At 38.7% G+C, this 1,021,254-nt stretch overlaps 8 protein-coding genes and 1 non-coding gene across 22 annotated transcripts in view; 4 read left to right on the top strand and 5 right to left on the bottom strand.

Moving 5' to 3' along the window:
- Positions 1-16,611: 16,611 nt before the first annotated feature.
- LOC131683575 (MICOS complex subunit MIC27) lies at positions 16,612-17,669 on the bottom strand. Of its 2 annotated transcripts, none has more exons than XM_058965665.1 (3): positions 17,512-17,669; positions 17,103-17,438; positions 16,612-17,043 (listed from the first exon to the last, which is right to left on the bottom strand). In XM_058965665.1, the coding sequence occupies exons 2-3, from the start codon at positions 17,434-17,436 to the stop codon at positions 16,676-16,678; spliced, it is 702 nt and encodes a 233-aa protein (XP_058821648.1). In that variant the 5' UTR covers positions 17,437-17,438; positions 17,512-17,669; the 3' UTR covers positions 16,612-16,675. The 2 variants fall into 2 exon arrangements, with proteins under 2 accessions (XP_058821648.1, XP_058821649.1); XM_058965666.1 differs by having other exon boundaries at positions 17,499-17,602.
- Positions 17,670-75,781: 58,112 nt separating this feature from the next.
- Positions 75,782-344,356, top strand: LOC131683573 (amyloid-beta-like protein). 9 transcript variants are annotated; one of them, XM_058965655.1, is made up of 12 exons: positions 75,782-75,924; positions 76,449-76,729; positions 140,125-140,295; positions 219,245-219,383; positions 231,169-231,390; positions 322,537-322,955; positions 322,996-323,169; positions 323,368-323,517; positions 323,581-324,314; positions 324,388-324,535; positions 340,685-340,861; positions 340,938-344,356. In XM_058965655.1, exons 2-12 carry the CDS (start codon positions 76,655-76,657, stop codon positions 341,037-341,039), a joined length of 2,511 nt encoding a protein of 836 aa, XP_058821638.1. In that variant the 5' UTR covers positions 75,782-75,924; positions 76,449-76,654; the 3' UTR covers positions 341,040-344,356. The 9 variants fall into 9 exon arrangements, with proteins under 9 accessions (XP_058821638.1, XP_058821639.1, XP_058821643.1 ...); XM_058965656.1 differs by having other exon boundaries at positions 75,837-75,960; XM_058965653.1 differs by having other exon boundaries at positions 75,859-76,171.
- On the bottom strand, positions 140,307-141,293 carry LOC131683574 (leucine-rich repeat-containing protein 57). The gene has a single exon (XM_058965663.1). The coding sequence runs from the start codon at positions 141,291-141,293 to the stop codon at positions 140,334-140,336; it is 960 nt and encodes a 319-aa protein (XP_058821646.1). The 3' UTR covers positions 140,307-140,333.
- A 5,900-nt stretch (positions 344,357-350,256) lies between the features above and the next one.
- On the bottom strand, positions 350,257-353,844 carry LOC131683572 (hexamerin-1.1-like). Of its 2 annotated transcripts, XM_058965651.1 has the most exons (4): positions 353,622-353,844; positions 352,421-352,575; positions 352,230-352,357; positions 350,257-352,172 (listed from the first exon to the last, which is right to left on the bottom strand). In XM_058965651.1, the coding sequence occupies exons 2-4, from the start codon at positions 352,515-352,517 to the stop codon at positions 350,310-350,312; spliced, it is 2,088 nt and encodes a 695-aa protein (XP_058821634.1). In that variant the 5' UTR covers positions 352,518-352,575; positions 353,622-353,844; the 3' UTR covers positions 350,257-350,309. The 2 variants fall into 2 exon arrangements, with proteins under 2 accessions (XP_058821634.1, XP_058821635.1); XM_058965652.1 differs by having other exon boundaries at positions 352,421-353,844.
- Positions 353,845-369,997: 16,153 nt separating this feature from the next.
- On the bottom strand, positions 369,998-372,821 carry LOC131683571 (tRNA-dihydrouridine(20a/20b) synthase [NAD(P)+]-like). 2 transcript variants are annotated; one of them, XM_058965650.1, is made up of 6 exons: positions 372,638-372,821; positions 372,484-372,582; positions 372,306-372,427; positions 372,174-372,249; positions 371,719-372,113; positions 369,998-370,516 (listed from the first exon to the last, which is right to left on the bottom strand). In XM_058965650.1, the coding sequence occupies exons 3-6, from the start codon at positions 372,370-372,372 to the stop codon at positions 370,029-370,031; spliced, it is 1,026 nt and encodes a 341-aa protein (XP_058821633.1). In that variant the 5' UTR covers positions 372,373-372,427; positions 372,484-372,582; positions 372,638-372,821; the 3' UTR covers positions 369,998-370,028. The 2 variants fall into 2 exon arrangements, with proteins under 2 accessions (XP_058821633.1, XP_058821632.1); XM_058965649.1 differs by having other exon boundaries at positions 372,488-372,582.
- A 32,150-nt stretch (positions 372,822-404,971) lies between these two features.
- On the top strand, positions 404,972-406,760 carry LOC131680531 (uncharacterized). Its single transcript, XM_058961246.1, has 4 exons — positions 404,972-405,090; positions 405,150-405,459; positions 405,588-405,784; positions 405,841-406,760. Exons 1-4 carry the CDS (start codon positions 405,087-405,089, stop codon positions 406,758-406,760), a joined length of 1,431 nt encoding a protein of 476 aa, XP_058817229.1. The 5' UTR covers positions 404,972-405,086.
- Positions 406,761-445,203: 38,443 nt separating this feature from the next.
- Positions 445,204-1,011,408, top strand: LOC131683563 (protein slit). 3 transcript variants are annotated; one of them, XM_058965639.1, is made up of 20 exons: positions 445,204-446,196; positions 643,530-644,553; positions 962,095-962,166; positions 969,530-969,601; positions 971,120-971,191; positions 983,677-983,820; positions 983,899-984,134; positions 989,999-990,140; positions 990,218-990,361; positions 990,445-990,660; positions 990,838-990,995; positions 991,065-991,218; positions 991,334-991,552; positions 991,613-991,684; positions 991,746-992,114; positions 992,183-992,398; positions 1,002,417-1,003,935; positions 1,003,996-1,004,110; positions 1,011,056-1,011,198; positions 1,011,269-1,011,408. In XM_058965639.1, exons 2-20 carry the CDS (start codon positions 644,318-644,320, stop codon positions 1,011,353-1,011,355), a joined length of 4,386 nt encoding a protein of 1,461 aa, XP_058821622.1. In that variant the 5' UTR covers positions 445,204-446,196; positions 643,530-644,317; the 3' UTR covers positions 1,011,356-1,011,408. The 3 variants fall into 3 exon arrangements, with proteins under 3 accessions (XP_058821622.1, XP_058821621.1, XP_058821623.1); XM_058965638.1 differs by having other exon boundaries at positions 1,003,996-1,004,167; XM_058965640.1 differs by lacking the exon at positions 971,120-971,191 and having other exon boundaries at positions 1,003,996-1,004,167.
- LOC131686477 (U6 spliceosomal RNA) lies at positions 914,612-914,718 on the bottom strand. The gene has a single exon (XR_009305133.1). It is a non-coding gene; the product is annotated as a U6 spliceosomal RNA (small nuclear RNA).
- An 8,987-nt stretch (positions 1,011,409-1,020,395) lies between the features above and the next one.
- Positions 1,020,396-1,021,254, top strand: part of LOC131683570 (uncharacterized) — a 3,233-nt gene continuing 2,374 nt past the window's right edge. Inside the window, exon 1 of the mRNA XM_058965648.1 lies at positions 1,020,396-1,020,574. Coding sequence (XP_058821631.1) covers positions 1,020,489-1,020,574 — 86 coding nt within the window. The 5' untranslated portion in view covers positions 1,020,396-1,020,488. The remainder of the gene's footprint in view (positions 1,020,575-1,021,254) is intronic.

Genomic DNA, 1,021,254 nt, shown 5'->3' with positions numbered 1-1,021,254 from the left:
CTGTCGCGCTGAATGACGACTTGTTTCCACAACACTCGTTTACAGAATGATCTTTTTTACATTTCTTATAAAAGAAATGTATAGAATTCGCTCAAACTTTCAAGATTTTTTCCGAGGCCCGGAGGGCCGAGTCTTATATACCAATCGACTCAGCTCGACGATTTGGGACAATGTCTGTGTGTGTGTGTGTGTGTGTGTGTGTGTCTGTGTGTGTGTGTGTATGTAACGGACAAATTCTCATTCGTGTTTCTCAGCAATGGCTGAACCGATCTTATCCAAACCAATTTTAAATGAAAGAACTAAAAAACAGTATGAACGCTATTAATTTGTTTTTGATTCTGATGTTTAGTTTCCAAGATATGAATGTTTGAATGCGTAAAAATGGCGTTTTTTGCAGTTTTTTTTAAATTATCTGCCGAAATTGACAATATAGATTAACAATTTATATATATTTAGACAGCTTTAACGAATACCTTTCGAACAAGCTATAGATTGTTGAAATCGGACTATTATCAAAAGAAATATTTAACATTAAATGTCGACGAAAGATTTTTATCATTTCCCATTGCCAGAAATATGACCAAAAACATGTAATCTATTATTAACGCCAAAACGGCTTATTATAGGTCAATAGTATCTTCGGAGAATTTAATGGAAATAATATGCCCTTTCTTTTGGTATTGTGCTTTTGCTGATTAATCCCCCTATGAGTGAGATATTTTCACAAATTTTCTTGGAAGTGATTATATCGAAATGATGCCTTCAGCGAATTTGTAGCTCTTACTTTTGCGAATAACTTTGCTAAAGACATTAAATATCTATTTTGAATACTTTAAAAGTTATGGCTTGTTGTTTGTTGATTACTCTTTGTCGCCTATTTATTGTTCAATATAGTAATAATTCATTGAAATAAGCTAAACATTATTTCGATAAAACGAATTTTGTATTTCATTTTACTATCTACAACCGCTAGAAATAATCACCGAACACTTCCAAGTTGTCTGGAAGGAACTTGATAACTTATCAGTACTAAAATGTTCATTTGTGCGAACCTTCTGACTGCAATATTTCTAACTTATAACCATCTGATCGATCTGAAACATATCGGAAAATGAAAAGCGAAATAAATAACTCCAAGCAACGGCGTAGCCAAGAGAAGGTTTTGGGGTACACCATACAACCCTCCCCCCCACCACACCCAAAAAAATATTGGATTGAAGTTGAAAATTTATTGATGCTGACTGATTTAATTCAATATTACAATAACAATTATCTGATCCGTAGATTGATAACCTGTTGTTGTAAACATCATGAGGACTTTTGATAAATTGTCGGAATGGGGTCTTGATATGTAACTGATCTATTGGTCTTGATTTCACAGTTGTCTAATTGCATCAATATCAAATTCCTGTCTGAAAACATTCCAATAGAAAATTCCAGAGTTCTGTAATCAATCATAATCCTCAGATTTATTTTCAAATTGAGCTCGTTTTTGTAGAGATGTACTGTAATAAGGGTCTTTATTTAATAGGAAGCGAAGATAAAATTGATTTAATGTTTATGAAACATAGAACTGCTCACCAAAAAAATGCATAACTTTCAACATTTGCTAAAAATGTTTTCCCCTTTCTCATTCACTCTAAAATTCGTCAATCTAATCTCGACCGGGAGGGCCGAGTGTCATATGCCAATCGACTCAATTCTTCGAGATCGGAAAATGTCTGTGTGTGTATGTATGTGTGTATGTGTGTATGTGGAAAAAAATGTGACCTCTGTTTCTCAGAGATGGCTGGACCGATTTGCACAAAGTTAGTCTCAAATGAAAGGTACAACCTTCCCATCGGCTGCTATTGAATTTTTTATTGATTGGACGAAAAATGACGATTTCCATTCGACTCTAGCAGGTTCTGATCGATTTTGATGAGCATTTGATTTTTGTTGTATGACCAATTATATGTATAGGCCAAATGTTTAAAAACAGTAATTTAAGGTCAAGATAGCATCATTTTGAAACCGCCAATTTCGGAGGTTTAGTATCTTCGATGAGTTTTACAAACGTTAAACAGCGCATCATTTGATAAAATAATTTTGACGGTATATCGTCCAAGAAGTATTTATGGTGAATTTTATTCATGAACTCTGTTACTATTTTCTGAAAAATTAATTCTGCATAATTTTAAAACTTCAAAAATCACGGTTTCGGAATTATGCCGTTTGGACAGTATGATCGATTTTCACCAAACCGAATTTCTGGTTACGCCGCTGATTTCAAGTAAGTAGAAAAAAAGTCGTTCTACACTCGTTCAAAAGAAACTTCTTCGAATGCTGAATATCTATTATAACACATTGAAACCCCAATTTTATCAGCCAAATATGAACATATGTTTGATGGGCTCTAGCAGACGAACAAGACTGAATTCGAGTAGATCCTTTCTTGAGCATGTTTTCCTTATCATGAAGATATGCGAAATATGCGAAAATAAAAAGTTCATCATAATCAGAAATAGTTATCAGACTACATCAATGGACGAGAAGAATATTTTAACAGCTTCAGTTTATTATAAAGAAAAAAAAATTGCCCGATTTAGTCAATGTCCCCATTTTGTCAGCCTAAAATACGCAATGAGACTGATAAAAATGGGTCTTTGTGGTATGTATTATTCACTGTGTTTCACATTAATAGGTACATTTCATTTTCCAATTCGTATTCCAATTAATTGGTATACTTAAGGGTTTATATGTTGCAGATAGAGAAAATACTGAAATTTTCAGGTTTTTTCCTACACAATATTACGAAAGCTTATTAAACAATTTTTTCTAATAAGTTTGTGAAAATTATAAACTATTTGAAATTTTTAATAGTTTAATTTTTTATTTAACCGTGATTTTTTAATAAATACTGACCATCGCTTCACAACGTAGTCTATTTTTCATGGCTTGCGGTGGGCACGATCTCTCGAATTGCTGAACTGAAAATTATGGAATAGAAATTAATTTTTAGTATTCTTTACAGACCCGCTGGTGCTCTAAGACGATTTCGCTAGATTTTCAGAGCACTGTGTACATAATAGTTCTTAAATAGGAAATAAAACCAAGTCTGGAAATATTCACTGTTAATTTTCTTTGAATGGTATCACTGCTAGTATCACCTTTTTCAAGAAAAAGCGTTGATTTCTTAGTTCTCAGTCGCATTGGAAATTTTTTTGGCTCAGTATGTTACCGATTATCTGGTACGGCTCTCTTAGCCCTCGAGGATTGTTCTCCGAGACCCAGAAGGGGAATCAGTCTAAACCCCAAGCTACTGGTCAGACCAACGGCAGCCGGCGGGGCGGGCGCGAAAGGCCTCTTTTGGGTCCTCGAGTCCCAAAGTCGTTAAAGAGGTGGTGGGGAGGCGTTCGGACTTTGTTAATAACGAGATTCGGGGGTTAGTTTTAAACGTTCTATTACTCACTCTCAAACTCCAGATGACGATGACTTTATTGGTTAATTGTTGGGCACGGCGGCGGCCGTGACGGTGTTGAAATGGGTCGATGGCGGCGGAGCGGGATGCGTAGCGGAACGGTTACAGACGGCTGGCGGGTGAGTAGCTTTGGTCCTTGTAGCGATGGCCACCGTAGCACGCGGCGGTGCAATGTGAGGGCCTACGCTGGGTGGCGGATGGTTGCTGCGAATCACGACCACGAGGCGAACGGGTTCCTCCAGAGGCACCAATACCGGGTAAGTTGACGACTCCCGGGACACAATCTAGCACGGTCCGCAGACCACCTCGTCCTTGGCGATTAGCAGATGGAAGTTTTGGCGAAATTCGCCACCAGGATCTGCGACGACGGTCTCCTTTACTCGTTAGCCGTTCTGGCACAGGGCACGATTACGGCGAGAAGTCTCTTTGTCCGGTCTTGGCTAAACTTCACAATTACCAGTGAAGTGACCGGGGCATTCAGCCTATCTAGCCGTCCTGAATATGCACTTAGCGCAAAACTTTGACTCGGTTGGTAAAACGATGCGTTCACTTCCACGGTCTAGATACAAGAGAACTACGTCTCGTTTTCTTGGCTCCAACTAGGCTTTCGATCCTCTCCTTTCAGTCCTGTTCCCCAACCAGCATCCGGTCCACTCGTCTAATTTTCCTCTCATATCATCTCACTCCCCGAAAGCCACCTGTTGGGGTTTTTAATTTTGCTTCCCACTGGTTTGCATCGCCGTGAGCAAATAGGGTTCTAAAACCTCATCCCTACTCCCGCGCATACCAAAGCGTTGAAAATTGCTATTCTGTTTTCTTGCAATAATTTTGGTAAATTGTAACACTTCATGGTTACAATCCGCCTGTGGTTGGTGAGAAAAAGAGATATTCACACAATATTTCTTTTTCAATTAAACATGCTCACTTACACATTGCAAATCGAACTTGTGCATCCACTCATCTTGTGGTCTTATCAAATAAACGCACGTATAGACCGATTTTGTATAAACATTTCTTCCAGGACAAACTTTCCGAACACTTAATATATCTACAACTTTTTTCGAAATAATGACGATAGATCACATGCATTCAAGAAAATAATGGCTTAACCTATGGGTTTTGAACTTAACGCAACAAATTACCTAACACTACAAAATTTCCACTTAAACCTAATATATTTATCTACGTAACCATGCAATAACTATTTACACACGCAACGCACGCGACGAGACTGCGATTCTAATTTGCGAGACCGATCCGAATTTGCCGACGGTTTAGTTGTAACTAAGGATATCGATCGAGTCTGAATTTCTGCCTACCTACTTTGATCTTCGTTCTACGATCGAACGCGAGACGATCTTTTCAAACTCAGACGAACACTGAGAAAGTGATTGCGATGAATTTTATTACCTGTAACAAACTGCTCGAATTCAGAATTTTCGAACCATACTCTATTTCTTCGGTTTCCCTATCAAATCGTACCTACGAAAGTATTTAGTGGAGTTCGGTTATTAATCCGATTTCAGTGAGTGATCGTTTGTCGAACCCGTCGGTTCATGATCCACGCACATGAATAATTTTGGGAAGGTGCACCTATTATTACTCGGATCTGTTGTCGCCGTTTGGACAGTTCGCGATATGTACCGATGGAAATTATGCTGCTTTTGGACAAAAAGAGCCATAAATGGACTGCGATACCAGTGGGAGCTAGATTTCATTAGATCGGTAAGTATCCTATTTGATCATTAGCGACGCGAAACGACCATGAGCTTCTACTGAATCCTTTGTTCTTTCAGATCTGACCAGAGACTAGGAACGATGGGTTTTACTGGAGCTATGGCCGCCAACCTTTTACTATTCTATTGTTGGAATTTATTTAAGCTGGTTTGATTAAATTTGCGGGCCAGACACCTATGTTTCGGCCAGAAGAATCAACCAGCTCGTATGACGAAGAGCCATGTTTTTTCAGCACAGTGCATGGTAGGTATTGACTTCCTAACTTAGCATTGTAGTGCTCACTGGCACTCGATTGCTTCATGTTGCGCTTGTATACTTTATCTCCCACATTCAAGGGCTTTGCTGCCTTACAATGGCGCAAATTGTAATTCCGGCTTGACGCATCATATGCTTTTTTGAGGTTTTTTGATACGAGATCAAATATTCTCGGATTATATTCTTTAATTCGATTCATTCTTGCTTCCAATGACTGTTCATCGTCGGTTTGGAAACGATGATAGTCTTCCCCATCCACCATTACTTCGTGTCCCTTCGCTACGAAGAAAGGTGAATAGCCAGTCGCCGAATGGACGGTTGAGTTTATGACTCGTTCTATCTGGGACAGTTTAGTGTCCCACGACCTTTGATCTTCCCGAGCATAAGATCGGATGGCCGTATTTATCGACCGGTTGACACGTTCCACAGGGTTAGCTTGGGAGTGGTAGCGGGACGTAAGCCAGTGCTTCACTCCAAAGCTTTCGAGGAACGCGCCAAATTCTTTCGATGTGAATGTACTGGCGTTGTCGGATAGCAAGATTGAAGGGACCGAATTACGGAAAAACCATTGATCGCGCAAAACGGTTTTAAGAGAAGAGACTGAGATGCTCGGAAACCCATGTATTTGTGTCCACTTACTAAATAGGTCCATCACTACGAGGATATACTGCTTACCAGACCTCGTTCTTGGCAAAGGACCAATGTAATCAATGGCTATTATGTGCCAAGGCTGGTTGGAAGTGCGCATATCACCCATTAATGGAACCGTGGGAACATTAGATGGTTTAATTTCCTTGCACACTGTGCACTTTTGCACGTGTGATCGGACGTCGTTTGTTAGTCGGGGCCAATAATACTTTTGACGTATTTGGCTTATAGTTTTGTCGGTTCCAACGTGCATTGCATCATCGTGAGCAGACACAATAATTTGTTTTCTGGATTCAGGCGATGGAACAATTTTCCAATTAAATCGGTGATCAGATGGATCGTTAGAGAAAACAAATTTCATTAATTGTTTCTCCTGTATTCTAAAGTCAGGGTAATCTTCAGGGGAATCTTCCACCTTTCTTTTTAAAGTGTTGTACCAAGACGAATCTGATCTCAGCGAGATTGCAGCCACACTTCGGGACAATGCGTCTGGCACTACATTCTCCTTTCCCCGACGGTGAAGGATAGTGAGGTCAAATTGTTGTAGTGTCAAACTCCAGCGACTTAATCGCGACGATGTCTTCCATTTGGTCCGCATAATAAATGTTAACGCAGATGAATCCGTCACCAACGAGAAGTGGCTTCCCTCAACATAACCCCGAAAATGCTCGATTGAAAGAAGGGCCGCTAATCCTTCCTTCTCTGTTGCATGGTAGCTACGTTCGGGAGTGGTCAGTTTTTTTGAATAATATTCTATCACATGCTCCCGACCATCTATTTTCTGGGTTAAAACACCCGCTATAGCCTGATCGCTTGCATCGGTATGAATAATAAATTCGTGATCGAAGTTAGCACTTGCGAGGATTGGAGTGGTTATGAGTTTTTCCTTGATATTTTGAAAAGATTCCTCCGCTTCCGAATTCCATTTCAGATTCTTCGTTTTCGATTTCAGAAGCTCTGAAAGGGGGGCGGTGATGTGACTATAATCGGCGATAAAGCGCCGATAATAGTTTGACATGCCGAGAAACCGGCGAAGCTTTGTTATGGTGGTGGGTCGCTCATATTCCACGATTGGCCTGATCTTATCCGGGTTAATTTGTAAACCACTGGAAGACAGGATATATCCCAGGAATGGGATTTTCTCCACGCAAAAGTGCGATTTTTCCAATTTTACTGACAAATTGGCATCTCGTAAACGCCTTGCAACCTCATTGAGCAGACGAATGTGTTCTTCAAACGTCTCCGAGACTATGATGATATCATCTAAGTACACGAAGACGTTTGGTTCCAGTACACCTTGCCCCAGCACTCGATTCATTAATCGGGCCAGCGTGGCCGGACTGTTGATGAGGCCGAATGGAAGCCTGGTGAACTGGAACATCCCTTTCCCTTGTACGCTGAATGCACAATATTTTCGTGAGCCACGAGACAGTGGAATCTGAAGAAAAGCTTCTGTCAAATCGATTGTGCTGAGGTAACGAGCTCGTGGCAACCGACCGAGGATGCGTCCAGGGTGGGGTAAGGGATAAGCATCACGAATCGTCCGCTCATTAAGTTTGCGAGCGTCAAGGCATAATCTGATGTCCCCCGAACTTTTTCGAATGGGGACTATATTCAAGGACCATTCCGAATTAGACTCCTCAATGATTCCACGGGCCTGTAGACGATCTATTTCTGCGAAAAGGCCCGCCTGAATTTTAGGAGCGATTGGGTAAGGATATTGTCTGACTGGTTTAGTCTTTTGAAATTCGTCTCCGAGAATAATCTCGTGCTCGACTAGGGGTGTAGTATCTAAATTTTCATGAGAAGCCACCTTGAAAGTCAGCTTCACTTGTTCTAAAATTTTCTGCTGGGTTTCCGTCAAAATTGGGGTTTCCACCGTCTTTGGATGACGACTAGTGGAGAGAGGAGATATTGCAAATGTGGAGACTATCGGTCGAATGCCATAGACTCGCCAAAAATCGATTCCACATATGCAATCGATTGCTAAACCAGGGACATAAAGTGTTGGTATCACTCGAGTTTTACCCTGGAAGGAATATGGTATCAAAACTTCTCCGGCTATTTCCATTGTGTCACCGCTGGCTGTGACCAATTCTATGGGTTCGGCGGGATGCCGCAGACGAACGCTGGAAAATTGATTATATATTGTGGAATTGATGATGGTCCTGTGGCTTCCACTATCTAGAAGCGCACATACAGGCACACCAAAAATGGATATTTGTACATGAGGTCGATCGTCTTCCCCATCCGGTGAGGTAAGAGTGATCTTATTGACTTGAGGCTGTCGGGTTTCCTGTTGAGTGTCATCAGATCGAGGCTCATAGCGGTGGGCCAGGTCTGAGATTAGATTTTGGAAATGTTTATTTATTGGCGCTTGGTAAGAATCCTGCGACTTTAGGACTCCCTTATTGGGTTTTTTGAACAATACGGACAGCTTTTGTACTCTACTCCAGGAAATGCACAAATTTGGCAAAATAGTCGTCTCGGAAGGGGACATTCACCGGTTTCATGTTCGTCTCTGCAGTTGAAACACTCCCCATGTGGGGGTGGGCGATAATTGCTCACGAGTTTTGTGAATGGATCCCTCGACCTTCGAGAATCACCTTTAGGTGGTTGTTGATCTACTTTTGATTTAGGTTGTTCGCTCGGTTTTGATTCTGATTTGGGTTGTTTCGAGGTGTAGTTTGACTTAGAGTTCTTGTCGTTTTTGGCGTTTTGATTAGTTCTCCCAGCCTGATGGTGTTTGTTGGAGAACACTCGTGTGTTCTGTGGACTAACTCTTCCATTACTAAGTGCACAAGTTTCCTTTTTCGGATTACCGAAAACTCTCGCAAAGGCAGATGAATCTGCTGCATCGAGATCGTGGCCAAGATTAACCAGCGTTTGTAGGGAGGTAATTCGTTTTCCCACTAACAACTTACGATAATCAAACCTCTCGTTCATCTTAAGTACTTCCATCTTGTCCAACTCAGACATGGGTTGACTCATGCTACGGAAAAGCTTTTCCATGTGCAAATAATATTGCTGGAAAGTTTCATTCCGTTGTTGGCGGTATTGGTAGATTTTTACTCTTAATACTGCGTCTAGATCGGGGTGGCGGAATGCCCTTTGCAATTCCTCAACCAGATGGTTCCAATCTCTCAGTCGATTTTGGCTTCTAGTTGCCGTGTACCAACTGAGGGCAGGTCCATCAAATAGATGAATTGCGGAATCAAATAAGTCCTCTTCTGAAACATGTTCTGAGAGAGCCATCTGATTCACATTTTCAAGGAACTCGTTCATCCCAAGTCCTTGGTCATCGGCTTTGTATTTTTGAATCTTCCACTGCGATACTGGGATTACTTTCCGAGGGTGGAAGGCAGACAGGCGTCGTTCTCCCTGATGAAAATTATGATATTCCGAGGACATCGGCCGAGACGTCTGAGTTCCAGAAACGGGTTGGTGCGAACGATAGAAGGCTGTATTTGGGAAGTTCCAATGCTCCGGCACTGGTAGAGTTTCGGACTCTGACCACCGGGGGTACTGCATGGCTTCAAAAGTTCTTCTTGAATCTACCGCATTAGTGTTCGGGTGGGATGAATGACTATAAGACGACAATACGGGGATAGCCTCTGGAATTGTTGCAGAAGGTACGGCGAAGGTGATTGTCGGCTCTGTTCGAATCGGTTCGACATTCGAATGCGTACCGAGACAAAAATCTGACAAAAAGGGATTTGTTGTGTTGAACGGATGGTTACTGGTAACGGACGTCAGTGATACGGGTGTTTGAGTAACCAGTGCGGTGCCAGAGGATTCGTGAATCGCAAGGGCCGGGAATGGTATGCTTTGACTGATGGCCGCTGTTACATACGTTGAAGACCTGGAAACTGGTCGTGTAACAGTAGCCGGAACACTAATATCGTTTCGATAGTATTTACTGGAAGTCAATACAGGGTCGACAAGTATGGCCGAAATATCAAACTCGCTTGATGCACCCGACTTTCGGGTTTGAAGTTCCGTTTTTATCTCTCGTAGTTCCAGCGTCAAATCTTTAAAAAGATCTGCAACATCTTTCATCGCGAATGTAAAGTCATGCTTCGTCACATACCTTGACTTGGTACGCTTAGGTTTCGTGCCAGTGCAGGGCGCTGACTGAGGTGTTTTCAGTGACGGCGCCCCCAGTTGAGATTCATTCCCACTTGAGGGAGACGAATCGTCGTCGGTGACGAAGCCATTCTCGTTCCCAAAATGCTCTGAGAATAAGGCAATCACGTCTTGAAAAGTCTCACTGCACTTCGAAATTAACTCTTCACTACAACGGTTTTTAATTAATGCCAGACGGTGACCTAAATGGAGTAATCTAGCTTTACAGAAATCGCTGTTCTTGTCTCTAGTTTCTAGTGTGCGCTTTATATCTCGAAATTTTGTCAAACAATAATCAAGATCCATCTCTGGATCGTGATCAAAATTCAGAATAAGTTCATGACCCTCCCTCTCTTGTTTTAGAATTTCGCTCAATCGGCGTCGACGTTTATACCGGGACTCGTCATCGGCGATCACGGTATTTCGAAGAAGCAGCTCATAGTCCAGCTCACCGGGTTCGAGATGGTCAACGCGCAGGGTACGGTACAAGGAGCAGAAGGACTCTTCGGAAAATCGTGGCATTGTAATGATTTAGTCACGTGTTGAGTTTGCGAATATGGACTGAAGAAGGAACGATTTATACCGCACACAAATAAAAATGGCGTTCTTTATCAAAACTTCAGGTATAGTCCGATAAGTCTTAATAGCATGTAATTTACTTTACACCTCAAAAGGTTCGCGAACAATACCGAAAGTATTCGTGCCGTTTCGCCTAAGAATATCTCTACTTTATCAGCCTATAATGTGCTTTCCTGCTAACGAACGTGAAATAAAACAATCACACACCAGTTCAATCCGAAAACACTTTTTTTAAGTGAGGTTAACCAACCAGGGCGAATTTTTAATTAAACTTGCGAGAAAATACAATTTTCGCGAAAGCTCCCCCACACCTCAAAAGAAAAAATATTCTAGGAATATTTTTACTTGCTGGGAAACTCCCAGGATTTTAGTTGGGCGCCAAATGTTACCGATTATCTGGTACGGCTCTCTTAGCCCTCGAGGATTGTTCTCCGAGACCCAGAAGGGGAATCAGTCTAAACCCCAAGCTACTGGTCAGACCAACGGCAGCCGGCGGGGCGGGCGCGAAAGGCCTCTTTTGGGTCCTCGAGTCCCAAAGTCGTTAAAGAGGTGGTGGGGAGGCGTTCGGACTTTGTTAATAACGAGATTCGGGGGTTAGTTTTAAACGTTCTATTACTCACTCTCAAACTCCAGATGACGATGACTTTATTGGTTAATTGTTGGGCACGGCGGCGGCCGTGACGGTGTTGAAATGGGTCGATGGCGGCGGAGCGGGATGCGTAGCGGAACGGTTACAGACGGCTGGCGGGTGAGTAGCTTTGGTCCTTGTAGCGATGGCCACCGTAGCACGCGGCGGTGCAATGTGAGGGCCTACGCTGGGTGGCGGATGGTTGCTGCGAATCACGACCACGAGGCGAACGGGTTCCTCCAGAGGCACCAATACCGGGTAAGTTGACGACTCCCGGGACACAATCTAGCACGGTCCGCAGACCACCTCGTCCTTGGCGATTAGCAGATGGAAGTTTTGGCGAAATTCGCCACCAGGATCTGCGACGACGGTCTCCTTTACTCGTTAGCCGTTCTGGCACAGGGCACGATTACGGCGAGAAGTCTCTTTGTCCGGTCTTGGCTAAACTTCACAATTACCAGTGAAGTGACCGGGGCATTCAGCCTATCTAGCCGTCCTGAATATGCACTTAGCGCAAAACTTTGACTCGGTTGGTAAAACGATGCGTTCACTTCCACGGTCTAGATACAAGAGAACTACGTCTCGTTTTCTTGGCTCCAACTAGGCTTTCGATCCTCTCCTTTCAGTCCTGTTCCCCAACCAGCATCCGGTCCACTCGTCTAATTTTCCTCTCATATCATCTCACTCCCCGAAAGCCACCTGTTGGGGTTTTTAATTTTGCTTCCCACTGGTTTGCATCGCCGTGAGCAAATAGGGTTCTAAAACCTCATCCCTACTCCCGCGCATACCAAAGCGTTGAAAATTGCTATTCTGTTTTCTTGCAATAATTTTGGTAAATTGTAACACTTCATGGTTACAAGTACAATATATAACCCCTTTAGGAAAATTCAGTTTTCCCACCACAATATAGATATTTTATTAACAGAGCATTAACAATAATTCGTTGGTATGTCTATTTTATGGGCCATTTTTTCGCTTTCCCATTGATTTGGTTTGAGATTTCTAGCACTGATGTTGTCCTATGCTGATTTGAGCGATTCTCTGAGTCCTGCCACTATCCCATGTAGTATGTGTTATCAAAAACATCGCGAAGCATCAAGTTCTAAATGTTCTCAAACGATATAATATCCGAAGAGTGATAAGAGTTATAAGAAATGTCTCATCACACTGTTAGGTGGATTAAACACGTTTTTAACCAGGAACTCTCTTGACGCAATTTACTCCTCCTCTCTTCCGGCTCGGACTTGCGTTTCCCTTTTTTTAGCGTTCTGCTGACGTTTCAATCATTTCACTGTTTTTTATGCGTTTCATGGATTGTGTCACTGTAACAAATTTTCAATCGCATATCCAGTTCAACAACAATAATTATGGTTCTATTATGGTATTGCTAATATTACATTTGTCTTTAGTGCAAAAGAAACTAATTATCAATTATTTGTAATCAATGCTTATTGTATTTATTCATGGTATTGTAGGTCACACTCATCAGTTAATGTATATGACCTGTATCAATGTATATTATAATAATAAATTGCAATGAATTTGACGGTAATATCTATATTATCGATAAAATTTAATATCGATTATAGCATACATAAATTTTATTGGAACTCATGTTTTGAGTCTACCTTTAAAATGATCACCCTATCACGGAGTATCACCTCACATCTCATTGTGCTAAGTTTTGACAGTTCTTGTTGAAGCTAGTTGGCAATTATTTCAAATTATTTCAAGCTAAAATTCCCAACATTTTTTTATTGTTCAATAGTTCAACGTGTTAAAATGGATGAAACTTTTAGCAATTTTAGCAGTTTTAAAGGATTTTAGAATATTTTTTTCTAGTTGGACGCAAATTATACGAATTTTGGTTACTCTATTTTTACAGTATATTGAAATATTTTGTATGATACCAATTAACATTTATTTAACAATGAGTATCTTTCCAGAATTAGTTTAAACAAACATTTGAAGGAAAAACATTGACATCAATAACTTAAAGGGGGTGAACGTGCAGGTTATCAAAGTCACCCTGGAATACGAAAACGGGCTTCAATTTGAAATCATTTTTGGAAAAATATCTGTAAGTGGACAGTTTTAGGTAAAACCATCCAATCTTGTTCACCATACATCAGTACATGGTTTAAAAATATTAAATTTGAAAAAAATGTGTTGCGTCTAAAAATATGTAATGATTACTTCGAAAAGTGATCAATGTCACCCCGGTTTACGGTACCTCGCACACAAAATTAATGCGTCTGAAATTCTCGATCTACAACAATTTATTCTTTATACTAATACTAAGGGAATACATTTGACGCATCTACAACTTAAAACAATTCCTATCGATGTACAAATACTTTTAAAGATGCAGTTAGGTATCAGTGAAGAGGGTGGAGGGAAAAGAAGAAAGGAAACTTGCAGCTTATTAGCAAACGGAAGATCACTATTAGAACATCATGAACCGGATCGTCGATTGGTTCTCCTTTGATCCGCATGGAAATCATTTGGAATCTGATTTCTAGGTAACTGTTATCATATCAACCAAAAGTGAAAAGATATATTTGTATTTTTATCGTGATTAAAATATGTATTTAAGAGACATAACGACGACGCCGAAGGGATTTGTTTAACGGAGATCTGTCGCTAGAATATTGGCGCACGACCAGACAACATGTTTTAAGTCGTGATAACCGTCACCACAAACGCAGAGACCGCTTTTCACGACCCCAATACGCCAGAGATGCGAACCCATAGTATAATGATTGGACACGACCCGAGATATCACCCGAATGAAGTCACGACCCTTGTCCACCCCCTTGAACCAGAATTTGTTGATATCTTTGGGATTCCTAAACTTCTATTGTTCCACGAAATTTACTAATTTGCCACTGACAAGAAATATAGAAAAACTAACTAAAGCTATACGATCTTACATGAGTACCACCTTCAAAGTGTTCGCCTTTTCATTACCCGGAATGGAGCAATGCTAAAGAACACAAACTAAGCTAATCTGGTCTGATTTATCATATAAATCACTCAGAAACTTTTCCGCAAGAAATTCAAGAAGTGCTTTCCACACTCCATCGAACGGAGAGCGTCAATGGAACTATAACGATGTGGGTATGGTCGTTGATAGATAAATATAAAACTGTCAGTTTTGTGGGGATGACACAGTGAAGCATCTGATTTTATCAGCCCCCGATTTTATCTACCCCCGATTTTATCTACCCCCGATTTACTTCAGTTCTAGAGGTGATCCTTGTAACAGATTAATACTCAAATTAAAGGCAATAATCACATTAATGAGACTTACTTGTTTTTGTGAGCGAATTTGGCCTCAATCAAAAGTTATAGCTGTTTAAAAACGTCGTTGTCCACAAACAACATGGGCATGAATGGGTTAAGATCGCCATCGTATGGGTTAAGATCGCCATCCCAGTTCGTAGATTTGGGATTACGATATATGACAATATCAAACGAGACGTTTAAATCATCAAAGACAATGTACTTGTGATCAGATAACGACGGATCAAGCTCGTTAGAATGTATTTTGTTGAAATGAAAACAAGCTAACTAATCATTTGAACCTTATTTTGTCGCAGCGATGTCTTACAACGAATTGGAGCTGAGTGCATAGAGGAGTAACTTTTTCAATTTTATCGATATTCTTAGGATGTCATTCCTTTGTTCAAAGGTAGGGTAAACAGGTCTAATACGCCCTCCTTAAGCAAAAACAGCGATATTTCACCATTCGAAACTATGATCTCCGCACCAACTATTCTAATTTATAGTTATATTATTTTGAAATTAGTACCCGTTTCATTTTTTGTTAGAAACATTCTGATACAAGTATTATTAAACATTTTTCAAAGATGCCTTAATTCTACTTTTTTCTTTCACCCAGTGCAAAATGCCCCCGGTTAAAGTGTAATAGGCCCCACAACAAGAGGATGGCATGCCCCACAACAATCGTTAAGCATGCCCCACAACTATGGGTGGGGCGTTTTAGCTGGTGATGAGCTGTTGTGAATGCATGAATAATTCTACACGCACACATAGTTTTAAGCCAAGCTAAAAACTAAGACAGCATCTATAATATTCTAGTAAGCTACTTGAAATAGTTCTATCAAATCCGACTGTTTCTAATTGGTTGTAATGCTATTGGCAAAAGTGGGAGCTTACATCACAGTAGCTCTTTTCAAACTTTTGTGTATATTGTTGTTTTGCAACATATAAAAAATACCAAACAAACGTAGTACGTTGATTTCATGAAACGATACTGTTGTCAGTCATTTTTTCTTTTTAGATAATTCAGGAATCTTGGGAATTGAAGAGGGGCATTTTGCCCCGGTGGGGCGTTTTATACCCTTTTACCGTGACGTCAAATTTTCGTAGCCAACATAAGAACTTTGCTTGTAACAAAATGAACGAAATTAATTTTTAATACGAGCGGGGAGCACTTTAGTTGACATCAAATCAGTTAAACTGTTCATTGGTTTCTTTTGTTTACTGCTACTATTGTTTGTTGATGACGCTTTAAGCGATTTTGACGTTGTCAAACTGACCCCCATCGATCGGTGGAAAAAGGATGTTGCATATTGTCAAACTCTGTATGTAGAGATAGGGATGCCAGTTACCTGCCTTTTACCCTATGTTTACTCATATTCAAGCAAAATATTAATGGAGGGTGGCCATCTTGCCCCGTTCTACCCTATCATTTTTTCAAAACTTGTAATTAGAGTTCATGTAGGTAGTAATATTGCCCGATTTTCAGCTATCAAACGTCACTTTTACTGGGATGTCAGCAAAAAAATTGTTTGCTGAGATCAGGGTCGCCACATTCAGATTTTTCTATACCTAATCACACTGATTCATTTAGAAATTTGGTCGATTTTTCACGAGAAATTTTTGAATTTTTTGTTAAAGGCTACAGTTCAATTTCTTTTGAGACATCTCAGATGAATAAAGAGATATGCGATAATTCGTGGCATGGTAAAACAGTTGTTTAGGGATATTTTTGCATTACATTATTTATGAATGGTCCCTAACGTGTAGTGTGTAAAACTATACAATTATCACTTCATGTTTGAATTAGTCTAACACCGGTCACACGTACACAGTCAAAAACGAATATCCCGTGTTTGAATAAGATTGACTTTCAGAATAAGAGAAGCAAGTATTTTATGTTGTTCAACTAATGACTGCAATTTATTCAATCAAAAACCGATAGCCGCCTAAAAGCATCACTTCTTGTCTGGAAATACCGCATCGTAAGCAGATCTCGCAAAGCCGGTCATACTGTTCTTCAATTCATCTAAACTTGTCGGAATTGTTGGTAGTTCCAGTTGCTTATCACCGGGTTTCACGCCGTACACAAAGTTATACCCAATGGTGGCATATTTCTTCGCCTCCACTAGCCCATGCTGAGCGTACATTTCCGCTTCCTGTGGGTAGCAGACCGAAGCAACACCACCTGCACCAATCGAACTGTACAGCAGCCGGCGGAAGAAGCCCCTGCGAAGCCCAAAGATGAGACCGGATATACCACCGATTACGATAGCACCGACACGAGGCAGTGTATTATCCTCCTCATTTAGGTAATCGCGAATGACTGGAATCAGCAAGCATAACTGTATTAACAGTACTAAAATATATGCTAAATGTACGTACATTTCGTTTGTTTCTTCCCATCTTCGTACCATTGAACAGCTTGATTTTTCTGGTCGGTAAAAAGATGCGACGCTTCAAAAATCTGCTCACGCACCATTCGGATTCCATCCTCAATCAGCTGCTCTGGCTTGGACAACGTTTCTTTCTTGTGGCCTTCGCATTCGCAGGTAATTTGTTGATTGATCGGTCGGTACAGTGGTAGTTCAGATGGTTTACAAATGATTTGCTTTGATTTTGCATCAGCCTCTCCTGTTAAGTTGCTACCGTCAGCTTTAACCACGGTAGCAGCTCCCAGCAAGACCGGAGCTGTTCTGTTCAAAACATTCCGAATCATTGCTGAAATTATAGTGCAGTTAGAAGTAGATTCAATTCCAGAACAATAGGAGAATTACACACCGATTTTACTTACCCTATTCTTAAAATTATGTAATTCGAAACACGACTGCACAACCGCTTTGCGAAAATGGGAATTTTTTTGTTATGACAGCAAACCCAGCAAACATATGATCTTGACATTGATTCGCAACTGACAGATTTCGCTATCGTTGCGCCATCTCAAGCAGAAACGATTAGACGGGTGTGCGTCTCAGATGAAAAAATACGAATGAAAAAAATCAATTCGAGATGGCGACTGAAAGGATGGCGTACTTGGATGAAATGAAAATGTTACAAATGCCATTGACGTAATAAGAATCTTTGTGAGGGGTGAGGCGAAGGGTGCATACAAAATATTTGCATATTAATTTGACCCAACACATTTTTGTATTTGTTTGAGCTAAAGAGGTTGTATTGATTAAGATAGATATTTTATTTTTATTATAGTTAAAACGATTGAAGCTGTGTATGCGCTTAAACTTTAAAAAGCTTTTTCGAGGCCCGGAGGGTCGAGTCTCATGTATGTACTGATCGAATCGGCTCGACAAATTGAGACAATGTCTATGTGTCGGTGTATGTCTGTGTGTATGTACACTAATGTCACGTGATTATCTCAATGAATGGGCTAATATGACCAATTGACGCTATTATTTTTGTTCTTGGATTTATTTTATTTATTTTTAAGATATGAGTAGTTTTGGCAAAATGCAAATTTTTTAAGCATATAACTTTCAAACAAAACAGTTGTTATGTGCTAGTGCATATAATTAGAATGCATTTAAAAATCTTTTCCAACAATTTTCAATAACCAAAAATAAGACCGTTACATAAAGAGTATTGCTGTACTGGACAGGGGCAAAACTAAATCAATTTTGAATATCGAGGTATGAAAACATATCAACGTGATTCAAGACATTCGATTCTGAAAACATTCTGTGAATTTACTCAATTATGAATGAACTTATCCTCAAAAATTAAAATGTAAGTTAACTACAAAGATAACGAGCAAACGTTGTCCAAAGATAAGGTGTATGATCCTTGAGTTAGACATTTCGATAAACCGTGAGTTTGAAATTTAATGACATATGAATTTACATATCATCATATAAGCATACAATATCAACACACGATCTTACCTAGGGTAATGATCCTTTTTACATTTCTTACAAAAGAAATGTATAGGATTCGCTCAAACTTTGAAAACTTTTACCGAGGCCCGGAGGGCCGAGTTTCATATACCAATCGACTCAGCTCGACAAATTGAGACAATGTCTGTATGTGTATGTGTATGTATGTACAAAATGTCATGTAATTATCTCAGCAATGGCTGAACCGATCTTAATGAAACTAGTTTCAAATGAAAGTCCTAACGCTCCCATTTGACACTATTATTTTTGTTTTTCGATTTGTTGTTTACTTTCTGAGATATGGGTAATTTTGTCAAAACAGGGCTGGTTTGAAGCAAATAACTTTCGAACAAGGCAATTATATCGCACAAACTAAACAGAAACTAAAGGCTTATGAAAATACCTTTCCAAAAAACTATAGATTGTCAAAATCCGTTCACAAGTGGCAGAGATATTAAACATTTTGTCTTTTTATTCCTCGCTTATCAATTTTCACCAACTAAAAACGAGATCGTTACGTACAGAGTATTTCTTTACTGGTGTTTTAGGGGTAAAACTAAACCGATTTTGAATATCAGGGTATGAAAACACATCTACGTGAGTCAAGGAATACAATTCCGGAAATATTTTGTGAATTTACTCAACGATAAATTAACTGTTTCTGGGAAATTAACATGTAAGTTTACTACAACGATAAAGAGCGAACTTTTTCCAAAGTTAAGGTGTTTTTCCTTTGCACTACGCATTTCGATGAATCGCGAGTTTGAATTTTGATGGTATATGAATACGCAGATCATCATATAATTATAATTATATAATAATTATATATAATAAGAAATTTATAATAACTTTTTCATATAATTCATATTTATATTACACTCATCACAGTGGTCGCAACGGTACCAAAACGTGCGTTCAATTAATGGTGCTCTAGGAGTTGATTTTAGCGATTTGGTGTGTTAGGAACATTTTTCAGAATGTAAGCCCTCTTCTTTTGATGTATATTGAATTGTGAATAATCCACCTAAAAGTGAGATAGACAATTTATTTCCACTAACTTTCGATATAGAGTCAATGTCAATGACAAACTTATAGAAAATTCTACTACGAGAAAACTTGCTAAACATGCAATCTCTCCAAAATGTAATGGTGTTGGGATAAAGCGCGTTGTTTGTGGGAGGCGCACAAAAATCATTTTTTCATTATAACTTTTTACATTTCTTACAAAAGAAATGTATAGGATTCGCTCAAACTTTGAAAATTTTTTCCGAGGCCCGGAGGGCCGAGTTTCATATACCAATCGACTCAGCTCGATAAATTGAGACAATGTCTGTATGTGTGTGTATGTGTGTAAGTATGTATGTACAAAATGTCATGTAATTATCTCAGCAATGGCTGAACCGATCTTAATGAAACTAGTTTCAAATGAAAGGCCTAACGTTGCCATTTGACAATATTATTTTTGATTTTCGATATGTTGTTTATTTTCTGAGATATAGGTCATTTTGTCAAAACATTGCAGGTTTTTAGTAAATAACTTTCAAAAAAAGCAACGCTGTCTCACACACTGCACTTAATTAGAGACCTTGTAAAAATACCTTTCTATCAAGCTTTATATTGTCAAAATCCGTTTACGAGCGACGGAGATATTAAACATTTTGTATTTCTATTCCTCGCTTACCAATTTTCACTAATTAAAAAGGAGACCGTTTCATATAGAGTATTGCTTTACTGATTTTTTAGGGGCAAAACTAAACCGATTTTGAACATCGGGGTATGAAAACACATCTACGTGATTCAAGAAATTCGATCATGAATGCATTTTGTGAATTACCTATATAATAATTGAACCATTTCTCAAAAATCAATATGTAAGTTCACTTCAAAAACAAAATAATGCGCTCATAGTGATTTTTTTTTTCTAGAGTTCATGTATTTATCCCTTGGATCAGGCGTTGCGTTCAATCGTGAAGTAAATATTGGATGGTATATAATTATACAGTTCATCAAGTAATTCACCTAGTAGTGAGATAAGACTTGTCATACAATTATACTCGTGGCATCACCGAAATAAACTGTATTTTTGAATCCCAAAAACTCTAGCAAAAATTTAGCTCTTTGCAAAATTTAGATTATATTGGTTATGGCGCAAAAAATTACTACTTACATTATTTATAATAAGGATGTAAGGAATCAATATATCGCATAATATACCTATAAAAATAAGGTCTGGCATGGCCTCGCATGCCCTCCCCATCTCTATATCACTCTCTCTTTCTCTCCCTCTCTCTCTTTCTTCATGTTGGTGGCAACTTTCACGACTCACATCTATCTTGCTATTTCTCTATCTATTTCTAAGTTGTGTGATAAGATTCTCTGCTAATCTGCTGATTTCATGTGTGCGATGTAATTGTGAAGGTTTGAGAAAACAAAACTATTTTTTGTCTGTTACCCTATTATTTTCTTTGCATTTTAGTGTAAAAGAGACTCGCGGAAACAAGTTTAATAATACATCCTACATGTCAAATAAAATATTTGTAGTTCGAGAAAATATGCAAAATATTTGCCTTATGGGACTATAACTATTTTCAAGGTGAAATTGGTATTTCGAAACGTTGCACTATGGGGAGACAGGTGACCATCGAAAACTACATCAACTCAAATTTAATTCAGTTCTATTCAAAGCTTGTATAAACACTATAATAAAGGAAATTCATGGCTATCTCAGAAAAATATGTGACTTAACTGGGAGTTAGGACATTCCACGTGCGATATTTCAACTCTTCGTATCTCTATTGAATTTTGAATAAAACATATGCTCAAATATGTCATGTGAAAACTAAGAACACCTTTTTGTGATGTTATTATTGAAAATGTACATACATTATATTGGTATGAACTTTCATGAAAAATAACGGATCAAAGCCCAAAAATATCCACGAATTAGATCCGGGAAAAGAAGTCTCCCAAAGTCCCCACTCTCAATTGGGGATGCAAGTACAAGGTGTCTTCTAACTTATCGTCGTCCATATCTGCTCTATACTGAGTACACTTCAATTGAAGTTTCAATGGAAGTCACAATTAGTAGTGAGGCATTGAATAATTCAGCACACGTTTGTACAAGTAAATTAACGAGGATTACAATCAGAGTTTATGCATTGGACAGATAGTTGATCTGACTACATTTTTGCCATCCTGACAGTTTTAACCATTTCTTTTTCACAGTAATGGATTGTCCAGGGCTTATTTATCTATATTTCCTGTACGAGAATTCCGAACGAAACAATATGCAAACTATAAGGATGACTGGAAAGAGACTGCATTATAATCAACTGAATGCACGCCTTTTATGCTATCGACATAGCCTAGACACTTCACACTATTTATTTTAATTCAAATGAAAACTTTGAAATATCTAATTGTCTCTTTTACGAATCTCATTCTCCATCTTTTGCTCTCTGTTCAAAGGGCTTTCGTGAGATTTTGCTAACTTTCCGAATCTGTAATAAGTTTTTATGTAGGCGTTCATTTGATAAAGTTATGACACATTTGTCGAATGAAGATTCGTCAAATCGTTGTAAACGTCACGAAAGAATGTGTCATGTGACCTTGTCTCACTTTACTATATTCAATTGCGCGTTAAATTACTGGACCAGCAAATTCTGTGCTGAACAATATTTTTCGGGAATATATGACCAAAAAGTAAACTTTGATTTCCAAAGCAAATTGAACGTTCCAGGTTCCTGATAACTAATTAAGGTCTATCAATAATGTTGAAACACTAAATAATCTTAAAACGACGCCGTCAAGTAAAGAAGCATGAAAACGAAAAGACTAAAACAAAAAAAGGATAGAAGCCCTAGAAATTTTGTTCATCTGCGTTCATTTAATCTACTTTATTCGTTTCATCATTTGGATTCACTCTGATCAGTTTATTCATTTCGTGCATTTTAGTCATATCATTCATTTCACTTATTTTATTCATTGTTTTCATTCAATGCATTCTATTCATTTTCCCAGTTCATACATTTTGTTTAAAATGAAGAACATTTTATTAACCTGACTATTTTTTCAGTTTAATTCATTTCATCCAAATAATTCTTTTGACGCAATTTATTTTTTCTATTAATGTATAACCCTACAACATCGATTAATTCATCATTTCAATCAATGCATTTTCTTCTTTTTTATTCATTTTGTCAATTCACTTCATTTTGTTTATTTGGTTCGTTTGTTTCATTTATTCATTTAATTTATTTTTTATTCATTTTATATTCTTTGTTCATTCCATTCATTTTATTAATTTGAACCCTTAAATTAAATTGATTCATTTAATTCATTTGATTCATTTGCTTCACTTGATTCATTTGATTCATTTGATTAATTTGATTAATTTTATTCGTTTGATTCATTTGATTTATTTGATTTATTCGATTCATTTGATTCATTTCATTCATTTAATTCATTTTGTTCATATCTTTAATTTTACTCATTTCAGGTTCAGTCATTCCATTTATTTATTTCATTCAATTTGTTAGTTTGAGTCAATTCATTCTATTAATCTTATACTTATTTCTAAATATCGTCTCAATTTTCATTAATTAAGCTTATATAATTTGATTCGTGTATTTTATAATTTTGATTTATTACTTCGCATGAGTTCTGCAAACTAATGAATGATCCAACAGTGATTTTTGTAAGAAGTGTCTCATCTCACTGCTAGGTGGATTAAATCGGTTTTTACATTACATTACACTTCTAACTTATTGTTAGAACAAAACAAAACAAAAATAAAGAAATAATCGAGATTGCTGTCGGTAGCCTAGTGAATCTTTAGCCAAAAATAGTAAAAAATAAGTTTTTGATGTTTTTAGGTTTAGATTGTTTTTTTTTATCCCTTTATGGGCAGCTAGGACCGAGGGTTGTTGCTAGCAGGTTTCATACAACCTTGACCTGACGGATAAAGCTATGGTGCCTTGAACACAGGCAGCGCAGATCCAAGCCATCATTGAAATGATAAGTTCTGCGTTTGAGATGCACTTCCCCCGGTTGCCAGACGAATACCCGTAATTATTGCTTGTTACATTGTAGTTTTAGCGTTCGAGTCCAGGGGTCACATTTGGCTGGGTTGGCGTGGGCATTTACTAGATGTGTAAAAGTGTGATCGCGAAGGGCTCGAGCATTTGAATGCTAGCGTGTCTCTAACTTTGCGTGCATAAATTCGATTTACACAAAATGTTTCGATTTTAGATTCGTGTATTCTTGGACGATCGCGCGCGGACCGTGAATCTGATAATTAATTTTTAGTGTATTGTAGTGGAGCGAGTTGTCTGGTGAATATGAGCATTATTCTTGATTGGTCCAACTGAAGGCATGAGTCTAAGCTGATCGAGAGTAGAGAATTCCGAACGTAGCCGATCAATGATCGCACGAGCGGTGGGTTAATGATTGAGACCACGGTTGTAAAGTTATAGCACAGACTAACAGACATAACACTCAAAAACAAGGCTTCGCCCGCTTTAACGGTCATTTTAAATATATTTGTAGTTGGGACTGTGGCCACATTTGAAATTATGGCGCCACTGATATATGAACAAGCATATGGGGGATAGACCACTAGTGAAAAATTGTTCCCAAACCTGAAGGGTTACGCCACCAGTAATTGAGTGTTTGGGACTGTGAATAATAGGTGGAGTTAGTGTTCTGGGAAAATGGTCGGATCGATGTTTTTTGAGAGAATTCCCTCATAGTGTTATGTCTGTTAGTCTGTGGTTATTGGTGCCGAAAAGTTCACTTAAGTAAGGGGGTGTTTTAATGCTGGCGAAATTGCAAGCGATGGTGTGCGTTGATGATTGAAATTGTAATGTAAGTTCGCGTTTGTGATCAGGTTTGTGTTATCGCGAAGGCTAGGGGCGTTTGTGCATTTTGGATGAGAGATTGTGAGTGTATGCAATTGATTGTGTTAGTGAGTATTACTATGAACCCAAGAAACCAAAAGTTCGTATAAGGGAGCTGCACAAGCTTCTCGTTTTAAGTAATTTTTCAGTACGTTTTATGTTCTAATAGCGGCTTAAGCAGTTTTCAAATTCCATTAAAGCTTAAGCAGCTTGAAAGTTCGCTAAGAACTTTACGTGAACTTTAAAGTGTACTTTTTAAGTATTATCCGAACTTCTGGTTGATTGGGAACCTAACTTAAGATATAGTAATAAAAGGAAAAATAGCATGCCGAATGTTTTTTGAGGTCACTAACCGTGCATTGAAGAATGCCTAAAACTCTGAACTAGGCCCCTTCTAGTCCAGTCTGTCCGTCTCGTCCTGTCGTGTCTGAGGCTTCCAGATTACATACATTCACCAGACTAGCTTATGTCAGCTTACTAGTGCACTGGTTTCGTAGAATCGAGGCGATCATCGAGTGAATGTACTTGGCCCAGTTTCCAGTCAAGCATTTTTGTTTTTTTGTGTGTATGTTTAGGTGTGTATGGGAAACCTTGGGCGTTAAGATATGTTTGGTGCCTATACATAATATGTTAATGCGAATAATGTGTTATATCTTAAAATAAGAAATGTGTAATATGCTACTTGCAGTTTGTTGGTCGTTCCTACTTATCTGATTCCATCGGGTATGAGAATACATCCAGTCCATTGTTTTAAAACCTGGCGACGTCTGATCGCGGAGAAGAATCATTGTTGGCAGCAATGTTGCACTTCTTAATTGTATGAGTTCGAAAAGGTCATCAGAAGAATATGACACATGAGACCGAAAATAAATAAAAATAAAATAAAATAAAGAGAAGAGTTAGTATTGGTATTAAATATTAATAATATACCGAATTACAAGAAAAATATGAAAAGAGATTACATAGAAGCGTATAAATAGACTGATATTTTTTATGCACATGAATAGTGGAAAAACAAATTAACAGAAGTAAAACAAAAACAGACTAATGAAATAGAGGAAAATAACGGGAGGGACCTATTTAGAGTTGCTTATATTTGAGAACATTGCCACTTTGTTTGACGGTTTGGTTCGCGTGGATGATGGTTCTTCCAGCTTACTAGGAAGATTTTGAACATTTGAATTGATATGGTCCCAATACTTTGTACAGTTTACTTAAATTTGAAATTTAATACATTGTGTAATTGAATGATGTTTTCTTTAGATTTAGGTTTGAGTTGGTGTGATCCCAATGCATTGGGATCACTTAAGATTTAAAACATTGTGTAAATTGATGATATTTAATTATATTAATTATATGTAATGAACCATCACCCATAGGATACTGCATCGGTCTGGATCTAGTTGAATTGATAGCAAAATTCAATCTGTCAGTCGTCAGGGTATCCCTTTGCTTCTATCCACCACCTGAAGCACGCGCCGTGCTGCTATTAGATTCTAGGGACCACCAGAATCCAAGGTCTCCAAGCTACAAATCTCTAAGCATAAAGATTTTTTGTCTGGAGTCCGCCGCCAATAGGTTTAGATTGTTAAACTTTAATTTAATATCAATATCATGAAAATCGATCATACTTTTCTCTTGCAACTTGCAGTTTTTGACTAAACTTGAAACATGTTTTATCGAGATTTGGTTAAGAAATGTTTCTAGGTTAATTGTTATTTTTGTTTTTGCTGAAGAATATTACAAAATCCCAGGCATTGCATTTATCGCTCATATAAGTAAATGCGTCAGGATAATTTGCTGCTGCGACAATAAAAACCCACATTTTCACATGAAAAGTTTGTAACCCATCAGGGTAACAGTTTAGCACTGGGTGGAAATATACCCTTTTTTGTGTATACACTGCGTAGAGTGTATTTGTTTTTTTTTTAAAGTTATGCTCACCGCTGTGCGACACTGTTCACATTTAGTTTGTAATTGTTTTGCATAGTTTTGGTCGTGAGGAAGACAGCCATCGAGTTTTGGGTAGATAGTGAAAGTTCACGGTGAAGAAAAGACGTCCTCGATACGCAGTTTCGGGTGAAGTTTTGTTGTTGGGAGAGTTGGTGAAAATAAAGTCGGTATAGTAATTTATTTGTTTACTTTTTTGGTTGTATAAGAAAATCCGAAATTCTGTAGAGGCACCTAGGCCGACCTGAAAAGAAGGGTCCGCCGGGCAAATTTATATAAGAACCCGAGTAGTGGGCAAAACCCTACTTACAAGTTATTGGCACTTACACAACTTCTCCAGATATATACGTGTTATTTCTCCGGATAAATAAAACTACCGGAGAATGAGCGAATGAGTTTATCGCGGGGGGTTAAGTTATATGCATCTGATCCGAACACTTCAAGCGCTGTTGTATTCTGGGCATTTTTCCCCATCTTATGACCAAATGTCAACCATTTCTGTCACCGACGACGATCGTATTCTAGGGCGCGACGCAGTAGATTCGGGATTTCTCCCCAGTCGACCAAGTGACCGAGAGCCGTTGCGATACTAACTTTACTCAGGTAACAGGTGTTTGGTTTAACATTCGATGTCTACCACTGTGACCGCAATGCCCTCAACAGCCACAAGCCACCAGGTGGTGGTGTGCCATGGTATCTCCGAGTGATCAACGATGATCGGTGGGCGAGCTCGGAGCAAGTATGGATTTCAGTAAAACATACCAATCGTAATCTGTTTCTGTGTGTCGTGTATTTTCTACCTGACAGAATTCGTGGCTTTAGCCTTGTCGATGTACATCTTTCCTCTGTTGCTTTCATCACCTCAATCGCCGCCTTGTCTGACGAAATTGTTATACTGGGTGACTTCAACTTACCTGATTTGACGTGGCGCCAGGCAAGTAATGGATTTGTACGATTGGATATCGAAAAATCTGCGAAAAAATCTGTTGTATTTTGGACAGCTACATCAGCGCAACTCTTCGGAAAATTTCTAATGTCATCAACGAGAATGAACGTACATTATACCTCTGCTTCGTAAGTGCCCGGGACTACGCTCCTTACTGCTGCACTGTTCCGACTCGTTTTGTCCAGCATGTGCGACATCATCCTCCACTACATCTTGTATTTGCTGGAAACCTAGGAGTGAACTTTGAAAACGTCACACGTCTATCGTCTACGATTTTAAAAACACTGATTACAACAGTATCGTTAACACGCTGTTGGATACAAACTGGGACGAATATATTAACAGTAACGACGCAAACGAAGCTGCAATGCCATTTTCTAATATCCTTAACTGCCTAATTGACCGTCATGTGCCAAAACGAACAATTAGTACCAATCAGCACCCTTTCTGGCAATCAACCATCCTTAAACGATTAAAAACTGCTGTTTTTTTCCGACGAGAGCCTTCCACCACAACAAGTCGCTGCTGACGCCAATCTAATTCCTTCGCTAGAACGAAATTAGAAGCAAACCATCGTTACGCTATAGGCAGCAGTGAAGCAAGCCAGCGCTTTGTTCTATATTCAGTGCTCAAACAGTATTGTATCTTTCTCCTCGGTTGCGTTGTAAAATGAGTCTGTAAGGGGATATATATGTTGAGAGGCGGAAAAAAAAGAAAAGTATGATTTTTTGTCAAGGTATGTAGCCACATTTTTATGAAATACATGTTATACGTCTTGCGTGGTACAATGTCCAATTTGTAAAGTCCACTTGAGAACATAAAAATTTTAATAATTGTCAAAGTTATAGCAATTTCCGCAAAATGCGTTTTTTTCAAAGAGGTTTGCCGTGACAACGATTCCAGTCCAACAGCTCAATTGAAAGCATAAAACTTTAAAAAATTAGTTAGCATATGTACCTGTAGTGTCCTTGAACGATCGTTTAAAAAAATTCTTCCTTTTGGAAACGGCACGATTTTTCCCAAAAAAAACGCTTTTAATCCACCTAACAGTGTGATGAGACATTTCTTATAACTCTTATCACTCTCTTCGGATATTATATCGTTTGAGAACATTTAGAACTTGATGCTTCGCGATGTTTTTGATAACACATACTACATGGGAAAGTGGCAGGACTCAGAGAATCGCTCAAATCAGCATAGGACAACATCAGCGCTAGAAATCTCAAATCAAATCAATGGGAAGCGAAAAAATGGCCCATAAAATAGACATAGCTACGAATTTTTGTTAATGCTCTGTTAATAAAATATCTAAATTGTGGTGGGAAAACTGAATTTTCCTAAAGGACACCATTCAAAGAAAATCAACAGTGAATATTTCCAGACTTTTATTTCCTATTTAAAAACTATTGTGTTTTTTTATATCCTAGATTGCATGATTCAGTGATCGAAACCCAAAACTTCATAAAGTATTTGAAATTATTAAATTAAAATTTGTTTTTGCTATTGAAATTTACAAAATGATAGTATCGCCCCTTTGGCGATTGTTTACCTTTTCGGTCCCACCTATCAGCATTGAAGTATCGTTCTTACGTTTTTTACAATAACTACCGTTCTACACCACCGATTTCGTCCGGGTATTTTTCAATAGCGATCATTGTTACTATTTACAGCTGGTATCAGCTTGATAATCCTAAAAAATACGAAAATGACAGTTTCGCCCGTTGTATTTTTTGCTGTAGTTTAAGAAAGCAATATCGTAGAATCCAAATTTTTAGGTTAATTGGTTGCGTTTCAAAGCCCTCATTCGCATGTATGAAAAAAGCCTTATGTTTACATTTGTAAGTATCGCCATTTTCACAAAAAAAGGGTTGAAATGAAATCGCAGCTCCGGATATCACGCTATCTTTGAAGTGCATGCGTACATAGTTCCAAATTTTACTTCGACATCGACTTTTTCTAAAGGTGACTTCCCAGTAGTATCCTTGATTTGAATTATTATCGCTAATCCTAATGCCAAAGAACAAATAAAAACAAACAAATATTGTAGCTCGATTCAATAAGAAATCCCCAAAAATGAAATGTACCTATTAATGTGAAACACAGTGAATAATACATACAATAAAGATCCATTTTTATCAGTCTCATGGTGTATTTTAGGCTGACAAAATGGGGACATTGACTAAATCGGGCAATTTTTTTCTTCTTTATAATAAACTGAAGCTGTTAAAATACTGTTGAAATATTCTTGATGTAGTCTGATAACTATTTCTGATTATGATGAACTTTTTATTTTTGCATATTTCCATCTTCATGATAAGGAAAACATGCTCAAGAAAGGATTTACTCGAATTCTGTCTTGTTCGTCTGCTAGAGCCCATCAAACATATGTTCATATTTGGCTGATAAAATCAGGGTTTCAATGTATTATAATAGATATTCAGCATTCGAAGAAGTTTCTTGTGAACGAGTGTAGAACGACTTTGTTTCTACTTACTTGAAGTCAGCAGCGTAGCCAGAAATTCGGTTTGGTGGGGGTTTGGTGAAAATCGATCATACTGTCCAAACGGCATAATTCCGAAACCGTAATTCTTGAACTTTTAAAATTATGCAGAATTAATTTTTCAGAAATAGTAACAGAGTTCGTGTCTAGCGAATTTGTTGAGACTTTATTGTAGTCATGAATATTAACCTGAGAAAAATCACCATAAATACTTCTTGGACGATATACCGTCAAAATTATTTTATCAAATGATGCGCTGTTTAACGTTTGTAAAACTCATCGAAGATATTAAGCCTCCGAAGTTGGCGGTTTCAAAATGATGCTATCTTGACCTTAAATTACTGATTTTAAACATTTGACCTATACATATAATTGGTCATACAACAAAAATCAAATGCTCATCAAAATCGATCAGAACCTGCTAGTATCGAATGGAAATCGTCATTTTTCATAAATTTCTCTCCACATTCGTAAAGTGTTATCCTCGTTATAAATCATATTACGTTTTCGTCTCAACTCGACGCATTCCCAAAAAAAAATCTGTCTTAGTCCTCCTAGTGGTGCAATTGTGCTTGTCTCATTTGTCCAGACTACGATTCCATGGCTGGTTATGTTCAGTACAATGGTGGAAATGAATATTACATGTTCAGTACGATTTGCACATACATACAATGGATCGACAGCCACGATCTTGAGATAATATGTGATACTGAAACATCGCTTGAAACCAGCGGCGGATCATGGAGAAAGATCCGGGAGGTCCAGATCCTGCCGAAAATTTTCAACTTGTTAAGAAATTTTAAACTAGTTTTAATTTTAAAGTAGCAACCCCTTACTGCAAACTCCCTCCGGGCCGGTATGATTGACGATTTTTAGAGTGATTGCATAACCTTTCTATATGAGAAAGACAAAAATGTACCAAAGTCCAAAAAAAGTCAATTTTTGTCAAACATCTCAATGTTTCATGCATTTTAAAGTCATTTGGTATCAAAAATACAAATTTGATTTTGAAAATTTTTCATTACAGTTTATATGGGAATTTGCTGTGTGATTGCACTTTTCAACTCGTAACTCCGGAACCGGAAGTCCAATCAATAAAAAATTCAATAGCAGCCGATGGGAAGGTTGTACCTTTCATTTGAGACTAACTTTGTGCAAATCGGTCCAGCCATCTCTGAGAAACAGAGGTCAAATTTTTTCCACATACACACAGACATTTTCCGATCTCAACGAACTCAGTCGATTGGCATATGACACTCGGCCCTCCGGGTCGGGATTGGATTGACGAATTTTAGAGTGAATGAGAAAGGCAAGAACATTTTTAGCAAATGTTGAAAGTTATGCATTTTTTTGGTGAGCAGTTCTATGTTTCATAGACATTAAATCAATTTTAACTTCTCTTCCAATTAAATAAAGACCCTTATTACAGTACATCTCTACAAAAACGAGATCAATTTGAAAATAAATCTGAGGACTATGATTGATTACAGAACTCTGTAATTTTCTATTGGAATGTTTTCAGGCAGGAATTTGATATTGATGCTATTAGACAACTGTGAAATCAAGACCAATAGATCAGTTACATATCAGGACCCCATTCCGACAATTTATCAAAAGTCCTCATGATGTTTACAACAACAGGTTATCAATCTACGGATCAGATAATTGTTATTGTAATATCGAATTAAATCAGTCTGCATCAATAAATTTTCAACTTCAATCCAATATTTTTTTTGGGTGTGGTGGGGGGGGGGGGGGTTGGTGGCGTTGTATGGTGTTAAACCCCAAAACCTTCTCTGGGCTACGCCGTTGCTTGGAGTTATTTATTTCGCTTTTCATTTTCCGATATGTTTCAGATCGATCCGATGGTCATTAGTTAGAAAAATTGCAGTCAGAAGGTTCGCACAAATGAACATTTTTGCACTGATAAGTTATCAAGTTCCTTCCAGACAACTTGGAAGTGTTCGGTGATTATTTCTAGCGGTTGTAGATAGAAAAATGAAATACAAAATTCGATTTGTCGAAATAATGTTTGGCTTATTTCAATGGATTATTTCTATATTGAGCAATAAATAGGCGGCAAAGAGTAATCCATAAACAACAAGCCATAACTTTTAAAGTATTCAAAATAGATATTTGAAGTCTTCAGTAAAGTTATTCACAAAGTAAAAGCTACAAATTTGTAGAAGGCATCATTTCGATATAATCACTTCCAAGAAAATTTGTGAAAATATCTCACTCATAGGGGGATTAATCAGCAAAAGCACAATACCAAAAGAAAGGGCATATTTCCTCCATTAAATTCTTCGAAGATACTATTGACCTAAAATAAGCCGTTTTGGCGTTAATAATAGATTACATGTTTTTGGTCATATTTCTGGCAATGGGAAATGATAAAAATCTTTCGTCCGCATTTAATGTTAAATATCTCTTTTGATAATAGTCCGATTTCAACAATCTATAGCTTGTTCGAAAGGTATTCGTTAAAGCTGTCTAAAAACATATAAATTGTTAATCTATATTGTCAATTTCGGCAGATAATTTAAAAAAACTGCAAAAAACGCCATTTTTACGCATTCAAACATTCATATCTTGAAAACTAAACATCAGAATCAAAAACAAATTAATAGCGTTCATACTGTTTTTTAGTTCTTTCATTTAAAACTAGTTTGGATAAGATCGGTTCAGCCATTGCTGAGAAACACGAATGAGAATTTGTCCGTTACATACACACACACACAGACACACACACACACACACACAGACATTGTCCCAAATCGTCGAGCTGAGTCGATTGGTATATAAGACTCGGCCCTCCGGGCCTCGGAAAAAATTTTGAAAGTTTGAGCGAATTCTATACATTTCTTTTATAAGAAATGTAAAACACTAATTTTACCTGAAAAAAATTATTTAAAAATTCATAACATTAATATGACAATTTTTGCGAAAAAATGGAATCGTTCAAGGACACGGTAGTTTAATTACGAACAAGCTAAAAAAAAGTTTTTAGATCGGTTGAAAACGGCAATCGTAGTCACGGCGAAGATGTTTTTGTGAAACATAATTTCGAGATAATCGCGTTTAAAGTTTCAAGTATAAGCCAGGCCTCCGTATGAGAGCAAAGCTATAACTTTGCGTCTACTGCTCTGATCTCTATAAAAATGTGATATAACATACTTAAGAACCTGAGCTTTACGATAGAAGAATAAAAAAATGTAACATATGTAACCCCTTAAATGAAACAAAAACGCGCTATGGGATAACACAATTATGATCGACTTTCAGAAAACTCGTGGTGCCTGGATTTTCAAGCCCGCGTTCAAACTCTACGCAATCACTCTTCTCTGTGAGTTCCATTCAGGAGAACCAACTATGGTCACCAGAGCACCGCTACCGGACTTCAGCGTATTTTTAACAGTGTGGCGACGTCTTTTGAGTTCAACTTGACGAGGAATTCGATAAATGCTAAAACGGGCACAGCGTAGTTGGTAAATCGATTGCCTTTTACGCAGCTCACCTGAGTTCGAATCCCAACTCTGCACATAGGGTTAGAGATCAATTTTCATATGAAGCTGATAAAATCGGGTGCTGATAAAACACAAATTTTATTATTCGTATAAAATGTCCATGAATCGAAAAGTTTGGAGTTTGGAATTGAAAAATGTTCAATTTTGTAAACTTCAAAAATTCACATGTTGTAAAAAAATTCTTTATTGTACAAAAGTTTGTTGATTATTTTGCGCTAAAGGCACCAGAAATTTTGTTCAATGCTATTATTCAACCCCTATTAAAATGAAGTGAAAATAAGAGCTGCGGAAATATTTAGATAATCTTCTTTTGAGAAACCAGTTGCTGGATTTAGTAAATGAAAACAATGTGTATTTCACTACCTAAGTAAAATAATTATTTTTGTTTCTAAACTCCGCTAAACTTGAGCTGATAATGAAGGCTTGACATAACTGAAAGTATTTGTGCTGTGAGTTCCACCCAATGAAAAAAGCTGCACATGCCTGTGACCCCCCATATTGAAAAACCTCGATTTTTTTTAACAAATTTTAATAGTTATCGATGATTATTTACAAAAAAGAATTACAATTAGACAAAACCATAACCTATAACAATGATAATATTGTAATAATAGCAGTATAATAATGATTTAGTAATAATACAAGTCATTTTCAACGATTCGGTCCACGTAACACATGTGTTTAACTTTTCTAGCCCTGAGCCGCAATCTCCTGCCGTGCCTCCGACTTGAGTTTCACGAATTCCTTCGCAATTTCGTCGTTGTTTCGCTGCGACAGAATGCGCAGGATTGTCCAACCAGTCTCGTCCATATGGATACGTTTTTGCAGCGGTAGCCAACAGGCAAAGGAACTTTGCTATTAGATGGATGGGTTTTGGAGTAAAAAGTGCGATTAGAAATGGTGACTGACAAGGTCATACGAAACGAAAAATCGATATCCAACTCGTTCATACAATTTTCTCACACACGACTCATTACGGAAGAATACCATTATATGATCAAAATGTTAAAGAAATAGCTGTGAAAAGTACAATATTTTCATTAAATTGTAAATTTATCGATCAAAAGCACCCATATATACCGTACTTCCCTTTTTCCAGCAGCTATTGTCATTTTATTCACACTGAAAACACTTGTTATAAACCATAATAAAGCACGAAATAAATGAAACAATGTTATCACTAGGACAGCTTCAGTCCGAATGAAAGTGCTGAAATTGCTCCAAGGATATTATCGATTTATTTACTGAGCATGCGCTCTAATCGTTAAAACATAAAAAGTAGGGGAATGCTCCCGATTATGAAACACTTACTGTTACTTTTAACATGATAATTTACATAACTATGCAAACTGCTGCAAACGTTTATTTTTAGTGAAAGCTAATATGTGTTTAAACATTCATCGAACCGCTAAAACCTATCAGTATCATTTTGCAGAACACTATGAAATCGCCAAAAATGTGCTGTTGAATATTTTTCAAAAAATTTTGTGTAAATAAATAGAAAGAGTATCAGATGCGTGTAAACTATATTCTATATTTTTTGATACAAAAAGAATGCCATTCAAATAATTATCTAAAAGAAATGAAGTTACCGCATAATGCTGTCATGTCCCATATCTGGAACTCCAAAAAAGTGAAATATAATCAATATTGTGCATCTTTAAGTATCTTCCATTTGATTTTTTCGGTACATTTTGATACCTTAGGAAAATGTTTTACAATAAAGTTTTGAGCATTTTCAAAAACTCCCAACTTAATGGATTATCTTGTCCTTTTTGTAGCCGATTTAATCAACCTCTCACAAATTCATAAACTTTTATACCGGTAATTTAAATCAACAATCTATCGCATTTATGATTAGCTTACCTATGCTTTCTGGGTTTCTTTACTGTTATGATATAGTCAAAACGTAAGGTAACTGACTCAATTTCGGTCTTATTAAAAATAATTGGTAGATCAAGAGCAAATGATTGTATCCTAAAATCCACCATGGGTTTACATAACAAACTAACGCACTTTGACATGTTGTTCATAGAGAACAATTAAAACAATCATAAATACATAATAATTATATATTATATAATGTTATATTATATCTATTGAGAACATTTGGAATTTGATGTTTCGTGATGTTTTTGATAACACACACAACATGCCCAAATCCTCAAATCTGCATAGGACATCAGTGATAGAAATCTCAATCAATGGCTAAATAAAATCAATGGAAATACGGAAAATGGCCAATAAAACGAACTATTTATTACTAATGCTCTGTTAAGGGACCATCCATAAATGACGAAGCAATATATGGGGGAGGGGAGAGTTTTGTATTTTGTGATGATGTGTGACGACAGGGGGGGGGGGGGGGGCTAGGGGCTCATGTCATGCCACGTAGCTTTTTTAAAGGGAATAAGGGTTGACCTGATGTCACGACAACCTTGCACGTTTCGTCTAAGTAACATCGTTTTTTTATTTTATTTTTTATTTTTTACGGGGACAAGGGGGTACGGTTACCGTCAAGCTACGTAGGTTACCGTCAAGGAGGGTTTTTAGTGGTTTTTGACTAAATGCTACGATGGGGGAGGGGGGGGGGGGGTGTTAAAAATCACTCAAAAAATGCTACTTCATTTATGGATGATCCCTAACAACGTATCTAAGTTCATCAATTAATGCATTGTGTAGGGAAAACTGAATTTTCCTGAAGGAGCTATATTTGGCTGGTCCAAATTTTTTTGAACCTATTTGAAGTGCATACTCTCAATAGCGTTTACTCAAATTTTCAACGGTACTGAGAACTAAAAACTGATACTGCAGCTCTTGATATCACGCTACCTCTGAAGTGCTGTTAAAATTGTAACCCGTCAGGGTAACAATTTAGCTGGGTGGAAATATACCTATTCGTGCGTATTCTCTCCGTAGAGTGTATTGTTTACGAATATTTATGCTCACCGCTGCTTCGATACCGTTCACATTTAGTATGCAAATTTTTGTATAGTTTCGCGTTTGTTAACGGTTTTGTGCGTTCAGATAGGTGTAGTAATTTTTGTTTGACAATTGTACATAGTTAACATAGTCGTTGATTTTTCAAAAATGTTTATATTTCATGCAAGCTTGATAAATTATTGAATGTTCAGAAACAAAATTAGCCTAACAGATGTCTTTTACAATTTCTTTTATAATATCAATCAAGTCAAGGTATGAAAATACAAAGCGCACTTTTAAAGTGGAATAAATGTTCGAAAACTTTTTGAATGTCAAGATCACATAATTTCGAAAGCATCTGTAACATCTGTAATCTGTAACGGAACCAAACACAGAATCGAATGAATTTAAATAGCAGTCAAAAGAATTACTGTATCATTAATTTGAAATCAGGTTTGCAAAAATCGGTCAAGAAGTCGCTGGGAAATAGATGTGACATTAGCTTAGGAACTTGGCGAGTTCCCGGGGGGCATCAAGAACCGTCATAGGTGGCTAATGTGGTCAAAGCTACTTTAATTGGTTATTACTGATCCATACCCGCAAATCCAAGTAATGATGGCCCCATTTTAATATGAATGCATTGGTAAACTTCTAAAAGGGTCATTCTTAACAGGCTGACGACCTACGCTGAAAGTGAAAACGGACTACCGCAGAGGCATTAGTAACGATAGACATGAAGAACGCGTTCAACAGTGCCAGCTGGGGGCGATTGCCGTAGCGCTGCACATTTACTTCCAGAACCGAAACGAACATGAGGCAGAGATCGATTAGGGTCACGGTGGGAGTATCTCAGGGCTCCATACTCGACCCAACGCTCTGGAATATAATGTACAACAAAGTATTAACACTGGAACTGCCTAGGGGACCGTCGGCGTTGCAGATAATGCTGTCCTGACGATAACCGGCGAGACCCTTGAAGAGGTGGAGATGTTGACGGCAGAGACGATAGGCATCGTGGAAACCTGGATGGCTGACGTCAAGTTGCAGCTGGCTGGCTCACGAGGTAGTGCTGGTCAGCAACCGTAAAAAAATCCAGCGTGTCGAGATGAGTGTCGGAGGACAATCCATCTCATCGATGCATGTGCTGAAGCACCTGGATGTGATGGTCGACGATCGGTTAAATTACAACAGATATGTCGACTATGTATATGAGATGGCTGCGCGGACAACTAACCCATTGGCAAGGATCATGTCGAGTCACGGAGGACCAGGAGGCAGCACGAGATATCTCCTGGGGTGCGTCTCATCCTCAATACTGAGGTATGGCGTACCAGCCTGGTTTGCTACGCTGAACTCGTTTGCCTAATGATTGTTAGTGTCGCCAGTGCGTACAGAACGATATTGTCGGAGGCGGTATGCGTAATTGCCGGGATGCTTCCGATCTGCATCATTCATGCTGAGGACATGGAATGCAACCAGCGGAGAAATGCACCTAATGCAAGGAGACTGGTCCGAGCGGACTCGTTGGCTAAGTGGCAGCAAGAGTGGGGTAACGCGAAGAAAAAAGGTGTACCAATCGACTCATCTAAAATATATCTGCTTGGGTAAATAGGAAATATGGAGAGGTAAACTTCCATTTGATGAAATTTTCGTCCGGGAACGGATGCTTCAGGAAGTTCTTGCATCGGTTTGGATACGCTTTTCTCGGAGTGTGTGAACGTGTAAGATACACCGGAAATATCGTCGAAGAGATGTGCCACGACGAGCATATTTGGGATGAAGTGGCGAAGGGACCAACAAAGTAGCGCCATTCGCTAAAATGCTATCGTCAAATCATAAATCGGATTTCGGGAGAAATTCCGCCGCTGGGGAACTCTCCGACGGTGTAGACTAGGACCAACGCCGGGGACCTATTTGAGCAGTAAGCGTCGTAGCACCGGGTTCGGGTTGTCGAGGCGCCAGCGAACCGAACGTCAGGCTTCGCCGGACCGACCTTGACACTCTAGCGGGTAACTCGTAAGTAGGCTAGATTCACCGCCGGGGATTAGACCGAGTAGACCGCGTCGAATAGCTAGCAGATGGTTGTTGGGGCGCCAGTGAACCGGAAGCTACACTTCGCCTGGAGTCGCTGAATGGACCTCAGCACCTACTGGCTAGCCCGTAGTTTAGACTAGCTCCACCGCCGGGGACTAGATCGAGCAGATTGGGACGAAACGGGGAGCTAAATGGCTCACGGAAACGAACATCGGTATCGGGAAAAATCTGCCACCGAGGATCTATTTTTTAATTTTGACGTAGGACTACGTCTTTGTTTTCGATATGGGGGTGCACTCTGCAAATTCTACAAAAATGGTATGTAACGAAAAGTGGTCCAATTTTAAACGCATATAATTCAGCCATTTCACGATAAATTTTCATTTTTTTTTGCGCAAATCGCCCCAAAATACTTCTAAGAATAGATTCCAATAGATAAACCTAAAGATTTTTGATATCATAGCATTAAAAAATTAAATAATATACAACTTTGTCAAAATATCGCGCATTAACATACAGAAGATAGCGCTTCCCAAGCCCTGTACGACGGATTGGTGTACCTAGCACGCAACGCTTCTATGAATGACGTCATCATCGACTATTTAAAGAACGGACTTGGCCAGACACGCTCAGTTCCCTGTTGAACGGCTGGCGAAGCAGATCACTGCGTTGTGTTTTTTAAAGCCAGTGTAGCTGAGTTAGAAGTCCGTTACACTGGCTGTGGAGGGACGCTACCCTGTGTCGTCCAACAGGCGATCGCTCAAACTGCTTCCTAAATGCCGCTGTAATGTTGCCAGTAAACTTTTGGTTTAACTAGCACATGTATTTGCACGTGTATTAGCTCGCTTGAAATTTAGTAATGTAGTGGTAGTAATAAGCTTCCCATTTTGGTTTAAACGCAAGGACAGTTTTTAAAACAGGATTTGATTAATTAGTTTAGCTCATCTAAGCAATTTTATCAATTTTGTAATTTAAAAGGAATTTTACGGAACTTGATGAATTTGGCCCCACTTGCAACTGGTATAATCAACCTGCACAAAGTTTTGCATAACGCAGGGCTGTTTTTTGGAACAAAATCATTCAGCCCTTCGCTATGCAAAATCACGATATTATGACAGATGGGCTATGCGCGGCCGTTCCTTTCAATCGGGAAAGGCCGCGTGGAATTTTGGTGAAACGCGCTAATAGTGTCATGGTGGTACTAGTTGTCTCTTTCGCTCTACCCATCATCATCAGCGTTGACTCATTTTGCATTGTACGCTTGGGTTCAATGTTTGGGGCGAATGTGTTGGTAGGTAGGGGAACTGGCGGTAAAATGAACACGTTAAGCAAAGTGATTATTTTCTAACTAATAAGTGAATGAGATATTACAATCACCTTATGTTTCTTGTTAGAGATGTTTGTACATTTCTGGTAAAAATACTTCGTCATAAACACATTTCTTCAAACATGATTCTTGATTTCTAAACATGTCCAAAAATGAGACATGTTTATAGCGAGTGGGTAAAATGAACATGTGGCGGTGGAAAAATGAACAACTTCTGGTGACCTGCAAAATATCCTGTATGTATGCAATGCGCAGCGTTGGAAAGCATTTTCCGATCAATGCTTATATCCCAACAAATCATGAGCTTTGCATACACACAGGGCATTTTGCAGGCAAAGAAAATTGTCACGGAAGAATTGAATTTTCATGACGTAATATTAACCATTTTACAATCCTGTGGCATCGAAACACATCTACAAACTTGGGGTTATCCATGGGTGTTTGAACTTTTAGGATCTGTTTGAGAGCAACTAGAAAGCTTGGTCTATACATGAGATGTGATTATATTGTCTAAAATTTGATTTTTCTTCACCGGTCCGGGTGTTTTTTCCCACACACTAAGTACTAAGAAAATAAATATTTGCGTTGCGTTGCGTTGCGTTGCGTTGTGACGATGATTTTGGCGGATTGCACACTGACTTCATCATGTTTGACTGCTGATTATCTAATAAGAGTTGCTTAGGAAGTGGTAAGTAGGAATTCATACCAATCCGACCCATATTAAAACCTCAACAGCATGATAGCCATCATTGCCGGCCGCCCCCATCTCCATCGTTCACGGGGAAGGATAAAGGATAAGGTAGACAGGAAGTGTTGATGCTCCACCTACTTAACGGAAGGACGACGATTCATCAGACTCTTCCATAGGTGTCGCGGAGTTGGTGGTTTGGAAGGGTATCAGGTCTAGGATTCGCTCCAAGCAAACGATGCGACCCGTATTAGGTAGTTGTTTAGTTAGTCTTCGAGTGCACGATCACTCGAAAAAGAGATGATCTTGTTTAGTTTTTGGTTAAGTACTAAGTACTAAGAAAATAAATATTTTACATTAAGTAGTATAGTCCTACGTCTACAGTTCGTGCGACCCCATAGGGCTGCCCCTTGTAGTTTTTTAAAGTTTATTTTGATTATAGAGGATGTACCTTCCATATGGCTTGTTCGTGCGTTTCGCGTGCTCTTTTGGGCTATTTCACTACGCACATAAATACCTTGTTCTGGATGTGCGATAAGTGTGCAGAGCTGTCTGAGAACTTTCATCTTCGTTCCATAACGAAAGATGCTGAGGAAAAATCGCCACTGACGTCACTTACGGATGCAATTAAAAGCTTACAGACGGAATTAAAACAAATGTTTAAATCGACTTCACCTGTGCCAACACCGATAATCAAGCGTTGGCCTCCAATCGAATCTCTTCGAGCTGCGAAACGGTCTCGTGAACCCGATATGGCCCAAAAAGCTGCTGAATGCCAATCCGGTTCGAAGCAAATAGGGGAGAATGTCGTATCTGTTGCAATCTGCGAGAAGGCGGTGGACAAATTTTGGCTCTACTTGGCTCGTATATGACCAAATGTGACCAACGAAGAGATTTATGCAGTGGTGCGAGCGATCCTTAGAATGACGCAGGTTGTTAAATTGGTGGCTAAAGGAACCGATGTCAGTAACATGACCTTCGTCTCCTTCAAAGTCGATTTGAACCCTACGTTGAAAACGATCGCACTTGATCCATCGTCATGGCCGGAATGAATAATGTTTCGCCAATCCGAGGAATATACTATCCAAAAATTTCGGAAGCGTATAGCGGTGAACTTGACCCCAACGCCCTCTTTTGTTGATGGACTACAGATGCAGAAACCCAGCAAAAACGATGCAACCGATGCTGACATCACTCTTTCACCTTCCAATAAACTCGGTGAACATGGACGATTCGCTTCTGAGTTATCAGGTAAATACTTAGAATGTTCATCCGAAATAGGACAATCAGATGCTGCCTCCGTTCAAAATTAACCCTCTTTGCAGGCGCATGATATTGCTCCACGCGTCGCTTTTCACCCGCCTATCAACTTGGAGTATATGGTCCCGTTTATGCGTATCCAACCGTATGAGTCTGTTACTGTGTCACTCGCGAGCACGACTCTTCATAGCACATTCGGCTCCACAACAACCACAGAAGGACTAAGCACTCTGTGCTATGCTGGTATGACTCATCTCACCCTGGGACGCACTGCAGTCTCAAGGCTACTGGTGGTGGGGAACTTGTGGCTATCCATCGTCTATTGAAAGCGTAACTGAATGAGGATATTTTGGGGGTCTGTGTCGAACAGGTGTGGGTGCGAATCAAACTGGCTGGTTACGCATTTGTGCTTTGCGTGGTTTATCTTCCACCTCACTCGCGATCTGTCATTGATTGATTCACACACTAAGTCACTGGAACGAATTTCCGCTCAAGCAAGCCCGGTTGGTGAGGTCCTGATTGTTGGTGACTTCAACTTCTCCGGATTAAAATGGCGCTCTGCTTCTGACGGAATTAGGTTCACAGATGCTGGCATCATCAGTTTGCTTGACTACTACAGTCTAAATCTGCTGCGCCGAACGAATAACGTGGTGAACGAGCACAACATAATCCTTTCTGTTTTTCGAGCAAATCTGACTACGCGCCAAAAATTACCGCAGCACCGTTCCCGCTGGTAAAGATTGTTAGACACCACCCTCTCCTGCCTATAGTGCGGCTCGTGTGAAGCACGACTGCAATGTTTCCGACACCGTCAGTTATAACTTTGGAAGAGTCGACTATAATAGCATTATTGACTTCCTGTCGAATATCCACTGGAACGAAAGTGTCATCCGAGTTCGACCTTCACATTCCACATAGCAGATTACAATCTGACAGGAAGTCAAATGCCTCATGGAATCAGCATCTAAACGGCTCAAGGGGACGAGAGCTAAATGGCGATCTAATAGATAGTGATAAGAGGCAAGAGAAGAGTCGAGAGTTAAATCAAAGCTCAAAGGTCGAGCCATTTCATGAACCCAGTGAGGCTCCAAGATAGAGAAGAAGAAGGACTTTACATCTACTGAAAAAATTCGAATTATAAATTTTTTTGAATTGTAACCGTTGGTTCTATCATTTAGATTCTTGATGTAAATAATATGTGTTATTTGTTGAACATTCACGTTTCATGTGCTGCAATACACAACAGTAAGTAGGGAAGCTAAAGGGTTCGTACCGCTGTAAAGATAGTTTGCCATCTTTAAGAAAACGTATGGCACTGATCGCGGATGGCGCGAAACTTTTAAAAATGGATTGCGGATAAGGAATTGGAGGGAAATGCAACCTGAAATTCTTATAAAAGGACCAGCAGTTCTCAGCTCTGGTCTCTTTTAATATCAGGCGTCCGTGTGCTGTAGTTTATTTTAACTGGTGAAGTTAAGTGTATAGCCCCCCCCCCCCCCTTTGGGGCGGGAAGTTGGTTTCAATTGTTGCGATTCGTTCAGGTAGTTAAAGATTTACCCTGTGGAATCGATGGAGTTATTTAGCAACTTTGCGTTGCAATTTTCTTCACCTGGACCTCTTAGTGCCTCTTAGCGCTTCTTAGCGCCGCATCAAATCGTTCAGCACACGGTTCGGCTCGCGAATCCGGGAGGATTCCGCGCTTAATCCGTAAAGGATCGTCGTTCGTCATCCGACGCTGCGCGCCATCGTTTTACACCCTCGGGCAAAGGCCCTAATCGCAAAGGAGGGTCCCCTCTCGATGTTGACCATTGCGGTCAGCCGCGGTCACGCCGATGCTCGCCAAGGAGGGAAGACGCCTGCCTGCATTCAAGCCCGCTGGTCCGTCCACCCTCTGCATCTGGATCACCATCGTACCGGTACCGGGGCCTTCATCCGGCCAGTTTCACCGACGTCCGCGAGGGGATCTCGCCCGTCGGCATCGTCAGCGTCGCGACGCAAATCAACAGAAGCAGCAAAAGTACGGTACGTTGAGTGATAGCAGTAGTGCACACGCCACATTATAAATTGTAAATATCACCCCACACCCACACGACACAAATACTTGTGAATAAAAGTTAAGTGCAAGAAAAGTGAAAGTTCTAGGTTTTTGTTCTTGATCCGCGTAGCCCTTGATTACCCGGTAGCTAGCCGACCCTACGATACCAGCAAATGAGTCGGTTCTGCCGTAGAGCCTTGTACAATCGTTTAGTCACAGAATGAATCCAAAAAAATGAAATTGAAGTGTTTTAGGTTAAATTTATGTACTAATGCTGAATCTTAAAACCAGAAGACCCCGGAATTTTGATGTTTTTTGACGATCAACTTTGTCGAAGACTTCACTCAATAAGACTCGCCCTCTAAAAGTTATACTCAAGTGTCATTCGTGCAACACAGTTGAATATCAAATCGTGAACTCAAATAAAGGCTAAGATGTTTCTAGCAAACTTTGTCGAAGATGTCGAGTCTCTTGAATGTAAACTACATAAGCTATTATTTTTAATATGCTAGATTGTGGCTTAGTTTGCGTCATGATAATTTTTCTTTATGGGAACCGAATTGATCAGAGCAATGACGAAAAAGATGGGTCGGTATTGTCTGGGGATTCAAGGTTCCCAATTCAAATCTAATCTAATCTCAACAGATTTACCGCTGTCATTTGTATGAACTGAGGGACAGCCAAAAATGAACGATCTTCGGTCGCATGTTGTGAAAATAGAACACAGTTATATTTCGTCATTTCGAGACTTGGATTTTGTTAACCCATCCATGCCCATCTTGGATATAAACAACAATGTTCTTAAAAACCTACAACAGGCAAAATTTGCTCACAAAAACAAAAATAATAATAATAATACCTTTCATTTGAGCACCAACATGTGTAAGTATTACCCAACGAACTGAAGATATTGTAATTAGTTTGATTGGATTCCTATTGAGCAGTGCGGCCAGGTTAAAGGTGCAAAATGAAATTTTTATATATCTATATCTTGCAATATTATTGAAGCATAGCATAGCATAGCATAGCATAGCATGAACACCTGCACAAATCGTAGGATGGAGTTGCAGAATTGAGCATATCTATTGTCATATCAGTTCTCGCCACAATCTGCAATGACGTAGACCCGCTTATTTCCACACACCTGGCTACGTCCTTACAAGCGTTTTTATTTTGATAATAGTTCGATCATCTACTTATTGAAAACGCTCGGAACTGAAACAGTTTTCTTAGATGACGGAGATAACAAAAGGCGAAATAGTTTTATATAATCCTATATTGGAAGTTATATCAATACTAATAAAATTACCAATGCATCCACAGCTCTCCTGAAAACAATATAATCAAAATAGTATGGACAAATCTCGCCGGGAACTCCGTGGTGCCTTGACTTCTGACGGACTGCCGGTACACTTGGGTCTCCTAACAGTCGGCGAGGGACTTCCGAACTACCGTCTGGGCTTCACACCAACACGCAGAAACAGTCCCAAAAGCAGGCAGATCAAACACAGCAACTAATAGTCTCTTGTTGGCATCACGTGGTAACTGTCCTCCCGGGAACGCTGCGCCTAATGGTTCATTGATGATTCACTATCAGAATTACGGCACCAAGGATGAAAACTGTTTTTTTTTCTCAATTAAAAAGCACAGCAGAAAAATGACAGAAAACTAATAAATCTGGGTCCAAGGATATCCGACTTCAAATCGTTCTCAATTCGATGCGTGAGAGTTTCAGTGCATGTCATCCCTTCTTTTTCATCGGGAATTGCTGAGATAATTCGGTCGGAGCCACTTCCAAAGATAAATTCCACAGCCGGCTGATCTCTTGGAGCTTACTTGGACAAACTATCGTAGAATTCGATACGGCCGTAACCGTTCCATCCATACTGCGTGCGAGCTTGTATAGTTCCTGAAATCGTTGGTCCGATGTGTACTTTGACGAACCGGTCATTAGGATATGCAGGTCTTGCTTTCTGATCCAGGCGACGCATGGTGTTTGCAACGTGGTCAACCAGATTGCAGCACCAGAAACATTTTCAATCCATTTAATTCGATCCGATTTAAATTTTTCTTCAGCAAAAACTTCCACACGAGCAACATTTTGACCTGTTACACAGTCGACGCCTACTGATTCAATCCATATATCTGTCATTATTATTGAAGGTGATAAAATCTATCGATTTCTACTGTTATCGTCTACCTTTCCAAGTAATTGAACTATTGTGAAAATTCTAGGAGAATTGTATTGAGCATCGGATGATAAAAAATGGAAAACTTCTAGCACTGTAAGAAGAGCATCTATTTTCATCAAAACAAGTTTTTCATATTTCGTAATCTAAACAGTTTTAAGGCAAAATAGTTTTGAAACCCTATATGCGCTAGGAGAAAGTTAAGTATGAATGAGGTAAATTGTAACATATTTAGAATTAAGTTACCTAGAAAATTAATATTTTTGTTGCTCAGAAAAAATAAATATACCTAGTTTATCCAAAATGAGAAAATAAATAAAATTGCGAAACCAAATCCAGATGGGTTCTGCGAAAAAAATTGCACTATAATATTGATATTTGAAGATTTTAGCCCGCTTATTTTTAAAAACACTAATTAACCGATTTTAATGAACTAACCATCGGATCCGAAAAAATTGTTTATAAAAGATATGAAATGAAAACGTGTTCTGTGCGCTTCCTTTTGAGTTCGAAAAAATGCCACATATACTACTTTTAGTACCTAACAACATGCCGTCGAAAAAAATGGCCCACCATTTGTAACTAACAACGGATTGAAGGCGTAAGTTTTGTTGCATTACTAAAGGATAATAAATGGAAGCACGAAAAGCAAGCCTGGTAAACCTTTATTCAGCCTATAACTTTGAATTCAGTGCGATGACATATACATATTTATACATCAATCGATTGCAATTAATACAGATGGAACTTTTGGAAGTTTTTTTTTAATTCATTGAAAATATGTCATCGCGTTAAATTAAAAGATATTGGTTGAAAGAGAAAAATTTGGTAATTTCTTCGTATTTCTACGAACTTTTTGGCTATAGAAAGGTTTCGTCTCACTCTTAGGTAAATATGTCAGCTTTTGGGAAAAATGTTTTCGCCATTAACAGTACTTTTCCTATTTGCTAAATTTTTAGTGCATTTCATTTAGTCAATGTAGTACCTATATCGGAGGCTTTTTGGTTGCTGAAACGGTTCCAATAAATTATTCAAGCTGATTTCAGTAACTGATTGTGAACTGCCTCGTTCATAAGGTGCCATGCGTATTCATTGCTTTGAAATGAAAAAACACCAACATAGTGTTCAATGAATGAAAAATCTATATATTCAGAAGAGTTTAGCATCAGGGTCAACGCGTTACTTTAGCACAGGAGAAGCACAAAGATTGCTTGAAGAAAGTCTCTGGGTATTAGACTGAATCTGCTTCTACTTATGCTGGTTTTACACGAAAAACTTCTTTTTGAGATATATTTTGAAAGTCGTTATCGTATACAGCAACTCATATAATTATGATTGTCGAAAGTACTGTTCAATGTTACCGTTAGTACAGAATTTATATGTTTAGGCACTCATATTGTTTTACATATACTCAATACACAAAATATTTAAAAAAGTTGCAAACTGTTCTGGATGTTAAAGTTTTTTTTGTGTGTAGAAGAACAAATTAGGTACTCGAAGATACGCTCGGTCCATCCAAGTTGCATCACGGATACTGGAAGACCAGCAGTTTTCCGAGAGGCTATATGTCAACATCGAAAGACGTCTCGGAAAAGTAATTTCATGTGCACTGCCATCAGATAATGTAGGGATAAAATCCCGCTAGTAGTAAGCCGAACAAAAAAAAAAATAGACAGGAGCAAGGATAATAAATTATTTAGCTTTTAAATGAGCCACTGTCTTGCTTGTTTGCAGTCTAGTGATTTTCTTCTTTTATGGGAAAAGCTTTCCTTTCGCTCGCTTAGTGCCAGCAGCATGAGTATGGAAAACGAATGAAGCTTTCTAAGTGTCCCCAACAGTCGCACATGACGTCGTTCGTAGCTTGTCTCGTGCCAAAGTATTGTACGCACTGATGATCGCTATCATTTTAGTATGTATTTGCAAGGATATGCATAAAAGATAGTTGTATCAAGCCAGAACATGAACGACGATATTGTAGTGGTGCACTTACTCACTGTGTCGATTAGACATAGCCGTTGAGCGTTCAGGATAGGCGGCGTCAGATCATTTTTTAATTTATTTTACCGAATAGCTCGACTGGCACGGACACAATGGGTAGCATGGATAGATGACAGGCAGGCATAAAGAATCTCCTTTGGAATGTGCTCGATTCTCCCTGGGACTCTAGGACATTCGATTGAATGGTCACGAAAAAAAGAGAAGTGAAAGCAATTTTCAAAAATATGTTCGAGTATTGAAGATCTGAGGGTCTTATTCCTACTTTCGGCTAAATTTTTACGCATCAGATAATCCTTAGTCATCTTATTAGTCAGGTTTGGAGAGATTTGTATTAATTGGGAAGAAATATCTTCTTGTTGTCCAAATAACGTATTGAGAAATACTATATGTATTGTGATAAATTAGACTAAAAATAATCAATGAGATGATTGCGATTGCGATTTTGGAGTAATTTCGTCATTTGTGAAAACAGCATGTATTGGACTTCCTTCCTTCCCAAAAAGATTTGTTTTCGGAAGTGGTCAGCTTCGTTTATCAGCATACAGGAATCAATACAAATTGCACTGTGTGCCAAACCTACCTTGTACCTTGTTGGCTACAGTGCCATCTCACCAATGTCGGGCTTATCGTAAAGCTCCATCTTAGTCGGTCTTGGGTGGCGTCCTTCCAGTTCCTCCGTACGTTAGGGGGTCTCAGGTACTTTTACATTGCGTATAGCCAACGTCTTCGTGGCCTCCCACGAAGTCGGCGTTCCCTTCCTGGCAAATATTCCCTTCCTGCTGAATATTGTTTTCGCAATTCTTTCTTCCGACATTCGTACTACAGGATAAACCAATTGCAGTCTGTCGTATTCAGTCTGTTTAACAATATCCGCAGTTTTGTATACTTGGTACAACTCATGATTCATGCGTCTGCGCCACACTCCATTTTCGCATATCCCGCCGAGTATTGTCCGCAGCACTTTACGCTTGAAGACTCTGAATGCTCTCCTATCTGCCTCCCTCAACGTCCCCGCGACATGGAGGATCAGTGTTTTGTATAAGGCGAATTTTGTTGACGTTCGCAGATTACGGGACCTAAACTGGTAAAGCAGACCGTAAAAGGTCACAAGTGTACCAAGATAAACAAATACTACCTCGGAACTAACACCACTAGACCTGCCTCGCTCTATACCTGCGACCATATACTTTGTCTTGGCTGAGTTGATGACTAAGCCCAACCTCGCTGTTTCTCTCTTAAAAGGCGCGAAGGCCTCCTCCACTGCTCTACGATCGATTTCAATTACATCAATATCGTCTGAAAAATCAAGAAGCATATGCGTCCTTGTTCCGTTGCTTTGCGCGCCAGATCTTCTGATAGATTCTTCAATAGTAATATGAACAGCAAATTTGGAAGTCCATCGCCTTGCTTCAGTCCATCTAAGGTCACAGATGAGTTTGAGATCTCATCTGCAATCCGAATACTTAATTTTGATCTATCCAATGCCGTACGTATTAGTCTAATGAGTTTCACCGGAAAACCATGTTCTGACATAATTTTCCACAGTTCATTTTTTTCACTGAGCCGTACGCCGCCTTAAAATCTGGGTCTGCAAGTCGTTCTCCTGCCTTTTTTCTTGAATCATCCGCAGACTAAACATCTGATCCATCGTTGATCGGACCTCATAAAAACCAGCCTGGTATTCGCCGACGAAGGACTCCGCAAGCGGAATGTCTTTTTTTATAATGCAGAATACAGTTTACGTACTTGCCCAGTACACGTGCTATTAGTAGGTGCCAAGCTACCACACGGGGTGTACTGGGGGTGTGTCGGGATGAACCTTTCGGCATTACTTCTAGGGGGATGGCCGTACTTAACGTACTCGCTCACTCGTGCCTGATATTCGCACTCACGCACGCCCTACACTCCTCTGCCACACCTCGAGGTGTCAGTAGCGATAGGTACCGGCAATATAATCTACGTTACGACCCTCCCATCTCGGCATGGGCAGACCATACCTCCGTCTATCATCCGCCTATTCACTCGCTCTATCGTCGTGCATCGGCGTGGCTATCGCGGTTGTTACCGCTGTGCCACTCTTGCCTCAGCATGAGCAGACCATTCATTCATTTCTCCGCACATAACCCATTCCGCTCTACCTGACCAAACCCGAATTAATCATACTCCTCGCCTGCTGCTCGGCGCACCATGTTCTCTGCAACCTGCAGGCAATTTGAGTGGAAGCAATCGAAACTGCGTTCCACTTCTCCACCGCTTGGCACATCCCCTGTATAAGGGTATCAGGGGTCGTGTCCCAGCCGCAGACGTCTAGCGTAGGTCCTTTTTCGACGTCGAAGCGGGGACATACGAATAGTATGTGCTCCGCAGTTTCGTCAACGCCTGGAAAGTCTGGGCAGACTGGGGCCACAGCGTGCTCAAACCTGTGGAGGTACTGCCGGAAACAGCCATAGCCTGACAGGAATTGTGTCAGATGGAAGTGAATTTCACTATGGGGTCTTCCCACCCTGCTCGATATGTTAGGTATCAGCCGGTGGGTCCACCTACCTTTCGAGAAGTTATCCCATTCGCGTTGCCATCTGGCGACCGAGGTCACCCTGGAACGCTCGCGGACTCCCCTATTGCCACGCAATTCGAAACAATCTTCGTCCTCCCGGATGACCAGCCCGACTGGCATCATACCCGCTATCACGCAGGATGCATCGTGTGATACCGTGCGGTAGGCAGATATCACTCTGAGACGCATCAAGCGGTAGGTGCTCTCCGATTTGCGACGATAACTGGTTACTTCCAGTGCCCTCGCCCAGGACGGTCCACCGTACCTAAGGATAGATACGGCGACACCTGCCAGTAACCTGCGTCTACTGGCGCACACCTTAGAGCTGTTTGACATCATCCTCGATAATGCCGCAACAGCCGACGAAGCCTTCTTGTACGCATAGTCGACATGGCTGCCGAAGGTCAGCTTGTCGTCTATGATGGCCCCAAGAATCTCCAGACCCCGCTTTGAAGTTATCTCGACTTCTCCAGCTTGGATAACTGCTTGTTGTACCGATTTACGGTTGTTAACAACAACCACCTCCGTCTTGTGACGGGCAAGTTCTACGCCTCTCGCGCTCATCCATTCCGCCACCATGCTTATCGCGTGTGCCGCCGTTAGTTCTACCTCGGGGATTGACTCCCTGTAGACCGCCAGGGTGACATCATCGGCGAAACCGACGATTTTCACACCAGGAGGGAACTTTAGTCTCAGAACCCCGTCATACATAAGGTTCCATAATACCGGGCCCAGGATTGAACCTTGCGGGACTCCTGCTGTAATAGGAACACTTCTCTGACCGGCTTCGGTCTCGTATAATAGTACACGGTTCTGGAAGTAGCTTTCCAAGATCCAGTACAGGCCCACCGGCAGACCAAGCCGGTGCACAGTGGCGGGTCTTCAAACAAAAGTCGGACAAAACCTCAAATGTTACCTAATTTGGCTGAAAATCATAATTTAAGCTAATTTTGAGGTGCTGAGCTCATTTTTGATGTCAAAAGTCGTAAAATATTAAATGCATTTATCCATACAGTGTCATTGAACCTTTCTTATTACTATGATCCCGTTTTCATGATAGATTTTCCGTTACTGTGCACAAATGTCAGCAATATCATAAAAAAAATGAAGAATACTACTTTAAATCCATTATATAACATATTGGTTTACTGAAAATTGTCTAACTATTTTAAACAAAACACCATGCGCCTCCATATCAGCAACTAAGCTTCAAAATCTCCTTAAAACTTTTTGCGCACCTAGGCGCAGAACGAGACCATGATATTCGAAAAGTAGAGGTTATTTCCCATAGAATGTATACTATGTGACCGTTCCGAAATGATTCCGAAATTTGTACAGAATACATTAGTGAAAAAAGTATTTTTGATCTGACCACCTCAAACATATTTAAACTAAAAAGTCATAGTTCCAAGCAAATTTACCAGATGTATTTTATTCACTAACCAAGTTCTTTCGTTCCTCTACATAATGAAACTAGTTGTGCTAAAATCGGACGAAAATCAAAAGAGCAACATGCATTTGAAGTGAACAGAGCAATGGTGGTTTCGTAAATGAAAATCAATAAAAAGTCCGGACTTTGCTACGTTTAAACTCATGGTAAAAATCGTGTTCTTATCCAATGATCATAAAATTTTGAATATACATCATTCAATATATGAGAAATTTAGAAAAAAATATAAAATATCAATATTTCAAAAATAAATTTTTGAGGTTTTGGCCAGCCTCCAGCCACTGTGCGGTGTAACGAGAGCGCGATGGCATCCCAGCTTGCGCTGTTGAATGCGTTCTTCACATCAAGTATCACTAACACACAATATCGAATACCTCGCCTTTTCCTTTAGATCGCTATCTCGTCAGTCCTTACCACTGAGTTGATAGCGTCCACCGTGGACTTTCCCTTTCGAAAACCGAACTGATTACTTGACATGCCCTTCGTACCTTCTGCGTATGGAGCAAGCAAGTTGCCCGTCGTGACGATGGGTCACCAGGCGGCTTCCCGGCCTTCGGCAACAGTACCAGCTTCTGCCTTTTCCATCTATCCGGAAAACGTCACTCGTCAAGGCATCTCTGCATAGCCAACCTGAACATGTTCGGGTTCACCCCGATTGCTGTCTTGAGAGCGCTGTTTGGAACTCCATCAGGCCCTGAAGCTTTGTTCGCCGCTAGAGAATTAGCTACTGCAAGTAGCTCTTCATTCGTCACCGGGGCCACCATGTCGTCTGTACCCACCGTGCCTTGCGGCGCCAGGAGCCAGGGACTTATGGCTCGGGACGGGAAGAGTACTTCGATAATTCTCACCAACCGTTCTGGCGACCGTTCGGGGGATGAGGAGCCCCAAAAACGGTCTGTCTGCTAAACAGGATACGCGACAGTATTTTGTGCGCCGAGTTCAGGAGAGATGTCCATCTGTAATAAGTGCTCTCTAGTCTGTGCCCTTTCTTGTTGATGGGGCAAATGAGTCCATCCAGCCAAATAACAGAAAATTCTTCGTCCGCCCATATTCCACCGTGTTTGAGAAGTTCAGCCGGGATCTTGTTCTTCCCAACATTTATACTGGTTTTCAGCTCACGTATAGTGCTCTTAACCTCATCTAGTGTTGGTGGACAGACAAAACAATGATGGCTACCAGGTGGACGGAGCATTTCATGGTCCAATGCTTATCCTGTTCCTAGGTACACTTTCATTTCCGCCATTCAACAAAAACCTTGAAACGCTCCGTCCACCTGGTAGCCATCATTATTTTGTCTGTGAGCAAATTTCCCTTTCGTTCATTGCACATACGGGCACTGGCGCTGATTTATGCCGCACACTGTTGACAGTTGCATAAAATCTTCGCATATCATTCCGGTCCGTGCTTTCTTGCGCTTCAGGAATCACACTTTCTTCGTGCTGCCTTTTCTTTTCGCGTTGGATTCGTTTCTTGGCACTTCTCGCTTCCCCGTACCGCTCTCTGTTGAGGCGTGTACCAGCCACATTCTTCTCGTTCGTCACCCTCTGTCACTCTTCATCGAACCAACCTCTTCGTTGGCGCCGCTGTTCTGTACCTATCACTTTTCGCGCCGTTATAGTCATAGCTTCGTAGACAGCATCCCACGTGCTGTTGACATTCAGTTGCTACACCTTCAGCCGAAAGACATTGGATATTGAATCACATCGTTCTGTTGTTTCTTGGACTCGTGACGTTGCATCGTGCATGAATCTTTGTTACTACGAGATAATGATCCGAGTCGATGTTTGTGCCAAACATCGACTCGAAATTCTAATTCTAATTGACATGTTACAATCTCATTTGGTTCCGGTCAATAACGGGCGATCTCTTATACATACTATCATGCTAATGAGGGAATTTTGCAATCAGCTGCTTAAAAATGTTGTACTGCGGGGAGCAAGTATATCAGGATACTTTTAAGAGGGTTAGAAGAGCTGAAAGCTGCGAAAATTCGATCCACAATGGCAGAGAGTTGTTTTAATCCAGCGCAGGGTTGTCCCTCCAGGAGATGTAGATACTAATATGCAGGCCCAGCAAGAGAAAGGTCAACGGGGGCAACTGCCACTGGGTCTAGATCCTGTTTTGGCCCCACATTGACTGAAATTATGCTGGATGGATTCAGGTAGGAGGAAAAAATCTGTAGAAAAAAATTACAGGACACGACCACGGTGACATTAAAAATGTAGTGTGCAATGTAATTCGCGGCGTCGGCGGTAAAACATGATGATGAGTTATGTTCTATCAACGACCATGCGGTGGAAAGCAGAAAGCAATGTATTCTTCACATTTCCTGCCTTGAGCCTGCCTAGTCCTAGTTTTCTGTGTTATGTTTATAACTGATTCGTTCTAGAATACCCATTTTTCAATTTCATTGCTTTCGTTTCTCTTAGTCTTAAATTTTCCGAAAACATCTTACAAAATCAATACAATTAGGTTCTTTACTGATACAGTTAACCTCACTTTTCTTGACAGTTCACTTGTACTGTTTACATGGACTTAGAAAATTGTGTGGACGACTAGATTCGCTCGAAGGAAATCGTAAAGAATTGTTCTAAGTCCATGTAAACAGTACAAGCGAACTGTCAAAAATGAACACTCAGTTCATTTGTGACGTCAGCGTAAAGTATTCAATAATCGAAATATCGCACGTTTAGTCTCTTCACGGATATGGTCGGACAAAGTATTCATTTTGTCGAGCAGTCGTTGACAACCGGGTTGTCGAACATCAATTGAGTTATGTGATGCCAACGAAACACGCACATATTTTATGTGTTGGGATATATACAATCATACGTGGATTAATCTATATGAAATGAAAAAAAACAGCGTTATATTTTACGAATACTTCAAACATTTTACATCGTTTGTCAGCATATTAAAATTATGTACAGTTTTTCCGCACATATATGAAAGCTAAAAAGAACTACTACTACTTATTTAAAAATTTGTTTATTGCGTATTTAAACAATTGCTTTGAAACCTACTTTTGTTGAGTCGATAATGTTCAACTTCGAGTTAAATTACAATATATTCCTTTCGTTTTATTTAAAAAAAAAACTTAAAATTATTGAATATTTTAATCAGGCTTCGATTTGCGCTTTACCATTTCGATCAATGCATTCCGTTTTAAACAACAGCCAGTACGGTGCCAGGAGCCATGTATAAATGACGTAGCACTTTAGGGGGTAGAGGGGTGTAGCAAATTTGTGACGATGTGTGACGAGGGGAAATATTGTGGCAAAATGCTACGAGGGGGAGGGAGGGGTCGAAATACTCCGAAAAAAAGCTACGTTATTTGTGTACGGCCCCAACGGTTAGGGTTACGATATGGGTCGTGCTAACTAGGGTTCAACATTTTCGATATGCACAAATTTTAATCTTTTATTCGGAACGAGTACCTAAATAAATCGAAATGAGCGAGAGTGTGCCTGTGTAAATACACCGAGCTTCAAGGTGTTCCACAAAGCTCAAAACAATCGGCTTTCCAAATTTGAGAACCGTCGATTTGTTTTTTTGTCAGTTTATAAACTCTAGTGTCGCAAAAAGCAACGCGGTACTAGACTCATCGCAACGGCATGCTCTCAACTAGCACTGAGTGCCGTAACTCTCAAGCGCACTGCATAATTTAGATATATCTGTCGGCTACTGCTATCGTCTCCGCTGCGACGTTCGACCAGAGAATGAGCTAGAGCTCGCCCGAGCAATGCTGAAAGTTATATATCCGAGGATGACGTCATCGGCAAAATCAATGCAGCCAATCAGAGCCATGGAAAGGAGACATCACGAGCGCTTGGCCGCTGGACAGCGATGCTACATTGATATCTGTGTTTCGGTCAAAAAAATCTTTTTACATCTGTGATGACTAAAAGAGGCAAAAAATCTGCGAAAATCTGTGATAATTTTCCAAAAAAATTGTGAAAAATCACAATATTTCCAAAAAACCGGAAAAAATCTGTGCAATTTTCATCGAAATGCCAAAAATCTGTCATCTTAAAAAAAGAATCTGTGATCAAAAATTGTGAAAAAAATCTGTGACATTACAGAAAAATCTGTGAATATGGTAACCCTACCGCTGGATGCCTAGACCTGTCGTCGTCCCCACTCCCAGCAGTAGCAGTGATCAAATGCAGCACTCATCGCAGCGCATTGTCAACTGCTGTTCTTTACGGCTCGACGTTCGACGGGAGAATGAACTTGCTCGAGGAATGATATTCTTTAAATAGTCGAGGATGACGTCATTCATAGAAGCATAGTGTGCTGGGTGCTCAAATCTGTCGTACGAGACACTATTAGCATAATGTTACTTGTCTGGCATAAGAGCAACAACTGATTCAAACAGGCACGCGGCACATTTATTTATAACTTTTCAGGTTCGTTTGAATCACTAACGTGCTCCCTATTGACGGCTCTGCCGGGGATGGATTGACTGATGCATGGGAGTTTTCATGTGCTGTTGAAATTCAAAAACACCATAGCAATGAAACATAATTTCAGTTAATTCCGAATCGTATGGTGACAACCAGACGGAAATCCGTTCATAAATAACAAAGTTATTAGTGTTTAAACTAGTGATGCAAAAACGTGACATCGTTTGATTTTAGATTCTAGAATTACACCCTGCCCCAGATAGTGCGGTAAGACATTTTCAATGTCAAAATGGCGATAATGTTTACCGCCATATTTCTGAATCAAGTATCTTAACACTAGGTCTATAGTTAATTTATCATAAATATAGGTTCTGCAGCTGAAATAAAAAATTGTATCAATACAATGTTTAATATATTGTTGGTGAAATTGCGCGACATGAGGCAGTGATCATCCGTTGTAGTTTTGCTAAGCGCCGTTGCGTTTCATTTTGGCTCACTATGTGAACGAGGCGAATTATTAGGTTTTTAGGAATGTAATATTATTTTAATAAAACGTAGGATTTAGCCGATGGTTCTTAATAAATATGTGCCTAACTAATGATGAATATAACTAGAGCTTATTATTGGACACATTTTTTTTTTAATATTCTCATTATCTCATATGCTTGAATAATATGAGATAATGACGAAATTGGGTATCAATGAGCTTTACGGACGTAATAGACACATTACTCTATATCACGAATGGGGAAAAAGATTCTATGGTTTAATGAACTTTTTCACGAAAAATGAAATAATTCAAATGCAAATAACAAAACTATTTACAAACATGCAGAATGTATAAACAAGATCATAAAAGTGAAATCGATCGGTGGGATCTTATAGTTTTGTGAACTATTCCGCGAGCTTGTATATCAGATCGTTATCAGTACACTATGAACACTATGAATCAGGTTCTAGTTTTGCGGAGTAAAATTAGATACATAAATACACATAGGAGAGAAGTAGTAGGTCTTGCCTAGAAAAGACGCGCAAATTTCGCTCCTGTCATTTTCGAATTATGACGGAATTACCGGAAGTAGTGCCAATAAGCCGTTGTTGTTCAATTACTTCACGTGTGATGGTAGACAATTGAGGAACTGGTAATAATTTTTAAAGACTTCCGGAAAAGTAGAACCTTCTGCTGCGTGCGTCATGAGGAGGGCAATCTATGCAAAAAATTACAGGAGATAAGTTCATTTTTATTGTTTTTTCGGCGAATGTAATTAAATATATTGCTGTCGACATCTTAAACTGCTCCTTAACCGAAATAAAGCATAAACCGTTCGTGTTCACAACCTCAACATTCTCCTTTCCGTCTTTTGTTTGAATTATAGAGGTTTCATCCTTGGGGTTATCGCCTCTTTTTTCGGGTTAGATAATTATTAACGTTGTCTGTGGGGTTGGGAATCGTGCCGGAGTGAGCTGGGTATAGGGACATCGACTTATCAAATACCCTATATTTTGCTATTCTTCAGTACTACTTTAAACTGCTCGAGAAAGGGGGATAAGATAATTTCGGAGAAAAGGAAACGGTTATGTTTTGGTAATACGGGGAGCGTTGGTTTGTTCGGTCGGTTTCCGTATAATAGTGCACCATTTGAACAACATTCCTGATTTTGAGACTTTTAACAAAATTATTAATAATATTTTTACAACAACATGATAGCAGGTTTGTTTTTTGCGTAAATGGAATTTTGAGTTTCAAAATGCTACAAAAAGTTCCCGTAGTTGGAGAGTGGTGTGGGGAAACGCTATGCAGAATTTTAAAAATTATGATGAGTTATGACGTATACTGCAAATCAGATTTGTTTCCGGGAGCCTCTGAGGATTCGATGTCTCTCGCTCGATTTTCGGTACTTTGCAATGAGTGTTCGAGAGAGGATAGTTTGGATGTTTCATCGTTAGACTCAGTGGATATGCTATACCCTTTGTATCACCAAAACCATTTTTTGGAAATTTGTAGTTTTTACCGAATTAGCCTTACCTCCCCTCTTGATGACAAGTATTTAGTATATCTATCATATCAGCTTCGCATAATAAAATTTCCGTGTAATGTTATTAGTTCTTCTAAGTTTTTTTGATCTCGCCTGTGCAAACAACGTTTTTGTTGTTATCACAGCTAAAAATTTGTCTAACTTTTGAATGATAATAATATAATAATTAGACCGTATTGTATAAGTTTTCTCTCTTGCTCTGCGAGAGAAAATGAATCCTAAATAAAATTTTGTACGGATCGGTTATATGGTTTCAGAAATATAGGCTGCATCGTGCGTCCACATGTTAGTTTCCAAAATAAGCTGGAACAAAAAAGTGGAAGACCACTTGAAATTTCAGCAATCGAATTCGCATTTTTGATGCAAAATGTCTTTGAAATGCATGAAAAGCCGAGAAAAGTGAATGAATATCAAAATTATGCAAAATTTATTAAAATAGGTGCAACATTACTTGGATGTGCAAGTCTAAATCAATAATGACTATCTAATCACTTTGACCACCTACGACGGTTCTTGGTTCGATATATACAGAAACTGAAAAATGGTAAGTTTAAAAATCGAATTTGTAATTTGAGATTCGGTGTAATGTCCAAAAAAATATTTAATGAAGATTGACTTTTTTTAGGCTTGGTTTGATATGGCCACTCATGTGGAAAGGTAAACCGCCAGTACTCTAAAAATCGTCCACCTAATTCAAACCATTTTTTTTACTTAAGTAGGTATACTGGAATTTAAACAGGGGTGTGTAGCGGGGGGTTACTTCCCTACATATCGCACCACATATGTTAAACCCCTCCCTTCTCCCAACCATCAAACCCCCCTCCGATCCTTTCCGGATCAAAGTCGGGAAGATAAACCTAGTGAATCGATTAGTAACATCATAATATCCATATGTGTACTTGTAACTAGTCCCACTAGTGATGGATAGGAACAAGAACAATGCCATGATCACATATTTATACCTTGAGAATCTTGGCATTACCAAGCCTGGTATGCATTTTCATCTGAACGGCGTACTGAAAACCTACTAAGCATCGTTATAAAGTGTCGAGGCAAACACTATGAGAATGAACTTATTTAGAAATATTATTAAGTCCGCCTTCCTAATAGTTATGGTGCAGCGCGGATTCCGATGTCTTGAATAGCGTATGACCCATGATTCCTACCTTGCTGAACCTCTCCAGTTCAAGATCATAGAACACATTAAATAAGGCACGCTCGCTAACTTTCATAAGCTGAGTGTAATGAACCGAAGTAATCCAACTATCAGGAGCGGATCCAGAAAAAAAAAGTTCGGAGGGGGTCCGAAATTGCGATTTTGAAATGTTCATTATACAATACGTAACATGTAATACCCTCATTTAATTAACATTAGTTTTGGTGGTCTAATCTGGTTTGTAATGGTTTTGAGTTTAGAATGAATTTAAAATAGAAATTTTAAAATTTCTCAAAAAGCTTAAAAATTTCGGGGGGGGGGGGGGGGGGGTCCGGACCTCCAGGATCCTCCCCCTGGATCCGCCACTGCTAACTATGGTACCATGGTGAGAATAGTTTGTGATGCTGCGGTAGATGCTTTCAGAGCATCCCTTTAGTCGATTCTCCTTCCAATCCTCATCAACTGAACTCGTTATTGTCAATACTTGGTTTATTTCTAAAAAAGTACAGGTACGAATGCATTATAGGTAGTATTGATACTAATTGTATGTAGCTGATTTGATGTATCTGTTTGTACAACAGCAAGTAAACCTTTAATACAAAGTTTGTATAATGATAGAATCAATAAATAAAATAACAATTTGTTGCAATATATGGAAACCGTCATCTGTTTGATCGTAGGTATTTTCATTTATATTTGTAATATTTATCCAATTACTACAATGCTACCAGGCCCGTGCGCAGAAAATTCTCAAGGAGATGGTTTTGATTTATTTTACGTTTCTTATAAAAGAAAAGTATAGAAATCCTTAAACATGGAAATTTCTTTGCGAGGCCTCGAGGGCCCAGTCCTGTGCAGCTATCGCCTCAGATTTGAGTAAATGTCCGTTACCGAGAAGGAATCTTTAACAGGCACCGCTGCCTGCTGGCTCGTGGTAGTGTCGGATTGATGTGAACGCCTACCGACTAAACCTAAACCTGTTATATCTCGGTACCTTCATCCAACCGGAGCAATCTTTAGTTACTACTTCAGTAGGGATTGTGCTCTTATACTTTTTATGTTGTATTAATCGCTCATGTTTTTTTACATAACGGATTTTTCTTGCTTTCTGTCCAACCTCCGCGGTATATCCTACTTGCTAAGGTCTGCTGCAAATATTGTCACCTGTTGAGACACGAACCGATCCGGAGGTGTCGACTACAATGATTTACATTTCATTACAACCACCTTCGCAGGGTTTTTTTTATCCTCCTTGACACTACTCGCTTCTATTTATCTGCCAGTTGGTGCTAAGAATTCCTCGGCGGCGGTATTTCTCCCTATTCCGATGCTTATTTTCTCGAGCCATGTAGATGTCAAACACTCAGACGGAGGGATCAGCGGCGGTGACATTTGTTCTGATAACCGAAATCAAATCACATTTTATGTGTCAAAATGGCTCGTACTGTATTTTTCTCTAACAGCTCATAAATTTTTAAAAGTAATTCTAAATTCTCGAACCCCTTCCCTATGCGCACGGGCCTGAATGCTATAATACACATAATTTGGCTTAACAATTTACTCTAAAACAACTCAAAACTGTCTTAATATTGTCTGATTTGTACTACTAGCCAAATTTTTTCGTGTCCAGTCTCGAATCCTACAGCAGCAATGATCTCATCTGCTGGAGGCTTGCAGGACCAGTGCTTATTTTCTGGCCTAGTTCCAATCGGACCGGACTCCAGCATGTGTTCTGAATTATGATTGTCCCCTAGGAGACAGTCACCAAATCTTTGTAGAAAGAGTGTGCTAAAATTCACGTTAGCTGCAATGGTAATATAAGCAAAAATTGTTCACATTTGAGGCGCACAAAATTCACTGGTTGAGAAACAATGTATGTATACACCGCGTGTCAAAGTTTGGTGCGTTTTGCATTGTTATCTCTTTCAGGCCAATTTTTCGAAAAATCAGCTGGTCAGGTGAAAACTGCAGAAAGATAACATTTTGTGAATATGGACCACATGTAATTTCCTTAAGATAGTGAAACATGACTTGCAGAGAGAGACTATTCAGTTACAACATAAGACGTTTCATAATTGAATTAGGCCATGTTTTGTTGATCAGAATTGGATGTCCAAATTATGAGATCTATCTTTGGAATTTTTGTTCGGGGTCTTTGAAGCTTTATGCCAATAAGCCTAGGGGCACATCACTTGTGATGCATTTTTTTAAAATCAGCGAAATTAAATGCATTTCTTTCCATCAAAATAGAAATTCGTAGTATATTTTGCGTTGCGTGTAAGACGTCAAAACTAGCCCTACATTCATCAAAACGTCGAACAAAGTGGATCAGCCTAGGACGTTTGTTAAAATGGAAATTAAATGCATTTTTTTTTTCTAATTTGATGCAAATTTGTTATACATTCCTAGAGTGAACTGCCCCTAGCAATAAGCACGATAAAAATTCCGCTGAAAAGTTCGGCAAAAGAAAGCGCATGTATCGGCAAAGCCGTAGAGTGGAATAAACCAATACGCTGCTCCGTTCGTAACATTATTCTGCGTACCTTATTGATCATTTAATTTTAAACATATATCTTCTAACACAATGACATTTTGCGTGAAATTTAAGACGCCTTTAATTGCACGTTAACCTAAATTGACCAGATGTTTTCAGCACCAATGCGGGACGTACACAAGAAACCTATTAAAGAGGTAGGTTTCCCAAATATTTACACAACTTCTGTAAGACTAAATATTTTTTCGTTAGGTTTCATGACCTAATTAATATTAGAAGTCACTAAAAGTACGTGACAATCAAAATAATTAGATTCCATTTGCATGTTTCTCATGTAGTTCGGAGATTGGGCAGTACGATTAAAAAATTTAATGAATTTGTGCAATATGAATGTGCAATATGAATGTGCAATATGGGTATCTTTGAACAAATATCAGCATTTTGGTAAATGCGGCACACTTCGCGGGGAGTTTTACCATGCATGACAAGACCTTAAAATACGGGACTGTCCTGCCTAATCTGGGACGTATGGTCAGTTTAGCCTAAAGTAATATTGCAAGCACATTTTCCATGCAAAGTAACAACAAATACGATAAGGAAAAATAAGACCATTTTCGTACGTCCCATCCCTGGTAGAAACAGAGCAAACATAATCATCTAATACTTTTACAAGCAGCTGTGGCCTTTATTCTAATTAGAGTTACAAATATTCAAAAAAATCGAATGAAAATGATCATATTCAGCCGCATTCATTTTCAAAGTTCAGTGACGCAACTGAAAACATCAAACGAACAAACTGCCCTTTCATCTATGCACATTTTCATTCGTCTCCGAAGCGAACGTGCAGCAACGAATCAAACGCATCGAAATAAACGCTGGCACAATATAAGCAATGACAATTATTATTTGTATGCTTTACCAACATTTGCAAACATTTACCTAGATATTCAATGAAATGAATATTATTGTTCGATATGCAACTGAATGAATAACTAGGACTTTTGAATGACTATTTGTTCTATTAGGTTCTTTACCTTCTTTACGGACACAGTTAACCTCACTTTTCTTGACAGTTCGCTTGTACTGTTTACATGGACTTAGAAAAATTTGTGGACAATCATCGCTCGAAGTAAATTGTAAAGAATTTTCCTCCATGCCCATGTAAACAGTACAAGCGAACTGTCAAAAATGAACACTCAGTTCATTTGTGACGTCACCATAAAGTATTCAATTCACCACGAGTCGCATCAGGTTCATTTTCAGACGTCAAAAAAGAACTTTTTATTTTTTACTCTAATTCTAATTCAATTTGTTTCATTGTGGATTAAGTTGTGTTGGTATAATGCAGTAACTAAATTTGGCCTATAATGCGAAAAATGCATACTTCTAATACAAAATATGAACGAAACGAAATAGTACATTTTTAGATTTAATCAATTTTGCCTTTCTCAATGGAAAGGTATTGCAATTGCTCTGAAAACCGACTTTTTACTAGTGCGTACTACTACTGTTTCTTTATTTCCCGCTCATGATTGTCGGTTCGGCTCGGTGGTGCTTCCGTCTGCTGTCTGTCTGTGAACCCGATAAAACGAATTTCGCCGGAAACCACGATCCTGCCTCAACAATTTTGAGTGACATATTCGATTCTATTCAGTTCTTCGAGTTCGGCAAATGTCTGTGCGAGTGTATGTATGTTTGTAAGTATGTATGTGTGTATGTGCGTCTGTGTGTGTATGTGACCAAAAATGTCACTCGTTTTTCTCAGAGATGGCTGAACCGATTTTGACAAACTTAGTCTCAAATGAAAGATACAACGTTCCCATAGGCTGCTTTTGAATCTGATGGATCCGACTTCCGGTTCCGGAATTACAGGGTGGTGAGCACGATCACGCAGAAAATGTCGATTTTAATAAATTCTGCAATGAATGTATAAAGGTGAAAATTTTTCCAAAATATGACCACAACTGCTTCGATTTGTAGTATTAGGTCACTAACATCCATTCAAAGTCTTTTTGGCCACCATCATCGGTTTTGGAAGCCCCGGCAGAAGTATCCAAATTCAGAATAACAGTCACATCGGTTTCTCGGAGATGGCTAGACCGATTCAACCAAACTTAGTCTCAAATGAAAGGTGTTGCGCCCCTTAAATGGCTATTTAATTTCATCCTGATCCGACTTCCGGTTCCGGAGTTACAGGTTGTGGCGTGCGATCACATAGCAAATTGTGATTCAAACCGATACTCCGATGAAAGCAAAAAAAGGTAAAAATTTCGCTAAAATGTCTCTCAAACAACTTAAATTTGCTGTTATAGGTCACCGACGGCCAACCAAACTTTCGTTGACTACATTGACCACCATAGACGGTTCCGGAAGTGCCCGGGAAAAATTGACGAACTCAAATTAGTTTCCTGGAAATGGTTGGGCCGATTTCCACAAACTTAGTCCCAAATGATAGCTATAATATCCCCACAGATGTCTATAAAATACGCTACGGATCGCTTATATGGTTCCGGAAATATAGACTAAACCATCCGTTCACATATGAAATTCCCATATAAGCCGGACTCAAAATTTTTTTTAATGGTGGGACCGTATGAAATTTCAGAAATCGAATTTGTATTTTTAATGCCAAACATCTTTAAAATGCATGAAACGTCGAGATTTTATGTTACCTCGAAATTTTTTTTATAAATATCGACTTTTTGGGACTTTGCGAAACCGCATAACTTGGAAGACTTGTTAAATCCGCATAAAAACCATTTAATTTGGGATCAGAAATTTTCAAGGACAAGTCTAAGCCGAAGATCTATCGACTGAAGGACATTAGGCTAAATGATCATGTGGCCGAATAGTCATTTGACCAAATAGAAATTAGGCCGAAAGGTTATTAGGCCAAAGACTCATTACGCCAAATGGCCATTAGGTCAAATACCCATTAGCTCGAGTGGCTAGTAGGCCGAATGGTCTGCTAAGCATATTTACAGAATCGTTTTCGCTGCATATATACTCACCTAGGGATGCCAAGTGCACATATTAATCTGTGTTTCACAGAATTTCAATATATTGCACAATGCACATATTTCTCAATTTTTGTCCTCGCGCTCAATTTTTACCTTGCGCGTAAACTACAGAAAAAGGTCGCTACTTCTAAGACTAATTTATATGCTTTCCTTATCACAAATTTGAACAAAATTGTACATTGGCTACGCACAGATTTCACAAAATATTACCTGTCATCCCTGTACTGATCTACTGGAATAAAAAGAGACAACATTCACGACTAGTGTAGCTACGTTACATTGCTTCAAGTCGGGTACTGTCCGCAATCGCTTCGGCGTTGCCAGGCTTAATCGTTATGTGTCCAACAAAAAGAACACCTTTAACAGGCCAACGAGGGTACCCGGGTACCCACAAATTGAAATGCTCATAACTATGGCTTCCTTTAACCGATTTGAATTCTGTACCTTTGAACCGGATGAGTGCATCTGGTTCTTGGTAATCCCGATTTTTCGGAGTAATGTTTCAGTACTAGGGCATGATTTCTAAATTTTAATAATATCCTAGCAATATGAGTATCAAAACTCTTCAAATTGTCTCGAAAGTATGTTATTTATTGTTACGGGACCCTATGGCAATTTGAAAAATGGAATTGGAATGGAATGGCCACTCACGGCCCCATCGGAAACTTGCTCCGGAATGTCTGTTCCGGGGTCAAATCTCCAAATGGTTCGAAAACCACGAGATACAGCCTACTGAAGCAATTCCAAGAATTTTGATACCCATATTGCCAGTATTCCATTGAAATTCACAAATAGTATCACTGGAACACGCTTCTAGAAATCCGGATTCTCAGGAACCAAATGAAGCGATCCGGTTTATTTTTACCAAAGTCTAAAAGTGGATGATTTTCCAAATCCAGAACACCCAAAAGTATCAAAATCGATTGGAAATTACCTTAGTTATTGGCATTTCAGTTTTGTGGGTGCCCACGTCGGCCTGTTACGTAATAAAAAAAACTCAGGAGCCCCTCCTCACTCCCCCTTGCTATATCAACAATATTATTAACCCAAAAGCTTGACTTAGTGAAGTTCTAAGATATCACAAAGTTTCAATTTCCAGCTACGGATAAAACATAGGAATTTCATTAATTGAAACCCAAAAAGGTACCCGGGTACCGCATCGGACACATAACGGTTAAACTGTTTCAGCCTCTATGTTGAAGTAATCCGGGCTACCAAGAGGACCACAGGTTTGCTTACGAAAAGCCGCCGCTTCGACCAGGCGAATTTATAGCGATTTTTACGCCGCGTTGCATCATTGGCAAAATCCCACCACACAAACTTCGCCGCTTGTACTAGAGCAATGTAAAAACTGATATTTCAGCACGTGTAAATGACTGTGCCAATGGCATCTATTGGAAAAAAGTGACCAATGACCTCAAAGAAGTCCTTATACCAAATTTGAGCAGAATCGGGCATGATTAAAAGGTGTCGTGAAATCGTCAAGATTCGAACACATTGAAAATGACCAAAAACATCGAATTTGTATTTTTGATATGAAAAGTCTTTGGAATACTTGAAGCGTCATGATCTAGTGTCATCCCATTTTTTTTAAATCGATAAAATCTGATTTCAAATCGAAAAAACAATTGCAAATCCCAATTTAAGATTAGTTTGACGTTTCAAGCATTTCAAAACATTTTGCAAATACGATACAAATAAGGTATAAAATTTCAAATTTTCATGTCTTTACGGTAACCCGAAAATTCTCAATTACCAAAACAATACAAAGTTATATGGTATTAGATCACTCAGTTTTCGATTGCTCGCTTTTCTTCTGTGGTGTTTATGAATTCTGATTAATTTTTACGTAATGAAAACATGAAAGAGAACAAAAATCATTTGTTTTGTAATTGTGTTGAATTTTCCCTTCATAACGATTTTACTTGGGGGGTTATTGGATTTTCTGTGAACTTCATTTTCGGTTCCCGCTATTTCATTACCAAATCGTTGTTCTGTCCGTGAGTTAGTTCACCACTTTATGTTCATTGTTCATAAAACAAATGTTGACTCGTAATTTTATTCTGGATCGTGAAATGGTTGTCGTTGTTTTGAATAAGATCACAAAACTTAAACAGTCTTGATGTTTCCCCATGAACCTGTTTCACGAAACTCGGAATATTATTCATAGATTCATTTAGGCCTCATGAACGTGATCGTGAAATAGTTCCCGTAATCATAAACTACGTTTGCATTTTCATAATTTAGCTAATGAAATATGAGATTTTGCTCATGTTTTAGTATTTGGAATATAACTAATCGATTAATTTTTGTTCCGTGAACTGGTTCATAAAACATAACATAGTTTTTGTGTCCAGTTGCCAGCGATGTTATAGATACGAAAACTGCGTACCAAAAATATATTGCAGAGACACCATTCGTGTTTCTTGAAATAGTTCGCAAAATCATAAGGTACTGCGGATCCGTTACGCAATTATGATCCAGTTCAAATTGAGTCACGTTATTCGGCGTAAAAATCGATGGTAAGCTCAAGGCTAAAATATTGTGTTAAGGTATATAAAAATTATGACAACCGTGGCCAAGCTGCATTACATTACATCATATTACTTCATGCGAAAAAACCAAGAGTGAATTCATGAATAAAATATCTGGATATATATGAAGAAAATTACCGAAAATCATGAGTAACCTCCTAAAATCATGAATATTGTTCAATTCTCGGTTCTTTCAGTTGACAATGTTGGTACAAATCTGTGTATCTACAAATTATGAGCGTAGAAGTATTTTACTCATCAAAAACTACTATAAATTAAGTTTAACGCCTTGATTTTTTTGCGTGAAATAGTTTTGTGAAAACTATTTTTATTGATGCGAGATTTGCTATTCCTGATTTCGGGAGCTTTCGGGAAGGGTTCATTTCTGAAATCATGGTATCAGACAGCGTTGAAACTTTGGTAGACCAAAGGTCTTTTAAATAATCGATTCTACGGTTTATTGCAGCGTATCAAATACTGGTGAGGCTCAAAGCCTGCTAAAAAGTGTTTTTCAACTTTGAATCTGTAAGTGAATTTAAGTAGTTTCAACGAATTGTAATTGTATTCATTCTAAGCAACTTCTGTTTTCAATGATAAAATTTTTTAGCAAATAGAACTAAATTGCTTGGAACGTATTATAATAAATCATTAAAATTTTCCGTTCATCAAGGAAGATTTTTTAAATTTTAAAACATGCATCACTAATATATTGCTTAATTATATTTGTGGTTAGATTTACAAGGGGTATTACGGATATTCCCAAATCATCGATTATATGAGCAATGTAGCCATTAGGGTGGGACAAAAAATTGATTCCAGCTCCCAGCAACTTTTAGGTACCATTTGGGTCAAAGAACAACTGTGCAAATTCTTAGCTTGATCGGTGAAACTATATTTTGGCGCCCACTGTTTAAAGTTTACATGAGATTTTGTATCGGAAAGTTAACTTTTACAAATTAATTCCTCCAGGAGTCGCATATTACTTCCTAAAAATAAATCGTTATGTGGCTTGTATAGGAAATTAAACAAAGAAACAACGTCTCGAAAACCGCGAAACGATCTGATGCTTGCGAAAAAAGTTATGAAGCAGAAACCGATTGATGCTCTGACGATTGATAAAATATTCATTTTTTCTAGCACCACTGCTTTTGGTTGTCCAATTATACGCAATTTTGTTTTAATCCTCTCTCAACGTATCTAAATAGTTTATCTATACTATTAAGGGATAAATTGAGGCTTCTTTTTTACATAATAAGAGAAAGTTAAAAATTTTGTATATAATAAGACCGCCAGAAGCAGTGATGCTATGAAAAGTGAAATTTTCATCAATCTTCAGGGCATAAATCGGTTTTTGCTTGATAACTTTTTCCACAAGCATAAGATTGTTTTCCAGTCTTCTACACTTTGTTTCCTTGACAAATTTCCTACAAAAATCAGACATCTGTTTATTTTTAGGAGATAACGGGCGACTCTTGGAAGAATTAATTTGCAAAAGACAATCTTCCCATACGAAATCCCATGTAAACTTTAAACCGTGGGCGCAAAAATATAGTTTCACCGATCGAGCTAAAAATTTGCAGAGTTGTTATGGGAGCTAAATGGGAGCCAAAAAGTTACTCGGAGCCAAATTTTATTTTTTTCATATAACCATGCCCCACTCTAGTACCCATAGCTAGCTTACTTATCTAATGATTTATACGTCATTTTATGTGAAAGTTATTATTTCCCAGCGTCTATTATTATTATTGTTTTTGTTTGATAGTCATGATGTGCTCTAGTTTGATAGTCATGATGTGCTCTAGTAATTCGACATCTTATTAATTCTCTATTCCACATTTTACCGCGAATGCCCACAATGCATTTATCGGTAGTGCATACGTTTTTGATGCAACGACTGAAAGTGTATTATTGGGATTAAACAAACTCAAAAAAAACTACAGGAAACACTGTCACATGTGTACATTTGTTATGCATGCATCACCATGCCGTTGGGTCGATTTTGGTGTCTGCTTCATGTCGTTCCCTTCTTCCACTAGAAAGCTAGTGTAGAATCAAGAAATAGTGAGCCATCGGGGTTCCCGTTTTTATTTCCTACTTTTCTGTTGGCTCCCCTCGTTGGCATCCGTGGAGGAAGACCTACCAGTCTGTCTTGGCCGCGCCGTGTCTGGAAACGATGGCTACACGGGCTTTCGGATCGCCGCCGTTGTTCACGCGCATATTGATGTGAGAATGGCGACGATGGTACCGTTGATGGCGGCAGCAGTAACAAAAACTTTGAGAAAGAGAAAGAGAGAGTTTATGCGAGAAACTGATTTAGTACGTGCCTTGCCCGTGTAGCCCACATGGAGCATAATCGATAATGCGCATGACGCTGGGCCAACCGAAACAGACACTAGTGGCACGAGGATTCTCTTTCCGGATTGTGTCGCCTGTGTACAACGTTGTGCCTGCTCATTGTGCTTCAACGGATTGATAGAGCTAATGTGCAAAGTGACGACGATGGGGTGATTGTCGCCTCACGACGGTATGACCCGAAAAAGCAAAGGTGACTGTCAAGCAGCTGCTGTTCGTGAGCCTGAGATTGGTTGCCTTCAGTGATGTTAATTCTTTTAGTTTAGATTTTATGTGGGCTAGGGCTTACCACCATCTTGTTAACTTATGTTCAGAATTTGCTATATCACGAGACTATATGAGGTTTGCATGATTCTCTAATGCAAATAATCCTTCGATTTCAACAGCGTAGATACCGATGGTATTCGCAACAATTACAGATTAATGCATATTATGTTGTCCTAATTCAATTGATAAGCATTTTATTGTTCTCTTGCAACATAGTAGTTAGTATACTGTTTGTCCTTTTGTCTGTAGTCCGACAAGGCTGCCGATATTTCGTCACACGTTAGCCTATCACTACAGAATTTCACACTTTGGGCACTCGACAAACATCCATCAACATTTTTTTCTCTGCCAAATGACGTATGCGGAATAAAATAAATTTTTTGACAAAATTCAAAAGGCAATTCTTTTTTATAGAAAACCCTTTATTAAATGTTCTCTCTATATGAAAACATTTGTCAGCTTATTAACTTAATGTAGAACAAAATTGAGCCCATTTGAGAAGCTTTACGACAGTTTGCAGGAACTTTTTGCAAAGGAGTCGAAAAAATTGATGTTGGCATTTTCATAATTTCATTCGTAATTTTGGTTATCATGTTTGTTAGTTTTAGGTCGAAAATTATTGGCTCTGCTTCAAATTATCCCAGAAATCCTCATTGGGACGCAGTTGTGGTACATTTGGAGGCTGATCAGTCAGTCAGGTATGCCACAATTCTCCATTGCGCCAAAACTTTTTTTGGCATAATAGATAGATGCCAGATTGGGCGTTCGCTGCCATTTTGTTCACATAGTATCTCCTAGCAGGTCGAAATCAACACTGGATGTTTAAAATAAGTGTGCCTTGCGCAGGGTTGCATTTTTGTTTAAATGCTGGAATCGTTGCCAAATTTCATTCATTATTTACAGCTTGAAGACTTTGCTTCCAGTATTGTTACATTGTATTGTACATGAAGCGAGTACATATTTTTAATATGTATTATATTTTCAGAAAATCTGCAACCTAAGCTGTCCAATAAGAAGGGTCGTTAAACGGCTTCTTTACGATTTCATTGCAGCTTGCATTTGCTAATTTTAGAACAGTGAATATGCAGATCGAGCAATCAGTACGGAATTTAATAATCTAAGACCGCCAAAGCGGCATTTAGTGCCGGAGGACTACGGCGTTGAGTACGAGTTGACAACTTATATGTAATACCGTCAGAACAGAGAGTTCCATCTAATACCACGTCTCTGCCAGATCGTGGGAATGTTGGGCGATTTCCTACATTGAGTATATTCACATTTGTACTACTTAAGTATTCCATCAATTCGATGTACATTTTCTCCCTGATAACGGTAACTGGGTGGCGGATAGATCAGGAACGGCTGTGATACAAGTTATGGGCAGATTTCCCATTCAAGAAGTGGTAGAACGCTCATCCGAGCGCGTCGTTATTGCCAAAATCAATGCCTCTTCGTGTGCAGTGAACGAATAAAGTTTAGCCAAATTCTGGAGCAGTTAACCGAGCAGTTGATCGGTCGGACGCCGGTAGTCATTGGTGGTGACTTCAACGCCTGGGCTGTGGAATGGAGCAGTAGAGTAACCAACACAAGAGGGTGTATCCTGCAAGAAGCTCTAGCGAAGTTAGACGTACGAATATGCAATGAAGGTTCTGTTCGCACATTTCGGAGAGACGGGAGGGAGTCTATTATCAACGTCACATTCTGTAGTCCTTCATTGACAGCGAACATGGATTGGAGAGTATGCGAAACGTATACGCATAGTGACCACCTGGCAAATCGCTACCGTATCGCTCAACGGAACCCTGCTGCAGTACGGAGAAGGAAGACCGGCGAACGAAAGTAGAAGACGAAAGCCTTCAACAAAGACCTCTTCGTTGACGCACTTCGGCCGAACGGCGGGACCGAGAACGTGGATGCGGCTGACCTCCCGGATAGAATTTTACAATAGCATTTACCCTATAAACAATCATAAAACAATAAATATTATAGTTATTACTGTTTCAACATTGTTCTATGCTAAGTTCTCACAGTAGATTTACAATAAAATTTCATGTAACAATAAATTTCACTGTTCAGCAAAAAACTGGTACAGTGCATTCAAATTAAATTTTACTGTTTTCGAGCAAAAAATGTATGGAGAAAAATTGATTTTTTTAATGTTAAGATGCATAACCACCCCCCTTTTTCACTGTAAAAGTCTAATTTACATTGAAATTTACTGCAAAAACATTAAAGTTTATTGTTTTTGTATTGTAGCATAACACTAAAACTTACTGTAAATTATTGTAAAATTACTGTACTGTCACAGTGAAAGTCATGGTTTTGTTACTGTACATTTCTATTTGGGCTAACAAAAAGGATTGTGGCTGCTTGTGACAAACGATGTCCAGTTTACTGGTAGAACGAGACGCTTAGCACGCCACACGCTGCTTATCTCAGAGCTAGAAGGCGGGCTCAGAGAGTAATATCGGAGCCAGATAGAGAAGAGCGCAAGGCAGCGTTTCGGGAAGCTAGAGCCGCTTTAAAACGGGAGATCAGACTTAGCAAGTCAGATTGCCATAAGGAGCTGTGCCGAGAAATAGACGCCAATCCTTGGGGCGATCTGTACTGAGTCGTGATGGCGAAAATGAAGGGGTCGACGACGCCTGCCGAAATGTGCCCGATTAAGCTGAAGATAATCGTCGAAGGTCTTTTCCCGAAGCACGATCCTACTATTTGGCAACCAACACCGTACGGCGAAGAAGAAGGAGCAAATACGGACAATCGGCAAGTGACTAATGACGAGCTCGCAGATGCATCGAAGTACCTGAAATCAATGAAAGCCCCCGGTCCGGATGGAATACCAAACGTGGTGCTGAAAGCTGTGATCCTGACATATCCGGACATGTTCAGGATGGTGCTGCAGAAGTGTCTAAATGAAGGCAACTTCCCCGAAATATTCGTGCTGGATACGATCGGGAAACTCCTGGATAGGATCATCGTTAACAGGTTGACGAAATTTACGGAAGGTGAGCGCGAACTATCCAAGATGCAGTTCGGATTCCGCAAAGGAGCATTAACAGTGAATGCAATTCGGACAGTGCTCGAGAGTGGCATCTAAACAGAAGCGTAAAGGAGATCGATACTGCGCTGTGATCACGAGAGATGTGAAAAATGCATTTAACAGAGCCAGCTGGGAAGCCATTGCTGCACAAAATGAGGGTTCCCAACTATCTATGCCAGATGCTGAAGAGCTATTTTCAGAGCAGAGTGCTGCTGTACGAGATGAGCGAAGGGAAGAAGTCTATGCGAGTAACAGCGGGTGTTCCTCAGGGCTCCATGCTCGGTCCAACTATTTGAGACGGGATGTTTGATGGGGTCATAGCACTGCGGCTGCCCAGGACAGTGAAAATCGTGGGTTTCACGGACGACGTGCCACTAACGGTGGTGGGTAAAACGCATGAAGAAGTTGAGGTGTCGGTGACAGAGACAATAAACGCGATCGAGAGCTGGATGAACGGGGTCTAGCTGCAAATAGCTCACCACAAGACGGAGGTGTTGTTGGTCAACAGCTGCAAACGGGTCGCGAATGCTTACAGAACAATATTGTCGGAGGCAGTATGTGTTATCGCCGGGATGATCCCCATCTGCATCACCTTGGCGGAGAACGTGGAATGCTATCAGCGGAGAAAGGAAAGCTGACTCATCCCAAATGAGTCGGCTTGGCTGCATAGGAAGCATGGAGAGGTGAACTTCATTTGACGCAGTTTTTGTCCGGACACGGATGCTTCCGGAAGTACTTGCATCGGTTTGGATATGCTTCGTCACCCCTTTGCCCGGAGTGTGCGAACGTGGTCCTTGAATGCCCTAGGTTCGAAGCAGTTCATAGGGGTGTACCTGGTGTGACAGTTGACAATATTGTCGAAGAGATATGCCACGACGAGTATACCTGGGACGCTGTCAACAGAGTGGTTATGAGCATACTCTCCGAGCTGCAGAGTAAGTGGAGAAGGGACCAACAAAGTGGCGCCATTGGCTAGAAAGTCGCTGTGAAGCCACAAATTGGGCTTCGAAAGAAACAGAAACGCCGGGGAACCCTTCGACGGTGTGGACTAACTACACCGCCGAGAATTAGATGAGTAGTACTCGACGTAGCACCGGGTTTGGGTCGTCGGGGCGCCGGTAAACCGGATGTCGAGCTGTCGGTTCTCAAGGTAAAGATGGATAAGTCCGTCTATGCCAGGAGACATGCTGGGAACTCGAGTGATTCGTAGTTATGCTGCCTAAGCTCGACCCTCATCAGCAGAAGACAAAAGTTAAGCCCGTAAGATATTAAGCCTGTTCTAATGACCCTGCTTTCCCACTTTCAGTTTTCCGATCTGTATACTTCACATTCTTGCTCTCACTTGAGTACTATAGCTCTAATTTTCGTAACTTTCACTACCCAGTAATCTCTAGCTAATTGAATGTCGTTAAAATGTAAAAAAGAAAATGTGACTAACATAGTCGAAATAAAAAGGAAAAATAATAAGAATAATAATAATAATTTTAATAAATGGTGACTCTAGCGCTGAAAGAGTGATGCGATATTTTTTACATTAATAGGAAACATTTTTATATGGGAACGGAGGGTAAGACGGAAATGTTATGGATATTATAATATAGAAAAGGCACAGTTTTGTCTATTTTATGATTCCAGTGTATAGGTGAATTATGTTGCAACAATCAATAGGTATCTTTTTTTAAAAAAATATTTGCCCTTTTTCGGATTTCATATGAAACAGACATATAGTGGGGATAAGATGGAAATGTTGGAGATATGATGTTAAGTCATTATCCTGCTAAATTATTTGTTGGGATACTCATCCACAAACCAATTTACCTGTTTAATTCGTCAAAGGGGTCACTTAAGAGTTATAGCGTTTTCGTTTTTTCCTTGCGCTACACCGGTGTAGTGCAAAAAAAGAGATAGACTAATTATACCCAAGTTTGAATGAGTATATCACCGACTACACTGACTATTGTGCACAATCAAAAACGAAAATGCTACTAGATAATCGAAATAAAAGAAAAAACAGCGAAAAACAAAGTTTTTTCCGATCCTTAAAATTAGAAAATTGGATCTACACAAAGATGCCCTACTAATTTGCAATGTTTGCAGAAATTTCGCGCATTTGACAGTATTCAAGGCCTATTAAGAGTCGCATACCTGCAGGCTATTCGAAATGATGGGATACACATACAATTCAATTATATTTTAAAAGTTATGCCTAAAATAATAATCAGACCGTCTTACCCACAGTCCCCCTACCTACAATAACATTTTTTTAAATTCAATGATAATATAACGTGAACACAAAACTAACATATTATGTGCAGCATAGCTGTCAGCCGAAAATCGCGTGCTCTTCATTTTTTTTCGGGAGAATCTAACCCACTATAATTTTCTTTTCCTTGTACAAACCGAAACAGTTTTATCAGCTAGGATATGAACGTAATAGCGACAACAATCTGCCCCCCATCGCATATCACACACCAGTCGGGACATTTTTCCGATTGGCACTCCCGACTGCACGATCCAACGGACTCACCCTTCTTCCTTTGTGGCTACCGACAGGCGGACAAGAACCTGTGCGCTCGTTTTATGCTCTCTCGCTATTTCTTCTCACCGACAAACGTTGGGTTTTATTCTGCTACTGCTTCCACCATTTGCATTTCATTGGAATGATTTGGATTCTTCGGCCAGTTCCGAATTCGTGTTGTAGAGTGAAACATCAAGCGAGTCGGCTGACGACGGCGGTAAATCAGCAGTGGTCACTTCCTTTCTTCGAGGGGGTTTGTACTTTTTTTCTGGGTGAGGGGTTAGAAGAAAGGAAAAACCCCAGTGTCTCCAGTGTGTGAATCATATCTAGATCGGAGCGCGTGTTGGCAAAAAAACAGGAAACGTTGCGGCGGCGGAGGTCGAACGGAAGGAGAGCACACAGATAGAAGGATTAGTCCATTGGCACCAGGCAGGAAACTATTGAAGCAGTTACCAAGGTGTCCGGTGGGTGACCCGGCGCTGAAAGTGTATCCGATTGCAGTGGGTGATTAGAAAAATACAATCCCAGAAGCATTTAGAACCTTCGTCCAGCATAGCCGGAGCGAAGAAAACTTTCCGCCCAAGGATACAAGGATTGAAAACGTATCGAGATAAAATCGATTTGTAATGTGATTACTTGTTTCCGTTCTTTCGTCTCTGCAGTGTGATAGTTGTGTGCATTTGTTGAATCGATTCGATTGTGGAATTTGTTTTATTTTTCTAATTAATTTTACTACTACAGTGGGGTTTTTTTTCTCCGTCGCAGACTGGATGTCCTGAAGTTATACGTAAGTGAAGTGGCGAAAATCTGTACCGAAAAGGGAAAAACAAAGTGGTAAGAAAATCGATTTCACGGATCAAAGAATCCGAATAAAAAGTGGTTACAGCACAGTTGTGTAGTGACATAAAGTGTCTAGATTCAAAGTGGAGTGTGTTTTTTTAAATTAAATGAAAATGTTAGCACGGTGGTCCGCAGCGCTGGCGATATTCGTCGTGTCATGGAGTACATCACATCAAGTTCAGGCAAGGATATTTTAGCTTCTAATATTATGGCAATTGGAATTTATTTGCATGCGATTAGTCGGAAACGTGAGTCACCCACTGTGTACTGTTGGTCGTACTCCAGCTCATGGACCGACACAACCAAACGGTATTCATTTGACATTTCATAGTACGACCAGCAAGCACGACAAGATATGTTCTCTTAACAATACGCTGCTACTCGGTTAGGACAAGGATTATTGATCCATTTTCCACCTCCAGTACGGACTCTGGAAACGTCAAAATATCTTTATGTTTATCGTGAGTGGAATGTCCGCACTTGAAGGGACGAGGTGACAACCGGACGAGACGGCATGCAAAACATTTTTCACTCCCCGAATCGCGCTGTCAAAAAGGGTTGGGTGAATATACGGTTATGCGATACTTTCCTCCCGGGCATCCCATGCGACAGCACTCAATGCAAAGTTTTTCTTACCCTCCCAGCTTGCTGCGTCATGTTAAATCAGTGCTGCCAGATGTAGTGGTATGGGGTGTTTTTTAATCAAGCTTGTTTATTTTATTATAAGTTGATGGCAACCCGGAGTAGGAACAACGAACCTTTGCTGGCATGTTTTGAATTTTTTTACTAAGTTTTGTATTCCAACCGAGATTTTACAATACCGTTCATTGACCAATTTAAAAATTTCACATTAAATCTATTGATTCCACGCATTCCACGAATAATTAGAAACTAGAAAACTGCTACGATGATTAGTTTCCTCAATTTAATGGAGTGATATAATGTAAAATAAAATGTTTTTTGTTTTTATTTATGGTTCAATAATTAATTCATTAGTCTCTGGAATAGAATCATCAAGATTTTAATCGAAAGTAATAGGGATATAAATACTACTTTCTAAACCAAATTAATTTAGTACGAAGAAAAACATAAACTGCTGTTGATTAAAATAATAAAACATCGTAATAATCATGTTTCAAGTGTATTTCCTGATCAATGCTTTGGAAAGTTATTACATTGCTAATCATTTTGAAGAAAATTTGAAGAATATATTAATCTTGAAACTATACTTTTAATCGGGATTCCATAATTGTTTCATCGCATCAATATTTAAAAAAAAGTATCTGCACGAAAATACTCATCAAGTATTATAATCGAAACTGAAACGAATCATGATCCTCGATTTTTGAGTCGCTTTGAGCTAACATTCCAAGGATTGATTTGTGGAATTTGCATGAGGATATTTAATGAAAATTGATTTTTTTTGACAATTGAAGAAGTTGAGGGCCTATAGAGCAATAAACTAGGGGCGGGCATAGCGTAGTCAGTAAATCAATTGCTTTGTACGCAGCTCACCTGGGTTCTATTCCCAGTTCCGTACATAGGGTTAGAGATTTTTCTAAAAGAGATTTTTCTACCATGGAAAAGAGGTGATTGGCCATAAGGTTAAAACTTCTATAATCGAAATAAAAAAATCAGTGAACTAGTTCGTGAAAAATTTAAACAAATTTCAATAATTGCAGCAAATGTTCTTATTTTCTAATGCGTCGAGTTAAGAAAAAAAGATAACAAAAATAAATAACGAATGTAAATAACACTTTCTAAAATTAGCCATTATTAGTTTAATTTGGTTAATCGCTTGGAACAATTGCAATAATCATTATTTCGAGACTATCGGAATTGGCAACAAATAATTATTTTATTTTTACCTGAAAAAACAAATATCAGTTTATTTATTTGCGCAGCTCACATTTTTTTATTTAAATATTGGGAACTTCAAAATAGTTTGTAATGAATTGAAATCAAACTTTTTTATGAATAGGGAAAAGCCCCTTCGATCAAAATCTAAGCCAAATAATTTTTCAAAAGGAAATAAGTACTTGAATCTTCTTTAGTTCACTCGGTTGAAAGAAACCATTATGGCGTTATACCTAATCTTAATTATAAAACGTATATTCTTTATGTGGTAAGAGAGTCATTTTCTCGATCAGTCGATGAATAAGGGAAGTGCATCGAGGACGAATATCCAACCATAGCTTCCGTCACGGATATTTATTTCCCGTGAATCCTGAAATTTTTGCTTTTCCCGAAACTCCCGAAGGGAGCTTATGTTTTCTTAAGACTTATGTTCTTCAAAATAAATTTAATTGGATGTATCCTCACAGGCAAACATTTGAGGTGAGTACTAATTTCCAATAATACTATTCCAATCTGCTCGCAGATCAATGGTTCTCGGTAAAATGCTGATTTTCATAAACTATTTGGCTATTTAGTCCTTACTCAAGTTACTACCAAAGAGTGATTATGTTTTTGTAACAAAATGGTTAAATTTGACGACCGTTACTCCGAAATATTTCCTTACTATAGCTTTTGGAGTGCGCGCGATATATCCGCAAACGATTGATCTAATTTTATAAAAATCTTTTACTAATGGTCAATTGCCAACGAAGGGGTTTGCAAACAAAAATAAGATGCGAAGTGGCGTTGATTGCTCAAATGGATTCATCTTTGTTTAAAAAACTGAGATGCTTGAGCATAAAGAATACTTTTTTTCATTTAAATGAAAACCCCAAACAGATCGAGCAGGGATTTGGTTGTAGTAGTAAGTTAATTGTCTCGTGCATAGTGTTAGTAACATTTCTAACCGTGAAAGGGTGCGAATGAGCCTTATGTTAAAAACTCTATAATTAAAACAAAGAATAGACTTCATCAATATACTTTAAAAAAACGAAAAATATCTGAATCTTGCCAACTCCTTCATATTTATTTTGGATTTAGTAATAAAGCGAAACTGCATTCAGTTACACGTGGAACGTCATAGACAAGAACTTGGATACGCCTAAATTGAAGATATATTTTTATATAGTGTAAGATTTTGTTAAATAGCAAATTTCAACAAGGAAAATTGATGTGTGTGTCATGCTAGTGTATGTGTTTAGGTAATCTATCCCCAACTGGCCGGTGATATTTGTATCCAAAGAATTCATCCGCATCTTTTTATTTGTATACATATTTATTACATCAATAGATGTAGACGTTTTCAGCCCTGGAGATGGTAGGTGATAGCTCTACTACACATACAACTACAAGAAAACCACTTATATCTCAAATCGCGTTTATATACAATAGGCATTTGTCATGTATACCGATTAAAGCACAAGCCTATTATTAGAGCGGCACTTTCCTATGCCATATCTCATAACATCGCTACAAATATATCGAACTAATACTAGCATATATCTTTACTTAAACTGGAAAACCCACTTTTGATTAATTCACAATTTAATTGCTTGTTTAACACAAGAATGGGCCCAGAGTTATAATAGGTGATTTAGAAATACAGCAGAGCCAAATCATCAGTGCCGCTAAACTTAAACTTATATAATTTATCGTAAATCAAGTATAAGTAAACAATTTTTTCAAGTTATTGAACAGTTAGCTAATTGAAGAAGTTTTGTTTTATCTACAATAAAATTCGGCTCGTAGCAATGCTACATTTGATGCGAAACTAGTTACTACTTCGCATGAATATTTACTGAGAGCGCAATTCTGGGAGCCCTTCTTCTAACTGCTGATGAAGGCCTGTCATGTGTGCAATGTTTATAAGAGTTTTTGTAAGAAGAATGACGACAACTGTCTAATATTGGCGATTCTACGTTGAAACCGCTCGCAGATAGCGCTGGAAGGAAAGTGTTGCTGATTTTATTCTGTTCTGTCATAGTGCATATATTTTATGTAAACATTGGTAAAAAATGACTTTTAAACACCAAATTACCGATCAATTTGTTGATAATTGTTTATGAAAATGAAGGAAAACCATCATTTTATAAGATGATGAGTAAACATCTTGCGAAAAGAGTGTAAAACATAGTGGTTTCTAACATTATTCGCAGAGCTATATGCGCGCTGTTTTGAAATGTAATTTGTTGAGCACCGTAGCCGCCGCAACAGCATTTCCCGTTCGTCCTAAGTTAAGCTAAACCTTCATGAGATGGTGTAAATTCATGAAACTCTCCAGATCAGGCGAGGAAAGAATATATCCGGCTAATAGGAAAGTGTCAGCTTTGTATCATGCACAGGCGATCCTTCTCTCCGATAGTCTTCACTGAATCTCCTACGTAGTTCAAAATATGAAGGAGTTTGACATTGGTACTGATTGGGTCTCGGTTTCGAGTTGGAACTTTATTTATGGAACGATTTTTTATAACCACAATAATACCTCGATTACATTTCGAAGAAATATATGAGTGAAATAGTTGCAAATGGCTGTAATTTCAGAATAATTGCAAATAAAACTAAATTTCTTACTCGTTTCATTCATATTTTGGCAGTGGTAAGCTTTTTCCGAGAAGATAATGAAGATTTTGTTGTAAGCTACGACTCACTTACGGGTGAAAAAAAGCAAACTGTATCACTTTGCCAGTTCATGAGCTGAATCATAGGTGTCGCATGACTAATTTTGGCTTTGCCGCAAATCGCCAATGATTATCTGTCAGCACTATAAACATTCATAGTAATAGACTTGCGGATGTAACAACCGCAAAACTGGTAACTAGCAAAACAAACATGTTAAACTGGCATCACCTAAAAATGTGCAAGCTCGAGCGCAAGAGGGTGAATGTTTTGACGTTTCTTTGAAAAATGAGTGAAGCCAACATATGCTGGCTTCCTGGCTCGACTAGTTGCCAAAAATGACAGCGAACGCGTTTTAAGCAACGTTCACATCGCTACGAGCCAATGTTGTTAACTCGACCTGAAACTTATCGAATGCATACAAACTTTATTTTGATGTGCTTAACTAGTACTCAGGTGATAAAAGCGTCCGGATTTTGTGGAAAATAAGCGATACAAGAGAAAGCGTAATATGTCATATATTGTTAATAATTACTTATTTTGAAACTCACTTTTAAAGTGTTGTACAGTTCATGTGAACAGACCTTGAACATTTAAAACGTAGCTAGCACTACTGGCATTTGGTGGCAGCTTCAGGCAACAAACACGGGGCTGCTCGAGCGTGCTCGACTGTATTCGATCATTTGTTTTTATCAAAATAATTTTTCAAGAGGTTCAATATATGAATCAAAAGAGAAGTTAAACGTTTGGATACTGAGCAACAAGACATAAAGAAAAGCAAAAAAAAACAATTTCTTCAAAAACACAAATTTGATGAAAAAGAGCATAAGTAAAATGCTTTTTATGCAGTTTTGTAGAACACAATAAATATCTTTCTAAATAGCATTGTAAAATACTAATACGGACATGAAAAGTGAAGCCTACTGTACAAATACATTAAAAAAATCGCAATACTTGTTCTGCTTGTTTGCATTGTGTGACGTCATGCTCGTTTGGCTACAGTTTGTTTGGCTCGATAAAAATACATTCGCTCGTCTATTACTATGAATGTCTATAGTCAGTACTATTCCAAATGATTTAAAAACTTGTATTTTGTGAAGCCGTTTGTTCATTTGGAATGACAGTGACAGATAACGTTCACAGTTATCGTCACTGATGGTTATGTTTGTTTTGATGGGAGCAAAAGTAGACTGATTTGTTTCACAAATCATGCGAAGGTGTCCATATTTTTCGGCGCAACGCCTTTTTCATATTGAAAGGTTATGGAATCGGTTGGAATTTCGACCTTTTAACCAAAGCCTGCAAGGCCGCATCTCTTATACCATTCGACTCAGTTCGTTGAGATCGGAAAAATCTGTATGTGTGTGTGTGTATTTTTATAGTACGGATTAAAAAGCTTCAAAAGGCCTGATCACTAAAAACACTCCTTACTCTTTTACGCACTTCTCCACAAAACTACGTCAAGGTATTACTTCGTGGGGGAGGGGGGTTGGGGCTCGATGTGGCTTCGTCACACCTCTTTCTTATGTTCTATCTCAGAACCCCACTTGGTTCATGGAATGACTCAATCTTTGAGCTTTGATTTAACTCTAGACTCTTTGCTTGCTTCTTGTCTCCATCTATTACGTCGTCGTTTGGCTCTCGTTCCTGTGAGCCGTTTAGGTGCTGATTCCTTGAGCCATTTAGCTCATGTTTCCGTGAGCCATTCAGCTTCCGGCCTTATCACCTGGATAGTCCCCGACGCTGTGTATGTGTGTGAAGGTATGTTTTTTTCTTGGTGATTAAGCTTTTAAGCCGACCCAGCACATGTTTAGTAGTTAGACCATACTACGATTACGTCTAACGTGTGCCAGAGTGAGGGACTTTGAACAGAGAAGATAACTCTGCACTCTAGTCCTCTAAATTCCACCAAAGCGATCGACATTTGTCTGATCCCCCGGATTTCATTTGATATGGCTAATTCGGGGGGAGGTGTACTCATGCACCTTGCTTGATCCAAGGTCTAGCTGTTCGTGCTAGTTTGCTGGTCTCATAATCGTCATGCATGGCATGCTATTCTATATGCGCTCCTGGAGCTAGTCCACTTCGGCGGAGAGTTCCCCGACGTAAGAATGTCTTCCGTAACCGTTGAGGGACGCGTTATTCTTGCTTTGATGTAGTCCGGCAAAATGCCGAGATCTGTCCAGCGATTCCAGGTGGGGGATTGCGTCCTGTTCAATGGTGCCAGAATCAAGCCGGCGATTCGCTACGCACTACTCGAGATAGTCCCCGTCGGTAGATCTTTCTTACTCCGACGAAGAGTTTTCTGCAATGAAAGATCTTCCGAAACCGATGCTACCCAGGCAGATGCCGAGGTCGGTACTGCGATTCTGAGTTAAGGGTGACTTCCAATTCACAAGCTCCCCGATAATCATTTGCCGCTGCTACTTCCCGATCTACTCAAACTAGTCCCCAGCAGTGGGCTTAGCCCACTTCGACGGAGAAATTTCCCGACGTTGAAATTTCTCTCGAAACTGTTATCTCGATGCTGTTCGGTTAGATGCCGAGGTCAATCCTGCGATTCCGGGGGGAGGATGATTTCCTGTTCTCAGGTGCCCCGATGACCTATTGTCGACGATGCATGCGCTCAGCCTAGTCCCCGTCGGTGGATCTAGCCTACTTCGGTCGCGCCCGGTGGTCTACTTTATCTCTCTTCCGCAGACTGACTTGTCAAGTGCCAATGTCGGTCCAGCGATTCCGGTTGGAGTGTACTTCCAGTTCATCGGTGCCTCGATAACCCGAGGCCGTGTACTGCTACGTTGCTGGTTGTTGCTCTTCTCGCCAGCTTCGTTGCAACACTGACATGATCTGAGCGACTGTTCTGTTCACCGCGTCCCATTTTTCTTTATCCGCGCATTCTTTGGACATTATTGTCCCCACCGACGATGGTTCTCTTTTCGTTTGGCTCGTGCTCGAAACGCGGGCATTCGAGAACTACGTCCTCTGCATCACCACCACACCGTGCGTTCTGTTCGCCCATACCGACAAGCTTGAAATTAGTCGATGGGTCCATCTATCGTTTACAGCGTTATCCCACTGGTGTTGCCGCTTGCTTAAGGTCTCACCTCGGGCTCGTTTATGGACTCGTATCCCTATAACACTCGTTATCTTCTTAGAGTAGAAGGAAGGTTTATGGGAATTGTTCCAACTATCACGCAGGCTACCTCTAACGGGATAGTTCGACTCGCATTAGACACCCGCATGGCCATCAGCCTGACTGTGCTGTTCAGCCGAGATGTGTTCCTCTTCGTCCGAAGTGCCGTCCTCCAAGCAGGTCCTGCGTATCTGAGCACCGATGTGGAGACACTCATCAGTGCTCGCTTTTTACTGCAATTAATCGTTGAATTGTTGGGCATTATACGAGATAGTGCCGAGATCACTTTTACCTTCAGTAAGCATGGTCGATGTGGCTATTAAAATTTATCCGGTCGTATATCATCACTCCCAGTTTTCCAACTTTCCGCTTTGAGTTGGTGACCATCTCAGTTTTGTGGTGAGCTAACGTCAGCTTCTTCTCGCGCATCCAGTCTTCAACAACATCCATCGTCTCCGATGCGAGTATTTCTACTTTCTCTAGTGAGTCGCTGATCACTAGGTGCACCACGTCGTTCCGACAATTCACGCCTCTGGGGATGCTCAGCTTCAGCACTTCGTCGTACATAGCATTCCAAAGAGTTGGGCCGAGTATGCCCGCTGCTACGGTTACACTTCTTTTTCCGGCGTCAGATTCGTAGATCATTTGCCGGTTCTAGAAGTAACTCCTCAGAATCCTACAGAAGTACTCGGGAGCTCTCAGTCTGTGCAGCGAAGCGGCGATTGCGGCCCAACTAACGCTGTTGAAGGCGTTTTTACATCCAGCGTAACCATTCCTTAGTAAAGGTTTCCTCTTCTCTTTTGATTTTGAGTAGCCTCCATAGTTTCCACGACCGTTTGTATGGCATCCACAGTGCATCTACCTTTCCGGAAACCGAACTGCATATCGGATAGGCCATTCTCTCCTTCCGTGTATGTTGTAAGCCTGTTAAGGATTACTCTTTTAAGCACCTTGTCGACTGTATCCAACAAGAATATCGGTCTGTATTGCTTAGCTTCAGCACCAGCTTTTGTCGTGTCCAGATGTCGGAGAATCGTCGTCGATACACTTTTGCAACGGGGCCTTCTTGGTTCCTAAGGCTTGTTAGTTACTCGAGCTTCTTCTTCGTGGTCATACTGAGTCCCGCATGACGTGGGCGGCTAAGCCGTCGGTTCATGCTGTGGAAATGACGCTTCTACGATGACTCTTATCGCCTCCGGGAACCTAGCCGGTGATACTGCCGGTCCTCTTATCCTCGCTATAGGCGTAGCCCTACGGATTTGAATTGCGGTAAAGCTACACTAGGCACGCTTTCTTACTGAGCCTGAGTTTGTTGATAAGTGCGGCTCTTGCCACATTATACGCTGGTCTTAGAGTATCTCCTTCAGCGACGTTGTGAGCTCTCTGCAGTTTTCTCCGGACTCGGTGGTAACATGCACGTAGGACAATGTCTGTGTGTATGTGTCAGTGTGTGTATGTAACTCATTCGTGTTTCTTAGCCATGGCTGAACCGATCTTATTCAAACCATTTTCAAATGAAAGAACTAACACCCAGACAGAACGCAATTATTGTTTTTGATTCACATGTTTAGTTTTCAAGATATAAATGTTTGAATGGGTAAAAAGGTGTTTTTTGCAGTTTTTTTTAAAAATTGACTGTCGAAATTGACAACATTTTTCCATTGCATACAGCTCTTGAGAACTGATAGAAACATCGAAAACGAAAAAAACGGTGATCAAATCATAATGCGTATTAATTTTACTTCTATTGATATACTTAAGTCAAGGCAGAGGGATACAGTATGTTTCGTTCAATCGTTACTATTATGCATAGGACATTGTGCAAATGTTTTAAAATAATTCATCTGAAAGTTCCAACTCGACAATATTTCAGTTATTTCAGTTCGAATGTCTTTATGTTGAATCTTCCCAATGTTATCTTTCCAATAGCCATTTTAATATGTCTCGTTGTGGAAATCTTAGTTTAAAACATAAATCTTCTCTGTGGTTTGCGGTTTCATCATTTTAATCACTAGAAACAACTTTAGGGTGTCCCGGATTCTGCTTTTTTTTTGGAAATCCGTCATATGATAGAGTCACTTGCGGCATAGTACCACCTGGTGGTGAATTCTAGAACTATTTATTTTGTCCATATATTTTGATGTTTTTTTTCCATACAAACTTAATTGTTGCCTACTTGACATAAATTTGGAAAAGTCTTTGAGCGGCATGGAGAACAGCTATTTATTCCTGTTCAATGATAGGGGCTTCTCAGTTCAACAGTGCCCAGGGGCCCCAAGTGGTCTTAAGACGGCTCTGCATACCTTTACGCTCTAAACATTACAGCAAGTTGCTGCATCCTGACAGATACCAGTAACTTGTTGTAACCTCTTCAGTATATGTACTCGATTTCAAGTATACACAGTTGAATGTTCAGCTTTCGCAGGTATTGAAGGTAGGAATAGTTCTATGAGAATACTACAGACTGTCTTCAATGTGAGAAAACAAAAAAAGGAGCAAACACAAAACCAGTTCGAGAAAGAATTGAAAGAGGCACTTTTATGTTTCAGCTTCCGACAACCCTGTGCTCGGTACAGAACCTCACTTGTTTCATTTAGTTTGACTTCAAGGATTTCATTTTCCACACTGTGCCTTCCTGCAACAACGGAATTTTCTGTGTCGTTCAGATGGTGTCCTGTTCCAAACAAGTCAACGTTTTCGGGTTATGACATGTAGTGAGTAAGAAAAAATAAAACAGAACCAACCAAAATAGATAGCAAACGACGCTGTAACTAAAAGCGACTGCTTTGCCTACACTTTGATTGCTTCCTTTAGTGTACGTAGGTGTAAGTATGAATAACCTCCAAACCTCGTTGGTGTGGGTAAATGAGAAAAGTTCCAACCGGGGAAAAATCAATATCGACGTTATCTTTGTGTTTGATGCCTTTTATCCACGTTACACACGGGTGGAGAAACATAAAGAGACGCAAAAGGAAAAACAAATTAAACCAATACACAACCACACACAGGAGGATTTTCCGCAGACACTAACACATTTTTGCTGTGGACGCACGGCAGTAGGAACGCGACCCGTACTAACAGCGGACGGATGATACTATTTTGACATTTTGGATACAGCTGCTGATAGCTGTATCCTAAACCGTGTCGTTTCGTGCGCTCCTTCTGGTTGGATGGAAGTGCCTTGCGGTTGTCCGAAAGAGGCGAAAATGAGGGGTGTTTTTTTAATATTCCGCATGACTCATAATCCGCACGGAAAGAAGATTAGATGATAATGGCAAAAATATAAAAACAGAGCACTGCGATTTTAACTTCACACTTGAAGGGGCTGTGTGATTCTTCCGCTTCTTCATCATATCGCAGGGTGGCACTCGTCGAAATTCATTATGTAATGGTTACAGTACCATTACTATGATTAGAGCAGAGGGATTCTCGTATATTATTGCTGTGCAAAATAGGTCTATAGCATTCGGAGTCAAAGTCACATCTCACCGGCAGCGATGACACGGCAGAAGAGTTTTCAGCTCTGATAACTGTGCATCGCCTCAGCATATAGTCCTAGATATGCTAACGACCAGCAAGCTCCAGGGCTTGCGAGAATACTGAAATGCATATGATCTGTACCTCTGCTGCCTCTCTTGAATAGAGTACATGCATGTAGTGTCAACTGGATTTGATTGTCCTTCAAAAAAGCAGAACGAATAATTTATTCACACCGGGCAAATGGAAAAGTCCTGTCGTGATGGCGTGTAAAGTAGCTGGTTCAGAATAGAGCTGGTTATGAGTTGCGACTGCTGAAAGGTATAGTTTCGAGTAGCTTCGTATTTTTCTGATTTAATTAACTTGCTAATCTAATCAGTTTGCGTAGAGAATAGTCTGTTCAATTGAGTCTGCTAGAAACAATGGCCATAACTGTACAACCGATTGAAGGCATTACACCTGTTTCTACAAGTATGTATCATCGGTTAGACATGGAATCATAGCTTGTTTTGTAAAGTCAATTTAGAATTAATTCTCCAATACAATCACGAAGTACAGCAACAGGTAATTTAACTGAGCTGAGCTATTTAAATATTCTGTTCCAATTGATGTGTCTAATGAACATACTCTACTCTATTTCAGTGAATCGTAAAATGTTATCGTCGGAAAATTATGCGTATGATATTGCGAAGAATCTTGAGTAATTCTTACGAATGGACGTTAATACATTTTATTATTCACAGTAAACAAATGTTTAATTACAAAGGATAAAAAACAACTATTTTTTCTCCACAAAGCAGAAAGTGGTTTTAAACATATTTGCACGTAAAGGGAACTAAATCTATAACTAAGTTAGTTATTGGAGGCGTTTTGAGGTCCCCTCATCAGAATCCGACACTAACATAGTACCAGGACTAAAGTAGCGTTGGATTGACGCTAACTCCAAAAACGGAAACACTATTTGTTTTTCTGAGCAATCCTCTAGTCCTGCGTGATGTTTTATAAGAAAAGGAGTTCATTAAGCTGATGAGAATTATTGCAACGCGAATCAATGTACATCCGATTCCCAAAAACGCGGTACCGCTGGAAAGGGTATTCAAAACCCCACACAATGGTATAACGGTTTCCAGTGCAACCTTACTTTTGTTTTTGTAAATCATGATTGTTCTCAAAAATATGCATTGGGATAGGTTGGCCAAATGTTGTGGTTGGCCGAGCTGTAAATTTAGCATAGAGCACTTTGATATTCGTGAAATGCCAACCTTTTTCTGACCGCAATTAGATATGATGCTAATATTGATGATTATAAGGAAAAATATGCGAGAAATAAATAAATAAAATAATTTAAAGTTAAAGTTAACTAAAGCTGACGAAACTAAGTCTAAAATAGTTAAAAAGACTGAGTAATGAGTGAAGCTTTTTTGTTGTATCTAAACATTGCCAAATGATAATTCTGCACTAATAAACGTTTTACCCTGATGCATTTTATATGTTTTACTTACTTTACCAAATTTGGTCAACCTACCCCAGCGCTAGGGTTGGTTGGTCGATTTTTCACTCCGCATTTGATTGTTAATAAATTTTCTCCTGATTTTTGTTTATGAATAGAAAAATTTACATATGTACCCAGGGGTTGTATCTTCATGATAACGCAAAGTGTTCATCAAAAAGTCTAACCAGAATGAGTACAGAAATTCCCAAAACAAAACTAGGCCAAACAACCCCGGTCTCTCTTATAGACAATCAAAAAATTCCTGACACCTCTCTAGGCATGAAAATCAACAACTTCTATTGCTTAACGCGTTTTCAATAAAAATGAGAATGATTTCAATGCCCTTCTGTAATTAAAGTAAGGAGTGTAATTTTCTTTTCACGGTAATTGCTCTCTAGACTCCCTAAAAATGGGTGGCATGTTTCTTTTCGCTCGAATGCTGTCAGTTCAATCGAAGATGGCGTCGAAAAAGCAATCACTCCGCGAGCGTGTTGTATGGTTTTACGAAATGCATGGTCATCGTGGAAAAAAAAGTTTACGGTAGACCACGTTCGAGACGGAAACGTGCCCGTGAGTACAGTTTACCGGATGCTGGCATCTCGAAGCATGTAGCGGAAGGCCGGTAGCGGCCTTCCGGCGAAGATAATGACGAAGAAGAAGAAAGCGTCGAAAAAGCTGTTCTACAACAAGGACGGAACGAGTTTGCGTGAAGCCGGCCGAAAATATCACTGCTCTCATAACTTGATTCACCGAACCCTCAAGATGGAGGACATCATCTGTCGGAAGAAGATTCGGTCGCCCGAGTACACGGATGGGCAGATAGCGATCGTAAATCGCAGTGCCAGTGGATGACACAGAAATACCGCGGGACCTCGTTCGTGCTGAACGACGAAAGTTACTTTCTGCTTTCGAAGACCCACATTCCAGGAAATGGCAGCTACAATTCCAGTGACAAGTCGGCCAAACCCCGAAGTAAAATACAAGTTTAAGCATAAATTTAGGAAAAGGTATGCTGTACATCGCTATATCGGACAGAGGGATTTCAAAGCTGTGGTTCAAGCCGAGCGGTCTGGCCATCCATCAACAAGTATACCAAGAGCAGTGTCTTGAAAGAATTCTTATGCCGTTCTTAAAGGAGCATCATGCGGATGGAAAGTATGTCTTCTGGCCGGACAAGGCGTCTTCCCATTACGCCAAGAAGACTCGGGAGTATCTTGAGCAGAAAAATATACTGTAAGTGCCGAGAGAAAGGAACCCGAGCAACTTGCCCCAGTGTCGTCCCACTGAGGATTTTTTCGGTTCCCACAGTGCCCTAGTGTACAAAACTAATTGACGGGCCAAGGATACGGAGCAGTTGACAACCAGGATCCGGAATTGTTTCCGGAAGATGGACGTCAGTGCCGTCCAGCGCTCTTGTGAGAGCATCGCGACCGTTGCGTCGTATGGCTGACCAGGGCCCCTTCTTCAACATTCATTGACATTTTTTGAAGAATAAACGTTATGTTTTTATAAAAAAAATACTGAACCCGTTGAATTTTGTTTTTGTGTTTTTACTACATTACTGACAAAATTCTTATTTTTTGTTAAACACCCGTTAATTACATACCGTTTGGAATTTGATATATCATAAATATTATTTGGATCTACTGGAACCTTTATATCTTCATACGCGTAAATTCACTCACATTTAGAGGAAATTGTCGACCGTTTTGTAACCCTATTTTTCACCCTCGAAAATAGTGGTAAATAATTTTTCATTCAATGGACTTTCCGAGTTTTGGCCAGGTTTTCAGATAAAACCTTCTCTGTGCGTCGCTAACCTTCAATTTAATTCTCTTCGGAAACCGACATGTGTGCGTGTGGTGTTAAAGTTTCACGTAATAGGTATATCATGGAAATCTTAATGCAACGTATGCCACCGTTTTACTACAAGGCCCGTGAAGTGAAAGCGCATGCAGCTGGCTGATGTGAGCGCTTGAAATATAAATGGGTATTTTTAATGACGCTATATAGAATAGGTTCTAAAATGTGATCAGTAAACTAACTTCTACTCAACTCGTACAAGAGCACACAGAGCCTCTAAACACAATTTTGAGGAACTTAACTATATGGTGCTAAAGTATTGACACTTGCAACTTTATATGCTCTAATATGTTTGCATGTATTAAAAGTGCCATCTTTAAGTGATATTTCTTTTTGAAAGATGATTATAGTAGGCTTTAGAAAAATTAACTTTTAAATTGAAAGATATAACACATACATTTTGCTGAAGACATCCTTCCTCTATCACAAATAGTTATCGATTTATGGGACGTTTTTATGGCGAACACCATAAATTCAAACATTTATGTCTAGCATCTTTGTTTCTGATTTCTGGCATTTGCAATGCCCAGGAACATTTTTCATTATAATAAAATGCACAACTTTACTGGAGAGACCAAATCGCAGTGGCTAGTTTGAAAAGAGTTGTGACGGATTGCGTATTTATAGTTTCCCCTAGCCTGATCAATTGCACACATTTTCTTCTAATGCGACGTATACCGTTGTTTACCATATTGTGTCCTACGCAGGGATGCCAACGGTACCGATAAACTACATTTTGAAGTAGAATACTTCTAACGTTTCAATATGGGGTCCCGTTTCAAAAATTTCAGTTGAGAAATTTTCCCAGGTTTGAAATGCGAATATCTTCCGTTCTACTGGACGAAATCGCAATATTTTTGCACTATCTGATCGGAAATTTGTGCACGTATTTCGTACTAAATTTTGGCATTAGTGCGACTACTATCAATAAACCAAAGCAAGGATTTTTAGAAAATCCTTCGGAAACAGCGAGGAAAATACGCAATGTGCCAGCATATCCCACGCAGAGCCGTCAAAAAGGAGCATGTAAGCGTTTCATTACATACGGGAATGTTATATATACAGGTCACGCGAGCTTGTTTTGTATCAGTGGGTGCTCGCTTACCACACGAGCAACATGCTCGTCCGGACGGTACAATGAGCGGTATCATGTTTGCGTTCCCTACCAAGCGTCATCGCAAGATTCTTCGTGATAAAATCCAGGAAATCACCAAATCCGCCATTCGGCGTCTGGCTCGTCGTGGTGGTGTAAAATGCATTTCCGATTTAATCTACGAATGTTGATGGTGTGCAGGAAAATGTCATCCGAGATGCCGTGACCTATACTGAACACGTCAAGCGCAAAATCTCAATGACTGTCGTCTATACTCTGAAGCGGTAGGGACGCACTTTGTATGGATTTGGAAGTTGAAAAGGTAGAATTCACTTGTATCATTATGAAAAAGGCCCTTTTCAGGGCCACCAAACTCATTTCAAAGAATAAGTTTGCATTTTCTGTTTCATGGACTGTTTCTCCCTGGAGAGCAATTTGGGTTAAACACTAAATTATGATTTATTTCAGTACGCAAATTGCAAATATGGTCAGAACCAAACTGGAGTGAAGTGGAAAACATTTTTACTGGGCGCATTCAAAAAAGGTTTCAATTCTCAAACATTTTACCAAGGTGCCGTATTACATTACTCTCTTTACCCTGAGTGTTCGATAATCTTCGTATTGGAAACACAATTTCAATTTTGTTCTTTATCAAAAATATGTGGTCGACCAACGAAGGGGTGGAGCTACGAAGAACACATATTGAGGACAACACAAAAAAGGACGAGCTTACATTGTGCTGTAGTCAGGTATAAAAACTCAGCATGCTGTTGCTCACGCTCAGTTCGTTTCCAGCATCGGCATGCAGCAGTTCGCTTGCAGCATCTCCTGCAAAATTCAAACTGCCGTCCGTTTGCTGCTGTCAGAAGAGTTGGCCAAGCATGCCGGTACCAAAACTGTTACCATATACACCAGCTCCAAGTAAATTTCGAACACTGTCCAAACAAAAGGCCTTTTTCAGGGCCATCAATTTATCGACAAAGAATGAAATTGAAGTTTTGTTATTACAAGCATCAGAAAGTGGCTTGTCAAGAGCGTTGGATGGTAAGTGAACCACTTGTGAACAATACCGTCGCTTTCACGTAGAATGGCACAAAATCAAAAGTTATTTGTGATTTATAGACAGTTTAGTGTAATGATTCAATTTACAAAAATCGAACGTTTTATAACGTTTCGATATAGGTGCTCCGTTTTAAAATTTTCGGCCAGAATGCTGCCTGTTTTTTCAAACGTGAAAATCTGCTGTTGTATTGAATGAAAACCTTCGATTTTTGCGCTGATTGGAAATAGTTGTGACTAATTCTGTAGAATGTACAATTACTGAAAATGACGGATTTTGTGAAAGCAGTGGTTGGTCCGTACAATTCGATTCCAAGCGAGCCAGACTAGTTTTCGTTGGAAGATCCACCTCTGACAATAGAAGTAAACTATTTTATTTTGAATTCAACTACAACTTCCTTGAAAACAGCACAGCTAAAAAACTTTTGGGAAAAACGCGCAAACCTAAATTTTCCACTATAATGGAAACTGCCTGTGCCCCCGCCGCACAGCATCATCAAGATTGATAGTAGTTCAAGCCGGGTGGAAAGGGGGAGGGAGGTTGAAAGGCAATGTAAAATTTCATTTATAATAATAATACTTTATAATTGGCTGGTGCTGAAAAGAACTTGTTGGTTTGTGGTTTATTTTGGATCACAATTTAGGCCCGCTCGATTTCTGATAGCTGTAAATTTTTTGCAGGGAGACAGTTTCTGTTCAGTAGCGAGGCTTCTTAACGCCAACCGTGACTGGGGCACTTTTACACGGCCTTCGTTGCCAACCAGCCCCCTGTCAAATTATGTCCCCTGTCAAGGACGACGTCTCTGTACAGCCAGCATCACTGCCATGAAAGGCAAAACATTGATTTTGAATCGAATGATTAGAAGCTGTATTTAGTTACAAAATGTCGAACATAATTCTTTGTTTGGGGCTTTATAGCTATAACGCCCCATATATGTAGGTCGCTGTCAAACTCCATATGATGGTATAGGGTTGCCAGGGGGCTGTTGCCAACTGCTTGCGGGGAGCCTTTCCTCCGGTGGACTTACGAGCGGTTTATTTGGTACAGGCCATGTAGCGAAAAATGCTAATCTGCTACTTCTCTGATGCTGGTACTAGGACGACGGTCAAACGCTCGTTTTCGTGCCTTCATTCATAAAAGTTCAACAATATTTTCAAAGAATGTTGCAAATTGTCAACTTGATAATTCCAAAAATACTCCAAATAAACTATGAATGTGCTAAAGTCGACAAAATCGCATAGAAATTGCTTATTCCAGAGCAGAATTTACGGTCTAAAGTGTATTCTACTTCACTCCGGTTATGTCTCTGACATTACCCACCCATCTTTTTTTTCGGTATATTTACATTTGCACAAGCCGTACAGCCCGCTACAGCGACGCATCACTACAGCTCTTGCCAGAACGGTAGCCAAACCGAGTATATTTTCCCGTACAGCAGTAGAATACATTTTTGTTTTGCTGCTGTACTCCGACTGCTCGGTGAGAGTGTGGCGTAGTAAAGTTTGTTCTCTCGCTTTGTATATTTTTTCTCTGCATAGTCAAAGGGAGAGGCCCGCACACGAAAGCGTTGATGCCGGCCGTGGCGTAAATGAGCCGCATTAATTGTCGTCATTTTTGAATAAAAATATTAAAAAGATTGAAAATATTAAAAAATGTAAAATAAGGAAAGAGAAGCTGTACCGCTCGCGTCTGGTGGCTGTACTGGGGACAGTAGTTTTTTGTCATGTTACTGCTTTGCACACAGGCAGCCATACAGCGCTGGGCGTCCTGCACTAGCGAATGACAGCAGCATCGAGAGAGAAATGAGAATGTAGGCAGAAAAATTACAGCCGCAGAAAAGGTAGGCATTTTGCATCGTATAACTTTATAGTAAATATACAATAAGAAGTAGGAGCTAGTAGAAGAGCGCGACTTATGTTCATGTATTTTGTTTGGTGAATACGATTTGTGGCTCTATAATCTATAATGTGCTGTTTTCGTTTTCTGACCGGACATCATATTAAAAATTTTCTTATTTTTGCTGCTCGCACCTATTACCAGTCGCTAGCAGCTGAAAATAACTCACGGTGTGTCTAAAACCATTATTAACAAAAAATTACTATAAATTTGGCACACGGCATTGGAAAGACACAGTATCCAAGCATATTCTCAGTGAATTTCAAAATGATCCATCGATAGATTCGAGAGATATGGCGATTTGAAGTTTTATTACACGTTTCATAAGGCCACCAGAAAACACCCACGAGTTTGGTCCTATCTATATAAACAAAAAAATATTTGTCTTTTTATTTGGTACTTGGCATTCGAAAGAAACAGTAGTCAAGTATATCCCCTGCAAGTTTGAAAATATTTCATTGACTGAAAGTTATAACGATTTGAATGCGGTATGCGGTCATGGATGGGTTTTCTACCAGATTTCAAGCATGAAGCCATGTTTGTCCGTTGACCATTTTTTTATTTCGTTTACAGATGTCGCTGTTTTAAAGCAATACCTTACCAATTAATGTACAAAACGTGTTATTTATATGCTGTGTTGAAAAAATATGGAAATAGGGTTGTCTACCTAACGATAACTATAACGTGTAAATTAAAAAAAAATTGAATTAAAGTTTGAATGTTTACTTAAAGAGGCTATATCTCAGTTGTTTGTTGACCGATTCACTATAGGTTCGACGCTCATCTCCTCCATATTGCTCTCTGGAGCTCTGGCTGCCGTTGATACATCAAAAGCAGCTGGTTTGAATCGCATATTGCCCCAGTTGATAAAAAGCGGTGCCCACGCTCACGATTTTCAATGAAACGATCTACTACATCTAACCTCATGGCTTATAGCTTATACTTCTTTGTTGTCTGCTGTCATCGAGAATCGCCTGTAGGTGGATTCAATTAATATCGACTTTTCAAAGATTTTTGATAAAATACCTCACAATATCGCAATCCGGAAACTATAGTGGCTAGGATTTCCAGCTGATTAATTGGTTGCAGTCTTTTCTCTCTAATCGGTTCGAATTTGTTTGGATAAATAACACGTGGTCAAGCATGTTTAATGTACCCAACGTTGACCCGCAAGGCAGTCATCTAGGCCCTCTCATTTTTACCTTATTCATTATTTCATTCATGCCGCCTATGTAAATTTACAGGAAAGGAAAAGCACACAACAGGTAGGGAAATAAACAAACATAGCAAGACAAGACCCTCTACACACATTTACAATAGAGACTGCTTATCACTTCTATAGTTCGCTTATGTTCGACTGTTTCATTGATTAGTGACTCCACCGAAATCGGGTTGCGGAGCAACTGTTGCTATATTTGGTGCGCATTTCAGACGCGCGAAATGTGAGATTTAATTATAAGCGCGATAATATCAAGTCTGAAAAACTGTTGTTCGCTGATGATCTTAAAGTTTTCCGTACCATTGTTACGGTGCTCGACTCTATAGTGCTTCAAGAAGATATTTGCACGCTACAAGAGTGGTGTATACTTAACAGCATGGAAGATAACGTTAAAAAATGCAATGTGATAAGTATCGGACGTTTGCAAACTCTATGCCGCTATGAATATCGTCTACAAGGACGAGTTATAAAACGAGTCGATTCTATACTTGACTTGGGAGTACTCTTTGATTCTAAGTTGAGTGTTTCCGATCATATGACTACGACAACCGTCAAAGCTTTTGGGGTGCTAGGCTTTCTAAAAATGAACACTGCAGGCTTCTACGATTTCTACGCACTTTTCTAAGTCTATTTTTACGTCTCTTTCCTGTACTCTGATTGGAAGTGTTTTGGAGTACCCGTCAGATTACCGCCATACACAGACAGATGAATGTTGCTTGCTTTGCAGACTTTGAAGACCTGGTGCATCTTTCTGTAGAAAATTTTAGTATTCGACTTGCTGTCGGGCAATATCGACAGCCCGTTTCTGCTGCCTAGTATTAGTTTGTCTTTGCCTCCCCGTGCTCCCATTGTGTTAAGGATCCCCATTCACCGAGATGTGTATCACGAAAATAACCCAATAGACAGATGTTGCCGCAAATCAACGGGATTTGTTATGTGTTCGATTTTAGTGTGTCCAAGCATAGATATATGTCACTAATAAGAAACATTTAAGTTTAAATACGTCTGTACGGTAAATAGCGAAGATTTAGAAATAAAATAAAAAAGAATCAATATATTGGGCTTAATGAGAGTAATCTTTACGTCTATGGCAAGTGTTGCCAAGCCATCGAACACGTTGATTGGTCGTTTGCGGAATATCTTTGTGCTAAATCTATTTTAGAAGATTACCTACGGACCCGAGAAAGGCCACCCAATGATCTAATTCCTGTCATTCTGGGAAACCGAGACCTCTCTTATATGTTGTCGATCTACCATTTTTTGAAAACCATGAATAAAAACTAATAATTTTTTGAAAACCATGAATTTAAACTAATAAATCAACTATTCGAATATTGCAGTGTTCCTTTATTAAAGGATCACTGGTTCCCTGAGTTTAATAAATAAATATCCTTCTAAGTTTTAAGTAAATTTGATTCATTCATGAAAACTGTCATATTTTATCATTAGTTCAAAGTTTTAGAAAAAAACTAAATTGTATATCCCATAGTTTTAAAGAAATTGAAACGCAAATATCCTGGCATTTCAAAGCTAATCCACGCGTCGTGTCAAATATCTGATTAAGAAAAGAAATGATTCGACTTCAAATGAAAACCGTGAAACCAGAAGACAAAAATCATCAATGCAAAGACGGTATCGTTTCTCCATATTTGCAGAATGCTGCAAAAAACGCGTTCAATGGCGTATAAAATATCGATGATCTTTGTTTTATTCCACGGCATCGCAGGACGCAGATCGCAGGTCGTTGATTTTCAGCCAGCAGACAAAGACGTGATGCGATGACAGTTTTCTTCTGTTCTATGCAATGGTGCGGAAGTGAATCATGGAAGCATGCGACCAGATTTTCCTTTTATATCAGCTGAGGTAATTGATCGGAAATTATGTCTACGAGAAGAACAATACGAGTAGCGATTGCGTTCATACCGCCCGAACTTACGATGAATACTTTTAACGGTCCTTTTGTGCTAAACAATAGAATCGATTGCTGCAACGTAGTCATTAAATATTTCCGCATCAGTGATTCGGGCTCTCTATCCACAGAAATAGAAATACGATCAGCTTCATATAACCGGTATTTGATTAAACTAGCAGATTTAATATTCAAAGAAACGCTAAATTTTTCATAGGTAACAACTATTTACGATATATTAATCTATATTATATGTACTTCACCATATTTTTTACCCAATATGCAAACCCCTTTTTGTAGGAACAACAACCATAAATAATGAATTGTGGTTGTAGGTACTCGAATATAGCGGTTAAGACTTTATTTGCTTTACTCTCTCTCTCTGCATTTCAGTAAGCTCACTTACAACTCAGAAAACTCACTTTAATGTTAAAATAGCCAAAATAATGAACCATTACTTTACACAAAGCGCATTTGAAGTGTTGAGCAAACATTTGAAGCGCGAATCAAATTTCGCTTCTGTGTAAGATTCCTTTCATTCGCAAAGATCCTTCCCTGTGCGCATAAGATTCATTTCCATTTGGCTCCAAAGTCTGCCTCCAGCTCGCATGCAATGCGGGTTTGATTCCCCAGACAGGGGCAAAAAGTCTTTCCATTGGCACCAGGCTAGATGTTCCTTTGCACGAATAGACGATGACGCGGCATTCTTCCCAATGTTTTAATTGTGCAATCCTGTGCTCGGACCGGGGTATGGCCGTATTCCTTCTCCATCCTAACCCACCGGTGGTTGCGTTTAGCCGTCGCCGTCATGTAAAATGGAGTGATTAAAAGGGAAATTCCAATTTACCCACAACAATGGCGAGAGTGTACTGCACTGATTCAATAATGGATTTTATAATGCATGGGCGAGGTAGCACTGGGATTTTCGAAAATGGTTCATTCGGCTGGAAATGAGTGTCAGGTTGCGACAGTAATTTCCAAGCTGTCGAACTCGAATATCAGAATTTATCAATTTGTGATGCTCGGTTGTTCCGAGTAAGGACAAGAACTGTTTTATTCAATTATCTCATCGGTATGGATTGAACCGGTTTAACTACCTATCGGTACATGACTAATTTAGAAGTGATTATTAATTTAGAACTAAAATCGTTGCTTCAAAAGGAAGCAAATTGTATCGATGAATCTCATGCAGTTAATTCATTGATTCACCCGTTCTTAGTCATTTCTAAGAGGCAGTAAACGTAGTGAGTTCAAGCGAGCAATTTGACAATTAAAAGTTTCAAAATTTTATTATTAGAAAAACTGCATTGGTTAAATGATTGATTTTCTGCTAGATTTCTTTTTATCTGTGGTTATCCTTGATCAAAATTTTATTCAAATAAGTTATCGTACTCAGTACTTTCTTTATCCGTGTAAACACTGGTTTAGATACAGAAGCTTCGGGCACAAAGTGAGACAACAGTTGAAAATGAAGCGATACTATGATATTATTTGAATATTTTTGTACTCTGTCATAAATAGAAAAAAATCTTAGAAGCATAAATTTATTCGAGTTTTCCGCAAACAAAATATGCAAAGATTTAAGTTATATCAATGAGATTTCAATTTCTGCGCGAGGACTAATGCCGGCGTAGCTTTAAAAATTACCTTCCAATTTTTTTTTTTTCATACGTTTATTTGACACGGCATTTGCAAAAGCTTTTTACGCCAGTTTCTTTTTTTACATAGCACGTTACAAAAATCCTTAAGACTAATTTTAACTATACTAGTACTTTGTCTAAAACTAACACTGAAATCACTTTATTGTTTGCTTTTTTCCTTACATTGTTGTATTTCATACTGATCTAGTATTTTCGGGTGTATTTATTTACTTTTTTTTCTGTTATTGTCTAAATTTAAAAACTAAATATTCTAGGACACTTTAATTGGTGAATGATTAGCCTTGGATGAGAGTATGAGGAGACGAATTTAATTAAATTTTGACAGACGCTGTTTTTAGAAAATGATAGATAAGTTCCATGTATAGAGGATCGCGATACGCCAGGATGTCTCTAACAGGAACATGGATTGGTCTTCCTCGGACTTGTAAAGAATCTACTAATTGTGATCTGGCTTCACGATATTCAGTGCAGGACCAAACAACATGCTCAATGTCATGGTAACCTTCTCCACAAGCACAATGATTACCCTCAGCGAGCCCAATACGACGGAGATGCGCATCTAAAGTATAATGATTGGACATGAGCCTAGACATCACACGGATGAAGTCCCGACTTACATCCAATCCTTTGAACCATGCCTTCGTTGATACTTTAGGGATAATTGAGTGTAGCCATCGTCCCATATCTCCATTGTCCCAAGATGTTTGCCAACTAGCAAGTGTCCTCTGTCGAGAAGCGCTATAAAATTCATTGTAAGCGATGGGTCTTTCATATATTTCACCATCTAGTGCACCAATCTTGGCTAAATTATCAGCTTTCTCATTGCCCGCAATAGAGCAATGGGCGGGGAGCCACACTAGGGTAAATTTATAACATTTTCTTGTCAGGTTACTCAGAGATTCTCGTATCTTCCCCAAAAAGAATGGATCGTGATTATCAATCCTCTTTGAGCGTAGAGCTGCAATTGTGCTGAGACTATCAGTGAAGATAAAGTAATGGTTCGGGGGTAAAGTATTAATTATTTGAAAACTATAGTGAACTGCTGCTAGTTCCGCTATATAAACAGAGGCGGGTTCTGCAAGTTTGAGAGAAATTGAAAAATTATTGTTGAAAATACCGAAACCAGTGGCCTCATTGATTCGTGACCCATCAGTGTAAAACATTTTAAGGCAGTCTATGTGTTGATATTTACTTGTGAATATTTTAGGGATCTCCCGCGAGCGTAGATGATCCGGAATTCCACGAATCTCTGCTTGCATGGACGTGTCGAAGAATAAAGTGGATTCAGGAATATCTAGTATATTGACGTATGTGGGAACATACCTAGCAGGCGTTATTTCTTGTGACATGTGATTGAAATACACTGTCATGAATCTGGTTTGGGGTTGAAGCTCGACAAGTCTTTCAAAATTTTCTATTACCAGTGGGTTCATAACCTCACATCGGATAAGTAAACGAGAAGAGAGATCCCAGAATCGGTCTTTTAAAGGAAGAACTCCCGCTAGTACTTCAAGACTCATCGTATGGGTCGACTGCATGCAACCTAAGGCAATTCGTAAACAGCGATACTGTATCCGTTCCAGTTTAATAATGTGAGTGTTCGCAGCTGAACGGAAACAGATGCACCCATATTCCATTACTGAAAGTATTGTTGTTTGATACAATCTTATCATGTCACTTGGATGAGAACCCCACCATGATCCAGTTATTGTTCGCAGAAAATTTATCCTTTGTTGGCATTTCGTTATTAGATACCTAATGTGGCCTCCCCATGTGCCTTTAGAATCGAACCAAATTCCAAGGTATTTAAAAGTCAGGACTTGGGCTATCGTTCTACCAACCAACTGAAGCTGAAGCTGAGCTGGATCACGCTTCCTTGAAAAAACAACCAACTCTGTTTTCTCCGTAGAGAAATCGATGCCTAACTTCAAAGCCCAACTTGATAAATTATCCAAACTATCTTGCAGTGGTTGTTGTAAATTTAAGGCTTTTGGTCCTGTAACAGAAACCACGCCATCATCTGCAAGTTGTCTTAGAGTGCATGGGCTGACAATACAATTATCAATATCATTCACGTAAAAATTGTAGAGAAGGGGGCTTAAACAAGAACCTTGTGGGAGGCCCATGTAACTTATTCTGAGTGTCGCCAAATCGCCATATGAAAAATGCATGTGCTTTTCTGACAATAAATTGTATAAATAATTATTTAATATTGGTGAAAGACCACATTGATGTAGCTTCTCCGAGAGAACATCAATGGAGACTGAGTCGAATGCTCCTTTTATGTCTAAGAACACAGACGCCATTTGTTCTTTTTTTGCGTAAGCGAGTTGGATTTCTGACGAAAGTAGCGCCAGACAATCATTCGTTCCCTTTCCCCTCCGAAAACCAAACTGGGTATCTGATAGCAAGCCGTTCGCCTCAACCCAATTGTCGAGACGTCGTAGGATAATTTTTTCCAACAATTTCCTGATGCAGGATAGCATTGCAATCGGTCGATACGAGTTATGATCGGAGGCTGGTTTTCCCGGTTTTGGAATAGCGATAACTCTCACTTGTCTCCAGTCGTGCGGGACAATGTTCTGCTCAAGAAGCTTATTGAATAAATTCAACAAGCGTCTTTTTGCTAGGTCAGGCAGATTCTTCACCAAGTTGAATTTAATTCTGTCTAGTCCCGGAGCATTATTGTTGCATGAGAGGAGTGCAATTGAGAATTCCATCATTGTCAAAGGCGAATCTATGAAATCGTTACTTGTGGGAGCATCGCGAGTGATTTTCTGCGCAGGAGCAGAATCGGGACAAATTTTCTTGGCAAAATTAAATATCCAACGATTCGAAAAATCTTCGCTTTCATTAGTCACGTTTCGATTCCTCATTCTTCCGGCTGTGTTCCAAAGAGTACTCATTGATGTTTCTCTTGACAAGCCATTAACGAAGTGTCTCCAATAACTAGATTTTTTGGCACGACGTATACTGTCAAATTTGTTTTGCAAAATAAAATAATTTTCAAAGTTCTCACGTATACCCCCTTTCTGTTTCATAATTTCTTTGTAGGCAACTTGTTTAGCTTCATATGCATCAGAGCACTCTTTGTCCCACCAAGGATTAGGGGGCCGTCTATTTATTGTCATTCCAGGATTGCATTTCGTTTGGGCTTGTTCTGCTGCTTCAATAATTAAACCCGCTAAGAATTCATATTCTTCGGTAGGGGGTAGCTCTTCTGTCGAAGCAAGAGAAGTGGAAATTAATGTTTCGTATGTTTTCCAATCAATATTTCGTGTTAAGTCATAAGGAACATTGGTTGAATTCGTAAGGCCCAATTCACTGTTAATTGAAACAACGATTGGCAAATGATCGCTACCGTGAGGATCAGGTACAACCTTCCACGTGCAATCTAACCGAAGTGATGTCGAGCACAGAGATAGATCTAATGCACTTGGACGTGCAGGAGGTCTGGGGATGCGTGTTGTTTCGCCAGTATTTAAAACTGTCATATTAAATTCGTCACAAACATTGTATATCAAAGAGGATCGATTATCATTGTAGAGGGAACCCCACAATACTCCGTGCGAGTTGAAGTCTCCCAGTATCAGACGCGGAGCAGCCATGGATTCCACTACCTCAAAAATTTGACGTTGTCCAATTTGAACTTTGGGAGGTATATATATAGAAGCGATAGACATGTCTTTGCCTTTAATATTCGTTTGGACAGCTACAGCCTCAATGCCCGCAAACAAGGGGATGTTAATTCTATAGAAAGAATAGCACTTTTTAATTCCTAGAAGCACTCCTCCATACGGGGTGTCTCGGTCTAGGCGAATAATGTTGAAATCATTTAAGTTGAAATTAATGTTTGAGGTAAGCCATGTTTCACATAGAGCAAAAGCATCGCATTTTAAATTATGCAGTAAAATTTTTAAGGAATCAATTTTAGGTATGATACTTCTGCAATTCCACTGTAAAACAGTGATGGAATCTTTCATTGGAGGAGGTGAATTACCCATTGAAAGATACAATCGCTGCAAGGATGGGCCATTGAGCAATCAGCTGCTCTAAAAATGTTCTAATTGTTGGGAGGAAAGCTGAAAGTATACTCTTTAGTGGTTCAGAAATATTGAATGCTTTAAAAATCCAATCAACAATTTCAGAAAATTTCAATAATCCTACCCCCGGCTGAGGCTCAGAGGAAGTCGAAATTTTATTATTTCCAGTAATGGTGTTCTGTTTGGATTGTACGTTCCCAAAACCGGGCGGAATTGATTTCGGTTTTGAATCGGAATTTTTCGGTTTTGGGCGCAGTTTATCTATTGGTGGAGAAATTTTAAGGCCCTTTCTTGGCAGCTTGGGAAAGGAAGACTGTTTTCTTTTTCTGGAATTTCCGGGTAAAACAAATGATGTACCTTCGCACGCTCCGTCAGAGTCAGACTGTTCCGAAAATAGAGATGTGTAAGTGTTTTCTAAGAAGATGGGTTTAGGGGTAGCATTTTTCAACATTTCTGCATAGGAGCGCTTAGACCTCTCCTTCAAGGATCGTTTAATTTTATCCTCACGCAATTTATAAATGGGGCATGCAGAGAGCTCATGTGAGTTTTCTCCGCACATTAAGCATTTTTCTGAATTTTCATTGCATGTATCCTCTTGATGAGAACCCCCACATTTGCCACACCGTGCCTTATTGGAACAGTAAGTGGCTGTGTGGCCAAGCTGTTTGCAATTAAGGCAATTCATTACACGAGGGATAAAAAGGCGAACAGGGAGACGAATCTTATCGATAATGACATAGTTGGGCAGCGCAGACCCAGCGAAAGTCACTCGAAATGAGTCAGACAGTCGATAAACTTTTTTATCTCCTTCGTGTGATACTGAATGCAATTGCTTGCATTCAAGTATTTTTACGTCTTTAAGTATGGTGTCTTTGAAACGACCAACCCCATGCTTAACTAAGTCATCAACAGTCAAACTCGATTCTGTGATGACCCCATCAATTTCAATTTCTTTTGAAGGAATATACGCTCTATATTCACGCGTAAAAAGCTCGCAAGAAGCAATTGCATTGGCTTGTTTGAAACTACCAACGACAATGCGTATTTTATCTTTATTAACTTTGACGATCTCTTTTACATCCGAGAATCGCGAAGTCAAATCTTTAGAAATTTGAATGATATTTAGCGCCTTTGCTTTACGCCTAATAAATACAATCCATGGTCCCGTTGACGATTCTGGGTAAATTTTAATTCTAGTCGGATTTACATTTTCAGCATAAGGCTTAGGGGGAGGGTCTGTTACTCGTTCTCCCATCTCTTCATCCATTTTACCTAATAAGAAAAACTATCACAAAAGGGAATGAAAAATATACCTGTTATCTGCTATCTATTAGGTGACGAAGACACCGGTAGAACACACCTCATGTGTTACGTTGTAAACTCGGTGCCCGTTGTTTGACAATGTGACACTTGCTGTCCTTCTTCGTCGCGTTGCTTCTTCAGTAGAGAAATAGTCCTACCTGCAACACTTCAAAACTCTCTCCGATTAAGCTGCTCGTCGGTATCACCACCACAAGCGCGCTCTCTCCGTTTCCACCACCTCGGTAGATAAATGTGGCTACCTGTGGCTTGCTGCGAAAATCCCACTGTCGATGCGGCACTTTTCGGTGCCACTTGTTTTCCTTATTCGTCGTACCACTTCTGCGGTAGACAAATAGAGCAAATGGGTCTACCTGTGACGCTTCCCTCTCGTCGATTAGAATTGCCCGACGATATCAATACACTATATTTTTTTCTGTTCTGTTTTTTCGATCACTGTCGATTTCTGCCACCGCGGTAGGCAAATTCGTCTACCCGCGGTTTGCTGTCAAAACACCACTTGTCGAGGATGCCGTTAACCACGCCTCCGACGTATCAACTGTCGACTCACACTTAACAAACTGGTTTCTCTCTCTCCCACAATAACGCATACAGCGTCTCGCACTCCGTCACTCTCTCGAGAACAAAACCTTCCACCTGGAGGCACAACCGTCTCGGTCGGTTGCAAAAACTGTTATGTACCTTCCAATTAGAGTTCGGTCGTAGGATATTGATTACTTGTTCAAAAGGAGATTATGCATCGCAAAGGGTGTCATTCTGTAGATTAGTCTTACCAGGTGTATAAACTTAAATCCGCTGTTGTTTTTTTGTAAAAAGGGAGTTTTTATACAGAGCGCAAAAAAATTTATTCAAAGAATTTGAAAAAATTGAATATGTTCAACAAAAATATGCCTAATATTTTAAATGGAATCCTCTAAGTTTCATTTTCAAATGTTTTCTTGTGAGAATATTTCCTTATAGTGAAATTTGGCGGCAGACCTCGACACCTACCTGTCGGCTCGTTGTGGAGGCTAGATCACCCGCCGAGGACTACAACGAGTAGATCGCGGTGAAGCGAAGAGCTAAATGGCTACTGGTATCGTGACAAAACTGGGAGCTTATTGGTTCATAAAACAGATATCAGTACCGACAGAAATTTCGCCACATTTTGCAGTCCTTCACTGACGGCGAATATGGACTAGAGAGTGTGCGAGAAGTATCCCCATAGCGACCATTAGCCGATTCGCTACCGCATCGGCCAATGGAACCCTGATGCTGCACGGAGAAGAACGACCGGCAAGCTAATGTTGAAGACGAAAGTCTTTAACAAAAACCTCTTTGTTGAGTCACTTCGGCGAACAGTCACCGACACCGTACTGCGAAGAAAAAGGAGCAAACAAAGCCGAGTGGCAAGCGACTAACGATGAGCCCAAAGAAGCGTCGATGCGGCTAAAAACAAAGAAAACTCCCGGTCCGGATGGAATACCAAACGTAACGCTGAAAGCTGCGATCCTTGCATATCCGGACATATTCAGGAAGCTACTGCAAAAGTGCTTAGATTGTGGCAATTTCCCCGAAATGTGGAAGGTGCAGAAGCTGGCGTTTCTGCCAAAGTCAGCGAAGTCACTGGGCCACTCAGCCTCGTACAGGCCAATGCCACTGCGCTGCACAGAAGAATGAGCCAGATCCTGAAGAGCTACTTCCAGAGTAGAGTACTGATGTACAAGACGAACTAATGGCAGAAGTCCGTGCGAATCGCAGCGGGCGTTCCTCAGGGCTCCATTTTCGGTCCAACTCTTTGGAACGGGAAGTGTGATGGGGTCTTAACACTGCGGCTGCCCGGGAAAGCGAAAATTGTGCGTTTTGCAGACGTAGTGTCACTAACGGTAATGAGTAAGACACTTGGAGAAGTGGAGGTGTCGGTGACGGAGACAATAGACGTGATTGACAGCTGGATGAACGGGGTCAAGCTGTAAATAGCTCACCACAAGACGGATGTGTTGTTGGTCAGCAACTGCAAAGCTGTTCAGCGGAAACAGTTCACCGTCGAATGGCACGTGATTGCATCGAAGCGTGTACTGAAGCAATTGGAAGTGATAATCGACGACCGGTTGACCTTTAACCACCTACGAAAAATCGGTCTGTTATCTAGTGTTTCGTCATCGATACTGCGATACGTGGTTCCTGCCTGGGGTGCGGCGCTGAAAACCAAGCGGAACCGCTGAACAAGGACGTTCCGGCTGGTCGTCGTATGAATTGTGATTACGTACAGAATATTATCCTCGGAGGCAGTATGCGTTATCACCGAAATGATCTCCATCTGCATAACCCTGGCGGAGGATATCAAGTGCTACAATCAATGAAATGCCAGAAACGTAAGGAAGATGATCAGAATCGATTCGATAGTGACGTGACAGCAGGAATGCGACAATACGGAGAAAGGAAAGTTGACCTACCGGCGCATCCCAAACCTGTCGATGTAGGTCAATAGAAAGCACGGAGAGATGACCTTCCACTAGAAACAGCTTATGTCGGGTTACGGCTGCTCCAGAAAGCATCTTCACCGGTTCGGATACGCAAAGTCACTGTTATGCGCGGAGTGTGAGAACGCCGAGGAGACACCGCAGCATGTGTTCATCGAATGTCCAAGGTTTGAAGCGACGTTCATGGAGCTACTTAAAACGGGAAGACAGGACATCAACCCGCATAATGCAGCCTACGGAATGACACGATACGTAAAAACGTGAAACGCAGTCAACGGTGTTATGATGAAGATCATGACCGATTTACAGTGGAAACGGCGTGATGAACATCGAGCAACGGTTTCGGAAGAGCAATCACCGCCAGGGAACTCTATGCGGGAATAAGCTAGATCCACCGCCGAGGACTAGTCGAGTAGACTGCAACAGAGCACCAAGTATGGGTCGTCGAGACACCAGCGAACTGGACGCTACGCTCCATCCGGAATCGCCAGACCGACCACGGCACCCCACCGGTTATTCCGATAGACATATATGGAAAACCAAAGAAGAATCGGTATTGAGAGAACTTCTTTCGCCAGAGAGCCCTCCGTCGGCGTAAACTAGATTCGCCGCTGGGGACTAGACTGAGTAGACCGCGACGAGACACCGCCACTCGCGCCGTGGCTCCAGCAAACCGGACATCCTACTTCACCGGAATCGCCGAACTGACCTTGGAACCTTTGCTGGTTGGCTCGCTTTCAAACATCTCTCGCCGGGTAACTCTTCATCGGGGTAGGCTAGAGCCATTGTCGGGGACTAGACCGAGTAGTTCACGAACAAGTCGGAAGATGTATGCATGGTCGAAAACTGGTAGTGTGTCGATGATGGGTGCTTTAACCCTACTGAAAGAATTAACTACTACGTAGATGGATAGGAGTGTGTGCTGTGCACATAAAAAAAAACCTATTCCCGAAGTAATGCCGTAAATTAATGCCGGGGAAGAATCAGGTTCCGTATTAGCGGGTCAGGTGACTACCCAAACCCGTTTTCTGAGAATATTTTTTCTGCTCTCTAAAACTCTAAATACATATATTGTATATCTACACAAAAATATTCATATCCCTCCCCGAAAAATTTTCTTACTATGCCACTGGTTCTCACAGTAGTAGGAACCATAGAGGCGGAGTGCTTATCGCAACGCGTTCTCGCGTGAACTTTCAGTTTCCGGTATCGGGAATCAACGGCCAGGATTACAGATTCGGACGGATGCATCATGTATTGGGACGCCTCCAGACGATTTCGTAGTACAGCTCAGATACGGATCGGCAACACACTGCGTTGCGCGTGTGATGCTGTACTGTAGGTCTCGTGTTGTTGGGTCATTCGACAAATGTTTGTTTCGTCTTGGAGTCTCATCAGACTCCCCCTAATTGCTCATGTGTAGAACAAATATGGGCCGCTTTAACACTTTCAAAATCTACGTCATTCATTTGCATAATATATATTCCTCCGGATCGTACCAGCGACATAATATTGTTTAATGAACATCTTAGCTCTGTTACATGGATCGTTTCACAAATGAAAATTGGTGATTATATGGTGATACTTGGCGGTTTCAACTGCCCAGGTATTGAATGGGTCTTCTGTCCCACTAAGTATCTCTTCCCAGGTAACTCATGCTCCACCGTTAGTCACCTAGCATCAGAACTGTTGGATGGTTACAGCACCGCAGGTCTACGACAAATTAACAACATCGTTAACAGTATCGGCCGTGTACTTGACCTATGCTTTGCTAGTCTATACTTAATTAATGACTGCTCCATTTCTTTGAAGTTTGCAAAGAAATGTCGCCATCCTTTACAGTTTTCGGTTAATTCAAATTTCCTCGCTATGAACCAATTCTTCAGTAGCATCATCTGGAGCAATATCGTCGATGGAAGAGATGTCAACGAATCTGCAACCATCATATCGAACGTTCTACTATACGCTATAGATCAGTACGTACCCAAAAAGTTTAAAAAAACCCCAGCTTCCTCCCTGGACAAATAGAACACTGCAACGTTTGAAATCTTCCAAATCACACACACACACATCCATTGAAAATTCTTTACATTATTTCTGACGACAGATATAAACGCTTAAACTAACGTCTCTCGTATCCACGAACAACGTACTCAAAGTCCAATCCAAAGGCCTTTTGGGATTATATAAATAATGAAAGGAAGGAGTCAGGTTTATCATCGGTCATGATCCGTGATGCAAACGAGGCTTCATCCACCAAAGATATTTGCGATTTATTTCGTAATTCAGCAGTGTTTTTATATGTATGTGATAAACTGAACTCATCGCCTATCTCTACTACTGTTCTTGGAATTCCATTGTGGGCTCCCCGTTGATCAACATCCTCTGGCGCAGTTATTACTGAATGTAGAAAGCTAAAAAAATCACGCAGCGTCGGTCCTGTTGGGATCCCAGCGATTGTTCTAGAACAATGTTCTGCTACTGCTAGTCTCGCTACACCTTTATTGTACCTCTTCAACGACTCTCTGCGATCAGGGATTTTTCCTGAAACGATCCTTTGTTTTTGCCGGTTTTTAAAAAATGATGTAAACGAACGCGACAAGCGCAATTACCGCGGAATTGCAGCCTAAACTCAAACTATTCGAGTCAATCGTCCTGGAGTTTGTCACTCACAACTGCCGTAACATAATAGCTGAAGAACAGCATGGATTCATTCCTAAGCGATCTACCAGCACAAACTTAGTTACGTTATTACCTATTTGGCCGTCAAATGAACGTTAAAATTGGAGATACAGTTTCCCTATCATTTGGTGCTACCCCCGGAGCTCCACAGAGCAGCCACCTGGGACCCATAATCTTCCTGTTATATCAAGCTATTCACCATCAAGCTATTCACCATCGTAAAATGTCTTGATGATGCAAGACTTCTTCAATGCGATCTAGAAATCTTCGCCATATGGTGCAGCAACAACCAGATGGTCTTAAATGCATCTAAGTGTTCCGTAATATGCTTTACTCGTATTATTTTCAATTATGAAATTTATGGTAATTATCTTCGGAGAGATACTTCTGTTAAGGATATAGGCGTAATTCTTGACTCAAAGTTAACATTTAGAGACCATGTTTCATGCGTCTTATCAAAAGCTTTCGCATTCTCTAGTACGCTCGATATTAGAATATGCATCAGTGGTCTGGGCACCATTCTATCAAAACAGCATCACCAGATAAATTTGCCCGCATACGAAGATGTAAATTTATCGGTCTAGGTCTGCTCAGTTGTCGTAAAGTCTCAAAGGCTTCGTTTGTCTCCGATATTATTCAAGGTAATATCGACTGCTTCGCATTACTTCAACAGGTGAACTTCAACATCCATCGTCGTGTTTTGCATTCCCATACTTTTTTCCGCTTTTCAGTTGCTAGAACTAATTATGGTCATAACAAACATATAAGCAGAATGAGTCACATGTTTAAGGGGGGGTGGGTAAAGGTTTCAGCGTGAAAAAAACACTTTTTGCGAATTTTTTTAGAACTTTGCGTGAAGCAAATTTATCAAAACTTTTGTACATTATAGTGTATCTTTTCAATAACATACTGTAATTTTGTAATTTTTCTATGCATAACGACAAACGACTCGGTGACGAAGCTTTTTGTATAACGTCTCTGGAAAAAAAACATGATTTGCGGTGTTACCTACCATTCAAAAACTACTTAACCGATTTCTTTCAAACTTTGCATACAGATTCTATGTTAGAAATACCTAACCCCCACGTTGAGTTTTTGAGATAATTTTTCATTTAAGGGGTGTATACTCATAAAAAGGCGGATTTTTTTTGTGAAAAATATTAATTTTTATCTAAAATGAGAAAAAAACCCTTTAATTGAAAATTTATCCCAAAAACTCAACGTAGGGGTTAGGTATTTTTTACATAGAATGTTTATGCAAAGTTTGAATGAAATCGGTTTAGTAGTTTTGGAATGGCAGGTAACACCGCAAATCCTGTTGTTCCAGAGACGTTCTACAAAAAGCTTCGTCACCGAGTCGTTTATCGATATTTTCCATAGAAAATTTACAGAATGTTAATGAAATGATACACTATAATGTACAAAAGTTTTAATAAATTTGCTTTACGCAGAGTTCTAAAAAAATCTCAAAAAAGTGTTTTTTACGCTCAAACCTTTAACCACCCCCTCTCCCCCTTTAAGCAACTCTCTGGTGTCTTCGACTTTAATTTCGTTTCTAAAATTTTTGTATTCTGTTGTTAGTAGTACTTAAGCAAGTTTCTCTTTTCGAGGTGGTGTTAGACATAGTTATTAGGTACTGAACTTACTTGCATGTTCTATCATTGTATAGGGGGACCCGGGGCTATTAGGACAGTGGGAGTAATTCGGACCCCTCGATTTCTCCGAAAATCGCAAGACTTTTCGACTGTCGTACAAATTCATGGAACCGCTATTCGAAAACATTAATTTTGAGAGCTGAATTTAATTCTTTGTTTTCTTTAGAAAAGAGATACAACGGGTTTCATTTTTTCCGCCCTCAAAGCAAAAATCGTTATAATGCATTGGCATTAAAACATCAAATAAAAGTAACAAAAAAGGTAAATGTTTTGGAAAGCTTGAGACTCCTGTTTAATGGAATGATTTTTGTTTGGGTGAAAACACAGATATTTTCAAGATGCCCACCACTTGTGTGCGAAATGAGCGTACGGGGCTATTCGGACCTCCTATTCCATCAACCAGCGGTCAACGGCTTGCGGCTGCGCACACCATTGCACACTACACAGCAAAGAAAATACATGATGCGCCAATTGACAGCTGTAACTAACCAGAATCAGTTATTGTAATGCAAATTGTTTTTTTTTCTTGATAAGGAGTTTCTCTAATAAATATTTCATAGGTAAACATAATTCGATTGTAAAAAAATTAAAGAAAAATGACGGTCTGAATTGCCCCGTAGGGAGGCCCGAATTACTTCTACATTGTAAAAGGATGGAAAAACGTAGAGGTTTGCAAAACGTCAATTGCGTTTATTACTTATCGAGACAGACACTACGGAACCACAACCAGACCGAAGGATATCTGTAATACTTTTAAGTTTTCTTTATTATTACAAGAATTGCTATAGAATCAGCGCCAATGTAAATATTTTGAATTAATTATTCCAATAATTGAGTTCGTAAATGCAAATGAACATCCTTGAAGTATTGAACTAGAATAGAGTTAAAGCAAAAAGCATAATAAAATACCGTAGCTTCGCAGAAGAAATCTAATTATGACATCTAATCGTGTGATTACCACGAAGCAGAACTCCTATTCTTAGTGGAGCTGTAGGTGTAGCCATCACAGAATACAATCTCATTCAATTTGTCTGGCGTGGGTGCCGAAAAAGATATCGCACTAACTGAATTAATTACACTATAGCTCGCGACAAAACCCATTTTTGTAATTCTGCTACGATGGCTCCAGGTTAATAAAAAGGAGACTCAACCTCCCCGACGACGATACCGACCGTGGACCGTGTGGTAAAAGTTGGGTAAATGATCGCTATAATTTTGTTAAAAATGGATACATTATCTTCAAGTTTCATCTAAAATTCTGTCTCCCTGGTGCGTCGCTACAAGAAATAAATTAAAGTTGCCTCCCCGTGTTTTCCAGTGTCTTCTCGGTGGGTGTCAGGATGCCTTCGAGGGAAGCGAGCGCACCCAAGCGTTTGATCCCAACCAGCCAAGCCGGTCGGTAGTCTTACCTTATTTCTGCAATCTGATGGCAGTTGGCGTCTTCCGAAGGCCCAACAATACACGTCTTCTTTGTGTGAAAGTTAGAATGAAATATGCGTGTCTGTAGAGCTTTTTGTTGCGAACATGAGGCTCGCTACTTCGTGTTTGATACAATTTATGCGTGACTGATAAGGGTTCTGCTTTTTGAGGGTGCATTTGTCATCGGATATCTAGTTTATATTTTCTTCGAATATTTCTCAGAAGGATTATATGGTGTGCTACCGAATAATCGAATCAAAAGGCGAAAATTAGATCTAATGGTACGATTATAGCGATCAGCGAGATTAGGAAGGAGTACTCGAAACGTGAGAAGAAAAACAAAATCCTCAAAGAAACTTTCATCCTTTCCGACGACGGTCGATATGTTATATCATAAGTAGCGTTTCTACTAGTGATACAGTGTAACTTTATTCCATATCGCCTTGAACTAGCTTTGGCATTTATTGGGACCATATTACGTTAAGTTATATTTTTTTTGGTTTCGTTTTTGGCACTCTTACCAAAACTGGAAGCACGGAATTTGATTTTTTTTCCACAAATTTCACAACCGATTCTTATAAGGGTTAGAGCAACGATTCTCCTGACCATTAAGAATTGTTAACGAAGATGATTTTTACAATGAGATTACTGTAATCATGGGAAGTATGTACTGGACAAATCTATCAGCCAATGAACCTATTTTTTATTTCGATTATAGCGGTTTTAGCCTTAAGATCATTCGCCTCTTCGGGCTAGAAAAATCTCTTATGAAAAATTTCTAACCCTATGTGCGGGATCGAGACTCGAACCCAGGTGCGCTGCGTACAAGGCAATCGATTTACCAACTACGCTACGCCCACATCCCCCAATGAACCTATAAATTAACGTGCTTTAGAACTGGTAAATCCGAATCAATTTTTATATCAAACAGCTGAACCAGGTTTCGTAACATTTTTACAATATATTGTCGATAATTACTTGAAAACACTACCGACTGCTACTTTAAATCGGTATACCGAATGGAAGCCTCTAAAACTAATTGGATTGGAAGAGCGGTATTGCATATCACATATGTTTATCAAAGCACCCGTTACTAACTCGGTGCTGCTAGACAGTAGGTATTTTTCATTGCCCTTAAGCTGTGTTTACCGCGATTCAATCTTCACTATTTGTGCAAGGTAGCGAGGTGTAAAGTGCGCATTTCCCATGTTCTCCCCCTTCTGGCGCATAAACAGATGGATCTGAAAAAAAACTGTTTAGCGAATTTTTCATTCTGCAAAATAATGTCATTTAAACATTTTGCTACACGGAAAAAAATCTTCTTTGTTCTGTAAATCATTTATGAATATCGTAACCAAGTTCCTGAAATCAAGAATAATTAACTTCGTATTAATTAAAATATTTGTTTCCACAAAGCTGGTTCATGCCAAACATGTACATAGCGTTACATTTGAGTGTTTAGTTGGGTTAAGATTCAACAGAGAAATGTTGGAAAAGCGGCCATCTTGGAAAACGAAAACAGCAGTATTTTTCTCACAACGTTGGAAAAATCTTCATGAAAATGAATTATTGTCTTCAGGGTATTGGTAGAGTACTATTAATTGTTTTTCATGTCGATTTTTCCATCGGCATAAGAAAAAACTGCTTTTTTTCGTTTTCTAAGATGGCCGCTTTTCCAAGCTTTCTCAGTTGAACCTTAAAGCAGTTTTCTCCTGAAGATATTCAATTTTTTGTGACTATAGAGGGACACAGTAGTTTGTAAACATTATATTGACTAAAAAGTCTAGAATTAATCGATATTCTTGGTTTCAAGAGCATATTTGAGATTTTCTTCGTGTTATAGTGATATTTTATTGATAATATATTACCAGCTGACCATTATTTTTTACGCAGAGTTGTGTGACAATATTAAGGGGAGGTTCTCATTCAATTAATCAAAAAGTAAGCAAAATTGGGATTTTTTTTTGTAGGTCAATGAAAAAAACACAGAAGGAAACAGTTTTAGGATTCAAAAGGCTTATATTTTTGTCTTCGCCTTCAATTTTTTTAAAGTCGAAAATGCAAAACGGCACTCTTGGTGACGTACTGTGTAAGGTTAGGTGCGCGTGGAATTCCAAAACTGAGTAGAGGCTGCTACCTCAGGATCTATCTGATACATATAATTAATAATAAGACACTAAAGTAAACTGAATTTTTTGGAGAAATGACCTAAGACCGGGTATTTTTTTTAAATTTGGCATAATGCTGCGATTTTACTCTTTGAGATCGATTTTTTATACCTTTTTCCACTTTAAGGCTTCACTAAAAACAGTGCATTCAAAGACTTTATAGATCTCAAGGTTCCTTGAGAATTTCTTCCAAAATCGAGAAAAAAGCGGTTTTGTGCTTTATAAACACGAATTTCAGTTGATATGTATCAAAATAAAACAAAATTGGCAATTCCGAAAATGCGGACTAAAATGTGACCTGAACAAATTTGACTAAAATCTTTCGTTTTTCGTCGATTTCTGTGGTTGTTTGATAACTAGCGATTAGTCTGCGGTGCCAGCCGCGGCAGCAGTGGTGCCCTCTACAGATCAAACCGTGAAATATGTTCTCGAGACCTTTACACATGTACAGTGCAACGCGAAACATTCTGGGACCGTGCATAAAGGTTTCTACCTGAGGCGTGCGTCTCGAGCCGAGAGCGTCCTCTGGAATCCCCTGAAATATCGTCAAGTTGGGTGGTTCCCCGGGTACGTTCCACCTACCTGTATCCACGATCGTATCCATCTGTCGTATTCTGCTCTCCCTCAGAACCCTACTGCATCAACACAGCTGACCATCGGAGAAAACATACAGCCTTCGGAGGGATACTACCCAAGTGAGGAGCAACCTTTGGACACACAGGCAGTCGAAAGAAAAAGTTGCGTCCTGGCGAAGCAGTGGAATATTAACGGCCTGAGTGGAAACCTAGGAGATTAACAAATCCACATTGCAAAGAGAACTCCCATATGTCTCGCCATTGAGGAGACACACATAAGAAGTACCACAGACCCGTCTCCATGGTTTGGGTACTAGTATACTTGGGACACATATCAAGAGAACAACATCTACCAGATGGTCGGTCTGGGAATCAGGGCGGACATCCCATCGAAAACTGTACCCCTCGATAGTGACCTGATAGCAGCAGCTTGCAGGATCACGTACTTCGTCGAATGTACGGCGGTATCCATATACATCCCGAGGTGGGGTCGGGACTTGCGAAACAAACTTCTGAACTCAATAAACGAGCTTCCGTCACCCTTTATACTTATGGGTGACATCAACGCCCACCATTTCAAGTGGGGCTCCAAAGCCATCAACCTCAACAATGGAGAAACCATATTTCTCGGCGGAAGCTACTCATCAGCCATCGATCTGACAATATGCTCCAGCTCTATTGCTAATACCTGTGGTTGGTCGGTGGATTTCGACAAAGGAGATAGTGATCATTTCCCTATATGGATCACCCACGTTAGTCGTCCTATCTAGGACTAGGAGGCATACGAAGATGCAATCGAAATAGCTCTCGAATTTAACGAGATTCACACGCCATTGAAAAACTTACTGTTCAAGCCGCCTCCAGAAGTATCCCCGAACTAGCGGACCCCCCCCCCCCCGCTTCCGCGAAGAGCAATCCACTGGTGGAACGACGAGGTCGCAGCTGTTCTAAAAGCCAGAAGAAAAGCCCTCAGACTTTTTCGAAGATCAACTATGGGAGGAACGCGCAGCCAACTACCGAAAGCTTAGGAACCAGGGAAGAAAGGCGATTGAGGAAGCTAAAGCAGTAAGCTGGGGAGAGTTCCTCGATGGCATTAATCCGACTTCCTTCACCAAGGAACTGTGGAGAAGGGTCAACGCACTTAGCGGTAAACACGGACATACTGGATTTTACCTTAATGTTCATGGAACGACTACTGTGGACCCTACTGAAATAGAAAAACCAGATCGGGTCATACTTTCAGGATCTATCATCCCGCGAATCCCTACCGGAATCCTTTAGGAGGTGAAAGGCCGGCATAGAAGCAAACCCAACGAGCTTCGGACTCGACTGTAGCGCGCCGTACAATCAACCTTTTTCTGGAATGGAACTCGCCACCGTACTAAGCGCGACACGCGGGAAATCGGCTGGACCCGACGAAGTGGGCTACCCAATGCTCAGACACCTCCCACCAAGGGCGAAAAGAGTCTTACTAGAATGCTTGAATATAGTCTGAGAAGATGGAGATTTTCCAGAAGCTTGGCACAAGGCGCTGGTCATTCCTATTCCCAAAAAAGAAGCCGAAGAAAGGAGCCCAGCGTCTTCCGACCTATAAACTTGATTAGCTGTATAGCTAATGAAGGAAGGAAACTACCTTAACCTCCGGCAGTTTGTCTTCAGAAAAGGACTCGGCTCAGGTATCCATCTCGGTTCGTTTGGAGAGGTAGTCGGTCAGGCAGTCGAGGAAAACAAGCACGCCGATATCGCGATCCTCGACCATGCAAAGGTCTACAATACGGTCTGGCGAGAGGGTGTACTGCGGTAATTGCATCAGTGGGGAATAAGAGGGAATATGGGCGCTTCATCCAGGCATTTTTCAGGAACAGAAGCTTCCGAGTGTGCAAGGGGGGAAACAAATCTTATACCTTCCGGGGAGCTCCATTGGCACCGCAAGGATCCGTGTTGGTAGTCACCCTTTTTCTCGTAAGCATGAATACTCTATGCGATGCTTTACCGAAAGGAGTATATTCATATACGCTGATGACACCGTTTTGGTGGCGATCGGAAAAACAAAAGCTTGAACCAGGATAAAATTGCAGGTAGATGCTAACGCCGTAGGTCGGCGGGCCGAAACAATCGGTTTCAATATTAACCCAGAAAAATGCGCTACTGCAAACTTCTGCAACTCCCACCACGTTGCTTTCGACCGACCCATGAAACTCGCCGGTAAATCGGACTTAAGGTAAATCGGAGAATGACACATTCCACTTCCAGCAAATAAAAAAGGATTGCGAAAGCAGGAAAAGACTAGTCCGCGCCATAAGCTCCTGCAACAGAAAAGCGGCTCTAAATATGAGCTCACTTGCAGAAACTGGGAGGATTGGCCAGCACACTGGTGCCTGTTTACCATGGTGCGGTCAGATTCGCGTCTAACCTGCTCCCTAGCACACCGGTGGAAGCCACCTGCATGGAGGCAGGTATTTTAATGTCAAATATTAGATATAGCTAAACATATCTACTCAGAATTCACTAATACTCAATTCCCTGCAATTGCCAGTATGCGCAGGGTCAGGAATCGCCCCTGCAACAAACGTTGCCCAAACTTGGACACCAAACCGACACGTATCGTAAAATAAAATCACCATGAAATCTTCACTGACGGATCAAAGCTGGAAGGAGAAGTTGGAATAGGGGTAAACGGTATCTGTGAAGGATTAGCTCTACGTCTGCCTCTGGAATGCTCGGTATTCTCCACAGAAGCAGTCGCAATCGCCGTCGCCATACGCAGAAAATCCGGAGGTATACCAACGGTATTTTTTTCAGACTCCCTCTCGGTCATCTTGGCACTCGAGACCGGAGAATCGAAGCATCCGTACATCCAGGAAATCGAAGATACCTGTGATATTATCACTATGACTTGCTGGGTTTCGGGCCATTATGGAATCAAGGGCAACGAGAACGCTGACCATCTGGCCTCTATCGGTCGGCGATCAAGGTCAATGGTTACCCGAGCAGTCCCGCTAAATCATATCATTAAATCGTTCAAGGAGAAAGCTTCCAACCACTTCATCGACCACTGGTGGAACCTGCGAGGACTCCCACAGAAAATCAAGTGATCTCTCCAAAGGTGGGAAGATAAGGAGAGCAGAATAGAGCAAAGGGTACTCTCGCGACTCCGTGCAGAGCACACCAGAATCAATCACACTATCTCCCGAGTAAATCCACCAGTATGTTCCACATGCAACAGCAGGTTGACAGTCGAACATTAACTCGTCAACTGCCCAGTCCACGAGGAACTTCGTCGACTACACGATAAAGGATATACTTGGAAATTACCCGTCACGAGAGAAGAAGCTACTGGCATTCTTAAAAAACGCCAACTTGTTCGCAGACATTTGAAGAGAAAGGAATGCCATAATGCCCCGGGACCTGGTGTGCATCTCGCGTAATGCATTTTTACTTTAAATAGACGTCCTTAACTGTAACACATAAAATAGACTAAGAAGTTACATAGAAAATAAGAACCCTTTGATAGGCGAATAACCATTTCGGTTAACCCTCCGGAAGTCGCGCAAATGGCCCACTGAACGAGCAGCCACTGGTGGGCTAAGACGATTTCGCTAGATTTTCAGAGCAGCGTGCACTCAGTGCACTGGCGCAACTTCCGGAAGGTTAAAGCCTGTAAATAAATAATAATAGTAATAATAATTCTTTTGCAAAGATTAGCTTTATTTTCCTCTAAGTATACGAAAAAAAATTATTTTTAAATTTTACAATAATCGGACGAAAAATGAATTTTTAACGTGTCGTTCAGGCATATGATGTCGAGGATTTCTACCCAATTCAATCTCAAAAACTACGGGCCAATTGTAGTAGTTTTGAGTTCTTCGGAAAGAAGAATGATTGTTAAGAATTTTAAAATTTGTTTTTGCGAACAAGTTTGCCAGTAGTCTGATGATCTGGCAAGGAGTCTGCAGCCGTGACTGGATGACTCCAATTTTTATCAGAACCAACAATATGAACACAAGTTATACGAATGTCTGGAAAAGTGTATAGCCATTCATAAGGTCCCACCGGGATATCGCAATGTTTTAGATCGAGTGGAAATATGGTTAATAATTCTATTTCAATGATCAGATACTGGATATATCTCACCATGTCTCAATTTGTCGTAACACCTGACCCTCCCCCTAAAAGCCTATTTATACTTATCATACTATGTCAAATTCGAAACCAAATTAGGTACCTCTACTCAACAATCCCAAGCAATGGTCTAAGATTGTGCACCTAAATTTAATCCACCACTTTTTCAAATCGACCTACCGCAAGGCATTCCAACATACAACGATCACACCCAGTTCGCATATCAAACTCAATCAAGCAGTTTATAACCTAAACTAGGCTTTAAACGATTAGAAAGACTGGCCGATTTTCCAAACATCGTGAATGCAGGATGTGATCTACCACGTGATTGGCATTATCAAAGCGAGAGCGAAGGCAGAGTGAGTGACTGCGGACCATTCAGCTCGTAGCGCATATTAGACCGCACCCGTTTATCCCTATGTTTGCTGACGTAAAGTGTTATCTGGCCGAGCGACTCAAAGAGCGAAACTTGCGAAAGATAAAATGGAATCCCGTGCTGATGAATCCAGCAACATGAAAGAGTTTCCTTCCTTATTTCCACTTTTCCATCATCAGCCAATTCAGTATGTGTACAATGTGGGGAAAACGCGGGTATCGTGTGGAAGCAACAGTACACATACACAAACACATGCACATCGCACGCTAATGGGGGCGATGTGATGCGAATAATGCGAGACTTTGGGTCGTCGTTGCGAGCTTCCGAGAAAAGAGGTTCTAAAACGATAACTGTGTCAATTGAGGTGAGCGCCGAGAAAAAGTACGGAAACGTGCGGTGAAACGACAACGGTGCGGGTTCAGCCTTACGTGAGGGTAAACTTTTTGGCTGAGAGCTTTTTATGCCATCCGCGCTTGCCAGTCATTCGCTTTGCGGTTGGGATTGGCTTTCGCGTGAATTTTCCAGCTGGATGCATGATTTTCATTCGGGATTTTACGAAAAAAAGCCTTGGTAGTCAAAAAGATACAAAAAGGGTTATATCACCGCTCGTCCTTTGTTACTGGCTATAAACAGCGGTATTCTATAAATATCTCTTACAGTGTCACACCTGGAAAAAGGTAGAAGTATCATCCAGGGAGATACAAAATATCTACTGCGCATTTAATAGTATAACAAATACAGCATGTTGTGAAATACCTACCAGCTGAAAGAAGCACTTCGGCTTGTTGTTGAAGAGACAATCTAGCAGAGAAGACTCAACTCTAAGAGAAAATTCAAACTGATGTGCCATTATTCATGTTTTGGTTTGGGTACGTTATAGCGTAATCGATAGAATGGTCTAATCTAATTACAGAGGGGAGTCACTTTTATTTTAAAATTTCTGTTGTAATAAAAGCATAATTTTGATACTCACCTCAATTTTCCACGCATGTGTTCTAGGATAATGAGGCTATTTTGACGCAGAGTGTCGTACTATTTCCTTAATCGCTCGGCCGGCGATCGATAGGATGTGTATAAATTAGTTCCAATCGATTTGCTTCATTCCTAAGAAACACATTAATAATAATAATAATGTCCTTAAAAATGTAAAATAATTCAGTAGAGTACCGCTAAAATTTGACCCAAAGCGATGAACAAAAATGGCAGGCGCTACTCTAGCAAAAAACATTAAAAGAGTAGGATTCGTCGCAGTGCGGATTCGGACTGTAAATGGATGTATAGGGATAAAGATATATAAAACTTGAAACTAATATGAAATTTTAAAAACACAGCATTTACAATTAGCATGATCTTTATTGTTAGTAATGTTAAGGATCAAGAAACTTTGTTTGACCGCGTGTAAGAATAAAAGCCTTGGTAATATGCGTAGCAAAAAATGTGCTTGACTTTGCCCACAGTTTATCCATAAAAAAACCTGTTTTAATCCACCTAGCGGTGCAATTGTGCCTTTCTCAATCATGGACGCGAGAATTTTTTAGTTGCTTATATTTATTAAAAGCTTTCAAATGTATCCATTACAATTTTATTATACATGACTTAACTATATACAAGAAAAGAAATCATTATTCGAGTTCTAAAATTTTGCAAAAGAAAAACCAGCCACGATAATATTGAATTGAAAAAAGGAGCAAAATCGGTTAAGTCTCAAAATTTTTATAAAAAAAAATTTTTTTCGAGATAACACAATCTCGACGTTTCATGCATTTTAAAGATGTTTGGCATCAAAAATACGAATTCAATTTCTGAAATTTCATGGCCCCCCATCGAAAAAAAATTTTGAGTTCCGGCTTATATGGGAATTTCATATGTGACCGGACGGTTTAATCTATATTTCCGGACCCATATAAGCGATCCGTACGAAATTGTATAGACATCTGTGGGGATATTACTGCTATCATTTGGGACTAAGTTTGTGAAAATCGGCCCAACAATTTCCGGGAAACTGATGTGAGTTCCCTAATTTTGAAAGATGGCGATTTTCCGGGCACTTCCGGAATCGTCTATGGTGGTCAATGTAGTCAACGAAAGTTTGGTTGGCCATCGGTGACCTAGAACTGCAAATGTAAGTTCTATGCTATATTTCACCCTAAGGAGGAAAATTTGGTAAACACCAAAATTTCTCACTAGGGTGAAAATTTGTTGATAAAACCAGTCTTTGCACTTGAGGGCACAAATCCTTATTTCTTACACAGTTGAGTTTCGGCTTCGCCTCATCAGAAACCTACACTAACTTTTTGTCGGAATAGATTAGCGCCGGCTTGACGCAAATCCCTCAAAACTAAAACACACTTTGTGTTTCAATCGAACGACTGATCAAACGTGATGTCCCGTCCGAGCAGAAGTTCGGTTTATGCCGATGAGACACAGGCCTCGGTTTCTGATGTGTGTAAGAAATTTAAGTTGTTTGACAATACGGTCTAGCCATCTCCGAGAAACCGATGTGACTGTTATTCTGAATTTGGATACTTCCGCCGGGGCTTCCAGAACCGATGACGGTGGCCAATGTGGCCAAAGAGACTTTGAATGGATGTTAGTGACCTAATACTACAAATCGAAGCAGTTGTGGTAATATTTTGGAAAATTTTCACCTTTATATATTCATTGCAGAATTTATTAAAATCGACATTTTCTGCGTGATCGTGCTCACCCCCCTGTAATTCCAGAACCGGAAGTCGGATCCATCAGAAATTCAATAGCAGCCTATGGGAACGTTGTATCTTTCATTTGGGACTAAGTTTGTCAAAATCGGTTCAGCAATCTTTGAGAAAAATGAATGACATTTTTGGTCACATACACACACATACATACATACATACACACACACATACACAGGCACAGACATTTGCCGAACTCGACGAACTGAATCGAATGGAATATGTCACTCGGCCCTCCGGGCCTCCATTAAAAAGTCGGTTTTCAGAGCAATGGCAATACCTTTCTATTGAGAAAGGCAAAACTCTATCAAAAACTAGGTCAATAGTTTGCACAGCACTTGTTTTGCATAATTTGAATCATGATTATCTAAATAGTGAAGTGACATGTTTCTTTTTGAGTTCATTTTCTTTACGGGATTATGTGCGAGGATCTTCCTGATAGAAAGGGAAAGTGGGTAGTGTGTTCGTATATTCTGGCAATAGACCAATAGGCTAGAGATCATGTGGGAGTGAGTAATCCTTAGATGCGCTGTCCGACATCTCGAGAGTACTTTCTGCTCAACTATGTCGCCTCGGTCTGCCTGTTTTGTGGATGCCTTCCTATTTTTTACATGTGGCCAATTAAACTTCTTCAGTCGCTCCGGTAGACTTTGTGAGTGAGTAACTCCGACCGGGTCCTTAGACATCACAATGACCAGGAACCCAATATACTGTTGTCTGTGCGTTCAAATTGATCTTGATTATTACACGAAATAACCAACTCTAAATCGCTCATCTCGGTGCCTACTCCGCCCGTCTTCCAGCTTGGAAGCGATTCACTGGAGTCTGTTGTTGAACCAGGACCATTTGCCGACTCTGCGCAGACGGATTAGAAGCGGGAGTTTGAGGCTCGCAAAGATCCGACAAATTCTCATCGCTGGATAGAGTAGTCAACAACCATCCCGGGTGTTTTCTCGAGTTATATGATAGCCCGCCTTTTTTCTTATGCGCCGAACCTACTCTCCGACGATCGCTATAACAATATCATCCCAGTATACGAATATGTACAAAAAAGGGTAATGGCGAAAACTAATACCAGCAAGGTAGTTTCGTGGAATGCATTTAACTGGTGACCGCCAATGCAGACTTTGAATCTACAGTTTCTGAGGAAGTTGTGGAGAATCTATTCAACATTTCCAGTAACCCCTTATCTCAACATCGCACAGTGGTTTTTTTGCCAAAAACACGCGATTAATTATTTACACAAAAACGGTCAAGTTTAGATCAATAATGTCTTCTGAAAGTTTTTTTAGTATTTCAAGACCTTTCTTCTGGTTTAGTACATTGAGTGATTAATCTCCCTAAAAGTGAGATATTTTTCTTATTTTTTTTAAAATGAATAGATAATGAGATCATATGTTCTGCAATGTTGTAGAGCTACTTTTTGCGAACAACTTTGCTTAAGAGTCCAAAATTGTATATTCAATACATGTGAAGTTATAGTGCCTTGTTTGTGGATGACCCCTTAAAATCATTTTTTTAATATAACTTTTTTGGTATCGTACCTATGAATTTAGAATGTTCTACAAAGTTATTCGCGTCAATACCACCCGCAACTCTTTATAAGAACGTTTTGTTCTAGCTCTTCTATCTTCGAAGTTATTTAGCAATTTTTGAAAAAAATAGTGCTATTTCCAATGGCAATAACTTTTGAACGGGCAAAAACGGGCAACCAGCTATAGTTATAAACATTAGTACAACAAATGAACTACAAAATCCAATTTATTTCATTTGTCTACTGTTGTCTCCGGTGCTGTTATGGACGGTTTAGGAAGTGCTTTCCGCTGCTTAGTATGCATTTTTCATTAAGAGGAATTGTTCATCTGTTCCTCGCTGGATTCTCTTTTTACGTATGCGTGTGCAGGAAAGAAATTGAGAGAGAGAAAAAGAGAAAGAAAGAGAGAGAGAACAAGAGAGAGAGCGAGTGAGAAAAAGAGACAAAAAGAGAGCGATTGGAGAGAACCGCTAAGCGCATAACTTCTACGAAATCGCCTTTAAGAAAATTAGTGTTACACAGCTCCGAGATGTAACAATCCTTGACTGTTACTAAGGGTAACGCTCAAAACTATAAGATTTCCGAATTTCGACGCGGTCACGTGTGCGGGAGAGTGTCTGTACACGTTTTTTTCGTACATTCAATGATACGAAACGTTTTAAGCGATACTAATTTAAAGGGATTTTCATCAAAATGTGTACAATTGGAATGCACGATTTATATACTTAGTATTCTTATTTATTGAAAAGTACACTCGTTATACTATTTAGGTTTCCTTGATAAACGTGACTTGTTTTCCCTTTGGGTTTCCGCGACAGAAAGTATGAAAAAAGGTTCTGTAGCTCAACAAGTCTTTCAATATTATAACGTTGACGAACATAATATGCCTGATGTTGCCGCTGGAATAATGCAAATAGTCAAGAAGTCTTGTATTTATTTCAAAAGACCGTGGATCAAGCATAATCTCATAGTAACTAATGTTTTTAGTATGAATGCTGAGTATTTCAACTCCTCGTTCAGTGTGCCGGAACATATCATGTTCAGTCTGCGTGTGTTGACGATGACACTAGCAGTGATGACGATGACGATGGCGATGACATTAGCAGCGATGAGATGTTTAAATAAACTGTAATAAATGTGTTTAACTTAAATGTGGTTTTTATTTTTCTATAAGAAATATAAAAAATGCATAAAATATTTCATTCTGGTGACTTATAATAAAACTTTGGGTGCTCATAACTCAAGTACACAAAATTTTCTTAAAGGCGATTTTTGCGCGATTTCGTAGAAGTTATGCGCTTAGCGGTCCTCTCCAATCTCTTTTTCTCTCTCTTTCATTCTCTCTCTCTTGTTCTCTCTCTCTCCCTCTATTTCTCTCTCAATTTCTTTCCTGCACACGCATACGTAAAAAGAGAATCCAGCGAGGAACAGATGAACAATTCCACTTAATGAAAAATGCATACTAAGCAGCGGAAAGCACTTCCTAAACCGTCCATAACAGCACCGGAGACAACAGTAGACAAATGAAATAAATTGGATTTTGTAGTTCATTTGTTGTACTAATGTTTATAACTATAGCTGGTTGCCCGTTTTTACCCGTTCAAAAGTTATTGCCATTGGAAATAGCACTATTTTTTTCAAAAATTGCTAAATAACTTCGAAGATAGAAGAGCTAGAACAAAACGTTCTTATAAAGAGTTGCGGGTGGTATTGACGCAAATAACTTTGTAGAACATTCTAAATTCATAGGTACGATACCAAAAAAGTTATATTAAAAAAATGATTTTAAGGGGTCATCCACAAACAAGGCACTATAACTTCACAAGTATTGAATATACAATTTTGGACTCTTAAGCAAAGTTGTTCGCAAAAAGTAGCTCTACAACATTGCAGAACATATGATCTCATTATCTATTCATTTTAAAAAAATAAGAAAAATATCTCACTTATAGGGAGATTAATCACTCAATGTACTAAACCAGAAGAAAGGTCTTGAAATACTAAAAAAACTTTCAGAAGACATTATTGATCTAAACTTGACCGTTTTTGTGTAAATAATTAATCGCGTGTTTTTTGCAAAAAAAAACCACTGTGCATCGGTTCGCTCCCGTCATACCTCCGTTAACTGGGCAAGGGACAGAAATCGACAGTCTTCATTAACTCTGTCACACACCGAAGTACGATGGGTAATGAACTAGAAATTAGACACCAGACGATACCATGACGCTTTGCAGGCAGGGTACAATCACCATCGCTAGTACGATAATCATATGTTCTTTCTGGGACGTTTTATCTCAGGGATACCATAAGGGTTATTGCATTGGGCCGGAGTCTCCAAGGTTGCGGACTCGAAACTCGCCTCTGGGGATTTTTTTTTACTTAATTGCTTCCCCTTCACTCACCATTTCGATTAGTTTTCTCCGTTGGATACCATCAAAAAAGTCTTAGTCCTCGTGCGGGTCCGGCGGAAAATATGTTGGCTGACAGCTTAGATTTCTCTTCCAATTGATAAAGAACGGTTGTGGGATGATGTTAGCGGAAAAAGAGGAGAAAAAATTCTCTATTCATTAGCAATTTCATGTGGTGAACCCACATGAAATTGCTTTGGAATCCCGTTGATTTCCAGAGCAAAAACAACGCGTTGTCTCTTGCCGTTGAAACCGTGGGTTCTCTTCTAGAGTCGGGTGGGCGGTAAATCAGCCGAGATTCCACCGAAAATCTCAGCCCAGCTTTTGCTCTTAGTGTCCTGAATTATTTCTTTGGTCTGGTTTCATGAGAGACAAAAATTAGTCAAGCTCAGCTCAGGGATGATGAGGCGGAGTCCTGTGAAATGAACGTAGCACTTTACTAACACCAGTTAACCATGCAGTTTGGAGGTGCCTCATTGGTTTGTTGGTAGAAACTCTTGAATGTCTGAACCATGATGAGTCTTCATTGCCAATTCATCTGATGTGTAGGAGTAGGTCAAGAGCAATGTCGTTTTCGATGGATGGCTCGTAGGTTTACCAGTCAGTACAATTGTATATCTAACGAAGGCATCGTAATGCAACTGGAGCATGTAAGCGATGGATTAATCCCTTGCTGAAAGTTGCGCTGTCGTCATTGGGTATCACAGCATTGTGACGTTCTATAACCTTAATGATTTCATTGCCTCAGTGGCCGCTCCTCTTGAACCACGTAATACACGATTTTGGATTTTGGACCGCACAGTTGGTCAAGTTGCTTGTTTTGGTCACACCTGATTTTCCCCACTTCCTAGCGGATATATAGATCGACACGATTTTGCACTTGCTTGGGGAAGAGCTTGTTCTCGCAACCACTATCAGAACAGCATCGGGTTTGACGGGGCCGAAACGATGTCAGTCCTGATGCCGAGTTTGATTGATGTTGTTCCACTGGACGATGTTTTGAAGATCAGGAAGGTTCTACCTTCGATCATTCAGGTTGTACTGGAGGATAAGGGTACTGTGGCTATTCTTGAGGATGGTGAAAAACTGAATGTAACTGAATTGGCTGCTGCTTGCCGAGCTGTTAGAGATCGTACAAGAGTTGGGGCTTAAGCTGCAGAGTCGAAGGTTTGTACTGCTGTTATCCTGGAGGCTGGGGTTCTGTACTACAGTTGGTGGGTTGATATTCTCTGTAGTCGGACTGTTGAAACTGACTGGGTTTTGGTTTTGTGTGCGGAAGGTTGACGGCGATGTACTATTTAAGACAAATTGGCTGGAATAACTTAGGTATAGGCGGTGGTTTGCTGGTGCGTTTCGCGAAGGCACCTGCATGGTTGAAATTCGGATCCACGCCGTCAACTGCCGGGAGCGCATTGGGAAAACCCGGAATGTACAGGGAGGGTTGTTTCTTTTGTTTTGGCTATTGAATGTCGTTGCTGTTGTTTGCTGATTGTCGCGAACGGGAATAACCTGCTATCTGTCTTTGCTAACTGGATGGTGAAAGTAGTGCTTCAACGCCTTCTATCGTTTTTAGAGTATAGTTTTGCGTTTTTCGGTGTTCATGTCGTTGTTCATAGTGCGTGACCAAATTTAATGCTGGGAACGTACGGCGATAGAGCATTGTATGGGAAGTCGAAAAGCTGTGTTGCTGTTATCCTGTCCGCCGGGTTTCGGTGAGATGGGTAGGTTGACATTCTTAGTATATGAATTATTGTTCTAGTTGGGTTGTTGTTTTGTGTTCGGCGGATTGACAACAACGTGCCGTTAGACCGTGCCGTGTATGACGTATGAGCGGTTTATCAGGAATCAGTAGCGACTGGCTCAAATAGCACTTTCCCTTATGTTGATCGGAGATTTGTGCCTTGCAATGAATTGTCTTTTCGTCATTTCTCTGATGGGCAGGATTGAAGATGTGGTAAGGTTAGCGATAAGGAAAATAACGACACAAAGAACATAGACAATATGGAAGTATTCTTCATTTCCTAGGGAATAAAAACACTTCTCGATGAGCGGATATATCAACACCTCCGAGGAGATATTGAGATAACAAAACAACAACATCCCCGAAGAGATACTGTCATTCAAATTTGACCGATTTAGATTTATGAGCTTTCGCCGTGACTTTTTGGAAGTTAAAGTTAAGTTTGTAACCCTTTTTCGCCAGAAATTCCAGAGAATGGTCGTCAATACTGAAATAATCCTGCTGTATTTTCTCTGTAAGCGACTTGGTTTTTAGCACTTCCACGCAAACTGCCCACGAACCAGAATTATGGAACTCTAGCCTCATCAAAAAATCAGTACATTTCAAATATTCCTTGGGATTCCACGGACTGTAAAGGAATACCTTTTTCTAGTGAAGGCTGTATAGTTCGACAATAAAACGGATGTCCCCTGCCTTCTCACTGATCTCCTCCAATTTCTATTTCAACCAGTTACAGCTTTGTTCGTTATCCGGAGAGAACCAAACAATACCAAACTCACTGAAACTGGGGATGAATGAGTTATCATAACCTTGACCTGTGTTTTTGTTATCATAGCCTTGACCTCAGGAAAGGTGATATTTTCGTCGATCCTATGTTTTATGATATGTTCCTCCTCGATGAACTGAGATCACTTTCTGCTACAAATCGAGCGTCCTTTTATGCAGTTGATGCAAAGGCTTGGGTTGACATTGAGGTTTTCTTTGGATGTCTCGTGTTGTTAACAGCAGTACAAGTAAGCGATGGATTTGGGGCAGAATCGATAATCGTTCCCAAAACGACCGCATTTGAAGCAAACTATCAACAGTGAGTAGTATGGTATATGTGTTGGTACAAAGTAGGCCGCTTATTGTTCCGAATGAAAGTAGCTAAAGAAAAGAATAGAATGACCAGTTGTTTTGAAAATACGACGAACATTTTTGACCTCCTGAGTCTTTGATTCTTTTAAAAGATGAACATGTTCTACGTAGCCTTGTAACGTCTTTAGAATTGGGCAAAGGATAACATCCACCTTTTGGCCACCTGAGAGCGGATTCAGCTCCAGCAGGACCATGAAAGTTATCTTCAATCGGCTTCTCAGTATGTATCTTGACCCTGCACTCACCAAGTTTCTTGGGTCGGTTCCTAGCGCTAACTGTAGGGGAGAGTGGGTACGCTTGATCCCACTTTTGTTTTTTACTCATAACTTTTCAATGAAAAAAAAATTTCAATCGTAAAATTTGCCATCTTGTAGTCAGTTCGAATTGTAAGAGCTATGAATATTGTGTAAATCGGAAAACTATGTCCTGCCAGTAATATGAACAATCTTGATAATCATGCTAAAACGAAGTTTTTGTAAAAATGTGTGGTAACTTGATCCCCCGCCTACTAGGGCTAAAGAAACAAAGCCCACTAAGACCTATAGATACGAAAGTTCAGCTAACCACCTATCCTGACAAATTAAATAATAAGACTACCTTAAGCTTTAACCACAGTAGAAAGTCGAGACAAGTATTTGCGGTAGATCAATGCTGTTTAACTGGCTTTTTCAACCTTCAATAACTTATACAATCATTTGTTCACGGAAAAAACATTTTAGATCAATTAATAGTGCCAGGTACGTTATGAAAATGATGTTTTTCTAATTCTATACATTTCGGAAGTGTTCGAGAGAACTAATGATAGGAATCAAGACTACTCATTGTTACAGGGATCAAAGGTACCTGTTGTATGACGTGAACAAATTTTAATTTTTTTGCATGTGTAGTGAAACTTTTTATTCGAAAAACGTGTTTTTCAAGGCAACTGCCCTTAGAAAGTAATCATACTTGAAAATATTCATAAATAATTAGTTCGACGATCTCATACCACCGTTCAAAAAATTTATGAAAAGATCTTCGAGATGGATTTATACACATATTTTCTAAAATATTATACAACTTTTCCAAACCAAATGTAATACATCAGATTTGTTTTTTAAACATCATAAACGACCAAATACTTCATTTTCTTTTTATATTGTGATAACTTTATGCGTATAGATTCGGAGATATGACCAGGGAATCAAATATCCCCAAGGATCAAGATCACTCTCCCCTACCGAAAGTGTCAGCTAGGAGATGTTATTCTTTGTTTCCTAATTTGTTCATGGTTCTCAATGACGCTTGCTGATCAATGACGTTTCCAGAACTCATGTGCCTGTAAATTGGTCGACTATGGGGGTTTCCTCGCTCCAGCGAAGGAAGAATGATGAGACATATTGCTTGAAAGTACTGGTTTCGCTATAGCAACCAACATTTAGATCGATTATTGGTGAGATACACTCTTCCCAGTTAGGCACTCCACTTCGTATTATCTGTTTGGGATTTGCAGTCCGAATACTAACCCTAGAACGTTGCACTTGTATTTTCCATCCTAGAACGTTGCACTGGTGTACAAATGTACCACACGCGTTTGATCGCCAATTTCGCAGGTGAAAATGCAAACAAAAGAAAAGTATAATACACCATTTTCTTCGTTTTATAATTGCGAAAACAGCTGTGTAAGTAAAAGTATGGAATTTATTGAATCAATGATACATAAATTGGTTTGAACAAAATAAAAAATGAAAAATCGCTGTTTTTCCACAAAAATTACTATAATTTTGCAAATTTTCAATCGATTTGAAAAAGTAAAATGATTCTAAAAGTTGAAAGAATGATCTTGATACGATATAAAATGGAACTTCGATATTTTTGAAAAACTGCAATTATTTTGAAGAGGAAAGTTTTAAAATCGGGTTTTGGAAAATACCACGAAATGGGGTGGAAATTGAAATGAAAAAAATATTTCTGACCAGTAATACATTGGTAACACGCAATGTTACTGTTACAGCTGTTATTGTGCGCAAATTATACTTGCGAGCCATTGCTTTGAAAAACTATAAAAAATTAACTATAAAACAATAAAACAGCAGCAAAAATGAGAACGATTTTTTATCGCTTCAAAATTAAATTAAATTAGTTAAATAAACGATTAAACACGATTATATAATACTAATTGTTACTACCGTAGTAAAACAATCAGTATTTAAACTGGTATTGTCACGAATCACATTTCCACTGACAGCACGAAACCTGACGAAACACTAACGGCAACCGTACACTGGGGTACAACTGTACCCCACGCCAACGTTGACACCTGCTTCCACGAAGGCTATAAGCAAACTGGCTACACCATCTTTTCCTACTCTTACTAGGAACTCTAAATTGAATTATGGTTAGGATCCCAGGTCGGTAAATGCCGAATTCTCGTTTTTACAAGTCCCGAACAAGGCGTGGGGTAAATTTGTACCCCAGTGCAACGTTCTAGGGCTAAAAAGGCTCCAGTGTTTCTTCACAGAAGAATCTGCGTTGCACCTGTGCACTGAATTCGCAGGGCAGATGCTGTGATTTTTGGGGTAGCGTTGCATACATTGTCTGCAGGCGCACTGCATTGCCCGTTGACTCCAACAATAACGTTTGAAGTTCACCACGACCAGTAATTGGTCCTTTTGCCCGATTTGTATCTTCCTTTTTGGGGGTTTGATATAGCACACACGTTCAACTCGCCGTTGAACGAGACGCAAGTATTTCACCAGATTTGAATTTACCTGGTGGTTCAGGTCAATGGATACGTAAACAGTTAACCTATTTCAAAATATGCGCTTCTGACACCTGCCACAACTATCACTGCACGATTTTTTCACGAAAAAGCCGTAGTAGACCAGTGTATGTGACCAGTGCCAAGAAGCCAGATCCGAATTACTTGTATTTCACACATACTTACCAAGTAACGGAACATTCGAAAAAGTATAATCTAGAGAAGTGAAGAATCGCGGCAAGAAATTCCAGATGACGGAGGTAGAGCTGATAATATCTGGGTAGCTGAGGTTGAGCGAGAAAAAAATCTGGGTTTTTAATGTGATTGTGTAGATTTTTTTTACATCTCCCACTTTTCATCTTCAAAACCGTTTAAACGTATCTGATAGAGTGGCAAGAAAAAACCTCCAACGGCCCACCCCTGAGTATATTCCTAGTCCCATCAGGAGTGATCCAAATCGGACAAGTCTAGCTACAGGACCAAATTTGAAATTTGTATGAGATTTTTCGAAAATTCATATGGAGAAACCACGCTAGCTCCCAATATCACCGCTAATTGACAGACCATAGAGATTGATTAAGTAAATGTAAATAACACATTAATACGATACTAATTCTAAAAGAAACAGGCAAATCCAGGGTGCAATCATTCGCTTCTAAAATTTTCACGGTCGTTTGGAACCAGAGAAAAAAATTCTAAAATTCCAATAAATTCTGAGGGCATTCGGAACTGTCGACGGTGGATTGTTAGTTCAAGGTGATTTTAGTAGTATTTTGTTAGTACGCTTGAAAACCCTACAAACTTTGTACCCATTTGAATAGTTTTTCAACCTCCCGGACCACAGTTCCAAAAAAGAGTTTTAGAGTGTTTGTAAAGTTTTTCTTTATATGCGAAAGGCAGAGGGTGGTCTCAAAGTTTCCAAAATCAATATCAATAATAATATGTACAAAAGTTTTTCGATTCCTTTACAATCATGTACAGATGACTTTCAAATACATCAATTTGTATCCATTATCCGTTGGCAAGTTACAGCAAAAAAAAAAACGGCGACAAGGAAATCAATCTGTCGAAGGCGTGATTTATGAGCCGCCGCCGTACCGTTCATATTTGACTTCCAACAACGTCTACCGTCGGGTATGATTTATAGTTAGTCGTCATGCACAAATAAGTGTTTTATGTATTATGTGGACGTACATATGTTTACGTAAGTAGAGACGTGCGCTTGTACCTTTTCCACGCACGTGTGCCAGATTTGCGTGCAATTTTCAGCGTCAGAATGGAAACTCAGCAAGCGTGAAGGTACTAGCTACTTCGTTTGCAATCAGCTGAATGTGTTCCATAACAGCAGATGATCGATGAGGTGTCAGGTGTTATTTATTTTTCACACCACTCAAATCTAGCGTGTTGCTAGAATTAAGGATCGAATTTCAGTAAAATCCTGGCACTTGAAATAAGTTTAGGTACCTGCTCACATATTTCACATTTGCATGAATCGATTCAAATTCATTCTAAAAAATCTCTTATAGTGTACTAGTTCAGAATTTGAATCATTCAGGCGTTTTGCTTGACACGGCACGTGACATTTGCTTGAAGGCGCTTATTTTCTAGAACCTGTCTATTTTGTTTCACATTTGGTGAAACTTCTAATTATTTCGAGGCAAATTAGAGATGCAGCTCGATATACAAAGAGATTTTTTTTAATAATGTAATTTAATTTAGGGGTGTCCCCTAGAGTGCCCAGAAAAATAATTAATTTTTGAAAACTCAATCGGCCCACCTTTGAGTCGATTCCTAGTCCCACCAGGAGTACTTGCTCCAAATTTGAAGCAAATCGGACAAATCTAGCTACCGGACCAACGTGCCTGAAGTTTGTATGGGAATTTTCGACAATTTACATGGAGAAAACCCACTAACTCGTATTTTCGCCGCTAGGTGGCACTATATGCATCGTATTACCACTGTAAGTGAAAATAAGAAAGATAATTTAATTGCCTACAACTTTGTTGAAGACTGCTAGTGAATCCGGCTTTGACAAAAGAAGGTATTAAACTTTTAACGAAGTGATGTCTGAGTCAGTTTTACATGGGGCCTAGCAGCGTATGGTTGTGGATCGGTACCCGATTACCACCAACTAAACATTTTTGTGAGATAATGGTTAGATTTAGCTGAATAGTATGTTTACAAGAATTGTAGAACATAATACGAGTTATGTTTTGGTTAGAATGTTTAGTTCCACCTGTAACCGCATAGAGGGTGCCAATACCAACTTTTCATAGAAGTGAGATAGAATATCGAGATGTTCGGAAGAATTATTTAAAAATACTTGCTCTATGACTGTGTGGAGGACACCTAATCTCTATCTATTTCCCTTGAAAAGTTAGTGTTGGCTCATCCATGCTGTAAAATGTGTAACTAAAATTTTCTAACCAAAACATGACTCGTATTGCATACTATAAATCTTCTGAACATGCATGCACTGCTAGGCCCCAGACAAAACTGACTCAGATATCACTTCATGAAAAGTTTAGTAACTTCTTTTACCAAAGCCGGATTCTCTAGCAGTCTTCAACAAAGTTGTAGACAATTAAATTATCTTTCTTATTTTCACTTACAGTGATATTACGATGTATACAGTGCCACCTAGCGGCGAAAATGTGAGTTAGTGGGTTTTCTCCATGTAAATTGTCGAAAAATCCTATACAAACTTCAGGCACGTTGGTCCGGTAGCTAGACTTGTCCCATTTGCTTTAAATTTGGACCTGGTGGGACTAGGAATTGACTCATGTATAGGCCGTTAGGGGTTATTTTTTCCTGTCACAGTGCCCCCCTTATCTTTTCCAATGGAAACTTATATTGCATTTAAACTAGAAGAAACACATTCAAAATATCTTTTGAAAGAGATGGACAGATGGGAGTACCGGTTTTACTGTTACCGAAAACAGGTAAAACCGTCCAAATATCCAATGCCGAAATACCGGTTTTTTAGGCATTAAAACCGGTATTTTTGGTATTCGTGTTGGAAAGAAATAGTTAAAACTTAAGGCTTTCGAAAGACTTTAAAACCTTTTCACTTACTTACCTTACCGTTCAGGCCTGTTGTCTCTTGCTGTATGCAGAAGCCGTCTCCACTCCACTCGATCCATTGCTGCTTGTCGCCAGCCTCGCAGTCTTCGAACGATCCGCAGGTCGTCCTCTATCTGGACAATCCACCGTGCTCGCTGTGCACCCCGTCTTCTTGTTCCTGTAGAGTCGCCCTCAAGAACCATCTTCACCGGCTCGTCGTCCGACAGTTTTATGACGTGTCCAGCCCACCGCAAACGTTCTATTTTTGCGGTATGCGCGATTGATGGTTCTTCCAGCAGCTGATGCAACTCATGGTTCATTCGCCTGCGCCACGTTCCGTCTGCCATCTGCACGCTACCACCTTTCGTTCGAAAACTCCAAGGGCGCGTTGGTCCCCCACGAGCATAGTTCAGGTCTCGTGGTCGCAGAGGACCACCGGTCTAATTAGCGTCTTTTTGGTAATCAACCTCACGCGGCGGCGAATTTTGTTCGACCGGAGCGTTCTCTGGAGTCCAAAGTAGGCACGATTTCTCGCCAAGATCCGTCTCTGAATTTTTCTGCTGGTATCATTGTCGGCGGTTACCAGTGAGCTCAAATATAAGAATTCATCGACCATCTCGATTTCGTCACCGTCAATCCGAACTTGGGGTGGGAGGTTCACATTGTCGTCTTTAGAACCTCTTCCTCCCATGTATTTTGTCTTCGAAACGTTAATGGCAAGTCCAATCCTACTGACTTCAGCTTTCAGTCTGATGTACGTTTCCGACATCGCCTCAAAGTTCTGTGACATTATATCAATGTCGTCTGCCAAGCCAAGAAGCTGGACGGACTTCATGATGATCGTGCCACTCGTGTCTATCCTTATTACACCTTCTAACACAATGTTAAACAGCAGGCACGATAGAGCATCACTTTGCCGTAACCCTCTTCGAGATTCAAAGGGACTCGAGAGTGTCCCTGATACTCGAACAACGCACATCACCCGATCCATTCTCGCTTTCACTAATCGTGTTAGCTTATCCGAAAAACCGTACTCGTGCATTATCTATAGCTGATCTCGATCGATTGTGTCATATGCCGATTTGATATCGATGAACAAATGATGTGTGGGCACGTTGTATTCGCGGCACTTCTGCAGAACCTGCCGAATCGCGAATATTTGGTCCGTGGTCGCGCGGGAACCCACGAATCCCGCTTGGTAGTGCCCCACGAACTCCCTTGCAAATGGTGACAATCGGCGGCAAAGAGTTTCGGAGAGGACCTTGTAGGCGGCGCTAAGTAGTGTGATCGCGCGGTAGTTGCAGCAATCCAACTTTTCACCCTTTTTGTAGATTGGACAAACGACACCCCTCATCCACTCCTCCGGAAGAATCTCCTCTTCCCAAATTTTGACGATCACCCAGTGCAGCGCTAGCCAGTTTTTCACCACCATATTTTAATAGCTCGCTGGGTAGTTGATCTACACCGGCAGCTTTGTTGTTTTTCAGCCGACCGATCTCCTCCTTGACTTCTTGGAGATCAGGGGCCGGCTGCCTATCGCCTTCTGCGCGTGCTCCAAGATCCGTTGCCATACCGCCTTCGTCCTCTGCTGCTTCACCGTTGAGGTGCTCGTCATAGTACTGTTTCCACCTCGTACTCGTTCGTAAGAAGGTTGTCGTCTAAGTCCCTGCACATATCGGCTTGCGGAACTGTTCAGCTTCTCGTAGAACTTCCGTGCGTCGATTACGCGGTACAGTTGTTCCATCGCTTTTCACTTGGTTATGTTCTAATATAAGATTACATTTACAGTATGTTCGCCTGTTTTGGGACACTGTATAAGTGAAACATAAATTGGCCCCAAACTAAGGTGAAAATGACTGCATTGTAAAGGGCGAACACAAAATTATTGCGACACCGAACATGTCATGCCAATTTTTTTATAATGTTCAAAATCAAACTAAAATTTTATGGTAGTTTTATACATATATTTATTTCAAAAATCAAAAGAAAAGTTAATCGATGGAGCCTTGAGTGTAAAATTGAACGCATTTTCGCTTGATGCCCTCCATCAAAGTCTTTACAGTGTCATCCGGTACCAGTGTCTCAGTTTTTTCCATTTTCTCAACATGTCCTTCTCGTCACGTCTTCCGAAGTTCCCGCTTCATCATTGCCCAGTACTGCTCCACCGGGCGCAGCTCCGGACATTTTGGCGGATTCATGTCCTTTGGAACAAAATGAACAGAATTGGCTACATACCACTCTAGGACACTATTAGAATAGTGGCATGATGCCAAATCTGGCCAAAATAGCGGAGCTTCGTCGTGCTGCTGCAAGAATGGCAAAAGGCGCTTCTCGAGGCACTCAGATTTGTAGATCTCGCCATTTACTGTGCCCTTTGTCACGAAAGGCTCGCTCCTCAGTCCGCAAGAGCAGATGGACTGCCAAATGAGATATTTGGAGGCGAACTTCGACATTTGCTTCTTCTTAAATTTGTCGTCCACATAGAACTTGCTCTTGCCGGTGAAAAACTCCAACCCCGGAATTTGCTTGAAATCGGCTTTTATATACGTTTCGTCGTCCATCACACAGCAGCCATATTTTGTCAGCATCTTCTCGTAGAGCTTCCGTGCCCGAGTTTTAGCCGTCGATTGTTGCCGCTCATCGCGGTTTGGGAAGTTCTGTACCTTGTATGTATGTAGTCCAGCTCTCTTCTTTGCATTCTGGACGTAGCTCTGCGACATGCCGATCTTTTTAGCCAAATCACGGCTTGAGACGTTGGGATTTGCTTTAATCATTCGCTTCACCTTTCCCTCCGTCTTTTTGTTCTCCGGTCCCAGTTTTCTTCCAGCTCCTTTGCCGTGGTCCAACGTCAACCGCTCCTGGAACCGCTTCAACACTCTGGAGACGAATGTTCAACATTTTTCCCAATCGCCGGTGTGACAAGTCAGGAAATTTCAGGTGTTTGGAAAGAATTTGTTCTCTCGTCTCGCGTTGGTTCACCTCCATTTTCGTTGAATCGAAAGCACGACTTCGAGTTTGACAGCATGTAAGCAATACACATCAATGAGAAAGTGTGCAAAATTTGGTTGATTTTTACCCAATGGTAAAAAAGTTATGCCCTGTTGAATGTGTCGCAATAATTTCGTGTTCGCCCTTTAAATACCCCTTGTTATTCTTATTTTCTTTCTGGTTACCGATTTTATCGATATTTTATTTATTTTCCAATAGACCATTGCACGAAACTGTAAAACCTCACTTTCCTGACAGTTCAGATAGCTTGTTTACATGGACTTTGAATTCGAACCAAGTTTTTTGTACTGGGTGGAATCAAAAATTTTCTAATATCATGTAAACAAGCTGTCATTTTTTCGAGAATTTTTACTCATATGACGTAATCTTGCAATGTCCCATTAGAAATGTGCGCCGCCGCGCCACGCCGCCGATTTCAGGTAAAAATTCACTATCGGGGTTCTTTCCAATATCGATGGAACAACACTATCAGAGGCAGAAAAAGACATGGTGGGTCACTAGGCTGAAGGCCGTTAAGCCGATAGTTATTCGGCTAAGGATATTGGGCCGAATGATCATTAGGCCAAATGGCCAGTAAGCCAAATAGTCACCAGGCCGAAGGACACAAGGTCTAATGAACCAAAAAGTGAACTATGCTATATTACTCCCTAAAAATTGGTTTAAAACCGTCTTTATGCATGAAATTTCGTCCTTTTCTAAATTATGAATGATATCATTTGCAAAGTGATAAGGTTAGAAAAGACAGTATCGTATGCGAATAGCCGATTCCTGTATCGTCGACGAAAATGATAAAACAAGATGCAATAAACTTGATCAAGAGCGTCGAAGACCTTATCCAAATCTAATTTTACAGCATTAGCTTGATGTGTGAACGAGGAAACGACATATGGAAAAAAAGGGCAAAAAGGGACGTGAATGAAAGCTCCAAACTCCAATATCCAGTCTGATATTTTACAAAATTATAACCAAATAGATTAATACATATACACATGTTTCCTGTTAAATGAATCGAACAAAAAAGCCTATCTCCCCAAAGTAATATAACACATAAAACATTGGCTACAACTGACAGATTTATTCACTCTTACTTACAGGCTGCCTCACCTCGATGGGAACCTCAGATATCGGTGCTGTGCGAAGCCGGACAGACATATCACCCGCAATATCTCTCCGAGGAGGGCAGATGGGCGACAGATCTGAGCATCAAAGTCCCCGGTTCGGCATGCCTACGGGATAAAATGGACCTGCTGGATTACTGTAAAAAGGTAAGCCCCGCATCACCTCTGTCGTACAGTCTAACTTATCACACAGCACAGCAGTATCTCGCCAATTTTGGTAGTTCGTAATCATATGGTTCCATGTCCGTCTCATCGCCGCTTGTATCGGGGGAGTTCAGTTCACTGTTCGGCAAGCTGTGCTTCCATTCCTCTTCAACCGTTTCATCCATTAGGTCAAACTGCAACCGCAATACTTTAGCTTGTATATTTTCAAAATTTCCATAAACACTAACGTTGGCCGGATTGCCGCTCAACTCCAGTGTGTCGATGAAACGGACCCCTTCGAGTGTCACCTCCGAGAGGGCTGATATTGAATTGTTTGCCAAAGAACAAAACTTTAAGCGTCTCATCTGAAAAAGCTCGACCGGAAACTCGATGAAACTGTTTCCTTTCAAGTTGAGATGGGACAAGTTTCGAAGCCACTCAAATGATTCAGGCATCGCGCTGATATGATTTCCCTCCAATGAAAGCCACTTCAGCCGTCGAAGCATACCGAAGGATTCCGGTAGAGCGGCCAGCTGGTTGTTCCGAGCGCCAAAAGTTTTCAACTTCCGCAACGAGCCGAACGTTGAGGGCAGCTGGCTCAGCATCATGTCATTACACCAGAGAGTGGTTACATTTTTCAATTTCCCTATCGCTTCCGGCAGGCACTCTATCGGATTGTCACTTAGGTTGAGAAATTCGACATACTTGAGTTCACACAGTTCTTCCGGGAATAGTGCAAGTTGGTTGTTGTTGAGCGCTAGGTAGCGTAGAAATTTTAACGAGTGTAGCACGATGATCGATTCGAAGCGTAGAAAATTGCCCTCCAGAGACAGCTTGGAAAGAAATGCAAATGCCAAAGTCAACTCAGCTGGGAGCTCTTTCAGTTTTAGCCGGGATAGGTCAAGCTTTCTTCCTTCCTGCTGAATACATTGTTCTGTCAGATAGCTTGCATACTGAGAAAAAATTTGGTTCTTTATAAGATTAAGAAATTTAGTTGCCATTGCTTGTGGCAATCTGTAGCCTAAATAAGCGAAAGCTAACGGAATACTAGATTGAGCTGATTGATGAATTGATGTAGAGTAACCAATTGAATAAGAAATAAATGTTAATCACCATACAACAAAATATCTAGTTATATTTAATAATGTAGTGTAAAGTGAATTAAATCCAAATTAATAATAGCAATAATGTGAAACAAAATAATTTATTATTCGGCTAAAACCTTGCTTGTTGTGATAGAGCCTTGGGTACCAAGCTATTGAAAGGCATTTAATTCTAGCCAATAAACACAATACAGCAATTTTCCTTTCTCCGTGTCACTCTTTTTTGTTCGAATATCCATTCGGCAAACATCATCATTAATTAGCATTTACAAGTCCATCCATCATTTTCCGGCTTATCAACATCATTATATGTACCTACTGAATTCACCCCTCAATTCAAACGAGTCGAGGTATTTCGCAAATTGGTCGAGTGCTCTTAATCAAAGGCCTCCGTTCCGTTAAAAAACTGGGTTCAGTTCTGCTATTTTCGAAATGATATATCTTTATGTTTTATCAGGGTGGCTTATGTTTGGGCTTGATTATTTTTCGGTTGTTGTTGTTCTACTAATAACAGGGGTTTTAAATTTATCGACTCTATTTAGCATTTGGCTGAAACAAATACATTAGATTTATCACAAAGCTATCCGCCTTTTCCTTCATGACCTTTCCCAAAATTCACAATAATACTTGCAGGCATTGTTATTCTCAGTCACTCACGTGAGAAGGGGATTATTTAATGTCCATCTTTTGAGGGTAAAAGCATGCGTCACACAATACTCTGTCTCTACGAATACAGCGATATTATTTTTTACAATCCAATCCACTCAACCAACCTCATCCTTTATCTTCCATTCGATACTTGGATGATGAAAATCGGGATTGCATTTTCCAACTTCAACATGCTAATATTTCAGAAGTGACCAACAAGGTGTTCAACTTGTTTTGTTCATTTTACACCTTTTTTAACCAATTAAAAGACAACTAATTAAATTTGGTAGCAAAATTAATTTCGAATTTTTGTTAGTAACAAGCAAAATAAACTTTTCTAATTGAGTTGTGGTACCGGTAATACAGGTAACGAAAATCCGGGAATCCCGACGCCCATCTACACGACGTCGTGTCCTGTCTAGCGCGCGTCACGTTTCTATAGAATATATCTAACCTAGAGTTAAAACTTGACGAGAATTAAAATATAAGTAAGTAAACACAGTGGTTTCATTGGACTTAAAAAGGTCTTCAACAGTGCTAGCTGGGTTACAATTGCATCGCTCACCACAAAACCAAGATGGTTTTGATAAGCAACCGACAGGCAGTGCAGCAGGTGAGAATTTCGGTCGAAGAGTGTATCATCAACTCAAAGCGAAGCTAGACAACTGGGAGGAATTTTTTAAATTTTGCCAAATTTTTCCAGATATTCTGAATTCTACGTTACTAACTAGAGGGAATGCCATTATGCCAGATTTAGCTGGCACAGCTGGATTTTTTTAAGCTTCTAGCAAAAAGACAAACTTTTCATTCTACCAAATTTTCAAATTATAGAGTTTGTTACACACAAATTCTGGAAATCTGGGTCATCAGGAATCAGGAATCAGAATATATTGGCTCAAATGGCACGTTCTCCGTATGTAGTCGGAGATTTGTGCCTTGCCGTGTGTTTTCATCATTTCCTGAGAGGAAGGAAAGGACAAGGAGGTGCGGGGAAGTAGAATTGTAAGGGTGGGAAAAATAACAGCACCAAACAAAAATAAACAACAGGTAAGTTAAACTCACAAGTAGTTCAACTTGCCTCCGAATGAGCCTAAAGCTCTTTACCACATTGGATAAGAAACTTTAGTATGTCTCTGAGTTTCAGTCGTCCAAACATGGTTTCGTCTATATAAGGACGGCTGAAGACACGAAATCGCAATTGCGCTACCGCTGGACAGTTGCATATCAGATGATATGAGGTTCCGTAGTCGGATTCACAAAGATCACATGAAAAAGACTCAGCGCGCTGAATAGTTGCCATGTGATAATTGAGTTTGCAGTGGCCGATTAAAGCCCTGGTCAGCATGCCGCAGTGGAGCTTCGAAAAATGTAAGAGATTTTTCGAAACCACTGGGCATGGTTGTTCTAGAAACGCCTTTGTTTGGCGACACGTTTGTAGATTTCTCCAATAATTGCGGTGCTCGGACGAAGCCCACACAGATAAAAATATTTTGTAATTTTAAGTTTATTTTCATGCACATATTTGGAGCATGAATATAAATGTAAAATTCCAAGTTCCACCACAAATACACACGACTTGTCGTGCTTTCTTCAACGAATTTTATTATAATTTTACACGTGGATTGAAAATTACAGTTTCTTTAAACGGAAAACCAATGCACTTCAATGTATTTTTACTCGAATATTGTTGTAAAATGAATGACATGTAATATTACACGAATGAAAGTTTAAAATTGTATGCTGTTAGATGCTCGAATTGATTTTAACGTAATTTTCAATCAAATTTTGGATTCAATCGTTGTATGTTTACATTCGTATTGATTTAAATGTCGTTTAAATTTCTTTATTTTTTGGTGTGCAGGACCGTATTTTTCCCTTATCCAACTTGTCGAAATTGGCAGCGCGGGCTCAGGACCAACGAAGTCAATCGCTGAACCTGCCCTGGCCAATTCGTCAGCCCATTCATTTCCAGAAATACCGCAATGTCCGGGCACCCAGACAAGGTAGATAGTGTTGACAATGCTTAGTTCTTCGATTTGGGTTCGGCACACGATCACTAGCTTGGACCGGGATTTGTCTGAGCTAAGGGCCTTGATTGCAGCCTGACTATCGGAGCAGAAGTTTATAACTCGCAAAGATTTCTGCTTGGAATACAGTACAGTATCTACCTAGTGAGTGAGATTGTTCCAATCTCATTTCACGACAGTAGACACCAGCACCAGCACGTCCCTCCATTAGAGAACCGTCAATGTAACAGACCACTTGCGTTTGTTGTTGTCTTTCCATAAAGCCAGAAAACCACTCCTCTCGGGAGGGAATCTTCACATGGAATGTCCTGTAAGGAAAACTACATGTGAGTGTAATATCGCTGGGAGCAAGAACATCTTCACCACATGTAACCATTTGTGACCACAATCGTGTATGACTGGTAGCAAGATCAACATGATTACTGTTCCAAATCCCAGTAACCTGCAGTCTGTATGCACATGATAGTGCTTCTTGTTTGAGGTGTATGTGTAATGGTTTGATATTTAGAAGTGCCTCAAGAGCAGCAGTCGGGGTCGTGGTGATAGCACCAGTCAACGCCATGAGCGCCATTCTTTGCAGATGGTTTAGCTTTGACTGGACTGTCACCACCTCTCCCCTCTGCCACCACACAAGGCATCCGTATGACAGTATTGGACGTACAATTGTCGTGTAACGCTTCCATTTCCATTTGTTATGAACGCTTTCTTGACTCTGAACTCAATGTGTGCAGACCAATTCAGTTTGGAATCCAATATGACTCCAACGTATTTGACTTGATCTGCACACAGTAGCTCAGAATTAAAGAACTGCAAGGGACGAACCCCGGTTGTTATCCGCGTCTTCGTGAAAAGAACCATTGAAGTTTTGCTTGGGTTAACTGATAGTTTAACTTGTCGACACCACTGTTCGACAGATCTTAATGCCTGTTGCATTAAGTCAAAGATTGTTCCGATGAAAAATCCAGTAATTAGTATTTGGTAATCGTCAGCAAACCCGTAGGTCGGAAATCCAAGCTCATTGAGTTTCTTCAACAAGCCGTCAGCTACCAAGTTCCATAACAAAGGTGACAGAACGCCGCCATGAGGACAACCGCAAATACTCAACTTCCGTATCTCAGCCTCAGACGAGCAAAGTATGCGATTACTAAGCATTGCGTTTATCCTACCCGAGATACATGCAGGTATCCCATGACCGCGCGTCGCTTCCAGAATAGACTGGAAGGACACATTGTCAAAAGCACCCTCAATATCTAGGAATACAACCAAGCTAGATTGCTTGAGCGAGAAAGCTTTCTCAATGTTGTAAACAACATCGTGCAGTGGATATTCAACTAAACTAACGATGTGATGATCGATTATCCATTCCAAACCTTTCAGAAGTAAAGAACTTAAGCTGATAGGCCTAAAACTCTTGGCTTCTTCATAGCTTGAGCGCCCCCCCTTTGGGAATAAATCTAACAGTTATTTCTCGCCATGCTTTCGGGATATACCCAGTAGCAAGACTGGAAAGTAATGTTGATGGAACATGGACAACTTTTTTATGGATCGTTTTTCAATTCTTTACGGATTATTTCAAATATTTTATATGCAAAAGTATATTTTCCCTTTAAGAATATCAAATCCCTTTTGCAGTAGCACGGCAAGTATTCCATATTTTCCGGGTGATTTGTATGGAGCAAAGCTGTCAACTGCCCACATGACCGATTCAGTGGAAGCCAATGTGCGTGCTAACGCCCACGAATCCGAATCACCAGAATAAGATCTGTGAACATTGTTCAACTCCGGATCGATACAACAAGGAAAGTGTGAGTCGAAGAGACAATTAAGAACATCTTTTTCGTCCGTCACATAAACACCATCTCTGGTTTTTAAGGAGATCATCTGAAAATCATTCGATTTGGAGAGAATTTTATTTAACCTGCTAGCCTCGTTCAGACTAGAGACATTAGTGCATAGGCTTTGCCAGCCAGCCCGTTCTGCAGATCTAAGACATTTCTTATATGCACTACGAGCTGACCTGAAAGCCCTGGAGTCATCGCGCTGACGCCGGTTCCAAGCTCTTCTCACAACTTCCTTCATTCTTTCAAGCTCAGCTCTCCACCAAGGGGTTCCCCTAGTCGATTTAACAGTACGAAGTAGACAAGCTTCTTCGTAGGATGCTAATATGAATGAGTTTGTCGTATCCACGACGTCATCTAAATCATCTAGTTGACTAATTGTTGAAAAATATCCATGAAATTTTGTCGCCAAGTTTTCCAAAAAGAGGTCCTAGTTTGTAGATTTAGGATTACGATATGTCACCACATTGAAGGTGACATCAAAATGATCGAAAAATATATATTTATGATCGGATAGAGACGGTTCAGTTTCATTTGGAACCTGCCAATTTCCCAGCTCATGCAAAATTCTATCAGAGCAAAGTGTTATTTCTAACACCTCCTCCCTCCCAGACCTCGCAAAAGTTGGTCGGTTTCCCACATTCAGAATGTGGAGATTTGTACTACTTATGTACTCCATCAGTCTCAGATTGATGTCTGAGCTGCCCCAAATGATGTGATGAGCATTCGCATCACTGCCGATAATGATCGGAAGCCCATTTCTGCTACAATATGATACAATGCTTTTGAAATCATCAGAAGGAGATGACTCATTATGCTGTAGGTATGCTGAACAATATATATATATATATATATATATATATATATATATATATATATATATATATATATATATATATATATATATATATATATATATATATATATATATATATATATATATATATATATATATATATATATATATATATTGTCTAAGTTTCCGACAGTCAGTGTAACTGTGACAACACAGATATCGCGAGTTGTGAGCTCCGATATGAGACACGCGTCAATAGCCTTATTTGCAAGAATGCAAGCACGAAGCATTTCACGTGGGTTAGTCATGCCTGTCTTGTTGTGAGCAATGAAGGCAGTGTTAAGTAACTTTCCAAAATAGAAGTTTCCTTTATGGAAATACGGTTCTTGAATCAATGCTATGGAAGCTTTACCTTCCTGCATGAGTCGAGATAAATTCATAATTGCTGTACGTTTATGTTGGAGATTGATCTGTGCTATTCTAACAATTGTTGCTTAGAGAACTGTACATTTCATCTGCAACACAAATTGCACAACAACTAGAGGACACCAAGCGAGTTGGGATGTTAACGCATTTAGCGAGCCATATCAGGTTTAAATGGGACATGATCATTTGATTCCCACGACTTGCGAAGAAAATAATGGTCCACTGTATCAGAGATTCGCATAACACAGTAAGGGCAAAACCCAAAATGCTCCGTGCGCGACTGGCATATTTTAGACCCTCCAGTCATTAAGTCCTCGGCACGGAACTACACCTTGACTTAGGGTCTCCTACTTTCAGTCGCCTTCTACGACATGGGAGCAGGACTCCAGTGGCTCAATTTAGGGCCGGATACCACACGGCCTCTGGGCAGGTTCATCTGTACACATCGAAATTTGATAATCGAAACTCAACAAAACTTCACCGAACTACCATCAGCCGAGAGTCTCAGCAAACTCCCAGCCAACAAAAATTCGGCAAAATTAAATGGATCATCGGTGAAAAAAATTCGGTGTGTAGAGTGAACGTTCCGCTGCGTAATGCAGCATACTGGGGAGTTCGCCCAACTCTTCCCAGGCTCCGTTCGCCATTGAGAATGTTTTAAACCCCCTCAACAATTTTACCCATAGCACGGGTCGCATGACACTATGGAATTGGGGTTCCCTGTTTGGTAGATTTTTACCACTGAAACAGGTAGTCCGTAGTGTAATTCTTAGCCGGTTGAAACAACCACTACCGACACTACACGGCTTATCTAGGCTGTTCGGTGAAAGAAGCTGACATTGAAGAACAGCTTCCATATTTAGATGGGCGAACAGCCGCAGAAGGAAGGAAGGATAACGGTAGGAGAGGGATTGAGAGGGATTTGGGCTAAGCGCTTATTTAAAGGCGGCGCTGGCTCGCCTTGTCAGGGCTGCTTTAGGGCATGTGGTATTTGGGCCTAGAACGCATAGGGCCCACTATCTCGTCCTACCACACCTGGCACAGCTGGTATTTTTTTAAACTTCTAGCAAAAAGACAAACCTTTCATTCTACCAAATTTGCAAATTATAGAGTTTGTTACGCACAAATTCTGGAAATCTGGATCATAGTTTCCTGAACAAAAATCGATTAATGTTTTATGAAGACCAAAATGTATACCAAATTTCGATGAGTTTGAGGTCGTTGTGAAGTGACGGATTTTGCTAAACATTTTTATTTGAACTGCCAGATTTCCTTTAGAAAATAGTGGCAACCCTGATGCCGAGTAGCACCGAACGCGACAAACCATCAGTGAACCAAAAGAACTCAGGTTGGAGGTTAGAGGAGTAGGACTCAGAGTTATCTTTTCTGTTCAGAGTTACTCACTCTGGCACAGGATGGACGAATTCACTCGAAATTGGACTGCTATGGTCTAACTACTGAACGTGAGCTGGGTCGGCGTAGAAGCTTTACCACCAAGTAACAAAAACATACAACTGGACCCCATTGTCGACCATTGAAGCAAACCCATGCTGTTATCCCGAGCAAATACTCATGGGTTCAAACACCACATAGCCCCTTGAAAAGACCTTAAATATGGTCCGTGACAAAATTCACAACCATCAAAGCACCATAAAATGGTCTCATAAACCCATAAATACACCAACATATGGTATTTTATATGGGATCTACCGGACCATGGTGATGGTGTTTTCATGGTTTGAACCCATTTCAAACACCCATGTCAAACCCCATTACCATGGGGGTATTATGGGTTTTTCGTTTGCTCGGGATGACAGCTTGCTAGATTTGGACATAACGTAATTGAGCCATCATGGGACTACTCATGCTGATTTTCTTGCCACAGGAACAGTTCCCTTGCCAAACCATTTGTTTCGAAAACAAAAATTTATTCTGCTAGAAACCGTGAGCAGTAGCCTTGTAAAATTCGATCCCCTGCATCAATTTAAAATTGGTTTTCGCATAAGTTCCATCATCGATTACGACACATCTATCGAATTTCGTGAGCACCTGGCCGTACAGCTAACGGGTCCGGGCTCTGATCGGTTTCTGTTGGTGTAGCCTTTGTAGACATTTGTAGCCTTCTTGAAGGCAGTCCAATGTTCAGTTTTTTCGCCGTAGTGGCGTACATTTTTAACGAATAAACCAAAAATCAATTCTCCTAAGTGACTTCCTTGTGTGACATTTATAGGCATTTCAACTAAGATTGAGCCTGAGGTATCAACCCTTCAAAGGCTGCATTAAGATATTGGATTTCAATCAACTATGGTTAACGAGTGAGTAAAGGCGCTTCTCAGCAGACTGACCTTTATTGAATGTGGTTGAATCACCACTTGTACTTGTGGACTTGTGCTGGTTGGTCTCTGATTGGTTTTACGGAAATATGCTTTTCGAAGAATTCGCCTGAATCAGTAAAATGTAAAGGATGCCAATTTAAAGGTTGACTTCGGCTGGATAGACGTCAACTGACTGACAGGGCTGAAAAAATGGTATACAGATCTTTGCAACAACTCAGGAGTCGCACAAGAAACCAATATGGGTACATTACTGCATACGCTAGTCTTCAAGAATAAAGAATTTATATGTGGTGTTGGTTCAAAAAAATGTCCCATGACTTCAAACAGAATTTCAATTTGTGGTAAGGTTTTATCCAAGACTTTATCAAAAAGCATTCTAACTCAACTGGAGTGCTAACCGGCACATTAGGATCGATTCCAACAAGATCCAAATTACGGCATACTGGTGGTAGAACACGGATACGAATAAAAATTTCATCGAAATTGATCCACGAACCGATAGCCACGCCATTCCACTACCCTAGTAAGGATGGGTGAGACTTCCCCGAAAAGGCGACTGGGTTAATGGGGTGATTGTACTAGCTACCTCCCGTCCCCATCACGTCTAAACTTTGATAGTTATCCAAGTACGTTCGTTACCGGGCACCTTAGCTGGTGGTAGTAGGCTCAGTTGAACTTTCCAGACTAGCACCGATCCGGTTTTGAACGCGGTACCTCATGAAAAACCGCGTCAACCCATGCATGCGACCTCGCTGCTGGCAAAGGTAATCATGTGATCATATAGATGTGACTACATGCTACGGGCGTAGATAAAACAATTCTAGCAGAGTATGGTGAGTCCGTTCGTCAAAGGTTGGACTACCTAGATCGCCGACCTATCAAAAGGACCAAGTTCAAAAGGGTTTCAGGTGCCCACACCGAACATAAGATGACTAGCAGTATGGGTTGCCTAAAACGACGAAGCTGAGGCAAAAAATCGAAGAACTCTGCGAATTCGGGAAAAGCAAGGGCAATGTGCACGGTCATATCAAGGATCTAGTGATTAGTATCAAATCCGCCCTACAGCAGCAGAATGCGATTAGATGACGTTACTAGAGAGAGTTGAAAACGCCGAAAAGACACTGAAGACCACGGAAATAGTGGAAGCAGAAGCCTATGAGACGCCAAAGGGTAACCGGTATTCTCGTTCTGTGGAAATAGTAAGGGAAACACCACTAGAGAAGGAGGAACGGAAGAAGCCCAAGAAGGTCGGTGAAAGACAGCGAAACAGCCGACAAATGCAGAGTGAATGGCGTACTCAGAAAGGCGAGATGCTATTCGAGCTGAAGAAGGATCCATTGATCAAGAGCTCGGCCTATCGGGAACTCGTGGCAGAAGCGAACGTGACAACTTTAGTTCAGGGAGCAGCGATTGAGTGCAGAAATCTGGACGAGATCACAAAAGAAGACGAAGTGAGGAGCGCGCTAATAAAGTAATGTAACCTGGAGAAAGAGAAGATGTCAATCAGGTTGAGGAAGGCGTACAGTAGCACACAGACTTATCGCCTACCGCAGCCAACCAGCTTATGTCGACCGGTAAGATCAAAGTCGGATGGTCGGTGTGCTCGTTATGATTGATCCCTGGAGCCACTAAACAAACGGAGAAGTGTTTCAGGTTCCAAGGTTTTGGCCATCAGACAAGAAACTATAGAGGCCCGGGCAGATCTAATCTGTGCAGAACATGTGGGGAGAAGGGCTTGTTCTGTACAAATAAAAGGACGGAGTGGCTTCTTATGCCCAGAATACAAAAAAGCGAAGGCAGGCCAATGATGATCAAGAAAACATAACTTAATCTCAATCATGGCGATATTGCACTGAAACTGTTGTGGCAGTCAACAACAGCAACGAAATATGACGTCGCAATTATTGCAGAGCCGTATCTTGTTCCTCCCAATAACAGTAACTGGGTGGGTGCAGGGATGACGGAAATCCAAATGATGGGCGGTTTTTCTGTACAAGAAGTGGTGGATAGCATACACGAAGGCTTTGTGATCGACGAAATAAACGGCGTATTCGTATGTATCTATTATGTTCCCCACGGTGGACACCAGAGCAGATCAATCGGATGCAAGACGCACTAACTTACTCGTTAGTCAGACGAACGCCGGTTGTTTTAGGAGCAGACTTTAACGCTTGCGCCGTGGAGTGGGGCAGCAGGCTGACCAAGGCAAGAGATTACAGTCTGGATGTGATGTACGGGCTAGCACATTCCGAAAAGACGGCCAGGAATCCATCATCGACATAACATTCTGCAGCACGTCGCTGATGGATAATATGAACTGGCGAGTTAGTGAGCAGTACACACATAGCGACCACCACGCGATCCATTACACCATTGGTCGGTGGACAGGGCCGGCGAAATACGTGGGTAGTATGGGTAGTACTACCCACTCGAAAATTACCGAGGGGGGAATTAACCACTCGAAAGTTTGGAACAAACCACAACCTGAAATTAACCACGTAGTGACTCACGCACAAAATGCATGCGTCTGAAATTCTCGATGCACAAGAATTTCATATCAAACTTGCAGTTTTTTGACAAACAGAAAATCACTGTCCGGACATCATGAACCGGATCACCAAGAGGCCTCCTTGGATCCACCGGGAACTCTTGGGAACAGATTTCCAGGTAGCTTAGCTTGTCAACCAAAAGAGAAGAGATAACTAAATTCTATCGGGGGTTTAAAAATATGTGTATGAGAGACATACAGGATCGGATATCTGGCGCTAGAACACTAGGCGCACGACCAAACAACATGTTTAATGTTACGATAACCGTCACCACAAGTGCAGAGACCGTTCTCCCCGACCCCAATACTCCAAAGATGCGCATTCAACTACCATGATTGGCCATGACTCGACCTTCATTCATCATTTTAGCCAAGGTTTGCTGATACCTTTCGGATTCCAAAACTTTTATTGCCCACGAAATTTGATAAAATTTCAGGCGTCCTCTGACAAGATATACTGAAAAATACGTTGAAGCAGCGCAATCTTTCATAAATATCTCCTTCTAATGCCTAAGTGTCCGCCTTCTCATTATCCGGAATGAAACAATGTGAAAGAACTCACACTAATATTTGTATCTGGTAATCTGGTACGATTTTTCGTTTCGTCTGAATCAAGTCAGTCAAAACGTTGTGCCGCTTCCACAGGAGGAATTTCTTGTTTTGATTCGATTGTGTCGGATATAGTGGATGCGTAACTCTTTGAATCAATGGGCACACTAAATGTAGCGATGATGAGTACAATGATAAATCTAACGCGCTAGACCGAGCTGGTGGAGTTGGCGTTCATTTCATTTCCATATTGAAATTGTCGCGAGTATCATACATTAAGATAGATCGGTTATCATCGGGAAGGCAAGCCCCATGGCATACCGTGGAAGTTGAAGTCACCTAGAACCAGCTGAAGTGCGATGAGTACGGAAACAATATAAATAAGTCTTTGCCTTTGATTCGGATTTGATAAGCGACAAATTCAATCTCTGGTACCGAACAAAAGTTAATCCTATTGAAATAATAGCACATTTTGATCCCTAAAACGCTCCTACATAGTGTTTTTGCGGCTCTAACGAATAATGTTAAAATTGTGAAAAAGTTTCTATAATAATACAATACATAATACATTGTGTAAAAACTTGGGAAAACAATAGGAGTGACGCGCTCATTTCGGTTTTGCAACAGCACCCATCAAGGGACACGACGTTTACGAGGAATCTCAGGAGAGGAAAAGATTTTCCTGTTTTGAAAATTTATAGGCACATTACAAGTTGTTCCCTCAACGGGATTGTCAGAATCTCGCTCTTTAGTGAGCGTAGAAATTAGTCGTGGCCGCTGGTGTAGCCCTCTTTAGCATTTCTTATCGGAGTGGACCTCAAATGAATGTTTCAATGTTTCCCCGTCTAATTTATATGTGGGATATGTCAACAGTTCATGCGGAGTCTCTCTACAGAAGGAACATTTTTCACGATTCTCTCCGCATTTTCCGCTCCGTGCCTTGTTTCTAAGATGGGTATCTATATAACCCTATTGTTTGCAACGTCGGTAGTTCATTCACAAAAAGGCGAACATCAAGCGGAAGTGTAAAAGAAAGGGCTTCGAGGAGGACCTTTTGTGGAAGCACTTCGTGCTGATAGCCTCATTCTAATTTCGAATGCCGATGAGCTGTCGGAAACATTAGCGAGGGCGTGTGACGTATCATTCCGAGGAAAAGGAGCCGAGAAACTGCCGGCATCCGGCGTAACGAAATTACCCTTTCGTGTTGCCCAGAAGATGCGTTCAGAGACCAACATCTGGGGTTGTCAGAAAAAGTTACGAGGTGATATTCCGGGATGCTAGGGCCGCTTTTTAATGCAAAACAAAATGCTTAGTAAGTCTACCTGCTAAAAACAGCTGTACTCAAAAGTAGACGCTAATCACTGGGACAACGCTCACATTGCCGTGACGACCAAGATCAGGGATCCAACGACGCCAGCTGAAATGAGCGCTGATATACTGAATACTATCGTGGAGTCTTTTCCCGAAGCACGACCGGATGGTATCGCTAACGTGGCACTAAAGACCGCTATCCTGGCGTTTCCGGATATATTCTGGATCGATCCACAAAAATACCTGGGCGAAGTCTGCTTCCCGCATAGATGAAAGATCCAGAAGCTGGTGTTACTGCCAAAATTACGGAAGCCACCAGGAGATCCAGCATCGTACCGGCCTATTTGTTTGCTAGATACACTTGGTAAACTTCTGGAATGGGTCATTCTCAGCAGGCTGGCGAACTACGCTGAAAGTGAGAACTGGCTATCACAGAGGCAGTTAGGATTCCGGAAAAGGATCTCAACGTTGCATGCCATCCGCACAGCCAACGAGGGCACATAGAAAGCATCGAAGCAAAGGAGAAAGGGTAGTCGCTACTGCGCCGTGGCAATGATCGACGTGAAGAACGCGTTCAACAGTGCCAGCTAGGTAGCTATCACCCTGGTACTGCAGAGAATGCGAGTTCCGGACGATTTGTACAAGGTTCTGAGAAGTTTTTTTTCAGAACGGAGTACTAGTCTACGAGACGAGCATGGGACAGCAATCGATTGCGCTTACGGAGGGAGTACCTCAGGGCTGCATACTCGGCCCAATTCTCTGGAACATAATGCAAAACTGAGTGTTAACAGTCGGCCTAGAGGAAGTGAAGATGTTGACGGCAGAGACAAAAGGTATCGTGGGAGCCTGGATGGCTGATGTCAAGTTGCAGCTGGCTCACAACAAGACGCAGGTAAAAAATCCAGCGCATCGCGATCAACGTCGGCGGTCACTCAAATCCATCAATGCGTGCGCTGAAGCACCTGGGTGTGATGGTCGACAATCGGTTAAACTACAATGGCCATATCTACTATGTATGTGAGAAGTTTGCGAGGACAACTAACGTATTGGCAAGGATCATGCCGAACATCGGATTAGCAACACACTGCAAGAGACGTCTACTAGCGAATGCCTCATCCTCGATGCTGAGGTATGGCGTACCGGCCTGGGCTGCTGCGCTGAACTCAAAGCGGAGCGGGACGAAGTTGACAAGCACGTTTCACCTAATGACTGTTCGTGTCGCCAGTGCATACAGAATGATATCGTCGGAGGTGGTATGCGTGATTGCCGGGATGATTTCCAACTGCATCACTTTGGCAGCGGAGAAATGCACGTAATGCAAGGAGACTGGTCCGGGCGGACTCGTTGGCTAAGCGACAGCAAGAGTGAGATAACGAGGAGAAAAGAATTTGAACCCACCAACTCATCCCAAATGTGTCAGTGTGGGTGCTTAGGAAGTATGGAGAAGGGATTTCCATTTGACCCAGTTTTTGTCCAGACACGGATGCTTCTGGAAGTACCTGTATCGGCTTGGATATGCTTCATCGCCCCGGAGTGTGTGAATGTGCAAGAGATACCGGAATGTGTGGTCTTCGAATGACCTAGGTTAGAACAAGTTCGAAGATGCACCTGGCCGCCCTAAAAAACAAATCGGTTTCTGGATAAAATCCGCCGCTGGACAACTCTCCGCCGGTGTAGATTAGATCCACCATCAAGGACCAGTTAACAAGCACGCGATGCCGCAACGGGTTCGTGGACGCCAGGCTCCACCAGAATCACCAGAACTACCTCGACGCTCTAGCGGGAAGTTCGTGAGAACGTTAGATCCACTACCGGGAACTAAGTCAAGTAGATCGTGACGAAGCGTAGAACTAAATTGTTCATGAAATCATTCTTCGGATTCGGGATAAATCCACCGTCGAAGAATTCACATTAGACTAGATTCTAATTGACTGGGAGCTATTTAGCTCATGAAAGAGACATCGGTGCCGAGAGTAATTCCGCCGCCGGTGAACACTCAGTCGGATTAGGGTAGTTACACCGCCCGATAATATCCGAGCAGATCTCAATAAAGCTGGGAGCTAAATGGCTCAAAAATGGAGGTATCGATTTTGGAAGAAATTCCTCCGTCGGTGAACTCTGAGTCGGAGTAGGGTGAGTTCACTACCGGGGGCTATCTGAGTATGTTGTGGTAAGGCTGGAAGCTGAATGACTTACGGAAACAGGAGCTAAATGGTTTATAAAATAGGCAGCTAATCAGCTTAAAAAGTTTCGTCGGAAGGCCTGTTCAAGTCCACAGCTTGATTCTCTCCACTCTATCTAGAAATTCACGTTTAGATGGAAACATGGAAAAACTCCTATCTAAAACTTAACCCTCCGGAAGTCGCGCCTATGGCCCACTGAACGAGCAGCCGCTAGTGCTCTAAGACGATTTCGCTAGATTTTCGCAGCAGCGTGCAGTCAGTGCACTAGCGCGACTTCCGGAAGGTTAACATGCTTTGAAAATTAAGTACTCCCGTATTTGGTTACTGTTAATATGTGACGTGTGGTTTAAATGGATTAGTTACTCGAGGTGATGCACTCCGTCTATAATATTGACCAATCTGTTGCAGATGAAATTGATTCGGGCTCGTTTCAAAGTCAATGCCTAGCCAAAGGGGGCCAATAAGACAGTCCCGAAAGCTCCCAGGCATTTTTTCCTTGTCCCAACAAAGGTGACAAGTTTTGATACTGTTGTGGCTGACGATTTCGGTGTGCGCTACCATTTCTCACTTTTACAGCGTTGGGCCTTGTTAACTCAGCTCCCGCATGTCATTGGAACTGACAACCCGTGAAACAATCGAGTCATCTTTCTTCATTTCATATTTATGCCACCGTCATCAGCATGCTCACCGAACCAGCTTTTTATTATCATTCCCCAGGCTTCACAGTGAATCTCGTAGGATAGCTCCAAAGCCCCAGCCCTTGGGATGTGTATTATATATAAGAGTGTGGGGAGTTTTATTATTTCAATTTCCCGCCAAAAAAAATCCAACACATGTACTGTATTGGCTGGTGACGGATCCTTAGCTTCAGTAACAAAGCCATTTTCCATACAGTAAGACACTTTTTGTGGTACGTTCTTAAAATTTATTCACAGCTTAATGCAATGATTTATATCTGTAGGACTACTCATCATTTTTTACGTGAAATCTGACAGAATATTAATTTAGAAATCTATATCACTTATGTGTATAAAAAATAATTTTCTTTACATTACAATAACAATGTCTCCCTTGAAGCTTTTAATAAAATTCCTTTTAAGCCAAATGTACTAAAACCGCATAATAAAATCATAGACAAGCAGACGTTTTATGCATTACTTGGCCAATCGATACTCTTCAAATAGATTATTTAAATGTCCCAACAGATCGATTAACATCGTAACATCAGGTATGAAAAACGTTACCTAAAGAATGTGATGATTGTGCATTACATCGATTCAGGGAAATTGTATGACATGTTGCGTCCTTTGATCTGCTAAACCGGATGCAAAACCTGACAAGCGCCACATATGACAAAGAGAATATTAAACATCGTTTTTGTGATTAATGAAAGTTTATCGTTTGTTTAAGCCGATGACAGTGCAGTGGGTGGTACTGACGAGAAAAGTTTAGTTGACTTTTGGCATCCAGGTCAGAATTATTTCTCTGGCCACTTTGTGATGTAATTGATCACGTGAAATAATTTCAACGAAATGGTACTTCATGTAGGAAGAGTTCGGTTACAAAAATGTTGTTTCCACTGGAATCAGAACTACCTGTTTTCGCGATGTGGAATCTATATTTAATATATAGGGTGAAGTGCCTATTTTCACCATACTAAGGAGGGCTCCTCACTGATTCATTAATTACTCGGCCTACAAACAATGGAATGCGTAAAAATTGGCATCAACAGCTTTGCTTCGTTGTCAAGTACCAAGATAATAACATACATGCGCTGAAAACAGTGAAATTCTCGTGTTTGAGAGCAACGAAAACACGAATCGAGTGCCCCTATTATTGCGCTACCATTTGACTCAATGCGTTAAACAAAGATGGCAGACACTGCTCTAACCAACAGCTTCAAATAGGTAGCGTGATAATAGAAACAAAGCGATAATAGGCTCATCACCCTAATTTGAATAACCATTTCATAAACGTTCTAGTTTGAAATGTCTGACATTATTAATAGTTGCTTCGTGCTGAAAACTGCCTACCCTTCTCATTCTGAGGGACAGCTTGAAAATTTGACCTTATCTTACTGGTTCAATGTAAATAACGTACAATATGGCAAAATAATAAAGTAACGTCCGGAGCTCCCCACCCAACAGCTGTCCATTCTGTGTTTCATCCATTCGGTTCTGCCACAACCCCACGCAAACATTTTCAATTACATTCTGGCACGTGTAGGTAAGTAAGCTGTTTTTAATTTCCTTTTTCCCCTTCAGTAGTGGAGGAAAATTGAAATTTCCCAAGCAATTCTGATTCTTCCCGGGCGGTGTAATGACATTTTTTGCACATGGGTGTGTAATTGCCTTCGCTGCCGAATGACTGGCAAACACCAATCCGGTTTAGTGCTAGAGGACACTTTTCAGTGCGGACTGCACAACACATTCGAGATCGCATTTTTCTGTCACACGTAGGATTTGTTAATCACCGATCACCATCAAAGCAGCCGGCATTTTTTTCTACTACTACGAAGCGTCAGCATGACTTTTACTAAATCGAACCGTTTGGGCAAGTTTGTTCCGAGGTTCGTTCAGAACATGGCAGAGGGCAGTCGAATTCGATTTGAAAAAAAACTGTTGTTATTCTTTGTTGTCACCAAATCAATATGAGCGAGAGCTTCGAGCAAAGCGGAAGTGGAGAAAATTAAAACAGCAATCAATGTTTCATTTTCGTTGTATGATATTTCATATGACAAGCGGCAGACAGTTTTGTTTGCTTATCTTGCTTTATTTGATTTTTTATTGAAACGTGTGAATGCTGCATCACTATCTCCAGTGATTGCGCCATTTCGATTTTATTTGGCAATGGCTCGGAAATACTCGATTTGACTAAGCCCTATTATTGCTAATATTACAATGATAGCAGTGATGAGTTTTTTTTAGGAGAACGTGATTGTTAGTTTTTTTTGGCAAGCAGCACAAATTTACATTTCGCGCCACTGGGTATGTTAGTATTTATTTCTGTTTGAAAATGCATCACAGAGGATAATTTAATTTCAGAAAGCCAACCTCATCCTTCGAATAGTGCGATTGTGCCACAAGGTCATACAGAATGCTTCTTCACTAACGTAGTGTCAGGCCCAATTCCAAAAACTTTTGTGTTGCTACTCGGTAGATTCAAAACATTTTTATCGGCAATTAGAACCAGCTTGAAAGCCTTGGAGCTTTCACCGACTTCACGCTCCGCCAGTGGGTTTCCCTAGTCGTTTAAATAGTACGAACAAGGATGCTACTTTGAACGAGTATGTGGTATCCACGACGTCATTCAAGTCGTCTAGTTAGCCAATTGAAAAATAACCATAAAATTTAGTTTTTCATGACAAATTCCAAGTTTGTAGATGTGGGATATTTATATGTTACTTCAGTTAGACATGATGATTAAATATTTTTTTATCATATAGAGAGGATTAAGTTTCATTTATATCCTGCCTATTGTCCAGCTCTTGCGAAAATCTTTCAGGGCAACGCGTTGTGTCTAACACCAGGCCGTCAAACGGTGAGATATCATAGTACTCACAAGTTTCCCATCTCGTGCCTCCACGTGTGTCTATTGATGACATTTGCTCATTAGACCGGCGTCGGCTGGGTGCTATCAGCCTTCTTAAGAAGCAGTGGAATGAGAGGGTGCCAATGGACGGTCCTCAAAACCGCTTACCGTAACATTTATGCCCCAATCCAAGATGTGACGCGACCCATGCCGAGAGATGAACATACTTAGATTTTTCTGCTGCAGCATTTCTTACACCTTTTACCGAAATCTCAACAACTGAGATCTCAGTAAACAATTAAATCAGTAAAAGTGATGTATGATAGCTGAGACTTGGACAATATTTCACCGAAAAACAGCTGTTGGGAAATTGCCGAGCTGAATTGAGTGTGAATGGCAGGGGTGGGGGCTAAATACTTCGAACCCCAGCCCTACGTAGAACTATGTCTGGTATTCGAAGTGATGATAAATACCATGCCATTCGTGGCGCCACAGCATTTTTGGTTTTACCCTGTAAAGCGGAACGGCGAAGAAACGCTATGGGTGGCTGCTGAGAAACGATCACAAACCCGCTGAACCACTGGAGTTGGCAAAAATCCCAATACGGAAAGCACTAGCCAAGCGACTGCGTTCGGCGGATACCGAGTGACCGAACAATAGTGGGTGCAGGAAGGAGCCTCAACCGAAAAAGATCAAGGGACAGGATCGAAGATCGATACAAAAAAACTGACAAGCGCCCAATCTTTAACGAAATGGCCAAGTCGAACTCGATAGCCAGCGCGATGCGACGCAGTCGTACTATCAGCCAGCGACCAGCTTAGTCGTCCCGGTCTTGCGTTCGGAGGTCGTAAGGGGGTCTTCCGAACTCTCTTCTTAGGCGAATATTTTCCTTTAACCGACGATCCGCTTCCTGAAGTCCTTTTGGATTCTAGCATGCCACCGGGTACAACACTTTCGAATAATCTGCTCTTGTTTGAACGAAGCATAATTTCGCCGGCATCGCCGGGACAGCTCCAACAAATTCATGCTGCGCTGCCATCACAGGGACTCCTGTTATATCGTACTACGAACAACCATCAAGGGTTTCAACGCAGTCCTGCTACCAGCTTAGTCGTCCCGGTCCTGCCTTCGGAGGTTATGAGGGTGTCTTCCGAACTCTCTTCTCAGGCGAGTAGTTTGTTGTATATGACCTTTTGATTTCTAACTTGCTATCCAGTACACTACATTCTGATAATTTACCGGGACATCCGACAGCCGTTGGCGCTTTGTGGTTGTAGTACCAAAACGTCAGAGGATTAAGGACGAAAATCGAGGACGTGTACTTGACTCCAGCTGACAGCGACTACGATATTTACGTTCTGACAGAAACTTGGCTTGATGATCGTATTACATCGATGCAGCTCTTCGGGGATGGTTATACGGTTTATCGTGCGAATCGATGCGGTAGCAACAGCATTCACGGTCGCGGCGGAAAAATTTTGATTGCTGTTTCTTATCTCCTGTGAATTTGGTGCGAATAGTTGAAGCTATTTGAACGAAGATTACCACGTCGATGAAGAGCTACTTTATCGGTGCTGTTTACATTCCTCCAGAAAAACGTCTTGACTGCAATATTGTTCAGCTCCATCTAAACTCTATAGAACGCATTTGGTCTCAGGTAAATACAAACGATGTGATGATAGTTCTTAGTGATTTCAACCAATCAGCACTTATGTGGGTAGCTTCTGGGCATAGACACGCTTACTTTAGGGTCATCCTCGACAACTAATCCTGCCAGCCGTTTACTACTGGACGGGATGGCTTTCCACGGACTAAATCAAGTAACTGCAGATGGACACGATCTACACAGATCTTAAGGCTGCGTTTGACACTGCTAACCATTAGATATTAACGAACCTTGATGAACTTGAATGCACTGCTTGATTCTACCGTTGGCTTCGATCATACCTTGTTCACCATGAAGTCGTTGTTCATATTGGTAACAATATATCTGAATCTTTTTCCGACTATTCTGGAGTTCCTCGAGGTAGTACGCTTGGTCCGCTACTATTTTCACTGTTCGTGAATTATATGGTTTTCCTCTTAATGCGTGGAGGGAAACTATTCTTTGCCGACGACTTGAAAATATTTGTTTAATTATAAGGAAAAAAGCCGATTGCCGTAAGCTACAGTATCTTGTTGATACTTTTTGCAGTTGGTGTGAAAGAAATATGATGGTTCTTAGTGTTGCGAAATGCTTTGTTATCAGCTTTCATCATACGAGGAACATGTTTACTACAACATTGCTGGAACTTAACTGTAACTCGTTGACCATGTCAAAGATTTGGGCGTCATCCTACATGAAAGGCTAACGTACACGTATCACTTCTCCGCGATCATTGACAAAGCAAATCTTCTACTAGGTTTTATGTTCAAAATATCCAACGAATTCCGGAATCCTTTGTGCTTCAAAGCGTTATATTGTTCACTGGTGCGCTCACAATTGGAATTCACAATCGTGGTCTGGTGCCCTTACCGTGCAACTTGGAGTCAAAGAATTGAAACCGTCCAGCGCAGATTCATACTATATGAGTTACGTCAATTGCCTTGGAATGATCCGCTGAATCTGCCACCAGCCACCGAAGACCGTTGTCGATTATAAGGACTACATACTTTAGAAGATCGTAGATTGCACACTTTAGAAGATCACAATCTACCTTTGTATCTAAGCTTCTTCTGGCTGAATCTGATTCCCGACCTCCTATCACAAATTAACCTCTACGAATCAACCCGTGTCCTTCGTTCTCGAATACTGCTGCAGACTGAAATGTGCAACGCAAGTTACGCTACAGCCCGGTATTACCAATGATCCGTCGCTTCAACGATTTTACCGACATCTTGTCATAAGTTATGCACAGTTTCGAAACCGTTTGTTGCCACTTTAGGTTTAGTTTAGTTCATTAAGACTCAGTATCACCCTGTACCCTGTAAATACCCTCAGCCATGAACAACTGAATGCTACTCGATGTACACTGATCGATAGCGTCATGGAGTAGAGCTCAAGCAATACGAGACCCAAATTTACACACACAAACAAAATTCGAAATCATCTGTGCAGACAAGGACACTGCTAAGTGGCTGCAGGATCCACAGCTGCGATTCCATAACAGGTATTGTTCATTGGGTATATTCCCGACAGCACCGACAGGTACAATGGAAACATCCTTCGCCTGGTGCAGAATCAGAATAACAATTTCTGCACAGAACACTGGAGGGTAGAAGAGAAGTACGGTCTTCAAAGCGGTAGAGCTCCTGCAGGCGGTAGATGAGGCTTCAGTGAAACTGATAACCTACCAACACAACCGGCTGAACTACGTATTCGGAAAGGCTAGAAGGGCCAGTTGAAGGATGCCACGATCTTCGCCGAACGTGGAAGCTCTAGGCAAGCTGTGGTGACCCAAAATGGAACACCTCACGACGGACTTCTGATCATAGCATGCCTGCAGCAACGATAACGAATGCATCGGTGGCAGCCCGTCTCATGAGCTATACACAAAAGTGTCCTACCGTATGTGTCTCATGAATTGATACGCAAGGAGAGGATCGAAGACTCTCTATATGCGAAGGTGCGCAAACTGAAAGAGCCGAAACAAGTACTGGGTCAAAAAAGGCCACCAGAACGTCGAACAGCACACAGTCTGCGACTAGCCGTCGGTACAATAAATTGAACGAAGCATTGGCCCCAAGAATCGATGGCAAGGAAACACCAAAAATGAGCAGTATTTGATGCATTCAAGTGAACCTTCACCATGCAAAAGGGGACACAAGCGTCGTTGCCCGGAGGTTCAACAAAAAACGCCTAGACATTACTCTAATACAGGAGCCGTGAGAAAATAAGCAAAAAATCTTTGGCTTAAATTTCTTAGCTCACAAGAATATTGTAACGACCAGCCAACTCCAATAGCTTTGATAAACAGAGCAGTAAAATTCTCGCCAATTTCAAGATTTAACGAGACGTCATTACAATAACAGTAGAGGCACCGAGGGTTAGTGGCAAGTAGAAGATTGTGATCGCATCTGCCTGCTTCCCTGGCGATACGCAGAACCGTTTGAATTCGTTGCTCTCATAAAGCACTGCAGAAGCATAAACAAGCCCTTCATCGTTGAATGTGGTGCCACTGCACATTACACAATATGGTGTCGCACGGATATAAATACCAGAGATGAGTACTAGACCTCCCCACATTTTGAAAAGTTTGGAAATATACCTACATGGTCAGCTCAGGTTTTTGTTCTAGGTGTGAATTTAAAAATGTAAATTAAGATCAAAAATCATGTTTCTACTATGTTTCCATAGTAAGATCACTTACATTCTGGTTTAATATGCCCTTCATGCCCATAAATCATCAAAGGTTATTCCTTAGACATATCTTAACATGTTTTAACAGGTAAACATTGCTCTAATCGCAATAGTAAATGTGTTAACTGGATTTTTATATAGAAGAGTATATCAAAACCAAGGAAAATTAGTAGTATTTTTTCATGGTTTTGATGTAGTCTTCTATACAAAAATCCAGTTATCAAATTCTCTATTGTGATTAGAACTATGTTTACCTATTAAAACATGTTAAGGTATGTCAAAGGAAAAACGTCTGTTATTTTGTGGGAGGGTAAAACTTTTTAGACTTCAGTACAAAAGAAATTACTATAGAGACATTGCTAAAATACGACTTTTGACTTTTTTAACGATTCCTTGGTGGCCTAGTACCCAGAATATTTTTACTCTATTCCGAGTTGCCAGTTGTTGTAAAAATGTTACGCACTCCCAAACAAGCTTGCAGTCATATTTCGATGATCTTATTGCCAACAGTACTTCTCGGTTATCTGAGCAAGAGACCAACTACTAAATAACTTCCGTAACGCAGTAAGCGCTCGACATGCTAAGAAATTCATTCCCCCAGGAACAAGCCGAGCTAAAAAGCTAATGGATTTAAAACGAAAAGACTTACTTCTCTGCCAAGTACCACCTGAAAACAATTCGCAAAAGTCAAGAAGACATTTGTCGATTCTGTAACAACGAGCCTGAGAGCTCGGAATATATTCTCTGCCGTTGTGCTGCATTTTTTCTTCGAAGAAAGCGATACTTCGGAAGATATCTCATGATGCCTCGCGAGGTATGGCATATCTGTCCCCAAACTGATCCTCAGCTATATTAATCTTATCTCGAACTGCACCTCGCTGACTACTATCTTTCGCCTTTTCTTGAGGTTCTGTTTGAAAATTGCTCAATATTTCTCTATTGGGCGGAACTCTGATGTGTTATGGGAAGTTACGTCCTTGAACTCTACCTGGACGTGGTTCGCGGAGTTTTTTCCATAATGACAAGATGCCAAATCCGTCCAAGATAGAACAGAACAATTGTGTTGCTTGAGGAAAGGCAATAGACGTTTTTTCCAGGCACTCCTGCACATAAACCTGGTTGACGGTCCCTGTTGCGATGTAAATGTCGCTTTTCAAGAAACAGATAGCCTGCTCTGTACTGGAACAGATAACCTACCACACGAGATATTTTTTTGTGAATTTTTCCGTTTCTTCTTTTAGCCGTCGTATAATATTCCGGTTCTCGTGTTAGTTCGATGCACGGTTGTAGCCGACACTCCCAGCATGCTTGCCACATCTCGAACGGAGGTTAGAGTTCCGGTTGAAACAGCTGGACACCCTTTTCGTCATATTTCCGGTCTCCTGCTCCGGGGATTTCTATGCGATCTAGCCTTCGTGGCTCTCAACAAACGTTGTACAAACACTTTTATTACGTTGTTGACAGTTGAATAGCCACATTCAATAAATTTCGCCAACTTTGCGTGCGAGTAGTTCGCACTTTTGCTACACCATTGGTCAAATTTTGTTACGTTTCTCCTCTTACTTCGATGCCATTTCAAAAATGAAGAGTAAATGTCAACATCATATAGTAGGCATAATTCTCAACACACGCATCTTTCAAATGAGGGGCGTGCAGTTTTTTTAATGCGCGATAAAAAAAAATGCAAATTTTTGATCGTAACACCCTTTACTACTCTTTGTTTTGCTTTCTTATACAGTCCTATCTATACCAATTTTACTTGCTATTTAAAATAGTAATATACACGACGGCAAAATATATCGATTCAATGGGCTATATTCCCTATTTTCGTGCAGTATGGAAAGCAGTCGCATTTCAATAAACATTTAGCAAATGCCTATCCTTATGCAGTTTAATCCCCTGTTTCCGATTCGCTTTCCTAGTATGGCACTGATTCTGATATTTCACTGAAGCATAGTCCCTGCAAGCAGCCTCTTTCAGCGAAATTCATTAATCTTCACTGTCGTCGTCGTTGTCCAGCGTAGAACAATTGTTGGTTGTCTTCCGAACCCAAAGTGTTTGCACGTTTATTTTGAGTTACTCATATTCACATTAGTCTTCCGAACTGACAAGCTTTCTGTTTAGTTCGAGGTATAGTTCTGAAATATGTAGTTCCTCAATATATAAGTAGCTAGGATGAAGAGAAGAAATGAGCCATATCAATGCTTCGCCCTTTGATCCAATACATTCCTAATTATGTTTTTGAAGCATTGGCTAGGCTTGTGGTGTTCTCCTTGAATATTGGTTTCATCTCGTTTGCAGTGTAAACTTCATCCAAAGGCACGAGAACAATTACGTCAATGCGCTTTTCGGCTGCTACTGCTATATTATTACATTCATAAAGTATTTTGCCGCAAGTTTTATTGTCCCAGCAGAAGCTATTCGAAAATTGCTTGCGATTTTGCCGTCGGCATCGTCGTTCGTTTACTTGCTCATGCGAGAAAGGACAAATTTGTAAACAGAAACCGACGATTCATCCACTGTTGTTAGTTTACGCCATAATAGCAGTTTTATGTAGTCTGCAAGGAAATTTAATTAAGCAGCGTATCTTTTAGCATAGATTTCGGTTATCCCATTCCCCAGCAATTATTTTTGACTAGGGTTTGAAATTTGCCGTCAGTTTCTGATTAGTTATGTCATGAAATGTCGGTGCTCATCTGAGCAGTATTTCCTTTCGTATTCTTAAGGGGTCTTATACTTTCAGGGTTTCAAAAAATCGATTTTTCTTCCTTTGTTTAATTTCAATCTATATGTATTTGAGAATACGCCACAGAAAGAATTTGGTGGAAATTATATTCCTTGGCATGTTTCTGGGATCCGAAAGGTACCCATCTCCGGCCGTTTCTGAGATACCAAACGCGGCGCACCACGATGGCGCTTGTCTATAGAAAAATCATTGCTTGAAGAAGTCACCGGTCCATTCTTGATGGTTTATGTATATGTGAGCGTCTGTGGATGGTTTCTTGTTTTTTGACGAGATTATGGTACGGAAGAAATAATGCGTCAGACATGTTGAGAAGCGTATGGGAACGAGATTACGAAAGCTGAAGAAAGAAAACAAAGGTATCGGTGGGAAAGGAAAGGGAAAGTTGACGGACGAATCACTCGGCCAGCTAACCAAATTTTATGGGCTGGCGATTCGGAGAAACTCAAATTCAGTAGAACATATGCGAAATGCAATCTGGATTTCTCTCGAACACTGCTAGTCATCGAACGAAAATCCCCAACACTCAAAATATTCACCCGGCGAGGACAGTTGGTACAAGTGGCGTCAGGTTCAAGTAAAAGGAACTTTAGAAACTTTCGAATATGTCAGGATCTACGAAAGTCTAGCATCTAATGATTTTTTAGAAAGATGCTTAGGAGCTCACATCCAAAACATCAATGAGTCTCTGATTAGTGGAATCTGTTCCTTAGCGCCAAAACACGTGCACAAATTTTCATCGATCTTCCCATCTATGGAGGTGATGGGAATTACCTTAGGGACTGAAACTGAACGATGTGCTACTCGACTCGACAGTGAACTGTAACTCGTTCTGAACGCAAAGTGGATGTCACGCAAAACAGACCCGAATTCAACAGAGATAGCAAAATGTGCAAAGGCAACAACATTTTCGTGATGAGGAAGGTGAGCTGCGGACCCGGTATAGTAGATTATTTAGTAAGTTACTACCATCGAGTTATACACCGTACTTTATCTTTAACAGTTATGTGCCCAACAAAAAAAACACCTTTAACAGGCCAACGTGGGTAACCGGGTACCCACAATTTGAAATGCTCATAACTATGGCTTCCTTTAACCGATTTGGACACTTTTAGATGTTTTGGATTCAGAAACTCGTGCACTTTTTGATTCTGTAAAGCTGAACCGGATGAATGGATCTGGTGCTTGGTAATCCGGATTTTCCGGGGTAATGTTCCAGTACTAGGGTATGGTTTGTAAATTTTAATAATGTCCTAGCAATATGAGTATCAAAACTCTTCAAATTGTCTCGGAAGTCTGTTATTTATTGTTACGGGACCCTATGGCAATTTAAAAAATGGAATTCTAATGGAATGGCCACTCACGGCCCCACGGGAACCTGCTCCGGAATGTCCGTTCCGCGGTCAAAGCACCAAATGGTTCCAAAACCACGAGATACAGCCTACTGATGAAATTCCAAGAATTTTGATACCCATATTGCTAGTATTCCAATGAAGTTCACAAATAGTATCCCAGTAGTTTCCGGAAATCCCGATTCCAGGGAACCGAATGAAGTAACCGGACTCATTTTTACCAAGTCTAAAAGTGGATGAGTTCCCGAATCCAAAACACCAAAAAGTATCAAAATCGGTTGGAAATTACCGTAGTTATTAGTATTTCACTTTTGTGGGTACCCGGGTACCCACGTCGGCCTGTTACGTAGTAAAAAAATTCAGGAGCCCCTCCTCACTCCCTCCCTTACTATATGACTAATATTATTAACCCAAAAGCTTGACTTAGTGAAGTTCTAAGATGTCGCAAAGTTTCGATTTCCAGCTATGGATAAAACATGGAAATTTCATTAATTGGAACCTAAAAAGGTACCCGGGTCGGATACACAACGGTTAAACGCGTTTTCCCGGAAGTAGTGTTTTGTAAGCGGTCAAGTAAGACTTTTCATAGAAGTACTGTTCCGATTTCAATAATTTTTTCTCCAATTGTTCACACGCTATATTTGGTCGAGAGGGATTTGTAAAATGTCAATTGGTTCCATTTTTAGGCCTCTAAAAGGCCAAAAATAACGTAAATATTGGAAATTTTCACAAATCGTTACATCGAATTTACAAATTAAATTAAAGTTTTCTGATTACAGATTACCCAATTCGCCACAACTTTACTTAAGTTACAACTTTACTAACCCATGCAGTTTCAACATCAATGTCATCAATGAAGTTTCAAGGTCGCGAGATATTTTTCTTTTCGTCTTCAAAAGTATGATTGAAAAGTCAAAATATGCATCGTTAATATAAAACCAAATTTCTAAAACCATTGAGTAGATGCTTCACAATTTATTTCCAAAAAGTGTTCAATTTTAGGCCTCACGAGCAGAAGACCCCTTTAACCTTCATCCGTCACACAACACTATACGGTCTCTGTAGCTTCTCAGCCATCGGTTCCACATTTTATTTTTTTTATAGTTCGGATTCGGAGTATTGGATTTAGGAAGTATTTTTTCCCACTACAGCACAAGAAAATGGATTTGAACCGTGTTTAATTCCTAACCATATGGTTAAAGCCCTCAATAAACAAATTACAATTAATTACAACATTGTCAGGCGATTTAAACACATTGACGTTTGACTCTACTCGCCTATGCTAATTGGCCCTAGAAACAAATACGATTTCCGTATGCGAATTCAACACCTAAACAAATTTTCAGAAGGCTGAAATGGGCTTGGTTATTTTTCGCGTTTCTTTAACATGACGGTTCATGTTTGGCTTCGGCTCGCATTAATTTTTAAATAATTCGCGTGTTCTCAATTGTATGTCGTGTGTTTCACATACGTTATTTGAGCATCAGACTATGGAAAGTTTAGTTTATTTGGATTCAAAGTGAGCTATAACAAAAGGGATTGTCTGGGGAATATTTTATTTGCAACGTCGAGCATTTTGTCCAGCTTATATATTTTAATATTTAGTTTCTAAGAATAAAAATTTTGCGTTGCAAAATATAATGCATTGTAATGTGATATAAAGAATGTAGTAATAATTTTATTCTATAACACATCCAGAAATAATTATTTTTTACAAGTTCTATGCAAACAATTTGGGGAGATTAAATGGTACGTTCGCGGGTGATTCACACGCAATCAAATTATGTGGTTCAAATTACTATTTCAGAGGTTTAAACTAAATACATTGTATCCACAATTTTCAGCTGATGTTATGCCTTTACTGTAGCGATGTAAGCAGTATTTTTTACTATATCATAATACGTGGGTTTTCTGTATTTTTACTATATATGTTGTATTTTATTTCTCTTTATGGTATTCAAGTTTACTATGCAAGTAGTCAAACTGATAGTTACAGTATCCCCGTGATAGCGTTCCTTCATAGTAAATTTGACTCCGCACGATACGCTTTTCACTATATGTTCGTGCAATACTGTGGTACTACAGGGAGCTGTCAGAACAAGAACCAAGTGTGCAATTGGCGAATTCCTTTGTTAATGTTTAGAAATTATGTACTTAGAACACTAGATCCCTATTGTAACTAGTGGAGTATCTTTTTCAGGCTGATTTGTGTTCAATTATTTCGTTTTGAAATAAATCATGCGAGATCCATCAGCAAAAATACAACTTGATATAAAAATGCCGCAAACTCAGCATAAAATACCGCTAAAAACATTACAAATGTAATAAATTTTAAAGGAAAATGTAGTTAGCTGAAATTTGTCGGTACGTCATGTTCGAGTTAAATATAGTATCTTTTAGAATAAAAGAGAAAAGTTGACATGGTTTCAGAAACACGCATGGTAAGTTTAACCACTAATATATTATGTTTTAACACAAAAGCATAATTGGATTAACTGTAGAAATTTGTCAGCGTTACCACTAGATTTCTAGTGGAAAAATTGTATTTTTGCTATAACGCTCTAAAATTGTCTTTACTTTCTGTTATTGAGAATATGAGGAGCTATAATAAATTTCAACACAGTTTTGTTGTAATGTTTACAAGGATCTTATTTTCTGTGTAAGAACGTGTAAAGCTGATAAAAAATGACGTGGCAAATCGTTCGAATGTTGCATTTGTTATAGCCCTCTATTTGCCTTCAATTTTGCAGGCAAATTAAATGGTAATTGGCGTATCCGAGTTGGCAAACAACCCCCCGTTGGCCAGCAACTTGCCCCTTTTGACTGGCACGTTTTGGCGTTTATTTTTGTTTCGTTCGTACAGTTTTGAGGAGAAGTAGATTTTTCACTCATAACTTGAAAAATTTAATGATTACTTAAGAGATGAGTTAGTTCTACTCAAACACATTTTTGACATATGGCTATTACTTTTGAAATTGAGTGCTTCGAACTCAAATTTTGAGTACCGTAAACCGGGGTGACTTTGATCATCGGGGTGACTTTGATCACTCGAAACTTTTTTCGTAGATCGCTTACTAAACCAGAATAGTCTACCGAATCCTTTTAATTCGAAATGATTTTTAATCTAAACTTATAAAATACTGATTTGTTATACTTTTTGAGTATATTGTTCGATTTTTCGGTACAAAAACCACAAAAACCGAAATTTGACTTTACCTTATTGTTACGAAGTTTCGTAAAGTGTCTATTTTTTATAAAACAAATAAATTTTAGATTTGAGCAAGAGTAATAAATTACAAGCGAGAAGGAAAATTCTTTTAGATTGGGATATACTAAATTTAGTTTTAAGAGTTTGTTTATTTTAAATACATTTTTTTTGTGAAACTAGTTGGCAATTATTTCAGATTATTTCAAGCCAAAATTCGCAGCATTTTTTTTATTGTTCAATATTCCAACGTGTTAAAATGGATGAAACTTTTGTACATTGATAAAACACTGAAACAAAGCAATTTTAGCAGTTTTAAAGGTTTTCAGAATCTTGTATTCTAGTTGGACACAAATTATACGAATTTTGGTTACTCGAATTTTACAGTACATTGAAATACTTTGTATAATACCAATTACCATAACAATAAGTATCTTTCCAGAATCAGTTTAAATAAACATTTGAATGAAAAACATTGATACCAATAACTTAATGTGGATGAACATGCAGGTTATCAAAGTCACCCCGGAACATGAAAACGGACTTCAACTTGAAATCATTTTTGAAAAAATAGCTGTAAGCGGACAATTTTAGGTAAAACCGTCCAATCTTATTCTCCATACATCAGTACATGGTTTAAAAATATAATTATTTCGAAAAGTGATCAATGTCACCCCGGTTTACGGTAGTTCTGAATGAGCGTGAATTGAATATTTCCCATTCGCGATCTAACGCTGGATGTCGACCGCCAGACTGCACGAAAGTGCAATGATGATGTTTACATTTTCATTTGTCATAACACATCGAAAAATAAATTTTGAATGTTATAAACTCAATCAGTATTGTAATTAAATGTTAAATGTTATTCTAATGAAAAGGAATATTGATGAAAAAATATGTTTCCTACCTCGGAAAAATATCTAAATGGTATATTTCTTGTTACAACTCTAAGAATTCAACATAACCTCGATGTACTCATAATTTGTGAAGAAAAAATTTAAAGTTAAAGAGAGTTAAGAGTTAAAAGAAGCAGCACGATAAGAGTATATTCCTTATTATTCTGATTCACATGTTTTCATACGATTAAAAAACACGACAAAACATTCCTTCGTCACGCCAAAAAACCAGATTAGGCATGCGACTAAAAAACTTCCGCCAAGGCAGGTACTTGCAAACTAACTGCAACTCGAAAAAGAATCTCAGCGGGAAACGAAATCTGCATTTTCTATCCTCGCTGATTTCATCATCAAATCAAACAGAAGAGAAAAGACTTGAAAGCATGGTGCTGTGATGGTGCGCCACGTGGTAGTCGCGAAGAGATACAGTTGGGCTACTGTTCGTGTCGGATAACATTTATATACTTAAGGGTGCCATCTCCCGGATTCGGCGGAAAATCAAACAATATTTGAGATGTTTTTTGTGGAAAAACGAAGACATACGAAGTTTTTGATATTTTGTTCGTTATTTATCGATAATTAGAAAGTGATTTTTTTTATCGAAGATTCAAAATGGCGGACCTCGTTGGTCTTTACATCAATTTTATAGATGTGTGAAGTGAAATTTGTCTCTTCTTGCCATTCTCCTACAGAGAGGCTATGCAATCACTCTGAAAATTTACTTTTTAACCGAAGCCCGGAGGGATGAGTCTCTTATACCATTCAAATGGCTGTGTGTGCGTAGGTGACCAACAAATGTACATCGGTAACTCGGAGATGGTCGAACCAATTTTATCAAACTTAGTCTCAAATGTACAACGTTCTATTGAATTTAATTTAATTCCGACTTCCGGTTGCGGTGTTCCGGGTTGAAGAAATTGCTTGTCATTGTTGGTCCTGATCACAAATTGCAAATCAAAATCTCTGTGACCATTTTGGGAATTATTGAGGATTCCGGAAGATCCGACGAAATGGCCAAGATCCGAAAAGTCCATTTGCACAATCATAGTCTCAAATGAAGGGTACAGTATTCACATTGATTGCTACCGAATTTCATTTGAACGAAGTATTGGTTCCGGAGTTGAGTAAGAGAATCCGATCTAACGTGAATTTCCCATATATTTCTCCTCTCTCCTGTAGAAAGGTTATGCAATCACTCTGAAAATCAGCTCTTTAACAGAGGCCCGGAAGGCCGAAACACTTATACTATTCGACTCATTTCGTCTAGCTAAGCCAATGTGTGTGTATGTATGAATGTATGCAACGAACAATCGCACATCGGATGCTCGGAGATGAGATAACCGATTTTCTCAAACTTTGTCTCAAAGGAAAGGCACAAGTTGCCATTGAATTCAATTCTGATCCGACAACCGGTTCCGGAGCCACTGGTTGAGAAGTGCGGTCATACACTAAATTCCCATATAAACCGGTACCACGATGATATCTAGATGTTGCAGAACTTATTAGATTGAGTGTTAAATTACAAGCTGCAAAGAATGCGGAAGTGCTGAGATGCGATACTGCTTCCAGATGACTGCCTTTGTTGAGAAGCATACGAACAGGGCAATGTATCCCTTGCTCGCCACAGCACCACGTGATCTACACCCAACGATGCTCACTGGACCCGCAAAATCAACGCCGGTAACCAGAAACTGTGGATAGGGCTGAGCGCTATCTGAAGGCAGCTGCCCCATTTGCTGGTAGATTGATGCCGACTAGGCTCGAGCGCAGACAATGCACTGCCGATAGACCTTGCGAGCAACGCTGGGATCACGTATAATCAAAAACCGTCTCCGAGATACTTCTAGCAGTGTTTGCGGTCCGCAATGATGGTCCAGTTACGTGGTAGTTAGGAAGTTAGGATGAAGTTACGTGGTAGTAACAATGGATGCTTAGTGTCATATTGTAGATTTGATTGCTCAATTCAACCACCCGCCCTGAGAAGTCCCCTTTCGTCCAGGAACGGTTTAAGTTGAAACAGTGTACTTTGACGTTTTACGTCTTTGTGTTGTTGCAAACGTTGAAGTTCATCATGATAGTGTTGCTATTGAACGTGCTTTAGGGAGACTTCCAGGGCACGATCCAACTCCTTGGGTGTTAGTGTTGTGGTTTTCCTTGACTCCCGACAACGGAAGCGCAGCATGCGGGCAGTGACTCGAAGCAATTACTGAAGGTTTGGTTAGTATCTGGACATCACATCGTCCAGGAAGGTACTCTTATAGACGACGACGTATGACACTGCGGTTGTCTTCTGCTCTCTGTTGATTTGTTGTTGTTGAGATGTGTTTAGTTGCTTGTTAACCGTGTCATGTCCTGATTTAGGATTCCGAGGATTCCAAGGCGGTCCATCCTACCAGAGCTGATTGTCATTCAGCTGTTCCGGCATCATCTCACATGATATCAAAGTTGACATGCGACATGACTCCAGTTGATTGCTGGTAAATATGTTACGACCTCTGCCATTCGGTTGGCAACAAAGGTCTTCCATCGGAATGCACCTCCATTGACCAGACCAGTGCAACCTAGGAATCGATCCAGACTCTTATTTCGAACAATGGCTGATCGATGGTGCTTGTCACAATCTTTATTAGTCGTGCGAGAATGGCCGTAGCGCACAATTCCAGTCATGGTAATATCGTCCTATCGCTTCCAATGGGAGCAAGTTTTGATTTAGCGTTTAGCAAGCGTGATGCGATGGTGCCGTCGTCAATGGATCTAATTACGCACCCATAACCCGCTCGGAAGCATCACTGTAGCCGTTCAGGAGCAAATGCGTTGTCCTCTGAGCTCAAATTACTCTTCGAGGAATCTGAATCTTGTACCAACTCACCAGGGGGAGTAGCATCCCAGGCCACCTTCAGCTCCCACAGTCGTTGCATTACAAGTTTTGCCTTGACGACGATCGGTGCGAGTAGTCCTCGAATAGGCTGGCAATTTATGACAGTATGGTTCGTTTTGTGAACTGAAAGATCTGTGATGGTTGATAGCTGAGATGAAGCTCGTCATTGCACGGCTGCCAGTGAATGCCATGGACCTTGATGGTATTGGAGTCGTCGATTTCGATGGGCATATTCAGTTCAAGATCTGTTTTTGGAAGACCTCCTAGCGCAGCGGCATCGTTAGAAGCCCATTTTCGTAGGTGAAAACCGCCAGAATCGAAAATATCCGAGAGTTCACTACGTAGGCGCTTGGATTCATCAATGTTGTCTGCACCGACGAGAAAAACGTCAACGTACGTTCCCTTGGACGCCTTCTCCACCGCTTGAGGGTATTGTTCGCGGAAGGACAGTAGCAGCTGTTGCACACATTTCGTAGCCAGACATGATACACTTTTGGTGCCGTATGTCACGGTGTTTAGTGGATACTCGTTCATGGGTTCATCCTTCGACCTTTGCCAGTCAAAACGATAGTAGCAAAGCGAAATCGAAGAAGTGTGGCGATCAATGAATCCTGCAGAACTGGTCTCGCCATAAGAATATCGTTGAGTGACTTACCGCTGGTAGTTTTAGCGGATGCGTTAAATACCACACGGTATTTCGTAATTGTGCTACCTTCCTTGACGACGCACAGTGGGACGGAATCAAAAAAAGCCGGACATTGATATTTGCAACGAAACTATTGGTTATGGCACTTTGATGTCTTCGGAAAGGTTTCTTCATTTTTTAAGTAGTTTAATATAATGTGGGAAAATTTTTATTTAAGGGGGTATATACGCAGATAAAAAAAAATAACTTTGCAAGATGTTACCAAAATTGATAGTCATGTATGGAAAGTTTGTAGACGAAATGATTTTATGAAACTTTGTTGAAGTAGCAAAATGGCTATCTGCTAAGAGAAAAAAGTTATTGGGTGAAATTGAAGTACATGTCGGAATACCCCCTTAAAAAGTGTTTTTCCATTGTAACTTATTTATTTGATTTTTTACAGTTTCTCGATGTTCTAGAAAGTTGTTGATGCTTTCAAAACACACCTTTTTGCGGAATACTCCAACTCGCTATCTCTTCGTTTTTAGAGTGTATGTCTGTTTTTTTGGTTTTTCTGGGCTAACTTTAAGGGGCTATGGTTTGTAGAGTAGCAGGTAGTAGCAGCTAAATTTATTTTTTGATGTTCAGCAAGAAATACCCTATCGATACATATATAAATCATGGCGGGATCTAATAGGATCCTTTGAATAATGTGGGGTAAAATAGACTAGCGTTTCAATAAATTATTTGTATTATGAAGTATGAAAAATAAACTATTATGCGAAATTAATAAACATTTGAAATATTATAGCTCATTCCATATATTCCGACATTCAAAGTTAATTTTTTTTATATTAACAAGCTCAAAGGTCATCAGTGTCCTGCCAATCATCTTCTTCGTCATTGGATGAACAAGCTAATAATATGACCGAGTATTCTAAGCAACGAAATACCTTGTTCATCCAATGACGAAGAAGATAATTGGCAGGATACTGATGACTTATGAGCATGTTAATAACAAAAAATTAACTTTGACTGTCGGAATATATGGAATGAACTATAATTTTTCAAATGTTTATAATTTTGCATAATAGTTTATTTTTCATGCTTCATAATACAAATAATTTATTGAAACGCTAGTCTATTTTACCCCATATTATTCAAAGGATCCTATTAGATCCCACCATGATTTATATATGTATCAATAGGGTATTTCTTGCTGAACATCAAAAAAATAAATGTAGCTGCAACTACCTGCTACTCTACAAACCATAGCCCCTTAAAGTTAGCCCAGAAAAACCAAAAAAACAGACATACGCTCTAAAAACGAAGAGATAACGAGTTGGTGTATTCCGCAAAAAGGTGTGTTTTGAAAGCATCAACAACTTTATAGAACATCGAGAAACTGTAAAAAATCAAATAAATAAGTTACAATGGAAAAACACTTTTTAAGGGGGTATTCCGACATGTACTTCAATTTCACCCAATAACTTTTTTCGCTTAGCAGATAGCCGTTTCGCTACTTCAACAAAGTTTCATAAAATCATTTCGTCTACAAACTTTCCATACATGACTATCAATTTTGGCAACAACTTGCAAAGTTATTTTTTTATCTGCATATATACCCCCTTAAATAAAAATTTTCCCACATTGTATTAAACTACTTAAAAAATGAAGAAACCTTTCCGAAGACATCAAAGTGCCATAACCAATAGTTTCGTTGCAAATATCAATGTCCGGCTTTTTTTGATTCCGTCCCACTGTGCGACGCAGTGGTGAGGAAGAAAGATAGGACGTCTTGTGACCGATGATGCAGCCAACAACATATGTCCTAGTTCAACGTACTCACTCAAAAAGACATGATACTTCTCCAAAAGTTGCGGGTTTTCGTCCAATTTTCGCCCAAGATGGATCAGTCTTCTGGTTGCCATTTCCCTAGAGTCGCCTAAGGTGGTGGGATTTTCCAGAAATGGAATACGCACAACGAAATGTCCAAACTCGTTGCGGCTAGTATGCTTCAGAAAGTGATGCTCACACTGTGTTTCTTGGTTACCGAAGTACAGTTTAGTGTTAGCATACTCTTCGAACTCCCAGAATTATTTCAACTGTTTCGATAGAAGGTCATCAGTAGAAGCCAGTAGGCATAATGGTAAGCTCGATTCTGCCGATTGTTTGGGACATTCGTATCCACCTGAAACTAGCCATCCTAGTTTGGTGTTTTGAAGGACAGGAAACCGGTTCTCTAGGCAGAGTTTGGTGGTTCCTGGTATGAGCAAGTTGAAAAAGAGCTTGCTCCCGAGCAGCATGCTGATTTTGCCAGGACGGTGGAATTGGGGATCGGCTAGATGACTTGAACTGGGAGCGCTATTGACGTCCTCGATCCTAAGGTGAGAAATCAAAGACCCAGCTTCGCCAGCGAGGTTGGTCTTCAAGAAGTAAAGCTTCTGACTGTCCTGCAGGCTCGAATTTTTGTGAACTGTCGAACAAATCGTAAAACGATGACCACTCGAGAATGTTACAGCTAAATAATGGAAGATTCATGCGTGGTACTTTAATATCAGAAAAAACTGTGCGTTCTGATCAAATTGGATGACAAATGGCGGAAAAATCCGACTTGCTGTTCTGCGAGTTTCCGAATGGCGTCGGAGCCATTTTGTATTAGCGGGACCTCGTGTTGAGTGGACTAGAAATCCTTTTTAGCAATTTGTTGAATCCATTTTTCAACCATCGAAATTGGCCAATTGATCGAGAAGGTCATCAATTTCGGTGTCTTTGCATACCTCTACCATCCGTCCGTGGATCGACACGTACTCGCTCCAAACTTCTTGGAGGTTATCCAGCTCAGTCTAGATATCAATATCCTCCAGCTCTTCACTTGCTTGGAACCGAGCCAAAATCTTCTTTATGCGGTACAATCGTGATTCTTGCGAATTTCTCCCGCGAACAAGTGAGTCCATTGTGGATAATCACGCTCAATGTTTCTTCCCCTTGAAAGTTTGTCTAAAACTGGCGCACTTTTGCGAATAGCTGTACGACGGCAAAAACGGATAAAACGCGCTTTAATTGTCACCGACGGTTCCGAGATTCGGCTCGAAGGACCATTTGTTGCAGTCAAACTACGAAAAAACCGCGAAAGCGATAAAAACGAGAGAAGTTGGTCGAACGGACTGAAACGTGTGTTGGCGACTGGATGGTATAATTTAATATAATATTTTATTCGCGATATGCGAGGGTAGTGGTAACAAATTAGTGGATAAAAAAGCAAGCTTGTATAAAATTGTGATTTCCTATCTGTACCTGACAAACGGGTAGATGAGTAGTGGTAGTTGATCTAGTCGCTCGTAGGAAACCATCCAGTGATTTCGCGCCAACAGTAAGCTATGTTTTGGGGAATGACCTAAGAACTGGTAAATACCTTAAAATTCGATTTTTTAGCCCTTTTTTCCCCTCCAAGGCTCCACTAAAAATAGTGAGTGAATACAAAGAATTTGTAGATTTTATAGGTCATTCATCCAATGAAAAAAGTTATATTTCGAGAGGTCAAAAGAAAAAATCTTTAAATTGAACCGTTTTCAAAGGAGATTGTATGCAGTTTAAAAAAAATCATTATTTAAGAAAAACGCGCTTAAAATTTTGAGTACAGTTTCAATGAATTGTTCGTGGTAGAATGTAACAATTACATGGAATTATGAGTTTTGGACATCGCTGATTACGAATCTGAAGTCAGTTTTTCGAAATTCAAAATACCCGATCCAATATAGCGGCCCCACTAACAAACAAGTGGTATTTCAGCCAAAATCAAGAAAAAACAAACACGAATTTGAGATAGAATGTATCGAAATCAAAAAAATAAAAATAGCGATGCCAATATGGCGGTCTAAAATGTGACTTTAACAATTTTGATTAAAATTTTCGTTTTTCACCGTTTTATGAGGTTGTTGGATAACTCGCGATTAGTCTGCGATGCCTCTACAGATCATGCCGTGAAATAGGTTCTCGAGACCTGCACACATGTATAGTGCAACGCGAAGCACTCTGGGGACGAGCATAATGCCAGGAAAAGTTCCTACGTGAGGCGTGCACCTCGTGCCGAGAGCGTCCCCTGGTGGCCAGGACACCGCTTTCAACGATGACCTGTAGAAACTTTTTTGATGCGCGCATCGAAAAACCCGTTAAACACAATATAGTAGACTTATACCTTTCAAAAAATGCAAAGAAAATAAATCTAATTTTTGAAAAACTTGAAAGAGAACCTTTCCTTAGAAATATAACGATATTATTTTCTCGCATGGAAACTTAAAGCTCATCTCACAATTAGTGTAGGGGACCTCGGGGCAAGTCCGACACCTTAAGCGCAATAATTTTTCTAAAATTCCACGAAGCTCCTAAAATTTTATATTCTGTGCATAATCCTTGTTTAGGTGGTTCTTAACAAAATATAATTTTTTCAGCGTTTCAAAAAATTAAATTCATTAAAAATTATTGGTTGCCACAAAATGGAGAAAAATGACATTTTAAAAACGCTGCGGGTAAGACCGACACCCCAAAGGGGCAAGAGCGACCCCCTTTTAAACTTTCTTTTTGTCCAATTTTTTCCATTAAAAATGTATTGTGTATGTGTGATAAAGTGTAATTATGTGTATATGAGTATGTGGATGCAAACGCATGCTTTCTGTAGTTTCATCGCGTAGCAAGAGGAAGAGAATTCGTATGCGTGGTGTTATGAATAAATAGTGTTTAACACATGGTTTATATTATGGTACGGGTTTTCTCAAGTAATTCTTTCGAGCTTAATTGCCACTTGTATAGCCATTCTAAGTAGAAAGAGCTGTTCTGCAAGCAGATTATATACGCTATTACTATGACTCATTCACTTAAAAGTGACGCACACTTCGTAGTAAGCAATTCCTGGTCGTGTTGTGATTTTTCGGAACACTGTTGATCAATAATTCGGCGGTCAATGAAATTTTTTCATCAATATAATTTCAATATCTCATATTTGATTATACTTATCGTTTCTGTTTGTAATATAACTATGAATCACGTTCAATTTAATTCTTAATTTTTTTGGTCGGCTTTTAGACAATACTGATAAATATAGACAAAAAACATAGTTTCCGTGTATTTCAATTATTAACATGACGTAATTATAGTATAATTGAACACAACAAATATACCCAGTCGTTTGCATCGATTCAAAAACGAACCCAATCAACTAAACACCGTGTCGGTCTAACACCACCCAAAAACTGTCGGTCTTACACCAACAGCGCACATTTTTGTTAAATGCGCTATTAACAGTATTGAAATCTTCAAACTTATCTTCAATACATACAAATAATGATATGGAGAGTAGAATAGAATGTGTGACAAAAAAAACTGGTCATTTTCAAAGCTTTTGTGTTATTGAAACCTTAACATGTATCAACTAAAAATATCATCCAAGCGCGCATCAACTTTGCTTTTGCTTGTTTTGTTTATTTTGTTGACGTTTAATGAATCTATACGGCATCGATGTGTATCGAAATGCCTAAAATAATCGTACTAATAATATTTTGTCATTATTGTATGATTTAAAATTTGATAACTGCGAAAATTCGTGGGGTGTCGGGCTTACCCAGGGTGTCGGGCTTACCTCCAGTTCCCCTACAGTATTCTATGGTGACGACATGATTCCAAACCCAATGGTTTCAAAAAACTTAAACTAAGTTGCGGTAGGCCACCCTCGACAACCTCAACCCGACACCCCCCCCCCCCCTTCGCTCCACAACATATACAAGTCACAACTTTCCCATACTTCCGTTTAATTGAATTATTATCGTTGAATACCATGCTACAAAAGCCATTGTTTGTGAGTAGGTATGTGTGAGACGCCGTCAACTTGCTCCGGTCCGACTAAACGAAAGTGTCACTGTATATCAGGAAAAATCTTTCAAGTGTCTCGAAGGATTCTCTCATTCGCTATTCATCTTTGTCTGACAAGCGGAACGATCCCGCGTGCCTCGAATTGTTTCCCCCACCCCCATGCGCTGCGGGAGTAAGCTTCAAGTTGTACTCGAACTGTTTGCTGCAAAACGGGGGAAAAGTTCGAGCTGCTTGAAGCTCTTGGGAAACACAAGACATTTTTCTCCATATTTGCCAAATCTTTTTTCTCGTATTTACTCTATAGCTGGCGGACTGGGTTTACTTATATGAAGGTGTATGTCGAGGCACTATTCTTTCTTATACTTCAATAAGCTCTCCATGCTGGTATACATAGGATGTGTAGCAATTGCGGATATATACATAATATGGAACGTTGGGAAGGGTCAGGTGCTTTGCTAAGGAAAGCGTACTAGTTTTCTGGGCTTTCATCTTTTCTCGTAAAAGTTGTTTGAATTGCAAAGTTCGTCGTATGAGGATCCGTTATGAAATCGGGGAAAAAAAGCTTTCTTAGAAGCAGTGTGTTAATAACAACGTGAACAAATTTTAAACATGAAGGCAATGAATTTTAAATAAAAAATTACAATCATTTATCAATCCCGCAGTACATTATTTATTCTCTACTCTGAATCTACCGAAATTTAACGTGTTGACTTTTTCGTTAAAAGTCGATACACCATCATGTCGCTATACTTTCCAAGAAGGCAATCATTTTCTGCTAAGCAAAAATGAGGTGCAAATTACCTCAATTAATATAACTCAATGAAAGCTTACGTTGAAACATTAGATCCAATTAATATGCTACACGCGTAGAGGTTGCTTTTGGAACAATTTGATGTAACTTTCTTTCGTTTTCTGAATCTCAGGAGAGGAAATTTAATTAAAACTTTTCCACATCTCATTGCTTCAGTGAAGTAAAACGGAATGAAATGGGAAACCTAAAATAAAAGGGGTCCTGTCTGCAACGATTGTTTCATTGCTCATTTTTTGATTTGTACATTTTGTTATGATTGTGTTTTCCAGTGTTGTACATGTTATTGAAACACGATTTACGATACATCGAAATACCATTAAGCACTCGAGAATTAATAATTATTGTAATTTTGATCCCGCTAGATTGCAAATTTAGTTCATACCGCCCTCAAACAGCCATTAATGCAGCTGTTCTTTTTTCATTCCAGGTAAGAGCAAGTGACTTTGCAGATAGTGCCCTCCGATAATTTCAACCGCAGTCCATTTGCCGACTATGCGGTTAGGTTAGGTAAGTAAACTCGGCAAATAGATCTACTAACAGGCCAGCAAACAAGGACAGTCTATATGCGGTAGGAAGGAAGCATGCTTCCATTCTGTCATCCTCACCACACCCACGGGATTTGGGTGTGCAAGAACCTGTCCTTGCTAGGGTTTCAGCGGAACTCAACCTGGATGACTGTACGATCCGCAGCCGAGATTATGTTTACAAATGTGTCTAGCATTGCGATTATTCCTGTATAGATAAGCAAATATTGACGCCCTTTTGGAACGACGACATATGGATAGAAGGTGCAGTTCACTCCGGATCCAGAGCTAAGCAGCCAGTGCCAAGGGATGTGGCCTTGCCGAGGGTTACGCTGAAAAGAAACTTTAGCAGTATACACATGAATAAGGGATGCTATTTGGCTATGTAGCGTTTTGGATTGTTCTGTTTGAAGGACAGAATGATTTTCAGGGACTGCTCTGACGTAAACTTTTTTTACTGACAAAAACGAGGACAAACAAAATCAAAAGACAAATATAACAGGACAAACGCCAAAAAATGAAATGAGGCAAAGTTGATGCAAGAAATATCAATACTTTTTGGCAATCATGATGGCTCGAGTGTCTTTTCAAAAGGAGCTCATTAATGACAAGGATAGTTTTTACATTCGAACTGTCACTACTTTTAGTGTTTAATACCCCAACGTTTGAAAATTTCTTAATTCTGCCTCTTTCATATAGACCTATCGTTATGTAGCCAAAATGTTAAGCATAGAAATTTTCAGTATCCGGTTCATAGAAATCTGTGCAATCTTGTTGGTCTAGCATGACAGCTGCCCATAAAAGCATATCAGAAATAAAGGCATGACAGTCTCATCGATAGATTAGAAGGATACAAAATTGCATAAAACCTGGAAAAGAGCCTATTCCATTGAAACCTTTCCTTTCCTCCTGGTAATTCCCGAATTATTTTCAATCAGCTTTCCCGGAATTGAACTGTTTTCATATTCACGAAAAGAAGGACCGGCTAAACAAGGCCAATTATATGATTGCACTGTAATAAACATCTGTAGAAATGCGTATGGTGAGCCGATGGCAGCATCACAGAAGGCGATCCTATCGCGGTGGAACTAGTGTGCCTTTATTCAGTTACATGTACTAATTAAATAAAGGCATGTAAGTCTTATACCTATTTTAACCCTATAAAACGGAGTTAATCCACCCAGCAGTGAGATATACTAGCCGCCATGGGACGCTCTCGGCTTGAGACGCGCGTCTCACGTATAATCCTTTTCATGTCATTATGCACGTTCCCAGAATGCTTCGCGTGTACAGTTCTCGAGAACATATTTTATGGCTTGATCTGTAGAGGCATTGTAAACTAGTCGTGAGTTATCAAACAACCACAAAAAACGGTGAAAAGCAAAACATTTTGGTCGAAATTGTTAAATTGTTTTTATTTTTATTCTAATACATGTTAACTCGTGTTTATAAATCACAAAACCTTTTTTTCTAGATTTTGGCTGAACGACCACTTATTTTTTTAGTGCAGGTCCGTCATTTAGAATTTCGAAAAACTTCCGATTCGTAATCAGCTATGGTCTAAACCCATAATTCTAATTGTTACAAAATATTGCATTCTACCACGAATAAGCCATCAAAATTGTTCTCAAAGCTTTAAACGCATTTATTTCAAAACAAGACTTTTCAAAGCTGCGTACTATCTCATTTGAAAACGGTTCAAGTCAAAGACTGCATTTTTTACCTCTTTTCATTGCAGGAATGACCTATAAAATTTACAAATTCTTTGTATTCACTATTTTATTGAAGCCTTTAAGTGAAAAAAGAGGTAAACAGCCGATCTCATAATTTGAGATTGCACCATTACATCCAATTTGAAGTTTTTTACCCTTTCCTTCAATAAGTTTAGTTTACTTTAAAGGCTTATTATCAGTTTTGTGTTTTAGATCGAGCCTAAGGCAGCAGACTGTACGCAGTTTTCGAATTCCTCGCGCACCTAACCTTAGACACCCAAGTAGCATTTCTAGTTTTATAGCACGCTACAAGTGCATTCTAAGTTTTACTAGAACGTCACGACGGGCGCCATTTTGTTTTTTCGACATGAAAAAAATAGTAAATGAAGACTAAATTAAAAGCTTTTCGAATTCTAAAACTGTTTCCTTCTATGTTTGTTCACTAGCTCACAACAAAAGTTTAAATTTTGCTTACTTTTAGGTGATTTGAAGAAGAATCTTTTCTTAATAAGCTGAATAAATTGTAGAAAATCAACAAAACCAATGGTGGGTATTAAATCAGACTGGACTAAGTGACATTGTAATCAGAGCCGTAGCGTGCGGCTGGCCAGGTTTACCCCCGTCAAGGGCGCCAACCTTATGGGGCGCAAAAATCTTGATCTGCTTTAGAGACCGTTCATAAACCACGTAGACCGAAATTTGAGAATTTTTATCCCCCCCCCCTCCCCCTAGTAGACCTTAGTAGACTTTTACCAACCACCCCGTGGGGGCCCCCCACGTCAAAAGTCTACGTAGACTTTTATTTTTTTTTATTCGCAGGAAATGTGAATTTAGCAAGAAGCACATTATAATGTTCAATTAAAAATTAGCGTTCAGATTTATTTCAAGCTTTTTGCCTTTCTCATATAGAAAGGTTATGTAATCACTCTGAAAAACGTCAACCTAATCCCGGCCCAGAGGGCCGAGTGTCATATCCCATTCGACTCAGTTCGTCGAGATCGGAAAAAGTCTGTATGTGTGTGTATGTGGGTATGTATGTGTGTGTGTATGTGTGTGTGTATGTGTGTGTGTATGTATGTGCATATGTGTCAAATAATGTCACTCATTTTTCTCAGATATGGCTGAACCGATTTGCCAAAACTTAGTCTCAAATGAAAGGTGCAACCTTCCCATCGGCTGCTATTGAATTTTGGATCGATCGGAATTCTGGTTCCAGAATAACGGGTTTCAGAGTGCGGCCACACAGACATTTCTCATATAAACTATAGAAAAAATTTAAAAAAAGAATTTTTTTTTTTGATGCTAAATGTGTTCAAGGTGCATGAAACGTCGAGATTTGATACAAACTCGAAAAAAATTTTGACGACGATTCACTTTTTTGGATTTTGGCACATTTTCGCCTTTCTCATATAGAAAGGTTATGCAATCACTCTGAAAAACGTCAACCTAATTTTTTTTCGACTCGCATAGGGTTTCTGGATTTTAACAGGGGCGTAGTTGATGGTTTACGGAGAGGGGTTACACCCCCCCTCTACTGTTCGCTCCCCTCCTTTAAAAATCTCCTTAAATCACCCCTCAGACCACCACCCCATCCAGCCCTCATACCCCTCCCTTTCAACCCCATCATCTTTAAACCACCACTATATCACAAAGCATACCAATTTAAGCTAGGGAGTCGTTCGTTCATGGGACTTTCGCCCTCTTCACATACCCACCCCCGCATGATAAAATGAGTTAGCAAGCAGATAACATTGATCTAATGCTGATTAGGCTAATGGAGTATGATATTTTTTTGTTTCAAGTGTTTCACCGTCGACACGTAGCTCATCAAGTTCGTGGCTGGCATGCCATTGTGTATAAGTGCAAAGTGTACTAAGAATGTAATGGACATTTCCACGATTATGTTGAACATAAAAAGCCTCTGTACCATAGTTTATAGAAATGAGAAAGGCACAATTGCACCGCTAGGTGGATTAAAACAGGTTTTTGAATATTAAAGACAGGTTTTTTCACATTGGTTTTTTGGCTATGATTGATCAAATCAATTAATACCGATTCAAGGTGCTTTCCAACGTTTTTGTAGCGGAATACTTCTTTTCAAAGTTAGTCACTCAAATATATGTAAAAAGATATATTGCTATAACTAGCTTCAATTTTGGCCGAAGTGCGACCTACACCAACAATGCAGAATTGCTAAACACTTTTTGGTGCATTCAAAATTGTTAAATTATAAGAAATAATTACAAATTAATACTGTCAATGTGTACTATCATTTGGCTAAAATAATAAACCAACAATGCACACAAATGTCACTTTTCGTGAACAAATTCCAATATTTCTAAGATAATAAGATAATCTAAATTGCCTTATTTGATTAAGGGAACGAAGCTATTGAAATCTTCCCAAAAATATTTATATTTCTTATGTAATTAATAGCCGTATCACCTTAGAGTATTATCGCAAAGTATCAAAGTTTTTCGAAGATAAATATAGTAGAGCCGGTTGCACGGAGTTGCATAGGGTCAAGACGTAAAATTTAACGGGTGTTTAAAGATTTTTAAATCAGTGTAAATGATTGCAAGAGAAACTGATTAACTCGAGTAAACACTTTGTTGTAGAAGTTTAACTACACTACTGCTTTAACCACCGAAATTAATAAATAAAAAATAAAAAAATTAATTTACTTATTGTTAAAAATCTGGTGTTCTGTTGTTACAATGCTTAAATTTGACCATTTTTTTTTAACTTTTTATGGTTCATGCATTTAACCCTCCGGAAGTCGCGCTAATGGCCCACTGAACGAGCAGCTGCTGGTGTCCTAAGACGATTTCGCTAGATTTTCAGAGCAGCGTGCACTCAGTGCCCTAGCGCGACTGCCGGAAGGTTAATGGTCCATGCATGTCTGCTAACTAGGGGTGTCTCAGATGATTTCACAGTCAAATTCTTCGGTCGAGAGGAATTTTGGGCGATCGTCTTTAGAACTGTCATTTTGTATTATTCCTAGATCAAAACTATATCAAAATATACGCAAGAAACAACAACGTGTGAGATTGTCCAATAAAAATCGTGGGTTCTGGGTTGAGTGGTCGCTTAACGAGTAGTTACCTCAATAGTGTACTAGCTTTGAAGTTTCTGCATAAATACTGAATAGACCGATATTTTGAATACAACTCTCTTTAAATCCCATTCATAATTAGTAATACGAGAATAACAAGAAATAAAAGTCTACGTAGACTTTTTCAAAGACCCCCCCCCCCTCGTAGACCAACGTAGACTTTTGCCAGACCCCCACCGCCCCCTATGAGTCTACGTGGTTTATGAACGGTCCCTTATAAATAAGTGAGGGAAAGTCATAAAATAAGTCAGGATAGGAGTATCATTCCCAGATACACATAAAATAAATGTTTGAAACTGGTAAGAATAGCCAAAGCAGACAGCAAAAAGGCGCATAACTGAGACTCTACCAAAGGCGCCAGAAGATTACGGTATGCTACTGTTAGTCCAGAATAAACAACGAACAGGACAAAAACATCAAATGTCAACTAAAATTGCAAAAATTATTTGCAAGCTTTTTCCGCTCGTTTTCTCAGTTTCATAGGAACAAGCGGAGCCGAAAAGTGGTCAGGGGCAGTAAAGCAGGCCGTCTTTATAAAGCTATAGCAAAGATCGTGGATTAAGATAGATCAATTATCATCGAGAAGATAAAACTGCCAGGAGGAGTTCCGCAATATCACAAAGTTACCGGTTCCCAACCTAGGTCCAACCAATCCCGCACTAAGTTAGATCTCTGGTTGAAATGTCACATGAGACTTTTGATGTTCCTGGAAGCGGTGGAAACACTTTATTTCCTGGCATTTTTTCTGAATTGTCTAAGACCAGGTGCTGTTTGCTTTTGATTTGTGGCAGAGCTTTTTCTGGCCGGTGTATTTAGCAACCTTTCAAGAGAGAGAGAGAGACCAAAATTATTCTCGCAAAGACCTATTTGCTTGTAATTAGTGGAATACTGCATGCATGACGCGCGGTACAAACAACCAACCATGCAAACGATCCTTGTCGAAGAAGAAGCGAAGCAGTCTCGCAAAAGGTCACCAGACACTAGTTTGAAAGGACACCCTATTTTGTCCCGTCCAGTACAATTGTCACTCAAAATCTTCGCTCATTTGAACAGGAGGTCATTGAAACAGAAAATCCTGTCTTCAGTAGATCCTCGAATGCCAAGTTCGAATCGATAACTACACCATCGATCTCAACTTTGTGAGCGCGTTAGTTCTTCATGAAAGTTTTGTAACGTAATTTGTTTGCTTTACAGAAAATATCACAATCCTGAACTTATCTAGGCGAACTTTCGAGATATCTGGCACAGCTGAATATTTCTGCGTCTTGTGTAATATTAGCCTACTTCGCGGACTATATTTGATCCGAAAGAAGATCTGATACGGGAGCTCGGAGTCTTTGGCGACGAATCTTGTTCGACATCCATTTGAGGAATATTTGGGTCAATTGAGGAGAGTTTATTTATGCACTGGCCTAGAGCCAGACGCAAATTGAAAACTGAAGAAAAGGAAGAAAGAGATAGAAATCATGGGGGATATAATTTGAAAGACAACTCTGAATTTGATAATAAAGGAATAAAGTGGTCATCTATCTTCACATCAAGTTCCTAAAATTGTCTCCTTGGTATACTTGACATATGATAGAGTGCCAATATTTATGGTCTTCCAGAAATTTCAAATCTGACACGTCCCAAAAGTATTGGTGCCTCGAAAAAAAGTCCTCATGCAAAAATTGAGCACAATCGTAGAATAATGTTGAAAAAAATGTCTTTGTGATATAAAGATAATTCTTGAATTGAGATGGGTCTTGAGTTTGGAAATGCAGTTTTTATTTTCTTGTATGCCAAACGTTTTAAAAATCGAAATTTGGTGTCAATTCGAAAGAAAACAATATTTTTGATTTTTATTTAAAAATCTCAGTTTGAAAATTGAAACTTTGTCAAAACAATTTTTTATGGGAAGATACAAGATCAGTTGTTTCATGCATTTCTAAGACAATTGGCAATTTTTGAATATTCTATGGGTGTGTTTTTCACGGGTGAACATTTTTGGACTTGGACCGTTTTTCACAACCCCTTAATCGTGTCCGATTGAGCTAAACTTTTGCAACGAGACTTTTTTCGAGGTGCTAAGGCTGTTGAGGTGCGTCTGGTTATTAAATTCGATGATTTCCTGTTTTCCATACATGCCATTGATGCCCTAATATACAATCTTCGGAATAGATGCTCCCTCCGTTACTTTCAAACACCTAGCGTCAATTGATTTCATAAATATACAGTAAAGGATTTGTGGTTGGAATTTACATGAAATGAACGCCAGTCAAACATAAATTATTATTTGAAGTTCGAACTGAAAAAGAATGCCAATGTGAACGGCGGTCAAAATTGTTCAGTTCGTAATACGTTTAATGGCCCTTTTTGGACAATAATCGATAACGTCAACCGCCCAGTGAGCCTAAGACATCCTACGTTAGTCTTATGCGTTGGATGTTTATTCAATGAATGCCCGACAACTTCGTTGCTGTCAAGCTGGCGTAAACGATTTTTGTCAAAAAGGGGCAGTAGACCAGTGTTATATAAAATACAAGTAAAGGATAAAAAGAATAAAATAAGTAAAATAAATGATAACAATAAAATGAATTGAATTGATAAAATGAATAAAAAGAAGAAAAACTTGGAGGAACGAGCTGATGAAGATTCACTGTATGTCCGGCTTTTGCGGTTTGTTTTATTAGAACGGCTGATTTATACTGCCCGACGTTTCGACCACAGGTTATGGCATTTTTCAAGGGAAACCGTAATTTATTCACGGTTACAAATAACATGTATAAAATACTACCTTCACGAATGGTGAGACAAGCCCTAGAAAAAATTGGTGTTGAGATGGTTCAATAAGTTGATCCAGAGAAACTCAAAAATCCACATTTTAAAAAAAAAATTATTAACTTTTACAATTTTCATCGAATTTGAATAAACAAATAGATTAGCAGGCTTTAAGTGCCCCTAAAAATATATTTTTTTGAGTTGGTTTATCTTGCCGATATACTTGACTAAACGCTCATTTTCCTTTAAAAAATGAGGAAATACTAAGGAAAAATTCTGCAATCTCGTGAATAACGTCAGAATTATTTTTCCCACTAAAACAAATTGTTCAAAAGAATAAAAGTATAGGGGTACCCGGGCTATTCGGACCTACTTAAGCAAATCGCTCTTTTAGGTGAATGGATTTGAAAAAAATTACCTTGACCTACACTCCTTGAGAAACAAAAAAAAAATTGCTTTACAAAAGCTTAATCGGGTATGTCACAGCTGTCGATTGGCGGCCCATGTATTTTCTTTCTGTGGCGTGTGCAATGGTGTGCGCAGCCGCAAGCCGCTGAACGGTGGTTGACGGAATAGGGGGTCCATATAGCCCCGTACGCTCATATCGCACAAAAGTGGTGAGCATTTCGAAAATACTCTGTTTTCAACCAAACAAAAATCATTCCATAAAATAGGAGTCTCAAGCTTTCCAAAACACTTACCTTTTATTTTTTCACTTTTATTTGTTGCTTTATTCACGCTTTTTTCCATTATAATGATTTTTGTTTTGAGAATGGCAAAACGTTGTATCTCCTTTCTACAAAGAATAAAGAATCAACTTCAGCTCTCAAAATTAATGTTTCAGAATAGCGGTTCCACGAATATGTACGATAGTTAGAATCTCTTGCTATTTTCTGAGAAATCGAGCGGGTCCGAATTACCCCCACTGTCTTAATAGCCCCGGGTTCCCCTATTCTTTCATGTTTAACTTAACATAATAATATTTCATATTGGTGGGCTATAACCGAAGATATTTGGATTTTACTGAACGTATTCTTATATTAAAGGAAAAATTATTCTTTTTACTATAACTCGAAAACTGTTCTACTTTAAATTTTTTGGACTTCATTTTCGGATTCAGCACACAATTTTACATCGGAAATGGAGGTCATATATCGAAATTCAGATTTTTATTTTTGTTTTGTAAACTAGTGTAATACCTGCGAGTAACGGATCATACTTCAATGCACAACTCATGCAAATCTTGAAATGTTCAATGATTAACACCGGCACCACTCAGGCCCGAACACTGATCGCAACGGGAAAGGAATGGAATCTTAGTTTGATACTTGTTTTCGCTAGAGGTCGTATATCGTTGCTGTCTTATGACATACGACATTTTGGTGTAAATTGAGTTAGATATGCCACATTACTTGCCTGAAAAATCTCTACAAAATAGCTTGGTAACTAAGATACAGCGAGAAACATGACAAGAAATTGTAAATTTTTTGCTTCAATTCACTGTATCTTGGGATTTACTCAGGTTATGATAAAGTTTTAGATGTTTTCTTGTTTAAAAATGACTAAGAAACAAAATGGCATAATAATTTTCAGAATAAAGGTAAATGTATTGCGAGGAAAAATACAAGTTTTCTTAAGCTTTAAATATTGTATATTTGGCAACACTGTAACAAAAAATTTTCTAGATTCCTTTATCAACTACCTTAAAAATACACCTCACCAATTGTTTCTAGGTTAAATCAAGCCAAAGATAAAAATAAAAGTTATTAATTGATGCTTTATTTGCATAGAAAATTTTCCATGTACAATTATGACACGTCATACAAATTTTCTCATCAATACACACTTATTACAGGTGTGAGTGCGACTTTTGTTTACATTTTTAGCAGTAACTCTCAATATAGTTAACCAATTTTCGAAACGTTTGAGAGATTAATACATAATAGATAGAAGCATTAATTATCTTCTTTTAATCATCTTTACCATTTATAAGTTTCAAAGTACTCAATCTCAAGCGTTAAAAATCTTTTTCTCGAAATGTGCCAAATGGCACCTGTCATAAGATATCACAACAGTGACGATATACTACTGCACATTCCAGAAGTATTACGGGAAGAGGGTGTTTGTTAGGAATTCGATTCAAAATAGTGCTTGAGATCGCATACGTTTCAGGCGCCAGGCCACGTGGAGATTTTTAAGTGAATAAAATATGGTCCAGAAATATCTAAACGGCGAATAGTGGGAAAATGTCTTGAAACATACTTAATTAAAATATTATTTTTATAAAAGACATACCATCAAAAGGAAAAGCACCCAAAACGTTTTGAGTAAAAAACAAATTTTGGCTTCAACTGATATCGGGTCGAGAATGTGAAATAATTTTGAGCGGCCCAAAATAAACATTAACAGCGCTGAAGACCTTACTATGTATGACGGGCATACTAGCAATTCCACGCGTACATTCTTTATTATTATTCCAATTACTAGAAAGAGAAGCAAACAGGTTCATCACGAATAGATTTAAAGAATGAGCAGAAATAATTTAGGTAGTAAAAAAATTAGGTGGTACAAAAAATTTGAATGTCTGCAAGATGCAGAAAATGAAATGAATTTTACGATTATTTTATGTTTGAACCATTAACAAATAAATCGATATTATCCAAAGTCAAAACAAACTAACCAAACTTTCCCCGAGCATCCCGAGAGGAACAAACAGCGTGTATTGTTGTTGTTTCTACAGTCGTTATCGAATTTACATAATTTATTTCTTGGCATCTAGCCATCGGCAGTAATAATTTCGCATGGAATAAATCCAATTACTGAAGCAAAGACTTTGGATCGTTTAATCATGGAGATAATACTTCAACGCTTGCGGCTACATAATGGCTCCAATGACTTTCGGCAAACACTAGAGACAGAAGCGCTCAGCAGGTACATGAGACAAGTAGCTAATAAATAGTTCATGTTGTATACCAGCAGCCCTATCTACCGGGTAAACATTGGGTGGTTGGTGCTACCGCAAATATTAGCTTGTTCAAAGCGGACAAGTGATTTATTCATCGTTAGTAGGTAATCTGGACGCCGGCTGATGGCAATTTTTGTGAGCAAAAACCGAATTGACTCGGTCTATTTATGTGTGCGGAACTCATTGACGTGGTGCAGTGCGGCTTACCGGCAATGGCCAAATAATGCCGTTAATAAATAACACTAACAACCGCAGCCAGACTCCCCTAGGACCGCTACAATAAATCATGTGTTATGTCCGTTATGCCACGGTAGCTAGGTTGGAAATTGGACTGTAATGCATTGTTTCACCTTGCACACCCGAAACATTACCTGGTTGCCTGAGGACCACTTCTTTCCTGGCAACAAACAATGCACGAAGAACATCTAAGGGCACTGATTTCCCGGTCCGGGGGGTGAGCGGAAATAGGTACTCGTTAGCGTGTATCGTTGCAAGATTAACAGATATTTGATTACAACCCGTTTGTAATCTGCCCGTTTCTTGACCAATGGCACTGTCGGCATTAATATCTGTATCGTGTATCTGTCATTACCGGAGCTGAACAGGAGTAATGTCTCGAAATTATGTCTTCAGCCAAGTGCCGCGCCTTCTTCGGATTTACACAATGGATAATGGCTGAGCTTGCAATAGAATTAATAACCTGAAGTTGCACCCGCACCATATTGAGAAAGTGGAAGGGACATTAATCACATACACTTACACTGGAGTGGACATACAATACAGATTTATCACCGTGCTAGGATTAAATAATAGAAATGAGGTCCGCCTGTGCTTGTGACAGTTCGCTAAGGCCATAGGTTATTGATTAAGTGGCATCTATCATTATTGATATTTATAGACCCTCACACCGCAGGAGTGCCACTTCGAACCATATCACTATCAAGAGAATATTCACACTCAAGTGGAATTGGCTGTTTATCAATGTTTAGAACAGAGCAGTAACATTTTTTTTCCTTTGATTTTACGTACCAACATAAGTTTTCGTTCATTAATATTACAACTGGAATCTTCAAGCGTCTACAAATGTTATGCATCATAATAAGATATTCGGCAGTACATCAAACAATGAAGATGGTTCAACATATCCTCATACTTTTATATCAAATCTGTTGATATAGGCCCAATATTCTGCCACAGTCACAGAGATGAAATCTCGACAAACATTGCTTACTACAAGACAAACCTGACAAATTCACATGAAATGTTTCATGTATGCATTCTTAAAATAAGACCATTGACGCGTGTCTCATATCGGAGCTTACAACTCGCGATATTTGTGCTGTCTCAGTTACTCTGACGGATGGTAGCTTAGACAAAAAGTATATGTTGTATATATGTATTGTTTTGTAGTTCATGCTTCTTGTGTGTGACGGGCGAAGAATGCGGTTACTAAGCAGTGCGTTTATCACAACACAATGCTTAGTAACCGCATTCTTCGCCCGTCACTTAGGTAGGCAGAGATAAGGAAATTAAGTATTTGCGGCTGTCCTTCGGGTGGCATTCTGTCGCCTCTGCTATGGAACTTGATTGCTTACGGCTTGTTGAGGAAACTCAATGGGCTTTGATTTTCAACCTACAGGTTTGTCTGGCTATTTAAAGAGACAACAACAAACGCGACTGGCATGTTACACTGTCGGCTCACTGATGGAAGAACAGGCTGGTGCTGGTATTTAATGTCGTAAAATGAGATTGGAACATTCTCACTCGCTAGGTAGATACTGTACTGTATTCCAAGCAAAAATCTTCCCGTTTATCTGCATTGTACAATCGGCTCTTCAACATAGTTTGTTCGGCAAAGTTAAAAAGTTCTGCTCAAATATGATGACGAAATGACACAATATAACCGTTGTCCGTTTGATTTTACATGAAAAATATACTTTCCATGCGCAGTGCCATAAAATTACAGCATTCAACATTTTAAACAAACGCCTAATTTGGAATAAAATTATATGATTCACGAAATTCAAGGAGTGGTGGGGAGACATAAATTTACGTGATTTTTTCTAGGTATGTAAGCATTGTCAACACTCTATCTTGTCTGGGTGCCCGGACATTCCGGTATTGACTTATTTGACGTCTAGGATACTAACACAGTTGCAATGTGTATAGACAATATCCATATAACGATATGTTTACAATTCGTCATCTGATTTAACCACATTTGGAAAAAAATTCCACCCGATTTAACCTCCATCTAGCACTAACACAACTGCACATGGATTAGTCAATCTCTGGAAATGAAGGGGCTAACGATTTACTTCGTTGGTCCTAAGCGCGCCTGGCTATTTCGACAAGTTGGATAAGAGAAAACATCGGCTTTGTCTAAGCACCACAATTTTTGGAGAAATTTACAAACGTGTCGCTAAACAAAGGCGTTTCTAAAACAACCGTTCCGTGTGATTTCGAAAAATCTCATACATTTTTCGGAAGTTAACTGCAGCTTTATTGACCATAGCTTTACCCGGTAACTACAAATTCAATTATCAAATGGTAACTATTCAGCGCGCTGAGCCATTTTCATGTGTGCATCGTTGTGAATCCGACTACGGTACCTTATATAATCTGATATGAAACTGCCCTATGTGCTATTGCTAATTGTGATTTTGAGTTTTCGGTTGACCTTTCATAGACGACACCGTGTTTGGATGACTGAAATTCTGAGACATACTAAAGTTACTTATCCAATGCGGTGAAGAGCTTTAGGCTTTCGCACAGGCGATTGGAAATATTTGTGAGTTTAACTTATCTGCTGTTTGTTTTTGTGCTGTTATTTTTGCCATCATTTCAATTCTACTTCCTCCCTTCTTCTTCTCCTTTCCTTCTGGTCAGGGAAATGATGTTTAAACACAACTAGGCACAAATTCCCGAGGAACGTGCCATTTGAGCCAGTATATTCTGATTCCTGATAGCCTGATTCCTGAGCTTATTGTCCAAATTTTCTTGGAAGCGAAATTCCGAACAAATTGTTATTGAAAGAACACAGTTCACAGTTCGTAATATAGATAACTCTTCTCTTGTTTACTGCCAACATTTACGCGATTGGCGAGCAACGGTTTGCTCGAAATTTCCACTCAAAGTGAACTTTGACAGTTGGTTTATATACCCTATCCGTGTTTCTTTGGGGTCAAATTACGTAACTCGGTCTACTTTCTTCGTTTGTCCGCGTCAGACCTACAATCGAACCAAATGAACGATAACTATCAATATCTCGATCTAGTGTGTATTGTCTACAGAACAAAGAAAACTTTCTATTTATTCTTGCCATCCTGAGTAAAGTTGACGAAAAAATTCTGCTCCGACTTAACGCTACAGTCGTTGACTTTAAATTTTATTCACCGACCGGTCCAGCTTTCGGGAAGTGAACCTTCTGAAAATAGGCTTAGGCGTACGGAGCTCTTCTATCTTCAGTATTATCACAATGCAGTAATGATATCATTTTACACGTTAGCTCGACTCGAACGTTTCGCCCTGCAGAACAACGTAAAACACGTGGTTGGAAGTGACAACGTTGGAATTTCGGTGTATATAGAAAATAATTATATAGAGGTAAGGCTACATGACCTATCATCTTGTACCCCTCCCGAGCTAATTGTACAATTTCTTTTAAACCTTGGCTGATTCGATGAACGGCGGTACAGTAGCGTGGTACGAAAATTTGGGGGGGGATATGAATATGTTTTGTATATATATGAAAAAATGTTCAAAAACAATCTGAGCAGGAAAAAAATGTACAAAAACCAACAGCTCAGGGAACGGGTTTAGGTAGTCACCCGACCCGCTAATACAACTAATCTTGCACGGAACTTGATTCTTCTCCGGCATTATCTTACGACATTACTTCGGGAAGAGATTTTTTTATGTGCACAGCACATACTCCTATTCTACTAGTTCTTTCAGTAGGGTTACAGTACCCACCCTCGACACATCAGTTGTCGACCATCCACACAACGTGGCAATTTCTATATGGTAGTAGGAAAGCTAGCTGTGTGTCTAGCACTAGGGCTCTTCCCGTACGAAGACAATCTGGGCGGCAAACTTCAGACTGTCCAATTTACTGAGCTCTTCAGTTCCCTTGCGTTGCGTTGCGTTGCGTAAGCACGGTATACTTCGTAGATTTCAGACTAATGACTCTCATTTCCAGCCAGACTACTTGAGGAGCATTGTTTGGGAATAACAATTGATCCAGTCCAAGCGAGAATTTCGCCTGAGAACCACCATTGCTGGCCACGACCATCTTTACCGTAGCTTGGGATATGAGAAAGGAAGTGTTGATGTGGTACTTACTTAACGGAAGGACCCGACTCAGTGACACTCCCATGAGTACCACGGATTGGGTAGTGGGTGGGTTGTTAGTCAGGATTCGCCTCAAACAAGCGATGCGACTGAGAATTTATTTTCGTTCATAAGAAGTTTGAATAGTTTATTGACTATGATACGTAAATGTTCGCGATGCGAAAGTGTTTGACCTCTGGATAACCGTTTATCGAGAGTTTGTTTCATCGAAAACAACTTGAACTCCGGACAGCCGGCTGTCGGGAGTGTTGTCGACAATATAAAATGGACCATAAATTATTGATTTAATTTTATTGATTTATTGGCCTAAAAGTGAGCCAATGAATATGACAATAAAACGTATGTTCTTCGTGCTGGTATGACTGCTGCGAATTGGTAGCTGGCTTCTAATACTTCTCGAGAAACTATCAATTCCCATTTTTTTCACTCAAACAACACCATGCGTATTCCTCACGCACACCAAACGCCCAGTAGATCAGTCCCCTATTTGGCCAAATAAACACTAAACAAACAAACAAATAAATTACTTTGCTCAGTCCAAAGAGATGTCAGCTAGATTGGCATCAACCGGCGGATACGTGTTCCCTTGCAATGCCATCAAATCAAAGAACATTTGAAATTACATACGACACACTATGTGCAATTCTGAATATAATGAATAATAATAATATAACTATTTGCAATAAAATAAGATCGGAAAAATTAGTTGAATAACCAAGGTAGTTTATTTTCAAAGATAGCACTGTTGATGAATCACCTTACAAAATAGGTGATAAGGGACGCGGACGAAAATAGCTGACCACCGCCAATTTACTGAGCTCTTCACTGTGCTCTTCAGTTCCCTTGTGCCATTTAGTACCACTTCCTCGTTGAGCTTTCGACTTGTTCGCGAACTACTCAGTCTAAGCCCCGACGATGGATCTAGCCTACGAAGAGTTCCCCGGCGAAGCTCGAAAACTAGCCAACCAGCAAAGGTGCCGAGGTCAGTTCGGCGATTCCGGTAGAGTAGGGAGTATAGTTTGCATGGGGGCCCCGGCACGACTGGTGGTGTCCCGTTGCGGTCTACGCAGTCTAGTTCCCGGCGACAAATCTGACAGTACGCTGACGGAGAGTTCCCCAGTGAAAGAAGTTCTCCCGATACCGATTCTTCTTTGGATTCAGTACCACAACTTCTTGAGCCCTTCGGCTCCGTGACCGGTGCCATTTGGCGCCGCAACTCCTTTAAGCCCTTTAGTTCTCCTTGTGCCATTTAGCACTACTTCCTTGATGAGCCATTCAGCTCCTCGACTTGTTCGCGAACTATTCGGTGTAGTCCCCGACGATGGACTTGACCTACTCCGACAGAGAGTTACCCGGCGAGAGAAGTTCTCCCGAAACCGAGCCAATCAGCTATGTGCCGAGGTCAGTTCGACGATTCAGGTGAATCCGGGTGTCCGGTTTACTGCTGCCCCGATGACCCGTGACTGGTGATGTCTCATCGCGGTGTACTCAGTCTAGTCCTCAGCGGTAAATATGGCTTACGCTGACGGAGAGTTCCCTGGTGAATGAAGTTTTCCCAATACCGATTCTTCTTTGGTTTTCACTATATTACTATCGGAATAACCGGTAAAGTGCCGTGGTCGGTCTGGTGATTTCGGATGGAGCGTGGCGTCCGGTTCGCTGGCGTTTCGACGACTCATACCCGGCGCTCTGTTGCAGTCTACTTGACTGGTCCTCGGCGATGGATCTAGCTTATTCCTGCGGAGAGTTTCCGGGCAGTGATTGCTCTCCCGAAACCGTTGCTTGATGTTCATCACGCCGTTTCCACTGTAAGACGGTCATGATCTACATCATTACTCTGTTTACTGTGTTCAACGTCTTTACGTCGCTTGTCATTCTGTAGGCTACATTATTCGGGCTGATGTACGGTCCTCCCGTTTTAAGTAGCTCCCTGCACGTCGCTTCAAACCTCGGACATTTCAAGACCACATGCTCCGGTGCTTCCTCGACACCGGGCATAATAGTTACGTTGCGTGCCCCAAACCGATTAAAATACTTCCTGCAGCAGCCGTGGCTCGCTAGAAGCTGTTTCAGGTGGAAGGTAATCGCTCCGTACTTTTTATTGACCCACGTCGACAGGTTTGGATGAGCCGGTAGGTACACTTTCCTTTCTCCTTATTGTCCCATTCCTGCTGCAACGTCACCATCAAATCGATTCTCTTTATCTTTCTCACGTTTCTGACATTTCATTGATTGTATGTAGCACTTGATATCTTCCGCCTAGGGTGATGCAGATGGGCATCATCTCGGCGATAACGCATACTGCTTCCGGTACGCAATCGCTACTCGTACGACCACCAGCCGGAACGTCCTGTTCAGCTTTTCGCGATTCCGCTTCACTTTCAGCGCCTCGCCCCGAGCAGGAGTTCCATATCGCAGTATCGATGATGAAACACTAGTTAATATATCGACATTTCGCTGGTGTAATCAACGTGGTTGTTACAGCCCAACCAGTCGTCGCTTATCACTCCCAATTGACGCTTATCACTCCCAACCCACGATTTTTCCGGGCAGCCGCTGTTTTAAGACCCCATCCAAATTCTCCCCATTCATCCCATTCCAAAGAGTTGTACAGAGAATGGAGCCCTGTGGAACGCCCGCTGCGACTCGCATTGCCTTCTGTCCTTTGTTCGTCTAGTACAGCAGTACTCTACTCTGGAAATAGCTCATCAGGATCTGGCTCATTCTTATGTATAGCGCTGTGCCATTGGCCTATAGGAGGCTGGATGGCCAGGTGATTTCTCTGACTTTGGCAGTAACAACAGCTTCTGTACCTTCCTCATTTCATGAAAATTGACATCATCTAAAGACTGAGAGTATTAGCTCCTTCTTCTGCGCCGTACGTTTTCGGTGACCAGGTAGTTGAATCGTGCTTCGGGAAGAGACCCTGAATCTTTAATATCTTTAGTAGATTATCTTTAGCTTACCCGGGTATATTTCAGCTGGTGTCGACGGGCCCTCATCTTCGTCATGACAACTCAGTACGCATCCACTGGGGATTGTTGAGCTTGATCTCTCGTTTTAAAACGTCTCTACCTTTTTGAAACGTCGCATGCGCTCGCCGCTCACTCTCAGATCTTGCTCTCTGAGCCCGCCTTCTGGCTCTAAGACAAGCAGCGTCTAGCGAGTTACTCATTTAACCAGTAAGCTGCACGCCGGCTACTGCATGGCTCCAGTTTTCGTGGCATTGTAACGTCACAAGCCGTCACAATTCTTCTCGTTAGATCAGCCGCATCAACGGACTTGTTTTCGCTGCTCGCAGAATCGGCTCAACAAAGAAGTTTTTGTTAAAGACTTTCGTCTTCCACTTTAGCTTGCCGAACGTGTTTCTCCGTGTTGTTGCAGGGTACCATTGGCCGATGCGGTAGTGAATCGTCTGGTGGTCGCTATGGGGATACTTCTCGCACACTCTCCAGTTCATGTTCGCCGTCAGTCAAGGACTACAGAATGTGGCGAAATTTCTCTCGGTGCCGATATCCGTTTCGTGAACCAATAAGCTCCCGGTTTTGTCACGCTACCAGGAGCCATTTAGCCCCTCGCTTTACCACAATCTACTCGTTGTAGTCCTCGGCTGTTGGCCGCCAATTTTCAATTTAAGGAAATATTCTCACAAGATAATTTTTGCAATTGAAACTTTGAGAATTCCATTAAAAATATTAGACATATTTTTGTTGAACTTATTCAATTTTTTCAAATTACGTCACTGCGGCGATAGACAAAATTCCAACATCGTATTGATGTATTTGTTGACAAAAATATCAAAATACATTGAAAATGATTACTTTTTGTAAGATTTTGTCGAGAGCTTTTTGATTTGAAGTGACATTGTAAGACATATTCCGTAAGATTTTTGTAAGGAAAATGGTACGAAATATGTTTAAAATGGTTATTAGAATAATTTTTTATATTGGCAGTATTAAACAATTGCACTTAAATCCTTTTCTTTTCCTGTGAATATATTGAAAATAAGTTTTTTTGTAATTATATTTGTTTAATAATTTATAAAATTTTGAAAAACCTGTTTATTCGATGCATATTTTTTGTAATATTAACTGCCTACTACTCATTCTCGTATAGTTTTGCTATACAAACGATAGTTCTCAAACATGCAAAGACTCATACACCCTTTCATAAAATGCTTCAGAATAACAATGATCTGATTGCCAGTGAAAAACGTGATGATTCAATAACCGAACATAGCAGCACAGTTTTGTTTGAATCGAAAATGGTCGAGTTTTACGGCCCTACTCCTTTTTGTGGAACCCTCTGGAACAGTTAAACCGATTCAATACTTGTGGAAAATTCTACAAATAAATGTGTAAAAGCTTAGCTCCTAGGTACTGTGGTCGATGCTTGTTTCCAATTTCTCAATAAATATCTTCACAGATACTTCAGCTCACCATTTCAATCTATTTTTCACTGAAAGCTACCAGTCTGCAATTTCCTTTTGTATGTGGTTTAGTGCTCATAAACATAAGACAAAATAATTTATTTGTCAAGTGGATCAGAAATTATCAGAAGATATACCGCAATAAATACTAAGGAAACTGGTTTCGGTAAACAAGCCATTAATTTACAGAGCACCTCTCCTAGATATACTAGGATCCTAGCAGAGCAATAAAATTTAGCTACTAAATAACCTATAGCAAACCGATGCTTGTGCGTCGCAGTTTCTTTGTGTTTTGTGCTTAGGAATAACAAGTATGTAGGTAACATAAACCAGATGTGGGTGTGACGAACGGTCCGAAGCTATACAGCTTCTTCCCAGAACGGAACGCATTTTCCCGTTGGCATGAATCCTTGCTTGACGAGCGGATAGAGTCATGCATACAACAAAATATACAAAGTTGGAAGACTGAATGTGCTCTCCGTATCCCGTACAGTTTCTGCAGAGTAATATCCGTATCCTTCACCCCCTTAGTCAAATTGAATGAAAAAGCATCAGCTGCGAGCTTGAACGGAGATGTACGACTTTGTTATGGATATACTCTAGATATGTATCTAGCAACAACGCTGTGTGAGCATATGATATGAATGGAATGTGCAAGTTTCATTAGTGATTGCCTCCTCGTGGTGGGGTTGGGTGTGTGTGAGGGACAGGCTCGCTTTAGCGGATGATCGGTTGCACAGGAAGGTAGTTCATTATTTCGTCTCAGTTTTGTCAGTTCTTTGAACCATGATCATTAGGATTATGTTCGGTTTGGCAGCACCCGTTGCTTCAGTTGAAATGTGATGTGCTCTGATTCTGATAGATTTTTTTAATTCTCGGTATGACTTATTTGATGCTAAACCATAAGGCGTATAGTTTTTTTTTATTCTACGAGCTGTGGATTAATGTGGAATTTAGTAATTTTCTCATTTAGCATGCGTAATTTTGCGTTGGTACTAGACACACGAAATAATATGCATGTAGGCTGGTGTAGGAATCTCTCAAATATGTATATTACTAATTGAATGCTCTGTCCAGCTGCCAATATACAAATTAACATAATATTTGTAAAAAACCATATCCAACTGCCATTTCCATCTGTTTATTCTAAACAATGCTTCATGGCGATTACTTTCAGTAATGTGTTGGCTCAACTAGTACTTCCTCCATATACATTCAGGTGCACAAAACTGCACACAGTTTGAATTCGAATCACGCAAGACTGTGCTTTATTATATTGCTTTTTTAAATGTGATAAAATTAAAAGGGGAACAGCAAAGTGTTTATCATAAAGCAATAAATTAATCAGAATCAGTGCAAATTTATAGCTTTTAATTCAGTTTAGTATTCGAACACCGCCGCGCCAACGGCATTGTTTATCAATTCGGAAAAGGTTTTCGAGGGTGGCACGAACGGTGGTAACCGACTGGGCTGAACGGTGGTTGGTGCAGTGAATCAAATAGCCACTGGAAGGTAGCAAACAGTATGAGTCATTTTGTTGCATTTTTCTGATTTAAGCGCCACATAATTGGCCGTTCGAGCTTTGATCCCATGATTGAGAGTTGTGGTTCGATTTATCGGGGCAAAACAATACCTAGTATATTAATTACATACCAACGATTAAAGGAACTTTTGATGTTGGTAGACAGTGACGATATTAAGCCATAAATTTCACAGTTTATCTCTAAAAGGGAACAATTGTGTCGATAAATTATTGGAGAATGTGTTTATTGTCTCTTTGTCTGTTAATATTCAACTTCATCGAAGTACTAGATGAACATTCATATATGTATACAGTGTGTCCTACATTTATCCGTTCACCCTATTCTTTCAGTATAGCTTTTTCCATTCAAACATACTGCACCAAATTGTTTGAGTTCATTTTAAAGTTTAATGAATGATGCTTCTCGAAATATGGTGCCATTTATTTTGCATTGTTTATGACAATTTGAGTGATAAAAGTGGTGCTCTACTTTTGTACGTTCGCTTAGAAAAAAATCAGTTTTTCTCACAAAATGCTTTATTCAAGTAAATAAATGCTACATTTATTAATCAATCGAATTTCCATCACTTTTGAAGACATGTTTTATACGCTTCGACGTTCAATTGTTACGATTTTCTATATTTCTTGCTCTGAGGTTGTTTTAGAATGATTTGGTTGCTTTCTTGTAAATGATGAATACTAATACTTTGAAATATTCGTGTGTATTTCGTATAGCTCTGTTATAGTATGTATTTGAATATTGGTTGATTGGTTCCTACATTTTATTGCACGGTTAAAAAACTTCCTGTCAGTTTTCTTATCGATAAGCAGCGTTCTGCTAAGCAATCTATAATTCTACGCAAAATGAATCCAATAAATATTCTAATCAGCATCGATCCTTCCAACCATTACTTTACTCGTGGCACCCTCGTCCAATTTGGAGCACGTATTTTACCCTGCTACGCTCAACTCAATTTAGTGCCGTTTCACTGTCCTCGATTCAGTGTCGCCCAGCATGCAAAAGACAATCATTTTATGCTCACATCAGAAGCAGAGGCACCAGTATCAGTCACCTAAAAAAGAGCAGTAAGCCAACACGGTGGAAAGCCGATGTTTCACTTCGCAGGAGAAAGCACAGTGAAAGACACCTAATTTAATAATCTTCACTCGTTCCACTTGGTAAAAATTTTCTAATTGGATCACTTTCGCCAAAATTTATTACTGGCAGCCGAAAGTTGTTACGGTATAGAATGATACCAAGAGAATACTGGAGGGTTCATGCAGTAACAGAAACGGGCGAAATTTTTCGGAATAGAATATGTTGCGCAACAGCATCCTGGTTAGGGGCTGTTCATAAACCACGTGGACTCATAGGGGGGACGTGGGGGTCTAATAAAAGTCTATGTTTGTCTACAAGGGGGTCAGGAGGGGGATATGTGTAAAAGTCTACATAGACATTGATTTTTTTGCTTTTCTCATGTAGAAAGGTTATGCAATCGTGAACCTAATCCCGGCCCGGAGGGCCGAGTGTCATATGCCATTCGACTCAGTTCGTCGAGATCGGAAAATGTCTGTGTGTATGTATGTGTGTATGTGGAAAAAAATGTCACCTCTGTTTCTCAGAGATGGCAGGACCGATTTGCACAAACTTATTGATTGGACTTCCGGTTCCGGAGTTATGGGTTGAAGAGTGCGGCCACACAGCAAATTCCCATATAAACTGAAATGAAAAATTCTCAAAGGAGAAGTAAGGGAAAATTTCAAAATCGAATTTGCAACTTTGATGCCAAATGACTTTAAAATGCATCAAACGTTGAGATTTGATGAAATTTCGAAAAAAATTTTTTGATTAAAATTGACTTTTTTTGACTTGGCACATTTTTGCCTTTCTCATATAGAAAGGTTATGCAATCACTCTAAAAATCGTCAACCTAATCCTGGCATACAAAGGCTTAGGTAGAAGTATACAATAAGAGGTTGCCAATTTAAAATTAAAACTAGTTCAAAATTTCTTAACAAGTTGAAAATTTTCGGCAGGGTCCGGACCATCCTCCTTGATCCGCCGCTGGTTTCAAGCGATGTTTCAGTGTCGACACATAGTATCTCAAGATCTTGGCTGTCGATCCATTGTATGTATGTGCAAATCGTACTGAATATGTAATATACATTTCCATAATTGTATTGAACATAACCAGCCATGGAATCGTAGTTTGGAGAAATGAGAATGGCACAATTGCACCACCAGGTGGATTAAAACAGGATTTGTAATTCTCGTATTACTAATTTTAAATGGGATTTAAAGTGGATTGTGTTCAACATACCAGTCGATTCAGCTAGATGTATTTATGCAGACACTTCGAAGCTAGTATCTCTATTGAGGTAACTACTCTTTAGGCGAACACTCAACCCAGAACCCACGTAATTTTTTGGAGAAACCTGACACGTTGTTTCTTGCGAATATTTGGATATAGTTTTAACGTGAGGAATTTTTTTAAGAATATCACAAAATGACAGTTCTAAAGACGATCTCCCAAAATTCCTCTCCCTGGAATTATCATCTGAGACACCACTAGTTAGCAGACATTAAAACCACCATGATAACAAGAAACGCCAGATTTTTGACAATAAATAGTTTGATTTTTTTATTTTTAATTTCGGTGGTTCAAGCAGTGTAGTTTAACGTCTACAACAAAGCGTTTACTCAGGTTAATCAGTTTGAAATTTCCTTTGCAGTCATTTAAACTGATTTCAAAATCTTTGAACGCCCGTTAAATTTCACGTCTTCACTCGGAGCAACTCCGCGCAAACCGGTTCTACTATTATTCGGAATTAAGGTTTGCTACTTAGCGATGGTACTCTCAGGTGATATTGATTACTTGAGAAAAATAGATATTTTTGGAAAGATTTGGATAGTTTTTCCCCTTAATCGAATAAGCCAATTCAGATTATCTCATTATGTAAGGTACAGTATGTAAAATAATTAGACACCCCCACTCTTTTCTTTTTTGACTTATTAAAAACTTTTGTATGATACAAAAATGACATTTTATTTTTCGTGGATGATTTGTGCATTATTCTAATTTCACTTAGTACAAAAATAATTAAGTTTTTTTTCGTCTTCTCCTTCAGTGGGGGTAACATTTAGAAAAATGGCATAAAAATAATAACAAAAAATTAAACACACCCTCAAGTATTCTCATGATCAATATTTCGTGTAGCCTCCTTTCGCCACGATCACGGCTTGGCATCGATCCGGCATGGAGTTTTTGGAAGACAGTTGGTTCGATTTTCTCCCATTCATCCAATATGACCCGCTTCAACTCTCTCAAGTTTGTTGGGTTTTGTTCCCATACTTTTTTCTTGAGAATGACCCACAGATGCTCGATAGGGTTAAGATCGGGAGATTGAACTTTTAACTTTTCCAGCAAATTCATGTTCTTTTGTTCTGTTCCGAACAGTTTGAGGATGTACCTCAACATTAAAATAATTTCGAAGAGTAGTTGCTAATTTCGACGCCGAAAGTCGTCTATTTTCCAAAACTTTCCGTATAATAAACCTATCAGTACGAACATTTGTTTTACGTTTTCGGCCTTGTCCCTATTGATGCGCAACTGTAGCCAAGCGCTTAAATTTCTGAACAATGGTAGTAACTGTATTCTTGCTCAAATTGACCATTTGAGCAATTTTCTTGCATCCGTTTCCCGACTTATGGTGCGAAATTATCAATTGCCGGATGCTGAGAGGAATTTCTCTCCTTTTTCCCATTTTGCTTCGTAACAAACCAAAAAACTTACGCAAATAAGAAACAATAAAGAAAACTTTGCCTTAACACTGGTTTCACAGTAGTTGTTTACAAAACAAATCCAGCGCGAGAATTCGAATGACAGTATTCTAGGGGTGTGCATAATTTTTTGGAACCTAACACAGGGATGCCGATGTATGTTGAATGCTACACTGAAAAAGGAACACAATAAACTCACGAATATTCTTTTTTTAATTTTCCCGAAATGCTAAGGAAAACCTTAAAGAAAATGAGCGTAATATAAAACAACTAACCTTTTTTTTAACAAAAATACTGGAACAATAAAGGAGTGTCTTTAATCTTTTTTACAAACTGTATATTGAAATTTGTTCATGAAAAGTGAAAATTTGTGTGCTTGTTTGGTTTAATATTTCAATCTAATAAACATCGACCGCATAATTTCAAATTATTTCCTAAAGTTTTTCAATTTTTAATGCTCAAAAGGTACTTGCTAGCTTAGGAATTATGCACTGTTCGTATAAGTAGCATTTCGGCAAAACTTTAATTAGTTGTAGCAATATATTTTTTAAAATATTCTCGTGTGACTTACTTTGAAAAAAAGTATTCTGCTATACAAATATCCGAAAGCACTTTTAAATTCACATTTATATTATTTTACATACTACACGGTGTTCTTATAAGTTCATCTTAAACTATAGTGAAATTGAAACGGAAACCTTTTTCAAAGCTGTAAGAAATTTAAAAATTCAAAATACGTGTCTTGTATTTCGGAAAAAAATATTTTGATTTTATATTGCCTTAAATTGATTCTGATTGATTTGAGCAGCAGTGCGCAAAAAAACCAATGTGAAAAGCATTATTAATCGATGTTTGTTTTATCATTAATATTTTATTAGCTTGAAATAAATCTGAACGCCTTACGTTTAATTTTTATTTGAACTTTATAGTGTCCTTCTTGCTAATTTCATATTTTCCATAAATAAAAAAAATCGAAAGGTCTACGAAGACTTTGGAGGAGGGACTTTGGTTTGGTAAAAGTCTACTTAAGTCTACTAGGGGAAGGGGGGGGGGGGGGGGTCGAAAAATCTCAAATTTTGGTCTACGTAGTTTATGAAGATTAAGATTAAGATTTTACAGTTTTGAATATCTGATCTGGAAGGAACGGTTGAAACGATGTTCATTTATGAAATCATTTCTGTTGTTTATGTAATAAATCAATCTTCGAGGCAAGCTTGAAACGATCGAAAAAATAGGAATCGAAAAAGTACACACCAAAAAAATATGAATTTATCGTTGACGTAATTGCAAACATGACAAAATTTGGAAAACCGTAATTCACGAAATGATTAAAACATAACCGTGTTCCGTTTAATTTAACATGAAACATATATTTTATATGCGGAATGACATAAAATTATACTTGCTGCAATTCATAACAAACGCCAAATGTGGAGCAAAATTACGTGATTTGCGAAATTCAGCGTCATTTAAAATTAAAATCAAACTAGGTCATTTTTGATTCTCGTATATGTCTGGGTCAGGAGAAGTAAATTTACATGATTTTTTCTAGGTGTGTACGCACTTAAAAATGTTAACATCTCGCAAGATGCACATTTTTACATGTTCTTGAATGTAAAAATGCGATTTGTTCACAATTCTCCATCTCCAGTCAACCGAGTTCTACATGAAAAGAGACAATATTTTATTTCGCGCGTCATAACATGTTAAATTACTTTATCAGCCAGCAAAATACTTCACAATGTTGTTTACATCAAATCTAGTTTTCATTATTTTTAAATGTGTAGGGCCTTTATCTCTATTATTGTTTTTAGGACAGAAGAAAACATTATTTTTGTGAATGTAATTGTATCGGAATATTCTGGAAGCTAAAGTTTGAAAAAATTTCCGAATCATGTGTTGAATTCGACAATACAGGGTGCTTGATTCATGATTTAAAATTTCCCGAGGAATGATACGAACCATATTTAGGGAAAAATCGTTCTGCACTTACCATCAAATCTCTACTACAAAAGAGTTATTATACTTTTTCTGCAAATAACTTGTTTGTCTCGTAGCCGGAATGTGTCACGTTTTTTCTCCGAATGAAAAATAGTTCTTGATTCTGCAAGTTTAGTAGACTTTTTATACTGAAGAATGGAACCGTTCAAAATTGTGAATTATTCGAGTGTGCAAAATAGCAAAAATCAGTCAGTTTAGTGAAAACAATCAGATCAGTGAAATTGCAATCGTCACCCGGGTCCTCACCGATGCCTTCTTCGTCAACTACATGTCAACCTTTTCATTGTGAGCTAAGAGGAATGCTCGGAGAAAATAGTATGTCGGTTCCATCACCCAAATAAATTTGGTGAGATCAATCCGATTTATAATATTTTCCATTATCCATTTTGTTGAATATATAAAATCACTCCAAACCCACATCCCATTTTCCTTCCCTATACTAACAAAATCTAATATCCGTAATACCTATGGAGATTGCGTGGGTTCCCCGTATCTTTTTAAGTATAGGTATTCAATTAACATTCCCTTCCCTTTAGCGATCGTAAGGATATGACCAGATGTGCAGTGAACTATACGGTCGCATGAAAAGAGTTCACTGTATCAGCCACCCATGATGAGTGCGGTCGTTTTTGCTATGTTATGCTATGCTATGCTAAAAACTTTTTTGTTTCGTAGCCATCAAATTTTCCCAATGAACTGGACTTGGAAGCAAAACAAATCCAAATGATGGCAGGCGTTTAGAGCTTAAAAAACGTGTATATCAACAGTGTATATTTCCAGACTTGGTTTTATTTCCTATTTAAGAACTATTGTATTTTTTTGCATCCTAGATTGCATGATTCAGTGATCGAAACCCAAAACTTCATAAAGTATTTGAAATTATTAAATTAAAATTTGTTTTTGCTATTGAAATTGACAAAATGATAGTATCGGCCCTTTGCCGATTGTTTACTTTTTCGGTCCCATCTATCAGCATTGAAGTATCGCCCTTACGTTTATTTACAATAACTACCGTTTTACACCACCGATTTCGTCCGGGTTTTTTCAATAGAGATCATTGTTACTATTTACAGCTGGTATCAGTTTGATAATCCTAAAAAATACGAAAATAACAGTTTCGCCTCTAAACTGCTAGCAAAAAAAGTATCGCCCTGTTTGTTTGCATGGAGCGTGGAGGACGAAACTTTAAATAAACAAACAAAAATACAGTTTCGCCTGTTGTACTTTTTGCTGTAGTTTAAGAAAGCAATATCGTAGAATCCAAATTTTTAGGTTAATTTGTTGCGTTTCAAAGCCCTCATTCGCATGTAAGAAAAAAGCCCTATGTTTACATTTGTAAGTATCGCCCTTTTCACAAAAAAGCGTTGAAATGAAATCGCAGCTCCTGATATCACGCTATCTCTGAAGTGCATGCGTGCATAGTTCCAAATTTTACTTCGACATCGACTTTTTCTAAAGGTGACTTCCCAGTAGTATCCTTGATTTGAATTATTATCGCTAATCCTAATGCAAAAGAACAAATAAAAACCTCACGAAAACGAACCGTTTGGGAAAATCATCATCATTACTGGAATTTTCATTTTCACGAAACTTTTCGATAACCTTCCGTCACTTGCGTTAATGCACTGGGTGCACAGTAGGGTGACAGGAAAAAAATGACCCCTATCGGCCCACCTCTGCGTCGATTCCTAGTCCCACCAGGAGTACTTGCACCAAATTTGAAGCAAATCGGACAAGTCTAACTACCGGACCAACGGACCTGAAGTTTGTATGGGAATTTTCAATAATTTACATGGAGAAAACCCACCAGCACGCATTTTCGCCGCTAGGTGGCACTGTATGCATCGTATTATAACTGTAAGTGAAAATAAGAAGGATAATTGAATTGTCTACAACTTAGTCGAAGACTGCAAGTAAATCCGACTTTGTTAAAAGAAGTTATTAAGCTTTTAACGAAGTGATGTCTTAGTCAGTTTTGCATGGGGCCTGATAGTGCATGGTTGTGTATCAGTACTCGATTCACACGAACTAAACATTTTTGTGAAATAATCGTTAGGTTTAGCTCAATGGTATGTTCAGAAGAATTATAGTAAATAACACGAGTCATGCTTTGATTAGAAAATTTTAGTTCCACCTGTTACCGCATAGAGGGCGCCAACACTAACTTTTCAACGGAGAGAGATAGAAATTTGGTGTCTTCTACAAAGTTATAGAACAGGCATTTTTCAGTATTTCTTCTGAACATCTATCTCTCTTCTATCTTCTACATCTACTCTATCTCTCTTCTATGAAAAGTTAGTAGTGGCGCCCTCTATGCGGTCACAGGTGGAACTAAAATTTTCTAACCAAAACATAACTCGTATTATTTACTATAATTCTTGTAAACATACTATTCGGCTAAATCTAACCATTATTTCACATAAATATATAGTTCGCGGGACTCGAGTACTGATACACAACCATGCACTGCTAGGCCCCATGCAAAACTGACTCAGACATCACATCGTTAAAAGTTTAATAATTTCTTTTAACATAGCCGGATTTACTAGCAGTCTTCAACTAAGTTGTAGATAATTAAAATATCTTTCTTATTTTCACTTACAGTGATAATACGATGTATACAGTGCCCCCTAGCGGCGAAAATACGATCTAGTGAGTTTTCTTCATGTAAATTGTTGAAAAATCCAATATAAACTTCAGGCACGTTGGTCCGGTAGTTAGACTTGTCCGATTTGCTTCAAATTTGGTACAAGTACTCCTGGTGGGACTAGGAATCGACTCAGGGGTGGGCCGATTGAGTTTTCAAAAATTCATCATTTTTCTGGGCAGCCTAGTGCACAGTGCTCTAAAAATCTAGCGAAATCGTCTTAGGGCACCAGCGGGTCTGTAAAGAATACTAAATATTAATTTCTATTCCATAATTTTCAGTTCAGCAATTCGAGAGATCGTGCTTACCGCAAGCCATGAAAAATAGACTACGTTGTGAAGCGATGGTCACTCTTTATTAAAAAATCACGGTTGAATAAAAAATAAAACTATTAAAAAATTTCAAATAGTTTATAATTTTCACAAACTTATTAGGAAAAATTGTTTAATAAGCTTTCGTAATATTGTGTAGGAAAAAAGCTGAAAATTTGAAAATAAATCTGAGGATTATGATTGATTACAGATCTCTGGAATTTTCTATTGGAATGTTTTCAGGCAGGAATTTGATATTGATGCTATTAGACAACTGTGAAATCAAGACCAATAGATCAGTTACATATCAGGACCCCATTCCGACAATTTATCAAAAGTCCTCATGATGTTTTCAACAACAGGTTATCAATCTACGGATCAGATAATGTAATATTGAATTAAATCAGTTTGCATCAATAAATTTTCAACTCCAATCCAATTTTTTTTTGGTGTGGTGGCGGGGGGGGGGACTGTACGGTGTTAAACCACAAAACCTTCTCTTGGCTACGCTGTTGCTTGGAGTTATTTATTTCGCTTTTCATTTTCCGAAAGGTTTCAGATCGATCCGATGGTCATAAGTTAGAAAAATTGCAGTCAGAAGGTTCGCATAAATGAACATTTTTGCACTGATAAGTTATCAAGTTCCTTCCAGACAACTTGGAAGTGTTCGGTGATTATTTCTAGCGGTTGTAGATAGAAAAATGAAATACAAAATTCGATTTATCGAAATAATGTTTGGCTTATTTCAATGGATTATTACTATATTGAACAATAAATAGGCGACGAAGAGTAATCAACAAACAACAAGCCATAACTTTTAAAGTATTCAAAATAGATATTTGAAGTCTTCAGTAAAGTTATTCGCAAAAGTAAGAGCTACAAATTTGCTGAAGGCATCATTTCGATATAATCACTTCCAAGAAAATTTGTGAAAATATCTCACTCATAGGGGGATTAATCAGCAAAAGCACAATACCAAAAGAAAGGGCATATTACCTCCATTAAATTCTCCGAAGATACAATTGACCTAAAATAACCCGTTTTGGCGTTAATAATAGATTACATGTTTTTGGTCATATTTCTGGCAATGGGAAATGATAAAAATCTTTCGTCCGCATTTAATGTTAAATATCTCTTTTGATAATAGTCCGATTTCAACAATCTATAGCTTGTTCGAAAGGTATTCGTTAAAGCTGTCTAAAACATATAAATTGGTAATCTTTATTGTCAATTCCGGCAGATAATTTAAAAAAACTGCAAAAAACGCCATTTTTACGCATTCAAACATTTATATCTTAAAAACTAAACATCAGAATCAAAAACAAATTAATAACGTTCATACTGTTTTTTAGTTCTTTCATTTAAAATTGGTTTGGATAAGATCGGTTCAGCCATTGCTGAGAAACACGAATGAGAATTTGTCCGTTACATACACACACACACAGACACACACACACACACAGACACACACACACACAGACATTGTCCCAAATCGTCGAGCTGAGTCGATTGGTATATAAGACTCGGCCCTCCGGGCCTCGGAAAAAATCTTGAAAGTTTGAGCGAATTCTATACATTTCTTTTATAAGAAATGTAAAATGTTGGAACTTCACAGTTTCAAACCAAAATTTCATGAAATTAAAAAAAAATAACATCTTTCAGGTGAAAATGAATATTTTTGACCATTGAATTCTGCCTAACGAAATAAGTTTTTGGAGCAGAAAAATTCCAAATGATGGCAGGGGTTTTGGGTTCCAATTTATTTTTGTGGAAAAATGCTGGAAAATAATCGGAACGGATCATCGCCGTTTAAATCCATTTGCATATTGGAAGGCTGCATCCTCTAGATTTTCCACACACTTAGAAAAAATGGAAATTACATTTGATGTAAACAATACTTCGACGTATTTTGCTGTCTAATAAAGGAACTTTACATGTTTTGACATGTGAAATAAAGTATTGCGTCTCTTTTGATGTAGACTCGGGAGATAGACAATTGGGAACAAAGCGTATTTTGACATGTTCTTGAATGTAAATTCAAGTGAATTGTGACTCTCCTTTTAAGTGCATCTTGCGAGATGTTTAAGTGTGCACAGTTATCCAAGTAAGTAGTGAAATGCTATTGTATGTTATAGCTGTTATACTGAGCCTTATGCGGTATTACTTTGAGACAAGTGTATATTACTGGTAGGATCAATCAAATTTGTTTTCATTTTCAAAGGAAGACTTTTTAACTTCTAGGATGTCCCCAAAAAATTCTTTTTTACGGTTTTTTGCAACTTCTTTTCTTTTTTTTCTTTTTCAGATCTTACTCTTTTGCTTTGAATTTTGAAATCATTTGACATTACAACATTTTTTCAAGAATTTTTAAGTCCTTGGTACTATTTTTTATTTTTTATTTGAGGTCGTTACTTTATTCCTAATTATTTTCTCCAGTCTATCGAACCTCAGTGTATGTGCTGAATACTATTTATCTATTCCAAACAGTTCCAATCGTATTTCAAATGACACAGTAAAGCGAAAGACAGCATATACCATTTATACAATTCGAAACGAAATTTTTCGAAATAATAAATTAAAAAGCTGTGCTGGGAATGTGATATTTTTCTTATTCAGTTCGTTTATTTGATAGGCACAAATGCGTTAGCTTGGCGGTGCCAAATTCTTTTGTTTCTATATTTAAATTCTTAAAACTAGGACGTTACAATGTTCAAAAAAAATTTCAATTGAGAGGAAATATTCTTCAGCTATCTTAACACTAGAAATACAATTCGATACGCAAGATTTTTTTATTAAAATATTTAAAACAAGGAATCCAGTTTGGTATACAAGAGGGGGAGTAATAGTTTTTACGAAATATTTTACAGTTATCTTAAAATTAAAAATATAGTTTGGTATACAAAAGGGGGAACAAGTTTTTAGAAATTTCACAGCTATCTTATAACTAGGGACACAATTCTATTTACAAGATGGAGGACAATAGTTTTATGAAGAATAAAAATTACAGCTATCTCAAAACTAAAAATACAGAATATAAATTTGATTTTTTAACAGAGACTTATGCTTGGTCAAGGTATTCAGAAGGGGCTTATTTCCAGCATCGGTGTAGCAGCAGTTGTATCAAGGACAGGGGAGAGAAGGCGTGCATGATGACAGGGGAAAAAGATCAAAACTTGCAACTTTCGAGAAAAAGGGAGATCAGCGACACAAATTAGCACCTAAGTCTAGTAGGTCGTCGAGTACAGGGTTGGCGTATGGTATCCTTCGGATTCGCGTGGAATCCTTCAAGAGATATCAAACCTCGAGTCGCTCTCGTTTCAGTTTCCTTCTGTGCAGGCGTAGTGGTAAAGGCGATGGCGGTTGCATAGTGGCACACTAGCACTGGTTGGGTCTACAAGGTAAGACAGGGAGCTTCTAGAAACGAGAAATAAAATAAAGGGGCTAAATTGGGATATTTATCGTTTTTATTAAGATGTAAATAAGGGACAAATAAGGGAGATCGCGATTTGCCAGCATATACCGAACTGGGTCATGGGCCACCTCGGGCCCGAAGGGAATCATTTAACTGCGACCTGGCGTCACAATATCCGGCACACGCCCAGACAACGTGCTCGTTGTAGTGATAGCCCTCATCACAAGCACACAGACTACGCTCTGCAATCCCAATACGCCGCAAATGCGCATCCAACGTGCAGTGGTTAGACATGAGCCGGGACATTACACGAATGAAATCCCGATCCACATCCATCCCCCTGAACCAAGGCTTCGTTGATACTCTCGGGATAATAGAATGTAGCCATCGTCCAAGTTCCTCATTGTTCCACGAGGTTTGCCCACTGTTGAGTGTCCTATGACGACAGAAACATTCGTTGAAGCAAATTGGTCTTTAGTAGATGTCACCTTCTAATGTGCCCACCTAGAGCAATACGAGGAAACCCAAACTAAGGTAATCTGATAAGATTTTTCAGATACCGTACACAAAGGCCCCTGTATCTTTCCCAGAAAATACGGTAATTGTTTTTTGGGCTGCATCGCACGAAAAGCCTCGATGGATCTGAGACTGTCCGAAATTATGAAATAGTGATCTGTAGGCAACGTTTCGATGATCCCAAGGGTATACTGGATAACAGCTAATTCTGCGAAGTAAACTGAAGCGATCATTGGGCTTGTATGAAGCGGTGGTATTATCATTGAAGATACCGAAGCCAGTAGACCCATCGAGATTTGATCCGTCAGTGAAGAACATTTTGTCACATTCGACTTCTCTGATTTTTTTATGAAATATATTGGAGGTCCCTTGCAGGCGTATATGATCCGGAATTCCACGAATCTCTTTCTTCATGGATGTGTCGAAGAGTACAGTAGAATCAGAAGCATCTAGGAAACGAACACGGTTGGGATTGTATAAAGAAGGATTGATGCTCTGTGCCATGCAGTCGAAGTACAAGGACATAAATCGGGTTGGCAAATTAAGCTCGACGAGTCTCTCGAAGTTTTCAATGACCAACGGGCTCAAAATATCGCATCGGATGAGTAATCTAAGTGAGAGTTCCAAAACCGATTTTTCATCAGTAGAGCGCCCGTCAACACTTCAAGACTCATCGTATGAGTCGAGTGCATGCAACCCAAGGTAATGCGCAAGCAACGATACTGGATTCAGCAGCGGAATGGAAACAGAACTACCCGTGCTCCATCACCGACAATATAGTTGTTGGGTATAAACTGATCAAGTCGCCTGGGAGGGCCCCCACCATGTTCCAGTTATTGTCCGGAGAAAATTGATCTTTTGTTGGCAATTCTGTTTCAGATACCTAATGTGACATCCCCAGGTACCTTTGTAGTCGAACCAGACCCAGAGATATTTAAATGTGAAGACCTGATTGATCTTTACAACCCATTTATAGAAGCTGGAGCTGCGCCGGCTCACGCTTCCCAGAAAAATCAACCAATTCAATTTCCTCCGTGAATAACTCGATACTCATCTGGAGAGCCCAAATAGACAAATTGTCCAAAGTATATTGTAATGGTCCTTGCAAATCGGCAGCTTTGGGCCCTGTAACAGAGACCAGGAATATGAGCGTATACTCGAATTGACGTGTTAACGAACTAACGTGTCTGATATGGGTTGAGCTAGTCTTTTATTGTCCCGATACATTTTAAACGAACACCAATTTACTCAACCGGAAATCCTTTTCTGACCGGAAACATACTGTGACATGGCAATACTGTCAAGAAAGGCACAAATTATACTCACTACAACTACACGAAATGAATCTAATCTAAAGGGCAGGCATTGCATTTATCGCGCATATGAGTAAATGCGCCCGGATATTTTGCTACTGCGACAATAAAAACTCACATTTTCACACGAAAAGTTATTGGCATTCACACAACTTCTCCGGATAAATACAACGTGTTATTTCTCCGGATAAATAAAACAGCCGAAGAATGAAAGAATGAGTTTATCACGGTATCCTTTTTTCGCTCGCTGCTTTCCTGTCGTTATTCCAAAACACGAAAAAACAAGTCTATCATATTTCTTTGCCGCTTTTCTTTGTAACTAAGTGTATTTTTTAAGTTTTTATTGATTTCCACGAAATTAAAATTTTATCACCTTCTCCGGTGAGAAGGAAAAAGTCAAATAAATTTTACCCGGAAAATCATTCTCGCGCTATTTGTGGAGAGGGAGAATTTTGCGACTAATCTTATCTCGGAAAAGTTGGACCTCGGATAAGCTTCTTCTCGCGTGAGTGAGAGAGAATTACAATGCCTGCTAAAGGGTATACCGTTTGCACGGATGCACGGATGTGCACAGCGAAACCCTTTTAATCTGGCGGCGTTATATTAGATGTGGGTACAAACAATAGACAATAAATAAATAAATAAATAAATAAATAAATAAATAAAAAAATAAATATATAAATAAATAAATAAAAAAATAAATAAATAAATAAATAAATAATTAATTAAATAAATAAATAAATAAATAAATAAATAAATAAATAAATAAATAAGGAAATAATAAAATTCTAGCAAGTAAAATGCTACTTAGTGGATATTTTCTAGTAAAGAGTACTGCAGCTATTGTATCGTCTGAGCGACTCTCAACCCTACGAGGTCTGTAGAAACGGAAGGTTAAAATTCCACAAAGCTTTGCTTTAAATCACCCGCTGTTATATTAAGAGCATTTTTTAGCGCTCACTATACACACAAAGCTGCAAATCACAAAACTAAAACTAGCCTTATTATGGTTCTCCCAATAAAATGGCTATTCTCAGCGAAAATCTCTGTTTATATGTACAGTGCATCGACAAGTCCACAAAGCTGATACCCAAAAGCAAGCCCGTTCAGGGTGTGTCGGTTGCAATAATAAGTACTCTCAAGACGCCGTGCTCGCAATACTAATTTAGCTATACCTACACACCTAGCGCGAAGTTCTGCGAGGCACGAAATGGATAACGAGGATTCGTTTCTAGAGTCTAATAGCAATTTAATGAGCAATTTTCTCAAAGCATTCACATCAAATAATGATTTACTGTTCGTGATTGGGATAACGATGCATCAAAAGCACTTACTCGATAGTATATAAATAACGAAAAATTGTTTACTTTTTTCTTTAAACTCACAAAGTTTCTTTCTCCTCTCAAAACATAAACATTTATTAGGCAGTTTTTCTTCCGCCATTGCTATTGTCTAAGGTTTTATCTTTTAAATTTACTGCTAAACTTAAACTCACATTTTAATGATATTTGCTCTCTTTACCACCGATGTGCAGCAAGTTTAATAACGTTCTATTTTCGTTTTGTCCGATTCCATTCGCAGGTGTATCCAGGACGAGATATCACGAACATCGTTGAGTCGTCCCACTATCAGAAAATCGGTGGCTGGTGCCGACAGGGTGCACTAAACGCAGCCAAGTGCAAAGGCGCTCAGCGATGGATCAAGCCATTTAGATGTTTGGGTAAGTGCCAGCGGGCGGAGGTGCTATTTTCACCACCAGGAAATCCGGACCACGAAAGCGGCGGGTGACGGTGACGGCAGCACCAACGGCAACGGCGACGACAACGATGGAGGTGCACATTCCATCCATTTCGCGTTATCTTCTGTTGTGGCTGTTGGGAACTTTTATCGCTCCCTCTGGTAGTTTCCGAACATCCGAAAAGGGTGCAATGAAACCGTACATATCTGAAATTAAATTCAATTTATCTGAAGCTTTAATCTAGCACACTCGTCGACCGTTGCCGCTGTGTGTCGCGTTCTTCTTTCTTTAGTTTTGATTATCGGGACAATTTATATTTTTCGCTTTTATCACGCAAGAATTGTTAAAACAAACTTCTTCTCGGAATTGTATATTGACTTGCGAAGCGGTTAGTTTTTCACTTGGACAGATTTATAGGTAGCACACAAGTTTTTCTCTTAAGCTATGCTATGAAATCGATTACGCATCACAAAATGGTTCAACTCAAAGCAGAATTACTGGTTTACTGACGCTTAACTGCACCTATCTCATTTCCACAAAGTGAAAGCAAACCTGATTTTTCCGCCTTCTCTGATGTTCCACTTTCCCTAATGATGTAAATATCAGGATAATTTTAAAAGTAAATTAAGCAATGATTACCCGACGCCAACGCTTCCTGAGTCCGCAGTTTATCTCGAAAGAAGAAAAACTGCCTCGCGCTCATTACCTTCAATGTAATGAGCGCTGCTAGAAAACAGAACCATCCTACTTTTGCGTCATTAATGGAAGCGCTGCTTCTTCCGCCGTTAGTTTTCAAACAGTCCACTATCATTCTTTCTCGGTAGCCGAGACGGGACATTTCCTTCCTTAAATAATAGAACAAGAAATGCTTAAAGGCGATACTACTCTTGCATTTATTTTTATCCTGAAAAAATGAGTGTTTTCCAATTATTTTAACATATTTAATTTATCTGAAATTTGACGAAGAAAACCAGCCAGATTTCATTCGGAATCTACCGGTTACATCACATTTTGTATTGAAAATGAATATTAGGAAGCACCTACAATTTTCTCATCTTTCAATGCAACAGCAATTTTATAACAAATTTCGACATCCATTTTCGATTTATTACTTGAAAGAAATACTTTTTCAAAATCTGTGTTTAAAGTGCCACGAATTCTGGAACAGTCACATTTCAACGCTGAAAACCGGCCCGTTTTTAGGGACCATTCATAAATTACGTAACGCATTTAGGGGGGGGGGAGGGGTACGACAAGTTGTGACATAGGGGGGAGGGGTGTTAACTAGATCGTTACGTAACATGTTTTCATCGAAGAAAAAAAAAATTTTCTTGGAATTTGTTACGTAACAGGGGAGGGGGGATGGAGAAATTTGTGACAATTTGTTACATAGGGGGAGGGGGAGTCAATTTTGGGCAATTTTTGCGTTACGTAATTTATGAATGGTCCCTTATTTGTAGAGATATTTTTTTTTGGGGACATATTCCACTGTGACCAGTGTTTTGATCTATTGTGGCTTGTAGAGATATTTGTTTATGTTTTGTGAATTTAGTGGCTGTTTCCATAGTGGAATTTCAAACAGTAACATAGCGTCCTTACCAAATCGTTATTCTGTACGTTAACTAGTTCACAAATTTATGAACATTATTCATCAACCGAAACTTGACTCATAATCGAGCAACATAAATTTAGGGCTTAGGCACATTCTTTACGGTCCGACTATACAACGTGAGCTGATTCATGGCATATTAAAGCTACTTAATCTGGTTTTCGTGGTTGTGTATTAGTTAACAAAATCAACGCAGTCTGCATATTTGCTTATGAACGTTTTCACGAAACTTGCAATATTGTTCATAAATTCATTCATGCCTCGTGAACTAATTCAGAGGTGGCATTCCGCATCTCGATTCGAGTGACTCGATTCGAAACGTTTTGAAGTCGTTTCGACTAATTTGCGGCACTACGTATCACATTCGACCAAGCGTTCGAGCTTGTTAGATTGCGGTACTAGATTTCGACTGCCTGTTCGAGCGCAAACTGTCAAATAAGAGTATACACTGAGAAAAAATATTTTTAATTCTGCTACGAATACGTTTCATAAAACCAACTTTGGTAAAATATAGGAATTGTTTTAATTTTAGTTTTTGGTTGCTTGTTATCGAAACATATTTGGATAAGTTTCGCAATTTTTTTCTAGTACACAATAGGGGTGAAAATAAAATAGATGTTGTCAAACATAGATCCAAAAAGATCCGATGTAATACGGAAATACGATTTTTTTCCTTTTATGTACGAAAAATAAATTTACCCTTTCCAAAAATATTTATACTATATAAAACAATTGATAAAAGAATGAATCATTTCGTTTCATTGACGAAAAATAGTTTAGACATCGATGATAACTTTTATGCACCGTACGGGCCAATCAACGTCAGATTTACAAATAAAATTTTAGTTCATTCCAAATTTCTTTCTTGCATTCTTCAGCTAAAAATATTTGACAGGTATTTTTGTTATGGCTGAATATATTTACTTCAAGGTATAAGCTTTCAACTTTTGAAGTTTGGAAAATTGAACATTTTTCAATCGCTGATAGCTCGTAAAGTATTTGATGCATGGAAAAAATATTAAATATAAAAAGTTGCAGTTTCGCATGAGCTTGCCGGAAAAATTGAGATTTTTTTTAAAAGGTGGATCAAATTTTTTGCTTATTTTTTCTTCAAATAATAAAAATCATGTTAGAAATATTGTGTAAAAATTTTGCAGTGGATCTCAAAATGTTTTGCGAGAAATTACAAATATAACGTTAAAAAGGGCAATTTTACATTAAACGCCATGTTATGGGCCAGCTTTAATTGAAATATCTCGTACAGTAATAAGGTTCTCAATATAATTATAAATATTTTCATTGAATAAAAAACTTATTAGTCCAAGCTTGTTTTTTCGATATGTTTCTATCATTTGCAGAATTCATAACATAAATAACAAAAAAAAAACTATATCAGATTTTTATTGGTGAATTCATTCGAAAACGCACTTTTTATTATTAATAAATTTTTCGTACAACTAAGAGTTTCCGAGTTATCAGTGGTTGAAAAATGGTCCAATTCATAAAATTCAAAAACTCATAACTTGAAAATATCTATCGTATTCAGCCAAAACAAAAAATAGATGTCAATTATTTTTTGCTAAGAATGCAAGAAAAATTTTGGTAGGAATTAAAATTGTGGTTGTAAATTGACATGGTATAAATATGTAAAACCACTCAACTTTTCGTTCATCAAGATGCCATTAGACGAAACCAACTATTTACAATGCACGAAAATGCTTCGTTGCAGAAAACGTGTAATGACTTTGTTCATATAGTATGATAATTTTAATTCCACCTAAGATTTTTTTTCAGTGTGAACAAAATTGCAGTTTGTTTTGTTTTTTCCGATGAGCGTCAAATTCACAGAATATAAATAGTGATAGTGGTAAATAAATTGACCCAAGCATGTTCATAATTTGTTCACGTCATTCTCCCTCACCACTTTTTTCAATGCTTGAGCATTATTTTAGTTTGATATAACTGTATTCTTGAACTTCTTACCACAAAATTTTAATATATCTCGCTGTTTATGTTGATGCACCGAAACATCAAAATGCCTAGCTGGTAGTGTGTCTTATTCGGACCTCAGTCGCATGATGGAATGTATTATCTGCAAAATGAGTTATTCACAATTATTCTTAGATTAAAGACCATATTTAATATCTAAATAATTGTTTAAAACAACACAACTTCGAAACCGTTTTTTCTCAAATCTTTTGGAAAATAATCATAGCGAGCGTTGCATTGAAATTTTGGTTTTCAGGGTTTTTTTCAGGAAACTGATAGCTTCCAAAAGTAACAATTTTTTTCAGCAATTGATGACGCAAAAATTTAAAAGCTAGTTCGTTAAAATAGCCATTTTTAGTTGAAATAGTTAAGACAAAAATGCGTTTTCGTGTTTGCGGGGTTGTTCGTGTACTTGTTATTTTCAATCGGTTGATGCATTCAAATTTGTTAGTAATTCAATTTGATTCAAATTTCTTTGCTATATAAGATAATATTCTGTATTTTCATGCATTTAATAAAAATGACGATATAACACCTAATTCTGTTGGTGTATAAAACGTACATTATGGCATTGAATTCAAGGCTATATTGTGATATTGAAAACAATTGAGGTATAGTCGGGAACAAATGCATCAATTAGAATATAAAATTGTTTAAAACACCACTTTGAAATCAAGAATGATTATGATTCTATACATCTATTAAATAGCGATTAGACAAGTCAAGGTGTCTTCACTTTGTTCCAACACTTTTTATTATTACTTGATGTAAGATAATTTATTATCAATATTTAGTATTACTTTTTCCAAAAAAGTATGTTCTTCATGGTGAAAATAGATATAACATAAGGAAACTCAAAGTACGTGGGAGCTTCTTACACCTTTTGGTAATTTTATATCCTCTATATATTTCGAAATAAAAACACAAATCATAATCTCGAACGACAGTCGACAGCAATAAAACTATCGAGCAAATACGTTCGACTCGAGTCGCTTTCGAGTTCGATTGTTATGGTTCCATAATGCCAACACTTCTCGATAATCTAGTACTTCTTCGAGCTAACACGAACGAAAATTTACTTTCGAGCTCGGTTCAAAATACATAATGCGAAACAAGGTCGAGTCGATAGAATTTTGATCGAATCGAGATGCGTAATGCCACCCCAGGATTCTTAAAATAATAGTGAGGATGCTCCATTCGTTCACAAAATCATAAAATACGTTTTCACTGTCATGATGTTATTAATAAAAGAAACAAGTTTATGTGTGATCTTGAGATTTCCGCGTGAATAATTTCACAAAACTTATTGTGGTTTCGTGAGCTGGTCCATAATACCTTGTATATTAGTCAACTACTATTCATTGATTCATTAACTGATTCTTGATTCATAGTACATTTTTAACGGCCTATCTTGCGTAATTGTGATTCTTAGAAGATATTTCTAATTATTTTCACTTTCATGCAACCCTGCTTATGGTCTTGAAATTTTCATGTGAACTATTTCCCAAAATTTAGAATATTATTCATGAAATCATTTTTGTTCCGTGAACTGTTCCATGAAATATTACATAGTTGTGTCAGACTGCTAACGAGCAGTCATAGGTACGTCTCGTAGATATAAAAAGGCTATTAGAACTTCGGACACCGTTATTCATTTAAAAAAAAAAATCAGTGTTTGTCCGTAACGAAAATGACAACTGTATGGAGCGCCAAAATACATTATAGAAAGTCACAAATCGTGTTCGTGCAATAGTCCACAAAACAAGATACCGCGAGTCAGTTACACTTGAATGATCCAGTTCATATTGTCAAGTATACACAATGTAGGTGCATTAAAAAATTAAATTTAATTGTTCTGAATATTCATAGTTATTATAAGTTAAGGTCTATAAAATCCTACAGCAACATTGATATTCGGAGCGCTCGCGGTCTTTTGGAAATTTTACCAATGCTCTTGATTAGGGACCATTCATAAATTACGTAACGCTTTTAGGGGGGGAGGGGGTTCGACAAGTTGTTCACGGTGTATTTATTAGAACAATTTTATGCAAAAAAATTCAGCATCTCTGAAACTTCGGAATATGAAAGAATGGGCTTTCCCCTATCATTTGAAACTAAGATCAAAATAATCCGTCGGGGGGTCCAGAGCAACTTTTTTTTGAAGTTTTTTTCGTGAAGCGATTTATTCAAATTTTCTCCGCAAAGCATATTGTGGCAGTTGGATTTTGCGGCCACTTCCTATCAATTATGCGAGATATCGTTACTTAATTGATCCTAGATTATGCGATATGTAATACTTTTGAAAACAAAATATGATTTGAGTGCAACAATAACCTTATATACATAGAAGTCTTCGAATATATCCCAAAAAAATTATCTTGATCCAAAGTTTTTTGCTCACTGTTTGTCACATTGAGTTACTTTTGAAAACGGATAATTAGCGTTTTTAACCAAACGTTGCAATGAAATCCGCGAAGTATTGCAATGGTGCGTTAAAAGTTTCATTGAGTTTGTTCAAATATAAAGGTTGAATTTCAGGACAAGTCAATTTTATACGAAGATGCTAACAGAGTAGGAGATTCATGTAAGAATAGTTATCAGTCATCCCTGGGCACAATCGAAAAAAATGAAAAAGACAATTACATTACATAATTCAAAAAGCTGTTTCTGCGGGAGGAATCACTTACCATCATGAAAAAGAATATTAATATCATACTAGTTTGGTCAACACTTATATAAAACTTCTCATCCCAAAAATATGAATGGTGCCCTGTATCAGGGAATTAAAATTTTCAGCTAAAAGATGAGACTTTCCAAGCTCTCAAATTCCGCTGAATTCACTATTGAACTAAACACAACTATTTGGCAAATAAAAAAAATGCTTGTGAATTGACAAACCACTAGGTCTTCTGTGAAACTAACTTAGACTTAAAATTCGTTAACATTTTAAACTACTTTTCGGGATAATTTCAAATCAGTTTTTAGTTGGTACAAAGTTGTAGACAATTAAATAATCTATCAGATTCTTACTTTTAGTGTTGTTCGAATGTCTAAAGCACCATCTAGAGGCAGAAATATGAACTAGTTCCATTGTAAAATCTATGTTTTCACGAAAAAAACTTCAAAAAAAAAGTTGCTCTGGACCCTCCGACGGATTATTTAGATTTTGGTTTCAAATGAAAGGGGAAAGCCCATTCTTTCATATTCCGAAGTTTCAGAGATGCTGAATTTTTTTGCATAAAGTTGTTAAAAAAAGACACCGTGTGTTACATATTGTGACATAGGAGGGAGGGGAGTAAGCTAGATCGTTACGTAACATGTTTTCACCGAAGAACAAAATTTTTTTCATGGAATTTGTTACGTAATAGGGGAGGGGGGGATAAAGAAATTTGTGACAATTTGTTACATGGGGGGAGGGGGGAGTCAATTTTGGGCAATTTTTGTGTTACGTAATTTATGAATGGTCCCTTAACGTATGGAATAAAATAATTTTTTACGAACAATGCAGCAATTGGGTTAAAACTTGTATAAAGATAATCTATTTTTGGACGGACAATTTCGTAGTCTTCGAACTGAAGTGGCAGTCTGAAAATTATTGTGTCATTGGTTTTAGACTTAGTTAGTGAGTAAAACGCACAAAGTTCTCGTTTTTTCATAAGCTCGCGTGTCTTATTTTGTGAATCGAACCTACAACTTATTAATTCGGACTTTTTATTTATTTCTTACATTTTTTTCCAATCATCTCGTCTAAATGAAGCTGTTTGTGAGCGCATGGTATCGCATCTATTGAAATCATGCACAAGGTACCGGGCGTTCGCTTGTAATTAAAACTGAAGCTGAGACGCATGGTCACTAGAGTGGCGCATTATATGCCATTTTCCAACATTGTGCTGTTTGAGTACTTTCTACGGTCCCAAGAGACTAAGTAAATTTTGGAGGCAATTGGTTGTTCACCTGATTTGCGCATTGTTTTTTTGACGCCAGGCTCGATGAAAACGAAAACGAGTGCCCATCTACGGTTATAGTGGCCTCAAACCAGTATTTGTGACGGGTCTAATGGTGATACACTTTTGCAACGCAACCCTTAACATATTCGTATGTATGTATGTATGTTTGTCTTTATAGTGAGGTTTAAAAAGCTTCAAAAGCCTGGCCAGTAGTGCATTGGCACTGTGTGGGACTCACGACTCACTTTCGTGCTTAACCACTAAAAATACCACAATAGATCTAACCTGCACACCTAGAAAAAATAGTGTAAATTTACGTCTCCTGACCATGACATATACGAGCATCAAAAATGACACAGTTTTACGTTTGAGTTTAATTTTCCATGTCGTTGAATTTTGCGAGCCACGTAATTTTACTACACATGTGGTGTTTCTTTAAAATGTTGAATAGTGTAATTTTATGGCACTGAGCATGGAAAGTACATCTTTCATGTAAAATTAAACAGAAGACGGTTATATTTCGTCATTCCGTCAATTACGGTTTGTTAGATTGTGGCAAGTTTGGAATCACGTCAACGATAAAATTCAGATTTTTTTGGTGTGTGGTTCACGAAATGGCTCGGCCTTTGAGTTTTGATTTAACTCTCGACTCTTCTCTTGTTTCTTAATTTCATCTATTACTTCGCGTTTAGCTTTCGTCCACGTGAACCGATTAGGTACTGATTCTTTGAACCATTTAGCTCATGTTACCGTGAGTCATTCAGCTTCTGGCCTTAGCACGATCTACTTGGATAGTCCCCGACGGTAAACTCACCCTACTCGACCGATAGTTCTCCGTCAGAGGAATTTTTCCCGACACCGATACTCGCTTCCTTGAGCCATTTAGCGGATACTATCCTACTCCGACTGAGAGATCCCCGCGGCGACGTAATTTCTCTTGGTACCGGTGTTTGTTTCGTGAGCTAATTACCCCCTTTTTTCGTCACGATGCTATCGGGTATTCCACGGCAGCGAATCTACCGAACCGTGATCTCCCCGGCGGTAGATTGCTCCCGATACCGATGTTCGTTTTCGTGAGCCATTTAGCTCCCCGGTTCGTCTACTCGGTCTAGTCCTCGGCGGTGGACCTAACCTACTCAACGGGCCAGCCAGTAGGTGCTGAGTAGACTGCCCAGAAAAATAATGAATTTTTGAAAACACAATCGGCCCACCCCTGAGTCGATTCCTGGTCCCACCAAGAGTACTTGCTCCAAATTTGAAGCAAATCGAACAAGTCTAGCTACCGGACCAACGTGCTTGAAGTTTGTATGGGATTTTTCGACAATTTACATGGAGAAAACCCTCTTGCTCACATTTTCGCCGCTAGGTGGCACTGTATACATCAGATTATCACCAAAAGTGAAACTTAAGAAGATAATTCTATTGTCTACAACTTTGTTGAAGACTGCAAAGCGATTCGACTCGAATAGGAAAAGTTATTAAACTTTTAACGAAGTGATGTCTGAGTCAGTTTTGCATGGGGCCTAGCAGTGCATGATAGTGTATCAGTACTAGGTTCTAACAAACTAAACATTTTTGTGGATTAATGGTTAGATTTAGCTGAATAGTATGTTCGGAAGAATTGCAGTACATAATACGAGCTATGCTTTGGTTAGAAAATTTTAGTTCAATCTGTGACCGCATAGATGGCGCCATCACTAACTTTTCAACGGAGAGAGATAGAATATCGAAATGTTTGGAAGAATTACTGCAATATTCTTGTTCTACAACTTAGTAGAAGACACCTAATTTCTATCTCTCTTTCGTTGAAAAGTTAGTGTTGGAGCGTGTACGACTCAAAGCGGGAAGTTAGACAAGTGGGTGTGATGATAGACGATCGGCTCAGCTTTAATAGCCACATCGACCACGCATGCTGGAAGGTCGTGAAAGTGCTCTTGGCACTATCTGGAATCATGCCCAACAATTCAGCGATCAGCAGCAGTAAAAGCGATTACTACCGAGTGTCCCCGCATCGGTGCTCAGATACGCAGGACCGGCATGGGTAACAGCACAACAGACAAGCATCTCGGTTGAACAGCGTATTCAGGATGATGGCCATGTAGTTGTCTAACGCGTATCGAACTATCTCGTCAGAGGTGAAGTGAACTTTGACATGACGCAGTTCTTGTCTAGTCATGGCTGATTCAAGAAGTATCTGAACAGGTTCGGCCACGCGTGATCGCCGTTCTGTATCGCGTGCGGTGATTCAGAAGGAACGTCTGAGCACGTGGTCTTCGAATGTTCACGATTTGAGCACGAGCAAATCTAGAAAACCATTGTCGACGAGGACATCAACATGACCAATATTGTCCAAAAAATAAGCGGCGATGGAGAAAAATGTGACGCGGTGAACAAAACAGTCGTTCAATTCATGTCACTGTTGCAGCGAAGACGGTGAGAGGAGTAACGACCAGCAACGTAGCAGAACAGGGCTTCGGGTCTTCGAGGCACCGATAAACCCGAAGTCGCACTCCAACCGGAATCGTGAGACCAATCTTAGAACTCGTCAAGTCAGCCTGTTGAAGAGAGATATAAGAGACGAGCGGGCGCGACCGGAGTAGACCAGATCCAGCGCCGGGAACTAGACCGAGCGCACGTATCGTCAACTATAGGTTTTCGGAGCATCTGAAACGCGGAATCGCATGACTAACCGCGGTACCTAACCGACCAGCATTGAGATAACGGTGTAGAGAGAGCTTTAGATGTCTTGTAATTTCTCCGTGGAAGTAATCTAGGCCCACCGCCGGGGATTAGTTCGAGTAGATCGACACACACACTCTGCAGACAGCATCGAAGCAAGAATAACGTGCCCGTCAACGGTTTCGGGAGACATTATTTCGTTAGGGAACTCTTCTTCCTGGTGGGCTAGCTCCATCGTCGGGGACTACGTCGAGTTGCACCGAACGCGACAAGCCAACAGTATAGGGTCGTCGGGGTACCAGTGAATCGGAAGCCACCTTCCAACCGGAATCGATGGATCGACCACGGCATCCAACTAGTCAACGCAAAGAGGAGCACAGGTACAATATCATGCCGTGTAGGACTGACATGGCGGTTATGAGACTAGCGAACTAGCACGACCTGCTTGACCGGGAATCAAGCGAAGTTCGTGGGAGAAATCTTATATCTTCCCAGCAATGGAAAAGGAAAACAAATCCGTTATTTCTAATTATCGCAGGATTGCCTTATTGTGTGTTGTATCAAAGCTGTTTGAAATAATAAGCACTTCCACGAATCTCACATCCTACATATAATTCATTATCCGATCATTAGAAATTTGTCAACAAATATATACAAACGTGACAGTTTTCATTGGTGATCTGCTTAATTGAATTCTGGCTAATCTCTCTTAATTCTTATTGAAATCAAATTAAATGGCAGGAACTCCTCTCAACGTTTTTTTACAAAATTAATTCCGAGTTTAATATTACAGTAAAAGTTCAGATTTTTTAAGAATTCTCTAATCGCTTCAATGCTGCTAAGATTTGAAAAATTGAATGAAAATTTATCAAACTTCATCTGTACCATTTCAATTTTCTTATCCTGATTTTACCTTTTAGAGCGACTCGAACTCGAAAACAGAATCAGCATTAATCAATGGCGTAATTTTGACTAAAACAATTAGTAGAATGTTTATGTCCAAATGGTACATTTTTGCATAAATTATCATAAGATAAGCATTAAAGAAACAATGTAATCAAAATTTGTCACATATAATGTATAATGCATGAAATTTTCGATTATTAATACTAACACATTGATATTTGACAAAATTACAGAATACTGAATGTTGCGCATCTGATGGTAGCGAATTTAAACTCGGTGTTTTTTTCATTTAAATAATGCTTTTCACTGATTAAAGTTGTATTTCAAAATACAGCACTGTAAAAAATCAATTACTTAAAAGTTCTGCAGTACATACATATAAAAACATTTAATAACTAAATAACTTCCTGATTGCTCATGAAAACTCACCATCACCTCATCAGAATAGGAATGCAAATTCCTTGTTCTCGTGACCTCTTGAAGTGAATCGTAGAAGTCAATAACAAACCCGCTTACACGTGCAGGCATGCAGTCGCACTTTATTTTTAGCAATCAATCCGCTAAGCTATGCCATATAACCATATAACCCAGTTGCCTTCATTCTATCATGCTCCACCGTTCTTTCGTCTGCTTCCAGAAGGTCCGTTCCAGTCGGATGCGCTCCTGGTGCCCGAGGGTTGTCTGTTCGACCACATCCACAACGCGTCCAGGTGCTGGCCATTCGTCAGGTGGAATCAGACCGGTGCCGCAGCCTGCCAGGATCGCAACATGCAAATGCGTAGCTTCGCCATGCTGCTTCCGTGTGGAATCTCGCTCTTCTCCGGCGTCGAGTTCGTCTGCTGCCCGAAGCATTTCAAAGGTGAGTGAGCTGCCGTGCATGCAGATATCTCCTCTTTTGTGTGTACACTGAACACGGTGTGGATGACTCAGCCGTAGATTGCTATGATTGAAAGTGCACTGATAATAACGTCCGAACAGGACGAATGACAGACAGGAAGTAGGTATCTAACTACACTCGGTGACGGACTGTCCAATGGCGATGATACAGTGTGTGCGGTTGACCGATGATAATAATGATTGCGGGGGTCGTCGGTAAATTTAAATGTCGGCTATAGTTAACACGTTTGATTTCGTTTGAGATTGATCTTAACGTATACACAGTTCGTTGGTATAGATGGCAGCCAATTTGCATAACGCCGCCGGAGGGTGTGACAGTTTGGAAAATTCACGTTTCCTCACTAAAGCTGGAGTCGTTCGCTCTGAACCAGGGCGCAGCATGCAGCATAAATTCTATTTTGTTCGTCCTCTTTTCGTCGCTCGGTGCAGTGTAACCTGCCCCGGAGTGCTAAGCGGAGGATTGTTGCGATACAGTTTCATACAATTTAAATGCTATTGTTATGCAAATCGAACACTGTTCTGGAAAATCTGTTAGTCGGTAAAGTGCATTTTCAGTCCAGACGGTTGTGTCATAAATTTCGAAAGGCACTCTGCGGTGACATAATTTAGCTCGTAAAGGAAAGGAAAGAACAGTTGGGCTGCTGAAACAATGGAATGGTTTTCGGGAAACTGTTCGCCATCGTATTTTATCCGTTTCATTTAATATTGTTAAATCCAACGAGTCGATTCATTTTATCCATCCAGATTTCATTGGAAATGATTCACTGCAGTACCGAGGGATTTGCGTTCATGGATTCGTACAATACTGATCACAATGTCCAACCTAGCAAACGTTAAATAACACGGTACTGCAACAATTTTTACCTTTTCTGACCTAGTGTAGGTTGTAGGCATCGTCAAATGCAACACAAAATAATATATGAAAACTGTTGTACACCCTCAAAATCTTAATTTATAACAAAAAAAAAAACATTTTCTGGGACCTATGGCACAAAAAAATTAGCTACGCTGTCATTTTTCAGCCGATTCCAGATTTTTCAACGAATATGTAAACAAGCAAAATATACCTTTCCAGCGGTATGCATGATATTAGCATTTATATGTTTTATAAGATTTATAAGATATCGCACAATATTTTGAGATTTGGCAAAATATGGAAACGTTCAGCATTTTTCCAAAGACACATCTTTCTTGTAATGATAATTCAAAAAACATTTAATTTCACTTCCATTGATATTCACCAAAATCGACCGAAAATGGCAGTTATTCAAAATTTTACAAATTAGGAATTGTCTCCCATGACTCTTAAGTGGTCTATGTGGCAATGAAACTATTATCAGCATTTCACCCCAGCGATTATTTCGAAAGCGCATTTTTCGCCTTAATAAGGCCATCTCCACCGATGTTCTGGATTCATGGTCTATTTCTATTTCTATTTTATCCAAAAATATAGGTCTGAAAAAATAGATCAAAGGTTTAATTTTCGCACCGCTAGATCCAAAAAACTAGATTTAAAAGCTGGACACATCTAGAAAAACATTCAAAGTGTAAATAAGTTTCCATAGCTAGCTATTGATTTTGAGTGATTTAAACAATTTTGAAAACCATGGCCAATATTTATGTTTTATATGATATGAATCAAGGAGTTTGCGATCGGGGCTAATTTAAAGATAAACAAAAAACTAAACCTTTGCAATTAGTGCAACAATGAATTAAAGGCGGGAATCTATTATACGATCTGTCGTGCAAAGTTGAAGATTAATGCCACGGTGATCAGCAGTATTGTCTCGACATCCACTCGAGAGTACCTACTGGATCATAAATACTAGGAAACAGGGATCATTTAAGGGTCTATATGGTATCTGAACCCATGAGAATTTGATCAGGAAAGCCGTACCCGAAATAAATGACCGGATAGGTTTCGAACAGCTTAACGACGGGATTTAATGAATGAGTTGAACTAGTTTTCTGCCCAATCGCCGTTTAGTAGACCTTCACATGGTGATCCTGGCACCATGCTGATTAGCAACATTTGATTATAGGCACGAATCTGCTCCGTAGTATGAGTAATAGCTGCCATATGCCAAGTTAGCGGATTAATAACTTTCTTTTCACATTCTAGCCTATTACCCTGTCTCATTTTCATCGTGTCCTTCACGCTCGTTTCACCCAGTAACTTCATTTACATTTTCCGGGATTTTTGGTTTTAGAATCACTATTCGGCCTTATCGCGGCCGTATCTAGCCTCATGAATGGATTACCATCTAGCATATAGCTGCCGAGGCACCTCATTTCTCCGCCCGTTCTAGACCAGACACTGTTTTGAGTGGCTCCTATTGTGGCGAACAGACGATCTTCGGGTTTATTGTTTCCTGACAGCATATGACCAAAAATTCTACCAGGATTGGTTACCTGATCTCAGCTAAAGTTGCTCGTATTCCAGCTGGTACCGTAGGAAACTAAAGGAAAGGAGTTCAGAGGAGAATGACAATGTGGCTTCTGAACGATGATGCAGTACTACCGAGCAGGTGCAGGCCTGTAGCGTGCAGTTCGCCGCCAGCCAGGAGCGTTATCATTAGAGGGACGCTGAAATCTAGATCTGCTTTATAAAAGAAGTAAGGTTAAGTCATAAAATCAATCAGGCTCAGTTTTCTTGGCGCGAAGCTGAAACTCCATAATAGATTCCAGAAGATCGCTCATTTTCTTAGCTTCATAAAAACAGAAGTGGGCAGATATGTGGTCCTGGGCGGTAAAGCAGTCCACATCCCTAAATTGCAGCAAAAATCGTTAAGTAAGCTAGATCCATTATCACCGAGAAATACAGTGAAAATTGAAGCCTCCTCGGTGCCGGGAGACAACTTATCCCCCATCAGTATTGCACTAGGTTGACTCTCAGGTTGAAATGTCCCATTAGATTTCCGGTGTTTCTGAAAGAGCTGGAAACAAATTTCTGAGACCAGAAGCAGTTTGTTTTGGCTTTGTGTCAGAGCTTTCTCGAGCTATTATATTTCGCGGCCTCCCATGAGAAAAAGTTTAACCTTTACAAAGAATCTTATCTTCCTATTGTTTTTAAGAGCAAGAAAAGATGTCCCCACATGAGGGCGGTCAGAGTCACACTCTTTCAGAGGCAAAAGAGTATAATGATTTGTTGTAGAGAGTGGCACATCTCTTTTTATTAATTCTACACATGAATGCTTAGAGCGTCTTTTAAGGCAACGTTTCAGATGCTTTGGGCGTTGTTTGTACGCAGGGGTTGGCAATACATCATGTGGACTCATAGGCATTTTTTCAGCATCCTAACGCAAAAGTCATACTCATTATTCTTTGCGCAATTGCCACCCCAAGCCTTCTTGCTACAATGACCGATTTTTTCGTATTTAATGCAATGATGCAATGCATGACGTGCGGTTCAACCAGCCGAACAAGTAGGCAATCTTCGCCGAAGAAGACATAATTAAACCCAAAGCAGTTCTTCCAAAAGTCACCCGATACTAGTGTCAAGCGGCATACAATTTAATCCCATCCAGTACGAATGCCATTTAAAATGTTCGCTCACTGAAGCAAGAGGTCCTTAAAACAGCCAACTCTTTGCTTCACAAATCTACGCATGTCAAACTCGAATCGATTAGCACACCGTCCATCTCATCTTTATGAGCGGGCATATGGACGCAGTAGTTCTTCATAAAAGACATGTCACCAGCAACGTTATTATGTTGCTTTAGACAACAGCTCATCTGCGCGAATTTTCACACGGCTGGATATTTCTGCGTTAGTTTTTTCGAAATATTTAAAGTAATTAACGGATTATCTTTGATTCGAAAGAAAATCAGATGTGGTCCCATCGAGTTCAATGTGTATGAACTTAAACAGAAAGTCGGAGTGTAGATGACGAATCATGTTCGACCTCCATTTTACCATCTACTGAGTCTGGTATGGAGAGTTTATTCACACACTGACCAGAGTCCGGCGCCAAATGAAAACTTCAAGAATACGACGAAATTAGGGAGATGTAATAAATTGAAAAACAAGTCAGACGTGATGCAAAAATGTTGTCACCTATCTTCTTTACTTAGCAACTGGCACGAGGAATTTGTAAAAACCGTGATCAGCAACAGATCATCAAAGTTCCTTTGTTTCATTCGCACGTGCAAAAAGATGAGGGAGTAATGTCTGGAACATAACTGGAATGTCGTGACGAAACTTGGACTGCTAATTCAAATCTAACAATATGCACCATAATCAACAACCCAGATGGGTTAGATTCCCAACCCCGCACACAAGGTTTAGAGGTTGCTCTAAAAGAGAATTTTTCTAATTCGAAAAGGTAAGAACCACTACAATCGAAACAACCATTTTCATATACACACTAAATTATTTTTTGAAAGTTTAGTGGAAAACAGAAAGTTAAAGTACACAACAAAGGGGCGCAAAATTGAGATTTCGCCAAGGGCGCCAGAAGACCATGCTACGGTCCTTTGTTAAATCCAGCCTAATAAAGGAGTAATGCGATCCGTTCTCATAATGCTATGATTAAGATTTTTTTCAAACCGGCAACAAAGGTTGATACACATATAGCGCCCCTATCGATGTATGATGTTGTCCGGAACCGAGATAGGATGAAAAATTTCACATTGTCAAAATTTCCAAACATTTTTTCCGGCAAAATAGTGACGAAATTGATTAATGCATCCAGCACAATAAAAGATTTTACGCCACTGTTTTTTTAAATGGTGTAGTCCTTGACCTTGTAAACAGAGTAATCACAATAATTTTATTTGAACTCCAACGAAAATGGAGAAATGAACAGGAAGTTAGCAGCACTAACCAGCTGGAGGATATGAATCAGTAATTTCAAGTCGCCTCAAAATTCTGTGAGAATACTTGTGAAGAGGTACGAGTCAGTTTTTTTCCGAATATCCGGACCGGTTTACGCCTCGAAGCCAAGGACACTCAGGAAAAAAGTGCAAGAGCACAACTCTTCCCGATGTAGTACCTAACGTTGGTCCCAAAAGGGCGAGGGTATGGAGATACAAGCAGTTGCAGCCGTCCCAAACAAGTTATTTGCGAGTGAGTTATCCCTCATACATACTTAATTTTTTCTGCCGAATCTCAGCTTTTTTGCATCTTTTGCCGAAATCTCAACAGCTGAGATTCAGCAAACATTATTTATTGCAGAGATCCCAGTAAAAATGACGTTTGAGTGCTGAAACTCGGAAAATAGTTCACCGAAAATCAGCAAACTAATCTCACTTTTCTGAGATATCATTTTCTAAATTTGCCGGCTACACAGCTGTTGGGAAATTACCGAGCCGAATTGAGTGTGTAGTCAGAAAAAATTTTTCACTAGTGATCTATCCCTCGTATACTTGTGTCCATGTAAGTGACGTCATTATCGCATATGCGAGCATTGTCCTAACAAAAATTATTTAAACCATGATATATTTAAAATGACCATTAAGTAAGCGAAAAATAGTTTTCGAATGTTATGTCTGTTCGTCTGTGTTTTGGGTTTAATCGGTGAGCTTTATACTGGAGAAAGTATCACAGCAAATGTCATGAGCAAGTTTACAATGGTTTGATTATCAAAATCAATTTGACGTGAGATTTTCATATTTTCCAAGTAACAATTGAGGTTCTATAGCACTCTTGAAGCACATCTTGAAACTTAGATTGCTCTAACACTGTGCTATAAAACCTAAATTGTTACTTGGGTGGTGCATGTGATGGATTGTAAAGTTATTCTCATCTATGGATTACACTGATTTGGTCATTCAGTTATGCCATCTCCAATTATCTGACCTAGTTGTGTCTAGTTCAGTTATTTAACCGTTCACCAGCCACCCGATCTAGTTTTGTAACCTCTGCTACAAACTTTTGAAATTTTCATTTATTTTTATTTAGATCCCTTAACCCTCCGGCACTCGCGCCGTTGTGTTTTGTGCAACACCTTCCGAAACTCTAGCGAAATCTTCTTCCAGCACCAGCGGATGCTCATTCGGGGAGCCATTCGCGCTAGTGCCGGAGGGTTAATAAAGCTTATAATTGGATAGTTTATCTGAGTACTTTGTTTCACAGACAGTCGATGGACCATTTATCATGGACATTTGTGTATTTAATTTATATTTGGTAGAGTAAGGTGGGGCAAAAGTGCGCACCTAACAGTTTTCGTAAAATAACTATTAGTAGAAAAGCACTAGAAAATCGGCATGATTACAAATTATTACTCTCATCACACATCTTCAAAACGTAATACTAAATATCTCTTGGTTTTGCTTGTAATCCGAGAAATAGTTATTTTCTTATGCATACTCAAATGCGTACTTTTGCCCCATGGTCGGGGCAAAAGTGCGCACAGCTTAAATAGCCGATTTATTTCCGCCCATAAATTAAACTAATCAATTTTAGGATATCCATCCCCTCTTACTCTTCCTTCATAACTAAAAAGTACCCCTCCCTCTGCCTCGGTTGATGTTGTTTAGTTTTTGATTATGTTGAAAAAACTTGGATGTTTCATCTTTTAGACAATGTGGTTCATGATCAAACTATCACCCCTGGTAACATCATTATTTGTCATAGTTGGGTAGATCACTACAAGATTTCTTGCGAATATGCTATTTATATTGGAAATACATCTTTATTTACATATTCATAGTTTTTTGGTTCTTTTTTAATTACTCTGAGCTTTCGGCACTCTATATTTTTCCTTGGAACCAGTTGTGCTGATGCTTTTGTTCCTAAACCGCTCATATCAGTCGTAATTTGACCGGTGAGCTCACAGTTATTGAAGATGCTGGTCCCTTCTTTAACTCGTGGAAGAATTAGTTCAATTTTTATATAAAAAGCTTCACTCGCGTCTTTTGATTTGGGGCGGATATGCTATGCGCACTTTTACCCCGCTGTCAGTTTTTTTACTTATTCATTTGTTATGAAAATTACTGATTTTTTTATTAAATCAAATATATCTCGAAACGAACCATATGTTGAAGATTTTTAGGGTACTGTAGTTTTATAGATCCTGATTTATTCAAACAGCTAATTTATGATTCCCAAAATTCAAAAAATAATATCAAATCAGCGAAAAATGGTCCTTCCCCCTTAATTTCAAGCCACTATATTCAAACCTCTCATGCTTATATGTGCAATTAGTTGACTTAATGATACACTAAATCCATACAGAGTTGCCAGGTTCTAGTGCTTGTGTGCTTCTAAAAGTCCTATGCGCACTTTTGCCCCACGCGCACTTTTGCCCCACGCGCACTTTTACCCCACCTTACTCTACAGAATACCATACCGCTATTGTCAGAACCAAAGTTTCTCCGTCCAAAAAGTAAATTTACATATATACCAGACAATATGCATTCATCAAGCACTTTTCTTTCAATTTATGTCTAGACATTTCTCGCGAAACCAATGTCAAAATCAATTTTTTTCTTGTTCATCTGACATGGCTCAATGCGTTAGCATAACTGAGCCGTGGGTCTTTTGCTGCTGCGTGTTGAGATCCTCTTCCGTGGTGGTGAAACATTAGGTGCGTTATCTGCCGCACTTTGGGGGTCATTCGGTCCGTCTTCTCTCGCGTTTTCGTTTGCGTACATGTCGTCGTCGATACTGCATTCATGATGCTCACGATCGGATGTTCTTATTTGTTTCTTGTCCTTACGGATCGCTGGTGTAAATCCTTCTTCATCGGCATTTGATTCTTTATGGGTGATGTTGGTTGTTGGTTTAGAGGTTTTGTCGGACGCATTCCCACCACACGAATGCCGTTGAGAAATCCTGGGAAGAAGTTCCTTCTCCATCCTTTGAACATAGTCAGTACCGCATGTCGTAGATATTGGAATTGCAAGCATTTTCTTCTACTATGTTGATTACATGCCCTGCTACAGCAGTGGTATGTAATCAAATTTAACTTCTGAACTGAGCAAAACGAGAAACCTGAGTAGGACGTGATAGTTGACCGCGTGTTCTAGAGGAGTATCAGTCGCCATTCATCCATACACGGTCCATCCGAGACGCATCTTCACGGCGATCGGTTCTCCTAGTTTCCATGACGTGTCAGAGCTTGGCATGATCCACGCCTGTTAGAATCTGTGAACGGGCTTCTCGGTAAGACTCAATTGGAAACCCTGCCAGATGACGGAATCAGTTTTGTTTTTTGTTTCAGTCTTTTGTTTTGGAGCTGAAGTTGTTGCAGTGTTCATACATTTGTCAGTTCGAATCTTTTAGTTGGCTGCTTCGCTCCAGAGATTTGTATTCTAACCCTTTGGAAGAAGGTTTCCGTTCGTCTGGTTTCTCCGGTTTATTTCAGACACAGCGATACTGATGGTCCATTGACTCCTAATTCGCAAGGCAGTAAGGCTCTTTTTTCAAAAGGGTAAACTCGTATCCATCGTCTATAAACGCGCAGGCAAGTACCGATTTTGACTGTCCATATAAAACTACGGGTATGACTCTGAGCTAAATTTCACTGCTCTGTCCTTGTTGCAGATTACACCTATGCTCAATGGTTATTCCGAAGTTAGAGGCGATATCAGAGCTTGTAGATTCACCTTCAACTTACAGTTTACCGTTACCATGAAGGAGGGGATGATGTGAAAAGTTGATTGCTGCCCACCTCGAGTTAGAGTTGAATTCAACAAACCACATACCCTTTGTACACGAAGCAGGTGTTCATTGATGGTTGCTTGGTCACGATTGTGGCAGCCGGCTGATTTCTTTCGGCATCTAAACGAACATTAAGAAATCCGTTCCTCTTGTCGCGAAATTGCGTATCGTTTTCCTCAGATAATATTACCACATGTTCCGCTATTGTGTCTAGCTAGGAACTGAAGTCCAGAAGAGTTGTACACAAATCTTCCAAACGATTGCGTAGATGATCGTTTCTATCAGCGGTATAACATTCTCAGCGTCAAAAGCGAAGCATATTTTCTTCATTCGAAAAAGCACACATCTGGGTTGATGTGTTGAATATTGTGCAGAAATGGTCTTTTTGATTTCCACAACAATCAGACAAATCATTTGACACTGCCTGTCGTGCTGCCAACTGGCTTCGGTTCAGGGTGCAAATCGTATCTTCACCAGACAGATTAATTCTGTTTATTCCATCCAGTGTGAGCCTTACGTCCGGGTTGAAGTCGAGCGGATGTTTGATTAATTCATTGTAAGGACATCAGCAATGCTTGCAGACACCTCGATGGACCTGAAGTGGTACCACTTTTCGCAACTGTCGTTCTGAACTATTCGAGAGTCACCGCGTTGATCACACAAATCACAGCAATGATCCTTGCGGGCGTGTCGCGATCCGATAGGATTCGCAGCGGTCGATCTAACATTCTAATCTAATTGATTAATGAATATTCAATGTAATCTTACGTTTAGTGAATTCGCTAGACTATCGCGCAACTATAAATTAGTAGAAGATCTCGTTACTGCATCAAGTTGCACGACTAGGGTTAACTACATATTCGCCAGCAAACGTAGCGGGTTAAACTGTATTACTTTTAATTTCAGATTTCAATCTACTGGGTGTCAACTGTTCATCGAGAAAAATTCCGAGATTTTTGACACAATTCGCACTGTCAATGGTGCATTCTGCTAGATAGTATTCTAATCGAATTTGCGTTTTTTTCTCAAGAACGCAATGTTTACCATTTAACGATGAAGTACAGCTGCGTCATCAGTTGAAATACAGAAGAAAAATCAAAGGACCGAGATGGCTGCCTTGTGGAATACCAGATACTTTGACAGCCAGGCGTCGAATACTGAGATACGATTGTATACAACGGAGAACGTTGGTCCCAAAGAAAAGTCTATCCAATTTTGCCACTGCAATCTCGCGATTAATCTTGTCGAAAGCAGCTGAAAGGTCCGTATAGATTACGTCAGTTTGAGTCTGTCAGGCAAATGTCACATAGGTCGTGAACGACAGAAGATTCGTAGATGTTGAACGTTTCAGCGTGAATCTCCCATGACTCTTAAGGGTCTATGCGCAATGCTACCATGCATTTTCGCCTTAAGAGTTCATGCGCGAAAATTCCTAATTTGGGGAAAAATTATTACCTCCCGCTTTTTTCGACCGATTTTAAAAAGCAAAATGTGATTGGATGCAAATTTAAATATTTCTTACAAAACAACAAAATATAGCATACCGTTGGAAAGCTCTATCTATTCTTCTTTCCAGAACTGTTCAAAAGTCGAATATCGGCTGAAAAATGACAACGTAGCTAATAATTTGGGCCAAGTGCCCATAAAATGGTGTTTGTTTTGCTACAAATCAAGATTTGCAGGGTATATTAAACTCTTCAAGCGTGGGTTTGTGTTGTACTTGTCTAGACTTACATACATCACTCGAAATGTTCATTCAATGTTTGTTTGTTTTTTGGTAGCACCTTAAAGAGTTAGAACAGTATCATTATATAAGTTTAATAGTTTAGATCTTTTCAAACATACAATTCTCTTTGTTTTATTGTTGCATCAATTTCAAACATAATGCCCAGACTGAATTCTATGAATCTTTGAAATAACAAAAACACCCCTGTGGATAACTTCAAAGGACATTTTCAAGCACAATCGCGTGCAGACTGTTGAACTCACTGCAAACAAGTTAATTAATCAAAAAGCGTTTCTCACTGTCAGCTCAAATGCAGACGCAACGATTCCTACTTTGTAAGTTATAGTAGTTTCGTATTCCCTTGGGGCAATGCAAACAAGTGCATCCAGCGAACTAATTAACCTAATATGAACCGAGGGATGGCGAACCCAAAAACGGAAATTTCGACGCCAGCGTGACAGCGCTCAAATGGAGATTTTTTTCTTAAAACAGAATCGCTGTGTTTTATCTAAGGTGAATTGCAGTATAACAGAAGAATGAGCATGATAGAATCTGCGTAATATTCCGGTATTTAATAGCAGAAAGATTTTTCCATGGAAAATAAAATTTATACCAACCGGAATAATCATAGCTCTACCAAGCTGACATGATAATTCTGGAAAAAGCACCATAAGTTTCTTGATAATTTCAATTATAGAACGAAAGCCATGAGAACCACAATGTTTCCATCTACCGCAAAGTACTCACACAGTGTTTCCATCTGTAAATATATCATTTAAGGGTCAAACAGAATGCTTCATGACTGACGGAGCGTCGATGTCCGGTTTAAAAAGTTCGTCAAACTATGGATTACTTCCTATAGCAAACGAGTCAATGTTGTCCCGACAACTTTGTAACTTTTCAAAATATTCCTGCCGCTGTCTCAATGACGCACCATTCTGTTTGACCCTTTAATTACTCTGTATTTTTACGATGTTAATAGCAGTACGTTGAGCCAGAGTCCGAAGTTCATTAACGTCGAAATTGAACATTTTAGAATATGATGAAACTGACAGCACGTGCAAATAAACTAGTACACCAAACGAATTATCCTTTGAAAACGGGTAGTTTGAAGACTTCAATTCCGTTACGTTAAGCTCCGGCTGAGCAGAACACGTGCCAAAATAGCTTCACATTAGTTTAGAGTTTGGGTTCAACAGTGCATTTTTTTGCATACGCTCAAAAACTGCAATAAATTTTCTCTCGGAAAGCAGACGGCGCCAGCCACCCGGAGAAACTTGAAATCTTTTTTAATTTCCGACTCGTATTTTAATCTCGTTAACCCGTTTTCTGACAGTTTTCCGTGCGCTCAAAACTTTTGACCGTAAACCCAACGGGGTTAACGGGAATAAATTAGTAAAATGTAAAAACGCTGCTAATGGGAAAGTTTCTACCGATGGGAGAACCTCACCATGCAAACACTACCAGTTGTGGTCGATGAATATTTTTCGATCAAAAAAAATCTTTGTATGCGGAACAAGAAAATTTTCACCAATGGTCGATATCGGTTACCTATACACACATATGTGTGCAGCAGCACAGTGGAACACCGCTGCAATGGCTTTGTGTGCAAACGAACTACGCGGAAAATATGAATATCCAATCAATTATTCATCATTTTTCGTTCAACGAATCGCGTGATACTGATGCCTGCTGCGGTGGTTGACCTGCGTGCCCTTGTAGCTGTATGCGCCCGTGTTAGCTCGCAAATTGTTTTTTACAGCCACAGCTAACACAATGCACTTTTTTTTCGAGATCGGTGAAAGTGGGCCGATGTTGGGGCTTCAATTTCCTACAATTTTGGAGTATTTACAACCTGGACGTCCAACGGTGCCTTTGTTCGAGTGTGAATTAAATGAGTTGATCTCGTTATTGAAAGTTGAAAATCTATATGAATATCACCGTAGGATAAACATAAACATAGAATGCCTTGCAATGTTTTGATAAACACGTCATATATTTTTGCTGTTTTATTATCATTTTGAATTTATAGTTGACTTTACATTGGGATTTTATGTTTTGGGACTTTATCAACAACACGTAATCACATACCTACCCAAAATACGACCCGCATGTTACACAATAAAAAAATTATGGATGATTGAAATGCGATTTCAGCATTAGAATTTGATTTACGCCTATAAAGCGTCATTGAAATGTACCAAAAGTACATTACATGCTGAATACGTGAAAAAAACTTACGTCAACCCTGCAATTGAAAATTTGTTCATTATTATAGATTATTGAACACATAAGTTTCAAAATAAAACCTGCACACATGTATACGTCAAGATCCTGTGAGATTGTTATGGAACGTTTCTATACACTTCGAACATATGAATTTAAAATATTATGATAGGTAAGGTTAATTGGCAAAAAGACATTTTATTTAAATTCGATATGGCGATACGAAGAGCGGTAGCACATATATTCAATTTCTATATTGTAACGTCACAATTGAACAATATTTTCTCAAAATGTCATTGCCAAACGCTGAAAATTGAGCGCATGACAATAAATCTCCAGAGGCGATAAAAATTTTCGCTGTGGATATCATAACTCAAAATTTACTGGACCGTTCGTTTTCAAATTTTTCACATCATTCCCCAGGTAACAACACCCAAAACTCGGCCGTAATACCTTTACGGTAATAAGAAAAAAAAATGCTCTAATAGCAAGACGTTTCATGCTAAAACGGTCCCAACAAAAAATTCCCCAAATGGCAATACCAACACATTTAAATCTCTTCTGCATCGCACTCATGTTTCATCAATTCTTATTCAATAAATCCATATTAAACTTACAAAAGGGCGAATAAGATTTGTAAACAAACTTTTATTTTGATGGTTTCTCTTAATTTACTATAATTTCAAAGCAGAAAACAATTGAAATTACTTCTACGAAGGGTAAAAATTTACATTAGCGCATATTTTTCATGAAATTCCACTCTGCAGCAGACTAATGAGCGAAACAAGTTTGTTTACAAAAAACATTTTCGCCCTTTTGACGAATTAATATTGAAATATTAACGCGTCGAATTGTCTGGAAGTCTGTAGCACTTCGCTTGTCATTGTATTGCGCATCGAGCAAAGCGATGATAGAGACGAGTTTCGATTTTTTCTACGCGACACATTCCGTATTTGAAGATCGGCTCACACTCGGCTAGCTTCAAAGCACAGCCAGAAAAAAACGACTCGGAATAGTGGTGGGGTGTTTCGGCCGGTGTTAAATTGAAATTTCTTTTCTATCACGGACGTTAACAGCAAGGTAGCGACTGCACAAAACATGAATAGTCCTTCCCGTCATGTATGGGAAGCAAGACCTATGGTTTGGATCCACGTATCCGAACCGAGGGTCCAGATCCAGACACTTGTCTGGATCTAAGCACCAGGTCTGGGTCTGGTTCAGGTCCGGACTTGGTAAGGGGAAAAGGGGATGGGCTAGATCAGGGTACTGGTCCGGATCCGGGTACTGGTCCAGATCCGGACACTGGTTCGGATCTGGGCACTGGTCTGGATCCGGGAGGTCCGGATTTGGGGACTGGTCCGGATCTGGCAGCTAGGCCGGATCCGGAAACCGCCTAAACTTTTTATTCCACTATCCAACCTACCCAGTAAAAAATCCGTAATTCTGGTTGGTTTCTGCCAATATTGGGGCAGATTCCAGCCTGAATTTGGTCAGAGATCCGCCAGGATTCCGGTTGGTTTAGCTCGGTACTAACACTATCATAGCAATCGACCGAATTATCCTACATCCGAACAGAGCCGAAGTTGACACATACTGAAAAAGTGTTTGATTGTGTGATGCGCATACATGAACAGCAACCGAAATTCGTCATTCCACCGTTTACTACCTTTGCGGGAATATGAGTTTAATACCGCAATGCGCAATTGCCTGGTCTGTTACCGAAAAGACGATAGAATCTTACCCAAAAGTAATAAAAACATGCTCGTCGGATTTTGGGTATACTTTTATCACATCTTAATGTGACGCTGGTGACTGCCGCTTTAATCTTCATTATCACCCATTGGACGAGGCTGAGAATAAAATAGTGGACTCAGCTCTTTTAGGATGAGCTATACTTCATTGCTATTGAACCATTGTTGCACGTCCATGCTACAATAGCAACTGGCCAGATCTGTCAAAAATATAACTAGACCATCATGGCTCTTAGTTAAGGCAGAAATATATCTGTCATGGCACCTCATTTTCAACAGTTCCAAATTTGTTGTCTTATCCGTCACAAAACGTTGGTTAGTTTGCCACAGGAACAGATCTCTGGCCAAACCATACTTCTTTTTCGTAAAAACAAGCAAGCCACGAGGGGAGCCTTGTAGAATTTGAGCTTCTGGATTAATTAAAAATCGGTTTCGTATATGGCAGTGATTCTCAACCTGGGATCCGCGGACACTTAGGGGGCCGCAAAGTCGTTGCTGGGGGTCCGCGAAGAAAAATATATTTTCAGAGCACATATTAAAATTTCAAGTCTTATTTCCTAATACATTATACAAAATCGATGTTTATCCGTGGGGGGTCCGCAGCAACTCAGGATGATTTCTAAGGGGTCCGTGGTATGGCAAAGGTTGAGAAACGCTGGTATATGGTTTATCGTCGTTCAACACATCCATAAAGTACAGCACGCGTGCTCGGGTTTTAACAACTTTTTGGTTTCGGTTGGGTTTTTCGGCATTTTCGGAACCGAATTTGCCAACAGTACAGCGGTTAGTATTCAGGTTTTTCGCCAAATCATAGTCGGAGATGTTGAGACCAGTTTTGATTATTCGAATAACCTGTACGGAATAGGCAGTTGATGCTAAACGGTTCCACTCCGACACCTCAATTGCACTTGTGGGCAGTTATGTGTTTCCTTTTACTTTCTTATCACTCGACTAACAATTCTCTTAAAATAATTCAGTGGTTCTTCTCATGCTAACTCTCGGACTAATCGACTAATTATTGGCCACTGTTGTTAACAAATCTAACTTATATTGGATATGTAACACCTGCAAAAATATCATCGACAAATCACGTTTTCGTGCTGCATTAGTGTCCATTGAGTCCGCAAACCAAACGGTAATCGAGGAGCTTAAAAATACAATTGACAACGACATATTGGAGTAATTAAAGGTGGAAATTCGGGCCAACTTCAAAACGTTGATCGACGCTGTATCAAAAACATCGGTTCCTGGACCACGGCAATTTTCTTTTAATTCTGCTAAAAGAAAGAATCGTGAAGATAAAAAGTTTTGTTTGTATCTGTCAGGAATTTCGCCCGATGTTCCTGATGAAAGTGTCGCCAAGCTAGCGGCGGATAAACTCGGAAATTCGGACATCACTGTCGACAAGTTGGTCCATCGTGGCAGAGATTCTAGAACGCTGAATTTTGTTTACTACAAAGTTGGCATGCCCACAGATCTCAAAGATAAGACTATGACAGCATCTACATGGTCAGTTGGGATTGATTATCAGGAGTTCGTAGAAAAGTCGGATTCCAGAAAGGTTTTTTGGAAACCTAATGCGCCCGACTCAGCAACGATGACCTCCACTGCTATTCGCCCCCCTCCCAATTAGTTACATCGCCTGTTTTACTTCCTGTATTGCCTGTTCCCGAAGATGTTGCACATTCCGAGCAGTTTCTTTCCGTTTACTACCAGAACGTGAGAGAAATGAGAACGAAAACACAAGAATTCCGTCTAGCGCTTTCTTCTAGTGATTAAGACGTCATTGCCCTAACGGAAACCTGGTGCGCGAAGATATATTAAACGCTGAGCTCTCGTCGAACTACCTAATATACCGTTGCGACCGCAACTCAACAACCAGTCGCGCTGTTTTATGGGAAAGTTTATGATATACTCCGCCAAAAGGTTCCACTGAAACGAGTCAACAGGAGGAAGGATTTCAAATATCTATGGTGGAACGCTGAGATTCGCCATTTGCGTAATTAGGTTTTACACCAACCGACATAACATAATGAACCGGATGAACTTCATTTGACAGTTCTCGGGGGTTTGTTTACATGGGAGTTACGTGAGATGTAACAGATGACTTGAACTCACGCAACAAAGTAAACAAACCACCAAGAATTGTCAAACATGAACAACATTCATCATGAGTTGATTCGTGTCGTCATCTTGTAGAACTCAATACCCTGCCCTGGCATAAGTCCGACTAAAACAATGTTACTCTTCGACGGACAGAACTTCAATATTAGCGGATTTGCCCAAAATTCCACGCGGCCTTTCCCGATCGAAAGGAACGGCCGCGCTTCATGAAACACCGCGCTCAGCCAAACTGTCATAAAATCGCGAATTCGCATAATGAAGGGCTGAATGAGAACACAAGTTGTTCCAAAAATTAGCCCTGCGTTATGCAACGTTTTGTGCTGGTTGAGTATACCAAAGTATTACCAAATCCACCACGTTCAGTAAAATTAAAAAAAAATTCGATTACAGAATTGATAAAATTGGTTTAAAAAGCTATACTTATCAATCAAATTCTGTTTTTAAAAATTGTCCTTGCGTTTAAACCAAAATGGGAGGCTTATTACTGCCAGAAATAGCAAATACAAAAACCAGTTACACCAAAAACTTGCTGGCAACCTTAGAGCGGCCTTTAGTAAGCAGTTGGTGTGGTGTGTACGTTTCGGTGAATGTCTCAATATGAAACTTCCCGGAATTTCCGCTTTTCGTGAGTATTTGAATCATGTGCAAAATAACCTTCGTGATCACCCTGCAACATTTTGGAATTTCGTTAGTAGCAGAAAACGATCCGGTAGTACTCCCTCTGACGTTTTCCTTGGAAACGCAAGTGCGCAATCTCCAGCTGATGCCATAAACTTGTTTGCTGATTCCTTTCGCGGAGTGTTTAGAAGCGACTATACCGTACCTTCGGAAGAGTGCTGTGCCCTGATCAGAAGTGTCCTGGAGTATGCTGTGCAAGTGTAGGCACCATACCATGCCGTTCGAAGTGACCGACTAGAACGTATACGAAGATGTTTTGTGCGATTCGCTCTCAGGAAACTTTGATGGTATGATCCAGTTGTATTGCATCCTTATGCCGATAAATGTATGCTACTCGGTCTGCAGACTCTGGTGACTCGCCATATCTTCCTGCAAAGACTTTGTTTTCGACTTGCTGTCAGGTAATATCGATAGTCCAAATCTTCTCTCGTAACCCCACTCTGTTGCGGATCCTTAGACACCGTACTTCATATGAATAAAATAATCCACTGGAAAGATGTTACCACAGATTTAACGAAACTTCTCAGTATTTGATTTTAACATTTCCAAGCACATATATAAGTTATTAATAAGAAATATATAGTTTTTCATTATGTCTGTACGGTGTATACTAGACTGGTTCAATTTTTGACTTTTAGCTCCACCAGGCTCTACTGATTCCTTTTATGGCCCTTAGTAATTGCGCAAGCTTTGGTACCGATCGGATGTGTCTACGGACCCTCCAAAAATTTCAAAGTTTATATGGAAATTAGTATGGAAAATCGGTTAAAATTGAAAATAAATTCTTAAAGAATCACCTCATCAATCAATGCATGAGAACACTATATATTTCTAAAGGTATTCTTCTACTGAACACATTCGTGGAGCATTGCAAGTTTGTAAAAATTCGCTGAGAAAAGTTATTAACTAAAGAAGCAGCATGACTTCAAAACAAGTGGATTTTTTTATTAATCATAGCAACCCTGTTTGAAAAGCTCCATCGTTATACAAGTGTAAACTACACCGAAAACTTGCATTACCTAGCAGTAGGTAATTTCAAATCTATGCATCCTACTTCCTCCAACGAAAAACTAAAGAGAGGGAGTCCAAATTAACCCAAAAATAATAAGATATTCCCCAAAGCCGACTAAACTTCATCCCATTAATTTTGAGTAAAAAAATCATTCCCTCTCGCTTGTTTTCCGGCAGTGAAATAAGGACAGCAAATTAAAATTACCTACTGGTAGGTAATGGATTTTAAGTGTGTAGGCTTGCATCCCACCGCTCGTGTATGGCAAATGCAGCAATTCAAGCAGGGTTGCTATTTTTAATAATGAAATTCACTTGTTTTGAAGTCATATCTTTAGTTAATGATTTTTCTCAGCGAATTTTTACAAACTTACAATGTTTCACGAATGTGTTCAGTAGAAGAATACCTTTATAAAAATATAGTGTTCTCATGAATTGATTGATGAGGTGATTTTTTATGAGTTTATTTTCAATTTCAACCGATTTTCCATACTAATTTCCATATAAACTTTGGAATTTTTGGAGGCTTCGTAGACACATCCGATCGGTACAAAAATTTGCACAACTACTAAGGGCCATAAAAGGAATCAGTGAATCCTGGTAGAGCTAAAAGTCAAAAATTGAACCAGTCTAGTGTATACTCAAGATAAGAAATAAATAAGTATGAGGTTAAATAAAACACGTGGCGAAAAACTAGTCAACTGATTGCTGAACGATACATTTGTGTGCGTGTCATCTCCCATTCGTTTTTATGAAGATCTAGTACACGGTGTAGAAAAAAACTGGTTTTTTCGTTTTCGATTTTCGCAACACTGTTCTTTCGTCCTTAACGTACAAGGTTGTAGTGACGCTCAATCGAGATGACAAACAAAAAATTACAGCCAATGCAAGACTGTGACGTAAGTTGTTTACAACAAGATTGATTGTGTCGTAATCGGTTATGATACATCAAGATGGATTTCAAGCAAACTTCTAGGTCAAGAGTTTCACACAGCTACCGGAAAAGGAACGTTTCAAGAGTTTCGTTTAAATTGAAAGTGAAAAAAGCAAAGAAAATACTTGGTTTGGCAATCGATTTACATATGCGGACTGAAAAGTCTCGTGATAACTGGCATTTCCAATCAAAATATTTATGTCGAGGAACACCAGCACCAGCTTCCATTCATATACCTCCAACAACGCTCAATTTAAATATCTTGATCGTTAAGCGGAAAACCTCAACATCAGAAAAAATTTGAAAACTGTTGAAAGTGAGAAATAATAAAAAGGGGCCATGCATAAATGACGTAGCATTTTGAGAGGTAGGGAGGGTTACCAAATTTGTGACGAAGTGTGACGATGGGGAGGGTAGGGTTAGAAGTTTCGCGACGTAGCATTAAGTTTTAAACCCATTGTTTAGAAATAACAATTTAATGATCCTCCATTCCCAAGAGAAATAAATTTAAATTCAAACAAGTTGCTTTTGATGCGGTTTTTCATAAGATAAATTTCACGATTCGCGAAATTACAAGTTCGCAAAAATCGAAAAGATTTTGTATGCGGATTTAACTTGCTACATTAGTTAGCTAATGTTGCTAACTAGTAGATTTAGTTTGGAAGCTGAATTAAATTTTCACTTAGGATTCAACCAAACAAAATTTAGTAATTTAGATGAACGTATGCTTCTTCGGATCATTAGCAGCTGCAGGATTGTGAACTGAGAGAACTTCTCTTCATGCTCCCCTTGACATATAAAATTCAAAACAAAACTATCAACACTATATTTGTCATGAAATGGGCTTATTTTGCACTGAATTTTTTGTCATAATAAAAAAGGTCGATAAAAGTTGTCAAATATTTTGAAACGACATGTATTTAAAATAATTTAAAAACATATGTATTTTTTTTTCTTTGCATGGGACGAGGGGGAGGGAGTAGATAAATGCTACGTTATTTACGAGAAGCAGGCTAGAATTTTGTGACCAAATGCTACGAGGGAGGAGGGAGGGGTCAAAAATCGCCGAAATAAAGCTATGTCATTTGTGTACGGTCCAGGCCCGATGAGAGGGGGGCTCAGCCAGGGCAATTGCCCTGGGGCCCGGGTCGTATTTGGGGGCCCGCGATTTTACCCGGTATATTGGCGAACACGTCCGGTATTCATAGAAGAGCAATAAAAATATCAATAGTAATTTCTTTGTAATCATTCGTCTTATTAAATTATTGTATGATGGAAGCGTAAAAAATGAAAACTTTATTTGATAGTTGACATTTGTTAAAACAAACGTTCTTAAGGGAATTTTCTACTTTGTGTATATATTAAAAAAGCGAGTTTTATTACTTGACTCGAGGAATACACTACGAAATATTGAGAAGACAATTCAAAGTATGTTCGAAAAAAAGCAATAGAGCGTCAAACAGGAATGCGAGCGCACGGACAAACGCATCCGTTCCCTTCTCTCCTTCTTGGTTGTGCTGGTTGTTGGCATAGCATAGCATAGCATGAACACCTGCACAAATCGTAGGATGGAGTTGCAGAATTGAGCATATCTATTGTCATATTAGTTTTCGCCACGATCTGCAATGACGTAGACCCGCTTATTTCCACACACCTGGCTACGTCCTTTTTATTTTAATAATAGTCCAATCATCTACTTATTGAAAACGCTCGGAACCGAAACAGTTTTCATAGATGACGGAGATAACAAAAGGCGAATCGAATGTGTATAAACATATATTGGAAGTCAATATAATCAAAATACCGTGGAATAATCTCACCGGGAACTCCGTGGTGCCTTCACGACTTTCGGCAAAATGCCGGTACACGTGGGTTTCCTAGCAGTCGGCGAGGGACTTCCAAACTGCCGTCTGGGCTTCACACCAGCACGCTGAAGCGGTTCCAAAAGCCGGCAGATCGAACACAGCAACTAATAGTCTCTTGTTGGCATTACGGTTTGTACGGAAGCATTCTCATCATAAGAACAACGTTAGGGACATCCGGGAAAATGTGAACTTTCAGCTGTTATGAAAACCATTTCTCCGTATCTTGACAAAAATTTGTTAATCACGATGATGATATATATTGTCTTCGAATTAATAATTTTCGTACAGACTGCAATGTCAGGGGTGTGTGGAGATAATTCATGTAAGCGTATCTCTGCACGTTTAGTAATTGTTTCACTTCTCGAGTATCTGATCTTACAGGACATTTCCAAAAGCCAATAGCAACATAATTCGTTTGCAGTCGTTGTTACTGTGCATCTATAGCGGAACGAGTTTTAGTTTCTACTCTGGGCGAGATGAGAAGATAGACTGAGCTTAACTAACCGTTGAATAAAATGGTTAATTTTTATATTTTGGTATTGTTATAGCACGTACTAGTATTTTCCCTCTAAAATGCATTGTGTTGAGATAGAACGGTGATTTTGGGTCTCACCAAAGATGCGTGTGATGTCTATAAGAACCCAATTATAATGTGCTAAATAAAGAAATCAAATCAGTTCAGCTCATGCAACAGCAGCAGTGCTCAATTGCCTACTGTACACACAGTTGTTTTATTTGCGTCTGATTACTGTGTTCTGTTTCTAAATTGTTGTCGCGTCCCACAGCTTATTTATCTAAATAGAAAATTGTTTTGATTTAATAATTTTAAACGAGAATTTTGAGCTGCATCATTTTGCTTACAACAAAAGCCAAAAACTGCTCCACCGCTACCAGCAAATAAATTAATCCATGTGTCGCTTTGTCGGCACAGTAGAAGCAAAATATTATGTTCCTACTACTACTGTGTCGAAAAAAATGAGTGACGATTACAAGCAGAAAGTGGCCTATTGCGGTCAAAATATATTCCTATTTATTTTTCGAGACGTTCCTTAAAATCTATTGTTAAAAGTTGTTACCCACAAATTTAAAAACTTGTAACTATGCGGCAATTTCCCCCTATTTGGATACCGCTGAATAAGAAGCTGTCGAAATTCGCCTGTCTGGCACGCTATCTGTAGATGTGGCAATATGAGTCAACCGGAGTCTAACAGAAACCACGGACCAGTGTTACGAAATTTCAAAATCAGTTACCTATTTCTGCTTGCATTTACGCCTCTCTCATTCATTCACTTTCCAACTGACTGAAATTTCATGCAGAATCGAATGCTTGAGTGCAGAGGAAATATAAATTCATTCACCAACCAAAGCATTAATTTGTTATTATGTCGACAGTTCGAAGGCAAAAGTTAGCATCTTCTACATTTTCGACCATAAGTGAACTGCGTAATCTATATCTGGTGCACTTTTCATCGATAATCCCTCTTAGAGCCAGCATAGAAATAAAATTCACTTTGCTTCTGAAACCGAACATTTCCGTACCTGAAAGCGCTGGAAGAACGAATGACGATGGAAACGAACCAAAAATTTCATTCAATGCGGCGGACATGAATTTAATGTCGTCTTCTTTCAAGTTCATGCAGCGATGTCAATTTTTTAAGCTCTGCCACGAACTCACGAGTTTCCCATGGCTGAAAAGATACTAATTCATACTGCACTAGACGACTTACACAGAAAAAAATATTTTGTAATTTTAAGTTTATTTTCATGCACATATTTGGAGCATGAATATAAATGTAAAATTAAGCTCCACCACAAATACACACGACTTGTCGTACTTTCTTCAACGAATTTAATTAGAATTTTACACGTGGATTGAAAATTACAGTTTCTTTAAACGGAAAACCAATGCCCTTCACTGTCTTTTTATTCGAAAACTACTGTAAAATGAGTGACATGTAATATTACACGAATGAAAGTGTAAAATTGTATGCTGTTTGATGCTCCGATTGATTTTAACGTAATTTTCAATCAAATTTTTGATTCAATCGTTGTATGTTTACATTCGTATTGATTTACATATCGTTTAATTTCATTATTTTTTGGTGTGTAGGTTTAAAAGGGCCCGGTAGTAATACAAGCCTTGGGGCCCGACGCGTCTCTCGACGGCCCTGGTACGGTCCCAAATACATTTTTCATCCCGGATAGCGTTTTTCGCTTTGTCAGCGCGCTGAAGCCACCTATGCGATAGGGACATGTTATATCTTCACCCACACAGCATCATCTGGTACTTTAGCAATCTGCTAGCTGTTTGGAATCCCCGGTGACATTTGCAGATTATTGTATATCAGATTCTGATAAGGCATCTTTAATCCGTTTTAGTCTCACAGGTTCTGGATAACCACAAATCAAAATTACGATCGCGTGAAATAGTTCATTACTCACAGAGTGATACAAGAGCAGCTATTTAAAATTGTCTATTATAGACCTTGTACCAAAGAACCCAAAGCATCCCAGCGAACGGTTTAAAAAATTTCCAACGATTCGGTGGCTCATGCAAATATGTAGATTCAATGTCAGAGAACGATTATTTTCCCATCACTCTTTTGTACCACTCGTCATTGATTGACACGCCACTGACTGCTTGAAATGATTAATTACATGCCAGCCGCATCCAATTGCGTACACTCCAAAACAAAATAAAAACAACACTCGGAACAATGAAATTGGAAACAATTTGCCCGATTTCGTTCGGGCACCAAACAGGCAAAATCCATCCAGATGTAAGGTGGTGGGTAAATGAACAGCTTTTGATGGTGGAAATTACCGCGTAAGGCCGCGGGAAAGTCGCCGTCATCAGCAGGAGGCGACTGCGAGAAAATGGCTGTCACCCGGAATTAATTGCACGGTTTGTACCATCCATCCACAACCTTTGCTGTTTCGACCGACGCCAACAATACCCCGTTTGTTGTTCCGTTCATCCCTATCGAGCTCACCTCGTGGAACCATAAATTGATGTCCGAGAGAAATTAGGCGATGGTACATTCCGGCTGGTCTCTACCACGCACTGTACTAGCAGCTCTGCCGGATAAACCCATGACCCACCTCCAACGCATTTCAATGTGAGATATACAAACAAGTGGCACGGCTTGTACACAGAATAAGCAAGAGCAGCATACTCACATTTTGCGATAAAATTAATGATGCTTTCGATTTTAAAATTCCGGGTAATTAAGCAAGCGCCGCTTGCAGAGGACACATGATGTTAGCGTCCCTTTTCAAAATTTCCAGCTTTTTATTCATTTTCAAATTGAACTAAAATTGGTTTGAATCTCCTTTGCTAGTTTACCAATTTGGATTGAGATGCAAATTTTCAGAGTCGTTGTACACCTTTTTCGAATTACCTTAACTTTCGAACTTTACAAGTTCTTTAACCGAGATCAGGAAGTCTGATAATCTGTTGAATGACCTTTGACCAAACAAAAACTTTATAGAAGGAAATAGATTCCATTTGTTCCAATGTTTAGGTTTGTTGAGCTAGGATCACAACATAGTGATTGGGTTCACTTTGGCAATGAAGTTTTTATTATTCTTGTCGTTGATTTTTCCACCTTACCAAATTACTAAATATATTGGTTAATTTATTCATGAGTTTATTTGTTTTATTTCGCATTTAATACGTGTTGGTCTGCGTCATAATACCCTAATATCAGAGACATATCCCTATTATTCAGTGTTACAGCAAAATTTTCATTTCATCTTATTTTTAGTCTTTCGCTTCAAATACTGGTTCAACAAGTAAAACATAATTAGCTTAGCTTGGGCAGACTTGTACTTAGCCATTGACCGGATTAGTGAAAATGCACAATGAACCAAAAAAATTGCACTGCGCGTGTTTCAATGACTCAACATTTTCATAAAATGGTCCATAACGACGCCGGCCATGTCCACTGCTGTTCTGCCCGGGGAAAGAAAGAAATGTTAATTCGACACTTGCTGTTGATAGAGACCGAATCTGTCTCTGCATCTCGACGAGCATCACGGAAAAGGAATCATGCAGATAAGAAAAGGATGTATGACTTGGTAGACTTAACATTATGCGCAATCTTAACAATGTACATAAAAGTCGTTCTCAATCAATTTCCGAGAATTTTTATCGAGCAAATTCAACTCTGGACCGCCGTCAATCAGGAGTGTTGTTTCTTATTTACACACTTTAATGGAATTTTACAAATCATTCATCGAATTTCGGGTTCCCAACACGTATATAGAGTTTAAAATTTTTGTTACCCGAAAAAAATGCGAATGACTCTAAGTTTAAAACGTCTATAATCGAAATAAAATAAATAGTCTCGAAAAGATTACCCGATGGCAATAAACAAACCGAACCAACAAATGAAAACTATCGATTTTATTAGTAAAGAGAATATGAAATAATTTTGAGCGGCCAAAAATAACCACTTACTGTACCGAAAGATTTTCTTTGCATGAAATCCCATAGAAAACGGGACAACTATGCAATAATGGGTAGTACACTAGTAGTTCAACGTGCGCGTCGTTTCTTTCCGTTTCCTGTTAGCAAATACAAATATTTGTATTTGCTGTTAGCAGACGACAAAAGATCCCAGTCGATCTTTATTAATTCCACTTCCGCTTCAAATGAAACTGATTCAGGATGCAACTCATCAACCTGCCAAAAATAGTGAACTGAAAGCAGTTGGAGACAGAATCTGACCCAAACCGAAATCAAGCAAAAATGGCACAAGGTTGTCTGTATCCCGTTCGGTATCGCCAGGATTAAAGAGTGAGGAGTTCGGTATCGGAGGTGAAAGATGTCATACTTTGGCCTCATGTAACACATGTTTCTTTTCCAACCCAACAAGTGAAAAATAATTCGACATAACATGCAAAAAGGAAAAGTAAAATCTTGACGAGTGAGTGTGCACACTGAAACGAAACTTGTTTCGTTGTAGTATTTATGCTAGACTTGGCTCAATTATCTAACAAATATTAATTTTAGAATCAAAATTATATCTGAGGTTACCAGACACAAATCATGATTTTCTAAAATTTATATTTCGTCGAATTTGGTTTCGCCGTGGAAATTAAGAAAATTTATTGTGCCCTGAGAAGATCCAAAGCATTTCTGTCTATCTTTTCCTATGCCTGCATCGATAATAAAAAAAACGCACTAAAAGAAGAATGCAAAACATGACAAACTTGCCGCTTGCATTAACAAAAGAATTCAATAGCTAGGCTCTTCATTAAAATTTCTGTTGCAAGTATCGATTGAATAGTGCAAACTGAGAACAACATGTGTTTTAACCGCATACAACCAGGTAGTTAAAGTAACCAGACGTTCCGGATGTCAAGGTCCTGTTCCGCATGGAAAAGTATCCCGCATTTATCAAAATGCTGATTTTTTAAGCCATATTGTACAGATATATTGCACAAAACACTCCTAAAAGTTTTGAGTCATGCTGCCTAATCTCCGCATTACCTGAGCCCGGTCGTGAATCCTTTCGAAATTTGCTCAGTCTTACAGAAGTTATGTAAATACTTTGCAAACGTACATCTCTTTAATTGATTTCTACAAAACGACTACATTTGCAAAAAAATTTGTTCTAAGCATTTTGGTTTGAAATGGCATTTAAAATTTTATTCTATAAGAAAATTGAATTTTTGACTGCAACTGTTTGAGTAGAGCTATGGAGACGCATATTGAATCTACCGTCAAAGCTTGTCGGCATATTGTAACGACAAATTTGTTGGAAATTTGTGATGACATCATCACAATTCCTCGATGGCGGAGTGGTTAACGCACCCAACTGGAGACTGGGAGATGGCACGTCCGATTCCTGTTTGAGGACATATCTTTTTTTAGTGTGTCCAATAAAAAGGTGTTTCACAATTATCGGAGAAGGAAAGAAATGTTAGTATAACAAACGTTGTTATGAAGACCGTGTATAGCTCTGCATCTCCACGTTTGTCAAGGGAAAAAGTAGGATGGGGTAAAAATGACACATATCTGAATTCACCTTGATAAGTGATGCGATCTATGAAACTCTAAGAAATTGTATCATGTGTTTATTGCTCTGGGCAGCCGGCTGCCGAGAATTTACAATAGATTTAACGTTTGTTGAATTAATTTGAAAATTGCCGGCAGTCGATAGTGTTACTTATGTTTAATTCTCGCGTGTTTTTTGAGGAGGGTCAATAAGCATGCTGTCAAAATTCACTTTGAGAGAAAATTCCGGACAAACCGGAACTCGCCGAGGATAGATGTTAACATTTTATGAAGATTATGTGATTGGTTCTTCGATATCCTGGATGTTCCCGAATATATTCAGTAGTCCATTGCCAGTAAATCAGCATCCCAATGTATTCCCCACAAAAATCTAATGTTTCATATGCTGTACTTATACGGTTTATGCTTTTTGGATGTATGTTATCTAGTTCCAGATGCTTGGAACTAGCCAATATAGTTCTAAATGAATTTAAAGAGTGTAATTATTTTTCTAAAATGCTCAATTCACTTAAAATCAGTTTTCAGTATGGATGGATAAAAAAACAACCAGTACATTTAGTTAGGAAAACAACAGCATATAGACATATTAAACGAGATTCGAGGAAGTTTTCTTCAAACTGATTTTCTCATTTTTTTTTATTCATTTCGTTTATTTGATAGGCACAAATGCGTTAGCTTGGCGGTGCCAAATGCTTATGTTTTTACATTTTGGATATCTTAAAACTAGGAGGTTACAATGTTGAAATAATTTTTTACAAAGGAAAAAAAGAGTTTACAGCTATCTTAAGACTAGAAATAAGATTCAATATACAAGAGAGGGCCAAAAGATTTTTTTATGAAAAAATTTAAAACAAGGGATTCACTTTGATATACAAGAGAGGGAGTAATAGTATTTTACGAAATATTTTACGGTTATCTTAAAACTAACAATATAGTTTAGTACACAAAAGGGGGATCTAATATTTATGAGAAGTTTCACAGAAATTTTAAAACTAGGGATTCAATTCTATTTACAAAATGGAGGACAAGAGTTTCAATAAAGAGTAAAAATTATAGCTATCTTAAAACTAGGAATACAGAATACTAATTTGAATTTTTTAACTAAAACATATGCTTGGTCAAGATATTCAGAGGGTGGCTTATTTCCGCATCAGTGTAGCAGCAGTTGTGTCAAGGACAGGGGAGAGACAGGGAAAGAAGAGCAAAACTTGAAACTTTCGCTCGAAGGGGGGGGGGGGAGGGGGATCAGCGAAATAAATTTGCGCCTCAGTCTAGTAAGTCGTCGAGTACCGGATTGACGGATGGTATTCTTCGGACCCGCGGGGAATCCTTCAAAAGTCATCGGACCTCGAGTCGCTCTCGCTTCAGTTTCCTTCTATGCAGGCGTAGTGGTAAGGGCGACGGTGGTTACATAGTGGCACTCTGGAGCTGATCGGTTCCACAAGGCAGGAGGAAACTCTAAAAACGAGAAATAAAAGAGAGGGGCTAAATTGGGATATTTATCGTTTTTATGAAGGTATAAATAAGGGACATATAGGGGAAATCACGAGTTGCCAGCATATCTCGGACTGGTACATTGGGTGGTCTACCTCGGGCCCGAAGGGATTCCTTTAACTGAGACCTGGCGTCACAATACCCGGCGCATACCCAGACAACGTGTTCGATGTCGTGATAGCCCTCGTCACAAGCGCACAGACTACTCTCCGCAAGCCCAATACGCCGCAAATGCGCATCCATGGTGTAGTGATTGGACATAAGTCGGGACATTCCGCGAATAAAATCCCGACCCACATCCATCCCCCCGAACCAAGGCTTCGTTGATACCTTTGGGATAATCGAATGTAGCCATTGTCCAAGTTCCCCGTTGCTCCACGAGGTTTGCCAACTGTTGAGCGTCCTCTGACGACAAATACTAAAAAATTCGTTGAAGCAGATTGGTCTTTCGTATATGTCACCATTTAATGCGCCCACCTTTGCTAATGAGTCGGCCTTTTCATTGCCCGGGATAGAACAATGAGAGGGGTTCCAAACTAAGGTAATCTGATAAGATTTTTCAGATAACGTACACAAAGACTCCTGTATCATCCCCAGAAAATACGGGAGTTGCTTTTTAGGCTTCACCGCACGAAGAGCCTCGATAGAGCTGAGGCTGTCCGAAACGATGAAGTAGTGATCTGTGGGCAGAGTGTCGATGATCCCAAGGGTGTACTGAATTGCAGCTAACTCTGCGACGTAAACTGAAGCGGGATCATTGAGCTTGAATGAAGCGGTGATAGTATTGTTGAAGATACCGAAGCCAGTGGACCCATCGAGATTTGATCCGTCAGTGTAAAACATTTTGTCGCAGTCGACTTCTCGGAATTTATTATAAAATATATTGGGGATCACCTGCGGGCGTATATGGTCCGGGATTCCACGAATCTCTTCCTTCATGGATGTGTCGAAGAATACAGTAGAATCAGAAGTATCTAGGAAACGGACACGGTTGGAATTGTACGAAGAAGGATTGATGCTCTGTGCCATGTAGTCGAAGTACAAGGACATAAAACGGGTTTGAGAATTAAGCTCGACGAGCCTCTCGAAATTTTGAATTACCAACGGGTTCAGAATGTCGCATCGGATGAGCAATCGATATGAGAGTTCCCAAAATCGATTTTTTAGCGGAAGAACGCCCGCCAGCACTTCGAGACTCATCGTATGGGTCGAGTGCATGCAACCCAAGGCAATGCGCAAGCAACGACACTGGATTCTCTCCAGTTTGATGAAGTGTATGTTCGCAGCGGAGCGGAAACAGAAACACCCGTATTCCATCACCGACAATATCGTTATTTGGTACAACCTGATCAGGTCTCCTGGGTGAGCACCCCACCATGTTCCAGTTATTGTTCGGAGAAAATTGATCCTTTGTTGGCATTTCTGTTTCAGATACCTAATGTGACATCCCCAGGTACCTTTAGAGTCGAACCAGACCCCGAGATATTTAAATGTGAAAACCTGGTTGATCGTTGCACCCATTAATAAAAGCTGGAGTTGCGCCGGCTCACGCTTCCTAGAAAAAACAACCAACTCAGTTTTCTCCGTGGAGAACTCAATACCCAGCTGAAGAGCCCAAGCAGACAAATTGTCCAAGGTATTTTGTAATGGTCCTTGCAAGTCGGCAGCTTTGGGCCCTGTAACAGAGACCACCCCGTCGTCTGCAAGTTGCCTTAGCGTGCATGAATTGGCAAGACAATCGTCAATGTCATTCACGTAGAAATTGTAGAGCAGGGGACTTAGACATGAGCCCTGGGGAAGACCCATGTAGCTAAATCGCGATGTTGTTAAATCGCCATGCGAAAAGTGCATGTGCTTTTCAGACAACAGGTTTAGCAAAAAGTTATTTAAAATTGGCGAAAGACCATGCTGGTGCAGCTTCTCTGACAGAATGTTGATAGAAACTGAGTCAAAATCCCCCTTAATATCCAAGAAGACTGATGCCATCTGCTCTTTGTTAGCATAGGCCATTTGGATTTCTGTAGAAAGCAACGCAAGGCAATCGTTCGTCCCTTTGCCTTTGCGGAAGCCAAATTGTGTATCTGACAGTAAGCCATTTGCTTCAACCCAATTGTCGAGGCGAAACAAGATCATTTTCTCGAATAACTTCCGAATACAGGACAGCATTGCAATCGACCGATACGAGTTGTGGTCGGAGGCTGGTTTTCCTGGTTTTTGGATGGCGATGACCTTCACTTGCCTCCATTCATAAGGGACAATGTTACCCTCAAGAAACTTGTTAAATAAATTCAACAAGCGCCTTTTTGCAGTGTCAGGCAGATTCTTCAGTAAGTTGAATTTGATTCTGTCTAACCCTGGGGCGTTATTGTTGCACGATAAGAGAGCAAGTGAGAACTCCACCATCGAAAACGGTGTTTCGTTCGCGGTATCGTGAGGAGACGCGGCGCGGCACGTTTTCTGTACCGGGACAGAGTCCGGACAGATCTTCTTGGCGAAAGCGAATATCCAACGGTTTGAATATTCCACGTTCTCGTTGGTACTATTACGGTTACGCATACGTCGAGCCGTACCCCAAAGAGTGCTCATCGCTGTTTCTCTCGTTAACCCGTCGACGAACCGGCGCCAATAACTGCGTTTTTTGGCTTTCATTAGACTCTTCATTCGCCTTTCTAACGACGCGGGTCTAGCTAGCGGGTAACCCGTCTTCCCGGAAGGCCTTATATGCAGTGGACTTTTCCGCGTACAGCTCTGAGCACTCTTTATCCCACCACAGGGTGGGAGACCGTCCATGGGTATTCGCGCTGGGTACTGGTTTAGTCTGAGCTTGATTCGCACTGTCGAGAATCAAGCCAGCCAAAAACCTGTACTCTTCCTCCGGAGGAAGTTCTTGAGTGGATTCGATTTTAACGGATATCGCGGTCGCGTAACTCTTCCAATCAATGTTCCGTGTGAGGTCATATGAGACATTGATTGTTTCCGATGGTCTTGAACCGTTACCAATTGAAATCACGATAGGCAAATGATCGCTACCGTGGGGATCAGGGATCACCTTCGACATGCAATCTAACTGTAGCGATGTCGAGCAAACCGACAAATCCAACGCGCTTGCGCGTGCTGGTGGTGTAGGAATCCGCGTCATTTCTCCCGTGTTTAAGATGGTCATGTTGAAATTATCGCAAAGATCTTGGATTAATGTTGATCTATTATCATCATGAAGACAGCCCCATACCGTACCGTGCGAGTTAAAGTCTCCCAGAACTAGCCGCGGGGCCGGTAAGGATTCCGTGATATTACAAAGCGTTCGGTGCCCTACCGAGGCTCTAGGAGGAATGTAGATGGAAGCAATGCAAAGGTCTTTACCTTTGATTAAAACTTGACAAGCGACAATTTCAATGCCTGGTGTCGAAGGGAGGTTAATTCGGTTGAAAGAATAGCACTTTTTGATCCCCAAAAGTACTCCTCCATAGGGGTTTTCTCGATCCAGACGAATTATATTAAAGTCGTGGAAGTTGAGATTTATATCGGAAGTTAACCAAGTTTCACATAATGCGAAAGCATCACATTTTAAACTATTTAGTAAAAATTTAAAGGAATCGCTTTTCGGGAGGATACTTCTGCTGTTCCACTGTAGAACAGTGATCGAATCGGTGACCTCGTTCGATGCCTTAGCCATCGAAGGATACGATCGCTGCAAGGAGGGGCCATTTAGTAGTCAACTGCTTCAAAAATGTTTGCACTATAGGGAGAAAACGTATCAGAAGGCTTTTAAGAGGATCGGTAACATTGAAAGCTGTGAAAATTAAGTCCACTATGTCAGAAAATTTCATTAGTCCGCTACTGGACTGAGTATCTGTTTGAAAAAAGGGGACACTTGGGGTTTTGGATGTCCCTGGAAGTGGTGGGTACTCCTTGTTAGAATTAATATTTCCAAGTCCTGGAGCAAATTGCTTCGGCTTTTGTGCATCATTGGTTGTAGATGGCGCACTCTGAGTGGACGACACCTTGGCACCCTTACGAGGCAATGTAGGGGAGGCTGGATTTCTCCTCTTCCTGGATTCCCCTGGGTTAACCAAAGATGTTCCCTCTCGTGGGTCGTCAGATTCTTGCTCAACGTTAGCCAAACCAGCATAGGGATTTTCGGACAGGACAGATGGCGAAGCATTCTTTAGCATTTCTGCATAAGAACGCCTTGAGCGTTCCTTAAGGGAGCGCTTAATTTTATCCCCGCGCTGCTTGTACGCAGGACATGATTTAAGAGCATGTGAAGGGCCCCCGCAGCAAATACACTTTTCAGTTTCTTTGTCGCAAGAGTCATCCTCATGCTCTCCTTCGCATTTGCCGCATCGTTTCTTATTTCCACAATATGTGGCTGTGTGGCCCAACTGCTTGCAATTGCTGCAGTTCATGACCCGCGGTACGAACAGGCGAACTGGTAGGCGAACCTTGTCAAGGAGGATGTAGTTGGGAAGAGAGGACCCGGCGAATGTCACCCGAAGCGAGCCTGATAGAGAGTAGGTAGTCTTACCTCCCTCGGTGTTTGCGGTATACAATTGTTTGCATTCCAAGATCTTAATCTGTTCAAGTGAGGGGTCCTTAAAGCAGCCAACCCCGTGCTCCAACAGTTCTTCGCATTTCAGGCCCGGTTCGGACACTACCCCATCGATTTCACAGGCCACACAAGGCACGTACGCTTTAAATTCCCGCGTAAAGCGCTCACAGCAAGCAATCGCGTTTGCCTGGCCGAGATCACTCACTAGAACACGTATCTTGTTTGCCCGAACACGTGTTATCTGAGTTACGGCCGGGTAATTAGCAGTCAGATCTCGAGAAAGTTTTAATATATTAACCGGTTTCTCTCCGGTCCGAAAATATACTACCCATGGCCCAGAGGAACCTTCTGGGTACTGCTTTATACGGGGAGCAATGCGAGTATTAGGGGGATCAGGGACTTCCATGATTACATCAGATGGTATTTCGCCCTCGGCTATTTAAGCACGAGGGCAGAGCGTTATATAAACGGGAATGTGTCTTATTATTTGATTACAAGGTAGAGTAAAAGTAAGGAAAAGGAAGAAAGCAAACGAGGAAAAAAAATAAAGCAAAACTTATCTGCAAACAACGTCGATTGTTCCGCACCAGCGAAAACAATGTACTGGATTTACTGCCGGCACCAGCAGAATGGCAGCTAACGAACGAACAAAGGATGACCTTGAATCACTGAAATTTACACACCGAACACCACTGTGAAATATAACGATCCGTTCCGTTCAAAGGTTGGGAGACGTATGTGATTTTCTCATTATAACATTTCTCTGTAAATAATGAAAGACTTTGATGGAAATTTTGCAGAAAGTCAAACAAATTTCCAAATAGATAGTGTTATTTTAATAATTTGTTCTGAAGGATCAGTAGCAACTATATTATAACTCAATATAATGATTATTGTAATAAACTATAGATTTTTTTCAACTTATTTGAATTTTTCAACCGAAAAAATACTTGTTTTCATTCGTTTCGCTTTCCTTCACTTTGAAAGTGCATAACAAATCAAGGAATAAATATATACTATAAATAGCCAATTACATAACATATTTTCGTATTTTATACATGGAATCAGTGAAAACAAATTTGAATTTTCCAGAGGCGGCTAGATAAAAGTATAGTCCTGTAACCCCATCGTTACAAATAAAAAAAGAATTTTTGAAAACGAAATTGGAAGTTGTAGGTAGGGATGGTAACTTGAGTCATTTTCTGCTTGACTGGCTCCACTTAACAGTCAGCCTAAATTTTGTTACCATTCTATATTGAACACACCGCTTAATATGAAGGGTCAAAAGGGAGGTGCGAACCTGTACGCAAAACACCTACTCAGTATTCGCGGGATTCAAAGAATCTCCTTCAAACAATATAATCCAACCGATTAAATAACGAAATTCGCAGTACTTACCAAGCTTTCCACAGAATGGTTTGAAGAAGGGCGTGTGGGCAGCTAAACTTGTCCGATTTCTTACGGTTTTAGTTCAACGAAAATTTAAAGCAGACACTCCTGGTGAACCTAGAAATCGACTCAGGAATAATCCGATGGGGATCGTATTTTTCTTGTCAGTCTAATATACAATCTCCGGAATATTTCATGTCTAGTGTGTGTGTCCATTTTTGTTGCCAATACTACGGCTCCAGTATTCAACATTAATTTTATTGATCGGGATTTCGGCGACAACAATTTTTAAACAACGTTTATCATGACGAAACGTAAAACTTTGAACGCCTTGTACTTTCGAGACAATTTACACAGAAAAGGTAAGTAAGAGTGAGCCCACAATCAGATACGCACTACGATACTCGATTTTAACAACAGGACCGAAAAATCGATTTAAATTTTATTTATGTTTTCTAAAATTACTTGAGTTAGACTGAAAATGTAAGAAATATTTGTTCTCCAAACTGTAATAAGAAAAGTTACATTTGTAGCTTCCATAGTCGGTCGATTTGCAAGAACAAACTGAAGACTTTCCCAAAAAAAAACTAAAACGAAAGCCAACTAGTAAATCGTTTCCTGTAACTTTTCGTTCGTTTGCTGGAAAACTTGGAGCATGGAGCCGCAAGTTGATTGGTTATATTTACGCTTCGTACTTCCCTCGAAAAAGTTAGATTCACTGAAGCTGTAAAGCGAGTGCTAAGAAAAATGGTTCTTTATTAAGCGACCCGGCCTCGACCTCTGCAGCAAAATCAGCACCATCGTTAGTAACACCGTTTTTACACGTTCACCAACACCACCAACACCTCCACCACCACCACCATCACCAACCTAGTGTGTGCGTCAACTTGGGGAAACTTTTCACCACGTTGCATGCAGCCGAACATTACACACAGTCTGTACCAACATGCTTTATTCATGATGTTTAACAAAACGAACGAACGATGGTGGTTCCGAAATTCCTGGCTGCGGTTTCCACCTAGAGAGGAAGGCAAGCAAAATTAAATGCCAAAGTAGAATTAAAACCTCTGAGTAGCAAAAGTTGAAAATGTGTTAGACGTCACCAGCAAGCTGTCTGGGCTGATTTTGTAAGTAGCACGACCCCCTCGTACGCCTCTCCTATTCGTTATCCGTACGCATTTTAGTTCTGAATTGAAGTGGCCGGGGGGCGGAAAAACGACTCCGGTCAGAAGTAACAGCCCAAAACGGGAACAACTTTTTGTACGTTATGTCATCGTTTTACAGCATAATAAGAAGCATGAAAAGCGATTTTCTTACCCCAAGGTTTCATGTAGAGAAAGGACCTCTATGCGGCCGACCCCATCCCGTGAATGTCGCCAGGCTTGAATAGAACGTGCACGCATACAGCCACACTCTCTTGTACGGAAGTTTCGAACAAATGGCTTGACATAGGAGGACATTTTGTCCCATTTCCGGTATTTTGAGGCATTGATGGCTGTGGTTATATCTGTGTGTGAAAGAGACATGGAATGAGCGAGAAAGAAAGTGTAGGTGAGGGGTTGTTCACAATGAAAAGTGTTATTGCTAAAGTTTCCAACAGAGGGGTTCATGCTTTGGTTGACTTGAGTATGTCATTATTCCGGAAGCGCAGGCAAGCATTCGCATGCGGCGTCTGGGAAGGAATGGAACCGGGTGTCAGGCAGAAGTTGATTGAAAATGAAACGACGGAACGTGGAAGTGCGATTTGCTTGTTATAATCTTGAGGATCACTCAGGAGGAGAAACTTTTGTACGATAACACCAACAGGGTTTGTTTCAAGCGCATTCAAATGTATAAATTGTTAGCAAAGTTGGCAGTTGTGTGTTCTGTCGTGTTACTAGAGTTATGTTGAGCTCGCGAGGTGGCTTTTGTTTATTCCTATATATTTTAAAATGTACTAACTGTACCCATTGCAGTGATGTAATAGACTACAACTATAGTACGGTGTATTTGTCAAAATATGTCGATTTGTCTGAGGTTCGCTTGTCGTGTATATTACTGCGCGAATTAGAGTGAAAACGAAAATGTTCGTGATTTTATTGAAACGATTGCAAAAGACTAAAACAGATTATTATTCTCTATTCGGACTCCCACATAAATTTTCTAGTTGAGAATATGGGATGAAAACTAAGATATCTTTTCAAATTGTATCCTCCACAATTAAAAATCTAACGACTTTTTAAGTTTATTGTCTTTGAATGAGATTCGTATAATTGACGCAAGCAATTTCTATAGTAGACCTTAGTCCATAGAACATTGAAGGGACCTTATGCATAACATGAACAATATCTGCACTGATGGTTGGGTTGGGCGTTGATATCAGTAGCGAAGTAGAGTGTGATTTACAACTTTGATAACTCTTGTTATTCAGCACTGACAGAACTAATTACAGGATTTGATCGAAAATAGTCTCTTTAAAGAAGAAACGGCCCGTTACGAAGACATAAGCTGCATTCGATTGAAATTAATTCACACTCAATACAGTAAGATTTCAGTAAATTCATTAAAAACTGGGTGAACACCGCCAGTCATTCTGGTAAGGGAACCTTCGTATTCATTTTGCATATTAACCTTCCGGAAGTCGCGCTAGTTCACTGAGTGCACGCTGCGCTGAAAATCTAGCGAAATCGTCTTAGCGCTCCAGCGGCTGCTCGTTCTGTGGGCCATTTGCGCGACTTCCGAAGGGTTGATTACTGATTGATCTGATGATGTGCAAATTATTGATATTCATTCACTGTCGCTATCATATAATTCACTGCTCATATTTAACCATCCTCGTTTGATCCTGTCAAATGAAAGATACTCCTTTCCAGGGTTGTTGAGAGAAATTACGGGCCCGGGGGGTCCAGCATAAGGGTTTTAGTTTATTGTGGAAAATTTTTTGAACAAAGAAAAGGTTAAGCTCGAAATCTGTTGAAAAAATAGTTCTCTGCTTTATGTAAAGTGCATATAAACTTGTGTGGTTGAACTGTAATAGAATACACTGAGTTCTGCAAATTCAAATATTTTTTCATTTCAAAAGGTGTCACGGTCTCCATCGGTTTTCCATCGTTCTCTATCAACACTGAGTGCCTATCACCGATGACAGTAATTTTACAACCAGATATCGGTTCATCAACACGTGGATCAGTAACCACTGCTCTACTTCCCTTGCGAAGGAAGAATTGGGATTGAATCCAGACCCATTGGGCAAAATGACATTCTCGCTTACCATTCATCTACCAACGCAATTTTCTATTATAAAAGCACTTTTTTCATAAGTTTAATTTGTATAAAATCCATCCATTAAATTCTATATGGCCACCTCGTCCACTTTATTCGCCACAGGCAGTTTACACAAACGGTTTAGGGTCTTCTTCGGGTTCCGCTTGACTATGTACTAATAGTCCTCGATTGGGTCGGGCTCTAGTGTGTAGGGAAAGTCCTTGGGCGCCACCTGAACGTTGTTGGCGGCATACAACTACATGTCCTTTTTCGTAATGCCAAGATTCAAGATCCGACCAAAATAGCATAGAACGATCATGTACTTTATGAAAGGTAGCAAACATTTTTTCATGTACTCATGCAGTTAAATTTACTAGTAAAAGGGCTCGGTTGCAATGAATACGTCACTTTTCAAACCACAAACCACAAATACAGAAAACCTATCAAATCAGATATTTCTGCGTGAACTTCGACAGCTTCAAATGCTTGAATATATCGGCCACTTTTCCCTTCAGGTTGGCATTACGCTGATGGCAGTTGATTTTACTACTTTTAACGATTTTATGAAAAATGATTCAGATTTTATGAAAATCGTGCAAAGAAATAAGTCAAGTTTAAGTCGATCAAATATCTCTAAGAAATTTGTACTGGGTTTGAAAGGACTTGATTTATCAATAATTCATATTCATCCAGGTGTCGGGATTGCATAGATTTGTTGCTACCTTTGGCTAGTTTCACCTAGAATTCTTCAAAGATAAAACGCATTCGGCCAGGTCGGTGCGCTACAACATTGCCAGCGCTAAAACTACGACATTTCATTTGTTCGATAGTGTAGCCTTTCATCGAATTCAGCGCATTTGATTTTGGAAAGTCCTTCATTCATTCATTCATTCTCATTTCTCTAAACTATGGCTCGGTGGCTGTTTATGTTCATCATAATTGCTACAAACTTGATGAGCTACGTGTCGACGGTGAAACACTTGAAACAAAAATATATCATACTTCCAAGGATGGTTTCTATCGTATCAATGAACACTCATTTCGCACTCTTCGACAGATTCTCACACGCGCAAGAAAGAATGCTTTGTATCACCTCTACAGCAGAAAATTGATGTGGTTCATCGAATACCGAATGAACACCAGTGAGTGTGCGGACGTATTACTACTGCCTGTGTGTGCATCGTTGCTTGTTTCTTGTCAATACTGATTCGTTCTCCAGCAAAAATCGGTTGTTCATTTTCGTTTTGCGATCTGATTGTAGGAAGAGAGTTGAAGCATTCGATTCAATCATTTTGCGATTGCATGGAAGCACATTTCAAATAAGAATCGATCGCAGGTGAAAGAATAGGAAAAAATAAAATCTACTCAGAATGTCCCGTATATGTAGTTTAGGATAGGGAAATTCAGTACTAACATACACATATTCATAAGTCTGGTACCGATTTATTGTTTGTTTTGGGGATTTATAATGCTATTTTAATTGAAACCGTGTAATCAGCTAATGTTTGCAAATAATCTCTCTTTCGGCTAACATTTACTTTACACCACGGGGACAACTTTACGCCAAAATTAAAGAATGATACTTGAGCTTCTAGTTCAAATTTAACGTTATATTTTGATAAAAGCGAAACATAGTATTTTTCGCTTGTTAAATACAAATATTAAAATTGGATATAGGTTTAAGGAAATGCTTGCAAGTAATCATAGTAGGCGATGAAACTGAAACATAAAATATACGCAAAAAACATTGTAACATAAATTCTCTTGGGAAAGTGTGATATATTAATCAAATTATTAGATAAGAGGATATAGATTACGTGAAACTAACCTAGCAATGTAATGCAATTATTTGTGTTTGTACTTTTTGTCCGTACTTTTGATTGTTTGGTAAATAGTGACCTTATGTCCATTTTATCTAAATTGGGGGCTACTTTACGCCAAGCTTTATTCAAGTCTATATTACACAATCTGTATATTTGATCTAAAATTTACTCTTACTTTGAAATTTGGTTCCAATTCAAAGCGGATTTTTATCAGCGTACTTATAGGACCGTTTTGAAAAATAACAGTAATCGATAATTTGCAAGTTGAGTAGTGCAGTTGCAATTAAGCAAACATACAAAAACGCTATCGCTTTGAACTATGTTTATTGAAGCAATTTGTTGTGGAATGACAGAAAGAGCAGAGCAGCGGGAACTAGTTCTGCAGTATAGGCGAATGACCTTATGGTTAAAATTTTACTAAGAAAAAAGGTCGTTAGTATATTGGAAGTGGATATCTCATAAAAGAAGGATGAACTGAGCTGACCATTAAGTATAACAGCACCATTCGCGTTCCTGTTGGAAAAGCCTTTGCACTCCGGAACACAATTAAAACTACTTTTAGAAAAATACTAAAACAAGGTTTTCTAATTCATAAGGCTCAATGCAAAATTATATCATGAATAATGTTTTTTCTCGGCTTGCTGTTTTTTATTGTACGACTTATTAACTCTTCAAAATAAGGTTATTGGATGCGTGGTACACAGTTTTTGAACATACCCTTTTATTTTTACGAGAACGACATTTATTTACATTTACACATAAATAACAAGCATCATCCATAACAATAAATCAAGAAGTTAACATGATTTTCGAAAAAAAACAACTTTCTGACGTTAAGTAGCCCTCTTGTGGGGGCGACTTTACACCAATTTTAAGTTCTTTATATCTCATGTTCAATCTTGGTTTTCCAAAAGATCTTTTCACTGATTCACATTGAAGAGCTTGAAATTTCCTTTAATTTGATATAAATATCATAAAAATCGATAAAGCCGTTCTCTTGTAGTCCAGGATGCCAACTGAAAAAACATGTTCACCTTTCGCGTCAATATCACTCAAATGAATGAATATACTTTAACAAATAAAAGTTGTTCTTTTACATAATTGTACCAAAAACCTTTAAAACAAAACCAAAATTTAATGCATTAACAAGGAAACTTTTTTTTAACCACGCGCAAAAGTTCAGGACCGTTGAAAGATTCAATCGCCACTCAATTTGTATACTATCATTCAAGTCAAAGTGACATAAATCTTTAAGTGCGGAGGTGTATAAGGGATTATCTATACCTACAATAATACCTGAAAAACTCAAATATTAGTACACTTCAATCATCTAGAAAAAACAAATTCGCAACATTTATTGCGTGACTTAAAATTTGACAAGATAAAATATACATGATAATTATCAAAACGAATGCCAATCATCTATCTTTTTTGAAAATTATCGTCTAGCGATCCTTGGTTGGTATATTTCCAGATAGAGCCAATCGCTACGCAATGAATCGTCTATGGGTAAAGCGCCCGGATACTCATCATAAGAGGTGGAATGGAGGAATGTGGCAAAAGCCAATTATGATTCACTCGCTGAGTGGCGGCGTGCATTAACTGCACAAACACATTGATCGACATAGCTGTGTAGAAAACCGAGAACAAATCGATGGTTTTCGCTGATTGTTTCGCCTATCATCATCCTTGCATACTTCATTAGCCTAATCAGCATTAGATCAATGTTATCTGCTTGCTAACTCATTTTGTCATGCGGGGGTGGTTATGTGAGGAGGGCGAAAGTCCCACGAACGAACGACTCCCTAGCTTAATTTGGTATGCTTTGTGATATAATGGTGGTTTAAAGATGATGGGGTTGAGAGGGGGGAGGGGGTATGGCGGCTGGATGGGGTGGTGGTCTGAGGGGTGATTTAAGGGAATTTTAAAGGGAGGGGAGTAAACAGTAGAAGGAGGTAGCCCCTCTCCGTATACCATCAACTACGTTCCTGTTAAAATCCAGAAACCTTATGCCAGTCAAAAATAATGAGGTTGACGTTTTTCAGAGTTATTGCATAACCTTTCTATATGAGAAAGGCAAAAATGTGCCAAAATCCAAAAAAGTGAATTTTCGTCAATTTTTTTTTTCGAGTTTGCATCAAATCTCGACGTTTCATGCACCTTAAAGACATTTAGCATCAAAAATAAAAATTCTATTTTTAATTTTTCCTATGGTTTATATGGGAAATTTCTGTGTGGCCGCACTCTTAAACCCGTAGTTGCAGAAGCAGAATTCCGATCGATACAATTCAATAGCAGCCGATGGGGAGGTTGTACCTTTCATTTGAGACTAAGTTAAGGCAAATCGGTCTAGCCATCTCTGAGCAAAATGAGTGACATTTTTGACACATAGGAACATACATACATACGTACACGTACAGACTTTTTCCGATCTCGACGAACTGAGTCGAAAGGGATATGACACTCGGCCCTCCGGGCCCGGATTAGGTTGACGTTTTTCAGAGTGATTGCATAACCTTTCTATATGAGAAAGGCAAAAATTCAGTGGAGATAGAATTTAAAGAGAGAGAAACAAAAAAATAAGTAAGGAACAAGCAAGGAAAAAACAAAAAAACAAATGACATGGAACAAAGCGAGAAAGGCGAAAAGTTACATTTAAAATAATGGAAACAGGTTAATAATATGCAAATAGTAAAAAACCCACCAATATTCAAAATTTTAAAAAAAACCAAAGCGGAGAAACAACAGAAAATGAAGTCAACGCCAAGCTAACGCATTTTTGCCTGTTAAATAAATGAACTGCATTAAACAAAACATAAAATGAAAAAGATTAAAACAATGGAAAAGTTGAAAATTGAAAACAAGTAAAAAATTTGCAGCATGAAGCAGATTGAATAAACAATCAATTCAAAAAGAAAAACAAAGGAAATGAAAAGGGAAATTGGGCTAATGTTTCCCTGTTTTACTGTATTGTTTTTTTATTCACGTATAAAATTTCTTCTCTTCAGATTCGCAAACTGTCCGAATTAGGCTAGGCCGTTGCATGATTCGGATTCCTTCATGAAAATACATGAATTTCCACTATAGACCATTGCACGAAAATGTATAACCTCGCTTTTCTGACAGTTCAGAGAGCTTGTTTACATGAACTTAGGATTCGAAAGTATATTATATTGGGTGTAATCAAAAAATTTCTAACACCATGTTAACTCGCTCGCTGAACTGTCATTTTTTCGAGAATTTTTACTCATATGATGTCATCTTGTAATGTCCCATTTTAAGGAATTAATCTTAAAAATATTGTGTGCTATGAGCCATGAGCGGATTTGTAGAAGTTTGGAGTCGTTCCGAAAACTCCATATTGGAGATGTCGAGGCATCTCTACTGGCGCGCATACTGTACTAGCTAATGATGTGACATCAAGAACGCGACAGAGAATCTTGATTGATACCCTTCGACACAAGTTTAAGTTTGACCGTACCAACCAGTAACGCGACGTCGACGTCGTGTAAATTGTCGAATACGACTTGCCAATTGACAGTGCTTAATTTAATACATGTAATAAATTATACAAAACTACTCTTGCAGGAATGGTTTTCGATAGAAATTTTGGTTAAGTATGACGAGCAATGTTGTTTGAATCTGTCATCATTATGCCTGCTTCCCCATGCGTTAGTCGTTAGCCGATTTATCCTACTTTCCGATTAACTCATTATTGCCCAACTTATTACTCGCATCACAAATTGAGTTTCCCGATCGGAAAAAAATGATGTGGTCATTCCAGTAAAATAATTTTTGTACTCAAAGTAGCTAATATAATGAGGAACAACCAGTGAAAATTTAAGATTGATCGATTAATTGATTCCTGGGATATAGTGATCGCCGCGAATTAACTTTTCAACAAAATACAACTCCGAGATAATCGAGTTTTACTGTCGGTGCAGCGAGTCAACGGTCTAGCGTATCAAACACTACGCACCGCTTACGAGTGGTCAATGGGTAGCGGTCTATAAATAGCTGTAACTCAAGTTGTAGTATTCCGATCTTAATGAAATTTTTAGATTTTTTTTTATTTTCGGGTTCTGGTTTTGCAATTTTAAAATGTTCGGGCTCGGGTTTTTCAATATTTAAGCTTTCGGGTCGGGTTCGGGTTCGAAAAAATTGAAACCCGACCATCTCTACTACAAATCTCAAAGGCTAAACCAAACCAATGGAATAGCGGACAAATGCCCCATAAAATAGACGGATAGACAAAAACTGAATCTAAAATCCTAAAGTGGTGGCCCAAAAAAATCGATTATTTTTTTAATCTATTTGAAGTGCATACTCTCAATAGCGCTTATTTAAGTTTCCAACGCTGAGAATTAAGAACTGATATTGCAGCTCTTCACACTTAATTTTTTTCTGCCGAACAAAATAAACTTCTCCTAAGTTATCAGTATAAGCATTTACTGATTATTCGGCTATGTGAGAATTTGCCCTACTCAACTAAGTATGTTGATATCAAGCTACTTCTGAAGTGCATGCGTACATAGTTCAAACTTTACTTCGATATCGATCTTTCGATCTTTTTTTTTTAAATTGGCTTCCCAGTAGTATCTTTGACTTGAATTATTATTGCCTATCCTAATGCCAACGAACGTGTTAAAAAACTCTCAAATCTCATCAAGCGAAATCATTATCATTGCTGTAATATTTTTTTCGCAAAACTTTTCAGTAAACATCCGTCACCCGCGCTAGTGCACTGGGTTCACGCTGCTCTGATAATCTAGCGAAATCAACTCAGGGCACCAACGGGTCTGGTTCAGAGCCTTTTGCACGATTTTCGGTGGGTTAAATCTGTAAATAATACTAAAAACTAACGCCTATTCTATAATATTCAGTTCAGCAATTCGAGAGACCATGCTCACCGCAAGCCATGAAAAATAAACTGCGTTGTGGAGCGACGGTCTCCGGTAATTAAAAAATAATGCAATTAAAATAATAAATAGCGAATAATAAATGCAGTAAAGACCCGTTTTCATCAGCCCCATGGTGTATTTTAGGCTGACGAAATCGGGACATAGATTAAATCGGTACATTTTTTTTCTTTTTTTAGAATAAACCGAAGCTGTTAAAATATTCTTTTTTAGTCCCTGTAGTCTCATAACTATTAGGGTGGGGCATTGTTATATGGAAAAACGTAATCATAGTCACATCAACCGAGCACAGCACTTTTTTGGTTCCTTTTGGGGTCCCAAACAACTGTGCAAAATTTGGGGTCGATTGGTGTTGACCCGGCGTAGCGCATTGCGTTTGAAATTTGTATGGAGATTAGAATGGGAAAACCTACATTTTTGCATTTTTAATTTTACAGACTACAATTCTTCCTTCAGTATGCAAACAAATAGATAGAAGTGTAGTCCAGGATATGCTGAACAACTTTGCCGAAGGATGTATGGTGTTAGAATATCTCTAAGCCAAGTTATAGCTGTTCAAAGTTCGATACATCGAATTAAATGTCAAAAATCATTTTTATTGCCAACACTGCCGGTGTACCACGGTATTTCATATAGCATTCCAAAATAACATTATATATTTTAGTTTTACCACATTGGTATGTTTGGATGAATTATTCAAAAGCCTTAGCTCAATTTCATGAGCGTAGGTAGTGGAGCAATAGGGCGTAGTGAGGGGGGATGGGGGGGGGGGGGGGACTTTAATATGTAGAAATTCGTACTGAAATGTTGTCGAGGTGGAATGTTCATATGAATTATTTCAAAACAATTACACAATGTCCTACGCATAATAGTAACGATGAAATAAAACATACTGTATCCCTTTACCTTGACTTTTATCAATAGAAGTTACGTTACAGACTGAATCAACTGATGTCGAGTTGATATGTCAGAGAATTGCATTGATTATATTTCAGTTTAATAGGCACTATGATTTGATGAGAGGCTCATTTCGACGCTGTTCGATCACCTGAAGCAAAAATTGTTGTAGGGATCTGGTGGATTTCATTTTGAAATCCAGAAATTAGCTTCACGCTTCGTGATCGAACAGCATAGAAATGAGCATGCTATCAAATCATAATGTGTATTAACAGTTATGTGTCCAACAAAAAACACCTTTAACAGGCCAACGAGGGTACCCGGGTACCCACAAATTGAAATGCTCATAACTATGGCTTCCTTTAACCGATTTGGACACTTTTAGATGTTTTGGATTCAGGAACTCGTCTGCTTTTTGATTTTGTACAATAGAACCGGAATAATGGATCTGGTTTTTGGTAATCCGGATTTTCCGGAGTAATGTTCCAGTACTAGGATATGATTTGTAAATTTTAATAATGTCCTAGCAATATGAGTATCAAAACTCTTCAAATTGTCTCGGAGGTCTGTTTTTTATTGTTACGGGGCCCTATGGCAATTTGAAAAATGGAATTGGAATGGAATGGCCACTCACGGCCTCACAGGAACCTGCTCCGGAATGTCCGTTCCGGGGTCAAATCACCAAATGGTTCCAAAACTACGAGATGCAGCCTACTGATACAATTCCATGAATTTTGATGCCCATATTGCTAGTATTCCATTGAAGTTCGCAAATAGTACCCCCGCACTGGAACCTGCTTCCGGAAACCCGGATTCCCGGGAACCGAATGGAGTAACCCGATTCATTTTTACCAAGTCCAAAAGTGGATGAGTTCTTGAATCCAAAACGGCCAAAAGTATCGAAATCGGTTGGATATTACCTTAGTTATGAGCATTTTAGTTTTGTGGGTACCCGGGTACCCACGTCGGCCTGTTACGTAGTAAAAAAAAATCAGGAGCCCCTCCTCACTCCCACCCTTACTATATCAACAATATTATTAACCCAAAAGCTTGACTTAGTGAAGTTCTAAGATGTCACAAAATTTCAATTTCCAGCTATGGATAAAACATAGGAATTTAATTAATTGAAACTTAAAAAAGGTACCCGGGTACCGCATCGGACACACAACGGTTAAACCGAAATATAATCCTCTGACATATCAACGCGACATCAGTTGATTCAGTCTGTAACGTAACTTCTATTGATAAAAGTCAAGGTAAAAGGATGCAGTATGTTTTATTTCATCGTTACTATTATGCGTAGGACATTGTGTAATTGTTTTGAAATAATTCATTTGAACATTCCACCTCGACAACATTTCAGTACGAATTTCTACATATTAAAGTCCCCCCCATCCCCCCTCACCCCTCACTACGCCCTATTGCTCCACTACCTACGCTCATGAAATTGAGCTAAGGCATTTGAATAATTCATCCAAACATACCAATGTGGTAAAACTAAAATATATAATGTTATTTTGGAATGCTATATGAAATACCATGGTACACCGGCAGTGTTGGCAATAAAAATGATTTTTGACATTTAATTCGATGTATCGAACTTTGAACAGCTATAACTTGGCTTAGAGATATTCTAACACCATACATCCTTCGGCAAAGTTGTTCAGCATATCCTGGACTACACTTCTATCTATTTGTTTGCATACTAAAGAAAGAATTGTAGTCTGTAAAATTAAAAATGCAAAAATGTAGGTTTTCCCATACTAATCTCCATACAAATTTCAAACGCAATGCGCTACGCCGGGTCAACACCAATCGACCCCAAATTTTGCACAGTTGTTTGGGACCCCAAAAGGAACCAAAAAAGTGCTGTGCTGAAAAACGATCATTTTGCCCCACCCTAATAACTATTTCAGATCATTTAATATAAATTTCCCTTAAAGGAATTTTCCAGTAGGGTCAGCCGAAAAACACGAAAATCGAAAAATTCAACGTGCACAAACTGTTTTGGACGTGGATCCACAAAATAATGTCGGAGCCGGATTTTCGTGGATTTTCATTATGTGTTAGGGGTCCCACCAGCCCCTTATTTGGTCTTATTTATGGTTATTGGAAATAATAAAAATCTTTCGTCCATATTTAATGTTAAACATCTTTTTTGATAATAGTCCGATTTCACCAAGTATATAGTTCGTTCGAAATGTATTCGTATTAGCTTTCCAAAAATATATAAAATATTTATCCGTGTCGTCAATTTCGGCAGTTAATTGAAAAAAAATGCAAAAGCGCCATTTTTACACATTCAAACATTCATATTATGGAAACTGGACATCAGAATCAAAAACAAATTAATAGCGTTCTGTCTGGGTGACAGGTGTTTCATTTGAAATTGATTTGGAAAAGATTGGATTAGCCATTGCTGAGAAACACGAATGAGAGTTTGTCCATTGCATACACATATAGACACACACAAATATTGTTCCAAATCGTCAAGCTGAATCGATTGGTATATAAGATTCGGTCCTCCAGGCCTCGGAAAAAAATCTTGAACCTTTGAGCGAATTCTATACATTTCTTGTATAAGAAATGTGAAAGCAAAAACAGCATATGGCTCAATGACCCAACTGATATGAAAACTAAATAGAGACTGGGTGCATTTTAACTAAATTAACTAAATTATTTCCATCCAACATTTCACGTCAGTCAAGAGGAGCAATTGCAGTTGAGCTTTTATCGTGGTTGAATCGTATAAAATCAAAGTTGAGATCGTCGTTAGTTGTATCAAAAACTTTTCCGTCGTCAGAACACGCATATAATCTTGAAACTAAGGATTTATGATGAAGATCTACCATGTCAGATGCACAATCAGTTAGAACACGTTCCACAGTGTCGCCTAGCTGGACAAAACCTCATTTTGGATTTCAGAAAATTCAACATTTTTCTATGTTTGTAAACAAGTTGGATAGAGTTCTCTCAAAATATTAAGTCTTAAAGACAAAAGTTCGTTTTTTTGCAGAACATCAAAAGTGAAGTAGATAATGAATTATAAAAAAGCTGCATTCAAACTATTGTTATTCAAATTTATATATCTTTTTGGTTAAGATCCCGATGAGAGTCAAACTGATATTTATTCAAAGGTTTCTTCTTCCTCAAACAAAAAAGTCATTGTACTTTCTTTGAAACACTTTTTCAACTACATGCGACTGGATAATTAGTGTTCTTTCCGGAAATGAATTTTTCAAGACTTCAAAATGGCGAGTTAAGCGAAAGCAATTATGTGAAAAACATCCCCCAGAGGTAGGGTTCGAATCTGTAACCCTGGGGACTCCGGCGCAATGCCCAAACTTTTATGCTATCCCTGGGATATGTTGATGCCCCAGAAAGAATGCATGATTATCGCATTGGCAACAGTGATCGTAGCCTGCCTCAAAAGCGAAATCACCTAAGGGTTTATGTATTGGGCCGGAGTCTCAAGGGTTGTAGGTTCGAATCCTGCCTCTGAGTTTTTTATATGGTTGCTTTCGCTTAACTCACCATTTCGAGCTGTTTCCCCGTTGGATATCACCAAAAAGTCTTAAATAAAGATATTTGCAAAACCATTCATTTGATGAATATCTTGTTTGCCCCTTTTTGCTCGGAGGCATGAAAAATGTTATTTTTCATAAGTCTGCAGGAGACGCATAATAGTGTTAATTATCCATGGTTCGTAAAGTAATTTTTAACATTTTAACAAATTTGTATTCTGTTAAAAAAACACTTAAATTACTTTTTTGAAAACTAATTTTTCAGATATAGTGCACATCATATTCGAAATCGTTGAAATTTTCAACCACTCTCAGTGCCAAAATAAAGTTGAAAAGTAAAAATGAAAAATAATGAAGTGAAGTTTTCATCAAATTCGAGCAGCTTTTGAGGTTTTGTCCGACTTTTGTATGAAGGGTGATCACTGTCCGTCGTAAAGCCGTGTGGTGTCCGGCGGGCTGAAATCTTTTTGCACTATTTCAACCAAGAATAGAACCTCTGGGAACTGCTCCCATGTCGTAAGAGGCGACTAACAACATGCTAGGAGTTCCTAGGCCGAGGTTTTGTTCCGTACCGAAGACTTAATCTGGGCGGACCTTAAGGTTTTCCATATTACCCTCTTTCCAGTCTGTATTTAGTGAATCACTGACATATACCTTTTCTGATTCGCCTTTCTTGATTGTGTACCAACGTTTTAAGTTTCTTCTGGCGGTTGTATATTAGCCGTAAATGACGAAATCTAATTCTACACTAAGTAACAGAATATATTAATATACCGGCACTTCCACGCCAAGGTTTAACTTCCAAAGCTTTGGCTTAAAAACCGTTTTTAAAAAATGGAAACTTTCATGCAGGAAATTTATTGAATTGGCCTAAGATGGAGCTGTCGAATTTCACAAAAAGCTTTTTATGTTGCAAGTGATCTGTAGTTGTGTTAAATTAGGTATTTTTCTATTATATTTGGAACCGTCTACCGACAAATCTACATTTACGAATACCTCCAAAAGTGACTTCTTGAGGTCTCATGAAGGCCTGACACTAGCTTTATGATACTTTTGCTTTTCTAAACAGTAATAAAAATCTCAACATTCAAGAACTTCACTTTGTCAGAAAATGTAGGGCCATCGGAAGTTAAAACTTCGTAAAATCGCACTCCTGGTCCTTTTTTCAGTGCAGTACTCTACGTCACTCGTTCAAATTTGCACCGCTCTTATGGTAGTCGGTATTTGCTAGTATTACTGTTCTCCCATACATTCTGGTAGTCAAACGGTGGGATAGCAAAATTCTTACAAGTTTCCTATCTCATGCCTCCACGCGATTCTAAGTCTATTGATGACATTTGGTCCTTAGACCGCAGAATGAGAGGGTGCGAACAGAATGAGAGGGTGCGAACAGATCTAGTCGAGAAAACATTGCCGTAAAAATGAATAGTTGATCGGAAATTAGCCCCAATACGACTAATCTGACTAGTATCTATGAACACGGCTCAATACGTATTGAAAATTCGCCGCGTCTGTTTTTATGAACCTAATTTAAAGCTCCGTTATTGCTAACAAGCCCGTGCATCAGATTAACAATCCTTTATATTTCCCTTCAGTGTTCGGTATTATCGCTCGTATACTTGTATTCCACAAACAATCCGATATGGAAAATAAGAAATACTTTCCTTGATTTATAACATCTCGCGCTATTTTTGCCAGTATAATATGCTGTCACTTGGTAGTTTTCAAGCCAATAAATATATCGTAGAGAAGAAGTAGCGAGTTCTGTCCAAATACTGTTGCAATAAATAGTGATCCGGCCCATTACGCAGATAAGATTAGCTTTTCCAGGCAATACTCCCACGATCGGCTGTGTGGAGTTCAAATTGTTTTTGTTTAGGGAACATAGTATACTCTCGGTAGCCGGCTGCCCAGAGTTTAAAAATAACCAAAAACTAAACAAGATCATCTCTTTTTCGAGTGATCGTGCACTCGAAGACTAACTAAACAACTACCTAATAAAATATGCTTTACAGGTCGCATCGTTTGCTTGGAGCGAATCCTAGACCTGATACCCTTCCAAACCACCAACTCCGCGACACCTATGGAAGAGTCTGATGAATCGTCGTCCTTCCGTTAAGTAGGTGGAGCATCAACACTTCCTGTCTACCTTATCCTTTATCCTTCCCCGTGAACGATGGAGATGGGGGCGGCCGGCAATGATGGCTATCATGCTGTTGAGGTTTTAATATGGGTCGGATTGGTATGAATTCCTACTTACCACTTCCTAAGCAATTCTTATTAGATAATCAGCAGTCAAACATGATGAAGTCAGTGTGCAATCCGCCAAAATCATCGTCACAACGCAACGCAACGCAACGCAAGGGTGATCACTGTCCGTCGTAATGGACCATTTTATGAATATGTTCAGTCAGGGCAGTCTACCAAAGATAAGTTATCTGATAATTGAAATAGCATCCTTAGCAATTTTCCGCTCTTCATCAATTTTGCTTTGGTGAAACTTCAACACAATTCGATTGGACGCCATTCCGTGCAGTTTCATCCCTTGTTCAACGATATCTACGCCAATTTCGTGATACTACTGTTGCGCCAAAACTGCGTGAGTTTACATTAATCAATTTATATAAGATAAGAGCCGTTATTCGCAAACAAATAATAACGTATTCGTATTTTTTTTGTCTAGCTGGTTTAAAAAAATAAAATTTTCAATTCACGAAAACTCATTTTAAAATACAAAATACACGAGGGATGAACTCCAGTATCTATTCAAAACTGAAGTTGTCTCTAGCACGACCGATGTAACAACATGGTTGCAAGTGCATTAATTTGAAAATGTCCTACCACCATCCTTGGTATAGAATTGCGTTGCACCACACCATTACAAATAAACCCCAACCAGTAATATCTGAATGGACTGGAGTGCATTTGACGTTACACATGGCATTGAGGTCAGCTCTACTCTTTGGCGGCAAGAGTTTGTCATTTCCACGTGCACAAGTATGCTCACATTTTCACACTCCAATTTTTTTTTTTCACTGATGGATAGTCATGGTGAGGAGGCTGCTATCGCCAGCACTGACATGGAATGATTAATTCGAATGCGAAATATATAACATAATTGCGTGCTGGATGTGTCAGTCGCAAACATCCAACGGGTATTACATTTGGCCGGAGATGAATGAGGCTTGACATTTTTTGTTCCGCTCGCTCACTCCGTCCACGCCGAGCCCGCAAAAACTGTATCATTTCCGTTCGAGTGTTTTTATTGTGTGCAGATACTCTATCCAACGACAAGCCTGCTAGATACTACACTCGGATACAGAACCAGCTGGGCTACTGTGATGATGAAGGGCGATCTGGCTCAAAGTTTTATTATCAGCTACCGGCGTCGACAGCATTTCAGAGGCAAGTTTCTATTTGTTTTAATCCCTAGCTCTGATGACTTTTGTGTACCGCACAACTGTGCTTCGCCAACGTAAACTAGGACAGGTCTCATTCATACTAGTTCCCATTTCGGTTATCTGTTATCTTGTTTGTTTGGGGATGATACTGAGGATGATGATGACCATGATGATGGCGATCGTTGGATAATTTGAAATGGTTCAGTAAAATTAAATTCCACTTTCCAGCGATGCCAGGCTTAATTGTTTATGTACCTATTTTCCCCGGGTTAATAAAGGATCCCGGTTTCAATTTCGCGATAACAGAGGCAATGGGCTTTTCAGTTATTCATGCGTTGTCCAGTATTCAATTGCCGCTGTTATTTGATGCACTGTATGATGTGGATGTCCAACGATTAAATGGTGTTTTCGGCGTAAAACTCTTCCATTCATACGTCCATCATCTGTTGGGAGCTAAATTTTAATCGGAACTGCATCCAAGCCTCGAGTTAAACTTATTTTTCGACCACAAACTCATCAACTACTGAAAGTGTAAAGGGTTTATAACATTGAGCAGAGTATATGATATTCCCAGAAGAGCATTTCACGGATCAAATCATCGATTGTTCTTGATCCACTTCTACAGAGTATCCCATTCTAACTGGAATTTAAGACGAGTTACGCATAAATTCACCATAACATTTATTCATGTCAAGTGATTTCCTCCTCATTCTAAATTTTGCGGAAAAATAGAATTGAAGACTCTTTTTCAATAGGACCTATCTGCCAATTAGAGCCTCTCTTTGTTTACTTACTCTTCAGTAACTTACTCGGTCAATTTTACTCTTTACATAATAAACTAGTCATCCTTCGATATACACGATATAAGAGAAAGTAATCAAAGAAAGGTTATCATTTGCTAAGAGGACTTAACGAAAAAAGTCTTCAATTAAATACGCGTATAAAGATTATACATGTCCAAATATCCACATTCATTCTTAAATAACAGTTTTCATAACAATGTTTCCTTTTAAAACAAGATCTTTTCTTTTTCGAGTGATCGTGTACTCGAAGACCAACTAAATAACTATATAATAAACTATGCTTTACAGGCCGCATCGCTCGCTTGGAGCGAATCCTAGACCTTAACCCTTCTAACAGTGGCGTAGCCAGGGGGGGTTTTGGAGGTTAAACCCCCTCCCCAAACGAAAATTAATTGGATTCAAAAAAAATTGATGCTGACGAATTTAATTTAATATTCCACAAAATATTTTTGGAAAAATATTCTCTGATCACTACATTGAGAACTGTGTTTAAAGCGTCATGAGAACTTTTGGAAAATTGTGGGAAGGGGATCTTGTAACTTATTTCTAAGCCAAAATCCCATAGTTGTCAAATTACTTCAATGTAAAATAAAATAACTGTCTGAATTACTATCTGCTCATTTTTGGAAAGATGCTTCAAAATATGGATTAGAGACAATTTTTCGAATGGGAATCTAAATTTGAATAGGTTGATTGCATATAAAACATAAGCTTGTTTACCGAAAACTTACATACATTTCAACATTTGCTGAAAATGTATTTTTTACATTTCTTATAAAAGAAATGTATAGAATTCGCTCAAACTTTCAAGATTTTTTCCGAGGCCCGGAGGGCCGAGTCTTATATACCAATCGACTCAGCTCGACGATTTGGGACAATGTCTGTGTGTGTGTCTGTGTGTGTGTGTGTATGTAACGGACAAATTCTCATTCGTGTTTCTCAGCAATGGCTGAACCGATCTTATCCAAACCAATTTTAAATGAAAGAACTAAAAAACAGTATGAACGCTATTAATTTGTTTTTGATTCTGATGTTTAGTTTCCAAGATATGAATGTTTGAATGCGTAAAAATGGCGTTTTTCGCAGTTTTTTTAAATTATCTGCCGAAATTGACGATATAGATTAACAAATTATATGTTTTTAGACAGCTTTAACGAATACCTTTCGAACAAGCTATGGATTGTTGAAATCGGACTATTATCAAAAGAGATATTTAACATTAAATGCGGACGAAAGATTTTTATCATTTCCCATAGCCAGAAATATGACCAAAAACATGTAATCTATTATTAACGCCAAAACGGCTTATTTTAGGTCAATAGTATATTCGGAGAATTTAATGGAGGTAATATGCCCTTTCTTTTGGTATTGTGCTTTTGCTGATTAATCCCCCTATGAGTGAGATATTTTCACAAATTTTCTTGGAAGTGATTATATCGAAATGATGTCTTCAGCAAATTTGTAGCTCTTACTTTTGCGAATAACTTTACTAAAGACTTTAAATATATATTTTGAATACTTTAAAAGTTATGGATTGTTGTTTGTTGATTACTCTTTGTCGCCTATTAATTGTTCAATATAGTAATAATCCATTGAAATAAGCTAAACATTATTTCGATAAAACGAATTTTGTATTTCATTTTACTATCTACAACCGCTAGAAATAATCACAGAATACTTCCCAATTGTCTGGAAGGAACTTGATAACTTATCAGTACAAAAATGTTCATTTGCGCGAACCTTCTGACTGCAATTTTTCTAACTTATAACCAACGTATCGATCTGAAACATATCGGAAAATGAAAAGCGAAATAACTCCAAGCAACGGCGTAGCCAAGAGAAGGTTTTGAAGTTCAACACCATACAACTCCCCCCCCCCCCACCACACCCAAAAAAATATTGGATTGAAGTTGAAAATTTATTGATGGTGACTGATTTAATTCAATATTACAATAACAATTATCTGACCCGTAGATTGATAACCTGTTGTTGTAAACATCATGAGGACTTTTGATAAATTGTCGGAATGGGGTCCTGACATGTAACTGATCTATTGGTCTTGATTTCACAGTTGTCTAATAGCATCAATATCAAATTCCTGCCAGAAAACATTCCAAGAGTTCTGTGATCAATCATAATCCTCAGATTTCTTTTCAAATTGAGCTCGCTTTTGTAGATATGTACTGTAATAAGGGTCTTTATTTAATAGGAAGCGAAGCTAAAATTGATTTAATGTCTATGAAACATAGAACTGCTCACCAAAAAATGCATAACTTTCAACATTTGCTAAAAATGTTTTTGCCTTTCTCATTCACTCTAAAATTCGTCAATCTAATCCCGACCCGGAGGGCCGAGTGTCATATGCCAATCGACTGAGTTCGTCGAGATCGGAAAATGTCTGTGTGTATGAATGTGTGTGTATGTGTGTATGTGTAAAAAAAAGTGACCTCTGTTTCTCAGAGATGGCTGAACCAATTTGCACAAAGTTAGTCTCAAATGAAAGCTACAACCTTCCCATCGGCTGCTATTGAATTTTTTATTGATTGGACTTCCGGTTCCGGAGTTACGAGTTGAAGAGTGCAATCACACAGCAAATTCCCATATAAACTGAAATGAAAAATTTTCTAAATCAAATTTGTATTTTTGATGCCAAATTACTTTAAAATGCATGAAACATTGAGATATTTGTCAAAAATTGACTTCTTTGGACTTCGGTACATTTTTGCCTTTCTTATATAGAAAGGTTATGCAATCACTCCAAAAATCGTCAATCATACCGGCCCGGAGGGAGTATGCAGTGAGGGGTTAAAATTAAAACTAGTTTAAAATTTCTTAACAAGTTGAAAATTTTCGGCAGGACCTGGACCTCCCGGATCTTTCTCCATGATCCGCCGCTGGTTTTAAGCGATATTTCAGTATCACATAGTATCTCAAGATCGTGGCTGTCGATCCATTGTATGTATGTGCAAATCGTACTGAACATGTAATATTCATTTCCACCATTGTATTGAACATAACCAGCCATGGAATCGTAGTCTGGACAAATGAGACAAGCACAATTGCACCACTAGGTGGATTAAAACAGGTTTTTATTTTGGGAATGCGTCGAGTTCAGACGAAAACGGAATATGATTAATAACGAGGATAACACTTTTCGAATGTAGAGAGAAATTTATGAAAAATGACGATTTCCATTCGATTCTAGCAGGTTCTGATCGATTTTGATGAGCATTTGATTTTTGCTGTATGACCAATTATATGTATAGGTCAAATGTTTAAAAACAGTAATTTAAGGTCAAGATAGCATCATTTTGAAACCGCCAATTTCGGAGGTTTAGTATCTTCGATGAGTTTTACAAACGTTAAACAGGGCATCATTTGATAAAATAATGTTGACGGTATATCGTCCAAGAAGTATTTATGGTGAATTTCTCAGGTTAATATTCATGACTACAATAAAGTCTCAACAAATTCGCTAAAGACACGAACTCTGTTACTATTTCCTGAAAAATTAATTCTGAATAATTTTAAAACTTCAAAAATTACGGTTTCGGAATTATGCCGTTTGGACAGTATGATCGATTTTCACCAAAACGAATTTCTGGCTACGCCGCTGATTACAAGTAAGTAGAAACAAAATCGTTCTACACTCGTTCAAAAGAAACTTCTTCGAATGCTGAATATCTATTATAATATATTGAAACCCCGATTTTATCAGCCAAAAATGAATGATGGGCTCTAGCAGACGAACAAGACTGAATTCGAGTAAATCCTTTCTTGAGCATGTTTTCCTTATCATGAAGATATGCGAAATATGCGAAAATAAAAAGTTCATCATAATCAGAAATAGATATCAGACTACATCAAGGGACGAGAAGAATATTTTAACAGCTTCAGTTTATTATAAATAAAAAAATTGCCCGATTTAGTCAATGTCCCCGTTTTGTCAGCCTAAAGTACACCATGAGACTGATAAAAATGGGTCTTTATTGTATGTATTATTCGCTGTGTTTCACATTAATAGGTACATTTCATTTTTGGAGATTTTTAGGTAGTTTTTAAGGGGTTATTTTATAGAATTCTTCCAAAATTTGGCGAACCTATTCCAATTCGTATACCAATTAATTGGTATACTTAAGGGTTTATATGTTGCAGATAGAGAAAATACTGAAATTTTCAGCTTTTTTCCTACACAATATTACGAAAGCTTATTAAATATTTTTTCCTAATAAGTTTGTGAAAATTATAAACTATTTGAAATTTTTTAATAGTTTTATTTATTATTTAACCGTGATTTTTTAATAAATAGTGACCATCGCTTCACAACGTAGTCTATTTTTCATGGCTTGCGGTGAGCACGATCTCTCGAATTGCTGAACTGAAAATTATGGAATAGAAATTAATTTTTAGTATTCTTTACAGACCCGCTGGTGCCCTTAGGCGATTTCGCTAGATTTTCAGGGCACTGTGCATCCAGTGCATTAACGCAAGTGACGGAAGGTTATCGAAAAGTTTCGTGAAAATGAAAATTCCAGTAATGATGATGATTTTCCCAAACGGTTCGTTTTCGTGAGGTTTTTAGTTGTTCTTTGGCATAAGGATTAGCGATAATAATTCAAATCAAGGATACTACTGGGAAGTCACCTTTAGAAAAAGTCGATGTCGAAGAAAAATTTGAAACTATGCACGCATGCACTTCAGAGATAGCGTGATATCAGGAGCTGCGATTTCATTTCAACGCTTTTTTGTGAAAAGGGCGATACTTACAAATGTATACATAGGGCATTTTTCATACATGCGAATGAGGGTTTTGAAACGCAACAAATTAACCTAAAAATTTGGATTCTACGATATTGCTTTCTTGAACTACAGTAAAAAATACAACGGGCGAAACTGTATTTTTGTTTGTTTATTTAAAGTTTCACCCTCCACGCTCCATGCAAACAAACAGGGCGATACTTTTTTTGCTAGCAGTTCAGCGGCGAAACTGTTATTTTCGTATTTTTTTAGGATTATTAAGCTGATACCAGCTGTAAATAGTAACAATGATCTCTATTAAAAAACACGGACGAAATCGGTGGTGTAGAACGGTAGTTATTGTAAAAAAACGTAAGGGCGATACTTCAATGCTGATAGGTGGGACCGAAAAAGTAAACAATCGCCAAAGGGGTCAATTTCAATAGCAAAAACAAATTTTAATTTAATAATTTCAAATACTTTATGAAGTTTTGGGTTTCGATCACTGAATCATGCAATCTAGGATGTAAAAAAAACACAATAGTTCTTAAATAGGAAATAAAACCAAGTCTGGAAATATTCACTGTTGATTTTCTTTGAATGGTATCACTGCTAGTATCGCTTTTTTCAAGACAAAGCGTTGATTTCTTAGTTCTCAGTTGCGTTGGAATTTTGAGTAAAGTATAAACTTCAAATCGATTCAAAAAAAATTTCGATTTTTTTGACTCAGTGCAAATTATAACCCCTTTAGGAAAATTCAGTTTTCCCACCACAATATAGATATTTTATTACCAGAGCATTAACAATAATTCGTTGGTAAGTCTATTTTATGGGCCATTTTTTCGCTTTCCCATTGATTTGGTTTGAGATTTCTAGCACTGATGTTGTCCTATGCTGATTTGAGCGATTCTCTGAGTCCTGCCACTATCCCATGTAGTATGTGTTATCAAAAACATCGCGAAGCATCAAGTTCTAAATGCTCTCAAACGATATAATATCCGAAGAGTGATAAGAGTTATAAGAAATGTCTCATCACACTGTTAGGTGGATTAAAAACGTTTTTTAGATTGTGTTGAGTTTAGACAACAATTCAATATGGTCAACAACAAGAATAACATTTCAGAAACTAGCTGATGTAATTTTGTCTCTAGCAGGTCAGGATCGGTTTTATGAACATTGGATTTTTATTGTATTATCAACTATATGAATAACCTCTTAGCAGGATGCAATGAATGGCGTACTAAAATTTTGTGTGCTACGTACTAGTACTGCAAGTTGTGAGGTTGACTATTGAAGAAAAGTAAAATTAGTGCTCGATAAATTTTTAACTGTCACGACCACATTCATTCGAAACTGCCAAATTTCGTTGTTAAGTAACATTGAAGAATTTCAAAACGTAAAACTGTTCATCTGCTGATAGAATAATTTTGACGGTTAATCCTCCTAGAAGTAATTATAGACAAGAATTACTCTTCAACCAAATTTGGGTCGAGACTTAATGTCTCCAGCAAAGTTTTCGAAAGTGCTATTTTTAAACAACTTTGTCAAAGACATAAATATCCCACATATTCAGAGTATCGAAATATAGTAGTAGAAAACGTTTACAACAAGCTATTCTGAAATAACTGTATTGGATAAATTTCTTCTGCGGTAATTAAATAATAAATTCACATTGTGTTCAAGGTGCCTTTGAAGCTTACAAAAAAAATAAGGGAACTGGATTTAAAACAAATACTTCCCAGATATTAAAAGGACTCAAAAACACAAAGAGTGATTCCATTTTCAGGAGCATCAATTCGGCGCAAGCTTAGTCCGCCCACCAAGTTAGTGTCGGATTCTGATGAGATGAAGTCGAAACGCAAGTTTCAGTTCCATCCATCCATAATTTAGTTATAGGTTTTGTGTTCTCAACTCGCAATGATTGCTTCAAACAATTTTATCCGTAGCGCAGAAAAAAATAGTTTTCACCTAAATTTTTCTTCACTAAGAAGAAATATAGCAGGCCCAGTCCATTTAAATTCCTATATGTTGAATTCATGTAGCCTTCATATTTTCAACAAAATTGTTTGAAATGACATTATCAAAAACTTTGCTGAAGGCACCATGTCTCTTAATATTTTTGAAAAATTAATTCACCATAATTGCCTCTATGAGAGTTAATCACTAAAATTTCTATATCAAAGCAGGCGCTGTTTTATGTTGATAACTTCCCGAAGTTGTCAAACCTTCAAAGTCAAGGATTATTATATTAGGTGATCTTGAACGTTGAAAATTTTTTAGATCATTTATCCCACTTTAAAAGATCGCAATTTTTGACTTCATTGACATATTATACAAGAAAATAATCTATAGAGGTTTGAAAACTGTTCCATGTTGATCCTTTTTGTTTGTAGACTGGAATGACATCTGTTAGACTACTTATGTTTTTGAGTTTTCAATAATTTATCAAACTCATATTAAATTTTAGCATCTTTTCAAAAAATTTGCGATTTTCATCAAAACCCCCTCCAAACCAAATTTCTGGCTACGCCACTGCCTTCTAAACCTCAAACTCCGACACCTATGGAAGAGTCTGATAAATGGTCGTTCTTCCATTAAGTAGGTGGAGCATCAACACTTCCCGTCTACCTTCCCCGTGAATGATGGAGATGGGGGCGACCGGCAATGGTGGCTATCACGTTGCTGAGGTTTTAATATGGGTCGGATTGGTATGACGACCTATTTACCATTTTCTAAGCAACTCTTATAATCAGCAGTCAAACATGATGAAGTCAGTATGCAATCCACCAAAATCATCGTCATAACGCAACGCAATTCCTCAGCTTCGCTTTCGTCAAAATTCTAGTGCCTACTTTCAGTAGTGGTACAGTGTTTTTTAAACACACGTAGATTTTACCATTAATTGTGTATGTCGTAATCCGCATATGGCCTGCCACACCAGTATCTTATTGCTGAATTTTTCGATGTAAATTGTTTTCACTGACCCAGGAACACCCTTTCCCTTCGCTGAGGTATGAAACATCTGTACCAACCGTTTTATAATCTAGTTTGATGTAGGGTTCATCAACCATAAATACACAGCATGATTAAAATAACAGGTCTACAGATTATCATACAGCCACCAACCCTCCGGTTTCACATATCCAGCCTGTTTGGTGCTTGATACGCATAACGCTAGTCACCTAAGTAACAAGATTTTACGCAAAATGTTATACCGGTACTGAAGGAATCCGCTTGAAATAATCTCTTATTTCCTATCGCTTTTTGGGTTAGCGATACCGGTAGAAGTAGTGGAATTAATTACGGAGGACACATGAGCGCCCAACAATAAAAATCGCAAGTACTGAATAGGCTTTGTAAAACCCACTCCAAATATAGGGTAACTGCTCCCTAATTCATCTTAGCTCCTCTATTCATCTCACCCATTTGAACACATTAGTTAGAACAGTATCTGCTATCTCTATTCAACGCATTAGCTCAAATGGTAGGATGAATAAGGGTACGTTGTACTCGACTTTTCACTTCGTTCAAACACGAGCATTTTACATTTTCCAGGCAAAAATTTTAACTGTTCTGCTTCTTAGGAACGTAGCAAAGATGATGACACCTATTTAGCCGCAATCCAGTCACTCTAAGTCGAGTTATCAACGAAATAGTGTGACATACTGACTAATGAGATGAATAAGGGCTCGTCTACCCTATTAGAATATAAAAACCGGATATAAACTTAAAGTATAAAAATCGGACAGGGACTCTTCTTTTTAAAAGCCGGATGAAAAACTTTCAGCATAAAAACCGGAAAAAAAAACATTTCCGATTCTTACAAAGTATATTTTTAGCTGACTTTTAATCTTGAACATCACGATTTACGGATGCTCCTAAGTACGATTTATTTATTTTTAACCGGATTTTATACTCATGGTTCAACCTAGCCGAGTTTTACGGGTTAGAACTCTTTAAGCGATTCTTATGCTGAAGGATCTCTGTCCAATTTTTACACTTGAAATTTATTTATATTCTAGTATGTTTGAAACGGGTTTTACGAAGCATGCGACTTTTATTTTTGGTCGCTTTGGCGTGTCGGACTTCAAGGCTGGTATTACTGACGGGTCCTACTAAACATACTTATTTTAATCTTGATTAGAGAAAACCACGTAAAACAACCGCGTTAATTGGAAAATCCGCAACACGGATTATGCATTTCCCACGGTTTTTGTAACAATATTCGCAGTCCTTTTGAATGCAAAAGTCGGAAAGATGGAAGAGGCGAGTCCGTAAGACTACTTATGGCCCGCACCTCAACAATCGCGGTATTTTCGGAATGGACTTGACGAATAGGTGAAAGAAATTGATTTTTGACGCCATTTTAAAATCCAAGATGGCCTCCTGCGGCTTAGCGAAATTTTGTATAACCCAATCAAAATGGGTGTTTTCGGAATGGTCTTGAAGAGTGGGCACCAGAAATTGATTGAATTTTAGAGAGCATTTCCGAAATTGATTGGGTTATAGAGAATTTCGCTAAGTCCGAAGTCGCCATCTTGGATTTCAAAATGGCGTTAAGAATCAATTTCTGGCACCTCCTCATCAAGACCATTCCGAAAATACCCATATTGATTGGGTTATAAGTTATAACAAATTTTGCTTAAACGGAAGCTGCCATTTTGCAATACAAAATGGTGCCAATCAATTTCTGGTACCTGTTTGTCAAGACCATTTCGAAAATACCCATATTAATTGGGTTACAGAGAATTTCGCTAAACCGGAAATCGCCCCCTTGTATATCAAAATGGCATCAACAATCATTTGATGGGACCTACTCGTCGAGACCATTCCGAAAATACCCATATTATTGAGGTGCGGGCCATAAGAAGTCTTCCAGACCCGTCTTTTCCATCCTGCCGAATGTTTTCTAAGTCATTTGCAATCAAAAGAACTTAAAATTAGACATTATTAGGCACATTGTCTATGGTCCGAATATAAGACATTAACTGATCTATGATTTATCATGATCGTTATTTGGTATTAGTGGCTGTGAATTTTATCACAAAATTCAAATAGTCCTAATATTTTCTCGAAAACAATTACACGAAATTCGGAATATTATACATGGATCCATTCTTGCTTCATGAACTGGTTATGATTCCGAGAATATTACTTACAATTCACCATTCGTGCGCGTGAAATAGCACACACATTAAAAAAAAAACAATTCCACCTTCAAGATATATGTAGTTAATGAAATTTACGATTTTGTGTCTGATCATAATCTTTGCACGTAAACAATTTCAAGGGACTCAGCACATTATTCATGGATTCGAGAACTGTTTATTGTGTACTTTCGAATGCCACTCTTGAAATTTCTATGTGAGCTACTGTGTACAACTGCCAGCAACTAACACGAAGAGAATTTACGAAAATTGTTGCACATCGTTCAATTTTCGACTTTTTAGGCGATAAAGTTGATACAATTCGGTGTAAGCTCAAGTTATGAACTAGAATCATAGAAATACATACTAGACATATTCAGACACAACCACAGTAACCCTACTGAACATTCAAGTATAATGCCATTTATTTTTTCTTTTTGCGTGAGCTAGTTTTGTGAAAACACAAATATTATTTTCGATACGAGGTTTATTTATCTTTGATTAAATCGTGACCTGAAAAAATTTTTCCTAGAAGAATCGTTGGGCAGAGTGATCTTGACTTTTCGCGACGCTAGTGCACTGATGTAGCGATACAGAGTGTAACATTTCTGGTCTCAAAAATTATTCGTCGTGTGGTCGAGCCCCACTCAGGAAAGATTTACAGCTTCATTTACATTTGCACCAGTCCTGTATTACAGACAAATAGACGTACCACGAGATGAAAAAAACGGTCGATTTAAATTATTAAAAATGCGCCATATCACCGAGCGTGACGCTAGTGAAGAGATTTTGACACAGAGCTAAATGCGTTACTTAGTTTCCGCATGCAGCCGAATACGTTACAGCCTTTTTAATCTAATGCAAACCAAAACAAACAAAATGGGCCGGATATGTAAAATGCATTCTTGTCGAAATTATTTCATAGATTACCACAATCAATGAATACTTGAGAAGGCACATAAAGAGGGGACGGGTATAGCGTAGTTGTTAAATCGATTGCCTTGTACTCAGCTCACCTGGGTTCGATTCCCAACCCGGGTTTAGAGATTTTTCCAAAAGAAATTTCTCTAACCCGAAAAGAAGCAAATGACATTAAAACATCTACAATAAAAATAGGCTCATAATAAGATGTTACTAATTTAAATGATTCGGTGTATTGAATCTAACCAGATGTGTGCAATGGATTCGAATTTGTTGATCCCCGGAACTGATGATGGAGAAATTGGCGAGGTGCAGGGGATAAAAAAAACTAAAGATGAGCTCAAACCATTTTCAATCACACATGTTCAGTGATCCGTTTCAACCCAGAGGTAAAACATCAAGTCGTGGAATTATTATGAATGATATTGACTGCATATTTAGATTTCATCAGGATGCAGTTCTGTATGATACCAGCACATCGAGCATACTTTGTACTCAAGGTAGAAGCAAATCTTTCGATGAAAAGAAAAGCAAGGCCACGGAATCGTGGTGGGTGGGCACCGTTACCAGAGCGTCGGTTGTAAAAAAAATATTTGACGTGGTTGCGAGTATCACATTTTGTGCAATGTGTTCAACGGAGTCGCTAGTATACCGTGACCGATGATTTTTTTAGAATGTTCTTCAAGGTGTTACGTCTGCTTTCTGTGGCTGTATGCTGTACGTTACAAGAGAAACCGAAAATTCGGGAAAGGAATTTTACTGCCAAGTTTTTTTTTGGTTACATTGGTGTCAATATTCATCACGACGGCGCGCCACTGCCGGGAGGGTTCAACGGCGTGACGTCGGTCAAAAATGTCGCTTACACCGCCGCCGATCAAATTAAGTTAAATTACGCACGCACAATTCTAAGTTAAATTATTCTAAGTTAATTTTTTTTTTTGCAAAATCCGTGGTAACTGCGAAATCCTTGATTTTTGTCTGCCTAAATCCTTCTAAGTTCTTTGCATTTTAAAGAATATTTTTTTCAGAAAAAAGTCAAAGTCTTTTGTATTCAAACCGCGTTAATTGGAAAATCGCGTGAAACAATCTCGTAAAAAAACCGCTTAAAAAACCTCAGTGTATTAGATTGTGTAGACACCATCCTATAAGTGAAAAGAGAAATCAACGCAAAAGTTTTCGGTAACGTTAACTTGCGCTGACGATGAACGACGAACTTAATGCCAAAATCAACGTCGTTGAATTCAACAGAAAAATTATCGATTCAACAATATCGCGTTGAAACGATAACAAAGATTCCTCGCCTTTAGTAATGAATCACAAATATACACAATTATCTAAATAGCGTGTCGGTTTAACCATAACCCAAAGGGTATCAGTTTTATCCCAACAGCGAACATTTTTTCCAAAAATAATAAAAAATATTGAGAGGCGAATGACCTTAAGGTTAAAACCTCTATAATCGAAATAAAAAATATTGAATACCTCAAACTCTTCTTCAATGCACCCGATAATAATGGGTACTAAAAAAAGTGGGGATCTGAAAAGTTTTTGTTCGGTTAAACTTTGTTGTCTCTGCCGTAGGTAAAAGCCGTCTCCACTCCACTCGGTCCATTGCTGCTTGTCGCCAGCCTCACAGTCTTCGAAGGGTCCGCAGGTCGTCTTCTATCTGGTCGATCCACTGTGCTCGCTGTCTTCTTGTTCCTGTAGGGTCGCCTGCGGTATGCGCGATGGATGGTTCTTCCAGCAGCTGATGCAACTCATGGTTCATTCGCCTGTGCAACGTTCCGTCTTCCATCTGCACGCCACCAAAGATGGTACGCAACACCTTTCGTTCGAAAACTCCAAGGCCGCGTTGGTCGTCCACGAGCATAGTCCAGGTCTAATAAGCGTCTTGTAGATAATCAACTTCGTGCGGCGGCGCATTTTGTTCGACCGGAGCATCCTCCGGAGTCCAAGGTAGGCACGATTTCCCGCCAAGATCCGTCTGTGAATTTCTCTGCTGGTATCATTGTCGGCGGTGGTCACCAGTGAGCCCAAACACACGAATCCGTCTAAGATCTCGATTTCGTCACCGTCAATCCGAACTCGGGATGGCAGGTTCACATGATCGTCTGCAGAACCTCTTCTTCTCATGTACTTTGTCTTCGAAACGTTGATGGGAAGCTCAATCCTGCTTGGTACAGCTTTCAGTCTGATGTACGTTTCCGTCATCGCCTCAAAGTTCAATGCCATTATGTCAATGCCGTCGGCGAAACCAAGAAGCTGGACGGACTTCTTGAAGATCGTGCCACTCATGTCTATCCCCGCTCTCCTTATTACACCTTCTAACAGCAGGCACGATAGACTATCACCTTGCCGTAACTCGCTTCGAGATTCAAAGGGACTCGCGAGTATCCTTGATACTCAAACAACGCACATCACCCGATCCATCGTCGTGTTAGCTTATCCGGAAAACCGTACTCATGCATTATCTGCCATAGCTGATCTCGATCGATTGTGTCATATGCCGATTTGAAATCGATGAACAAATGATGTGTGGGCACGTTGTATTCGCGGCACTTCTGCAGAACCTGCCGAATCGCGAATATTTGAATCCCGCTTGGAAGTGCCCCACGAACTCCCTTGCAAATGGTGACAATCGGCGGCAAAAAATTTGGGATAGGACCTGGTAGGCGGCGCCAAGTAGTATGATCGCGCGGTAGTTGTAGCAATCCAACTTGTCACCCCTCTTGTAGATTGGGCAAACGACACCCTCCATCCACTCCTGCGGAAGAATCTCCTCCCAAATTTTGGAGATTACCCAGTGCAGCACTCTAGCCAGTGTTTTACCACCGTATTTTAATATCTCGCTGGGTAAAACCTTAAAATCTACAAACAAAATCTAGCATCTAGATGAGTAAGAACGCTACTGTTGTATGGTTTGTTTTTAATGGTATTGACATACTTATGTAAATCCATCTTATTTGCAAATACTCTATATAATCGTTCTTATAATAAACTGTCATTGTAAAAAGCATAAAAATTTGATTTCTAGGAAAAGTTGTGGGGTATTGGTTTTACTCACAGGGTTCGTTTTACTCGTAATTCCCCTACTAGTTCAATATCTGGTCGTAGTGATGAAAATTTAGAGTTTATTACCAAAGAACGACGGACCATTTATGCAAAAGGTTACTTTCTTGGGTGTAACGATTGGAAATGTATCAGCCTAACATTTTTTATTTTGTTTCCCAACCCCGCACATAGGATACGATAATTTTCTTAGGCGTTTTTCCTAACCCGAAATTAAGAAGCAAGTTACCCTAAGATTAAAATATCAATAGTCGAATTAAAAAAAATCTTTTGCCTAACAATTGCATTCTCTTCTGAAACAATCAACGGCGAACACTGCAGAGCTGTAAAATAGAGCAATATTGCAAAAATAGTGGTCATAAGAGGCATCCGAGCGTTTGTAACAGTCCAAAATCGAAGCTAAAGCACTACTAATCCGATGCTAAAACTAGTTACCTGTTCAGTTGTTTGACCAATTAGGCAAAAATTGCATCCAAACACTGCATTTCTTGTATCTGGAGATCCAGGCTGCGACAAACCCGCAGTGTCTCTGTATTGGCAATATTCCAGAGCAAAAATCGTTATGGAATGCAAGCATTCAAACCTACAGCTAATCGAATTGCCGAACCAACGCAATGTATCCGTGCGGTAGCGTACCGTGGAGCGTCGAACAACGACCGATCACCGAACGTAAACTCAGTGCAGATGAAAAGAACCTTCGGCTCAATATTCCGGCAGCCCCTATTCCGTGCTGTTGTATGATTCGATTTTCCGGGTGGATTCATTTCATTGACGATTGTGTTCAAAGGTTTCCCAGTCTGGATGGCGGTTCCGTTCCCATTTTTGCATCGCTTCGATGTTTGCTGAATGCGTTCCAACCATTATATACATGTAGGTGTAGTGTTGCAACTTATGCCGATTGCTGTACCCACTCCGAACCGAAGTGGCAGCAAACGGAAATGGGGAAATCTAACCATTTATTCGCAGAGAAAACATTATTTCCATTCTGCGAATATTCAAATCACCTATTTTCTCTGCATACTGCCTTTACACAATGAATCATGGGGGGATTATTTTCCCATGCTCTGTTATTTATATGCGATGGAGCTTTTGAAATATGTGAGAGGAACGCGGATACTGGATTCACAATTCGTGGGCTGCATTGGAGGGGGGGGGGGGGGGGGATAACCAATCCTATAACCGTGACTTCGATCCGTATGTTACGAAAATTACGAAAATAGACAATGATTAGCGTGTTGCTAGCTGACAAGGGATTTTTATACAATTGGAAGAATTTCGGTTTTCCAGAGCCACTGGATTTAACAGCGTTAGTTATGTGTGGTAATATTGTTAGTTGGAATGGAAAATATATTTTCACGTATATCGAAGGATAATCGTGACATATCGACAATCAAAAATTTGAACGGATTTTGAATAGAAACAAATGCGGTATAGATGGATCAATACATTCAGATTTAGTCTCGTTTATCAATCTTTAAAATTGACAAATTAATTCAATGATAGGAAAGTCATTCTAAATATCAATTCTTTAGAATAATCCAAATTAAAGATTTCAATACGGATTATTCCAATGCACCATTCGAACTAGAGTGGATAGTGATGAAACACACTTAATTTTTTCTGCCGAATCTCAGCTTTTTTCACATCTTTTGTCGAAATCTCAACAGCTGAGATATCAGTAAACAATTTTTTGGCTGAGATCTCAGTGAAAGTGACGTTTCATTGGTGATACTCGGAAAATATTTCACCGGATATCAGCTAACAAATCTCGCTTTACTGAGATATCAGTTTCTAAATTTGTTGACTATACGGCAGTTGGGAAATTGCCGAGCTGAATTGAGTGTGAAAGTGGTAAAATGATTATTGTTATTGTGCACTTTGAACAATGCGCATCTTTAAATAAAATCGTACCTGAGTCAATATGTGATGGAAGCATTTAATGGCTCTATAAGTCCATAAGCTGTGGTTATTCAAGGAGAGTACTCGATGTGTTTGTAAGAAGAATTGTGTGCTTAATACTTGTCGTCGCCATAGATAATCGCACAGATGCATGTATCACTAGCTTTACCAAGTAAACATGTGAACATGCTGATACAGCACAACAGACTACATTGGGTTGGGCATGTAACACGAATGCCGAAGAGAGATGCCAGGTATCAACATTTTCCAGGTTCCGCAGATGAGATGTCAATTTCGAGACAAACCCAGCATTCGCTGGAATGCAGGAATCAATTTCGTTGTTCGATGCCCTTTCGCAATAAGTTTTGAAGAGATGAAACACGGTTGCTCCATACTTGTTACGCAATGACTGCTTTTTAATTCAAGGTACAAGATGCAGAATTCAATAAATTAAATTACCAAACCGAAAGGATTTCGACGATTTATATTCCCATCGGACATTGCCTGTGGCTGCGATTGTCACACTTCTTTTTGAAGCAGCTTAGTTTTTATTTTTGTATTACAGCGAAGACTCGTTTTTATCTGCCCCCGTTAATTTATGTTAGGTTGACAAAATTGGGACAATGGCAAAACATATTTGTTTATATCTTTTTAATAAACCGAAGCTCTACAAATATTCTTCTTTAATCCCTAGATATAGTCTCATAATACTGGTTGGTCAATACATTCGGGTCAAAAAAATGATAAAAACAGGGGCTGATAAAAACGAGTTTTTAATGTACTCCTCAATATACAGGCTAAAACAATTAAGTTTAGAATAATGCAGAGCTGCACGAAATGATCACTATCACTTTTTCTTCAAAATGTACGTAAATCTTTGGTTACAAATCAAAATGATCGTCTTGTTCAGTTGAGAAAACTTGAGCAACCAAAACTGAGCATAGTGAGTACCAACAACAGTGACGAGGGAGAGTGAGATCACACGCAGTAAGCAGAGTCAAGTGAGAACACAATGCATACTGGCTTGAACCTTCGTTCGAACCGGTCACAAATCTTGATAGCTCCTGGTTTACCTAGAGTTTTTCAACAGCAACAGTTTTTCTCAAGGCTACCTATATTTTCGCTCGATCAGTCTTTCTCAAGACTACCTATATTTTTTCGACAATTAGTCTTTTTCAAGACTACCTACTTTTTCTACTCAATCAGTCTTTTTCAAGACTAAAACATTTTTCAAGAGCAATTCAGCCTAAAGAAATATTTAATTCTTACAACATGCCTGGGTCCTCCCAGAAAGGCCGTGTGCCAAAAATTAAAGCTAAACGGGAAAGGGTATCTTCTCCACCCGAAAATTCAATTGACTGCAGCAACTCATTCGATGTTTTATCCGAATGTGAAGCTGATGAAATTTCTAAATTTCCTCGCATTGTGCATAATGCCAATGAGAAGAAAACGTAATCACCTCCGTCTATAACAGTGATGATCTCCGACTTCAAAGCCTTTCGAACTGAGCTTTCGATGTTTCTTCCGGACGTGAAAGTCTCTTTTCAGATTGGCCAAAAACGAGAATGTCGAGTTACAGCGAAGGAATTGATTGGCCGCAAACGACTACTCCAGTATCTTACGGAGAAGTTATATAAATTTTATTCATATGATTTCAAGACAGATAGACCATTCAAGGCTGTCTTGAAAGGGCTACCTCAAGGTCAAAGTTTGGATGAAATATCCAACGAATTGAAAAATTTACTTGGCTTATCTCATTCACAAGTTATTCTTATGAAGAGAAAGGCTAGCGGCGATAACACGCCAGTACGCTCTGGAATTATCCAGGAGCTTTATTTAATTCATTTTAACCGTAATGAGGTTAATAATTTGAAAGTATTAGAAAAAGCATGTTTTATGTTCCACGTGCGAGTAAAGTGAAAACATTATATACGATATGGGGGCAGAATTCAAAATCTGACCCAGTGTCGTAGATGCCAAAGCTTTGGGCACGGCACAAAAAAATGTCATTTGGATTCCAAATGTATGATCTGTGGTGATAAATCGCACACAAAAGATACTCGTCCGGTACAAAAAACTAAAAAATAAGTTTCAAATGCGCTAATTGTAGCGAAAACCATAAATCGAATTTCTGGGCTTGTCCTGTTCGAGAAAAAATTACAAATTCTCGTTCTAGGCAACAAAAACATCAAATTAACAATTTACCTACTTCTTCAGGTACACTTAAAAAAAACACGCCCAAACGTGTTAATCCGCTGCGGCAACATCTATCTACCGGATTATTCTGGCCGTATGCTGTACGGTGCCTAGGGATCCATAAGAGCGGTCGGTTTCTTATAACACGAGGAGAAACAAACAAATTAATCCTTGAAAGAATATCGGGAGAGTCAATATTGTTCGACAACATATCAAAAATGAACATTCTTTGCAAGAAGGTACGACGTGACTCTAGCGTTGGCAAATCTAGTAGCATACATCTATTATTATACGGTGGCAGACGGATAGGGTCGTTCCATGGCAGTTTTCTTAAAGCAAACCGTACAAAGCTTCTTTGAACACGCTCTAATCGATTGCTTTGCACGGCGTTGTACGGCGCCCACACTTGTACAGCGTACACCAAAATGATACGGACCAGTACGCAGTATATAGATTTCAGAGTGTGGAAATTCTCGAAGTCAGCAGTGTTTCGTTTCAAAAAACCCAATGTTGCAAAAACTTTACTAACCATGATCGCATAGTTGTCCCGTTTTCTATAGGATTTCCTATCTTTATGGGAGATCGTAGGCAGTTTAGCCGTTGTCGCTGTGATGTGGTCGGCGAAGCGAAGTTTTCTGTCAAATAACACTCCCAGGTCACGGATAGATTCCACGCACTCGATGACACACGCTTGAAGGGTATATTCGCAGCGCCTTAGAGTTGTCGAGCGCCCGAAGCTTATCACCTTACATTTATCGACGTTGATCTGCATTCCATTCAGCGAGCACCACTCTTCAATATTGACTATATCCTCTTGGAGCACAGCTGAATCGAGTCCCGAAGCAATGGAGCGAAAGATTTTCAGATCATCAGCGTAGAGCAGTTTTCCAGACTTGATGCGGGTGCAGAGATCGTTGATGAATAATATAAAGATAAGTGGCCCTAAGTGACTTCCTTGAGGGACACCGGTTGGTGTTTCAAATACGCTTGAGCATGTGGTGCCGATTCTAACAAAAGCGGATCGTTCAGAAAGGTAAGATTGTAACCAACTGGTTACCCACGGAGGAAATCCTAATCGCTGCAGTTTCATAACCGCAATGTTGTGCGGCACCTTGTCGAATGCTTTGGCGAAATCAAAATATATTGCATCAACCTGCTGGCGCTTCTCGACGGCTCGAACTAGAAAACTTGTGTACGTCAACAAGTTCGAAGTTGTCGAGCGTTTCTTTACAAAGCCGTGCTGACGTTCATCAATTATGTGTGAAGATGCAGCGTACATTGCATTATAAACAAACTTTTCCAGAACTTTGGCCAAACAATTCAGAAGCGAGACCCCCTATAGTTTTCAATATTATGTGTGTTTCCTGCCTTATGGATTATGGAACTATAGCAGCTTCTTTCCACACACTTGGAAAAACATTTTCCGTGATCGAGCGCTTGAAAATAATGCTTGCTGGTACAGAAAGCGCTCGGGCGCAAGCGGGGTGGGAATTTGCTAACAAAATTGTATTGAAATTCAAGTTTAATAATGACTTTAAATAATCGATTAAATTTATTAAATTGGAATGCTCGCTCATTAAAAACGTGCGAAGACGAATTTTTCAACTTCTTGAGGATACATAATATGCATATAGGCGTTGTGACCGAAACTTTTTTTAAATCAAATATTCAATTGAAGAATAACTCTAACTTTGTTAATGATCGTTTTGATCGAATTGTTGAATCCGGCGGAGAAATCGCATTAGCGGTTATTCGCAGGATCAAACATTCTGTTACACTGTCTCTTGACACCAAGGTGATCGAGAGTTTGGGTATCGAAGTTGAAACTGATCTTGGTATCATTTTTATTGCTGCAGCCTATATGCCTTTTCAGTGCACTGACGAGCGAATTAATTTCTTGAAAGGAGACTTAAAAAAACTTACAAGAAATCGGTCGAAATTCTTCATAATTGGTGATTTTAACGCCAAACACCAATCCTGGAATACAGCTAAGACCCGTTTTTATCAGCCCCTTTGGTGTATTTTCGGTTGACAAAATTGGAACAATGACAAAACAATTTCAGTTATTTTCTCTACTAAACCGAAGCTGTTCAAATATATAACATCAATCCATGGACATAGCCTCATAATCCTGACTGGCTGACGAAATCGGGTCGAAAAACTGACAAAATTAGGGGCTGGTGAGAACGATTTTTTATTCTAATGCTCAAAGCAATTCCAACGGTAAACTACTTTTTAATGATTGCTCTGCTGGTTATTATTCAATTTTGTTCCAGAATGGTCCTACGTGCTATTCGTCTGTAAGAAATCTATCAACAATTGATTTGGTTTTGACAGATCAAAGTCACCTTTGTAGCGAATTGATTACACATGCTGACTTTAATTCTGATCACCTTCCAGTAACTTTTTCACTTTCTCACGAATCTGTTTCCAATCCCATTAGCTCAGTGTTCAATTATCACAAAGCGAATTGGGAAAGGTACAAAACTTATATTGAGAATAATTTTAATCATGACCTTGATTTACAAAATGAAGCTGACATTGATACGGCATTACAAAATTTAAGTAATTCTATAGTTGATGCTAGAAATTTATCAGTACCAACAACACAGAAAAAATTTAATACTCCTATTATTGACGACGATCTTCAACTTTTGATTCGCTTGAAGAATGTTCGAAGACGTCAATATCAACGTTCTCGTGATCCTGCTATGAAATGTATCTATCAGGAACTACAAAAAGAAATTAAGCATAGATTCACACTCTTAAGAAATGAAAATTTCGCGAAAGAGGTTGAACAAATCAAGCCAAATTCTAAACCTTTCAGGAAACTTTCTAAGGTTCTTAAGAAACCTCAAAAACCAATTTCAGGTTTAAAGGAAGCCACATATTTCATACAAACGAAGAAAAATCTCGAAAACTTGCTCAGCAGTTTAAGGGCGTACATCATTTTAATATCAATGTGGTAAGTCCTAATGAAAACGAAGCATCACAAAAATATGAAAATGTTTCAAATCAAGTATTGTCTCTAGACGAGATTGTTGAAACAAACTATGATGAGATCATGAAAGAGTAAAAAAATATGAAAGCTCCAGGTTATGATGGAATTTTCAACATTCTTCATAAAAACCTTCTCGAAATCATCATGAGATACTTGGTCAAAATATTCAACAAATGTTTTGAATTAGCATACTTTCCTGAAATTGGAAAAATGCCAAGGTTATTCCTATTCTAAAGCCAGATAAAAACCCAGCAGGAGCATCTAGCTATCGACCAATTAGTTTATTCTCTTCTATTAGTAAATTATTTGAAAAAATCATCCTAACTAGAATGATGTCACATATCAATGAGAATTCTATTTTTCTAACCGAGCAGATTGGATTTCGTATTGGACATTCAACTACTCATCAACTTGTGAGAGTAACTAACACGGTAAAGGCAAATATCTCAGAGGGCTATTCCACTGGAGTTGCACTTCTAGACATCTAAAAAGCTTTCGACAGTGTTTGGCTCAAAGGTTTAATTGCCAAAATGTGGGATTTCAATTTTCCAATTTACGTAATAAAGGTAATTAAAAATTATCTTACTAACCGTACCCTACAGGTTTCTTATCAGAATTGTAAATCTAATAAGCTACCCGTTAAAGCAGGCGTCCCTCAAGGATCAAGCGTTGCACCAATACTTTACAATATTTTTACCTCTGATCTTCCAAATCTACCTACAGGCTGAAAAGTCACTTTTCACTAGCATCTCAGCCACTGGGAGGAGTCTTCGTATTATCTGCAGTCGACTGCAACGAAGCTTGAATATTTTCAATGATTACCTGAAAAAATGGAAAATTTCCACTACTGCGGCAAAACACAACTGATTGTGTTTCCGCATAAGCCAAGAGCTTCTTCTCTTAAACCAAAACATAACCATATTAAATTTAATGGTTTGAATTTAACGTGGTCAGATCAAGTTAAATACTTGGGTTTGATTTACGATAAAAAAAAAAACTGACTTTTAAATGTTTATACCCTCTTATATACAGGAATTCTAGGCTCTGCTTAAAGAACAAACTATTAATTTATAAACAAATATTTAGATCGGCAATGCTATATGCGATGAAAATCTGGGCAAGTTGTTGTGCTACTAGGAAGAAAACGCTTCAAAGGATTCAGGATAAAATTCTGAAAATGATTTTGAAGCGTCCTCCCTGGTTTAGCACAAACGAGTTGCACAGACTCGCAAACATAGAAACATTAGAAATGATGACGAACAGTATTATAAGCAACTACCGACAAAAATCGTTGCAATCACCAATTGCAACGATTAGCTTTCTTTATAGTTTTTAAGTTAGTTTATAAGATTTGTTTAGCTCCTTATTCACATGACAAGTAGGTTTAAAACTTTCTACTGCAAAAATAACCGAATCATGTAAACAATGGGGATGAAAAGTCACCACTTGTGGCTGAACACCCAATATACTAAATTTGAAATGTAATGCAAACAAAATAATGTAATCAAATAAAAAATAATATATAAATAAAAACGGAGTTTCAACAAGGTGTGATCGCACAACCACACTAGCTCAAGCTTTACCTGAAAATATATCGCAACTATTTCAAAACCCAATTCGAAGAATTTTCGAATGCGACCGTACAGATAGACGTGGGAGTGGAGAAATTCGCTCACTCCTCTTCTCGATTCTTTTCCACTTTTTATTTTTAAGATTCTTGTAATTTGTGGAAAAATTAACAAATAAAGTTATTCATCAATTGAAACAAATCAATTTTTCTTCTCTTTAAATGTAAAACTATATAATGCTTTTTTAGCACTTTCAAAGCAAAATTTCAGCTTGAAATGCAAACATTTTGACGTGGGATATTTTGCCAAGATGGGGGACTGCCACGCGAAATGCATGACGCCCCGTCACTTTAAATTGTGTATATTGTGGAGATTGGAAAATTTTTATTGGTGTTCATGTTTCACAATTTAATTATACTTCAAGCATAAGAATAAGGAAACTCACCACTCCTGTTAAATGTGCTTTCCTCGACATCAGTCTTTAAGCATACTGTTGTCCAAACTTTTCATCGAAATCAATTTGCCCGCTAAATACACTTATAGTGAAGGATTGCTTAGTCACGGAGTAGAATAAAAGTTTCCACCATTATCCACGATGCTCTCGAGGGGAGCCGTTTTTCTCTTACATAAATTTGATGACTCGATGTCTTGTTTTTCTTTCCCCATCCATATTTCTATTGTTGTTGTGTGTCAGTTCTTTCGACTCATAAAATTATACCTACATAACAAAGTTTGTCTGATCGGATTTCACGAAAATCTTATCGAAACAGCTGTCGTTGCCAGAGTTCAGATCACACGTGACGTGACACGAGGGCAGCGTGAATTTTCTTTATCGTTCTTCGATTCGAACAAAACAAAAGTTGGTGTTATATAAAAGTTATTGCCATGCTGACTAAAACTTTTTGCGGCCAAAGAAACTTGCAAAGCTGTTATATTTTTAAGCCTTATAGTTCAATTCGTTGGCAATGCAGCGTTCGGTCGGTCACGGCACACAGTTAAATAAAAGCAGAATTATTTTCCTTCTCAAGACGACTTAGTTGCATCATTCCAATAGATGCAAAAAGGGAACGGATTAATGTGGCTCACAATTACCCGGAAAGTCGATTTTCTTTCGGACTGTTTTAGAACGGATTTGAATTCCCAAGCAAGTAGTACAAAATTTGTCAGCTGGTCCTGGTCCATAGTTTGCGGTTGATTTGCTTCTCGGTATCGCTCCTGATTATTGGGAATCGGAGCACCTGCACAAATTGAGTCCGACGTCCTTTGGGAGGAAAATGTGGACAGAAAAAAGGTAAAAGCGAATATGTCCTCATTCAAATGATAAACATGTCGCCTCCACTTCCGGTCGGTTTGCCTGCACGCTCGGTCTGTCGTAGAATGATAAACTTTCCCGTTGTCGTCATCAGTTGGTACCACCTTGCTACCTGCACGGGAGCTTATAGAATTGAAGAGCGGAAAGACGATTTTATCCGCCCATCGTATGGCAATACATAACAGCATCCCGCTCGATGCGGAAGTTCTCAGGAGCTTAAAGAGTAAAGGTGATTCACGTGGATTGCGTGTATCAGATTCATAAAAGAGGATTATGGAGCTCGGATAAAAAAATGTATAATATTATATCATTCAACCCGATTTATGTGGATCTGGAGCACCATACGTAAAGTTGGTATCTTCATGTTCTACCTGCAGAATATGGGTGAGAAAATGTGTATTTATAGCAGGGATGGAACGAGGCCAAACCAGACCTTTCCACACAACGGAAAATCTTTCTTATTGGAGTATATGGATATAAGTATGAAGAGTTACTTTGTTCAAGTGAGACTCTTCCAATTTTTCGAACCTTTTGCTAACATCACGGCGGCAGTCGACTTTTATAACAATAACGATTTCCTTTGTTAGACTTTCGTTTTACCTCGAAAATGGTCCATCGATACGAAGGTATCAGAGGGAAGTTGTGCTCGAAGATGATTTTTTATTGTTATAGTATAGAGAGGATGCGTGGGTGTAGCAAAATAAAGGAATATGCTAGAATCGAATTAAAACTTGTTTGAATTCGTCTAGTGATGCAATGGTGCTTTTTTCATTTATGCTAATACTACGTTCACGCTACGAGTTAAAACATGTTTTAACGCTATCTTGATGATATTTTTCTTGTTGCTAATTATTATAACGTGTTTTAACTCTGTAGTGTGAACATAGTATAACTATGATTCCATGGCTGGTTATGTTCGATATAATTGAGTAATATTCGGGATGACTCAAAATAGCGCTACGACGCCAGACGATCAATTTCAAGACATTATATACTGTGTTAGGTTAGGAGTTTGGACTATCTCATCATAGATTATAATCGTGTTTGTTTTCACGACGATGAGTCATCAACAGAACCGCAGAAAAACATCAATTGAGTCGCTTCCCACCGGAAGAGTCATATAAAGCGATCGGATAGGAAAAGGAACGCCATTTACATCGATAAATTGAAAAATGATGCTAATTGTGCAGTAACCCACACCAGTCGTCAGATTTATCGCTGTGACTATAAAAGTGGCTAACGTCTCTCTACACAAATAATGCCATAACGTCTTCCAGCTTAGAGATGATTCTTAACTTAACCCTCCGGAAGTCGCGCAAATGGCTCACTGAACGAGCAGCCGCAGTTGCTCTAAGACGATTTTGCTAGATTTTCAAAGCAGCGTGCACTCAGTGCACTAGCGCGACTGCCGGAAGATTAAACAAGACGGAAGCAGTCAATTCAGGCGATTCGCATTTAAAACTGCCAAAATATCCTGACTCCTGCGGTAGAAGATAAAGGGTTAAGTTGTCGGGAAACTCTTAGCTTACTCATATGACCCTATTCCATGCTTTTCTAAACTTTCTTCCTTCAACTCCTTGCTCTTCCTTGAGTATTATTGCTCTTATTATTGAGAAATATTTCACACCTTCCAGTCTCTTGCTAATTAAATGTCGTTACAGGATAAAAAAGTAATTAGTATTTGGTAATCGTCAGCAAATCCGTATCTCTGCCTGTCTCAGTGACGAGCAAAAAATGCGGCTACTAAGCATTGCGTATATCCAACCTGAGATACACACAGATACCCCATGACCACGCTTCGATTCCTCAATAGACTGGACTGGACACATTGTCAAAAGCACCTTTAATATCTAGGAATACACCCAAGCTAAATACCTTTCAATGTTGTAAACAACATCGTGAAGCAGTGTTTTTGGATTTCCCACACTGATATGCTTGTTGGATTTTGTGCAGTGAATATTCAACTAAACTAATGTTCCGGATGTGATGATCGATTATTCGTTCTAAAGCTCTAAGAAGAAGAAAAAATAAACTGTTGGGCCTAAAACTCTTGGTTTCTTCATCGCTTGGGCGCTGCCCCACTTTTGGAAATAATTCTAACAGTTATTTCTCTCCATGCTTTCAAAATATACCCGGTGGCAAGACTAGTAAGTTACACGTTTGTGAATATCAAATCTGAATCTCTTTTGCAGTAGCACAGGAAAAATTCCATCTTTTCCTAGTGATTACAATGGAGCAAAAATTGTTAGTGTCCACTTGACCGATTTAGTGATAGCCATGGCCGGCGGATACCGTGGGTAGTATGGGTAGTACCACCCACTCGAGACTAACAGAGAGGGGAAATACCCACTCGAATGTTTGGAACAAACTTAAACCTGAAACTTTTTCACATTTTATTTTTTTAGCTCGAACTATTATTTGATTAACAATTGAAGATATACACGAGAGTAATTGATTTCAACCTCAGAGTAGCAGAGACCGTATCAGGGAGAGTGAGGAGAGGGCAAACAACAAAGTTAGGGAAAAGAAGAAGAACTTGTAGTTTTTGGCAAACGGAAGAAACGGAATACTACAGGACATCATGAACCCGATCGCCGACTGCCCTTCTTGGATCCACTGGGAACTTTTTTGTGACCATATTTCCAGGTAGTTGTTAGCATATCAACCAAATGACGAGAGAACTAAATCTGTATAATTGAGACGGCGATCTGGCGCTAGCGGACTAGGCGCACCACCAGACAATATGTTTTATGTTGCGGTAATCGTCACCATAAGCGCAGAGACCGCTCTCTACGACCCCACTATACCGGAGATGCTACGTATAATGACTGGACATGACCCGAGATATCATCCGAATGAAGTCACGAGCCGTATCCATCCCCTTGAACCAAGGCTTGTTTGCCTTTGGGATTCCTAAACTTCTATTGTTCCACGAAATTTGCCAATTTTCGAGCGTCCTCTGATAAGAAATACTGAAAAGCTCGTTGACGCTACGCGATCTTTAATGAACATCACCTTCTAATGCCAATCTGTTTGAATTTTCTCATTACCATTCTAATCTAAGTGTCCGCCTTCTCATTACCCGGAATGGAGTAATGCATAAAAAATCAAACTAAAGTAATTTGATATGATTTTTCAGATAAAGAACTAAGGAACTCCCATGTTTTCCCCACAAAATTCAAGGAGTGCTTTCAACGCTCCATCGAATCCTTGGAACTGTAACGATGTGGACTGATGGGTAAATATAAAACCATCAGTTTTGTGGGGAGAATGTTTGAGTGTATATGGAATGCTGTTGTCGCCGAAAAAGGATTCATGGTTCCGTGTATTCCGATCAACGGTTTAGTAGAATACACAACGTAGAACCTAGCTACCAGATGAAACATCATTTTTCTCGTTAATCCGTCAACAAACCGGTGCCAATAACCGCGTTTTCAGCATTCAGTAAGTTTTTCATTTTCGTTTCAAACGTTGCATATATTCGGAAAAAAAATCGGGCGATCCGACATTCAATCTGACATTCATTCTGAGTGCTCTCTACCCACCACGAAGTGGGAGACCGTCCACTGCTGTTGGCGCCGGATCTCGTTTCATTTGACCTTTAATCGCTGTGTCGATAATCAAGCCAGTTAAAACCTTGTATGCTTCCACCGGGGGAATTTTTTGATTTGGCTCGATTGTTTCGGATATAGTAGACGTGTAGCTATTCCAATCGATAGGCACACTAATTGAGGTCGAGTACAATGATAAATCGAAAACGTTTAGCCGCGTTATTGGAGTAGTCACGATCATATTGAAATTGTCGCGAACATCATGCAGTAAGATAGATCGGTTATCAATGTGAAGACAACCCTATGGCATACCGTGGGAGTTGAAGTCTTCTTGAACCAGCTGAGGTTCCAATTATAGAGGAAAAATGTCTGCCTTTGATTCGGACTTGACAACCGACAACTCTCAGGCCTTTACGAGGCAGCTTTGGAGAGGAAATGATTTTCTTTTTTTCGCAAATTTATAGGCACATTATAACATTGGGATTGTCAGACTCTCGCTCTTTAGTGGACAAGGGAGCGTAGAAATTAGTCGTTGTTTCTACGTTTTTACATTGGGTAGCTGTATGGCTAAATTGTTCGCAATAACGGCATACCCTGAGACACAAAAAGGCGAACAGGTAGACGAACCCCGTTCAAAGGAACAAAGTTTGGAAGAATAGATTCGGCGAAAAGCTCGTCATGAGACTGATTGAAAATAAGTATAATTCTTATACTCCTCGATTTATGCTGAACGCATTGCTTGCAAACCAGAATTTTCACAGACTGAAGCAAAAGGTTTTGGAAGGAGCCAACCCCATATTTCGCAATTAAGGCCCCTGTCGGAGACAACACCATTAATCTCTACTTCCCAGGCGGGTACGTAGACAAGATACTTCTTCGTACACGGCCGAGTGTTGTTTAGTTAGTTTACGCGATGTATCGATGATGTTAAATGGGTTGTATTCGGTTCGGAAGTAGACCTTCCAGGGCCCTGTGGTATTAGATGAATATAATTTATATCGAAAGGAGATTTACCGGCATTGATACCATCGGATAAATTCCATTGAGCCAGAGGGGCTGTCTGTAGTCGAAGATACCTTCCGATTAGTCAACACTATCATGCGGGCTTCATTACCCACGCAAAGAAATGGTTTTATCGGAGGAAACAGAAAATTAATGCTATGACATTTAAAACAAGAGTAAGCTGTGGAACATTTGTAGTATCAATAATCAATAAACTTATTTCCGTTGAGCCGTCGGTCACACAGCGCGTTAACAAAGGGTATTTCCAAATAGCCACCAGCTATTATGGGGAATTTTTCACTTTCACTTACATTTACAGTTCAGACATGGTGTACTGAATTTTCATCCCCACGAGTAGAAATCACTCCGAATCTTACTACCGATGGGAAAAATTCCATCTTCCCGGGTTTTTATTTTTGGGTTTTAACCAGGTTTTTTCCCAAATCATTTTAACCCGGACGAAATATGGGTTTTTTCGTTTTATCGAATGTATAATGTCCATTTAATTTTTTTATCCTTTCAGCAGTCACGCTAGTGCACTGAGTGCACGCTGCTCTGAAAATCTAGCGAAATCGTCTTAGGGCACCAGCGGCTGCTCATTCAGTGGGATATAAGCGTGACTTCCGGAGGGTTAAAGAATCTTGCATTTACATTTGAAAGACCGAAAATAAAAGTCGTAAGGATAAAACATACTTTGTAGAATCCACTCCAGATATCTTAGCATGTAAAAATCGAATATAAACATCAAGCGTAAAAATCGGACAGAGATCCTTGAGCATGACAATCGCTTAGAATATTCTCACCCGAAAAAGTCGGCAAGGATAAACCTCCAGTATAATTCGCTCAGAGGAAATTCCGTACAACGTTACATTCAAGATTAAAAGTTGGATAAAGAAAAGTCCTTTGCAAGAACCGGATATACTTTTTTACGGTTTTTATTCTGTAGGACATAATCGAAAAGCTCCTGTCCAATTTTGAAACTTGAAGTTTAAATTCAATTTTCACATTCTAATATATTTAATACGGGTGTTACGAAGCATTTTCTGTTCCTGCGACTTTAATTTCGGTCCATTCCATATTCCAACTGGTTTCATATAATACTGGGAACAATAGTCATTGTTACTCTGACAAGTGAAAATTAGAATAATCGTGTGATGCCCAAACTACTTTTATTCTGCTTGTTACTCATTTTAGGGGTTGCTATACTTTTAGCGAAATGAGGTAGGTATTCACACAAAATTTAGAAAATACCTATTTAGTTCGGTGAAAAGTGAGTCATATGCAGAATGCGAGTGGCCTTGACATTCGTCATTAGTATGAACCGTAATCAGAACTCTCACAAATCACAATCCGAATTTTTTCGTTATCAGCTACATCAGCAACAGTAGAAAAAATGTTTAGTTCGTTTAGGTGGATTCACAGTAAGAAGCACAATCGACTTAGCCCAAACATTGAAAAGTTTTATCACTTATTTAACCACAATATTTGTGAAAAATGTTGGATCCCCGCTATAACAACGATTCATTCGAGGAAAACCATTCAGAATTCATATACATGCAAAACTTTATGACAATAATGTTCATAAATGAAATAAAAATGTTTGGATAACAATACATTAATGTTCAATTACCAAAATATCAAAAGATGCAAAAAACCCAATGTTTCCGCGAAAAAAACGTTTTAACCGGGAAAAAACCTTGGGTTTTTCCCCAAAATTATAAAAACCCGATTTGGTACATCATTGCCCACGAGTGCGAATCACCAGAATAAGATCTGTGGACATTCCGGATTCCGGATCAATACAAGCACGTGTGCGTCGAAGAAACAATTAAGAACATGTTTTTGTTCATCACATAAAAACCATCTTTGGTTTTTAAGAAGTTTAGCTGAAAATCTTTTGCTTTTGAGAAAATTTCATTTAACTTGCTAGCTTCATTCAGACTAGAAACATTAGTGCATAGGTTGTGCCAGACAGTCCGTGCTACAGACGTAAAACATTTCTTATATGCACTACGAGTTGACCTGAAAGCTCTCGAGTCATCACGCTGACGCCGGTTCCAAGGTCTTCTCATATCCTTCTTCATACTTTCATGCTCAGCCTTGCACCAAGGGGTTCCCCTAGTCGATTTAACAGTACGAAATGGACAAGATTTTTCATCATCCACGTCATCCAAATCGTCTAGTTGATTAATTGTTGGAAAATATCCATGAAATTTAGTCGTCAAGTTTTCCAAAAAGAGGTCCACGTTTGTAGATTTAGGATTACGGTATGTTACCAAAAGTTGGCCGGTTTCCCACATTCAAAATATAGAGATTTGTACTACTTATGTACTCCATCAGTTTAGAGCCTCTCATATTGCTGTATGAGCTGCTCCAAGTAATGTGCTGAGCATTTGCATCACTGCCGATAATGAGCGGAAGTCCATTTCTGCTACAATATGATACAACGCTTTTGAAATCGTTTAAAAAATTTAAATCTTCGACATCGGCTGGTCCAGATAGGATTCCTGCCATTGATTTAAAAAGATATGTGAGTGCCCTTTCCGCTGATTTTTAATCTATCGTTGTCACAAGGGACGTTTCCTCTGTGTTGGAAAAAAATCGGTTATGTTTCCTATCTTTAAAAAGATGATAAGCAGGACATAGCGAATTATCGGGGCATAACCTCTTTCTGTGCGGAGTCCAATTTGTTTGAAATTCTAGTAAGCAATGTATTGTTCCGGGAAGCCAAAACATATGTATCGACAGATCAACACGGGTTCTTCCCAGGTAGATCCACATCCACGAATTTAGCACAATACACTTCACATTGTATTTAAAGTATTGAAATCGGAGCACAAGTGGACACTATTTGTACAGATCTCAAAGCAGCGTTCGATCGTGTTGACCACTCGCTCCTACTGGCGAAGATGGAAAGATTGGGTGCCTCACTCAACTTCACTAAATTGCTTAAATCATACCTTGTAGACCGTACCTTATCTGTCAAACTAGGAAATGTCGAGTCACATACTATCATCAATTTATCAGGTGTGCCCCAGGGTAGTAATCTTGGACCCTTGCTATTCTCCTTGTTCTTCAATGACGTTTGTAATGTCCTTCCACCACGATGCAAACTTATCTATGGAGATGACCTTAAACTGTTTCTTATTGTGCGATCTGAATTGGACTGCATTGAACTACAGCGACAACTAGATGAGTTTTGTAACTGGTGTACTCGAAATCGGTTGACTATCAGTGTAATCAAATACTCCGTAATTTCTTTCACGCACAGAAAAAACCCAATTTTGTGGTTATACTATCTCAGAGAAACTACTGGATAGAATGTCAGTTGTCGGGGACCTTGGTGTACAGCTGGATTCTAAATTGACGTTTAGAGATCACTATTCCCACATTATTGCGAAAGCCAACCGGAACCTTGGTTTTATCATTAGAATCATAGGGTTAGAGATTTTTTCAAAAAGGGATTTATCTAACCCGAAAAGAGGCGAATAACCCAAAAGTTAAAAACTCTATAATCAAAATTAAAAAAAAAATTTAAAAGTTCACCTTTGTAAGCTCAGAATTGTGATATTTTACCTAAAGCAAACAACTGACGTTACTAACGTGTTTACATGCCCGCTCACAAAGGTGAGATCAATGGTATAGTTATCGATTCTAATATGGTATGCGTGGATATACTGAAGGACGGGATAGTCTGTTTCAAGGATCCCTTGCTTCAATGAGCGAAAATTTCAATTTTCATGGTTATGCATGGGATTATCCTCTAGATGCTAAATGATCTAGCTTACTCCACGATCTTTGCTACAGCTTTTAAAAGGTGACCTGCTTTACTGCCCATGACCACATTTCCGTTCCCCTTATTTCTATGCAACCGAAAAAACTTGCTGAAAAATTAATAATTTTCGCTATTTTTGCTGGAATTTGAAGTTTTTTCCGCAGGGTTGTTAATACGATACATTTTTCACAATAATTTATTGGCGCTACTCGTTAACGATAATGTATCGTCATAGGAAACTCCGTTAACGATAATGTATCGTCGCCTTCATCGTCAGGTCATCGGTTATCGCGATACATTTTGCGTTACTTTCCCGTTTATTGGAGTTGAAGTTGATGCGGTTAACTTTCAATTGTTTAGAAATAAATACCTATTAAAGGACATGTTGTTGGGAGTTGAAGAACAATAGTTTTGGATATTTTCTATGCACAGCGGGGTCCGACGATGCGTCAAAATGAAATTTTTCAACTTTTCGGGAAAACGTATTATATTTAAGGGGAAAGTTGAAAATCGATAATTTCAGACAATACGCAGAAGAGTCCGATGATGTGTCAAAATGGAATTTTTTCAACTTTTCGAGTAAGTTGGTGCACAGAAGAGTCCCAGGTGCACAGTGTTTCCAAGCGGCAAAAAGGTGATCAAAATTGTTTTGACCATGAAGAAAACAAATTTTGAGCTATTGTGTAATTAGTAATTTTAGCACGCAAAAACATATATTGAAAAAACTACTAAATCACTATTATTAGGCCATTCACAAATTACACTACACATTTAAGTGGTGTGGTGATTAACAGATTTTATTATAATTGTAATTTAAACTAGAAGCCGTTTTGGATTTTAAAAAGGAGAATATACATATTTCCAATGTTTGATTTCCCTTTCTAGTTGGGAAGCTTTTAGCCCCCTCCTCCGTTTCTTCTCTCCATTATGGAATAAGATGCTTCATGCTTCCTTCTTTTACCATTAAATATATAGGGTAATTTATGAACGGCCTTATAATAGAGTTTTAGTCGTTTTTTGAGTACAGTGAAGACCCGTTTTTATCAGCCCCTTGGCGAATTTTAGGATGATAAAACTATGACATTGACAAAATCTAGTTCTGAAGAGAAGAAGTCGAAACGCAACCACCTGGACTAACACAACATAACATATTTTTATTTCTTTTTAATAAACCGCAGCGGTTAAAATATTCTTCTTTAGTCCCTTGACAAAGCCTCATACCCCGTTCTGATCATTTAGTAAAAATTCCCTTAAGGAGGTCTTACAGTACAGTATTATAATTTTTGTATATATTGCATCTCTAAGATAAGAAAAATATGCTAAAGAAGGAATTTACTCGAATTTGACTTGAACGTAGGCTAGAGCCCACCAAACGATGTTGATAGTGTTTTTTACAGATTCGTATTGGTATTCGTCTGCGGACATTTGTGGCTTCCATACCAAAATATTGCTTATTGGACACTAAACATTCGATTACTTCTAAGTTGTACACACTAAGCCAGCCAAAAGTTGTTCAGTAATTTCTTTCGACGACTTGAACAGTAAAGTGATATTTTTACAGAGCTGTCAGCAAATTGTTTAAAAAATTGCGGTAAAGTTTTCATTTTTTAGCGATTTTCAGTAATTTTTCGAATAGTTCGCTGAAATCCGTAATATTTTTCACTGAATTTATCAGCACTTCTGTTTTTTCGGCACATAAACATTATCCAGTAAAATACTGACTGATTGTTCGGCAAAATTGTATCAACATTACCGAACCACGTCAAAAACTTACAAAACAGGTACAGCAAATCATCTGTCAAGTCGCCATTTTCAGAGGAAACTGCTGACTGACCAGTATTTTTGACGTTTGGAGAGTACGGATTGCGGAGAGTTCGGTAACCGAATTGTTTTACTGAATTGATTACCGAACGGTTTGCTGTTCAAAACCCCAGCAAAATTTTACTGTACCCAGTAATTCAAATTAAGTGTGTAAGAGATACAAATCAACTTAAATAACAAAAAAATCTGTATTTTCTTATGCTGAACAAAATCTTGGAACATTTTGAAATTCTACAAAATTACCAGGAAAAGTATTTTGAAAAAAACAATTTTCAGGAGTATATCAAAGAAATCTCCGCAAATGTAAATTAAAATCGACAGATAGACACATAGTCTCTCCAGCGAAGCTAATACTTAAGATATTCTCAACAACTTTGCCAAAAAAAGTTTTTTATTTTCATAAATGACCAAAAACAAAAACTTGCTTCTCAGCTTTAGAGGGATCAATCACCCAACTAATACTTTTTAAACGCAAAAAAATTAAATAAACTTCCCTGAAGACACTATAGCTAAAAAATGTTTTTCGTGGTTCAAAAAATTTCTTTCACCTTTTTGCCACTTTGGAAACACTGTGGATTCTCCAGTGAATTGAAAATATCCAAAACTATCGATTTTCAACTACCAACAACCTGCCCTTCAATATAAAAAGTTCGCGAAAAGTTTAAAAAAAAATCTATTTTGACGCGCCGACGGTACATTGAAAATGCCCAAAACTATTGATTTTCACTTACTAATAACTTCCTCAATATAATAAACTTTCCCCAAAAGTTGTAAAAATCCATTTTGACACATCATCGAACCCTCTATGTATTGAAAATGTCCAAAACTATTGATTTTCAACTGCCAACAACATGTCCTTCAATAGTTATTTATTTCTAAACAATTGAAAGTTAACCGCATCAACTTCAACTCCAATAAACGGGAAAGTAACGCAAAATGTATCGCGATAACCACCGATGAATTATCGACGATGACGATGAATCCGATGATACATTATCGTTAACGGAGTTTCCGATGACGTTGTCGGGTGGTTAACGTTGCCGACGATGACGATTAATTATCTATTAACAACCCTGTTCTGGCGCCTTTAGTAGAGTCTCAATTATGCGCCTCTTCGCTGTCTACTTTGGCTTTCTTGTTCAGTTCGACTTTCAAACAATAATTCTGTGCGTACCTGGAAATGATACTCCTATCCTGGCTTATTTTATGACGCACGCTACGGCTCCGATGACACATACACTCAGGCAAAAAATACAGCGAATTTCCTAGGAATATCGTATAATTTTAGCCACAAGTAGCACGTATGTAAATCATAAGATTATCTTATGGAACGGCATTTATTTTTTAAAATCGGTTTGCTATGATTTCGTGTTCCATAAGGTATCTTTGAATTATCATAAGACAATATTATACATTTATCTTATGTTTATGAGAATCATAAGATGCTCGTATGAAATTCGTACGACTGGCATATGCAATAACTTATAAAATATTAAGGTAATCATAAAAGTCGTATGTTTTTCATATTAATCTTATGAAAACATAGTTTTGTTACTTTTATATTCATCATAAGGTAAATCTTATGAATTTCGCTATACGTTTTGCCTTAGTGTAGTGGAGTCGTGAATACACACAAAAAGTATGCCTCGATAGAGAATCATTTGCTATTCTTCTTATGTGCACACTAAGCCAGCCAAAAGTTGTTCAGTAATTTTTTTCGACGACTTGCACAGTAAAGTGATATTTTTACGGAGCTGTCTGCAAATTGTTTGAAAAATTGCGGAAAAGTTTTCATTTTTTAGCGATTTTCAGTAATTTTTCGAATAATTTGCTGAAACTCGCAATATATTCCACTGAATTTATCAGCACTTCTATTGTTTTCGGTACATAAACATTATTCAGTAAAATTTCGACAGATTGTTCGGCAAAATTATACCAACATTACCGAACCTCGTCAAAAATTTACAGAACAGGTACAGCAAATCATCTGTCAAGTCGCCATTTTCAGAGGAAACTGCTGACTGACCAGTATTTTTTGACGTTTAGATGGAACGGATTGCGGAGAGTTCGGTAACCGAATTGTTTTACTGAATTGATTACCGAACGGTTTGCTGTTCAAAACCCCAGTAAAATTTTACTGTACCCAGTAATTCAAATTAAGTGTGTGAATCAAATTTTATTTTCTTTCTCCGACCACCGGTGCATCATATGTTAAAGCCACCCTGGACGGCGCCAACGGTTGGGTGGTAAGCGTGACCGCCACTCACCCCAGTTGGTCTGGGTTCAATCCCATCGAGGTCGTTGAGATTTTTTTGAGGTCCCCGGTCCATGAGTTGGTGGGTCGATATCTAGTCCAGATAGTGGAAGTCGTCACCTCTCTGGCGTTGGTGTTTGGCGTTGTAGCGGAAAGAAGCCGACGGAAAACAACCAGAACTAAGAAGAAGAAGAAAGCCACACTGATTTCAAGAAATCGGTCAAATCAATTAGATAGTAAATCGTACCATGTTATCATGTTAGCTCCATACGTGCCCTTCCGCAGTTCCCACAATTTTGAGTAAGGTCACGAAATATTGCCCCGATAATGACACATAAAAATTTACGATAACGAAACTGATCGCCATTTTCACTAGTCACACCCACAATCACTCTCTCTCTCTCTCTCTCTCTCTCTCTCTATCTCACACATACACACATAGACGGATCAGACGATTCCATCGATGTCCGCGAGGTCACACCAAGTTGAACAACGTAAAAAGCTAGTATCAACGTGGTTGAGTTTCGCGCCGAACGGAAGTGTGCTGGGTTGCTACCTAAAATATAGAAGGCGATAATAACAAATAGCCACCCTCCTTGATTGGTTCGCCACCGCATCCAAATGAGGAAGGGAGGGTGGCCTGGACGGATGCTACGGAGGTTATTCAAGTCGATTTTTCCCTCGCTTGTCCGTTCCGGGAACGATAAAAAATTGTTCTTCAGTGTGGTTATTGGAGCATCGATTGAGGGGCTGGCACGATGATACCCCGAATAAAAAAATGTGCCGCGTGAAAATTCAAAGATATGTAGCGTTGTAATCTGTTATTTGAATAGAATGGTTTTCATTCGAAAAGTTTAAGCGAAAATTTTCTGGAATAATCTTGCAGTTTTGCTTGTTACACAGAATAGGTTTCACTGACATTCACATTCACGCTACCTAACTGCCGATTGAATAACGGCAATTTCAATTTCAACCAACTCCTATCAGCGAAATACAAAAGATTAGTGTTAGTTGGTCGGTAGTGTTGTTCGTATGATATCCATCCTGTTCTTAATGAGCTTGAGTTCTAGTTTTTCGACCAGTACATTTTCAATGTTCAGTCTCACCTGAGTACTAGGGCTCTAAACATTCCGCAATTTTCCATACTTTGTTATCTCTAGCCAATATAATATATCTAAAACCAACGATACTTCGAATCTTTTGAAATAATGGATGATTTGTGTTTTAGTGATCGGTAAATGGGATGTGCACTGTATTGTACTGCTACAATCGCAAGGTATCATAGAAAGAATAAACAAAAGTTGCTCCATTTCGAAATATTGGACGTTTTCCACTTTTCATTATATGCTATCGATAAAAAATGAAATAAATATGTACCAAAAACTTAGCTCAGCGGCAATATCAACATTCAACTACCAAAGTTGCTTATTGTTTTTTTTTCGTTCGTTATACAATCAAATGCTGCCACTTATTCTATTCGGCTTCCACCAGAAAAGCTACTCCAGTGAATGGTTCCTCCTCTCCGTGCTGGACTCTACCGCGGGCAACGATTAATGTTCTTGACATTTTTATCGAGAGTCATTATTGGCTTTGTGGTTTATTGAGACATTCTGCGTAAGGGGAATAGTATCGCAATGTCACGACCACGAAAGCTTTTTGTTTTTTTCTACATTAACCGACTTCGGCTAGGCCACCTTCGTTGACTTGTACGTGACGAGATTGATATACATTTTTTGCCATTCTTCGGCGACGAAGTTCACGAAAGTGAATGAAAAGCAGATTAATGAGCAACATTTCAGCGTTTAATGTCGACCATTTTGATTGTAATCTACCTAATGACTTTTTCTCGTTCGTTTTTTTGCTACTTATCAGTGCCGATGAAAGTGAAAAAGACCGATCTTCCGGTGCTGCCCCAAGACCCCGAAGTACTGCCGGCGCTAGACGATACCGAAACCGACAATTCCGAAGATGACGACGATGAAGATGACATCGATGATGACGAGGATGAAGACATGATGGGTGACGAACCCATCGAGAACGATGACGATGAATATGATTCCGAGGAGGACTTCGATGCCGATAAAGAGCCAGACACTGGATCAGCGGTGTGGGACTCATTCAGTACTCCGCTGTCTCTAATGGGCAAAGACAGGAAGGATAGCTACACCACCACCCCGTCCAGTACTACTGAAAAATCGACAGAACTACCAACCACTCCAATTACCGCCATCCCGACACCCGATCCATACTTTACGCACTTTGACCCACGCTATGAGCACCAAAGCTTCAAGGTTTGTAGGATAATTTCGGTATGATTTATACTGTTCGTAGAGTTTGCACACTGAATTCCAGGAAGCTCAACAGCGACTCGAAGAAAGCCATCGCGAGAAAGTCACTCGAGTGATGAAGGACTGGTCCGATTTGGAGGAAAAATACCAGGACATGCGTCTCGCTGATCCGAAATCCGCTCAAACGTTCAAACAGCGTATGACGGCTCGGTTCCAGGTAAATGTTGTGTTTCCGTTCAGTGCAAAATCATGTCATAGATTTTCTAAATTTCAAGTAGTTGAAATTTTTTAAAGTAGTTGGTTGCACTAGTTTTACACCATCGTAGCGAATGGAATGACGCAATAGTAGTTTGAAAACATTGACATGAGTTTAAACACTTGCATTAAACAACCGAATGTATTCGTAACATTCTAGACTTCTGTGCAGGCACTTGAAGAGGAGGGTAACTCTGAGAAACACCAACTGGCAGCGATGCATCAGCAGCGCGTGTTAGCCCACATCAACCAACGTAAGCGCGAAGCAATGACTTGTTACACCCAGGCACTAACCGAACAGCCACCAAATGTAATAGCTTCTATAAAACATCCAACCGCTTCCATGTAAATAATATATCTTATATATCCCTAGTCTCACCGTGTTGAAAAATGTCTGCAAAAGCTGCTCCGAGCGTTGCACAAGGATCGTGCCCACGCGCTTTCTCACTATCGTCATCTGCTAGGATCAGGAGGTACAGGAGGACTGGAGGCAGCTGCCTCCGAAAGACCACGCACCCTTGAGCGACTGGTTGACATTGATCGTGCTGTTAATCAATCTATGGCCATGCTTAAACGCTACCCAGAACTCTCGACAAAACTGTCTCAGTTGATGGATGATTACATTCAGGCTCTTCGTTCGAAGGATGAGACACCTGGATCAATGCTCGCTATGACGGAGGATGCCGAAGCAACCATCCTGGACAAATACCGCATGGAAATTGAACGCAAGGTTAGCGAGAAAGAACGACAACGTCTAGCTGAGAAACAACGTAAGGAACAACGTGCCCAAGAGCGAGAGAAAATTCGCGAAGAAAAACTACGCTTGGAAGCTAAAAAAATGGAAGCTGCATACAAACAGCAACAACTTCAACAGCAACAGCAACAACAACAGCAGCAACAACAACAACAACAGCAACAACAACAGCAGCAGCAACAACAAGTGCAACAACAACAGGAACAAGTCTTGCAGCAACAGCAGCAACAACAACAGCAGACGCAGACACAACTACCAGTATCAGAACAACCGTTAACTCAAAAGCAACCTGAACTGGAAACTCAAAGAGATCTCGAAACAACGCGTGATTACACTGAGGAAGTTACAATTACGTAAGTCCAAGGCCGGTTCTGAGTTCTGCATAATTCTTGTTTTAATCTTACTTTTTTTTACGTGAATTTACAGAAACAGCCCACAACCCACAGCCTTGCCTACCGTCGACGATGAAGCTGTGCAGCGTGCTGTTGAGGAGGTAGCCGCTGCTGTTGCCCATCAGGAAGCAGAACCGAAAATGCAACATGTGCTCGCTCATGACATAGGACATGGTGAACCTGTAAGTATCCTACGAAGTGGCATGCTTAGGTAGAATGAAACAATATTTTACAACAAAAGATTTCTGTGCTACTATCTACTGGCGACCACTAGAGGGTTCCCAAAGTGATAATCTCCGAGATATGGTTTGCGGTGTTACCTGCCATTCAAAAACTATGAAACCGATTTCTTTCAAACTTTGCATACACATTCTTTATAAAAAATACCTAACCCCTACGTTGAATTTTTGAGATAAATTTAAGGTTTTTTACTCATTTTAAAAAATAATTTCCATTTTTCACGAAAAATTCCGCCTTTTTATGAGTAGACACCTTCTTAAATGAAAAATTATCTCAAAAACTCAACGTAGGGGTTAGGTATCTTTACCATAGAATGTGTATGCAAAGTTTGAAAGACATCGGTTTTGTAGTTTCTGAATGGCAGGTAACACCGCAAATCATGGTTTTTTCCAGAGACGATCTACAAAAAGCTTCGTCACCGAGACGCTTGTCGACATTTTTGCATAAAAAAATTCAGCATGTTATTGAAATGATACACTAAAATGTCTAAAAGTTTTGATCCAATTCGCTTCATGCAAAGTTCTAAAAAATTCGTAGAAAAATGTGTTTTTTGCCTTTCTCATATAGAAAGGATATGCAATCACTCTGAAAACCGACTTATTAACCGTAGCCTGGAGGGCCGAGACTCATACACCATTCGACTAAGTTCGTCGAAATTGACAAATGTCTGTATGTGTGTATGTGTATGTGTGTGTTTTCAAAACTAAAACTCACTCACTTTTCTCAGAGATGGCTGAACCGAATCGCTCAAACTTGATTTCGCTCCCATAAGCTGCTATTGATTTTTTTGTCGATCGGTCTTCCGGTTCTGGAGTTACGGGTTGAAAAGTGCGGTCACCCAGCAAATTCCCATATAATAAACACCATGATGTCCAAATGGTGTAATACATATTAAAAAGGATGCAACATAACTCGGATTTGCGGGTCTAGGTCACTAATAATCATTCTAAGCAGCTTTGACCACATTGGCCACCTATGACGGTTCTTGATGCCCCCGGGTACTTTCCAAGTTCGTAAGTTAAGGTGAATATATGTAAAAGCCACGTTGCTAGGTACCGGCTCGCTTATTTACATTGAGAAAAACTGAAATCTGAAGTGAAAATTCAAACGCACAAATGAGAGTTTCCAAACATTTTCCTTTGGTCATCTGCACATTGGCAGAAAATTTGAAGTTTTGTTAGTAAACGATTAAAGTTTCGCGAGTGTTTTTGCAGTGGTGTGAGAATAAAGTGCATTTGAAAAAGTGCAATGAAAACGAGAAGAAGAAAAATAAGAGTGTTTCGAAAAGAAACCCCAAGTGAAGAGGGGTGATATTTTCGCACAAAATAAGAGCTACAGATGGCATTTCGTCATAAACTCGGATTGATTGTATAGGAAGATGTTATAGCTTCCTTAAGTAGCAGTTTCGTGGCACACCAGCAAGGTTAGTGTGTTGAAAAACGTATTTTTATATTTGCTCATGTCAGATACATGGTTAGGCAGAGGAGAGGGGTGTGGCGTAGCAACTATGTTGTGGCTCGCATGTATAATGTCCTTAATGTCACACCTTTTCTCAGGGAATTTTTGATCGCATTTTATAAACTTAGTTTCAAATGAAAGATACAATCCCGTGGACTATCATTGAATTTCATTCATATCTGACATTTGGTTCCGGAGTTACAGGTTGGTTATTGCGACCACATAGGAATTTCCCATATAAACCGATACAATCGTAATACTTCAAAGGTTAAAAATCCATTTCTATTTGCAAGTCTAGATCACATCATTTCGTTTTGCAAGTCTAGATGACTGATGGCCAATCAAAGATTCTTTGGATATAATGTACACTATCGACAGTTCCGGAATTTTTGGGTTCTGGACGTATTCCAAAATTAGTCACATCAATTACTGGGTTATGACTGAACTGATTTTCATAAACCAAATCTCAAATGGAGGGTATAATATGCGGTTGGGTGTTGCATACTCCATCAGCCCCCACTCAACTTCCCCTCACACCATCTCTTTCTACATCACATCACCCCTCCCTTCCCTTTAGCCTATATTCTCTTTATCCGCCATATACATTTTTAGAGAATTTCGTCCAATAGCCATATATTATAAGTGAATTTGGAGTCGCTCATGACATGCCTAGTTGTATTATCAAACCACGTCACCTCGTGGCTTCCTGTGCAGCGGCAGACAGTGCCATGTATTTGGTCTCACACGTCGATAAAGCGACAGTAGCTTACAACTCCAAGATATTGCACCACACTGTAGCATGAACATTAACTGCCCAGAAAAATAATGAATTTTTGAAAACTCAATCGGCCCACCCCTGATTCGATTCCTAGTCCCACCAGGAGTTCTTGTTCCAAATTTGAAGCAAATCGGAAAAGTCTAGCTACCGGACCAACGTGCCTGAAGTTTGTATGAGATTTTTCTACAATTTACATGGAGAAAACCCACTAACTCGCATTTTTGCCGCTGGGTGGCACTGTATGTATCGTCTTATCACTGAAAGTGAAAATAAGAAAGATAATTTAATTGTCTACAACATTGTCGAAGACTGCTAGTCAATCCGGCTTTGTTAAAAGAAGTTATTAAGTTTTTAACGAAGTGATGTCTGAGTCAGTTTTCCATAGGGCCTAGCAGCGCAAGGTTGTGTATCTGTACTCGATTCCCACGAACTATACATTTTTGTGAAATAACAGTTAGACTTAGCTCAATAGTATGTTCAGAAGAATTATACCACATAATACGAGTTATGTTTTGGTTGGAAAATTTTAGTTCCAACTGTGATCGCATAGAGGGCGCCAACACTAACTTTTCATAGAAGAGAGATAGAATATCGAGATGTTCGGGAGAATTATTGAAAAATGCCTGTTCTACAACTTTGTGGAAGAAACCTAATTTTTATCTGTCTCCGTTGAAAAGCTAGTGTTGGCGCCCTCTATGCGGTACAATATAGAACTAAAATTTTCTAACCAAAACATGACTCCTATTATTTACCACAATTCTTCTGAACATACTACTGAGCTAAATCTAACGGTTATTTCACAAAAATGATTAGTTCGTGCGAATCGAGTACTGATGCACAACCATGCACTGATAGGCCCTATGGAAAACTGACTCAGACATCACTTCGCTAAAAGTTTAATAACTTCTTTTAACAAAGCCGGATTCATTAGCAGTTTTCGACAAAGTTGTAGACAATTAAATTATCTTTCTTATTTTCACTTTCAGTGATAATACGATGCATACAGTGCCACCCAGCGGCAAAAATGCGAGTTAGTGGGTTTTCTCCATGTAAATTGTAGAAAAATCTCATGCAAACTTCAGACACGTTGGTCCGGTAGCTAGACTTGTCCGATTTGCTTCAAATTTGGAACAAGTACTCCTGGTGGGACTATAAATCGACTCAGGGGTGGGCCGATAGGGGTCATTTTTTTACTATCACTCTAATGAACATATAGCAGCTAGTTAACTTCCTGCTGTCCGGATCAGATGCTCAATTAGCATCACAGTAACCAGTTAAATCTGTACTACCTTGCTTGGTATACCGCAGTTTTAGTTTTGAGGTACCACGCAAGTATCGAAGTAAATATTTTACGACTTCCCAATGCTTGTGTCGTGGGTTTGCGTTAAAACGTCTTAGTTGATTTACGGCAAAGAGCACGTCGGGTCTGGTGCAATAAACTGCCTTCAGCTTCCTGCTATGAGATTCCTTTCATCTTCTCAGCTTCATCCATGATCTGTGGAGCCATCTGCTTCGACAACTTCAATCTAGAGTTCATCGGGGTTGACGCCGTCCACGCACGTTGCATATTGAATCGCGAAAGCACAGACTCAATATAAGCTTCTTGATCCATAACCAACCCGTTCCCTTCACAAGTAATTCGTATTCCGAGACATAAACTTGCTGATCCCAAATCTTTCATACGAAACGTCACATCATCACATCATCAGCATAAATCGCAATAAATATCATCCGATTGCCTTCAATGCGGTGATACAGGCAAGGGTCGTATTTTGAAGGAGTCATTCGGAATCTACGCAGTGCTGCATCAAGCATCGCGTTCCAGACCCGGCTGGACTGCTTAAGCCCGTAGAGAGCCTTGTTCAAACGTTCACCTTGGAGAAACGCGGTTGTTACATCCATCTGCTCAATGGACAGTTCATACCGTGCAGATACGGCAAAAAGGTAGCGCAGCGAACTATAACGAATCACAGGGGAGTAGGTCTTATCACAGTCCACCCCTTTTCACTGCGAGAAACCTTTTACGACGAGAGGCGCTTTGTGTCTGTACACTTTACCATTTGCGTCATCGTTGGTCTTGTGGACCCATTTGCATTTTATTGCTTTCCGTCCCTCTGAAAGCTCCATCAAAGTGCAAGTGTCGTTCGCCATTTGTGCATCATACTCTCGAATTCGAGGAAATCTTCTTCGCTCTCACTACCGCAGTCCATGTGAAAGTCATCTGCATCGTTAATCTCGGTCTTTTCGACCAAGCCGCTATCACTTGGAGTTGGTGATGTGATGTCGAAACGAAGTCGTAGTCTAACTGAACCATAGATGGACGTTGCTTTTCAACCGATGGACCAGAAAAAGCTTCATTGATGTACATGCAATAAAGGTCACCAAAAGTCTGAGGTTCTTCAAATATGTTTAAAGGCAGGTACACTTGTTTTGATATTTTTTATCAGATTTAGTGTAAAGGAAGGGTCGATTTGTATAGACAATTTCAATCACCCTTTCACAAAGGCATTTTGAAACGTTTTTGGAGTATTACGAACATTTGCGTTCACGACGGCTTAAAAACTTTTTAATAGGGCGGAGTGTAGTACAAAAATAACATTATTGTTTCTGTACCAGTCTAAGGTCTCAGAGACTCGACTGAGAAAATATCAGGCCTTCGTGAGAATTTCAGAAGTGTAGAAGTGTGAAGCTGCGATGAAAAACTGAATATTCGCCACATCGGCAGTTCGCTTGCCAATCAAGAATTATTTTAGCGAATTTCGACATCTTCATCCACTTCTAACTTTCTTGTGCAAGTTTTGCCATCGTGTTCCGATGCCTCTCCTGCACGGTGTGTTCCGAATTTTGTTTACCTGCTGTACAAAATGTTTCATTGCATGGATGTTAATAAATTGAAACATGAATCAAAATGTTGGATTGACGCTTGAATTGGTTCAATACCATCCTAGTCAAGCAATGTCTCGTTTCCTCCTACTATCACTTCGCTTGGTTGTATGATGCTTGTTAAACGTCTTCATTATAATTTAATTTACAATTTAATTTTTTTTAATGTATTTATTCGTCAATCAAATTGTAGACTACATTATACAAATATTAATTGCTTATATACTATCCTGTAGACTATTTCTATGTACTATGATGCCGTAAAGAGTTGAAAAACTGTTTTAAACTTGTTCGGGGCATGGTAAGGTCAATACTTTCACAATGCTCGTTATACACCGCCATCATCTGGTTTAGTGGTCCGAATTTAGCATAGTCTGTACGGTGATGACCTATCGCGAACAAATTTCTATTGCGTGATTGGCGAGTAGGAGCATATAAATTTAATTTTGACAATATGTAAGATGAGTCAATACGCTGCATGACGATATCGTTTAGAAACGAGATCATAGCATAGTCCCGACGTTCTTTCAATGTTTGAATATCAATCAACATACAACGTGCTTCATAAGATGGAAGAGGGAATACTGTCCATCTTAACTTGCGTAGTGCATATAATAGAAACTGTTTTTGGATTGACTCAATTCTCACTTCTTGTTTTTTTATGAAACCAATCAATACTACAATATTCTAAAATAGACCGAACATATGCTACGTAAAGAGTTTTAATTGTGTAAGGATCTTGAAAGTGATATCCGAAGCGTTTTATAAAATTAAGCATATTACTAGCTCTATGAACAATTGTGTTGTAATAATCCACAATTTTTTTTTTATTTCGATTATAGAGGTTTTAACCTTAAGGTCATTCGCCTCTTCGGGTTAGAAAAATCTCTTATGAAAAATTTCTAACCCTATGTGCGGGGTCGGGCCTCGAACCCAGGTGCGCTGCGTACAAGGCAATCGATTTACCAACTACGCTACGCCCACAATTTTTAATTTTGTATCTAAGAAAACTCCTAAATCTCTTATTTTATCGCATTTCTGAACGGTTTGATTACCTAATGTAATTGACACGGAAGCCGTGATTTGTTTTCTGCTAAAAGTCATGAGATTACATTTTTTAACATTTAATTCCAGTAAACATTTACAACACCATGTATAAAAGATTTGTGTTTCATTGTGAAAAACATTATAGTCATTATTATTTCTAATTTCTAAAAATAGCTTCATATCATCCGCATATATGAGAATTTTAATGTTTTTTTTAAAATAAGAGAGATGTCGTTGACATATAAAATGAAAAGAAGAGGTCCTAAGTGTAAACCTTGGGGAACCCCCGAAGTAACTTTAATTATATCAGATTTCATCTCATAGAATTTTACTATTTGCTGACGATCTGTTAAATACGACTTAATCCAGTTGAGGAGTCTTATCTCGATTCCCATTTTTTCAAGTTTGAACATTAACATGGGAATATCCAGCTTATCGAAAGCTTTGCTGAAGTCAGTGTAATGGGCTTCTATATGATTTCCTTTATCCATGGCATTTAACGAGTAATCAACAAATTCTAAAAGGTTTGTACTAGTTGAACGGCTTTTAAGAAACTTATGTTGTGAATTTGTTATTTTATGTTTGACTTAGTTGAAAATGGTTTTATTTATGATGGATTCGAAAAGTTTGGGAAAGCGAGACAGAATGGCAATTCCACGATAATTGCGAATTTTTTACTCGATTTATAAATAGGTATTAAAAAAGAATCTTTTGGGAAAATACCAGATTCTAGTGACTTATTGAACAGCCAGAATAAAGGTGACGTAAGCTCACTTGCTAAATTCTTTATGAAAGCAGGTGAAATTCCATCAGATCCTGAGCCTTTAGTGACATCTAGATCATTGAGACCAGACAAGATATCTTGAACATTAATGTGACTGACACCAACATCTCTTGAATAATCAGGAAAATAAGAAAAGAGTCACGATTATTATCTGAATAGTTAGAATAAGTTTCTTGAAAAAATGTTGCGAAGAAATTACAAATATCTTTTGAAGTTTCACCCTCTTTCCCATCTAAAGACATTTTTGATGGGAAGTTGCATGAATTCAATTTAGTTTTGATGTAATTAAAAAAGTTTTTTGGGAATAACTTGATCTCATTTTCAGTTTTTGCATTATATACAGTTAATGCCGAAGAAATAGCCAAAGTTAGTTGGTCACGAATGTTGAGGTATTTTTCCAAATTATCCTGATTATTGTGTTTTCTGTAAATTTTGTGAGCTTTTTGCTTCCGATTTTTCAAATTAATAATTTCCTTGTTGAACCAAACTTTCGTGAGTGGGACTTCCTCCTGTATTATTTGCCATAAAATATTATAAAAGATCTGCACTGCACATTCAATGTCCTCTTGATTCTTTAAAAGGGACTGCCAATTAGCACTGCTTAATTTATATTTAATATTTTCATAATTTGCTTTTCTATAATCGAAGACGTCCTCGAAGTCACAGTCAATGGAATTATGATTCTTGTGCACAAAAATAGAGAATTCTATTGCTGTGTGAATCGTTTCATTTTTTCATAAAGAAGATTAATGTTAATGTTAATAGCAGATCTAAATAACGATTGTGTTGATTTTTTATATGGTTTATTTGATTGAGTCCTAGCAATGCAACTTTCTCAAAAATATATTGTAATGTTTCGTTTTCACAAACGACAGGAAGTAGAATGCTCTCATTTTCAAAGTCAGGAATAAAATCTAAGTTGCGCTGATTAAAATCACCATAAATATGAACTTTAAATTCTGGAGGAAAATTAGAGATTATTTCTTCAGCTGCTTGAAAGAAAATCTCATATGTTGATTTGCAAGCTAGATCCGGTGGAAAGTACACTGAGACAAAAATGTGGATTTCATCAGCGATATGTGCTTTAACCCATACATGTTCAAATTCTTTGAAATTTGGTGAGACAATAAGATCGGAATTAAATATAGATGAAACTGCGATGAGAACTCCTCCGCCTGACATTCTTTGGGTCGTAAATCACGATCATCTCTAAAAACATTATAGTCACTACCAAAAACCTCTTCACTTTTTACATCCTCATTCCAACTTTTTTCGGTACCTAGAATTATCGAAAATGAGGAGCATAATATATTCTTATGGATTTCGTTCATCTTTACGGCGCTCCTCACTCTATTAAAATTTTGACAGTAAACCACAATTTCAGTGGTTTTCGAAGAAGTTGGTTTTGATTCGTTATTCGTAAAAATATTGTTTAAAACCATTGTACTGTTACCAGCTGCGTCATGTTTGTCCTGGTCTGCCACTGAGAAGTGCGTTAAAATTGGCGAAAACACGAACGTTCACAGGAGCAAGATGAACAATGATGTTGATTGTTATGGTGATTGTTGTTAAGACCATTGTTGTTTCTATTGCAAATGCTGTTTCTGTTGTTGTTGTTGCTGTAACTGCTGTTTCTGTTTTCGTTGTGGTTGTTGTTATTTCTGTTGTAGTTGTTGTTGCTGTTTCTGTAATAGTTGCTTAATCTCTGATTATTGTTGTTGTTGTTGTTGTTGTTGTTACTGCAGTTAATGTTCTTGTTTCTGTTTCCGTTGTGGTCGTTATTGTTTATGTTGTGCCTGTTTCTATTGAAGTTGTTGGTGGTATTATTGGACTTGTAGCTGTTGTTTTTGTTGCTATTGTTGTTGTTTCTATTTTGGTTGTAGTTGTGATTATTGTTATTGTTGTACTTATTGCGGTTCCTGTTCTTATTGCACTTGCTATCTTTACTGTTGTAGCTGTTATTGTTATTACTGTTGATATTGCTGTATCTTGTACCCTGTTTTCTTCTCGATTTTTTACTCTTTGCTGCTTTGTCGTTCTCTTTTTGTTGTTTAATACGTCGTTAAGGGTTTATATATGATGAGGTCGGTCAAAAAGTCGAGCTTTTTTATTTTTTTATCTTTGTGTATAGATTCTTAAGAAAGTATCTGAAATTTTTATAGAGGTCTAAACAGTAGACGCAAAGTTATAGCGCTGTTTATCTTGTTCCTTTACATAAACGGAGGGCGTGTGGCGCGAAACTTTAAACGTGAATTATCTTGAAATCAGGTTTTACAAAAACGTTGTTGCAATGTCTAGGAGTGCCAAAATATTTTTCGGCCGATTCCAATTTTAGTTTTAAATTCCTATTTGCCGTGTCCTTGAGGGGCCGTCTGGTGTATTGGGTAAACAAATCGATTTCTTTTTTATTCGGTTAATTGTTAGTTATATGCAGGAAAATCTAACAAAATAATGAGAAAACCAAAATACGAACGATATGGTACGTATGCCGAGATATGCATTTTCTCTCGAATTGATTACCTTTTCTTTTGAAAGGACAACATCAATAATTGGAGATGGGACTGTTTCTATGGATGTTGAAACAACGAAAACTGAATCGTAGCCTCTTCGAATACACTGATTTTAATAGTCATAATATTTGCCCAATACCTTAACGTGCCAGATTCCTTCAAGTTTAGCTTTGGGAGGCTCAACAACTTTATGAAATGTTCAACTGAAGCTGTATGGGGAAAAATTATCCGCTTATGCCATATCGTTTGGCCCAACGCGTTGAACAAAGATGGCAGACGCTGCTCTAACCAACGGCTTCAAGTGTGATAATAGAAACATGGCAAAAATAGGCTCATTAACCATTATGATTTTTTCTTTTTGACTAACTTTAACTTTTTATTACTTTTTGTTCATAGAAATACATGGGTTAATGCTTGAATGCATTTTTTGTTGTTTTGAATATATCACGCTTCAAATATATCACGCTAAAATACAGACCGACCGTGATATAATCGAAACATTACTGTATAGTATTTCTGTCTGTACGAAAATTTATTAATTCGAAGACAATATATTAATTCAATTAATGAATGCGATCCGTAAATACAAGAAACAAGGAATAACATATGATCGCGTGCATCAAGGCAGTATCTACGGTGACAAGATTGATGCATTAAATAAGAGGTAAATGAATGATGCCTACGACACAGCTGATAAGGTAACAAATGTTTTCCCGCAGCGAAAAAACGACACAACGCGCAATGGCAATGACGAGTCGGCACCATTCCACAGTGGTCCAGAATGTGAATTAAGCAGGAATTTAACCTTTTTGCTAAAATTAAATGACTTAAGCTTACTATATGTTTGACTAAATTGTTGTACTTTGCAAGGCCCTTCTTTTTGTTTAAACAGAAGCTAGGTTGGTTCTAATTTTAGCAATATTTTAAGGGGTTACATACAAAGTTGTGGCGAAAAAGTGAGCTAAGTTCGTGATTTTTTTAAAGCGCTTTATGCATTTTTTTGAGGAAGCAAAAGACAGCTCGTTGGTAGTGCTATCGAAGTTCGAAAAAACAAGTTAAATTAAAAAAAATATTGAAGGTTGGCCCATCCCCCGTAGCGAGTTTTTTTTTGGCAGAGGTTTACGGTGAACGCTCTCCAAGTCGAACCGCTCAACTGAAATCAAAAAAGTAAAAAGATTATTGAAGAAAAATGTATTATGGTGTACTTGAACGGATCAGTTTTCCAATAAAAAAAGTTTTCCGACAAAAAAACATGTTAACCAAAAAATTGAGTTTTATGGTGTTCAAAACTTTAAACAAATAAAATCATGGCAAAGAATCAAAAAAATTTGGATGAAAAAGGAACCGTTCAAGTACACGAGAATGTAAATACAAGTAATTCAAACAAAAATTATGAAAATCGGATGAATAGTTTTTGCGATATCACGTTCACCGCAACAGTACTTTTCAAAGTTTTGTGCTAACTTCATACGCGGAAGAACCAGCGCTCTGCGAACGGCTGTAGTTTTAAATCTACTGCTCCGATTTGAATGAAATTTCGCACAAATATTTTAAAAAGTATGTACTTTCAGAATATTCAATAAATTTTTTTTCGATTCTTTGAGTTCCAACTTTGTATATAACCCCTTAAATTGAACTTTTCAACTGTTCGAGATACAGCTTGACTGTCTTCGATGAAGTTGTAGAGCAACACATTTTAGACAAATTTGCTGAAGACTCTAGCTTTTATACTTTCCATTGCACGAGAAATCCAAACGTAAGCTTTAGGGTGTTCCTAAAGGGGAGCGTGTAAAGTGCTCAAAACGAAAGTTATTTCGTTTTCGATTTTGAAGAAGGACAACAATGGATATTTGTGTAATGTAAGGATCGCTTTATACATTCATTGTGATCGGAAAAAATATTTTCAGTCACATAGAGCCACACATACGAGCGTTCCAAGAGTAGACGTCCAACCATTTCCAAATCGAGGAGTTCCGCGGCGAACACGATAACTTTCGACAAAAATGTCTGATACAGGAAATTCAATAAGTTTTGTTAAGCTTAGACTTGTAGTTAGTCGATAAACAACAAAAAAAAATAGAAAAAAGTTCGAGTTTCGGAAAATGGCTTCGTGAAAACCGAAAAATCCCATATTTTACTGTAAAATTCGCTCATTTTTCTTCAAAATATAGGGAGATAAATTGTTTTATTCAGTTTTCTGTGGTTCATCGACAGGCTACATAGGGTTACTGCGCCCTAATTCATCTTAGCACCCACATTCATCCCACGCATTTGAACAAATTAGTTAAAGCAGTATCTGCCATCTCTATTCAACGCATTAGTTCAAATGGTAGGATGAATAAGGGTGCGTTGTACTAGACTTTTCGCTTCGCTCTAACGCGAGTATTTTACATTTTCCAAGCCAGATTTTTTATTGATCTGCTTCTTAAGAACGAAGCAAAGCTGTTGATCCCTATTTAAACGCAATCCAATAAGTAGAAGCCGTGTTATCAGCGAAATATTGTGACATCGTGACTATTGAGATGAATAAGGGCACGGTAACCCTATATTGGGCATCCTCATACAAAAAATCAAGTCAATTCGTTGATTGGTTTTTGAGTTATCGTGTTCGCCAATTTGAAAAACGTTTTATTTGTGTAACTTTTGTAGTTTTTATTTTAGTTGAAAGTGCCCATTGGACAACTTGAAAACTATTTTAGGGCGCATAATTTGCTTTAAAACCCCAACTACTAAACTTCTTGTCGTTTCAAAGCTATCAGAATTTGTATATAAGAAATATTACTTTTTCAAATAGATTAAGGCACTTAACATTAAACACCGCTGCTGTCGTATGATATAGCATGCTTTGTATCGTAGATGACCAAAAAATGGCTAATACGATATTTGTTATATCTTGCAATATTTACTCAAAAAATAGTTTATTTTAGTAAACAGTATATACAACTTTCTAACGAGAGAAGCTAGCTGTTTGGTATATTAAGACAAATTGTTCTCCTTAGAAACATCTGAAAGTATTTCTAAAGTGATCATAATGAAAAATCTAAACAGCAAATGTTATATGTAGAAAACCATTTTTTTTAAAAATATCCTAATTTTTTGTTAATTTTCTGTAAAATGAAAAGTACATGACATAGAGTTCTAGTATCTTCGACAAAGTCTTTTAAAAGTTTATTTTCTTCTACTCTATCTCGAACCATTAAAAAGATAATTTTCTGAATTTAAAAAAATAGAACCTACTAAAGTGTAAAGTATAATATTTTATCTTGAAAACGAAACTATATTTTTAAATTGTCCACTCTGAAAGTAATTTAAACATATTACAATGGGTCAATTAAAAAAACAAATTTTTAATGTAATTTTTTCAGTTTTCTTTTTTTCCAACCTGTCCTTCAGATGTTTTTCAGAGTTCTTGAAGACAAGCATTTTCTACTAACACATCACAACGCTAGCTTCTATTATTCAAAGCACTTACATCAAAAAGAGATTTTTTCAATCAATTTAATGAAATTTCCAAAAATATCGTATTCGCCATTTTTTGCTCAATTACAGCCTTAATCATGACCTTATAGTTTATAGTTGAAAAAGAATTGTCTTTTGTTTGCCCCAACAAGTTATTCCGAAAAACCCATTTTTGGCGAAAAAGTGTTTATAACTTTTCAACAAAAATAGTAAGATGTGTGGTGCCATGAACCAAATTATTCGCCTTAAAACAAAAGTTTCTTGAAGACTACTTCAGTTTTAAATCAATACCACAAAAGTTATTTGAATAAAACAGTTTTTCTAAGAAACACTAAGAAATACCTCCGATTTCAAATGTGTTGTAAAATGAAAAGTACGACAGATAGAGCTTACATGTCTTCAGCAAACTTTCCAAAATTTGTCGTTCTACAACTTGATCTTAATAAAATTAGACCCACCCTAACTGTTGTTTTAACAAAAATAAGGGGCTCACAAATTACGAAAACTTTTAGTAAAATAAGCCTTAATAAGGTTAAGTTGTCTAGTTTTAGTAAAATCTCAAAATTCCTGCTAACATCAGGACTAGAACTGTCAAACATCAACTCGTTAAAACACCGATTTACAGCACAGGCCATAACGACACATGATTACTAGCTGTTCGAATGAACTATATCCCAGTAAAGTTCAGCCAGAATTCTGGCTGATTTTAATTAGTATTCCGACTCTAATCACACAAACGGAAGATATAATTATAGAATCCCCCAGTGCGTGACAATGCTTAACTGACCCCTTAAGAGATCATGCGAATATATTTTTATTTTGGGAAAAAATAAAAACTAAGGATTTTTTCAGCCGATTTTGATGATAAACAAGTCGTCGGAAGCGGAACTAAATATTCTATTGAAATTTTTACTAAAACAAAGACGCTGTTCTATAAAAATGTTGAATAATTTGCATATTCTTGGTGGGAAAATTGCAAAATATTGGTTATTTTCATATTGTTGTCCAAAATCGCATTATATTTTTAAAAGAAGAACATAATGTAGCATACCGTTGAAAAAGTCTATTTTTCCCCTTTCTAGAACAAGAAAACGAGTAGAAATCGGTTCAAAAATGACAGCGTAGCTGATTTTTTAATGAAAAAGCCCCAAACTGTAGTTTGCATTTGGTAAGATCTACAATCTATACTAGGTCACTTGAGAAGTAAATACTACAAGGGGCAGCCCTATGGGGTTGCACGAACTGTAGACGTAGGACTATACTACTTAATGTAAAATATTTATTTTCTTAGTACTTAATGTGTGGGAAAAATACCCGGACCGGTGAAGAAAAATCAAATTTTAGACAATATAATCACATCTCATGTATAGAACAAGCTTTCTAGTTGCTCTCGAACAGATCCTAAAAGTTCAAACACACATGGATAACCCCAAGTTTGTAGATGTATTTCGATACCACAGGATTGTAAAATGGTTAATATTACGTCATGAAAATTCAATTCTTCCGTGCCAATTTTTTTGCCTGCAAAATGCCCTGTGTGTATGCAAAGCTCATGATTTGTTGGGATATTAGCATTGATCGGAAAATGCTTTCCAACGCTGCGCATTGCATACATACAGAACATTTTGCAGGTCACCAGAAGTTGTTCATTTTTCCACCGCCACATGTTCATTTTACCCATTCGCTATAAACATGTCTCATTTTTGGACATGTTTAGAAATCAAGAATCATGTTTGAAAAAAATGTGTTCATGACGAAGTATTTTTACCAGATGTGTACAAAACATGTATAACAAGAAACATAAGGTGATTGTAATATCTCATTCACTTATTAGTTAGAAAATAATTTGCTTAACGTGTTCATTTTACCGCCAGTTCCCCTACCTACCAACACATTCGCCCAAAACATTGAACCCAAGCGTACAATGCAAAATGAGTCAACGCTGATGATGATGGGTAGAGCGAAAGAGACAACTAGTACCACCACGACACTTTTAGCGCATTTCACCAAAATTCCACACGGCCTTTCCTGATTGAAAGGAACGGCCGCGCTTAGCCCATCTGCCATAATATCGTGATTTTGCATAGCGAAGGGCTGAATGATAACACATTTTGTTCCAAAAAACAGCCCTGCGTTATGCAACACTTTGTGCAGGTTGATTATATCAGTTGCAAGTGGGGCCAAATTCACCAAGTTCCGTAAAATTCCTTTTAAATTACAGAATTGATAAAATTGCTTAGATGAGCTAAACTAATTAATCAAATCCTGTTTTAAAAACTGTCCTTGCGTTTAAACCAAAATAGGAAGCTTATTACTACCACTACATTACTTAATTTCAAGCGCAAATAGCAAATACATGTGCTAGTTAAACCAAAAATTTACTGGCAACATTACAGCGGCATTTAGGAAGCAGTTGGAGCGGTCGCCTGTTGGACGACACAATAGCGTCCCTCCACAGCCAGTGTAACGGACTTCTAGCTCAGCTACACTGGCTGTAAAAACACAGCGCAGTGATCTGCTTCACCAGCCGTTCACCAGGGAACTGAGCGTGTCTGGCCAAGTCCGTTTTTTAAATTGTGGATGATGACGTCATTCATAGAAGCGTTGCGCGCTAGGTACACTAATCCGTCGTACAGGACTTGGGAAGCGCTATCTTCTGTGTGTAAATGCGCGATATTTTGACAAGGTTGTATATTATTTAATTTTTTAATGCTATGATATCAAAAATCTTTGGGTTTATCTATTGGAATCTATTCTTAGAAGGATTTCGGGGCGATTTGTGCAAAAAATTTGAAAATTTATCGTGAGATGGCTGAATTATATGCGTTTAAAATTGGACCACTTTTCGTTACGTACCATTTTTGTAGAATTTCAGAGTGCACCCCCATATCGAAAACAAAGACGTAGTCCTACGTCAAAAATCACTGTAGTACCGTGTAATTTTCAGTGTAACAGTAAAGTAATTCCGTTAATTTACAGTAAAGTCCTGCGTTATGCTACAATGCAGAAGTTATGAACTTTAACGTTTTTGCACTAAATTTCAATTGAAAATCAACTTTTACAATGAAACGGGTTTTTTCGCTGGGCAGTAAAATACTGCGAGATTTTCTAATGTCACCTAAATGCCCATTACTCTGATAAAACTATTGAATTCACTTATCTACAATTCCAGAGCTACTCGGTTCGACGGGAGATCTACGGTTCCAGCGGACACGAAGGTAAGAACGTTTACTTCACTTTGGCCTTCGCAGGCATCGCCCTGATGGCCGCCGTGTTTGTTGGAGTTGCCGTAGCCAAGTGGAAAGCTTCACGATCTCCCCATGCTCAAGGATTTGTCGAAGTCGACCAGGTAAGTAACACTTGCTGCTAACAATCGGAAGTGTGACCTCCATGAATGACATACATCTCTTCTCTTCTCTCGATAGGCCGTCGGGCAACCAGTTACCCCGGAGGAGCGACATGTCGCCAATATGCAGATCAACGGGTACGAGAACCCAACCTACAAGTACTTCGAAGTGAAGGAATAATTTACGAACCGCAAAGATGCTCCTTGTTATAGACAGTAGATCCTGATGCCGTCGATGGTCCGGCATCGCATTGAATGAAATCGTTTTCAACGAGCGCAGATTGGTTAGCACTGTGAGCACGTTGAGTATCTGCATGGAAGAAAAAAAATCTGTTCGGAATACAATGGATTATGTTATTCTGTTTGATCTCTGTAACTGAGAATGCTACAATGGAAGTAAAATTATATCCCGCAAAAGCAAAGTAAAAGACATTCCCTAATGTTAGTTTTGACATTAATGCAACAAGTAAAAGTAAGCAAGATCAGTATTTTACGTTCGACAATTTGGTCCTTTGTAAGAAGAAAAGAGCAAAACTACCGTTAAATAGTGTGATTGTAATTATAAATTTATGAGTATTTATAGGAATATGCTAAGGGAAAGTCGGAAAAAACTTCTTTTTAGAACACCGCCGTTACCGAAAAATATAACCGCATCACCGTTTTGGGAGATCTTTTCAGCTACCAAACACTTACATAATACGCAATACATACGCAGTGATGCCAGTGTAATTTTTTGTTTTGTTCAGGCACATCCCGTACACCGTAGTAGCAAACGAACGAGGAATAGGGAAGCAGTAGGCTTCGCAGTTCCTGAACGCGCCCGAATGATTTCCCTCGAATCTGCCATATTGCTCACCATAGTTTCCAAAAAGTAACGTTTTCAATGAATTTGAATAAGCATTAATTTTACAACTACTTCTAGTTCGACAATTTGTCATGAACTTTTCGAATACATATTTTGGTTGTAAAGTGAGAAGCTTCAATACATTCACAGCAAATGACAACTATTGAACTACTGAACCACTAAATTCAAAACATTATTATGGCACGATACGCTCTAAGTGATGCTGAAATCGTTTGAATTCTGAAGACAGTGAAGTCTGCTGCAACCCTAAAAGGGACACCTGACCGTGTGAAGCCTCAACTACGCAGGGGCCCCCTCTCCATCTCTCAACTCATAGTTAGATAGCTAAGTAGCTAATTAGTTATTATTATAAAGAAAGCATGACAAAAAGAACAAAAAACAATAACTGTAAGTAATATAGCTTTTTTGATCAGTAACCGAAAAAAGGTAATAGAAAAAAACTATCAAAAACATATATTTTTTGTAACAAGCCTGCTATACGCTTTGAAATTTCATATTTATATAATCTTAACAATAATAAAAGGTAAACTATATATTTACAACAACAGTACGACACTCACTATCACATGCTTCAATAAAAAAAAACAATAATTTCGAGGCTTTCTGATTTATTTTCCAACCGTCGATACAAAAAAGTCATACTAACTAAAATGCAGCAAAGCAAAAGCAACCACACTCATAACACTATAGATGTCGTCCTCGATGTGTAGACACCAGGTGTGCAAAATTCAAACATCGTAGCTCATGAGATGTGTGCGTGTACCAATTAAAGAGCTTCTTCCGAACAACCTGTAGCGTGCAGTAGAAAACTTTTAAAACCAAACCATGACAAAATCAAGACAACATCAATCATCATGCAAAAACACCGCAAAATTGTGCATCCTGATAATTCAAATTCGTCCATTTTTGTAGACTTTTGCGAGCGCGTAAATAAATGTAAGGAGATACAATCGAGAATAAAAATCATGTTGTCCCCAGTTTTCAGCTAATCCCGAAGCCGTCAGTCACTGTTGCCAGCTATGCTTGTGATGATTTGAACGCTTGGCGCTCCAGTTAATACACTTTCAGTGCTTTTTTTCCTTCTGGAAAAAAGCGACCGGACCCAATTTATTTCGTGAGAATATTCTCCGGGAACCGTAATTCTCGACTTTATTCAATCTGATAACAGTCACTACGATACACTTTACTTGCTGATTGGGAAAGACATATAATCTATGTAAAAATGAATTTGATATTACTAGAACACTAACATTAACAATAATGACTTAAAGTATTTAAAAAAAAAGCAGAATAAAACTAGATTATATATCATGTAAAAGTATGTAACGAGAATATTTATACAACACGTATAAATGTAAACATTTACAGAATAGTTTTACTAGGAGACTACAAATGACAAAACAACACTGTAAAACACTTAGTTTAACTCAACACAGTTACTTTACTTGATATTTATGTTATCTTATAAGTTGAATAAATACTCTACTTGAAGTTAAAGAAAATCTAGTCTCAACTATGATGTTGAATAAAAGTAATAAACCTACATAAGCGGGCAGGATAATTATGCTAACACTATTGAAAGCTAAAGCCGAAAAATGGCAGGAAAAAGTTTATCACCAAAAGCGCTTAGTTTGACACGATTGCTATCCACTACTACTCAAGTAAAAAGCAAGAATTATATCAGCAAAAAACGTACACGCTAAATCAAAATGTAACCGCTCGTTTTTTCATCAGTTCGTTTTTTCAAAACAAAATATTACTCGAACTATTATATATAAAACAACTTTTTTAATACCAACAACAAACCCAGATAAATCACTAAATGATACAAGACAAACAAATGCAGAAAACCAATACTTAACTGTCAACAAAATAACAACCATTTACATACATTTGGGGAAAATGACAAAACTTTTTGTGTGCGACATTTAGAGAAAACAAATGGAGAAAAATTAAACAATTTGTATTATTAATGAGCTACCAGAGGAAACACAATTAATTGTTACTCGTATGTGTAATGATTAATTAGTAGATGAATACGTCCCTTTTTTCATTAACACCGTAGAATAGAACGTGTCCAACATACTCAACCAGACAGAAATAAAAAGTCCGTCAGGAAAATACAGGACACGGCTCAGTTAACGCAATGTTCTGCATCCAGAAATTCCTTTAATCGAGGAAAACAAACCCAGTCTATAATCAGCACAATAATTTACACCCCCTCTTCTGTTAGTTACCAGTTATTTAAGTCATTAATTCAAACTTATTCTACTAACCCCACTTTTGAACTCGACGAAAGTAAGCTTCGGAAACTCGTGCTAAATATTGCGCTTTGTTGATGGACTGTAGTTCAAGTGTAGCACAGAAATCAATCTTTTTCGAATCTTGATTACTCGATGAATGCAGATACATGATACCAAACCGAGAAATACCGAAAATCGAACAAGCAGAAGCGAAAACCAAAAACCAACAAACAATTCTTCTGTCTACACAAAAAATTGTCCCCAAATATCTGTTTGTAGAAAGTGAAGATAGCACCGAGAGGAAGCAAATTGAAAGTTAAGTCGAAAACGCTCTGTAAACAAGCAAAACTAATAATTTGAAGGAGGATAATAAAGTATGAGATAATAATAGCTCAAGCGGTTTTTAGTTTTCTGTCACTCGTCCTTTCCAGTGTATGATAAAGTCAATGTCAATGGTGTTCGAATAGAAGAGTTTTGTAGTTGATATACGGGCATGACGGCGCCGATGGTTGGGTGGTAAGCGTGACCGCCACCACCCCAGTTGGTCTGGGCTCAATCCCAGTCGAGGTCGTTGAGATATTTCAGAGGTGAGAAAAATCTGAGGTCACGCCTTCCTTCGGAAGGGAAGTAAAGCCGTTGGTCCCCGGTCCATGAGTTGATGGGTCGATATCCAATCCAGATAGTGGGAGTGTCACCTCTCTGGCGTCGGTGTTTGGCCTCGTAGCGGAAATAGGCCGACGGAAAATAAACAGAATTGGAAGAAGAAGATATACGGGCATGTTAATGCTGATATGAAGTGATTACCCTGATATCCGATGCATCCAACGAAAATCTTTCATTGGGCCAACGTTGGACGGTGTCCAACAGATCGTTCAACAGACGTGTTCTTTATTGGGCCTGTGTTGCACAGTTTTGAAATGAATTCGTTGGACTTATTAGCATAGGCGACTCCAGCTCGCGCACATATGGGAAATGACGCAGGTTTTAAAATTTTGAATTTTTGAAAACCTCATGTGTGGAGAGTTGGAAGAATTGGATAAATCATGCACAGAAATTCTTTAAAATATTCATCAAGGAAGTCACTAAGAACTACTCGTATCTGTTTTATTCATCAAAGATATTGATTCAATAAGCTACAACCCAACAAACAATTTAGCTGGATAAGGTGGGAGTGGGTGTACGACAAGTTGTGGCATGTTAACAAATTTTTTCGAAGTATTTGTTACGTAATAAGGGAGGGTAGATAGAGAAATTTGTGACAATTTGTTACATGGGGTCAATTTTGAGCAATTTTCGCGTTACGTAATTTATGAATGGTCTCTAAAGGCTATAACAGTTATTTTTCAGCTTATTCCCTCGTAATAAAGGTTTCTTCAGCTTTCGTTGTTTGTTGGGAATGTACGAAATAAACACATTAACACTTCAAAATGATTCACAAAACACAAGTACTCACGAAAGTGTTGTATTCGAACGCACAAGCAACACCTACTTCGGAACTATTACTTCGAGGGGAGACTGACTACGTTTTTTCACACCTGACTTCCCCTGCGAGGACAATCTGAGCAAGAAACTTCAGGTTGTCTAATTTACTGATCCCCACGGCCCCCTTGTGCCATTCAACACAACGACTCGGCTTCCTTGTACCACAAATTCCTTATCCCTTTGGCTCCCTATCCGTTGCCATTGAACACCGCAACTCGTTTAGGCCCTTTGGCGTACTCCGACAGTGATTTCCCCGAGAAGAGAAGTTCTCCCGAAACCGAGCCAACCAGCCAGGTGCCGAATCAGTTCGGCGATTCCGATGTAAAACGATGTCCGGTTTATTGGTACCCCGACGATCCGCGACTGGTGATGTCTCGTCGCGATCTCGACGGAGAGTTGAAAGTAATTCTTCCGTTACCGATTCTTCTTTGATTTTCGCTATATTTCTCTCGGATAAACCGGTAGAATGCCGTGGTCGGTCTAGCGATTTCGGGTAGAGCTTGGCGTCTGGTTCGCTGGCGTTCCGGCGGTCCATCCCCGTAGTAGCTCTGTCGCAGTCTACTCGTCCCCAATGGTGGATCTAGTCTACTTCGGTGGAGTTTCCCGTAGGTGATTGCTCTCCCGAAAACGTTGCTCGTTGTACATCATGCCATGTCACCACTCTGTTGATCGCCTTCTACGTGTTTACGTCGCTTGTCATTCTGTAGACAAAATTATCCGGGTTGATGTCCGGTCCTCCCGTTTCAAACATCTCCTTGCGTGTCCATTCGAACCTCAGCCATTAGAAGACCACATTCTCTGGTGTCTCTTCACCTCCTATCCTCACCAACTATTCTCACTATCTATCTCACACGTTTCTGGTGGTTCTCCGATTGTATCGAATTCTCCGCCAGGGTGATTCATATGAGGATCATCCCGGCGATAACGCATACTACTTCCGACGATATTTTGCTGTACGCGCTTACGACTCGTACGGCCATCAGCAGGAACTTCCAGTTCAATATTTCGCAGTTCTGCTAGGTTTTCAGCGCCGCACCTCAGGCAGGAACCCATATCGCAGTACCGGCAACGAAATACTCGATAACATACGTCTTGTGCTGCTTTTCTGACCGACGTTTGTCATGACCCACGCTATTGCGTTCGTTACCTTCGACAACTTTTCGCGGGCGTAGTCAACGTGGTTGTTGAAGCTCAACCGGTCGTCGATTATCACACCCAATTGCTTCAGTACACGCCTCGATGCAATTATGGACCCTCTGACGTATATCTGCATCCGCTGAACCGCTTCACTTCATGCTAACCAACAAAATATCTCGGTCTTGTGGTGAGCTATCGGCAACTTGACTCCGTTCATCCAGTTCTCGATCGCGTATACTCTGCTTCACCCACGATTTTCACTTTTCTAGGTCGCAGCAGTGTCGAAACCTCATCGTACACTCCGTTCCAAAGAGAGTTGACCGAGAATGGAGAACTGAGGTATGTCCACTGTGACTCGCATTGAGTTCATCTCATACAGTAGCACTTCTCTGGAAGTAGCTCTTAAGGATATGGCATAGATAGCCGGGGATCCTCAGCTGACACTGTTAAAAGCGTTCTTCACATCTATCGTGACCACTCTCTCTACTCTCGAGCTTTTTCCGAATTTCTTCCACTGTCGATACTCCTTTATGGAATCCGAACTGCGTTTTGGAGAGTCCGCGCTCGTCCATCGTGCAATTTGTCAATCTGTTACCCCAAAATGGCGTTAGTCATAAGATTGCACAACAGCGACGAGCTACTATCCTCTTAGTATATTGGAGTGTGTGTATATGTGTTAACCATACTATCTCCGACTGGTCGGCAGCAGTTTACAGAAAAAAGATATTTCCATGTATTTACATACATACCTGCAAATAACTTAATTCCAGGATTTAGGTAGGTGCTAGCTCAATTGACTTTCCGATTACCCATTTCGTATACAGAACAAACAGTGTTCCGAAGTAATCGTTCCATCAACCAGCCCCGCTTTAATGTAATGTTTATATCAAATGGATTGTAACATTACAATTAGATTTTCGATTTGTTACAGGAGGTAATAAACCGACACGTATCTAGTATATTTATTTGATTTTTATATATTTAAACTGGAATATGTTTGAAGAAAAATATACCAGTTTTTCTATTTTTTTCTTTATTTTTACTTACGCGAGTGATTCATACTTGCGGATCCATGTGACCCGAATTTCCTGCTTAACGATGAATAAAGAATAAAAAAAGAAAAAGAAAATGTTTGTTACACCACTGCAACGTTGCCGTAGCGTTTTCAAACGTCATTTATGTGTTCCCATGCGGGGCGCAGAAGACTACACGAGGAGGAAATGATGGTTAGACAAAAAGGAATCACTCGGTACGAGAAACGGTCGACGCGACGACGAAGGAAAAACGGTACACCGCACTTTCGATCGTAGTGATGGATTGCTGATTGCGATGCTCTTCTTTTTGTCCCGGGCGCAGGAAAGCGAAGACGACGCGACTACGAACACTATCTTCTCAAACACCAACACGTATCAGTCGACGAATGTATACAGTTTTTGAGTGAAACGTGCGATCGCTATACGCTACACCAAACGAGGCAAAATAATACACATACGGACGCATGGTGGCTGCTAATGCGATGCAAACGACGCAAACTGACGCAACTACCACTACACTCACACTCAAACTGTCTTTCCGCGAGCGCAATCCAACCCGGTCAAACCATTCGGAATTTGATTCGGAATCCTGAATGGAGTCAGTATGGATTCCAAATCAAATGCAACAACCGATTCTGAGTCGGAATCGGTTGTTGCATTTGATTTGGAATCCATAATGACTTCATTCAGAAATCCGCACCGGTTCCGGAATAAGTTTAACTGGGAATGTGTGTTCATTCTTCTAACTATCGCGTCGTTCTCCTACGATCCTCTTGGTATATTGGTGAATTAAAACTATAACTCAAAAGGATACAATGATGTAACTTAGCTTAGCGTAGCTTAGGTAGACTGCCCGGAGTTGTACTTCGTGATTGACCGAATGAGTGAAAATGCGCAACGAACCATAAAAATGATGCTGGAGAGGGGCAAATAATTCTCACTGTTCATATTTCACTGGCCCAATATTTACATAAAGTGATCAAAAACGACGCTGGCCACGTCCAATGCTGTTCTACCGGGGAAGGAAAGGAATGTTAGTTAACCCTTAATAAGGCGGTGGTAACTATATTGTCACCTTTTCGTTTCGTTCATAATGCAGGAATATGATGTGAGAAATGTTCCAGTCTTATGAAATCTACTTGTTAGGAGTCTGGCAACTCTTCTAATTACTTTTTATTGAGATACAGTGAACAGTGTTAGATTGGCGAAGAGTTTTTTTTTTAAAAAAGGTGACGATTTCCTTTTGAACAATAAAATTAGCTCGATTTTGAAAAAAAATGCTCTAGACCCTATAAGTTAGGGTTACCAACCGTCCTTATTTCAAAGGACATGTCCTTAATTTCGATGATTTTGGAAAGCGTCCTTAATTTTACCTCAAATGTCCATAGTTTTAGTCGGTGGTATATTTGAAATCAATCACATTAAGTTCGTTCAATCGAACAAAACAAAATCGCAATTTTAGTTGGTCACTGATATGTTATGGTTAGATTAATGATTGAATAGCATTGATTCAGTTTATTGGTAAAAGTAATGTTTCAAACTAAAACATGTTTCTTATCTTAATGAGTGTTGGCAGAAAAAACCATTTTGTCCTCTAATTCGAATTTTGACCAACTATCTTTTACTAGCAAAGGGTTCTATTTCTCGTGGTAGTCATCTCAGACTATGTATTCATGTTTTTGCAGTTTTTATTGCAAAATAAATGTACATATATTCTAAACTAAGTGAAAGAATCGTGTTTCTATTAATATAACATTCAATAATAGCCCAAAACTCTGGGCCTTATAAAGGTTTAAACACACGCTGTTGATAGAAACTGAGACGATCTCTGCATCTCCACGAGCATCACGGGAAAGGATTTGTGTTAGTAGGAAAGGGAATAGGTCAAGATGTATGTCCTGTTAAATAATATGATGTTGGCAATATGTACGAAAGATGCTCGCAATCCATTTCCGAGAATTTTAAACGAACAACTTGAACTCCGGACAGCCTGCCATCGGGAGTGATGCTTCTTATTTACACTTCAATGGTCATTTCCAGATTTGTTTTAGTTTTGTTTAAGTTTGAGCGGTAACATGTTTTAGCAAATACTTAAACGATATTTCTTGAAATATTTGTATACAAAAGGAAAACTTTTGAAGGAAAAGTAAAAAATAGTCTCGAACAAAGCGAAGCTACAACAGAGAACTCGATTTTATTTGTGACGAGAATATGAAATAATTTTGAGCGGCCAATATCAGCAAAAGCTTTACAGAAAGCTTTATATTGTATGACGGATACAAAAACGGTTCCATTCGCGTCATTTTCCCCCTCCCCTGTCAGCATACTACCCACAGATCTTCACTAATGCAGCATCCACCCAGAGCGAAACTGAGTCATACTCCAATACCAACCGCTATCAAAATGTATGAACTGACAGCGGTAGGGGCCAGAACCCGACCCAGCCTCGGGTCCAAGAAAAAAACGGCATAAGGTGGCTCGACCCCGGTTGGCATCACGGGGAGGTAAGAGATAAGAGTTCTGTATCAGAGGTGAATGGCGACATAGTGTGGCCTTATTTTGCACAATAATACAGCTTTGTCAACCTTTAAAAGATAAAATGATGCTTCGGTAAACATTTACTAAATACTTCGAAAATTGTCAAAATATTGGTTTATTACATAAATTTGTATAACAGATCAGCCATTTTACTAAGCCGTTTGATTTATTTTAATTCCACTTACCTGATGAATGCTGACATTGTTGAAAATCATGTTCTTAGTAACAAAATAACCCGTATCCAGCTCGCGGTCAAACGGAAATCCGAACGGTAGAGCATCGAGATACTTGGATCCAGAGCCTACCCCACAGCTCACGGGCGAATAAAACGTAGAATATTGTACCACGCTCGGTTCGTGATGCGGCGAAATAATGAAGAAAAACGTTATTTCAAATCCACTAGGAAGTCCTCTGGGTAGCAGTAACCGGTCGGGCCATCCGCAATGTGCTTCGGACATATCCAGGACAAACTGTTCCTCTCCATCAATTGATCGTAGTATTTGTTTGTATAACTCAGTGTAGGTTGTGCGATCTCTAATATTGAAATAGAAATCTCGAGTGTCACGCTTGATAACATTTTCGCCGATCACCAAATTAATTAAAAACTGATCCATTTCAACGTAGTATTTCTTTACATCATTCAGTTGCCTTATATTGTTAAACGTTGGACCCATGTACATTCGAACAACACCCTTTCCAGAGAACTCGGATTGTACAGTCAGGACGTAGCCGAACGGTTTGTGATTAAGACGCTTTTGCCGAGCAAAAACTGTATAGTTCCAGGTTGATCTTCCTTGAGATTTTTCGCTGTTAAAAGGTAGTCCATTGCTAATGTCAGCATTGAAATGCTCAAAAAATGTTATTAGCTTATCGACAACCAAGTTTTTGATTTCCACTCCCTTGAAGTTAAGCTCATCGAAAGTGTATGGTGACAAATAACTTTTATACTGCCAATACAATCCTAGCATTCTTTCAAGATACTGATAGAAAATAGGATCCCTCATCGATGTTTCGTAGTGCATGGTGGGTCCGGGCCACAGTTCGTCAACCAACCGGTAGTGATCACTTTGGCCGAGAATCGACCGAGCATGCATTTCGAACGATTGAAAGTATTCCTGGTCGATACTGTCGACATTTCCATTGATCATGTTTCCTATCACATCTACTGCTGCTGCTGTCCGTATGTTAATTCTGGAGCCATTCGATAGTAAATAGTATCCTTTGTCAATTGTTTCTCTGATTCGTTGCTCGTAATCCAACAATTGCTCTAGTTTGGCATCGTTTTTCATGTTCAAAGTAAAATAATTTTCTCTTGATCGAAATGGAATACCATTCCAATAGCGGAGCATTGAGTAGTGTCCGGTTTTAAGTGGAAATTTCCAATTCAATGTCTCTATCGGTCCTAATGAGTTCGATTGTCTCTCTAGATAGTACCGGGCAAGCAGTTGTTGATGCATGTATAAGAACAGCTCGCCACGACGATCTTTATTCAATCCAAACTCGGCACCACCAAGAAAAGCTGGATACTCCAGCATATAGTAGAAATAGTAAGAGTTCAATCCAATGTCTTCCATATAATAGGCTAGCTTTCCTTCGCCATGATAATTAACAGCAAACGTAGAAGTATATTTGTTCGAAGCTGCATTTCGAATGTTTCCATCATAGAATCCATATTCAGAATCATGCATTCTACGAACCATAGCGTCATGGATAAGATCTCCGTTAAAGAACAAATACGGATTTAATTCGTAAATCGCTGGTAATTCGACACCCTGCAGATCCTTTCGATGCATAACGGAAAGAGCGAGTGCGTAAATGAACATGCCTTCATTGACATTTTGTCGAGCCCAAACAACATTTTCCTTAAACGTGTCCCAATCGATCGAGTAATAGAATAAATTGAATAACAAATGTGTTTGCTGTAGGTGCCACTTGTTGAATATTGTAAATATTTCCCCTTTTTGCAAAAAACTTGTTTTGAATAGCTGGAAAAATTTGGAAACAGCCTTGAAGTCCTATAAAGAAAAGTAAACTTTGTTTTTAATCAGTAAAAATTTTATAGTTTTACAAACTCTGTATTTTGATTCATCCGTGATCCATTTTTTTATCGGTGATCGGTACTCATCAATCTCTGAAGGTTGATAGATATTTCGTAGAACGTCGAATAGAAATTTTTGCTTCTGTAGGAAAGGCTCATCCGCTAAACAATAGAAAGATCAAATTATCATGCGAAAATTGTTTATTACCAACATTACCAACTAACCGTGAGCGACACTATCGTTGGAAATCACGTGAGATGTGGGGGTATAAGTAGTACTGCATGTAGAAAGCAGACCCAGAAAGAACGCAAAATAGATCATCTTCCTTAAAAACGTCTGTTGAATTGAATTGGTAGTTCATGACTGGCAAAATGAATACCTTGCGCAAAAATATGAAAATCGAATTCAGTGAAATGATAAGGAATGCATTTTTTTACGTAACTGATAATTCTTTACATTGCCAGGTATATGCTAATCAGTATGTGTTCAGTATGCTATATTCTAACTGTTGAAACATATTTATGAGAAACTATAGTTGGGTTTCGTATAATATAGCGAATCCGATTGATAGAATCCTTCTCTACTTGTGATAATTATTTTTTGACGTAGGACTTACGTCTTTATTTTCTATACTGGGAATCATTTCAATATTTTCAAAGCGGAATCGTTACGTACACTTCAGTAGCGACAGACTTAAATGGCACGTTCCCCATGTTGATCGGAGATTTGTGCCTTGCTGTGAATTGTCCTCTCATCATTTCCCGATGGGATGGATTAGGGAAGTATTAAGGTTAGGGATAAGGAAAATAACGACACATTGAACATAAAGAATACGGAAGTATCTTACACTTCTAAGGGAATAGAAGACGCTGCTCAATGAGCGAATATATTAAAACTCTCGCGGAGATATTGAGGAAACAGAACGACAACACCCTCGCAGAAATATTGTCATGCAAATACCGCTTAAACTATAGCTCTTCATCACATTGGGTTATAAACAATAGCATGTCCTTGAGTTTCAGTTCTCTGTACGCAGGTTCATCTAAGTATGGGGAACCAAAAATCCAGATACGCAATTGCATTACTGCAAGAGAGTCACATTTCAAATTATATTAAATTGCGTAATCGGATTCACAAAGATCACACGAATAATACTCAGAACGCTAAATAGTAGCCATGCAATAATTGAGTTTGCAATGTTCAGTCAGTGTCCTGACTAGAAAACTGCAATTGTGTTTGTAAAATGCAGCAAATTCTTCGACATTTTCAGACTAACATTTAGCAGAAATTTTTTTGTATGAACGCAAATTTGCAAGTTACACCAATGGTTGGCATGTTGAGAAGCAGCGCAAGAGCGAATCTTGTGCCGGATCAACGAAGTCAGTCGCAGTGCCCGCAGGAATACATTTACCGAGATTCATTTACCACAAATTCCCCGTTGAAGTGACGATTGTACGCCACACAGAATTGCGAAGGTTTCTGCACGGTACTGTATCTGCCAAGCGAATGAGATTGGTTTAATCTCATTTTACGACAACAAGCACCAGTACCAGCTCGGCCCTCCAGTTAAGAACCGTCAGTATAACAAACTACGTATTCTTCAAGTTGCCGTTTCTTCCAGCCAGACAGCCATTCCTCGCGAGGAAGAGTGTTGATGTATTCGGGTTTTGGGGGATCCGAACTATCCGAACTTCTTCCCGCAGGGAAACACCGGAGGAAAACCAGCGGACACTTCGTCAATGCAGCAGCAAGATGAACCGGATCAACCACAGCAGGTAAGTCGTCGGAAAGAAACAGGTAAGTCACTTCAACTTTCTGGTAAGAACAGTTTGGATTTCTTTTAGCACTGTAAAATAAAACTTATTAACTGCTTAAAGTTCTGAAACGAATGTGACCTGCTCACTCTCGTGTATTGACTTTTATCTTCGTTTGTTTTGATCGTTTTAGTCGATTCCGACTAAAACACATTAAAATCAATTTACATATTCGACGGGTAATAATTACTTATATTGTAAATAAAACTGTTATACAACAAGTGTAAGGTCACTGGGAGCAAGTGTAAACTCATCCCAATTAACCATTTGATGCTACACTCTTGTATGGCCAGTTGCACGATATATTGGAATACTGTTACAGAACCCAGTAACCTTAAGACTGTATGCACAAGAAAGTGCTTCTTGTTTCAAACGCTCCACCCATCGCAATCAAAACCATCTTCTGCAGATGGTTTAACTTTGTTTGCCTTTGGATTATCCTAACTTCTCCCTTCAGCCACCAAATAAGGCGGCCGTATGCCAGTATTGGTCTAACAATTGTTTTATTGATTCTTTAGAATTTACTTGGGTTTGAGTGCCCAAGATTTGCCAATTGGCCGAGGGCCATGTAAGCTTTCTTGATTCTGATATCGATGTGAGCTGTCCGATTAAGTTTTGAGTCAAGAATTACCCCAACGTACTTAACTTGATGTGTGGCAATAATTTCAGAATCAATTAACTGTAACGGACGAGTTTCGGTTGTAATTCTTTGTTGCGTAAAAAGTACCATTGACGTTTCATTTGAATTATCTGATAGTCATTGCACACCATTGCTCAAAAACACATAAGGCTTGTTGCATCAGCAGCCGTTTTCGCGCAGCTTAAAACTAGGGTTCGTCGCGACCAACTTTTGAGAGGTCTGAGCGGGAGGAGGTGTTAGACATAACACTTTGCTCTGATGGAATTTTGCATGAGCTGGGAAATTGGCAGGTTCCAAATGAAACTGAACCGTCTCTATCCGATCATAAATATATATTTTTCGATAATTTTGATGTCACCTTCAATGTGGTAACATATCGTAATCCTAAATCTACAAATTGGGGCCTCTCTTTGGAAAATTTGGCGACAAAATTTCATGTATATTTTCCAACAATTAGTCAACTTAGACGACGTTGTGGATACGACAAACTCATTCATATTAGCATTCTACGAAGAAGCTTGTCCACTTCGTACTGTTACTCGACTGGGGGAACCCCTTGGTGGAGGGCTGAGCTTGGAAGAATGAAGAAAGTTATGAGAAGAGCTTGGAACCGGCGTCAGCGTGATGACTCCAGGACTTTCAGGTCAGCTCGTAGTGGGCTGGCTGGCAAAGCCTATGCACTAATGTCTCTAGTCTGAACGAGGCTAGCAGAATAAATAAAATTCTCTCCAAATCGAATGATTTTCAGATGAACTCCTTAAAAACCAGAGATGGTGTTTATGTGACGGACGAAAAGAATGTTCTTAATTGTCTCTTCGACACACACTTTCCAGGTTGTATCGATCCGGAGTTGAACAATGTTCACAGATCTCATTCTGGTGATTCGGACTCGTGGGCGTTAGCACGCACATTGGTTTCCATTGAATCGGTCAAGTGGGCAGTTGACAGCTTTGCTCCATGCAAATCACCCGGAAAAGACGGAATACTTCCCGTGCTACTGCAAAAGGGATTTGATATTCTTAAACATGTCTTGAAAAAGATTTTGCTTTCCAGTCTTGCTACCGAGTATATCCCGAAAGCATGGCGAGAAATAACTGTTAGATTTATTCCCAAAGGGGGGCGCTCAAGCTATGAAGAAGCCAAGAGTTTTAGGCCTATCAGCTTAAGTTCTTTTCTTCTGAAAGCTTTGGAACGGATAATCGATCATCACATCAGGAACGTTAGTTTAGTTGAATATCCACTGCACAAAATGCAACATGCATATCAGTGTGGGAAATCCACGATCACTCTGCTTCACGATGTTGTTTACAACATTGACAAAGCCTTCTCGCTCAAGCAATCTAGCTTGGGTGTATTCCTAGATATTGAGGGTGCTTCTGACAATGTGTCCTTCCAGTCTATTCTGGAAGCGACGCGCGGTCATGGGATACCTGCATGTATCTCGGGTTGGATAACTTTGCTCGTCACTGCGAAAGGCTGAGATACGGAAGTTGAGAATTTGCGGTTGTCCTCAGGGCGGCGTTCTTCCTTTGTTATGGAACTTGGTGGCTTATTGAAGAAACTCAATGAGCTTGGATTTCCAACCTACGGGTTTGCTGACGATTACCAAATACTAATTACTGGATTTTGCATCGGAACAATCTTTGACTTAATGTAACAGGCATTAAGAGCTGTCGAACAGTGGTGTCGACAAGTTAAACTTTCAGTTAACACAAGCAAAACTTCAATGGTACTTTTCACGAAGAAGCGAATAACAACCACGGTTTGTCCCTTGCATTTCTTTGATTCTGGGCTACTGTGTGCAGATCAAGTCAAATACGTTGGAGTCATATTGGACTCCAAACTGAATTGGTCTGCTCACATTGAGTTCAGAGTCAAGAAAGCGTGCATGACCTTCGGGCAGTGCAGACGAACTTTTGGAAAGGCCTGGGGTCTCAAACCTAAATACATCTATTGGAGTTACACGACAATTGTACGTCCAATGCTGTCATACGGATGCCTTGTGTGGTGGCAGAGGGGAGAGGTGGTGACAGTCCAGTCAAGGCTAAATCATCTGCAAAGAATGGCGTTGACTGGTGCTTTCACCACGACTCCGACTGCTGCTCTTGAGGCACTTCTAAATATCAAACCATTACACATACACCTCAAACAAGAAGCACTATCATGTGCATACAGACTGCAGGTTACTGGGTTTTGGAACAGTAACCATGTTGATCTTGCTACCAGTCATACACGATTGTGGTCACAAATGGTTACATGGGGTGAAGATATTCTTGCTCCCAGCGATGGCCAGGGCAGGTTCAGCGATTGACTTCGTTGATCCTGAGCCCTCGCTGCCAATTTTGACAAGTTGGATAAGGGAAAAAATACGGTCCTGGGCTTTGTCCGAGCACCGGAATTATTGGAGAAATCTACAAACGTGTCGCCAAACAAAGGCGTTTCTAGAACAACCATGCCCAGTGGTTTCGAATAATCTCCTACATTTTTCGAATCTCCACTGCGGAATGCTGACCAGGGCTTTAACCGGCCTCTGCAAACTCAATTATCACATGGCAACTATTCAGCGCGCTGAGTCTTTTTCATGTGATCTTTTTGAATCCGACTACGGAACCTCATATCATCTGATATGCAATTGTCCAGCGGTAGCACAATTGCGATTTCGAGTCTTCAGCCGTCCTTATATAGACGAAACCATGTTTGATCGACTGAAACTCAGACACATACTAAAGTTTTTTATCCAATGTGGTAAAGAGCTTTAGGCTTATTCGCAGGCAAGTTGAACTACTTGTGAGTTTAACTTACTTGTTGTTTATTTTTGTTTTTGTGCTGTTATTTTTCCCACCCTTCCAATTCCACTTCCCCACACCTCCTTGTCCTTTCCTTTCGCTCAGGAAATGATGAAAACACACGGCGTGCCATTTAAGTCAATATATTCTTATTCCTGATTCCTTTGTAGCATTATCATCATCCGTTTATCTCTGATTGCTTCAAATTAATCAAAATTCACAGTTGAAAAAATTTACGTCAAAAACGATTCCACGAGTGAAGAGAGGAATCGGGAGAAGTGATGCATTTTAAAATTGGATTTAAGAGTATAATTCAATTGTTTTTCAATGTTCTAATAATTTTATCTCTATATGGAAGAAACATTTTATGTATTTAGAATGGTTCATTTGTAAAGTTTTACTTAGTAGTATAGAACAAAAGGAATAAAAGAAAGGAAATAAATCTAATTGCGTTCTTCTTAAATAGTGAAAGTCCTTGTTTTAGTCTACTTATTAATGCGGTGCGGTTGCGGTAATACCACGCGGTAAAAGCTCATTTCCCGCACCGCATCTGCGGGAAAAAGTGTCTCACCGCACCGTAGATTTTGCGGTGCGCATGCGTTAATTACCGCAAACGCGACGAACCCTACTTAAAACTGTAATTTGTATTTCCTGCTAGATATATTTATAGTGGTATACAAATGAATTACAGATAACGAGCTCAATCTATGTCAATCCTACGGTAGGTATTTCCTTTCAGGCACTGACGAATTGCACGCGACTGAATGAAATGCCGGAGAGTAACCCACAAGCAAATAAATGTTTGGGACTGTGAATAAAAGGTAGAGCTAGTGTTCTGGGAAAATTGCCGGACCGATATTTTTTAAGGGAATTCTTTCATAGTGTTATGTCTGTTAGTCTGTGCTATAATCTTCTATTTAGAGAAGCTTAGAGAATCGACGATTTGGTTCAGGACTGAAACTGAAATTTCCTCCAGCTCGTTCGGTACTACTTGTAGTTGCTGCGGCCATTTCTTTTCCAACTGATTTGAGATTGTTTGCTCCCTGGAACCATGGAACATCGGATTCAAATCACCGTCCCGCACTAAGTAGGTAACAAGCGCCACTCGCACTGATTTGAAAGGGTATAGATCTCTACAATCCGAAACGCGACAATTTTTTTATATTTTCGCTGCTTGGAATGAATCCAGGAAAAAAACAGTCCATCCAAAAAAACCAATTTCATCGCTTTCATATCTACCGACAGAGACACATTCTCCTCCCGACGTTGATTGTATTCATTCAACAATCGAGTTTTCACAAGCGTAACAGTCCAGTCTTCATCCGGCCGGCTTTGGAGACTTTGAACCAGTTCATGATAAGATGGCGGAACACTGAAAATCATAGTAATTTGCAATGATTCATCCAAGTTCTGACCTGCTGCCGTCAACTTGTCGAACAATTCTTCCATACCGGAAAGGAGCTTTTCCATATCTTCGGTTTCTGGCATACTAACACTACACAATTTGCCAAGGTAATGAACAATAACCGACATTGTCGCCTTTTCATGGTGCTCTTTGACAGCATTCCACATCCCACGTGCACTGTCCGTATTTTAACCAATTTATACTGGCTTTCCTCGATGAAAAGTCCAATGTTCGCCCGTGCTTTTCGATCGTGATTCTTCCACTCTTCGGTTACCGGTTCTGGCTTCGCAATGCTTATCATCTCTCAGAGGTCCTCTTTTTCGAGCATTCCATTCGCTGTTTCCGGGAGCTTGTCTGGTTAAGCTTCGGAAACGTGATTTTTGCACTGTCCGCCCTTTTGTAACACACGCAGCCTCCTGTAATATTCGCGCACGACCGAATAAGTAAAATAACGTCAACTCTTGCAACGGCCCTAATTTGGTTCGTCACTTTTCCACGACCTCCGTGCACCTGGGCCCATAACCTGTGAGACCATACCAACCAGTGTTGCTGAACTCGTAAAAATAACTCCTATATTTCTCATTCGCGTGTTCTCATTGCACCCAACACTCGTATCCGAGTGTTCTCCATGCATGCTTTTCTTTCGTTCACTCCCCAGGCGGGTAGAATTTCTGCGAGTGCCAGTCGGCCAAAAGCCACTCAAATTGCACATATTGAAACCCACTCTTTCGTTCGCACCCACCCACTGGCGCGCACTCCTACTGCTGCTACCACTCGTCCATGCTCTCGCTCGCCCATGCTCCCACTCGCCCATGCTCCCACTTGTCCGTACTCCCACTCGTAGCCACTCGCGCTCTTTAACACAATCGTATCCACTCGCACTCTTAACCGCGTTAGCCTTTACTCACACTCTTTCAGTCGCTAGCGCTCTCGCTCCCACTCGCATTTCGTTCTTCTGTGGTAGACCAAGAATGTTAGATGAAAACAGCGATGCCAACCTTCCAGTTTAAACTGGATTCTTCCAGTTTTTTTTACAATATCCAGTCAAACAGACAATCGGAAAAATCTTCCAGTTTTTTGAAATTTTAGCCAGTTTTATCCAGTTTTTTTTAATATTCATTTATTTAGTTTTCTTTCTCACAAATTGTAACTCGATTCACAGAATTTTCAAGCAAGCGATGGGATGATGCAGAGTGCCGCAGAATAAGATTTAAATCCACCGTGACCTGAACTCTTTTTATACTACTTGTGAGTAAAACGGTACAAGAATGTACATTTTGATACGATTTCAAATGAATTTTACTCAAACATAAAGGTGACAGTACATTGTGTCAAATATTTACATAAACATTTGTTGTATTCGCAGCTAGTTGCTATAGTATCGTAAGAAAGGATTAAGCGCATTCTCAAGTTTAGTAAAGGGTCTTAAATTTACGATTTTGTGGATTTTGTGTAGATTGAAAATCTTCAAAACAGTAAAATTCGACTGTAACTATTAGAATTACAGTCAAAGTCAGATGTTCTAATATTTTTTAAAATTTGGACAACAATATCAAAAACTGACTCAAATTTTCAATAAAAGGTTTGGAACATACGTGTTTACTTAAAATTACGTTCATTGAATCGTTGACTTAAACATAACAAGAGTATAGTAGGTTTTTTCGAGCATCCAGTTTTTTTCCAGTTTTTTTTCTAGAAAGGTTCCAGTTTTTTTGAAAAAAATGTTGGCAACGCTGGATGAAAATGAATTTATTCGTATATTTTATGTACAAAGTACAAGCCGCGGCTGTTCGAAGATCGATTTGCACAATACGTCTGGCTTTCGTCACCGGTACAGCACGTCACGGGAACGTCAAAATTAGTTAAATGGAGGTATTCACACACAACATCAACAGCACGGAATGCTTTGACGTACGGAAAGTGTGAACGAGAGACGCATTCAACTCATCTTGATGGAACGGTGACGTGGCGTTGAGGGACATTTACGTTGATGGAACCTGATGTATCGTCTGGATCGAGGTTGATATGACACTGGTATAACGGAAAAGGAAATGGCGCGGGAAATTCTCGATTCATCGATTCACTTTTTGTACAACGAAGTCATAAACGTATCCGTTTTTAAATTTACGTAATGCGGTCGCATTAAAACGTAAATTTAAAAAAAAACTGCAGGATCGCTTGGATTACCACTTGTAAATATGTGGAACCTAAACATGTCAAATATGTATAATTCCCCTCAATGTTACACGGAAAAAAATATTTTATAATTTTAAATTTATTTGCATGCACATATTTGGAGCATGAATAAAATTGTAAAATTAAGTTCCACCACAAATTCACACAACTTGTGGTGCTTTCTTCAACAAATTTTATTATAATTTTACACGTTGATTGAAGATTACAGTTTCATTAAACGGGATGCCAATGGACTTTAATGTATTTTTAATCCAACATTGCTGTAAAATAAATGACATGTAATATTATACGAACGAAAGTGTAAAATCATATGCTTTTTGATGCTCCAATTGAGTGCAACGAATTCAACTTAACTTTCAATCAAATTTTTGATTCAAGCTTTGTGTGTTTACATACGTATTGGTTTACATGTCGTTTAAATTTCATTATTTTTTGGTGTGGTATGCATTAGTTTATTGATCAAGAATACCTATATTGAAGTTTGAGATTTTTTGTGGGATAATGAAGTCCAGTTTTTATAGTCAAATCTGTCACTGAAAGAATATATGCATAAAATTGAATAGTTACTACAAGAGTGAAGCTATTTTTTATAAACATTTTTTCATGATTGTCGCGAACAAAAAATACCGCATTCAATCAAGTACTCAATAGTGGTGAGATGTTCGAAATAAAATCCATTTTTCCAGATCGATCCCTTTAATTAAATAAAAAAATGGTATTGTCAAACATCGATCTTAAAAGATCGAGGAAAAAAATATTTATAATTGAACACGAAAACTTTTCTAAGATGAACGAAAATAAAGTCGTGCAAGCAACGAAATCGTTAGTAATACACACAAACCTTTTTTTAAATAACGAATCATTTCGTTTCATTCACGAAATATAATTTCTATATCGTGCAACGTACACGTAAGATGCAAAATTTAAAAAAAATTAAAATTTTTAAATGAAATGAACGAAATCTACTATTTACAATGCACGAAAATACTTCGTTGTAGAAAACGACGAATGAACACTGCCTATGATCGCAAGTCAGTCCCATAAAGATAGGAAATCCCATATAAAACGGGATAAATATGCGATCATGGGTAGTATACATCTATGACCATTCCTGGTACATTCTGCATAAAATGAATCGTATCAAGACCTGTGCTTGATATTCGGATTAAATACATGGTTTCTAGATAAACGCATTTAATGCGGTTCACTACAAAAAATCAAACCCAATAACAAACATTGGCTTGTATAGAATATGTATGTAGGAGATCGACTACCGCCATAAAGTGAATTTCTAAACATAAGTACTTAATTTCTTGAAAATTTTATGACCAATACCAATATACGCTGCACTTATCCTCCAAATTACGCGGACTCAGAGCAAATCTATCAGATGTAAGAAAAGTACTGTATGCGTTATCTATTTTTAAGAATTCGTTCACAGTCCCAAATTGAAACAGCCAGCAGACTGTATTAGAAGAAATCTCTAGTGAATGATTTTGCGCACTTCTCATTAACTTGAATTCCACACTGTGCGAGTAATCAAGCTGCTACTGAAAACTGCGAGCTGTCAAAACACATGTATTTGAAGTTATAGAGATGGTACTCTCGTAGATAGGCCAGTCGAACTAACTAGTCTATAAGCTAAATTTATTAGTAGAATGTTAAGTGCGTAATACGGTTCGAATCGGGTTTTTGTGCCACAAGCAATACTAGTATTAAAATAGTAATTTTTACTTGCTCGTCGACTTCTCACGCTAGCTTTCCCAGATATTTTTTTGCCGAATTAAGTATAAAAAGTCATTTTCAATGGTAATGAAATAGTATAATGGATGATTTAATATTTAAATTTGACCAAAAGCATGGATGTGGGATGAAAAATTATAGAATTAATAGTCAAATTGTAAAGAATAGTTAAGGGAATTATTAAAATCAAACTTAAATGAAAATAGTTTCTCTTTGAGCGTCTTGGTAGGGTACTGAAAATGAAAATTTTGAAAATGCTGAATTTAAATGAAAATCAAAATGCCTAAAGAAACGAAATATCTCTGAATTAATTCCTACTATCGTGATTCACTTGCTTCTCTTATTCATACACATAATCTTAGGATTAGATAATTTTAACAAATATATAGCAAAAGTTTTATAAATCTGTACTAATTGAGATTTGAACCTGACTGAACAACATTGTTTTCGGTAATACTGATTCTTCTTGACGAAAACAACAGTTGTGCAAACTGTTAAAATAATTATTCACGATAATTTACTATATACTAACGAGACGGAACTTTATTCCATTTACCATCTCAGTAAAATTGGTAGTAGCAGATTATTATTTTTTTAACTTTTGCAATAAATTATATTGAATTCATGTTTCCAATTTTCATAGTTCAAAAAAGAAACTATCCTTAAAAAGTTTTAGATTTCATTGCTGGATATCACATACATCCTTCCCTTCTGTTCAGAAGTGCGTAATATACGCCCGTCACTTCTGCTCAGAAGTGCATAATCGTTACAAACATGCAAACCGATTAGCCAGTACGGGCTTTTATAGAATATGTGGTATCATTTCCTTAAGGTGGTGTAGTGGGGAAAACATCAATATTTTTTTATTCATTTAACTGTTAGTATTGAACCTCTAGAAAAGCCCAGCGGAATCTCGGTGGCCACACTGATCTTCTTTTGTACTAAACAACGATGCGTTTCAATGATTTCAGTCTATCGGCAACTTTAATAGCATCTTTCTCGAAACCGCCTTTTTCAAATTACCGATGACTCAAAAACCATTCAACGAATTGACTTGATTATTTATGAGAATGCATAACATGTGTAGTCAGTCGATGAACTAGGGGAAAATGGAATACAAAAATCTTCCTCGTTATTTTGAAGAAAAGTGAACGAATTTTATTTTTCTATTTTTCTTATGCCATTTTCCGAAATTCCAACGGGTTTTTTTTTTGGTTCATAGAGTAACTACAAGTCTATGTTTCAAAAATCTTATTGAATTTCCTATTTCAGACAATTGTATCAAGAGTTATCATGCCCACCGCGGCACTCCTTGATATGGAAATGGTTGAAGGTCTTCTCTTCGAACGCTCGTGTGTGGCTTTGCCTGACTTCAAATTTGTCATTCATAATGAATGTATACATAAACCTTAACGAGAGGTCCATTGTCACCTTGCCATCAAAATCGTATAACAAAATTACTTTCAGTTTGAGCTGTTTATAGTAGTCGCCCCTTAAAAGACAAGTTTTATTTAAGACACCGCACTTATAATTTGTTTACATATTTAAAAAAAAATAAGAAAAATAATATATTTAATTTATTCTTTAAATACGACCGGCATAAACCTGTATAGACAGATAACGTATGTAATGCAATGACAATTTAATGCGAACACGCGCACTGTTAGTTTAGTTAGTTTTTGCTTGCACTGTTCTAGGATTTCATCAGAATGCCGTATTCGATCCCTTCGCTCCTTTACGAGCGCTCCCAGTTGCTAGAAGAGTGTATACGTGCTGTTCTAATAAACATCTTCAGAGCTGTAAAGAGTGCTTAGCACACGGGAGTGGGTGGTATGCAGTAAAAACTCGCAGCCGAGGAGTCCCATCATGGGAACCCACTCGCCGTTAGAGCTGATATCCAGCAAGCGGACAGGAGTGCGAGTGACACACGAGCCTATAGCGAAGGCAGATAACTCACATGAATCAAACATAATTGCCGCTCGTGCTGATTGTCACATAGTTGAGAGTTCTTCGAAAACGTGTGTACAGCAGTAGGGAGCATACAGTGTGAGTCTCGCGCTCGCAGGCGAACGAGGAGGATATGTTGGCTTCTCGCTCTTTTAGCAACACTGATACCAACATGAAGTAATAGCGGAATCGAATGAAAAAGGATCACTAATGGATAAAATACCGCACGAAAGGATCGTACTAGCCATGTGTGACAGATGCAAGTATTTTTTCGCTCATGTCAATTTTTTGAGAGAAAATATGACTGTTCCAAAATTAGGGTTTTTCGGCTTTTGAAAAAAATGCAAAATGAGTGCAGTGGTCCAGCAGGCAAAAGTGGAGTCCCTGAGCTGTTCCGGAGCCATACTGGATCGTCGTTGCGTTTTCCTCCGGTGTGGCTACAGGGGCGGAGATGAAGAACGAAGAGATTGCACACGCCATGGTTAAATGTGGTTACAGGCTTTCGTTCTTCCAGTGGATTAGCCAGAGCAGAGGGCCGGAGGGTGCGACATGGTGTCCAAGTCAGTGTACAGGCGGTAGAGTGTCCTAACATGTTGGTAAGATCCATCCTGAATGATACGTTAAATACTCGTCAATTCCATGCGCACTTATTCGTGGCAAGGAACCGAAAGTTTTACAATAATACTCGTATAAATTTGATACGTATAATTGTTGAGAGGGGCTTGCCGATGGGAAAATGAACCCGGAATGTACCGCTGGGTCTCTGTCATTCTGAAATGGGTCATTCGAAAATCGGCAGAGCTAACAACTCCAACATCCCGATATCAAGTTGCTTGCATAAAGAAGCCAGACCGTATGCAGAAAACATTTTTGCCTTTCTCATATAGAAAGGTTATGCAATCACTCTGAAAAACGTCAACCTAATCCCGGCCCGGAGGGCCGAGTGTCATATCCCATTCGACTCAGTTCGTCGAGATCGGAAAAAGTCTGTATGTGTGTGTATGTATGTATGTGTGTGTATGTGTGTGTATGTATGTGCGTATGTGTCAAATAATGTCACTCATTTTTCTCAGAGATGGCTGGACCGATTTGCCCAAACTTAGTTTCAAATGAAAGGTGCAACCTTCCCATCGGCTGCTATTGAATTTTGGATCGATCGGAATTCTGGTTCCGGAATTACGGGTTTCAGAGTGCGGCCACACAGAATTTTCTCATATAAACTATAGGAAAAATTAAAAATAGAATTTTTATTTTTGATGCTAAATCGTCGCTGTTGTGCTATCTTATGACTAACGCCATTTTGGGGTAAACTGAGTTAGATATGCCACATTACTTGTCTAAAAAATCTCTACAAAGTGGCGTTTACAGAATTTTGACATTCTGCTTGGTTACTGAGATATAGCGAGAAACGTGCTGAGAAATTTCTAATTTTTTGCTTCAAATGACTGTGTCTGGGGGTTGGCTCAAATTATCTTTATGTATGAGATGTTTTTATATGTAAAACTATCTGATAAACACAATGGCATAAACATTTTCGAAACAAAAATGCACGAACTGTGAGAAAAAAGCAATTTAAGTTTTAAATTGGAAATATAGCATATTTGGCAACACTGTAACCAAAAATAACTATTTTTTCTAGATTCCCTGACTCATTTCCTTCAAAATGCATCTCACCGATTGTTTATAGACCAAATGAAGCCAAAGATATGAATAAAAGTTAATAATTGATGATTTTTTTCTCTGGAAAATTTTCCACGCACGATTATGACACGCCATACAAATTTTGTCATCAATACACACCTATGACACGTGTGAAACCGACTTTTGTTTACATTTTTAAAGAAAACTCGCAATGTAGTTAACCGATTCTCGTAATATTTGAGAGATTAATGCAGCATAGATAGAAGCATCATTTGTCTTCTTTGAATTATTTATACCATTTATAACTTTCAAGATACTCAATCTCAAACTTTAAAAATCGTTTTTCTCGAAATGTGCAAAATGGCGCTTGTCATAAGATAGCACAACAGCGACGAAATGTGTTCAAGGTGCATGAAACGTCGAGATTTGATGCAAACTGGTTCCGGAATTACGGGTTTCAGAGTGCGGCCACACAGAATTTTCTCATATAAACTATAGGAAAAATTAAAAATAGAATTTTTATTTTTGATGCTAAATCGTCGCTGTTGTGCTATCTTATGACTAACGCCATTTTGGGGTAAACTGAGTTAGATATGCCACATTACTTGTCTAAAAAATCTCTACAAAGTGGCGTTTACAGAATTTTGACATTCTGCTTGGTTACTGAGATATAGCGAGAAACGTGCTGAGAAATTTCTAATTTTTTGCTTCAAATGACTGTGTCTGGGGGTTGGCTCAAATTATCTTTATGTATGAGATGTTTTTATATGTAAAACTATCTGATAAACACAATGGCATAAACATTTTCGAAACAAAAATGCACGAACTGTGAGAAAAAAGCAATTTAAGTTTTAAATTGGAAATATAGCATATTTGGCAACACTGTAACCAAAAATAACTATTTTTTCTAGATTCCCTGACTCATTTCCTTCAAAATGCATCTCACCGATTGTTTATAGACCAAATGAAGCCAAAGATATGAATAAAAGTTAATAATTGATGATTTTTTTCTCTGGAAAATTTTCCACGCACGATTATGACACGCCATACAAATTTTGTCATCAATACACACCTATGACACGTGTGAAACCGACTTTTGTTTACATTTTTAAAGAAAACTCGCAATGTAGTTAACCGATTCTCGTAATATTTGAGAGATTAATGCAGCATAGATAGAAGCATCATTTGTCTTCTTTGAATTATTTATACCATTTATAACTTTCAAGATACTCAATCTCAAACTTTAAAAATCGTTTTTCTCGAAATGTGCAAAATGGCGCTTGTCATAAGATAGCACAACAGCGACGAAATGTGTTCAAGGTGCATGAAACGTCGAGATTTGATGCAAACTGGTTCCGGAATTACGGGTTTCAGAGTGCGGCCACACAGAATTTTCTCATATAAACTATAGGAAAAATTAAAAATAGAATTTTTATTTTTGATGCTAAATCGTCGCTGTTGTGCTATCTTATGACTAACGCCATTTTGGGGTAAACTGAGTTAGATATGCCACATTACTTGTCTAAAAAATCTCTACAAAGTGGCGTTTACAGAATTTTGACATTCTGCTTGGTTACTGAGATATAGCGAGAAACGTGCTGAGAAATTTCTAATTTTTTGCTTCAAATGACTGTGTCTGGGGGTTGGCTCAAATTATCTTTATGTATGAGATGTTTTTATATGTAAAACTATCTGATAAACACAATGGCATAAACATTTTCGAAACAAAAATGCACGAACTGTGAGAAAAAAGCAATTTAAGTTTTAAATTGGAAATATAGCATATTTGGCAACACTGTAACCAAAAATAACTATTTTTTCTAGATTCCCTGACTCATTTCCTTCAAAATGCATCTCACCGATTGTTTATAGACCAAATGAAGCCAAAGATATGAATAAAAGTTAATAATTGATGATTTTTTTCTCTGGAAAATTTTCCACGCACGATTATGACACGCCATACAAATTTTGTCATCAATACACACCTATGACACGTGTGAAACCGACTTTTGTTTACATTTTTAAAGAAAACTCGCAATGTAGTTAACCGATTCTCGTAATATTTGAGAGATTAATGCAGCATAGATAGAAGCATCATTTGTCTTCTTTGAATTATTTATACCATTTATAACTTTCAAGATACTCAATCTCAAACTTTAAAAATCGTTTTTCTCGAAATGTGCAAAATGGCGCTTGTCATAAGATAGCACAACAGCGACGAAATGTGTTCAAGGTGCATGAAACGTCGAGATTTGATGCAAACTCGAAAAAAAAATTTGACTACGATTCACTTTTTTGGATTTTGGCACATTTTTGCCTTTCTCATATAGAAAGGTTATGCAATCACTCTGAAAAACGTCAACCTAATCCCGATGCCAACCTAATAATCGACTCGCATAGGGTTTCTGGATTTTAACAGGGGCGTAGTTGATGGTTTACGGAGAGGGGTTACACCCCCCCCCCCTCTACTGATCGCGCCCCTCCTTTAAAAATCTCCTTAAATCACCCCTCAGACCACCACCCCATCCAGCCCTCATAACATTCCCTTTCAACCCCATCATTTTTAAACCACCACTATATCACAAAGCATACCAATTTAAGCTGGGGAGTCGTTCGTTCATGGGACTTTCGCCCTCTTCACATACCCAGCCCCGCATGACAAAATGAGTTAGCAAGCAGATAACATTGATCTAATGCCGATTAGGCTAATGGAGTAGGATATTTTTTTGTTTCAAGTGTTTCACCGTCGACACATAGCTCATGAAATTCGTGGCTGGCATGCCATTGTGTATAAGTGCAAAGTGTACTAAGAATGTAATGGACATTTCCACGATTATGTTGAACATAAAAAGCCTCCGTGCCAAAGTTTAGAGAAATGAGAAAGGCACAATTGCACCGCTAGGTGGATTAAAACAGGTTTTTCATAATACCACTGCCGGCCAGTGGGATTTGGAAGGTTAACACACACACACACAATGGATAAAATACCGCACGATAAATCAAAAGAAACGCGTTAGTTTTAGAATCGCGTGTTTGCTCTGTTAAGTACAGTGTCCGTAATGAAAAGAAAGAAAGACTACATTTATTCTGTGTGTTGTTCGCTGATGTTGGTATTAACCCACTGAAAAGATGATGTGTGGGTTAAGATACTGGATTGTTGAACCAAGATGTATCATGTGCGAGTTGGTCATTGTTCCCTCCAACATTAGGGACATTACGATCATTTGAATCCCACGATTTGCAAAGAAACAAATGTTCACTGTGTCAGAGATTCGCGTAACACTGCAAGGGTAAAACCCATGGCATACGCGAATGGCAAATTTCGGTCTTGCCAGCCATTTAATCCTCGGGACGGAGAAACACCTTGACTTGAGGATTCCTGTTTACAGTCGCCTTATACGACATAGGAGCAGGAACGTAGTGGATCACTTCTTGATTGGGATACATCAACCCGCCGAATATCACACGGCCTCTCGGCTGTTTTTGTCCAGAGAAAGATAAGATATAGGCCTTACACATATTTTATTACTTTATTCATATTTTTTGTTACCTTTTCACATTGCTCATATGCTCATCATTGTAATATTGATTGGAAAGGATAGTGACACTTGTAATGATAACGACAAAAATCTAAAGCGCGTTGTATTTATTACAATTCTTTTACGTTTCAGTGTCATCAAATAGGCTTCCTTCCATAAAATCCACATCTTCCACACTATCATCGTCAGTTTGTTTATTTACAATGCTATTGAAAAACGCTCCATCCGTACTCGCGCCTAAGTAATTGTCAGCATGTCCAACATGATCAGCCGCTTTCGCCCGCACCTTATGCCAATATGAAGTGTCGTCGAATGAACATACAAGTTTACAAGGATGATCACAAGGTTGTGCTTCAAGTTGGAATTCCTCTCGAAAGAAATCATACACCAACTGCTTGTCTTTGGAGAGATTATTGAAAACGATCCGCTGCTGTCGGGTAAGTATCGATTCCGCCATAAAAGTGAGATGATGGTGCATAGCTTGAAACGTTATGTCGGTGTCTGCTTCAGCTGTAATGTTAAGCCAACGTTGTATGCATTCGAGTGGGGTCTTCGAATATCCCGCAAATAGTGCCGGATTGGAAAGCATCCCACGTGCGGCCATGACACCTGAAATAAAACAAAGGATAACAGATTAAATGTAGAAACCAGAAAAACTATATCTAAATTTATAGTATTGTCCGCGCTTTTCCAAAGGAGACGCGACGATTATTTTTCGCCGCAGCAAGATTGGTTGCGCTATTCAGCGCACGATTCGTCTCAACGTATGGATGAATGACACATTCTCAACCTGAGGTCCGCGGACCCCTAGGGGGCCGTGAAGTCGTTGTTGGGGGTCCGCGAAGAAAAATATATTTTCCGAGCGCATATTGAAATTTCAAGTCTTGTTTCCGAACAAACTAAATATAACATCTTGATAGCATACAAAATTGATGTTCTTCCGTGGGGGTCCGCAACAACCCAGGTTGATTTCTAAGAGGTCCGTGGTGCGAAAAACGTCGAGAACTGCTGCCTATATAGTAAAAAAAAAGATTTGAGTCAGTTCTATTGACAAATTCGGTTAAGGTATTAGCACACATTAAACTTGGGTAATACATATTTTTCGACATTTTTCAGCATTTATTGTCAAATGCGCCATTTCAATTCGTCGCCTCAAAATGATTGAATGGGTCGTTTCCAATGAAACGTACAATAGTTCATCGCAGTTGTAGCAAATTGAAGATCAATATAGAATAGGAACCAGGAGCCATATTGCCATGGCAACGGTTCCTGCCATCGTTGTTTGTCGTTTTGAAACAAATAAAAGTTGAGACACTATGGAAGAATTAGGTTCAAGTTCCAGCTTATCCGCAAACGAGTTTCCAGATGCGCTTTTCCAGCAACGCATTGCAGAAATTCGAAAGCAACTGGATGAGACGTACGACGTTTTTGTTAACGCGAAGGAAGCACTGACCAATATCTCATTCGAGAACATCGGCGAAACAATCAACAAAGATACTGCAGCTGTTCCGCCCTCAGAAGATATTCTTATCGTGGATGCAGATAATAAAGTCAACGTGATGAAATCGCTCGAAAAACTTAACGCCCTCATATCTCACAAACACCCGCCTAATTTGGAACGAATTCCCGAAGTGGAAAAGTTGTTCAACGTTATGACTAACTTGAAGGAGGGAATGAAAAAAATTAACTCCCACCAAGACTCCATAACAGAGCTTAATACTCAAGTTGAAATGCTCATGGAGCAAATCAAGGAGTATCCGCTAGAAAAGCAATTGGCGAACGTCAATCTGGAAGATTCCTAACGAACTCACCATCACAATTCGTAATATCGCGCATCACATCAGCATCTCGTAAACTAAACACATCTCCGTTGACAACCACAGGTATGGATAAACTGTTTTTGATCTCCTTCAAGGCCTCTTTATCGACTGGTACGTTAGTTTTCTCTGCTGGTGTCCTTCCATGAACTGTAATAAATGTTATGCCGCTTGCTTGTAACTGGCGGCACATGTCTACTGTAGCCTTTAAAGATCTTTGTAATAACCGCACTTTTACAGAAACGCTGAACGTACTGGGAAGATTCCTGCGAACAGCTGCTAACATGTCAGCTATAATTTCGGGAGTCTTCAGCAGTGCACTTCCGTAACCATCGGACATCGCCCAACGTTGAGGACATCCGCAGTTCAAATCGACACCGTCAACGTATCTGAAAATATATGTTCAAATTAACGACGAATAAAAACTTATACATGCACTTGTACATTACGGGAATACCATTTCAGCAGCGGAAAGAAAGTCCACAGAATTATTTGCCGCAAATTGCGCAATAATCGGAGAATCATCTTAAAGACAAAGCTTGAATGTAGTTATATATTTCAAATTATTTTCCTTTTTTTACCTCTATTAGTAGTAAATTCGTTGAGACGAGCTTTTTCACTTCTACAAAATGAATCAGCCATTATCATGCTTGTGAAAGCTAAATCTACCCCATACGAGCGAACTAAATTCCGAAACTCCAATCTGCAATGAGCACAAAAAATATTATCGAAACTAATCAATTTCCAGACATCTATCACCTACTTGCTGTATCTGACCATTGGAGCGCATATTTTCAAATAGTTTCCGTCTCTGCGAGCTCCCTCAAAAAGTGATTGGATGTTCGATTTTAGTTTCAACTGAAATGTGGAATCATGAATAATCGTGCATTCAAATAGAATATGCGATAAATACCTCGTCCATTTTCGACGTTTTTAAACTTTTGTCACAATCCCCGTGTCCTTTTTGTGGCAGCAATTATTGTTGACGCATAATCGGATTCACTGTATCGCCTTCAATTTAGCCACTGTGTTCAAATTCGCAATTTATTATCGTTTTAATCTATAGAATGTTTTAATGCAGAAACAATTAGTAAACAATCATACCATAAACAAAAACGTTTCAATATCAACATTTGTAAGGTTCTTTTGATGGATGGTGAATATTAAGACAAAGAAAAGGAAAGGTGGAATCATTTTGTCACTATTGATTTCTTAAGAGCATGCTCGCACGAAGAAAAAGATTCGTAGGTTCAATAAAAAAAAATGGATTAAATTTAATAAATAAAATTAAACGGTGATACAAAATAAAAAAATGAATGTATGTGGTCTGTTAAATGTTGTAGATCTTGTCAGATACAACGCAAACCACGTTTGATCAATTTAATATACCCTCAAAATATTGATTTATAGCAAAAAACATTTTTCAGGACTTTTAGCACGAAAATATTTTCTACGTGGGTATTTTTCAACAGATTTTAAATTCTCTAACGGCGTATTTCTTCACTTGGATGAAAACCGGTTTTCGTTGAAAATCGATTTTCGGCAAATTGGCCACCAGCAACTCGAAAACTGGTTTTCAGTGAAAATTGCTTTTTCATCCAGTGGAGAAATTGGACTGTGTTTTGGAAAGAAAATGATGACCTTTCCAACGGTATGCTTTGTACTTTTGTTAAAAGTACTATGCGGTTTTGGGACAACAATATGAAAGTTAGGGTTCGTCGCGGTGCGGATGTGGGCGGTAAATGGATAGTCCGCACCGCAACCGCAAAAAAATAATAAAACCGCACCGCTTACCGCAACCGCATTGCATTTACCGCACCGCACCGCGCGGTAATGCGGTAAATGCGGTAAAAATCATGTATTTTAAAAATTGTGCTCAAAAAAAATATTCATTTGTTTTGTATATCCATATATAATAAAATGTTATTCTTATTTACACGAAAATTAACTTTGACGGACTCCTAAGAATGTAACATTTATGAATATATTCAACTTTGCAAGTTTTATTAAGGGGGTAAGGGTTTTGGCGTAAAAAAACACTTTCTCGATTTTTTTAAACTGCATAAAGCGAATTGATCAAAACTTTTGTACATTATAGTGTATCATTTCCATAACATGCTATAATTTTTCATTACAAAAAAATCGACAAACGACTCGGTGACGAAGCTTTCTGTAGAACGTCTCTGGAAAAACATGATTTGCGATGTTACCTGCCATTCAAAAACTACTTAACCGATTTCTTTCAAACTTTGTATACAGATTCTATGTAAATGATACCCAACCCCTACGTTAAGCTTTCGAGATAAATTTACAATCAACGCAAAAACTGTCCAAACTATGCAAAATTTGGCATCTGGGCTAACTTTTACACTTTTCACAAAATGAAGGGAGGCCTTGAGGGAGACTTTGAGAAACACAAAAAAATCGCACTGCTCTACACTAACTTCGAAAGCTTTACTTTCAAAAAGTTAAAAAATACTCCTAACTGAAAAATATTATTTGTTAATTTGGTAGAAAATATTCCCAGTTGGACGAACAATAGATGCACGCGAAAAAAAATTCCTTCAAATTCGTTTGGTTTGATGATGATAATTACATTCTTTGGATTGTTTTTAAGTCTTAGTATTAGTAGTTCTTCAAGTTCTCCAAATTAATCAAAATTCACAGTTGAGAAAATATCATCGAAAATGATTCATAATTCGATTGTCAAGAGGAATCGGGAGAAATGATGCATTTTGTAATTGGACTTTACATTACAATTTAATTGTTGTTCAATGATTGGATTTTGCGTTTTATGTATTTGAAAAGCTTCGTTTGTAAATTTTTTCTTTGAAGTATAAAATAAATAGTTTTCAAAATATGTCGTAAAATAATGGTGCCAAATTATATTGGACACAGCCTTTAGATTTTATTTCTTAATAACAGTATGTTTTATGTCAAGTCTATGGAAATTAGAGCAAGTAAATGTTTATCATGTTTCTGTATTATAGGGTAATAAGTAAAACTCGAACGATCTGACAGAGGGATTTTCCTAATAATGACATTGCTAAGCATTCGTTCAGAAAATAAATCTAGTTGCGTTCTTCTCAAGTGGTAAAAGTCATAGTTTTAATTCTTTATCAATTATTTTTTGAAGCGCGGTTGCGGTAGTACCGCGCGGTAAAAGCCATTTCCCGCACCGCATCCGCGGGAAAAAGTGTCTCACCGCACCGCAGTTTTTGCGGTGCGGGTGCGGTAAATACCGCGCGGTTGCGGTAATTACCGCAACCGCGACGAACCCTAATGAAAGTACACATTATTTTGCGATTTTTTCATTAAAAATATGAAAATTGCTCGACATATTTAATAGGAAGTGTTTAAACAAAATTTCAGAGAGAACATTTGATTCCGCATCCAATGACCTATATGATCAAAATTGGTTGAAAAATGGCAGAGTTATTTTTTTTTCAAATTAGAAACCTGGGGCGACAGTATGGAACCATTTCGAATCGACTTTTTCATACAAGCTTGAATACAATAAACCTTTCGTTTCGAGATGCGCAATGTCACCCCTGCTCGCATGAATTTTTAAGGGGACAGTCTCATATAAAATTTTCCAATAATCATTTTTACATTTCTTACAAAAGAAATGTATAGGATTCGCTCAAACTTTGAAAACTTTTTCCGAGGCCCGGAGGGCCGAGTTTCATATACCAATCGACTCAGCTCGACAAATTGAGACAATGTCTGTATGTGTGTGTGTGTGTGTATGTGTGTATGTATGTATGTACAAAATGTCATGTAATTATCTCAGCAATGGCTGAATCGATCTTAATGAAACTAGTTTCAAATGAAAGGCCTAACGCTCCCATTTGACACTATTATGTTTGTTTTTCGATATGTTGTTTACTTTCTGAGATATGGGTAGTTTTGTCAAAACAGGGCTGGTTTGAAGCGAATAACTTTCGAACAAGGCAATTATATCGCACAAACTAAACAGAAACGAAAAGCTTATGAAAATACCTTTCCAACAAGCTATAGATTGTCAAAATCCGTTCCCAAACGGCGGAGATATTAAACATTTTGTGTTTTTATTCCTCGCTTATCAATTTTCACCAACTGAAAACGAGATCGTTACGTACAGAGTATTTCTTTACTGGTGTTTTAGGGGTAAAACTAAACCGATTTTGAACATCGGGGTATGAAAACACATCTACGTGATTCAAGGAATTCGATTATGAAAGCATTTTGTGTGTTACCTATATAATAATTGAACTATTTCTCAAAAAGCAATATGTAAGTTCACTTCAAAAACAAAATAATGCGTTCATAGTTCATGTATTTATCCCTTGGATTAGGCGTTGCGTTCAATCGTGAAGTAAATATTGGATGGTATATAATTATACAGTTCATCAAGTAATTCACCTAGTAATGAGATAAGACTTCTCATACAATTATACTCGTGGCATCACCGAAATAAACTGTATTTTTGAATCCCAAAAACTCTAGCAAAAATTTAGCTCTTTGCAAAATTTAGATTATATTGGTTATGGCGCAAAAAATTACTACTTACATTATTTATAATAAGGATGTAAGGAATCAATATATCGCATAATATACCTATAAAAATAAGGTCTGGCATGGCCTCACATGCCCTCCCCATCTCTATCTCACTCTCTCTTTCTCTCCCTCTCTCTCTCTCTCTCTCTCTCTCTCTCTCTCTCTCTCTCTCTCTCTCTCTCTCTCTCTCTCTCTTTATTCATGTTGGTGACAACTTTCACGACTCACATCTATCTTGCTATTTCTCTATCCATTTCTAAGTTGTGTGATAAGATTCTCTGCTAATCTTTATTAATATTCAAGCTGATTTCATGTGTGCGATGTAATTGTGAAGGTTTGAGAAAACAAAACTATTTTTTGTCTGTTACCCTATTATTTTCTTTGCATTTTAGTGTAAAAGAGACTCGCGGAAACAAGTTTAATAATACATCCTACATGTCAAATAAAATATTTGTAGTCCGAGAAAATTTGCAAAATATTCGCCTTATGGGAAAACTATAACTATTTTCAAGGTGATATTGGTATTTCGAAACGTTGCACTATGGGTAGACAGGTGACCATCGAAAACTACATCAACTCAAATTTAATTCAGTTCTATTCAAAGCTTGTCTAAACACTATAATAAAGGAAATTCATGGTTATCTCAGAAAAATATGTGACTTGAATGGGAGGTGGGACATTCCACGTGCGATATTTCAACTCTTCGTATCTCTATTGAATTTTGAATAAAACATATGCTCAAATATGTCATGTGAAAACTAAGAACACCTTTTTGTGATGTTATTATTGAAAATGCACATACATTATATTGGTATGAACTTTCATGAAAAATAACGGACCAAAACCCAAAAATATCCACGAATTAGATCCGGGAAAAGAAGTCTCCCAAAGTCCCCACTCTCAATGGGGGATGCAAGTACAAGGTGTCTTCTAACTTATCGTCGTCCATATCTGCTCTATACTGAGTACACTTCAATTGAAGTTTCAATGGAAGTCACAATTAGTAGTGAGGCATTGGATAATTCAGCACACGTTTCGTTCGAGTTTTCCATATTGTACAAGTAAATTAACGAGGATTACAATCAGAGTTTATGCATTGGACAGATAGTTGATCTGACTACATTTTTGCCATCCGGACAGTTTGAACCATTTCTTTTTCACAGTAATGGATTGTCCAGGGCTTATTTATCCATATTTCCTGAACGAGAATTCCGAACGAAACAATACGCAAACTATAAGGATGACTGGAAAGAGACTGCATTATAATCAACTGAATGCACGCCTTTTATGCTATCGGCATAGCCTAGACACTTCACACTATTTATTTTAGTTCAAATGAAAACTTTGAAATATCTACTTGTCTCTTTTATGAATCGCATTCTCCATCTTTTGCTCTATGTTCAAAGGGCTTTCGTGAGATTTTGTCTACTTTCCGAATCTGTAATAAGTTTTGATGTAGGCGTTCATTTGATAAAGTTATGACATATTTGTCGAATGAAGATTCGTCAAATCGTTGTAAACGTCACGAAAGAATGTGTCATGTGACCTTGTCTCACTTTACTATATTCAATTGTGCGTTAAATTACTGGACCAGCAAATTCTATTCTGCACAATATTTTTCGGGAATATATGACCAAAAAGTAAACTTTGATTTCCAAAGCAAATTGAACGTTCCAGGTTTCTGATAACTAATTAAGGTCTATCAATAATGTTGAAACACTAAATAATCACGACTCCGTCAAGTAAAGAAACGTGAAAACGAAAAGACTAAAACAAAAAAAGGATAGAAGCCCTAGAAATTTTGTTCATCTGCGTTCATTTAATCTACTTTATTCGTTTCATCATTTGGATTCACTCTGATCAGTTTATTCATTTCGTGCATTTTAGTCATATCATTCATTTCACTTATTTTATTCACTGTTTTCATTCAATGCATTCTATTCATTTTCCCAGTTCATACATTTTGTTTAAAATGAAGAACATTTTATTAACCTGACTATTTTTTCAGTTTTGTTCATTTCATCCAAATAATTCTTTTGACGCAATTTATTTTTTCTATTAATGTATAACCTTACAACATCGATTAATTCATCATTTCAATCAATACATTTTCTTCTTTTTTATTCATTTTGTCAATTCACTTCATTTTGTTTATTTGGTTCGTTTGTTTCATTTATTCATTTATTTTTTTTATTCATTTTATTTTCTTTGTTCATTCCATTCATTTTATTAATTTGAACCCTTAAATTAAATTGATTCATTTGATTCATTTAATTCATTTTGTTCATATCTTTAATTTTATTCATTTCAGGTTCAGTCATTCCATTTATTTATTTCATTCAATTTGTTAGTTTGAGTAAATTCATTCTATTAATTTTATACTTATTTCTAAATATAGTCTAAATTTTCATTAATTAAGCTAATATAATTTGATTCGTATATTTTATAATTTTGATTTACTACTTCGCATGAGTTCTGTAAACTAATGAATGATCCAGCAGTGATATGTGTAAGAAATGTCTCATCTCACTGCTAGGTGGATTAAATCGGTTTTTAGTAATACATTCAAAAGGATGTCCGTGAACTTTGAGCTTGAAATTGGAAAAAAAAATAATGGAAGAAATAATTATAGCATTTTATAGTGTGAGACAAAACCTCACTAATCCCTTAAGAGATCATGCAAGCAAGTTTCTAATTTGGAAAAGAAATTAATAACTCTGCCATTTCTCACCCAATTTTGATGATAAATAGGTCGTTGGATGCGAAATTGAATGCTCTTTTTAGAGCTTTATTAAAAGCTTTATTAAAACAAAGACTTTTCTTTAGAAGAATGATGAGTAATTGTCACAATTTTCATGGAAAATCCCAAAATTATGGTTGTTTTCATATTGTAGTCTCAAAACCGCAAAGTATCTTTGATAAAAAACACAACATAGCATACCGTTGTAAAGGTCATTTCTTCTTCTTTCCAAAACACTAAAAAAGTTAAAATCGCTTGAAAGATGACACCGTAGAATTTCTTTTATGCCGATAGTCTCGAAAACTAGTTTTTTGCCTTATATCAAGATTTTGTGGGTATACAATATTTTTCAAACATTGTCTTGTGTTGCATTTGGCGAGATCTACAACCTATACTAGGTCTCTTGAAAAGTGCAAAATCACTGTAGCACCGTGTTATTGGTCGGAAGAGTAGATACAGAACCTAGGGGCAGATCATTTGTGATGCATTTTTAAAAATCAGCTAAATTAAATGCATTTCTTTCCATCAAAATAGAAATTCGTAATGTATTTTGCGTTGCGTGCAATGTGTTTTGCGTTGCGTGTAAGACGTCAAAACCCTACAAAAAATTAGCCTTACATTCAACAAAACGTCGAACAAAGTGAATCAGCGTAGGACGTTTGTTAAACAAACTTCTGCGAGGGAGTGCAAAGTTGATGCAAAAAATGAAATTAAATGTATTTTTTTCTAATTTGATGCAAATTTGTTATACATTTCTAGAGTGATCTGCCACTAGTACAGTACACTATATTATGATTGGTGCTGGCATCAGTGGAAGGAACACCATTGTTTTGATTCTGCTATATACCTGTCAAATGGGCCAAAATAATAATCCTATTGTCGTTTCATAGCGATGTTTGTTGCAAATTGTCTAATCCTGTACACGATTGCGCTGAATTTTGCTAAATTTTCATTACACTGAAAAAACTAAACACGTTAACAAACACGCTTGCCATTTCAATAACCACTCGAGTGGGGAAAATATTGTTCTCAAACGGAATTCATGCTCTTCATCGTTGGCTCTACTGGGATCTATACTTTTCAATCGTTACCTTGTTGAAAATATAATGTTCCCACTAAGTGTAAAGAGGCTTTCATTAGCCCTATCCACAAAACCGGTAATGTACATGATGTCACAAATTACCGAGGAATTTCAATTCTAAGCTGCCTCTTCGAGAGCATGTTGTTAGATGTTATCAATCCCGCAGTAAAACACATCATCAGTTCTGACCGTCATGGTTTTGTTTGAAAACGCTCAACAACTACTAACCTTATGAGCTATGTGTCAACGCTGATTGATAAGGTTGAAAAACGGCAACAGGTCGATGCGGTGTTGTCACATACAGGTCGAACGTGTTCCTCATCAACTTGCTGTGGAAAAACTAAGGCGCAATGGATTTCCGGATTAGCTGACAAGCTGTATCTCATCGTACCTTTCAACTCGCAGTGCTTCTATGCGACTTGGAACTACGCCTAGGGGCAGATCACTCTAGAAATGTATAACAAATTTGTATCAAATTAGAAAAAAATGCATTTTGTGCCAAGAACGTTCGACGAACAAGAAACAATTGTACTCGATTTATAATTGTTTTATTTAATCTTCTGGTTATCCGCTTCCATGCGGCAGTCCAAGCTTAACCAGTCCGATTCACATCTGGCATGGTTCTGTTCAGGGCCGTCGAGAGCCGCGTCGGGCCCCAAGGCTTGTATTACTGCCGGGCCCTTTTAAACCTATGTCCTCTAGTGCAGTATGAGTTAGTATCTTTTCAGCCATGGGAAACTCGTCAGTACGTGGTTTCTATTAGACTCCGGTTGACTCATATTGCCACATCTACAGATAGCGTGCCAGACAGACGAATTTCGACAGCTTGTTATTCCGCGGTATCAAAATAGGGTAAAATTGCCATAGTTACAAGTTTTTAAATTTATGGGTATTCAGGAATCAGCAGCGTCTGGCTCAAATGGCACATTCCCCATGTAGATCGGAGATCTGTGCCTTGCCATGAATCGTTTTTTCATCATTTCCCTGATGGCAAGGATTAGGGAAGTAGTAAGGTTAGGGGTAAGGAAAACAGGATCTGCAGGTGCTACAATAGCAGGAATAATACTTTCAACCCACGGAGGGATTTAGAATTTGTATTTTAACAGTGAGCGGATATATTTTGTTTCACGAAACAAACGCTTCTGTTCCATTGATGGTCTGGAGCATAATCAGCACGCTATGTCTAACATGGTGAAATTGTATGGTGTAAACATTGGCCATCTTTAGCATAACTTTAAACATTTGCTAAAAATGTTTTGCCTTTCTCATTCACTCTAAAATTCGTCAATCTAATCCCGACCTGGAGGGCCAAGTGTCATATGCCAATCGACTCAGTTCGTCGAGATCGGAAAATGTCTGTGTGTGTACGTGTGTGTGTATGTGGAAAAAATGTGACCTCTGTTTCTCAGAGATGGCTGGACCGATTTGCACAAAGTTAGTCTCAAATGAAAGGTACAACCTTCCCATCGGCTGCTATTGAATTTTTTTTTGATTGGACTTCCGGTTCCGGGGTTACGAGTTGAAGAGTGCAATCACACAGCAAATTCCCATATAAACTGAAATGAAAAATTTTCAAAATCAAATTTGTATTTTTGATGCCAAATGACTTTAAAATGCATGAAACATTGAGATGTTTGACAAAAATTGACTTCTTTGGACTTTGGTACATTTTTGCCTTTCTCATATAGAAATATTTCTCATTATGCAATCACTCTAAAAATCGACAATCATACCGGCCCGGAGGGAGTATGCAGTGAGGGGTTGCCACTTTAAAATTAAAATTAGTTTAAAATTTCTTAACAAGTTGAAAATTTTCGGCAGGACCGGGACCTCCCGGATCTTTCTCCATGATCCGCCGCTGGTTTCAAGCGATGTTTCAGTATCACATAGTATCTCAAGATCGTGGCTGTCGATCCATTGTAAGTATGAGCAAATCGTACTGAGCATGTAATATTCATTTCCACCATTGCATTGAACATAACCAGCCATGGAATCGTAGTCTGGACAAATGAGACAAGCACAATTGCACCACTAGGTGGATTAAGACAGGTTTTTTTTGGGAATGCGTCGAGTTGAGACGGAAACGTAATATGATTAATAAGGAGGATAACACTTTCCGAATGTAGAGAGAAATTTATGAAAAATGACGATTTCCATTCGACTCTAGCAGGTTCTGATCGATTTTGATGAGCATTTGATTTTTGTTGTATGTCCAATTGTATGTATAGGTCAAATGTTTAAAAACAGTAATTTCAAGATAGCATCATTTTGAAACCGCCAATTTCGGAGGTTTAGTATCTTCGATGAATTTTACAAACTTTAAACAGCGCATCATTTGATAAAATAATTTTGACGGTATATCGTCCAAGAAGTATTTATGGTGAATTTTCTCAGGCTAATATTCATGACTACAATAAAGTCTCAACAAATTCGCTAGACACGAACTCTGTTACTATTTTCTGAAAAATTAATTCTGCATAATTTTAATTTTAAAACTTCAAAAATTACGGTTTCGGAATTATGCCGTTTGGACAGTATGATCGATTTTCATCAAACTCCCACCAAACCGAATTTCTGGCTACACCGCTGATTTCAAGTAAGTAGAAACAAAGTCGTTCTACACTCGTTCACAAGAAACTTCTTCGAATGCTGAATATCTATTATAATACATTGAAACCCCGATTTTATTAGCCAAATATGGCCCTAGCAGGCGAACAAGACTGAATTCGAGTAAATCCTTTCTTGTGCATGTTTTCCTTATCATGAAGATGCAAATATGCAAAAATAAAAAGTTCATCATAATCAGAAATAGTAATCAGACTACATCAAGAGACGGCAAGAATATTTTAACAGCTTCAGTTTATTATAAAGAAAAAAAATTGCCCGGTTTAGTCAATGTCCCCATTTTGTCAGCCTAAAATACACCATGAGACTGATAAAAATGAGTCTTTATGGTATGTATTATTCACTGTGTTTCACATTAATAGGTACATTTCATTTTTAGAGATTATTTTATTGCATCGAACTACAACAATTTTTAGGTAGTTTTCAAGGGGTTATTTTATAGACTTCTTTCAAAATTTTGCGAACCTATTCCAATACGTATACCAATTAATTGGTATACTAAAGGGTTTATATGTTGCAGATAGAGAAAATACTGAAATTTTCAGCTTTTTTCCTACACAATATTACGAAAGCTTATTAAACAATTTTTCCTAATAAGTTTGTGAAAATTATAAACTAATTGAATTTTTTAAATAGTTTTATTTTTTATTTAACCGTGATTTTTTTTAATAAATAGTCACCATCGCTTCACAACGTAGTCTATTTTTCATGGCTTGCGGTGAGCACGATCTCTCGAATTGCTGAACTGAAAATTATGGAATAGAAATTAATTTTTAGTATTCTTTACAGATTTAACTCGCCGCGCAGATAGCTCTGAATTAGACCCGCTGGGGCCCTAAGACGATTTCGCTAGATTTTCAAAGCACGGTGCACCCAGTGCATTAACGCAAGTGACGGAAGGTTATCGAAAAGTTTCGTGAAAATGAAAATTCCAGTAATGATGATGATTTTCCCAAACGGTTCGTTTTAGAGAGGTTTTTATTTGTTCTTTGGCATTAGGATTAGCGATAATAATTCAAATCAAGGATACTACTGGGAAGTCACCTTTAGAAAAAGTCGATGTCGAAGTAAAATTTGGAACTATGCACGCATGCACTTCAGAGATAGCGTGATATCAGAAGCTGCGATTTCATTTCAACGCTTTTTTCTGAAAAGGGCGATACTTACAAATGTAAACATAAGGCTTTTTTCATACATGCGAATGAGGGCTTTGAAACGCAACAAATTAACTTAAAAATTTGGATTCTACGATATTGATTTCTTAAACTACAGCAAAAAATACAACGGGCGAAACTGTATTTTTGATTGTTTATTTAAAGTTTCGCCCTCCACGCTCCATGCAAACAAACAGGGCGATACTTTTTTGTTAGAAGTTTAGAGGCGTTGTTATTTTCGTATTTTCTTAGGATTATCAAGCTGATACCAGCTGTAAATAGTAACAATGATCGCTATTGAAAAAAAACACGGACGAAATCGGTGGTGTAGAACGGTAGTTATTGTAAAAAAAACGTAAGGGCGATACTTCAATGCTGATAGGTGGGACCGAAAAAGTAAACAATCGCCAAAGGGGTGATTCTATCATTTTGTCAATTTCAATAGCAAAAACAAATTTTAATTTAATAATTTCAAATACTTTATGAAGTTTTGGGTTTCGATCACTGAATCATGCAATCTAGGATGTAAAAAACACAATAGTTCTTAAATAGGAAATAAAACCAAGCCTGGAAATATTCACTGTTGATTTTCTTTGAATGGTGTCACTGCTAGTATCGCCCTTTTCAAGAAAAAGCGTTGATCTCTTAGTTCTCAGTCGCGTTGTAAAGTATAAACTTCAAATCGATTCAAAAAAAAATTCGATTTTTTGGCTCAGTACAATATATAACCCCTTCAGGAAAATTCAGTTTTTCCACCACAATTTAGATATTTTATTAACAGAGCATTAACAATAATTCGTTTGTATGTCTATTTTATGGGCCAATTTTCGCTTTCCCATTGATTTGGTATGAGATTTCTAACACTGATGTTGTCCTATGCCTATGCTGAGTCCTGCCACTATCCCATGTAGTATGTGTTATCAAAAACATCGCGAAGCATCAAGTTCTAAATGTTCTCAAACGATATAATATCCGAAGAGAGTGATAGGAGTTATAAGAAATGTCTCATCACACTGTTAGGTGGATTAAAAACGTTTTTTCGACACAGTAGCTTGAAACATAATATTTTGCTTCTACTGTGCAGACAAAGCAACACATGGATTGATTTATTTGCTGGTAGCGGTGGAGCAGTTTTTGGCTTTTGTTGTAAGCAAAATGAGAAGGTAGCAGATGCAGCTCAAAATTCTTGTTTAAAATTATCAAATCAAAAAGATTTTCTATTTACATAAGTAAACTGTGAGAATATGTGGGACGAAACAACAATATAAACACAGAGCACAGTAATCAGACGCAAATAACACAACTGTGAGTACAGTAGGCAATTGAGTACTGCTGCTGTTGGATGAGCTGAACTGATTTGATTTCTTTATTTTGCGCATCATAATTGGGTTCTTATAGACATCACACGCATCTTTAGTGAGGCTCAAAATCACCGTTCTATCTCAACACAATGAATTTTTGTAGGGAAAATACTAGTACGTTCTATAACAATAAAAAATATAAAAATTAACCTTTTATTCAACGGTTAGTTAAGGTCAGTCTACCTTCTCATCTCGCCCAGAGTAGAAACTGAAAATCGTTCCGCTCTAGATACACGGTAAAAGACTGCAGACGAATTGTGTTGATATTGATTTGGAAATGTCCTGTAAGATCAGCTACTCGGGAAGTGAAACAATTACTAAACATCTAGATGGTGAACAACGTGCAGCACACCAACGAAAGCTGCCACGTTAACAACATCGTCCCCGTATATATAGGCAAGGGCTCTAGAGAGATACGCTTACATGAATTATCTCCACACACCCCTGACATCTGACAACTTCGCCTTTTCCCGGATGTCGCTAACGTTGTTCTTATGATGGGAATGCTTCCGTACAAACCAATTACAAATTTTATGCGGATCAACCGAAAATGGGACGTTTCATCAGGCAACACTGATTAATGATTAAGCACCCATGGAAGATTCCTATGAACGAATTCTGCAAATAAAAACACTGCACCATGGAATACTTTGTGCAAAAGAACAATAAGCCCATCTGCTATAACCGTAAACAGCACACCTTTATCTTATGCCAAATCACAAACGGCTACAAAATCAATATCTACGGCTCTGACAGGAACAAATATTCACTCAACAACAATCATGCCTAGTATCTCCACGCCAACAACCAGCAAAGAAGCAAACGTAGAAGAGGACGGATGCGTTTGTCCGTGTGCTCGCATTCCTGTTTGACGCTCTATTGTTTTCTTCGAACATCCTTTGAATTGGCTTCTCAATATTTCGTAGTGTATTCCTCGATTCAAGTAATAAAACTCGCTTTTATAACTTGTACACAAAGTAGACAATTCCCTTAAGAACGTTTGTTTTAACAAATGTCAACTATCAAATAAAGTTTTCATTTTTTACGCCTCCATCATATAATAATTTAATAAGACAAATGATTACAAAGAAATTACTATTGATATTTTTAATTCTCTTCTATGAATACCGGACGTGTTCGCCCATCTACCGGGTAAAAACGCGGGCCCCCAAATACGACCCGGGCCCCAGGGCAATTGCCCTGGCTGACCCCCCCTCTCATCGGGCCTGGTTCTGTTCAGAGCTGCCAGTTCTATTTTCTAATCGCCCAATCGCCACACATTTAATTTCCATTTTTGCATCAACTTTGCACTCCCTCGCAGAAAAGTTTGTTTAACAAACGTCCTACGCTGATTCACTTTGTTCGACGTTTTGTTGAATGTAGGGCTAATTTATTGTGGAGATTTGACGTCTTACACGCAACGCAAAATACATTACGAATTTCTATTTTGATGGAAAGAAATGCATTTAATTTAGCTGATTTTTAAAAATGCATCACAAGTCATCTGCCCTAGAACTATACTCTCAGATCCATTCCATATCACATCGGGCGTTTCTCAAAGAAGTCATCTAGGACCTCTTCTTTTTATACTTTTCATGATCGACATCTGCAGTTAATAAGGGTCTTAAGTGGTGTCCGACTTATGGCATTTTCTGATGCAGATTAGTATTGTGAGTTAATATCTTAATCCTTTTTCTATTTCTAAGCCGAAAACTATTTAAAAAGAATCATTTTTTAGTTGGTTTCCTTTTAGGACAATAACACATCAAAACCCATGTAACTTTCCCCACTTTCTGCTGAGGCATGATGGCTAATGAAATTTTGATTTCGTCCGCCATGGCTAGTAAACGGCGGGCGAACATCGTAATAGCGCAGCCCGCTTTTGGGACTTGTATTTTTTTCATCGACGGCTGACACTTAGCCGTTTTCGCGATTTTTTCGGGACTTGTGTTTTTTCGGGACATAGTTTTTTTCTATTTTTTGTTGTGGGACTTTACGGTATTTTACTGGAGATGTACAGCAGTGAATTTCGGTGGTGTTTCCTGCCGTTCTCGGGGGAGCGGATTATACTGCTAGTGCAAGTAATTTACGGATCGAGCCGAATCTCCGCAATCAAAAGTGTTTTCAATAAGAAAAGTTGCTGTTGTGCAAAATAGTGATATTCGATCATAGATGCTGATGTCGTTGTCAAATTCTTCTGCATGAAAATACTTGTTTCTTCCAAAGGTAAGCGAAGTATTATATTGATAGTAAACTAGCCAGTAGAGCCAAGATTATTCAGATGTTGATTCGGCGAAGAAATTTCATTGTGGATTGCGTGTTGGAAAAAGCAGTCGGTAACCAATTGCTAGTTCACGGAGTGTTGCAAACTAAATTGTATCTACTGATTATTGCATTCGTTTGTCATTTGCTTTGCTCTCAAATATTCACCTTGAGGATTTGTGATCTAGTACCCGAAGGGTGGACTGTTCCACCGCGGTGCTTTGTACATCAGCAACCCTCGCTGCAGGTGCTGCACGATGAATTGTGGAACTTTCTCGTTTCATGCCTTTTTTGTCCGGTGAGTAATATTGCGTGTGTTAGGTTTGTTCCAGTGCCAAGAGAAACTTGAAGTACTCCGGAGGAAACAATGAGAAAATCGTTCCTTTAGTCTCTTCTTTCTCTTGATAATTATCTAGTTTAGAAAGTGAAAGATGTCCAATTTTAATGAGGTTTTTTGCCAAAAGAATGTATTTCAATCTAAATAAACCAAATCCGAGAGCGTAAATGTGAAATTTTCAACCGTAGTTAAATAAACTGAAAAAATAAGTTGTGCTTAATAACAGTCTTAACAATAGCAGTTCTTTAACAAGTAAGCTTACACAGCGGAGCTGGTGTGATGCGGCCTGGCCGCATACCCGAGGCGAAGGATCCGAAGCGGCGCAAAGCCGCTGAGGATCCGCCGAACGAGAAATTGATTAACCCGTTGCTGGAATTTGCAAGCAAACCTGTGATCATCTCGTTTGTCCGGTTTACTTAAACATAAGGGTTATAAGTAGTTTAAAGCCGACTGAGCGGCAGCGAAGTCTGACAATACACCAGAATACGATGTGGGGTAGCCACATTAGTCAACCAAATACTGACTAATGTGGCTATGCCACATCACTTTCTGGTGTACGAGCTTTCAACTAACTATAGCCCCTCTGTTTGAGTAAACCTGTCAAACGAGAGGATCACAGGTTTGCTTGCAATTCCAGCAACGGGTTAATCAATTCCTCGTCCGGCGGATTCTCAGTGGCTTTGCGCCTCTTCGGATCCTTCGCCTCGGGTATGCGACCAAGCCACATCACACTAGCTCCACTGTATAACCTCACTTGTTTAAGCACTGTTATTGTTATGAGTGTTATTAATCACAACTTATTTTTTTCAGTTTATTGAACATTGGTTAAAAATTTCACATTTCCACTCTCGGATTCGGTTTATTCAGGCTAAAATACACCCTATTGGCAAAAAACCTCATTGAAAATGGACCTCTATCACTACAGTCACTAAACTAGACAATTACTTTTCTCTTTTTTCTTCTTCTGCTAGCAAACCGGAGTGAAAAGGAGTAAGTATGTTTTGCTCCGGAGCAACTTTCGTGTACTGCAACAAAACTAATATTTTCTTTGTCCTAGTCAAGGTGAAGGGTTTCATGTACAATTGTGAAATAGTTTATCAGAATTGTCAGGAGGAAAAGCTTCCTAATATTGCATAGTACTCTCCGCTTCAAGGCAAATCAAACGATAAGAAGATTTGTCACACATGTGATGAAGTATTGTAAGTGTTAAGTAGCATCGCATAATTAAGGAGAATCCAAACCTAATACTCATTGCCAGGTACTTATGCAAATGACTATCAGAACCAATCCCAATTATAGCGACTTCCTTAAATTCCATACTCACGTATTCTACTCAAATGCGTACATAGAAACTCGGCAAAAAATTAAGAATCTAAAAATTTGGAAATTTTAAAATCAATAAATTTAAAAATTTGGAAATATTAAGTTTCATAAATTTAAAAATATGTGAAACTAAAAATTTACCGATTCAAAAATTTTGAGATTTGAAAATTTATTAATTTGAAAACCCAAAAATTTAGAGATGTGAAAATTTGAGGATTGGAAAAATTTACAGGTTTAGAAATTTAAAAACTTAGGAATTCAAATATTTGTGGATTCAAAAATTTTAAAATCTTGGAATGTAAAAATTTAACTATTCAAAAATTTTGAAATTAATTTTTTTTAAATTTAAAAGTTTAGAAATTTAAAGATTTTAATGTTTAAAATTTCGAAACTTAAATTTTTTGAAATTTTTTAATTTAAAGGTAATTTCAAAAACAAAGATTTAAAAGTAAGGAAAAATCAAAATTGAAAAGAATTTGAGGATCAAAAAATAAAAAAAATTATGAATTTAAAAATTTTCAAGTTTGAATATTAAAAAATTGAAAAGTAAAAAATCCAAAAATACAAAAAAATTGAATTTAAAAAGTTTAAGGATACTAAAAATTTAAAAATTCAAGAATCTGAAAATTTATATATTCGAAAATTTAAAAATTTTAAGATTAAAGATTGAGAAGCCTAAAAATTTAAAAAAATTAATGGTTTAAATATCTAAAAATTTAAAAATTTAAATATTTAATAATTAAAAGATTTCAATATTAAGAAATACAAAAATGTAGAGATTTAAAAACATGCTGATATCGCACCTTTTGCTTTTCTTATATAGAAAGGTTATGCAATCGGTCGGAATTTCGACCTATTAAACGAGGCCAGCAGAGCCGAGTCTCTTATACCATTCGATTCAGTTCGAGATAGCAAAATGTCTGCGCAGTGGCGTAGCCAAGGGGGGGTTTTGGGGGTTAAAACCCCCTCCAAACCTAAATATTTCAATTGCAGAAAAAAAGTTTGATACTGACTAGTTTATTAAATATTTAAAAAATTTTTTGGAAGTTTATTATCTGTTCATTACATTGACAACCTAATGTTTTACACGTTATGAGGACTTTTTGTAAATTGTGAGAATGGGATCTTGTAACTAATATTTTAGTGAGGACCTATAGTTGATAAATCATGTAAATATCAAGCAAAATATCTCAATGAAAACGCCTACATATAAACTGATGAAAAATGGCGTTTTACGCTTGTCTCTAACAGGTCAGAATCGGTTTTTATGTGCCTTTGATTTTTTTTGGGTTATCACTTATATAAAGTTCTACTAGCTAAGATTGGTAATAAAAAAAATGATAATTTTTCACGTTTTTCGCTATTTATGGTGTACATGTGGGTATCGAATTGAATTGAAAGATTCCATAATTTGGAAACTATCAGCCTTTGGAGGTTTAGTATTTAGCAGCATAATTTTGTTGATTAATTTTTCCAGTTGGATACATTACTAATTCCAATCAAATTTAGTTCGAGACTTAGTGTCTTCAGCAAAGTTTTCAAGAATGTTATTGCAAATAGCTTGGTTGAATATAGGCGGCAGCCAATAATTTGGGAGAACACCTTGTAGATGACGTTTACTATCTAGTATGCAAAAGTGATTTCAACGCCACTTTGGTAAAATTTAACTTTTTCGTATTTTTAACACCGACTAACAGACATAACACTATGAGAGAATTCCCTCAAAAAACATCGATCCGACAATTTTCCCAGAACACTAGCTCCATCTTTTATTCACAGTCCCAAACACTCATTTACTGGTGGGTTACCCCTCATGTTTGGGAACAATTTTTCACTAGTGGTCTATCCCCCATATGCTTGTTCATATGACAGTGGCGCCATAATTTCAAATGTGGCCACAGTCCCAACTACAAATATATTTAAAGTGACCGTTAAAGCGGGCGAAGCTTTGTTTCTGAGTGTTATGTCTGTTAGTCTGTGTTTTTAAGTTCACTATGAAAATTCGCATCTTTCAGTGCAAACTACTTCAAATAAAAATTAAAAATAACCTGTTGAAATACGAAAATCAAAGTGGAGAAAGCATGCTTTTACCCGCACCATGCAAGATTTGAAAATTGATTTCCTGAAAAATATACTCAATGGCATTTACGTCACCTTTGCATACAAGGACAGTTCAGTAATGTGATTAATCGGTAATTAGTTCCCGCTCAACACCATTTCTATAGATGGGACATACTACTCCCTACATCCTATACTTCGGTAAAATCTCCTCCTTGCAGATCTTCAAAAGCACCCAGTGGAGTGCTCTAGCCAATTCCTCTACTCTGTGTTTGAGTAGGTCACATGACAGTTGATCATTGCCAGTGGTTCAACCGTCCTATTTTTTCATGTCGTCGACTGCGCGCGTGTCCAAGCTGATTCTTGTAATACTCTTGTCGTTTACTGCTTCGCTATTTAGGTGTTCGTCTTAATATACTTATCAATCATGAGAATTTCTGCAGATTATTTATAAGGTTTACAGACTATCCTGTGTGATAACCGGTTTATACAATGCCCCGGCCTATCACGATGTTTATGTCACCGATGACGAGCTTAACATTCCGCCATAGGCAGCTATCATAGACATGCTCCAGCTGCGCATAAAATGCATCTTTCTCGGCTTAGTGAGGTCAGTGTACATTGATAATGCTCTAGTCGAAGAAATGGCCTTTGATCCACACTACACACATCATTTCGCTGATCGCCTGCCACTTGATCACGCGTTGGCGCATTTTTCCCAGCTTTTGTGCCGTCGCTCGTTCCCCGCATTTCCACACATTCTGCCCCGTCTATCAAAGCTCTTCCAATGCTACGGTTTAGAAGTTACAAAGTTCAGCTCATCCTTTTCTGCTTGATTGTTAGTAAAATGGTGTTTTTGAACTACTCGTTGAACTTGACCTAATCTGTCTCGTAGTCCGACACCCAACATAACTGACACCTGCGAGAGGTATTTAGTTCTGCCTACGGTAGGGTTATAGCGCCCATGCCCGCTCACACCATCCCATTTCGCTATTAGTGCAGAACACAGTAGTACCCAGTCGATCGCGGCCTACAGATTAAATGTCATCAATAGACCCGCCAACATTTTTGAAAAATCTAAGATTTTTGTCAAAACCCCCTCCAAACCAAATTTCTGGCTACGCCACTGTGTCTGCGTGTGTGTATATATGTGTGTGTCAAATAATTTAACTCAATTTAACTTAATTCTCAGAGATGGCTAAACCGATTTACATAAACTTAGTTTCAAATAAACGGTATAATGCTCCCATAAGCTGCTATATAAATTTTAGTTGATCCGACTTCCGGTTTCGGAGTTACGAATTGAAGAGTACGGTCACACAGCAAATTCCCTTATAAACTGGTAACACCATGATGCCCGAATGATATAATACATATTCAAATAGGTTCAACATTACTTGGATTTGTGGTTCAATATCAATAACCAATCAAAGTAGTTTTGACCACATTGACCACCTATTACGGTTATTGATACCCCCGGGGAGCTCGCTAAGTTCCTAAGCTAATATCCCCCTATTTTCCAGCGAACTCTTAACCGATTTTTACAAACTTGATTTCAAATTAAAGACATAATACTTCCATTGACTGCCATTGAATTTCATTCAGTCCTGATTTTTGGTTCCGGACTTACAGTTTGGTTATTGCGGTTACAAAGGAATTTCTCATATAAACCAGTACAATCGTAACACCTCATAGTTTAAAAATCTATTGAAATGAACATCAAAATACTTCGACTCGCTGGCCTAGATTCTTGGAATATATTGTCCACTATCGATAATTCCGGAAGTCCCGGGTTCCGGACATATTTCAGAACTAAAGCCACTTCGGTGATGACTGAACCAATTTTCACTAACCTAGTTTCAAATGGAAGGCATAGTACGAAGTTGGCTGTTGCACCCCCCCCCCCTCCCCCCATCTACCCCTCCTTCCTCTCATACCCCTTTCCAACTCTCTTACCTTCACCCCCCCCCCTCTCTTTGACCAACATCACACCCGCATTCCCTTCACCCCAAATATGTTAGGTTTTTCCTAACGCATCCTCCCCTCCCACTAATTATGCCCCTACCCTTTCCCACCACTGCGCATTTCAAAATATGTTAAAGTTAGGGTTGCCACCCCTTCGGGTTTGACCCGGAGCCTCCGATTTTCAGGAGCGATCTCCGGGCCTCCGGGTTTTACATCAATTTCTCCGGGTTTGGTTGAAAAATTGATGATTTAAGCTTTTTTGAATTTAATTGATTCTTTTCTAAATGTTTCAAAAGTGTAAGTATGGTGCATGTACTATTTTTCTGGTTCAAACGGGTCCACCAAATCGCAAAACAACGAAAATAAAAAACAAATCAATTTTTTACAGCTTAAGGAAAATAATATTTCGCTATATGTTGCAATTAAAATTTTGCGTACATTGAGTCGCTCAAAAGTTATTTTCCTGCAATTTTACGAAATCACTTCGTTGTTGGTGGTGCCTATCTGCAGCTGCATCAAGGGATGGCGGGTTTATTCTAATCTGAATGGCTAAATAGAACGAGTGCTTCCGGTGTTGTTGTTGCTCTTGTAGTGACCCCCAACTGTTGGCTATGGGGGTGAATTTTGCCCCCTTATTGGAACGTCTGGTGACGAATTACCGAGACCACAAAGTACTTCTCCTTCTTCTGTTAGTTGTGGATCAGAGCAATGCTTGTTCGACTTATCCTCCGCAGCGAGAATGGCTGGTGCTTTTGTATTATTTGCACTTAGCCGGCGAAGAGAAACTGTACACTAATAAATTTTAAATTTTGTATTTCTGTATTTATACCTTTCCGAATTATTGCATTTTTGTTATTATATTTTTGTAACTTTGGATTTTTTTGTCTGTATTATAGCATTTTTGTGTTTTTGTATTATTGTTTCTTCATATTTTTGTATTTTTAATTTTTGCATTTTTGTATTTCTGCATTTCTGAATCATTTCAAATTTGAATTTTTATTTTTATTGTATTGTATTGTGGTGAATCTCTGAAATTTTTATTTTTGAATTATGAAATTTTTCTATATTCAATTTTTTAAATTGTTGAAAGCTAGAACTTTCGAATTTTAAATTTTCGAAATTTTTAATATTCATGAATTTTTGAAATATTGAATTTTTGAATCTAACTTTTTGAATTCCTAAATATTTTAATTTATGGATTTTTGAATATTTGATATTTTCATCTCTTGATTTTTGATTTATTGATCCTTTGAACTTTTGCATTTATGATTTTTTGTGTTTTTGTATTTTTGAATTTTTGTGTTTTATAGTTTTGTGATTTTGTATTTTTTTATTCTTGTGTTTTTCTATCTTTGTGTTCTTGTATTTTTTGGGTTTCAGTATGTTGAATTTTTCTATTCTTGTATTTTTGTTTTTTTTAAGTTTTATATTTTCGTATTCGTAGTTTTGTATTTTAGTATATTCGTATTTTGGGTATTTTGTTATTTTTGTATTATTAAATTGATGTATTGTTGGATTGTTGTATTTCTGTATTTGAGTATTTTTGCATTATTTTATTCTTGGATTTTTAGCATTTTTGTATTGTTGTAATCTTGTATTTTTGTATTATTGAATTTTTGTATTTTCATATTTTCGTATTTTTGCATTTCGTATTTTTGTGTTTCAGTATTTTTGTATTCTGCTATTTTTGCATTTTTTAGTAATATCGTATTTTTGTATTTTTGTATATTTGTATTTTCGTTTTTTTACTCTTTTGTTTTTGTATTTTGGTATTTTTGTGATTTAGAGTTTTTATATTTTTGTGATTTTGTATCTTTGTGTTTTTGTATGTGTTCTATTGTTGCATTCTTGTATTTTCTTATTTTTGTATTTTAACATTTTTGTATTTGCCTATTGTAGCACTTTCGTATTTATATATATTTGTATTTTGGTATTGTTGGATTGTTGTATTTTTGTATTTGAGTAATTTTGTATTCTTGTATTTTTAGTATTTTAGTTTTTTTTGTATTATTGAATTTTTATATTTTTATGCTCTTGTGTTTTTGTATTTTGGAATTTTTGTATTCTCGTATTTTTATATTATTGTGTTTTTGTATTGTTGTGTTTTTGTATCTTTGTATTTTTGAATTTTTGTATTTTTGTGGTATAGTATTCTTGTATTTTTGTATTTTGCATTTTTTGTATTCTAGTATTCCTGTATTTTTGAATCATTGTATTGTGCGTTTAATCTCTATCTGAACACGGACGGTTAAAGTATTCGTTCGGTCGAGTAGTCGCTGACACTTCATTCTCAACCAGTTTGTCAAAAATTAATTGAGTCATTCACTGTCTGTGAATTGCACACAGATATAATGCATAAAGGCGTGGAATGAGTATGTTATCCTTCAGCTAACCTAACCTCAACCCCCAAGGTCCAACAACATTTAACCTCAACTGTCGCACTAACACAACCACGCATGAATTAGACTATACGAAATGAATGAAACAGCCGCCAGTGAGTGATGATTGTCTTGGTTTGACTTCTACCGCACGGGAGGTGCCAATACCGGCAATTATGAGAAGCATTATCAATAAAAGCATTATTCTAGGAAATAAATTATATTCACATTAAATTTCACTGTAAGCATTTTGAAAGTATTGCTTTTTCTACAGACATATATGTGAATTGTAATGATTCAATACCTCATACAGCGCGAAACAGCAGACACCATTCACACATCCCCTGTATTCGAACGCTTACTTTCAGCTTTCGAGTAAATACACAATATTTTCGTACTTTCGAATTTTTGATTTTTTTATATTGTACTATTTATCTATCTGTTGTATTTCTACATTTTCGTATTTTTGTGTTTCAGTATTTTTGTATTATGGCATTTTTGAGTTTTTATATTTTTTTATTTATATTTTTGTATGGATTTTTGTATTTCTGAATTGTTTCATTTTTGAATTTTAGTAATTTTGTATTGTTGGATTGTTGTATTTCTGTATTTGAATATTTTTGTATTTTTAGCATTTTTGTACTTTTTGTATTTTTGTATCCCTGTATTTTTATATTTTTTGTGTTTATGGATTCTTGCATTTTTTGAAATTTTTATGTTCTTAGAATTTTAGTATTTCTGTATTTTAGTATGTTTGCATTATTGTGTTTTTGAATTTCTGGATTTATATATTTTGTTTTTTAATTTTGTATTATTGTAGTGTTGAATTTCTGAAATTTGAATTTTTGAACTTAAGAATTTTTCAATATCGGATTTTTATAAATTTTCGAGATTTTTAATTTTAAACATTAGAATTTTTGAATGGTTGAATTTTCGAAATATTGAATTTTTGGTTATTGAAATTTCTAAATTTTTAATATTCTTGAATTTTTGAATCTTTGACTTTTTGAACTTTTAAATACTCGAATTTATGAATTTTTCAATTTCTGAATATTTAGTATTTTGTTATTTTGAATTTTTAATTTATTGATCCTTTGAATTTTTGCATTCATATATTTTTGTATTTTGTTGTATTTTTGTGTTTTTGCGTTTGTGAATTTTTTTGTTGTTGCGTTGAATTGCAGAAGTTTTTAATTTCAGAATACAAGGATTTTTTAATTGCTGAATTCTTGATATTTTTTTTGATATTTGAGTGTTTGAATTTCTGAATTCCAGAATTTTTGAATTCTTTGCTCTTCGAATTTTTGAATTTTTAATAATTGAATATTGGAGTTATTGAATTTTTGAAGCCAAAATTTTCAAATTTTTGCATGTTTTAATCATTGATTTTTCGAGTTTTTGAATTTCTGAACCTTTGAATTACCGGATCTTTGAATTTTTCTTTCTTTTTCAATTTTTGGATTTTAAAAATCTTCGAATTCTTGAATTTTTGAATATTCGAATTTCTGAATTTTTGATGTCTTCAATTTTTGATCTTTTGAATTGGAGAATTTTGTGCTAAAAGGGCTTTTCATTTTTTTTGTATTTTTAGTGCTTTTGAATTTTAGTAATTCTGTATTTTTGATCTTTTTGTATTTGTATTTTTATTGTGGTTGTATTTTTTTTATCAATTCGTTTATTTGATAAGGCAGGTTTGCGTTAGCTTAAAGGTGCCAATTTCGTTTTGTTTTACATTTTAAATTACTTAAAACTAGGGGATTACATATTGATTTTTGAAATTAAACTAAGGCGCATTTATAGCTATACATATATACAAGGGTGTAATATAATTTTCGTAAGATTAGGGGGTCATTTAGTTTTTATGGCAATATGGTTTGACATTTTTAGCAATGAGATTATTGGAGCAAATAATGTTTAGCTAAAAGGGAAAATTTTTACGACTATCTTAAAAGTAGAAATAATTAGTGGGCGTGATTAAATTTTGTAAAGATTCGGAGACATTAGAGTTATTTTATGTGGTAGTAGAGTTGGGCATTTTCAACGAGATCATATAATATAATAGTTAAAACTAGAAAAGGCAAGAAGAGCTAAATGCTTCATGAAGATATTTGGGGGGGGGGGGGGGGAGGGGTGTTACTTCTGTGTATAAGAGTCAGGGGAAGTAGGGTGGACAAACATGGCAGGGGGAGAACATTATTTCAGTTTCAGACTTCGGGAGATCAACGGATGGATTACAGAAACAGGGTGGCCTTCATCAGGAAGAATCATGTACTTGGACGCCGGGTGGCCGTTCTCAAGATGGCAGGGGTTTCTCCAGACGATTTCGTAGTGCGGCTCAGATGTTGATCGGCTACATTTCGAGTTGTGCGTGTGATGTTCGTGCTTTAGGTCCCGTGTTTGTTGGCTCATTCGACAGGGATGTTTTGTGTCGCCTTGGAGTCGCATCAAACCATCGTGGGTGTATGGTACAGGTGGAAGAGAGTGTTTCTGAGAATGATAAGGAAAAAGGGGCAGTTAAAGTTGGATATTGATGGTTTTTATGAAGGTGTGTATAAGGGACATATAGAGGACATCGCGGCTTGCCAACACATCTCGAACCGGGACGTTGGGTGGTCTTCCTCGGGCCCGGAGGTTGTCCATAAACCGAGACCTGGCGGAACTGTACTCGGTGCACGCCCAGACTATGTGCTCTATATCGTGATAACCGTCGCCACAAGCGCAGATACCACTCTCCACGAGCCCAATACGTCGGAGATGTGCATCCAGCGTGTAATGGTTCGCCATGAGTCGGGACATCACACGAATGAAGTCACGACCCACATCCATCCCCTTGAACCAAGGTTTCGTCGATACCTTAGGGACTATCGAATGTAGCCACCTTCCTAGCTCCCCATTGCTCCACGAGGTTTGCCAACTTTCGAGGGTTCTCTGATGAGTAATACTGAAAAATTCGTGGAAGCAAATTGGTCTTTCAAAAACGTCACCTTCAATGGCACCCATCTTAGCTAAGGAGTCCGCCTTCTCATTGCCCGGAATGGAGCAATGAGAAGGAACCCACACCAAGGTAATCTGGAAAGATTTGTCAGATAAAGCACTCAGTAGCTCCCGTATTTTCCCCAAAAAAATACGAGGAATCCTTTCCATGTTTCATCGAGCGAATAGCGTCAATAGAACTCAGACTATCCGAGACGATGAAGTAATGGTCTGCGGGTAATGTGTCAATGACTTCAAGGGTATACTGAATAGCAGCTAGTTCTGCGGCATAAACTGAAGCAGGGTCACTGAGTTTGTAGGAGGCGGTGAACTTTTGATTGAAAATACCGAAGCCAGTGGACCATTGTGGTTGTATTAATTTGATTTGGAATGTTTGCATCTTTGTATTTTAGAACTATTGAATTTGTAATACTTGAATTGCATTACATGAATTTTTGTATCATTGTGTTCCTGAATTTTTGGGTCTTACTTTTTGAACGTTTCAATTTTTGAAGTTTATAATTTTTAACATTTGAATTCATCAACTTTCCTGAATTTTTGAAGATTTGATTTTTGAATTTTAGACTTTTTTAATAATAACATTGTTTAATTTTGGAATATTCAATTTTTTTAATTTTTGTGGATGTTTGTTGTTGTTATTGGAATTCTCTAATCTCAAAATTTTTAAATTTTTGATTACAGATATCTTGAATTTTAGATATTTTTAGCAAGCAATTTATATATTTTTATTACTTCTGTAATTTATTTTCAAAAAACTATAAATTTTTCGCTCTCAACGTCTTGTATTTCTGATTTTTATAAAGTACATAATTTATCCTGTTTTAGAATTTACAAATTATTCAATTTATCATTCCTCAGTTGTGCTTAATAACACTAGTAACAGTGAGGTAGTGCTCTGCCAGTGATGTTATGCAGCAAAGTAGCGTGGCGCCGGCGGATGTGCAAACCAACCTGTGATTCACTTATTTGTCCGATTTACTCCACAGTTTATAGAGAACAATTGCGCAAAGAGTGAAGTCAAAAAAAGTATCCATCGTGCACAATTGGAATCCGTCTTTGTTGCAATTTTGCTCGATAAGTAGACTTTTTTGGCTTCACTCTCTGCACACTCTTTGCGCACCTTTATACTAACGCCTTCGGTTTACTCAAATATACTCAGTCGAACCGATTCCGAAACCGGTTCGGTATCTTTAATGAATTCAATAAGGATTTCGACTTAGCTTCTGCAGTAACTTGGTATCCACAAAAACGCACTGTGATTGTGCCTAAGCATATCATTTATACAAAATATCAAATTACTACATCCGTAGCAACGTTATATTGCATTTATGTGCGTTATCCATCTTCCATCGCTTAGTCGGCTTTAAACTAGCCGTAACCCATGTTTGAGTAAACCAGACGAACGAGTGGATCACAGATTTGATTACACTTCCGACGGATGATTTACAAACACGTTCTCCAGCGGAAACTTGGCCTCAGCTGTGTGGCCAAGCTGCATCACACTAACTTTGCTGCATAACATCACTTGGCAGAGCATTGTATAACTGTTACTAATGTTAATAAGTACAACTGAAAAATCAAACAATTAAACAACTAGAAAATTCAAAAACTGCAGTCCAAAATTCCGAAACAAATTATGCAGAAATTATCCACACAAATCCAGAAATACAAAACTTTAAGAACTTTTTTTTCAGATTAACTAATATTAAATGTACTTTGTAAAACATTTTCAATTTTTCCTGAATAATATATCTAAATCGATGAAAGGGGTATGAGCTGTCATTAAACGTCAAATGTTGACGTTTACAGACAGCTTATACACGTTTCATCGATTTAGAACAACTTTGAATTATTTGTTACTCTATGGGAGGCGGGATGCCCCACACGAAGGTACCATCCGCCGGCAGGCATGCTGGCGACTGGATGGCGTGCGAACGGCAGGAAAAAGGCATGCGAATGGTGGTGGGGCTAATATTCATAGCAAAAAACGCAGCCATCCGCCTGGTTGTTGCATCTGAGCCTGCATTTCGTTCGCCCGTCACTTGTCGGCATGTATTGAGGCGATCGGTGTTGGCAGGTGGGGTATCTCGCCTCTGGTTAGCTATCCATCTTCCGTGGTAATGTGGGTCGCGACTCTATAGGTTGCCTCATCAGATCTACCATAGTTTGCAAGCTGCCGGCGGATTGCAAAAGTACCAGAATCAAAGGCCTTAGTATAAAGGTACGCAAAGAGTGTGCAGAGTTTGAAGCCAAAAAAAGTCTATCTATCGAGCAAAATTATAATCCAGCTTTGCTGCTGAGGTATCAGAAATGGATTCCAATTGTGCTTGATAGGTAGACTTTTTTAACTTCACTCTTTGCGCAACTGTTCTCTATAAAGTGTCACCATGCTGTGTGGGGTGCTGTCCCGGTTAACAATAAGGCGAACGTGATATTTGCAGATACGTCATTTAGTAGAACAACTGTCAGTTCATTGGCTGAACTTAATTTGTTTGTTTAATTAAGAAAAGAATAATTAAGTTTTAAAAATAATATAAGTGTACTCGTAAGGACACCCGAAAACATACGAAAAACTGACACAATTTTTTCAAATTAAAGATACCTATTGTCGTCGTCTAAAGTCATGTATGCAGATTATTTGAAAATGCATCGTGTTATAACAAGTATGGTGTACTGTTGCGCTTTGCAAATGGACCTCGAAAGGGTCATGGATTGGTGTGACAGAAACGGTGTGACTGTAAACATTGAGAAATGCGGCATAATCAGTTTCGCACGAGTACAAATGCGCATTGTTTTCGAATACCTGATGTGTTCTGCTCCTGTACAACGAGTCGCATCCGTTATGGATTTAGATATCACTCTCGACTGTAAACTACGGTTCACCGCACACGTTTCTTCTGTCATAGCTAAATCCTATGCTGTATTTGGACTCATTAAGCGCAACATTCGTGATTCCAATGATGTTTACTGTTTAAAATCTTTATACGTCGCAGAAGCACGCATTATTCTGGAAGATGGAGTTACCGTTTGGGCCCTTCAGGAGTATTGAGTTACCCACGGAGATAACTGAGCTAGTCGTATTTTAAAGGAAGTGTAAACTACGACTTCAATTGGTCGGTGTTAGGTCAGACCGGACTAAGTGACAGTGCATTGATTTCGAGAAAAACGCGTTTAAAGTTTGAATCGCAGCATCCTTTACATTATAATTGGAAAATAATTTTTACCATAATTCTTGTTTATTGTTTCATATTTCAAATCTGGTAAAAGTGGAATGTAGATGAAGAAATTCTTTATCCAGTGCTATCATTAACTCATTTTTTGATGTTTTGCGACTTGGTCCGGTCTGACTTAACACCGACCAATTAATGGGTGAAACTATTGCTCAGGTTTCAACTTTCAAACATCTCGGTTATGGTTCTACTCTAAAGGTACCCGGGGATGTCACTTTAGGTAGCTGAAACAACAGTGCAAACAAATGATCAACTTTCTCCGTACAATAACCAAAACATGGTGAGGTACCCAACCAGGAGACCTTATCAGGCTGCATTAAACAACGATATAGTCGGTTATGGAGTACGGGAGTTTCTGTTTCCACTCCACAGCGAACGTACATTTCATCAAACTAGAGCGAATCTAATATTGTTGTTTGCGTATTGCTTTGGGTTTCATGCATTTGACTCATACGATGAGTTTGGAAGTGCTGGCGGGCGTCCTTCCGCTGATAAAATCGATTTTGGGACCTCTCATATCGATTTTCCATCCGATGCGATATCTTGAACCCGTTAGTAATTGCAAATTTCGAGAGACTTCTCGAGTTCAATTCTCAAACCCAATATATGTCCTTGTACTTTGATTACATGGCACAAAATATTAATCTTTTTTCATATTATTCCAACCGTGTCAATCTTCCTCATGGTTCTGATTCAACTGTATTATTCGACACATCCATAAAAGACGAGATTCGTGGAATCCCGGATCACATACGTGCGTAAGTGATCCCAAGCACCTTAAATAGTAAATTTCGAGATGTTGATTGCAACTACATGTTTTACACAGACGGTTCAAGCATCGATGTCTCCTCTGGCTTCAGTATATTCAATCAAAATCTCACTGCGTCATTCGTACTCAATGATCCTGCTTCAATTTTTGTCGCAGAACTTGCTGCTATTCAATATACCCTGCGTGCTTTATCTGTAAGATCGTACAAGATTACCTTAGTTTGTGTTCCTTCACATTGCTTCGTCCCAGATATTGAAGAAGCGGAATCTTTAGCTAAGGCGGGCGCTTTAGAAGGTGGCATCTACGATAAACCAATCTGATTCAATGAATTTTTCAATATCTCTTGTCAGAGGATGCTAGATCTTGGAGCAATGGGGAGTTGGGACGGTGACTACATTCTATCATCCCGAAGGTATCAACGAAACCTTGGCTCATAGGATTGGAAGTGGGTCGGGATTTCATTCGAGTGATGTTTCACATCATGTCGAATTACTATACGTTAGACGCTCATCTCCAACGTACTGTTCTGTTACCACGATATCAGACATGTTGTCAGAGCATGCGCCGATTACTGTTCTGCTAGAGCTATTGGACTGCCTTCGGGCCCGAGGAAGATCACCAAATGTCCCGGTTTGAGATGCACCGGCAAACCACGATCTTCTCTATATGTCCCTCGCATACACCTTCCTAAAACCATCAATATCCAGATTTAACTATCCCTTTTATTTTTCTTATCATTATCAGAAGTGCCCTTTTCCGTATATACCATACACCCACAATGGTTGGATGCGACTCCAAGGCGACACAAAACATCTCTGTCGAATGAGCCAACCTTCAGTACAAACATCACACGTGCAACACGAAGGAGGAACCAGTTCCAGATCAGTGGGAAGTGCGCAATATGACGAACGAAACTATATGAGCCGCCATTATGGCACGTAAAAAGCTGGATAATTTCCATAAAAGTTTGCTTCAGATCACTTCCGCAGCGCTTTGATTGTGTACTTTTCTTTGCCATTATAACCACTCTGCAAAAGCCACTATCAACTATAAACGAAAAATCATGCACACTTGAATTTCATTTGTGTTTATATTATAGATGCAATTTATCATGCAAACACATCCCGAATCAAATGTTTAATGTTCAAACACACGTCGTTAGTGCAACATCCATAGTAAATTGGATTAGCCAAGTCTGCAGTCTACTATTCTTATTGACAATTGCTCGCAGACAGGCAATTATAGTTATTTTAAAACGAATCAAACCGAAGAATTTATCATCAATGTCACATTTAATTTCGTTTTGATAGTTTCTATGAGACCCGCATTCGACGTTCGCGGGTCGACAAACTGGCCGAAAAATTTCAATGGCAAATTGAATGAAAATCCCGTTCCAATATGAATCGTAACTAATTCAATCAACTCGACCAATAACTAGCTTGTACATGTGCACGTTGGTTGATGGCCTCCGGGTAGGGCATACACTGATTTAATTCGATTTTTATTGTTATGCTTGCATTAAATTTTAAATCGTCGTTATTACTCTCGTTTCCTGCCAATCCACATCGCATATCTATGCTCTACGGTAGATCGTTAGAAAAGTTATCTGAGAACTCGGTTTGGGGCAAAAATGTAATCATATTGATGGCTTGCCAGGAAACATAAAGTAACCTACGTTGATCTCTATGAACTAGAAACACAAATGATCGACTTATTCCATAACAGGATTTATTTTACCTCTGTAAAAATAATTACAGGAGGTTAATATAGGTACACCCAAAACAATTTCCCAATGCAAAAAAGGCATTACATCCTTTCGTGCACATTCCGAATTAGAATCATGCTTTCTTCGCATTGTAGACCAAGCATAGCTACTGCATTATACCAACACCACTTGATTCATGATGAAATAAATTGATTGAGAATACACGCTACCATATTATCTGCCCGCATGTAAAAGTATTAGTTGGTTTTGCTTGCTGAGTCTGCCAAAAAGGTAGTGTATTCTATACATGAATATCTCTGTGGTGTTTGTAAGAACTTCTGTCTTCATACACAGTTACGCTTTTTTGTCTGCGAACAACTCAATTCCAACCACACTAAACACGGGAACAGTTTACGTTCACGAGAGTGTGTGATATACGCGTTGTTATTTTCCCATAGCGAATGGTTTTTGCAGTAAAATCATCGCTCTCTCATTCTGTGCTTCAGAGAAGAGTGGAAGAAAATGATTTGTGCTCAGATTGATTTGCGATGATCGTTGCCCAGGGCGATGATGTGCGCCAGATTCGCATGTTAGCGAAATAATATAAACTGAAATTAACTGCCAGTGCCACTGCTACTCAAAAGTGCAAAACCATGTCATCACTGCCCTTATAGGCTGTCTAACGCAAAACTTTTTATAGCCCTGCGCCGCCTATGTTTCATTAAATGAACCAAGAAAATGATGTCTTTACAACATTTGTCCAAGGAGTATCATACAAATCGAGAATAAAATCCTTGTTTACGCAGTATAAAAGTGACTTTTTGTTATGTAGATTGTCGAAATGGGTAAGAAATATGGCAAATATTTATTAAAATTGGACATTTCTTTCTAATATTGTTTTCAGCAACGGAACTTGAGGTCGAAATATCTATTGTTGATATACTGGATTATGTCGGTGAGTCAGTAAGGCCAATAAGGGAAGGTCACGCTGTATTTGCCGCAAGCCATGTAGTTTGTATCGGTTACCGGAAATACGAAGAAGCTTACATTGACGTCATAGCTTATGTCAATCAAAGCTCTCATCCAGGACTCACGCCTCACACAGTGGAATTAAAAATCTGTTCTGATATCGAAAAGTGGATCTTGAAATGTTCCTGCAAAGCTGGTACTGCAAAGTGCAAGCATATAATAGCTTGTCTCCTCCACCTCGAAAGGTTTGTGATCAACATGAGCTATTTCTATTAAATACATTCAGTTGATTGAACCAAATGTGACTAAGTTACATAGCTCACAATCCTCAACTTTAGGATCAATTAAAACACCCACGATCCACATTTTTTAGGTATAGAAAACTTGACTATATGTCTTGCACTGACGTAACGCAAGCTTGGGGTATCACCAAGAGTCAAAAAACAGCTCCCTGGACAGCAAAACGGATCAATGATTTATGCTGTGTTAAAATACCACAGAAATTGAAATATGTTGAGAACGAACTCGAGGAACACATATTGTCTGAATCCTTTGGCCGAATATTATCGGGTAATTAAATATCTAAATATGATGTTATATTTCTCTGAACTTTGTATTTTCCGCAGTATCTAAGGAATCCGCAATCTCTAAACACCGGAATGGACGATTTTTGAACAACTTAAAGGTATACCCGAATCGTGCCTTGCAGGCAGCAAGAACAACACAAATCGACCCATTCTGTTCGGCAGATGAGCTTAAAATGTGCCTAACTGACGAACGAAACAAAATTAACATTGTATCTTGTGATTCTGATACTAAAGCGGAGTACGATTATTTTGATAATTACATAAAAACCGGAATCGAACAATCTGTAACAATTGCAATGGAAACTAAGAATCAGAACACGAACAATTGGAAGATTCATCGATCCATACGTATTACCGCAAGTAGTTGTTATAAGCTTTACACTTACATCAAAAACAAGAACCCAGATTGGGACAACAAAATCACTCAGTACTGTGACTTGAGGACACTAAATGTAAAAGCAGTAAAACATGGCAAAGAGGCAGAACCGTTGGCATTTAATTGCTACAAAATTAAGCGAAATCCAATGATGAAACAATGTGGTTTAGTAATTCATCCATATGAGAGTTGGATCGGTGGTTCTCCTGATGGATTAGACCCACTTATGCATATCGTTCTGGAAATTAAATGTCCTGGCGATGCTAATTCGTCTCTGGACGAGATCTTATGTAGTCCAAGTGTCAAGAGATATGTAAAACGTTGCCCAATAGCTGGAGATTTGAAACTTCACAGTCACCATTCATATTACTGTCAGGTGCAGATTAACATGTGGATTTTGAATTGTGACACGTGTGATTTCATAATATATTCAATGAAAGACGATGACTTCATAGTTATTGAAGTGCCTTTTGATACCCATTTCGTTCAGGCTGTGGTAAACGATTTGAAATATCTCTTCTTTGAAAAAATGCTTAAGAAATTATTGGTACTGAGAAAAGTGTCTAACGAATCATCTGTTTAAACAACATCTGTAAACTTTGAAATATATTTAATTCAAATAGTAAACTAAAGGCTTGAAATACAGTTTATTTCATTGAAGCGCTTCACTGAATAATCGTTCCATTTTACCCAATTCATCTGCAGTCATGTTTTCCCCATTTTTGTCTAAAATTTATCATCATTTAAAACCGGTTGACTCAAGTTCACTAAACCGCAAATGCACGTCATAATATCATCGATATGACCAAGAATACACGAGTGAATAGTTCCATTCAAAATTTCAAAAATTTTAATTCTTTGTATCACTCGTTCTACGTGTATACGGGATCGGGCGATAGACTCGTTTCGACTGGCTTCAGTTGGAGTAAGGCGCTCTCCGCGCATAAATGGTGGAATATGTAATTTGATACATTTGGATAAACACTCGTTTTCAATGGTTACGCCTTTGTCGACCATTATTTCATCAATATGAGCTTGTAAACGGTCTATTAAATGCTCGTTGTTGAATATGAACTTGTCAGAAGCTTTGCCGGAATACGCAGCACTGGTAAATGAAATTAGACCAGCTGGAGTTACTCCAATTAAAAATTTGACTGTGCGCCGACTTTTATAATTGGAGTAGCATGATATGCGGCAATTCAAACATTTCAGAGCGGCAACAGGAACCTCCGTGCAGTCCAGAATTATAGATACATTCGGAAAGTTTTCTCTGAAACACAATGGAATATTTTTCCTAATTTCCTCTTTGGATGGCAAATATATAAATCGGTTAAGTATTCGTGCCAAAACTTGTATTGTATGTGAGAAGTATTTTGAAACGGTTACTCCTGTTATACGGAATAATATGCCTAGTGCTTCGAATGATATATTCTGTTTCAATCTGGCGAAGACCAAAATAACACGATCAGAAATATGCATTCGGAATTGATTTCGATAAATAACTGCTTCCAGTTTGCTACAAGCGAGACTTATCTCTGTTAGTAAATCCAATGTTGGTATTCCGGTCCATACGTTCAGCTCATTATCAGAAACTAACAAATCTGAAAGAATTACTTCGGTAGATCGTTTGCTTCGTCCTTCTGGTCCCTGCGACGGATTTCTTGTACTGACTGGTTTGAGTTGTAGCTCATTGAAGCTTTCATCGATGTGTTCATGAACAGCTTCATATTGTACGTCGTAGGTGGAAGGATGTACACAGTCGGCCTTGATAGATGAGATGGTTTTGATACATTCATCGTTATCGTTATTATCGTCACATATGTGTGCCTCTTTTTCTTCAGAAATTATTATCGTCTCATTGTGTGTTGGAGTTTCCGAACAGCCACTGCCAATTTTATAACCTGAGCTACCGCTGGAGGAAAGTCGGATATACTCTGCCTTTGTTCCTGGTATTTCTAGGTAGGGAACCGCATCTTTTTTTAAGTGTTTTCCACCTAGAATATGTAAACAATTATAATGAACTTTTTATTCGTTTGTAAACAAGACATCAAATCTACCTATTGCATATGCCTGTTTCGTAAAATGCAGACAGCACACCACTGAATTTATTGTAGGTACTTTTTTGCATTTCAAAACTCGTATCCAAGTTCTAAAACGACGATGGTCAGTTTTCGGTGGGAAGCTATGCAGTGTGATTCCTCCTCCAGCTCGTGAATGGCAACCGGGAACGAAACAAATCCGGCTATTTTTGGGCAATGAAACGAATTTGGTGTAGGTATGGTCCCGAAGATGTGATGGACGATCTGCTATTGGTAGACGGCGCCTTGGCACTCTAGCAAGTCGAGTCAATTTTTTAGACGGAATTGCACTTGGTTTAAGGTATTTCGATATCACTAAATCAAAATAATCAAGTGGTAAGTATTGCACATTACACACCAAATTGGACTTTCGCACAAGTCTCCAATCTTCGTAGTATGATAAAAGACGCGCGTCGAATTGCTTTGGAGTATGCAATAGTTATCATTCGTTTATCAAATTTAAGTGCACCGAAGGTTCTTGGACAATTTGACGTAAATGTTAACTCTTATCATACTTCTAAGAAGGGAGCAAACTTGTGTGGTGTGGTGTGAAATGCGCAATAATCAATTGAATATTAACCTTTACGAAAATCTGTTCTGTCGAAATGCCTATGACAAACTTTTAGATTTTTTGTTTTTGTATTTTCTCCAAGTTGCAACATATTTTTCCATTTCTGTCGCAAAGCTGGTTTTGAAGGAAATGATTCAAACCTATTCCTTTTTCTAGCTGAGCACCCATATACACAACAAAAGCTATATGTTCTTCTAGAATGGGTCTCGTTGTTATTTTGTTTCTGAATTTCGTATTTCGGAAGTGCATTATCCTTCAGTTTTATTCTGTCATCTGAAAAAAGTTGGTTTTAAATTTAAACAGAAACTCTTGAACTCGAACTTACTCGTAATGAAATCATCAGTACACTGAAAGCCATTCGATGAAGAAAATAACAAAACAAATTTTTGTTTTCCTAATTAGTTGATTTCAACAGAAAAATGAATAACGTAACTAAATTTTCTCTTAATTTTGAGAGATTCTCAAATAATAGTTATTGAAAATTATTATTGATTTTGATTCAAGACGCACATCATACGAAATGACAGCAAGTAGCTAAGATGCACACCTTACTGAAATACATCAAGGTAGCGACAGCAACTATGTTCATACACGCTGGGCATAACGGTTAAGCACGTAGGTAGTTGTCTCAGCTTGGAAAGCTTGTTTTATCCTGGACGCAACTACCTGAACCAGTACACAAAAAAAAACAGAAATTCAACTGACCTCATTTTGGTTTTACCTAGTTTTTCTTTAAAAACATTTCAATAAAGGGATGATTTTTATTGACATTTTTTTCAATACATGTGCACTGAAAATTGAAAGTATTGTCGAAAATTGTCAAAATCATTCTATTTCGGATTTAGTCGATTATATAGTAACATTTCAATTATTAACCAATGTAATATGTAATATGATAATTATTTTTCATCGTTTGAGATTCCAAACTAAATGTGGAATAAGTATGAAGTTTTTTTTTGTAGTGCTGGATAATGTTTGTGACTAAATAGAAAAAAAATATACCTTTATTCTAAAATTCAAATCAATCAATTTCCAACAATCATTAAATACCTTTGGCTATTTCGTCTCATTTAAGATTGCAGTTTATAAAAAGATAACATTATGAGAAACATAACTCTGTATTATATTTACGTGTGAATTACTGACATACGGAATTTTTCAACAATTTAATTCCATACCTTTCATCCGTCGGTCGGTGAAACAAAACGTTTGAAATATCCTATGTTGTATTTTACGATGAAGCAGTTTAATTCAACAATAAGATTAGTTGAATTCTAGTCGTTTGTGTCTTGGCTGAAAAGGTAGTGTAACGGCATATGCAATTGTGTCTGGACTAAAACAAGCGTTAGAAGCTGAGACAAGCGTTTCAAGCTTTAGCTCATGTAGCTTTTCAAGTTTTGTGCTTTAGCTTTTTAAGTTTTGTGCTAGGATGAAACGTTCGTGTCCAGACTGAAACTGACAGCATCAAACCAACAACGTTGGATTATTGTTTTCAACAAAAATTTAGTTCGCCCAAATATTAACTAGACGAAACCAAAAACTCAACTAATTTTTTAGTTGAAATTGTGATGAATCGGTTTTCCGTGTAGTAAAGTGTTCCTCGCAAATCTTTTCCGTACGGTCACCAGAAAGGTGCATGAATTTGATCCATTTTTGATACACTTTATGACTCGTCGATGGAACCGGGAAAAACGTTAAACCAGGAATGCCACTGAAATTGCGACATGATGGAACAACACATTTAATCGGAGGACTCATTTTGAAATTTATAACTTCAATTTAGATCCACTTAACAGGTTAGTATTATTCGGGATGGGCGTCATTCGATAGAACACCTGTTTTCTAACCCTTTTTCGTAAAAATATCGGTCGAAAATGCAACTTGCGAAACAAAAAAACACAAATTAATGAACGAAAAAAGTTTTTGCCCTGTATTTTGACAGCTCCATTAACAAACAAGATCATTTTGACTGCAGCGCAGCCCTATGTGTCGTTTTGTCGTTAGACATCGAATAGTTTATGATACTTTAAATTTAGATACTTTTACTGCAAAATACTGATATGATATCACCTGAAAGTACTGTTGATATGAGGAATGCCAGAAATGATTGGCGGACGGCTTCTATCCGACAAATGTTGAATTAACTTGTTAACCCAATGTTCCCATATAGGTAACTTTCTCCTGCGTATAGTGCGCTTAAATAATCATTAATCATTATTTATGAACCTATCTAGTGGCTAGAACTCGCATATCGCTGGTAAATTTAGGGTTTAGAGAACGCCGAAAGCTCAACATATTATCAAAACAAAATCATCACCCACACCCCACCAATTTGATGACGCTATAAACTGTTCTCTCCAATATGCAGCAAGTGATCAGTAGAAAGGCGAAATGGAAACTGGTCCTTGAGCGTGTATTAGTATTTTCAGAGCACACATGTATCCGAGTGGAGATGTCCTTTACATGTGTATTAGTGCGGAGTCATTTTAATATTAATGCGCCGATATCGTTAAATTCACTAATACATTCTCAACTGTGGGTTTGTGTAAGTTTCTATGGTGTAATCGCCTTAATGCATTTTTGTCCCGGACCAATATCGCTTTATATGCATTATACCAGTTACAATGCAAAATTCTCATTAGAATCATGCTTATTCGCATGTAATTCATGCGGTTCGCGTTTTGGGTGTATTCATAAGGAGAAATAAGGAAAATTCATCTACTTGATGCGACCATCAAAAGCGCGAGTTCAACAAAGTCAAAGTCGTTTTACAGCGCAAATTCGTTAAGTGGGGTGTTCCTTAATTTGGTAATTGAGTCGTGCCCCAACTAAAAAACAACTGTATATCAAGATCTCCTGTCAAGTTGCAATTGACAATTAAACAGACTGTGGTATCTAGAGATTAACGTGTCTGTATGTCTGTGAGGAAAACGACAGTCAGAAAAAAACAAATACTGGAAACGACTTTGAAGCGTTTTCCCTGAATCAGCACAAACGAGTTGCACAGACTCGCAGAAATAGTTACATTAGAAATTAACACAGAACAGTATTGTTACTATGTTTTTTTTTTAATTGCCGGCGTCGGCGGTAAAATAAGATGATGAGTTATGTTCTACCATAGACCATGCGGTAGACTTGGGTGCAACGCCCAACTCCTACTTAGCAGAAGGCAAAGAATTCTTCACATTTCCTTTCGATCATGTCCATATGAGCCTGCCTGGTCCTACACTGAAAGAAATCCAAACGTTAATTCTATTTGCTTCAAACCGCTTAAAATTCATATGAAGAAGAAATGCTACACGGAAAACCGATTCATCACAATTTCAACTAAAAAATTAGTTGAGTTTTTGGTTTCGTCTAGTTAATATTTGGGCGAACTAAATTTTTGTTGAAAACAATAATCCAACGTTGTTGGTTTGATGCTGTCAGTTTCAGTCTGGACACGAACGTTTCATCCTAGCACAAAACTTAAAAAGCTAAAGCACAAAACTTGAAAAGCTACATGAGCTAAAGCTTGAAACGCTTGTCTCAGCTTCTAACGCTTGTTTTAGTCCAGACACAATTGCATATGCCGTTACACTACCTTTTCAGCCAAGACACAAACGACTAGAATTCAACTAATCTTATTGTTGAATTAAACTGCTTCATCGTAAAATACAACATAGGATATTTCAAACGTTTTGTTTCACCGACCGACGGATGAAAGGTATGGAATTAAATTGTTGAAAAATTCCGTATGTCAGTAATTCACACGTAAATATAATACAGAGTTATGTTTCTCATAATGTTATCTTTTTATAAACTGCAATCTTAAATGAGACGAAATAGCCAAAGGTATTTAATGATTGTTGGAAATTGATTGATTTGAATTTTAGAATAAAGGTATATTTTTTTTCTATTTAGTCACAAACATTATCCAGCACTACAAAAAAAACTTCATACTTATTCCACATTTAGTTTGGAATCTCAAACGATGAAAAATAATTATCATATTACATATTACATTGGTTAATAATTGAAATGTTACTATATAATCGACTAAATCCGAAATAGAATGATTTTGACAATTTTCGACAATACTTTCAATTTTCAGTGCACATGTATTGAAAAAAATGTCAATAAAAATCATCCCTTTATTGAAATGTTTTTAAAGAAAAACTAGGTAAAACCAAAATGAGGTCAGTTGAATTTCTGTTTTTTTTTGTGTACTGGTTCAGGTAGTTGCGTCCAGGATAAAACAAGCTTTCCAAGCTGAGACAACTACCTACGTGCTTAACCGTTATGCCCAGCGTGTATGAACATAGTTGCTGTCGCTACCTTGATGTATTTCAGTAAGGTGTGCATCTTAGCTACTTGCTGTCATTTCGTATGATGTGCGTCTTGAATCAAAATCAATAATAATTTTCAATAACTATTATTTGAGAATCTCTCAAAATTAAGAGAAAATTTAGTTACGTTATTCATTTTTCTGTTGAAATCAACTAATTAGGAAAACAAAAATTTGTTTTGTTATTTTCTTCATCGAATGGCTTTCAGTGTATTGTTATCACGCGCACACATACCTTCTATGTGTCAACTGTATAAACTATGTATACACACACATAAGTTATATGTGCATATTATTATAGAATGGGGTTTTATGTGCCTAATAGTTATGAAATGTGAATGTAAGATTAATATTTCTTGTGAATACACACATTAGGTTTATGTGCCAGCAAATAGTGTCTATATGCCTCCGTTAATTGCAAAAATCTATGTGTAAAATCAATAGGCATAACGTTTACTTTTTTTTGAGTGTAGTTTTCCGTTCTAAGTTTATAACTGATTCGCTCTAGAATACCTATCCGTCTTTCAATTTCATTGCTTTTGTCTCTCTTAGTCTCAAATTTGCCGAAAATAGCCAACAAAATCGATACAGACAGAACAGTGTTATAAGCAATTTCCGACAAAATTCAATGCAATCACCAATTTCAATGATTACCTCTCTTTATAGTTTATAAGTTAGTTTATAAGATTTGTTTAGCTCCTTATGCACATGACAAGTAGGCTCAAAACTTCCTACACTACAAAAATCATGAGGAAGGGTTTGAGCGTAAATTTATTTTTGCCTTTTTTATTATTATTGCCATTTTTAGAGAGATGGGTGAAGCGAATTGACTTTTGTACATTATACTTCATCATTTCAATAACATTCTGTTATTTTTTCATTCACAAATATCTACAAGCGACTCCGTGACGAAGCTTTTTGTAGAACGTCTTTGGAAAAACATGATTTGTGGTGTTACCTCGTCGCCAGAGCCGTAGCAACCTAAAAGGCAAGAGGGGGCTTTGCCCTCACGCGTTTTGCGCCGAACGAAATCAAAGATTAATCAAATAAAAAGCAGGAGATTTATTTGTGTTAATTAGTATCGACCCGAAATTTCATCGCCGTAAATGGCCGCGCTTCAAGAAACACTGCGTCTAGACGATCTGTCATAATATCGCAAATTGCATAACGAAGGGCCGCATGAGAACACAAGTTGTTCAAAAATTAGATGCAGTCTTGTCGATGTACGGCTACTCCAACTGGTGTGGATGGGCACCGTGCTCAGCTATCTACTTCCACTCTGCAATCTTCTCCTCCGTAGTCTGCAAATTGTATTTAAGATTGTAATTCGCTTGTGCTATTGTTGCGGTCCGCAGCACAAACTGCTTGATATACTCTATATCGGCTGGTATTTTCCACAAAGTATTCTCGCAGCCGTAGCACTGGCGTTACACATATCGACTAGATGTCGACTATTTCTTGTCCTCCTTCATCCCGTGGCAATGTGAATCTTTCCAGCGCCTACTGAGGATGGCGCATTCTCACTGGTTCTAAACGCCTTCCTCAATTTTCTTTCGAGATTTTCCAGAGCTGAACTGACCAACTCTATTTGATGACGCCGAAACTGTAGGTTAACACGGGGATAGCCAACGTATTGATTTCTCTGACTTTATTCCCCGCGCTCAAGAAAGACTTCAAGATACAGTTCACTTGGCTCAAGAACGTTACGCTTAAGCTTGATGTCAGTGTGGCGAATCCCGGGGAGCTGCAGGAATCCGACATGATTCGCCGCGAATCGTGTCCCGAATCATCTCACCTTCGTCGATCTTGCAGTCTCCAGTCTCGATCAATCGCCCTCTAAGCCAAACGCCCTGCTGATGTCGCAACTAATTCTTTCGGCTAATTGGATGACTACACCCAGTCGTTCTGTCGAGTCAGCATAGATCTTGATATAGTCCACGTAGAAAGTATGGGACGTTTCTTACGGTGAGATTTCTCTATACCTTATCTAATAGTCATGCAGTGATAGTCATTGAGGTGTCCTACTGAGCGGGATAAAAGAATCGTCTTGGAAGGTCCCCCTCAAGATGCGAAGCATTCTAGACTGCAACCCGTCTTTTCCACTTCTGAGCTGAGCAGTTTTGTCGTTCCTCTCTCCATCACCTGCCATAGGAACCTTAGACTTCAGGATCAACTTTATACATCTTTAATACCTTGATGAAGAGCGAGTGCAGTATGGAGTTGTATGTCTTCTTGTAATCGATATAGGCCATACTAAGGTTCCGTTGGTTACACACTACTTCTCCAACAATGACTGCATCCAGGATGGCTTGATCTTTTCAGTCTTGTGTGTTTTTCTTACATCCCTTCTGCTCCTCTGTCAGGATGCTATTCTTCGCATAGTGAGCCCTTGCGTATGTAGTGATGAAGGTACTCATGATCTTGTGCAGACTTGTTAGACTGGTAATTGGTTTGTCCTTGGGGATGAGAATTTTGGTATCACGGGTAATGAAATCCGGCGATAAACTGGGTTCCCGTAACACCTAATTTCTAAGATACAGCGAACCCTCGCGTACATCATTGGTTTCGACGGAGACAGCAGACATCTCGTCGATTTCTTCGCCTGCTCATTTCTCCTCACGTCTAAGCCACTGTTGTCCTTCGCGATATTGTAAGGGTACCTCCCAAATACTAGTTCAAAAGCTGTAACATCTCTAATATCCGGTAGACCTTCGCTGAAATTGGACTTCTTGTGGCTGATTTAGTTATAGAAGTGTAACGCCTTAGCCATTTTGATAAGACACTCCGTTACTGTATTAGTGTGTCGTGTTTTTTCGTCAGCTGGAGAGCTCCCAGCATGCGAAGCTCAGTAGGTGGTGCAATGATAGCGGCAGATTTGTTCGAGATCCGACTCTCCAATCTCCGCTACCTTGGAGGTATTTGCTTTTCCCGGTGATGAGACGGGGTATCTCTAGGTGTAAGTCGGTATCGTAAACATCTTAATGTTGCTACTGCAGCACAGAATACTTCAGGTTTCTGCACAAATTCCAGGTGAATTGGGAGCACTTTACCATTCATGACCTAAAGTTCACAGGGCAACTTAAAAGAATACTACTGCTTCGCGATCCTGGGGCGCGACATTGGATCCGTGTCGCGACATTGCGCAACCGCTTCATCCACATTAAAAACCAAATCACGTTTTAGCTGCCGACCAAGGGGTGGATCTTCTGGCAGCGATTCTTTTTTTTCCTTTTTCTTAACGACAAAGAGTGAATCAATTTTTTGTTTTTGTCTTGTAACGAGCGAGACGATGAAGGAAGAAAGTTTAGAACAGCTGCAGCATGGAAAAGGTCATATGAGCAAGCTTAGAGTTTGTTGACGACGTAATCCTTTTTGTTCTATCGCAGGAGTCAGTATCGTCTTGAGTACTGTGGCTCTAAATATTAAAAATAATTTTTCCAGTTCCATGCTCTAAATATGCGTCCAGTTTAATAAAAAAAAATTTGCCCCTCACGCATAACACGATTGCTACGGCTCTGCTCGTCGCTGTTGTCCTATCTTATGACAAGCGCCATTTAGCACATTTCGAGAAAATCGATTTTTAAAGTTTGGAATTGAATATCTTAAAACTTATAAATGGTAAAAACAATCCAGAGAAGACAATTGATGCTTCTATCTATTCTGTATTAATCTCTCAAATATTGCGGAGATCGGTTAACTATGTTGCGAGTTTTTACTATAAATGTAAACAAAAGTCGCACTCACACGTGTCACAGGTGTGTATTGATGATTAGTATGGCGTGTCATATTTGCGCATGGAAAATTTTCCATAGAAAATATCATCAATTATTAACTTTTATTCATATCTTTGGCTTCATTTGGTCTATAAGCAATCGGTGATATGCATTTTGAAAGAAATAAGTCAGTGAATCTGAAAAAAATAGTTACTTTTGGCCAAGGATGCAAAATGCCTACCTTTTCTGCGGCTGTAATTTTTCTGCCTACATTTTCATTTCTCTCTCGATGCTCCTGTCATTTGCTAGTGCAGGATGCCCAGCGCTGTACGGCTGCCTGTGTGCAAAGCAGTAACATGACAAAAAAATACTGTCCCCAGTACAGCCACCAGACGCGAGCGGTACAGCTTCTCTTTCCTTATTTTATATTTTTTAATATTTTCAATCTTTTTAATATTTTTATTAAAAAATGACGACAATGAATGCGGCTCATTTACGCCACGGTCGGCATCAATGCTTTCGTGTGCTGGCCTCTCCCTTTGACTATGCAGAGAAAAGTGTGCAAAGCGAGAGAACAAACTTTACTACGCCACACTCTCACCGAGCAGTCGGAGTACAGCAGCAAAACAAAAATGTATTCTACTGCTGTACGGGAAAATGTACTCGGTTTGGCTACCGTTCTGGCAAGAGCTGTAGTGATGCGTCGCTGTAGCGGGCTGTACGGCTTGTGCAAATGTAAATATACCGAAAAAATGTAGTTTATCGGTACCGTTGGCATCCCTGCTTTTGGCTACAGTGCTTCCAAATATACTATATTCCCAGTTTAAAATTTAAACTGCATTTTTCTCAGAATTGCATGTTTTGAAAATGATTATGGCATTGTGTTTCTCAGATAGTTTTACACATAAAAACATCTTATGCATCAAGATAACTTGAGCCAATTACCAGACACAGTCATTTGAAGCAAAAAATTAAAAATTTCTCAATACGTTTCTCGCTATATCTCAGTAACCAAGTAGAATGTCAAAATTCTGAAAACGCCACTTTGTAGAGATTTTTTAGAAAAGTGATGCGGCATATCTAACTCAGTTTACCCCAAAGTGGCGTTTGTCATAACATAACACAACAGTGACGACATACCATTCAAAAACTACTTGACCGATTTATTTCAAACTTTGCATACACATTCTATGTAAAAAATACCTATCACACTTAATTCGGTTCGGTAATTTCCCAACAGCCGTGTGGTCAGCAAATTTAGAAACTGATATTTCAGTTAAATCAGATTTGTTTGCTGATTTTCGGTGAAATATAATTTACTGAGATCTCAGCTGTTCAGATTTCGGTAAAAGATGCGAAAAAAGCTGGGATTGGGCAGAAAAAATTAAGTGTGTAACCACTACGTTGAGTTTTCGGGATGATTTTTCAATTAAGGTGGCTTTCTACTCATAAAATGGCGGATTTTTTCTTGAAACATAGCGTTTCCGCCTTTGGATTAGTAAAAACCCCTTATTGAAAAATTACCTCAAAAACTCAACGTAAGGGTTAAGTATTTTAACATAGAATGTGTATGCAAAGTTTGAAATAAATCGCTCAAGTAGTTTTTGAATGGCAGTTTACACCGCAAATCGTGTTTTTCCTGAGACATTCTACAAAAGCTTCGTCACCGAGTAGCTTGTCAATATTTTTGCATGAAAAAATTACAGAATGTTAATAAAATGATGTAGTATAATGTACAAAATTTTCGATCAATTCGCTTCAGCCATCTTTCTAAAAAAAATTACAAAGAATCAATTTTTTTATGCTGATACTCTCATCTCTCCCCCACCACTTAATAAAAATTAACCGAATCATGTAAACAATTGGAGTGACAAGTCACCCAATATATTGAATTAGAAACGTAATGCTAACTAAACAATATAAAGTAGAATCCTATTTTCACCATATTAGGGAAGGTCCCTTACTAAATCATTAATTACTCGGTCTACGATCGACGGAATGCATACAGATTTGCTTCGTTATTAAGAGCCATGATAATAACACAAATGCCCTGAAAACTGTGAAATCCTCATGTTTGAACACAACGAAAACTCGAATCAAGTGCACCTATTGTCGCCCTACCATTTGATTCTATGTGTCGAAAAAAGATGGCAGATGCTACTCCACCCAACGGCTTCAAATTTGTAGAGTGATAATAGAAACATGGCGAAAATAAGCTCATTATTCTGATCAAATACAAAATAAAATTTTAAAAAATGGTTGCACATACTTGCCTTAATGGTAGTTGAAAAACAACCCATTTTCATCACTAACACTGTACCTGCAATCACATTTGAATGGCTGGCGTCCTAAAGGGGCTAACCCACATTTTTTTTCCGAAATCGACATTTTAGCTTTTTTTATAGTCTTTCTAAGTAATCTACGTGTACTGCCATTTAAGAATTTTGAAAATAATTTTTAGATTTTTTGCTATTAGCAGTCAAAGTTGACCATGGAGGTAACCCCAGTACTAGCTAGCGTCCAAAAGTGACTAACCCCACATTGAGTCTTATGGAAATTCAAGTTTTCTCGTTCGTTTTCCGAGGTTTTAAGAAAAAGTAGACAATCGATTCGCAATCAGTAAATTTTAAGTTGTAGCTCACAATACTGTTTTTAGTTGGATTGCATTGTACGTTATCGTTTCGGCCCACACAGTAGTTCCTGAAGGTAAGGACCGCTCATACACTTGCTGTGTATGGCTATTTTCTAACTAATATATATTTCTTGCACCAATGTATATCAATGAGCATACTTTTTTGAAAATTCCAGTAAAGGGGTCATGTCTCTACATTGAAAGTTCACCGAATTAAGAGAATAACGGTACATTGTGGCCGGAAAGTTGAAAAAGTGGAATCAATTATTTCGTTATTGAGTTACGGTGCCTTCGGAAGAGTTGCTGTATGGCACTTAGCGCTTTATTTGGTTGAATCACGGAAGTCAGTCGCTAGGGCGGCGCTGTTATCAACTTGTTAATGAAGCTAAATAGAAATGTAATGTCTTCGAGAAAGTTGTAGGTCTTTAGTTAAAACATTTTCTTACAGATAATGTTTTCAAAAATGCGCCATATTTCAAAACCTGTAAGACCTAAAAAGTTGGTGTCTTCGGAAAATATACTTATAATAACCTGACATACAACTTTGCCGTAGACACTATCTTTCTATCTTATTCCATTAAAAAGTTGATAACAGCGCCGCCCTAGCAACTGAACTCTGAACTAATATGAAATAATCAAATAAAGCGCTAGATGCCACACAACAACTTTGCCAAAGATACTATAACTCTAAAACGAAAGATAAGGAAAGGATGTGTGAATTGTGGGTTAGCCCCTTTTGGACGCTAGGTATCCCCAGGGTTAGCACCCCGAATTACGAAAATGCTCATAAATTGAAAAGTAGTCCAAGTAATGATCTTATTTTTTCTACGGTATCGATTTTGTTGGTTATTTTCGGCAAATTTGAGACTAAGAGAAACGATAGCAATGAAATTGAAAGACGGATAGGTATTCTAGAGCGAATCAGTTATAAACTTAGAACGGAAAACTAGGACTAGGCAGGCTCATATGGACATGATCGAAAGGAAATGTGAAGAATTCTTTGCCTTCTGCTAAGTAGGAGTTGGGCGTTGCACCCAAGTCTACCGCATGGTCTATGGTAGAACATAACTCATTATCATGTTTTACCGCCGACGCCCTATTTTTTCTAGACAACATGGGTCAATGAACTACTAATAAAATAATGGATTTTTACAATAAATACAATGTCAATTTAGAAATGCGGATTTTTTTTCCATTTCCTGTGAAAAATGCAAAATGTGGGTTTACCCCTTTTGTACGCCAGCCATTTATTATAAGCTTCCGTTCCGATTCGTTGCGAGTTATTAACTAATGCGTTACTGGATCAAACGTATACAATAAATAGTTACCTCAGGCAGCAAGTGACCACACCCCATCAACGAAAAAAATATTTCACTGTTGGACAGAAACGATTACACAGGCTATTGTCTCTCGTGCATCTTTTTGCGCGTAGTAATCCTAGCTCATTGGCATAATTTAGCGACAACATGCTTGCCATATAGTGCACTATAGAATGGAAAAAATCCAATATTGCATTTTTCTGTCTTTCTGTACCCCTTCTCCGATCGCCCAGTTGTTGTGATTGTTGTAAGTACGCAACCAAGGCAGTCGAGTTGAAGATGGTCGTTTGTTTACTTTGTGCCAAATTACTTTCATTTTCTTCCACCCCTTCGTATGTGCTTGGGTCTTTCCTGGGGACAATTGGGGAGGTTAAATTCAATAACATCTCAAAGGGGTCATTCGGGTTTAGCACACGTTTACCGAGTAGCTATATAGCGGTAACGTGGTAGACAAAATATCCGTTGGGAGTAGTTAAACTTTTAACGATCTTTGTTATCATTCCCATCCTGTTGACATCGATTGGCGAAAGCCACATATTGATTTTGATTCTTTTTCATTTTCGTCACTTGATACAACGCATAATGCTGACTGGAAAACAGGATAATATTATTATTTTCTATAAAATCAACCTTGTAGAATGGTGAATGTTTGGCTTAGGGATAAGCTAGGAAAAGGTTTTATAGGTTATCCAATTATTCAAATTTTTTCGAAATTTTTTGTTTCTTTTTCTCATGACCTGAGATGTGAAAAAGCGAAAAATAGCGTCAAGCTCAGCCAAGCATTTGCAATCAAATTCAACCAGTTGTTTTGTCGGTCTGCGAAGGGTAAGTATTGCTATTCTAAATAATCTGTGTGCACCCGGAGCTTCTTACTGAGTTGGGATAGGCTTTTATAGAAATAGCTATAGCTGTAAATTTTTCGCCTTTGTAAACCAAAGTTAAAAAACACCGGTCACTCTCGCTGTAGAGAATAAGCAGAACAAGCATTGCTTTCTACCACAGCTAACAGGAGAAGGTAGAGCGAAGCAGGCAGGAAAACTGCAACGTCTGGGAAGCACACTGCGGTGTCTTCCGAATATTTTTGCTGGGCCCAAAAAATTCGGTTATTCGTCATCACAGTCACTCGGGGCTGGTTCCAATAATTCTCATAGGCTTGACCAGAACTTCTTTTTTGCTCCGAAACACTAAATGTGTTTTCGTATACCGAGATAGCATCAATCCGGCGCAAATTTGGTCCCAAGTTAATGTCGGATTCTGATGAGAGGAACTCGAAACGCCTCTCCAATAACTAATTCACTAGGGAGGTTCCAACAAAAAATCAAAGCTTTTCTCCCTGGCAAAAGAGTTAAGGACTACTGCAGGAGCAACCAACATTAGCACTGGAAGAACTAGTTTGAAATAAATTCAATTAAAATTATTATTGTTTATTTGTTGTACCGTCACCAACAGACCCCTTGGCCCCAATGGTGGTTACTTAAACTAATTACATTTCAGAATACGCATTATTTTATAGTTTTTATCAAATTCCTTGTCAGGTTAAAGTCAAACGCCGTCGCCATACTGTTAAACACACGCTGGAGTCCGGTAACAGCGCTCTGGCGCCCATAGTTAGTTCTCCTGAACGGGACTCGCAGAAGAGAATTATTGAGCAGAGCTCGAACGCGAGCTTGAAGATCGAGGCGTCCGAGGATTGTAGGGCAATCCACCCTGGCAGAGAGTAAGTCCGAGACGAACAGGGCTCGAGAGCAGTCTCTCCGGATGCTTAGAGTATTGAGCTGTATTAACTGACAACGGTTTTCGTAGCTCGGCAGCTGAAATCTGTTTTGCCAAGGAAGATGTCGGAGTGCAAAGCGTATGAACCGGCATTGGACGGCCTCGATTCTGTCGACACCGTTCTGGTAGTAAGGGTTCCAAACAGCAGAACAATATTCCAGTGTTGAGCGAACCAGCGCGCAATAGAGAGATTTTAAACAGTATACGTCCTTAAAGTTTTTCGCTATTCGGAAGATGAACCCAAGCTGTCTTGATGCATTATCCACAATGGATGATGTATGTGGTTTGAACGTTAGTGCCGAATCCACGATGACTTCATAATCCTTGACGTTAGAATGTCTTGGAATACTTGAGTCGAAGAGATGGTAGTTAAACTGAATCTGATAGACCCGGAGAAATTGATGTGAAACGCAGTGGTCGGGAGATCGTCTTCAAAAACCGGAGTGTCCGGGTCAAACCCGGAGGGGTGGCAACCCTACTCATCAAAAATATAATAATCTAGGATATCATTCATCAGGGCAGTCTTAAGAGCACTCTGAGCTCTTGAACACTATTTAATTGGGGGGGGGGGGGGGCGCCTGTAAAAGAACAGAAACAAACAGATATATTGAGAGTTACATCCGATGGAAATAATATAACATCACATCATAATGATGTTCCAGGTTCCCCTGGAACATTAATCGGTAAAAAAGACACATTTTTTCAAAGATTTGTGGTGACGACACAGAGAGTGTTAGTATATTCATTCAATTTTCACATAATAATAACACCATTGAGCAATATTTTCTCAAAACTTTATTGCAAAATACGAAAAATTTAACGAATGGCAGTGAATTTTTGGAGGATTTTATTTTTTGTTCGATTTTTGATTTTTTATAACGCTTTGAAGCCAATAGCCAATTCTTTTGAAGCAATTTTTTACCGAAAATAGTTTCAGCATATCGTATTTTAACCTAGTCTCTAAAATAAAACATGTGTGACAAGTGATGTAAAGATAATAGAACATTTAAAGGCTAGAAATATCATCTGGATACGTTTCTCGTAGCTGCATTCGCCTAATGTATATCGCATTTAGAAATATTTTGGCAGAAATAATATTCGGTAATCTGACCTTCGTAGTTACATGACGTTGTTTGGGGAAAAACAATACCGTGTCAAGAAGAAGAGATGAACAAGTTGGGCCAATAGAAGGCATATTTACCATTCAAACTCTGTGTCCATCCAACAAAGAATTGTTATTATTTCATTATGTATTTCCGGTTGTTGCAAACCTAGCACTCTGCAAATCTTAATGCAATAAAAATTTCAAGTAGTACGATTTTATCATGTTGAATCATTCCTCATCCTCGGGAAAGTTTATTTCAGTAGATGTCAAACTAAGTCTACAGATGGAAGAACATTGCTAAAATCTATCACTGAAGTATGACATTGTCGATCCGCATAAAACTGATAAAATTTAAAAACCGTTGTGAAGAAATCATAAAGTTTGTTGAAGCTGCGTAAATTGCGTGTTAGAGGTTTAGTATGTCGCACAAAATTGCAATAACTTCAATTAATTTGCTGCCGTCTGTTATCTGTTATTCATCATCCGCTTCATACGCATTATTATTCTTTTTTTGATAGATTAGATTGATATATAGAGGCTTTAACCTTAAGGTCTTTCGCTTCTTTTCGGGTTAGAGAAATCTCTTTTGGAAAAATCTATAATCCTATGTGCGAGGTTGGTAATCGAACCCAGGTGAGTTGCCTACAATGCAATCGATTCACCAACTACGCTATGCCCGTTCCCAAATTATAATTATGCTCTCTTTAGGTAGTATTTCCTCAACTTTGAAACCTGCGCCAAGAGAACAATTGTCAATTATAAAATTAAGAAATAATCTGAATAAAGCTATGTTCTTGAAATTACAAAAAGTCTACTTTAACTTATATGTTAATGTTAAACAAATAATGAATTCTACCATGAACTTGAATTTCACCATAAAAAAGTTTAAATTATGAAATATTACAATTTCAATTTTTATTGATATTTTTCCTTCTTTATTACATGAGCTGTTCTTTATATGATGAATGATCTGCCAATTATATTCCTTTCTCAGTGATGATTGAACTTGAACTTCACCATAAAAAAATTTAAATCATAAAATGCAACAATTTGAATTTTTATTGGTGTTTTTCCTTCTTTATAACATGAGCTGTTCTATATATGATTGATGTGCCAATTATATTCCTTTCTTAGTGATGATTTGTAATTTGGGGCACAGCACATAAAATTTGGATCGCCTGTCGCAAAAAATTATACAGAAAATAGTACTGAAATATTCAATGGTCCAATTTTTTTTTCGAATGCGCCAGGCACAAAATATGCTCGGTGAAGCTAGGACGGACGGAAGTTGACCGCATAGCCAGCGTAATGCGGCGTAACCGCATAACCGAGGCCAAGGAACGCTGGACGAGGTGGTCGTCGACCCGCCGTCGGAAGCGGTGGCCCCTCGCAAGCAAACCTGTGATAATATATTGCGTAGCAGTTTTTTTTTTTGTTTTACTATAATATACAGGGAAGCAAATAATTCTTAATATATTATAAATTATTTTTCTAAGCTATTTTCAAAAATACAAATTCAGTTTGTTTGAACTGTAGCTGTAAACATTGGATTATGGGGCAAGCAATCTAATTTTAACGTTCATTCCACAAAACTAACAAGGACACTCCTTTTTTTCTTTTTTGCCGGTTTAGGGCCCTGGCATGTGCAGGTGGAGACTCTATTCTACGCTATAATTTTTAATATTCTGCTTGAGCTTTTGTCATCCTGCGCAAGGACCCGACCATATCATGCTGCTGCTTTCGATGCACACTCACACCTTTAAATCGTCGACGACTGCTGGTACCGCGCTGCCTCGCCAAAATTTGATGAAAGCTACTCGACAACGACGACGGCTGTTTTGCGTTCCCCAGCGCCGAGGGTGTTGTTGAGGTCCCAGCTTAGATTTCGGTAACTGCTGGTAGTGTCGGACCTCCGGACAGCGTACCAGAAACAAAATACGAATGCTACCGATCCGGCTGACGGCGTTTAACGATGCCGCCTTACGCACGTGGCGGTGCATCTTTGTTCGTTTTGGTGTTTTGCTGCAACGGCGCACTTCGTATCGCCTGTAAGTCCGAAGTCTGTGCTATAGCAACGAGAAAACGACATGGAGAGAAAACGTCATTTGGCTTGTACGCAAACAAAACATGGCTATGTTATTTGATTTTTCGTTCCTGAAACAAAATGGAGGGTTAAAAATTTTGTTTCGGCTTTAAATTTATCCGACCTTTTGTCTTTCGACCTTTTGTCTTTCGACCTTTTGTCTTTTCGACCTTTTGTATTTTCGCCCATTTGTCTTTCGACTTTTTGTCTCTTCGACCTTTTGTCTTTCGATCATTAGTCCTTTCGACCATTTGTATTTTCGACCATTTGTCTTTCGACTTTTTATCTTTTGATCTTTTGTCTCTTAGACCTTTTGTCGTTCGACCTTTAGTCATAGATTATAGATATTCAAAATAAAAAAATAACGAGAAAATGTTTATTTTGCATTTAGTAATTTCTTTTTTGGATAGAAACATTCATCTTTTGAGAAAATTTTGCTGTGGGCAGAAAAAAAAACAACCCCAACAGCTATGTGGTCAGCAAATTTAGAAACTGATATCTCAGTAAAGTGAAGTTTTGTTTGCTGATTTTCAGTGAACTATTTTCCGAGTCTCAGCTATCAAATGTCACTTTTACTGAGATCTCAGCAAAAAATTGTTTACTTAGATCTCAGCCAAGCCTATGCGCAAGCGGAGAGTTTTGGGGGTTCAAACTTCTCCCATGAGGGTTTCGAATTACTTTTGAAAATTTATTAACTTCCTGCTTTTGACACATAAAATATCATTTGAGTTTAGTCACTCTAAAACAAGACGTTGCAGAAACCAAAGAAGTAACCTTGCGAGGAAGGCTGGAATCGGATGTGTATCAAGTCGGTCAGCTTCTCTTGATCGGTTCACGTTTCGACAAGTTTCAATATTAGCAATAGTTGTGAGTAGACCAGTTACACAGTAAAGGTTGGTCAGCGGGCAAACAATAGGAGCTACAGAAGAAAAACACGAAGTCGGAGAAAATCGGGATATCGTTGACAGGAAAAATTTCACTGCCGATTATCGTCTCCGTCGGAGTGGCTGATAGCTAAATGGCTCATGAAGATGGGCAGCGGTATCAGAAGAAATACCGCCGCCGAGGAATTCTCAGCAGATTCTAGCAGATAAGTAGGAACGTGCAGCCAAGAAGGATAAAAAACCCTGGTTGTAAAGAGATCCAACTCATCATAGTCGACACCTCCGGATCGGTTCGCGTCTCAACAGGTGACGATATTTCCAGCAGACTTGAGCGGGTCAGATATACCGCGAAGGTTGGATAGTAAGCAAGAAAAAGCAGTAATGGTAAAAACATGAATGATTAACACAATCAGCAAGCAGCACAAGAGTGAGAGCACAATCCCTACTGATGGAGTATCTTGCGATTGCCCCGGATGAACGAGGATTGCGAGATACAAGAGGTTTAGGTTTAGTCGGTAGGCTTATTCACTATAAACCAATCGGACACCACGAGCTAGCAGACAGCGGTGTCCGTTGAAGACTCCTTCTCGATAATAGGAACTCACCGATTGGTATACAAGACCCGGCCCTCCAGGCCTCGAAAAAATCTTCAACTTTTGGAGTTTCAATACTTCTTGGCACCATTCCAAGAAAAAATCCCTAAATGGCAACACATTCAAAGTCTCTCTGTATCACACTCATGAAGAATATTACGCTTTGGGTTTTCTACAACTGTATTGCGTGTCATGCAAAGCGTACACAATGTAGAGAAAAATGGGCTTCTTTTTTCATTACACGACACGTTTTGGCGTTTGCCGATTGGCTCACACTCGGCCAGCTTCAAAACAGAGACAGATGAAAATAATTGTGCGATGATTCGTGCAGTGTTGAGTTGAAGTCTGTTTTCTACCCGGACATCAACAGCAAGGTAGCGTTTGCACAAATATGAACAGTCCTTCTCGTCATGTACGGGAAGCAATACATACGGTTTGAATCATCATATCCGAACCGAGCGTCCGGAATCCAGACACTTGTCTTGTCTGGATCTGACCACCTAGTCTGGGCCTGATTCAGGTCCGGATCTGGTGAGGGATAAAAGGATAGGTTAGATCCGTGAACTGGTTAGAATTGGAGAGCTGGTCCAAATCCGCACTAAACTAGCTTGGATCCTAAGACTGGACTGGATACAGACATCTGAAGCCCGAAGCGACAGTCCGACACAAAGTACCGTATCGATTTTTAATTTTGTTATTGTGAAATCAGCTGGCTAATCTGACTCGGTACTAATACAATCACAGAAATCGACCGAATTATCCCACATACGAACAGAGCCGAGTTTGACACATACTGGAAAACTATTTGGTTGTGTGACATGTTGCGACACCGAAAATGTCATGCCAATTTTCTTGTAATGTTTAAAATCAAACCAAAATTTTAGGGTAGTTTTTTACATATATTTACTTCAAAAATCAAAAGAAAAGTTAATCGATGGAGCCTTGAATGTAAAATTGAACGCATTTTCGCTTGATGCCCTCCATCAAAGTCTTTACAGTGTCATCCGGTAGCAGTTTCTCAGTTTTTTTCCATTTTCTTAACATGTCCTTCTCGGCTTTGACTGTCTTCTTGCTCTTCCGAAGTTCCCGTTTCATCATTGCCCACCCAAGCAACACCGTTTGTTGCCTAGCAGTTTCTGCAACATAATTCGTTGAAAAGAAGTGAACATAAACCGTTATTCAACTGATTTTGCAACCTAAAAGCGCACCAGCAAAAGTTTATGGTTATGTAACAAACCGCGTCCATTAAATGTTGCAAGTGTTGCTTGGGCAGCACTGCTCCGCCGGGCGCAGCTCCGGACAGTTTGGCGGATTCATGTCCTTTGGAACAAAATGGACAGAATTGGCCTCATACAACTCCAGGACAGTTTTAGAATAGTGGCATGATGCCAAATCTGGCCAAAATAGCGGAGCTTCGTCATGCTGCTGCAAGAACGGCAAAAACCGCTTCTCGAGGCACAGATTTGTAGATCTCGCCATTTACCCTTTGTCACGAAAGGCTCACTCCTCAGTCCGCAAGAGCAGATGGCCTGCCAAATGAGATATTTGGAGGCGAACTTCGACATTTTCTTCTTCTTAAATTTGTCGTCCACATAGAACTTGCTCTTGCCAGTGAAAAACTCCAACCCCGGAATTTGCTTAAAATCTGCTTTTATATACGTTTCGTCGTCCATCACACAGCAGCCATATTTTGTGAGCATCTTCTCGTAGAGCTTCCGTGCCCGAGTTTTAGCCGTCGATTGTTGCCGCTCATCGCGGTTTGGGAAGTTCTGTACCTTGTATGTATGTAGTCCAGCTCTCTTCTTTGCATTCTGCCGATTTTTTTAGCCAAATCACGGCTTGAGACGTTGGGATTTGCTTTAATCATCCGCTTCACATTTCCCTCCGTCTTTTTGTTCTCCGGTCCCGGTTTTCTTCCAGCTCCTTTGCCGTGGTCCAACGTTAACCGCTCCTGGAACCGCTTCAACACTCTGGAGACGGTTGAATGGTGAATGTTCAACATTTTTCCCAACTGCCGGTGCGACAGGTCAGGAAATTCCAGGTGTTTGGAAAGAATTTGTTCTCTCGACTCGCCTTGGTTCACCTCCATTTTCGTTGAATCGCAAAACACGACTTCGAGTTTGACAGCATGTAAACAATACACATCAATGAGAAAGTGTGCAAAATTTGGTTGATTTTACCCAATGCTAAAAAAGTTATGCCCTGTTGAATATGTCGCAATAATTTCGTGTTCGCCCTTTAGGACACTTGCTCCCGAATCGGACAAGTCTAGCTGCCGGACCAACGTATCTAAAGTTTATATGGGATTTTCAAAAAGTTTACATGGAGAAAACCAACTAGCTCGCATGTTCACCGTTTGATTATTATCATACCGAGTATGGATAGAACGAACCTATAGAGGCAATCTGGGGTGTATTTTGTAGTTTTTATAATTTGGACTTTTTGTACACATTTCAATGCTTTTCAAAATGAACTTCGCCGATTAACTTAGAATTTTATTGTTCAATCTCGTATCTACTTCAATGTGAGCAAATGAACGGTTGATAATTTTCGTTTCAGGTATAAAATCATGGAGTACAGTATCTATTTTCACCCTATTAGGGAAGGTACCTCACTAATTTATTAAATACTCGGCCTACAATCGATGAAATTGGCATCAACAGCTTTGTTAAGAACCAAGATAATAACCCAGATGCCCTGAAAATGGTGAAATTATCGTGTTTGAGTGCAACGAAAAATCGAAACGAGTGCCCCTATTGTTGTCCTACCATTTGACTCAATGCGTTGAACAAAGATGGCAGACGCTGCTCTAACCAACGGCTTCAAATGGTTAGGGTGATAATAGAAACATGACGGAAATAGGCTCATTACCCTATACCATCATGATGTATACCATCTTGGCAACTTGTATCACAATGAACAAAATATTCATAAATAGAGATGAAAAAAGAAAAAAAAGAATGCTTCTTCTGCACCGAGAATCTGCAGCTGAGCTGAGCACTCGGAACGTCTTTATCATAATATAAATACAACCTGGCAGATGCAGACAAATCGACCGTCTTCTTTGGCGTTATAAATGGAATGAAGAACCAACACAAGACACGATTCGCTCCAAAACCCCGTCGGTCCTCGGATGAATTCGTTCGGAATATCAAATTATGAAAAATGGAATTTATTTCCGTCGAACTCAGATCGATGATTTATGGTCCCTGTTGGGTACCTCTGTCTTGTAGTCGCAGGTTTCTACCATGTCTTTCGGGAACGGATTTCCATCTTTTCCAGAGACTGCGACTTTCGGCGTCTATTTGCTTAAAATTTTCGGCAGGTTTCAGTAAGTGAATTATTTTGACATGCTTCGCCAACAGGCAATTTGGTCATGAATGATGACTGTTTAAATGTCTGGGAATTAGTAGGGAGGAGCTTCGATTATGTTTCCTGCATTAGTAGTCCAGAGCAATTATGTTCACTAACGTAATTGTCGGAAGATGAAACAGCTCTGATTGGCAACGAGACTATTGTGCTTTTGGCCATTATCGTTCATTCCCGCTGATGACGAATGGTAATCGAATTATTGGATCCATCAGCTCTGGGCAGATTTGATTAACAGCGGACCGTTCTAATAGGACTAACAATACCTGCCAATTACTGCTGAAAGGTAGCTGATATGTATCGTGCCTTGAAAGTGTAGCACATATCAGACCTACGGGAAATGAAATATAAGGCCAAAGTGTAAATGACCATATGCGCTATATCACACCAAAATGGAATAATTTCAACGAGTACATAGCTTTAGTGCAGTTTTTCGTTCACAAATTAAGCAATATATGATGACAACTTACAGGCCCGACGAGAGGGGGGGTCATTTTTAACTGAATTTAATTTATTTTAATTTAATTGTTGAAGTTTATTGTTTCTGTTGGTACTGCAAATATACCACAATCAACTACGTTCCAGTCGTTCCAATGGTTTTCTGAAGTACGTGAACGTAACCCTATTAGATTCATTGAACAGTGCAATTGAACCATTCTTGTTTAATTTATCGTAAATATTTTTGAAAGCGTTCGTAAAAAAAGTTTGAATACGCACAGTACAGTACAAAGTTGTATACAATTTAACATATTCTTAGCTAACTGGAAGAACGACCACTTTGTTTTCAACAGATGGAGATGGCTTTTGGTCACGGTTTTAGCCAATATTATTTTATTTGGTCTATCGCCTACGTTTCGAAGGTCTACGCTTTCATCTTCAGGGCAAAATTATTGTAACCGTTTTTTGCCCTGAAGATGAAGGCGTAGACCTTCGAAACGTAGACGATAGACCAAATAAAATAATATTGGCTAAAACCGTAACCAAAAGCCATCTCCATCTGTTCATATTCTTAGCTAACTGTTACTAATGAAAGTTGGATATTTTCGGAATGGGGTTGACGAGTAGATGACAAAAATCAATGTATGAAGCCATATTGAAAACCAAGATGGCGAATTCCAGTTAAGATATCTGTATAACATAAAATATTGACATTTTCGAAATAAGATAATCATAGAATAGATATAGATATAGTGATTTGTGATTCGGATGATATGATTATAGAAAACTTTTCTCAACCAGAAGACACTATCTTGGCCTCCAAAAGGGCATCGCTCATTTACTCGTCAAATCCGCTAAAAATACCCTCATAGTTTATACAGAAATCGTTAGAAATAGCTCCAAGCTACCATTTCTATCATTTACTCGTCAAGCCCATTTCAAAAATTCCCAATTTTTTTAACCCTATATGCTGGGGTCGGGACTCAAACCCAGGTGCGCTGCGTACAAGGCAATCGATGTACCAACTACGCTACGCCCACCCCAATTCCCAAATTGTTAGGGTTATCGAGATTATTGTTCAATCGGAAGTGTCCATCCTGGATTTCAAAAAGGTACCAAATATTAATTTTCATCATGTACTTGTCAAGCCCGTTTCGGAAATACCAATATTGTTAGGGTTAACGATAATGTTGCTCAAACAATGAATTTTAGTAAGAATGTAAAGCAAACTTTTTTACCCATGGCTTAGTTCGTAAATGGAGGTTCCAGTGTACACATTTTATGAAGAAAAATATGGGAATTTAACTGGATACTTTTTCTACCCATTAGTTTTCACCAAAAGCTGAAACTCTTTCTCTCACAACTCTGTGTCTCAGTCTTTTTAACAGCAGACTTCGCTGTAGGATCCCAGTCATCGTCACCCTCTGAATGTCAGCGCAAATGTAACAAGCGATTCCAAAACCGATTATACCATGTTCAGAAACCGGTAAAGAAAATTCGTTCAGGTCATAGTGACAAGTGCAATAGCTGCATCTAGTACCTCAAAATCAACAGCATGTACCAACAACAAGAAACAAGCCAGCATCAGTGGTGCGAAATTTCACATTTACTTACTTATTTCTGATTAATTTGCTGAAAACAATATTCAGTTTCAACGCTCCCCTCATTCATTCACTTCCAAACTGACTGAAATTTTATGAAGAATGGAATGGTTGAGTGTACAGGAAATATAAATTCATTCACCAACCAAAGCATTCATTTGTTATTATGTGGACAGTTTGAAGGCAGAAGTTCTTTTATATTTTCGAGCATAGCTGAATTGTGTAATTTATATCTGGTGCACTTTGCTTGATAATCCCTCTCAGAGCTAGCATAGAAACAAGGTTCAGTTTGCTTCTGAAACCGAACATATGCGGACATAAATGCTTTGTACCGAAAAAGCGAAGGACGAGGGAAACAAACCAAACATTCGATTCATCGCGGCGGGCATGAATTGAATTTTGTTTCTCTTACAAGCTCACGCAGGGATGTCAATTTTTCTAAGCTCTGATTCTGGGCAGCATTAACGATGGTAGCATTAACGTGAGTCAAGGGAGCATGAGCGATGGCGATATGGACTGTATAGCAACGCCGCAAAAAAGGATTCCAATTGCAATGGCAAGTCGGACGTAAGTCATTCTGATGGCCAGCCACAAATATTCTTTTATAAATTTTTATTTTTTCCATCTATTATATGTTTAAAATCTATTACATGTTTGAGCTAACGCATTGAATCGTGTCAAATCAACAATTTTCATAAAAAAATAGCTTAATTGAAACAATTGCATCCGTATAATTTCTCTAATCGGTATTGAAATAAGATGACTATGATAGGGCCCGTCAGTACTTCAAACCCCGGGGCCCGGCGCGGCTCTCGACGGCCCTGACAACTTATAGCGGGATAGGTATGATCAATACTCGACTAATTAAGATACTAACGTTGCATTAAATATTCCATTTTATCAAGGACTTCATGGAATGGATATTTGCTCAATTGAACCGGGTTAATCATAGAGAAGTATTCAATTCATGTTTATTTAATTTAATTCGATATTACTATACTCTGTTTTTCTGGTCATAACCTCCTGGGTCCGTCGATATAGCACGTGGACAGTTTAGAGAAGGGTAAGGGGTACGAAAAAGTCCACGCTTCTGCTCAGATTGGGGAGGGGGGTTATGAGAATCGTCCATGTGGACTCGTCGACTATTTCTTTCCTTTATTATTTTATTAGAATGTGAAAGAAGTTTTCATCATTGGCATGCGCGCTTGCTTTTTTCTTATTTATTTTCTTTAATTTTTTCCCCAATCATAACCGCTTAAAGCGCACACTTATGATGAAACCAGCGTTGCTTTTACTCCAACGAGCACTTGATCCAATTCTCTGTAATTTCGTCAAATCCCATTATTGTTTGGATTTAGAAGCTTGGTACAAGACCCAACTCAAGAATTCATAAATTATTTCCATTTTATATCCGTTATGCTGAATGCAAAAAATGGCTTTTAAAGCACAAATTTTAAAAGCCCGTGATTTTGTTTAACCCTCAAAAAGGCAAGGGACCCGGCTAGTAACAGTTATTTAGTTTGAATGAACTTGTAATTTGAAATAGAAATGATCAAGCGTTTTCGGGTGTTCGATTCTCTCACAGATAAAACGACAAAAATGAGGCTTTTTATTGCATTGGGTCTTAGGAGCGATGCTTCTTGAAATCGCAATTTTAGCTTGCCTTTTTGAGGATGAAAAAATGAGATATTTTCACAAAAGTCTAAAAAAGCTATAAAATTTTGTGAACTAAGTTTAGTCTATTTTCATTCGAAACAAAAGAAATATATGTCTTTAGGACATTCAGAAATTTGAAGTTTTTTCGTGAAACTACCAGATAAAAATTTGAAAAAATACGTCGAAATGATGGGTAGGGGAGGGGAGTTAGTTGAACAGAGCCTGTTCAAGCTTGTCCACGGAGATGGAGCAAGGGGTTCCGAACGCAAGCATTTTCTGTCGGCGTGGTATATGAACCCTAACATGTTCTACCGAACACACTTTCAACAGGTTGACAGCATATCCGAGTACCCTACCAAATATTAAGGCTCATAACTAAGCTGACCAACTCGCACGAAAAAATTCGTACACTTTGCGAACTGTTTGCCTGAGCGTGGAGAACGATTACGCTTCGTTGCAGTATGGTGTAGGGATTTTTTCGTCAGAGTTGGTCAGCTTACTGACTGTTATCTATGGCAATTTCTAACGAATATGGACACTTTTGGTTGCTTTAGATTAAAAAACTCATCCATTAATAGACACAAAAAATAGACCAGATGAATTCGTCTATTTCTTGGGACTTCGGATGTATGCAGGCCTATCTCAGTACTTGGATTAGATTTTGGAATTTCAATTATAAAATGCCGCCTTCAGCAACAATTCTACGAATTTTGACACCGGGTACTCGGATGCTCGAAAAATTGAATCCTGATTTTCGAAGGCATGTTCCAGTACTGGAATACTTTTTGAGAATTTTAATTGAATGCTACACCCAAAACACGAATCGTATGATTTATATTCAAATAAGCATGATTTTAATGCGAATTTTGCATTATAATTGGTAAAAAGTCATTCCACGCGGAGTAATAAAAAAAGCAAACTTGAAGTCGACGGATTTGAACCAAATTTGGAGAAATTGTTCATCTAGGGTCAATATAAAAACCCAAATTTTTGTGTCAATTGAAGCACCTCTCGGGTCACGGGAGCACCCCCCGTTTCGATAAATTGTCAAAATTCTTGATTTTCGTTTGATCATATCTCCGGTTTTATTTACTCTAGAATCAAACCGCAAGATGGCTTTTGAAGATAATTTTTCAAGAATTCTAGAACAAAATATTAATTTTTGACGGCAGTGCTGCCAATTATGCGATTTTTTAGTTAAATATTAGAAGTTAGTTTTTCTCTCAATATATATATTTTAATTTTGAAAATTCTAATGCCATCGTATTCCTCAGACATTTTTACATTAAAACCACTTATAATCTCAATATAATATGAACGCATCCTGAGATACGTTTTGAAGAGAAAAACTCGCATTTTCTCATATAAAAATCGATTTTTATTGGCCAAAATTGAGAAAATCTTCAAACGATCATAAAGATCGACACTGATCTGCTAGAAGCAAAAAACGTAGTTTTCCATCATTTCTCGCCTACGATCACGTAAAATTATGTATGAACTCAGAATACTAAAGTTGGTTTTTTATTGTTGTGCGCCTGCGATTTTATATGGGAAATTGCGATTTTTCCCCTTAAAACGGTGTATCTTAGGATGCGCTCAAATTATGTTGAGATTATAAGTGTTTTTTATGTAAAAATGTCTGAGGAACACGATGGCATTAGAATTTTCAAAATTAAAATATATGTATTGAGAGAAAAATTAATTTTGTAATATTTAACTGATAAAATCGCATAGTTGGCAGCACTGCCGTCAAAAATTAATATTTTTCTAGACTCCTTGAATATTTTTTTACAAAAGCCATCTTGTGGTTGGATTCTAGAGTAAATAGAACCGGAGGTATGATCAAAAGAAAATCAAGGGTGGTTCAATTGTCACAAAAATTTGGGTTTTTATATATTGGCCCTAGATGGGCAATTCCTCCCAATTTGGTTCAAATCCGTGAAGGTCGATTACACGTGCCTTGATCACTTCGCGTGAAACGACCCATAAAGCGAATGAAGCGATTTTGGTTAGGAACCAAAATACATTTCACAGCGATTGTTGAACCCTCACCCAATGCCACAATTCGACGAGAACATTTCAAATGGGCCGATAAACAAAACGTAAACAATTCCGGTTAATACTTACTTCAAATGGACACTAACAAAGCTTTATACATACCTTAAATAAACCGATTCTGAAGCCTGACTGTTGGCGAAATAACGGATTATCGAAAAGGCACATAAGCAAAAGAACTTGTTTTGCTTATGTTCCCTTTCACTTGCCTTCAAAAATTAACGGTTCATATACACCAAACAACAAAACGGAAAAATTTGTTTATGGGCGCTTTTCTTAATGAAAAAGACTATACTTGAAAAGGGAACAAAAACATAGCATCACCAAGAAAGGGATCAAATTAAACGTCACATAATCATTTGCTGTAAACAAAAGGGCTCACCCGCACGCAAGATAAGCTAACGTCTCGCCGAAAAGGGATTATGGGAGAGGGCACAAAACCAGTGCGATGTTTCAAAAGGGACCAAAATATTTATCTGCAAAAATCGTTCAAAATACATTTTTTTAATAAATCTGGCATATTATTCGGAAAAAATGGTTAATTTGACACGTCATTGAGTTGTTCGGTCCTTAAATCATAAATGGGAATATAAAGTACGAGGTAATTTTTCATACGCCATTTTCTCAACGTGAGCATTTTGTATATAATGCCTTATGAAATGTTGACGTTGAATTGGGAATGCATTGGTGGGTTCAATGTTGTCAAAGTATTGGTTTGGGAGCATAGTTGGAACCTGTGTACATTTTTCGCGACATGTCAAGCCACCCGTACATTCACGCTCTGCTGAAAATGTCTCATGTCTCAAACAGGTTAACTTCCAAGCCTCGATGGTTGGTCTCGTGACATGTCATGGAATTTAAATGCGTCATCGGTCTCGAGACCGGTCATGAGGATAATTTACCTGTCGCGAGTAAGGCGATACCAGTCACAAAGTTTACGAACCTGTACAAAGATGAACATTTTGTTATGGTTTGCTAGTTTGACCTGTATCTTATTCTTGATCGTTTAAGTACCGTGCAGTGTCAGATAAACGGAATGGTACACGCTATATAAATTCAATTGTTTTGAACTTTTTTCAACTTTTTGATAATAAATGTTGCGCGTTACGAGGAGTTGAAAATCAATAGTTTTAGACATTTTAAACGCACACTGGGAAGTAAATGCGTCAAAATCGAAAAATTTTCAACTTTCAACAAGAGGTGTTGAAAATCAATAGTTTTAGACATTCTAAACGCACAAGGGGAAGTAAATGCGTCAAAATTGAAAATTTTTCATCTTTTCACAGATAAATATTGTTCGTTATTGCAAGTTACGAGGAGTTGAAAAATCAATAGTTTTATAAATTTTAAACGCACACTGGGAAGTAAATGCGTCAAAATCGAAAAATTTTCGTCTCTTCACAGATAAATATTGTTTGTTATTGTGAGTTACGAGGAGTTGAAAATCAATAGTTTTAGACATTTTAAACGCACACAGGGAAGTAAATGCGTCAAAATCGAAAAATTTTCAACTTTCCACAGATAAACATTGTTTGTTATTGCGAGTTAAGGGGTGTTGAAAATCAAACGCATGCGTTTAAAATGTCTAAAACTATTGAAAAATTTTCAATTTTGACGCATGTAAATGCGTCAAAATTGAAAATTTTTCATTTTTTCACCGATAAATATTGTTCGTTATTGCAAGTTACGAGCAGTTGAAAATCAATTGTTTTAGACATTTTAATCGTACACTGGGAAGTAAATGCGTCAAAATCGAAAAAAATTCAACTTTTCACAGATAAATATTGTTTGTTAGTGCGAGTTACGAGAAGTTGAAAATCAATAGTTTTAGACATTTTAAACGCACATTTGAAAGTAAATGCGTCATAATGAAAAAAATCAACTTTCATACAAAATTTTTATTTGTTATTGCTAGTTACGTGAAGTTGAAAAACGATAGTTTTGGACTCTTTAGACACACATTAGTAAGTAAATGCGTCAAAATGGAAAATTTTCCAACTTTTCGCTATTTTTTTTTTGTTTTTTCGAGTTACAGTAAGATTCCATTTTTGTCACGTTCCGTTTTTGGCATGCTCCCATTTTGGCACACTCCGATTTTGACAACAAATGGGTTCCGTTTTTGTCAACATTCTTGTTGTACATAATACATCTTTTAAAAATGTGCAATAGATGTTTTTTGTATCAATTGACATTATATTTGACTTTATTTCCAAACATGGGAGTCATATTAATCCTCAAAAGCCCAAATCATTTTTTTTTTCAAATTTTGTTAAAATTGTCTCATAGTTTCAAAACTTTACTGTGATAATTTTGCGATGTTTTTCGCAATGTTGTTTTAAAAAAACGTTATGCATTTAAAGGTTAACTATATACACTATATGTGTCGTATTTAATGATAACAATAAGTATAGAAATGTATTGTTTATGTATAATACAACTGGTAGCAATGTAACTAGTGTTAGACGGAATCAAATTTTATAGTCTAATGCAGATGAATGCGCTACACCGCATAATAAAACGTCACTACAAAACTTGGCACTAAATTTGCAGTACATATCGAAAGCTCGTATTTAGGAATAGAAAACTGATAGCTCCCAAATAGTTTACGATGTCTTTGGCAAATTTGTTAGTTTTTTTGGCGATTTTTTCAAATGATTGGAATTAGGGTGGTCCTTGTGGTTAGGGTGTTCAAAGTACCGACTGTTTAGATGTGTGAAGTTTACCTGCGCAATGCCGTACAATATAACATAAATAGATTAAAGCAAGTTTGCTGAATAAACAAGGCTATTTATATTGGTCAAATTGCTATGATTTTTTTTAAAAGATTTGAGGTAGGGTGGCTCTTGAAAAATCGGGTTGCTTATATTATCTTGAATTTTCATAAAGAAGAATTCACAGCCCCAGGAGCGAAATCAACACTACCATGCAGTGAATTGTTTGAGTTTTGACATCCAGTGGGTCGAAGAAAAGCGATTCAAATTAAATGATATGTTATACCCTCGTAATGAGGAGCATTGTACTCGAGAAGTGCGCGAAGGTTGTGAGAATTCTACTGGACAATGCACAATGTCGCCTAGGCCTACAAAACCTCAAAATTTTATTTTGGATTTTTCCTGTTTTAACCTTTTTCTCTGTTCGTAAACGGGTTGAATATAGAGGTGTGCGCCACGCCGCCGCCGCGCTGCGCCGACGATTGCATGTAAAAATAGTAAGCACATTTGCTTGACGCCGGCGCGCCGCCGACCTTTACCAGAAATCGGCGGCGCGGCGCACACCTCTACTTGAATAGTCTTATCAAAATATTATGTCTTGAGGACAAAAGATAGATATTTTACAGAACTTCAAAGGTTAAATAGATGATCAATTCTGAAAAAAATGTGTTCCAACCTTTGTTGTTCAAATGAATATATCGTTTTAGTTAAGATTACGATTAGGGTCGAACTAATTTCATTAGTAAGGTTATTTGCTGGATTTATACTTACCATTCGATTTAGTCGCTAAAGGGTCTTTTCGCACTCAGAACTAATAATAAATCGTGCATTAAATTAAAATTATAATGTTCAAGTCGCTGTACCCGGCCCGGCGTGCCGCAGATTTTTACCTGAAATCGGCGGCGCGTCGCATACCTCTATTTAAAATGTCCAAAACTATTGATTTTCAACACCTTTTTCGAAAGACATATTTACTTCCCAGTGTGCGTTCAAAATGTCTAAAACTATTGCTTTTCAACACCTCTTAATTCGCAATAACAAACAATGTTAAAAGTTGAAAAATTTTCGATTTTGACGCATTTACTTCTTCTTGTGCGTTTAAAATGTCTAAAACTATTGATTTTCAACACCTCTTAACTCGCCATAACAAACAATGTGTATCTGTGAAAAGTTGAAAATTTTTCGATTTTGACGCATTCACTTCCGAGTGTGCGTTTAAAATGTCTAAAACTATTGATTTTCAACACCTCTTAACTCGCCATAACAAACAATGTTTATCTGTGAAAAGTTGAAAAATTTTCGATTTTGACGCATTTACTTCCCAGTGTGCGTTTAAAATGTCTAAAACTATTGATTTTCAACACCTCTTAATTAGCCACAACAAACAATGTTTATCTGTGAAAAGTTGAAAATTTTTCGATTTTGACGCGTTTACTTCCCAGTGTGCGTTTAAAATGTCTAAAACTATTGATTTTCAACACCTCTAAACCGCAATAACAAACAATATTTATTTGTGAAATGTTGAAAGAATTACAATTATCTCATTTTCTATATTTCCAATTATCCGCCAAAGTACGGTATTCAATATTTTACCCGTTTTCAATACCGGTTCTTTGTCGACATGTCACTTAACAAGCAAACCTGTTTTTCTATTGTCGCGACCGTTCGCAAACGAACATACATGTCACAGTACAGTAAATGTACAGCCGCTTGACAAACCAGTTTTGTTTTGAAACATGTACAAATTTTATGACATGTCACGGGGAAAATGTATCGTGTCATAGTACACGCGCTTGTGTCACATGTCGCAAGAATCCGCAACTTGTACATGTCACGAGCAAACATGCGACCAGTCACAAGATGACTGGTCATAACCATGACATTTTCCAGCTATGTTGGGAGTAACTATGTAGCTACTATGAGATAACATGAGGGAAACTACATTAAATTCTATCCTTTGGAACTACCACTCGGGATATTATAGTTGAGACCTTTTGACGTAGGACTACGTCTTTGTTTTCGATATGGTGGTGTACTTTGTAAATTCTACAAAAATGGTATGTAACGAGAAGTGGTCCAATTTTAAACGCATATAATTCAGCCATCTCACGATCAATTTTCAATTTATTGCACATATGGCCCCGAAATACTTCTTAGAATAGATTCCAGTAATCATGGCACTAAAAATTTAAATAATGTGCAACCTAGTCAAAATATCATTTTTACACAGAAGATAGCGCTTCCCAAGTCCGGCACGACAGATTTGTGTACCTAGCGCGCTACGCTTCTATGAATGACGTCATCATCGACTATTTAAAGAAAGGATTTGGCCGGACAAGCTCAGTTGCTCGTTGGACGGCAGGCGGAGCAGATCACTGCGCTGTGTGTTTTCACAGCCAGTGAAGCTGAGTTAGAAGTACGTTACACCGGCTGTGGATGTACGCTACCCAGTGCCGTCCACTATGCTTTCTTTTGTTTTGTGCTCGTTTCCAGCACACTTTGTACAATCCCGAACACAATTATTCGTACACAAAATCGCAGGTACATTCGAGCTCCATTTGCAAACATAGTTAACATAGTATCGTGGTACTAGTTGTCTCTTTCGCTCTACCCATCGTCATCAGCGTTGACTCATTTTGCTTTGTGCGCTTGGGTTCAATGTTTGAGGTGAATGTGTAGGTAGGTATATCTATTTTGTTAGCAAGGTTACCATATTCACAGATTTTTCATAGTTTCTGAATTATTGACTTCTAGAAAACGCTAATAGAACTTTTAAATGAATTATTATTATTATTATTATTATTATTGAAATTTTTATCTGTTTAAGGAAATTTGTTCGTTGTTGAGTGTACAATAAAAAAACTAGAAAGATTTTCACCAATATTTGACCACTAATATTTTTTTAAACTAATAGATTTTTTTTCAGACGCCTCAGTAGTTTATCAGATATAGTGTCAAATTTTACTTCGAATGGTTTATTAAAACGCTTCCAAGCGCTTCCGTAAACTGGAAATTATACTAGCGGGATATTTATAAATTCAGAATGTACACGACGACTGGACGCAACACATTCTTTCGTAACTTCACGAAGATGTTACGTGTCTTTTTTCCTTGAATCTTTGTAGTTATAATATATACAATATTTCAGTGTACCAAGAACTGTCGATTGTCTGGCGCTTAAATTTTGCTCGCTTTGTCATATAAATCCAGTTGTTTAAGCCCAATAAAACAAATGTCATACTATAATCTCCGATCGGGAACCTGATTCCTTAAAAAATTAAACAAAGCAATACTGACATTTTTTGTGAAATATGTGATAAAACCTATCATTCCGGCTCCGTTAAACTACCATATTGAGCCGAGTCAAATTAAAAAAATGTGTGAAATGGCCGAAATCTATCCACGACAGATATGAAATTAAAAAGTTCTTGATTTTATCGATTATTTCTGCTTTAATTTAAAAAAACTGTACCGTGATTATTCTACAACACCATATGTTTATTCGAGTAATTTATCATTAACATGGCTAAATGTGATAAATATTTAAAATTCCACTCAAAACAATAGCATCAGCGTGACTTACAGAGTTATAAAAAATATAAAGATTTTAGTGGCGTTACAACGCAATGAGATCTCGCTTTTCTGAGAAAGTGGCGTTGTAACGTCACAAAAGATAAAAGATGATTAAAAATTAACAAAGCAAAACAATATATTCAATGACAACTCGTATGTTATTTAGAAATACTTCAGATAGATCAGATAGATAGCAGATATTTTGAGTTTCATAGAAATATGTTGAACGTTCTAATTTGTGACACGTTATAACGTCACGTTCCATTATCGGCCATAAAGCAATCCTTTTCTGGTATATTTAGATCATTTTGATTAAATTTTAAGTAAAATTTTGTCTACTTTCCGAATCTGTAATAAATTTTGATGCAGGCGTTCATTTGATTAAGTTATAACATATTTATGGAATGAAGATTTGTAAAATCGTTGTAACGTCACGAAAGAATATATCTATTGTATACGCTTTGGAGTAGTACATGCGCTATATTATTTTCATGTTCACCATTTTTCTTCGTGGGTATAAAAATATTATAGCTTGATTATTGACGCAAAATGTGATAAGTTAGTTTCTTTTTATTCTTATTGTTTTCAATCTTGTTCTAGTAATTAGCGTAAAAAAGTCGCGTACGGTTGTATATTCGACATACAAAGTTAGTCTTTTATGGTATTTCGGTAGACCTTATTTTACACCGTTTAAAATATGCCTTAGAAAGCATTGTTATGTGCACGCTAATAATTGTAACATAAGAATCAATCATACGCAAATAAAGAAGGCAATACATAATTGTCATGCAAAATAATATAGTGAAGACCCATTTTTATCAGACCCTTGTAGCATTTTAGGCTGATAAAACAGAGACATTGATAAAATCGGGACATATATTTATCTTTCTTTTTAAGAAACTTAAAATATTCTTCTTTAGTCTCTAGATATAGCCTCATAATATTCCGTGATTATTTAATATAAACTTCCCTTAAGGAGGTCTGACAGTGTAAAATTGAAAAAAATAAAATAATTTTTTTTTGCATTTTTCGGATCTCTAAGATAAGAAAAATATGCTCAAGAAAGGATTTACTCGAATTAAACTTGGTTTCTTCTGCTGGTGCCCATCAAACTACCAACTATAAATTTTCATATGAATCTGATAAAATCGGGTAAAAAACTGATAAAATCGGGGCTGATAAAATAGGGTTTTCACTGTACCAAAATTTATACACGATAAATAATGCGTGTATTACGAAACCTTTAATTACATAGAAACATCGACAAATGTCTCGAGACACTAAAAGTAATTGCTTTTCTTTATATTGTATAGTTTGCCTTGTTTCGCCGGAATGAAGGAGCAACAAATAATAAAATCGTTCATCTGACATTTGATTCATTCGACTGTCGTCTACCCGGAGCTGAAGTTGTTTTTTTACCAACCAAACATTTCAAAATTAATTCAATAAACGATAAATCTATAATAAATACACGGCAGCCGGCCAGAACAATAAACACATGATAACACTACTAAGAGTTGCACAGATCGTATCACTCATCAAGGCTATTTCAAGGCCCCATTCGTTAATTTTCTGTGCAATTTCGCTTGTTCTGGTCAATCACGGAGTAACAACTACGAATTGTACGGTCATCATGATGATACTCGTACTCATGCACAATGCCGGTGAATAATCCAAAGTGTATTCTACTTATTTGCAAATGCCTCTGTCATTACCCACCCATACGATTTAGTATACCTAATGGTACCTAGGAAAAAAAGCAAAGATGTTAATATCAGTTTATACGCATTCCATAGGTTGCAGGCGATGTAATTAACGAAATTGTGTAGCACCCCCACAATAAAACTTAAATATTCATCATCAACCACCATGCGCCCACTTATAATTTAAACGCGCTGAAAACACATGCAGCATACAGTGTTTCTGTCGAACACACGAGAGCTGCTATGTTGAAGCTCCATGTCCCAAGTACTCACGGATGAACTTTGTTGATGTTCATTTTGATCTATGCTTTCCGACACAACCAAAGCTGCTTCGAATCCGTATGCGACCTGTTTCACAGCGGTGTTCGTGGCAGCGCGGTGTAAACTGCCTGCGATTAGGTTTCAATTTCTACTTGTTCCTGGTCATGCTCCGCACTGTCTCACATGAACACCAAGATATACACAGTAAAGGCAGTGACGATAATAAATAGCATATATCCTAAAATAGTTTTCTAGTGCCAAAATATTATTGTTTAGTATTAAAAAAAGCCATTATGCTAAAAAGTTATGACTTTTTCACTTACCCGCTACCTTTCAAATCTATTACGTTGGATGGATATGCACGCCGCCATAACAGAACTCCACCGTGTTTTTATCAATTATGTTTTGCTCAGATTTTCTTCTGCCATTCATCGATGTCGTTGTCGGTTTATGCATCTTGTGCCGACTTGTTTCTTCAGTCTCGGGTACCGCTCGGTTTTGCGTTCGTTTTTATGCGCTCGGCGAGGATCGACTTTCACTTCGCCTGTTTGGTAGAGTACGTTTCAGTTGAGTTCTGGCTTTCGCGCGTGGTGGATGTTAGCTAAATTTTCGCCGCTCTTCTCAGCCCAGGTTCATGTTAGAACCATTTGATTTCCAAGGGGGAGTGAGTGAAATATTATCCTGATGGATATTATTGTTCTTTGGCTTTGTGCAGTTTAACTCTCGTCCGTCGGATGGAACGAGTTTGATCGGTTTTTGTGTGTTTCTGAGCCGGATGGTGGCTAAATTGTGGTAGTTGGACGGGTTAAAGTGAATTATAAATTGTTTTGATAAAAGAGAGTACCATTGATGTGATGATTTGGTTGTTGGTCTGAACACAGGAAGCTAATGAATGTGCTGAAGTCTGGAGCGTAGACACAGATTTTTGGCGCGTTTGCGCGCAATACTCCACCATTCCGCCGGTGGTTTTGTTGTGAATGTTGCTGGTCCTGATCGATATCCACCAGTGGAAGTTTAGTGAAAATAGTGTCATGTACACAAAGCTGCACTTGAAGTGAACGGATGCATTGCCCTCCCATCGACAGAAGAAACATATACCGGTTAAGCAGCAGAAATCCTTTTTAGGGAGAGCGATCGCTTGTGCAAGTAGAGTTTCAAAAGAAGTGGGGCTTTTTTAGCAACGAAGGAAGAGTTGAATGAAAATAAGCCCACATGGTGAAATGGCCAAACGAGTGATGTGAAACATAATGAAGAAAGCACTCGGGATCTAAAATATTCAGGAAGGAAGAAAGAGTAGGAGAGGATCAGAATCCAGCAGTGTACATGTAAGCAAAATTAAAGCTGCAGACTGTTATTACTGAAAACGGAACACAGGCAGTTATGTTTACCAATACTAGTGCGAAGGAGTGACCTTTTACGGCTGGAAAAGGAATAGTGCTACGTTTTGAAGGGATTCGTAGAAAGCGCCGAAGAAAAATAATCCCGCATAGAAAGTGGTGTTTGTACGCTATGAGTTCTTATCGCTGATCTTTGTTGAGGAGAGTGAAGTGGATTAATTGCTGAACTTAATACAGGTAGGGCTCGTTTTGTTGCTTTGCTTTGTAAAAATTAATCAGAAAGTAGAGACAAATATTGTTTATGGTAAACTGTCAAACGCTGTACAGGTTATCGTAGCGGCGAAGCGTTTTTTGAACAGTTTATATTACTCTTATTCGTCAAAACAGCTTTAATAGAATGTGATAATAAACTGTTTGGGTAAATTTACACAAAATCTTTCACACATAAAAACGTTTACTTAGAATATTTCGCGTTGTGGCACATTATAGTACTAAGTTTGAAATTAGATATTCAAAAAAAATATCCTTCTTTGTCGAACTAGTCTGCCTACCGTTAGATTGAAAACGACGGTAGACTTTTTGGTTTGTTTTCTACAGTTTTTAGCCCTTAACTGCGTAATGCTGTTTTAAAATAACATAGCGAAAAACTTCTCAAAATAATCCTTGTAAAATATTGAATACTTTATGGTGACGTCACAAATGAACTCGAGTGTTCATTTTTGACAGTTTGCTTGTACTGTTTACATGAGCTTAGAAAAATTCTTTGCGATTTGCTGTGAGCGAATCAAATCGCGCACAACGATTTTCTAAATCCAGTCGCGAATAACTAGGGACGTGAAATAGGAATCCCATAGCTTATGGGATTTTGACTAAGTGGGGCTATGGCCGAATATTTCGCCTGCGTTAACATTTAGCGCCTTACTTTCTTTGGAAAAGTTGTTGTGCTTACTTAGACCTACAATTTAGAGTAATTGGATATCCAATTTGTTGAGAACTGTGTCACCAACTGTGTGCTTTAAAAGAGAGTAAATAAATTGAACCCCTCATCGTGAATGTGACTATCATTGAATGGGTTTAACATCAAATGTCTCGAAACACTGATTATTTTGAAAGGTGGTGTCTTAGGAAGATTTGTCCAGAAAATCGAGAGCTTCTGGATGGTGGAAATAATAACTCGGAATTGTCCCACCTGGTGGCGCTACCCACCAAACATTTTGGCTGGATAATGGCTTAAACAGTTCTTGTTCAGCTTATTCTCACTGGTTAAAAGCTTGTTCAGCTTTCGTTGTTTGTTGGGTAGTGTTGCAAATGTTCAACTAATGTCAAAATCATTCTTTATCTCAACATCGATAATATTTAGAGGGGTACTGTCTTCAGTAAACTTGCTTGAAATATTAAAGACTACCAGATAGTGACAGGTTAGTTTAGAATACTTTCACTATGTGGCGCTAGTGAGCGTACCACCTTCCAGCACATAATAGAATAGTATACATCCCTAAAGTCTAATAACTTAGAATGATGGCGTCTTCGGCAAAGTTCTAAAGGAGGTCAAAGGGCTACGCGATTATGGGCAAATCAAATTGAAATAGATCCACCAGGCGGCGCTCGTGAGCATGTATTATTTTTCAATTTCTATATCTCGAGATCATGATAATTTAGAAGAGTGGTGTCTCGGCAATATTCATCAGCGGGTCGAGTGCTGCCCGAACACGAAAAGATAATTTCAGAATTCTGCCACTAGGCGGCACTAGAGAGAATACAACTTCCAGTACGTGTCAGATGATGTTTTGTCACGAAATTTAGGAAAATAATGTTTTCTGTAAAGTTTCTAAGGACGGCAAGGGCTGTTCGATAATGTAATGATTAAATTGGATATCACTCGCTAGGCGGCGCAAGTGAGCATACATCTTTTTATTTTAGTGTCTCCAAATGACGGCAATTTAGTAGGGTGATGTCTTCAGTAAAGGTGCTCGCTATGTCAAGGACTGCTGATGGTGACAGTTTAGTTCGAGATACTCTCATTATAGCAACTTAGGTCCATACATTCAGTAACACCAATCAAAAAATAAAGCTCATGTCCACTAGACAACTAGACCATGGCGACAGGCCCGGTAGCTCTAGTGATTGTGAAGAACCCACTTTCTTCTAGAATCTGAACCGTACACGAAAAATTAAGTATCAGATTGTGCCTGTTTGTCCGGAATTTTTATTTAAAGTCAATTTTGACAGTTGGCTTTTACGCCGTAATCATATGTTTGTCGAGATTTATTTGTTTACTAGTAAAATGAACACGCGCGAGGCTAAACACTCTAATAAATAGCAATAACTTCCACCTGATTCTTTCTTTCTCTTTTGCTGATAGTTGAATGTCTAAAGTACCATTAGGTGGCAAAAAATTGATCTAACCCTACAATGGTTTCGTGACTTTTTTATACATAAACGGCTCGTACCCCAGAACTAAAATCGCTATAATATGTCTAATTTTCATCGAATTTATAATTAAACTGAACATTTTTATTTCAAAACCATTCGTAAAGTAGCCTGTTCAAAAATATTTGTAATTTGTCTATGTTATTATGTACATCGAAATTCCCTTTTTTCCTTAATATTGCTATAACTCCGGTAGTTTCTCCCTGGGCTTGGGTGATGACCCTGGGCTTGGGTGATGAGCCTAATGGGCGCGTACTCTTGCTTGGTCTATAAGAGTGGGAGATCCGAGCGAGTGCTGGTTCATTGACCTCTGAATCTCATGACTAATAATCATTCGATCGAGTGTTTTGGCGGGCGGCTGATATGGATGTTTCTACTTTCAAATGGGGGAACATGCTGGTTCGGTTGTTCGGGGACTCATTTGATCTTGAGCATAGTGATCGAGTCATTCGATTCGGATCGATGGACTGTCATCTATAAGAGATGATCAGACTGAAGGTGGGTGTTTTTATCTCTTAAATCGCTCTGTCGCTCTGGCTCGTGAAGATGGCGAGTAATACTCGTTTATAACGAATCGGATTCGCTGTTTTCAGAAACAGAAATGACAATCTCTTATGGATGGAACCTTCTCTTAAACATACTGTTCAGCCACTAGTTAATGCTCAACTAGATCAACTTAATAAACTGAAACACGTAGTTTTTGAACAAATCCAATCCACGTGAACCACATCACCAAACACCTAAAAGTAGTTTAGATGCATGTAATATCTATTTCTGTGTTATCTATTATCTTATCTATTCTATTATCTATTAATATCTATTTCTTTATCCCTCTCGCAGGAGAATTGACGGTATTGTAAACATCATCAGGCCACAATAGACTAAATAGAATTATCTAAATATAAGGACCCTTCACTCTTTTTGGTTTCTATTTGCACCAAGTGCTACTACTAGAGGTTAATTAGTTCTTATGTCAATAATCCACCAATCATTATGACGCAAGATTTTATTTATATAAGAAGCCCGCTTCAAGATGTTGATTACAATACGCCTCGATAGTGGTGTATCGAGGAGGCCGGGAGGGCTGATAGGAGCCTTTTTTCTGTTCTTTATCTTTCTTCTATTCACCCGCTCATAAACAACAATCAACCAGTAACAAATAGATTCAAGTATTAGTAGTGTTTGAAGTACTAATGTATGTCTTTCATGTTATGATCATAACTTTAGCTGTATCTTGTACCTGTTTTATCTATTGCGTCTCTCATATATTGTCTTTTATCTCTTCTTTTCGAATCCTATACTGCCATTCTACTCTCGCCTTCAGCTGGGTCAGCAAAGATGGTGATAGCCAACATCTTAACACTCACACATTCTCAAACGCGGTCTCAAGCGGGAACCTACAGAAATGCCCTCGCCCGCGCGATTACGAATCGGTCACGTCCGGAGGTCTACCCTTGATCCCAGAAGCCTGGGTCCATGCCTTCAGCTGGACCAATTGGGCAAATACGCTCATACCTATTCGGCGGCACGTCTCATGGCGACATAACCGGGAAGCTTATCGATATAAGGGATCCCACTCTCTGCCAGAATTCTGGCCGCACACCGAAAATTTAATATCAGACTCACGGTTCGCGCGACCATTCAAGAACACACAACACACGCAAATATGTTAGAAAATCACGTTAGCGTACAAGCGTTAGAACCCCTCGCGTCTAAACAACCTACGCCCACGAACTCGCAAGCATGATTATACCCCGGTGATAAGGTTAACGTCTCCGCGCTCATAAACTTACCAACGCGATCTCAAGCGTTAATCTACAAACTCCCGCGTTCGCGCCATCATGAATCGGAATCGTCCGGAAGTCTCTATCCTCGGTACCAACAGTCTAGGTCCATGTTAATTTAAAAAAAAATAAATAAAATTGAAGAAATTAAAAAAATTGCTCCCATATCCACTAGACAAAACGTTCCATGGTGACATGACCGGGAACTCTAGTGATATGGGATAACTCACTCCCTGTCAGAATGTGATCCGTACACCAAACTAAATATCAGAATGACGTTCCGCGAATATATGAATGGCCGCAGGGTTTCAAAATCCAATTTATACACGCGAAGTCACATACACCCGAGCACACACGACAAACACGTCAACATACGAACGCTTAAGCCCTTCGCGATCATCTACGCACACCTATGCCCGCTATCGCGCAAACTTGATAACACTCCGGTAATTATGTGAACGTTTTAGTACTTACGAAGTTACGAACGCGAATCCGCAAACAATACAAACAGTAAAAATAAAGCATTATACAGTAACGGAGATCAAACAGGAAGGCGCCGAAGGGACAGGTAGAGCAGGTGCATTATACGTGTATATAAAGTAAGTATGTTCCAGATCCTGGGCTAGGGAAGACGACGAATCGAGTTATTATATTATATATTATATATACATCATAGTCACAAATGTGTTTTGCCTCTTTGATCCGCAAAAGATGAATTTCGCGATAAATCGTATTCAGAGTTGGCAGTATCCTCTCAGATTTTGACGAAACTTTCTGTACATGAGAACTTTGTCACAAAAAGCCACTTTGCATACTTTGTTTTTCCAAAAATGATCTGTCTTTTGAAAAGGGTCAGATTTTTTAACCAATTTTTTTAAAATGGCTATAGTCTAAAAATGACAAATCCTACAAAAAGAGTTATAGGAGTTATTTCAACAAAATTAGTTTTGAATAAAAATATTGAAAAAATTCTGCATCGACTTCTACACTGAAAAAAATGATGAACAATGAAAAAAAAATTTGATGAAATTTTGTTCCAAGATAGATAATTATGTTCCCTACCTACCGTTAGGCACTTTTAAGTAAAAAACCTATTTTAATCCACCTAGCGGTGCAATTGTGCCTTTCTCAATCATGAATCACGAGAATGTGTGCGTTGTTTATATTCATTAAAAGCTTTTAAATGCATACATTACATTTTATTATTGTACATCACATGACAACTATATACAGGAAAATAAATCAAAAATTTTGAAGAAGAAAAAACAGCCACGGTAATATTGAACTGAAAAAAGGTGCAAAATCGGCAAAGTCCCAAAAAGTCGATTTTTACAAAAAAATTTTTTTCGAGATAACATAAAATCTCGACGTTTCATGCATTTTAAAGATGTTTTGCATCAAAAATACGAATTCGATTTCTGAAATTTCATGGGGTCCCCCATTTGAAAAAAAAATTTGAGTATCGGTTTATATGGGAATTTCATATATGACCGGACGATTTAGTCTATATTTCCGGCCCCATATAAGCGATCCGTACGAAATTTATTAAACATCTGTGGGGATATTATAGCTGTCATTTGGGACTAAGTTTGTGAAAATCGGCCCAACCATTTTCGGGAAACTGATGTGAGTTCGTAAATTTTGAAAGTTGGCCGCTTTTCCCGGGCACTTCCGGAACCGTCTATGGTGGTCAATGTAGTCAACGAAAGTTTGGTTGGCCGTCGGTGACCTAGAACAGCAAATTAAAGTTGTTTGAGAGACATTTTAGCGAAATTTTTACCTTTTTTGCTTTCATCGGAGTATCGGTTTGAATCACAATTTGCTATGTGATCGCACGCCACAACCTATAACTCCGGAACCGGAAGTCGGATCGGGATGAAATTAAATAGCCATTTACGGGGACGCAATACTTTTCATTTTAGGCTAAGTTTAGTCGAATCGGTCTAGCCATCTTCGAGAAACCAATCACATCGGTTATTCTGAATTTAGATACTTCCGCCGGGGCTTCCTGAACCGATGATGGTGGCCAATGTGGCCAAATAGACTTTGAATGGATGTTAGTGACCTAATACTACAAATCGAAGCAGCTGTGGTCATATTTTCGAAAAAATTTCACCTTTATGCATTCATTGCAGAATTTATTAAAATCGACATTTTCTGCGTGTTCGTACTCATCACCCTGTAATTCCGGAACTGGAAGTCGGAACCATTAGAAATTCAATAGCAGCCTTCGGGAACGTTGCAATACTCAGCTGCATATTTTGCCTTCCATTTGAGACTTGGTTTGAGAAAATCGGTTCAGTCATCACCGAAGAACCGATGTGACTTTATTTGTTGAATATGCCCGGAATTCCGGACTTCCGGAATCGTCGATAGTGGACAATATATTCAAAGAATGTTTGATTGGCAATCAGTGATCTAGATCTGCGATTAGAAGTAATTTGGTGACCATTTCAATAGTTTTTAGCCTCTGAGGTATTACGATTGTACCGATTTATATGGGAAATTCCAGTGTATCCTTACTAACACCCCTGTAACTCCGGAAGCAAGAGTCAGAACAGAATGAAATTCAGCAGCAGTCAATGGTATTACTGTATCTTTCATTTGAAATCAAGTTTGTAAAAATCGGTAGAGAATTCGTTGGGGAGTGGGTGTGATATTAGCTTAGGAACTTGGCGGGTTCCCCGGGGGCGTCATGAACTGTCATAGGTGGCCAATGTGGTCAAAGCTGCTTTGATTGATCATTAGTGATCCAGACCCGCAAACTAGAGTAATGTTACATAAATTTTAATATGTTTTACATCATTTGAACATCATGGTGGTACCAGTTCATATGGGAATTTGCTGTGTGACCGCACTCTTCAACCCGTAACTCCGGAACCGGAAGTCGGATCAACTAAAAATTCAATAGCAGCTTATGGGAGCGTTATACCTTTCATATGAAACTAAGTTTGCGAAAATCGGTTCATCCATCTCTGAGAAAATTGTGTGAGTTTAAATGACACACACACATACACACACAGACATTTGCCGATCTCGACGAACTGAATCGAATGGTGTATGACACTCGGCCCTCCGGGCCACCGTTAAAAAGTCGATTTTTACAGTGATTGCATAGCCTTTCTTTATATGAGAAAGGCAAAAAGTTATTTGAAAAAAAAAACTTTTCCTTGTACAAACTGAATTTATTTTTTCAGTGTAGTTTTATCGAAAACTAAACCAATGCAAGTCCTAATCATCTCAGGATCCAATTTCCCAACTGCTAGTTGCCTTGATACATGCAAAAAGTATCAGTAACGAATTTGGTATATATTCATAACAAACCTGAATGAGGGCAAAGATAAGCCATTTAACAGCATCGATATATGCGAGATTTAACTAAATATCACTTGGCCGTGTACGAAGAAGTATCTTGTCTATGTACTCGCCCGGGAAGTAGAGATTGATGGTGTAGTCTCCAACAGGGGCCTTAATTGCGAAGTATGGGTTTCGCTCCTTCAAGAATCTTTTGTTTCGGCCAGTGAAAATTCCTGTTCGCAAGCAATTGCGTTCAGGAAAAATCAAGGAGTATATGAAAACAACTTATTTTCCATCAGCCTTGTTTCGAACCTTTCGCCGAATCTACTCTTCCAAACTTTGATCTTTTGGACGGGGCTAGTGTACCTGTTCGCCTTTTTGTGCCGTGAGGCATGAGCTGCCGTTGTTGCAAACAAATGGGCCTAAAGCGACTTATTGTAGGAACAAGGCACACTGTGGAAAATGCGGAGAGAATCATAAAAAGTTTTCCTACTGTGGAGAGACTCCGCATGATCTCTCGGCATATCCCGCATATAAATTAAGTGTGGACAAAATGAAATATTCTTTTAAGGAACGCTCTGATAATGCAAAAGAGCGCCACGCCACCGACAACGACTAATTTCTACGTTTCCTTGTACACTAAAGAGCGAGAGTCTGGCCATCCCATTGTGGGAACATCTTCTTATGTGCCTATAAATTTCCGAAACAGGAAAATCAGTTTTCTCTGCTAAGCTTCCTAGTAAAGGCCTGAGAGTGTCCCTTGAAGGGTGCTGTTACAAAACCGAAGTAAGTGGTTCCTAGTCTCAGTAATCTTAGAAACTAGCAGGAATTTCAACATGGAACATCAAAAACCCCAAGTGACCCTATTTTTCAGTCCCTACATTTTCCCCCAGGTTTTACACAATGCACGTTCGTCGTATGATGACAGCTGTGCATCGCTTTTATGCTAATTATTACGATAGTAGTGGTGAGTGCAATCATAAAAGACATTCTCCCCACAAAATTGTTGGTTTTATATTAACCTATCCACGACCATGCCCACATCGTTACAGTTACAGGAGGCTCTCCGTTTGATGGAACATGAAAAGCACGCCTTGTATTTCCTGGGGAAAACATGGGAGTTTTTGAGTAGGATAAGGTGGGGCAAATCCGACCTAGTAAATGGTTTTGGCTGTAAAATGCTCATTTTACGTCGGATCATGTCGTTTTATATAACAATTTAAAGGGTAGACTTCTGGGCAACTTTCTATATATAGCATTTTATTTGAATCTTTAGAAAAATTGGAGATAAAAGCGTTTTACAAAAAAGTTCATTTTTGCTGTTTTCAAAAATGGTGGGGTAAACCCGACCGCCTATGTTTTTGGTTGATTTAGTACATCTATTACCCAAATTTTATGGTTGTTCAATAATAAATCGATGAACGTTATGTTATTCAATTGTAACATGAAGAAAATGGAATTCAATGTCAATCTTGGAATGTCAAAATCACGAGCAGTAGCGCGTAAAAATATTCCCATTTGCATCGGAGCAATTGCTCGACGAATACTACATTCATCACGTTTTTGTGTTTTTCGTTTGTAATTATGAACCATTGTGCGAAAAAATAATAAATAATAATAATAAAAATATTTTTCAAATTGATAAATAAACATTTTCTTAGCAAAAAAGCGGTCGGATTTACCCCACTATTTAGAGGTCGGATTTGCCCCACCGCGTCATTTTTCATTACGACGCGATTAAAAAAAAAATTATGAAAAATGTTGGCCTAAATTCATCTATGCACCTCAGTCGTTAAAGCCTTAATAAACATAATAATAATAATAATCATCATCATCTATGCACTTTGTAGGACTTAAATCAAAGAATTTAAATCCACATACATTTTTCATGCTATCACTTTAACAATCAGAAATATCTTGAAGTCAATGATGCACAAAAATCAAACCAAAAGTTGTAAAATAAGTGTGTATTGTCGTTTGAGCATCTCAATGTAAACGATGCTCTACACGACAACATTGATATTAGTTCGCGTAGTGCTTCTGATTTTCGGTAACAGAGAGGGGTCGGGTTTACCCAACGGTCGGATTTGCCCCACCTTACCCTACTTTATCTGAAAAATCATAGCAGATTACATTTGTTTAAATTCTTTCGCAGTGCTCCATTCCGGGTAATAAATGTACCACACAAAACCGTCCTGGGATTAATGTCATTATAAATCATAAGTTTTATATATAAGACCCGCATACTATTTATTTAACTTTTAAACGAAAATGAAAAAGGAAAGTCTGTTCTTTAACATCCTGTAGTTTTAAAAATTCAGATTTTTTTCGATTATAGTTGTGCTACCAAACACCGTGATTATCTTATTTAGTCATAGCGCAAGTTTACTGCTTGCTGTTAGCGCTAGATTAACATTTGTAAAACGAGAGCATCAGAAAAAAAATTAATGTGCCACTACCGATGTGTTCCGTGTAAATATAGTCTGAATGTTTGAGCAGTTGTTGAAGCTAGCGGATTTCATTCAAGTAGTTGATCGTTCTAACTTACTACTGTGTAGTGAATAACCGGTTTTTTCTATAAAAACGTTGACGATTCCGGCTTCAATCAATTTCACAGTTCTCCAGTTAATGGTTGTATCCGATAATAAATGCAATCAGAAAAATCGGTGGCGTGATCCTAAATACTCGCAAGTCGTTTTCATGCTTTTTTTTGTAGGAGACGAACCACTGCGACCAGTATTTAGATTTATTGTGGTATGTTTTCACGCTTAGTATATTTAGGTACCGCGTAAATCCAAAACCACATGAATCAAAACCGTTTAATTGTTTTCCGTTGGCTTGACCCTTCACGATATGGTTAACTTTAGTATAATAGTATGAAACTTCAGACATGTTCAACAAGTTGATTGTGAAGTGAATCAGCATCGTGCAATGTCCGTATAAATGTAGCATCTATAAATGTTCTTGTAGGTACAAAAAATAGATAACCGACCCATTTTGATATAACTGAGGCCATTATTGCTGGTACTCAATCCATCGCTTGATACATTGCCCGTAAGTAGTGATTACATATATATCGATCATTCCGCATAAAGGCGGGACAGTATTAACAACACGAAAACCTCATTCGGTGCCGGTTTCAACCACGCATCAACATTCTTGCTAAAACACCATACTCACACACATACCCATTTTCATTCGTGCGACTACGATGAGGTGAAAAGTTAATAATAAAATAATGCCTGTGGTTCACCTCCTCAATCCACATAAAAACTTGTTCGTGTCGAACGTGCTATCGAGTTGCTTTCCACATTCGTTAGTCTAGCCGTTACACACCCCATTATTATCCGTAATTTATATCTATGTTGTTGGAAATCTCACAGGACATCATAAAGGACACCGTCTGCGAAGGATCGAACGGGGTCGACAAACAAAGGACAAAGGCTCCCTCAATTTTCTCATCGCCAGTTCGGGACGGTTTGTTTTCTGGGCGCCGGGGGCGGAGAAGTGTTGCGTTCCTAAAAAACCTCCCTTCGGTTCGTCTTCGGCACCCGCCCTCGCATGTCCCGCGCTTAGCTCCCGATCTAAGGACTTCTTTCTTCACTAAATCGCACCAGGAGAGAACGATAAAACCAAATTGAATGAATGGCGCTAACAAAAATGGCAAAAACACGATTTTCTAGGGCTGCCCTAAATGGAAAGGATGTTGCTGATTTTTACAGCATGTCACTGGACGACGCAGAGTCGACGACAGCGCACTGTGGACCCGGTCCCGACGGAATGTGAGACCTTCGGTTGGCGACAAAAAGTTTTACGTTTGGAGAGTAATAAATATTTGCGCTTTTCGCAGTGAGACTGTCAGGATACTCGAGTGCGCGTTCATTACGCTCACACATTCTTACACACACACATACACTGATGTATTATTCAGATCCAGCGAAGAAGTAACATAAATCATAATTTTCTGACAAGAAGAGATAAATCATAATGAATGCTGACATGGGAGCGTATGAAGCGGATATTGATTCATGGCACTTTTATACGGTCACCCCCGCGCGTGCACTTACAGACGAGCGCATACACACACAATCCCAACTTGTTGGAATGCTTTGGTGTGGAAAGAATTGGAAACAAAATCGTTGGTCGCAATCGTAAAGCTCTGTTTCGTGCACGTTGGTTTCCTTCAGTACAGCTCGGAAGAATTTCGAGCTAAGAGCCTTTGTGTTGGACTTTCAAAGTAAGATCAAATAAACTCTGATGTTTTGAATTGCTGGAATAAATTGCTACTTTGAATGGTTTTGTATACTTGTTTCGAACATAGCAGGGAAATGGTTTGTCAAATTCAGTGGAATCGGAATAAAGTATGGAAAAGCGGTAAGGCCATTATTGAAGTGCTTTATTTGTGTGTTATTTCACGTGGTTGAGTTTAAAATATCTAAATTGAAAATTGTTGTTTCCATCATACAACAACCAATGAGCATTGGATTTAGCGCCATGCACACATTAATTACCTTATTCGTAGAATTTGAGATCAGACATATGTAAAGAACATTATTCAAGTGAGCTTAGTTCCGTTTCATTCTTTTGATGCCCATCTTTTTCGTAGTGCATACCCGATCAAAGTCCAACATCAAAATTACAGCAAATAGATAACATATTTTAATATCAAGCATCAAATTGAAATCTTATTTTGATATCAGTTTAAACTTTTTCAGATATGACATATTTTGATCTCATTTTGATGTGCTTACATTTTTAGAAAAAAATGTTTGTTTCTATTTCTTTGACAAACATCAAATTGATTCCTAATTTTGTTATCAATGAAATATTTCACCATCTCAATAAGTTTTCAATTTGCTTTCGCTGATAGCATAAATAGTTTTCTGTTTGATGTCATAGTGCAATTTTTCTGCTTTCGATTTTGATCTTTTAACCGTTAAAATGACCAAAATGATAACAACCTGAGCAATCATTCCCTACTACATCACAACATCAAGTTTAGCTCTCAATTTGTCATCAGACTCTGCTCGGGTATAGGGTTCCGAATCTATTTTTCGTTAAGATTAAGATTGGCGTTAAGAACAACGAAACACTTGATTTAAACATGATACGTGCTTTTCTTGCAGTGCTAGAAACTTCTCATGTTTTAGCTTCCCCCAAGTAACAATTTAAGTTTTATAGAATACTACAAGTGCAATCTAAGTTTTAAGAGAGACTGCAAGAGAGCCATAAAACCTCAATTGTTACTAGGGCCGTTACTCAATACAAGGGCCCTATTCTCACAGTAACGTCACCTTTTCTTCTAGTCACTATGCGACGTGATTATGAGAATAAGGTACCAATTCTCCTAGAATTTTTACAACAGTCCAATCGCTTGGAAAAGAGCGCCAAAAATAATAGATTTGATCGATTTTTAATAATATTTCAAGATAACGAAGATATATCATAATTTTTGTTTGCACCTTTATTTGAAACTACCCCTGGCAGCACTGCTCCATAGAAATCCAATCACACTAATTGCAATAACATCAGTTCCACGAATGATACTTACAATTGTTGGTGCTCAAATGAAAGGTAATAGTTACAGCTGTTTTTGTGAGATGTTTAATCATACTATAGTAATAGTTACAGCTATAAGTTATACCTGGTCTTACTTGTTTTTGTGAGATATTTAAACACGTTGTTGTTTAAAAATAACTTGGGCCTGAAGGGGTAAAAACTAACAGACTATTCCACTGTATTGTAGAATTTTTCTAGAAAAAAGTGCATAAATACGGATGTTTTGGGCAGGGGCGGCGAAACATTTTACGCCCGAGTGGGTAGAAAGCATAGGATGAGGGGTCCTTTAGTAATGATTTTTTCCCTTTTCGCAATGCATACTCTTACATTACATTCACATTAAGTCACGTTCGTTCATGCAATTGGAATTGTGGTACATCGATGTTTTCAAATGTGTGTAGTGCGAGATACTTGCGTTGCACATCTAAATTTTTTGAAATGGTTCAAAATTTCGAGTGGGTAATTACCCACTCGGTTATTTTCGAGTGGGTAGTACTACCCATACTACCCACGCTTTCCGTCGGCCCTGGTTTTGGGAACAGTTTAATATTTAGTTTTTCGAAGCAAATTTTAATACCACGAGTTGGACCTGTGTTTCCAAATAAGAATAGATCTTAATGTTATGACATTTTCTGTCTTTATTGTAATATTGAGAAATATCTAAAATTTACTAAAATTGCAGACACAAGTTATAACTAAACTTATTTTATGTTTGAAGCAAATAATTCATCGGGTTTAGCGAAAACTGGATTGCTGCATTAAGGGTTAGTGCATTGGGACGGAGATCCAAAGGTTGCATGTTCCAAACCTACATCTAGTCGATTCTTACACATAATTCCACCGGATTAACTCATTGTAATATTTCGATTTGTTTTCCGTTGCACATCACCAAAAATCTCGAATAAGTTTTTCGACTTAAATCGGATTCAAGTATTTCACTTAATCAGATCTGGTTAAATCCAATCTATTGATTTGATTGAATTGGATAATACGATATTTCATTGGTGTAAGAATAGAAGCTCTTGACTTTGGTGGAAAATTATTGAAGTTTTTGTCGCAGTTGGAGAAATTGCCTATTCCTTTTAAAATAATCGTTGAAAATATTCAAACTGGGTTGCAATCGACGGTGAATTACACGAACATTTCAACCTGCAGAGGAGATGTTACTATAATCTCAGAAAAAATAACTTTTTACAGATAGCGGGTTGATTTGGAAGATCAGCGTAAACATTTTCCGGCTCCCTCGGGTAGCATACCAGAATTACTACAGCTTAATGGAAGTACGAGCAGTTAAATAATTTTGAATCACATTGTCTAGAAGAGTAACTCTAGTTGGATAGCCCACGAAGATATTTGTCTTTGTCAAGTTAGTGAATGTTCAATACGAAACCCAAACGAATCTAGTTGTAAAATAAAATTTCAATAATATGTGACAACCTTCTAATTTGAATTATTTTTTCAAATACTTTTCTAATAGAAGAGATCAAACCGCTTTTCCAATTTTTTTTAAGGAAATATATAATAATTCAAAGCATTTCTTGGATATTTTGGACAAATAGGGTAATAAGCGCCCTGTTTCTATTATCACCTTAGGGGAGAGTGGGTACGCTTGATCCCACTTTTGTTTTTTTTCTCAAAACTTTTCAATTAAACACAAATTTTTATTGTAAAATTCACCATTCTTGTAGTCAATTAATTAATAAGACTACCTTTTTATGTGCACGACAAACTTTAACCACAGTTAAAAATCATGACAAGTATTTGCTGTGAATCAGTGCTGTTTAACTGGCTTTTCCAACCTTCAATAACTTATACCATCATTTGTTCACGGAAAAAAATCAATCATTTGTTCACGGAAAAGATCAATTAATAGTGCCAGGTACTTAATGGAAATGTAGTATGAGGTGAACAAAATTTACATTTTTTTGTATGTATTGTGGAACTTTTAATTCGAAAAACGCGTTTTTCTAGACAAAAGCCCTTAGAAAGTAATCGTACTTGAAAATATTCATAAATAATTAGTTTGACGATCTCATACAACCTTTCAAAAAAATTGTAAAAAGATCTTCATGATGGATTTCAACACATATTTTCTAAAATATTATGCAACTTTTCTATACCATATGTAATACATCAGATTTCTTTTTTAAGCATCATAAACAACCAAATATTTCACTTTCTTTTTATATTGTGATAACTTTATGCGTATAGATTATGAGATATGGCCGGAGAATCAAATAACCCCAAGGATCAAGTGTCCTCACTCTCTCCTAGCCATTTGAAACTATTGGTTAGAGCAACGTCTGCCATCTTTGTTCGACGCATTGGCTCAAATGGTAATTGGGGAATTCGATCCGAGATTTCGTTGCGCTCAAACAGATTTATTTCACCATTCTAAGACCATTTTTGTTTAAATATTGATTCTTAGGAACGAAGCAAAGTTGCTGATGCCGACACATTCCAACGATTGTAGGCCGCGTAACTAATGAAGTAGTACGACATCCTTCCCACTAGTGCCAAAATAGGTACTTTACCCTATCTTTTTAAGCAAAATAAAACAAATCATCCACTCATGAGCTAAACGGTGGGCTCCAGTTTTCAATTTTTATGCTTGGAGATTTGTAGTGTTGAGCTCTTAGATTCTGGTAGTCCCTTGAATCTGGTTGCAACACAGCGCGTGCTTCAAGTAACGGATATAAGCGAAGGAATATCCTGATGACTGGCAGATTGAATGATTTTTTGTCAATATTTAACTAGATCCAGACAGATGCAGTATCACATATTCACATATAATAGAAATTAAATATTATTCAATTTGTACAGTGTATTAAATTTCAATGAATTAGTCAAATTATTGGGACCATACCAATTCAAACATTCAAAATCTGTTATTTTGTATAACCATCATCCTCACGGACCGGGCCGTCAAATAAAGGTTATTTTCCCAAATATAATCACCTTTGATTACATCCCTCCCCTATAATGACAGTTTTGCCCCCTGGGATTGACGGTTTTGCAAACATCTTCAAGCAATATTACATGTATCAACTTGAACAAACTTAGAAGATCGATCATCAACAATTAATACTAATTTATTTGTGAATCTACATTTCTAGTGTCTAATTCTATCAAACATAATTGTAGTTTTTCACAATGACCAATAATTACAAACGCGCTAGCATACTAATAGAATGCCTACAATGATATACAAACGCTCGAATCTTTCGCAATAATACAAACCCGGTCGCGAACACGATCATTCACGTATTGCTACGCCCACTAGGGCATTGCAAAAACAATATTTGTTTTTTGAATTCTCAAAGGCCCCCTCTGTCATATTGTGACAAATGTCAAAGTAAGCTCAGATGCCAAATTTCACATCATTTGAACAATTCTAGACTCCCGCCGAATTCACTTGAAATTTTTGAAATTGGTGCTATTGGAAAATTTGGAGGAAAAATATATTAAATGCTATCACTTTTCAAGCAGCAATTAGAAAACTACAATTTATACCTCTTTTGGAGGGAAAGAACCTTGGTATTTGAATGGAGATATTCCTGTTTCTAGAAAAATACGGGAACGTGGGGTACTGGGTAATTTTGGCCCCAAAATCCCCAATTTTTAATAATTTTCCTGCTCCGTGGTGCAAATCATACATATTTTGCAGTTTTTATAATGTGAAAAAATCTCAGAAATCGAACAGAACCTTTTTGACTTCTTTCCGAATACGAGAAGTTGGGGTTATATGGCCTTTTGTCATTCATATGAAATTTTATCATTTTCTCGTGCATATATTTCTATTATTCTTCAATCAATTTTCATAAAATGTACCTTGTTGAACGTGGAAAATGAAATGCAACAAAAATAGATTCGTTAGTGGTAAAATTCAGAAGCATTAAATTTTTTGACATAAACTCTAAAAATCACATTTTTTTCATTAAATGTCTTAATACCTCAACTACCCCTAATTTTCCAATTCCTAATTCTCATGTGATCCCTAAGCGTATTTTACCCTAAAAGTAGTAAATTAAATAGGAATTTTGTTTGTTAAATGGAGTTAATATGTGCGATTTTATGATAAAAATGTGAAATCGAGACTATATATCAGATAATAAGATGTTTCTGATTTTTACCGGTAACTAGTTTATTTTTATTTTATTCCTAAGGATTTTCCACGTTCAACAAGTACAATTTATTAAAATTAAGTGAGGAATAATAGAGATATATGCACGAGAAAATTATAAAATTTAATATGAATGACAAAAGGCCATATAACCTCAACTTCTTGTATTCGGACAAAGGTCAAAAAAGTTCCGTTCGATTTCTGAGATTTTTTCACATTATAAAAACTGCAAAATATGTATGATTTGCACCACTGAGCAGAAAAATTATTAAAAATAGGGGCTTTTTGGGTCAAAATGACCCAGTACTCCATTTCCCGTATTTTTCTAGAAACAGAAATATCTGCATTCATATACAAAGGTTATTTCCTTCAAAAAGAGGTATAAATTGTAATTTTCTAATTGCTATATTTTTTCCTCCATTCCTGGATGTAGCATATTTTTGTCCATCTTTTCCCATAGTACCAATTCCAAAAAATTCAAGCGAAGTTGGCGGGAGTCTAGAATTGTCCAAATGATGTGAAATTTGGCATCTGGACTTACTTTAACATTTGTCACAATCTGAGAATTAAAAAAAAAATTGTAATGCCACTCACAACCTATCTAATTCCAAACGTACAAACGTGGCCTTCGCGATAACACAAGCCTGGTCACAAATTCTACCACCCGCGATCTCGCCAACATTCAAACACCCCGGTCATTAAGTGAACGTTTTAGCACATATAAATTTACAAACGTTGTCTCAAGTATTAATCCACCGCTCGCGCAATCATGAATCAATCACGTCCAGAAGCCTCTAAGCTCGATCCTAGCAGCTCAAACTGATGCCTTCAGTTGAACCAATAGAAAAAAAAACTAAACAACACGTTGCATGGCAACATGACCGGGAACTCTAGTGAAATGAGATAACTCACTCTTTTCTAAAATTAAGAACACGCGGACATGCGAATGGCCACGCGCTTATAAAAAAAGTATATACGCGAAGTTACATACGCACTAGCACACGCGAAAAAAACGTGAACGTAAAAACGGGCGAGTCCTTCGCGATCATCCACGCACATCTATGCCCGGATTATATCCCGGTGACTAAGTGAATAGTTTAGCACATATAAATTCACAAACGCGGTCTCAGGAGTGCCCCCCAAATGCCGCGATCAGTGTCCGTGCGATCATGAATCGGTTATGTCCGGAAGTCCCTATTCTCGGTCCTAGTAGCATAGGTCCCATGCTCTCAGATGGACCAAACCAAAAGACGATGCTCATATCCACTAAACAACAGGGCGTCATAAAATCGAAATTATATACACGAAATCGCATACACGCGATAAACACGTTAACATACAAATGCTGGAGCCCTTCGCGATCATCCACGCAACCTACACCCGCGTTCTCGTGATAGCATGCACGTCTCAGCACTTGTAAACATTCAAATTCAGTCTCAAGCGTGAGCCTACGAACTCCTGCGCTCGCGATCATGAATCGGTCACTTCCTCTAAAAAAAGAAAGCTCTCATATCCACTGGACAACACGTTCCATTGCGACATGACCTGGAACTCTAGTGATACTCACTCCCTGACAGAATGTGATCCGTACACCGAAAACTAAATATCAGAATGAAGATCCGCGTGACCATCTGTGAACACACGCGAATATGTGAATGGTCACACGGTCACAAAATCGAATTTGTACACGCGAATTCACATACATGAGATACACACGAGCACACGCGACAAATCCGTCAACATACGAAGGCTTAAGCCCTTCGTGATCATCTACGCACACCTACGTCCGCGATCGCGCAAGCTTGGTAACCCTCGGGTAATAAGGTGAACGTTACAGTATTTACGAACTCGGTCTCAAACGCGAATCCGCAAACGTTCGTTTCCGCTTAGGTCCATACATTCAGTTGGACAAATCAAAAATTAAAGCTCATATCCACGTTCTATGACGACATGATCGGGTACTCTGATGATACGGCAGATCACACTTTCTGCTAGAATATTAACCGTATACCAAAAATTAAGTATCAGATTCACGGCCCGCGGGCGATCATTTCAGAACACACGCGAATATGCAAAAGGCACACGGTTATAAAATAGAGTTTTTACACGCGAAGTTACATACACGTTAGCACATGCGACATACAAACGCACACGCGATCGAACACGTTAACGTACAAATGCTCGAGCCCTTCGCGATGATGCACCCGATTGCAAAGTCACTACGCCCACACTTATCTGAACCGTACAATGAATATTTTATTCAGAATCACGACCCGCTAAAATTGGCTTTGGGCAGTGTTTAGTAGCCGACATTGATGTCTCGTTTGTGTAGTGAGTGATACTGTCCTTCCGAAAACCTAGCTCTACAACTCCACTAGGATAACTCTCGAAAAAAAACTTTTTCGAATGCAGACTTATTGTATCCATATACTTAAGGGGTTATATATGTTGGGATGCGAGAAAAAAGGGAAAAGTTTGAATTTTTATAAAGGTTGTAGCCATATTTTTATGAAATACTTATACGTTTAGCGTAGTACAATGTCCAATTTGCAAAATCCACTTGAGAAAATAAAAAAATATTAATAATTGTCGAGGCTACAGCAATTTCCGCAAAACGCGTTTTTTTCAAAGAGGTTTGCCGTGACTACGATTCCAGTCCAGCAGCTCAACAGAAACCATCAAACTAAAAAAATTCATTAGTATATGTACCTGTGGTGTCCTTGAACGATCGATTAAAAAAAATTCTTCTTTTTGGAAACGGGGACGATTTTTTTTTCAAAAAAAATCACTATTTTCACCTGAACAAAAATTATTAAACAATTCATAACAATAATATGAAAATTTTGACGAAAAAATGGAATCTTTCAAGGACACGACAGTTAAATTACGAACAAGTCAAAAAAAAGTTTTAAAATCGGTTGAAAACTTTTCGGGTAATCGTAGTCACCGCAAAGACGCTTTTGGGAAACATGATTTCGAGATAATCGCGTTTAATGTTTCAAGTATAAGCAACACCTCCATAAGGGAGCAAGATGAAAAACGCTATAACTTTGCGTCCACTGCTATCTCTATAAAAAATTGAGGTAGCATTCATAAGAACCTAAGCTTTACGAAAGAAGAATAAAAAAATCCGATTTTTTGGCCGACCTCAACATATATAACCCCTTAATTCTACTCCGTCATTATTTGATATAAATATAAAAAAAAATCGACACAGAATACACAGAGCTTAGTGAACTTTGGGGTTAAATTTTTTTTATTCTTCTATTATATAGGTTATAATATTGAAATAAACATCGAAGTATCCGGTAAGGCATTCAATAGTTGTATGGTCAAAATGTTTTTTCAACCAAAAATTCTTCTGGACTCATAGATACAGTCAGCCATAACAAAGACCAAAACATTTTAAACTCACGTAAATAAAAGCAAAAAAATAACAACGACCACCATACCTTCCACAATCCTACACACCTAGAAAAAATAGTGTAAATTTACGTCTCCTGACCATGACATATACGAGCATCAAAAATGACTTAGTTTTACGTTTGATTTTAATTTTACATGACGTTTAATTTCGTAAATCGTGTAATTTTACTCCACATACAGCGTTTGTTCTGAATGGTAGGAAGTGTAATTTTAAGTCATTGCGCATGTAAAGTATATGTTTCATGTAAAATTAAATGGAACACGGTAATGTTCTGTCATTTCGTAAATTACGGTTTGTTGAATTGTGTCATGTTTGCAATTACGTCAACGATAAAATTCAGATTTTTTTGGTGTGTACAATGTAAACTCTCGTCCTTCAGGGAGCATCCCAATGAATTTCACAATTTCTTACACCATTCACAAATTCCGCAAACATCACGTTCTTTTCAACGATAGTAGCTAGCACATTCGGAAGAAAATTCCTGACCAATTAGTCACACCAAAAGGTATAGTATCCTAACAAGAGTAATTAATTTAGTCCAACAGGTAATAATAAAAATTCTATTAGAAGGGTATGGAGCACGTTTCCAGAGAACATTCGCTTGACTTTTATTTAGCCACTCTTCGAGTTCTTGTGTGTTCGACAAAGGGAGAAGCACAAAAAAAGTCCAGAAAGGAACAAAGCCATAAAATGTGAAGGAAATCTCGTCTTGCTTCTATTTCTTCTATAAATTGATTTTACGTGACGAGTTCAATGGAGCATTGCGAGTATCCGTACGTATGTATGTAATGTACCGATGTGGGAGTTCTCCCCCGTTGGGGGAATAACAGCACACGGTCTATTCGGAGAGCTTTTCTGCGCGTCGTGCGGTGCTGAATGGAGCGGAAACGTGCGTTTTCAACCGTGCAGCAAACGTAACAGTCGGGACTTTTCATATCCCAATACAAGTCGGGATTCCGGCTATACCCTTAGAAAGCTGCGTTCCTTCACAGGGTATGCCTTTTTCGGCTGAATTTGATTTTACTCTTGGAACGTGATCATAAATTTATTATCAAAGTCTCTTTCAGAACTCTTGCATGTACATATAGTTTGTTCGGTAGCTGTGCTGCTGAATGGCGCTGCAACCTTAGCCCTGGCCACGGTATGTGGACCCAGCTGGTGGAATCAAAATTGAGCCGGAACAGAGACATGACTTTTGAAAAGTGCTTAGGGATTACTTCCGAGAGCCGGGTAATGTGGCTAATGGCACGTTCGAAACCCGTTTCTATCGAGGGATGCATGCAACGGTGCTCACAGAACGTTTGCCGCGGCTCCGGTTGCATAGATGTATGTGCGAAAACGGGTTCCACTACATTACATTTTTTCCGGTGTAGCTTCCTTAAAAAAAACTACGTCGTAATCGAATATCATTCAAATATTTAGTTGTCAAGCATTCTGAGTGAAGATTTCACTCTATTCGAAGATATCGAGATTTGAGAATACACAAAAGGATAATTCCAGCAGATTTGTATGCCCAACAGTCTGTCACAGACTCAACACTTACGGTCCGGAATGCAGTAGAACCTACCCAATATTATATGTAAGGAATGTTCAAATCCATGAAACAACTTAACCGAAAATGATGCACAGAACATAACAAGAAACAAATTGAGCCTCTCGCTGTTCGAGGGTCGTAAGATTTTGAACTAAGATATGAACTGCTCACGAGTCTTTTTTCAAAGCAAGAAAAGGCGACAGGCGCTTAGGCCCATGTAAGACAGCACCGCAGGTGATTATAGCATAACATTAGTCCTCTTTTGTCGAATTGACTGGTCACATAGTAGTCAGTGTTCTTCCCTGCATCCAAAACGCTTTTAAATAGGGTTTGAAATAGATATCAAACACAATACCTTTTCAGTTAACGGAGTTATTATCTAAAAGTAACTCTCAAGGATTTAATTATCTTCGTAGAAATCCTGCTGTTATGAAATACGACCAAGCTCGTCGGTGGTGGATTATTCACGTAAAAGACCCAAAAAATGTGATCGGTGCGTTGTTTTTTTTTTGTTTGCCTCATCCGATAAGGATCTGGCGATGCTCAGCTGTCAGTTTGAATAATTTTACCTCACATCGTACGATTGCCGACTGGGCTACTCAAATCGTTGTCTATCAACGTCAAAAATATTTGATTTGAAGCAGCAGGCTTCCCCCTAATGGATTGCTACTTTCGCGATATTAATTCGGCTTTGAATCAGCTCAATGAATACCAAATCAGTCAATTAAATTCATTCATTTGCATACTCGACTATATTCGGAGGGATCACTCTTATCTAATTATCTTCCATCCGAACAGCTTTGCTTTACGGTTTCACACCTCCGCTAGGGCATTGCAAAAAAAACTTTTTTTTGAATTCTCAAAGGCCCCCCCTCTCATATTGTGACAAATGTCAAAGTAAGCTCAGATGCCAAATTTCACATCATTTGGACAATTTTAGACCCCCGCCCACTTCGCTTGAAATTTTTTGAAATTGGTACTATGGGAAAATATGGAGGAAAAATACATTAAATGCTCTAACTTTTGAAGTAGCAATCAGAAAATTACAATTCATACCTCTTTTGAAAGGAAATAATCTAAGTATTTGAATGAAGATATATTTGTTTCTTGAAAAATACGGGGAAGTGGGGTACTGGGTCATTTTGACCCCAAAATCCCCTATTTTTAATGATTTGTCTGCTCCGTGATGCAAAACATACATATTTTGTAGTTTCTCTAATGTAAAAAAATCTCAGAAATCGAACGGAACCCTTTTGACCTTAGTTCGAATACGAGAAGTTGGGGTTATAGGGCTTTTTGTCAGTCATATTAAATTTTATCATTTTCTCATGCATATATCTCTATTATTCTTCAATCAATTTTCATAAAATGTAACTTATTGAACGTGTAAAATTCTGAGGAATAAAACAAAAATAAAGACGTTAAAGGTAAAATTCAAAAACATCAAACTTTTTGATATTTACTCTGCAAATCTCATTTTTTCATTATTTGTCCTAATACCTCAACTTCCCCTATTTTTCCAGGAATGGAACTTTTCTCATGTGATTTCTAAGCATATTTTACACTAAAAGTAGTAAATTAAATAAGAATTTTGTTGTTAAATGGAGTTAATATGTGCGATTTTATGATAAAAATGTGAAATCGACACTATATGTCAGATAATTTGATGTACCTGAATTTTACCGGTAACGAATCTATTTTTGTTATAATTCTAAGGATTTTCCACGTTCAACAAGGTATAGTTTATGAAAATTGAATGAAGAATAATAGAGATATATTCACGAGAAAATGATGAAGGTTAATATTAATGTCAAAAGGCCATTTAACCCCAACTTCTCGTATTCGGACTAAGATCAAAAGGGTTCCATTCGATTTCTGAGATTTTTTTACATTAGAAAAACTACAAAATATGTATGATTTTCATCACGGAGCAGAAAAATCATTAAAAATAGGGGATTTTGGGGTCAAAATGATCCAGTACCCCACTTTCCCGTATTTTTCTAGAAACAAATATAACTCCATTCAAATACTAAGATTATTTCCTTCCAAAAGAGGTATAAATTTTAATTTTCTGATTTCTACTTCAAAAGTTATAGCATTTAATGTATTTTTCCTCCATATTTTCCCATAGTACCAATTTCAAAAAATTTCAAGCGAAGTGGGCGGGGGTCTAAAATTGTCCAAATGATGTGAAATTTGGCATCTGAGCTTACTTTGACATTTGTCACAATATGAGAGGGGGGGCCTTTGAGAATTCAAAAAAAAATTTTTTTTGCAATGCCCTAACCTCCGCCTGCCGACGGGCCCGACTGTGATTGTGGAAGTACAATTCCGGTCCGCCATCGATCATTCCAGTTAGGCTCTAACCTTCTGCACCGGTCCCGAAAATGTGCGTTCCTGCGTGTCTTTATGTGCTTGTGTGCGAATCGAATCGTTAGCCGGTTTAGCTAATGGGTACAAAATGAGCTGAACCAGGCCCAACATAACTTATGTCACTTTCGAAATCAGTGAGCATTTTTCACACTTCATATCACACAGTTGTACTTCATCTTCAGCGGCACCGCATAACCGCGCTAACCTGTCGGACTGATCCGCCATGATTGATTCCCCATCGTGTTCGGAATCGTGGGTTGTGTTAATAGAAGTTATTCCGGAAGGTTGTGGTTATGCTGGCCATGATAACGAATATAACACACTGGACCTGAAGTCTGAGAAGAAGTGCGAAGTAAAAGTTTACTGCGTGATACCGTGGCCAAGTCCATAAATGTGTCAATGGCTTGTTTCGAAAATAATGCATTCGTTCACCTTCTACACCCACAGGTGGCCACTTGATACGAACTGTTTACGTAACTCTAAAGAATGCTACACTGAAAGTTTTTTTTTTCTAATAAAATGAACGAAATCATGGTTTGTCCTAATATCTTAAATAAAATTTACATTATTCTGAGTTGAACTTCAAAATCAAGAAATACATAGTTCCAACCCTTAAAACTTCAGAACGAAAATTAAAATGAAAAAGGTCATTTTAGACACTTGGTTTCTTTAAAAAAAACTTGTTTTATCCACCTAGGGGTGCAAGTGTGCCTTTCTCAATCATGAACACGAGAATTTTTACGTTGTTTACATTCATTAAAAGATTTCTAATGTATATATTACATATTACATGTTATTATTACATTATATTACATTATGTATATATATATAAATATATATATATATATATATATATATATATATATATATATATATATATATATATATATATATATATATATATATATATATATATATATATATATATATATATATATATATATATATATATATATATATATATATATATATATATATATATATATATATATATATATATATAGGGTCCCCTGTGAAAACAATTTTGAGTTCCGGCTTATATGGGAATTTCATATGTGAACGGACGGTTTAGTCTATATTTCCGGAACCAAGTAAGCGAGCGTACGAAATTATATAGACATCTGTGGGGATAATATAGCTATCATTTGGGACTAAGTTTGTGAAAATCGGCCCAACCATTTCCGAGAAACTGATGTGCGTTTGTTAATTTTGAAAGATGGCCGCTTTTCCCGGGCACTTTCGGAACCATCTATGATGGTCAATGTAGTCAACGAAAGTTTGGCTGGTCGCCAGTGACCTAGAACTGCAGTTTTAGGCCGTTTGAGAGCCATTTTAGCGAAATTTTTACCTTTTTTGCTTTCATCGGAGTATCGGTTTGAATCGGAATTTGCTATGTGACCGCACGCCACAATCCGTAACTCCGGAACCGGAAGTCGGATCGGACGCAACTCCTTTCATTTGAGACTTTGGTTGAATCGGTCTAGCAATCTACGAGAACCCGATGTGACTGTTATTCTGAATTTGGATACTTCCGCCGAGGCTTCCAGAACCGATGATGGTGGCCAATGTGACCAAAGAGACGTTGAATGGATGTTAGTGACCAAATACTACAAATCGAAGCAGTTGTGGTCATATTTTGGAAAATTTTTCATTGCAGAATTTATTAAAATCGACATTTTCTGTGTGATCGTACTCCTCACCCTATAATTCCGGAACCGGAAGTCGGATTCATTAGAATTAACAGCTTATGGGAACGTTGTACCTTTCACTTGAGACTAAGTTTGTCAAAATCGGTTCAGCCATCTCTGAGAAAAATGAGTGACATTTTTGGTCACATACACACAGACTCACATACACACACATACAAACACACACAGACATTTGCGGAACTCGATGAACCGAATCGAATGGTATATGTCACTCGCCCCTCTGGGCCTCCGTTAAAAAGTCGATTTTCAGAGCAATTGCAATACCTTTCTATTGAGAAAGGCAAAAAGGTTCTCGTGCAAGTTTGGCGAGTCGATCAACAGCATAAAGTGTGAAAGCGCCACTTCTTCGGTTTATATGAGTGCTTCCTGGCCCAACCAGTAATTCGTTGAACGATCTTACAGCAGTGAAGATAGGGGAGACCGGCGTTGTTTTTAGTTTTCATTTTTTACCGCTTTAATTTAGGGGCGTTTCGTATTGCTTGAAGTGCACAAAGAGAAGCTATAGTGCTATATGTCTAATAAAACGGTGAAAAACCGCCAACTAGCTCCGGGCTCCTCTACTAAGAGAAAAAGAATTGATGTTGATGGTTAAGCTTTGGTCCATCCATGCTGAAAAAGGGTGAGACCGTAGGGAGAGCGGAATCTTGGTCGAATTTCTAAAAATATGGGGGTGGTCAGCTACACGAAGCGATCCACCAAGTGATCGCGATCACCTGGAATAGAGAAACCATCCATTCGGATTGGCTAGATGGTTTCTTTGTCCTGTCTACATGAAGGGTAACATACTCGATTGTGGAAATCATGGCCCCGTTCTACACAAAAGAGAAAATTGGGTAAAACAACATTTGTGTGTAAAGGGCACATCCCTATGAATAAATTCGTTATAGAATTTGCGTTTCGGTTTCGTCTCATCAGAATCCGACACTAACTTAGTGATAGGTAGAAAAAACAGAGACTTGTGTTAAAAAAATCGTTTTTTATTATCTTTTTGAATTTACGCGGTTCTCATTTACGCGGATTTTTGAATTTACGCGGTATCCATTAACGAGGTTTCCATCAAGGCAGATTCTTAAATTTACGCGGTATTCATTTACGTGGATTTTGAAATTGACGCCGTTTTTTCATTTACGCGGATTTTGAAATGTACGCGGTTTTCATTTACGCGGATATTGAAATTTACGCGGTTAAAAACCGTAAAAGTGTATATGAGCTTACAAAAATATACAATTGTTCAATTTTTCAATTCTGCCGCACCGATTTCTATTCATGCCCTGAAGGCACTGAAACCATTAACCGGAGTTTCTCGCAACTAAACTCAAACAAATAATCTTTGATCGTTCTCATAATTTCACAGTATATTCAAAATTGCTTTCTCCAGCGACGTAAGTAGGATTTAATTTTTTTACTGTATAATTTTTAATAGGCAATTTTATGTCGATTTTTAAAGCATTTTCAGCGTTTGTTCATTGTTTCGCGACGAATAAAAATATCGAAAACGTACGTCGCTGACTGTCGATTCGAAAAAAACTTTGATTTTTGGCTCTAGCTCAAAGATACGTGAGATATGCTTCCGGTTGTGGACCCCTTCCAAAAAACTCGTCGGTGGGAAAATGCTGCACAGCCGCCATCTTGCGACAAAAGTGCTTGAAAAAAATATCTTGTGCTCTTTCATATAAATGCCACTTTACAGGATTTCGATTCATCTTTCTATTACATCAAGAAAAATTTCCGAAATATGCCTATTTATTCGTGCTCTATAGTGGTGTAACCCCTGAAGCTAATGAGAACTAGTAAATTCGAAATATTTGATTTGGCTTAGCAAACCAATGCAAGATGAACCGATGAGACGAAGGCGAAACGCAAATTCTATAATTAATTTAGTTATAGTGTGCTCTTTACGCGCAAATGTGATTTTATCCAATTTTTTATTTCTTACAGGGTTCGGCACTCGAAGTGTAACCAATTGAAAAGGCCATAAACTCGGTTCGGAAAATTATTTTTATTTCCTTTAAAGTGCAGAATGTGTGAAAATAATCAAATATTCAGAAATAGTACACTTTTGCTCGATATGACCACCTTTTTCCTTGACTATGGCTTTGAAACGGTAAATTAAGGAATAGCAAGCGTCCCAAATACCCAGTTTTATTGTAACGTGCTATGGTGTCATTTTTGGAGGTACTCAATTTTTGTAAATTTCGCTGTTTATGATGCCTTTGGCCACGAACGGTTCCCTATGTTTGCAACAAATTCATATGGCATGCCAATTCAGGTATTTCTAAGCGAGTTTCGATAACCTTATTCATTTGGAACGGTCATCCACTAAAAAGCTATCCTGTCCTCATCGTTAATGATTCAGCATCGTTATTTCGATAGTAGCATCATGTAGAGTTTCCGGGCGCATTTTGGCAAGACTCAGCTCATCCAGATTCAGCACCTAGTAGGTTTTCAATTCGCATCGTTTGCCCTGTAGACAAAACGTTGCGAAACTTCATGCTTTTGCCAAGACCCACGTCGCAATTATCGGATTTTACTTGAAAAGAGCAATCAGCGCTATCTCTGTTCATTTGTACATTGTTCCACCCAGCTCTTGGCTTGTGGTTCATCATCATACATGTATGGAATCTTTGAAGGACCTTTCAGACGGTACAATTATGTATTTTTTCAGTTCTCCCAAGGCTCAGGATTTTGCAAAGACCTTTCCCGAACGATTTGTGACTTTCGTCCAGCTTGATCGACCTGAGCTTATTTATTTATTTATCATTTTGCATCTAACCCGAGTTGGTTTACTTGAAATTTTAAGGTTGTTGTTGTATGGGAATAGCCCATTTCAGGGTTCACTTCAGAAGCAGACCTCGAATGCGCGTAAAAACCCATCATATTTTTGAACGTTTTTCACTTGATTACAATTATCTCACATTACAAATTAACAAAATTACATACAGTATACAGCATAACAGAAATATTTTAATTTAATCTTATAAATAAGCTATTCTTGAAAACATCACTGGAAACATAAACATCAAAACGGTCTTACACACTATTGAAAACATTACAAATGGCCCTTACGGGTTCGTTCTGGCCGTACTCGATGCGCTGAAAGTCGAGTCTTAAAAAGTTACGAGATCTAAGGTTTATGGGGGATCTATTGATGTTAATTTGTGAGAGAATATCTGGGGTAGGGCATTGCAAAAATTTTTTTTTTTGAATTCTCAAAGGCCCCCCCTCTCATATTGTGACAAATGTCAAAGTAAGCTCAGATGCCAAATTTCACATCATTTGGACAATTTTAGACCCCCGCCCACTTCGCTTGAAATTTTTTGAAATTGGTACTATGGGAAAATATGGAGGAAAAATACATTAAATGCTATAACTTTTGAAGTAGAAATCAGAAAATTAAAATTTATACCTCTTTTGGAAGGAAATAATCTTAGTATTTGAATGGAGTTATATTTGTTTCTAGAAAAATACGGGAAAGTGGGGTACTGGATCATTTTGACCCCAAAATCCCCTATTTTTAATGATTTTTCTGCTCCGTGATGAAAATCATACATATTTTGTAGTTTTTCTAATGTAAAAAAATCTCAGAAATCGAATGGAACCCTTTTGATCTTAGTCCGAATACGAGAAGTTGGGGTTAAATGGCCTTTTGACATTAATATTAACCTTCATCATTTTCTCGTGAATATATCTCTATTATTCTTCATTCAATTTTCATAAACTATACCTTGTTGAACGTGGAAAATCCTTAGGATTATAACAAAAATAGATTCGTTACCGGTAAAATTCAGGAACATCAAATTATCTGACATATAGTGTCGATTTCACATTTTTATCATAAAATCGCACATATTAACTCCATTTAACAACAAAATTCTTATTTAATTTACTACTTTTAGTGTAAAATATGCTTAGAAATCACATGAGAAAAGTTCCATTCTTGGAAAAATAGGGGAAGTTGAGGTATTAGGACAAATAATGAAAAAATGAGATTTGCAGAGTAAATATCAAAAAGTTTGATGTTTTTGAATTTTACCTTTAACGTCTTTATTTTTGTTTTATTCCTCAGAATTTTACACGTTCAATAAGTTACATTTTATGAAAATTGATTGAAGAATAATAGAGATATATGCATGAGAAAATGATAAAATTTAATATGACTGACAAAAAGCCCTATAACCCCAACTTCTCGTATTCGAACTAAGGTCAAAAGGGTTCCGTTCGATTTCTGAGATTTTTTTACATTAGAAAAACTACAAAATATGTATGTTTTGCATCACGGAGCAGACAAATCATTAAAAATAGGGGATTTTGGGGTCAAAATGACCCAGTACCCCACTTCCCCGTATTTTTCAAGAAACAAATATATCTTCATTCAAATACTTAGATTATTTCCTTTCAAAAGAGGTATGAATTGTAATTTTATGATTGCTACTTCAAAAGTTAGAGCATTTAATGTATTTTTCCTCCATATTTTCCCATAGTACCAATTTCAAAAAATTTCAAGCGAAGTGGGCGGGGGTCTAAAATTGTCCAAATGATGTGAAATTTGGCATCTGAGCTTACTTTGACATTTGTCACAATATGAGAGGGGGGGCCTTTGAGAATTCAAAAAAAAGTTTTTTTTGCAATGCCCTAATCTGGGGCATCCATTTGACCAGTCAATATTTTCTCAACAAATGTACCTCTGAATGTATGTCTCCTCGTTGCAAGAGTTTCCATATCGAGTAGATGGCAGCGATCGACGTATGGTGGTACCTTTGTTGGGTTACACCACGGCAAAGCTCTATCAGCAAAGCGGAGGAATATTTCTTGCACTGCTTCAATTCTGTTAGCCCAAATGTTCGTATAAGGACACCAAATTGCTGCTGAAGCTTCCAGGAGAGACCGAACAAGTGAAAAATACAGTGCCCGCAGACGATATGGGTCAGTAAACTCATTGGCGATTCTTATTATGAAACCAAGATTTCTATTTGCCTGTGCTATAACGTGGGAGTAATGGTTTGTGAATGTCAGTTGCGGGTCCCTGAGTACACCAAGGTCTCTGATAACTGACACTCTCTCTAGCGATTGGCCGGCGATGTTGTAGCTTCAGAGAATTGGATTTTTTGCGTGCAAAAGATATTATATACACAACAAAAAAATCATGTAACTTTACGTCTTGCCAGATGCACATAAAAGGAGCGTCCCAATTCACATAAATTTCCTTTTTTTTTAGATGTAAAAATGTGAGATGCTCGGCTTTTTTTAGGTCATTCAGTCTAAGTTTTACATCAAAAGAGTCACAATATTCAATTTTACATATCATAGCATGTAAAATCCTATTATCGGACAGAAAAATACGTTGCTGCGTTGTTTACGTCAAATGTAATTTTCATTTTTTCTAAGAGTGTAGCATTTGGACACACTGAGAGCCAACAAGTTGCGATTATAGAATTACAGAAAGCATCTAGATGTCGCTGAAGCTCGATACAGTCCTTTATTGACCGCATAACGAGAAACAGTTTCAGGTTGTCAGCGTATATAAGTTTGCACCCTGCGGTATAGCATAGCAAACGTCATCGAAGACTAAAGAAAAAGGCAACGGTCCGGGATTGCTTCCTTGAGGTACACCCGATTCCTAATGCAGACAATACACTAGAAACTGCGCAAAATTTGGTTAATATCGGTTAAGTATGAAAAAAGTACGCAAGTTTGAAAGTGTCGCCATAATTTTCGGCTCACTCTTTCTTGGACCGCCCCTTTTTTAAAATTTTGTATAATTGATTTTACTAGTACGATTTTAAATGCATAAATGATAAGATTTTTTAATACAATTTAGAAACCTCAAAATTTTGATATTTTGGAAAAAACCTTACCGAAATCAGAATAAAATATGTATTTAACTAAACGTTAAAGTACTACAAAAGTCGCTATACTAATGATTCTTTTTAAGTTCTAGGATTTTAGATGATCTGCTGAACTTTTATTGCGATCACAGCAAGCCTTTACAAAAAAGGGCTTCGGGGAAAGAGCCTATAATCTATGTTTTTAATGAAATACGGCTTGTGTTTTCACTGGAAAATGTAAAGGAATGTGGTCGGTTGTTGGCACCCTTTTGTGTTTGTCGCATGGCATTTCTCCAATTGTACAGTATAGAGACATAAGCATACCAATGAAAAGTTAGAGGCTTTAGCTAAGTACTGGTGAAAGAATTTGATTTATTCTTTTAACATAAAAAATACTTACTATTTAGTATAATGATCCTTTTTTGCCATTTAGAAAAATGTGATCGGTTGCCGGCACTTCAAGAAAATGTACTAAAAATGGACAAAATATGAATGAAAATCATTAAAATTTAAATTTGAACATTAAAACTCTCCAAAAACAGTGCTTTCTCGTTATTAATTGCCTTTGTTAACGAACAACGCATAAAATTATCCTACCTAGTCAGGTGCTCGACACAGTTCAAATGATAAGCGAGTCTAGCGACGAGAGCATGTGATGTTTCCATCTTAGCCAGAATTAGGTTTGTACATTTTTAATTTTTAAGAGGACCTGGTCAAATTCGGACCTAGTGGGGGTTAATGAGCTATAGAACTGAATTGTGTCAACCATTTGGAAAATGAGATTATTTCCTGGAAGCCAATTGTGCTTAATTTTTCCTCAGACATTTCTTGATCTCTCACCATAGTGTGTATATACTAGAGTGACAAAAAAATTATACCATCCTTGAGTCAATTCCTAGTCCCAGGAGTGTCTGCTCAGAATTGGAACTGGAACAGAAGTACTGGATCTAAATGCTTGAAGTTTGCGCAGGATTTTTAGTAATTTACATGGAGAAAGCCTATCTGGTCGGATTTTCGCAGCTAGGTGCTGTATACATTAGATTCTAATGACTAGGAAGACTATTCTATTGTCTACAAAAATTTCGCTAGATAGAGGGAGCCAATACTATCTTTTCAATTGAGTGAGATAGAAAGTTGATGTTTTCCACAAAATTATATGGAATGCTTTTTAGAGTAGTTCGTCTGAAGAAGTCAATGGCCTATCTATCGCTGTTGAAAAGTTACTGTGGCGTCCTCTATCTGATGGAATTGGGAGCCAATGTTGTATTAACATTTTTCGGAATATTATATTTAGCTAAAGCCAACCATTTATTGACAAAACAAATAAGTTCGTGGATATCGAATTCCGAACCACCATCATGCGATGTTAGGTACCGTGTAAAATCAGACATCACTTCGCTAAAAATTCAATACCTTTTCCTATTTAAGTCCGATTGATTCGCAGCCTTCGATAACGTTGTCCTCCTGATCGTGACAGTATGATGTATACAGTGCTACTCAGCGGTGAAACCACGACGCTGAACCGGAAGTCGCCATCTTGGTTTTCAAAATAGAGTCAAAAAACGATCTCTGGCATCAACCGTAAAGCCCGTTCCGAAAATACCCATATTAATTAGATTATAGAGAATTCAGTATTTGCCATAAAAATGTAGTGGCTACAACCGATTTTAGTAACCTTTTTGAAAACAATTATGGCAAACATTTCGGTGCCATTCAATGAATCACAAAATAAAATATAGGGGACGGGCATAGCGTAGTTGGTAAATCGATTGTCTTGTTCGCAGCTCACCTTGGTTCGAATCCCAACCCCGCACTTAGGCTTAGAGATTTTTCCAAAGAGATTTCTATAACCCGAAAAGAGGCGAATGACCCTAAGGTTAAAACCTCTATAATCAAAATAAAAAATAGAATAAGTTCACTTCGTCAATATTCAATGCGCATACTTTTTCGATCGATTTACTTCTTCCTATAACACTAAGTAGAATATAAAAAAAAACTTCTGAGTTGATTTTTACTTGTTTAAAAAATATTTTAGCTGTAGAACAGAACATACGAGTCTGTTTGCTACATCGATCGGCACAAAATGAACGTGCGAATATAACACACAAATAAAATTTGTCGGAATGGCCATGTCTGCTTGTCAAACCATGTCGAAAGTTACGCCGGGGTGCCGACAACCGACCAGTGCCGGTAACCGCCTACTTTCCCCTATTATAAAAAAAACAATAATATTGATGTAATAATATTATTTAAAAATGTCTAAACAGTCTTCTTCGCTGTTGTGCTATCTTATGACAAGCGCCATTGAGCACATTTCTAGATAAATGATTTTTCAAATTTGAGATTGATTATGTTGAAACTTTTAAATGTTACAAGCAATTCAAAGTAAACAAATAATGCTTCTATCTATTCTGTATTAATGTTTCAAATATTACGAAGATCGGTTGACTATGTTGCGAGTTTTTACTATAGATGTAAACAGAAGTCGCACTCACACGTATCATAGGTGTGTATTGATGACAAAATTAGTATGACACGTCATCGTGCATGGAAAATTTTCCATAGAAAAAATCATCAATTATTCACTTTTATTAATATATTTGGCTTCATTTGGTCTATAAAAAATCGGTGAGATGCATTTTGAAGGAAACGAGTCAGGGGATCTAGAAAAATAGTTATTTTTGGTTGCTATATTTCCAGTTGTAAACTTAATCTGCATTTTTCTAACAATTCGTGCATTTTTTATTTTGAAAATGTTTATGCCATTGTGTTTTTCAGATAGTTTTACACATAAAAACTACAAGGGGCAGCCCTATGGGGTTGCACGAAATGTAGACGCAGGAATATACTACTTAATGTAAAATATTTATTTTCTTAGTACTTAGTGTGTGGGAAAAAAAAACACCCGGACCGATGAAGAAAAATCAAATTTTAGACAATATAATCACATCTCATGTATAGACCAAGCTTTCTAGTTGCTCTCAAACAGATCCCAAAAGTTCAAACACCCTTGGATAACCCTAAGTTTGTAGATGTGTTTCGATGCCACAGGATTGTAAAATGGTTAATATTACGTCATGAAAATTCAATTCTTCCGTGACATTTTTTTTGCCTGCAAAATGCCCTGTGTGTATGCAAAGCTCATGATTTGTTGGGATATTAGCATTGATCGGAAAAATTCTTTCCAACGCTGCGCATTGCATACATACAGGACATTTTGCAAGTCACCAGAAGCTGTTCATTTTACCACCGCCACATGTTCAATTTACCCACTCGCTATAAACATGTCTCATTTTTGGACATGTTTAGAAATCAAGAATCATGTTTGAAAAAATGTGTTTATGACGAAGTATTTTTACCAGATATGTACAAAACATGTCTAACAAGAAACATATAAGGTGATTGTAATATCTCATTCACTTATTAGTTAGAAAATAATGACTTTGCTTAACGTGTTCATTTTACCGCCAGTTCCCCTACCTACCAACATATTCGCCGCAAACATTGAACCCAAGCGCACAATGCAAAATGAGTCAACGCTGATGATGATGGGTAGAGCGAAAGAGACAACTAGTACCACCACGACACTATTAGCGTATTTCACCAAAATTCAACTCGGCCATTCCCGATTGAAAGGAACGGCCGCGCTTAGCCCATCTGTCATAATATCGTGATTTTGCATAGCGAAGGGCTGAATGATAACACATTTTGTTCCAAAAACAGCCCTGCGTTATGCAACACTTTGTGTAGGTTGATTATACCAGTTGCAAGTGGGGCCAAATTCACCAAGTCCCGTAAAATTCCTTTTAAATTACAGAATTGATAAAATTGCTTGGATGAGCTAAACTAATTAATCAAATCCTGTTTTAAAAAGTGTCCTTGCGTTTAAACCAAAATGGGAAGCTTATTACTACCACTACATTACTTAATTTCAAGCGCAAATAGCAAATACATGTGCTAGTTAAACCAAAAATTTACTGGCAACATTACAGCGGCATTTAGGAAGCAGTTGGAGCGGTCGCCTGTTGGACGACACAGTGTAGCGTCCCTCCACAGCCAGTGGAGGGACGCTAACTTCTAACTCAGCTACACTGGCTGTAAAAAACACAGCGCAGTGATCTGCTTCGCCTGCCGTTCAACAGAGAACTGAGCGTGTCTGGCCAAGTCCGTTCTTTAAATAGTCGATGATGACGTCATTCATAGAAGCGTAGTGCGCTAGGTACACCAATCTGTCGTACAGGGCTTTGGAAGCGCTATTTTCTGTGTGTAAATGCGCGGTATTTTGACAAGGTTGTATATTATTCAATTTTTAATGCTATGATATCAAAAATCTTTGGGTTTATCTGTTGGAATCTATTCTTAGAAGTATTTCGGAGCGATTTGCGCAAAAAATTTGAAAATTTATCGTGAGATGGCTGAATTATATGCGTTTAAAATTGGACCACTTTTCGTTACATACCATTTTTGTAGAATTTGCAGAGTGCACTCCCATATCGAAAACAAAGACGTAGTCCTACGTCAAAACATTTTATTCATCAAGATAACTTGAGCCAATGTCCAGACACAGTCATTTGAACCAAAAAATTAAAAATTTCTAAGCCCGTTTCTCGCTATATTTGATATTTCAGTAACCAAGCAGAATGTCAAAATTCTGAAATCGCCACTTTGTAGAGGTTAAGTGATGTGGTATATCTAACTCAATTTACCCCAAAATGGCGTTTGTCATAAGATAGCACAACAGCGACGCAATGTTTCCACATAAAAAAGTATGTAACGCCTTAAGGCAGCCTATTGGGATGAACGGGGCATATTGCTGGCGGAATAGAATATTTGTATAAGAATTTAAATGCTTCCTTTTTTTGAAACTTCCATTTACTTTTGTATTATCTTTTTGGAAGTAAATTTTGACGTACTTACGATGCCAAAATTTTATTTTTTCTTCAGTTAACTCATTTCCTTTTTGGCCGCAACAAAACTACAATAATTGTGCAATTCACAGGATGCAAACTATAAACAGCGAAGAGAAATTACGCCAAATTTGGTTAATTTTTGTATATTGTGAGAACAGTTTCATTCAGTGGCAATAATTTCCTGTTCAATTTTTAAATTTCTTTTTGTAAAACATTAATCACAACATATATTAACCCGTCTTTGCTAAAGGGAGAATGTACCAGTTATCTGGCGGCATTGTATGGGTATTAAATATTTTGGCTTAGAACACACAACTATCCGCCAAGTATCTGTTGGATAATGTGCTATGAAAAAGTTAGGACTCAAAAAAGACCGACTGTTACCACCCCGTCTTTTTTAAGCAATGTATTGGAAACATCCACGCTGTGTTAGGTTCCGCATCGCGACCAACACTGATATTCAAAACTAATCCAAATTCTTTCATGATTTCGAAGCTATTGTAAGTATGCAAATTGGACTATAAGAAAGATTTACAATTTCTAATACCTGATCGAAAGCCACCCGAGCTACGCTAAGAGATCTAATATCCGAAACAATAATTTGCCTGATATCCGCAATCATAGTTTTAATTCATTAATTCATTACTTCAGTAATGATTAATTATTATTAATTTATGAATTAAACATGTCATAATTATAGATTGCTTCATTAGTAGTATTCATAAATCAAGTACTTTCAGGAAGGCAATTTTTTCGAATGCAAGTATATCCACGAGCTATTCGTTAATGTAGATTCATGGAATTTATTGTTTATTTTACCCACCACATTTTATGCATCAATAAAACTTATTTATTTAATTTACCATCACTCGGTGATACAGAACACATTTTTGTTATCTACTAATGCCAGAAAATAAAACAATTCGAACATAAAAAAGGAGAACAACATTAATCAATTTTAGCACTGGACCCTACCTATAGTTTTGCTGCATTAAATGTTTGGGATCTATTTTTTATATATTCTGATATTTTTTTATAAATTGAGGTCAACGACTTCATATTTGATATACCCTATTAATTGCCACTCGATTGAGCGGTGCTTCGAAAAATGTCAATATTCGTTCCAATATATTTAGAGGGCTTATACAAATGACGTAGCTTTTTTCGGCGATTTTCAAACCTCCTCAACTGAACTTTCCCACATAAAAATTTCGTGGAATTTAACTTGAGTGTATTAGACATTTTTGTGTTTTTTTTTCGCATGGGAAAGAGAAAATATTAAATAGTATTCTGAAATCCATGGAGTTTAATACTTGTCAATAAATGTAAGCTTACTACTTCTAACCCTACTCTTCTTCTCGCCACTCTTCGTCAGAATATCGTCCCTCTTCCCCTCAGCCCCCCGCCCACCCACGGAAAGTCACTTCATGTATACATGGCACCTTAGTACGCAGGTACACATGTTGAAAATACACGACACAAACAATAAAATAAATTTTCCTAACATGAACGGTACCTAAGGAAACTATGCAAATCTCGAGTAATTTATGAAAAAGGCTGGAAAGGGAAATGACGAAATTCACATTGCACGAAGATTCCGGACGTCCTGTTACTCGTAGAGTAGAGATCAGATCAACTGCTTGAGGAGAAGATTTTTCTCATCTGTTAGTTGCCAACAATGTGCTCGATGAGTAGCGGTTCGTCCGGAGTTCCCATAAAAGCGTTTTTTGACAGTTGGCTTTTATGCCCTAATTACGTGTTACTCGAGTAATCGTATTTGCAATCTATTAGTAAGTTAATACATATCTGTCCGTATTAGATCTCAATAAAATAACTGGTTTATCATTACCCAATGGCCTCAGTATTATAACTAAAAAGCATTTTCAGTGTTTCGTCGAAGATCAACTTTGACTAGCTGCTGATGCAATGAAACCCAGCTGAACACCGTCCCGCCGCTATACCGAGTTCCACCGGCTCCGTCCTCCGTCCTTTACCCCATCCCATGTATCGGACTGTCGTCTACATCGAATGCACATAATTCAATATTATTTACACAATGTGTGAGTGTTGAAAGCACTTTTTCTGATTTATCTCGACAGAAAATCTCCCAAGAGAGACACTGATTCTTGGTGGGAATGGCTTTTATTATCCGATAGTCACTGTGTAATGTTTACGAGCTGTGGCATACGGAGCCGGGTCAGAGTGTGAACGGGGGAAAACGAATTCAAAAGCGTATCAAGGTAAGCTAGAAATAGTAGACGGTGCGAAAGACAGCCGCTGCTACACACTACCCAGAGCTAGAGGATCAACAAGATCAACTTGTCAGAACGACTTTTCAGTGTCGGTCTTACGACGCGAACGGTTCTTTTCCTTCCAACCTGTACAAGCAGTGTCTAATGATCCAAAACAAACTGGGCAGCCGGGTTTGAGTTTAAATATTTGCACTTGCCCCACTCCGGCGTACGTACCTCCGACCGATTAATGAAACGGTGCAAGCGCATGGCCTACCACCATCCACACATTACAGTGCAGTGTGTGCAATGAACTCCTCTTTAGCCCGCTTGAAAAACGTGATTTTCACAGAGATGTAAAACAAATAAAACTAAAAACAGCCAAAGGCAAATAAAAACAATAATATTTATTTCGTACATGCTCCTGCGGTGGCCAGTGACACTTTTGCCACACGGAAATTAATGTCTGCTCCTCTCTCGCGCGTCCCGAATGTCGTGTAGGTTCGGGTGGAAAACGAGAGTCCAAGATGTTTGCAGTCGATGGAGGTGCAATAGCTAGAAGAAACGCAGTCAAATGGCAGCCACACTACGGGTTTGCTCTGCACCGAAATGGAAGCAACGCTAGACTAGGCCACATTGCACTCTGGTGCAGCTCAAATTGAGTCGTGTAAAGGCAATAATATGGTAATTGTAGGAAATGTAAATATGAAATTGTTTTTATTGCATTAAGTTACGACTCTTTTGTATCGGATTGCGTCCTGGTCCTAGAGGCCAAAGTGAACTGGCGCGCCGTACCGTACCCATTGTAGTAGCCCAGGCATCACGAAGTAACACCAGAACGAACGATGCATGGCAAGGTGAGGCAAATGTGATTCCGTTTTATTTATAACCATAAAGTCTACAATTGGGGCTTTGGTTTTTTTTTTCGGGCAATATTTTCGCCTCGTTCATGTTCCGTGCCATTGGGTTCGAACAATGGAGGAATCGGACTTGCCTGCCCGGCGGCGTCCGCAGAAGAGGCGAGTTCTGCGCAAGAAAATTGATAGCCGAAATGTCATACCAATTAGTCTGGCTAGTTAGTTGCTTGGTTGGCGGCGGTGTGGTTCGGTTGAAATTGCTGCGGGCTTAATTTTGATAGGTGAAATTTATTTATTTTTGTTATGTTGCCAAAATCCTATAATGGTTTTTGAACGTTAGAACGGTTAGTTGGTACCTAACTGAAGAACAAAGGAAAAAATGTACCTCAGGAAAACTATTGCTCGTGTTTTTTGTTCATTTTCTTTTTTTCGGTCCTGCGAGCAAAATTACTGATGAATAACAAAAAACCGAAAGGGCATGCAATTCGTTAAGTTTATCAGTTTTGCGGTATTTAGATATTTTGCTGTGTTTTCGACTGTTTATGTTTTATTTCTTTAGGTTAGGAATCAGCGTTTCAGTCTGTTTAATAAAGAACTCCTGTATGTTCTCTTCTTCCGACGTTTCGGTCCTTATTGGACCTTTCTCAAAGAATCTGCGAATTTTATTGTGTCCATTAAGCTATTCTGAATGACAATTCAAAAAAACTTTTACCGAAATTTTGGTGTTCTCTTGTCGGTTAGTTCTTGCTAAACGCATAGCTGTCAGGTTCTGCCTAACTGTAGAGTGAATCGGTACATTATCATAAAGTTGGCTAGTCTTACGATCCTAAGTTTATCGTGCACTTACGTTTCTGGTTTCGGCTCATGAAACCCCTCGTCGTGCGAAATCTGTTTATATCAACCATTTAATTTTGGACCACGATTGGCGTTACTGCACAACTTTATCAAGATGTCCGTTTACTCAGATTGTGTGTATGTTATGTCGTGTTGTTATTCGGTGTAGTTGGTGTATGTGTGTGATCTCGCTCATCTGCTTGCTAGTTTTTCTCTCCCTATTTGTTTTGATTCTCTCTTCTCAACGAATTTAGCAGTCCGGCATATACAGCATGCAAGTTGTCCGTGTCTGTCCGTTTGTTTACTGTATGTTGTGTGTTGTTCATGTAGCAGCTTTCCAGTATGGGTAGGCAAGACGATTGATGTGTTCTATCTATTATTTTTGCTCTGTCCAACTGGAAGTTGTGATTGAAAGCGGCGGCGTGATCCACTAGTGCTGTCTTCTCTCGTATGCTCCTGATGGCTGCATCGTCGTTTGTGTAACCAGCTTCTGTTAGTGTGTGAAGTTTTTTGAGATTTGATCCGGATATTCTTATCTTTAGTTTTGTTTTGGTCATCCCAACATAATATGCCTCACATCCATCACAGTCTATTTTGTACACAACATTGCTCTGTTCTTCCGGGGCCGTTTTCTCTTTTACCGGCGCACAGTGGCGTAACTATATCAAATTCATGGCCAAAATTATTTAACATGTTTTTAAGCTTTTTTATACGATAACAAGTGATGAAAAATGGTTTTTCATGGTTTTAGACAATTTATTACCAAAATATGAAAATATTAAACCTCCTTGCAGTATGATGCAAAACTGAAAACAAACGAATTCCACGAGCATTATTATCTTTCAATATGAATGTGTTTTTAGAGTAATCTATCTGTTTGAGGAAACTTCGCATTGAGATTTAGTCTGTTTCAACTGTTTTCATAAATTAAAACATTTTGTTTCAAGTTCATATGTTTATTTTGCTTTTCTGGTTTTCTTATAGTAGTTTTAAAATAAGTTTTTGTAAATTCGGTAATAGAAATCTATTCATGTGAGTATCGTATTCAATCTGGATTATTCACGTTAACTAACACTTGCAATCCGGACAGAAGGAACTAGAATGAGAAGATTGCATAATTTGTTTGATGCTTCGCTTACGTTTCCAAGGCAACTTGTGTACGTTACGTTTCATATAGCAGGGTTAGTGAAAGTTATATTTCACACTCTTTTATATGGCTGTCGTGGTCATAATAGCTCAATTTGGTTAATGGACGCAATCTAACAAAAAATAATATGGGGGACTCAATCAAATTTTTGTCATTTTTGTCACTTAAGCTTGTGCGACCACCCCTGGTCGCTACTCCGTTATCGATCTGAACTAGGTGAAGTTACACAGGAAATAATTAGATAATTATGCTTGGGAGTAGCGAAACATCTTTCAATGTGCAACTCCTGGTAATCCTAAATTGTTTATTGATCAATACCGGTCAGGCTCTAATGTAGATCACGGGAGGAAAGTAAAGGAATGGTTAGTCCGATGCTTGCTTTTGCTAGAGGCCGCACTACTGCGCACTCCACAAGTATCACGGGAGGAGGATATTTGTTAGTAAGTATAGAAGTTGGACAACTACTTCTTCTTTACTGACGCCAGAGAGGTGAGTTCACTTCTGGATTAGATATCGATCTATCAACTCATGGACCGGGAACCAACCACTTTACTTCCCTTCCGAAGGAAGACGTCCCCACAGATTTTTTCACCCCAGAAAAATCTCAATGACCTCGGCTGGAATTGAACCCAGGCCAACTGGAATGAGTGGCCGTCACGCTTACCACTCAACCGTCGGCGCCGGCTAAAATTATTCTTTTCATATAAGATCTTTTAAATAGCCCCAATACTGGTTTTTTAATTGCATTCTCTTAAATTTGAGCAAAAAAATACGAAATTTTCAAACAGCTGTAAAAAACCGAATGGGATTAATTGGGAATGTTTTCTTCGTGGAACTGTGATAGGACACTCCAAATAATCTTCTCCTTTTTACAGATTTACCCGACATTACCTGACAAGGTACTTTTTTACTAATGAATATGTGGAAAATTGATAAAGGTGAGCACTTTTATAAAACCTACCCAAAAATGACAAAAAAAGCTAAAATTGACCTCAATTGATTGTAGTTGCTGGAGTTTGCTATAAAAAGCACGATTTTGATTTATATATTGACTTTAGGTAATTAGTTTTTGAGCAATGTGAAAAATTTAGGGATAATGGCTTTCAAGCTAATAAAATGTGTAAAAAAATCACTGATTTCAAATAATTGCATACAAAAATTATCACACGCAAACGCTTTTCTTTTTAAGCAAAACGTTAGAGTATGTTTTGAAGAAAAATTTAAGCTAAAAATATGGACAAATAAACAAAAACAATTTTTTTCTATTTTGGCCAAGAATTTGATATAGTTACGCCACTGTGAGGCGGCAAAATAGAGCCGATTGTTTTTTGTGCTTGCTGGCAATATGTATGCTAGGGAATTCTTTCTGCAGTATGTTTGCTAGTTGTTGCGTTAACCCGTTAACGTTTGTGAGTGAGAACACCAAAATTTCGGTAAAAGTTTTTTTGAATTGTCATTTAGAATAGCTTAATGGACACAATAAAATTCGCAGATTCCTTGAGAAAGTTCCAAAAGGGACCGAAAGGTCGGAAGAAGAGAACATACAGGAGTTCTTTATTAAACAACAGACTGAAACGCCGATTCCTAACCTAAAGGTATTTAGATATAGAGTGTTTTTCCATGGATTTTTCGATAAAGTTTTAATCAATATTGAGAGACCCTTCAAATCTAACTCCACTTCCGTGTATGCTCAACCATTTCTCACTCTGTTCTGAGTTCCGTCTCATTTAAAGGCTGTCTGTTTTACATATATCGTTTAACAAATGCAGAGACTTTTTAACTCCCTCATGTTGCTGGTTCGTTTACAACTTCCGGTAGCTGATTCAATAAGTGCGTTATATGTGCAAGATTGTCTGCAGTTCATCAATCTGAGGTCACCAGCTTGTCTGGTTCCGTATCGGTGAATATCTGTTTCATATTTGTTTATTTGTTTATTTGTTTATTTGTTTGGTATAATTTCATCTGACATAGATTGTCTTAATGAAAACTTAAAACTAAAGGTTAAAACTAATCAAAAATTTAAACATTACGAACAACACGAAAATTATCAAGTACTCGTTGACGAAACACATTAGTCGACACATTAAAATCAAAGAAATCAGCAAGTTCGTTGAATCTCGAGCAAACGAATCGAAGTGGGTCGTGCTGTCCGTACTGTGTATTTCGTGACTCCAGGAACAAGAAGTTACGACGACGAAGTTGTCTCTCAGGAGCGTACAAATTAAGCCGAGTAAGCAGAGCAGAGCTGTCAATATCGCCTGTGAGTAGCTTTGCAGCGAATAATCCCTGTGAGGTGATCCTTCGTACCTCCAGCGACTCGATGTCTAACAGACGGCAGCGTTCCTCGTATGGCGGCAAGTTAATTGGGTCACGCCACGGCAGAAACCGCAAAGCGTACTTTACGAATTTTCGTTGAACACCTTCAATCCTGGCGATCCAGTTTGCATGGTAAGGGCTCCATATTACGGCATTGGATTCAAGCAATGAGCGTACAAGCGAGCAGTACAATGATTTTAAACAAAATGGATCACGAAACTCCCTAGCAATTTTAAAGATGAAACCCAATTGTCGGTTGGCTTTTGACAGGATATCGTCATAGTGGAGTCTGAAGGTCATTTCACGATCTAAAGAAACGCCAAGATCCTTAACACATTCTGTCCTAGTAAGAGAGCAGCCACAGATTTGGTAATCATAAATAATGGGCAGAGTTTTCCGATGGAAGGAAATTATGCTGCATTTTGCAATACTTAAGCCCATAAAGTTTTTTGTGCACCATTCCTCAAACAGATGCAACATTCTTTGTAACTCCAGGCAGTCGAGAAGGCATTTAATTATTTTAAAGATTTTCGTATCGTCTGCATAAAACAGACGACAGTCCGATGGTAGAAGCGATGCGACATCGTTTATAAAAATTGAAAACAGTAGCGGACCGAGGTTGCTGCCTTGTGGAACTCCCGACCGGTTTGTGAACGATTCAGAAGTTGTCGAGCCGATTCGGACCTGTACAGAACGGTTTGTCAGATATGATCTGAACCAAGCAACACTAAACGCTGAGATGCCGAGTCGCTGCAATTTTCCTAGGAGTATTCCATGATCCACTCGATCGAATGCTGCTTTAAGATCCATATACGTACGTATGTAACAGGACTCGTCAGATATTGTTACGTCATCCTTGTTGTCATGCGAAATCGAAAAGTTTAATACTTTTCTATTCGTTGCTACACGGACATCCACCGTAAACAGCCCAACAATCGTCGACCGGGGTTAGTCGATCACGGTGCAGGATCATTCGCAGCATTTTACTCTGGATGGTTTGCATTCGTTTCATTTGTAATGTGGATGCAAAGAACAGTATTAAGGCCACAGAAGCCGAACTGGGGAGCGATGATTTGCTTTGTAGATTGTCACCATGACATCCATCGGTAGATGTTGGATCCCTCTTCTCAGTATTCCGAATTTCTTCGCAGCCTGCTCTATTAACTAGTTTATGTGCTGGGAGAAGTTCAACTTTTCATTATGTATCACTCCTAGATATTGTTAACTCTACCCGCTCAACAACTGCATCATTTTTTTTTTTTTGGATTGATACGTCGTAACTAACCCGCGATCGTGTTGTTGCTGTCACAGACTTTGTCTTGGTTATATTCAGATTCAATTTCATCCACTTTAGCCACATTAGTTTGTCTCCCACTACAAACAAAACTGTATTGTCAGCGAACAGGTTTACTTCAGCTCGCAGCAAAGTTCGTTTTATATCGTTTATATACAGAGTAAATAAAAGAGGTCCACGTACACTACCTTGTGGAATACCAATGCCTACAGCAGGCGATACCGTGCTATTAAAAGTTATAATTCGTCTAGCGTATGCGATTTTTCAGGTAACTGCTAAGCAACATCAATGGTATCCCGCGGACGGTGCAATAAACTTTGCAGCTATGATCGATCAATAGTTTCGAAGCCCCGCACCAAATCTACAAATCCACCATTACCATCTTACCGCTACTTCCACTTCAGTAGTAACAAGTTCAAAGCAGTTTCACACGAGTGGTGTTTTCGATATCCAAATTTCTTTTCCAGGAGTATTGCGGTATCGTTTACATATGTCTTGAGTTGCTTCTTAATTAAGGTCTGCAAATATTTTCATAGAATGGCAACATGTTAATAGGTGGGTGATCTTCCGGTCGTGTTGACCTTGGTACTTTCGGATTCCGAAGTACTACTATTTTTTACACATTTGGTAAAATCCCACGCTGCATCGACTCATTTATGATATCTAGTAATTGGGTCTTTATCATATCGAATGCATTCATTTCGTAACGTTTTTCACACTCGCGGAGTTCTTCAGCGATTGGACCGTTTCCTGTACATTGGCAGCTGGATTAGGTTAAAATTCAGAGCAATTTCTTTCCGACACATCAGTTCTTTCTCACACTTCGTCGATGTTGTGCTATCTTATGACAACCGCCATTTTTGGGGTAAACTGAGTTAGATATGCCATGTTACTGATGCTGATTTCGTTTTTAGATCAGAGTTGCTCTAGGTTCGCTCGGAACTGTCACTTTTGCATGGATATTGTAAACATTAGAGCGAACCTACACGCCACCGAAAAACTACCAAAAATTGAGTACTTTTGACCCAATCTCGGGGTATCGTGCGGGAAGGTAAAATTAGGTAAACCCTGTTGAAGGTAACTTTAACGGCAAAAATCATAACTCAACCTTGAGTTTAATTTACTGTAATTTAAGTTGAATTTACTTAATTTTGAGTATTCCCCAAACAACTCAAAAGTACCTTACTGCACGGAAGACCTCGACTGTGTCGAATCTCTCGTTTTGTTTTTGACAACACTAATAAGTGCGAAAGCGACGCACAGCTCAAAAGTACCTAAATTTAAAAGAACTTATTTTATTGGTTGTTTTATTTTTGCGTTTAGAGCAACTCGATTCTAAAATCGAAAACAGCATTAAAATCTCTACAATGTGGCGTTTTCAGAATTTTGAAATTCTGCTAAGTTACTGAGATATAGTGGAACACGATTATGACAAGCGCAAATTTCTCGATTGATCGAGTTGTGCTATCTTATGACACCTAAAAACAGACAACAATCCTTGTTTGTTGGCTTGCTATAAACCAAAAAGGTTTCCTTAAGCCAACAGATGTCTCTGATGATATACTTAATTCGCAGATCAACCATAATCATTAGCTAGGTTCTTGTATTGGGAGCAAAACTTGTCCTACCATAGTATTTTTCTTCGACTTGTGTTTGCAAGATTATTAATCAAATTTCGCTCTCGCAGTTGGATGGGATTGACGGTATTGTATGCATCATGAAACCACAATAGATTCTATATAATTATCTTATATTCGCTATTTTTAGTTTCTTTTTGCGCCAAGTTCTACTACTAGAGGTTATTAGTTCTCATGTTAATAATCCACCAATTATTATGACTACTAAGGATTTGATTTATATAAGAAGCCCGCTTTAAGATATTGATTACAATACGCCTCTCTAGCGCTGTATCGAGGAGGCCGGGAGGGCTGATGTGAGCCTTTTTTCTGTTCTATACTTTTCCTCTCGTTACCAGCTCACAACCAACAAGCGACTATCCACTAGACAACACGTTCCAAGGCGACATGACTGGGAACTCTAGTGATATGGAAGAACCCACTTGCTTCTAGAATCTGAACCGCGCACGAAATATTATATATCAGTTTCAAGGTCCGCGCGCGATCATTCTAGAACACACGCGAATTTGCGAAAGGCACACGGTTTTAATATAAAAGTTATACACGCGTAGTTACATACACTTCAGGACACGCGACATACAAACGCACACGCGATCATACACGTTAACGTTCAAATGCTCGAGTCCTTCGCGATGATACACGCGATCGCGAAGTCCTTACGCCCGCACATATCTAAACTGTAAATGAATATCACACTCAGAATCACGGCCCGCTGCAATTGGCCTAAAGCAGTGTTTTAGTGGGCGCCATTGCCTGTCTCGTCTGCAAATGTATTGTATGATTCTGACGGGGAACCTTTCCGAGAACCTAGCTCTACAGCTCCAGTAGTACAACTCTCGAAAAAAAATTATAAAGCGTTGATGGTTAAATACGTTTATTATTCTAGACTTTGTAAATATCAGTATCTGGTTGAAATTCAAAATGACCATTTCCGTCTGTCTCTGTGCGCGAAACACGAGGCCGCACTAAATTAAAAAGTAATTGAAATTTTGGAAAGTTAATAAAAATTCTGTGCAACTTACACCTGATCGGAATGACGATTAATTGATTGCATAATAAACATTTGATTGGTGAAATTGATTGGCATCGCGTTCAAAAATTATATATACATAATTTTCAATACTAGTTTTAGGTATAAGTCGTAATTTCATTACCTTTAAAAAATATAATGATTTTTGATTTCAGTTTACTACGAAAGGCTAAGGGCTCGTAGTTTTCGGACCATGCTTCGCATGCAGAGGCAGTTGGAAATCACCATTTTGAAGCCACAATTTTGAATTTCACCCAGATACAGATTTTTACAAAATCTTGAATAATAAACTTATGTAACCATCAAAACCGAAAGTTCTTACGCCTTTTCAAAATTCCATAAAAAATTAACAAACTTTGCCTTATTTTGCTCCAAAAGAAAAAAGAACCCCCCATTAAGTTAGTTGAATAAATGTTTAAAATATGAATACAACAATCTCATTGAATACCATGAATAAAATAATTGGAATTCAATAAATGATTAAACATATTTAGGAGGAGGAATGTGTAGGGGGCGGTGTTGCTAAGGTTTAATTCGGTGAAAAAGACCCATACCCGGTAAGAATCGCTTACATTAACCCTTCATAATACATCGTTCATAATGCGGGAATATGAAGTGAGAAGTATTCCAATCTTATGAAATCTTCTTTTTAGGAGTCTGGCAACTCTTCTTATTATTTCTTATTGAGATACAGTGAAAAGTGTCATATTGGTGATCGCGCCAGTGATAAGTCCTACGTTGTGTTTTGGTTGGTTCAGGTATAACACTAGGATTATTGTTCGATACTCCCATGTTCCGTTTTACGATGCAACAATGGCGAAGAATAACGAAATATGCTAATTAATTCGAAACGGTTTCTTAAGGAAATCGATTTATTTTAATTTGTGACCGAAACAAACCAACCGCACATGGTGGTGGTCGAACTAAGAGTACAATGGTTATTTGTAAGGAATATTTACATTTTAACGAATACAAGACACTGTCAAGTATTGCACCGTCTACTTACACTAACGTACATATTTAATATTACCTATAGATATGAGTAAAGAGCTGATTGTCAATTTATTTTGATATTAGAAGGGAGCGTCCACGATGTACGTTGCGCCGCAACAGGTGAAGAGTTTTTTTTTTTTTAAAAACCCCGATTTCCTTTATAACAATAAAATTAGCTTGTCTTTGAAAAAAAACTCTAGACCCTATTAGTTGGTGATGCAAATTTGTAAAAAAAACTTTTTTTAATTCTAAAATTTGGTTTATGAGTGGTAAAAATTACAAAGAAAAAAATGAAATGAAGAATTGAACGTCTGTAATCGGTGGTCTCATTTTTCAACTTATCCTCAGAATCCAGGGGTTATTTTTTGTAAAAACCATTAACCCACCTTAATTTCTTTTTGATTTTCTGATCCAGCTCGATATGTGTTTATAATTGCACCAATCTCGTTGGAAATACACTCAGGTTTTTTTTACGCGGGGGATACGAGCCGCGTAAATGAAAACCGCGTAAATTTCAAAATCCGCGTAAATGAAAACCGCGTAAATTTCAAAATCCGCGTAAATGAAAACCGCGTAAATTTCAAAATCCGCGTAAATGAAAACCGCGTAAATTTCAAAATCCGCGTAAATGAAGACCACTTAAATTTAAGAATCCGCGATAAAGGGAACCTCATTGATGGATACCGCGTAAATTCCAAAATCCGCGTAAATGAAAACCGCGTAAATTTCAAAAACCGCGTAAATGAAAACCGCGTAAATTTCAAAATCCGCGTAAATGAAAACCGCGTAAATTTCAAAATCCGCGTAAATGAAAACCGCGTAAATTTCAAAATCCGCGTAAAAAAAACCGCGTAAAAAAATACCGCGCAAAAAAAAAACCGCGTAAAAAAAAACTTGAGTGTACATCAAACATTACAAAGACTGACGTTTTCTAACGGACAGTAGCAGTATATTTTCAAAACAGTTTTTATTACGATATAAATGTAAATATATTTTAAACTAAGTGAGAGAACCGTGTTTCTATTAATATAACATTCATTAATAGCCTCAAACGGTGGGCCTTATAAAGGGTTAATGCAACTTGGACGATTTCATGATTAATGAAAAAAGTAACGGACGCATCCAGATTTGAACTCATGCTCTTGTGCATCGTAGCACTGACTATTAGCACTGTTCTGCTTTTACACACGAGAACAGAGCGGTAAAACTCGTACAATCAGTACATCTGCAATTCGATGCTATCTCATGTGCAACAATATTGCGTTCAATGATGTTGGTAAGGAATGAATAAAAGGCAGACGATAAATAAAAACTCGTCGTGCGTTGCTATAACAACCATCATAGGCATGTGAATGTGGTGGCAATCCTTTGACAGTTGGTTAAAGGGTTTCAGCATGTAGAAAACACTTTATTTGCGATTTTTTGTAGCAAATTGATTGAAACTTTTGTCCCTCTCCAAGGTTTTGGGGTTTGACGGTATTGCAAACATCATCAAGCATCAATTGATTTAAGATGGGTACTGCATTACGCCTCGATAGTGGTGCATCGAGGAGACCGAGAGGACTTATGCGCCTTTTTTTGTTATATGTCTTTTCATACTCCGCACCAGCGCATACCAACGCTAAACCACTGGTCTATGGACGGTGGCGTGGCCGACTGGCGGATCGACGTAGATTGACTTTTGCTGTGTGCCATGTTTGCAAATATTGTTCTATTGGTGGTACTCGTGGGCAGGGCTCACGGAGGGAGTCATTGTGTGCCCATTTATCAGTCGACTTCGTCTTCGTGCATATACCAATTAAATTAATTTAATAATTAAATTAATAAAGTAGAATAAGTAGAAACCTATTAGTTGTAGTTTTGTGATAATCGTTGTTTTTCGTACTAGTGTACATCTGTTATGTGCTAGTCGTATGTGTATCTATGTATGTATTCGTCTGAGTGAATAGTGGCTAATTCTTCTGGTGATCAATCTGAGCATTTAGTTCTATTCATTGGGGAAAGTCGGGCTGGATAAATTAGGGTAAAATAAATTTACCGACGCACGTGAGTCATCCATTCCCGGCCAGCATAGCATGATGAAAGTCTAACAGCATGCAATTGTCGGTAATAATAAATATACAACATTTGCTGCATTTAGACGAGTTTGATTGCATGTTACATGTGTTTTTCTATTCTACTTCATTGGTTTTTTTTCTGTGCATCTATTAGTTTGCTTTTCCATTATTTATGTATACCAAAATAGTATTGTTCAATTTATACACTTTTAGTCAAGCTCTTTGCATCTTTTTTTTCTTTATTCAGCATGTTATGATTCCTTTTATTAGTATATCTCTGCTATACGCTATCTATACTCATATAGGTACAAACGCTCGTGGCCTTCGCGATAACACAAAACTGGCCACAAACGCGACCATGCAATTGCAATAATCCACATATACTTACGCCCGCGATTTCGCCTACATGAAAACATTAACCCCGGTAATTAAGTAAACGTGGCATCTTTAAACTTCCATACGCGGTCTCAAACATTAACCCACCACTCGCGCGATCATGAAACGGTCACGTCCGAAAGTTTTACCAGCCTGGACTAATGCCTTCAGTTGAACCAATCAAAAAAGTGACACTCATATTCACTAAAAACACGTTCCATGGTGACATGACCTAGAACTCAAGTGATATGGGGAAACGGACTACTATCTGTATCATACACTAAAAATTAAGCTTCAGATTCACGGTCCGCGCGCAATCAAACAAAAATACACAATCCATCATTATAAAATCGAAGTTATACACGCGAAGTCGCATACACGTGACAAACACGTTAATATACAAATGCTTGAGCCCTTCGCTATCATCCCCGGCATCTTCATCGGCGATCTAGTAAACATGATCGCATCCCAGTGATAAAGTGAATGTCTCAGCTCCTATAAATTTTCAAACGCGGTCTCAAGCGTGAACCTAAAAACTCCCGCACTCGCACGATCATGAATCGGTCACTTCCGGATGTTTCTATCCTTGATATCAGCAGACTATGTCCATGCCTTCAATTGCATCAATTAAAAGAAGAAAGCTCTCATATCCACTGGACACCACGTTACATGGCGACATGACTGAGGACTCTAGTGATATGGGGTAACTTACTCCCTGTCAGAATGTGAATTGTACACCAAAAACTAACTATCAGAATGAAGGTCCGCGTGACCATCCAAGAACGCACGCGTATATAGAAAATGCCACACGGTTACAAAATCCAGTCTTGTACACGCGAAGTCACATGAACGCGAGCACACGCGACAGACACGTTAACAACGATTAACAACGCACACATACGTTCGCGATCGTGCAAACTTAATAACACCCTGGTAATAAAAAGAACGTTTTAGCGCTCGCGAAGTTTCAAACGCTGTCTCAAACACGAACCTACAAACGTCCGTTTTCGCGCGACAAAAAAAAAATAAAGCACATCCACTAGACAACACGTTCCATGGCGACTTCAGCGGGCACTCTAGTGATATAGAAGATCTCACACTATTTTAGCATCTTAGAAGTACACCAAAAAATAAAGTATTAGACTCACGGTCCGTGCGCGATTATCCAAGAACACATGCGAATATGCGAAAGGCATACGGTTATAAAATAGAATTTATACACGCGAAGTTACATACACGTTAGCACACGAGACATACAAACGCACACGCGATCGAAGACGTTAACTACAAATGCTCGAGCTCTTCGCGATGATACACGTGATCGCGAGTCCCTACGCCCGCACATACCTAAACCGTACAATGAATATCACATTCAGAATCACGGCCCGCTACAATTGGCCTAATGCAGTGTTTTATTGGGCGACATTGCCTGTCTCGTCTGCAAATTGTAGTATTTGATTCTGACGGGGAGCCCTTCCGAGAATCTAGCTCTACAGCTCCAGTAGGACAACTCTCGAAAAAAAAGAAATTGATTGAAACTTTTGTACATTATAATGTATCATTTCGAAAATTTCCCTCATTTTCAAGATTGGTTTCTCCCTCAAAATTTCAGCTATTATTTAATTTAAATTAGTTATGAGTAGACATGTTATACCATGAAAACAAACAGAGCTCATGTGTTCATCGTGTTTGTTTATTTTAGAGTGATTTATAATCATGGCAAATTCATTCATTTTTTTGGCTCTCGTTGAGTTAATAATAAATTGTCACTCTTTCAGTGAATCGCAGCTCTTTAAAACAGAATCGCGATTCATTCGCTCTTTCTGAAGAGTTCTGATTCTTTTGATCGATTCGCGATTTATTCGCCCATCTCTTATTCATATTTTTGCACTGGTAAGCTTTTTTCGAGGAGAAAATGAAGTTTTTATTGGAAGCTACGACTCACTTACGAGTGAAAGAAAAATTAGTAGTGCGGAGATTTTGATTGGCTAATAAAGAATGAAACGAAAAATATGCACTTTATGGAAGATTTACATAAAAGAACCTTACAATCGTTCGATAAACAATGATAAATTTATATGTTTGTTTGAAAAACTTGGAGAATTTAATAAAGGGCCTGGAAAACCTGCGAAATCACGGAATCTTATTTTAGGAAATGTGTCGCTACCCTATAGTTGGAAAGCCAATAACATAATTCTGATTTCGATTACGGCCAAATATTTTACTATGGTTCCAATTGAGGATATTCCAATGGTTCCAATTGATGGAACATCCAAATCTTTGTATGGTTTCATGGATCTTCAATTGCCTGTGCCTACCGTTAGTTAGGAACCGCTCTTTACATGGTCTAAATAAAGATTCATTTTAAACATGATTTGTATTACATCTTTGTCGTAACTATCGCATTCTGTAATTGTATCCGATGAAGCACCGAAAATGGTTCTTCTCGCTCCAAATCCAACCCATCCTTGCGAATTTTATTATTTTTTGCTTTCAACCCTCCGGCACACGCGCCGTTGTATTTTGTGCAACACCTTCCGAAATTCTAACGAAATCTTTCTCCAGCACCAGGCTGCTCATTCGGGGAGCCATTCGCGCGAGTGCTGGAAGGTTAAACTTTAACATTAAAATGTCGTCACGGCTGTGGAGAAATGTTATTTCTAGAGACAGCAGATTCTTTTTAGAAGTGACAATAAAGGATTCTCAATGGGCATCCTAGAAACTGCCTTGAGTACAAATGTGATAATTTTTACCAGTTCAAGGACTCTTCCACTGCAAACTGAAACACCGAGAAATAGTATCACCAGTCAACTGTTTAACCAGAGATTTCGAACAACGCAGCTAGGGATCTTCCATCTAACACGGTATCATAAAGTGAATAAAAAGATTCTTGATCGATCAAAACGGTGTTCACTCCACGGTGTTTTGATTTTACAATAAGTTGTCCTACCCTCATTGTATTATCAAAATCAATCAAATGTATAAATAACTCCCCATTCATTCATGCCCGTTTCGGTTGCTTTTGAGGCACTACAGAGATGTCATCGTGAAACTCTCTTCGTCCTTTTATTTACCAGTAAGTCAATGGTATATGTTTATTTCAAATAATCGATTAGGTTAAACGATTGAGATATTTTAGTTTGTGGAATCTCGCAGGTATATATTAAACCATATGATTAAGTTGATGTTTGATTTAGTCGATGGATTTTTATTTATTTGCTATAAAACTTTAATGTGGATTTGAAGATACAAAATAGTATGATAAGTAATATGACCATTTATAAAACAGCGAAAACTAAATAAAAGTTGTTTTGCAAATGAATTTGTTTGTCTCGAGTTTCAGCCGTCGACAGCAGTCCGACCCGACTATAGAAGCGTAAACATTGAAAGTTTCCAGCGTAATAACCACAAACCACTCACACTTCTCCATTATCCTGTCGTCCTTGGTCTGTCGACAGTATAAAATGACAATCTTGAGCCTCGGCTTCAACCCAAACAGTTCTTTGCACAAAGTTTATCCCCTGAACTGGTGCCGTTTTGTTGGTTAGACAATATCTTCCAATCCACACATCCCCATCAGGTATGGCTTTTATGTGTATGAATACTGCAGGCAGTAAAACATAACGCACATAAATCATCAACCGACTGAGGTATGCGTACGCGCATGAGACGAAACGGCCAAACGGGAGACGTCTAGGGTTTGCCCTTTCACATTGAAATGGGCACACGTGATGATTGTATGATTGTCACCAATTTATGTCAATCATAATAAAAAAGCGCCTTTCTTGTCGTTGTGGCTTTGTTGTCGTTGTCGTTGACTGTCAGTTCGTTTGGGTGGAAAGATAAAAGCTATGTTTGTGTCTTATTATCTGCTACGAAAGCGAATGTGGCAACGCCCCCTTGTCCGTTCATTTGCATAACATACATTTACTGATGAACTCCGTTACGACGACGGGTCCAAGCCCCGAATATGCATGCTGGTAAGGCAGTTGAATGAATTCGACTATGGACAAAATTGTACGTTTTTATTGAAGCTGTCCACTTCAATCAACCGCCGTCAATCGGTATTATGAATCCGGCTTTCAGATAATTAAAAGATCCAGTTTGGACTCAATCACCCATTTGAAAGGCCATCGAATCACTCGACGAATCACCAAATAATCAATTTGTATTAATCGTGATGTTCCGAAAGTGCACCTCCGGCGAAACCGAATCAAAGGTGATATCTATAGTATTTCCCCCCACGCCGAAACCCACTCAACAAGACATCCATTCCGTTCGGTCAGGTGTCCGGAGGTTATTGCTGACCGTAGTTACCTGTGCCGAGACAAATTTCAACGAAAAAGCAGCATGTGTTCCACGCCCAGGCCCACATTAGCGGTTAAAACGGTGCGATCACAGGAGGTCGCACTCAGTGTGCGGAATTTTCAAAACCAAAATTGCAAAAGAAACCTGCCCCGGGAGACTGGTTGGCTCGCAGGGTGGCGATGTTGACCCACGTAGCCCCAAACTGGCGGACTCGGGTCTCGGGCGCGAAACACTCAGCCAGGACAACTCGGGGCCGGGGAAGCCATTGACACAGTAATAAAGTAGACGGTTTACGAGTTTCGAAATCGGCAGTATTCATCAAAAAATATTCGACTTCAGCACGCGCATTCAGCCTTACCCACACTGCGGTCGCCTAAGCTGCCCGCCGTTTTGCTATGACTTATTTCATTATGCGAGCTCGGAGATGTTGAGTTGGTCATACTGACAAGTGAATGCGAGAATTGGTTTGCCGTTTCAGCTCGAGGAACTGCTGTCACCATTAAGATGCATGACGTGTTTGGTTTTAATGGAACATTAAAACTGGAATAGATTACAAGGAGATTTCTATCGTAGGATTTAATGCACAGCTCGGGCGGGCTAATTGGCTTGGGAATCTGGGCAGCAGAATGAAGTCGTTTCAAATCTGGTCTACTTAGCACTCGTACGAGAGCGGTTTGACTGGATAGGAAAAGGGATTGGTTCCATTTGATCTTCGTAGTCGATCCTTAAATATAGAAATCATTTTCAAATGATTATTATCTACCGTAATAAATCAGTAGAAAATGTTCAATTTTGTCTTTAATGCATTTTTAGTATTGCCTTACCACTACTTTTGTTAGAGAATATAGGTATTTTATGTAAATGTAGTAGTTTTATCACCGTTTGTGATTTTCGTATTCCTTGGTATATAAAGCGTGCAAGTTTCCGAAAAATTCACACTCACATAAATTATTCTTGGTGTAAAAATGACTCAAACCCGTATTCGTCAATGTTAGAAACGTCAACATTTTTTAATTTTTTACCTGTTATTTCTTCATTATGTTCATTTGTTTTTTTTTTGGGAAACTTGGGTTCATTGACATAGTTTCATATATACCGATTTCAAAAATATCTCAAACCCTCGTGGTGCGTAGGGCTAGTTTTGATCGGAATTAGCTAAAATTGCACAGAGAATTAATAGAATTAAATCATTTCTAGCTTCCTCCATATGAAGATCGCTGTACCCGCATCAATTTCCCTATGCTGCGAATCAGACCAATCTTTCTGCAACGGCTTTTCATGTTCGACCTGCTGACATTCAACGTTCTCCTACGTATCTAGCAAAACTTGACCTCAATGTTCCGGGAAATCTTTCCGGAGAATTGATTTTTTTCCGACGCTCAACACACACACAGTATGGCCAGAATATTCTTTTGGATGTTTGCTGTAAGCTCTTCAACAGTGTCTATCATTAATTTGATTTTAACATTAGTAAAGAACCGTTTAAATTAAAAATAGGTTTAAGTTAGTTTTCAATCTATAAATGCAATATAAAATTTCTGGGTACAATAGATCATCCTTCAATGTATAATTCCTGGTAATCACAAGTTGTTTTTTGATCTATACCGGCGCCGGTCAGGTCCGAACGTAGAATACAGTTAGAAAGGGTAGGAATGTAAGTCGGACACTTACTTTTGCTAGAGGCCTTATATACGACTGCGCACTCCAAAAAATATTACGGGAGGAGGGAGGTTGCCAATAGGGATAGGGATTCGTGCTGGAGTTAGATTTTAGTAGTCTCTGGGCGCCCGGCCACCAGGTGACTCAATAGCTGCTTTGAAATACGTTTTAGTAATATCATAACTTTCCAATCGTTTATTATTCAACTTTTAGCATGAATTTTTGTTCGATGTTGTTTAACCTCTGTTTGACATTGAAGGCACTACTCTCAAAAATGTAAGATCAAATGGTTCGCACGATTCCAGTCATGCAATTCATCCGAAACAGAAAATTAAAAAAAAATTATTTTCCTCACAAGTGGCTCTTCCAAAATTCGAAAATTCGGCAAAAGGGTTGAGTTTCAAACAAAACAAAAACATATTCCCGTGTTTTTGGTTAGAAAAATGCTGTAAGTTTTGTAAACTTAGAAGAAAAATCTTGTGTCAGACGAGAGCGGTTCGTTTTCCGAACATTTCCCAAGTTGTTCCAATTCGATAGGTAAATTAGTCTCTGAGATGACTTGTCAATCAGTTACAAAAACACAACATTTGGGAAATCTACGGAGGAAAACTTGGAACTAAACCAATGCAAATTCCGGTAAAACCTTTAGGAGTGTATTCAAATTTTGTTATTACAGAAGACAAACTAGCAACAGAAAAAGTAACATAAAGTACGGAGAGAAAAGGAATAGTAGTGGAAAATAATCTGCAACTAAAAAAATATCGTTTGCTTCCCGAAATGAATTTAGAATATGAAAAAAAAATTGAGCGGCCTAAAATAAGCAGTAATGAAAAACTTACTTTGTATGACGGACGTAATGGCAATTGCAGGCGCGTATGCTTTATTACTAACCTAACTGCTAGACAGAAAAACAAGTAGGTTCATCACGAATGGATAAAAAGAAAGATTAATTAATTCACTAATTTCGTACCAAAAATTAAAAAGTCTAAAGATGCAGTAAATGAAGTATAGAGAGTCCTATTTCTGTCGGTCATTACGGCATGGAAACAGCAGAAGTCTATTGGACCAATTCCTTGGATCTGCTACCGTATGCCTCACGGCCTCTAGACTGGGTTTGTCCGGAGCGAAACAATTTTAATAACAGCCTCCTAATAAACACCAGTCGCTTATGAGACGCGCACGAGTTTTTTTAGTGCTAATAACTAGAACAAGATTAAAAATAAAAGGAGCGAAAAGAAACCAGTTCACTAATTTAAAACAGCGATGTACTAAAACTAGAAAAAAATGCAGAAATTGCAAGAAACAATAAGAGGCTCTTAATTTTTTCGGAATTTATAATATAGTGCATATACTAACCTTCCCCAGGCTGGTTAGATTGAAGCTATTACAAACATCTTCAAACAATATTACATGCAGTGTTGCCACAATTAAATCTGTACCGGGTGTTGAAAAACCTTTTCCATACGCATTCTTCTATAATTTTGTATCCAACCAATAACAAGATTGTTTAAAAAAAATCATTATATTATCATACCGTCGTGTGGGGCTTCTTTTTATCAATTTTTCAATTTTGACGAATTATAACTCCTTTAATAATCGATGGATTTATATCATATCAGCACAGATTTATCGTCATCGTGTATGTATTATTTATGCCAAATATGAGCAGAATTGTACACACATAAAATAGTTGTTCATATAGCCTTTAAAAATATTTTTTGTGGCCTAGCTGGGGGCTACTTTGCACACTTCTTGAATTTGATATAAAATAAAAATTAACCAGTTTTATTTACTTCCATTGAAATATCATTAATTTATACTGATATCAGAGGCTTTTTCAACAATAAAACATCACCCATTTATAGCATTTTCTAAAATGAGGGATTCATTTTAATTTAACATTTACAACGTTACTTGTCAAAAGACCTGTTTTAATCCACCTAGCGGTGCAATTGTGCCTTTCTCATTTCTCTAAACTATGGCACGGAGGCTTTTTATGTTCAACATAATTGTGGAAATGTCCATTACATTCTTAGTACACTTTGCACTTATACACAATGGCATGCCAGCCACGAACTTGATGAGCTACGTGTCGTTGGTGAAACACTTGAAACAAAAAAATATCATACTCCATTAGCCTAATCAGCAGTAGATCAATGTTATCTGCTTGCTAACTCATTTTGTCATGCGGGGGTGGGTATGTGAGGAGGGCGAAAGTCCCATGAACGAACGACTCCCCAGCTTAAATTGGTATGCTTTGTGATATAGTGGTGGTTCAAAGATGATGGGGTTGAAAGGGAGGGGTATGAGGGCTGGAGGGGTGGTGGTTAGGGCATTGCAAAAAAATTTTTTTTTGAATTCTCAAAGGCCCCCCCTCTCATATTGTGACAAATGTCAAAGTAAGCTCAGATGCCAAATTTCACATCATTTGGACAATTTTAGATCCCCGCCCACCTCGCTTGAAATTTTTTGAAATTGGTAGTATGGGAAAATATGGAGGAAAAATACGTTGAATGCTATAACTTTTGAAGTAGCAATCAGAAAATTACAATTTATACCTCTTTTGAAAGGAAATAATCTTAGTATTTGAATGAAGATATTTCTGTTTCTAGAAAAATACGAGAAATGGGGTACTGGGTCATTTTGGCCCCAAGATCCCATATTTTTAATGATTTTTCTGCTCCGTGATGCAAATCGTACATATTTTATAGTTTTTCTAATGTAAAAAAATCTCAAAAATCGATCAAAGCCTTTTTGACCTTTGTCCAAATACGAGAAGTTGGGGTTAAATGGCCTTTTGTCATTCATATTAAACTTCATCATTTTCTCGTGCATATATCTCTATTATTCTTCACTCAATTTTCATAAACTATACCTTGTTGAACGTGGAAAATCCTTAGGATTATAACAAAAATAGATTCGTTACCCGTAAAATTTAGGAACATCAAATTATCTGACATATAGTGTCGATTTCACATTTTTATCATAAAATCGCATATATTAACTCCATTTGACAACAAAATTCTTATTTGATTTACTACTTTTAGTTTAAAATATGCTTAGGGATCACATGAGAAAAGTTTCATTCCTGGAAAAATAGGGGAAGTTGAGGTATTAGGACAAATAATGAAAAAAAATGAGATTTGTAGAGTAAATATCAAAAAGTTTGATGTTTCTGAATTTTAACTCTAACGTTTTTATTTTTGTTTTATTCCTCAGAATTTTACACGTTCAATAAGTTACATTTTATGAAAATTGATTGAAGAATAATAGAGAATAATATGTATGAGAAAATGATAAAATTTAATATGAATGACAAAAAGCGCTATAACCCCAAATCCTCGTATTCGGACTAAGGTCAAAAGGGTTCCGTTCGATTTCTGAGATTTTTTCACATTAGAAAAACTACAAAATATGTATGATTTGCGTCACGGAGCAGAAATTTTTTGAAAAATATGGGATTTCGGGGCCAAAATGACCCAGTACCCCACTTTTCCATATTTTTATAGAAACAAAAATATCTCCATTCAAATACTAAGATTATTTCCTTTCAAAAGAGGTATAAATTGTAGTTTTCTGATTGCTACTTCAAAAGTTATAGCATTTATTGTATTTTTCCTCCATATTTTCCCATACTACCAATTTCAAAAAAATTCAAGCGAAGTGGGCGGGAGTCTAAAATTGTCCAAATGATGTGAAATTTGGCATCTGAGCTTACTTTGACATTTGTCACAATATGAGAGGGGGGGCCTTTGAGAATTCAAAAAAAAAAATTTTCGCAATGCCCTAGTGGTGGTCTGAGGGGTGATTTAAAAAGATTTTTAAAGGAGGGGAGTGAACATTAGAGGGGGGGGGTTGAAACCGCTCTCCGTAAACCATCAACTACGCCCCTGTTAAAATCCAGAAACCTTATGCGAGTCGAAAAAAAAATAGGTTGTCGTTTTTCAGAGTGATTGCATAAGAAAGGCAAAAATGTGCCAAAATCCAAAAAAGTGAATTGTCGTCAAATTTTTTTCGAGTTTGCATCAAATCTCGACGTTTCATGCACCTTGAACATATTTAGCATCAAAAATAAAAATTCTATTTTAAATTTTTCCTATAGTATATATGAGAAATTTCTGTGTGGCCGCACTCTGAAACCCGTAATTCCGGAACCAGAATTCCGATCGATCCAAAATTCAATAGCAGTCGATGGGAAGGTTGATCCTTTCATTTGAGACTAAGTTTGGGCAAATCGGTCCAGCCATCTCTGAGAAAAATGAGTGACATTATTTGACACATACGCACATAAATACACACACACATACACACACATACATACACACATACACACACATATAAACTTTTTCCGATCTCGACGAACTGATTCGAATGGGATATGACACTCGGCCCTCCTGGCCGGGATTAGGTTGACGTTTTTCAGAGTGATTGCATAACCTTTCTATATGAGAAAGGCAAAAACTTGAGTGGATTAAGACTGCATAGTGTTTTTTGTAGAGAGAAAAAAGAAAAATGATGAAAAATGGCAATATCAGTTTGTCAGAATATGTCAGTATAGGTTTTTAAGAGCATTTAAAGATTTTTTATTTTATCAATTATAAAAAGCCATATATCAATAAGCCATACGGTGGTATTGAAAATTTCGCAAAATAAAAAAAGTGAAATAAGCGGCTATTTATGACGTATATTTGAGTGCTAAATTGATGGCGTAATTAGTACACAAGGCCACGTTCTCAAGTTATGCACTTTTTATGTCAAGAATTCTGAAATAAAGGTTCGAAACCAGTTTTTTCACGGCCAAGATCACATTATTTCGCAACCACCAACTTTGGAGGTTCAATTTCTACAAAGAAATTATACAACATAATACAGAGCATCTCTTGAAAAAAAAAACAATTTTGGTAATTAATTCTCTTAGACATAATTACTGAGAATAAATTCAAAACATTATTTAGAGGCTTGGTATCTTCGGTAAAGTTGTTGATAATGATATTAAAAACAACTTTTTTAAAGACACAAAAATCTTCAAATGCTCATAAAAACCGATCCTTACATACTAAAAACAAACGGAACGGAACGCCATTTATCATCTTTTTTCTTCTTCTTTCCGAAAAACATTATGTTGTCCCGGTACACTTAAGATTTTCTGTTTTGTTGAACAGTCTTATTTTACGAGCCTCCAATCACTTTTATCGACCCTTGAAGTGTTTTGTTTGTTTTGGTAAACAGTGTTAAGAAAAATGACAAAAGGCATATGCAACATGTTTAAAAGGCATGGGTCTACAAATGTCAAGGGTATAATAAAACTAATAAAAGTGCGTCTGTTAGTAAATATTGAAAAACTAAAGTGTGCAAAGTAGCCCCCCATCGCCAAAGTAGCTTCGCACGACGGTATTTATTTTTCATTCGAGGAAACCAAACCAGAAACTCCGACTCGGAATAGGTTGTTTGATTTGAGCTGGAATTTCGCTAGAAACCAGTCAGCCTGGGTAATGTCATTTATGTTGCACGTTTTTTTCTACACTCACCTGCCCATACAAAAGTTCAGCCATTGATTAGTATTTCTACTATATATGAGGTATGCTGAATGCAAATGTTCTTTTTTCCACGTGCACAATATCTAATGTCACTCCATTACATATTGTAATATACTATCTTTAAGCCCATCTAACCTTTCCTATATCTTATATAAATGTCAATGTGGTGTTTCGTTCTCGGTGACTCTGAAACGAACACAGAAATATGCAAACGAAATATAATGCCAATGCCCACGCGATTAAAAGAACGCGCACAATAAAGTACAAACGCTCGAGACTTTCGCGATACATATAAATCCGGTGACAAACGCAATAATTCACACATACCTGCGTCCACGATTTAGCAATCATATAAACACTCTGGCGATTAAGTTTACGTGTTAGCACTTGCCAATTTATTTTCGCGGTGTCATGTGCCAACATATAGCAGCTCGTTCTCGCACGATCATGAAACATACTCGTTCGGGTACAAAGTCTCTACCTTTGGCCCTAGCAGCTTAGGTCCATGCCATCAGAACGTCTCAGAAAAAGACGAACTCATATACACTAACTCAGGGCGCCATGGCTGGATACTCTAGTGATATAGGGAACCTAACTCCTTTCTAGATCTGAACCATACACTCAAATCCATGGTTCACGCGAACATTTAACATAAATATGTGAGCGATTACACGGGTGTAAAAGCAAAGTTATACACGCCATGTTACAAACAGGCAACACACACGCCCACGTTATCGAACCCGTTAACATACAAGCACTCGAGTCATGCGCGATAATACAGCTCTGGTCGCAAATTTAAACATGTAGTTGCGATCATATACGCAAAACTACGTCCGCGTCTGGCAAATACAAAAAGGTGCTTGTGATCAAGTTAACATTTTAACAATTACAATTCATAATCGTGGTCTCGCGTAATCATGAATCGGTCTTGTCTGGAAGCTCCTACGCTTAGTCCTAGCACCCTAGGTCCGTGCCTTAAGTTAAGTCAGTGTCAAAAAAAGTAACGCTCACACACACTAGACAACAAGTATCAGGACGACATTTTCCGGAATCTCTACTGATGTGGGGGAACTCACTCTCTTCTACCATCTGAACCGTACACTTAAATTCAAGCAACAGACTCGCTGTCCTCGAGAATATTCTGGAACCCATTTGAATAAGCAAATGATGACACGGGTATATTATCGCATTAATGTGAGGAAGAAGGGATCATCTACCTCATGAAAAATTTAGGTTGTTTAAGTTGAGTAACAATAAATTTTCATTTCCATATGATTTAGAAAGTATTCATTTTCTCATTACAGGTATAAAACCCCGCAGGTCCAAAGTATTTTTGGTGTTACAGGATATAGTAAATGTAAGGTATGCCAATATATTTATGTACAACCTAAGGTCTTTAGTGCTGTCTTCAATCTGCTGTGAAATTAATGGACCTTTTCGAGATTCTATTTAAACAGACGTTGTTGAGAACTCTCAACGTCGTGCTTATTACTTTCTACCAATGTTTCTTTTAGGAATCCTTTAGTATATGAATATTTATTGAAGAACTCAACAGACTTCATGCACCTTTCACTCCACTATCGATTAACTATAACGGCATCATCACTAATTCCCAATACTTTCACAATCACCACTTCAGCTTCAAGATACTTCTAGTGAGACTCATCGGCTTCCAGTCCCCCTATAAGGCATACAGACGTTAGGCATAAGTATGTTAGGCATAATGGGCGAAAGGACATGCCATCCCCTCATATGGCTTTAATGGGAGGTTCTCATACAAAATTTTCAGAAATTCGTTTTTTAAAGTTTTACTTTTTTTGAAAGGTATAAGTGTTTACTATGTTGTATTGTACGAGTTTTTCGATCCGCGAATCAAAAAAGTTTTTACAAGCCATTGTTCGCAGCGACGTCCTGGCCACCATGGGATGCTCTTGGCTTGAGACGCGCGCCTCAGGTAGAAACCTTTTCAAGGCATTATGCACGTTTCCAGAATGATTTACATTGCACTGAACATGTGTAAAGGTCTCGAGATCGCATTTCACTGCTTGATCTGTGGAGGCATTGCAGACTAATCGTGAGCTATCAAATAACCACATAAAAATGCGAAAAATTAAAAAAGTGACCAAAATTGTTAGTCACATTTTACTCTGCCATATTAAAATCGCCATTTTTTTGAAGTAGAATACTTCTAACGTTATAATATAGGGGTCTGCCGTTGTACTGAATGAAAAAGTAAGATTATTACGCTATTTGATTTGAAATATGTACAACAATTTTGTATCCAATTCCGTTGGATTTACAATTACTAAAAATAACGGAAATAATGGATTTTATGAAAGTAGTAATTATCTGATCTATGATTGCTCGGTACAATTCGCTCAAGTATCAAGCGTTGCTAGGACTGCCTCTTTTTCATCGAATGAACTGCGACACGTATAAAAAGGGAATATAAGAAAAATTCGTTAGTTTGTGTTCTGACGTTGTAAGCGCTTTTTCTGACATTGTTGCTGCTACTTTTTATGTCAGCTCGCGTTCTTCGGTGGTAGGTAATACATCTCATGACTGCTGCCAGGCGCTGATAGCGTGCCAGTTTCATGCATACACGGAAAATACAATGATTGCACACCACAGAACAAGCAGAAAGCTCTTTCTTTTGGAGCTGAATAAATGGATTGGCGCTCTCTTGCTCTTTAGATTATATGTGGCGTCAGGTGCGTGTATAGATAAATCACAGACTAACAGACATAACACTCGAAAAAAAATTCTTCGCCCGCTTCAGCGGTCATTATGAATATATTTTTAGTTGGAACTGTGGCCACAAGTTATAGCGCCACTGACATATGAATAAGCTTATGGGGGATACGTGGATACAAATCTACGTATATCTACGTCATTCAAATGACCAAAAAGCAAAATTTTTGTGGGCCAATGAAAAAACGTGGAATGAAAGACTTTTAGGATTCAAAATGAGTATATTTTCGTCTTCATTTAGAATATTTTTTCTAATGTTTCCATCTTATTTGAAAGGTAGGGCAGATACAATTGCTTTATTATAGTGAACAGTTTTTGTTCAAACACATTTCATGCCTGTCACATGTATTACCGATTCAATCCTAACGAAATTATGAGGAATAATGCACAATAATGGAAAAAAACCTTTGTTTATGTTTTTATTTTAGAGGCTTCAGTTTTTAGCTGGTTCGCCTATGAACAAACATTAATTATTGGCACCAATGAAAGCGTGCGGAGTTTCGAACAAGCTAAGTATGGAACTACGGATGTTACGTAGAAAGTGGAGTCACCTCTCTGGTGTTGGTCTTTTGTAATGGTAGCGGAAATAGGCTGATGGAAAATAACTAGAACACGAACCACAATAGATCTAAATACTGGTCGCAATGGTTCGTCTCCAACAAAAAAAAACAAGAACATTAAGAAGAATCGCACCCCTATACTTACTAATAAATATCCTCCTCCGGTGATACTTGTGGAGTGAGCAGTAGTCTATATGGCCTCTAGCAAAAGCAAGTATCGGACTAACATTCCATCCGTTTACTTCCGCGATCTACGTTCAAGCCCGGCCGGCGCCGGCATTGATCAATAAACACTTTAGGATTACCAGGAGTTGCACATTGAAAGCTGTTTCGCTACTCCCAAGCATTAATAATTTACTGATTCCTTGTGCAGCTTCAGCTAGTCCAGATCGACAACAGAGCAGCAGCCAGGGGTGGTCGCACAAGCTCAAGCTCAACATTTATCATTCTTCATTTCATGAGCTGCTCTTCAAGGCAAGTATTGTTCTCTTGGACAATTGCAACATGCATGTATGTAAGCCCTAATCAAAGCAAATGTATATTTAATATATCTGAATATACACGAGTTTCTCCATTCTTGCATTTGAGAAAAGATTTCTTCAATTTTATATAGCAGAATATAATGTTAATCGATTTTTGCTGGCTTCCATCGTAATTTTATACCTAACATCAAAAAAGTACCAAAATTCACACTCATCCCATCCGATGCCAAAATGGCTATTGTATAATGGGCTACATAACTTCAAAAATAAATACAAGGACTGTCGCTATAAATGCTCAAAATTTCCAATCTCCCTACTGATAACAGCTTCAATACTGCCCGCATATGACACAGTAAACGTATCAAGGTGATATCTTGCAGTTTTCTGGCGTGATCGAAGAACTTAACTCTTTCTACACTCTCTATCTGTAATATTGTTACAAGCCAAATTACATGATTTTTTTTTGTATTTTGTAGTCACTTAACTTCAACAATATTGATTTTTTGATTCACAGAAAACGTGACGATTTTTTGCAGTAAGTTTCAAATATCCATTTCTCATGCTTGCGGAACTTGTTTCAGATATATTTGGGAGCACTGCATAGCTTATTCTTTCAGTGATTAATAAACAGTAAACAAACAGTGTTGAGTAAACGTAAAGCTGCCTAAACAGGAGAGTAATCTGTCAACCGTTTTTGCGCACCGAGGCAAGTGCAAGGCAGATAGTTCGGTCAGTAAATGTGCCGGAAAGAACAGTGTTTCAAATAAAAAAAGGTTTGGAAAAGTGATAAACTGTCGAACACACCTATTCGAAAGTGAAAGAAAGTACCGTTCCAATGCGGCTGGATGGAGCCAGAACAAAAAAGCAAACAACATTTAGTAACGGTAAACTACTTACTTATAAACCTATCTTTCCAAGCAAAACCAACAATTCAAAATTTCTACTCCTAAATAATTCACATTCATCCAAAACGCTCTCAAAAGAAAATTACCACTTTAGTCGCGAGGCACCTAGACTGCGGAATGCGACGGTCCTGCAAAACAGGCAGTTGATCGCCAGTTGGCTCGCTGGCTGGCTGGCTGGCTGATTAGCATGCCTCTTCTAACTTGTGCCATAAATTTGCCCACCAAGCCGTGCACGTAGCGAGTGCAGGAAAAACTTGTTAGCCCACGAACCAACCCACAATCAGGCTGGTGGCTTTGATAAACACTGATTGTAGCACATGTATTCACATTCGCACTACTGCAATGTAGTATGTACTATTTTTTGTGCTATTTTTCCGAGTTTTATGCTGTCGAGTCGCGTGTTGCTGAATGCAATAAAAAATTTCACGGCGTCGGAATTCTAATTTCTGCTCATATAACCCAATCAGAGTGCAGCGCACGGAGGTGATATTTATGAGTCCATTGTTGCTCCGTACCCGTTCGTTTTCTTTGCAATGCACGCGGGCGTTATATTTTTTTAACTGTCTCTAGGATACGATGTCAGTGATGCTAATATAAATGATGTGATAAAGCTTGGTTTGCCAAGGATGCTTCTTGCTTTTAAAGAGCTTCAAGTCTGATAAGTACTCGTATTAATAAGTGCTGAAATCTCGAAGAACAATTGAAGCTCATTTTTCTCGCATTATCAAGAAATTGAGCTCGATAATTCTGTCAGTTTGTATTTTTTTGAAAATTATCCGAATCAATACTATCAATGTCATTCACAAACGATCAGGATCTCCGAACAGATTTTCCGTTATGAGATTCTTATTCTCAACATAAAGGAGGCGTCTTCTCAAACGCCAACACAAGCTCATTACGTCAATGTCTCCCACGTTATCTATCGCTATATGGTGAAGCGGAAGCAAGCACAAAGCGTCCTTGGTCGATGGATGCGACCATTTCTGTAGTCCACCCGTGTCAGATGTCCAATTGTCATTGCCACTACGCCTGTACGTCCGAGTGAGAGGGGGAGGCGAAGAACTTCAATCAAAAAATATATTAGATGACCGGTCATTTTTACGATGTCAACGATACCGAACAGAAAAAAGACGTTTTCGTGTATCACTATTTTCCCTTGCCAGCCATTGTGCTTTGGTCGGTTTTCTTCTTATTAATGGTGTCATCATGCATCGTTCTCTTTTTATGGTCCTGATTTGATATGTGCCTTAACGGTGACCGGAGCTGTGATTTATATCGCTATTAGTGGTATGCCAGACCGACGCAGCTCGTGAGTTCAACCAGACAACGTGGATGTGTTTAATAATTTGATACCTAGACACGCCATGGGCTTAGCTGCATCAGGTGAATCCAATTCGAACAAAATCCCTTACAAAATCCTCAGCTGCTCCGTAGGACAACCCATGAAATTAAATCTCGTTTGCAATGCTTCTCCGCTTTAAACTCCGCTCGAATCGGATGCTGCAATAAAGGCTCAAAATTATGGCTATTATCATTATCCTCATTCACCCATTTATTCTCAAAACGTACATAATATGCACATTTCCTGGGAGTCTTCCCCACCCTAACTAAGTACGTCATGCAGTCGGTGTATAGTAGGAGAACAAAACTCGCCTGCTTCTCCCTTTTGTGTCATTTCTGTGCGGTTATGTCTCACAGACTGTGGCGTCTTGCTTCAGCGCAGAGGCAGCAGCAGCAGCAGTCGCAGCAGCCTGCAACTGCTTTAATAAACTGCCTAAGTAGGCATGCTGCGCCCTTTAGCCATTGTTCGCCGCGAGGCACTGTACCTACTTCGGCTTTCTTTGCACTCGTTCCTTCGAAGCATATTTTCCCATGCGCTTCTTTTTTGTTATTATTCCTACTCTACTCACAACTTTTTGGGGAGTACAAAAAACTCCATTCATGAAACTATGCCTCAACTTTAAGTACCGATGTCACCGAAATTAAACACAAACGGTACTACTGAAGTGGAGACTGTGTGAAGTTGAAAGATGCTATTATGGTAGTCGGTATTTTTGTACCCGGCAGTCTAATGATTGCTGATGTAGTGACAGGTCTTATGTCAAGTAATTAAGAAATCGTATGCTGAATTTGGATTGCTATCTTGTTCGGATGCTGCAACTAAAATTGAATTCGATTGTACTTATTTCTAAGATTTCAAAAATACTTTGTTGATAACTACAGCGTGTCATGGTGAAAGTTCACCTGCTAATGGATATACAATTGAAGTCGGATTATTCCTAAATAAAACTATACTTTTCAATATTTTAGAATATTATAGATTAGATTATAGATTAGACTGCTTTCAAAATGTTTTGCGTGGCATAAAAAAAGATCACGTAAAAGGTAGTCCACGGTAAAATTCGTTCACCTTAAAATTTCTTTAATATTATTCTAGCGTACTTATTCGTCTGATAACTCGTGGCAGCTTAAAATTGTATGGGAAGAAAACAACCTAATATTAATGATGTTTTCGATGTACAGTATGACTAATAACAGTTATGTAGAATGAATAGGAATGCATATATTTTGGGGAGGATTTAAAAAGTAATTTTTCTTTTGATTTAAAAATAACAATATAGAATTTTGGAAACTTTTCTTGAAACCGCAAACTTAAACTTTATGAAGCTTTAAAAATTTTCGACCATTTTGGAAAATAGATGTATTTCTTGTCAACAAAAAGGAGTACATTTTTCGGTAGATGAATTCTGCTATGTGGTTGTTTTTGGCTACATGTTTTTCTTTTTTCTTTTCACATTTCAACAAAAAACCGACTTTTTGAAAAAAGGGGTTTCCTAGTTCGTGAACAACTTTCCAATAACTCTGAAATGGCGGTGGTCAGCTTTTTTCGTCCGCGTCCCTTATCACCAATTTATATACAGTGATTCATCAGCAGTGCTATCATTGAAAATGAATTACATTGGTTATGCAACTATTTTTTCCCAATTTTTTTTTAAATGCAAATAATTAAGCAATCTTCATTTCGTTATATTCTGAATTGCACATATTTTGTCGTATGTAATTTAAAATTTACTTTAATTTGATGGCATTGTAAGGGAACACGTATCCGCCGGTTGATGCCAATCAGGCTGACATTTCTTTAGACTGAGCAAACTAATTTATTTGTTTGTTTAGTGTTTATTTGACCAACTAGGAAACGAATCCACTGTGTCTTTAATGTGTGTGGGAAATACGCATGGTCTTGTCTGAGTGAATGACTTTTGAATTATGTGTGAGGGTGGAGAATTGACAATTCGCAAGATCAATTCAAATCCAATTACCAATTTGCGGCAATCATTTTAGCACGAGGAACAATTGCTTTATGGTCATATTTAATGCTTTACTTTTAGTCTATTAACTCACTAGTCAATTATACTGAGCTAATAATAAGTACGTACTATTCGGAAACGGGGGGTGTTTGATTCGGGCATTATGTTAATATCGTTTAGGAACGTAGCATTTATATTTTTTTCTGTTTCGCGTCTTCATTGTAATATCGGAACGTTTACTCGAACGAGTAGGAAAATTTCAAGTAACGGGATCCCAATATGCTTGTGATTATACCAATAAGGACCATTTATAAATTCTGCCACGTTATTAGGAAGAAGAGATAAGATTAATTGTGACATAAATGGGAGGGGAGCACGTCATGTGCTTTGACGCTATCGGCCGTTTTACGCACGATTGCGCCATGTATATAGGAAATTCCAAAATACTACAAAATGAAGAAAAAACTAAAAGAATTTGATTCGTATTAGACCAAGGGGAAAAATAACGTGGTAATATGACAGAGAATTAGTTAGTATTGGGTAATTTCTGCGTGATATAATTTATGAATGTTTCACCATACCACTTTTAAACTTATTGTTTACGGTCCATTTTACATTGTCGACAACACTCCCGACAGCCGGCTATCCGGAGTTCAAGTTGTTTTCGATGATACAATCTCGATAAACGAGTAGCCAGAGTTTTAACGCCTAGAAAATTTACGTATCCTACAGTCAATAAACTATTCAAACATGCAAGAAAATATATTCTCAGTCGCATCGCTTGCTTGAAGCGAATCCTGACTAACAACCCACCCACTACCCAATCCGTGGTACTTATGGGAGTGTCGCTGAGTCGGGGCCTTCCGTTAAGTAAGTACCACATTAATACTTCCTTTCTCATCCCAACTTACGGTAAAGATGGTCGTGGCCCGCAATGGTGGCTCTCAGGCGAAATTCTCGCTTGGACTGGATCAATTGTTATTCCCAAACAATGCTCCTCAAGTAATCTGGCTAGAAATGAGAGTCATCAGTCTGCAATCTACGAAGTATACCGTGCTTACGCAACGCAACGCAACTTTCCAACAATCGTTACGAAAGTTTGGTCCCGAAAAAATCTTGTGTATTATAACTGTGTTTAATTTTTCTATTGTAATACCTGAATAATTCTCGTATTTGTTAAGATATTTGTTTTTTGTGAACTTCAAACAATTTGGTTTTTCTATCCTTCTATAGTTCACAACTTTTATTTAGTATATTTTGATAATGCGCTTGTTTGACACGACTCAGTGCGTTAGCACACCTTTGTATATTTAGAAGTAGTATAAAAAACAAATAACGAATATTAGTACGTCAGATCCCGTTCGTGTGACTTTCTATTGCCAGATCTTTTTCACGGTTTCCTCGTCAATTGCATCTTGGAGGTCATTCATGTTCCTATCGTTTTCGTACACGTCCATGTTGTCATCGTTAATGCTGCCTTGGATTATGCTTCTTTGGTACGAAATTGACTTCTTTAGCCTTTTACCATTCCAGAACATCGTTAGACTAATGACACGAGGCTAGATCCATCCTAAAAGCGTAGAATACTCCAGAGACCTCAGAAGAGGAAGTAGATGCTTTTGGAAGCATTCTTTCAAGTGCACATGCCCATTAGGCGCTCCGGTTGTCACGTGTTTCCCTTTCCACACGAGCAAATCGCCCGCCAGATCACGCATTTTTTGGCAAACTTAGATATCTTCTGATTTTTAACCTGCTCAGGTACGTCGACGGACAGTGAAGAAAAGAAGTCAATGAAGCTGCTGGAAATCTGCTTTCACATGAGTCTCGTAATCGCTTACAAGACAATGCGGTTTCGATAACAGCTTCCTCGCTCGCGTTTTTCCCACTGTATTTTGCCGTTCATTACCAGCTGGTGCCTTTTGGAGTTTGCACGTGTGTAGTCCCTCACGGTTTTTAACATCTTGCACAAAAGCTTTGCTTCAATGCAGATGTCTTGCCGAGCTGCAGGAATTCCTGTTAAAAGCTGCGACTACCCGGTTGTGATCTTTCACGCCATACGATGGTCCATTTTGGCCTTTTAATATATGGTCTATTTTTTCTTTCCTATATATGGTCAAATGTTCTTTTTATCGTTTCAAAATGAGACTTGACGTAGATTGGACTATGGTTGTACAATAGCTGGTGAAGCAAGACACAACGACCTTATTTCAACCAAAATTGCAATAGAATATAAAAAAAATGGAAACAAAGTTACAGAAATCTGAAAGTTATGCAATTTGCTTCCGTACACCCTCTAGTTAAGATAATGCTGCTTTAGACTGCTTGTTAGATTTGATGCTCGTAGGCTAGCTATCAATTTCCATTTCTGAGTATTGTTTTCTGTAATATCCCAGCAAACCATCAATCGTATAACAATGTCTACAAAGAGTCAAAATCGTTATGAAAGTCCATTTTAGTCTGCAGAAATCGATTTGAAATCGTATATTTTTAAAAACATGATTTGAATACGGCCTTTCATTCAAGCTTGAATTGATGTTCTAGTGTTCGATCGGAGTTGGTCGAAGAGCACTGAAAACTTATATTTATATAGCTACAAATATTTAAACCATTAAAAACCGTATTTTTGCTCACATTTGATCGTATTTTACTCCGATTAATATCGTATTAACAACTTAATAAAGTCATTGTGGTCGTTCCTATGTGTAGGAATAGTCAGCAAGCAACATAAACATATCTACGACGTCGGTATACATCACATTGACTTTAAAAAGTTAGATGCGACTTAATACATCACAACATATAAGAAAAACAATTTTGCGAAATTATTTACGACTTATCCCATATCTTTGAAATGAGATATCCGCATATAGGGCAAATTTTTTCGGAATAGAATTTCTCTACTTGAAGACAACATATGATCACGAAATATTGTCCCGCTTGTAATAATTAAAATAGTTCCGAGTAGTCAGTCCTGTTATACAATCCAAACGTCGCAATTTCGAATCCGATCTTAATACCAATGGAACGGTTCTATGGTTGGTTTGGCATCGGTTTGTTTTTTCTTCCCATAGCCCACTTTTTTACGTATTTTTGTTACGCTGAAGATGATTGATGTGCCCAGTTACTGTTTTTAACATTTGATCTTCTTTACCGACGATTCAGAGTTAATCGTATATAGTACTCCGGAATCGTGTACTAATTATGGATAGCGTAAATAATTTGATATTGTTTCACATAGTCAATCGTAAACACATTCTCTAGAATTGCTTTCATACTATAGAAATTTTCGTGCTTAAGGAGTTATATATGTTGAGGTCGGCCAATAAATCGAAATATTTTTTATTGTTCTATTATTATTATTATTCTAAAACTCAGATTCTTAAGAATGTTACCTCAAATTTTTATAGAGATCGGAGCTGTGGACGCAAAGTTATTGCATCTTTCATCTTGCTCCCTTATGGCGGTATTGCTTATACTTGAAACTTTAAACGCGATTATTTCGAAATCATGTTTCCCAAAAGCGTCTTTTCGGTGACTACGATTTCCGGAAATGTTTTCAACCGATCTCAAAACTTTTTTTGACTTATTCGTAATTTAACTGCCGTGTCCTTGAACGATTCCATGCGCATTGGGCTTGCAGAGAGTTGTCTGTGCACTTGTGAGGTGAGCTATCACAACATCGAGCACATTGTCTCGGCGTGCACCGGATGTTGTGAAGTCAGGTCTCAGTTAAAGGATTTCCTTCGGGCCGGAGGTAGACCATCCAATGTCCCAGTTCGGAATATACTGGCAAATCGATCAGTCGCTGCCGCTGAGTGAGTGCAAGTTTTTCTCTTCTTTCCCTGTCATCATGTACGCCTTCTCTTCCCTGTCCCTGATACAACTGCTGCTACGCCGATGTAGGAAATAAGCCCACCTTTGAATATTTTGACCAAACATAAGTCTCCGTTAAAAATAATCAAATTTGCATTCTGTATTCCTAGTTTTAAGATAGCTGTGATTCTTATTATACATCAAAAACTTTTGTTCCCCATCTTGCGTATCAAATTTTAAGATAGCTGTGAAAATTCTCATATAAACTTGTTTATCTCTTGTATATCAAAATGTATTTGTAATATAAGGATAGCTTTAAAATCTTTCGTAAAAAACTATTGTTCCTCCTCTTGCATACCAAACTGGATTCCTTATTTTAAAATTTTTCATATCACTCGTATATCGAATTGTATTTCTAGTCGTAGGATAGCTGTAAAATTATTCCTATCATTATAAAACAATATCTCAACATTGTAACCTCCTAGTTGTAAGCTACTTAAAATGTAAAAACAAAAGAATTTGTCACCGCCAAGCTAACGCATTTGTGCGTTTCAAATAAACGAACTGAATAAAAAAAATATTCACGGGTCCCTTTTGGCTTCGATAAATTTTTCTTGATTCATATTATCACTATCTATTTTACGTGCTCGTCAATTAGTTGAGAAGATATCCCTAATCATTTTCACATTTCTGATCTTATTCATAGTTCCTAGTACGTCAATGGTCTTGATAATTTCACATGAACTATTGAGCAAAATTTAGAATGTTATTCACAGATCCTATTTTGATCCATGAAATTCGTGCTAATGAAATAGTTCACAAAATCATTACATGCCGTCGATCGATTACACTTCCTTGATCTAGTTCATATAATGTGCATGTGAACCATTTTGCGAATATTTTTAATGGATTCATTCCTGCATCGTGAACTGGATCCTGAATCATAGGAGAATACGAATCATTATTCGTGTTCATAAAAAGCATTTCCAAGCACAACTAAGGACTAGTTGTTTTGTTATATCCTTCATATTTACTGATTACAGATGGTATAACACATTTTTGTAAGATCTTGCAGATATAATTGATTTTCTTTTATTTATTTATTCAATTAAGTTTTGCCAAGCGATTTTGCTGTTCTGCTCTTTTACAACTGCGGTCTTGACAACACCGTTTGTAGATGGGAAATTTAATAGAACTTTTTGACAGGAGGGCTTGTAGAGGTGATATTTTACCTTTGTCATTTCGCAATCGAAAAATTATTTGCTTTTGAAAAATCTACTAACTACAGTCGACATGGCAAAACGTGACAATGCAAAACATCACATCTACAAATATTTTTCAATGCATCTGTGTTACACATGTGTCATTTCAATTTAAGATTGAATGGGCATGTAAAGAGTTAACATTTCTTTTTTTATTTGTAGATGACAGAGAGGCAATGCTCAACTTGTAATTGACATAATATATTCAGTTTGTTTATATTTGTTAGTTATGAGGTATTGAGAAAAAGCTCTAGAATTGTATTATGACGTTACTAGCAACAAAACTTTTATGAAGGACTGTCGCGCCTACATGCCATCTCACACTGTTGAGATCGACGGTGCAGTGATCGATTCGATTTTGTTCCAATTACCTCGGAAGCATCGGGTTTGCTGTATCATGGGCCCCTTGCTGCAATAAGCGAAGATTTCGGATGACAATCGAGACATTGCACTAAATACAACTAAAATGGCTTGATGTGATAATTACGCAGAGAATCATGAAAATGACTCTTGCATTGGGAATGCTAAAAAGTGTGCATATTGTGGGGAGAGTTCTAATGAGCCATTACCAAGACCCGCGTAAAAACAGCGTCCGAGTAATCTGTGTCGAGTGTTCCTCTAAAAGACGCCCTAAGCACTCTTTTGTAGAGATACCACAAAGAGCTACACCACTCACCACAACGATTTATTTTTTCTAAGAGTGACATGTAATGACGTAATATCATCAGAATTTTTACACGATGGAAGAATATTACATCATCACCGCATAAAAGCCAAACACACAAACAAAATGAACTCCGTGATGTAGCGTTATGCAAAGATTAATCATCGAACGAATGAATCAAAACCAATCGAAAACTGCCGCCTGTAAGCAGTGCCTTTAGTCCGATCAGTTTAATTTATCCGATTAACCGAAAACCGTTAAATTACCCCCTCGCCGCTATTAAACAACCAGTAGCCACATGAAGGCGCAGACATATTATCAAATAACATAATTTATGGGACTGGTGCAGAACAAACTATGGCTTTCCATGCCATGCTCTGCTCAAGCTCAACAGCCACCACCAACGCGCCCGACACCCGGAGTGTGAGTGTCTTCCATTGAGGGAATTTCGGGCCAATAAAATAGCGCCTCGAAAAAGTTTTTCCCTTCCACATCCTGCTCCTGGTTCTGGTTACGCGGGCACTGTATGGAAAGGAACTTTTGTTCCGGAGCGTGAATAGTGTAGAGAACAAAAAAGTGATCTCATGCGGTGTCAATTTATTGCTATACCATTATTATAACTATAGAACCTCAGCAACAGTCCCGGCTTTTCCTACATGATTCGCCAACCACCCACCGTCATCGGCTGTGTTGGGCTTTCTCCTGCGCCACCGAGAAGCCTCATATAGCGCCACCCCGTGGTGTAATATGTGAATATGACTTAGTGGGTACAGTCAGCAGGGTGCGAACACTGTAATAAAATTAACCTTAACACGTGAATGTGATTCTAATGGGTGACATTTTTCTCGCCACCACGGGATGCTGCTCGGTAGTAATCCTACTATCTTTTTCGGCATACGGCTGTTTGCCTTCAAACAATGATTGCGGTTCGTGTGAGATGCGATGAAAGATCGCAGACGGAAACAGCAAACCGAAAAAAAAACTTTCTTGTATGTATGTACGTATTCCTTTGAGGAGTGTGCCTTTTCCCACTTCGGTGCGGTTCAAGGCGGAGTGGCAGTTCGAGACGCCACAGGATATGAGCATCCTAGTGGCGCTCCGGAGATAAAAGATTTTATAACGACACCAAAATTACTTCCGAGAAACCGAGTATGGAAGGAACGCCAGCAGCACCGGCAACCGAGAAAACAAGACTTTACTCATGATCTTGTTCGAAAATATGTCAAGAAACGAGTAGGATGGTAAACTTTTTTTTTCTCTTTCGCACCAGATAACAAGCTCCTTTCGCTTGATGTGTTTCTATTGTACATGAACACATAACACGGAAATCTCGCGGGACTTACTTATGCTAGAGATGTTCAAAATGAGGCAATTACTGCTTTGCTGGTGGCATTCTGGTTTATGGGTTCCGGTTCGGTCGGAAGACTTTGTACTTAAATATTAATGGAATACGTGGGACGTGCTGTTAGTGAATGTTTGTTGAATGCTGACATGACAAAAGTTTTCAACATCTACAGTACGGTGCCGGTCGATATTTGGATTACCATTTGGTTTTGGTATTTTGATATATATATTCTCCCTAAATTCGAAATTTTCAAATGATTTTTTTTATGAATAGCTAAAAAAAAGTTTGCTTATTTTGTCAAAAAATGTATGACAAGGTGGGACCAAAATGACGAACGACTTACTTTCATAGGCAAGAATCAAAACGCTACCCAACTCCAAGGATGCATAACAACGAGTAATTTTAAAACTTATTTCACTATAACTATTTACATGGTCATAGAACATCTCTGTCAGATGTCATGTCTTAAGTCAGATTTTTGTGTTTCATCTCGTCAGTAACTAGCATCGACTTGGTACGAAGTTAGTAGCACTCGTTAGACGCTATATCCAAATAATTACACATGATGCCTATAGCAACGAAGGAATTCCACGAAGATCGAAAAATCTTTAAAATAGTGACCTTCGATTGTGATGAAACTTTACTCGTTTTACCAGCATAGAAGACTAAACCTTTTTCACAGTCAATGAGATCATTTTAACTTAACCCTTTCATGTCCAACTTTTTTTCGTGCATATAGGGTTTTAAAATTATTTTTCCTTGAAAACGGTGGTGTCAAGAAACACGAAAAGCCATTTTTCATAAAGATAGGTGCTTCCCTCGCAGACGGCGCCGGTGGTTGAGTGGTAAGCGTGACCGCCACTCATTCCAATTGAACTTGGTTCAATTCCAGCCGAGGTCGTTGATATTTTGCTGAGGTGAAAAAATCCTTCGGAAGGGAAGTAAAGCCGTTGGTCCCCGGTCCATGAAATTGGTGGATCGATATCTAGTCCAGGTAGTGGAATCACCTCTAGAACGTCGGTAAAGAAGAAGTAAATCCAACTTCTATATTCTTACTAACAAAAATATCCTCCTCCCGTGATACTTGTGGAGCGCGCAGTAGTATATACGGCCTCTAGCAAAAGCAAGTATCGGACTAACCATTCCTTCCCTTTCCTTCCGCGATCTACGTTCGGGCCTGGCCGGCGCCGGTATTGATCAGAAACACTAAGATTACCAGGAGTTGCACATTGAAAGATGTTTCGCTACTCCCAAGCATAATTATCTACTGATTCCCTGTGCAACTTCAGCTAGTTCCGATCGATAACGGAGTAGCAGCCAAGGGTGGTCGCACAAGCTCAAGCTCAAGATAGGTGCTTCCCTCGCAGTGCTAGAAGCTGCGCAATGTTTACCTTCCAATGCTCAATACAATTCTCCTAAAATAATTATAATAGTCCAATTGCGTGGAAAATGTAGCCAAAAACAGTCTAAATTGATAAGTTTTATCAATTTTCAATAATATTGGAACATAACGAAGATATATGAAAAATTCATTTTCCGTCGTCAACGTAAACTGTTCCTGACTGCACTGCTCCATCGGAATCCAATCAGACTAATTGCAATAACTTTAGTTCTAGAGCTTGAAACTATCAATACTCAAATGAAAGGCAATAGTCACATTTATTAGCCATACTTGTTGTCGTGACTAACGACTTACCTTTCAATATAGGGGCCCCTTTTCAAAATTTCGGAAGAAAAATGATGTAAGATTTTGAACGCTTATATCTTTTGTTGTACTGAATGGATTTAATCAATTTCTTCGGCATTTTGTCGAAAATATTTGTACCAATGTTGTATTAAATTTTGGAATATGTAGGACATTCATTATCAACGGAAACATAGTGTTTTGAATAATCTTTCGAAAACGACTCGGAAAAGTGAAAATTTTCAGCCCATCCCGCACACAGCCGTCAATATTGTGCAGCAACCGAACAATAAAATAATGAAAAGTTTATATATAGGTCCACTACATGTTTGTTCCTATGATTATTCGTATTGGGTTGCTTGACGAGAGCAGTTGGTGGGGGAAAGCCGGCATATTAGTTTTGGTTATGCCATTAGAAGCCGGACGGAAAGGTTCATGCACGGCACGAGAACGAGCGAGAAAGCGATAGTAGTGCATATTAGCGAAAGCGTTACGTACATTTTGAACCTTAATAACTTTTCTTCTACTAAACGGATTGCCAATCTTGTTTCATAAATCGGAAGGAAAACGTTCAACGCTTGCTACCGATACGTTGTTTGCTATATAAAATTTGTTTAAATAGTTCAAAAACTACTTTAAATGAGAATCAACATTAATGATAAAACCTATAAATAGGGGTGTCGCAGCTTTTCTCAAAGCCAGACGTGTGTAAGACGCAGTGCATAACAGACGTGCGTGGTCGTGAGAAGCTGCATCGGACGACCAATCAAATTAGCTACCACCGGAGAGAGGAAAAACGGTGGTGGCGGTGAGAAGGCCAAAAAGCCAAAGGCTAAGAAACGCAGTCACTGAAAAGGCGGTAGTAACTGCCACTAAAAATGCTACCAAAACATCGAAGGCTGCAAAGCGTACTCATTCGGTGTGAGCTACGAAAGGGGAAAGATCGTATGGATGTACGCAGTAAAAACAATCGTCGGCAAGGTTTGAATTGTTTCAAAAGATTCCCGTCTTGTATCGACATAGTTATCTACAAACCGTCCTTATTAGGACGAATGCAAAATGGAAAAAGAATTTAATTAGAAAGTTTCTTTTATTAACCAGTATTAAGTTTGCGCTTGGTAATTCTGTACTTTTACCAGTGAATCATGAAAAAATGTTTTTCTAATCTACAAATCCGAAGGTTTTTGCAAATCCTTCCAAGAAAATCAGTGAATGTGGCAACTGCCACTAAGCGAAAGCTACACCAAAACGAATGATGAAAACATTTTCATTTATCGAACAAAAGGACGGCCTTCCATCTGCATTGTAAAGTCTATAAATAGGAACACCATGATGAAAACTGTGCTCATTCGGTGTGAGCTGCGAAAGGGGAAAGATGTATGTACGCAGTAAAAACAATCGTCGGCAAGGTTTGAATTGTTTTAAAAGATTCCCGTCTTGTATCAACATAGACAAACATAGAATTTAATTATAAAGTTTTATTAACTAGTATTAAGTTTGCGCTTGGTAATTCTGTACTTTTACCAGTGAATCATGAGAAAATGTTTTTCTAATCTACAAACTCGAAGGTTTTTGCAAATCCTTCCAAGAAAATCAGTGAATGTGGCAACTCTGCTACTAAGCGAAAGCTACACCAAAACGAATGATGAAAATATTTTCATTTATCGAACAAAAGGACGGCCTTCCATCTGCATTGTAAAGTCTATAAATAGGAACACCATGATGAAAACTGTGCTCATTCGGTGTGAGCTGCGAAAGGGGAAAGATGTATGTACGCAGTAAAAACAATCGTCGGCAAGGTTTGAATTGTTTTAAAAGATTCCCGTCTTGTATCAACATAGACAAACCGTCCTTATCAGGACGAAGGCAAAATGGAAAAAGAATTTAATTAGAAAGTTTCTTTTATTAACTAGTATTAAGTTTGCGCTTGGTAATTCTGTACTTTTACCTGTGAATCGTAAGAAAATGTTTTTCTAATCTACAAACCCGAAGGTTTTTGCAAATCCTTCCAAGAAAATCAGTGAATGTGGCAACTCTGCCACTAAGCGAAAGCTACACCAAAACGAATGATGAAAATATTTTCATTTATCGAACAAAAGGACGGCCTTCCATCTGCATTGTAAAGTCTATAAATAGGAACACCATGATGAAAACTGTGCTCATTCGGTGTGAGCTGCGAAAGGGGAAAGATGTATGTACGCAGTAAAAACAATCGTCGGTAAGGTTTTAATTGTTTTAAAAGATTCCCGTCTTGTATCAACATAGTTATCTACAAACCGTCCTTATTAGGACGAATGTAAAATGGAAAAAGAATTTAATTAGAAAGTTTCTTTTATTAACTAGTATTAAGTTTGCGCTTGGTAATTCTGTACTTTTACCAGTGAATCATAAGAAAATGTTTTTCTAATCTACAAACTCGAAGGTTTTTGCAAATCCTTCCAAGAAAATCAGTGAATGTCGCAACTCTGCCACTAAGCGAAAGCTACACCAAAACGAATGATGAAAAGATGGGTTGGTGATGTATATGACATAACAGGGGCGTCGTGACCACACTTCGAAGTTATTTCAAATCTTGCAAAGCATAAATTGACATAATTTCAATGATTGTTCCTTTATGAATGAAATGACAAATTTTCAGGTCAACGCGGCAATAACTTTGCAATTTATAGAACAATTTTATATTTTTAGTTATCATATATTAACTGTCATCTCTTCCAAACAACTTAACCCTCTGCTGCCAACCCCGTGGTTTTGCAGGGTTAAGGAGAATCATTGTAAAATGTCCAATACATGATTTTATGTTGTTACCTCCACTAAAACTACTTCAGAACACTCCCACCTGTCATACATGCACATTGTCTGCTTGTTGAAATCATTATATGAAATTATTGACCTGTATTCAATGCGGAGAACTCGGTAATAAAATTGTTTTGCTGAATATACCAACGAACGGGATCCCCAGGAAAATTTCGCTGAGCCCGGTGAATCGAACTTAATGCGTAAAATTTAGCCATTTGAAAGAGATACAAGCAGAATTTTAAGAATATGATCATCGCGGTTATGTCCCGGACATTACCCGCTCCTAGTTTTTTGCTAAGTGTGTTCATTTCTGTACGAAAAAGATTCCGATGGTTGTTTCGAGAGATTTTAACATTGATATTTCAAAGCAAGAAAATTGTTCATTTCATGAATGAATGTCTCAACCAGCTTAGAATCCAGCGCATCCCCTATCATAAAGGTTCTTTTCAAAACCACCATAATTATTATAAAGAATAACTTGAAACATTCCCACATATTTCATTGAGTATCATTCGATTTGAATTACAAGTCAAACGAGTAGTCACGACACTCCGGTTATGTCCTAGACATTACCTACCCATCTTTTTTTGTGAGCAAATTTTGACCTAATCAAAAGTAATAGCTGTCTAAAAACGTTGTTGTCCACAAGCAACATGGGCATGAATGGGTTAAGAGCAAGTTTTTAAAAAGGAGTAGAAGTTTTGGCATGCAGCATTTAAAAAAAATGATTGGCGTATTTTATACAAAAAAATGATGCTCATCCACTAAACGTTCCATGGCGACTTGACCAGGAACTCAGATGATATGGGCGAATTCACCCTCTTCTCAGATTCACGATCCGCGCATTAATCTAAAAACACACGCGAATAAGCGAATGGACGCACAGTTATAAAATCAAATTTATATATGCGAAGTCACATAATGCGACAAACACGGTAACATACAAATGCTTGTGCTTCTCGCGATCATCCACGCAACCTACAACCGCAATCTCGCAAAAATGATAACATCCTTGTGATAAGGTGGTCTCAGCACTTATAAATTTTCTAATGCGGTCTCAAGCATGAAATTACAAACTCACGCGATCATCAATCGGTCACTTCCGGAAGTCTCTATACTCGGTACCAACAGTTTAGGTCCATGACCAATTGAAAAAAAGCGCTTGTATCCACTAGACAACACGTTCCATGGCGACATGACCGGGAACTCTAGTGAATGAGGAGAGCTCACTCTCTTCTTTTGAATCATACACTAAAAATTAACGGCTGTTCAATAAAAAATGAATAAATTCCGGATGCAATTCCGGATCCTGGCGGTCAACTACTTCGTGTCCTTGACCCGCCAATTATTTTTGTATTCTAGGGCACTGAGGGAGCCGAAAAAATTCTCAATAGGACGGCACTGAGACAAGTTGGTCGGGTTCCTTTCATTCGGCACGTACGGTATCTTTTTCTGCTCAAGATACTCCAGCGTCTTCTTGACGTAATTCGAAGACGTCTTGTCCGGCCAGAAGCCGAACATCCCATCCGCATGATGCTCCTTGAAGTACGGCAGAAGAATTTTCTCAAGACACTTCTCCTGGTTCACTTGTTGATTGATGGCCAGATCGCTCGGCTTGAACCACGACTTTGAAATCCCTTTATCCGATATGGTGATGTTCAGCATAACTTTTTTTTTCAAGTTATGCTTAAACTTATATTTTACTTCAGGGGATGTGGCCGACTTGTCACTGGAATAGTAGCTGTCATTTCCTGGCATTAACTCCAGCACGAACGAAGTCCCGCGTTAGATCTTCGTCATCCACCGGCACTGCGATTTCACGATCGCTATCTGCTCGTCCGTATACTCGGGGAACCGGGTCTTCTTCCGACAGATGATGTCAAGCAGTGATATTTTCGGCCGGCGTCACGCAAACTCGTTCCGTCCTTGTTGTCGAACAGCTTTTTCAACGCTCTTTCTTTTTCTCCTTCGTCATTATCTTCGCCGGACGACCGCTACCGGCCTTCCGCTTCAGGCTCAGGGATATAAGGATCTGGTAAACTGTACTTACGGGCAGGTTTTCGTCTCGAAAGTGGTCTACCGTAAACTTTTTTCCACGATGACCATGCGTTTCGTAAAACCGTACAACACGCTCGTAGAAAGCTTGCTGACAGCAGCCGAGTGAAATGAAACGTGCTACCCATTTCTAGGGAGTCGATGGAGCAATTTTCTTGAGGAGAAACAAATTTACGCTCATTACTTTAATTACAGAAAGGTATTGAAATCATTCTCATTTTTATTGAATACCCGATGAGTACAGATTCATGGTGTGCTCGATCATCCAGGAACATACGAGTGGCTACACGGTTATAGAAAATAATGTATAGACGCGCTGTTACATACAAGCTAGCAGACGCGACATAGAAACGCACAGGCAATCGAACACATTCACGTAGAGATGCTCGAGCCCTTGACGATGATACACACGATGGCGAAGTTCCTATGGCTGCATATATCTGACCGTACAAGTAAATATCACATTCATAATCGCGGCCCGCTGTAATTGGCCTTAAGCAGTGTTTTAGTGTGTGGCATTTACCGTCTCATCTGAAATCGTAGTGAGTGATTCTGACTGGGAGCTTTTCTAAAATTTAGCTGTACAACTCCAGTAGGACAGCTCTCGAATAAAACTTCAGCTGCGAACTGAATTTTGGTTTCTACGTTGGCGCTGAGAGGGATTATAGAGCAAAATTGCACCTGACATAGACTACGCAGTTCACTTATACTATAAATTGGGTGCAGTGTTATGTACAGCATCATTATGTACATTAGGCTACAGATTTTACGTCTGTGACGATACCTTTACCGTTTCGGTAACTCGTCACAGTACACGAATAACCTGTCTCATATCAGAGAGTTTCCATAGTTCAATTTGTGATGATCTGGAGAATATAATCATTGCACTTAATAATATGGGAGATAATCAATATATAACATGCAATATTCGTATACTCGTTGAATGAATAATAAAATGCATCATTCTTTCTTTCATGAGTTGTTCTTCAAGGTTATATAATTTCTTCTTGGACAATTACAGCATGCATACATGTAAGAACTAATCTAAGTTAACCCTTACATTCCTAACTTTTTCTAGCGTTCATAGTGTTCAATCCGAACGATGCTTCTTTCGCAGTGCTCGAAGCTGCTTAATATTTACCTTCCGATGCACAATACAATTCTCCTAGAAACTTAACAATATTTTATATGCTAGGAAAATATTGACGAAGACGGTCCAGATTGATACGTTTTAACAGTTTTCAATAATAATGAGAAATAATGAAGATATATCAAAATTTTATTTATCAACGCTAACTTGAAATATCTCCGGTAGCATTGCTCCAGCAGAGTTCTATCAGACTAATAACAATAGCTTCAGTTCTAGGGGTAATACTTATAATTTAAATGAAAAATAATAGTCTCAGTTGTTAGTCTTACTTGGTTTTGTGAGTAAATTCTGCCTAAATCAAAAATTATAGCTGTTTAAGCACGTCGTTGTTTATAAACAACATGGGCATGCAGGGGCTGATGTGCGCTATTCATATCTTAATAGAAATGAGACTGGTTTAAACAAAAGAGTTTAGCCTGTTTTGGTGAAGTGCAAGTTATTGGTTGTTAACCGAGAAACTAACGCAAGCTGAGTTTACGCATGCCAAGCATTCGTTCTGCGTCTTTTATTTCAGTGAAGTATATACAATAGAGTGAAAAGTTGATCGAATGTGATCAGGTTCTGGAGTAATTCTACAACACAAAAATTTAATATATCCACTTTGATTGGTGAATGAATTTATATTTACTTTGAACTGGCATTCGATTCTGTGTTAAACTTTAGTCAGCTTGGAAGTGAAAGAACGAGCGAAACGTTGAAACTGAAAGCTGGTTTCGGCAAATGAACGCAGAAATAGACAACTGAATATGAAATTTCGCACCACTGATTAGAGTTCCCAGTATCGACCTTTTTTAACGATTACCGGTTCTACGGTACTGAAGTCCTCAGTAACGATAGTAACGGGAAAATACCGATACTGGAATATTTTGCCAAAATGGCTATATAACACCAGATCGAAATAAAATGTTAAAAATATACCTTTATTGGTAAGCTATGCTTGTGTCTGCTTCGCCCAGAGCAGAAGTTAAAAATTACTGTTACAATCAATAAAGCAAGTCACGAGTTTTTCCCTGCTTTGTTGCTTATCCACAACACAATAAGTACAGCAACGTTCCTCCGACTGCGCAGTAAAGACATAAAACTGCAGAAGTGAAACGACCAAATTTGCGGTTGTTGGAACAGTCCCAAAAGGTGACAAGGGCATCAGAAATTTAGCATGTGAAGCAACACATGCAACACACCATCGAATACAATAATGTTTGTGCCAAGAAAAATATATACTATATGGATGATGATGAAATCGAGGTCTATTAGCGCCGCACACCAGCTTCGAGTTCCTTAAAGGAATCAAGTCGGAATAAAGAGAAGTGGAACCCATCATTTTAAGAAACTTTTCCAACAGTTAATGTTGTGAGAATAGATCACGAAACATATTCCTTCCTACCTATATTTTGGTACAAATCACATATAATCAAATAACACCGATTATAAAGTCAAATCCGAACCCTATGTGCCGATTTGTATCGAGGTTAGGTGTTAAGTTAGCGTTCCCTCTTTTATAGATTAATATTTAACAGCGACTCATTTCGTAGGCGTGACACAGGCCCCAAACCTAATGGGAACCAACTCGAATATCTTTTATGGGTGATTCTAAAAACATATCAATTGTTATTTTTCATGCTAGTGCTAAACACACCAAATTAGTGAGATTATTGTAAATAAATATAAATAGTTAAAAAAAAATCGAATTACGTTAAACGTTACGTTACGTTAATTCGTCAATCTTCTAATGCCATCTTGCTAGCAGATGTTTTGAAACAGGTTGCGCTAAAACTTGAGGTTAATTATATTTGCCATCAAAAACTTTGCTTAGTACCAAAAAATATCGCTACTTATATTTATTCTGTACCGGTATTTCGATTCCAACAATGAATTGGTATTCCCGGATGTAAGTAGAAACTACAGTTTCACAAATAATATAGATAAAAAAAAACTCAATTGAAACTCTAGATTTTTAAATATCTATTAATTACTTATTCGTTTAACTAACTCGAAGAACTGGGGCAAGCTTTATAACTGGCTCAGCTACCCTAGAAAGCAGACAGATTTCTTTCCTTGCATTAAGCGAATTAACTCTTGCTTTCAATACAGTCAGATTTAAATCGCCATTTATTTTCGCACAGTTTTCTATTCCACAAAACAGTTCTTTCGGAACAAAAAAATAAAACCCACCTTTTAGAACGTTGTCCCGCGTGTACAATCCTAACGACCCAGCCGTCAAACAGCACGGCGCACTGCCCTCCTAACGGAGCGGATTTCATCACCCTCGCAGTCAACAGGCACCAAATAGGATGACGTGTGAGGAAAAACTGCTTTTCTTTTCCCCTACGGCTCGCGCGGGCGAATGAGTGAGAAAAGCGCAAAAGCCAAAACGTGTGAAAATTGTTTGATCCCGGGCGCAGAGACAAGCCGCATGAACAGCTCTGCTGAATAGCATATCGGCTCCAGAAGCAGACACGGAGGCAGAGGCCGCAGTTTATACCAACTTGCACTTCTGTTCTCAACGACCGACGTCAACGAGAACGATGAAGACGACTGCGGCGCTCGGCGACGGTTTCGCTACCAAACGCCATCTAGCGACTGGTTTTTTTGTGTGTGTACGGCGGGAGACGGGAAAGGGGGAAGAACCGTTCCGCGACCTTTCCAGTGTCAAGTTACTTCCTGTGATTTGTGAATAGAAGTTCTTCGTTTCGTCTTTTCTGTCGGGCAAGTGGCAGCAGAGGCGCGATAAAAAAGGCGAAGAAAAACTCCGAATGGGATGGGAGTTTCTTATTTACGCTAATGAGATAACTTGGTATGTTTCAAATTACTGGTCGTTATGGTGAACCGAGCGAGAATCTACTCCAGCCTTGACATACACATATTTATAGCAGCAGAGAAGTTATGATGGCAGGTGACAACGAGTAGCAGCAGACTTTGGTCTATGAATGATTGGAATCTATTTCTCAGCTGCAGGGCGATGCGTGGCTTCTCTGGATCAGCTCGGTGTCGTATCTGAACGGACTAGTACACAATATGCCCACGTAATTAGGGGAATTGTCCTGCTTTATCTTCATCTTGAATTTTTTTCATTGCGAGTAAATCTGCTCATGTAATACTTCAACTTCTCAATGGTTCTTGAGAAGCGTTAGTAAGTGTGCTCAATCTGAACGTTACTGTTCCGGGGTCATTTACACCACTTGTTCCCAAGGACAAACGCAAAAAATGCTTCCTGCAATGATGGAAATTCGGTGTTTCACACTTTATTATTTATTTACACGGCTGAGTTAATGCACATTTAAATTCCAGAATTCTGAATCGGAAACACATTTTTGCTTCCTTACCCTCCCATCATTCTCACTCGCCAGGTTCGATTTTTTCCATCGATTCGTCCCCTCACAGCATAGCACAGCGGCATTCAATTGATATCCTCTTGGAGCGGTCGAACCAATCAAGGGACGCAATAATGCTTCCGACGAGTGTACAATGGAGGCGCTCAGCTATAGACACACATGGAAAGGCTCTTCAGAAGCACTCCAGGCGATTTGCAACTCCTTCCATGCTCGCTCCCGTCTTGTGGAATAATCCTCCCCCCTTGTGTTTGCCGACTGGCTTAAGGGTTGAACACACACAAAAAATGCGCCGAACGAAAAGAATGGAAAGAATGTAAAATATCTCAAGTGTATAAAGAAATAAACAACGATTTCGGTGTTTGATCGTATCGATACGCATCCTCACTTCGGTCGGCACAGGAAGTGTATTGAGAAGTCGATGTGCTGTCAGCATTTCCTTACCCGAAGCAGGTCCCTTCCCCCAGGGGGGACATTTTGCATTGGATCCTGGCTGATTGGTACCGGAGACAGGGGGGTGTCATATTTCGTTTCCTTCATGGCTGACGATATTTTTGTTCGTATCTCTTCTATGTATTGCATTTCTTCACCATTGACGGAGGTGTTTGGTGGGAAATTGATTTTCTGTTGGGTTTGCAACAAACAATCCAGGATATTGGAAATTTGGGGATACTTTACAGATGCTTTTCGTTTCTCGCATCAAATTTGGGAGCGATCTATATTCTTCTTGAAATAGTTGCTTAATAAGGATTTTATACGAACCCACGCAAAATAAATTTTGGTCTAAACAACAACAAACGACATCATGGAATCCAAGTCCAATCTGTGTCAATCCATGCAAAGTCAAATTTTTTCAATCTACTTTTCTACTACTTAGTACATGCTACTTCGTGTTGGCGTATTCACGGAAAACAGTACAACCTTCGGAAACTTCAGAAATTTCATTATAAAAACAAAACGTGATCAGTTGCGCTAATTGGCGCATATGCTTCGGAAATTGTGATCATTCTAACTCTGGAAAACGAGCAACAAATTTCAAAGAAAAAAATAGCGAGAAAAAGCTCAATATATGGACTGAATGCCTTCATGGACAAAAAAGAATGTTAAGGATGAAAGTAAGGGCCGGCGCGCGTCAGTATTTGGATGCGGAAGTTGTAAGCTCAGTTATATTACCATGGATGCACCCGGTTACTCGACTTCTTGTTACAGATTTTCACGTAAAGTATCACCATCAAAATATAGAGACAGTTACATATGAAGTCAAGCAATACTGCTGCATACCTTCGAATACTGTATCGAAATATTCGATCTACTTGTCAACAATTTAAAATACGTGACGCTATTCCTCGCCTGTCGGCGATGGCTGATCTTCCACCATGCAGACTTGCAGTGTAGCTAGGCCATTCGCTCACACCGGTGTTGGCTTTTTCGGTCCGATCGAAGCGTCTGTGGGCCGCAGAATTGAGAAGCGTTGGGGTGGGGGGGGGTGCTCATGACATGCAGTACATTTGGAAGTGGTTTGCTCTCTCAATACGAGTTCATGTGTAATGGCATTAGGAAATTTCGCGCGCGTCCGGCAACACCCACAAATTTCTATAGCGATAGAGGAACTAATTTTATTGGCACAGATCGAGAGCTTAAAGAGGCACTCCAGGCTATTGATCAATCGAGCTTGGCAGAAGAATTTGTAACCCCACAAACCGCATGGCATTTCAATTCACCGGCGGTTCTCCATATGGGGTGAGGTGGTTAACGATTAATTCAATCAATAAAAACGAAGCCTTTCGACGCTCAAAATGTCGCGGCTACCAACGGATGAAGAGCTACGTAACGCGCTGACAGAAATCGAAGGAACGATAAATGCTCGTCCATTGACGCATATACCTGTGGATAGCGCATCAGCTCCAGCAATCACCCCCAATCATTTTTGCTGGGATCATCCAACGGCTCAAAACCATTGACGTTACTGAACGACAGTTCGATCGCTTTACGTCGAGGTTGGCAAATTTCGCAGGTGATAGCCAATCAATTCTGGAAACGATAGCTTCGGGATTATTTGCCGAAAATCAAGAAACGTTCGAAGTGGTTCGAGTAAGTTAAGCCGATTGAAGTAGGAGACATCGTTTTGATAGTTGATCCTGATCAACTTCGTACAAGGTATTTTTTAAAAGCTTTCCAATTATTTTTACTTACGAAATTGCTTTTTTCGAAATTATATGCTTAAAACATTTTATAATAACATCAATAATCAAAACAAATACAGAAAAAATACAAAAAAATGACGACGACTGCATCCCAGCAGCAGGCGGAGTCGAACGTGTTCATCAGAAGCGGAAAACTGGCGGGGTCGCCAATATCGAAGCAGGTGACCACTTCAATTTCGACTAGTGACAAGCATCATGAAATGCAGCAGGAGCTCCAAGAAGCTGTAGGCCTTATGCCGAGCCCGACGTGTACACCTAAAACTAGTAATAGCACACCCCTGCAGATTAGAAGGACCAACATGGCAGAGCTCAAGAAGAAAATAGAGAAGATCTACGAGGACAAGACCAATGTCCACGTGCTGAGAATGCCGAAAAAACGCTCAACGAGACCAAGGCGAAAGCAGTATCTGAGGAAGAAGAAGCGATACCGAAAAGGTACCAGAATCCACGTTCCGTGAAACGGAAAAGGGAGACACCTGAAGTGGAGGAAGAGAAGAAAAAACCAAAGAATGAGCAAGAAGTCGATCAGAAGCAAGCAAGCGGTTGGCGAACGGTCGTAAAGCAAAAGGTAGTGGTGCAGAAGAAAAAGAAAGGTATCCTTAAACTTCGTCGGGGAACACGCTGAGCTCCTTCGAAAAGTGAGATACGATCCGGAGTTGAAGCAGTTAGGGGAGAATGTGGTGAAAACCCGTCGTGCTCAGAGGGGTGAAATGAAGAAAAAGCCGTCGGTCAAGAGCGTAGCCTTCACGACACTCATTGAAAAGTCGCTAGGCGAAGAGGCAACCGGAAGGGCCCCAACCCAAGAGACAGTGGTTGAATGCAGAAACTTGAACGAGATAACAACAGCAGATGAGATAAGAAGAGCGCTGAAGGAACAATGTGATCTGGGAGATATAGCAACGGTAATCCGGATGTGGAAGGCATACTGCGGTACATAGACGCCGTCGATACGGCTTTCCGCGAGCGTAGCTAATAAATAATACAGAGTGTAACGTTGGAAAGTAATCTAAGCCAATGTATTTGAATATGTCTCACATTTGTGTGGTATATATATCACCTACTACTGCGCAACTTGGTATGACAGTTTTAGTAGCGGTAAAAATCGTTTCCTCTACTCATTACAATGATCTTTCATTCATCAAGTAAATATAGTTCTCCCATCGTATTTACCGCTCTCCAGCACGCAAAATATCTCTCCGCTTATCGGCAAATGCAAGAGAAAAATTATATATTCTCCGTTCTTCGATTTCCTGCTCGCCGGCAATGGCAAGAAGAATATAAAATTGACGGTTCTTTTCCAGTTCGGCTTCAGAAGAAGAAAGACGTTGTCAAAGTTGCGTACGTGTGCCGTCTTTGAATATAACGCCTCCGTTTCGGTGGGGTAAGTTTTACGAAATCATACACATGGAGGAGGATCTAACTGCTGTTTCTTAGGGCGTTATTAAATACCAGTGAAAGTGCACTTTACAAAACCGGTCCGGATGTCAGCGGTGCGACGAAATTTTGACAGGCCAAATTCCTCATTTGAAATGTTATTTTCAGAGCGGCGGCTAAGAGGTGATAACAATCCAGAAGAATCATGGCGGACACCACGGATATTGTACCACGGCAACGTGGATGTTTTGAGGTGAAGAAGATAGGAATTGATATTGTGCAAAAAGCCGCACCGGAGTGGAATCATGGGACCACGGACTACGTGGATGTTTTTGAGTCAAAGGGAGTAAGAATTTCTGTCGTGAAAAGCCGCAGCGGAGTGGAGTGATAGAGCGTGAGGAGAGAAAAGTTGACAGTATAGCGGGATAGATTTCTGATGGACGCTGTAGAGAAGAAATGGTTTAGGAGTGAGGTTGAAAATGATGCAGTGGATAGGTTAGGAAGTAATGAAAAGGGAACCGCAGAAAGAACGTTAGACAATAAATTTGTAAAAATAAGAATGTGTTGGTTTCGTTTTGTCTTAGGAAAAATCTTATTGCAACAAGAGAGCGAGTGCTCACGAGCGGAAGTGGGAGGTCAACGATCTCCTTGTGGAAGCACTGCAGTCAGCGATCGAAGAATGCGGAAGAGATAACAGAAACACCAGCAAGAGCATGCGACACCACAATGTCAAGAAAACTAGAGCTAAGAAACAGACGACGTCCAGTGTACTGGTGGAGCGAGGAGCTCGGATCCATTCCCGCAAGCTGCCTTAGAACCAGAAGATACGTCCAGAGGGCTAGCACCGAAGTGAACAGAGAGGAGCGTAATATAGTATTCCACGCCAAAAGAGCAGCATTGAAACGTGGGATAAGGCGAAGATAATCGATTTGCTGTATAAAGTCGTGCCAGGGTGATGACGCCAACGGTTATCGTAGAAGGGCTCTTGCCGGCGCACGATCCAATGATATGGCCAATTATATCGTATGGTAAGGTAGAGCGGGACATTGTTTAAGTGATACAAGTCTCCTATGCTCGTTGCATTGGCAAAGGGTTTAAAGGTGAAGAAAGCGCCCGGATCAGACGGAATACCCAAAATCGCATTGAAAGCCGCAGTTCAGACACTATCCGATGGGCTCAGAAAAGAGTTTTAAAAGCTTCTAAGCGAGGGCCTCTTCCCTGACAAATGTAAGATATAGAAGTTAGTACTACTGCCTAAACCAGGAAAGCCTCGAGGATCCATCGTCCTATAGACCAATATGCCTACTGGATACGATCGGGAAACTCTTGGAGAGAATTGTCCTTAGCAGGTTGACAATATTTAGGGAAAACGATAACGGGGTTGTCGAAAACCCAGTTCAGATTTGGGAAACGCAAGTCTACAGTGGACGTCATTCGGATAGTGATCGAGAGAGCCGATACGGCGCTCAAACAGAATAGAAAAGGAAATCTATACTGTGCCGTGATAACGATAGACGTAAAAATGCGTTCAATATCGCAAGCTGTAAAGCCATTGCGGAATCACTTCACAAAATGAGGCTCCCTAGCTACCTGTGTAGAAGTCTAAGAAGTTAATTCCAGAATCGGGTCCTGATCTATGAGACAAACGGGGGACAAAAATCGATTAGAATTACGGCAGGAGTTCCACAAGGTTCTATCCTGAGTGCTTTGGAACGGCTGTATTACGGCGTTCTGATGCTTAAGCTGTCTAGAGGCGTAGAGATCGTCGGGTTCGCGGACGACATCGTATCCGACGACAGTATTGTGAGAGACGCCGGAAGAGGTGGAAATGCTGGCGATGGAGACGATCGACAGGATTGGCAACAGGATGCAAGGAGTGAAGTTGCAGATAGCCCACCACAAAACGGAGGTGCTATTGGTCAGCAACTCCAAATTATGGCAGCGAGCAGAAATCTTTGGCGGAGTGCCTGTCATCGTCTCGAAGTAGGCGCTGAAACAGCTGGGCGTAATGATAGATGACCGACTGAAGTTCATGTCGACTATGCCTGCGAGAAAGCGACCAGAGCTATAAACGAATCATTCCGAATAACGCCCGACAAAGCAGTAGTAAGAGGCGTCTTCTGGTTAGCGTATCATCGTACGGAGGCGGGTCGCGAGCTCATCAGAGGCAGTCTGCGTTATGGAATGATCATAGTGGAAGATAACTATAACGATGCTATAAGCGGAAGGGGACCAGGAGAATACGGGAAACAATGAGAGCTGACTCGATGGTCAAATGGCAGGAAGGACTCACAGTCTCATATCGGTTCTTTCGATCTGGATAAATGGGAGACATGGTGAAGTAACCTTATATTTGAAGCAGTTCCTGTCTAGTTATGGTTGTTTTAAACAGTACCTGCATCGGTTCGGACACGCCGTGTCACTCTTTTGTCCGCAGTGCATAAACGCCGAAGGACACCGGAGCATGTGGTCCTCGTCTGTCCTACATTTGACGCAGCACGAAGGGATACCTTTTCTTAATGTAGAGAATATTGTAGCTGACATGTGCCGAGACGAGAGCACAAGGAATGTCGTCAGCAAAGTAGTGACATTAATACTGTCGAAACTTCAGAGAATGTGGCGAATAGGACAGCAAGCTGGTAACATCAACTAGCAGTATATGGGCAATATGGGCGAGTGGTTCAAGTCGGTTATAAACCCTGCGAGTGTGGCCGTAAAGGGACGCGAGAAAGGTCTTATGGCTCCTCCCTGTCGGTTCACGTCCCGACGCGTTTCAGCGCGACGACAGTCGTATATGGACCGACTCCGCAGCGAGAAACGAGCGCTAAATTTGCAACACCAACAAGTAGTTTCACGTCGGTTAATCCTGCGAGGGTGGTTTTGAAGAGATGCGAGTCAAGTTTCGGCATCTCCGGATCCGTTCACGCGTCGGGGGTTTCGGTATTGGTGATAGTTATGGGGTCGACCGATTACGCAGCGAGGGCTGGATAGCTTGGTAATTCAACGCAGGGGAGCCAAAGGGCTTTGCGTACGCAGAGGGGCCTACAAGTTTAAAAATAGCTAGGAGCTAATGACTGTAACACTAATTCTGTCGGAGCTCAAGCGCAGTGGAGAAACGAGCACTATGTTAGCGATACCAATAAGTAGTTTCATGTTGGTTAAAAATCATGCGAGGGCGGCTGTGAAAGTATGCGAGTCAAGTTTCAACATCTTCGGGTGGGTTGACGTCTCGATGGGTGGATCGGTTACGCAGCGAGGGTTGGGTGGAATGCTAACTCAACGTACGCAGGGAAGCCAAAGGGATTCGCGTATACAGAGGATTCAAGGATAGCTCGGAGCCAATGACAGTAGCACTGATTCTGTCGCTGCTCAAGCGCAGCGGACAAACGAGCACTATGTTAGCGAAACCAACAAGCAGTTTCACGTCGGTTGAAAATCCTGCAAAGCTGGCTGTGATGGCGGCGGAGCGGGAGCGGGAGCGGAATGGGCCCAGACGGCTGGCGATTGAGTGGCTTTGGTCCTTGTAGCGATGGCCACTTGTTGCACGGTTTTCCTTCACCGTAGCACGCGGCGGGGCGATACGAGAGCCTACGCTGGGTAGCGGATGGTTACTTCGAATCACGACCACGAGGCGAACAAGTTTCTCCAGAGGTACCAATACCGGGTAAGTTGACGACTCTGGTCACAGTCTATCGCGGTCCACAGACCACCTCGTCCTTGGCGATTAGTAGATGGAAGTTGTGGTGGAATTTCTCACCGGGATCGGCGGCGACGGTCTCCTTTACGTGTTAGCCGTTCACAGGGCACGATTACGGCGAGAAATCTTCTTGTCCTGTCTTGGATAACTTCACGAAGTGACCGGGACATTCAGCCTATCTAGCCGTCCTTACTAGGCACTTAGCACTCAAACTTGGATTTTTAGGAAAAACTATGCATTCACTTGGCTTGGCTCCAACTAGACTTTCGGTCCTCTCCTTTCAGTCCTGTTTCCCTATCCAGCATCCGGCCCACTTATCTAATTTTCCTGTCATCGCATTTTATTACTCCCTAAATGCCACCTGTTGGGTTTTTTTAATTTTGCTTCCCATTGGTTACTCCTGCGCAAATCAAAGCGTTGAAAATTGCTATTTTGTTTTCTCGCGATTATTTTATGAAACTGTAACACTTTATGGTTACAACCGGTAACGCAACAAGTCGCACGTTGGTGGAAAAAATAAATGAATAAAAAATAAGAATGAAAATAAAAAAACACCACACAGAGAACAAGCGCAATCCAGGAGCCAAGGGGCTCTAGGAACGAAAAGGTTCAAGAGCACAATCCCTCCCGAAGTAATACCCAACGGTGGTCCCGGAAGACAGAGGATGCGGAGGTACAGGAGGTTGAGGTTTAGTCGGTAGAAAAAAGTGCTGTAGAAAGAATCCGACAGTACCACGGCCAAGTCGTTAGTGGTCTCCTAATTATTTGTTTTCAGCTTTGTCACCGTTCGATTCTGTTTAAAAAATTCTGTGAAAAATATAATTAAACTATTTCCGCTGTTTACGTTTCAGCCTACTTATTCTTCGGCCATCCTCATAACTAATTATTAAATACAAAATTACAATAAATTTAACATGACACTTTTTTTTTTGTTTCTACAAGGCCACTTACATACATAGTGGTATCTTTTGAAGATTCCACCTCGATAAAAAACGCCCACACACATACATTGTCCTAATTTGTCGACTGAGCTCGATTGGTATGTGAGACTCAAAGTTTGAGTGATTCCTATACATTTCTTTTGTAAGAAATGTAAAATACCATTGGAAATAGTTCCTTCGTTTGATCTCCGTAATGAAATTTCGTCCAAATACGACATGATTCTTTTGCTGGTCAGTTTGAGAGTAGAAAAACAATTAAAGTATTCTTTAGAATTAACCAAAAAAAATTATTATTCAAACCAAGGTGCTTAGAGTTATAAGGCGATTCGTCTTTGGCAGTAACTAGGTGAGGAGTGAGGTAAGCGTGCAGCATACTGCGGGGAAGAAAAATGACAGCGAACAACTTTGTTTACCGCCTGAAATCAATGCAAACATATAGAGAGAAATAGTAAACAATGTTGTTAGCTGTCGTTTCTAAAACCAACATGGCTAATCGACGTTTTTGAGGATCGTATCACCTGAGAATAAAAACTCCTTGATTCAAACTTCAAGAGGAATGCCTATTCGGGACGGTTTTAAAAATGTATTCCTAAAATTTTAATATTTCATTATATTTAAAAGAAAGCAGTCATTTTTGTAGGAAAGTAAGCCTTCTAAGAACCCCTAACGTTGTCACCAAGTATTTTTTCGCATGGACCAATTTGTTGAAGGTAGTCATCACTAAAAGTCTGGCATAGTCGAAATGGACAAGGCGACTTCCATTAGCCTGAGTTCCAAGCTTCAGCAAATATTCCATATCACGAAGGCTCTGTCAAAAAAAACCGGAAGTCAATGGCCACCAACTTGTTTTGTTGCTGAAATTCACTCATATCGAAACAGATTTCCTTCCTAGTAACGATTAAGCCATTATAGTGGTTTTATAGTTACTTATAGCTAACAGTTTTTGTTGTACGCTTTGCGCTGGCTCGAACAGAGACAAAGTACGCACTGACTGCCGATGGTTTCCGTTGTTTGAAAACGGTTGGGCACGTTTTCATAGTTTTGATATCTAAAAATATTGGATACTAGATTATAATGTTTGTGATGAGTGTTTTATCAGTAGATGTCTTTTATTTACCAATAACCTCAATATTGGTGTTCGAGCACGAACTTTTGCCGGTCACCGAAGGACTTACTTCTAGTTAATAAACTAGCACCGAAAGTGCGCACAGAAAAAGGCACGGGATCGCAATTCCACCGAACACTGGGGGAACTTAATACAATGTTTGCATCGCGCACTGCAAACTAAAGTCCGCCCTTCGCTTGGGGACTTAGCCAAAATCTCACTATGGCTCACCGTATCACAAAACGAACCGAAACACTAAGTCCACCAACCCGCTGGGGACTTGTAAAATTTACTGCCTGCTGACTTAGGCAAAATTACCGACGGCTTTCTTTTAAATCACACCGAGAACGAAAACGAACAACCTTCCTTCACCAGATCTATTTTCAACTGACTATATACAATTATAATTACATATATCCAGCCGGGATCAGCTGTGATCGCGACGATGGTTTCATCTTCCTCTCTCTCTCTTTAAAGATTCTACCTGCTACACTGGAGAGGGTGCAAAGTAGCGTTCGTTTTGATTTGCACAGACTGAGTAGCTGGCATAATATTCGAATTCGAGCTGTTTACAATTCGGGTGATTAAGATTGATTTGAATTGCAATATTCTTAAATTTAGTATTATATGTTTACAAAAATTAACTTATGTGCCGAACAATTGGATTTCCACCTGATAATATCGGATTACATGTACTTCTCTAATTTTAATCATTCTTCTATAGGTGCAGAAGAATGAAATAATCGTGTATGTTATTTAATCATCGATTTCTTGCCATGCTAATAAATATTGTACACATTTCAGCATGTACCTGTTACGACAACATCTAAACAACTGCAGATATATTTGTTCAAAAAATCCCAAAATTATTTATGCAAATGTAACATATAACTCACATTTCTTCTTTCCCTTCGTTTACAGGTAAAAAAACCAACCTCATCCCCAGTCTGGTCCGTATAAAACAAGCATCCAATGTAGCAGATTCAGCTCCTGTTGTTATGGATACGAAGGTAACACAGATAAACATCTCAATATACCACCAACAAATCGGCAACGAACTGGTGTGCATTGGCGCGGAAAACTGGCAGTCAGTATGCTGCCTGCTGGTTAGCTACACCGTAATCCTTGTCTAATACAAATTTATTCAAATCGTGTGGAAAATTTATACCCTACTGGCGGCCCCAACGATTCTATCCTTCCGTCGTCCTTTCCTTGTCGTACTCGAGTGGATGGAACGACCCTGCCTAAATTGTACCGGATAGAAGCGAACAATATCATTCCTAGCCGGCAAGAAGGCCAATGAGCCACTGCCCAGTCCGGAACCGCTGAAAGTATTTCTTCTTTCTAACTTTATTAAGATATTCAAATCAGCGCACTGAACAGCAGCATCCATCCTTATTTATAATCTTCGCTTGCTGGTGGTTGGCTGATAACAGTAGCTTTTGTTACCCATCGGTCTTCTCGCTTCCGGCAGCCAGTGTCAGTTCGGTTGGGTTGTTTCGGTTATCCACCATTAGCATCCCCGGAATCCGAGCTAGTTTCTTTGCGTCAACGAGGAAAATTATGGCCAAACAGCAGGCAAGCCGGTTGATTTGATTACGGCTTTTGGAGGATGGATGCAACATGCTCGAACCTTTTTTTGCCGAGTGATTTTATGGAAGCTCATCCTTGAAGAAATCCGATGAAAGTATCGCTAAAGCCTCAGTGCTTGGCGGTTGCAGACAGCTTCGTTTATCTTTTGTTTTATCATGCATTGTAGCTCAGCGGAAAAGCCACACAAGAAGAGAGCGCTTCCAGTATTGGAGACCAGGGCACCGGCGTTCGTCGGTATAGGATGATGAGATCCGATTCCTGAGGGCTGTGCTATCTAATTATTATGCTACTGCTTCTACGTCGCTAGACATGAAAGTGACTATAATAAATGTATGTGTATGAATGAATATTCCTGTGCCTGTGGTCGATGGTCTTTGTGGAGCTGACATGACAAGGTGATGGATTTTGTGATAAACATCATCCATTAACATACTATCGGTGGCAGTGCGGCAGTTCTCGTGATTTGTGGGACTTGATTTCTATGCCGCGCTTCTTCCATCCATACCTTTCAGGGAAGCGTCGCGGTAGAGAGTGTAGGATTGACATTTCCATGCACAGTTGATGGCGGGCAGTTTCTCTTCTATACACATTTTCTATCGAAGCTAGCAACTAACTCTATAGATTTTATATTACGTAAAATTTACGCTCAAGTTTGGATAGAAAACTGTAACAGTATACTGTTGGAGCATTATATATATTTGGTATATTTTGTTACTCGGTATTCGAATTCCGGTGAAAAATAGGCTTGTTTGCGAAATTTTAATCCAATTATTATGAAACATGGGGATAATAATAAGCTAGTAGTCTACGTCGGTGTTTGTGACTAGCGTGAAATAATAAGCACGTGGAACTGGGTAACATCACAGTATCTTCCTATTGAATAACTCACGGTGGCAGATCTGAATCATCACTTCATCCCTGTTTCGAATAAAGAATAGTGTATATATTCCATAACCTGTTGATATCTGCCACCGTTTTTCGGATTAAGTAGGTGGGCTTAACTCGCTCATACATTATCCAACTGGAAATAAAGTTGTAGAGTGATCACCAATAAAACCGTTTTTTCGATAACTTACTAAATTAACCCTTTTCGTCGATTTTTTCGATCACTTAATACCACTCGGCCCTTCACTTACAGCTCCCATATCAGCCCTTCTTTTTATAAGACGAGCATCTTAATTTATGCAAAATCCTATACCATGCTCCTGCTCCACCCAAGATCTGCCTACGTCAAAAAGCGGATCGATAAGCTTGACGTGTGAATAAAAAGAAAATCGTTAAGTTGAACGAGAAAACACTGACTAGCAAGATACCCATAATATGTAAAGTATACAAAACTAATGCAAAGTAAACATGTAAATCAATCACGGCAGGGCATGCAAACCATTCCTCGCTGGATTGTTGCACACCGGTTCGACGGAAGCAGACAGGTCTCACTCAAGGTATGCACGGCGGATGGAAATGGATCGCTCGATATGGATGTATGAGTGACTCTATTTAGTTCGGAAAAGGGCAAGAAAAGTACCACTCTGCCTCCGGAATCCACCGTTTCCTGCCGGGTGGAGGAACTCGTTGAGCGCAATAAACAACATCGGGAACGGGAAGGAAATCTTTTTGAACTGTCAATTATTCTCGGCTCTTTAGCACGTTAGGCATTCGAACCTCTGCGGGGCATCAATGAAGGATCGCATTAATTCAAAGCGAGAAGAGATTGAGACCGTTTACTCACTTGTCCGTGTATCACTGTCGAGGGTTGTCTGTTCCTGAGCCGCAGCCGGTATGGTATCACTCGTGGACCTGACGGGATTGGTGTGATTCGTTCCGTTCTGAAATGGGGGCCTACGAGTGTGACTGCGATCGTACGGTAGGTGTACATAGGTTATGTTGTGTGAGACCAAACACTGACTGCCTGAACTGACTGAATGACTGACTGACTGCTGCACACGCATCGCATCTTTCAAACAAACACAATGTCTTATTGATTGACAGACACATTCTTCAAACTTGAAGTGATTAATCATATATTCAATTACTCTGACAAGTGATTGGTTGCTGCTGTGAGAATCGGTCGGAATGGGGGGGGGAGATGGAGTATGCATGCTTTAATCTGGACGTGACGGGCGCCCCGGGACAGATGATAACCTTTCAGAACATGAGATGGAGGTTGGAAAAAAAATGAAATGGAAATTGCTTCATTACACTTTTTTTGTAATTGTTCAGGCTATTCAGAAAAATGTTATTCTGAAGGAAGAGGCAAATTTCCATACTAATAACGCATTCTACACTGCTGCCTCTCAATTTAGTAACATTTTTGTTATTTGTTTGAAACGAAAATTTTTAAGTAATGTTAATTTTTGAATATTGGCGAAGTTCTTAAGTTCTTTGAGGTATTTTCGGTGAAAACTAAATATCGATCCCAAAAATTATTTGGTCGATGTAGAGAATGCTAGTCTATTCAGTCAATTCAATTTTCATTGCAAAATATTGAAGATTGAGTGACAGTGATTCTTCGAGAGGCACATTGAAAAATGCGGTATGCACCATAACTCAAAATCCCGTGAACCGATCGTTTTGAGACTTTGCACAGTACTTTTTCACGCAATTGTCCATGTAGCTACAGGAGCTTTTTACAACATTTTTTAAAATTATTTTTACATTAACTCGTAAACCATTTTTTAGTAAAAATCGAACTGGTTCAAAATACTAGGAAAAATTGAGAAATCGAGTAGAAAATTAAAACTTTCCTTGTTACCTAGGGATGTACACTGCAAAACCATTTTTCGACGTAGCGCCTCCGGAGATGTCACTCGCTCAAGCTTCAGTATTTTGAAATGAAACTTCATGAAAATATTGTTTAATTGTCGCATTATAATATGGAAATTATATAATATACTAGTCTCTATATCATCACAACAAATTTAACCCTCAAAAAGGCAAGCTAAATTTGTTACTTCAAGAAGAATCGCTTATAAAACCCAATGAAATCAAAAGGCTCTGTTTATGTCGTTTTATCGGTGAGAGAATCGAAAGCCCGAAAGCGCTCGATCATTTGTATTTCAAATTACAAGTCCATTGAAACTAGAGAGCTGCAACTAACCGGGCCTCTGAGACCACTTGCCTTTTTGAAGGTTAAAAGAAAAGATGTGTCATTTTTACTAAAATAAACCCCCTGGGGAAAATGACAGCACAAAAACAACCAGCATGAAAGTTGAACTCACAAGTATTTCAAATCACCTGCGAGAAAACCTAAAGCTCTTTACCGCACTGGATTAAAAACTTTAGTATGTTACTAAGTTTCAGTCACCCAAACACAGTTTCGTCTATTTAAGGATGGGTGTGTGTTTGCCTTCTAAATCCCACTGACCGGTTGAAGTATTATGAGAAAAACTATGGTCCAAAGACCCCATTCAAACAACTTAATCTCGGGGTATAGTAGGTATTAGCTCTACCGATTTTCCAATGACCCATTTCAGAATGACGGAGACCTAACGGTATATTCCGAGGCCATCTTTTATCGGCAAGCCCCTCTCATATATAATACGTGTACTACAGTTATACCAGTATTATCATGAAACTTTCGATTCCTTGTCACGAGTGCTTGTTCAAGGAATTATCGCATATTTAGTTTATATAATGGGGTTTCATACATATATTTGTTAGGTATCTGAACTTTTTAACTTTATTTAATATTAACAATAGCTGTTTTTCCATGAACTCTTGTTAAAATCGTTGTTTTTCATTTATAATGTACTGTTGACTTCATCGAATTCCGTAGAGAGAAGCCTATTCTAAATAGTCTTGTTTTTTATTTACTGTGTTTTTGATTCGATATTCGACCTGAACCGGTTTTGCTTGTGCTAGATACACCGCTCCAGATCAGGTGCTTTGAGAATTCGTAAATCCATTCTAGTCCAGCTATGCTTTCTGGGACTGTGATTATTCATCGTGACCATTTCGAGGCATCCTAATCAGCATCCACCTTCTAGGCCCTTCTTTATTGCTACCGTAAACCGGGGTGACATTGATCACTTTTCGAAGTAATCATTGCATATTTTTAGACGCAACACTTTTTTTCAAATTCAATATTTTTAAACCATGTACTGATGTATGGAGAACAAGATTGGATGGTTTTACCTAAAATTGTCCGCTTACAGCTATTTTTCCAAAAATGATTTCAAGTTGAAGTCCGTTTTCGTATTCCGGGGTAACTTTGATAACCTACATGTTCACCCACATTAAGTTATTGATGTCAATGTTTTTCATTCAAATGTTTGTTTAAACTAATTTTGGAAAGATACTCATTGTTAACTAGATGTTAATTGGTATTATAAAAAGTATTTCAATGTACTGTCAAATTCGAGTGACCAAAATTCGTATAATTTGTGTCCAACTAGAATAAAAGATTCTGAAAACCTTTAAAATTGCTAAAATCGTTTTATTTCAGTGCTTTATCAATGTACAAAATGTTTCATCCATTTTAACACGTTGGAATATTGAACAATAAAAAAATGTTGCGAATTTTAGTTTAAAATAATTTGAAATAATTGCCAACTAGTTTCACAAAAAATGTATTTAAAATAAACAAACTCTTAAATCTAAATTTGGCACAACCCAATCTAAAGGAAAATAAAAACTTGCTTGTAATTTATTACCCTTGCTCAAATCTGAGATTTATTTGTTTTATAAAAAATATACACTTTGCGAAGCTTCGTAAAAATAAATTAAAGTCAAATTTCGGTTTTTTGTAGTTTTTGTACCCAAAAACCGAACAATATACTCAAAAAGTATAACAAATCAGTATTTTATAAGTTTAGAGTAAAAATCATTTCAAATTAAAATGATTCGGTGGACTATTCTGGTTTAATAAGCGATCTACGAAAACAGTTTCGAGTGATCAAAGTCACCCCGGTTTACGGTACATACCATTTCTTGAACAGCTTTTCTTCCTAAGTAAAACTAATGGGAGAGAAAAATGTTCGCCCACGTCACGTATCATTTCCGAATTAAAATTGCTTGACAGCATTAATGAATTTTAAGGTCTTCAATTATTTCAGCTTAATATTAACTATTGCAATTAGATGTGAATTTACAACACACTAAAATTAAAGTGATTTCACAGTTTTGTTTAGGCAAATGAAAAATTCAAAGGAGGAAAATTTGAAATTCGTAATTGCCAGACATTGTAATTCTCACTCACTCACGCGAGAAGAGGCTTATCCGATGTCCAACTTTTCCGAGATAAGATGAGACGCGAAATTCTCCATCTCCACAAATAGCGTGAGAATAAATTTTCCGGATAAAGTGTTTTTGATTTTTTCCTTCTCACCGGAGAAGGCGATAAAATTTTAATTTCGTAGAAATCAATGAAAGCGTCAAAATAAATACTTAGTTTCAAAGAAAAGCGGCAAAGAAGTACCACAGAATTGTTTTTTCGTGTTTTGGAATAGCGACTGCAAGGCAGCGAGCGCAAAAACGATACCATGATAAACTCGTTCGCTCATTCTCCGGCGGTTTTATTTATCCGGTGAAATAACACGTTGTATTTATCCAGAGAAGTTGTGTGAGTGCCAATAACTTTTCGTGTGAAAATGTGAGTTTTTATTGTCGCAGTAGCAAATTATCCGGACGCATTTACTCATATGAGCGATAAATGCAATGCCTGGTAATTGCATTGCTGCTGGGGAGTTGCATATCAGATAATATGAGGTTCCGTAGTTGGATTCACAAAGATTACATAAAAATGACTCAGTGTGTTGAATAGTTGCATGTGAAATTGAGTTTGCAGTGACCGGTTAAAGTTCTGGTCAGCGTGCCACAGTGGAGTTTCAAAAAATGTAGGATTTTTTTTCAAAATCACACAGCACGGTTCCACAAACGCCTTTGTTTGGCGAAACTTTATAGATTTCTTCAATAATTGTGGTGCTCGGATGATGCCCAGGATTTTTTTTCTTATCCAACATGTTTCAATTGGCAGGGTGGGCTCACGACCAACGAAGTCAATCACTGCACCTACTCTGGTCACTTCATCAGACCATTCATTATCATTAATACCCCGAATGTCCGGGTATCCGGACAAGATATTATTGGTTTTAACAATTGAGAATTAGGATAAAATACATTTAGGTTGAATTAAGTATATTTTAAGATTTTGGCGCAAACAGATCGTGTTGACAATACTTAAATCTTTAATTTGGGTTCGATATGAGATCACTAGCTTGGACCGTGATTAGTCCGAGCTAAGGCCTTCACTGGAACCTGACTATTGGAGTAGAAGTTCATAACTTTGCCCGTCAAGCTCTGTTGAAGGGCCGATTATATCCCGCACAAATTAATGAAGATTTGTACCCCCTCCCCCCACATAATCATGAAGTATCTACCAGCGAGTGAGATTGTTCCAATCTCATTTCATGACAGTAGACACCAGAATCGCCAGTGTAGCAGAACCAGGGGCGGTTATTGTGGTCGTTCCATATAGCTAGACAACCACTCCTCTTGAGAGGGAATCTTCACATGGAATGTACAGCAAAGAGAAGTACACTCAAGTTTTTTTTACGCGGTTTTTTTGCGCGGTATTTTTTACGCGGTTTTTTTTACGCGGATTTTGAAATTTACGCGGTTTTCATTTACGCAGATTTTGAAATTTACGCGGTTTTTGAAATTTACGCGGTTTTCATTTACGCGGATTTTGGAATTTACGCGGTATCCATCAACGAGGTTCCCTTTAACGCGGATTCTTAAATTTAAGTGGTCTTCATTTACGCGGATTTTGAAATTTACGCGGTTTTCATTTACGCAGATTTTGAAATTTACGCGGATTTTTAATTTACGCGGTTTTCATTTACGCGGATTTTGAAATTTACGCGGTTTTCATTTACGCGGCCTGTATCCCCCGCGTAAAAAAACCTGAGTGTACATGTGAGTGTAACGCTTGGAGCAAAAATTTCTTCTCATGTTACCATTTGTGACTACAGTCGTGTATAACTGGTAGCAAGATCAACATGGCGATATAATCAGGGATGTGTTTGACAAGAAATCCGATTTTTATCGTTCTACGGTGAAACAAGACAACTCATAATGCGAGTTTGATCTAGGCCTTGGAAGTCAATATACGTCACTGTTGCTGATCACCCAAAACAAAAAATTCTTGCATGCAAATCATCATTTTTGCGAATTTTTTAGAACTTTGGGTGAAGCAAATTAACCAAAACTTTTGTGCATCATTTCACTAACATTCTGTAATTTTTTCATGCAAAAATATCAACAAGCGATTCGGTGATGAAGCTTTTTGTGGATCGTCTCTGAAAAAAACACGATTTGCGGTGTTAACTGCCATTCAAACCTACTTAACCGATTGATTTCAAATTTTGCATGCACATTCTATGTAAAAAATACCTAACCCATATGTTGAGTTTTCGAGATAATTTTTCGATTAAGAGGGTTTTTTGCTCGTGAAATGACGGAATTTTTCGTGAAAGATAGTACTTTTTATTTCAAACGAGGAAAAAGTACCCTTTATTGAAAAATTGTCTCAAGAACTCAACGTAGGGGTTAGGTATTTTTTTCATAGAATGTGTATGCGAAATTTGAAATATATCGGTTAAGTAGTTAACACCGCAAATCGTGTTATTTTTCAGCAATGTTCTACAAAAAGCTTCATCACCGAGTCGCTTGTCGATATTTTTGCTTGAAAAAATTACAGAATGTTATTGAAATGATATTATATAATACACAAAAGTTTTGTTCAATTAGCTTCACCCAACGCTAAAAAAATCGCGAAAGAAGTTATTTTTTTTGCTGAAACCCTTAGGGGAGAGGGAGTAAAAATGAAACACATTTTTATACGATTTAATTTTGATGATAATACATGTTATTTGTGTAGCCAAAAGTGATGCATAGTTTCACTCTGTTGTTAACTAATACCTATATTTTTTCCAGCTAGTAAAATTCACGGGAAATAATTGTTTTTGGGTAATAAACAGTCGGTGGTAAAATGTACCAGTGAGCCCTCTGGGTAGGAACTATGAAACACGATGTCGTCATCAGTGAAATATTCTACTTGCAAATTTCATTCGTTTGTTTTGACGAATAAATATCCTAAAGCTTCCTATTAAAGTTATTTTGAGACGCAAATCGTTTGATTACGCAAGATATCACTATATCATCGCGTTATATCGACCACCATATATGCATATAAGATGCAATCCTGAAAGAAGCGATAATTTCTACATAACTTGCCCAAATTGACAAACTTTCCATTTAATGAGTTGTATTTATTGTGGAAAATCGGAACCCATTCACATTTTAATATAGATCACAAAAACTAGAAATTTTCACTGTTCCCCATATATCATCGTTTCAGTTACCCAATGGGTCTATTTATGAAGATTGTTAAATTACACAGAACCATGACAAGTTACCAAAAAACTTTGTGCGCGGCAAATGTTGAGCATAAAATTTGCTACAAATAACAGTAGAGTAAACATTTATCTGGTGAACGGTAACTCATAAAAATGGAATAAAGATTTTTATTGCAAATTTACTCTGACTGTTATAAAACAAACAAATATCCATTAAAAGAGATAGAGTTATCAGAAATCTTCCAAAATATAGTAATACGTGAAAAGAATTAAAAACCATGAAATATGAGGGAATGAGACGATTATGCATTATAATTTTATTGCGATTGTTTCTTAGTTCCTGCTGATCCACCGTTACCCTCTCTCCCCTACATCCACTTAAATGATCGATCAATATTCGTAACTGTAAATCTCGCCAAACGCAAAACAAAACAATGTTTGAAAAATGTTGTATACCCCCAAAATCTTGATTTATAGCAAAAAAACTATTTTTCGGAACTTTCGGTATTATTTTTTTTGCGTGCTCATTTTTCAACCGATTTTAAATTTTTCAGTTTTCTGGAAAGAAAAAGAAAAGACCTTTCCAGCGATATGCTATGTCAGTTCTTTTATCAAAAGTACTTTGCAGTTTTGGGACAACAATATGAAAACAAACCATAATTTTGCGATTTTTCCATGAAATTTATGAAAAATGTTCCACATTCTTCTAAAGAAGCGTCTTTGTTTTTTCAATTTCGAGAGAGCATTCAATTTTGCATCCAACGATATATTGATCATCAAAATCGATTGAAAAATGGCAGAGTTATTAACCCTTTCATGTCCATGTTGTTTGTGGACAACAACGTTTTTTAACAGCTATAACTTTTTAGTGAGGCAAGATTTGCTCACAAAAACAAGTAAGGCTAATAAATGTGACTATTGCCTTTCATTTGAGTATTAACAGTTACAAATATAAGCTCCAGAACTGAATTTATTGCAATTAGTCTGATTGGATTCCGATGAAGCAGTGCTGTCAGGGACAGTTCACGTTGATGACGGAAAATGAATTTCTCATATATCTTCGTTATGTTGCAATATTATTGAAAACTGATAAAATTTATTAATTTAGACTGTCTTTGGCTACGTTTTCCACGCAAGTGAACTATTATAAATATTCTAGGAAAATTGTATTGAGCATTGGAAGGTAAAAATTGAGCAGCTTCTAGCGCTGCGAGGGAAGCTCCTATCTTTATGAAAATGGCTTTTCGTGTTTATAGAGACCACCGTTTTCAAGGAAAAATAGTTTTGAAACCCTACCTGCACTAGAAAAAAGTTGGCCATGAAAGAGTTAATATTTTGCCAAATTAGAATGTTTTACGCATGAACTCTTATGGGGTTAGTGAGGTATTGTCTCGCACTTTTTTTTTTATTTCGATTATAGAGGTTTTAACCTTAGGGTCATTCGCCTCTTCGGGTTAGAAAAATCTCTTATGAAAAATTTCTAACCCTATGTGCGGGGCCGGGACTCGAACCCAGGTGCGCTGCGTACAAGGCAATCGATTTACCAATACGCTACGCCCACCCCCTTGTCTCGCACTATACGATCCTATAATTAAAGCTTTCGTTATTTTTTTCCAATTCCAATTTCTATAGTTCACACACATACTTTTGAATGTATACGTAATTGAGCAAAAAAAAAATATTTTTTTGAAATTTTAGATGAGACTGTCCCCTTAAAAGTTCATGCGAGCAAGTTTCTAATTCAGAAAAAAATTAATAACTGCCATTTTTCAACCGATTTAGATCATAAATAGGTCATTCGATGCGGAATCAAATGTTCTCCCTAGATTTCTTTTTAAACAAAGGCTTTTCCTAATGAAAACGTAGAATTTTTAAAAGGGCAGACAAAAACAAACAACTGTGCAAGACTGAATGAGGAAAAATTTGTTTCTACTTCCCATCTTTAACCTTCCGGCAGTCGCGCTAGTGCACTGAGTGCAAGCTAGCGAAATCGTTTAAGCGCACCAGCGGCTGTGGGCCATTTGCGTTCAGTGGGTCGCTTGCGCGACTTCCGGAGGGTTAACAAAGAATATCTTACGCTGCATTGCCCCGCCGTGTTGCCGCCAATTTAAGCCAACGGCGTCACGCCGAAAACCCGTGGACACCGATCGTAATCGCACCACCGCCGCCGAAAACGAGATTTTTAACGGTGCACACCTCTAGGAAAAAAACTAACTGTAAAATATTTCCTGCTGGTCGGGCGAAAGTGAAAGTCGAATGAATGCCATCTCTAAGAAACTAAATTTGCCCAATTTGGCCAGACATATACAACTTTGCTCAAGGAACCATTTTTTTATTTAAAAATTTCGTAAAAGAAACCGCGTAAAAAAGTTTCAGTGTGCATGATTCGTACAAATTAGTTTTTTTCTAACCAGACTTTTGAGTATTGAATGTAGCGATATACGGAGTTATTTAGTTTTAACCAATTTTTATACTAAAGTTTAATATTACCAACTTTTTCGAAGGATAACTTTTTAAAAAAAATTCTTACGCTGAAAGATTTTAGTCCGATTTTTACGCTTGATTTTACATTCTAATATAATTGGTAAATTGATTACTATGCCAGCGGACCTCGGTTCGATTTTTAAGCCCGTACTTAGAGTTTAAAACGATTCATTCATTAATAATCGAAACAGAAAACAAAGGATCACTGAATCATGTTTGATTAAATTCAAATTTTGTTTATTATCTTTCCAACCATGTACATATTTTTACATTCTAGTATATATAAAACAGTTTCTGAAATCGTTGAACTGCGTAAAATGGTTTACGGAGCTCAGCATATTTGGCTTCGGGTAAGAAAGCAATTTCCAGAATGATTCCGCAACATTTCTACATGAGAAAGGCAACAACTTCCCACCTTATAGTAGCTTCAACATCAATAGTCTCTTCCCGCCTGTACTTTACACCCGTCACGTTATCAGCTACAATGAACGCTCTATTAAGTCGTAGGATTTTGATCTTTATCTTCAATTCATTACCCCCAATAAACGAATCACGTCAAATTGCCCACCGGCAACCGACCGTTCGGCAAACCCCTTTCGGAAGCCCTCTCCATCCATCAGCTGTCGTCACAAATTCGTCACATCGCTATCATCGTGTTGCTCGTGATGTCCGGCCCCGTCTTGGCTGTGAGGACGTATTGGATTGGTGCCCTGTCACTAGATGTGTCCCCTTCATTAATTCTATTAAGGTTGATAACGATGTGGACCGTTGCGAAATGTCTTCTCGGAGCTAGATCCCACCCGGAGTAGAACGGCATTCACCATGGACACATTCTTGATTAAGTTGATTAAGCCATGTAGGGAGAAAAGTTCTTTCTAATGTGATAAACTCTGTACGGGTGCTTGGAGGCTTATGAGAGCACGAGGCGCGCCCCAACTGCGGGGGTAGAATACAAGAGTCTAATGCAATAAATGGAGCCTAAAACTTTCCAAGTCGAAATTGAATTAAACTTAATTTAATATATGTGTGCCAGCAATTTGACTGTGTATAAATGTTAGCTACAAAGTTTTGCATTCTCAATTAAAATCAATTAGTGTGTGGTGTTACTCCACCTCGCCCGTCTTGTCCCAAATCTGCGAGAAAACTTTTTCACCTGGATCAACTCAAAGCGTTTTCCATGAATAATACATTTTTCCGTTGTCCTTATCTGTGCTGCACTTAGTCAGGACAAACAATCTCAGCTGGTAGGACTGACTAAGGCTTATATTGGATTTAATGCGGATCAGTTTAAGTTTATAAATTACCAACGAATCCCGGAGGGTTGCTGCATTCTTCACATTTCTAAACAGTGATACCAGAATACAAACTCACCAGTCCGATATAAAGCTGCCCTATATCGGAACAGACAATTCTCACGGTGTTTTCATTGGATATTTTTCGTCCTCGATTGGCATCACTGAACTCCATCTGTCGACAACAACGACGACGAAGGACCGACCACGGTTGTACAACCGACTGTCAATTATGCTTGATATGATTCGGCTCTCGGCGGGCGTTTAAGCCCGGCAGCAGTTTGTTTGTTTCATTGAGTAGCAGCCCCCTTTAAGCTCTTCAATTTACGTCCACTCGAACTGGCGCTGCGTCGGTCGATGCGAAGGAACGACAAAGTTTTCCTATGAAAGGTGCCAAGAAACTACTCCCGGAATCGGGGTCAACGATTGCTGGCAATTACTTCCAAAGCAAGCACAACCACACCAGCCCTCTCCAGCTCGGGTTGTAACAATTTGCAGGGCAGTCCCCCGCACCACAACCTGCCTTTGCCGTGGCTTAGAAAAGCGAATATATGCACACTAGCAGGCACTTTGGGCGAAGAAAGTTAAATTGAAATCCAATTTGAAAAGCTTCTGCAGTTGTGGACGGATGATTAGATCGCAGTACTCAGGCCACACCATGGTTGAGTTGAAATTGTTTCAGTTATGTGGCTGTTTGTGGGAGGGGGTGTTTTAATGCTCCCGTCAGATTGGAATCTGGCTTTCAACCAAAACCGTTCCGATTACGATTACGAGACAAGAACGGGAACGCCAAGCAATCTGGCAATAATAACAAAAATCCTACCTTTTGTCGCTGACCTAAAATCGGCTTAAATTTCTCTTTCGCCCTCCGACTGTCCACATCTCTTCTAATGGGTTTCTTTCACCAGCAACAGCAGCAGCAGCCGTACTTGTGCCCTTATTCACAACAAAGTATACCATTAGTTTCAATATTTCAATAACACACAACGCCAATATCCAAATTGATATTTGATTTTAATCTCGTTATGTATGACTTAGCTGTCGTTTGTACGGCTTTTCTCGAAGACAAAAAACCAGTACATTACCCATGCTGTGCTTTAGACTACAGGCACATACCAACGAACGTTGTGACTAAAGGGCCGACCTAAGAGAAGACAGGAATAGTCACGGATCAAAACTAAATCTCCTTTCACAATTTCCATTCGAAGCTTTGTGTACTTATGGTGTCTTTTTGTCGGCTGTTCTTTTTTCACTCCTTTTGTCTGGCCGCTGACAAGCATACGAATGCGGGAAGTTCTAATTTCCCGGGACCGGAAGAATTAGCCAACGACACGACACCAGGAGACATCTGGTAGCAGCTCGATTGTGACTGAACGTATGATTTGTCCACACATAAACACGGTACTCCTCTCTTGACCAGTTTTTGTACCGGAAGCCATTAGCTAAATTGCTTCTATCTGTTTCTAGAATGGCCTGCACGGACTGTTGGACCTATAGAGAGACACATTTCAATTACCCTGGCGAAGGTCGCTGTACCTATAGGTGAAGCTTTCGAACGGTTGTAATTAATTGCCGTGCTTATGTTTGCCACTTCCTCCGAACGGCCGATCCGAACACGTTCGATGGCTTTTTCAGTGCGAGGAATCGTTCACTGCGACAAAGGCTACCGGTTCCAACGTCCCACCCGCAAGCAGGAATGGGTAACCTATTACGAAATTTATTTGTATCGATCCCTGCCCTAAACCGTGCCGCCGTGCCTAAAGCCCGTATTATATAGTTTATTGGTAGAACATGTAACGCAGCGCGTGTTGGGCAACTTGGATTCAAAGCATATGTTGAAAATTTGATCCATACATCAATCAATTGGCGGGTTCACCTCTAGGGGGCAGTCCTGCTTTGAATTGAAACTTTCAACAAGCGTATTGGCCTACGTCATTCACTTCCAATACGGTAGTAGTGCTATGGTGTAGGTCCGAAACGATCATTCCAATGAATGACTTTAATCTGCAATTGCAATACTTTAAATCTTATTTGTAAATATATTGGAAGGGTAGACTGATTTATAAATACTTGAACCAATAATTCTCTAACAATTCTAATTTATAAGATCAATTTTGTGTTTTGGTCAAATATTCATTTCGATATTGAAGAAATTGAAAGGATTGATTTTTCTATTTTTGAAATTTGCACAAAAACACGGCCCAGGCAAAATAAAAATTTGTTAATTTCAATGATTATCTTGGATCAGCTCGTATTTATGATTAAACCTACCAAAGTCTCTTGAACGGCAATTTAAGATAAATAAATTTTCTGATTACAAGAGAATTAAAAGCGAGAAAAAGTTTTAGTTATTGCATGAAAAATACGAGTATTCTTCAAGGGATCGAAAAACCACACTACAACTTGCATACATGACTACATATTATTATTAACGACATTATTCATTTACATATTATTTTTATCTTTCTGATATGACATTTACATTTCATTTACATATTATCTTTATCTTCCTGATATGACAAAAGCTAAGGCACTCTAAACCTATGCTTTTATATCAAAGATAACTTAACTGATTTGCAGGTTTAACCAATGAAGTACATCGGTATATAGTTCCGAGTTTTGTATGGGCATTTTTTTGTTTCGGTATGCGTGGTGTTTTAGACAATGCTTTACAATAATCAATTTCTCTATGATGTATTATTGAAAATCGTTAGATTTAAACAAAAAAAAGAGCACCCTCCCCGAAATATGTTTAGTCTATATTAGGGTGGCAGTAATTTTGACGATGTTGGAATGTTGACCATCACCAGTAAAAAAATGCATCAAGGTTTCCAAAAAAACGAACAAAATTTTAGCAAATTTTGTTTAGAAAACCCGAAATTTGCTTATTTTAGCAAAGCAAAAGTGACATTGATCACTTTTCGAAGTAATCATTACATATTTTTAGACGCAACTCATTTTTTACAAGTTTAATATTTTTAAAACATGTACTGATGTATGGAGAACAAGATTGGATGGTTTTACCTAAAATTGTCCGCTTACAGCTATTTTTCCAAAAATGATATCAAGTTGAAATCCGTTTTCGTACTACGGGGTGACTTTGATAACCTACATGTTCACCCACATTAAGTTATTGATGTCAGTGTTTTTCATTCAAATATTTGTTTAAACTAATTTTGGCAAGATATTCATAGTTAAATAGATGTTATTTAGTATTATACAAAGTATTTCAATGTACTGTAAAATTTGAGTAACCAAAATTCGTATAATTTGTGGCCAACTAGAATAAAAAATTCTGAAAACTTTTAAAACTGCTAAAATTGTTTTGTTTTAGTGTTTTATCAATGTACAAAAAGTTTCATCCATTTTAACACGTTGGAATATTGAACAATAAAAAAAATGTTGCGAATTTTAGCTTAAAATAATTTGAAATTATTGCCAACTAGTTTCACAAAAAATGTATTAAAAATGAACAAACTCTTAAAACTACATTTAGCATATCCCAATCTAAAGGAAAACAAAAACTCGCTTGTGATTTATTAATCTTGCTCAAATCTGAGATTTATTTGTTTTATAAAAAATAGACACTTTACGAAGCTTCGTAAAAATCAGGTGAAGTCAAATTTCGGTTTTTTGCAGTTTTTGTACCCAAAATCCGAACAATATACTCAAAAAGTATAACAAATCAGTATTTTATAAGCTCAGAGTAAAAATCAATTCAAATTAAAATGATTCGGTAGACTATTCTGGTTTAACTAGCGATCTACGAAAAGAGTTTCGAGTGATCAATGTCACCCCAATGATCAAAGTCACCCCGGTTTACGGTATTGAGGAATTCCACGAAGATCCGTCCGAAAATCTCTAAAATCGCTTAGATTCCGATAAAACTGTACAGGTTTAACCGGCATGGAAGACTAAACATTTTCCACAGTCAACAAGATTATTTTGACACAAGCGCATTTTTTAAAAGGGTGTAGACGTTTCTACGTGCAATGATTTCAAAAAAATTTGTTCGATTACGCTATTTTATACAGTAAACCTATCTGAGAACGAGTTACAGGTAATGAACACTTCTGCATGAAAAAATATACACTGAAAAAAATTTTGTGTCATTTCTCACAAAAATAAATTATGACAAAAATTTGAATTGCAAAAAACCCATTTTTTCTGATTTTTTATATTTCGTCAACAAAAACCTAAAGAGAAAAGAAACATTTTAAATGTGATTTCATTATGCAGAAATTATCAGCAAAAAAGCTTTCCTAACAATAACTTTATACATGTTTTTATATTTCATTCTAATTGATATACAAAACTGTATTTTTTTACAGAATATAATTCTAAGTATCATTTTAAATCAAAATGAATTTAACAAATATCTTCCAAAATGCGATAGTTTTCGAGATAATTGGATTTTGCTCCAACAAAAACAATTAATTCATGTATTTACATTCTTTTTAAAAGTTATTCGCGTTACTCCATCATAAATTGTCAAAAGTCTAATGTTTATCGTTTTAAGGGCATAAAAGAAACTTTTTCACTGTATTTGGATCATGGAGAAGCTTTTAATAAAAAAGTTTTCCTAACAACTTAAAACAAATTTTTATAATTCATACGATGTATTTGCAGTCAAAAGTAGAATTTTATTTTTGAATATGATTCTAAACGCCATTTTAAATCAAAATGCTTATAACAAAAAATTTCTGAAATGTAGTAGTTCTCGAGATATTTAAAATTTTGTTTTAACGACACAATTATTTTGTTTTATTTCGACCTTTTCAGAAATTATTCGCGTTTCTCCATCAACATCAATTAGTTTTTCGTAAGGCCCATAATATTTCCAATAAATTTCTCATTGACATCAAGGCAATATTGTAAGCCATTTCAAAGCTACATGAAAACAACCAAAATATAATTCAACTATATAACTATCAGATCCTATGGTTGAATATTATTTTGATTGATCTTGTATAGCTTTCAAACGGTTTACAATATCGCCTTGATGTCAATGGGAAAGTTATAGGAGATGTTATGGGCCTTACGGAAAACGATTTGTTGTTGATCAAAAAACACGAACAACTTCTGAAAAGGTCGTATTAAAACAAAATAATTGTATTGTTAAAACAAAATTTAAAATATCTCGAGAATTACTACATTTCAGAAAATTTTAGTTATGAGCATTTTGATTGAAAATGGCGTTTAGAATCATATTCAAAAATAAAATTCTACTTTTGACTGCAATTAGTGTGAATTATAAAAATTTGTCAAAAGTTGTTGTTAGGAAAACTTTTTTATTTATTTTTTATTTTTATTATTCTCCATGGTCCAAATACACTGAAAATGCTTCTTTTATGTCTTTAAAACGATAAACGTTAGACTTTTGACAATTTATGATGGGGTAACGCGAATAACTTTTAAAAAGACTACATTACATGAATTAATTGTTTTTGTTGGAGCAAAATCCAAATATCACGAAAACTATCGCATTTTGGAAGATATTTGTTAATTCATTTTGATTTAAAATGATGCTTAGATTTATATTCTGTAAAAAATTACAGTTTTGTATGTCAATTAGTATGAAGTTTGAAAACATGTATAAAGTTATTGTTATAAAAACTTTTTGCTGATAATTTCTCCATCATGAAATCACATGCAAAATGTTTCTTTTCTCTTTAGGTTATTGTTGACAAAATATAAAAAATTAGAAAAAATGGGTTTTTTTGCAATTTGAATTTTTAGCATAAAGTTTTGTTTTTAAGAAAAATGACACATTTTTTTCAGCGCATATTTTTTTCGTTCAGAAATATTCACTCTCTGTAACTCGTTCTCAGATAGTTTTATTGTATAAAATAGTGTAATCGAACAAAAAAATTTGAAATTATTGCACGTAGAAACGTCTACGCCCTTTTGAAGAATTGCCCTTGTATCAGAATATTGCAATTGCCAGAGAAAATCATGGAGATTCATAAACCGAACACAAATGTAAAGTTTCGTTCGAATCGACGATGGTCATATTTTGTGGTCGGCCGGTTTCTCATGGAATCCCTCTATTCGAAAACTTTCTGTTTGAAAAGTTTTATAATGTGCGCAAACTCTACCAAAAATCACTTTGAAATTATGAATTTTCATATAAAACGTATGAAAAAATATAATATCTATCGCTTTAAGGCACGTGTTCAAATGGTCCTATTTCGCAAAAATTTTGCCCAAAATTTTGTTTGATGCCTCGATTTATTTTTTGACCAGCGATAGGAAAAAATTCCAACAACGCAAAAATAACAGCTACTCTAGTCTGTGTAGTGTCATGCACTCCGTAGCCAAATAAAATAAATGTTTTGACAAGGCATGTTTTCGGCAACACTGTTTCGTTGTTGGTTTGCCAATTTTGTGCACCGTTTAGTATTAAAAATAATTTAGAGTTAATACCACTGAATCTTGCTGGAAATCACTTGTAGTTTTTTTTTATTTCGATTATAAAGGTTTTAACCTTAAGGTCATTCGCCTCTTCGGGTTAGAAAATTCTCTTATGCAAAATTTCTAACCCTATGTGCGGGGTCGGGACTCGAACCCAGGTGCGCTGCGTACAAAGCAATCGATTTACCAACTACGCTACGCCCACCCCCAATCACTTGTAGTGTTGGAATCTAACTGTTACAAAGCATACAATTTCGAAAAAGCATCGATTTTCCGAAATGATTTTCGTTCAATTCGTGAAATTGTTTACATCCCCGTGAATTTCGTGGAACTCATATCAAAAGTTCACCGTCTACAGGCGAGTAGCGGAAAGTGTTTCCCACATTGCGACAGAGCGGATTTAAAGTAGCCATGGGTTCTGCTTGCCAGTCGTGCGACTCTCCTTGTAATGGGATCAAGAAAATTGCATGTCGCGGCCATTACGGAGTGAAACAGTCTACAACTAGGAACGGATTCTTTTCCATCGCTACCAGAACTCGTCTAAGCTGCTTGTTTGAAAGCCATATTAAAGGAAGGTTAAACACCTTGTCGGTCTCATATAGGCTGTAAAAGATAGAACTCATCGTTCGATGCGAACGATGCCAAGGCTGACTGTGTAGGAATTGACGGAAAATGGATTGCAGGAAGTTGTTTGCATACTCAGAGTTTTTTCGTCCAGGTGATTAACGCAAACTTCTTGGCCTGGTAATTTTTGTAAAAATTTACTGGTTGTTTCGGAAACCAGTTATGTTCAGTGATGCGAAAGTTCCTTTCGAAATGCGGATCGTTTCCCTCAATCATTCAAATCCAAGTAGGCTGGATTTTCATAAAAAAAAACCATCTTCCTCGTAAGGGGTTATATCACGTATATGACACCCTTATCCCATTTGCATTGAACTGACATAAGTCAACATCTCAGCGGGCACACAAATTATGGACCCCACTGACAGTTTAAATTGTTCGGCTCGTTTTGCTCGAAGCTCGATTTTCACTAGTCAAATACCGTACGGCATGACTCAATTTTCAGACATTTATTAAAAAGCGAAAATATTGGACAGATAATTGAAGAGATGTGTTGTTTTGGACATGTCGGTGAATAACAAAAACTTTACACTATGGCGCACCAATGAATTAACAGAACTTGACTATCACAAAATTGTGTTGAATGAAATTGATTCTGTTTATTGTGGATCGACCCTAACGCGACGGTTTACATGTTGGCTTTGAAATCATGGCGGCGTAGCAAATACCTGGGCTATATCCAGGATGGTATATGACGGGTAGAAGCATTGGTCATGTTGGAATTTGTTGGTGAATGAACGGCGCAGTGTTAAAACATAGGAGAGGTCATAGCGTTCGAAGGTTGGTGCTTCATAACGTTTGGCACATTATGACGTACCAGGCTGTGTCAATACATCCGAAAACGGAGGTGTGTCATAATGTCCCGGACTTTATGACACACATGTATTTGTGGATCTTGTGCATCATAATGTCCCGGATTTTGTGATGCACAACTCTTCCGACGGTATGACCTCGGACGTTATGACACGTTAATCCTCCGGGAATGATTTTCACACACAAAATCACTAATAAAAATGACACAACATTTTTTTCAGTGCATATTTTTTTCATGCAGAAGTATTCACTCTCTGTAACTCGTTTTCAGATAGTTTTATTGTATAAAATAGTGTAATCGAACATTTTTTTTTGAAATTATTGCACGTAGAAACATCTACGCCCTTTCGAAGAATTGCCCTTGTATCAGAATATTGCAATTGCCAGAGAAAATCATGGAGATTGATAAACCGAACACAAATGTAAAGTTTCGTTCGAATCGACGATGGTCATATTTTGTGGTCGGCCGGTTTCTCATGGAATCCCTTAATTCGAAAACTTTCTGCTTGAAACGTTTTATAATGTGCGCAAACTCTACCAAAAATCACTTTGAAATTATGAATTTTCATATAAAACGTATGAAAAAATATAATATCGCTTTAAGGCACGTGTTCAAATGGTCCTATTTCGCAAAAATTTGGGAATGGGAAAAAATTCCAACAACGCAAAAATAACACCTACTCTAGTCTGTGTAGTGTCCAAACAATGAACAATAGATGGTAGCAATGGATTGATAATTAATAGTTGAACTGAATTTACCTCATTTCACCGGAAAATTTAATCGTTTCTCCAAATATTTTGGCAATTTGAAGGTGTATTCCTGATTTTACAGCATCGACTTTTCTAAACATATCTTTTAATTTCACCCCCAGTCTTTGAATTCGGCAATGACAACCCAAATTCGCGAAATCGTGAAATTTATATGTTACCCAAATAGAAAAGCGAAGCATGTGATGTCATATCTTTTTGTCGCTTTTTCCGTCTTGCTCTTCAAATTTGACCGTTTTGCTATCAAAGCATTTTTTTCTTATTGCCGTAACGCTATTACGCCCTAGTTTTGGGTGTATACATTCAATCACCAACCAAAGCATTCATTTGTTATATGGGAACAAATTGAAGGTAGAAGGTTGCATCTTTCCATTTCCGAGCAGAAGTGTGTTGCATAATCTGTGTCTGGTGCATTTTTGCTCGATAATCCCCCTCAGAGCATAGAAAAAAATTCAGTTTGTTAGTTAAGCAGAATTTGAAACAAAAATACCTGAATGAATGTTCTGCACCGAACAAATTGATGATGAATTCCGTTTGCCGCGTCGGAAATGAGTTGAATTTTGTTTTTCTTTCAAACTCACTAGGGGATGTCAATTTATCGGAGCTTTGTCTTGGACCATATCATCGCCCTGGTACCAATTTATATGGGCTTATTAATCCATATCTCCGGAACGAGAATTTCGAGCGAAACAAAATTCAATCGCAAGCTATGAGGATGACTGGAAAGAGGGTACATTGTAATCAACTGAATGCATGGGAATTCGAATATATTCCCCTTTTTTCTTGTTCGTTTATTTGACACGGCTCGGTATCCTTATAGGCATCGAGGAGCCGGATATCTTATTTGCATAAAATATTATATAAATCAGTACACGATTATAGTAATTAACGAATTTTAGCTGACTTCACGGGAATATATTAATGTTTATCGTCTAGAGCCCTAATAAAAATAAACCACAAAAATATTCCATTTCTTCTACTTTTTGCGATGGTTTACAATTCCCCACCAAATTGAAAAATACCAATTCCGCGCATTATACGCAATCTGCCGTATCTCAAATATGATAATGAATATTTTGAATTTCTTCAGCCTATGGGTGTATTAAGGTGTCCTTTACAAAACCTAGTTCAAATATTGAAAATCTACCAATGTTTGTGATAGTTATGCCCGGAAAACAAAACTATGTTCAAAACTCCCCACCGTCTCCTTCGTACAGAACATTGGTTTGGGGTAGAATATTCTAATAGGTATCAATACTCGATGGATTCATCAGAAATCTGGCAACGCTAGGCCAGCGAACGTGATTCAGATATTCGAGGAAGGCATGAACCTTCTCTCTTTCGTTGAATATCGAGCTAGTCGGCGAACATCATGATGTAGATTAGGGGTTTTGAATACCAGTGCCGAATCGCTGTACATCGGCTGTACATTAGTAAGGATCGTCGATGACACCATCACACTCTATTGCTTGAGATGTGATATTTATGTTAAAGGCCCGGAAATCAGGATTTTTATGGGATCATTGGCTTCATTACGATTTTCGGAAGTAATTTTTAACTATCGTACTCTTTTTCACTCTTCCCAGTAGGACAAAAGAAAAAACGTACCAGCCACGTCGGCTGCTGTGGATCGACTGAATCTGTTTCCCTTTCTTGCCTTCCATTGAAATTCATTATTTGTAGTATTTATATTCGGTTAGTCATCCCCTCCTAGTCTTAATAATTGTTGCTGTTTCTCTGGTATAAGATAGTCTATAATTATCCCTTATTATAAGTTGGTCTACAAATTGCTCCTTAGTTTTGAAATGTAGTAGTAAATTTTGTAACCCCTATTTTTAAGATATTTAAAATGTAAAATACAAAAACTGATGCCTTCAAGCTGCAATAGTGCCTTCCAAACAAACAAGCTGAATATAACTGAATACACAACTTTACCCTTAAAGTGCTATCGAGGATAAAATAATCGTCACAACGGTCTACAAACACTTAAATGCAAATCAAATATAACTGTCTCATTCAAGACTCACGTTCACTCTCTGTCGCTCTCTATTTAAAAGGCTTGCAAGCGCATGCGATCTTATCTCAGTTTTTTATTTCCAATTTCGCATTAAAAATTCTTATTCTCTTCATAATTCATAAACACAATTGTTTATTAAATTTGTCATGATTAAAAACCATTTACATTATTATCAACTCGAAAAAACAAAAATAAGAGTCAAAATACTTTTGACAACCTGTTCGTATGAAACCTTTCTAACGCACTGGCATTTGACACAAAATTATTAAAAAGACATTTTTGTATTCGAAATCGAATTGGACATTCTAGATAATCTTAAATCACGTAAAGGAGATAATAAATGAAAAGCTAACAAAAGAAAAGAATGGAAACGTTGTTTAATAATAACCCACTTCTTCGGATGCTGGTGAACCATTCTTCAAATTATAGGATTTTTGCAAAGATTTTAGAACTTCCTGATTCAATGGTTCTCAAATTCATCTAATTCGTTTAATTCATTACTTTGATATATTTCATTCATTTCGTCCTTTGAAATCCTTAAATTCAGTTTCTAAAATCAAGAATTTTATTCATATCATAATAAAATTAGTTTAATGAATTAATTTTATTCACTGTATTCGCTTTGTACTTTTTACTCATTTCTTTTGTTGACACAATCCATTCAGTTTGCTAATTTTGTTAATCTAATTAACTACTTTTATCATTTAGATAATTAAAGGATTAATAATATTCCAACTAAACCATTAGAGTATGAATATCATATATTCCTTGTTTTGACGTGAGTCTTAGTTTTTCCTATTTCAAGGATTTTTTATAAACGTGTCCACTGGAAAACAGACAGAGAAAGAATGACCAGAAGGGTGAGAATGAAGAAACGGTAAATATTCACCAATGCATTTTTATTGGAAACACTGAGAAAAGATATGTCCTCAAGCAGGAATCGAACCTGCGATCTCCCAGTCTCTAGTTGGGTGCGTTGGAAATTCGTTAGCAGCAGAAAACGATCTGGTAGTACTCCCACTGATGTTTTCCTTGGAAACGCAAGCGCGCAATCTCCAGCTGATACCGTAAATTTGTTTGCTGATTTCTTTCGCGGAGTGTTTAGAAGCGACTATACCGTCCCTTCGGAAGAGTTTTTGGAAACATTACCATCGTACTACATAAATCTCCTCCGTCCCACTGTAAGCCGAGCTGACGTCTTGAAGGCTCTGACTGCTGTTGATTCGTCGAAAGGGCCTGGCCCCGATCATCTCTCGCCCCAATTTATAAAAAGCTGCCGGTGCGTATCATTTCGCTCTCTCGCTGAAGGCATTTTTCCTATCGCCTGGAAAGTAGCTGCTATCGTTCCCATTCACAAGGCTGGAAATATTCACAACGTCGAAAATTACAGAGGTATCTCATTATTAAACTGTCTCTCCAAAGTTCTCGAAAAGCTGGCCTACGTCACGTATACAGCTGCATCCCACATTATCTCGGAGTATCAACACGGGTTTGTCACAAAACGATCAACAACTTCTAACCTGATAGCTCTTACACTTCTAAGTTGTTTCCCGCCGTCGAGAAGCGTCATCAGGTGGACGCAATTTACGTCGATTTCTCAAAAGCTTTCGACAAAGTACCGCACAACATCACAATCTTGAAATTAAAGAGTTTAGGATTTCCCACCTGGCTGACTAACTGGTTGCAGTCGTATCTTTCCGATTGCTCGGCATTCGTGAGTATAAAAAACACGCGTTCAAGCACATTCAGAACACCCACAGGTGTCCCGCAAGGCAGTCATCTGGGCCCGCTTATTTTTATTCTGTTTATTAACGATATCTGTAGTCGGATCAAGTCTGGGAAATTGCTGTACGCGGACGATCTCAAAATCTTCCGAACTATCGCTTCTGCACTTGACGCCGTAGTGCTTCAAGAAGATATCTGTACTATTCAAGAATGGTGCACGCTTAACGGAATGGAAATCAACGTTAATAAATGCAAAGTAATCAGTTTCGGACGCTTGCTTACTCCAGGACGTTATGAATACAGCCTAAAAGGAAGAACAATTGAAAGCGTCGACTCGATCCGTGACTTGGGAGTGCTCTTCGATAGGAAGTTGAGCTTTTCCGACCATATCACCGCGACAACTGCTAAGGCTTTCGGAATGCTGGGCTTCTTAAAGCGGAACACGGCGGACTTCGATGATTTCTATGCACTAAAAGCACTCTACTGTGCCCTGATCAGAAGTGTTCTGGAGTATGCTGTGCAAGTGTGGGCACCATACCATGCCGTTCAAATTGACCGACTAGAGCGTATACAAAGATGTTTTGTGCGATTCGCCCTCAGGAAACTTCCATGGAATGATCCAGTTGTGTTGCCTCCTTATGCCGATAGATGTATGCTACTCGGTCTGCAGACTCTGGCGACTCGCCGTATCTTCCTGCAAAGAGTTTTTGTTTTCGACTTGCTGTCAGGTAATATCGACAGTCCCGATCTTCTCTCGGGCGTTAATTTGTATGCGCCTCCTCGTGTTCTCCGTAACCCCACTCTGTTGTGGATCCCTAAACACCTTACTTCATATGGACAAAATAATCCACTGGAAAGATGTTGCCGCAGATTTAACGAAGCTTCTTCAGCGTATGATTTTAACGTTTCCAAGCATTGATATAAGATATTAATAAGAAATATATAGTTCTAAAATGCGTCTGTACGGTGTATACCGAAGGTAAGGAAATAAATAAAAGTTAACCACTACGTGTGATGATGCCATCACATATTCCCAACAGTATCGTGATCACCGCCACAGCATCCAATACTTCCTAATTGATCTATCGACCCCCAATGTCTTCTATAAGCAGATCGTCACCTCTCCCTCTCATCGATAGGGCCAAATCTCTCTCGTTATCAGTGGACTGCGCTCAGGCTTGAGATATTTATTATCACGCTTTTAGACAAACATGTCAAATGGTCGTTGTTTACTCCTTCTCTTTCGATTATTACGGTGTTTTCATTGAACTTTTTAGTATTGTTTCAATCTGTGTCGAAAGACTGATTTCGACTAGCTTTTATGCAAAATGATAAGAAGAAAACGCTAAAGCGGTTGAGTTATAAACGAAAGAAGAAATCAACAATGATAAGTTGTTATTTGCACTTAGGATCTTTTGTTTGTCAGAATTCTTAAGCCAACTTGAATAGTGTGCTTTTAAAGTTAACTAGAAACATCAACGTTTAAAGGTTCAAGAATCTTTGCGATCGTTCCTCCTAACCACTTCGGTTTTTCAACGCGAAGATGCAGATTTTTTTTTCGCCTCACTTGCATTCCCGCTTCGATAACTTTAGAACAGGTGTATGGATTCTGATCAAATTTTAACCACTGAGTAAACAATGTATCCCGATCAAAATGTTGCAGCTGTAGTTTCTCGCGATGGAAGCTAAAATGACTCGACAAAGTTTTTTTATTTCTGGGGAAAATTTTCATTAGGTCGTAAGTAATGATGAAAGATTCCGTTTGTTTATTTTCTCTTCGGAAAATAAAGTGGCCATTTCTTTTTAAGTGAAAGGGATAAACTCCATGCATAATATCCTAGTCAAAACCGTCGTTTTTCGATATGTCCTGAAATAGTAGTGAAAAGTCTCATAATGGCACCGTAATAGACGAAGGAGAAAGTGAAAAACTAGAGGCTCTCATTGTTGCTTATGGCCTAATAAAAATTTCCTCTTGATTTGTTTGTTTATTTATTCAGCAGCTTCAACCTTTTTAATCATTTACACCTGAATCTATTCGTAAACTTTCACGTAAGACATAATAGATAGTCAAAACGTGTACCAAATTATATTTTCTACGAATTGGTACAGGTCTCCTATATAAATCATTCCCTAATACTTCGAGCTTCGAAGTCTTCTACAAAGTTGATTCTACTGATTTTCTCAACAATTTTGCTGAGGACATCAAGTCTCAAAATATTTTATTTGTGAATTCCCCAAATTACTTATAAGAGGATCACTAGAATCATTATATCAAGAGTCTGGATCAATCGGTACAAAACTAGGATTATTGCATATTGGTCTTAGGCAAAATTGATTCCTATCCATGATAACCAGTCTAATCCAGCTGTATGTCAGAAGCTGGTATCCGAAACAACTCACATCAAATACAATTAGATATCCGCCATCCGTCGAAACGCCGTTTCGATGATGATGCATTAATGCTTGGCTTTCGTATGACAGTACATACCTCTTTGCTCCCATGTGACGAACGTATCGATTGAATTTTCCAACAAACATTAACGTCAAAACGTTTACTTCGTTCACACTGTTACTAATTAAATTAGTGTGTAATGCGATGCACTAGTTAAGATTCGCAAATAAATTCCAAACGATTTTTTTCCTGTTTCGAGTGTGTCGAAAAACCGATTAACCGTACCGTTCAAAGTGTCGCTTGATTACCGTCAAATTTAAACTGTCACATGATTACTGTCAGCTCTCAATTTATGCTGATACAAAATTTCATTTCTCTGCCAAATGGAAAATCGTTACGCTGCATGACGCTAGCAAATAGCCGCATTCTCGTATTCCCCATCCTCTAGAGCCCATCACCTGGTCGCACCGCAATCGTGCTTTCGTTGTTACACAAAGTGCCTCCCAGATGGTTTGAGAAAAAGCCAATTTATCAATACACTTTTTCCGATAAATTTGTCGTTTGCATTTTATGATGGTTATGACGCTCCATCATACCCCCGCTGCCGCCATGTCTCCATTGCCTCTTATCGCACCAGCTGTCAGTGAAGAGCCGTGATGCTAAATCAGCTGAAATGCTTTTTCTCCATCCTCGTCGTGATGTTCCAGTTCCGCGCGCGCGGGATTCTGTCTCCGCTTTGTTCTCACTCAGTCGGTACAAGCACGGTGAATGATTTGCGAGGCAGTATTTGGATCGCACTGGCACGGATTGATTGTGTTGTGCCGGGACCACCCGGTCTTAGCCGAGCTACGATTTGTTTTTAGAACAGTTTTGTAATCCGTATTGAGCTGGCCAGTAGAAATAAAAATCAGCTGTATGTTTTCAGACATATTTATTTTCATTCAATAAATTGATTTCCAGCTCACGCAACGTCAACAAAAATGTATGTGATTTAAATCAAGGTTTTTTTTTTGTACAGATTAGTTATGTAGCATATGACGAAACGTGATGTAATAGTCTTCTGTGCGTCACTATTTCGAAGTTCGTTAGTCGGATTAGCGACGTTGTGACATATGATGTTTTCGGATGGCGCAAATTTAAATCATGCATACAAAAATACAGTCGAAATGTAATTCAATAAGTTTTCAATGAAACCAATGAAAATAATAAATCAAAGACATCACACGAATAGCTTTGGAAGCCAGTAATTATTTTTCCGGAAACCGAAATTCGGTGCGAACGGTAACGAAGAACTGAATCGATATAACAGCATGCGAGACAAAAACAAATGAGTATATCGGATACAAATGAGGGATATCGAATGAAGTTTTATTTATTACCGACAGTTCCTCATAAAAATCATGAATACGATGATGATGAACAAAGTAGTAACAACCGAATTGATAACGTTGCACCCCACCGAATTGCTAGACATTTGATACATATCAGAAGAGGAGTGAAGCTTTATTGAGTGGTTCGATATGATCTGTTATCGAATGATACCTCAATAGCTCTCTCGTCAGCAGCAGATGTAATCGTACGAACGTCAACCGGACACCCTCTTGTGCAGTTGTGCTTCCATTTTGCGTTTCTGAGAGTAATGAAAACCACGAAACAGTTCTTCTCGATGCTGTTGTATTGTCACATTTTTTGTTGAGTGTTGTAAAACAGATGCTGTGAATTTTATTTTCGTTCTTGATGGTTACATAGGATAATAGACAGTTTATTTTTTAATTTGACGAGCATAATGGCCATAACATAACATATTTTATTGATATATTCGTGATAGGGATCATCCATAAATGACGTAGCGTTTTTGGGGTGATTTTTAACACCCCCCCTCTCCCATCGTAGCATTTCGTCAAACACCTCAAAATACCCCCTGGTAATTACGTAGCTTGACGGTAGCCCTGCCCCCTCCCCCTTGTCGAGGTAATTTTTTTTTTAAATTCTATTCTATTCCCCTTTAAAAAAGCTACGTAGCATGACATGACCCCCTAACCCCCTGTCGTCACACATCATCACAAAATACAAAATTCCCCCCTCCCCATATAATACGTCATTTATGGATGAACCCATATTGGGAAACTGTTTTTCTTTTTCATTGAAATGTGCTCTAAAAGCTGTTTGTTTAATTCGAATTTAATAGCTAGAAGAAGCTCATGTTCAACGCCTTTTTTGCTAATGGCAATTAGCCCTTTCAGACACAACAATCGATATATTGGTAAACTGTTATCACCCCAGTGCACAATTGGGCGTCTACGTAATGTTTAATGTGCATGTATCCAACCAATTACCTCCATATTTAGAACCCCTAACCATGCAATCAGATATCGTCAAATTAGTTATGTTTAATTAAACTGCACTTCGGCAGAAATTTATCAAAACACACAATTTTCATAGTTCATAACACCGATAGAGCTGTTGCGATGCGATGCGACTGACCACCCTTCACGGCCAGTCAGTATTATCTTTCCACCACAAATCACAGCACATTCCGTGTGCAGCAGCAGTTTCGACTATTTTTTTTTTCAACGTGTTGTAGAACATCGAGTCGTAGGGATGACTACTGTTTCGGACACCCGCGGCTACACGGATAGCTGGCAACGCTTGCACTGGCAGCACACGTCGGAATGCATGACGGCGGTCAGCAGATTTATGGCCCCCCGAGTCGAACTTCTCTTTGCCAGCATGTGCAAACTGCAATTCCGAACGGGGTTTTCGGTGGAATGTGTGACAGTATGAAAACGAAAATATTTGCTTGGATATTCACGTAATCTATCAATTCAACGCCACACTACATAGTGGAGTGACATGAGCTGAAAGTTGGTCAATTATGTTGGATTCAAATTTAAAATATTTATTACTTCAAGTTCGGTTTTACAATTTGTTTTTTTTGTGCAGGGTACTAAGTAACTTAATTGTGAACATATTCCTAAAGTAGAAGTACATAATTTATATAAGCGAAATATTTTAGGAAGTACACTGACATCACTTTCACATTTTTAACTAGGAATTTGTATAAACGAACAACAAATTAAGTAACAAATTCGACCATAAACTTGCAACTCTCAAAAATTATTCGTCCGTAGATACCCGTTCGGAAGTTATACACTGTCGAAATCTCTGTCTCATCGTCGCTGTTGTGCTATCTTATGACAAACGCCATTTTGGAGTATAGCGAGAAACGTGATGGGAAATTGCGAATTTTTTGCTCTAAATCACTGTACATATCACTGATGTTTTGGATTTTTTAATATATGTAAAAATGTGTAAGGAACACAATGACATAATAATTTTCAGAAGATGAATACATGTGTTGCAAGAAAAATGTAGTTTTACTATTAAACTGGAAATATTGCCTGTTTGGCAACACTGTAACCAAAAATTAGTATTTTCCTAGATCCCTTGACCAACTTCCTTTACAGTGCATCTCACCGATTGTTTCTAGACCAAATAAAGCCGAAGATTTGAATAAAAGTGATTAATTGATGCTTTATTTGTATAGAAAATATTCCATGCACAATTATGACGCGTCATTCAAATTTTGTCATCAATACATACCTATGACACGTGTGAGTGCGACTTTCGTTTACATTTTTTGCAAAAACTCTCAAGTCTCAACATAGATATTATTTTGTTCGGCCTGCAGTCATCTGGTATAATAAAATAGTAGCTCGTCGCTGTTGTGCTATCTTATGACAAGCGCCATTTTGCACATTTCGAGAAAAACGATTTTTAAAGTTTGAGATTGAATATCTTGAAACTTATAAATGGTATAAACAATTCAAAGAAAACAAATGATGCTTCTGTCTATTCTGCATTAATCTCTCAAATATTACGAAAATCGGTTAACTACATAGCGAGTTTTCTTTATAAATGTAAACAAAAGCAGTGAAGCCAATTTCCATCAAAATTAACACTCATCACCAAATCAAACCTGATAGTAACCCATGGTTTCGATGCACGAACATTTGTACAGACGAAAACTTTCCATAGTAACCTATTTTCAAGTTGCAAACAAATCTGAATCGATGAAAAGCGTAACTAGGTTCGCTTGTTTGCATTCCTTCCATTCATTCATTCCGCGTGATCATTTTTCAATCTGAGTATGCTGCATAATCTTCGATTCTTATCCATTCAGTAGTGAGGCGCGAGCTCCATAATATTTTCCGCATTCAATCGAAGTGATTGAGACAGTTTTGGCCCCCTAAAGCTCAAGAAGGGCATTTTAAAGCTATAGTTACGGGCCTTATGGCACTAGGCCCTCGGCTAGAACTGCCAAAATATTTTTATTTTTAAGCCCAAAAAAATGCAACGAATGCTATTTGATTCATTCATCAAGCATCGAAACCCAAACAGCACTTGTAACAAGCAACGACAGCGATTAGTTGCGTAAGCAAAGGCTTTTACACGTGCGCTTTTTGGGTTGCTAAACCAGCGCAATAATGGTTGCCATATACCTTTATGTAACGAATTATGTTGCTGAAACTGCTAGTCAACAACTGGTGTTGCTCGGGAAGTTATCGATTGCGATGAGAAAACATTCATTTTGGCCCGATCTATACTCAATGCTGAGTTGCCTCTGACAACACGTAGTACAGCATTTATTGACAAATGAAAAGTTTTTTTTGGCGCGTTATGTATTTGGACTTGATCGCCTATTACAAATAGAATGACGTGATAAGCAAGGACGATTGGTTCAGTAGACAATATTCGAAGCTGATATGCATCATTTTGGATCACCAATATTTTCATCAATCACCATCACTATTCAAAAGTCGGTCTCACACGTGCCATAGGTGTGTATTGATGACAAAATTTGTATGGCGTGTCATAATCGTGCATGGAAAATTTTCCATAAAAAAAATCATCAATTATTAACTTTTATTCTTATCTTTGGCTTCATTTGGTCTATAAACAATCGGTGAGATGCATTTTGAAGGCATCTAGAAAAAATAGTTATTTTTGGTTACAGTGTTGCCAAATATGCTATATTTCCAGTTTAAAAGTTAAATTGCATTTTTGTCACAGTTCGTGCATTTTTGTTTCGAAAATGATTATGATATTGTGTTTATCAGATAGTTTTACATATAAAAACATCTTATACATAAAGATAATTTGAGCGAATCCCCAGACACAGTCATTTGAAGCAAAAAATTAAAAATTTCTCAGCACGTTTCTCGCTATATCTCAGTAACCAAGCAGAATATCAAAATTCTGTAAACGCCACTTTGTAGAGATTTTTTAGACAAGTAATGTGACATATCTAACTCAGATTACCCCAAAATGGCGTTTGTCATAAGATAGCACAACAGCGACGAGCTGTCTATTTATCCGACGTTTCGGCTCATGTATTTTGCATTCTTCCGGGAATCACTATTAAACAAGTTGACAATATTTATATAGTATAAGTACGTCTATTGTATTTCTACTTACTATGTGTCTGTCTTTTGTCAAACTTTGTTGTATTTCAACATTCGTTCGTCTGTTGTCTGTCCTGGTCGTGCAAATAACTGTATTATTGTATTATTCGTGATTTTGTTTGCTGTTGTACTGTTTCACACGTGTAGGGTGGACTGAAAATATAAATTGGCGTGTACACTGCTTCGACATTAATGCGTTACTGACTGTGCGTCGTGTCAAAAGTGCTTTGAATTTGAGTGTTTCCTTCAAATAGCAAATTAATTTTTTTAGTGTATTTTTATCGAAAACTAAGCCAATGAAAGTAATGATCATCTCAGAATCCAATTTCCCATCTGATAGTTACCTGATGCATGCAAAATGTATCAGTAACTAATTTGGTATTCGTTTGGCATATTACCCTGGTTAGCTGTACCTTACCTGCATCAATACTCATTTGACCAAATAACAGCTTTTTTCAGGCCTTAAAACAGTAATAACAGCTGTGAAGTTCTAGTAAAATTAACATTATAGATCATGTATAAATCAAGTGCTGTGCAGAGATAATCAATCCGAGGTGTAATCGTATTAATTCACGTCCGGAAGTCGCCATCTTGGATTTCAACACTGTGAATTCTGGACTCTGCACTCTTCATGCTGGATTCTGGACACGAGTTCTGGCCTCGATATCCTGTGCTATGGACTCTGGACTCTGAGCTATGGTCTCTGGGGTCTTGATTCTGGACTCCGGAATCCAAACTATAGACTCTAGACTCTGAAGTCTGGATTCTGAACTCTGGAATCCGCACTCGGGATTCTAGATTCTGGATTCTTGGCTCTCCCCTCGCAACTCCGGATTCTGGGTTCTGGTCTCTGGACTATGGACACTGAACTTTAGATTGTGGACTCTTCACTCTCATTGCTGTATGATAGACTCTTAGCGTTGGCCTCGAATTTCTGTACTATGCATTATGGACTGAACCATGGGCTCTGGTATCTAAGGTCTTGATCCTTCACTCTGGAATCTGAATTCTAGACTCTGGACTCGGTACTTTAGGCTCTAGTTGCTGCTCTCTGGGCTCTGTGCTCTGGACTGTAGACTCTGAACTAGGGACACTGGGCTCTGTGTTTTGGGTTGAGGACTCTGGTCTCTGAACTCTGGACTCTGGGCTTTGTGCTCTGGAATCTGGGCTCTGGACTCGTGGCACTGGGCTCAGTATTTTGGGTTGAGGACTCTGGTCTCTGGACTCTAAACTCTGGTCTCAGGATTCTCGTCTCTGCACTTTGAGCTCTAGATTCTGTACTTTAAACTCTAGACTCTGCATTCCTAACTTTGTATTCTGAGCTCTCGCTTCGAGATTCTGTGCTATGGACTCTGTACTGTAAACTGTGGGCTCTGGGTCTTGATTCTGAGCTTTGGACTCTGAACTGTGGACTATGCACTCTGCATTCGGGACTCTGGATTCTGGACTCCGGACTCTGAGCATTCTTCTCAGGACTCTGGGTTCTGGTCGCTTGACTATGGAATCTAAACTCTGGATTATCGAAACAAACTCTGGATTCTGAGCTCTGGAATCTGGACCACAAACTCTAGTCTCACTATTTTGGGTTAGGGGCTCTGGACTTTGTACTCTGGGCTCTGGATTATGTGCTGAGGACTCTGGGCTCAGTAACTCCTGCAACATTTTTGTGGGATTTGTCATTTTTAGACTATAGCCATTTGAAGAAAAAAAAGTTTGACCCTTTTCAAAAGACAGTCTAGATCATTTTTGGAAAAACAAAGTATGCAAAGTGGCTTTTTGTGACAAAGTCTTCATGTACAGAAAGTTTCATTAAAATCTGAGAGCGTACTGCCAACTCTGAATACGATTTATAATTTTTGTGATTTGTGGGGTTAGCTGTGGTATGTATGGGAGCGATATGTATGTAAGGTCCGGCCTTAAAAGATTCTCCGTGCTTTGATATTCGTTTGGGTTGGCTATGTTACCCATCCTGTTCAAGTATCTGTTTACAAGACTGCGAGGATAGCCATTGGAAGTGAGCTGTTTTGAGATGATTTTACGTTTTTGTCGGTTGTTCCATAACTAATTTTCTCCTTAGTGGAGAAAAATAGTTTTTTCCAAAATTGTTCTCCAGTAAGGATTGATTAAGGTGATGAGAATAATTGAAATCAGAACTCATTTTCTGGCGATACTTCGCGGACTAGGGGTCTGCTCAGAAACACAAATATCGTTTTCGGTTTTCGGAGCTGGCGTTAATCCGGTGTTAGCTTTATTTTATCACTAAGTTTGTGCCTGATGAGACAAAATCGAAACACTAACTCCATAACTAATTTTGCTTGCCGGTTTTTTCTGCCCTCAACAGGAAATAAAAACATTTTGGCAATGATATCACATTTTTCTTCGCCTCATTGATTTCAACAAACCTGCATCGGGAACAAACGACCTTATCAAGCTGACTCAGCTACAGGCGAAGTTCATCACAGCAGAGGACCTCAATGGCCAGCATGAGATGTAATGCTACAAACCGCTTGTTTTAACCGGCTTCAGCGAGAGCGGTTAAAACAACATTATGCCCCCGCCGTGTTCAACGAAAATATCCAGAAAGAGGGATCCGTTCTGGACATTTTCAGCCCCAATGAAATTAATCTGACTAGTATCGATGATCACGGGCCATTACATACTAAAACTTTGCCGCTTCTATATGTATGATTCTAATATCAAGCTCCATTATTGCTTACAAGCCCGTACATGAGGTTATCAACCCTTTGTATTTCCCTTCAATGGTGGTTGTTATCGCTCGTATACGCGTATTTTACAAACAATCCAATATGAAAAATTGGAGAAATACTTTTCTTGATTCATAACATTTCGCGGTATTAGAACTACTTGTCTGTAAAAAGTGTTATCACTTGGTTGTTTTCAACCCAATAAATATACCGAAAAGGAGAAATGGCGTATTCTGTCTAAACACTGTTGCAATATATAGTGATCTGGTCCATTACGCAGATCAGATAAAAGCTTTTCTAGGCAATACTCCCACGGGCGACTGTGTGAAGTTCAAATTGCCTTTGTTTAGAAAACATAGGATTCTCTTGGTAGCCGGCTACCCAGAATTAAAAAAAAAAACAAAAACTAAAAAAGATCTTTTCTTTTTAAAGTGATCGTGCACTCAAAGACTAAACAAACAGCTACATAATAAACTATGCTTTACAGGTCGCATCGTTTGCTTAGAACGAATCCTAGACCTTATACCTTTCCGCCACCAGCGAGTCTTCAGCAAGCTGTCATTCGATAACTTTCCGACGGTATTGAAGCTGGGTGTCTCAGCGGAGCCACGAAACCACATTTGAAAGGACCTCCCTAATATTTTGAACATGATGTAGTAGACTAAAAGTATACCAATAAGTATATTAATAAAACATTTGTAGGGGTGATATTCAAAGTCGTATAACCGCCAAGTTTTCAAAATTCGTTTTATTTGTAACTCGAAGGTGATACTTTAATTTTGGCGAGAAGAGAAAGCCAAATTTGCAATAATTTCATTATAAGAATTCTTCAAAAATTGCAATTAAACCTTTTTGACACAGTGCCAATCAAATTTCTGTCATGGTAAATATTCTGTCTTGTTTTGGACGTATAAAAATTAATTGAATGTTGAAAATCGCTAAATCGTACGTTTGTTTATATTTCATCATTAATTTACCAACATTTTGGTTCATGAAACGATGTTTTAGGTCCTATATTTCCGGAGAAAATCATGGTCGCGAAAAATAAAAAAATGCCGCATCACGATTATCGAGATGCCAAAAATAAATTAAAACCTTCGCGAAGCTTATCTCTCTGACTTCCACTTCCTGACACTAATGGTTGATATAAGACTTTGAACTACCAGACCCCCTCGACTTATACGTGTTCAAGTGGTCGCTTTTAACTCAATTTAAATCGAAATTATTTCAAACTTAAATAGGTGTCTAATTACTACATAATGAACCAACATTCCCGACTTTCATTTTTGATATTCAAAATGAAAAAATGCGAGTGTTTTTCTGTCCTCTGTCCTAAAAATTGGAAATGGCAGTTATACCACTTTGAATATTCACCCTTTATTTGTTCTTCGTGTTGATATGACTTCCACCAATTGGTACCTGAATTACGATCCTTTTCGTGAATTGTCGATTTTCAACCCACTTACGTTATTCAACAGCCATCATTTCACTCGGACAAGACGATGCGTATTTCCCACACACATTAAATCACCTATGTCTTATGGTCAAATAAACACTATTCAAAGACATTTGTTTATTCAGTTCAAAGAGATGTCAGCTCAATTTACATCATTGAGCGGTTACTTTACAACGTTATCAACGAACGTTCAAAAATATATATTCGATAAGGATTGTAACCCGGTAGGTTAACAATTCAGTACTGGGTGGAAAATTATCGAAAAAATCTTGTTAGAAGTACCTAGGCTGCCCTGTCAATAAGAGTCTAACAGGTAGATAACATTTTACCTATCGCTCTCTAATTTATCCAAAAACTATATAGTTTAATTGCCTTTGCCTGCGCAGTTAAATAAACCAACCACAGAAAAAATTCCACAATTTCGACTGACTTTAAGTATGAGGTGGAATAGTTACTAAAAATGGAAAATGGAGCATAATCTCGTGGAAGTGACCTACATTCAGCTACACCACGTAAAAATCTGCGTATCGCTTAGAAATTTAACCCAGGCAGAAAACATGCAACGCGGCGTACTCTTTAAAACCAAGACCTGTATCTATGGATTACGAAAATTGAAGTACACCTAGTCGACATAGAACCACGCACTACACTCCCAACACATTAAAAATAAATATCGAAGTACTGGAATTGATCCGGCACAAAAGCTTCTTGGAGAAATTTATTCCTTCCTATCTGACTGCTAATCTTTTAATATCTGGAAGCTAAAGAAATAGAAGACACTAACTATGAGCACTTATCTCTGTGCATCAACCAATGCCAGATTCCTAAGTGCCTACGTAACGTGACGTTTTCGGAATCTCCGCAAACCGTTTGTGCAGCAAATCCTTTATTTTGCAGATGATTCTGATCTAGCTACTACCCTGTACCATGTTAAATTCCCAATAATAAACTAGGCCAAACTTTACGCGGCATTCTGCCCGGCTTCCGCCGATCATTTGCGGTTGACCGTTCCGAAATAACAAACATTTCAACGGTTGTTCGTTACTCTCGATTATTTCGCCCAGGCCCAATTCCAGCCCGTGGAATGGGATGCGAAATATATTTATGTTCGAATTGTTTCTGTTTCCACTTTTCCGAGTTTTCATGATGCTTGCCTCCGCCACCCCTCGGTGACCGTTTGTAGTAGTGAAGAAGAAAGAATCCGAATCCGGCCGATTCCGAGCGAACTTTGTGAAGAACAGAAAGATTTTTCTCGTCATACTTTGAGAAAAGCACGCTTCTGATATAATCAATGCCGGCGTAGGCAGAACGTTATTCAATTTGGCTCAACAATGGCTTCTCCATTGTGAACATTTCAACAACTAGCTCCAGGGCAAACTATACTGCAGAAATAATGGTGCCTAACTGTAGAAACATTACTCAACCTGGCACGTCGGAAACCCGCTGACGGATGCTTGGAGAGAATTCGCGCAGACAAATTTCCTTTTTCTTTTCGTTGTTCCTTGAATGGTGAGGAGTGTAAAGTTTACTCTACAATGACGAAGGCGAGAAAGAAATTAAAATACCTTCGGGCTAGAAGTGTTTCCACAAGACGCGAGCCTGATTCCTTTCGACGCAAGAAATGCGTTGCTTCTTTCAGCACTTTCTTTGAATGGGGTTCTTGCATTCTCAGCTCAGCACTGACAGTCGCTAGAGGGGGGAAAGATTTTTCTGTGCTCTCGTTCTAACTAGAGGCCAACAAAAGCGCGCAAATGATACGCGTTTCGTTGTGAATTGAGGGAAACACTGGCAAATGGGATGCTGGGGGTGAGTAAGTGGACGGGGAATATCTTTTCAGCTACGGCACGGAAAATTATCCACAATCGGGCACACCTCGGGCTGAGGAACCATTAGCTCTCGTTATCAGAATAGATTTGCTATTCCATTAATGTTGTCTGCGGGATTCTTTCCGTTGATATGACGTGGCGTGGCTGAAGCGAGGATTACAATGAGAATGGTTGTCTCGAACTACGACCGCGCGTATGTGTGCTGACATGAACAAGACTTTTCTTATTAGTACCAGCTCGAAGATCCTTAACAATGCAAAACTGTTTAAACAAAGAGACTGACACTCAACCCTTTCTCCCCATGGGGTCACGCTTCTGGAATTGAAAAACTTCTTTCGCCACCATCAACACTATCACTCCATCTCAGTATCTTGTCCTCAGTTAATGTGCTTACGAGTTACGGGGAGGAAATATGAGCAAACAGCTATAGTTTGAATAGTTACTGCAACGTTCTTTGAAGCAATCTAGAATTTCCTTGCTAACGCCGTTTGTCTATAGGTTGCATATTAATTTCACTGTCACTGCCATAAACTCGAACGCTTTATTTGAAGCACGGCAAGGTACGGGGGCGTTGGGCCGGTAGTACCGATGGCATTGAGTTGCACTTTATAATAAATAATTTTGTACATAAAATAAAAGTTTTCTCACAAATGCTAAAGGTAGTCGCCCTCTCCGTGATCGAGTAGTGACGGCTTCCTGTCTTCCCCTTTAGGGGGAGCGAAGTATGGTGTCGGGTTTCAGTATATTATGTGCAGGGTAAATTTTAATGGAGTTGAACATCAGTATGAGTTCATTACAATAAACATTTTTGGAGCTTCTTCGGATGAATGTTAATGTTAGAAGTGACATTTTTACACGATGTCATCAGACCATAATCGTCTGCTTTTATGGCGACACATTACAAATAGTATTTAGGATTCGTCTAAGCGACTCATTGCCTGAACATCTACACGATCACGGCATGTTTTTTAGCCTTTTCTGTAAGCAGTTAGTTCGGTGTGTTGGTGGACCGATTCCGAAATCATACAGTAGTTTTGCATAGTGAACAAACATTGGGAGAATTCAATAATAAATCTTCTAAAGGATCATAGAGATTTTGGTAAACAAAAACATTTCGCTCATTATTTCGCTGCAAAGTGGCATTTCATGATAAATATATGCCTTCGTAGAAGCAATTGAAATAGATTTTTGCGTTGAAGTCCTAATAGCTAACTAGGGGCTTATTTACAAAGTCTCTGAGCTCTTGCATATCAGAGCAAAGTCTACAAACCAGGTTCGTTAAACTTTGACCTTCTGTTTCATCAGATTTCGCTTCCGGTTCTTAGTGTACCGGCCAATAGCAGGGCTAGGGATTGATTTATCCACGAGGTGTTGCATACATGCTAGCAGACTCATAAACACGGTCTCAACCGTGGACCAACAAACACATGTGTTCGCGAGATCATGAATCGTTTACTTACAAACGCCCGAGTCCTTCGCCATGATACACAAAGACGAAAATGCGATTGAGATCATCCACACACAACTACGCCGAAGATTTTGCAAACACAAAAACTCTCCGACGATTTATTGGAGGCTATATGATGTTATTAACGCGGTCTCAAGCGCGCACAGAGAAACGCTCATTCTCACGCGATTGCAAAGTTTCTACACCGGCACACCTGAACGATCACTATCAGAATCACGGCCTGCTGCGATTGCCCTTCAGAATTGTTTTAGTAGGTGAAATTTATCGTCTGCGATTGATCGTGACCTGTCCTACTAGAGCTCTAGTAGGACAGGTCACGAAAAACAATATAGGAAATTTGTTGAATAACGGTAAAATCGAAAAATTCACGATGAAAGAGAAAATTACCATTAACGAAGCATCTTTTTCAGGCAGAGCCGCCATTAGGAAGCATCCAAGTGGCTGTGGTAGTAGCAAAGCTACCTGAATTAGTGCTCTTCTTCTACGACTGACGGACAATCTGGGTGGCGAACTCCAAATTGTCTAATTTACTGAGCCCTTCGGCTCCTTTGTGCCGTTCAACACCACAACTCGGCTCCCTTGTGCCATTAAGCGCTGCAACTCCTTTAAGCTCATTGGCTCTTTTCTTGTGCCATTTGGCACTAATTCCTCGTTGAGCTCTCGAATCGTTCGCGTACTACTCGGTCTAGTTTCCGACGTTGGATCTAACTAATTCCGACGGAGAATTCCTCGGCGAGAGAAGTTCTTCCGAAACTCAGCCAACCAGCCAGGTTCCGAGGTCAGTCCGGTGGAGAAAGATGTCCGGTTCGCTGGTGCCCCGACGACCCGCAAATGGTGGTGTCTCATCGCCATCTACTACATCTAGTCCCCGACAATGAATCTTGCTTACGCCGAATGAGAGTCCTTCGGCGGAAGAAGTTCTACCGACACCGATCCTTCTTCTGTTTTCCCTATATTTCTGTCGAGCCTACCGTTAGGGTACCGTGGGTCGCTGGCGCTCCGATGATTCGGTGCTCTGTCGCTCCGATGACCCGGTGCTCTGTCGCAGTTTACTCGACTAATCCCCAGTGGTAGATCTAGCCTATTCCGACAGAGAGTTTCCTGGCGATGATAGCTCTCCTGAAACTATTGCGCGCTGTTCATCACGCCATTTTCGCTGTAAGTCAGTCATGATCTGCATCAAAAAACTGTTTTCCGCGTTCCACTTGATTACTTCGCTTATCATTCTGTGGACGACAATATCCGGCTCTCCCGTTTCAAGTATCTGTCTGCATATCGCTTCTTACCTCGGCCATTCGAAGACTACGTGATCCGGTGTCTCCTCGTGGTTCTCACACCCGAGCACAAAGGTAACGTTAAATAACCGAGCAGATTAAGATAAGTCCTGATTAATCCGTGGTCCGACAGGAGCTGTGTCAGGTAGAAGTTCACCTCTACGTGCTTTCTATTGAAGCAAGTTTATGATAAACCGATAGGTCCACCTTTCTATATCTGTAACAATTCCTGCAGTCACCGCGCCATCAAATTGACTCTCACAATCTTCCTTGCGTTTCTGGCATTCTCCAAGTACTCGATATCCTCCGCCAAAGTGATGCAGATGGGGATCATGCCGATGTTAACCCATACTGCCTCCGACGACATTGTTCTGTACCTTTTTCGCAACTCGTACGACAATCAGCCGAAACATCCTGTACCGCTTTTCGCGGTTCCGTTTGGTTTTCAAAGCTGCAAATCCATATCACAGTATCGATAACGAAACACTAACTAGCAGACGTATCATGTTCCTTCTCGGAGCGCCGACGTTTGGCATGATCCTCGCTATCCCGCTCGTTACCTTCGCTGACTTTTCGCAGGCGTAGTTTGCGTGGTTGTTGAAGCTCAACCGGTCGTCGATTTGTTTTTCGAGTTCTCTGAGTAAATTCATGACTTTAGCAGCATCGCTGCCTTCTGTACCGTCCACATTTCGGAGAATTTGCCATCATCCAAACATTTCTGCAGCACCATCCTGAACATGTCCGAATATACTGGGATCACAGCTTTCAGCGCCACATTTTTTATTCCATCCGGATCGGGGGCTGGACGCCATTTACTGCAGTGCTCTAGTTTTCACGGCATTGTGGCGTCACAAGCTGTCACAATCCTTCTTGTTAAATGATCCACATAATCGTTCACGGTCTCACTGTCCGGCCGAAGTGCCTCAACGATAAAGTCTTCCACTTTCGCTCGCCGTTCATCTTTCTCCGTGCTGCAGCAGGGTTCCTTAACCGACATGGTAGCGAATCGTCTGGTGGTTGCCCTCCAGTCCATAGACTCGATGACAGACTCTCACCCGTTTCACTGAAATGTGCTTCATTGCACATATGTACGTTTAACTTCACTGGAGCGACCTGCAAGATACATCCTCTTGCGTTGGTTAATCTACTGCCCACTTCACAACTGCCCGACAATCCACCACTAACAGCTGCACACGAAGACGCCGTTGATTTTGGCGATCACGAAGTCTTTTGATCAGGAGTTTTCTGAAGTTAACTGGGAGCCTTGCTTGATCCATGAAATGGTTAGACCTTTCATCCATTTAGTTCCCGATATTGCTTTTCCTTTTCGTCATTCTCTCAATCTATTACGTTATATAGATCCTTTGCGTACTTGAGCCATTTTGCCCCGAACTCCACTCGGATATTACCCAGCGGTAAGATACCTGAAGGCATTTAGTTCTGGTTTCTGTGTGCTGTTTAGCTCCCGTTTTCGTGAGCTATTTAGCTTTCGTCTCAGTGATCTATTTTCCTCCTGATACCATGAGCTATTTAGCTCCTATCGCAATCTACTCGAATAGTTCCCGGCGTTAAACTCACCTTAATTCGACTGTCACCAGTTTCCAGTACTACTCGGGCAATCTGGGGGACAAACTCCAAATTGTCTAATTTATTGAGCCCATCAACTCCCTTGTGTCATTAAACACAACAACTCGGCTTCCTTGTGCCATAAGGCACCGCAACTCCTTTAGGCCCATTCGCTCTTTTCTTGTGCCATTTTTGTGACGTTGAGCTCTCGAATCGTTCGCGTACTACTCGATCTAGTCCCCAACGATGGGCCCAACTAATTCCGACAAAGAATTCCTCGGCGAGAGAAGTTTTCCCGAAACTGAGCCAACCAGCACGCTTCCGAGGTTAGTGCGGTGGAGAAAGGTGTTCGGTTCGCTGGTGCCCCGACGACCCGCAAATGGTGGTGTCTCATCGCCGTCTACTCTATCTAGTCCCCGACGGTGAATCTTGTTTACGCCTAAGGAGAGTTCGAGGTGTGTTAAACTCACCTCAATTCGACTGTCACCAGTTTCCGTTACAAGAAACTAATGTCAGAATATAGCTTTTGCAAAAGAAACTTAAAAAATTCTATTTAAAATATTACCCCCGCTACTACGACACTGATCATGACTACAACGTCCGGACAGGACAATAAGAGGTAGCCGCTAGGGAAATTTGGCTGTGATAGCAATAATCCGCACACAGTTAAAGCGTGTACGAATTTTTCGGGTATCAGTACCACTTGTAACCGTTTCCTAGCTGTGGAGTTTGGATGGAGTTCAACACTGCAGGGTGCGACGTGTGTGCGCTGCTTGTGAGTTTACGTTGGGAAAAATTAATTTCCCGTATGTTGTTGTTCGTAAATGCGTTGGGTTGACGATACGGGTAGAATTCTCTTGCGAAAGTGTTTTCGGCGGTTTGACGTGAAAAAATGAGTCTATTAGCACACACGTTTCTTATTTTGAATATATGAGCGACCGAAAATAAAAGTCGCAAGGGTAGAACATGCTTCGCAAAACCCGTTTCAAACATATTAAAATGTGAACATCTGAAAGAAACTTCAAGCACAAAAATCGGACAGAAATTCTTCAGCATAAGAATCGCTTAAAAAGTTTTCACCCATAACACTCGGCAAGGATGAACCGTCAGTATAAAAATAGTTTTAAAATAAAGAGGAATATCCGTATATCTTGATGTTCAAGATTAAAAGTCGGCTAACAAAAACTACTTTGTAAGAATCGGATATATTTCTTTCCGATTTTTTTACTGAAGGTTTTTGTATCCGACTCTTACAAAGAAATGTCCCAGTCCGATTTTTATGCTTGATCTTTATATCCGTTTTTTATATTCTAGGACATTGAAGCAATACGTTGTTTTTGCTGTTTTTATTGACTGCTTAGCCGAAACTCGTTAACAAAACAAATCTTCACAGTCGTTAAACATCCACATATATTCTAATATATTTGAAACGGGTTTTACGAAGCATGTTCTGTCCTTGCGACTTTTATTTTCGGTCGCTCATATGTGATGCGCTTTTTATCATTAAGACATCTGACAACATGCTTCTGTAGGTGAGGAATTCCATGAAGGTCATTCCGAAAATAATTTAAATCGTGGCCGACCATTTTTGCTTTCAATGAAACTTTACACGTTTCACCGGCATGGAAGACTAAACGTTTTCCACAGTCAATGAGAAGTTTTTGTATGCAGCATTTTTGAATGAAAAATCTCTTCCATTACCGTATTTTATAAAGCGAAACTGTCTTAGAAAGAGTTACAGAGAATGAAAACTTCTGCACGAAAAAAACACGTTGAAAAAAAGTACTAACAGACAAAAGACAAAAAAAACATTTTAAATGTATCTGCGGAATGGAGAATCTATAAAAAGTTTTTCTAACAATAACTTAAAACATGTTGTTAAATTTCATGCAAATAGACATAATTCTAAATGTCATTTTAAATCAAAATTCATTCATTAAAAATCTCCATAACACAATAGTTTTTTAGATATTCGGAATTTTGTTTCATTAAAAACAATTAATCGCCTTGACCTGAGTAATGGTAAAACCAACAGGTTACCGTGCGATTAATTCATAAATTACAAATTACAATTACAATTAATTCGTGGAATTTGACCTTTTTATAAGTTCTTCGCATTCCTCCATAATGAACTATCAACAAACAAATATGTATCGTTTCAAACACAGGAAAGAATTTTTTTCAGTGTATGTGTATGATAGAGAAAAACTACCAATAAGAATTTTTCCTAACAACAACTTATTTTTAAAATTCATTTCATTTGCAGTCAAAAATACTATTTTCTTGTTGAATATGGTTCTAAATGCTATTTTAAATCCAAATGTTCGTAACAACAAAATTTGAAAATGAAGCAGTTTTTGAGATATTTTAAATATTGAAAAATTTACAATTTTTTCGGTTGATCACGATCTTTTCATAAGCTATTCGCATTTCTCCGTCCATAGCAAAAAGTTTTTCAACATACATTTCCTGAAAACAACGAAGATAGGGGCTATTCGGACCTACCTAAGGAAATTGCCCTTCTAGGTGGATAGATGTGCATGAATTTATAGATCAAATGTCGTAGTTGTTAGTTTGAAATCTCAGCTATATTTTGGAACCATAAACATTAATTTGCACCGCTCCATGGAGGCGAAAGGCGAAGATCTGCGAAATTCCACGTTTTTTCATCCTTTTACAATGTATGGGTAATTCGGACTGTCATTTTTTAGTTAGTTTTACAATGGAAGTGTGTTCATCTATGAAATCTTTATTGGAGAAACTCCTGAAGATGCAAAAAAATAATCTGTGTATACACTGCAACCGTGCGCGCAGCCGCAAGCCGCTGAACGGTGGTTGATGGAATAGGGGGTCCAAATAGCCCCGTACGCTCATTTCGCACACAAAAAAATATATTCCAAATTCCAAAACACTTACCTGCTTTTTTCACTTTTATTTGTTACTTAAATCACGGTTCTATCATTATAATGATTTTTGTTTTGAGGATGGCAAAAACATGAAACACGCTGAATCTCATTTCTAAAAACTGCAGAATGAGATGCATCTGTCAAAATTAACGTTTCAGAATGTCGCTTCCTGAAATAATGTACGACAGTCAGAAAGTTCTACGATATTCTGAAAATCGAGGATATCTGAATTACCCCCACAGTGTTAGTAGCACCTGATCCCCTATAATTCAATAATAAATTCTTCTGATTAAAATATATAGTTGAATCATGTTTATATTGTTTTCATGCCGTTTTCAAAATGGTTTACAATATCGCCTTGGTGTGAAAAGAAAAGTTACACGAATTTTGTGAGCATTTTCATAAAACTGTTGTAATTGATGGAGGAACGCGCATAACTTATGAAAAGGTAGCAATCAAACGAAATAATTGATTTTGGTGCAACAAAATTTAAAACATCTTGAAAACTACTACGTTTGCTTATTTATTTTTTTGTTATGATCATTTTGATTTGAAATAGCATTTAGAACCATATTCAAGAATAAAACAGTATTTTTGAACGCAAATGGCATGATTTTTAAAAATATGGTAAAAGTTGTTGTTAGGAAAACATTTTTATTGATAACTTCTCCATGATCCAAACACATTGAAGATTTTTTTCCTATGGTTAAAACGGCAAATATTTGACTGTTGATAATTCATGATGGAGAAATGCGAAGAGCTTATAAAAAGGGAATAATTTCACGAATTAGTTTTTTTATTAGTTTTATTAATTTCCCCATTCCGGAGATACATTTAAAATATTTATTATCTCTTTAGGTTTTCATTGATAAAAGAAAAAAAAATAAATATGGTTTTTTGTAATTTAATTTTTTAACATAAGTTATTGTATTTCTGATAAATGTGACAACATTTTTTTTCAACGCAAGTTTTTTTCGTGCAGAATATTTCATTCCCTGTAACTCTTTTTCAGACAATTTTGTCGTATAAAATACACTAATAGAACTTTTTTTTCTCGAAAATGCTGCATGAAGAAACTTCTACACCTTTTCTTATTTTTTGTTTCAAAGTGTTCTAATTGCCAAAGTAAATCTTAGAGTTTCATGATCTGAACCCATATTTTATGACCGGAGACTTTCTTAGGGGAATCTCTCAGGCAGTTCGAAAGCACGGGCGGACGCAATTGGGTTTGTGCCTATTGGAAGGCGGGCGCTAGTTGAAACATTTTGGTGGGCGAGCAGATTGAGTTATGTATTCTGTTTGTTGATTTTTCTCGGTGAAATTAAAAACGATACCAGTTTTCTTCGTCGTTACGTAACGTTTCGGCCTACTATGCTTCAGCCATCGTCGGACGCATGAATTCACTCCAAACACACTCCATTCATACACATCTTCTGCCGACTGACGAACGATTTGTCCTGTTCGGCTGTCTGCTTTCCTCGCTATTCACACACACAGTGAAGAATAGCGAGGAAAGCAGACAGCCGAACAGGACAAATCGTTCCTCAGTCGGCAGAAGATGTGTATGAATGGAGTGTGTTTGGAGTGAATTCATGCGTCCGACGATGACTGAAGCATAGTAGGCCGAAACGTTACGTAACGACGAAGAAAACTGGTATCGTTTTTAATTTCACCGAGAAAAATCAACAAACAGAATACATAACAATTTTGCGGTGACAAATAAACCCTAAAAAAAAAGATTGAGTTATGTTAGAGCAGTTTCAGTTTTGTTTTTAAAAAGTTGCGAAGCTAATCTATAGCGTATCTTGGTAGTCAACCCAAAAGTAGTAGCACAGTTTTAAACGTGGCATTGTACACCTTTTCAAATTTCAAAGCAAAACTTTTCGATATTATAAAACAAAACGCTATGCTGGGGATGTAATTGTTTCAGTTCTAGTTCCACATAGAAACAACTATATGAAATCAAATGTAGAACATGCATTGTTTTAGTAACTGGGTATGGCTTAATACTAAAATTTTCAAAAATGAAATTTAAACATTAATAAAACGGTAATTTATTAAAAAGTTTTACTTGTTTTGCCATTAATCGATTAATAAATGCTTAATCTAATGATCGTTTATATAAATTCATTAGCACGTTTTTTAAAATTTAACTTGAAAATAAGACTTCATATTTCGTGGAAGGTACTGGCGAGCATGGGCTTCCACAGCCCTCAACGTATGCGCTTGCCTGCAAAGTTTAGAACACTTGACCACATTGTGCTATCAATTTGAGTTTTACATTTTTAGAGTTCGATAATTTTTAACGGGTTTTAAAATTCTGATGCTAATTTTTGTTTCGATACCTAGAAAGTGATTGGTTGCATTTTAACATGGCATATTTAACTGGAGTGGGAACCTGTTCCGCGAAATGCCGAATAACTTATCACTTTAAAGTTAGCTAAGATCATAACTAACTACCGACGTTTCATCCAACTGCAATATATTTACTATAGAAACTCGATACCGACAACAAAAGTCAGATGGAATACATTACGATCAAATGTTAAGTTCAAGACTACTCTTTATTTTGGATTTGATAGCTAACCATTGCTTGCCCGTATAAATTCATATATCATAATAAAACAAAATTTAAAGCTGGAAGCAAAATAAGTTCGGCAGGAATCCATCTTAAAGGACAATGCTGTAGCATTTAAACGTGGAAAGACACTTTCCCCAAGAAGACTCTCTGTGTTCGTTGTTTTATTCTAAATGTTTTATTCCTATTCCAGTGGACACCGGTCATTGCGAGTTGCCCACTCTCATCACCACATGGCCATATCGTTCCATTTAGAAAATTACTCGATACAAAATGAAACATCTCCGCATCCCGACGGATTTCAGCTCTCATCATCAAATTCGTACGATTATTCCATTTTATAGCCACTCACCGTTGAGTGAAAGACATTCCTTTGAGACTAGGTATGTATACGGTGTCTAGAAAGCAAATAATTCCCTGCTTCTGTAGAAAGTAAGATAAACAGAGCACTGCAGCCGGACTGCAGTAGAAGTGCTTCTGTGAATGATGACGGTTTCTTCGTTATAGTTTCTGTTTGAATTTGTTACCGGGAAAGCTACTAATCTGGCTGGGAGAAAAACAGAAAAGTGTTTTACTAGCACTGCGGGAAGGGCGTTTCCGTTTTTTTTTCTTTGCACTCTTTTATGAAAGCTATCGCTTTTGACTGCCTTTCAGTGATGAAGTGTTTAAAAAGATGGTCGAATGGTCCGAGAGTGTGTGCTTTCTTTTTTCACACACAAGCTTGAAAACTAACGCCTGCCACTGAAAGGATGGGCATCTATCTACCTACAAATTCAAACGAATTAGTTTCTGAATTAATTTGTGAGATTAAACTCTATTTATGTTTGGGTGCTGAATCATTTATTAATTTGATGAAAGATGCCAAACAAAAAAAAAGATAGCGCAATTCAAAGTAGGGTACGGGCGAAAGCACCCCGAGTAAACACGCCGAAAAAAAGGCACCGGAGAGGGTCCGTTGGAAAATATGCTGCACATACAGGCCGTGCAGGCCAAGAACGCATTCGTATGTAAATAACTTCATTCATGGCTAAGTCTCGGCTCTTCCAGCTCCGAGTACGATGGCCTGTTGTGCTTGTGTGAATAATGACTTGTGAAAATATGGTTCATGCTCTCTGTTATTCGAGACGGATATTCGAGGATTCCTCTCCCGGCAGCGTATGGCAGTGAGTTATGAATGCGAACGCAAATTGCCGAAAGGGTGACTCCGCAATTCTGTACCGTATAATCGCAGGAAAACGGCTCTAATTCCGAGGGCACCTCCCTAATCCTGACGGTTGATGCGAACAGCTCGTTAAACTCTGCTCGCCCCGGCCGGCGGTAATCCGATAGAACGCGAACCATGAAATGGAATTCTCGTGTTTTGTTCACCTTTTTCCACTGGACACGTCATTAACGTTGATGAACAATCAGGATTGCAGGAATTCACTACTAAAAACAAAATAAAAACTCAACTCGTCAACCGCCGTCCATGCCGGGTCACCGTACCATATGTGCGCGTATCCGTTCAGCCTCGCCGCCGCTTCGAGTAAAGACAAAGTTTCTGCACTCGGAAAAGGGGTCATTTGGTCCCCACGCCATTTTGCCCCTACTGCACAACACATCACAGTTTGACAGTCGGTAAATATTGTGAAGGTGACAGGAATTTTAATTTCCCTCCGATTATTGGTTGTGGGAAACGAAATTAAACTTGTATTAGACGCGCTTGTCATACGTCCTCGATCCTCGGCTGGACTCGGTCCTCGGCTCGCCCTGTCCTGGCGGGACACAGAGAGGGAAAAGTTTTACCGAGGGGACGCGGGCACCAACCAGCTGAAGAATTTTAATTTCTGTCAGCGAACGATGATTGTTCATTTTGGCCCCGGCTGGTGTCTGATGTGATATCGTGGCACTATCTGGTCGAGAATTTTGCTAATTAAACTTTTGTGCTGATTTGCATTTTGATCGTTGTGCTAATTAGGAAAGCCGGCATAACGGCGTGAATTTCATAAGTGGCTTTGGTTAGGCGCAAGCGGTTCAAGTGTTTATCATCGATAGTAATGTCAGTGGCGATATTCTCAGATGCCAAATTGCAACATAAGAAATTGATGCAGTGCACGAGTGAAATACGATCAGACTTACTGCAATAACTCCAGTTCTGCGGGTAATTCTTATAACTGAACCAAAAGTTATTGTTGTAGTGATCTTAAAAAAACATGGGCATTACATGCAAAATTCTCATCACGCCTATTGAAACACCATATCCTCACTCATGTAAGAACAGAGTGCTCACATTGGTGGACACGGGGGAGATGTATTTTTCTCCAATACATCGTATTAAAATTCGGAAATTCTTCTAGTCCATCTCAGTCTTCAGTTTATCACAATTTCTTCATTTTTGCAATATCCTCCATCACCTTACCACTCATCTTTCGCTTCATCTAGGCAAATACCCAATATTTTTCTATTGGGCGCAATTGGGGATAATTATGTGGATTAAAGACTTTTTTGCTAAGCCAAACTCATTGTCGTAATAAGATTAAAACGATTCTCTACTAGAGTAACAGCTTGTCAAATCTGGCTAAATCTTCACAGATCTTTCACATGAGACCTAATTAGAAATAACTGACTGACAACTGAAGACTACGTTTTTTCATGCGTTGTACATCTTCGTATCCATAGTCTTGTTTGTAACAAAAACCTTCTTCTTTATCCACAGCTGAAGACCCCTTGTCAGATCTGAAGTTTTCTAGCATTTTTTTTGTCGAAAATAACTCAAAATCTACTCGAGCTGTCGTTAGGTAAAACTTTATAGGCTCATCGTATTTTATAGCGACATCACGACCGAAGAGTCCTGAATTTACATATACTGTAAAGTTTATCCACTCCCGTAGCATAATAAGTATTTATTCAATATTTTTGACTAAATCGTTCAATTTTACGATTTTATTTACATGTTTTGTTGCTTATGGACTAAATCATCAAATTCATCGCAAAAATACATACATTTTTTATGACTCCACTATTCTAGTCGTAGTAGGTAAATATATCCACCCGAGTTTTGTTTCAGTGTAATTCTTGTCATTGTACATTATACATAACAGTAGTATCATCACTGGAATTGTATAAAAACAAAAATTGACACAGATTTTTCATATACTGACCAATTTTTTCAGGTATTTGAAAAAAGATATCATAGGGAATCTTCAAAACAGGAAAATGGCAAAGGAATTACCGGTTCTTTTGCAAGAGTTATGCACAAGATCAAAAATTGTGCTTGGCTTTTACCAAGTAAGGATTGGGTCGCCCAAATATTAGAAATCCGAAGATTGACGATACTGTATTGAACACAACGAAGGAAAATCATTAATTATTTGAACCGTACACTCAAATTTAATCGTCAGAATGACAATCTGTGTGAACAACCAAAGACCCACGTGAATATGCAAACTGCTATTAGGATATATAAACGAATCCAAACACACGGAGGCTATACACACTAGAGTGACAAGAAAAAAATGACACCCATCGGGCTACTCTCGTATAGATTCCTAGTCCCATAAGGACTCTCTGTTATGAATTTGAACCAAATTGGACAAGTTTAGCGACCGGACCAACGTGCTCGAAGTTTGCATGAAGAAGAAAGCCTACTAAGTTGCATTTTCACCGCTAGGTGGCACTGTATGCATCAGTTTATTAGAGCAATTGAAAAATAAAGATAATATCATTGCCTACAACTTTGACTCTAAAGATGACTCATATTATGTACTAAAATACTTCCAAACATACTATTTAAATAAATCCACCTTTATTGGTTAAAGAAGAATAAAGTTCGTCGGAACGAACTAGTACTTCATCCTCGTGTGCTATTAGACCCATGCAAAACTGACGCAGACATCACTTCATCAAAAGTTTAATAACTAGTCCGCAGAAAGTTGGGTCTTCGGCAAAGTTGTAAGCAATAAAGTTATCTTTCTTATTCTCATTTGCAGTAATAAAGTGAATACGGTACCACCTTGAGGTGAAAATTAAACTTAGTGGGGTTTCTCCATGTAAATTGTCGAAAAATCCCATACATTCTTCGAACACGTTGGTCTAGTAACTAAACTTATCCGATTTGATTCCAATATAGAGCAGAGTCTCCCGATGGGACTAGGAATCGACTTGAGTTTTCGAAAATTCCAACGTGATCAAATACGTTAACATGGAAACGTTTGTGCCCTTCGCGATACTATTAATCTGGTCACGCATGCGAATTTGCAAACGAGATCATGCGCATACACGTACGCTCGTGATCTCGCGCACATAAAAACGCTCCTGGGATCAAGTCAATATGTTACACTTACGAATACATTCGTCTTAAAAAATCAAGCTCAAATACATTATGAGTCTCAGGCCGCCATGTCCAAATACGGTTCCAGATCAGAACCGTACAAACATGAAATTATATACACGTGATCAAACTCGTTAACATATAATCGTTCGAACTCTACGCGACAATACAACCCTGCTCACAATAGCAAACATTCAGTTGCGATCATACACGTAAACCTACGGCCACAATCTTGCAAACATAAATACACACCTGTGATTAACCTTTTAATACCTACGAATTTAGAAGCGTGGTCCTAAGTGCGACTGTACAAACGCGTGATCCCACGCACTTCCCAAAGCCCGTACTCTCTTCTAGGTTCCGAAACGCACATTCAAAATTAAACATCAGACTATTCGTGGTCCGTGCAAAAATTTAAGATCCCACTTGAATATGCAAATGGCCACGCGGTTATATAATCGCATTAATTAAACCAAGATCTACAGCTGCAGTTAGATCACTTTTAAAAAATAAAATACACTGGAAGAAAATTACCAATTAAAATGACGAATGAAATGTGAAGGAACTCAAAATATTGTTCTCGCTTACGCTGTTTTAAATTATCACAAAGTGAATTGGAATGTTGCTAAGCTCACAATGATACAGTACAATTGATACGCTATTAATTTTTTTTTTGATTTTATTGACTATATTTATTATATATTCAAATTATTGACTACAATCTTCAACTGTTGATTCGTTTGATGTGTTCGAAGACGTTAATATCACCATCATTGTATTGTATTTGTATTTGTCTTATTTACACCAACAGGCATTTCAAAGCCCCAATGGTGTCAATGGTGAACTCGAATAAAACAATGATACAACCAATAATGAAGAAATCAGTCGAAGTTAGCTGGTCCATTGAAGGTTCTGGAAAATCGAAGACGCAGAGTTTGGCGAGACATATTATACTCGTAGACTGAAGCGGCCAGGTTGAAGATCCTTCGTAGGCCAGTAATGGCTCCATGCATACTATAATTAGTGCGCCGAAATGATAATCGAAGCATAAGATTGTTACGCGTTGTTCGAGGTGCGACATTTATATTAATTTGTTCCAAGATGGCTGGGCAATCCAGATGGCCTCGCAAAGTATCAGCAACGAACAAAGCCCTTGACGTATTCCTTCGAACAAGCAAGGGTTCCAAATTAATCGGCTGGCACCGGCTTTCGTAACAGGGTAGACGAACAGAATCTCTCGACGGTAGTCTACGAATCGCAAAACGTAAAAAGCATCGTTTCACGGACTCAATTCTCTCAGCATCGTTATTATAGTTTGGGCCCAAACTTCACAGTAATACTCCAGAATTGTCCGCGACAAAGAGAAGTACAGCGATTTAAGACAATAAACATTCGTAAAATTTTTGGCTATCCTGAAGACGCATCCCAGTAAAGCTTTGCCAACTGTATAGGAGACGTGCTGCTTGAACGTAAATTGCGAATCTAATATCACTCCGAAACCATTCTCGTGACTAACGCGTTCAATTTCTGTATCCAGTCGACGGTAGCTAAAACAAATCGGGTCTTGATTTCGTGAGAATGCGATCACCGAGTACTTCTTCGGATTTACACACATGCGGTTCGTGTGTGTACACCAATCAGCGAATTTTTTAAACTCTTGTTCGAGTAATCTGCAATCTTTAGTAGAGCGGATGAGTAGAAACATTTTGAGATCGTCTGTAAAGGACAGGCGTGGAGTTTTCAAAACTAGACGTTGTTGAAGTAAAGAAGAAACATCAACGGTCCCAAGTGACTTCCCTGGGGTACTACTGACGATGAAATAAATGTGGGTGCCTGACAATCTCCAATGACAATCACAATTTCTCGATCTGTGAGATAGGATCGAAACAGATAAGCAAACTACCGTTGATACCATATCGCTCCATTGTAGCGATTGTTATATCATGGCCCACTTTGTCAAAAGCGGCAGACAGGTCTATGTAAATAATGTCAGTTTGAGCGCGACGTTCCATAATTCCTGTTATGTAGGATGTTAGGCATAGCAGATTAGTCGCAGTCGAACGCCCAGACATTGATCGTCACTTAGGTACTACTTGCAGTGAGCCTGAGGAGGTTCCATAATCACCAACTCGAACAACTTCGAGACAGCACTCAATGAAGTGATTCTGCGGTAGTTGTTGACGTCTCGCTTATTTGCTTTTTTATGGACTGGGAACATGTTCGCGGACTTCCAGCAAGATGGAAAAATGCCACTGATAGTAGATGCTCTTAAGATGTGAACAAGCAGAGCCACTAAAACGTCGATGTGCTTATTCAGAAGTACTGAAGGGTCCCGGATTGACGGACTATTTAAGTCGAGAACAAGCTCTGGTAATCATCGTTTCGTTGACATCGAAAGCACTCAGAGTTTGACTCACAGCCGGAGCTTGACTAACAGCGAGTTCAATTTGATCAACCGTTAAGGTCTCATCTGTAAACATATTCGCGAATTTCTCCGAAAATAGTCTGCACATATCTTGGGATGTGATAGCAGTACGGCCATTGAGAGTCATACGACGACGGCAATCCAGATTCCTTGCGCTGCTCATTCACATATTACCATAAACGTTAAGGGTGTGACTTGAGGTTTCGCTGATATAGAAAGAAATAATCTTGACTGGCTCTTTCATAAGCATGGTTGAGACTGGCGTAATAGTTTCTAAGTGAGATTATGCGATACTTAGTAGACCTCCGCAGAGCAGCTCTCTTAATAGACTTAAGCCGTCGAATCGTGCTTGTTTGCCAAGGAGGGCCGCCCAAGTAACATTTAAAGTTTTATAGCACACTACAAGATCAATCTAAGTTTTAAGAGCTCCTTCAAGAGTGTCATAAAACTTCAGTTGCTACTTGGGCGCTTTGTTGATTATGAACTTTTTTGGGACGTGCCTGTCAATTACACAATTCAAAACGTTAGAAAATGTTTGAACTACACTATCAACATCTTCTGGGTCCAGAATATTTAGCCAATCAAGGGTGGAGAAAAAGTTAGCGATGCTGCGATGATCAGCTTTATGGAAATCGTAGGAAACATCGAAATCATGCGCCAGGGTGCGATCTATAGTGGCGATCAATCGAGAATGATTTGCAACTGGTTTCACTACCCGATCAGAATGAAATAACAAGATTATAACAGAACACATTTTTTTAAATATATTTTCTTCTAAATTAGGTCTCGTTAGTAGTTAAAATAACAGAAATTTTAAACAAGTATCATTACGAGATATAGTTTTGAAATATTTCTGTTATGTGTCTCTGATCGGGTAGAGGAGAGGGAGCCATCATTACAGGTATAGCATAAATCTGATCGCTTACAAAACAAAGATCAAGAAGGCGGTTTTTCTCGTTGGCAATAGAATTACTTTGCAGTACCGTTGCCGAGCTGTAGCTGTCAAGAAGTCTCACTGCCCCTGAGTGAAGAACGGAGTGATCAGAATCTGGGTAAAGAAATCCATTGTAGGAAGATTTCCACGAAATACTGGGAAGATTGAAATCTCCTAGTACGATGATCTCGTCAACTGATTTGACTTCTTCGAGGATAGTAAAAACTGAGCTGCAGTGTGCGTCAACATATTCGATGTCACGGGCTCGATCGGGTGGAACGAACAACGCAAACAAGTATAACTTACGGTCACCAAGCTCGATTGTCGTCCATAACTCCTCGAGACAATCCCAGCAAGCCTTCTCGACAACATGAGTTCAAACTGCGTCTAACTGCTACTAATACACCACCTCCAGTAGATTACGGCTATTTTTATGGTTCCGGTCGCAACGGAAAACCTCATATCCAGTACCGAACACCTGACTAGCTTTCTAGTCATCGTTTAACCACGTTTCGACGAAGACAATGATGCCAAAGCTCTTATCGAAGACTGCAAGGCGATATTCCTCAACGGTTGAATTGATACCACCAACGTTTTGGTAGTATTATAGCAGCTTTTCCCGTCGTTGACCAAGGCTGGAAATCGAAGGTCTTTGAGGCAAGGAAGAGCTCACAGATGCATTATACTTGTCTGCTGCAGGTTTTGCGAAAGACCCCTCGTCCCAACTCCACCGCAGGACCGGGACGGTTGCCGGTCGCTGGCTGGATGGGCTCGACTGTTATGGGGGGACTAAGGGCTTCCTCACGACTGGTGGCAAATATACGTCCAGGTGACCGAAGAGACGAGATTTCGTGGGATGTATGCAATTCAGCTGGACTAGGTACCTCTCGTAAACAGTTGTGGGTTGCTGGCAGCAAAAACGGAATCTGATACGAAGCAACTAACGGTGAACTGGAAAAAGAATCATCCTTTTACAAAATAAAAAATCCACAAAGGAAATTGAACTTAACAAGCTATGTTCTAAAAAAATGGTAATTTTTTTAAGATTCGTAAAATTCTTAAAAATGAATACAAGTTGTTAAAAAGATATATAGGTACTTCTTACAACTTGCTGCAACAGGCGAAAATTTCACCACATTTTAAGAGTCCCCATAGAACGAATCTAAATGTTGTGAGACCTATTGAAAATGAAATTTCCTAAAAATGTTAACCGCAAACGGAAACGAAAATCTGACACAGTGAAAGGTTGTTCCTCAGTAATTTTATATTTATCTCACTTTGGAAAGTTTCTAAGCCCAATCTTCAAATTTGCTCAAAACGGATGGAGAGACATGTTAGATCTAACTCTCTACTCGAACAATATGACGCATCCGTTGACAAGAGCGTAGATATTATAAACTAACCCATAGTAGCACCGCTTCGGGCTGTGCGTTTTTTAGAAGCACATTTTCATGGAGTGCAGAATCATAGCAGACAACTGCCTCTTAGGTCATTCAAGGAAGTTTTTTTGCATGTATTAGTTGAGACCTGGTGGCGCAGCATCCCGAGCAAACGAAAAGCCCATAATGTCCCCGTGTTCATGGTCCAAATTTATTCCCATTTAATGGTGCTTTGATAGTGTTTCGAATGGCTTCAACTCATGAGAACACCATCACCATGGTCCGGAAGATCCCATCTAGAAACCATATTTTGGTGTATTTATGAGTTTTTGATGCCATTTCATGGTGTTTTGATGGTTGAAAAATTTGCCGCGGACCATATTCATAGTATTTTCATGGGACAGTATGGTGTTTGAACCGTTGAGAATTTGCTCGGAATACGTGGCCGAAAAGATAATCCAAATACAATGAGTAAATACATCTATTTCCATATTATTTCAAGGAGCTATGTTAATTCTGAGTATAAGGAACTTTCAATGATTTCCTTCCAAAAATAACTGATCAATGGGATGAATCGTTTATTATTTTTTCTTCAATGTTTAGAGTTTCGTAAATCAGGTCAATTACTTGAACGATATTGTCCATTTTCAGTTACACGGTAGCTGTCTTTGTTGTTTTCAGAATCATTTGTGGTTCAGCTTTTGGCGGAATGACTTTGTGATGTGGGGTTTACTGTACCATAAATTTTGTCATTTGTCTTATGTTTCAACCGACTCTTCTACTTCTGAGTAGTTTTTTAGTGTTTTTTTTACTTTCTTTTAAGGAAGTTTAAATTTCTGATTAAGGACATGTATTTCTCGTAAATGTGCAATTCCAGGATACTTTATGAAGGAGAAGAGCTATTTTCACTGAATTTTCGCGGTAACTGAACATGGAAAACATAAAACTATGCTTTAAATAAAAGCAACTTATTAAAAACTATTTCAACCTTGATAATATATTGCGAAGTATTAAGTAGCTTTTAAGTGCACAAAAATCTCCAGCATTATATTAATATAAATGTATCAAATAAATCAGGATAAGTGTGCCATTTCAAGGTACACAGCTAAACTATTGTTTGAAACTTCGAACTTAAAAAGAAATACAAAGTGAACACCAGGGGGCGCAAAACTGAGACTCCGCCAATGGCGTCAGAAGGTCACACAAGACCCTGTATGTCTCTAGGAGGGTGTCAGAAGTTTGTAAAATTCAGACAAATATATTATCGCTGGGAAAAGAATAATAATTTTTTTACTGTCGCAAGTTGTATTCAATTTTACTGATTTATGCTTCTGCTGAGTCACTCATTTAACAACAGTTGTTACTTTCGGGGACGATTATATTGTGTGTTTCGTTAGGGTTATCTGATGTAACCGACAAAGCGTAGCTCTGGCGTTTGAGTTGTGTCATCAAAGTGAGCGTACCCACGATCTTATTCTAAAACCACCAGCGTCACATAATTGTCGTCATCGGATACCCGATAGAAAACGATAAAAACTTTAGCGCATCGGAATCTGAACGAGAGAGTTGCATCTTTTTACGACTTGAAAAAAAATCCGAATGGATGATAAGGCAAATTTTTAATGAGTTTTCCTCAGTTCTATTCGCTTGTATTCAGCTCAGTAATCTCTTCGAAGCACCGATGTTATTCGTTCCAAAAACTGTCCGACTAACTCTGCTAAAAATAAAAGTCATCAAATAGGTTCACTGAATATGGAATATCCACCGGTTGACGTCGGTTTAATAGGTTATTGTTTGATTTATCTAGTATCAAAAATGCTGTGAAAAACGCGATATATTGGATTTTGTTATATATCGATGGTGAACGCTTCTTATTATTGTATTGTTTTGTATTGTATTGTTTATTGGGGCTTCAACCTTGATTGGTCATACGCTCTAGGTCAGTGGTTTTCAACCGGGGGTGATTTCACCCCCAGGGGTAAATTAGGCTATTGTAGGGGGTGAATTATGCGGGACAAATTTTAACTTGTTTTCCCAAAATTCGCGTCGGATATTTGCCTTTATATTTGTTTCAGTGTGTCAAGAATTGAGATGCTTACTGATGTCGTTTTCGCTTGAGGCAGAAACTAACTCAGTTTCGGACCTAACTGCTGTCAAACCGTTTGTTTGAAGCCAGTTTCGAACCTAGGTTATGCGCCACTGAACTGAAAACCGAGTTGGGTTCTAACCTGAAATATATTTCGGGTTCGCTCACACCACCGCTGTTTGGCGAGAACCCAACTCAGTTCCATTAAAAATGTTCGTTTGAAGAAACTAACCTGGGTTAGTTTCTAGGTTCTCAATCGAAAACGACATGAGAATACTCAGGGATAGATAGGGATAGGATGTCTTATTGTAAAATTATGCTTTTTATTCAATTGTAAATATTTTTTCTGACTGGGTAATGATGGTAATTTTTTTTTCGGAAAGGGGTACATCATGGTGATCAATATTCTGAAAGGGGTTCACGGATCGAAAAAGGTTGAAAACCACTGCTCTGGGTTGTTATTATTATTTAACTTTGTTTGTTCCATTCAGTTGTAATTCAAAAAATGGTTACAAAATATCAAAAAATGACAAGGCGAAAACAAAAAAAATACGATAAACATATTTGTCAAACGAAAATGGAACATTCTGAACAATAACTCCTTCCAGAAACCTCATTTCTTCAGTTTGTAGACCTTTTCCTTTCAACCAGTCAAGACGCTAGATTCACCCCCTAAAAACCAACCATAAATCTCCGATGGATTTACTTCGAAACATTGTCCATTCCCAATCAACTTCTCCGACACCATTCAAAGCGAGCGGAAGCTCTTCCAGACAAGTAATCTGATCCAAATCCCACCGAAATAGTAAAACCTCAAACCGACAATCCACTCAGTCAGCAGTAAATGGAGTTGTAGGTACACGGGTACACAACACGGACCACATCCCTCCAGACCTCGCTCAATTATTATATCCCGCACCAACAACGCCACAGCCACGCCAAATCCCGTGGCGTCTCAATCAATCTGTTTTGACAAAACAGCGAACGACATCGTCTCCGTACCGAGAGTGAACTTGAGCACGGCAAATGAAAAATGTAAATTTACCCACGAAAACATAACAACAAACAACCGGTTTTTCGGATTATGACGGAAAGCCTCGGTATTCTGAAGGCAGCGGGCCACCATTTCGCCTCAGCTGACAACAGTAGCATGAAATTTTGTGACGAAACTACGGCTCACTTGATGTTTGCATTTACCCTTAGCATTTCAACGCGCACACGATGACTGATGGATCCACAACAGTACTGCTCTCCTTTTGATGTGGATGTTGCAAGGGCGCCCAAGTTGCAGTGAGCCGAACGAAATGCGCATAAACTGCGCGCGGAACACATCAACTTTATGGCAACGTGAATCTTCTTCACCCAAGACGGGCTAGGGATCAATGGTTTCCCAGTGCTTTTGCCATTTAATTTTATAATTCAATAATTTCATCATTGTTCGCCCTTTGAGAATTGCGTTTTTTTCCTCTTCGGGTGGATTGAATACAGGAGGGGTTCTGCGAGATACGCGCACGTGGCACCTAAGAGGTTCTTTATTTATGTAAGTGCTGCTTCTGTTTGAAACTCTTCTATTTTTAAGCGAAAAACAACAAGAACCTTTTTTCCACTGCGCCGCAAGATTTTACGCACTTCACTTGATGGAAGCTCTCAGATTTCCCTGAAATATCAAAACCATTCTCTTATTAATTTACGACCGTTTACCGCCACTTCATCGAGCGCCGGGCACCCTTCCTTCTCACCGCCATTGCTTCCCCAGCTGGAAGTGTAATGATGATGGTGTTTCTACTCGCAACAGAGTAGCCCTTTTCTTCCCTTCTAGTGCTAGCGGTAATACCTACTAGAGTCAACTAACCCGTCCTAAGAACCAGTAGCATCACACAACCGACCGACCGACCGAAAGCCGCCTGCATTAGATGGAGCATTATGCTACCGGCGCACTCCTACCAGGGCACAAGGCAGGACTGTTGATGCTGGTGTACATTGTGAGCATTATTATGAAAGCAGCGGGCTTCTGCCATGCCATGCACGCCACGTTCTGGTGCGGGGGACTGTCAGTGTGTGCTCAGCTCATGCTCAATGTTTATCATCGTAAATGCTTTAATAAACAGCGAAGAAAATTACTGTTTAAGCACACTAAATCTAGTCTCGATCACGTTTCTTGACGTTTTCAATTTCCAGAAGGGATTTTGATTGAAACCTGGCGCTGAAACCGTACACCAAACGAGCTGCTCTGCTCCCGGCCAATTGGTGGTGGTGGTGGTGCTGATGGTTATGGTGTTGGAACCATCAACCAACCAGATACGAAGGTACGACGCAATGGAGCTCTTCGATGGGACTCCTGCGGGTGGTAAGCGGATCGCCGTGTGGCATCTGATTCTGTCTAACGGTATTCAGAAAGTTTGATTGCTACTGAACTGATTTTTCTATTCCCTGCTAGAAGGGGAATTTCTCGGAAGCAGTTAGAGCGTAGATCAGACATACTGATACGTTGTTTTTTTCTTGGTAGGATTGAAATCCAATTTACAGAAATCTAAAAGATTTTGCAATTCATGACGAATGAGAATTGAAAGAAGCATCAAGTATTCCAAACATTCTATTACGGGATGAAGTGAGAAAAACTCTCTATTACATATGATTACTTATTCTTTCACTAACAAATTGCTAATCATTCGGATGAACTAATTGTTTGTATGCTTTCTTTTCTTTTTTAGGTAAGAAGAACAACCCGTTTATCACGTGCACTGGAGTTTCATAAAGCAATCTTGTTCAACCCGTTCGTACAATGCGCACTGGAATAGTCATTGTCCAACCAATCGACAGTACCTAAAAATTTGGTAAAATATTGATATTCATTAACATATTCATTACATACTTACGAAATGCATTAAAACTTGATTAATAATGCATTGTGATTTCTTCAAATATTGGTACATAAATTGCAGTGAGTTTTACTTTTCTAAAATGTAGGGTGATGTGCCTATTATGGCAGTAGAGCCTATTGTGACCCTATTTCGTACCCCTTGGTTTCGAACCAAGCATATGAGGTAATGACAATATCGATTTGGCTAAAACAGGTGTGCAAAAAAGCTCAAGTTATATTCTTTATTTGTTGTGCACATACGTATTCAGAACTATCCTCTAAATCCAACTTTTAATTAAAACAAAATCACCTTATTGAAATATCTGCTGATCCGCCTCACTCGCGTAGTGAACCAAAACAGGACGCAACGGCGCTTAGCAAAATAAACACTTTCGAGCCAGCATTTACCGCCTCATATCTCGTTATTCCGGCACAAATATATTAAATATTGCACTGATACATACCTTTATTTTAGCTGGAGAACCTTTTTACGATTATTTCACTTTAAAAGCACTCGTCAAACACTAGAATAGGCCTAGTGTTATAATAGGATAAAACTAAATTCGGGGGTTCCTATTATTGGCATGTTTTGCTGATACACTACCACAATCAAAACCTACTTTTTGCATCCATTATACAGAAAAGAATCACCAGTGCGGCCAAACCAAAACATGAACTTGTAAATATAATGTAATGCAATTTCAGGTATAAGCAATCAATTATTTCACGTTATTCAACTAATTGTTGATTGCAGATATTTTATTTTCATCTGCACATACAATTTAGATCGGGAGGAAATAATGTGTGATGTGAAACTTTCTTTCCAGTTGTTAACTTTCGCATGGTTATTTCCTGCATGCGCAGTTCTGGGCGCTCTTCTACTAACAGCTGATGAGTTTCTTTCGTGTGCGTGATGTTTACGTTTGTTTTGATCGGCTGAAAAAAGCAGAATAATTCGTTTTACAAATCACGCGTTGGCGTCCATGATCTGGATACCTAGTTAGAATCGACGCAAATGAAATATGAGGCATTGCGTTTCAACTAGATTGTTTTTCGATGAGGTGGAAATCGGCACACCCATGAGGCGATAATTGGAACGTTCAGGTGGGAATAGATGCACAGAATAGAACATTTATTTTCATTTATGCTGAAAATTGAGACAATTCTGCCAAATAAGCATTATACAGATGTTTAAGAAACAGTACACTGATACTTTATTCTGAAAAAGGTTATAGGTAATATGGCTTCTTTTTAAGTTGTTCAAAAAATAGTGCGACCCTCTCCATAATGGTGCCAAAATAGGCTCATCACCCTATCTTTTACATGGTTCGTTGAAGCACTATTTAAGTTGAATGGATTTTTCACATTACCCAGTGCTTGTATATGCATGCAGGATTTGTTTTTATGGTTCTATGACAATAGAAAATGAATAAAATGGCAAAAGAGAATGCTACGATAATTGGAAACGAAAAAAATCAGTTTTTTCACATCGTTTCACACTTACACTCTGATTTAATAGGCCCTACATGCCCACATGCCCACAATTATCAAAGGTTGTTCCTTAGACACATCTTAACATGTTTTAACAGGTGAGCATAGCTCTAATCGCAACATACAAATTGTTAACAGGATTTTTACATAGAAAAGAATATCAAAACCAAAAAAATACTACTAATTATCCATGGTTTTGATATTTTTATAAAGATACAGTTAACAAATTTGCTATTGCGATTAGAGCTATTGTCTATTGTCAGGAATGTTTACCGCCTAGTGATCACGTTCTGATGATTTCATAAGGATTGTTGCGTGGTCGAAATGCGCTTTTACCACGGAGAACTGACATACAACTAAAGTTTTCAATTTGTGCAAGAAATAAAACTGTCGCTTTGAAATGACAACAGCATGTAGCAACTTGCCACTGGCTGGCGCTACGATCGGCCAGCAATCGCTATATGGGCCTTGCATCCAAACTAGGATACAATGGTGATTCACATATGCAAACTTGTATGCGATGGTGATTTTCAACATATTTTCATTTAAATCTTTACACAGGTTTTTGTGAAAAGTTTGTTCGAGTTTATATGTCTGTTCTCTGTGCTTTTACTAATAATCTATAGTTATGCTAATGCCCGTAATACAATTTGGGGAAGCTCAGATATCAATTTAAGAGTTGCTGAATTGATATAATACTTAAGCATTACAAATCTGCATATACTTGATAGATTTGCAACATTTGCACGGTCTGGTTTGGCAACCTACAAAGAGTGCGTTGCGATAAAAGCGGTATCGTAGTAAAACACTATTTTTCAAAATCTTGAAAAACGCGACGCGGCAAAGCGACAAAACGAGATTTTTGTGTTATTTATGAGTTTGTAGCATTCGAATACCAACCCGATCAGAAAGAAATAACAAAATTATTACAGACTGAGTTACTTTGTTATGATAACAAGTTGTGTTATAACTTTGGTCTCGTTAGTTGGTAAAATAACAGAAAACATAACAGAAATTCTTCTAGTATATATCAAAAATATAACAACCTGTGATAGGCTTCTATCAGAATTATAACAAATTTTGTTAGGTTCTCCCTCGGCCAATATAACTTGTATCACCTATTATATAGTATCAACAAATTTAGCGTGCAGGTCTAAAAATAGAATAAGATAGAAATATATAGCATACATTAAGGCGTTTTCGTTTGGAAGCAAAAAGCTTCATGTAGCAAAAGTTTTTTATAGTTTGGTCAAATGATTGCATACATGTTAGCTGATTGTTATTACGAATATATGACACGCTGCTGGTTATTTGTGGATTATAGCGATTTGAACCTGGGTATTCTGAGTTTATGTGGATGTTTCCTGCATGAACCAACGACGTTGCTTTCGACTGATGTTTAATGTTAGCATAATATTCCTCGCATCCGTCAAAGGCAAAACGATTATAGATGCAGAAGATGTTTCCAGAACGCACACATTGAATTTTGGCAAAGCCTAAGGACTGTTTGTTTACCTTGTGTCATACGCTTTGTTTTCATGCAGTTTTACTCACTACTACAGCTGCCTATAGTACGATAGACTGAATAGCTTTATAGTATCTTTGCAGATTAGGAAAGTGGGGCTATTTTTAGATTCTGAATAGTGCACTTCGGCGCTTCTCTTGTACGTTAACATGTTTTACACGATTTGTAGTAATAATGTCGATGCGATATGGTAACACTGGGCGTATAATTTACGTACATTATTTAACGGAGAATACGACAAATGTTATTTATGATTCCGAATAGATTCAAAGAAACAAATACCAAAGTTTCGAGGTTTGCATTTTGAGATTTCAAGAAAAGTCGTTTTTGAGATTTTGTTATTAGCACTTTTAATATGGGGAAGATTAAGGTTGCACAGAGAATGCGCAAAATTCGCAAACGAGAAAAGCAGTTTTTTTCCACACCGTATGTCAGACCTTCATAAAAAACAATCAGCAGTACTGTAACAACATTCTACACACGCTGATTGATTTTTATAAAGATCTGACATACGGTGTGGAAAAAACTGCTTTTTTCGTTTGCGAATTTTGCGCATTCTCTGTGCAACCTTAAGCAAACCAGCAGAATTATCTCAACCTAATAAATTCCTAGAAATACTAATCTTTTGCGGTAGGGCAATGTATCAACTGCGAATATTATACAGATAATCAGAAAATTTGAGCAATTGTTGAGGATTCTTCGGTGTGGCGAGTTCTACACTCTTAGAAAAAATGAAAATTACATTTGACATAAACAACGCAGCGACGTATTTTTCTGTCCGATAATAGGATTTTACATGCTGTGATATGTAATATTAAATATTGTGACTCTTTTGATGTAAAACTCAGACTGAATGACCTAGAAAAAGCCGAACATCGTGCATTTTTACATGTAATAAAATGTAAATTTATGTGAATTGGGACGCTCCTTTTATGTCCCAAGTAGCAAATCGCAACTAGTTTTAATTGTCTAAGTACAAACTATGTTGCAACGAGAGAACAATACAGTTATTTTTGTTGCACTGGTTGAACATAGATAACATCAAGGTTATTTAATAACATATTTTGTTACCAAATAGTCATTTATGTTGCCAGCTAGAACATGTTTATTAATGTTCCGAACTGGTTGCTGATGCTGCAGGGCTTGTTGAAATTTAGTTGTGATTTTGATTTTGTTGTATGTATTTTGACACTTGCACAGTTGTCAAACACCAAAATTCTTACTGAAAACGTTTCAGTTTACAATCATTACGCCTTTCAGCACAAACTCACACGTATTAATAAAATGCTTTCGCAACATTGAATCCACTAGTTCCCAATTGATGCTTAGCACAACAAAAAATAAGTTATATTTTTGCTGGCATTACATTGAAAATTCACTGATGACACTTCGTGCGCTCCACTTTTTATTATAGAAGCATTGAGCTGTACGGTGGCGCCAACTATAATATGTTCAGTGTATCGGAAAAATATAAACAAATGGCATGTATGCTATTGCTGATTTTAAACGAAGTGATTAAATTCCTTCAACATTGATTATATAATTGATATATTTGAAAATAATTTCGGAACTAAGAACAAGAAAGATAGTAGATAGATCGGAATGAGTAGTATGAATTTGAGATATATCGCTTACTTGGAGTACCTTCCGGAAACAATAGAAAAGTTAACGTGATCTAAGGAGTACTCCTATTTAGCAAATTTCTTGTTTAATAATTGAAGCGTCTGAAAATACTAGCCCATGATATGCAAATTTTGAAAATAGATTTTTTTGTATTTTTTGCTGAATGACATTTTGTCTAATAATTCAAAAAATTTCTTGAGAATTCCACCCGAAAAGGGACCGTTTATAAAGCACGTAGACAAAATACCGGCATTTTGGACCCACTCCCCACTCGTAGACTCAAGTAGGCTTTTCCTAACAAAAAAGTTTTTAAAAATGTTCCACTGCCGCATTTTTAATGGGTATTTTGTAGCATTTATTTGACGATTGGGATTATTTGCCAACTGAGTTGATATAGAATCCTTAACTTTTTTAATTGTTGCAGCCTTCATGAAAAAACCTACGCTTGAATTACGTTTTGATATTTTTGATAATTTATGAAAAAAATTATCTTATTATGAGGCTAATTTTTGGTTAAATAGGTATGAAAAACAAACAAAACTGTATTGTCGGCATTCAAATACTCTCAGTTCCTATTTTTTCGAAAATATCGAAGTTTCAAGTAAATTTATTTTTCAATTTGTAATCTCGTGGTTCACTCGCGGAACATATGTGTACCACTGGTTGCGTTATTTCCAATTTCAGTTCCTGTAACCATTGAGTCCTTATTCCTATCCATTCATTCGTTATAAGATGCACAAGTATAAATAATATGATTTACCGTTGGTTTAAAATAGCTCCTATTTTAGTGGAAGTTGTTTATTTTTATTGCGTCCTGTAATAATATTTCCCTGTGCTTCTCATAGAAATATGACCCAATAGTTCAACTATTAAGTATTAATGCTACTACTGCGGTAAAAACAAGATTTCCTTTTAAAATTTCTCGTTACAATCATACATGTTTACATTTTTCCGATACACCGAACATCTTATAGTTGACGCCACCGTACAGTTCAATGCTTCTATAATATGAAGTGGAGCGCATGAAGTGTGACAGGTGAATTTTGTCAACGCAATGGAAACAAAAATTCAACTTAATTATTATCTTGCTGACCTTTAGTTATGAATTGGTCAATTCAGTGTTGCAAATGCTATTCATCAATACGTGTGAGTTTGTGATTCAAGGTATAATGATGATATGTGTCTGATACGCGCGTATGACAAGAATATGACTTTGTAACTAGAACGTTTTCAGTAAGAATAGTATAGTACAGGGTCATATTAAGGAAAGGTATATTTGGATGTGAACTAAAAATTATTCAATGGAGCCAAACCGTACGCTGGAATGCAGTTGTTCACAAATCAAAATCTTTGCTCATTGATATAAATTTGCTCGAAAAGCGAATTGTTTCGCATTCACCAAAATCACATCCTAAATTTGGCCCTGGATGGCTAGAAAGCCATGTTTCTTATATGCATCATTTTCTAATGTATTGGAAATAAAACCTCAACCGGCACACGAATATTCATAAAAGTCTAGCGGTAAAGCGATTTATGTTCCTGATTTATGATAAATGTGTGATTTCATTGAATAATGTTGGATTTCTGATATGATTCGGTTTTCTCCTTGAAAAAATGAGTTTTATTTTGTTGATAATTTGGTTTCACCAAGAGCGCGTGAAATAATATGAAGTGGAATAAAATATCACTCGATAGACCCTGATGCGCAGTAAAATTTGATGCTTCATTGGCAATTTTTGATATGAAGAATGACACTACTGTTCAAATTTAAATAATCAACATATATTTTAACTTGGTCTTCATTTTCATTTCCACTGGTAACATAATCTTAACATATTTATAAGAAAATAAGTAACTTTTAAGTTGCGATTGACAGTCTAGGTGAACGAAAAAATGGTATGATTAAGTAATCTTGTTGCGACCTGCATTCAACATGTTGACAACAATATGATTTCATTTAGTTATTCTCGCATGGTTATTCCAACGAAACCGGAACAAGTTTTTACTGTTTTGCTCAATCATAATCATGTTGAAAATCGGCCTAAAACTGCGCTTTTTGGGTCGCACAGGAAGTTAGATGTCAGTCACAACAGCACCTATTTTTTGTTGCCAACTGGTTGTGAAATAGTTACTGAAACAAAAATTGCTACTTGGGTGTGCATCTGGCAAGACGTAAAGTTACATGATTTTTTTTGCTGTGTAGAATAGTTCATGTTTTTCTAAAATACATTTTCCATTCTAAATTTTATTTTATTTTAAGGAGAATTATTCAATGCTTTTATATTAAAATTTTTAGCTATTTCAAGTATTATTTAAATTGTAACAGCGAACAATAATACCAGCTGGGATATGTATATAATCAGAGCTATCTAGGCTATTTTGAAATATTAATAGCTTTATGCAGCATACTCACAAATATTAATCTTTCAACAATTTGAACAGGTCGCCTTATTTTTTTTAACTTTCTACAAAATGAATCAAGTATCTTGATTATTACAAAAATTTGTTAGCTCGATGATTTTTTAAGAGGAACGAAAACCAGCGAATACAGCGGAAACATTAGAATATTGCGCATTCAAAGCAATTGTCAGTTCAACCGTAAAATGTCAAACTTATCTTACGTGGAATGAAAAGATGCAACAATCAAGCAAACTCAAAATTGCAATGCTTTGGTAATTCGGAAAACGCATAAACTGGACAATTTTAATTGTTTATGAAAAACCCGCATAAATTGGAGAAATCGGATTGAAGATCCTCGAAGATCCTCAAAATATATAACGATATTGTAGAAATCAGTATACATCAGAAAGTTTTTAAGCTCTGAAAATTCGTTTTCGCACTATGCACAATCGATTAAAAGAAAATTATTTATATAACCATTTGACTGTACCATAACAAATGAAAATGCTCTTTTATTTCAATTCGCGTTTAATTATTTCATCTGGAGTGCTTGATACTTCCTGTATCTTTTTCAAAATAAGTTTTATATGAAAATTATAATCTTTAGAATATCTTTTTGATAACTTTACGATTCCAAAACTTTTTGAATAAAGGCATTGAAATCATTAGCCCCATAGTCGAAATTGTGTGTCAGACGAAAGTCTTAGAAAATATATAATCTGTTAATCAAAATGCAACCAAGTAAGTCGAACACCTTACCGACAAGTTTTCCGACCACTTACATCTAAAACTTCGAAAATTTGAATAACAAAAAAAAAGTTGAATAACGACGCATGAAAAGAAACTTCAGTGTATTAGTAAATAGACGGTATTTTGTGTAATGTAACAAACATTCACAGTTGATTGATTGATTTGTTTATTGGGGCTTTAACCAAATGGTCATTTGCCCGCTTTACAGTTTACCGTTAGCGTCCAAAGATAATTGTGAAAGAACATATGTATAACTTATTATAACATCATCGTTATATGCGCAGTCCAATGATATCACCAGAAGATATAATCTTGATATATGTTTTTTTTTATTCATTTCGTTTATTTGATAGGCACAGATGCGTTAGCTTGGCGGTGCCAAATGCTTATGTTTTTACATTTTGGATATCTTAAAACTAGGAGGTTACAATGTTAAAATATTTTTTTTTTACAAAGGAAAAAAAAAGTTTACAGCTATCTTAAGACTAGAAATAAGATTCAATATACAAGAGAGGACCAAAAGATTTTTTTTATGAAAAAATTTAAAACAAGGGATTCACTTTGATGTACAAGAGAGGGAGTAATAGTACTTTACGAAATATTTTACGGTTATCTTAAAACTAACAATATAGTTTAGTACACAAAAGGGGGAACAAATATTTATGAGAAGTTTCACAGAATTTTTAAAACTTGGGATTCAATTCTATTTACAAAATGGAGGACAAGAGTTTCAATAAAGAGTAAAAATTATAGCTATCTTAAAACTAGGAATACAGAATACTAATTTGAATTTTTTAACTAAAACTTATGCTTGGTCAAGATATTCAGAGGGTGGCTTATTTCCGCATCAGTGTAGCAGCAGTTGTATCAAGGACAGGGGAGAGACAGGGAAAGAAGAGCAAAACTTGCAACTTTCGCTCGAACGGGGGGGGGGGGGGGAAGGGGGATCAGCGAAACAAATTTGCGCCTCAGTCTAGTAAGTCGTCGAGTACCGGATTGGCGGATGGTATTCTTCGGACCCGCGGGGAATCCTTCAAAAGTCATCGGACCTCGAGTCGCTCTCGCTTCAGTTTCCTTCTATGCAGGCGTAGTGGTAAGGGCGACGGCGGTTACATAGTGGCACACTGGAGCTGATCGGTTCCACAAGGCAGGAGGAAACTCTAAAAACTAGAAATAAAAGAGAGGGGCTAAATTGGGATATTTATCGTTTTTATGAAGGTATAAATAAGGGACATATAGGGGAAATCACGAGTTGCCAGCATATCTCGGACTGGTACATTGGGTGGTCTACCTCGGGCCCGAAGGGATTCCTTTAACTGAGACCTGGCGTCACAATACCCGGCGCATACCCAGACAACGTGTTCGATGTCGTGATAGCCCTCGTCACAAGCGCACAGACTACTCTCCGCAAGCCCAATACGCCGCAAATGCGCATCCATGGTGTAGTGATTGGACATAAGTCGGGACATTACGCGAATAAAATCCCGACCCACATCCATCCCCCCGAACCAAGGCTTCGTTGATACCTTTGGGATAATCGAATGTAGCCATCGTCCAAGTTCCCCGTTGCTCCACGAGGTTTGCCAACTGTTGAGCGTCCTCTGACGACAAATACTAAAAAATTCGTTGAAGCAGATTGGTCTTTCGTATATGTCACCATTTAATGCGCCCGCCTTTGCTAATGAGTCGGCCTTTTCATTTCCCGGGATAGAACAATGAGAGGGGACCCAAACAAAGGTAATCTGATAAGATTTTTCAGATAACGTACACAAGGACTCCTGTATCATCCCCAGAAAATACGGGAGTTGCTTTTTAGGCTTCACCGCACGAAGAGCCTCGATAGAGCTGAGGCTGTCCGAAACGATGAAGTAGTGATCTGTGGGCAGAGTGTCGATGATCCCAAGGGTGTACTGAATTGCAGCTAACTCTGCGACGTAAACTGAAGCGGGATCATTGAGCTTGAATGAAGCGGTGATAGTATTGTTGAAGATACCGAAGCCAGTGGACCCATCGAGATTTGATCCGTCAGTGTAGAACATTTTGTCACAGTCGACTTCTCGGAATTTATTATAAAATATATTGGGGATCACCTGCGGGCGTATATGGTCCGGGATTCCACGAATCTCTTCCTTCATGGATGTGTCGAAGAATACAGTAGAATCAGAAGTATCTAGGAAACGGACACGGTTGGGATTGTACGAAGAAGGATTGATGCTCTGTGCCATGTAGTCGAAGTACAAGGACATAAAACGGGTTTGATAATTAAGCTCGACGAGCCTCTCGAAATTTTGAATTACCAACGGGTTCAGAATGTCGCATCGGATGAGCAATCGATATGAGAGTTCCCAAAATCAATTTTTTAGCGGAAGAACGCCCGCCAGCACTTCGAGACTCATCGTATGGGTCGAGTGCATGCAACCCAAGGCAATGCGCAAGCAACGATACTGGATTCTCTCCAGTTTGATGAAGTGTGTGTTCGCAGCGGAGCGGAAACAGAAACACCCGTACTCCATCACCGACAATATCGTTGTTTGGTACAACCTGATCAGGTCTCCTGGGAGAGCACCCCACCATGTTCCAGTTATTGTTCGGAGAAAATTGATCCTTTGTTGGCATTTCTGTTTCAGATACCTAATGTGACATCCCCAGGTACCTTTAGAGTCGAACCAGACCCCGAGATATTTGAATGTGAAAACCTGGTTGATCGTTGCACCCATTAATAAAAGCTGGAGTTGCGCCGGCTCACGCTTCCTAGAAAAAACAACCAACTCAGTTTTCTCCGTGGAGAACTCAATACCCAGCTGAAGAGCCCAAGCAGACAAATTGTCCAAGGTATTTTGTAATGGTCCTTGCAAGTCGGCAGCTTTGGGCCCTGTAACAGAGACCACCCCGTCGTCTGCAAGTTGCCTTAGCGTGCATGAATTGGCAAGACAATCGTCAATGTCATTCACGTAGAAATTGTAGAGCAGGGGACTTAGACATGAGCCCTGGGGAAGACCCATGTAGCTAAATCGCGATGTTGTTAAATCGCCATGCGAAAAGTGCATGTGCTTTTCAGACAACAGGTTTAGCAAAAAGTTATTTAAAATTGGCGAAAGACCATGCTGGTGCAGCTTCTCTGACAGAATGTTGATAGAAACTGAGTCAAAAGCCCCCTTAATATCCAAGAAGACTGATGCCATCTGCTCTTTGTTAGAATAGGCCATTTGGATTTCTGTAGAAAGCAACGCAAGGCAATCTTCGTCCCTTTGCCTTTGCGGAAGCCAAATTGTGTATCTGACAGTAAGCCATTTGCTTCAACCCAATTGTCGAGGCGAAACAAGATCATTTTCTCGAATAACTTCCGAATACAGGACAGCATTGCAATCGGCCGATACGAGTTGTGATCGGAGGCTGGTTTTCCTGGTTTTTGGATGGCGATGACCTTCACTTGCCTCCATTCATAAGGGACAATGTTACCCTCAAAAAACTTGTTAAATAAATTCAACAAGCGCCTTTTTGCAGTGTCAGGCAGATTCTTCAGCAAGTTGAATTTGATTCTGTCTAACCCTGGGGCGTTATTGTTGCACGATAAGAGAGCAAGTGAGAACTCCACCATCGAAAACGGTGTTTCGTTCGCGGTATCGTGAGGAGACGCGGCGCGGCACGTTTTCTGTACCGGGACAGAGTCCGGACAGATCTTCTTGGCGAAAGCGAATATCCAACGGTTTGAATATTCCACGTTCTCGTTGGTACTATTACGGTTACGCATACGTCGAGCCGTACCCCAAAGAGTGCTCATCGCTGTTTCTCTCGTTAACCCGTCGACGAACCGGCGCCAATAACTGCGTTTTTTGGCTTTCATTAGACTCTTCATTCGCCTTTCTAACGACGCGTACTGTTGATAGCTAGCGGGTAACCCGTCTTCCAGGAAGGCCTTATATGCAGTGGACTTTTCCGCGTACAGCTCTGAGCACTCTTTATCCCACCACAGGATGGGAGACCGTCCATGGGTATTCGCGCTGGGTACTGGTTTAGTCTGAGCTTGATTCGCACTGTCGAGAATCAAGCCAGCCAGAAACCTGTACTCTTCCTCCGGAGGAAGTTCTTCAGTGGATTCGATTTTAACGGATATCGCGGTCGCGTAACTCTTCCAATCAATGTTCCGTGTGAGGTCATATGAGACATTGATTGTTTCCGATGGTCTTGAACCGTTAGCAATTGAAATCACGATAGGCAAATGATCGCTACCGTGGGGATCAGGGATCACCTTCCACATGCAATCTAACTGTAGCGATGTCGAGCAAAGCGACAAATCCAACGCGCTTGCGCGTGCTGGTGGTGTAGGAATTCGCGTCATTTCTCCCGTGTTTAAGATAGTCATGTTGAAATTATCGCAAAGATCTTGGATTAATGTTGATCTATTATCATCATGAAGACAGCCCCATACCGTACCGTGCGAGCTAAAGTCTCCCAGAACTAGCCGCGGTGCCGGTAAGGATTCCGTGATATTACAAAGCGTTCGGTGCCCTACCGAGACTCTAGGAGGAATGTAGATGGAAGCAATGCAAAGGTCTTTACCTTTGATTAAAACTTGACAAGCGACAATTTCAATGCCTGGTGTCGAAGGGAGGTTAATTCGGTTGAAAGAATAGCACTTTTTGATCCCCAAAAGTACTCCTCCATAAGTGTTTTCTCGATCCAGACGGATTGTATTATAGTCGTGGAAGTTGAGATTTATATCGGAAGTTAACCAAGTTTCACATAATACGAAAGCATCACATTTTAAACTATTTAGTAAAAATTTAAAGGAATCGATTTTCGGGAGGATACTTCTGCTGTTCCACTGTAGAACAGTGATCGAATCGGTGACCTCGTTCGATGACTTAGCCATCGAAGGATACGATCGCTGCAAGGAGGGGCCATTTAGTAGTCAACTGTTTCAAAAATGTTTGCACTATAGGGAGAAAACGTATCAGAAGGCTTTTAAGAGGATCAGTAACATTGAAAGCTGTGAAAATTAAGTCCACTATGTCAGAAAATTTCATTAGTCCGCTACTGGACTGAGTATCTGTTTGAAAAAAGGGGACACTTGGGGTTTTGGATGTCCCTGGAAGTGGTGGGTACTCCTTGTTAGAATTAATATTTCCAAGTCCTGGAGCAAATTGCTTCGGCTTTTGTGCATCACTTCCGTTGGATTTATTGGTTGTAGATGGCGCACTCTGAGTGGACGACACCTTGGCACCCTTACGAGGCAATGTAGGGGAGGCTGGATTTCTCCTCTTCCTGGATTCCCCTGGGTTAACCAAAGATGTTCCCTCTCGTGGGTCGTCAGATTCTTGCTCAACGTTAGCCAAACCAGCATAGGGATTTTCGGACAGGACAGATGGCGAAGCATTCTTTAGCATTTCTGCATAAGAACGCCTTGAGCGTTCCTTAAGGGAGCGCTTAATTTTATCCCCGCGCTGCTTGTACGCAGGACATGATTCAAGAGCATGTGAAGGGCCCCCGCAGCAAATACACTTTTCAGTTTCTTTGTCGCAAGAGTCATCCTCATGCTCTCCTTCGCATTTGCCGCATCGTTTCTTATTTCCACAATATGTGGCTGTGTGGCCCAACTGCTTGCAATTGCTGCAGTTCATGACCCGCGGTACGAACAGGCGAACTGGTAGGCGAACCTTGTCAAGGAGGATGTAGTTGGGAAGAGAGGACCCGGCGAATGTCACCCGAATCGAGCCTGATAGAGAGTAGGTAGTCTTACCTCTCTCGGTGTTTGCGGTATACAATTGTTTGCATTCCAAGATCTTAATCTGTTCAAGTGAGGGGTCCTTAAAGCAGCCAACCCCGTGCTCCAACAGTTCTTCGCATTTCAGGCCCGGTTCGGACACTACCCCATCGATTTCACAGGCCACACAAGGCACGTACGCTTTAAATTCCCGCGTAAAGCGCTCACAGCAAGCAATCGCGTTTGCCTGGCCGAGATCACTCACTAGAACACGTATCTTGTTTGCCCGAACACGTGTTATCTGAGTTACGGCCGGGTAATTAGCAGTCAGATCTCGAGAAAGTTTTAATATATTAACCGGTTTCTCTCCGGTCCGAAAATATACCACCCATGGCCCAGAGGAACCTTCTGGGTACTGCTTTATACGGGGAGCAATGCGAGTATTAGGCGGATCAGGGACTTCCATGATTACATCAGATGGTATTTCGCCCTCGGCCATTTAAGCACGAGGGCAGAGCGTTATATAAACGGGAATGTGTCTTATTATTTGATTACAAGGTAGAGTAAAAGTAGGGAAAAGGAAAGAAAGCAAACGAGGAAAAAAATAAAGCAAAACTTATCTGCAAACAACGTCGATTGTTCCGCACCAGCGAAAACAATGTACTGGATTTACTGCCGGCACCAGCAGAATGGCAGCTAACGAACGAACAAAGGATGACCTTGAATCACTGAAATGTACACACCGAACACCACTGTGAAATATAACGATCCGTTCCGTTCAAAGGTTGGGAGACGTATCTTGATATATGTTTGCTTGCCTTGCTGATTGGGATATCACAAAGATAACACAGTGAGTAATAAATATCAACATGAGATGTAAATTTAATAGCTTTCTGTTATGTCTTTCTGATCGGGAACCCAAATCTTTCATTATCGCATGCAGCTATACTGAATCTTTGCAAAGAAATTATTCAACTTTCACTGTTGGATCCAAAGGATTTTTTTCAATGCTACCAAAAGAAATTTGTGTCTAAAAATATTTTTTTAACCAACAGTGAATTTCACTTCACTAGTTTTTCTAAAATATTTTTACTGTTGGGTCGTATACTTAAAAAAATAAAGGGTTGTGTACAGGGCACTACCACGGCGACTTTTAAAATGACTTTTTAGGGCGTGCATTATATTTCGCAAATGAGTTATGATCTATCACAACTATCATTTCATATTCTAGCTTATTTATTTATTTATTTAACATCTGACCTGGTTGGTCGTAATAAATAAGGGGGTAATGTTAATCTCAAATATCTACTCCCGTTCTAGCTTACCTTCCCCATTAGAACATGAACATTGAACGTCATTTAACAGAAACAGCATTCTAAAACCAAGTACAACGCCATGCTCTCTACTATACTCACCAGGGGCAGCGAAACACTTTACGCCCGAGTGGGTAGAAAGCATAGGGTGAGGGGTCCATTAGTAAGGATTTTTCCCTTTTCGCAATGCACACGCTTACATTACATTCACATTAAATCACGTTCGTTTATGCAAATGAAATTGTGGTACATCGATGTTTTCAAATGTGTGTAGTGCGAGATACATGCGTTGCACATCTAAATTTTTTAAATGGTTCAAAATTTCGAGTGGGTAATTACCCACTCGGTTATTTTCGAGTGGGTAGTACTACCCATACTACCCACGCTTTCCGCCGGCCCTTATACTAACATTCAGTGCGTTTCGTCAGCCTGTTAGGGATAATTTTTTCCAGGAGTATTTCGAGTGTGTCCAGCAGACATACAAGCCCACACGAGGCTGATTCGCACGGTGACTTCCCTAGCTTTGATAGCAGCAACAGCTTCTGCTGCTTCCACATTTCAGGGGAATTTCCTTCATCTAGACACTTCTACAGTAAAACCTTGAACATATCCGAATACCATGATCGCAGCTTTCAGCGCTAAGTTTGGTTGCGAATCGGGGGTTTTCTTTGATTTAAGTAGTATCGACGCTTCTTTGAGCTTGTCGTTAGTCACTTACCACTTGTCTGTGTTTAGTCCTTTTTCTTAGCCGCACTGTGTCAGTGGCCAGGTAGTTAGATCGTGCTTCGGGAAGAATCCCCCAACGATTATCTTTAGCTTACCAGGCCATATTTTAGCTGGCGTCAACGAGCCCTCATCTTCGCAATCACGACTCGGTACGCGTCCCACAGGGATTGGCCTCTACTTCTCAGCACAGTTTCTTATGGCAAATTGGCTTGCTACACTTGATCACCCGCCTTCTGGCTCTGAGACATGCTGGGTGTAGCGTACTGAGCGACTCATTTAATCAGTTAGCTCGATGCCATCTACTACGTGGCTCCAGTTTCCGCGGCGGTAGCGGATCGCCTGGTGGTCGCTATGGGGATGCTTGTCTCCAGTCCATGTCCACCATCGGCGAAGGACTACAGAATGTGGCGAAATTTTTCTCGGTACCGATGTCCGTTTCGTGAACCAATTAGCTCGCAGTTTTGTCACGATACCAGGAGCCATTTAGCTCCTCGCTTCGCCGCGATCTACTCGATATAGTTGTCGGGAGTAGACCTGGCCTCAACAACAAGCCGACCAGTATGTGTCGAAGTCTGTCGCCAATTTTTACTGAAACTTAGAGAATTTTAGATTTTTTAATTTTTTTTTTCTTTTAACCATTTTTTGTTAACCATTTTTGTTAACGACCTTTGGAGTCAATTTGTCAACAGTTGTTACTGCATTTAATTAGCAAAGGACTGGAAGGTGAAGTATTTTTTTCAATATTAAGAGCCATAATACTCACGGGAGAGCAAGGAGTTGAAGGGAGAAAGTTTAGAAAAGCGTGGAAGAATCATATATGCAAGCTTAGAGCTCACCGGCGACTTAACTTTTTGTCTGCTACCGTAGGAGTCAAGATCTTTTGGCATTAGAAATGCGAATCACCTGAGTCTACGGCATGTCCGGACAAGCGTAAAGTAACTTGTTACTTCATGCTGTCGGAACCGACATTGTTGCTCCGTATAAAATTACGTGGAATTTGAATAGAGCAGCGCTCTTGGGCTGCATTCATTGGCCAACCAATGGATTGACGTAACTTGCAAACTTGCGTTTTGTAACCCGCCAGGGTAACAATTTTGCACTGGGTGGAAATATACCCTTTTTTGCGTATACACTCCGTAGAGTGTATTGTTTACGTAAAATTATGCTCACCGCTGTTCGGTACCGTTCACATTTAGTTGTAAATTTTTGTTCATTTTCGCGTTTGTGAACGGTTTTATTCGTACAGATAGGTTAGATAATTTTTGTTTTATGTTTGTGAATTAGTAACATAGGGCTTAGGTAGGCTACCGCTCTCCTCTTGCAAAAATTCTTGTGTACTGGTTATGCTGCTCATCGTTGACAGCTGTGCGACAAGGCGGTTGGCGGTTTGTGATAGTCGAGTGCGGAAGGCGGCCATCGTGTTAGAGTGGACAGAAAGTGACGAGCCACGGCAGTGAACAGACGCCCAAATATTCGATATTTTTTCGGGACAGTTTCCCGCCACTAGTGCCAGTGAGGTAGAGTGCGCGCGTGCGACGGCAATTTAATCCGTCGAAGAGTGCCGGCCCGTGGTTCGGGCACAGTAGTAAGTGTGGTGCTGGATCGCCGTCGGGGGAAGCTAATTACCAAGGAGCTTTCGCTTCCCCGGCTAACCGCAAAGGATCCAGACGCACCAATCCGCCCTCGCTGGGAAGGATAAGCCGAACGAGCCTTGCTCTCCTTCCCAGCTAATAGCCAAGGAGGGCGAAGCAGGGTGGACAACGGCTCCCCCTGGGAAGAACACTGCGGTGTCTTCCGGGATTCTTTGCGGGGAGCAAAGAATCCGGTGATTCGTCACCACCGTCGCTAGGGAGGTTCCGACAAAGGAGCAAAGCTCACCTCCCTAGCTAATTGTTAAGGACCGCTGCCGGAGCAGCCAACGTAAACAAGGAGAACTCGGCCGTTGCTGTCCCGGCCGGTCGGAAAAAACCTCTGCCTTCCCGCCATCGCCAGCAGCAGTGAATCTACAATCGACCAGCAGTGAAGGGAGAGTTGGTGGAAATAAACACGGTAAAATTAAATTTATTTATTTGTGTTCTATTAGTTTGTAGTGTTACGAAAATCCGAAATTCCGGTATAGGCACCTAGGCCGCCCTGAAAGGAAGGGTCCGCCGGGCAATTAAGAACCCGAGTAGTGGGCAAACCCCTACTTACAGTTTAAACAAAAACTTTTCTGCTATATGTTAGTCAGAAGAATTCGTAACATTTTTTCAAGCACAATTGCAGTATTCTAGATAGGGCACTGACTGGACATTGCAAAAACATGACTACAATTCAACGTGCTGAGTATTATTCGTGCGATATTTGTGAATCCGGTTACGGAAGTTCACATCATTTGATATGAAACTGACCTGCAGTATTGTAATTGCTTCTCAACACAAAGTTAACCGTTGTGTGTCCGACGCGGTACCCGGGTACCTTTTTAAGTTTCAATTAATGAAATTCCCATGTTTTATACATAGCTGGAAATTGAAACTTTGTAACATCTTAGAACTTCACTAAGTCAAGCTTTTAAGTTAATAATATTGTTGATATAGTAAGGGGGAGTGAGGAGGGGCTCCTGAATTTTTTTACTACGTAACAGGCCGACGTGGGTACCCGGGTACCCACAAAACTGAAATGTCAATAACTAACGCAATTTCTAACCGATTTCGACACTTTTGGGTGTTTTGGATTCAGGAACTCATCCACCATTAGACTTGGTAAAAATGAATTGGGTTACTTCATTCGGTTCCGGGGAATCCGGATTTCCGGAAGCAGATCGCAGTGCTGGGATACTATTTGTGAACTTCAATGGAATACTAGCAATCAATATGGGTATCAAAATTCTTGGAATTGCATCAGTAGGCTGTATCTCGTGGTTTTGGAACCATTTGGTGATTTGACCCCGGAACAGACATTCCGGAGCAGGTTCCCGTGGGGCCGTGAGTGGCCATTCCATTCCAATTCTATTTTTCAAATTGCCATAGGGTCTCGTTACAATAAATAACATACTTCCGAGACAATTTGAAGAGTTTTGATACTCATATTACTAGGACATTATTAAAATTTACAATTCAATTCCTAGTACTGGAACATTGTCCCGGAAAATCCGGATTACCAAGAACCAGATCCATTCACCCGATTTATTTTTACAGAATCAAAAAGTGGACGAGTTCCTGAATCCAAAACATCTAAAAGTGTCCAAATCGGTTGAAGGAAGCCATAGTTATGAGCATTTCAATTTGTGGGTACCCGGGTACCCACGTTGGCCTGTTAAAGGTGTTTTTTGTTGGACACATAACAGTTAAGCGAAAGGTGCGTTCCGGTCATCAAATTGAGTTGCAGAGAGAGACTACACACTACACAGGGCATAGAAATGATCTTTGCATGCTGGATACTTGATACCGGTGAGACCGTTCCATGTACCTTTTCCAAGTATTTTAAATATTGTAATTTTTATTTTTCAAACTATCGAATTTTTTTATGACTTTATTTGAAAGTACAACTCCTTCGTCTACCAAGAGCAGTGGTAACTGGAAATTTTAAACTCGATTATCTCGAAATGTCGTTTCTCCAAAAATGGTCTTTCCGTGATCACGGTTGGAGAAAAACCATTCAATCGATTTTCTGCATTTTTTTTTCAATTGATCGTAATAATTTTTTTCTAGTACCTTAACGATTCCTTTTTTATGCATAAATTTTTGTTTTGTAGATGAGAATTTTTTAATACAATTTTTAGATCTCAATACAGCGATTTTTTAGGAAAAACGTTGCCGATTGCAGGAAAAAATTATTATCTATTCAACTAATCGTTAAGGTACGAGGAATACTAATATACAATTGGAATTTTTTGAGTTTTGAGAGTTTGGTTGATCTATTGGCCTTCAATCGTGATCAGCGCAAACCTCATAAATAAAAAGGGTTTCGGGGAAAATGCCATAACTCCGCCAATTATTAATATATTTTTATAAACTTACGCGCGTTCATTTCACTGAAAAATGTACTACCAAAATACTATACGTTTGGTATAATGAAATTATTGCTTTATGCCTTTACGTAAATTCAAACTTACATGACATTTTTTGCACAAAAAGGTATGTAACCCCTTAAGCAATAATATTTTTCAGAGATTTATATAACCTCCAGCTAACATTTTTTTCGCCTTTTGATGTCTTCGTCATCTATGAAAACTGTTTCGGTTCCGAGGGTTTTCCTTAAGTAGATGAAAGGACTATTATAAAATAAAAATGCTTGTAAGGACGTAGCCAGGTGTGTGGAGATGAGCGGGTCTATGTTATTGTAGATTGAGGCGAAGTCTGATATGGCAATAGATATGCTCAATTCTGCAACTCCATCTACGATTTGTGCAGGTGTTTGTGCTATGCTATGCTCCATACATAGATTAACCTACAAGGATTGTTATTGTTTTTATTGCTAGCCCAGTTTGGCAAAGAGTTATCTGCTTTATCAGTTGGGTTGGGAGTAATAAATCCAGAAAAATGTTTATTGTTTTGTGTTTGTGATTGTATTATGTTGTGATTTTCCATTTCCATACCTTTCTGAACTTTGTCTATCTCGATCGCAACCATTGTTAAACCAATTTACAAATCATACGCGCAAAGATTGTGTCAGTTGCGCATAAATATTTCCAAATCGTTACACCGTATACTTCATTTGAGCAGAGATCTTGATTTTTAACATTCTTATTAATCGCATTTATAACCAATATGGATCATACGATGAGCGGACTTATTCTAGATCAGTGTTTTTCAACTACTGCAGATTGTAAATTATGCCTGGTAAATTTCAAATTGTTTTCCTAGTATTCTCATCGAATTATAATACAGAGACAATAATTCGATGGAAATATTAGGATAACAAGTTGAAATTTCCCGGCATAATTCAGTATCTACAGTAGTCTATTCCACCATCTACAGTATTCTAATTCATGCCCGGTTGAAAAACATTATTCTAGAGGTCGCGAAATGGTAATTAAAATAAATGTATTTGTTTAACATCTTTTATAAAGTATTACTTTGGCTTAATTTTAGCTTTCATACCTGATGATTAAAAGGTTTGTCCATTGGGCCGAAGTCCCAAGGGTTGCGGGTTCGAATCGTGCATCTGGGGGGAATTTTTTTCCACATAATGGCTTTCGTTAAGCCTACCATTTCGATATGTTTTCCCCGTCGGATACCACCAAAAAAGTCTTCAATAAGGTTTTGGCACTTACGTCAAAACCCAAAAAATTAATTAATTTTACGATTTTTAGTGTTAGTCAGTAAAGTCTTGTCAGAAACATGCCACATAAACATACAAAGCTTTTCCAACAATTACTCCGCCGAAGACAAGACTAATCAGTTTGAGAACAATTAACCACTGGCGAGCTTTTTGGCTGTTAAATCCTTCTCACATTATACAAATTCCCTCCTAGCACAGATATGTATCGAATCAATCAAATTAAAACATTGTGATCAGCTATCTGTACAACCCCATTCAAGATATCCCTAATTGCATTACTTTTTAGCTAACATCGTACCCTTTTGTGTTACCTCACAGCTCGCTCGATTTACCAGACACAGTTCGCCTACACATGACACGATACTTCAAATTCTATTTCACTGCAATCAAAACTAATCATCCATGAAACCATCCAGATTACGACCGCATGTAGGTTTAACCGCACGATACATCTTTAATATCCATCGTAATCATTTCCCCCTGAGCGGCGGAGGCTGCAATCGTGATCTAAAGGCTGACTCGACTCTTGCCTCCTAGGATGAATGATCAATGGGTAATCGTACCCCCATTTCGAACCTCCTCCCGACCTTGCGTCACTGTGGCCGCCGATCTTTATGTTCGATCTCGTGACTTCTGACGTTTGCTAGGAGAAACAAACTCGAATCACACACCGCAATCGAAATTTATTGCTTTTGATGGTGAAGCGGGGTTGTCTGTGTGCCAAAAAAAAGCTGGCTTTCGTTCGCGTTGGTACCTATACCTACATCTGAGTGTGGAAAGCACTCCCCTCGATATTACCCCTGCCACGCAAGGCTCACGAAGAACTTAATTAGGAAACATCGGCAAACCGATGTTGATGTTGATTGCGCCGTTGATGATGATACAGAGTACAGACTTCCAAGCAACGGCAGCATCTTATTATTACCTCACGTAGCAGCTCCGGCACAAAGCAGCAGGCATGTACGGAATGCCTTTTCTACGAACCTATCCGGTCGAAAGCGGGGGGAAAGTGCGAGGAAGCAAACGAAATCTTGATGAAATCATGATTCTTTGTAGACTACTTATACAGGCCCTATACGTGTTTCTCGTCGAGTTTTCGTGATTACTTTCTCACTTCCTTTTCGATCCGAAACGAACCATTGTAGAGTAGCTCTGTCCCCGTCTGCATCGCTTAGGAGTTTACTGTTTACCTTCTGATAGAAACTGTACGCTGTACGGTCCCCGCTATCTGTCGGACTGAGCCTATGCCATGTTTGTCGCCTCGGCGTTGGTAATTCTTTCATTCCTATCGCAACCATTTCCTAGTCCAATAAACACGCTGCTGCCGCCAGCAGTGGCAGTTGCCGTTCGGTTCGGATTGTGTGAAGAAAGACAAACAAATCGGAAAGCAAATTATCATTGCCGTACATGTGTGAATGGAGGCAAAAATTAGTATCAGATTTGGTGGTCCTGTGCGTGTGTGCCGACAGACGAGCGAGTAGTGGCCAGCTAGTAAAAGATATCCGGAAGCAAGCACCACCGTAGCAAGTTCGTCGAGTTTTGTGTTATCAGACCTTTGCTTGAAATCGATTCACCGACTCGTGTGTGAATTTGTGTTTGCTGTCTATTGGTACTTCGACGAGTGATCCAACTCACTTTGAGTGTTTGTTTTGCGTAAGTGTTTTTTTCTCGAATCATTAAGCAAAATAAATTGCCTTGTATTAAGTGGTGATGTGTGATTTTCCGTTGAACATAGTGTAACTTCCTCCCTTTCACAAGATAATTGGTTCCGTTACCAGATTAAGCTTTCCGTTTGCTACTTTTCCTGGGCCAATCGTTTGCCATTCGATGTGCTGAAGGTTGGTTAATGTTAGTGCACATTTCTTACGGTTCGAAGAAATAGGATAATATCGGTAGAGATGACACACTCTCTACCTTTACTTTTCTATGATGAATTGATATTGCTATTTTATCCTTCGATAAGTTACAGCGCTGGAAATTGTAAAATGTTTCATATCATTCACATACAAAAATATTGATAATGGAATTCTCCACCTCGGATATACGTCATATCCGTTACTTTCGAGTTTCCTCATGCTCCCCGTCTGCATCAGAGGTGAAATATTTTTTTTAAATGGATCTTACACTTCTGGAAGGTAGTTTTATCCTTTACCATTACGCGAGGATCGTGGTATTGACAGTTGTCGGAAAATTTGATTATGGATAAGAGCGAGCAGCAGAGCTTTAAACACAGAGAGATACATAAACGCTGATAGGTTTAAGCAGTGTTTAAATATTTCCCAAATATATTTGCAATGGTGTATCTGTGACGGGAATGTGGTATACCAGACTTTAGTTTGACTTGTACCAGTTCTATATGCACACTTATAATAGAATAACACATCTACCGCACAGTCCAGAATCTGTGTTTTTATTACGTTTTGAAGTTGGCCCAGACAGGAAACTTTATTACGATGAACAACATGCAATACGCTGTCGATTACACGTGTAAATGGACAATGATATGGTGGATATTCTTACACGCGACCTAGCACCGTGCACTAAAACAGATTACATCAAACGAATTATATCGCAATAAGGGGAAGTTGAATCTGTTACGAATTCAACGAATTTTTAACGCTATTCCCAACGATGTTCGTGTTGTGAGAAAGCAAGTAACTAAAAATTTTCCTTCTTATTTGACTATCGAAGGCTGAGGAATGATGCAACCTATAAACATACAACGTTGATCACATACCCCGGGCATACCGCTACATGCACGGAAAAAAAACTGTTCCCAAAATCGCACAAAAAAAGTTGTTCCTAAAATAGTCAAATTTTCAACTCAAAACAAAGGTGTGTTTCCTAGTTTTTCAGGGAGAATTTCAACGTATGCTTATAAACTATGATTTCATTATGTGACGAATTTCGCGCCAACTCAAACAAATGTTGGCAGCACCCTCCCAGATTTTAATGAAACTTTCTGTACATAGGAGCTTTGACACAAAAAGCCACTTCGCATACTTTGTTTTTCCAATAATGATCTAGACTCTCTTTCGAAAAGGATCAAACTTTTTTTTACCAATTTCTTTCAAATGGCTATAGTCTAAAAATGACAAATCGTATAAAAAATATTGTAGGAGTGATTTTTACAAAATTAGTGGAATTTTTGAATAAAAATATTGAAAAAATTCTTCATCGACTCCTACACTGAAAAAAATCGTTTTAAAAAATTTAAAGTCAATTTACAAAAAAACCATATCTTTGATTCGGATGAAATTTTGTTCCAAGATAGGTAATGTTCCCTACCTGCCATCAAAAATTCAAGTTCGGCACTTTTAAAGGAAAAAAGTTATAACTTTTCCTTGTCCAAACTAAATTTTTTTTCAGTGTATTTTTATCGAAAACAAAACCAATGAAAGTCATAATCATCTCAGAATCCAATTTCCCAACTGCTAGTTGCCTGATACATGCAAAAAGTATCAGTAACGAATTTGGCATTCGTTTGGCATGTTACCCTGGTTACCTGTATCTTACCTGCATCAATTTTCATTTTACCAAATAACGGTACTATAAAACTAAAGCAGTCTAGTAACAACCGTTGTAAAATTATCATTATGATTCAATTGTATAAATCTAAGTTAAACAGTATCAAGTGCTGTGCAAAGATAAACAATCCGAAGTGTAATTGTAATAATTTTTGTCAGGAAGACGCCATCTTGGATTTCAACATGGCGTGAGATATAAATTTCTGGCACCTACTCGTCAAGACCATTCCAAAAATACCCAGTCAGTCTAGATTATAGGCTGTGAACTCTGGACTCTGCACTCTTCACGCTGGATTCTGGACACCGTGTTCTAGCCTCGATGTTCTGTGCTATGAACTCTGGACTGTGGTCTCTGGGGTCTTGATTCTGGATTCTGGAATCCAAACTCTACACTTTAGACCCTGAACCCTGAACTCTGAAATCTGCATTCGAGAGTCTGGATTCGGGACTCTTGTCTCTCCTCTCGGGATTCTGGATTCTGGGTTCTGGTCTCTGGACTCTGGACTATGGCCACTGAACTTTAGATTCTGGACTCTTAACTCTCATCGCTGGATGATGGACTCTTGGCGCTGGCCTCGAATTTCTGTAGTATGCTTGATCCTTCACTCCGGAATCTGAACTCCAGACTCTGGACTATGAACTTTGGGCTCTGCATTCGGGTCTCTGGATTCTGGACTGTGGGCTCTCTCCTCGGGACTCTGGATTCTGGTCTCTGGTCTCAGAATTCTCGTCTCTGGATTCTGAGCTCCAGATTTTGTACTTTGAACTCTGGAGTCTGAACTCTTGCCTCAGTATTTTGGGTTAAGTACTTCGGACTCTGTATTCTGGTCTCAGAGCACTGAACTCTGGCCACAGTAATTTGGGTTGAGGACTCTGAGCTCTGGACCTAGGATTCTCAACTCTGGATTCTGAGCGCCTCGCCTCTGTGCTATGGACTCTTGTCTGTAGACCGTGGTCTCTAAGCTATGGGCTCTGAGTCTTGATTCTGGACTTTGGACTCTGAACTATGGACTCTGGACTATGCACTCTACACTCGGGATTCTGGAATATAGACTCTGGACTCTGGGGTATCTCCTCGGGACTCTGTGCTCTGGTCGCTGGGCTATGGAATCTAAACTCTAAATTATCGAATCTGAACTTTGAATTCTGGACTCTGAGCTCTGGAATCTAGACTCTAAACTCTGCTCTCACTATTTTGGGTCAGGGGCTCTGGACTTTGGGCTCTGGATTATGTGCTGAGGACTCTGGGCACAGTATTTTGGTATAATAACTATAGACTCTAGTTTCTGGTCTCTGGGCTATGTACCCTGAATACAAAAACTCTGAAAAAATCAGTTTGGACAAGGAAAAGTTTATTTCAAATAACTTTTTTTCCTTGGAAGTGCCCAACTTGAATTTTTGAATTTCATCCAAATCAAAGAGGGGTTCTTTAGGAAATCCACTTGAATTTTTTAAAATCGATTTTTTTTTCACTATAAAAGTCGATGAAGAATTTTTTCATCATTTTTATTCAAAAATTTGACTAATTTTGTGAAAATCACTCCTACAATATTTTTTGTAGGATTTGTCATTTTTAGACTATAGCTATTTAAAAAAATGGTAAAAAAAATTTGACCTTTTTCAAAAGACAGTATAGATCATTTTTGGAAAAACAAAGTATGCAAAGTGCCTTTTTGTGACAAAGTCTTCATGTACAGAAAGTTTTATTAAAATATGAAAGGGTGCTGCCAACTCTGAATACGATTTAGCTCGAAACTCGTCATGAAATCGCTGGAAATACAAGGAAAAATATTTCAAACCTAAGCATAGTTCCCCTAATTACCAACTGGAGTTTCAGCGCCGAGGGGTGCAATGCTCTATGAAGAAAAACTGCCATTGAAGATTTTATCGTTGAATTTTTGAACCACTGCTGGGTGTTATTGATGAATAGGGCAGCCGCAGGTGTCCTTCCAGTAACCTGGAGCTACTAATGATGACTACCACTGCACTGAGGGAATGCTCAAACTATTCTTATAGATGATATACCGAGGCGCAGAGGGCTCGCTAAGTAATGGCTACGGTTGGTTGTGTTCTGATAAGTGTGGGTCAGGAGTGACAGATGACCCGCTGTGCAGTAGGGTGGGTATTTATGAGTTTTACTGATTTATATTTGCACAGTAGAGTCAGCTAGCCTTATAAATTAGTGTGGTTGTTGTGGACGTGGTAGAGATCTTACTCAGGGGTTCCGATAAATTTGACCCAGGTGTGTCTAGTTTCATTAAACGGACAGCTATCATGTGACAGGAATCGACTACTGTCCTAAAAGAGGAATAAGTAACATGTTATGACGTTGGTTGCTTGGTAGATGTGATCTTTAGATTGAGAATAGTCGCCGTCGACTAAGGATTAGACAGTGGTCAGTGTGGTGACGGAGATGGCTTGGAATCTATCAGATATATTAATTGATTGATGCCCTTAACCCCTTCACACGCATCTTATTTGTAAACAACGACGTTTTAAAACAGCTGTGACTGCTTGTTTAGACAAGATTTCTTCATAAAAATAAGTAAACTGAAACTATTACCTTTCCTTTGAGCACGAACAGTTATTAGTGTTATCCGTAGAACTGAATATATTGCTGTTAATTTGCTTTGATTCCACTGGAGCAGTGCTGCCAGGGCCATTTTGCAATACCGGTAGACTGTCATTGGCGATTTTCCGAGTAATTAGACTAATATAAATATTCTAAGAAATTTGTTATGAGCATTAGAAGATAAGAATTGAGCAGCTTCTGGTTCTGCGAGAGAAACATCCATTTTAATAAAAGAATTTTTTGTGTTTCTTGACAACACCAGACTACACTTCATGCGCTAGAAAAAAGTTGTGCATGAAAGGGTTAAGTTGAGGTTCAATTTCTGTCGGACAAAAATAAGACAGGAGTTTGTTAATTTTTTAATGGAATAATTAAAGGCGCATGAACTTCCGGGTTTTATGGTTAAATACGTTCATTATTCAAGACATCGTAGAAATTCAAGATGGCCGTCTGCCTCTCCAAACGTGATTATTCTTTGGTAAAGACATATAACTGATCATTAAGAGACGCGATTGTCAAATAAGTTAATAGAAGGATTTGTTTTATTCGTTTTTTCCATTGTGTATTCATCATCATAAAAACGGTTTGCTGGTAACTATGTCTAGTGATTCAGGTCGAGAATCTTATGAATCGATTCGAACCTTGCCAGCACGACACATACGCACGGTTTAAACCAGCAATTCGACATGTCGCCTCTGTTGCGTTATCGTCGCTTGGAACTGCAAACAACAAATCCTTCCAGTACGCACAGGAAAACACTCCCCTCTGTGGCTCATGCCACATGAGCTATCTGGCCAGCAGCAGCAGCATCGATAATCAGACTCGTTCAACCAACAGAGTAGGCATGGCAATGAAGCAATTCAGTCAGAAACATTTCTATTGCATCAAGCGATGAAATGTGTAGGACGCTTACGAGTGTCGAGATGAGGTCTGTGTTAGGGAAATTCCTGTGCAACTTGTGATAATTGTATAGGTTTTCCCAATTTTTTGCATTTTGTATTTTTTCAATAGTGTGTCATTTTACAAGCAATTCGATTGGTTTTAGAATCAGGAAAATCCACTGTACTACTGTACCTTGATGTGGTCCGAGGGCTTTTCCACCAAAGCAGTATTACAGTGATTTTATCACAGAAACTTGGGATACTATTATTTTCGTTTTAGTTAAGCTACGTTGTGATCAATTTTAGTACTTAAGTTGGCGGCCTTTATTATCCACTGCCATCGTCAAATAATATACAATGTGGGTTTAAGGCCCAATTTTCTCTGGAGGCACCCTTCTTTTATTGCTATATTTTAAATTAGATCCATGCTAACACTCACTAACACAAATTGCTTATTCTCTCATATACACTCACAATCTCCAATTCCAAACGCACAAACGTGGCCTTCGCGATAACACAAACCTGGTCATAAATGCGATCGCCCGCGATCTCGCCAACATTAAAACATCCTGGTAATTAAGTGAACGTTTGCACCTAAAAATTTACTAACGCGGTCTCAAGCATCAAACCACCGCTCGCGCAGTCATGAATCAGTCACGTCCGGAACACTCTGCTCTTGATCATAGCAGCCCAATCTCATGCCTTCAGTTGGACCCATAGAAATAAAAACTAGACAAGACGTCCACGCGCGATCATTGAAGAGCACGCGAACATGCGAATGGCCACACGCTTATAAAAATAATGCGTCCAAGCGAAGTTACATACACACTAGCACATGCGACAAAAACGTCAACATACAATCGCTCGAGTCCTTCGCGATCATCCACGCACAACCACACCCACGATTTCGCAAACAGGATAACAACCCGGTGACTAAGTGAAAGGTTTAGCACTTATAAACTCACAAACGCGGTCTCAAGAGTGAACCTCGAAATGCCTGTGTTCGCGCGATCATGAATCGGTTTCGTCCGGAAATCCCTAATTTGGGCCCTAGTAGTATAAGTCCAATGCCAACAGGTGGACAAATCAAAAAGATTATGCTCATCTCCACTAAACTAAACTACACGTTCCATGGCGACATAAAACTCGAATTTATACACATGAAGTCTCATACACGCTACAATCAAACATACAACTGCTTGAGTCCTTCGCGATCATCCACGCAACTATCCACACTATCGAAGACATGATAACATCCCGGTAATAATATGAACGTCTCAGCACTTATAAACATTCAAACGCGGTCTTGAGCATGAACCTACAGTCACCCGCACTCGCGCGATCATGTATCGGTCACGTCCGGAAGTCTCTATCTCGATTCCAGAAGTCTGGATCCATGTCTTCTACTGAATCAACTAAAGTGGATCTCATATCCACTGGACAACACGGTCGATGGCGACATGACCTGGAACTCTAGTGATATGGAGTAACTCACTCCCTGTCAGAATGTGATCCGTACACCGAAAACTAAATATCAGAATGACGGTCCGCGTGGCCATCCAAGAACACACGCGAATATGTGAATGGCCACAGGGTTACAAAATCGAATTTATTCGCGCGAAGTCACATACACGCGACGAACACGTCAACATACGAAGGCTTAAGCTCTTCGTGATCATCTACGCACATCTACGTTCGCGATCGCGCAAACTTTTTAACACCCCGGTAACAATGTAATCATTTTAGTTCTTACAACATTACAAACGCGGTCCCAAATGTGAACTCGCAAACGCGCGCGATAATGAATCGGTCACGTCCGGAAATCTTTACCCTTCATTCTAGCAGCTTAGGTCCATACATTCAGTTATACCAATCACAAAATAAAGCTCATATCCACTAGACAACACGTTCCAAGGCGACAACTCTAGTGATATGGAAGAACCCACTTTGTTCTAGAATCTTAAACGTACACGAAAAATTAAGTATCAGATTCACGGTCCGCGCGCTATCATCCTAGAACACACACGAATATGCGAAAGGCAAACGGTTTTAGTATAGAATTTATACATGCGAAGTTACATACACGTTGGCACACGCGACATACAAACGCATACGCGATCAATCACGTTAACGTACAAATGTTCGAGCCCTTCGCGATGACGCACGCGATCGCGAAGTCCCAACGTCCGCACATACCTGAACCGTACAATAAATATCACATTCAGAATCACGGTCCGCTACAATTGGCCTAAAGCAGTGTTTTAGTCGGCGCCATTGCCTGTCTCGTCTGCAATTGTGGCATGTGATCCTGACGGAGAGCCCTTCCGAGAAGCTAGCTCTACAGCTTCATTTGGACAACTCTCGAAAAAAAATTATAACGATTTTTAATTTTAGTTTTGAAGCCATCATTTTCAATTTAATCCAGATCCTGATTTTTACAAAGCTTTGAAAAATAAACATACGTAACCATCATAACCGAAAGTTCTTACGTTTTACAATTATTTCACAATAAATTAACAAACTTTGTCTTATATATTGCCTTTGCAAACTTGTTTTCGTCCAAAAGAAAAATAACCCCCTCTTAAAATGGTGTCTTACTAGCTGGAGTCCGGATAGGAGAAACATAGTTGAATACGCCGGCAAGATTTTTTTTCTTAAACTGGTTTAACAATATGTACTCGAAAATAGTTCAAGCACTCAACATTGCACACGTTTTTAGTTGTATTTCTTGACGTTGTAAATTTATCAATCAATGAGATAAAAAACGTGGTTTGGAAAGTGTTGGTAATTCTGTGCAGTATCTACTAAGGGAATGGGAATAGTCTAATCTCATATCATGACAGTAGACACCAGCATTGACTTGACCTCCAACAAAGAATCGTCTGTGTAGCAAATTACGCAGTCTTCATGTTATTGTATTATTCTCACATTAAATATGACCTTAGCAGTACCAGTTTATTATTTTTCTGAAAATTTTCTTTTTATTTTGCCCACAAGACCGATTTGGATGGAACTGGCTTTAAAAGATCTAGAATTTAGTCCAGTTTCTATGTACCTAGAAGCGTTCAAATGCGAGCACCGGTCTGGAATTAATCCGAACTCCCGTGGGGTATATTCGGCATTCCAGTAGGGTGACGGACGTGTTTTGAAGAAACATCTCATAAATAGAAGTAATTGCTTTTTTTTAAATGCACTACGTATGACTTTTTCCATTGATCCTTCACAATGGACATGAATTGGATCAATATTGGCCACCGGAAAACTATTTCGGTAGAACTTAAGAAAATGTATCATTTCCGCCGTTTGGGTTAATAAATTTTTACGAAGTTCTTTAAATCATACGGTCCTACAGCTACCCCACCCTATGGCCATTTCGGTACCGGTTCTGGATGGAATCAAATGGCGACATTTGATGACTTTTTGACATCCAAGATGAAGGCAGACGGTTACCACTGAACAGTGAGAATCATCATTAATATGGGTGTCATTTAGTCAGCAAAAGCCAGAAATTGATGATTTTTAAAATCAAGGTGGTGGTTTCCACTTACCACAATACAGTGAAAACTATCATCAATATGGGTGTCATTGGAAAAGGGGTGTACAGTAGAAGACAAAAATTGATTTTTGACGCCTTTTTCAAAACCAAGATTAGGCTTTCTGTTTACCACACAACAGTGGAAACCACCATAAATAATGGTGTCGGCGTAAAGTGGATGAACAGCAAAAGCCGGAAATTGTTTATTGACGCTATTTTGTAACCCAAGATGGCGGATTTGAAGGAGATGTAATTTTTTGCACAAAACATTCATTTGACTTGAAAATTTACACAAATGAAGTGTCCATGAAAGGGGGTGGTTCCTACACGACAATGTGTTCAAGCACTATTCACTGACAATACTCAGCATATTACTGTTATGAAGGGCCAAACAGGAATTGGGTGTTAGTAAATAAAATATTAACAACAGGAAGCTGGCTACTCCACTCTTCCTGTCAAAATCGTTTCAATCCTGTCCTGGTGGCTTAACGGTTCCTCTCAATCCCCATGTATTTTATACATATATTATTGTATATAGTTATTTGACGAAAACAATTTTCTTTTGAGTACAATTAATATTCCACTGTAATAAATTATAGGGGAACCCGGGGCTATTCGGACCTACTTAAGCAAATCGATCTTTAAGATAGATAGATATGAAAAATTTTACTTGTGACAGGCCCTAATTGTTAGTTTGAAACCTCAGCTACATTCTGGTGCCCTATGGGACAATTCAGACCGTCATTTTTTTTATTTTTTTTTGCAATAGAATTATATTTACCTATGAAATATTAATTAGAGAAAGTCCTTAAGTCCTTGCGTTACAAAAACATAAGCTGGCTAGCCACAGCTGTCAATTGACGCATTATGTATTTTTTTGCTGTAGCGTACGCAATCGTGTGCGTAGCCGCAAGCCGCTGAACGGTGGTTAATGGCATAGGGGGTCCGAATAGCCTCGTACGCTCATTTCGCACAATAGTGGTGAGCGTCTTGAAAATATCTGTGTTTTTATCCAAACTTAATTTAAAACCATAAATTACGAGTCTTAAGCTTTCCAAAACACTCACCTGTTATTTTTTTCATTATTATTTGTTGCTTTAATCACGATTAGTTTTGTTTTGAGGATGACAAAAAATGAAACACGCTGTATCTACTTTCTAAAAACCAAAGAATGGGATTCATCTGCCAAAATTAATGTTTTAGAACAGCGGTTCCACGAACGTGTATGACAGTCAGAAAGTTTTACGATTTTCTGAGAAATCGAGGAAGTCCGAATTATCCCCAGTTTCTTAATAGCCCCGGGTCCCCCTACGTGTATTGTAGGATACTCCGTCTCGACTGAAAAATATAAATTATTACTGAATCACACCGTAAAGGATGTAAAAGCCCTACACGGTACTGCAAAAAACTAATAGATTATATGCTATAGCAAAAAAATTAAAATTGTGTTGAATGCTTTTTGAAATATGATACATAAGATGATAGACATAAAATATATACAACTGTATTGTAATGTGTATAATAAACAAAACATTTAGTAGACATAATTAATATATGTACTGAAAATAGTGCAATAAGACGAACAATGAGGAAATAATTGATATAATGTTCAAACTGCTCGTGAAAAGTATCAGATATAATGATGAACATAATGAAAAAATGAAATCAATATTACGAAGTAAATGAAAATTATGATTATCATAAGGTAGTACGACCGTTATCTACTGATCATCGGCTTTCAAATGGCATCCATATTGATGATTGTTTTAACTGTTTTGTGGTAACCGGAAACCACCATCTTGGTTTGGGGCCGATCATATACCACGTGAATGAAAAACCTTCATTTTTAACCCCCTCCTCCCCCTCCGTGGACAAGCGTGGACAATTCCTGTACGTCTATCCCTCTCCCTACGATGTCCACGTGGACTTTCCAATTTTTTTGGTTGGTTTGTTGGAAATATCTCATTTCTGAGCGACATTATGATCTTTTATATTTACGTTTTTAAGATTTATTTTAATAACATAAAATTGAGGTAACCTATAATTGGCTCGTAATTTCAACCACAAGCTTTCAAATCCAAATTTAGTGGTATTCGACTAAGGCACAGAGATTAAATCAAAAGATTCTGACAAAAAAGTTTTCTCGGATTTTGTTTCGGGCGATTTATTTTGATTTTTTTGATGATAGTTGCCATAACACACTCTGCTTTGACTATTTCAAAATCTTGAAAAAAATTTGGAAGTTAGCGCTCACACCAATGACGATGCAATTTTATTTCCTTTTCTTATAAAAGACAAAAATATAATGAAGAGTCCACGTGGAGATTTTCAATACCACCATCTTCCTCCGCATGGACAAGCGTGGACTTTCTCGTGACCCCTGCCCTCCCCTAAATTGTCCACGTGGCATATGGATGATCCTTTTTGAAATGGCGTCTATCATCAATTTCTGTCTTCTGCTGACCATCCCCTTTCAATTCACACTCAATGTGAAGATAGTTTTCACTGTTTCTTTGGAACCAGAAGTCGCCATTTTGGTTTTCAAAATGGCGTCAAAACCCAATTATCGTCTTATGCTGACAACCCACTTTATAATAGGGTTAAAAAACGACCAGAATCGAATATGATAACAATATACCAATGCTGCATCATTAATAATGAGACCTACATCACAATGGATTTTAAGCAGCTACCGGGAAAAAAATGTTACTCGAGTAAGTACTAGTTGGCTGTGGATGGCCGTTTCAACCGAAACAAGCTGTGTAAAATCACTTCGAAGTACTTGATTTGACAGGGTATATACACTTGTGGCATTGAGATTTATAAAATTGAATGCCTCATGCCTGAGACAGCATGATCGAAAATCGTTGTTTTGGCCTGATTTGTCATCTTGTTGCTATTCTAAGCCCGCACTAGAGTGGTAACCGTTCTGAACTCCGCCAATCAAAACCTATTGAGTCATAATGTCGTGACTTTTTAACCTCACCTATATCAACTAAAATATAAGAAATCACTTGCTCCGTTAAGGACTTTTTCCAAATACTGTTCCAATTGGGAACCATGATTGGCTTCGCAAAATCATTTTTTTCCCAAAAGCCCATGACTCATTCCCAAGCAACCGTCCGGCATTCAGTTGTGTCACGGAAATCAAACTGCACACCGCGGGAACACAAACGAAATGGTATTCGCGCTTCCCATCCGTCCCGGAATTCCGACCATTTTTCCTCCTGCTTTTATTTCCCTATCCGTGCTTATCGCGTGCGACGACGACGCCGAATCATCCCACCATTGACTGAAGTGCAACCAGCTGTGCGTCATAACCGTCAATTATTCAGCTCCAAAAAGCACTGCAAATTCGCTGCCCCCGTTTTCGTCGCTGGTTGTTGTGACCACTGGAATGGTGATAAAATATTAAACTTATGAAAATTAATTCCTCTCCAGTGAGGTGGATGAGCTCGGCGGGAGACTTTTTGCATCCACCCACCAGATTGAAACAAAAACAGTATGGTGGTTACGTGGCAAGGTAGGATAAATTAACGCTTTTGCACTGCGCCGGTGACATCATTATCGACACGTGCGATGCGCTCAGAACTCACGACATCTGATGGCGAAATATACAAACTGTGACCACCGGGGCGCCGAACAGCAGCACTTTGTCATGGAAGAAGGATTACAGTTTTTTGCACTAATTAATAACTCCCGATTTATGGTCGGTTGAGAGCAACAGGGCGAAAAGTAAAAATTCAAAGCTGAATAAATTTCAACGATTTAATCCCACTTGTCTGGTATATAGCTGTTGACTCCGTTAATGTCTACCAGATGGAACGTTGCAAATGATTAATATTTTTCTTTTTATTCCTTCTCTCATTTCCAGATTCAGGCCTGCAGAGGAAAAACCGAACTGCATCCAGCATCGAGCGGGACGATAGAATTTGTTTCGGAAACAAGACTTGCTTTGAGCCGAGGTTCGGTGAACTGATGCAGAAGTGAAATTTTAATTATTACTAAAAGTTAACCTCTGGCTGGGCTGGTCTTGCACCAGCACTAGAGTGGAAAGCGGCAATAGTCGGAAAGGAAGTAACAATATTAGCAGATGAACCTGGAACATCTCCGGTGCTCGATTTGCTTGTGCAGTATCTGGCAGTGGCGCTTGCATGTTGTGAAAGTTTTTTTTGTATGCACTGGTCTCATCGAAATGCGAAACACGTGCTGAGCAGTGCTGCGAAAAGTGTATCGCAGGAGCAGCGTTATGAAAATTAATTGAATACAGAATTTTCCGGTGCCGCCAGCGGTGGTGGAGAGAGTGCTAAAATTTATAATTAAATTAGTGGAAAATAGTTTTTCGGGTTGCTTCGCCGGCTGCTGGAGAGTTTCCGTGTGGTGGACTCTCTGGGCAAGTTGTTGAATTGTGCATAGTAATTTGTGCAGAATGTGCGGCATTTAATAGCAGTGATCGTAACGACCAGACGTAACACGATGTCGCTCCTGGGTGGGGAGTCCAAACAAATAATCGCTAATAAGCTAAAAGTGTGAAAATCTCGCGTGTCATTTCGTTTTTCCATGTATGTGCATAATTGAATGAAATCATATCGGGAATATTCGATTATTGAATAGAATAACAACATCACAAAGGGGGAGAAATTTAATGTGCGGAGTGCCAAAATGGGCAGTGCCAGGTATTGGTCCATACCGCCGTTCAAAATGTTAGTTCTAGCGGTGATTTTGCTGAGCTTGGCCGGCCATTCCTTGTGCGAACCGTACGGCGGTGGACACTATGGGCAGAACGGCGAGATGATGCGGTGCCCCAGGCTTTGCTCCTGCACCGGGCAGACGGTGGACTGTTCGCATCGTGGACTCACGCAGGTGCCGAGGAAGATTCCACTGGATACCGATAGACTGTAAGTAATTACTTTTGATTGTATTTCACATTCCATTGGAATTGGTTACGTAATTTTAGCTCGGGATTAGCTTTGCTGAGCTTGTACTGTCTAATCATTTGTTAAGTTCGTTCATCCGTGTAGTTTGATACGTTTGATCTTGGAGAATAATCGAACATTTCGAATTTGTAGCAACCAGTCAGATACAGATGCTGAGATGTTATTTCAAAAATGAAACGAATGTATTGAAATTATGACAGCTTTTTTCTTACCGTAAGTTTAATCATTTCAATAGTATTTATTATCAATCAATTACTTACATTAGTGATAGCCAAATAATTCATTCATGTCGCTTCCCAGAGGAAAAAAGGCAACATCACTACACTAAATTATACCTCACACATATAATTCCTATCTATTCTATCGTCTTCTTTTTAACTCTACCCGAACTAATACTATAAATGAAAAAAAAAAACAAATGACAAATAACAGTCACTTCGATTTTTCGTGCATTATCTGGAAGACGCACAAACTGAACATAGGCTGGATGGATTGCCGGTATTGCAAACCTGTTCAAGTAATATTACATGCATCAGTTTGAATAAACTTAGTGCATCAATTATCAACAATAGTTTAATCATAAATCTCCATTTAATGTGCCATTCAAACTATATACAACATATGTTCTTCATGTTGATCACTATTAGAAAGTTGATTTAAAAAATTGATTGCAATACTTCTTGATAGCGGTGAATCGAGGGGGCCAAAAAGGTTTTTCATATTACAAGCTATTTAAACTCTTTTTCTATAATTTCGCTCTGCGTATGATTGTCACAATATCTATTGTTTTTCACTATTGTACTATGCGAGTCTAACGTTTACCTAACGTTTACTGAATAAATGTCTACATGAAAACATATTAGTCCTAGTTTTTTGTTTCTTTTTCGGCGTCACTAACAGAAAAGCTGGGCAAAGGGGTAACACGTTTATAGAAAGGCATTAGAATACGCGAAATTACAAAAGCACTAGCATTCGCGACATGCTAACAGCCACGAGATAAAAACACGCGCACAATAACATCCAAACGCTCGAGCCATTCACGATAATGCAAATACAGTAGCAAACGCGATCGATCACACATACCTACGCTCATGCACTGGCAATAATATAAATATCCTGGCGATTAAGTCAACGTGTTAGCACTTACAAATTTGTAAACGCGGTCTCAAACACCAACATTCAAATGCCCGCTCTCGTGATATCATGAATCGTACTCGTCCACGAGTTTACACTCAAACATACGGAATTTATATACACTAGACCACAAGTCTCACAGCGCCTTAGTTGTAGATTCCAGTAAGATGGGTAATTAGCATTCTTTCTTCATCTGACCACTACACTCCAAATAAACCTCTGAATGATGGCCCGCGCAAATATTCAAATGCCTACGCGAATGTTCAAACGGGTACACGGTTATATACACGAATTCAAACAAGCGAAGTTAAACACAACGCCAACGCAATCAAACACGTTAATATAGAAACGCTTGTGCCCTTCGTGATAATACAAATATGGTCCCCCATGGGAATATACAATCGATCACGCCTGGTAGCCTCTAATTTTGGTCCCAGCAGCCTAGGTCCATACGGTCAGTCTTCGTCTTCAAAAAACACCATTTTTTGGTTCAGTGTATCCTTACCGATTAGTTGTTGACATCAATCGCTCCAGCTATTTTTAATTTTTGACGAAATTTGTGAAGTCTTATCGTATCAATCGAATGGTAATTTTGTTTTTTCCGTTGTTATTGTGCAGTATGAGAGTCTCCTGTTTACTTTTGTGTTGCGAGAAAACCAACGAAGAACGCCATCGAGTGAACTTCTGGACTTAACCAAAAATGTTCATCAAACGCAGCCCCATCTATATTTCATTGTCTGCATTCTCAGATCGGCACGCATTATGGCAAGTGCATGCCATCACTGCGCGAAAACCGTCAAATCGGACGACGACTTTATCGAGTGCTTTTGTGGTAAGTAAAGTGAGCAATGTAGGAAACAACTTAACAAGCCGTTCTTGGAAAAAATTGCGAAAATCCCAAAGTTATTTTGGATGTGCAATGAATATGTCAAGCTGATGAAGTTTGTTTGCTTTCGCGGCACCGTTTTTTCGCCAGGATGTGTTATCGCTGTTATTGCTGGGAAAACGGATGACGTTTGTGCTGAGCTGAAGGCCGAGTTATCCAAAAACAATCCGAAAATATCGCGTCTCGGTTTCAGCAGCTACTCCAGTCCAGCTAAATTCTGGTTCCTCTCGACCATCTCAGAAACGTCGTCGCGTAGATTTCCCCAGCGCGAGCAATATTCTTGTTGGCGGTCGAAACCTGGTCGATAATAGCAACATTGTTTCGATTCCACCTTTCACGTCGTTGCACTATGGTCCCAAAGCTGTATTTAGGAAGACAAAACTGTTTGCGCCTAAACCGTTGGTTTTAGGTATGTAGTATCTTCGGCAAACTTTCTTAGAACTTTCTTGCCAATTTTTTTATATTAGTTGAATTAGGGTGGTCCTTGTGGTTAGGGTGTTCAAAGTATCAACTTCTTAGATATGTAAAATTAAGCTACATAATGTTCTACAAAGTTATAAATCAATCAAATTGAAGCAACTTTTCTGAAGAAACTATGTGGCTATCTCTAATGGTTCATGTGCTATGATTTTTGCAATATTTAAGGTAGGGTGGCTCTTTAAAAATTGGATTTATATTAATATCTTTTTATATGTTAATTTCTCGCCAATACTTTGTTCTAGAGGTTTTTAGAACTTTTGTAAATACACATTTTTGCGGAAGCAATGAAGTTTCTATCTCTTTTATTTGCATAGTTACAGGCGATTTTCAAAACAAAATTTTTTATCAAAGCTATATATCATCCAACATTGCAACTGAATTTTCAATATTTCAATTTCATTTGAAAGATCGAAACTTTTCCAGTTTTTGGTGAAAAAACTACGGGAGCGTTATTTCTGTAAAAAAAATTATTAATTTTTGAAAATGATGTATTTTTCCACAAAAATCGTTCATAACTTTTCAAATAGATGAGATAATTACTTTATTACTTCAGCAAAAATATTCGCCATAAAAAGTTCTAAAAGTACTACAAACAAAGTATTTACGATAGACCAATGTCTGAAGTGACAAATGAGAAATAGTGATTTTAAGGGTTCACGTTTTCATCGCTCAATCTCTTATGGTAAAATCAACTGAGAAATAGTCATTGTGTGTGATAATGTCGAATGTCATGGCAATTCTATTGGATTTGTAAACGTTTTTGAAAGAACAGTCTACGGTACATCTAAATGGTACAGTGGATTTACAAACTATCTGCAAACTATCGTTAATTCTAAATCGACCAACAAAAATTATCTATGCTCACTTAAGTAAATCCTTTTTGGTTTGGACTAGTGCTCAAAACGAGTGCTAAAAAGAAAATTCTTTTGTTCACGTCTTGTTATCTTAAAATAAAATCTTGAAACGAGTTTGTTATTCATAGCAGCGGAAATTATTGTATGCTTTGTCAACATTTATGCAGTGTTTGAAACTATAAATTAATTATCGACTATAATGACGGCTGTAGGTAAGTTAAGGAAAGATTAACAATTTTTGTTACTTCAAAATAAATAAAAGTAAGAGGTCTGAAAATCGCTAACTGCGAACTGGTAAAATAACTCATAAAGCATAATTCCCTAGCATCTATATAATGCATGATGACGGTTGCTTTATTTGCCACGAAATAGATATATTTAGAGTTTACTATAGTACCCTATTAACACTATTGTAAATTCACGCTAACATGTAGTTGTACGGTAGAATGTTGTGTTTTCAAAAAGTGTCACATATTCAATAGATTTTCTGTGACTTTTGGTATTATCACACACAATGACTATTTCTCAGTTGATTTTACCATAAGAGATTGAGTGATGAAAACGTGAACCCTTAAAATCACTATTTCTCATTTGTCACTTCAGGCATTGATCAATCGTAAATACTTTGTTTGCAGCACTTTTAGAACTTTTTATGGCGAATATTTTTGCTGAAGTAACAAAGTTAATATCTCATCTATTTGAAAAGTTATGAACGATTTTTGTTGAAAAATACACCATTTTCAAAAATTAATTATTTTTTTTACAGAAATAACGCTCCCGCAGTTTTTTCACCAAAAACTAGAAAAGTTTCGATCTTTCAAATGAAATTAAAATATTGAAAATCCATTTGCAATGTTGGATGATATATAGCTTTGATAAAAAATTTTGTTTTGAAAATCGCCTGTAACTATGCAAACAAAAGAGATAGAAACTTCATTACTTCGGAAAACTGTGTAGTTATAAAAGTTCTAAAAACCTCTAGAACAAAGTATTGGCGAGAAATTAACACATAAAAAGATATTAATAGAAAACCAATTTTAAAGAGCCACCCTACCTTAAGTATTTCAAAAATCATAGCACATGAATCATTAGAGATAGCCACACAGTTTCTTCAGAAAAGTTGCTTCAATTTGATTGATTTAGAACTTTGTAGAACATTATGTAACTTAATTTCACATATCTAAGAAGTTGATACGTTGAACACCCTAACTACAAGGACCACCCTGATTCAACTAATATAAAAAAATCGGCAAGAAAGTTCTAAGAAAGTTTGCCGAAGATACTACATATCTAAAACCAACGGTTTAGGCGCAAACAGTTTTGTCTTCCTAAATACAGCTTTGGGACCATAGTGCGTTGTTAGCAAGGAGACTTTCGAAAAAATGTCCAAAGTAGTATTAAATTGCAACGAGGAGATAAAGGTTATTTCGCTTGCTAAAAAAGGCATGGCCGTCAGTACTTTGAATTTCATATCCTTGAAAGTTGGAGTTCACCCAAAGCACCGTGATGCAGCTCTTAAGGGGGGCGTTTGGTGTAAAATGCGTTTATCGAGAATTATTTTGGTTTACGATTTTGAATGCAAGGTAACAATGGATCTTTCTGTAATGTTAAGATTTATTTATACATTCATCGTGCATGAAAAAAAAATTTATCTGTTACGCTGAGCCACACATACGACCGTTCCAAGAGTAGACGTCCAACCATTTCCACGTCAAGGAGAGCCGCGGCGAACGCGATAACTCTCGATTAAATTGTCTGATACGGGAAATTCAATAAATTTTGTAAAGCTCAGACTTGTAGTTAGTCGATGAACTACAAAAAATTGAAAAAAGTTCGAGTTTCGGAAAATGGCTTCATGAAAACCGAAAAATCTCAATTTTCTTCAAAATAATAGGAAGAGCATTTTTTTAAATTCAGTTATCTGTGGTTCATCGACAAGATACACATACTGTGCATTCTCATAAAAAAATCAATTTGTTGATTAGTTTTTGAGTTATCGTGTTCTCCAATTTGAAAAGCGCGGTTTCGAGAAAAACGCTATTAAAGGGTGTCCCACATCAAATTGCATCACGGAAAAAACCTTGTAGAAAATGACCCATTGGGTAGTTTCTCATGAAAATTTGGGTAGAAGTAGTTTAGAGTGTATTGTTTACATTGTATTTTTATCGTCGTCAGCTTTTCGAAAATTGCTGCCAATAGATTGAAATCTGCGTGTGTTATAGCAAATATGCGCGAGGCTGCTTAAAACAAAAGAAGTTCAGTGTTTCTACCGAGATTGCGGGAGACTAGGTTCAATACTAAAAATTAAGTGGATAAAAGAGAAGTTGATTTTTGCCCACTACGCCAGGGCCCTCCCTAAACCCTGACACATGGCCGTAAAGAATATTTTTCAGGGGATTTAAGTATAATCGTACTCCGAACATTTAGTGCCCGCCGACTGATTTTCCTCCGTCTCCAGAAGAAGCATGTACTCCGCTTATGCAACCCGGATCATCAACGGTTCTGCGGAGGATTTCGCAACGATTGACAATGCTACTATTCCAAGCTACACCGCCATTGTGAAAGAATGTCGAGTTGATGCTGATAGTATACTGGGACGCAACGCATTTGGTACTATGGAAGACCTCGATTCCAAGCCGCCTTTCTCGGAAAGTATTATACACATTGTAACGATACAAAGGTAAAACCGATTCACGCTTCTAGCTCATCGTTTGACTCTCGCCGTATACTACTACCGTCCCGTTCCTGCTGTCCGCATCAAGCCTTCGGGGTTCAACGTGTAATCGTCGGAAGTCTCTTCCTTGAAGATTGTTGATACTACCGCGTGTTTTAAATTGTCGTAAACGTTTTTAAAATATAAAGCAGGAAATGTTTGTGTTTGTTTGATGTGTTTACTGTGAACTGACCTTCCACTAGACTCACAGTTGATAGACCTTTGAAGATCATACTACCATCAACATGCAGCCACCCTTGCTTTTAAAACCCACCACCAGATGTCATGGACTGTAAGGGGTGGCGGTAGACGAAGAAACAGGTGGGGTGGCGATCAACCTGATTGGGTAGCTCGCTGCGCGTTATGTACCGTAGACGGAGGCAATGAACTTGGCCAAAGGGGAATGACCGAGTCTGCTCTAGCTCACTTCGACTAACATGCAACGGGAAAGGTCGATCACTTGCTCGAAAAGTGCCGAACAGTCAAGTTGATTAAAGAGCAGCTATTGGATAAGTGAAATTTAAATCGTGAGGAGCTCATGTGTACAACAGGTAAAGTCCCAAGATAAAGTCATTCCTCATAAAAACCACAAATAGCCCATCAGGTCACTAAACCATTTGTGTTCTGGTACCCACATGACCCCGTAGTTTTGTCTGAAATCTATACGACACGCAGTACGTTGGCGGTACGCTTTTGTATCACACAACGCCATTGTTCCGGGTATTCCGGCTTGCCATCGATTAGCCGAGGACCAAGGCCGCAACCACCCTTGGCGTAACCCAACGACACCGAAGATCGCCCCCCCCCCCTCAGTGGCGTAGCCAGGGAGGGGGGGGGAAGTTTGGGGGTTAAAACCCCCCCAAACCAAAATTAATTGGATTGAAAAAAATTGATGCTGACGAATTTAATTTAATATTCCACAAAATATTTTTGGAAAAATATTCTCTGATCACTACATTGAGAACTGTGTTTAAAGCGTCATGAGAACTTTTGGAAAATTATGGGAAGGGGATCTTGTAACTCATCTCTTAACCAAAATCCCATAGTTGTCAAATTACTTCAATGTAAAATAAAATAACTGTCTGAATTATTATGAGCTCATTTTTGGAAAGATGCTTCAAAATATGGATTAGAGACAATTTTTCGAATGGGAATCTAAATTTGAATAGGTTGATTGCATATAAAACATAAGCTTGTTTACCGAAAACTTACATACATTTCAACATTTGCTGAAAATGTATTTTTTTAGATTGTGTAGAGTTTAGACAACAATTCAATATGGTTAACAACAAGAATAACATTTCAGAAACTAGTTGAAAGCTGATGTAATTTTGTCTCTAGCAGGTCAGGATCGGTTTTATGAGCATTGGATTTTCGTTGTATTATCAACTATATGAATAGCCTCTTAGCAGGATGCAATGAATGGCGTACTAAAATTTTGTGTGCTACGTACTAGTACTGCAAGTTGTGAGGTTGACTAATAAAGAAAAGTAAAATTAATGCTCGATAAATTTTTAACGGTCACGATCACATTCATTCGAAACTGCCAAATTTCGATGTTAAGTAACATTGAAGAATTTTACAACGTAAAACTGTTCAACTGCTGATAGAATAATTTTGACGGTTAATCCTCCTAGAAGTAATTATAGACAAGAATTACTCTTCAACCAAATTTGGGTCGAGACTTAATGTCTCCAGCAAAGTTTTCGAAAGTGCTATTTCAAACAACTTTGTCAAAGACATAAATATCCCACATATTCAGAGTATCGAAATATAGTAGTAGAAAACCTTTACAACAAGCTATTCTGAAATTACTGTATTTGATAAATCTCTTCTGCGGTAATTAAATAATAAATTCACATTGCGTTCAAGGTGCCTTTGAAGCTTACAAAAAAATAAGGGAACTGGATATAAAACAAATAATTCCCAGATATTAAAAGGACTCAAAAACACAAAGAGTGATTCCATTTACAGGAGCTAGCATCAATTCGGCGCAAGCTTAGTCCGCCCACCAAGTTAGTGTCGGATTCTGATGAGATGAAGTCGAAACGCAAGTTTCAGTTCCATCCATCCATAATTTAGTTATAGGTTTTGTGTTCTCAACTCGCAATGATTGTTTCAAACAATTTTATCCGTAGCGCAGAAAAAAATAGTTTTCACCTAAATTTTTCTTCACTAAGAAGAAATATAGCAGGCCCAGCCCATTTAAATCCCTATATGTTGAATTCATGTAACCTTCATATTTTCAACAAAATTGTTTGAAATGACATTATCAAAAACTTTGCTGAAGGCACCATGTCTCTTAATATTTTTGAAAAATTAATTCACCATAATTACCTCTACGAGAATTAATCACTAAAATTTCTATATCAAAGCAGGCGTTGTTTTATGTTGATAACTTCCCGAAGTTGTCAAACCTTCAAAGTCAAGGATTATTATATTAGGTGATCTTGAACGTTGAAAATTTTTTAGATCATTTATCCCACTTTAAAAGATCGCAATTTTTGACTTCATTGACATATTATACAAGAAAATAATCTATAGCGGTTTGAAAACTGTTCCATGTTGATCCTTCTTGTTTGCGTTTTCCATCCTAGAACGTTGCACTGGGGTACAAATGTACCCCACGCGTTTGATCGCAATTTTGAATTTTTTCAAACAAAAGAAATATATAATACATCATTTTCTTCGTTTTTTAATTGCAAAAACAGCTGTGTAAGTGAAAGTACGGAATTTATTGAATCAATGATACATTAATTGGTTTGAACAAAATAAAAAGTGAAAAAAATCGCGGTTTAAACTTTTTTCACAAAAATTAGGCCATTACAAATCTTTTTTAAAAATTATGTCCAAGTACAAATTTTTTTCTGAAGGGGGGGGCAAACAAAAAATAAATATTTATTTTAATAATCACATTTTTTTTTTCTTTTTACATTTTCTTTCGATTGTTCTCGTGGACGTTTCCGCAGGGTGATTTCGAGGTTGAGCTATTTGTTTTACTAGAAAAATTCAAGCAAACATTACTGAATCAATCAAAAGTTCACATAGGAAAGGGATGCTAAAGTTTTCGTTTTAAATAATTTTCCGAACAGTGCAATTTCTAAAATCCCAATAAAAGCTTGAAAGTTCTCTAAGAATTAAGAGTACATTAAGGTATTAACTTTTGGTTGCTTGAATAGGTTTCGTTCCGTTGTGGCGGCACATGGACCGACTGTACACACAAGGTATGAAAATCGGTCAAAGGTGAACATGCTCGATAACAATGTACAGAAACAGGATTGCAACATTTCACTTTTGGAAAACATTCTGGAATGAATCCAAAGGTAAAGTGTGCGTCAATGTAATTATTCATCTCAGATATGGTTTTCTCTGATATTTTTTTCTATTGCGTATTTCGTATACAGTAGCCTGGCGAACGTACATCCTGTGCATACTATACTTTTTCGAACTCTAGTGGAAACATCAGCTTTGGTTTATCGCTTGTGCTTGAAGACTTGTAGATTTGTTTGCTTGGTACATGATAGTAATTCGGCTCGGTTCCGTGTACATCTTCGAAATCTTTTCATGTTTCTCCATCTTGTTGCGCAGTAGGTAACCACATCAGAGAAACTCATTTGATAGTCGTACGGATTTATGAAATGTATAGCAATCATCAGTTCATTTTTTGCCTTTTTCATATAAGGAAGACTGTGCAATCACTCTGAAACTCGACTTTTTAAGCTACACCCGTCATATACCACTAGATTCAGTTCGTCGATATCTGAAAACGTCTGTATGTTTTATAGTATGCTTAAATAGCTTCAAAACTGCATTGGCCCTAGGTGGGACTCACTTTTGTGCCTAACCACTACTAACAGTCCTCACTTTTCTTCCTTCCTTTTGTTCCACGAGACTGCATCGAAGCGTTATATCGTAGGGAGGCTGATTCAGTCTTAAGACAAAATGATACATTAGAGCGGTTTAGCTCCGAACACATATCCAGCTAATCGCAGTGGTGAACTTCCGTTAGCCATTTGGCTCCCGTTTCTGTGAACCATTTAGTTCCTGTTTTCGCGAGCCATCTCAATTCCTCGTCGGAAGTTCTCCCGATACCGATGCCTGTTGCGCGAGTCATTTAGCTCCCAGTTTTGTCGCAATCTACTCGCATAGTCCATAAATCCTACTCAAAGGGCCAACCAGTACTTGGCGAGGACAATTCGGCGATACCGGATGGAGCGTAGCTTCTGGTTCGCTGCTTCCGGTTCGTTGAAAACTCGACGACCCACCGCTGGTGCTTCACTCGACCTACTCGATCTTGTTCCTGACGGTGAAACTAGTCTGCCCACATGCTTCGGTCCAGCGATTTCCGCTGGTTCGTGGTGCCCAGTACACTGGCGCCTCAAGCAAAGCTGTGGTTGCTCTCACAGCCTTCCCCTTACATAATCATCGTAACTTTAAAAGTTCAAATCGATGATATATTTTCCGACCGCGCTGTCTTTCGGCTGCTAGTCATCATCAACTCTGTTTTATGATGGGCAATCGTCTCCGTGTCGAGTGTCTCCTCTTCTAGCGATTGTCCGATTACTTGGAACACCACATCATCCGTGAAGCCGAAAATCGTTATGTCTCTGGGAAGGTTAAGCTTCAATACTCCATCGTACACTGCGTTCCATAGCGTCGAGTCGAGGAACGTCAGTTGTAGTTGTGATTCCCCCTTGTCTGTCTCGTAGATCAGTGTTCGGTACTGAAAGTAGCACTATAATATCCTGCAGAGTTACTCATGCTGTACAGCGAATGGGCGATTGCTTCCCAGCTAGTACTATTGAAGCATTCTTCACGTCTAAGGGAACCACCACGCCAAAACGATATCCTTATCTCCGCTGTCTCCACAGTCCCCACAACCGTTTGGATGGATTTCACTGTAGACCTGCCTATAAGGAAGCCGAATTACATGAGATGCCGTTCTCACGGTCCGCGTACTTCGTTAGCTTGTTCAGGATTACTTAATCTCTCTAACATTACCAGGGATATATTAACTACGCTGAAAGATTTCCATGTTGTCCCGGCATCGGAAGCAACATCAGCTTTTGTCGCTTCCAATTATCGGATCGTTTTGAACATATCCGGGCTCTCATGTATCGCTCCACTTTTATGGCTTTCGCCATCTCGATAAGCTGTTTGTTGGTAAATCGATCTTCATCTTTGTGATCATCCTCCTCACTGTACGGCGAAAATAGATTCATGTTGTGGGGAAAACCTTTCGATGATGACCTCCATCTTTTCCGGGCACCTTTCAGGTGGTGCAGCTGAGCCTTTTATCTTTGTTATGCCAACTTTGTAGGTCTCTCCTAAGGAAATTCGCGTTGGCTTTGTGGCAAGGCTTTCTTGTACAGCTTGACTGCTTTGTTGAGAGCGGTTCTTGCAGCTCGCTTCCCTCGAGCTTTCTGACTTCTTTTTAATTTTAAATATATTTGACACGGCTCAATGCGTTAGCACAACTGAGCCGTGGAGCGCACCTTCGGGGTCATTTGGTCCGTCTTCTCTTGCGTTTTCGTTTACGTCCATGTCATCATCGGTACTGCATTCATCTTGCTCATCGTCGGATGTTCTTATTTGTTGTTTGTGCTTACGGGTCGCTATTGTAAATCCTTCTTCATCGGTATTAGATTCCTTATTGGTGGTGTTGGTTGTTGGTTTAGAAACATTTGCTGTAATCGTTGTTACTTCGTTAAAATGTCATTACATTCGATGACGTGTTTCATGTTGTTCTGGGAAGCGAATGATTCTGCTTGACTAATATTTTTTAACATATTCAGTACCACATGACGTAAATGGTGGAATTGCACCGCATAAAGTACCGCAAGTTACGTTGAACTTCAAGTTCACCTTCAACATTTGCTCCCCTTCATGAATTGATGGTATTACCGGATATTTCGTGTAGTCAACAGCAACACAGTTTGCCCGCATCGTGATATACTTTTGCTTGGCATTGTCACTCATTGTTTGTTCACGTATCACACACTAGGCAGAAGGAATCAATTTTTGCTAAGCGTCGCGCGGGTAAATTTGATTACTTGCCCTGCTATTGCAGCGGAGCGATTTCTAGCTTCTGAGCTGAGCGAGATGAGAAACCGAAGTGATCTCCGACTTCTTCTCCAAGCTCGGAGGCAACTTATACGTAAATCGATAATCGTTGTATTGCACCCGGCGACCGTTTCTCAGTTTCCCATCTCTTGGTATGGTCGCATTACACGCCTTTGTTAGTAGTGCCGTGAACTCGTTCGCATTTAGGTTGAAGAGGATACCCTCAAATTCAAGTTCTTCGACGGACACGTTCATGTGAAAAATCGCTGTTTTCCATCTTCACTCGTTTATATATCTCCCACATGTGTAGTTCATAGTCCTGTTATCAATGCTGTACCAGATCGCTTGGTGGTCGCTGTGGATATATCCTCGCACACTTTTCAGTCCATCTTTCCGGTTACTGCAAGGCTACAAAAAATGACATCGATAATGGATTCCCGGTTCTTCCTGCGGTAAGTGCCGATGATACCATTATTTGTAAGATCTATATTTAGCTTTGCTAGAGCATTCTTGATCGCTGATGGCCAGACAAAGTTCTTTTGATTCCAGCGTCTATCTCGAAAATTTCGCATGTTTCTGGTTCTTGGAATATTTCAGAATTAATGTCTCTTCGGCTTCTTGGAAAACGGCTTATTCGATTTTCACAAGCTTAGCCTTAAATGGAAGGTTTGGTAGCAGATTTTGATCTGATCAAGTTCATAAGAATCGCACATATGGCTGCGGAAATACGGTATGAATACTACGATCCCATATGAAATCTTTAAATGTCAAAAACCTTTCGCTAAAGCTCATGTATATTGAATATTGAACCACATATAAATCTCCAGGAGTCTGATTTGAATTCAGGTTGTTTCTTTATCTAAATTATTTTCGAATGCAACGATCGATTATGTCTCTATCGACTGTGGCGTTTAAAATGGAATCGATTCAGAAGTCGGTCTGTATTAGCCTTTCCATGAGATGTTTGTTTGATAATACACAGATGGGTCCTTCCTTCCGCGACCAGCAAACGTTTCATTTGATGATGGGATGGTAATTTCTAAAACTACCATAATAGTGTTCAGTTACGAAAAGCAAAACTCTATGGAAGTTATTGTTGTTATATAAAACGTGAAAATTTTTTGAATTTTGATTATTTTAAAAAAAATTATTTGCCCCCTGATTTTTTTCAGCGATTTTGAAGGGGGGGGTGACATAATTTTTAAAAAATATTTGTAATGGCCTTACTATAACTTTGCGAATTTTCAACCGATTTGAAAAAAATCAAATGATTCTAAAAGTTGAAAGAATGGTCTTGAAACGGTATAAAATGGAATTTCGATATTTTTGAAAAAGTGCAATTATTTTGAAGAGTGAAAGTTTAAAAATCGGGTTTTGGAAAATATCACGAAATGGGGTGCAAATTGATTTGAAAAAAATATTTCTGACCAGTAATACATTGGTAACACGCAATGTTACTGTTACAGCAGTTATTGTGCGCAAATTATACTTGCGAGCCATTGCTTTGAAAAAGTATAAAAATAAAGAATAAAACAATAAAAATCAGTAAAAATGAGAACGATTTTTTGTTCCGCTTCAAAATTAAATTAAAATAAATAAATGACTAAAAACGATTATATAATACTAATTGTTACTTGCGTAGTAAAACAACCAGTATTTACACTGGTATTGTGACGAATCACATTTCCACTGAGAGCACGAAATCTGATGAAACACTAACAGCAACCGTACACTGGGGTACAAATGTACCCCACGCCAACTTTGACACCTGCTTCCACGAAGGCTATAAGCAAACTGGCTATAGCATCTTTTCCTACTCTTACTAGGAACTCTGAATTGAATTATGGTTAGGGTCCCAGGTCGGTAAATGCCTAATTCTCGTTTTCACACGGCTTCAAAGAAGGCGTGGGGTACATTTGTACCTCAGTATAACGTTCTAGGGTTAAGAAGTGGAAAGTGGAAGAGATTGAAGAAAAAGTTTATGAAAGTGTGGAGAAAAAAGTAGAGTTTGCATCAACTAGTCGGGCATTTTCTTGCTACCCGCAAAACTCCACGATAAGCGTGCCGACCCTGAGGTCTTTGTTTCAGGGAGTCTCAGCAGTGCTCACGGTTGGGGCTGGCCAACACTTACAAACGCATACTGCGATGCATCGCCCTTGATCCTACCGCCACAGTTGAGCAATTGCAGCCAGTGATCATCAGTCGTCCCGGTCCTGTATGTGGGATGTGTGAAAGGGTTTTCCAACCCGCCACAAATGGTAAGTATATATTTGATCCGAACATTTCAAGCGCTGATGTATTCTTCGTTTCCAGTAATTTGCCTTTTGCTCCGACATCTTGCGATCAGACGTCAATCACTTTTCTCGCCGACGATGATTGTCGTATTCTGGGACGCCACGCAGTTTATTCCAACTGCCTCGAAACCCCCCCCCCCACTCCTCCCACAGTCGCCAAGCGAACGTGCCCAGTTCCGATACTGTTCTTGGAATTGACGAAAGGATCTTCCTATACGCTCAAAACGACAACGTGGCATCTCTCTGCTAAAACTAATCCGTCCTCCTACAACATCGAAGTTTACTACCAGAATGTTGGTGGCTTAAATTAATCAACGGACTGCTATGTGCTTGCGACCACGGGCTGCTGTTATCGACATGTTCCTGTGAGTCGTGTATTTTCCACCTAACAGAATTCATGATTTCAGCTTGATCAATGTATATCTTTCCTCCCTTTTCTTGCATCATCTCAATCGCCGCCACTTCGGACGAAATTGTTATACTGGGTGACCTCAACTTACCAGGCTTGGCGTAGTGTCAGGCAAGTACTGGATTTCTACGATTGGATATCAAAAAATCTGCGCTTATCAGCAATGTCAGTTGTACTTTGGACAGCTACAACAGCGCAACTCTTCGGCAATTTAATAATATCATCAACGAGATGTACATTGGACCTCTGCTTCGTGGGTGTCTGAGACTACGCTTCTTACTGCTGCACTGCTCCCACTCCTTTAGTTCAGCATGTGCGACATCATCCCTCACTACATCTTGTACTTGCTGGTAAGCCAGGAGTGAAGTTTGATGACATCTCAAGCTCTATCGTCTACGATTATAAAAACTCTGACTACGGCAGCATCGTCAGCACGCTGTTGGATATAAACTGGGACGAAAATCTTTACAGTGACGACCTGAACGAAACAGCGATGACGTTTTCTAACATTCTTAAATAACAAACAAATTAGTACCAATCCACACCCTCCTTGGCAATGTACCGTCCTTAGATGATTAAAAACTGCTAAACGAGCTGAATTTAAAATATTCTTGAAACATAAGACACTTGCATTACGAAACCACTACTTTCAACTCAACCACGCAAACAAACAGCAAAGCGCCTTTTCAAACACCAGCGAAACGTCAACTGAAATCTAAGCCCAAGTTTTCTGCACGAGCAGCGAAAAGAATCCGGTTTTCCATCTTGTATGTCATTTAATAGAATTTTAGGCATTGACACAAAATAAATTTGCCAACTGTTTTCCGTGAAACTGTTAAACTTTTTTTCAGTAATATTCCTTCTCTACTCTAATGACGGTAATATCAAATTACAAGGATTCCGCCTTTCTTTCGCCGACGACATGTAGATTTTTCGACAAATTCGGGATAAAACCTTTGTACGTGGTGTGATCTAAACATAATGGTTTTAATCCAATCGTTGCGTTCACGCGGAAGCGGATTCCGATTCAGTTTAACTACCATTTCTTCGACTCGAGCATTCCAAGAAACTCTCACGTCAAGGATCTCGGAGTTATCATGGATTCGGCACTAACGTTCAAACCACATACATCATTCATCGTAGATGGCATCAAATTAGCTTGGGTTCATCTTCCGAGTAGCGAAAAACTTTAGAAACGTATACTGTCTTAAATCGCTTTATTGCGCCTTGGACCGCTCAACGTTAGAATGTTGTTCTGCTGTTTGGAATCCGTACTACCAGAACGGGATACGCTTTGTCCTTCAACATCTCCCATGGCGAAACAGATTCCAACTGCTACGAAAACCTGTGCCAGTTGATACACTCAGCATCCGGAGGGACTGCACTCAAGCCCTATTCGTCTCGGACTTACTGTCTGCCAGGGTGGATTGCTCTACAATTCTAGAATGCCTGAAACTTCAAGCCAGCATTCGAACACTACGTACTAACCCTCTTGTGCGACTACCTTTTAAAAGAAATAACTACGGTCGCCACAGCGCTATTACCGGACTTCAGTGTATTTTATTGGAATTGTCACATAATTCGACTTCCACTGGATTAGAAATACGATAAAAAATAAGTTTTTGTCCATCCTTAAATGTAACTAGGCTAAGAACCACCATTGAGGCCAATGACCTGTTGGTGTTGATTCAACAAATACACAAATTTCGGGAAATTTTCTCCTTCAAAATATAGAAAAGTATTTCTATATATTAATCGTAATGTACTATCAAACCGTTTACGAAATTTGCTTAGTTTTCACATATTGTGATTTGCTGCCAGCGTATCACATTGATTCAAAATTTAAATGGATATATTTTCAATCCCTCACTTTTCTTCACAGCATAAGAAACCAAAAAAACTCTTTTCTATTCAAAAAAAATTCCCCAATTCGTTCGCGCACCTAACAATTAGTTTAACATACATTTCCTCCAGCTCAATGTAAATAACCTATATTAAGTTTGAAAACTACAACCATCTATATAACTAGCGCCATAATTCGAACGATCGACCATAATTTATGTCGATTCCCACCTTAACTAGTTTTTTTTTCGATACAGTTTATTGTCTGCACCTTGTTACGACTTCGAATCGAATCGTCCCGCCGGCCAATTCGGACCAGACATCTATATCGTGAGAAACAATACACCTCATCGGTGCGGCTGCAGAAAAAAAATAGGGGTTCTTAACCGAGAATTGTTTTCCGAGCAGCACGAACAGTTCAAAATTCACACGCAACCCATTTAGACAATAAATTGTTTTCTTTCCCTTTCCTGTTATTGTTATTAAGTTATCGATTTGCATACCTGTTCCGGTGGAGCCCGTCATTCAGCCATCCAGCAACGAAACAGATGCTAATCATTTAGCTTCAGGTACTATTTCAGAAATAATCCTTGGATGATCCGATCATAAAATGCTATTTGTGCTTTGTGCCCCAGCGTGCTGGGGTTGACATGAGAAAACGGGGCGAACGTGCTGATTTTCCGTTATACACCAATCATTGATATGTTTACGTGAAAATGCTAAATCGTGCCAACGTGATTTGGCACTTCTGGCCGAGCTGGGTTCCACCGACGACGGGGCGTGGTTGAAAGTCGAAACAACTCAAACGATGGTGCTGTAATGATACGTTAATAACATAATTTTGCACGAATTTTGCGCACAGCCAAGTGTTTGTTTGTCTTGTAATAATGTGTCTTACGATGTGCAATTTCGAAACTGCGAAACAAACTGGTTTCTGAAGCGTTTCGATTCCCCTGTTTATTGTATACACCCAATGGCAAAAGCTGTACAATGGGCTGATCAGTGATTTGATGACGATTGATCGTGACCGTGAGGGCCTTATTACCTACCCTTGTGATCCATGTGCCTCGGGTGTCCTTGTTCGTGTGCAAATATGGGAGGAAATTTGGCTCAAATTGTTGGTTTGGGGTAGAGGTACACCTCTCTAGTAGGCTTTGCGTTCTGCGTAGTGGTGTAAAATTGAACTAGAGCTGATCTAAAGTTACTGAAGCTATAATATATATTGTTGGGGTGTGCCACCTGGTAATGTACAACGTAAAGGACTCCGTAAGTATTTAAAAAAAATGACTTTGAATCGAAATACACTAAACACAATACAAACTTAGATTCCATTAGGTTTCTAATCGGCAAAAAAGTAGATTGTAAACCAATAATGAAGCACATGATTGAATCGAATATGTATTGACAAATTCTATTCGCAATGTATCAAATTTGTTACATTGCCCAAATTGATAACTTAAATAATGTTGGTGTCCGGCACTATCGCAACATGCCCTGCCCATCGTATCCTTCCGGCTTTGGTCACCTTCTGGATGCTTGGTTCACCGTAGAGCCTAGCGAGCTCATGGTTCATCCTTCGCCTCCACACACCGTTCTCCTGCACGCCACCAAAGATAGTCCTAAGCACACGGCGCTCGAAGTCTCCGAGTACTTGCAGGTCCTTTTCGAGCATGGTCCAGGTTTCGCGCCCTTAGAGGACCACCGGTCTTATCAGCGTTCTGTACATGGTACATTTAGTGCGTGGGTCATTTTTATCGCAATTTCGTTTGGAACCCATAGTAGGCACGACTTCCATTGCTGATACGTCTTCGGATTTCTCGACTGTTATTGTTATCAGCCGTTAGAAGAGATCTGAGGTATATGAATTCCTCCACTACCTCGAATTATTCCCCGTCGATCGTAACACTGCTTCCTAGGTGGGATCTTCCCCTTTCGGTCCCTTCTATCAGCATGTACTTTGTGTTAGACGCGTTCAGCACCAATCCAATTTTTGCTGCTTCTCGTTTCAGTCGGGTGTATAGCTCAGCCACCGTTTCAAATGTTCTCCCAATAAGGTCCATGTCATCCGCAAAGCAAACAAATTGACTGGATCGTGTAAAAATCGTGCCTCGGTTGTTAATCCCTGCTCTCCACATAACACCTTCTAGTGCAATATCAAACAACATGCACGAGAGACCAGCACATTGTCCTAGTCCCCAGCAGGATCCGAATGGGCTTGAGAGTTCACCCGATATCCTCACACAGTTTTGCACTCCCTCCATCGTCGCTTTAATTAGTCTTGTGAGCTTCCCGGGGAAGCCGTGTTCGTTCATAATTTAACATAGCTCTGTGCGGTTGATGCTAACGTATGCTACCTTGAAATCGACGAACATGTGGTGCGTTGGGACCTGGTATTCATGGCATATCTGGAGGATTTACCGCACATTGAAGATCTGGTCTGTTGTCGAGCGCCAGTTGACAAAACCGGCCTGATAACTTCCCGCGAACTCATTTGTAATAGCTGATTGGCGTCGGAAGATAGCCTGGGATGGCACTTTGTAGGCGGCTTTCAGGATGGTGATCGCTCTATAGTTCTCACATTCCAGCTTGTCGCCCTTCTTATAAATGGGGCAAATAACCCCTTTGTTTCCACTTCTCCGGTAGCTGTTCGGATTCCCAGATTCTCACTATCAGTGTGTGCAGACAAATGGCGAGCCTTTCCTGGCCCATTTTGATGAAATCAGCTCCAATTCCATCCTTACCATCTGCTTTATTGTTCTTGAGCTGTTTAATGGCATCTTTAACTTCCCCCAGCGTGGGAATAGGCTGGTTTCCATCGTCCGCGGTACTGATGTAGTAGTACCTTGGCCCTCTGCATCCGCTTCTTCATTGCCGTTAAAGTGTTCAAAGTAGTGTTGTTTCCACCTTTCAGTCTCCTCTCGTCCGTCCGTCTGAATGTTTCCATACTTATCCCTACACATTTCGACGAATAGGCAGTTCTGTTGCTTCCGCTTCAGACGGTATCGTTCTACGTTTCATGCTGCAGCATCAATGCCCGCGCTGCGTCCTTCTCTTCTAGAATGTCTCTACACTACTAGTCAAACCAGTCGTTCCGTTGACTTCGTTCCACATACCCGACGACGCTTTCAGCTGTGTTGTCTATGGCTGCTTTGTTAGTGTTCCAGCAGTCCTCAAGAGGGGCCCCATCGAGCGCACTCTCATATGACAACGCTGCCTCCAGATTCTGCGTGTATGTTGTGGCGATTTCTGGTTGGTTCAGTCGCCCAAGATCATAGCGAGGCGGGCGTCGGTATCGTACATTGTTACTTACGGATAGTTTTGGGCGCACTTTTATCATAACCAGGTAGTGGTCCAAGTCAATGTTAGCGCCACGATAGGTTCTGACGTTGACAGTGTCAGAAAAGTGCCGTCCATCGATCAAAACGTGATCGATTTGTGATTCAGTCTGTTGTGGTGATCTCCAGGTATACTTATATGGGAAGCTGTGCTGGAAATGGATACTACGTATGACCATATTCTTGGAGGCGGTGAAATCAGTTAGTCGTAGGCCGTTGTTGTTCGTCAGCTGGTGTGCGCTAAACTTTCCAATATTCAGTCTAAATTCCTCCTCGCCAACCTTAGCGTTTAAATTTCCTATGATGATTTTGACGTCGTGGCTTGGGCAGCTGTCGTATTCGTGCTCGAGCAGCGCGTAGAATGCGTCCTTATCGTCATCACTGCTTTTGGAGTGTGGGCTGTGCACTAGACCGCCCAGAAAAATAATGAATTTTTGAAAACTCAATCGGCCCACCACTGAGTCGATTCCTAGTTCCACCAGGAGTACTTGCTCCAAATTTGAAGCAAATCGGACAAATCTAGCTACCGGACCAACGTGCCTGAAGTTTGTATGGGATTTTTCGACAATTTACATGGAGAAACCCCACTAGTTCGCCATTTCATCGCTAGGTGGTACTGTATGCATCGTATTATCACTGTAAGTGAAAATAAGAAAGATAATTTATTTGTCTACAACTTTGTCGAAGACTGTTATTCAATCCGGCTTTGTCGAAAGAAGTTATTAAACTTTTAGTGAAGCGATGTATGAGTCAGTTTTGCATGGGGCCTAGCAGTGCATGATTTTGTATCAGTAGTAGATTCCAACGAATCAAACAGTTTTGTGAAATAATGGTTAGATTAAGCTGCATAGTATGTTTACAAGAATTGCAGTACATAATGCGAGCTGTGTTTTGGTTAGAAAATTTTAGTTCCACCTGGGACCGCATAGAGGGCGCCAACACTAACTTTTCATAGAACAGAGATAGAATATCGGAATGTTCAAAAGACTTACTGCAAAATGCCTGTTCTATAACTTTGTAGAAGAAATCTAATTTCTATCTCTTTCCGTTGAAAAGTTAGTGTTGGCGCCCTCTATGCGTTCACAGGTGGAACGAAAATTTTTTCTAACCAAAACATAACTCTTATTATGTACTACAATTCTCCCAAACATACTCTTCAGGCTAAATCCAACTAATATTTCACAAAAATGGTTAGTTCGTTGGAATCTAGTACTGATACACAATCATGCACTGCTAAGCCCCATGCAAAACTGACTCAGACATCACTTCGCTAAAAGTTTAATAACTTCTTCTAACAAAGCTGGATTGACTAGCAGTCTTCGACAAAGTTGTAGATAATAAAATATCTTTCTTATTCTCACTTACAGTGATGATACGATGCCACCTAGCGGCGAAAATGCGAACTAGTGGGGTTTCTCCATGTAAATTGTCGAAAAATCTCATACAAACTTCAGATACGTTGGTCCGGTAGCTAGACTTGCCCTATTTGCTTCAAATTTGGAGCAAGTACCCCTGGTGGGACTAGGAATCGACTCAGTGGTGGGCCGACAGGGGTCATTTTTTTCTTGTCACTCTACTGTGCACGTTAATTATTCCAAAGTTGAAGAACCTACCCTTGATCCTCAACCTGCACATTCTTTTATTGATCGGCCACCACCCGATCATGTGCTTCTGCATTTACCTCTAAACGTTCGCACCATTGATCCTTTCCACAAACATCCTGTAAACTATGCCGAACTCGCGATCCTTCGATGTATCGGAAAGTATGCGGGTGCTTCGGAAGAAGTTGAGAGACCTACCGTTTCACGTCCCAATTTCCAATCGGTAATCCTTATTCTTTGTCTTGGTCTTCGCCGATTGTGCCGGTCCGTATAATCTCGTTGATTGTTCATTGTTTCATTTCTTTATGGCTGGCTTACAATGCCTGACATCAATCCCCTAAATTTCCGGGGGACCATGGTGCATAGTTTAGCTTACAGTCTCCCGTTAGCACTCGAACGATGATCAGCCGCCCCTAACATGGGAAACAGACGCTGTTGTGGGCCGCTCCTAACATGGAGAACAAACGCTCCGCTCCAGGTTTGCCGAAGCAAACCCCCCGTTCCCTGTCTGCTTATGACCATAGTTTCCAACGGGTTTCCGGGAAAAATCCTTCTGGCACACAGCTCAACAATATGAATATTTTCGGAATAGTTTTTATGAGCAGGTACTAGAAATTGATTTTTGAAGTCATTTTGAAATCTAAGATGGCGACTTTCGGTTTAGCGAATCTCTCCATAACCCAATAAACATGGCTATTTTTGCAAGTTGAGGCTGTAGCATAAATAGTATACATTAAACAGTTGAATTTACTTAAATTTTAGCAATTTGCTTAATTTGAATCAATTCAAACCCCCAACTCACACCTCATCCTCTCATTTCATTTTCATTCTCACCGCACTCTTCTGGATGAACGATTAAGTATATTTTGCGTTTCGCTGGATTATGATTAGATCTTATATTCGAGGAAGTTTTTGGTGATTATCCAGGTCTTTTATGCGGGAGATAACGCATCAATTGAAAAATTCATATTGAATAGTTCATAGAGAAAGACCAAGACCATTCCGAAAGTGCCTATATTTATTGGACTATAGAGAACTTCACTGTAAGTCGCCATCTTGGATTTCAAAATGGCGTTCAAATTCGACTTCTGGCACCTACTCGTGAAGTCCATTCCAAAAATATCCATATTGTTAAGGTGTGGGCCATGAGGAGTTTCCAGACCCAAGTATTCCATCTTTTCAAAAATCTTATAAGTCTTTTGCATTCAAAAGAACTAAGAATATTTTTGCAAAAACCGTGTTAATTGCGAAATCCCTCTAGCAGGTTGACGAGATTGATGGTATTGTAAACATAATCAAGCCAATAGTTATCTAAATAAAAGGACCTTCGCTCTTTTTAGTTTCTATTTGCACCAAGCTCTACTACTAGAGGTTAATTAGTTTTCATGTTAATAATCCACCAATTATTATGAGTACCGTAAACCGGGGTGACTTTGATCATTGGGGTGACATTGATCACTCGAAACTTTTTTCGTAGGTCGCTTATTAAACCAGAATAGTCTACCGAATCATTTTAATTTGAATTGATTTTTACTCTAAACTTATAAAATACTGATTTGTTATACTTTTTGAGTATATTGTTCGGTTTTTGGGTAAAAAACTGCAGAAAACCGAAATTTGACTTCACATGATTTTTACAAAGCTTCGTTAAGTGTCTATTTTTTATAAAACAAATAAATCTCATATTTGAGCAAGAGTAATAAATCACAGGCGAGTTTTTATTTTCCTTTAGATTGGGATATGCTAAATGTAGTTTTAAGAGTTTGTTTATTTTTAATACATGTTTTGTGAAACTAGTTGGCAATAATTTCAAACTATTTTAAGCTAAAATTCGCAACATTTTTTTCATTGTTCAATATTCCAACGTGTTAAAATGGATGAAACTTTTTGTACATTGATAAAACACTGAAACAAAACAATTTTAGCAGTTTTAAAAGCTTTCAGAATTTTTTATTCTAGTTGGACACAAATTATACGAATTTTGGCTACTCGAATTTTATAGTACATTGAAATACTTTGTATAATACTAATTAACATCTATTTAACAATGAGTATCTTTCTAGAATTAGTTTAAACAAACATTTGAATGAAAAGCATTGACATCGATAACCTAATATGGGTGAACATGCAGGTTATCAAAGTCACCCCGGAACACGAAAACGGACTTTAACTTGAAATCATTTTTGAGAAAATAGCTGTAAACGGACAATTTTAGGTAAAACCATCCAATCTTGTTCTCCATACATCAGTACATGGTTTAAAAATATTAAACTCGAAAAAAATGCATTGCGTCTAAAAATATGTAATGATTGCTTCGAAAAGTGATCAATGTCACCCCGGTTTACGGTACTCAGGATATGATTTATATAAGAAGCCCACTTCAAGATGTTGATTACAATACGCTTCGATAGTGGTGTATCGAGGAGGCCGGGAGGGCTGATGTGAGCCTTTTTTCTGTTCTATACTTTTCCTTTGGTTACCAGCTCACAATCAAAAATCAACCAATAACAAATAGATAATTGAGAAAAGATGTGCTATGTGTAGTGGTTGGCTATTCAAGTATTAGTAGTGTTTCCAGTACTAATGTATATTTGTCATGTGATGATTACTTCAGCTACATCTTGTACATCTCTCGTCTATTGTCTTTTATCTCTTCTTTTCGAGTGTTATACTGCCATTCTACACCCGCCTTCAGCTGGGTCAGTCAAAGATAACGCTCATATCCACCAGATAACACGTTCTATGGCGATATGGCCGAGAACTACAATTGATAGGAGAGAGCTAATCCGTTCTAGTATCTGTACCGCACACTGAAATTTAGTATCAGATTCACGGCTCGCGCGATCGTTCAGGACCACATGCAAATATGTGAATGGCACCACGGTCACAGAATCGATTGTATACACGCGAAGTCACATGCACGATAGCACACCCGAAAAACACGTTAACATACAAACGCTTGAGCTCTTCGCAACCACCCACGCACACCTACCTCGGTGGTGAACGTCTTAACACTCATAAATTGTCAAACGCGGTCTTAAGCGGGAATCTACAAAAATGCCCTCGCGCACGCGATCACGAATCGGTCACGCCCGAAAGTCTGTCCTCGATCCTAGAAGCCTTCAGCTGGACCAATTAAAAAAATACGCACATACCTATCAGACAACACTCATGGCGACATGGCCGGGAATCCTAGCGATACAAGGGAACCCACTCTCTGATAGAATTTGAACGGCACACGAAAATTTAATATCAGAGTCACGATTCGCGCGACCATTCAAGAACACACGCAAATATATTACAAAACCACGTAAACATACAAACGTTTGAGCCCTTCACGATCATCCAAGCAACCTACGCCCACGATCTCGAAAACATGATAACACCCCGGTGATAAGGTGGACGTATCAGCACACATAAACTTACACACGCGATCGTGAATTGGGCACTTCCGAAAGTCTATCCTCGGTACCAACAGTCTAGGTCCATGTCAATTAATAAAAGAAACAAAAAAAAATGAAATTGAAAAATGAAGGAAAAATAACTCCCATATCCACTAGACAACACGTTCCATGGCGACATGACCGGGAACTCTAGTGATATTGGGTAACTCACTCCCTGTCAAAATGTGATCCGTACACCGAAAACTAAATATCAGAATGACGGTTCGCATGGCCATCCAAGAACACACGCGAATGTGAAGCTATCACTGGGTTGCAAAATCGAATCTATAACGCGAAGTCACATACACGCGAGCACACGCGACAAACACGTCAACATACGAAGGCTGAAGCCCCTTGTTATCATCTACGCAAACCTACGTCCCACGATTGAGCAAACGCGCGCGATCATGAATCGGTAACTTAGGTCCATATATCCAGTTATACCAATCAAAAAATAAAGTTCATATCCACTAGACAACACGTTCCAAGGCGACACGACTGGGAACTCTAGTGATATGGAAGACTTCTTCTAGAATCTGATCCGCACACGAAAAATTAAGTATCAGATTCACGGTCCGCGCGCAATCATTCTAGATCACACGCGAATATGCGAAGGGCACACGGTTTTAATATAGAATACACACAAAGTTACATACACGTTAGCACACGCAACATACAAATGCACACGTGATCGAACACGTTAACGTACAAATGCTCGAGTCCTTGGCGATGACACACGCGATCGTGAAGTCCCTACACCCTGAACCGTACAACGAATATCCCATTCAAAATCACGGCCCGCTACAATTAGCCTAATTTTAGCAAATACATTTTTGTTGGCTCTAATCTAGAAATCTAATGGCCGGATTTTTTTCTAGAAATTTCAGGCCATAAGTTACTATAGCAGTGAAGAACAGAATGGAACGTAACAAAATGCAGCGTAGCAATGAACAGATTGCTTGTGTGAAGAGTGGGGGGGAATGTTAGGTGTAGAAGAAAGCAGCTTATTGATGCGGAACCAAATACTAACAAAGTCACTTCGTATGTGAGTGTGGGCTATCAATTTTTGTTTCGAGAGCGTTGCGCTCACCTCAAACTGTGCAGGAATAGCTCCATGTTCAAAAAGGATTGTTTTTGGGTATGAGATTGTGAGCGCAAAACCAATAAATGTAAGCGCGCTGTCTCGGGTGTAAATTTAGTAATTTTTGTTCTACGTCATTTCCAAAACATAGAGCCGTATATGCGGTCCCATTCAAGTTGGTTTGCCCCATCTTAATATTTGGTCGGTGCTAAGTGAGGCCGGACTAAGTCGCAAAAGATCAAAAATGAGATATTGATAGAATTGGGTATAGAATTTCTTGACCTACATTGGATTTTTGGCAGTTTTGAAGTATACTACAATAAGCAAGAATTATGGCAAAAAAGTAATTTCCAATTATCACGTAAAGGATAAGGCTATTCAAACTTCAAACTTGTTTTTCTCGAAATCAATAAATTGTTACTTGGTCCGGTCTGACTTAACACCGACCAATTTTATCAAGACCAACTAGGTTAGATGATAAAGAGCATAAATAAAATAAAGTAAATATAGTCCGCTTTTACGGTAGAGCCTTGTTTTGCCTGGGTTCATTTCACAAACAAAGAAAACGTTTACACAGATTAATAACTATTCCAACCAGCTTGGACACACAGCCATCAATCATTGGCCGAGTTCATGTCAGCAACCTGGTGCTACGATCCGCCCAGTTAATGGTTAATATAGGAAATCGCCTGAACGCTTCAAGGCAATCGAAACATCACTAGTACGCCCAGAAATTCCCCCCCCCCCCCCTCCATTTTCTTTTGCTAATGACGGCGTGCTGTTGGATCAAAGACAAGATTAAACCGCATTAAGATGTCTTTCTATTCTGTAACTATCATGTGCACTCAAACAGGCATGTATGGAATTCAATCCCTGTTCGTCCCTCGAATTCCTACTTGAAATTCTTCTCCATTTTCCTGAAACCGCATAGTTTGCGAATCTTCGCTATAATAGTGACTTGCAACGTACCACCAGTACCAACATCTTCTCCTACACTTTACTCCGAATCGGTTTCCCATACAGATCCCGGAAGCCAGACCGGCCATAATAGCCGCACACGTGAGAGCAAACACTAGCATTCCAGTGGAAAACAGTACCGAGAGTGTGCATGAGTTTCTGTGCAAAATACCTTCTAATATCAACCTGGCTACCTTGTCGGCTTCCACAAATATGCTCCGGTAGACTGGAACCAGTTGCGAAAGGCATTCGATGCAGCATTCGAGAATATTTGCTGTCAAAAACCATAATTCTGTGTTATCGTCACACAGGCATTACTATTATTACCGGTGAGCGGTTTTGGGTTTCCGCTTGCACCAAGCGGCGGTGCAACTGAGTGGTTGTTGTTAAATATTTAAACATCATAATCGAAATTTACTCTCATCCTAATATAGAAGATCTCAAATGGAGCAGAATGAAAATCACATTCCGTTCCGCTTTCCTTTCATGACGATTTGCTCTTGACTGGTTTGGGTATTTTTTCTCCCAGGATGAAAACTCTTCATTACAAACTTCCATAATCCATTTTTGTAGAAAATATCTTTTTCTTTTTTCGCTGCTCGTAAAATACATGTTCCAAAGTTTTTTTTTTCAACCGTCGGCGACGGCTATCCGGGAGAAGGTAAGTAAGTACACACTTGGCACACAATATTTGCACTGTCCTTCTAGATTGCGTCGGATGCTGGAATAGTCCACTCACATGGTGAACGATCGGATGGATGGTGGTGTGCTCTGTCCATCCTTACAAAATACGTCTTTTCAGCTGTAGAATTCAATTTCAACAACGAGCAGAGACCGGAAGGCGACAACTTTTCAATGTGCATTCTCATTCTCCACAAGTTCGAGAGCAAGGATGTGGAATTAACCGCATGAAAGAGTTGTTCGAGTAGATTTATTTTGCAACCCGGGAGCAAGCTAGGAAGTGCTTTATTTTACTGCCCGAGGCTTCCGGAGTATTGGTTGCACAACATTCTAGCACGTAAAATTAAATTTTCGAAGCTTTATCATCACGTTCATGTGTAGTCGAAAAAATCTAAGCGCCTTGCTTTGCGGGTCCATTACTTACCCTTTAATATATTCCGTATCACATTACCGGATCACATTCCCTTGTCGGATATGCTTGGCAGATCAAAACATTCCATTCTCCATATCAACCGCCAATCATCCATCAAGTCAAATCAAATGCCCGCTGCCACGGTGTAGCGGATCGAAGTATCTCATTCATTTTAACTGACTACTTCGTCTGTTTTGTCATTATTGCCGCACTCAGCAAAACCGCATATTTGCATCCAATCACACACCCACACACACACATTTATACTCCGCATTGGACAGATTGAATCTGTCCGCGAAGGCCTCACTCAATCCCTTCACTGAACGCTTCGGTATCTCCACGTGGAAAACATGTTCTCTCCCTTCACCCTTTTACCTTCCCCGGGTTTTATGTCCAATGTCGAACGGTTGCTCGCTCCCAGTACAGGACGTGACTTTTGAAATCTTGATTAACGCGCAAGAATTGAATGGGATATGCATTGAAAAAATTTCCTCTATCTCTTTTTCTCTCTTCCTGCTCTGGCGGTCGTGCTCCGATAGACCTTTGACGTTACTGCAGCTAGCCTGAAAGCGATATGCTCGAGAGTCGTCGGTCGCCTTCGTTTTCGTCGCAATGCACACTCAACTGCACTCGAACCAAAGTGTAGAATATTTATGGCCTTAGACTGATTTTAATTAAATCGCTTTTCTATCGATACCGAGGTAGAAAGAAAATCCCATCGATGATTACTGCAGTGAGGGAAAAAAGTATGTTTCGAGCAGTTACCGCGCGACCCTCGCCAAATGTCTTGGACTTGTCTTGTGAGATGAAGAACCAGCATCGTTTCCGTTTAATGGAGATTATCGAGATGATTTAATATCTAATTTATTTCAACGAGAGGGTATGTACTTACTGTGAGAAAAAGAAAAGGAATATTTCTCGTTGCTCGAGGATTCCCGAACGGCCCGTGGCAATGCGCCATCCCGAAGCCAATTACTGGTGCGGGTTGGATAATACGAAGGTATTCTTACGGTACATCTATCCTATCGAGCCTTGGCTTTCTGGTTGCATCGTCAGAGTCGGTATAGCTGCGGCAGCCAATTTCCCGTGAGCTATATGCTTTGGTGCGTTTCAATAATCTTAATTGATGGTAATTTGTATGATGATATCTTTTTGCAATTTCTCACTTCTAGCTGGTTCCGCGAGTACGATTTTTATGGGTCTGTTTTTATCTCTTCTGTTCAAGTGAACCGACTTTTCTACATTGGAATCATGACTAAGATCAGCGTAATCAGCTTTGAAACGGGAGGAATGCCGCAATATATGTGCGCTGATAGGCATGCTTACCCTCGTAACTGGGTTGCTAATGACTAAATGAGTGACGATGTGGGATTTTATTTGCTAATGGAGAGAAGAAACAGGTATTTTATTGAAATACTTCAATACGTAGTTAGCGATAACTACGAGCTGGTCTAGGTTTGTTGCACTGTTCGCTTTTCGAAACGTTTACCATCGTTGGCATCCATCTCCAGTTTGAATCCTAGTTAGTGTTTCATTATGAAACACGATGTTATTTTGGGGATTAAAACGCCGAATTTGTATTTGCATTGTGAAGTCCAACAGACTATATACCTAATGTTTAGTGCCGTTATACTCATAATTGTCCCATGTATATAGGGAATCCCATAGAACATGGTACGGTACAAATATGCGTACAACGGCAGTAAACTAGACTAAACTAAACTGAACAAAATTCAGCTAGAGGCAATATAGGATGCCGAAATTACGAAGAAATCATGACGAAAACTCGTTGAAGTGGCGGCTAGGGTTTGTAGTACCGATTTTTTTTGGTGAGAACCGGTACCACAGTACTGACGCTCTCAGTAACGGTAAAATACCGGTACTGGAGCACTTTCTTTAAAAAAGCGAAAAATACTACAGTTTGAAATTAATCTGAATCAACAACAGGTATTAACAAGTATTCACTCTCACTTACTTTCGAATAGTATCTCATCTTTTTACAGAAGATTTTTTGTTGTAAGGCGGTAAATTCTTTGATTCCGAGGTCTGGCGCACTGCGTGACTTTCATTGGATTCGATATCTGGTAGATGCTAAACTAAATGGTTCGAAACTGGTGCTAAAAAGAAAGATTCTCTCTTCTAGAGCTTTTCGAGCATAATTCAGCGCAGGTCACGGCACAGTGGCCTTATACAATAGTTCGGTTTGCCTGCCTGCCATTCGTAAATCAGACAGCCCATCCCACCGCCAACAAATCACAAATCGCACCATTCGAGACGATGTCCGTTAAACCCAAAATTATTAGGTACTAAATTGGTGTTCGTTTTTCTATAGATAAATATTAAACAGTACACAGTTTGTCTTCACACCTCGCCCTGAGCAGAAGCAAAAAATCGTCCCGCGCAAGTGAAACAGTCAATTCTACCTAAAAATCAATCGGTGCCTATCACACAAGCAGTCCATATAACAATAGCTTATACCTACTGTGCGATATAGTGATGAGTGACGGTGCCCAGCAAAAAGCAACCCAGATGCGGCCGAACTGTGTTGCTGTTGATTTTTCAAAATGCCCCGTAAGACCAGCCATTCGGGAAGTGGAACAGTTATTAAAAGTGCAGATGGAACTCAATCTGGCTGAAGTGAAAACCCTACAAATGCATCATATCAAACATTGCGTGCTGATTTCGTTCAACAACATTAACCAAGCTGAGTCATTCGCCTCGCGAAACAACATGCAGCACACCGCCGAATGCGGCAATGTTAAATATAGCATTCCCGTATACATCGAGAACGGCGCTGTAGAAGTTCGGGTCCATGATTTGGCTACACGTACCCCTGACGGCGCGATTAAAAAATGCTTAGAAAAATACGGAGAAGTAGACTCCGTTACACATGATACATGGAGGAATTTTTTCCCGGGCTAACGGTGTTCGTGTGGTGAGAATGCGTGTGACCAAGCCAATTCCCTCATACTTAAGCTTCACAGTGTTAGGAAGGGACGATGCTCTCATTCAACAGACATCACTAGTCACTTACCCAGGGCAAATTCCTACGTGCCAGTTCTGCACGAAGAAGCTGCACCTCGGAAAACCTTGCGTAGAAACTGTTAAGGAAAACTCAAATCCAACTGAAATCAGCACACAACCATCTTACGCTAAACCACTAACAGCTGCAAAATCAACATCTCAAGCACCAACAACCAGTAACTACAACAACGAAGCGAATGCCGAAAAATACGAACGTACAATAACGACCGATAAGAGTAAGGCACAAACTGGAACATCTGACCGCGAGCAGCAGGAAAGTAGTATGGATGAGGACATGGACATGAACGACAACGCGAAAAAAGACAAACGGATCGAACCTCAAATTGCAGTGGACAACACTGGCAATATTTCGCCCCCTACAAAAAGGATCTCAACACGCAGCAGAAAGCTGCGCCTGAACGAGACCAAAAATTTTACATAGCTGTTTTTTTATTTATTGTAAAATAACAAAGAATCGGCCTCGTCGAGCTACCGCATTTGGGTCTAAATAAATTTATTAATAAAAAAAAAAAATATTAAACAGTAAAGCGAAGACAGATGTAACTTAGGTCGCAAACTAGTTGTATCGATACATTGCCAAAAAGCGGACTAATCCAAGTTTCGCTTATGAAATATTCTTAAAAATATCATATCTGTTATTTTCTGCTTGATGTAGGTACTCTGAATTTAAATTCAACATCATTCTTATTATATTCGACCAAATAATTTTGGAATATTATAGTTTCAGTTCAACGAGAGTTGCTAACATCAAACTTATAATACCACATATCTTGCGGATCAATATTTTGAGACATGCTTTTATAATAAAAGGTTTCATCAGGCGTAAAATATGTCCCCATCAGCATATACACTGCTAGCCAATAAAATAGGTGTGTGATAGACTATTTTGTTTTTCTCTCAATTACGCATAACAAGTTGCAGCAGTCTCAATCACACCTACCGCACACAGAAGCCTTGGGATCTGTCTAGTTACTAGTGGGTTGTTGGCGCTGGTTATATTTGCAATCTTTGTCAAGATGCAAAACAAGACTTTTTTCGTGTGGTCAATATAATAGGTGTGTGAAATCAATTGACGTGTTATTATTTTACATAATTCCATTATACGTTTTATTTGGTGAAGTTTGAATTCTGCGTGTTAATAAATGTATTTAAATGTTGAATAAGTCAAAGATTTGTTGTAGAATGGGTCAAGCATCTCACTGTACTCAAGTGGAACTAGTTTTGCTAAGAAATTTTGTTCAAGAAGATAAGACGTATAAATAAATCGCGAATACACTGCGGCGTTCCGAAAATTTCGTTACAAATGCCTTAAAACCTTTGAAAAAAGGAAACACGCAAAAAACCCAAGAAAATATCTACAGCAGCTGACCATCGTATTGCAATTTTAGCGAAATCTGATCCATTCGCGTCATCCAAAACCAATTCAGCACAAATTGGAAAAGTGGTAGGTCCGAGAACAGTTCGCTGTAGGCCGTAAAATTCCAATCTTCTAGAAAGAATTGCTAAGAAGGTTCCACTATTTCGAAGCCAAAGCCTTTGAAGAAAAATGCAATTTGCTTTTCAACAGCATTAATGGGCCTGGTTCAGAAGGAATCAAAAAATGGCGACATATCCTTCGGAGGGATGAATCAAAGGTGTTTTCGTCCGATGCACAACAAAACGTTAGACGTCCAAAGTGCAAAAAGTTTGATCTGCGACATATGCAAAATATGGTAAAGCACGGAGGCGAGAACAATGAGGTTTGGGGCTACTTTTCGTGGAATGGCGCAGGTCCTATTTTTCGCAACACCACTATAATGGCAAGATTCGAATGCAAGGCTAAAGGATGGACATCCTAAAAGATGTCATGCAGTCCTATGCCAAAGATAACGTGCCTTTACATGACAGTTTCAGCAAGATATTGACCACAAACACACATCGAAGTATGTAAAGGAATAACTTCGGGATAATAAAGTGACTATAATTTCGGACCATGCCAATCTCCTGTCATCAATGCCGTAGAAAATTTACGGAATGTACTTAAAAAGAAGTTATTCGATCGAAATTTCACAAATAAGGATCGTTTGTGGGAAGCAGCTTAAAAGGAATGCTACCCTATACCAACGGAAACTTATCAGCATTTGAATGACTCAATGCCAAGACAAATGGATAAAATTTGGTTGAATAAGGGAGCTTACACAGGTTACTAGTTGTTAAAAATGTTGAAGTCTTAAAATCATTGGATTTGAAAATTTTTAATGCAATGTATTACAATACACCTATTTCATTGACCAGGTACTTTTTTGGATTTGATAGAGAATAAAGAGTTACGATAAAGCATAACATTTAATTTACAAATAAAAGTGTTCTTTTTCATATTTACGACTGTGCCTAGCTATAAAATATTTGAATATCAAAATATTCTTAGAGAAAACTCAAAATTTCATGTATTTTTATCTCACACCTATTTTATTGACCAGCAGTGTAATGTGGTAATAATAGTTTCCAATTCGTAACTTGCGAGTTTGGAGCTGCACGGAAATAGAGAGTTTGATCGCACAGATAACTGAACAAACGAAATCAAACTCTAAAATTTTCGCAATTTTTTAAGACGACGCAATCATTACATTTGCTTTTATCGTTTCAAATTGGAGCTCCCATCCCAAATTGCCTATACAAACTGCATTTCGCTCATGAGTGCCTTGCCTATGTACATATTATTCTAAGTGTCCAGTGTGGGTTGGAGAACCGGAGATAAATAACAACTTTACTATAGTGATTTTTCGTTTGCTTATGCTGATTCCCATTATTGTGGGTCACACTCCTGGAGACGCTGACCTTTTGGTTCTCGTCAGGTTTCAGCTCTATGCTAGATATATTCTTTATCTAAAATTTTGCATAGTATCGAAAATACCAGTTCTTAGTTTTATTCAGTAACGGTATTTCGATATTAAAAATGGGTCGATATTCCCGGGATTTTCGGATGATATTGATGCAATTGGAGTCGATCGTAGAGCAGTGGAAGAGGTCTTGGTGTCTTTTAAGAGAAAAACAGCGAGGATAGGCTTAGTCATCAACTCAACCAAGACAAAGTACATGGTTGCAGATAAAGGGAAAGGCAGGTCTAGTGGCGTTGGTTCCGAGGTAGTGATTGATGGTGACGTGTTTGAAGTGGCCGAAGAATTCATTTATCTTGGTACAATTGTAACCTGCAAACGTCAACAAACTTCGCCTTATACAATACACTGATCCTCCCTTTCGCTCTTAATGACTACGAAGCGTGGACGTTAATGGAGGATGGTTAGAGGGCATTCGGAGTCTTCGAGCGTAAAATGTTGCGGACAATACTCGCCGGGATGTGTGAAAATGGAGAATGGTGTAGACTCATGAATCATGAGTTGTATTAGCTATACAAAACTGCGGATATTGATAAACAGATAAAATACGGCAGATGGGCTGGGCATGTGGTACGAATTTCAGAAGAAAGAATTGCAAAAACAACATTCAGCAGGGAACCAGGAAGAGGACGCCGACTTCGTGGGAGGCTACGAACACGTTGGCTATACGCAGTAGAAGAGGACCTGAGATCCCTGAACGTGCGGGGAAACTGTACGGACGCCGCCCAAGACGAACAATAATGGAGTTCTACGATACGCCCGGCATTGGCGAGATGATGTTGTAGCCAACAAGGTATCATGGTAGGTGTGTAGATGTTCGTGTATTATGTTCGCCAAGTGTATTTGGACAAAGCCTTATCCCTGAATGATTTGCTAACACCAACTTTGAAGGTAATGAAGCTCGGAGATGAGAGACCTTGTCCTTAGGAGCTAGAAGAACTGTTCTCGGTAGAAATTTCATAATTCGTCATACTGGGATCAAATGCTGACAAGTAGACACATAACAGCTCCTTATAACTAAAACCTTATTCATCATTTCAAACGCTGCCATGGTTTTCGTGTTCAGTAGATCATCTTTACACTTGCGCTTGGGAGTGTTTGGAACTATATTATATACGGCAATTTCCTTTTACGGTTGGAGATAGCGGTTTTGAGTTGACTTTAAACGAGAGAGCTTTTACGACACCTTTCAAATTAGTTATGTCATCCTTTAAAGATTTCAGGGAATTGTCGTCGGACATTGTATTGTCGCAGCAACGCAAAGTCTTTCTACGGAATTTGTCGTTACAGAACCAGTCAGCACAACCGTTACACGTCCAGAATAAATTCCGCGGAAGAGTTCCCAGGACGTCATAAACCATTTGACACATATCATGTGGAACGAATTTCCGCAGTACCCACGATAGGTGATTCGCTTTCGACCAGTTCATACAAGCTATGATGAAATAACGCCTAGCGGGTATGCAATCTGCGCAGGAAATTAAATAGTGGGCGTGATAACGTGTGTCAATAGAAGCGATCTTGCATGAACGTTTGATAATGGATAATGGATGTTCGGCATCAATTATCATGTATCACTTAACGAAATTTATTTCTTTATAGTGATGGCCTCGAGTGTTAAGAGTGTGAATGTTTGTACGTCTTTTGATATTGTAGAATTACTCTGGAAGCTGATCAAACTCGATCGACATTTTATTCCGCTATATCAACTTGCAAAAATTTTTGCTCAAATAAAAGAAGCAGTCCGAATGCTTGGCATACGAAAACTCAACTTGCGATATCTCGACGTACAACCAATAAATTGCACAAGACTAAAATAGGATTCAACACTCTCGTTGAAAATTAAACTCATTTATATTAAAGTATGAATAATACACATTATTTTAGATAATTTTGTGCAAATATTCATTGTGCAACATATTATTCAGTTCAATGACTATATTTTTCAGGTCATCAAAGATAGAACTACGAAAACTGTTTGATACGAGGTACAGTTTTTTCGTGTACTGTGAGGAGTAACCGAAATAGAAAGAGTATTGTTGGTATGTTTGTTAATTATTTTGCTACATTTTCAATATTTGGATACAATAACTTATATACACTAGACGACAAGCCTCAGGGTGCCATAATTGCAGAACCCATTTTTTTCATTTGTACCGTACAGTCAAAATTAAAAATCAGAATGACAGCTCACGCGAACATTTAAAAACCAAGGTGAACATGCAAACTCCCATACGGTTATATAAACCAATTCAAACACATGATACATACTATACACACGCTAGTATACGCGGCACCAGAATTACCATGCTATCAAACATGTTTACATAGAAACGATCGTGTCTTTCGTGATAATACAAATCTGGTTACACAAGCGATCGTGTAATCGCAATAATTTACGCTCACTTACATTCGCGATCTCGCATAAATAGGAACGCCTCGGTCATCAAGTTACTAATTTAGCGCTAACGAATTCATAAACGCCGTCTCACGTGCCCTTTCCCACACGAACATAAATCCGTCGCGTCCGGAAACCTCGACCTTTAGTCCTAGCAGTCCAGGCCCATAATTTCAATCTTGGTCTCAAAACCAAACTTATGTACACTAGAAGTTTCAGGGCACCAAAGATGCATACTCTAGTGATATTTAAAAACTCACTCCCTTCTAGATATGAACCGTTAACTCAAATTCGCGGTTCGCACGAACATTCAACGCGAATATGTAAGCGGTTACACGGGTATACAAACGAAGTTATACACGCAAAGTTACATACAGACGACAAATACGCTCAGGTGATCAAACAGTGCTCGAGAGCTGCGCGGTAATACACAAAAATTCGAACATGCAATTGCACGCAAAACTCCTCTGGCGATCTGGCAAACATAAACACGAGCTTGGTTTCACATTAACACCTTCAATTTGAAAGCACGGTCTTAACTGCGATTATACAAACGCGTTTTCCCACGCGATCATGAATCGGTAACGTCATCGGCCTTCAGGTCTTGTATCTGAGCTGTGAAGTTACATACGCACTAGCACACACGGCATACAAATATCCACGCGATCAAACACGTTAAAATACAAACGCTCGAGCCCCTTACAAACATGACAAACATGCAATCCACGCACAGCTACTCCCAGAATTTTGCACATATAAAACACTCCGATAATTTAGTGAACGCTATAGCACTTATAATCTAATCAACACGGTTTCAAGCATGACCTAATAAACGGTAATTCCCACGTGAACGTGTAGTCACTATGCCCGCACATATCCGAACCGTACAATCAATATCACAAACAAATTCACGGACTGCGGCAATCGGCCATAAGCAGTGCTTTAGTGGATGAATTTTCGCGTCTCGTCTGCGATTGTAGTGAGGGATTCCTTCCGAGAAGCAAGTTATACAGCTTTAGTTGAACTACACTTAAAAAGAAAAAAATCTTTAAAGGGTCACAACCATTTGTCAGGGTGTGTTGTTTTAGGTCCAGGAAAATCCCCCCGTAAATACGGAGAGAGTGATTATGTATCCATAAGGCACCGCGTGCTGCCAACTTTTTAATGTGAATATTGCTAATTGCAAGACAAGTACCTTTGATAGTTTAAAACAAGGCTTTTTGCTTTCCACTCTGGGCCACCAAACTATTGAAGCGTATGCATTAGACCGGCAACAATTTTGACTTTTTTTCGGAACACTACTAATTCGAATGGTAATTGGTAATGATAATCATATGCAAATTTTCCGATAGCTCAAATTAACCCACAAGAGGTTTCAAGTTTCTGTAGGAATATATATGGAAACTCGGAAATAAAAACTTAAATTCCAATAAAAAACTTCAAAATAACTCTGCGTACCTCAAAACTTACGGTCGCGTGGTTTATTTTATAACGAATAGCTTTGTTGAAGATCGCATATTGGTTGGAGTTTCCCCTAAAAAGTTATTTAAGTTTGAAGACCAACCATTTTTTTTTTAAATTTTCTATTCTAAGCATGTGCGAGAAAGATAGACAACTCACAACTTTATATGAGAATATCTTTTTCCTGCAAAATCGGATCAATTTTCAGTCTTCGGCAATTTTGATCTTTACATCTTAAGCTATATATCTGCTGATTTTGGGATGCACAAGATGATACTGGCATTTTGTACTGAATTTATTGTTCCAATTGCCTATTTTATCACATACAAACTTGAAAACTTTTGTGAGTGAATCAGAGTTTTTGAAAAATGTTCATATTTGACAAGTATGTGAAGCCAATTACCGTTCGATTTAACAGTGTTCTGAAAAAAAGTCAAAATTGTTGCCGGTCTAGTACGCATTTCAAAGATTGTGCAACCATTGATCTGATAGCTGAAGTATAAAGCCTGTATCTCATTTATGGTTTCAAGCCCCATTTTTCCCCAAAGAAACTACGGTAAGATATCATGCATTTTAAGGTCTTTTCCGTAGTTTTCAGGATATACAGAATCCACAGCAATTCACTATCGATTACGACTCCAAATAGTTTTACTTCAGAAGTAAATTCTATTATGGTTCCATTAAGGATAGGTGGCTTCATTTTGACTTTCCTTTTTCTTTGTCAGGATCCTCTAAAATCAGTTCCTTTCGATTCTTTCACGAACCTTTTGTTTTATACTGCTGATGCTCCTTTTGCGTGCATTTGATAATGTATTGGATTTTAGAGGTAATAAGCCGCCTGATTTGGGGTTGCCCTCAGTTGATTTTTCTTCCTTCGTGGAATTTTAAACAACTGCTCCTTATTGCAGCAGCTATTTTGTGCACGAAAACATTTTTATTTGAATAACTATTTTTTCCGACTCAATTTGTACTTCGCATTACAAATAAGTTTGGCAGTAATGGGTTAAGTCATATCTTCCCTATTAATGTAGCAACACGTCGCACCACTTTCTTGCTTGCGGAGCTGCAGAAGCGACCGTTTATCCAACGAAACTTTAGTCTAATTAGATTTTAAACATTCACTTTCAATTTTCACCGTCTGACCGACCGACCAACCACCGCCAGCTCGCTCAGTTCTAATCTTTAATTATTATGCGCTTGTAGCGACGCTCACTTCAGATGCAAATAAAGTAATTAAGCAATTCCCATCTGCCCGCTGGGTGACTGACTGATTCTACCGAGAAACTGGGCACCACTCATCTCCCTCACCGCTCTATAACACACTCGTCGAAAAGCGTTGTGTAAGAGGACGGAATGCATCATTGCTGGCAGCATCAGAAACCCAAGTGAGTTCACTTCTCGAGCGTACTTCATAAAAGTGATTTCAATTTTATTCCCTTCCACTAACTGCCGCCAGACCATGCACACATTGGCTCCCACTTATCCGACCGACCCCACCGGGAAAGCTCATTAATGCGCGGACATGATATCCAATGGGATACACTCCAGCGGCTACTCATACTGCTCTGGGCTTTGGGCTCAAAACCAGGCTCAGCCGACTTGGAGCCTCCGAATGGTTTGCTCAACACGTACCGTCGGAATTAGCATCATAAATGGGCATTCGGACTCTGCCCCCAGTCGCCGGCAGGTTTGGTGCAAAATCATAAAAATCATGCAATCACACAGGACAGAACCGGACCAGACAAGGTGAAAAGAGAAATAAAACAACTGTTTTAATAAATTAAAGTGAAATGCGCACTTTAATAGTGAGTCGGTTTGTGGTTTGGATGGTAAAGCGACGATGATGTTCATGCGGATGGCGATGATGACGGTGATGATGATGATGATGGTGCAGCAAATAATCTCAAATTGCGATAAACCTTTTTTCCGCTAACTTGATGTGCAGCAGTCTGTTGCTTGATTCTTCAAAGCACAGGGAAATTATGAACACCATAAAATGCTTATTTTATGGTCAATTAATTTTTTTGATCATTTTCAACACCATCGTTTGGCTGGAAAATTATGTGAGAAAGTAATTGGATTAAGAAGGCATACCAATCGGGGCACTATCTGAGATGAACCAAAGGAACGGTAGAAATTCGTATATCTACATCTTGCGGAAATGGTTGCGTACCAGTCGGACAAATAAATATTTCTGTTAACGTTAATGTGTGATGCTGTGATGCTGGTGTGAGCTGCGTGAAGGAAACCGTTTAGATCTTAATCAAAAAGTGGCGGCAGCTTGCGAAATTGGTTTGTCGCATACCGTGTACTGATCGGCTCCCATGCACCAATCAGTTTCACGCCAAAATCGTTTAAACTAGGATATTGAATGTAATTTAGAAATTATAATTAAATCGAATAATGGAACGTTACGGCTTGATGCTAACAGAACCCGATCAGAAACACATAACAAAAATATTTCAAAAACATATCTCGCGTTGTCACTTGTTATAATTTTCTGTTATTTTAACTACTAACGAGACCTAATTTATAACACAATTTGTTACGAAAATTGCATTCTGTTATAAACTGGTTATTTAATTCTGATCGGGAAGGGGAAAAGAATGATCGCATGGTCGTTCTAGGCGAGGATTTGTGAAGAATTTTTTGTCGGCGGTAAAATATGATGATGAGTTATGTCCTATCAACGACCATGCGGTAGACTTGGGTGCAACGCCCAACTCCTACTTAGTAGAAGGTAAAGAATTCTTCATATTTCCTTTCGATCATGTCTGTATGAGCCTGCCTAGTTCAAGTTTTCCGTTCTAAGTTTATAAATGATTCGTTCTGGAATACCTATCCATCTTTCAATTTCATTGCTTTTGTTTCTCATCCCAAGTAACAAATGAAGTTTTATAGCACGCTACAAGCCCAATCTAAGTTTTATGAGTGGCTATAAAACCAACATAAAACCTCAATTGTTACTAGGGATAATCTTAAATTTGCCGAAAATAGCCAACAAAATCGATACAGTAGAACCTAGCGGCAATTAAAACATAGTACGCTATTAGGTCTGCTTCCAAACGTTGACTACAATCACGATCAGTCCACTTCCAGCATCTACATGCGGAACAATAAATACCCGTAAAATTATTATGAATTGTCCGAACAGCAAAAAACTGTTATTTCAGTTCCCTTCATTATGATTTATCGAGATGAGTGAGTTGCGGAAGCAAAAAGTTGAGCTTCGACCAAATACGGTCGCTATTTACTTCCAGTCTTTTTGTATTAGATCCAGTATTCGCTATCTGGAACATTTACTGGAAATGGAGCTTAAGCTTGCAGAAGTTGATTTTATTCAGTTCTATCGTGTTAGGCGGCTTTATCCAGTTTCCATGCTACAGCATGTTGATATCATTCAACAAATTAGCCCACACAAAAAACTTAATTTTGCGTAAGAATTTAAAAACACATAGCTGGATGTGAAGACGTTAAACTCACTATACACGTATACTCTACCTATACGGATGATGGTAAAATGGTACGTTTGCTACCAGAAACGGTTATACAAATTTGCGGCTGCTGTTCAGACTGTAATGACAACTTCTAAAGTTGCAACCATAAAACCAGAAATAGATGAAGCGAGGAAGCAAATGTTTTCTCCCTGCGAAAGCAGGTCTCCGCTAGAGTAGTGCAAAGAAAAAGGTTTTCGTGCGATAATACTCCAACCGGGCTTATGCCTTTACTTTTATTAAAACTACAACCGGAATTTATTGCGTTGAGTGTTACAGTAGAATTCCGTTTTTGGCAACATTTTTTTTAGTTGCCAAAACTGGAACCGTGCCAAAAATGGAACCTTTTTTAAAAAGCTTTTATTTTCGGACTAACACCGAAATGAAAGGTATATTGTCATCATAGCCGTCTATAAAATTTCGTGCGGATCGCTTATTTTCCTTTTTCAGAAATCAAATTCATATTTTTGATACCAAACATCTTTAAAATGCATGAAACGTCGAGATTGTAAGTTATCTCGAAAAAAATTTCACTAACGTCGACATTTTGGGACATTTTGCATCTTTTTTCAGTTTAATAATACCGTGGCTGTTTCGAAAAAATTTCGTAAACAATTAGTGGTGTTTAGACCATTTGGGCATAAAGAATCCTTCCACGCATTTTGCGAACATTACGCTTCTTCTCCCACCAGTTGATCAAGACAACTAAACTAAGTCTCAGATCGCCGATTACTGGTTGTGATAGTTCAAGTTTTCGATTTAACCCTTTCCCTTTTACAAAATTTTAGAACTCGAATATTGACTTCGTTTCTTATATATAGTTATCATGTCACGTATAATCAAAATGTAATATATACTTTTGAATGTTTACAATTAACATGAACAGCGATGAAATCCTAGTATTCGTGATTAAGAAAGGCACAATTACACCGCTAGGTGGATTAAAACAGTTTTTTCCCTTATATTCATCAATTCAATTTAACCATTTAGTTAACGTATTTTTGTGATTTTTTCATTTTGTTCAACTTTTTCATTTGTTTTATTTGATTTGCTTTACTTATTTTGTTTCTCTTATTTATTTTATTTGTGAATTTTACGCATTTCAAATATACATATAAATTTTACACATTTTATTTATTTTATCCGTTGTATTCATTCCTTTTATGCATTTTATTCATTTCATTAATTTTATTTATTTTATTCATATTATTCGTTTCATTTCATTTATTTTATTCATTTCATTTATTTTACATATTTTTTAGATTGTTCATTTAATACATTTTATTCATTTTTTTTTCAATATTGTTTTACTTTTTTCATTTGATTCATTTTTTAATTCCATGGTTCCATTCTTTTTATTTATTTTGATTTTTTTCATGCAGTATGTCTTATGTGTTTTTTTCATGGATTTTTTTATATTAATTTTATTTATTGTTAATTTTTGGTATAGATTTTACAATTACAATTTTTCGGGTTAGGGAAATTCTCTTTCAGGAAAATCTTTAACCCTATGTGTGGGATTTTTAATCGAACCCAGGTGAGCTGCGTATAAAGCAATCAATTTACGTTATGCCCGTACCTGGTATTCATTATATTTGAAAAAATAATTAAAGAACAAAGTAGTGATATAAGATATATTTTACCCCCCGCTAGGTGGATGAAACTGGTATATGCATATATTTTCAAAATACGGCTCGGGCAATATCGCAAGAAAAACTTTTTTGACCATTCCAGTCTCCACGCGAAATGTCAAGTCGCGATATTCGTTTTTTTTATTTATATTTATTTACAACTTTTAAATGTATAAAAGATTCACAGATCCGTTGAGGTAGCACATTGAGCCGTATGGAACCAACGAATGAAAAAAATTTAAGGGTTGTGTGCAGGACACGACCACGGCGACATTGAAAATGTAGTGTGCAATATAGTTTGCGGCGTCGGCGGTGATGATGAGTTATTATCTATCAACGACTTTGCGGTAAACTTGGATGGAAAGCCCAACTCCTACCAGCAGAAGGCAATGGATTCTTCATATTTCCTTTCGATGATGGCCATATGAGCTTGCCTAACCCTAGTTTTCCGTTTTATGTTTATAACTGATTCGCTCTGGATCTTTCAATTCCATTGCTTTCATTTCTCTTAGTCTTAAATATGCCGAAAATAGCCCACAAAATAGATACAATAATCGAAATATCGCAGATTTACTCTCTTCACGGTTATGATCGGACAAAGTATTCATTTTGTCGAGTAGTCGTTGACAACCGGGTTACAATCATACGACGATTAATATATATGAAATGAAAAAAAAAACAGCGTTATATTTTACGAATACTTCAAACATTTTACATCGTTTGTCACCATATTAAATGTACATACAGTTTTTACGCACATATATTAATGCTAAAAAGAACTACTTACACAGTGCGAAACCATGCATATGATATGCATTTATTTAAGTTTAATGCGTATTTTGCCTTGGAACCTACTTTTGTTGAGTCGATAAGGTTCAAATTCGAGTTAAATTACAATATATTTCTTTCGTTTTGTTTGAATGACTTAAAATTAGCGAATATTTTAGTCACTCTTCGATTGTCACTTTACCATTTCGATCAATGCATACCGTTTAAAACAACAGCCAGTACGGTGCCAGGGGCCATGTATAAATGACGTAACACTTTAGGGGGTAGAGGGGTGTAGCAAATTTGTGACGATGTACGACGAGGGGAATATTGTGACAAAATGCTACGAGGGAGAGGGAGGGGTCGAAATTTGCCGAAAAAAAGCTACGTCATTTGTGTACGGCCCCAATGGGTAGGGTTACGATATGGGTCGAGCTAACTAGGGCTCAACATTTTCGATACGCACAAATTTTAATCGTTTATGCGGAAGGAGTACCTAAATAAATCGAAATGAGGAAGAGAGTGTGCCGGTGTAAATACACCGAGTTTCAAGGTGTTCCACGATCAAACAAACAATCGGCTTTCTAAATTTGAGAACCGTGGATTTGATTTTTGTCAGTTTAAAAACTCTAGTTGCCTAGATCTGTCGTCGTCCCCACCCCCAGCGGTAGCAGTGATCAAATGCAGCACTCATCGTCAACATGCCTGATTGCTACTGCTGTTCTTTACAGCCCGACGTTCGACGGGAGAACGAACTCGCTTGAGGAATGATATTCTTTAAATAGTCGAGGATGACGTCATTCATAGAAGCGTAGTGCGCTGGGTGCTCAAATCTGTTGTACGAGACGCTATAGGCACGATGCTACTTGTCTGGCGAAAGAGCAACAACCTATTCAAACAGGCACGCGGCACATTTATTCATAACTTTTCGTGTTCGTTTGAGTCACTAAGGTGCTACCTATTGACGGTTCTGCCGGGGATAGATTGACTGATGTATGGGAGTTTTCACGTTTTCCGAGAGTTATTCGTTTTTGTTTGTTTTTAATAGTGTGCTATTGAAATACAAAAAAAAACTATATCAATAAAACATAATTTCAGTAAATTCCGAATTGTTTGGTGATAATCAGACGGAAATCCGTTCAAAGTGATTAGCGTTCAAAATAGTGACGCAAAAACGTGACATCGTTTGATTTTAGATTTTAGAATGACACCCTGCCCCAGATAGTGCAGTAAGACATTTTCAGTGTCAAAAATCATGAGTTAACTAATTCAGTGTGCATTATGCATAATAATCAGTAACACGACATTTAGTGCAGCAAGTTCTTGTATATGAACGACATCAAAATCGAAGAACAACCATATCATGCAGTACCGTTTACTAACGATTTGTATAATGCAAATCTCATGGAGCAATATGGTTAGATAGAATTCAAAGGATTGGAGACGTGGGTGAATCTCGGAGAATACTGGTGTTCCAATCTTTTCTATCATGTCTGACCATGACAAAATCAAACACTGGCATTGTCAGTACTCAGACTACGCTATGGACATATCAAGGCTGGAACCCCACGTGCCGGTTTTGTTCACAGATGGTACATAACATCTGAAAGACGGCGCTAGCACTACTAAGGAAAATCCATCCAAATTAATCAAATTCCACTAACAATCATACTTAAGCTGCTGTTAGCGACCCAGGAAATAGCTCCTTCGAGAAATAAGATCTCAAGGTGAAAACACCGTATGTCGTTTTTCTTATTTTCATTTCCGTTCGATGAGAACGAAGTTTACGAATGCACTTGTTCTGTTCGTTGTGCACATAATTATACAGTGAAGACCCGATTTTATCGGCATCCGATTCAATAAGCCCCCGATTTTGTCAGCCCCCGATTTTATCAGCTTTTTGACCCGATTTTGTTAGCCTTATATGAAAATTGATAGTTGATTGATAGTTTGATGGGCTCTAGCAGACGAACCAAGTTGATTTCGAATGAAACCTTTCTTTAGCATATTTTTCTTATCTTAGAGATCCGAAATATGCAAAAATAAAAGATTTTTTTTCTATTTTGCGCTGTCAGACCCCCTAAGGGAAATTTAATTTAAATAATCAAAACCTTTTTCAATCCACCTAGCGGTGCAATTGTGCCTTTCTCATTTCTCTAAACTATGGCACGGAGGTTTTTTATGTTCAACATAATCGTGGAAATGTCCATTACATTCTTAGTACACTTTGCACTTATACACAATGGCATGCCAGCCCCTAATTTGATGAGCTACGTGTCGACGGTGAAACACTTTAAACAAAAAAATATCATACTCCATTAGCCTAATTAGCATTAGATCAATGTTATCTGCCTGCTAACTCATTTTGTCATGCGGGGGTGGGTATGTGAAGAGGGCGAAAGTCCCATGAACGAACGACTCCCCAGCTTAAATTGGTATGCTTTGTGATATAGTGGTGGTTTAAAGATGATGGGGTTGAAAGGGAGGGGTATGAGGGCTGGATGGGGTGGTGGTCTGAGGGGTGATTTAAGGAGATTTTTAAAGGAGGGGAGCGAACAGTAGAGGGGGGGTGTAACCCCTCTCCGTAAACCATCAACTACGCCCCTGTTAAAATCCAGAAACCCTATGCGAGTCGAAAAAAAAAATTGGCCCTCCGGGATTAGGTTGACGTTTTTCAGAGTGATTGCATAACCTTTCTATATGAGAAAGGCAAAAATGTGCCAAAATCCAAAAAAGTGAATCGTCGTCAAATTTTTTTTCGAGTTTGCATCAAATCTCGACGTTTCATGCACCTTGAACACATTTAGTATCAAAAATAAAAATTCTATTTTTAATTTTTCCTATAGTTTATATGAGAAATTTCTGTGTGGCCGCACTCTAAAACCCGTAATTCCGGAACCAGAATTCCGATCGATCCAAAATTCAATAGCAGCCGATGGGAAGGTTGCACCTTTCATTTGAGACTAAGTTTGGGCAAATCGGTCCAGCCATCTCTGAGAAAAATGAGTGACATTATTTGACACATACGCACATACATACACACATACATACACACATACAGACTTTTTCCGATCTCGACGAACTGAGTCGAATGGGATATGACACTCGGCCCTCCGGGCCGGGATTAGATTTACGTTTTTCAGAGTGATTGCATAACCTTTCTATATGAGAAAGGCAAAAAGGTTATGAGGCTATATCTAGGGACTAAATAAGTATATTTTAAGAGCTTCGGTTTATTAAAAAGACAGAAAAATATAAATCCCGATTTCGTCAATGTTTGTTTTACCAGCCCAAAGTTCACCAAGGGGCTGATAAAAACGGGTCTTTATTGTAGCTGATATTTGAGAAAATGACAAGTTTTTGTGACATGTTCAAATGAAGCACCTAATTAGCAAGAACAATATGAATATGTGTCTTTTCACGCGAAGTTATCGAGGCACGTGTTGTTATTGTTCAATGATCATCTATGGCTAATATCAAGTAATTCAAATTTTTGTGTCGATTGACAAAAAAATGTCGAAAATCTTAATTTTCTTTCCATCATGTCTCCTGTTCTAATTATTCTAGAATCAATACTGGAGATGTATTTCGATCGGAATTATTGGAAGAATCTAGATTTAGTGGCGATGCGGCAAAATACACAATTTTTCTAGTTTAAAGTTGGAGTTTTTGACGTAGGACTACGTCTTTGTTTTCGATATAGGGGTGCACGTTGCAAATTCTACAAAAATGGTATGTAACGAAAAGTGGTCCATTTTTAAACGCATATAATTCAGCCACCTCACGATAAATTTTCAAAATTTTTGCCCATATCGCCTCGAAATACTTCTATGAATAGATTTCAATAGATATACTCAAAGATTTTTTATATCATGGCATTAAAAATTTAAATAATGAACAACCTAGTCAAAATATCGCGCATTTACACACAGAAGATAGCGCTTCCCTAGTCCAGCACGACAGATTTGTGTACCTAGCGCGCTACGCTTCTATGAATGACGTCATTATCGACTATTTAAGCGGACGGATTTCGCCTAGCCAGCTCAGTTGCGTGTTGAACAGCAGATGAAGCAGATCACTGTGCTGTGTGTTTTCACAGCCAGTGTAGCTGAGTTAGAAGTCCGTTACACTGCCTGTGGAGGTACGCTACCCAGTGAGCTTCTCCGTTCAAACACTATGCTATCTTTTGTGTTGTGCTCGTTTCCAGCACACTTTTATGTATGATTATTCGTAAACAAAATAGTTTGTACATACGAGCTCCATTTGCAAACACGGTTAACATAGTGTCGTGGTATTAGTTGTCTCTTTCGCTCTACCCATCATCATCAGCGTTCATTCATTTTGTGCGCTTGGGTTTAATGTTTGAGGCGAATGTGTAGGTAGGTAGATCTAATTTGTTACTAAATTGCACAACGCATTTCCCCATCATTTCCACTCAGCCTATAGTATTTTGATTCTACTAACCGTTGCAAAAACGCATCGTCTCCATATATAAAATTGTTTTCGATTCTTGTATATTTATAGTTTCGATATATGATTAAGACCACTGCATTCGCTTTATTTGTATGCATACTTTAAGAGAGTTACAATAATGGCAAAATATAACTAGAATGCTTGGTCTATACATGAAATGTGTTGTCTAAAATTCGATTTTTTCTTCACTGGTTTTTTACCACACACAATCGAAAAGTTTTTACAAGCTAATCTTATGCTGTAAAGATTTAGTTCCAGATATTATTTCGGTCACAGTTTTCTGTCTTCTTTCTTCAGATCTTCTTAGTTTAATCGGATTTGGTCACCTACTACAAATGAAATTACCTGATAACCAAGAAGGTTTGGTTCAATATGTAATATTCGATGTTGATTGGTTGTGATTAAACCATACGTAAGAAATATGTTTGATTTATTATTACTATAAATATACTAAGATAATAAATATTTTACATTAAGTAGTATAGTCGTCTACAGCTCGTGCAACCCTATAGGGTAGTTTTTCCATAAAAATATATTTATTTTTTGAAAATTAGATAGTGCATCTGGCATTGGCTTGCTAAACCAAACCAAATATTTCGATTTCACTAGTTCTTATCAGCTTGAAATCGAACTCCTTTTCTTGCGGGACATCATGCAGTACCACGGGTTTGATCAAAAACACAAATCGCGATTTCGTTTTTGGAGCTAGCGTCAATTCAACGCTAGCTTAGTCCTGTCACTGAGATAGTGTCGGCTTCTGATGGAACGAAATCGAAACGCACGTTCCATATCCAAGATGAAAATTAGATGCCATCCTTTTTCACTGGCATTTTATTTGAAGTACTTAAACACTCACTATGATTTTATCCGATTCCGGGATACAACGTTTTGAAAAAAAAAACCTCAATTTTAAGGACTAATTTTGAAAAAAAAAATCTGATGGGCTACGCAAATCCATTCCCCATTACCCTTCTACTTGACGATAAATTCTATGCGAACTCAGCACACACCGCGATTTAAAAAGTTAAAAATATATTGAGATTTTAAAACGGATTTGAACACAGAAGAAGACTATATGTTTTAACTAATAGATGTTTGATGGTGAAATGCAATTCAATGAAATTACACGGAAGAGGATTAATTGTTATATTTCACTGTTAAATCGCTCAAAAGGTTTTTAAAAATTGGAGGTTTCAAGTATTTGTACGTAGAAATGCCGAAAGAACACAATGGAATTAGAATTTCCATAATCACAAAATTTGTATTGAGCGCAAAATCCTCTTTTAAATTAAAACTGGGAAAATAGCACATTTGATATCACTGCTGTCCAAAATTATGATTTTTTCTAGGTTTCTTGAATAATTTTCCTAATGAATTATCCCGATAATTGATTCTAGAGCACATAGTACAAATCCGAAGGTTTCTTGTTTGAAAAATAGCTCGCAACGTATTTAGTATTTTTTTCTCAATATTTTGATTTTTAACGAAATGGCGCACTTTTCAACAAACACTGAAAATGTCTTTAAAATCGGCACCATTAATTAAAAAATAATCATAAAAAACGATGCGTTAAAAATACATCTTATGTGTGTCGTGGGAGAATTTTGTGATGATGAGGGGATAATTTCAAAATGATATAAAAGATTTGTTTGTGTAAAATTCCCGGCCAAATCTAAAACGAGGCATCAAGAATATTGTGTTAAAGTTTTCAATAAGCTCGGGGTATACTTACGAAAGATTTTGAAACTGGAATCTCTATTATTTGATATATCTTTTTAAGATCCATTTTAGGCTAATAAAACTTATTTTTTGAAATTTTTTGGTGTGAAGTGAATATTTATGTACAACTTGCGTTGCAGTATTTCTTGCTATCTTTAAACCTTTATTATATTATTTTCATCCGCATCCTTCATCCAATAAAAAATCCTCTCAAACAAGATTAGTCGATAGGTGTCAAAAAACAGCGCGAAAACAGTATTTCTACCACCTATAGCGGTAAGTATAAGGGAAATAGCCGAGAAAGCAAATTCCTAAACAGCAGCCAATGAATCAAGCTTCGTGACGTTACCCGGAAAAAAATAGGTCAACAGTGGCCCAGCTAGACATGACATGCCACTGATCGAACAGTCACAGAAAACAACGATACACCACCTCCCCACCTAGTACACTCGCTCCGGCAGACCGTACCACAGCAGTAGTGGATTAGAGTCGACATACGATTGGAGCGAATTAGCGGCGGATTAAATCCTAAATACCTCCGGCGATGGCAGTGACAGCGAGATATGCCTGCCTGAATGCTTGGTTCGGCGGGAAGAAGATGATTAGTTCCGATTATGGCCATTCTCTTTACCACGTCTCTACCTACAACCATCACGGGTAGCACACATGGGTGCCGCTGGCGATGCCGAGACTCGAGACAGTTCGCCCGAATCACGAAATCACGCTGCTGAACTGTGTTCGGTTCATATCGGGGCATGTTCCCGTCACTCGTTGGCTTGAGCGGGTACACTTAATACTGTACGGGACGGGGTCGCAGTTTGTCATCTGGATGTGGTACGGCCAGCCTCAGGACAGAAGCACAAGATCGAAGCATGAATTGGAACAATTTTAATGAACAATCAGATATCAATAAATTAGCAATGCAAAAAGTGGTTTCTTATCGAAACAAATTAATCACCACTGGCAAATGGCTTGGTCTGTGGTGTGGTGTATATGGCGTCCCTCGTGTTTGAATTCATCTGTCACAAATCGAAGTAGGCAACGAAATTTTCTTCTGCTCTGATGTGTTCATCACGTTATTCCGAATTTTGTCATTTCAGCTTATTTTCTCACTGTTGGGTATGGAACTGTAGCTGAGAATTATTAGGAGTGCCTCTTCAAACCGGATCGGATGCTTGGTACTATAAAACAGGTACTGTCCTGTCAGGGGGACTATCTGACTATCTGAAATAGTCTTTTCTGTCGACTGCTAGTTCCTCATCCAAAATGGCAAATCGTGGTTTGGTAGTAACCAAAGAAGCCCGATTCGGTGGTCAGCACTTCTAGAGCTCGCTTGTGCATTTGTTATTGAACGGAGGGTACATTTTTTACGTTCGGTCCACTTTTATCGTATATTGCACTCTGGGTTTGTGCTTGATCGTGGATAGTGCTTTTTATACCGCTCGGACCTGATTCACTAAAGTAGTATATAGTGTATATCGCTGAACCATTGCTGTAGCTTTCTGCGATAGAGCTATGGCGAGCGAGGACATCCTATCTGATGACCGTTTTTCATTGTCATCCGTAGCGGTGTGAATGCAACAAGAATCCCAACATACTACCAAACAAGGTGTGGTAGGTAAACACTTTCCTATGTGACAGAGTAGAAAAATATATGGGAGGTGAGGGGTTGAATGCGTCTAATGGTTAATTGGCTAGAAGCGTTGGTTTATTTTTTCTGTGATAAAGCTTCTCTAGCTGATCTTCTGGAAAGGTGATTTGAATAACATTACCCGAGAATTCCAATAGCTTTAACTTGATAACGGTCGCAAAACAGAGATTTTATGATCACACCTGTTACGGTAGATGCCTTACCAGATTACATAAAACACATTCCTCTGAGCCTCCATTGAAATATATAATTTTGACGCGTCTGCAATGTATTCAATTCGATTTAAGATATTTTTGAAATTACATTTAGGATGCTTATGCGAGACCATTATTCCACTTGTTTCTGATTGTTCTATTTACTCACAAATGACAGACACTGCCTAATCCGAAAACATCATCAAACGACCGTTGATTTTTGATGATCTGTATTTTCGCCTACAGTGTTTGAATTAATTATCACACCCTAGAAAGATCAAAATATTTTGTGATTCAGTATACGTCTTCGTGTGCATCACAAAGCGGATGGGAGTACAGTTTGGATTGTATTCAAATCAACTAGATGCAATGTTTGACTGAGCAATTTAAATATACAGAATAAATTTTCAATATTTTGATTTTATAAATCAAGTCGAGGTTATAGATTTACTCAATCACAATATAATTTAGAACAACTTGGGAAAAGGTTTGTTCCTGTAAAACCAAAGACACTATCAGATACGAAATAGTATCCCACTGTAATCACAAGTGTTGCTTCCAAATTGTGATACAATTCATATCTACGAGCTATGAGGACTATGCAAGCAAAAATATTCTCTTCCGAAACTCCTTGAGTCACTATTTTTCCACAAATGACACTTCTAACCCCTAACAGCCTGAGTACACACAATCCTCTTTCACAAGTGGCACCACTTATTTGGACCATTAGGACAGCATTTTTTTGTCCAATCTAGCATTTCATTTTCATCTTTTCAGCTCATATCTCACCAACCATATCTCATACAATTTGCCATATCCTCAAATGAGCAGAGTGTGGCACGAAAAACAAACCGAGCAAAAAGTGCTCACACACAGCCAGCCCGCCAGTCGGTTCAAGAACACCTTTATGCACACAAAGACTCCTTTTTATCAGCCAAATGTACACTATCTTTTCCCACCCATTTCCTTTTATGTTTACCCCCACTCAACGCTCCAACCAGCAGGCGTCGCATTGCATATCGGTGCGATGGCAGATCTACCTGCTACCGTCGGATTTTATGTTCATTCATTCATTCACTCATTCATTTAAGGTTCGTTGCCGGTGCCTGCAGTTGCGGCGACAGTGACACTCACTGGCCGGCGACGCTGCAGTGGCTGCTCATCTTTACTATCCGGCGAGACCGGGGACCAACCAGGGACTTGGAAATGCTTCAATGCAGCAGGTTTTGTCCCTGTTTGCAAACATAGAAAGGGGAGTCGGTGCCGCCCCCCTCGGCGCCACCGTTTCCATCATCCTTCGGTGGATCCGTTTTGTTTCAGTTTGACTCATTTCTTGTTCCATGATATTTCCCTTGATATTGCTTGTACATATATTCATGTGTATCCACGGTACAGCAAACATTCCCAGAGTTTGGTAACCAAACGAGACGAGCTTTTCATTGAGGAACGTTACACTATCTCTTTATTATTCCACCGTTTGTTACCCCGGCTGGAGTCGTGTCGGGTCGCCTCACCAGAGTACCGTTTGGGACCCACGGTGGTGGTGGTGGTGGGTGGGAGTCGGTTCTAGCTGGTGCCAGCAATAACGAACGAGCGTACCTCCCATACGACACTTTGCAAGTTTGACTCTTCTGGTGTTTGCTTCGAACGGACGAGGCGACACAGAGTCGAAATGACTGGCAAATTAGTTCTGCGAAAATAATGCAATTTTGTTTCTTGAATAATTGATGATCACAGTTCGCTGATTTTCTCGGAAGACGTTTCCTTCCCGTGAAATACTAGAGCACTAGAAGACGATTCATGTTCTTGATCAAATTCGGGACAAATTAGGTGAAATGCCGCAAAGAGATTGATGCAATATAAGCGAAACACTCCAATCTGAACGCTAAGATAAACTTGCAGAAACCAATATAATGTTTGCATTTTTTGAAGATTCGATTTTTTTGGGTAAATTTATTTATTTATTTACAGTTCATATGAACATACACATTATGGTCGTAATGATAATTTTTTCAATATATTTAAAAAGTTATATTGTATTCTGCAACGTGAAATGTGGAAGACAAGCTCGAACGATACTCCGTTGAAAGTCCGCTACAAACCACTGGCACCATAGTTAGTCCGGCAAATAGGTAATCGGAGGAATACATTATTGCGGAGAGCTCGAGCGTGAACGTTTACATTTATCACATTAAGAACGGTCAATTCGATCTTTTAAAATATCGAAAATCGTCATCGCACGGGTTAGGTCCCGTCACATTTAGCACGCTATCGAGTGCGATAAGCAGTTCACGACTCGTAACTTGACAGCTGGCGTGGGTTGTCGAAAGCTATCGACGGAGGGCAAATCGCATAAATCTACGCTGAACTGACTCAATTCGATGAATAGCGTTGAGATAATGAGGGTTCCACACAACTGAGCAGTATTCCAGTGTTGATAGAACGAGTAAGCAGTCGAGAGACTTTAAGCAGTAAATATCTGAAAAGGGCTTAGATATTCTCATTACGAACCCCAAACAGCGTGATATTTTTGCGATAATATAGCTGATATCCTACTTGAGCGTTTGTTCATCGAGAAAAACTCCGCCATCTTTCACACAGTACGCTCTGTCAATCGAGGTTTCTACTAGACAGCATTCGAATCGAATTGGCCTGCTTCTCATCTAGAACGTAATGGTCGTGCATTTTTGGAATTTGGGGACCATACAGAAATTATGTAACGCAAAAATTGTCCGAAATTGACACCCCATGCAACAAGCTATCACTTTTTTTATTCTCCCCTGCTTTATTTTCAAAAAAAAAAATCCTTGATAAACATGTTACGTAACGTTCTTGCTTACTCCTCCTCCCCCATATGTCACAACATGTCACATTTCGTCGTACTCCCTCCCCCTAAAAGTATTACGTAATTTATGGAAGGTCGTTCAATTGATTTTGCACCATTCCGCCAAGGTTACCAGTTGGCACTGAAGCAAAGGTGCGTTGTCAGAATTCTGAATCCTGTGGTATAACTTGAGGTCATCAGCGAATGACAACCGTGATCCTTCTAAACAAATGTTGACATCGTTAAATACAGGGCAAAATCAAAGGACCGAGATGGCTGCCTTGCGGAATACCAGATGAAGCGAAGAACTCTTCGGATACACAATCACCTATCTTGACAGCTAGACAACGATTACTGAGATGCGACTGCATCCAGCGGAGAATACTGCAATCTTATCAAAAGCAGGAAGTCAATCGCTGAACCGTCCCTGGCCAATTCGTCAGCCCATTCATTTCCAGTATTACTGGAATGTCCGGACACCCAGACTAGGTAGATAATGTAGACAATGTTTAGTTCTTCGATTTGGGTTCGACACGTGATCGCTAGCTTGGACCGTGATTTATCCGAGCAGCCTGACAATCGGAGCAGAAGTTTATAACTTTGCCAGACAAGCTCTGTTGAAGGGCCGATTGTACCCCGCCATTATCGCGAATATTCCTGCTTGGAATATAGTTCAATACCTACCTAGCGAGTGGAGCTATTTCAATCTCATTTCACGACAGTAGACACCAGCACCAACACGTCCCTCCATCAGACAGCCGTCAGTGTAACAAGCCACTTGCGTGTGTTGTTGTCTCTCCATATAGCCAGAAAATCACTCCTCTCTAGAAGGAATTTTCACATAGAATGTTCTGTAAAGAAAGCTACATGTGCGTGTAATAACGCTGGAGAATGAATATCTTAACCCCTTGTAACTGGGGTATTAAGACCGTAGGGGTAATTCGGACTCCCTCGATTTCTCAGAAAATCGTCAGACTTTCTGACCATCGTACATATTTGTGGAACTATTATTCTGAAACATTAGTTTTGACAGATGAATCTAATTCTTTGTTTTTTTAAGAAAGGAGATACAACATGTTTCATTTTTTGCCATCCTCAAAACAAAAATCATTATAATGGTAAAACTGTGATTAAAGTCACTAATGAAAGTGAAAAAATAAGGGTATTTGAAAAGGTTGAGGCTCTTATTTTATAGAATTATTTCAGTTTGAGTGAAAACACAGATATTTTCAATACGTTCACCACTTTAGTACGAAATGAGTGTACGGGGATATTTGGGCCCCCTATTCCACCAACCACCGTTCAGCGGCTTGCTGCTACGCACATGATTGCACACGCCACAGCAAAAATATACATGATGCGCAAATCAACAGTTGTGAGGTGCGAATTTCCCCTACATTGTAAAAGGATCGAAAAACATAGAGTTTTGCAAATCGTCGCCTAGCGCTGCCATGGAGTTGTGTAATTGAACTTTTATTAAAATGTAGCTGAGGTTTCAAAGTAACAATTAGGTCCTTTGATCGATATTTTTTTTCACATCTATTCACCTAAAAGGGTACTTTGCTTGGGTAGGTTCGAATAGCCCCGGGTTCCCCCAAAATTTCTATGCACTGGTGGGCCGCGGAAAAACTATCCTACACTGGGGCGTGTGAGGCGAATGGCCCGTGAGTGTTTCTATATTTTCTCGAGGAGCTTGGCAACTCTCAAGAAAAAGACAATTGTCTCATCACATGTCGGGTCGTTAGCCAGAATGTCTCGAAACGAAGACGGTAATTGGTGGAGGGTTCGGAAACACTGAAACGTAGGACAATCCACTAGAAGATGTCCAACGGTGAGCCTGGTTCAGCATCCCACGCAGACTAGGTTTCGGTCCAAGTGATCGTTTATGAGTGAGTTATCTTGTGGCGTTTTTCTTGGTGCTACACCGGTGTAGTGCAAAAAAAAAGAGACAGACTGATTACACCCAAGTGGCGCAATACATGCAGCCGAAACGTCGGATGATAAGTAAATATTCCGTTTGTTAAATATTTCATAGACTGGAAGTCGAACATAACCCCTATAAAAGAAACTCCACCAACAGTCGTTAGTTTTCTGACAAGTTTGAATGAGTGTAGCACCGACTACACCGGTATAGTGCACAGTCAAAAACGAAAACGACATTAGTGTATTCAACGTGTAGACGAGAGAACCCCAGTCGGCTCATCGTACAGGTTCTTTCTTGATTTTTTGGAGGTGGCTGAATTATTTCAGTGACTTATGAAGTGAGCCATGGTTTTTGACTTAAAGTGTTAGATGATATCCACTGATGGGACCAACTTGGTTATCAATGTAGGAGCTTGTCTCTCGCGAGTTGCCAATGAGTCCACCTTCTCGTTTCCGCTGATCTCGCAGTAGCCCGGCACGCAGTTTATTGTAATCAACGGTTTGTAGATGTCCTCTATAGCCTGTATATAATGGTTGGAGTTCACTCTAGATTCTCTGCAATCTCATGACTGAATTCAGCAGTTTCTGTAGCGACAACGGAGTAGCTTGTGTGGATACGGAAGGTCAGACCAGATCCTGTTCCGTCTACCCCCACTACGACGCGTTCATTCAAGCTTTTAAGCATCAGTTTAGAGCCGGACATAGTTTGAGAACCGATGGCTCATCCGCTCTAGGTATCTGGTCTGAGAGACCTCGATCGGAGGACTTGCTTGTAAAAATCTGGATAGATTGTGTTTGTGTTCGGGTATCTCATACACCAGGGTTAGTCGAGTCCTGTGTAGGCGAGTATGTTCTGAGTGATATGTGCGTGTGTATTCTTGAAATCTATTTTGAGCCGTTTACAAGAGGGCACAATTTCTACTAGAAGTTCTTTCGAGAAATCCAAGATCTCGCCTGAGTTTAATGGCCACCTATCGAAAGGGAGCAAACTTCGCCACAGGTTGCTTCGGCGGGAGTGCTCAGCAGTAGGTTAGAAGCTAGTCGAGTCATTCCGCTGTACAGGGGAGTAGGATCCTTATAAGTCCGTCCAAGTTGTAGCTTGTTATTGCAACACCGTAAAAGATTTTGCCGGGCACTGATAGTTCGAATAAGGGTCTTTCTATTTTCGCAGTCTCGTTGAATTGTCCGGGAGCGCGCAACGAAAGTGAGATGGCGGTCCAGCGTGATACTGAGGATGATAGACTGTGCTGTAGGCCTTGGCGATGTCCAGTATAGCTACATCGGCATGCTGATTATCTGTCAGGTCCGACCGAATGATATCTTCAAAGACTCCGAGATAGGATGCAGTCCCCCACTCTTGCGAATTGCGTTTTTTGTTAGGGGAACTTTGCCACTGCGACCACTATTCAGGTTATCTTTTGTGGCTGCCTCTGTTAGCTCTACATGTTACAAATTGCCCGAATCCAATGTCGTTGGAAGCGAGTTGTTTGTTTGTCCACATGTGTCGTCCCAACCGGGTAATATACTATTATGCCATATCTCGTGAGGCGTCATAAGATGCCTTCCGAAGTATCGCTCCCTTTGAAGAAATAGTACTGCACAATGGCAGAAAATATGTTGCATCCTCTCGGGCTCGTAGTTACAGAATCGACAAACATCATCTTGACTTTTGCCATTTTTTCAGCAGGAAAATGTCCCGTAACTAAACCTGTGATTATACGTTAATCATTTCGTTTTAGATCCATTAGTTTTTGGCTCTCGTTTTTTTGCCCAAGCTGAAAGTTCTAGTTTGATGCCACAGGCAGATATGCCTAAAATGGTTCTGATCCAAAAAAAATATGTTTGATGAACCACGCCTGGCTAATTCGTTGGCTACCTCGTTCCCATCGATTCCTTGGTGACCTGGCACTCAGAACTTTATTCCGCGTTGCCATTGGTTGTAAAGATGCACTCACAAACGAGTTTGGATTCACATTTCAACGACCTTAATGCCAACAGTGCAGCTTGGCTGTCCGAGAAGATTGCGGTTTTTACATGCCTCTAGTTTCGTTTCCTACAGACCTCCGAGCAGGTGTATATTGCACTAGCTAATTCCCATCGCGCGTTGCTGCGACTTTCAACGAAATAGGAGGAAAACACAATTTGTTCCGAAGCGCCATCTGGCGGGCAGATAATCTCCAACTAATAGCACACAAACACGCCCCATTGCAAATACCTACTGTGTGCAAATTTTTACGCAAATCGGTTAAGCCGTTTGGGAGTCTATAAATCATATACATACAAACTTTGACTTATATATATATATATATATATATATATATATATATATATATATATATATATATATATATATATATATATATATATATATATATATATATATATATATATATATATATATATATATATATATATATATATATATATATATATATATATATATATATATATATATATATATATATATATATATATATATATATATATATATATATATATAGACTAGCTAATACCCATCGCGTTGCTGCGACTTTCAACGAAATAAGAGGAAAACATAATTTGTTCCGAAGCGCCATCTGCGGGCAGATAATCCCCAACCAACAGTACATAAACACGCTCCCCAACAAATGCCTACTATGTATAAATTTTTACGGCAATCGGTCAAGCCGTTTGAGAGTCCATAAATCATATACATACAAACATTCACTTTTATATAGATAGATAGATAGATAGATAGATAGATATACCTCTGCCCGGAAAACTGAAAGCCATTTTCGCATCAACATCGTTTCTTTAATACTTGGTCCGTAGATTCCCGAACTACTCAGCTCACCCATTTTAGAGCCATCCGTATAGAATGCTATTGTACCTTGAGTAGTCCCATATCTGACGATCCACTATGTGGACATCATATGAGATATCGAAGTTCGGTTTAGCCTCCATTTTATCTTGAACTGTAGTTAAGTTTAGTTTGCGTTCCTCTATTATGCTCAGGTTATTATTTAAATACCCACCAAATAGTGGTTTACCCATTAGCACTCTCAGAGAGCAAAGTCTCGTCTCCCCCATAACATGTTTGTGCAATGAAGGTAGACGAAGCATGGCTTCCATAGCTGTAGTGGGTGTTGATAGCGCCTGTGATAGCGAGGCATGCTAGCCTTTGAGCTTTAGTTAGTTTAGCTTGGGCGGTCTTTTGCTTAACCTTCCGGCAGTCGTACTAGTGCACTGAGTGCACGCTGCTCTGAAAATCTAGTGAAATCGTCTTAGATCAGCTGTGGGTGCTTGTTCAGTGAGCCATTTGCGCGACTTCCGGAGGGTTAACTTTGTGTCACCACACAATAGAGGAATAAGTTAATCATGGTTTGGCGATGGTCCTGTAGAACCAGTAAGCCTATCGAATTGGAGTTGGTCCAGATAGGAGTTTTCCTCTTGGTAGGTCACAAGTCGTTAGTTGACCAGCCGCTCCATATTTTTCCTTGTGCTAGGAAGCTGACCAATGGGCTCTGAAGCCTCATGCCATATAGGGAGTGCCGCTCATCGTTGGTATGGTGTTTGCAAGGGCTGTTTTCCGAGACGATTTGATGGATGGGCTCAACAGTACAACAGCACTCTTCTAGCCTCTGGTGGAACATGCTGTAGCTTTGGATAGTTGACATCGAGTCGTCATTGGTGGTATGCTATCGTACATTATCTGAATCAGCAAGTAGTCGCTATTTCCCCTGTCTGAAAGAACGGACCAATCGCACACCCCAGCGAGGTTCGCGAAACAAAAAGATATGTCCGGCAGGGCCTCGGATAAAGGTGAAGCTTCCGTTTACATTGCATTCTCCTATGCCGACATTTTTGGTTGTCCTGTTGGTTGCTTCTGCCAGATCCCTACAACGAATCATGGGCTTTGTACTCCCCCATCACCAACAAGGGAATTGCTAGTTGCTCCAGCATGTTCTTCGGTTTCGAACTGGTACTTCGGCGTAAATGTAGACGGAAGCCACAGTACATCAGACCGAGTACGATATGGTTCGTACCACGTCTATAAGCTCCGTATTGAGTTGTACCGGTGTCGGTGAGGTGTCAGCCCAGATTCCGAGGTCAATGGTCTGAAAGATTTTATCGCCGCTACTAGCCTCCCACGAACACCGGTTACCCAATCCCGTCCCGAATGTGGGTTACTTGAAGACCAAGAATACTGGTTGAAGTTGAGTCGTTACCATTGCACAGTGGTCCGAATTCACTATTTAGGAAGACAAAAATGTTTGTGGCTAAACCTTAGGTTTTAGAGCTATGATGTCTTCAGGACAAATAATCAGTATTGATTAGGCCATCTCCAGATGTAGATGGTATTAGGGTGGCTCTTATTGTTAGGGTGCTTCAAAAATTATTTTCTGATTGTGATGAGATAGAATATTGCAGTCTTCAGCAACATTGTAGAGGAACTTACACCAAGCAACTTTGCCGAAGACGTCATAGTTGTATCTCCAAAGGTTTTTATTTTATAGCTATTTTAATTTAGCAACTTAGGGTGTTCCTAACAAAAACAGTTTTTTTGCTCTAACTTTTTTATTTTTTATTTCTCATAAACGGTGTCTTCAGACAACTTGTAAAGCTTATGGAGACAAATTTTTTCATAAAAGAAGAATTCAGATATCACTTTTAGAACCGAAGTTATGAGTAATATTGAATAAATAATAGGTCCTTTTAAAATATTTATATCTAAAATTGGGGCAATTAAAAATAATTTATTCTTCTTGCATTTCAAATAGCATACTTTCAGGCATGTTTAGAAAAAAATTGCGAAGGTGATATTTCTGAAAAAAATTTAAATGGAGTTTGAAAATTGTGATTTTACTACCGAAAATTCCTCATATAGAGTCAAAATTTGTCGAATGGGCCACCCAAATTCTCACATTTTCGATGGGAGATCCAATTTTTTGGTAGTATGTGGCATTGCAAAACCAAATCCAGATGGGCACCTAAAAAAATTGTTTTTACCATAATATCATAACAGTTAACAGACATAACACTTTGAGGAAATTCGTTAAAAAATATCGATCCGCGAATTTTACTAGAACACTAGCTCCACCTTTTATACGCGGTCCCAACCATTAATTTACAAAAGGGCTATCCCTCAGGCTCAGGCACAATTTTTCACTAGTGGTCTATCCCCCGTATACTTGCGCATATCGTCGCTGTTGTCCTATCTTATGACAAGAGCCATTTAGCACATTTCGAGAAAAATGATTTTTAATGTTTGAGATTGAATATATTGAAACTTATAAATGGTAAAAACAATTCAAAGAAGACAATTGATGCATCTATCTACTCTGCATTAACATCTCAAATATTACGAAGACCGGTTGACTATGTTGTTTTTACTATAAATGTAAACAAAAGTCGCACTCACACGTGTCATAGGTGTGTATTGATGACAAAATTTGTATGGCGTGTCATAATCGTGCATGGAAAATTTTCCATAGAAATAAATAATTAATTTATTAACTTTTATTCGTATCTTTGACTATATTTGGTCTATAAACAATCGATGAGGTACATTTTGAAGGAAATGGGCCGGGGAATCTAGAATAAATACTTATTTTTAGTTACAGTGCTACATTTTCGGTTTAAAACTTCAACTGCATTTTTCTCAGAAATTGTGTATTTTTGTTTCAAAAATGAATATGCCATTGTGTTTCTCAGATAGTTTTACACATAAAAATATCTTATACATCAAGATAACTAGAGCCAATGCACAGAAACAGTCATTTGAAGCAAAAATTTAAAAATTTCTTAGCACGTTTCTCACTATATCTCAGTAACCAAGCAGAATGTTAACATTCTGAAAACGCGATTTTGTAGAGATTTTTAGACAAGTTATATGGCATATCTAACTAAGTTTACTCCAAAATGGCGTTTGTTATAAGATAGCACAACATCGACGATATATAAGTGGTGCCATATTCTCAAATGCGACCACAGTCCCAACTAAAAATGACCGTTAAAGCGGGCGAAGAATTGTTTTCCAGTTTTATGTGTGTTAGTCTGTGAAAATATTGACATTTGAAGTTTTTAGCCCGCTTATTTTTAAAATGTTACTACGGGCGACCTAATTAAATTTTAACGAACTAATCAGCAAAAAAATTGTCACAGATTGTTCGTATTTTTTTCCAATCCGAATTTTTGTAGATTTTTTAAACAATTGTCTATAAAAAATGGAATAAATCTTTTTAACAACATGCCGTCGAGAAAAAAGATGGTCCGCCATTTACATTATTCTAAATAAAATGTGGGGACGAGCATAGCGTATTTGGAAATCGATTACCTTGTACGCAGTAGTAAAATCACAATATTCAAACTTCATTTAAATTTTTATCAGAAATATCACCTTCGCAATTTTTTTTCCAAACATGCCTGAAAGTATGTTCTTTGAAATGCAAGAAGAAGAAATTATTTTTGTTTGCCCCAATTTTGGATATAAATATTTTAAAAGGACTTATTTTTTATACAATATTACTCATAACTTCGGTTCTGAAAGTGATATCTGAATTCTTCCTTTATGAAAAAATTTGTCTCCATAAGCTTTACAAGTTGTCTGAAGACACCGTTTATGAGAAATAAAAAATAAAAAAGTTAGAGCAAAAAAACTGTTTTTGTTAGGAACACCCTAAGTTGCTAAATTAAAATAGCTATAAAATAAAAACCTTTGGAGATACAACTATGACGTCTTCGGCAAAGTTGCTTGGTGTAAGTTCCTCTACAATGTTGCTGAAGACTGCAATATTCTATCTCATCACAATCAGAAAATAATTTTTGAAGCACCCTAACAATAAGAGCCACCCTAATACCATCTACATCTGGAGATGGCCTAATCAATACTGATTATTTGTCCTGAAGACATCATAGCTCTAAAACCTACGGTTTAGCCACAAACATTTTTGTCTTCCTAAATTGTGAATTCGGACCACTGTGCATTGACTGAACTGCTTGAATTGTTACCTCCGATTCCCGACAAATCTTGTTAGGGGATACGGGGCTGCTTGACTTCTACGGCAGAGATGGGGTTTGTGTACCACACATCGTTACCCAGATATAATGTAGATAAAATTGCAGAAAAGGTGAAATATTTTTTCCTTTATTTCGGTATGATTGCAATTAATTTTCGAGAGGAGATACATAACGAATAAATCCACAACATTACATTAGCATTATATAGTCTTTTAATTTGTTATATAAAAGCACTAATTGCATACTTATAATATATATGCTTTGAAGATTCTTGAAGCGTGTATATGCGTTATATCAGCTTTTTATACGTATATAGAGCTGGCGATATTGTTACATTTCGCCTGTGCCTGTATGCATTTACGATGCCAATATAGAGCTTGATTGCATTGTAAATGCAAAACTGGGGCTTTTAATGCAACAATCGTACAAGTTTATAGCCTATATTGTACAATGGCTTAATGTTTGTGGTTACTTGGGTAGATGTCACGAGCTCGTCGGCGTCGTCAGTTAGCTCGAGTAGTTGAAACAAGTATGCTGTTAGCTCCTGGAGGAGTGTCGTGATCATACTGTGGAACTGGATCTGTGCTCTGAGTTTGGTTGGATCCGGTAAGATGTGTAATGAATCATGTTCCAGGAAGTCGATTTTCGTCAGACGTGAAAATCCAAGTCGTTTTGTACTCATTTCAAGATTTGTATCGTCCTGATATCATTGTGGCTCCAGCTCATATGAAAATTTACTATGTTTACTCTGCAACCCGTAACTCTGAAACCGAAGCACTGATCGAAAAAAATCAATCGCTACCTCTAGCAGTATTATACCGCTACTTTGAAACAGAACATTTTCCTAGCTCGAATGGTATTTGAGTTCTGGCGCACCGAGTCTTGATTAAGATATTGGCAACCAGGAAAGTAAAGCGGTGGTTAAGACGAGCTAACATTAGAATAAAAAATGCAATTTATTACTTTGGGCCGCACTCTTTCAGTCATGATACCTAGTTTATATGAAGACACTTGATGACGTAACTCTGAGATAAGGGTCATTATTAAAGAGTTATAGAATATTAATTGTCAGATATCTACCAAATAGAGATAATCATCTTACTTATTTGGCTCTCGTATAAATAAAACTTTCATAATTCCTCGAGGCTCCCAAAAACCAGCCATCCTCTACCGATAATAATCTCACGAAATACATTCTCCAAAATGTGTCCCTGGTACTGTGCTGACTTTCTGGCACTACAAGAACCCCGCAAATACACTCACTGTTAAGCTCGTCCCATTCCAAAACGCGATCGTTTGGTGACTTTCGCAGAGGATTCACATAGGATACACACAGGAGCGGAATAAATAATAACTTTATTTGAATATTATCCTCACTCCATCTTTATATAAATTTTCGTCCAGTATCAAGCAAGCGAGAGATAAAACGGGGATGTTTTTCAGCAAGCTACATGCAGAAAATCGTGAATTTTTCCATTCGTTGTTTTCCCTAACCCGTTTTGGCAGGCAGCGCGCTGCTATCAGGAGGAAATTCTTTCTGCTCGTTCTACTCCTCCGAAAGCTCATCCGGGCATGCAGGGTCTTGAGCGAACGTAACGTACGACGGTAGTATTCCCGGAGAGGAACATAACATGTAAAATTGAAAAGGAAAGGAAATTGAAACACATGTAGCGGAAGCAAAACGAGACTCTTACCAAACGAAATCATTCTCGTACCCTCTTGCGGTTCAACGTTGTACATGAAAATTGTTCCCTAAATAATCATGAGAAAATGTGCGCTCATATTTATTTTTTGCAGTGAAACGGAGCACAATTTAATAGCTGTTTGTATATTGAAATTGACTTTTATGCATGTTTGCGAAACGCGCGATCTATTTTGTTGCGAAAATGTAAGTAACTGTAGGCTAATGTCGCCGTGTTGGTGCCGTGCACAAATTTCCCTAGCGCTAAATTCCATTCCCAGGGAGTATGCATGTTCGTTTTTTTATTACCTCCTCATTTAGGCCCCTGAGATGGAGTATTTCCCGCTGAGGTAGCCCAGATAAATCAGCAAGATTTATAGACCATCCAACACTGCTCCAATATCATCGCCCGGTCGGTGGTTTTGCCGGCCTCTGTAAACCGATGCAACGCAGAATCCGGCAGAGCTTTAATCTCCGCAAGGCATGCAGTCAAGTGTGAGCTAGGTGTCAAGTCATACGAGCCACGTTCGGTGTCAAGCAGGTACCTACCACTCGTCGTTCGCACTGCACGGCTGGGTTGGTTTTGCAATCGCATAACACCACCGAGAGGACTGACTGCATGCGGAAACATGTGCTCGGTGTGCAGCAAGTGAAGCTTTTGTGGGTAAGATTGGGATCGGGTTTGTTACGGAACGGTTTTGTGAGTTACTCGATGCGATTGTGGATACATCATATTTTTTCCGAAAGATTAAAATTTCGAAAAATATGTCAACTGGTTTCTAATTAAAGTTGATCAGTTTTATTTCTGTTCATCAATGATTTTTTCCCAAAGCATGTATTCGAATTCACACAATTTTCCAACGTAACTTAATCAATAGTATAGTGAACTTGGAAGCAAACGAGTATAAAAAGCTGGTTCATGTGAATTGCTCATTGGGTAAAAATATTATTATTATTAATTTAATTCAATTGATTTTATGAGCACTGTAGCTTCTGTAATTTCTTAAGGGGGTGTTTGATATAAAGTGCTCAAACCGACAGTTATTTTGCTTTACGATTTTGAAGGCAAGGCAACAAGGGATCTTTTCTGTAATGTTAAGATCTATTTATACATTCATTGTGTACGAAAAAAAATAGTCGCGCAGCGCCACATATACGAGCGTTCCAAGAGTAGACGTCCAACTATTTCCACGTCGAGGAGCGCCGCGGCGAACAAGATAACTGTTGTTAAAATCTTCTTACACAAGAAATTCAATAAGATTTGTAAAGCTTAGACTTCTAGTTACTCGATGAATAAAAAAAATAAAAAAAGTTCGAGTTTCGGAAAATTGCTTCATGAACACAGAAAAATGTCATATTCTACTGTAAAATTCACTCACTTTTCTTCAAAATAATAGGGAGAATTTTAATTTGTTCAGTTCTCTGTGCCTACACATATTGTGCAGTCTCATAAAAAATAACTAGTTTAGTTTTTGAGTTGAGTTTAGTTTGAGTTTTTAAAATCAACGTGTGTTATAGCAAACACGCGTAAGGAATGCATGGCTGTTTAAAACAAAAGAAGTTGATCATGGCCACCGAGATTGCGGGGGACTATTCTAGAGGTTCAGTACTACCAATTAGGTGAATAAAAAAGAAGTCGATTTTTTGCCCACTACCCCCTACCCCCTACCCCTCTCCTGGATTCGGCGGAAGATCAAACAGTATTTGAGATTTTTTTGCGGAAAAATTCAACAGTTGTAAAGACGTTAAAGAAACAAGTGAAATTTGTCTCTTTGCCTTTCTCATATAGAACGGTTATACAATCACTCTGAACACCAAGAACGTAATCCCCCCTCACTTGGTGGAATGGCTCGACTTATGAGCGTTAAATCAAAGCTCTCGATTCTTCTCTTACTTCTTGTCTCCATCTTTTCAGTCGCCATTGGCTCACGTCTCGTGAGCTGTTTAGATGCTGATTCCTTGAGCCGTTTAGCTCATGTTTCCGAGGGTAATTCAGGTTCCGGCCTTATGACGATCTACTTGGATAGTGCCCAACGGTAAACTCACCCTACACCGACCAATAGTTCCCCGACGGAGGAATTTCCCCTGACACCGTTGCTTGAGCCATTTAGCTCCCAGCTTTATCGAGATCAACTCAGATATTATCCTACTCCGACTGAGAGTTCCCCGATAACGGAATTTCTTTCGTTACCGGTGTTTGTTTCGTGAGCCGATTAGATCTCATTTTTGTCGCGATTCTATCGGGTAGTCCACGGCGACCCTACCGTAAATTCCCCAGCGGTAGATTGCTGCCGATAGCGCCATACGTTTCTGTGAGCCAATAAGCTCCCCGCTTCGTCTACTCGGTCTAGTCCACGGCGGTGGATCTAGCCTACTCAACGGGCCAGCCAGTAGGTGCTGAGGTTCATCCAGCGATTCCGGGTGTAGCGTAGCTTCCGGTTCTTTGGTGTACCAGCGACCCACTGCTAGCTATTCGACACGGTCTACTCGGTCCAATCCTCGGTGGTAGATCTAGCCTACTCACGAGGTTGGTCCGGCGATTCCGGTGAAGCCTGACGTCCGATTAACTAGCGCCCCGGCGACCCAATCCGTGCGCTATCTCGCGTACTACTCAATTGGTCCCCGGCGACCTAGTCTACACCGTCGGAGAGTTCCGGCAGAATTTCTCCCGATTTGTGGTTTCCCGGCGGCGTTCTAGCCAATGGCACTATTTTGTTAGTCCCTTCGGCACTTCTTCTGTAGGCCGGAGAGTATAGTCGTAACCACTCCGTTGACAGCGTCCCAGATATGCTCGTCGTGGCACACTTCTTCGACGAGTCCACTGTCACACAAGGCATACCCCTACGAACTTCTTCAAATCTAGGGCATTCAAATACCACGTGTCCCAGTGTCTCTTGCACGTTCACACACTCCGGGCAAAGGGGCAACGAAGCGTGTCCAAACCGATGTAGGTATTTCCGGAAGCATCCATGTCCGGACAAAAACTGCGTCAAATAGAAGTTCACCTCTGCATGCTTCCTATGTACCCAAGTGGACACATTTGGGATGAGTCGGTGGGTCCACCTTCCATTCTCCGCGTTATCCCACTCTTGCTGCCACTTAGCCAATGAGTCCACTCAGACCAGTCTCCTTGCATTACGTGCATCTCTCCGCTAGTAGCATTCCACGTTCGCAGCCAGAGTGATGCAGATGGGGATCATCCCAGCAATTACGCATTGCGCCTCTGACGATATCGTTCTGTACGCACTCGCGACACCAACAGCCATTAGGCGAAACGTGCTTGTCAACTTCGTCCGGTTCCGCTTTGAGTTCAGCGCAGCTGCCCAGACCGGTACGCCATACCTCAGTATTGAGGATCAGACACTCGCCAGGAAACGTCACGTGCTGCCTCTTGCTCTGCCATGATTCGGCATGATCCTTGCCAACACGTTAGTTGTCCTCGCAGCCTTCTCACATACATAGTCGACATGGCTGTTGTAATTTGACCGATCGTTGATCATCACACCTAGGTGCTTCAGCGCGTGCATCGATGGGATGGATTGTTCTTCGACGCTGATCTCGACACGTTGGATTTTTTATGGTTGCTGACCAGCACTACATCGGTATTGTGTTGAGCCAGCTGCAACTTGACGTTAGCCATCCAGATTTCCACGATGCCTATTGTCTCTGCCGTCAACATCTCCACCTCCTCAAGGGTCTCGCTCGTTATCGTTAGAACAATATCATCTGCAAAACCGACGATCTCAACCCCCTGGGTAGTTCCAGCGTTAACACTCCTTTGTACATTACATTCCAGAGCGTTGGGCCGAGTATAGAGTCCTAATGTACTCTCACCGTGACCCTAATCGACCTCTGCCCCATGTTCGTTTCGTAGACCAATACTCGGTTCTGGAAGCAACTTTTCAGAACCTTGGACAGAGAGCCCGGAACCCACATTCTGTGCAGCGCTACGGCGATCGCTCCCAGCTATCACTGTTGAACGCCTTTTTCACGTCTATCTTTACCACGGCGCAGTAGCGATTACCCCTTCTCTTTTGCTTCAATGCTTTCTTCGCGTTCGCGATGACTGTACGGATGGCGTCCACCGTCGATATTCCTTTCCGGAACCCTTTCCTGGAGCTTACCAAGAGTAGGCAGCAAGCATGTAGGCCGATATGATACTTAATTTTCTGGTGGTTTCCCTGGTTCTGGCAGCAACACCAGCTTCTGGATCTTCCATCTATCCGAGAAGTAACCATCATTCAGGCATTTGTATAGCACTATCCTGAACGACAGGATCGCAGCCTTCAGTGTCACGTTGGGGATACCATCGGGTCCAGGAGCTTTCTTAGCTTTCAGCCTTTTTGCCACAATAAATATCTCATCGTTGGAAACTCGATTGTCACCAGCATTTCCACCATCTGCATCAACGTTCGGTGTAGGCGGACATGCGGTTGGGTCATGCTTCAGGAAAAGACCCTCCACGATAATTTTCACCTTGTAAGCATTGCCACAGGGGTTAGCGTCTACTTCTCTGCACAGCTCCTTGTAGCAGGTGGACTTGCTATCACACGTTTCAAAACGCCCCTGGCCGCCCGGAATGTTACCTTAAACTCTTCTCTGACTGCCTCAGCTCTTGATCTCTGAACGTGACTTCTGGCTTTAAGGCAGGCAGCCTTTCGTTCCACCAGTACGCTGTACGCCGGTAGCTTTTCGGCTGCATTTTCCTCTGCATTGTTACATTGCATGCCCTAGCTACTGTTTCCGACAGCTCATCGGCACTCGAAATTGGAGTGACGCTGTCAGCACGAAGTGCTTCCACAAAAAGGTCCATGTCGAAGTCCTTTGTTTTCCACTTCCGTTCACCAGTCCTCACTTTCGGTGTTACCGTACAATTTCGCCGACCAATGATGTAGTGTAGTGGATCGCTTGGTGGTCACTATGTGTGTACTGCTCACTTACTCGTCAATTCATGTTATCCATCAGCAACGCGATGCAGAATGTTACGTGGATAACAGATTCCCGGCCGTCTTTACGGAATGTGCTAGCGGAACCTTCGTTGTACAGCTTTACGTCCAATAGGCTGTAACATCATGCGTTGGTCAGCCTGCTACCCCACTCCACGGTCCAAGCGTTAAAATCTCCTCCTATAACAAACGGCGTTCGCCCGACTAACGAGTCGGTTAATGCGTCCAACCGGTTGTACTGCTCTGGAGGAGCATAACAGCTAGACACGAATAATACAAACCCCCTCCAAATAAAATTTGCTAGTTATTCCATGATAAACTTTACCAGTAGGTCTGAGCAACCAATGAAAAATTTGGTTTGAAATGATTTTGAGTTTGTAAACTGGATGCGGCGCTGGTTTCAAGTGTTTCAGCGTCGACACATACCATCTCAAGTTCGTGGCGGTCAATCCATTGCACAGTGGGAAAAAAGTATCAAAAACGCGACTTTACTCAGTAGCTTAATAGAAGGCTAAATGTTGTTAACGAAAATGCATATTTCTTATGTAAAAATGTCTGGGATATCGATTGCAGGTATTTAAAATGACCGCAAAGTACGTTATCATGCTTGTGTTTCCCCAATTCCACTTTTCATTAAAGTTTATGTTCAAAACTGATCATATAACTCGGAAGAAAGTTGAATACCGCTGACAAAAATTAGTATTTCTTATGTAAAAAAGTCCAGAAAATAGATTGAATATAATTAGAGTAGTCTCACGGAACGTATACACCCATTTTACCCGAATTCTCCGCTAAACTAAAGTTTGAAGTTGATCCTGGCGTCATATTTCGGTAAAAGGCTATATGCGGATGATCAAAAGCGTTAATTTTTATGTATAAAAGTCCAGGTCCAGGAATATAGTTTGAATGGCCGCACGAAACATGTGTACCCGTTTTACCCCAACTCTTCCCATATCTCAAGTGGAAAGTTAAACCTGGCTGTGCTTCTCGAAATGGGGCTGAAGGCGGCTGATAAAAAGTAGTAATTCTTATGTTGAAAAATCTGAGGAATCTGTTGAAGATGGTTAGAATGACCACACGAAACGTTTGTATCCGTTTTACCCAAATTATTCACATAATATATATGTGAAGATGTATCTTACTCATCATTTCAGAACCAGGCGGAAAGCGGCTGAACAAAAGTAACTTTTTATGTTAAAGTCCAGGGAATCGATTGAAGATAGTTCGAATGGCCGGACAAAACATGTATACCCGTTTTACCCCAAATTTCTCCCATATCACAAGTGTGAAGTTAAACCTGGTTGTACTTGTCGGGAAGAGGCTGAATGCGGCTGATGAAAAGTAGTAATTCTTATGTACAAAATTCTGGGGAATCGATTGGAGATAGTTAGTATGATCGCACGAAACGTGGATACCTGTTTTGCCCCAATTTTTACGTAATGTATGTGTGAAGTTATATCTTACTATCATTTCAGAAACAGGCTGAACGCAAATTTTTTGTACATAAGAATTACTACTTTTCATCAGCTGCATCGAGCCTCTTTCTGAGAAGTACAGCCAGGCTTAACTTCACACTTGAGTTATAAAAGGAACTTAGGGTAAAACGGGTACACATGTTTCGTGCGGGCATTCAAGCTACCTTTAATTGATTCCCTAAAGTATTTAACTTAAAAATTTACTTTTTATCAGACGCTTTCAGCCTCTTTCTGAAATGTTGGGTAAGTATAATTTTACACTTGTATAAGGAAAATAATTGGGGTGAAACGGGTAAACACGGTTCGTGCGGTCATTCCAAGTATGTTCAATCGATTCCTTGAACTGTTTTACATAAGAAAAACTACTTTGGTTAGCCGCTTTGAGCCTCTTGCTGAAACGATGAGTAAAGTATAACTGCACACATACATTATGTGAAGAATTGGGGTAAAACGGGTATACACGTCTCGTACGGTCATTTTAACTATCTTCAATCGATTCCTCAGAAGTTTTTACATAAGAATTACTATTTTTCATTAGCCGTATTTAGCCTCATTCGGAGAAGCACAGCTAGGTTTAACTACACGCTGGAGTAATGGGAAGAATTGGGGTAAAACGGATACGAATTTTTCGTGCGGTCATCCTTACCATCTTTGATCGATTCCCCAGATTTTTCTACATACAAATTCTTTTTATCAGCCACATTCAGCCTTTTTCCGAGAAGCAAAGCCAAGTTTAACTTCACGTTTGAGTAATGGGAAAAATGGGGGTAAAACGGATAACACGTTTCATGCAATTATTCTAACTATCTTCAATCGATTCTCCGGAATGTTGTACATAAGAATTACTACTTTTCATCAGCCACATTCAGCCTGTTTCAGAGAAATACAGCCAGGTTTAACTTCACACTTGAGTTCTGGGAAGAATTTGGGGTAAAACGGGTACACATGTTTTGTCCGGTCATTCGAACTATCTGAAATCGATTTCCTGGATAATTTAACATAAAAAATACTTTTGATAAGCCGCTTTATGCCTCTCTGAAATATCGAGTAAGATATATCTCCACACTTGTATTATGTGAATAATTGGGGTAAAACGGAGACAAACGCTTCGTACGGTAATTCTAACTATCTTTAATCGATTCCCCGGATTTTTAAACATAAGAAGTAGTAACTTTTCATCAGCCTCATTTCGAGAAGCACAGCCAGGTTTAACTTTCCACTTGAGATATGAGAAGATATGGGGTAAAACGGGTACAAACGTTTCGTGCGGCCATTCAAACTATCTTCAATCGATTCCCCCAAAAAATTTTCATAAGAAATACTACTTTTGATTAACCGCATTGAGCCTCTTTTTGAAATGTGGAGGTTTAACTTTATACTTGAGTTATGGGAGGAATTGGGGTAAAACGGGTACATACGTTTTGAGCGGCCAGTCAAACTATATTCAAACGATAACTAGGACTAAATTACCGCTTTTGATTATCCGCATATAGCCTTTTACCGACATATAAAGCCAGGATTATGTTCAAACTTAAGGTTTACGGTGAATTGGGGTAAAATGGATGTATACGTTTCGTGAGGTTATTTTACTTATCTTCAATCGATTCTCTGAACATTGTTACATAAGAAATACTAATTTTCGTCAGCCGTATTGAACTTTCTTCCGAGTTATATATTCAGTTTCGAACATAAACTCAAACGAAAGAGGGAATTGTGCAAAACGGGTATGATAGCGTACCGTGCTGTCGTTGTAAATACTAGCAATCAATTTTTCAGACCTTTTTACATAAGAAAAACCTTTCGTCGCGTTTTGGGTCCATTTTTCCCACTGTGCATTCTATTTATGTGCAAATCGTACTGAATATGTAATACATTTCCACCATTATATTGAACATAACTAGCCGTGGAATTGTAGTTTGGATAAATGAAAAAGGCACAATTGCACCACTAGGTGGATTACAATAGGTTTTTTATTGCTGTTATCTCGTTAAAAATTATAAACAAATATTTTTTCATGCCAATGTTAGGTATAAGTCATACAAAAAAGTATAGATTTCCAAACATTTTTCGAATAGAGGAAATCAGATCAATAGAACAAGGCCTGCTCTTGCCGTTTCATAAAAACGCCATTTTGGAGCGGCCATTTTGAATTTTGAAGAAAAAAATCATTTTCTAATTATGGATAAATAACGAATAAAAGGTCAAAAGCAGAAGTTCGTATGTCTCAATTTTTCTTCAAAAAAGTCTCAAATATAGCTTTGATTTTCCGCCGAATCCAGTAGATGGTCCCCTTAAACAAGTGTCAGTGTATTGCTTATAAAATAATACGCGCTTTTCGATGTAGCCTAAAGCTCATTGAGCATTGAAATATTCCTCCCAGCGCACTAGAGTCAAACGTGTTTGCAAATGCAATGATTTCCACAGATTGTTTTGATTACTGTTTCACCATAATGCGAAAGTGGAAATGCTTGTTCCAAATGAAAGTCTCATCAAATGGAGAACAGACCGGGGAAAAAAGACATAACAAATTGTCAACACATGCAGCAGCAGCAAGTACGGCCAGCGCACAGTAAAGGCAACCGAGTGCGAGGAAAAGCTTTTCCATTTTCAGCCCTTTCTTTGTCCCGGGGAACAATAACAATTAAACCGCATCGCATTGTCTGACAAAACCATTTACAAATTACATGCCTCTGTTATTATGTGTCTTTTTTCTGGTTGCCTCTTTTCGTGTGTTAATATATGGTGAGCGCCATGCATCGTTCGGATTTTCGGATGGCTTTTGTTGTTTCATATTTTCCGACCGGGGTGCTACCGCAGATGTTTCAAATGTTTGCCACAGAATTTATGTGAAGTGATGGTCTGTACATGGGCAATTTGTGATTAAAACGGAAGCGATTATTTGCTCAGTCACGTCGAATTGGGTGATAGATTTTCTCATTACCGTGTATTGATTGGTTTAGGCTTTTCAAGTAACACTTTTTCTTTATTTTTCTCTTTTCTTTTCAGGTAAGTCACTGATATGGTTACAACCATTTTTTCGACGATTTCGTAAGTTCTAAGCCTAGTTGGAAATGGATTCGAGCAATAAACATTTCAGAACTCTCGCAGGAATACTTCATTCGATGAACCCTTTTAACATAAAATTTTAACGCAATTAGGTAACCCTTCCAGCGCCAAATAAAAATATGAAACGTACGTATACAAACAAATATCAGCGAGATCACACCGACCGTTTTCAGCGAGGGCGGGAAGGTTCGAATGGGAAAATCGCGCGCACTGATGGAAACCCATCAAACTTGGCGAAAGTTGCGGCACATATACGGTGGAAAATGGAAAAAGTTGGTTATGCTAATTACTTTATGTACGTACAACTGGGAATGGACCTTTACCCTGTTCTGGATCACGCTAGAACCGAGCTACCCAGTAGCCGGTGTGTTTCGACCTGCTCTGACCTGCATCCCCCTTCGGGAACGGGTGACGGCCGACAACCAGCAAAAAATCCAAACTTACACCGACAATAGCTTTTGATGGCATTTTCCCTCCAAAGGAATATATTCTTTTTTATTTTCGTTGCTGTAGGTCCTTTGGAGGTTTGACTTTTTCATTCAGCGAGGAAGAAACTTTTCTGCAGAATAGCTGTGGGCTGATGTAACAAAAAGCATTCACAGTAAATGTGTGTCTGTGTGTGCAAAGTCATAAAATGCCTAATTTTGTTTATTATAGCATCACCTTTTTTCCAACTTTTTGCCTTGCTATACAAGTTACGGATGGCGCAAGTTTTCCCGAGCGGGATATAGTGATTTACATACGTAAATTTGCTTTGCTGGAAAGACGTGTGTGAGTATGTTTTTGCAGCTATTCTGACAATGGAAGTTTTTTTATTCCTTGTTTGGTCTTGGAAATTTTGCAGGTCACTTATCAACAGTCAATTTCTGACATAGAACATAGACATGACCCGAATCGAGTTTCCATTCGGGAAGGTCCGATTCATATATTAAATAATCCAAATCTACGATTAGTTGTATAACATTGTTGAGGTTCACGATTTATTATAACATCATAATATTCATAAGATAAAGTTTATAATATTCTTGTTGTAAATAAAATTGAGCTTGCCTGAGATTGAGCTTATGCGATCACACCTGATTGCTACTCCGTTATTGATCGGGACTAACTGAAACTGCACAGAGAATCAATAAATGCTAATGTGTGGGGGTAACAAATCATCCTGCAATATACAACAGCTGGTAATCCTAAATTGTTCATAGATCAATTCCAGCGCCGGCCAGGCCCGAACGTAGATCACAGCAGGAAAGGGAAGGAATGTTAGTCCGCCACTTACTTTTGCTAGAGGCCGTATATACTACTACGCACTTCACGAATATCATGGGAAGGGTGAGTTTGTTAGTAAGGAAAGGGATTCAAAATTGTGCTGGAGCTCGCACGCGATTCAATATTTTAGGAGTCTCTGGGTGCCCAAATCCAAGAGACTCATTAGGTGTCTATAATACGTTTTAGGAATATCGTAGCAGCGGATGTCGAGAAACATACATAATCTAAATCTTATTTCTTCAAAAGACAAACTAGCAAAAGAAGGAGAACCAACAAATTTTGGAAAGAATTAAGATGCGAAAAACGAACTGGTGAAACAGGATTGTTTTCACGACGAGAATATGAAATAGTTTTGAGCGGCCCAAAATAAGCATTAACTGTACTGCAAAACATACTTTGTATAACGGATATACTAGTACTTTCAATCCTGCATACTGCATTCTTAACCTTACTACTAGAAAGAGAAGCCAGTAGGTTTATCACGAATGGATAAGAATGATCAGAATTAATTAACATTAATTAGAATTACATGCACAACCGATCGGTACCAAAACTTGCACAATTACTAAAGGCCATAAAAGGAATTAATAGAGCCCGGTGAAGCTAAAAGTCAAAAATTGAACCAACCTAATGTATACTTATATATGATTCAACAGCTATCAATCTACTGAGACAAGACCATGCGTATTCCCCACGCATATTTAATGCGCGGTGGATTAATTCCCTAGTTGGTCAAATAATAACACTAAGCAAAGAAATTAGTTTACTCAGTTTAAAGGAATATCAGCTCGGTGGGTACAAGTTCCCTTATAATGCCATCAAATCAACGAGTATTTAAAATAGTGCAAAATACGTCAAAAAATGCAATCAATGTATTTAAAAAGCAAAATAAGTGCAATTTTGAAAATAATATAATGAATACTTGTTGCATAATCAAGGATATTCATTTTCAACGAAAGCACCTTTTTTCGCCATGTAAGGAGTGGTTCTAAACAGCGTCTGTCTTGGAGTGGGCGGCTGAAATGAGATACTTCATCAGTTATATCCAATTCGGTAGCTCCATTAAGAGGCCAGATGTCACAGCCTCGGTATGGTGTCATGTCAAACAAACATCCAAAATGCTCCAAATATATAACAATACATATAGGATAGAACAATCGGAAAAGGGCACGGCAATGCTTAACGGAAACTGATTAGAAACAACCGAGAAAATACTTTATCTGCGTAAGAAACTGGCTGTCTAGCACTGTTGTGTACGGAAAAGATGCACACCGGTATGAAACCAGACAAACCGGCAAGTTGGACGTTCTATTAATGATCAGGATCACAAGCGTGTAGTGAAAGCATTTAAGCGGAATTCCAATACTTCGGTCAGGTATGTGGCCAAAAAGTTGAAACTGTCCAAGTCTCATTCAGAGCCAGAGATCGGGAGAAACTGCATATGTACAAAGTCAAGAAGGCTCTAAATCGTGACGAACGTCAAAATACGGTGGGAAAATCACGGGCCCGGAAACTGTACCAGATGCTACCGGAGCCTAATTTTCTCATCACTTCATCATCACTTACGTTAAGGGGGACTTCCGGCATCTTTCGGGGCAACTGTTCTTCACCGCCCAGCACAAGTTTAGTGTTCTGGGGGAAGTAAGGAATCAGAAACTTTCAAAGCTTGCTAATAACTACATTATTTGGAAAGCTATCTGCTCATGTAGCAAACTGAGTGCGCCTTTTCGAAGCTGTAAACGAGGAGATCTACCTCAAGGAAGCATCTGCTTCCTGTGTTGAAGCAATACGAATAGCTCTACAATCTTCTGGCCGGATTTAGCTTTGTGCCACTGATCAAATGTTGTCCTGGAGCCGTACGAAGCCAACGGGGTCACTTTCGTACCCAAGAACATGAACCTCCCCAGCGCACCGAAACTAACGCCCATCGAAAAATACAGGCACTACGGAAGTATCCCAAGGAGGTTTCCGTACAGAAGAAGCTGCACAGAACCTAATGAGTGGAGTTAAGCGTAAGGTGCGAGCGTACGGTTATGGTATTTCGGTTGAATTAAATAAATATGACAATAGCTTATAAATGGGTTATATTTTATTGTCGGAATGTTTGAAAAAGAGCGGTCCACTTGGTAGTTTTCTACGGCGTTTTTCCGTGATGCAATTTGGTGTGGGACTCCCTTTATCTGCACGTAAACTCTCCACACTACACAGATGTGTATGAATGGGACGTTTGCCATCCCAGGTAAAAACTTAGACTGGACGAAATGGTGCTCACTGAGGCAGAGGGAAGCTTCATCAGGAACGACGCGCAACAGTTTTACAAATAGATCAACAACGTAAGGAGGATAAGTACTCCAACACCGACTAGGATTAACGATCAGGACGGGAATCTGTTGACAGATCGCGCAGGAGTAGCTGCCAGGTAGGAAGAGTACATTTAGTTGCTATTGAACGCACAGACGAGTAGAAAAGAGACAAATAGAATGAGTATTGAGGATGATTAACTGTTCAAGTACTGCAAACAATAAGGCCTTTAGAATCCCAACCGCAGTTCTAGAAGTCGAGAGTGAGCGGCTGTACAAAGCAATCCACTGCGTGATCGGAATAATCTGGGTGGAAGGAAAATATGCTCTGTTATAAAGCAGGACCAGAAACTCAAGTGTAGTATTTATCGCGGCATAACAATCCTCAATGCCGCATACATCGTACTCTCTCGTGTTTCGTTTAGCAGAATGCGCCCAGTTGGCTAAATCTGTTATCGATGAATACCACAGTTCCGAGGTTCCGAGAAGGACGACTGACCGAATGTTTACAATGCGTCAAACTCTGGGCAAATTCCGAGAATATAACTTCCGATCTCATCATCTGTTTGGGGATTTCAAGGCGAAGTGCGATTCAGTGAAACCAAACGAGTTGTGGCAGAGAATGCTTTAACATGGTTTTGCGACAAAATTGGTTAAGCTGATTCGTATGCCACTGGGTGGAACAAAATCTAGTGTCAAAATAGCCAGAGACTCATATAGCGCAAATGTCGGAAGAGAGACCAACTAACGTTATACTCTGCAGGGAACCTAGACGAGCTGGTCGGTTTCGGGGCAGATCCTGAACTCACTGTCTATCACGTTCAAGGAGACTAGAAACAGGCGACCCAAGATCGAGTATCCTGAAAATTTCAAATACATTCAGCCATAGTTCGAAGTTTCCGGGTTGTTCGACCACGGACTGAGGGAAATTGGTCCACTGACTTAGGTACATCCAATGGAGATATGATCGTTTCATTCACGCTCAGTAAACCTGCTTCAGTTTGTGTCACAGTTAGCCTTGTGTCTTGGGATCATTGACAACAAAACATCACTAAATCATTTTAAAAAGGCGAAAATACGTGAGTCCCTGAGTGCTATATCTGAAAAAAAAATTATGCCAGACCTTAGTAATGTCCCCGCTGCTAGTAAGTGTCAACAAACTGACGCAATGTATTTTCACTTCTCAAAAATATTCGATATATTACCTAACTACATTGCTCTGCTGAAACTGTAGAAACTAGAATTTCTTGCCTGGTTAACAGAATGGTTACGATGCTTTATGTCATGTCGATGTGCTTTTATTAAAATTGGTTCAACTGGTTCTAGTTTGCTTGATATGCCAACCAGAGTCTTTTAAGGAAGCACTCTAGGGCCGTTAGTTTTCATTTTATTCATAAACGGCCTCTGAACTCGTATCAAATATGGAAAAGTATTCCATCTAAAATTTTTTCGTTAAATTACTGCTGAACTTTAAAATGACTTAGTTGATATTGAATATTGGTGCCTGTTGAAGATGGCATGCAGGCAAAAGTCGACAAATGTAATGTGATAAGTTTCAGGGGTTCATTCTAACCCATCATGAACACTTGCTCCAAGGCCGCTTCACCAAAGAGTGAACTCTATTCTTGATTTAGGAGTGCTGTTTGATTCTCGGATCACACCACCGCAATGACGACGAAGGCGTTCGTAACGCTAAGAAATACCACTGTCTTTGACGATTTCTATACACTAAAATCTCTATATTGCGGATTAATGCGAGGATTTTTTTCTTTCTCCGGACAAAACCAGCCAAGAGCCCATGTGGCATCCGGCGGGTTAAAGTATTTTAGCCAAGAATCAATCCACTGAGTCATATTCCCATGTCGTATGAGGCGTCTGGAAACAGGAGTTCTCCGTGCCACGAACTGAATGGCTGACAAGGCTAAGATATGCCAGTCGTCCACTGAGTATCATAGGATTTACCCTTGCTGTGTCAGGCGAATCTCTGATTCTTTTTCTCTAATATCCTTTTCTGGGTTCACTATGGATCATAAGCCAAGGTGTTTGGTATCTTCTAGTTGCTGTAGTACATGTAATGATCTTATTTTTTTCTAGGCAGCATAGGGCAATTAACTACTACTAAAATAACGTAATTTTACAATAAAAACAATGTTAATTTTAAGTTTTTTTTCCATTTCCTGTAAAGAATGTAAAATGTGGGTTAGCCCCTTTTGAACGGCACATAAACAGCTCACAAAATTTACAGAAATTCGATCTTCTAAGCAAAGTGGCGTCTGCTAGTAGATTTAATAAGTTACATTCGAAATCGGAAGACTTATGTCTGTTCGATCAGAACTGCAAATGGTGAATACTAGTCTGACGAAGATGAAGTACTCAATTGTCTTTATGACACAAACTTTCCAGGTTCTACAAAGCCATCAAATATGCCTGTTTCCAGCATTATTTTAAGGTAGTACTTACTCTGGGGCATTTGCTCGTAGAATTGTGACAACCGAATCGACCAAATGGGCAATTAAAAGTGGTGCTCCGTATGGACTCTCAGGAAAAGATTCCAGTTTTACTTCAAAGAGGATATGAACACTTCAAGCACAATAAAGAAAATACTTGCAACAGGATACATTCCATTAAGGTGGCGGAAAATAATTGTTAAAGAGCTTTAGATCGATCAGTCTGACCTTCTTTTTTCTCAATTCAGTGGAACGTTTAATCTACTACTACATTCGGCATGTTAGCTTAAGCACCCGTTTCATGCAATAAAACATGCATATCAGCAGGGGAAGTTTACTACCACCCTGTTACACAGTATTGTCTACAACATTAAAAAAACTTTTTCGCAATCAAGTTGAGAGTTTTTCTTGATATTGAATGTGCTTCTGACAACGTATTATTCTAATCCATTTTGGAAGCAGTGCGAGATCATGGAGTACCTTCATATAACACGCAATGCTTAGTAATCAGCATCTGTGCTCATCATCAATACCAGTAGAGATTAAGAGAATGGGTGTGTAGATATCATCAAGGTGGTCTGCTGTCATCACTTGTTGAGGAGACGAATCGTGGTATAGCATCTGAAGGCTTAGTAAAAATCAATACACTACCAAATAGACAACATAAAATTTAGAAACTCATTTTCCTGAATTCATCTGTCGTTTTCTCGGACTTGTTGAATATGCTACGTGCGAGTTCTTGGCTGGTGACCTTTACACCCTTCATTTGAAATCCAAATCAACGACCGTTGATACCGGTAAATTAAATTACAGGAAAATTGATTTCTAAGATCTTGGTCGATATCCCAGTGATCAAAACTGGCCATTTGTGGTTGATGCACCTGATGTCAAAATAGGTTTACGTCAATTATCACATCATGGCTTATCGATAATTTACCCTTTTTGGAGTGATGCTGCCCTGAAGTATACGAAGCGAATCAAAAATTAAACTGCTCGAAACTTTCGTCGTAATCGAAGCTCTACGAATAAACACCACTTGACAGTGACTAGCAGATGGTATCGATACCTGAATAGCGCTCTAAATATTTCGTTCGAATACAAACAAACCTTCGAAGTAATCCTAAAAATGTTTGGAACTATGTGAACTCTAAACGCAAAGACAAAAAATTTCCGCTAAGAATGGTTTTCATTGAAAATATTGCAACTTCGACCGTTGAAAACATAAACTTTTTTACGAGTCACTTCAATAGTGTTTTTAGTCGAGACAATAGTTCTACTACCGCGGAATCTGAAAATGCCACTAGATACGTTCCGTGTGATCTTGTCGATATGAATGATTTTTTTTATTTCGATTATAGAGGTTTTAACCTTAAGGTCATTCGCCTCTTCGGGTTAGAAAAATCTCTTGTGAAAAATTTCCAACCCTATGTGCGGGGTCGGGACTCGAACCCAGGTGCGCTGCGTACAAGGCAATCGATTTACCAACTACGCTGCGCCCACCCCCAGATCAAATGATTTGTAGAAGATTACAATCTCTTTTCCGTCTTGACCAGAGAGAATTCCACCAGTTATTCTCACAAAATGCTCTCTTCAGTTGCTTGTGTCACTTGCGGCAAACGAAACGTGGTCAACTACAGAGAAATAACTTCTTTGTGCTGTGCTTCAAAATTGTTTGAGTTCGTTGTGAACGACTACTTGTTTTTCAACTGTAAACATTATCTCCCTCGTGACCAGCATGGCTTTTACCCGAGAAGTTCGACAACCACGAACTTGCTGCAATTTACCTCGACGAGCATTTTAAAGATGGAGAGCAGTCTCCAAGTGGATACTACACTAACCTGGATGTAGCTTTTGACAGAATTGACCGTGATCTGTTGCCTGCAAAATTTAAAATTTTCAAAGCTAGGAGACTCGAACTGATTGGTTGGGTACATATTTGTTCGAAAGTACACTTTGCGTGAAGCTTGAAGAGCGCCACTCCCGATCTTTTTGGAACCTTTGAAGTGTAGTTTTGTTCTCACTCTTCATAAATGTTATTTGTTACTTGATACCTGATAGACGTCGATTGCTATATGCGGACGATTTGAAGATATTTATGAGAATTTTGCACATTAACGACGGTCTCGAACTTCGGAGATTGCTGGATATTTTCACGGAATGGTGCTTCATGAACAGAATTATTATTAGCGTCAAAAATTGTAACTTTGACTCTTTCACTCGTCGAAGATCTTGTATTACATATGATTGCCACATCGCAAACAAGTCAATGGCTAGAGTGGAAACATTGAATGTCTTAGGAGTCTGCGTACCTAGTCAATTGGATTTCAACGTTCGTTCATTGTTCTTTTGTTATTGATAAAGCAAATTGTCAGCTTGCTTTTATCAAAATACTTTAATAAGTGAACTGAATATTGCAAACTCAATTATCATGTGGGTGCTATTCAACGTGCTGAGTATGATTAATGTGATCTTTGTGAGTCCGATAGCGGATCTTCATATCGTTTGGTATGTAACTGCCTGAAACTGTATGATTTTATGTTGTCCAAACATAGACAGTAAAGATGTACAGAGAGTTAAAACTCAAGGATATACTGTTTCAAAGCCAGTGTGGGAAAAAACGACAGGCTGAACAATCCAGACCGTTTATTGCGCTGAGACTGTAGTGTTTTTATTTTAAAAATACTTCCACAATCCTTTTCCTTCTCATCAGGAAAGTGATGGGACGACATAACAAGGCACAAATATCCCAATAACATGGCAAATCGAGCCAGTATATTTTAGTTCACGATTACTGGAGCACAAAATGTCTCGTTTGCTGATGAGCAAGCGAAAAAAAACTATTGTTTGACAGGTCTATCAAAAGGCGACTCTGTGCTATAAAGAAGCCTTGATTTATTGTTGAATGTGAATTATATCTTATAGTGTTTTTATATCTTTATTTTAGAGGATTTCTGCTTTGAGGTGGTTCACCTGTTATCTTATAGTGTTTTAAGATCCACTTAGAAATTTTAGCACAATATCTCAAACATGATTTGAAATATTTACAAAAACAATTGGCGTTAGTTTAAAAAAGAACACTTAACACATAACATCTTAAAAGTTTACGTAATTGAAGATTGATTGAAAAATATTCAATTTTGAGCATGAGTACAATGATCGTTCCATATGTAGTTGCTACTAGGCTTGCTACTTACTAACATCTATTGACGTCAAAATTCCATCAAACAATTATGCATTCATGCTACTCCAACTACTGATTCCATCAATCGGCTCACAATCAACACCTACACTATATCAAAGTGTTGAAAATAGCAAATATCGAGACGGCATAATTGCCCTCAACTTACCTCAAAAAAAGTAAACTGCGCTAGCGACCGAGCTGATGGATGTTTCGCGTTCCCTTCGCTAATAAGCTTAGCAAACTCGGGAAAGCAGCTTGTTTCGTTTCCAGCAAACTTTCGCCTTTGTCGTCATTTTAATTTGCTATCTTTTATTCAACAGTTAATTATCACTTTGTCATCATATTCTTATCAACGAGCCGAAACGTCTCCGTGCCCCCCCCCCCCCATAGTGCCACCGAAAACATTAGGTCCCCTCATTGTCGACGACTTATGCTGTTGTACAGTGCGCTATTTGTTCTTCGGAATCGCGTTTACACAGAAAGCTCGCCGGTTCATACCCCCACAGGCGCCATCCAGCCAGAATCGTCAGTCACTAACTATACACACTGTGGCATGGCAATAATGGATTTTCATTCAACTTGATTGTGCCCCGAGAATGCCAACGTTTCCATTACAAGTCAACCGCGAGGACTCGCGATGGAAACTTGGAACCGTCAAATTGAAGACCTCTATCCGCAAGGCCCCAAGGGAATGGGGTTGTTAACAATGCCATACAATTGTCTAGGGTGGTTCGATATGTTCACTATAATGTATAATTTAAAAATGAGGCAGGAATAATTGCAACTAAAAAATCGACCTCTCCTATAATGTAAGTATTATTTTTTGAGGTAATATGTTGTTATTGAACAAAATCGATTTGCGATCACCGCTGGAATTGTGATTAATCTGCAATTGATTAACGAACGTCTCGTTCCAAGAGCAACGCTATTGTTCACAACACACGCAAAGTACTCCTCCCGCGCTCGGCTCTGTTTGCCGATCACGATGTTAATTCTGCAGCCTTACACACCGAATATAAGGCTCATAAAATATGTATTGAATTGGTGCTGGCGGTGTTTGCTATCTCATCATAGGCTTGCCTTTGCCATGCAACACGACTTGGTTCAATTGCTGCGAGCGAAAGATGTCGATACTGCGGCTTTTCCCTGGTAACTCGTGGGACTCGTCTCCTCTTCAACCCCCCCCCCCCCCCTTTCTGGTGATTTGAAATCAGAGGAAATGGGCTTGTTTGCATCGATGTTCGTACACATCTTCATCCACTCAAACACCATGCCGCGGCAGACGCCAGAGTTGTCAATTATTTGGAGATTAATTAGTCTCGCAGAGATGCGCAGATTTACGATTGCAACAGAACGGAACCGCTTTTGCACTGCTTGGGTGACGTTCGTGGTCCTCCCATCGGAGAATAATTATTTACTCACCGCAACAAATGGAAGTTATTGCTGTGGGAATTTGACACGAGTATTGGTATGTGGAGCAGCGCGCTCGCGACTCGTTGGCCGTGAACAGTTTTCAAGTACAAACAGAATTTGCATCGTTGTAAGGCACCAGGCCATTATTTTTGTAGCGAATGGGTGCAACCTTGGCTGTAAAAACTAAGTTAGACTAACAGTATGCACTATTGTCTCGTTTGAACGCTTGGCCTCTAGCATAACTACTCAACATGTCAAATGGCGTTCGCTGCAATACACTTTGGTCGCAAAATTACTTTGCCGCAGTGGAAATAATAATGAGACCCCATCTATCATTGATGTAAAATTCATGATGGCTCCAGCTCCTATTGTTTGTATTTGGCAATAGTTATTGGAATTGCCGTAAGAGAGTTCCTAATATAATATGAAAAGTCCCTTTCCAACTAACGAGCAACTATAACAGTTTCATCGTACCCCTCCCAAAACCGATTGCTATTTCTATCAATAATGCGCACAATATTCATAACAACTTTAGTAATTGTTCTTCGCATCGGAAGCACTGGGGAGTCAATTTGTTACAGCTATACAAAACACACTAACACAAACCAACTCGATTTGATATATAAGTGGACCTTTATTTGAGTTTCCGGAGCTCGACTGACCGGACCCGATGTCCGAGGATGGGGCCGCATCCTAATGTGTTGGGCATTCATTAAAACAAGCGTTTCTACGTATATATGTTGGGATAATAAACACGGCACTTGCAATGCGCTCAATAGTCAAGATGGACAATGAGCACATTCAATCGATGCCATGCGGTCCCCGAGGAATTGTGCAGCAGTAATCAACGACAATATCCTTAATCGGTTGCCGTAGTTCAGTCGGAGAACGGGACAATGCAATGGAGCACATATCCATCAATCACCAGCAGATATGTGCGCTGTTTGTGATGATGATGCGAACACTGATGACCGATGCTATTTTTTAAATGAAAGTTGTAGCGCAATGCGAAGAGACTCGAACTATTTGTTTATTTGTTCCGATCTTCGGTAGACACCGTACAGATTATATAAAAATAGACCAAGATTATATAAAATAGAAGGTAGGGAAATGGAAAATGACATAAAAATGACGCATAACGAATCACAATCAACTTCTTCGAAAGCCACCGAAATTTTGGATTACTGTCAAAATTTTAATAGAATGAGGAGCGCCGTATAGATGAACGAAATTCATAAGAATATATTATTATAATATATTAGGAATATATCCTCATTATCGATAATTCTAGGTACCGAAACAAGTTGGAATGAGGATGTAAAAAGTGAAGAGATTTTTAGTAGTGACTATAATGTTTTTAGAGATTTACGACTAACCCAAAGAATGGCGGAGGAGTTCTCATCGCAGTTTCATCTATATTTAATTCCGATCTTATTGTTTCACCAAAATTCAAAGAATTTGAACATGTATGGGTTAAAGCACATATCGCTGATGAAATCCACATTTTTGTCTCAGTGTACTTTCCACCGGATCTAGCTTGCATATCAACATATGAGATTTTCTTTCAAGCAGCTGAAGAAATAATCTCTAATTTTCCTCCAGAATTTAAAGATCATATTTATGGTGATTTTAATCAGCGCAACTTAGATTTTATTCCTGACTCTGAAAATGAGAGCATTCTACTTCCTGTCGTTGGTGAAAACGAATCATTACAATATATGTTTGAGAAAATTGCATTGCTAGGACTCAATCAAATAAACTATATAAAAAATCAACACAATTGTTATTTAGGTCTGCTATTAACAAACATTAAAAAATATTTCTGTGTTGTTGAATCTCATTCTCCCTCATGGAAAAATGAAACGTTTCACACAGCAATAGAATACTCTATTTTTGTGCACAAGAATCATAATTCCATTGATTGTGACTTCGAGGACGTCTACGATTATAGAAAAGCAAATTATGAAAATATTAAATATAAATTAAGCAGTGCTAATTGGCAATCCCTTTTAAAGAATCAAGATGTGCAGTGGAGATCTTTTATAATATTTTATGGCAAATAATACAGGAGGAAGTTCCACTCACGAAAAAACGACGAAATCATGCATCCAAAAATCCAGTTTGGTTCAACAAGGAAATTATTGATTTGAAAAATCGGAAGCAAAAAGCTCACAAAATTAACAGGAAACACAATAATTGAAAATGAGATCAAGTCATGCCCAAAAAACTTTTTTAATTATATCAAAACTAAGTTGAATTCATGCAACTTCCCATCAAAAATGTCTTTAGATGGGAAAGAGGATGAAACTTCAAAAGATATTTGTAATCTCTTCGCAACATTTTTTCAAGAAACTTATTCTAACTATTCAGACAATGATCGTGACTTTGAATATTTTTCTTATTTTCCTGGTCATTCAAGGGATGCTGGTGTCAGTCACATTAATGTTCAATATATTTTGTCTGGTCTCAATGATCTAGATGTCACTAAAAGCTCAGGACCTGATGGAATTCCACCTGCTTTCATAAAGAAATTAGCAACTGAGCTCACGTCACCTTTATTCTGACTGTTCACTAGAATCTGGTACTTTCCCAAAAGATTGGAAAAAATCTTTTTTAATACCTATTTGTAAATCGGGTAAAAAATCTGATATTCGCAATTATCGTGGAATTGCCATTCTGTCTTGCTTTCCCAAACTTCATAAATAAAAACATTTTCAACCAAGTCAAACATAAAATAAATTCACAACATAAGATTTTTAAAGGCCGTTTAACTAGTACAAACTTTTTAGAATTTGTTGATTATTCGTTAAATGTCTTGGATAAAGGAAATCATTTAGAAGCTCTTTACACTGACTTCAGCAAAGCTTTCGATAAACTGGACATTCCCATGTTAATTTTCAAACTTGAAAAATTGGAAATCGAGACTCCTCAATTGGATTAAGTCGTATTTAACAGATCGCCAGCAAATAGTAAAATTTTATGAGATGAAATCTGATATAATTAAAGTTACTTCGGGGTTTCCTCAAGGTTCACACTTAGGGCCTCTTCTTTTCATGTTATATGTCAACGACATCTCTCTTATTTTAAAAAACATTAAAATTCTCATATATGCGGATGATATGAAGCTATTTTTAGAAATTAGAAATAATAATGACTATAATGTTTTTCACAATGAAACACAAATCTTTTATACATAGTGTTGTAAAAGTTTACTGGAATTAAATGTTAAAAAATGTAATCTCATGACTTTTAGCAGAAAATAAATCACGGCCTCCGTGTCAATTACATTAGGTAATCATACCATTCAGAAATGTGATAAAATAAGAGATTTAAGAGTTATCTTAGATAAAAAATTAAGATATTGTGGAGCATTACAACACAATTGTTCATAGATGCGTAATTTTATAAAATGCTTCGGATATCACTTTCAAGATCCTTACACAATTAAAACACTTTACGTAGCATATGTTCGGTCTATTTTAGAATACACTCAGGTTTTTTTTTACGCGGGGGATACGAGCCGCGTAAATGAAAACCGCGTAAATGAAAACCGCGTAAATTTCAAAATCCGCGTAAATGAAAACCGCGTAAATTTCAAAATCCGCGTAAATGAAAACCGCGTAAATTTCAAAATCCGCGTAAATGAAAACCGCGTAAATTTCAAAATCCGCGTAAATGAAAACCGCGTAAATTTCAAAATCCGCGTAAATGAAAACCGCGTAAATTTCAAAATCCGCGTAAATGAAAACCGCGTAAATTTCAAAATCCGCGTAAATGAAGACCACTTAAATTTAAGAATCCGCGATAAAGGGGACCTCATTGATGTATACCGCGTAAATTCCAAAATCCGCGTAAATGAAAACCGCGTAAATTTCAAAAACCGCGTAAATGAAAACCGCGTAAATTTCAAAATCCGCGTAAATGAAAACCGCGTAAATTTCAAAAACCGCGTAAATGAAAACCGCGTAAATTTCAAAATCCGCGTAAAAAAAAACCGCGTAAAAAAATACCGCGCAAAAAAAACCGCGTAAAAAAAAACTTGAGTGTATTGTAGTATTGTTTGGTCACCATTCATAAAAAAACACGAAGTGAGATTTGAGTCAATCCAAAAGCAGTTTCTATAATATGCACTATGCAAGTTAAGATGGACAGCATTCCCTTTTCCATCTTATGAAGCACGTTGTATGTTGATAGATATTCAAACATTGAAAGAACGTTGGGACTATGCTATGATCTCGTTTGTAAACGATATCGTCATTCAGCGTATTGACTCATCTTACATACTGTCAAAATTAAATTTATATGATCCTACTCGTCAATTACGCAATAGAAATTTGTTCGCGATAGGTCATCACCGTACAGATTATGCTAAATTCGGACCAGTAAACCAGATGATGGCTGTGTATAACGAGCATTGTGAAAGTATTTACCTTACCATGCCCCGAACAAATTTAAAACAGTTTTTCAACTCTTTGCGGCATCATAGTACATATGAATAGAATACAGTATAGTATACAAGCAATTAATATTTGTATAAAGTAGTCTACAATTGATTGACGAATAAATAAATAAAAGACCACTAAGAATTATAGTGGTAACTTATAAGATTACATTGACACAACACAACACAATCATAACACAAAACAGACAAATGTAAGTAGGGGTTCCCCACTACTCGGGTTCTGATAGCCCGGTGGACCCTTCTTATCAGGGCGGCATAGGTGCTTCTATCGGAATTTCGGATTTTCGTAACACAACAAAACGGTCGGTTCCGACAGTATGAAGTAACAAGTTATTTTACGCTTGTCCGGCCATGCCGTGGACTCAGGCGATTCACATTTCTAATGCCAAACGATCCTGACTACTGCGGTAGCAGACAAAGGGTTAAGTCGTCGGTAAACTCTAAGCTTGCTCATATGAACCTCTCCACGCTTTTCTAAACTTTCTTCCTTCAACTCCTTGCTCTCCTTTGAGTACTATGGCTCTTAATATTGAAAAATATACTTCACCTTCCAGTCACTTGCTAATTAAATGCAGTAAGTTGTTACAAAACAGTAACCAGCCTACATACTTCACTCCCGAAGGAATCATTAATTTTACTGATAAAGCCTATAGATCTTTACCACACTGGGCTAGCAACAATCCTTGAGTTCTGGCACCCAGTACAGAGGTTCACCTATGTATGGGAAACCAAAATCTGGATTCGCAATTGCATTACTGCAGGGCAGTTGGATATTAAATAATATGAAGTTCTGTAATCGGATTTACAATGATCACACGAATATTACTCAGCACGCTGAATAAAAGACATGTGATAATTGAGTTTGCAATGTCCAGTTAGTGCCGTGACTAGAATGCTGCAAATGTACTTGGAAAAATGCAACAAATTCTTTTGCGTCTTCGTGCTCACATTCGTTAGAAAAGTATTAGTTTGAAATCAATATGGTATCCTACTTCAACGGTTATCATGTTCGGATGCAGCCCAGGAGAGAATTTTGTGTTTCATCCATAGTTCCCGTAGACTTATACGGAGCAAAACTTAAAGCGACCATTTAATCGATTTAGTTATAATTCTGCTCAAGAATTAGAACTATGTGAAAAGAACTCAGGAGCAGTCGTGTGTTATTGCTCCGTACAACGTGAAAAGTATGCGTCAAAAAGACAGTCAACTGCTTCAGAGAGGAGTGGGGTCCGTTGATAAAATTTGTTGATTTTTAAAAAATTTCAATGTTTAAGGTTTAACTACTTCGAAGGAGTTTTCCAACATAAAACAGCGCATCTTTTGATATAAAAATTCTATTGATTAATTCTCCGAGAAACAATTATGGAGAATTGACTCTTCAAAAATGGTAAGTGACTTGGTGCCTTCAGCAAAGCTATTGATAATGTCTTTTTACAATTTTGTATTAAATATGAAGGCTACATGACGGCAGCATATCGAGATATAAAACAATAGTTTGGAATTTTTTTAAAAGTCCCAAATATTGTTTTATACACTGAAAGCCATTCGATGAAAAAATAACAAAACAAATTTATGTTTTCCTATTTAGTTGATTTCAACACAAAAATGAAAAACGTAGCTAAATTTTTCTCTAATTTTGCAAGATTCTCAAATAGTACTTATTGAAAATGATTATTGATTTTGATTCAAGACGTACATCGTACAAAATGACAGCAAACTAGCTAAGATGTGCATCTGCACCTCACTGAAATACATCAAGATAGCGACAGCAAATAGGTTCATACACGCTGGGCATAACGGTTACGCAGGTAGGTTGCTGTCTCAGCTTGGACGCAACTACCTGTACCAATACACAAATAACAAAAATTAAACTGACTTCATTGTCGATTTTAACTAGATTATCTTTAATAACATTTAAATAAAGGAATGAATTTGATTGATATTTTTTACATGCATACTACTGAAGGTTGAAATTATTGCGAAAATTGTCAAAATCTTTCTATTTCGGATTTAGTTGATTATATCGTAAAATTTCAATCATATACAAATATCGAAATATGCAATATAATTATTTTGCATCTTTTGAGATGCCAAACTAGATGTGGAATAAGTATGAAATTTATTTTGTAGTGCTGGCTAACTAAATAAAAAAGAAATAAAAATTGTGCCTTTCATCCGAAATTGAAATCATCAATCAATTCCTTAAATACATTTGGTCATTTCATCTCTTTTAAGAGCGCAGTTCATAAAAAGATAATATTATGAGAAACAAAATTCAATATTATATTCACGTGCGAATTACTGGCATACGGAGTACTTCAACAATTTAATTCCATACCTTCATCCGTCGGTCAAAGAAACAAAACGTTTGAAATATCCTATGTTGTATTTTACGATGAAGCAGTTTAATTCAACAATGAGATCAGTTGAATTCCATTGGTTTGTGTCTTGGCTGAAATGGTAATGTCATCGCATATGCAATTGTGTCCGGACTGAAAAAACGTTACAAGCTTAGAAAAGCGTTTCAAGCTTTACTACAGGTAGGCTTTTCAAGTTTTGTGCTAGTCTGAAACGTTCGTGTCCAGACTGAGACTGACAGCATCAGCGCTGGATTATTGTTTTCAGCAAAAACTTAGTTCACCCAAATATCAACTAGACGAAACCAAAAAATCAACTAACTTTTTGGTTGAAATTGTGATAAATCGGTTTTCCGTGTACAGGCTATATTCGATTATCCGTAGTCTCGATTATCCGTAGACTCGATTATCCGTGGACTCGATTATCCGGAATTCGCTTATCCGTAGAAAATGATTCGATTATCCGTAGTCCGATCATCCGAAGAAATTGTTTCAATTATCCGCACATTATCTTTCCTCAAGCTACATTACACATCTATAATTTTTAATTAATACCAACTACAGTTTCTGAAAGAATAATGAAAACTTCGTAAAAATACAGAAATTTTACTTAATTACCATATAATTTTGGATTCAATGCGATGACTTACATATTTTCGTACACCAATCAATTGCAATTGATACTAGCTACAGTTTCTGGAAGACCAGAATTTTATGTTCACAAAAATACGTAAAAAAACAGAAATGTCGCATTTTTTTACAAAAAAAAACTTTTTTTCTATCCCAATATTGAGCTTGAGCTTGAGCTTGTGCGACCACCCCTGGCTGCTACTCCGTTATCGATCGGGACTAGCTGAAGTTGCACAGGGAATCAGTAGATAATTATGCTTGGGATTAGCGCAACATCTTTCAATGTGCAACTCCTGGTAATCCTAAAGTGTTTCTCAACGACCTCGGCTGGAATTGAACCCAGGACAACTGGAATGAATGGCGGTCACGCTTACCACTCAACCACCGGCGCCGTCTACTTGTTTTCTATCCCAATATTTAAATACAAAACTCGATAGAAATATTTCCCAAATTTAAATACCAAAATTTCTACAATTCCTGGAAGCACAACATTTTGAACTCTTAAAAATTACAATAATTTGGACAAATAAAAAAATTTCACTTGATCAACGAATATTTCAATTCAATGCTGTGTGCTATAAAATTTGATACACCTAATGAATTGGCCACAAACTACATTTTCCTGTAGATGCCTGTGATTTTCTCTTTAATTTTTAGAATGAATACAATGGCCGATTTTGTCAACCTCATTATGTTTTGAAGACTGACAAACTGTAACATGTTTGTTTCATATTGTTTCTAACTATATAAAGTAAGATATAAATATAATATCCAAGAACTAGTCTCTGATTGGCTCGCTAAACAATATCCATAGAGCGCATGATGATGATGATACTGCTGCTGATTGAACAATGCGCGCTCCTTGGTGTCGTGCGCATAAACGTTTATTGCGTTGCGTTTTTGCTACCTGTAACGTGTGCAAAATTCGTCCCCCTAAAAATCCATGTTTTTTATTCGTTTATTTGGCACGGCTCAAAGCGTTAACTTCACGTAGCCGTGGGTCTTTTATATATTTACATGATGTAAAAATAAAATATTAAACAAATAATACTAAGAGTCTATCGGATCCCGTACGCGCAACTTGCCATTGCGCGCGGTGATCCGTTTTTGTGTCGGGGAAATATTTGCATCCACGTCAACAGTATTATGAAGGTCATTCATATCTCTGTCGTCGTCGCACATGTTCGGGTCACCATCGAGGTTGCTGCCAGGCCCGTAGCCAGGATTTTGTTTCGGGAGGGGCTTAAAAAAATTTGCATAAAGCTTTTAATTCTGACAATTTGATATAGTCACTAGAAACTAAATTAAATTTTGAAAAGTTCATAATGAAATCAATTCCAAATCAAAGACAATCCTAAAAATATGTTCATTGTCACAAGAAAGGTTATAGTACTTACTCTCGTTACAACAAAGTATATTCTAGAGTTCACAGTATTTATGCGCTAACCGAATATGACAATGCTTGACGGTGCTGGAAAACACTAGGTGTTCCAAGCTACACCTTTAAAAGGCGTAGAAGATGCTAAACCGAAATGAGTAGAAAAATATCCATAAAATGTTCGAACGAAGAGAATGTCGAAATTCGTACAAAATCTTCTGATTTAGCAAGCGATTTGTAGATGCGCAGAGACGGTTCAACTTCTATTTTCTTTGTCTGGTGTTCTGCGAGTATTACCAGTTCCAAGGCATCATGCTAACACAATTTTTGATATATTCTATTTAAATGAAACTATTTTCAAGACTAGCCTTGGTCGGGTAGATTAGAACCCCAGTTAGGAAGGATTTTTGGTAATCAATAGGATCAAAATATAAATTTAAATGATTAAATCAACTGAAGGAAACTGCCCACAATTTAATTGATTAAAGAAAATTGTCTACAAATCGAATGAAAACACTGATTACTAATATCTTCTAATTTTCCTTCAAATCGCCAGTCGCCGTGCATGTGTCGTTCACCGTGCAGTTTCAAAATCACGAAATTTAAAGAACTAGCTCCCTAAATCCATCGGAGAGATCCAGATCCCAAATCCTTTCGTTTCATCGTTTTATTGAAACATTCCAACTAAAGTTGAATCAAAATTTTAAATACACCGTAAGTTGATCATATAACGTGCACTGGTGCCAAACAAATGTCCTCAACTACTTATTCTCGTTTTGTTGGTAATAGCAAATACAAATTTGTATTTGGTAATAGTTTTATATTATTTCTAAATTGTGACGTATTTAGATAGGTATTTTTACGGTGACTATGAGGGCGGTTTTCATTTTGATAAAAAAAAGGATTTGAAGTCACGTCAAATCCACCTAAACGCACGGTAACTGGGGACTTGACGGTACGTGAAATTTGTTAAATGTATTACCAAAAGAACTAGAAGGTCTACCTTCTGATGTCGCAAAAAGCAGAAGCAAAAAAAATTGCTACGCTATAGCAGGCTACAGGCACCAGTGAATCAAGCTAGCTATTGTTCTATATCAGTACACATACAAATTGTATCGTTGCCCCCGGCTGCGGAGTAAAATGAGTTTGCCAAATGAAGCAAAAGTGCCTGTGCTACGGGATAACACGAACAGTTAAGGAAGTGGAACAATTAGTTAAAGTGAAAATGGAGCTTAATCTCGCTGAAGTTACCTACATTCAGCTACATCACGTAAAAACTGTGTTTTGATCACGTTTAGAAGCTTAGCACAGGCCGAAAACTTTATTCCAAAGAACAACATGCAACACGAGGTCGAATTTAATAACACCAGAATCAAGATCCCCGTGCATATGGAAAACGACATGGTGGACGTGCGTATCCATGATTTGGCCCCGCGCACGAAGGAGGATTTCATCAAACAAATAATGTCGCAATATGGAGAAGTAGAATCTATTACGAATGACACCTGGAGAAATTTTTTCTCCGGCATTCCCAATGGCGTTCGTATTGTGAGAATGCGAGTGACTAAACCAATACCTTCTTACATGACTATCGAACGCAAATCACCGAAGGATGGCGTGACCTATAAGCAAACAACGCTAATTACATATCCCGGGCAGACCCCAACATGCCAATTCTGTAACTATACAGCCTACTACGGAAAAACATGCGCCGAAGCAACTAGTCAAAACTCATCTACTACAGCCAACTCTAACATGCAGCCACCGATACCTTCAGATAAACCTAAAACAACGATCCAATTACCCAATAATGCAGGTACAACGACCACGACAACCGCTCCCAAACCAACAACTAGCATCGCCAATAAAGAAGCAAATACCGATGAAGACGGATATACAACAGCGACCCATAAGAACAAGAAACAAATAAGAACCTCTGATCGTGAACAGGAAGAAAGCAGTACAGATGACGACATGGACGGGAACGATAACGCGAGAGAAGGCAGACTGAATGACCACCAAGCGGCCTCACCGCCAAGGAAAAAGATCTCAACACGCAGCAGCAAACTGCGTCAACAAGATCTGGCAGACCGACATTCTTAGAATTTTTTTTTTTACTTATTGTAAAAAAAATTAAAAGACCCACGGATCAGTTGTGCTAACGCATTGAGCCGTTTCAAATAAAATTTTAGATTGAAAAAAAAAGAAATATTATAAATATGAACAAGCTCAATAATTTCAGCATCTCTTTATTCCGACATATGGACGGGTATACATCGCACTTACTTCACCTCTGTCGAAGAATAACGTAGGTGTAAGGCCAACTTTCTTTGATGATTTCTGTTGTTCTGTAGTTGAGTGCCCAGAAAATATAGAACAGCTGCTCTTGGGTCGATTTCAATTTATTTATTATTTTTTCTCTCTTTTTCTTCGTTATCTCTGCTCATCTCTCTCATTTTATTCCATAACGAACACAAATAAAACTAAAACATGAAATCGAAACATTAATCCCAATTTATTGACTGTAGACTCAACTAGTTACAACATTTTAGTCGCTCTCCGTGATAAGCTACTGATGTTTGTTCACTGTATCGTCAGGTCGTTTTTAGACTTACATGGACATTAATTGGAAACCATCGAAAGAGACAGAAATGCTGCTGCTTACAACATTAAGTTTATTATGATTGATTGACTAATATGTGGTTTAGCATCTATTGACATCCGTTGAAAAGTAAGGATAAAATCACAACAGATAGTCCTACCGCTACTATGTACGTTTCTGTATGTGAACAACATTAGTAATATACGACGGTATACAATTCTTGGGTTGATGAACACCTCAGAAAAACCGCTGTTTTACCACTTTTTGGCTTGTTTATTTTTTGGCATTTTTCTTGCTTATTGTTCGATTGTTTAAAATATCACTACTTTGCGGACTAATAATGTTTAAATACGGACCGCATTCTCCGCATAAAATGAAATTGAGTGTCAACAGAAATACTATTGCATTAAAATGACGCGAAAACAAAAACTGTCTTCTCGACTATATTGTCATCAACTAACGGAAATGTTTTTGTCTAGCACGCTTGAGTGAGATGCCTGATGTTTCTACTAAGCGTACAGTGCACTAACCTATTACAGAAATTCAATCTGCTTATGCTTTAACTAACTTTATTCTGGCTAATATATAACATAATATCTGAGTTTTGTTAGACACAACCACTAGCGATAAAGTTCTCATTTTGGGACAGTTTTTGAGCTCACTTTTCTATAAAACTTCTGCAATTTTATTATATATTTCGTTTATTTTATTCGGTTCAATGCATTAGCTAAATGAAGCCTTGTGTCTTCAATATATTTCCATGATGTGAACAATGAAAGTGATAAAACGTAAATGGTTGTCCTACAGATCTCGTGCGAACAACTAGCGATTGCATGTGGAGAACTATTTACTAGGCTGAGAAATATTTTTCCTAACCAACAATGTCGCGGTGGTGTTCATTTCTATCTCGTACACTTCCTTATCATCATAGTGGTTACTGCCATGTCCATGTTCGCGAATTTCTGACGGGTCACGAGTGTCGACTTCCTCAATGATGGTGCCGACCGTTGATTTTGAGATACTAGACGCAGTTTTTGCCGTCAATATTATCCGAACAGCAGCCAAAATTTGGCAAATGTTTGTTTTTCAGGAAATGGTTTTGGAGACTATGTATATGCAAAGATATAATGTGTAAAATAATACTATCGCATTCAGTTTTTACGTGCAGGGTCAGGTTGGAGGAAATATGTCTGTTCACCTAGATTTTCACCACAAAAACACCATTTAATATACTTCCTAGATGTGTCCTTTATAATGAATACCATTTTTTCCAAATGTGACAGGAATCTTTTAATAGCCACGGTGCAAGTAAGTGGTATCAGATCTTGTAGCCGAGCATTGATTTTCTCATCGTCCATATATATGAGGATCAACCACATGTTACAAGTTGTTATGCAAAATGACTGGTTTCGCCTGGGCTAATTTGTTAAATGGCATCAGCACTGAACGCCTGACATGGTTAAACTCGTTAAAGGCGATGTTCGTAAGCATAACCTCCATAATCACCTTCAGCAAATATTTCACATCATTAATGTTGCTCCAGCCAAATACGGAGGCTATTGACTTCAGGTCTTTTCGCATAAGATCGATCTTATGCGAAAAGACCTGAAGTCAATAGCCTCCGTATTTGGCTGGAGCACTACTTCTTGCTTCTGCGACTCAATCATTCGACAGATCCCCGCAGCAAGAATTAAAGTAACAGTTTCGTTTGTCTTCCGACGAGTCACACAATATGAAGGAAACTGTTTTATCACACTCAGCATACTGAGTAGATATCCTGACCGCTGTCTTCGGTGGTTCGAAATAGCAATCTTCCTCACAATTCTCGCATTAATTTGTTGAAACCAAACAAGATACAATTTTTTTAAGAGTCACCGAAAAACATGTTGTTTCTTAAATTTATTTTTGAAAATTTTCGGGGGGGGCTTTAGCCCCCTAGCCCCCCCTCTGGCTACGTGCCTGGTTGCTGCCTTGATGTTCGCGATCAGGTGTTGTTCCTAACTTCTTTCCCTTTCGGGTTACAAGCGTGAACCCTCCGTCATTGCTAGTAGCTCCCTCATTGATAGTATTAGCTGTTGAGTTTGTGGTACTTGACGCGGCTTTCGCAATTGTCATTATTGCTTGAATAGCAGCCACAGTTTGGCAACCGTTTGTGGCTCAGGGAATGGTATTGGAGATTGAGTGTTGGAATTTCTTTCTGTAGATGAAACATCTAGCACTTTATTTGATCGTTTCATATTAGTTTGGCATTCAGTCGCCAGGGCGCTGTTATCAGCTTTTTAATGGAATGAGACAGAAAAATGGTGTATATGGCAAAGTTGTATGTCAGGTAATTATAAACATATCTTCTGAAGATACCAACTTCATAGGTTCTACAGGTTTTGAAATATGGCACATTTTTGAAAACATAGTCTGTAAGTTTTAACTTTAGACTTTCAATTAGCAAGGGATTGGAAAATGATGTAAATTTTTCAATATTAAGAGCCATAGTACTCAAGGATAGCAAGGGGTTGAAGGAAGAATTTTTTAGAAAAGCGTGGAAAGGGTCATATGAGCAAGCTTAGAGTTTCCCGGCGATTTAAACCTTTGTCTGCTACCGCAGGAGTCAGGATCTTTTGGCATTAAAATTCAAATCACCTGAGTCTACGGCATGTCCGGACGAGCGTAAAGTAACTTGTTACTTCATGCTGTCGGAACCGACAAAAAGTTAAATTCCAATGCCTGTATCCAGTACGGCTAAACATAAAAGTCTGCTTCGTCAATATCCAGTACGGCTAATTGCAGCTGTGGATAAAAAATCCAGTTTTTTGTTAGAAGCAAGATTATTGATTCATAAGGAAGATAACCTTTGAAAAGCGTTTTTCCTTCAATTCAGTTCACATAAGGGATCCAGACGGCGCCGGTGGTTGAGTGGTAAGCGTGACCGCCACTCATTCCAGTTGGCCTAGGTTCAATTCCAGGCGAGGTCGTTGAGATTTTTCTGAGGTGAAAAAATCTGTGGTCACGTCTTCCTTCGGAAGAGAAGTTAAGCCGTTGGTTCCCGGTCCATGAAATTGGTGGATCGATATCTAGTCCAGGTAGTGGAATCACCTCTCTGGCGTCGGTAAAGAAAAAGTATATCTAACTTCTATACTCTACTAACAAAAATATCCTCTTCCCGTGATACTTGTGGAGTGCGCAGTAGTATATACGGCCTCTAGCAAAACAAAGTATTGGACTACCAATTCCTTCCCTTTCCTTCCGCGATCTACGTTCGGGCCTGGCCGGCGCCGGTATTGATCAGAAACACTTTAAGATTACCAGGAGTTGCACATTGAAAGATGTTTCGCTAATCCCAAGGATAATTATCTACTGATTCCCTGTGCAATTTCAGCTAGTCCCGATCGATAACGGAGTAGCAGCCAGGGGTGGTCGCACAAGCTACAGCTCAAGCTCAAGCTCAATTCAGTTCACATAAGGGATCCGAATGTTGGGTATGGGGCCACTATAATCGAGAGACACTTTATTAGTACCGCGACATCGGGTTGGATTTTGCCGAAAAAGACATCAATTCACCAAATTGTCTCGCATGCTACACAAACGAAAAATGTTGGGTAGTGGTCAAGAACAAGCTGCCGAAGATTGGTGTGATGTGGGATGCTGCAGAGACGATGGAATATATTTGTCACCGAAATCAATCATTGGAATCTATTGGTATAACATTTTCAACCTGTTTTCATGTATCATTATTATTTAATTTTTGCGAATTTCGACTGGTACTATCAAATCAAGAAGGAAATGTTTCGGCTGTGTAGTCAATACTATAGCGTCGATACTTTTTAACCTACGCCAACTTTTCGATCCGAGAAGATCCAAATCTCGAATCGAAACTTTGGCGCAGATTAAAAAGTATCGACGCTATAGTATTGACTGCATAGCTGAAACATTTCCTTATTATTATTTAATATGTCAAACCTCTGTCATATTTTAAAATATTTCCAATCCCAAGATAAAGCTCATTTTATACCAAATTCTAACTGAAGTATTTTTTATGTATGTAGGTCAGCTACTTCATCTACCGCTCAAGTTTAACCTGATTTTAAACCATCTCCCACGCTAATATTAGTTCATCAATGTTCTTGATCAACAATATGCAGAGCAAATTAATTAATGTTAATTAAAACACATTAAATTCATTGACTGCAGTAGTAATTAGCAGCAACAAAATGACAACACAAACCAGTGCCGCTCGGTATAAGCGATTCGAAGATTTCTGCGGGAAAAATCAGACCCAACAAGCAAAACAAAAAAAATCCGACAAATCTGCTCCGACATTGACAAATTCATATTAAATTACAGTTCGCCGTTTTTTCCTCTCATCATTTTATCCGCGGCGTCCCTCTTCTTCCAGTTAGTCAGCATCGGTTCTTATCCAAAGTCAAATAAAAACCGCACTCTGCGCCTTTGCCTTGTACCACGATATACATAGAGCCACTTTGGAGGCTTCTGTCGGTGGCACTTGTCGAAGTCGTTGAGCCACGCAAAAAAAAAAGAAAGAAATTCAAATGAAATGTTGATGCAGCGAAAAAAAACTACAACCGCAACCAATCACGAACTAACTTCATCTTCCCTTCGTAGGTACACAGTTGACAGCAGACATAATGCAATTGGCGTATCCCTCGTCTCCTGTCCCCTATAAGGCTGCGCTACATCTCAGACGAATGGATGGATGGCTGATGATGTTTTGCAGTCGGGAATGTGCGACTTCTGCTGCACCAAAACCGCAGCCTTGGTGGGAAAAAGGCGGTAAACGGAACCGCGGCGCAGGCGGGCATCACTGAGCGGTGGGGGGGGGGCGGGGGAGTATTTGTCGTTTGTGCCTTGGAAACCGGAGAAGGAAAACCTCAAATCAAAACATTTACATATAAACTATCTCCTGGGTGGCACAAGCTGAACTTTGCGGTAGTGATGAATACGATGACGACACGGGCAACCAGCATAAGGAAACCCTCGGCAGTAGCACCAGAAGCTACGAGGGAAACACTTTGGGCTTCCGCGCTTTAGTGGTGGCTGTGAGCGGGTGAAAAAATTGAAACCACAAGAAATGGAATGAACTGGCATCAATTTGTCACTTCTTTTATTCGGCAAAAACTGCAGCGACGGCGATTGACCTGGGATGTTGATCGACTCCAGTGGTTGCGATGGCTTGGACACTGCAGCAAAAACGACATCATTTCGAGTGTTAATTCGCGCCAGTTCGGTAAATTGAATGTCGCATTAAATAGGTAGACGTAAAAGAGTCTCGTTCCACTTTCAAACATTATGTATTCGTGTGCAGAAAATGTAGCAAAAAAAAGAAGCGGAAATGCGATGATTTGACTAAAACCTAATCAAATTGTCTCGCCACCCGGAGTAGATCGCATCCACACTGCAACTTTGCAAATATTCACAATGCACCATTTTCCGGACGTGCTTCGGTGTTGAAAGTAGGCGCCAGTTGTCGCTAACAGAGGAGAAAAGAGAAAGTCCGACATTCAAAGCGGATTCATTCCCCATAAAAATAAACCCCGATGTTTGTGTGTGTATGTATGCATGCAGGAACGGTCTGCTAGAACTTGTAGTTCTCGGTAGCTTTGTAGGCTTCCAACATATTCCCAGAGAGCAATCTTCCGCAAGTGGTGCCGAAATTGGAAATCGTGGTTGAACATAAATTTTCGATTAGACACACATTCGTACTGTTTCATGTTATCTCGTACTTGACACTTTTTTCGATTCCGTTCCTTCTTACTCCGAATAACGGTCGTGGTTCATCAGAGGCCTTGTGGGAGTTCAACCACATGCCGTTGTTGAAAGATTTTGGTTTGTGTGATCTTTTTCTGTCACCATGGAAACATTCTGCTAACTTTTTTTTATCCGTTTATAGATTGGTCCTTTCAGTTCCGGATTCCAGTTGATGTCTGATGCACGATTGGTGCTCTCTTGAGGTTCGGCAAAGAAAGTTTCCGGAAGGCAAAGATCGGATCTCGGTAAGCCCAAAACCGAAGCTGTCTTTAAACGCAATTACGAAAGAAAGGTCCCCCTCCATTCCAATCAATCAAGCCGCCACGAAAACATGCTGTAAAACAAGCTTTTCATCCTACCAATAAATCTCGACACATGGGATTCAATCAATCTTGTCACAGCTCATTTAAGACGATTTATACGATTTATAACCCGACGATGGAAGCTGCTGTTGTTGTTTTCGATTCGTTGTTACCACGAGGCTCACTTGAAAATGTTACCTTGAGCTGCTGAACACAGTTCACTTGTGCAATTTGTTTAATTCAACGTCGGACTACTACTTCATCCCCTCAATAGTGGAGTGGGTAGGTTACTCGCGAGGATGGCGGGCTGTGTGATGCGAAGTTGCTTCATTGAGTCGAAACAACACTGCAGGAATAGCATCATGGGGATGATTGATTGAGCACCTGTGCGTACAACTTGTGGATGTAGGTTGGCGCTATCGAAGCTAGTCCTACCGATTCCACCACCGCGGTCGAGTGTAAACCTGGCTGCTGAAACAAACCGAGCGAGTAAATGTTATTTAGCGAAATACAATATATTCAAGTGCTTGAAGTGGTACGGTAGTTTATACTGATCCAACTCGTTGCTACAGGTGTCCCAGTGGATTCCCGTTGAGCCTTACTCTATCATCATTACCGGAGTTACGGCACGGTTCGTTGGATGAATGGATTTGCCGGGTTTGCTGTGGAAGTTGATCTATTATCAATTTATGCTAGGAAGGAAAGTGGAACGGCGGAATGTTCTCATATTAACTTTAAATTTTAATTAAACAAATCGAACATTACTTAAATTAATAAGTTGTAATTACTGGATGGATTGGTTCTGAAATTGAACTATCAGTTCGTCGTTTTTTGAGTTAATTTTATTTTCTTAGTCTGAAATCTTATCTCTTTATCCTCTTGTTTATTTTGTCTTTGTACCTTTGTACATAAGCATTAACTCGTTGTTCGCTTATTTGGCAAATAATTTGAAGTTTTTAGGGTAAGTTTTCTTTACACGGTTTTTCACATGTTGTTTTCCACGGGTTTTTGGAGAGATTTTCGAAAAAATATCCTTTTAAAGGCAAAAGATAGGTGATTTCTCAACAAGTTTCGCAATTAACATGGTTTTAGCAAAGGTCCTTTTGAAAGCAAAATACTTCGACAATTTTTCTCGTACGGATTTTGCAATTAACACGATTTCTGTATTTATTCCAAGTCCTTTTGAATGCAAAGAACTTAGAAGATTTGTGGAAAAGTGGAAAAGGCGGATTTTGAAGATTCCTTCTGGCCCGCACTTCAGCAATCTGGTTGCTTATAGAACAGTATTAACGAGTAGGACCAGGAATCAGAAATCAGTAGCGACTGGCTCAAATGGAACATTCCCAAGCTGATCGGAGATTTGTATAAGGGGATATTGAGATAACAGAACGACAACACCCCAGAAAAGATATTGTCATTCAAATATGGTTTAAACTATAGCTCTTTACCACACTGGGTTGGGAACAACAGCATATCCTCGCAGGGTATTAAAATATGAAACAATAAGCAAAATGAAATAAAGAAAGCAGAATTTTCTCGAAAAATTGTGAATAAAATGAAATAACAGAGAAAAAACTATAAATTAAAGTAAGTGATAGTGATAGCAATAGAAAAAAGCAAATGTAAGGAACGTAAAAAGATGGCTAAAATAAAAGAATGGAAATAGATAAAAAAGGCAGAATCTTAAAATTGTAGAAATACAAATACAAACAGCAACTTGAAAAATTGATAAATGAAATTTTAACAAAATAAAAAAAATCCATGCAAAAATAAAAAAATGAGAAATATGGATCAAATTTCAAATAAGGGTTGGGGTTGGATTTTACGCTATGCTGGTTTCGAAAACATTCATAATCGTATAAAAACATGAATTATTCTTTATTTGTGTTATGTGTTAGCACACCTTAAAATATTTTACAAGAATGTTGTAACTGATTTCTAGTAAATAGTTCAAAAATAAAAATAAAATCGTTACGTTCAGGAAGCGACGTTCAAAATCTCACGCTCGCTCCTCCAAAACGAAAAGATTTTGTATGCGGATTTAACTTGCTACATTAGTTAGCTAATCTTGCTAACTAGTTGATTTAGTTTGGTAGCAGAGTTAAATTTTCTCTTCGAAATCAATCAAACACAATTTAGTAATTTAGTTGAACGTATGCTTCTTAGAATAATTGGCAGCTGCAAGATTGTGAACTGAGAGATCATCTCTTCATGCTCTATGACATATAAAATTCAAAACAAAACTATTAACACTATATTCCTCATAAAAGGGGCTTGTTGTGTACGCAATTTGCTGTTATAATGAAAATGTTGATAAAAGGCCGTATTTGAAAGAATTGTAAAACGTATTTATCTTTTTTCCATTCCTTGCAAGAAAATCTTCGAAAAAAGCTACTTCATTTGACTACGACTCCTAGACAAAAATGTTTCGGTATCATCTCGTATCTGAATATGATTTTTTATGGATTATGTAACAATGAACGGCAAACAAAATATATTAAATTTTAAATTTAAATTTTTGGATTATTTCGAATTATTTAGGTATATCAAGAGTTTTTGATGACTCATTTGACCAATTGAGCTCTCAAATAGAGGTAGGGTTACCGCCTCTAGTAGTACTTTCATCAGTAGAGTTTTACTGTGCAGGGGATAGACTTCAAGAGACACATGGGTATCAATTACAATTTCGAATTAAAGTGATCACTCGACAGAAGTTTGGAGCGCTTCCATTGCTTTTTATTGTATAAAACGCTTAAAAACAACTAAATATGCACTGTTTTATTTCTTATGCAGCTCGTAGCACTAGGAGGAAATATATCTTATTTTCTTCACATTCACCATAGAGTGTAATGTTTTGCTAAAGCACTCCACCTTTCTGTGCCGTTCACATTTAGTTGTATGTTTTTGCATTTGTTAACAGTTTTGTCGATTTATGTAGTTGGGTGTAGTACTTCGCTCTCCTTCCTTCCCACAAAGAATCTAAAAGCACCAGCCACTCTCGCTGTGAAGGATAACCCGAGCGAGCTTTGCTCTGCTCCTCAATAAACAAACACGGGTTGTGAAATCACACTTCAGTTTCTTTCGAGAATCTTTGTGAGGAACAATGATCCATTGAACCGAAGGTTCAGTGGGGTAAAGTAAACCCAAATGGCACTTTTATAATATTTTTTGTCAATACCAATAGGGGCCCTCCTTAACAATTAGGGCTGGACGATTCCTGGTAAAGAAAAGGACAACCAATGGATTCTTCCGGGCGAATTCGGATTTACCTGAACGAAGACACGAAATTCGTCTCCAAAAACCGGTGTGGCAACCCTAAGCAGGGTTTTTTTTCAATAATAACTTTCGATACTAATCCAACGCTTTCGAAGATTGGAAATTCAATAAATCAAAAAAAAAATAGAGGGTTGTCTACAAGACACGACTACTTGTTACTTGTTGTTACTTTTATTGTTATTGTTCACTGATAAAGATACAGAATTGATTATTAACAAGCACAGATTTAAGACAAGCTAATAAAAGGGATTTTTGTATAATGTATGAATATTTGTTTATGTTATGATTCACTGGTAACCCAAGTAACAATTGAAGTTTTATAGCACGCTACAAGTGCAATATAAGTTTTATGAGTGGCTATAAAACAACCTTAAAACCTAATTTGTTACTAGGGAATTGAACAGAATTAACAAGCGCACAATTAATACAAATTAATGAAAGGATTTTTCTAATTGAATTCTTTTTCCATTATGTATTCGTCCTAATAAGGACTGTTTGCTGATAACTATGTTTTGTGATACGGGACGAGAATCCTTTGAAACGATTCGAACCTTGCCGGCGATTCGCTTCTGCTACGTACACACACGAACATTTTTTGTCAAATAAGCACTGAAACAAGGTGATCTCTTTAATCAACTTTTTGGTGCAGATAGAAGGCCATCCTTTTGTACGACAAATAAAAATATTTTCATCATTCTTTTTGGGGTGGCTTTCGCTTAGTGGCATGGTTGCCACGTTTTTTCATTTTGCAAAAGACTTCTAGTTTGTAAATTATTAATTTGAATAATATTTGCTTATATTATAATTTACTGGTAAAGATACAGAATCGACAAGCACAAACTTAATACAAATTAATAAACGGAATTTTCTTCATCAATTCTTTTTCCATTATATATTCGTCATAATAAGGACGATTTTCCAATAACTGTTTTGTGATACAGGACGAGAATCCTATGAAACGATTTGAGACTTGCCGATACGACTAAACGCACTGCATAAACCAGCAATTCGCCATTTGTTCCGGCATCGTCGCTTGGAAATGCGAGCAAAATCCTTCCAGCACACAGAAACGCTCCCCTTCCACGGCTCGTATCAAATGAAAGATGTATCTGAGATCCTACCAGCCGCAGTAGCAATAACCTACCTTGTTCCATCAGCAGAGTAGGTATGGCAGTGAATTAATTTGGCCAGAAACATTCCTTTTATGTCATGCGATGAAATGTGTAAGACGTTTATGAGTGTCGAGATGAGGTCTGTGTTAGGGAAAGAGTTGCGCACATTTGTGAAAATTGTATATGTTTTCCCTGCGGATTTACGGATTTTTCAATAGTGTGCTAATAAAACACACAGATAAATTTGATAACAATTTTTTACTGCCAATTTTCTAAATCGATTGGTGTTCGAATCATGAAAATCTTTCAACAATTAATAAAATGTGAGTGAAAACTTGGTATGTCTTCTTACATTTTTCCAAAGCATTTCCAATAATACGAATTTTTCAATAGTGTACAGTTGAAATACCAATTTAAAGTTGCAATCATTTTTCAAGTTGGACTTCTCTGAATCGATTGGTATGTAAATGATGCAATTCCATCAACAATTAACAACGCTGCAGTCGTTTAAAATTATGCCACATTTTCGCGACGCGGATCGAATTTTAGATTTTAGTTTTACACCTAGTCTCAGCCCCATATAGTGGAGTAAAGCATTTTCAATGCTAAAAATCGATTTCATATTGGCGAAATTTGAAGACAACCTCATGACTTCTAATCAAACCATTTAATTGTTTAACCCTTACAAGTCTGATCATATTTTTGTTTCGATTATAGACATTTTAATCTTAAGGTCATTCGCTTCTTAGTTCAGATTAAGAATTTTCCTATAAAAAATCTATTCCTGTGTTGGGATTCGAACCCAGGTGAACTGCGTACATGACATTCAATGTACAAATTCCGCTATGCCCACTCGAGTCTGATCTTGTTTCGATGCGAGAATTGGGTTGGTATAAATATAGTTGATATCAAATATGCAGTAGTTTAGAATTTTCGCTATTCTAGTTACCTCATGCACAAGATATTGAATTTTCAATTGCATTCTCAAATAAATTTTTGTCGAAATAGTATTTGTCATAATTTTAGCTTCTGTTAAAAATCCGGGCCCCCTTCAAAACTCCGGGCCCGGGGGCAAACACCCCGGTCCCCCCCCCCCCTCTCGGCGGCCCTGTAGCCATGCGATAATTGAGCTTGAAATGCCCAGTCAGTAGTGCCCTGACTAGAATAATGCAATTGTGCTTGAAAAAATGCAGAACATGCAGGTTGGCATGTTCGGATGCAGCCTAAGAGTGAATCTTGTGCCAACTTTCTACCTCGTCAGTATAAAAAGTTAATTTTTCTAGCTCAATCATAGTAAGCCATGCCCAATTCTAATTTTTATCGAACAATTCCTCCAAAGACACCCTGTGAATATATTAAATGTTTTGACCTCTAGTGAATTAAGTTCACGTTATTGGCATTTCCGACCACCGTGCAGCTCTGACCAATCCGTCTTTCTTGAAATTTTATTTCCAGCAATACCGTAATGACCAGGTACCCATAAAAGATAGACAGCACTTGAAATACAAAGTTCTTCGACTTGCGTTCGACATACGATTACTAATTTCGATCTTGAATCTGTCGAACTAAGTTTTTCAGGGCTGCCTAAATATCAGAGCAAAAAATAGATTCTGCGGATCTCCTCGAGGTGTTCAAGTGCCGACTGTACACCACACAGAATCGCGAAAATTTCTGCTAGTAATACGATACAGTATCTACCAAGCGAAAGAGATTGGTTTAATCTCATTTCACAACAGTAGACACCAGCACCGGCTTGGCCCTCCAGCAAAGAACAGTCAATATAACGAACTACATAATCTTCAAGTTGTCGCTCCATCCAGTCAGACAGCTCGGGGGGAGGAAAACTCACATTGAAAGTTCTAAAAGGAAAACTACGAGTGAGTGTAAGCAAGTGTAAACTCATCCCAAGTAACCATTTGGGGCCACGATCCATTGGGTTACTGTTCCAAAGTCCAGTATCAGTCAGGACGGAATACACAAGAGTGTGCTTCTTGTTTCAGAATCACATTTAATAGTTGTATGTTCAAGAGTGCCTTTAGAGCAACGTAGGTGTTGTCGAGAACACACCAGTCATCGCCAACAAAACCATCCTTTGTGTAGATCCACTGAATGTACTTGGGTTTGAGTCCCCAAGATTTGCGAAAGCCCGTCTACATTGGCCGAAGACCAGGCAAGCTTTCTTGATCCTGAAATCAATGTGAGCTGTTCAATTAAGTTTTGAGTCAAGAATTACCCCAATGTACTTAACTTGATCTGCGACAATAATTTTCGAGTCAAAGAACTGCAATGGACGAGCTTCGGTTGTAATCTTTCGTTGCTTGATAAGTACCATTGATGTTTTATTTGGATTAACTAATAGTCCAACATGAAGACACCATTGCTCAACAACACATAAGGCTTGTTGCATTATATCGAAAAGAGTGTTAATGCGAATACCGGTGATCATTATATGATAATCATCGGCGAAACCATATGTCAGAAACCCAAGCTCATTAAGTTTCCTCACAAAGCCATCGGCGACAAGGTTCCATATAAGTGGAGACAGCACACCACCTTCAGGACATCCACAGACACTCAGTTTCCATATCTCTACTTGTCGTCACGATGAGCACAGATGTCAGTTGCTAAGCATTGCGTGTATCCAGTTCGTGATAAATGAAGGTACTCCATGACCTCGTGCTGCTTCCAAGATGGATTCGAAAGACATGTTGTCAAAATCACCTTCAACAGCAATAAAACTACTAAACTTGATTGCTTTTGTGAAAAAGCTTTTTCAATGTTTGAGTAATAGGGTGGTAGTAGACTTCCCCCGCAGATCTGCATGTTGCATTACATGCAGCGGGTGCTCGCCTAAGCTAACATCCTGACTGTAGTGGTCGATTAAACATTCCACTGATTTAAAAAGGAAGAAGGTCAGACTGATCGGTCTAAAGCTCTTTACCTCTTCATATATGACGCGACCACCTTTGGGAATGAATCAGTGTTTCAAATAAACCACAAATTTCACACCAAGGAGCCTGTTTCCAAAGGAGCGGTGGAAACCAATCATTGTTATGCACGTTTCTGGGAGTGAGTAAAAAATCAAAGCAATCCAAGTGGGTTTTGACTCTTATGTCGTTTTCGGATTTGAAACAACGCGCGAGCGACTCTGACACCGAGTAAAACGAACACGCGAAACTTTTCTGGGTTGCTCGGATAACAGTATTAGTGAGATGATATTATGCCGATTTCGGTTTTAGATCAGAGTCGCCCTAGGTTCGCTCTAATATTTACAAAATCCATACAAAAGTGACAGCTCAGAGCGAACCTAGAGCGACTCCGCTCTAAAAACGAAATCAGCATTACTGTTATGTTGAATCTCTATAGTAACGGTTTTATTTGGTTTGAATAAAAACAGTTTGTTTTCTGTTAAATATTGTTGGGAGAATGGAACAATCGGTAGATCTTAACGATTTTCAACTATTCCAAATGGACAATTGCCCATTGATACAACCGGATGGTACTGTGTATATTCAACACAGATCAGGTAAGCATTCGAATTTGCAAAATATTTTAAAATATCTATCAATAATATAATATTGTTCTTTATAATTTTAGGGTTGCCAATGTATCAACTACCGGTGGATACTGTTAAGGATCACTTTTTCGGTACAGAGATTTCCGGTTCCTTCGGTGTAGCCTCACATGGACTCGCGGCGACGAACGATGCATCCGCTGGGGAACCGTCTTCCGGAGATCAGCCTACCAAGACAGTAATTGCGTGGACAGAAATGCAGACAAAATATATGCTTACGGCATATAAAGAGTATATGGAGGTCGTAGGTCCTATGGAAAAATTCAGGACTAAAAAAGATATGTGGGAAGCTATCGCGAAGAAAATGGCTGAGGAATTAGGCGCTAATTTTTCCGGATAGCAGGTAGAGAACCGGTACAAAAATGTGATTAAACGCAACAAAAATGTACAAAAGCACAACTCTACCACGGGAAACACACGCCAACCGTTTGAGTACGAGCAGGAGGTTGGAATGATCGCTGCACTCGATGATTCGCTAGAGCCGGAGGTAATCATGACTCCTACGACTACGAAGAGGAAGACAGTGGCGATAAACCATATAGACGACCCCCCAGCTGGCCCGTCAGCAGAATCGTCGAGCGAAACCACGGGAGAGGAGACCAGGAAAAAAAGAGCCGCAAGGATGATGCTTCAAAGTTTTTGGAGTTGTATGTCTACCAGTGCGATGAGAAATAGAAAAGAGAAAAAATACATGAAGAAAGGCGGGAAACTCGACACCGGGAACGAATGGAAGCTATGTATGAGCTCACCAAAGTTTTTTCGTCCATTGCTCAAAATATTAAAAAATAAATCGAACTAAATAAGAACAAATTATTTTGATTTTAAAATTATTAATTTTACTTCAACTGTATATAAATATATCCATTCAGAAGTTTGTGAAAAGCATTTTACAAACATCCCATAAATCCTCCCACTTATCACAAGGAAAAATTACAATACTAGTGCAGTATTTTCATATAGTTGACTGTTTCTTTGTGGTATACAGGGCCTCAGAAATCTATCCAGCGCCCCGTCCGGGTGTGGCCAAGGATTTGCAGATGTTGGAGCCGCGAAAAACCTCCCCAGCACTTGATGAAAGTGTGGCGGAGGGCCCGTTGGGTTAGTGACATCTCTTGCGTGATGTTAAATTGGAGCATGAGATCCCATTAGCCTAGTTGGGTTAACTGGAGGACCTGCCTTCGACTTGATGGTAGGACTGGTTCTCTATGAAGGATTAATTTCGCTTGTAGTATAGTGGGAGCAGTGTTTCGTTCGCTACGCAGTAGTGTTTTCTGCAGTTGGTTATTGCTTGGTGTTGCGTTGGACCGCGGAAGTCCTGTCCTGTACCCCTCCAAATGTTGCATCGGCCCGTGGATTTTAAAGGTAGTTGCAGTGTATTTATTTTCTCTATATATTTTAGTTTCTATTCGGCTATATCATATCGGCAAGTGTGTTACGTTTTAATTCTCCCAAACGGCGAAGTGCATCACACCTTGCTCCACTAGCGGGATATGGCACTGCTGGTTGTAATGAGTCTTCTGTTGGATCATTCTAGGTTTCGTCATTGTCACGATCTCTCGAATTGCTGAACTGAAAATTATGGAATAGAAATTAATTTTTAGTATTCTTTACAGATTTAACTCGCCGCGCATATAGCTCTAAATTAGACCCGCTGGTCGATCTAGCGATAGCGATTTCGCTAGATTCTCAGAGCACTGTGCACCCAGTGCAATAACGCAAGTGACGGAAGGTTATCGAAAAGTTTCGTGAAAATGGAAATTCCAGTAATGATCATGATTTTCCCAAACGGTTCGTTTTCGAGAAGTTTTTATTTGTTCTTTGGCATTAGGATTAGCGATAATAATTCGAATCAAGGATACTACTGGGAAGTCACCTTTAGAAAAAGTCGATGTCGAAGTAAAATTTGGAACTATGCACGCATGCACTTCAGAGATAACGTGATATCAGGAGCTGCGATTTCATTTCAACGCTTTTTTGTGAAAAAGGCGATACTTAGAAATGTAAACATAAGGCTTTTTTCATACATGCGAATGAGGGCTTTGAAACGCAACAAAATATCCTAAAAATTTGGTTTCTACGATATTGCTTTCTTAAACTACAGCAAAAAATACAACGGGCGAAACTGTATTTTTGTTTGTTTATTTAAAGTTTCACCCTCCACGCTCCATGCAAACAAACAGGGCGATACTTTTTTGCTAGCAGTTTAGAGGCGAAACTGTTTTTTCGTATTTTTTAGGATTATCAAGCTGTAAATAGTAAGAATGATCGCTATTGAAAAAACCCGGACGAAATCGGTGGTGTAAAACGGTAGTTATTGTAAAAAACGTAAGGGCGATACTTCAATGCTGATAGGTGGGACCGAAAAAATAAAAAAATGCCAACGATACTATCATTTTGTCAATTTCAATAGTAAAAACAAATTTTAATTTAATGATTTCAAATACTTTATGAAGTTTTGGGTTTCGATCACTGAATCATGCAATCTAGGATGTAAAAAAACACAATAGTTCTTAAATAGGAAATAAAACCAAGTCTGGAAATATTCACTGTTGATTTTCTTTGAATGGTATCACTGCTAGTATCGCCCTTTTCAAGAAAAGGGTTGATTTCTTAGTTCTCAATCGCGTTGGAAATTTGAGTAAAGTATAAACTACAAATCGATTCAAAAAAAAATTTCGATTTTTTTTGGCTCAGTACAATATATAACCCCTTTAGGAAAATTCAGTTTTCCCACCACAATTTAGATATTTTATTATCAGAGCATTAACAATAATTCGTTGGTATGTCTATTTTATGGGCCATTTTTTCGCTTTCCCATTGATTTGGTTTGAGATTTCTAGCACTGATGTTGTCCTATGCTGATTTGAGCGATTCTCTGAGTGCTGCCACTATCCCATGTAGTATGTGTTATCAAAAACATCGCGAAGCATCAAGTTCTAAATGTTCTCAAACGATATAATATCCGAAGAGAGTTATAAGAAATGTCTCATAACACTGTTAGGTGGATTAAAAGCGTTTTATATAAAAAGCTTCACTCGCGTCTTTTGATTTGGGGCGGATATGTTATGCGCACTTTTACCCCACTGTCAGTTTTTTAACTTATTCAATTGTTACGAAAATTACTGAATTTTTTTTCATCAAATCAAATATATCTCGCAACGAACTATATGTTGAAGATTTTTAGGGTACTGTAGTTTTATAGATCCTGATTTATTCAAACAGCTAATTTATGATTCCCAAAATTCAAAAAATAATATCAAATCAGCGAAAAATGGTCCTTCCCCCTTAATTTCAGCCACTATATTCAAACCTTTCATGCTTATATGTGCGATTAGTTGACTTAATGATACACTAAATCCATACAGAGTTGCCAGGTTCTAGCGCTTGTGTGCTTCTAAAAATCCTATGCGCACTTTTGCCCCACGCGCACTTTTATCCCACCTTACTCTAGAACCCTTTTGAAATCATCAGAAAATGATGGTTCATTATGTAACAAATATGCTGAAAAATAGGCGTATTTCTTGTTTATGTTATCAACAGTCATATTGACTGTGACAGCACAAATATCGCGAGTTGTGAGATCGGATGTAAGACATGAGTCAATAGCACTATTCGCAAGTATACATGCACGTGACATTGCACGTGGATTTGTCATGCCATTTTTGTTGAAAGATACGAAGACGGGGTTAAGTAACTTTCCAACATAGAATTTTCCTTTATGAAAATACGATTCTTGAACCAAAGCTATAGAAGCTTTTCCTTCCTGCATAAGGCGGGTTAGATTTATTGTTGCTGCAGGATTATGCTGAAGATTTATTTGAGCTACTCTAACCTATGAGCGTCGGAAATCTCTTCCTTGATGGTTGTTGATACTATCGCGTGTTTCATATAGTCGAATAAGTTTTCAAATATAAAGCAGGAAATGTTTGTGTTCGTTTGATGTGTTTGCTGTGAACCGACCTTCCACTACTCACAGTTGATAGATCTTTGGAAAGCATACTACTATCAGCACGCAGCCACCATAGCTTTTAAAACCCACCACCACATGTCGTCGACTGAAAAGAGGTGGCAATAGGCGAGGGAACGGGTGGGGTGGAGATCAATCTTATTGGGTAGCTCGCGTCGTATTATATACCGTAGACGAGGGGAATGACCGAGTTTGCTCTAAATAGCTCGCTTCGACCAACTTATCACGGGAAATGTGTCGAGCACTTAACCGGAAAGCGTCAAATAGTGAAGTTGGTGAAAAGAGCACCTATTGGAGATAAAAAAGTGAAATTTCTGTCCTGAGAAGAACAAGGGGATAACAAGTAAAGTCCCAAGATAACGTCATTTCCCATAAAAATCCCGAATTGCCCGTCATGTCACTAAACCATACGTGTTCTGTTACCCATCGGACCCCGCAGTTTTGATTAAAATATCATAAGACGCGCAGTACATTGGCGGTATGCCTTTGTTCCTGGTATTCCGCCTTACCCACGACAGATAACTGAGGACCAAGGCCGCAACCATCCTTGGTGGAATCCAACGAAACCGGAGATCGCTACCCCTTCATCGATTCCAGTCCAGCAAACGGCAAAGGCCAAAGATGCGTCGGAAAAGAGAACGGGAGTTCGACAGTAAAGGGGAGAAACAGGTGGTGATGTAGCAAAAAAAGGTCAGACCGAATTAAGAAGTGGAAAGTGGAAGAGATAGAAGAAAAAGTTTGTGAATGTGCGGATAATAAAGGCAAAGTTTGTATCGGCTTATCAGGCATATTCTTGCTACCTGTGAAACTCCCGGTTAAGCGTGCCGGCCCTGAGGTATTTGTTTCAGGGAGTCTCAGCAGTGCTCACGGCTGGGACTGGTCAACACTTACAAATCATATTCGATCACAGCACTGCATCAGCATTTGTTGTACGGCAGCTAGAAGGTATCGCCCACGAACCCCGAAATGTGTATTAGTGACATGTCCACCATTTGAATTCAACGATTTACGCAGAAACAAACGTCCACTGTATCAGAGATTCGCGTAACACAGCAAGGGTAAGGACCCACAACACTCCGTGTGCGACTGGCGTATTTTACTCCCGCCAGCCATTCAGTCTTCGGCACGGAGAAACACTTTGACTTGAGGACTCCTGTTTTAAGTCGCCTCACAAGAAATGGAAGCAGGAATCCAGTGGATCATTTCTTGGTTTAAAAACTTCAACCAACCGGATGCCACACGGCCTCTATGCTGGCTTTAGACTGTTATCAACCTCCTAGTGGACCCCAGCCGGTAGAGTCCTTTTGGATGCAAAGAACTTAAAAGATTTGTGGAAAAGGCGGATCTTGAAGATTTCTTCTTGCCCGTACTTTAGCAATATGGTTGCTTTTGAAACAGTATTAACGAGTAGACGTCAAATGTCTATGTCTGAGCCCATTTTGAAAACCAAGATGGCGACTTCCGGTTCAGTAGAATTCTCTAAAACCCCATCAATATGGGTATTTTTGGAACGGGCTTAGCTAGCAAACACCAAATATTAATATCTGAGGCCATTTGGTCTAACGGAATTCTCTATGACCCAATGAGTATGCATATTTTCAGAGTGGGCCTAATGAAATGCTCAATGGAAAAAAGTTGCAGAAATTTGAAAGTAGGTAATGAAGCTTAATTTCGTACACACTTTAAGGGGTTACAACCTTTTTATTTTCCAAAAAATCGAATTTTTTTATTACTTTATCTAAAAGTACAACTCCTTGAGAATATTTTTCCAAATTTTTATGAAGATCCGAGAAATAGATCGAAAGTTACATCGCTTCCAAACGCGCTTCGTCTACCTACAGCAGTGGTAGCTCGAAATTTTAAACTCGATTATCTCGAAATGTCGTTTATCCCAAAATAGTTTTCCGTGATTGCGATTGTCGAAATGCTACTCAAACTGATTTTCTTCAAATTTTTTTTCAATTGATCGTAATTAACTTTTCTTGTGCCTTTACGATTCCTTTGCTATGCCTAACTTTTTATTCTGTAGATGAGAATTTTTTAATACAATTTTTAGAGCTCAAAGCAGCGATTTTTTAGGAAGAACATTCCCAAATGCAGGAAAAAAATATTATTTATTCAACTAATCGTTAAGGTGCGAAGAATACTGATATACTGAAGGAATTTTTTGAGTTTGGGGGTTTCAGTTGATCTATTTGCAAACCTCTTAAATAAAAAAGGATTTCGGGGTAAAATTCACAACTCCGCCAATTATCAATATATTTTTATAAACTTATTCTTCTTTATTTCACTGAAAAATGTACTAGCAAAATACTATTAGTTCGATATAATGAAATAATTGCTTTATGTCTTTACGTAAATTCAAACTTTCTTGGCATTTTTCTAACAAAAAGTATGTATTAAGGCCCCTTAAACACTCTTGAACCATTTGCAGGCCAAACAAAATTTAGAAATTTAAAATCAGAAAGAAACAATCAACCTCGGTCTTTAGTCCCAAACAAGTTATGATTAGTTCGCCTATGAAAGGATGGTACTCACTATATATTACTTGTAAACAAGTCCTTTATTCCAAACCAAACATGCTTATTCTACGAAGTTTATCACAGAAACCCAGAAAAGAATATTTAGTGTTGGTGCCAGCTATCCGAAAAAAAACTAATTACGAAACTTGCACTAACCAATGTCTCATGTAGCATGTCAATTTTTCATTATATCCTCTCCCGAGTCACCAACCATTGCCTTGTGGGGTTGTGCGAAAAGTAATTCTAAGAACAATTAAAGGGGGAGACAGAAAAATATCGTTCTTCTAATGAATATTTATCTTTTGTACCGGCGCTATGGCGAGCATTTTAGGACTTCCCATGAAAAGTTTTTTTTTCTTTGCGCTTAGCAAAGCACGTAGTTAAAGTCAATGGAAAAAGTTTCAATAGGATGATTCTGTTGTTTAATTTTGGATCATAAAATAGGGCACTTTCCGTTTGACGTTTAAAAATGTAAGTCTGACTGAAATTAATAATGCGAGCAAATGTAAATTTATGAAGCTCTAAAGTGTGAATGATTAATAGTATGACATTTGACGCTGTGTTGTAAGGAAAGCACCATCCTCGAAACATTTGATGCTTATAATGATGTGCGAAAATGAACAAACAAGATATCTTGTTTCGTCTTCAGAGTAAGCTACGCTCAATTTATTTCCTGGCTCGAAGATATCATCTATCTGTTATGTTGCCTTGGTTGTGTATTCCGTTGCGGATCTTACCGTTATATTTTCGCTGACTTGGTAGTCGATTTTTCGGGGAAATTTTAGAGCTGAAAACTAAGATTTCCTCCCGGCTGGGGCTTGAACATGCTGGTCTCATCCCCTTTGATCCGCTGATCAATCTGTTTTGTTAAAAATAACAAAATTATAATTAAGATCATCTTTTGGTCGGTGTTAAGTTAGACACTAAGGACTAAGTCACAAATTATCAAAAAGTGTGATAATATTAGCACTAGACAAAAAAAATTCTTTTGCTATTTTCCACTTTTACCAGAATTGTAATATGTTAGAATTAACATTATTTATGGCAAAACCGTATTTCGAATTATATTGTAAAGGATGCTGCGATTTAAACTTTAAACTCGTTTTTCTTGAAATCAATACAATGTCACTTAGTCCGGTCTGATTAAACACCGACCATTTCAAAATCGGTGAATTCCAATTATTAAAATAAAAATTTCTGGAAAATATGTATGGGATGTGATTAGTAAGATCATTTTACTCGGTCGGCACTTGATCTGCAAGATAGGAACAAGTTTCTACCAAGGAATGAAGTAACTAGATTTGGCTTTGTCATTCAAATAAATAGCCCATGAAATAACTCGAATTGCGATTTCTTGAGGCATGTGTCGTAAAGAATGTCACTTCTTCACTGATTTGTTGGCAATGCAAGAGAACACACATCAATCGAAGTCGTTTCAATTTACTCAAAATTCACCTTGTCACCTACAGCTTTGCTGTCTTTTTTAAAATGGATTTAGTTGAAAAATATGAACAAAAGTTTGAATAATGATATACACATAATGTTAGGGGCCGTACACTAATTGCGTAAGGCTTTTTTAGAGCTTTTCAACCTCCCCCTCCCCCTAGATAAGAGTTCGTAAGATTTTGGTGAACTCCCCCCCCCCCCCTACATAAGATCTTATCATGATTATCGTAATTAAAAAATCAAATTGTTAATTCATCAAATAATAAGATAGCGAAAACGATACGTATAGAATTATTACAAGAAAACTCATGACAAAATTTAACTGTAATCATCTGCAGAATTTTAATTGCATGCCCAGTAGAAAGAATAACTGTTGTCAGATATTCAGTAACTCCAATTTGGTCCACATGATCTGCTTTGCTATATTCCACTTCCTTTGAATCTATTTTCTTGTGATGTAGAATTTAAAAGAGTTTATAACCTCTTCAGGCATGAATTTATTCTGAGTTCCAGCTGTGGCGCTTATCGTACGCATAGCTCCGAGTTAACCATCTTCGAATTTTCTTGAATTAAAATACAGGTCACACTCTGGAAATATTCGACATTCAAGATCTTTGACAATCGCATGTTAGAACATTTTCCAGATACCTCGCAGGTTTGAATCGAACGTTTGAAAAGAACAAAGTCGGTCTAACAACACGAAGGGTATCAACACTTCTTAACTTGTAAGGCATATTGTGACTCCAGCTACCGAACAGAACAATGTACAACCAAGAACCAAAAAATTACTCATATTGTTTGATATACAAGGACTATATGGTACAAATGAAAATAGTTCCCTTTTATTATTAAAAAGAATATTTTCCTTGGGAATTTAATTTTTTAAACTTGCTTTATGATATTACGTAAGAAAAGACAAACTCTCCCTCCCCCTCAGATAATATTAAATAATAATATTTTGAAACTCCCCCTCCCCCCATATGCCCTTACGTAATTAGTGTATGGTCCCTTACTGGTGTCTTTTTTAATAATGTCAAGATGACAAATATTAAAATTCTTTCAGAAGACAATGGTTACACAAATAGTTAGCTATAGGGTAAGGTGGGGCAAATCCGACCTAGTAAATGGTTTTGGCTGTAAAATGCTCATTTTACATCGGATCAAGTCGTTCTATATACCAAATTAAAGGTTAGACTCCTGGGCAGCTTCCTGTATAGAGCATTTTATTTGGATCTTGGGAATATCTTGAGATACAAGCGCTTTACAAAAATGTTCATTTTTGCTGTTTTCAAAAATGGTGGGGTAAACCCGACCCCCTATGGTTTTGGTTGATTTAGTGCAGATATTACTCAAATTTTATGGTTTTTCAATGATAAATCAATTAATGTTGTGTTATTGGATTGTAACATGAAGAAAATGGAGTTCAATGTCAATCTTGGAATGCTAAAATCACGAGCAGTAGCACTAATGATATTCCCATGTGCATCGGAGCAATTGCTCGACGAATACTATAATCATCACGTTTTTGTGTCTTTCGTTCGTAATTATGAACCATTTTACATAAAAATAATAAATAATAACAATAAAAATATATTTCAATTTGATCAATAAAAATTTTCTTAGCAAAAAAGCGGTCGGATTTACCCCACTATTTAGAGGTCGGATTTGCCCACTGCGTCATTTTTCATTACGATGCAATTAAAAAAAAATATGAAAAAGGTTGAACTAAATTCATCTATGCATTTTGTAGGACTTAAATCAAAGAATTTAAATCCACTTACATTTATTATGCAATCACTTTAACAATCAGAAATATCCTGTAGTCAATGATGCACAAAAGTCAAATCAAAAGTTGTAAAAACACACTTTTTGTCGTATGAGCATCTCAATGTAGACTAATATAATGCTGTCATACCACCATTATGATTATTTTCGATGCTCTACACGACAATATTGATATTAGTTCACGTAGTACTTCTGATTTTCGGTAACAGAGGGGGGTCGAGTTTACCCAACGGTCGGATTTGCCCCACCTTACCCTACAGTATGCATGATATTGTTCGCAACATCGTACAAATAAGATGAAAATCACTCCGATATAACTATCAGTAAATTAAACAATGTCAACCCATATAAAATATAGAATATAAAAATTGGATATAAACTTGAAGCATTAAACTCGGACTGAAATTCTTCGGCAAAGTAATTACTTAAGAGGTTCTCGTCAGAAAAAGTTGGCGCGGATGAAGCTCCTATGTAAAAACCGGCTAAACATAAATAATACATTCGAGAGAAAATCTGTTTTAAAAATTAAAAGTCGGTTAAATACTTTATAAGTATTGGATATATTGTTTCTGGTTATCATACTAAAGTTTTTTTTAAATGACTATTACATCGAAGGGCCCCAGTCCGATTTTTACGCTTGAAACTTATATTAGATTTTTACATTATAAAGTAGATTTTGCTATTGCAAATTTTATTTCCGGTCGCTCTATCTACCCCTTTGAAATGCAAAAAATAAAAATCTTCGTATTTTTCAACCGCATAGGGTGACGAGCCCATTTTCGCCATGTTTCTATTCTTACGCTACCCATTTCAAGCCGTTGGTTAGAGCAGAATCTGCCATCTTTGTTCAACGCATTTAGTCAAATGATAGCGCAACAATAGGGGCACTCGCTTCGAGTTTTCGTTGCGCTCAAACACGAGTATTTCACTGTTTTCAGCGCATTTGTGTAATTATCTTGGTTCTTAAGAACGAAGCAAAGCTGTTGATGTCAATTTTTACGCATTCCATTGATTGTAAGCCAAGAAATTAATGAATTAGAGAGACACCCTGCTTAGTATGGTGAAAATAGGCACTTTACCCTAGATATCGTATTATCTATCTTTAAAATATCTGACCAGAGGACATTGCCCGGTCATTCGGATGACCAGTGGAACGGGAATATTCTCAATGCAGCGTTGGATTAAGTTCGACATTATTCCCACCCGTGTTCTTTTGTTGAATTTATTCAGAAGTACTCAGTTTGTAAAAAATGCAATTTTAACTCCGGACAGTCAACTAACTGTAGTGTTGTTTATTTTGCCCACGGCATGAACCCTAGTTTATTATTCTTTGTTTCTTTATTCCGATGAAAAACGATATTCACAATTTAATGAAAAGCTACTACCTTTACTACGTGTATCAAGATATTTGTCGAATCCAATTCCGTTTTGTTCCTGAAGACTATCCACGTTCAGCATGGAACATTCAGTAAAAAATGATTAAAGAATAGTAGAGATGAATGAGAAGATAATAAAATATTGTTTGATTGGGAAAAGAACTCTAGCTGCCCGTATTCAGGAGACAAAATATCCCCCACCCCATTTTCCCATATCTTTCAAGAAACCTTGAAATAGGTTATAAACCTGAGAAAGAGAAACAAACACTACGCCCGAAATGTAATTAATGGCGCTTGTCATGAAGCAGCACAACTTTCGACAGAAAAAATCAATCAAGGTAGGCGACGCGTAATTGAACGAATTTCTTTTTTGCGTGTCATTGGTGCATGCCTGCTACCGGCGCATTACTTCAATCAAACTTGAGCCAATTTGTAAAATGTATATTACATTTATAGTAAAAGCTACTGTTGCGTTGCGTTGTGTTGTGACGATGATTTTGACGGATAGAACATTGACTTTATCATGTTTGACTACTGATTATCTAATAAGAGTTAGTAGGAATTCATACCAATCCGACCCACATTAAAACCTCAACAGCATGATAGCCATCATTGCCGGCCGCCCACAGCTCCATTGTTCACGGGAAAGGATAAAGGATAAGGTAGACGGGAAGTATTGATGCTTCACCTATTTAACGGAAAGACGACGGTTCATCAGGCTCTTCCATAGGTGTCGCGGAGTTGGTGGTTTTAGAGGATATAAGGTCTAGGATTCGCTCCAAGCAAGCGATACGGCGTGTAAAGCATAGTTTATTATGTAGTAGTTTAGATAGTTTTCGATTACACAATTACTCGAAAAAGAAAATATTTTGTTTAGTTTTTGGTTCATTTCAAACTCTGGGTAGCTGGCGACCGAGAGTATCCTATGTTTTCTAAACAAAAGCAATTTGAACCTAGATCCATCCATAAATGACGTAGCGTTATATGGGGGAGGGGGGGAGTTTTGTATTTTGTGATGATATGAGACAAGTGTGTAGAGGGTCATGTCATGCTACGTAGCTTTTTTTAAAAAACACTGAGCACCCGGCCCATGGGCCGGCACTTTTGACGAGAATCTACTGTCGCACACACGCACTGAACGTTTGTTACGGTGGCGGAAAACTGTCTCGAAAAAACCATTTTCGGACGTCTGCTTGTTACCTTGGTCCGTCACTTTCTGTTGCAACTGCGATAGCCGCCTTCCTCACGACCAAAACCAATCGTCCAACCGCCTCGCCTTATAACTGTCATTCCGATGCGCAGCATAGTCAGCACACTTATGCAGCATGAGATGAGCGGTGGCCTATCTAAGCCCTATGTTATTTAAACACAAATGTTAAAAGAACATTTTCTACATCTATCTGCACGCACAAGACCGTTCACAACAGCGAAAATGAATCAAATTTACAAGAAAAAGTGAACGATCATGAGGAACAGAGGTGAGCATTATGTTGCGTGAACAAGACACTCTACGGAGTATATAAACAAAACAGGGTAAAGTAAATTCAATTTATTTTCGTCAGTTATCAGAGAAGCGCGAAGACACCTGATAACAGATTCCTACGGTCAAACTTGGCGACTAAATTGTCATAGTTAAGAGTAAACCGATAAAATATTTTAAATAATTTAATATAATAAATATCTGCTTTCAAACTGTGCTAAATTTATAGCCTGAAGAGTTGGATTCAAAGAAATAAACTTGTTTCTGTTCAACTCAGTAGGTAATAAAAATCGTTTGAATACTCTCAAATGCCGAGCGATCGCTTTGATTTAAATTTCTGTCTGGTTTCAGTATTTACTCATGTTTCTCTTGAGGCCTATTCTATGTCAGTAAAAATCTCCGGTTAAAAGCCTAACCAGAGGTGACAACTCTATTCTTCACATATATAACTATAATTTTCTGAGAGGCAGTTCCAAAATTATAGCAGAGCTTTATTGGGGTAGTATTTTGTCGCTGTTGCGCTATCTTATGACAAACGGCATTTTACCCCAAAATGGGTTAGATATGCCACATTGCTCGTCTAAAAAATCTCTACAAAGTGGCGTTTTCAGAATTTTGAAATTCTGCTTGGTTACTAAGTTTTAGCGAGAATCGTGATGAGACATTGTGAGATTTTTGCTTCAAATCACTATATCTTGGAATTGGCTGATGTTATAATGATGTTTTAGATGTATTTATGTGTAAATATGTTTTAGGCACACAATGGAATAAAAATTTTCAAAGAAAAAATATACACGATTTGTAAGAAAAATGCAGTTTAAGTTTTAATTTTTTCTAGTCTAACCCATCCCCCTTTCCAGCGACTTTTTATCCGTTCAATTGTTAGTATTGAACCTCTAGAATAGTCTCCCGCAATCTCGGTGGCCACGCTGAACTTCGTTTGTTTTAACCCTTTCATTCCCAACTTTTTTCTTGTGCATACAGGGGTCCAAAACTATTCTTCCTTGAAAATCTTGGTGTCGAGAAACACGAAAAACCTTTTTCCATAAAGATAGGTGCCTCAATCGCAGTGCTAGAAGCTGCGCAAGTTTTACCTTCCAATGCTTAATACAATTTTCCTAGAATTTCTAAATTGATAGATTTTATCAGTTTTCAATAATATTGCAAAATAACAAGGATATTTCTATATATCATTTTTCGTCGTCAACTTAAACTGTCCCTGGCAGCACTGCTCCATCGAAATCCAAAACGGGTACAAATCTGTTCCCCGAAATGAGAAAACTGACTCATGATTTTCGGAATATAGTGTTTTTTTCATGTTATGAAAATACACCATGATTTCTGTGCATCATATCATGAACTATTTGTGCGTAATGCATTATATGCGTTACTCTTTTTTCATCGAAGAGTATAATTTCAGGCGTTTTAATGACGATTATAATTCCAGGAAACATGAACTAATTTTCTGTAAATTGTCAACTCTTTTTATAAAATTAAACGTAACCTATGGATTGCTCAATCCAATTATAATTTACTTACTAAAATTACTCAAATTGGAAAAATTTTAAACCTGCCACAATTACTATTATTAAATTGGCGGAATTTTCATGCAAAAGCCTTAATTTCAAAGCGACGCATCGTAAGATTAATGATGCATGACGCAACGTATGCCTCCAAATTGAGCATATTAGAACATGACTTGAGGTTTGTTTTTCATGTAACAAATCCGTCACTATTAAGGAGGAGATCCTAGTATACTTATCAAATAGTCTGCGCAAACAAAAAGCAATACCTACACGCCGATGTTATTTTCTTCATTTTCAAGATAATTAGCAAGTCATCCATTGTTAACAATCGTCATCATCAGATTTCGCAACTGATTTCTAACGCACAATAGGACAACTACGGTGTAGTGCTGATCCTACTGGCAATATTCTACCAATCAACATTCTTTTGAGATCAATGCTTTAATTCCACCACCACCAGAATAGGATAGAGATAACCCGAATGCTGTTAATTTTTTTGTTGCGTTTACTGGTTCAAGAACTTACGGCTTAACTATTTCCTATTTGACATGCAAAAAATGTCACCTCCAAATATCACAAACACCATGAGAACTGTTATAATTTTTAAATCAAATAGGTCGTAATTTTTCCATAAATTAGTGCTCGAAATTCACTAAAATTTGTCTATGTTTAAAACATGTTAGCTGGTGAGCTGCTTCAGAATAGTATGGTAATATTGATCGTCACGTGTGTGTTCAAATCCACTTAACCTCGAATGGTGTTGACCAATGCCTAGTTCCGATTATCACTTAGATTTGGGTCTAGAAATCAATTATAATTATTGGACTTTTTTATTCACATGATTTTAAGTTCTTCATTTGTCTCGTTAGACTCAGACAGCATTTGTTCAATGAGTCAAATTCGATATGATCCGTCAGGAAAACATTGAATGATTGCCCCTAAATAACGGCAACCAAGCTCTCACATGGCAAAAATGGCCGGTATGTGTTACACAAATAGCGACCACGATCGGTAATCATGGAAGTGCATGTTATAGTTCATGATCTTCGTCTATTTCATCATGATATGATGAACCATTACCATGATTTCTAAGGATGACAAAATTTTTAGTTTCATGATTTTGTATTCATGAAAACGATAAAGGATTTGTTTCCGTGAATCAGGCTAATTGTAATAATTTCAGTTTTAGAGCTAATACCTGTAACTGTTAGTGCTCAAATGAATGGTAATAGTCGCATTTATTAGCCTTTCATGTTTTTGGAAGCAATTCTTGCCCAAACTAAAAGTTATAGTTGCTTAAAAACGTTGTTGTTCACAAATATGAATGGGTTAAACAGCCATGCATTCCTCGCGTGTATTTGCTGTAACACACGCAGATTTCAATCTATCGGCAAACATTAGGTTTGTTCCAGTACACGGAATTTACTCCCTGTTGCTCTTTTTCACTTCGGATTGCTACCAGAAGAAGAGAAATTAGGAGAAATAATACAGGAACGATTTTCTTCTTGTTTGCTCCGGAGTCCTTCCAGTTTCTCCTGGTACTGGAAAAACTGACAGCAAATAAAAATACAGTGTAAACAATACACTCTAAACTACTTCTACTCAATTTTTCAAGAGAAAATACCCAATGAGTCATTTTCTACAGATTTTTTTTGGTGATGCATTTTGATGTGGGGCACCTTTTAATAGCGTTTTTCAAATTGACGAACACGATAACCCAAAAACCAATCAACGAATTGACTTGATTTTTTTTATAAAAATGCATAATATGTGTCGATGAACCACAGAAAACTGAATAAAACATTTCTTCTCACTATTATTTTGAAGAATTATAGTAAAATATGAGATTTTTCGTTTTTATGGAGCTATTTTCCGAAACCGGACTTTTTTCGATTTTGTTCAGCGAGTAACTACAAGTCTAAGTTTAACAAATCTTATTGAATTTCATGTCTCAGACAATTTTATCAAGAGTTATCGTGTTCGCCGCGGTGCTTCTCGGCGTGGAAATGGTTGGACGTCTACTCTTGGAACGCTCGCAAATTTTTTTCGCACTCGATGAATGTATAAATAAATCTACACATAAGTTCGATTGTTGCAATGCCTTCAAAATCGTTAAACACAATAACTTTCGGTTTGAGCACTTTACAGCAGACGCCCCCTTCATAATTGATGCCATATTTGCATGGAAATTTTCCGTGTTCGATTATGACACGTCATGCAAATTTTGACATCAATACACACCTATGACACGTGTGAGCGCTACTTTTGTTTGCATTTTTAGTAAAAACTAGCGTATAGTCAACCGATTTGAGAGATTAATACAGAATAGATAGAAGCATCAATTATCTTCTCTGAATTGTTTCTACCATGTATAAGTTTCAAGATATTCAATTTCAAACTTTGAATATAATTTTTCTCGAAATGTGCTAAATGGTGGTTGTCATAAGATAGCACAACAGCGACGATTTATTGTTTTTTTCTCTCATATTTTTCTATGGTGGCAATGGTACTTACTTATACATTCGTCTCAACACGAAGGGGGGGGGGCGGTTGACGTTACCTTAACGCCCGTAAGCAACAATATATTACAACGTTCGCACCCTAACCTTAACGGTAGTAAGCAATACACATTACAACGTTCGTTCCAACTGACGTTTCGATTATTTTTGAGTATTGTTCTTATGTTATACATGTACCTCGAAACTTCAATACACTCAGGTTTTTTTTTACGCGGGGGATACGAGCCGCGTAAATGAAAACCGCGTAAATGAAAACCGCGTAAATTTCAAAATCCGCGTAAATGAAAACCGCGTAAATTTCAAAATCCGCGTAAATGAAAACCGCGTAAATTTCAAAATCCGCGTAAATGAAAACCGCGTAAATTTCAAAATCCGCGTAAATGAAAACCGCGTAAATTTCAAAATCCGCGTAAATGAAGACCACTTAAATTTAAGAATCCGCGATAAAGGGAACCTCATTGATGGATACCGCGTAAATTCCAAAATCCGCGTAAATGAAAACCGCGTAAATTTCAAAAACCGCGTAAATGAAAACCGCGTAAATTTCAAAAACCGCGTAAATGAAAACCGCGTAAATTTCAAAATCCGCGTAAATGAAAACCGCGTAAATTTCAAAATCCGCGTAAAAAAAACCGCGTAAAAAAATACCGCGCAAAAAAAAACCGCGTAAAAAAAAACTTGAGTGTACTTAGAACCTTTCCAGATTTGCTACCTTCTGCTATCCGATCGAATCTGACAGACTGCTTTCGGCAATTTCATCATGAGTCATGGCTGTAAACAAACATCTCAGGAGAATGAATTGCCTTGACGAGTGATCCCTTTCTATATCACCGTCCGAGAATGGATTATTAGTTTGTTTTAGTGTTGATTCGGTTTTGTTTAAAGTATTTCCACCACCGCATTATGTCAGAGCTCCTTCTGTTCGTTCGTCCGCTTGCTATCATTCATCGGGTTGATTATTTGTATGCGGCGAACACAGAAGCCGAGAGAACGAGATCTAATTGGTTCGTAACATTCGGCAGGTACTTTAAAACGCTAACAAGCCGCTCCCCCATCGAAGTTGGAGCGTTGTTAAGCTCATGACGAGTGGAAGTGTTAATCAGAAATATTTCCAATTAGGCACATTCGGTTTACATTCCAATCGACAAAATGTTACGTCGTGTATCGAAATACGGAGGTTTGAGACAAGTATCGATGGTTGTTATAAAACTCGATTGCGGATTTGAACTTTATGTAACTACTATACAAGAGGGATCCCATTAATTATACTCCGATGGTGAAGCATACAAAAGCCGGCCTCTGCCTCGTCTAGTATTCTCGATTGCTACTCCGAAGCATAGAGCAGCTAATTGCTGTGGACCTCTGAGGATTGTGGTCAGTTCAAATGTATTCATGACCATGCACCAATCTTGAAACTGCTGACCACCGGACGGGTTTTGTTCCTCCTCTCAGGCCCAAACCAACCAAACGCTATATCATTTCTGACTGGGTTGGTAATCCGAAATATCAACAAATGGACAGCCAAATAAGTCCCAAGGACTCTTTCCTAATTAGTGAATGAGCAGTCACTTCTATGCAGTATCGATTCGTCATGAATGGCACCTTTTGCCTCTGACCTCTCCTGTGCCAAAGTATCGTGTTAATATACCCGACGAAAGATCAGGCCACACCAGCACAGCACAGCACAGCACGGGGCTCGTGGGAGCCCGTTTTCTTCGTCGAAGGCAGGAAAGGTTATTTGCATACATAATAAATGAGCCCCGACTCAACAGTTGTCTCGTTTAGCGTCGGTCCTACAAGGCGGCGACCTGTTTGGCGTCAGTCATCGTCATCGTCGTCGTCGTCAGCGTCTCGTTGTATGGCGACAAATTTTCAACCCGTTCGGTTCCGGAGAAATTGAACAAGAAAAGTGCCTGTTACGTTGTGATCCTAAATTTGTTATTTTGAATTGAGTAATATTCGATTGTAAGCAAGCTTTCATTAAACCTCAATTACTGAGCTCCACTGGAGTATCTATTGTTTTAGCACATGACTTTACTTTTGACTTATTTTCACTAATTTGTTCCGTTCGAACGAATGTTTCTTCTACTCTCGAGGAAAACTTTCATCCGCCACTGAGAACTTTCCCGGTACGGCGAATGACAACAAAAGGAGCTTTTCATGCTCTTCGGCGAGGGATTATGCCAAAATCGATTAATCCTTGTTCGAAAGTACCATTTCCACTTGGCACCACCGACACTTTTCGCAGATGATGGCGAACGGAAGCGGATATTAATTTTCCACCCGCGCACAATCTTTATGCAGATTTGGAATTGAAATTTTAATTATTTTCTCATTAATAAACATCTAATTACTTTTTGTGGCTCTCGGGATCCGAGCAGCTTCCAACTCCTCCATCAGATCAGACCTCTTGTGGTTTTATTGTAATGGCAGTTGAGACTTTTGAGACCGGTTTTCGCTTGAGCAGTTTCGGCTCAAGCTGAGCTCCACAACGGGTGAGTTTACGCCGTAGGGCATTGTGCGAATATTCAACACTTTGATTTACCTCCAGCTGCGGTATATGGTACTGTATGTATAGGGAATCATCTCGGCGCGACACAGATACTGCACTTTTAGATGTCACCTTAATTAACCTGCCTCATACGCAATACAGTTGCTCGGAATGAGATAAAGTTTTTTTTTTATTGTGGCTTGTATCATCATTGCTATAAAACCGAACGAACCACACTGTTCAATGACACTCTGCACACATCGCGTGCAGCATGCAATTCAGTAATTCTATCTCGGGTCGGTGCCTGTGCCAGGGATTTTTAGCCTACGGGGGATTCAAATTGCTTCTTATTATAATCTCTTTTCTAAATGAGTTTCAATATTAATGCATTTTAATTTTATGGTAATTTTTGTTTTGAGTGGTCTCAGTGCCAGGTTTGGATGTTTTGAATGACGCACCGCCATTCAATTTAAATATGTTTTTATTTGCTTCAAATTCTTTCGAAATATTCATCATCATTCGACTGTAATGAATATTATTTATTTACTTCGTCAATCGATGTATGGTAATGGTTACAGATATAGTTGCATTTTTCCTTACTTAGTAATATTTATATATGTAAATTCATTATGAACGAAGAAATTAAAGTTTTTACAGTACTTCATGTATAAAATATTGTCTTAGTTACATCTTAGACATTGTAAAAATTGTAAATAGACATAATTCGATTTATAGGGCTATACTTTAAATAATTTGTGCGATAAGGAGTTTTTGAAAATACACTTCACTCTCGTAGCTGTGCCAAAAACCCCTGGACCTTCGAACACTCTTAAAAACTAAATGAATGTTAAACAAATGAGATTTTGATTGCACGAGCGACGGTACATCGCGGTATTCGCACTACACACATTTAATTTTGATTGCCGAATATCAGCAATTTTTTCTGGATTTTCCAAGGCCGAAATATTAGTAAAACTTCCTATAAAAATATTTCGCTTAGCTTTCAGCAATTCAAAGTTGTCAAAATTTGCTAAACTATCAGTTTAATTTGCTTAAACTCAGTAAAATTGCCATTCTTCTATTGATTGTTGCAGTAATTGAATTCGATATGATCGGCCAAACAAAAATTGGAAAAGTTGAGGTAAAATATTATGCTAAAGCAGAATACAAAACATTGGTACGTAAAATTAAAAGTCAAACTGCTATCTGCAATTAGTGTTCTGGCCAGTGCACTGAAAAGGCAAATACGTTGCTGCAATAAAAATGGTACCATAATCGGTTTCAACTTCGATACTCTTAAGTTTTGCTTTTTTGTGTTTCGAATTCATCTCGTCAGTACTAGCACCATCTGGGTGTCTAGTTAGACGATGTATCTAAACTAGTACCCAAATTAGCACTAATTAGACACAAAAAATTCCAAACAGTTTACACGACATATGTGAACGCATAAAGCCACATGTCCCGAGTGATGTCCCGGGAAGCAAATATAGCTCTGGTTTGCTGACGAGAAAGCTGTTGTCAAGGGACGGCAAGACGCAATGTTTGATTCTGCGATTAACCGCTATTGCGATTTCTCCGCCGAATCCAACAATTCGATCTAATCGATGAAGAAAAAAATTAGAGTTACATTTGATTTAAAAAAATTCGGTCACAACGACTATATGCACATTATGTTTCCTCAAGCAGTTGAAAAATTCGTCTTCACACGTTTTTAATGAACGCGCATTCCAATTTAATAGATTTAAATGGTTATTTGAAATCATTATTAAATTTTCAATTCATTGCAATTTTTGTAACAAATTCCCACTCAGTTCGAAAAATTTCAAACATGGAGGTAGAATTTGGCATTGCAGTCATCAATTGAAACATTGATTGGTGCAAGAAATTCAATTTTTCTTCCGTGATGCCACCTAGATCGGTTGGAGCAATGGAAGCGTTTCGTGAGAAGGTAATTGGAGGCGTGGTAGTCATCGTTCTTTTAGCCGTGTTAACTGCCACTGAGGCATAAGATGACGCACCATTGTAGGACGGAGTGAGAAGATCCTTGTATAGCTAGAGAAGTTGTTGTTCTATTCTGAAGCGGATTAACTCGTTCATACCTGTTTTCTTGAAGTGTACATGTAGAATTAGATAATTTTTTATTTGTTGCTTCTGTTGCTTTGAATGAGAATTTATAATTTTTTCTCAAAAAGAGCAAGCACAGAAATTCGATCGAAGGTTGTTGCTACAATTAGTGCATTTGAAACTTTCAGTGGTTTCTTTCACCGGACAAGCATCCTTTGTGTGCTATCACCACAGATCACACGTTTGGAATTCAAATGACAATTTTTTGTGCCGTGCCCAAAGCCTGTCGCATGTCGTTATTAACCTCATTACGGTTAAAATGAATTTAATAATGCTTTTGGATAATTCCAGAGTATTGTGGCGCGTTGGAACCGTTAACTTTTCTCTTCATAAGAATAACTTGTGAAGGAGCAAAGCCAAGTAAATTTTTTAATTCGTTTGATATTTCGTCCAAACTTTGACCTTGCGGTGTTCAAGACAGTCTCGGATGGTCAATCTGTATTGAAATCATATGAAAACAGTTGAGTTACAGTGGATGGCCAATCAAGCCATCCACTGTAACTCAACATTCTCCTCTTCGGCCAATCTGAAAAGAGACTTTCACGTCCGGAAGGAACGTCGAAAGCTCAGTTTGAAAGGCCTGGAAGTCGAAGATCATCACTGTTATCGGCGGAATAGATTGCTGTTTCTTCTCATTGACATGACGCACAATTCGAGGAAGTTTACAAATTTCTTCTGCTTCACATTCGGATAAAAATTCGATGGAGTTGCTGTAATCAATTGAATTTTCGGGTGAAGTAGTTAACCTTTTTTGTTTCTTTTTAATATTTGGCACACGGCCTTTCTGGGAGGATCTATGTTGGAAGGATTAAATATTTCACGGCATTTTATCAAAAAAATCTTTAGTACTGCCAATTTTTAGCATTATTTTATGTTGATCTGTGTGTACGTTTTGTAAAGTTGTACAGTATTGTGACCAAAATTGTGGTCAATTAGCATAAAAAATCCGCTATGTATGTTAGACATATTGAGGTTATGATTAGAGGTTTGACGACTGGTTATGGAATATTCACAGATATTTTACGGCTTTATCAGTCTGAATAATGTAGGGAAACGATTCATTTGTGGATTGCTCGACGTTTCAGCCGTTTTGGTCGCGTTTTTCAAGGGAAAATGTGCTGAGTATTATGAGGATTTTTCATGATAAAAAAAATTCGTTAGCACTTTCGGTCACGTAGCTTGATATTATCGTCAACCGGTTTTGCAGCGTCTGGTTTAAAGATGATTACCCGATGGTATCTATCCATTGTAACCCAAAAGTGTCACTATCTATCTATCAGTTGTGTATGATCTAAGGTGAGTTTTGGCAGTACAGTCGAATTTTTTTGTGTCGATTATTTCGTTATCTTTACCAACGTTTCGACTCGCGGTTTGGGCCTTCTTCAGGGCTCAACAAAAATCGACAAAGTCACATCATTTTTGTCGAGCCCTGAAGAAGGCCCAAACCGCGGGTCGAAACGTTGGCGAAGATAACGAAATAATCGACGCAATGAAATTTGACTGTACTGCCAAAACTCACCTTAGATTATTTAATCACCAGTCGAAAACATCCCATCTTACTTGTGTATGATACGGTGAGTGTAGGTCGTTTTGAGCGAGTGTAAAATTCTTGCGTATGTTGCCGACTCAACATCGGTTCGATGGTTTACGGTGTTAGCTGTCTTCGTGATATGGCGTATTTCCAGTATTGGGAGTGCTATCGGCCGATAGGTTCTGTAAATGCTTTCGATTTTGCTGAGTTCGAAGGTATGATTGTGTTGTACCATGTGCTCGAGGAGAGCAGTTTTCTCTGCGAGACTGTTCAACTGTTCATCGTTGTTGGTAGCATCATCTGCTTTCAGTTTTTGGTACCGTAAACTGGGGTGACTTTGATCGTCGAGGTGACTTTAATCACTTAAAACTTTTTTCGTAGATTGCTTATTTAACCAGAATAGTCTACCCAATAATTTAAATTTGAAATGAGTTGTACTCGAAACATAAAAAATACTAATTAGATACACTTTTTGAGTATATTTCTCAATTTATGGGTATAGAAACTACAAACAACCAACATTTCATTTTACCTTATTTTTGCGTTGCTTCTTAAAGTGTCTATTTTTTATACAACAAATAAGTTGTAGATTTTAGCAAGAGTAATAAATTCCAGAGGCGACGCGTCGATACGTTCAACCTGTTCACTGAACAGGTATGAACAATCAGACGACCCAAAACCAATTTTGAGTAAACATTACAGCAGTAGCACGTAAACTATTTTTAATGAAAATAATAATCTAAAAACTTTGAAGTGCGATCATTTGATCTGAACGATAAATCAACCTGGCGTCTCCAACGAGTAGAATTCAGCAATTTTCTGCTTTCCTATGACCGGTTCAACCAGAAACATGCACGCATCTCGTACTCTCACCGCATGCTCTAGAGGGAGCAGCTGCATGAGCGACGGCTGTAATAGCAGCGTGAGTGTCATGGGTGAGGCTCTTTCTATTCTCTTTTGTACCGGTTCAAATCAAATATTGAACCAGCCTGCATTGCTGCGTTGTACATTTGGGCGTTGGAGCTGTGTGCAAAACGGGAGCGCTTTATAATTTTTGAACACCTTGCGCCGTACGTTCATAGCTCAGTTTGTTTCGAACAGCCAGTCAGAGAGGTTCGTTTTACGCGGCTCTCTTGAGTTTGTGTTTTTCTAGTCTAGTCTGAGTTTGTGTGTTTTAGTGATGAAATGGGTGCTACGCCATCCGGACTTATAGTTTTCAGTTGCTAGTTCTAGTCATTGCTAGTGGTGGATATGTTTTGATCCACTGAAAATTGGCTAGCATATATGAATATCTACTGCTAAGCATATAGAGCCAAGTATAGTCAGGGGTTGCGAAAATTAGATGATAGTGAGAAATCATATATACAGACGTTACGTTGTAGTGTGTGGACTAAAAAGTTCCAACAGAAGCAACTGATATTCCGTGGTGGATTACGTGGTGCATTTATGTTGGAAGATAGCAACAGTGTTAGTGCTTGAAGAGAGAATGAAATATATCCTGTTGTTGCTTGATCCCGGGGCTGAGCCGGGCCCTAAGCTTCGGTCGCTGCCAGCTCATCCATGTTCACGGTGGTTGGGTGGTGATTTAGTTTCGCTTCAAGCAAAAACCACATGAATGTACCTTGCCTGCAAGGCCATCAGGATAAGTACTCTTTCTTTTAATTTTTAACGCATTGTACTATGTTGCATTCCCGTACACGGGAACGCGTAATCGTCTATAATATATTCATATTATGAAGATTTCTTTCATTGGGTCCGGACTGCGGATGAGGGCCCTCTTTTTTCGCTTTCTCTTTCGATTATTGCCGCGAAACCATAAAACTTTTTAAACATTTATCGGTATGTTTCGAAAGACCAAGGTTCTTACTAGCTTATTATACATACAGTTTACAGAAAATCAGAAAGGTGACCGAGTAATTCGCGGAAGAGAGGGTGAACAAAGAGAGGCTCTCTTTTGCGGGGTGGACCTGTTGAGGAGGAAGTCTTCACATCTGATATTGAGATGGCGTCTATTTATGTGTTTGTGTGCCGATGAAAGAACTTTGTCATATAATGGCTGTAATTGTGGTTGCTGCTGGAGATGAGCGAGTAGATGATTATCTGAATATTCGTTCTCTTTCCCTCTCTCGCCCCGCCGAGCATGTAAATGGCCATACGCGGCGCGTTATCCCACTAACAAGCGAGCGGCAACGGATCCGCTATCAGCGTCTCTTTTTTCGAAGGTGAAGCTGAGTTCTCTTCTATTATGTATAGGGTCTCTTACACGAACAATACTACTGACAAAAGTGGACAGGGTATGTATTGACCTTTCTACTCCCGTTAAGAAGGAAACGGCGCCGAGTTGTTTCGTGAGGAGGACAAAGAGGATTGCACTGCAGGGGCCAGTTGAGGTTGGGTGTTTCGTGAGGCAGACGAACCAAACTCCTTTGGTTTGGCTTTGCATCTGTGGTTGTAAATGGGCTGTCAGAAATCTTAATATGGTGTGTAGAATGTGTTAAATGTGTGCAGGTCTTCGAATTGTTTGGCGGCTCAGTTTGGACTTTTGGAAGTGGCAGCAACGAATACATAATGTAATCATATACGAATAGCTCAGAATGGTGCTATTGTATGTGTTCGGAGAACAAATACAGTTCTTTATTCTTTTTCACAGATTGCAGATCTCCGAGCATCTCCATACATACAAATTTAAATATGTTTTGATTGACATTAAAATATTTATATTTTTAATTTAATCGGTGTGTTTCGCATCAGTCGTGTAGGCATCAAGGGTCTTGGTTTCGGTATATCGACTGTCTTAGGGATACTGTTTCAAATACAAAATCGAACCACCTTGACTGACATTCGTTGTTTTTAAATTATAGTCGGAATGGCCCAAATGGGATCTATTGCGAAATGTTGTTCAAAGGCGTATGGACACAATCTGGTAAGAGCTATCTCAGACCTAAATGGTAAATCGGTAAAGCGTGCAGCAAAAAAAATAAATTAATTAAAAGTTATTTACAAAATGACAGGCAAGATTATATTCTATAGATCAATAACCCTTGTCAGGTACGATTTGGACCAGATTCCTCAGCATTACCGCTGAGATAAAGTTTTCATTGTTTCATTTCTTAAAGTACATTCACTATATTTTAAGACGTTATATAAATTTTTATTATTCATTGTGTACATTGTGCTCGTAATACCCATTTCATCTATTTTGGCATTAGATTAATTGCATTGGTTTGATGTATTTTGTTGAATGGAGTATGGAAGGCGTATCAACCGTTACCATAATACACCACATTTTAATATTTTGATCTCTTGTTTTGTATTAATTGGTATTGATATATTTACTATTTTCCTGTATAATATATTTATTAAATTATCCATATTTACAATAGCACTTACAATCATCAATTGCAATGTAAGATTAAAATGAGCTCATTACTAACTTTTTTTACATGAATTTTCTTCATTGCATCCATTATATTCACCTTATTAATAGGCAATATCGTCATTATCTCACTGTTGTTCATCATCTCACCAACACCATTGCATTACTCAAGCAGTTACCGTTTATCATTGGAATGAGATCCTCTGTTCTATTATATTATGTTATAATGCATTATTTTATATTGTATTATATTGTGATATATTATATTACACTATGATATATTGTATTATGTTGTGTTATATTGTGTTATATGATGTTATATTATATTATGTTATATCGTATTATATTGCATTATTTTATATTATATTAATCTGCGTTATATTATACACTCAGGTTTTCCATCAACGCGGATTGTTTAATTTTGTTTATTGTATTATATTATATTATGTTATATTATATTATGTTATATTATTCATTCTTTACAGGTTTTATTATTTTTTTCAATCAGGTATGAACAAAATATCCATTATATTTATCGATATTCAGCTATTTGTCTACTATGATATATTACATCTTATACACTAAATTTAATGCACTATATATCATTGAAAACTGGGAGGGGCTGGGAGCACCAGGGTATCATATAAATTGAGGACTGGACAAAGGAACGTGGGTAGCCAACCTAAGTCACTTGAAGAAAACTTGTTTTCTTCAAAAGGTCTGATATGAGTTTGACGCACCCTTCTCAAAACAAACCATCAGGTGGGTAAAGCAGGTATAGCGAAATTTTTTACCTTTTGACTAGAGTATTACTGTTGGAAGGGACACTATTACCAACGGGTGCGAGTAAGTGCTTCTGGTTACGGACCAGCCCAAACCTTTTGATTTCCCTTCATTAACAGCAATAATGCGAAGGTTTCACGATAAACTATTTCGGGGCTACCGTAAGTCTACCCGCATCCATTGGAAAAACCTTGAGCTGATGGTGGCTTAATATCACATCACATCACACATCACACCTTGCGCCGTACGTTCATAGCTATTGGTCGAACGCTTTTTTTCTTGGGAAGCCCAACAGGATGTTTCTGCCCCTGGGACATAATAGTTACAAGCGCCTATGTATTTGGTTGGTTCAACTATAAGAAAGAATCGTCTACTTTTGCGTCAAAGAAATCGTTTGATCTTTGCATTTACATGCTAAAAATATTTCTACTGAATGTGTAAAACGGACAAACTCAAATTTTCTGTCAACGAATATTTTTCATTGGTCCTATTCGTTAGATGTTGGATGAAATCGACGACAAAAGGATCAGCTGAGCAGATACGTCTCATAGAGACGATTGTGATGTTTTAAGGGTCTTTGTGGTATATTGAACAGGTTGACGATGGAACCAAGCGTCGCCTCTGATAAATTCCGAGCGAGTTTTTATTTTTCTTTAAAGTCGGATGTGCCAAATTGATTTTTAAAAGTTTGCTTATTTTAAAAACCTTGTTTGTGAAACTTGTTCGCAATTATTTTAAACTATTTCCAACTTGAATTAGCAATATTTCTTTTATATTCAATACTCCATCGTGTTAAAATGGATGAAACTCTATGATAATTGATAAACCAATGAAATAAAACAAATTTAATAGTTGAAATGTTTTCAGATATTTATTCTAGTCGAACTCGAATTATACGAATTTTGTTTACTCAAATTTTACAGTACATGGAAATACTTTGTACAATACCAATTAACAGTTATCCAACAATGGATATGTTTTCAGAATTAGTTTAAACAAACATTTGAATGGAAAACATTGACATCAAGAACTTAATGTGTGTGAACATGCAGGCTATCAATGTCACCCCGAAATTCAAAAACGGACCTCGAATTAAAATATTTTTTGCAAAAATAGTAGTAGGCGAACAAATTCAGATAAAACCATCCAATCTTGTTCCTCATACAACAGTACATGGTTTAAAAATACTAAACATTTGAAAAAATGTGTTGCGTCTAAAAATATGTGCTGATTACTTCGAAAATCGATCAAGTTCACCCCGGTTTACGGTATTGGTTTTGGTTTTGAACTAGTTGCGTGTTATGTCCAAATATTTCATTCTATAGAACTCACATGTAAGGCTATAAATGATGTTGGACTGCAGCCGCGAATTCACTGAATCTTTGATGCTTTTTAGAAACTTGGATGTTGTATTGTTTTGTTGTTTTGGAACGTCGAATGAGTCTATTTATATGTGTTGCGGAGCAATTGTTTCTGTGTATATGTTGGAAAATTGGTTGCTGCAGGTGTTTTTAGTTTTATCCTTAGTGAGGTGAGCCACCATTTTTATAAAGTTTTCCGCTACCTTCAAGTGAAAAGTGGGTGGAATGAATGGTAGTTTAGAAGCCTGCCTGATGCTATTGGTTTTGTGTAAAATTGTGTGGAGAGTCTTTGTTCCGCATTGTATCCAGGAACGGTAGTTTGTTGTTGGTTTCCCTCTTCTTTTGTGAATTGTGGGTGTGGATTGTATGCGATAAGAGTTGTGAATAGTCAATGATAACCATGGAATCACCCAACGCTAGTAACACGGAAGCACGTCTTACCTTTCCAGAAGCTCCAAGTTGAATGTGAAGGATAATGGCGGCTTCGACCGTACTGGCTAGCTGTGAGCGGATATCACTCACACATCTACGTACGAGTTGGACGAGGTGATGTGTCGGGTAAGTTCACCCGAGTTCAGCACATACTACACTGTGGCATTTATGCACCACACATCTCCCTTCCTCACAAAAAAAAATGCCTAGGTGGCTCGATTTAAAACAATAGTAACCAAATCTTTATTTGAATATAAAAGAAATGTGTGTTCGTTGCAATTATTATTCACTCTTATCCAATCCTCCCAAACACTCCAATTTTCAAAAAGAACTTGACTTGAGCGTGCTTTTCCCAGGGTGACGTGACCAGGGATACCAGGTATATTTTCCAAGCATCCTCACATTTATTTGAAAAATAAAGATGTCTTCGTTTGTCTTCAACGATCGGGATTCGAAATCTTTTGTTGATTTTGAGCTAGAATTCTGCTAGAAATCGACCAGATATTCGAATAGAATTGTCTTCAAAATGTGAAAAATGTCCGCACATTTCAAATGTCTTTAAAATGACTGGACGTGATGAATATTTTCGTCGCAATTTGTCACAGTGCTTTTTTTTGTAGCACAATCCCAGTAAAGCTCTGGTTTTAAACAAAACGTGGGAAAAGGAAACTTTTACGTCCACACGGAAACGAAAAACTACCTAAAATTGAGTTCCTTTGACTCAATCTCGTGGTATCGTGGGGGAACTTAAGATTAGGTGAACCGTGTTGAAGGTAGTTTCCATTTAACCACGGCAAAAATTACAACTCATTGATAGGTTTTTTTATACTCAAATTTAAGTTGAATTTACCTAATTTTGAGTATACCCCAAACAACTCAAAAGTACCTTCCTCCACGGAAGACCTCGACTGAGTCGAATCTCTCGTTCTGTTTTTGACAACACTAATAAGTGCGAAAGCGACGCACAACTCAAAACTAAGTTAAAAGAACTTATTCTGCAGGTTGTTTTATTTAACCGTGCAGCAACACTACTTTTGTTAAATACATGAAAGGCGCGTTTCCAGTGCGACATACGAGCACACCTTTTCCAGTAAATGAAAAGGCGGCTTGGCGTGTTTAACTATACGCTGGCGATCGGTAGGCTATTGAAACTTTGTTCTAGGCTACCCGCCGTAACTTGCCGTTTTCTGTAAAAGTAGAGTGGGTTCGTAGCAAAACTTACCCGAACATTTTTTTTTACTGGGATTCGTAGAAACGAAAGGGAAAAATAAAAACAAATTAAACTGTCAAAAGTACCTATCGAAACGAAGCAGTATGTTGTTTCTGTGGAGATACATTTTTTTCCACTCAAAGATACGGAATAAAGGTATAAAAGAAATCAAATTATTTCTAATTAATCTTCTATTTCAGCGTGAAAGCTTATATATTTCGTCGTTATTAGTGCAAATAATCGTGCATCGAGCGTACGTAATCGTCGAGGTGTGTGGGCGCTTTCCGTTTTCGATTGCCCCGTGTAATAACTTCAGTTGGATTATTGGTAGTTTCAGTTTCTTTAGGCTTACTAGATTTGGCATATGTTGCAAATTCTCCCGATTTGAGAGCGGTATTGTCACGCCATTGGTGCACCTTTTTGGTTTGCGATACGTGTCGTTTTAAGACATGTCCATCATTGTCATTGAGTACCAGGCTACCGTTTTTTTCCTGTACTACAGTATATCTCGTAGATAGGAACCGACTTTCTCCTTTTGCGCGAATGTGTCGTTGCACTATTACCGTATCGCCAGGTTTTACTTTGCACGGTTTTGCTCTTCGTCTGGCGTCTTCGCGAGTTTTGCCGGATAATTTAGACTGTCGATCGGTACTTTCAAAAACTTTTTCGTCATATGATGCTTTCTCATGATGCAGTAGCGGCAGTCCTCGCTTGATCTTGCGCCCCAACATAACTTCTTCCGGTGGTACTTTTGTTACGCTGTGATTTGCTGCATTATGTGCGTTAAGTGCTTGTCGTAGCTCTTCAACAAAATTAGTTTTGTCAGTGGAAGCGGCAGCCATTGCCTTATTGATAACTTTCATGTAGGATTCTACCATCCCATTCTGCTGCGGGAATAGCGGGGTCGAAAAAATCGTTGTTATTCCTCGCTGAGCACAGTATCGCTTGTAATCATCTCCATTGAACGGCGGACCATTATCTGATTTGATGAACTTCGGGTAGCCCTCTCTTTCGAAAACCTCTTCAAGTATCTTTCTTGTAAACTCGAATGTGGTTGACTTAACTGGTTTGGCTATTAGATACCTGGACCTGTAATCGACGATTACGAGTATCGATATACCACCAAATTTGACGTAAGGACCGTTGAAGTCAAGTGCAATCGTTTCCCATACCGCTTTCGGCACAAACACCCGTTCCATCGGCGTTGTTTTCTCCGGTTTTCCGTTGATGGCGCATGTTCTGCAGGATTCCACCCATTTTTGGACATCTTTCGAAATGCCAGGCCACCAGACACGCTGTCGGATAATGTTCTTCATTTTGGCGGTTGATGGGTGGCCTTCGTGTGCTACCTGCAGAGCCTTTGTGCGGAGTTTTTCTGGTATAACAGCACATCCAGTTTTGACCACAATTCCGTTCCGAATTGTCAAGTCATTCTCAACCGCCTTATATTGTTGCACTTCGCGCGGCCATTCTCCCGTCTCTAGGGCATGTGTTACCTTTCGTAGCGTCTCATCGTGTATGGTATTGTCTTTGATGTCTTCTTCAGTTAGAAATTCTACAGTATTTGCCTCTAGACAAGCGATTTCCCAAGGACTCACATCCTCTTCGAAGGGTTCATCGTTTCCACAATATAGCCTTGATAAACTATCAGCTATATTTTCGCGGCCTCGTACGTACTCGACGTCATAGCTGTACGGACTTAATCGAAGGGCCCAGCCATCAGCACGAGTTAGAGCTCGTTTTGAATCCTCTCGTGTCCGGTTCAGTATAAACGCTACACCCTGGGCATCAGTACGCAATGTAAAGTGTCTTCCTAGGAGAAAATAGGAGAAATGTTCTACGGCCCAAACCGCGCCTAACGCTTCGCGCTGATTTTGGGCGTACTTTCTCTCAGTGGGGGTTAAAGATTTTGAAGCAAAGCTTATTATTCTAGGAGCTTAAGTTTTGTTCTCCTGCACCAGTACTGCTCCCAGCGCTACCGGAGATGCATCTGTATAAAGGACTGTTCTATCGGTTACGGAAAAATAACCAAGGGCCTTCGTGCATTCAACGATTCGTTGCTTGATAAGATTGAATGCTTCCCTTTGTTCTAATCCCCACGACCAGGATTTTGCTGCGGTAGTTGCCCATAAGGCACTGGAAATATCTGCGAAGTTTGGAATGTACGGACTGATGTAGGACGCCACACCAAGAAAGCTTCGAAGCTCGGAAAGGGTAGTTGGTTCTCGGAAACTGCGAATACTTTTAATTTTCTCCTCGTCAATGTGAAAGCCCTCTTCGTCTAGTTCGTGTCCTAGGAATTTAATCCTAGTTTTGTCAAATTCGCATTTGCCTTTGTTGAGGGTTAAGTTATTCTCTTCCAAAATTTGCAGGACCCTTGCAACTGTTTTTTGGAGATTTTCCAGTGTGTCCGCGAAGATTAGGATGTCGTCAATATAGACAATTATGTTTTCAACATCTTTCAATATTCGCATCATTTCGCGTTGGAACACTTCAGGAGCACAGTTCACTCCAAACATGAGTCTTGTAAACCTGTACATTCCCTCCTCGGTCAGAAAGGTTGTTAAGTCTCTTGATTCTTCTGACAATGCTAGATGGTAAAAAGCGTTGCTTAAGTCCAGTTTTGAAAAATATTTTGCTCCATGCAGTTTCACTTTCATTTCGTCAATTAGTGGAAGCCGGAAGTATTCTCGGTTTATCGCTCGATTGGGGGCGCGCATATTAACCACCAATCGGAAATCGTTTTTACCTTTTGAGACTGCCGACATTCCACTGATCCAATTGGGTGCCGTAGTCACTTTTTCAATAATTCCGCGTGCTTCCATCTCGAGGAGTCTGCGCTTTGCGCCTTCCCTAGAATTACCAAAGAATTTACATGATTAATGGGTATTCGTGGATCATATTTGCAACTAATCTTGAGTGTGAAATTGCCTACCTGTACGCGGCTGGCACATTGTAATATGCGTTCTTTACTGGAACAACTGTTTTATCCACGTTAAATTTTACTGTTACGCCCGGCATCTTCGGGAATTCCTTCTCGTTCTCTGTTATTTCGCAATTATTGACCGCGGATCCAACCTTTAATAATTTTAACTCGCTGGCTGTCGATCGACTAAGAAGTGATCTGAGTCCCCTGCGAATGAAATGGAAGATTGCCGTAATCGGAGGCTTATTGCTGTTTGGTACAGTAATCTCAGCCCTAAATGCCCGTTCCACTGATAATGGTTCTTTTGAACCATAAGCATGTATTCCATTATTTGTTTCATCAACCATCTCAAGTTTTGCCATGCCCGATTCGAATTCTCGCTTTATGCGATCCCAATCGTTCCCGCATACGACATTTACGTCAGCCCCGGAGTCGATAAGGAAGCGAATTGTACTTGCTGATCCCAAGCTACAGTCAATCAAAACGTCTTCCAAGGATAATGCATTGATATGCTAAAAATAAAATACATCGTAAGCATAAACAGATATATTAACACATTTTATATAGATGACTATTGCTATATATGCATTATTAGCTTCTTAGTACCTGTTTTTCATCTTCACGTTCATCCTCTCGGTCACTAGATTCATATTCTCGCTTATATCTGATTGCATCGACGCGTTTGCTTCTGCAGGCTGCTGCGAAGTGCCCTAGCTTGCCACAGTTCATACATTTTTTATCAATTGCAGGACACCGGCCGTTTTTATGAGACAAAAGATTACACCGTGAACAGCGTGAACGTCGGCCTTGAGCATGATCGAACTGCCGGCGTTTAGCTGGTGTATGATGGATTGAAACATCTGGGTTCCTGCGTTTCTGGCTGCGGTTGGCTGTATTCTGGCGATGTATCTGAAATACGTGATCATCTGCAAGTTGTGTAGTTTCCGCTTCATATGCCTCGTCGCGGGTAGCTGCCTGCACGATAAAATTCGTTTGGTATCCGTACGTTCTGGATGCTTTGACTAATTCTTTGTTCCGAAGCCCTTTCAGCAGCTGTGCTCTTACGAATCGGTCCTGATCGTCAATACTGTATCCACACAGTCTGACTTTGCACATCAGACGTGCATGAAATGCGACAGCAGATTCGTTCTTTTCCTGTCTCATGGACGAAAACGCTTCGTGCTCCGCCGCTGTGTCTGTCATTGCTCGGAAATAGTCATGGACGTTCGTAACGAATGTTTTATAACAGTTGACGTCTGTCAGGCATGGGCGCAGTTTTGCAGCTCTGACTATTGCCTGTAGGTCGGGCCCCATTGAAAGGAACAAAAGCTGCGTTCTTTTAACAGGATCATTAGCGTTGCTCAATGATGCGGCGATTTCAAAATTTTCAATATATCTATTCCATTCCTCCCACATCTTGTTTGCTGGAATACCAGGAGGGAACGGTTGGATGTTATCCCATCGGATTACGGTTTGATTCCTCTCTGCCATGCCAGGGGTATCGGTTGGTACATTCCAGTTTGGTTCGGTTCCAGGGTGCGATGAGGATGGAATTGGTCGGTCGTATGCTTGCAAGGATTTCATGGCTGATGCCATACACTCGAGAACTTTTTCAATACGATCCATCCGCTCGCTCGCAGTACCTCCACTCAGGTTACTCGCAATTGGCGGCTGCTGCATAGCGACATGATTACCGTCTGAATTTGGCTTTATCTTAGTTGTTTCGTCGAGAGTTAGCTCCGGGGAAAGTGTTGGTTCATCATCGGTGCCAATCGCTTCGTCGCAAGATTCCTTGTCTCCGAAGTCGTTGCTTCCGGAATTATCACTGTCGGAATCGCCGCCATTGGAGTTGTCAGAATCACTTTCTACAACAGTGTCACAAATTTCATCGTTACGATCAAGTGCCTCGTGCTCTGCACTCATTCTTTCCGGTTGCTCGTCCATAATAGCCGATGAATCGTTGCCGTCTTCCTCCGTTTGCTCGATGGCTCGCACGTATTTTCCCTTATTCATCGTGTTGAAATTGCGATTCACTTTTATTTCGTAGTACTGTTCTATACCTGTAACAAATTCGTATGAGTAAACAACAGGTTATGTTCATTCCGTGCTTTTTTTTTTTTTGATCGTGGTGATTACTTTTTTTGGAAATATTTTTCCTTCGTTTTTTTTTTGTAGCGGCGACGTCCCGACCCGCTTTAATCAACATTCTTCAGTTAATACAAGGTAACCTTAGCGGTTGTCCCAACCCGCTCGAGGTCATTTTAGGATACTTTCCTCTAGACTATTGGTAGCGGTTGTCCCAACCCGCTTTTCGTATCGAACTAGTTTTCAAAAAGATATTGCCTAGACAATTCCAGTCGCTTTCAATGCGGATGTCCCATGCCGCTTTACATTGGCAGATAGTTCCACCAAAACTTAAAAAACTGATGCGCTATTTGCATCTTTTTGAGACCGCGTTCCACGCGGCGAGTATAACCTCACTTGTATTCGTTCTATGCGACTGGGTGATTCCTTTTATAAGTTAATTGACTGTTGAAAGACAACACTCATGTTTTTTTTTGCTCTGGTGGTCGCAGCACCTGGCAGGATCGCCATTGTGAATAGTCAATGATAACCATGGAATCACCCAACGCTAGTAACACGGAAGCACGTCTTACCTTTCCAGAAGCTCCAAGTTGAATGTGAAGGATAATGGCGGCTTCGACCGCACTGGCTAGCTGTGAGCGGATATCACTCACACATCTACGTACGAGTTGGACGAGGTGATGTGTCGGGTAAGTTCACCCGAGTTCAGCACATACTACACTGTGGCATTTATGCACCACACAAGAGTGTCGAAAGTTAGTCCTATTTTGTCCTTCAGAAGGGCCATGAATAGGTCATCAACGTATTTACGGATGACGGGGACCGTGAATGGTAGCAATTTGATAGATGTTTGTAATAGATTCTCCATGACGATATCAGCCAAGATGGGAGATAGATGGCTATCCATAGCGGTACCGAATGTTGGTATGTAGTTCTTATCTCGGAACCGAAAATAACTGCTTTTGTTACAAAATTCCACTATTTCTAAAAGCATATCTAGATTTAGATCTGTATACTTCATGATGATACCATGATTCATGATTATGTCGTAGGTGGAAAGTTCGATAGGTATGTTTGTAAACAAAGATACCGCGTCATTTATACTTTTGGGAAAAAAATCCCGCTGGAGCTGGATTTTGTTTTAACTCTCTCTCCAGCAGGCATAAAACCTCCTCATCTTCTATATCAACAGATAACAAATATCAAAATGATACAACTCAACACTTATAACTACAATTAAAACTAACAGCACAATCTATGAACTAGCCCTAGGCTAACCAACAAAATAATGAGCTCAAAAACGATTTCTTGACGGCATTACGGGACAAATGAAAGTCGAAGAAGTTGGTACAGCGATTGAAAAGATGGCACATACTGACAAAAGGTCCGTTATAACCATAATTTGGTCTGGCTACCGGAATGCGAAATGAAAGGATGGGTTCGAAGACTACGACGATGAATGTCGAAGTCCAAAAGTTGCAGAAGTTCACAGTAGTTGATTCGAGAATGCAGTAAATCGGTGATGGAAACTGCTTTCGAAACATCTCGACATACAGACAGGAGCTTACAGCGATTAATGTAGCTCGGTAGGATCAGTGGGTCCCTCCATGGGAGTCTACAAAGTGCGAAATGAACAAATTTGCGCTGAATGGCTTCGATGCGTTGAATATCATTATGGCAATAAGGTGCCAAGACTACATTGCCGTATTCGAGTGTAGAGCGGGCTAAAGCATAATAGAATGCTTTTAAAGTTCTTGGTGACTCTAAAAATGAATCCTACCAGCTTAGAGGCCTGGTGTACTCAATATGGTGTTTAAAGGTTAGTTTGGGATCTAAGTAGATCATTAACATATGATTCCCGTTTGATTACGATTTGTGAGATTTTGTAGTCGAAATTAACTATCCAGTGTTTGCGAGTAAAGAATATAACTAAACACTTGGAGGCAATTAACATCATCCTATTGGCATAGCACAAATTGGTGAATACATCCAAGTGGGATTGCAAGAATTCTGCGTCTTTGGCATTCCTGATAAGGTAAAATAGTTTGAAGTCGTAAAATAAAAGTTTCTTACAATTAAGCAAATGGTTTAAGTCGTTTAAATAGAGCAAAAATAGGAATGGTCCAACATGACTACCGTGAGGAAAGGATACTAAGATGTAGTTGGGCGGGAGGGTGATTTGATATATGTAGTCAGTCAACTGGAAGCTATCCTGGATGCTGTACTCACTCTGCAATGGTTTTTGTAGTATCTTTGGGCTTATGCTGCTTTTGTTGTTCGTATATACGTGGGCATACAGATTTGGTTGTTTTTAATTAGCGTCAGTTTGGATAGTCTGGTGACAAGGGCATTCGTTTGACTTTGGATGAATGCAGTGGGATCGTTTGAAACAACTTGATATGTAGGTTCGTTTAGTAACAAAGCCATTTTGCGGTCGTATTCTCTTTTGTATATTATGGCCGTTCGGTTTCCTTTGTCGGTTTCGTGTATGTAGATGGCTTGGTTTTCTGCGAGAAATTTACTGGTGGTTGTAGATGCGTGTTTGCAAAAGCTGTGGACCAGGTTTTATAAAATGTTAAAACAGGAGTGTTTCCATCGCACATATAATATATTTCTTTGGGCTGAATTATTATTCAAAAACGGTTTTTGTCTTGAAAAAGACTGATTGTGTAGAAAAAGTAGATAGTCTTAAGAAAGACTGTTGCTGTTGAAAATTACTAGGTGAACCAGGAGCTATCAAGATTTGTGACCGAATCGAACGAAGGTGGAATGATACTTTTTTTTTGTTCATTTGACACAGTTCAAGCATAACGCAGTCTGCTGGTGCATGTTAAGCTCTTTCTTCTTGACGGTGAAGCTACGTTGTTCACTGCGCTGCACTGGGGGATCAAACAGTTTGCCTTCTCTCGCCTTTAAAAACCATAGATCAACCAACTCAAACAATAAACACCTCGAATTGAAATGATTCAGCAAACAATGTCGACCTACTGACAAAACAAAAAGAAACGAGCTTCTGTACGCCAGACACGATATGTTTCACATAATAGTATTTATCTTCAAATAAGCAACCAAAACAGATCATTTCACGTTTGATGGGAACAGGTAATGATTAATGATCACTTCTCGCTCAGTCATCGTCCTGCTCGTACCACTAGATTGACCCCGAATTTCCGGACATGCGGCTGAGGAGAACCGGTTGATCTCGATGGTCACGCGTGACATGATTGGCCAAATTCCGCCACCGGAATCGATCAATCATATTAAAATAGAACTTTTTTTGCTGTTACAAATGATGCCAGGGTGAGATCTTTATTTTTGATCCGAATGATTGCAGAAAAGGAAGCAAAATGGAAGCAATAAAAGAAACATAAGCGAAATCGATTACATATTAATGATATTTATGAGTTTCTCGTTAGGCGTGAAATTCGAAATGGTAAAGCATTGACGTAGACTTCACGGTACCAGCTCGACACACGCACCGATCGTGTAAATAAATAATCCCTAATCCCCACGGTGTCCTTTAGTTCGTTCCATAGTCACCCCTTGCAATTCGCTGAAGTACACGGAAGCAGCAATCTTGAGCCGTAAAAGCCCATTCAGTCGTGTCGTTTAAAACAATAGCAGCACAAGAAAATGTATTTCCATTATGACGAACAATATTCGACATTCAGCACATAATGCATCGGTCCTTGTGAACGTGTCAGGACCTTTTTTCCCTTCTTGTTTAAAAGTGTCAAGTGTCTTCAGCGGGTAATAGCGACCAGAAGTAAGGACCTCTCGAGCCGCTCATTGCACAGTAGTCGATGGCAATAAAATGCCAAACAAGTGAGCAAGTAATCGAAATTGAGCGAAACGTTATAAATATTGAAACGTGTCCTTGCCACGTCGCGACTTTTTACATATGGCCGCCGGGGGTGCATTTTCACTGCCACAAGCATCGGGTAATTCTACAATATTGTCTCGTGTAGTTGTATGACAGGGTATCTTTCCGCGAGGGTCGTCTTACAGTGCAATTGAATTCTAACGAGAAAACTCTGCGGAATCCAACTGGCGCGGCTGGGTTGACAAATTGCTGGGGGATGATTCAGTGGCTTTGTGGCTGCCACAATCGCACGCACCTTCGTTATTCGCATATTGATGTGCGGCGGCGTGGGACTAGGGTGTATTTTAAAATCTTTCCTTCAAAATGTGCTGGTAATACATCGCTTAAAAGTTTTCACTACACTTAGAACCACCCTGACGCACGGTAGGCTTGCTCATACTTTCGCGTGTCGTTGGAAATCGGAGTGAATGAATTATGGTCTTATTCACTTGTCGGTCTGGGCTAATGCCCGAACCGGCTGCCAGTCGATGACTGGAGGGTTTTTCATCCAGCTTGGGAACGGTGAGTTCGTCTAAACTTGACACCGAGGGATTATGTGCATTATTCGAACGGGAAGTGGTTCATTGTGCAGGTTTGTCTTCCGGGTGTACACATCTTCCTTTTGGTGATTATCTGCCATTGTGTATTATTAATGATCCCAAGTGGTATTTGTGTCAAATATTGAGCAGTAATGTTCATATCAAGCAGATAAAGCATTTAAAATGCATGTGGGCTTCGAGATCATTGGCGTCGGAGATGTTGAAACGCATCAAAATTACCTATATGATTAAGGAGCATACCAACTTACTTCACTAGTACATTGTTGAAAACTGTCTCAGGCTGTGAACCATTTGGCGATTTTTTTAACCTTTAGTTAAAATTTGACAGTTCAAAAGTTATTTTCCCTTGAATGGAAAAATTTAACCGAAAGAGCGAACCATTTCAATAGATGACATATGGATAGTTATTTAGAATTGACAGCTGCGATGACCACAAGGTGTGAACATTTGTCGATATTTTAAAATTAGTTTTTTTTTCTTATTACATTAAGTATGACAGTCATAGCCTCGAAAAGTAAACATCCACATCATGAAATTACCCAAACAAATCTTAACACAATACGTTATCGTTTCCATCTTTATTCATTAATTTTGAATTGAAAAATATTGACAACCTCAATTAGGTACAGAAAATGTTTCCACTTTTTTATTCTGCATCATGGGCAAAATTTTAACCATCGAGCTGTCAAATTTAACTATCGCTCTGTCAATTTTAACCATGCTCCTGAGTAGGCTTATTTTGCAAATAACATTCAAAGTGTCAGATTTTAACGAAAAGTTAAAAAAATTCACCAAATGGTTCACAGCCTCAGTTTTATCGAAAACTATGTTTTGTTCAAAAATGGATTCTGATCGTAGTAGACATACGCGATACGTTTATATTTTTCTCCCTCGTGAATTGTTTTTTGCAGTAATTTCCCAAGAGTGTTATTTTTTTCAATAAATAATGTTATTTTATGAATTCTATTGTGTACCGTTGTCGTCTAAGATCAGTAGATATCTTAGAATAAATTATTCTTCACAAATTGGTGGAAAAATAAATCACTAACTAGTCGTGTTTTCCAAACCTTGATTAATGCTCAAGTTAAGGAAATTACAATGTCGGGAGGAGGAGTGGGTGAGAAACATTTTACCGATTGGGGCAGCTAGACCGAGTTGATGATCAAAGGGTGAGGCTTCTTTTATGGTAAGGTTATAATAGGTAAGTCATTTTTTGCCTTTTGACATTTGTGCGAGAAATTATATCAACTTATGGTTCTAGATCCTACAATGCAATAAACTGTCGCACTATAGGGAGACATGCGACTAAAAATGAAAAAAAATAACTCCAATTTAATTCTTTTCTATACTAAGCCTTTTATATATACTCTAGGTAATAAAATTTCTGGGAATCTTAAAAAAATTACTTGACTGCATAAGGAAATTTAAAAAAAAAATATGAAAACAGGCATACAAAGTGCATTTTCTCTGTTTAGAGAAATAGCGATTCAAAGTTCTAAAATACTTATAGATTAGATCCGGAAGAAATCTTCCAATGCTCCCGCGAACTGCATTTCTCAGATTTTTCTTATAATAGAAAAGGTTTGAGTTGCTCATATTTGCCCTAAGCATAGAATTCAATTGAAGTTTCAATGGCAATCACAATTAGTTGAGTACCCGTGAACAGTCCAGTACGCGTTCTGTTTGACTACTACGTATTCTACAACTAAATTCGCGACGATTGCAAATAGGAATTCATACATTAGGAAAGTAATTGTTGTAATAGAAATGGCAGAGAATTGTAATTCCAAGTTTCCGATCCCTTAAAAAGCGGTTTATATCATCAACATGACAGCTTGCATTTCCAAGTATTTTAATACTTCTTTTGATAGTTGAAACCATTTCTTGTTCATGTTACTGATTAATGTAGCATTCCTATCCATATCTCCCGAACGAGAATTCCGAAATAAACAAAAATTCAATGCAAACTATAAGGATGCGGGGAAATAGACTGCATTGCAATCAACTGAATGCTCGATATTACACGGAAAAAATGTTCCCAAAATCATGGTGAATAAAGTACCATGAATTCTGGAACAACCACATTTTCACGTTACGAAAACAGGACCATGAACAAAAATCATGGCTTTTATAATTATGTTCAAATCCCCTTCAGTAACGCCCGGGCAACACTATTTAGTGGAAATATTTGTTTTTGTTTTATGAACTTATGTCATGTTTTCCGCCAAGTCGACGGCGCCGGTGTTTGAGTGATGAGGCGTGACCGCCACTCATTCCAGTTGGTCTGGGTTGAATTCCAGCCGAGGTCGTTGAGATTTTTCTGAGGTGAAAAAATCTGTGGTCATGTCTTCCTTCGGAAGGGAAGTAAAGCCGTTGGTCTCCGGTCTCATGAGTTGATGGATAGATATCTAGTCCAGATAGTGGAGCCACCTCTCTGGCATCGATCATGAAGAAGTAAAATCCAACTTCTATACTTATTAACAAATTCCTCCTCCCGTGATACTGGTTAAGTGCACATTCCTTCCCTTTTCTTCCGCGATCTGATCAATAAACATTTTAGGATTACCAGGAGTTGCACATTGAAAGATGTTTCGCTACTCCTAAGCATCATTATCTGCTGATTCCCTGTGCAACTTCGGCTAGTCCAGATCCATAACGGATTAGCAGCCAGGGGTGGCCGCACAAGTTCAAACTTAAGTCATGTTTTCCGCCATGTCATTACTAAATCAATTTTCTGTACGTGAACTAGTACACCATTTTAAGAATATTATTCATAAAACCAAATGTTGATTATTCATGATTTCTAGTATAATAGCCACGATTTACCATTCGCAATCGGGAAGTAGTTCAAGAAATCATAAAATATTCATGAAAGTCACGATTCATATTTCGAGCTCATGAAATAGTTCGCGATATCATAAAATATGTTTCATGTATTCGTGAACTCGTTCATGATTCCTAGTATAATGGTCACGACATCCCATTCGTGCTCATGAAATAGTTCACGAAAGACACGACTCGTAATTCGTTCATGACCGGTGACCGGTTCATGATTCCTAATACAATAGTCACGACTGACCATTCGTGCACGTAAAATATTTCACAAAATCATGAAATATTATTCATGGGTTCGTGAACTAGCTCATGATTCCTAGTACTTGACCTAGGACCTATCTTGCGTACTTGTGATATTTAGAAGATATCCCTAATCATTTTCAATTTCATGCAGCATGGTCATGAAATTGTCACAGGAACTATTTTACAAAATCTAGAGTATTCGTAGAATCATTTTTGTTCCATGTACTATTCCATGACATCTCATATATGTCCAGCTGCTAGCGACTAGCAAGAGGCATGAGCAGTAGATATAAGAAAACTATTAAGACCTATAACATCGTTATTAATTTGATAAGGTTCAGTGCGATGTCTCAACAGAACAAGAAAACTGCGTTGAGCACCAAAAATACAGTATAGAGCCACAAATCGTGTTCGTGATATAATTCATGGAACAAGATACCGCTTATTAGTCACACATTTGTGTTCCTGTTTATATTGTCGCGATACTCCGCGTACAAAAACCGATGACCATAAAATAGCAGATGGCGATAAGGCGAAGAGGAATCACGAATATTATAATAAAACCGCTGATGTCATGAATATCAGCCACATCACTCCACGTGTCATATTCGAAAGTAAGATCTAGAACAAAATATGATAACGTGCGAATAAATTACGAAAATCGTGACTAAAATTCTGAAATCAGGAACATAAATCACTCTACTCGTAACTAAAAATCACGATAACGTGAATAGAAATTATGAAAATCGTGACAAAGATCCTGAAAAAATGAATCTAAATCACATTACTCACACAAAAATAGTGACTAGTATTTTGAAATCATGAGCATGAATCACTCTACTCATGACAAAAATACCACGAAATAGAAATTACAAAAATCGTGACAAAGAATGGAATTTAGTGGAAGATACCTGTTTTAAGTGTAACATTCCATTAAGTCGCCAAAAAGTGTTTTTTAATTGGGTATATTGTTCCGTCAAATTTACAAATACAGCCCATAAAAGCATAAGAGTCCCATATTAAAAACAGCAAGCCGAGAAAACATGCTGTTCAAAATTAACATTTTCATTGAGCCTTTTGGATGGGACAGCCATGTTTTGGTATTTGTTTTTTTGATATTTTCTAAACAAACCTGGTAATCTTATTTGTGCCTAATGATTCAGTGGTGACACCGAATACAGTCCAACAGATAACTCATTTTCAACATAAATCCATATGGGACTCTTATGCTTTGATGGGCAGTATATGTGTCGTATATCATTAACGATTCGAACAAGCTTTTTACGAAATAATAAGACACGAAATGTTTTGTGTCACCTGTTCGTATGGTACCTTGCCATAGTGCGCGTTATAATTAATATACGGAGCTATTTAGCACTTCTATTCTCTTTTTAAAATACCCATTTTTTCTATATGTTAGATGTGTATTTTTATTCACTGCATTGATTTCACAGAGCCGTGGATGTTTCTTATACAGGGTGTTTAATGCACAGTTAAGAATCTGTAGAGACTGCTAGAAGATCAAATTTGAGGAAAAATCATTCCGCGAATGCCATCGTTTCTCAATCGTTAATTGTTGAACTTTTTTGTAATGGACTTTTTGTAATAGAGCTGCCGCGTATCTGTTTGAGACAGTCAATGCTTGCATTCCAAACGAGCAACATCATGACTGTATCATCTGAACAGTACAATATTCGGTAGACCCTATGGTAATTCTGCAACCCACATGCAGTTAAACCGTGTACAATTTGGACCCATTTCCTTACTGTGTGGAAAGTTTATCGTTCGCTGCGCGAGTTGAAAAATGAAGTATTTTTTGGGAATTCCCGTATTTTCCTAGTGAATGTATTAGTGTGGAACAACACATTTGTCACTTAAACTGTCATAACAAGCGAACAAAGCGCACCAGAGTTGATAAATTTTGAGAAACATCGCTTTAAAACAAATCCTGCAAACTTGGTGTAATTTGTTTGAATAGAAAATAAGCTATCTTCACAAAATAGGGTAAACGTAGCTATAAATATATGACACACTGTATAAAACTATGTGTTCTCATCGACAACAATGATCGCAACTAACAAATCTGGCCAATGCTTGATTGAATTTTTTATTTACAAAGTAAGCAAAATAGTGGAAACACACTTAAGCAAAAATTATGTAAATTTGGGTCTTCTGTGCCTGACATATCCGAGCATCAACAGTGACATTATTTTAGGTTTGTTTCTAACACTACGCGATTCCATGAACAACCCAATTCTACTCAATAATAGCGCATTTTCAGTTGTTGGTAATTTAATGTTGCTAAACACCGAAGGAGAAATTTTTAAGTTCGTTCATGTTACGGTAAATAAAGAGCAATGTTTCGTGGAATACGGTTCATTCAATCGCGTAATGTTTAGAAATACATCACCGACAAAATTTAAGTTCTTTGGTATATAGGTCGCACGAGCAAGGTCATTGTTTGCACATACATACATGTGAACCTCAGACCCTGAATAATTTCCAGTGGATACGCAAATAAAATTGAGTGAGAATAAGTTACTCGGCGCCAGTTCGACAGATGAATCGAATATTCATGCAAACTAAACTGTAGTTGCTTTAAAAAACATTATTCATAAATCCATAAAGTGTAAAAATAACAACATGCGGTGTAAATTATCCTCGAATGGCGGTTTCTACAAACCACAGTTAGCAAGTTACGATAAATTTATTCCAAAAGATCGTAACAGCTTCTGTTGTTTTCAAACAACTCCACTCACTCGTGCACACATGCTGCAAATTTGTAGCGATTATACGACCACCGCTAACCGAAGCAGGTTCCATCCTTACCCCCTCGCTGTAGCCGTACTGTTCTCGCATCAGCCCGCATCTCACCGAACGAGATAAGCACTAGTCACTGCGACAGAGAGAGAGAGCCCCAAAGTACTGAGCAGGCAAACCGCAGGAAAATGAATGATGTCTTAACGCATAAATCAAAGAAGCTAAGCCGAGACGAAAGAACCTATCCGAGCTAGGATGTAAATCATTTTTATTGCATCTGTCTTCGCTGCCGCCGCCGCTGACGCCGCCGGAACCGCAAAAACGGCAGCCACTGTGTCTCGAGGAGCAGATATCTACGGAACATCAGAGTCCCGGAGAAGATTGTCCAACTTGAACTCTGAACAATGATGATGTGTGGAATGGCTGATGCAAAAGGCATATTGCCCTTTCGTCGCAGTCGTCATAGCCTGTTCGGTCGGGCCGCGTGATTGGTTCATTACGTTTATGGGTACTTACTGGATGTCTTGACTAGCCGAAGTCTTTGAATGGAAAACATTTCGAAAATTGGCGTGGAATATTCCCAGTTATGCCGGCATGTCTATCGGCTGGAACATAAATTTCAGTTGCGTGGGAAAGTCGACGGGTTCTAGCTTAGAAATGAAAGCAGTTTGGGAACGTTCCGAATACGAAATGAAGTTTATGGTGAAGCTCTAAATTTATATCTGCGCTTCTTGAAATTTGAATTTTTCAATGTAAATATTTCATTATGGGTAATCCATCCCAACCTAACCTACACGTTGTGTGATATCCTTTAACTGAAATGTCAATCTACTAAATTCCCGTTTCCAAGCTATCACTGGAGACATCGAGGTCGGAATTTAGTTTTTCTAAAAATGTGTTTCTTTATTGACAAAGATGGAGCATAACTAGATTTAAAATTGTTGAGCTAAAGGTCGTTTTAGTTAATCAAACTTCAGCTAACTTGAGTTGAAACAATCATTGTCGTTTTCATATTCGTTTGCTGTAGGGATCACTACCATACCGGTAGTAATGATGTCACATTATTATTAATATTATTATTATTGCAAGTACGAACAAAAGAAAAATCTCATCAACAGAGTACCTCATTACATTGAAATCAAGCAAATGTGCCCATTTCAAAACAATCTGTTCGCAGATATCTTTTCCAACTAACATGCAAAAGGTCCATTAAAATTTACCATCACGCGTCTCAAAATTTGCGTACCCTCCATTCGAGTCGTACCTTTATCCTACCCTGCGGGAACTAAAAGCTGTTCCCGATAGTGAACCCCTACATTTAAAAAAAACCCCTCGCGTTGTCGCATTAGGCGCAAGCACTTGGCAAAACTGGGTCAGGATAGGCCTGATAACAGTTGCCCGAGGGTGTCACTTTGGCATATTTTTATAGCGTCGAAGTTATCTCGATTGAGAATTAAGATGGTAGCAACTAGATATACGAAACTGGGACATTGAAGTTATACCACTTCTGAGTTATGTTACGAGACTAATGCCCCAATGGAAGCTCTATTCGGCCTATTGGCTATTCGTGAAAATAGGAACATAATCATGCAAATTATTGATTCGTGAGCGAATAGATTTTTAATTGGACGATAGTGTGAATTTTTATTGGCAGAAAAATTGTGTTATTTTTGTGCCGTCAAAACTTTTTTTAGGGAAAATAATTATATCCTTGAGAGATTTTTAAAACATCCCTTTAAAGTTCATTGACGAGGTTGCTCCAAAATATGTGTACAAATTTAAATTAAAAATAAAACGAATAAATCGGATTTTCAGAACTTTTATGAAACAGAAAAGAGTATACGGTTATAGCAGTCATGAGATTCTGACATGCATAATTAAACTTAATGCGTTTCCTAGAACAACTTGGCTGAATAAAAAACAATTTAATCTGCCTAACGCAATTCACCGCAGCGGGTGGAGATTCGCGGCAGAGGGACTTTTTAGACGTCACTGAAAACATTTGGTTCATTTCCCTTATTGTTCATACAGGGTTGTTTTGATATAGGTTTAGTTATTGAATTTGCGTTTCGACTTTGTCTCATCAGAATTTGACACTAACTTAATGACAGGTGTAATCTACCGCCGAATTGACATTAGCTCAAAAAAACGGGAACACAATTTGTGTTCCTGAGCAAACCCCTAGTCAAGCTTCGGCGCTAGTTTAGTCCTGTCACTAAGTTAGTGTCGGATTCTGACGAGACGAAGTCGAAAAGCAAATTACATAAATAATTTAATTATGGGTTTTATGCTCTTCACGCGCAAAAATGGTTTTAACAATTTTCTCCTTAATGGAGAAAAGGAATTTTTACCAAAATTGTTCACCACTAAGGAGAAATATAGCATAGTGCATACAGGATTGTTTTGACATGCCTCTTCTGTTCTACGACCGTGAGCCTTTCTTCATATTGTCTGCATGCTGCACCTGTGGCTACAGAAGCACTGAGTCAAGCCGTTGGCGCTTCTGGAATTATTGTCTTGTGATTTAACATTGTGTGCTGAGTACTATTTTCTGTTATAGTTGTTTTTTACTTTGTGGTTATTGGATGTGTTTGGATTATTCACGGAGTTGACACGTGATCAGATAGTTTGATTGTCATATTTACACAACGCGATCTGCACTTTGCCATGTCCCAGGATCACGGAGGAAGAAATATAGCGGATTAATTGCATTTCTTACCATCCGAAAACCATTGGCAATGTCGGGGAAGAATTTTCTCCAAGAGTCGCACGTGTATTCGCTGCGACTGCATCATCTTCTCGATAAACGGGCATGCTTCCTTAACGTTACCAAATTCAACAAAGTGTTTCATGTCGTTCTTGTAAATGGATTCATCTGCTTGGAATCGGTTGTCGAATTGTACCAGTACCACATTCCGTACATGTTGGAACTGATTAAGTCGAACTTTATAATTGACAACATACATTAGTGAGAAAAGCGCTCCACTTCTCGCACGGGCGGGCGAGAAAGGTTTTGAAGTTGTATATGCTTTCAATATCTCAGTTCACTTGAACTAAACGCACCGAGTTACAGTTTTTTTTATTAAACCTTTTTTCTCCGTTTGCTTTGACCGCTGCTTGTGACCGATACTGATAATTGGAAAATACTTTTAGTCATATTTCACGCTCTAGTTACTTCTCAAGGCTCTGAAAACAATGTTCGGCGATGGCTCTGGATTCGCCGAGGTTGGCTAGCGGATCGCGAGTGAGTGGCAAACGAACGAGAAAACGACCGGACGAATCGTGAGTGGTGGTAGTAGCGTAAAGTACTTGTCCTAGGTGACGTTCGGCAGTGAGGAGATGACAGCGACCGGGGACCATGGATATGCTTCCGAAAGTCCATCCAAACACCGTTTCTATCAGCATCGGTAGTCCCTCTCCCAGGGAAAGCTTGCTGTCAGGATGATGCTCGTGGTACGCTTAGCAACCGATAACCATGTCAATGTCGGATGGGATGTGGAAGCTGGGGTCTGCCAGCGACAACTTCGGAAGATTTCGCGCGGAAATGTCGATCGGAACGGTCGGAAGGTTGACCGTCGGTCTCTTAAGGATTAGGAACTCAAGCTTGGTGGATTAGGGAGTCGACTTTGACTTGATCATAGCAGTCGATTGGCGTTTGATCTGCTTGGTGGATTCACCGATACCAGCTATCGCGATATCCACTTTGATGTGACGGAGATTCAGATAAGCTTCTCGGTGATGAAGTTGCACATGGATCCGGAGTCTAGGAGTACTCGTACGTGTATCTCCTTGTCGTTCTGATCAACAACGAGAAGGTAAACAGTTTCCAACAAAACTGGGCCATGCTCCGTCTGGACTGACAGACTGACTTGGTTGCTCGGCTTCATCGAACTGGAAGGGCCAGCGATGGCGGACGTCGAAGGAATCGGTTGGTTTACATCGATAACAGGAGTAGATTGCATGTTCGACGGTGCTAGCTCGTGCAACAGAGTGTAGTGTTACGACAGGAGAACACGGATGGACATTTCCTGGCTTGGTGTCCAATACGGAAGCAATTCCAGTATAAGCGTTTCTGGGAAACCAGCTCACGGCGCTGGCAGACGGACATTTCGGAAAATACTGGACATGGCAGAGCGTTGTAGTTCGATTCAACGGTAGCTGCCTTGTATGCCATCTTGAATGGTTTCGGGGTTGGAATCGAAGCGGACACCTTGGCGGTAACCGGTTGTTGGGACCGATATCGCCGATCGGTTACGACGGACGTCAGCATACGGGCACGTTGATACAGCGTGGCACGGAATGCGAGCCACGAAATATGAGTAGGTGCCGCCATCGTGATTTTTAGCATGGTTGGGTCATCTTACGCAAAACCACAAATAGCTGCAAAATCTACATCTGCGGATCAGGCAGCGCAAATATCTACTTAACCCTCCGGCACTCGCGCCGTTGTATTTAGTGCAACACTTTCAGAATAGAGAAATCTTCTTTCAGCACCTGCGGCTGCTCATTCAGGGAGCCATTCGCGCGAGTGCCGGAGGGTTAACAACAATCGTCCACACTCAAGACAAACCCGGCAAGAATCATTTGCATTAATGTAAGGATCGCTAGCTCAAATTGCAAGAGTTCTGGAAATATGCAAAAATTGCAAGAAGCTTTCTTGTATATAATGCAAGAAACAGAAAAAAAAACGAATTTTGCTATGTATTAGCGATACATGAGTATTGTTGACCAATACGCGTTCGACGAAAAAAATTACCGGCTAACTAAAGCGAGCCCGCACGCTATATCCATCAGATAGTTACGAGTGGATAAAAGTCGTACATAAATACGATTAATGAACAAAGTAACGAAATGCTTAAGAAGACGGACACATAATAGCTACCCATAAGACTATCAGCACCGGTGCGTAAGCAAATGCGTGTGTATTTTGATTACGCTAAACGATAATAATATATTTAGACACCCGTTTTCGCACCGATCGTTGGTAAATAGGTTGCCAAAATAATAATCTGTTTTCACACCGGTAGTTGTTATTATAGTTACGTTACATTTTTTTTGCAATCATGCAATTTTTTTTAATTAAATGGATTTAATTCAGTCAAAAAAAATATAGCAAGAAAGAAAATACATTTATTTATTGAATTCAATAAAATCATTTCAATAACAAATATCGTTCTCTTTTCCAAAAGTTATTTTATTGAAATGATTACAAAATTATTCAAACTGGAAATGTTTATTGAGATTAAAAGTTAATTATTGTTTCAATGCAAAAAATGTTCGTACCATTAATTTTGCCGATTGAAGCAATAAACATTGTATAATTGAATTCAATAGGACATTTTTTTTGTTCAAATATGTTAGAATTTTCTATGTAATAATAATTATGAGAATTCATAGAATTCTATGAACTAATGTTTGCCCGGTAGTTATTGTCTGAAGCACATACTACGACAGTTCCGAATCAGGAGTGCAATGAAGAAGATCTCATCCTAGATATTATGAACAGACTTGCGGTGGAAGAAGCTTTTCGGCCATACAACGATTGTTTTGCGGAACTAGTTTTTACGAACAATCGGTTTCGAAGACTTTCGTTTTTTGTATTTCGAAGCCTTTGAAGAGGAGATAATACTATATTGAAAAGCCAGAGAAAGCTGGGTTTTACTAAATTATGCGAAAGCCATCTGACATACGTCTTTCGGACGCTACAGTCAAATATATTCGGATGGGAGAAAATTTGCGCCTTAATCTACATGAGAATCCTGCTATACCCCAGATAATAGATGTTTAGACAGATTTTTACATAAATTTTTAGCCCAAATGCCCGTCATCTGTGGTAATATTGCAGAGAGTATAGTTGTGTAAATATATCTGCGTTTTAAGAATGTTCAAAGGCGATTTTGAATCGCAGAATAGTGGGTTTATTCAGGAATACTTGGTACGCTGGACTGTACCCATTCGAAATGGAAACATCACTGTACCACTTGGGCAGAATAGTATACAGTAAAACAAAAATAATGAAGCGGTAGCATTTTATACGTGGCTTCATTAATGATATTAACTTGCTGAAGTAAAATGCGTTGTTTTCCGAGGTCGATGCACGGAGTACGTTGATCATCACATCTCGCCTAACTTAGAACTAGAATCAGTAGCGGTTGGCTAAAATTGCACGCTCTCAATGTAGATCCGAGCTTTGTGCTTAAAAGACAATTATCAAAATTCAAGTTGAGTTGAGTACTAAACCAATATTCACCGCACACATCTAGTGCTTGGAGTATTGTCATCTCTTTCGTGACTGCTGTGAACTGCGCGAAGCCAACAATAGTTTCTCCGGACATCAGCAAGCAACAACTAGCCACTAGCCGGCGCTACTATCGGCCAACAGACTTCCAGTAATCGGTATACGAACTTTGCGTACACCCAGTAAAGTTCAATCGGAAATGAGCCGGAATTCTGGCTGGTTTTAGTCCATATTCCGGCTTCATTGATAAAACCGATTCTAACTAAAATGTGTCACTGAAGCCGGAATGCGAATTAGAACCAGGCAACATTCCGGCTGAGCTTAACTTGTAGTATTCCGGCGCTAATAACACAACCAATTCCGATTAGATTCGGTTGTATCACTGGAGCTGGAATACTAACTACAACTACATCTACTTCAAGAAATAAACATTAAGTGCGTACCCTGGGGCAAATTGGTATACACGAATTTGTGGAAAATTGATACAGTGTATCAATTTAATCCAGCATTTTATCATCGATACGGTAATTCCAAAGATGGAATCAAATAATCACTTACTGTTTAAAATTATAAATATGGTTCCAATTTATCAGTATGGCAAATGACAACATGGAATTTTGCTTTCAAACAATGGTCCTGTGGGGTAGTGCAAAATTCCTAGCCAGAGTTTAATATGGTGAACACTTGTGTCTCCAACTTTTAACTCAAACAATTTGAAATTCTTTGAGAGCTTCGCCTGTTAAATGCATCGCTTTTTACCACAGACTAACAGAAATAACACTTTAAAACCAAACTTCGCACGCTTTAACGGTCATTTTAAATATATTTGTATTTGGGACTGTGGCCACATTTGAATTTATGGCGCCACTGTCATATGAAGAAGCATATGGGGGATAGACCACTAGTGAAAAATTGCTCCCTGAGGGGTAACCCACCAGTAAATGAGTGTTTGGGACCGTGAATAAAAGGTGGTGCTAGTTTTCTGGGAAAATTGTCGGATCGATGTTTTTTGAGAGAATTCCTTCATAGTGTTTTGTCTGTTAGTCTGTGTTTTTACGATGCGATGAGCTAAAGCGACAGTAGTTAGCGTAATGTAATGCAATGTTCAGATGTGCTCTTTTGAATATGGTCGATGTATTTCTCAAATCAGTCTTCGAATTGTTAGGTCTGTTTGTCTGTGCTTAGACCGAGCTAAAGGATCCTCCGGCGTTTACCATGGCCTGACACAGGTCATAATCATAGGTAGAATAAACAGTCGAGCGTTCGAACATTTTTGAACGTGACGTTTGCTGCTTACCAAACTGGTCGTCAAATCCACATCCATGTATCAATAGTTTGGATAAAATTCTCGGAGTAAGTCAAAAACTATTGAAACGAATTAACAAAAGTAATTATCCTTGAATCATAGAATATTTCTACATTGTTCGACGTGGAATTCTTCTAGTAAATTTTTAATAAAACTTCTTGCAACAATCAATTTTATTGTCCAACAATAAATTACATAGTTAATTAACATTTTGTGTTATTGTTTCTATGAGCAATATAAGAAATGTTTAAGTGTATTAAAAATATTATAATGTTAAGCACTACCGTCCAACCCCGTCTACCCCCGCCATCTCCTGTTTCACTAACTAAGTGAATTTTGAAATTTTATGGAGAAAGGTTAAAATTTATTGATTTTGTATTGTGATGTCATATTAGACTGTAGTATAAATTATTGTTAAACTCTTATTTTAGTACCGTGAAAACAATGGCTTTTAGTCAACACATTATTAGGGTAGGGCAGCCCTAAGTTTGCGCCGCTAAAACAACAAAAATGATCCATAAAAAATTGAAAAACGATCCATAAAAAAGTTGTCCATGTTCCATAAAACAAAACTGAAAATCCATAAAAAAGTGTGAATGATCCATAAAAAAGGGTGATTTGATCCATAGATTATGTAAAATTGAACCATAAAATAATCGCAAAAGAGCACTAAAATAGTAATAAAAGAGCAATTAAAATGAAACAATGCCCCATAAAAATATTGGAAATGTTCCATAAAATGATACATTTTGCGCCATAAATTAACTGACATTGATCCATAGAATATTAACAATGTACATTAAAACACGTCGATATGTTCCATAATATCGACAAAAGTGTTCCACGGTATTACAAAATGGAGCAATAAAATGTCAGAAAAAGTTCCATAAATTTGATGAAAATGTTTGCTAAATAATTTTTCTTGGTCCATAGAAGATGTAAAAATGAACATTAGAAATGATTCATATATCGAACGTTAAATTATGGTTCATGGATATTTACAAAACGATCCATAAGAAAATAAAATGCTAAACGATCCATTAATATGCGCTTATGCACCAGAAAAATTAAATTTAATGAATTCATGCGAAATTGCTATTCGAACTAATAATAAAGTTTATTACATTTGGTTGTAATGTCAAACTACAACAAACAATGCATACATTATAGTTAAACTTCAGCTTCCGTACCCAACTAGTCAGCTAACTGACCTTAGCTAACCTGAAATCATTATGGCAACTCTTTAAACGTCAGGGTATTTATGATATTAGAGCGCTGAGTGTTATTAGACCACCTATACAGGCTAGCATGAGTCGCAAATACTATCTGAATAACTATCTGAAGCGAAAACGGACACTTTATACACGAACACTGACTAATGTGGCTACGCCACATCGCTTTCTTGTGCACTGTCCGACTTCGCTGCCGCTCAGTCGGCTTTTAACTAGCTATAGCCCCTATGTTTAAGTGAACCGGGCAAACGAGAGGACCACAGGTTTGCCTGCAATTCCAGCTACGGGTTAATCAATGCCTCGTCCAACGGATCCTCAGCGGCTTTGCGCCGCTTCGGATCCTTGGCCTCGAATATGCGGCCAAGCCGCATCACACTAGCTCCCAGTATAAGCTCACTTGTTAAAACACTGTCACTGTTATGAGAATTATTAAGCACAACTTATTTTTTAAGTTTACCATAAAATTTCGCATGAATTCATTAAATTTATTTTTTCTAATGCATAAGCACATATTAATGGGTCGTTTTACATTTTCTTTGCTTATGGATCGTTTTGTAAATATCCATGTACCATAATTTCGTTCGATATATGAATCATTTCTAATGTTCATTTTTACATCTTCTATGGACCAAGAAAAATTATTTAGCAAACATTTTCATCAGATTTATGGAACTTTTTCTGACATTTTATTGCTCCATTTTGTAATACCGTGGATCATTTTTGTCGATATTATGGAACATATCGACGTGTTTTAATGTACATTGTTAATATTCTATGGATCAATGTCAGTTAATTTATGGCGCAAAATGTATCATTTTATGGAACATTTCCAATATTTATATGGGGCATTGGTTCATTTTAATTGCTCTTTTATTACTATTTTGGTGCTCTTTTGAGACCATTTTATGGTTCAATTTTACATAATCTATGGATCAAATCACCCTTTTTTATGGATCATTCACACAGTTTTATGGATTTTCAGTTTTGTTTTGTGGAACATTGACAACTTTTTTATGGATCGTTTTACAATTCTTTATGGATTATTTTAAATATTTTATATGCAAAAGTACATTTTCCCATTAGGGTAGTGCATTCACGTTCATACATTTCACTATACACCACAACACCATATTATCCCTCGAAAATATGATGAACCACCGCCTGAAACTAGATGGTGATGATGTAACAGGTGTGATCTGTGTCCGTTCAAGTTCTTTTTAGGTATCCTTTTCTGAACCAAGCGCTGCAGAGTGTGTGTGTGTGGCAAACCATTATCGTCGCTATCTTCCATTTACTTTTGGACCTGAATTAAAGACTTTTGCACACGAAAAATTCACGCATTGTCTTTCTTCTTAAATCTTACTTTCCACAGTTCCATTTGTTCGCAGCGTTTCCTCATACATTCCATGCAGATTTTTGGTTTTCTGATTTGACCCATCAATCGGATCCTGGGACGCATCATGTGCAGCTTGACATAATGGTACATCTTCCAGTTCAATCCAAGCTGCTTCGATGCACTCATTTTTACTTTCATGCAGTAAACATACAGCATAATCATAAATATGTGTTATTGAATTCAAACAAACTGTTCATTGCATCAAACGACAAAATAATTGATGTGAATCAAGGTTTGAAAATATATTTTCATTAAAACAACATTAAACTTTTAATTTCAATAATTCTGTTGTAATTTCAGTAAACATTAAATAAGTCTTATTTAATTCAATCATCGCTAGACCATATTTTTACATTTTCCTTTGCTTTGCTTCCTTTCTGCGAATAGCAACGTTGGCGTCAGTTGGAAGAAGTTATCAAATATACGCACTCGCTATTAACCGAAACGATAAGTTTCCATTTCCCAACCTGTTTACGAACCGCCGGTGCGGTGTCGTGTTATGATGGCGATTAGTAAATCGCTTTTACCCACGCTCCGGTGTTGTTAGTCTAAGAATGAAAAACAAACTACAACATTCGACCGGAGGATACGAACGAGAAGGATAATGCGAAAAAGGGAAACCAATAGAACCTCAAGTTACAGTAGAAAATACTGAAAATATTTCGCCGCCTAGAAAAAAGGACCTCAACACGCAGCAGTAATTAATCCGCGCCTGCAAGAGTCAATAAATAAAATTTAGTTGTTTTTTATTTATTGTTAAAAAAGAACATTCGGCCTCATCGAGCTACCGCATTCGGGCCTGCATATTTATTTTTTTAATTCACTGCAGAAATCTTTTGCAAAGAGCACAAAAAGAAGAGGTTCAGGATGACTTCCTTGAGTAACGCCTGATTCAATGTGGAATAGATTTAAAACATTAGTTGCATGTCGCACAGATGCATTAGGTACGACGAGATCCATTTAGTCATTTAGTTCGGATTTAGTTTTTCCACGACAAGCTGATGAGAAAAACGATCGAAAGCTTTTGAGAAATATACATACATCACAACGATCTGGTGTCGTTTTTTCGTTTTTTTTTTAATTTATCAATCAAAAGTTTTCGGATGATCCTGGATGTCATCATCTATGATTGCGTTTCTAGTGGCCGCTTAAGCGTAACTTTCACAAAATAAAATTCCGTTCGAATGCTCCAAATCTGGAATATCCGTGATATGAGATATGTGGTCATTTCTATACTAAAACTCTTCTGAGTAAATTGCTTCTTGTTTTAATCCGACGATTTCGGATGATTTGTTGAAATAAATTTTTGGTCCCGATGAAACATGAGCGAATATGCGAATAAAAAGCTCTTAAATCACCATGTTAGTTGGGAAATGGACTATTGATGTCAGTTTTATCGGAAACCAATTATTATGTATTAAAGTAATTTGGATCAAACTCGAATATCAAATTCTTTCATTATTCTGATATGTCAAATGATGGTTTTGCACTATAACCATGTAATAAACTAAAATACATTTTTGAAATTTAGACTAAGAGATTTTTTGAAAAAATAACATCCAAATCAACCAATCGGAAAGAAATATTCATTTGAAGGATCAACCATGCAAATCGGTTTGGCGTTTCAGAAGCATAAATATGGCATAAAAATTGAGAAGAATCACAATTTTTATTCAATATCACTGAATAGCGAAATAAAAAAAAATACAGATTTATTTTTTCTATTAGGCTCCATGCAATATATTATATATTAATATTAGGAACGACCTCACCAAATATTACGAAGGTTGTATATTTTTTTTTGTGGATTTGCTGATATAACACACATATACTCAAACATATAAAAACCTGTTTCAGACCAAATTCTTATGTCAGAATGTTTAGTTTTTCAACAGCTGAACCACGTTCATTTGCTTTCAACTATATTTCAAGTTCAACCGTAAACTACAACTCACTTATATCATTTTACCATTAAAAGTGACGATAACACTACATACTCTAGTGCTTTCTAGTGGTCGTATCGTACCAAGTCGGAAGGATCATTCCGGCTTAATATTTAGCAAGTACCCAACCCCGCTATACCTTTCATCCCGAGATGGCGCAATTAGGCTCATCAAGCGAATAACTTACCCTGCTCAGCTGTGCATCAAAGAAATTTAGTGCCCTTCGCACCTGACTGCGCTACGACGAAAGCGTGTTCCGACGGCGTAGGAAAAGCAAAGCCTTCATCAATCCGAGCTCAAAATGTCCGGGTTCTTCAAGTGCTAACAGGGCGTAAAAAGTGAAGATGTCGTTTCTGTGCTGCTTCTGCTGGTAGTCTACAAGCATAACAGTGTATGGCAGTGTACACCCTCTCGACGAGATTCACTGCTTGATTCCCGCCGTTGGCTGCGTGTCCTTGTGCAGCTGTTCGCCTGGTTTGCTCTATATGCTGATAAGTGAGTGAGTGTATGTATGTATGCACTGCTAAGCAAGGAGAAGACGTTTTTTGTCATACTATGTTCAAACAAGTACTTTCCGTTTGTGGATGGACTAAATTGAAAATGTACTTGTATCGCAGCCGAGAAGCCAGTCTGGTTTCATTTTAATGTCATTTCTGTAATTGAATAAACGTGACCTATCGCCGTCAATTCCCCTTGATAGGATAACTCCACGCGGGCATACATTATTAATCCGCTTGAGTCACCGAACGTGCAGTCGGGTGTAGCCGATATCCAATTTCGTTGATATGCGAGGAAAGGTATTCTGTCCCGTTGAAGGATATGGGTAAATAGATTGAACCTGGATAGTCTGTCATATGGAAATTGTTAAATTTCCGCTGATGCGTGTTCGTGATGGCTCCACAGCACACATCACATGAACCTAAAAAAAGATCCATCAGGGCGTGTGATGAGGGTATTCATCGAGTCGGGCTGGATTGAAACCATGGCGGCAAACACATCCAAACAGGTTGATGATGCTTTCATAAATATTTATGATAAACGAAAAGTAGCAATATGGTGTGCCACACATAGCGCACTGATGTATGGAGAACGCACTTCATCTAGTTTGAAATTTCAGGATGACTCTTCTGATACTTTCACAAAGAGGTGGGGGATGTGCTCGTCGCGTGTGCAAATGACAAGGATACAGAGTCAAGCAGATCCCCGACCGAGCGAGGCAGAACGAGTAAAGGCTGTCGGTAGCACGTGTCGGATCTGATTGGGTGCACCTTTCGCTTCTGATTCCGATCCCATCGATGACACAATGTTATTTACTTTTCGACTAGTGAACCGATCTTCGCACTACTTGTGATGCTCGGTGCAAACAATGCGTTTCCGGAACCGGCAAGCAGGATGGTGTTGAACCGGAGTTGGAAATGAAATGGAAAACCAATTTCTCTTGTATAATATTTATTTAACGTCGGGTTGTTGTTCATATTTGAAGAGCTTATCAGCAAAAGTTTTTTTATTGCGAGTAGAGAACATTTAACATTTTATTTTTCTTCTCTTTTTCAGGTAAGTGCTTTCACACAATTATTGACATTTTTGTGGTGCACGTAAGTAAGCAAATTTGTTCTAAGGATTGTCATAGCCTAGTATTCAAGATTTTGTTAAAATAATTCGACACTTTTCAGTAAGTAAATTTAAAACGTTCTATCTGGCGGTTTTACCTATTATTCATTTAAAATCCAGTAATTCCTTAAATCCAGTGTTTGCGTGCTTACAATGCGAATATTGTGAATGAATGGATATGCGAATATTGCTTCAATTCAGTGAGACTCAGCAAGTCGGACTTTGGTAACATTATTTAAAGATTAATCGGTCTCCGGAAAGTTTCCTTTTTAATTTTATGTTTTCAAAATTTGTTCCGATCTTCTTTCCTTTTTAATTTCGATCAACATGTAGTCACATTTTCTTTTTTTACTTTTCAATCGACATTCAATTAGCTATAGATTACTGAGTAGGGAAAATTATGAAAATTTAGAGACGTAGTACTCAAGTGAGAGCAAGAATGTGAAATATACAGATCGGAAGTGACTTAAACTCTTATGGGCTAATCTTTTGTCTTCTGTTGGTAGGAGTCGAGCTTAGGCCCCATAACCACGATTCACTCAAGTTTACCAACATGTCTCCTGGTATAGACAAACTTGTCCCTCTTTACCGTGAGAACCGACTATGTTCCGATCTTTAAGTCATCGCGAAACTCTGAAAATACTACTTTTAAACAATTCTACTTAAATATGATATTAAGAAATTCGCAATGATTAACCAATCACCATATATAGATCGATAGTATTCCTGAATTCAGTGGAAAAGGGATATTAAATCATCCTCGTTAATAATATATCTGCTATAAATGAATGCGCAAACTTTACAAAAAACAAATCGGAATCAGTCAACGATAAATTTAGCGAAGATCCCCAAATCCCAAATAAAAAATACCACCGAGTAGAATTACGAGATTAGCCACTGTTTACGCTGTAGCACTTGGACTTCCCCACTTCTGGTACGTACCAGTCCCTCCGCGTAAAAAAAAACATTTTATTACCACCTTCATCCTCTGCCAATAGCTTTCGCGAAGTTGGTCGCTCTACAGGCTAATTGCCAAACTGGCATCATCAGCAGCCCGCATCTTTCCGAGAAACACCCACCGACTGCTAGTATGGCACTTCAGCAAGGGCAAACGAAAAGGAACTCACAAAATACAACGTTGCGTCTTTTGCACTGTTTGGGGCTTCCAGTGCCGGGCTGTCCTTTGTTTGTTTACGGCTTTCCCGACAATGAGTTTCCACCGGTTCTCCCGTTTATAGCCCCGATCCGCGGGTTTTCATCTTCAGCTTTAATCTTGAATACGCTTTATTTAGAATCTTCACCAGTTTGTAGCATAGATCTCCCTATAAACCGTGCACCGTAGTCCAGGCGAAGTCGACGATGGTGGCTTGTTAAGATAATAAAAATTTAAATTTAATGAGTTGTATCCAGTTACGTCGTTGTCTTGTGACTTTACTCTCCAGTCCAGTCGGCGTTCACGGGCGATAAGATAGAACGGATTAACTTGGCGAATGTAGCAGCTTACCGCGGCGAGTGAGTGCAGGAACCAGAAATAAATTGCTTAGTACAAAGAGGCTTATTACTCCGACGTAGTTAGCTCTATACTAGCTTATGCCCCGAACCAGTCAAACTATGTTCCAGGTTTTTTCTCACCTCACCTAGCGACCGCCGATCATCGATTGGAAACAGTATCAATCGTCCGTAACGACCACCGTGCATCGAGAAGATTAGCGATAGAGAAGTGGCAATTTTCCACCTTTCGGAAGGGAGGTCAATTAGCAAACATGCTTTGCTGGCGCTCGTGGCTTGACAGGGGGATAAAGAGATTTTCAATCAGTTCACACTAAAATAAATTGAAAACTTTTGCATACTATATTATCAACTCTGTCCTGGGTTGGTGATATAATAGGTATGGAGTTGGTTTCAGAAGGTAGTGGTGGTATATTTTGGAACTCCGCCTAGAAAAGATTCTTATGACTTAAAAGCTCACACCATATTAGTGCAGGACTCCTGATAACTCTGGGTTATCATGATAATTTTAATCTATAAATTTAGGATTTTAGTTGGTTCACCCCATAATGACTTGAAATGTAATGTCATTGGTTCATTGAGTTAATGTTACTATATAGTTCGAAAAATCGGATTCCGGAATATCCCCGATGTATACGACCAGGATTAGTATATGGTCACTTATGAAAATCTGTATCTTAATATATAAGTCGGATACATTCGTTTTTCTCAAGTTATCGTTCGTATCAGCAGGTGCACATTTTCAGCTACTGCCGACCTCCGGTTTGGGTACCAAACATTCCTTGATTTTACTACATATAAAACGATTGAATGAAAGATTCTGAATACAAATTCAGCAGTCCATCGAAATTGTGAAAAATTCAATCATTTTGGGTTTCCTTTTTTACAGTTTATGAACAGTTTTGTGTAAATTTATTTTGTATACAGTCTTGGTGATTTACGTACGGTAAAAGCAGCAGCTTAAAAATATATTTCATAAGTAGTTCAAATCGCCTGCGAGAAACCCTACTGCTCCTTCCCGCATTTGATAAGGAACTTTAGTATATCATTGAGTTTCAGTCGTCCAAATACAGTGTCGTCTACGCAAGGATAGCCGAAAACTCGAAATCGCAATTGCGTTACTGATGGGCAGTTGCATATCAGATGAAATGAGGTTCCGTAGTCGGTTGTACATGTGACAATGTAGGAGATTTTCCGAAATCACACGATACGGTTGTTCTAGAAACGCCATTGTTTGACGACATTTTTGTAGATTTCAGCAATAATTGCAGTACTTTGACGAAGCCCATGACCGGTTTTTTCTCTTATCCTACTCTAAAAATTGGCAAAGCGGTCTGAGGACTAACGAAGTCAATCGTTGCAACTGCTCTGGTCAACTCTTCATCCAATTCATTTCCAGTAATACGGGAATGTTCGGCCACCCAGAAAAAATAGTTGTTGTCGACAATGCCAAGTTCTTCGATTTAGGTTCGTCACGCGATCACTCGCTTGTACCGTCATGTGCCCGAGGTAAGGGCTTTGATTGTAGCCTGACTATCGGAGCAGAAGTTTATAAGATTGCTGGAAAAGCTCTGTTGAAAGGCCGCGAAGATTTATGCTTGGAATATAGTACAGTATTTACCTAGCAAGTGAGACTGTACATTTCACGATAGTAGACACTAGCAATAGCACATCTCTCCATTAAAGAATCTGTCTCCATATGGGAGCAAGAATATCTTCACTCCATTTGTGATCACAGTCGTGATAGCAAGATCAACATGGTTACTGTTTCAAAGCCTAGCAGTCTTTATGCATACGGTAGTGCTTCTTGTTTGATGTGTATGTGTAATGGTTTGGTATTTAGAAGGGCCTCAATGACATAAGTCGGAGTTCTGGCGAAATCTCCAGTCAATGCTATAAGCGCCATTCTTTTCACATAGTTTAGCTTTGACTGGACCCTTCATCATCTCTTCCCTCTATTACCACACAAGGCATCCGTAAGATAGTATTGGACGCACAATTGCAGTGTGAATCCAATAGATGTATTTGAGTTTGAAACCCAGGACTTTCCAAAAGTTCGTCTGCACTGCTCGAAGGCCATGCATGCTTTCTTGAGTATGAATTCATTATTAACAAATTAGATTCGTTTGGAATCCAATATAACTCCAACGTATCTGACTTGATCTGCACACTGTAACCCAGAATCAAAGACTGCAAGAGACGGGCCCCAGTTGTTATTCGCTTCTTCGTGAAAAGTACCTCTGATTTTTTGGTTAGATTAACTGATCAATTAACTTCGATACCAATGCTAGTCGCATTAAGTCAAAGCTTGTTCCGATTCAAAGTCGAGTAATCAGTATTTGGTAGTCTTCTGCAAACCCGTAGGTTGGAAATCCAAGCTCATTGAGTTTCCTCAACAAGCCGTCGGTAACCAGGTTCCATAGCAAAGGAGACAGAGCGCCACCCAAAAGATAACCGCAAATACTCAACATCCTTATCTCTGCCTGCTTCAGCGACGAGCTAAGAATGCGGTTACTAAGCATTGCGTTAATCCAACCCGAGGTACATGTCGACACTCCATGACCGCTCGTCGCTTTCAGAATAGTCTGGAAGGACACCTTGTCACAAGCTCCCTTCACATCTAGAAATACACCAAGCTAGTTTGCTTGAGCGAGAAGACCTTATCAATATTATAAACAACATCGTAAACCAGAGTGATCCTGGATTTCTCACACTAATATGCATGTGGCATTTTGTGCAGTGGATATTCCACTGAACTATCGTTCCTGATGTGATGATCGGTTATCCGTTCCAAAGCTTTTAAGAAGAGAACTTAAGTTGATAGACCGCTTCTTCATACCTTGGCCCTTTGGGTAAAAGTCTAACTGTTGTTTCTTGCCATGCTTTCGGGATATACACGGTAGCAAGACTGGTAAGCATAATCTTTTTCAAGACATGTTTGAGAATATCAAATTCCTTTTGCAACAGCACGGGAAATATTCCATCCTTTCCAGGCGATTTGTAAGGAGCAAAGCTGCCAACTGCCCACTTGACCGATTCAGTGGTAACCAATGCGCGTGCTAACGCCCACGAGTCCGAATCACCAGAATGAGATCTGTGAACATTGATCAGCTCCGGATCGATACAACCTGGGAAGTGTGCGTCGAAGAGACAATTCTTTTTCGTCCGTCATATAAACACTATCTCTGATTTTCAATGAGTTCATCTGAAAATATTTCGGTTTTGAGATAATCTTATTTAACCTACTAGCCTCGTTCAGACTAGAGACATTAGTACATAGATTTTGTCAGCCAGCCCGCTCTGCAGATCTAAGATATTTCTTATATGAACTACAAGCTGACCTGAAAGCCCTGTAGCCGTTACACTGATGCTGGTTCCGAGCTCTTCTCATATCCTTCTTCATTCTTTCAAGCTCTTCCCTCCACCAAGGGCTTCTCCTAGTCAATGTAACAGTACGAAGTGGACAAGCTTCTTCGTAGGATGCTGCTATGAACGAGTTTGTCGTATCCACGACGTCATTGAAGTCGACTAGTTGACTAATTGTTGGAAAATGTTCATAAAATTTTGTCGCCAAATTTTCTAGAAAGAGGTCCCAGTTTGTAGATGTAGGATTTATCACCACATTTAGGGTTTCATCAAGTTGATCTAAAAAATTATATTTACGATCGGATAGAGACAGTTCAGTTCCATTTGGAACGTTCTGTTGGAGCGTTATGTCCTCCTCTCGCCAGGACCTCGTAAAAGTCGGTCAGTTTCCAACATTCAGAATATGGCGATTTGTTCTACTTACATACTCTATCAGCTCAGAGCCTCTCAGCCTATGTCTGATGGTGTGTCACTAATCACAGATCTATAGAAAAGAATGGAGATGATGATAAATTCACGATGGTATACAGCGATCATTGATTACAATACTAGTGGAATTCCCTCGATCGTGAAAGAAATGCTTGTTAAAAGAAAACCACGTAATGTTTCCCCAATTCAATTGCAACATGTGTGTATGTAAGGTGGTACAATTCAGTAATACACTCGAAGCAAATAATTTGACCGATCTTAACAAAGAAAAACGTTCCGTTAGTCGAGATCACCGTGTATATTGAGGTTAGTCCAATTGATGTACGAATGTACGATCTGGCTTCGGGAACACTCGATAGGAATGCAACGCCTTGGTACTACATTCCGTTGGGCTAGTAATGCGATCATGCTGGCCGTCAAGAATGCTTCTCGACTCTTGTAACCCACCAAGGTAACAATTTAGTACTAAATATACCATTATTTGCGTACTCTCTCCGTAGAGTGTATTTGTTTTTACAATATAATGCTCGCCGCTGTTCTTTACCGTTCACATTTAGTTGTGAATTGTTGTTCCTTTGTTGTTGTTTATGAACGGATTCTTTCCTTCAGATAGGTGTAGTAAATTTTGTTTGACATTTGTGTATACGTAATATAGGGTTAGGTATGTCGTTGTTCTTTTCTTGCAAAAATAGCTATGCGACGATGAGGTTTGTATTTCGTTTAGGTAGAAGTCGGCTTTCAACAGCATTCAGTGACAGTCAGTATCTACTAGCGGAGGAGAGTAATAGTGAAAAATAAACACTGCAAAATTTAGTTTATTTATTTCATTCCTTTCACTAGTTTAAATGCGAAAATACGAAGGTCTTGGTAGAAGCACCTAGGCCGCCCTGTCCGCTAGGGTCCGTCGGTGGAAGTAATATCAGAATCCGAGTAGTGGAAAATCCCCTCCTTACACTCTAACATACTACATGTGGCCTATGAATCCAACGCCTTACCTCGGAGCCACCAGACCATGCTACCCGATAGCGCAACACTTCGATTCATATCGCGATGGCGTACGGAGTAATTGGTCGATATTTACGAAGACACTTGGATGTATTCATTCGTGATCCTGGAATTTAGTACGCTCTATATTTAGGCCAGGATACGGCACTTATGGCAAGATTGCTGCCACGTGACAGTTTTGTACATGGAAATTGAAAACCGAAACTAAAACAAGCAAGCAGAATTCAATACCTAACCTTAAACGTAGATTGCTGCCCATGCAGAAAACCACCAATATTGACTACACTCAGCGCTTTCGTAGCAACAACTAGTACAACAAAAAAGTTTCAAACAGTATTGAGGATGGTTTCACGATCGTAGTCTGCAAATCGGTGAATCAAAATAGAATAGTCAACCGTGTTCAATAGTTGCGATGGTTGTATGTACAAATGCATTGATCGTAACGCTGTATCATTGCACTCAATCACACAGCGTTGCTATCAATGTATTTGTCCATACTATGTGGTAGTGGCACCTCTCTATACAAAATTGTGACAAAATTATAAAAATTAGTTCATGTGGCTAAAAATTGGCTTTTTAACTAATTTTGTGTCGCTGAATCCACTTCTGCTCTCAGTTTTGAAATTCCATAATTCTTGTTTTCGACTGTTTTTATGTAAACCCATTTGAAGGCGTTGGTCGTTGAAGGGTTAATATGCACTTTAATAATAGTAGCCAATCCCATTTTATAGCCGAAATGGTTGACAAAACTAGAAAAATCACTAATTTTTCAGTAATATGATGTTGTTTAGGCAACCACTTTGTAAGAAGATTTATGAGCGACAGGGCGTCTCCATATGAGTATATTCAAAAACATAGATAGGCGCAAAAATGCGCAAGATGAGGCCTATATATCTTGAAACCACACTAAATTTTGAGTCAGATTCTTGATAAGTAACCCATGGGAGACCATCTCAAAAATTGGAAGACGTATTAAGATAAATTACTGATATGACATTCAATGTCTTAATTACTTTTTCTTGATGCAGAACAATCGCAAATGATTTCTGCACAAAAATCTCACATCTATAGTTTAGCATATTTATTCATCTTTCCAAAGAATTCAAAATTGCTCCAATCGGCCGTGTAGTTCTTGTGAAGTTCGAAGGTACGAGCAATGCTTATAAATTGAATTGAACAGAAATCCTCGACATCACTTGCTTCAGCGGCATGGTAAAAATTCATTTTCGTCCGACTATCGTAAAACTTTGAGATAATTTAATTCAAACCGAGTGAAAAACAAAAAAAAATTACAAAAGAATTACACGAAATTCATTTTTGGGATTTTATCACTCGTCGTGCCACTGTGTACCATCGCAACTATCGAACACGGTTGACTGTTCTATTTTGATTCACCGTTGGGATTACATAATTAACTTATAAAATGTGGATAAAATCGGCCTCTTTAATTTGCTGAACACGGGGTCTACGGCATGAAATTAAATATATTAGAAAGTATAATCGTGGCTTGTTATTTCCATGACAACTAGGAGAAAGGGGTTGTTCAATAAGCATAATAGTATCAATTTTGTTACTAGATGCTAATCGATTTGGATGCTTTATCAAGTTTTATGAAACTTTGCCGAAGACACCTAAGCACGAGAACATCATAAATAAATTCTGTTAGCTGTCTTTTCTGCCTTTGGGACCACTGTGCCCCGGGGGGACCTAATGAACGGGAACACCATTTTTTCAGACGTCTGTTGTTGTACTCTACCCGTCAAAAGTTTGCAATTGCTTCAGTAAGTATTGCAACTCTTCGAAGTGTTTGGTTTGGTTCATCTCTTTTCTGGGAAATAAACCTTTTACGTTTGATATATTTCACAACCGCACAAGAACTGTGTAGTGACAGAGTCAAGCCTAATAGCTTTAATTATCATAATTAATTATTTTACATATGATAACACAATGTCTTCCTATTTTACTTCGCTGAAGACATGTGTTTCACTAGTTAATTTAAGTTGTAAAATGCAAATATTTCATATTTACACTTGCGTCACGAAATGATAAAGTTTTAAATAGAAACTTTATTGAAGACGCGACTTTTGTAAATCGTTATACAGTCAAAATTAAGCAAGTTTTCTATTTTATTTTTTATGCATTATTTTCTATTTGATTATATTGTTTTGTTTGCATTACATTTCTAATTTAGTATATTGGGTGTTCAGTCACAAGTGGTGACTTTTCATCCCTGTTGTTTACATGATTCAGTTAATTATTATTAAGTTATAATATGCTTTCGCAGTTAAGTATATTTTTTTCAGTAGGATGTTTTAAACCTACTTGTCTTCTGAATAAGGAGCTAAACAAATCCTATAAACTAACTTATAAACTATAAAGAGAGCTAATCGTTGCAATTAAAGATTGCAAGGTTTTTTGTCGGAAGTTGCTTATAATACTATTCGTCATAATTTCTAATATTTCTATGTTTGCGAGTCTGTGCAACTCATTTGTGCTAAACCAGGGAGGACGCTTCAAAATCATTATCAGAATTTTATTCTGAATCCTTTGAAGCGTTTTCTTCTTAGTAGCACAACAACTTGCCCAGATTGGCACTGCATTTAGCATTGCCGGTCTAAATATTTGTTTATAAATTAATAGTTTGTTCTTTAGGCAGAGCCTAGAATTCCTATTTATACGAGGGTATAAACATTTTATATATTTGTTGCATTTTGTTTGGATTCCTTCAATGTGATCCTTAAAAGTGAGTTTTTTTTATCGTAAATCAAACCCAAGTATTTAACTTGATCTGTCCACGTTAAATTCAAACCATTAAATTTAATAATATGGTTATTATTTGGTTTAAGAGAAGAAGCTCTTGGCTTATGCGGAAACACAATCAATTGTGTTTTTGCCGCATTAGTGGAAATTTTCCATTTTTTCAGGTAATCATTAAAAATATTTAAGCTTCGTTGCAGTCGACTGCAGATAATACGAAGACTCCTACCAGTGGCTGAGATGCTAGTATCATCACAGAAAAGTGACTTTTTACAGCCTGTAGGTAGATTTGGAAGATCAGAGGTAAAAACATTGTATAGTATTGGTGCGACGCTTGATCGATGAGGGACGCCTGCTTTAACGGGTAGCTTATTAGATTTACAATTCTGATAAGAAACCTGTAGGATACGGTTAGTAAGATAATTTTTAATTATCTTTATTATGTAAATTGGAAAATTGAAATCCCACATTTTGGCAATTAATCCTTTGTGCCAAACATTGTCGAAAGCTTTTTCGATGTCTAGAAGAGCAACTCCAGTGGAATGGCCCTCTGAGATATTTGCCTTTATCATGTTAGTTATTCTCACAAGTTGATTAGTAGTTGAATGTCCAATACGAAATTCAAACTGCTCAGAAAGAAAAATAGAATTCTCATTGATATGTGACATCATTCTAGTTAGGATGATTTTTTCAAATAATTTACTAATAGACTAATAATTCAAATAATTTACTAATCTGGCTTCAAAATAGGAATAACCTTGGCATTTTTCCATCTTTCAGGGAAGTATGCTAATTCAAAACATTTGTTGAATATTTTGACCAAGTGTCTTATGGTGATTTCGGGAAGGTTTTTAAGAAGAATGTTGAAAATTCCATCATAACCTGGAGCTTTCATATTTTTTAACTTTTTCATGATGGATTTGATCTCATCATAGTTTGTTTCAACAATATCGTCTAGAGACAATACTTGATTTGAAACGTTTTCATATTTTTGTAAGACTTCGGTTTCAATAGGACTCACAACGTTGAGATTAAAATTAATTTCAAACTGCTGAGCAAGTTTTTGAGCTTTTTCTTCGTTTGTAAGAAGTATGTGGTCACCTTCCTTCAAAGCTGGAATAGGTTTCTGAGGCTTCTTAAGAACCTTGGAAAGTTTCCAGAAAGGTTTAGAATTTGGCTTGATTTGTTCAACCTTTTTTGCGAAATTTTCATTTCTTAAGAGTATGAATCTATGCTTAATTTCTTTTTGTAGATCCTGATAGATACATTTCTTCGAACATTCTTCAAGCGATTCAGAAGTTGAAGATCGTCGTCAATAATAGGAGTATTAAATTGTTTCTGTATTGTTGGTACTGATAAATTTCTAACATCAACTATAGAGTTACTGAAATTTTGTAATGCCGTATCAATGTCAGCTTTATTTTGTAAATCAAAGTCATGATTAAAATTATTCTCAATATAAGCTTTGTATCTTTCCCAATTCGCTTTCTGATAATTGAACACTGAGCTAATGGGATTGGAAACAGCTTCTTGAGAAAGTGAAAAAGTTACTGGAAGATGATCAGAATCAAAGTCAGCATGTGTAATCAATTCGCTACAAAGGTGACTTTGATCTGTCAAAACCAAATCAATTGTTGATGGATTCCTTACAGACGAATAGCACGTAGGACGTAGGAACAAAATTGAATAATAACCAGCAGAGCAATCATTAAAAAGTAGTTTACCGTTGAAGTTTCTTTGAGCATTATTCCAGGCTCGGTGTTTGGCGATAAAATCACCGATCATGAAGAATTTCAACCGATTTCTTGTAAGTTTTTGTAAGTCTCCTTTCAAGAAATTAATTTGCTCGCACTTGCATTGAAAAGGCAAATAGGCTGCCGCAATAAAAATGATACCAAGATCAGTTTCAACTTCGCTACCCAAACTCTCGATCACCTTGGTGTCAAGAGACGGTGTAACGGAATGTTTGATCCTGCGATTAACCGATATTGCAATTCCTCCGCCGAATCCAAAAATTCGATCAAATCGATGAATAACAAAATTAGAGTTACTCTTCAATTTTATATTTGGTTTTAAAAAAGTTTCGGTCACAACGGCTATATGCACATTATGTATCCTCAAGAAGTTGCAAAATTCATCTCCGCACGTTTTTTAATGAACGAGCATTCCAATTTAATAAATTTAAATGATTATTTAATGTCATTGTTAAACTTTAATTTCATTACAATTTTGTTAGCAAATTCCCACCCCGCTTGAAAAGCTTCAAACATGGAGGTAGAATTTAACATGGCAATCATCATAGGTAACATAGAGTCTTGCAGGTATTTTAATTTTTCTTCCGTTACGCTACCTAGATCCATTGGACTAAAGGAAGCGTTGGGTGCAAACGAGTTTGTGGGCGTGGTAACGGTAGCCGTTATTTTAGCCTTGTTACCTGCCACTGAAGCTTAAGATGACACACCATTGTAAAATGGTATGACGGAGGTAGAAGAAGTTGTTAATCTATTTTGAATCGGATTAACACATTTGGACGTGTACCTGAAGAAGCAGGTACATTTTTTAGTTGTTGTTTTTGCTGTCTAGAACGAGAATTTATAATTTTTTCTCGAACAGTACAATTCCAGAAATTCGATTTATGATTTTCGCTACAATTAGTGCATTTGAAACTTTTTGTGGTTTTTTTCACCGGACAAGTATCTTTCGTGTGCGATTTATCATACATTTGGAATCCAAATGACAATTTTTTGTGCCGTGCCCAAAGCCTTGGCATCTACGACACTGGGTCAGGTTTTGTATTCTGCCCCCCTGTCGTCTATAATGTTCCCATTTTACTCGCACGTGGAACATAAAACGTGCTTTTTCAAATATTTTCAAATTATTAACCTCATTACGTTTAAAATGAATTAAATAAAGCTCCTGGATAATTCCAGAGCATACTGGCGTGTTCTCGCCGCTAGCCTTTCTCTTCATAAGAATAACTTGTGAAGGAGAAAAGCCAAGTAAATTTTTCAATTCGTTGGATATTTCATCCAAACTTTGACCTTGAGGTAGCCCTTTCAAGACAGCCTTTAATGGTCTAGCTGTCTTGAAATCATATGAATAAAATTTATATAACTTCTCCGTAAGATACTGGAGTAGTCGTGTGTGGCCAATCAATTCTTCCGCTGTAACTCGACATTCTCCTCTTCGGCCAATCTGAAAAGAGACTTTCACGTCCGGAAGGAACGTCGAAAGCTCAGTTCGAAAGGCTTTGAAGTCGAAGATCATCAAAGTTATAGGCGGAGGTGATTGCGTTTTCTTCTCACTGGCATTATGCACAATGCGAGGAAATTTAGAAATTTCATCAGCTTTACATTCGGATAAAACATCGAATGAGTTGCTGCAGCCAATTGAATTTTCGGGTGGAGAAGACACCCTTTTCCGTTTAGTTTTAATTTTTTGGCACACGGCTTTTCTGAGATGACCCAGGCATATTGGAAGAATTAAATAGGCTGAATTGTTCTTAAAAAATGTTCTAGTCTTGACAAAACTGATTGAGTAGAAAAAGTAGGTAGTCTTGAGAAAGACTAATTGTAGAAAAAAATATTGGTAGCCTTGAGAAAGACTGTTGCTGTTGAAAAACTCTAGGTAAACCAGGAGCTATCAAGATTTGTGACCGGTTCTAACGAAGGTTCAAGCCGGTATGATTAAGCAAGTTAATACGCACAACTTAATGTACTAGTACACTAATGCCACACCTGGTGAAATTCCGAACCAAGTACATTGCTGTCCACACGATCTTGCATTTATAATCGACTTCACTGAAAACGCAGTCTTTCTAGGCAGCCAGGTTCATGTTCATAGTTCATTATTTTATATACTATGTACACTAGCGCCACGTAGTTAGAGGTCCGAATCAAACAGAAACACACGGTCTTGTTCTTCTACACAATTTTGCTAAGGGCGCGAATTTAATATGAAACAGGGACCATCACATAAAATTTATCCAATAAAGCGTTATTCCACATGTATACTAGCACCCTGTGGTGGCAGAATTCCAAATTAAAATGATATTCATGCGCATTGCCAGGACCTTTAAAAAAGTTTTTTCTGAAGACACGAATCTACTAGGACGTTATGAAAACGAGTTGAAACAAGTTAAAGCGCACAACCGATGAAATTTACGATCACAGCTGCAAATACCCTGATCATCAGTTTACTGACAAACTTGTCGACTAAAACATATTTATATTTCTTGAGAACATCTCCGCCGCCCCGGCAACCTAAAACTTCTACGGCGGAAGCTATGTGAAGTCCAATTTGACATTCGAATCATGGGCGATAAGAATGTACTTGTTGAATTAAGTCAGCACCTGGTTACATAGTAATTGAACCCGTGCTTTGGCCGAATCATTTGAATTTACAGCCTGGTTTGATTTCCGAACGTAGCCCGATAAGTATATTTCGAACACGACTACGAACAATTGCCCACACCCACGTCCAAAAGTTCTACATTTGCTTTAAAAGCCTTCATAACGTTAACACGCTTTTTCATGTTCACTGTACCGCATCGACGCCTTGATTGCACCTTCCGAGAAATCGTAATGTTTCAGCACGGCACAGGCGGTGGTTTGGACATTTTCAACTGATTTGGGATCCTTGTGCCCCATTGTTTTTGTTTGTTTTGTGCTGCATTTAATCTCTCCTTTTTGCTTCTGTCATATGGCAATGGGAGAAAACTGGTTTTTAATATTTTTGCATATGATTTCAAGCTAGGGACTTTTTAAACGAATTAGTGTCAAAAGATTCCAGAACTGGATTAAAAAATATTTTCCTGCAAAAGAACATTTCACTATAAGTGAAAGTTATATCACAATCGTAAATAGTAAACCCACAAATATGAACGAAAAAGGTTGTTTCGATAATAAAATGATTCGTTATGTTTTGGGCAATGTTTACTTTCACAATAATCGCTTGAATTGTTTACAGTAATGCTTTGGCCAGAGCACTGAAACCATCATCAGCCTTTTACTAACGAAATGGTGGGTACTCATCACATCGCATAAAAAATCGTACCACCTGCTTCTGGCAGTCACATGGTCGACCAGTTAGTTAACGTGCCTAAAAGATTAAAAATTAATCTCTGGTAAAGCCTTCTTTTTTGTTCTCAATTTCACTCGGGATGTTTGTAATAGTGCTTATTTTTTGTTCAGGAATTTATAGAGTTGCGGGTTTGCCTTTCTCGTAGGATCGGTTATAGCTCTCTGCTGCCCATGGCCCATGTCAAATTTAACCAGAAATTGTCTTTTTGTTTGATTTTGAAATTTTAAACATTTTGGTTTCTTTGGCTGTTGGGTAAGATTTTCAATTATTCTTCCATTTAACGTTATATACTGTATTACCTAGCTTGCCAATTTGAAAGAGTAGCGGCTTTAATTCGAAAACAATACGTTAAATTAAAAAAAAAATCCTGCTACAATATTCTCCAGCGGTAAAATCCGCTAAGCGAGCAAAAAAAAAACATCATTCATACAGCATAAAAGTACATACACAAATAATTTCCAGTCTACTGGTTCTTTTTGTACAGTTTCCTCTCGGAAATACAACTACACCGCTACGAGCTCTAAGATTTGCCCGTGGTGAGGTAGAGTCGAACAGAAATAGCTATTCGCGAAGAATGAGTACGTATATCCCAGATATCATTTGATCTATTCCGTTTTACACCACTTCGCCCTACGACCCATTGAACCAAAAGTTTGGTGAATTGTAGCGCACTGAAACTTAACGGCTTTTGGCATCCATATACGAGCAGTGAAATAGCTTTCTATAAAAATGCCATTTCGTATGGGTCACTGGTGGAGCGTGAAAATGCGCTCGCAGAATCGAAATGCGGACGTAACTCTACTGGCACCGAGCAGCCGCTGTCGTTCCACAACAGTGTCATTCCTCCTGTAGTCCTTCAGACAGATTCGAAATTGATTGTTATGGCTAAACAATTCAGAGCGCTCTGTACCTAATGCAATCAAAATTCCATTTTATGCAAACGACGACGAACGGCAGCACTGGATGCGGGGTGGATTTAACTCGATATGTTTTGCAATTATTGACCGCAAATGTACTTTGAAAGACAAACATTCTGCCGGATGATTTGAGCTGGATGAAAAACGAGAATCCTGTCAGCATAATTGACTTAGAACATGAAATTCAATTCGGTACCTCCGAAGCCGATGCGATGGGCAAACGAGTGTCAGTATGCATGCATATGGTAGAGCTTTACGCACATCAATGTGTTTCCAAAGGGATCCGAGCGTTTGTTATCTAAGCACACTTCTGGCCGTCGTTCGTTCGATATCGGATCGTAGGTACCTAGGTACCGCAAATCCCGCATTCCAATTTTCGAATCAAAACATCAGCTGAACGATTTCTAGTGACGTCGTCGCAGCAAGCTGAATGTTTTCATAGTAAATTCCCAAATCTATGTTTTATCTAGAGCTATCGAATTTGGCCGACCTGGATTAAATTCTCTTTTTCAGTTTAACGTTTTGATATTGCCATGCCGTTTTCCCCCTCAACAGAACCTCACCCATTGGAGCACACTTACAATCTGTCCCTTCTCCCGCTGCTTCTAATCCACCTACGGTTAAACTTTGATAGCAGAAAGCAAATCAAAACATCCTGTCCCGAATCGGATCGTAACTAATTCAATCAAATCAGTCAGACCGCAGTAATTTTAATTTGAAATAAAGTTTGAAAAACTCGAAACGAAACGTGTGTCCGCCTGTCAGTCAGTCAGTGTTGAATTTTGACGTAGATACGATGGGGACGCGTCGTATTTTGTACTTTGAATAGCTTGCTTACTGGCTGAAGCGAAGGTGGGGAAGGTAAAACATCGCCCATCGCCGTTCGGGTCGGTCTAGATACACGCGCGCACTTTTGACAGCCTCGGGACGGGATGTTCGCCTGCTCCCCGTTTATTGAGTCGTCAATAAATATGAAGCGACTGCGGTCGCGTGTGGCATGTGACTAATTGAATTGGCCAGCTCTTAATTTGGGCTGAATGTGTCCAGCAATGAACTGGATATGGACAGGCAGGCGACCTTTTCGATGGGATTGGGCTCAACTTGCGAACACTGACAGTTATCAGTGTTCTTCGCGGAACGAACTGGGTTACGCAATAACCGGATTAGTAGTAGGATGTACCGCATAAATAAATCGAATGGCTGTTTTTCGTTGAAGGGTAGTTGGTAGCAATCAATTAGCCGGGAATAATTGCAGCGGAAATTTGGGCGGCGGTTTGAAGTGAGTTGATTTGGTGGATAGTTTGGAATGCAATTGAAAACGATAATTAAGCAAAACTAAGCTCCAAGGGAGGTCAGTTTTTCGCAGGTTATAGAGATAGTTTCCAAAATTCGTTTTTATTCTATTTAATAAACGAATTTGACATGGATCGATGCGGTTTGACGAAGTCAGTATTCATTCGTTTAAACACACTTCATATTTATAACGATCCATATCACTGTTCAATAGAAAGGTCGGCAACGTCATTCACGTAATAATTATAGAAAAAGGGATGCCACGTAATAATTATAGAAAAAGGGAGCCATGAGCCTTGTGGGACACTTATGTAACTAAATCGTGATATCGACAAATCGCTATGCGAAAAATGCACGTGTTTTCGGACAAGTTTAGCAAAAAGTTGTTTAAAATCGGTGAAAGGCCATGCTGGTGCAGCTCTCTGAAAGAACGTTGATATAAACAGAACCAAAGGACTCATTAATATCCAAGAAAACCGATGTCATCTGCTCTTTGCTATCATAGGCCATTTGTATTTCTGTAGAGAGCAACGCAAGGAAATCGTTCGTACCTTTGTCTTTGCGGAAGCGAAATTGTGTATATAACAGTAAGCTATTTGCCTCGACCCAATTGTCGAGGATTTCTCGAACAACCTTCAGATACAGGAAAGCATTTCAATCGGCCGATACGATTTATGATCGGAGGCTAGGTTTCCTGGTTTTGAGATGGCGATGATCTTCACTTGTCTCCAGTCATGGGAGGCAATGTTACCCTCAAAGAACTTGTTGAATAAATTCAACTAACGCGTTTTCGCATGGTCAAGCAGCTTCTTGAACAAGTTGAATTTGATTATATCTAACCCTACTGTAGTTTATTTTAAACCGAAAATACTTGAATGAAAGTGCTGTACCGAAGAAATGCAAATACAAAATTCCATTCGGCGCCCGGGCATAATTTGAATTTCGTTGCTTTCAAGCTCATTTGGGGTGTCAATTTTTCGGATCTTAAACTTTTCCATTTCCACGGTACTAGTTATTATAGGGCTTATTAATCCATATCTCCGGAACGAATTGCTCATAGCTCCTCCTTCCTTGTGATTGAATTTTGTTTCGCTCGGAATTCTCGTTCCGGAGTCTCATATAAACTGGAAAAATACTGCTTTCCCAAGAAACAATTATAGTTTTATAGCACACTACAAGATCAATCTAAGTTTTAAGTGCTCCTTCAAGAGTGTCATAAAACTTCAGTTGCTACTTGCGTTGTAATCAACTGAATACACGACTATTGACAAGAAAATAATCGCCAAACAGCCTTGACACTTAACTCTTCTCTTTTTACTTCTATGCAAATGGATACATTCAAATAGATTTGTCTCATTTACGACTCGTACTCACTCTCTGTCGTTCTCTATTTAAGGGGATTTGAAAACAAAATTTTATTTCCAATTACACTTTAAAATACTATACCTAAAAATGTTAATTCTGTTCAAAAGTTCTAAACACAAATGTTTATTACATATGTCATGATTAAAAATCACGTTATGAGTGTTACTTTGTTATAAATTCGAACAAACTATTTGCGCAAGAATAAGAGACAAAATATTTTGGGCCTACTGTTTGTATGAAACCTTCTCATAGTGCGTCGGCCATTTGACGCAAAATAAATATTTTTTCTGAAATCTGGGACCTAAAGAACATCTCTGAATCCCAAAACAAATTGCACGTTCTAGTTGAAACACTAAATAATCTTAAACAACGTCCTCAAGAAAAGAAGAACGAAAGTGAAAAATTGAGAACAGAAAAGTATGGGACCATTAGAAACACTGCATTGTATAATAAAGGGTGTACGGAATCAAATTGCATGGCTTTCAAATGACTGAAACTTTTTTTCAATTGGCAATGGCTTTTGAGATTTTGAGAGAAATTAGTTCGATGTGTATTTTTAATAGTGTGTAAATTCCACTACCAATTGGTAAACCGTTGCGGAAATGAAGTCGGAAGAACATCAGGTGTCTACACAAATGTTGCACACGTACCTGGTAATTCCATGTACTTCTCTCGTCGTTCCATTAGCAAAAAGCTGGGAATGATACAATGAAAGTTTGACTACCTATCCAGTTCTATCGGACGGGCTTTTCACAGTATATTCAAAGTTACTGTCTCCAGCGACTAGCGTAGAATTTTATTCTTTCGTTGTGTATTTTTTTAAATAGGTAATTTTGTGCAGATTTTTAACACATTTTCAGCGATTTTCTACTAAAATGTGTGCCATTTCGCGAAAAAGTAATGTATCGAAAAAAGCCTACATTCGTCGCTTGCTATTGTTCTGAGGAAGCGAAGTTTTGCTTTTTAGCTCTAGGTCAAAAATTACGGGATATAGATTTGCGGCCGTAGAACCCTTCCAAAAATTTAGCCTCCGGGAAAATGCTTTACAGCCGCCATCTTGTGATGAAATTGCTTGAAAACATTATATTTTGTACTTTACATCCTTAACTTGTTTGCCCAATGCACAGTGGTCCAGAATGCAAATTTAGCAAAAAAATTGAGATTTTACTTAAACTAAACCACTTGGTCTTATGATGTCTTTGGAAAAGTTTTCGTAGTTTGTGATCTCCTTCTTTTTGTTAATACAACAGTTGAGGTGATTCTAATTTTTCCAATATCAAAAGTTTAACTTTTTGATCATTATAGTTAGAGCCATACGACTTTCAAAGAAGTTGTAGAATGACAAGTTTTAGAAAGTTTGCTGAAGACGTGTAACCTCTATTTGTCATACTTTTCATTTTACAACAAATTTAAAATCAAACGTTAGGCTGTTTATTAGAAAAAAAAAAACTAACTTTTGCTGTATTGATTTAAAACTGAAGGATAGGCATAGGAAAGCTTGAGACATTTTAGTGCAGGGTGGACATCATTCCTGTATAACTGTATAAGAAATAGTATAATTTCTAGCTATTATCGTTGAAAAGTTGTTAGCTATTTTTCATATAACTTAAGTTGTTAGTTATATTCATATAACTTTTGCAGTTTTGATTGTTCATTTAGATGGCTTTAGAAATAGTTTCAGATATTTTGAAGGATACAGTTTGTCTCAATATACTGAACCTCTTTCGTTAAAAAGTTGTATATATTTTTTACTAAAGATAAACGATTTTTTTGCGTAAATGCTGCAAGATATAATATCTTATTCGCCATTTTTGGTGATCTACAAAGCATTCTGTTCCATGTGACAGTAACTATAATTAATTTAAAGTACACTAATCGAAATTAATAGTATTTGAAAAAAGTTTTTTTATGTAAAAGTCGTCATAACTTTGAAACGAAAAAGTGTAGTAGTTGGTGTATAAAACCAAATTATGCGCCCTAAAATAATCTTTAAGTAAGTTAGTATTTTAGTGTTAAATAAAGTCAACAAAAATTATAGAAATAAAACCGTTTCTTAAGGAACACCCTATAGCTTACATCTGGATTTGTCGTGAAGTATAATAGATTGAGCATATGTGTCTTCAGAAAAATATTGCATTGTAACTTCATTGAAGAAATGAAATTTTTCAGCATTTTCCTTCTATTTCCCAAAAACAAAAAGCGGATTATGCATGCTTAAATTGTTTTATTTTGTACAACAGTGTTATTTTGTTATGCATAACATAAAATATCAAAACGTTAATTAAACTTTAAATAACTCATATCCTATAAGCCGTAGCTATACACTTTCTTCAACAAAATTACGCCCTTGTATTCGGCTCAACAATTTGAAATGTTTTCTAGACTTGTAGTTATCTAGTTTAAAAAAAATACGAAAAACACCAATAATTGCACTTTTTACTAAGTTTTAATTGCTGTGTGGCTCGTACAATCCAAAATTTGTTCAAATTAACTCGCCAAATTTCTCCATTGGGATATACAGAAAAATAAAAAAAACCTCGACAAAAATCTTAGACAGTTCAGGGGCATTTCAACTTCCATTTTTCGAAAAATAAAAATTCGCCACCAATAGGGAGCGTTTTAGCAAACTCAGTCCGAAGAAGAAAGTGTTCCTAATACCCTAACCTTTTATTTAAGAAGTGAACCCGATAACTTTTATTGCATGATGCCATTTTGGGACACCCTAATGTATACGAGTGAATACGTCCTTCATATGTTTATAAGTGCGGAGTAATTTTGAAACTAATACTCCGATATTATTGAATAAGCTAATGCAATGGGTTTTATGAGTGTCAACGACGTAATTGTCAGGTAATGCATTTTTGTTCCAGACCAATATCCCTGTATAGGCTTAATAGCAGTTATAATGCAAAACTATTATTAGAATCATGAATTTCCATCTAAATCATACAGTTCGTGTTTTGAGTGTGCATAATTAAATTTTCAGTAAATTTCCTAATATTATTCAATCTACATTGCAAGAAGAAAGAAGCAGTTGCGGATCCAGGGGAAGGGTCCTGGGGATCCAGACCCCCTCCGAAAATTTCCTGCGCGCTAAAAAATTTTAAATCAGTTTAAATTTAATATTAGTTTCAAACTCAAAATCATTTCAAACCAAATTTCACCAACAAAACATATAATCATTAAATAAGGATATTATGCATAACGAATTTTACAATGTCAATTTTAAAATCGAAATTTCGAACTTTCTGGGTCCGCCCCTGGAAAGAAGGCTAAAAAAATTCGGTAGAAATTATGGAGAAATCTTTTATTCAACTGGTTAGTCAAATCTTATTTATATCCGATAATAAGTAATACTGAATAGTTGAAATAACTATCAACAATCATGCCGAAGAGGTTTCCATTTATTGCAGGAAAATATCGCATTTTTCTTTAAAAAATGCAAAAGCGCTTCCCTAAAATATGGCCTTCGTCACAAATAAACACACAAATGCAAAATACAAATACAAAATCCATCCATCAGTTGTTATTCTTAACTTGCTCCAATACAGTTAATCAAAAAGGAATTGTGTACATACATCCCCAATGAAAGAAAAAAAACACCCAACTTAATCGCTCACCAATACAGAGCCATTACTAATAGCAGTCACTTACATTTTTTGCGCATTCCAACGACATTTTGGTAAATGACCAAATTCCATGCGGCAACCAGCAACATCAGGGTGCCTAGGGGGCTCTATGGCGGAAGCAGTAACGAAGCACTACTGCAACTTTACGACAATATTCCTGCCCCCGTACTACTATCCCGTCTTCTGCGGAAAACATCCGCCGGAACTCCAGACGGCTCCGCTGAAACGTGCAATAAATAATTAATCAACTTCACGGCAAAACCGTTTTACGATTATAGGCATTTTCGGCTGTAGTGAACCGTACCCAAATAAAAACTGTAGGAAGCAATTTATCTCACTCTCCTCCCGAATGTCGTCCAGGACCATTCCTTCGTCGGTGCAGGTTTCACGTGAGACACGTTTAGCCTATATTCACCCTCCCTCCGTCTCGACTTACCCAACCACCAGTCGAAAATGGAATGCGATTTTCAAAAGGCTCACGAAAAAAACTCTGAAAGTTCCACGGGGGCACGCTCCACACGGCAGAAATATTTTACATCTCTCTTATTCGCTTAGTCGTGCAAAGAAACGAAACTCCTGCTCCTGAATGCTGGTCACGTAACGCACTTTTTAATGCAAAATTTGTGAATTTTGTAGCCAGTTTATTTGGGGGGAAATGGAAGCTATACGTTCACGTTTCGAAGCGTATGGAAAATAATATTGCAGATAGAAATACTCGACATTCCCGTTCTAAACTGGAGCGAATATTTCGTGGAAGCTACTACGCTCATCGATGTTGTTAAGACGAAGATGAATTTAATACATATCCGGAACCTATCTTACGTGATGTTCATGAAAATTTTCTTTTTTGATGTGAATTATACCGACAATTTTCAATTCGCACGTGCAGTAATAAACCCACCGCAAATTGAGGGGTTCAGCATAGTTCCAGAACAAGTTACTTGCTGGAAGAATTTTGTTTATTATTACTAACTAACTGTTTAGCGAATTAAAAACACGTTGGGAAAAATTCCAATAATAATCCAAAAAAACTGTTTTAATGTTTTAATCAAAGCCACATTACAGCGTTACGCCCTTACGCTGTTAACCATTTGCGTAGAAGTTCAAGCTCCTCAAAGTCAAAGAATATCACTTCTGTCGCCGCTAAGAAGGGTGTTTGGGGAAACCAAATTGGTAATTAAATTTATGATTATGAGTATTTCGCTCGTACGCCAACCGATGGCGAAATCGCATGGATCTTGAGTGGGGAGGCTGGCTAAATTTTGCGCTACCAAAAGCCAGTATGTTTGCGATTCATCGACTGCTGGTTATGCAATAAAAGTTTACAATTTTTGTTATGACTGGCAGGTTCGTGTTTTGTCAGGCTATTATTTTTTTGACCGGGCCCATTCGTCCTGGGTGGTGATGGTATGCAAAGGCGACCTACGAATGAACAACTGAGAAACAGGCCAACATCACGATTATTGTGCGGTACCGCATGGTCGAACCTCCCAAGTCGAAAGTTTGGTAGGTTGCGTACATTTTTGTTCCGGTGTTTCCTTTTTAAGCGTAAAATTATTTGCGGGTTGTTACGTAAAAACACAACCCAGTCTCAACAGGTCTATGAAGCCTTAACGCAGACTGAAATACGCGGAGAGGCGATGGGGATGACAGCTTCGGTATGCGATATTCTGTTCAGACTCAATAGTCATCCCTGAGACAAGTTCCAATGATGACATACCTACAACTTAACCGCACATTTCCACGACTGAAGATCTGCCCAAAGCACCGAGAAATTCCTGCTATCTGATTTAATACTTTTCCGATTTATTAACATTCATGGCTATGATTTATGCAAGTCGAACATTTCAATCCGCTCGATTTCCTCGAGCTCTTTCACGTTTCTGTTCTCACAGTAGGAAAAGCTAGGTTAAAATTAGGCAAGATGTTTTGATACCCCCATTTTGTTTTTACAACTATGAGGATAATTATGAGCTAAGGGGCAGCTGATTAGTTATGGGTTTAGAATGTAGCTTGCTACTTGAGTTCCTCGGCAATCTCATTTGACAGAACGTTTTTCTTCATTGATATTATTATTATGGATCTTATCTTTCCTAATTATTCAACTTTAAACCATTACCGGTTCCCAGGAGGAGTGTAGGGTACATGTATCCTCTCCATATTCTGCCAGAAGCTACCTAAACATTTTTTTATTTTTTATTTCGATTATAAAGGTTTTGACCTTAGGGTCATACACCTCTTTTCGAGTTAGAAAAATCTCTTTTGGAGAAATTTCCGACCCTATGTGTGGGATTGGGAATCGAACCCAGCTGAATTGCTTCAGTAGGTTCCCCCCCTCGACCCCCCACCAGTTTCCGACCATCCACACAACGCGGCAATTTCTGTATGGCAGTAGGAAAGATAGCTCTGGGTCAAGAATTAGTACTCTTCCCTTTCGAGGACAATCTGGATAGAAATGTCCAGATTGTTTAATTTACTGACCCTTCGGCTCCCTTGTGCCATTCAGGACCGTACTTTCTTGAGCCCTTTGGATCCCTGTCCGGGGCCATTTAGAACCTCTGCTCCTTTGGGCACTTTGGCTCCCTTATTATGCCTTTTAGCACCACTTCCTCGTTGAGCTTTCGACTTATTCGCGAACTACTGGGTCTAGTCCCCGTTGACGGACCTAGCCTGCTCCGACGGAGAATTCCCCGATGAGCAAAGTTCTCCAGAAACCGATTCAATCAGCCAGTTGCTAAGGTCAGTTTGGCGATTCCGGTTAAGCAGAGCGTCCGGTTTGCTGGTGCCCCTATGACCCGCGAGGTGCTATCTCATCGCGGTCTACTCAGTTAAGTGCCCGGCGGTGTATCTAGCTTACACGGATGGAGAGTCCTCAGCGAAAGAAGTTCTTCCGATACAGATATCCTTGGATTTCAGCGTGACAACTTTTTGAGTCCTTTGGCTCTCCCTGTCCGGTGCCATTTACCACCGCAACTTCTGTAAACCCTTCTCGTGCAATTTCTCCACCTTCTCGATGAGCCATTCAGCTCCCGGCTTGTTTACGAACTACTCGGTCTAGTGATCGACGATGGACGTAGGCAGCTCTGACAAAGAATTCCCCAGCGGAAGAAGTTCTCACGAAACCGAGTCAACCAGTCAGGCACCGCGATCAGCTCGATTCCGGTAGAGAAGAGCATCCAGTTTGCTGTGGTGCCCCGACGACCCACAGCGGGTGGTGTCTCGTCGCGGTCTATTCAGTCTAGTCCGCGATGATGAATCTAGCTTATGCCGACGGAAAGTCCCTCCCTTTGTTTTTTAGTTATTTTTCTCTTGGGCCAACCGCTAGGGTGTCGTGGTCGGTCCAGCGATTCCGGGTACTGCATGGAGTCCGTTTCACTGGCGCTTCCGCTGTCTCCAGCGCCGCAACCCAGACAGGGCCTCCGTATCGCAGTATCGACAATAATACGCTAGTCGGAAGACGTCTCTTGCTACTACTTGGCCCGGCGTTGTTCGGCATAATTCTGGCTCAAGCGTTTATAGCTTTGGCCGCCTTCTCGCAGAGATAGTCAACATGGGTGTGAAAGTTCAGTCGGTCAACAATCATTACGCTCAGCTGTTTCAGCGCCAGCTTCGAGACTATTAATGACATAATAGTCTCGAAGCTGGCGCTGAAACACTGGCGCTAAAAGCTCCCCGACTGTGATTTCTGCTCACTGCAGCACTTTGCTAAACAATAGCACTTTCGTTTCTACCCCTTCCGGCATCTCTCCCAGCACCGTTGTTACGATGCCGTTCGTAAACTTGACGATCTTAAGCATCACCACGCCGTTATACATCCCGTTCCAAAGCCTAGATAGCGCCTAGTGAGATTACTGCGTGATTCTAACGGATTTTTGTCCCCTGTTTCTGTCATAAATCAGGACCCGGATTTGCCCTTCCTGAATCAGAATTGGGTTTTCAACAACCCGTTAACGCTTCCCATAAATGTTGTCGGTGTGTTAAGGACCTTCTCTCGAAGAGTTTCCTGATCGTTTCCAACAGGCCTGTTGATCTATAAGACGATAGATTCTCGGGGATCTAACCTGGTTTAGGCAGTATGCCTCTTCCGTATCTTCGATTTGGGGAAGTGGCATCGAGAAGTTTTTGAAACACTTTTCTCAATATATCCGGAAGTGTCCGGATTGCCACTCTCAACGCAATGTTGGGGATTCCATCTGACCCTGGCGCTTTCACCACCTTTCCATATCGTTCTTCGGAAAGAGCCCTTCTACGACAACCTTCAGTTTATAGTGGCACATTTTCAGAGGCGTCATGGTCCCTCTGATTTTCGCCATCGTCACACGGTATGCGCCGCTACAGGAGTTGGCGTCAGCCCTTTAGCACAACTCTTTAAAACAAATCGATTTGCTTCGCTTTGCAGCGAGGAAAATTCTATTATGCTCCTCTCTATCCGCTTCGGTGCTAGCTCTTTGAGTGTATCATCTGACTATAAGGCAGTTAGCGTGAAGGGCTCCGAGCTCCTCGTTTACCAGTGCGCTGAACGTCGTCTGTTCCTTGGCTCTAGTTTACTTGGCATTGTGGTGCCGCATGTTCATGATAGCGTTTCTGTTAACTTTTCCGCGTTTATGTCAGAGGAGCCGTTCGCTGCATGAAGTGCTTCCCCAAAGAGATCGTTGTCAAGTGACTTAACCTTTCATTGTTGACCAAAACTGTATCAGATTGCCAGGTAGTCAATATGTGTAGTCTTCGCAAAATCTCTTGTTCATGTTTGCCACTAACGACGGGCTGCAAAATGTAACGGCGATGATGGATTCACGTTCATTTCTGCGGAAAGTTGTGATGGTGCCCTCATTGCATAGCATAACATCCAGCTTGGCGAGAGCTTCCAATAGGCTATACCCTGTTGCGTTGGTATGTCTGCTTTCCCACTCCATTGTCCAAGCAATGGAATCTCCTCCAATGACTACCGGACTTCGTTCGGCCAGCTCTCCAGTAAGCTCATCTAGCATCCGATGGAACTGCTCTACTGTCCATCTAGGGGGTACGTAGCTGCTACATATAGAAATCCAATTTATTTTGGCAATCACGAAACCTCCGTATGAGGTTGAGATTACTTTCTGTATGGGCTATTTCACATGTATTGCAGCCATGCCTGTTCTATCCGCCGCCCAGTTACCGTTGTCGATAGAGATTCGATACGGCTTTGCAATGGTTGCAACAACGCATTTCGTTTTTGTTGTAGACTGCCACAATAGTTGGTGTGCAGTGTCGCAATGATTGAGATTTAACTGGGACACCTCCATCACTTTTTTCTTTCCATCACCCTTTTGTACGCTGGACATATTAAAACTCTCGTCATGTGGTCTTTCCCATCCTCCTTTGTACCGAGCATGCACTTTGGTTGCTTCGTGCAGTCTCTTACAAAATGTCCCTTCTCGCCACATTTTCTGCACAAATCAGATCCGTACTGGTCTTTGCAATTTCTCACTTAGTGGCCAAAGCCCATGCTATTTAAGAATCTCTTCATTCCTTTGGAAACTCTAGGGACAGCCTTCAACGAACACACTAACCACCAAAATCTTGATTCGGCCTGTTTTCAACAGTTTATTGGCTAGGGTTGTGGAGAGCCGTCTGCGTACCGCCCATCAAGATTACTTTTTGTGTCTCCCGGATCAAATTGTTCCTTCAACGCACTTTTCAGCTCGTCTCCTATTGTTATCTAGTTCCTTCACTCAATCACTGTCTCGTGGGATAGAGCGCTTACGGTTGCTTCCTTTCCTAGCGATTTCTTAATGAGAGTTATGGAGGCTACGCTCTTGACCGTCAGGTATTTCTTTAGTTCGAAGAGCATCTCACTTTTCTGAGTGCGATGGGTTTTGACTACATTCTCCATCACTGCTTCAACTCTGGATCATCTTTCCGAAGAATCTCTGCGTATGTCCTTCCTTCCTTCACCTCAACGATTAATGATCGCCAACCACTTGTTTGCTTCCGATCTACTTCTTGCTCATTCTTCGATTTGTTTCTTCTCTTCCTCTTCTCAAGGTGTCTCCCACTTCCATGCCATTGAACGTGGATTCCGAGAACTATGCGGCGTCGCTTTTGCTTCCTCAGATACTGCTTTCATCTCGGCCTCGTTAAGCGTTTGTTCGGCGTTTTGGCATGATCTACTCTCGTTCGACGACATTCATGGCGGACTTAATACTCGTCACTAGATGCTAAATCCTAGTGTGGACGTTGTTCTTCTCCGTTACAAAATCGTAGAGCTCCTCTATTTTCTACTTGAGCTCAACCTGGTTCTGGCGATCTAGCATGTTTTCCGCTTCAGTGCACTAGCGCGACTTTCGGAAGGTTAAGGGAAGCTGAAAAACGCAACTGCCAGTCCTGTAGCGTAGTATCGAGACCATTATCTTTGTTTCGTGTACGTTTAGCCGTGCCATTACCAGTATGCCATGATTAGGATCTTAGTGGTATCGGTCCTAATGCGCCGATTGGCACTACGTTGTTGGGGAGGACCACGAGAAGAGATTTGGGCTAGGCGTTTATTTACAGGTTGCTTTCGGGCCTGTGGTTTTTAGTCCAGATACGTCTAGAGCCCACTACATTGTCCCATCTCACCCATAGCCAGCTCCTGCTCAGTGTGAATTGGAACCGTTTCGGTTCATTTTTTCTGTCTATTTTTCATTGGACACGTTCCTGAAATCAATCAGAATATTGGCAACATGGCCAACTTTAGCAGTTCTGGCTGTCCCGGGGAACTTGCCAAGTTCCTAAGCTAATGTCACACCTATTTCCCAGCGTATTCTTGACCGATGTTTAACAAACTTGATTTCAAATGAAATAAAAGTTGGTTACCGTGGTCACATAGGAATTTCCCATATTAACCGGTACAACAGTAATATCTCAAAAGTTCAAATCTATTGGAATGGACTTCGAATTATTTCAGTTTGCAAGGCTAGGTCAGTGATAGCCAATTACAGATTCTTTGAATATATTGTCTACTACCGATAATTCCCGAAATTTCGCGCTCCGGGCATATTTTGGAACTAAAGTCACATCGGTTCTTCGGTGAATACTGAACCAATTTTCGCATACCTCACGAGTTTACAAGTCTCAACTGGAAAGTGAAATGTTATGCTGTTGGATGTGGCACCTCATCCTCTTCCCTGACGCTTCCCCACCCCTCTAATCACCCAACTCCCGCAAACACATTTCTTTCATCCACCTCACATACCAAGATAGGTTAAGAATTTCTAATGTATCCTTCTCTTTCACTCTAAAACCCCAACACCATTTCAAAACCCATTCCTCTGCGTTCCTAAATATGTTAAAATGAAGACAGTCTTAAATATTAAATTTTTTTGGTTTTTAAAGTGTCAGCATCAACATTTTGCTTATGGGGTCCGTGGTAGTCGTGCACTTGTGTACTACCCATTATCGCAAGTCAGTCCCATAAAGATAGGAAATCCCATAGAAAACGGGACAAATATGCGATCATGGGTAGTATATACGTGTCAAGTGTTATAAGAATGTAATAGAAATTTTCACAATATTATTGAATATAACCCAGCTATTGAATCATAATTCAGATAACACCACATTAAGACAAATTTTGAAAATAGTTTTTACTAACAAAAATACCGAATTTTTTATGCTTTTAAAATAATATTGTATTATAATATTATAATATATAAGTGTTATAATATTGAATAGGTGGCCGGTTTTACCGGTTCCCGGTAACGGTCAAACCGGTACCCTAGTTTAAAACTTCAAGGCGTAATAGTTCCGTAATCTTATTTCTATAAATGCATTGCTATTTACGCGCTCTAAATAAGCTTCCACATTTTATTCAAATTTTGCCTGTTACGATGTATAAAACCGACTTGGAACTGTATCATGGTGTTTCGGCGTGTTCTAATGAAAACCTGTTTTTTGGAGCAATTACAAATTGTTCGTCAAATCCAGAGTTTTAGTGCAGTGCCCAATAAGAAACAATGTTTTGATTTCACCAATAAGAGCACCCCCAATCATTGCTTTTGTCCTACATCTATAACATGAAACTGTCAGCTTTCCATCGGATCACAGGTGCTGAATCTTTTCTAAGTAGACCCAAATTAAGACTACGGTTGCTAGCATACAGATTATGGCCCACTTTCGTTCTACACCACCCCACCGTGCTAACTGTCGAGAAGCCGGTCGTTTCGTTCGAAGAGAAATTACACATTCTGCTCCTGAAATCCTGAGATCTATTACATCTTTACTACAAGTGTATTTGCCGTGAGCAGTTCCTCCCTCTGTACAGATAAGCACTGGATAAACTAGTAGATTTTCCGATTGGAAGACAAACTGAATTCCGAACGCGCCACAGCAGTTGCTATCAAAGCAGAAACGATGCCAGTAATTTGTCGCTGGTAATGGCAGATGGGGCGGAAAGCAAAGCGATTTGTCATAGGAATGAAAATGAAAGAATAATGAGTAGAAAATGGCTCTCGAATCGGTTCTGTACGATCTTCTCGAACGGACCGTGTGCTGATGCTATCAGGTATCACAATTTAATTAAATTAAAGCAGGTGAATGGTTTCTTTTCGCAGTCTTGACCAGTGGTGTTCAAGGAAGGAAAGATGTTGCAATTTATTGCCAACCGTTGCGGGTGGGGATCTTATGGTCCTTATTCTTATTTGCCAAGGAGTTCCGTTTGATTGTGTGCACGACCTGGTGGGTGCAGTGCATGCGAACAACAGGTCGGATTGGTTGAATAGGAGTCCGAAAGGATCCTCTCCTACCGGATTTAGCACATTTTGCTGTTGAAACGATATCTTTCTTAACCGTGCCACGTGTACGGCGAGCGTGTCTGGATTACATTTAACATGCTTTCCTTTCAAGTTCATATTTAATTCAATCTACTGGACTGGCAAGGAAAGGTAGATTGCCTGTTATCAATAATTAATACTATTGTTTAGTGATGTGGGCGGTTTTTGCATGCCTGGTGCGAAGAAGAGCCACCCGAAATATTTGACTATTCGTTTTTTCATGTTGAATTCTGTACCAAGTGTTAAGACACGAAACCTTAACTCAGACATTCTTTATACCCACTCTACAACATGAAGCTGAAATTATTTTCTTGTATTAAAACAAAAGCTACTACCGGCAAGCGTTGACCTCCTCCTGTCCGGATGAACTTTCCGCATTACATATTTTATTCCTGCAGTTTGGCCATTATCAACCTTTCGCTCGGTTTGTTTTCTTTACATTTTCATTTCCACAAGCCTAACTTGTTCTCTTCATCAGTTTGGCTTACAAAAAGAAACCTTTTCTTCTATCACACCCGGAGGCTGTTTTCACTTGGCGGTTCTTTCCACCCGTTGGTACGTAGTACATGTGGGTCAAACAAAGTTCGAGATGAAAAGTTTCCATTGCATCTTGTGCCTTCGCTCCCAGCGCAGCCAACCCTGGGCTAAATTCCTGTCCCGACAGTTGTTTGACACGAACCGTAGAAGGCAAGAAAAGATTGTGTTCAATCCTTCCATAACTTCCGCTCCGAGACTTGGCATCATCGGCGGCGAACGGAAACGACCTGGTGGGTAAAATGGAGCAATCAAATCCCATTGTCCGCTCGCTGTGCCTCACGGTCTATTGCGCTCCACATTCCACCGCCTACAGGGGGATTGTTCAAACAATCATTTCCTCGGTTCAATATTTTCCGGCTCTACGGAGAAAGGAAGGAAACATTGGATCCTGATTCAGCACACAATGAAGATTTTGATTGCTGTTTTTTTGTTGTTGTTCGCCAACTCCTTGGGGCAACAACCGATCAGTGCTGATGGTGGACTACAGGAGATCTAAACCGGAACAAACATTTCGACGGGACCACCAAATGTTGGACGGGCTGATAGTCGTGCTGGCAAAATTGACCATAGCGGATTAGGTTTCAAATTGAGCTGCGGGTGACTTACTCGCATTCCTGAGGGATTGTTTTTTATTGTTCTATCCCATTGTGACGGCAATTTTGTAATATCGAGACAAGCGATTAGAGCGGATCAATTCCATGTTTATAGATTTGTTTCATTGCTCAGCTTGTTTTACAACTAACATATCATGTCATATTGACAGACCAATATCAATCGTAAGAAATACAATAATGTTGAGAAAGATAGTTGCTTTTAAACTTTTGTAATTCACATAAAAGTTGTGTTAACTGTTTTGATTTCGTGTCTAACTGACGTCAATTTGGTGTCATCGTGGATTTTCTCGTCTAACTGACATCAAGTTGGTGTCAGTTACTGACGAGTAGAAATAAACTGATATTGCCATTTTTCATCATTTTCCTTTTTTCTCTCTGCGAAAACCAATATGCAGTCTCAACTCACTCAAGTTTTTTTGACAAGTAACGCTGTAAATGCCTTTGATATCAGTATAAATTAATGATACTTCACTAAAAGTAACTAAAACTGGTTAATTTTTATTTTATATCGGATTCAAGAAGTGTGCAAAGTAGCCTCCAGCTAGTCCACAAAAAATATTTTTGAACATCTTTTTTATGTGTGAATCAATTCTGCTCATATTTGGCATAAATAAACATACAAAATTGAAAAATTGATAAAAAGTACGCAAAGATACCCCGCACGACGGTACCGATATTTTCTCGGTACTACCGACACTGAGCGTGTTAGTACCGAGACAGAGATTCACGCAAAAAGGGCCGATATCAGGAACCCAAGTTTTTATATTCCGATGCTGGATTTTTTTTTTCCAAAACGATGCCTCTAAGCGTTAGTTTAGGTAACAAGTGGGTCTTTTTTGTAGTAAAGACGTCATTTGATGGGGCAGAGGAATATTTACAATAGAAGAATTCCACGAAGGTCCGTCCGAAAATCTCCAAAATCGTGACCGACCATCTTAGATTCCGATAAAACTTTACAGGTTCGACCGGCATGGAAGATTAAAAATTTTCCACAGTCAATAAGATTATTTTTACTCAAGCGTAATTTTTTAAAAGAGCGTAAACGTTTCTACGCGCAATAATTTCAATTTTTCTGTTCGATTACATTATTTTATACAGTAAAACTATCTGAGAACGAGTTACAGGTAATGAATACTTCTGCACGAAAAAAATATACACTGAAAAAATGTCATTTTTCACATAAACAAATATTTATGATAAAAATTTAAATTATAAAAACACCCATTTTTTCTAATTTTTTATATTTTGTCAACAAAAACCTAAAGAAAAAGGAAACATTTTGAATGTGGTTTCATGATGGAGAAATTATCAGCAAATAAGTTTTTCTAACAATAACTTCATACACGTTTTTAAATTTCATACTAATTGACATACAAAACTGTAATTTTATTACAGAATACAATTCTAAGTATTATTTTACATCAAAATGCTTTTAACAAATATCTTCCAAAATGCGACAGTTTTCGAGATATTTGGAATTTTGCTCCAACCAAAACAATTAATTAATGTAATTATGTCCTTTTTAAAAGTTATTCGCGTTACCCTATCATAAATTGTCAAAAGTTTAATGTTTATCGTTTTAAAGACATAAAAGAAGCTATTTCAGTGTATTTGAATAATGAAGAAGCTTTTAATAAAAAAAGTTTTCCTAACAACTCTTAACATACTTTATTTATAATTCATACTATTTGCAGTCAAAAGTACAATTTTATTTTTGAATATGATTCTAAACGCCATTTTAAATCAAAATCATCATAAAATTTTTTTGTCAAATGTAGTAGTTCTCGAGATATTTTAAATTTTGTTTTAACAATACAATTATTTTGTTTTATTACGACATTTTCAGAAGTGATTCGTGTTTCTCCATCAACAGCAATTAGTTTTTCGTAAGGTCCATAACATTTCCTATAACTTTCCCATTGGCATTGAGGCGATATTGTAAACCATTTGAAAGTTATACAAAAACAATCAAAATATAATTCAACTATATAGTAGGGTGGGGCATTGTTATATGGAAAAACGTAATCATAGTCACATCAACCGAGCACAGCACTTTTTTGGTTCCTTTTGGGGTCCCAAACAACTGTGCAAAATTTGGGGTCGATTGGTGTTGACCCGGCGTAGCGCATTGCGTTTGAAATTTGTATGGGAAAACCTACATTTTTGCATTTTTAATTCTACAAACTACAATTCTTCCTTTAGTATGCAAACAAATAGAAAGAAGTGTAGTCCAGGATATGCTAAACAACTTTGCCGAAGGATGTATGGTGTTAGAATGTCTCTAAGCCAAGTTATAGCTGTTCAAAGTTCGTTTTTATTGCCAACACTGCCGGTGTACCAATGGTATTTCATATAGCATTCCGAAATAACATTATATATTTTAGTTTTACCACATTGGTATGTTTGAATGAATTATTCAAAAGCCTTAGATCAATTTCATGAGCGTAGGAAGTTGAGCAATAGGGCGTAGTGAGGGGTGATGGGGGGACTTATGTAGATATGTAGAAATTCGAACTGAAATGTTGTCGAGTTGGAATGTTCAGATGAATTATTTCAAAACAATTACACAATGTCCTACGCATAATATTAACGATGAAATAAAACATACTGTATCCCTTTGCCTTGACTTTTATCAATAGAAGTTACGTTACAGACTGAATCAACTGATGTCGAGTTGATATGTCGGAGGATTGCATTGGTTATATTTCAGTTAAATAGGCACTATGATTTGATGAGATGCTCATTTCGATGCTGTTCGATCACCTGAAGCAAAAATTGTTGTAGGGATCTGGTGGATTTCATTTTGAAATCCAGAAATTAGCTTCACGCTTCGTGATCGAACATCATAGAAATGAGCATACTATCAAATCATAATGCGTATTAACAGTTATGTGTCCAACAAAAAAAAACACCTTTAATAGGCCAACGAGGGTACCCGGGTACCCACAAATTGAAATTCTCATAACTATGGCTTCCTTTAACCGATTTGGACACTTTTAGATGTTTTGGATTCAGAAACTCGTCTGCTTTTTGATTCTGTACAATAGAACCGGAATAATGGATCTGGTTTTTGGTAATCCGGATTTTCTGGAGTAATATTCCAGTACTATGAATGATTTGTAAATTTTAATAATGTTTAATAATAAGCAATATGAGTATCAAAACTCTTCAAATTGTCTCGGAGGTCTGTTTTTTATTGTTACGGGATCCTATGGCAATTTGAAAAATGGAATTGGAATGGAATGGCCACTCACGGCCTCACAGGAACCTGCTCCGGAATGTCCGTTCTGGGGTCAAATCACCAAATGGTTCCAAAACTACGAGATGCAGCCTACTGATGCAATTCCAAGAATTTTGATGCCCATATTGCTAGTATTCCATTGAAGTTCGCAAATAGTACCCCCGCACTGGAACCTGCTTCCGGAAACCCGGATTCCCGTGAACCGAATGGAGTAACCCGATTCATTTTTACCATGTCCAAAAGTGGATGAGTTCTTGAATCCAAAACGGCCAAAAGTATCGAAATCGGTTGGATGTTACCTTAGTTATGAGCGTTTTAGTTTTGTGGGTACCCGGGTACCCACGTCGGCCTGTTACGTAGTAAAAAAATTCAGGAGCCCCTCCACACTCCCACCCTTACTATATCAACAATATTATTAACCCAAAAGCTTGACTTAGTGAAGTTCTAAGATGTCACAAAATTTCAATTTCCAGCTATGGCTAAAACATAGGAATTTAATTAATCGAAACATAAAAAGGTACCCGGGTACCGCATCGGACACACAACGGTTAAACCGAAATATAATCCTCTGACATATCAACTTGACATCAGTTAATTCCGTCTGTAACGTAACTTCTATTGATAAAAGTCAAGGCAAAGGGATACAGTATATTTTATTTCATCGTTACTATTACGCGTAGAACATTGTGTAATTGTTTTGAAATAATTCACCTGAACATTCCAACTCGACAACATTTCAGTTCGAATTTCTACATATTAAAGTCCCCCCCCCCATCCCCCCTCACTACGCCCTATTGCTCAACTACCTACGCGCATGAAATTGAGCTAAGGCTTTTGAATAATTCATCCGAACATACCAATGTGTTAAAACTAAAATATATAATGTTATTTTGGAATGCTATATGAAATACCATTGGTACACCGGCAGTGTTGGCAATAAAAATGATTTTTGGCATTTAATTCGATGTATCGAACTTTGAACAGCTATAACTTGGCTTAGAGACATTCTAACACCATACATCCTTCGGCAAAGTTGTTCAGCATATCCTGGACTACACTTCTTTCTATTTGTTTGCATACTAAAGGAAGAATTGTAGTCTGTAGAATTAAAAATGCAAAAATGTAGGTTTTCCCATACTAATGTCCATACAAATTACAAACGCAATGCGCTACGCCGGGTCAACACCAATCGACCCCAAATTTTGCACAGTTGTTTGGGACCCCAAAAGGAACCAAAAAAGTGCTGTGCTGAAAAAACGATCATTTTGCCCCACCCTACTATATAGTTTAATCATCAGATCCTATAATTGAATCATATTTTGATTGTTTTTGTATAGCTTTCAAACGGTTTACAATATCGCCTTGATGTCAATAGGAAAGTTATAGGAAATGTTATGGGCCTTACGAAAAACTAATTGTTGTCGATGGAGAAACGAGAATAACTTCTGAAATGGTTGTAATAAAACAAAATGATTGTGTTGTTAAAACAAAATTTAAAATATCTCGAGAACTACTACATTTCAGAAATTTTTTGTTATGAGCATTTTGATTTAAAATGGCGTTTAGAATCATATTCAAAAATAAAATTGTACTTTTGACTGCAAATAGTATGAATTATAAAAATTTGTCAAAAGTTGTTGTTAGGAAAACTTTTATTAAAAGCTTCTCCATGATTCAAATACGCTGAGAAAGCTTCTTTTATGTCTTTAAAACGATAAACATTAGACTTTTGACAATTTATCACCATTGTGAAGGAGTGTCGACGCTGATCGCATACTGGGACGCAACGCAGTTGGTACAATGGAAGCCCTCGATTCCCCCGCTACAGTCGAGCCCTTGCAGCCATCGTTCAGCAGTCGTCCCGGTCCTGTATGTGTGGGTGGAGAAGGGGTCTTCCAAGCCGCCTTTCTCGGCAAGTATTATACAAATTGTAACGATACAACGGTTAAACCGATTAACGCTTCTAGTTCATCGTCCAACTCTCGCCGTAAGCTACTACCGTCCCGTTCCTGCTCTCCGCATCGCTCCATCGGGGTTCAACGCATACTGGGACGCACCGCAGTTGGCACCATGGAAGCCCTCGATCCCCCCGCCACAGTAGAGCAATTGCAGCCAGCGATCATCAGTCGTCCCGGTCCTGTGTGTGGGATGGGTGAAAGGGTCTTCCAACCCGCCACAAATGATGTCAACCATTTCTCTCGCCGATGATGATCGCTACATTCTGGGGCGCGATGCAGTTGATTCGCTCTCTGCAGAACCTGATCCGTCATCCAATAACATCGAGATTTACTACCACAATGTTGGTGGCTTAAATTCATCAACGGACAGCTATTTGCTCGCGACCACGGGCTGCTGTTATGACATCATCACCTTAACCGAGACGTGGCTCGACAACCATACTCTGTCTCGCCAGGTGTTTGGTTCAACATTTGATGTCTTCCGCTGTGATCGCAATGCCCTCAACAGCCACAAGACATCAGGTGGTGGTGTACTCATCGCCGTTCGCCATGGTACAAAAGCCCGAGTGATCAACGATGAGCGGTGGGAGAGCTCCGAGCAAGTGTGAATATCAGTGAAACTTGCCGATCGCAATCTCTTCCTGTGTGTCGTGTATTTTCCACCTGACCGAATTCGTGATTACAGCCTGATCGATGTACATCTTTCCTCCGTTTCTTTCATCACCTCGATCGCTGCCCCGTCTGATGATATTGTTATACTGGGCGACTTCAACTTACCTGGCTTGACCTGGTGCCCAGCAAGTAATGGATTTCTACGATTGGATATCGAAAAGTCTGTGCTTATCAACAATGCCAGCTGTATCTTGGACAACTACAGTAGCGCAACTCTTCGGCAAATTAATAATATCATCAACGAGAACGGACGTACATTGGACCTCTGCTTTGTAAGTGCCCGGTACTACGCTCCGTACTGCTGCGCCGCTCCGACACCTTTAGTCCAGCATGTGCGCCATCATTCCCCACTACATCTTGTACTCGCTGGTAACCAAGGAGTGAATTTTGAAGACGTCTCAAGCTCTATCGTCTACGATTTTAAAAACGCTGACTACGACAGCATCGTTAGCACGCTGTTGGATATAAACTGGGACGAAAATCTTAACAATGATGACGCGAACGAAGCAGCAATGACGTTTTCTAATATTCTTAACTACCTAATCGACCGTCATGTGCCAAAACGAACAGTCAGCACAAATCAACACCCTCCCTGGCAATCAACAGTGCTTAGACGATTAAAAACTGCCAAACGAGTCGCATTTAAAAAAGTTCTCGAAGCGTAAGATACTTGCATTACGAAACCACTACTTTCAACACAACCACGAATACAAACAGCAAAGCAGACGTGCCTTTTTTAGATACCAGCGAAACGTCGAACGTCAACTGAAATCCAAGCCCAAGTCGTTTTGGAAATATGTGAACGAGCAGCGAAAAGAATCCGGGTTACCATCTTGTGTGTCATTAAATGGAGTTTTAGGCACCGACACTAAGGAAATTTGCCAATTGTTTTCCGACAAATTTTCAAGCGTTTTTTCCGACGAGAACCTTTCCCCACAACAAGTCGCTGCCGTTTCAAATCTAACTCCTTCTCTAGGCCGAACCATCAACCGAATTTGTGTCGATAATGCTGCCATTCTTGCAGCAAATTCCAAGCTGAAAGCATCTAGTTCCTCGGGCCCAGATGGCGTTCCCTTGATTTTTGTCAAAAAGTGCATCAGCGGACTTCTTGAACCACTTCGGCGAGTCTTTGTACTATCACTCAATACTGGAACATTCCCTTCCTGCTGGAAAGCAGCGCACATGTTTCCAGTTCACAAAAAAGGAAACAAATCGAACATTGACAATTATCAGGGAATCTCGTGTTTAAGTGCAGTATCAAAACTATTCGAGCTGGTTGTCTTAGACCCTATTTTCTTTCACTGCAAACACTACATTGCAGACGATCAACACGTCTTTATGCCTAAACGATCGACAACGTCTAACCTGCTCTCGTTCACAACATATTTACTCGATGGATTCGCTGACGGATTGCAAACCGATGCTATTTACATGCATTCATCTGCGGTCTTCGACAAAATCAATCATGATATCGCAATAGCGAAGCTGGACAAACTCGGTATTCATGGACAACTACTGCGCTGGTTTCGTTCCTACCTCGATGGAAGGCAACTCCAAATCAGCATTAAGGACTCTCTATCTACACCATTCTTCGCTACATCCGGCATCCCACAAGGAAGCCATCTCGGTCCAGTGATATTCCTCCTCTACTTTAATGACGTCAACATCAAATTACAAGGACCCCGCCTTTCTTTTGCCGACGACATGAAATTTTTTCAGCAAATACGGGATAAAACCGATGCCGAGCTTCTTCAGAGGGAACTGGACAGCTTTAGTACGTGGTGTGATCTAAACAGAATGGTTTTAAACCCGAGCAAATGCTCAATCGTTACGTTCACGCGGAAACGCCATCCGATTCAGTTTAACTACCATCTCTTCGACTCGAGTATTCCAAGACACTCTAACGTCAAAGATCTCGGAGTCATCATGGATTCGGCACTAACGTTCAAACCACATACATCATCCATTGTGGATAAGGCTTCAAGACAGCTTGGGTTCATCTTCCGAATAGCGAAAAACTTTAAGGACGTATACTGTTTAAAATCTCTCTATTGCGCGCTGGTTCGCTCAACACTGGAATATTGTTCTGCTGTTTGGAACCCTTACTACCAGAACGGTGTCGACAGAATCAAGGCCGTCCAACGCCGGTTCATACGCTTTGCACTCCGACATCTTCCTTGGCAAAACAGATTTCAGCTGCCGAGCTACGAAAACCGTTGTCAGTTAATACAGCTCGATACTCTAAGCATCCGGAGGGACTGCTCTCGAGCCCTGTTCGTCTCGGACTTACTGTCTGCCAGGGTGGATTGCCCTACAATCCTCGGATGCCTCGATCTTCAAGCTCGCGTTAGAGCTCTGCGCAATAACTCTCTTCTGCGAGTCCCGTTCAGGAGAACTAACTATGGGCGCCAGAGCGCTGTTACCGGATTCCAGCGTGTGTTTAACAGTGTGGTGACGGCGTTTGACTTCAACCTGACAAGGAATTCGATAAAAACTAAAATAATTCGTATTCTGAAATGTAATTAGTTTAAGTAACACCATTGCGGCCAAGGAGTCTGTTGGTGACGGTACAACAAATAAACAAATGATGGGGTAACGCGAATAACTTTTAAAAAGGACTTAATTACATGAATTAATTGATTTTGTTGGAGGGAAGTTCCAAATATCTCGAAAACTAGCGCATTTTGGAATATATTTGTTAAATGCATTTTGATTTAAAATGACACTTGGAATTATATTCTGTAAAAAAATTACAGTTTTGTAGGTTAATTAGCATGAAATTTAAAAACATGTATAAAGTTATTGTTAGAAAAACTTTTTTGCTGATAATTTCTCCATCATGAAATTACATTCAAAATGTTTCTTTTCTCTTTAGATTTCTGTTGACAAAATATAAAAAATTAGAAAAAATGGTTTTTTTGCAATTTGAATTTTTATCATAAAAAACATTTTTTTCAGTGTATATTTTTTCGTGCAGAAGTATTCATTACCTGTATTTCGTTCTCAGATAGTTTTACTGTATAAAATAGTGCAATCGAAATTTTTTTTTTTGAAATTATTGCACGTAGAACAGTTTACGCCCTTTTGAAAAATTGCTCTTGTATCAGAATATTGAAATTGCCAGGAAAAAATCTTGGAGATTCATAAACCGAACACAAATGTAAAGTTTCGTTCGAATCGACGATGGTCATAGTTTGCGGTCGGTTTCTCGTAGAATCCCTGAATAAGTAAATGCAGTGCAAAATTTGGTATGTGTTCATTTTTTTTATTTTGACGTTAGTGTCAATATTTTGTTAATGAGTTAAACGGGAGTAATTAGATGAAAAAATCGCCCCAGGTATGATTGAAATAGGTTTTGCGCGGTTACAATATCCTTATCTGACCGAGCTAGAGCAGACTGTAATACTGATTTCAAAGATTGATTTATTTCAGGATATATGACTCGTTGTAATCGATGAAGTGCAAAAATACCAGTTATAGTGCTCATATTGTTGCAAATGTCTTGACAATGAACAGTGACTTCGATAATTTTATGTACTAAGAAGACATTTCACAAATTTTCCGTAAAAGGAATTAATTGTGTCCAGAACAAATATTTGCATATTTTTTAAAATATTCTGAGCAAAAAATTGAAATTATGTGGTAGTATCTAAAACAACTACCTAACCTTGTACAAACCACTTAAGGGGAAGTGGGGCAATTCGGACCGCTGGCCAATTCGGACCCCCAGCTGTTTCTCAGCTATGGTAATATTATGAAAAACGTTTATATAATTTTCATGGCTGTCATGTAGCTTTGTTCTGTCTCATAAAATATTACGGTTTTCAGTTTTCATGTACGTGCGCTAGGAGCGAATGTTGCTTCAAAGCGCTTTTTTTTGAAAATGTGTAAGCCGAAAACAAATTTTTTGTTGGCAACAACAATTAATTAAATCAAGTGGATTATCGTGATTTTGGATCGGGATTTTTTTTATATATACTCTCTTTTGGGTGTGACTATCAACTGTTACTTGAGGGGGTGGGCGTAGCGTAGTTGGTAAATCGATTGCCTTGTACGCAGCGCACCTGGGTTGGAGTCCCGACCCCGCACATAGGGTTAGAAATTTTTCATAGGAGAATTTTCTAACCCGAAGAGGCGAATGACCTTACGGTTGAAACCTCTATAATCGAAATAAAAAAAAATAAAAAAAACTGTCACTTAGGCCAAAATAGGAATTCATTTCTTTTGCAAGAAATCGAAAAGAAATGGGTGGTCCAAATTGAAACAGGGTTGGGGTAATTCGGACCTTTCATGTACTTTTCCGTTTGTACACAATACGGTAAAAAACCGCGAAATTTGCCTTAGAAAAATGTGCGCACTTTTATGAAAAATATTTATTTGTGATTCAGTTGTAACTTTTCAGTTCTTTAGCTAAAAAACCCTTACTAGGTCCGAATTGGCCCAGTTCCCCCTAACTATTAAACTCAGACTTTTGTTTGATACCCGTAAATTTGATTCATACACTTTCCAAAATACCCTATTTCATAATCATTTCTAATCCAATGCGAAACTAATGGTATAAAATAAACTTTCAGTTGGGACTATTTCCAATATCAGAATCCAGAATATTTCAGAAGGATTCCAAGCTAGCACATGTCAAACAAATCGACAAAACCAAGATACTACGTATTAAAGGTTAGACCATTTAAAAATGGAACACTTTCAAATGCGCGTATTTTTTAACCGCCCGTCGAGAAAGTTTTTCGCACATCATCTTCATTCGCGGTCTTGGCGAGTTAATTCCACCAATTCTTCATCTTCATTTTCCGCTTCATTATCGTACAATATGTTTCTACTGGATGGGACGGTGGACAATTTTGTGAATTCAGCTGGCTGTTATGGTAGCCGGCTTTCTTACCACAAGAACAGTTCCCTTACCAAATCATTTTTTTCGATAAACAATGCGCGAAAACAAATTGTAATTTGCTAGAAACCGCGAGTAGTAGCCTTGTAAAATTCGAGACCCGGGATATATTCAAAATTGGTTTTCTTATAAGATTCATCGTTGATCTAAACACAACTACCGAGTTGTATTAGCACTCGGCCGTACAGGTAATAGGTCTGGATTCTGACCATTTTTTGTTGTTTGGTGCTGCTATTAGGTTGTTTACCTTCTCGATGACATTTGTAGTTTTCTCGGAGACAGATTCGTCGAACAGTTTTTTCACCATGATGGCATCTGATCTTTATTAAATGTGGTTTAATCAATACTTGTACCTGGGCTTGTGCTAGTTGTTATCTTAATTCGTTTTCTATGGTTTTCCTGATAATTTTTTTTTTTAATTTTACGGGAATCTGCTTTTCGTGGAACAAGGAATTCGCCTTAATCAGGGAAAGTCAAAGAATGGCAGTTTAAAGGTGAACTTCGGTAGAATGGACATCTACTGACTGACTGGATTTTATTTTTCTGGCAAAATGGTACCTAAATCTTCGCGTTTCTTTTCGGTTTAGCAACCAATCAGGAGCCGCACATGGAAGCAATATGAGTCATTACTGTACACGCTGTTCTTCAAGGATATAGAATGTATATGCCAGTGTTATGTTTGAAATAAACAAATAAATAAGTGCAGCAAAATGAGAACAAACTTTGACATCATATTTGCAATCAAAACATGAGATTGATCAATAGGAACACACAAAAAGGTTCAATGGCGAAACAGACTCTCTGAAGATCAGTAGAGAAAAAAAAATTGCATTCAAGGATGGTGTGGTTTGTCGAACTAAACTCTAAATACGAACCATGTTAAAAAATAAATTTGCAAAATTCGACACTATTGTGTCAGGAAGGTGTGTCCCCACTTCGTCAGCCGGCTGGAGCCGCCTATGGTTCTGACGTAACTTGATAAAGTATAAACAGGAGTAAGGAGTTTAAAATTATGAAATCATCGAATGATAGTTTTTTTTGTAAATGTATCTAATAAATACAAAATACTGTTTAAAATCTCCTCGGTCTCCCATACTTTCTTTTATTTTTATTATAGAGGTTTTAACCTTAGGGTCATTTGCCTCTTTTCGGGTTAGAGAAATCTCCTTTTTGGAAAAATCTCTAACCCTATGTGACCGTACGGTACGTACGGTAGGTGACCAGGTGCGTACCGTACGATTACCAACCACGCTGTCCCCCTCTCCCATACTTCTCTAGTTTTAAGAAAAAAAATAAAGGCAAGAAGCAACATCAAACTAACAAAACGTGTCGTATCAAATAAATTAACTGTTAAAATATATAAGCAAGCCGGTCGGCTGTAATCTATAAAAAAAATCCGGCAGCCGGCTACCCAGAGTCATTGTCACATGATAATACTTATACGCGTTGCTTAGCTGATATAATTTATGAAAGTGTATCCAGAGGTACGTATTTGTAATTTATTCTATTCACCTTACAAAAGTTCCTTGCCGTGACAACTGTGAACATGCTGATGTAAACTCGCTTTCCATATCAATGATTGCCACTCGGAACTTGCAGATTGATGATTGACACCCACTCGCAGGATCTATTAGTTGAGAATTTCGCTTGTCAGCCATCATACTCAAGTTCATACATTTGAAAAAAACATTATTAACAACTCTCACAAAAAATACAACTTTTTGAAAAAAACCTAAATCTCACTTGATTCGAGATTATTGTGACGATGCAAGCTATAACAGTAGCTACTGACTAATTATAATTCAAACATTTGAGCGCAATAACGATCTATATTTACACATTTCTAAAATAACAATAATAAACTATTCTTACAATTAAATTTATTTTTAACATTTCACCTTTGTCTCTTTTTCAGGTAAGTTTGATGATCAGCTAGTCAACTTTACGTAAGTTCCGTGCCAAATTGCAATTATCTGTTCGCAATACTTATTCCGAGCGAACAAATACCTAACGGGTTTATTCATGTCATTATACGGATCCGTATCCAACTGAATACATTACATCCCATCTAATTCCCGCTGATTGACTATGAAATGAGACGAAATCAAATTAATTAACCAACACTGACAGGTCGTTAATGTACACGGCTAGTACCCGCCAGCCGGCCGACAGCAGTACATAGATGTGGACACACGCGGGAGTGACACCCATCCAATCATTCCCATCATTCATTGCAAATTGCGTATTGATGACGATGATGGCAAAATATTGCCAGTTTTTGTTGTTGTTGTTGCACCGTCGCAATTGATGATGACAGACAGACAGACAGAACTAAAGTGTCCACTTTCATGGTGGCATTGATTGTTGAACTCGCAGTTGTCACCGCCGCCGCGGAGCGCACGATGAAAGTCAGGTTTTATGGTTCTCAATAACTGTCAATCCGCGGCGGTAATGGTTGGTGGTTCTTTCCAATCGACTGCGATCGATGCGTTATAGGCTGTGGTTCATAGGACACGACAGTATGATAATTCAATAAAACCCGACGCTGATGTGCTGCTCCAGCTCCTGTTGGAGAACAATTGCTTCGGTTGTATTGGATTTTTTTTGTGTACAATTTTCAACAAATGCTATGTGCAACTGATGAAATTGAGATTGATTTTATTTGTCTCTATTCAATAATAAAAATTGTTTACTGGCGGCCGTTGGAAAAGTTGAGATATAAAATTGGATTTTATTCATTACGTTTGTGTCACGTTCTTTTTCATCATATTTTGCATATTGAGTATGTTGATGTTTTTGTGACAGATCCGAATGATTCATGGACTCTTCATTTGTGCAAATAGATCAATTTTTCAAATCAAATGAATATTTTGTACAAAGAGTGACATAACCTTCAAATCACAATATAGTATTCTAAAAAAGAGCACGGATATCGTGATTAGAAAAGATGTCTAAATGAATATGGATAAAAACATGGCGCAGCTAAAAAATTCAAATTGTTCCGTAACTTATGCAAAGAATGATTTCCATTAAACCCGCAAAGTACACATATATGAATATCTGAAATCCTCTTGCGTCAGAACCATACAAAGGGCACGTGCAAATCGTAAGTCTATTTCCGTCACATTTTTCCCATTGACCTAATCTCGTAAATGGCATGCGTCAAAATAAATGCCCTCCTTATTCAAATGGCCCACGGCTGGCTATCATTCTGGTAGTCAATTGTGATAAAATTAATGTTCCTCCGTTTGACAATTTATCGCCGTAAAAATTCGGTTTAGTTCTATTGTATTTTATCAACCTCCAGACTAAACATCGCGCCGTTTAGAGTCGTTTCGTCCGTGGTGATAGCGCGGGGGAAACATTTGTAAAGCGATACTTCTTCCTTCCTTCGAACCTGACACAAACGACGTTTATCTTCGATGTTCGGGGACGGCTATGAGGTAGGGCAGAACCACAAAACATGATACAGGCGGTCCACCGAACAACCGGTGCCATTCGTTAGATACCTCCGCATAGTGCATTTTGGGCAAGATGCTTGTTTGGACACATTCATCAAAACGTAGCTTAGGGGAAAAAATGCATTCACAAACGCACGCAACCTGGAGTGGAGGTGTATCGCTCAGATAGACACATGTGCGACAAGGCCAGCTTATTTGAACGACGAAAAATGTTCATCATACGACATGTGGTGCTCTGGGCCTGTCCGCCCGCCGGAAGATGTTAATTAGTTACACTAGGAAATTTATCAACTCTGATCGCGTGTGGGCCCTCCTAATTTGCCGATTCGTTTGTTCTAACAACGAATGCCACTAGCTGCGCTTCCGACGAGAACGATACCGAGGGCATCAGATTGAACTCCCCAATTTGTATCGAAAGGAATGCCTCCCACAGTCATCCGGAGCAAATCGGCGTAACGTAAATAAGGCAGCCGGAATGCATGCGCCGAGTGGTCTTGTCCCTTTGCTGGCAGTATAGCCCTGGGTCAGTCAGCAGTCGTTCCTTCGTTCGTCAATCCGCCCATCCGTCCGTGTCTGTCTGTTTGTAAGTGGGTAGAGGTATGCCAGTTCGTTTGTAGGACCAAAAACACGCACTGAAGCATTTATTTTTCATCAGCTTCACAGCCGAATGCCTCCGGGTTTGCGTGCTAGGAATACTACGGTCCATGAATTCGAGATTTCCCATATGTTCACCCGACGATGAATGAGATTGTTTTCCCCAGGGACATTTAATTTGCACGCTGGAGCAAGTGCACTCTCATGCTAGTGAGTTTATTCGTTGAAATTTGTTTCTCCGACTTGGAGGGTGGGGGGTAGTGGCCCTGGACGGGACGGTTGCATCGAAGTTTTATTTTCCCTCGAATAGATGGGAAAAAGATTGATAGACTGTGAGTGTCAGCTATCGGAAGCTGTGTGTCGTACTACTCTACTCCACAGCGGAGTCGTGTTATTTTTTCCATGTCGAAACTAAACAAATTCCCATCTCGTCCGGGTCGGGAAAGTGGGTCACAGCAAACGTCGGATCGCTGATGTTGTACCACCAACGGACGACCCACCGATGATGGGGTTCATGGAAATGATTGATGACTGCGGGTTGGTTCTCCGTGGGATAGATAGAACCCGTAAACCGATGGGGTATCGGATTGCTTGTCACGTTGTGCTAGTTGTGCTCGTCGAGAAGTACACCTTCTAAATATTAACTTTATTCCAGTTCGCTTTGAGTAGGGCGTTTTTTTCTCGAGAGTAACTTCAAATAAAAAAGCGTGCGCATTGCGGAAGGTGATAGGATGGTGCTCTAGAATCGGATGACACTGTTGACAGTTCTCACTGTTGTCGGTGGTTGATGTCAGCCTAAAATCATGCAGAACTGATGGATCTAGTACTGCATTTTCCCTATTTACGTTGGTTAAATAGTAGTTAGAATTCGAATAAAAACTTTCTCTCCTGATCGAACCGTTGAATACATAAGATAGCGAATAAAACACTTTTACTTTGAATAATTTCGTCGGAAACTACAGTCCTGCTCTAACAGTCTATTTTAACCTATTCATGGCCATGTTGTTTATAAACAACAACGTTTTTAAACAGTTGTAACTTTCGATTTAGGCAAGATTTGCTCACAAAAACAAATGAGCCTAATAAATATGATTATTACTTTTTATTTGAGCACTAACAATTACAACAAGTATTAGCTCTTAAGGTTGAACAGAGAAGGGGTAAAAATCGAAAACGAAAAAAAGCAGTTTTTTCACACCGTGTGTTAGATTTTCATAAAAATTAATCAGCAGTACTGTAACAAAATTCTACATAAGCTGATTGATTTTTATGAAGATCCAACAAACGGTGTGGAAAAAAACTGAATTTTTCGTTTTCGATTTTTGCCCATTCTCTGTGCAACCTTAACATGAAGCTATTGCAATTAGTCTGATTGGATTCCGATGGAGCAGTGCTGCCAGGGATAATTTACGTTAACGACGAAAAATTAAAGTTTAATATATCTTTGTTGTTTTGCAATATTATTGAAAACTGATAAAACCTGCATTTTATATTGTTCACGCTATTGGACTATTGTAAAAATTCCCGGATTGTATTGTACATTGGAAGGTAAAAAATGAGCAGCTTTCTAGCACTACGAGGGAAGCACGTATCTGTATGAAAAGAGGGTTTTCATTTTCAAGCAAAAATAGTTAAGGAACTCTACATGCGCTAGAAAAAGTGGGGCATGAAATGGTTAGGAAAAGTTATTGCCATTAGATTGAGTGGATTACGCTAGAGCAGTGCTGCCTGAAATAGTTTCAGTTAACTATTGAAAATTGAATTTTTATATATATTCGTTATCTTGAAATATTTTTGAAAACCTGGAATTTGCGTTTCGACTTCGTCTCATCAGAATCCGATACTAACTTAGTGACAGGACAAATTCCAATAGTATATCAAAAACAAGAAAAAATAATAGTATTTTTTCTTGGTTTTGAAATTATTTTCTGTATAAAAATTCAGTTAACAAATTTTCTATTGCGATTAGAGCTATGTCCATCTGTTAAAACATGTTAAGATATGTCTAAGGAACAACATTTGATGATATGTGGGCATGTAGGGTCTATTAAATCAGAGTGTAAGTGATCTTACTATAGAAACATAGCAAAAATACGATTTTTGATTGGAGACACTTCTAAATCATGTCCAAATTAAGTCATGTTTGGCGAAACTTCTTAAATTCACACGTAGAACAAAAATCTGGGCAGATCCATGTATATTTCAAAACTTTTTCAAAATGTGCAGTGGTCTAATGCGCATATTTATTCCGAACTATCGGCTAAATCTAACTTTTAACTAAAATAAATTTGCCTTCTTAACATATCTTCTAATTCGCCTCATTCACATTATGAACTAAAATAGGACGCAACGGCGTTTAGCACTGCCTAATATCTTGTTGTTCCGCCACAAATATATGAAAAAATGCAATGACGCATAACTTTATTTTAGTTGGAGAATCCATTTACGATTAATTCACTATAAAAGCACTCGTAAAACTCGTTATAATACGTGATTCGGAAATACAAAGGTTCCATTTTTCGTCAAGTTTGTTTCAGATACGCTACATCCACTCCAAACAATCTTTATGCATGCAGCACACAGGAAAGAATCTGCAGTGCGGCCAAACTAAAACATAAACTGGAAACTTGTAATGCAATTTCAGGTACAAATAATCAATTATTTCGTGTTATTCAATTAACTGCTGATTGCAGAGATTTTATATTCATTTGCACATAAATTCGGCTCGAGACAATGCAATGCTTGATGTAAAACTAGTCATTACCAGTTATTAGCCTTCGCAAAGCAATTTCCTGCGAGCTCTATTTTCGAAGCTCTTCTTCTAACTGCTGATGAGGTTTTTTGATTCCTAATGGTATGATCGGGTGAAAAAAGTAGAATGATTCATTTTGCAAATCATTCGATTGTTTTCATGATCTGGATGCCTAGCTAGATTTTTTTTGGCGCAATAGAATATAAAGCATTGCGTTTCAACCAGATTTTTTTTTAATGCGGTGAAATTCGGTACGCCAAGGCGGCGATAATTGGATTGTTGTGGTGAGAATAGATGCACAGAATAGAACATTAATTTTTCTTTTTGCTGAAAATTGAGATATTTCTGCTAAGTGATTGATGCTTAGGAAACAGTAAACTGCTACTTTATTCTGAGAATGGTTATAGATAATGTAGCTTCCTTTAAAAATTGTTCAAAAAGGTGTGGTTTTCTTCCCAATAGGGCCAAAATAGGCTCATTATTCTACCTAATTTAACTCAGTATTCTCCAGAGATCAGAGATAATTTGGTACCCACCTTGGTAGCTCAAGTAGACAACTTGTCCTAAGTATTCTGCTATGGCATAAGTAGATAGACAGCGTCGGGTGCCATAGCATAACCATATCCTCGTCTGCAAATTGCCTTAATGTGCAGGAATTTTCTAGATATTCACCCATTTCATTGAAATTACAATTAGCATAAGCACAAACATAAGAGATCGCCTGTGGTTGCTACTCCGTTATTGACCAGAACCAATTCAGATTGCAAAAAGTTCATTGGAACAACTTGCTTGGATATAACATAATGAGCTACATTGTGCAATCTATATTGATCAATATCGACGCCGGCCACGTCCGAATGCAGTTCTTCTGAGAAAGGAAGGAATGTTAGACCGATACATTTTGCTGCTAGAGACGGAAGAATTCTCTATATATCCACATGTATCACGGGAAGGAGAGAGTTGTTAGTAAGTGTGCTAATAGTTTTTCAAAACAATGGCTCGCAAGTATAATTTACGCGCAGTAACTGCTGTAACAGTAACGTTGCGTGTTATCAATGTATTACTGGTCAGAAATATTTTTTCATTTCAATTTCCACCCCATTTCGTGGTATTTTCCAATACCCGATTTTTAAACTTTCACTCTTACAAATAATTGCACTTTTTCAAAAATATCGAAATTTCATTTTGTACCGTTTTAGAACATTCTTTCAACTTTTAAAATAATTTTATTTTTTTCAAATCGGTTGAAAAATCGCAAAGGGCAAGGTGTAAATATCTCTGCTCTATCCCCAAGGACCAAAGGAGTGATATTAACCTTCTTAGCCAACTCACTTCCAACGATATATCCTAACCCCCTATAAACTGAAACTTGGTACGGTTGTCCTCGTTTCCTGTTTTTTGAAACATCTCTAAATCCAACTCTGCACAGTAGGTCTGGCCGTTTTAATATTTGCGACATATTATAATATGCATCAAATGTTATTGTTGACAAGAAAAACACTAAAAAATAACTGCGGTGTTTTCAGGATGCTTTTCAATACTGGCTGTGTAAGGTTTAGAATGGAATAGAATAGAATAAAGAATAGAATAGAATAAAGAATAGAATAAAGAGCGTAGTGTGGTATCTCCTACAAAAGTCTATGGAAAAGAGCGATAATGTCAACCGTGTATTCAAACGGCACCTTCCAGCACGACAAATTAAATAGTTTCTGCATGAAGGGCCCGGTTCTTTTCTATTTAAGGCCACAAACCGATCGGCATTCAAACTAGCTTTGAAATTCATTCAGTCCCCGAAAAGGGGGGTGCACTATTATGAATAACCATCATCACCTTCCGTAGTGTCGTCCAATGTTTACCTTATTTGACATGATATCCACGAATGGCAACCGGCTGCAACCGCCAGGGGGTTAGGCATTTTTACATAAAATGTGTATGCAAAGTTTGAAAGAAATCGGTTAGGTAGTTTTTAAATGGCAGGTAACACCGCAAATCTTGTTTTTTCCAGAGACGTTCTACAAAAACTTCATCACCGAGTCATTTCTCGACAAACATATGATTACGGCCTAAAAGCCAACTGTCAAAATCTACTTTGAATGGAAATTCTAGACAAACCGTTACTAGTCGAACACAGTTCACAACAGTTTATGAAAGATAAAACTTTTCTCTTTCATTTACTACCAACATCTGTGATTGGCGTGTAACGGTTTGTCCGGAATTTCCATTCAAAGTGGATTTTGACAGTTGGCTTTTGGGCCGTAACCATATGTTTGTCGAGATTTGTCGATATTTTTGCATAGAAAAATTACAGATTGTTTTTGAAATGATAAATTATAATGTACAAAAGTTTTGATAAATTCGCTTCACGCAAAGTTCTAAGAAGATCGCAAAAAAGTTTTTTTTTCACGCTGAAATCCTTAACTCCCCCCCCCCCCCCCTTATGATTTATCTATGTATGTTGTTGAGAGAAAAATGACTTAAAATGATAATTAAATTTATTCTTTATATTCTTAGAATAGCGAATCCATTTAGTGCAAAGGCCGGTGCAACCCGGGGACAATGTTACAATTCCCGTATATTGAACTCACAAATTTGATGGTACTTAGATGGCATCATGGCGGCTTAAATTGAGTAACATTTGAAAAAGGCAATACAAAATCTGCTAATGGCTTGAACTGAACACACAATATTTTTACGATCAATTCCTTAAGATCATGAACAACGATGGCACTCATATGGTCAAGGCTTCGAAAATGGCAACCACAGGCGAAATTATTTTTTATCAAATTTTGCGTCAAACTGTTTGTTTTCCGTATGTATATAACCTCTAATATTAAAAAATATGAATGGTGATCCCAGAAAAAAATTTCATGTCTGTCATTTATAAAAGTTTGTTGATGCTACTTGCATAACCTGAAAGTGACTAAAAGACCGTAAGGAGATAAAAAGGTAAACAAAATCCATTTTTTCAACTTTTTGCTTGCAACCACATTTTTCTATCGTAGTCTAATTTAAATTTGAGGCTATTGCTTGAATTTTAAGGAAATGGATTGTTGCTTATTTTCAGTTGTGAAGTAATGGAAACCAAATAACTTGTAACGTGACAGATCAAAAATTCAAAAAAGTTTTGTAGACCACACCAACAGCATGCATACAATGTCTAACCTGCATTTTTTCTTACTACTTTGAGTCTACTTTTTGAAACTGTAATGTGAAAACTTTGAAGTTTTATTAATTTTTAAGACAACACAGTTTATCTTATGTAACGTGACAGATTTTTTTCTGCTGTAAAGCAATTCTATCAAGTTTGATTCAATTGCGTCAATATTGGTGACCATCTTTGATTCTGATGAAACCTTTTACGTTTCATGTATATGAGACACTAATTATTTTTCAATATTAAACAATTTTTATTTAAGAGTAATATTTAAAAAAGGCGTATGAGATCTTGAATGCACTACTTTCAATATATATTTTTCGAAAATCACCATTTGTGCAGCAAAACTATATGATAGCGAGTTCTAGGGAATTATTTGTTCTGTGTGAATATATGTTGGTGAAATTTTTCAAAAAAAGAAAAGCAAAAAAATGTTAAAAATTCAAATATATTGTTAAAAAAAAAAAAAAATAAGTACAATTACAGACAAAAAATGTTTTTTTTTGTTAACAAAAGCCTGTAAACTGATGAAACTATAATTGCACTATTAGGAAGTTATTGGTAAGAAAACATTTTTAACTTCAAGTATTCTTCTAAATTTCTTAGTACTTGCCAGTCATAAATATAATTTTTGTATACAATATTAATACTAAATATAACTTCGAAGCAAAATGCTCTTAAGAAAAAAATTTCGAAACATTTTGATTTTTTCAGTAAAAATATCTAGTAGTGAAAATACGCCCCTTTAATAAATTACTCACAAATACCAAACGCAAAAAACATAACACGTTTAAAATTTAATTGCAAATAAAAAAACTTTAAAATATAATTTCATCGTAGAGAAAATAACAATAAAAAGGTTTAACATATTTCAATAATTCTTTTAATTTTGATTTTTTTAATATTTTTTTTCTTTAGATAATTTAGTTATAGAATGTATTTCAAAACGGGTTTTCAATTCAAAATGCTCACGAAAAATTATCCTTCAAAATGCAGATGTTTTCAAGTTATTTTGGATTTTCTTTCGACATAATATGTTACTTCGTGAAATTACGACCTTTTCAAAAGTTTTTAACGTTTGTTCATCAAAACTAATGTTTTTCAAAATAAGCATTTTCCGTTTATACTCAGTTCCTAGATTAAGGATGATTTGTGTACGATTGTCTTGATATCCTTGCTTCAATTAAAATGCAGAACTGTAACGTGACAGATTCTGGTTGTAACGTGACAGATCATTGAGAATACTCCATAAAATCGAAAACAAAGTTTTTCTTCAGGAAAACTATATTTCAAACTCTTCCTTGCTTTCTAAGCTTCAACTTAAAACTGTTTTTATGCAAATTTGGGGGCCAACGGAACAGACTTTTTCTATTTAGTCGGGCAACCTCCAAACTAACTGCGAAAATTGTGTAACGTGACAGACGTATCAAAATGACAATAAAGTGAAAACGTTTCATGATAGAAAAAAACTTTCTGTAGAAAAAAATTGCGGTTTAGTGACCTTAATAATGTGCAGTTGTGATAGAATATGGTTTTATTGTTTTTGCTGGCTTATCTTATGAAATATGCGTAAAAATGTAACGTGACAGACAGAAGCCTTGACCATATGGTAATGGTATACTAGCGCCACTATCAAATAAGTGATACATGTACGAAACAAGCAATTTCTGATAATTCCTGCCTCTTTTTTCACTACGGGCCTTAGTGACAAAATGGGTGGCTATGTAACCCATTTATTTGCAATTAAGACAGTCCATGATCCGCGGTGAAAACAGTACAAATAGACATGCACACAGCCAACTTTCGGGCAGGTCACCCGATAGAAATTTGATTGGGGTTACGATTCCTACCCATCCATCCCGTGATTAATACTAAATATAAACGCGTATAATTCAGTATTTTCAACAGCTGAAATAATAGAACTCTGAAACGGCAAACTCCGTACTTCAGTAGATTTTCTCACGCTAAACTCACACCGTTGACGATGCCATCAATCTCCACTTGCCAAGCAGGTGTGTAGACACGATTGTCACTCTTGAAGAGCTTACTGCAAGCATTATCATTCGCCTACTTTAAACTGGCTTTCATGGTCCTGAGTTTGTCCGATCGGCGATTTAGTTTTGTCTTTGGGCTGGAAAAAACAACAAAGGGGCCTCTTGCAACTTCTTGATGTCGTTAAGGTCAGAAGATCGTTTGAGCCTTGAAGGTCGATCCTGAATTTGGTGCAGATGATATAAAAAAGTTTGATCCAACAGATTGTCAGCGAGTTGCAGTTCAAGGCAATCTGGCGTTCAACGGCGAGAAATGTTAACAAGGAGGTAGTGCAAATCTTGATGGAAGGAGTCAAACGAATAGCCGGGCAATTCGTTTTCGCTGAAAAGGACTAAATATTTTATCATTATTCTGAATGAATTGAGCTTGAAACATGATTTCATTTTTTTATAAATAGTTTGACTTCACGTCTCTTGGGGAGATGATAGAGGATTGATAAAAGTCTACTTAAGCCTTCTAGAGTGTAGGGGATACAAAATTTTATTTATGTCTAATCGAATATACTTTGTGTATATTCGATTAGACATAAATAAAATTTTATTATCCATTGCAACGTTACCATTTCACTCGATAATTTAGGCACCACAAAGAGAATGAAGTGCACCGAATACAAATCCGAACATGCATTCTGTCGTACATTTTCCACTGTAAGACCACGGTTCTTTAGTTATTTTCATGCTATTTATCTGTCGAAGGTCAGAGTAAGAAACCACTATAAATAACAATCGCCTTATCTGCACAAACACAGTACGCATCCCAGCATTCATAACACTCAAGAGCTGTCCATATGCCGTATATCTGTTCAATTTCCAATAAAGTCCGGGGTGGTCTGGCCTTTTATCGTCTAGGTTGTCGGCGATGGGCAAGGCCACACGAGGCCAAGCTGCCATAATGCGCTGTCAGCCGTCAAATGTGAAGCACTCACAATGGAGAAGATACAGATAAGAAAGTAGATTATAGCACTAGAATAAGAGTGAAGCGCAACAGAGCATCATTGCAATAATGTGCACAGAGCATAAAGCAAGATCAATCCCAGTTCTACCACCACCCCCATCCCTCCGTCTATCAGATTAGAGTGGGACGCGGCGAGAAACGGAGCGCGTTAAACATAAATCGATTTAAGCATCGAATTACGACCAAAGTGGTGTGAAATTATATTGAGCCTTCCTGCCAGGGTTTTTTCCCTGGCTGACAGTTTCCATGTTTCTTAATCATTCTTGTCAAGTGGGAGCCGGAAGACGTTGCGCGGCAAGAAAATGCACGTCTCCTTTTACTGCGCCCTGGCGCGCGGAGGACTCGCGGGACGCAAATGCGCTGAGAAACTCGTTGGAACTTTCAGTCTTGTAGTGCAAGTACCCGTCGTTGTTGCTGGTTGGCAGAGTGCATGGTGGCACGACGACGTAGACATGAACTTAACCAGTGTACATGCCAGTTGCCAGCGATAGAGAGTAGGTGAATATAAACAACATTCTTGGTGCAAAAAAACCGAAGATTTTGTCAAAAGAGGCAATCTCCGTTCGCAGTTAACTCTTCGTTTCATACCTACTGGGTTCTTCTGGGTGTGCTGTGTGTCTATGTAATGGCAATATGTAGTGCGGAGAAACATCTGAATCACGCTCTGCCACCCATCAGCCTCCCGGAACGAAAGTTGTGCTGGCATCTCTCTCTCTCTCTCTCTCTCCATCGCTGACTGCCATGGTTTGATATCTTACAGCACCAAACGTATGGAAAATTGCTCGGCAGTAGCGCTAGTTACTGTTGTGTGTGGAACACGGTTCCACCGAGGGGTCGAACACTGGTGGTGGGTTGGTAACATATATTGAAGTTTCAAAACTTTATTTACAAACTTTATATGAAAACTTTTTATGATTCGAGTTATGCGCATAACAATATTGGTTAAATTATATTATATTTTCCGATAGGATGCAAATGAAAATGACAGTCAGGATTTTTCTAAGCCCATAAAATAATAAATACTGATATTCATGAAGAAAACCTTATGCTAAATTTGAACATGGACATGATTTAAAGGTAACAAAAAGTAAAGCGCGTTAAAAATTTTGAAATCTGAAATTTTTCCCCAGATAGGAAAGAGTTTCGAACATGGAAAATTAAATTTGGACAAAATAACAAAGGTTAAAAATTTAATTTGATAAAATTGACTTTTTGTCCCAATGTTTTCCATGACCCTCAAATTTTACGAAAATTATTGTACCAGTTATTTTCAAATTTCAAAAGGTTTTTTTCACACTTCGAAATGTTACCATAATGATAGGAATATGTAAAAAATCTGTCGGCAAGATCACAAACTGCATTTAAACGTGTATTGAAAATTAAGAAATAGCGTGAAGGAAATACCATAAATCGATTACCTTGTACGCAGCTTACCTTGGTTCACTTGCCAACCCCGCACATGGAGTTTCAGATTTTTCTACCCCGAAAACGAGGCGAAATACCTCGAGGTTAAAAGTCTATAGTCGAATCAAAATAAATTAAAAAATAGTTATCTTTTTACATTATTCAATTAGAATTTGTTTAGATCGAAAACATGGGAAGGCTTTTTCTCATGACCGTAACGAAGCTTTAGCGAAAAAAAACACGATATAACAGTTTTTACAATAAAAAAATATTACGTTTTTACAATAAAAAAATATTCCGCTGAGTTAAGAAAAAGAAGGATGGGTAATGTCTGGGATTGATTGTACTATTGTCAGTACTTAAATTATTGATAGTGTAATGTAAAAAAAGATTGATAACACATACGAACGAAGCTAAAAACTAAATTGAATGCAAAATTACATTATGCCGAATGGGCACTAGGCAGAAGGCTATAAAGCCGAATTTTTAACCGTGAGGGGTTAATAAATCGAAGCTTATCTTGTCCAGCTTTCGGGAATTCTTATTTACTTTGCATGCTTCTCAATTATTGGCTTATATCCTTCTTCCTTTTTATCATGACCTGTTCTTTAGAATTATATATAATGTTGAACATTCTATCCGATCAACCTTAAAATAATCATAAGCTTCATTATTTCGAAATATAACGAAGTTTTAAAGTAACAACTTATTGAAAATATGTACACGTACTGTATCATCGCTTCCTGCACTGCTCTGGTTCTTGCGGCGAAGGCAGTGTAATTCGGTTTTGTCGCATAACCTAGGGTGAGAATCCAAAGCGTCGCAAAACCGCTGAGGGTTTGACGGGCGACGACAAATCGCCGTGGGAAGCGGTGGCCCCTCGCTTGCCCGAATTACTCGAACATAGAAGCTATACATTAGGCCAACAGAGCGGCAGAATAATATACTAATTAGTTTTGGTTTGCTTGCCGCCTAAATATAAATATATATTAATGGTGAACAAAATATTTGATTTATTTTAATATGCAGCGAGAAAGATGACGAAAGTATGTCAAACTTCTAGTTTTCAAATTTATGAAAATCGCTAAAATTCACCATCCACTTAAAACTGATCATTGTTTTAAATGTCACGGTCAGTTTCAACTACTCTCTTTGGTTCTCTCTTTGATACACTCGGCCTATTGGCCATTCGACCAAATGACCATTGGGCCGAATGACCATTCGGCACAGTGACGATTCGGCCAAATGTTCATTCAGCCTAATGTTCAATTTTCGAACAATAATTTAGTATGTACCTGGAAATGGCTTTCCTATCATAACTTGTTTTATGGTTTATCCTGTGTTAAACAAAAGAGGACCAAGCGCCATTTTGAGGTACCTGTCTAAAAATCGTGATTGCATCCACTGTAGCACTAGAAACACCTACATAAATTTATTTTGGAGAACTCAAATAGTAGTCGCTGGCAAATCAGTATTCTCTAACTTTCTATGATAATAGTAAATTATCAAAACACGTATTTTTGCATCAGAAATACCAGAAAAACTTATGGCGCTCGATTCGGTTTGGCTTAAGGGCTTACACCACTATAGAACACGAAAAATAGGCATATCTCGGGAATTTTTTTAGTGCAATAAAGAGATGAATCGAAATCTTGTTAAATGGGATTTATAACATATGTAACATTGCCCCCCCCCCCCGTTTTTTGGAAGGGTTCCACGGCCGGAGATCTATCTCCCGCAATTTTTGAGCTAGATTTAAAAACTAAAGTTTTTCTGATTCCTTATTGTCAATAGGAAGTGAGGTACGTAGCATTTTGTCGATGCTTTGATTTTACGCGAAGTGGCGCAGTTTTGAGTGAAAAAACGCCGTTGCGGCAGAATTGAAAATTTAAACAGTCATGTTTCCGTCTTCCACATTTTGAGATATAATTTTTAGCATCCTAAAGCACGTTTTAGACTAATAAATAAAAATTCGATTTTTTAAAAATTCTACGGTGATGTAACCCCTTCGCAGGTCATATGATGTCTTTAATGACAAGTGTTAAAAAATAAATAACGAACGATAAAACGGTAACTAGTTTAGTAAGTGTTTAGGTTAATCAATGTTTCTTGTTATGCAATTTTGACTAAGTGTAACATTTTGTAGATTCCTTGAGAAAGGCGCAATACATGCCGCCGAAACGTTGGATGAAAAGCAAATATTCCGTTTGTTAAATATTTCAAAGACTAGAAGCCGAACATAACCCCTAAAAAGAACTCCACCAACAGTCGTTAGTTTTCTCACGAACGTGTTTTAGTTGCATGACATGAAAATTTCAACTGCATAGAATTCAAATGAAAAAAGGCGAAATTTTTTGTAAACTTCATAGTTTGTTTACTCAGTTTCATAGAAACACTAGTGAGATAGATATTTTGTCATTAGCATTAAAGCAGCCCACCTCCTTGAACATGGAGCAAAGATCGTTTAGTTGGTATCGAGAGTACAACTCCATTGTGTAGCGTGACAATTGAGTCTCCTTGATACCGGGAAGAGTGCCGCAATATCACAAAGCTGCCGGTGATCAACGAGTCCTGCACAAAAGCTGTCCGCAGTCGAGGCAACAGACTCACGCAACAAAACATCGTCACTACGAATTTTGTTTAAGCTATTCCAACGCGACAACAGCAACAGTGTGAATAGTTACACCGTCGATTTCAATTTTGTGAGCGGGTATGTAGACGCTGTAGTCCTTATTAAAAGGCTTGTAACGTAATATGCTTACTTTAGACAGAATACTACAATTCTTAGCTTATCTGGGCGAACCTTCACGATATCTTTTTTACATTTTAACGACATTCAATTAGCTAGAGATTACTGGGTAGGGAAAGTTATGAAACTTAGAGCCATAGTACTCAAGTGAGAGCAAAGATGTGAAGTAAACAGATCGGAAAATTAGAAGTGACAGGGTCATTAAAACAGGCTTAATATCGTACGGGCTTAATCTTTGTCTTCTGTTAATGAGGGTCGAGCTTAGGCAGAATAACTACGAATCACCCGAGCTCACTAACATTTGTCCTGATAAAGGTAGACGTATCTATCTTTACCGTGACGACCGGTTGCCTGTTCTAATGACCCTGCCACTTCTAGTTTTCCGATCTGTTTACTTCACATCATTGCTCTCACTTGAGTACTATGGCTCTAAGTTTCATAACTTTCCCTACCCAGTAATCTCTAGCTAATTGAATGTCGTTAAAATGTAAAAAAGAAAATGTGACTAACATAGTCGAAAAAAAAGGAAAAAAAACTTCACGATGTCTGTCACTTTAGAATACTTTGCGGCAGCCATGTATAATAATTATGCTGCATCGTATCGTATTCCTGTGCACTGGCTCATAATGTGTCAGAGCTAAGCTCACTGAGCTAGTCCTTGTGCAAGTATTCGATGAGTTGAAGTTAGTAAGTAGTCCGGGCCAGGATGAGCGAGACCAATCTTGAAGTTCTGCAAAGAACGTTATTCTTAACGGGTTTTAACCGAAACTGTCTTGTCAAGTCAGCAAAACTGGTTGTGGGATTACTTATAAATTAGAAAACATCAAGCTATCTTGTAACGTGAAATTTACGGCTACGTGAAATATTGATTCTTTAAACCTGATGGGATATACATTAATCTCTGTTTAGATTGTCTTACAGATACTTAACTTCACGTTCTCCGCTGCATATTCACTGGCAATCCTGCTTCACAAATGACGCAAGGGGTGCAAAACGGAGACTCCGCCAAGCGCCCCAGGGGACCACGCTACGGTCCTGCGCACGAGAAAAAATTATTTATTTGTTTGTAGATACACCAACAGGTCACACCCAATTGTGGTTAAGATTATGTATTTTTCGTCAAGTGGAAGTCGAATTCGGCAGCACCCTTAGCTTTTGAAAACACCAGGAAAGTTCTGAAACAGCGATATGGTGACAGTGGACTTGATTATCCAAAAGTTTAAGTAGTGCAGAGTAGTCCCTCCGGATACTGAGAGTGTGGAGATGTATTACATGACAACGATTCTCGAAGCTCGGTAGCTGGAATCCAATGTTTCGCGTGACGATTGAGCATTTGCTTGTGTTTATTATTTTTCTGTTTAGATCACGCGACGTACTGATATTAACATCATTAAAATAAAAGAGAATTAATTCTGGGCCAAGATGGCTTCCTTGCGGGGCGACGAATGTAACGAAGAATGGTGTAGATAGATAGTCCAAAATGCTGATTTCCATCCAGATAGAAACGACACCAGTGAAGAAATTGTCGTTGAATACCGAGTTTGCCTTTAGTTTGCATTTTTTTTTTGCAAGAATGTTAGCATTATCGACTCGAATTCGGCTGATAAATATGGTCCTAGAGAAGTAGTGTTACGGAGTAAACGCTCGTCCGAAAAAACATTTGAAAATTTTCCGGCGAACAGTTGGCAAATTTCATTTCAGTGTCGGTGCCTAAAGTTCCACGTAATAACGTACAAAATGGGCTACCATGGGTTTGTTACCATGTTACAATAACATATTTCCAGAACGGCTTTGTTTTCAGTTGACAGTCTGAATTTGTATCCAACAGTGCGGCAAGGATGCTGTCATTTACTGCGTTATAAAAACCGTAGACGCTAGAACTTGTATCGTCTTCACATGCACATAGTGCACTAAAGGAGGTGGAATAATAGGGAACGTAATCCCGAACGCCTTCAAAGTAGAGGTTTCGTTCATTCTCATTATTGATTTGCCGAAGAGTGGCCTGTCGAGGTTGAAAAGTACAGATTGTTCGGCCGTTGAAATTAATTACTTCCCAGATACCCCGCTAGGCCAGGTAAGTTGAAGTCGCCCAGAATAACGATAACATCAGTCGGGGTTGTGATGGAGCTCACGAAAGTAATTTAGGAAAGATGTACATCGATCATGCTATAATCACGAATTCTATTTGGCGCGAAATACACTACACACAGGAACAGCGCGCGATCTGCAAGGTACACTGACAGCCCCATTTGCGTGGAACTACCATGCCGAACAGCGATGAGCACACCACCACCCAATTTATTATGGCTGTTTAGGGCGTTGCGATTCCAGCGTTAGACATCAAATACTGAACTGGTAACATGCGATCAAACTGTGAATCAACCATGGGTAAGCTGATAGCATAGCAATAGCTCGGCTGTAGCGGGGAAATTGGGAGCTTCCATAATGCTAAATGGAGGCCGTCACAATATGCGTTGAAATTCGATGGTGCGCTGACGAGAACAGGAACGAGACAGTACTAGTAGCTTACTACGAAAGCTAAGTGATACACTAGAAACTTGAAGCGAATCAATCCTTGTATGGTGGCAATTGAATAAATAATTGTTGGGAATAATTGCTTGGAACACCCCGTCATCACTATCACACACATGACCGGGATGACTGCTGGCGGCAAAAGCTCAACTGTGGCGAGACTATCGAGGCTTGCATTGCGTCCTAGTATCCGCTTAACATCTACACTTCTTCATAATGCCTGTGTTGCTTGCTATAGCGGCTTTATCAATCGTTGTGGTGTCCTCGACAGCGTCGGTTGAGGGACATCGGCCGGTGTGCACGATATGTTCTGGGTACGACTATCTTTGAATTCGTGGAACAATATGGCTTGTGACCATGTATCAGTATTAAGAGCTGAATTAAAGGACATCATATGTAAGAATAAAATCTAGAGTTGATTAGTGTGAAACACATCGATTGAACTGATTTTTTTTAACATTTCATGTTAAAACTATTTTTTCTCAATTAAGGAATTTTTTTTTGTTTTTGCATGACGAGCACAACATCTACAACTAAACTAGTTATGGAATTTGCGTTTAGACTTCGTCTCATCAGAATCCGACACTAACTTAGTGACAGGACTAAGCTAGCGCCGGATGGACGCTCGCTCCAAAAACGAAGACACAATTTGTGTTTCTGAGTAAGCCCTTAGTCAAGTGTGATGTCCCGCAAGAATAAGCTCCTTCATTTTAAGCGGATGAGAACTAATGAAATCGAAACATGTGGATTGCACACCAAAAGATCTGAATTTTATCGTTGACGTAATTCCAAACTTGCCAAACCGTAAATGACAAAATGACGAAATATAACCGTGTTCTTCTTAATTTTCATGAAAGATGTACTTTCCACGCGCAGTGCTATAAAATTACACCTTTCTACATTTTAAACAAACGCCATGCTCATGGCAATTTGATGAGATTTTTTCATGAAAAAAACCATTTTAAAGTATTTTAGAAACATGTCGCAATAGATAAAAATGATTTCATCCAATATTGAATGGTTTATTCTGATGCAGGATAGATTTTAAGAAATGTGCAGCATCTCTCCCCAAATTACCCTATATCATCTAGTTGGCATCAAGTTGGTGTCAGTTACTGATGAGTGGAATATTTAAATCAAACTTTTCAAATAATCTCGCCAGAAATTAACTTTCCATTCCAGATGTGATTTTACACAAACTCTGAGAATCGGCAGCAACCCCTCGTCACATACCAAACGGTTTAGCGTACAGAAAGCATTTAACCAGATTTTCAGTCTGTACGAGTAGCAGCACCGCTTGTGTTTTAGCTAGGTATCTACGTGTTTGTGTGTCTTCTATATTGACTTCCCGCCAATCGATCGATCTCAATGAAACTCGGTGTGGTAAACGACAACGCAGCCTACTTGATGTTCCTTTATTGCGCGGTTCTGCGGAAAATGTATGGACCAAAAACACACGGTACCAACCCACAGATGGACGGACGGACGAACACATCACTCATCGGTAAACGCTATTTCAGCAGGATGACCGTGCGGCAATGATTGATTGAGATAATGCGATTCTCACTTTGGTGTAGGTAGGTGCCTACGTGTACTTTTTGCCTCGTTTGAGCGACTGTTGTTCTGAAACGCGACTTTAATGGACTTTGCATGCAAGATAGCCCCTTCGTTAGAGACTGACGGAGGAAACCAACAATTCCGGTAGCCGGTAATCTATGGAAAAAAATCAAACCCTCCGGCTATCGGGGAGCTTACAACTGGTCAACGAGCGATTGCGCCGCTGTGAATTTTCACCTTAATCTATGCGGGATGCGGTTGCGGAGATATACCGGTTCGGGGATGGTATTTTTCGCGGTAGCAGTTCTCTGTTTGATCTACGACGGTTGGTGCTGATGGTACTGGTGATTGTGGTGCTTGCCGGGCATGTTTAATTGAGTTGCTTCAAAGCAATTCCCGCGAAGCGATAAATTGTTTATATAAAGAATGGGAGCTGCTGGCTTTCGATTCTTTCAGCGCTCAATTAGTATCCTTCCTGTAGACGAATGGTACGGGTAATGTAAATCCATGGCTGGTTGAGATCAGTCGGATTGTTTGCAATCGAATTTAAATTAATTGATTGTTGAATTTCGCAAAACTGATGGAATTTTCTGCTTACGTTTAAGGTTCAAATGGGAAGGTGAAATTTCAACCACAAACACGAACCTAGTTCCGCTTGGCGCTAAAATTCGCGGCTTGCAAGCGTGCGACTCCCTTCGATGCTTTTTCCGTGCCGCATAATTTAATATTCACGAAATGTTTTACGAGTGAGTGTGGCACAACAATTCCCATGTATAAATACATTTGAATATTTTTTCCTTCCACCAAGCATTCATTTTTTACTGCAACTTTACGAGCTACTGTGCAATATGACTTTCTGGTGATGAAGCACTTGTTCGCATGCCGTACAGGGTTTCGCATCCATGAGGAAACCAAAATACAGTCATGGGTCCCAGAAGAGCTCGGTCACCGCATTCTATGGTACAACTTTTAGACGGTAGGGTGGATATGGAACATTTAGGAAACCATTTTCTAAGTGGCCTGAAATCGTTCGGTTTCGTCTGCTCTATTATGTATATATTTGAAAGAAGACTTCATGCTGATGAAACTAAATTTACATTTAGAATGTAACCAAATAACATGCATCCCACACAGCGTATGTCAGATTTGTTACTCCATTGCTTGATACTGTCAGCTACTTTATTGATCAAACGCACTAGAAATCCAGCAAAATTTATCACAAGGTTTTGATATACGAAACTTAATCTAATATCCGGGAAAAATCCGTATCTTTCATTTATTATTCTTCAATACACCTTGAAATTCTATCGAACCATTATTACCAATCCGGAATTCTCGGATGCCAATCATGCAACCATCTTCTGACCACCCCACAATACAAACCCGGGCACTGCACGACTCCTGCCTTATTTATAGCACAATAAGAAGAGTCAAATGAAACGCGAGACATGAGAACCGAGCATAAATGATGTGTCTGCTCGTGCTCGATGTTTTGATGATTACGTTCATTCGGTGTAAACATAATTTCTTTTTCATTGCGTGCCACTCGTCGTCATTCTCCAATCGAAGAGATCGCCTACGTTTGTCCTCTCTGTTAGACTGTCCGGATTCGTTCGTTTTACTCCAGAATGTAACCAGCACTGAGGATGCTGCCATGTGGTTTCGTCGCCGCGGCTGTTCCTCTTATTTATGGTGCTAATTAAATTTTATGAATGGAATATATTTTCCCGATAATTAACCGAAAGTCACTTCCACTTGCTGAACGTGTGCGCAAGAATTATACACCCGAACCGGGGCTGCTGGTCTGTGTTGAATGTTTGTCCTAAACCGCAGCGCAGCAGCATCATTATCATCATTCGGGTAGCGCTCGTCATCGCAACCAAACGCCCAACCGCCCGCCCGCCCGTCGAGGTTGCGTGCCGAAAGATGTTTAGGAAAGATAATGCCCCTCTAATGGGCACTTGATGGAGTGCGGCTTGACTCCTGGCTTACCATTTCGAGGCAACTATTGCCGGTTGCACCGTTGGCTGTTGCTGTCGAAGCCGATGAGCTACGATATGGGCTAAAGTGCACGAGGTGGACCGAGAGATTAGCGAATCAAATGGCACGTTGAATGTCATTTCTGATGACACATTTGCGGAATGTTTTGTTCGCAGGAGAGCTCATTGCATTTAGTTATTCAGTAGATGCTAATTTTGAAACTAAATAACTAAACGATACCTCAGCTAGCAGTAGAGCCGACTCATGATTACTGACCAGTATTTAGCTTACCAGGGATGAATTTTGAATTTTGTGCTATCAATCGTATTATTTTGAAAACTATTAAAACGAGAAAAAGACTATAGACGTAATTAATACTATTCGATGATTTACATGCAGTTAGTTGTAATTCACTTAGCGCTAAATGTCGATGCTCAGTAGACGTGCATTTGAATTGAAAATTTTCCGTAGAAAACCTTTTTATTGGGCAGGTAAAGGAAGAAAGTTTTCCAATAGACAATCCAATGTTGTCGAATTATTCTATCAATCGATAAAACCGCGACTCGAATCGAAATTGTTTTTCTAGCAATTATGTAAAAAGTTTCAATGACGTCCTTCTAAAAAATTACTACATTTCAATCTTCAAACTAACAAGTTCTTGCTTTTTAAAATGTTCTATCAAAAGTATTATTACGTAGAATAAATCTTGTCTACTCAAGATTATGTCAGCTTTCTGACCCAATTTGGTCGGCTCATTGAATTCAACCGAACACAATGCCAATACAGCATTGCATAATCTCGATTTATCGAAATTAGTGCGATATTGGCCTTTCATTTGGATTGTTCCGAAATGTGTGTTTAGGCTTTTATATGGTTCATCCATTAATTACGACAGATTTGAAACAATTGCCGGTCGGACAAAGTCAGAAAGTTTCCGCTTAGAAACAATCTAGGGGACAATGAGTTGATCATTTTGTCAGATAGTCAGACCAAGAGAGCTAAGAGCTAAGGGTGGACATTCGAATTCTAACTCGTTCATTATTGTCGGCGATTTCTGATAAATATGGCAAGAGAATGCTAACTCGCTTTCATATGCTTGCCAGGGCACATGGAGATAGAAGAGAATGAAAAGGCTGACGAGCTGGCTAACAGTAGAACAACATCTCTGTCTCCACGCGTAACCATGCTGTGGGTTAGGAACTAGCAACATTAAGGAAAATATCGATGAATGACAACAAAGGATGCCCAGCCCTGAGAATTGCTCACTTTATGTAAAGCAAAACTTAAGGCAAATAATGGCGTACTATTACAAAGCCGTAGTGTGGCTCCCTGGCGCCCTTGGCGGAGCCTCTGTTTTCCGTCTCTTAGGAGTTTACTTAGGCTTTCTTTATCAGTTCGATTTTCGAACAATAATTTATTGTGTACTTGCAAGTGGCTCACTTATCCTGATTTATTTTGTGACTTTTCTTTATGTAGTTTATGAAGCAAATCAAAATTTTAGTGCTCTTCGAAAACTGGTGTCCTTGGCAGGAAAATGTTTAAAATTACGGTATTTGTCAACGCTAGCAGCATTGGCACCTAATATGCTACGGTAAATGTGAATTTAAGTGTCTGTAAGACAATCCAACCGGACAGTAATGTTTATTACAATGCCCCGAAGAAAAACTTCAAGTTAAAGCTGTACGCACGAAACAGAGAAACAATTTGTGAATACAAAAAAAAATGTATAAAATTCCACTGAAACAAACTGAATGAGCAGAACTTTCAATTTAAAAAAAAACATGAAAGCTAATTTTGAGAAAATATATCGAAATCGTCGCGAAAATCAATGCCATCAATGTGGAGCTCCAAGAAAACACTGCTGATTCGTTTGTAATATCATGTGAAGTCAGGTGTGTAAAAGTAATTGACGCGGGGAGTTTTTTTCAGAAGACTGCATAAAATCAGTTGACGCTAGATGTTTAAAGGCGACAAACGGAGGATTTATTTCGGGGGACTGCAAATGCGGATCTATCTCACCATACATTTTCTTCAAGTTTCACACTTCTCGTCAGGCTATCGGCTCGCGTATACATGAATTCATTTGTACAAACACACAGCGGGTGAAATACATGTCCAACAAGATTCGTCATCACGGGACAAGTACAGTAGTAATTGGTAAATCGATTGCCTTGTACGCAGCTCACCTAGGTTCGATTCCCAACCCCGCACATAGGATTAGTGATTTTTCCAAAAGAGATTTCTCTAACCCGAAAAGAGGCGAATGACTCTTAGGTTAAAACCTCTATCGTCATAAATAAACAAACCAAACAAAAATCGTTATCAACGAATTCGATTCCCGTTCAAAATCATACGCATTGAGCATGGTCGGACCATGCTCGATCTTTCTTCAGATCAAAGATAAGTATTTTAAGGATTTCGAAAGAAATATTCTTGCGTTACAGATATCTCGAAGGTTCCTCAAATAGGCTCAGAACTGTGTTTTCCTGACCAAAGCAAACAAATGACATTAGGTACTCGCGACAAGTCTTCTATGAAGGACTACCGAGTCTACATGTCCGTTCACATAGTTGAGTTTGATGGTGTGGTTATCGATACCGATGGTCATACGTGGGGTGAATGGGGTTGGCTGTATCACGGACTCCTCTATCCAATGAGTGAAGACTTTGAAAGATTGCACAGAATGGGACAAAATTGTATGCCACTTCAAACTCGTATCGGGCAGCTTTTAGTGCGATTTTTTGCCTAATGACAGGTTCGTCTGCGTGTTCGTACCGCGCGTCAAGTGTTTCACTAAATACAAGCAAACGGGCCATTGTAACAATAAGACAGGTGCTCAGGGAATCATTAGTATGAAAACCCTTAAAAAACGCACTAAGCACTCTTTTGCAGAACTACTGAATAGAGCTACACCTCTCACCACAACAAAATGTCATGCTCTCTTAGCTCAGGAAGAGTGTGACTCTGACAATCCCCTTGTGGAGACATCAGCTACTGCTCCTAAATAGTATAGGCGAGATTTGTTTTAAAGGCAAAATTTTTTCCCTTGGGTGGTCACCGAATATAACAGCTCGAGGAAGCGCTGCAACAAATCCTAAGCAAACAGCTTCTGGCCTTGGAATTTAAGATAGAATAAAGAGCTAACAGAATTTACAGAAACGACAAGTAGCCCATCATTTCAACATACATACCAGTATGCCTCTTTCTCCAAAGTGTGATAAAAGCGCACATTCACGTCGTATCGATTGGAAGTCTTCGTTGCACGTATTTCTCGATTTATAACTGTGTGACTTAATGGAAGACTACACCTAAAACAGAAATCTCTCCCCATAGGCGCTTTTTGTAATTTTCACACTATCACTTGTATCTTGCACAAATACGTGAATTTTTGTAAATATCATGTACATTAGACCAGCAACAATTTCGACTTTTTTTTCGGAAAACTGTTAAATCAAACGGTAATTGGCCTCACATACCAATTATCAAATATGAACTTTTCCGAAAACACAGGCAAAAGAAACAATAAACTCAGTAAAAAATGCCAGTATCACCTTGTGCATCCCATAATCTGCAGATATATAGCTTAAGATGTAAGGATCAAAATTGCCGAAGACTGAAAATTGATCCGATTTTGCAGTAAATAGTATTTCACATATAAAGTGTTGTGTCTCTTTCTCGCATATGGTTAGATTAGAAAATTTAAAAAAATCGGTTGGTTTTCAAAGTTAAATAACTTTGTCGGGGAACCTTCAATCCATATGCAACCTTTAACAAAGCTGTTCGTTTTAAAATAAGGTATGCGACCATATGTTTTGAGGTATGCAGAGTTACTGTGGAATTTTTATTTGATTTTAAGTTTTTATTTCCAAGTTTCCATATATATTACTATAGAAACTTGAAACCTCTTGTGGGTGAATTTGAGTGATCGGAAAAATCTCATATTTTGCTCATGTGGTTTGTGCATCCAATTACCGTTTGAATTAGCAGTGTTCCCAAAAAAAAGTTCAAATTGTTGCCGGTCTAATGTACATCATCCGCGTAATCTTTTAAATTGGGCAGAAATCTCTTGCATTAACTGATCGATCATTTTTATCAGCACATAATTTGCATATGTACGTCTTTTAGCGCTCTACTAACAGGTATTGAAATAGGAAATTGCCAGCATTCAGGCGAGCGATGTAGAACAGCCCAATTTCGAGCTGAGACTGCGTCGGAACGGAGTATTATTTAAATCGGTTCTTCATCCGCATGATAGCGCTGTTGTTCCTACATTCTGTCCAACATTGACCCTAAATTGGTCCTATATCGGTGCGATTTGATCCAAAATCTACCCTACATGCTAACTGACTTCTATTCGAAATTTGTATCTATCATTTATTTTTATTTACTTGCTTTTTCCACAAAAAAGGTTTCTTTTATTTTATGTAAGGAGAAATCTTACCTTGAATGCAAGATAACTTCTTATTTTTTGCGCTTAGTAGTGTGCTTGCAGTTTTGGCAAACAAGTCTTGCATTATTACAAGTGATTACCACAATAGATCAAAACACTGCAGTGGTATGTACCCAACAAAGATAAAAATATATAAGAGATTCTAACCAGGTTGGCTTTAAGTGTAACCTTTGTCCAATGTGCATTTTGAGGATTCACAATAGTTTTATCTAAGAACGAAGTTATCGGTTTCACTGCCCCGAATACTGAACAGTAAAAGTAGGACAGTGTATGGACTCCATACTACAGGGTCGTCTTAAGACCACTCGTGGCACCTGGGCATCATTCAACGGAGGAGCTCATAATAGCGAGCAGGTACAAATAAATACATTCGACCATTGTTTGAGGATGAGAGTGCTTAGGCCAATATTCAGAAATGATGAAATTTGGGTGAGTTGTCCATACCAGAAATAAATTGTTCGAATATTATATGTTTTTGCTAGGCAATGTGTACTTGAAATTGCCTCGAAAGCAGATAAACAAAATACCTCGAATCTATAAATATAGATGGTATAATTCACTTCTAGAGCTGGCACACGATAATCTGAAAATACCCGTATTCTATTCTTTGCTATCACGGCGGCTGCAATTTGATTTTTGGAATACTTATATTACGATCCTCCTAGAGAAGTGTGCAACAGTACTGTAAAGATGTATTAAATCAGTTAATGAGCTAGTATGGAGATTCTGTCGTTAGCATTTGCTAGTATAGCCATTGTTTTTTTTATTCTGCTCGGCACTGGGTGAGCCAAAGGGTGACGCACGTACAGTAATTAAAATTATGAACCATGCTTCTTGTATCTTTTCCATATGCAGCCATTGTTCATACTAAATCAAGGTATGTGTACGGTAAAAAGCTGAGAAACCTAACAAATTTCTGTATTAAACCCAAGTAAATAAAATTATGATGCACTAAATACGCACACGTATTCGTGGCAAGGAATCGAAAGTGTGATTATAATACTGTTATAATAATGGTACACGTATTATAACTGAGCGGGCCTTGCCAACGGGAAATAGCCTCGGAATGCACCGCTAAGTCTCTGTCATTCATTAATGGGTTATTGGAAAATCGGTGGAGCTAACACCTACCACGTCTCGAGAATAAGTTGTTTGCATGGGTGATTGGTCCATATTAAAAAAAACTTTTTTTTTCATAATACACACATATATGTTACGATACTTCTAGAGATGCTAATAAAATTCTTGTACACTTTTAGCAGTAACGAATCTCACATGCATGTGGCACACGCGACAATCAATTTTAGCGATATGCTGTATACTGCTCTAAACCGTCAGTCTTGTAAATATGTTGCGGTGACCACCTTATAAATATATGAAGTGTCTATTTCATCACACTATTCACAGCACATAGTACATTTGATGCTCTGAGCAGGTTGGATTGATCGCTGTTATGAAGAATGTGGTTAATTTGTTCCGTTCCATGTCTATAGTAAACAGCATTTGGAGACAGGGCCGGCGGAAAGCGTGGGTAGTATGGGTAGTACTACCCACTTGAAAATAACCGAGTGGGTAATCACCCACTCGAAATTTTGAACCACTTCAAAAAATTTAGATGTGCAACGTATGTATCTCGCACTACACACATTTGAAAACATCGATGTACCACAATTCCATTTGCATAAACGAACATGATTTAATGTGAATGTAATGTAAACATGTGTATTGCGAAAAGGGAAAAAATCCTTACTAATGGACCCCTCACCCTATGGTTTCTACCCACTCGGGCGTAAAGTGTTTCGCCACCCCTGTTTGGAGATGCAAAATAATAAACTTATAAACGCGGTCTCAACTGGGAGCCCACAAATGCCCATGTTCGAACGATAGTGAGTCAACGCAACCACGTTCGGAAATCGCTACCTGCGGTCCCAGCAGCCTAGGTCCATGCCGTCAGCATAAAGGAAATATTATCTAGAGACACCACAGTTTTCATTTCTCAAGAAAATATCGGTGACACCATAAGCGCTATCTATCGGTAAATGGGTGTGCAAATGAGCCCGTAAGGCGAACAGAGTCTCTGTTCTTTTCAGAAATGTGTAGTTTCAAAATGTATAGCGTCGGCATGGTTACCTTTTCGGTTTGTTATTTTTCATTTCGGCATCGTAAACACATGTTATGTTTTGAACTTTCAATATCGCTTGATAAGAGAAGTGGAGTTTTTACCAGTGTCTCGATACTCAGCAGTTGTGTAAAGTACATATTCTCCATTGCTCACGTGAACGAGAAGACGTAGTCTAATTCTAGCTGTACATATATCAGTATAATTATTCAAAATTGCTTACCATCAACGGGTTTGCTCATGCTAAGGTAATGTAAAACGTCCAAAACGCCGATCTTACGTACTGTTTGCTTAAGAATTGCTGATTTAATATCAGGATATTATTTTCAGGTAGTTTAAAGCAATTGTACAGGACATTGAAAAGGCTGGTGCAGCGGTTTTACTGATAGTAATTCTTCGAGTCTTTTCGGTACCATTCGACGAGGTTTCGAATAGTTGAAAAAATCAATTTTAGTTATATTCAAATACTTTAATAAGTTGAACATGGAGATGGTGACGCATTTATATGATAAATCGCAGTAGAGTGAATTTATAAACCAACCAACATTAAAATTTATCTTCATGTAAACCCTGGTCTGATGATATCGAGAAAAGGCGATCAGAAATATTTTTGATGTCCATAGAATCATTGAACTGGTCTTGTAATTGTGCTGTATGTACGAGTATCAAGACTATGATGTGTCTTCACAACCAATTCAGCGCTCGACTCGTATCTACCAAAGATGACAGTAAATTAATGTATTTACAAATGATTTCAAATATCTTGGAATATATTAAACATTTATTTATTTATTTGTCTTCAAATGATTTTGTTATTGTACGGGCATTTAATACGACATTCAAACTTCGAGGAAAAGGCCTGCAATAAATTTTGAAATAAATTACCAATGGAAATGCTAGAGACTGCGAACGTACTTTAAAAGCTCGATTTTTATCAGGCTGTAGTTCCTGATTATTTTGAAATATTTAGCTTTTTAGATTTTTCATTTTTCTTAGATTTTTTCTTTGTGTCACTACTAGCTTGGAAACCGCTGTTCATTTGTCCGAGTTTGCAGGAAATGAGCATGTTTAAATACTTGTCAGTTATAAGTATAGCACACGGGACACAGAGAACATCCATGATTAGTACATTGTCTGCTTCAATTTCATCCGCTTCATCACACACTGAATCTGTAGATACTTCAACATTTGGATATTTGAAAAGAGCTTGAATAATATCAATGAGTTCTTCTTTGACTCCGACAGTATCTAGTGCAAGTAACTCTTCGAAATTGTGTTCAAATATTTTGCACACGGCTTGAAAATATTTGAAAATTTCTTCACCAGGTGTTTTTATTCGTACTCGATCGTTATAACGTTTAAAATCAGACAAAGCGGAATGCGAAGAGGAAATGTTTTCGTTGCTGCTGGTTACCCTTTGAAGACAAACGCTGTGTTTTAATTTGCTGCCAGCCCATCCGGTTGTCCAGTGTATGCTTGATAACTGATTTGTATCAAATATATCTTCTTCTACGTTGACCATTTCCTTGTCAGATTGCACACGTAAATATTTTTCACGCACAATCTTTAACTTGCGAATATCGTCATTAGCCAGAATATGTTTGCTTATATCTGGCTCTACATTTCCGATTCTTTTAGGTGCAAGAAGTTGGTTAATCACTATCGATTTATAGGCTGACGCGAATTCCGAGCAATCGGGGTGATTATTGTTCCCGTTTCGCCAACGAATGATTGAAAAAAAATGTTCGAGACAATCTTGAGAAAGATTTCTGGTTCTTAAAAATTTGTACTTATGGATTGTACTAAGCTCAACCCACAGTTCTCTTAATGCTGATATATACATGAGCCAGCCTTGAACAAAATAGGGTTGTCTTGAATGTTTAATCAATCTCTTGAATTCACTTTCCTGTTAAAAAATTATTTGTTAATTTAAAAAAAATACACATATTTGCAAAATATTATGTTTGGGCATATCAACTGCGGTATTTTAATCAGCTACTGTAGATACTTGTGCTGGATTTGTACGAACCCTATTGAAAACCTCTAGTTCGGGCAATCAATTTAGCTCTAAACTCGTTTTTGACTATATTGATTCAGACCTAAAGTAGCAGATTAATCAGTAGACACAAAACATGCATGTTGAGACATTTGGCATATATCGCGCAATTTGAAGCGATATTACAACATAAAATTTAACAAAAAACGATTTTAATGTGCAAACATATATATTCAAAAGTTTGTGTTCAAGATTTGAAGTTGAAGCTCGAAGAAATACGAAAGTTGCAGAACTTTAAACGATGTATGCGATAACTAATTGGGACTCTCTCTTCATAAACTATAGCGAAATTGCTTTTGAGTATTAGCGACGTTTCATATAGAAAGCTAAAAACGCCACTGACGGATTGTGTATGAGAGAATGCAGTTTTTGTGAAAAGTGAAGCCGATTGTAGAATGTAATTTAAATGTATTTTTTGATTAGTGTGTAAATTTTTATAGAGTATATAAAGCCGTTTAAAGTTTACTCAATATATCTTACTTGCGTGATGTTTGTACATTCTTGATGGACAAAGTAAAGTGCTTGCAATTTTTGTTCGATTTTGTTTAAGAAAATCCACTGAGCAGAGTTTGATGTAATTGCACGTTTGAATTCCTACAAAATAATTAAACATATTTGAACATAAAATATGGCAATTCCATCCATTACCTTTTTCTCGTACAAACTCAATGAATTTGCTAAATCGAATAGTTGGTCAAAATCCTCACAAAATTCGGCCGTATTCAAAGCCTCTTCTGGTAATTTACCAGTACGAACATAATCCTTCAGCCCAGCTGTCACGGAGTGACTGAGCGTTTGGGCTGCTAATCCTACGTTCATTTCAGTAAATTGGGCTAGTCTAATATGTTCGTATTTCAATCCTGGGACTGCTCGTGGAACATTTTTCACGTCTTCCCAATACAGATCCACGATATGTTTAAAAGAGCAGAGTTTTCCATTCCAGACTGCGTTGTGCTTCAGTAGATTATTTCTACATGATTTGTGAAGATGAGGTGCGTCATACATGCAATAAATTCGATTCGTTCTATGATCGCTATTCTCAGGGACCTGTGAAATGATCAAATCAAAATATGGTTTCTTCTCTGTAATGCCAAACTCTTTCGTGAAAAGCGCTCTATTAGTCGAATTTTGATCACATGTTATAACTTTTGGGATAAATCCAGTATTGAAAATCAGTGAAATTGCCTCATCAACGATTCTTTTCAATTCGGCTGATGTGAGATTGTTGCAGAAAAAATATCCTATAGCCTGCTTAAAACCACTTTTAAGTGTCTTTATCATCAATGTTAAAGACGATTTCGCTCTAGTTTTGACATTTAGCGTCTTCTGACCAGGTATTTTGGTTGGAAACCCGGTGAAATAATCTGGCTTAGCATTGGGAATATAACCAACTCGTTCGGTTATAGCCATCTCATCCAAGAATAGCGTTACCAATTTTTCGTCTTCTGGTAGGACAGATGATTTGATTTTAAGAAGGTTTAACACCGTCAAAGAAAATCCTTGCCTAATATAAATTTTTGATAGCCATCTTTGGATTGTACTTAGTCCTGGCAAAGCAAAAAATTTCCGCATGTGCCTGTAAGCTTTAGTTGAACAGTACTGAAGAACTAGTGCCATGTTCTTCATTGCTTCCGAGTATCTCGCCCCACGACACTTTCTGTTTTTATTCCGCTGTAATTCAACTAATATTGAGTCGTTCAATGAACTCGTCGTATCCCCTGTTACTTTTTTCAAAACTGTCAGTTCTTCGCGAAGCTTTCTCATAGCTATTTTCTTCCTGCTCATATTTTGTTTTTGCTTTCGTAGTTCCGCCTTCATTTTCACATTTTCCTCGGTTAACTCAAGGAGTTTCTCCGCCATGTACACATACCGCGCAGGATTAAAGAGGTAGTCGTGTTCGTTCTTTATCTGCTGTGTTGCTGAACTAGTTCCTTGTCTTTTAGCGTGGATCTCCAGTACAGCATCAGCCTGCACTGCTGAATCATCGATCGTTATTTCACCTGCTACTTCCATCTCGTCCCCATTGAACATAATTGGTTCAGTTTCCATCGGTGTGTCTCGAACACAGGTATCCACCACAGAATAATTCATATGAATGGAAGGAACTGCCGATTCTTTCAATCTATCACAAAGTTTAGGATATATGAATGTAGTCATAGTGTAAATTGCATTTTGTGTTCAAACCCTTGGCTTCTATTCATCGAATTTTTGTAATCGTTCTCTGTGAAATGAGCCGAGCACACGTAGTCCTCCGTGGTGAAATGTGTTACACCACACAACGTTTTCCATAACGCGATATTCCGTGTTCTGCAGAACCAAATCCTTGTAACTCGGGAAAACGATAAATACAAATTATACCTATTTTTCAGCAACACTTTATGGAACGATATCGATGAGGGGCCGGATGTAACGCTACTACAATTACGCACTGCGCATCGTCTGTAAACCATTGTGGAAACAACAACCGAAAATATTTTCGTTTTGATTTCAGATTGTCAACTTCTTCAACAGACACGAAAATAATTGTAGTAGGCGCATGTTTTGTTGGACGTTGGAAACGTTTATTGTGAAATGCGCACGGTATGTCATGCGTAGTACACCCAAACGCCGCAGTCACAAAAGGATTGCGCTGATATAATGTTATTACCAATTCCCCACAGTGGGGTCTCTAGATAATATTTACTTTATGCCGTCAGTTAGACCAATTCAAAATGATGCTCGCCTCTACTAGAAGCATTTGAACCATACACTAAAAATGACTCAGATTCACCGTCCGCGCGCGATTATCCAAGAATGCATTAACATTAAAACGCTCGAGGCCTTCACGATCATTCTTGTACACCACACCTACGATCTTGAAAATAGGATAACACCCCGGTGACTAAGTGAACGTTTTAGCTTTAATAAATCCCTAAACGCGGTCTCGCCCGGGCTCGCGCGATCATGAAGTTCCTACTCTCGGCCCCAACAGCCTGGGTCAAGTTGAACAAACTGTAACAAATTACGTTCATATTCACTAGACAGCACGTTCCATGACACCTCTAGTGATATAAGAGAACTCACTCTCTTCTAGCATGTTAACCGAACACTAAAAATTAAGCATCGGATTCACAGTCCGCGCGATCATCCAAGAACATACGATTACACAGCGACATATTAAAACACCCACGCGATCAAACACGTTAACTTAAACGCATCCGAACTCCGTCCGTCTGATGACACTCAAAGCTGAACAAGCAATTGTTATCATCCACACACAACTACGCCTAAGATTTCGCAAACATGAAAGCGCCCCAATGAGTTCGTGAACGCTATAGCATTTATAATGTAATTAACGCGGTCTCATGCGCGCACAAATAAACACTCATTCCCACACGACCGTAAAGCCCGCTCATCTGAACGGTACACTTAATATCACCATCAGACTCATAGCCCACTGCGACTGGTCCTAGGTAGTGTTTTGGTGGGTGACATTTCCCGTCTCGTCTGCAATTGTAGTGAGTGATTCTCACAGGGAGCCCTTCTGAGAACCCAACTCTACAGCTACAACAGGACAACTCTAAAAAAAAGTGTTCCACAAACATGAGCTTCGGGTCAAGTTGATATCCTAAAAATATGAGAATCAAAATCGTCTGCTAAATGCTGTTACATTACACTCTTATTTATATTGGGTCGAACCTAATGAATAATTGATTTACAGCATTGCTTGTATTTCATCACATAAGTTTCTTGGAATTATTCATATTTGACTAACGGTATAATTCATGACTTTTTTAAATAAAATATCCTTGATTGATTGTTTTTTGAAACCAATCAATGATTTTTTGTTTTAATGTTGTTCCCTTAACAACGGTTTTACTTTCCTTCCGAAGAAAGTCGTTGCCACAGATTTTTCACCTCAGATAATCTCAACGGCTGCGGATGTAATCCAACCTAGACCCACTGGGGTGAGAAGGAGTCTCACATACCACTCAACCACCGGCACAATCAAAACAATGAATGATTGTATTGGCTAAATGAAGTGTATGTTTCTGTTAGAGAAAACTGTTCCAATGCAACTACCCTTCAGGTTATCTTTTGTAACTAAAGTAAAGCATGGCCAATTCACGGCTTTCTTTGAGTGCTTGTATGCTGATGAGCATGCAACGTGCTTTATACGATGGAAGAGGGAATGTCGTCCAGTTTTGTTTACGAAGTGTAAGGGTCTTCAAAATTATAGCTGAAGTGTTTAATAAAATCCAGCATACTATTTGCTTTATATATTATTGTATTGTAATGTTCCACATATTTGGGCTTGAAGTCTAAGATTGCGCCTAAATCTCGTACAATTCTGCATTTTCCTACGAGTTTACGATTTACGAAGCGTATGTCTATAGGAATATCTGAAGTTTTTGTGCTGAAAGTTTTTGAGTTACATTTCTTTATGTTGAGTTAGACTTTTGCTACCCCATGTGTGGTATAGATTTATTTCGTTTTGGAATACTTTATCGCCTTTGACATTTCTTATTTCCATGAAAAGTTCCATGACGTCTGCATATATAAGCACTTTTAAATGTATAATATTTTGATTCGCGCAGCACATCTGATGGCAATATTTTTCGGTGCTTCCTATAAATCTTTTCTAATTGCACTCTTTACCATTAATCCAATTGGTAAAGCAGTAAAGTATGCAACCCTTTTCACTACATCAAGAAAGTCTGCAACTTCTCTCCAAACACCACCTGGCAATTGACCTATAAAACCAACGGATAATCGGACAATCTGGACCTGCGAAAGATGATCGAGTTGTACCGTCCAGACGCTCGAAGAAGTGCAAAAGTAAAATCGCTTCACAAGCAAAGAGAGGAAAGTGGCCCTAAAGCAGCCTCGACTTTAATCTACGATAGCGGCAATTAGCAGCGGCCTATCGGAAAATTGCTTCCCTTTCATCTTTATACCTATTTCGAAGCGATAAAAGCAAAACCATTTACACGGGCTTCCTAATGGTTTGTTGAAAACAGTTTGTTGAACTCTTCGACCGCTCAAGAACCTTATAACTAGCCTGACGGTAGCAATCTGTTGAGAATGTGGTTTAGTCTAAATATTTATAGTTGTTTTTATGTCCATTTTTTTAAATTATTGCCCGAGATTTTAGTTCTAAAGTCGAATAGATATTAATGAATTAAACATTTCGGTTAATGTTGCATAAACCATTGGCCTATATTTTGAACGACCCCCGTTTCTCCGGTCAACATCTGCGGAGCGCACAGCATTATCTAACAAGCATAAATCTGTTGTACATGCTAATTAGTAACGGGAACCGGACCCGTTTCGTTGACCGGAGGCAGCTACTTTGGGTGTTAATTTTAAGCACGGGTGGCTGCCGAAGAATGATATTCAGCACTAATTTGATTTCAGATTGTAGCTTTTTCGAAAGTAGCTAACTCCAGATAGTAGTAGCATGTTGCCACACACAGCGTGCCTTAACAGGAAACTTCTTCCAAATCGATATTGCTGTCCAAACAGGTGATGACCCTTCCCGGTTTGCTATAGTATCTTCAGTAGCATTCATGCTGCGATAAAATTAGATACGTTTTGCTCAAATCTCATTCCGGTGGCTGGCTCGAATTTCTCAGTTTATTGGATAATTATTTATTCCACAAAACTCGGAAAAGCAATTATATTCATAAGCAGTGACAAGCCGGCATACATAGACACAGTTGTCGCATCCAATTAACTCAAAACTGGAAATATTTTCCAGCAAGCTTATCCATAGTTGGCGTCTTAACATAAACTGATTTGTTTTCCATTGTGACTTGGTGTAAACATCGTCTTTTGTGCACAAATAAATACTCCATGGCACGTAATACCAGGTCGGAGCCTCAAGTCCTAGCCACCCCTTCCTGAACATAATGAATTATTTATGATATTACCCTGCCTCTGCACATCGCAATGGGGTGTGCCACCGTACCTTGGCGCTCCATGTTTGCTGTTTCAATTCCCTAGTTGGTTATCTCAAACCTTCCGATGCCAAGCCAGCCTATCTGACACCTCCGACCAGGCGATCGACCGACCGCCCGTAGAAAGATGTGAAATAATTTGCTCGAAATGCGAAATTCATCTCCCCGGTTTCACCCCTTATTAAAAGTTTCGGTTTCCCCCTGACGCCCAATTGCGTTATTTCTATGTAATACACTTTTTGATAAATATTATTTCAACCGGTCGAAATGGCGTCTGTAAGTTGGGGTTCGCTCATCCTACGGAAGACGCCACGGAAGATGTGGCCACGAACAGGCATTTCTCGTTTAGTACGAATCGGGTGGAAATCTGACTTTGAAATACATAAATGAACTTTCCAAACAGTACTACGCGATGGTTGAGTGTAGACCCGAAAGTCTTGCTTAAGACACTCCAGAAGGAAATCGGCATTCCCGCGCACTTTTCACCCTCAGTTACTATTGCATTTGCTGGCATTTTCACCGTACCTTCGTTATTCATTTCTTTCCAGCTACGATATAGACCGCATTTTTCACGTTATTTTCCTTGACGTTTACTTTGCCTTCCCCCACCCCCCGTACAAGCTAACCGGTGCTAACGGCGGGCAGCAACGACGCGTGCAAAGGGACACGGAAACCCTCATTATTTTCATACGCTTTTTTATGATTTTCCTTATGGGCAAAAGACCTAAGTAACAGGCGGCCACCACAAAACTAAAAGCATTTTCTGCAACCGTCTCTCGGCGGGACTAGGCAGAACGATGGGGTGTTGCGTCCTGTGTGTATCGTAACACTCTTTGAACAATTTGCACATAGACCCAGACAGAAACGCTGTGTCGTATAGTCATAAAATCACTTTTTATTAAATTTCCCGACATCAGACAAGTTTAGCTTTTCGCATCCGTCCGGCCGACTGTTCAATGCCCTGTACCTAATGGAAGCCGAAGGAAATATTATTGCTTAATTAAATTTGCGTCGGTCGGTTGCAGGGTGCATTAGTTCGAGAGTCGTTCGAATTCTTGTTTGGCATTCCAGAACGATTGGGGAATGCTTTCGGTTTTTTGAGACAATTGGTTGGAAGTTTTATTTTCTCAACAGTTAACTCTGTTAGTAAAACGATGCTAATTTGGTGCTAACTACATATGATCAATTCTGCACAAAATCATTCACAACAAGATTTATCATGATACCACCACACCAGCACAATAAACTCGCATTCTACGAAAACCAATTTTGTATTTAAGATTTTCATGCAGCGAAAATATTATTGTCTAGTAACTTCTATTTAAAATTCTGTCAAGATCTGGAAGTATCTTCCTATTAAAATAAGCATCGCAATATGGAACATTATTAGATTCGTCACTAGGTTCCAGGCAAGTTTTTTTATCATCCTAACGTGGCTGTAGCGGACACTCGGACTAATGATTGATGCGCTGGTATACTTTGACTATTAAGAGGTCTGTGGAGTTCAAAATAGGTACGATTTTCACCCGAGTATGCCTCAGAATTTCTCTGCTGCTGGGTATTAGAGAACTAGAACATTGAAAAACCGAAACCTAAGCAAAAAGACAAGAGTTCGTTTTCGCTTTCTCGTCAGTAAACCAGAGCTTCATTATTAGCTTCCCGGGACATCACTAGGATCAAGCCAGTTGGATTTTTTTTGTGTCTAACTAGTGCTAATTTGGGTACTAGTTTAGATGCATCGTCTAAATAGTTGGTGCCATATACTGGCGAGATGAATTCGAAACGCAGAAATCGAAACTAATTTATATCGTGGAGCGAAATAATGAAATCTGTCTAAATACAGTTGCAAAACATCCGTTCAATTACACAAATAAGATTTGCTTTTCTAGACAATACTTCTACGGAACCGACAGCACGAAATACTAAGGGCCGATTTCTTCACCCTCGCTTAGCGCTTAAGCCACGTTTAAACGTACTTTATAGGTGATTCGCATTTAAAAAATGCCAAAATATCCTGACTCCTGCGATAGAAGACAAAGGGTTAAGTAAAGTCGTCGGGAAACCCTATACATGCTCATATGCCTCTATTCCACGCTTTTCTAAACTTTTTTCCTTTAACTCTGCTCTTCCTTCAAAAATATTTCACACCTTCCAGTCGCCCTAATTAGTCTTTATAATAGTCTTAGTCGTTTATAAAAAAGGAAAAAGATAACTAAATAACAAACTATGCTTTATAGCTTGAATTGAAGCTTGTGCGACAACACCTGGTTGCTGGTCTCTTATCAGGTAACTAAAATTACTAATCCGACGTTGTTTATTGATCAATACTGCCACCGGCTACGCCCGAACGGAGATCACAAACAGGAAAAGCTAGGAATGTCAGTCCGACATTTGTTTTTACTTGGGGTCTTATATACTCCACAAGTGTCACGGGAGGAGGGAGATTGTTAATAAGGACAGAAATTCAGAATGTTGTTGTAGTTCGTGCGCGATTTATGATTATAGGAGTGTATGGGCCCCCAGCCACCAAAAGACGCATTAGGTACCTAAAATACGTTTTAGGAATTGAAAAAAAGGTCTAGTCATACTTTACCGTTATGGGTCCGACAGGGTACTCGGGTACTTTTTCAGATTTCAATCCTTTAAATTTCAATGTTGTTTTCCAAGCTGGAAGTTGATATATGGTGATATTTTAGAACATTACCAAGCATAGCTTTTGGGGAAATGAAGTTGATGATAAAGTAAGCGGGGGCCTGGGGAAGGGATTCGGGATTTTTCACCCCGTAACAGGCCGACAAGGGTACTCAGGAACCCGCAACACTGAAATGCTCATAAATTTGACATGTTTCAACTGATTTGTACACTTTTGGATGCTTTCAATTGAAAAATTCTGCTTTAAAACTCCGTAAAAATGAACCGGGTGAATCCACTTGGTTCCCAGGAATTCGAATTTCTGGAGATATGTTTCAATTGGGATAGTATTTGTGAAATTCAATGAAATACTGGCAATACGGGTAACACATTTTTCGGAATTTCGTCAGAACAATGATTATGACATCATTTGGTGATTTGACTCCGAAACGTACATTTCGGAGCAGGTTCCAGTGGGACAGCGAGTGACCGTTCCGAGGTAAAAACGCCATATGGTCCCGTAACTATAAAAAATAGACTCCTGAGACAATCCCAAGAGTTTTTATACATAAATTCCTAGAATTTCATTCAAATTTACAAATCGTATCCTAGTACTGGAACATCCTTCCGAAAATCCAGGATACCGAAAACATTTATCCGGTTCTTTTTTCGCAGATTCAAAAAATGTAAGTGTTTCTAAATCAAAAACATCTTGTTTGGTGGGTCGTTGTGGACCACGTGGAATATTTTTGTGGTTTATTTTTATTAGTGCTACAGAAGATAAATTTTAAGGTATTTCTAAACTAAAGATGAAGTTGAAAAGTAATCTGATTCGCAATGAATAGGTGACAAAATACACAAACTGTGGTTACAACCAAAACAATTGTCTTCGCGACAAGAAATAATGTATGAAATGATTTTGAGCGGCCCTAAATAAGTATTAACTGTACTGAAAACCTAACTACTAGCAAATTCATGCGCGCGTGATCTGAATTAATTTAATAATTTAGCACCAAAATATTTTTAAATACTAATACATGCAGGAATTGAAAAAGAGAGTTTTGTTTTTGTTGCTTCTTACGACATGGGAGCAAAACTTCTGTCTGAGGCAAGGTAATAGTGATTTCAACCTACTATTAGACTCCAGCTCATCTAGATAACGAACTATGCTTTAAAGTTCGAAACAGCAAGACTAAATGGACATAATGAGAGAAGCATCCAAAGATCCACAAGTAGGCCAGAATTCACCATATCAAATATCAGTAGAATATGACGATATTATAACTAGAGCACTTCGTCTGAAAATGATGAAATACTTTGCATCCACTAACGACCCAATCGAAGAATTAAATTAGAAACCTACAAAATAAAACGACACCACAAAAAGGACCTCAATTTCCGGCCGGCTACGTTAAAAGAAACACCATATCACTTCAAGTCAAAAGTAGCGGAACACGTTTGCAACGAGAACCATCAACTTACCACTGGATTGACCAGACGGATTAGGCGGAACAGTTCCGGATTGGAAGAACTTGTCCCATATAACCAGACGCACCGGAAAATTTTCGCATCTTCTAACAATCTGATTTTTATTCCAAAATACCCATACTTCCCAATTGACCAATAAGCATTAAAACGTAGCCTAATATCTGCTTTAGATCCACATATAAAGCTGTCTTAAAGAGCCGTGAAGCCCTAAATACTGGTATAATGCTGATATTATGCCAGAAAAGGCGAAATATAGTGCTATTACTGTGCAGAGATTGACAGCTCGTTTCTGAAGTACTAATGCTATTATATAGCACCAGTGCACAAATGTCAATTTTGAAAGCCTTATATTGGCAATACTAATGCTATTAAAAAGTTTTAGTTGGCTGTCATTGTCCGCTATGGTTTTGAAACCAATTCTTATGTTTTCTTTCGGTATGATGAGCAAAAAGGATTTTTTTTAAAATAAGGTGTTCTGTTTAAAACCGTAATTGTCTCTCTTCTAATGCATTGTAATGAATATACTTAATGGGTTTTCGTTCTCACATAATATGAATGTTTTACGAAAATTACCTTTAGTCAGTCTCAAACTGAGGTACCTTGCCTCGTCCTTCACGGTAAGTGCGCTGCGTTTGCTCCCTAGACCATATTGCACATGTTCGATTGAAATAAAATATTCCGAATATAATCTTCAAGAAGAATTGCATAACAAATAAACCCACAGCATTACAATAGCATTATATCGGCTTTTTATTTGCTCTATAATGGCACTAAATGCACTTGTAAAGCTTACATGCTTTAAAGATCCTTGAAGCATGTACGCGTTATATCAGCTTTATATACGCATATACAGCAAGCGATAATGCTATATGTCGGCTGTGTAGTTATGCATTATTGATGCTAATATAGACCTTCATTGTATTGTTAATGCTGTAATGGAGTTTCAGTGCAACATTAGTTCAAATATATAGCCAATATAGTGCAATGGCTCAATGCTTATGGTTACTTGGGTGTACATGTATTCTGTACAAAATAATCATAAAAGGTTTTAAGTCGTGGTATGGAGGCCCCAAACAACATGGAGCCAATTTATTGTTTTATTTATTTGTACTGGTCTTCGTAGTATTCGTACAGACAGTTCCTTAATTATTACTAATTCTATGTTTGAAAGTAGTCTTAGTTGTGTTAAAATCATACAGGTTAGCTACATCATGAAAATTACGACAGCACTCATTGAACGGATTGTTCTGAGCAAAAAGTATACGATACATAGGTCTGGGTGGTACGTTGATGCGAACCTGGCGCAGCAACTCGAAGCTATCAACATTGTTTCCGAGAAGGTCAAACACAAAGAGCCGTTGCAGCATTATCCTCCGACTTGCAAGTATCGGTAAACGTAGAAGGTTGCATCGTTGGTAGTCGATAGTTATTCTGATTCTCGCGATACCTATGTGAACTAATGTTATGCCTCTGCTCGTGAATCATTGCAAACAATATCTCAATCTTACAAAAGCTGTGCAAATATCTGGGAAAGGTACATTTTAAATACACACCAAAAAATTCTGAATTTTATCATTGACGTAATTGCAAACATGACACAATTTAACAAACCGTAATTCACGAAATGACGAAATTTAATCGTTTTCTGTATAATTTTACATGAAACATATACTTTACGTGCGCAATGACATAAAGTTACATTTACTACCATTCAGAATAAACGCCATATGTGGAGTAAAATTTCGTGATTTTCGAAACTCAACTTAATGTAAAATTAAAATCAAACGTAAAACTAAATAATTTTTGATGCTCGTATATGTTAAAGTCAGGAGACGTAAATTGACACGATTTTTTCTAGGTGTGCAGGTATCTTGTGTGCGTTCCGGAAACATCACTGGGTGCAAAGCATTCTTGATGAAAAACAATATCGTTCACATTTTTTTGGTGCGATACAGAAAGTGATAGTCTATTCGGTGAATTTCCATGAAATAAAGCAACAATTGAAAAACATTTTCTTAAATTATCATTGCAAAATATTGAAAATTGGGTGACTGACAGTGAATCTTTGGGAGGCAACTCGAAAAATTGCGGTGTGCACCAGAACGCCAAATCTCCTGGACCAATCGTTCTGAAATGTGGTACAGTTTACCTTCACATCATTTTCCAGGTAGCTAAGGGAGCATTTTACAAAATTATTATTATTATTGTTTTTACAATAACTGAAAAAATAAAAAACTCTCGTTATTACCTGAACAATATTGTGTTCTGTGTAAAATTTCGCGGCAATTGGTCTAGTAGATTTTAAGTTATGATGTGCACCGTAAAACAAGTTTTTTAAAAAGGCACCTCCAGAGATTCACTGCCCCTTGTGGTATTATTATAAGGAAATAGGATTAATATACCAACACATAACGATTTTTTAAAATGTGTCTTTCTTACCGAATTAAGCTTATATCACCCATTCCCCCCTTAATAATTCTATAGAATATTTGGAACGGGCTCACCGGTATCCAGAATGTATGGTGACCAAGCCAGGCGTCTGATAACCAAGGACAATCGAAGTAGGAATTCCTTCCCTTCTCCGTTATCGCTCGCTTGAACGAGCCTGGCGATACTTTCCGCAGGTGTCTGTCAGAATGTCTTACACACCATTGAAGTAAACTAGAAACATGAACGATCCCAAGTAGCCTCCCTGGGCTATTCCTGGCGTATCTGGCAACCTCCAATGAAAACCATTACTTCTCGTTCTGTGAGCTAGGATCGAAACAACTGCAAAAACTACCGTTATTTTCAAAGTCATCCATTTTAGTAATTATCATATCTTGATTCAATTGCACATGCTAGAGATGTTCAAAAGATTTCTATCTTATCATATTTAAATCTAAATCGAACTGTCCCTTTGTGTTTACTCACCAGCCATCTTTGTAATTTTACATTAAATTTGTTATCATAGCAAAATTAATACAATTAAAAATGTGAAGCAGTGTAGCGGAATTGTAGTAGAATTCTGACAGTGCAATTGTTACCATTTGGGCTCTTTACCCCATACGATCGAAGGAGATGTGTAATATTCGAGCGAGAGCGTTTGCCATACTGCTGTTCAACACGAACGTAGGCAGTAGTGGATTCGCTATACTAATGCGTATAACTGCTAGGAAGTATCTACTACCAAAACAATTAGATATGTGTTTTGGCTAATAAATATATATAACGTTTCCTTTTGTATATAAATAGTTAATGTAATAATTTAAATAAGTAGGTGGAAAATATAAGGAAAGCACAAGTGAATTATATCTAAGCGGTCCAAATAAACACTTAAATGGTAACATGTAACACACGAACACAGAAAAAATACATAATCGTTATGGGAAAGAAGGAAAGAGAGTCAAACGAGAGAGGAAAATTGCGATCGTGAGAGAAACTACTGGATAGTTAAAATAGAAAAGATTATTATTTTGGGTTGAAATTTCGAGATAGATAGACTGGATTGAAGTTAAGAAAGAACCAAGGAAATTGAAATAGTGATTATTACGAGAAGAGTGATAGAAATCATTATCAAGGAATACGTGTTTTTGCCTTCCTCCCTCACCTACAGAGGTAAAAGTTCATATTTATGGTTACTTCAATCAACGAAGCATTGACTTCTTTCCAGACACTGAAAATGAAAGCATTCTACTTCCAGTCGTTGGGGATAATGAAACTCTGCAGGCCATATTTGACAAAACTGCAAGTTTAGGACTTAACCAAATTAATCATGTTAGAAATCAGCAAAACTGTTATTTAGATTTATTATTCACAAACATTCTTGAAGACTTCTGTGTCACCGAATCATTAACTCCACTATGGAAAAATGAAGCGTTTCATACAGCAATAGAGTTTTCTGTATTTGTACATGATAACAAAAGACCCGATGACTGCGAGTACGAAGAGGCCTTTCAATTTCAATTGGCAAATTTTGACAACATAAAACAAAGACTAAGCAGTATAGATTGGCAAACGTTGTTTAGAAATGAAACAAGTATCGAAAATTCAGTAGACGTCTTTTACACAAAATTGTTTGATATAATAGTTGAACAAGTACCACTGAAAAAAATTAGGCGACAAGGCAACACAAAATATCCAGTTTGGTATAACGAGCAAATAAAAAATTTAAAAAATCGTAAACAAAAGGCCCACAAAAAGTATAAAAAAACCAGAAATGAAAGGAACTTATTTAACTATTTGGACATTTGCGATCAACTAAACCTATCCATTAAAATAGCATTTGAAGAGTATAATTCAAAAACCGAACTTCAAATAAAATCTTGCCCAAAAAATTTCTTTAATCATGTTAAAAATAATTTAAAATCGGAAAACTTCCCTTCAAAAATGAAACTTAAAGAAAATGTCGGTGTCAACGCGGAACAAATCTGCAATCTTTTCGCAACCTTCTTTCAAGACATCTATACCACATTTTCTGAAGAAGATCGTGATCGCGAATATTTCGGTTTCTTCCCAGAATTCACCACAGACATTGGCGTCAATCCAAAGGTTCTGGACCTGACGGGATCCCACCCGTATTTATGAAGAACTTAGCGTTGGAACTCACAGCTCCTCTGTTTTGGCTATTTAACATGTCGCTTGAATCTGGCATTTTCCCCAATTTATGGAAAAGCTCGTACCTGGTACCCATTTTTAAAAGTGGCAAAAAATCTGACATATGTAACTACCGTGGAATTGCCATTATGTCATGTATGCCTAAACTCTTTGAAGCAATCGTTAACGAAAAACTATTCAATCAAATCAAAAACAGAATTACTAACATGCAGCATGGGTTCTTCAAAGGACGTTCAACTAATACAAATTTACTAGAATTCGTTAACTACTCATTGATTGCAATGGAGAATGGAAACTACACTGAATCCCATTCAAGTCACATCAGGAGTTCCTCAAGGCTCCCATCTAGGCCCTCTTTTGTTCATTTTATTCGTAAACGACATAGCATACATTCTCAAAAACATAAAAGTTCCTATCTATGCCGACGACATGAAGCTCTTTTTAGAAATTAGGAACGAACAAGACATAAAGATATTACAGGAAGAAATAATATGTTTTACCTCTGGTGTAACAAAAGCCTTCTGCAACTAAACGTAAAAAAATGTAATGCAATAACTTTTAGTAGGAAACGAAATACACCTGACATTTCAATCACTCTAGGAAATCAAGTGGTACAAAAGTGCGAAAGAGTTAAAGATTTGGGAGTCATTCTAGATTCAAAATTAACATTCATTGACCATTACAACACAATCATCAATAGAGCAAATAACATACTTGGATTTATAAAGCGTTTTAATGATCCATATACAATTAAAACATTATACATCTCGTATGTAAGGTCAATACTGGAATATTGTAGCATAGTTTGGTCACCTTTCTCAATCACACATGAAGAAAGAATAGAATCAGTACAAAGGCAATTTTTATTGTTTGCACTTCGCAAAATAGGTTGGACACGATTTCCTCTCCCATCTTATAAAGCTCGCTGTATGCTCATTAACATCCAAGCACTAAAAGAGCGCCGAGAATATGCAATGGTTTCATTTCTAAACGATATAATTTCGTGTCGTATTGATTCAGTCAAACTTCTATCTAAACTTAATTTTTATATACCTTCCCGGCAGTTACGAATCCGAAATACATTTATAACAAACAATTATCGTACAAATTATGCCAAGTTTGGACCATTAAATCAGATGATGGCAACTTACAACAAGCACTGCGAAGCTATTGACTTAACAATGACAAAAAGCAAATTAAAAAAATATTTCAATTCTATTCGCTTATAAAGAACATCCTAAAGTAGTGCTATGTAAACCAGATAGTGTTTAGTTTAGTTATTAGTATTTTATGTTTTAAGTGTATACTATATTTTATCGTTGTAACAAAACGGTCTACTCTTGTTTGACGACAATAAATAAATAAATAAATAATTTAAGACAGACTATCCTACACAACAAGAAAAAGATCAAAGAAAATATCATTTCGTTAAGTTTCCAACTTTTACAATGATTTATTTTTGATTGTTTTCATAATAAATTAAACTAATTTTCGAAAAGAGGCATCCTTGGGTAGCAATCAGTATATTTCCAAAGTGCCATGCAATTTTGGCTTGAAAATGCTCTATTTTTATAACCTTTTGACATCTAAGTTATTTATATAACACCGTGAATCTCTTGCCTTCTTAATAATTCAATCTAATAGAATGAAGACGGCTAACTAATGATTTCCTAATTCTGTAGAAAAAATAATACAAAGTAGACTAGTTTTACATCCCGTATCTCACGATTAAAATTTCCAAAGCTATATCACGTTTCCCAATTGACTCCAGTTTGAGGCTCTGAACAATGTCGACATTGACATTTCCTTTACGCTATGCCACAGACTCTGATGAACGAGGTTCCCATCAGATGGCAGTAGACCAACAATCTAAACTACCATCAGATTGGGAATTAACATTTTACTGCACTAGCGTTGGTTCGATTGGTTGAAGGCATCAACCATCGGACCTCCCACGTGGGTTCCAATGATGAGGATGATTTACCCGCTTGGCTTGGGAAAAAAAGTCTACCATTGGGATGATGATATCAGGTTTCCCGAAAATGTGCCATTCCACTGCGTCTATCTTTGTCAATCATCTTGTTCTCCGGTCAATTCAGAGCTCGTAAAATTAAAGTTATTATTGTGCATCTGGGAAGGCATGTTGCCCGCGTGATCCATTTATCCAGTTTGGCCTGAAATGAAAAACATGCTCCGAACAACTCATAAAGAGCAGCATTCAATGAACTGATGCATACCATCAGCGTCGCCGACCAGTAAAGGCTGTGCTGGGTGCAACTTTCGATGGACCCAAAGTAATATGCCACAGAGTCATTACAAATGAAAAATTGACTGCGGTCAAGGAGAGGTCTCCTGGCCAGACTGGCAAATGGTTGCATTGTTTCAACCAGAAAAACCGGTCAATCTCACCATCGATGGAACAACGGAGACCATGGCGGGTAAGCTGACCAGATCTGCTGCTGCAGTCGAGGAATGACCACAACCTGGGAGTTATAAAATATCGATGAATATTTATTTCCCGCGTTCTCCTCTTTGCAGATTGGCTTACGCTGAAGTTTGGTGAGCCGGGAAAATCGTGACTGACTGCGGTGACCCTCGGCGGAGCAATTGGGAGAATGTTGTTGCGCTGAAATCGTACGATCTTGGTGAAATATTTGCATTTCCCAAATTGCTTTCCTCCCGGGCGTTTGGGCTTGATTCGCAATGTTTTGGAATTTTTTAACTACCCAATCGTTTCAAAAGGGACCTTGAATTCATGTGATAATATGCAAAAATTTGACGTGCAACTAATTAGGTTGTATTCATTTTTAAAAGTAGAGTCTCGCGCTGCACACCTTTTTGTGAATATCATTGACTTACCACAAACATTTAACTACCAACATATGTGAAGAACTTGTTCCGCCTGTATTATTCTAGAAACTATTTGCACCTATCAAAAATTAATTAAATGCTTGATTGAAAAATAAGTGGAGTGAGAAAACAGATCAAGACGAAGATAATGGAAAAACCGATTGACATGCCCGAGAACAAAGGGTTCTGCTGCTCCAACTGCGCCATCACACAATGGGAAACCTCGAATCAACATCATCACGCCTCATTAACAAATTTAATTACTGTTTTGTGCTTGTTTTTATCCGAGCTGCTGCAGGTCTTCATTGCAAGCCGCCTGAATTTTCAGGTTCGCCCTTCGCAGCAGGAGAATGAAAAACCCTTCCCTGCTACGTACTGATGTATGGCAATCGATTCCAGATAAGATTCGAACATTAATTTCACTTCTGCCTCCTCTTCGTCGTTCTTGGAGGAGCGGGCCAACCGAAAGCATCCAGCAAATTTCGTCCAACAAGTGAATAGTTGAACGAACTGATAGTTCCCATTCATTCATTCATACAAGACCAAGTTGGTGAAAGAATTTGTTCACTAATTTGTTTCGCTCATCCGAAACGAAAACACTGCAGTAAATCTCAATCGACTCGGGAGGAGTTGATAACCGTTAATGAAAATTTATAGTTTTGGGGGACTTCCAAATCTGCAACCGAATGAGATCGGATCTCTTGTGACTCAACGGCTTATAAACCGGTATTATTTAAACCTTTCGTTTAACTTTTTGTCTTGAATGTTATCAAAACACAATTAACCAATAATGGAATTAAAATCCTCCTTGGAAAAATTACGGCCCTTATCTCTAATGAGGTTCGACTTCTGCGTTTCCGTACCGCAAAATTTCAACGAATTGTCAGCTGCAATTAGCGTAATTTTTTGCTCGTTATTCTTTCTTATTTCTTCTTACTGGATCAAGGCTTTTCCAAGATGAATACCTTTTTGCTCCCGGCGGGAGTTTCGCCACAGAAACATGCCATGTGATCATTGCATTGTGACAAAGAGAGCAAAGAAGAGTATCAGTGATGGCAAATTAGAATTGTAGGTACAAGCGACGTTGTTAAAGTGCCACAATAAATAGTCTTGGCGAATTGCACAATTGCAGGGAAACATTTGGTCTGAGTTGGTTCTTGGAACTGAGGCTAAGGTTCTACATTCAACGGGTAATGAGATGTGGTGAGTTAGATTCTCTCAGCAGAGGACTAAAGTTGTATCCATCATTTTTTTATTTTGATTATAGAGGTTTTAACCTTAGGGGTATACGCCTCTTTGTCGGGTTAGAGAAGTCTCTTTAGAAAAATCTCTAATCCTATGTGCGGGGTTGGGAATTGAACCCAGGTGATCTGCGTACAAAGCAATCGATTTACCAACTACGCTATCTCCACCCCCAGGTACCCATCAATATATTCCAAAATTAACGTAGCTTTTGAATTAAATGGTAATTGTGTAATTTAGGTAATGCTCAATTTTTCTTAGCAAGAGCTCTACAGAGCTCAGTATAAACACCAATGAAAGCGATAAAACGGTATAGAAAACGAAAGCAAATCACTATACTTTGTCTTTAGTATGAACCACAGATGTGCGTTAGAGTGGCTCGCGGTTGTATTGGAAAACTTCAAAATGATTTAAACTAGCGGGCACAGCACTTTTTGAGATCCTTTTGTGGTCTGTGCAAAATTTGGGAGCGGTTGGTTGCTTCCCGGGTTTGCGCTTTGCGTTCGAAGTTTGTATGGGATTTTATATGGGGAAATCAATTATTTTGCATTTACGTTTATAAAGATCGCTATTTCACTGAATTTGAAAAATCAGCTTTATGAAACTATAGTTCAAACCTTGGGTAACAACTTTATCGAAGACCGTAACTAGCCACGAGTTTACAAAAAATAGTTATAACGGTTTTAAAACTTATGGTAAAATCCAAATGCAGAAATTAATTGCTTTTTCCAACACTGCCGGTGCACCGACCGACATCGACATTTAAAACTTAAATAAATGAGAACATATTCATCGCAGAAACTTGGTACTTTTGAATGAAATGTTCAGAATGAATTGCTGAATAACATTGACGTAGTCAGAAAATGAAAAGAAAAGGGGGGAGGGGGGTTGTGTACTCCCCAGTTCCTTTTTTAGATTGTTTTGTATAAGTCAAAGAATTATTACGTCCTTGTAAATGTCAACGACTGAAGTTTCTTAATATTTTGATAGACCCAAATATGAATCATAATACAAACTTTGTTGTGGGATATAACATTTACAATATTTAGGATTTAAACCTACAAATTTATGTGTTGTTTTTGCTTGAGGCAAAAAACAACTCAGGTCTGGAAATCGCGTTGGGTTCTAAAATGAAGTATATTTCTGGTTCGCCAACATCACCTCTGTTTTGCGTGATCCTAATTCAATTTTATCAAAAAACGCTTGTTTGAAGGAACTATCCTAGATTCTCAAACGAAAACGTTAATAGAAACAATTCCGAGACTTCAAGGAATCTAAGAATATGCATTTTTTTAAATTCTGTCTCTGAACGGCTAAGAAATAGGTTAAAACCCTATTCTTAGCCGTTCAGAGTCAGAATTATGTAAAACTTATAAACCGTTTTACCATTTTAAATGAGATAACAGTAGAGCCCTTATATAGTATCACTCAAACACGTAGGATTAATTTTTAATTCGGCGGTATAAACCTGCGTTGAAGATGTGCTCCTTATGTTATACTAAACTATTTAAAAGGGGAACTGGGGAGTATACAGGCCACACTCCTCTTCTTTTCATTTCCTGGCTACATCTATGTTATTCAACAATTCATTCTGAACATTTCATTCAAAGGTACCAAGTCTCTGCGATGACTATATTCTAATTTATTTAAGTTTAAAGTATCGGTGTCGTGGTATGCTGACAGTGTAGGAAGAAATAATGAATTTCTGCATTTGGATTGAACCATAGGTTTTAAAATCGGTATAACTATTTTTCGAAAACTTGTAGCTAGTTATCGTCTTCGACAAAGTTGTTAACCAAGGCTTGAACTATAGTTTTATAGTTTAGCTGGTTTTTCATATTGAATGAAATAGCGATCAATATTAACGTAAATGCAAAAAAATTGAATTCCCCGTATAAAATCTCATACAAACTTTGAACGCAATGCGCAAACCCGCGAAGCAACCGACCGCTCCCAAACTTTGCACAGGCATTTGGAACCATGAAATGAACTCAAAAAGTACTGTGCTGAAAAATGTCATATTCGAGCCACTCTAATGTGCGTGTCCATAACACGGTAGTAGTATTACCTAATATTACATTGCATAGTAGATATAACAATACTAAAAAAAACTCAGAGTTGTGAAAATCAGGTTACTACGTATTAACTCTGTCAACATGCTATTCATAATGGAATGCCTTGCGTAGAAGCAGTTGAGAAATCAATCCTTAATATTTGGAGGACAAATTATGATAACTCTTTAATTTGTGTAATCTTCTGCAAAGTTTTTCTTTGTTTCTATTAAAGATGTTTTAACCTTAGGGTCACTAGCCTCTTTTTGCGCTGGGAAAAATGACTAACGCTATGCGCAGGGTTGGAAATCTAACCTAGGTGAGCTGCCTACAAGGCAATAAACTTGTTTGTTATAGCCTTAATAACAACTTGCTGATGACGAGTCTCGAACATAATTTGTTTTTTGCTAATTCTTCATATTTACTTCTAGGAGAATAAATCACCTATTTTATCAGAAGCTTTGTTGTTTTTTGTTGTAAAACGTCTTCTAACATTTCTTTCATTTTGCTTAACCATAAATGTCCATAATTTGATAACGATACCTTATATGAAAAATATAATTACGCCAATGAATTCAGAACACAATGGATACCTTAGACTGCCCAGAAAAATAATGAATTTTCGAAAATCTAATCGGCCCACCCCTGAGTCGATTCCTAGTTCCACCAGGAGTACTTGCATCAAATTTGAAACAAATCGGACAACTCTAGCTACCGGACCAACGTGCCTGAAGTTTGTATTAGATTTTGGGACAATTTACATGGAGAAAACTCACTAGCTAGAAAAAGTACTACTAATTTTCTTTAATTTTGATATACTTTTCTATATAAAAATCCTGTTAAAAAATTTTCGATTGCGATCAGAGCTATGTTTACCTGTTAAGATATGTCTAAGGAGAAACCTTTTAAGATTTGTGGGCATGTAGGGCCAATTAAATCAGAGTGTAAGTAATCTTCCTATGGAAACATAGCAAAAACATGATTTTTGACTGGAGACACCTAAATCATGTCCAAATTAAGCCATTTTGGCGAAAGTTTTTAAATTCACACCTAGAACAAAAATCTGAGCTGATCCATGTATATTTCAAAACTTTTTCAAAATGTGGAGAAGTCTAATGGTGGTGTAGCATGACTCGATTCCTACGAACTACACATTCTTGTGAAATAATGGTTAGATTTAGCTCAATAGTATGTTTCGAAGAATTGTAGTATATAATACGAGTTATGTTTTGATTAGAAAATTTTAGTTCCACCTGTGGCCGCTTAGAGGGTGCCAACACTAACATTAAACATATTGGCTATCCCAACACAAAGAGGCATCGAGATATACTCTTTCCAGAGGTTTTCAATTGTAGATAGGGTTATAGTGGTCCATAATAGTTTTTCTTGGTGACTGAAAAACCATATATTTGGGTTCGTTATCTTTAGTGACAGCCGGTTGACTTTGAAAAAGTACATTTACAGCTCCAAATCGTGTTCTATGCAGCTAACTATGGATCCAACTTTTCACACGGGTAGAAAAGTCGTCAGCAAACATTCTTGGAATGCCTTTCAATGTAAGCTTCCCTAGGTTGTTTATGTAGAGAAGAAAAAGCAAGGGGCCAACATTGCTACACTGGGGTACTCCAATATTTATTTGACGACGTGAACTACAGGCGTATTTTATTTTGACAAATTGCTATCTTTTGTTGCAATAATTATGGAAAGCGTCGTTTGGTCCATCTGCACTAGTACTAGTACTAGTACTTGTTACCATACCAATCACTCTCAGGTCGTGATGTCCTTTGCTTTATCAAGAAGTTGTTTCCAGTTCATTCATTCCATGGCTGTTTGTCGCCAGTCTCACAGGGCACGAAGGCATCAATCCACCTGTGCACCTTTCCTGCTTTACCGGGTTGTCGTTAGTTATTTTGACGACATACCCAGCTCACCGACGCAGCCCAATTTTTACTGTGCGAACGATGGGTGATACACTCAGCACCTGCTGCAATTCGTCGTTCTTACGCCGTCTCTTCATTCCGTCTTTCATTTGCACCCCATCCTAGATCGTTCGCATACACACCTTCCGTTCGAAAATACCCCACCAGCAACCTAGTTTTGTGCCCGTATAGGCCAACCGATCTAATGAGAGTTTTGTAGATGGTAAACTTCGGGCGGTACCATAGTTGGTTCGGCGAAGGGTTTTTCTAAGCCCAAAAAAGTGCGATTACCTGCTAGAACATGTCCCTGAATTTCTCTTCGTGTGACATTATAGGCGGTGACCAGTGAGCTCTAATACACGAATTCATCAACCTCCTCGGTATTGTCGCTAGCCATCGACATACTGGGCGGGATATTGATACTTAGACGTAACACATCACTCGATCTATTCTCGCTTTGATAAATCGTGTCAGCTTGTTCGGGAATCCGTATTCGTGCCATCGTTGATCCCAATCGATTATGTCATACGCGATGTTGAAATTTATAAACAGGTGAGTTGGCACATTGTATATGCGACTTTTTTGCAGGACTTATCGAATTACGAATATTTGGTCCATAGTGGCGCGTGCACCACTAGAACCTGCTTGATATTGCTTTACGAACTTCTTTCTTCACGATAACAGGCGGCGACAAAGAATTTGGAAGAGCAGCTGTCGTCGGCTTCGCGCGTCCTCAGACTCTTTCTTGTGCTACTCTCGTCGTCTACTACTGTTTCACCGTTTAGATGTTTGTCATAATGCTGCTTCCACCTATCGATCATCTCATACTCAGTCGTGAGAAGGTTCCCATTAGCGTCTCTGCACATGTCGGTTTGTGACAAATAGTCCTTGCACGAGCGATTTATTTTCTCATAGAATTTTTGTGTATCATTAACACAGCACAGCTACTCTACTGCCATCTTATCCCGATATGCGCATAAGAACTTCTGCTTATGGATCCGCCGCTTTTAGCGCTTCGTGCATCAATAAATTGAAAGTCGTTTCTGGCTTTGCTGTTGAAAGCAATTGCAGCCACTGGCGTAGCTCTTGCACTGATGGTGGGTTTCCTACATCACACACACATTTCTCGTTCGCTCTCGTACGGTGCTGTAGTCTCGGCAGTGCTCCCTATGACGATTCCTATATTCCTCCAGCCATCCTCAAAAGTAGTTTTTGAGCCCCAGCGTCCGCACTCGATGGGTGATTTACATCTTCAACAGTTTTAGCGCGAAGACCGATATCAGGTAGTGGTCTGAATTTGTGTTTGCACTGCAGTATGTGCGAACATTCGTAACGCCGGAGAACAATTTTTCGCTGATTAGAACATCGATTTGGTTCTCAGTGTGTTGATCAGGTTAGCACCAGGTGGCCTTGTGGATAGCTTTGCAGGAAAGAAGTTTGTTGTTGTATTGTTGAATTGTTGTTTATTTGTGGCTGAACCTTTTGGTCTTTTCCCTTTTAGAATGTGTTCAACTGTCTTCCGGTTCTTGAAGATGGTGCATATGGAAAGTGGCTTGTTGGAAATAGTATGGGGTGCCTTTTCCGGTTGGCTCATTCGTGCTTAACCTTCCGGAAATGGGGAACGAAGGTAGTCTTGCGATTCATTGTGATTCCGAGAATTTTCGGCTCCTTACAGTACGGGATCGGAGTGTTGCTGATTTCGAACGGACGGTCGATTGCTCAATGGTGAGAATTGCAGAAGTGTACAGAAAAGTTTTTCTAGATTTAAATCCGGAAACCCATCGATGTAGCACATCGGGAATCGGCGCATTCTGCTGTTTGCAATTTAATTCATATTCGGCCTTTGGTATTCAAATTTCCGGTGACTGCCAGTAGGATGTTGTAGGCGTATAGGAATATGTAAACTAAAGGTATTAGGTAGCCGAAGATGGATTGCATGTTGATTAGAAAGAGGGTGACGGCCAGGACGGATCCCTGGGGTACCTCATTCGTGAGAAAGTGGTTGGATTTGCTTCCTCCGATCCTGACCCAGAATATCCGGGAGTTATATGTAGTTACCGAGGTTGCCGCGTATGCTCCAAGGGAAGCAAATTTGTGTATAATCAGGACCTTTGGGTCACTGTGACCCCAGGCAGGGTGGTGGACGTTTAGGTCTTCCATAATTAGATATGGATGCGGGATTTGACGGATCATTTCTTTCTTGAGTTGCTTGCCAACCTCTCTTACATTTTGTGATATGTAGATGGATACCCGGGTGCAAAAAATGGGAATACGTATTCTTTGGGCAACTTTTAGTAGTTCGGTGTCAACTTGAATGTGTTTCCCATGAATATCAGCTGGGATGGTCAATCCGATTGTTTGGAAAATGTTTCCTCCGGTCTGTAAATATCGGTTTCCTTGCCAGGTGGAAATGTCGGTATTTTCCGGGATCAGTGTTTCTTGAACTGCTATCGCGACGGGGTGTTGTTTCCACTTTCTAGGGGACGTCGGTCCAACATACGGCTGCTATCCTAGTTACAATTGAGGATTTATGAAAGTTTTATAGCCGCTCATAAAACTTAAATTGCACTTGTAGCGTGCTATAAAACAAATTGTTACTTGGGTAGTTCGTTGTATGCAATAGGGCGCTGAGCCGTTATATTGTTTAGCTGATTCATTTTGATATAACATACCCTTGTCCATTCGGGATGCTCTGGAATACGATCCAGTTCGAGAGAAGACTCTACTGGCCTACTAAAAGGATGAGTGCGCGGACCCTCTGCCACACTTCGTAGTGTGGCAGAGTGTCCGCGCGGTGAATGGAGCTCCAGTTTAAATTAACTCAACGATCCTGGCATCCTTTAAGTAGGCCAGGAGAGTCTCCTCTCGAACTGGATCGTATTCCAGAGCATCCCGAATGGACAAGGGTAGGTTATACTGCCAACGAAGATCATTTAGCTCTTGGAAGTTGATCAGTAAGTATTCGACCGTCAGTCAGTCTGGTAGCGTTCACAGGTCGAAGGGTCGACACGTCATATGGTGTGAGCGTGACTGATTTTTGTGTGTCCTACACGGAGCCGGGACAGAGACCTCTGTTCGAGTCTCTTGTCAAGTTCGGTCCATCCTTTGAGTGAACATTAGACTTTTAGTAGATGTCCCTGGCTGCTTCTCCAATGGCTTGTAAAGTTTCCTACTACTTTCCTTTTGAACTCTGAGTTGCCACTTTACGGAATGATCTCAAATGTTTGCCCTATGCGAAAAGAAAATTGTCTAAGATCAAGCAGGATCCTCTAGGAGCGTGGTAAGTCTTCGGTTTACCGGTTTTCCTTTCCGTCGCCTTAGATGTGCGCGAGAGAAAACACTTGCTATTCTGGTTCGCTTTTTTTGGGATTTACATCACTTGGCCTACCTTCCCAGATTCTGTTAAAGCTACGAAGTAGTACACTCTTCCTGCTTGGTGGAAAGTGCCTCGACATGGGGTAACCTATATCGTCAAGATCTGTCGGCTTTCCCCAAACAAAGGCAAGAGCTGTAGCGAATTCAGTACCAGATCAGGCTCTTCTGGATTCTCGACTGGAGTCCGGTGAGAGCCTTGTAGGAGTTGCCACTAATGCAGCTTTGCGTCTAAGGGCTAGGAGGTCTCGAGGTATTCTATTCAGTGCGTGCCACAATTTTGCATATGATCCTTGCGCAGGGTCCATGCTAATCTTCTCTATAACGTTCCAATTTTAGTATATGCCCAGCCGAAACTAGGGCTAGCGAAGAGTTATCCCGAGAATTGCAACAGCCTAGTGAAAGCTGTCTGGATAGATACATCAATGCCAATTACTGATCTGGTTTGATTCGAAGCACAAATCTCCAAGCAACGTGCCATGTGAGCCAGTATGTTCAAATTCCCCCGTCGAAAATTTTTCGTCTTACCCATGCTTGCATTTTTAAATTTACGCTCAGGTTTTTTTAAGCGGGGGATACAGGCCGCGTAAATGAAATCTGCGTAAATTTCCAAATCCGCGTAAATGAAAACCGCGTAAGTTTCAAAATCCTCGTAAATGAAGACCGCGTATATTTAGTATATTTAAGAATCTGCGTTAATGGGTTCCTCGTAAATGGATACTGCATGAATTCAAAAATCCGCATAAATGAAAACCACGTGAATTTCAAAATCCGCGTAATTGAAAACCGCGGTAATTCCAAAATCCGCGTAAATTTCAAAATCCGCGTAAATGAAAACCGCGTAAATTTCAAAATCCGCGTACGAAAACCGCGTAAAAACAAAACCGCGTAAAAAAAACCTGAGTGTATTGTATATTTTCTCAAGATTTACTTAAACTGATATAAATTTAGTACAGCCTAATGGGTTGGGAAGAGAAAGTTTTTTGCCATAAGAGGCAGATTCGAATGAACGAAAAAACCTTTCCGTACCTCAGCTTAACTATTCGGGTTATCATACTTCGACCAAATAATCTGGCACCCATTTGAAGATAAATATACATACGTATAATGGCTCACTGGGTGGTATTTAAGACTTTCATTCCAAAACAATAACTAAATCGTTCCAAATAAGGCAAATGAGCTATAAACTCTTCCGAAATCCTCAAATAGGCTAGAAGTCAATAAACTGACCAATCAACAAGTCCAAATACAAATTGTTAGACTCAAACAAACGAGTTGAAGGTGAAAGCAAGCAACCGCCCATCCAATCATTCATTCATCAACGTTTTTTCAGCTCTTTAACGGGCGAACCATTGTCGCAATGTTCCGTTCCTTTGACTTAGAAGGAATGAAATAGGACCCAACAGCAAGCAAACTCCAAACCAGCAACAATATGGAGCAGCAGCTAATTTAAAATTTACGACGAGTTGGAGACAGTGACCGTACACATCGCGGGAAATGTGGGACGTCTGTCTACGCGCAGGTCACCAGACTCAACTCACTGACATGACGGTTGTTGTATGGCAATTTATGGGGAGCGGACGAGAAGATTTATGATGTTTACGGACATAATTTGATCTGTGTTTATAAAAGTTTTAATTTATTTAAATGGCTGAATTAAGCTTCGAGTTGTTGATTGCGTCATTCATTACCGGAGATGGTTCATTTTTTTGCTCCTAATGGATTTAGAAAAGAAATTTCATACCTGACTGTATTACCTCTTTTCTGTGATAGAAACAACGTAAAAATCAGAACAATAATAACAGTGCAGCTGCCTTCATGCAATTCGTCCGTCAAAACAACAATTTTGAGGAGCTGATGATGAGACCACCCGAAAAAAGCTCTCGCTTCGCAATCGAATAAAACGCTCAAACTATCCCAAAGGAATTTATTTCCATGATGAGCCAGACAGCACACTCGAGTTGCTTATTGTGTAGTGAGCGAACAAAAAAAAGTTCGTTTCTGCCCTGGAGTTATAAATTTCATCATCGCATAAATCAACGCCGCAGCAGCGAATAATAAACGCATCCCTGAACCGTGATTCCCCCTCTACCCTTGGTCTGACCGCTGTGACCGCGATATGTACTATGACCGACCGTTTCTTTTCAATTGCATCGCGCTGCGCTTGGTTGGACACTTCGAGGAGGAAGGTACAAACCACAAACTTAACTTGCTGACGTTGTTTTGCTTTTAAAAACTCTTGCCATTTCAGCGGTACCTACCTACTTCACTGAAGACCTACCAAAATGAGAAATGTTTGTTTCATATTTCTTTGGCCACTCTTTCACCCGTTCTTCAACATTATGCTGTGTTGTATGCAAACTGTATGCAGGGGTTGGTTGCCGAAGGCGGCAGTGCTGTATCCGGTCATTTGTGTACCTTTCACGGAGGCAACAATTGCTAAGATCACCCTTCAACCGCGGAATGATCTGAAAAACGCTACCAGCGAATACAGCTCCCGCGGGATGAAACCAGGCGAATCGAGTAGGAGGAAGTCAGCAGCTATGTGTAAAAGGATACTGTCGACATTTCATCTCTGGTTGAGAAAGCATTTCGAAGTGCGAAAAAGAGGTAGTTGCATAAACATTGCACGATTTCTTGCTACGTTCTGTCCACAGCAGCCAAATCGAGATGCGCCTTGGTGCAAATGGGAGAGACCCGAAGTCAACAGGTTAATTTGAATGTCGTTTATGAATATTTTATCGCATTCAATTAATCTTGCATCACGGGATTCATTCGGTGTAGATGTATTTGTTGAGTGCGTATAGTGGACGGGGATAGCTTGAGAAGTGTGCATTCAATTAGGAGTTAGGACTCAACGCGCTTGGGTGGCGGAGGTTGGCAGCTCTAGGTACTACTTGCCTACCAGTCTAGTAAGCGTTTTGACGCGGCAATTAATCTGCGGATCGCTCAGCTGGAACTGGCACCGATAGAGTGTGCTGAAAGGGAGATGACTAGCAAAAATTAATCTGCATGGTTGATTAAACTCGATGCGTCCGTGCAATTCAATTACGTTTGCGGGTTGGGCGGACTGCACGCGCAAGAAATGTGGCAAATTGAATACCTTAAATCCTTATTAGCTACGGTCAGCTTAGACAGGCAGGCGTTTGTTTGGTCCGGTAATGATTACATTAGACATGAAAACCGCAACTTTGCCAGACCTATCTCGAAACCATGGGATTGTGCGGCATTACACGTGCTTGGTTTTGAGCTACATTGGCCTCGTGAAAGCGGTCTATGGTGCAACGCTGGACGGCTGTGGTTGGCGTTGGGGTATAATCCTCAATCAATCTTGTTTCGTGATTCAAACGTGAAACAATTTCCAAGACGTTTACCATCGCTTTATAGTAATTACTAATAATCTCTCGGTATGAAGGATAACCGGGGATAATCGGAAAATTGAATAAGAGTAGTAAAAACAGCATCGGAATCGTGCCTCCGAAAGCAGACCAAATGATTGGAGCATGTTGAGTGGCGGTAAAGCGTTAGAACTAATCATCATTAGCCCAGTAAGACTGTCCAATTTCGATCGCGTTCGTCTGTTTTGTTTCAACCTGGGCTATTTATTTAATCGCTTCGAACTATAATTAATTATCATTACCGAAGCTGATGGTGCGGCACGAACGCCCAAGCAGCACGCTTTGTTACTGTATAGTATTTGTAACTCTCTTGGTAACAACTATGTTATGGAAAAAGCGCACTTTGTTTGTATGTTGTGCAACATGTTCCTAATTGTAGCAAAATAATGAAAACAATAGCTGTGCCATTTGTCGAGTACTGGGTAGTTGGACAGTTCTGTTTTAGGGTGAAATGGCAAACAAAGAGGCATTTGCAACTTGTTAGACTGTTTGTGCAAGTTAGCAAAGTTTCTGATTAGTTTCACAACTGTTATTGATGTTTGCATACTTAACACTATTGGCCAACTCTATAGTTACATAGTTGCACAATCAGTTTAAAAACCCGTGGAAATTCTTTTCAAATATATCCAACAATAAAAAATATTGTGTAGCAGTTGTGCAACATTTAAAACTTTCAACAAGTTGCAATTGCTACTTGGGTGGGAATCATTCTACGGCTGACTGAAAGTCTGAGATAGAAAGATGCTTCTGATGTATGAGGATCGCTCGTCTGGGTAGGCTCTGGAGTAAATTTTGAAAATTGGGTGTCTGTCGAAACTTACCGGTTGGAACCCAAATAACAATGGTCATTGTTGTATCGACTTTTTGAGCGACTTAACCTTTAAGGGTCGATTTATTCACCCTCGCTTAGCGCTTAAGCTAAGTTCAAGCGTACGGATGAATCTGGTTGAAAAGTTAAGCGAGGATGAAGAAATCGGCTCTAAGATAGATGCCTCCTTTTAATTCTACTATGTACATAATTTTGTCGAAGAAACCAACTTGCTGTGGCTTGTTTGAAAATAATTATGACAGATTTTGTGGGCAAAAACTATAATTATATCATGCATTATTCAGAAAGAGATTTCTTCTTTAAAACGGTGATAAATACGTTTGTCCGTAAGCACCCGTTCGGAAGTTCTAAACCTTCGAAAACCTTTCAATATCGGTGTTAACCTTTTGGCCAGGATGATTATGATATAGCTATAGTTTTATACCTATAGTAAAATCATGCAGTTTCAAAAACAGGGCAAAATAAATAGAAAATCAGTCACAACTATTTGCATACAAGCTACAGCGATTTGGTCTCTAGTTGTGCATTTTGTCACAATATAAAACGATTCTGTATAAGGTAACAACAAGAATTAGAAATTAAAAACAACAATATTAGGCCCAAAAACTTTAACTTAAGGAGTTCACCATAGAAAACGTCGCATAAATCGATAACTTTAAGCGATAGAGAAAAGATGTCTTCAACAAAATTTATGAAAATGCTCGCCCGTACAACTTTCTTGAAAATACTCTGGTGTTATTTCTTTTTGTTTAAAAGTTAGATTTTTATAGCCTACTATGATCAATTTTCTAAAAAAGTAATATTGCCAAAACATGATGTTATTTACACATAAACATTGTAGAACATGTCAATTCTCAAATAAGGATAGTTCTGGCTCCATACAATTAAGTTCCTACAAGTCATGATTTGAGCCACTGTGTATCGCCATGATCCGGTGAATCCCAGAAAAAAACAATTGTTTATTTTATATGTATGGGGTATTGAAACTATTTTATGGTGTTTTGATGGTTGTGAAATTAGACATGGACTATATTTACGCTCTTTCTAAAGGGTTTTATGCGTTATGAGAATTTGCTCGGAGTAATTTATAAAAAGCTTGCAAACTGAAAAAAATTAATTTGCTGGAAAATTTTGTACATATGGTTACACTCTACTTGGTACAAGACGGGTCACGTCACGTGCTGGTTTTAACATCAACACGTATTTTGATGTTTTTTTAGGATTTACTCGAGATTCATCTAATCATATTTCATAACATAGGGTGATGTGCCTATTATGGCAGTAGACCCTACGTGATCCTATTTCGTACATCTTAGTTTCGAACCAATCAAATCGATTTGGCTAAAAAAGGTGTACAAAAATAAGCTCAAGTTCTTTATTTATTGTGCACACATTTATGTAATACTATTCTCTAAATCCAACTTTTAATAAAAATGAAATCACCTTATTGAAATATCTGCTAATTCGCCTCACTCAAGTAGTGAACCGAAACAACATACAACGGCGCTTAGCAAAATAAACACCTGCGAGCCAGCATTTGCCGCCTCATATCTCGTTATTCCGGCATAAATATATTAAACATTGCACTGATACATACCTTCATTTTAGTGTAATAATAGGTTAATATTAAATACGAGGGTTCCCATTATCGCCATGTTTTGTTCGATACACTACCGCAATCAACACAAACTTTTTGCATCCATCATACAGAAAAGAATCACCAGTATGGCCAAACCAAATCATGAACTTGAAAATATATTATAATGCAATTTCAGGTGTAAGTAATCAATTATTTCAAGTTATTCAATTAACTGTTGATTGCAGAGATCTGCACAAACAATGCGGATCGGGATAAAGCAATGTGTGATGTGAAACTTGTCTTGCCAGTTGTTAACCTTCGCATGGTTATTTCCTGCGAGCGCAATTCTGGGCGCTCTTCTAATAACAGCCGATGAGATTCGTTCATGTGCGTGATGTTTATGTTTGTTTTGGTCGGCTGAAAAAGCAGAATGACTCGTTTTACAATACAAGCGTTGGCGTCCATGATCTGGATACCTAGTTGGAATCGACGCAAATGGAATATAAGGCATTACGTTTCAACTAATTGAAAATTGGCGTGACCAAGAGGCAATAATTGGATCGTTGAGGTGAGAATAGATGCACAGAATAGAACATTTATATTCATTTATGCTGCAAATGGAGACAATTCTACTAAATATGCATTATGTAGATGTTTAGAAAACAGTACACCGGTGCTTTATTCTGAGAAAGGTAATATAGCTTTTAAAGTTATTCGAAAAATAGTGCGACCCTCTCCCTAATGGGGCCAAAATAGGCTCATCACCCTATTCCATATTACATTTATTTTCATGTACTGTAACATAACATGAAATTAATGTAAAATTATTTTTTTCCATACCTATACTCGACTGAATGGGATTGATTGATTCATTGGTAGATAAAAGCAATGAAGATGGAGATAATATAGCAGTGGGCAAAAGGCCAAGTTCCCGTCCTGAATTAACAACCCAGGCAGAAGAAAATCGGAAAAGAATACCAGATTTGTATTTTCGTAGCAATCTCTGTTAAAAATCATGTCTTGCTAATAGTTAAAATAACAGAATACCATAGCAATTATCATCGATAATGTCTTAGAACTAAAGGGTGTCCCACATCGAATTGCATCATGGAACTAAGGCTGTAGAAAATTATCTGGTGGACTGATCTTTTCAAACTTTCAGACAATAAATTATAACCCATTACTAAACTATATTTATTGCATTCAACTTCAATACCATAACCGTACGCTCACACCTTACCTTGAAATCCACTCATTAGGATTTGTACATCTGGCAGCAGCATTTTCTGTACGGAAACTCACTTTTTCTTCATGTGCCTGTTTCATAATTGCGCAGTATTTTTCGAGGGGCCTTAGTTCCGGTGTGGGGTGGAGGGGGGGGGGGTCCATGTCCTTGGCTACGAAAGTGACCCCGTTGGCTTCGTATCACTCCAGAACAACATTTGAATAGTGCTAGATCCGGCCAGAAGATCGCATTGGGCTGGAGTCTCAAAGGTTGCGAGTTCGAGTCTCGCCTCTGGGTGCAGAATTTTTTTTCACATGATTGCTTAGCTTCACTCACCATTTCCGATCGTTTTTCCCCGTTGGATACCACCAGTCCTAAATAAGGTATTGGCACTTAAGCCAAAAGACCAAAAAAAATTGAATTATTAGAACATCCATTCTGACCTCATTTCTTCTTCCATTCGATGCTCAGAGTTCGGTAGTAATTTTTAGTCACACGACTCACCGTTGACTGCATGATTAAGAGTTTTTTTTATTATTTTGATTATAGAGGTTTTAACCTTAAGGTCATTCGCCTCTTCGGGTTAGAAAAATCTCTTATGAAAAATTTCTAACCCTATGTGCGGGGTCGGGAATCGAACCCAGGTGCGCTGCGTACAAAGCAATCGATTTACCAACTACGCCACACCCACCCCCTTGATTAAGAGTTGTTTTTCCACATCGCGATGAGTAAGCTGAGGATTTTACAGGTACTTGCGCAAAATCAATTCGAGACGTTGATTTTCCGGAGACGCCATTTTTTCCAAGTTTCGAAAAATTGATATCTTTTTTATATGCAGGAGAAATGCGTGTTTTTTGGTATGAGTATTTAGTTTTACTTGAGTAACCTTCAATGAGATAGCGTCGACAATACGCATTTTAAATTAGTTATTTTTATGGTTGATGATGTGGTTTAGACGTGTGGCTTTCGACTGACATGGTCCGTTATCATTGCTTTAGATGTCTACTCAGATGATTGCATAAAATCAAACAAAAAAAATATTTTAAGAGAGTACTGCGGATTATTTAAAAATTAAAAACACAAATAATCCATCTACGTCATTTAGGTAAGAAAATGAGGATGTGGGAAATGATGTGAAAAATCATGTGTTGAAAAAACGTTTTTTCAGCAGCTACGTCTGGTTTTTGTATTTGCGAATAATTTCTTCGGTGTCCTCGTCGTCGCCAGATTATGGAATCTAAGTTGTGCATTCCGGCTCACGTGGTTGCTAAGACGGTCATTCCTTTTCCTTCTCTTCTTCGATCATGTTATTTTCGATTATCTACTTCTACAACACCTTAAATATTATTCTGTCAATTTACGCGAAATATCTGACGCGCTTTCATATATAACGAGCACTTTCCTTCACACGCGCACGTAATGTTTCGAACGGAACGTTGAACTGTTTAGAGACTGATCGAATACTGGCGCCATCTTGAACAGATGCAATAGTGTTCTTTATGTCCTCTTCACTTCTCTGTAAAAATAATTCTAATTAACATTATAGAAGTGACCTTCACTATAGTTCCACCAAAGCACTGACCTATCGTGCTCCCAAGCAAATGTTTCATGTTGATGTCTGTATTTTTTTCAAAACTAAAAATATCGAAAAACCAACCCAAACTCGTTTTGTATTAATTTTTACGTAAGAAAAAACACACTTGACATTTTTTTTACATAATTGTGCTGTACTGTGGACGAAAAACAATGCGGCAGAACAACACGCGAAAACATGAACGACGCCATAACTATTACAGCTGGTCCACGGTAGCAGCCGAAATGGCAGTCGTCAACGACTTTCTCTATCATATATCTAATTCATGCAACACGAGCGACCCCTGGAAAAACATACCCAATCGACGATTAGCATGTTGCATGTTAGGCATAATGCAAAATTAGCATAATATATGTTAGGAATACTGGATGATAGGCATAATTTACAAAAAAAAAATATTGTTGATTTTAACCTAATGGTCGTTTTTTCCGGGTTAGAACAGCATAGACGGAAAAAATCCGTTCACAAATTAATAAATCAAAAATCCTAATTTTGTGAACTGAGCGATTTACGAAAATCGTCACCAAGTTCCTGAAATTATGGATAATAATCCTCGTATTCATGAAACTAGGGGTGTTTAAAAAAACTAGTTCACTCAAAAATGTACATAGCGTTACATTGCAATTTTGGTTGGGTTACTGTGGTTGTTCCCTGGAATTTCAGAAGCTTGGTCACAATTTTTGTATTTTTTATCGAGTTGCTGTGACATTTTATTCATGAGTTCAATATCGGATTTTTCTGGCCGATTTGCACGATTTATGTTCATGATTATTCGTACTTTATATTCATGTTTTCGTGTTCAATTTTTCTGGCAGAGTAGTGCGACTTACGTTCATGATTTTAGGATCAGTGTCACGATTTCCGTAATTTTTATTCGCGATATCGTGATATTTTAATCACACGTAGAGTTATTTGTGTTCATGATTTCAGCATCATTGTCACGATTTTTGATATTTTAATCACGAGTAGTGTAATTTATGTTCATGATTTCTGGATCTTAGTCTCGTTTTTCGTAATTTATATGCACGTTAGCGTGATATTTTATTCCTGAGCTCACGTTCGAATTTGACATGTGCAATAATGTGACCACTGTTCATGTTTAATTACTATCGGATTTTTTACTCGAAGTAACGTGACAATATGATTTGGTTCTTAAAAACGTTAATGATTTGCGGTATCTGCACTATGCTATATTTCACCCTAAGGAGGAAAATTTGGTAAACACCAAAATTTTTCATTAGAGTGAAAATTTGTTGGTAAAACCAGTCTTTGCACTTGAGGGCACAAATCCTTATTTCTTACACAGTTGCGTTTCGGCTTCGTCTCATCAGAAACCGACACTAACTTATTGTCGGTATAGATTAGCGCCGGCTTGACGCAAATCCCTTAAAACTAAAACACACTTTATGTTTCAATCGGTTAGTGTCGGTTTCTGATGAGGCGAAGCCGAAACGCAACTTTCTAAGAAATACGGATTTGTGCCCTCAAGTGCAAAGACTGGTTTTACCACCAAATTTTCACCCTAGTGAGAAATTTTGGTGTTTACCCAATTTTCCTCCTTAGGGTGAAATATAGCATAGTGCTTTCGCATAGGCCTGCTAAGCCAAGACAAGTTTCGGCTTCACTGTGTCTCATCAGCATAAACAGAACTTCTGCTCGGACGGGACATCACGTTTGATCAGTCGTTCGATTGAAACACAAAGTGTGTTTTAGTTTTAAGGGATTTGCGTCAAGCCGGCGCTAATCTATTCCGACAAAAAGTTAGTGGCGGTTTCTGATCAGGCGAAGCCGAAACGCAACTGTGTAAGAAATTGCGGTATCTGGTTTTGTGAACTACATTATTAACAATATTCGAGGCTCAGTAATATATTTTCAATGCTCAGCGTAGTTTTCGTTTTTTGTACAGATATCACATTGAACCATGTTGAATGAGTCGCAGTTCACGTATACATGAATAACATTTAGTGATTTTGTAAACTTTTTAACGAGCGCGGATGTTGAATCGCGACTATTATATTTGTAAACATGTACCAGTTCACGATGATTGAAAGGATGCATGAATAATATTCCGGGTTTCATGAAACAATGCACGAGTGTTAAAAATGTTATACAAAAGCTATGAATAAAATGTTCTACAAAAGCTATGAATAAAATCACAATTCAACCTTTGGTTTTATGCACTCTTCCCAAAAAAACATCTTACACAATGTTCGCACTGGTTCTGTGCTCATATTAAACCCACACACGATGTTTCGTTTCGTGCCAAAACACGTGCACATGTTCGCCTGCACAACCGAACCCCATGTACGTACACGGTGTGCATACACGTTGGTTCGTGGCACCCGTTTTCTCTTTCTCACTCTCATCAGCACTAGCGTTGACTCTTTTTGCTTTGTGCGAATCGTTCTCGTGTACGCAAACGGTGTACGTACACCGATGTTTGATCTAGAGTTTGTACATCTTTCGCTTGGGTTCGATGTTCGAGGTGAATCTGTACATCAAGACGAAGCATGTTTGAGGTTGAACGCGTGCACGAAATTTTGTACACCGGTACAAACTTGTCGATGTTCATGGGAAGCCTGGTTTTATGAATAATGTTCATAAAGTTGTGAACTAGTTCACGTACAGAAAATCGATTTAGAAATGGCGGAAACCGTGACTGAAGTTCACAAAACAAAAACAAATATCTTCGCAAATAAATGCGTTATTTAGGCGTTAGTAACCGAAAATGAAACATAATTACAAAACACATGATTTTTGTTCATAGTCCTGTTTTCGTAACGTAAAAACGTGATTTTTCCAGAATTTATGGCACTTTATGCACATTTTGGGAACAATCTTTTCCATGTATGCTATACTACACCATCCTCTAGTACAGCTTTAACGCGGGACTGTAACATCAACAAAAATATGTAAGATATCACTCTTATATGCGGAGATTTTTTTCTATTTTTTTCGTGTTATTGCAAAGGGAGGACTGATGCTTGCTTAAATAGAGTTAACAGTATTGATTCAGCCACATTTCAAGCCAAGAGTTACCAATAAAATTGTAACCGAACTGTAATGAATGACAAAATAATGAACAAATAACAAATAAAATTGTCTATATTTTATAACAAATAAAATTGTCTATATTTTAGTGGTTTCAACTTTAAGCTAGCTTATAAAAACGTATGGTAACAATAATATAATTATTGAAATGATTATTTTACGAAGGAATCATTGTAGAATCAGCAATATTTTTATATTCGTTGAATAAATATTAATATAATTTATCATTCTTCATTTCATGAGCTGTTCTTCAAGGCAAAAAATTTCTTCTTGGTCAATTTCGACGAGCGTATGTAAGCACTAATCAATGCTTATGTAAAGCACTAATTTAATATACCTAAATGCAAAAAAAATTCCTCATGCTAAGCGTTCGGTCTGTTTCTTTTATATACAAAAAGTTTACTCAGTAAAATAAAATGAAGATAGAATTTAACCAGCTTCCAGCGTAATTCTGCAAGATTAAAAAAAGTAGAAACATTTACGCTTTTACCAACCTATGCTACCACCGTCGAAAAATGAGCTTCATTGAGTGATACATCAACATGATAATTTATGCCGTACGTCGCCTAAGCCAAAAGTTCATTCTGCCTAACGTCCATTGTGTATAACGTCCATTAGGCATAAAGATATTACACATCTTTATAGCTAACGTCCATTAGCGTAACGTACGTATACCTAACGGATTTATGCCTAATGGGATACACCCTCGTGAACTGGTCTATGATGTATAGAATATCAGTCACGACTTACCATTTGTGCTTGTGAAATAGTTAACAATATTATAAATTATCCATATAGCCGTGAGCTGGTTCATGGTTTCTAGTATGTTACGATGATTCATTCTACTTCTCATTGGATAAAATTCGGGTGACCTAAAAAAACATCAGACCCATATATATTCGCTGTAAAGACAAATCCAATAATAGGAGATTTCTGATGTAATATTTAGACAATTTCAATCTCAGTGGAATGAAAAGAGAACAATTTCCACAAATACTCATGCCATTGAATCATATTTTCCTCTACTATCAATCACAATCAAGATGATGATTCTGATAGTGATACAGTTAACTCTCTCTATGTCGATATTGAAGGGACCATCGACATAGGGAGAGATCGACATATAGAACACAATGATTTTCTTTGAGACAACTTTTCCTTCAGGACATCATAATACATACCGGGAAATGAATATAGATGCTCGTATTGGGGGGAGTAGGGTAGTAGACGACGAGGTAAAGTGCACTCGCACTGTAAAATATCAAGTTTGCTGTTTGAGAAGGAATCGCTTATTTGCTGTTTATCATTCTGCCGCACATGTAGGGAACATGGGGAGACTTGACCAGGTTTTCAGATAAACCTGCATAAATCTCTAAAAAAGTTTTAAATCCTTCCAAAGTCATTGAGATATCTATCTATCTATCTATCTATATATATAAAAGTCAAAGTTTGTATGTATATGATTTATAGACTCCCAAACAGCTTAACCGATTTCCGTAAAAATTTGCACACAGTAGGTATTTGGTATGGGGCGTGTTTGTGTTCTATTAGTTGGAGATTATCTGCCCGCCAGATGGCGCTTTGGAATAAATTATGTTTTCCTCCTATTTCGTTGAAAATCGCAGCAACGCGCGATGGGTATTAGCTAGTAATGTATAAAGGTATTATTTGTGTTCATATTTTTTTGCGGAATTTTCAACTTACTTTTTCAAAAGTTATAAAAGTTTGAGATCGTTTTTTTTTGTAAAATCTCCCCACTGTGGGGAGACTTGACCAAGGCCTGGGGAGACTTGACCAAGAGAATTTTGAAAAATCAGAACAAAAAATAATGACATAAATAATACTGTGTTCGGATTCGATGTTTTTTTTCTGTATATTAGCCGAACCCACAAATTTAGGTGAAGGGAAATTTTGCATACATGTATGACCGGCCACTAACACTAAAATGTATACGTCAACTGAAATATTGCCTTCGAGGTACAGTCATATTGAAATAAACCACCACCGAGAACGGACCACGAAGAATAAATTTCAACGCTACCCAAGTGCTAAGGTTTTTTAATAAAGGTGCAGTCGACCGCGTAGCAGAAGTTTGAATTTCGTTGCACCGAACCCTACCGAAGTTTCGTGTCCACTGAAATATTTCGGATTCAAATTCGCCAATCCGACCCGTAAATTCCGTGGTCTCTTTGCTGGTCTACAACCTTCCTTCCGGAACTTAAATATTAGCCGCACGTCGTACCTGTCTTTTGAATGATCAAACACAACAGGGTCCAACATAAATTTGGTGCCGTGACCAGGATTGTGCAGCCGAATTAATTAGGGATTGACCGAAAAGGTGGTTCCGGGAGCAATTGTGAGACGTGAATTCGACGCCGTTGTTTGCCACCATTCCAGTTCCAGGGAGCCAAGCCACGCTTGGGCGCCATCGCTGTTTGCTATTATAATACAAGGCCTATTACAAATAGGCGTCAGGTAATTATGATTCCAACGCCTCGTGCTGTTACACCAGATGCCCTTTAGATTCCCGATTTCTATTTCGAGTGTTTGCCATCGCCGAGAACTTTGAGGTGTACCTACCAAGCCGCCACTTGCTAAAAGGACAGCAGCCATTCCCAGTTCGAGAGACCAAGCCGTTTATGAGCGCCATAGCTGATCGCCATTGAAGATTAATCAAATACAACGCCTACTTTAAATTGGCGTCAGGTAATTGTAATTCCAACGCCATAGCCTGTAAACCCAGGTACCCTTTAGTTTATTTTTCCTTTCGAGTTTTTGCCGATCATCAGAACTTTGGAGTTCCTGCTGCTATAGTTATCGCCGTCAGTCCCAATCCGGGAAACCAAGCCACGTTAGGACACAATCGACATTTGCTATTAGCTAGCAATTGGATACGAATCCCTCCAAATATAAACGCCATTGTGAAGATTTTCCTCGCCACGTGACCTTATACTGAAGCTCGCTTGAAGCCGTCGGTAGTAATCCAGATTCCTGAGTTATTTTATACAAGGCATATTTAAGCATTATTAAGGTAATTACCTGTCCAAATCGTTTTTTTTATCCATCGGATCTACCGGGTCTCAACTTTCCCAGAACATACGGTGCTTCATTGATTGGTGTCAGGTGACATTGACCTGCTGCGATGGAGGACTATACGAAGAAGCACCGTGCTACGGTGCGACGATCGACGCTAACATCATCTCTGAGTCGAGCTATGGAATTTCTAGACGCCTTCGACGAGGAACGGGACAGGTTCGAGGTGTCACTGCGCATGGAGGACCTCAACGAGATTCGACGAGAGCTAGAAGAAGTGCAATCTACGCTAGAGGAACTGGAGACGAGCGCAGAAGGTATGGCTACTAATCTAGAGCACAGATCCTCGTTTGAGAGACAGTTTTTTAAAATAAAAGCTGGCCTAATGTCCAAATTACCTACTCCCGTTATTCCTAATGAATCGCTACTCCAAAATTCACTCCCTCGGGGTCCTTCCGCAATCAGGGGTCTAAAATTGCCGTCGATATCACTGCCGGAGTTTTCTGGCGACTATAAGGATTGGCGTGTATTCTATGACACGTTTTATGCGTTGATTCATACGAACCGGGATCTTCCAGACATTCAAAAATTTCATTATCTAAGAGCTGCAGTGAAGGGTGAAGCAGCTCAGTTGATCGAGTCCGTTGATATCTGCGCTGCAGATTATGTGAGTACGTGGGATACGCTGGTTAATCGATATTCCAATGAATATCTGATGAAAAAAAGACGCCTACAAGCGCTATTTGACATTCCTCGCATGGAAAGAGAAACCGCTGCTGAGTTGCATACGATTGTCGATGTCTTCGAGAGACATGTCAAGGGATTGAACCAGATGGGAGAACCGACAGAAGCATGGAGCACAATTCTTGAGCATTTGCTATGCTCACGGCTTCACGACGACACGCTTAAGGCTTGGGAGGACTACGCATCAACCATGAATCAACCGACCTACAAGAATCTTGTCGATTTTTTGCATCGTAGGAATCGTGTTCTTGAATCTATTTCCGTAAATCATCACCACGCTCCACAGCACCCCGTGGTTTGCTCTCACGTGGCTGCTTCAAAATCCGATGGTCGCGGAAACTCAGCGAATTTTGCTTCTGGTAGCGCTTCGCTTAAATGTCACGCTTGCGATCAGCGCCACCCACTTTTGAAATGTTTCAAGTTTACCAAAATGTCGACTTCTGATCGACTGAATATTGTCAATTCAAAGCGATTGTGCTTGAATTGTTTTCGAAGTACCCATTATGTTCGAGAGTGCCCTTCTCAAGACAACTGCCGCGTCTGTGGAAGGCGTCACCATACAATGATTCACCCAGGCTACGATGAAACCTATGCGCGAGCGGTTCCTGACTCAAGGTCGTCGAGGTTTCAACAACCAACTCGAGCAACGGTGCATGTCACTCAGTGTGACGAAGATCTTACCGAACCTGTGTTGTCAGCCATGACTACCGTTTGTCAATCCACTGAAATAAACTGTATGCCTTTAAGAACCCGGGAGAAGAACGTTATTTTGCCCACTGCGGTGGTTATCATTGTGGACTGCTATGGGAAGGAACATCTGGTTCGTGCACTTTTGGACTGTGCTTCACAGGCTAATTTGATAACAGAGAAAATGGCTCAACTTCTGCGACTAAGGCGTACAAAAACAAGCATAATCGTTAATGGTATTGGGGATCACCCAAAACTGGCAACAGAATCCGTGACGACACAGATCCGTTCCAGAAAGAAACACTTCACAAGCAACATAGATTTTATTATACTAGAGAAAATCATTCCAAGGCTGCCTGGCCAAAACTTTCCTGTTGACCACTGGAAAATTCCTGATGACTTATTCCTTGCTGATCCAGGATTCAACAACGGCAGTAGCATTGATTTGCTCATCAGCAACGAACATTTTTTCACCTTTTTTACGTCCGCAGCAAGGATCGAACTGTCCAAGTCCTTGCCACTATTAATCGACAGTGTTTTTGGATGGCTCGTATCAGGATCTGTTAACTCCGAAGATTCTCCAAGTTCTACGTTCACGTGCAGTATCCGAGCGATGCCCTTGGTTTCGCTTGATGAAAGGCTAGAAAAATTTTGGAAGATGGAAGAATTGCCAATTAGAACCGATCGTTCACCACAGGAGAAAGAATGCGAGAAATTCTACGCGAGAACTGTTTCTCGAACACCAGAAGGGCGCTACGTAGTTCGCCTTCCACGACACCCCAATTTCGAGACGATGTTAGGTTGCTCTGAAACGATAGCTCGAAAACGGTTCGAGTTGCTTGAACGAAGACTAGAAAGGAACCCACAGTTGAAAGACGAATACCATCGATTTATGGCAGAATATCTTTCTCTTGGGCACATGCGCCTTGTTGAAAATGAAGATTGCAATGCTTCGACAGCATACTGCTTTCTCCCGCACCACCCAGTAATTAAAGATGCCAGCACTACTACTAAAGTGCGGGTGGTATTCGATGCCTCTGCCAAGACCAGCACTGGTTTCTCGCTGAATGAATCACTACTCGTAGGTCCCGTTGTGCAAGACGATCTTGTTGCTATTGTTCTTCGATTCAGAACTTACCCCGTTGCACTAGTAGCTGATATAGAAAAAATGTACCGACAGGTTCTGCTCCACCCAGAAGATACAGCCCTGCAGCGCATTTTTTGGCGTTTCCATCCCGACCAGCCTATTCAAATATTTGAGTTGCTGACCGTCACATATGGTATGGCACCATCCTCCTTCTTAGCCACGCGTACGCTCCAGCAACTTGCTTGTGATGAAGGATCAGCCTACCCAAACGGTGCACCCGCCTTGCGGAAGGGATTTTACGTGGATGACTTCATTGGAGGGGCATCAACAATAACGGAAGCAATATGCGTGCGAAACGAGCTCATTGATCTGCTCGGCAAGGGAGGATGTAGTTTACGCAAATGGGCTTCAAATGAGCAACGGGTTCTGAAGGATTTAGATGAAGATAAGATAGCCGTGCAGAACGAACATCGATTCGACACTGAAGAGACAGTTAAAACTCTCGGAATATGTTGGGAACCAAAATACGACACACTTCGATTTGACCCTGAAATGCGCCAGAAAGCAGACAAGCTAACAAAACGTTCAATCCTTTCCGCTATCTCGCAACTATTTGACCCACTGGGTTTAGTTTCGCCTGTGATCGTTCGTGCCAAGATAATTATGCAACAGCTTTGGTCGTTGTCTTGCGGTTGGGATGACGAAGTTCCCGAGCCGGTACAAGTGAAATGGAAAAGATATGTACAGCAACTCCAACAACTCTCCAATTTTCGTATTGATCGCTACGCTCTGCTCCCAAATTCAAAAGTACAGTTACACACCTTTGCCGACGCTTCGGAACAAGCGTACGGCTGCTGTATTTACGCACGCTCCATCGACACACACGGCAATATTCGCGTAAAGCTGTTGGCTTCCAAATCACGCGTGGCACCATTGAAACGTGTAACGCTCCCGCGCCTTGAGCTATGTGCAGCAGACTTGGCTGCGAAACTTCACAGCTGCGTCATTCAAGCCCTCAACATAGAAGTAACTGCTTCATATTTCTGGTCGGACTCAATGGTAACACTACAATGGCTAAGGTCAGAACCGAACGTATGGAAAACATTCGTTGCAAATCGGGTCTCGGAAATACAAACGACTACTCAGGGATCTTTCTGGAATCACGTAGCTGGCAAACAAAACCCCGCCGATTTAGTATCGAGAGGAATGGAAGTTGACGAATTTTTAATCAGCAAGTTGTGGACGAACGGACCTGATTGGCTCGGATTTCTACAAAACGGTTGGCCAATTACGAATATTCCCGATTATCCTGAGCAGGGAATTGAACGACGAAAACAGCAAATCGTTTCAGTTGTGAGCTCGCACCCAGCTCACAATTCTATTTTCAAATTGTGTTCCTCCTACAATCGCCTAGTTCGAATCGTCGCATATTGCCTCAAATTCATAAAAAACGCGCAAGCAAAAACCAGATCACAACCAGTCCCGTTTGTTGATCAACCACCTAATCAGCTTTTATCCGTCCAGAACATAGCAGCAGCGAATACACGTCTAATCCAACTAGCCCAAGCTGATTCATTTAAAGAAGAAATACACAATTTGAAATCCGGCACACCCCTTTCGAAACGCTCGCACATACGTGCGCTATGTCCGTTCATAGACCCTGAAGGTACCATCCGAGTGGGGGGGAGACTACGTCTGTCAGAACAGCCATACCTATCCAAACACCCAGCCCTCCTACCAAACTTCCACCCTTACGCTCGCATGATAGCCAACTTTTATCACCTCAAGTTAATACACGGAGGGGGACGTTTAACGCTCAGTGCTTTGCGAGAAACTTATTGGCCTGTCAATGGAAGAAGATTGGTTCGGAGTGTGTTGCGAAACTGCTACCAGTGCGCCCGAGCCTGTCCTGTTCCCATTGCGCAGCAGATGGGCCAACTACCTGTTCATCGAGTCACACCTAGCAGACCTTTCACCACAACCGGTGTCGACTTTGCCGGTCCGGTATATTTGAAGCCAATTCATAAGCGTGCTGCAGCCGTCAAAGCATACATCTGCATTTTCATCTGTTTCTGCACAAAGGCTGTACACATAGAATTAGTCAGCGACTTATCAACGAAAGCATTTCTTTGTGCGCTTCGTCGTTTTATTGCACGTCGCGGTCGCCCTGCCAATATATATTCCGACAACGGCAAGAATTTCGAGGGTGCGAAAAATGAGCTGGATGAACTGCGCCAATCACTGCTTAATCACCGAACCGCTATACACGAAGCATGCTCCCAGGAATTTATCGTCTGGCACCTGAATCCACCAAAGGCTCCACACTTTGGTGGCCTGTGGGAGGCAGCAGTGAAAGTGGCAAAGAAACAAATGTATCGCCAGTTGGGAAACACAAAACTCAACTTTGAGGATATGGCAACCTTACTAACTCAAATAGAAGCGAGCATGAACTCGCGCCCGCTTGTACCAATGACTGACGATCCAAACGACCTGTCCTGCATTACTCCAGCACACTTTTTAATCGGAGCGAGCTTGCATGCACTACCAGAACCTGACATTTGCCATATAAAACTTGGAAAATTGGACCACTATCAACACCTGCAAAGAATAAATCAGCAATTTTGGCACTGTTGGCGAACTGAGTACCTGCAAGAGCTGCAACGTGTGACAAGGACGTGCAATCCAAACACCAACATTCAGCCGGGGCGATTGGTTGTGATTGTGGATGAATTCCAAATTCCAGTCAAATGGCCCCTAGCGCGAATCATTTCCGTGCATCCAGGGAAGGATAACCTCACTCGTGTAGTTTCACTTAAAACGAGCCGTGGAATCATCAAACGACCGGTCACAAAAATATGCTTGTTACCTCTGGAAACCGTCGACGATCAAGCAGTAGGAGATCAAACAATCCAGTCCGATGAAACGTTGGAGATAGATGAGAACAACCCCGACGAAATCGACCGAAACAGCAATATGTAGTATTAAAATGCTACCACGCTACAGTGTTTACTTTGTATTTCTGAAATGTCAAAATGAATTTATGAACAGATATAGGATCATAGTATTAGGTATACATATAGTAGCAATGAGATAAGCAACTGCTGCAATAGTATTAGTAAGATAGTGGGCTCTGAATTGCAGTAGGTAGTCTAAGTTTTGAAATATTGTATTTCAAGGTGGGGGCGATGTTCGGATTCGATGTTTTTTTTCTGTATATTAGCCGAACCCACAAATTTAGGTGAAGGGAAATTTTGCATACATGTATGACCGGCCACTAACACTAAAATGTATACGTCAACTGAAATATTGCCTTCGAGGTACAGTCATATTGAAATAAACCACCACCGAGAACGGACCACGAAGAATAAATTTCAACGCTACCCAAGTGCTAAGGTTTTTTAATAAAGGTGCAGTCGACCGCGTAGCAGAAGTTTGAATTTCGTTGCACCGAACCCTACCGAAGTTTCGTGTCCACTGAAATATTTCGGATTCAAATTCGCCAATCCGACCCGTAAATTCCGTGGTCTCTTTGCTGGTCTACAACCTTCCTTCCGGAACTTAAATATTAGCCGCACGTCGTACCTGTCTTTTGAATGATCAAACACAACAGGGTCCAACATACTGTAATCCTTTTTTTCCATATTGTCGAGGTCATTAGGTAGCAGTAAAAAATATAAAAGGGTTGCATTTCATAAATTTCGACTGTGTTTAATGCATTTCCTTTTAAGGATTAACTGTACTGCTTACATTGCATATTAACACGTCACGAAATCAGCCATATTACTACTTACTTTGTTTCCATAATGCATAATTTCTAGAAAACCTCGATAGTTGCAGATTAAGATGAATTCGTTTTACAAAGTCTCGTAGGAAAACATTGAATATCCACTTCATCCCAAATCATGTCTTTACTGTCCCTACATGCAGAATATTGATATAGGACTTAGCGCCCTGATCGCCAATTTTCATTTCATTATGTATATGTTTTGTGATGTCCTGAGAGAGAAAAAAACACATCGACATAGAGAGAGAATAATGCAGGCAAATATAAAGCTAGGTACATCGAGATAGGGAGATATCGAGATAGAGAAAATATCGACATAGAGGAGTATTTATACGTGCGATCTGAAGGGACCTACGAAATAATCGAGATAGAGAAAAATATCGACATAGAGAATATCGACATGGAGAGAGTTAACTGTAGTAGATTCAGATGGCGCTACATGCGTTAAGCGTTATGAATCGGCGTGTTTTTAGTGCGTTTAATCAAGTATGTACTTGGCAAAAAGACATACAAGTAACGATAAAATCACTAAGCAAAACTATTTTATTTTCGCAACACTGTAAAGACTCGTGGATGGACACAAAGACGAGTGATTTGACGGTGCTTCTCGTGACATTCAAAAGACTGAACCTAATTCCAGCTAACGTGTAATTCCACGCGGTAGCACAGAATCAATCAGCGAAAGTCCATTTCCTACAGAGAAGAAAGCAAATTGTTACCGAATTCCATCCAACATCAGCAACAGTGTATAAATTCCTGCAGCAAATCTATGGTGTAGACATTTTTCCTCCTTGCCGGCGATGTTCGTCGGTGTGTGCAGATTTGAATGTTTTATACGCGACGAGACTCTATAATTTGGGCGATCAATCTGCCCAAAGAGCAAACGTCCCATTTCGATGCTCAATTTGCCAGCCACACGAGATGGGATGGCCCATCTGAGGGACGGTTACGTTCGGTTGTGGAATGAATGTTCTTCTTCGCGGCCTCACTCACCAAAGTTAGTCACGTCGGTTTTGTTTTATGTTGCGCCTCAGGCGGCCGAAAATCATTCGACAATCATAATCAATTTAATGGAAATCGTTTTCTCCACCACTCTGCCTCTACTCGACACGGCTTCGTTTTGTACGTAAAGGGTTTCTAGTGCGCCCAATCGTTTCGTCTATAGAAATGGCAGTTTGCTAGAGATTGAGCGATCATGTAAAAGATACAAATTGATGCTAGATCGTTTCCGATATGTTTCCAAATTTATTGTCGGATAAAGATATACTCAGGAAAAATTCGGAGCATATTTGCTGTAGCCGATGATTCAACAGATGGGTTGCAGCAGTGATATAAATCATTTCCGAATTGGATATCATTATTACGACAATCAACAACGAATCTATATTGATTTCTTCGCCGATAGGAATTTGGACTCTTTTCTGGTAAATCAATTTATACCATCATGTCTGCGATACGTAAACTTTAGTTCGCTGACTCATCGAAAACTTCACTGGTTATATCGGCATGTTTCTTGCCACCCAGGAGCACGATCGATTTATGGGACGCCAAAAGGGTTTGTAATTTTAAAGTGGACCAGTTGAGGAACAAAGAAACTTCTCACCGCTTGTGCATTTTATTCGGTGTGGAGTTTTCCTAAATTATAAGTCCCTTAATTAATGATGACAGGTTGATTACGTACACACTGACGCCCAAAGACGGGAAGTAAGAACACGAAAGAAACAGGATCAACCCACGGCGCGCCTACGGAATACGGGCCTACGCAAAGAGAACGTTCGATATTTAAGTGCTGAAGGAATATAAGTCCGCAGGCAAGACAAAACTTTTCGCTTTCAAAATAATCAATATTTATTCTTGGTAATCAGAACAAAACATCTTAAACTAATTATTATTACAATAGCGATGAGTTGTGATTATGTTTTCCATTACTTGGTTTCAATCTTGGAATCCTATGGTATAGAATACTAGTGCCAATAATTAACAAAAAATCTCTAGAAAATCATATCCGGTGTCAAATATATTCTGATCCAAAGCGAGTGCAAAGCAGTTCAAGTTGGGAAAAAGCAGTGCGCACGATTATAGATGGGGTCAAAATTTCATCAGATTTTACATGGTGCACGTATGGAACATTATTATCGATTTCATGCTGGAACCAGTCCAGCCATTCCGACTGACATGATTGTCATCATCAGTAGTGAGAACAGTACTTACAACCGCTAATTTTCCATCCATCAACAACAATGGCAGACATTTATCACTCACGTTGTTCTTTTTTATCTTCTCGTTTCAGGTGAGTGTTGAGTACATTATCATCATCCATCCGTTCCTACAGACCTATGCCGAGGATACACAAACATCATTCGTACATACTGTTCAGCATTCTTCGCTTTCCTCCTAGTTTGGTACGTCTTTTGCCAGTCGCGATGAATAGCGAATTAAACACGTAATCCCGTTTAAAGGGCGACGACGCGACACTCCGACACTCAGCGACAGGCAATGGCAGATAAGTGTGCGAAACTCAAAATAAGCTCCCATTAACCTAACGACTACCTGATTACCTGCCCCACCGCACCGGTCGGCGTGCCTCATTCGCAGAAGGCTCGTAGGAATGAATCTTGTGCTATTCTCTGCACCTTTTGTTGTGTTTTGCATTAACATACCAACGTGCGAGAGTTATCCCTGAGTTATGACATATGGTACGAGGTAAAGTATCCCATCATGTTAAGTGTAGTGAGAATCGCCAAGATCATGGGGATACCACTTGTTCGTAACTGTTCGTAGGTCTGTTATTTTGTTGTTTGTGAAATGTTGACTGAAAATATGAGCAGTTCTTGTCACGTACGATAAGCAGGAGCAATGGGTCAAATCTATCTGTCCGAATACTTTAGAAATTCATTTATAGCGGGTTTTCGTCCGACAATATGCATAACCTACCGTAGCACAGTGTTTGAAAACAAGGTTTTCAGGTACTTTGGAGTCAAAACTTGTGCCTAACTATTTTTTTTAGAACCGAAAGATATAGCACTTCGGCCGTTTTCAATGAAGTTATAGAGGAAAGTCTTTTTTTAAATTTTGCGAAAGCTATGTTGTCGCTGTCACTCACAGTGATCGAGTTATGAGACGTTTTCTACTCCTTAAACTTTTATTTTTACTTATAACTTTTTTATTTCTGATTTTTCGCGTTAATAATATTCGAACGTATTTTTACCATTACAAAACACGCAACTTTTCTGAATAAAACAAATAGCTGAGTATACTTTGAAAAGAGCTATGGATGATTTTGCGTTGCGCGCCCCAGGATTCCAAATCTGCAGTATTCTTTTAAGTTAACCTGCGCACTTCAGGTAACGTTCTTCCAATGCACCTCGAATTTGTGCAGAACCTGAAAGATCTGCAGCTAATAATATTCTGTGCTGCAATGGCAACCGTTAGATATTTAAAATACCAACTTACACCTTGAAGCAACCCATCCCAACAGTCGGACCTCTAACAAACGGGCCGCTATTGGAAGGCCTGGAAGAATGGACAGGCGAAGAAATTGACGATACCAATGATGTACACGAGGCGACTCGGCACCTTAGGAATTCGGCGTCACCTGAATCAGACGATGTCCAAAACAAGCAACTGACCGTTGTACATCATAGTATAGCTGTATATTTCAACAGAGCGTTATGCAAACCACGCTTATTGTCGGATTCATCACCCGTGGTACTAAAATTTTCCTTCCCAAGGACAGGAACACGTCCTACTCATCAAGGTACAGACGGATCACCTGTCTATGAAGGCTGCACAAGATCCAGAGCACCATCATCACTAGATACGCATGGGCACATTGTGAGCAGAATAGCATTTTGACAGAAGATCACAATGAACGCAAGTAAAATAAACATGCAAAGATCAAGCCCTCGATGAGGTCATTGTTGGACAAGCAGTAGATAACCAACGGAACCTTAGTATGGTCTTCCTCGATTACAAGAAGGCATACGACTCCATAGCGCACTCGTTCCTCATCAAAGTATTGGAGATGGATAAAGTTGATCTTGTAGTTGTGAGGTAAGCGATGGTGGACGACAACACTGCCGCTCAGAAATGGGAAAGACTGGTTGCTTTGGTTTTGTTTAGCGATTAACCCCCTCAGTAGTACATTCAATCGAAATAGGCATGGCTATCAGATAAGGTATGGAGAAAGTTCTCCGGAAGAAGTGGCTTATACGTTCTACGTGGATCTGACTCGACAGAAAGATTGGGTGTATTCATCAAACTAGTGGAAAATGTTAGTGGTGACATCGGTATGGAGTTTAGCGTATAGAAAAATTGAGGAAAGCGTTTGGACCTGCAGGAATGCGCCATCCTCGGCCGGTGCGGTGCAAGGAATGGTTGACATCCAGTTACTCTGCGTAGCGTAGGTACGACGACTGCGACAATACTTTGTGGAAAGTACTAACCGACGGATCGCAACTATAACGCACGTCACCTAGCGCAAGCGAATTACAACCTTAACTATAGTCTGCCCACTGTGGAGAAGATTGCAGAGTAGAAGCAGAAATCCCACCAGTTGTAGCAGCCGTACGTTGACAAGACTGCAAGCGAGGTAAACTCTCTTTAGTGATTGAGGCCGACATGATAACCAACCAGCACAGGGTAATGCCGACGAGGAATTGCAGAAGGTATGTTTGGCACCAAGACGTCGAGGATATATGCCGGATGTGTCAAACGTCACGAGGCCATTGACCGACCACATTATGGCAGGCTGGCGCGTTCTAGCCAACGCAGCCTACACCGAGCGTCATAACAACGTTGCTAAGGTTTTGCAGCAGCAATCCATGCTGCAACGTGGTCTTTTGGAGGAAATTGTGCCGAAATACCGTTACCTGCCTAATTCCGTTCTGGAAAATGCCCGTTTCAAGCTATACTGGGATCGTACTGTTCTATCGGACCAATTCCTACACCACAACCACCCAATTATATTGGTCTATGACATAGGTCGACACCAAATCACGCTAATCGACGTCGCCGTTCTACTGGACCACAATCTGGACGACTGAAGTCGTTCTAAACAAGCTACTGGAAGCACTAAAGGAACAGAAGTTGGAGAATGAGCTGGCTGCTATCCGGAAGTCGGTGACACTCAGTACATGCACGATCGTCTGTGAGTGTTTGGGCAGAACGATATACCGGTTTCAGCCAACTTCATTCATCGGAAAGGAATTGGTAACAATAGACAGAAACTATACAAAACATTTTAAATATCAATTGTGATCTTATATTCAAAATACTTGTTAAATGTACTATATTCATTATGTCTGTGATTACATATAATTCTAGATTTCTCAAATATACAATATAATTCATTACCTTCTCATTTTAAGCAATTTATTAATTACTTATACTTAATTACTACACTTTGACTTATATTTATAACATACAATTGACGAATTTCGCGCCAAATCGTATTCAGAGTTAGCAGCACCCTCTCAGATTCTAATGAAACTTTCTGTACATGAAGACTTTGTCACAAAAAACCACTTTTCATATTTTGTTTTTCCAAAAATGATCTAAACTGTCTTTTGAAAAGGCCAAACTTTTTTTACCATTTTTTTTTTCAAATGGCTATAGTCTAAAAATGGCAAATCCTACAAAAAATATTGTAAAAGTGCTATGACAGTCTTATGAAAATCCATCCCGGCATTCCAAAGGCAAACAAATATGAACAGCATCATGTTATTAATGGTAATCGTCAACAGGTTTTCAGTGGTGATCTTACGTGGCTTCTCTTTTGTCGATTCTGACGGTAAAGAGGGACAAGTCTGTCTTTACCAAGAAATATGTTGGTAGACTTGAGTGATTCGTAGTTATGCTGGCAAAGTTCGACTCCTGACATCAGAAGACAAAAGACTCGCCTGTAAGATTTTAAGCCTGTTTCTAATGACACTTCTAGTTTTCCGATCTGTATATTTCACATCCTTGATCTCACTAGAGTACTCTGGCTCTAAGTTTTCATAACTTTCCCTACCCAGGAATCTCTAGCGAATTGAATCTCTTTTAAAAAAATAAAATGTAACTATTAGTCGAAATAAGCAAACTATATCTCCACACTAACATTATGTGAAGAATTGGGGTAAAACGGATACAAACGATTTGTGCGGTCATTGTAACTATCTTCAATCGATTACTCACAATTTTTTTCCTTAGGAATAAATCTTTTGATACGCCGCATTCAGCCTCTTTCTGAAATTTAGAGCCAGGTCAAACTTTACACTTGAGTTATGGGAGGAATTAAGCTTGAGCATAGGCATGAGCATTATGACCGTACAATTCGTGGTTGCTACTCTGTGGTCGATCAGAACAAGCGAAATTGCACAGAGAAGCAACGATTGGGGCCTGAGAGTAGCTAGCCATTCTCAATGTGCACGTTTCAAGAGTTCTATATTTTGAAATGCCATTAACGACGTCTGTCACGTCCTTACAGTTATCTGGGAAGGAAATGAAAGCATTCCTTATCGTGTATAGATTTGGCCATTATGACTGCCGAAAATTGATTACTGGTTTTGAATTCTACTTGCGAATTGTTAATTCTGAACCCTCATACATAATTCATCATTCACTCAGACAAGACCATGCGTATTTCCCAGGCGCATTAAATACCCAGTGGGTTAGTTTCCTAGTTGGTCATATAAACTCTAAGCAAACAAAGTCTAAAGAAATGTCAGCTCGATTGGCATCAACTGGCGGATACGTGTTCCCTTCCAATGCCATCAAATCGAAGAACATTTAAAATTACATACGACAAAATATGTGCAATTCAGAATATAACGAAATGAAGAGTGCTTCATTATTTGCATTAAAATAAGATCGGAAAAAATAATTGCATAACCGAGGTGGATCATTTTCAAAGACGGCACTGCTGATAATTCACTTTATAAAAATAAGTGATAAAGGACGTGAACGAAAATAACAAACCATCTTGAATTATGGGAGGAATCGGGGTAAAATGAGTACATACGTTTCGGGCGGTCAGTCTAACTATATATTCAAACGATAACCTGGACTTTTATACATATTAATTACCACTTTTGATCAATCGCGTATAATTTTTTGGCGAAATAGAACACCAGGATTACATTCAAACTTTTGTTGTGCGACGAATTTGGATAAAACGGGTGTTTACGTTTCGAAAGATTAATCTAATTATCTTCAATCGATTATCTGGGGTTTTTTACATAAGAAATACTAATTTTGAACAGCCGTATTCAACTCTATTCGAAGTTATATACTCAGTATTGAACATAAACTGAAATGAAAGGGAATCGGGTCAAAACGGGCATGATAGCGTATCGTGCGGTCGTTCCATATACCAGCAATAAATTGTTAAGGCCATTTTACATAAAAAGCAACTTTCCTGATAAACGTCTTCCAGCCTTTAAAAAAAAGTTATGTTTTGTGTTCATTTTTCCCACTGTGTAATGTTGGGTCAATGTCGAACGGTATATTTGATCAGCTTCAATAAAAGTCTTTCACGTTATCACACAATCAACGAATAACGTGATAGCTTGCGTTTGAAATATTTTCTCGCTGGCCGTCAATATCAGTCACTAATGCATTCAACTGAAAGTTTAGTATAATGAATGATGGTTCAGTTTGCTCGGCTATCAATTTCACGTATTTTGATACAACTAAACTGAAACTGTAAAGCTCTGCTCAGGAGGCACCTCGAAAAAATGCGGTGTACACAATAATTCTAAATTTGCTGAACCAGGAGCTTTGAAATTTCGCACTATTCTTCTTAGCACCATTCTCAGTTACAGCGTTTTTCAAAATTATAATTATTATTTTTACTATAACCTGTTAACTATTTTTTGAGCGAAAATCAGGTTTTTAACTTCAAACTTCACCAAAAAATTCAAAAATCGAGAAAAGATAAAAAATTTGCTTCATTATTTTGTGTAGAAGAACTGCGCAAAATTTCAAAACGATTGATTTGGCAGGTTTTCAGTTATGATGTAAACCGCAAAGCATTATAACTCCAAATCTACCAGAGCTCGGATTATGTTGACTATTTCCAGAGTGATTGCATATCCTTTCTATATGAAAAGACAAAAAACTAAAAAAAATTGAATAACTTTTTGAATATCGTAAACTAAGAATTCACTTCAAACTAAGTGAGCGAGGTTGGACAGAGACTGCGCAAAAATCGAAAACGAAAAAAGCAGTTTTTTTTTCCACATCGTGTGTTAGATCTTCATAAAAATCAATCAGCTTATGTAGAATGTTGATACAGTACTGTTGATTGATTTTGACACAAGGCGTGGAAAAAAACTGCTTTTTACATTTGCAATTTTTGCGCATTCTCTGTCCAACCTTAATTGATTTTCGAGAAGGGGGCTGGTACAGCAGTTTTTTTTCTGTTATGGAATATAGGAGAAAAACAGAATCAAGTTAGATTTTTGTAGGAGAGATCTATTTGCATGGAAAAAATTGATTTCAATAACGTCGATCTGTCGCTTATAGCTAGATCGCTTGTGAGCTATTACATCCTGTATAAGGTGATGCCACCTTTGCGTTTCGTGAATAGGTGGCACCGCATTATAATGTCCTAAAGGCTGAATTTATTACCGTAAAACAAGCTCGCAAGAAACTTCTTGTAAGTAAAATTGTATTCAATTAAAATGAACGTAGCGCTAATAAATAGAAGTGCGAGTCACACAAAATGGACAACTAAAACTTGCAACAACAACCATTGAAAATAATTAAATGAGCAAATTTCATATTTGCGCACATTTGACGTTCACAAATTTTCAGTTACGTTTTTCGGACACAGTCAGCAGTAAACCATTGCACTCCCATAGTGGATATTAGACGTGAACTTACCCAACACAACAATGATGGTGAGATCCATATCTTGATTGCCCTAAACATTTTAGTTCTCACATCGCAACCGTTTAAGATCCACCCCTTCTCGCGCCAGCTCACAATCGTGGTCAACGTAGTCTTTATAGCGCGACAACTGGTGCACTGATGGAGATCGTTGTCCGCGATAGCCGACGGTCCGCTCTGATGGTAGGAAATAATTGGCGTAGGTGCGTGGGCGTTAATGGGTGCACCACACAATCATTCAAATTTGTAACGACCGATGTTTAACCGTTTGACATTAATTTAGTAGCTTTTCGGAATCACCCGGGCAAATCTCCTAGGGCAGATCGGATGGGAAAATAAATCTCACGTCGAGTCGAGATTTGTTTCGAAAGCCGTTCATAATTTATGCGAGTCAGAAATTGTATTGCGACTGCACTTTTTTCGGCGGTTCCTTTCACCAACTGCAAACCGCCCACATGGATTTCGCCTTTAAACCCTGGTCAGGAGAACACGTATGGTAATATAGTTGTTTTTGAACCGCTTCAGCAGAGAGACAGAACGAGGAAAGCAATGAACCGTTTGCATCAGATAATGCGTGAGACTGCTGAAAATGGACCTGGCGGTCGTTGAAATGCATATAAAATTCACATGCGGCGTTCATGTCAGATAAAAAAACCCAAAGTAACAAATTAATTTTACGGCTTCCTTTCGATAGAGTAATTTTGCTTTACGATTTTCATTATTTTGATATAAAGTCGTAAAAATAAAGATATGAAGGTATATCGTAAAAATGATACTTGTACTTTTAGTGCAAAGTAAGCGATATTCACAAAAACTTTTTTTGCCGAAGGAAACCAAGACTTCTGGCTCGCGGCCACCGAATTATACACGATGGCCTCATTCCCCAAGTAGCCAGCAAGTCGTGCTGGACAATGCATCACGATTGTAGCAATCATTTCATCATCCGTTTTCTGAATCGAACATGCTTTCACAATTTTTCGACTCATTTGGTACTGGATGGAAACATGATCATATTTCTTGAATTTCCTTATAACTAGCCAGCTCTCATTGTAATGCAAACATGCTCGGCCGTATATTTTCCTCATTCTAAAATAAAATAACACAACTATTGATTTCCTCCAGTGCCGGTTTCACCACCACTCCCGCCACTGAAGCTATTGCTGGCAGCAAAATACACGAATTGTGATAACATCTCTCGCGGCGACCCTTTCGGCCGGTTGAATGGTCACTGCACTATTAGAGAAGGCGCGTACTTACTTATGGATTCAGCGATTAGGACCAACTTGGGTGACTTAGTCATAGCTAACCATTGCATTGGAAGAAAGGCTCCACTCCAGCCCAGCACTGAGCACGGGCAAGTCGTGATCTGCGACTCTTCACCAAAGCTGGCTGCATCCCATCGTGTACCGTTGTCTTAAGAGGTCCGCAACCAAGAAAATAAGAACCAAACGTGGCGGCTGGCCATAGTACCGAGCTGAGTCGAGTCGAGCCGGGTCAGTCGATTATGTGTACTGCAATAACAATTTCTCATTGCTTTGCCATTCTCACACGTTGCTGGGGACCACCTCTTCGACAAGGGGTTGGGACGCGTCGTGGAAAGTGTTCGATAGCTATAATCCCACTATTTGCGAGGTGTGCACAGGCAGTCTGAAGAATGCTTCACAGATGTACGTGAAAAATAGAAACCCTCTCAGCACTTCGATTCGAATATGTAATACTGATTATATCGGTTTCCACTGAGCGCTGCGATTATCACGGAAGTGAATTGTTCAGTTTTATGTACACAAATTCCCCGGTAATTGTTATTGCAATGATACTTTGTGAAGCCGGAGTTCGCGTGCCCAAGCCATGCCAGTAGGTCGTCGGTCCTGTAGGCTTAGGTGGTCGTTCGTCGTACATTTGAAAACGGCTTAACAACCGTATGCTGTTAGTGGCCGGCGGCTAGGTAGACTTATTTATTGAATGGAGTGAAATACCCGTAGCAGATTGGTCTATTGTATCACTACTTTCCTGGAAAAGTGGTTTTAAATAAATAAGCACAAATGTTTTGATTCGGTTCCAGAGTTAAGGTGCTGTGAAATTAGGTATAATTTGTCGACGGAAGTGGATGGTATAGCAAGATAAAGGAAAACATGTATATAGAGCGGCTGCCAGACGTCGGACCGACATAAAGTTATGTGAATTTTCGACACCAACAGCGAGAAGATTGGATTCTTGAAGCTTGTGGGTTATTGAGTTAAATTTAACGTTTGCTCAAATGGAGTTAGATTTGTATCTATAAGATAAATAAACTCACTAGTTTATCAAAATAAGATTAAATTCTGATTATTTATTTATGATTTATATTGTCTAGGTCGTGAGAAACCAGTGTAAATTTCTTTAACTTAGCGCATCTACTGACGCTAAAATTAGCTATTCATTGTCAACACATCAGTAATGCTCGACCAGCAGAAATAATGTGGTTGCAGTAGGGGAACCTACCTAAGCAAGTCGCTTTTTTAGGAAGGTAAATGAGAAAGAATGTATCGAATGAATGTCTTAATTATTAGTTTGAAGCCTACATTTTGGAGCCTTTATAAATTCACTCCTTGGTAGTACAAGGCGACGATTTGCAAAAGTGTATGTTTTTCCATTCCTTTAAAGTGTGTCCCACATCAAATTGCACCACGGAAAAACGCAGTAGAAAATTACCCAGTGTACTAATTCTTTTCAAATATTCAGACAATACAATATAACCCATTATCTTTTGACATTTTTATATCATTCATCTTCAATACCGTGACCGTACGCTCGCACCCCACGCTTAACTCCACTCATTAGGTTCTGTATAACATCTGACTGCAGCTTCTTCTGTATGGAAACCCACTTTTTCTTAAAGTTTTCCTTAGATTTGACCTCTTTGAGATGCTTCCATAGTGCCTGCTTAAAAATTACCTAATATTTTTCGGTGGATCTTAGTTCCGGTGGGTGGTGGGGGGGGGGGTGTTCATATCCTTGGGTACGAAAGTGACCCCGTTGGCGTATCATTCCAGGACAACACTTAAATAGTGGCACGAAGCTCAATCCGACCAGAAGATCGTAGGGCCCTCGTGTTGCTTCAACTGAGGAAGCAGACGCTTCTGTAGGCACTCTTTGAGGTAGATCTTCCGGTTTACAGTACCGGTAGTCACGCACTCCGTTTGCTACATGAGCAGATCGCTTGCTAAATCATGTATCCATTGACAAACTTTCTGTTTCCTTACTTCCTCTGGAACATCAAACTTGTGCTGGGCGATGAAAAACAGATGCTTCGCCTTACAAGGTTTGCAATGCCTAGCTTCGTGATGAGGCTGCCATCTTTGATATTGCTGACGCGGCAACACATTTCTCTTTCATCCACTCGTTCCGAGACAAACGCTGTTTAGAGCCGCTCCCAACACGGAGAACAGACGCTCCCCGATTATCTCCTCTCACAGGGAAAATACGACATGCGACCAAATAGGAGTCCTGTTTCTGGTTCAACTCATAATGAGGTCTCATGTTGCACATGGTACCGTTTCGTCAGCTATCCTTCGGACTTGTTGATAGTCTTGTATGCCATATCGTCAAGAAGGGCCACAAACTTGAGTGTAATAATTATCGAGGCATAAATTACCCCAATACCGCTTATAACGTACTCTACCGTTCCGTTTAGAAGGCTGTGCCCGTTGGCTGAACCATTTGTCGGCCAACAACAAAGCAATCAAAATGAACGATCAAGTACGTAATAGATTTCATATATCAACTGTCGAACTCACAATCAGTTTGAGGAATTCAAGGCAGCGTACAATCCAGTGAAACGAAGCGAACTGGGACAGATAATGTTTGAACATGATTTTTGCGACAAAACTTATTAAGCTGATTTGTATGACGCAAGATAGGTGAAAATCAAGCGTCAAAATAGCCAAAGAAACATGTGATGTTTTATTGAGCATCAGCATATTCAACATAGTGCTCTACGCAGATCTGATGTGCGATGTAATGGAGCATCATCACGAGATCTCACATCACGGACGTCATCGACCTCACTGATTATAAACTCTGACAGACGAAAATTCACTTTTCGCCTACTATAAGCATTACATAGACACCGAACAATATAGATTCTTCCCGAAACGATCAGTTGCAACAAATCTAGTGCTATTCTCATCACTCTGTTTGCAAACATGGATGCCGGTACTTAAATCGACGCTATCTACTTACACCTCAAGGCTGCTTTCGATAGAGTTGATCTCGGGAATCTTCTTGAAAAATTAGAGCTTAGGCTCGCCAGCGGCTATCGTCGCATTTTTTTACAATGGAGAAGGCTGTTTACGTACTAACCCAGTACACGTGCTATTGATAGGTGTCCAAGCTACCACACGGGGTGTACTGTGGGCGAGTCGGGCTCGAATGGTGACGCTGCCATTAATACCGACTAAACTCCATTGGGCTCCGCCATCGTTCCCCCCTCGGTATTACTTCTGGGGGGATGGCTGTACTTGATGTACTCATTCACTCTCGCACACGCGTTCATACGTCCTGTATGAGGCTTACTTGGCTGCTCTCTCTATCGCACCTTGATTCACTCTCTAACACTCCACATGAGGCTGACTTTTGTGCTCACCTTTTTCGTTCCTTGCTAGGCTGACTTGTGTGCTCACCTTACTCATTCCTTGCTAGGCTTACTTTTGTGCTCGCCTCTACCATACCATGTGAGGCTGACTTGGATGCTCACCCTATCACCTGGTTCACTCTCGATCGTGCCACTCTATTATACCTCTGTCACTCCCCCTGGCATCCCATGTGGGACATTTTTCTTAGGCCCCACTTCTGACATACCATGCGAGGATGACTTGTGTGCTCACCTTTTTCATTCCTTGCTAGGCTTACTTTTGTGCTAGCCTCTACCATACCATGTGAGGCTGACTTTTGTGCTCACCCTTAACATACCGTGTGAGACTGACTTGGATGTTCACCCTTTCACTCCTATCGTTGCATGGTTCAGGTCATACGTTATGTCATACCTCACTATCTGCGAACAAATTGAATCATACACATCGAATCTGTCAGGTGTTCCCCAAGGCAGTAACATGGGACCGCTGCCGGTTTCGAGCTTCATTAACGATGTTGCTTTGCTACTGCCGCCTAACTGCCGTACATTTTAGGCTGACGATACAAAATTATTTAAGGTCATTAAAAACACGCTGGACTCAGTCTACTTTCTACCCATACCTATAATCGAGATAAGTGAACTACAAAAATTAACAGTGTTCATTGTCTCGATAACAAAGGAAACATTGTATTTCTTCTTGCCATCATTAGTAAAGTCGACTAGAAAGATCTGCTTCGGCCCAATGCCACAATCGTTGGCTTTAAATTTTGCCCAATATAACCGAGTTTTTGTGAAGCGTAGTACTTTTTGAAGGTGAAAATGCCGTTTAGGTTTGCGAAAATCGCGTACCTTCAATTTCACCATCTCCGCAATGCAATATTAATATGATTAATTTTTTAATCTTCAAAATAGCTTAAAAATTGCTATTTTGGCACTTTTTGACCATTGTTCTGATTATTACAAACTAAGTTAGCATAGAATAGCTAGAAATGTGAAATGAAAATATGAAAAACTTTTCATTTAAGCACTAATAATTTTACGCAAAACTGAAGTTATTGCAATTTAGGGGGATGACTTAGGGTTTCAACGCAAAAAAACACTCTTTCTGCGATTTTTTTAGAAATTTGGGTGAAGCGAATTGATCAAAACCTTTGTACATTATAAAGTATCAATTAAATAACATTCTGTAGTTTTTCTTTGCAAAAAATATCGACAAGCGACTCGATGACGAATTTTTTTTGTAGAACGTATCTGGTAAAACACGATTTGCGGTGTTATATAATACTTAACCGATTTATTTCAAACTCTGCATACACATACTATGTAAAACTTACCTAACCGCTACGCTGAGTTTTCGAGGTATTTTTGTAGCAAACCGAAAAATCTTATATTTTAATGTAAAATTCACTCACTTTTCGTCAAAATAATATTGAGAGACTTTTTTAGTTTTCTGTGGTTCATCGAAAGGATGCACGTGCATTCTTCTAAAAAAATCAAGTCAATTAGTTGATTTATTTCTGAGTTCTCGTAGTCGCCAATTTAAAAAATGCGGTTTCGAGAAAAACATTATTAAAGGGTGTCCCACATATTTTCTCTTGGAAGTTTTAGAGTGCATTGTTTGCACTGTTTTGACGCTGTCAGTTTTTTTTTCCAAGATTGTTACTGATAGATTGAAATCTTCGTGTGTTATGCCAAATACTCGCGAGAAATGCGTGGCTGTTTAAAACGAAAGAAGTTCAGCTTGGCCACCGAGATTGTGAGAGACTATTCTAGAAGTTTCATACTAACAATTAAGCGGATAAAAATTAAGTCAATTTTTTATCCACTACACCAGACGCCCCCTTAACATATTTGTATTTGGTCATAGTATTATTTATGCCATGCATGACAATCGCTCGAAATGCGATTATGTGAAAGCTCAACTCAAATAGGTGTGTGACAGCCGCCTATATAAATTCACAGGAAGCTTTTTCCTTAGAGCCTTTGAAAAGCATACGGCAGGCAGGAAAATAAACTAAATTAGTTATGACAATGTCGCTTGACTGTCGAACTTATTTTGTAAAGGGTATTTTTCGGCTTATCAGTCGTGAATTAGACAGCGAAAACAACAATATTGTTTTTACTTTCAACGTTTCGACGGATTTATTCCACCTTTGTTATGGATTAAATTTTTTTGTTATTGTTTTCTTGTTTTCAACAAATCTTGACATAACAAGAAAACAAAAATTTTAATCTTTGATAAAGGTGAAATAAATCTGTCGAAATAAAATAAAATATATAAATTAGTTATCGAATTTGCGTTTCGACTTCATTTCATCAGAATCCAACACTAACTTAGTGGCAGGACTAATCCACACTTAGAAAAAAATGAAAATTACATTTGACGTCAACCACAATGTGATGTATTTTGCCTAATAATGGAATTTTACATGTTTTGACATGGGAAATTAAATATTGTGTCTCTTTTGATGTAGAACTCGGTTGAATGGAGATGGACAATAGTGAACGCGCATTTTTACATGTTCTTGAATGTAGATTCAAATGAATTGAGACGCTCCTTTTATGTGCATCTTGTGGGATGTAAATATTTTTAAGTGTGCAGCGCCGGATTGACGGAAGTCCTGTCACTAAGTTAGTTCCATAACTACTTCAGTTATAGGTTTTGTGCTCTTCACGTACAAAGATGGGTTTAAATAATTTGGAATGGAAAAAAAATATTTTTTACCGATATTGTTCTCCACTAAGGAGAAATATAGCATAGTGCATCTTGCATTGGCTTGTTAAGCCAAACCAAATGTTTCGATTTCATTAGTTCTCTTCGGCTTAAAAATTAGCTCCTTTTCATGCGGGATATCACGCTTGACTAGGGGTTTGATAAGGCACACACATCGTGTCTTCATTTTTCGGAGCTAGCGTTAATCCGGTGCTAGCTTAGTCATGTCACTAAGTTAGTGTCGGATTCTGATGAGATGAAGTTGAAACGAAAATCCCATAACTAATTTAGTTATAGGTACTGTGTTCGTCACGCACAAAGATGGTTTTAAACAATTTTCTTCTTAATGGAGAAAAATGGTTTTTATTAAAATTGTTCTCCACTAAGTAGAGATATAACATAGAGGAAAATAAACAATCATTGAAAGAGTAATCCCTCTACCCACATTTACAATAATGACTGCTTCATAGTATAGTAGCTTCACTGAAAACGGGTTGCGGAACAATTGCGGTTATATTTGATGCGCCTTTCAGACGCGCGCAATATTGGATTTTACTATAAACGCGACGGTAAGCTAAAAGACAGAAGTTCACATCATTTGAACAACTTTTAGCCCCGCACGCTTCGATTTAACTTGTAACCCGTTTCACTATGGGAAAATACATCAAATGCAATAACTTGGGAGCTACCAATCGGAAAATCATAGTATGTCCCTTATTAAAAGCCTACAACCATGAATTAAAAATGCGTATGCTCATTTATTAATGAAACGGAAAGTTTGGTTTTGGAATATTTTGTCCCCAAAAACTTTATTTTTATACTATTTCTGCTCTATCCAGGAAATCATACATTTTCATTCAGTGAATCATACATTCACTGGTAGTGGTAGCCTACAACACAATTACCGATTGTCTTAAGGGATCGGCAAACTTATTGATTATTTTTGCTATTAGATCAGGTTTTATTCAATTTTAAATGGTTCGTTCGATGCGATTATATTTCGATGACCTACTATTGCCGCACTGCGTAATCCGGGGTACAGCATGTTTTCTAAATATATACCGCTTAAACTCTATAAATAATACTATCACATGTATTAATATAGTCACATATCTACGGAGAAAGGGGTGCCTTATTGCTAAACATCTGACCAATTAGGAAGATAGGTCTATCTCTCTCTTTCTTTCGAGTTCGCCGTATGCTGAGAAAAAGATAGGAAATTATTTTTTGACTCCTCTTCCTCGCGCTAGCTGAGTTATGGAAGTACTAGACACTTCGTGGCTGCATGGAGATGCAAATTAGCGCTCATAAACTTGCTTTATGGTTTCATCCTCTGGCATCACGCAATTGAGACATTTGGAAATCATTAACACTTTCGTCCCATAGCGTTCCCATGCAAATTGAATCCATAAAATGTTTTATGGACTTGAAGATTTTCGGTGCCAATTACTGGTGTGCGGTTTGTTTATGTCGAGGGAAAGGTTTTTATTCCGCTGTTAATCACCATAATCATCTTTTTTACGAGCTAGAAGCTGCAAAAGTCGAGAATTAATTGCTCACTTTGGGCAGAGTTTGCGAACATCCCGCGCAGTAGCAGATAGGTTAAAAGTTGGCGAAGTGTCTTCTTAGGATCAGACTTCGGCAAACTACCACCGGCGTCGACACCCCAGGAAATGTTTGGCAATTTTTAATTATCTGCCAACGGAGAAGAATATATTTTTATAAAGATGGTGGAGATCCGTAATATTGCCACTACTATAGAAATAAATTTATGGAAAAATTATACGAATCGATTAGAACAACAACAACGACCATTCTGGGAGAAAGAAACATGGAAATCTAGGCACAGTACGAAACCTTTTCCCCATTAGATGATCGATCGATTGAATTTAAAAGCGATTTCGGCCCGAAACTGTTTATGTTTGTTGAACCGTACTATTTGGCATAGTTTTTGATGCAGAGGAGCCCGGAAGACGGGAAGAGAATGGAAGTAGACCACACAGCGCGATATTTTCGGACGTTCAATTTCCAAATCAGCACGTCCCCAGCGGGAAGGTTTTTTTTTTTGGAACTTGCTTCATGCAGGATGCTGCGCTGCGGCTGGATCGGCGATGGCAATTTGATTATGTTGGCCATCAGTAGAGGAAAGTTCATTTTTGTGTATAGGAAATGGATTGCAACGGGCAAAGTTTTTGTCTTTAGTCTGTCGGTGTCGAGTCGAGCAAATTTGAATTCCGTGTTGCGTCATAATGAAGCATACGCTGTACGTGCTAATGGCAATGAGGAAATAGCGGTACTTCCATCCCGTAGAGAATATTTGAAATTGTGATAGCCATTAAAGCAAATCTTAATATTGAGTGAGTAGCTCAGAAAAAAAACTGAGTTTTACACACAAAAAGACACAGTATTTTATTTTATAGCTTCAAGTTTGTGATACTCTGTCACCAGACAAGAAAACACGTTACGATGTTGTTTGCCTCAAATGTAATATCTGTTCATTCCATATGAACTTCTATTGTTGCAACAAAGGAAGGAGGTCATTTTGTTCTAAACTTTGAAGCTGTAGCCAGCTTGTGTAAATCTTTTCAGAAGTTAGATTTGTTTTCGTACGTACTATACTTCCAACAACCACCTAGTCAAACCTCGAGTGTCAACAGCTGCAAGCAATTCACCGACTCAATTCACCCGAAATCAAATATCACCGAACGGACAGTTCCTGCTACAATTTCGGCTCAGTTGCCACTTCATTCTGGCATCCAATTTGACCGAAAGTTCGAGTGCAATATTATTGTTTGTTTAGCTGTTACATTCCACCTTCGACCTGAGCCGAACGAGAGTCGTCCATTGTTGCATTCAGCCAGCTAGACAGAGTGACAATTGCTATGTTTTTCAAATTTGCACACAAACACACCGGGTCTCTCGGGAGGGGATTTCATATTTTGTCCGTTATGCTGGAGGTACTTGGTATTGGACTGCATAGTGCGAGGGAGGGTTCTACACATCTGCTTGTCTTTACTTTTCCTCGTAGATTGTCATACAAGTTTGCAAACACGGGAGCAAAAATTGACGACTATTGCAATTTCGTTGCAAACTGTCGCTTCCTTCGAGTCAAAAATAGATAACGATGAGATACATTGGATGCAGATGTTGTCAACAAGCTTCGATATATGGAAGTGCGAAATGATCCCATCTGAAGGGTATGCTAATATGAACGGTACTCGAAATATATGCATAACGAGTTTGCGTTTCACACTAGCATCAATTCTATGACATAAAATTTATTATTTAAATTCATGGTCATCTCATAACTTGTATGAATGCGAAGAGCGATATAACAATTGGGAAAAAGACGCCTGTGATCTTGCAGTGTTGTGAAGAAATGTTAAACCCTCGCTCTTTCGTCGAAAGCATTACAAATAATAATTCGCAAACAATGAGTTTACGTTTGTGATTAGAATATTTTTGATTTAAAACGTAAGAATAATTTTTTTTTGTGTTTTCTCAATATCCATCAAGTCGTACATCGCAACCAATAAAAATTTATTAGTATTCTGAAAACAGACTTCCATCTAGCCGAATCTCAGGTAGAAACCTTTTCATGGCATTATGCACGTTCACAGAATGCTTCGCGTTGCACTGAACATATGTACAGGTCTCGAGAACGTATTTGTCAGGTCGATCTGTAGAAGGCGCCACTGCTACCGTGACTGAACTGCATCTGTTTGTAGTGCATTCCATGCAAGCCTGTCACGTGCGCGTGTGTTGTTTCTCATAAACATGTCGAATTTGTTGGAAAAGAGCACTCACGGTAGTAAAAGGCGTCTTAGTCGACCCTTATAGAAGGCATTCAAGGGGAATCAGTTTACCACCGCAACCGAAACCGAATATGTGGGCACAGCTGCGAAGAAGTTGAAAACCGCGAGTTACGAGGACATTGCACTGGACCAGGGCATCAGCTATGTGCTTGTATCTGGAGCTGAATTAGCCTTCAAACTCGCGGTGAAGTGCCAGTGCAACACGTGTGGGTTCGATTCTCACTGTCGGCAGTGCGTATGAAGTGAACCACCGTTTTATGTTCGCGATGCGTATGCTGTTGGTCGGGCTACAAAACTCGAAGACTTTTTGAGGATTGATGTACAACATCTACCAGTTTTCTCACTATTCTTAAAACTTGCTTCAAAATCAGTTTTTGAGGTAAGTGAGAAGAAGGCTGTGGACGAGGAAATGAGACTGAATACTGAAACTGATATTGAAGCAACGCACTTGAGCGTTTCTGGAGACGGTTCTTGGAAGAAACGAGAGTTTTCGTCTCTTTTTGGAATCTCATCACTGATTCGGAAGTACTCCAACAATGTTTTGGACTTCGTTGTCAAATCTGCATTCTGTCAACTTTGCGCTAACTAGACATCGAAGAAAGGAACAACAGAATGCCACGAATGGACGGACTCTCATGACGAAAGCTACGATGCGAATCATCATGGCAGTACAGGGAAAATGGAGCTGAACGCTATTAAAGAAATGTTCGCGTGTTTCGAGGAATTGTTGGGTGTGAAACATGCCAATTACATCGGTGATGGCAACTCGAAAACCTTAAAAACTTTCTTGGACTCGGACCCATACTCAGACGTCACTCTGCTGAAAAAAGTATGCGTGGTGCATGTGCAAAAGAGGACGGGCTGCGGACTGCGGGCGGTGAAGAAAAGAACCAAGGGACGCGGAGGAAAAGACGCGGTTAAGCTGCCGGACAAGCTAATAGCGGATTTCACGAACTACTATGGACTGGCGATCAGAAGGCACCCCGACTCTGCATCAAACATGAAGGTTGCTATATGGGCAACTTTTTTACATAAAGGTTCAACTGACAAGGATTCGCAGCATATGAAGTGTCCAAAAGGTGTCAACGGAGGCGAACGGCGAGGTGGATTCATTCAAACACGACCATCCTCCCAAAAAAACTTTCAAGATGCCATCAAACCCGTGTACTTTCCGCAAATGATTTGCTACAGCGGTGCACTGGAAGAAATACCTAGAATTCCAATGAATGTTTCAACGGGTGTGTGTTTGTGGAGACTGGCTCCGAAACATTTGCTTTCTGCTTCTCAAACCATGGAAAGTGTCACTTGTATATCCGCAAACTTGTTCAATGAAGGAAGCTCGTCAATGCTGACGACTATGATCGCGCTGGGAGTTACTGTTGGGTCTGAGCATTTTAGTCCACCGTATTGGAATCGCCATCTTTATTTTTTTTTTATTTTGATACACATATACATATTGATACATATACATGACTCAAATCCGTGTTTACAAATCACAAAATCTTTTTTCTCGATTTAGGCTGAAATACCATTTATTTTTTAGTGGAGGGGGGTTCGATATATTGAATCGGCCATTTTGAATTTCGAAAAACTGACTTCAGATTCGTACTCAGCGATGTACAAAATCCACTTAATTGTTACAAAATATTGACATTCTACCACAAATAATTCATCAAAAGTGTTCTCAAACTTCATACGCGTATATCTCGTATTTTTAAAAACTGCGTGCAATCTCATTTGACAACGGTTCAATTTAAAGACTTCATCTTTTGACCTCACGAAAGAAAACCGACCGCACAAAACATGAACATCCCGCCATGTACGGGAAGCAAGACGGATTCGGAAACAGCTCAAAATTTTTATTCAATATCCAACCTACCCAGTAAAAAAATCCGTAATTCCGGCAAGTTTCCGCCAATATTTGAACCGATCCAAGCCTGAATTTGGGACAGAAATCCGCCAGAATACCGCATATGGAAATTCTATAAAATTGTCTTCATATTCAATTATACTAACGTATTTCTACTGACTTGATTAATGGTGGTAATTTCTAATGTTATTAATGGTACTAGAAAGAGTTGAGCGATCCCAATCTCATAATTTGGGATAGCTTAGATAAAAATTCGAATTGATGGAATACATACATCTTCATACATTACATCTGACATGGAAAAGGTGTTAGATATAACTCTCAGCTCTGACAGTATTACATATGATTTGTCTAACTGGCCCAAACCGAATGAGTTCAAACCATCGTTATCTGATCATAGATATATCTTATTTGATCATTTTGAGGTCCCGCTAGATTTCTGAAGATTCACCGTGTACAACCATAGATCTCAGCAACCTAAAAAAGATAATACATATCCATCACATTGTAATTGTCAAATAGAATTAAATGTTCATAAAATCGTAAGTAAACACTAATTAAGCTTCGAAATTGTTCAACGATAGCTTTTGTTGATGTTTTGACATTATTTGATGATATTGTGTAAAATTTTTGTAGAAATGTGAAAAAATATAATTTTTCAAATGATAAAATCACCAACCAAATATTTAATTAAATTATTCATTTAACTAGAATTTTGTTTGTTCGAACTAAAGCTGTCAAGTAGTAAATGTGTAAATGGCGGAAAGTATTTTTTGTTAGTTTATCAGAACCGCTTTTCAAATAGAAATCTTTCTATCGTTCTGAGCCCCAAATTTGTGAGGAAATATATCACCATAATACAATAAATTGAGGCATAGTTTTCTAAGAAAATGAGATAATTTAGAAATAGAAATGGGTTGGAAAGGCACCTTAAATAAAAATATACTTTGAAAATATGAAGTTTCTGAAAAAATGGATGTGTGTTATCTGCCCTATTTTCGAACAACTCGCTTGTTCCTCAAGGAAGTAATTTGGGCTCACTCTTATTCACACCCTTTATCAATGATCTAGCTACAGTATTACCAGCGGGATGTTGTATATTCTACGCATCAAGGATTCCTTAGCTTTACAATACTTTTAATGACTGGTTCTCCTTAAACTCGCTTACATTTAATATCCAAAAGTGAAGTGTAATGTCGCATCATCGCATGCACAATCCAATTTCATGCGATTATTGTTTTGGAAATGATTCAATTCGACTATATTATTGACAAGCAAACCGCCAGATGAGATTCACATTTAAATTTTTTAGTGAATTTATCGACCCTCTCCGTCTCCGCTCAAAGCATTGGATAGCAAGAATTTAAGCAATTCAAATAAAATTCGTTCGTTCCGTCTTCCATGGCAGAACCCTATTATTTTTCCGTCATGCGAAGACCGCTGTAGATTATTAGGGCTACACACGCTTGAAACGAGAAGAAGAGCAGCTCAAGCTGTTTTCGTCGCTAAGATTCTTCTAGGAGAGTTAGATACGTCGGAATTATAGGGTCAACTCCACATCTATGCACCGGAACCAATCCTGAATTAGGGTGCTCCAAAGTTCTTTAACATTTTTTAAATTATTATTTTTACGGCAAAATGTGTTTTAATGTATCGATTATAAATTGTAAAGGTATAACCTATTTTCAACCCCGTTCAAAGCCTTTTCAGAAAAAAAATAAACAGAATTAAATTTCGTCAAGCTAATTCAGAGTTAGATTTAATCGTTACGATTAAATTGAAGTACGTTCACACGACCAAACACCACGCACCAAATCTGACCACATTAAAGATTCATGTCGAAATACGCAGAAGTGGCACCCGTTATGGATGATGCTAAGAGAATCCTTTTCACTGACGTTCACAACGGTGTTTGTTTGATGGATACAAGGCTAACCAATCGTATATCTTTCTATTTGACTTTTGTAACCATACGAGAAAATACAGTTACTCTAGGAAAATAACACACCTGTGCACCTACTCTAGTCAGATTCCTACGTATAAGTTATGCAACCAGAAAGCACATTACGGAAAGCCATGCGCCGAACCCGAAAAGAAAAATCAGCCTACTATAATCAACATTAACAAAATGCTTTCGACAAACGACAAACCATAAAACAAAAGATGCAAACCTATTACCTTCTCCAACTGAGTACCAAAAACGATTACGCCCAGTGCCTCTAAACCAACAACCAGCAACACCAATAAACCCTCAACAGTCGATGAAGATAGATATACAATAGCGACTCGAAACAAAAACAAACAAGAACATAAGACCGTAAACCTCAAAAAAGCTGTAGTGATGGCTACATGAACGTGTACGTTGACAAGAGAAATGACCGATTGAATCTCTAGAGCGGTGTACAATACAGCTAATGCTTCAAAGACGAGAATAAAGTATTTGCATCAGCAGGATCCACCATAAGCTAAACATTTTGTGCGTACTCCAAGCCAAAATACGGAATATCACATCCATCTAGAGGTGTACAAATGCATAATATTTGACAGGGTATCTGCAGCTGGGGTCGGGATAATAACCCTTCTGTACGCCAAAACTGATTTTGGAACATAACAAGTTGTAAAATATATGGAAGTGAATATTTCCATTGGTCTGGTTTCACGACAGGCCTACCCGAGGCATACCGAGAGCTACCGGTACAACTGTCAAAACCTTAATTGCAAGTAGGGGTTGAAGCCAACTTTTAATTCTTAATCGTTTCTTTATGTATGATATTAAATACAAAGTATGCGTAAATTATCATAGGGTGTTTAGGGATGATGGGGATGTTTAAAATCACTCAAAAAATGCTAGGTCATCTGTGGATTTAGCCATACCTCATTCATTTGGCTAAATGTCCATTACTATTTTGGCTAAAATGTCCTTTACTTATATGTACACTGGATCAAGCAGCATACCTGTAAGGGACCACAAAAAATCTGTAAATTAAAGACATGTCTGCAAATATGGCATCACTGCTTTCGAGCGAACCTACAACTTGACCAATTCAAAAATTTTGATTCCCATCATTAATCTCGGCGGATAATTGGTATCATCAGCATTCAGACCTTATATTTGCCACCATAACCACAGGTGTTTGGGAATAAAATCTCAAATTTACCAGTCAAAGTTGGTTTTATGGGTCGTTAAATACCAGTAATACTAATCATTTAAAGAATTTATTCCACTCTGCGACCCACGCCATTAACTTTTTCATTTTGTGCAAATAAATAGTTTCTCAACAACAGGCCTATTCTGGATTCGCGAGCGTCGCCGTAAAAATGAGTTGGCTTAATAATCCATAAATTTCTTCGTTGTGGTTAGTGCCAGTATGTGGGCTGCAGGGGTGAGTGAGTTTGAAAGGTATTTGGTTTGAGCGAATCAAAAACGCACAATTTTAATCATTTTAATGTTATTCACGACGAAAGCCACATGAGACTTGACTGTCTGTTATGAGAAAACGTCAGAATTTATATGTAAATTTAGTAATGCTTACTAAATTTACATTTGCTACGTTTTTGCTAACAAAAATCGTTTATTTTTTTGAATGACTAATCATGTTTTCAGAAACACCTTTAAATTCGAAAAATGCTTATAATGAAGTATCCAAGAAGCAGACGAAATATTAATAGAGGCAATTAGATTAAGATTAACACAAGGAAAATTACACCACTTCGGATTTCTTTTTGTTTTTTATTTATTTATTAATCAGTTTCCATTTTCGTCACATCGAATTTAATTTTACGACGCTTGACCGTACCTCAGCGTTACAGTTGCGTGCCATTTAACCATAACTTTTCTTATTTAATGACCCTCCCGATCCTTAGGGTTTGAAATAATTTAGCAACTTTAACGCACAGTATATCGCATTCGTTCTAGTTGTAGTTGGGGATGAAAGAGTAAGACAGAATTCTGGTTATTGTTTCGATTATTACACAAATAAAAATGGATTGCCTTATTCAGGAAGCGATCAAATTGGCGAAAATAATTTTATATCGAATAATTCTTCGGTAAAACAAAGAGGTACGTCAAATTGTGACTCTCTAGTGAAAGTAAAATGTTTTTTAAAGAGTGGTACTTTGTTAAAAAGTTTCAGTTACCAAAGTTAATAACCACTTGAATACCTTATAGCTAGTCCAAATTTATCCCGTTTAAAAAATTCCCCTCAAAAATATAACACACAGTTAAGAACTGAATAAAACATCATTGATCCTTAAAAACGCTAGATCATTAAAAATGCTTCTTAGCTCGTGACGTCCAATACATTCATCCAATACAAACCTTTTATCATGAAAAACATTATAAAAATGTGTACTAAATTGCTACCGAGCGGTTTTACCCCTCCTTCCCGCTGGCCTTACCGGACGGAGGTGAACTCAAAAGTCGGACCGCATCCATTGTGAATGGCTGAAAGAAAACTTTTCATTTTATCTAGTGTTCGCCATCAGCTGCGAAAATAATTCCCCAGTTGGGACACTCCTTTCCGGGGCTATACTGCACTGCTATCTGGTGGTCGCAGTGAATATTTCTTGTTGCATGACAGCGAAACCGGAACGATAACAAGATTTTATCAATGGTGCTTCCTGCCACTGCAGGAAAGTTTTATATTTAATAATAATTGACACAATGATTGGCAGCAAAGTATACATATGAACCATCCGAGGCAAGTTCATAAAATATGCCAAAGCCGAAACTATCACCAGTGACACGACTTTCTAGGAGCGAAAGGGTCGAAACTACTTCAGAGAACATTTTATGAAAGCTACGTAAACTAATTTCCTTTCATTTTTCCTTTTTCCGCTTACAGGGACCTGCAGGGCAACAACATCACCGTCATCTACGAAACCGATTTCCAGAGCCTGTCGAAGCTGCGAATATTGTAAGTATATATATACATACACTGCAAGAGTTCATCAAATTTCGAAAAGTATAATTTCGCATAACCTCACACGCTATAATAGTTGGCATGCTTTCACCGGGCTAGAGCAAGTGGCTGCACACTACTTGACAGCAAGCATTCGACATCACCGGCAGCGAGTGGATTCCTTTTATAATGGGTAATAATTAAATTTAATGTGAATCTGCCGCGCCGTTCAAGTACTTTTAATAGTGTTACGAAAACTTTTACTTCATAGTGTCTCGCTTCTCAAGAGAGCGATTCAATAGCAGCAACCAAGAAGGAAGCTTTCAAACTTGTAATTACATCCAGTTAATTTCCGAATCATTAGACACTACATATACATGCGACGTTTGTCGCATGAGGGTACTCGAATCTACGTTCTACATTTATGTGTGGTTAGCTTCCATTAGAAATGGTGGGAAATTGCCAATATTTTATTCATGAGCTGTGAATCGAACATTTCTCTGGTTTGATGTGGTTTCCGTCATCTGCCTAGAAAGGCATATCAATTTCATATGACTTTTCGCCAATTTTCAAAAAAGTGCTTAAATCCTCACTGACTATTTATGCGTAAAAAATGGATTAATTAGATTGTGTAGGGATCGTTATTGTAGATGTCCTACGAAAAACAGATTAAGAAAGACTCACTGAAAATGTGATAAAGTATAAGTTTATTTAATTAAGTTTCTGTTACCGTCTGCTCATCCTGTTTGTTTTGCACCGCCCATTCACATGGAATTCGAGGAATCAAGACCAGGAATCCGCAGCTTTGGAGTTTTTTTTTCTAGTATCCAATTTACTAAAGATTATTAGACTAACTCGACGATGCATGGAAAAAAATGATCCTAATTATTGAGCGCAGCACTTTTGAATGTCTTTTATGGTCCCAAATGACAGTGAAAATTATGGGAGCGATTGGTCTCTCCTAGGATTTGCGCATTGCTTTTGAAGTTTTTAAGGAAATCAGTAAGGGGAAAATTAACTTATTTGCATCTCTACTCATACAGATCGCTGTTTCCATCAGTTTCGAAAAATCAACGCAATTAAAGAGTAGTCCAGAAAGAGGTTAACAACTTTGCAGAAAACCATAACTTGCTATCATTTTTCATAAAAATGCAATAATGATTGTAAGATTGAAGGTTTGAAGTAATCTCAGAAATTTATAAATTCTGTCAACACTGCAAATGTACCACCATTTCAATCCGAGATATTTCAGAACCTGTTCATAATATTTTCTGAATTATATAAAGGTAGCTGGGAAGTTAAAAAACAATTTAATTCACCTAAACCGCTCTAGGGACAGCGGAGCTTTTTGAACTCGAACTTCACTTGGATACTTAAACTCAGGCGATATCATTGACAAACAGAGCCTGCTACTTCCAGCTCAGTTGCTGAATTAGATACCCGACTGGCTGTCAACCTGTTCACGATTTTGAAATTTTTGGTGCAACGTATGTTAAGATGCGATCCGACAAAACTGCTTTCAGCCTCGAAAGAGGGTAGAGGTACCCAATACGTCTTAAGCACGAAAAAGACAACGCTCTGCTGTGTTTAAACGAGCTGATTGACGGGCAAAAGGTTGAAGCAGTCTTTCACTCCATACTTAACGTCGCTCAGGGTGTGGTCCATGACATGGATACCAAAGACATGATCAACGACGAACTCCTTGATGGGCTGAAAGGTATAGGACTCGTAGCGGTCCGCAGGATCACCAAGTTGTTCAACAGAGTAATGAAAAATTCTCCTTTGGTGGTGATATCTTTTCACGATTCAATGTTCCCTGAATACACTTATCTCGGACTAGTACAAACTAGTATTTGACTCTACTACCCATCCCCCATGCTGTGTTACCGCTGTGGCAAATTTGGGCACGGTACTATGGTGTTCCCCAACCAGGAAACTTGTCTGAACTACCCTTCAGATCAACAGAACCCGTAAACAAACGTCCCAAAGTGCATAAACTGTAACGGTGAGCATCCAACTAGAGCTAATAACTGCTCCAATACATGAAAGAGAAGGCCATCATTGAAGTGAAAGTTTTCAAAGACCTTTTCTTCTCAGAAGGAAGAGCGCTAATCGTACAAAACCACAGAAGACACGGTTACGGCGAACAGACTCAAACAGGCATGGACCTAAAAGACGACGAGAAAGTGTCTACTGCCGCTAGGATGAAGACGGAGCTCATTGAACTTAAGGTGGAGAAGAACAATGCGCAAAAGAGAATGAACGGGACGATGACACCTGCATAACCACCTGGTGGGGGCCATTCGCCAGCTCAAAACCGCCGAGCAACAACTGTACGAGGCAATTAATGAAACGAGCATATCTAACCCACACGCTATAGCAGAAGAAGAGCAGGAAAACGGCAATAAGCGAGTTGGTGTCCGCGATATCGACCGACAGCATCCAATTGGCCGCGAAACAACAGCGTGTCCCAAATTTAGTGATGAACGAAAACAGTAATGCATATCCGAACAGGTGACGGCGATAAATCCCGAAGTCCTATGAGAAACAACACAGAACCAACAAGACCAAAAGCGCAACGGACAACCCGAACGAATATCCGCAATAACAATCATTCATTTCTCGGACCTTTAAACATCTCGGGCGCCGAAATACCCTCAGACTGCGTGCTACGTAATATCCGACTAGCTCTGTATCGACTACAGAACAGCAATTTATTATGTATAGGCAAACAGTAGTAACAAATTCGACAAAAATATGAAACAAAGCCCACCTATATCGACCCTGATCGGGTAAGTTCCGGAGGCACCCCCGACGGCTGTGGACGCAGGAGCCTTAACAGGAATGTACCTTTAACATCCCCATTAGCATCCATTTTTCCGATTCGCAAACATCCACCACAGACCAACCAGACAGGAATCCAGCAAATCCACCAACACAGCAGTCCCAAGCGACGGGAATCACGGCCGTCTCCAGTATCGCGTATCTTGCTGGGCCCCAGAGTAGGAAACCACTGCGCCAAACCTCAAAAGTTCCAAAGGACTATATATCAGTCCATTTGCTGGCGTTGCAGTAGACACACATCCTGGCTATGACGAACCCGGCATCAAGGTTTGAATACCGGTATTCGTGGGACGCCGCCAGCGCGGATAACCGCTACCAGACGATTGGTCTGGCCATCCGGGTCGGTATGCTATGTCGACCGATTCCTTTGGATACCGAACTAGTTGCCGATATCTTTGGATACCGAAGATATCGGCAACTAGTTCAGTGTAGAACTACGACGCCGTTGTTCTCGACAGCGGTAGTTCGACATTTATCCGCGGGCATAAGCAAACCGCCATCCACCTTACTATTGTCTCCGAAGTGCTGGCAGAATCTTGTATGTGGACTATTCTTGCCGACCCGTGTAATATTGACCTTATCCAGGTTACGTGCGCGCAGACGCCGAGGAGACCGTCAACTATCTAATAAATCGAAACGAGTTATACACCCCAGATGAACTCACTAGTATCATCAATAGGGCCACCGTTTCTTGCATATCCAGGACAAGTGGGAGCTCGTCTCGACAAGCGATGCATTGGTGGTGCCCAGAGCGCCATCAAGGCACGCCGAACTGCGCTGCAGGCAATGAAGGACCCTTCTGTGGACGATGCCAGCGAGCTGGAGGCACTTCGAGATCCTGTCTGCAGACGCCGCCCTCTCACCTGTGTTTCTGCGAATCCAGTAACGGGCTGAGAGAAGGCCCGTTCGTTTCGAACCCGATACAGGCCAAGTATACAATTAACCTTTCATTAGAAGCAAATTTCGTGCAGCATTAAAATCCACATACAACAAGTCTTTTGGGTTGGATGACGGCTATCCTCTACTACGACACTCCCCGCCGGTAGCCAAGCCAGCGATATTTTACAGCTTCAACTAGTAATTCCTATCCCAAAACGATGCCAGGGGAACAGAACGCCAGATGATTTCCACCCGTCAGTCTGCTCCCCTGCTTCACTAAGACGATGGAGCGTATGGTCAACCGACGGTTGATGGGCCTACTGGAGAAGCGTAAACTCTTGAATCAACGGCAGTTTGCTAGCTTAAGGGAGGTAGTACGCCAATCGGTTACCGACAACCTGCATGCCGACATCTTTATTATCGACGTGGCGAAGACATATAATATCATGTGGCGTAACCGAGTACTGCAACAGTTGGCCACCTGGGGCATCGCCAAAAAGCATGGGCCGTTCCCTGAGCGACTACCTGTCCAATCGTACCTTTCGCTTGGGAATTAGGGGTGCCCTATTCCAACACCTTTCCGGAAGACACGAGACCCCCAGGGACTCTTTGTTCGCCAGCCTGCCGGCGAGCATATTTGATTTTGTCTACACAGACGACACCGTGCTGAACGCGATGGAAAGGACCGATGACCATCGTAAACTTCATGTCGCTGTAAGTGCGGTGATCCGATGAGCGGCATTAATCGGCGTGTTTTCGTACTGCTGTAGCACAAACCATATTACAACAGGAAGGCCAATCCTAGTGGACGAGGCGGTCGTAAGGAACGTAAGATACTGCCGGAGCCGGTTGCGATCAATTAAAACAATCAGCTGCAATCGTCACACTGCTGGAGAGACTTGCGTAGAAGCCCCTACGTTGGGCGGCTGCACTCATCATGACGAACATTGGGATTTTTGGAGTGTACCGCCGGACTACTGCTTCTCACTACAGACAGCGAGATTCATCGAGAATAACTAACATGGATCTCCCACCGATCGCCATCTTACACCGAATTCGCGACCGGCCATGGCACAACCATGAACGCAATCGGGACATAATTCCGACTACAGAATTAGGGAGCGCTGCTGCTGGTAGTGAACCCAAGCGGAATAGCGGAAGGACCTGCGCTATGTTCGGTGTTCGCTGCCGAGGCATCAGCGATTTCTCTCACTATGGTCCAGAAAGCGGAAGATACACCCGTCATTTTGCTTTCAGAATCTCAGGCAGTCATCTTCTCCCTTGAGTCGGGCGAATCCCACCACCCCTTCAGTCAGGCTATCGAGGACAAGTATGACCCAATCATCCAAATTTGCTGGGCCCCCGGTCACTGCAGAACTGACGGAAATGAAATGGCTAACTGCCTGGTGGCCAGCGAGAGACACATCCGCCAATGTTTCACAAGACATGTCCCGGCTGCAGATATATTGGTCCAATTCAGCAAATATTATGGAAACGTTCGTGTGTCATAACCGCAGTGCATCGAAGGCTCGCTCAACTGCCGGACAGACCGAACCGATAGAAGAGAACAACGTGTACTGTCGCGGTTCAGAGTTGGGCACACGAAGGTCTCGCACGCCCTCATCGTATCGCGGGTTTCTCCACCTAGATGCATTACATTCGTACCCTGAACCACGGTACAACATATGTCAGTGAACTATCGGGAGTTCAGCGATCTCTTTCAGCACTATAAATTTCCACATTCCACCAGAAAGATCCTCGCCAACGACCCCGTTCGAGAGTTAGTGCTACCGTCCTTTCTCATGAGCGCGGGACTTCTGGATCATCTGTTACAGAATAGACCACACCGTTTCTCCAGAGCAACAATACCCATATAACAAAATAATAACAATATAATGTCATTTTTTTCTTTCTCCTTAGGAAAATGACGTATGAAATTAAAGCCTTTAAATAAATAAATAATAATAAATAGTCGCGCATGCCGGCTAAGTCGTTGTTGATCACACATGAAGTAATGAATCATTTCGCGGAACAGGCACATTTATGACAGTTTGCCCTCTTCAAGCCTATGGCAGATTTTACGGACAATTAAACGTCATTGTATTTTAAATATTTTTAAATATGTTCCAATGACGACTACGCGTCAAAATCCAATCCCGGTGGAGATACGTTGAATCATAAACCTAAAAATTTAACTTTTTTTTCTCCTTTTTTATTAACGACTAAGTGTGAGTCAATTTTCCTTTTTTATGTTTTTAACGACATTCAATTAGCAAGGGACTAGAAAGTGAAGTATATTTTTCAATATTAAGAGCCATAGTACTCAAGGGAGAGCAAGGAGTTGAAGGAAAAAAGTTTAGAAAAGCGTGGAAAAGGGTCATGCCGTAGACTCAGGTGATTCACATTTCCAATGCCAAAAGATCCTGACTCCTGCGGTATCAGACAAAGGATTAAGTCGCCTGTAACCTCTAAGCTAAACTACTTCTATCCAAATTTTCAAGAGAAATTACCCAATGGGTTATTTTCAGCGGCGTTTTTCTGTGATGCAATTTGACACCCTTTAATGAAATGTTACATGAGGGCATGCTGATACTATTTGTCTAAATATTTCGTTTCCCTAATCATCACAATAAAATAAAGTCTTCTCAGCTTGATGCCAATTACATCGTTATAACCGAGATGCTCGTAACACTCCTGTCTGCATACGCCTCAAATCTATAAATTTAACCAATTGTGAAACATGTTTCGATCGATGTTTGCTCATTAGTACCGAAAATATGGCCACTCTGTCGTACCACCACTTGGAAATCGATTAGAAAAACTCCAGCGGCAAATTGTGTAGCCCAAAACCAGTCAGCTGATAGCGGCGATGGATGGTGAGAAACCAACGAAAGAAATCGAATTACACATGTTATTTGAATAATGAGCTCGTAAAGCGAAGCTACCTGCGCTAAATCAGCACTCTGAGGGTGATGAAGCGATCGCTTAGGGGTGATAATAAACAGTATCAATAGGTCCGTTTGCTAATGAAACCGATGGCTTTTGGGTTTGCGATCAAATTTCCTTTCCGATTTTTATTACCAATGTTTCTCAGCATGGTGGTGATCTATGAAACTCTTTGCGGGGTACCGCCGTAAACTTTATATACTTTCCCTGGAAAAAAGGTCCACTTTGCCGGGGCTCGGAAGAGCTGTAATTAATTATACACGTATTTTCAACACAAAGCTGTATATCGGCAGAATAATTTATTCGCTGTGAAATGGTGATCTTTTTTCAATCTACCCTGTCGCCATTCACGATTGGGATTCGAGCTTGCGTCACATGGATTCGGCTGTAATTTATTCGTGAGATTTTTGAATTACTGCCGGTTCAGCATTCCACACTAATTTTGAAGAAATTTGATTACGGTTAGGATATTGAATGGTTTGGTTGTTTTTTATAATGTCCCTTTTTTCATTATATAATATTTCGACAAATATGCTCTACAAATTTTGGGTATTCAGATATATCGAATCTAACATTTCTTCTCTTGATTGAGTCATTTCATTAGACAAGTATTATCGTTTTATTAAATACAAACTACATAATCAATTTCCTTTAACTTTTTCATATTAAAGACATATTTAAAACGCGTATTTTCACTTACTTTTCGCAGGCAGTTGACTGATAACCAAATCTATACCGTGGAAAAGGACGCCCTGCTCGATCTGATATCGTTGGAGCGATTGTAAGTTGTACCATTCATATTTATCTATATTAAATTTAAAATATGTACGTGCAGTGCTATGTTTTTACAGAAAAGAAAATTCTAATTTGATCAAGTACTATTCTCAGTCTCAATATTTCGTCGTTGTTGTGCTATCTTATGGCAAACGCCTTTTTGGGGTAAACTGAGTTAGATATTCTACATTACTTATCCGAAACATCTCTTCGAAGTGACGTTTTCAGAATTTCTGAATTTATTACTCAGATGTAGCGAGAAACATGATGATAAATTGAGTTTTTTTTGCCTCAAATCACTATTTGCTTCAAATCACGGTATCCTAAAATTTGCTCAAGTTATATCGAAGTTTTAGGTGTTTTTATCTGTAAAAATGTTTGAGGAATACAAAGGCATAATAATTTTCTAAAGTAAAATACAAGTATTGCGAGAAAAATGCATACTTAAAATACTACATGCTTGGCAATACTGTGAACAAATTTTTTTATTTTTCTAGATTCCTTGGCCAATTTCCTTTAAAATGAATCTCACCGATTGTTTCTAGACCCAATAAAACCGAAGATACTAATAACAGTAAAAAATTGATGCTTTATTTGAATGGAAAATTTACCATGCACAATTACGACACGCCATACAAATTTTGTCATCAATACACACCTATGCCACCTGTGAGTGCGACTTTTGCTTTATTATTAGCATTAACTCTCAATATAGTCAACCGATCTTCTTCATATTTGAGAGATAGAAACATACATTGTCTTCTCTGAATAGTTTCTACCATTTATAACTTTCGAGATATTCAATCTCAAACTTTAAAAATCATTTTACTGGAAATGTGCAAAATGGCGCTTGTCATAAGGGACGATTTATTTGAAAATATTGGACAGAAAAATTTCTGTTCAACTCAAAATTAAGATAAACAATTATGACACTTTGTGCAAAATTTCGCTTCACTCCAATATCTTAACTTGCTACTAGTTACATTGCTTTTTGAGACTAAAGCAAATGAATTGATAAAAATTCGCGCACAATTCGACAATCCTAGGCCGCCTAATCAATGCAATGAAAGGATGCGGTTAAATCAAAGCACAATGCATAATTCATCGTCGAAACATAGCACCGTATGTTCCTATTTCCGTTTACTTTATTTCTCACATAAATACAACCTGCTGTACTTACTGCCTGGCGATTGACGATCAAAACACAATACACAACACACCAACAATGAAATTCGGAGGTGCACGGAAACGCCGATTACACCCAATTGTCCGATAAAATCACTATCGAATAATCGATTTTGTTAATCTATCACGCTTTTGTGCCATTTTACAGCCTACTGCTTGTCTGCTTATGACTTTTTTTTCGACCATTGTATACTTTTTCGTATTGTGTTTTGTGTCATTCGGCACCGCCTCTTCAACTTTTTTTTTCGACGAATCGTTTAATTCCATTTCGGTGTGTGTATTTTTTCCATAATTACTCTCTTCCCTTTTTCTCGCCTCACGCTCTCTTTTTTATTTTCAGACGACTTAATAGCAATCGCTTAAAATCAATACCAGATAATTTTTTATCGAGCGCTGCTAATTTATTACGATTGTAAGTAGTAGGATGTAGGAAATGATTTATCGTTTAATATAGGTTCTGTCGCTTCGCTCCCGGCTACTCCATGCCATGCTCATTGTTTTGCGGTCGATGGTTTCGTTATTTTAAAAGCTGTGATTATCTTTAATGGTTGGACGCATTAATTAATTTGCACGCATTGCATGGTTCATTTCTGAAGGAGTCATTTTGATTTATTATTTTTTTCTCACTTTTTGTTAGTTAATATATCATCTTCTGGAAAATGAGTGTCAATCCGTGTATGTCATTGCTGCAGAAAAAAAAACAATTTGTGTCTTTGCAAGTAATCCCACATAAAGTACTTTATCTTTAAACCCATTATCACTTTTATTGATTACTATTAAGATAATATTAAAATAGAATAGCAGATTTTGAGAGATTAGGTCATTCATCCTTTTTTTTATTTCGATTATAGAGGTTTTAACCTTAGGGTCATTCGCCTCTTCGGGTTAGAAAAGTCTCTTATGAGAAATTTCTAACCCTATGTGCGGGGTCGGGACTCGAACCCAGGTGCGCAGCGTACAAGGCAATCGATTTACCAACTACGCTACGCCCACCCCCTGTCATTCATTCATCCTTTTTCGGATTGGAAAATTTCCAACGCTATGTGCGGGGATGGGATTCGAACACAAGCGTACTGCCTACAAGGTAATAGACTGCATTAAATTTTTTACTATATTTGCTCAGTATTTAAATAGCCCATTAGATCAACCTAATCAATAAGGTATCAAATATGCTAGAAAATACGCAATATTGGCCAGAATGAACTAAGAAACAATATTGAAGATATTGTTTTGACCCGTCTAATGAGTATCTGTCACTCAGCACCAGAGAGACGCTAAATCCAGAATCATGACGCATCGTAACTTTCTTCAATGCTTTATTATTCCTTAGAAACTAAAAACTTGATATGGGTCATTCGTACTTCAACGAACTGGTTCTGAAAAGGGAATCAGTGTACGGAAGTTTTAAAGAAACGATAGAGTAGAGTGGTCAAGTGGTCAGTTATTTTGGCGAGCTCGTGCGATGGTATTTTTGCACTGATTTTGACAAACAAGCACTTGTTGAAAAGTTCTACAGCAATAATGATTTTATGCCTGGCTGAATATTTTTTAAGGTAAATCCAATAAGGCAAAGGCACTGTATTCGATGTTTTATAATCTAGGGGTACCATAGGTTAAATAAAACAATGTACACGCCTAGAAAATCAGCGGTTCAACTTTTCTTTGAAGAGTATGAATACTGCAGATTAATGCAATCCATTGACGTCATGAAGATAAGAAATGAGGAAGTGGCAAATGATGTGAAAAATCATGAAACCGCGGATGGAAATGTTGAAAAAATATGTATTTTCAGCAGCTTCGTCTGGCGTTATACTTACGAATGACTTTTTCGGTGTCGTCGTCGTTACCAGAGTATGGAATTGAAGTTGTGCATTTCAACTCACGTGGTTACCTAGCTGTGTGACGATCACGTTTGCGCTTCGAAGCATTTTATTTGATTCTTTTTCCTTCCCTTTTTCGATCATCTGCTTCAACAAAACCTTAAAAGATTATATTGTTAACTCACGCGAAATATCTGATGTGCTTTCATTGATGACGAGCACTCACACGAGCACGTATTGTTTCGAGCAAAACCTTGAATTGCTTAGAGTCTGATCGAATACTGGATCCATCTTGAACAGAAGCCATTGCGTTCTTTATGTTCTCTTCACTTCGTTTTGGCGTTTTTCGCACGAAATTACGCGCAATTCTCCTGTCAAAATAATTTAAATTTACATTATAGTAGTGGCCTGTAGTGTCCCTAAACGGCTAACCTATCGTGCGCCTAAGCGTATGTTCCGTGGTGATGTCCGTATTTGGTCCAAAAACAAAAATATCGAAACACCAACTCAAAATCCGTGTTCAGCATTAATTTTTACGAAAAGAAAAAACTCATTTGATATTTTTTATATTGATTAAATGTACTATACTGACGACGAACGGTAATGTGTTTTCGCAGAACAACACGCGAAAACATAAATGACGCCATAACTAATACAGCTAATCCACGGTAACAGCCGAAATGACGTCAACGATGTTCTCCAACGCGTATCTGATTCACGCAGCACGAGCGACCTCTGCAATAGCATAGTAAAGATAATGCCCTCTACCTATATTACCCCCATACCTATATTACCCCCATACCTATTTGACCCCATTCTACTCTAGTTGTCAAGTGTCTTCAATGCGAATGAGCTCAGAACATAAATCGGGCAAAATCTTTAAAACTCGAAATCACGAAACTGCCTTATTTGAGTACTCTGTATTCAATTTCGGCATATATGATATAATAAAAATGATTTTGAATTGATTATAAATAAAGAAATATCCTACCAATACGGAATTTTTTTATTGCTTGGGCTTTCTTTTATTATACTGGTTTACTGGTTACTGCAATTGAACAGTAATGGAAATTGTATTTCTTGTTCGCAATTCTAGCAGCTAGTTTTCTTACATTGACAGGATCGAAGCTGTGCAAGCCAGTAGTTCTGCTCTAAGGTTTTGAACGTGGCGTTACCGGGTGGAGCTGCCACCTTATGTCGATCGTTGTCTATTTTTAGACAACGGCTAAAAGACGAAGTAGGGGAAGATGGGGTAAAACGCACCCCCGGGGCAAAATGCACCCTTTGCTTATATCGAAAACTGCTGAAAATTTGTAGAAAAGGGTAACACCAGTCGGAAGTCCGTCATAATAAACATACACTGTCAAAGTTTGATAACCGTACATCAATAGCAGCTCGAGAAATAAACAAGAAACAATAACGTACTCTTCTCATGTGGCTCGTGCAACAAGAATTTTCAGCTTTTATAAATGCTGTTTTACTATTATATCAGTGCATTCCAGTTCTATTTATACCGTAGCTCATTATTCTGTTGTACTATATATGAAAATCTACCACATAATTCACTTTTTGCTAAATTTATATCTCTGCTCCATTGGGGGCAAAATGCCCTCTTCTTTTATTTTGCTGGTTTTTTAATCGAAAACAGAAAAATCATTCTGAAAACCTACTAATTGCATACCCTTAGGCTATTTAATGGCACACTTTTGTTAAATCCCGTCAGAAAACAACACTACTTGCTTGTTCGCCGAGCATTATGCCCCGTTGTTGCGGTGCATTCTGCCCCGTTGTTGTGGTCTGTGGTGCATGTTGCCCCGCTTATTTTCCAAAAGGTAATTTTTAATGATTTTGAAGAATTGAATTACTTTTATGTTTTTTAATATTTTGCAAAGCGTTATGATTGTGATTACAGAGGAAAATGTTGGCAAAACGATATAATTAATTAAATTCTCCCAATAGATGTTCTATAGTTGAGTTATGATCATCTTTCCTTAGGGGGTGCGTTTTACCCCATCTTCCCCTCTATATCCAAAGCAATTTTAATTGGAATGCTTCTAGTTGATCAAATTGTTGTTCCATGTATTCTGTTACAGGTTAATGTCAATACCCGATTAGAATGAAATAACAACTTTATAACAGAATGCAATTTTCGTAACATATTGTGTTATAAATTTGGTCTCGTTAAGTTAAGTAGTTAAAATGACAGAAAATTATAACAAGTAACAAAGCGAGACATAGTTTTGAAATCTTTTTGTTATGTTTTCTGATCGGGTATGTCTCCTAGACGTTTAAGATCTTGGTAGTTCTTGAGAATTGACTTTCAACGTCCTGAGTATTGCCAATACGAACCTGATGGGGATGTGTGATATATTTAATAGCTGATTTATGTGGTATTTGGATAAGATGTTTTTGAAATCTTACAGAAAAATTAAATTAATATTCATCCATTAATGGGCTTCTCCCTACAAAAAAAGAAACATCACGAGCCCAACACAAATTGAATTTCGTTGAATCCATTTCGTTAGCAACTGTCACCAACTTAGTGCCAGTTAAACGATAAATCAAAAATACCGCCAAATTGGCCTAATTAAGCACTATGTGCAAACGGTTCACACTACTTATTTAAACCCCTAAAACTACAAGTTGACTGCGTACGCGTACAAGGCAATCGATTTACCAACTACGCTACGCCCACCCCCTGTCATTCATTCATCCTTTTTCGGATTGGAAAATTTCCAACGCTATGTGCGGGGATGGGATTCGAACACAAGCGTACTGCCTACAAGGTAATAGACTGCATTAAATTTTTTACTATATTTGCTCAGTATTTAAATAGCCCATTAGATCAACCTAATCAATAAGGTATCAAATATGCTAGAAAATACGCAATATTGGCCAGAATGAACTAAGAAACAATATTGAAGATATTGTTTTGACCCGTCTAATGAGTATCTGTCACTCAGCACCAGAGAGACGCTAAATCCAGAATCATGACGCATCGTAACTTTCTTCAATGCTTTATTATTCCTTAGAAACTAAAAACTTGATATGGGTCATTCGTACTTCAACGAACTGGTTCTGAAAAGGGAATCAGTGTACGGAAGTTTTAAAGAAACGATAGAGTAGAGTGGTCAAGTGGTCAGTTATTTTGGCGAGCTCGTGCGATGGTATTTTTGCACTGATTTTGACAAACAAGCACTTGTTGAAAAGTTCTACAGCAATAATGATTTCATGCCTGGCTGAATATTTTTTAAGGTAAATCCAATAAGGCAAAGGCACTGTATTCGATGTTTTATAATCTAGGGGTACCATAGGTTAAATAAAACAATGTACACGCCTAGAAAATCAGCGGTTCAACTTTTCTTTGAAGAGTATGAATACTGCAGATTAATGCAATCCATTGACGTCATGAAGATAAGAAATGAGGAAGTGGCAAATGATGTGAAAAATCATGAAACCGCGGATGGAAATGTTGAAAAAATATGTATTTTCAGCAGCTTCGTCTGGCGTTATACTTACGAATGACTTTTTCGGTGTCGTCGTCGTTACCAGAGTATGGAATTGAAGTTGTGCATTTCAACTCACGTGGTTACCTAGCTGTGTGACGATCACGTTTGCGCTTCGAAGCATTTTATTTGATTCTTTTTCCTTCCCTTTTTCGATCATCTGCTTCAACAAAACCTTAAAAGATTATATTGTTAACTCACGCGAAATATCTGATGTGCTTTCATTGATGACGAGCACTCACACGAGCACGTATTGTTTCGAGCAAAACCTTGAATTGCTTAGAGTCTGATCGAATACTGGATCCATCTTGAACAGAAGCCATTGCGTTCTTTATGTTCTCTTCACTTCGTTTTGGCGTTTTTCGCACGAAATTACGCGCAATTCTCCTGTCAAAATAATTTAAATTTACATTATAGTAGTGGCCTGTAGTGTCCCTAAACGGCTAACCTATCGTGCGCCTAAGCGTATGTTCCGTGGTGATGTCCGTATTTGGTCCAAAAACAAAAATATCGAAACACCAACTCAAAATCCGTGTTCAGCATTAATTTTTACGAAAAGAAAAAACTCATTTGATATTTTTTATATTGATTAAATGTACTATACTGACGACGAACGGTAATGTGTTTTCGCAGAACAACACGCGAAAACATAAATGACGCCATAACTAATACAGCTAATCCACGGTAACAGCCGAAATGACGTCAACGATGTTCTCCAACGCGTATCTGATTCACGCAGCACGAGCGACCTCTGCAATAGCATAGTAAAGATAATGCCCTCTACCTATATTACCCCCATACCTATATTACCCCCATACCTATTTGACCCCATTCTACTCTAGTTGTCAAGTGTCTTCAATGCGAATGAGCTCAGAACATAAATCGGGCAAAATCTTTAAAACTCGAAATCACGAAACTGCCTTATTTGAGTACTCTGTATTCAATTTCGGCATATATGATATAATAAAAATGATTTTGAATTGATTATAAATAAAGAAATATCCTACCAATACGGAATTTTTTTATTGCTTGGGCTTTCTTTTATTATACTGGTTTACTGGTTACTGCAATTGAACAGTAATGGAAATTGTATTTCTTGTTCGCAATTCTAGCAGCTAGTTTTCTTACATTGACAGGATCGAAGCTGTGCAAGCCAGTAGTTCTGCTCTAAGGTTTTGAACGTGGCGTTACCGGGTGGAGCTGCCACCTTATGTCAATCGTTGTCTATTTTTAGACAACGGCTAAAAGACGAAGTAGGGGAAGATGGGGTAAAACGCACCCCCGGGGCAAAATGTACCCTTTGCTTATATCGAAAACTGCTGAAAATTTGTAGAAAAGGGTAACACCAGTCGGAAGTCCGTCATAATAAACATACACTGTCAAAGTTTGATAACCGTACATCAATAGCAGCTCGAGAAATAAACAAGAAACAATAACGTACTCTTCTCATGTGGCTCGTGCAACAAGAATTTTCAGCTTTTATAAATGCTGTTTTACTATTATATCAGTGCATTCCAGTTCTATTTATACCGTAGCTCATTATTCTGTTGTACTATATATGAAAATCTACCACATAATTCACTTTTTGCTAAATTTATATCTCTGCTCCATTGGGGGCAAAATGCCCTCTTCTTTTATTTTGCTGGTTTTTTAATCGAAAACAGAAAAATCATTCTGAAAACCTACTAATTGCATACCCTTAGGCTATTTAATGGCACACTTTTGTTAAATCCCGTCAGAAAACAACACTACTTGCTTGTTCGCCGAGCATTATGCCCCGTTGTTGCGGTGCATTCTGCCCCGTTGTTGTGGTCTGTGGTGCATGTTGCCCCGCTTATTTTTCAAAAGGTAATTTTTAATGATTTTGAAGAATTGAATTACTTTTATGTTTTTTAATATTTTGCAAAGCGTTATGATTGTGATTACAGAGGAAAATGTTGGCAAAACGATATAATTAATTAAATTCTCCCAATAGATGTTCTATAGTTGAGTTATGATCAGCTTTCCTTAGGGGGTGCGTTTTACCCCATCTTCCCCTCTATATCCAAAGCAATTTTAATTGGAATGCTTCTAGTTGATCAAATTGTTGTTCCATGTATTCTGTTACAGGTTAATGTCAATACCCGATTAGAATGAAATAACAACTTTATAACAGAATGCAATTTTCGTAACATATTGTGTTATAAATTTGGTCTCGTTAAGTTAAGTAGTTAAAATGACAGAAAATTATAACAAGTAACAAAGCGAGACATAGTTTTGAAATCTTTTTGTTATGTTTTCTGATCGGGTATGTCTCCTAGACGTTTAAGATCTTGGTAGTTCTTGAGAATTGACTTTCAACGTCCTGAGTATTGCCAATACGAACCTGATGGGGATGTGTGATATATTTAATAGCTGATTTATGTGGTATGTAAGATGTTTTTGAAATCTTACAGAAAAATTAAATTAATATTCATCCATTAATGGGCTTCTCCCTACAAAAAAAGAAACATCACGAGCCCAACACAAATTGAATTTCGTTGAATCCATTTCGTTAGCAACTGTCACCAACTTAGTGCCAGTTAAACGATAAATCAAAAATACCGCCAAATTGGCCTAATTAAGCACTATGTGCAAACGGTTCACACTACTTATTTAAACCCCTAAAACTACAAGTTGACTCCGAGTGATGAATCGGGAAGCAAACACGAGTCCAATACGTGGGAGATGTGCTTAAAGCGCTTAATTATTCTAAGGTTTCGTCGATAACTTCTGGATCATCGAATCCTGGCTATTCGGCCATCTATGTAAGTTGTCTTTCAATGTCACCTTCTTGCACCGAGCAGCCTAGATATGTCGTGTAGTGTCGGTAGTGGTTGTTTTAACCGACTAAGAATTACACTACCGTCCACATGTTCCGGATGTACAAATCCACAAAACAGGGAACTCCGAAAATTTTTCTCCGAAGATCGGCATTATTTTGACGAATTTTTGTTGGCTGGGCGTTTGGTGAGGCTTTCCGCTGATGGTAGTTCAGCAAAGTTTTGCTGGATCTCAATTATAAAATTTCGATGTGTACCGACGAACCTGCCCAGAGACCGTGTGGCATTCGGCAAAGAAGTGAGCCACTGCACTCCTGTTGCCATATCGTAGTAGACGACTTGATAAGAGGAGTCCCTAAGTCAAGGTGTACCTCCCTGCAGAGAGGCTTGAAGGAATAAAGAAGGATATGGAAAGAGCTTGGAGCCGGCGTCAGTAAATATGTTCTTAACTGTCTCTTCCACACACACTTTCCAAATTGTATTGAACAGGAGCTGAAGAAAATTTACAGTTCTCATTTTGGTGATTCGGAATCGTAGGTGTTAGTACGAACATTGGTTCCCACTGAATCGTACAAGTGGACAGAGAACTATTTTGCTTTGGAGCGAATAATCGATCATCACATCAGGAACGTTAGCTTAGTTGAATATCCACTGCACAAATTGTATCGGTGTGAGAAATACACGATCACTCAGCTTCACTGTTGTTTACAACATTGAAAAGGTCTTCTCTCTCAAGCATTTTAGCTTGGATGTATTCCTATATATTGAAAGTGCTTTTGACAATATGTCCTTCCAATCTATTCTGGAAATGGCGTGCTGTCATGGAGTATCTGCATGGAATTCGGGTTGGATAAACACAATGCTTAGTAACCTGCGGCTGTTCTCAGGGTGGCGTTCTATCATCTTTGCTATGGAACCTGACTGTCGACGGCTCGTTGAGGAAACTTAATGAGTTTGGATTTCTAGCCTACAGGTTTACTGACGATTTCCAAGTACTAATTACTGGACTTTGTATTGGAACAATCTTTAACTTATTGCAATAAGTATTAAGAACTGTCGAGCAGTGGTTTCGACAAATCAATTAATTCAATGATTCTTTTCGCAAAGAAGCGTATTATAAACGGTGTACATTACAGTGGCTCGCGGTTGAATGGGAAAACTTCAAAATGATTTAAACTAGCGGGCACAGCACTTTTTGAGTTCCTTTTGTGGTCCCAAAAGCCTGTAACGTAACGTAAATGCAAAATAATTGATTTCTCTATATAAAATCCTATACAAACTTTGAACGCAATGCGCAAACCCGGGAAGCAACCGACCACTCCCAAACTTTGCAAAGGCATTTGGGACCACAAAAGGAACTCAAAAGTGCTGTGCTGAAAAATGTCCCATTCGAGCCACTCTAGTGTACATCGCTTGCAGTTCTTTAATTCCAAACTGAACTGGTCTGCTCATATACAGGTCAAGAAAGCATGTATGGTAGACCGGCAACAATTTTGACTTTTTTTGGAATACTGTTAATTCAAATGGTAATTGGATGCACAGATCATACGCTAAATTTGAGCTTTTCCAATAGCTCTAGTTTACCCGCAAGAAGTTTCAAGTTTCTATAGTAATATATATGGAAACTCGGAAATAAAAACTTAAAATCCAATAAAAAAATTCCACAGTAATTCTGCATACCTCAAAATTTATGGTCGCGTAGCTTATTTTATAACGAACAGCTTTGTTGAAGACTGCATATTGGGGGTTCCCCGATAAAGTCATTTATCTTTGAAGACCAACGGATTTTTTTGAAAATTCCTATTTCAAGAATGTGCGAGAAAGAGAGGCAACACATAACTTTATATAACAATATCCTTTTACCGCAAAATCGGATCAATTTGCAGTCTTCGGCAATGTTGATCCTTATACCTTAAGCAATATATCTGCAAATTTTGAGATGCACTGAGATGACACTGGCATTAAATTCATTGTTTCTATTGCCTATTTTTCATATATTTCCACATACAAACTTTTAAACTCTTGTGAGTGAACTAGAGTTTTTGGAAAAAGCTCATATTTGATAAATGCTATGTGAAGTCAATTACCGTTTGATTTAGCAGTGCTCTGAAAAAGAGTCAAAACTGTTGCCGGTCTAATGTACGGCCTTCTGGCAGTGCAGACGGACTTTTGGAAAGACATGGGGTCTCAAACCCCGATTCTTCTATTGGATTTATACGACAATTATATGTCCAGCACTGTCATACGGATGCCTTTTGTGGAGGTGAAGGGGAGAGGTGATGACAGTCCAGTCAAAACTAAATCATCTGCAAAGAATGGCGGTTACGGTGTTCATTGGTGCTTTCACCACCACCATTACACATATGACCAAGGATGCAAAATGCCTACCTTTTCTGCGGCTGTAATTTTTCTGCCTACATTCTCATTTCTCTTTCGACGCTGCTGTCGTTCGCTGGTGCAGGACGCCCAGCGCTGTACGGCAGTCTGTAAGCGAAGCAGTAACATGACAAAAAAATACTGTCCCCAGTACAGCCACCAAACGCGAGCGGTACAGCTTCTCTTTCCTTATTTTCAACTTTTAAATTTTTTAATCTATTCAATACTTTTAATCACAAACGACGACAATTAATGCGGTTCGTTTACGCCACGACCGGCATCAACGCTTTCGTGTGCGGGCCTCTCCCTTTGACTATGCAGAGAAAAGTGTTCAAAGCGAGAGAACAAACGCCACACTCTCACCGAGCAGTCGGAGTACAGCAGCAAAACAAAAATGTATTCTACTGCTGTACGGAAAAAATGTACTAGGTTTGGCTACCGTTCTGGCAAGAGCTGTAGTGATGCGTCGCTGTAGCGGGCTGTACGGCTTGTGCAAATGTAAATATACCGAAAAAATGTAGTTTATCGGTACCGTTGGCATCCCTGCATATGACTTCGTTCGATAAATAATCCTTCGAAAGATGCAATCGCCGCGAGGAAAGAAAGATTTCTTTTTCTCTGCGATTAATACTGAATGCATACGTTTGCAATACAGTTTTTTCCTGCTAACAAAAGGATCTCTAAAACAGCAATTCCCCCTCTCCAGTACACTCAAATTTTTTTTGCGCGGTTTTTTTTTTGCGCGGGTTTTTTACGCGGTTTTTTTAGGCGGATTTTGAAATTTACGCGGTTTTCATTTACGCGGTTTGTGAAATTTACGCGGTTTTCATTTACGCGGTTTTTGAAATTTACGCGGTTTTCATTTACGCGGATTTTGGAATTTACGCGGTATCCATCAATGAGGTTACCTTTATCGCGGATTCTTCAATTTAAGTGGTCTTCATTTACGCGGATTTTGAAATTTAGGCGGTTTTCATTTACGCGGATTTTGAAATTTACGCGGTTTTCATTTACGCGGATTTTGAAATTTACGCGGTTTTCATTTACGCGGCTCGTATCCCCCGCGTAAAAAAACCTGAGTGTATATCCTCACACGTTAAACTTTCTTTGTTGACAACGCGCTTCTATCTCAACGTCCCCAGCGGGTATGTAGACTTTATAGTCCCGCTTAGTTCGCTGCAAGTAATCTCGTTTGTAAGCTAATAACTAGCTATCACTATCCTGTGTTTGTTCGGGTGGACATTTGCTATTTCGGTCAAACATTTTCTCAGATTCTTTCAAATCGTTAACAAACTCCAAAAAAATCTTACAAAGGGATCAGCCGACAGTATGCATTTACAGAGTACTTAATGGACCTATTCCTTCGATATCATCCAATGTGCGCCAATCGTTTCGAATTAGGTTTTGAACGGTAACGGGTTCGATTTCTTTTAACCTTTGTCGATGATAACAATCGGTATTTTTTCGCATAATCACGGCTTGAAAGATCCCGTAAAGGCATGATCTTTTCACGAGCGTAGTATTTTTTTTATGAATTGCTTGAATTTCGGCAAGTATTTGTCAGTGTAGGCATCTGCGTCGTCCGCTATAGTTTTAGACGAATCAGAGACACTGAAACATTCTACTCTGAAATGGTTGCCCACACCATAAACTTCGGCTCAATTTGTCGGTATGTTTAACATCGTCTGGTGTTGCTGCAATGTTGTCAGCGTAATAGCCATCGAATCCACTTACTTCATGGTGCGAAAATGTAAAGTACAATTTTTCATCCATTGTGATGAATTTCCCATTCGCAAAGTGTTTACGGTTAGGTATACGTCACAAAATTGGTATTTTTCGAGTTTTTCGCTGTATATTTTGGTGCTAGCTTCTATTTATGATAAATTACATTTTTCTCTATTCAAAATCCAGTGAACTGTTGAGCTTGTAATATTAAATGTTCGTGCTGCATTTTATGCAAATGCAAATTTCTGAACATATTTGTCACTAATTTGAATTGGATAGCTTTTTTGCACGCTTAGTGTATATATTTTGAATATTTCCAAGAGTTAAAGCAAATTGTTGTTTAGTTTATATATTGTTATTTTACTTTTTATTGCTATTGTCTTATATACATAGGATTTATATGGGGCAAACAACTATTCAATGATAGTTGACTCTTCTATCCTTCCATGAACATTATGCATGCAAGAAGTATACAAAACTTTCTAACAAACTCAATACTACACACCCAACTTTATAATTGTTATGGTCCCGACTCACAACAAAATTATCGATTGTCAACATTAGAGTACTCAAACGACATGGAGTAGCACTTGTTAATATTAGTGTCGATCTCAGAACCGAGTAAATAACGGTATTTAAACACATTTTCTTCTCATTCTTTGTTTGCAGAGACCTTTCCCATAATGTCCTCTCAGCTGTCCCGAAGCGAGCCTTTAAAGGTGCCACTTCGCTGCGGAGCCTACAGTTGGACAACAACCAAATCACCTGCCTGGATGAGCAAGCGGTCAAGGGTTTGGCGGAGCTTGAAATCCTGTAAGTCTTTTCGATCCGTTCACACAGACATCACAGTTCTCTAACCTTTTGGTATCCGCTTGCAAACCTACTCAACAGGACCCTGAATAACAACAACATCACCACGTTGCCACGCGATATGTTCACCGGAATGCCCCGGCTGCGTGCGTTGCGTCTTTCGGAAAATCCATTCGCGTGCGATTGTCATCTGTCATGGTTGGCACGTTATCTGAAAAATGCACCGCGGCTTGCTCCGTACACGCGATGCCACTCACCCAGTCAGCTAAAGGGACAGAACGTGGCCGATTTGCACGACCAGGAGTTCAAGTGCTCAGGTAGGTTGAGGACGGATGGCGCTGTCCGACTTGATCGGTAATAAAAAATCTAGTTGACCTTCAATTTATATCAACAAATTACTTCATTCAATGATTTGAGCTATGTTAGAATCTTTGAAAACTTTTGATAAAATTTGGAGATTTATAACTAAATGGATTCATTAATAATCAAATTTCTTATCATCATTTAAATATTCTTAATTTTTCGTGTCATATGGACATGAACTGATTTTAATAGACTCACATTTATAACTTTATAAAAAACTGAATAAACAAAAAGCTACCGACAGAACGATCGAAAATGAACTGGATAACAGACTGACTGACACTCTGGTTTAAAGTGTATCCACTATTCATTCGGGGTGCGACTTTTTTTTGTTATTCCCATTCGCACACTCAATATCTATTGTTTGTTATTGTTGGTTTAGCACTTGATAAACATTCAGGCCGCATAATATCCATATTTTTTTTCCTCTACACGGATCGAAACCGGAGTACCTATCACGGTAAAAACGTGTTCGGGAAAGATTTTTCACCACTCTCGTTCACTGATGGCTCGTGTGACCGCATGTTCCACTTGTTCCGGCTGACTGGACTTTGCTTCCCAGCACCGGCGCGGCGGGGGTCACCACGCAGGCTCTTTCGCAACAAGCGAGAAACAGATCGATCGTGCAATAATTTTCCATCCGGATATGTACGTGACACTCATGAATATGCAAATGTTAATTTATTTTCTCCCATAACCAGAAGGACTCACTGGGTTCTGGCGGTCTACCGTTACCCACCTGTCCGCCTTTCTTCCGTCGTCACTGTGGTGATTCCGGTCCCGGTATTGGTTCTGGATTTCTTTTTTGATTTTTTACTTGTTTTGCCCGTCACGTCCTGTTCGATCAATAAAATAAAATTACCGGGAAAATTGCGCCACTGTTTGTGCACGAAACACTCTGATCTCGATAGGCACTCCGAGCATCACGCACATGTGCCGCCACAGAACGCGGTGATAGAGATGGCAAGTTAATGATTTTCGTTTTTTTACCCAAATAATTTACTAGCATCGTGTTGTTAGCGTGTGGAAAATTGCTCTGGTTTAATTTCCCATCATGTGTGGAGATTATGTGATGTTTACAACAAGTTTACCGAGAGGTTTTTATGTGATCTATTAACTATTAACAGTACGGGATTTACAGTCCATTTGTCTAGTTGGTTTAACGATTAAATATTTTAGTTATATAATTTTTGCATCTCACATAGAAAAAGGTTTTTATACTGAATAAGAATATCCATTGTAAGATTAAACATATTAGGTAGCCATTGAAAGAATTTAAATAAAGTGGCAGTTTTCAACACTGTCGATTGAAGACGATAGTACAAATGCAGTCAGTGCTGTTAATTGACTTGCCATAAAATTAGTTTCAATTCAAACACAACAAAGATTAAATTGGCGATATCGAGTTTATAAGATCTTTCTCATACGTTTGGTGCGTACAATACAGATCTCGAAATAAAGTTTTCTTAAATAAGTTGTTGTGCAGCAAGTAGTTACAGTAGTTACATTTTGAATATCTTAAAACTTGTAGATTACAATTTTGATTTTTTTTAAATGATCTAAGACGAAAAGTTGTACTGCTATCTTAAAACTAGAAATACAAATCTATCTGCAAAAGCGGGGAAGGCAATAGTCTTTTATGAGAGGTTTTACAGCTAGTTTAAAACTGGGATTACAATATTCATATACACTTAGTTTTTTTTTACCCGGGGGGATACAGGCCGCGCAAATGAAAACCGCGTAAATTTCAAAATGCGCGTAAATGAAAACCGCGTAAATTTCAAAATCCGCGTAAATGAAACCCGCGTAAATTTCAAAATCCGCGTAAATGAAGACCGTGTAAATTTAAGAATCCGCGTTAATGGGAACCTCGTTAATGGATACCGCATAAATTAAAAAATCCGCGTGAATGAAACCGCCGTAATTTCAAAAACCGCGCAAATTTCAAAATTCGCGTAAATGAAAAGTTTTAAAATCCGCCAAAAAACGCTTTAAAAAATACCGCGCAAAACACCGCGTAAAAAACCTGAGTGTATAACAAAGAATACAATATACAGATATACAAGAGGAGAAGCAATTGTCTTTTTTATAAAAAAAAACATTACAGCTATCTTAAAGCTTGGAGTACAATTCAACAAACAAGGGATTCCTAAAATCGAAAAATTAACAGGGGTATGCTATATAGGGGTATCTATCGTTTTTATAAAGTTATAAATAAGGGACATATTGAGGAGATCGCGAGTTGCCAGCATATCCCGAACTAGAACATTGGGTGGTCTACCTCGGGTCTGAAGGGAACCCTTTAGCTGAGACAATACCTGGCGAATACCCAGACAACCTGCTCGATGTCGTGATAGCCATCATCACGAGCGCACAGACTACTCTTTGCAAGCCCAATACGTCGCAAATGCGCATCCAACGTGTATTGATACCTTTGAGATAATAGAACGTAGCTCCTCATTGCTCCACGAGATTTGCCAGCTGTTGAGTGTCCTCTGACGACAAATACTACAAAATTCATATACGAGAATTTTTTTTTTTTTGGTTCATCGCACGAAGAGTCTCGATAGAGCGGAGGCTGTCCGAAATGATGAAGTTGTTATCTATGGGCAACCCAGGGACAACTTGACAGATAGTGCTTGTTTCATATATGTACCACCGATTTGATAGTGGCGCTAGTATGCCTTCTCTGCACGAGTACCACCAACAACGAAACGAAAAAGTTTCAAGAGAAAAGCGTGTTTCGTTACGTGTGTTATGTACGCCGTCAATGCGGCAAGAACAACGTTTAGAAAAAGCGTATTCCAAAATGTGGATAAATAAAAATATTATTAGAGAATAAATGTATCCACAACTGGAAATCGTCAGCAATGTTACATAAATCTTATTATAAATTTAGCTGCAAGTCGTAGTTTATAGCAACCGGCTTAACTCCTTCCTAAAAATGTTTTAGTTTTCTTGTTGTGTGAAGTTTGTAGTCGGTAAATCATTGGTGCTTTTTTCTCGAGAAATATAAATGAAAAAAAAAATTGGCCAATGAAAGTAAATCACCAAGCTTAACAATTCGTGAACTTACGACATCTTGTTTCAAGTGCATTAAGAACGTCAAGAATTCTAGTATAAAATAAACAATATATGTAGGATTTTCTACCTATTTAGCAAAGTGGATTTTAAATAGAATTTATGTGCTTCTATCGGAATTCTGGCAGCAAACCGGTAGTGCTCGGTTTCAGCAAGAATGCTGCCAGGAATGTACAATTTAGTTCGACTCCTGCCAGAGTTTTGTTCGACTTTTGCAATTATTCTGTCCGGCAGATATTGTGATGGTTTTGGTACGGATCCCTTCAGAACTATTCTGGCAATTTACTCCAGTCTGATTGAAGCCTAACGGAACGGCATCTACCGGAGGATTTCATGCCTGGGGAAATGTTGATTCGATCCGGAAGATTTTCGGGAATTGCAATATAAGTGGAAGAAAATCGAATTTGTTTTATTTTGGATTTTTTAAATTCAAATGAAATCTATGTTTCTGTTTAGGTATAGCGGAATGAGAACAGCTTCTAATTTGAACAGAGAAATAAATTTGATGATAGAAATGCTTAAATTGTTTATTTTTTGCAGATATGGAAAATAATATATAGGATGTGCCTTTTTCACATTTTGCTCCATTCGAGCCACCATGACATCACCATATCACCACAAAATTTGCTTATGAGTTCAATATATGGGAGCTGTCAAGTTGTCCCCGGGCTGTCTATGGGCAATGTGTCGATGATCCCAAGGATATATCGTATAGCAGCTAATTCTGTTACATAAATTGAAACAGGATCATTGAAAGTGACGTTATGACAGTGGATACATTTAATAGTAGTTACCACCTTTTTCATTTATGGCTTAGCGGAAATTAACGGTGTTCACAACTCCCCATGGTCCAGAAATCCCCACGGTCCCCTACTGTTTTGGTTACGCAAGCGTCGAACCGTACCCCAAGGAGTGCCCATCGCGGTTTTTCTCGTTAACCCGTCGACGAACTGGCGCCAATAACTGCGTTTTTTTATGTATTTCTTTAGATTCTTCATTCACGTGTCTAATGACGCGTACTATCGATAGCTAGCGGGTAGTCCATCGTCCCGGAAAGCCTTATGCGCTGTAAACTTCCCCGCGTACAGGTCGGTGTTCATGCCGGGTACCGGTTCAGTCTGAGCACTGTCGAGAATCAAGCCAGCCAAAAACCTGTACTCTTTCTGTGGAGGAAGCTCTTGATTGGATTCAATTTTATCAGATATCGCAGTCGCGTAGCTCTTCCAATCAATACTAGACATTGATGGTTTCCGATGGTCTTGAACCGTTAGCAATTGAAATCACGATAGGAAAATGGTCGCTACCGTGGGGATCAGAGATCACCTTCGACATGCAATCTAACTGTAGCGATGTCGAGCATAGCGATTATTCCAACGCGCGTGCGCGTGTTGATGGTGTAGGGATCCGTGTCTTTTTTCCCGTGTTTAAGATGGTCATGTTGAAATTGTCGCAAAGATCTTGTATAATTTTTTTTATTATATTTGACACAGCTCAATGCGTTAGCACAACTGAGCCGTAGATCCTTCGTGTTTTTACAAAATGTAAAAATTGAAAAAAAATAATATCGTTACAGCCTGTTCGTCGGATCTTGTTGACGCATCTTACTGCTGCATGTTGATATCCTTTTCCTTGGTGGTGAAACATTAGTTGCGTTATCTGCCGCACCTTGGTGGTCATTCGGTACGTCTTCTCTCGCGTTTTCGTTCACGTCCATGTCATCATCGGTACTGCATTCATGATGCTCCCGGTTGGATGTTCTTATTTGTTGTTTGTGCTTACAGGTCGCTGTTGTAAATCTTTCTTCATCAGTATTTGATTCCTTATTGGTGCATCTATTTTCGTTTCCAGGCATACACTATGATGTACCGAAAGAACAGATGTCCTGAAAAAACATCAATGCGTTATACATCCCAATAATTCCTTCAATGTTGGCATAGAGAGTTAACAGTATAATATGAGTCATGTTTAAAATTTCAGTTCCATATTTCGCACATTATCGTTCTTTTTTCACCTGTAGTTATAATCCATGCATATAGTGCCACCTAGCGGTAAAACGTGAAGTGGATTTTCTCCATGTGAATCGTCTAAAAATCCCATTAAAACTTCAAGCCTGTCGATCTGGTAGCTAGACTTTTCCGATTTGGTTCAAATTTTAAGCACACACTCCTGGTGGGACTAGGCATCGACTCAAAGGTGAGCTGATCGAGTTTTCAAAGATTCATTTTTGTTGATGGCAGTCGACTAGTACAATAGTTGAAGAGTCCTTAAAAATAATTTTTAAGAAATTTTTGAGCTATCGTTATCAAACAAAACACCCATTTTGAAATATCCATTTTAAGGGACATACGTTCATGTGCTTTTCGTCTTATATTTTTGTAATCCGAATGGGATACTGTCGTAAGTAAAAACACTTAATTGGACACGCTAATATCGATTTGAAAAATTGCTCAATTTTTTAATTTTTCTAGTCTAAACGTCTGTTATTTGTGGTTAAATATGCATATTTCAGATGAATCATTTGTACCATCTCTGATTTTCTCCACCCATTCAGAAAATAAAACATACAAAAAACTATACTGCGTGTCTAATCCAGCCACGGTCTTGATAAGCCAGTGCGTTGGCGTAGTCGGTAACCACTAGACCATCGCACAACGTACAGCTTTCTCTCATGCATCCTTTTTTGCTGTTGCACACAACGTATAAAACACTGTTCACCTTTTTTCCGCCTCACCGACAGGTCTAACAGAGAACGCTCCGATGGAATGCGGCGGTAGAAGCCTATGTCCGCATCCGTGTCGGTGCGCCGACGGTATTGTGGATTGCCGCGAGAAAAGTTTAACTAGCGTTCCGGCCACGCTGCCAGAGGACACCACCGAACTGTGAGTATTGTCGAATGCCGACAGTCATGCTTCGCAAAACTGGCAGGATAAGCGACCTAATGAAAATATTTTTCCAGGCGGTTGGAGCAAAATTACATCACTGAAATTCCACCGAAAGCGTTTGCGAGCCATCGTAGACTGAAACGGATAGATCTGTCCAATAACAATATTTCGCGAGTTGCCTACGATGCCTTCAGTGGTCTAAAATCGCTTACGTCGCTGTGAGTTTCATCATCAAAAGCTATTCCTTTATTACCATAAATAAATAACTTTGTTTTCCTTTTTTGTCGTTCGCTTCCGATAGTGTCCTTTATGGCAATAAAATTAAGGATTTGCCGGCGAGTGTTTTTAAAGGATTAACATCCCTGCAGCTGCTTCTGCTGAACGCCAACGAAATATCGTGCGTGCGGAGGGATGCGTTCAAGGACCTACAGAATCTCAGCCTGTTGTCGCTGTATGATAACAACATACAAACACTGGCCAATGGCACGTTCGACTCTCTCAAGAGCATTCAAACTTTGTAAGTCAATATCCGCTCACTAAAGCTAATCGGTTTATGCTAAAATGCTCAATCCCATTTCCAATTTGTTTACGACTGTTTAAATTTCCGTTACACAACCATTGTCCCTTGAGCTAACATTATTTTTTCCGGTTTTCCCCGTCTGTGGCGTTCACTCGGGTCATGTTCTTTTTACAGACACTTGGCACGTAATCCCTTCATTTGTGATTGTAATCTACGATGGCTAGGCGATTATTTGCATCAAAATCCTATTGAAACGAGCGGGGCACGTTGCGATTCTCCCAAACGCATGCAGCGCCGTCGCATCGAGGCGCTGAAGGATGAGAAATTCAAATGTAGGTTTACAGGTGAATAGAAGAAAGTGCTTGGCATTTATTGGCAATGTGTGATTTTTGTCTTCGTAGGTACCGAAGATTTTAGCAAAATTAAATATGCTGGTGAGTGTCGAATGGATCAGGAGTGTCCGGCTGTCTGTCATTGCGACAGGACCACTGTAGACTGCTCGGCTCGCGGACTAAAAGAGATTCCGAGGGATATACCGCTCTATACTACTGAGCTGTGAGTATCGATTTCAGCTGTTATTCTAAAATATTACTTCGATATCTATTACTGAACATAAAAAATTGTCAAACATTGAGGCAAACTGATCATGTTTCTACTTGTTTTCTTCAAGCTTGTTGAACGACAACGAATTGAATCGGATTCGATCGGATGGCCTTTTTGGACGATTACCGAATCTAGTGAAATTGGACCTACGACGAAACCAAATTATGAACATCGAACCGAATGCCTTTGAAGGTGCTACCAAGATCCAGGAGTTGTATATTAGCGAAAACAAGCTACCTGAGGTGCACAACAAAATGTTCCTAGGACTGCATCAGCTTAAAACTTTGTAAGTCTTTTGAAATGATTTCTATTTCGCTCAGTAGCTAAATCGTCTCGCCCAATGTAGGTCGTTGTACGACAACTTGGTTTCTTGTATCATGCCCGGATCGTTCGACTTTCTTTCATCACTGTCACAACTGTAAGTAATCTAGCTTGAATCATCCATCTCACTTCACGCTTACGAATCTCTTATTTTTCAGGAACCTTGCCTCTAATCCATTCCGGTGCAACTGCCACCTGGGCTGGTTCTCGGATTGGCTTCGCAAAAAGCAACTTGGTGGACCACCGGCTCGCTGTGCGTCGCCGACTAAAGTTCGCGACGTTCCTGTTAAGGATTTACCCCACTTTGAGTTCAAGTGCCTATCGGATGCTGACCAGGGATGTCTCGGGGAAGGATATTGTCCTCCGTCATGTACGTGTACTGGCACCGTAGTACGCTGTTCACGGAAAAAGCTTAAAGAGATTCCAAAATCTATTCCATCCGAAACAACTGAACTATATCTGGAGTCGAATGAAATTTCTAGGATCCATACCGACAGAATCAGTCACCTGAAGGCACTGACCCGACTGTGAGTTGGAATTACATTTCCCTATTTTCGATGAATTGTTGACCCGCAATTCTCCCGTTATTTTGCAGAGATCTCAGTAATAACAAAGTGAGCATATTGTCAAACTACACGTTCGCCAATTTGACTCGGCTATCGACGCTCATCATCAGCTACAACAACCTACAGTGTGTTCAGCAGCTTGCCTTGGCAGGGTTGAAAAATTTGAAGGTCTTGTCACTGCATGGGAATCACATTTCTATGGTACCAGATGGAGCGTTCTCTGATCTTCAAGCGATAACTCACATGTAAGTTGCACAAGAAATGATCACTTTTCAGTTTATTTTCGCTTGTTAAAGAATTCATGGTTGATTGTCATTTTCAACATTGATTATTTTTATGGCATATTAGATTTCGACATTACTCTACACTGGTGTATTCGGTGTTACAAACATGGGGCAATAAGTCGATCTTTTATGCCAGCCCCGTGTGAGAAAGGGAGGGGGAGAGGGGGATCCCTGGAAGATTTTGAACATTTTTTGGAAATTTTCTCCCTGATCAGAGAAAATTGAATACTGTGAGCCATTTTGACACATAAAATATCATTTGACCTAGTTCGACAACTCTAAAGCCGGTTTCTGACTGGGATGCCGGGTAATATTTTTTGCAATCTGTACGCAGTTTATGCAAAAATCTGTAAGTTTGTCTGAAAACATGAAGTCGCGAACTCTTTTTTTGCTGTTGTAGCATGTAATAAAAAAATTGAGAAATTTGTGCTAGTTTGTGTGCAGAAAAATGAGAAAATTGCAGTTTTAAAAATCTGTGCAGCACACTGAAAATCGGTGTAGCACAGATTAATCTGTACACCTGACAGCACTGCTTACTGATACTCTCCCAGAATTCTGATCACATGCTGTTGCGGCAGAGCGCTTCCTATAGTCGTCCCCTCGCCTCTGTGATATTTTCTGATAATATTGGCACAAAATAAAGTACGCAGTGCAGTTTAGCTGCCGCCGGCGACGTTCGATCATCCGTTACACTATTGTTTTATTTCTATTATCACCGTCCGTGTGTGTCGATTATAAGTGGTAATTTTATCGGGTCCAATCGCCAGACGCATCATATGCTTCTCATGATTCTGACGGAATCTTCTTTGGGATTCTGAAGTAAATATTTTTCAGGATTCTAATTATGATTTTGATAAATTTCTTCCGATGAATTCATTATCCATGTTTCTGTTTATAATTGTAAAGGAATTTCAGCATTCTGGTGACATTCTTGTCTCCGCAAGTCTGTGTATAAAGTGTCTGTAGCGCAGAGAAGTGTTTAGGCAATGAGGTATATATAGGTGTGGTAGAACACACGGTTTGCTAGTGTTGGCAACCAAAAATATGTAAACAATCCAGAAGCACAACGGGTCGACGTCATAGCGGTCACACGATTCAATGGAAGCGGAACGACCGCTATGACGAAAGCAAGTCGATTTATACTGTGATCACTCACACCACTCATGTAAGATTCATCTTACGAATACCAAAGTGCCATCTTTGCCAGACCTGTATATACGACATTGGTGATTAGGGCAGAGTAAAATGAATACGAGCAGCTTGTTCAAGTAACGAATATGGAATGGAGTTCATGCATTTTAGTTACATGTGTGTGTATCATACATTGAGAGGGTAGTAAAGATCCCTTGGTTTACTTTCTTATGATTTTTGTTGAACTCTAACTCAGGATTCGGATGGTATTCTGCTGAAAATTGGGATTCGAGTGGTAATCTGTTGAAAATTTTATCTGGGTTTTGATGTAATCATGTACAAGGTCCTAATGAAATATTGTCAAGCATTCTGATGAAATTGTAACAAAGAATTTTATTAAAATTCTTAGTAGAATTCCGTCAGAATCCTGAAGGGATTTTTATTGTGACTAACCACTTACCTTTCAATATGATATTCCTTTTTCAAAATTTTGAAAGAGAACTCGTGTAAGCTTTGGGTCGTTTATATTTTTTGTTATACTGAACAGGATTAATCAATTTCTTCACCATTTTGTCGAAAATATGTGTAGGAGGATTCAGAGGACATTCTAGCGTACTTGTGTCGTGCCGTACTACTATTATTGCAATCACCGTTGGCACCTGGAGATTGTGATATCGGCGAATGCATCAACAGTCGGTATTGGTGCCAGAATTGCTCATCGTTGTCCAGATATAACACTGAAGGCGACTAGTCATGCATCTCGAAGTTTGTCACCTGCAGAGTTGAACTACAGCCAAATCGAAAAAGAGGGTCTCGCTCTAGTTTTCGAAGTTACTCGTTTTCACCGAATGTTTTTTGGGAGACATTTCAAGTTGGAGACCGATCACAAGTCACTTCTTTCGATTTTTGTCTCCAAAAAGGGCATCCCAGTCTGCACTGCAAACAGACTCCAACGGTGGGAGGTTAAACTACTGCTGTACGATTTTAGCATACAGCATGTTTCCACGGATAGTTTCGGCTACGATGATGTCCTATCTCGGTTAATCAACACACCCAGTCGATCGTATGAGGATTATGTCATTGCGTCTATTCAGCTCGAGAACATCATGCAGGATATTGTGAACCAGTCAGTAGAAGCCCTACCGCTCACGTTCAAGGCGGGTACAGAAACAGACCCGATTCCCAAGCAAGTTATGCAGTACGTATTAGAAGGCTGGCCAATCAAAAACGATCTTCAGGATTATCAACTTCAGAAGTTCTTTCTTTGTCAAGAGGGTTTGTCAGTAATTTTCAGATATATCACAAACGACGGCTGGTCATACCGTCGAAGCTCCAGAAACATGTTCTCCACCTGCTGCACAAGGGTTTTGATAAAATAAAGTCGATTACACGTAATTAAGCGTATTGGCCAGGAATAGATGACGGCATCACTCAGTTAGTGCGTTATTGTATTGTATGCGCCAGTGTTGCCAACACCAACAGCAAAACAACTCTTGCATCTTGGCTTACTAGAAAAATCATGGCATCATGTGCATTTCGATTTTGCTGGACCAGTCGACGGCTGGTTTTATTTCATCCTTGTTGACGCTTTTAGTAAGTGCCCGAAGTCGTTCCAACAAGGCGAGCATTATCACGACAGCGACTTTGACATTAATAAGTGACAATGGCCGTCACCTTGTCAGCGAAGAGTGAGCGATATTGTGACAATAACGGTATCCTACACATAAAGCCTCCGCCTTTTTATCCGTAATCAAACGGGCTTGCAGAGAGGTTTGTAGACACTTTAAAAAGCACACTGAAAAAATAACGTCCGGGGGAGAACCTCTCGCCCAAGCGATGGATACGTTTCTGTTCTGCTATCGCTCGACACCAAGGTAAATTCCGTTGAAATTCTCCTGAGTAGACCACTAAGGCCGTCGCTCGATCCAAACCATCAACGCCATTATACAAATCAGATGACAGCAAGCAAGAGCAAAGACCAGACAATACACTATTAAAGATTTGGTCAGGTCGAATAATATTGCAACCAGATGAGACAACGGTGTGAGTCGGAAAGCAGATCTGGAGTCTCCCGTTATGGAACCCGAAATATCAGCATAACCACCAGTACCGTTTACACAACCGCATCAACCACCATCAAACACCCAACGTAATCAGCGCCGTCCTCCCAAAGCTGCTCAGCAGGAACTGATCCTGTTTCGCTACTATTCGAGAGTTCTAGTGAGTTCTAGTGAGATATGCGCCGTTTCAGCTTTATTAGGACGGGGGAGGTGTTGGGATAGCAACCCTATGTGACCCAACGACCCCAGCGGTGGCTCATCATCCGACGTAGCTGTCACATTGATTGACGTCGCCCGTGTCGAGTGGAGTCACAAGTTAGATTGTCCCGCGCCAAGTCAGTCGAGAAGCTCCAACGTTTTATTTTATATTGTTGTTATCTCATAAGAATAAAGTTTTAATTAATATTGTTTCGTATTATATGTTATTACGCGGTATTGTAACACAGGCATTACTCACCCATCTTTTATTCAGGATTCTCGATAGGACTTTGCCAATACACTGAGTAGAATTTTATTAAAAACTTGAGCATACTGCCCGCCGAATTGAGTCTACTTTAAGTTGTCCAATATGCCATTGCACAGTGGTCCAGGAAGCGAAATTAGCGGGAAACAATTGATTACGCTTTCACCTTTGGGTTTCGAGATTCGATGTCTTAGAAATATTTATTGTGCGTGACAAACTGCATCTTTTGGCTGAAACGGTTTTAGGGTGGTTCTTAAAATGTCAAAGTTGTAGAAATTATTTCACATTCTAGTTGAGATAGAATGATACTTTCTTCTGTAATATTCTAGAACAATCAATTCTGAGCAACTTTGTTGAAGATTCTGTATAACTGTATCTCAAACAGTTTTCATTTTATAGAGAGGTCCATGTCATTAAGTAAGGTGTCTCTCAAAAAAGTTTTCTCCGTGCAGTTTTTTAGTGTGAATTTTCTCACAAAAGTACTGTTCTGTGAACTTTTAGATCATGATTAGGACCAACTTTTGCTGAATGAAGAAGAATTTTATCTTGTCTGGTTCAAAAGTTATACATAATTTTCACTGGAAAATACACCCTTTTCAAAAGTCGATTTCTCAAATGGGGGCAAACGAAAATTGCCAATTTTGATTGCATTTGAAAGGTTGTACTTGTGTCTATAATATATTAAAAAATTGGAGAACGCTTTTTTGTCTTCCTCAAATAAACTAAAATTACGTAGAAGCAAACTTTTTGAAATACAGTTATGTTCCGATCTACAGATTTATATTACAGATATATACGAAGATGTACAGATGTCTGTCTGTATCATTCACTAAAATTTGATTTGGAACATAGATATATATTGATTGTTTGGCTTTGTAACCAAAAAGCTGTCATTAGTGTTTGTTTTGATTAACTTCTTATCTTCAAGCAAGTTGCAATTAAACTCACACGAATTTTGAAAAACTGTCGTAGATTTGGTAAACCGCTTTGCAAAGCGCTTGAATACATCATGTGCAATACTAAAACTAAGCATGATTTTCATTATCAAATGGGGAGTTGATGAGAGTTCGACTCGTGGTAGCTAAGATGTTTGGTAACGCTTTCCGCTATTAGACATCTTTAAAAGACGTACATATTGTAGATTTTAAATCATCAAACGTAACCCTCTACCACAAAAATTAATAGGTATGATCAAAGCTTCATCGAAAATAGAGAATTGCGCGAATACAACTATCCCCATATAAGTATGTACACTAAGGTTCCTTTACGCAGGGGAAACGCGCGTAAAAGACTTCAGTGTCTATTTGGTATTTGCATTTTCGCTGGCTCCATTATTGTTGATGATATCGTAGTGGAAGTAATAGGAAATCGATTCTAGTTTCTATAGCGCTCGTATACAAGTTTTTCTTTAATATATAGGTTCTCAGGAATCAAGCAAATATTGACCCTAACGCATTGATCATAATCAGGCATTGCATTTATCGCTTATATGAGTAAATGCGTCCGGATAATTTGCTACTGCGACAATAAAAACTCACATTTTCACATGAAAAGTTATTGGCACTCACACAACTTCTCCGGATAAATACAACATGTTATTTCTTCGGATAAATAAAACCGCCGAAAAATGATCGAATGAGTTTATCACGGTATCCTTTTTGCGCTCGCTATTCCAAAACACGAAAAAACAATTCTGTCGTGCTTCTTTGGCGCTTTTCACTGAAATTAAGTGTATATTTTGACGCTTTTATTGGTTTCCACGAAATTAAAATATTATCATCACCTTCTCCGGTGAGAAGGAAAAAACCAAAGAAATATTATCCGGAAAATTATTCTCACGCTATTTGTGAAGACGGAAAATTTTGCGACTCATCTTATCTCGGAAAACTTGGACATCGGCTTCTTCTCGCGTGAGTGAGAGAGAATTATAATGCCCCATCATTCATCACAGCCTGCCTCAAATTTTGGTAACAATTGTAGATATATGATTCAAAATTCATATGCATTTCAACGATTGTACATAAATCGAGTAATTGATGATAAAGTGCGGCACCCTAACGAATAGGCCCGAAATATGGTCAATATATCATATGACATATTACTATCAGTAATATGAAAAGCCTGCAAATTTATGGGGTCCTTGAAAAGTATTGGCAAAAACATTTCTGCGTAAAATAAACATTTCTTTTATATGAGCGCTCTAGGAATATATGCAAAAATACTTTCACTTAAATTTGATTTATTTGAGAAAGACAAAAAAGCGTTCTCCATTATTTTTTATATATTGTAGACACAAGCACAACCTTTCAAATTCAATCAGAATTATCAATTTTCGTTTGCCCCCTTTTGAGATATCGATATTTGAAAAGGGCGTATTTTTCAGTGAAAATTATGTATAACTTTTGAACCAGACAAGATAAAATTTTTCTTCTTTCAGCAAAAGTTGCCTCTAATCATGCTTTAAAAGTACGCAGAAAAGTACTTTTGTGAGAAAATCATACTAAAAAACTGTATGGAGAAAACTGTTTTTTTGAGAGACACCCTAAGTTATGGCATGAAACTCACTATAAAATGAAAACTGTTTGAGATACAAAGTAAAAATCTTCAACAAAGTTGCTCAGAATTGATTGTTCTAGAATATTACAGAAGAAAGTATCATTCTATCTCAACTAGAATGTGAAATAATTTCTACAACTTTGACATTTTAAGAACCACCCTAAAACCGTTTCAGCCAAAAGATGCAGTTTGTCACGCACAATAAATATTTCTAAGACATCGAATCTCGAAACCCAAAGGTGAAAGCGTAATCAATTGTTTCCCGCTAATTTCGCTTCCTGGACCACTGTGGCATTGCAAATGGGATCGGAATCTGCCATATAAAGGAAGATAGGCTATGCAAAGTGGAAAACGGCGGTACTGGTACAGACTTCCTGGCACAAGAATCTCTTTGTTGAAGCACTACACGCAGAGTGCGACTGATGTGACTTCAATGCGACAGAGTTAACAGAAATGTTAGCGAGGGCATATTGGATATCCTTTCCAAGAAAACCGAAAATAAATAAAAAGCGGTGTCTAGCTTGCTGGTGGAAGAAGGAACTCGGAGACCTTCTCGCCTGCTATCTTAGAGCCAGAAGAAACATGACACAATGCAAAGCTTCAAGGAACTATGCCGAAACACTGACTCCAACCCCTAGATCGATGCTTGTCATGTTGTGATGGTAAAGTTCAGAGCCCCCATGACACCGTTAGAAATGTGCCTTCACAAACTAAATGTCGTAGAAAGGCTCTTCTCGTGGCACAATCCAATGATATATGTAGTCAATTATCCTGTATGGCGAAGTTGAGGGGGTTAACCCTGAAATGATACAAGTCTCCCATTAGGAACCTAAGGCCTTGGCGAAAGGTTTAAATATGAAGAAAGCTCCTGAATCGGATGGAATCCCCAAAGTCGCTTTGGGAGTATTATCCCGATATTTTCAGCAATTTCTAGATAATTGTCATCTCTCTTTATCCCGCGTCAGTACCCGATCGCCATCAGCACAGTGGCGTAGTAAGGGAGTGGTGCAAATGTGACGTTACAATGCCGCGAAAACTGTAGTCACGCTGTAGACGGCGTCCAGCTTGCTTGGTAAATTTGTCGCTCGGTACGCTACACGCTGCATGTCTTAGAGCCAGAAGGCTTGCTCAGAAAGCAAGATCGGAGAGTGAGAGCAAGGCGATATCTCGGGAAGCTAACCCGCTTTAAAACGGGAGATCAAGCTTAGCAAGCCATTTTGCCATAACTCCTGCAAGTGCTGAGAAGTAGATGCCAAACACTTGGGGACGCGTACCGAGTCGTGAAGGCGAAAATGAGGGTCCATCGACGCCAGCTGAAATGTGCCCTGGTAAGCTAAAGATAAGGGTGAGGGTCTCTTCCAGAAGCACGGTCCAACTATCTGGTCATCGACACCGTACAGTTAAGAAGAAGGAGCAAATACAGACGAGTGGCAAGTGACTAACGAGGAGCTCAATTAAGCGTCGATGCGACTAAAATCAAAGAAATCTCGTGGCATATTCGAACATGTCCAGGGTGGTTGTAGAAGGGTCTAGCTGAAGGCAGTTTTCTCGAAATGTAGAAGGTACAGAGACTAGTGTAGCTGCCAAAGCCACACATTTGAAAAACTCCTGGAAACAATTATTCTTAACAGGCTGACGAAATGCACGGAGGGTGAACGCGGCCGTTTCAGGATTCAGTTAGGATTCTGCAAAGAACATAGGTAATTCGGACAATGCTCGTACTAAGAAGGCACCTAAACAGAAGCTAAGAGGAGATCGAAACTGCGCTATAGTTACGATAGATGTGAAGAATCCGTTCAACAGCACCAGCTGGGAGGCCATCGCCGCAGCGCTGAACAGAATAACCATGGCAGATCTTGAAGAGCTACTTTCAGAGTAGATTGCTCAGGGCTCCGTTCTCTTCTCGGTCCAACTTTTCGGAACGGGATGTACGAGGTAGTCTTGACATTGCAGCCGCCCAGGAAATTGTTGGTTTCGCGGACAACGTGTCATTAACGGTGATGGGTGAGACACTAGATGGAGTGGTGATGGTGACGAAGACAATAGACGCAATCGAGAACTTGATGAACGGGGTCAAGCTGCAGATAGCTTACGACGAGACGGAGGTGTTGTTGGTCAGCAACTGCAAAGCGGTTCAGAGAATGCAGATCGACGTTGGAGGGCACGTGATTATATCAAATCGTATATTGAAGCAATTGAGAGTGATAATGGACGACCGGTGAGCTTCATCAACCACGTCGACAGCGCCTGCGAAAAGTCGGCGAAGGCAACGAACGCAACGCCCCGAGAAGCAGCACGAGATCGTCAGCAAACCGTGAAAAGCTAAACAGGACGTTTCGGCTGACGGCCGTATGAGTCGCGAGCGCGTACAGAATAATATCGTCGTAGGCAGTATACGTTTTCGCCTGGATGATCGCCATTTGCATCACCCGATGGGGAATATCGAGTGCTCGAAGGAACACCAAAAACGTAAGGAAGATTGTGAGAATCGATTCGATGACGACGTGACAGTAAGAATGGGACAATACTCAGAAAGGAAGGGACACCTGCCGGCTAATTCCAAACCTGTTGACGTGGGTCAATAGAATGCACGGAGAGGCGAACTTACACCTGACACCACTCCTGTGTCGAAATAGCCGTAGAAATATACGACTCGCGTGTGACGTTAAATTGATTGAAGCAAGGTGATGCTCTCTTAAAATTATTGTTCAACATAGCGCTCGAAGGCGCGATAGGACGATCTAATGTACAAAGGAACGGAACCATCATTATGAGCTATCACATGCTTCTTCGCTTCGCAAACAACATTGATATCATTGGCGTTGATCGCAGAGCAGTAGAAGCGGCATTTATCGTTTAAAAGGCAGTTTTCCAGAATCGAAATGACTATAAACTCTAATAAGACAAAGTACACGGTATGTGGTGGACAGCGTGGCAGTCCGAACAATTTTCGTTTCGAGGAGAAAATCGGTAAGGTACGTTACGAAATTGTCGACGAACTCTTATATAGTTAGGTAAAAAAGCGTGTTGCGCCTGCAAATCCTATGGTTTGCGTAATCAACTATAGCCCCCCAGCTAGCACACACCCACAAAACCTGCTCTATACAAATCGTTCACACAGCCTGTACGGCATGGGCACTAAACGAAGCTGACTATCGAATGCTCGTTGTGTATGACGGGAGAATTCGGCGTACATTGCTCTGCGGCACAGTGGCATATGGAGAATGGCGCTGACCAACGAACCAAGAGCTCTAACAAGTATACATACATGCTGACGTAGGAAGTGTGGTTTGTAACGGAATCCACTTCTTCTGACTTCGACATTAATCTTTTCTTTTTTTTAACGTTTATTCGACGTCGTGTTGCATATTGTTCTTCGCTACGAAGCTTTCTGCCTCGACTAAGGAGTTTAATGTTGTTAGTATTACTTGCCTCATATGACGTAGTTGTATGTGTAGCACTCCTGTAAACACTATAGCGGAGCGGTGCGGTTAGTATTTTTTTGCTTGCTTCTGTTTTTTGACTTCTGATCTGTACGAAGTGAGAAAGCAGACTGAGTACTCTCTCAACCTTTCGATCTATGGAAACAAATTTTGGACGATAATGAGTTATTGAAAATATATTACGCTTTCTTATCTATTGTAAAGGTCCGAAAATGTTAAATTTGGATAAAATTTCGGCTGAATCAATACAATACGAACCGTTATTATTTTTGAACGTATTATTATTTATTAAAATCTTAATAATCTATTGTTTTTATCATCCACAGAGCCCTCGGCAGTAACCCCCTGTACTGCGATTGTTCACTGAAGTGGCTGTCGGAGTGGGTCAAACGAGACTACGTCGAACCTGGCATTGCTCGCTGCTTCGAACCGGAACTAATGAAGGACAAGCTCGTCCTGTCGACGCCAGCTAGTCAGTTTGTCTGCAAGGGCAAAGTCAGCAACGAAACCCTTTCCAAGTGTGATGCTTGTTACACCTTCCCTTGTAAGAATAATGCCGCTTGCAGGGCGCTCCCGGAGCGAGAGTACGAATGTCAGTGTCCGCCAGGTTACCACGGGGCACACTGTGAGCTGATGATCGATGCGTGCTATGGCAATCCTTGTAGAAACAATGGAACCTGTACGGTGCTTGAAGAAGGTCGTTTCAGTTGTCAGTGCGTCTCCGGTTACACAGGAGCACGATGTGAGATAAATATCGATGACTGCACCAATCACAAGTGCTTGAATAATGGAACCTGCGTGGATGGTGTCAATTCGTATAGCTGTGCTTGCTTGCCAGGATATACTGGAGAGTATTGTGAAGCCAAGATTGAGTTCTGCAGTAAAGATTTTAACCCGTGCCAGAATGGTGCCAAATGCGTCGATCACTCTACGCATTACAGCTGCGAGTGTGTTGCTGGCTATCGAGGGATCAACTGTACGGAGAATATTGACGACTGTGTCAACCACATGTGTCAAAATGGTGGAACATGTATCGATGGCATCAATGATTATGTGTGCAAGTGTCCTTCTGAATTTACAGGAAAATTCTGTGAAGGAACACCGATGGTCGCAATGCTGTACCCACAAACTTCTCCATGTCAACAGCACGAGTGTAAATTTGGTGTTTGCTTCCAGCCGAACCCATCTAGTGCCGATTATATTTGTAAATGTGCACCAGGTTATTCGGGAAAACGATGTGAATATTTGACAAGCTTAACATTCCTGCATAACGATTCTTTCGTCGAGCTGGAACCCTTGAGAACTAAGCCGGAAGCAAACGTTACTATCGTGTTCAGTAGTACGCAGCAGAATGGTGTTTTAATGTATGACGGAAATAATGAACATCTCGCCGTGGAACTATTCAACGGTCGTATTCGTGTTAGCTACGACGTTGGAAACTATCCCGTCTCCACGATGTACAGCTTCGAAATGGTAGCTGACGGCAAGTACCATCTAGTGGAACTAATCGCGGTGAAGAAAAATTTTACCCTTCGGGTGGATCGAGGTCTAGCACGGTCGATAATTAATGAAGGGACGAAAGATTTTCTAAAACTAACCAGCCCGATGTTCCTTGGTGGACTACCACCGGAACCAGGTCAGCAGGCTTATAAGTTATGGCATCTGCGTAATCTTACGAGCTTCAAGGGATGCATGAAGGAAGTGTGGATCAATCACAAACAGGTCGACTTCCTGAACGCCGCTCGTCAACAGAAGGTTACGCCAGGTTGTGCTCTGTTGGATGCCGAGAGCGAAGGAGAAGTCGAAGATGACTTCATGCAGGAAACGCCTATGATACTCAAGGAGGTAGGTGTCAAAGATGACAAGGCAGGCAATCAATCTATAATGTTTTACTTTTTCGTTTAGGTGGATCCCTGTGAGAATCATCAGTGCAAACGGGGTGGCAAGTGCATTCCCAACGGGAAAGGAAGCTACTCTTGCAAGTGTAAGAACGGTGCCAAAGGCAAATTCTGTGACCAAGGTGAGGGCTCGGTATCGGTAGTCGTCGACGAGGACCCCTTCAAAGCTCCCCTTTCCGGTATAGCAAATTTAAATTCTAATTATTTTGACACGAAATTGTTGCAATTTAGAACGTTCGCCATTTTGGAAGCTTTTGTCTATCAACCAATTGAGGAAGATTTTCATATGGAATACACAATGAACAGTGGTAAAAATCTTCCTCAAGAAATGCATGTTAAGCTTAAAATTTTATATTGAAATTCCTATAGATCGGAAAAGATTTTGGTTGACAATGGTAGAAATCGGACTGACATAACACAGTGTGCATTCTGTTTTGTTAAACTATCTATCCAAAGCAATTGTTATGTTTGTTTTTGTAGATTTGGTTCAGTAGCTCTCAATGTCAACATCAATAACTAACAGGTAAATCTCACTCAACGACAAATCGACAAACAGTATATGAATTAGTTATACAGCTGTTGATCATTTTCTCAATTTCCTCTGATAAACTGTAAAGACGGAACTTAGCCTAGTGTTTAGACAGACTTATAAGGTTACCACCATTCCGGGTTTGACCCGAGACCTCCATTTTTTAGAGAAGATCTGTGGTTCTCCGCGTCGTACATCTATTTCTCCGGGTCTGGTGAGTTGGCGGATAATTTTAATCTTTATAATATTGTTTTCCGGTATTAACGCGGGATACTCCTGCAGCGTTTATGAACTGAAGGCCAGTGAGCAAAGCTTTACTCCTTTGTCATCCCTAGCAACGGTTGTAATGATAATCCGAAATTTTTGCGCTCGCAATGAACTGCCCAATGAGTAGTGCCCATGATCGCATATTTGTCCCTTATTCTATGGGATTTCTCATCTTTATGGGAGTGATTTGCGATCATAGGTAGTGAACTCCAGAATACACTGCACACTATGCCGCTTTCCTAATGCTTTACTCTGCCCTTTCTGTTTTCTGTGGCGAAGAGAAATGTTCGTTTAGCTCAACAGCGAGAGTAACTGGTGCTTTTGATTTTTTTGTTGTTAGTCGTGGACGTGAAATTCTACACCTATCTAAATTGACAAAACTGTTCATAAACGCAAAAAAAATACAGCTGAGAGATTTCATGAGAAAGTGGCGTCGTCATCGTCGAATCAAACAAAGCTTTGCAGTTGTGTTTGGCTTATGAATGTCCATGATTTCCTCGAGCGTATTATTTTTGTTTGCGTGCTGTTCACAAGCGGTGCGTTTTTTGACTTCTGATCTGTACGAGGCGAGGAAGCAGATTGATCGCTCTCTTAACTTTCCATTTCTTCCAGATTTGAACGATAATTAGCTATTGAAAATATATTTCGATTTAATGGTCCAATAATATTGAAATTGTGGAATATTGTTGTTAAAATTTTAACACAATCATAATCTAGATTTGAAACGGCATGTAGAATAATATTAAATGAAAAAATAGTATGAATTATAAAAGAATGTTAAAAGATGTTGTTAAGGAAACTTTCTTATTGATTGCTCTTCTATGATCCAAAAACACCAAAAATCCCTTTTGTGTTTAACCCTTTCATGCCAAACTTTTTTCTAGTGCAGGTACGGTTTCAAAACTATTTTTCCATGAAAACGGCGGGGTCAAGATACACGAAAAGCCTTTTTCATAAAGATAGATGCTTCCCTCGCAGTGATAGAAGCTGCTCAATTTTTACCTTCCAATGCTCAATACCAATCTCTTAGAATATTTGCAATAGTTCACTTGCGTGGAAAACGTAGCCAAAGACAGCCTAAATTGATAAGTTTTATCAGTTTTCAATAATATTCCAACATAACGAAGGTATATGAAAAATTCATTTTCCGTCATCAATGTAAGTCCCTGGCAGCATCCATCGGAATCCAATCAGACTAATTGCAATAACTTCAGTTCTAGAGCTGATCCTTGTTCCTGTAATACTCAAATGAAACGCAATGGTTTATTAGCATTACTAGTTTTTGTGAGCAAATCTTGCCTCAATCAAATGTTATAGCTGTTTGAAAACATTGTTGTCCACAAAGAACATGGGCATGAATGGGTTAAAATGATGAGCATTTGATTGTTGATAGTTCATGATGGAGAAATGCGAATAACTTAAAGGAAGGGCCTTCACGAATTCATTGTTTTTGCTCAAATTATCTCTAAAACTATCACATTTTGGAAGATTTTCGTTAAATCCATTTTGATTTAAAATGACTTTTAGAATCATATTCTGTAAAAAAATACAGTTTGGTCGATCAATTCGTATGAAATATAAAACATTAATAAAATTAATGCAAGAAAAACTTTTTTACTAACAATTTTTCTACATTATGCAATGTTATTTAAAATGTTTCAGTTTTTGTTTGGGTTTTTTGTTGACCAAAAATAAAACTAGGAAAATGGATTTTTTTTGTAAATTAAAATTTAACATAATTTTTTTCATTTTGTGAAAAATGTCACTATTTTTTATGTAATTCTTTCTCAGTAGTTTTGTTGTATAAAATACGGCAATCGAACTTTTTTTTTGGAAGTGCTGCACGTCTACGTCCTTTTAAAAAAATTTTCCTGAACCAAAATGATCTCATTGACTGTGAAAAATGTTCAGTCTTTCAATGCCGACGAAATGTGTAAAGTTTGATCGGAATCGAAGATCGATCACGTTTTTAAAAATTTTCGGAGGGATCTTCGTGGAATTCCTCAGCTTTATGTGAACAGCACAAAACAGGGCTTAATGTTTCAATATGCTGTTTTCGAGCCTTAAAAATGATTGTGTTACTTTAAAAGTTTGCTTGAAAAACTTGTTGACTTTATGATTGCGCTTCTATAGAAACACACAGTTCAATGATTAATTCACTTATGTGCGAAATATAAATATGTTTTCCATACTAAGTTAGATAGATAGATAGATGTTGTAATTCATTTGTAGGTGAAATGAACACTGAATCGTGTGTAAGTACTCTGCTACAATGTTAATCATTATCTCCTCCTCTGATACTTCATTTTCAGTTTACGGTTCAGATGCTAGAAGAGAGTGAGTCGCCATAAAACGTGTTTTATAGTGGATATCAACGTTATTTTTCTAATTGGTACAACTGACGGCATGGTCCTAGCACGGCTCACAGAAACGAGGCTAGCTACTCCGCGAAATGACAGTTTTCGGTGACGTCAGAGTCCAGCAATCTTAATTTCTCGAAAGTTGTTAATTGACAATATTTGAGCTCTTACGGTGGAAAAAATAGTGTGCAATGGATTCTTGACTTACATTACTCCACAATTACACCAGACGCAGTGGATAATCAATGCATCTATGTGATTATTAGCGTAAATTGAGAATTTGGCTGCATGCCATAGAAAACATATTCCACCGTAATTTTCTGTTCACAGCAAAGGTTTTGGACATCGACATAGCTTCCTTGAGATTTATCAAGCGCCGATCATTCGTTAGCAGCAAACAATATATTATTTTCATGTAATTGTTTTCGCCGACGATTTCTATGACGCGCGCTCGTCAAATGTTTACACTCTAACGAGCTAGCCTAGTATATGTAAGCCGTGGATCCTAGGTTGCTAGGGCCGACAATAGGAACTTCCGGATCTAACCGATTCATGATCACGCAAACACGAGCGTTTGTACTTTCACTCTTGAGACCGCATTTGTAAATTTATAAGTGCTAAAACTTTGTCTCCAAGGTGTTATTCCGTTTGCGAGATCCGTGGGTTTGGCGGTGGACTCCAGACTGCATTTTTTTATGCTTATGGATTTGTAGCTTGTATAAGCCCAACTTCTCGTATTCGGACAAAGGTCAAAAAAGTTCCGTTCGATTTCTGAGATTTTTTCACATTAGAAAAGCTGCAAAATAAGTACGATTTCCATAACGGAGCAGAATTTTTTTTAAAAATCGGGGATTTTAGGGCCAAAATAACCCAGTACCCCACCTTCCCGCATTTTTTTAGAAACAAGAATATCGCCATTCAAATACTAAGGGTATTTCCTTTAAAAAGAGGTATAAATTATAATTTTCTAATTGCTACTTCAAAAGTTATAGCATTTAATATATTTTTCCTCCATATTTTCCCATAGTACCAATTTCAAAAATTTCAAGCGAAGTGGGTGGGAGTCTAGAATTATCCAAATGATATGAAATTTGGCATCTGAGCTTACTTTGACACTTGTCACAATATGAGAGGAGGGGCCTTTGAGAATACAAAACAAAATTTTTGCGTTCCCCTAAATGCAATTGCAATCATCCACACATCCAATCATTCACACATACTCGCGATCTCGCCAACAACCCACCGCTCGCGCGATCATGAGTCGGTCACGTTAGGATGTCCCTGCCCTCGTTCTTAACAGCCTAGATTCATGTCTTCACCAACAAAAAATGAGGCTCATATTCATTAGACAACACATTCCATGGAAACGTCACCGGGAACTCTAGTGTTATGGGGGAACTTTCTTCTAGTAGATACCTGAACCGTACATTAAAAACTAAGCAACAAATTCACGGTCCGCGCGATCATTCAAGAACACACGCGAATATGCTTATGGCCACACAGTTACAAAATCGAATTTATACACGCGAAATCACATACGATCTGGCATACGCGACAAACACGTGAACATACAAACGCTTGAGCTTTTCGCGATCTTCCGCGCACATCTATGATTGCGGTTTCGCTAACTTGATAAAACCACGGGATAAAATGAAATTTTTAACACTTATAAATTGGCATTACATAATCACAAAATACATACATTTGCTATCAAACTTTATGAATCATAAATATAATTATATTATATTTATTTCTGAACAGTCAACAGTAGTACTGTTCAATGCACCTTTTCATCACATTTTGCAGCGCAATTATTCGTCAAGTATACATCAATTCATTAAACTCTAGCCCAACTCACATCCTGTTCCTCTCCCATGGCGTTTTTGTGGTCTGCATGGACAATGCTTCCATTACCTCTCCTATCATCGGCCTTCGACTGACTTGCGCTCTCATTGCCCCACCAAACGCTGCAAAATGAAAATGAAAATGAAAGGTGTTATTCCGCGGGCGTCGGTGTGCATGGATGATCGCGAAGGGCTCGAGCATTGGTATGTTATGTTATAATAATCGCGCGCGGACCATGAATCTGCTACTTAATTTTTAGTGTATGGTTCAGATGATAGAAGATAATAAGATTCCCCATACCACTAGAGTCATGTCGCCATAGAACGTGTTGTCTAGTGGGAATGAGCGTCATTTTTTGTTAGTCCAGCTGAAGGCGTGGACCTAGGATGCTAGGACCGAAGGTACACACAGGAGAAAAAAAAACCATTGGTAAAAGTAAGTTTTCCTTTTAAGCTAATGAAGAATAGTAATCAAAATAAAAGTTTCATTTTCAAGCTAAGAGTGAGAGCGTTGGTTGTTTTTTGCTGAGTGTGAAAAACTCTTATTTTTACCAATATTTTTTTTTTGTCTGTGTGTAGAGGTTTCCGGACGAGACCGATTCATTATCGCGCGAACATGAGTGTTGTAGGATCCAATGCGATGTTCAAAACCCGCAACTCCATGTAATTGTTACAAAATATTGACATTATGCCCCGAATAATTTATCGAAAGTGTTCTCGAAACAAAACATGATTTTTCAAAAATGCGTTCAATCTCATTTGAAAGCGGTTCAATTTAAAAACTTCATCAATATACTAATTCTTTGTATTCACTATTGTAAGGGAGAGGGGGGTAAGGGTACCAGCAAGAAAAAAAATCACTTTTTTGCGAATTTTTTTAGAACTTTGGGTGAAGCGAATTGACCAAAACTTTTGTACATTATAATGCATCATTTCAATAACATTCTGTAATTTTTATGCAAGAATATCGACAAGTGACTCGGTGATGAAGCTTTTTGTAGAACATCTCTGGAAAAACAAGATTTTTGGTGTTAATTGCCATTCAAAAACTACTTAACCGATTTATTTCAAATTTTGCACACACATTCTATGTAAAAAATACTTAACCCCTACGTTGAGTTTTTGAGATAATTTTTCAATTAAGGGTGCTTTATACTCATTTGAAATAAAAATTGCTATCTTTCACGATAAATTCCGATAAACTAGAAGTGGCAGGGTCATTAGAAACAGGGTTGATATCCTACGGGCTTAACTTTCGTCTTCTGTTGGTGGGAATCTAGGCAGTTATGCTCAATCACAATCACTCAAGTCCACTAACATGTCTCCTGGTAAACGTAGACATGTTACTCTTTACGGTGAGTACCGACGCGGTAAAGGTAAACCAGACATATTTATTTTTTACCTCACGCATTCACGCAGCATTGGAGAAAAAACTCAAGATGTCAACTTGAGCAGATCTTCGCCAATTTCTCGGGATCCACATTGAAAATGTCGTTGGTCACTATAGTATGAATCAGGGAAGTTATATCGACAAGTTTGGAACGAAGAAGCGAAACCCTCGAATGTCTTGCTCGATCGAGCCTACATCAAACGGAAAAAGGAGACAGATCCATCAACGAAAACGTCATATTATATACGCTGATAGCTGGTGTGTTATACGTTACGGTAAATACTGGACTTGACATCTTCGTCGGAACTTTAGTATACAGTGCAGGAAGGTCTCGAACTCTACCGATTGTGATTAAACAGAAGCCAAGTTACTCAACGATCTCTTATGAGAACAATTCTAATTCAAGATTACACCTATACGGAAATGTAACTATACTAGGAACCACAATTGAGGTCTATATATGAATGTACACGTTATGGAAGCTATATAACCTTGTTCGAATAATTTCGGGGCTTGTTTCTATCCTATAAGTCTCGTACAACAAATTTTCTCCCATACAAAATACTTGCAAGTTTGTCGTTTTTGTTTGATAGAGTGAGATCAATGCCTTTCAACTTTCAATGATTTTTGTACATCAAATGAAAAACCATTCTAACTTGCCATCATACCACTTTCAGGATCTTCAACTTGCCGCAAGGAGCAGGTGCGAGAATTTTACACAGAAAATGATTGCAGATCCCGGCAGCCGTTGAAGTACGCAAAATGTGTGGGAGGCTGTGGGAACCAATGCTGCGCAGCCAAAGTCGTACGACGAAGAAAAGTAAGTGTTTCGTTGCTGAAATGATTGTGTTACCCCGATTATCTAATGCATTTATTTTTCTCTACCGTAGGTACGCATGGTGTGTAGCAACAATACCAAATACATCAAGCACCTAGACATCGTGCGCAAATGTCATTGTACAAAGAAATGCTACTGACTGCAAGACGCGACTACCCGAACAACATCAACACCAATATCAGCAGCAACATCAGCAGCAGCAGTGCAAGTAGCAGGATTCGATAGTTTAAGATTAGATTTAGCTAGTTTAAGTGTAACCGATAGTGTTAGAAGAGATAACACTAGTTCTAGTGATATTTGGGTCAATTTCGAGACCGATTTCGACAAGGATGATATGATGCAGAATGATCAGGCCGTGGGTCAGGAAGACACCAGTCAAGAACCGATGGATGACTTCCAAAAGCTGATGAAACAGCTCGAACAAATGAAATCTAAGCCGCTATTTACGCGGGACGAAGAGGAAGAGGTTAAGGAGGATGACGATCTATTCGATGACGATGATTACGAGGAGGTCGACGCGTTAATTCGTAAGCAGAAACAACGAGATGAGGAGAACAAGAAACCAATTTTTGACGATGACGACGACTACTACGATGACTACAGCGACGAAGAAGTGGACAGTAAGAAAGCTGGTCAAAGTGGTCACGTTGCAACGGGTTCATCGTCGGATGGTGGAAACGTGATGCACGATTTTATCAAAGGTAAAACAGCATCGCATCGTTTCAAATCTCGTTTCGATGATTTCGCTGATGACGGCGACGAACTATTATCGTCCAGCAATCGAAAACTACGAAAGAACGATTCGATAAAAGTGATCTCCACACCGAATGGAAAGGTGGGCATTGTATATAAGGTTGAGCCAAAATCCACAGATGATGATAAAGCAAAGAAGTTAAGCGAGAAGAGTCAGAGTGAACCGGTGGAGGTTCAACAGAAAATTACCCCGGTCATAACAGCTGATGGGAAAGTTGCCCTCCTATACCGTGGTGCCTCGGATAACAGTGAAACTTTTCGGAACAAGTATGAACCCATTACCGATAAGGACATTCTGACCCAATTGATCGACAATAATAGCAACAGCAACAAAAGTACTAGTAGTAGTAGCGGCAGCGGTAGCGGTAATGCTAACAACAGTATTAAAAATATTACCACTAAAAATAGTATTTATAATAGTAATTACGATAGTTATAATAGTTTTAATAGAAACAGCAACAATGTGATCATAGACCCGGCAACTGTCGAATCTGATTCGACCAACAGCGCAGCGAACAACAAACATGTTGAACCACGCGAAACAACACCACCGCCGCGAGAATTGGCGGTGGATCCGAGTACTTTTACCACTACTGCCACTATGACTACTGCTACGACTACAATTACAACGATAGCGCCGCCTCCTTTATGGGAAGACTCGCTGAAGCAGAGCTGGGATGAGAATGGAAGCACCCAGGAGGAACGTCAGGAGAACGCACTTCTTATCAATCGTCCACTGTCGGAGGTTTTAGGGATTAAGAAAAACCTGTACCTAGATACTAGTGTAAAGATACCAAATATTGAAACGTCGACTCACAAGATGAGGGTCACCAATAGTAACAACCTGTTGTCGTCACTGCTGAACAGCATTAATGGAAGCGACAATAATTTGAACAGTTCGAATGCAAACGGCAGAATCATAAGCAACTACGTGAGCAAGAACTTTAGAAACAATGCAAATGTGGAGTACGATGATCGGCTTTCTCTCGGCGATCGTGGCGGCTACAGTGTGAATGGATTCAGTCGTTCGAGGTTTTATATCAACCGACGAACTACGCCGGCATTGCCACCACGAATAATTAAGGAGGAAAGTGAAGAGGAATGGGCTAGTACCGACGATAACTCGGTACCCGAGGTAATCAACTTGGCCATCATTCCCGCCTTCGAGCATGAAATCGACGAAAAATATATAAGGCCTCACGGCGACGATCATTACTATCGACGTCATCGCCATCACTACAAAAATGTGGCGCCCGGTCATCCGACGGTGCACTGTGCGATGCAAGTCGTGGTTGCGTGCGTTGTGATGGGGACGTTCTTCGGCCTTGCTGGAGCAGTTTTTCGTTCGAGGATCGTTGATCAACTCCGTGCACTTTACTGGTAGAATTTGCCAGGTATTCGATTGAGAAAAGGCACTTCCTGCAGAGAAGAAAGTCGTAACATCTACTATCAGCTGTATCGTAGTTTGGTAGGACGATAATACTAGACAGCTTCTCAATTGAGTACCTAATAAACAAGTAGATTCTGGATGAGCTTAATCCTAACCGTACGATACAAACCAATGAGTGTGTGGTATTCTACCAAAACTTCATGTCATAGAGTAGCAGAACACTTGTAGGACTAGATACTACTCAGAAATTGACCCAGAAGAAATCATTCGATGGTCAATTGGACCCACTCCCTCTCCAGAATAAATGTGTATTATAATTGTCTACACTGAGAAAAAGTGCATCGATTTTCAAACAATACAGTCGATTCTCCTACTTCTGTTATTTCATTATCGAAATCGGAAAGAGGTTAATTTAATCGAAAAAGAAATACAAATGTTATATAGATAGAATTAAAACTAATTTATTGGAGCAAAAACAAATTGTCACCTATGTCAATAGCTGTAAAATATTTTTGTATATCTAACTTGCCACTCAATTTGAAAAACTTCATTCGACAATTGAATACTGATTCATCAAACAAACCTAGTGACGGTAGTTATATGTTGAAACTTGATGGATCGCAAATGGATAAAAAAAGAAAACACAATACAAAGGGTAGTCGCGAAATCGTTATTTTTATCAAAGTCAATGAATAGAAATTGAACGAGCATTTATTTAACTGATAGGATACAAGTAGACAAGTGTTTTTTTAAAGGTGGAATAGCAGAAAGCAGGGATCGATGAAGAAACAACCATTCGCAAAAAAAAACAGAATGAAAGCAAACGAACGAACAAATAAAAATGTAAATCTTGCCTTTTAAACGATGAAAATTTGATAGAAACGAGAAAACAGTCAAAGATTTAAACGTAAACAAGGTGAAAAAATAATCATATACATATTTTTTAAAACGCTGAACATAACACGCAAAACGTATAAAAATTGGAACCTATATATTTTATTAACAGTACGAAATCGTAGCTAAAGAAGGAACCTGTTGATTAGTTTTGGCAGAGAGTATTTATTATCATACGGTAATCCTGATTTTTTTCCTTTCCTCTAAGAAACCCTATACTCAACTAATTGCAGTGGTGTCTCAAAATGTAATCCGTAGACTTAACTTGTAACAGCCTGACAAGTCCCCGCATGGTAAACGAACGTTAGATTACTAAGCAAAACGGCTTTTGCCAACGGCAAAGAAAAAAACCCTAAATGGATGGAAATGAGTAAACACTGTATCTTTTAATCGAATATACTCAGATGTATTTCTACCAATGCGCATACTATTCAAACTTCACTATTCTTGTATCCTTTATAAATCATCATTGTCATAATCATTTTCCTAGACAAACCAAAAGCAGACCATTGGAACGAAAGAGGAAACGAAACCAGTATATAGCAACACCTTAAAGGGAAACGGTCTATCTGGAAGCGGAGGTGGAAGCAGCGCTGTTTTGATACGAATTTTCCGTTTTAGATTTCAATCAACTTTTTTACTGCTACGTGAATGTTGCCATTTAACATGATGCAAAATAAAAATAAAAATTTCCCTTTGAATTTCACGCGATTGAGCTTTATGTTAACCTGTATTGTTACAAAAGTATGAGATAACTAAATTTTTCATTTTTTTTATTGAATTATCGAAACTGAGTTTTATTTTATTTACCAATGTATTATAGGTAATAGCTGCTAAAATATACTGTCTTATACAGAAATTTTATTTAACAATTGTGTTTAATTACGTCCGAACTTTACGGCCGTTACTTTTTTTTACTTGAAGAAAGAACAAGGCTTTGGGATGATCGTGACTGTGAGAATAGGGCCCCTGGTTGATCCGCATTGTCAGTTTACACTACCTTACTACTCTGCATGACTTTGTTGTATGAACTAGTCGTCTTCTGGATACCGATGCGTTAAATATGCAGGGACATAAGCATTGTTTTGTCTAAGTAGGATGATGGCTGATGTTACTTGTTTCCAACCAGTGAGTGGTCTGCGAGTAAATGAGGCATATGAATACCGGATCCCGTATTTTAGTGGTATATTCATAAACGCTCATAATGCATGGTTGGTGCTACGTCTGTGACTTTCGACTTGCACTCTTTAATTCGGATGTCTTCACGGCTTGTTTGTGATAGCGCGTTCCAAGTGAGTTGATTAATTTTATTAATTTTATTGGGAGGGGTCATGTGGGTTGAAACTAGTTGAAATCTATTTCGCACGTGTTTAAGTTTCCTTCTATCGAAGTTTCCCTTTTCCGCTGCTTCTCGGGTTGTCGGTTTCCGTCAGATGGATCCCTAAAGTACTTATCACTTAAAAATTTAGGTAACGTCAAGGGTTTACTTTTCGACTTCGTCTCACCAGAATGCGACACTAACTTATTGCCGGAATAGATTAGCGCCGGATTGACGCTAAATCCCAAAACAGAATCGCTATTTATGTTTACAATCTGGTTTTGGGATTCTTTGCTGTGACTAGTGATAACTTCACCGAAGACACAAAGTCACTACCTTAATTAGTTCAGAAAATTCATTTCGTGTATCACTTATACACGATAAAAAACCCTCACGTGATTTACGGTTGATTTCGCACTACTTGCACAACATTTCAATGCGATATGTCAATATATTCGAATAGATCATTTCAAAGCATTACGAAATCAACAGTAAATCACTTCCATTTGAAATGTGTTGCACACTGCTTCTGATAGATCTAGCATTCAATTATATACGTATTTCTTACGATATATCTAATTATAGATATATTACCTGAGAATAAATAACTGCATAATAAATTAACCACAAGTAATATATACTTGATCCGCTCCAAGCAAGCGATGCATACTTCATTATGTAGTTGTTTAGTTAGTCTTCGAGTGGCTGAATAAGAAAAGATTTGCGTGGCCGAATAAGAAAAGATTTTGTTTAGTTTTTGAGGTGTTTTTAAACTGTGGGTAGCCGGCTACCCATAGTAACCTATGATTTCTAAACAAAGACAATTTGAATTCTAAGCAGCCGGCTGTTGGAGTAGTGCCTATGTAACAAAGTTAATTTTATCTGCGTAATTTACCGGATCATATGGCAACAGTGTTTAAACAAACCATGTTTTTTTCAACGATATATGTATTGGGTTTAAAGTCACCTAGTGGAAATTGACAAATAGTTATGTTAAAATTCCAGGTGAATATTTCCTATTCTATAAATCGCATTGTTTGTAAAATAAGCGTATTCACGCGATATCAACGACCATTAAAAGATAATATAAGTTACCGAAAACTCGATGCACGAGCTTATTAGCTTGAAATTAGATTCATAAATGCATACATGATCTTCGATACTAGTCAGAGTAAAGTCGTATTGGGGCTGATCTCAGATTAACTTTCGTTTCGATTCGTCCGCACTCTCCATTTTTGCTACTACCGGTAGAAGGCTGCCCAGTTAAGCTCAGCCGGAAATGAACCGGGATTCTGGCTGGTTCCAGTTCGTATTCCGGCTCCAGTGACACAACCGATTCTAGTTAGAATCGGTTGTTGCACTGGAGCCGGAATACGAACTGGAACCAGCCAGAATTCCAGTTCATTTCCGGCTGAACTTTACTGGGTGATGGCGCCCAATCGTCATAAGCGTTCATCCAATGAAATCAAAATTGTGCATCTTCATAAGTAGCGACTTATAGAATTCTGAAGTAGGTTTGCGTCAGTATATGATTGCTTGCAGGACAAATACTGTTGTTAATTTTTATCATTTTTTACGTAGGACTACGTCTTTGTTTTCGATATAGGGGTGTACGTTGCAAATTCTACAAAAATGGTATGTAACGAAAAGTGGTCCAATTTTAAACGCATATAATTCAGCCGCCTCACGATAAATTTTCAATTTTTTTGCGCGTATCGCCCCGAAATACTTCTAAGAATAGATTCCAATAGATAAACCCAAAGATTTTTTATATCATGGCATTAAAAATTTAAATAATGAACAACCTAGTCAAAATATCGCGCATTTACACACAGAAGATAGCGATTCCCTAGTCCAGCACGACAGATTTGTGTACCTAGCGCGCTACGCTTCTATTAATGACGTCATCATCGACTATTTAAACGGACGGATTTCGTCGAAGACGCTCAGTGCCTGTTGAGCGGCAGACGAAACACATCATTGCGCTGTGTGTTTTCACAGCCAGTGTAGCTGAGTTAGAAGTTCGTTACACTGGCTGTGGAGGTACGCTACCCGGTGTTGTCCAACACGCGTTTGAGCTTTTTCGTTCAAATACTATGCTTTATTTGTGTTGTGCTCGTTTCCAGCACACTTTTATTTATTATTAATTTATTTATTAATCGTACACAAAATAGTTTGTACATGCGAGCTCCATTTGCAAACACGGTTAACAAAGTGTCGTGGTATTCGTTGTCTCTTTCGCTCTACCCATCATCATCAGCGTTCATTAATTTTGCTTTGTTCACTTGGGTTTAATGTTTGAGGCGAATGTGTAAGTAGGTAGATCTAATTTGTTATTAAATTGCACAACGATAGTTTATTATTTACGTTCGATCAATTCATTGATTCATTTCCCCATCACGTGATTCATTTCCACTCAGCCTATAGTATTTTGATTCTACTAATAGGTACATACTACAAAGCCTATTTATGAATGAATACACTGCCACTTGAAAAACCGTTGCAAAAATGCTTCTTGTCCATATATAAAATTGTTTTCGATTTTTGTATATTTATAGTTTCGATATATGATTAAGACCACTACATTCGCTATATTTGTATGCGTACTTTAGGAAAGTTACAATAATGGCAAAATATAACTAGAATGGTCTATACATGAAATGTGATTATATTGTCTAAAATTTGATTTTTCTTCACTGGTCCGGGTTTTTTACCACACACAATCGAAAAGTTTTTACAAGCTAATCTGATGCTATAAAGATTTAGCTCCAGATATTAGTTCGGTCACAGTTTTATATCTTCTTTCTTCAGATCTTCTTAAATAAGTTTAATCGGATTCGATCACCTACTACAAATGAAATGACCTGATAACCAAGAAGGTTTGGTTCAATATATAACATTCGATGTTGATTGGTTGTGACTAAACCATACGTAAGAAATATGTTTTATTTATTATTACTATAAATGTACTAAGAAAGCGAACCCTACACAGAAAAATAAAACAACCCACAGAATAAGTTCTTTTAACTTAAATTTAGGTAGTTTTGAGCTTTGCGTCGCTTTCGCATCTTATTAGTGCTGTCAAAAAAGAGAGAGATTCGACTCAGTCCGGGTCTTCCATGGAATAAGGTACTTTTGTTTGAAGTTTACTCAAAATTGGGTAGATTCAACTTAAATTTAAGTATATTTAACTCAAGGTTGAGTATAAAAAACCTTTCAATGAGTTGTGATTTTTTCCGTGGTTAAAGGGAAACTACCTTCAACACGGCTTACCTAATTTTACCTTATTCCACGATACCCCGAGATTGAGTCAAAAGAGCTCAACTTTTGGTAATTTTTTTGTATCCGTGTATGAGATGGCACAGCTGTGTAGCTATATAGCCTGCAAATCTCTAATTTATATTCGGATTAAAAATCTCTTTTCCGTTAATTTTTCAAGGCAGACAACATGCCTACAACCTAGTGACACCCGAGGCATTATCTGTATATCAGCATTGGATAAAAAAGAGGTATACATACCGATGAATAGGTATGTCTGGCAACGCTGAGTGTATATGCGCAGGACCGCTTCTTCCACACAATGTTGAACACAACATACGTGTTACTTGCAAGCAATGAAATAGTCAAAATCCACACGCTCGAGGCTCGACAAACTCTATTCAGTATCTGAGTAACGCACCGTTGTTCAAAACTGATTATAGTAATAATTAGAAAATTTATGTTGCACCTGCCGCGAGTCGCATCAGGTTCAATTTGAACCGTGAAAAAAGCTTCGATTTTTTTAACTCTGTATTTGACTATACAATCAATTAGTTATTAAGAACAGCCACCATATCAAAACATACTTTTCTACATACACCTTTGACCAGATAGCATTCAGGAACCGTGTGGTATATGGAAACATGAATATTTTAGAGCAAGCGATGCCTGAAATATTTGGTGGAGAAAAATAAAAATCCAATTAGAAAAACTTCATTTACATTTTCAATTCTATCGATTTTGTTACAATTTTCTGAATAATTTTTTTTTAAAATAGTCGCTTTATCTGATTGAACTATCGCCCTAATATTGTAAAACGACTTTTTTCATCTTGTTTATTTACAATGTAGAATACACGAAAAATATGGGAAATGGTAACTGAAATGAGTACTTTAATAGTTGAAGCATAATGATTGGAATATACCAGCCGAATTTCCAACATAATGAATATTATATGAATAGTCTGAAAATGGTTTCAAAGATTTCTGAAATAGTATTTATTTATACGGATAGATATGGCAACAACTAGAAAAAACTCTAGAAAGAGAAATTCGGAGACACCATTTTGGATCGATTCAAAAAATTCATTCCATTTTGGATCGATTCAAAAAACGAATCCAATCGAACATTGAGTTCTACAAGATGACGACACGAATGAACTCATGATGAATGAAGTTCATGTTTGACAATTCTCGGTGGTTTGTTTACGTTGTCAGTTGCGTGAGTGCGAGTGCAACGGGTGCTTATCTGTTACATTCGAACTCGCGTAACTCCCATGTAAACAAACCACCGAGAATTGTCAAAAAAAAAATTCATTCAGCTCATTTTGTGGGGTTATGTCGGTTGGTGTAAAACCTAATTGCCATAATATTGGACGTGTTGCCATACAATGCTGGGGCATACGTTGCCAAAATACTGTTTTTCTCTCCGCAGTTCTCTTACTAGAGTTTTTCTAGCAACAACTTGTGATTTTCATTACCCATTTTTGAGTAACTCCTAATTTATTAAGCACTGAGTAGAGTTTATTGAGCGTGCAAATCTTCTTACGACTGGTATAAAATTATTTACAAACATTTAGTATGGTTGCAAATTTGTTTCGGTAATTCGGAAGTAACGAAAAAATTCTTTTCGCGATTGAAGCCTGATACCTAATTGGATATGAGTGGCAAAGTGAAAACTGTGCAAAGCAGCAAACCTGTGAAAACTATTCGTAACGTTTTGGTACAGCCTTTTAAAACAAAATGGTGAGTTAAGAAAAATGTGAACAACCGAAAGGGGTCGGTAGACGTCAGAACATGCTTCATAAAACCTGCTTTGAATATATTAGAATGTAAAAATCGGATATAAACTGCAAGCGTAAAAATCGGAAAAAATGCAGAGATTAATATAATAAGGACGAGTTATTTTCTAGCCGATAAGTGTGATTCAAAAGCGATTATGCGTGATTTGTACTAGTCTATGTACAGGTCGTACTCGATTATCCGGGAATTTAAAAAAAATACCCCGGATAATCGAGTCAAATTTGTTTGTGTTATTTGTTTATTGTTTATTATTATTAATCGTACGCTAGTCAGTTTAGTACTATAAATCAGGTCAAGAAATAATATCTTAAATAGAAGTTATACATGGGAAGATTAATTTAACAACAATAGTACATACTGTCTTAGTTTCGTGCTAGTTTGATTTAAGTGCGTATATGAAAACATGAATATGAGAGACAGGGATAACTTCTCAACTAGCATAAAAATAGAGTATGTGGATTCTGATGTCAGAATTTGAAAATTCAAAATGGCGCCTACAAAATGGCAACCATTTTTTTTACGAAACTGGCAAATTTTGGTAATAGTCGGTATAAGACTCGATTCACGTTTTTTTTGGGTCTCACAGTCGCCGTATTGAATCCGCCATTTTTAATTTTACATTT

The sequence above is a fragment of the Topomyia yanbarensis genome, chromosome 2 (genome assembly GCF_030247195.1).
Source record: "Topomyia yanbarensis strain Yona2022 chromosome 2, ASM3024719v1, whole genome shotgun sequence".
NCBI lineage: Eukaryota > Metazoa > Arthropoda > Insecta > Diptera > Culicidae > Topomyia > Topomyia yanbarensis.
This window is presented reverse-complemented; position numbering and strand designations above follow the sequence as displayed.

Bases quoted from the DNA above. Each gene is read 5' to 3' on its own strand.
- LOC131683575 (XM_058965665.1), bottom strand. From the start codon at position 17,436: ATGATTCGGAATGTTTTGAACAGAACAGCTCCGGTCTTGCTGGGAGCT. The intron at 17,044-17,102 runs GTACGTACATTT...TGCTGATTCCAG, and splicing joins TGGGAAGAAACAAACGAAAT to TCATTCGCGATTACCTAAAT.
- LOC131683573 (XM_058965655.1), top strand. From the start codon at position 76,655: ATGAAAATGTTAGCACGGTGGTCCGCAGCGCTGGCGATATTCGTCGTG. The intron at 219,384-231,168 runs GTAAGTGCCAGC...GTCTGCTTCCAG, and splicing joins CAAGCCATTTAGATGTTTGG to AAGGTCCGTTCCAGTCGGAT. The intron at 324,315-324,387 runs GTAAGTCCAAGG...GTGAATTTACAG, and splicing joins ACTGAGGAAGTTACAATTAC to AAACAGCCCACAACCCACAG.
- LOC131683574 (XM_058965663.1), bottom strand. From the start codon at position 141,293: ATGGCAACTAAATTTCTTAATCTTATAAAGAACCAAATTTTTTCTCAG.
- LOC131683572 (XM_058965652.1), bottom strand. From the start codon at position 352,517: ATGATCTATTTTGCGTTCTTTCTGGGTCTGCTTTCTACATGCAGTACT. The intron at 352,358-352,420 runs GTTAGTTGGTAA...TCTATTGTTTAG, and splicing joins CAACGATAGTGTCGCTCACG to CGGATGAGCCTTTCCTACAG. The intron at 352,173-352,229 runs GTTTGTAAAACT...TTTTCTTTATAG, and splicing joins CGGATGAATCAAAATACAGA to GACTTCAAGGCTGTTTCCAA.
- LOC131683571 (XM_058965649.1), bottom strand. The intron at 372,428-372,487 runs GTAGGTGATAGA...TGCTCATTGCAG, and splicing joins CCAATGGTCAGATACAGCAA to ATTGGAGTTTCGGAATTTAG. The intron at 370,517-371,718 runs GTGAGTTCGTTA...GTTTTATTTCAG, and splicing joins CGATATTACGAATTGTGATG to GTGTCATGGCCGCACGTGGG.
- LOC131680531 (XM_058961246.1), top strand. The intron at 405,460-405,587 runs GTTTGTGATCAA...CACATTTTTTAG, and splicing joins TGTCTCCTCCACCTCGAAAG to GTATAGAAAACTTGACTATA. The intron at 405,785-405,840 runs GTAATTAAATAT...TATTTTCCGCAG, and splicing joins CTTTGGCCGAATATTATCGG to TATCTAAGGAATCCGCAATC.
- LOC131683563 (XM_058965638.1), top strand. From the start codon at position 644,318: ATGGGCAGTGCCAGGTATTGGTCCATACCGCCGTTCAAAATGTTAGTT. The intron at 983,821-983,898 runs GTAAGTCTTTTC...CCTACTCAACAG, and splicing joins TTGGCGGAGCTTGAAATCCT to GACCCTGAATAACAACAACA. The intron at 990,362-990,444 runs GTGAGTTTCATC...CGCTTCCGATAG, and splicing joins CTAAAATCGCTTACGTCGCT to TGTCCTTTATGGCAATAAAA.